Genomic DNA, 1,153,433 nt, shown 5'->3' on the forward strand with positions numbered 1-1,153,433 from the left:
CTCTTTGAAACAGCTAGCCAATTAGTCCCATTCCCCTGCTCTTTCCCCATAGCCCTGTAATTTTTTTCCCTCCAAGTATTTATCCAACTCCCTTTTGAAAGTTACTAATGAATCTGCTTCCACCACCCTTTCAGGCAGTGCATTCCAGATCATTACAACTCGCTGCATAAAAAATGTTTCCTCATGTCGCCTCTGCCTTTTTTGTGGTTCACCTTAAATCTGTGTTCTCTGGTTACCGACCTTCTGCCACTGGAAACAGATTCTCCTTATTTACTCTATCAGAACCGTTCATGATCTTGAACACCTCTATCAAATCTCCCATTAGCCTTCTCTATTCGAAGGAGAACAAGCCCAGCTCTCCACATAACTGAAGCCTCTCATCCCTGGCACCATTCTAGTAAATCTCTTCTTCATCCTCTCTTAAGGCCTTGACATCCTTCCTAAAGTGTGGTTCCCAGAATTGAACACAGTACTCCAGCTGAGGCCTAACCAGTGTTTTATAAAGGTTTAGCATAACTTCCTTGCTTTTATACTCTATGCCTGTATTAATAAAGCCCAGGATCCCACATGGTTTTTTAACAGCCTTCTGAACTTGTCCTGCCACCTTCGAAGATTTTTGTATGTGCACCTCCAGGTGTCTCTGTTCCTGCATCCCCTTTAAAATTGTACCATTTAGTTTATATTGCCTCTCCTTGTTCTTCCCACCAAAATGCAACACTTCACACTTTTCTGCGTTAAATTTCACCTGCCATGTGTTTGCCCATTTCACCAGTCTATGTCCTCCTCAAGTCTGTTACTATCCTCCACATTGTTTACTACATTTCCAAGTTTCGTGTCATCTGCATACTTTAAATTTATACCCTCTATACCCAAGTCTAGGTCATTAATATATATCAAAAAAAGCAGTGGTCCTAATACTGACCCTTGGGGAACACTGCTGTATACTTCAGTCTGAAAAGCAACCATTCACCACTACTCTTTGCATTCTATCTCCTAGCCAATTTTGTATCCAAGCTGACACTGTCCCTTTAATCCCATGGGCTTTAATTTTGCTAACAAATCTATTATGTGGTACTTTATCAAATGCCTTTTGAAAGTCCATATACACATCATCCACACTACCCTCATCAACCCTCTCAGTTACTTCCTCAAAGAACTCAATCAAGTTGGTCAAACACAATTTCCCTTTGACAAATTTGTGCTGACTTTCATTTATCAGCCCATACTTTTCCAAGTTCCAATTAATTTTGTTCCAGATTATTGTTTCTAAGTTTCCCCACCACCGATGTTAGGCTGATTGGCCTATAATTGCTGGGTTTATCCCTCTCCCCTTTTTTGAACAGGGATGTAACATTTGCAATCCTCCAGTCCTCTGGCACTATCCCCATATCTAAGGAGGATTGGAAGATTCTGGCTAGAGCCTCTGCAATTTCTGCCCTTACTTCCCTCAGTAACTTAGGATGCATCCCATCTGGACCAGGTGACTTTTCTACTTTGTGTACTGCCAATCTTTTAAGTACCTCTATCCATTTTTATCCCATACAATATCGCTACTATCTCCTCCTTTACTGCCACAATGGCACCATCCTCTTCTCTAGTGAAGATGGATGTGAAGTATTCATTTAGTGCCTCAGCCATGCCCTCTGCCTCCACAAGAAGATCTTTTTTGTCCCACGCTTCCTTTGACTTTTACTGTTTATATGTTTATCCCTTTTATATTAGCTGCTAATCTATTCTCATACTCTCTATTTGCCTCTCATTCCCTTTTTATAGATCTCCTCTGTACTTTCTGTATTCAGCTTGGTTCTCTACAGTATTATGAACCTTACAATCATCGTAAGCCTCCTTTTCCTGTTTCATTTTCATCTCTATGGAAGTAATTTTAACCCCCAAGAATGAGTGGGAGTTCAAAATAGTTTTTTTTGGGTCGCAACTGCAAAATTTTCAGACTTATCATTCCCAGTGGGAAGCCTGGACTTTTACCACCAACGTTAAACCCGGAAGTGAAGCCGGGTTGCAGTTGCGACCCAAAAAACAACTATTTTCAACTCCCAACCAACCCCAACCTACCCGTTCTTGGTTAATATCACTCCCTATATCTTTAGTCATCCAGGGAGCTCTAGCTTTGGATGCCCTTCCTTTCCCCCTCGTAGGGATGTGTCGACTCTACCCGAACCACCTCCTCCTTGAAGGCCTCCCATTGTTCAATTACTGTTTTGCCTACAGATTTTTGATTCCAATCCACCTGGGCAAGATCCCTTTTTAACTCACTGAAATTTGCCCTCCGCCTTTCCACATTTGATTGATCCTTGTCCTTTTCCATAACTATTCTAAACCTAATGATATTGTGATCACTGTTCCTCAAATGCTCCCCCACTGAAATATGTTCCATCTGCCCCACTTAATTCCCCAGAACTAGATCCAGCACTGTTTCCTTTCTATTTGGGCTGGAAACACACCGTTCCAGAAAGTTCTCTTGAACATATTTCAGGAATTCCTCCCCCTCTTTGCCCTTTACGCTGTTACTGTCCCAGTCTATATTGGGATAATTGAAGTCCCCCATTATCACTATATAGTTTTTGCTTCTTTCTGTAATTTGCTTGCAGACGTTCTCCTCTATCTCCTTCCCACTATTTGGAACATATTATACCATTCTCATTTGCTTGAGTCTATTACTGGGTTGATAGCCTGTGTTCTGCCATACTAAATTGTGCCAGCTCATGATCTTGAATGTGTAGGACTTTGTTACAAAGGAGATGTCTCTAGAAATTTCTGACCTTCAATCATCTAGCCCAGAGCAACAGCAATATACTTTGAATGCACTCAATGATATTAAAAGCAAACTTATAGGTATCCCTTTCCATCAATGTTCATGGCTTTGGATTATTTATAAACCTTCAATCCAAACTTTTTGAGATGCACTTTAATGGTGAAGTATTACTTAGGGATCAGCTTGAAAAAAATTTTGAAGGACTACGAAAGGGGCCAAAAGAACCTGAAAGCCATTCCCAGAATAATATGTCAGAACAGAGCCTGCCAGAAAGCCTCAACATGTGTCCTCCCTAGTTCTGGCCTCTTTGTTCAAAGGCAATGTCCTAGTTACCAGCACTTTGAGCATTCCAGACAGCAAAGTAGGGAACTAGAAAAGAAGCCATCAAAGAGCCGTTTTCCTTCCACTTCTGCGTCTCATCACTGAATCCACTTCATCTCTAACGGCACCCTTCCTTGTTAAGGTTCATGTGTGAGAGGCTGCCTACAGTCTTTGGAGCATAGAAAGCAATAATATGTTTTGCTCAGCAAGGTAACGCATCTGCAATTATTCTTGCATTTCATAATGATCCACCTCAGTATCTGTTCAGTGCTGGGAGTCATGCTGTTGAATGCATTGCTGCAGCAACAAGAACTTGCACTTATATAGCGCCTTTAACGTAATAAAATGTCCCAAAACGCTGCACAGGATCGTTGAAAGATCCCACCAGATCAGCAGATTTCAGGGCCTGGATTTTCACACTGAGCGGGGGGTAGGTGGGAGGGGGTGAGAGCATTTCCAGATGGGAAACCTGGAAGTATGGGTTTCCTGGATGTCCTTACAATTTTTTCTGCAGGTTTCCCCATGACAACCAACCAGATTGACAGGCTGACTGACTTGTCAGACGGGAAAGCAGCCAGGGAGCAGATGTCAGCAGGTGAGTCTGACACCGGGGGCTTGGAGCCGGACATCAGGGAGAAGGGGGATGGTCGGACATCTGGTTGGGGGGCGGGGGGAGGGGGGTTGGTCGATTGCAGCAGGTAAGTTTGTTGGACCTGGAGGAAACACTCCTGCTCCTCCTGGCCCATAAGCAGTGCAATAAAGGCACTTACCTCATGATCTGGGCCTTCTCACCACCTTTTATGTGGTGTGAATCAGAAAGCCCGGGAATCCCGGCCCCCAAGAGTTAAAAATAAAAAACCTATTAAAATGGAGGCCCGCAGTCTCCTTAAAAGATTTTACTGACCAACCCGCCGTCTGAGAGCGGGTTGGTCGCCTGCCCCTCACCCCGCCTCCGTTAAAACTGGAAGTGGGCCGGTTGGAGGCAGGTTGGGTTGGGGTTTTATGTTTTTACCTTCCCACCCGCCCCTCCTTGGGGGTTAAAATTACCCCCCAGTTGTCTACTGCTACTATTTTGTTGTAACCCTAGAATCAGGAGCTCAAACCCCATCCTTCATCTGTGCAATTTTTGCAAAGCCTTCAAGATGGTGACCCTGAAACATTCAAGTATTATGTCCAGAAGCTGCTTAGCCACAATAGCACCATACAATTTCACTTCTCAACATACCTCCCTGATCGTACAGCTGATCATGAGCTCTCTCTATGGAGAATCCTCTTCCTATTCCATTACACAGCAACCTAATATTCCATGAAAGAATGACACCTCGTTTGACCTGATTATAGTAGGTTTTGTGAGATAACGCTGAACATCTATTAGAGATATAAATGACAAAATAGGACTGCAGGAAGGAAGCAGAGGCCACAAAGCCATGAAGTGACATGAAGAAGGCAGTGATCAGGAGCTCAATCCAAAAAATAATGAAATAAGTAAATTAAAGAAATTTGTGTTTATATATTTGCAATTTTAATTCCCTAACTCTCATAAATGAGCACAAAGAATTCCTCACAAGGGGGAGTGGTATAAGAGTCCAGATCACAATAAATTACTGCAAATACCTAAAACATATTGGGCCAATTTTGCTGTGAGTGGTGAACGAACGGCACCAGCCGTTCATTAGACTTGCACTTGCCCAAAGACTTTCTATGAGCTTTTGCACGGCAAGTTATCGTCGACAGGACAGCCATTCAACGTGGCGCCCTCTACAGGGCATCTGGGACCTGTGTCTCCTTAACCAATCAGATTGAAAATCGTTAACAGCACAGAGTCAGAACCAAGAAGTGTAAGTTAGAATAGTGTCAAATCAGGTACAGAAAGAGAGGGAAAGAAAGATTTAATTAAGAGACAGATAAAAGAGACAGGAAGAAAAAGTAAAAAAAAAGTATTTAAATTTCTTTTAAATGTCCAACAATAATTAAAATCTGAAGGAATGAGACTCCACATTTGTAAAAGTTAATTTTCAGTGTCAGAGAGGTTGTTCGGCAGTAATTAAGACTTACCACGCCGTTAAAATGGTACTTAGACTTGAAATGTTTTGACTTAACTTTTTTTGGCGAGTTTAGTCCTTAACTGCGACGTCAGTGCGGGAACTTCATGACGGGGAGCCAGACAGCGAGATGCCATTTTCGCGTAGCTTTTGGAGGAGCATCGCATCTCGTACTGCAACTTCCAGATTTCCGTGTTTAACTGCGCATGTGCGGTCGCCGGAAGTTGCTTTCCGATTTGCACATAAATAATGGTGAGCGCTGTTAGCCTCACCGTTATTTTTACAGCAAAATCCAGCCCATTATAGTACCTATATTTGTAATCCATTGAACTAATAAAGGACAGTTGATTACAGTCAGACCACACTGTAGTATCTTACTGTATTTCCCTTAATTAACAAGTGATGACTGGCTTATGCCTCGTCCTTTACTGTTTTGTCCCAACTACCAACTCATTCTCCATCTTGAGCTGTGTACCCTTCTTTCCTTTACTCCTCTCACCACACCTTCAGTGGCCAATCAAGTAGAAGTTACACATTTTAAAATCCTAGGTCAAGACACTGCCCACCATGAGGAACCTGGATGGGAAATGATGGATCAGACAATCCCTCTTAATTTTTGTTACAACATTTTTTATTTTGCTAAAAGTTTGAAATTATAATTTTTCCTCATTTTTATCTGCTTTTCTTGGTTCATTAATATAACTAGTTTTCCCCTTATTCGTGCATCCTCAGCATAGAAAAGAACAGGCCATTATCCAAACCGGGGAAACACACTCCTTGTTTATCTTTTGCATTGTAGCCCTTTTGTCATAATTTCCCCAGCTCTCCACTTTCCTCTCATCAGTTATTTTCTTCCCATTGTAAGCAATAGTATCCAACTGGTGCCCCACATTTTATTATTTTACAGTTTTCCTTTAACTAATTGATTACTTAGATTCCTGATGCTCAGTATCACCTTGGTTTTTGCCCCTGTACTCTCTTAAGGGCAATAATATCCTTTCTATGATTAGGTGACCAGAACAACACACAGAACTGTAGATAGCATCTAACACCTTATACAGCAATGATGTAGTCTCTTTTAATTTGTGTGTAGTTTGAAATTCTTTGGCTTTCTGTGTAGACAGGACCAAGAATGTTCACCAGTTATGGCAGCCGCTAGTTTGGTTGCAAAACATTAGATAAACCCATCACCAAGAATATATAACAGGATAGATAGTAAAATGTATTTGTTTGTGTTAGACAATTTCAAAGCCCATCCTATGTGTGCTGTAACCACTTCTTGGCTCAACATGCAAAAGCTTTCTCTGGGTTCTCTGTACAGAGCAGTTACTTGAAGCAATGCATCCGTTAAATGAAAGTTGAACTACAAAGAATGAGAGACCATACATGAGGCATGTAGTCTGACATCTAAAATATCTTCACAATACTTGAGGCTAGCTGATAAATGCTACCAATTTTCTCTCTCTCTCTCTCTCTCTTACACACACATAACCTTTTGCTCTGTACTTAGTTTGATCTTCATCCATTACCAACTATAATGAAACAGTGCATGAACCACCCTCTGTCTCTCCAGTGATTCCTACATTTCTTAGTTCAATGCTATTCACAAATCATCATCTACACCAATTAGGCTGACAGAGAGGAAGTTTCCTCATAGGTACTCAAATGCTTGAAGTTTCCATGTCAAATAAAGTATTACCAGGTATTTTAGGGCAGCAGGTGATGAAGATATATATTATATACTACTTGATTTAGTACAACATTACAAAATTTTACATTGAATGAGCTCTCTTTAAGGAAAAATGCTGCATGTGAAATTGACTACTAAGTTTTTTGATATATTAATAGTTCTGATGAAAGCATGTTTAACAGTCAAAACAAAATGGTCCTAACTGCAGTAAAGCTATCATGTTTAGGAAGTGAACTGTAACTACTACTTAGCCTGTTTGCCTAGTACATAACAATGAATTGTTTCCTGTTCTCTTAAGCATAGCACTGTTTTCTTATAAAACTTGATACTCTATACTTCAGGGTGGTCTAAGTGTAGACTAGTGAAATACATGGTAAAACTTGCTGAATAAACATAAGAAACTGTAGGTTCCCAAGATGTCATCGTAACAACTAGTTAAGTCTCAAAACAGAAACTTAAGTACATCATGCCCCATTGTATTTGATAAATGTCATGAAATGAATATGTTTGTAATATGGTTGTATTCGAAACCACCCTTTCTAAATTAAAATTTGACTTGGTTTTGAATCTGTACTGCTAGGACAATTTGGCAAAAAGTTAAGTTCCTCTTTCATTTTTCCAATTACTTGTCATTTAAAAGAACACAGACTTGAACCTTATGAAGCATCTGGATTTAATACCCAATATTTCAAATGTTCTCTCTTTACTGAACAGGATGCCTTAGGTAAAAAAATAACCATGTAATTTATATGTTTACGATTCTCTCTGCTTTAGAGATATTTGTCTTGAGATCTATAGTATCGGGCCTGGAAACACACATTATCATGAAGTGATGACTTACAATGTTTGAGAGAATGGAAGTTTGCTTATAGTTTGTATGTTCAGTTCCATTCGCAACCCCTCAGATAATGAAGCAGTCTGTGCCCGCATGCAGGACGACCTGGACAACATCCAGGCTTGGGCTGATAAGTGGCAAGTAACATTCGCGCCAGACAAGTGCCAGGCAATGACCATCTCCAACAAGAGAGAGTCTAACCACCTCACTTGACATTCAACGGCATTACCATCGCCGAATCTCCCACCATCAACATCCTGGGGGTCACCATTGACCAGAAACTTAACTGGACCAGCCATAGAAATACTGTGGCTACAAGAGCAGGTCAGAGGCTGGGTATTCTGCGGCGAGTGACTCACCTTCTGACTCCACAAAGTCTTTCCATAAGTCAGGAGTGTGATGGAATACTCTCCACTTGCCTGGATGAGTGCAGCTCCAACAACACTCAAGAAACTCGACACATCTAGGACAAAGCAGCCCGCTTGATAGGCATCCCATCCACCACCCTAAACATTCACTCCCTCCACCACCGGCGCAGCATGGCTGCAGTGTGTACCATCCACAGGATGCACTGCAGCTACTCGCCAAGGCTTCTTTGACAGCACCTCCCAAACCCATGACCTCTACCACCTGGAAGGACAAAGGCAGCAGACACATGGGAACAACACCACCTGCACGTTCCCCTCCAAGTCACACACCATCCCGACTTGGAAATATATCGCCGTTCCTTCATCATCGCTGGGTCAAAATCCTAGAACTCCCTTCCTAACGGCACTGTGGGAGAACCCTCACCACACGGACTGCAGCGGTTCAAGAAGGCGGCTCACCACCACCTTCTCAAGGGCAATTAGGGATGGGCAATAAATGCTGGCCTTGCCAGCGACGCCCACATCCCATGAACAAATTTTTTTAAAAAGTGCTCTGTAGTATTAATTCACCACTAAAATAAGGCCCAAGTGAATCAGCAGAGATTTTAACTCTCTCATAATTCTATTTCAGTGTATTAAAACCTGACTTCTACAAATACATAAAGGGCAAAAGAGTAACTAGGGAGAGAGTAGGGCCTCTTAAGGATCAACAAGGTCATCTATGTGCGGAACCACAAGAGATGGGTGAGATCCTAAATGAATATTTCACATCGGTATTTACGGTTGAGAAAGGCATGGATGTTAGGGAACTTGGGGAAATAAATAGTGATGTCTTGAGGAGTGCACATATTACAGAGAGGGAGGTGCTGGAAGTCTTAACGCGCATCAAGGTAGATAAATCTCCAGGACCTGATGAAATGTATCCCAGGACGTTATGGGAGGTTAGGGAGGAAATTGCGGATCCCCTAGCAGAGATATTTGAATCATCGACAGCTACAGGTGAGGTGCCTGAAGATTGGAGGGCAGCAAATGTTGTGCCTTTGTTTAAGAAGGGCAGCAGGGAAAAGCCTGGGAACTACAGACCGGTGAGCCTGACATCTGTAGTGGGTAAGTTGTTAGAGGGTATTCTGAGAGACAGGATCTACGGGCATTTGGAGAGGCAGGGACTGATTAGGAACAGTCAGCATGGTTTTGTGAGAGGAAAATCATGTCTCACGAATTTGATTGAGTTTTTTGAAGGGGTAACCAAGAAGATAGATGAGGGCTGTGCAGTAGATGTGGTCTACATGGACTTTAGCAAAGCCTTTGACAAGGTACCGCATGGTAGGTTGTTACATAAGGTTAAATCTCACGGGATCCAAGGTGAGGTAGCCAATTGGATACAAAATTGGATTGACAACAGAAGACAGAGGGTGGTTGTAGAGGGTTGTTTTTCAAACTGGAGGCCTGTGACCAGCGGTGTGCCTCAGGGATCGGTGCTGGGTCCGCTGTTATTTGTTATTTATATTAATGATTTGGATGAGAATTTAGGAGGCATGGTTAGTAAGTTTGCAGATGACACCAAGATTGGTGGCATTGTGGACAGTGAAGAAGGTTATCTAGGATTGCAACGGGATCTTGATAAATTGGGCCAGTGGGCCGATGAATGGCAGATGGAGTTTAATTTAGATAAATGTGAAGTAATGCATTTTGGTAGATCGAATCGGGCCAGGACCTACTCCGTTAATGGTAGGGCGTTGGGGAGAGTTATAGAACAAAGAGATCTCGGAGTACAGGTTCATAGCTCCTTGAAAGTGGAGTCACAGGTGGATAGGGTGGTGAAGAAGGCATTCAGCATGCTTGGTTTCATTGGTCAGAACATTGAATACAGGAGTTGGGATGTCTTGTTGAAGTTGTACAAGACATTAGTAAGGCCACACGTGGAATGCTGTGTACAGTTCTGGTCACCCTATTATAGAAAGGATATTATTAAACTAGAAAGAGTGCAGAAAAGATTTACTAGGATGCTACCGGGACTTGATGGTTTGACTTATAGGGAGAGGTTGGATAGACTGAGACTTTTTTCCCTGGAGAGTAGGAGGTTTAGGGGTGACCGTATAGAAGTCTATAAAATAAAGAGGGGCATAGATAAGGTAGATAGTCAAAATCTTTTCCCAAAGGTAGGGGAGTCTATAACGAGGGGGCATAGATTTAAGGTGAGAGGGGAGAGATACAAAAGGGTCCAGAGGGGCAATTTTTTCACTCAAAGGGTGGTGAGTGTCTGGAACGAGCTGCCAGAGGCAGTAGTAGAGGCGGGTACAATTTTGTCTTTTAAAAAGCATTTGGACAGTTACATGGGTAAGATGGGTATAGAGGGATATGTGCCAAGTGCAGGCAATTGGGACTAGCTTAGTGGTATAAACTGGGCGACATGGACATGTTGGGCCAAAGGGCCTGTTTCCATGTTGTAAACTTCTATGATTCTATGATTCTATGACTGTAGCCTAGAGTAGCAATGTGAACATAAAGGGTAATCTCACGAGGCTATACTGCCAGCCAGGGACCTTAGTTAGATAAGTAGGTTGCAGTACAGTAGCTCTATCCCCTGCCCATGCTTGTCGCTAGCAGGGCACTGCACTGGCAGTGGAGCCTTGCCGAATTACCAATACAGAGTTCTAGAACAGTACTATCTGCTCTACAAAGTAAGCAGTTACCCCAAACCTTTATGAGTACATTGCACCAGCCATTCTGAGAAGTGCGAGCAGTGCCTGATACAGCAAAGAGATTTGTAAATAACAATGTTTGGAAATGTAGCATATGACTTCTCCTTGATCATATAAAGAATTAGAACTGTTTATCTGGTGTACCTGATAAAAACTTTTTTTTGCTTTAATGAATACTATTGTTATTCACTAATTTATACACTTAACTGAACATAGGAATATAGGAATTGCTCGAAGAAGACGAAGGTCCATCTAGCCCACCTTCTATCAGCCTGGTAGTCGCATGATACAATGATAATGGAGTTATTGACTATTCATAGCAATCAATCTCTATCAATTAGTCTACAACAGACCCAGACATGACACAGGGAAAACTCCAGTGGTGGAGAGCTTTGGGAACCATAGGTCCAAAGTCACCTGTTCCTCCCAAGCATGCTACACTTACCACCTGTCATGTCTCAAATTACTCATATACTATATCCCAAAATATTATTTTCTGAAAGAAATCTATCTAATTTGCATTTGAATTAATCAATACCAACTGCTTCCACCACCTCCCTCGAGAGCCCGACCTATAGGTTCACCATTCGCTCACTGAAATATTGTTTCCGCAGATTAGTTTTGAATTTACCCTTCTTCAAGCGCAGGTTGTGTCCTCTGGTTCTACTGTTCTGAACAAGCTCGTCATGGTCTACATTATTTAGTCCGTTAAGAATCCTAAAAACTGCAATCATATCACCTCTCAATCTCTTTTCCAGTGAGAACATGCCCAATTCACATAATCGCTCCTCGTAATCCAATCACTCCATCTGCTCAATCATTCTGGTTGCTCTTTTCTGTATCCTTTCAATAGCTACAATAAGCAGAGACTTAAAGAAAAAAGTTAAATTGCTCAAAGATTGACTGTCACTCTGAGGTTTTCTTTTCAAAATCACCAGTTACAAAGCATTTTGACTAGTATTTTTCTTTCCAGAAGGTTTCAAACCATGCTGAGGTACAGTTCCATGGGCACTGGTCATCTCCAGATCATTTTTTGATGAGGTAACAGAGAGGGTTGATGAGGGCAATGCAGTTGATGTGGTATATATGGACTTCCAAAAGGCGTTTGATAAAGAGCCACAACATAGGCTTGTCATCAAAGTTGAAGCCCATGGAATAAAGGGGGCAGTGGCAGCATGGACACAAAATTGGCAAAGTAACAGGAAACAGAGAGTAGTGGTGAACGGTTGTTTTTAAGACTGGAGGAAGGTGTACAGTGGTGTTTCCCAGGGGTCGGTACTAGGACCATTGCTTTTTTTGATATATATTAATGACTAGGATTTGGGTGTACAGGGCACAGTTTCAAAATTTGCAGATGACACAAACTTGGAAAGGTAGTGAACAGTGAGGAGGATAGTGATGGACTTCAAGAGGACATAGACAGGCTGGTGGCATGGGCGGACACGTGGCAGATGAAACTCAACGCAGAAAAGTGTGAAGTGATACATTTTGGTAGAAAGAACGAGGAGAGACAATATAAACTAATGGGTACAATTCTAAAAGGGGTGCAGGAATAGGGGTATACGTGCACAAATCGTTGAAGGTGGAAAGCAGATTGAGAAAGCGGTTAAGAAAGCATATGGGATCCTGGGCTTTATAAATAGAGGCATAGAGTACAAAAGCAAGGAGGTTATGATGAACCTTTATAAACACTGGTTCGGCCACATCTGGAATATTGTGTCCAGTTCTGGGCACCGCACTTTAGGAAGGATATGAAGGCCTTAGAGAGGGTGCAGAAGAGATTTACTAGAATGATTCCTGGGATGAGGGACTTCAGTTACGTGCATAGACTGGAGAAGCTGGGGTTGTTCTCCTTAGGGCAGAGAAGGTTGAGAGGAGATTTTGATAGAGGTATTCAAAATCATGAAGGGTCTGAAAAGAGTAGATAGAGAGAAACTGTTCCCTTCGGCGGAAGGGTCAAGGACCAGAGGACGTAGATTTAAGGTGATTGTCAAAAGAACCAAAAGCGACATGAGAAAAAGCTTTTTTACACAGCGAGTGGTTGTGATCTGGAATGCACTGCCCGAGGGGGCGGTGGAGGTAGATTCAATCGTGCCTTTCAAAAGGGAACTGGATAAGTACTTGGAAGGAAAAAATTTGCAGGGCTACGGGGATAAGGCGGGGGAGTGGGACTAGCTGGAATGCTCTTGCAAAGAGCCCGCATGGACTCAACGGGCCGAATGGCCTCCAACCTGCTGTAACCATTCTACGATTCTATAATTCTAAGAAAGGCAACCGTAAGAAATAAAATAGAGCTCAACTGTCCCTTTAAGAGATTTCAGGCCAGAACCATATGATCCTGACTTACTGTAACTATCAACCACCTCCCACAGGTTTTATTTTTAGTTATTTTTCCCTTGCTATCAACATCTTTCATAATGTGAGCTGTTTTTCTGCATATGAGAAGTAAGCATTACAAAAAGACTGCTTAAACGTTTATTTACTTCAAGTATTCTAAAGTTGTATAAATAAACATGGAGACATTTTCTCTGCAGTATTATGACATTGTGCATTTCCACTTCAGACAGGGTGCAGAAAGCCTTTCTGTATCAGCAGTGATTCTGAGTGTTTCCAGTGTTTCCCACTAAACCACGATTTTGTGTCTGAAAATGTTACCAAGTTTTTTGGACGAAACAAAGAAATGCAGGTTTCAGTGAGTAGCATTACTAAGATTAAAATAGCTGATGTTGACCTAGACAGAAGAAAAATATGGGTTAAATAAAGTCTTCATTGAAAGGTACTATCGTCCTTAGGTACAGATAAAACTGTTAAGAACATTTCTGAGTAGAGCTCCACAGTGGACTAAGTACCAGAGCTTTAAGATAGCTAACTGTTGCTACAGCAATTATTTGATCTGATAAATGTATCTTAAAAACTCACCATCTTGAGAAAAGCAACAACTCTACTTGGCTTTTGAGACCAATCATGACTATTCTAGGCAAACTAGAAGGTCTAGATATGACTGTTGTAGGTCAATTCTGTGCTTTCTCCCATTACTGCAGTCACCTTTGAAACTGAAGTTTCATAAATATTAACTCCTGAATGTCAGAACAGCTTGCAGATCTCGTGATGGCTGACCTCCCCTGAATCTCCAGGGCAAGTTGCAGTCCTCGTTATTTTTATATAGCCATCAAGGAAAGTCACAGATAATTGATAAATGTTACAGAAAGTCTTTCGCTTGGTCTCTCCATATCGACTCTTCACAAAGTACCCTTTGGTGTTAATCACATACCTATGCCCACAGTCACTGAATATGTACCACTGGTTGGAAGACTTGTAACACAGAAACAAATCAAATGGAGTTTCACAAATGATGTAAATATTTATACAACCAACTGGAATTTCTAGTAAATATAAAAATACTCAACTGTAACCCTTTCAACGGTCCTTACAAATGGGCATCAGACCGAATATTCCTATCCTAGGACTCATTAAGAAGGTCTAACCAGAAATCTCTTAAACTGGCAGACACTGTTCCAGTTTTTCCTCATTGCATATCTTATTTTGCATATATCGTATTTAAAATGATGATTGATATACTTGAAACAGCATTTCAGAATTTTATCTTGAATCCTAAAAATATCTCCATGGCCAAAGCACTAGTGTCCTGTGAAACTGTGAGTTGATAACAGCAGACAACCTTTTTCAAGCAATGTGTTAAAGGGTATAATTTAATTCAATTCTCAACAACGAAGAGGATTATACAAATGAGAGTTGAGGAGCAGTAGTTCAGTTAGTTATGATGTTCTACACGATAACAATACTGCAGAACTAAATGTAGCTGGTACACCCCAAAACTTGAAGTCAACACAATTCATAGGTATTGATTTCGTAATACATGTCTCCCCCAGTAATTAAACCTTAAGCCTAAAGTTCAGAGACCTTTTCTTTATACATTTTTTATGTATAGATCAAATACTGCCTGGAATTTTCATGAGTTTCTTCTGATCTCGTGCCATAATTTGGGGGAAACCCCTGAGAAACAGTGCAAATGGCCATTGACACATTTCTCCATGGTTTCCACCGATCTTCTGCAGAAGTAACAACAGGAGACTAGGGAACCCCTGAAGAAATTCTACATCTAAAAGTTTATATTTACACCTACAACCAAATCCTAAAAAGATCAACTCAGTTTCGGTAAAGAATTTGATCTAAAGTAGGGTTGTCTAAGCTGTGCTGTTGAAGCCCAGTCAACGTTGTCCTATTTCTGTTAATACTTCTTACTCACTAGTTTCTGCTATTCGAGTTTTGGGAGCCTGGAGGTTTGAAAAGTACTGTTCTTAGTGCTCTTGCCTCATTGGTGGATAAGTCTTAAATCATAACAACAACAACTTGCATTTATATAGCGCCTTTAACATAGTAAAACGTCCCAAGGCGCATCGCAGGAACGTTATCAAACAAAATTTGACACTGAGCCGCATAAGGAGATATTAGGACAAGTGACCAAAAGCTTTGTCAAAGAGGTAGGTTTTAAGGTGAGTCTTAAGGGAGGAGAGAGAGTTAGGGAGTCGGAGAGGTTTAGGGAGGAATTCCAGAGCTTGGGGCCTAGGCAGCTGAAGGCACGGCCACCAATGGTGGAGCGATTAAAATCGGGGATACGCAAGAGGCAAGAATTGGAGGAGTGCAGAAATCTAGGAGGTTGGAGGGCTGGAGGAGGTTACAGAAATGGGAAGGGGTGAGGTAATGGAGGGATTTGAAAACAAGGCTGAGAATTTTAAATTCGAGGCGTTCCCAGACCGAGAGCCAATGTAGATTAGTGAGCACAGGAGTGATGGGTGAACGGGACTTGGTGCGCGTTAGGATACGGGCAGCAGAGCTTTGGATAAGCTCAAGTTTATGGAGCATGGAAGACGGGAGGCCAGCCAGGAGCGCATTGGAATAGTTGAGTCTAGAAGTAACAAAGGCATGGTTGAGGGCTTCAGCAGCTGATGAGCTGAGGCAGAGCGGAGATGGGCGATGTTATGGAGGTGGAAGTAGGCGGTCTTCCAAGATCTGTTAGTATCTATGCGGATCGTGAAGACCTAAACCTTGGACACCCCTATCTAAAGCATCTAACTTTTACTGGATTACTCAAAAGACAAGCGATGGATGAATCAAGATAATGGTGAAGGGATCAGAACTTTACTTTTACATTTATATTAAAATTTGATTTAGGAACCTGATAAAAGTTCACCTTTACTGAAATAATCTCATAAAGGAATGGCCTTAAGTTGGTTCCCTATATCCAATAACATTTCAGTAACTATCAATAATGAGGATAGATACAAAGTTGTGTTTAAGGTTGTGTTTTATCTTAGCTGCTCTTTATATGAGTATGTGCTCCGGTTCAGTATACTCTGTTGCAATAGTTCCTTTGTTCATTTAAATATTATTTCATAAAGTTACATATTAGGTTGGCATAATCTGTTTACTTAGCTGATACTAAACAAAAACATTAAAACAATTTAGATGTGTGCAAATGTGCTGTACTTATAAAGATTACACAAAGGATATGAATGCATATGGAAATCTTAAGGTCAAAAATCCTTAAATCATTTTATATTTTCAAATAAAACTCAGAATATTTAACTAAAATAACTTTGATTTATTAACTGTGATCATATGTTCTATAGTCTTAAATATTGTATGTATCAGTTAATGAAGAAATCATAGTCTGTGGTGACCAATTACCATGTTTTACTGTTGGGCACTTTGCCAAGAATTCTGAATGGTCTATGCATTGACTGTGAAACAATCTGAGAAGTGAGAGACATGGTGCTGCCAGTTCTACAGACACAACGTGGAAATAAATTGTGTAGCCTTGGTCTTACCATGTTTTCTTTAGTCCAGAACAGCTCACTTAAAAGCTTTCAAAGTTTCCCACTAGCCTTTTCAACTGTTGTTATGTCTAGTCGTGCAACCATTAGTCTTTATTAAAGGTGATTTGAGGACATTTTCATATTGGTCTTCTGTCCAGATGCAAAATTTTCATGTAAACTGCCAATAAGTCATTTTATATTCCAAAGCAAATAAAACAGCCCTGCAAATGCGATTATGGTGACTAAATAGATGGTACAAGCTCATCTAATGGCTCAATTGGCAAATTTACTGCACATGACCCAGAGTGTAGGGGCGTCCCAGAGTTAAACCTTGGTCTGTGCTGAGTTAGCTGTTTTTGGCCAGATTAGCAGTGGGGGCCTGCGCATGGCCTCAGAGCTCTTCGGTTATGATAGGGGAAAAATAAACCAAAGTTTTTAATCCTAATGGCTAGCCAGTGACCCATACTAGAAGTTGTGTGTGTGAGAGAGTGATTGAACTTGGTTGTGTTGCCCCCACAGTTGAATAGCTTGACGATATTCATGAGGGGATAACTTTAATGTAATTTTAACTGATGGGAATGGGTGCAACGCTGGTTTTACACCCCACCCGATTTTACTCTCCTTTGATGTCAATGGTGAATAATATTGGACGGGGTGTAAAACCTCGGCGTTCCACCTGATCCCATGGGTTTCCCATCCGGTGAGTTAGGTTAAAATGACCCCCATACTGACCGGACTCACACATGAAGAATGACCACTTGGATGAGTTATTGGAGACAGCCAGCACCTACAGAACTATAACCCAGTAGGACGTAATGCCTTCAAGGGAGGAAGAAAGAAAAAGGGAGAAAACTGAAAAAAACACAATGAAAAATAATATGCAGGCTTAGCCCACACATGTAGCAGGCTTACTCCTATTAGAAATTCCCATTTTCACTATTCATTTTAATTAATTTTTTAAGCAAGGAATAAATCTGAAACTATACTAGTAACAAATGAATGATTGCAATTTATAACCAAAATGCTCAAGTACAAATAGCCCCAAACCCATATTTTGCTTAGGAGATCACAGCCAATACTTTGTTGGTCGGGGCAGAACTCTGGTGGGGCAGGACTTCTGTTCACTATGGAGATGCCTCTTGATCCCGATTGAATTTGCAGCCTCATTAACATAGGGGATGCTGCCACCCCATCCACCTCCAGGGAGTGTGACAAAATTGGGGCGGGAAACAGTTTTTGCAGGCTTCAGAGGACGTAGCATAGGCCTTTGCTGTTTGCTGTGTATTGCTGCTAGTGGTAAAAGTGGAATTTCTCAGGATGCATCTTCATCCCCCTCTCCCCGATTTGTAAAATCATTCACACCGATCATTCACCATTTCACCCCACTTGCAACTTTTAACTTGACCCCCATAACCTTTGATTTCCCCACCTTCCTCCCCCCACCCAAGCAAACATTAGGATTTCATAAATACTTGGTTATATTCATAATAAGGCCAAGGAAGCATAATGGAAGCAGTTCTGCAATATAAAGGATGTATCAAGTTTAGCTTGACACAAGCTACCAAATATCTTCTGGTACCCTTGTAATTACACAGTCAAAATCATTTGTGTACACAATGATGTCATCTAAGTACCCTAAACGCTTACAAAGGAAATTCTTTAGCATATGCTACACAAGGATCTCTAGATTGTTCATGTGTTCAAGGATGATTTCCAGTAATTGAAAGTAATTTTTAATTGAGCTGCCTCAGCAGTTCCCACACGTCAGCATCCACTGGATATATCCGGTGTTGGTACTAACAAGATCCAGCAATAGCTTCAAGAAAATCTCTAATTTGAAATGGATAAGAATCTTATTTATGACACTATTCAACTTTAACCAAGGCAAAGAAAGAACTTACATTTATATAGCGCTTTTCATGACCTCAGGATGTCCCAATGCACTTTATAACCAATGAAGTACTTTTGAAGTGTAGTTACTGTTGTAATGTAGGAAACACAGCAGACAATTTGAGCACAGCAAGGTCCCACAGACAGCAACGTAATAATGACCAGATGATCTGTTTTTAAGTATTGGTTGAGGGATAAATATTGGCCAGGTCACTCTGGAGGACACCACTGCTCTTCTTCAAAATTGTGCCATGGGATCTTTTACATCCACCTGAGAGGGCACACATCTCATTTAACATCTTATCCGCAAAACTGTATTTCCGACAGTGCAGCACCCTCTCAGTACTGCGCAGGAGTGACAGCCTAGGGAAGGAAACTTGTGGTAGGATTTAAAAACCTTTTTTTGTACTTCTGCAAGAAGACATTCAGAAGAGCCAGCATCATATCCAGGTGCCCAACAACTTTTAATGGCAGTCTCCTCCTCGCTGATTCCAGCAGCCCCAGCCATTTCCCTGGCAGCAAAAAGACTAAAGTGCAGAGCTCACAATTCTGAGGTGCTAATGGAGCAGATGAGGATGTGCAGTGACCAATTGCCCATGGGACTAAGTTTGGAACATTGCATTTACTGTTGTTTCTCTTTTCTTTTTAAAAAGAAAATGCTAATTTTTTTTGAGGTTGATGAAATAACAGGAGTAGAACAAAATACAGTGTCCTGTGTTCACCTCCCTCCCTTGAGGAATGACGCCCCAGGCTCAACCTGCCAACCAGCTCAGCATAGGAGCCGGCCGATTACCCGCCCTCCCACAACCGCTGAGCTGCAGTAGGCACCCGCTGCGCACTGGTTGCATTCAAATAAGGCCCGAATCTGAAAGTGATTGGGGCTTCCCGACACTGGCTCCAGGCAGGCAGCATGGCCAATACCCTGACTTCACCCCCCACTTAATGTTATAGAAATTAATGTCATAACAAATAAAAACATAAAATAACCTTATTCTTAAGTAGAATAACAATATGTTCCCTTGATTAGTCTGCTGATTAAGACAGTGAGTAGCTGACTAAAACAGACCAGGAAGATCCCAGGTTTGACTCCTGGTCTGTACTAAGTTAGCTGATTTCAGCCAAAGACACCACAGGGTGCTACAATTGGTTGCCCTTGCTTTAAAGAAGGAAAATCAAATAGGGTTCCTGCCCTTGATTGTTGTCCAAGTACCTCTGCTGGATGTGTCTGCGTGTGGTCATCAGGTGAGGACATGATTGGACTTGAATGTGATGCTCCTTATGGTCAAACAGCCTGCCTAAACTCATTGTCTATGTTTACATGCAAAGAATGGCCTTGGCCAGAAGAGCACCTTTGGTCCATTGAAACTTGCCCCAACAAGGAATCAATGCTGTCAGAAGAGGAGGAAGGGAGAAAATTGACAGAAAAAGGAAAGGAAAAATAGGTGAAAAACTCTAGCTATCAGATTCCAGTTACTGGAAACTAAATTCTCTGATATATTGGCCAGTATTCAAGTTTTTCTCAAAGGAAGGTGTGTTTTAAAAATATGTTCCCTTGGGAACATCTCAAACACAAGAAGACATTTCTTGTAGAGCTTTACCTTGATTTTAAAAAAAGTCCTAGTCTGGAAAAATGGAGTGACTCCTGCTTGCAGACTGTTGCAGCAGCCAACAGCCAGTCTCTCATGTGGCAACTCATGTGAACTTGGAGGATTTTCCCCGAGTCTCCTTGATCTTTAATGTCGGGAATTTGTTTTTATGCCTTGATTATACGTGTCACTGGGCGCAAATATGCAGGAAATTCCATCCCTGTATGTCAACTGCATGGGCGAGGGATTGGTGTCCACCAGGGCCTGCATTTAGACAGGACTTAATACAAAAGCAAAAAACCTTTGCAACATTGATTGCATTCACCAGAGGCAGCCTGCAGCAGGTGGCGGAGAACTGCAGTAGTGTACCTCCAACATCACGGCATTCATGCAAGACAGATTTACTCAAATGCATCGTGTCATGGATCGAGTGCTATCTTCACAGACATAAGCAAGGGAGCCACAAAAGCAGTGAGGGAGCAAGCACTGAACAGCTTTCTCTCACTAGTAACATACTATTGAGACCTTGGGCACCCAGTTACAGGAGTTTGTCATTGCTGGGTGGATAACGGCCTTTAAAGTCAGTTTTTATTCACAATTTAAAAACCTGGGTTTTCTCAGATGTTCTCAGTTTTTATTTCATGCGTCGAAAACCAGGGAAAAGGAGTCCAAAAAAAGCTCAGTAAATTTGAACATCACCGAACCTCAAGAAAACAAGCAAGTGACTAACAAGGCACGGTTAAGATAAATGACAACCCACAATTTTTTATACGGTTCACAGACACTACTTTTATGGGCCTCAACAATATCCACTTCTCCCCCTGCCAAGGATAACATTGACCTGCAAAGGATCATATGCCCATCCAAATCCTCGGTTTAAGATATAAAGGTTCTTGGTCTCCTGTCAGCTCCGAAATCAAATTAATTCTTCTATTTTCACCCTCCAACCAATTAGAGAATCTTGGCATAAAAACAGAAAATGCTGGAGAAGCTCAGCAAGTCAGGCAGCATCTGTGGAGAAAGAAACAGAGTTAACGTTCCTTTCTGCACAGATGCTGCCTGACTTGCTGAGCTTCTCCAGCATTTTCTGTTTTTATGCCAAGATTTCCAGCATCTGCAGTATTTTGCTTTTGATTTAGAGAATCTTGGCTGTACCCCATGCTCCACACACACTGGGATCTGGTCAAGTTAGACCTGTTCACCAGAAGCCCATGTCATCGATACCGTAACAACACAAGCAATTAAATGGATTTGGTGACTCTAGAGGGAAATCTATTATTTATTTGCAATGTTATCCTCATTTTAAATTCTTAGGAAATAGCAGCGACTACCACTAATGCCTAAAAATTCAGTACTGTGACCTAATGGAAGTCACTTCACAATCCTGAAGGAACACTGAATTCAGTGACCTCTGGTCTGCATGAAGCTTTCCTGCCTCTGGGACACTGTATTGGTCCCAGCACCACCACCTTTATCGTGGTGGTGCTTCTTGTAGGTGGAAACTGGTAGGAAAGAGATGGAAATGCTGTGACTATGAAGCCACACCCTCCTGATTTCATCTACATACTGTAGGGGAGGCTTAGGGCAGGTGGGTGCAGGTTGCATTGGAGTCATCACAGAAAAATAATGGTGGCACTCTTTTGGGGCAGGGAATCAGTGGAAGACCTTCTTACCTCATTTCCCTCACCACACTGCCTCTATACTATGTAAAAGCAGATGGGTTTGTCTGAGAAAATCCAGACCTAAACATCACAAAATAAATATATCTTTTTCTATCTCCTTTGTATGTTAGTTGGTTTGTTGGTTTGGACCATGGAAAGGTAGTAGGTGCTGGGAGGGGGCTGAAAGATGGCATTTCAACTTGGTGAGAATTTGCAGCATGTTCTTGCGATAAAAATGTGTGTGAGTTCTTTGGAAAAACAAAATTGTTCAGTAGCAGGAGGTATCTATCACCGGAAGTAGTTCTCATTCACAGATTTCCACACCAATCTCCATTTTTGTACACCATTTCAGACAACATTGCCCTCCTCCTCTTCCTCATCCTTTTTCTGTGAGACTGCAACCCCATGGGCATCCTCCTCCAGTTCATTCCTCTTTGCATGACAAAACTGTGCAGCATGCATCAGGTGGTGAAGATTTTGGAGACATTGCTGGACTATAGAATAGCACTCCATCTGAGCAGTCCAAACAACAGAAACACTGCTTCATCATTCCTATAGCGTGTTCCACAGTAACTAGGTGATGGCTTGGGCCTTATTGTATCTGTGCTGTGCTGCTGTGTGGGGCTTTATAATGGGGGTCATTAGCCATGGGGACAAAGAGTAGCCTTGGTCTGCCAAATAATGAAGACACTGTGGATTGCTACTTAGTAAAAACATCATGGCTCCTCACTGAATAATGGGCATTAAGTGCGGGATCACATTTCTGTGATCTGAAACCATTTGCACTTTAATGGAGTAGTATTCTTACCTGTTGATAGCCACATAGGTTTCATCTATAATGTCCTGGACTCGTGGATTACCAGGCAGTAAAAGATATTTGTCCTTGCGAGTTGGTATCTTCTTTCCACTGGGAAGTGATAAAGATGTTTCCTTTGCCACACATAGTACCGGTTACTTGCTTTATTAACTGCTGACTGGTTTATCTGGCTGATATCTCCTGCAGTGGCCTGGAAGGATCCTGTTGCATTGAAGTTTAATGCAATAATGACCTACAAAGTGATAGGAAGAGCTGTCCCCTTCCTTGAAGTTATAAATCAACCTGCAACAGATGGCATAACACAGCCATTATCGCTGCCCCTGCAGTGAAGCAAAAGTACTGAGGATAGGTTTCCTGTGACATACCCTAGTGGTTCTGGCATATTGACAGCAGTGAATATTCTGCTTTACATGTTGCGCATTAATAAACTGATCCTGATCATCCAATTCATGCAGCCAAAGGGGGTTCCCATCCTCCAAACTTTATTAGCTGCAACTTGTCCAGCATTAGTAATTTCCAAGCCTCCAAGAAGGCTTCAACAAAAAGGGCAAAGTTGTAGAGGGAAATAAAAGAATGCACAATGTTCAACATACAAGTAGAAAAATGTTCACTGCCAAAAAACTAGACATCAACATTCAATAAAACAAGAATAAGTTGCTTTAAAAAACACTCAAAAGTAGGTCAGGTTCGTTTCCCTGTCCTACACCTGTTTTATATGGGTGAGGTGCATGCTAGGGTTAGAGCCTCACCTTGAACTCATGAAATTCAGCATTACATATAAAAAGTGCTAGCTGATAGTGCTTTGCTCCACCCAAATCACGCATCGGAAAATTGGCCACGTTGCAGAACAGGTACACAAGGTTGGAGGTTTGATTTCCTGGCCTGCATCCTGCTCAGAAGGTAATACAGCACCAGTAGAGTCTCAAAATTGGGGAAATAGCACTTTTTTTTCTTTCTTTCCGTTACCATTTTGTGGTACCTATTCTCTCTAAAGAAGTATGGAAGTATTTTCTTTCCAGTGGATGTAATGTTCATATTTTTGGGCCATGAGTCTACCTGGTTCTTTAGTCAATAATCACAAAAAGAACTAAAGGAGAGGTTAGAAAAACCTGTTTACACAGGGGGTGGTTACAATGTGGGATTCTCTGTGCAAACCATCGTTGAAGCCAACTCCATAAATTCTCTAAAAAGGAATAAGACAGTTACTTGTAAGAAGGAATATTAAAGGATATTGGACATGCACAGGAGAGTGGGATTAGACCGGGCTGAATGGCCTGTTTCTGTGCTATGATTCTAGCGAGGGAGATGTTATTAACTGTCTGATTTTATGTTACAAATGTTTATTGAAAAACAACATTTTAATTTATAAAATATATTCACTTGTTTGAGCATATTAATTAGGAGGAATTTAATAAAATATATCTTCCTGCTGATTAGATTAGATGAAAACATTTATTGGGGGGAGCAAATGGTATAAATCAGTGTTGTTAACTTTTGTCAAGGACCACGATCCCTACCAGTGGCTTCCGGCACAGTCTCGGGGACACGCTGCCCACAGAATAATCGGATACAAAGCTGCTCCTATGATTCCCTCAAAGTGAGCCGCAGATGAGGTGGCTGTAAATGGCCCCTGTATCATTGGCATAAATCAATATCTGATGTTTTAATAGACAAAAGTATTACTATTTAGCCTTGTACATTTCTGAAAGATCCAGTTCATGGAGAATTCCAATATGTGTGCCTATATAAACCAAGCTTGTTGAGGGGCTTTTGTTGTCAAAACATACACTAAAGTTAAAAAGGTCCAGAAATGACTATTTTGTGTTATTTGCATGTAAATGTTTAATGCATTTGTATGACCACCTTCTGTCTGCTATTTTAATAGAGATATTAAACCATTTAAAATAAACTAGTTAAAGCCTCCATTAAAATTGTAGGTAGCGGAATATCATGTCAATATGTTAACCACGGGTACCATCATTTCAAGGAGACTCAAACTCTCTTTGTGAGGCCAAGGGGAGCAAGAGCAGTTCTCTGGACCCCAAACGAAAGGTCACAGCCTCCCCTGCCCCTGACTCCTCTCCTCCCATTCCCTCTCATGTGACTCTCCACAAACCCCCTCCCCGACATTTCCCTGGAAGCTGCTGGGCAGTCAAGAGCTGCTCGATCTTCGACTGTTGGCAGCTGCTCTGCACCCTCTTCATGCCCGTGCCAGGATGTGGACTGGTGGCATTTAAATAAAGCCTGGCAGTTAAAATTGGCGTAGCCTCGTACTGCCTCTGCCGGGTGGTAAATCAACTCATCGGAGCGAATTCACACCGGAAGCCTGCTCCAAGTTAAAATCTGCCCCAGTAATTTTAAGTTAATGTGTCTACCAAAATTGGGCGACAAATTAATATTTACTCAAAAATAAAATGAATACCAAAGTTTAATGATCTACAGTATTGCAACAAATTATTCAGTGTTCAAAAGAATAATGGCCCCGAACTTGCTCAGGTTGCAATCTCAGCAGTTACGCAATGATCACAGTCAACCGTGCCCTCAGCATCTCATTAGGATGAGACAGATGGGCACACCCACCTGCTCCATGCCAATGGAAATAAGCTTCTGCCTGCCCTTGGGAAGGAGTGCCCAGGCCTCTCCCCCGAAATGATCGGCTCCCAAATAAAGGGTCTGATTCATGATTTTTTTTTAAACTGTTCACGCCATTGTTATGCGCCCTAGTGCAAGCTGGTATGGGTCATCTCACTGCGTGTACTGGCCGACACTACAACACTGGCTCCCCCTCTGGGTCAAGGAATAGGAAGTCCTGGCTAATGGAGTCCCGCCCTCAAATCATCATTTGCCTTGTTAGGGGCAGATGGAAAGGCACTAAGAAAACTCCCGAAAATGGTGGAGACCCAGTTATGCCAGATCGCCACTAATTCCCTGGGAATTCTGCCTATATTCAGAAAGGTAAAAGCCCATGGGATACAGGGAAATGCGATGAATTGGATCCAAAATTGGCTCAGTAACAGGAAACAAAGGGTAAAAGTCGCTGGATGTCTTTGCGAATGGAAATCCGTTTTCAGTGGAGTGCCACAGGGCTCAGTGTTGGGTCCCTTGCTATTTGTGGTATATATTAATGATTTGGACTTGAATGTAGGGGGCATGATTGGCAAATTTGCAGACGACACAAAAATTGGCTGTGTAGTTGATAGTGAAGAGGATAGCTGTGGACTCCAAGAAGATATCATTGGGTTGGTGGAGTGGGCGGAAAAATGGCAAATGGAGTTCAACCCGGAGAAGTGTGAGGTAATACACTTAGGGAGGGCAAACAGTAAAAGGGAATACGCAGTAAACGGGAATATATTGAAAGGGGTAGAGGAAGTGAGAGACCTTGGAGTGCATGTGCACAAGTCCCTGAAGGTGGCAGTACAGGTAGATAAGGTTGTGAAGAAGGCATACGGAATGCTCTCCGTTATTAGCCAAGGTATAGAATACAAAAGCAGGGATGTAATGATGGAACTGTATAAAACGTTGGTAAGGCCACAGCTGGAGTATTGTGTGCAGTTCTGGTCACCACATTACAGGAAGGACGTAATTGCTCTGGAGAGAGTGCAGAGAAGATTTACAAGAATGTTGCCAGGGCTTGAAAATTGCAGCTACGAGGAGAGATTGGATAGGCTGGGGTTGTTTTCCTTGGAGCAGAGGAGGCTGAGGGGAGACTTGATTGAGGCGTATAAAATTATGAAGGGCTTAGATAGAGTAGACAGGAAGTACCTGTTTCCCGTAGCGGAGAGTTCAAGAACTAGAGGACATAGAATTAAGCTGTTTGGCGGAAGGATTAGAGGGGACATGAGGAAAAACCTTTTTACCCAGAGGGTGGTGGGTGTATGGAATTTGCTGCCCGAATTGGTGGTAGAGGCAGGGACCCTCAACTCTTTTAAAAAGTACCTGGACCTGCACCTAAAGTGCTGTAGGCTGCAGGGCTACGGACCGGGTGCTGGGAGGTGGGATTAGAATGGGCACCTGGTTGTTCTTCGAGCCGGTGCGGACATGATGGGCCGAATGGCCCCTTCTGTGCTGAATCTTTTCTATGGTTCTATGGTTCTATATCCCCCAGAGTTACATCAGAAGACCGGAGCAACCCCCAAGGAATTTCAAGGCCAAAATTTACTTCTGTTTCTCACATTAAAAAACACTTTCAGATGTTAGTCTGAGGTACTGTAATAGAAACAAACAAGCATTTCTTACACAATCTATGGCAGAGAGTCAACAGTCAACATGTCTGAATATTACACAATTAAAGTTACTTCATTTGCTCTCAGAGGTGGTCGTCCACACCTGCTTGTTATTATGTTTCAAAAGAGTTTCTGTTCATGTTAAGACAGGAGGGTTCCCATCTCAGGGACCTTGTGCACAACTGTTGGTGTTATTTATATCTGTCACAGGCTTGTAGATTTTATGCCCGGGAGGATCCCTCAGGTATATTTTGTGTTAAATTTATGTCCATGTAACATTGATAGCTTTAGTTTAACTGTCAAAAAATGTCAAATTCCAACATGAAATTTCTGTGGACAGACTTTTGCCGATGATCAGGAATGCACTGCCTGAAAGGGTGGTGGAAGCGGATTCAATAGTAACTTTCAAAAGGGAATGAGCTAAATGCTTGAAAAGGAAACATTTTCAGGGCTATGGGAAAAGAGCAAGGGAATGGGACTAATTGGATAGCTCTTTCAAAGAGCCAACACAGGCACAAAGGGCCAAATGGCCTCCTTCTGTGCTTTGTGATTCTACGATTCTGTGATGTCCTTCAGCCATATACCTATTCTTTTAAGTAACTTGTGTATCTCTCGTGAAATTGCTATTTGAGCTAATTGTTTTTTTAAGAAATTGGCCTCTTCCTGTAACTGCCTCGTTCCTTGACTCCCATTCTAATCTTTTTCGCAGTATTTTTTATTTGTCTGTCTTTCTGTTTCCATCTTTTACCTATATAGTTCTTGCATACCTTGGGGCTGATTTTCATAAGAACATAAGAAATAGGAGCAGGAGTAGGCCATATGAGCCTTCGAGCCTGCTCCGCCATTCAATCAGATCATGGCTGATCTTCGACCTCAACTCCACTTTCCTGTCCAATCCCCATATCCCTTGATTCTCCTAGAGTCCAAAAATCTATCTATCTCAGCCTTGAATATACTCAACGACTGAGCATCCACAGCCCTCTGGGGTAGAGGGTTCCAAAGATTCAAAACCCTCTGAATGAAGAAATTCCTCCTCATCTCAGTCTTAAGTGGCCAACCCTTTATCCTGCGACTATGCCCCCTAGTTCTAGACTCCCCAGCCAGGGGAAACAACCTCTCAGCATCTACCCTGTCAAGCCCCCCTCAGAATCTTATATGTTTCAATGAGGTCATCTCTCATTCTTCTAAACTCCAGAGAGTATAGGCCCATTCTACTCAGCCTCTCCTCATAGGACAATCCTCTCAACCCAGGAATTAATCTAGTGAACCTTCATTGCACCACCTCTCAGGCAAGTATATCCTTCCTTAGATAAGGAGACCAAAGCTTTATGCAGTACTCCAGGTGAGGTCTCACCAAAGCCCTGTACAATTGTAGTAAGAACTCCTTACTCTTGTTCTCCAACCCCCTTGCAATAAAGGCCATTTGCCTTCCTAATTGCTTGTTGTACCTAACATTTTGCATACTAACTTTTTGTGTTTCTTGTATGAGGACACCCAAGTCTCTCTGAACAGCAACATTGAGTAGTTTCTCACCATTTAAAAAATAGTCTGTTTTTCTATTCTTCCTACCAAAGTGAATAACATCACATTTCCCCACATTATATATTCCATCTGCCACCTTCTTGCCCACTCACTTAACTTGTCTATATCCTTTTGCAGGCTCTTTGGGCTCAACTTTAAAACCGATGTCCAGGTGCATTGGGGGCAGAGGGGCAAAGAAAATCAGGATCTTCTTCAGGGGGCAGGAATTCCGGCTCCAACACACTGAAGAACGCGCACGATCCAGAGTCATCTGGGTACGTGCGCCGGTCCCGAACCTGGTAGTGCCGCCGGCAATTAAAGCCGGCGGGACGATATTTAAACCAACAATTCAAGTACTTAAAGTACTTGAAATGTGCTTGAATGTAATTAATTATGCTAGCAAGTGATTTCAACGCTGCTTCAGCGTGTTTCCCATGCTATGTGAAACACAAGCTTTCGGAGGCTTCCTCCTTCGTCAGGTAAATGTTCATTTACCTGACGAAGGAGGAAGCCTCCGAAAGCTTGTGAATTTAAAATAAAATTGCTGGACTATAACTTGGTGTTGTAAAATTGTTTACAATTGTCAACCCCAGTCCATCACCGGCATCTCCACATCATGTGAAACACGCCATGGTGAAGGAGTCGTGTTTCAGCCGACAGCCATTTGGACATTTAAATGCCTGTTTGACCGATGGGGATAAAAGGTGAATTATTGCAGCAGGGCACTCAGTTCTCTCAGACAAACTTTTGGCTGGGAGATCTTTGTGTTTAGACTGAGAATTCTTGGTTTCCACTCAGAATTGATTTGTTTACACATATTTAACAACTTTTCGGACCCCCTCAGACTGACACCATCAGGATGGCGGGGGCGGGGGGTGTCAGGATGGCTGTATTCACCAGTACATCCGAGGACGAGCAACATCACCATCCTCGCCAGGCATGGCGTGCACTTCTGCCACTTGGAGCTCCATAACACAGTGCTGCGCCACAGGCACCTGCACAAAAGCACAGAGGGCAACAACTGAGGGAGCGACGTCGCAGGAAACACTATCTTCATCAGAGGGTCTACAGACCAAGGCTCAGCTTCCTAGACCTCTCTGAGGAGCAGTGCATACAGAGGCTAAGAGTGAGGCCAGGGAGTCACTCATATGTGAACGGTTCTTGTAAGATCAGAAAGTGGGAAAACTCCAGTCCTCACAACACCTGGAAAGATCAGCACCAACACCAACCCACCCCCACCCCACCTCCTACATAAAACAGTCCTGCAAATTTTTTATTCGTTCATGGGATGTGGGCATCGCTGGCAAGGCCAACATTTATTGCCCATCCCTAATTGCCCTTGAGAAGGTGGTGGTGAGCCGCCTTCTTGAACCGCTGCAGTCCACGTGGTGAAGGTTCTCCCACAGTGCTGTTAGGTAGGGAATTCCAGGATTTCGACCCAGTGACAATGAAGGAACGGCGATATATTTCCAAGTCGGGATGGTGTGTGAATTGGAGGGGAACGTGCAGGTGGTGTTGTTCCCATGCACCTGTTGCCCTTGTCCTTCTAGGTGGTAGAGGTCACGGGTTTGGGAGGTGCTGTCGAAGAAGCCTTGGCGAGTTGCTGCAGTGCATCCTGTAGGTGGTACACAGTACAGCCACGGTGTGTGGGTGGTGAAGGAAGTGAATGTTTAGGGTGGTGGAAGGGGTGCCAAACAAGCGGGCTGCTTTGTCCTGGATGGTGCCGAGCTTCTTGAGTGTTGTTGGAGCTACATTCATCCAGGCAAGTGGAGAGTATTCCATCACACTCCTGACTTGTGCCTTGTAGATGGTGGAAAGGCTTTGGGGAGTCAGAAGGTGAATCACTCACCGCAGAATACCCAGCCTCTGACCTGCTCTTGTAGCCATGGTATTTATGTGGCTGGTCCAGTTAAGTTTCTGGTCAATGGTGACCCTCAGGATGTTGATGGTGGGGGATTTGGCGAATACACCCACTGTAAAGTGACCCACTGGGTGGCATCAAGTGTCACCGTTCATGATGAAGCACCTGAAATGGCTCTATCACAAAAACCAGTCAAGAATGGACAAGACGTAGCAGTAGTGGTGAGAATGATAACATTTAATGTGACTTTAACAGAAACCAAATATAAATGAAAAATATGACAGTCTGTCAGACACACCTTGTGCAGACCCTTCGTGATCACAAATCCTTAGTCTTTCTCTTCCTACCGCGTCTAAGTGGTGCATTCCCTGTGGCTTCAGCTGAGGTAGTGGCAGGTTGCTCATGTCCATGGCCGGACTGCTTAAAAGCTTTGGGCCTACACCCTCTGGGTTTTGAAGCCTGCGAGGGCCCCTCCAAAGACTGCTCCACCTGCACCTGTGCAGGGGCGGACTCGGCCACCTGGAGGGTGGGTAATGGGTGAGACATGAGAGCACTTTAAGTGCCGTCCCCATTTCCATGTCCCCTTTCGCCATCATCCCTCTCCTGGGCCGGGCCCACATCACAGCTACCACCCTGCTGGACAACAGTTTGGAGGACATGTGATGCCTTGTAAGGCCACTTCTAAAGTATCTGTCAGCCTGTTTAAGGCGGCAGAATGTTGTTCACCCTGAGTCCATACGGCCGTTGTCAGGGCCTGAATGGACTCATTTGTGAGCAGTGCTTGAAGCTCAACGAAGGCTAGCCTTCCCTCCATCACAGATATTCCTGCACTTATCTGCGACACTATCTCAGACATTTCCGCAGTGACCTGCGACATTATCTCAGTCAGTTGTTCACGTCCCTGCGACCCTATCTCAGAGATTCCCTCACGTACCTGTGCCACCATTCCACTAATGCAGGAATTGGACTCGTCCATCCTCTGGGCTTTTGTGGAGAGTGTGCGTGGCACCTGTTCCACTACCTCGCAAATGTGCTTCTGTCCCTCGATCATTCTCCTTTTAAAGGATGGCCCCTGGGGTTCAGTATCTGCATCCATCTGAGCAGAACCTGGGGAGGAGTGGCCCACCGATGCGGACTCTCCACAGCTGCCCCTGCACCAGTGTCTGCTCATGCTCACTTATGTGTGGTGACTCACCAGGTGCCAACCCAACTAACTGACTACTAGGACCAACCAAGGTGTATCTCCGCTGGTGGATGTGACGGTGCACCCTCAGAGGCCGGTCCTCTGAGGAATTGCCCTTTGCCGTCACTGCGGTCGTTGAATGGCCTGTAAGAGAACAGAAGGCAATATTAAGCATCATCACAGATGTGTCATGTTGCGATGCCAAGCATTGTTAACATCAATTCATGTTGTGTGTGATGAATGTTAAAGTTGTGACACCAGATGTTTGTGGGGTGCCAGTCTCGGCGTCCCCGATGGACAGGCACTCGAGGGTGCTGCTGATCTCCAGGGCCTCCTCCTCCGCATCTGTGAGGACCATTATTTGTTGTGGTCCCCCTCCAGTCCTCGCTCTCTCGCATACATTTTGCACTCTCTTCTCCGAGAAGAGGAGAAAGTACAGACGTGTGAGTGAGTGATGGTGAAGTGGCCAACCGATGAATGAATTGCTTTGGCTGAGGCTGACCGTGAAAGAGGTGCATCAGAGGGTGAGTACGAGATAGAGACATCATATTGGATCAGGATTGGGGTGAGTGGTAGTGGTGGGGTCACAAATGGGGAGGTGAGGAGGTGCTCAGGAAGTTAGGTAAGTTGAGGATGAGCCTTAAGTGGGTGTGAAGAGTGATACAATGGAGTAGTCTTGGCAGTGCAGAATGATGTGAGGGGGGTGGGGGTGATGTGCAGTGTAAGATTCTCAAAATTCACAGATCCCCCAAAACTCAGAGAAAAACCCTAAAAAACCCTGAGTATGGGAAAACTTTGGCCATTGACTGAAATCCTAAGATGGAAGGATAGGTGAGAGGTCACCAGACGAATCCACAACACACACAGTGGAATGTGGGAGAATTACTGCTTCAGACATGTATCTGTTTTAATGTAAAACCTACAGCAGGTGGTCAACACTCAGCACAAATTCGAAAGGCAGTCGGCCATTGAAAGAGGCAACTGCTCCAGACGCGGTGGGGCCATGCCTTTGTTTTAAAGCAAAACCCATCAACACCTAGGACGTTGGATACAAAGGGAAGCCTTGTGTGACAAGCTCTAAAAATCGAAATTAACAATGACCCATCAGGAGAAGCAATTGCAACATGATGAGGGACCATCAAAAAGCCATCAAAGATTCTTAAGGACTTTGTAAGAACTGTTTAAACAGACATGAAGTGTTCTTTTTTTTCAAGTGACGAAGACCATTTGTAAGAGAGGGATATAGAAGTGGAAACTCGAAACCTCTCTCTCTCTCTCTCTCTGGTTCTTGTTGGCTGCTTGTCTGGTTCTGCCTGTCTCTGGAAGGAAGAGCAGCTTCCAGCGAACGACAAGGCGAGGGGACAACAGGAAAAGCAGTTCGACAGGGAAGGTCAGCAGCTCTAGAAGCAGGCCGACACACAAGAAGAAATCAGAGCAACAGCCCCAGTGACCATCAGACACCTCGCGGCAACAAGGGCCTTACGAAACAACCAACTGAATATTACCACCAACCAACCGGGTAATATTGGGCCACCGCGACCAAAGAAAACCAACTCGGGAGAAAACCGAAGATCCGCAAAGTTTCCACTCTACAATCTATTTCTGACTTACCTCTGGGTGAATTACTCTCAAAGATTCGTTTGGTGAGAATTATCTCTGGCCCTTTAGAGTCCAACTTAGCTAGTACAGTGGGATTGGGAGTGGTGAGGTATCTTTCTACTGTAATTTCCCTCGTGTGTACTGAAGTGTTCCCCATTTTATTAGCGTGTTAAGATTGTTGTGTTGTATTTTCTCTCTTGAATAAAGGTCAAAGTTTCTTGCACCAAAACCAGTTGTCTGCTGCACTTTGTCACAACCCCCAAATAAACCCAAGGTCTAGAACCCAGGGAGTGGGAGCGATTCGGACCGCTCAGAAGTCAGAGGTGAAGCTGACACACACCACCACCCCCTACAGAATTGCGACGCAGATGAGACAGTCAGCAGTGCCCGCATTGCGCGCTGGACCCTCCTCCTTTCCCAGATGGATCTGAGGGTGAGGGGCCTTTGCGAGCCGAAACTCGCGGCTAACATGGTATATCCTGGAACAGCCCATCAGTGTTCCATAGAAGGGGTGTGGGAGGTGAACATTGGTCTACGGGCCGGGATACATCCCACAGACCGCGAGATCTATGTAGACAGTTTCAGCATGGTATCCGCTGGTGAACATCTCACGGGATGTGGAGTCTATGACCCATCAGCTAACATTGCCTTGGCGATCAAGCTCTCCAGCACCATGAGCGCCCAGCAGGCTGAACTGTCCGCGGTGGTGTATGTGGTTACCCACCCCGAAATCTTCCCCACCCCATACACGATTTGCTCGGACAGTATGTTCACTTGCAACTCGTGAACTGAATACCTGGCAATCTGGTCCCGTCGTGGATATACCTCCGCCGACGGGAGGCCTTTAACAGTAAAACCCCTGCTGGAGAAAATCCTGGCAGCCGTGGGGGAGAAAGGCGAGGCCTTCATCCACAAAGTGAAGGCCCACTCCTCCACAGAACCCCGCAGCCAGGGCAACCAGCAAGCTGACACGCTGGCCAAGGAGGGTGCCCGCACCGGCATTTTCTGGGACCTTTTGGGTCCGGGCCCGTGGCGGCAGTTAGAGGCAGGGGTGGGACCCAGAGGAGCTTAGGGGTAGCATTAGCCACGGATCTTAAAACAGTCCAAGCCCAGGACCCTGTCCTGAAAACCGTCACTAGCGCAGTGAGCGAGGGTAGGAGGATAGAAGGCCCTTACGGCGCGGCAGCCCTCTCCATAAGAGAGGACATGCTGTTCAGGGAAGGACAGTGGGTAGTACCCCAGCAGCATGGAGGGAGTTCCTTCAACTGGCCCATGAAGGGCCGGGAGCAGGACACCCCGGGCCTGAGCCACCTGACAGCGGGTGGAACAGGCAGGATGGTGGCCAGGACTCAGGGAAGATGTCCGCGAGTTCTGTGCCAGCTGTCTGGTATGTGCTGCTAACAACCCTGACCCCCACAAAAGGAAGGTACCTATGGGACACATCAGGAGGGTAGAGGGACCATGGCAGTCGATCCAGGTTGACCACATTGGGCCCCTACCCACCGCCCAGGGAGGCTATAAGTACTGCCTAGTCCTGGTGGATGTGTTCACGAAGTGGGTAGAAGCCTTCCCCTGTCGAACAGGCACAGCTCTGAGTACAGCCAGGATCCTGGTCAGGGAGGTGTTCTCACGATGGGGGCTACCACAGTACGTGGAGTCCGACCAAGGGAGCCACTTTACCGGGCAGGTCATGCAGAATACCCTTATGATGCTCGGCATAGAGGGGAAATGGCACGTTGCACACAACCCACAGTCCTCAGGGATTGTAGAGAGGATGAACAGAACCTTGAAAGAAAGGCTGAGGAAAGAGACGGTAGACTCACCTAGAAAGTGGGTAGAAGTCTTACCGTTGGTCCTAATGGGGATCCGAGCCAGCCAGTCAAAAAGCACGGGGTATTCCCCACATGAGCTCATGACTGGTAGGGTTATGCGGACCCCCACCCATGTGCTAGCCCCGGTGCTCACGGAGGGTCAGCTCAGAGAGGTGAACCGGGACAGCTTCGTCAGGAATCTGTTTGAACACCTTAAACAGGTTCACTGGCAGGCTGCTAGCAACATGGGAAAACAGCATCGGAGTAACCGACTACTGTTAGAACCCCTTACGCACCACGAGTGGGAGATAGGGGATCAGGTTATGGTTAGGAATTTTGCTCGAGTAGGCAGTCTAGAACCATTATACATGGGGCCCTACAGCATTGTAGATAAGGCAAGCCCCATGGTATACGCCATAAAGCTGCCTCGGCGCACCAAACGGCTCCACATTAACCAATGTAAGTTGTTTAAATCCAAGAGAAGGGAACATCCAGTTGGGGCAAGGTCTGAGGATAAAAATCCTCAGCCTGCAGCAGGAGCAAAATCACAGACTGCACAAGCGGGTGCAGTGGCTTATTTTAAGGGAAGGGCCATCCCACCCACCGTTTGGAACACTCCCCCGCTCATCTGGGACTCAGACGAGGTGGGACCTGAGGGCAGAGAGTTACCTGCCCCGACACAGGTTTAGAAGAGGTACAGCCTGAGGATAGAAATCCCCAGCCAGCGGCAGTGGAGATTCCACAGACCGCACAAGAGGGGACAGTGGCTCGGGTTGAAGACCCACCAGCCAGAAAACCCCAACCAGCCAGAGCCCCTAGAAGGTCCCCACGAACGCCACGGCCAAAGAGACCGTGGTCACCGGCTCCCCAGTTTAAAAGGGCAGCACCTCAAGTCAGGGATTGATCTGAGGACAGAGGTCCCCAGCCAGCAGCCGCAGGCTGCGAGGGACCAAAGGTACAGGACAGGGCGGCCACACCGAAGGGAGTAGTGTGCTGTAGCCCGAACAGGGATTAGCCTGGCCGCCCGGGGACGGGCAGCGGATGTACATAGCTTCTGTTATTTAATTTTGAGATTGTTAAGTTTGGGTGTTTTAGTTAAATTTTATATAAGGTGGTTGGTAGTTTAAGTATTATTGTTTATTTTTCTATGTATGTACCGTATTTTCCAAGTGGTGCAGGGGTGTTGGACCCCCTCCGTGCTTGGATATGAATGTAACTGAATTCTTGCCTGTGTCTGCATCTGAACACTACACCTAAAGGGGAATGTATGTTTTGGGTCTTAGATAGGTAAACTACAGGGGAAGGTTGGCTCTTGAGGATCGAGAATTTTGCTCACCTTTTACCAGTATGATACTTGAAGCAAGGTTAAAGTATCACAGGGGGGAGTGTAAGATTCTCAAAATTCACAGATCCCCCAAAACTCGGAGAAAAACACTAACAAACCCTGAGTATGGGAAAACTTTGGCCATTGACTGAAATCCTAAGATGGAAGCATAGGTGAGAGGTCACCAGACGAATCCACAACACACACATGGTATGTGGGAGAATTACTGCTTCAGACATGTGTCTGTTTTAATGCAAAACCTACAGCAGGTGGTCAACACTCAGCACGAATTCGAAAGGCAGTCGGCCATTGAAAGAGTCAACTGCTCCAGACGTGGTGGGGCCATGCCTTTGTTTTAAAGCAAAACCCATCAACACCTAGGACGTTGGATACAAAGGGAAGCCTTGTGTGACAAGCTTTAAAAATCGGAATTAACAATGACCCATCGGGAGAAGCAATTGCAACATGATGAGGGACCATCAAAAAGCCATCAAAGATTCTTAAGGACTTTGTAAGAACTGTTTAAACAGACATGAAGTGTTCTTTTTTTTCAAGTGACGAAGACCATTTGTAAGAGAGGGATATAGAAGTGGAAACTTGAAACCTCTCTCTCTCTTTCTCTCTCTCCCTGGTTCTTGTTGGCTGCTTGTCTGGTTCTGCCTGTCTCTGGAAGGAAGAGCAGCTTCCAGCGAACGACAAGGCGAGGGGACAACAGGAAAAGCAGTTCGACAGGGAAGGTCAGCAGCTCTAGAAGCAGGCCGACACACAAGAAGAAACCAGAGCAACAGCCCCAGTGACCATCAGACACCTCGCGGCAACAAGGGCCTTACGAAACAACCAACCGAATATTACCACCAACCAACCGGGTAATATTGGGCCACCGCGACCAAAGAAAACCAACTCAGGAGAAAACCAAAGATCCGCAAAGTTTCCACTCTACAATCTATTTCTGACTTACCTCTGGGTGAATTACTGTCAAAGATTTGTTTGGTGAGAATTATCTCTGGCCCTTTAGAGTCCAACTTAGCTAGTACAGTGGGATTGGGAGTGGTGAGGTATCTTTCTACTGTAATTTCCCTCGTGTGTACTGAAGTGTTCCCCATTTTATTAGAGTGTTAAGATTGTTGTGTTGTATTTTCTCTCTTGAATAAAGGTCAAAGTTTCTTGCACCAAAACCAGTTGTCTGCTGCATTTTGTCACAACCCCCAAGTAAGTCCAAGGTCTAGAACCCAGGGAGTGGGAGCGATTCGAACCGCTGATAAGTCAGAGGTGAAGCTGACACACACCACCACCCCCTACAGGAACATGGAATGTAGGAGAATCAGTAAGTGTACTCACTTTTGCTGACCTAGTTAGGTCATTGAAACGCTTCCTGCACTGGACCCAGGTGTGGGAGATGTTGCTGCTGCTGGTGACCTCCTCAGCCCCCTCGAGCCAGGCCTTCTTGGTGGCAGAGGCAGGGCGCTTCCTATTGTCGGCCGGGTAAAATAATTCCCTCCTCCTCCTCACCCCGGCCAGTAGCAGCTGAAGTGAGGCATCTTGGAGCAGCCTTGCCCCTGTGCTGATCCATTGTGTCTTCTTGCTCTTTCCTCCAGCAAAATCCACTGGTGCAAGTGGCCCTTTTATTCCAGACGCTCGAGCTGACAGCCTGTCATGCGGGTGCGCAGTCCACCCACTGCGCAGCTTTCAGACGGTAAACCCGGAAACAAGATTAATGGCCACCAATTAAGTCGCAATCGTGTGGGGAACGGTAAGTTTTTATTATTCGGATTTACCGCGCGCCCATTGACCCCCCCCCCCCCGCTGACATCCCGCTCGCCTTTTAAGATCGAGCCCTTTGTGTCCTCCTCACAGCTTACTTTCCCACCTAGCTTTATATCGTTGGCAAACTTGGATACATAACACTCATTCCTTTCATCTAAGTCATTAAGATAGATTGTAAATAGCTGAGGCCCAAGCACTGATCCTTGCGGTGCCCCACTAGTTACAGCCTGCCAACCTGAAAATGACCTGTTTGTCCCTACTTTCTGTTTTCTGTCCATTAACCAATCCTCTACCCATGCTAACATATTACCCCCCAATCCCATGAGCCCTTACCTTGCATAACAACCTTTTGTGTGACAACTTATCGAATGCCTTTTGAAAATCCAAATATACTACATCCACTGGTTCCCCTTTATCTACCCTGCTAGTTACATCCTCAAAAAACTCTAATAAATTTGTCAAACACGATTTGCCTTTCATAAAACCCTGTTGACTCTGCCTAATCATATTATGACGTTTTAAGTGCCCTGTTACCACGTCCTTAACATTGGATTCCAGCATTTTCCCAACAACTGATGTCAGGCTAACTCAGCCTGTAGTTCCCTGTGTTCTCTCTCCCTCATTTCTTGAATAGCGGGGTTACATTTGCTACCTTCCAATCCACTGGGACCGTTCTAGAATCTAGGGAATTTTGGAAGATCACAACCAATGCATCCACTATCTCTGCAGCCACCTCTTTTAGAACCCTAGGATGTAAGCCATCAGGTCCAGGGGATTTGATTAGCTTTTAGTCCCATTAGTTTCTCATGTACTTTTTCTCTACTGATATTTATTTCTTTAAGTTCCTCACTCTCATTAGGCCTATAAACTACTCCCACCAGTGTTTTCTGCCCCTTGTTATTTCTTATCTCCACCCATACTGATTCTACTTCCTGATCTTTTGAGCCAAGATCCTTTCTCACCACTGTCCTTATGTCATTCTTTATTATTAGGGCTACTCCCCCCCTCCTTTTCCATTCTGCCTGTCTTTTCTAAACGCCCTCTTTGTGCCCTGATTTGGGCGCCAGTGGGGTGGCAGAGTTGGGAAAACTGGCAGTATTCAGGTCTGCTGGATTCCTATTGTTTTGAGGCCATGCTGAATCTTGGACCTGGGGCAGCTGGCTGAAGCTCCCACCCTAAGCAAGTAGAAGCCTCATTAGCTTATGCAAAAAGGGATGAGGAATGGAGCCACACCATATTCCAACACGTGGACGTGTTGGACACCAAGTCCCCGGCACGCCCAGTGAAAACTGGCAGGCATGAGGCCGCGGGAAGGTTTTACAGCTAAGTGCAATCAGCCTTTGAAGGCCCTTCTAGTAATATTTTCCTCCTTTTTTTTCCAGTCGCCATTTTTATTTTTAGTCTTTCATGAGTCTTTATGCTACTTTCCTTTATATTTTTCTTGCCTGAGCTCCCTTTATTGGCACCCAACGGTTTGCCACTAAGGATCCTCCAAGATAACATGTTTTCAGGAGGAACGTTGTAGGGATGTCAGTCAGGTCAGGCTGCCCGAGAGATGCTTTATGCTCTGCCACCAGCACCCACACCCTCACTGTCTGCAGCGATAGGTAACATACCTCAATTTGGTAGGTGCTGTTAGCGGAGGTTTTGCTTCCCAAAAAAGACTCTACTAGTTGATCTCTGGTGACATCACAACGTGATGTGAATACCTGACTAATTCCAATCACAGTGTATCATGTTTACATGGTACTGCATGAAAGAAAGTATGCCAGGGTGATCGACTGCCAGCATTGCCTGTATGGTCGTCCCTCCAAGATGCTACCAAACATATCTGCAGGCCCTGTAAAACCTGCCTGGGAATGACAATGGCAACTTACTTTCTCAAAGTCTTCAGCAGATGTGGCATTTGCTGCAAGAACAACTGCATCTACAATCTAATTGTGGGGGGGTATAATTAATATTGAGGAGGACTGTGACAAAATACAAGAAGGCATTAACAAACTTGCAGAATGAGTGTGTAAATGGCAAATGAATTTCAATACATATAAGTGTGAGGTGGTGCATTTTGGTAGGAATAATAAGAAAGCCACCTACTCCTTGGAAAATAAGAGTCTAAATGAGGTAGATGCACAAAGGGATCTGGGGTACAGATACACAAAACGTTATAAGTAACAACGCAGGTTAACAAAGCCATAAAAAGTGCAAACAAAGCACTGGGGTTTATTTCTAGAGGAGTAGAATTCAAAAGCAGAGAATTTATGATAAACTTGTATAGAACCTTGGTTAGACCACACTTGGAGCACTGTGCACAGTTCTGGTCTCCATATTACAAAAAAGATATAGAAGCACTGGAGAAAGTGCAAAAAAGATTTACAAGGATGATACCAGAACTGAGAGTATACACTTATCAGGAAAGACTGAACATGCTGGGGCTCTTTTCTCTGGAAAAGAGAAGACTGGGAGATGACCTGATAGAGGTCTTTAAAATTATGAAGAGGTTCAATAGGGTAGACATAGAGAAGATGTTTCCAATTGTGGGGGAGTCCAAAATTAGGGGCCATAAATATAAAATAGTCACTAATAAATCCAATAAGGAACTCAGGAGAAACTTCTTTACCCAGAGAGAGGTGAGAATGTGGAACTCGCTACCACATGGAGTGGTCGAGGTGAATAGTATAGATGCATTTAAGGGGAAGCTAGATAAGTACGTGAGGAAGAAAGGAATAGAAGGATATGTTGATAGTGTGAGATGAAGTAAATAGAGTGAGAGGACAATTGTGTGGAGCATAAATACCTGCATAGACCGAATGGCCTGTTTCTGTGCTGTAAATTCTATGTAAAATCAGTAATAGTCAGTTGTGGCCTGAAACTTGCCTGCACTTCCTTGCAGGCACATGACAGTGTTAATCTTTGGAATGGTGCTATGGAATTGCACAGAGGAATACCATCCTCGCAAGTAACTCATGTAGCACCACTTCAAATTCAACAGTCGGCAAAAAGGAGGCCAGGTGCTCAGCTGTGCTGTTACTTGATGAATAATGATTACTTTGGTACAATATTGATCCAGTGGAACCCTTCCCTAGCACAGTTAACTATCCCAGGAGGGGAGGAGAGAAAATTGGTGGGAAAAATTAAATTGTATACTTTAATAGTAAATGTGAAGAGTAGCACAAATTGCAACTACTTCAGCCAGACGTCCTTCAGGATGGTCAGCAACAATGCTAACATTGATCAATAACTTGATGAGCTGCTGAGGACGCTCTGAAGCCAGTCCTTTGCTCTGTTCTCAGATCCCTTTCCATCAGCTGGATGAGTCCTCTGTGTGATTATTTATTTTCTAATGATAAGTGATAGGAAAGAGAGGAGATAATGACCGAGCAACTCTAGAATAACAACGGGCAGAAAGAGCAAAAGGACTCAAAAACCACAGGAAAAGGAAAAGGAACAGGATGATAGGGTGGTGTTCTGCCATTGCATGTTAGAGATGCTGGTGGAGTTCATGATAAATTCTGTGTATTTTCAATACAGTGGTGAATACTCCCCTTTTCGAAAACTTCCATTTTGACACGTTCCACCCAACTTCTAGTGAATTTTTATCTTCATTGTGGTGAAGATGTCAGTTTCAGAAAACTGATTCTTTTTTCACTTTGTACACTTATTTACTTTACTTTTATTTACTCACCAATGCACAGTACAGGCTTCGCCAGAATCTTCATTGTTGCTGGGCCAACATCCTGGGATCCCGACCTAACACCATTGTGGGAGCACCATCACCACAAAGATTCTAGGACAACTAGGGTTGGATAATAAATGCAGTCTTGCCTGTGTGGCCCACATCCCGGTAACAAATTAAAAAAGAATTTATGCCACATTAAAACAACAAATGTAGTGTTGGTGCAAATTTGTTTCACATTCTACCTATGCTGAGAAGTTGTAGTGAAAATCCAGAGTCAGATCTGAGTGAACTCTGGAGCAAAGCAGAGGGAGGGAGTTTCACTTTGCTTTGTTCCAGAGCCAGGTTGGGCCTTGACTCTGGATTTACATTGCAACGTTAGCATCAGTGCAAACCAAAATCACTTTGCACTAATGCTTCCGTTGTAGTATAAATGCAGTTTCACACTAGCAAATGAACATATTATTCAGTTCCCATTTGCCACCATAAACAGAAAGCAAGAAAGACTTGCATTTATATAGTGCCTTCCATGACCTCAGGACATCCAAAGCACTTTACAGTTGCTAAAGTACTTTTTGAAATGTAGTCACTGTTGTAATGTAGGAACCGTGGCAGCCAATTTGCGCACAGCAAGGTCCCACAAACAGCAACGTGTTAATGACCAGATCATCTGTTTTAGTGATATTGGTTGAGGGATAAATATTGGCCAAGACACCAAACAGTGCAAATTTCTAAACTATAAACCAAGAAACCTAGGAGTGAAGTCTAGTACTAATCATAAAATGTCATTGTCTGCTTATATTATTATGTAATGTAAAACCATTTGTTAAGCAATTAAAACAACACCATTTTTCTATCATAAATGCCAAAATTCAAAAATCATTTACCTAACTAAATAGATAAAACCAGATATGTTATAAAAACATTATCCACCAAAATATAGTTTGTGGCGCTTCAGACAGATTGACAGGAAAATTTGTGTCCCAATATATTACAGTATGTCCATGAACAATCTCAGGCCTAAAGTTATTTTTGGTCAATATTTAATCTTAATTGAATTAAAAATCTCTGTGTTTTCTTTCCCAAAGCTTTTATTATTTATTATAATGGTTGCTCTGACATCCAACTTCAATATTTGAGATCTTAATATCAGTCTTCCATGTTTGATGTTCTATTTAGAATAGTACAACGGTTATATTCCATACAAAGTATAAAAATAACTGTTTCAGTTCCTAGGTTGACAGCAAAAATGTGTGGAGACAAATAATGCCCCCCAAATGATCTGTTATTAATTTACTCATTCCTTTGTTATTTTCTTTTAGACATAGAGATAGATTTATATTATCACCGTGGATGATAAATGCAAATATAAATATCAAAATTAAGAATTCAAAAGACTTTCTTGATTCTAAAAATAACAGTGAGGGCTTTGAAGTGTTGACATTGGCATGTTATCTACAAGCTATACTGTAAGACTGAGTTTTCATAAACCATTATGGGAACTTACTATTTTTCACATCCAATATAGCAGACTCAAAAAAGGCAAGAGAGAGGGAAATGCAATGAAAGAACCAAAATGGTCAGGTATAACTTTCTTCCCGTTTTCTCCCCTGTTTTTCCTTTGCTGAAGGGGTTAACTCCCTTACTCAGTACAGTCCACAAGGTGGGAATGCTTTGCAGTACCTCTCCTAGGATACAATTATCTATGGTGAATGCTGGCAGGCTATTCGACTGTAAGGACATGGCAACCAATTACCACTATGGCCAATGGAAAGGCCTTTACTGCCATCCCAGCTGAGATCAGTTAACTCAGCACAGACTGGGGATCAAACTTGGGGTACTCTTAACATGTATAGCTTAAAGACAACAACTTCACCTCTGAGTCATTGGGGAACCACAGTTTCTGAGTGAAGCACTCAATAAATGACTGTAAAATCACGGATATTTATTAATGAATCAAAGTGATATAATCAGATAGCAAATGCATTGACTTATAAAAGAACTCAGACACAAGTTGGTGTATTACAGTAAAACATCATAATTAGAAATCTTTGATGCATCATAAGAAAATCCTGTGATATATGACATTTCACATTCTACTTTTGTTCATTTTTAGGGTTTTTGTTCTTTTTTCACATTTGCAGGCCAATTGCTATTGCATCTCCTCCTGGACTTGGAACAGTTGGTCAACAACAGCAAAAACAACAACTTGCATTTTAAAATAAAGTATCAAGGCTCTTCACAGAGGCGTTATCAAAAAACAAAAAGGATGCCTAGCTAAAGAAGGAGATATTAGAAAGGGTCACCAAAAGTTTGACCAAAGATGTGGGTTTTAAGGAGTGTCTTAAAGGAGGAGAGGAAGGTGCAGAGATGAAGCAGTTTAGAGAAGAAATTCCACAGCATGAGGCTGAAGGAACAGCTGCTAATGGTAGGGCAAAGGGAGAGGGAATGCACAGGAGGCTGGAGTCAGAGCAATGGAGAGTTCTGGGGGGGTTGTAGGGCCGGAGGAGGTTACAGAGATAGAGAGGAGTGAAGCCATGAAGGCATTTAAACACCAGGATGGGAGTTTTAAATTGGAGGCATTGAGGGACTGGGAGACGATGTAGATCAGCAAGAACAGGAGTCATGAATAAGCGAGACATGTTGCGGGTTAGAATATTGGTAGCAGAGTTTTGGGTGAGCTGAAGTTTACAGAGCCTGGAGCCAGGAAAGCATTGGAGGTGAGAAAGGCATGCATACAACTTTCAGCAGCAGATGGGATAAGGCATGGGCAAAGGCAAGCAATGTAATGGAGGTGGAAGTAGGCAGTCAATGTGATAGAGACGATATGGGGTCGAAAGCTCAGCCCAGGGTCAAAATAGGACATCATGTTTGCAAATAGTCTGGTTCAGCCTGAAACAGTGGCAAGGGAGAGGATGCAATCTATGACAAGGGTACAGAGTTTGTGCCGGGGGCTGAAGATGATGGCTTTGGTCTTCCCAGTGTTTGACTGTAAGAAATTGCGGCTTGGGAATCAGGGGAAAACGCTTCTGTGGCTGGAGTCATACCTAACACAAAGGAAGATGGTAGTGGTTGTTGGAGGCCAATCATCTCAGCCCCAGGACATCGCTGCAGGAGTTCCTCAGGGCAGTGTCCTAGGTCCAACCATCTTCAGCTGCTTCATCAATGACCTCCCCTCCATCATAAGGTCTGAAATGGGGATGTTCGCTGATGATTGCACAGTGTTCAGTTCCATTCGCAACCTCTCAGATAATGAAGCAGTCCATGTCCACATGCAGCAAGACCTGGACAATGTCCAGGCTTGGGTTGATAAGTGGCAAGTAACATTCACGCCAGACAAGTGCCAGGCAATGACTATCTCCAACAAGAGAGAGTCTAACCACCTCCCCTTGACATTCAACTGCATTACCATCGCCGAATCCCCCACCATCAACATCCTGGGGGCCACCATTGACCAGAAACTTAACTGGACCAGCCACATAAATACTGTGGCTACAAGAGCAGGTCAGAGGCTGGGTATTCTGTGGTGAGTGACTCACCTCCTGACTCCCCAAAGCCTTTCCACCATTTACAAGGCACAAGTCAGGAGTGCGATGGAATACTCTCCACTTGCCTGGATGAGTGCAGCTCCAACAACACTCAAGAAGCTCGACACCATCCAGGACAAAGCAGCCCGCTCGACTGGCACCCCATCCACCACCCTAAACATTCACTCCCTCCACCACCGGTGCACCATAGCTGCAGTGTGTACCATCTACAAGATGTAATGCAGCAACTCGTCAATGCTTCTTCGACAGCACCTCCCAAACCCACGACCTCTAAGGACAGGGGCAGCAGGCGCAAGGGAACACCACCACCTGCACGTTCCTTTCCAAGTCACACACCATCCTGACTTGGAAATATATCGCCGTTCCTTCATCGTCACTGGGTCAAAATCCTGGAACTCCCTTCCTAACAGCACTGTGGGAGTACCCTCACCACAGGGACAGCAATGGATCAAGAAGGCGGCTCACCACCACTTTCTCAAGGACAATTAGGCAATAAAAATCCAAAACTGGATGTCGGACAAGCATGATGGCGTAGCCACGGGGCCGCATGTAGATGAGGACGAGGAGAGGGCCAAGGATAGATCCTTGGGGGATTCCAGGGGTGACGGTGCTGGGACGGGAAGAGAAGCCATTGCTGGAGTAAATAGGGTAAATTTTGCAAAGTTGGCTTCCCAACAAGGAACCTCATTCAACAAGAAATTGGATTAATTGATGTGGGCGTCAATGCAACCAGTTTTTAGTGCTCCCAATTTTCTGATGTTTAATAAAAATGAAGATGCAAGATGTGGAGCTGCTTTTGGGTGTAATTTCCTTTGGCTGCTATTTTTAGTGCACCTGATAATGAGTTCACGCAAACTCCTGTCTGAGATATTTTAACACACTTAAATTTAAAACCAATGTGTTCAAAATTGGTAAATTATTGCAGGCAGGAATTTAAATGAATGCGTTAACTAGTATGCTAAAATCAAAACTTAAAGGAAATTAAACCAACTATTGATTAAACCCATAGTGAGTGCTATTAATAGAAGAAAAAGTAAAATTAGAGATTCTTTTCAATTGAGAGGATAGGCTTTAACAATTATAAGTAGTTAAAATATATGTTAATGATGAGAATTTTATAGCAAATCGTACATTGCTGGGAAAATAAAGGAAGTCCAAACATGAATCAAATAACCTTACTTTTTGTAATTAATGTCGCTAATTACGGATTTATCTTTTGAAAACTTTTGAGTGATTTGAGTGAAAATTCAGATAGATAGATGGGCAAATGGACTAAAAGACAATCCCAGGAGAGGGTGTGCATTATCAGATTCCTTGTTATTCTTCAAAAAGGGAATCTCTTGATTGGGTAGTTCTTCCCAGTTACTCATTGTCTGGTGATGCTCTGTAACTAAAAAATAGCCGTATTGTATGTAAGTTTTAGCAATTTAGGATTGTTTCATGAACATAGCAGTTGGAACTGCAGCAGAGAACTGAGGAACAAACTCTTAAAATGCTTTCATATTAGATGGGTGGTGCCTAAGGCAGGAGTTGCTTCTCTTGGCAGTTCCCCAGTAATTGTAAAATTGGTTTCTGCTGACAAGTCCCACAGCAAATTTTAAAGACACAAGTCTGGGAACACAAAGCCTATGGGACCCACACAAGATATTCAGACGCTTAAGCATGGGAAATGCAAGAACTGGATCTAAGTGGCTCCTTCAACAGGAGTCAAAGAGGCAGTGTGCAGTGTGTTGTGGTTACTAACTAGTATACAAAAAAGACTGAATTATTCCCTCCGAGAAAGACAGCAGCCAAGAGTATTGCCTAACATCAGCAATGCTAGAATGGACCTTATTGGCTCCTACTATGGGAGTCAGAAAGGCACCATGCGCTGTGCTGTGGTTGCTGGCTATAATTAGGCTTGGCAGTCTTGGTATTTTACTTTTTAATTTGGCAGTGTTTTTTAATGTTTGATTTATCTTGAAATGTTTTAGATCAAATTAACATTAACCATTTGTCCTTGGTCTCCAGTCCTACTTTTTCTTTTTGAGCAAACCGAGTTCATTCAGTAGGAGGGAGGAAAAGCTGTTAGGTAGCATCTGAAAGTGATTATAATGAAAAGTCAGAAATTGGTCTGTAAGAAAAGGAAACATTTTAAAGAGAGAGAACAACTTGAAATTGTTGTCTATTAAAGGAACATAGAAACACAATACAGACTCAAGGAGGAAGTGGGTAAGGCCAGAATTAACCAAAAGATGCAACAGCCCACAACATAAAACATAAGCAAAGAAACAGTATTAGTCAATGAAGGAATAGAAAAAGCTCAACATGCCTTTATATATGGTTCATGCTCTTCAAGAACAATTCATAATTCTCATTTTGGAAAATCTAGAAGGCCACTTATCATTAGAGTTTTTTATATGCAATTGATCAAATCTACTAACATTACCTTAGATTTCCTGAGATTTTTGAATTAAGGCATAACAATAAAACTGTTTTTATACAGTGGACTGGTAATCTTGACCCAGGAAGTATTATTGCAGAACAATATTATAAAATTATAGGATATATCTGTATCATCACTTCAAATGGTCAAGCTTCTTGGATGTTAACATTTCTATTTCATAAATGGTTACGACTGAGCATGTATCCAGATCTGGTTACTAACTATATGTATTCTTGTCTTTTATGAATTGAGTGTAATGTAATCTGTAAGAACCTGTGCTTATGTTTCTCTGTAAAGTGGAAAATGATCACTCGCAATAGTTTACAATTTGCTAAAAACCTGTTTGGAGGAGTGAACATTGTACCAGATTTTACTACAGGTGCATTTCTTTTTACAAGATGTGTCCATATTTTTGTAAACCCATATGTTTGCATAGATGCAAGATAAAATCCATTCTCTTAACCTGAATTTTCTAAATAGTGATTTATCACGATAACAAATAGAAAACAATTCATAAATTAACTGGTAAACTCTTATTTATTATTCAACAAAACTAGGAGGGAAACTATTGGAATGATTGGGTTTATCCAGTTAGGAAGTAGAAACATACCGAGCACACCAACAAACTGATAGCTTTGTGTCAACTGCTTTGTTCAGTTGAACTTAAAGCTTTTAGTTTATATAAAATTAAATTGAGTTGGAGATAGCAACACCACTTTTATTCTAGAACAGGGATAACCAAACTTTTGTCTTCATGCACTGTATAGCTGCAAGTCATAGAGCTTCAGGGGCCAAGTATAAAATTTAAGGCCATGTTCAATTGATTTCCATATATTGCCGGGTGCTAATTCCAATAGATTTTGGTGTTCTGATTTAAGATTTATCCACTAATGAGCTCTAAAACCAGACCTTTGTAAGTCTCCAGGCTCACCAAATTCAAACAGGACAAACCAACAAATAAGAAATGTAAGCACAAATACTACTCAGTCTCCTGGGCTTCGAGAGCCGGACGATTAGGGCTTGGGGGCTGCACGTTGGATCCACTGCTCTAGAAACTCTCTTCATGGAATCATAGAAAGGTTACAGCACTGAAAGAGGCCATTCAGCCCATCAAGTCCATGCCGGCTTTATGCAAGAGCAATCCAGCAGGTCCCACTCCGCCGCTCTATCCCCGTAGCCCTGCAAATTTACAATTTTCAGTTACAAACATTAAGGTCTTTGGCTGGTAATCACATCTTAGCTACACTGGAGGGTGCCTGGAAAAGATGGTAGGAGAGTGAAAATCCCATAGAAGACTAGCCCCCATTTGTCACCATTGACAGGTTCAGTATTCTACAAAACATCTATCTGGCCAGCAATGGAATATTGTAACGCAGTTTGGCAGATTGCAGGGACAATCCATTCCTTGCTTCTGGATTCAGCACAGTCTAAAATGAACATGATGTGAACCAGCTACTCCTTGCCAGAGTTCACCATCTGCAGTACTGAAGCGATGCAGCCAAGCTGCCAATCCTCTTGAAGATTATAACTGAACAAGAGTTTCTGCAACTGTATCTCAATATTTTGCATCAACTTAAAAGGGGTAATTTTATGATGTCACACTGCTGTGGGGAACCTTGCCCACTAGGAAGAAAACTATTGCATCCATAGAAAGTCCATTCAGAATACTGTACCAAAGATAAAGCTCCTGAGAACAGACCACTTGCTCACATTCACAGTGGGAAATTGTGTGTGGGATAGGGAGGAGAACCAAGTGGTGGGGGGAGGGAGGAGAGGAGGACTAAACATTAAATATGGGAACAAAAGTAGGCTAGAGCTGTACTATCAAAACACAGTAATGTGCAGCTGTACAATATAGTATGTGGACCTTTCAGCTTTTGTCCACACAAATGTCCGATTGTTAATTTTGTTTCCTTATATAGAAATTACCATTCTTTAGTAACAGTCTAGATAAAATGTTTATTATTTGTATTTTGGCAGTAAGGACCTTAAACTACATAACATATTATAATACAAAATAGACTTCGCTCCTCTTCTGAGAAAGGCAGTATTATTACCTATTGGAGTCTTTGATTTGTGGAAACCCTCAAATGCCTTCTATTATCTTGTCAGACAACAAAGGAGCAGATGTCAAGCTACAAATCACATGAACATCTTACACAGAAACCAACCTTTCAGAGCAGGTTAGACCAGGTGCCTAAATTATGTTACTTCTTTTACTGGAAAAGTCTTGCAATGAGATAAGGTTAATTATTGAATTGGTTTTAATTCAGCAGTTCACAAATCAACAAAAATCATGTCAGAATGGGTGAGTCTTATCACAATAGTAGATATAGTTCAATCTAAGTACATTTTGCAGCAAATAAGTGAATCCCTAGGAGGAAATTGACACCTGTATGTCTTTGGCAATTTAGCAATTCATTATAATCATGCAACATATTGTAGGGGATAGCCGGCTCCCTTGGCCACAAAGTGCACCATAGAGCTCTTGGCAATGAAACTGTTAACAGTCTGTGAGTAGTTGGCAATGGATTATTAGTGTGTGAGGTAGTGGGAACCTGCCTGGATGCCAATTATAGTAGAGTGTCATAGGGTCAGCAGAACAGCACAGAAACTGGTGGGATATCCCGGAGACCTGCATTGGGCCTAGCAATATATCTAAATAACAGTGTAATCGCTAGAAATCTGTGTGCGGCAGATGCATCCCATCACTTATGCCGGAATACTTGGGTATTGATTTTTGGCCCCTGGTATCAAAGTGGAAAAGTATTCCATTTCATCTTAATGAGTGATGAATATTTTATATATTAATTACCGTTAGAGATACTAAACCTTTTCTCCTCTTTTTAATTTCCCCAATGCTACTTCCTGCCAATATGGTGCATCGTCTTTCAGCCAGGTGGTCGGACAATTTGGGCTTCAAACTTCTCCATGATTCCTTATGAATGGCTAACAGGAAGCGTGTCTGTATAGTGTTGGCTATATGTCATCGACCAGTCTCTATTTATCATCTCCATCCTAAGTCCATACGAATAGAAGGCCATGGGCTTGAATTCTGAGATGCTTAAATTGTTAAAAATCCAGATAGTTCTTTGAAAAAAACAAGTAAAGTATATTATACTGCTTCTACATGCTTTGTATCTTACACTCCATTTGCATTTCCCTGACTGCAATGCAAACACTGGTAGTAAATACAAGTGAGATTACAATGAAAATGTAAACCTACTTGTTGTTGGTTTAAGCCTGCTGAACACCCGTGGGTTGCCTAGACAAATCACACCTGAAGTAAACAAATGACATGACATACTAGACCTCACATCAAAAGAAATTTTCCCATTAGATAAATCCTTCAAGTGAACATGACCATTTATTCCTGACATTTCTTTCAACACTGGTTACACATAATGCTCCCTAATAAGGTAATTGCTGCAAAATAAGCACTAGGGTGGTTGTGATTAAGTGAAACTATTATCCTTCAGTTCCTTTACATTGAAAAGTTTTGGAATCTGGCCATATTGGTTTGGCAGGGTGTTGAGGTGCTAGGATTTTCATATAACTTAAACTGTCACTTTATTTTAAACAAGCAGTCAAATTTCAGCTTTCACATAACTGAATACCAGATCACTGCTGAGGTTTGAAAATCAGTGCAGTTGTGGCAGAACAAACCAACTTGTAATATTGTTCTTATAATCCCTTAAAGCTGTGGTATCCTTTTGTGGTTGATCTGTTCTGCTTTAGCTTCAAAACTATTAACTCATTCACAGTTAAAGAGTTGGCTTTATTTTATTGCAGTCCTTGCTCACTGGAAGGAGTTATTTTCTAATGCTATTGTTGTTGTAAGAAGACAAGAAAGTTTGGGATGAGAAAAAGCCTGTTACAAATTCAAGTCTGCCATAGATACCTTATTGGGTTCAGTGGCACCAGTTGTTCTCCTAAGTTGTCTGAGCATCTTACTTTTATCGGAGTTGACTCACACTGAACTATATCTACATGTATGATAGCATAACCCAGAGATGAACAATATAAAAATGATCTTGACCAGATGCTTGTGACTTTTGGATGTGTGTTTTTTCAATCTCTCCAACAGTGGACCAAGTTAATGCAGGATGAGGTGAAACTTAGTTCGAAATGTTAATTTGCTCTATTCCACACTAAGGTGAACATATAGAATAACAATTCTAATCAGATTCACTTCATTCAATTGACTACACTGTTCTTCATGTTATGATATAAAAATAATGGATATGCTCTGCTGTCCCACTTTAGTGGGTCGTCTTACTTAATATCTTACTGAAACAGAATAACTTCTCTGCATTCTGTCCTGCAGCCCATGGCAGCACTTGCTCTCCCTGCAGCCTCCTGTCTCTTTCACTCCTGTGTCAACTTTTGCTCAACACTGACAACAGTGGCATTTTTAACATATATTACACCAAGTCCCTCCATGGCGGCATGGTCTGAAATCCCACGATGTGACATGGCCATTTCGCCCATCAAGTTGGTTCCTTCCACAAACTATGTATGTATGTATGACTATCATAGACACTACCCACCATATTTACCTTCCTGTGGGAATTTTTCTGCCCTTGATCCTGAAAACTAATCGAGTAAACCACCTGAAATTTATGCATCCTCACATATCCACTATTCAACCCAGCCAGTTGACCTCCAGATAACATAGCCCCCCCCCACTTTTCCCTACCACAAGCACATTGTGACCCATGGAATATTTGGTAATCTCAGTCTATATAATCTCCAGATGGCGTGGGAACACCATCACTTCCAAGTTCTCTTCCAAGTCACACACCATCCTGACTTGGATCTATATATCTCCGTTCCTTCATCGTTGCTGGGTCAGTATCCTGGAATTCCCTACCTATTACCATTGTGGGAGCATCATCACCACAAGGACTGCAGCAGTTCAAGGAGAGGGTCCACCACTATCTTGTCAATGCAACTAGTAAGGCAATAAATATGTCCTTACCAGCTTGCCAGTGTTGCTTACATCCTGTGAACAAAAAAAGAAAAATCCCAGTCCCAACCAAATTCTATTCTGTTCCTTTTTGAAGAAGCTAAATAAGATACTCTTACCTGCTTTTGCTGGGAGTCTGTTCCACTTCTCCACTACTCTGTGTGGGGAAAGCTTCCACCTAATCTCTTTCTTTTTTGTGCTGTGCCCACAGTTCACGTCAAACAGTCTGCTTACATCAATGCTGCCTCAACAATTTAAGAGATGGATCATTATCCCCCTTTTTCTCCAATGAAAATAAGTTCAGTTTTATCTCTCTTCATAACCAGAGTCCTAAGTTCTAAATCTTCCTTGTTGCTCTTTGCTTTTCTAAATTAATTTCATATTCAAGGTAAATTGCTCAAATTGCACACGATATTCTAAATAGTTCTCCTGGCCCCACAAAAATTTTCCGGCCCACTGCCGGCCCGTCCACATCCCCCACCCACCCCCGTGATTGCCTCCATGTCCCAGTAACCGAATCTTATAAATTCATAATTGGGCCAGGCGGCTTGTGCCTGTAAAGGCACTTCAGAGGGCCAATGTAATGATGGACTACTCCTCTGTGAGGCCATGAAGGCTATGTCTCGCCCAGTATCTTTTCTCTGGTGTAACTTGTTTGAACCATGGTGTACCTCATATGACCTCTGTGCTCTTTGTCCATCATTTCCTCCATCTGGTGATGCGCTATCTGGTAGAGAACAAATAGAACAGCATCTATGACGATTGCCCCTGAAAGCCCTGTAATAATGCTCCCACTTACAAATGTAGTCTGCTATCACTCGACTTTCACTAAGGCTTTATCTTATACATACCATCCCACTATCCTGAGGAAATCAATACATTTTCTCAACAGTTTCAATTCATTTGGCCATCACATGCTGTTAACAACCTTGATAGTGTATTTTTGGCATCCAATGTTTTCCTTCAGTCTTCAATCTGCATCAATGAGGAGTTAATAGAATTACAAAAAAAATTAATTTGTTTGCATTTATAACAACTCAATTTCTTTCTAAGCAATTTACACACAATGAAAATGTCTTTAACATTTAAGCCAAGAGTAAACTATGGGATAGTTTAGTTGGTATCAGATATCACAGAAAAGTTTGTAGCCCATTCACCCACTCCTTCATTGATATCGCAAAGTTCACAGAGCTTTATTTTCCTGATATTTTTACTCAAGATTCATCTCCCTGAAGAGAATACGTCAATTGGGCAGATTCCATGACAATGCACATTGTGCAGGGTCCATCGAAAGGAGCAGATGTGTTCTATTGTTTATTATGTTATGTTCTCCCAATAAAAGGAACAAGTTATACAGCCAAAATAATAACATGTCTAAGCATGCATTTGACTCCAATAAATGATATAACACTTCTATCATGTCTCCATTGTCAAATTGAGCAAGAAATATATAATATGAAATGTATAGCTTGAGATTTTACTTTTGAAGTTGGAGTTAAGCAGAATCCAACTCTGACCAAACTGGGCCAGCATGAACTGAGTTATGTTGACTGCTATGACGGAAAGTTAGTGTCCATATGTAATGAAACTTTGCAGCACAAAGTGCATTTGAATTTCTACTATTGAGTATCTTAGGTTAGGAATGGATGGTAGACTTACAGATGAAATTCTCCTGTGGACTATCGAATATATAAATGTAAGTGTTTTCATTTGTGATTTTTTCTACTAACAACAACTAGAGATAATAGAAATGTTAGCAATCTCCAATAGTAGTAACCCAACATTGAACTGGTATAAGGTTGAATGTGTGTGTACATACATTATGTAATGTTTTTTTGGAAAAATCTCCAGGCATTAGAAGACAAGGTAATGGAAATAAGACTAAAAATCATATAAGAAAAATAAAACAATATAAAAGACTTAACAGAAATTTTCTCCCACTTTTTCTTTTCTTTCACTTTTATTTTGATAATTTACCATAACAGTACCAAAGCTGATATCCTAGACCACCCTGAAGGAGACCTCCAGAAGTTGGCAGGTTTTTGTAAGCTATATTGTATTATTGCCTTTCTAACATTTGCCAGATTTCAGGCAGCTCAGTAACCATTATGATATTTAGTAATGAGAATCAGAGCTGTTTGCATGTAGCAGCTCCTGTGTGAGGCTGGTAAGAGTCACATCTGAAAGAACTTTGGCAATCCATCCTCTTTAACTACCCAAACAAAAAACAAAAGCAGCCCTCACAGATTTTTATGATTACACAACCATGATTTTTTATTGCCTTGTTTCAATATAAACAGCAACTTAGTGGACTAACCCGAAATGCTTGGAATACATGCCTGTCCCCCCCTGCTCCCCATAAATTATAAAGGTCATCAAACTCCAAAATATTCCCTTGAGGGCCTTGTAGGGTGCAACCATAAACCATAGATCTCACTAATTAAGGGCAGCCTGGCCAGTTCTACTGTGGAAGTGGACAGGCCAAGGGAACTGATTTTAGGTTAAAAAAATAACAAAATTAACTAAATTACAGCAAAATCAAATTCAGTGCGCACAAAAGCAGATGGATTTAGAAATTTGACAGACTCATGCATATGTCGGAATGTAATGTGAAAACTAAAATGGAAATTGTAACTGTGCATATGCATCTATCTATATTATATGAAAGGACTGGGGGGAAAAAAGTTAGATAGGGTCTATTATTGGGCGGGGGTAGCATGTCCACTCTTACCCCGCGCCCAATGGCCCCTGCATAGGCAGGACGAGACTTTCATGAGGCCTGAGGACTTACCTTCAAGCAGCGTTCCGAATCAGCGTTGACATGAGGATCCGATGCAATTCGCACTTTCCACCAGCAGGGGGAGCCCCAATCTCTTAAAGGCAGGCTGACGCTTAAAAATCTCTTAAAGGTAGCCGGTACCTGTTATTTGCTGAAAATAACAGTCTCCTGTCTGCACGGAGTCTGAACGGAGATCAGACATCGCACACGTTAAACACAGAAGCAGCTCCCGTCCCTATGTTTACAAACTGATGAGTTATGTTAAAGCATTGAATAAAGGTTGCACACTACTAAATCCCACATCCTCCAATCTGCACGCCAGACCTCATCAATCTGCCGATCTGAGTTTGTACCAGGCCTGCGAGAGTGCATGCACCAAGGTTCTCTGCTGATGCACTGGAGGCCTTGGTGCAAGAGGTGGCCAGAAGGAGGGACATCCTATACCCGCAAATGGTGGGGAGGGGGGAGGGGGGTGCAAGAGACCCTCCAGACATACCCAAAAGGCAGTGGGAGGCAGCGGGGGACAAAGTCAATGTCAGGTGCACAGCATCATGAACACGGATACAATGCAGGAAGAAGTTCAATGCTTTGACACGAGTGGTCCAGGTGAGCGAGGTCAACTGTCAAGTGGCATCTCCTACCAACTGCACCACTAGCCACATCCACTGCTCCACACACTACACCCCTCATCACCCACATACCAACAAACTCTTTCCATCAGTACTCAACTCTTATTTAATGCTTCCTCTCATCCTTACACATTACCATTGTTGTAAGCCACCCACCCACAACTCACAGGCCACACACACTGGCAGCTATTCAACCATGACAGGCACATCACCCAGACACACGTCCCACTTTCTTGCAGGAGAAAGTGGCACGTATCAGGAGGCAGCAAGTGGCAGTGAAATTTAGCCCCTCGAGCCTGTCCCACCATTCAATGAGATCATGGTGGACCTGTGACCTAACTCCATATACCTGCCTTAGTCCCATATCCCTTAATACCCTTGATTCACAGAAATCTATCAATCTCAGATTTAGAATTCACAATTGAGCTAGCATCAGCTGCTGTTTGCAGAAAAGCGTTCCAAACTTCTCCCACCTTTTGCGTGTAGAAGCATTTCCTAACTTCACTCCTGCACGTCCTGGCTCTAAATGTTAGGATATGTTCCCTAGTCCCAGTATTCAAGTATAGGAGCCCTCCAAAAACAGATACAAATGTCTCGGCAGCCAGAAGCAGTAATCCAGCCACTAACCTGTAAATCCTGCATGGTCCCTTTAAATAGCGCTGGTGGGGGTCCTCCAGACACTCTGAGACACGTTCAGATGGTCGAGTTATGACTGTGCATTGAGTTGAGTGTTAGACACTATTTTGGGACTTATCACTTTAAATCAGCGTTGCACGCTGATTGTATCCATTTTCTCCTTACTTTACATGCTTCCGGCGTTTGGTATTTGCACAAGTGCAAACTCTTATACAAAGATGGCGTCCGGCGCACATCACGCTGGAAACGTGCGCGTGCAGCCAAGACGCCATCTTGGATGTTGGAGAGGCCTTGTAGCACCGAAACAACGGGCGCTACACAGCTCAATTTAGCGCCCACAGTGTCCATGTCAATCCATTTTGAGTCGTTACTGATTTTTGGTAACACATGACTGATTACCAGGGACCAGTCAGTCACTTGCAAGTGCACTGTTTCTAGGCCTGTGCCCCCTCCATCCCTGCTCGGCCCCTTACTTTCTTGCTTCCTCCCAGTCTATGCTCTGATCTTGATTCTTTCCCAGTTCCTGGTTCCTTCATTCTTTTCAAAGCCCAGAGTCCCTACCTGTCCTTTCCAAGCACAGGGCTCCCTCCCATCCTGAGCCATCCACCTTAATCCAAGGCCTCTGTGCTCTGCTTTCCTGGAGCTCTGCCTGGTGGTTGCCCAAATGACAGAAGATCTCCTCAATGTGAAAGATCTGAGATGGAGCTGCCAGCAACCTCCTCGAACCTCCCATCGGGTAAGAATTTTATTTGCAAGACCAGCAGGAGGATCATCAGAGCTTGAGGCCTTCTAGCTGTTGCTTTTGGACAACAGTCAGAAGTCCTGAAGATGGCAGCCATTACTAACCCCAGGTCTTTCAGATTTGCAGTCATGGCGCATTTTCCTTACCCAATTTTGGGTGCCAGCCCCTTTCAAAGGTCGTTCCTGTGTCAGGGGAACATCGATAGATATGATAATGACTTCATCTGTAAATTCAGATAGGTTCAGGCTCCTCAGGAAGAGTGCCTTCCAGGTGTGCTCTGCTTGACTTGTGCAGAAAATTGTGCCTACGAAGTTACTTGCAGCAGCATTAGTAGAAGTAGCATTACAATGCGCATTGGAGAAGTCGAGCCGAGATGTGCCGAAGGTGTGAATACAAGTTTTGGCAGCAGTGGGGGTGAGGTGGAGACGAAGGTGACCGATATTGCAGAGGTGGAAGTATTCAGTCTTGGTAGTGGATGGGATGTGGGATTTGAAGCTCAGCTCTGAGTCAACAGAACACTGACGATGCGTGCAGTCTGGTTCAGCCTGAATGAGCAGATGGAAAGTGCGGGGGCGGGGGAGGGGGGTGCAGAGTGAAGTCAATCGCAAAGGTGCAGAGTTTTACGACTGGTGATGAGGACGCTGAGCTGCAGCATTTGGATGAGTGAGAGAAGGAAGCTAAGGATGAACCCTTGGGAACTTTAGGGGTAACCACGTGGGAGCGATTGGAGGAAATAAAGGGCTGGATTGCAGTCACGGAGGATATTATTGGTGACGTACAGGTGGAACATCAGTAATATCTTTTCTCAAATGAATGCCTCTTGTTTTATAGGGATGATGCTGCTAATAATTCAAGGAGGGAGTGGTGCACCAAGTTGATATTTCAACAAAAATAAATAAAACATAAATTAAAGTAGAACAATAAAGTCAGGGAAAATTGTACAAAGTGTTTCTGGCAGTACCCACCAATCACTAAAGACATCCAGTGAACCAGTAGACACTTTAAACTGGACTCACGGATCATCTGTGCATGAACTATAGCTCAAAACATCAGGAAGCAATCAGAGGAACCATGTTCCGCAGCTTCATGCAACCTGGACTTGTGTGCTATCCTATTTTAAATGTGTTCTAAAATGCTTTTTGTGTATCAGATTAGCACTAAAATCAATACTTGTTTTGGTAGTTTTGCTTTTCAGTTTATTAAGTGTTACATTTTGTTATAAATCTCAATTATAAATACAAAGGCACACAGATGGAGCAGGCATTTTAGTTTTGTGGTCTGTTTTAGCTCATTTTAGAAATTGGTGCCGAAAATGCTTTCTATCAGATGGAAGAGATGCAGACAGCAGCTTAAACTAGTTTGATTACTTAGGGAGGGAAGTTCTCAAATTTCATGACTCACATATCTTGTAACCACAATGCTTTATGATTAATGCCATTTTGATTAGAGATCATGGCCTAGTAATTCAACTGCGCAGTGCCCATTTCTCGGGCACTAAATGGCCTACTAAGCTCCCAATATGGCAGGCAGGAAGTGTGCGCACATCTCTGTCCGGAAGTGTGCTGCCTGCCATGTTGGATAAGGTAGATGTGCTGGCGGCAGGAGAGCACATCGGCAACATTTAAAGTGCAAAATAATTTATTTAGATTAGGGTCTTGCACATCTTGCAGGACCCATTTTCGATTTTTGAACGCCGAGTGCATCACGCCACATACTGAACTCGCACAGTACAACGTGGTGCTAACGGGCAGGAGGGCTCCTGTATTTACCTGAATGTGAAGCCCTGCTCTTCCCGACTTCACATTAAAAGAATGCGGGCCGTCTCCCCCCGCCCCCCCCCACCCCGGCCACCAATCACCCCCTTTCCCAAAGCTACCAGCCCGATCGTCCCCTGCTATACCCCCCACCCCGGCCACCAATTGCCCCCACCCCAGCCCAAGACTCGATTGCTTACCCTTGCTCACTTACCTGAGGGCTGCTGCAATGCCAATCTTCAATTATGCTTCGCTGGCAGCTCTGCACAGCTCGCTGGCTCCATGGAAATGAGACCCGGGTGCGTTGGGCCCCACCATTCAGATGCAGGGATTGCACCCCGCGCGCCCCCCCGCCACCGCTCCCAGCGACGATGAAGTAGTCAGTGACAGCTCCATATTGCAGTTGTAAAAGAAGAAAGACTTGCATTTATATGGTGCCATTCATGACCTCAGGATGTTCCAAAGTGCTTTACAGCCAATGAAGTACTTTCGAAGTGTAGTCACTGTTGTGATATAGGAAACGCAGCAGCCAATTTGCGCACAGCAAGGTCCCACCAACATTAATGTGATAATGATCATTTAATCTATTTTAGTGATGTTGGTTGAGGGATAAATATTGGCCTCTAAAATAGTGCCATGGAATCTTTTACGTCCACCTCAGAAGGAAGACTTCAGTTTAACATCTCATCCAAAAGACAGCACCTTTTTTATTCGTTCATGGGATGTGGGCGTCGCTGGCAAGGCCAGCATTTATTGCCCATCTCTAGTTGCCCTTGAGAAGGTGTTGGTGAGCAGTCTTCTTGAACCACTGCAGTCCGTGTGGTGACGGTTCTCCCACAGTGCTGTTAGGAAGGGAGTTCCATGATTTTGACCCAGCGATGATGAAGGAACGGCGATATATTTCCAAGTCGGGATGGTGTGTGACTTGGAGGGGAACGTGCAGGTGGTGTTGTTCCCATGTGCCTGTTGCCCTTGTCATTCTAGGAGGTAGAGGTCGCGGGTTTGGGAGGTGCTGTCGGAGAAGCCTTGGCGAGTTGCTGCAGTGCATCCTGTGGATGGTACACACTGCAGCCACGGTGCGCTGGTGGTGAAGGGAGTGAATATTTAGGGTGGTGGATGGGGTGCCAATCAAGCGGGCTGCTTTGTCCTGGATGGTGTCGAGCTTCTTGAGTGTTGTTGGAGCTGCACTCAACCAGGCAAGTGGAGAGTATTCCATCACACTCCTGACTTGTGCCTTGTAGATGGTGGAAAGGCTTTGGGGAGTCAGGAGGTGAGTCACTTTCCGCAGAATCCCCAGCCTCTGACCTGCTCTTGTAGCCACAGCATTTAGAGAATTTAGAATTCAGGAACTCCGAGAAATGTAGTCACTAGGAGATTTAGGTCACAGGATAAATAAGCTACTGTCAATATGGAAATGGGATGAGGGAGGCAAAAGGAAGTATGCTGAGAAGAGCCTGGTGAAGTAAGAGACTGAAGCAGAAGGGAAAAAACACCTAAAGATAAAGGAACAAGAGAGACATGTGGCAGTGAAAGGAATTTAACAGAATCTTCTCAACACTGAAATTGGTTCAAGGTTCACACAAAACCAAATATCACATTTTATGTTTTATTGTTTTAAAATTGCAAACCTTCTCCTCATATCAATGGCCCATCAATTCCCTCACCATGAGACCCAGTCGTTTCTTAGATAATTGCAAGGGTTTATTCCTCCACTATTCTACCTTAGAAATCCATTACTCTTTGTGAAGAAGAACTTCCTGACCCAAGTCTTATACTTGGCTTTTCCTAGTATCCCCTTGTCCTACTCTCAAGACTCGGTTTGAAGTAATTTTCTGGATCTAAATTTTCAGTACCATTTTCTATTGATATATTTCAATAAGGTCTAAAAGAGAATAAAGACCCTAGTTTTGTGGAGGGTTAGGTTTAGGGTTAGGGTTAGTATGTAAAGTATTAAAATGTGTCTTATTTATTTCTGTAAAATAGGATTGTTAGGAAGATGAAGGGAACTCATTCCAGTACATACGTGTATCTGGGGGTCAAAGCTTAATCTTATCTGAATTAGTATTTAAAAAGTTTTAATTTTATATAATGACACTGTGGGGAAGAAATTCACGTAGCTCCTGAAACCGGGGTAAAGTGGGGGAATGCTTGGAACACATGCTCGAAGACGTCATTCCGAGGCTTACTGCAAATAGGGCCTCGGGCCTCATTTCCATCAAATCAGCGAGCTGCGAACGCTAACCCGGTATCCCGATGCAGCTCGTCTGTTGGGACCTCGCGGAATTCAATACACTCCGACACCTAACTAACCCGCAGGTACGTCCTGGGGAGGTGAGGTGAATGGGAGGGCGTGGGGGGCGAACCTGGGCCAGCAGCGGCCCACAGTACTGTTGTGAAGCCAAGAGTAGCAGTCCCTGAAACGCCTATCTCCACATAAAGGTAAGTAAAGAAAAAAGTATATTCACCCTTTCATCGGTGGCCTCCAGCAGTCCCTTTAAGGACTGCTGGTTAGGCCACTGTAGACCTGGCTGCAGTGCACACTCCCCCAGTTTATGCCGGATTTGAGAGAGGGGTCCTAAAACAGGTGCTAGGCCCCTGATTTGCATATGCGAGGGGCCTAACACTTATTTTAAGCGGACGCTCTGGACACTTAGAAGTCATTGGCACTTCCGGGGGAGATCAGACATGAGAGACCGCACCCCTGAAAATTGGTTCCCCCAATTGTCCACCCAAAACGCTAGCACAACGGAGACCAATTTCTCCCCTATCATGCCATGTCTCCTAATCCTCTAACAAATTTTTCACCAGGTAATTATCCAACTCCCTCTTGCATTTGTTGATACGATGGGTATAATTTTCAGCTTGGACAGTAAACTGGCAGAGCAGATCGAAAATCGGGGCAGGTTCTATAACGGGCGAGCAATCCTCTCCGTCACAATCCCACCCAGGCACTGAAGTTGAAAATGACCCAAGTCAGTCCCACTGCCCTACTTGGCATGTTTAATGGTAAAATCAATGTAAGGAATAGGGAGAGGTAAAGCTTTGTAAATAGGATTAAATGTACACATTTTCATTTTTTATGGATAACAGAAAGATCTGGATTGAGAAAAATGAAAGTTAGTAAATCAGCTTCTTGATTATAGACAGATTCTGTCCCAATTAGATTTAATTGAAATAGTTACAGGCATTTCATTAAGATACCATTAATATGTAAAAGCTTAGATTATTTCTACAGAAGACTATATACAAAAATTCAAAACAAAAAAGTTCCTGCTTCAACACTTTTAAAAGACTGGTCGCCTTTTGTGGATTCCAATAGGAAATAGATGTTTACTGATGAAGGTACTACTGGCGATAGCCACCCTTCTCGGGTAATGGAGTAAGTTAGGCCTGGGATGATAAATCTCAGGGCAAGTGATAGCTGCCTCAGGAAATCATGATGTTACCATCAAACCACTGGGCTTCATATTGGCTGTCAGAGGTTGCACAGAGAGACAGCAGTACTTACAACACAAACATATTTACAATAGCAATAGTTAGTGTAAATGATTTGACAGAGCTAAACATCCTGTGACAAGTTCCAGGAATTTCTACACTTAACTCATACAGCACAACTTTCTGTCCAAGTAGCACAAGTTTGCATCAAAATAATTGTGCAAGAAGTAAAAATGCTGTATGTGAATAGCAATAAATCATGCTGTAGAAATAGGAGACTGAAATGTGCCTACTTGTTGAGGCACTGATGCTATTAAAAGATCAACAGTGCAAAATTGTTTATTCATTAACAACACAATTCTGCATTATCACTTTAATCAGCTCCAAGCATTTCAGCACTCAAGAACAGCTGTTCTTTGTCATTTAGACAGCACTTACATACAGTAGGCAGTAGTCCAATCTTGACTCATTCTGGGGAATCACATGCACACACGCCAGCATTTGACACAGTCATCAGTATTTTGGGGGCCCGGTCAGTGTGTCAGCACAGACCATGGACCTCTTCCCCTCAGTCCCATTGTTACCCGAGTCCAGCAGTTAATGCACTGGACCAGGTCCCTCTCTCCTCTCAGCACCACTGTTAATAATAACGGCAGGGACTCTGGCCTCTGTAGACTGTAGGAACCTCCAAAAACAGAGAAAACTTTTGTTCCCATGGAATCTGGAGTTCGATGCACTGAGGTTGTTTCTATGGCTCTTGTGCACTAGTGGCAAGGGGCTGCTTCCTGAATGTTACATTGGAGAAATGTCCTTTTTAATGTGTTCTTTTTAATTTAACAAATAATGTAAAGTGTTATTGGGTGTTTTTGCAGCTAATGTAAAATGTAAACAAGAATACATTGTACAGAGATTGAAAGTACCAGAAACGTGGGTGCCCAGTTGGTCTGAAGATATAAAACAGTGCAAGAAGTGTGATTGTCTATTTTCCGTTGCAGATGGACATTTGAGTTGATCAAATTATGTCTCCCCCACTGACAATCCATCCAATCCTAAATCAGAAGCCTAGAATTAACAAAATGGCAAAGTAAAAGTCCAGCCACACAGTGCTGAGTTATTCTGCTCAGAAACAACCTTACCTCTCCTCTGAGGAATTTGTAAAATGTAAATTCAGGATTGATGTCAGGAAGCACTTTTTTAATGCAAAGAGTGATCACTATCTTCAAGTGCTTGGGCTTTTACTCAATCAGTGGAAATCACAACTGAACCTCTTGCAGAATCTTAAGGGATTGAATTTCCATGGGGATTCTTCTGATCATCTGCTGTAATTTTGCCAGACAATCCACAGGAACCCCAGAGAAATGACGTAATTACCATTTACACTGTTTCTCCAAGGCTTCCATGATCTTCTGTGGCTGGGTCACCCCTTCTAATCTTTCCTTCCTTGGTTCAGCATCCATTTCTTCCTTATGCCTCTCATTAAAGATGCCATATAAGTGCAAATTGTTGTTGTATGGAAAAAAGACCTTAGGTAACTCAGTGTTGAAGCAGTGAGTAGCAAAATCCATTGCAATATTTAGCTAGTAAATGCCCCAGAGGTCCATACTAATGCAGTTCTACTCATCCCACACTTATTTCTGAGGCTTCTCTTAGTTAGGTTTCCACGGACAGTGTCTATAAGGGAACTACATGGACTTCAAATGATAACACTTCTTACACACCACAATCCCTTCTGATCATCTCTTCAGGTCTTGTTGAGGTTTTTATTGTTGTTTTATGGTTAGAAAGCTTCAAAGGTATTAATTTTTAGGATAGTGTAGAATTATCACACAGGACCTATGCCTTTATATAGGACATAAAGGGAGTTGGGGCGGGGGGCACATGAGGGTAGTCTCAGTGACATAAGGACAGTAAAATGTATGCTTCCCCAGAACCAATGAAAATTTGACAAGTTCATATAGTGTGAGCCATATTATCATTTGAAGACGAGATATGTAATCCCACTTTTTCCACTACTAGCAGCAGAGCCACATATATCTCACTGAGGTACGTCACATCCCTAATGAATATGATTAAAACATATATTTTATCAAGTACAATACAAAGAGAAACAAACAAGAGAAAATATTGGGTAGCAGAATGGTGTGAAGCACCCAGAAAATAAGAATATTCATTATGCATTACATTGTATGGTTTTGGCACTGGATTAGTAACCAAGAGGTCATGAGTTCAAATCCCACTGTGGCAAATTGTAAAACTGAATTCAATAAGTCTGGTAATTTATGGGCTGGCACTTGGAAAAATGACCATGAATGCTGCTGGGTTGTTGTAAAAACCCAACTAGTTCACTAATGTCCTCCAGGGCAGGGAACCTGCTTAGTCTGGTTTATGTGTGACTCCAGTCCCACATTTCTTGGTTGACTCTTAATGCCCTAAAGGCAACTAGGGACGGGTAATAAATACTGGCTTGTCAGTGTTGCCTACATTCCAATAACAAATACATTAAAAAAAAATTAAACAGCTATGGCTTCAACAAAAACGTATTTGGCAATTTTTTTGTTGTTGTTTGGGCAGGAAGAAGAGTCAGGGAGGTGTGGCCTAATTTTGTGACAAGCAAATGAGCTGATGTACTTCAAAACAATTTATATAATTGTGTTATGTGTTTAAAAGCAATACAAATAACACTTTTCCATGAAATGGTGCCATCCTGAAGAAGAATGTATAAAAGAGTTATTAAACAAAGACTAATCCTGAGGTTGACGTATTGAAGGTTATGACTGGGTCATGGTGTAGGTAATAAAATCTTAGCAGTTCCTTCTTTCTGGGACTCTTATTGACTCCATCAACATTGAGTTGGCTAAAGAACAATCTATGATTTCCTTCCAAGTAAGGATGTTAAATATAAGATTTAAGAGAAAAACATGTGAGAGAAAAGGCAATTACAAGGATAACCGAGGTGTGATCCGAGATGCATAGCACTAAAGATAAGTCATTGTATTGTTTTGGATGCTGTCCAGTTTCCAAGCTAATATATCAATTATGTTAAGAATACAATATTGTAGATTTTTCATGCAGTCGATGAAAATAACATATGGTGAGACCAGCAACAAATTCTCCTAGACTCCTCCCATCAATGGATACAAATGTAGGACGGGTTGAGTGATGCAGCAAAAAAGAAATGACCAAATCACTGGTTCTGAAGAAGGGTCTACACCCGATACACTAACCTGCCTTTTCTCTTCACATACAAGGGCTGGATGTTGTGCATTTACAGCATTTTCACTTTTTATTTTGAATACCAAATAATGTCAAGTCACATGACTCAAACAGATGTTGAACTGGAGATGTGCAGGTTTAATTCAATGCTGGTTTATTTGCCATGTCCAGGCATGCATTTTTATAACATCTGTGGAGCTGAAAATTTGTAATTCTTCTGGCACCCTCCCATGGTAAGGGGCTGAAATTAGACCATGATCTGGACACGTCAGGTCTTGGCCTTATATTCGGGATGTCATGGATCTTTTATCTGTCCTTACAAGGCTAGTGGTTGGGGTAGGGGGGCTGGGGACTCCTATCATTGGAAGTTCCCACGTCCCTGGCTCTCAGAGGGGCCCAGCATATCATCGGTGGATACGCCTGGGGCATGGTATGGACCCTCAAAGATTTCAAACTTTTTGTAGTGTATTTAGCCCCCTTGTGAAGGGGCTAAGGATAGCATAGTTTTAGTTTCTGGGTGGACCCTGGCATCCCTCCAAAGCGGACTGACTTAGGCTGAAATTCCTGGCCTTTTGGGGCCTGCAGGCACCCAAGATGTTCCCCTAGTGGGGCGGGCACCTGCCAGGGATGTTTAAACGACATGACCTTCCCCAACCTCGCAAATTCAACACCAGTGATTTGCAGACCCAACACTTTTGCTGGGTGCACCCCCAGTGTGCTTATATCAAATATTAGTTAAATTGAGTTTGATTGAAAAAAATATGAGCTTTGTCAGAGATTTAATGGGACATCAGGGCTGAGTCTGTGCTTGGATAGAGTTGTAACCAAGTTGTAACACCTGCAGATATTGTTTGCTTTATAAAGGCCAATTTTTGTCAGAAATAGGGGTGGGGCCTTGTGACAACTGAGCCTTGCTCACCGGGAAGGTATTGGTGTTGATCTGACCGTATGGCAACAGTTGGGGTATCCCTTGTTGTCCAGGATTTCTGGGATTTTGCCCCGGGTCGCAAGTCTAAATAAGAGAGGATGGGGCATTTGAAGAAAGGGCAACCATTTTGAAAAGGGCCCAAGCCCCTCTCTGATTGGAGAATGGGAGAGGGGCAGGCAGAAATCACACAAGGCAAATCCTTTTTCTTTTTCACAGTTACATCTGACCAGGGATTGGCGCTCGAGGCTTTCTGCTGCTGGTTCTGAACAGCAGCCAGGAAGTCCCCGACCACGGGCCTCTCTGGCCTGCAGCAGTGGTGGATCTTCCTCCCTTCTTCGAGGCTCTAGGTCCTGCTGGAGTTGGGCCTCCTCCTGGGAAGCATCTGAGTTATGCAATTGACCTGAAACCGCAAATCTTTCTGACCAGTGCTAGGCACAGGGCCCAGAGGAAAATTGGCCCTACAGAGTCTGGGATCTTTCACAGTTGCTGACACAGAAATAAAGAAGCATGTTGAGAGAAAGAGAGACAGAGAGATTAATAAGGGAGAATGAGACCAATAAGAAATGTGAATAACAGAAAAGTCAGCTCAACAGCAGGGAAAGAAAGGCCGGGTGAGAAGGACATGAAGAGGTGAGAGAGAGAATGGTCAGGAAAGAAAAGCTAGCAAAATAGTCAATAGAGATACATATTTGCTAGAACAAAAAGAGTGTAAAATGGAGGTAAAGGCAGAAATGCTTTTTAAACAGGTACTTGTACATTTATACTGAAATCTTTGATTTGTTTCACTTCATTCCTCTGCTGGATTTAGCCATCAGGATGAAACGTAGGTTTCACCTTTTGTAATGCGCCATTTTACGTGGATTCTCATATTTCTACTTTAAACAACCAATCAGAAAAAAGCTGCGATATTAGTGCTGCATCATCTGTTAATGTCTTTAATTAGGGGAATAATTACTGCTTTGTGTATCATTCCAGCTGTGGAGTCTGCAAATCTGAGTGCTGATGAGCAGAGTAAGGTCTCCTCCACAGATGAGGACATATAGAAACCACAAATAAAAAGCAAAGTGTTCCGGGTGCCAGAGATCTAAAACAAAAACAGAAAAGGCTGGAAACACCCAGCAGACCTGTCAGCATCTGTAGAAAGAACATACAAATCAACGTATGTGTGTCCAGACAGTCATCTGTTTTCACACATACCGCAGATGCTGAGATGAGCATAACTGTACTGACTTCCTCTTCCCAGGTCCGTGGCCATCTTGTAAACAAAGGAAACATAGAAACATAGAAAATAGGAGCAAGAGTAGGCCATTCGGCCCTTCGGGCCTGCTCCACGATTCAAAATGATCATGGCTGATCATCTAACTCAGTACCCTGTTCCCGCTTTTTCCCCATATCCCTTGATCCCTTTAGCATTAAGAAATATATCTATCTCCTTCTTGAATACATCTAATGACTTGGCCTCCACTGCCTTCTGTGGTAGAGAATTCCACAGGTTCACCACCCTCTGAGTGAAGAAATTTCTCCTCATCTCGGTTCTAAATGGCATACCCCGTATCCTGAGACTGTGACCCCTGGCTCTGGACTCCCCAGCCATCCGGAACATCCTCCCTGCATCTAGTCTGTCTAGTCCTGTTAGAATTTTAATTGTTTCAATGAGATCACCTCTCATTCTTCTAAGCTCTAGTGAATATAGGCCTAGTCGACCCAATCTCTCCTCATACGTCAGTCCTGCCATCCCAGGAATCAGTCTGGTAAACCTTCATTGCACTCCCTCCATGGCAAGGACATCCTTCCTCAGATAAGGAGACCAAAACTGCACACAATACTCCAGATGTGGTCTCACCAAGGCCCTGTATAACTGCAGTAAGACATCTCTGCTCCTGTACTCAAATCTTCTTGCAATTAACGCCAACATACCATTCGCCTTCCTAACTGCTTGCTGCACCTGAATGCTCGCTTTCAGTGACTGGTGTGCAAGGACACCCAGGTCTCGTTGCACCTCCCTTTTTCCCAATCTATCACCATTCAGATAATAATCTGCCTTTCTGTTTTTACAACCAAAGTGGATAACCTCACATTTATCCACATTATACTGCATCTGCCATGTTCTTGCCCACTAACCCAACTTGTCTAAATCACATTGGAGCCTCTTTGCATCCTCCTCACAGCTCACATTCCACCCCAGCTTTGTGTCATCTGCAAACTTGGAAATGTTACATTCAGTTCCCTCATCCAAATCATTGATATATATTGTGAATAGTTGGGGCCCAATCACTGATCCCTGCAGTACCCCCACTAGTCACTGCCTGCCACCCAGAAAAAGACCCATTTATTCCTACTCTCTCTTTCCTCAATGTCAACCAATTCTCAATCCATGCCAATATATTCCCCCCAATCCCATGTGCTTTAATTTTGCACACTAACCTCTTGTTTGGGACCTTAACAAAAACCTTCTGAAAATCCAAGTACACCACATCCACTCGTTCTCCCCTATCTGTTCTACTAGTTACATCCTCAAAAAACTCCAGTAGATTTGTTAAGCATGATTTCCCTTTCATAAACCTATGCTGACTTTGTCCAATCCCGTTAATGCCTTCCAAGTGTTCTGTTATCACATCTTTTAGAATAGACTCTAGCATTTTCCCCACTACTGATGTTAGGCTAACTGGTCTGTAATTCCCTGTTTTTTCTCTCCCTCCTTTTTTAAATAGTGGGGTTACATTTGCCACCCTCCAATCTGTAGGAACTGTTCCAGAGTCTATAGAATTTTGGAAGATGATCATCCACTATTTCCAGGGCCACTTCCTTTAGTACTCTGGGATGTAGATTATCAGTCCCTGGGGATTTGTCAGCCTTTAGCCCCATTAATTTTCCTAGCACTATTTTTTTTACTAATACTGGTTTCCTTCAGTTCCTCCCTCTCCCTAGACCCTTGGTTCCCTAATGTTTCTGGGAGGTTATTTGTGTGCTCCTTTGTGAAGACAGAACCAAAGTATATGTTTAATTGTTCTGCCATTTCTTTGTTCCCCATTATAATTTCCCCCATTTCTGACTGTAAGGGACCTACATTTGTCTTCACTAATCTTTTTCTCTTGACATATTTATAGAAGCTTTTACAGTCAGTTTTTATGTTCCCTGCTAGTTTACTCTCATACTCTATTTTTCCCCTCTTAATCAATCTCTTTGTCCTCCTTTGCTGAATTCTAAACTGCTCCCAATCCTCAGGCTTGCTACTTTTTCTGGCAATTTTATATGTCTCCTTTTTGGATCTAATACTATCCCTAATTTCTTTTGTAAGCCACGGTTGAGCCACCTTTCCTGTTTTATTTTTGCGCCAATCAGGAATGAATAATTGTTGTAATTCCTGCACACGTTCTTTAAATATTAGCCATTGCCTATCCACCGTCATCCCTTTTAGTAAAGTTCCCCAATCTATCAAAGCCAACTCGGACCTCATACTTTCATAATTTCCTTTATTTAGATTTGGGACCCTAGTTTCGGATTCAACTACTTCACTCTCCATCTTAATGAGGAATTCTATCATGTTATGGTCTCTCTTCCCTAAGGGTCCCCGCACAAAAAGATTGTTAATTAATCCTTTCTCATTGCACAATATCCAGTCTAGGATCGCCTGTTCTCTAGTTTATTCCTCAACATATTGGTCTAGAAAACCATCATGTACACACTCCAGGAATTCCTCCCCCACAGTATTATTGCTAATTTGGTTTGACCAATCTATATGTATATTAAAGTCACCCATGATTATAGTTGTACCCTTCTTGCATGTTTCTCTAATTTCCTGTTTAATGCCCTCCCCTACATCTCCACTACTGTTTGGGGGCCTATAGACAACCCCCACCGACGTTTTCTGCCCCTTGATGTTTCTTAGCTCCACCCATACAGATTCCACATAGTGATTTTCCGAGCCAATATCCTTCCTCATTATTGCATCGATTTCCTCCTTTACTAACAATGCTACCCCACCTCCTTTCCCTTTTTGCCTGCCCTTCCTAAATATTGAATACCCCTGGATGTTCAGTTCCCATACTTGGTCACCCTGCAGCCATGTCTCCATAATCGCAACTATATCATAACCAATCATTAATATCTATCTGCGCTGTTAATTCATCTAGCTTATTGCGAATGCGCCGCGCATTAAGACACAATGCCTTTAGACTTGTCTTTTTAAGACAGCTAGTCATCTTAGTATTATTTTACACTATGGCCCTATTTGTTTTTCGCCCTTGTTTTCTCTGCCTTCCACTATTGCTTCTTCCCTTTCTGTCTTTTGTTTCTATCCTTGTTTCCCCCTCCTTTGTCTCCCTGCTCAGGTTCCCATCCCCCTGCCATTCTAGTTTAAACCTTCCCCAACAGCGGAGTCCGAGAGCGGGAGGAGAGTCCGAGAGGTGAGCGCAGTGTAAAAGGAGAGTCCGAGAGGTGAGCACAGTGTAAAAGGAGAGTCCGAGAGGTGAGCGCAGTGTAAAAGGAGAGTCCGAGAGGTGAGCGCAGTGTAAAAGGAGAGTCCGAGAGGTGAGCGCAGTGTAAAAGGAGAGTCCGAGAGGTGAGCGCAGTGTAAAAGGAGAGTCCGAGAGGTGAGCACAGTGTAAAAGGAGAGTCCGAGAGGTGAGCACAGTGTAAAAGGAGAGTCCGAGAGGTGAGCGCAGTGTAAAAGGAGAGTCCGAGAGGTGAGCGCAGTGTAAAAGGAGAGTCCGAGAGGTGAGCACAGTGTAAAAGGAGAGTCCGAGAGGTGAGCACAGTGTAAAAGGAGAGTCCGAGAGGTGAGCGCAGTGTAAAAGGAGAGTCCGAGAGGTGAGCGCAGTGTAAAAGGAGAGTCCGAGAGGTGAGCACAGTGTAAAAGGAGAGTCCGAGAGGTGAGCACAGTGTAAAAGGAGAGTCCGAGAGGTGAGCACAGTGTAAAAGGAGAGTCCGAGAGGTGAGCGCAGAGTAAAAGAAGAGTCCCGAGAGCGAGAAGAGAGTCCGAGAGCGGGAGGAGAGCCCAAGAGTTGAGCGCATTGTAAAAAGAGAGTCCTGAGAGCGAGAGGAGAGTTCGAGAGCGGGAGGAGAGCCCAAGAGTTGAGCGCATTGTAAAAAGAGAGTCCTGAGAGCGAGAGGAGAGTTCGAGAGCGGGAGGAGAGCCCAAGAGTTGAGCGCATTGTAAAAGGAGAGTCCCGAGAGCGAGAGGAGAGTCCGAGAGCGGGAAACGAGCCCGAGAGGTAAGCACAGTGTAAAAGGAGAGTCCGAGAGCGAGAGGAGAGTCCGAGAGCAGGAGGAGAGTCCGAGAGGTGAGCACAGTGTAAAAGGAGAGTCTGAGAGGTGAGCACAGTGTAAAAGGAGAGTCCGAGAGGTGAGCGCAGAGTAAAAGGAGAGTCCGAGAGGTGAGCGCAGAGTAAAAGGAGAGTCCCGAGAGCGAGAAGAGAGTCCGAGAGCGGGAGGAGAGCCCAAGAGGTGAGCGCAGTGTAAAAAGAGAGTCCTGAGAGCGAGAGGAGAGTCCGAGAGCGGGAAACGAGCCCGAGAGTTAAGCACAGTGTAAAAGGAGAGTCCGAGAGCGAGAGGAGAGTCCGAGAGCAGGAGGAGAGTCCGAGAGGTGAACGCTGTGTAAATCTAAGGCAAGTCGTGGTAGCAGAGCTCGCACCCGTGATATGCTCCTCCTGCACTATGTGGGAAGTCATGGACACTACAGGTGTCCCTGGCGACCATGTGTGCAGGAAGTGTGTCCTGCTGCAGCTACTGGCTAATCGTATTTCGGAGCTGGAGTTGTGGGTGGATTCACTGTGGAGCATCCGCGATGCTGAGGATATCGTGCATAGCACATTCAGTGAGGTGGTCACACCACAGGTAATGATTACGCAGGCAGAAAGGAAATGGGTGACCGCCAGGCAGAGTAAAAGGACTAGGCAGGTAGAGCAGGAGTCCCCTGGGGCCATCTCCCTCTCAAACACACAAACACGCACACAAATGCACATATAAACACAAACACACATAAACACACACAAACACACAAGCACATACATACAAAAACATACAAACACGCACACAAACACACACATATACAAACACGTACTCACACACTTCAGAGGAGATTAGTGAGTTTGATGAGACAACACAGGGTAAGTCATTGACCATGGATGAAGAAGGGGCTAAGGTGGTGGATGAAGAAGGGCTAGCTGTTACAGTGCAAAGGTACAGCATGGCCTGGGCACTGCTGAGTCACTTCATGGTTCCAGCTTCATTGGGGAACTGATGAAATGGAATATCCTTCGTAAGCATGAACTGATGAGCAAATCACTAACCTCATCCCATAAATGATGCAAGCTGTTCTGGATGGAGTTGCAGATTTCACTTCCCAGTTGGGAATGTTGTGAAACAATGTTCCTTTGCTCCACACACTGCTATTGAGCAACATGGCATTAGTAGTAATCTGCAGAGGAAAACCTCAGGCATGCAGGCAACAAGTACAGTGATGGTGGAGATTTACAGTCCAAGGTGCAATCATAGTCACTTTGGAGACACATTAAAGACAGTCATCAGGGAGGGATTCAGAAACCTTGCTGCAGGGCAACAGTCTGCATACGGAGATCAGTGGCATTAGTCAGGACTCCAGTAGTGTCCTGCATACATAAGCACAGTAACAGGCAGCTGCCTATCATGTCATCATCTGTTCCTTACCAGCACTTGTCTCTGGCAAGTGACAGAACTAACACCACAAAGTATACAGTCCACCCCAGCCAATAAAGACAGGCTCTTCTTGCACAAAGGCAGGATAATCTCAGCCTGCAACATGTAGGAGTAGACAGCCAGTAGGGTCACAAGCAGCTCCTCAGCAGGTTTCTCAGAAAACTTCCATACCTGCAACTGTCAATAACTTAGTAGCAGTGTAGTAGAAAGAATACCTGCACTGGAACATGAAGGAAAAGGCAACAATAAACATATTACATACATACACTCATATTAGTAAAGCAAATTTTCAACACCATTAGATTGTAGCTAGTACTTAACAATGTAAAATTAAGGGGGTAAAATTGGTTTGACCATTACAATAGAACAAAAGCATTTCGGGGTTGAATTTCCACAGGGATTCACCCAGAAATGGGATTTACGCCGTTTCTCTGGGGTTTCCATAGACTTTCTGCCGAAGTTATGGCTGACGAGTTGCCAGGGCCCTCATGGAAATTAATGGTGTTAGTTTTATGCCCAAAAAGCAGCTGGGCTACTGTAGGTAAAATATATTTACAAAGTTCTGCATTCTGTGCTTCTGCTTGCATAAAGGACCAGGCGTGTGCAGATCTCGAGAAAAAAATGGTTGAAGCGCCTGTCACATGTGACAGTTCAAGCACTGGCTAGTATGCTCCAGAGGTTTACATTCCCCTTCATTTTCATCCTGTGGCAGTTTTAAGAGTGTGAGTCATCTTAGATTTAATAATAAGTAATTAACCTGAATTAGTGAATAATCTAATGGTAAGGGAACACCTAGCTAACAGTGACCATAATATGATAGAATTTGATATTAGGTTTGAGAGGGAGAAGGGTGAGTCACAACCAAGGTTTTAAATTTAGATAAGGCTGACTTTGGAGGGATGAGGCAGCAATTGACCTCAATAGACTGGACAGAACTATTAATGGATAAAACTACGGATGAACAGTGGGAGGTGTTCAAAAAAGTATTTGGTAGAATACAAGACCTGTATATACTCCTAAAGGGAAAGAGCTCTACTTGTGTAATTAACAACCTTGGTCACCAAGGGAAGTGAGAGATAGTATAAACCTAAAAGAAAGGACTTATACGAAGGCAAAGAGCAGTAGAGATCCCGTGGACTGGGAGAGTTATAAAGACCAGCAAAGGGATACAAAGAAAGTGGTAAGAACCACAAAAAGGGAATACGAGAAAAAGCTTGCGAGGGATATCAAGGGCAACACTAAAGGTTTTTGCCAATACATTAAGAGAAAGAGGGTGGTTCAGAGTAATGTGGGCCCCTCAATGACAGAGGTGGGTGATATTGTAATTGGAAATCAGGAAATGGCAGACTTATTAAATAGCTACTTTGTATCAGTCTTCACAGTAGAGGATGAGGATAAAATAGCAGAGATACAAGGAAAACTAAAAATAAACCAAGGGGAGGAACGAACTAGATTCAATATAAGTAAAAAAAATGGTGTTGGAGAAACTAATGAAATTATTTAAGAAAGGTGAGAGAAAGAAACCGGGAAATTATAGACCTGTTAGTCTAACATCTGTTTTGGAGAAGTTATTAGAATCTATAATTAAGGACAGTGTGACTGAGCACTTGGAGAAATTTGAGCTGATTGGAGAGAGCCAACATGGATTTGTAAAGGATAGGCCATGTCTAATGAACCTAATTGAATTTTTTGAGGAAGTAACTAAAGTAGCAGACAGGGGAATGTCTATGGATGTAGTTTATATGGACTTCCAGAAGGCATTCGATAAGATTCCACACAAGAGACTGTTAGCTAAAATTAAAGCCCATAGAATTAAATGCAAATTACTGTCCTGGTTAGGAGATTAGTTTAGGCGGTAGAAGACAGAGAGTAGGGATAATGGGTATGTATTCGAATTGGAAGGAAGTGACTAGTGGTGTCCCACAATAATCTGTGCTGGGGCCTCAACTATTCACTATATTTATTAATGACTTAGATAATACAATAGAGAGCCATATATCCAAGTTTGCCGATGACACAAAGATTGATGGCATAGTAAGTAGTGTAGACGGGACCATAAAATTACAAAGAGACATTGATAGATTAAGTGAGTGGGTAAAACTGGCTGATGGATTTCAACGCAGGTAAGTGTGAGGTCATCCATTTTGGACCAATAAAGGATAGATCCGAGTATTTTTTAAATGGTGAAAACCTAGGATCAGCAGAGGTCCAAAGTTATTTCGGGGTCCATGTACACAGATCACTAAAATGTAGTGTTCAGGTATAAAAATAATCAAAAAGGCTAATGGAATGTTAGCCTTTAAATCCAGAGGGTTAGAATATAAAGGAGAGGGAGTTTTGTTACAGCTATACAAAGCCCTGATTAGACAACATCTGGAGTACTGTGTACAGTTCTGGGCATCGCACCTTAGAAGGGATATATTGGTCTTGGAAGGAGTACAGCGCAGAGTCACCAGAATGTTACCAGGGCTCCAAGGGTTAAATTATGAGGAGAGATTACATAAACCAGGCTTGTATTCCCTGGAATATAGAAGGTTAAGGGGTGATTTGATTGAGGTTTTTAGGATTTTTAAAGGAATTGATGGGGTAGATAGAGAGAAACATTTTTTGTTGGTGGGGGAGTCTAGGACAAGGGGACATAACCTTAAAATCAGAGCCAGGCCTTTCAGGAAAGAAGTTAGGAAATGCTTCTTCATGCAAAGGGTGGTAGAAGTGTAGAACTCTCCCGCAAAAAGCGGTAAATACTAGCTCAATTTATAATTTAAATCTGAGATCGATAGATTTTTGCAAGCTAAGGGTATTAAGGGATATGGAGCCAAGGCGGGTGGATGGAGTTAGGATACAGATCAACCATGATCTCAACGAATGGCGGAACAGGCTCAAGGGGCTGAATTGCCTACTCCTGTTGACGATCCGGATTCTTTCCCCTCAGTCTGGTTCAGTAATAACTGAAGTCGAATACATTTTAAAGTCCAACACATCTTTGATAGCAGGGTTCTTAGTCTGCAGCATTGATTTGGACTCCTGATAGAGTCCCTCTATGCTGGCAGAGCAAGAACAACAACATACAGAAGTCCACACGTTTTTATACAAATCAATAGGGTTGGAACATACTTAACGAGGGTCACCACCAATCATAAGCCGGGCATAGGTTGCCATGTGAGGTTACATTATTTCCAGCCAATCATAAATCGTCCATGTGCTGATCATGCTGCTGTTAGACATCAAAGGGGACACTTCCTCATCTTCCAACTTGGAATGTTCTTCCCTGTTCCTTCTGTTCCTTATCTCCCAACCTGGAATGTCTTTCAACTTTGGCTAAGCTCGTTACCTATATTGATCTGCCATAAACATGGAGACATTCAGACCAGTCCTTGACTCACATCAAAGCCTCTACATTGCTAAGACCATGCAACCCTGCTGACTACGCAAACATATGGCCCAGCAGGAGGGCCAGGCCACTTGTATCAATCTCAGTTACTAACTAATTAACCCTTTCTAACCATTTTGCATTCTGCTTCTTTGCCACGTAGACATTTTAATATTTTACCGAAAACTGACCACGTAGGGATTCTCATTCCCCCCTTTTATCATTTCATGATAACCAATTATTACGGTGCTCACTGGTTCTGCAGGTTCTGCAGTGCAGCAACATTTAAGTAAGCAATAAACTATAAGAATTATAACAATGAATATGACTAGCCCTTGAACTAGAGAAGTCCCAATGGAACACAGACATGTTTCATCAATACGCCTTTGTATCTTATCTGTTCTCAGGAACAGACTCCTTCTAAACATCTCTCAAGTAAGCTGCGAATGCCCTTGGTCAGCTAAACCTATTCATGTTAGTTTGAAAAGGCTAACATAGTCAAATATCCCATGGTGCTTTATATTTTGTTTCCAGCCTAACTAGACTGAATGGTACCTTTCAGACCATTTTACACCTGTGAATTGGTGCCCTCCCCATTATATCCCTTAATCCAAATTCTCCCTACAATATCCCGTTAGATGCTGTACCTCATCTTAACCAGGTTCCCTTCGTGTTGGCCACCAGTCCGGGTGGAAGAGAGGCAGAGCATCTGATAATCCTATCAAACTATAATTGTCTTCCCTTTTACATGCACCTTACCCCAGCGGGTGCTACTCCCAGTACCATTAAGATGTGTTCTTAGTTGAAACCACAGAGACAATGGGGACATTCTCACCCAGGCTCTGTTTTACTACCTTTGCCAAACCCTTCATCCTCTGCTTACATTTATTACATGCAATGAAAATCAAGAAGCACATTACAACAAACTGCACTACGACTAATACATATGAAATTAATCTAATCCAAGGATGGATCTGTATATTCAGTCCAAAATTCCAGAGGTCATTTCACCAGGTGGTGACTTTAATTTGGTCAATGTCATGCTTAATGTTGTTATTGTCCTGTTGTAGGTTATAATAAACCTTCTAGGAGAGGCGTATCTCCATTCGCAATGCTTTCAAGTATTTAGGCAACAGGGGTGTCAGATACCCAAATGTGTCCTGATATTCTTTTAAGTCCTTTCTGACATTCTCAGAAACTTGTATGGTGGTGAGGTTATGCCGATGTATCTCTACCAGTTCCTCGGGTCCAATCCGAACCAGGACTTCAGAAATGGAGTAGAATTCTGGACTTAAAATATCACAAGTTAGATTGGCATATTTAAACGTTTTCAAATTAGTTGTAACACAGTATTCGCCCTCTCCGGCATATACCACTTGAGTGGGTTTTAGATCCACCTCTAGGGCCTCCATGGTACAGTTAATATCCCGATTGGTACCGGTATTATTAAACCCACACTGTGCTTCTAGGCTGTGTCCAACACTATGTGGACACACAGTGACAGCATGTCTAGTAACACATCCCTTTAATTTTGTTCCAGCCAATCAGCTTAAATCTACGTCCTCTAGTTCTTGAACCCTCTGCTAGGGGAAACAGGTACTTCCAGTCTACTTTATCTGGGCCCCTCATAATCTTGTAATTTTGTATCCATCGTGCGGATATCTTCTAAATATTGTTTCTCCCAATTTTATTGTTAACTGATGGGAACCTAACCCGGAATTTTGGAAATCCAAATTACTGTGTCCCTCTTTACTTTAATTTCAGTCCTTCTGATTGATACCAGTGTTTCCTGACTCTTTCATTAATTAGTTGGTTTCTCTATGGACCATGTGTCAGTGCCTTGTTTAAAAGGATTTCTCACTCGCCTGGACCACATTAACCATTTTCCTGTTCTGTTGTCAAGTAACTGAGCCTGTCTGAGACTCATTCTTCAATGTATCTTCTTCATGTATCTCCGCATACTAGCAGCATCTCATAGGAATGAGCTTAGTGTTCTTGGATATTAACTTTCTGCTGGCCAGTCTCTTCTTCCTCATGGTATTTCCGAACATTCTCCATGGCACACATCATATGTCCTGTAGGATTCAGCCCTGTAAAAGCAACTGGTTTGTTTAAAGAGTGGTTGCAATAGCTCACCAGGCCATAGGCCTTTGTAATCATGTTCTTCATCCTGATCTCCATTTCAGATGATGGCAACATACATTTGTATCTTTTATGTCCACTGTAGCCATTCTTAGGTTTTCAGGTTATCTTATCAAAAAGATCAGGGGTGTCTAGAGTGCTTATCTCCCCCTGCATGGTCCCGATGTCAGGGTAGTGGCCAGGCTATTGAGTGTAGTTTTCTCATTATTCATTATAGGCAAGGACACAAATATCTCCACGAGAAAGCTATCAATTTACTATTCTCAACTACACTTTCCTGACTTCCACTAGATTGTATATTTATGCCAGATTGATTTTTTTATCATGCCCAATTCAATGACTTTAGAGAAATTCCCATATCTCCCCACCTCGAGCATTCTGTCTCGGAAGACAACAAATAGGCTAAAACAAAACAAATCAAAATGTTTTCAAAAGAAGAGAATCAGGTTGATATCACCACGCTGTGACATTTGGTATCCGCTGATGTCTGCAGCTAAAGTCTTAAATCTTTAACACCACTGGATCGTTTCCTGCACCAAATTTCTCCAGCAAAGGTTGCACCGTAACTTTGTAACTACTCTTGGTAATCCTGCACCATCAACACTCACGTGGTCCCAAAAAAAAACCAGGGTCACCTGTTTTAAAAGAAACACAGAAAATCCATTGCGGATCTTCTTGAGAGCCCAAGTGATTAATTTGTCAAATCTTCATTTATTATTTATTTATCCAAAGGAATAATCCCTATACCCGAAACAAATTTAGAAAACAAAACAGGAGAGAGAAATTGCCTAGTTCCACTCTCTCTGAAGCACGCAGCCTGTCTGAAATAAACACTGTCTCTCCCACATACAGATGTACGCAGGGCTGCAGACTGGAATTTCTAACTCCAAGTCCTGATCTCTGTGTTTTCAAGATGTAACCACATTAAGCAGATATCATTAGCAGCCGCCTGCTAAGATACGTTATATTCCTCTTTTATTAATTTATTAATGGTTTGGGCATGTGTTTCTAGCACTGTAGCTATCCTTTGCAAATATATGGTCAGCATTTGATCCTCAGACAATTCCTTATCTGTATTTTCATTTATCTTTTAATATATCTTTAATGCGAGACCCTAAATCTCTGACCTTTTGATCTAATGTTGTCAAATCAATGGTGTTAACAACTGAGGCAAAGGCAGTTGCTATATCACTTATCACAGATCTTTACGTCTCCATATTTGCCTATCTCTTTTTACGATGTCCACCTTCATTCCGTGTGGCTCTTTGTTTTAACACTTGAGTTAGGAGGTGTTGATCTAATTGTTGAGTTTTCTTAGCATTCTCAATGCGAGTTATATAATTTGTCAGGGAAGGTCTCCCCTCTTTGGTCAGATCTTGTATTCTACTATTAATTTCAAATAAAATTGAACAGCCCCAGAACTTGTCAAAACTTCCTTATCATACTGTGGCAGGGTAAAACTGATAGGTGTTTAGTACCCTGTGTCAGTACATAGCTCAAGTAATGGACTTCCAATTGTCTAACTTATGCTTCCTTTTCATATGATTTGTTTTACATTCCTTTCTTATCAATTTTTCACTGCAGCGTGAAAACTTATATCTCAGTCAATTGTAGCCTTTGGCATTTCCGAGTGATTGGGACAATTTTACTAATATAACCTATACCAATTATTACCTCATATTCACCTGTGTAATGGTTAGCCTCAGACAGTTCTCAACCGACTGGGTCATTTCTATCTGTTTGAACTGGTCTTGGCATGACAGTCTGGCTTCTTGGGATGGAAGGGGTTAATATTAACTTGCTCTTGTGGTAGGAGTAACTTGATCCTTCTCCCTTTTGAGATTAAGTTCCCACCTTCAAAATTTCTCTTCACACAGGTTTGACTGATTTGTTTACTTCTCACATTTGTGGATTGCTTTATACTATATTTTTGCACACTATTTTTTCACATACTTTTAGTGGATGTGATTATAATCAACGCTGCGAGCTGTTCCAGCTTTCCGACTTTTCCTATCACAGTGATACCAGATAGTTTTTTTAATCTATCCCGTTAATTTTTAACCTCTTTTTAAACCACAGCCAATCACAAAATAAACATTCAAAATGCCAATTTTTTGAAGATCCCATGTCTGGAATTTAACATGCCCACACTTTATAAGAACCAGAATTTAATAGGTCACTTAACCTCAATAACTCCAATTTTAATTCAGCAGTATCAGAATTAAACACACGACAAGACAGATACATTACACAAAGGAAGAAAACACACAAGACACAGTAAGAAGGGGGCGTAGCCCACAACACCGACAAAAAAAACACTGATCAAAGACAGGCTTTTTAAAGGGACAGTACACTTAAACAACAAAACCTTTCTTTTTCGGGTCTCTGTCTTTTAAACGTTTGTCTAGTCACTTAATTCTATCCATTTTTTTTACAGTACTGTCTCCATAAAGCAATTAGTTCTTTGGCTCTGTTATTTTTCCAAATTAATTCCTGAGCCTTTTTGGCGGCATCTAAGTTTTATCAATAGTTCCTGTTTATATCCAATAACTAGGAACTTAAACCCTGACTACCCTCAGTGATATTAACCACTGACCTACCGCTTACAAGTTATTCCCTCAGTGATATTCGACCACTGACCTCTTCCTGCTATTTCTGTGTATTCGCCAGACTGACCTGAATCTTGTAAGGACACCACACGAGTGTTAGCGATCGGACGATTCGTCGTCAGACTGACGGATGGGAGGAAAACCGACATAGTAAATTAAGACTACTTACATCGGGGCGCCATTTCCTTCCTCCGTGTCTGAGACAATCCGCCTCTTACTCCGCGAACTCTCGGTGAACGACCGTTAAGATCCCACCGCTGCCACCAAATGACGATCCGGATTCTTTCCCCTCAGTCTGGTTCAGTAATAACTGAAGTCGAATACATTTTAAAGTCCAACACATCTTTGATAGCAGGGTTCTTAGTCTGCAGCATTGATTTGGACTCCTGATAGAGTCCCTCTATGCTGGCAGAGCAAGAACAACAACATACAGAAGTCCACACGTTTTTATACAAATCAATAGGGTTGGAACATACTTAACGAGGGTCACCACCAATCATAAGCCGGGCATAGGTTGCCATGTGAGGTTACATTATTTCCAGCCAATCATAAATCGTCCATGTGCTGATCATGCTGCTGTTAGACATCAAAGGGGACACTTCCTCATCTTCCAACTTGGAATGTTCTTCCCTGTTCCTTCTGTTCCTTATCTCCCAACCTGGAATGTCTTTCAACTTTGGCTAAGCTCGTTACCTATATTGATCTGCCATAAACATGGAGACATTCAGACCAGTCCTTGACTCACATCAAAGCCTCTACATTGCTAAGACCATGCAACCCTGCTGACTACGCAAACATATGGCCCAGCAGGAGGGCCAGGCCACTTGTATCAATCTCAGTTACTAACTAATTAACCCTTTCTAACCATTTTGCATTCTGCTTCTTTGCCACGTAGACATTTTAATATTTTACCGAAAACTGACCACGTAGGGATTCTCACTGTTCCTATGTTCCTAAAGATAGACAAATCTCCAGGATCCGATGGTTTCCGCTCCAGGGAATTGAAAGAAGTAGGTGAGGAAATTATTGATGTGTTAGTCATGTTCTTCCAAAACTCTCTCGATTCAGGATTTGTCCCCTTGGATTGGAAAATTGCCAATGTCACTTCCCTATTTAAGAAGAGTGACAGAGATAAATGTGGAAATTATAGGCCTATTACTCTAACATCAGTTGTGGGAAGTTATTAGAATCTGTTACTAGGGACAGAGTGACTGAGCATTTGAACAAATATGAGCTGATCAGAGAGAGCCAGCATGGATTTGTAAAGGGTAATTCATGCTAACAAACCCAGTTGAATTTTTTGAGGAGGTGATTCACGAGGTAGATAAGGGAGTGTCTGTGGATGTTATTTATATGGACTTCCAGAAGGCATTTAACAAGGTTCCAGATAAGAGACTGTTAACAAAAATGAGAGTGCATGGAATTGAAGGCAACCTCTTGGCTTGGATAGGGAATTGGTTAGGAAATAGGAGAAAGAGAGCAGGGATAATGGGGGTAATTTTAATATCACAATTTAATATAAAGTGAAAATTATAAGAAATCAGAGCGGGACCACATCCCGGCTCCAATGCACCCACTTTCGAGTTTGACTCAGACACGTTTGGATATGCGCGTGCTTCTGACACCCGGAAGTCCGATATTTAAAGGGTAAATTAACATACTTAATCCACTTAAGGCGATGAAATGCTTTTGTATTGAGCCACACAAATGATTTGAACTTTCTGTAGATGTGTGCCCCGTGGCCTCGGAAACACGCCATGGAAACGGAGGCGAGTTGCAGCCGACCCTCATTTGGACCTTTAAACCAGTGATTAACACATCTGGATAAAAGGAGAGTTTTTGCAGCAGTTTGTTCTCTCAGACAAACCCTTGGCTGGGAATTCTTTGTGATTGGACTAAGATTTCTTTGTTCACACAGAGAATTCTTGTGTTCAGATAAATTTACCTACATTTTGGAGCCCCTCAAATTGGCAAGATCGGGGTGGGGGGGTGCGTAATGGATCTATTCAACAGTACACCTAAGGAGGAGGCACATCACCATCTGCGATAGTTCTGGGAGTTGCAGGTGCACAAGACAGAGGTGCGCCACAAGGACAGGAGGGGGGCCACCATAAATAGAGCCCCTGACAGATGCGGAGGAGGAGACCCTGGATATCAGCTGCACGGTTGCATGCCTGGCCGTCAGAGATGGTGAGACTGGCAACCCACAAATGGCTGGTGAGAGAACTTTAACATCCTTCACACACATGATGAATTGATGTTGTCAATGATTGACCTGTTGCACACCTCAGTATGCTCATTCCAAACTAACTCCTGCGATGATTTTTTAATATTGCTTTACATTCTCTTCCAGGGTCTTCACGGATTGATGACGAGGCAGGCACCATAGGAGAAAGCGATTCCTCAGAGGAGCTCCATTCCTCTGAGGGTGCACCGTCACATCACATCCGGCCATCCACCAGTGCAGATACTGGCACTTTGGTGGGTCCGTTGAGTTGTCACCTGGTGATTCAACACTCACAAGTGAGCACGAGCAGACACTGGTGGCAGGGCCAGCTGTGGAGAGTCTGCATCGGGGGGTGCACTCCTCTCCAAGCTCTGCTCAGCTGGACCCAGGTGATGAACCCCGGGGGGACATCATTGAGAGTGAGAATGATTGAGGTACAGCTCCACCTTTGCGAGGTACTGGAGAACGTCGCATGCACACTCTCCACAATAGTGGATAAGATGGATAAGTCCAACTCCATCGCTAGTGGATTGGTGGTGCCGGTAAGTGTGGGAATGTATTCGATGGAGAGAGTGGCCGTCTCCAGTGAGCTTATATACATGATCAGAGAGAGAGAGCTGGCAGCTGAAGGAATTTAGAGACACTGTCACATAGAGAGTGTTGCAGGCATATTAATAAAAAGTATGAAAATAGTTTTATTGTATTTTTTTGTGTATGTTTGCATTTTAATCTCTGGTGGAAAATATACAGGAGAAACAAAAGATAAAGAAAGCACAGGAAAAGTTTGCTAATAATGTGGGCGTTGCATGTGCAAATAGAAGAACACCAAGGTTGAAACTGTTTGAAAATAGCACCAGTAAAAAATTGACCATTGATTTCTGGTCCACACATGTGGTGATAAACATCAATAAATTCTCACAGATGCAGCACCGGGCATCTAGTTATGAGTTTATTTGTATCTAATAATGAGGAATGGTTAATATTATAGAATTTAATTTCTTGTATGTGACTGGAAAGCATGTTTAGTTACAAGCATGTTCACTTAAAGATTTACTTCTTTAAAGAACACCAAAGCATAAAAATAGATACTGTTCTTTTATTTCACTCCTCTTACCCTGATGTAAAATTTTAAGTTGAATGTTTATTTGATGTGTAATTTATTTCCCACGATTACAGGATGAGTGAGAGGCCAGTTAAGTAACGATGTCTCACAGACCTAGCTAAAATGAAAATCATTGGTACTATTAAGTATACATGTCAGAAATATGTAAACGCTAAAGAATAATCTATTTCCTGGAGTGATGTTCATCATATTTATTTGTAGATTATATACAGCAATAACATTGTTTGCCTTGTTACTGGTAGTTTCTTTGTTTTTAATGTTGCGGGTGACACAACACTTCATTTGTCAACTTTAATGATGTTTGACTCAACACTTCCTTTTGCCTTCATCGGCTAGGCAGGCTGCAAAGTAAGAGATTACATTCAGATTTACAAAGAGTTGTGCAACTGTGTCTGAATTTTGATTTCATCATTTTTATCTTCATTACAGGCATTTTGGTAATGGCTTTTGATGTGGCACATTCTTCCCAAAGGAGCAATTCTCAGCGGTTGGACTTTCCCAGGCAAGCTGAGTTTGTCGTTGTTGCACATACCATTAAAGCCTCCATTTCCACACCCAATTCCAGTATCCTCGATTATGAAGAAAATTGCTGACATACTTGCTGGTGTAAAAGAATTCACCCATCACCCCTGTGCTCTCTGACCTACATTGTCTCCCGGTCCACCAATGCCTCGATTGAAAAGTCTCATCCTCATGTTCAAATCCCTCTATGGCCTTGCCCCTCCCTATCTCTGCAACATCTTCCAGCTCTACACCCTTCCGAGAACTCTAACTTCCTCCAACTCTTACCTCTTGTGCATCACCAATTTTAATTGCTCCACCAATGGCAGCCATGTCTTCAGCTATCTGGGCTCTAAACTCTGGACTTCTCTCCCTAAACCTCTCTGCCTCTCCATCTCTCTCTTCTTCTTTAAGACACTTCTTAGCACCTACCTGTTTGACCAAGCTTTTGGTCACCTGTCCTAATAGCTCCTTCTTTGGCTCGGTGTCATTTTTTGTCTGACTACGCCCCTGTGAAATGCCTTGGGATGTTTTACTACATTAAAAGTGCTATATAAATGCAAGTTGGATTGTAAGCACAATTTTCAGTTGAAATGTTGAGAAGTTCATAACTTTCCCTTAGGTTACCCAAATTAAAAAACATTTAGTGCTATGTAAACTGCCTTCCATGGCATGTTGATATTTTTCCTGCTATCTGTACGTTCTCTCACTTGGTTGAAAAAAAATGTCAATAAAGAAATGATAGATAGTATTGATTCCAGATGATGCTTGTTTAACTCTGAGACAGATTTTACTTTACCTACAGTATAAGTGAAATAGTAGCATTAATCAGGTCTGTCTTCCCTATGTCTCAATAATCTTTGATTAGTAAATATCTTTAGTATATAAATGTCAAATGTTCCTTTGTCAGGTGATGCAACATTATACCACTATCTGACCGATTCTAGCTTGAGAAAATTTTCCTCCACCTGCCAAAGATAGGGGATTATTTAAATTAGTAGCAATCTAAGGGGTGGAGGAGGGGCACTACCGCTTGCTTTAAGATGACAGTGCTGGTTTTCTGGGGTGTAAATCCAATGGCAACAGTCCCCTCTAATACTTCTCCCAAATGGACTTTCACCTGCCACACAGAATAGGATGAATCTCTCCCACTGTACCACCAGGAAAGAGGGTGAACACTCACCTCTACACTCACAGAGATCAAGTATTGGCATCCCACCAAATCAATTAGTCTACCAACACCACCAGGGAAAAAAGAAACATACTCTGCTGTTGGAATACCAGGGATTGGATCCTCACATACAGTGAAACACATGCATGCACACGTTGACCACCAGGGAAATAGGCAGATGTTTAGTCACCAACCAGGAGGAAAATGGATGTACTGATCGCTACTGTTCAGGGGAGGCAGGCATGGCAGATGCAGGCTCCAGGATGGGATTACCACAAGCCAGGTGGTTTTCCCTTCCCAAAAACAGATAGGTTAATATCTAGGACATTCATTGCAGATATCACTTGCACTTCTTTAGGCAATTTGTCACTTTAATATATATCACATGCAAATGTTTCTATTTATAAATAAAACACAGTCAAATAATTGACCACACTTCTGTGCACTTTAATTCATTCAGAGTCAAAATGAACAATCACACTTGTTGCATTACACGGAAAGTTAATATATTTGTATTTCTATATAAAATAAAAGTATCACTGAAATTAGGATTATCAAATTATTATCTCTGTTCTGTTTATTCTATCAGACTAAATGAGAATATTCAATGGAATGTGAATCTTTCCTCCCTCTTTTTTAATTTTGTTGACTTGTTATATTTATTTAGAGAGGGAGAGTGAGGCCATAGAATTGATTTTTCCACTTTTAGATAGCAATCAGAAAAAAAAGAGAATAAATTTGAGGTAGATCAACTATTAACAGCAGAACAATGAAGGTAAACTGTTGGAAGACAATTTAACTCATCTGCCAACAACAATGCAACGTTTTATTCTCTGTCTCTCACACCTCAACCCGCCCACCTGCTTCCACATACCTTATTCTAGGCTTTCCCAGGCCAACTGTGGCTGGGAGGGTGGGCAGGTGATCTGAGCTCAGCTCTCTGCTTATACTGCTCCATACTCACTGACAGACACGCAAACTCGCAGCTCAGCATAATGGGGAGCTGCACCATTGTACTGCTCATTTTAATTTTAGTTTTGCTAAAATCTAAGATTAAAAATAAAAGGGATTTTATTATATTGCTGGTCATGTACCACATTTCACAGTGTAAACCTCAACAGCCACCAACACAGCTACATTGAGGGGAATGGCTGGTGCAGATGCTATAGGAACTAAGGCTGCCAAAAATAAAGCTTCTTTTCAATTGTTAAAGATTTCTCATAGTACCCTTGTCTCCTCAATTTCTCTCACCTCTTGCCCTCCTCCATTTTTGTTCCCTCTTCTTTTCCTCTCAATTATTTTTATTTATTGTTCATTTACAATTTTTATTTTTACTGCTTTACTATTTTATTTTAAAGAGCTCATAGCCTCAAATCTTCTTCACATTATGATTCAACATTCTCATCCACCGTCCCCTCAGAATGAAGGAGGTAACTCTCCCAGGCTTTACGCTCCCGGTGGGGGGGGGGGCTGACGGTTCGTGGCCCTTTTCAGCCTGCTCACCCCCGTTACCTGCCCCAAGTTAAAATCGGCCCTTCAGTGTTGGAATAAGAATAACAGGACACAAGGAGCACGTCCAGTATTTCTGGTGTTTACAGCAGAATAAAGGCATAAATCGTGAAATATGTATATCTAGAATATTATAAGAGGAAAAACCAATGTTCTCATCTTGTGCTACTATTCCCTCATGTCTTTGGCTTGCAGAGTACAAAGAAGCAAGAGAGCAGTAGAATGAACTGAGAACACAACTGTACCAACTGCAACAATGTGGGACCAGTTTTAGAAATGCCTGACCCTCTGTTTGATGGTTGTTGAAGTGGTGCTGGTACTGCCATGAGGTGTGGGAAGGATAGTGACTCTGTCACTCCACAGCACCATCCCCATAGGTCAGCTTTGCAGCATTGCTGGAAGGAGGTGGAAGCAAGCTCGACTCCGCATCCGGCTGGTACTGCCACTGATTGTGCCACCTCTATGCCGCATGATAGCTGTAGGTGCCCTATCAGTTGATGGCACAGCTCTGTATCTGGTTCTCTACTTGGGTAAAGAGAGTTCCTCATGGTCATTGTCAGGTCACTGCAGTAATGCCTGCACAAATGGTTGCTGGTATCTTGGTGGGTGCAACCAATCAGATTATGATGACTACTGATCTACCTGACATAGGAACATAGGAATTGCTAGAAGAAAAAATACCATGGTCCTTCTAGTTCGCCTTCTACCATTCTGGTGGTCACATGATACAACGATAATGGAGTTGTTGACATATCATGGCAATCAATCTCTATCAATTAGTCTACAACACACCCAGACATAAGACGAGAATACTCCCCACGGTGGAAAGCTTTGGAAAGTGTAGGTCCAAAGTCACTTGTTCCTTCTAAGCATGCCTTGTTGCATGCAGTACTACCAAATACATGGCACACTGTGATTGGGATGCTTCTGAGGAACCATTCAGCATTATGGTTAGTAAGACATTCACATATCTTATTTGTACCACCTTTTGAGAATGGGAGTCTCCACATGCACTAATCCTCTGCCAAAGCAAGGTATGGGCACCTAGCCTGACCTGTCTAACATCCCTCTTTTGAGTCTTCCGCTTCTTTTGCCAAAAAGCTGAGAAGGGGGATTTAGGAACATAGGAACAGGAGTGGGCCATTCAGCCTCTTAAGCCTCTTACACCATTCTATTAGATCATTTTACCTGCCTTTGCTCCATATCCCATGATACCCTTATCTAACAAAAATCTATCGATCTCAGTCTTGAAAATTTCCAGTGACCCAGTATCCATAGCTTTTTGGAGGTGTGGGTTCTGATTTCCACTATCCTTTGTGTGAAAACCCATTGGTGGTGTTAATAGGACTGAAGAAGAAAAAAGAAGCAGCAGAGCAATTACCACAAAGCCTCATGAAAGCTTACTTGGAAACTGAAAAGAAATTTAAGAAAATCAATTCAGAAATTGTCTTAAACTTTTGTTCATTGAATTTTCTTATTATACCCTTTAAATTCACCTTCCCTCCATCATAAGGTCAGAAATGGGGATGTTCGCTGATGATTGCACAGTGTTCAGTTCCATTCGCAACCCCTCAAATAATGAAGCAGTCCGAGCCCACATGCAGCAAGACCTGGACAACATCCAGGCTTGGGCTCATAAGTGGCAAGTTACAATCGTGCCAGACAAGTGCCAGGCAATGACCATCTCCAACAAGAGAGAGTCGGCATTACCATCGCCGAATTCCCCACCATCAACATCCTGTGGGTCACCATTGACCAGAAACTTAACTGGACCAGCCATATAAATACTGTGGCTACGAGAGCAGGTCAGAGGCTGGGAATTCTGAGGCGAGTGACTCACCTCCTGACTCCCCAAAATCTTTCCACCATTTGCAAGGCACAAGTCAGGAGTGTGATGGAATACTCTCCACTTGCTTGGATGAGTGCAGCTCCAACAACACTCAAGAAGCTCGACACCATCCAAGATAAAGCAGCCCGCTTGATTGGCACCCCATCCACCACCCTAAACATTCACTCCCTTCACCACCAGCGCACCGTGGCTGCAGTGTGTACCATCCACAGGATGCACTGCAGCAACTCACCAAGGCTTCTTCGACAGCACCTCCCAAACCCATGACCTCTACCACCTAGAAAGACAAGAGCAGCAGGCACATGGGAACAACACCACCTGCACGTTCCCCTCCAAGTCACACACCATCCCGACTTGGAAATATATCGTCGTTCCTTCATCGTCACTGGGTCAAAATCCTGGAACTCCCTTCCTAACAGCACTGTGGGAGAACCGTCACCACACGGACTGCAGTGGTTCAAGAAGGCGGCTCACCACCACCTTCTCAAGGGCAATTAGAGATGGGCAATAAATGCCAGCCTCGCCAGCGACGCCCACATCCCGTGAACGAATTTTTAAAAATTGACTTCTGCTGCAATAGGTGCCCTAGCAACTGTTGATGCCCATTTTTTATATGGGAGTGATTACAATCTGGTGCAGGCCAGATAAGAATGATTGGAAAATGATGCAGGAGGCATTATGATGTCACCTCTGAATCATTTAAATATTTCAATGAAACTACCGTCTGTTTCGGGCAGAAGGTTTCTGCGCCTGCCCCAAGCCCTACCAAAAATGTGTGTCAGACACAATCAAGGCAGAGATTATGGCCTAGAAGTCTGAGTACGCCCATTTTTCAAATGTGGAGTGGGGGGCGCAGAGAATGATCCCTGGGCCTGGATAGATTGACCCGGGGGCGCACCCGATATTGGGCTTTGGGCCTTATCATCGTCGAGCCGACAAGCTGCAGGCAGCCAATAGACGCCCCAGGCAGCTTGCCGGCGAAGAGGAATGGAAGATTGGGCCACTGCAACATCAGAAGCAGGCATCGGGTAAGTGTTTAAAGGGGACCAGGAAGGGGAGCAATCGAGAAGGGGGGCAATCGCTGTCGAATTTCTAGACCTATTGGTCTCTACTCTCATTTCTGATCTGGAATGTATGTGAACTGGTACACAGGAGGCATAACTAGCATGAAAATTGGCCCTTGTTTCTTTTTCATGGACCCAGTTTGAGACATGTATATTAATCAGAAAATTAAGGAAATGCTGGAAAGAGAGGTTAATGTTTTGAATGCAACTTTTCATCAGAACCAATATCAATGAAACGATCTTGGGCAATATCTAGCTTGAAAATGCTTATTTCAAATGTAGTAAGTCGTAGCATGAGAGGTTTGTTAGTAATGCAAAACTGTTCTTAACATCTGTAAAGAAAGAGAAGTGAGAACAGATCCAATCTTCATGGGCGTTTTACTTAAATTCCATTGAAAACAGGGACATGTGGAAGAGATATATATACATTTTAATAGAAGTGTGAGTGTACAGACTGTCCAATATATTTTTGTTATTCCGTGGTCTATAATTTGCATGAAAAGTCACAGATTGTTAAACAAAAAAGGCAGAATTCCTAAACAAATAAACATGTTTTCGCACAGCTGTAAAGAAAATCACTTTTTTTACAGCACATCAAAGAATTTCTCATATGCAATCATTTTGGACATTAAATCTGCAATAGCAAGTGGTATATACTGCAGCATGGTGCACAACAAGTTACCATTATATGGTCTTCCACCAATTCATGGATATCTAGTTTACTCTTAACTTGCTCTCTCTATGTTGTCATTGATGGTTCATGTCCTGACTCTTTTCCATTAATTCATGGGTTCCCCAGAGCTCTGTCATCTGTTCCACCCTTCTGCATAGAAGTAACCCACTTCACTCATCAGCTCTGATAGTGATTGTACTCTACATTCTTTCAAACTGCACACTTTTGGTGGACACAACTTTCATTACTTTTGCAATGTTGTCTTCAATTCTTCAAAGACAACTTCTTCATGTCTCTCGCAAGTTCAACAAACAACTACCACCTCTTACCTTTGATGGCTCCACCCTTAGTCCTTCTTCATCTATTGACACTCTTCGCTTTGCTATCTCTTCTGATCTCAAAGGGAATTCCTGAATTTCCTCGGTTGCTAAAACTGTCTCCAAGCAGCCCATTTTTTTCTTTGGTGCCAAATATTTATTTCCCCCTCAACAGCTTTTAACTCTGTACAAAGCCTAAGTCTGTTAAAAAAACAAATTCCTGGACCTGGGAAGCCTCTTCTAAATGTTTTTTTCCATTCTTTGACAGGTTACAAGAAAAAACTCATTATCTGATGGACAATCCGTAAATCTCTCTCCATGCTGACCTTTCTCATCCTCCTCTATTCTACATAACATTATTATGGTCATTGTTCCTTTGAAACTTTGTCTTTTGTTTCTCCTAAGCACCAAAGACACTATCCTACACTCTCTTCCTCCTACTTGGATACTCATGGCGCTGAAATTGATTCACTATTTTGTCTCCCACTCTAACTCATTTTTCCCCAGGACCTTAAAACTGTTGAAATCATCTCATTGGTTTTCCCTTCCTCCCCTAAGCTTTTTAAACACAACTTGGCTTCACCAAACCTGAACTCCTTCTTGGTTTATTTTGTCTTCTCCTAATCTTTGCAATCTTGATAATGTCCTGCACTGAACTTTTGATCTGAAGGAGACGAAACACTGGAAAGATACAATTTTGAGAGTGCTACCAACTTCAACCCTATTAACTGAGCCAAATTATTTAATTACCAGTTTTCTCTCCTGATTTATATGGGTGTTGCCTGTTCACCGGTACAGTGTCTAAATGCCCATGCTTCCTATATAATCTTAGGTAGTGAGTGTCAACCATGCACAAGAGGCATATCAAAACCAAGCCTCATTCTATTGTCCACACATATGTACTACCCAATAGGAGTCAGTAGATAGTGATGGGAATGGGAGCTCTGGCAAAATTTTGTCTCATTTTTTGAGTAGTTTTGGTGGAGAATTTGGGGATCTGCAGATTTCTGTTCATTCTTTTGAACATTGTGTCCTTGTATCTTGCCTGTATCTATTTTGATTTCAAATGTGGCATGCGATGTTCTTGATAATTTCTCTTTGTTATGAACTGCTCTGAACCATTTGGGGTTCCAAAACACTATAGGGTAGAATGTAATTAATTTTATTATCTGAATTCTTGGCTATACATTACACATCTTTCCTTGTCAACTGTTTTTTGCTGTATTTGTATTCATCATGCCACCAGTTATATTTATTTAACTGGTGACTTGAATGGTCCGTGATTCTAGCTCGAAATTGAGCTATCCTTATGCAGCATTCTGATTGTTTTTCCTATGTTCATAGCATCACAGTTATCAAAATGAATGTGTAAAAGAAATAAAGAAATATTTTACATTTATATAAAGCCTTACCACGTTACCAAAACATATCAAAGCACTTCAGCCGGGGAAATACTTTTGGACTGCGTTTACTGGTGTTAGTAGGCAAACATGTGCACTACAACAAAAATGCAAAGTCAATAAATCATTGAGGTATTTCAAGTGGTAGTAACATTGTGAACAGAGCAAAATCAATAGATCTTCTCTAAAATAACAAGCGATGGCAACGCAGCATAATAAACAACCCTAAATAATAAAGAAATCAGAATACATAACCTCAATGTAAATGGAGTTTTCCACATATAAGAGAATCTGTCAAGTAGGTTGGTGCATGATCAATAAATGTTCTTAGATGTAATTAGCTATCCCTTTTTGTCCTGTGAATCACGGGTATTAAATCAATGATAGCACAAAATCAATCAATTGTTAATATCCGCCTGGTAACAACACTACAAGCAAAGAAAATACTGATTTTTAACAAATTTGCAAATGTTGGTAAAGCTGATTATGTACCCTTTGAAAAAATTGGCAAGTTTTCTTTAATGTGTGACAGATAATCATTCTTGTGGATGGAACAGTAGCTCTGAAATTAGCAGGAGGGCAGATTGGAGAATCAGGTGCAACATCAGTCCTGCCAATTTGTAGTGCTCAGAATTTTCTTCAGCTAAAAGTGCAGAGTGAATTGTCCTACTCGGCCTCCATCCAAGGTTCCCACTATCGTTGAAATGTCAGCCAGTTTGGTTAACTTCACATGACATTAGGAAGTGGCTATATGCAATTCAGGCCCTGGCAACATCCCAGCTATAGCGTTGAGGACCCATGCACTAGAGCTGATTGTTCCCCTGGCCAAGCTGTTCCAGTACAGTTGACAGTGTGGAAGATCACCTGGGTATCTCCTAACCACAAAAAAACCCAGGATACATCCAAAAGCAAAATACTGCAGATGGTGGAAATCTGAAATAAAAACAGAAAATGCAGGAAACACTCAGCAGATCAGGCAGCACCTGTGGGGAGAGAAACAGAATTAATGTTTCAGGTCAATGGGGGTCAAAAGAAAACCCTTCACTGACTGAAGTCATATCTCATGCAAAGAAATATTTGTGTTCCTTCATCGTTGCCGAGTCAGTATCCTGGAATGCCCACCTAACATCGCCCCAGGGGCACCATCACCACAAGGATTGCAGCAGTTCAAGGTTCAAGGAGAAGGCCCACCACCACCTTCTGAGGACAGCTAGGGACGGACAGTAAATACTTCCTTAGCGCATCCCATGAACAAATAGAAAATCAATACACCCTTTCTCTTACTCTCTAGCAACGAAATGCTATTAGGAGGCAGAGGATCCCATTATCTATAGCCTGAGGGAAAAACCCTAACAAAACCAAGAGCCACTAGTTAATAGAGCTTTATTCAGTGATGTTATTGGTGATAGGATAGTACTGCCTCTTTCATAGAATTAACAGCACAGAAATAGACCATTCGGCCCAACTGGTCTATGCCAGTATTTATGCTCCACACAAGCCGTTAGTTGTGTTACCTTATTTTCTCTCACTGGAGACCAACCAAAACAAGTAGCAGTGCCATATATTGGCCTTGGTAGCTGATTTTAGCTGCTTTTATATTTCATGAGACCCATGCTAGTGACACAGGGGCGGGGGGGGAGGGGGGGAGGCGGAATTTTAATCTCAAGAACGGGTGGGTTGGAGTTTTTAATGTTTGATTATAATCTCAGCAAATCTGAGAAGATCACTAAGGGTTTGCCTCCGGCTGTGGGAGATATGCGTGGCAGGAACCCGTAGAAATAACTTGGCAGTTAATATAAAAGCAGCTCTTGGCAGCCAGGCAGCCTAGCTAATGGAGTGGAGACAAAGATGGTTGGCTGTGAGACAGAGCTGCGAACTGGTTGGACGGGGCAGGGAAAATGGCATCTGGTGGATCAATGGAGGTACAGGGACTCGGTGGGGAATTCTACTTTGTAGACAATCCTGCTTCTCCGTCTATGGGACTTGCATTTCAGTGGGTTTGTATAACTAATTTGGTGAATCTAGGACAATCCATAAAATTGAAATGATATATTTTGCCAATTCCCTATTAAGGGCTCTAACTTCATTATAAATCCTGCATTCTACCCTCGGTCATATCACCCATGAAATTTTAAAAATGTGAGTGCATTTAGTAAAATGTGAATTATGAGTAATAGACCCAAACAATGTTTTTCATGTGATTAAAAAACTTACATTCTTCAGCCTCCATCAGTAGAAGCAGTTAGGCACTCATTAAATATATCATGTATCACAGTGATCTGTTCTTCTCTGCATTTCTGCTGACACTATTTACTATCAGGAAGTTAGTGGAGATCTGTCTCAGTACCTTCAGGCACACATGCACTTCATACCACCCAACGTGCACTGATGTCGGAGCCCAAAGGCTGTTTGTCCAGTCTGGAAGAACTAGAAAGAACATGTGGGAGGAGGAGCTGGGAAAGGAGGACAAAATTTAGCAAAAGAGGTGTGTTCTGTGACAGAACACCCACCTTGAGGATATACACAATCAGGTTTACATTAAACATACAGCTGATATTTGTACATTGCATAGAAATTTAACTGTAAAAGTTCAATTTTTGCAAAACTGCTGTTATCAGTTAAAAATTGCAAACAGGCATGTTATTTAATCTTCTGGATTCTTACTTTGCTGATATACAGGCTTACACAGCACACATGTAAAAAATAGGCAAGAGGTAAATAGATAGGTGGACAATTTTGCGAGGTAAGGCTCCCTGCATGGGGCCTTGATAGTGGGAGTGCAGGTTGGGAGTTCAAACCTATAACCCTTTGCTATGAAGCTCGTGGCTACTGAGGCTCATGCCGGGAGCCTAACCTTGCAAAATTACCACCATAATGCTAATAGGATGGTATGTAGTGCCAAGTTTGTTACTAGTACTTAGGCTGGAATTATATTACAGCTACCAATATGAAATTACTATTTTGCAGCTGCGAAATGCGCAGTCAGTAGATTCAATTTATACCGCAGACCAACCTCAGTCTGGCTGCCACTGAGATGCTGCAACAGCAGAGTTCTATGTGCGTATACCTTAAGACATGTACGGAACTCTGCTCTTTGGCCACAGAGCATCTGCTTTCTCAGAACATTATAAAGATTCCATACCAAGTGTTAAAAGTTCTCTGGAGCTCCAGTAGACTGCGTGGGTGCTTTTAAAATGTGGGCTTTACACCAGGTTGAAGTTATACTACAGGCTGTGCAAACTCAAAATGGTGCGAGACAGCCTCTTGGAAGGGTCTCACATAGCTGAGTTTTAGTGTGCTTGGGTGTCAGATTGGGACCTGACACCTAAGTTATATTGCCATTTTGCAGTTGATGTGGACCCGAAACCACTTTGCACAAATGCAAACGTGGCAGCAGAAAGGCAGCATTCGTTTCAACTACACTGAAGAAAACATCTATTTGTTTTTCTGTTTTGCAAATTAGTAATGGCCTGAGACTGAAAGGTCATATACGTGAAGCCATATTGAATTTGCTTTCGCTGCCAGCTTGGCTATTTTCCCTTCACCATGTAGGATTTTATGTTTAGACTGGCGTCAGTTTGTCTGAACTGAACCAAATCAGTTTCATTGCGCACACTGTTTTAAATATCAATTAAAAAAACTTGAAAGGAATTCTCTATTAATTCTAAAATAATTTGAGCCAAAAGCTAAATGAGTGTGCTGTGTTTGATGATTCCATTCTGGCTCTGGTTAGTACTTTTGGTTAAAGGAAAGGTTAATGATAGAAATTTTAAACTAAGAAATATTTTGTTAAAGATAATTAAATTTTAGAAAGCTTATTTTCTCTCTATATCAAGGGATATGATTCCAAAAACAATGTTGTAATAATTTCTTGAGACAGATCAAGAGATAAACTCTCAAGGCAAAATATTATTATTTGGAGGAGAGGAGGAATATGAATCGCACTGAGACGAAGTAACTAGTCTATCCTAATGGTGACAGATGATAGGATAAAGAACTAGTTATAACCCACACATGGGTGCACGATAACCCAAACAGTGAAGTATTCTTAGTCAATTCGTCAATAGACAGACAGATAAAATAATTGGCATTACACTGGTAATCTATGTGGGATAATCCCACAGTATTGATGGAGAGGTCAGGAGAATATAGCCAATAACAAAGATTATGCTGAATCTATAGGTAGTGTAGTTTATCATTCTCATTGTTAGTTAGGATAAATTTTGTTAAAAACATCTCTTTTTTTCTTATTCTTAAGATTCACGTATGCCTTGCTGTAAAACATATTCTTCCAATTGGAGAAATTAGTTTAGTCATGAAAATACTGATAGGTCCCATAATTAGCTAAACTCAGTATGTGTAAGGTTAGTTGATATGGTTAGTAGTGGCCCAATGCTTGGTGGTGCAGCACACTGGAGCTCAGAGGAACCATGCCATTGAATGTCACTGGAACATAGGTTTGCACTTGTCATCCCCACAAATTTAATTGCCAATCTTAGCAATGCCAGTCGATAGAGTGATTGCAAGGATGGAGGGAAATCAGACGGAGACATTCGTAGGCTGCTTTTGCATTTTTGATTAGCATCTACAGAAGTTTACTACAAGTTATCTGCCAGCTCCCTTGGTCATAAGTTGTGTGTTGTCTGGGGAAGAACCTGAAAAAAGACGGAGCTCAACAATCTCAAAAATAGAAGTTAATAGCAGTCCACGGAAAAAATCCTTCTCTTGGACATGTTTGACTCATTACTGTGCAGATACTACTAGTTTCTGTAAAAATTGTCTGGGAACAGGATATGGGATAATGATGGGAATTTTATCTGTATACACTTGAATGTCTGCCTCTTACTTTCATTAGACCAAACAAATTCCGTACAGACCATCATCCACCAAGTTTTAAAGAATGCATTTAATTTATTGGTTGACGCAACGAAAGTGTAAAAGATAGCTTCTAACATTAAAGACAAAGTGGGTAATTATGAAATCACCTCCAGGCAAATGTAAATGGTGCTAATATAAGGGCTGCTAGTAGCTAGTAATGATGTGGTTAATTTGTTTCAAGGGACTGGTTTATTTTATTGTTAGAAGTTAATGTGGGCAGCAGGTTCTTTTAGAAAATGTTTTGTACTATTCACCTATTTAGCTAAAGGCAAAAGTAATGTTCCATTTGTGATACTCTGCTCCATGAATGGGGCTGTTTTTCCTATTTTTTTGTTCTCATCACCATTGCTACGATGATACTGAATATTATATTCCACTCATGAGAGATAGAGAGTTAGTGCTCACTGTAAAATCTAAGCTCTAGTTTTTTCTTTAGAATTAAAACAACTGCTCCACCTTGATATAACAAGGGGCATAAATAACCAGAGATTTGTCTAGAGACCACCTTAGTAACATTTGACCTTTTTCTCTCTTCCATATTTTAACTCAATACAAAGAAAATTAGTTTAAATAACATAAATAAATTAAATGTGTCTTACATATTTACACTACTAATTTAACCAGTTTTAAAAGTGGTTGTCTCTACATCAATGAGTGAAACTTCAAAATCCAGTTGCAGGCCCAATTTGCTTACATTTGAAATCTGTCAGTCTTAAGAAGACAAATTGCTGCTTAAGATTGATTGCATTTAATTAAGGTGTTCACAGAAAAGTAAACTGTTGCCAAAGAAAAAACACGCCTTCAATTCTGTGCTGCACTGATGGTAAACTCTAAGGCAGAAAATGGACAATAAAATAGAGTTAAAGATTGTCAGTTGAGATTTTGGCTTTCCAGCAACTATTCAAGAGTAACTGTCCATCGGAAACTGATATTTAGGGTGTGTTAGTATGTGAAATATTGGAAGGATAAGAAATTAAAGATCAATAGGTTCTGTAAAAAACAGAAGAACTTGCATTCATGAACTCAGGATGTCCCAAAGTGTTTCACAGCCAATGAGTTGCTTTTTAAATGTAGTCACTTCTGTACTGTAGGCAAATGCTGAAGCCAATTTACACACAGCAAGGTCCCAAAAACAGCAAATGAGATAAATGACCAGATAATCCATTTTAGTTGTGTTGGTAGGGAGAGCAAAGTTGGCCAGAACACCAGGAGAATTCTTTGCTCTTCTTCAAATAGTGCCAGGGGATCTTTTACATGAACCTGAGAGGACAGACAGGGCTTGGTTTAACATGTCATCTGAAAGACACCACTTCTGACAATGTAGCACTCCTTCGGTACTGCACTCAAGGGTCAGCCTGGATTATGGGCTCAAGTCTCTGGAGTGGGGAAGTCAAACAGACAACCTTCTGACTCAGGAGGTAAGAGTGCTACCACCGAGCCAAGGCTGACACTGTCGGCTGTAGATATGTAAATCACATACTTCAGTTATGGAACACAGTTTTGTACAACAACACTTGTGCCTTTCTGCTGGCCCTTTACAGTTAATTCCCAAGAAGTTGGAAACAACAGCATTTCATTCGCATTTGAATTCAGCCAGCCTACTGAAGACATTGCTTTAAATTTGCATTCGTCCACTTTAATAAAAAGCCATTAACATACCTCTATAGAAAGAAAACACATCCTCCCAGGACTGATGGGCACAGCACATGTGTTTGTTCCAAGACACCAGCAAATAAATTTGCCGAATTTGGATTGAGTGGAATGAATGCAATTCTCTGGGATTTTACATGAAATATATTGCTAAATTTAAAATATTTTTTGAGAGGCATGGGTGACAAGAGTAGATATATGGGCTCTTAACCAAGAAGCTATTTTGAATGCTTGTTAATTGTGGCTACATAATGAGGGAAAGGAGGTAAACCCTATCCAGATAAAGAAACTTTCCAGACCATTCAGCAGCATCATCTCAGGGTATTAATAAAATTCACCAAGATGTCCTGGACTGGACTCTGCAAGGGACAATGTTTGAGGAGAAAATAGGGACAATATTACAAGAAGAAAAAAATATGAGATTTTGCCAGCCTGATGCAAATCAATTCAATAATGACTTTTTCTATCTAATCTTTCATTTGATTTGACTACATATCTGCTAACTTATATATGTGAGATATCAGAGAATCAGAGTAAAGTTTTCATTCAGAATCTTTTAAAATAAGATGCCATACTCGTGAAAACAAAGAAGATTTTAACTTTGGTTCATTTTATATAAATACTGTGTCTCACCTCCAATTTCCCCTCTCTAGGGGCAATTATTTAGCCTCTACTTGGTGCTGCCCCTTTGTGGAGAATTGCAGTCGTGAACCCACATCCTAACAATTAATAGCATATGTTGGACCACCACCTTGTTAGCAAAATAGAAATTTTAAAAATCTCCATATCCAACGATTAGATGTGAATTACAGTGTAAATATAGATGTATATTGGGTGAGAATGGAACTGGTTGGGTAAATCATAGAGCTCTTAGTTAAGAATAAATTATAGAGCTCTTAGTTAAGGCTAAATTATAGAGCTCTTAGTTAAGGCTAAATTATAGAGCTCTTAGTTAAGAAGCATGTGTTTGCCAGTTCTAGTACCAGACTATATAAGTTGTATTCATGGGAACTGTTTAAAGGACACATATGGCACTTTATGTTTAATTATGTTAGACATGTACTCATTGTGATTGACTCATAACTGAGCTAAAGCCCCAGTTAACGATACACTGTTCACAACTTTATTTTGAGAGTACAATTGACATTATCTAATGTTAATAATATATCAGCAGCATGTATTTATCTTAGTTTTACTCCATCATTGCATTTCTTTGCTTTATCACTTTGTTTAAATTATTTATCAAATAAAAGGAAGCAGAATTAAACACATGTGAAATCATATGTTACCCATTTATATATACAATGAGGTAATTAATTACCAGTAGAAATATACCCAAGGTTAATTCTAGCTCCAGTCTAAACCACAATAGCTTTCACTTAGAATAAAACTATTAATAATTACCTTCCTGCTGTGGTTTGGAAGGAGATCAGAATATTCGCCTGATTACCATGTGTTAGATACTATTCAGCCTTGAAGACTTACAATTGTAAAATGACAGGAATTTTACAATTAGCATTTTGGGCCCTATTTTATGTTTTGTGTACTATCACAAACCACATTTTATGGCGGTACTTTCTTGGTAAGATTTTACAATAGCACAATTTTTTAACAAATGAATCAGTGTGACTTTTCAGTCACAATGAATCCTATATATTATATATAATTTTTACTTTAAGATTAGTATCCCTGTTTTAGATTCTGTGAACCTGACAGCTTAACTGTTTATTGGAACACTTGCATTTTGGAAATGTCATATAACAAGACATTACGAGGATGTAGAATCTGTACCAGACTGGTATTTGAAATATTTATTTAATAGATTCTGAGCTTTTTCAGTTTTAGCTTGATTTCAAAAATGAATACCCCTTAAACATCCATCCAATTCTTCCTTAATTTTTTTCCACACTATTTGCCTCCTTAGGCAGAATTTTCCAACCATTCATCACCTCGGCATGAAGCAGTTAAATTTAAACTGTCTGTGCACCTTCCCTCTTCTAAGCTTCAACCTGTGTTCCTGATTATGTATGATGTGGAGATCATAGAGCTCTTAGTTAATTATGTAGTTTGGGATTCATTTTACCTATTCCCTAAAGGATCTTGAATACTTTAAAAATATCTTCCCTAAGTCTGTTCTTCAAAGTAAATAATCCCAGGCTTTTCAACCTCGCCACATAGCTCAAATCCTTAAGCTAATTATCAATTTGGTTGCCCATTTCTGCACTGTCTCCAATGCCTTGCTGTAGTACGGCTACCAAAATTGTACACAATACTTCAGGTGGCGATACCACTGTCTCGAACAGACTCATTATTACCTCCAGGGATTTATGCTCTATCTTTCTGGCTATACATCCCAAGATCCAGTTAGCTTTCCTTCCTACTGCCATTCACTGGACTGTTGGTTTCAGTGAGCTATCCACCAAAACTGTACTGTGTACAGTACCAGTTTTGGTCTCCTTGCCTGAGGAAGGATATACTTGTCTTAGAGGGGGTGCAACGAAGGTTCACTAGATTGATTCCTGGGATGAGAGGGTTGTCCTATGAGGAGAAATTGAATAGCATTGAATAGAATTATACAGGTCCTTGGTGAGACCACACCTGGAGTATTGTGTGCAGTTTTGGTCTCCTTACCTAAGAAAGGATTTACTTGCTATAGAGGGAGTGTAGCAAAGGTTCACCAGACTGATTCCTGGGATGATAGGACTGTCGTATGAGGAGAGATTGGGTCGAATCGGCCTGTTTTCACTCTAGTTTAGAAGAATGAGAGGGGAGCTCATTGAAACATATAAAATTCTGACAGGGCTAGACAGACTGGATGCAGGGAGGATGTTTCCCCTGGCTGGGGGGTCCAGAACGAGGGGTCACAGTCTCAGGAAACGGGGTAGGACATTTAGGACTGAGATGAGGAGAAATTTCTTCACTCAGAGTGTGGTGAACTTGTGGAATTCTCTACCACAGAAGGTTGTGGAGGCCAAGTCACTGAATATATTTAAGAAGGAGCTAGATAGATTTCTAGACACAAAAGGCATCAAGGAGTATGGGGAGAGAGCGGGAATATGGTATTGAGATAAAGGATCAGCCATGATCATATTGAATGGCGGAGCAGGCTCGAAGGGACATATGGCCTACTCCTGCTCCTATTTTCTGTGTTTCTATGTTTCTAGATTGGGATTATATTCTCTGGAGTTTAGAAGAATGAGAGGTGATCTAATTGAAACGTGTAAAATTCTTAGAGGGCTTGACAGGGTAGCTGCTGAAAGGCTGTTTCCTTGGTTGGAGAGTCTAGAACTAGGGGGTATAGTCTCAAGATAAGAGGTCGGCCCAGAGCTTTGTGAATCTTTGGAATCCTCCACCCCAAAGGGCTGTGGATGCTGAGTTGTTGAGTATATTCAAGACTGAGATCAATGGATATTTGGACACTAAGGGAATCAAGGGGTATGGGGATTAGGCAGGAAAGTGGAGTTGAGGTAGAAGATCAGCCATGATCTGAATGAATGGCGGAGCAGGCTCGAGGGGCCGTATGGCCTACTCCTGCTCCTATTTCCTATGTTCTTATGTTCTAATACCCCCAGATCCCTCTCCTGAGACAAGCCATGTTGCTAGAGAAGAAATTTTCTGACCTTGCACAGCCTCAGTTGCCAGCAGTGCATTTGGAAACTGGGGCACTTGGTGTACATGAGTTTTGAAACATTTCGATGAATTAGGGTGGGGCTCCCAGCTGGAAGTGTGAAGTTAGAAAATTACCCCTTATACGCTCCTGTTCATTTTCCTTCTGTACTCCTCTGAACACCTATTCCTGTGGCACCTTCTCCTCCTTTGAGCATCTCACTTTGTTCCACCCCTCTCACCTCACCTCATTCACTGCCGCCCACCCAAGTACCATGCCAAGTTTCTCACCAAGATATCTTCATTGCTTTCCTCCTTCAGCCTCTGCAACGATCGACTTCTCATCCTCGGTGATTTCAACCTCCATCTCAACTCACCTTGCCCTCTCTCATCTGATTTCACTGTCATCCTGCCCTCCCTTAACTTCTCCCCCGATATAAACTCCCCTATCCATATTCACGGCCACCCTCTCAACCTTGCCATCTCACGTGACCTCTCTACTCCCATGTCTCAATCACAGATAAGGCCATCTCTGATCACTTCCTTGTATCCTTCTCCACTCACATCCCCTTTCCCGCTTCCAACCCCACTTCCTTCTGTTTCTGTCCCGGACAAAACTCTTCCCCAAGTCACTTATAACGGCACTTTCAAATCTACACTGTCTAGCCTTTGGCCCTCCATTCACCACAATATTTCTACAGCTATCGATCTGCTCAATCACACCCTCACCTCCACCTGTGATGTCCTTATCCCCAGTAAAACCCAAGGGACGCAGGCTTTAACCTTTATAGCGGACAGCTGATTTAGCCATTCATTGCTGGACCACATCAAGCACTATTGGGCCCTGCTCTCCTCTGCCAAGACTGCTCACCACTTCAGGAACATTCTGGAGTGCAAAGATAACTCCCGGCTTCTCTCCTCCACTACAAACCGTCTTCTTAAACCCCTCTCCCCTGCCTCCTGCACCTTCACCTCCAATAACAAGTGCGAGGAGCTCATGTGCAGCCCCGATTTCCTTCAGCCCACCATTGGCAGCCGTGTCTTCAGCTGTTTAGGCCTCAAGCACTTGTATTCCCTCCCTAAACCTCTCCACTTCGCTACCTCACTCCTCCTTTAAGACATTCCTTAAAACCTACTTCTTTGAACATGCTTTTGGTCACCTGTCCTAGTATCTCTATACGTGTCTCCGTGTCAAATTTTTGTCTGATTATGCTCCTGTACAGTTCCTTGGGACGTTTAACTATGTTAAATGCAAGTTGTTGTTGTAGTCTCAATACTTTATATTTGTTTACATTAAATGCTTCTTCATCAATCCACCTTCCCGACCTATCCAGATCAATTTGTATTTGGTTTGCCTCTTCCTTATAATTAGGTTCCATCTGCAAACTCAGACAGGTTTGTTTCTGTGCCCAGCTTCACATTATTTCTGTACAGTGTAAACAGCAATGCCCCAGCTCTGATCCCTGTGCCATCTGTTGCTGTGTTGATGTAGCCTAATTCACAATTACCTTTTGCTTTCTCCAGTTTAGCCAATTATCTATAGGTTTGCCTCCTATTTCTTGCCTCAATACCTTGTTTTAATCATGTGTGTGGCATGGTATCTAAAGTCTAGCTCAAATCTAAATATATCAACATCCACAGAATTTTCATTGTCAACAAGATCTGTCATTCATTTACGGTAACGTTACATCGAGTTACATTGAAACTACAGCACTGAAACAGGCCATTCGGCCCAACTGGTCTATGCCGGCATTTATGCTCTAATTGAGCCTCCTCCCTCTCTACTTCATCTAACCTTATCAGGATACCCTTCTGTTCCTTTCTCCTTCATGTGCTTATCTAGCTTCTCCTTAAATGTATCTATGTTATTTGCCTCAACTACTCCTTGTGATAGTGCGTTCCACATTCTTACCATTATTTGGGTAAAGAAGTTTCTCCTGAATTCCCTGTTGGATTTATTAGCAACTATTTTATATTCATGACCTCTAGTTCTGGACTCCCCACAAGTGGAAACATTTTGTCTACGTCTACCCGATCAAACCCTATCATTATCTTAAAGATCTCTATCAGGTCACCCCTCAGCCTTCTCATTTCTAGAGAAAGGAGCCTCAACCTGTTCAGCCTTTCCTGATAAGTATATTCTTTCTGTTCTGGTATCATCCTTGTGAATCTTTTTTGCACCCTCTCCAGTGACTCTATATCCTTTCTATAGTATGGAGACCAGAACTGTGCACAATACTCCAGGTGTGGTCTAACCAAGGTTCTATTAAAGTTTAACATAACTTCACTTTTTTTAATTCTATCCCTCTAGAAAGGAACCCCAGTGCTTGATTTGCCTTTTTATGGCCTTATTAACCTGTGTTGCTACTTTTAGTGATTTGTGTACCCCTAGGTCCCTTTGCTCCTTTATCCCATTCAGATTCTTTTATTCAAGCAGTATGTGGCCTCCTTATTCTTCCCACCAAAATGCACCATCTCACACTTATCTATATTGATATTCATTTGCCAATTACATGCCCATTCTGCAAGTTTATTAATGTTCAATTGCATTTTGACGCATTTCTCCTTTGTATTAACTATACCCCCCAATTTGGTGTTGATGACAAATTTTAAAATTGTCCTTCCGATTCACAAATCCAAATTGTTAATGTAAATTGTGAACATCAGTGGTCTCAGCACTGATTCCTGTGGAACACCACTTCCTAACTTTTGCCAGTCTGAGTAGCTACCCTTAACCCCTACTCTCTGTTTTCTGTTTTGTAGCCAACTTGCTACCCATTCTGCTACCTGTCCCCTGACTCCACATACCTTGACCTTAGTCATGAATCTACAATGCGGTACCTTTTGAAGATCTTATGAAAATCCAAACATATTACATCTACTACATTACCCTTGTCTACTCATTCTGTTACTTCTTCACAGAATTCAATGAGGTTGGTCAGGCATGACTTTTCCTTATGAAATTCGTGTTGACTATTCTTTATTATACTTTCGTTTGCTCGATCTTTTTCTATTACATCTTTTGAGTAAGGATTCCATTATCTTTCCTACCACCAACGTTAAGCTAATTGGTCTGTAGTTCCCTAGACTTGTTCTATCTCTCATCCTAAATATAGGAATAACATTAGCTGTCCACCAGTCCTCTGGTACTACTCCCTTTTCTAATGAATTTTATATATATGTAACGGTGCCACTGCTATCTTCTCCCTAACTTCTTTTAAAATTTGTGGAAACAATCCATCCCAGGGGTTTTATCCTCTCCATGTTTGATTAGTTCATCAATTATCTCTCCCTTTCTATCTTAAATTTTTTAATATCTTTTTTGATCTCTTCTTCTAATGTCATGCCCACCATATTAGTCTCCTTGGTAAATACTGAGGTAAATTAACTATTCAATATTTCTGCCATTTTGCTGTCATTACCTGTGAGTTTATCTTGTGCATCCCTTGGTGGTCCTATCCCTATCCTGATTTTTCTTTTGTTATTTATGTGTCTGCAGAATACATTATTATTTCTTTTTATATTACTTGATAATTTAATTTCGTAGTTCCTCTTTGTTTTCCGAAACTTTTTTACTTCTTTCCTAACCTGTTTGTATTCCCTTTTATCATTATTATCTATTTCCTTTATTATCTATGTGCTTTTTTCTTTAGTTTCAATTTTATCCTTATCTTTTTATTCATCTGTGGTGTTTCATTATGAACTAATTTGTTCTTGCTTTTTAGAGGAATATATTTCTCCTGAACTCTATTGATCACCATTTTAAATATTTCCCACTGCTGTTCTATCTCTTTGTCTGTTGAAATTTTTTTCCACTTTACCTTCCTTAGTTTCACCCTCATCCCTTCAAAATTAGCTTTTCTCCAATCTATTACTTTGGTCTTTGTCTTACTTATGTCTTTCTCAATCATTATTTTAAACCTTATTATGTTATGATCACTATTGCCTAGATGTTCTCCTACGCTTACTTCTCTTATATGCTCTAGTTCATTCCCCATTACTAGATCCAGCAGTGAGTCCTCTCATATAATATAAAAACAGAAAATGCTGGAAATACTCAGCAAGTCAGGCAGCATCTGTGGAAAACGAAACAGAGTTAACATTTCAGGTCGATGATCCTTCATCAGAACTGGAAGAAGTTGAAGATTAAACAGTTTTTAAGCAAATACAGAGCCAGGGAAAGGGGGGAAGAAGGGGACGGGAGGAAAGAGCCAGGGAAAGAGGGGAGGAAAGGCGAGGTCTGTAATAGGGTAGAGGGCTGGAGTGATTAAATGACAAACGGGATGATGGGGTAATGGGACAAGTAAAGAAATGAAAGATGGGTCTAGAGTAGCTGTAAATGGCAACATCAGAACCATTACCAACACCTGCTGTCCAAAAAAAAAATGGAAGCAGTGGTCATGATCTGAAGTTATTGAAAACAATGTTGAGTCCGGAAGGTTGAAAAGTGCCTCATTGAAAGATGAGGTACTGTTCCTCGAGCTTACATTGAGCTTCATTGGAACAGTGAAAGAGGCCGAGGACAGAGAGGTCAGAGTGGGAGTGGGATGGGGAATTAAAATGGCAAGCGATCGGCAGGTCAGGGTCACGCTTGTGGACAGAGTGGAGGTGTTCAGCAAAGCGATCAGCCAATCTGCATTTGTTCTCCCCAATGTAGAGGAGACTGCATTGTGAGCAGCGAATGCAGTATACTAAACTGAAAGAAGTACAAGTAAATCACTGTTTAACCTGGAAGGAGTGTTTGGGGCCCTGGACGATGGGAAAGGAGGAGGTGAAAGGGCAAGTGTTACTTCTCCTGTGCTTGCACGGGAAGGTGCCGTGGGGAGGAGAGCGGGTGTTGGGGGTGATGGAAGAGTGCTGTGGAGTTCAAAACCCCTTTAACAAAAGACATTTGAAGGAAGGTTAACTGTACTCCTTTTAAACAAAGACATTTGAAAACCTGCAAACACAGTAACTGTGTTCTCGCAAAACCTGTTTTTCCCTCACTGACGGTGATGGCATTGGAGAAGTGTGAGTTTCGGGATCGAAGACATTGTACTGTGAAGAGATATCTAGATTATTAAATAAATAAGCTAGGTGGATAATATTGAGCTTAAAGCATTGTCAAGTTTTCAAAACACATAGGCTTTTGGAAGCACAAGCTTTTTAACACAATAGAGGGTAATGTACGAAAAGGCAACAAGGACGTACATCAAAGGCTTTGGATCAGGAAAGCAACAATAGGTGTGAAAAGTTACTGGCCCTTTCATTCCTATCTGGTAGTCTGTTCGAAGAGGTGGGTGCTGTGAAACAGCAAGTGGTATTGCATCCAACATATGGTCAAATTGTATAATGAATGGATTTGAAGCCAATGAAGCAATCAAAATTGGAGACACAAGGACCATTAAGAATGTCCGGGTATAGAAATGTAAGGGGCTATCTTTACATGAAAAGCCATAAACAGAGACAGTAAAGGGGTCTTTTACAACCCATTGTTCAAGCACATGGTCTTTTCTACATCAAAGGGTCTCCAGTCGCATGATCAAAGCCTAAACTGTCAATCATTGAGGTCTGTTAATGATTGCGGCATAGCAACAGGGAACAATTGGACAAAAAAAATGACCCTCCCCAATCCTACGTCCTATTGGTAAAAAACAATATAAAAAGACTGTGAGAGAAGAACAGTCTCTTCTTCACCACGTGGCAGTCACAAGAAATGCACACTGCAGTTGAACATCACACAAGGAGAGGAGGACCTTGAGTACCGAGGAGCTGATCAACCTTCAGGCCCAATGAACAAAAGCCTTGGTTTAAAGGTTGTATATATATTAATGATTTGCCTGATGTGTGTATGAATTGTTAAGTCATTCCATAATAACTTTGTGAATTATGAAGTGTATAACAGAATTTTATAGAGGGAAGTCATATGTATGGTTTGATTTTGCTTCATGAATGCTCGTATGAATGATAATCAAAAGTAATTATTTAATGATGCACAAACTCCCACATATCACAGTCCTGGCGACACAACCTGCATGGTCATTTCTAGTTTTTATCTATTTGTTTGTTTGTTAATATTAATTTAATTCTCAAACTAGTAGAAACACTTATGGTCTAGATTATGTTTAGTGGATGGATTTTAGCTTGATTTTAAATTAATTAGTAATTAATTATTCTGAATATTTAACTATTTATTTATAGTTTATAATTAAAGACTTAGTGTGTACAGTAAATTAAAGACTTTGTTTAATTTCCTTGGGCTCCGTCGTTCCCCCCGCCCCCCCCCGTGCTAACTATCACGTCACCTTTTGAGATTATTCCCTGGCTTTATTTAACTGCTCTGGTTTCCCGCTCTTTTTAACTGTTTAGCTTTAAAGTTATTTAACTAACACAAACCACTAAAAACACTACCAACCACTAAAGACACTAACCACTAAACACAATAACCAATAAAAAACACTTACCAATAAACTAAATCCTCACTGACTTCCCTCGCTGCTCTTCTCTGATGTCATTTTTTGACTTTGTTTTGTGATTTCCCCCCTCCTCCCTCTCCCCCCCCACTCTCCCCCCCCCACTCTCCCCCCCCCACTCTTCCCCCCCCCCCCCCCCTCTTCCCCCCGCCTCTCCGGTCCGTCCCTCCTCCCACCCCCCCCCCCTCTCCTCACACACCCCGGTCCGTCCCTCCTCCCTCTCCCCCCGCCCCCCCTCTTCCCCCCGCCTCTCCGGTCCGTCCCTCCTCCCACTCCCCCCCCCCCTCTCCTCACACACCCCGGTCCGTCCCTCCTCCCACTCCTCCCCCCCCCCCTTTCCTCACACACCCCGGTCTGTCCCTCCTCCCACTCCCCCCCCTCTCCTCACACCCCACCCCCCTCTCCTCACACCCCACCCCCCTCTCCTCACACCCCACCCCCCTCTCCTCACACCCCACCCCCCTCTCCTCACACCCCACCCCCCTCTCCTCACACCCCACCCCCCTCTCCTCACACCCCACCCCCCTCTCCTCACACCCCACCCCCCTCTCCTCACACCACCCCCCCCTCTCCTCACACCACCCCCCCCTCTCCTCACACCCCCCCCCCTCTCCTCACACCCCCCCCCTCTCCTCACACACCCCCCCCTCTCCTCACACCCCCGCCCCCCCTCTCCTCACACCCCCGCCCCCCCCTCTCCTCACACCCCCGCCCCCCTCTCCTCAACCCCCCCCCCACCCCTCTCCTCACACCCCCCCCCACCCCTCTCCTCACATCCCCCCCCACCCCTCTCCTCACACCCCCCCCCACCCCTCTCCTCACACCCCCCCCCACCCCTCTCCTCACACCTCCCCCTCTCCCTCTCCTCACACCCACCCCCCCCTCCCTCTCCTCACACCCCCCCCCCCTCCCTCTCCTCACACCCCCCCTCCCTCTCCTCACACCCCCCCCCTCCCTCTCCTCACACCCCCCCCCTCCCTCTCCTCACACCCCCCCCCCTCTCCTCACACACCCCGGTCCGTCCCTCCTCCCACTCCCCCCCACTCTCCTCAAACACCCTGGTCCGTCCCTCCTCCCACTCCCCCCCCCCCTCTCCTCACACACCCTGGTCCGTCCCTCCTCCCACTCCCCCCCCCCCTCTCCTCACACACCCCGGTCCGTCCCTCCTCCCACTCCCCCCGCCTCCCCCCGCTCTCCTCACACACCCCGGTTCGTCCCTCCTCTCACTCCCCCCGCCCTCCTCACACACCCCGGTCCGTCCCTCCTCCCACTCCCCCCCCCCTCTCCTCACACACCCCGGTCCGTCTCTCCTCCCACACCCCGGTCCGTCGCTCCCCCCGCTCTCCTCACACACCCCGGTCCGTCCCTCCCCCCACTCCCCCCCCCCCCACTCCTCCCCCCCCCACTCCCTCCCCCCCCCTCCCTCCCCGGTCCGTCTCTCCTCCCACACCCCGGTCCGTCCCTCCTCCCGCTTTCCCCGCTCTCCTCACACACCCTGGTCCGCTCCTCCTCCTCCTCCCCCCACTCCCCCCTTCCCCCCCTCCCGCACCTCCTCCCGCTCCCCCCGCTCTCCTCACACACCCTGGTCCGCTCCTCCTCCTCCTCCCCCCACTCCCCCCTCCCCCCCCTCCCGCACCTCCTCCCGCTCCCACCGCACTCCTCACACACCCTGGTCCGCACCTCCCCCGCTCCCCCGCTCCCCCCTCTCCTCACACACCCTGGTCCGCACCTCCCCCGCTCCCCCCACTCCTCACACACCCTGGTCCACACTCCATGCTCTCCCTGCTCCCCACTCCTCACACACCCTGGTCCACACCCCCTGCTCTCCCTGCTCCCCCACTCCTCACACACCCTGGTCCACAGCCCCTGCTCCCACCGCTCTCCTCACACACCCTGGTCCACAGCCCCTGCTCCCACCGCTCTCCTCACACACCCTGGTCCACAGCCCCTGCTCCCACCGCTCTCCTCACACACCCTGGTCCACAGCCCCTGCTCTCCCTGCTCCCCCACTCCTCACACACCCTGGTCCACACCCGATGCTCTCCCTGCTCCCCCACTCCTCACACACCCTGGTCCACACTCCATGCTCTCCCTGCTCCCCACTCCTCACACACCCTGGTCCATACCCGATGCTCTCCCTGCTCCCCCACTCCTCACACACCCTGGTCCACACCCCCTGCTCTCCCTGCTCCCCCACTCCTCACACACCCTGGTCCACACCCGATGCTCTCCCTGCTCCCCCACTCCTCACACACCCTGGTCCACACCCCCTGCTCTCCCTGCTCCCCCACTCCTCACACACCCTGGTCCACACCCGATGCTCTCCCTGCTCCCCCACTCCTCACACACCCTGGTCCACACCCCCTGCTCTCCCTGCTCCCCCACTCCTCACACACCCTGGTCCACACCCCATGCTCTCCCTGCTCCCCCACTCCTCACACACCCTGGTCCACACCCCCTGCTCTCCCTGCTCCCCCACTCCTCACACACCCTGGTCCACACCCCCTGCTCTCCTCACTCTCCCTGCTCCACTCTCCTTGCTCTCACTTTATGGTGTGGGCCCCGCTCACCTCCTACACCCAGGTAACCTTTCAATTACTATATTTTTACTGTAATTACTACAGCAAAATACAGTAATTAGAAGTCTTTTTATTTAGAATACCTACTTTTATTGAGTTTGGCTACAGCTACCGACGGGAAATATCCACATGATGAAGCACATTTTTAAAGTTCCTCAGAATTCCAGTCTGATTTTAGGCCAAACTTGGATTTTGACAAATGACCTAGAAATGGTTAAATTCACACTTGTGTGATTCGGTGTTCATTCCTATGTAAGAATTCTGGGAATTCACCTTTTCCCTGAGTATGGAAAAACTTTGGCCATTGACTGAAATCCTAAGATGGAAGGATAGGTGAGAGGTCACCGGACGAATCCACAACACACGCACAGTGGAATGTGGGAGCATTACTGCTTCAGACATGTCTCTGTTTTAATGCAAAACCTACAGCAGGTGGTCGACACTCAGCACAAATTCGAAAGGCAGTCGGCCATTGAAAGAGGCAACTGCTCCAGACGCGGTGGGGCCATGCCTTTGTTTTAACGCAAAACCCATCAACACCTAAGACGTTGGATACAAAGGGAAGCCTTGTGTGACAAGCTCTAAAAATCGAAATTAACAATGACCCATCGGGAGAAGCAATTGCAACATGATGAGGGACCATCAAAAGCCATCAAAGATTCTTAAGGACTTTGTAAGAACTGTTTAAACAGACTTTTTTAAAGTGACAAAGACCATTGTAAGGGAGGGATATAGAAGTGGAAACTCAAAACCTCTCTCTCTGGTTCTTGTTGGCTGTTTGTCTTGTTCTGCCTGTCTCTGGAAGGAGGAGCAGCTTCCAGCGAACAACAAGGCGAGGGGGCAAAAGGAGAGCAGTTCGACAGGGAAGGTCAGCAGCTCTAGAAGCAGGCCGACACACAAGAAGAAACCAGAGCAACAGCCCCAGTGACCATCAGACACCTCGCGGCAACAAGGGCCTTACGAAACAACCAACCGAATATTACCACCAACCAACTGGGTAATATTGAGCCACCGCGACCAAAGAAAACCAACTCAGGAGAAAACCGAAGATCCGCAAAGTTTCCACTCTACAATCTATTTCTGACTTACCTCTGGGTGAATTACTCTCAAAGATTCGTTTGGTGAGAATTATCTCTGGCCCTTTAGAGTCCAACTTAGCTAGTACAGTGGGATTGGGAGTGGTGAGGTATCTTTCTACTGTAATTTCCCTCGTGTGTACCGAAGTGTTCCCCATTTTATTAGAGTGTTAAGATTGTTGTGTTGTATTTTCTCTCTTGAATAAAGGTCAAAGTTTCTTGCACCAAAACCAGTTGTCTGCTGCACTTTGTCACAACCCCCAAATAAACCCAAGGTCTAGAACCCAGGGAGTGGGAGCGATTCGGACCGCTCAGAAGTCAGAGGTGAAGCTGACACACACCACCACCCCCTACACCTTTTACTTTAATGAATTTGAACACAGATTAGCAATCCAGTGCTTGCAATGACAGTCATATTTGCTGTGTTGGTGAGGAATGCATTAAAATACATCAACCTAATAGTGTAGTAGTTTTGATGATGATTTTCACTTGTTTCCATTATTTAAGAGTGAAAACCAACAGCAGCAATGACAGCGCTGAGAGTTTACTGTGGGTGGGACACTCTGGGGGTGAATTATTGTGGGGTTCTCCTGCTTGTCTGCCATGACAAAGGAGTTGCGGAAACTGCTGGAAAATCGGTACAAATGCAGTTTATGCCGTTTTTCTGAGGTTTCCACCTAAATCGTGGCAGACGAGCAGGAAAACCCCTGTGGAAATTCACCCCCTCTATTTCACAGGCAGGGCATCTGTTATCAGGTGAAAAATCCCCATTTCTCCACATTTTTCTCATCCTCTCTTGTATGCGCACACCTATTGCTTTTTCTTATAGCTAGAAAATATGGCGAGCAGAGGTTCTGATTTTATTTTCCTTCCTTTTCATTTTCAGCCTCTTCACTGCTGCTTCCCAACATCATGACTCATCCTTGAGCCTGACTTTATGAGTAGAATATCAGCCACAAACCTTGACCAGTTTCAGTAGCCATCCATTGACTCGTTGCCAGTGCATTTTAGGGAGGCGGAATTAACAACTCTCTTTTGCTGTGCAACCAATCCTCTCAATTTTTTTCCCTTCTATTCTGTCAGTGTGGATTCCTCTGCCATGAAGTGATCCCGATAACACTGCGAATGAGTATCCAACGAGGGACATCCAAACTTGCAAGCATTTGTTCTTTGGAGGCAATTTTCATCTTGCTGCCGCCCCATTTATGCTTAAACATGGGACAGTAATAAGACCAAAACTGTTTGGAGGATTGACCTCATGACTTACTGCTGGTTGTCCACCTGCTCCGCTTTTCAGGTGGACCTCGATTTAGGTGGCCAGAGCTCCGGCCAGAAGCAGGCAGGGCCTCAATAATATATGCAAATAGGGATTAAATGATGCAGCTAAGACCCCAACAACATTTTTGTCTCTACCTACGTTGCTGCTGTCAGCTCTTCAACACACCCACAAGCCATGGGCAGTGCTAGTTGTGAGGCTGCTATTTCCAGCGGTATTCAAACGGATCCTCACCTGCTCCCAGCTATAATGCTGAAAAGTTTGGGAAGACATTTGGTTGTATTGGATTGTGATTTTGCTACTTAAACTACTTTAAAGTGCTTCTGGTGATTGTAAGACCTTCTGAACTCTTAAGGGGTTTCTGATGACACACTTCTTTTCATATGGATCCTTCTGGCAATTGCACTCTGGCTAGAAGGATGAACAGGAGGAGGAGGGGAGGAGGAGCAGCAACAGATGGAAGGAGCACAGGGAGCTGTAGCTGCAGGGAGACCAGCTAAAAGGAGGCAAGCTCAGAGGAATCCTCACCCTCCCAACAGAGTGTATAGGCCCAGGACAGCATACCTGTAGTTCTCTGAGGAGGCTGTGCCTCTGTGGGGAGGCAGTCACAGAGTTGTGTCACCTCCTGCAACAAGACATGCAACCAACTGCCAGAGTTAGCACAGCATTGCCTGTTGTAGTCAAGGTCACTGAAGCCCAGGGCCTCTTTGCCTCCGGCTCCTTCCGGGCTGCCATTGCGGATATCAGCACCATCAGTCAGTCAGCAGTTCATGCTACATTAAGCAGGTGACTGATGCCATGTTTGCTAGAGCAAACACTTTCCCCATAGACAACCAGATGCAACAGGATAGGGCTCTGGGGTTCACCTAGAATGCAGGCTTGCCCAAGTTCAGGGCATCATTGATTACACCATTACCCAGTGGGCTCTTTCCCATTGTCCCGATTGCCTTTGTGAATCACAAGGGCTTCTATTCCATTACTGTACAACTGGTGTGTGATCACCAGCAGCACATCGTGCAGGTGTGTGCTCACATTCCTGGCAGCTGCCATGACAATTTTATCTTGCACCAATCCTCCATCCCCCACGTCTTTGCTCCTGCAAAACAAGTGAAAGGCTGGCTGCTTGGGAGCAAAGGCTATCCCCACTAGATTTGGCCCTCGCCTCCTCTCAGGATCTCAGGCTCGGCGGCTGATCTGCATTACAATCAGAGAGTCCTCATTGAGCCAAGCATTGGAGTCCTCGAGCAACGACTCTGCTGCCCGAATAGGTCTGGTGGCTTCCTGCAATATATCCCCGAAAGAGAGTCTAATATAATTGTGGTTTGCTGTATGCTGCATAATTTTGCTCTGCAACAGGGCCAACGCATGGAGCCATCATTGGACAAGGGCGACACTGATGACATCAAGGACAGTGAAGAACATAAGAACATAAAAAATAGGAGCAGGTGTAGGCCATATGGCCCCCTTGAGCCTGCTCCTCCATTCAATCAGATCATGGCTGATCTTTGACCTCAACTCCATTTTCCCGCCCAATCCCCATATCCCTTGATTCCCCTAGAATCCAAAAATCTATCAATCTCAGTCTTGAATATATTCAACAACTGAGCATCCACAGCCCTCTGGGAAGAGAATTCCAAATATTCACGAGCCTCTGAGTGAAGAAATTCATCCTCATCTTAGTCTTAAATGTTGGACCCCTTCTCCTGAAACTATGCCCCCTAGTTCTAGACTCTCCAGCCAGGGGAAATAACCTCTCAGCATCTACCCTGACAAGCCCCCTCAGAATCCTATATGTTTTAATGAGATCACCTCTCATTCTTCTAAACTCCAGACAGTATAGGCCCATTCTACTCAACCTCTCCTCAATGGACAACCCTCTCATCCTAGGAATCAATCTAGTGAACCTTCGTTGCAACCCCTCTAAGGCAGGAATATCCTTCCTTAGGTAAGGAGACCAAAACTGTACACAGTACCCCAGATGTGGTCTCACCAAAGCCCTGTACAATTGCAGCAAGACTTCTTTACTCTTGTACTCCAGCTCCCTTGCAATAAAAGACAATATACCATTTGCCTTCCTAATTGCTTGCTGTACCTGCATGTTAACTTTCTGTGTTTCGTGTACAAGGATTCCCAAATCCCTCTGAACACCAACATTTAATAGTTTCTCACCATTTAAAGAATATTCTGTTTTTCTATTCTTCCTACCAAAGTGAGTTACCTCACATTTCCCCACATTGTACTCCAACTACCACCTTCTTGCCCACTCACTTAACCTGTCGATATCCCTTTGCAGACTCTTTACGTCCTCCTCACAGCTTACTTTCCCATCTAGCTTTGTATCGTCAGCAAACTTGGATACATTACACTCGGTTCCTTCATCTAATCACTGATATATATTGTAAACAGCTGAGGCCCAAGCACCGATCCCTGTGGCACCCCACTAGTTACAACCGGCCAACCCAAAAATGACCTGTTTATTCCTACTCTCTGTTTTCTGTACATTAACCAATCCTCTATCCATGCTAATATATTACCCTCATTCCCATGAGCCCTAATCTTGTGCAACAACCTCTTGTGTGGCACCTTATTGAATGCCTTTTGAAAATCCAAACATACTACATCCATTGGTTCCCCCTTATCTACCCTGCTAGTTACACCCTCAAAAAACTCTAATAGATTTGTCAAACACGATTTCCCTTTCATTAAACTGTGTTGACTCTGCCTAATCATATTATCATTTTCTAAGTGCCCTGTTACTAATAGATTCTAACATTTTCCCTACTATTGATGTCAGGCTAACTGGCCTATTGTTCCCTGTTTTCTCTCTCCCTCCTTTCTTGAATAGCGGGATTACATTTGCTACCTTCCAATCCACGGGGACCGTTCTAGAATCTAGGGAATTATGGAAGATCAAAACTAATGCATCCACTATCTCTGCAGCCACCACCTTTAAAACCTTAGGATGTAGGCCATCAGGTCCAGGGGATTTGTCAGCTTTTATTCCCATTAATTTTTCTAAAACTTTTTTGTTACTAATCTTAATTACTTTAAGTTCCTCCCCCTCATTAGACCCTTGGTTCCCCACTATTTCCGGTATGTTTTTTGTGTCTTCTACTGTGAAGATCAATCTCTTCTTTTTTATATACTTGTAGAAGCTCTTACAATCTGTTTTTATATTTCTTGCTAATTTACTGTTATATTCAATTTTCTCCCTCTATCAATTTCTTGCTCATCCTTTGCTGATTTCTAAAACCCTCCCAATCCTCAGGTTTACTATTCTTCTTGGCAACATTGTAAGCATCTTTTAATCTAATACTATCCTTAACTTCTCTAGTTAGCCACGGATGGATCACTTTTCCTGCAGAATTTTCATTCCTCAAGGGTATGTATGTTCGTTGGGAATTATGAATTATTTCTTTAAATGTTTGCCATTTGAAGTGGGAGAGCTCCAAAACCTGCCAACAGCCAGAGCTCCTCAGCAGCAGCTCATTGAATAGCACTTCAGAATAACATTCCCTGCTCCCCCACATTAACAGTCATGTCCAACTCTCTCCCAATCCTTCCACCCTCAAATAAACTGCATCTGCCCAAAGTTCAACATTGATATTCATGTCACCTGACATTGTAGGTTCACCAGCTACTACAGTAATACGCTGCATAAAGATTTCTAAAAGGTTTATTGTTATACTGGCCTACACAAATGCCAACACATTCATTATCACTCTGGTGTAAGCCCATTGTGCCTATCTTAAGTACTTTTTTACCTACTATGTTGTTCCTAAGGTACTCTCCAGTGGCTTCAGCATAGAAGGTGAAAGGCTGCTGTGGCTCAGTCAAAGGCTCTGGAGGTGCTCGTGGTTGGAGACCTCTCTGAGCTTGGGTCAGAGCGGGCCCTGCTGCAGGCTGAAGCAACCTGGCGGCTGCCAGGGCAGTCTGGCCCACCCTTTTTCTAGGTCCTTCAAACAACTGGCATCAGAGCAGGCATTGGTTAAGGCGGTGGAGAGGGTTCAGGTGTGAAGAAGTAACATGTTCCATTCCCATTGCAAGATCGCTCCTGCTATCAGGCTGTGGCTCAGCACATCTGCTGAGAGCAGACTGTAGGATATCTGATTGAAGCTCCTATCCATTTGATCTCAAGCCTGTTCTAGATGGAGAAGATGGTGGAAGATGAGCATCCCTGAGAAATGCTACTACTGGTGTCAGAGACTACTCCATGGAGGGCCAGCTGCAGCGTCCATTGAGGTGACTACAAGCTCCATGTTTGACAGCAGAATGTCGACGCCTTGTGCCAGAACCCCGCCCAAGTTGGTAGTGGCCTCCTCCACACTCCTTGAAATGTTGCAAAAGCTTCTTGGCAGGCAGTGTGATGCATTCAGTAATTACTGGAGGATAGAAAGCATCTTTCTTTTAAAGGCATGGCCCCAAAGTCTGCATCTCTGTCCTCGCCAGCAGAGCGAGAACATGAGCTTACTCTCCGTTTAGTCATTTCCTGGGTTGTCCTTTCCAAAAGCACCTGCTCACATGCTCTGTGTAGGCCCCTCTAAATCACAAACTACACCATGCAGTACACCAATTTCCGTGCTGGTGTATGGAATAGTGAGAGCAAGTGATCTGCATCAACAGGAGGGAAATCACCCTCAGTCTTTGTGCCAGCAGGGTCTCAGTTGTTTGAAGGACCTAGAAAAAGGGCATACGGTCAAGGGTTAGCTCGTAATGGCAAAGGTAAGCAACAGCAGATGAGTGGCAGCACAATGCTTCACCAGGTTGTCATGCTGAGTGAATGTGAGTGTGACTGTTAAGTAGAAAGAGAAAAGGAAGGGCAGTTGCCTAAACAGCCTGCCGTGCGTGCTGTCCAGCCTGGCCATCTCCAATGCTGCACGTCCTCTCTCTGCTGGTGATGTTGATGGCAGCCTCCTCCATTGGTGTCAGAGTTTGCAGTGTAGTGGGACCCCCTCATGTTCTTGTACTCTCCCTTCCATTGTGTTCCAGCTTCTCCTGCAAGAAGAGTAACAATGGGTTTGTGTATGACTTTTGGAAGGGTTCTGAAGATGTGTGTGCAGCTTATCATAGTGTGCATGGCGGAAGTAAGGAGCAGTATGTGGCCAAAAGGGGGAAGCAGTTGTGAGAGAAGTAGCAGGTGTTGAGTGTGAGTAGAAGGAGGTGTAGTGAAGTGTCCTGTTTTGATTGGAGCAAAGTAATGGGAAGCATGGAGGAAAGAATTGCTAGAGCTGAGGCTAAAGTAGGGTTTCTTTTATTTGTTCATGGGATGTGGGCATCGCTGGCGAGGCTGACATTTATTGCCCATCCCTAATTGCCCTTGAGAAGGTGGTGGTGAGCCGCCTTCTTGAACCGCTGCAGTCCGTGTGGAGACGGTTCTCCCACAGTGCTGTTAGGAAGGGAGTTCCAGGATTTTGACCCAGCGATGATGAAGGAACGGCGATATATTTCCAAGTCGGGATGGTGTGTGACTTAGAGGGGAACGTGCAGGTGGTGTTGTTCCCATGTGCCTGTTGCTCTTGTCCTTCTAGGTGGTAGAGGTCATGGGTTTGGGAGGTGCTGTCGAAGAAGCCTTGGCGAGTTGCTGCAGTACATCCTGTGGATGGTACACACTACAGCCACGGTGTGTCGGTGGTGAAGGGAGTGAATGTTTAGGGTGGTGGATGGGGTGCCAATTAAGCGGGCTGTTTTGTCCTGGATGATGTCAAGCTTCTTGAGTGTTGTTGGAGCTGCACTCATCCAAGCAAGTGGAGAGTATTCCATCACACTCCTGACTTGTGCCTTGTAGATGGTGGAAAGGCTTTGGGGAGTCAGGAGGTGAGTCACTCGCTGCAGAATACCCAGCATCTGACCTGCTCTTGTAGCCACAGTATTTATATGGCTGGTCCAGTTAAGTTTCTGGTCAATGGTGACACCCAGGATGTTGATGGTGGGGGATTCAGCGATGGTAATGCCATTGAATGTCAAGGGGAGGTGGTTGGACTCTCTCTTGTTGGAGATGGTCATTGCCTGGCACTTATCTGACGCGAATGTTACTTGCCACTTATCAGCTCAAGCCTGGATGTTGTCCAGGTCTTGCTGCATGCGGGCTCGGACTGCTTCATTATTTGAGGGGTTGTGAATGGAACTGAACACTGTGCAATCATCAGCGAACATCCCTATTTCTGACCTTATGATGGAGGGAAGGTCTTTGATGAAGCAGCTGAAGATGGTTGAGCCTATGATACTGCCCTGAGGAACTCCTGCAGCAATGCCCTGGGGCTGAGATGATTAGCCTCCAACAACCACTGCCATCTTCCTTTGTGTTAGGTATGACTCCAGCCACTGGAGAGTTTTCCCCCTGATTCCCATTGACTTCAAATTTACTAGGGCTCCTTGGTGCCACGCTCGGTCAAATGCTGCCTTAATGTCAAGGGCAGTCACTCTCACCTCTGGAATTCAGCTCTTTTGTTCATGTTTGGACCAAGGCTGTAATGAGGTCTGGAGCCGAGTGGTCCTGGTGGAACCCAAACTGAGCATCAGTGAGCAGGTTATTGGTGAGTAAGTGCCGCTTGATAGCACTGTCGACGACACCTTCCATCAATTTGCTGATGATTGAGAGTAAGACTGATGGGGCGGTAATTGGCTGGATTGGATTTGTCCTGCTTTTTGTGGACAGGGCATACCTGGGCAATTTTCCACATTGCCGGGTAGATGCCAGTGTCGTAGCTGTACTGGAACAGCTTGGCTAGAGGCGCAGCTAGTTCTGGAGCACAAGTCTTCAGCACTACAGCTGGGATATTGTCGGGGCCCATAGCCTTTGCTGTATCCAGTGCACTCAGCCGTTTCGTGGAGTGAATCGTATTGGCTGAAGACTGGCTTCTGTGATGGTGGGGATATCGGGAGGAGGCCGAGATGGATCATCCACTTAGCACTTCTGGCTGAAGATGGTTGCAAATGCTTCCACCTTATCTTTTGCACTCACGTGCTGGACTCCGCCATTATTGAGGATGGGGATGTTTGCAGAGCCTCCTCCTCCTGTTAGTTGTTTAATTGTCCACCACCATTCACGACTGGAAGTGGCAGGACTGCAGAGCTTGGATCTGATCCGTTGGTTGTGGAATCGCTTAGCTCTGTCTATAGCATGTTTCTTCTGCTGTTTATCATGCATGTAGTCCTGAGTTGTAGCTTCACCAGGTTGGCATCTCATTTTTAGGTACACCTGCTGCTGCTCCTGACATGCTCTTCTACACTCCTCATTGAACCAGGGTTGATCCCCTGGTTTGTTGGTAATGATAGAGTGAGGAATATGCCGGGCCATGAGGTTACAGATTGTGCTGGAATACAATTCTGCTGCTGCTGATGGCCCACAGAGCCTCATGGATGCCCAGTTTTGAGCTGCTAGATCTGTTCTGAATCTATCCCATTTAGCACGGTGGTAGTGCCACACAATACGTTGGATGGTGCCCTCAGTGCGAAGATGGGACTTCATCTCCACGAGGACTGTGCGGTGGTCACTCCTACCAATACTGTCATGGACAGATGCATCTGCGACAGGTCGCTTGGTGAGGACGAGGTCAAGTAAGTTTTTCCCTCGTGTTGGTTCACTCACCACCTGCCGCAGGCCCAGTCTGGCAGCTATGTCCTTCAGGAGCTCGGTCAGTAGTGGTGCTACCGAGCCACTCTTGGTGATGGACATTGAAGTCCCCCACCCAGAGTACATTTTGTGCCCTTGCTACCCTCAGTGCTTCCTCCAAGTGGTGCTCAACATGGAGGAAGACTGATTCATCAGCTGAGGGAGGACGGTAGGTGATAATCAGCAGGAGGTTTCCTTGCCCATGTTTGACCTGATGCCATGATATTTCATGGGGTCCAGAGTCAATGTTGAGGACTCCCAGGGCCACTCCCTCCTGACTGTATATCACTGTACCGCCACCTCTGATGGGTCTGTCCTGCCGGTGGGACAGGACATACCCAGGGATGGTGATGGAAGAGTCTGGGACGTTGGCTGAAAGATATGATTCTGTGAGAATGACTATGTCAGGCTGTTGCTTGACTAGTCTGTGGGACAGCTCTCCCAATTTTGGCACAATTCCCCAGATGTTAGTGAGGAGAACTTTGCAGGGTCGACTGGACTTGGCTTGATGTTGTCGTGTCCGGTGTCTAGTGGTCCATCCGGTTTTATTCTTATTATGACGTCCCGTAGCAAAATTTTACAACTGAGTGGCTTGCTAGGCCATTTCAGAGGGCAATTAAGAATCAACCACATTGCTGTGGGTCTGGAGTCACATATAGGCCAGACCAGGTAAGGACAGCAGGTTTCCTTCCCTAAAGGACATTAGTGAACCAGATGGGTTTTTACGACAATCCGGTAGTTTCATAGTCATCATTACTGATACTAGTATTTTAATTCCAGATTTTTATTTAATTAATTGAATTTAAATTCCCCAGCTGCTGTAGTGGGATTTGAACTCATGACTCCAGATTATTAGTCCAGGCCTCTGGATTACTTGTCCAGTAACATAACCACTATGCTACTGTACCCTGTGGTGCAGGACTGTATGGAGATTACAAGAGATGGACTTTCTCAGCCACCTCGCTCCCTTACTGCTGACTAATTTGACAGGGCACCTGTCGCCTACTGCAGTAGTGAATGACCTCCTTCCTGTTGCTCACTTTCTCTATGAGCATGTCCATGGCTGCATTGGTGAATCGGGAGGCCCTGGATGACATCATGCTGTCGGCTGCTCTAATGATTCACTCTGCACTAATCACCATTGAAAAATGCACCTCCCCTTTAAGGGGCTGCAGGCTGGCAAAACAGATGCCCCACTCGCCACCCGCTTGATATACGCCCAAAAAGAAAACCAGCCCCTAACATTCTATTAGGAACATACGAACAATGCCGGACAGGACTCTGGTCCTCTGGTCCATCCAGCCTGTCCCACATAATTGTGATATTCGAAAGACAATGGTGGGAGCAAAGCAGTTCAGTTACTTTGCCACGCTGCAACATTGTGAGTGGCTGAAGAGTGCAATTCTTGAGCAACAGTCCAAGCATTTGGTTGAGATGATGGGCAAACGGAAGGAGTCCATATCCACATTGCAGGAGGATTCCCATGACCTGCAGAATACCCCAGAGACAGTGAGGCCCTGGGAGATTTCTGCTGCACCGAGACACCAAGAACAGTTTCTTGGAACGTTGATGGCTTCTGGAGTGTCAGCTCATAGCGCTGCCATAGATGCTTTGAACAGGACACTGTCAGAGGGCTTGCAAGACCAGGTTGGGACTATTTAGTCCGTAATGACATTGACCAGTAGCTATTCTGAGCCTGTGCTCAACTCCAATGAGCTGCAAGGACTGGCAGTGGATGTCATTGTCTCCCTGAAGAGCGTGATTGAGCCGGCTGACTTAAGGCCCCCTCCAATGTCTACACATGATGGAGCTTCAAACATGGGCCTGGCCAACAATTGTCATTGCAAAGGACAGGCTGTCGATGCTGATCCCTCTGGGACAGCTGATTCACTGAGATGAGAGTCACCTCAGACTTCTAAGGTTCCAGGGGTCCATCTTACACCACCCACTGCTCAACCTCATCTGACTCAGGGAACATTTCTTCAGAGTACTAGACCAGCAGCATGAACAAATAAGTCCTCTGACACAAAGGGTAAATAGAGTATTAAGAAATAGTTGTAGATAGGGTTATTGGAATTTTGGCACTTTTTGAAGAATAAGTTGTTCTGTAAACACATTTTCTGAGTTCAAAACAAAAAGTAAAATAACTGCAGATGCTGGAAATTTGAAATAAAACCAGAAAATGTTCGAAACACTCAGCACATCAGGCAGCGTCCGTGGAGAAAACAGACCAGTTAACTCTCCATAGAATTCTCAGTTTATTTCTGCATATGGTTTCACTTTTCAAGGGTTTGGATGATGACTGGGGAAATGTAGATGTCTGTCTTATGAATGAAATTGACAGAAGTCTTTGACAGTGAGGGACTGTGTGAGGATGTGGAGAGAGAACGGGCAAGTGTGAAGTGACTTTATTTGGTGAATGAACTTTTATTCATTGAAATCACTGGGCTATCAGTTGCAGTCTCTTTTTCTGGCTGCTGGCTGTGTTGTTCCATGCTATGGGGAAGGAGGTCCTTTCTTGCCCTCTTCATCATTATGGCATTCAGCTTCAGGAAGCAGCAAGTACTTCTTTATTTCAGTAGAATGCAGCAAATTACAAAAAATCTTGAGTGTTTTGCTGGGCTGTATTACAGGGCTCAACCAAATTTATCCAGGCACCTAAAATAGGACTTGAGAATTCCTATATGGTCTGCTCTGGGCTTCATTTTTTTTTCTATTTTCCCTCTCTGGAGCCTCAGTGGAGTCATGCCTTGACCACTGAGGATAACCTTAATCACCAGCCAACCATTTACATACACGGCTCTGAGTCATAAGGGCTGGTATGGTGGATTATCAAATGATGAAAGCATCATGGCAGCTTCCTGGGTATCTGGCATTGAGATGCAGGATAAGGTGTGGCACCTTGTCGAATGCCTTCTGGAAGTCTAAAAAAAAAGAACCAGTGGACGTAGTGTATTTAGACTTCCAGAAGGCATTCGACAAGGTGCCACATAAAAGATTATTACTTAAGATAAAAAATCACGGGATTGGGGGTAATATTCTGGCATGGGTGGAGGATTGGTTATCGAACAGGAAGCAGAGAGTTGGGATAAATGGTTCATTTTCGGACTGGCAACCAGTAACCAGTGGTGTTCCACAGGGGTCGGTGCTGGGTCCCCAACTCTTTACAATCTATATTAACGATTTGGAGGAGGGGACCGAGTGCAACATATCAAAATTTGCAGATGATACAAAGATGGGAGGGAAAGTAGAGAGTGAGGAGGACATAAAAAACCTGCAAGGGGATATAGACAGGCTGGGTGAGTGGGCGGAGATTTGGCAGATGCAATATAATATTGGAAAATGTGAGGTTATGCACTTTGGCAGGAAAAATCAGAGAGCAAGTTATTTTCTTAATGGCGAGAGACTGGAAAGTACTGCAGTACAAAGGGATCTGGGGGTCCTAGTGCAAGAAAATCAAAAAGTTGGTATGCAGGTGCAGCAGGTGATCAAGAAAGCCAACGGAATGTTGGCTTTTATTGCTAGGGGGATAGAATATAAAAACAAGGAGGTATTGCTGCAGTTATATAAGGTATTGGTGAGACCGCACCTGGAATACTGCATACAGTTTTGGTCTCCATACTTAAGAAAAGACATACTTGCTCTCGAGGCAGTACAAAGAAGGTTCACTCGGTTAATCCCGGGGATGAGGGGGCGGACATATGAGGAGAGGTTGAGTAGATTGGGACTCTACTCATTGGAGTTCAGAAGAATGAGAGGCGATCTTATTGAAACATATAAGATTGTGAAGGGTCTTGATCGGGTGGATGCAGTAAGGATGTTCCCAAAGATGGGTGAAACTAGAACTAAGGGGCATAATCTTAGAATAAGGGGCTGCTCTTTCAAAACTGAGATGAGGAGAAACTTCTTCACTCAGAGGGTGGTAGGTCTGTGGAATTTGCTGCCCCAGGAAGCTGTGGAAGCTACATCATTAGATAAATTTAAAACAGAAATAGACAGTTTCCTAGAAGTAAAGGGAATTAGGGGTTATGGGGAGCGGGCAGGAAATTGGACATGAAGCTGAGTTCGGATCGGTCAATGCCCTGTGGGTGGTGGAGAGGGCCCAGGGGCTATGTGGCCGGGTCCTGCTCCGACTTCTTGTGTTCTTTAGATTTGTGGTTGGGATCAGATCAGCCATGATCTTATTGAATGGCGGAGCAGGCTCGAGGGGCCGATTGGCCTACTCCTGCTCCAATTTCTTATGTTCTTATGTTCTTATGTAACATAAGAACATAAGAAATAGGAGCAGGAGTAGGCCAATCGGCCCCTCGAGCCTGCTCCGCCATTCAATAAGATCATGGCTGATCTGATCCTAACCTCAAATTTAAATTCATGTCCAATTTCCTGCCCACTCCCCATAACCCCTAATTCCCTTTACTTCTAGGAAACTGTCTATTTCTGTTTTAAATTTATTTAATGATGTAGCTTTCACAGCTTCCTGGGGCAGCAAATTCCACAGACCGACTACCCTCTGAGTGAAGAAGTTTCTCCTCATCTTAGTTTTGAAAGAGCAGTCCCTTATTCTAAGCCCTTTATCTGGACATTTAATGGAATGAAAGCCTATCCTATTCATTAAATCAAGGAAGTTGTCATCTGGGGTTTTGAGTGTTGTTCTGTAAATTGCTCTTTGCACCTGTGGTAATCCTGCCAATTCTGTGGAACTGGATAGCCCTCTCTCGCTCTCTGTTTGTCTGCTTCCATTGGGAAGGATAAGAATTGCACAGCCCTCCTCAATAGGGCATCGGTGACTTTTTGTATGCAATGGTGAATGGCTGCCTGACTAATGTGGCAAAGGTCAACTGATGATGCCTGAAAGGATTCAGATGCAAAGAAATTTAAGGCAGTGGTGTCCTTGACTGGTACAGACAATGCTGTTCTCCTGATGAACCTGGGCTGCAGGTCTTCAGTCAGAAGTTGACATATTTCCCCAGCACAGCTTTCTGAGGCATTGACATTCAAAGAAGTCTAAGTAAGACCTTCACGGTCTGTAGACTTGGGTGAGTGGGTATAAGTGCACAAGAAACAGGCACTTTCTGTGATGCCTCAATCTAAGAACCTTCAATCTAGTCTTTTCCGTATGCTTGCCCTCCATAGCATAAGAATAAAGATATCCCATTGGTAAGTCGAGGTCCCCAATGCACTTTGAGCAGAGCTGAAAGAAACTAACAGCAATAGTCATGACTGAACCTCCACAGTCCTAAAGAGACCAATATACAGGCAAAGTAACACCGCCCTTCGATAGTAATACACAAAATGGCCTCCTCAATGTGGTAGCCACCGCAGAGATATCTTGCAGCTTCTACTGTTGATGATATAGTGGCGGTAACTATTTGGGGCATGCTTGGAGTGGAAGTTGGGGGAAATGGGGTGGAGAGGTTGGTCACACTCCCTTTAATCCACTTACCATGCAGATGTTGGAAATCTGAAATACAAACAGAAAATGCTGGACATACTCAGCAGGTCAGTCAGGCAGTATCTGTAGAGAGAAACAGAGTTAACATTTCAGGTCAATGACCTTTTGTCAGAACTGGAAGAAGTTAGAGATTTAACAGTTTATAAGCAAGTACAAAGCTACGGAAAGAAGACGGGAGGAGGGGAGGAAAGGGCAAGAGGGTGAATAGGGCGATAAGGTGAAGGGCAGGAGTGATCAAATGACAAAAGGGACGATGGTGCAAGGCTAGGAGGGTGGTAATGGGACAAGTAAAGAACCAAAAGATGGGTCTAGAGGAGCTGTAAATGGCAACAGCAGAATCATTACCAACACCCGCCCGATTAACACCCAACATCAAAATTGTCCCCCCATTTGTCTGCCCATTGCCCAATTCTGGGTCTAGTACCTGCCGTGCTTCAGTTGCTTTTTGTTTCTCAGATGGGGGGGGGTCAACCATTCTGTAAAGGCTGGCGTCATTAGCAAAAAGAATATCATTTTTGATAATATCCACCAATTCATTGATGGGTTTCCGTAATTCTTCGGCCAAAGTTATGGCAGATATATGGGAGAACACATGTGGGAATTAACCCCAGAAAGGAGAAACATTGATCATAGTCTGGGAATCCTTGGTGCTAAAGTAATGGCACCGATATGTACGGGGAGGGTGTGGGTGAGGCTGAACACGGCTGAAGAACCCGTCTGTGGCTGGGGACATGGAGGTCCTGCCAAGATCAGGGCTGGGGAAGGTCGGAGGCTTCCTTCAGGGGCCGGGGGGAGCATTCCTGCTCCTCTTGGCCCACAAGGGCTGAAAGAACAACTTACCTTGGGAAATCAGCAGCTCCCGCCTCTGTTTCACTGCCGAGTTTCTCGATCCCTAGGACAACTGTGCAGCATGAGTTCATTTCAAATCAGACTCCCAATTGCACTGTAGGAGCCCGATTTAAATATGTTAATAAGCGTCCCGCCTCTCCACGGAGGGACACTCAGACACCCCGATATCAGCCGCAGTAAAAATGGAACAATTAAAGAAACAAAAGATGGATCTGGAGGAGCTGTAAATGGCATCAGCAGAACCATTACCAACACCTGCTGTCCGAAAAAATGGGAGCAGTAGTTAGAATCTGAAATTGTTGAAATCAGTGTTGAGTCCGGAAGGTTGCAAAGTGCCTCATTGAAAGATGAGGTGCTGTTCCTCGAGCTTCTGTTGAGCTTCATTGGAACAGTGTAAGAGGCCAAGGACAGAGAGGTCAGAGTGGGAGTAGGACGGAGATTTAAAATGACAGGCGACCGGAAGCTCAGGGTCACACTTGCAGACTGAACGGAGGTGTTCAGCAGAGCGATCATCCAATCTGCGTTTGGTCTCCCCAATGTAGAGGAGACCGCACCGTGAGCAGCGAATACAGTATACTAAACTGAAAGAAGTACAAGTAAATCGCTGTTTCACCTGGAGGAGTGTTTGGGGCCCTGGACGGTGGGAAGGGAGGAGGTGAAAGGGCATAAGATCTTTTTTTGCTTAGGTTTAGAATTGAGAAATCTATAAGTTTTAAATTCTTGAACTACAACAGCAAGATTTACAAACACAACTTGTGTAAAAAGGCAGCAGCAGTAGAGCCCAGAGATCTCAGTTTGCTGCCAGATTCCAGAATACACAGTTTGACAAACCTGTCAATCATCCATTGTTTATAGTTACAACAATGACAATCATTATAGACTATTCCCTGATCAGTCTGATTTTAAATGCTCCATCATCACATCGCCTATTTTAAATGGGTGTGCAACCCTTGCAACATATCAATCCCCTGCAGTTTTAGTATGTAGGATAACACTGTCAAATCAAAGGTACAGGAACTGCTTTCTGCTACTGTTATAAATCTACAAGAAAATGAATGAAGGAAATACATATGAAAGAAAGAAAGGAAGAGAACTGTGGGAATTACAGATGAGCAGAAACCAACTCGAAAGGGCTTAATTCCAAACCCACATGGGATATCCAGTCAAAATATTCTATGGATTTAATGCCATGTAGTATGGTCTTCTGTTTCAATTATCTAGATGAGTCAAAAGTTGCAACCAGCAAACCATCTATTTGTATACAATCATTAGTCTGTATGTGGTTGAATTTAACAACTTTAGAGCAATTCTCTAAGTGAGTCCAAGCCATCTTTCACAGACATTGCTAAATACCAGAAGTAACTTGGTTTCTTTCTCTCCCTCCTCCCACTTACCCTTTGGCCTGGTTTTCTGCTTCTGCACATTGCCAGCCCATGATTTATTAATGGGTGGAAAACTTTTGGGCTACTGAGCGCAAAAATGGAAAAACCAGCCGAGGTGTCTGATACTTAAGCTTGACATCATCTAATCACTACTTCCTGATTTATCTCACCTTTTAGTATTTCAACCTTGGTTGACATGCTCAATCATGGGCCTGGTCCTTCACTTAGGTTTCCCAATATTAAAAAAAGAGTAACAGAGCAGGTCTTCAGTGAACCTGTTATTAATGGGCGACACCCAAATTTTGCCAATAACTATTCAGTATTAATATCAGTGCACTCCAGCTGTGGAATTTTTAAAACTTATTAGAAATAGAAGTGTGGCACTCTAAACATTACTCAGATGTTCTACCTTTTACAGTCATTTCCAGAGACAGCATTATTAATATTTTAAAAATTGATGAATTTTGTGCAGAGACTTAGTGGTGGTAAACAGAACAAAATAGGCCACTTCAGGCTCCTAATGTCAACATCAAGCACTCCCAGATCCTGCGATTGCCTCCCCCCCCAGCTTTTAACGTTGAACATCTGGCTTGGCTCCTAGGAGGAGCCACTGGATTTCCCATCATATCTCCTCCGACCAGTGAGCTTGTGTGACCACTAGTTCAATATTTGCAGCTCACCAGCATTATGCAGATGAGGGCCGGCCATCAATAGGGCTTGGGCCTCCGGCTGAGTACATTGGGCAGGCAACGTGATCACACTGCCTGCCTCCTGACCAATGTCCACCCGAGGTGAAAATGGGCCTCAGTAATTTATTGGCATTAAGTATAGCCACAGGTGTGAAATATAATCTATATATTCAGTACTGTTAACAGAGAGTTTGCAATAAATGTTTAAACATTTTACAATAACTGAATAAGGTTATTTTTGTTTAAAACAACCATCACTATTCAAGATTATTCCTCTGAATTTTGCCAAACTATTTCATACAAATCTTATAAAACCCTCGGTGAAGCTTCTCTTCAGAACCTGCTCCCAGCAGGCCACAATACTTCAGCCTCAAAGGCTGCATTAGGATGACTTTTTCAACACTTTCATAAATCTTTAAAGCTATACACATTTTAAATGTGTGTAGGAATGAAAACAATCAGTGTTGTAACAGTGACTAAAACAAAGTTCAGAACTGCTAACTGTGGCCTTATAAACATTTTACAGCATTGGGCCTCCATGCCTGATATATGACATTAGGAATGTCAGTGTTTAATCAGGGTCTTGACAGGTAAAAGGCAGTGAGAAGAGGACAGTTTGTTCTCATAAGTTGTGCAGTTTCTGGGCCACATGTTTATTTTGGAACCAAATGAATAACATTGTATGCGGAGAGGAAATTAAAAATGCAGGGTAGTAATTTACAGTGGAGCGGGAAGCAGATTTACAGACCCTCTCTGCTTAAGTTCCAGCTCCAAATGTACCACAGCTGAAACACAGCTAGGCTTCAGAACTGGCAATAACACCAGAGTTAAAATTACCACCTCTTAACTGCTGCCAAGCACAGCCTGTTATGCTGTTCAAAGGCAAAAGGCTTTTGATAATTATGGAGTGCTTGCTAGTGGTCTTCAGTTAATTATCTTGAGAGACAACATTTAATTTCCATGGGGGAGTTCAACACTACGGGAGGCCAAATCTTCCATTTATATTTCCCTTCACATATGAAAAAAATCTTCTGTAACTCCTTGGTCTGTACGGTGGGCTGCATTGAAACTATTTTCCAGCAGACATTAAAAAAGTGAGACACATAAATTGTTTACAAACAAAACCAATTTAATCTTTGAATACAGAATTTCTCTGGTAATTTTCAAAATCAAAATCAGGTGAAATCTGTAAGATTATAGGGTGATAATGAACACAACAAAGGATTACTAAGAACACAACATTTATGTTATATTTTATTCTTGATTAGTAGAATCTACGATGAGGTACCATAGTATGTTACAGCACAGAAGGAGGCCATTCAGCCCATCGTGCCTGTGCCGGCTCTTTGAAAGTTTTATCCAATTAGTCCCACTCTCCTGCTCTTTCCCCATTGCCCTGTAATTTATTCCCTTCAAGCATTTATCCAATTCCCTTTTGAAATTTACTATTGAATCTGCTTCCACCACCCTTTCAGGCAGTGCATTCCAGATCATAACAACTCTCTGCATAAAACAATGTTTCCTCATGTCTGGTTCTTTTGCCAATCACCTTAAATTTGTGTCTTCTGATTACCGACCCCTCAGCCACTGGAAACAGTTTCTCCTTATTTACTCGATCACAACCGTTCATGATTTTGAACACCTCTATCAAATCTCCACTTAACCTTTTCTGCTCTAAGGAGAACAACCCCATCTTCTCCAGTCTCACCACATAACTGAAGTCCCTCATTCCTGGTAAAGTCCAAGGAAGAAGTAGGCATGATGGGACCATTAATCTTTTCTCATTCAGTGTCTATTTATGTTCTCAATTTTTCTTTATGAACAGGTAACTTTATATAAATGCAGGCTTCTCCTCCAATCAGCAGACAATAGCAGTAATGAACAGACTAACTCCCTGTTGAGGGCAACTTACACCAGTTCCCCAGGAGCGTCATAGATAAAAATGAGCTATGATGGATTTTCTCAATTGTGAGAGAAAACCTGAAATTTTTCATTACTGATAACGTGCTCTGTATATTCTTTGGGCAGGTGAAGCTTGGTGGAGACAGGATGTGTAGGAGGGAAGTAGTTGATGATTCACCCTCCCATGTATTTAACATTTCTAAAAAAAATTCTCAGGAGACAGCTCCAGGTTTACATCATTTTCCCATGTCCACATAGACCTGCCACTTCAGATCTCCACAGGAAGCCACTAAGTTGCCATTTCCATCAGCTAGCAACTCTACAACGCACAGTGCACATGAATGTTCATTCTGGTCTTTGATGCCAATCGGGAGACATCTGAATCTGAAAATGAGAGACTGTTCAATCCTTAAGGCATTAATTATTCACCTTTGACAAGGCTGCCTAAAATTGCTTCTTATCCCAATTTGTATGTCTCAAAAAAGCACCTCTTTCTGGCCTTCATATTTTATACAGCACACTCCATTGATCCATCAATCACCTCTTGCTAATTATGCACCCCATGACAACCCCTACTGAATTATATTTCAGGACTAGGTCCTTGCATTTGGAGTACTCAGCTAGGCAATGTCAGATACTGTTCTGCCTACTACACAAAAGACCTAAGAATTATAAATATAAAATAATAAACAATGAAAAAACTACAAAAGTACACAAACTATATAAATATAATATTGCATGCTAGTCTTTGTGATATATTACTCAAGGCTTGAACTTGTATAACCCACACACAATTTCAGTGCTTATTAGTTGGTTATGAGTTTGGGGATAGTAATGGAATATTTTCTGTTTCTCAGAGCAATATCCTCATATTATACAATCATCTAAAGGAAAACCAAGGGGCTTTATAACAGTATCATGATGCACAATGGAAAGCACATGTATGACCCTTGTCATTATAGATAAAACAGTACACCGTTCGTGGTGAACTGCAAAGAACCAGTGGGTGGCAGTGTTGTTTAATTGCATACACTGAGGTCCATAACATGACATTGGCACAATTATTTAGTTTCACAAATCAATTTTATTTTTCTACAATACATTGTCTTACAAATATTGGTGTAAGGCAAGAAGGGGTACTGAATTATTGTTGTTCCCTTACTGCAGTGTTATTGTCCCACAGTTTTATCTGAAACTCACCAGAACCTATTCAAACCAGGAAGGATTTGTAACAACTAGTGATAATTTACAGGAACACACTCACATATATCAGCTCTTAATTTTTGTTCTGAGGTCTAAAAAAAAGTATTCAGAATTAATTATAATAAACAAAAACTGTCAAAAACTTGGAATGCTTAGTTATAAATCAGGATTGAAACTCAGAATCTTTGACAGGCTTATTTGCTATTTTTCTTACCAGTATTTAGTCAGAAAAATACAAATATGTTTTTGGGCTATTGAAATTTTAGCTCAAAGATATGCTAGTTTTTACTAGGTTGGAGCAAACATCAGTTTGAATTTACATTGTATAGAAGTAATGTTCATTGTATGTTTATTTAATTATTTTTCTCTCCTGTTTTCTTCGCCCCCTCCTCTCCTGAGGGTATGGACTCACATTAGGGTACAGTTCAGGGGTATCAGCAACGTTCTGGTATTACACCCAAAGGAGCCTAAACGTAATGTTTTGGCAGGTTATCACAAGTCATTGCACTTGAGCCCAATCATGTTCTCATCTGAATTCCATGCATGTACACATTTCAGCAGGGGTCACCAGATAGCGATCGGGAGTGGAAATTCTGGATGATTTTTTCCTCTTCCTATCCCAGGGATGCTGCTACGGTTGCCAACTCTGGTTAGAGGTATTCCTGGAGATTCCATCACATGACGTCCTGCCTCCAATCGCCCAACTAGCCAAACAGCCTTTTTTCCCCATCTCCAATATTTTTGTAACTAATAAACAAAAGCGTTCAAAGAAAATGAAAAAGAAACACACAATTTTTTTAATACCCCAGTGATTTTTCACCCGGGTTGCTCGCAGCAATGTCCAGGAGATTAATCTTTAATTCCTGGAGACTCCAGGGCAACCGTGGAGGGTTGACAACCCTAGATGCTTGTAGCTAATTGCATCACCCCAACTACTGACCTAGTCGAGCTCAGTTAACTCAACACAGTGCAGAATTCTGCCATTTTTCAAAAATTCAGAAACCCAAGACAAAAGCCATAGTGGATGAAACCACCAAGATTGGAAAGTGTAGGAGGGAAATAGAGATTAATCAAGAAAGAAAGAAAAGACTCGCATTTATATAGCGCCATTTATAACCTCAGGATGTTCCAAAGCACTTTACAGTTAAATGATGTACTTTTGAAGTGTAGTCACTAATGTAATGTAGGCAAACGTGGCAGCCTATATGTGGCACACAAGGTCCCACAACAGCAATGAGATAAAGACCAGATAATCTGATTTAGTGATGTTGGTTAAGGGATAAATATTGGCCAGGATACCAGGAGAACTCCCCAGCTTCAAACAATGCAATAGGATCTTTTACATCAGCCTGAAAGGGCAGACAGAGCCTCAGATTAATGTCTCATCCAAAAGACGGCACCTCAGTCAGTGCAGCACTCCCTCAGTACTGCACTGAAGTGTCAGCCTAGATTATGTGCTCAAGTCTCTGGAGTGCATCTTCAACGCACAACCTTCTGACTCAGAGGCAAGTGTGCTCCCACTGAGTCGAGGCTGAACTGAAGTGGTGGCTAGGCGATCTGGTTTGCCTTCATCTGCTAAAGGCACGTGGATTTTTTTCCCTGTGGTATATATGCTCACTTTAGTTGGCTTAAACCAGAATGGCTGCACTTCTGAAATGTGGCTACCTTGTGGGATTTTCCCCATGGTGGAATTTCAATCGTGCTTTTACAGAACTCCGTCACTGACTGTTCCAAGAACTTTAACTTCCCCAAGAATCTTCAGTACAGTGACAACCATATCATCCATGATCTAAACTGTGCACCTGCATTCAATGTTATCATCTTAAGCATGGTTACATTAAAAAAATGATAAAGCAAAACCACAGCCTTCAGCTGCTATTATAATCTATGGATCCATAATAAAACACATTGCATTTTTATACCAATTTTTACAGAGCTCCCACAAAGCTTTTTCCCACAGCTGAAGTACTTAACTTTTTTTCAACTGCCTTTTGCAGCTTTCAAAATCTGCAGCTTTTAAATCAAATATACGATCATTAAAAAAACTTCTATTGCTGAATCTGAAATAAAATTGGAATAATCCATTGTAGAGGAGAGAAGGTAAAGGGGAGATTTAATAAAGGCGTACAAAATTATGAGGAGTTTTGATAGAGTACATCGAAGAAATTCTTTCCACTGGCAGGAGGGTCATTAACCATAAAGATTAAGATAACCAGAGGGCACAAGATTTAAGGTAATTAGCAAAAGAACCAGAGGGGAGATGAGGAGAAATTTTTTTACGCAACGAGTTGTTATGATCTGGAATACACTGCCTGAAAGGGTAGTGGAAGTAAATTCAATAGTAACTTTTAAAAGGGAATTGGATAAATACTGGAAAAGGAAAAAATTGCAGGGCATAGATTTAAGCTGATTGGCGGAAGGATTAGAGGGGACATGAGGAAAAACTTTTTACCCAGAGGGTGGTGGGTGTATGGAATTCGCTGCCCAAATTGGTGGTAAAGGCAGGGACCCTCAACTCTCTTACCTGGACCTGCACCTAAAGTGCTGTAAGCTGCAGGGCTACAGATTGGGTACTGGAAGGTGGGATTAGAATGGGCACCTGGTTGCTCTTCGAGCCGGCGCGGACACGAAGGGCCGAATGGCCCCCTTCTGTGCTGTATCTTTTCTATGGTTCTATGGCAATGGGGAAAGAGCAGGGGGGTGGGAGTAATTGGATAGTTCTTTCAAAGAGCTGGCATAGGCATGATCTGCCAAATGGCCTCCTTTTGTGCCGTATGATTCTATGATTCTAGTACCTTTTTAAACTGCTGAATAGAATAGGGAAGGTGCTGAGTCTCCACAAGAATATCTGGTATGAAGAATGGATAACTTGCGCTTGTGCAGTGGGACAGCTCTTTCAAAAGCACACTGTATCTAACTCCTACTGCAACTGATCTGAGAATGTCTGAGGATATGATATCCACCACTTTGATGACACAATAATTCACCTCCTCCTTACAAAGTAAAGAGATTGTACTAAATCTTTAGAATATTCATTCACCCCGGTGACTGGATTTTTGCAGAAAGTCTCAGCAAAGAATAATACTCTGGAGAACTAAAATAGGTTCTAAACTAAAATAGATGAAGAATTTCAGAAAGCAATTTTCTCTGGATGTTACAAAATATGGAGGTGGTTTTCGTCTCTCTATCACCCCGTGAACAGGGCAGCAGTGAGACGCAAATAGCGTAAATAAACGTCGACTTCCCACCCAATTGTTGGACTGCTGAAGATATTTAATACACAGAAACAAAACATAGCTACTGTTCCTTAGAGAATCTAGGAGATGTTAATGCTCTACGCTGTCTCGAACTTTTGTTTGGAAAGATAGAAACTGAAATGAATAAATGAATAAAGACCTCTAGGAATGAAAAGTTCCATCAGTAACATCAACAATGGTGGTGGAGATGAGACTATGTCATGGCTGTGAAAACAGAGCTATTTCTGGAATGCCTAGTCTTAATCTTGAAGGATTTATATGGATCTGGCATTTTAAAAATAATATTAATTCACTGTCACAGTAAAGATCAGGTCAGATTCATATTTCTGCTGCCATCTTTAATTTTACTAATCTGTTGTAGGAGATTAGATTGTTCAAGGTTGTTATCATAATAGTGTCCAACAGTGCATGGGTTTCTAAGTGTGCCATGTACCACAAAACATGTTGAGCTCATTTAATTCTTTTGAATGAATATATTTCTTACATTAAAATATTAAAGTATGAATACAGCACTGTTTACAGGATGTGGTTGGAAACCAGTAGTAAGCTAACAAATGGCTACATAAGTGGATGTCATCTGGGGAATAATGTTCTGCTAGGCCTACAATAAATATGTGAGGGATAAGTAAACCAAGGGTTTTCCTGATAGCCCATTGGAGAAATGGTGTGGTACTGAGCCACAAAAGCCAGAGTCCCTGGTCTGTGCTGATCTAACTGCTCTCAACTGGGCCAGTTGGAGGTAGTAAAATTAGTATCAGTGTCCCCGGACTAAGGACAGAATATAACATCAACCAACCTTGTGTTCCTCATCGATATGGAAAATGTGTTGGTTCTGGGTGGGGACAGGATCAGGCCTGGCTGTGATGCTTCTTATGGTCAAAAAGCCTCCTCACACATAAAAAATACCTTCCTGGTGAAGTGCCGGTGGACTGCCTTCAGGAGAAAAAGGGATAAAACTGAAATAAGAAGCTTGTAGCCAATCTGAAATAGTCTGGCTGGAACAAAGCTGAGTTTGGATTTCTCTTGTAATATCAGAACTCTGTATTCCCATTAACATATAACTTTCCATCATTACTTGGACGTACGTACTTCTGAATCTTGTGTATATTCAAATTTTGCCCTGCTCTTTAGAACTTTAAGACATTAACCAAACTGTTCAACAGTGCAGAGGAGGGACAATTAATAAAATATTCCAAGGTAAGTAGCTCTAAGTCACATTATAAAGTCATAAACTATTAATCCACACAAGTGAGGTAGAACAATTGAAGAGTCAACCGGTTAAATATTTATGTTAACTATGAAAATATTTAAATTCTTGGCACCCCCGGATTGTCCTAGCTGACTATTATTGCCTGGGTTACTGGATACATGGGGTATACATTCAACAATATATACATCATATAGTGTACACTCAAATTTGCTATAGCTTCTGCTACTTTATTGAGAGTGCTCCCTGATTTATTATGGGTTTTGACATTGTTCTTGGCCAGTCAAAACTCCCCTTAGAACCACCCATGGCATTCTCTAATGCGCAAGGCAGCAATTCACAAAACACACTCTATTCAAAGCACAGCCCATAGTTTCTGAGAAGCACTGTTTACACAGTGCCATGCAATATTTTCAGCTCTTAAGTAAGGATGACAACTAATTTCTACAGTGTTATTCTCACAAACTTTATTTAAATTGATCTAAAACTGTTCAAAATTGATGAAAAGACTGACAATTAACAGGAATGTTCTGGAAGTATGGAATTTCCAATGGGTATCCAAAGTCTAAAGTCCTGCTTCATTAGAGAAAAGGAAGAGCACTTAAAAGGTCACAGCGGTTAGGGGAGATGGCCATTGAAATATGTTCATTATTTTTGCATTAACAGTGAATGCGAATATCTTCTGATATATAAGAACATAAGAACATAAGAAATAGGAGCAGGAGTAGGCCAATCGGCCCCTCGAGCCTGCTCCGCCATTCAATAAGATCATGGCTGATCTGATCCCAACCACAAATCTAAAGAACACAAGAAGTAGGAGCAGGACCCGGCCACTCAGCCCCTGGGCCCTCTCCGCCACCCACAGGGCATTGACCGATCCAAACTCAGCTTCATGTCCAATTTCCTGCCCGCTCCCCATAACCCCTAATTCCCTTTACTTCTAGAAAACTGTCTATTTCTGTTTTAAATTTATCTAATGATGTAGCTTCCACAGCTTCCTGGGGCAGCAAATTCCACAGACCTACCACCCTCTGAGTGAAGAAGTTTCTCCTCATCTCAGTTTTGAAAGAGCAGCCCCTTATTCTAAGATTATGCCCCCTAGTTCTAGTTTCACCCATCTTTGGGAACATCCTTACTGCATCCACCCGATCAAGCCCCTTCACAATCTTATATGTTTCAATAAGATCGCCTCTCATTCTTCTGAACTCCAATGAGTAGAGTCCCAATCTACTCAACCTCTCCTCATATGTCCACCCCCTCATCCCTGGGATTAACCTATCTTTGAAAATTAAAATTATATTAATTCTGGAACAGTAGAGAAAAAAGAGAGAACAAATAAAAGCCAAATAGAAAATAACAGAAAAAAGTAATTATTTCCTCAATTGATAGGTTGTCTCATTGCTGATTATGGGATATATTTCTTCCATTTGCCAGTAGTTGAATATAAATTTGTGATCCTGCAAATTTGAGGGTGTCACTGGTGTTGCAAATGGTCAATGGCAGACTGCAGTGCACAGAACCACCTCTCCATAATAGTGGATATCTGAGTGATCAACGACTCCACATGACCCAGACTACTTCCCACTGTCATGTGCAAGGAAACAACTAACTCTTCAATATTGACCTGGTGCCACATCAGTCTCCATTTGAAAGCAGGGCCCATTGGGTTATGTTTAGACATGTAATTCAGGCGGGGCATCCAACATCTAGCAGCTGACCCTTTTAATCATCCTTCTTCGCCAGTGCTTAGTGGCTAAGCATGTGTTTCCTCCTCAATGTCACTATCGACTTGCAACAGACATCACACCACAGTGTGATGTCTGTTGCAAGTCGGGGCTGATAAAGTACCACATAATAGACTTGTTGGCAAAATTAAAGCCCATGGGATTAAAGGGACAGTGGCAGCATGGATACAAAATTGGCTAGGGGACAGAAAGCAGAGAGTAGTGGTGAACGGTTGTTTTTCAGACTGGATGGAATTATACAGTGATTTTCCCCGAGAATCAGTATTAGGACCACTGCTCTTTTTGATATATATTAATGACCTGGACTTGGGTATACAGGGCATAATTTCAAAGTTTGCAGATGACACAAAACTTGGAAATGTAGTAAACAATGTGGAGGATAGTAACAGACTTCAGGAGGACATAGACAGACTGGTGAAATGGGCAGACACATGGCCAATGAAGTTTAATGTAGAGAAGTGTGAAGTGAAGCATTTTGTTAGGAACAATGAGGAGAGGCAATATAAACTAAATGATACAATTTTAAAAGGGGTACAGGAACTCCTGGGGTGCACATACACAAATCTTTGAAGGTGGCAGGACAAGTTGAGAAGGCTGTTAAAAAAGGCATATGGGATCCTGGGCTTCATTAACAGAGGCATAGAGTACAAAAGCAAGGAAGTTATGCTAAACCTTTATAAAACACTGATTAGGCCTCAGCTGGAGTATTGTGTTCAGTTCTGGACACCACACTTTAGGAAGGATGTCAAGGCCTTAGAGAGAGTGCAGAAGAGATTTACTAGAACGGTGCCAGGGATGAGGGTCTTCAGTTATGTGGAGAGACTGGAGAAGCTGGGGTTGTTGTCCTTAGAACAGAGGAGGTTAATGGCAGATTTGACAGAGGTGTTCAAAATCATAAACTGTTTTGGGAAACAGAGGACATAGGTTTAAGGTGATCGGCAAAAGAGCCAGAGGCGACATGAAGAAACATTTTTTTACAGCGAGTTGTAATGATCTGGAATGCACTGCCTGAAATGGTGGTGGAAACAGATTCAATAGTAACTTTCAAAAGGGAACTGGATAAATACTTGAAGGGAAAAAAATACAGGGCTATGGGGAAAGAGCAGGGGAATGGGACTAATTTGATAGCTCTTTCAAAGAGCTGGCACAGGCACGATGGGCCGAATGGCCTCCTTCTATGCTGTACCTACCACGATACTATGATAATGCGTGGTGCTCTGTTGAGTGATAGTCTTCTAGTTTGGCTCTCCTTACTCTGTGAAGAGAGCAGAAAGAAAGAACGAACTTGCATTTATATCGCTGCTTCCACGATCTCAGGACAACCCAAGTGCTTTACAGCCAATGAAGTATTTTTGAAGTGTAGTCACTGTTGTAATGTAGACAATTTGTGCACTATAAGGTCCCACAAACAGCAATATGATAATGACCAGGTGATTTGATTTAGTGATGTTGGTTGAGGGATAAATATTGGCCAGGACACCGGGAGAACTCCCCTGCTTCAAAAAGTGCCATAGGATCTTTTACATCAACCTGAGGGCAAACAGGGCCTCAGGTTAATATCTCATCCGAAAGACAGCACCTCCAACAGTGCAGCACTCCCTCAGTACCACACTGGAGTGCCAGCCTAGATTATGGGCTCAAGTCACTGGAGTAGGGATTGAACCCACAGTGTTCTGACTCAGAGGTGAGAGTGCTACCAACTGAGCTACAGCTGATAGATGGTACATTATGAATAAATGTAGCTATTTAGGTGCTGCATTGTCATTACTTGCTCTACTATCCTCGTGCACTACCACATTGTCGACGTAATTAATTGTGTAGTGGCAATAGTGCCTCCTGGGCCTGATCCGTTTACAAATTTGGGAAATATAAAAATACAGAAATTAAAAAGAAAGTTGTATTTAAAGAGTTAAAGACCATACTTACAATAATATAATGCTTAAAAAGCCTCGAAAGAAATTATGTAAACATAATTGATTGTAGTTTGTGATTACTTGACCACAATTTTCCCTAATTGCAGCTCAGTAATTAACTCAGCAGCTCACACTGAGAATGCTGCACATTTCACTCCAGGAGCTAAAATCCTTGAAGATTTCACACTATAAAACGGAGCATTGTTCACTGCAGGACCACCTGTTAGTAGAACACAGAATGCATTTTCGGTCAGTTGGTGCCTGTTTCTCCTCAGCTCCAGTAACACCCAGGTGTTTTCACAGCAGCCCTTGTGCAGTGATTTTGGAACCCAGTCCAATTCCTGTTTGCTTCACTCTTGCTTTCCTGAGGTGTCAAATATCGAGAACCTGTTCCAAATGCCAAGCTAAGCAAAAAAAGTGACTGCCAGAATAAATGTTTTTTTGTTCCATCTTGGCCTTTTTAATAATTAGAAAAGCAGTATATAAAAAGCAGGTAACTCAGTACTCACTGAACAGAGGGGAATTTTGGCAAAGGATGGAAAGCTGGCAGAGTTTCAGGGTGATTACAGAGAAGTGAACTGGTGTACAGCTCAGTATTACCCACAACACAGGTCGCTAACACAGTGGTAAAACACCAACCACACAACCTTCAGAATCAATTGCACAGGCCAACAAAATCTTTTTCTTTTGCATTAACCCCTTGTAAACAATACTAACATGCCACGCTCTTTCCAAACATGGCAGAATAGAACAATTTTAGCATTTTGAGAGAAAAATTCAAACAGGAAAAGGGATTTCACACCTGGAGAAGGGGCCTGTGCAGGCTTGTCAGCTTGGCTCAGTCGATAGCGTCTGGCTCCTGAGTCAGGCCTCATTATTCAACACATAATCTAGGCTAACACCTCAGTAATGAAGGAGTGCCTTCTTTCAGAAGAGACATTGGGGAAGAAATTGCTCGGAGTGGTGATCCAACACTGCTCACCGCTCCATAGATTTATACTAACCCACTAACTTTTCTTCGGGCACTTCCTCTAACAGGATGCGGAGAAGAGCGCAGCGTTTGTTCAAGCAAAGCTAGGAACCGTGGGAGAAACGAGAGGATCGTTCCCCTCGACCAATCACATTGCAGCATTTTTGACAAGCAGTGTGAACTCTCTCTGCAGGCCTGGTACATTAAAACCAGGAAGTGAAAGATACAATGTTAAAATCATTGTAGAAACAGTTATAGACAGCGACAAAAAGAGAGGGTCAGAAATAATTGAATTAAATAAAAGAGAAAGGGAAAAGTAAAAAAAACATTTTTTTAATGACCAAAAACTATTAAAATAGGGAGTAATATGAGACTCCACATTTTTAAAAGTTAATTTTTAGTTGTTTGGCAGTCATTAAGACTTACCACTGTTAAAACTTAGTTTAGACCTGTATTTTTAAGTGTATCTGTTTTGTGGCGATGTTAGTCACTTTCCAGCTGGGCAGATAAGCAAGTTTGCACTTCAATGATTTCTCTGATTGCAGCATGCGATATCTCTTTAATTCGAAGCGGTCATATCGCCGGTGAACCAGTAGGAGCAAGTTCCGGATTTCCTTGTTTCACTGCACATGTGCGAACGCCGGAACTTGCTCCTTCATTTCGCCACTAACAACAGAGGGCGCTGTTGAGCTCTCCGTTATTTCGCAAACGATTTCTGCCCCATTAAACCAAGGCCGTGTCTGTTCAGGTGGACATAAAAGATCACATTGCACTCTGGGAAGAAGAGCAGAAAGTTTTCCCAATGTTCTGGCTAACGTTCGTTCCTCAGTTAACATCACTAAAAACAGACTGGTTACTACTGCATTTGCCTAGACAACAACAGTAGCCCCAAAAATCCACAAGGAAGCCATCCCAGCAGCTACGCTGGGATCACTCCAGCCATTGAATTCTGCTGTTGACCCCACCAAAGTCCGTGGAGTCATAAGAAGGGTCTCAAAGAGCAGGCCTTTTGAAGTTTGCAGATGCATTTGCTATGACGCTTCTCCGCAACCCCCCCCCCGACCCGCCACCTCGCCACGGAAGAGGTGAGAAATGCTGACAGATGTTTGATAGCTTGGGGTGATGCCAGGACCCCTTAGCCCCCAGAAAGGTGACGAGGCTGCCCCCCGCGACACCCTGTGTTAAAATAAAATGGCTACTCCTCATCTTCAGTCTGGATCTCCAGGTGGTTCCCACTTCCACTAGTTTCGGCAAGGTATGCCTGGTGAGATCAGGTGCACCTGTGACAATGCAATGCTGGCTTCCAAGGTCCAAGGAATGGGAACTCCTGACTTAGGGACTCTCTGCCCTTTATATGTTGGTCTTGTAAGGAGTGGGTGGACGTTGTGCCCCCAGTAGGCCACCCTAGAAACTCTGGCTTAAGGCCGGATCCATGGAATTTTGGCCACAGTGATTATACTTCAAAAGTAATTCATAGTGTGTCAGGCGCTTTGGGATGTCCTGAGGACACGATAAGGCACTATATAAATACAGCTTCTTTTATATTTGTCTCTTTACGAAGCACAGGCTCAATAAACTTTTGTGGGTATGAACAAAAATGAGGTCGCCACAGCTTGTTTCTGTTACCTTTCAACTCCTACCTCTGTAGTGTAGACAAGTCTCACTCTTTTAACATGGCTGCCTACCCTTGGCTAGAAGAGGTCTTCTTTCTGTATGGCCCACTTTGAAAGTAAGATAATCTCCATACATATTTGGCATGTGGGAATTCACAATGGAGCACCATGGTGCATCAAGGCTTATACCCAACTTAAGCTATTTATGAATATTATGATCCACATAACTGTGTGAGTTTTGTCAGTGACATATTAACAAATAATAGTATTTAATTATCTTTCTGCTTCTTCCAAATTTCATTTCTTCCTTTTTGTGGGTGAGCGTTGTGCTCATCAAAGTGTTGGATGACTATGCTGCAATATTGAACGTTCTCTTTTTACTTTTGAACCAAGCATCAACTGTTCACTAGTCAGTATATAGCACAGGTTAGACAGTTCAGAGTTTAAGTTTGTTCGATGTGCCTGCATCTGAAGCTCAGAACACCCACAAGTGCACCAGGGGTCCCTTTCTATTTATCACTCTTATAATCCTGATGACTGCTCAGAGTGAAACTGTCTGCTTAGTGTTAAATACTGTGCTGCTTTACATTGTAAACACTCATCTGATTGAAACTGAACAGAGACTGGTGAGTGTCCAAACTTGGTTCTCTTATGACTTCCCTAATCACAAGAGTGAGGAAACTTTCATCCCTTCTGTGGACTAGGTTTATAACCTTACTCCCAAAATGAAAGTTCTTAGCCACTGTGTCAGCCAGTTCTCACTTTTGTTAAAAAAGAGGTCATTTACTTTTAGAGCTCTTAGCTCAAGTTTCCCCAGTAGTTTAATGGTTAAACCCACCACCGAGCAATGTCGACCGTGGAGGCTCCAGGTTCAATCATGGTCTGTGCTGAAGTAACTGATCTCAGTAGGGGTGGTAGTCAGGGTACTGCAATTGGTCTTGGTGTTCCCTGCACTGAGGAGGGGAAATGTCATCAAGTATTCCGACTACTGATCACTATTTCTTGACTCCTGGTGGAAAGTGTAAGTGTATGACTATCAGGTGAGTTCATGGCTTGGTCATTGTGAGTGGACTCACACGTGAAGAACGGCTATTTGGGCGAGTGCTATTTTCCGGCATGAGTCCTAATTGTAGGAAAGCAGGGAAGAAAAGGCAGGAACACTTTTTTTAAAATCATAAATTGTATTTGGGACGTTATGGGCGCAAACTCATGCTCCATGAGCTGGTGGCACAGTGTATTGGAAGTAGAATGCACCATGCCATCACAATTGAGATGACCCTGAACATCACAGATTGGAGGAAATTGCTTCCCTTACTTTGCAGCACATAAACCAGGGTTTTCATAGAGCTGCAATACTGAAAATTCTGATCATTTTTTTTTTAAAAAGCACTAGGCACAGAGCTGTCTGAAATTCTCCCAAATCAGTGCTTAGAAACTGAGAGCTTTTCTTCATTATAGGGAGAAAAGGAGAGGACTAATAGTAATGAGAGATTGGGGCTGGTGGAATGAGTTCTAAATTTACAGTATGCAATTAGCCTACATAGTCACTTCAGCGCAGGGAGCATAGTACATCAGTAGTAATAATATAATAATGTTATTTTTTATCTACTTTAATGTTAGTTTCTCCTGTTAAAACTGTTTATGGAAAAATGTCTGTTCCATTTTCAACTTGTAGACTCTTAAGCTGAAAGAGGGGATTTAATGAAACAACAGTAACATAGGAAAATTTCATAGACTATTAAAAGGAAATTCCTAAAATATAGGAAGGGTTGAAATTTTAGTTAGCACAAAGATAGCTTTACATTTAAAATGCATGTCCGCCAGAAATTGGATTATTAGACACAACGTAATTTCCCTTATGACCTTTAACAACCATCAGAAAGGAACACAATTTTATACCCTGTGTTTGAGACAGAAGTGAGTCCGGGTCTCCAGGCTAAAAGGGCTTTATTATAAGGTCCCCTGGGCACAAATCTGTTCCATTTCTGATGTTTCTTAGTCAACGTAGTGTAGTCACAAATGCCATTAAAAAGCTTTTATGGCATCCCAAAAAAGTTTTATAACATTACCACATAAACCTCGTGCAGAATTTAAAAGCTATACTATTGGGAGGGCGTGAAAACAGGGAAATTCGCAATTATGCATCAAATCCAATGCAGCCAACAGAATTCACAACAAACACCACCTAAGTGGTGGCAGAGCTGTAGTATATTGCCACCATTTCTCAATGTTCGCCTCCATATTGATGGCTCTGCCAATGTAATTTATGGCAATAGAATTATGTCCCATGTCACTATCTTCACCGTATGGAACTCTGTAGTAGATTACAATACATAATATATTTGTTTAATATTTTATTATCGTCTGTCAAATAAACAAACCAAATGAAAAGAAAAGCAATATGACCTTGTCTGCTTTATTCTATTAACTTGAGTACACCAGCCTTATATTGTTAGACTGGCACAAAATATGTACAATTTTAACATGGATAGACTGCATAATTCCTGCAAAATAAAAAAATGATCTTCACAGTTTGCTGGAGGACTGAATAATATGTAATGCAGATTGGGTTTATGATAGTTTTGAAATACAGCCTTGGCTGTCTAATAAAAAGTGATCCTGTCTCTTTGAGAACATAATCAATAATATATCCTTCCACTTGGCTTATCAATAGGAGAATCTCCTTTCCACTAATGGCTGCCCTTTTTAGTTTCAGTAAAAAAGTATTCTAATATATCACATAAATCAGATAAGCTGACTAAAACTCCTTGACACAGCAATAATCCTCTCAGCGCAATGAAATGTAGCTGCAGCACGAACTTGCTTGATTTGAGAAATAACTGCATTACAATAATCTAGGCTGTAGTTCGCAATGATTATTTTATCACGTCAAGCACTTCAGGGATTAGCTTGTGATTTCCTTTATAAGGAAGGTTTGTAAAAATGTTGGTATCATATTGAAAAAGGACAATGAATCTCAAATTTAACCCATCATGTTGTTCAGCCCATTTTGCACATTCAATGTTGATCTTTTCAGCCCAATTTTACATCCTTTTTCTCTCCTCCTCTCCTGCAGTTCCATGAGTGCCAACAACCCTCCAATATCTCTCCCAAGTGGCCACTATTCTCATGTGAGTCTGGATATGTGAATATCAGCAGGCTATTCAGCCACGGTGTGGGGTGGAGAACATCACAGCCATGCCCAAATCCTCCTGATAACGACAAACTTGAACCTTCCAGGGTTCACTCAATGGTGATCAGGAATGCCAACTCTGTGGTTTGTTTTCTTCTCCCCAGCCCAAGAGCACTGCAGCTAACAGTAGTACTAAACTTAACTGGAAATTCAATGTTTAATTAATATTCAATGGCAAATGCATTGAAAGGGATATTCTATGGTTCATGGATGTAAGTGGTAAACATAAAACACATTCAGTTGCAAATGTAGCTTGCTAAGTTATTATGCAAATACTCCATTAAGAACCTCATGACACAAACAAACTCATTGCATCAAATGTATCCTCCTTTGAAGGTCCTGTTTAAAAAAAAATGTACAACTGGACCTAGATGTAAACCAATGTACACATCTTGTTTCTTATTTTTGAATACAAAAAACAATATCAATTTGATTTGGTTGACAAAGAAAGTCCCTTACTTACTGATAGATATAACTTTAACCTTGGGAATACAGGATAACTAGATACACCGTTAGACCACCAATTGTCCTTCAGAGATCACATTACCAATCTGATCGGCTAGATATCAGCTAAAACAGCATCTCAAAATGCATCATATCCTGCTCTACACAGAGAGAGGTAATTACAGTACATTATGCTCTGATTCTGCTTCCAAATTAGTCAATTGCTGCAAAACTACAAATATTGCAAAACAAAGAAAGTAGGATTAGATTAAATTGCAGTCCCTGATCCTCAAAGGAAATAATCCTTGCCAAGATCAAGTAACTTCTACTATCCATTAGATAACACATGAATATCACCACCATAATGTTCAGATGGATCAGAAATTTTAGTAAATTATGGCAATACTTCATGTGTGGTGTACAACTTATAATTTGTTCCATGTTGGTGAGAGGTCAGTGCCCAGCCCATACAAATGTTAAACAAAAAATCATTACAAAATGACAGCAGCACTGCAATGTGGAATTAGAGATGTCAAAACTTGTGCCACTTGATCTATATTCTACTGTATCTCCTCTCTTTTCTATATGGTGTTGTTACTTTAACCACCTTAGGACAAGAACCCATTGTAAACAAGCTTTCTCGTAGAAATATCTTTAATAAATCAAACGTACAGTTAGCAGATTTCCTGGAATTATGATACAAATTTGTAGTAACGATAGGAATACCTTAAGGACGAGCACCGCATTCTCCCAGACATTTTATAAATGGATTTCAATGTGTGTGATGCAAGATCAGATCATCCTGCGATGGTGTAAACAAACCATCTTAATATCATCTATCGCTTGCAATGGTGGCTGGAGGAGACAATCTTTCCTTTGTACATTCAGATTCTGAATATAAACACAGATGGAAAAAGTAAGTTTAGTAATAATAATTATGTCATTTTTGAACCAAACATTCTGACAAGTATGTGATCATCTCAGTATATTTGCTTATAATTATACATATTATTGCCAACAAATTCAATGGAACAATATGCCATTTAGGACAACCTTAAAAGTGAGGAGTTCCATTTTCTTATGTGTGCAATATGGGGTAACCATAGATTTTTTTATATATACCAGCAGATCTTCTATGGCACTGCTCAATGAATTGGAGGATACCAGTTTTTAGGACAATACTGGTATTATCAACAAAGTGTGATGGGGAAAGTGTTAGAGGAAGAAAGGTGTAACAATTACAGGAAGTGAACAGAAAACATAAGTCCTTTAATGTGTTATGTGGTATTGCTCGTGGTAAGTCCAAGGATACATTTTCTGTTTTATCTGTCTGTTCCGTCTTTGTGCTGTTGTTTGTGTCTCTCTCTTGAAACAAAGAACTTGCATTTATACAGTGCCTTTCATGATGTCCCAAAGCACTTTACATTCAATGAAGTACCTTTGAAATGTAGTCACTGTTTCAATGTAGGGGAACATGGCAGCTAATTTGCAGACAGCAAGGTTCCACAAACAGCTATGAGATAAATGACCAGATAATCTGTTTTAGTGGTATTGGTTGAGAGATAAATGTTGGCCAGGACATTGGGAGATCTCCTCCGCACTTTTTCAAATAGTGCCGTAGGATCCACCTCAAAGGGCAGACAGAGCCTTGTTTTACTATCTCATCTGAAAGGCAGCACTTCCAACAGTGTAGCACTCCCTCAGTACTGCATTGAAGTGTCAGTCTAGATTATGTGCTTAAGTCTCTGGACTGGGACTTGAAGCCTCAACCTTCTGACCAGAGGCGAGAGTGCAACCACTGATCTAAGGCTGACACCTAAATGGATGTTTTGGCCAGGGGCTGCAGTAACCTGAGATTCCCAGCTGCTGACACACAGGCAAGAGCAACTTTTGAACTGAAGTAACCTGAGTTTAGTCGCTGGCCTGAGCTGGCTGGAACCGGTTTGAATTAGCTAAGTTTTGTGAAAGACAAAGGAGATGTGATAAGACACAAGTCCTTATTTAGAAAAGGAGTAATGAGGTAATGCTACCTAAGTCCTTGGGACAGAGTCAATGAGGAGAAGACACAGACTAGGCAAGCAAGCATAAACCAATGGGAGAGAGAGAGACAGCAGAGCTTGAAGAGATAAGATTCGGAATAAGAATGAAGAATCAGGGGCGTGGAGCCAGAGCGAAGACTCCGGAGACCAACCATCGCGGAAGTGGAAGAACCTACGTCAGGGACGTAGAGATGATGTCGAGAGAGAGATAGAACGGAACGCCTGGCCAGCGTCAGCTCTCCTTTTCGGGTATTATCCTTTATATTCTGTGACCACTCAGGGAGTGTCAGAGAAACCTAGTGGGTGTGCGTTTAGATCTTAGTTTGGGTATAAAACCGTATAACCTGGTGCAAACTGCATGTCTATATCTAACCAGACATATAAGCTATATGTATATGATCTAACGGCGTGAATAAAGCGAATTGAGAATTAAGAGAGAATTGACTCTTCTCCTCTTTGTACTAAGCCAATAAGCGTAACCAGTGACCTCCAGTCAACAGATGTAATGGCACAACCTCAATATCCAGCACTGTCATACTGAAGAGGTTAGGATTCAAACCCTGGCTTGCACAGCAGAATGGATTAGTGACCCATTCTCTTAACCACCACATCAATGAGTTAACCACTGCCTTGCCTGTGTTCTCATTATCTATATTTCTGTTGTCTTTTTGTTCTCTATTTTGTTTTTATTAAACTTTTTGTGTGTCACTTCTTTTCTGCTGTCATGTGTACTGTATTATTTTCTCATGTCTCTTTGGTATTCTGTCCCTTTTCCCCCAATGTGTATCCACTTCTACATGTGTTTGGTTCAGTGGATGTACTTGTGCCTCAGAGTCTCAGAAGGTTGCAGGACTTGAGCACATAATCCAGGCTGACGCTTTAGTACAGTACTGAGGGAGTGCTGCACTATTAGAGGCCCTGTCTTTTGGGTTGAGACTTTAAATTTAGGCCTCATCTGCCATTTCAAGTGGATTCAAAAGATCCTATGACACTTTCTGAAGAGGAGGAGAAAAGTTCTGCCAGCCAACATTTACCCCTTAACCAACACCACCAAATACAGATTAACTGGACATTTACCATATTCCTGCTTATGAAATCTTGCTATGTGCAAATTGGCTGCCACGTTTCCCTACGTAACAACAATAATTATACTTCAAAAGTAATTAATTGGCTGTGAAGTGCTTTGGATGTCCTGAGGAAGTGAAAGTCCCCTTTTACATCTAAGAGCTGATTTTCCTGACCCTTTGCCCTCAGGAAATGTCTATTTCCTCAACACAATATACAAACATATAACGCTTTAATGTGGAAACATTTTTCAAAGCATTTCACAGAGGCCCCAAGTGCAAAGGTCAGGAGAAAAGCGCAGAGGCCTGTTTCACCAGGTCTCCACCCATTTTGTGTTGCGCTGGGATTTCCAGGGCTTCCCTGAAGCAGCAGGCACAGGCTAATCACTGAGAAGGAAACGAGGCAGATGGGGATGTCCCCCAGCCTCCGGCCTCATTTTCCTTCTGCACAGGGGCACTTAGTGAAACATGACATAGTAGTCTGCCTCCAAATCTAAGCCTACCAGAAGATCCGGGGGGCCCGATGCAGGCCAAAAACAGGAAGGTCTTTTTGAGATTCCTTCCAGGGTGTTTCAGGGTAATCAGGAATTTCTGATCTCCATCAGCAACCAAAAGGCATTGATCTCACCTTCTGCCAGGATTAAACCCTACCAGGGGGTGACCCAGACCAGGTTAATGGTCCAGGACAGGAAATACCAGTGCTCTTGGCCTGGACTGGAGTGGCATAATTTGGATGCACTGCTCCTGTGCAGCATGGGCATAGTGGGGTAGGATGCAAGAAAATCATCCCCCTTCCATTTCACTTTTATCTTTGTTGCGGTATTGGTGTCCTGTACCTTTTCCGTTTCCGTTTCACTCTTCCTACTCCCTTATGCTTCTCCTTTTTTGTATTGTTTTCTGCCAACTTTCCCTAATGCTTGCTGATAACCCTTATGCTTCTGTGTTGCTCCTCTTATTGCAGATTCCTTTGTCCTCCCCCACTTCCCAAAGTTCTTGTACTGCCTTGCCATTTGGATTCTTGCTCTGTGCTTCTGGTCCTGTTGCCATTTTTCAGTTCCCCTCTCCTTCTGCTTATTGCTTCTTCCTCTTTATGTCTCTCCGCCTCACCCCTTCCCATCTGTACCTCCCCTCAGCCTTTTCCGGCCTGCTTCTGTCATCCTTTGCCCTCTCTCACTATTTCCCCTCTGCTGCTCCCATTCCCAATGTCACTGTGACAGCAGAGGTAACCCCAAACCCCCAAGGCCTGCCCCCTTTTTCTGTGCTGTCTCCTTACCTGCCCTTCCCACCCACCCATTTTCCTTTTTTATTCCATGTCGGTATTATCTTTGTGGACACAGTTGCAGCCTCCTATGACTATTAAGCATTTTTAAAATACTTATAGTGCTTATCATGTATTTGCTAATTGTAAGTCAGTATAAATGGTGTGAGCACTTTAAAAAGTAAAACATTGTTTTTCCCAACTCGATGCCAAAACTCGAGAAGAGTGTGAATGGAGCAGCAGGACTGGGAGCACCTGAGGTTAAGCAAAGGAACAACCAGGCAGGCTGGAAAAAGCAGAAGCAAGGTCCAAAAAGCTGAAGAATGCAGCAGGAAGCAAAACGCAAGTCAGGAAGTGAGGAGGCAGGCTGCGGAAAGTGGAGATCAGAGCCAAAAGGCCAGACGAAAACAGCGGCAGGAGGACAAGGAGTGGTCAGCAACAGTCTCGGAGGACTGGGTCAGCTGAGAAATGTAGAGAAGGGAGGGGGTTGATTTAGAAAATTCTGGAAACACTCAGCAGGTTAAGCATCATCTACGGAGAAAACAGACAAATTAACATTTTGGGTGAGACTCCTTCTTCAAAATAACCGCACCCAAAACATTAACTTGTCTGTTCTCTCCATAGATGTTGTCTGACCTGCTGATTGTTACCAGGATTTTCTGGTTTTGTTTCACATTTCTAGCATCTGCAGTTCTTTTTGCTTATTGGAGACACTGATGTAGACATTTTAACTTTACTTTGAAAACTAACATACCGAGGCGTTACTCCCCAGCTGTAAAAGATCATAATGCCCAACTTTTAATATATTACTAGTGGATCTCCTGTGGCATTGCACATGGCGGGGAGGGGGTGATTTTTGCCTAGCACTATTGGGGTGTTTAGAGACAGAAAACAAAAATGCAGTACTTACTGCCTCCATTGGCTCCACTACCATTTTGATTGCCAGAAGGACCCAAGCAGTCCAAGAGTTATCCTGCATCAAGTCACAACACAATTTAAATATTTAAATAGGGGCCCTATTATGCAGATAGGACCCCACTGCAATATTGGCAGGAAAAATCAGGGCAGCCGCACAGTGAAGGACCTGCTCAGGAAAGTGGCCAGTAGATGAATATTTAAGTGACGGGGATATTTAAAGGGACACTCTGAACTTTGCTGCAGGATGGAAAAGATGTGTAAGTAAGCACTGATTGTTGCAGAGCTGAAAATTTAGGAGAATGTTTTTTCTTATATTTCTGAGTCTTTTGAAATAACTGAGTCCTCTTGAGCATGGGAGTAGTTTTGGCAACTCCTGTCCTACGTACGTCAAAGGACCCCGATTTGTATATGAAAAGGCCTACCGCTTGAAACAGGCGGCCATTTTGGCCACCCAGTGGTAGGCTCCTTTGAAAATGGTGGCAGCTGAAACGTCAGTGTTCAAAAGGCAGTAAGTCTACCAACCCCATTTTGAGGCCGTTAGTGTCTCATTAACACCAATTTGTCCAAGTTACAGTCGGTTCCCCTGTTTCTTTTTTAAATCTGCTGTTATACTTATTCCTTTCTAATCATCCTTTCTTATCATCCTTTTTATCTCCTTAGTATTGTTTTTTGATCTTTGTTTTTTTTAATGTTTAATGCTTTTGTTTCTCCTTTAATTAGGTTTTAACTCTGATTATTTTGTTTTGTATGCTACCTCCTCTTCTTTCATCTTTTGCTTTTTTAATTGTTTCCTTTCAGCTTTGATTATTTTACTTTTTCAGTTTTGTTATCCTTCAATTGAACTGTCTTACCTTCTTTGTAATTTAATTTTAAATTTTGTCTTCCCCTTTCATTTTTCTTCTCATTATCGACACTTCAGGAGTAGCAAAGGAAGATGGATGGATACACACACACATATATATAGGCTTTGGGATAACTCAGGAGATCAAATAGATATGGAAGTGAAAAGCAGACTTGAACAGATTACAGAATGACAGAGATGGAGATACTAATAGAATCTGTGTACAAAGTGTCATAGTACAATTGCAAATAGCATAGACATTAATCACCACACTACAAGATCATCCTGAACTAAAAACGGAAAATGCTGGAAATACTCAGCAAGTCAGGCAGCATCTGTGGAGAAAGAAACAGAGTTAACATTTCAGGTCGATGACCTTTCATCAGAACTGGAAGAAGTAAAGACTTAACAGTTTTTAAGCAAGTATAGAGCCAAGCAAGGTGGGGGGAGGGGAGGAAAGAACAAAAGGGAAGGTCTCTGATAGAGTGGAGGGCGGGAGTGATTAAATGACAAAAGGGGTAATGGTGCAAGGCAAGGAGGGTGGGAATGGGACAAGTAAAGAAACAAAAGATAGGACTAAAGGAGCTGTAGATGGAAACAGCAGAACCATTACCAACACCAGGGGCAGGATTTTAACTAAAAAACGGGTGGATTGTGGGCGGGGGGGCATTGAAAATTGCAAAAATTTCAGACCCCCCCAACCTGCCTCCAACCCGTCCATTTCCGGTTTACACTGGGGCGGGATGAGGGGCAAGCTACCAACCCGCTCACAGGAGTTGGGTTATCACTAAAACCTTTCCAGGAGGCTGCGGGCCACCATTTTGAAAGGTTTTACGATTTTAGCCTCTGGGGACCTGCAGTCCTGGGCCTTCTCCTTAACGCTGCGTGAGAGGCGATGAGAAGGACCGAAACTGCAGGTAAGTGCCTTTCTGGTACAGCTTGTGGGCTCGGAGGAGCAAGAGTGCTTCCCCCAGGCCCAACAAGCCTACCTGCAGCGAACCCCCCCCACCACATCGATATTACGCAAACCCCCCCCCCCCACCCCGCAACGATAGCAGTCCACCCCCCCCTCAACGATCGCGGACCCCTGCGATGACCCCAGATCTTGACCCCCCCCTCCCTCAGTGACTGACACCCGATCGCCCCCCCCCACGACCCCCAATCCCCACCCCCATGACTGATTCCTCCGGTGACTGACCTCCTCCCAATCCCCCCACCCACTGATAATTGACTTCCCCTCTGACCCCCATGCCCCTGGTGACCCCATGCCCCCGGTGCCCAATGCCCACCCATGCCCCCTGTGCCCACCCACCCCACGACGGGAAACCAACAAAAAAAAGATGTATTTACGTCAAAATCGTAAGGATGTCCAAGAAACACGTACTTCAGGGTTTCCCGTTCGCAATTCAACCCCCCACCACCACCGCCCCCTTCCTGGCAAAATCCTGCCCCAGCTTTCTAAAAAAATAGGAGCAGTGGTTATGATCTGAAGTTATTGAAATCAATGTTGAGTCCGGAAGTTGAGTTTCATTGGAACAGTGTAAGAGGCCGAGGACAGAGAGGTCAGAGTAGGGGTGGGACGGGGAATTAAAATAGCAAGCGACTGGAAGCTCAGGGTCACGCTTGTGGACTGAATGAAGGTGTTCAGTAAAGCGATCGCCCAATGTACAGGAGACCGCATCGTGTGCAGTGGATACAGGATACTAAATTGAAAGAAATACAAGTAAATCGCTGTTTCACCTGGAAGGAGTGTTTGGAACCCTGGATGGTGGGAAAGGAGGAGGTGAAGGGGCAGGTATTATATCTCCTGCGCTCGCATGGGAAGGTGCCGCGGGAAGGGGAGTGGGTGTTGGGGGTAATGGAAGAGCGGACCAGGGTGTTAAGGAAGGAACGGTCCCTTCAGAATGCTGAAAGGGGAGGGGAGGGGAAGATGTGTTTGGTGGTGGCATCGTGCTGGTGGTGGCGGAAATGGCAAAGGATGATCCATTGAATGTGGAGGCTGGTGGGGTGGAAGGCGAGGACAAGGGGTTTTGGGGAAGGCGAGAGGGCAGAAATGCGGGAAATAGGACGGACACAGTCGAGGGCCCTGTCAATTACAGTGGAGGGGAATCCCTGGTTGAGAAAAAAGGAAGACAGGAAGACATATCGGAAGCACTGGTGTGAAAGGTGGCATTGTCTGAACAGGTGTAACAGAGACGAAGAAACTGAGAGAAGGGAATAGAGTCCTTTATAGGAAGCGGGTTGAGAGGAAGTGTAATCAAGGTAGCTGTGGGAGTCGGTGGGCTTATAGTAGATTGGTTGTCAGCCTATCCCCAGAAATGGAGATAGAGAAGTCAAGGATTGGAAGAGTCGGAGATGAAGAAGTTCCTCCCACTTCTCCTGATCTCCCCTAGTCACTCAGACCCTGTGACCAGCCTACTCCCAGGCATCAGCTAAACACGTAACCAAAAATGCTTGATCCATTTGCAAGTGGTCAAGTTTTGAGGTCACAAAATTCACTTTCTGTTTCTATTGGTGAAAATGTGTTATTAGGTGGATACAGGATTACTTTACAACATTCCCAGTCTTGATGTGGTCTGTAAGCAGTACAGAAACTCTTGAAAGGTTGATAGCATTCTTCCAGGTCAGTTTACTAGTAAGATTAAATTGAAAAAGTTAGCAATAGTTTAGCTTGTTTTGTGCAGTACAAACACCAGCTTAGATTTTGATGCAACAGGAGTTGGGCAGGTCAGTGAGACTGGTAAAGTTAGCCAGGAAATGGTTCAACATCACTGGTTGTCACTCGTGGGTCTGGAGCTCAAGCTGGTGTTAGTGGTTAGAATGCTTGATTGTGCAGACTGGTTCTTATCGACTGATCAAATTTGGATAGCAGTGCATGTGTTGGAAGATAAAGATACTGCATTCTAATCTTACTTGATGTAGATAATCAATAACCTCTTTAAAGGTAAAAACCATTAAAATGAGAAGTGAACTGCATCCAAGTCAATCCATAACAGGAAGCAACCACATGAATATTGATAATGTTAAAGTGTTCACAATATAAAGATCAGTAATTAACATAAAAATCTGATCAAATACCTTCTGAATGAAAAGGGGAAAATATTTATCTTTGATTTGCAGAGAAAAAGGGATTTATGAACTACCGATAAAATCTATCTTGTCTCTGTCATAAGAAACATGCACTGGTATGATATGGAAAAAAAAAATCAAACTATTTATTGTCTATCCAAAATGGAAACCTCAAATGAATCACCAAGCTCTTACATCATCCTTGCCCACCCCATATGAAACAATGACAATGGGCCCGATATTACCATGGCGGCGGGTTCGCGGGAGGGGGCGATTGGGCGCGTGGGTAACACGCCCGGTGAAATCAGTCTGCTCCACGCGCAATCGCAGGCTAATTGGATCCACTTACCCGTTGTTCCAGGTTCCCCGCTGCTAAGCTGCGCGGCGGGCAACTGCGCATGCACAGTAAGGTCTGTCAGTTGGAGGAGCTCTATTTAAAGGGGCAATCCTCCACTGACTGATGCTGCAAGAAATAGGAAAAATTACAGCATGGAGCAGCCCAGGGGGAAGGCTGCTCACAGGTTAATGATGCCTCACTCCAGCTCTTATTGGATGGGGTGAGGGGGAGGACAGAGATCTTCCCCCCGTCGGGCGGGAGGAAGCGGCCTGCCTCTGCCACCAAGAAGGCCTGGCTCGAGGTGGCAGAGGAGGTCACCTGCACCACCAACATATCGCGCACCTGCATACAGTGCAGGAGGCGCTCCAATGACCTAAGTAGGTCAGCCAAAGTGAGTACACTTACTCATTCCCCTACACTCCGTCTGCCACATCACCGCCCCCACCCCACATCTCCTTTTGCACAGCCAACACTACTCTATCACATCACTCCTCACACCCACTCAAACCTCATCCTCATCTTACCTGCACTTACTCACCTCGCCAGTACTCATCCCGCCACTACCACTCAACCCAATCCTCATACAATCTCATGCATCTCTTTCACGGTCAGCCTCACTCAACCTGCCACTACCTGCGCTGCAGCCACAGGGCATGCATCACATATGTGCAGTAGGAAGCGTAAGGCAAACGTGTCATGAGCATGAAGGGGATGCACAAGGGTGTTTGAGGGTTTGTCATGGTTTTTACTTATATTGAATTTCTGACCAACTCACATCACATATTATATTGGCACCACTACTGCCACGTCTTTGCGAATTTTGTCTGGTTTGTGCAATAATGCCCTTTCCTGAGGATCACAATGAAGACCCACAACTGATGCCACCCATTGTGTCACTGCAGAGTGGGTGTAGATGTATTTGCAGGGCTCCTTTGTGCAGACGACTGAGAGACGTTGGCGATGTCCCTTGTGGCACCCTGGAAGGATGCGGAGGAGAAGTTGTTGAGGGCAGTGGTGACTTTGACAGCGACAGGTAAGAAGATGGTGCTTGGGCCAACCGGGAGCAGCTCGGCATGAAGGAGGCTGCAGATGTCCACGACTACATGTCGAGTGACTCTGAGCCTCCGTGTGCACTGCTGCTCAGAGCGGTCCAGGAAGCTGAGCCTCGGTCTGTGGACCCTGTGGCGAGGGTAGTGCCCTCTGTGATGCATCTCTCTCTGCGGTTGCCCTCCCTCCTGCTGTACAGGTGGATGTGTCACAGCACTGTGTTGTGGAGCTCCACGTGTCAGAGGTGGACGGCGTGGGTGGTGAGGCTGGTGATGCTGTTCGCCCTCCGAGGAGGTCATGACTGCAGCTACGGCGGCCCCCATCCACAAGATGTACATCTGAGGGGGTCCGCAAGGTAGGTACATGTCTCTGGACACCGGGGTAAGTGTGCAAGTTGGTGAATTTTATTGTTAGAAGGAGGGTGGTGGAGGCCAAACTTTGTCCCAAGTGACAGAGTGGCCACCTGCAATGAGTGAGGGTCTTCCCACCCCCCCCCACACCTGTCAAGTGGACCTTTGCAGCTGCCACAGGCTGATGGCTGCAACACGTCCATTTGAACTAGGAGTGTTTCCCCCAGTACGGGAAACAGTCCCAGTTGTTTGTAAAATCCCAACCTTCCTAAAATATCACATTAATCAGGTCTCTAAATGACCTGAAATACCCAAATAAATACCTTAAGTGGCACCCCGCCGGCTTTAATTGCCGGCGGGAGTCCCACATGCGGGGGCTGCGTGCGCATGTGAGCACGTCAGTGGGAAACCCAGAAGTGGGCGGGTTGGAGACGGGCTCCCGACCCGCTCCGGGAATCGCCACCAACGCACCCGATCGCGGGTGCTAAAATCGAGACCAAGGTATTCTGCATTCTGTCCAGCTGTGTGCTTGTTTTGGCTTCAATAAGATAAGGTCTTGTTGATATAATCTGCTACTGCAGAGTGACTCCTTTACAGCTCAACCTGGTAACAACATTGACAGGAGAAGACTCTCCTCACTTAAGCTGATGGCTGGGGTTGCTTTGACATTTTTTCCTCTATTAACTGATTAAAAAGGACAGGATATTTAGGAATTTGACGTTAAAACAAAGCTTCCAGCCAACAGATCCAGCTTTTGGAGAATTAGTTCACAGAGATCAGAATTGTAAGGACTGTCAGACCACAGGATAAAAAAATGCCCTGTCTAACTAATAAACATTAGGACCAGTGTGATGTTATCTACTCCAGCCTTGCTGGTGAGCTTCTTATAATGCAAAAAAAATAGAACCAGAAGCTGTGACTGGAGGAGCAATATTTGCCAAGAAACCGTTCAAACGAAGATCTGAGGTGAAGTCAACTATTTTCTAACTTTCAGATAGTGGCATGTTCTAGCATGATGAGAAAAAATGTTCTGATATTCTTGCTGTGAGAGAGATTGCTATTTGGTCTGCAGAGATTAGTCATCATTTGTCAATGAACAGTACCTACGGCTGGGCAGTCTCACCACTGAATTACCTCCATGCAGACTGGTAACCTCTAGGTGTGTGGTTTCAGCTATTTTCAGATGGCATTTTCCAACCATAGACACTAATAAGCTTTTGTTGAAGGAGAGGGCAATTTGTGAGGAAGGTAATCTAATCAGTTTTCTCCTTTGTCCCTTGTGATCACTCTTAGCTTGTCCTTACATCACACAGATGGTTCTTTTAAAACAGCTGGCCTTAGGATTTTGGGAATCTCAGGAAGTTTAGCCAAAGGGAGACCCCTATTCGTCCCACTCTTTCCACTCGGCCACCGAGGATTGCTGTACTGGAGGATTGCTGGTACCCATGGAACTGCACCACATTTAATTTAAAGATATTCAGATTTTCCAGTTATATCACATGCTGTATTTTATGGTCAATAATGTTATTAGATTTTATTACAGAAGAAAATCTATTAGTTACTATAATACTTGGAAAAATAAAAAGTCATCCATAGTTGAAGACTAAATAAATCAGATTTTCTTTAAAGAAGCACCTTTGAACTAAGCACCTTTCAAAGGCTCTGATAATTTGCCTGCATAACAACAGTCCCTGCATTACAAAGTAATTCATTGTGTGTAAAGTGCTTTGAGATGTTTCTGATAGATATGATATAACATAACATTTCTTTATATCTTGCAAAGCTACCTATTAAAAATTATAGACCAAGAGAGAGACCTGGGAGTCATAGTTGATAAATCATAAAGGGTCCTCAAGCAGTGTGACATGGCTGTTGGGAAGGCAAATAGCGTTTTAGGTTGTATTGCTAGGGTAATACAATATAAGGATGTTATACTTGGGCCGTACAAGGATTTGGTACAACTGCACTTGGGAGTATTTGGTCCAGTTTTGGTCCCCACAAATGGCAGGGGATGTCAAGGCACTGGAGAAGGTACAGAGGAAGGGGAGTAAAATGATATTCAGTCTGAAGGATCTTAGTTATCAAGATAGGCTCAAGTAGTTGAGACTATTTTCTTTAGAAAAATGAAGGCTTAAAGGAGATATGACTGAGGTTTTTAAACCGATGAAGATATTAAATCCTGTCCAAGACTAGGGGGCATGCATATAAAACCATTAGACAATGAGTTAGGCTAAATGTTAGGAAGCATTTCATTTCACAGAGACTCATGGCCTGCTCGAATAGATTATCAAAGCAGGCAGTGGGTATCGATTCCCTGCAGTCCTTTAAAAAGGAGCTGGACAAGTTCATGAGAGAGGACGGTATTTTGAGTTATACAGAGTAAGTTGCAGGTTAGCTGGGATTAGAGGGGTTTATGGGTTACTGCAGTCCCCTGGAGCTTTGCTTGATCGCCTTAGTGAGTCGGAGGGAAATTTACCACAGTTTATCCTAAATTGGCTGCAGGTTTTTCCTCTGCTCTTTTGCCTCTGCCAGGAGATTGCCTAACTAGGGGGAAGATCAGTGGTGTATGTGGCTGCACCATGTCTGGATGGAATGGGTTTGATGGACCAGATGTCTTTTCCTGTCCTTCTTTCGTATTATGTATGTATGTATGTATATGCCAAATAAATGCAAGTCTTTCTTATAATGATCGGTCAAGTAAGTAACACTTGTGCATTTATTAGACCATACTTGTTTGCTCTGTAGCTTGAAATTTCCATTTGTATTTTGTAATCTTCACTTCCTACCAATTAGGATATGAAAAAAATAACCGCTGAATGTTTACATGTCGTGCTATTAAAATGCTCAAACTGTTTTGGGAAATATCTTCAAACATCGGTTTGTACTTGTGATGAAAACACAGATTGGCTTTAATTCTACAGCTATTCCAAATTAATCCTTCAATAAAAAGATAAATAAATAAAAGAGAGGATTACACTTTTAGATCATTCAGGGAGCAATAGGAACTAATAAATAATTTGTGCTTTAACATCAGTATTAAAAATTCGCTGAAAATCTTTCTTCCGGATATATGAGAGAAAATCTTTATATACAAAAGCTGTAAATAACCTTCAGTAAAGGGTGAAAAGATTCCTTCCAAATGTTGTAAATTAATTTACTTTGATGTCTGGCCTGAGTTAAACTTCTTTGGCTCCATATTGATCAAAAGTAGCCCCATGGTCAATTGATTAAGTGGGTGTAAGCTGTCGAATTCTGACTCCTCTCCAAGAGTACATGAAAACAGTGCTTTGACCTGATTCATGGCAAAGGTCCAATTTGAAATACAGATTGACCTGCAGCCATGGGTTTTGTGGGTGCCTAAAGCTGCCTCTACACATCTGTCCGAGTTCATAGGTGCCCTCCCTTCATCTTCCCCACTACAGTCCCATAGTATGCAGGAAATAGAATTTTGCCTCATATGTCAGAGGTTAGATCTCCCTGTAGATACTATGCAACAAGAGTTTTGCTATATATGCAGTTATGTGAGTGCATTTCAAAACAGTTTGCAACATTGTAGGACCTGCTCGCCACATCCTAATGTCTGTCTGATTCATATGATACCCAAATGAATAACAATCGAACAGATCTCATCACTATTCAGTGCTCTATACACGAATATCATCTTCAGGGAAATGGTGCAGCATCATTTAGTGACACTGTGGACCAGATCGCCAAAGAAGTTTCCTCCCTAAGCTTTACAGTGACTTTGATATCTGTCAGAAACAAAATCAAAATAGTGTTATTAAAATCTGATTTCTGCAATGTGATCATATATTGAACTTGAAATTAATGTCATATGTTTATATAAACATCTCGTGTATAAAGTGCACTTCCTGTACACTTTTCCATCACATCATTTCCAACCTGCTACTTCTGTCATGCCTGCCTATTATGTTTAAAAGCTTACCTCCCAATGAGTCCTCCTAGCTCTGTCTTCAAGGCACATGGTGTTGTGGGGCTGCCTCAGGCCTAGTAAAATCAGCCCTTTTGTCTGATGGTTCCCCTGCTGCCTTTCCAGCTGCCAAAAGGCCCGAACTGCCAGTTCCACCCCATCATTCCCCAAGATGGCTTTCCTTCTCTACCACCCCACCCTCTACCCTTACATTCCTGATCCAGCTCAACTCAACTCTGATGCTCTGTTGCTGGTTAAACAACTTAAAAAAACATTTTTCTGGTCACACCTCCCCAGTGATCCCATATGCTGCCACCACCAATCAAGTGTACCCAAAGCCCCAAACCACTCTCCCACTTCCACACCACTCCCAGATCCCACACCTCACCACTCACTACGTTGATACCCAAGGATCCCACATCTCAACACCCCTCTGCTCCCACACCCCACTATCTCTTCCCCACTGTTCCACTAGATGACCCCCTCAACACTGGTAAAATCACATCACCGCCTGCCCTCCTGAGTTCTCCTACATGCCTCCTACCTACTTGCAACATAAAGCAGCTTTATATTGAAAACCCTTATCACAGTACCACCCATAGCTGTAACTGGGACAGCAGCCAAATGTTGACACATTTATAATGGGTTTTCCCATAGACAGAGCTTGATATAGGAGTCAATGCATTTTGAAATATAATGTTGCTATCCACTCATTGGGAGTAATTTTAACTTTCAGCGCTGGTGTAAAATTCCATTGTCAGTGGAAAGGGAAATTGGGCAGGGTGTTTAATGGGCCACTGATCCAATATCATCTGTTTTACACCATCACTGAAAGTTAAAACGACCCCATTGATTTCAATATTTGACAGATACAAAGTTCATATTTTCAACATTGATATTGCATTAATTTATACAGTACTACTTTAGTACTTTAAATAATGTTATTACGTTTAGGCATTTCTTGTAGATTTTCATAAGTTTTTACCTACTGCCTTGTCTTACCATACATTCTGGGACTGCCAAAGAGACTATTTATCCTGCAGCAGCCCATCCAATGGTAGAAAAAAGTCTAAGATAAAAAAGGGAACAGAGAACAGGAAAGAACAAGGGAACGAACAAACGGAAGATAGGGCAAGCAGAAGTAAAGCACTTAATCATTTACATTTTTATTTAAAATTGTATTTCAGATGTATATTTTTGTATCTTAAAGTCATTACAGCAACAAGGCTACTCTTACGATTTGGGTAGCTTTATTACAATAATATTATGGTTTGCTGCAGTATTGCAATATGTGCGCTGAAGGTTCATAAAAAGTTAGGCCAGGGAGCTAGCAATTTCCTGGACCTGTTGGCAGTCTAAGGGTTAAGGTTAAAAGTTATCAAATCAAAATAACTTCATCTAATTTTCAGTTGATAATACAGATCTTGATTACTGTATAAGTTTTCTGTATTTTTGAAATAAAAGTTTTCTATCAACCACGTTTTGTCATCTGCCTTGTTCTGCTGTGATGGTTTTTCCTTAATATTTCATGTGAAAGTTGCACACGATTCTCACTTTGGCTGTGTTACCTGACGTGTAATATTTGACATGTTTCTGGAACCATCTTTCCAATCTCAATAGCTGTGACAAGATTTAGACACTCAGCATCAAATGCAAGGGTTGCTATTTCACTGATGTGATTATTAGTGAAAAATAATTGCACCAAGCATACTTTTCTAAATCTAATGTTATATTTCAAAGAAATGTTTTCGTCTCTTCTGCATTGAGGCATTTAAACTTAGTGTGAGTTGTGCAAGTGGTAGAAGGCTTTAGTTATGGACACCAGGAGATTCCTGATTCGACTGGATTACAACTGTCCCCTAATAAATAGCTGAATTGGTATAGTATATGTAAATCTTTAGTTTCATTCAAATAAACATAGGGCGGATACTTCAGATTGATGGAAATTTGACCAAAACCCAGTTTCCTGCCCAATTTCTAAATTCCAGCCTAGTAGAAAATGGATGGCAATTTTTCCAAAATCTGGAAGACTGTTCCCTCATCACCATAGGATTTAACTTACAAAAATTACAAGTACATTGCAAGGTCTAAATATTGTGGACACGATGCCTTAATAAATTTATTCTGTCCTATAATTTTTCCCTGATGCTAAGCTGCATTATTTTTCCCTTTTATTCAGAAATCATTGGCTTTACCAGAAATGGTTTTTGCCTTCGGGAGCAACTGTTAAATTCAACTAAGGAGCATTACCTCAGTCTCATTGTATTCCTGTACATCATTGTTACCAATACTATAAACTTGATTTTTGATATGTATTCGATAGTGTCTTGACTATGGTCAGTGGACCATTATTATGAAGCTTAGTGATTCACCGTAATCATAATATGGTCATTCACAGTTGACACTTAAAATAATGCAATCTGAGGTCTAATATCCATGCATTTAGTTTTTATTGTTAAATGATGCTAAAAGTGCTTGTGGTGTATAATTTTCCTATTTAAAGTTCTGTCTATGATTGACCAGATTTGTGTCAATAAATTTGTCATTATAAGGCGATATGGAATGTATCAGTTCTGGGAATATTTTTCGAATATCCCTAGAAGGTCACAAGAGCAATTGTATAACTTCTTTTCTCTAGAAACATGCTGGCCAGCGATCTATAAGAATAAAACATTTAGCAATATAAGTTAGGTGGTATCAGTTGTCATTTAAATTGACGTTGATTAAAGATTTATTTACAGATCAATTGCAGACAAATCTCTGAATGACCTCGGACTTCTGTGCGTACTGCAGTTATATTATAAGCGGACAACAGATGCCTACCCTTGATGACTGATCTAACTAAATAAACCTTGACCTACTTTTGTATAAATTTTATAGGTAAGTCATTCAGTTTATTATGCAAAATCTCAAAGGCTTCATTTGAGGCTCACCACAACAGTAACGGCTTATCCATTCTTGATAACATTAAAGATTTCTCTTACCTCTACAGTTTCACTCTGCCAGATCATTTCAATCCATCAGAAGGTTATGTGAAAATTAGGTCCAAAAATGTTCATTTTTTATAATAGCGCATTTATGCCAGGGGACCAGTCCTACTGGGAACAATGTTAATTTTCTGACTGTAGATTCTCCCCGATTTACATATGGGCAAACCACATGTCTAAAAATTAGGAACATGTGAAAAGAGAGTTTATAACAGACAGTTCAAATGGAAAATTATAGTGGTTCAGAAAAGAACACTGGAAGAAACTAACTCACAATAACAAAAAACATTGCATTTAAATGAAAAATAACCAGGTAAGACTTATTAATGATTCTTTTTAATGGTTTGTAGTAGTCCCTGCAATGTTTTGGAGGTCCATTATGCCACAGACCTGGTATGGTGCAGATTTGCAGGCACAGTTCCTTATATGTGGGGAGGATTTCCTCTGAGGACTATAGGGGTGAGGAGGGTGGTGATAATGTACTCGCACATTTTATGGGGAGCTGTGCTGCTCAGCATGCTGCTCATGAGGAATTTCTGCCACCTGTTGTCTATCTAGAAGAGCTCAAACCCTAGCTGGTCTCTAATGACCAGCTAGTAACTGTCCTTCTGGGGTGGGGGTGGGAAATGGAGTCTCTGTGTGGTCAAGGTGGCACACCTCATTTGCTCTGTCTGTCATCTGTGGCACACAAAATGGGGTATAAATTGGTATAAGTTGTGCCCATTTTCGAGCATAAAACAGGCACAATGATGACAAATTTAGCAGTGGTATGGGCTGCGCCTAATCAGAACATGTGTTCAGGCACTGCTAAATTCGCAGGACCCATCTCTTATGCAGCTGCGTATGTTAATGAGGGGTCTAACACCTGCTTAAGGACCCCTCTGGGGAATTGGTTCCTGATGAGTGCAGTAGGTGCCAGGCCTGCTCTGATCAGGATTCTTCAGCGGCTGCCACCAACAGTTAAGTTAAAAAATGTTTTTAAAGTGTTCCTGTAGAGACAGGAGGAGCAGGAGTGCACCCCCGACTCTAAAGTCCCCGCGATCGTCCGCCCCCTCTCCCCCACTCACCCCCAGACTTATCTTTGGGCCGTTGCCAGCGAGGCAAGTGGCTTGATATTCATCCCAGTAAAATGCACGAGCTGGCTGTGGAGGCTCCAGCAGCTCATGCAGATAAATGTTAATAAGATCCAAGGACCAATTTCAGGCCGGCCTCGGGCCTCCCAGTTTGGGACACACGCTGCCGGCACACCACTGGTTAATGACCCGAAAATGGGCCATAATCAGTTTCCAGCCTAATAATTCTATACCTGAACTAAGCAGGTCAGCAGTACTTCAGGACACATGATGATTGACCAGCCAGTCTCATTATTGGAACCTGGAGAGGTAGATCGATCACTGGAAGCTGGGATTCTTATCACTTTGCTCCAGATAACCTTGCAAGCCAATGCCCTATCTTTTAGGCTGGGCCTAGCTGAACAGGGAGCGGGAAGCTTACCAGTGGTCTATATTGGCATGCTGTGCGATTTTAGCTGATTAAACTGCACATACTTGGGATCCTTAAGCCTTGGCCGCTCAACTTGTGCTTAGGCTCTCTGGACTTGGATGTGGGGTGCGTTTCTACAGAGAGAATGTGCACTCCATGTCAGGCAAATAGAAATTCTGATTATGTGCATTTCTCAGTAGCTTTATTTGGAGACACTTAAGCATGGTTTCCATGCATGTTAGACACTGGTGGACAAAAAAAAATTAATAACATGTTTAATAATTTTGTTACACATATTGATGACCAGTTAACAATCCCAGCTAACCAAGCAAATTTCAAGCAATTGACAAGAAAATCAGAGTGTCAATCTCCCCAAGCCACTCTTATCCTACCAACAATTCCTCGAGTGACACTGGCACCTGCCTGGCAGCATGTTGTCTGCCCACTATCACACCCATTGACTGTGGGTATAAGGTATGGGAGGACTCAGAAGATGGAATGGGAGCAAAAATAATAACAACTACTTTGTTTTGCTCAACAAATCTATTTACTTTTTAAAGATTAGCAAAGTCTTTGCAAGATATTTATCTGAAGAGAATTTCTGGAAATAACGCGCTCATTTTATTGGCATGCTGAGAATGTATAGTTCAAGATTCCATGACCATTTACATGTTTGGGACATGGATAATAAATGTTTTTGTTGCTTTGATGTCAAACATTTTTATTAAATATTTTGTGCAGGCATTGCTAACCACGCTTCCTTTTCTCCCATACCAAATGTGGCAACCAGCTTCTTTGAGTTTTCGAACGTGAAATATTTTTATTGCCAGCACATTTATTGGAAATGCTTACATGTAAAGAGTTAAACTCAACAATATCTTTAATTTCTGTCTGCCTGTAGCTGTGTTGTAGTTCTGTGATGTGATAGCCAGTTTCTATCAGGATTACAATCTATCTGAATTATAGCAGCCACTTTATTGCAGCAGAGTTAGTGTCAACAAATGCGGACAGTCAAATATAAGTGCAGTCCAAACCTAGTGAAAAAGGCTCGAGTGGACCACCTAGGTTTTCTTGGTGACCCCTGGCTGGCCATTGCAATATTAGGGACTAGAATTACTTGGATCATAGAATCATAGAAGTTACAACATGGAAACAGGCCCTTCGGCCCAACATGTCCATGTCGCCCAGTTTATACCACTAAGCTAGTCCCAATTTCCTGCACTTGGCCCATATCCCTCTATACCCATCTTACCCATGTAACTGTCCAAATGCTTTTTAAAAGACAAAATTGTACCCGCCTCTACTACTGCCTCTGGCAGCTCGTTCCAGACACTCACCACCCTTTGAGTGACAAAATTGCCCCTCTGGACCCTTTTGTATCTCTCCCCTCTCACCTTAAATCTATGCCCCCTCGTTATAGACTCCCCTACCTTTGGGAAAAGATTTTGACCATCTACCTTATCTATGCCCCTCATTATTTTATAGACTTCTATAAGATCACCCCTTAACCTCCTACTCTCCAGGGAAAAAAGTCCCAGTCTATCTAACCTCTCCCTATAAGTCAAACCATCAACTGAGGCACACCGCTGGTCACAGGCCTCCAGTTTGAAAAACAACCCTGTACAACCACCCTCTGTCTTCTGTCGTCAAGCCAATTTTGTATCCAATTGGCTACCTCACCTTGGATCCCGTGAGATTTAACCTTATGTAACAACCTACCATGCGGTACCTTGTCAAAGGCTTTGCTAAAGTCCATGTAGACCACGTCTACTGCACAGCCCTCATCTATCTTCTTGGTTACCCCTTCAAAAAACTCAATCAAATTCGTGAGACATGATTTTCCTCTCACAAAACCATGCTGACTGTTCCTAATCAGTCCCTGCCTCTCCAAATGCCTGTAGATCCTGTCTCTCAGAATACCCTCTAACAACTTACCCACTACAGATGTCAGGCTCACCGGTCTATAGTTCCCAGGCTTTTCCCTGCCGCCCTTCTTAAACAAAGGCACAACATTTGCTACCCTCCAATCTTCAGGCACCTCACCTGTAGCGGTGGATGATTCAAATATCTCTGCTAGGGGACCCGCAATTTCCTCCCTAACCTCCCGTAACGTCCTGGGATACATTTCATCAGGTCCCGGAGATTTATCTACCTTGATGCGCGTTAAGACTTCCAGCACCTCCCTCTCTGTAATATGTACACTCCTCAAGACATCACTATTTATTTCCCCAAGTTCCCCAACATCCATGCCTTTCTCAACCGTAAATACCGATGTGAAATATTCATTCAGGAACTCACCCATCTCTTGTGGTTCCGCACATAAATGACCTTGTTGATCCTTAAGAGGCCCTACTCTCTCCCTAGTTACTCTTTTGCCCTTTATGTATTTGTAGAAGCTCTTTGGATTCTCCTTTGCCTTATCTGCCAAAGCAATCTCATGTCCCCTTTTTGCCCTCCTGATTTCTCTCTTAACTCTACTCCAGCAATCTTTATACTCTTCAAGGGATCCACTTGATCCCAGCTGCCTATGCATGTCATATGCCTCCTTCTTCTTTTTGACTAGGGCCTCAATCTCCCGAGTCATCCAAGGTTCCCTACTTCTACCAGCCTTGCCCTTCACTTTATAAGGAATGTGCTTACCCTGAAACCCTGGTTAACACACTTTTGAAAGCCTCCCACTTACCAGAATTTTAACTTTTGGACCAGACCTATCATTCTCCATAGCTATCTTAAAACTAATGGAATTATGATCACTGGTCCCAAAGTGATCCCTCACTAACACTTCTGTCACCTGCCCTTCCTTATTTCCCAAGAGGAGGTCAAGTTTTGCCCCCTCTCTAGTCGGGCCATCCACATACTGAATGAGAAATTCCTCCTGAATACACTCAACAAATTTCTCTCCATCCAAGCCCCTAATGCTATGGCTGTCCCAGTCAATGTTGGGAAAGTTAAAGTCCCCTACTATTACCAACCTATTTTTCTTGAAGCTGTCTGTAATCTGCTTGCATATTTGCTCCTCAATTTCCCGTTGACTATTTGGGGGTCTGTAGTACAATCCTATCAAAGTGATCTCTCCCTTCTTATTTTTCAGTTCTACCCAGATAGACTCAGTGGGCGAACCCTCGGATATATCCCCTCTCACTACTGCCGTGATGTTCTCCCTAATCAAGAACGCAACTCCTCCTCCTCTCTTACCTCCTGCTCTATCTTTCCTATGGTGAATCAATTTATGTTGCATCATGTCTGATCATTTGTAGTTTTGGATCATTTGATCATGGGCAGCCATTCCACTATGGAGGTAATATACCATTATATTGATAACTACGAAGAAGAAAGAAATAGCTTGCATTTATATAGCGCCTTTCACGATCTCAGGACATCCCAAAGTGATTTACAGCCAATGTAGTACTTCTGAAATGTTGTTACTGTAATAATGTAGGAAATGCGGCAGCCAATTTGCACACAGCAAGGTCCCAGTGTAGTTTTTTTATATTCATTCAGGGGATGTGGGCGTTGCTGGCGAGGCCAGCATTTATTGCCCATCCCTAATTGCCCTCGAGAAGGTGGTGGTGAGCTGCCTTCTTGAACCGCTGCAGTCCGTGTGGTGAAGGTTCTCCCACAGTGCTGTTAGGAAGGGAGTTCCAGGATTTTGACACAGCGACGATGAAGCAACGGCGATATATTTCCAAGTCGGGATGGTGTGTGACTTGGAGGGGAACGTGCAGGTGGTGTTGTTCCCATGTGCCTGCTGCTCTTGTTCTTCTTGGTGGTAGAGGTCGCGGGTTTGGGAGGTGCTGTCGAAGAAGCCTTGGCGAGTTGCTGCAGTGCATCCTGTGGATGGTACACACTGCAGCCACTGTGCGCCGGTGGTGAAGGGAGTGAATGTTTAGGGTGGTGGATGGGGTGCCAATCAAGCGGGCTGCTTTATCTTGGATGGTGTCGAGCTTCTTGAGTGTTGTTGGAGCTGCACTCATCCAAGCAAGTGGAGAGTATTCCATCACACTCCTGACTTGTGCTTTGTAGATGGTGGAAAGGCTTTGGGGAGTCAGGAGGTGAGTCACTCGCCGCAGAATACCCAGCCTCTGACCTGCTCTCGTAGCCACAGTATTTATATGGCTGGTCCAGTTAAGTTTCTGGTCAATGGTGACCCCCAGGATGTTGATGGTGGGGGATTTGGCGATGGTAATGCCGTTGAATGTCAAAGGGAGGTGGTTAGACTCTCTCTTGTTGGAGATGGTCATTGCCTGGCACTTGTCTGGCGCGAATGTTACTTGCCACTTATGAGCCCAAGCCTGGATGTTGTCCAGGTCTTGCTGCATGCGGGCTCGGACTGCTTCATTATTTGAGGGGTTGTGAATGGAACTGAACACTGTGCAATCATCAGTGAACATCCCCATTTCTGACCTTATGATGGAGGGAAGGTCATTGATGAAGCAGCTGAAGATGGTTGGGCCTAGGACACTGCCCTGAGGAACTCCTGCAGCAATGTCCTGGGGCTGAGATGATTGGCCTCCAACAACCACTACCATCTTCCTTTGTGCTAGGTATGACTCCAGCCACTGGAGAGTTTTTCCCCTGATTCCCATTGACTTCAATTTTACTAGGGCTCCTTGGTGCCTTGATGTCAAGGGCAGTCACTCTCACTTCACCTCTGGAATTCAGCTCTTTTGTCCATGTTTGGACCAAGGCTGTAATGAGGTCTGGAGCCGAGTGGTCCTGGAGGAACCCAAACTGAGCATCGGTGAGCAGGTTATTGGTGAGTAAGTGCCGCTTGATAGCACTGTCGATGACACCTTCCATCACTTTGCTGATGATTGAGAGTGGACTGATGGGGCGGTAATTGGCCGGATTGGATTTGTCCTGCTTTTTGTTAAAACAGATAAACATTGTGGGTAAGATAATCAATCTATGGGTGAACATATGGAGAGAACAAAACAGTCACAGAGCCCTTGGTTCACCGTAAAAAAGCTAAATGGTATTATTCAAACTTTGTTCACCAAACATTAAAGTTTCATTTTATAAAATCAATCATATTTTTCCTTTGATAATGTTCATCAGATCTTAAAGTCATAACTTACCTGATTTATTTATGCAAACAATGGGCATAAGATTTGGAAAGATTGTGTTGACTGCTGTTTACCATTAATATACACAGTACAGTAGTTACAGCCAAATTGTTTTGACATTAATAATAATAGAGAATCAGAGAAAAAGATTAATGAAAATTCTAGGTCATGTACTGGAAATGCTGCTTTTCTCAGTGCTGGGAAAATGTTTACTCATTACTGGAGGCTGAAGATACTTCGAGCAGTGGAGTGTGAAGTACAGGAGGGTCACTTCCAATGTTGGAATTTCGGAACTGCATGTTAGTGACTCACCTTACAGGAAACACCACCTAGGGTGATTCGATATCACCACCAAAGATCCAGGGAGCACACAGACAACAAGGCTTTTAAATAAATCTATTTCATTGTGTTTAACAATGTTAAATAATAGCAATGTGTATTTGAAGTTGGACGCTGTATGTGAGAAAATGCATACTTAAAATTTAAAGAAGTGCTTTATGATCTTTTTTCAGTTGTTCTAAAGAGAGTCAGTTTTTTAATGGCCCCAGTCTGACTGACACACTTGCCTGGAGTTTTTTGCCGCTATCCATCTGATTTTGTAGTGTTAACCAGTAATAACGTGGTGACATCAGATGCCACATTGTCCATCGTTTATATGCTTCATTTGTGCTCTCTCATAATTACACCTCTATAAAATGGACATCAAGGGTTGCTGAGTGCTATGTTGAAGGTGGTAGAGAATTTATAGGATTGGCTTATTGCAGGTGGTGTTAAAAGCTTATAACTGTGACATTTTTGATTTTTTTTTTCATTTTTGTCACCTATTCCATCATCTGCCTTTGCGTCCTTTGCTGAGGGGTTATATTTATCTCCCCTTTCAGATAGAACACAATGATATGCCTGTTGGGAGTAGTTTGTAGTTTGGGGGTAGCACTTCCACTCGGCCTAGATCATGCCCTTCCCTCTTTTCTAAGCCAAGAAGCTGTGCCTTCCTTTGCTGGATTTCACCTTGGCTAAGTGTCAGTCAATTTGGTGTCGGTGCCCTTAAGAACCATCAGCCTCAGACATTATAGTGAGCCAAATTGTTTTACACACAAAATGGTTGCCTTCCACTATTGTAGCCGGTTTAACACTGCAGTAGCACTTGGTTTCACTCCCCTTCTCCCTCCCTCTATCCCTCTCCCAGTGGGTGCAAATAACATTGGGTGCACTCCATTAATATTTAATTAGGGCCCACTGAGGAAACTCCAACAGGATCACAACAGGGTCACGCTAGTGGGGGGAGATACAGTCCTGGCACACTTCAAGCAGATGAGTCAAGGAGGAAACTTGGCCCAATGCAATACCAGCACTGCCGATTTACTGTGACTAAGACAAATTCTGTTTTAATTGTATGGGATTCTGGGATTTTTAGCAGATCGCATACCATTATTTTGTGGAAATTGTAAATGAGTGGCTTTAATTCTTATGATTATACACTGATTTGCCTGTGCATTTAATGCTTATCTCTTACTGGCATTGAAGCTAGGATACACGGCAAGATGGTGCACAAGATCTACTATACTGGAGGTAGGTACGGAATGTTTTGCAGCACTGGGTTGGAGTTGCTGGGCATTGACAGCACTGGGATAGGCATCCCATTTGGAATACTGTGGAGGGGAAACTGGGAGAGGTTGTATGTGGGGTTTAGCTCAATGGTGGATTCCTGAGGTCAGTCAGCACTGGAGAACAGGGGGTGGGGAGAGAACAAGGGTCGGATAGCATGGCAGGGTGGGGGCGGAGAGAGTGGTCCCAGCACTGGTTTGTAAGAAATCTCTACAGAGATAATGAGTTAAGTGTTGCTTGATTGGTTTCTGAGAAATAATTTGATACTGGCCCGGAATTTCCTGGGAGGTGTTCTCGCTCCACTGCTGTAACCTCATTTCTGGTGAAATTATGGCAGCGGAAAGAAACAACTCCAAGGAAATTCCAGATCATTGTTTAATTCTTTAGGTAAATAAATAATACAGCTGTATAAATAAATAAATGTAAAGATTCCACTCTGGGACCAATATTTTGTGTTCATTACTGGCACTGCAGGCTATGTCATGGGGGAAGGAGGAGAGGGGGTGCTGGAGATGGTCCTGGAGAGACGATGGTCCCCATGGTGAGCTGCAGAATTTTGATGCCATGTGTCATAAATGTGAGTCGCAGAATTCTCCACACTGGCTGACATTTGTGAAAGCTCAGAGGCACCGGGGGGGGGGGAAATTTTGATAGGGCCCATTTTCGGGCGCGGGTAGTGTGATCCGCTATTACTCCACACCTGATGGCCCCTATGCAGATAGCTGAGAGGCTGCACGGAGAATGAGGAAGTCAGAAATGGGGTGTGCTCAGTGCATGTCATCGGCAGCCTGCACCTCTCAAAGGAGCAGGTGCATATTTTAAATGGGACTTGCACAGTCCACTAGGAGGAGGGAAAGATGGCCGCAAGGATGGCATTCAGGCATGAGAGAGGGCCCAACGCTTCTCGAATGATGCACTGGAGGCCCTGGTGTAAGGGCTGCATGAAAGGAGAGGGCCAACATGTATCCTCAGGGTGGCAGGAGGCCCTCAAGACTGCAGCTCCGCAGGCATTGGCAGGCTGTGGCCCAGGAAGTGAATGCCAGGAGCAAGGCACCACGCACGTGGGTGCACTACCAAAAGAAGTTCAATGATTTGACACGAGTGGTGAGTGAATGCAAGTGTCAAGTGGCACATCCAACCAACTGCACCACTGCTCCACGCATCACACCCACTATCACCCACCCACCAACAAACACTGCCCATCCATACACAATGCTGCACTCGGCATGCTGCATCTCACCCGTTGATAGTACCACACTTGCAGCCCACACAACCACCACTCACAGGTCACACACACTGGCAGCTATTCGACCACGACAGGCACATCACCCGCACACCTTGCAGGATACTCACTGACACACTGTCCTCTGTCTTGCAGATGAAGGTAGTGCTTAACAGCTGGCAGCAGGAGAGACCTGGGGGTGGACAGGGACGCTTACACATCCTCACCCCCCTAGAGGAGACAGTGCTTCGGATCATTGGGCGGGTCGTCGCTGCAGCCGTGACAACATGCCGTGCTGGAGGACCTGATGAAGGGGGTCTCCACATATCTAATGCTCCTTCTCCTTTCCCACATCTCCCTCCTCCCATGATCTTTTCTGACTCACATGCTGCAGATGCTGTCAGCACGCACGTCTTACTTGCTCCTCTCCCTGCTCCACAACTCAACCTGTTTCCCTTTGTCATTGCAGATACCCAAGAACACATGGTGGCACCGTCCGAGGAGGAGGCGGAGGGGGACACTGAAGCCACACCGTCACTCGATCTTACACTCGCTTCCACCAGCTCAGAGACTGACACTGCACATCCTTTAGAGGCTAGGTTAGAGGAGGGATCTGCACGTGGTGAGACACCGAGCACAAGTGCGCAGGAGCCGGGGCGGGGGGAACAGATACCACAGATGCTAGCCCGCCGAAGGGTGAGGTCGTTCACTAGTTCTGCTGCAGAGGAGTTAGATGAGGACTTCGATGGGCCAGGCCACAGAAGGTGGCTGATGGGTGTACACCAACAAATGCTGGGGGCACTGGAAAGCCTGCCAGAAAGGCTGCCCAGAATGACGATGAGCATGGAGGAGTCCAGGTCCAACTTGGCACAGAGCTTTGTGCAAAGCTTGGAGCCCATCCTTTCCCACATGGAACAGGTGGTCACCTCCCTCCTTTTTTAGCCAGTCAGTGACAAGCCCAACAAGAGGGGATGCAATTCTAGATTTAGTCCTCCAAAGACTGCTCCACCTGCATCTGTGCAGGGGCAGACTCAACCACCTGGAGAGAAGGCAGCATTGCGGGTACTGTTTGAGAGGGGGACAACGAGTAAAACATGGAAGCGCTTTGAGTGGTGTCCCCACTTCCATGTTCCCTTCCACCATCATCCCTCTCCTGGGCCAGGCCAACATCACCCCTTCCACCCTGCTGGACGACAGTTTGGATTACTTGTGTGAAGCCTTGGAAGGCCAGTTGTAATGTATCTGTCAGCCTATTTAAGGCAACAGAATGTTGCTCACCCTGAATCCAAACGGCCGTTGTCAGGGCCTGAATGGACTCATTGTTGAGCCGTGCTTTTTTATTATTCGTTCATGGGATGTGGGCATCGCTGGCGAGGCCACCATTTATTACCCAACCCTAATTGCCCTTGAGAAGGTGGTGGTGAGCTGCCTTCTTGAACCGCTGCAGTCCGTGTGGTGAAGGTTCTCCCACAGTGCAGTTAGGAAGGGAGTTCCAGAATTATGACCCAGCGATGATGAAGGAACGGTGATATATTTCCAAGTCGGGATGGTGTGTGACTTGGAGGGGAACGTGCAGGTGGTGTTGTTCCCATGTGCCTGCTGCTCTTGTCCTTCTAGGTGGTCGAGGTCGTGGGTTTGGGAGGTGCTGTCGAAGAAGCCTTGGCGAGTTGCTGCAATGCATCTTGTGGATGGTACACATTGCAGCCACTGTGCACCGGTGGTGAAGGGAGTGAATGTTTAGGGTTGCTTTGTCCTGGATGGTGTCGAGCTTCTTGAGTGTTGTTGGAGCTGCACTCATCCAGGCAAGTGGAGAGTATTTCATCACACTCCTGACTTGTGCCTTGTAGATGGTGGAAAGGCTTTGGGGAGTCAGGAGGTGAGTCACTCGCCGCAGAATACCCAGCCTCTGACCTGCTCTTGTAGCCACACTATTTATATGGCTGGTCCAGTTAAGTTTCTGGTCAATGGTGACCCCCAGGATGTTGTGAGGAGGTGGTTAGACTCTCTTTTGTTGGAGATGGTCATTGCCTGGCACTTGTCTGACGCGAATGTTACTTGCTACTTATCAACCCAAGCCTGGATGTTGTCCATATCTTGCTGCACGCGGGCTTGGACTGCTTCATTATTTGAGGGGTTGCGAATGGAACTGAACACTGTGCAATCATCAGCGAACATCCCCATTTCTGACCTTATGATGGAGGGAAGGTCATTGATGAAGCAGCTGAAGATGGTTGGGCCTAGGACACTGCCTTGAGGAACTCCTGCAGCAATGCCCTGGGGCTGAGATGATTGGCCTCCAACAATCACTACCATCTTCCTTTGTGCTAGGTATGACTCCAGCCACTGGAGAGTTTTCCCCCTGATTCCCATTGACTTCAATTTTACTAGGGCTCCTTGGTGCCACACTCGGTCAAATGCTGCCTTGATGTCAAAGGCAGTCACTCTCACCTGACCTCTGGAATTCAACTCTTTTGTCCATGTTTGGACCAAGGCTGTAATGAGGTCTGGAGCCGAGTGGTCCTGGCGGAACCCAAACTGAGCTTCGGTGAGCAGGTTATTGGTGAGTAAGTGCTGCTTGATAGCACTGTCGACGACACCTTCCATCACTTTGCTGATGATTGAGAGTAGGCTGATGGGGTGGTAATTGGCCGGATTGGATTTGTCCTGCTTTTTGTGGACAGGACATACCTGGGCAATTTTCCACATTGTCGGGTAGATGCCAGTGTTGTAGCTGTACTGGAACAGTGGGGCCAGAGGCGCAGCTAGTTCTGGAGCACAAGCCTTCTGCACTACAGCTGGGATGTTGTCAGGGCCCATAGCCTTTGCTGTATCCAGTGCTCTCAGCCGTTTCTTGATATCACGTGGAGTGAATCGAATTGGCTGAAGACTGATTTCTGTGATGGTGGGGATTTCGGGAGGAGGCCGAGATGGATCATCCACTCGGCACTTCTGGCTGAAGATGGTTGCAAACGCTTCAGCCTTGTCTTTTGCACTCACGTGCTGGACTCCGCCATCATTGAGGATGGGGATGTTTACAAAGCCTCCTCCTCCCGTTAGTTGTTTAATTGTCCACCACCATTCATGACTGGATGTGGCAGGACTGCAGAACTTTGATCTGATCCGTTGGTTGTGGAATCGCTTAGCTCTGTCTATAGCATGTTGCTTCCGCTGTTTAGCATGCATGTAGTACTGAGTTGTAGCTTCACTAGGTTGGCACCTCATTTTTTAGGTACGCCTGGTGCTGCTCCTGGCATGCTCTTCTACACTCTTCGTTGAACCAGGGTTGATCCCCTGGCTTGTTGGTAATGGTAGAGTGAGGAATATGCCGGGCCATGAGGTTACAGATTGTGCTGGAACACAATTCTGCTGCTGCTGATGGCCCATAGCGCCCCATGGATGCCCAGTTTTGAGCTGCTAGATCTGTTCTGAATCTATCCCATTTAGCACAGTGGTCGTGCCACACAACACGTTGGATGGTATCCTCAGTGTAAAGATGGGACTTCAGGAAGCTAGCCTTTCCTCCATCGCAGACATTCCCGCACCTACCTGCGACACTATCTCAGAGATGCCTTCACGTCCCTGTGACGCTATCTCGGAGATACCTTCCTGTACCTGTGCCACCATTCCACTCATGCAGGAGTTGGACTCCTCCATCCTCTGCGCGATTGTGGACACTGCGCGTGGCACCTGTTCCAGCACCTCAGCAATGTGCTGCTGGCCCTCGATGACTCTCTTTTTCATGGCTGGTCCCCAGGGTTCAGCATCTGGGTCCAGCTGAGCAGAGCCTGGAGAAGAGTGCTCCCACCGACACGGACTCTCCACAGCTCCCTCTGCCACCAGGGTCTGCTCCTGCTCACATGTGCGTGGTGAGTCACCATATGCAAGCCGAACTAACTGAGGTCAGGGACCCACCGAGGTGTGAGTATCTGCGCTGGTGGATGGCTGGCTCAGATGTGATGATGCCCCCTCAGAGGCATCGCCCTCCGCAGTCATGGCGGTCGCAGATGGCCCTGCAAAAGAACAGAAAGCTATATTAAGCATGTGGACAGATGTTGAGGTGCTGCAGATGCCAAGTGATGCTAAGATCATTCGCTATCATGAGTGCTGAGTGTTAGATTTTTGTCACCAGCCATTTGTGCGCTCATAGTCTCGGCGTCCGCCACGAACAGGCACTCCAGCGTCCGGCTTAGTTCCAATGCCTGCAGCTCTGCGTCCATTAGGACCACCTGGTGTGGAGGGCCCCATCCAGTCCTTGCCCTCTCCCGGGCATTCCGGCATCTCTTCTCCTATCAAGGCAAAACTCAGAGAGGTGTGATTGAGTGATGGTTGCATGGTGACCCACTGCATGCATTGGTGTGGGTGGGGGTGACCGTGAGGGAGATGCATGGGAGGGTGCGTGTGAGACATAGCTATGAGATTGTATAAGGATTGGATTGCATGGTAGTGTTCGAATGGGAACTGGGGCGGTGAGTAAGTGCAGGCAAGGTGAGGATGATGGTTGAGTGGATGTGAGGAGTGATGCGAGAGCGTTGTGGTGGCAGTGCAGGAGTCGTGTGGTGGTGGACATGATGTGGAAGACGGAGTGTGGGAGAATACGTAAGTATACTCACTTTGGCTCACCTGGTTAGGTCATTAAATCGCTTCCTGCACTGGACCCAGGTTCGGCACACATTGCTGCTGCTGCTGACCTCCTCGGCCACCTCCAGCCAGGCCTTCTTGGTGGCAGAGGGAGGCCACCTCCTCCCATCAGATGGGAAAAAAATTTCCCTCCTCCTCACCCCATCGAGCAGCACCTGGAGTAAGGAGTAAGAGAACCTTGGAGCAGCCTTGCATCTGGTCTGCTCCATGCTCCCAAAATGGTTCTTTTCTGCAGGAGGAACATTGGAGGACTGCCCCTTTAAATAGGGCTCCTCCTGCTGACAGCCTGTGATGCGGGTGCGCAGTGCGCCGGCTGCGCAGTTCTGGAACGGGAAACCCGGAAGCCAAGGTGAGTGCCTTCAATTAGGCTGCGGTTGGGTGCGGAGCACCCCGATTTCACTGGGCGTGTTACTCGCCCGCCCAGTCGACCCCCCACTGCCAACCCGCCTCCCTCCTAATATCGGGCCCAAAGGGTAAAATTCGATGGATGTCTTTCTGAATGGAAATCCGTTTCCAGTGGTGTGCCACAGGGCTCAGTGTTGGGTCCCTTGCTGTTTGTGGTATATATTAATGATTTGGACTTGAATGTAGGGGGCATGAGTGGCAAATTTGCAGACGACACAAAAATTGGCCGTGTAGTTGATAGTGAAGAGGATAGCTGTAGACTCCAAGAAGATGTCAATGGGTTGGTGGAGTGGGTGGAAAAATGGCAAATGGAGTTCAACCCAGAGAAGTGTGAGGTAATGCACTTAGGGAGGGCAAACAGTAAAAGGGAATACGCAGTAAACGGGAATATATTGAGAGGGGTAGAGGAAGTGAGAGACCTTGGAGTGCATGTGCACAGGTCCCTGAAAGTGGCAGTACAGGTAGATAAGGTTGTGAAGAAGGCATACGGAATGCTCTCCGTTATTAGCCGAGGTATAGAATACAAAAGTAGGGATGTAATGATGGAACTGTATAAAACGCTGGTAAGGCCACAGCTGGAGTATTGTGCGCAGTTCTGGTCACCACATTACAGGAAGGACATAGTTGCTCTGGAGAGAGTGCAGAGAAGATTTACAAGAATGTTGCCAGGGCTTGAAAATTTCATCTATGAGGAGAGATTGGATAGGCTGGGGTTGTTTTCCTTGGAGCAGAGGAGGCTGAGGGGTGACTTGATTGAGGTGTACAAAATTATGAGGGGCCCAGATAGAGTAGACAGGAAGTACCTGTTTCCCATAACGGAGAGTTCAAGAACTAGAGGACATAGATTTAAGCTGATTGGCGGAAGGATTAGAGGGGACATGAGGAAAAACTTTTTTACCCAGAGGGTGGTGGGTGTATGGAATTCGCTGCCTGAATTGGTGGTAGAGGCAGGGACCCTCAACTCTTTTAAAAAGTACCTGGACCTGCACCTAAAGTGCTGTAAGCTGCAGGGATACGGATTGGGTGCTGGAAGGTGGGATTAGAATGGGCACCTGGTTGTTCTTTGAGCCGGTGCAGAAATGATGGGCCGAATGGCCACCTTCTGTGCTGTATCTTTTCTATGGTTCTATAGTTCTATGGACTACAGAAGATGGCTGATGGGCGTACACCACCAAATGCTTGGGGCACTGGAAAGCCTGCCAGAAAGCCTGCGCACAATGAGAAGGGGCATGGAGGAGTCCAGCTCCAACTTGGCACAGGGGTTTGCGCAGAACTTGAAGCCCATCCTTTCCAACATGGAACGGGTGGTCACCTCCATCAGCACACCTGTGGAACCCACCATGATACAGCGTCTGATGGCCGATGTCACGGCTTTCATTGCAGCACAAACCGATGTCATCAAAGGTCTGTAAACTATGGTTGCTGCTCAGGCTGCTGCTATCATGGCTCTGGGGACCACTGTGGAACGGGGCTTCCAGGGCATCACAGTACTCCAGCAATCTGTTCTCCAGCTGATCACCAGGAGTGCTGAGGCGCCACCCCAGGAGAGTGGCAGTAGAACCATGGCAATTGGACCCGGTGTACTCTCTCAGGATGACAGCATTCCTGCTCCCACCTTGCCACTCTGCCAGTGCCCTTGTTGTTGCCTATCGGCCAGCCAGGCCAGACTGCTGCAGCCCATGCTGAGATGGTGCAGTCTGAAGCCGGGCCCTCTCGGTCCAGAACTGCTCGAGGTCGTCCTCCAAGGCCATCTGCACGCTCCTTCATTGACGGCCAGCAGCCTCCCACCACCCATGCTCCAGCCACTGGGGAAGCACCTTGTAGGAGCATCAGGATAGGTAAAGGCACATGAACAACAGGCACTAAGGCAATGCACAAGGGTGAATAATTCTGTTATGTTTACATAATTACATTTATTCATTGATAATTGTGACTTTGAGTTTGCATTTGGTGGTGGTTTTTATTTGTGCGATAAGCTGAGGGGGAAACCAATGTGTAATCAGATGGACGGCGATTAGATTGTCTTGTAGGAGTGGAGAGGTGGGGAGTGTAGGACTGTTGGTGAGTTGGGGGGTGTAGTTGACATTGATAGTGGGCACGGATCAGGCGAGGACGCAGAGCCCTTGCAGACAAGGCGTGTGGTCCCTGTTGCACTATTGCGTCTTTCTCCACTTCCTCCTCTGGCTCCTCCTCCTCCTTCTCCTTCTCCTTCTCCTCAGCCTCTTCCTCCTCCTCCTCAGCCTCTTCCTCCTGCTCTGCAGCCTCCTCCTTCTCCTCCACCTTTAGCTCAGGGTCTTCTCCAATCATTGGTGGCAAAGGCTGGTCCGTCATGATGGCGAGGTTGTGCAGCATGCAGCATACTATCACGAATCTACCCACCCACTCAGTGGAGCACTGCAGGGTTCCTCCAGACCGGTCCAGGCAGCGGAAGCGTTGTTCGAGGAGGCCTATGGGGTGCTCCACGATGTTCCGTGTAGCAGCATGGGTCTCATTATAGGCCTGCTGTGCACGTGTGCGTGGGTTCCTGACCAGAGTCATGAGTCATGGCGTGAGGGGATAGCCCTTGTCGCCCAGTAGCCAGCCTTTGACTTGCCGAGCCGGGTGAAAGATCGCTGGCACATTGGACTGCTGCATGACAAAGGCGTTGTGACTGCTCCCAGGGTAGCGGGCATCGACCTTCATGATTCGATGCATGTAGTCACACATCAGCTGCATGTTGAGGGAGTGGAAGCCCTTTCAGTTGACGAAGACAGCCGAGTTGATATGTGGGGCACACAAGGCAATATGCGTGCAGCCAATGGCACCCTGCACCATGAGGAAGCCAGCAAAGCGAGCGAACCCCTGTGCTCACTCGTTCTGTTTGTCTCTGTGGAGAGGGAAGGTGATGAACCTGTTCCTCATCTGGTACAATGTGTTTGTGACCTCCTTTATGTAGCAGTGCACTGCACACTGCGAGATGTTGCACATGTCGCCAGCAGAGGACTGAAATGATCCTGAGCCGTAGAAATTCAGCACCACGGTGACCTTCACAGCCACAGGCAATGCTGTCCTTGCCCTGCTCTGAGGCTGCAGTTGTGGCTGCACCAGTTGACAGATCTCAGTCATGGCTTCTTTGGTGAACCTCAGGCGTCGGATGCAATCCTCCTCGGTCATGTTGACGTCAGAGAATTAGTCCTGGAAGGCCCTCATTGGATAGGGCCTCCTGCTCAGTGCCCTCTGCCTCCTTGTTCTCCCTCTCCTTGCAGCTTGACCTGCTGTGCGTGGCTTCTCTGCACGCTCCCAGTTGTGCTCACTGCCCAGCGGGAGCCCTAGCAGACCACCCATGGTTGGCAGGAATGTTGTTCAACCACTATTGTAACTTTCCCAACCCTAAGACAGTACCCGCCAAACCACTCTCAAATGTAGTCTAGGAACTCTCAGTAAGTATAGGGAGCTTCAAAAAACACTTCCTATTTCACCAGCAGCCAGAAGCAATAATCCAGCAACTAACCTGTAAATCCTGCATGGACCCTTTAAATAGTGCTGGTGGGAGGTCCTCCAGGCACTGTAGACACATTCAGATGGTCGTGGTTAAGACTGCATTGAGTTGAACATTAAGGTCCAAAATGGTGTCTATCATTTTAAATCAGCATTGCGCATTGATTGCAGCATTTTCTCCTTACTTTACATGCTTCCGACGTTCGGTATTGCGCATGTGCTAACTCCTATACCAAGATGGCGTCCAGTGCACGTCACACTGGAAACGTGACATGTGCCGGAACGACGGGCGCTACGTGGCCAAATTTAGCGCTCACACTATCTAACTTCTACCATAAATCCCTATTTTTTTCAGATGGTGAATTGGTTAAAAAATTATTTCATCCAGAAATGACCTCAAAAAACCTGAAAACTCCTGTTGTTTTCCTAGCAAAAAACAGGTCCAGTAAATCATAATCTGTGGTGAAGGCACGAGCATTGCATGCTGTTACTGCTAAACATCGCAGACACAATGCCCCGATCTCTCTGCACAAAGGGCTGTGGTGCGGTGCATTTTCAGGTCAGCATCATTTGAATAACCTGGGTAGGATCCCACTGTTATCAATTTCAGTGGATTGGGAGCTCACCCATGCGGGAACAGGAAATGGCAGCAGTAGCTGAAAGGACCACAGACAAAAGGGTCACTGGGCACACAAAGTTTAGATTAAAATGATGGTTGCATGATGTGCGTGCAGACATTGTTTTTGGACTGGTTTGGATTGGCTTTGATGAGGTGGTATGAGTGGGAGTGTGTGTTGTTGCATGCAGAGCAGTGTCTGTAAATGATCGGATATTTATAGTGGGAAGAGGAAAGATGTAGACAGGGGTAGTCATGCAATGGCAGATATGATAGTCAAGAAAGAATTTTTCTCGCAAGCAGCAAAGAGTTGTCCTCTTCATGCTGCTGCTACTCCCCTGGCTGATCCCCCATTGGCCATGGGTGCCTTCATCTTCCAAGGCCATCACCAGCAAGCTTCATTGTAAGACAGAGTTATGTAGCATAAAACCTTGAGACCGTAACCAGGTTAAATTTCAGAATCTCCCAGACTGATCCAGCCACCTGAAGCATACCTTCAGAATCCCACTCGTCTGCTCCGTGATACCTCTGGAGGCAAAATGCATCTCATTATAGTGGTGCTCAGCTGCTGTCCTGGGAAAGCGCACACGTCATTGGCTATGACTGCTAAGGGTAGCTTTAATTTCCCATAATCCAGTCAGATACCTGCGCTCCTAGATGAAAATGTGCAGACACAATGGATGTGACAACTGCCAGGAAAGTGAGCGGTTACTTGAATGATGCAATGCTGCTGGCAGAAACAAGCATACAAACATAGAAAATAGGAGCAGGAGTAGGCCATTCGGCCCTTCGAGCCTGCTCCGCCATTCAATATGATCATGGCTGATCCTCTATCTCAATACCATATTCCTGCTCTCTCCCCATACCCCTTGATGCCTTTTGTGTCTAGAAATCTATCTAGCTCTTTCTTAAATATATTCAATGACTTGGCCTCCACAGCCTTCTGTGGTAGAGAATTCCACAGGTTCACCACCCTCTGAGTGAAGACATTTCTCCTCATCTCAGTCCTAAATGTCCTACCCCGTATCCTGAGACTGTGACCCCTCGTTCTGGACCCCCCCAGCCAGGGGAAACATCCTCCCTGCAATCCAGTCTGTCTAGCCCTGTCAGAATTTTATATGTTTCAATGAGATCCCCTCTCATTCTTCTAAACTCGAGTGAATACAGGCCGAGTCGACCCAATCTCTCCTCATACGACAGTCCTGCCATCCCAGGAATCAGTCTGATGAACCTTCGCATCACTCCCTCTACGGCAAGTATATCCTTTCTTAGGTAAGGAGACCAAAACTGCATACAATACTCCAGGTGTTGTCTCACCAAGGCCCCATATAACTGCAGTAAGACATCCTTGCTCCTGTACTCAAATCCTCTTGCAATGAAGGCCAACATACCATTTGCCTTCCTAACTGCTTGCTGCACCTGCATGTTTGCTTTCAGTGACTGATGTACAAGGACGCCCAGGACCCTTTGTACATCAACATTTCCCAATCTATCACCATTTAAATAATACTCTGCCTTTCTGTTTTTCCTTCCGAAGTGGATAACTTCACATTTATCCACATTATACTGCATCTGCCATGTATTTGCCCACTCACTCAACTTGTCTAAATCACCTTGAAGCCTCTTTGCATCCTCCTCACAACTCACGATCCCACCTAGTTTTGTGTCGTCAGCAAACTTGGAAATATTACATTTGGTTCCCTCATCCAAATCATTGATATATATTGTGAATAGCTGGGGCCCAAGCACTGATCCCTGCGGTATCCCACGAGTCACTGCCTGCCACCTCGAAAAAGACCCATTTATTCCTACTCTCTATTTCCTGTCTGTTAACCAATTTTCAATCCATGCCAGTATATTACCACCAATCCCATGTGCTTTAATTTTGCACACTAACCTCTTATGTGGGACTTTATCAAGTGCCTTCTGAAAATCCAAATAAACCATATCCACTGGTTCACCCTTATCTATTCTACCAGTTACATCCTCAAAAAACTCCAATAGGTTTGTCAAACATGATTTCCCTTTCATAAATCCATGTTGACTTTGTCTAATCCCATTGATATTTTCTAAGTGTCCTGTTATCACATCCTTTATAATAGACTCTAGCATTTTCCCTACTATTGATGTTAGGCTAACCAGTCTGTAGTTCCCTGTTTTCTCTCTCCCTCCTTTTTTAAATAGTGGGGTTACATTTGCCACCCTCCAATCTGCAGGAACTGTTCCATAATCTATAGAATTTTGGAAGATGACAACTAATGCATCCACTATTTCCATGGCTACCCCTTTTAGTACTCTGGGATGAAGATTATCAGGCCCTGGGGATTTATTGGCTTTCAGTCCCATTAATTTCTCCAGCACTATTTTTTTACTAATACTAATTTCCTTTAATTCCTCCTTTTCACTAGTCCCTTGGTTCCCTAGCATTTCTGGAAAGTTATTTGTGTCCTTTTCCGTGAAGACAGAACCAAAGTATTTGTTTAATTGTTCTGCCATTTCCTTGTTCCCCATTATAAATTCTCCCATTTCTGACTGTAAGGGACCTACATTTGTCTTCACTAATCTTTTTCTTTTTACATACTTGTCGAAGCTTTTATAGTCCACTTTTTATGTTCCTTGCAAGTTTATTCTCATTCTCTATTTTTCCCCTCTTAATCAATCTCTTGGTCCTTTTTTGCTGAATTCTAAACTGCTCCCAATCCTCAGGCTTGCTACTTTTTCTGGAAACTTTATATGACTCCTCTTTGTATCTAATACTATCCTTAATTTCTTTTGTTAGCCATGGTTGGGCCACTTTTCCTTTTGTGTTTTTGCGCCAGAAAGGAATGTATAATTGTTGCAATTCATGCATTCGTTCCTTAAATGTTAGCCATTGCCTATCCACCGTCATGCCTTTTAATGAAGTTTTCCAATTGATCATAGCCAACTCACTCCTCATACCTTCGTAGTTTCCTTTGTTTAGATTTAAGACCCTAGTTTCGGATTGGACTACTTCACTTTCCATCTTAATGAAGAATTCTATCATGTTATGGTCACTCTTCCCTAAAGGACCCCGCACAACAAGATTATTAATTAACCCCTTCTCATTGCACAATACCCAATCTAGGATAGCCTGTTCCCTGGTTGGCTCCTCAATGTACTGGTCTAAAAAACCATCTCGTACACACTCCAGGAATTCATCCTCCACAGTATTATTGCTAATTTGGTTTGGCCAGTCTATATGTAGATTATAGTCACCCATGATTTCTGTAGTACCCTTGTTACATGCATCTCTAATTTCCTGTTTGATGCCGTCCCCTACATTACCACAACTGTTTGGAGGCCTATAAACAACTCCCACCAGTGTTTTCTGTCCCTTGGTGCTTCTTAACTCCACCCAGACTGATTCTACATCTTGATTTTCTGAGCCAATATCCTTTCTCACTTTTGCTCTGATTTCATCCTTTACTAATAATGCCACCCCACCTCCATTTCCTTTTTGCCTGTCCTTCCTAAATATCGATTACCCTTGGATATTCAGCTCCCAGCCTTGGTCACCCTGCAGCCATGTCTCGTAATTGCAATTATATCATATCCGTTCACATCTGTTTGCACTGTTAATTTGTCTACCTCAAGGCATTGAGGGAATGGAAATCCTTTCCTGTTGATGGAGGTGATTAGGGTTGACCAAAGGAACATGTGCGGCCACCTGGGTGAAATTTATGACTTTTTGTTCTTTGGGGAATCCTGCCACTATGTAAAATTGCAGTGCCCTGTCATGCTGCTGTCATTTGTCCATTGGGAGGGGTGCGGGGGAAGCTGATGAACTGGCTTGTTTTAGTGCGCTTGTGAGTTGCTCAATGCATCTGTTCACAGCTGATTGACTAATCTTAGTGATAGCCTAAGAGGCATCCCAGAATAACGCAAAAACACAAAAGGAAAAGTGGCCCAACCATGGCTAACAAAAGAAATTAAGGATAGTATTAGATACAAAGAGGAGTCATATAAAGTTTCCAGAAAAAGTAGCAAGCCTGAGGATTGGGAGCAGTTTAGAATTCAGCAAAAAAGGACCAAGAGATTGATTAAGAGGGGAAAAATAGAGAATGAGAATAAACTTGCAAGGAACATAAAAAGTGGACTATAAAAGCTTCGACAAGTATGTAAAAAGAAAAAGATTAGTGAAGACAAATGTAGGTCCCTTACAGTCAGAAATGGGAGAATTTATAATGGGGAACAAGGAAATGGCAGAACAATTAAACAAATACTTTGGTTCTGTCTTCACGGAAAAGGACACAAATAACTTTCCAGAAATGCTAGGGAACCAAGGGACTAGTGAAAAGGAGGAATTAAAGGAAATTAGTATTAGTAAAAAAATAGTGCTGGAGAAATTAATGGGACTGAAAGCCAATAAATCCCCAGGGCCTGATAATCTTCATCCCAGAGTACTAAAAGGGGTAGCCATGGAAATAGTGGATGCATTAGTTGTCATCTTCCAAAATTCTATAGATTATGGAACAGTTCCTGCAGATTGGAGGGTGGCAAATGTAACCCCACTATTTAAAAAAGGAGGGAGAGAGAAAACAGGGAACTACAGACTGGTTAGCCTAACATCAATAGTAGGGAAAATGCTAGAGTCTATTATAAAGGATGTGATAACAGGACACTTAGAAAATATCAATGGGATTAAACAAAGTCAACATGGATTTATGAAAGAGAAATCATGTTTGACAAACCTATTGGAGTTTTTTGAGGATGTAACCCCAATTGCATAACAATGCAGGGAGGTTGTGACATTCACAACCACAGGCAGTGCAGCACCTGCAGTTCAGATGGGCTGCAAGATGAGCTGCAGGTCAGGTTGCAGCGATGGCTTCTCTTGAAGCTTCTGGAAGCATTGCATCTGGGTCAACTGAAGGTAAACATGCTTTGGTCTGTACATTCTACACTGAGAGTATAGACGGGTGGACATCATCCACCTCTTGTGGTGCCTGTACGTCTTCAGTTCCTCCTCCAAAAATGTATATTTTCAGGGGTAGTCCTAATGGGAAACTCACTGTGGCCTTTTCAGAATTGGGGACAGGGCAAAAATGGAAGGCCTGCAGCAAAAGGCAGAAATGGTAATCCATTCTGTAAAGCCAAGATACAAAAAGCAAAGCATAGGGGTAAATGGATGCTTTTCAAATTGACAGGATGTAAATAGTGATGTGCCCCAGGGATCCATGTTGCAATCTCTTTTGTTTTCTATTTGTACAAATGATTTGGACATAGACACAAGAAGAATGGCAATGAAGTTTGCTAATGATTAAAAAAAAGAAATTTGTGGGCCAGGCAAACTGTGAGGAAGAATGCAGGAGATTACGGAAAGAAAGAAAAGAAGGTTGTGGGTTCAAGCCTTACTCCGGAGACTTGGGCCCCGATATTAGAATGGAGGCGGAATGGCAGTGACGGGGGGTGATTTGGCACGTGGGTAACCCTCCCAATAAAAAATGTGCGTTTCCCACGCGATTGCGGGTCAATTGGAGCCACTTAACGTGGCTTCCAGGTTTGCCGTCCGAAAGCTGCACAGTGGGCGGACTGCGCACCCGCATCACAGGCTGTCAAGCTGGAGGAGCCCTATTTAATGGGGCAGTCCTCCAATGGCTTTTCCTGGAGCAAACACCCACACAGCACAACAGAGCAGCACAGAGGCAAGGCTGCTCTTAGATTTAGCGGTGCCTCACTCCAGGTGCTACTGGATGGGGTGAGGAGGAGGAGGGATGTCTTTTACCCGGCGGACGGGAGGAAGTGACCTATCTCTCCCACCAAGAAGGCCTGGCTCGAGGTAGGAGAGGAGGTCACCAGCAGCAGCAACATATCCTGCACCTGGATCCAGTGCAGGAAGTGCTTCAATGACCTAACTAGGTCAGCCAAAGTGAGTACACTTATTGATTCTCCTACATTCCGTTTTCCATATCATTGCCCCCACCCCCCAACTCATTCTGCACTGCCAACACTACTCTATCACACCCACTTCAGGCTCTTCCTCAACTTACCTGCACTTCCTCACCTCCCCATTACTCACCCTACCACTACCATTCAACCCAATCCTCATACAATGTCTTGGTTCTGTCTCATACTCACCCTCTGATGCATCTCTTTCACGGTCAGCCGCACCCAAACCAATGCATTCATTGGTTGGCCATGTCACCATCACTCACTTATGCGTCTGTACTTTCCCCCGATATAGACGAGAGCTCAGAATTCATGGGAGAGGGCGAGGACTGGAGGGGGGCCGCAACAGGTAGCCGTGCTCACAGATGCGGAGCAGGAGACGCTGGAGCTCAGCCGAACCCTCGAGTGCCTGTCCTTTGGGGACGCCGAGACTGGCAACCAACAAACGTCCGGTGACATAGCTTTAACATTCAGCACACACAATATGAATTGATGTTAACATGCCTTGCCATCTTCAGCACCTCAGTATGCTCATCGCAACACGACACATCTGTGATGATGCTTAATATTGCCTTCTGTTCTCTTACAAGGCCTTCAGCGACCACTGTGACGGGAGAGGGCGATTCCTCAGAGGACCTGCCGGCCTCTGAGGGGGCACTGTCACATCTGAGCGAGCCATCCACCAGCACAGATACTCACACCTCAGTGGGTCCTAGTCCTCAGTTAGTTGGGTTGGCACCTGATGAGTTACCACACACGTGAGCACGAGCAGACACTGGTGGCAGGGGCAGCTGTGGAGAGTCTGTGTCGGTGGGAGCACTCCTCTCCAAGTTCTGCTCAGCTGGACACAGATGCTGAACCCTGGGGGCCATCCTTTAAAAGGAGAATAATCGAGGGACAGCAGCACATTTGCGAGATCCTGGAACAGGTGCACTCTCCACAATAGCGCAGAGGATGGAGGAGTCCAACTCCTGCATGAGTGGAATGGTAGTACAGGTACGGAGGGAATCTCTGAGATAGTGTCACAGGGACGTGAGCAACTCTCTGAGATAGTGTCACAGGGACGTGAGAGAATCTCTGATACTGTCACAGGTAAGTGCGGGAATGTCTGTGATGGAGAGAAGGCTAGACTCCATTGAGCTCCAAGCAAGGGACACAAATGAGTCCGTTTAGGCCCTGACAACAGCCGTTCAGACTCACAGTGAACAACATTCTACTGCCTTAAACAGGCAGGCAGATATACTAGCACTGGCCTTTCAAGGCTTCACACATGTCCTCCAAACTGTTGTCCAGCAGAGTGGTAAGAGTAATGTGGGCCTGGCCCAGGGGAGGGATCATGTCGAAAGCGGCCATGGAAGTGGGGATGCCACTCAAAGTGCTCCCATGTCTCACCTGTTGTCCCCCTCTTAACCAGTACCCACAATGCTGCCTCCTCTCCAGGTGTCGAGTCTGCCCCCGCACAGGTGAGGTGGAGCAGTCTTTGGAGGGGCCCTCACGGGCACCGAAACCCAGAGGGCGTCGGTCCAAAGCATCTAATTGGTCAGGGCATGAACAAGAGCAACCTGCCACTACCTCTGCTGCAGCCACAGGGGAAGCACCACGTAAAAGTAGTCGGATGAGAAAGACGAAGGTTTTGTAAGCACGAAGGGTATACACAAGGATGTTTGACGGTTGGTCATGTTTTTTATTTATATTAGCTTTTTGTTAAACTCACATTAAATATTATGATTGTCACCACTACTGCCACGCCTTGGCCATTCTTGACTGGCTTTTCTAATAGGGCACTTTCATGAGGTTCACCATGAACGGCAACACTTGATGCCACCCATTGGATCACTCTACAGTGGGTGTATGTGTAGTTGCAGGATTGTTTTGTGCAGGGAGGGTTGGAGGGGGCTGCTGGTGTGGGTGTTGCTCTATCCAGGTGGTGAGGACTGGACTCTTCACGCTTTCCAATGTTAGGAGAACCGTTCACATATCAGTGACTCCCTGGCCTCACGAGCAGCCAGGTGAGTTGCTGCTCTGCCCAGGGGTTCCTCCTCCGCCTCCTCCATGTGGGTGGCAGATGTGGATGGGGCTTCCTCAAGCGGTACCCTCAGCTATTGCCCTCTGTGCTCTTGTGCAGGTGCCTCTGGCGCAGCACTATGTTGTGGAGCTCCAAGTGGCGGAGTTGGACACTGTGCCTGCTGAGGTTGGTGATATTGCTCGTCCTCGGATGTAGTGGTGAATGCAGCCATGGTGCCCCCCCATCCTGATGTTGTGAGTTTGAGAGAGGTCTGCAAAGTAGTTAAATATGTTTGAACAGCAGAATTTTGAGTGGAAAGTAAGAATTTTCAGTGAAAACACAAAGATCTCGCAGCCAAAACTTTGTCTGAAAGAACTGAATGCCCTGCTGCAATAAGTGAGCTTTTCTCCCCATCTGTCAAATAAGCATTTGAATGTCCCACTGGCTGCTGGCTGCTGGCTGAAACACGTCTGTTGCAACATGGAGAAACACGCTGAGAATGCTTAAAAATCGCACCCCTGCCAAAATGTGGAGAAAATTAAGTACTTCAAGTACTTAAACTAGCTCAACGACTATGTAAATGATCATCCCGCCGACTTTAATTGCCGGTGGGACTTCTGCATTCGGGAGGCACACGCGCACCCAGACGCGTCAATGGGGAACCCGGAAGCCTGCAGGTTGGAGCCGTGTTCCGAACCCGAATGGGATTTCCCCGATTTTCGGAGCCACCCCTGCCCCCAACACACCCACAATTTCCCAGGAAAATCGAGCCCTTGAGCACATAATCTAGGTTTACACTTCAGTGAAGTACTGAGGGAGTGCTGCACCACATTTATCTCCTTGCTGTTTGTGGGACCTTGCTGTGCGCAAATTGGCTGCCAATTGACTGCCAATTACTATAGTTCAAAAGTACTTAATTGGCTGTGAAGCGCTTTGTGATGTCCTGAGGTCATGAAAGGTACTATATAAATACAAGTTCTTCTTATCTTAATCATAGATGTAGCTGAGAAGGTGCAACAAACATACCAACAGTTTAACAGTCTTGCTGTCCTACAAATAATAAAGGCAGATTGTTTTCTGGCCTATGAAATAAACAATGCTGCAGAAAATTAGAAACCTAAAGATTTAACTTCAAAGTTGTTCTCTGCAGTTGTCAATAATACTTTTGACTTTCCTCATGTCAACCAATGTCTCTTGAAGGAACATAGGAACATAGGAACAGGAGTAGGCCATTCAGCCTCTCATGCCTGCTCCGCCATTTGATAAGATCATGGCTGATCTGTGATCTAGTTCCATATACCTGCCTTTGGCCCATATCCCTTAATACCTTTGGTTGCCAAAAAGCTATCTATCTCACATTTAAATTTAGCAATTGAGCTAGTATCAATTGCCGTTTGCGGAAGAGAGTTCCAAACTTCTACCACCCTTTGTGTGTAGAAATGTTTTCTAATCTCACTCCTGAAAGGTCTGGCTCTAATTTTTAGACTGTGCCCCCTACTCCTAGAATCCCCAACCAGCGGAAATAGTTTCTCTCTATCCACCCTATCTGTTCCCCTTAATATCTTATAAACTTCGATCAGATCACCCCTTAACCTTCTAAACTCTAGAGAATACAACCCAATTTGTGTAATCTCTCCTCATAACTTAACCCTTGAAGTCCGGGTATCATTCTAGTAAACCTACTCCCTCCAAGGCCAATATGTCCTTCCGAAGGTGTGGTGCCCAGAACTGCTGTAAGATTCTCAAAATTCACAGATCCCCCAAAACTCAGATAAAAACCCTAAAGAAAAGGACTTTGGACTCTTTTCTAACCATTTCAGGGTGATGAAATATTGGGCCTTACAGAGGGTGATTCAAGGTCTAAAACCAAGATTTAGTATTTTTTTAAAAAGGCATGTTTGGGCTTGTAAAGGAAAAAAAGGCTGCAACAGGGGTTGGGATCAACCTCTGTAATAGACGGTTTGAGTATTGGAGTTAATCAAACTGTCTGGGGAACTATGTGACCTCACTCAGCCCCTACCAGACATTTACATTCAGACAATAGACCCACAAGCAGTCCCCACCCAAATTACAGGACCCATCCAAAACATGCATAGAACAAATCAAATCACCCCACTCCATAGAAATCTCAGGCCCAATCAGGAAACTCGAAATCTGAGCACAATGATTACAATCAAGCAAGAGCTCAACAACTCATGAAACCATCCTGAAACCACTTCACACATTTCATAAACAAGTTATCTTAATGAGCCAGCCAAAATCTTACAATAAACCGGGTCAGATTTGGCACGCAGATAAGGAGGCTTCAATTAATATAATTGAAGGCCCATTTTCTCAAGAAGTTCAGTTCAGCCAGGAGTTCGCCAGCTCGGGAGGCAACAGTTCAACAAGGCGAGGGGGCAACAGAAAGAAGTTCAACAGAGAAGGTCAGCAGCTTTAGAAGCAGGCCGACACACAAGAAGAAACCAGAGCAACAGCCCCAGTGACCATCGGACACCTCGCGGCAACAATGGCCTTACGAAACAACCAACCGAATATTACCACCAACCAACTGGGTAATATTGAGCCACCGCGACCAAAGAAAACCAACTCGAGAGAAAACCGAAGATCCGCAAAGTTTCCACTCTACAATCTATTCCTGACTTACCCCTGGGTGAGTTTTCTACTCAAAAGACTCTAAATCCTATCACTTTACGAAGAAAAGTAGGTACTCACCCGATGGATCCAATACGCACCCAACTGTATCAGCGGACTCTTGAAGACTGGCCAGTTACGCAGTTGAAGTCCTCTACTGCGTCCGGGGTACGGCAGACACCAACCAACACATACAGCGAACCCCGAAATCGTGAACCAGCTCAACTGTCAAAGATTTGTTTGGTGAGCATTATCTCTGCTCCTTTAGAGCCCAACTTAGCTAGTAAAGTGGGATTGGAAGGGGTGAGGTAATGTACTGTAATTTCCCTCATGTGTACTGAAGTGTTCCCCATTTTATTAGAGTGTTAAGATTGTTGTGTTGTATTTCCTCTCTTGAATAAAGATCAAAGTTTCTTGCACCAAAACCAGTTGTCTGCTGCACTTTTGTTACAACCCCCAAATAAGTCCAAGGTCTAGAACCCAGGGAGTGGGAGCGATTCGAACTGTTCAAAAGTCAGAGGTAAAGCTGACACACACCACCACCCCCTACACTGCTCACAGTACTCCAGGTGCGGTCTAACCAGGGTTTTGTATAGCTGCAGCATAACTTCTGCCCCCTTGTACTCTAGTCCTCTAGATATAAAGGCCAGCATTCCATTAGCCTTCTTGATTATTTTCTGCACCTGTTCATGACACTTCAATGATCTATGTACCTGAACCCCTAAGTCCCTTTGGACATCCACTGTTTTTTTTAACATTTTATCATTTAGAAAGTACCCTGTCCTATCCTTTTTTGATCCAAAGTGGATGACCTCACATTTGTCTACATTGAATTCCATTTGCCACAGTTTTGCCCATTCACCTAATCTATCAATATCGCTTTGTAATTTTAAAAGGACCATAAGAAATGTGGTGCACACGTGATAACAAACAGCAATAGTTTAAGTCAATGCACTGGCTCTCCGACCGCTTAGAGTTTGCCACATTCACTTGAATAATGGTATTTTTGATAAGATTGGGCTTCTGATGTCAAACTAGATTCTTCTATGTCCATCTGAGAGAGCAGATGGAGCGTTGATTTAACGTCTTAGCTGAAAGATGGCACCTCCAACTGTGCAGCACTCCCTCAGCACTGAACTGAAATGTCAGCCTAGATTACGTGCTCAAATCCTTGAATCTTCTGACTCAGAGAGAAGTCTGCTACCATTGAGCCAGGTCTGACACGTATGTCATGCTACCCAGAATCAACTGCAGATAGAAACAATGCTCTGCCTCCCCGATAAAAAATTCAATTTTATAAGATGGATTTCTCAACAGCACATGTTGGAACATGTGGTAGAGGACTATAAGTAAACCATGGAAAACAGTCAAAAAACCAAAAAAAATGCCATATATAAGGAGAGGGATAAGTAAGACATGATTGTATGAATGTTACAAAACAAGTGAGAAGCACGGGAACAAAAACAGATCATGGAGGATCTGCAAGCCTGTACCTGGTCAATTGATGACATAGTTAATAGCACACTTCAATCACAAGTGCTCACTTGCTATATAGTTATTAATCTTTTGACTCTCTTTGTGAGCTCATCTGCAGAATTAAATGCTTGGAACCCATTACATGAATTGTTGGTCCACGATAAGCCTGGGGCAGATGGCAAGAAAAGCTAATTCTATAAAATGGGATGTAACTAAAGTAAAGGAGTGGCAAGATACATGTCAAAAGATGAAAACATCGTTAGAAATCTGAAAGAATATTGGCTTAATAGGATTTATAAAACAAATAAAAAGAACTCCTGATCGACAGAAAATTAGATCTATTTATATGAATAAGATGGTGAATGAAAGTCATACAGTATAATTAAAGAATCACAATGGGCAGGATTTTGCTGTTAAAATGATGGTGAGGCTAAAAGCACTCACTGTTACTTATGTGCAAATCGAACAGTAACTTCCAGCGACAGCACATGCGCTGTTAAACGCGGAAATCGGGAAGTTGCTGTCCGAGATGAAATGCTCCTCCAAAAGCTGCACGAAAATGGCATCTCACCGTCTGACTCATTGTTCAAATGTATTGAACAGTGTGAAGTTCCTGTACTGATGTCGTAAATACGGACTAAACTCACCACAAAAAGTTGGGGCTTTCCCAGTTGAGGAGCTAACTAGGGAACAGGCTGTTCTAGATTGGGTATTGTGCAATGAGAAGGGGTTAATTAATAATCTTGTTGTGCAGGGTCCTTTAGGGAAGAGTAACCATAACATGATAGAATTCTTCATTAAGATGGAAAGTGAAGTAGTCCAATCTGAAACTAAGGTCCCAAATCTAAACAAAGGAAACTACGAAGGTATGAGGAGCGAGTTGGCTATGATCAATTGGGAAGCTTCATTAAAAGGCATGACGGTGGATAGGCAATGGCTAACATTTAAGGAACGAATGCATGAATTGCAACAGTTATACATTCCTTTCTGGCGCAAAAACACAAAAGGAAATGCGGCCCAACCATAGCTAACAAAAGAAATTAAGGATAGTATTAGATCCAAAGAGGAGTCATATAAAGTTGCCAGAAGCAAGCCTGAGGGGATTGGGAGCAGTTTAGAATTCAGCAAAAAAGGACCAAGAGATTGATTAAGAGGGGAAAAATAGAGTATGAGAGTAAACTTGCAAGGAACATAAAAGTGGACTGTAAAAGCTTCGACAAGTATGTAAAAAGAAAAAGATTAGTGAAGACAATTATAGGTCCCTTACAGTCAGAAACTGAAGAATTTATAATGGGGAACAAGGAAATGGCAGAACAATTAAACAAATACTTTGGTTCTGTCTTCACGGAAAAGGACACAAATAACTTTCCAGAAATGCTAGGGAACCAAGGGAGTAGTGAGAAGGAGGAATTAAAAGAAATTAATATTAGTAAAAATAGTGCTAGAGAAATTAATGCGACTGAAAGCCGATAAATCCCCAGGGCCTGATAATCTGCATCCCAGAGTACTAAAAGAGGTAGCCATGGAAATAGTGAATGCATTAGTTGTCATCTTCCAAAATTCTATAGATTATGGAACAGTTCCTGCTGATTGGAGGGTGGCAAATGTAACCCCACTATTTAAAAAAGGAGGGAGAGAAAACAGGGAACTACAGAGCGGATGGCCTAACATCAGTAGTTCAGTAGTAGGGAAAATGCTAGAGTCTATTATAAAGGATATGATAACAGGACACTTAGAAAATATCAATGGGATTAGACAAAGTCAACATGGATTTATGAAAGAGAAATCATGTTTGACAAACCTACTGGAGTTTTTTGAGGATGTAACTGGTAGAATAGATGAGGGAGAACCAGTGGATGTGGTGTATTTGGATTTTCAGAAGGCCTTTGATAAAGTCCCACATAAAAGGTCAGTGTGCAAAATTAAAGCACATGGGATTGGTGGTAATATACTGGCATGGATTGAAAATTGGTTAACAGACAGGAAACAGAGAGTAGGAATAATTGGGTCTTTTTTGGGGTGGCAGGCAGTGACTAGTGGGATACCGTAGGGATCAGTGCTTGGGCCCCAGCTATTCACAATATATATCAATGATTTGGATGAGGAAACCAAATGTAATGTTGCCAAGTTTGCTGATGACACAAAACTAGGTGGGATCGTGAGTTGTGAGGAGGATGCAAAGAGGCTTCAGGGCGATTTAGACAAGTTGAGTGAGTGGGCAAATACATGGTGGATGCAGTATAATGTGGATAAATGTGAAGTTATCCACTTCGGAAGGAAAAACAGAAAGGCAGAGTATTATTTAAATGGTGATAGACTGGGAAATATTGTTGTACAAAGGAACCTGGGTGTCCTTGTACACCAGACACTGAAAGCAAGCATGCAGGTGCAGCAAGCAGTTAGGAAGGCAAATGGTATGTTGGCCTTCATTGCAAGAGAATTTGAGTACAGGAGCAAGCATGTTTTACTGCAGTTATACAGGGCCTTGGTGAGACCACAACTGGAGTATTGTGTGCAGTTTTGGTCGCCTTACCTAAGAAAGGATATACTTGCCATAGAGGAAGTGCAGCGAAGGTTTACCAGACTGATTCCTGGGATGGCAGGACTGTCGTACGAGGAAAGATTGGGTCAACTAGACCTGTATTCACTCGAGTTTATAAGAATGAGAGGGGATCTCATTGAAACGTTTAAAATTCTGACAGGGCTAGACAGACTGGATGCAGGGAGGATGTTTCCCCTGGCTGGGGGGTCCAGAACGAGGGGTCACAGTCTCAGGATACAGGGTAGGACATTTAGGACTGAGATGAGAAGAAATTACTTCACTCAGAGGGTGGTGAACCTGTGGAATTCTCTACCACAGAAGGCTGTGGAGGCCAAGTCATTGAATATATTTAAGAAAGAGCTAGATAGATTTCTAGACACAAAAGGCATCAAGGGGTATGGGGAGAGAGCAGGAATATGGTATTGAGATAGAGGATCAGCCATGATCATATTGAATGGTGGAGCAGGCTCGAAGGGCCAAATGGCCTACTCCTGCTCCTATTTTCTATGTTTCAATGTTTCTCACCGTCTGACTCACCGTTCAAATGTATTGAATGGTGTGAAGTTCCTGTACTGAAGTCGTAAATATGGACTAAACTCACCACAAAAAGTTAGGGCTTGTCCATTACAATATAAGTACCATTTTAATGGCGCAGTAAGTCTTAATTATTACCAAACAGCCTCTCTGGCACTGAAAATTAACTTTTACAAGTGTGGAGTCTCATTCCTTCATATTTTAATTATTGTTGAACATTTAAAGAAAAATTTAAATAAATTGTTTTTTTAACTTTATCTTCCTGTCTCTTTTATCTCTGTATTTTAATCCAACCTTTCTTTCCCTCTCTTTATTTCACTTTCTGTACCTGATTTGACATTGAATTCATTATTCTGACTTACACTTCCTGGTTCTCTCTCTGCGTTGTTATTAACGATTCTTCAATCTAATTGGTTAAGGAGACACACAGCTGCTTGCCCTGTTCACACAGGTCCCAGATGCCCTTTTGAGGCTGTCAATGGGACCTTGATTTGGCTGACCCATTGACTGTAACTTGCTGTTCAAAAGCTCATAGAAAGTCTATGGGCAAGTGCAAGTCTGCCAGCCGTTCGTTCGTTGCTCACACAAAAATCCGGCCCAATATTATACACATACATATATAACTGGAGTCAAATAAGCTGAATGCATATGATACAACAGTCCATGCTTGTAACAGATGTACCATACCAGTTAATGCTGAATTAATATCCCTGTCGTCAACTTTAATACTGACCACGTATTTCTCTTCAAAAAGACATATTTAACACTTGTGCTGGCGAACCTTAGTTTGCTGAGGCTGATTGCCAACTCTCTGATGACTCCTCCCATCCCTCTCTGAACCATGACCCCACTATCAAACATCAAATTATTATCTACCAGACTGTGACAGATTTCATATCTTCTGCAGATCTCCCCTGCCCATTACCTCCAACTTATAGTTCCCAAATAGCCTGTATTTACTTCCTCCCCAAGAAACATAACAGGACTGTCCTGCTGGACTAACTGTTTCCGCTTGCTCCTGTTTTACTGAATTAATTTCCCCTTATCTTGATGCTCTTCCTCCCTCCTTACCATCCAGTCTCTACCCACCTACATCTGTAACTCCTCTGTTGTCCTCTGCCACATTAATGATATCAGATTCTTTACCCCAAATCATTTTCTTTTCACTATGGACATTCAGTCTCTGCACATCGATCCCACACCAGGACAGCCTGTGGGCCCTCCACTTCTTCTTTGAACAGTGGCCCAACCAGTCCACATCCACCAACTCATTCCTCCACCTGCTGAATTTGTCCTCACTTTGAAAACATTCTCTTTTAATTCCACTCACTTCCTTCAGATAAAAGGTGTCGCTATGGAAACGCACATAGATCCCAGCTACATCTGTCTTTTTATAGGATATGTTGAACACTCTTTGTTCCACTCCTACTCAGGTCCCCTCCCAGATCTCTTCTCCTACTACATTGGTGTCTATGTGGGTGGTGCTTCCTACTCTTGCTCTGATCTTGAGAATTTTAGTAATTGTGTTTCCAATTTCCATCCATCCCACATGATCCATCTTTAACTCCTCCTTTCCTTTTCTGGATTTCTCTCACTAACTCTGGCAATGGACTTTCCACTGACTCATATTACAAGTACACTGAATCCCATAACTTCTTGCCATCCTGCATCCTGTAAATACCCCATCCCTTTCCCCCAATTTCTCCTTCTCTGTCCAATCTGCTCTGATGACTGTATTTTTCACATGTCCTCCTTTTTCATCAGCAGAGGAGAATGTGGTTAACAGGGCATTTGACCAGGCCTGTTCCATTTCCCGTACTTCTGCTCTGACCCCTCTCCCTTTATTCAACATCGTGACAGAGTCCTTCTAGTCCTCATCTTCCATTCCACCAACTCCGCATTCTCCAGATCACCTTCCACTATCTCTACCACCTGCGACAAATCCCCACCAACAAACACAACTTCCCCTTCCGCTCTGCTTTCCAGAGGGACCATCGTCTCCATGACACTCTGCTTCACTCTTCCATCACCCCAACCGCCAGGTACCTTTCCCTTGGCACCTTCCCGTGTAAACACAGGCGATGCAACAACTGTCCATTCATCTCCTCCCACACAGTTGTCTAAGGCCCCAAACACTCCTCCCTTGTGAGACTACAATTTACATGTACTTCGTCTAATCTAGTTTACTGTATTTATGGCTCACAGTGTCTCTTCTACACTGGAGAGGCCAAACGGTGATTAGGTGACCGCTTTGCCAAATGTCTCCAGCCTGTCCACAAATGAGACCCTGATCTACCTGTTGCTCACCACTTTAACTCCCCTTCCATTCCCACTCTGAGGTATCTTTTAACAGCTTTATACTCTATTCCAACAAGGCTCAATGTACTTCAAAAACAATATTTCATCTTTCTCCTAGGCACCCTGCAACTCTCTGATCTGAACATTAACTTCAGTAAATTCAGATTTCTGGTTTATCCTCATTTTCAAAACCCTTTTAATTTCATATCTAATCCCAGGTTTCTATCTCTCACATTTCCCCAGACCTCCCATTTCCTTGGCTATTTACACATTCTTTGTTTCTTTAATGTCCAAATGCATCTGTCTATTACTTGTCTGATGATCTGTTACATCATTGCACTCATGATTCCGCTCTGTGTTTCTGTTTCTCACACATATAAATATACATATAATTCCCACTCTCCTTTCTCTGATCGTATTAATATGCCTGTCTGCCTCTTAATTCTCAGTTTAGAAGAAGGATCTACAGCCAAATCATAAACTTGTCTCTTCTTTCCACAGATGCTGACTGAGTTACTGTGTGTTTCCAACATATCCTGTTTTTGTTTCTTAATTTTCTGCCTGGTTATTGGACACATTTTTTTTTCACAATTACATTATTGTCACTGAGCTGTTGTAATATGTTGACCTCTGCAGTGTAGCTTATGGAGTGTGGCTGGGTTAGATTGAGGTTCAATTAACACATGGATCCAGAGGTACCAGTCACAAAATGAATCAATCGCCCTCTGTGTACTCTACCACATTCATGTTACAATACACCGTCATGTGCCCTCAACCCAGCATACGTACATCAGGCACTAATCTTACAGTGCCCCAGTATCCAAGCTCCAGCTTAAATGGGTTTCCTTCAGTTAAATATTGTGAAGACCGAAGCCATCGATGTTGGCTCGCTCTCTCCGCCCCCCCCCTCACAAACTCCGTACTCTTGCCTCTGATTCCATCCCTCTCCCCAGTCATTGTCTCAGGTTGAATGAGACTGTTCATAACCTTTGCATCACATTGACCACAAGCTGAACTTTCAACCCCATATCCTCTCTAGCATAAAAACTGCCTACTTCCACCTCAGTAACATTGCACAACTCTGCCCCTGTCTCAGCATGCTGCTGAAACCCTCATCCATGCCTTTGTCACCTCCAGAGTCCTTGGACATGAGGCAGTAGTTTGAAAAATAGAGGTTGGAGATGGGGCGGTAGTTTTGAAGAACAAAAATACAAAAATGGAAGCCTACCCAGCAAAATTAACGAAAGCAATAAACAATATGTAGTAACGGGTACAGAAACAAAAAAGAAAAATAACACTTGTGACAAATTTACCTTCTGCTTTAACAGGCCTGCTCAACAAACAAGCTCCCCAGGACTCCAGTTTGACTACTGGGTGAGACTTGGGCAGTAGGTGGAGCCTTGACCAAATTCTCAAAACTTAGGCCCCAAAATTTTCAAACGGGATTACCATATCTCATGCATGCTGCTAGCACAGCATCACCTTTCACGCTCAATCAGTCATGAGAAGTCAGGTGTCTGATTTAGCTACCTGCACCTCCTACCTGTGGTGCTGGGCTTCACAAAATTGAGGCTTATGAGTTCAAGCATCATTCCAGCAATTAAGTACTTAATTTAGTTGACACCAGTGCAGTTCTGGAGTGCTGCATTGTTGGAAGTTCCGTTCTTTGGATAGGATGTTAAACTGAGGCTCCGTCTGCTTACTCTGGTGGTTCACGTGGACATTAAAGATCCCATCCCATGATATTATACGAAGAATAGCAGGAAGTCCTGGCCAACATCAGCCAACAGCACCAAAAAGACAAAATTCACCAATCATTTCATTGCTATTTGTGGGATCTTGCTGTACATAAAATGGCTGCTACACTTGCTTAATAACAGTGATTGTTGTGCTTCCAAGTAATTAAATGTATGTAAATCAATTTGAGAAGTTTCTAAGAGATGCGATAAGATGTTATATAAGTCTTTTAAATTAAAAATTGTCATGGAACGGAGTAATTATTTAGGCCAGAGTGACACTACATGCACATTTAACGTGTGATTAGGGACGTGTGCTATTTGCAACAGTTTTAACAGATCTATCCAGTTTCAGAATCAGATATTAAGCCATCATAACCTGTGTGCAGGTACGATCATTAATCTGACCAGAGAGCGCAAGTAACTTCAATTTAAATTAAAGTTGTGACAGTGGCCATCTAGATTTTGAAGTACCAACTAGAAATTAATCCACATACAAGGAAAGTCTTAAATCTAAAAGTCTTAAAATCTCAAATTGAAATCTATCTTTGCTCTGTATTAATGATTGATTGTATTTCAGCTAATCAGAATCTTAGGTTTTAGTTATCCATCTAGTAATTTGTATTGTTGTCAATGATGCAGACAAGCATTGATGCATCAGCGGTGCTGCAGCTGTGTGTTGATAAGCTGGTTTTGGAAGAATGCTGAAGCAACACTTCCACTTGATGCTCCAGAGACCAATGGAGGGATCATTTACAAACTGCAATGTCATAATCTGACCTGTCAGGCAAATGGAAAATCCTGAAGGATTTGAATGAGTGCACTGCAGGGACCAACAATATTACATTTTCTTTTACTAGTACACAATGTTACCTAGGAATCGGTGCTTATATTGACAGTGTGGGCACTTCATGATTCTCAGCACTGCAAAATGGAATTTTATCTAAGATTAAGGTAGGATTTCCCAGCTAAATAATTTAAAAGCAAAGAAAGGATTCAAATGATATCAGCTTAATCTTGCACTTCATTTGAAAGCACTTAAAAGCCAAGCTACATTAGAAGGTGCTCATGATGCAGCAGTTCCGTATTTGACAGTAATGGAAACTTTACTGCTCAAAAAGAGCACATCAGTTATTTGTATCCTGTATGGGATAAAACATCCTGTGATTCTTGATTTTGCAAATGTTACAGATCTCAATCAAGTGAGAGGAACAAAAATCAATGTAAATTATGCTTAAAAACTTCAAATCTATCCATTGACATGTCTGTTGAAGGGGAAGTATATTCGACTGAATTGCCCCATAATCCTAAATGTAATAAAAGGAGCTACCTGTTTATTAATATGTCTCAGTCATTTTTTGATGCTGCTTTATGCTTTAGAACTTCTGGTTAGAGGCGGAATGGCAGCAGACATTTTGGGGTCGATTTTAGGATGGCCGAGTGGGTGCATTGGGGGCGGGGGGCTCGTAAAATCGGGGAATCCTGGAGCGGGTCCGGAGCCCGGCTCCAACTCGCCACTTCCGGGATCCCCAATGACGCGTTTGGGTCCGCGCGCAGCTCCCGCATGCGGGACTCCCACCGGCAATTAAAGCCAGCGGGATGACAATTTACATACTTATTTAGATAGTTGAGGTACTTGACAGACCCCCATTGACTGGAGATTTTGGCAGGGGTGGAATTTTCAAGTATTCTCAGCGTGTTTCCCGTGCTGTGGGAAACATTCCCTGTTGGAGCAGACGTGTTTCAGCCAGCAGCCAGTGAGAGATGCAAAGGATTATTTGACAGGTGGGGGGATATCCTCATTTATTGCAGCAGGGCACTCTGTCACTTCAGACAAAGTTTTGGCTGCAACACCTTTGTCTTTCCACTCAAAATTATTAATTGATACCCTAAACTCTGCTGTGCAAAAACAGTTACCTACTTTGCAGACCCCCTCAAACTCACACCGTCAGGATGGGGGGCGCCATGGTTGCATTCATCACTTCATCCGAGGACGAGCAACATCACCAGCCTCGCCAGGCACACCGTCCACCTCCGCCACGTGGAGCTCCACAACACAGTGCTGCACCACAGGCACCTGCACAACAGCACGGAGGGCAACAACAGAGAGAGTGGCGTCGCAGGAGGCACTACTCTTGCCACAGGGTCTACAGACCGAGGCTCAGCTTCCTGGACTCTCTGAGGAGCAGTGCATATGGAGGCTCAGAGTCAGTCGCCAGGTAGTCACAAACATCTGCAGCCTCCTTCATGCCGAGCTGCTTCCGGCTGGACCGAGCAGCATCTCCTTACCTGTCGATGTCTAAGTCACAACTGCCCTCAACTTCTTCGCCTCCGGATCCTTCCAGGGTGCCACAGGGACATCGCCGGGGTCTCTCAGTCGTCTGCACACGTGCATAAGGCAGGTCACCGACGGCTTGTTTCGCAGGGCACGTCAACTTCGCCATGGACCACATCAGCCAGACGGAGAGGTCAGTGGGATTCCACGCTCTGGCTGGCTTCCCACGGGTGCAGGGTGCAATCAATTACACCCATATAGCAATACGAGCACCTCCACATGAGCCAGGACTGTTCATCAACAGGAAGGGCTATCACTCCATCAACACTCAGCTCATCTGTGACCACCGCAAGAGATTCCTTCACGTGTGCGCCAGATACCCTGGCAGCTGCCATGATTCCTTCATCCTCTGGGAGTCCAACATCCCACCCCTCTTCCATGCACCCAACACCCGCATGGGCTGGCTCCTTGGGGACAAGGGATACCCCCTGCACACGTGGCTCATGACACCTCTGAGGAACCCCACCACCGAGCAACAACGTCGATATAACGACAGCCACATCGCTACCAGGTCTACAATTGAGCATGCTATAGGCTGCTCGAGATGCGCTTCAGGTGCCTTGATCATTCTGGGGGAGCACTTCAATACGCACCAGACAGAGTGGGATGCATTATAGTCGTGTGTTGTGCCCTTTTCAACATGGCACAACGGAGAGGGGTGCCGCTTGAGGAGGCCCCATCCACATCTGCCACCCACATTGAGGAGGAGGAGAAGGACAAGGAGGAGGAGGTGGTTGAGGAGGAGGAAGCAGAGCAGGAGGAGGAAGAGGCCGGGGAGGAGGAGCAACCCATGGGCAGAACAGCGGCTCACCTGGCTGCTCGTGAGGCCAGGGAGTCACTGATATGTGAACGGTTCTCCTAACATCAGACAGTGTGAAGAGTCCAGTCCTCATCACCTGGACAGAGGAGCGGCCACACCAGCACCCTCCCCCGCCCCCCTGCATAAAATAGTCGTGTAACAACACCTACACCCACGTAGACTGACCCAATGGGTGGCATCAAGTGTGGGTGTTCATGGTGAACCTCATGAAAGGGAGTTATTGCACAAGCCAGTCAAGAATGGGCAAGACGTGGCAGTAGTGGTGATCATAATAAGATTTATTGTGAGTGGAAAACAAATCAAATATAAATAAAAAAACATGACAAAGCGTCAAACACCCTTGTGCATCCACTTTGTGCTTCCTACTACTTTTACGTGGTGCTTCCCCTGTGGCTGCAGCAGAGGTAGTGGCAGGTTGCTCTTGTTCATGCCCTGACCAATTAGATGCTTTGGGCTGACGCCCTCTAGGTTTCGGTGCCCGTGAGGGCCCCTCCAAAGACTGCTCCACCTGCACAGGGGCAGACTCGACCACCTGGAGAGGAGGCAGCATTGCGGGTACTGGTTGAGAGGGGGACAACGGGTGAGACGTGGGAGCGCTTTGAGTGGCATCCCCACTTCCATGTCGCCTTTCGCCATCATCCCTCTCCTGGGCCAGGCCCACATCACTCCTACCACTCTGCTGGATGACAGTTTGGAGCCTTGTGTGAAGCCTTGTAAGGCCAGTGCCAGAGTATCTGCCTGCCTGTTTAAGACATCAGAAAGTTGCTCACTCTGAGTCCGAACGGGTGCCCCTGCCACCAGTATCTGCTCGTGCTCACATGTGTGTGGTGACTCACCATGTGCAACTCCAACAAAGTGAGGATGTGGACCCATCGAGATGTGTGTATCTGCGCTGGTGGATGGCTCGCTCAGATGTGACGGTGTACCCTCAGAGGCCGGCAGGTCCCCTGAGGAATCACCCTCCGCCGTCACAGCGGTCGCTGAAGGCCCTGTAAGAGAACAGAAGGCAATATTAAGCATGATGACAGATGTCGAGGTGCTGAAGATGGCAAGACATATTAACGTCATTTGCTATTGTGAGTGCTGAATGTTAAAGTTCTGTCACTAGCCGTTTGTCGGGTGGCAGTCTCGGCATCCCCGACGGACAGGCACTCGAGGGTGCAGCTTAATTCCAGAGCCTCCTGCTCCGCGTCCGTGAGGACCACCAGATGTTGCAGCCCCCCCCCCTCTGGTCTTTGCCCTCTCCCATGCTTTCTGGGCTCTCTTCTCCTATAAAGGGGTGAAAGTAGAGAGGTGTGAGTGAGGGATGGTGACGTGGCCAACTGTTGAATGCATTGGTTTGGGTGAGGCTGACCGTGAAAGAGATGCATCAGAAGGTGAGTATGAGACAGAGCCATGAGATTGTATGAGGATTGGGTTGAGCGGCAGTGGTGGGATGAGTACTGGGGAGGTGAGTAAGTGCAGGTAAATTGAGTGGGTGTGAGGAGTGATGTGATAGAGAAGTGTTGGCAGTGCAGAAGGAGTTGTGGGGTGGGGGCGGTGACGTGGAAGACGGAGTGTAGGAGAATGAATAAGTGCACTCACTTTGGCCGACCTAGTTAGGTCACTGAAACGCTTCCTGCACTGGATCCAGGTGCGCGAGATGTTGCTGCCTCTGATGACCTCCTCTGCCACCTTGAGCCAGGCTTTCTTGGTGGCAGAGGGAGGCCACTTCCTCCCGTCGGCCGGGTGGAATATGTCCCTCCTCCTCCTCACCCCATCCAGTAACACTGGGAGTGAGGCATCACTAAACCTGGGAGCAACCTTTCCCCTGCTCTGCTCCATGCTGCTGTTTTGGTTGTTTGCTGCAGGAGCAGCATTGGAGGGCTGCCCCTTTAAATAGGGCTCCTCCCCCTGACAGCCTGTGATGCGGAGTCCGTCCGCTGCGCAGATTTCCAACGGGAAACCCGGAAGTCAAGGTAAGTGGCTTCAAATTACTCGCGATCGCGTGGGAATCCCACCGATTTTACTGGGCGGGTTACCTACGCGCCCAGTCGACCCCCCGCTGCCAACACGCCTCCCTGGTAATATCGGGGCCTTTGTGTGGAACTCCCGTATGTGACATTATGAAATTCGGCACACTGATAATATGAACAGGTGCAGTGCTTGGTCCATTGTTCCCATTCATGATGTCAGTAAGTACAGCTTCACGATGTCAGAGCATCCATTTCTGGGTCAAGTTAGTAGAATGCATTCCTCTTTAAAATATTTTATTTTGGAAACACATTTGGACATGCACCTCCACAGTTAAGAAAAACTTGAATTTATACTTGTAGTGTTGAATAGCAGTGAGGGTGTTGACACCTTGGCGGAGTGCACTCAGGAGCAAATCTACAGCACCGTGGGAGACTCAGCTGTAAGGGGGGGCAAAAGAAATGCAGCTGTTATAGGGGATTTGATAGTCAGTGGGACAGACAGTGTATCTGCAACTGTGGATGTGAGTTCCTCATGGTGTGTTGCCTCCCTGGTGCCAGGGTATAGGACATCACTGAGAGGGTGCAGAACATTTTGAGGGGGCAAGTGGAACAGCCAGAACATAAGGACATCAAAAATAGGAGCAGAAGTTTGCCATACGGCTCCTCGAGCCTGCTCCACCATTCACTAAGATCATGGCTGATCTTCTACCTCAACTCCACTTACCCGCCCGATCCCCATATCTCTTGATTCCCTTAGAGTCCAAAATCTATTGATCTAAGTCTTGAATATACTCAACGACTGAGCATCCGCAGCCCTCTGAAGTAGACAATTCCAAAGATTCACAAACCTCTGAGTGAAGAAATGTCTCATCTCAGTCTGAAATGGCTGACCTCTTATCCTGAGACTATGCCCCCTAGTTCTAGACTCTCCAGCCAGGGAAAACAGCCTCTCAGCATCTACCCTGACAAGCCCCCTCAGAATCTTATGTTTCAACGAGATCACCTCTCATTCTTCCAAACTCCATAGAGTATAGGCCCATTCTACTCAATCTCTCCTCATAGGACAACCCTTTGATCCCAGGAATCAATCTAGTGAACCTTCGTTGCACCCCCTCTAAGGCAGGTATATCCTTCCTTCGGTAAGGAGACCAAAACTATACACAGTACTCCAGGTGTGGTCTCACCAAAGCCCTGCAGCAAGACTTGCTTACTCTTGTACTCCAACCCCCTTGCAATAAAGGCCAACGTACCATTTGCCTTCCTAATTGCTGACTGTACCTGCATGTTAACTTTCTGTGTTCCGTGTACAAGGTCACCCAAATCCCTCTGAACATCAACATTTAAAAGTTTCTCACCATTTATAAATAGTGGCCCAGAACTTACTTACGTTGGATGCCGCTCCGTAATGGCATCCATCCCAACCACCGTTGAATCCATCGGAGAAAGTTCGCGAATGCGCATTAAAACCAGGAAATCGCGAACTTGCTCTGATTGGTTCAACGGCATTTTGAAAGTCCCAAATTAAAGGTCCACCTACGTTACAATCAATACAATCACCAAACAATCGTAAACTTACCCATCTGCACAGCTGGAACGAAAATACCAGCCCTACACTACTTTTTAATATTGCGATGACTTATAATGACTGCAAAACAACAAAAAGTTAAATTTTTAAAATGTGGAATGTTTAATTATACTTATTTTAATATTTTTTGATCATTAAAAAAGTTATTAAAAAATAAAAATCTTTTATTTTTACTTTTAACTTTTTTTTTATTCAGTCATGGGATGTGGGCATTGCTGGCAAGACCGGCATTTATTGCCCATCCCTAATTGCCCTTGAGAACATAAGAACATAAGAAATAGGAGCAGGAGTAGGCCAATCGGCCCCTCGAGCCTGCTCCGCCATTCAATAAGATCATGGCTGATCTGATCCTAACCTCAAATCTAAATTCATGTCCAATTTCCTGCCCGCTCCCCGTAACCCCTAATTCCCTTTACTTCTAGGAAACTGTCTATTTCTGTTTTAAATTTATTTAATGATGCAGCTTCCACAGCTTCCTGGGGCAGCAAATTCCACAGACCTACTACCCTCTGAGTGAAGAAGTTTCTCCTCATCTCAGTTTTGAAAGAGCAGCCCCTTATTCTAAGATTATGCCCCCTAGTTCTAGTTTCACCCATCTTTGGGAACATCCTTACCGCATCCACCCGATCAAGCCCCTTCACAATCTTATATGTTTCAATAAGATCGCCTCTCATTCTTCTGAACTCCAATGAGTAGAGTCCCAATCTACTCAACCTCTCCTCATATGTCCACCCCCTCATCCCCGGGATTAACCGAGTGAACCTTCTTTGTACTGCCTCGAGAGCAAGTATGTCTTTTCTTAAGTATGGAGACCAAAACTGTATGCAGTATTCCAGGTGCAGTCTCACCAATACCTTATATAACTGCAGCAATACCTCCCTGTTTTTATATTCTATCCCCCTTGCAATAAAAGCCAACATTCCGTTGGCCTTCTTGATCACCTGCTGCACCTGCAAACTAACCTTTTGATTTTCTTGCACTAGGACCCCCAGATCCCTTTGTACTGCAGTACTTTCCAGTTTCTCGCCATTAAGATAATAACTTGCTCTCTGATTTTTCCTGCCAAAGTGCATAACCTCACATTTTCCAATATTGTATTGCATCTGCCAAATCTCCGCCCACTCACCCAGCCTGTCTATATCCCCTTGTAGGTTTTTTATGTCCTCCTCACTCTCTACTTTCCCTCCCATCTTTGTATCATCTGCAAACTTTGATATGTTACACTCGGTCCCCTCTTCCAAATCGTTAATATAGATTGTAAAGAGTTGGGGACCCAGCACCGACCCCTGCGGAACACCACTGGCTACAGGTTGCCAGTCCGAGAATGTACCATTTATCCCAACTCTCTGCTTCCTGTTAGATAACCAATCCTCCACCCATGCCAGAATATTACCCCCAATCCAGTGATTCTTTATCTTGAGCAATAATCTTTTATGTGGCACCTTGTCGAATGCCTTCTGGAAGTCCAAATACACTACGTCCACTGGTTCCCCTTTATCCACCCTGTACGTTATATCCTCAAAGAACTCAAGCAAATTTGTCAGACATGACTTCCCCTTCGTAAAGCCATGCTGACTTTGTCCTATTAAATTATGTTTATCCAAATGTTCTGCTACTGTCTCCTTAATAATAGACTCCAAAATTTTACCCACCACAGATGTTAAGCTAACTGGTCTATAATTTCCAGCCTTCTGCCTACTACCCTTTTTAAATAAGGGTGTTACATTGGCAGTTTTCCAATCTGCCGGGACCTTTGCCGAGTCCAGAGAATTTTGGAAAATTATTACCAAAGCATCCACAATCCCTACTGCCACTTCCCTCAAGACCCTAGGATGTAAGCCATCAGGTCCAGGGGATTTATCCGCCTTGAGTCCCATTAATTTACTGAGTACCAATTCCTTAGTGATTTTAATCGTATTTAGCTCCTCCCCCCCTCGAGCCCCCTGTTTGTCCAGTGTTGGGATATTCTTAGTGTCCTCTACCGTAAAGACTGAAACAAAATATTTGTTCAGCATTTTTGCCATCTCCATGTTTCCCACCATTAATTTCCCGGTCTCATCCTCTAAAGGACCTACGTTTGCCTTAGCCACCCTTTTTCTTTTTATATAACTGTAGAAACTCTTGCTATCTGTTTTTATATTTTTTGCTAATTTATTTTCATAATATATCTTCCCTTTCTTAATCAATCCTTTTGTTACTTTTTGCTGTCTTTTGAAGACTTCCCAATCTTCTATCCTCCCACTAAGTTTGGCTACCTTATATGTCCTTGTTTTTAGTCGGATACTATCCTTAATTTCTTTACTTAGCCACGGATGGCTGTCATTTCTTTTACACCCTTTTTTCCTCAGTGGAATATATTTGTTTTGAAAGTTGTAAAATAACTCCTTAAATGAACACCACTGCTCATGTACCGTCTTACCCTTTAATCTATTTTCCCAGTTCACTTTAATCAATTCCGCTCTCATACCATCATAGTCTCCTTTATTCAAGCTCAGTACGCTTGTTTGAGAACCAACCTTCTCACCCTCTAATTGGATATGGAATGTAACCATGTTATGGTCACTCATTCCAAGGGGATCCTTAACTAGGACATTATTAATTAATCCTGGCTCATTACACAGGACCAGGTCCAAGGTTGCTTGCCCCCTTGTTGGTTCAGTTACATACTGCTCAAGAAATCCATCCCTAATACACTCAATAAACTCTTCCTCAAGGCTACCCTGCCCAATTTGATTTGTCCAGTTAATATGATAGTTAAAATCCCCCAGAATTATAGCTGTTCCCTTATTACATGCCCCGACTATTTCCTGATTAATACTTCTTCCAGCAGAGTTGCAACTATTAGGAGGCCTATATACTACGCCCATGAGTGTTTTTTGCCCCTTATTATTCCTTATCTCTACCCAAACTGTTTCATTATCCTCATCCTTTGTCCCAATATCTTTTGTCTGTATTACAGTGATTCCTTCCCTTATTAACATAGCCACCCCACCTCCCCTTCCTTCCTGCCTGTCCTTCCTGATTGTTAAATACCCTGGCATATTTAATTCCCAGTCATTGTCACCCTGCAGCCATGTTTCTGTAATGGCCACAAGATCATACCCATACGTCGTTATTTGTGCCGTTAACTCGTCCATTTTGTTACGAATGCTACGTGCATTCAGATAAAGAACTTTCAAATATGTTTTGTGACACTTAGTTCCTGCTTTTTCCTTTTTTAACACTTTACCTTTTACTCCATACCTTCTATCCCTTCCTGATATGCTTTCCTCTGTCTCCCTGCTCAGGTTCCCAACCCCCTGCCACAGCTTTGATGCTGGGTTAATCGCCTTACGCCTTCTAGTTTTCATTTTATCTGTCGTGCCTAAAGTATCTAAAGTGCCTAAAGTACACTTTCTTTCCGCTGCTCTATGCTTTTCCCTTTCACTTGTTCTTGAACAACTGTTTGTACTATTTGTATTGTAGATTTCCCCTGGGTCTTCCCCTCTCTTGCTGCTCTCAACTTTATTCCCTTCTGACTCCCCGCTCAGGTTCCCATCCCCCTGCCACTCTACTTTAAACCTTCCCCAACAGCACTAGCAAACGCCCCCGCGAGGACATTTGTCCCGGTCCTGCTCGGGTGTAACCCGTCACGCTTGTACAGGTCCCACCTTCCCCAGAACCGGTCCCAATGTCCCAGGAATCTAAATCCCTCCCTCCTACACCATCCCTGCAACCACGCATTCATCCTATCTATTCTCCTGTTCCTATACTCACTAGCACGTGGCACCGGTAGTAATCCTGAGATCACTACCTTTGAAGTCCTGCTTTTTAATTTATCTCCTAACTCCTTAAATTCACCTTGCAGGACCTCATCCCTTATTTTACCTATGTCGTTGGTACCAATATGGACCACGACTACTGGCTGTTCACCCTCCCCCTCCAGAATGCCCTGCAGGTGGTGGTGAGCTGCCTTCTTGAACCGCTGCAGTCCGTGTGGTGAAGGTTCTCCCACAGTGCTGTTAGGAAGGGAGTTCCAGGATTTTGACCCAGCGACGATGAAGGAACGGTGATATATTTCCAAGTCGGGATGGTATGTGACTTGGAGGGGAACGTGCAGGTGGTGTTGTTCCCATGTACCTGCTGCTCTTGTCCTTCTAGGTGGTAGAGGTCGCGGGTTTGGGAGGTGCTGTCGAAGAAGCCTTAGCGAGTTGCTGCAGTGCATCCTGTGGATGGTACACACTGCAGCCACTGTGCGCCGGTGGTGAAGGGAGTGAATGTTTAGGGTGGTGGATGGGGTGCCAATCAAGTGGGCTGCTTTGTCCTGGATGGTGTTGAGCTTCTTGAGTGTTGTTGGAGTTGCACTCATCCAGGCAAGTGGAGAGTATTCCATCACACTCCTGACTTGTGCCTTGTAGATGGTGGAAAGGCTTTGGGGAGTCAGGAGGTGAGTCACTCACCGCAGAATACCCAGCCTCTGACCTGCTCTTGTAGCCACAGTATTTATATGGCTGGTCCAGTTAAGTTTCTGGTCAATGGTGACCCTCAGGATGTTGATGGTGGGGGATTCGGCGATGGTAATGCCGTTGAATGTCAAGGGGAGGTGGTTAGACTCTCTCTTGTTGGAGATGGTCATTGCCTGGCACTTGTCTGGCGCGAATGTTACTTGCCACTTATCAGCCCAAGCCTGGATGTTGTCCAGGTCTTGCTGCATGCGGGCTCGGACTGCTTCATTATCTGAGGGGTTGCGAATGGAATTGAACACTGTGCAGTCATCAGCAAACATCCCCATTCCTGACCTTATGATGGAGGGAAGGTCATTGATGAAGCAGCTGAAGATGATTGGGCCTAGGACACTGCCTTGAGCGATGTCCTGGGGCTGAGATGATTGGCCACCAACAACCACTACCATCTTCCTTTGTGCTAGGTATGACTCCAGCCACTGGAGAGTTTTCCCCCTGATTCCCATTGACTTCAATTTTATGAGGGCTCCTTGGTGCCACACTTGGTCAAATGCTGCCTTGATGTCAAGGGCAGTCACTCTCACCTCCCCTCTGGAATTCAGCTCTTTTGTCCATGTTTGGACCAAGGCTGTAATGAGGTCTGGAGCCGAGTGGTCCTGACGGAACCCAAACTGAGCATCCGTGAGCAGGTTATTGGTGAGTAAGTGCCGCTTGATAGCACTGTCGACGACACCTTCTGCATGTTTAAGTAAATTAAATCATTGCCTTGCATTTTTATAATAAGGTAAGCTAAATTTTGATTTAGACGAACATAGAGAATGTCACTTTAAATTTATGAGTTTAACTTGCCTGTTTGTGGGCGGGGCTTGCTGTCCCACAGTGTTTCCATGCACACACGGCCTGCATCGGTATTGGAACGCACCACTGAGGGAGATCTCAGAATCCAGCAAATTTACGTCGTGGACCACGCAGTAAGTACATTCGTACTTTTTATCTGCAGGAGGTACGGAGAGCCTTGCCGCGCTGGACGGAGTAAGTTCCAGCCCATTCTGTTTTTCTACTCTTCTTATCAAAGTGAATAACCTCACATTTCCCCACATTATACGCCATCTGTCACCTTCTTGCCCACTCACTTAACCTGTCTATATCTTTTTGCAGGCTCTTTGTGTCCTCCTCACAGCTTACTTTCCCACCTAGCTTTGTATCATCAGCAAACTTGGATACATTACACTCGGTCCCTTCATCTAAGTCTTAAAATAGATTGTGAATAGCTGAGGCCCAAGCACTGATCCTTGCGGCACCCCACTAGTTACATCCTCCTAATCTGAAAATGACCCGTTTATCCCTACTCTCTGTTTTCTGACCATTAACCAATCCTCTATCCATGCTAAGATGTTACCCCCAACCCCATGAGCCCTTATCTTATGTAACAACCTTTTATGTGGCACCTTATCGAATGCCTTTTGAAAATACAAATGTACTACATCCACTGGTTCCTCTATCTACCCTGCTAATTACATCCTCAAAAAACTCTAATAAATTTGTCAAACATGATTTCCCTTTCATAAAACCATGTGGACTCTGCCTAATCACATTATGATTTTCTAAGTGCCCCGATACCACATCCTTAATAATAGATTCCAGCATTTTCCCGACTATTGATGTCAGGCTAACTGGCCTATAGTTCCCTGTTTACTCTCTCCCTCCTTTTCGCGAATAGTGATGTTACATTTGCTACCTTCCAATCCACCGGGACCGTTCTAGAATCTAGGGGATTTTGAAAGATCAAAACCAATGCGTCCACCATCTCTGCAGCCACCCCGTTTAGAACCCCAGGATGTCACCATCAGGCCCAGGGGATTTGTCAGCAGATTTGTCCCATTAATTACTCCAATACTTTTTCTTTACTAATATCAATTATTTTAAGTTCCTCAATCTCATTGGACCCTTGGTTCCCCACTATTTCTGGCAATTTTTTTTGTGTCTTCTACTGTGAAGACAGATACAAAATATTTGTTTAACGTCTCTGCCATTTCCTGATTCCCCATTATAATTTCTCCTGTCTCCGTTTCTAAGGGACCCATGTTTACTTTCGCTACTCTCTTTCTTTTTACATACTTGTAGAAGCTCTTACAATTTCTTGCTAGTTTACTCTCATTCTATTTTCTCCCTCTTTATCAGGTCATCCTTCGCTGGTTTCTAAAACTCTCCCAATCCTCAGGCTTACCATTCTTCTTGGTAACATTATAAGCCTCTTTTCTTAATCTAATAAAATCCTCAACTTCTTTAGTTAGCCACGAATGGATCACTTTTCCCGTGGAGTTTTTATTCCCGATGGAATGTATATTCGTTGAGAATTATGAAATATTTATTTGAATGTTTGCCATTGTTTATCATCAGTCATATCTTTTAATCTAATTTTCCAATCAATCGTAGCGAACTCGCTCCTCATACCTATATACTTAGCTCTGTTTAAGTTTAAGACTCTAGTTTCAGACTTAAGTACGTCACTCTGGAACTCAATGTGAAATTCTATCATATTATGATCACTCTGCCCCAGAGGATCCCTTACTCTGAGATTACTAATTAACCCTGTCTCATTACACAAGACAAGATCGAAAATAGCCTGCTCTCAGGTTGGTTCCATGATGTATTGATCTAGAAAATGTCTCAAATGCAGTCCATGAACTCATCCTCCAAACTACTTTTGCCAATTTGATTTGCCCAGTCTATACGAAGATTAAAGTCCCCCACGATTATTACAAGCTCCTCTTATTTCTTGATTAATATTCTGTCCAACAATATAACTACTGATTTTCATTTATTAGCCCATACTTTTCAAAGTGCCAATTAAATTTGTCCCGGATTGTTGTCTCTAAAAGTTTCCCCACCACCGACGTTAGGCAGATTGGCCTGTAATTGCCAGGTTTATCCCTCCCCTTTTTTGAACAGGGGTATAACATTTGCAATCCTCCGGTCCTCCAGCACCATCCTCATACCTAAGAAGGATTGGAAGATTGTGGCCAGAGCCTCCGCAATTTCCACCTTTACTTCTGTCAGATGCATCCCATCTGGACCGGATAACTTTTCTACTTTGAGTACTGCCAATCTTTTAAGTACCTCCTCTTTATCTATTTTTATCCAACCAATATCACTACCTCCTCCTTTACCACTACAATGGCAACGTCCTCTTCTCTCGTGAAGACAGATGCGAAGTATTCATTTAGTGCCTAAGCCATGACCTCCACCTCCACAAGAATATCTCCCCTTTTGTCCCTACTCGGTCCCACCCTTCCTTTGACTACTCTTTTACTATTTATATGTTTATAAAAGACTTTTGGGTTCCCTTTTATTATAGCCGCTAATCTATTCTCATACTCTCTCTTTGCCCCTCTTATTCCCTTTTTATAGATCTCCTATGTACTTTCTGTATTCAGCCTGGTTCTCTATTGTATTATGAACCTTATATTTGTCATAAGCCTCTTTTTTCTGTTCCATTTTAATTTCTATATCTTTAGTCTCCAGGGAGCTCTAGCTTTGGATGCCCTTCCTTTCCCCCTCATAGAGATGTGTCTACTCTGTACCTGAACCATCTCGTCCTTGAAGGCCTCCCATTGTTCAATTACTGTTTTGCCGACCAATTTTGATTCCAGTCCATCGGGGAAAGATCCCTTTTTAACTCACTGAAATTTGCCCTCCTCCAGTTAAGCATTTTCACATTTAATTGTTCCTTGTCCTTATTCATAAAAAGCAGGGGAATGGGACTAATTGGATAGCTCTTTCAAAGAGCTGGCACAGGCACGATGGGCCAAATGGCCTCCTCCTGTGTTGTACTTACCATAGTACTATGATAGAGCAACTTTCACGACCTCAGGGCATCCCAAAGCGCTTTACAGCCAATTCAGTACTTATGAAGTGTAGTCACTGTTGTAATGTAGTACATATAGAAACTCCCAATTTCCTTCACATGGGCTATGAAAGGCAAAACCAATATTCACATTAGCAGCATCAACAAACTACTGTCATAGACAAGAATTTCTGTACCCAATACCTAAAGGACGGATCCTAAACAACTACTGCCAAACAGGATAAACTACAATAAAAAAAACTGCAAATGCTAGAAATCTGAAACAAAAACAGAAAATGCTGGAAATACACTGTGGCCTAGCAATTCGCTGCACCTGTTTTATAGGTGTAATATGATGGACGATGTGTGTGCGCATTCTGAGCCGGAAGTGCGCCTCCTGCCATTTTGGTACATGCATCAAAAAAGCCATGCCTGAAACAACTGTTAGGCCCTTTGCATAGGCAAGAAAAGGGCCTTACGCCTGTTTGATGCTCCCTTTACCCAATTGGTTTGCTCTGAATGCGTTCAGGGAAACCAGGTCTACATGCAGCCCAACCAGTGGTCCTTAAAGGGACTGCTGGAGGCTACCACCAAAAAGGTAAGATTTTAAAAAGTATTTAAAATACTGCTCCACATTAAAACCATGAGGCGTTGCCGACGAACACTCGCCGCCACCCCCCCTGCCCACAATCACTGCATTGCCCCCCTTCCTGATTGCTGCTTCCCCCTCCCAGTCACCCCCCTCTCTATCCCGATCGCTACTTCACCCTCCCTTTCCCATTCACCCCATCCCTCCTGATCGCTTACCCCCTATTTCCTACCTGAGGACTGCTGCTGGCAATGCAATGACTGGCGAGCTACCTGGGAATCTAAATGCCTCCCTCTTGCACCAACCTTCCAGCCACGCATTCATCTGGTCCATTCTCCTGTTCCTATACTCACTAGCACATGGCACTGGGAGTAATCCTGAGGTTACTACCCTTAAGGTCCTGCTTTTTAACTTATTTCATAACTCGTTATATTCTGCTGGCAGGACCCATCTCTCTTTGACGGCAGCCCATTTTACATCTCTCCCAATTTGTATTTCCATTGACTTCAACCCGTTTTACACTATCGTACAAAGTCAAGATATACCCCATTGTTCCTATAAATAAGTAGTAAGTGCTGGAAGAACTGTACCATTAGTCAAGTTTGGAGGGAGGTCTGAATAAAAGTTGGATTTAAAATATTTTACTAAAAACTGAAGCTTAAGTATACTGAATACTATTGCAGAGACATAAACAAAAAATGCTATAACTGATGATTTGTAACTACAGATACTGTGGGGGTAATTTTAACCTAACTCGCTGGGCGGGAATCCCATGTGATTGGGTGGAATGTTGGTTTTCACCACACCCAATATTACTCTCCGTTGACTTCAATGGAGAGTAGAATCAGGCGGGGTGTAAATCCAGCATTCCACCCAATCCCGTTAATTTCCCGACGGGTGGGTTAGGTTAAAATTGCCCTCAGTGAGTCACTATCTCGAGAGACTGTAGTGTTTTGAATAGAATCCTTCTTCAATGGTTCTAAGGAAGAGTTCTCTCAAAATGTTAACTTGTCTTTTCTCTCTGCAAATGCTGACTGACCTGTTATGCATTTCTAACATTTTCTGTTTTTCTTTCTGATTTCCAGGAATATTGCAGATATTTGGTAAAGAAGGAAAAATGCAAATAAGATTCAAATAAATTCTTATATATTTTTGGCCTTCATCAAAAAAGCCACACTGCAAGGTGTTTCAATGTTAAAAATGGTGTTTACAACAATCCTGCTGAACTCTAGGGAAACGGCAAGACTTAATGTTAATAATCATGGGTATTTCAGACAGCAGTCTGAGGACAAAGGACCTTTTATAACCAGAACTGGTAGATCTAGGCTGTCAAGATCCCAAGCCCAGAGATAATGTATAGGTTACACTGTCTGAGCAAGATAAGAGAGACCGGGAGAATTCAAAGGAATGCCAGTTTTATCTTGTGTTGCCCGAGTTTATTGTTATTTAAGGCCAGGAAAGTAAAAAGAATTATCAGCTGCAGCAATTTTATTTGTTTTTGTTGTATGATTAAAATTGATAACTTATAAGTCCTCAACGTGTGTCTATTTAAGGTGATTGACAGCTAAAGGTGAACCCTTGCAGTAAGAGATATTACTCAGATTGGTTATCAGACTAGGGGCAAAAAACAGGCTTTACCTTCTGGAATTAAATGTATGAAAGAATGTGTTTGTAACATCAAATCCAGACGGACAGACAAAGAGAATTTACAGGAGTTCAGAGAGGCTTGGATAAATCTGGAGAAGAGATCAGAAAGTAAAAAAAAAGGAATGGCTTTGAAGCAAGACTGCTGAGCTGAAAAGTGTTAAGAGTGAAGCTTCAAAGTTTAAGAAGTCTAGCCAGATATAGGCAGTCATTTAAAGTGTGTCATCTGTTGTAGAACAGTTCAATTTCCCTGAGCACAGGAACTAGTGCTAGTCCAGATATAACAACAGATGTGCAAGGTTGGAGAGGCAGACAACCCAAAAGGGGATGGATACCATATCTAAGGATGGAGATTTGTCACACTGACATCCCCAGAAGGAACATGAAGTGACCAGAGGAAGGTGAGACAGCCAACTCTACTGAGGACAAGGCTGCATGAGATCAGGGAGTCATATTGTTAAAGCTATGAACTTATCAGCAATAACCTGAACTAGACTCTAAATGCATCCGGTAGGCTTGCCAGCTATACAAGGATTCTATGTATAAATTGACCTTGACAACTTTCTCAATCTTGGTCATTGAGTGCAACTTTATTTTGTACTAAGTAGAGCCCAGTTGAGTTATTGTGATATACTTAAACTGCCTTTGTACCCACAGGATTACTAATTCTGTTAGTTCGTAACATATGCTGAAATACCTTATATACTCTTTAATGTTTAGCATTGAGATAGTGTTAATGTTTTTATAAGTGTGTTAATAATGAAATGTTGATTCATGGTTTTACTGTCTAACTTCTTCTTTGATGATTTGGTAAGAAGAGGTTAACTCATTAACTCAGTGGTTATTGCATGTGCTAAAATGGATGATCAGTTTGTGTAACTTAATTTGGATCCGTTAATGTTAATGTAAGACAGTTCAAGCAAGCTAAATTTTAGCATGTAATTAACCTTATGCATGGAGGTGAGCCTCCAGAAAGCTTTTTTATGAGGAGTTGAAGTGAAAGGGTTAAGGATTCATTTGGTGCCCTTAAATGAATATTCCTTACAGGGTTTATGGGTTTACCAATCATAGCATTCTTGCAACAGCCTAAACAGATGGACAGTACAGAGCTGCTCCCCCATGCTACATGCACATATTCCTTGGTAAGGTAAATATTATTTATTTTCCAAGAACCAATAAAAATTACCCCAAATTCACTGTGTCTGGGGTGATCCTTTTTAAATCCTTTCAGAGGAGAGATGCAAGCACCACCCTCCCTTCCCTCCCCCTCCCCCTCCCCCTACCTTACACTGGGGTAACACTGACTCTCATTCAACAATGCTATGGGAGATTTGCTAGTATATATTAAACAGTGTACTCCCTGCTTTCCAAATCCATATCTATTCATTGAATTTGCAAATATTTCTTGATTACACAAATGTAATCTTACTGAATTAAACAGACTACTGAACATTCCCAGATACTTTGATAATGATCATTTCTGTGATATCCAACTTTATAAAAGTACCTTTTGTGTATGTGTTGTTGGATTAAAATCGTTAAATAGATTTGATCTCATTCTCCCTCCCTTCTTTCCTTTCTAGGCATGTCTTGACTTATCCATATCAGTCCTAAACAACAAGCTTCTCCACTCTGACTGTGACAGTTCTGCTAAAGGCTCACAACCAAATGTTAACTAACTTTCCTTTCAGATGCTGATCAAACTGTCCATTTCTAGAAGTTTTAGTTTTTATTTCCAGTCTCTAGCATTTCTGATAGTTCATTTTTATCTCAAATATTTTTTGATGGCTGGCATAACTTCGATGCATTTACAGTTTTAAAAAAAAACAGGTCTATACAAATTCAATTGGGCAATGGGTAGCCCCCATTAAAAAGTCTATTTTTTTCCCTTTTGAGCTAATTGCTTCAAGTCTGTTATACATATCTAAAGGCTACAGTCTTCTCCAGTGTATGATTTATTTTCTGTAAATCTATTTATAACTGTGAGAAGACAGGGCATTTTGTATCAAGGCCAAAAATAAGTGATATTGCAGCTTTTAATAAGTAGAAATAAAAAGATTTCTTTGGCAGTTTATATCCTCTTAGGTAACCTGAGGTAGGGAAATGGTGCCAATTTTCTTCAGAATGTTTATGAACTTACTTTCAGTTCCAGTGGTTTAATGTTATGTGATTCAGTCACACTACACAGCTCCTGTTGTGCTCTTAACTGTCAAATTATATTAAATACTCCACAAACCAATACAAGCAAGTGCAGTGCTGATATCATCAAGCATGATCTAAATATATCATTATAGTCATTGTGCAGGAAGGAGGACAGACAACAAAGGAAGCTTTTCTTAAAAAAAACAGGGGGTATTACACTCAAATTCCAAACAAAAACTAATTGTGCTCAAAACCACAGACCATCCTACATCAGTCTCAAAAAATAGGCACTTCATGTCACTGTGACATTAGGAGCATTAGTAACTGGACTGGAATGGTAAACTAAATCAAGGTGTGATTGTATAAAGCTTGTGTTTTAAGCAAATCAGAATAAGATCAAGAAGAAAAAAAGAAATACTTGCATTTATATCGTGCCTTTCATGACCTCAGGAGGTCCCAAAGCGATTTACAGCCAATGAAGTACTTTTGAAGCATAGTCACTGCTGTGTCAGCCGTTGCACAGTGGGTAGCACTCTCGCCTCTGAGTCAGAAGGTTGTGGGTTCAATCTAAGCTGGCACTTCTGTGCAGTGCTGAGGGAATGTTGCTCTGTTGAAGGTACCATCTTTAGGATGAGATGTTAAACTGAGGCCCTGTCTACCCTCTCAGGTGAATGTGAAAGATCCCATGACACTATTTCGAAGAAGAGAAGGGCAATTTTCACTGGTGTCCTGGCCAATATTTATCCCTCAACCAACATCACTAAAACAAATTATCTGGTCATTATCACATTGCTGTTTGTGGGATCTTGCTGTGCGCAAATTGGCAGTCCCGTTTCCTACAATACAACAGTGACTATACTTTAAAAAAGTACTTAATTGGCTGTAAAGTGCTTTGGGATGTCCTGAGATTGTGGAAGATGCTATATAAATGCAAGTTCTTTCTTTCTAATGTAGGACAGCAAATTTGTGCACAGCAAGCTCCCACAAACAGCAATGAAATAAATGACCAGATCATCTATTTTAGGGGTTGGTTGAGGGATAAATGTTGGACACAATACCAGGAGAACTCCCCAGCTCTTCTTCGAATAGTGCCATGGAATCTTTTACATCCACCTGACAGGGCAGATAGGGCCTCGGTTTAATGTCTCATCCAAAAGATGGCACCTCCGACAGTGCAGCACCCCCTCAGAACTGCACAGAAGTACCAGCTTAGATTGTGTGCCCAAGTCTCTGGACTGGGGCTTGAACCCACAACCTCCTGACTGAACAACAACAACAACTTGCATTTATATAGCACCCTTAACGTAGTAAAAATGTCCCAAGGCACTTCATAGGACCGTTATCAGACAAAATTTGACACAGCCATACAAAGAGTTATTAGGACACGTGACCAAAAGCTTGGTCAAAGAGGTAAGTTATAAGGAGCGACGTAATGGAGGAGAGAGGTTGAGAGGCGGAAAAGTTTAGGGAGTGAATACCAGAGCTTAGGGCCTTGGCTGCTGAAGGCATGGCCGCCAATGGGCCAGAATTGCCCAGAGGCAAGAGTACTATCACAGAGTCAAGGCTGACACCTAGGTAGAGTAGAAAACTTAGCATGGTTAATGGCAATTGATAAAGATTTTAAACATAATCCATCAACTCAAGACTTTGATCGTAGCAAACCTTACTGGTTAGTCCTTTGTAGCTAAGTTGAATTCATATACTTGACTTGAAATATGAATACAGATATCAATAAAATCTTCACAATAGGGATTCAGTTTTAGAGACATTATTATCCTTGTAAAATTGCTGTGGTGGAATTTGTTTTTCATCACCGTGTTTCATCTCAGGCATTTCCTTTTCTTCTCACCAAAGAACTACTTCTCACCACGAGTTCATGGCTTGGAAGATCAGGAAGTAGAATCAGTATGAGTGGAAATAAGAAATAACAAGGGACATAAAACACTGGTAGGAGTAGATTATAGGCCCCCTAAAAGTAGCTATACACTTGGACAGAGTATTAATCATGAAATAATAGGAGCTGGTAACAAAGGTAATGCAGTAATCATGGGGGACTTTAATCTTCATATAGACTGAACAAATCAAATTGGCAAAGGTAGTTTGGAGGACGAGTTTGTGGAATGCATTCGAGACGGTTTCCTAGAACAATATGTCATGGAACCAACCAGGGAACAGGCTATTTTCGATCTTGTCTTGTGTAATGAGACAGGGTTAATTAGTAATCTCGCAGTAAAGCATCGTCTGGGGAAGAGTGATCATAATATGATAGAATTTCACACCGAGTTCGAGAGTGATGTACTTAAGTCCGAAACTAGAGTCTTAAACTTAAATAAAGTCACTTTGCAATGGCAAACATTTAAAGAAATATTTCAATATTCCAAACAAATACACATTCCACTGAGAAATAAAAACTGCACAGGAAAAGTGATCCACCCATGGCTAACTAAAGAAGTTAAGGATAGTATTAGATTAAAAGAAGAAGCCTATAATGCTGCCAAGAAAAGAAGTAAGCCTGAGGATTGGGAGAGTTTTAGAAACCAGCAAAGGACGACCAAAACATTGATAAAAGGGGAGAAAATAGAATATGAAAATAAACTAGCAAGAAATATCAAAATGGATTGTAAGAACTTCTACAAGTATGTAAAAAGGAAGGGTAGCAAAAGTAAACGTTGGTCCCCTAGAGGCTGAGACAGGAGAAATTATAATGGGAAATCAGGAAATGGCAGATGCGTTAAACAAATATTTTGTATCTGTCCTCACAGTAGAAGACACAAAAAGCATACCAGAAATAGTGGGGAACCAAGGGTCTGATGAGAGTGAGGAACTTAAAGCAACCATTTTCAAATGTTTGGCTATTTGTTTTGTGGCAATTTATATTTGAAATGAAACCATTCATTAAAGATGATGTGGAATGTACTGCCTGAAGTAGATTCAATAATAACTTTCAAACGAGAATTGGAGAAATACTTGAAGAGGAAAAATTTGCAGGGCTATGGGGAAAAAGCAGGGAAGTGGGACTAATTGGATAGTTCTTTCAAAGAGCCTGCACAAGCATGATGGGCTGAATGGCCTCCTTCTGTGCTGTATCATTCTATGATGTTCTATTCTATTATGTGCTTTCTATTTACCCAATTAGTGGGGCAGGATAGGGAACATAATTTTGGAGGTGTCTACAGTTCTGGTCACCTGCTCTCCTGAAGGCAGATTGACAATGTTAATAGTGGGTTCTGAATCGATGTATCTAACATTATAATATACAATTGTAGTTATAAAAGGAGAAAAAGAATGTCACTTGCATCTGAATGTGTTTTATGGCACTTGGAAAAAAAAATTGCATAACAAGCTAATTTTAATAAAGTCTTCTTTACAAATATTAAAATGTTCTGCGATTTCAAAACTTTACTTGTAAAGGGTGTTACCGTTCAGAATTTTTCAGCTATTTTCCATGAAATGACTTGGACATAAGCTTGCTTGAAGGAGAATAATTTCCACAGCCACATGCCGGGTTGGCCATCCATAGGCAGGCAAGAGGTTATTTAAATGCAGGATGGACAGTTGTTTTGCACAGATCCCAAACAATGGCCAATTCACTATCAATGGGACAGCCATTCAAGAAAACATCTAGCACCATGGTGTTGACAAACTCTTTTGATTACTGTGGGTCAGGGAGAGAGGATTTAAAAAATATCTGGCCACAAACACCAGCAAGTCAGTCAGGCAGCAACGGACTGCAACAGGAGAACCTCAGGGGGAGTTGGTGTTTTTACTTAAAGGCCCATCAAAATGGGCTCGCCTACATGCTCTTTATTTTTGTAAAGGTACGCAAACAGAAATTGAACTGATTATGCCAAGCGACTTTCATCATACTCATTGTTCAGTACATTTTACCTACTATGGAATAAAGCAGCTAACAAACTGAACCAAATGAACTTAGTCTCCCTTCAGAGAGATTGCAGGAGTACACTTGCTTAAGATACAGAAATCTGGTCCAAATCACAAGGCAATTTCATTGTTACACTTCTGGGTCCCACTAGCAAATACAGGGCAGTGGGAATCAACTTCTGTAAAAAGAAAAGCAGGCAACCTGCCCACTTACGGGAATGACTGACACCACTGAACGCAAGTAGATATCTTTAGCAGACTCGAATTCGTAACAAGGTATAACTGTCTGATTTCACACTCCTGGCAGTGGTTCCATGGAAACTCAGGCAAGTGCTGTGCATGTTTTTTCAATTATTTAAATTAATGTTGGAAAATTGTGCACTCCACCAGTCCGATAAGTGCTTTTGGGGGGGCGGGGCTTCCTTGCCCAGAGCACAAAGTCAAAAAACTCCCCTATAATAAATTATTTTGGGTAAGATGAAAAAAAACCTCTTGGAGTTGTTAAAGTAATGCAACAATTTAAAGGACAATACAGTATTATGTTTAGAGAATCACAGAAATTATAGCACAGAAGGAGGCCCTTTAATACATTGTGCCTGGTGTTAATTCTTCAACTGGAGTTGTGTACACTAATCCCCATACCCTTTTATATTTTTCCTTTTTAAATTATGTTATAGTCTCTGCCTCATTAGATATGATCAAATCATTCTCTGAACAAATTTCTTGACTTCCCCCATCATGGCATCTTATTTGGGAATCAATGGAGACAATTTTCCCAAAACTTTTCATAATTTTGAAAATGCCTGTTAGATCCCCCTGACCTCTTTTCAGTGAAAAACCCTTAATTTTTTTTAGCTTTTCTTCACAACTATAATCTCTCATTTCTGATATTATTCTAGAGAATCTTCACTTCACCCCTTCCATGGCTCTAGTTCCTTTATATAATGGGGTACCCTTTTTTTTTTATTTGTTCATGGGATGTGGGCGTTGTTGGCGAGGCCAGCATTTATTTGGCCTGCACACAATACTGTGGCCTAACTAATGTATTGTATAAACTCAACAGTGACTCACCTCCTGACTTTCCACCATCTACAAGGCACAAGTCAGGAGTGTGATGGAATACTCTCCACTTGCCTGGATGAGTGCAGCTCCAACAACATTCAAGAAGCTCAACACCATCCAGGACACAGTAGCCCGCTTGATTGGCACCCCATCCGCCACCCTAAACATTCACTCCCTCCACCACTGGCGTACTGTGGCTGCAGTGTGTACCATCCACAGGATGCATTGCAGCAGCTCGCCAAGGCTTCTTCGACAGCACCTCCCAAACCCGTGACCTCTACCACCTAGAAGGACAAGGGCAGCAGGCACATGGGAACAACACCACCTGCACGTTCCCCTCCAAGTCACATACCATCCCGATTTGGAAATATATCACCGTTTTTTCATCGTCGCTGGGTCAAAATCCTGGAACTCCCTTCCTAACAGCACTGTGGGAGAACCTTCACCACACGGACTGCAGCGGTTCAAGAAGGCGGCTCACCACCACCTTCTCAAGGGCAATTAGGGATGGGCAATAAATGCTGGCCTTGCCAGCGATGCCCACATCCCATGAACGAATAAAAAAATATATAATTCCCTTGCTTTTATTTTCAATGTCTCATATGTGTAAAACCCAGAATTCCATTTTTATTGGCTTCTCTACCTACTCTCCTACTTTTAAAGATCTATGTATCTGCATCCCAATATCTCTCAGTTTCTTCACTCTGTCAAGAATCTAATGCTGGTAATTTCCTCGAGGGTTCTCCTGATCGGCTCCTGTAACTTTGGAGGAGGATTAGCAGAAATCCCAGATACACATGTAAATGGAGTTTCTGCCAATCTTCTACCAAAGTTATGATGGTCGAGTGGGAGAACCCGAGGAAATTCCTGGCGTTAGAGTGTGGGTGATTCTTGCTTCACTGTTCTTTTACACTGTTCAATGTACTGCTTCATTTTTCATTGCATTGAATTGTATCTGCCATTAACTGTTCACTAAATTTCCTATATCCTCCTGCAATCTCTGGCATTCTTCCTCACAGTTAGCCATGTCCATTAATTTGTTATCATTAGCAAAATTCATTTCTCTTGTGCCTATGTTCAAATCATCTGTTTAAATAGAAAACAAAAGAGGGCCCAGCATAGATTCCTGGAGCAATCACTACGTACAATCTGTCAATCTCAAAAACATCTATTTACCTCGGCTCTTGGAATACTGCCCTCTAACCAATTCTCCATCTCTACATTCCCTTTAATGTGCCTTCATTTTCATAACAAGTCTTTTATGTGGCATCTTATCAAATGCTTTCCAAAATTACATATATACAACACCTCTCTATTCATCTGTAGAACCCCAACTGTTGACACACCCTTTACTCCTAGTCAGACTGTATTTAACTTGTACCTTATCGATCCCATATTTAAGTATTTCCCACTGCTGGTTTACTGTTTGAACTTCCGTTCTTTTCCCAACCATTTAATCTGCGCTAGGTCTTTTTAACCACTGTAATTGGATAATTTACAGTCCTACACTTTTATCTTTGATTCCTCTTTTTCTTTAGTTATTTTTAATGTCACTCTAATGCATTCTCGGGACTCCTCCCCATTATGACCAGAAATGTTTGTCTTCTTAAAATCCTCTATTGTCACAACTTTGTTATTACTGCAAACCAATCTAACTTGCCACTACTCAGTAGTCTATGTTCAGAAAAACGAATGGCGTGAGTTAGAAAAGCTTTCTTTAATATTCCATTTTTTTAAGTCAGGAAGAATAGACTTCCTGGTGCAGAGAGGAACAACATATGTCACTTACTCAGGAGCATAAAAAAATCAGCAAGATGTTTCAAGCTATTCACAAAATTCCTGAATTATGCTTTAAGTCATGCAGAACCCACAGAGGGCACAGTGAACATACCTTTGGGATCCTTAAGGAAATAGAGGCAGCCAAATATACCACAGTTGTATAATGAAATATTAAAAACATTTGAAACATAATAATTTGAGAAGGTATCAATGTTTATTTACCTACTGGAACTATATTTGAATACTGATGTTAACACTATTTAGAGTAGTGACAAAAAGACTTTCAAAAATGTATTCCCAGGTACAAAAATATTTTGTTTCCATTGACATACAAGTCTCTGCAAGTTTGAATCTTAGTTTGGTAAGATGGTGAGACTCCTTAAAGAATGTAAGAAAATATGGAAAGAGGAAAGACCAATATCAGACCAACAGATCATTCATCTCATTCGCAGTTTGTGGGACCTTGCGGTGTACAAATTAGTTGTTGCATTTGCCTATATAACAATTCAGGAGTCATTTATTGGATGTCAAGTATTCTGGAATGGTTGAGGATGTGACAATCTTTACCCTTAAAATCTTCAATCAAATACCTAATCTTATAAAATTAATTTATATACGCATTAATGGTTTTTGATGGGAATTTATTTCAGATATACACTCTAGAGGAAAAAACTATTTCTAATCGCTAGTCTCAGTTGTAGCTGGTCAATGTTCCACTATTGTCCTCTAGATCTGCAATTACTGTTTATCCTACATAAACTCTGAGGGGGTTAAATTGGGCTGCAGACCACACGTTTTACAGGCACTACTGGCTTTCTAAGGCCCCAAAATGACAAGCAGGAAGCGCGCGCACACTTCCAACTGGAACTGCACTGCCCACCATATTGGGTAAGGACAAACAAGAGGCAACCTTTACCCACGCAGGCGTAAGGCCGTTTGCATATGCAACTAAGGGGCCTAATGCCTGCTTCAGGTTCCCACTGCAAAATTGGTTTGCCCGGACCTCCAGGCCCCCCGACCTCCCTCGCCCCTGGCACCTGTTCACAATCCCTCACAACCGAACACTTCCCCCCAAGGCCCGATTGCTCCCCCCTCGGCCACCGATCGCTCCCCCCTTGATTCACCTCCCCCTGACCACCGATCACTTCCTCTCTGAGGACCAATCGCTCCCCCCTCGACTCACCTCCCCTGACCACCGATCGTTCCCCCCTCAACTCACCTCCCCCTGACCACCGATCACTTCCCCTCTGAGGACCAATCGCTCCCACCTCAACTCACCTCCCCCTGACCACCGATCGTTCCCCCCTCGACTCACCTCCCCCTGACCACCGATCACTTCCCCTCTGAGGGCCAATCGCTCCCCCCTCGACTCACCTCCCCCCAGAGGGCCAATCGTGATTCCCCCTGATCACTTACCTGTATTTGCAGTACTTACCAGTGTGGCCTCCTCCCACACCGCTGTCTTTAGTCTAATGAGATCCAAGGCCCAATTTGCGGGGCTCCTCGGTCCTCACCAAATGTTGGGTGGGGGGGGTGCAGGGATGGCTTCCTCAAACTTTCTCCCCCTGTTAATCCTTAAAGGTATTGACAAGTTGAACTCTGAGAAAATGTTTAGCTGGCCCTAAGAATGACAATGAGTGGAATGTACTAAAGCTCAAAAGAAGGAACATGAATGGACAAATCAGATATAACTACTTTACACAGAGGGTGGTGAATGTTTGGAATGGACTGCTCAGGAGGTAACTGAGGCTGATGATAACACTCATTTTAAAAGTGAACTATGTTATTCTGTTTTTGAAATTGAGGGTCAGCCAGATGGACCATTATGTTCCTGTGAGTCTGTCTTCATGGTTTAAACTTGAAAGGACCAATTTTATGAGGATCCACCGGTAGGGTGGGGCTTCACTGGCTGGGAATATGGGTAGCACTGTCCACAGTGCCTGACTCATGGCAGTCCACATTTTGAGGCCAAGAAAATGCTGGCATTTTTGAGGCTGCATTGATGGCTGGCACAAGCCTCATTAAGACTCCAAATGTTATGTATATAGGTGCTCGGTGGATCCTTGCTGGTAGTGCTGTTTGTCCATTTGAAATGGACATTGTAGTTTGTGAATGGCTTGGCCTATAGGAGAAGGTATCTTAAACGACGAGCATCACTTTTAGATTTTTGGTTGGCTAGTTAGTATTTTTTAAAAGCATAGTGGGTTGTTTTGTCTACAAGTTATATTGCCGTGTTAACATTTGTTGCTGTTTGGGTTTGCTTTTGTAAAACTTCGATTTCCAGATCCATTACTTACAACTGTCCTACTTGCAACAACAAAGTGAGCAGGATGGGAATTCCTAGAATTATAGAAAATTTGCGGCACAGAAGGAGGCCATTCGGCCCATTAGTCCGCGCCAGCTGAGAAACGAGCCACCCAGCCTAATCCCACTTTCCTGCATTTGGTCCGTAGCCCTGCAGGTCATGGCTCTTCAGGTGCACATCCAGATATTTGGGGGTTTCCTTTGGGGGTTTCAATGAATTGGAGGAGGAAGAGCAGTTCTTGAGAGGACAAGAAAGACAGGTGTTATATACACACCTGGTCTTACCCCAGGACCTATATTTACTGACCCACAGCATCCTTCCTGGGCAGGTCAGAGCAGGCCTGTTTCTGGCACCTCTGTTTCACAAAGGAGGCTGCCACATAGCAATGCCATCTCTAGAAGGCCAGCAGGTAGACAACTTTTACCCAAGAGATCTCTCCTCACATGAGAGTGCATTAAATAGTTGCACTACCGGATCCTTCCAGGGCACCACAGATGCATCAAGCAAGTAACAGAGACTTGTTTGCAAGGATCATTCTCCAAGTCGCACTCCAGGAATGACCACTCATACTCAGTGTGAGGAATGTGGAATTGGGCAGGTAGACCGAGCACAGGAAATGCTGGCAGGAAAGGATTTTCATGCTTTTTTTCAGGCCTCGCTGCAAGTACAAAAAGGCCTCATTATAGACCTGAAAATGATTTATATTGATGTTAATAAGTCCACATTCAGTTTCCTTGTTTCCTTGCAGGTCCACTCTTTAAGACAGGCACTTCTGGGCTTCCACACTGTTCGCTGCAGAATGTCCATTTTTAAAGCTGGAACTGATTAGTTTTTTGCAGTTTTGTTTCAACTTGATATTCTGTTTCCGCATTATTACTTTTTCCCCCGTTTGCTGCTGAAGCCCAGGGCTTCACTCACAACCTTGGTGCTCCCATCAGTTGCTCCATCAACTATAATCACACTGCTCAGCATAAATATTCCATTGGGATTTGACAGTGACTATCGTGAATTTGGAGGAAGAGGGAAGAAAGGCAGGTGTCTGGTGCCCATTTGGATTTGGCCAGAAACTACATTTTCAGATCTTGACACACCTACCTCGCCAAGTCTGAGGAGATCCTTTGCCGTCTCTGTTATGTGAGGAAGCCTGTGTTACAGTTGCGCTCATTACTGGGGCTTGACATACAAGACAAAGTCTTGCACAGGGATAGCTCTGCTCATTACTGTCAAAGTCAACACAACATTGAAATTTTGCGACTGGATCCATTCAGGTGACATTTGCCAGATTAGTCAGACTGTTGGTTCTCCAATGCACCAAGCAGGTGACAGAAGCCTTATTTGCAAGGGGGAAACACTTTTGTCACTTTGCCCTTGGAAAGGAGGTAACAGTATGAGAGGAAACAGCACTTTTACCAGGTGGCAGGTAAATGTGTGATGCCCTGGCTGTAGCACGCTGCCTTCATCTAGCACCAGAACAAGCAGACTAGACAGATAAACCTTGCTCTCCCTTTCTCTTGCTGCTGCTACCTTCATTTATTCCTCTGACTAGTGCTGGTTGATGCATTAGGTGCTCTGTCCTGATTCTTGCTATCCGATTGCCCTAAAGTGGGTGTTTCTGTGCTGGTGTCTGTGTCCTGAGGAATGCTTGACTGGTGTTTATGTGATCAACTACCTTCCTACATGTCTCTAGTGCTACTTGCACAAAGAGAAAGGGAACATGTGTTATGTGGCAAATGGCTGTGCACAAAGCAGCAAAGTAAATATCATGTCATGCTGCTGATGCTCAGATATGCATGTTACCCGCAGTGAATTTAAAGGGCAAGCAGGAAAATGAAGAAGAAAATATTTACCTTTTTGGGCTGCCATGAAACCACCAAGATTCCCCTCACCCAATTCTACTTCTATGGTCCTCAAGCCACTAATTCAGAAGCCATCTCATGGCAATCAAGGTGACACAGATTAGCTGGTGTAAGAGGTTTTAGGTCTGCCTTGTATTTGCTCGGGTAATCCCATGAGCGGTCCAAGTGTCTTATGTTCAGGAGTGTGCCCATACTGCCCAATATCTAATTATGTGATAATGTATCCCAGGGGTGTAATAGCGTCATTTTATGATCTGTACTGGATATTGTCTCTTTTGCATGTGACCTTGTGCGCTTCTCCAATCTTTCTGAAGGTAGAATCAAATTGAACACAACAAAAATTCTATTTTCATTACATCGTTCTGGTCGAAGAATGACAATTGATCACTGGTGCCTTTTATGCCAAACCTACAAGAATCTGTACAGTGCGTTTCTCTGGTAGTCTGCACTGAATTATACTGACAAATCCTGTCTGATAAAGTGCGCCACAGGAAACACACAAGACTTTCCAAAGGATGTGCTACTTCTAAATCATGTGCACATCATTCTAACAGCATAAGGTGCAGGTTATAGCATTGTTTTACTGCCATTGTGTTGCCCATGTTTGTCCCATTGACAAATTGCCATACACAGCCAGGTGTGCCTGATGAAAATGGCTGACAATTGCAAATATTTGCAAAGCCATCAGTTTATAAAATGACCCCGTGGGCAACTCAGAACAGATCCCTGTAGAACTCCATTAGTCACTCGCATCGACTGATGTTTTCACATGTGCCACTTTCTGCTTTCTACTGCCAGGTCAATTTCGATTTGGTTAATTAATTTTCTATCTCTACAACTCTCTGCGGTAACTCCAAACACAATATAATATACAGAGAACTGGCAAGTCATGCGCAAAGAGTCATTCAGTATATGGCTGTCCAGAGAAGCCTGGAGGCGTGAGCTGAGTGGAACTAGCAGAATCTCACCATGTGACCCATTATTAGCGATGTTGTGAAGGCAGACGGAGAGGTGCTCTTTTCTCTCTCTCTCATACACAAACACAGAGGCACCAGAATGGTAGTTTGAACCTAAACTGTTCGTCACCTAAGTGGAATACCAATTAGCTTGGGATTAAATCGTTGGTAAATAGGATTTTGCTCAGAAGTATCAATTTTTTGTTGTTTTTATAAAACAAGGAGCAGTAGGAAACTGATGATCTCTCTGTGAAATCGATAGTGTGTTTATTCATGTATTTTATGTAAAATAAAAGTTTGTTGGTTTACAGTCATGTCTCGCCCTGTTGGAGAGTGCTTTTCAGTTCACCTTCCGTAAAGACAGGAGAATACACGTGGTGACAATTGAAAGATTACCGTAGTCAATTCATGCAACAAGGGCTACACGTTACAATCCCTGAGCTATGCTATCATTTAACTAAATATTGCGCAGTACTTTTGATTGCATGGGTCATGAGGTCCACTTACTGGAGTGAACAGTGATGCTGAACCCAATAGTATCAAGCGCAAAACCCAAAAAGTTGTAACAATATGCTTTCTCAAGAAATTGCTTAAATTGCCCCTTATTCTCAACGATAAGCAAAAAAGTCCATCCCCTCTATTAAACTTTGGATACCTCCACTCCAGCCCCAGGATGGTAACCATCAGATGGATATTTGATTGACTCAACGTAAATGTATCCCCATAACATAAGGGGATGGATTTTCCTTAACTTCTCTTTGGTTATAGTCTTACCCATGGTTTTGTTTAAAAACTGTTTTGGAGCTGACTGTTGTTCCTCTTGACATGGAAAGCTAAAGCTCTATGCACATCGACTAAATGATACGGGTAAAACTTCACCAGCATGAGACTTGGGGAAATCCAGATACAATTTTGGGAAAAATTATAAATATGATCTGAAGTCTACCCTACTTGTATTCAAAACAAGATTATGATGAATTCAATGCCAAGACATTCAATTCACTCGCCCACTGTGCTGAAGTAGAGACAACAATGTAACAGTTTTAAGCTTAGGAAACTTCTGATCACTTAAGCACGCAAATGAAAACCTCAAAAAGGTTCAAATGGTTCTCACATCAGCTTACTGAGAACTGTGGTTGTAGATTTGCTGTCAGCATGTGTCATAACTCTGAGATGGTTTCCTTGGTAGGTGCAGTTACGTGCACCTCTGCCTGTATATTCTGGTGTAAGGGTACTGCTAGATGGGAGCCATGTGCCATGATGCTTTCTGGTATCTCTCCTTTTCTCCTCATCTCCTCTTCTTCCAGAAAGTAAAGATACCAGGACATGCCCAATGAGAAACCTACTTTGCCCTATGAAAGAGTGGGGGGGCAGGGGGAGGAATTGTAGCCCCATATCAAATGGCACAAGACAGATGTCAAAGCAGTTGGCAGCAGCTAAAAAAAAAACCCTAAAAATGAGCCGTAAATTAGATGTTAGTTTAGACTTCTTAAATTCTCTTCTGCTTTCTTCCCATTGCCTAGCAACCCTGGAGACCTATTTTATATGGGTGAAAAGAGGGAATGATACAGAAATAACAGAAAATGGGGTGCATGATGTAAAGTCATTTTTGTTTCATTTAATTTCAAGTGAGGAAAAATAGGTGGCAGTTTCCTGAAACTGCAGACCAATTGGAAAGACGAGGCTAAACTCACCGACTTGAGTCTCTGTTTGGGAGCCTTTCCTTAGCCCATGGTACAAAGATCAACTAAGTGGGCACAAGGACATTCAGTTAATTTATGGCACTGAACACTTGTCAGAGCAAGAGCAGGAATCCATCACATGCATGTGAGTTTGGCTTGTGACTGCATTTTAGGTTGGAGCATTGCTGGTGTTTTAATCCAGACTGAATACTGCCCCAATAAACTATTTTTGCTAACACAAAAAAATTAAAAGTCAGACTACATATTACTATATGTTTACTTTTTGGTATATTTGTAGCAGTGATGGTGTTAAATATTGCATTTCCCTATTGTTGTCTGATGCCATTTGCTGCTGCCAAGCCATTTCTGGCATATCATATCTACCCAGTAAAGTTCAAACACCATACGTTTTTCTGCCAACACTTTCTAATTGAATAGCACAAAGAAAAAAAATATTAATTTTGTTCTCAAGGTGAAGGACATTAGCTCTAGGAAACAGCTTTTGAATTTATGCTCATCAATGTGAGGACAGTAATGCTGTGAAATAAAACACTTTCTTACTTCAAGACCCATTGTTGGCATTACACATTCCCACATCAGGTACGACATGGTTAGATGTGGAGTGAAGCTTTCCCTGACCCAGCAAAGGTACAATGATGAGTAACAAAGATGATTCCATATGTCGGGACTTTAGTAATAAGGAAATATTAAAGAATTTGGACGTCTCTTTGGAAAAGAGGAGATTCTGAAGTTAATTCATTGGTACTTTGAAGATTATGAGAAGGATTTATATTGTTGATTCAGGTGACTATTGGCAAAGGGTAAAATACCAGAAGACAAGTTAAAAGTTCGGAGTAAGAAGATTAAATCAGGCACACCTTTTTACATAATATTAATAGACCAATGGAATAACTTACAGGAAAGATTAATGCAGTGAAAAGCATGAACAGATTCAAGATGCAACTAAATGTTTCTGGAGAGAGAAAGCTTTGACGGATATGGTGACATGAGAGGGGGTTTGACATCAGCCAAGAAAAAGGTCTTTTAGGCAAAATAGCCTTTTTCTGGTACTAAATTATTTTATGTTCTTATGTAGTCATGTTTGTAATAACTTTATCTCAAATGATTTTCTCAGGAGTGTTTATATACAAGCCTCTTGGTACGAATCTAACAGGAAACCATAAAAAGTTTATGACATTGCCACATGCTGGTGGTACTGTATTAGCAAAAACTATAGTATAAACATAAAGCATCTAAACCACCTGTGAACAATATATTTCAGTTTCACCTTCAACGTTTCTCCAGTTTTTTTATACATTCGGTAGAACTTCACATTTTCCCATAGACCAACACAAAAATGATTACATCTACTGAACAGTTACATTGACAGAATTTGATGTTATCTTCAAAATCATTTGAGTTTAAACATTATGCAGCCTCTGTTCAATGCCAAGCAGAAGATCATGATTGTGGCTAGTGAAAAATACAGCCATGTAGATGAACTGTGCTCCTGAAATGTCAGTTAACTTTTCTTTCCTATTATATACAAATGATTCTGTACTATTAGGTTCTCCTGCATTGTAGCAAAGTATTTAAATCTGGAGCTTTGTGCTCCCTACGTCTGTTGCGCATCACTGTGGAGGTCTACCAGTTTAGTGGAGAACATCAATCTCTGGTACTCTACTAGAAAGTAGGATATTTAGCTTTGTGCTGGATAAGTGAATGCTGAGATGGGAGAGTTAGGGTGTTAGAGGGATGAGCTTCAATAGACTGGGCTGAATGGTGCTTTCTCATCCTTGACTTTTTAAAATCTTAAGTGTTCATTTAGAGTCCATTTGTTAATGCATTCTTTCTTTGCATTATGGTATATATGAGCTTAGACGATTCACTTACAAAGATGGCTTAGTTTGTTTTGATACAGTAACTATTGCTACTCAGAAGTTAGAAAGATTATAAACAATTGTCGATGATAAACTGCAATGTAAACAAGTTTGAACAGAAGCCCATGAATTAAACTTTAGGTGGTAGTTTGTTGGTGATTGCCCACAGAGTCTGTCTCTGGCCTGTTTTTCTCTTGCTAATGGTTTTGGACTACTCAATTTAAGCAAGACAGGGCTGAAAAATACTTTATAAAAATGTATGTGCCCATGTTTATTTCTGGCAAAGATGTGGAAATAAGTACCTAGGGTAAGAGTTTTTTCTTTCTCAAAGAAGCAAACCTCTGTCAGTTTGGCATGTTATATGCTGAGAAGGGCCATCCCTCAGCTGTTTTTCTAAAGACTCTTAAGACAATCCAAATATCCTCCTTAGGATACTTACAGAAACATAATCAATTCTGTAAATCAACCATTATATATTGCTAAATAATTTTGTATTTCTTTTCAGTAAATCTATTATGCTAGCCCAAAATAAAGTTAACAAATCAATTGCATTTTTGGCACATTTTAATTTAAAACTTTCAACTTTCACACACCAGCTTTTAATAGTGGGATCTCAGAAAAATCACATAGTAGCAAAACTTTGAAAAAAGCATCAGGTGATAATGAGACATTTCATTTCTATCATCTTGAGCACTCTGCCTTGGTGTATCAATCTTGAATTAGCACCTTTAACCTTGAGAGTTGTGCAATGTTTTCAACATTTTCCTAGTTGGTATTTATAGTAAACTTTTAATGTATACATGTAGATGCAGCAAATTATGAAAAATTAGACACTTTCAGACTAAGGTGATTGAAAGGTCAATGCAAACTTCATTGACATTACATTTAAACACTATAATGTTCATACATTTATCTGCTGTTTTCTGCATTTATTGCCATTGCTGTTCAAAATATGAATATATTGCAATATTGTAATTTCATGAAATCAATAAATCACAAAATTAAGATTTGTTAGCTACAATAGCATGAGATTAACACTGAAATCGTTATTATGGAAACATTGTTCTGTTACCATTATATTATAAATGTAATAGCTTCAAAGCTGGTCATGCCATTTATAAAGGTTAGTTACATCTTCCCTTGCTTATTGGAAATTAAAGGTGACAGTACATTGTCACAGATTTACCACAGAGTATAATTTTGCCCGCAAACCTTCAGTATTACACTATTTTGTCCATGACTCAAGTTTTGACTATTTTAGTCAGAGTAGAAAAGTACTTGCTCATCTTTAAAAATTCTGTACAGGAAAAAGTTAATAAAATACAGTTTTAAAACTTTTCAAGTACTCGCCAGTTCATTTAAATTATACACTAAGAGACTCTAGGGGTAATTTTCTGACTTCACACTCCTGTTGCGGAGCTTCACCTTCTTGTAGCATATTCAGGAGCTCACATTAGTTTAAATGGTTGGAAAAATCAAATGCAGTGCACACCCAAATGCCCTCTTGGTGGGTGAGGCTTTGCACCGCAAGCACAAACTCAGAAAATTACCCCTTACACATACTTGGTTAGAAAAAGATTTCACTCTGTTTAAACACTATGACACAAATAGACATGGATGTGAGCTGGCAGCTGGTGATCTGCGTTCCTATCCACCTACATGCAGGCCAAACATCCTGCCTTTAATTAACCAAAACATTCCACCAAGTAAACAGGATTGATGGCAGGGTGCAGGTCAGTGACTTGTCACAACTGCTCACCCAACACACACAAACACACGTACACACAGTGTACTGACACAGCCTTGTTTTCTTGGAGCAACTTCACCTTTCAGTAACAACAACCTTCTTGTTCCTTCCGCCCTCAGCAGGCTAGAAACGTCATTCCAGTTCTGCGGTAAGCACTCTATTAAGGAGGAAAAAAAATAGCCTGTATTCAATATAATCACACATAGTCACAGGAGAACTGCCTAGAAATTAATACTTTGCTTACACTTTAGACTTCAGGGAACAACTAGGCTTATTAATATATTGTTCTGCGAGAGTTGTAAACATGTAAAACAAGTATCAGGTTTTTACACTAATAAGCCTAATAGTGAGTTTAAATTTGTTTTAGAAAGCAATGCAACCTTTAATTAAATGCAATACCAATAAAATACATAAAGGTACAACTAAAGAAAGTCTACCATATAATTTCCGTTCTTACACTTGCTTACCTTTTTATTTCTAGCAGTTCACAAAATCTCAAATATATGGCAAATTATGTCTACAGAAATCTTTAAAATATTTATCTCTTCTGCACAAATTAAAATGCACCATATACAATGATATGCAAACACCGCAGTTGGATACCAGCATTTTCTGTGAGTCATATACCATTTGTTGAAGTTTGCAACGTAATCCAGAAGGGCAGGCTTAGTATTTTCATATTTCCATCACAATTACCCACTTGCTGGAGTACAATGTATCTATTATTCCTCAGTGGAACAAATTTATAATTCTGTTTGCAACTGTTATCTGATACAACTGTGCATCATCAACAATTTTACATGTGTGTCACATGTTCACATGAAATGCTTATAAAACAAATGATTCAAAACACATTGGCATTTAACAGAAATGGGTAATTGAGGAGGATCAGTCCAAACGCTAGGATGTCACTGTTACTAAATACCATGACCTAATCTTTTTAATTCTGACACCTAATGGATCACTTGCTGAATCTTCACAAGTTTCCGAGTCCTGCCTGTGCAACTTAAACTTTATTACTAAAATTATGTTGGCCCTTTCTTTTTGTATGAGCTGTTCCACGGAAGGATGTTCTAAGCTGAATACTGTAAGACACATGGCTGAGCTGTTAAAGATGACATCACCACTGGAATAGTCTACTGAGAATAGGGGAAACACTACCAATTTTAAAAAGGTATATGTTTTGGGATTTTAAACCTTTGATTATATAATTTTAATAAGAGATCTTTTTAAAATCACAATTGAAGAAAAGGTCTGTCATTTGTAATATAAATTGGAGATTTTCTTTAAATTGATGGCTGATTAATACTTTCATGTGATTAACAGATTATCAATCACTTGTCAAAAACTGCCCAGTGTCAGATTCACATTCATCATCTGGGGCGGCACCATTTAGGTTGGAAGGAAGGAGTAAACGATCAAGAGAATCTGTGGCCAGAATTGTCGGCCAACTGGTTAACCACGACCTCCTGGAACCTCTAATAGCTACACATACACACATGAAAAGCATAGAGAGTAGAAATATTGTTTCTTGCCTTATGTACAATGTAAGCTGACAAGCAGCAACAAATAAAGCTTTTCATTCCAGCTCAAAGGAAGTTCATTTGTAAGGAATCTTACAACACCAGGTTATAGTCCAACTGTTTTATTTGAAAATCACAAGCTGTTTCATGAAAATCACATGAAAGTATTAATCAGCCATCAATTTAAAGAAAATCTCCAATTTATATTACAAATGACAGACCTTTTCTTCAATTGTGATTTAAAAAAGATCTCTTATTAAAATTATATAATCAAAGGTTTAAAATCCCAAAACGTATACCTTTTTAATCTGAAAGCTTGTGATTTTCAAATAAAACAGTTGGCTAATAACCTGGTGTTGTAAGATTCCTTACATTTGTCCACCCCAGTCCATCACCGGCATCTCCACATCGAAGTTAATTTGAACATCCTCAGTAAGATATCTGTTGGGAAAATTGCCCAAATATGTAGATTGGCATGGTGTTTGGCTTACTAAACTATTATTCTAAATACACCTAATCATATAGATATATTTAAAAAGACAATCTGTCAAAGGCATTTTGTGAATAAAACAAAGTTATACAACTTGCTAAAATGATCTCAGGTACCATTTTTCAGACTGCAAGCAAAAATATATATTTTCAACAGCACCTATTTTGTTACAACATCTATTATATATTAAAAACAGTAGGAGTAATTTTGACTGGGTGATAGTGTAAAACTTCAATGGAAATGAAAATTGGGAGAGCTGTATAACAGGCGACTGAATCGATATTGTCATTTTACACTATCACCCAAAGTCAAAATTACCCCCAAGTGTGTGGTTGCAATGTTCTATTGTAACTGTACCTGTAGGTGACATTGTCAGCATAACATTACGCAATCTAATGTTATGTGACAGACCTACCATGTTCAGGAAAATTCATTGGTGGTGAAAATATCTGGAAAATACCGGTTATTAAGGCAACCGTTGGCGAACAGCGGCAGCAGATGAACATGACAATAAGGTAAGCGGAGCACAAAAAGAAAGAAAACTGAAACTAAGCAGAAGTCTGATACGCATCCCAACCCCCTACCGACAGAGAACCTTATATGGGTCCACTCCATACCCCACAGAGGTTAAGCATGCAACTGCTACCTCACTGAACATCATTGTGACCTAACCCTTATAGAATCATAGAAGTTACAACATGGATACAGGCCCTTTGGCCCAACATGTCCATGTCGCCCAGTTTATACCACTAAGCTAGTCCCAATTTCCTGCATTTGGCCCATATCCCTCTATACCCATCTTACCCATGTAACTGTCCAAATGCTTTTTAAAAGACAAAATTGTACCCGCCTCTACTACTGCCTCTGGCAGCTCGTTCCAGACACTCACCACCCTTTGAGTGAAAAAATTGCCCCTCTGGACCCTTTTGTATCTCTCCCCTCTCACCTTAAATCTATGCCCTCTCGTTATAGACTCCCCTACCTTTGGGAAAAGATTTTGACTATCTACCTTATCTATGCCCCTCATTATTTTATAGACTTCTATAAGATCACCCCTTAACCGCCTACTCTCCAGGGAAAAAAAGTCCCAGTCTGTCTAACCTCTCCCTATAAGTCAAACCATCAAGTCCCGGTAGCATCCTAGTAAATCTTTTTTGCACTCTTTCTAGTTTAATAATATCCTTTCTATAATAGGGTGACCAGAACTGTACACAGTACTCCAAGTGTGGCCTCACCAATGCCCTGTACAACTTCAACAAGACATCCCAACTCCTGCATTCAATGTTCTGACCAATGAAACCAAGCATGCTGAATGCCTTCTTCACCACCCTATCCACCTGTGACTCCACTTTCAAGGAGCTATGAACCTGTACTCCTAGATCTCTTTGTTCTATAACTCTCCCCAACGCCCTACCATTAATGGAGTAGGTCCTGGCCCGATTCAATCTACCAAAATTCAGCTCCATCGAACACGAGTTTGGCCATATTCAGCCACCGCACACTGAGCAGGATTTTGGCCTCAACCAACCCTGCCGTCAGCAAGCCTGCAGTCCTCAACTCCCCCTAGCCACTAAGTCAAAGTTACCCACCATCTCCCCACATCTCAAAACCCCAACTTACCATCTCTGCCGCTAATTGAAGACCCCCTCACTGGCACAGCTCCTCCTTCGCTGACTGAAAACCCCCACATCTAGCAATCTCCCAGAGGAGGCAAAAGCACCCACCGTCACAGCTTTCCCCCCTCCTTCTTCCTTTCTCTCTGTCCCCCTCCTCCGCTACCCCTCCCTGCCCCCATTTTCCCTTTTCCCCTCCTTGTCTTCTATTCCTCTCCCCCTCACCTTGTCCTCATTTCCCCTTCCCTCACCCTCAGCTCTCTCCTCTGTTCTTCTCGCTCACTCCATGCGCAGTCCCTCCCCTCTCCTCACCCTCTCTGCCCTCCCCATCTCTATCCTCCCTCCCCCACCCATCTGTCTCCTCTCCCCTCCCCTGCTTTGATTCAATTATGATCACACCCTCCAATCCTGCTTTACCTGAAAAATGATCTTGACTCCCTGTATCCAATGCCATGGAAGACCGGCTATTATTACAGAAAACTAAAATGTACACAACAGTTGGCTACATAATAGTTACAAGTCAGTCACACAATTAAATTATTCTGATGTTACTGACAATGAGAGTTAATTTTTCCATTCAAACTCAGATTTTGTAACTTTTTTGCAATCACAAATAGAACTGGAACATCCATTATAAATTTAGTTTTACTCTGCCTTCAATATTCTGCCTCAGAGATACTCCTGCTATGTCAAGGAATTCATTAGCAGCAAGAGAGTTACTGTAAAATATTGTTAAAAATAAACAGTTTCACTGTAACTTGTATTATTAGTATGTGCAGCCATGGAGCACATATGTTGCAGATTTGAGCTAAGATTCCTTACACAGTGACTTCCCAACCTCAGCTGGGCCTTCTAGGAAGGTACACAATGGAGGCGAGAGAACTATGAATACTAACAGAGATGAGGATGCAGTGCAGAAATAGTTATTATGATTGCTTGGTGTCTTGTTTCTCTGGTCCTTCCATTTGCTTAGAAATGATTTGGTGATTTGCTAACTTGAGTAAGTAAACGAAAATGCAAATGCCAAAGGTCAAGGACGGTCACAACATTAAACTACACTGATCAGGTAGGGAGTGTTGACCTTTTGAAATTAATACATGAAAGCTGATAACGTACAGAAAAGCAGCATACAAATTCAAAGGAAACTTATGTGTCAAAAGAATTACGAGTGGCATAATGACTGCAATTGGCACAATGGCTTGTACAAGGAATAATGATGCATTTGATTTGGACTGCCATTATAAAAATAAGTTTGTAATCTGATAATAAATTACAGACTGTGAATAGCCTTGCTGATTACCTCATTCATTAACTAGTTAATGAGTAAAAAAAAATCTGCATAATACACATTGAACAACATCTAATAAAGTAGTTAACCATTCTGTAACAAATTTAAAAGAGCTGCAATTTCAAATGCACCAAAGCAGATTCATGATGACATGTCTGACATTTCCACCCTCCCATGTTCTATCCAGTAGGTCAAGGTAATAAAGAATATGACTTCTGCCAGGGCAGTGCAATTGTTAGTCTCTTTATTGCCATCCATGTTGTCATCATCAACCAGCAGGATATATGATTTGATGAAGTGAACTTGACAAGTCACCCTCTTCTTGCCAGGGTGTCATATGCTAAGGTGGAGCTTAGGCAAGCAGAATGCATGTATTAAGAATTCCACAGTCTGTTTATTTAAGCTCTGTTCACTATGTGACATCTAAATAGAATTTTTAATTTTTTTAGTACTGTACAGTACTAACTCAAGGGGACTAATTCAAGGAGAAACAAGGAAAGTTACAGTACAAACAAATGATTACATTTTCTGATGAGCATTTGCAGGTTACAAACTTCTGGCAAGCGGTACAAAAAAGTAGCTTATTTATTATGGGTGCAGCATTCCCCATAGTCAAACCGGCCTCCATCTACGGCAGATAAATGATCTAACTTAACAGGAATAAAAAAGGAAAGTATGCTTCTTCTCTTAGGAGATTTCTATCTTGCTCTCCCCTTCCTGTGCCCTATGACAATCATATGGTCTACCTTCATTACTTTTTTTCAAACCAAAGAAATAGGTAGCATAAAGATCCTTGAGTAAATTTTGCCTTTAGTTCGCTCATTTTAAAACTAATACTGAACTAATTTTAAAGTGCATTCTATATAGGCAATGTCACAAAATGATGAAAAAAGTTCTCTTTCATCAGAGATATTTGTAGTTTTAGTTTCCACTCCCCATTGAGACCTATATTTTGGTTCTTCCCTCTCAGTGGGTAACAGCTCAGTTGACATTATCGAGCAGCTCCAATGAAACACCCACACACTGGTATTCTTTCCAGTCCTAGATGCTGATTGGGAGGCATTTGAGATGGGAAAATACATGATCAGCCAAGTACACGGACGTACTTGGCAAGTACTGAATTTTCCTACTTGGGACTTCTGATGAGCATCCAGAAACAGTAAGGATGTTAATTAGCTTTATTTCCACTGGAGTTGCTTGCTGATGGTTCCATACCCGGTTAGGTGAGCAGTTCTCATGCTTATTGGGAATATCTGAAATGATGGAAAAGGAATGCTACAATTGCAAATATATCGTATTAGGCAGGAGTTTTTTTTTAAAAAAACAAAATACCTAATTTAGGGAAATAAAGATTTCATATTGAACACACCCTCCCACATTTTTTTCTCTTCTAAAGCAACTAGATTAAAATGAACAATTTTGTTTTGTTATTGTATTTTTGTGTGTTACACAGAGCTTAAAGTACTATAAGCCCATACACAGAAACCCAGTCTGCAGGAAGGATCCTGTGAAATTTGGTACATAGACAATTGTAAGGGTTTACTCATTTTTTCAAATGGTATTAATATCACATTCAATCTGCCAAAATCCGTGTTTACTAGGTATTACTGTTTTTAGTGCAGATATAGTGCTCAAATTGAACTGGTCAAAACCTGTTTATATCTGTAAATTTTCATCGGATCACTTTTGAGCTGGAAAGGCCAGATGTGAGCTCATAATTTTACCTCAATATCATTTCTTTTATATTTCAGCATTTACCGGCTCTTTACATAGTTGATTAATCAGTGCCTGGCCTCTTCCCCAGACACTCAGCTCTAATGATAAGCACCCCCAACAATGAAAAACAGTGGGTTGTTCTTTTGGTTTGTTCTTTCAGTCCCAAACTGGCACTCTGAGCAGAATGCTACTAAGCGCTTACCAGCGTTTGAAGCTGAATAGCTTAGCTATTAAAGAGCTGGTAAATTCTGAAGCATAAAAGAACTGACATTATGAGGTAAAATTACGAGTGTCCATCTGGAGAAGAGGCTAAGCAGCTGATTATCCACGTTCAAAAGTGCTGGTTAGTGCTGAGCAGCACTGCTCAGGTAGTCAGTACACATTACCTATATTGATAAGCCAGTTAGAGTGATCATTTGGACTACTGACCAAATCAAATCAATCACTAGAATCAGATTATGTTGTATTGCACAAACTCACATTTACACTAAATTCCACTCAACTGACAATGGACAAATTGCTTCTCCTTTCAAGTAGAGAAACCCATAAATCATAAAACAGAACATTAGATAGCTAGCATTTAAACATTTCATGGATGATATAATATTCCTGTCATCACAATTAACACATTGGAATTGAAGAAAATAATACATACTTTTAGGAGACTGTTTACCGTATCAAGAATTTAGATTTTATTGAAACCAATGAGAGAGGTTTGCACAAGGTAGCAGACAGCCCTTCTCATTTATACATCATAAAACGATACACAGAAAAGGCAGAAAATGGGATTAGAGCAGATAGCTCTGATTGTGTGCTGTAATTTCTAGGATTCTAACTCATTAAGTACCTAATGGGAAGCTTTATCTTAGCTGCTACTCACAACATCCAGAACAAAATTTGGATATAGTCAACCATAGCATTGTGGCTACCTTGCATTGAAAAAGAGACACCATAGGTCCAGCTAGTAATGGAGGTGGTCCTCATCGTCTCCCTTCTGAGCTCCTTAATAGCTTAAAAATCCTGAGAATAACTGCAGCATTGATCAAGAATAATATTGGGACAGTGTGACTTGGGTCTGTAGTATATTGTGCATAAGAACATAAGAAATAGGAGCAGGAATAGGCCAAATGGCTCCTCAAGCCTGCTCCGCCATTCAATAAAATCATGGCTGATTTTCGACCTCAACTCCACTTTCCCGCCCGATCCCCATATTTCTCGATTCCCTTAGAGTCCAAAAATTTATCGATCTCAGTCTTGAATATACTCAATGACTCAGCATCCACAGCCCTCTGTGGTAGAGAATTCCAAATATTCCCGACCCTCTGAGTGAAGAAATTCCTCCTCATCTCAGTCCTAAACGTCTGACCTCTTATCCTGTGACTATGTCTCTAGTTCTAGACTCTCCAGCCAGGAGAAACATCCTCTCAGCATCTACCCTGTCAAGCCCCCTCAGAATCTTATATGTTTCAATGAGATCACCTCTCGTTGTTCTAAACTCCAGAAAGTATAGGCCCATTCTACACAATCTCTCCTCATAGGACAACCCTCTCATCCCAGGAATCAATCTAGTGAACCTTTGTTGCACCGCCTCTAAGGTAAGTGCATCCTTCCTTAGGTAAGGAGACCAAAACTGTATACAGTACTCCAGGTGTGGTCTCACCAAAGCCCTATACAATTGCAGCAAGACTTGCTTACTCTTGTACTCCAACCCCCTTGCAATAAAGGCCAACATACCATTTGCCTTCCTAATTGCATGCTGTACCTGCATGTTAACTTTCTGTGTTTTGTGAACAAGGATACCCAAATCCCTATGAACACCAATATTTAATAGTTTCTCACCATTTAAAAAATATTCCGTTTTTCTATTCTTCCTACCAAAGTGAATAGCCTCACATTTCCCCACATTATACTCCACCTGCCACCTTCTTGCCCACTCAGTTAACCTGTCCATATCTCTTTGCAAATGCTGTGTCCTCCTCACAGCTTACTTTCCTATCTAGCGTTGTATCGTCAGCAAACTTGGATACATTTCACTCGGTTCCTTCATCTAAGTCATTAATATAGATTGTAAATAGCTGAGGCCCAAGTCCTGCGGCACTCCACCAGCTATAACCTGCCAATCCAAAAATGACCCGTTTATTCCTACTCTCTGTTTTCTGTCTGTTAACCAATCCTCAATCCATGCTAATATATTACCCCCAAACCCATGAGCCCTAATCTTGTGTAAAAACCTCTTGTGTGGCACCTTGTCGAATGCCTTTTGAAAATCAAAATATACTACATCTACTGGTTCCCCCTTATCTACCCTGCCAGTTACACCCTCAAAAAAATTCTAATAGATTTGTCAAACACGATTTATCTTTCATAAAACCATATTGACACTGCCTAATTATATTATGGTTTTCTAAGTGCCCTGTTACTACGTCCTTAATATTATATTCTAGTATTTTCCCTATTACTGATGTCAGGCTAACTGGCCTATACTTCCATCTATTCTCTCTCCCTCCTTTCTTGAATAGCAGGGTTACATTTGCTACCTTCCAATCCATGGGGGCCATTCTCGAATCTAGAGAATTCTGGAAGATCAAAACCAATGCATCCACTATCTCTGCAGCCACCTCTTTTAAAACCCTAGGATGTAGGCGATCAGGTCCAGGGGATTTGTTGGCTTTTAGTCCCATTAATTTTTCTAAAACTTTTTCTTTACTAATCTTAATCACCTTAAGTTCCTCTCTCTCATTAGACCCTTGATTCCCCACTATTTCCAGTATGTTTTCTTGTGTCTTCTACTGTGAAGACAGGTATAAATTATTTGTTTAACATCTCTGCCGTTTCCTTATTCCCCATTATAATTTCTCCTGTCTCTACCTCTAAGGGACCGACGTTTACTTTTGCTAATCTCTTCCTTTTTATATACCTGTAGAAGCTCTTACAATCTGTTTTTATATTTCTCGCTAGTTTACTCTCATATTCAATTTTCTCCCTCTTTATTAATTCTTTGCTGATTTCTAAAAACCTCCCAATCCTCAGTCTTACTACTGTTTTTGGCAACATTGTAAGCCTCTCCTTTTAATCTAATACTATCCTTAACTTCTCTAGTTAAATCACTTTTGCTGTGGAGTTTTTATTCCTCAAAGGCACGTATATACGTAGGGAATTGAGAATTATTTCTTTAGAAGTTAGCCATTGCTTATCTACCGTCATATCTTTTAATTTAATTTCCCAATTTACCTTAGCCAACTCGCCCTTCATACCTACATAATTGGCCTTGCTTAAATTTAAGGCCCTATTTTCGGACTTAACTACATCACTCTCAACCTCAATATGAAATTCTATCATATTATGATCACTCTTCCCCAGAGGATCCTTTATTATAAGATTATTAATTAATCCTGTTTCATTTCACAATACTAGATCTAAAATAGCCTGTTGTCTAGTTGGTTTCTTGACATATTGTTCGAGAAAACTGTCTCTGATGAATTCTATGAACTCGTCCTCCAAACTACTTATGCCAATTTGATTTGCCCAGTCTATATGAAGATTAAAGTCCCCCATGATTATTGCATTACTCCTGTTACATGCTTCTCTAATTTCCTGATTTATACTCTGTCCAACACTATAACTACTGTTAGGGGGCCTGTAAACTACTCCCACCTGTGTTTTTGGCCCCTTGTTATTTCTCAGCTCCACCCATACTGATTCGACATCTTGATTTTCTGGGCTAAGATCCTTTCTCACTGTCGTTATCTCATCCTTTATTATCAGGGCTACCCTCCCCCACTTTTCCATTTTGCCTGTCTTTTCTAATAGTCAAGTACCTTGGAATATTTAGTTCCCAACTTTGGTCACCTTGCAACCACATCTCAGTAATGGCTACTAGATCAAACCCATTTATCTCTATTTGTGCCATTAATTCATCGATCTTGTTACGAATACTTCATGCATTCAGATACAGTGCTTTTAATTTTAGCTTTTAATTTTTTTCCCCTGATGTGACCGTAATCACTAATGCCCTATTAACTGTTAAACTCTCTGTCCCTTCCTGAAACACACTGCTTGTTTTTACCCAAATCGCTACTCTGCTCGACAGCCTTGACTTTTCTTTTTAGATAAAATTACCCTTACCTGATCCCTCCCCCACCCTTTTTAGTTTAAAGCTCTATCTACCGCCCTAGTTATTCGATTCACCAGGACACTGGTCCCAGCCCGGTTTAAGTGGAACCCGTCCCAATGGAACAGCTCCCTCTTTCCCCAGTACTGCTGCTAGTGCCCCATGAATTGAAACCCCTGCTTCCCACACCACTCTTTCAGCCACACATTTAACCATCTAATCTGTTTGTCCCTATGCCAATTTGTGCATGGCTCAGGTAGTAATCCAGAGATTATTACCTTTGAGGTTCTACTTTTTAATTTGGACCCTAGCTCCTCAAACTCCCACTCCCATTCCAGGGGAATTGGCTGTTCCCATTGTCAGATATGCAGTGGTCGATATTGATACCTTCAGGGGATCCATCACTATCTCTTCAGCATCATCCTAATGTTCTCTTGATGCACATGGCTTAACTTATGTGATACTCATTAGTTTATTACTACTAAAATGAGTCTCTGCTTCAACAATGGGCATGCTAAGAGCTAGTTACAAAATCACCTATTCTAATCTACAATGATGGCTTATTTTCTTGAAGTATATGTGCACACTTTCCTCTCCATGGCAAAGCCAAGAGCGATGCCGAAGCAGAGTTGGACTTGGTTGGGCATTTTGTTGAATCTTTCATCATTGAAGCCACCTTTTTGTATGAACATACAAAATTGATGGGCAGAAAGAGACCAGCTGGCCCATCAAGCCTGCCCCATAGAACTCTTGGATTCCTCCCTTGAAATTTCTCAAAAAATTGTTAAAAGAGAAGCAATGGCTGCAAATCTCTTATAAGACAAACCTTCCTCAATATAATGGCAATTTTGAAGCCAATTATTAGCACAAATCAGAAACATTTAGTTGGAACTGAAAAACAAAATAATTTAATCCCAAAGACCAAAATACAGAAACAGTACAATCAGAGAAACATAATTTCTCACTTGTGTATTGGTCTCAAAGTCTCTCAAATACCATCAGGCCCTACCGATGACTGGATATTGATTGTGTGTGTGTGTGCCTATATATTATATAATATAAATAAAATGGCACCCGCACACATATGAGCATGTACACACACAGAGATACATACATAAACACACACATGTCCAGTGTGTAAGTAGGAAAGTAAAGTACTGATGTCGGGAAGTTAAACACAACCTAAGCAGTGACCGCTTAACACTTATAAATTGTAAATGCATGGAATAAATAAATTGGTCACCAAAAGCACTAAATGCTGACACAGCTGGCTGATTCAAAAGGTAAACAGACAGAATCCAGATTTAACATGGCATAAATGGATGATGGGCTAAGCACAGAGAGAGAGATGTGCAAATGATTGTGCCTTAGTAAGGACAGCAACAATGTGGAGACTGACCAGCCTGAGCTCAACAGTGGAATACTATGGCCTAATTTGGATCAATTTAATTTTCAGTTTAGATGTTTTTAAAGTTAATGTTTAACTTATTGGGCTCGATATTAGGAGGGCTGCGGGTTCGTGGCGGGGGGGGCGACTGGGCGCATGGGTCACGCGCCCGGTGAAATCAGTCTGCCCCGCGCGCGATTGCAGCCTAATTGGATCCACTTACCTGGTCTTCCGGGTTCCCCGCTGCTGAGCTGCGCGTCGGGCGGACTGCGCATGCGCTGTAGGTCTGTCAGCTGGAGGAGCTCTATTTAAAGGGGCAGTCCTCCACTGACAGATGCTGCAACAAATAGCAAAAAGTACAGCAAGGAGCAGCCCAGGGGGAAGGTTGCTCCCAGGTTAATGATGCCTCACTCCAGGTATCATTAGATGGGGTGAGGAGGAGGGGGAGGACAGAGATCTTCCCCCCCGGCGGGCGGGAGGAAGCGGCCTGCCTCTGCCACCAAGAAGGCCTGGCTCGAGGTGGCAGAGGTGGTCACATGCACCACCAACATATCGCCCACCTGCATACAGTGCAGGAGGTGCTCCAATGACCTAAGCAGGTCAGCCAAAGTGAGTACACTTACTCATTCCCCTACACTCCGTCTGCCACATCACCGCCCCCACCCCACATCTCCTTCTGCACTGCCAACACTACTCTGTCACATCACTCCTCACACCCACTCAAAGCTCATCCTCATCTTACCTGCACTTACTCACCTCACCAGTACTCATCCCGCCACTACCACTCAACCCAATCCTCATACAATCTCATGGCTCTATCTCATACTCACCCTCTCATGCATCTCTTTCACGGTCAGCCTCACTCAACCTGCCACTACCTGTGCTGCAGCCACAGGGCATGCATCACAAATGTGCAGTAGGCAGCGTAAGGCAAACGTGTTGTGAGCATGAAGGGGATGCACAAGGGTGTTTGAGGGTTTGTCATGGTTTTTACTTATATTGAATTTCTGACCAACTCACATCACATATTATATTGGCACCACTACTGCCACGTCTTTGCGAATCTTGTCTGGTTTGTGCAATAATGCCTTTTCCTGAGGATCACAATGAAGACCCACAACTGATGCCACCCATTGTGTCACTGCAGAGTGGGTGCAGGTGTATTTGCAGGGCTCTTTTGTGCAGACGACTGAGAGACGTTGGCGATGTCCCTTGTGGCACCCTGGAAGGATGCGAAGGAGAATTTGTTGAGGGCAGTGGTGACTTTGACAGAGACAGGTAAGAAGATGGTGCTCGGGCCAGCCGGGAGCAGCTCAGCATGAAGGAGGCTGCAGATGTCCACGACTACATGTCGAGTGACTCTGAGCCTCCGTGTGCACTGCTGCTCAGAGAGGTTCAGGAAGCTGAGCCTCGATCTGTGGACCCTGTGGCGAGGGTAGTGCCCTCTGCGAAGCATCTCTCTCTGCGGTTGCCCTCCCTCCTGCTGTGCAGGTGGATGTGTCACAGCACTGTGTTGTGCAGCTCCACATGTCAGAGGTGGACGGTGTGGCCGGCGAGGCTGGTGATGCTGTTCGCCCTCCGAGAAGGTCATGACTGCAGCTACGGCGGCCCCCATCTGGAAGATGTACATCTGAGGGGGTCCGCAAGGTAGGTACATGTGTCTGGACCCCAGGGTAAGTGTGTAAGTTTGTGAATTTTCTTGTCAGGAGGGTGGTGGAGGCCAAACTTTGTCCAAAGTGACAGAGTGGCCACCTGCAATGAGTGAGGGTCTCCCCACCCCACCTGTCAAATGGACCTTTGCAGCTGCCACAGGCTGATAGCTGCAACACGTCCATTTCAACTGGGAGTGTTTCCCCCAGTACGGGAAACAGTCCCAGTTGTTTCTAAAATCCCACCCCTCCTGAAATATTCCCTTAATCAGGTCTGTTAACGACCTGAAATAGCAGAATAAATACTCTCAAGTGGCACCCCGCTGGCTTTAATTGCCTGCGGGAGTCCCATATGCGAGGGCTGCGCGCGCACGTCAGCGCGTCTGTGGGGAACCCGGAAGTGGGCGGGTTGGAGCCGGGCTCCCGACCCACTCCGGGATTCCCCGATTTTCGGAGCTCCCCCGCCAGGAACACACCCGATAGCGGGTGCTAATATCGGGCCCATTGTTTCTGACAATACACTCACATCAAACTCAAAGTAAAGTTAGCTTTTTGAAAGCGTAGTATACTTTTCCAAATATTACTGATGTTGGCAGATAAGTACAATCTATGGGCTTTTAAAATATAAGCTTGGCATCATCAAACCACAACTTCCTAATTTACCTCATCTTGTTTCTTACTCTTTTGAACTGTAGTGGTGTTCTCCACTATAGACCTTGGCCCCTCACCTGGTTTCTAGCAAAAACAGTGATCTGGTTCACTGACAGTGAAGAGTACAATTTTAAGATATTTTCTCCCATTCCCTTTTCTTTGGGTCTCTCTGATCGTATCATCTTCAACTGATGGGATGGATAGGTGATTTGTTCCCAGGCCTCTGATCACAAGACAATTATGGATGAGGAAGGTCATTCGGCCCATCTTACCTTATCCACCCAGAATAATCCTAACATTTCCCCACCCCCAATGTAGCATTCAATTATTTCTTAAGTGATTTTCAATGAGTGCAGGGTATTTTGCCTCCACTACTGCATTTGAAAGTTTATTCCACATGTTGATCACTCTTTGTGTGAAGAACAACTTCCTGATATCAGGTTTTAAAATTACCTTTTACTGGTTTGAATCTGTGTTCCTTTGTTCTACTCCCATAATTTAATTTAAAGTAATTGCAAAAGCACACTCACTATTGCCTTGCATCTGGTACCAAAACACTTATTCCTCCTTTATTGCTAGGTACCAGAAGCTGGATGACTCCACTGACTCAGTCACCAATCTCTTTCCATGCAGCTGGCACCTGTGTTTTTATTGCCGTATGGCTTCTAACCCCAAATAGGGCCATCCTCCCTTTGGTATGAAAAGTAGCATTGCTGCCTACGTGAACAATTGGGTAACTTTGCTGTGGCCACTACCACTTCTCTTTATGATGAGCTGCTGCTCTTCAAGAGCTGCTGCATCCCAGATTTTGCACTCCCCAGCCATTGTGCTGCAAGCCAAGCATTTACTTTGCTTGTAGTCAAATGAAGGGGTAAGATTTATACTGCAAATTTAGCACCCCAGTCCGAGCTACAAATGTAGACGTGCCTGTAAATTGAGCCAGCACAACCCCATTTCTTCCGTCATTACACAATCATGCATCATTTTCTATGCCAATGAATAAAGGTACAGTAGAACTACATGTAAATCAGATGAATATAGAGAAACTTATAACAACTGGAAATGGATCTCTTATTTTAAAAATGATAAACTTTCAAATCCTGACTTCATTCCCCTCAACCATGTTGTCAAATGAATGCTGCTCCTTCTGCTTTCAATGCTGCATTCACCATTTATGTCATTGGTTAAATCAAAGCCATGTCCTTACATTATCAATTCAACAAATACCATTAATTTGTGGAGCAATTTACTTGGCAAAAGAGAGCAACACAACTTTTTGTATTAAAATTTAAGTATCTGATTTAGAATTTTGAACTTTCCAGCATTAGGTTTTAATATATAACTCTGAGTTATAATAAGCACTAAGGGACCCACTAACTGCACAAATTTTGAAAATATGCTACTTGCTAGGAAATTTACTTTAAGCGTGATACATTTATTCATCCCACACATTCACAACTAATTTTCACCAAAACACATGCACCAATTCTTGGGCATTTGCTATTAAGTTTTAACATATTAATTCATAAATATGTAGTCAAAGGAAAATTCTAGAAGGTAAGTTTGACACTAATGAATGTTGGCACTTCAAAGCAGTTTTATGTCCTAATTTTATTCTTTTTCTTCAAAAATATCAGATTTAATTAACTTTTTCTCCCCACCCCGGCCACCCCTCTCAAATTTCTTTCCTCTCCTAAGGATGTTGAATCCTGCTTTGATTTGATTCTACAGGCATTGGAAGCCCTCTGCTACCTCACCCAAAAGACCACTCTTCATGTGCGTGCAGGCAATTAGTGTCAGTAGACTATTTGACTATAGGGGGAATCACAGGAAAGTCCAAACTTGTTTTCACTTGATGCCAAATAACCACACTTTCCACCATGTGTCACTGGTTAGTTAACAGCAGCAGAAACTCAGACTGATTTTCCCCCTTCCTAGATAACTGATACTAGGGCACAACTGTAACATCCTCAGCATTGCTCCTGCTGAAATCCGCAAACCCAGCACAGGATGAGTGCAGCTCCAACAACATTCAAGAAGCTCGACAACATCCAGGACAAACCAGCCCGCATGATTGGCATCCCATCCACCACCGTAGACATTTATTTCCTTCACCACCGGCGCACCGTGGGTACCACCTTCAAGATGCACTGCAGCAACTAGCTAAGGCTTCTTCGACAGCACCTCCCAAACCAGCGACCTCTACCACCTAGAAGAACAAGGGCAGCAGGCGCATGGGAACAACACCACCTGCACGTTCCCCTCCAAGTAACACCATCCTGACTTGGAAATATATTGCCGTTCCTTCATCGTTGCTGGGTCAAAATCCTGGAATTCCCTACCTAGCAGCACTGTGGGAGAACCTTCACCATACGGACAGCAGCGGTTCAAGGCGGCGACTCACCTGCACCTTCTCAAGGGCAATTAGGGATGGGCAATAAATGCTGGCCTTGCCAGCAACGCCCACATCCCATTAATGAATGAATTAAAAAAAAACAATGATAGACGAGAAAGATTTCAGGTTCAATGTGGCTTCATGCCTCACCAGAGGAACTTGTTTTTAAAAAATCAGTTTTTTTAAAATCAAGATTTACATGTAACCCAATTTGACAATAGCTACTCCACCTCTACTTTAATGTATAACAAGGCGGAATTCTGATTGAGGGTTCAGGTGGTGTCATAAACTGCACATGTGCCAATCAAAGGGTAATGTGTGATCTGAATGCTGATGTTAGATTACAGGCTTGTAATCACTTCTGTTTATCTGTTATTGTTTATGCTATAAGCAGGACATTTTTGCTCAAGTCATTAAGCTGGTTTGTTTTCCTGTTTTTGCCTGTGTTCCTTTGCCTGGAAGTTATGTGAGGTAAGGAATCTGGGGACATGTTTCATGTTGGCAGTTGGTAAATTGTTTGTTTAACTTTTCCAGCATTCTCCTATTGCTAAATAAAAACACCTCTCTTTTTGTTGGCACCAGCTATAAAAAGAGGACTAATAGTACATTTAGTTTTAATACCATACTTTATGAGGTTGTTGTTTTTTTATTACAGCTCCCTTATGGTTGTGTGAGGTAAACGGAGAACTGGCTGGTTCATAACATGATGCAATATCACTACTACATGTTTATATCACAATAACCCTCTGTACTGAAAAAAACTAAACATAACTAAAAGTGCAAAATGTAGATTTCACAAGAGCTATTTTTAATGATATTCAAAAGTTCTGTGATGGTATTATGGTACTATTATTTACTACCATAATACCAAGTTGTTTCCATTGTACGATGTGAATACCTAACTACAAATGGAAAATCCTGCAGACTATTTGTGATATACCATGCAACAGCTTTAGTACTAATGATTTCATTTATTATTTTTTCCCAGTTCTTCAAATGTATCAGTATACATGTACATGCTTGCATGTCACCCATGAGAAGCTTTTCACTTCACTTCCTTTTATACTTCCAATTTGTTCAAATGTTTATGACATAAATCAAGCTATGATATAAGGCCAACACACTCAAAGCCTTTATTTAGGAACAGTGGAGGGAGCCCTGCCCCTAAGAAGGGAAATTCCTGGCTTGGATGCTCGCTGGCAGACTACAAAAGGAAAGACAGGATGTACCATTAGCTTTCATTCCATTCCAAATAACCTGGAACCCATAAACCAGATATTATATGTAAATGTGTGTATACATTTATATGTATCTATTTATGTAAAAAAATTCAATCTCCATCTGCACCAGAAAGGTATCGCTTGTAGAGAAGTTTTTTCTCCACCAGAGAAAGTGCACTGAACAAACTGCCACATCAGTTTAGTGGAAGAAAATTAACGTCTTGTTTTGGTTTGCTCAGCACTGAGTTTATCTTTGATCTAGTAAGTCTAGCACTGAGAGGAAGTTCTATTGAACACTGAAATGCAAATGAAATTGTTTTTAAAGCATTAAGAGATGACTAATATTTCCTATGGCAGTTTGGGGGCAATATATACACAACTGAAATGATACTCTACTTAATTAGAAAAGGGTTGGGAGTCCAAAATCTGTCTCGGTAAGTTTATAATATGCGGATGTTGCAGGGGAAGTAATAGAGGCATATCGCAACAAAAATTTCCTTCCTGGGCAGAAGAAAGAAAGTACTTTGGTTCAGGCTATAGTAGCTCCAACAGCTCAGAGACTGTGAGGGTTTTGAGCATTAACACGTCAATTTTTCCAGAATTAACTGTTTACTTTTGCAGAATGGAAAAGAAAATAAATTATAAACAGATGGCAACCAGCTTTAAGAAAGAAACAAACTGAGAGTCATATTTTTGAAGTTGGCATTTACACTGGGGTTATTCTCTGGGAGTTGTAGTATAACTGGTCTTCTGACTACATCATCTGTATTTGATAACCATTAGATATGTCTTTTCACCGTCAAGCCTGTAAAATAGAGACTTTAAAAAAAGTCCAACTAAAATACACTTGCAACGCATTTTTCCTAGTTCTCAGAGAGATATTGGCCAAAGTTATATAGCTAACATTTATCAGCAAATATTTCACTCTGTTGCACCCGATATCTGAAAAAAATGTTATTAAACAGATAAGGCAGACTTACATACACCACTAATTAAATGGGCTAACATACAGATTGTAAGAATCGTTACATTAATGAAAATGAATGTATTTATACAATAAAAAGACAATGTCATCTTAACAGCATCACTGTGAAGAAAAAAATTAAGTCTATTGTGTTATGAAATACATTAAAAAGACGGTTGAACTCATGCTGTGATATTAGTAATGAATGCATTGATGCATCCGTATGAAATCCGCTGCCAGTTATTTTAATGAATGCACTAACCCATTTACTTTAAATGATTCAACACCTTTGTTAAAGTAGCAGCCAGAGGAACTTCAGCTGAATGTATTAATGCTTTCATTACTAATTAGCAAGTGCAATTTCAACCCATAAGTAGTCTATAATATTTTAATTGTTTAAAGGTGACTATGAAAATCAATGGAAGGGACACTGCAGTTTTTAACTTTCTTCTTCTGTAATTGAAATAAAAATGGTAAGACAGGCCAGTGGCTGATGATTCAATCTACTCATATAGGTTGTTACATAAACATTGTTGAGCAACAGAGATTTTTTGAACACATACATCTAAGAATGTTAAGGGAAACAATATTCCATTTACTCGACTTCAGGGCTGAACATGGTATATCCCAAAGGAAAGTAAGTCCAGCTATATTAGCTGCTTTATTAGCAAGACAGGAAGTACAAACTCCTTTGACTCCTTTCATAATATTGTCCGAAAGGCCCAGCCATATCAAAGAAAGTTATTCATGACAGGAAGCCAGGAACTTTTTCCAGATTCGGCAGCAAGGAAGGAAGAAAATTGTTTGCCTCAGCTGTCCTCTGTTTCTTGAGTCCTGTTTAGAGCCAACAAAGCAGGAAAGGGGGTGGGGAAAGAATAAATGAAAAGGAACAATGTTTATCTTTAAACAGATTTGTGATGTTCTCTGCTGAGTTGCAAGAGTAAAGATTTTCACTATGTTTGAAAGATAAATGATCTGTTCAATTGTGGGTGGCAGTCCAGAATATGGACTATCCTGCCAAGTGGAACTCAGAAATGCAGAGTGATATAAAATGTAAATTACTGTATGTTTATTGACAAATGTAGCCCCGGTTGTGATTGTAGCCCACTTTTAAACTATTAATACCATTTTCAAAATAAGACTGAAAACTCTCCAGTCTTGAAGACTACCCTGGATTTATTTTAGACATGTAAGGTATTTGTGGCTCAAGGTGCTTTACGCTGTGTCTTAAAATCAAGTCCAGATAATCTCCACAGTAAAATCACTGGAAAATGATGGGTCAAATGACACATTTTCAATAATACATGTGCTCTGCTGTTCACTGTGTTGCTCACAGGAAGTTTTAATTTGCCATAGAACTCCCACTTCGCTGTTTTGTTAATAATAAGACTTGAGAAATGCCCCATAAACTATTCTGCTAAAATCTGAGGCAGCATATAGTGTCAAGTGTTCTCAAGTTGTCAACCTAATTCAGGAAGGGGTATCAATGTCACTTTGGCTGAACAGGAATGCAGCAAAGGTAGAAAATGCATTATGCTAAAGATCTTGACAAATGCTTTGAAAATAACGGTCCCAGATTTGATCCTCAGTCCTTGCTTTGGTAGCTGTTCTCAGCCAGGGTGGTAATAGGTGTTTTACAATTGTGGATACTGATGGTGCCCCTGTGGACATGGGTCAGGACAGGATCGGACTTAGCTGTGATATCCTTCACTTTTGAGCAGCCTAATGATTGTTTCTGTTGAGGTTCATGTATGGACATCGGCCATTATGGGTGAGATCTATATAAAACCTTGGTAAGAAAGACTTGCATTTATATAGCACCTTTCATCACCTCAGGATGTCCCAAACTCCGTGCAGTTTTGGTCTCCACATTATAGGAATGACGTTGATGCAATAAAAAGGGTATAAGCACAGATTAACTAGTATACTGCCTGGTATGAGAAAATACAAATGCAAAGAAAGACTTTTAAAATTTAGGCTGTTTTCGTTAGACCAGAAGAGACAAGGGAGGTGTTTAAAATTATGAAAGGATGGGACACAGTATATAGAAATAGACTGCTTCTAGTGATTGAGGGATCTAGAACAAGGGGACAAAGGTATAAGATTAAATGTAAGACAGAGAGCAGGAGAAACTTTTTTTTATACAGAGTTCTGAGGTTTTGGAATGCACTACATGAGTTGAAGCAGAGACTATGTCAACATTTAATAGCCATGATGTGGAGCGGTGATGGACTGGGGTTGAGAATTGTAAACAATTTTACAACACCAAGTTATAGTCCAGCAATTTTATTTTAAATTCACAAGCTTTCGGAGGCTTCCTCCTTCCTCAGGTGAACGTTGGTTGGAAACGTTCCAACCAACGTTCACCTGAGGAAGGAGGAAGCCTCCGAAAGCTTGTGAATTGAAAATAAAATTGCTGGACTATAACTTGGTGTTGTAAAATTGTTTACAAACATTTAATAGGTTAGATAGGCAACTGAAGAAAAGGGGAATAAAGAGATAGGGGAACAGAACGGGCACATGGGATTAGGAAGACTGCTCATGTGGAGCATAAACACTAGCATTGACTTGTTGGCCAAAGGGCCCATTTTCGTGTTGTAATTTCTATGTAATTCCATGCAAAAAGAAAAAAACAAAGACTTGCATTTATATAGCACCTTTCATCACCTCAGGATGTCCCAAAATGCTTTACAGTCAATGAAGTACTTTTGAAGGGTAGTCATTGTTATAATGTAGGAAACGTGGCAGCCAATTTGCACACAGCCAGGTCTCACAAACAGCAACGTGATAATGGCCAGATAATTTGTTTTTAGTGATGTTGGTTGAGGGATAAATATTGGCCAGGACACCGGGGAGAACTCTCCTACTCCTCTTCAAAATAGTGCCATGGGATCTTTTATACCCACCTGAGAGAGGAGACGGGGCCTCAGTTTAACGTCTCATCCAAAAGATGGCACCACCTCAGTACTGTACTGGAGTGTCAGCCCAGATTTTGTGTTTAGAGCGAGACTTGAACACACAACCTTATGACTCAGAGGCAAGTGTGCTACCACCTGAGCCTTGGCTGACACCTGTAAATACTGGAGGGCTTGTGGACCTGTACTCCAGTATAAATCACCATCTTTAGAAGATTAGAGAAAGGAAGAAAATAAAAAAAATTGAACTATAGTAACTCCCTACCATTTGCTTTCAATCTTCTTAAAGTGAAATTATTGACCGGGTAGTGTACTGGATTATCACTATTATTCATCTCTGGGACCCGGGTTCAAATCAGCTCAGAATGATTTTGAGCAGTCTTAAACTATAAATTTCTGATTCCTATGGGGCAATTTTTAACCTCTCCCCTCCAGTCAGGCAGGAATGGGGTAGTCAGATGATGAAAATGGCAGCACAACACTTACCACCCTGTTCCTGCCAATGTCCAGGTCACCGCCATTTTGGTGAGGGCCTTGAAATGGATGGCCCATGCTCCCGCTGGAAACAGGCAGGAGCCATTTTAGTCCATTCAAATCGGGGTCCTATCTTGTTAACTAGACCCCAATGCAATTTTGAAGTACCAATGGGTGCAGCATTTGTGGCAACACATCCCCATTGGTACTCGGCGTAGAGCAGCCTAACCAGTGGTCCTTAATGGCGCTGCTCAAAAAAAGGTAAGAAAATAGATTTTTTAAGATGATTTTTTGGGGTCAGGAGGAACATTAATGCGGCCCTCCCTCCCCTTTAACTTACCTGGACCAGCTTGGCTCCGCAGAGGAGCAGCTGGATTTTCCACCATACCCAATCGGCGAACTGCTCCAAATGTGCGAGCTGCTGGCTAATGGAATTCAAATGCGGCCTGATCATGAAAATAGCTGAAGCCTCTGCCCACCTCCCATCCAATGGAAGCGGTCACTTCAAATTCGACCCCCTAGAGTCCTCGGTACAAAACTATTCATGATTTGGAACTAATCGACCACCTCCTACTTCATTTGAAACTTTAAGTATACAATCTAGGCTGACACCAGTGAAATATCAAGAGAGTGCTGCACTTCCAGAGGTGCTGTCGTTCAGATGAGGTGTTAAACTGAAGCCCCATCTGACTAATCATGTGGGGTGTAAAAAGTCCACGGCACCATTCAAGGAAGAACAAGAAGTTTTCCCAGTGTCCTGGAAAACATTTCTCAATCAACATCACCAAAAACAAACTGACTGGTCATCCATCTTATTTGTTGTTTGTGGGGCCTTGCTGGGCACAAATTGGCTGCCATATAATGCCTAAATAACAATCGTGTCTGCACTTATAAGTGATTTGTCCTGAGATTGTGTTACGGCTATATAAATGCAATTTATTTCTTCTCTCCTATGCTGCAAAGCGTCAATGTAATGTGGCACAATGCAAATAGAGGTAAAACAGATGCTGCATAGTGGTTTCACTAATGGAGAGAAGATAAAACATCCCTGCCATTAAACTGAGGCAGTTCAAGTCATTTCAATGAAACTTATCTATGATTTAGCTTTATTTGAGATAGCTCAAATCAGAAACTAAAGAAAAATATGAAGCAACACAACACACCTCCCCTCCCCATTGTGTGGCGCGACAAGCAATACTGTGCCACTACTAGTGAGAATGGAACATTCTCTTTCTTGGATATTTAATGTAGATACAGATGTGAATTTCCATCTGGCACTTCTGGATGATTTGGAACAGCTACTGCTAATTAAATATAAGTAGAAACTGCTATTAATACTGCTAGCTAAGGAAGCTGTTTCAAGTGACTGGCATTCTTAAGAGATGGGGAAATGTTCCGACTTTGCTGACCTCCGGCTGGTGGAGAGCTGCCCCTGCCGGGGGTGCAAAATTGTAAATTTGGGAGCGCAATACGCACGATTTTCCGACCTTATAAATTGTGTGCAGCACTCACTCAGATCTCTGATATGTGCTCTTCATGAGTGGGGCTCCTCAGTTTGTGAAGTCAGAAAATTGCTCCAACCAGTCTACCAGCCGGGATTAAAAAAACAGGTTAATGTTTCAAGCTGAGATCTTTTGTCAAGCCTGACCAGTTGTGATGAAGGGTCTCTATCCAAAACACGAACCATTCTTTTCTCTACTCAGCAGGCTGGCTGTGTACTTCCAGCAAGTTATGTTTTTATTTCAGATTTTCAACATTCACAAGTTTTTACTTTTATCTCCTAAATCTGGTTGCATTGTTCCTTATTACTTGCTTTGCCTCCAGTTTTAATCAGAGATCTTGATCTCAATGCCCTCTTTCAAGTAATTAATATATACCATAAATAACAGGGATCCCAAGATCAACTCCTGGGGGCATCTCACTGATAACCAGTTCCATTTTAAGGCAGTTTTCTATTGAGCATTCTACTTTCTCCAATTCATGACTTTTAACCTTAGCCATTAATATCCAAAGTGGAACCTTGTCAAAAGCTTTTTGAAAAACAAAGTACATAGGATCCACTGCATATCACTTCTTCACCAAGGCAGTGATATATTTGAAAAGATCCAGTGAGTTAGTTAAGTGTGACCACCCCTGTGTGAATCTATGCTGGCTGTCCTTTATCAAACTGGACTTTTCAAGATGAGGTTCTTTCCTAAAGTGGTGTTAAACTGATCACTCTTACAGTGATGAGGTATATTTCTTGACCATTTTTAAAAGAATAGACATATGTTTGCCACTTTCCAATCCTCAGAGTTCTGTCTGGAATCTAATAGCTTTTAAAACCCTGCTGATTTCTACTTGTGCTTCCTTTAAAACTTGGGAATAAGTCTTTGTGAAAAGGCTTGGAGACTTTTTTGGTCATTCTTCCATCAGCTTTATGATTCCTAAAGTAGCACACAATTTAGCTCTATGAGCAATTATGGTGAGAATTGATGTTATGACCGGAATTTAAAAAGCTAAGAAAAATAAAATACTTTCATTTTTCCCCCTTTACATGTGCGAATACTACAGGCTTTATATCAATAAATGCCAACATTTATATTAACATTTAATGGGTATGGAATTGACAGCTTATGCATGCCATATCGTACCTGCAGGAGCTTTGAGTATCTAGGTGGTCAGCTTTTAGATGAGGCTGTTAAAAGTTGAGACAAATAAAATATATAAATACAGATGGTTGTACCAGTAATCATTTGAACTAAAGGAAGTATCAGCCGCCTGACCATACACCATACCCAATCAAATGGTGGTTCCACCAGTTACAGTTTCAACAGCAGACGCTTGCCTTTCGGCATCCTAATCACTGTAGGCACCAAACCTAGCCTCCACACAACACCTTGCATCAGCTATCTTCCTAAATAAGGGAAGTATCTTTCGCACCCAACAGGAACGTCAATCTCGCTATGGAATGATTTCGAAGGTTAGATTTGATTCAGCATTATGGTTAGATTTGGTTGAGCAGTATGGTCAGATTCGGTTGCCTGTATGCCCATGATCTTGCTCCACCGCTGTAACTGAAGCACAGCGGCAATCTGCCAGTGTGGACAGAACCTGACTCTGCTGGAGTTTTTGGGGTCAGGAAACTTGAATGAAACAAGTGGGTGCCAACACCAGGAGGACCAGCTACAAAGTTTTGGTGATCTTGGAATCAAGCTTCCCATTAGGAGGGGGCTGATTTCAATGTAGCTGGATTCAATCATCTGGGGTGTCCAAGCCAAATTCCAGACCTGGAAACATCTGTAGGCCCCACTTCCACTGTATGTAAGGACATAACATCTGCATTTTGCCAGCATATAGTACATTGGGTGCTCAGGAAGTGGAAGCAGTGGGAAATGTAATGGGCGATGCTATCATGCTGGCCCCACCTTTATTCAAGGCAAACCTCCAGGGGGCATATGGAATTTTGCCCATCCCCAAGGGAATTCCCACGTACATGTCTTTGAGGTGGAGAGCTGGGGTAGGTCCTGCCCCAAGAAAATTCAGGGCCCATATATTTTGTACAGAAAAGTAGTTCTTCAAATTATATATTTTAAACAAATGCGTACAAAAGACTTTATAACTATCAGCATAAAGGAACAGAATAGCGTATCAAAAATCTATAAAACTTGAGTGATTCAGTGGGTAACTGAAAGCATAGTTAAAAAACAAAAATATTCCAACTTGTGATCAGTCAATACATTTGCAACATAATGTTTTCAGCTCAGTTCATCCTTGCTGAACTTGTCGGATTTGGTGCACTGCCTCAAACAGTATTTTTTGGCCTCATTTGTTCTGTAAATGGGGAAGGACTTGGAGATAATAATTTTATGCAGCATTTGGTAGCAGCTAAGGAAACAGATGGTTTAAAATCCTGTGCTAAAAGCTGAGTGGCTGTAACTATTTTAAAACAACACACAAAGAATGGACAAACTTGAATTTATACAGTGCCTTTCACAGATGTCCCAAAGTGCTTCATTGCCAATGAATTACTTTTAAAATGTAGTCACTGTTATTATGTTGGCAAACAAAGAAGCCAATTCTGGACAACAAAATCCCGCAAATTAGATAAATGACTAGTTAATCTGTTTTGGTGGCGCTCTTGTTACGGATGATTGAACTAATATCCTGGCTTTGACTGAAACTTGGCCCATAGATGGCGATATCTTGCCCCTTACTGAAGCCTCTCCGCCTGGCTATACTTTCCAATACCTGCTTCACCTAAACTGCCACAGCGACGGTGTGGCCTTTATCACCAAGTCACACCTTGAAGTCTCCCCCTGCTCGTCTAGTATCTTCTGCTCCCTGAAGCACCTCATCTTGTTCCACTCCTCTCACATCTCTTTTTAATATCCTCATTGACTACCGTGCCCCACCCTGATTTCTCCTAGAAATATCCTCCCTTAACCTCTGCACTCCTCATTCTCAATGATTTCAATCTCCACCGCAGCTCCCACTGACTTTTCTCCTCTGACGACTTCACTGCCCTCCCTCAACCTCTTCCTCCATATAAACTCTAACCATAAAAGCTGGCTTCAGTAAAAGTGAGCATGAAGTTTTTGCTTTGTCATATAAACCCAACTGGTTCACTAATGTCCTTTAGAGAAGAAAACCTGCCATCCTTACCCGGCCTGGCCTATACATAACTCCATGTTGTCCTCAGAAGTGGCCACTCAGTTGTATCAAACCACTACAAAAGAATTAGAAGAATAAAACCAGGCAGACCACTCGGCTGCAACCTAGGCAATGGATTAGGTCACGACGAAAGCACGGCCAACCCACTCGACCCTGCAAAGTCCTCCTCATTAACATCTGGGGACTGGTGCCAAAGTTGGGAGTGCTGTCCCATAGAGAAGTCAAACAACAGCCTGACATGCTCATGCTCACAGAATCATAACTATCAGCCAATGTCCCAACTCCTCCATCCCCATTCCTGGGTATGCCCCAGCCCATTGGCAGGGCAGACTCACCAGAGGTGGGGGCACAGTAGTATACAGTCAGGTGGGAGTAGCCCTGGGAGTCCTCAACATTGACTCCAGACCCCATAAAGTCTCATCAGTTCGGGTCAAACGTGGGCATGGAAACCTCCTGTTGATAACATGGGCAAGGAAATCTACCGCCCTGCCTCAGCTGATGGATCAGTACTCCTCCATGTTGAACACCACTTGGAGGAATCACTGAGAGTAGCAAGGGCATGGAATATACTCTGGGTGGGGAACTTCAATGTCCATCCAGTGGCTTGGTAGTGCCATCACTGACCAAGCTGATCAAACCCTGAAGGACATAGCTGCCAGACTGGACTTGTGGTAGGTGGTGACAGAATCAACACAAGGGAATCTACCTTTTGCAGATGCATCTGTCCGTGATGGTATTGGTAGGAGTTGTTATAACTGGATAGCCTGGTGGTGAAGGATAGAATACTGGAGCCTGGTCTTCAGTTGTTTCCAAGCCTTTATTCACACAGCGATCCCCCTTACACACACCTATAAAAAGGGTACAATAGAGTCCCCAATTGATACACCACCTGAATACAATTAACACAATACAATTAACTGGAGTGACCACAGTCCTTGTGGAGACCAAGTCCCGTCTTCACACTGAGGACAACCTCCATTGCATTTTGTGGTACCACCACCGTGCTAAGTGGGATTGATTAACAGATCTAGCTGCACAAAACTGGGCATCCATGAGGTGCTTTGGGCCATCAGCAGCAGCAGAGCTGTATTCCACCACAATCTGTAACCTCATAGCCCAGCATATCCCTCAGTCTTCCTCCTTCACCATCAAGCCAGATGACCAACCCTGGTTCAATGAGGAGTGTAGAAGAGCATGGCAGAAGCAGCACCAGGCATACCTGAAAATAGGTGCCAACTCGGTCAAGCTACAACACAGGACTACATGCATGCTGAACAGCAAAAGCAGCATGCTATAGACAGAGTTAAGCAATCCCATAATCAATGGATCAAAGATCTGCAGTCCTAACACATCCAGTCATGAATGGTGGTGGACAATTAAGCAACTAATGGGAGGAGGCGGCTCCATGAACATCCCCATCCTCAATTATGATGGAGCTCAGCATGTGAGTGCAAAAGACAAGGCTGAAGCTTCACAACCAACTTCAGGCAGAAGTGCTGAATAAATGATTCTTCTCGGCCTCCTCCTCAGATCCCCACCATCTCAGATGCCAGTCTTCATCCAATTTGATTCACTACATGTGATATCAAGAAATGGCTGAGTGCATTGGATACAGCAAGGCCATGGGCCTGACAACATCCCGGCTGTAGTGCTGATGGCCTGTGCTCCAGAACTAGTTGCGCCTCTAGCCAAGCTGTTCTTCCAAGATCATCATACTCCAGACTTCATTACAGCCTTGGTCCAAACATGGATATGAGCTGAAATCCAGAGGTGTGGTGAGAGTGGCTGTCCTTGACATCAAGGCAGTATTCGACCGAGTGTGGCACCAAGGAACCCCAGAAAAAATGAAGTCAATGGGGATCAGGGGGAGAACTCTCCAATGGCTGAAGTCATACCTGGCACAAAGAAAGATAGCTGTGGTTGTTGAAGGCCAATCATCTCAGCCCCAGGATATCACTACAGGGGTTCCTCAGGGCAGCATCCTAGGCCCAACTACTTTCAGCTACATCATCAATGAACTTCCTTCCATCATAAGGACAGAATTGGGGCTGTTCGCTAATGATTGCACAGTGTTCAGTTCCAGTCATAATTCCTCGGATAATGAAGCATGCAGCAAGTCCTGGACAATACCTAGGCGTGGGCTGATAAGTGGCAGGTAACATTCGTGCCACACAAATGTCAGGCAATGACCATCTTCAACAAGAGAGCGCCTAACCACCTCTCCTTGATATTCAATGGCATCACCATCACCGAATGCCCCACTATCAACATCCTGGGGGGGGTCACCACTGACCGGAACTCAAGTGGACCAGCCACATAAATGGTGTGGATACTACAGCAGGTCAGACGCTGGGTATTATGCGGGAAGTGGCTCACCTCCCGTCTCCCCAAAGCCTCTCCACCACCTACAAGGCACAAATCAGGAGGGTGCTGAAATACCTTCCACTTGCAGCTGCAACAACACTCAAGAAGCTCAATACCATCAAGGACAAAGCAGTCCGCTTGATCAGCACCCCATCCACCACCTTAACATCCACTGCTGCAGTGTGTACTATCAAGGCTTCTTCGGCTGCACCTCCCGAACCTGCGACCTCTGCCACCTAGAAGGACACGGGCAACAGGTGCATGGAAACACCATCTCGACTTGGACATATATCGCCGTTCCTTCATCTTCATCAAGAATGCATTTTTAAAGAAACGCTATTGTTAAATTATTCCTTATAGTAGTTCAGTTTAAGATTTTAAAAATTACTGCTCTTTTGATTTTATAGTCCATGTGGCCTCCAAGTCCTAGCCATCTTGCCAGTGAATCATTATTCATTGTTCTTGAGATAAGTGCCTGCTTCTCCCAGGATAGGTTCTCTCGTGCTTACTTTCCACGTTCCTCCCTATTGCCATGGTGATGTTGTCAATCAAATGGTGTACACGTGTGTGTATTTAAAGGAAAAGAGAGATCAAAATGCATACAACGGAAGATTGTGGGATGAACACTGCTGGATTCATACTTTTAATCTCTTTATTCCGAGGTAGTCCCAGAGGAGGAGAAAACAGGAATATGATCAATGCAGAGGTATTTTATTTGGGGTGAAGAAGCAGAAAGAAGAAAATAGTATGATCAACGTGGCTTAAGTCTGTTGGAGTACAGTAACTTCTTTGCTTTTTGACTTGAACCCTGAAATGTCAATTTCTTCCTGTTTTAATCTGAAATGAATCACTGGTTTGGTAACTTTTTAGATTTAGACAAGTGAAGGTGCCCAACAGCTGAAATTAAGAGCCGCTGCAATTTGCCCCAAGGCCTAATGGAAGCATTCCCCTAAAAGGAATTGTAGGAAGAAATTTTAAGAGCTCCAGGACTAAGAGAGTGACTTCCCCCCATTGTCACCTCCCTGCATAGAACTGCCATTCCTTATTCCCCTTTTTCCCCACCATGTTGCTACATGCAGGGATGAAAAAAACACTAGGACTGGAGTAGCCCTGCTTCATGTTCCAATGCCAAGCCAGAAAACACATCAGCATGGACACATGCAGAGTTTGTGCTGTTGCACCAAAAAGGAAATTGCACTCCCAAACCTTAGCAAACGTGGGCCATGGGGCTCCACATAAAGCAAACCAAGAGATGCTCCAAAACAAAATTTTTGTTTCTCACGCTCTCCTCCTTGCAGTGCTTTGTACAATAAAAACATTTTACACAGTTTACACGTTAGTTTAAGCATTTGTATAGTTTAAACAAAAACAAGTCGATCTTCTTTCAAATCATAGTGCAGCAAGTATAGGACTTCACTCACTTCTCCTGTTCAGTTTACATAGCCAAGAGCATGCAAAAACCATCTGAAAGCAAATGACTCTACTGGGATCTGGTGGGAGAGATCTTTAGGTTTAATACTTCTCTACATTGAGCGACGTCAGCAATCATGCTTCGGAAATTGAATTGTAAATACAGCCTGATACACTTCTGGATCAAGCCTTTCTTGCTGAGTGTTCAGTTAAAAGACCCAGAGATTGTCCTTAAACCAGTACCTACAGTTGGTCTGCCAATCACTGAGCACAAATATAAATGTAGCATAACAGTTTAAAGAGGCCGGATGATGAAAATATGGGGATAAAAATAGACATAAGAGCTCCAATGACTTATTTAAATCTTTGCTGGCTCAAAGAAAATTATATTTTCTTTCAACTTTTTTTTATATTTTCATATAGGGCGAAGCAAATCAGACATTGGCTGATTGACAAATACAGTTTGGCAAAGCATATTTGTAGTCATGGTTAGTTTGCTTTCATGGCTATATAACATGGAAGAAAAGAACAGCAGCAAATGTGATTTAAATTAAGGCATCTACAGTATCTGAACGTTGAGTAAAATGGGCAGGGGCTGCTAAACGAAAGACCATATTTAGTTCTCCAGTACAACATAGTCAGATGCATTCAAAGCTCATCTTGGAGTAATTTATAAAACATGATGATTTAAAGGACAGTCAGCGAGCTGCAGTGGCTCCAGTATGGAGAGGGGAAGTGAAACTAAATCATAGGTGAATAGCAGGTAAGGAGCAGAGGCAGCAATCAGTCAAACCATACACTTATTGGCAACATTTCAACTAGATATAATTTATAAAATTGAAGTCAAGGAATATACAAAAGGGTATGCTGCTAACAAAATCCACAGATAGATTACATGGCACTGAAATAAACATTTCCAGATGGATCCTGACAAAAAAACCTTCATATAAGAAAATGTTAGCTTCCATAAATCTATGGCAGAAGAGAGAGCATTTTTTTCTCTTAATTTGACTTCCCACTGCTTTTATAATATACTATTCAATTTCTTTTCCATAATATAGAAATAATTTAAACACTAAGGATGAAAATGTACAGTCATTGTTAAATCTATACCAGTGGGATTCTTGCTGATTGGGGGAAGTTCCATGCATAAATTAATTTTATACAATAACTGTAATAATTTAAAAAAGATAGATACATGTTTATATTCTCAAGATGAAGTCTATATGGCAGGAAGAATGCAATCCTATTTGTGCTCACACAGGTTACAAAGGCATGTCAACTCCTTTCATTTTGTCATGGCTTGCTCTCAAATGGTTGGAAGTTACAAAATGGGTCATTCTTAAAACCCTTCTTGCTAACATTAGTGCAGTAAGATGGTCTGAGAACAACTCTAAATAGTGTAACCCTATATTTACTACAATGCAGTTCAGATAGCATTAAACTACATTTCTTTTTTTTGCAATGCCATCTTTGTGCTTTGTTTAAATAATAGCATTTCACAACTGTACTGACTTGTAAATGAAATGATAGATTACCTCCGATACAGTGCTCCTCAACATTCAATTCAACCTCCATATCACTAAGACCATACCAAATGTTTCCAGAATTTGGTGGTGAGTTCCAAACACTGACATTTTATGGCCAGTTTCGAGCATCACTGCACTCATTATACAGCCAAGTTAAGATAACAATGCTTAGCAAAAGCACACCTACAATATCAAGTTGCTGATTTACAATGACCCAAGAAGTCTAAAAACTTCAGCACCATAATTTCCTGAAACCAATAAAACTCGGAAATCAATAAAACTCGGAAATAGCCTTGAGTTAGGATTGAGAAGGACAGCTCAAGAACTGCCCTCTCTGCATTTCACACAAAGTATGGACAACTATAACCAGGATATGCAGCTCATTAAACCTTCTTGTTAACATTAGTGCAATAGCGTGATCATTTTTAATTAAAGGAATCAAAGATCAGAGAAATCCATGATCTCCTAAATGGCTGTCACAGATTTGTTGTAGACTAAAAGGTACAATCTACAGAAAGAAGGATCAAATGTTCCAAACCTATCTTGTGAACTGGAACACCATAGTTTATTACCCCACGAACATAACTACAGTAACACCCATAATTGCAGGTGGTATGCTGATATCAGCCACTATGTGGATCCTGAACAAACCTGGAGAACTTCACTGTCTAATAAATCCTGAAAATAAGTGAAGATTCTTATCACCTCGTATCCCAGTGGAACAAGTGGTTATCATGGCAAAATATTTCCCTTTACTGTTGTAAACTCATGGACTGGGGTGAACGTTTCAAAAACCATCCCATCAGCTGGAAAGTCTGCTAGTCACTGTCAGATCTGACCATCCTTCTGTTACAATTTAAAAAGGGAGTGCAGGAACAGAGAGACACAGGGGTATACATACACAAATCTTTGAAGGTGGCAGGACAAGTTGATAAGGCTGTTAAGAAAGCATAAGGGATCCTTAGTTTTATAAGTAGAGGCATAGAATACAAAAGCAAGGAAATTATGCTAAACTATTATAAATCATTGGTTAGGTCTCAGCTGGAGTATTGTGTCCAATGCTGAACACCATATTTCAGGAAGGATGTCAAGGGCTTGGAGAGGGTGCACCGGAGATTTACTAGAATGATACCAGGGATTAGCGACTTCAGTTACGTGGAGAAACTAGAGAAGCTGGGATTGCTCTCCTTAGAGCAGAGAATGTTAAGGGGAGATTTAATAGAGGTGTTCAAAATTATAAAGGATTTTGATAGAGTAAATAAGGAGAAACTGTTTCCACTGATAGGAGGATCAGTAACCAGAGGACACAGATTTAAGATAATTAGCAAAAGAAGCAGAGGGGAGATGAGGAGAAATATTTTTACGCAGCACGTTATGATGATCTGGAAAGAACTGCCTGAAAGGTTGGTGGAAGCAGATTCAATGGTAACTTTCAAAAGGAACTGGATATATACTTGAAAAGGAAAAATTTACAGGACTATGGGGAAAGAGCAGGGACAGGCATGATGGGCTGAATGGCCTCCTTCTGAGCTGTATGATTCTATGATTAAATTTTCTCCCTTTGAAGGATTCTGGTGGCTTGATCTACAGACAGTTATTAAATTAGTTAAAAATATACTGGGGACCGGGATTGCATTAATAATCTTGCACTTGGGACCTTTTAAATGGTTGATACCTTCAGAACAGCATGTACATTTAGTAATAGGTCTTCAGCTTGAACCCACCTGGATCCTGGCACATTGCATGTCACAGCAAACCTGCCTGGAAGAAGAGATACTATTTTTTCTTCTGTCGGGAAATAATATTCTATGAATGGCAAGACTTATGTCAGACAGTAAAAGGATTGTGCTGAGTTACAAATCCCAGATATTCCAACAGTCATACCATTTATTCTGCCATCTTCACAGAGGATGGCTCAATCAACTATGTACTGGTAGATACACAATCCCTTCTGCCTCAAAGAAATCATTAATAAAATGTTGGAAACACTCAGCAGGTCAGGCAGCATCTGTAGAAACTGTTTGTCATAAACATCATTGTTGACTGACATTTGGGAAGGACAATAGGAGCTTAAATGAGTCCAAATGGTAATGCACTTCAATTAAAGCATTTAGGGACCTGAAGTACAGAGCTCCCCTGTCTTGGGGAAAGTAAGGGGAGTGAAAGATAGCATTTTTCTGTCCCAAGGGAACAATTTCTACAGCCTCAATTTTCAAACTACCTTTTTCAAGGTGATCATTTACTTTTTTTCCTCCAGCTGCTAAAGAAAGTGACATTTTCGACCTTTGGATAGGATGTCACAAATTGAGGCAATAACTTTCTCCTACAAATCCAATGCCATTCCTCAAGAAAGTGTGTGATACAATGACCCTCACTGACATCACTTTCCGCAATGAGGCCATTGATGCAGAGGCTGGGACAGGGATTTTTCTTTCCCTGAAATCCTGTTTTATTCACCTAGAAACTTTCCATTCCAGGTTTCACAATAACTTCCTTGAATGAAGCTGCCCATAATCAAAAAGAAGTTTGAGTGAAAAGGACTAACACTTTTTTGACCCATAATTGCCTGATCTCATGTTCTTCCCCCACTTCAAGAATGGCCTCAACTTGGGCTCCAAAAGAGTTTGGACTCTGAAATGGGTAGCTTCCACAGCTGGTTTTGTAAAGTTGGTGAAAAACTCAAACTTCTAAGTCAGGAAAAATTGTGTAACACAATATATTGAACAGCCACTCTGACCTCTGAGTCCAGGATATCTGGATGCCTTTGCAAACAATGGCAGCTGCAGATTGATCAAGAATTAATTGGTAATTAATAGCTAAATGCACCTTTTTAAGATAGCACCACAATAATTCAAACTTTCAGCCATTCTGAGAGCATCTTAAACTATGAAAGATTTAAGCCTAATTGTTTAGAAATTTTCACAATATAAATGGTTATCATTAAGTAATAATTGTAAAATGGTGACTACATAAACCAGATACACAGAAATTAGACAGGTTTCAGTAGTCATATATGGATTTATGTTGTAATGGATATTAACACAAGAAAGTCACCTCATCAAGGGGTTAAGGTTATGTCATTAACTGCAAGAGTGTAGCTTGAGCAATTTAAGATCATCTGTGCCCAAAAATGAAATCATTTTCATTATAATCACTTTCATGGAATTTAAAAAAAACTCTAAGTAATCTCCTTAGACTAGGGTCTGAAGTATGGTTGTGATGCTTAGTGTGATCTCATTCTGAGCCGGGGTGGGGGTGAGGGGAGAAGAGGAGATGAGGTTAGGTGTGGAATATGGAGGCAATATTAGAATTTATATTATAATTTAATTATAATTAGAATATTATAATTTTAACTGGATCTTGAGAGAAGCAGGTGCCGGTTATGGTTTTCTTTCATCTAGCTATTAACTGTAATAAAAACTCAACTCAGCAAAGCATTAGAAAAAAATCATAGTTCATTCACTGCAGTTATACACCCTATTCCAAAAAACCTTAATGATCTTTTGTAACCAAAATACTCCAAAAGACCCCATCAGGTGGGACCCATTTAGTGGGCAAAACAATGCATACTATTCTGCTTTATTACAAATTAGGAACACTGTCAATTGTTGCAGCAATTGCCTGAGAATGTTTTTTTCCTAGATCTAATTTCCAACCATAAGGCAGCCTGTACATGGACGATTTTTTTTCTTGATTGCTTATCCATTCCAATAATCAGAATGTCCTAAAAGCACAATTTTTTTTTAATAATGGACTTGAGCTTCCTGTTTGTAATTCCCATTCTATTTGAGCAGAAACTGGCAGCCTTAGGCTGCATTCTGGGAGTTGTAGTCCACCAGAGACATTTGGAGTAAAACTTGTGCATAATGGAAGTTGTAATCCATAAGAGTGACACTTGTGCAACTTGGGCCAGATGCTTAGCGTAGAATGGGACTGATATGCATCGGGCACAGGCTCCCTGCATTATGGAGTGCCTTGTTCACATCATTTGATGTCTGTTCTATTACAGGCCACATTAGCCACCCTTGGGAGTTGTGTTGAATTATTTGGTTGAGCCTTCATATTAGCTGGGAAAACAATGTTAGATATAGAAATGTAGCAAAACTCAAGCTTCAGGCCTCAGAATGTGGGGCAGTCCTGTGAGGGGAAGCATTGTTGCAAAGATTTCAAGTAGAGAAACAGTAACTCTATGAATAAGTTAATAGTTTTATTGTGAATTGTTTGACTTATGTGTCTATTATGTTAGAAACTTCATTTATACCATATATTCTCAGGTTACTGATAAGGCAAACTGCAGGCTGAAAGCATTTACAAAAAATATTTTGACCAATTTAATTGATTCCCCTTTTCCTTGCTAAATGTTTGTTAACTTTTTTTGCTGTTTGCTTATATTGGCAGCGATTTTCCTACCTACACTCTGCTTGTTTAATGGTAGCTTTATTTCTATTTAGAACATCTGACATAATTAGCGTTGTTCAATTTCGAGTTGTTTATTGATTCTTATGAATGACATATGAGCTAATTGGGTTCAGATAACAGACACTTGGCATTTGTGACAATTATAAATGCAATGTACATTTTGACAAATGTTTTTTGACGTACAATGGATGCAATTTAAATATAAAACTTTCAATTTTATTGATAAGGATTGTCAATTAATTTTCACTTGGATTTGCAATTTTTTCTGCCTAATGGTAACTTAGGTAACTAGGAGAGTACATTCAATTGGTGTGTGATATTTTCATCAATGAATTAAATTTAGCAGGCAAGCACTGCAAGATTATCAAAATTAATTCTGCAGTGGTTTACTGGAAAATAAAATTGCTCCATTATTGTAATAGTATTCAGCGAAAAGTTAATTTGTACTGTAATAGCACATAAAATACAATAATGACTGATGGGCATTTGATAGCACAACCTATTCATATACAAATGTACTATGCCAAAGTGGTAAGAGGAGGGTGTGACAAAAATGAAGTATTTTTGTCTAGGATGTTACCATATTACTGTCTTCTTTCTTTCTGTCATGGTATATATGGGGTTAAAAAAATATTTCACCCACAGAAAGTGGTCCAGCTTGTTTCTATACACAATTGACCAGACAGAAGTTATGTCTGCAACAGGTATCCATGACATTCAATTCAAATAGAAGCATTTTGTGGGTTTTGCTTGCATATATGTTTGATTGACAGATTTATTTACATACAAGAGGTCCCAGTCAAATGTTGAAGGTATATCTCAACCTGTCTTCTTCCAATTGAGTAATCTATCTGAAGCCATCAGAGACGTATTGTTTAATAAATCTTTTCAGAAGTTTATTGTACAGAGTCTTGGTCAGACCACACCTAGAGTACTGCATTCAGTTTTGGGCATTGAACTTCAGGAAAGATATATTGGCTGTGGAAAGATATAGTGCAGATTCACCAGAATAATACCAGAGCTTAAAAGGTCAAATGAGGACAGGTTGCATAAATTTGGCTTTATTTTCTTGAGTTTAGATTGATTAAGGGATTCGATAGGGTAAATACAGAGAACAGGAGGGCATAATCTTAAAATTAGAGTTAAGCCATTTACGTGTGAAATCAGGAAGCATTTTTTCACACAAAGGGTAGTGGAAATTTGGAACTTGCTCCCCCAAAAGGCTGTGGATGCCGGATCAATTGAAATTTTCAAGACTGAGATCGATAGATTTTTGTTAGGTAAGGGTATCATGGGATATGGAGCAAAGCTGGATAAATGGAATTGAAGTACACATCAGCTATGATCTAATTGAGGCTCGAGGGGCTGAATGGTCTATATTCCTGTTTATATGTTCCTGAAGACTAAGCCCGGTCTACTGAAATGTTTATTCTGCTGCCTGAGAGGAAACCCTCCTGACCAAGATGCTTCGGAAGAGGTTGAGCAATACCTATACCCTTGCACCAAAGGACAGCACATCAGATGCTTTAAATCGCAAATTAACAGATTCTACTAAGTACATGTCAACAATAAGGTTATAATCCAAGGGCTAGGGAAAGACACCTGGGTTGCTAAATGTTTTTATCCCCCCTCTATGGTCATAATATGGAACTCACCTCTGTCAATGCTCTTAATACAGAAACTTCTCTTGGGATGTCCTCCTACCTCTGATCTGTGATGTTAGTGCTTTTTAGATTTGGAAGATTGACTTGCTGGCTAGCTGATGGAACCCATCCTATCTTCAGAGAAAAGCTGGACAACATTGTATACAAAATGTGAAGCCCAGCACAGCCATGTTCAAAGCAACTTTAAATAAAATACTCAGCTAAGAACAAATGTTTGGAGGACAGCAAGTGTGACACTAATATTCAAATAGGGAATGAAAAATTAACTTTGAAATTACAGACTAGTTAGCTTAAACTGTGTAGTGTGGAAAATGATAAAAGAGCATTTTATGCTTTACTACATGTGTTCATCTAAAGAGCAGAGAGGTCAAAAGGAGCAGCCAGCAAGATCTTAGAAATAATGGGTCTTGGCTCACAAAGCAAATGGAATTCTTTAAGGAGTTAACTTTACAAGAGAATGGGGGGAGGGGGTATTCTGTGGATATAATTTTAAAAGATTTTCAGAAGGCATTTGATGAGATTCCAGCTGTGAAGCTTTTAAAAAAGGTAAAGGCCCGTGGGATTAATGTCAATTTAGCTTCTTGGATTGAAAATGCCTTCACATAAAATGTTCAGTCAAGAAGAAACTTTTGGAGGATAGCAATGTGATACTAATATTCAAATAAAGCAACAAGTGATAAAGATGGAAAATATTCAGTCTGGGAGACAGATACTAGTCGAGATCTATGGGGGTCCGTTCTGCAATCTCTGCTGTTCATGCTATCCATAAACAATATACAGAAGGATTCTTGCAGGAATACATTATTTTACGATGACATTAAGCTATGTAGTGACAAATGTACAAGAGATGATACCATTCAAATGCATTGAGACTGTCTATGTAAATAGGTTAAGGAATGGAAAATGGATTTTAATGTGCATAATTGTAGTAAATGGACACATTGAAGGTTTGCCCATTAGCAAAGGTGGAGAAAGAAAATGATCTGGATACAATTACTCTTTGTTCACAAAAGGTTTCCAGTCAGTGTGAAATTTTCATGGTACTCATCTTTCAGGTTGCAACTTGAGGGCATTTGATGATCGAGCTAAAGGTGTTAAGCACAATACTAAGAGGGTCATCCAGCATCAAAACAGTAAAAAAAAAGTAGCTGAATTAAAATTCAAAAGTTAAATTAATAATTTCCAGAAGTAGTGACCAGAGAGAATAATATCCAATTTCTGTAGTACACTCCGTCTCCTAGAAAATTTTGACGTCAATGTGGCAGAGACACTTGTTAAGTTGGTAGAAACTTAACACTAACAAATTCCCTGAGCCAGATGGCATACTTTAGGATGTTAAAGGAGATGAAGAAGGATGTCAGATAAGCAGGCTGACAACATAGAGGCATTGGAGGGAACGAGAGATGTGGTGTTGAGGCACATACGTGTGGAACTTGACACGTCTTCAGATGATGTCACCAAGGGGCCGCATGTAGATGAGAAATAGGAGGTTGGCCAAGGATATATCATTGGGGGACTCCAGAGGTAATGGTGTGGGGGCAGCAAGAGAAGCTATTGCTGGAGATGCTCTGGCTATGCTTAGATGGGTAAGAGTGGAACCAAGTGAAGGCAGGCCCATTCAGCTAGTACAACGAGGGTGAGGCATTGCACAAGGTTGGTGTGGTCGACCGTGTCAAAGGCTGCAGAGAGGTTGAGAAGGATGAGGAGGGATAATGCATCATGGTCATAGTCACATAGGATGTAATTTGTGACTTTGATTAGGGCCGTTTCAGTGCTGTAGCAGAGATAAAAACCTGATTGGAAAGGTTCAAACATGGAGATGCGTGAAAAATGGACACAGATTTGGAAGACGACAACACGTGAGATTAGAGATGAAAGAATGGGAGAAAATAAAGCCAACGTTACAACCATATATCATTTAAAAAAGTCAGTGTTAATGACTGTTCTATTTAAACCAGTACAAATGAGTAATTTTCCACATATATGGCAGTTTAGGCATTCACCCGCACCATTCTGAGCTGCTGCTGCATGATTCATATGTTGTTTAAGTCATAAAAGTTATACAATCAGGTTAAAGAGCTATCATAACAAAACTAATTGATTTGATTTTATCCCCATAACACATCATAATTATGGTTTGTTAAAGTAAGGATTACAACTTTTTATTCAGATTGTTTATGATTGCTTAATTAACAGCATAACAATTTGGTACTATTTTAAAAGATACAACATTGGATACCCTAAAAAAAAGCAATGAACAGTATTCAGAAATAATGTCATCCTCTCCTCCTCTATTTCCATTTTTTCCCTCCCTATCATCCATTTCCCCCCATGTCAGCTTCCAGTTGTCATCATGGAACCACCAGTACAGCGATAGGATGATTTTGGCTGACACGCTTTCCATACTATGACAGCTGTCGATGTTATTCTGTCATTGATTGACAGGAGGCAAGATTTTGGCAGTTGTTTGGACTATGTCAGCAAAGATATAAAATTATAAATGCACAACAAGCTTGTAACCCAGATGATGATTTAACGGTTACCTTGAACATTCTGATGCTGTTTCCCATACATGCTAATAACTCACGAGTTACTTTTGCATCAACATTCTACCCACATTATCAAATTAATAACCACAGCCTTTGTGTTTTTGGGATCTCTCGTCCTTATTTATCTCAAGCAGCATACTTAGTTGTGGCCTAGATATTGTATTTCAAGGCTAAAAATGTGTGTAAAGATTCAATTTAATCTTAATCATTGCTCACTGACACTGCTGTCAATAGCAATAGTGAAAAAACAAATCTGCTTTATCTTGGTCTTTTAACTTGTTTGCCATGTTCATACAATTTTATTAAATAAGTAGTTTTTGCTGAGTTTCATCACACATGTAATGCAATTTATAGTTTTGTTTTCTTTTGAAAGAAAAGAGCCTTGAAATTCCTCCTAAAACATCTATTAAATCTTCTGTTAACAACTCTGCTCCAGTGTAAATAGTCACAGTATTTCAGATCTCTACTTATTGCTATAGTTCCCATCCCCAGCATTATCTTGGTGAATCTATGCTGTCTGCTCTCTATGGCTTTAATGTCCTTTCTACAATGGGGTGCTAAAACTGCACAAAGTACTCTAACTGTGGCCGAACTAATGTTTTGTAGAAATTTATCATTACTTATTCAGCTTTATATTCTAGGCCCCTATTTATATAATGCAAAATGTTGTTGGCCGTTTTATGCTCTTATCTACCTGCATTAACAATTTCAGGGGATTATGTATTTGATCCCTTTGGGGGGGGGGTCTCTATTATTCCACATCCTTCAGCATCTTGCCATTGAGTGTAAACTCCATTCTTTGTTTTTCCTTCCAAAATGTAGGGATGGGCAGGTTGAGGATGGGTTTTTGAGGAGGTGGGGGGAGAGTGATGATGGCGATTTTGGAAGCATGACAGACAATATCCAAGGAGAGGGAACCATTTATAATGTCAGCTGGCATAAGGATCGGGAAGGAACGTTATGTGGTCAGCAGCTTAGTGTGAATTGGGTCAAGGGAACAAGTGGTGGGTCTCACGGACTAGATGAACTTGAAGAGGGTATATGGGGAGATAGGAAAGAAACTAGAGAAAGATGCAGGTTCTGGGCTATGGCAGGGGGGAGCCTGGTTTTGGGGGAGGGGGGATAGAAGGTTTGGCTTGGTGAGCAAGAGGAAGGGGGGAAAGCAGCAGAGGCAGCCAAACAGATGGTCTCAATCTTAAGTGATAAAGAAGTCCTTGAATTCCTCATACTTGGTGGTGAGAGTGAAGATGACAAGGGAGAAGGGTTTAAGGAGATGGTTGATAATGGAGATAAGAAGCCAGGAGTCACTTTTGCTCTCCATGATGATCCTGGAGCAAGTGTGTGGTTTTGGCAGAAGAGAGTGCAGTCCGACAGTGGTCCAGCCAGATCAGGTGGTGGATTGCTAAACCAGTTGCTCAGCAGATATACTCAAGTCTGTGCTGCTTGGACTGGAGGGAGCTGAAGATGGGGGTCATACCAGGGGATCAACCAGGGTTGGTGAAAGTAAAGGTTTTGCTGGGGACAAGTGCATCAAAGGTAGACATGAGGGAGTGGTCAAGCAGTTCGATAGCTGCAGAAGTATCGTGGCGATTGGAGGGTCAAAGGCTAGGCAGTTCCACAGGAAGTGTGGGGGTGCTTCTCGTGCCTGCTTCTTTTTCTGGTGATGGCAATGGAAGGGATGGGACTGGTGGGATGATGCGAGTTGTCCCAAATCCTGGTATACTGCTGTTTAGTGCGTGCTAGGAATACACCCTGGCAGAAGTGGAGCCCAGCAATACTTTTAAAGTCAATTTCCCTGTGGCAATCAATCGCAGACCAATTGACTCCCCCTGGGAAAGTGGCAAATTCTGGGCCTCCAACCCCTGTTCGTCACTTTGTCCAGCATGGCTGCTTCCATGATGCTATGGCAAGGTCACCCCTCCAGCTTGAACAAGTGCCCCAGTCTGTCAAAATGGCATGAGCACCTGCTCAAAATATTCCACTAGGGTATACATCGGGCAGAAATCCTACCCCTACGCACTTCCAGCTGTGCCAGGAATTTCAAGGCTACAGATACCTGGAACAGGTATCTCTCTACCTGTTCCAATTTTATTGTTCTTTATTACTAAATTAACATTTTCAATCAGAAAATACTTCAAAAGCCACATTTATCGGTTTTAAAACTGCATGTTCCCTTGTTTTTAATTCAAATGATGTAATTTGTTGCAAGGTATAGTTATGATATAAATTATTACATAGCAGTTTTGATTTATTTTTACCTATGTACATCTCAGATCAAGAAAACTTCAGTATTTCTGTAAAAGAAATACTGAAGTATAACCTTTAACAAAATGTTTCTACGTTGTTATGACATTGGTTGGTTAAATGCAGTTAATTGAATACACCATTATTTGTTGGAACATTCTACTTACCTGTAATGTTAATTTAAAAAGGAGTGGCGGGCATAAGATAAACATCAATACTTTTTAAAAAGTTACTGTTTAGGAAGGATGAGTTATTTTACGTTAGACTAACTGCAGAGATTTCTAGAAAGAAAGCTCAGTGATTATGGCCCTTGACATATCCCATCCACTTATCTTTCTATATGGTTAATTTGAACTTTATTAAGTGCAACAACAAAAATATGCAAACATTCTAACTTTTTGGACCTAGCCAGCTGGTTGTAGCTTGGCAGACTAAAAGCTGGCAAGTACTGAGATCCTACAACCAAAAGTCAGACAGTTCAGTAAGTTAAGAATCCAGTCACTTGGAGTTGATATTTTAACCCTTTCTTTTCTTGAAAATCTACAGAGAACACAATTCAATTCTGGCACAAAATCATTGTTAAGCTTGCAGTTTTAACCTTAAGTATGTAAAACAAAGTTTACACTAACAACAGAGTGTAATGTATACTTTTTAGATATACTTGGTCCACTCATTCAGCTGATCTGCAATAAATGCCTATGCAATGTATTAACAAGGCTCTTCGGAGGATTTGTAGTAGCAGCTATACAAGATTCTAAAGTAATATAAAACACGTGAACTGTAATGGAAAAGAGTATTTACTAATGCTTCATCTGCCAAAAAAAAGAGTACTTATTCTCCTAAGAGAATTTCATAAACCTTTTTTCAAGAAAATTACAGCTGCCACAAATTGCTCACAACAATTTCAATACTTCGAACTTTGACCACTTGAAACTAAAAGTGCTCTTACATATAAATATAACTTTTTATAGCACTGTTATTACGTACTGTGAATGGGGAAAGAGGGCCAATTTTGTGGCTGTACCGTCGGATCACCTCTCTGATGTGGCTGGGCTGGATGGCATCACTGTGAGTCTCTAGACCACAAGCTGCAGCACTCTGTAACATAAAATCATAAATTCTTAACTAAATCAAAAACACTTTAAGACAACTCCAAATAAAAGACCTACAGTATTGCAGCCTCAACAAGATTAGCTTTTTAAGTTGACTATATTCACTTTAAATAAATTTACGTAAAGGCTCAGCATAGAAATGGGTCAAGGAGAGGAAAATGAAAAATTATCTGAAAGAAAATTACTATCTGGAGATAACAAAGTTTTTATATGATAATGCAATGTTAATGATTAAACTTGAGTCACATTTCAAAAAGAAAATTGCAGTGTTTAACTATCTGTTTTCCTGGGTACTATGAATTATTTCATGGAAGCGACTGGTAATTTTGCTGCCCACGAGATTAATTGCATGTGTGAACTGTCATTCACATGTGCAAAGTAACACATGATCGTCAGCAGTTATGCAGTGTTCCTCAATTCATGTGAAGACACACTTAACCAGGCCGACTAGGAAAATTACAGTTGGATCTCCAGTTTATGCTGATCTCAGCCAGAGCACTGGTAGGGATGCTACAACTGGTCTCAGTACCACTGGGCTAGGCAGAAGAGAATGTAGCCAGGTTTCCTGGTCCTGATATAAAAACAGAAAATACTGGAAACACTCAGTCAGGCAGCATGTCTGGAGAGAGAAACAGAGTTAATGTTTCAGGTCTATGACCTGGGCCTGATTGCTGGAAAGTGCACTTATGTGCATGTTGGTCAGAAAGAATCGAATTTGGGTGTGATGCCTCCAGTGTAGAGAAGCCCATCAATACTCACTGTGTAGGCTTACACATAAAGAATGGCCACTTGTGTAAGGTACTGAAGGCCACCTCTGGTATCATACCCAAAAATGAGTCAGCAGCTTCAGAACCTATAAGTAACATTTTTGAATGATAATAAAGATTGAAAATGGATAGAAGAGAGTGGCCCTTTAGGAAGGGTCTTTCCCTTTATAGTTACAATTACTTCATACAATTTCCTTCTAAAATGAATCTATTATTCCTTCATCTTTTTCAATTCAAAAACAAATAGCTTTTTAAAAAAACTCATTATTTGCTCAATTCATATCACCATGCAGCCATTATTGCTTAACTTATAAAAACAGGTTATATTTGAGTAAGATGGCTGAGTAAGCTAACTCCAGTCATTAAGGCAAGAATTCCTCTGATTGCTTTGTTAAGCAACATTGCAAATGCAGTCATGAAGATTTTCTTTGTTCAATATTTTGTAAACATGTTCTTTTTAGATCCAGAGGAAATCTTCATGACTGCAATTTTGATGTTACTATACCCAACAACCAGATGAATTCTTACCTCACTATGTAGTTTTTTGGCTATTGTACTCCTGAGAAAGAAATGTCTGGTCTACACAAATTAAAAAATCATACAAATGGACTTCCACTTATTTATCTACAAAAACATATGACTTTATAAATCAAAAGCATTATTAGTGCTCTATTTTTTCCTTGACTCAGAAACATTTAATACATTTTGGACTTATGGGAAAATACAGACAACCTTTTCCATTAAAGATTATTAAGATTCCAAAATGTATCCTCAAACCATCATTTCATTATATGTTTTATTATATAAGTATCACAAATGATACACATTTATAGTTAATATTCTTTTTCTCCTGTAGACACAACAGAAAGAGCAAAGCAATGTGCCTTCTTCTGTGACAGATCAGTGCTAGGCCTGACCTGTGGAAACCTTGTCTTGGTATCAGTCTGAAAGGATATGCTGGTTGATTACTATTTCCAGGCCGTTTTCTTACAGTTCCTTGGTCATTATCACTGTTGGATTCTGGTGCCAATTGAGGCATCCAAAAAGTCACACTGATGCTTCTCCAACTAGCTTGGGGCTAGAAACGCAAATTTAATTAAAGCTCCACGATTGCTCGAATTATGTTGGTTGAGTGAGTTTTCCAGCCTGCAGAAGCAGTGAAAGTGGGCCTGGTTCTTTCCAATAAACTTTGCACAATCCAAGAATATTGTGGTAAGTCTAGTGCTGATAAGGATCTCCGCCTCTTCTAAAATTACAATGTGGGCTCACACTGAAAATGTGAAAAGCACATGTTCTGTTTAAAATGACAAAAGCGTACTTAATCTTAATTCTCCAGGGAAAATATATTTAAATTTAACTGTAAATGGCATATGTCATGTAAGATGTCATGTAATTCTTGTGCAAAATGGTGTCACAAAAAACAAGGCAAGATTATAGAGGGGGCAGAGATACTGTACCAACTCCTCTTTTCCCAAAAATAAATAAAAATAAAAATATATTTGAGAACTTGTGATCTGATGAAGTTAACAGTACTTCTCTTATAATGGTAGTTTAGGGTAGTGACACTATACTGACATACAACTGTTACTCCTGAATAAGCCATATCACATCACATCTCCCAGATTTATAAATATGGTTGCTAGCTTCTCCCTTCTCTCAACTTCTGAGAGGGTAAATGGTGTGGTACTGAGTCACACAGACCAGGAAGGTCCCAAATTTCAATCCTTGATCTGTGCTAAATTAGTCAATCTCAACCAGGGCATGAATTGGATGTGTTACAACTGACTGGGAATGTTACCTACAGTCTTCGCACCTGATTCGCCGTGGCTCAGTGGTAGCACTCTCGCCTCTGAGTCAGAAGGTTGTGGATTCATGTCCCATTCTGCTACATAAAGTTCAATTTTTGGAGCATATATTCATAATACTGACCTCCTGCTAACCCTATGTTCCTACCAATTGCAAAGCAAGAGTTCAGAGCTATAACTCCCAGAGGGACTGATGCATTTAGATTGATTTGCATTTCGACCTTTCCATGTTGTTTAAAAAGGGACAGATTTACCAGAATTCAAATGTAACGTGTGTGTATTCACATATATGAAATTATATGTCTTTTGCTCTTCCGAGATGCAACATTGTTCAAACAATGAGAAAAAAGAATTTTTAAAATTCTAGTGATCCTTTAAACTACGCAGTTAAATTTTCCCCCTTTAAAGCTTTTTCATCTTGTGAGTCATAAGTGAATGTTTTTTTTTATTTATTCGTTCATGGGATGTGGGCGTCGCTGGCGAGGCCGGCATTTATTGCCCATCCCTAATTGCCCTTGAGAAGGTGGTGGTGAGCCGCCTTCTTGAACGGACTGCAGCGGTTCAAGGCGGCGGCTCACCACCACCTTCTCAAGGGCAATTAGGGATGGGCAATAAATGCTGGCCTCGCCAGCGACACCCACATCCCATGAACGAATAAATAAAAAAAAATACTGCTCCACAACCTAGACTTCTTAACTTTCCAGGCAAAAGGCCGCTCTGTCTCAAACTTTATATTATATATTAGGATATCAAACATTTAAGCCTAGGCAAACATTAGGGGAGTACTCCCAAACAGTGTTCTACAGATTTTTGTTTTTAATGACAATGAAGACTGCAATTGTGATGACTGAGCAATACAAAGGGAACTGGTTAAGATAAATTGAAGGCAGCTGGGAAGATAAGACAAGAAGTCAAGGCGGGGGAACAGGCAGGGAAAAACAGAACACCAAAGCACAAACACTCCCGATCAGGCATGATCCAAGAATATATTTGGGGATTATTTCAACCTTCTGTGAATCAAGGTAATAAACAACATACTGTACGTTCATATTAAAAAAAATACAATCCATCAAAACTCGTTATTCTGAGTCAAGAAACATGGATGTAAGCTGTTGCCATTTCATCCAAAGAAACACCTGTACAATTATTCTGCAGGTGTTTCTTATGAACAGAATGGACAACACTGAATTAGAACGGTATTTGAGTTCATCAATCCAATTTAAAATTGATTGGTTTGTATGAATTGTAACACTATTGTCAAATCATGTGGTTTTATTGAATTTTCCATTTTGATTTAAGAGGTACAATCTGCTTTACAAACATGTTCAGCAAAAACTCCATTTACGAATCCAAAACATGATGTAAATCACATGTGATGTCACTGTGATGAATATGACATGATTCTTTGCCCTCTCCCATATTTTTCATGAAGATAGTGCCACTTTCATTCTAAAAGTTGTTTTTCTTTTGTCTGTGATCATTTGTGTTATATATATATGGAAAGCAGGTTATAACATTATAGTTCCATTTAGAATCCTATTACAGAAATACAATAATATTTTATAAATCAGTCATCAATATACATTAGGATCAGCTGCACCACTGAATGAGCTAATCTTTTGAAACACATTGACTGCTTCCAGTGTACTGAACATGTTACATTGAACAAATGACAATGAATCCGCAGACTAATTCTGTTAGATCCACTGCACTAAGTAACATGAGTTTTCCCTGAACACAATTCAACCAAGGAACAAATTCTTGTTACTGAATGCACTGAACTGTGTATCCGATTGCATTTTTCAGGCAGTACAATTAGTTGGGCTGGTTTGATGCAGTCTAGTAACTTTTAAAGGACCATGAAGCTTAAATAAATGCACAATAGTACATGTGCCAAACAAAACGAGCATACTGCCTAGTTGAACAAAATAACTGAAGAGGTTAATATTCACAAACAAGCAGGTTCACAAAGTGCTTGAATGAACATAAAGTCTACTAAACAATAAATAAAAGGACAAATGCCAAGTAACACAGGTACGAAAGCAAATTGGCCTCTATTTGCATTTTTGGCTTATCTAAAGTTGGTCTCACCTTGCTGAACTTAAACCTGAATCTGAAACTTCCAGTCTGAGGAGTCAGTTTATGATACAGGTGAAATCCTAAGTCAGCATCAGACTGTTCAATTGGCAAGGTTATGTATTTCTTGATGGATAGTGGAAAGTGCAGATGTAAAATAATACATGAATCAACGCGAGTGAAGCAGGTTGAGGATTGGCTCAGTTAAAACTGCCACGTTCTTTTGGGAGACAGAGAGCTGACGTATTCACCAGGTACCATACACATCAAATGTAAAATTTTGGGTTTTTGCTTAACGAAAAATTTTGTGATCTTGTTTTGACAACTTAAATTCAAATAGCCTTGAAATTACATGTGCCAATATTTGCAAAGAACTGCTTAATATATTCATTTCAAATTCCTTTATCTGCTATTTTCATGGTGACATTAACCTGTTTAAAATAAACAGCGTAATGTCTCCATTAAAATTGTGGACAAAGGAACTTCATACAAACCTGTTAAGCATTCGTGTTATTCGCACAATAGAATTTAATGGACAAAATGCTTCTGCTTCACTTTCAAGTGGAACCTTCCAATTGTATATTATCTGAATTTACTACACTTTCCTGTGTGAATGGCTACTCTTTACAAAACAGCCAGACGTACTTTAGTTTCACTGTGTTTATTTCCTGGCAAAGCCAAATGGTAATACATCTGTTAAATAACAGGACAATAAATCCACAAACACTGAGCAATCCACAATAAGGAACGCAAAAAAATGTAGTTAAAGAGTAGTAAAAGAAAAAAATTAGAACAACCACAGGCATTATTTATTTTTGTAAAACTCTTCAGCTGCTTCCAACTACTTTTACCCCTCCCGACTTGAAGGCATTGGCCTAGGCTTTCTGACTGGGGAGGGGGCATCTCTGATGGGGCAAATTGCTCCCATTCCAAAGATGGCTCCCTGAGCCCTGCCATATATTCCTGGCCCAGGGGTTATTTGTATGTGTCAGATGGATTCCACAGCCACTGAACTGGGGCCGCCAAGTTACTGAGGCGGACCTTTGGGGGGCTGCCAAGTTACTGAGGCGGACCTTTGGGGTGCCGCCAAGTTACTGAGGCGGGCCTTTGGGGGCCTGCCGCATAGGGAGGAAGAGGAAGCTTCTGAGCAGCCTGAATGTAAAGAATTTTTTGGGCTGCTTTTAGTGTTGCTGCTCCCGGAGCCTGTGCATGCTAACACTCTCCAAGAAAAACTGTGCATCTACATTTGAACGTTTGATATCAAGGCCTAACAGGCAGCCCCTGCTTCCAACATTCAAACTGGGCAAATGCAGGAAACGTGGCAGAGGCCTCATCTTCTTCAAATTTTTGTATGCTCAACAACTTATGGATGAATGTATTCTGACCTGTCCTTGGAAAACTGGGAGGCAAGGTCACGATGGGCCTATCCCCAAGGAGCTTTCCATCCCAGGTCTGCAGAAAAATTGGCAGGGGCAGGACAGAATGCCTAGGCCATTGATACCAGCCGGTCACCTTTTTGTATTGTGCCCAATTGGATATGCTTTATTAGGGGAGTCTCAACGATGAGTGTTGGCAGTCCTGATGTTATTAAAGCAGAGATCAGCCACAGCTGGGAATAGAACTTTAGGACCTTCTGATCTACATGACACAGCCACATGCTCCCGTTACCAACTGAGCCTGGAAACTCCATCTTTTCTTATACAACAACCACTCATCAGAGAAGCTGCATGTCAATTATTTCCATTATTAAACCTCCAGCCTCAATTGCTAACAGTTAAAAATATCTAATCAGCTCAAAGCATTTACTTACCAGACATTAATTTCCCATGCACAGTGCAATCTATTACTTGACTGAATGTAAGCATTATGAATATTATTAGTACTTAACCTTCCCTTAGTGGTTGCTGGACATGCATAAAAATGAATTGTCTCTGCAAACAGAAGGTTTTTTATATTGTTAAACATGTGTTTCACCTATACGAAACAAGAACCATCTTTTCCCTTTAAACACAATCTGCTTAAAAGCACATTAACTGATCATGCTTTTTACACAACTTCATTAAGCTAACTCTTGATCTTTTCCTTCAAATTAGTGCATAACATTTTAGTACATCTATTCCCCGGATTAAAACACCACCGGCCTTAAGCAAATAGTTTTGTTGAAAGATGAACCCTTTAGGACCACGTAAAATACCAGATGTATTGTATGCAACTAATGGGTCAAAACAGTACGTCAAAGTAGCAACCTCTAAATGTATCTCAAAAGTACAAGCATAGATAATGTTAAAATTATAGTATGAACTAGCTTTTATAGCAATCTTTAAAGCAACTGTTCTTCAATATTTGCTGTTTTAACATTGTATTGCAATTGGTTTCCAAATGGTTTTGAAGGATTCTGTTACTTTTGTATCATCTTTGTGGCTTTTGAAGCAATCAAATGGATGTTTCCCAAATTATTACACTGAAATAAAATCTCATCTATGGACTCTGTCAATTTGCATGTACCTGATAATAATAACTAACTGGACGCTAACTATTGATAAGGTAACTGCCCTTAATAATTGGCCCATTCATTGCAACAAATACCTGTAGCGGAAATAAAGAAAATAAGACAATTAGTTCAATGAACACAATTTAGTGCTTTTTTAATGGAATATGTTTAAAACATCATTAATATGTAATATATACAATTATTTAATGACCTATTTAGCTCATAAGTTATCAGAAATTAGACTCATGCAGGATACTCGCAATAATAATTTAATAAAATTTAAAATATAAGATTTATAATAAAATTTCACATGGTTTCCTTTAAGAGTACATTGTGATTTATATTGGTTTTTACATTAAAATGAGTCGGCTCCTATTGTGTAACTGTTGTAAGTTAAAAATGTTTTCAGTAACCTTGAACTTTATCACAATGTTGATAAGTACCAGTGAATGCTGTGCAGGCACAATCGCAGATGGTTTAAGAACAGAACAGAATATTTATATGTTGAGAAATGGGAACATTTTTTCCTTAAATTAAAAATAGCTTTGGTTACAAAATTCCGTAATGGTGAAAAGACATGTATCAGGAGTGAGCAACAACATCTTGCATTCGTATAACATCTTCAACGTAGAAAAAAATGTCCCAAGGCGCTTTACATTGGTGTGATGAAAAAATGAATGCTCAGCCACAGGAGGAGATATTAGGACGGGTGACCATAAGCTTGGTGAAGAGGTGGGTTTTAAGGAGGGTCAAGATAGGAGAGGGAGCTGGAGATGCAGAGGGGTTAAGGGAGGGAATTTCAGAACATGGGGCCTAAGCAACTGAAGTTACAGCCTCGATGGTTGGGCGAAGGGAGGAGGAATGCACAAGAGGAATGGAGAGCTCATGGGCAGGAGTTGGGGGGAGGGGGGTGGTCAAGTTGTAGGGCCAGAACAGGTTACAGAAATACGGAGCCTGGGGTAGCCTTGGCTTGGTGGGGAAAAGGAAGAGAGGGAAAAGCAGCAGAGGCAGCTGAACAGATGGTCTCAACCTTAGTGACAAAGAAGCCACTTGTTGGAGGCCAGGATAAAGGTGGTGGGGAAGAGGGATTTAAGGAGATAGTTGGTAATGCAGAAAAGAAGCCAGAGATAATTTTTGCCCTCAGGATGATCCTGGAGTAGTTGGTTGCTTTTGCAGAGGAGAGTGAGGCCCAATAGCAGTTGATGTGGTCCAGCCACATCTGGTAATGGATGGCTAATCCAGTTGTGCCTTTGGCTCTCTCAAGTTCAACCTCTTGGACTTAAGACAGCCAAAGATGGGGGTCAGAGTAAGGTTTTGTTGCGGAAAAGGGCATCAAAGGTGGAAGTGAGGGAAAAGTTGAGCAAATTGGCAGCTGCAGAAGTATCGTGGTGAATGGAAGGCCAAAGGCTAGGCAGTCGGAAGTTTGAAAGTGCAGTTGTATATGACTTGGAGGAGACTTTTTGCCAAGACATAGGCAGAAGGAAGTGGAGTTGGAAAAGGATGAGAGATACAATGATGTGGTCAGAGATGGCCTTATCAGTGAGCATAACACTATGGGCTTCATTTTAGCACCCGCTATCGGGTGCATTCCTGGCGGGGGGCTCCGAAAATCGGGGAATCCCGGAGCGGGTTCGGAGCCCGGCTCCAACCCACCCACTTCCGGGTTCCCCACAGACGCACCGACGTGCGCGCGCAGCCCCCGCATGTGGGAGTCCCGCAGGCAATTAAAGCCAGCGGGGTGCCACTTAAGACTATTTACATTGCTATTTCAGGTCATTAACAGACCTGATTAAGGGAATATGTGAGGAGGGGTGGGATTTTAGAGACAACTAGGACTGTTTCCCATACTGGGGAAAACACTCCGAGTTGAAATGGACGTGTTGCAGCTGTCAGCCTGTGGCAGCTGCAAAGGTCCATTTGACAGGTGGGGGGGGGGGGTGGGGAGACCCTCACCCATTGCAGGAGGCCACTCTGTCACTTGGGACAAAGTTTGGCCTGCACCACCCTCCTCCTGACAAGAAAATTCACCAACTTTCACACTTACCCCGGGGTCCAGAGACCTGTACCTACCTTGCAGACCCCCTCAGATGTACATCTTGCGGATGAGGGCCGCCGTAGCTGCAGTCATGACCTCCTCGGAGGGTGAACAGCATCACCAGCCTCACCGGCCACACTGTCCACCTCTGACACGTGGAGCTCCACAACAGAGTGCTGTGACACATCCACCTGCACAGCAGGAGGGAGGGCAACCGCAGAGAGAGATGCGTTGCAGAGGGCACTACCCTCGCCACAGGGTCCACAGACCGAGGCTCAGCCTCCTGGACCTCTCTGAGCAGCAGTGCACACGGAGGCTCAGAGTCACTCGACATGTAGTCGTGGACATCTGCAGCCTCCTTCATGCCGAGCTGCTCCCGGTTGGCCCGAGCACCAACTTCTTACCTGTCGCTGTCAAAGTCACCACTGCCCTCAACAACTTCTCCTCTGCATCCTTCTAGGGTGCCACCGGGGACATCGCCGACGTCTCTCAGTCGTCTGCACAAAAGAGCCCTGCAAATACACCTACACCCACTCTGCAGTGACACAATGGGTGGCATCAGTTGTGGGTCTTCATTGTGATCCTCAGGAAAGGGCAATGTTGCACAAACCAGACAAGATTCGCAAAGACGTGGCAGTAGTGGTGCCAATATAATATGTGATGTGAGTTGGTCAGAAATTCAATATAAGTAACACCCATGACAAACCCTCAAACACCCTTGTGCATCCCCTTCATGCTCACGACACGTTTGCCTATCGCTTCCTACTGCACATATGTGATGCATGCCCTGTGGCTGCAGCACATGTAGTGGCAGGTTGAGTGAGGCTGACTGTGAAAGAGATGCATGAGAGGGTGAGTATGAGATAGAGCCATGAGATTGTATGAGGATTGGGTTGAGTGGTAGTGGCGGGATGAGTACTGGCAAGGTGAGTAAGTGCAGGTAAGATGAGGATGAGGTTTGAGTGGGTATGAGGGGTGATGTGAGAGAGTCGTGTTGGCAGTGCAGAAGGAGATGTTGGGTGGGGGCGGTGATGTGGCAGATGGAGTGTAGGGGAATGAGTAAGTGTACTCACTTTGGCTGACCTACTTAGGTCATTGGAGTGCCTCCTGCACTGTATGCAGGTGGGCGATATGTTGGTGGTGCAGGTGACCTCCTCTGCCACCTCGAGCCAGGCCTTCCTGGTGGCAGAGGCAGGCCGCTTCCTCCCGCCCGCCAGGGGGAAGGATCTCTGTCCTCCCCCTCCTCCTCACCCCATCTAATGATACCTGGAGTGAGGCATCATTAAACTGGGAGCAGCCTTCCCCCTGGGCTGCTCCATGCTGTAATTTGTTCCATTGGCTGCAGCATCTGTCAGTGGAGGACTGCCCCTTTAAATAGAGCTCCTGCAGCTGACAGAGCTTACTGCGCATGCGCAGTCCGCCCGACGCACAGATCAGCAGTGGGGAACGCCCAGGTAAGTGGACACCTCTGCCACCAGGAAGGCCTGGCTCGAGGTGGACGACCAGGTAAGTGGATCCAATTAGGCTGCGATCGCGCGGGGGGCAGACTGATTTCACCGGGCGCGTTACCCACGCGCCCAATAGCCCCCCCGCCGCGAACCCGCAGCCCTGGTAACATCGAGCCCTATATTATTTTCTTAAATGTAGTGTTACAACATCTGGTACATCAACAAGGAGGGAGTTTAGGGGAAAAGGGATTTACCCTCTGTGACTGGGAAAAGTAGTTATAATATAGATGGTTATGACTGGATCAGTTATTATTTTGTGGAGGCAACCCTCTTATTTGTAGCAGGTTGGATTGCAGACATAGCTTGGTATGTTGACTAGTCATAACCTTTTGGACGCAGGGTGTCAAGCCAATAGCAACACAGATCATTAGCTTACAGGTATTTGGTGTAGAAGACAAAATTATTAAACATTATGATGGTTTTGAGAAAAACACTGCTGGAGACTTGCTGGGCCAAATGTTTATTGTAGCAGTCTATGATTATACTTCAATTGTTGGGAAAAATCACCAAAATCTTCTATAGTTTCTGCCAAGTTTTAAAAAATTTATTTTTGATACTGGTCATTCCTGAATGGCTTAGGTGGTGTCAATGATGAAACTTGAGCTGGAGAGGTGGGAATAGTCCATGGTGGCATTGGTAGAGATGTCCACCTTTCTGTCAGATTTGACCTTATTCAGACTATGATCACATTCAGCTTTAGGGATACTTCTGCAATAATCCACAGGCATTTCATATTAGTACAAGATATAAGGTATAGGACAGAGTTTGGTGTGAGCTAATGTGGGCCAAAAAGTATTGCGGTCTGATCTGACTGGGAACAACTATTTTTATGTAGTGTATCTATTTATTACATAAGTGTTTTAAAATGTCTTCAATTTTATTTAAACAAACATAAGTTTTATAAATGTAAAATCAAATACCCATGGCATTCTCTGTGTTATCAGGCCAATGCAGAAACAGTACTGTCCTTAAACAGAACCATAATATTCTACTAGTTCAGTCATTAATACAATTCTCTGCTATATATTCAAAGCCATTTCCTACTCAGCTGTAAAGAAACAAATCCTGTGTCATTATATTTTTCTTTAAACACTGGGGAATTCCATTCCTTCATCTTCCTGCATTATGCATAGGATGATACAGACAGATACTGATATTTCTGCATCCTCCTGGGTGCTGTATAAAGTTTCTCAGATTTTGGTTTATAAATGAAACAGACATTTGTTATTCTTCTGAAAATGGTGAAACAGCAAATATTGCACTAAATTTATTTTGGCATCATTATTCTACTTGGAAACCATTTGGTGGGAAATTATCTAGGGATTAGTATTGCTCCAGAGTTGGAAAATATTCCCAACATTGAATTTAACCATGGTCTGAATGAAGTCAAATCTGACAGAAAGATGGAAACCCTTCACAATGCCACTGTAGAGCAGAATAGATGAAATAGAAGATTATTCCTAAACTTAATTATCTATTTATAACAATTGCATTGCAGTCCTGGAATTTACCTGGGGAAAGCCATACAATACACAAGGCAGAATACTCGAATACCAAACCTAGTATTTTCTCCAATAGCTTTGGTATTCTTTTAAACACAACTTGCTCAGAAAGGAAGATTTTATCAGTATGTTTCACAAAAGTCCAGAAGAGGCAGTATCAGCACACTGTTCCTAATTTGCTTGGAGTAGTAGAATACCACACCACCACAACATTCTAGCCATACAATGACTCTTGCTAAAGAGGTATTCTGCAAATGTAACAGTTTTGTGCAGGTCTGTGTGTGGACAGAAATAGTGCCAGGAGCTAGCTTTCTTAAGCTATATAAAAAGAATGATTGATTTATGTACATTTATTCAAGGCATTCTTTCCCTTTTGATGTTCCTCTTCTCACATCTAGTTCTTCTATATTTTCTCTGGTGTTCATGATGCAATGGTTTTGTAATCATTAACATAATTCCTCCAGCAGGCTTGTGTTCTGACAGTTGATTAGAAATCTGAATATTCAGTGTGAAGCGATCCAACTTTTAAGGTACACCCCTTATATGATACTCTCTGGAAGGACGTAAAATTTGATGGGCAAATGGTAGTAATGTCTTGCCAGTATAGGTTTAATTACAACAACTGAAAAAATTCTCTTCTCCAAATTTATCCTGCTGTTTCTTTTTTAGCCTATTATACCTTTTTAAAAGTTCTTGTACCACAATAAACCAATTCCTAAAACAGAGGCTACTTTGGCAACATACTCCTAAGTCCAATGCTGATTCTATAAGCTCATCCAGTTTGGTTGATGAGCATGTAGTTGCTTGCGAGATGGTTTTGTTGAAAGATTTTAAACTGGTCCACTATACAGTTTGCATCTGGAAATTACCTTGTTGGAGTTTTGAAGATTTTTTAAAAATCCTCCTTGAATAGAACAGACTGCCTAAACCCTTGTGCCAATGACACAGACTATTAAACCAAGAAGCTCTAGAAGCACAAACCTATATTTCAGAATTACTCAGAGTATGACAGGAAGACCAGCAAATGCAAGATACCTCAGAACTGAAGCACATTCACCACCCCACCCTCTGTGGCTGGGATAAGTAGTTATAACATAAATGTCATGGCTCAATCAGACTGCTTTCTTATTTGTAGAAGGCTGAGTCATACACATCATGACATAGATATAAATGAGGAAAATCATTCAGCTCATCCATCCAGATCAAACCAACCCCCATCACGGCATCCAACTTAAATGATAATTCCAGAGTCTTTGCCATGTTTGCCCGATTCAAAAATCCATTCCACGTGTTGATCACACTTTGAGTGAAGAACAACTTCTTCGCATAAGTCCTACAATTGGCTTTCAGCAATTAAACATTTCCCCTCTCGTCCTACAGTCAGAGCTTAACATGAAGTATTGCTCTGGATTTAGCTTTTCTACGCAGTTTACTATCTCATATACCTCTATGGGATTCCCTTCTAGTTGTCTCTTTTCAAAGCTTTGAAACCCAAGTCTTTTTTTCACAATTTAGTCCTTGGACCTAGGGATCAGCCTTGTGGCCCTTCTCTGTTCTGTCTTTAGGGCTTGAATATCTCCCTTGTGTTTCTGTGACTGCAACCCCAAGGGGTTGACTGATTGGAGCATTATAGTTTCAATGTGAGATCCTCTGAATTGTACCTTACTGATTTGACAATATAGAATTGAAATATTATCATGCCTGACCATAATCTTCTGGGAAGGCAACCCATTAGGAACATAAATGTTACTGAACAGGATGCAAATGAAAACCAGATTCATTTCAAAGGCCATGATCCCAATGATAAAGTTGTGAGCAGCTTGAAGGTAAAGAAACCTAATTCAAATTGCTGGATGCGTGCTAATTGAGACCGATCGGTTATGAGGCAAAAAATCTTGCATTAAGCTGAAAGAAATTTACGGTGCAGTAGGATCTGAACAGATGTGGAAATAAACCTATTGGGGGGAGGGGGGAAATTCACCAGTTGAAACCTGAATGAGAATGTCAGTTGATACTGAAATTCAAAGTTGGAATCCCTGGTTTAAAGCCAATGGCCTAGAACTGTAATGACCTGATTTGCCAGGATTAGATTTTTAAAATATCACACACAGTAATTTATGAGATCACAAACTGGATGATTTTCATTGCAGTATGAACTTTTACACACATTATAATTACAATTAAAGCTTACCCCTCTCTTATATTTTATGTCTTTTAAAAGCAAATTACAATGATTTTTTAGAAAACCTAACATAATTTGTTAAAAATTGAAAGGCCTTAAAGTTTCTTTCCCCCTTTTTAAGTTACTTAGTATTTTTCTGTTCTCCTCATAACTCAGGTGAGAGGTGGGCAGGTGAGCTGCTCCCAGTTCAGTTAATGCCAATCTATAAATAGCCACAAAAGGGTGCAAGGCAGCTATCGAGTGCCAAGACAAAGGGGTACAGGATAACTATCACATTATTAATTAAAGCTGAAGTTTATTTTCAAATACTTAAAGTAAAAATGCTTTCTCAATCCCTCTAGTGTGATAGTTATCCTATACCTCTTGTCTGGTACTCGATAGCTGCCGTGCACCCTTTTGTGGCTATTTATAGATTGGCATTAACTGAGCTGGGAATAGCTCACCTGCCCACCTCTCACCTGAGTTATGAGGAGAACAGAAAAGTTAAAATAAAAGAGAAAAACACTAAGTAACTTAAAAAGGGGGAAAGAAACTTTAAGGCCTTTCCATTTTTTAAAATTGAAAAAAGATAAACTAAGTTCAGGTAACCTCCTGAGAACTGTAAGAAATCAATAAAATGATAGTTTTTTCATATAACAGGTTTTCTTTAAATTAGCAAATGTCCATGGTCAAATGTTAATATGTAACAAGCTGAAACTGGCTATTTAAAATGGGGCTCAGCATACCTTCCTGTCATTATAATTTCAATAACCCTTGAAGTCAGAGGGGATTACACCAACAAACTGGAATAAACAATTCATGAAAAGGATCTTATATCTAATGAAAAGAACTCCCAAATGATGTTTTGTTAAACTCTAATGTTCCAAAACTGAGTGGTACAGTAAGTTAAGCACATTACCCTTTCACCTCAGGGGTCCAGGTCTGAATCCAGCCACACTCAATCTGCTTTTACGGTGGCGCCATTTAATTCAGATTCCGAGAGCTAGGTGTCCACAGGCCAAATCCTGACATTTATACTGCTAAACCCGATTCCTTTATCTTAATGAATTAAAATTGCAAAATATGAAAGCAGCTATAGAATTAAATTTCCCTCTCCTTATTGGCTATAAGGATTCTACCTGAAATGAATAGATAGTATTAACCAATACCTAGTGGGCACAGGCCCACAATCCAAAATTGTTATCAGTTAGTACAAACTGGCACTAAAATTGGTAATCTCACTCAGAGGATATAAGGAAGGCTGGTGTGGAAAATGTAACATTCACAATGGCACAGTAAAGGTGTTATTCTGAAGCTAAAATGAAAGTTAAGGCACATTAGGAGGCAAAGTAGAGAGCGTGTTAGTCTGCATCTATCTTTATTATAAAAAACTATAAATATCCCAATGGTAACACTCAGTGCACAAAATAGAAAAGCATTTCACTTGCCAGCACCAGCGTATGATAAGCATAAAAATCACCAAAGGTTCCTCATATGGCTCAGTTGATAATAGCTGCATGTTAACTAGACCATATTAACCAGAAGGTTCTAGGTTCAATTTCCCATCTCTGCTGAATTAACAGATTTCAGAGAGAGTGGCAGTTGGGGTACTACGATTGATCTGTGTTCCTGGGCTAAAAGGGGAAAACAGCCCTGGTTCACACTCCTGATCATTATCTACTTATCTCAGTTGGAAAATGCACATTTGTGCACTACAGATAAAGGCAGGGTTCAGCTCTGCTAATGTCCCCCCATAGAATAATAGTTTGTCAACATTCACTAAGTTCACGCATGAGGAATGGCAATTTAAGAAAAGGTAAAAACCAATCGAAATCTGTACAGTCATGATTTCCCTGGTTCTATTTTACGCCAAAACAGAAAGGGGTTCTCAATGGACCTGTAAACTTCTCACCAGTTCACAGAACAATGGCGCATGAGTAAATCTATCCATAGTGCACTAAGGTTTAAATAATTGTCCTTGAATATCTAATGACATGTCATAGAGCACCATATATAAATTGCCCACTTCTGAAGTTTGTTGGGGTGAAGAAGGGGCAGAAGAGATTCAAAATCAGTATACATTTACAATGAGCAAAAGTAAATTGATTTCTACAAATGTAATTGTAATAATTTGCTTTTATTTTGTTACTGTTTTTAAGACAATTGAAAACTAAATCTATCTTCTCCAATTTGTCCCTTAACAATTCTTCACTTCTCCCATGCTTTCTCATTTAGCTGGTAGAGTAACAAGGTATTGGCATCCTGGACTACTTTGAATTTCTGGGAATACTGTTTTGTGATCAGCTGGCAGGCAATGAATTTCTATGAGGCAAAAATGATCCATCTGGTTCTTTTCAACCATCTGCAGAGATGACCTGTGCTGTCACATTTCATGGCACAGCTGAGCAGAATCAAAACTCACTGTATGAACATTGATGTTGGATAATGCATATCAGTTCTGGGATTTGAAATCAGACTCTGTTTGAAAGTCTAACACCCTCCGAGCAAAGGATACTAGATTATCCACAATTATTTTATTAATCACTTCAGTATTTGACTTAAACTAAGTTATAGTCCAGCAATTTTATTTTAAATTCACAAGCTTTTGGAGGCTTCCTCCTTCGTCAGGTGAACGATGTGAAAATGAAATCCTCGAAATGAAATCGCATTTATAATTCACAGAACAATGCTTGGTGAGTACAGACAGTTTTTTCAACTGCCCGTTGCCAAGGCAATCAGTGTGCAGACAGACAGGTGTTACCTGCCAGGTCTCTCAGAATATACAAATCACCAAAAAAAAACAACAAACAAAAAAAAAACAGAGATAGAGAGGTAGAAACATAGAAAAGACAGCAACTGACCCGTTATATTAAAAACAGATAACATTTGTTCGCTGGTGGGGTAACGTGTAGCGTGACATGAACCCAAGATCCCGGTTGAGGCCGTCCTCATGGGTGCGGAACTTGGCTATCAATTTCTGCTCGACGATTTTGCGTTGTCGTGTGTCTCGAAGGCCGCCTTGGAGTACGCTTACCCGAAGGTCGGTGGATGAATGTCCATGACTGCTGAAGTGTTCCCCGACTGGGAGGGAACCCTCCTGTTTGGCGATTGTTGCGCGGTGTCCGTTCATCCGTTGTCGCAGCGTCTGCATGGTCTCACCAATGTACCATGCTCTGGGGCATCCTTTCCTGCAACGTATGAGGTAGACAACGTTGGCCGAGTCACAGGAGTATGAACCATGCACCTGGTGGGTGGTGTCCTCTCGTGTGATGGTGGTATCTGTGTCGATGATCTGGCATGTCTTGCAGAGGTTACCATGGCAGGGTTGCGTGGTGTCGTGGACGCTGTTCCCTTGAAAGCTAGGTAATTTGCTGCGAACGATGGTCTGTTTGAGGTTGGGTGGCTGTTTAAAGGCGAGTAGTGGAGGTGTGGGGATGGCCATAGCGAGGTGTTTGTCCTCATTGATGACATGTTGAAGGCTGCGGAGAACATGGCGTAGTTTCTCCGCTCCGGGGAAGTACTGGACGACAAAGGGTACTCTGTTGGTTGCGTCCCGTGTTAGTCTCCTGAGGAGGTCTATGCGATTTTTTGCTGTGGCCCGTCGGAACTGTCGATCGATGAGTCGAGCGTCATATCCCGTTCTTACTAGGGCGTCTTTCAGCGTCTGTAGGTGTCCATCGCGTTCCTCCTCGTCTGAGCAGACCCTGTGTATTCGCAGGTCCTGTCCATAGGGGATGGCCTCTTTGACGTGGTTAGGGTGGAAGCTGGAAAAGTGGAGCATCGTGAGGTTGTCCGTGGGCTTGCGGTAGAGTGAGGTGCTGAGGTGCCCGTCTTTGATGGAGATTCGTGTGTCCAAGAAAGAAACTGATTCTGAGGAGTAGTCCATGGTGAGCTCCTGAACATTTACCTGACGAAGGAGGAAGCCTCCGAAAGCTTGTAGATTTCAAATAAAAATTGTTGGACTATAACTTGGTGTTGTAAAATTGTTTACAATTGTCAACCCCAGTCCATCACCGGCATCTCCACATCATGACTTAAACTAGTATTTATTGCTTGCCAAAACTACAATATGTAAAAAGTACCTTATTGTTGTTTAATAACATGAATGGTTAAGATCTAATGGGGGTGAAATTGGTCTTGACTGGTAGTGCAAAAACGGGCGATAGTGAATCGGCAGCCCGTTTTACACCCCAGCCAATTTTTCTTTCCACGTTGGAGTATAAAAACAGGCAGGATGCAAAACAGGCTGCCGATTCATTATCATCTGGTTTGCCCTACAGCCCAAGACCAATTTCACCCCAATGTCTTCAGTTGCAAGGGGAGTCAACTTTTGGGATAAAATGCTATCAGGAACAGTAAACACTGCATCTATTGAATCATTCAAAGAGGGAAATAAGCAAGTTCCTGATTCAGTCGATGTTGGAAAATTCAGATTCAGAATTAGGGTGAGATATCAGAAATACCTTATCGGAAAAACTATCGAGCATGTAATTTTCAATTAGAATTTGGTGAGCTAAAGTTCCCTCCAAATCCCAGTCTTTTGTTCTTTACATGTTTAATTCAAAATAATTGCACTGCTCTGCTAAGTTGATAATATTTCAGCAAAGCACTAAATGTAAAACTAAGACCTAGTTCATACATTTTACTATGATGATTTCTGTACTTCACAGCACCATGGTACAGGATGCATGAGAGGGCTGTTGCATTGAGCAAAGAGTATCTACTAACCTTTTTTCTCTTGCGAGTTTTGGCTTTAGTATTGCTGGAATCTTGCCCCATGCCTCCATTTCCCATATTTCCTGAATGTGTTTTAGACACAAGATGTAGTGCTGCTGATGCCGGGGTTGTCGGCGTTGATGGGGGTGTATTCTCAGGAGAGTCAGGATTGCTCTTCAGACTGACAGACTGAACTTGAACTTGTGTCTAAAAGGACACAAAATAATTTTGTTGAGAGGCTGAAACACTATTAGGGTGTCACTAAACTGGACGAACCTCCCAATCTAATTATAACCATGCATTCTATATGGGAGGCTTTATTTTTACAAAAATATGTTGCTTAGCTAGAGGATTAGCAACCTTAAAAGCATTGTAGTTTCTTTCCTGTTAAGATGTTATAATTATTTTGTAATTAAAATTGTGTAAGAGGACATTGACTATCAACAATCCATTTATTGATCCAATGTATGTGATGGAGAAATATACTTGCAATATAACAAATACTTTCAGTGAAATTTTCTCTTCAATGTTTTGGAGAATTATGCTTACAGTGAAATTCTCTCTCCTCCAAGTTAACATCCCATTCACATTATCCTTTTCAATTTGATGGGCAATGGGGCCCACCTTGCAGGCGTCTCTGTGGACATAGCCAATATTGCCTACTTGGTTATCTTAGCAGGAGGTGAGGGAAGAGCGTCTTGGCCATTTTCTCTTTTTGTTATAGACAATCAGGAGAAGCCTGCCATGAAGGAGAAGCTTGAGTGCAAATTTCAGTCAAAAGTGATATTCAAAGCTGGAATTTCTAGTTTGTGGCTATTATTTGTATCTGTGACCAATTTTTAATGAAATTCTTGAAATGTCTTTTTTTTCCTTAAACAATAGTATATGTAGCGTAACCTTCCAGGTTTAAAGCAGAACGATATTGTTAGTGGATGTTTGAATAGTTTAGAAGAAAAAATATCTACCTATTGTTCTTCACCAAGCCATCCATCATAACAACACAAATATTTTCTTTGGCAGAAAAATAAGACAGTAATGGTACCAATAATGTACGATGCAAGTTAGATAGATAGTGTAGTGTTTTACTTAATTTATTTTTTGGGGGCTATCAGGATAAGGAGTGAAGGTAGAAATTTTCTTCAAGAGAAACTTTCTTCAAGAGATTAAATAGGTTGGGTAGAATCAAAAATAGAGTAGACTGTACATAATTGATGGAACAAAAAGTTTGATCTATTCTTGTTCATGCATCACCGTGAGCCAGTAAATTAGATCCTTGACCCCTATAAAGACGTGTGGATATTGTCTCCCAGCAACCCAATCATGGCAGAATGCTTTCAATATTAAAATAGTGACGAGACAAAAAATGGCCTTAAATTATTCAACAGATGGGTCTGAAATGAAATTGGTGGAGAATCACAAAATTAAGCCTTATGAACAACAGCAAAAGAGTAAATTCTTCACTGTACACCAGTGAACCTCAAAATGTGTTAACCGTAAGTTGGGAATTACATCCACCGTTCTGGGAAGTTCATCATCAATTATGTTTAAAAATTTAATGAGTGTAGTAAAAACTTAAAGAAAGAAGGAAAGAGGATTTGGGGGTCACCAACACAGCTTGGGGTCAAGTAAAGAAATAAAGAACTAACTTGTATTTATACAGCGCCTTTCACAACCTCAGGACATCCAAAAGTACTTCACAGCCAATTAGGTACTTTGTGAAGTGTTATCACTGTTGTAACGTAGGGAAACTTGGCAGCCAATTTTGCACAGCAAGATCCCACAAAGAGCAATGAGATAAATGACCAGATAATCTGTTACTCATCAATCTGAGAGGGCAAACGGGGCATCGGTTTAACGTCTCATCCGAAAGACAGCACCTCCGACAGTGCAGCACTCCCTCAGAACTGCACTGAAGTGTCAGACTATATTATGTACTCAAGTTTCTATTAATATAAACTTTACTTATTCAGCAATATAAAATTCTGGATATCTGTGAAGATATAAATATTATGAATGTACAGTGATATCCTTCGGACTTCATCATTTTCTTCTGACAGACACAGGATATAAGGCTGGATAAATACGGTAGAGATGGAGAGGTGGGACCTTTAGAGGGGAAATTCGAAAGCATGGGATCTAGGTAAGTGAAGGCATGGCTGCCAATGGTTCGGTAAGGATGGGGAGTTGGGGGGGAGGAAAGAGCTGCACAAGAGAGGCCAGAGTCAGAGGAACGGAGAATGCAGGGGTGGAAGCGGGGGGCAGTGTTTATAGGGCTGCAGGAGGTTAGAGAGATAGGGAGGCCATAAAAACATTTCAACCTGAGGATGAAAATTTTGAATTTGAGGTATTGAGATCAGGAGCCAATGTAGGTCAGTGAGGACAGGTTTGATTGGGACTTGGTGCAGAATAGGATACAGGCAGCGGAGATTTGAATGAGTTGAGGTTCACAGAGCATAGACGATGGGTAGGAGGCCAACCAGGAGGGCATTGGAATAATCGAGTCGAGCTGACAAAGGCATGGATGAGGGATTCTGCAGCAGATGGGCTAAGGTGGGTAAGAGGTGGATAATGTTACAGAGGTGGAAGGAGACGGTGTTTGTGACGGAGAGGATATGGGCTTGAAAGCTCAGTTCAGGGTGGAATGGGTCACTGAGGTTGTGAGTAGTCTGGTTCAGCATGAGACAGTAGCTGGAGAGGGGGTTGGAGTTCGTGACAGGGACCAAATGCGATGGCTTCGCTCTTACCAGGGTTTAACTAAAGGAAATTGTGGCTCATCCAAGACTGGATGTCGGACAAGCAGTCTGACAGCACAGAGTAAGTGGAGAGGTTGTGGAGGTGGTGGACAGGCAGAGCTGGGTGTCATCAGCCTACATGTGGGAGCTGACGCCATGTCTGCGGATGATGTCACCAAGGAGTGGCATGTAAATGAAAAGGAAGAAGGGGCCAAGAATAGACCCGTGGGGGACTCCGGAGGTAATGGTGCGGGGTCGGGAAGAGAAGCTATTATTGAAGATGCTCTGGCTATGATGACATAGGTAAGAATGGAACCGAGCGAGGGCAATCTCACCGAGCCGGACATCAGCAGACAGGCGTAGGAGGAGGGTGGTATGGTTAACTGTCGAGGGGTTGAAGAGACTGAGAAGGGATAATGCACCATAATCATTCTACAAATTGATCATACACCTACTAACTTAACTTGTTCCTCAACAAGTGCTGTTGTAGAAGGAATTGCACCAGGTTACAATCATTCATTCCCTGAAATGTTGTTCTTTGGCCCCATTTAAAACCCACCATTGTACAGAAATCACAAAGTATCTTATGTGATTAATGTACCAAAGGTGGTGTCCATATCTCAACACGTGAGTAGTTGGACACATCCTGCACTTGGAAATGCCACCACAACATGGAATTTCTGATATCTTGACAACTGATGATCAGCTTTTTTAGAGAAATGAATGTGAGAGCTGCACTATAAAAATTTTAATCACCTCCTGAATACTCTATTAGGAGTAATGCTTTTATAAACGCTTAGCAGCTTGGCAAGATTCTGCAGCAAATAACATACTCAAGACAGCTGTAACTGCCACAGGAGGAGCAATGGAACTGACTAAAGCAGTGTACAGAACATGAGTAATCAATTCACACATTTCTGTGATGACCTATCTGCTCAATTTGATTTTTTTCCTCCCACACACTGCTATTTAGAGAGATTCGTATAATTTATGCTTGATTTAGAAATCCTATACCTGGATATTTTGATTGAATTATTTGCCTCCTAAAAAGGAGGCAAATAATTAACATAATCAAATTAACAGTAATGAAGAAAATAAAGGCACTAAAGAGTGACAAATCCCCAGGACCAGATGGTTTCCATCCCAGGGTTTTAAAGGAAGTAGCTTAGAAAATTTCAGATGCCCTAACTATAATCTTCCAAGGTTCTCTCGATTCAGGAACTGCTCCTTTAGATTGGAAAATTGTACATGTCACTGCGTTATTTAAGAAAGGTGAGAGATGGAAACCAGGGAATTACAGACCAATTTAGCCTAACATCTGTTGTTGGGAAATTACTAGAGTCTATAATTAACGATAGAATGATTGAACACCTTGAAAATTTTCAGCTGATCAGAGAGAGCCAGCATGGATTTGTAAAGGGTAGGTCATGCCCGACGAACCTGATTGAATTTTTTGAAGAGGTGACTGAAGTAATAGACAGGGGAATGCCTATGGATGTTGTTTATATGTACTTGCAGAAAGCAGTCGATAAAGTTCCTCATAAGAGACTGTCAGCTGAAGTTGAAGCTCTTGGAATTGAGGGCAAATTATTGACCTGGTTAGGAAATTGGCTGAGCAGCAGGAGACAGAGTGTAGGGATAATGGGCAGGTACTCAAATTGGCAGGATGTGACTAGTAATGTTCCACAAAGATCTGTGTTGGGGCCTCAACTATTCACTGTATTTATTAATGACTTAGATGATGGGATAGACAGCCACATATCCAAGTATGTCTATGACACAAAGATAGGCAGCATTGTAAGCAGTGTAGATGGAAGCATAAAATTACAGAGAGATATTAATAGATTATGTGAATGGGCAAAACTGTGGCAAATGGATTTCAATGTAGGCGAGTGTGAGGTCATCCACTTTGGACCTAAAAAGGATGGATCAGGGTACTTTCTAAATGGTGAAAAGCTCGAAACAATGGAGGTCCAAAGAGACTTAGGGGTCCATGTACGTAGATCATTAAAATGTCATGGACAGGTACAGAAAATAATCAAAAATAGAATGCTGGCCTTCATATCTAGAGGACTAGAATACAAGGGGGTAGAAGTTATGCTACAGCTATACAAAGGCCTGGTTAGACCGAACCTAGAGTACTGTGTTCAGTTCAGGGCACTGCACCTTAAGGAGGATTTATTGGGCTTAGAGGGAGTGTTGCATAGATTTACTAGAATGATAACTGGACTCCAAGGGTTAAATAATGAGGAGAGTTTACACAAACTAGGGTTGTATTCCTTGGAATATAGTAGATTAAGGGGTGATTTGATCAAAGTTTTCAAGATATAATGGGGAGCTGATAGGGTAGATAGATAGAAACTATTTCCGCTGGTTGGGGAGTCTAGGACTAGGGGACATCGCCTAAAAATTAGAGCCAGAACTTTCAGGAGTGAAGTTAGGAAACACTTCTACACGCAAAGGGTGGTAGAAGTTTGGAACTCCCTTCCGCAAAAGGCAGTTGCTGCTAACTCAATTGTTAATTTTACTTCTGAGATTGATAGATTTTTGTTAACCAAGGTATTAAGAGATATTGGGCTAAGGTGGATATATGGAGTTAGGTCACAGATCAGCCATGATCTAATTGAATGGCGGAACAGACTTGAGGGGCTAAATGGCTTACTCCTGTTCCTATGTTCTGGAGGTGTAAGAATGCACTTGACATCAGGCAGCTGAGTCGCTTCCTTTATGTCTTTGAAGTCTGGTTTGACTGGCACTTCTATCTCCAGTGAAAGCTGGGAATTAATATGATTGCTGCTGGGATTGCTTTAGTTCACGATTCAACAGTTTAGCTCCATGTCACAACAGTGAGTACGAACTCCATGACACTAAGACATTATGACATATGGGGAGGAAACTCAACTTCTGCATGAAATGGTGCATAGTTGGTAGAGCGGCAGTGATGTCCACCTAAAGCCAGCATCTGGTTCAGGCTTTATTTAAAAGCTGCAGGCGAACTGTGGGCACCTCGCTAGTTGGGAAATTGGTCAGCTATCATGCTAAGCCGGCCGGTTGATCGGGCCTGCGATGCTAGTGAGGCAATCCCTAGGGGGTTGAAGGGCCTCGAACGGACCAGTAGTAGGTTGATTTTATTTTGTGGACCCAGGAGGAACAAAAGTGCTCCTCATGGCCCCACAAACATAAAAATTACTAATTTCCTGGGCCCTTCAAGGATCACTGGTTAGGCCGCTCACTACCTGGTACAAATAGGTAGACTGTATATAGCACACACTCCACCAATACATACCTGAAAATTGCAATCGGGGTCCTATAACTGGCATAGGACCCCAATTTGCAAATTTAAGTAGCCTTATCATTGTTTATTTATAGGCCCACGGGGCAGCCGAGTTGTCCCCCTGATTATCAACTGCTGGTTGCCCATTTTTCAGAAGAGAAACAGGCAGCCAGCAGATGAAAACTGCCCCGATAACTTTCGTTAAAAAAATTCAGATAACAGCAAAATCTGAAACAGCCAACAGATTAATGCACATGTGAAATTTATATACTGTTTGTGATCTCAGTCGCTGATTGATTCTTGTTTTTGGTATAATTTTATTTCTTACAAATAATTTGATTAGCAGTTTAGCCAGACCTGTATGGTCTGCTTGCTTGACTTTTTCTGCCCATTCAGACATCAAGAGAATATCATTGCATTCTGCACTATTTCTGGTAGATAACAGTAAATCTGCCCATTGTCCAGATATTTCACATAAAGCGAAATTACCATTCATATGAATCGTAGGCTTGCTTACTTGTGGAAGCCGACTTTGTAGACAACATGAATATGGAGTATTGGGGAATGGTATAAGCTGTAACACATAAAAATTCAGCTAAAAAATAAAAATTGGTATAAAGTCTGTTTTCCTACGGAAGAAAATTGTTGTTTTTATGAAGAATCTGGAAGACAAATTCCCTTCCCCTAAAAGATTGTGCTAGTTTAAAGTACCTACCTCAGGCAATGTAGTATTGTGGTGTGCAAGAGTCGCAGATCTGGCATTATTAAATGGATCACCGGTTTTAGCAGCCATGTCCTGCTTCACCAAAAGGGCTAGGTCTACCAGCTTAAAAATAAAAATATTGTGTTTTTTTTAAAAAGAGTTAATCAATGTGAGCAAGATGACATTCTGAGAATATGTGTAAAATATTTCACTGCCTTGTGCATAACCAGTATATTATAATAACTAATCATTTCAGTTTCTACAACAGTGTGTTTAGGAGTGGCAAGTTCCATTTTGAAGGATGTTAGTGAACTAGTTAGGTTTTTACAAAATAACAACAGCTTTTCATCATTATTTGGCAAGTGCCAGCTCACAAATTACCAGATTTATGGAGTTCATTTTCACAATTTACCATGGTGGGATTAAAACTCATAACCTCTGAGTTGCTAATTCATCATCATAGCCATTAAGTTTACCATACCCGTTATAGTCATTGCAACAAGGATGCAAGCTCACACTTTTATTTTTTTCTCTATTTTGCATTAAATTTATGTAATCTATTATTAGGACTCTGCATTTTATAAAGTTTGCACATTACCTGGGCCACTGTCTCGTAGGCTAGGTATGCCATGATCTCTATAGCAACTGGATTAGGCTTGACTTCCATGCTGCTGCAGTCCAACCAGTCTTTAAACTTTGTTGACTTTTTGGCTGTCAATTGCAAACATAATAAATAGAACATTCATTTATGTGAAAAAAAACACTGCACTACTATGTATTTTACAGCAGCAAACACATAAACAAGGCCATGAGTATGTCAAAGATCTTTTCAGCATGTCATCGTGACCTTAAAAACAACTATTTAGCATTGAAGAGTGAGTTTACAAACCTACTACAAATTCAAGTCGTTAAAAGTGTCACTTTTTTCCTTTGTTTACAAAGTACACCTGTGTTCACCAACTGATATTTTAGCAAATCATTTGTTTCAGTTTTTGCTTACTTTGTATTTTTCTAATATTTAAACTGTACCATTTATACCAGGGGCGGCCAACCTTTCAGGAAGAAATAAATTGTATATCGGAAAAGAGCCACAAGCTTTAAATGTGGCATTCTAACTGATATTCTTATTATGTATATATTATGCAGAAAATCTGAAATCTAGCCAATCGATATGACTTTTGACATGCTTTGTTTCTAACTATTTAGTTGCAATCTGCATTGTGCTTTTATTCCTCATCTCAAATCCTCACATTCTGTCTCATATCCTTTCTCTCACTACTTCAGTTATTGTCTTATTTTTTTTCTCCATCTCTCACATTCCTCCTTGTCTTTCTCATTCAATTCTCACTTTCGAATGCCCTCTTTCATCCTTTCTCTTACTGACTCTGTCCCTATTTCTCACATTCTTTTTATATCTTTGTATGTGTCTCATTTCCTTTTGCAACAAAAAAATGAAAATGCTGGCAACACTCAGCAGGTCAATCAGCATCTGTGAAGAGAACAGACAAATTGACATTTCAGGTGTGGGTCCTTTCTCAAAAGTGGAAGAAAATACAGACGGACAGCATTTAAGAAGGAACAGAACAAAGGGAAGGAACACACACACGCAAGAATGACCTGTAAAAGTGCTTAAATGGAAAATAAGAGTTGATTAAGTGTCTGAAGTGATGGTAACATGACACAATAGGTGGCTAATGAGAGATATTGAAGTTCTTTATGAGACACAGAGAATGCATGAATAGCTGAGGCGGGGTTGGGGGGGGCAGGTAGCACAGGGAGAAATGGAAACAGTTAAAACTGGCAAAGCGGAGCAGGCACTGGCGGCCCAGGGGTCCTGGGAAAAGAAAAAGCAGATTGACACCAAAAGTGCAGACCACTCTGCCAGTCGATATTCTGATGGAGGGTCCCCACCCCAGCACCAACCTGCTCCTCCCACCGGCCTCCTATACATTGGGGAGACCAAATGCAGATTTGGCCACCACTCTGCTGAACACCTCTGCAAGTGCTACCCCAAGCTCTCTGTCGCTTACCACGACATTTCCCCGTCCCACTCCCCCTCTGATGTCTTTGGCCGTCTACACTGATCCACTGAAGTTCCACACAAGCTCAAGGAATATCGTATTACCTTTCCATTAGACAGTTTTCAGTCCTGCTACCTTAATATTGACTTTAATAACTTCAGGCCTTATCTACAGCTCCCACTTTCTGTTCAGCAGGAAATGCTGGCAATGTGGAATGGTGTGTTGGCATTTTGGGGGGTAGGAACAGGTTGGAGCTCAAGGGTGGTCTCATCACTTCAAACACGTAACCATCTCCTGTTTTCCATTTAAGCACCTCACAGAATATTCTGCTACTTCTCTTTAGTTGTCTGTTTTCTCCACAGCTGCTGATTGTTCCAACATTTTCTGAATTTGTTTGATTTCCAGCATCTGCAGTTTTTTGCTTTATTCATTTCCTTTTGCCATGTGTTTGTCATTTTATCATCTTATTCCCTCTCTCGTTTTCTGTAATTCTTCCTCCTTCTCTCCTTGCATTCTCTAATTCCCTCTCTTACAAAAAATTACCAGCAACAGATCTTTATCTCAACCTGAGTGGTTCTTTTTTTGCTCCAGATTTGTGCTTGTGGTGATAGAAGCATTTTTATTTCCCCTTTTCCAGACTCCAGCCCAGTTGATTGTTTAAGGGCTGTGTGTGTGCAATAATTCCTTTCCACACTGGGTAAGGTGTTGCATTCTTAAAAATGAACAAAGACCCAGCTACCAATCATGAGAATGGATGTGGATTAGGAAGTTCTACTTTTCCAAGGAATGTCTCTACTTTTCCAGAAAAAAAGACAGAGGTTTTAGCTATCCATGCGCAAAAAATCCAGATCTTTTAGCTATCCTTGCTGTAGTTTGGAACAAAATTCTCATTTTTAAAAAAATCAGTCAAGGATGAATAAGGTAAGATCAAAAAAGTTAGATAAGTACCCTGGAGGTTTGCTCGAATTACTTTTAGGTGCAAGGAAAAACTTTGTCAGGTGTTTCTTCAGGAGATTAAATGGTTTGGATAGAGTCCCGGATAGGCTGCATTGTACACAGTCGGTGATAAGAATAGGCTTGATGGGCCAAATAGTCTTTTCACATTCCATGTTTTCATATGTTGTTGTTGTTGTAGCTGCCATCAGTGACACCCTGTGAAATTTATCTCTGTGGAAAAAAATTGGCCCGACAGTTTTGACTCTCCCCTCACAAATGTAATAATCTGTTTCTATGCAGTGCCCTATCTACTGGGGTAATTCAGTCAGTCAGGGTATGCAAATCTGATTATTAGTTGAGAATTGGATTCAAACTCCAATCTGGTTCAATACAGTGCCCTACTGCTAGAATTATAGGGTTAGTCCCTTATAGGATGCTTTTATATATTATGGGGTGCACATCACACAGAATATGGAGCAGGGTGTAAGAAAAATGAACTTTCCTAAGCAACTTTAAGCAAAATATTTTATTATGTTTAGCATAATGATCAACATAGTCTGCATATAATATCTTTCCATAAACAAAAAAAATCCTATACGATCAAAAGATCTGATAAGATTCCCTCTTGAAAAAGAACAAACTACAGCAAATCATATGCAGATTAGAGTGGGATACAGTCCCTACCGCTTACAGCGGGTGTGATGGTATTAACGGGATTTGTCCGCTATATGTGATGGATGGTAAAACGAAAAGGCGAAGTAACCAACATATTTTTTAAAAACAGGAAATCTCCACTTAGCAACTGCCTCTCTTACTTATTAGCAGCTGCATCCAGAACCTTATCAATAAGGTAATCGCATTTAACGAAGTGCGAACAGCTGATTGAAACTGCCTGAAAACCCAACTTTGGCTGAAATCAGCAGAGCCTATTAAATAGGTAAGCACAGGCTAAGTACTTATTGAATTGCCAGAAGTAGTCGGCACATGTAATACATTATAAGTGGCGTCTATGGTACTGGCAAATGGTTAGTGCCATTATCTGATATAGTCGGCTGCCCGTGCTAAGCGTGGGTGGTTTAAGTAGTGGGGATTTTCTCAACTAGAAAATTTAAGGAAGATGAATGTTCAATGAAGATTAATTTAATTGTTTGATGGTATGCACCTAATAGATTAAAAGTTTATTGATGCAATATATGAATTACAAAATATACTTGTACTGTTAATTTTGTATATGTTAGAACCATAGAAGTTTACAGCCTAGAAGGTGGCCATTCATCCCACTGTGTCTGTGCCAGCTCTTAGCTAGAGCGATCCAAAACTGATCTCACTCCGCTCTTCCCATAGTCGTGTACCTTCCTCTGAAAATTTTTATCCAATATTCCCTTAAAAAATGCAACAGTCTCTGCCTCAACCAATCCTTGTGGCAAAGCATTCCATCCGCCACTAAACCTCTGTATAAAGAAATTTCTTCTAACCTCTCTCCTCATACATTTAATTACAATTTTATATTGATGACCTCTTATCACTGACTCCTTACTACTCTTTCACTACTCAGTCTATCAAAACCGTTCAGAATTTTAAAAATTTCTATTAAATGGCCTCTTAGCCTTTGCTCCAGTGGAAAGAGTCTTAATATCTCAAGTCCCTCCTTATAACTGTACTTTCCCATCCCTGGCATCATCCTGGTGAATCTATATTGCTTTAATGTTTTTTCTATAATGAGGTGGTCAAAACGACACACGGTGCTCTAACTGTGGCTTAACGGATCTTTGTAAAAATTTATCATTACTCTTGTACTCTATGCCCCTATTTATTAAACCCAAAATGCTGTTGGCTTTTTTTATGTCTTTACCTCACTAGCACTTTCAGGAAATGATGAATTTAAAATCCTAAGATTCTCTGGTCATCCGTATCTTTCAGCATCTTTATTTTGATATATATTGATAAAAATTATGGAAACTCAATTCTATGATTAATTCCACTTCATTTGCTGGAAGTTAAAATGGGTGTAAAGAGACAATTTGCCTGACTTGCAGCCGCTAAATTCTCCTGTGAATTAATTAAGGCTCTTTGAAAGGTAATGAACTGTCCTAATCAGTGTGAGATCTTGCATTCTGCAACTAGCATATTTTGCATGTTTTCAGGTTTCCTTACAAGAAGTTTGTTAATGGATCAATGCTTGGCGTAAATGTACCTAATTTTTCCTGTCAATATTGATGTGTAAAAATAGCTCAGATGGACAATCTGTGTCAACTTGATCATTAACATTCAATTGGATCATCTTCACGACACTGTGGTTTAAGGTTGTTATTGTCCTTTTGATCATAATTGATTGACAACTGTTTTCAAAGGAATTAAATGTACAAAACACAAACTTTTCAATGTTCCACAGCTTCGGGGCAGTGATCAATATGTATTCAAAATGATCAAACTCAGTAGTAGTTGCTTATTATAAATGAATGTATTCTTTAAAGAGCTTGTCAGAAAGAGTTGGGAGACCAACTGACATTTTAGTTGTATGTATTACAAAATAACTGCTTGTGCTGTACAGTATCCATCTATATCTTTGCTTCTGTAAATCATTTTGTAAATAAATTTACAGCAGCTTTAGCATTTATTAAGTGTGTCTAGTGTTTGATATTTTCCATCTTCCGGATTGATAGGAGACTTAGTATTGCTTGCCAGTCCTGGGCTGCAAAACCCTAAACCAAGGAGCAATGCTTACTTGAAAACCTGAGCATTTCAAGTGAACTGTCGATAGAAGTAAAGTGCAGAAAAAGCCTGACCTGGAACAGGTTTGGTGCAGACCAGCAATTTGTGCCTTCACCAGGTCAAATAAAAAGAAATTGCCACATCAAGAGAGGTTTAATTTTTTTAAATAAATCAACCACTGTTGATGTATGTTCATTTTAAAATGTCCACTGACTGTCTTATTTACACATTTGGGTAATTTCACATGATGGCAACATGCTTGCCGTTCAGCAGTCTCTAATTAAATCCAACATTGGTAACAGTGTCTGTTTAATTTAACTTAAACTGATCTTCTGTATGGTAGAAATAGAATTCACGTCAGGAACTGGTGATAGACTGAGAATAAACTGCTAGTTTCATGTTCAATGTAACTCACTTGCACTCATTCCATAAACCACTTGTCTCTTGTATATCCTATGTATATATTTTGCTGATCACGATCGGCACCACACAATGATATTTTCTGCTGAGAATGAATCCCAGACTATGACTGTGTCAGAGCAGCTGCACTTCAAAGGCAGGAAGGAATAAAGACATTTGGTGGAGTTTTAGTTCAAAAAGTAGTCACCAACCATTTCAGATCCTAGCAAAAAGCACTCAATTTTACAGCTCAATAACTAACCTAGAAATGTAATTTACTTCTCAGCATTTGCTAGAGAAATGATACATGTATAAAGGAACAGCAGATTGTTTTGCACCAGAATGGTTGTGCTGTGGTTCAGTGTAAGTTGTTATTTGAAATTCTGTATCTAATGGACCAGATTTCAAATATTCAAAAATAATTATCCTCTCAAGTCACTTTGAAAAAGAGATTTTGAGAGATCTGTTGAAACCTTTGAATCTACAGAAAGAGAGGCTGTTTAAGTGATGACGATATTCTGTTTTTGTCTGTGTTGGAATCATGTGCAACTTTGTCATGATTTAATTGCCTTCTTCATCCTTTGTGACCTTTAACCTAGGCTCTTAGTCATCTATTAACAACATCTCGAGGTAGTGAGCAAGCTTTCTGATTTACAACCTGTTATTGTACTAGTTCACAAACACTTCCAGTAACTAAGTTATAAATGTCGATAAGCATTAATTATGTGAACACAGTATTTAGCCTTGGAATGTGAAGCTGTGGCCAAATTGGCCTGAAATGAATGGACATCGCAGCAGGAAGTTTTAAAAGCTAGATGCACTGCTAGTTAAGAAAAGATTCCTTTTGTGCTGAAGTTATTTGTGATCAGTCATTGTGCACTAGTTGCCAATTGTCCAGAGCTTATACAGTTTTACTGACTGTAAAATGTTAACTCCTTCACTCTTGATTTAATGTACAGGACCTACAATTATCTTCTATGAAATTATACTGATTATTTCAAATTACCATTAAAGCCAATTTTACAAAATTAAATGCTGGTAGGGAGCCTCACCCAATGGGAGCACATAAAGGGAATTCGGACACACATGTCCCACCATTAATTTTAATGGTCAGTTAATGGTCAGGAGCATGCGCTCGAATTCTCAATATACACTCCTGGCACAATATCATTATATCGGCCTTTAAATGTGTAAAATCCTCTACTGACAAAACAAAGCTTAATAGTGTAGAATTATAAAGTTCTATCTTCCATTGTAACATGTGTTGATGCAGCTAGGCTTCTTACATACTAAACTAAACTCATATCACATACATGAAATACTTAAATTTCTTGATAACCAAGTTTCTGGTACTCAGCAAATTTGTCAAAAATAAATAATATTGCAAATTTTATCTGTAATGAAATGATGAATCTATATAGGACATAGATCTACCCGATTACATTAAAAAAAGATGGCTGAGTATTTACTGCATATACTTGGCTATAAAGTAACCCATGTGTAAGATGACCCCTCTACTTTCCAACCAAAATAAGAAACACATTAGATAAAATAGAGCAAGAGACTGGGATAGAATAAATTCGAGTAAGAGACCGATGCTGCAGAAAGTGGAGGTTGATAACTGCAACTGCCTACTCTACTTGTGACGTAGTGACCAGTGTCCTATCCCGTTACCCACTGTACTTACATTGCAGTGACCAGTCTTCCACCCCACTGCCCACTGTAATTGTATTGAAGTGACTAGTCTCCCACCCAATTGTAACTAACTGTAATCTCCCACTCCACTTCATTCAACCCTAGAATCCTGCTCCATTTCGCAATACAATCAACAACAACTTCCTTTACAGAGCACCTTTAACGTAGAAAAATAACCCAAGGTGCTTCACAGAGATGTAATCAGAAATAAATGGGTGCCAAGTCAAAGGAGGAGTGACCAAAAGCTCAATCAGGGATGGATTTTAAGAAGGATCTTAAAGGAGGGGAGGGAAGTGGAAAGGGTGGTGGAGGGGGTTAGACAGGGAACTTCTCCTTTATTAACCTCCTCAATCACATCAATTTCCCACCTGATATGTGAGTATATATGCACTCCATCTGACAAAGAGAAGACAGGAGCAGTAACATTGTTTTATATACAATGTGAAAAATGGTGGTGGTAGTAGTGTAATTGGAATTTAATACAAACTCTGTGTACATTTACCAAGGTCTGACAGTACTCACCAAAGCTCAGCTGGCGGCTCTCGCAGTACTCTGCATATTGGGATGAATCCATCATTCGAGTTTGGCGCTCAGCTCTCTGGGACACAAAAGCAATAGCTGCATTATTTTGAAGCTGGATGCAAAATTGTTGCTGCAGTCTAAAAGGGTTAAAGGATCATAACAAAATTTGTTTGAAAACAATCTACTCAAATTTTAGAACAAATTAGAACATTCAGGCCATATTTCTGAAATGACTGCCTACACAGGGAACTTATGTGATTTCAGATTTGTGGCAATATTCATATTCTAAAACTGTGGATGAACTAAATCAACCTTTATAATGTGCATGAAATGTAAAATATATAAGAAATACTGTCCCTGAAATTCTTATTTTAAACTTGTGCTGCTTTGTAATATTTAACATAGGCGTTTTACAGAGTAATAAAAAGTAACTTAATAAGCACATATCTAATAATGTGCTTGATACCTCGGGGTACAGATTATTTCTTTAAAGTTGAGGGAATTTTTGTCAAACCCTACATATATTACAGGAATCCAGTACACTCAAGCAGCTGACTTCCTACAAGACAGTGATAAATGTCATTATGGCAAAGGTATCAGCTTCATCCTTTATGTCTATAGAGTAACACAGATTCATCAAAGTGGATTTTCCATTAGCTAATAATTGCCATATATGGTAGCAAGCAGGGACAGAGCTAGGTCCTACACAACTACATATATTGGTTTTGCAGGAGGCGGTGATGCCAATTTGGAAGATTCCCATCCAAAGCTGGTTCCAAAGAGTGTGCATATATGATTTTGCATGGTGATGTCCCTGTATACCAAGGCGCTGTATACCGCAGATGGTACTTGTAGAAAGGTTAATGGTCATTTGTAAATATTTTCTGTTTGTATTAATATGACTAATAAAAAGTTCTGCTGCAAAAATTACAAACCACAACATTTTAGGGAGCATCTCTGGGAGTCTGGAATAGATTTTAATGATTTAGAGAATTATTTAATGTTGATTGAGAACAATGGAATTCCTACAGTAAAATAACTGAATTGTTGTAATAACAAACTTCAAGTTACATGCAATTTTCAAATATTCCATTAGTTGAACTTGCTGAGAGGCTTATAGAATTTGAGTGCACCTTGGACAAATAAGGCATTTGTTTAAAACAGCCACAAACAGGATTTTTGTAGTTGTCTGACTCCCTATGTTGTGTGATTTACAGATTGAAAGTGCTGTGATTGTTCATATGATCATGTACCCTGTGTCTTGTAGAAAATGTGCAATGTTGAAGTTTTAAAAAAAAAAATTGATCCTGCTAGGCCTCAGTAAAATCTGACAATAATCTCAGTGCATAATATGGAATGAGCAGTTAAAGGATGGGGTGGCCAACTAACACCTTGCTTTGCAACTTTTTGTAGAGTTTTTGAAATATGCAGAAAACTCAGTCTTTGATTTCATATTTATTTTTTGGCTAGAATCTGTTACGTTCTTGTCCTCTTCAGTCAACTGATAAATATGCCCTCTGTCCTTGCAACCTTCAGTGCTTGATTCAAAATACTGTACTGATTAACCTCACATAACAATGTAAGATTTTTTTTAAGAATTAAAATTCGTATCAACTGTGAGGTTAAAAAAATCTTCTAAAATTAACCAGAATGTACCTTCTTAAAAATTAAGTTCTAAATTTTCAAGCCATGGCCTCAGAGCACCCCCCCCCCCTCAAGAATACATGTGTTAGAATACGCTGGGAAGGGGCAACATTTGGATGGAGTAACTTTGCTGCCCAACCCCTAATAGCAAGATATCAAAAGGCTGATAGATATTTCAGGATAGAAAGGAGAGGGGTAAAGTGACAAGCATAGAGCGCATGTTTCAACAAAGCTATTTGATAGCTGAGCACAAAGAAATATTGGTATCATTGGGGTTTAAAACTGACTAAAATTTCAATGCATAGTAAAATTTTTTACAAGGACTCACAAGGCTTGCAAGAAGTAGGGTATCTAAATGGTGAAAGTATACCTGTACATAACAAAGATTTATGGGACATTAAAGTCTTTACACATACTGCAAATGGCACTTTATTAGTTTTACTCTGTGTCATCAAGAGCATTAAAATCATAGCAAAGTCAAGTTAATGTCAGACACATGGATAGATCCACCATATGTGGCAAAGCCTACAATTCATATGTTAGCGAAGGTTTGGCAGAGGGTGTCGTTCTTCAGAGGCAAAAAGTATAAATCAAAGTATTTATCAAAAAAATTCCTAAAAACATTCACTGACTCATGACTAATTCCTGTCGCCAAATATGACAATATGGGAAGTATTTTTTTGCTGTTTACATGCTGACAAGACTTCAGTGCTAAGGGAAAATGTAAATGCTGGATTTTTATAACATGCAAATTAATTTAGTATGGTGGTTATTTTGCTATAGTGATGCTCCTTTCTGTCAAAAATGTAACAGTTCAATCCTCATCAATTAGCTATATAACATTTCTAGTGCCTGCTACATGCACCATGTCTGCCATTTACATCATGATCACAGGTCAGCCTCAGTTTTCTTCCACTTCATTTGTTACGTTTAGATGTGTCATTGTAATTTGAATTGTAATTTTAACTCTCTCCTCAGTTACATTCCACAAAAAAAATTCTACCCCATCACATTCCAGCAAAAAAAATATTCATGATATTGCTGCCATTTGCCACTGTTGAAGCAGAGTCCATGCGTCTGAATATCCCCAGTCCCATTCCGTTAGTTATGGTGACAGATTGAGAACTACAATGCTCAGAGCAGACTAAGAGCCTGACCGTGCCACAGTTTCCGAGGTCAGGGCAGGGTCAGGTAATTTAAATAATTCAGGTGGGTGGCCACGCCAACAGCAGCGCATCTTAGGTACCCAATGGGGAGTGGGGTGGGGGGGGGGGGGCGGAAGGAATGCGACATTGAAAAGTTGTTTGAATGCTAAGGCTGAATATCACTTTAAACACTGTGGCATCAGTGAGATTGGCCGCCTATATCAGATAAAATGTAATCTTCTGGAGCATTGAGGCTGTAAGTGTGGCCTAGAACACCCAAGGGCCCAATTTCCGATACTCCGCTGTACCGGATGTCGATATCTTGCGGGAGTAGCAGGGAGATACAATGGGTGATACCATTCAACTGATCCCTCTTCTTTTAGCGCCAGGTCTCCATAGGCCGGATGGAACTTACAAAATAATTCAGTGGCTTTCCTGAGGACGTGAAAAGCGTTATATAATTGCAAGTTCTTTCCTTTAACTAACAAACAGCCAGACAACAATTCCCAGAAACCTTGTATAGTTTTTGGACCTGGATTTGCTCTCTCCCACCCTGCAGCAACCCTGTGCCTTGCCTCAACCCCAAACCTGACTGCACCGTACTTGCAAGCCTGTTCTCCTTATATATAGGCCTGCCTCAATTTTCTTCAAATAGAAACCTGCTGCTGCCATTCAGGATGTCCGAAAGCTCTTCACAGACAATGAAGTGCTTTTGAAGCATTGTCACTTTGGAATATAGGGAAATGCGGCAATCAATTTGCGGCACAGCAAGGTCCCACAAACAGCAATGAGATACATGACCAGATAATCTGTTTTTTATTTAGTGATGTTAGTTGAGGGATAAATATTGGCCAGGACAATGGGAGAACTCTCCTGTTCTTCTTTGAATAGTGTCATGGGATCTTTTATGTTCACCTAGGAAGGCAGGCAGGGCCTCTGTTTAATATCTCATCCAAAAGGCGACAACTCCGGACTGTACAGTATTCCCACAGTACTGCACAGAAGTGTCAGCCTGGGTTACACGCTCAAATCTCTGGAGTGGGTCTTGAACCCATGACTTACTACTTTTGTCCATGAGCAATTGAGCAATGCTGCAGGAGATAAACTACTGCTGTAAAAGATTGAGCATTTTAAATTAGTTACTAAAAGACAAATCCTTCAGAAAGTAGACTGAGGAATAAAATAATAAGACAATGAAGCAGCAAAGTATAAAACAATTGAGTTTAACCCTACACTTTATAACAGCTAGTATTTTGTTAGTGTGGATGGACACTGTCAGAGGCTTTTAATCAGGAAGCGACCATTATCAGTCAACAATAACAAGAACATGCATTTATAGAGCTTTTAACATACTGAAATGTTCCAAGGTGTTTCAGATGGAGGATCAGACATCAAGGGAAAGGTGAGGCCGGTGACTAAAGGCACAGCTGAAGAGGCAGGTTTTGTGGACACTTTTGAAGGTGGAGAGAGATGTAGCAAGATTGATTTAGGAACACAATTTAAAAGTACAGGGGAGTGATAGCCTATCACTGTACTATCAATGGTGGAGTGGAGGGAGGAGGAAAACGCATAATAGACCAAGCTAGAAATAGGGCTGGAGGATTTTGTAAAGATAGGGTTCAGCAAGCCAAGGAGGCATTTGTAAACTATGATGTGAATTTTTAAGTAGAAAGCTGGAGGGGATGAGGGTTTCAGTGACAGTGATGGTGAGGTAAGGATTGATGTTTTGGAAATAGGTGGTCTTAGTGATAGACTGCACGTGAGGTTTGAATCTCAGTTCAGGGTTAAACGGGACACTGATGCTGCAAACCATCAAGTTTAGCCTGAGCAGGGATAGAATGAGGAGATAATGTGTGAATTTCTTGGCAGGAGCTGAGCAGTATGGGTTTGGCCGTGCCAATATTTAGCTGATGCACAACGGGTGAGAGGATACGGCAAGTATGTAGCATTGGGACCTTTGATGGTGAGATTTCACTCTACCACAAAATGCTACCTACATAAGTCTTGTTTCTTTGTTTGCCGTTCTTATTTGCTTAAAATACAAAGAACACTATCCAATCACTCAACACTTTTAATAGTCCAACATTCCAACTGGAATTTTTTGCCTACCGTGTTTTTCAGATTTATTAGGCATTAAAACCATACTTCTACAGTGGACTTTGAAACACTAACATAATTTTCCTAACATATTAAAAGAAAATATGAATTTAATGCTCACCTCTCTTTCGTTTGTCCACCTCAGTGGGAAGCTGTTTCCTGCTGGCTGCAGACAGTTTGCATACATTGTCTGCTATTACTTATTCACTACCACTTAGACTTCAAAAACCTTGCGTCTGAATTTATTGCAGATGGCACGAGGACTGGGGGCTACAATCTGTAATGAAACATTTCCTGCCCATGGGCTGCCTTTGATTTTGTAAAAGGATTACAACATGCTTGAATTGATTCAAGTGTATTTAAAGCAAATCATAAAGTACTTGGTTTGGCTCTAACACTCAATTTCACCAATATTATAAGCCCCCCCCACCCCCACCCTTCTCCCTGCATTTGGGAAGGAGAAGGTACATTTTACAAGGCTCTGCTCCTGGCAGGGAGCCTCGTTGAACAAGAACATAGAACGGGGAATGGGGGGAAGTTACCTCAGCTAATTTGTGGCAGTGATTAATTTTAATCAGCATTAAATTGAGACTGCCACAACTTCTGCAGCCAATTCACTGAGGCACGCTCTTGTCGAGTGAGACTCTACGTCAAGAATGAAGAATCACAAAGTTTATCCTCATATTGATTCATACATACAAAAATTACATGTAAAGGCATTCAAAGTACATTAGAAGCTCATGCACCAGATTGCTGCTGCAAATTTATTTTAGCAGTATTTTAGTTTTGATTAGAAAATTTTCCATTTGACTTTCAGGACAGGGTAAAATGGGTTTCCAGCAATAATGCTTCTCTGCTGACTTATCCTGAAATGTTTCTCCATGGAAACTAAGGTGGGGAATATATAATTTCTTTCTCTGTGCTTGGCTTGTCTAAAAATGGACAAAACTCTAAATATAACGGCAGGCAGGCTGAAGTGGTGGTGAAGTATAGGAAATTAAAAGGATGTCTTCCATCGAGATGTTCTAGAAACAAGGGTCCCGATTTTCAGATGAGGCAATAGAGATCTTATTGGATTAAGTGTGCTTGAAGGAGGAGATTCTCTTTCAGCAGTTCTGCAAATAAGCAGCTCGGGGTGTCTGGCAGGAGGTTGGATCAAGTGTGCCTACTGCACAACTCAGTGCACTTGCTTGCAGGCTATAAAAACATTTAATGACATTAATGCTGTGTACTAAGCAGAAGAACAGGAGTAGACCATTCAGCCCCTTCACCCTATTCCACCATTCAATTACAGCATGACTAATCTGTACCTCAAACCCATTTACCTGCCTTTGTTCCATATCTCTTGAAACCCTTAACTATCAAAAATCTATCGATCTCAGTCTTGAAAGCTACAAATAGCACCCACAGCCTTTTTGGGGGAGCGAGTTCCAGATTTCCATTACCCTTTGAGTGAAAAAGTATTTCCTGATTTCACTCCTAAATTTTAAGATTATGCCCGTGTTCTGGATTCCCCCACTTCTATATCCAACCTTCGAATCCCTTAATCATTTTAAATACTTCGATTAAGTCATCCCTCAATCTTCTAAACTCAAGGGAATACAACCCAAGTTTGTGCAACCTGTATTCATAATTTAACTCTTTAAACCTTAGGATTATTCTGGTGAATCTGCATCGTACCTCCTCCAAGGCCAACATATCTTTTCCGAGCTTTGGTGCCCTAAAATTAACGCAGTACTCCAGATTGGGTCTGATCAAGACTCTGTACACCTGAAGTATCATTTCTTCATTTTTGAATTCCAACCCCCTTAGGATAAGCATGCATGTCACCTACAGTTATCTCCCCCTCACTCAGTCTTACAATCCTTTGAATGCTTCTCATTAATGCCCATTATGCAGCAAGGTACAATTTACTGCATACAATCCCCTGTAAGTACTCCTTCCCTCATGACCTTAAATTATTCTTCCATGATAAATCCTTCCATCTACTTTAACTGTTCATGTAATGACACACACACAGTTATCCACACTTGACAATAATTTCGCTCCTATTTTGTTTCCAGGAGAAGACAGTCTACAACGAGAGAGAAAAAAAACTCATATGGGAGGACATAAACCCCACACAACCTCATTCTTCCGACCACCCTTGATGACTCGGCCTAGGAGATCCTTGACAGAGAGGCCACTGAGGGAAGCAGGGCTTTGGGGGAATAAGAAGCATACATACCACTCTAAAAACTAAAAGCTGACCAATAGCTACACAAAAATTGATGGCTCAAAAATCAGCTGTGAATAAAGCTCTAATGACACATGAAGAGAAAGGGTTAGACTGAAAATGCATTGCCATAATTTAAGTTGAAGGTTTTCAACTTCAGAATTCAATAACTTTCATTGCAGGGGGAAATCCAAAGTACACAGAAGTGCAATTTGCAGCACCGATGGGATCTTGCAATTATTGGAGGAGGACATGATTGCTGAAGGCAGGAGATTTATTTTCTAGAGAGTCTGTGGGCATGCTCCCCCAGAAAAGTTTGATTTTTTTTTACACTTTATGTGCTGCATATTCCAGCATTTTGGAGTCTACTGTAACATTTTCAGGCCAAAAATAATTTATCCTGGAAAGGTTACAGGTATTTTAAATTTGAAAATAAATGTAATTGTAGGAACTTCAATGCACCTTTACAGGTTATATTTCCTTTTGTGGAATACATCCTATTAAACAGTGAACTTAAAGCTTTTACAACATGTCCCTTCAATAATCCCAATCAGCAATGCATTCTACAATCACAAGATAAAACTGGCTCACTATTGTATCTGTCCGCGTCCCGGACCCCCTGGCAGCCTGAAGGCAGGTGAGTGATTGAGGGTATGCTAATTTACCTATGTCAAGTAAACAATTTTTATTTTCAAGTAGGTTCAAGAGGCATAAGGGCAAGTCAACACAATTGAAACAAAACTAATAAGTGACTTGTAATGCAAGGTTAGTGTTTGGATGTGACCTGTCTTTTCAACCTTGCTGTACGTTTTAAATATTTTCTGTTTTTATAACTTTAAAATACACAAGGCTGCAAATCACTGTTGGTGATATCAGAGAGCGCTTAATGCTTAGTGGACATTACTCTGTCTACTATTTTAATGGAGACTTTAAAATAACACTCTGATCGGAACGGATAGTCACCAGTCTTCCAACTGATCTAATTAGTTGGCAATGCCCAATCGGAGTGAAAAATGCCATCTTTTCTTGTGAAAAATGCCGACTTTTCTGCCAGCAGAATATAAGGAGTTAGGAAATAAGTTAAAAAGCAGGGCTTCAAGGGTAGTAATCTCAGGATTACTCCCAGTGCCACGTGCTAGTGAGTATAGGAATAGGAGAACAGACCAGATGAATGCGTGGCTGGAGGGTTGGTGCAGGAGGGTGGGATTTAGATTCCTGAGGAATTGGGACCAATTCTGGGGAAGGTGGGACCTGTACAAGCCGGACAGGTTGCACCTCAACAGATCCAGGACTAATATCCTCGCAGGGGGGGTTGCTACTGCTGTTGGGGAGGGTTTAAACTAGAGTGGCAGGGGGGTGGTAACCTGAGCGGGGAGTCAGAAGAGAGTAAAGTTGAAAGCAGCAAGAGAGGGGAGGACCCAGGGGAAATTTACAATAAAAATAGCACAAATAGTTGTTCAAGAACAAGTGAAAGGGAAAAGCATACAGCAGCAGAAAGAAAGTGTACTTTAGGCACTACAGATAAAGTGAAAACTAGAAGGTGTAAAGCGATTAACCCAGCATCAAAGCTGAAGGACAGGCTAGGGTGTGTGGTCCAACTAAGAGTTCTATATACAAACGCATGGAGTATAAGGAACTACAGGTTCAAATTCAAATTGGAGGGTATGACATGATAGCTATTACTGAGACATGGCTGCAGGATGGTCAGGATTGGGAACTAAATATATCAGGTTACAAGGTCTATAGGAAAGATAGGGAAAATGGAAGAGGGGGAGGAGTAGCCTTAGTGATTAGAGATGAAATCACTTCAGTGATAAAGGAGGATATAACGAGAGGTAAGCAGACAACAGAGACCTTATGGGTTGAATTGAGAAATAGGAAAGGATCTAAGACTATAGTGGGAGTTGTGTATAGGACCCCTGGCAACAGCTCTGAAGTGCTAGATTGTATAAATGCAGAGATTATACAAGCGTGTAACAAAGGCATAGTTGTCTTAATGGGGGACTTTAACCTTCACATAGATTGGGAAAAGCAGACTAACAACTGTCAGAAAGGTAGCGAATTTCTTGAGCGTGTCCAGGATAGTTTTCCACAGCAGTATGTCCAAGAGGTAACAAAGGGGCAAGCCATACTAGATTTAGTAATGAATAATGAACCAGATTTAGTTAACAGCATGAACATCTATCCAATAGTGATCATAACATGATCGAGTTCAATGTAGTGTATGAAAGGGAAAAAAGTGAGTCGGCTGCTAAGATTCTAGACTTGGTTAAGGCCAACTTCAATGGGATGAGACAGAGACTGTCCACAGTAAACTGGGCAAATCTGTTAATGGGTAAAACGACTGATGATCAGTGGGAAATGTTTAAAGAAACATTTAACGAGATACAGAACCGGTTTATACCCCTGAGGGGCAAGAACTCTACTTGCCAAAAAAAAAGCCACGGACAACTAAAGAGGTAAGGGACAGTTTAAGACATAAGGAAAGGGCATACAAAAAGGCAAAAAATGGCACAGATCCTGGCGAATGGGAAAGATACAAAGATCAACAAAGGGTCACAAAACAGATAGTAAGAGCTACAAAAAGAGAGTATGAAAAGAAACTTGCAAGGGATATCAAAACCAATACAAAGAACTTTTATAGTTATATTAGGAAAAAGAGGGTGGTCAGGAGCAGTGTTGGCCCCTTAAAAACTGAAAGTGGGGATACTGTCATTGACAATGGAGAAATGGTGGACATGTTGAATAATTACTTTGCATCAGTATTTACAGTAGAAAAAGAGGATAGCATGCCGGAAATCCCAAGAAAACTAATATTGAATCGGGGACAGGGACTCAATAAAATTAACATAAGTAAAACAACAGTAATGAAGAAAATAATAGCACTAAAGAGTGACAAATCCCCAGGACCAGATGGTTTCCATCCCAGGGTTTTAAAGGAAGTAGGTGAGCACATTGCAGATGCCCTAACTATAATCTTTCAAAGTTCTCTAGATTCAGAAACTGTCCCTCGAGATTGGAAAATTGCACGTCACTCCGCTTTTTAAGAAAGGAGAGAGAGGGAAACCAGGGAATTATAGACCAGTTAGCCGAACATCTGTTGTGGGGAAAATGCTGGAGTCTATAATTAAGGATAAGGTGACTGAACACCTCGAGAATTTTCAGTTAATCAGAGAGAGCCAGCATGGATTTGTGTAAGGTAGGTCGTGCCTGACAAACCTGATTGAATTTTTTGAAGAGGTGACTGTAGTAGTGGTCAGGGAAATGTCAATGGATGTTATTTATATGGACTTCCAGAAGGCATTTGATAAAGTCCCACATAAGAGACTGTTAGCTAAGATAGAAGCCCATGGAATCGAGGGAAAAGTACGGACTTGGTTAGGAAGTTGGCTGAGCGAAAGGTGACAGAGAGTAGGGATAATGGGTAGGTATTCACATTGGCAGGATGTGACTAGTGGAGTCCTGCAGGGATCTGTCTTGGGGCCTCAATTATTCACAATATTTATTAATGACTTAGATGAAGGCATAGAAAGTCTCATATCTAAGTTTGCCGATGACACAAAGATTGGTGGCATTGTAAGCAGTGTAGATGAAAACATAACATTACAAAGGGATATTGATAGATTAGGTAAATGGGCAAAACTGTGGCAAATGGAATTCAATGTAGACAAATGTGAGGTCATCCACTTTGGACCAAAAAAGGATAGAACAGGGTACTTTCTAAATGGTAAAAAGTTAAAAACAGTGGATGTCCAAAGGGACTTGGGGTTCAGTTACATAGACCATTGAAGTGTCATGAACAGGTGCAGAAAATAATCAAGGCGGCAAATGGAATGTTGGACTTTATATCTGGAGGACTAGAGTACAAGGGGGCAGAGGTTATGCTGCAGCTATACAAAACCCTGGTTAGACCGCACCTGGAGTACTGTGAGCAGTTCTGGGCACCGCACCTTCGGAAGGACATATTGGCCTTGGAGGAACTGCAGCGTAGGTTTACTAGAATGATACCCGGACTTCAAGGGTTAAGTTACGAGGAGAGATTACACAAACTGGGGTTGTATTCTCTAGAGTTTAGAAGGATAAGGGGTGATCTGATCGAAGTTTATAAGATATTAAGGGGAACGGATAGGGTGGATAGAGAGAAACTATTTCCGCTGGTTGGGGATTCTAGGAGTAGGGGACACAGTTTAAAAATTAGAGCCAGACCTTTCAGGAGCGAGACTGGAAAACATTTCTACACACAAAGGGCGGTAGAAGTTTGGAACTCTCTTCCGCAAACGGCAATTGATGCTAGCTCAATTGCTAAATTTAAATGTGAGATTGATAGCTTTTTGGCAACCAAAGGTATTAAGGGATATGGGCCAAAGGCAGGTATATGGAGTTAGATCACAGATCAGCCATGATCTTATCAAATGGCGGAGCAGGCACGAGGGGCTGAATGGCCTACTCCTGTTCCTATGTTCCTATTCCTATCTCCAGGGACATCTGTACCAACTGCCTCCACCATGGCAGAGTCTCTAATGGTAGTTGTAGCATCTACCCATGAATGCTCAGATTGCTGCCATAAAGGCTTTGAGCTCCAATGCACCACAGACTTTCTCTTCTGCCTTGGGCAGGCTTCAGAATTGCATGGAGAATGTGGTTGACAATGGCTTTGTAATTCTCATTGTTGCCATTGGGTCTGCTATCATGCAGATCAGTCGACTTAATGGGGCAGTGCCCATAGCAAAGTCGGGAGTGGAATATGCATGGATGATGGTAATGCAGCACACATCTGTCACAGCTTACTTGCTGAAGCATACATTGTTTCTCACAGAAATCCAGGTAAGTCCTCATTTTCAGTTGGGAGGGTGGTTGCACATTGTGTCTCGTCACCATGATCAAGGTGACCCATGAACAGCCTCCGCTGCATCCTTTCTTTCCTCTCCCCTTGCCTCTAGGCCACTGTGCCCCAAGTCTTCCACCCATTCGAGCTCTGAATCCCCATCAGTCTGCAGCCCTTCTCCTCCATGTCCTTTCCAAGCTCATCTTGCCTATGATTCCCTTCCCAATCAACTCCTGGTCATTCAACTACTTCCTGGTCACATTTTAGCTGACTATCTGTGGTTTGTAGGCATTATCTCTCTTCCCTGGAAAACTGCGGTTATCATGCCCCATCTCAAAAAACCCACCCTCGACACTTCATCCCTTGCCAATTGCTGCCTCATCTCCAATCTCCCTTTCCTCTCCAAGGTCCGTACACATGTCACCATCCCTAGCTCCATGCCCATCTCGCCTGTAACTGTCTGATTGAATCCCTCCATTCTGGTTTCTGCTCTGCTCACAGCATCGCACTCTGATTTTCCTTGACCTCCCAGCATCTTTTCACATAGTTGACTATGCCATTCTCCTCCAACATTCACTCCGTCATCCAGCTTTGTGGGACTGCCCTGGCACACTTCCATTCCTACCTATCCGAATGCAGGCAGTGAATCTTCAACAATACTTCTCATCACTTCCCTGCACTGTCATCTCTTGAGTCTCCAAGAATCAATCCTTGGCTCCCTCCTCACCCTCATTTATTGGTGACATCACTTGTAGGTAGGAGATCAGCTTTCACATGTATGCAGATAACACCCAGCTCTATTTCTCCGTCATCTCTCCTGACTCCCTTTGTTCCATCAGATTCCATCTCTGATATGCAGCCTTGGAGCAGGCACAACTTCCTCCAGCTCAAACATGGGAAGACTGAAGCCACTGTCTTTAGCTCCCATTGGAAATTCAGCTCCCTATCCACCGATTCCTTCCCCCTCCCCAGCAACTATCTCAGTTCTATCCAACCCATGGAGTATATACGCCTCTTTTTTTTTTACTTCTAATAAACAATGCTTTGCATTATTTATATTGACCTTCATTTGCCAGTGATCAGCCCAAATATTAACCCTGTATAGTTCTCTTCATAAGATCTTGATTGCCTCTTCTGAGTCCACAGTTTGGTGTCACCTATACATTTAATTACCTGGCCTTAACACTGTGATTCCAGGCTACTTATATATACCAGGAATAGGAGGTGTACCAGCATAAGAAAAGAATAAGATTTTTCTGAAAAAAATCTGTCTGGGTTGAACAGCAAAACTGATTGTGGTTGGATTTCATTTTTAGAATTTGAGAACAAATTACCTGAATTCAACAGTAACCTCCCTCCTCCCATGTTCAAGTGGTACAACTGCCACATCAAACAGTTTTACAAGCAGGTTGAGTTTCTGAGGTCAATAATAGCTCTGACGTTACACTAGAAACAACAACTTTTATTTATATAGTGCCTTTAACATAGTAAGCTTCTCATGGCACTTTAGAGAGGTGCTGAGCAGTAGCAAGAAACTAATTATGGACAAAACGCATGGTTGAAGAGGTAGGTTTTGAGGAGTATTCGGAAGGTAGAGAGAAAAATAACAAGGCAGAGAAATTTACATATCGTTTCAGAGTCTAGGGCCCAAACTGTTGAAGGCTTTACCACCATACTGAGATGGATTGGTGTAGGAGGGTGGAAGAGGAGGTGCAAAGAAGCATCAGAAAAGCAGAAGGTGTGCGCTGCCATGTAGGGCTGAAGGTGGTTGTAGAGGTAGGATGGGAGAGGCCAAGGATAGACTTATGGAATTGCTGCAAATCAGGATGAGGTAAATTCATCCAGCCCTGCTGGTCTCCTGACCTGCCGCTGACCTCTTCAGGTCTCCTAGCCCTGACTCCCACTGCTCTCTCAACTTGCCACAAATCCCTACATAAATGTGACAAGTTAATCATGTACGTGGATAATGGGGATTTGGTTAATTGAGGATACAATGCACAGTATGGTTATAAACTATACCCCACCATGATTTACTAACCCAAAGCACTCAGAATCTAAGCATACTACAGTGGAGTTTTGATTCCAGCTACCCGAACAAACTCATTTTATTGTAGTAATAGCTCCCAATACTCCTAGAGAGATTTCCTTCAGGCCTAAACCTAAATGAAGGGCATAGCCACTGAAAGAAAAAAAGTAAGTCCTTGATTATCTACAATTTCCACAGCCGCAACCAACAAATTTTTAAATAATGATCAGCAGCTAAGCCAGGAAACTCCTATTTCCAAGGATGTTCATACACAAAAAACACATTTGGATATTTATTTTCGCAACATCCTGGAGTCAAGTAGCAGTTTGACCCCAAGATGTCAGGGAAGCAATTTCTTCTGTGAACATGGCTTTAACTTCAGAAAGTTTTTATTAAGGTGCAGACCTATTAGAAAACTCACAGTAAAATAGTATTGTATGGTTTTTAAAAAAAATGCAGTGTGAAAGCAAGATGCCAGGGAAAACACATGTTTAGTCCAATTCGCAATGTAATCATCTTACTCTGATAAAATGTCAGGAAAACAGATGTTGGTAAAACCTCAGATTTTTCACAACATCAGAATTTATCAATGTGAACAGACTAATTCTGGCACACTGAATCCCTGTGGTCAACAATGCCTGCTCCACCCACCTCCAGCCGCTCCTGTTTGACTTCATCAGCATCATCCTCCTCAAGCAAGCCCAGCAGCTCCCCTGTTTGGTCAATGGAACTGAGGAATTCTTGGTAGAGTTTCTGGCGTTTGTTTATACTGCTGCTGGATTTGTCTATGTGTGGGCGAAAAAAGGGAAGGAAGAAAAGTTACTAATGTAAATTCCTGCACATCTGTAGCACAGATGAGCCTGGGATTTATTTTCACCTGCTATGCAGACTTCAGTAAAGCAAGAATATATTTTTAATGAGTTCCCACCCATCTTTTAAAACAAAGATCAGTAATGAGAGACTACAAGCACAGCAATATTTCCAACTGCCACAGGGAGAAGAATTTAAAGCAACAGCACCATTTTTGTCTTATTTATATCTTTCAACAACAGTTGAAAACCTGTTCTTAAAGTTTAAAACAAAACAAATCATATTTTGGTTATGTTTTATGTTTAAGATGATGAATGGAAGGACTGGGGAATGGAACAATTCTTTCCACTTTTGCCACACAGTGCCAGTATCAGGCGTTCCCAGGTCAGGCTACACGCAGAGCAAAGCTAACATTCATTTGTGGGCATAATATTTTAGAATCAAGTCTATTAAAGTTAAGGGAAGTGTTTTTTTTAAGCTATTGAAAGAAAATATTGGCCTAAAAATTCAATGGTGCTGTGCCCATTTTTCAGGTGCAAAACGGGCACCAAAGCATCTAATATAGCAGGCAGCATGTGTGTGCAAAGTCTGCGCTGGAAGTGCGCTGCCCACTATATTGGTAAAGACAGGAAAAAGGGCACCCTGGGTCCCGTGCCTGAAACAGGCCCCTTATTTGCATATGCAAATAAGGGGCCTAATGCCTGATTGAGGCCCCCATTGCAAAATTGGTCTGTCCTGAACGCAACTAGCACTTGGCCGGCTGTGTTCAGGAAAACAGAGTGTACATGTGACGTAACCAGTGGTCCTTAAAGAGACCGCTGGAGGCCACCACTAAAAAGGTTAATTTGTTAACAAATTGTTTACCTAAATGTGGAGCTGGAATGAGCAGGAGTACTCCTCCCGGCTCCACTGCTGTGCCAAAGTCCATTGGCGGCTCCGGCTTGCCTCCCTCCCGATCACCTCCCACCCTCTCCCGATCACAATGAGAAGAGGATGCAGAAAATTGGGGACTCTGGCAGAAAGAGGAGGCAATGACTCTGAGTGGGGTGAGGAAATGATAAAGTATTAACAATTGGGCAGAAAGAGAGAGGTGATTTAGGAGTCAGAATTACCCAAGGCCAGAAGCTCGGTACATAATTTTAAAAGGGCTAAATTCAATGCAATGAGGGGAAAACTAAAGCATAGAGAGCCAGCTCAGAAATTACAGAATGAGTTGGACAAAATATGTAAGTGAGCAGAATAGAGATTGTTCAACAACATTTCAATAGAAGACAAATGGAACACCTTTAAATGTATAATTCTGAGCATGCATGATAAATATATTCCAAAAACCAACATGTTCAGCCAAAACAAATTAAAAGTGAGATAAAGTCTGCATGTACAAATCTTGCAGGGAACAAGGAGAAGGGTGTTATAATTGGATAGCCATGTGGTGAAAGATGGAATACTAGAGCTTGGTCTTGAGTTGTTTCCAAGCCTTTGTTTATAGAGATTCCCCTTACACACACACCACATCCTAGATAATCTCTCCTATAAAAAGGATACAAGAGAGACCCCAACTGATACCTACTACCTGAATACAACTAACACTCATTGATATAAATCATACCATTAACAAAGGGGTCCACTGGGATGAATACAAGAAATTGCTGAAGCATGCTAAAAAGTTGATTAGAGAGGCAAAGAGAGACTTGAAAAATGCTTAGCAACTGCAGCTAAACATAACATTAAAAAAAAGTATTTCAGTAAGAAGGCAGTCAGAGGTCAGGTAAAAACTATAAAAGATGCAACAAGACTTGAAACTGAGTATAAGTATAAAATAGTAAATATTCTGAATTACCACTTCCAAGGATTCACAGGGAAGACATGAGCAACATGCTCTCTCTGAACAGAGATTTTCCAAGTATAACCATTGATTTCACTATAAATGGGGTGGAAGTCTTAATCTGGCTCAAAACAAATAAATCCACAGGAATAGATGGTATTTATCCCAAAGTGCTGAAAAAGACTAGGGAAGAGATTTGCGAAGCACTAACAATCATTATGAGGGAGCCACTGGGGAGGTACCAGAAGATTGGAAACAGGTTAATGTGGTACCCATATTCAAAGGGAGTGACAAAACAGGCAACTCGAGACCCATTAGTCTCACTTCGATTCCATGAAAAATGGGACCACCAGAGATTCTAATTTACATAAATGACCTGGATTCAGAAATTTAATGCAAAGTGGGCAAATTTGCAGATGATGCCAAACCAGAAGGGGCAGCGGAATCAGGAGACAGCCCAGAAATTACAGAATGAGTTGGACAAGATATGTAAGTGGGCAGAACAATGGGAGATGACATTTAACGCAGACAAATGTAAAGTGCTACAAATTGGAAGAAAAAAATAGACAACTTGTGTACTCCATGCATGGTGTTGAAACAGCTAAGGATGAAGCTGAAAGAGACCTAGGAGTTTTGGCAGACTCAATGCTAAACATGTTCAACCAGTGCACAGCAGTAATCAACAAAGCTAATAGGATGTTGAACTGGGTAATAGAATATAAGTCAGAGGAGGCAATGACCAAACTGTACAGAGCTCTGGTCAGACCACATCTTGAATAATGCATTCACTTTTGTTTACCAAGAAACAAGAGACATATTTAAGTGCTAGAGGCAGGGTAAAAAATGATCACAAGGCTAATTCCCAGTGTCATTGATATTAGTTATAAGAAAAGACTGGAGAAATTTGGGCCTTTTAACCTGAAAAGTCGGCATCTGAGAGGTGATCTTATAGATGTATAGAAGTTTGTTACGGGTATAGAAAAATCGAATCTGGAATACTACTTATAATTAAAGCGAGGGAGTAGAACTAAGGGACGCAGGGTCAAATGACAAATGCGTACTTTTAGGACAGTTATTAGGAAATTCTTCTTCACACAAAGAGTGATCAACATTGGAATAAACTTCAATATACAGTAGTGGAAGGAAAAATCCACTATCAATCACAAGACTAGTGGATTCTACATTGCAGGGGGGGGAAGGGGGGAGGGTTTAGGGTCTCTCTGAATGGATGAAACAGGAGGATGCAAATGGCCTTCCTCATCCGTAATTATCGTGTGGTCTTGTGAGAGGAGATGGCAGAGATTCCGGGTAAAGTGAGGAGGTAGCAGAGAATCAGGCTTTGAGGGGAGGTTATATCTTTTGGGGGAACCTGGAAATAACTGTGTGGGATGGAAAGTGAAGCCATTGCTGGCTGCATTGAAACATATCGGAACAGGACCATATGAGGGCAGTCCCACACAGCTGGACGACAGAGGAGAGATTTTGGGTGAGCACGGTATGTTCGATTGTATCAAATGCTGCAGAGGTGTATAGGACCATAAAATTCACGTCTTTCAGTTTATTACTGCAACAATGTGAATATATAATTATTCATAATGAGAAAGTGAGTACTAATGTAAACTGAACAATTTAGCCTAGAAATTCTGGCAGCACGTTGCTGCCACCAGAGATCTGGTGGGCAAAGCTGCTTGCTGCCCATTTGTCCTCACCATGACTCCCTCTCAAATTCTCAGGACGGAGCCATTTACATATTAGGGGTGGGCACTAGTGCTATCTCTACTGTAGGGATCACCCCACGGACCCAAGGGATGTTGGAGTGGCTCTCTGCCACTCTTTCTGCGTGGTCCACAAGCCAGTACAGCTGAAGATTGGAAATGCTCCAAAATGCTGTCCTAAAGCTTTCTCAATGCCTCTGGGACCAACTACTGTTTGAATACGATAACATGGGGCCCGTGTACAGCCCTGCTCAGCTAATATGGCTGCTTCCAGCAGTTGTACTTATTGCTGGCTATATGGGTGGCTTAAATGGCAGGATTTCCAGGGGAGCTCAGAATCGCCCCAAAAGTGATGTCAGGATGTGGGGGTGGGGGGAGAGGCAGAAGACACACTCACCCCCTCCATCGGAAGATCCTGCGGCAGCGAAGTGGCAGAAACATGTTCTGCTCCAATTTCTTTCCCCTTCACTTCAAGTCTGCCCCGCTATTCATCGGAATTTCTGGACTTCTGTGTCTAGCTAATTTCTAGCTAGCTATTTCAGTTTCTTTTAAAAATGTTTATTTTTCCTAATTCAATGCTTTCTGGGTCTATATTTTATTTATTCTATTTACACATTCTATTGTCTTTGACTTTAAACAATAAATGGATTTCATCCTGATGTTTTTTTTAAGGTATTTGATGATGTTCTGAAGAGTGTTGGCTAGCAGTCAGATACCAATGCTGCTTCATTCCAGCAGAAGCCAGTATCATTTGAGTCTGTGTGTACAGATCCCATCATTCACGTTAGGGAATTCTATAAGAGAGAAAGCAAAATGGACAGCAGTAGGGGGAAAGGAACACCAGGACAGAGAACTAGCACGGGGATAATGAGAGGGAGACAGCTAATGAAAACTAAATGCATGCAACAAAATAATAAGCCAGGAGAAAGAAGGCTCGACAACAGTCCGCAAGAATTAACCATCAGTAAATAGGTAAACGAAGGAGTGCAGTTTGGGGGGGGGGGGGATGTTGAGACACGCACAATAACACTGAAAAATAATTCCAGCAGTGGCACACGAGACTCGTAAACCAATGTGTGCGGTGTAACTGAGAATGATTTCTTTGTAAATTCTTACGGCCCGAGTCTGAAATGTATATTTTCAATTCCGGTTATGATTACCTCAGATTAATATCAGGCACATAAATCGAGGTATATGTAAATACAAAAACAAGTGATGCATATTGAATTAGATAAATATTCCATACCAGTTATATTTTAAAGAACAAGTTCCAGTAGCATCAACATATGGTGAGGTCCACCTGTGGATCCTCTCTCCTTGTAAACTTAATTTCTTCCATTTTTATTTCGTGTTTTCCGTTAACTTTTTAACTTTCTACATTTATCCATTGCTGTCTCATCAGGATTGACTTTCAGTTTCATAAACGCCCACATTTTAGTGCCTTCAGAAATTTGAAGTCAAGCACTAATACTCATGGCTGCATATTGTTTATTTAATTCTGATAAGACCATCTCTTCTTCAAGTACCTGCTTCAATAACATCTTCGTCTTCAACACCCTTAATGATTTTGGACTTGAAATCCCGAAAACTCATATACCTTAGCAATCGCCGTAATTTTCTCTGCAAATAAAGATATATAATAAATGAACAGAAAAGCTGCCTTACGTTAAAGTGCTGCAGTCTCTATCTGTCTCCCTAATTTCCAACATATTAAAAATACATCACAACTGATACGTCCTAAATAGGAAACCTATCACATCAACCCTTACAGAGCATGCTACAAGATTTTATTTAATAACACAAAAATGCTAGTTTTCCAATATTAGGATCTTCTCTATAAACAAACCTCTCGGAGCTTGTTACAAGCACGTTGCAAGCATTAGAATTCAATCATCTCTTCTTGCCGATTCTCTTACTCTTTCATCCCATCTGGTCGCTTGTTTTCCCTGAATCAAGTAGTTCTGGATGAGTTTCCAGATTCTTTTGAAGTTGCAACCCTCACTGAAAAGAGCACAGCTGCTGTAAGATGCAGGCAGCTGCCACCATGCCCATCAGTAATATCACCAGACGAAGTGTGGAAAAAAGGAGACCCTAAATGACAGGTCTCTGTTGGGCAACAAATTTGAAGATTTTTTTCTCAAGGTAGCAAATATATTCCTGACTATGCTTTTTTCCACATAGATATTGGGAAGTATTTTGAAGATAAAATACTCTGCCTACAATTTCCCTCTCCTTTAAGCATGTTTTGCGGCTGGATTAGAAACACATTGGGTTACAACAGAGAGGACTATCAATTCAACTCAACTGCTGTGTTCAAATCCACTCAGCTACAAAAATGTAAAGACTTTTTTTCTCTAATGGCTACCAAGGTTCCCAAATATGATTAGTTTGGAGTCTCAAATCAATATTAATTCACAAAAAATATACATTTTAAAAGACATAAACTGTTATAAGATATCTTAATATTTCCAAAAGCTAAATGCCACAAAAGGCATTCACCAGAGCAATACATTTTAAAGTTTTTAATTTTTCTATTTCTCCTCCACTCTTGAAGGTGCTGATTCCATGGTACTGGTGGCAGTCCTGTATTCCCTCCACCCTCCAAGAGATAATTCATTATGTGTGAGCCTAAATAGTGAGTGATAGGAGGCTATTTGTTTAGGAGGGGAGCATCACAGCTAAGCACAATCCTGGTCTCATCCAATATCCAAACGCATGAACTTTCCATAAGGGGTCACTGCATAACAATGGGGGGAGGGAAGGGTGAGGGTAGGACCACTGGTTTTTTTTAACCCCTCGTTAATCCAGGGTTGCTGATGCCAATTGAAGCTCTTCTGCTGTTGTCCCAGCTGAGGTCACCTAACTCAGTATATAACAGGAATCTGGAACTTTCCTATTCTGGAAGGCTCAGTGCTACTTTGGCCAGTGCTTTTACCTAATAAGCTATTGTGGGGGAAGGGGAGGGGAGGAGCTCAGTAAGAGCACGTTGTCACACAAAGAGTGATTAATACATGGAATGGTGTTCTAGGTGAAATGTGGAGACAAAAACTCACTCAGGAGGCAGTTGGATGCTGCAATGAGGGGACCATGTATTTCGAAGGAAGGATGAATTAGATAGCCTGAATGGCCTCTCTCATCAGTACTTATCTTTGTGAAGAGCACATTTTAAGACACAAAACAATCCCACTAATTTTCAAAATAAACATTTCACATTATTAATACTGATCTGGGTCTACAGTACTTGTAACCTGGTTTGAAGGGATTCATCAGTTAAAATACTTGATGTACCTTGTCCTTCCGCATCAGAAACAGAATATCTTCTGCTGCTATGACTCGAGCTCCTCTAACTTGTGAGATTTCAGCTGCTTGGTGTAACTAAGGGAAACATACAAAAAAATGTTACTTACAGATCATATGCAAAAGATTTTGTGATGAGATAATCTAACTATATTAGTAATAATGTGCAACTAAAACTTAAAGTGAAGGCATAACATAAACCTATATTGCATTCCATGGTAGGATATACAACTCTATGTTCAAATTTTTTTTAAAAAAGTTAACACACCTGAAAATAATTTTATGAAATTTAACCCGACTTGTACAGAAGAGCTACAACTTTCATTCAATGCCCGAGTTGAATAAGAACATTATTAATTCAACTCCCATGCTGGCCAGCATTTGAATTCAGTCTATTCAGTAGTGAAAAAAAAACAACAGTAGCTGTTTCTAATATTCACAGAAAAGGGACATTTTTCCTTTGTGGCCGATGCAGTGGGCACAAGATCCAGTCAATAAATCATAATGTTGGACCTTTGTCCAAGGTCTCACGCAAACAAACACTTTTCAAACTGCTTCTGGTTATTATATTCCCATATAGTATGTTCATTTTCGTTTTGTGGCTGAAATGGTAGACCAGGGTTCTATACCATTTGCACTAAATTTACCCATTGTCCCATCAAAACTGCCACTTATTTAAAATAAACAAATATCCACAAAAACTTTTCAACACAGATGCAGAAAAACATTTTGATGCGAACATGTTGAATATTTTGGCACTCTAGAGCTTAAAATTGATTAATTGTAGAGTTTGGTTTATTTCTTTTTCAAGGAAATATCAAAGCAGATATCACCTTAATATGCTGAACCATTATGTACCATTTTTAGTGTTTTAATAACAAGCTTTATTGACATACATCATTCCTCTGAGCAGAAACAGGTGTCACTCTCTCTCTAACAGGATAATCTATTCAGCACTGTCATTTCAAAGCACAATTTTATATAAGTTAATTGTAAACAATTTTACAACACCAAGTTATAGTCCAACAATTTTATTTTAAAATTCACAAGCTTTCAGAGGCTTCCTCCTTCCTCAGGTGAATGTCAAGAAATCCTCGAACCTCTAATTATATAAGTTAGGGTTTTATTTTCTAAGGCAACTATTTTTACCAATGCAAAACCATTTCCACAGAGGAAGACAGGAAGGGCACTTCCATTTCAAATTTTGTTTTAAGAATAAGATTTTCTTTCATGATGCACTTCAACTTTTTCCTAGACATACTCATGGGCAAATTACCCCATGATTCTGCGAGTTTGTTGCCTGATTTTACTAGCTCAATCTTCTATGAGAACTCAAAATAGCAAACCTAGAATTCAGGGATGGCAATCATCATGGATTCTCTAAGACAGCCTGCACTTGCAATAAACACCTGGGGCTCAATTTTAAACTTAAATTGCGGGAGTGTTGGGGCAGGGGGGCTGTGAAAATTGCAGAAATGCAGAGCGGGTTCTGAAGCCGGCTCCAACCCGCCGACTTCCGAGTTTTCCACAGACGCACCTGTGTGTGCGCGGGCGTCCCGAGTCTGGAAGTCCCGCTGGCAATTGAAGCTGGCTGGAGTTTTTTTATTCGTTCATGAGATGTGGGCGTCGCTGGCGAGGCCGGAATTTATTGCCCATCCCTAATTGCCCCTGAGAAGGTGGTGGTGAGCTGCCTTCTTGAACCGCTGCGGTCCATGTGGTGAAGGTTCTCCCACAGTGCTGTTAGGAAGAAAGTTCCAGGATTTTGACCCAGCGCGATAAAGGAACGGCAATATATTTCCAAGTTGGGATGGTGTGTGACTTGGAGTGGTACATGCAGGTGGTGTTGTTCCCATGTATCTGCTGCTCTTGTCCTTCTGTGTGGTGGAGGTCACGGGTTTGGGAGGTGCTGTCGAAGAAGCCTTGGCGAGTTGCTGCAGTGCATCCTGTGGATGGTACACACTGTAGCCACTGTGCGCCGGTGGTGAAGGGAGTGAATGTTTAGGATGGTGGATGGGGTGCCAATCAAGCTGGCTGCTTTGTCCTGGATGGTGTCGAGTTTCTTGAGTGTTGTTGGAGCTGCACTCATCCAGGCAAGTGGAGAGGTATTCCCTCACACTCCTGACTTGTGCTTTGTAGATGGTGGAAAGGCTTTGGGGAATCAGGAGGTGAGTCACTCGCTGCAGAATACCCAGCCTCTGACCTGCTCTTGTAGCCACAGCATTTATATGGCTGGCCCAGTTAAGTTTCTGGTCAATGGTGACCCCCAGGATGTTGATGGTGGGGGATTCGGCGATGGTAATGCCGTTGAATGTCAAGGGGAGGTGGTTAGACTCTCTCTTGTTGGAGATGGTCATTGCCTGGCACTTGTCTGGTGCGAATGTTACTTGCCACTTATCAGCCCAAGCCCAAGCTGCATGCGGGCTCGGACTGCTTCATTATTTGAGAGGTTGCGAATGGAAATGAACACTGTGCAATCATCAGCGAACATCCCGATTTCTGACCTTATGATGGAGGGAAGGTCATTGATGAAGCAGTTGAAGATGGTTGGGCCTAGGACATTGCCTTGAGGAACTCCTGCAGCAATGCCCTGGGGCTGTGATGATTGGCCTCCAACAACCACTACCATCTTCCTTTGTGCTAGGTATGACTCCAGCCACTGGAGAGTTTTCCCTCTGATTCCCATTGACTTCAATTTTACTCGGGCTCCTTGGTGCCACACTCGATCAAATGCTGCCTTGATGTCAAGGGCAGTCACTCTCACCTCACCTCTGGAATTCAGCTCTTTTGTCCATGTTTGGACCAAGGCTGTAATGAGGTCTGGAGCCGAGTGGTCCTAGCGGAACCCAAAGTGAGCATTGGTGAGCAGGTTATTGGTGAGTAAGTGCCGTTTGATAGCATTGTCGACGACACCTTCCATCACTTTGCTGATGATTGAGAGTAGACTGATGGGGCGGTAATTGGCCGGATTGGATTTGTCCTGCTTTTTGTGGACAGGACATACCTGGGCAATTTTCCACATTGTCGGGTAGATGCCAGTGTAGTAGCTGTACTGGAACAGTTTGGCTAGAGGCGCGGCTAGTTCTGGAGCACAAGCCTTCAGCACTACAGCTGGGATGTTGTTGGGGCCCATAGCCTTTGCTGTATCCAGTGCACTCAGCCGTTTCTTGATATCACGTGGAGTGAATCGAATTGGCTGAAGACTGGCTTCTGTGATGGTGGGGATATCGGGAGGAGGCCGAGATGGATCATCCACTCAGCACTTCTGGCTGAAGATGGTTGCAAACGCTTCAGCCTTGTCTTTTGCACTCACGTGCTGGACTCCGCCATCATTGAGGACGGGGATGTTTGCAGAGCCTCCTCCTCCCGTTAGTTGTTTAATTGTCCACCACCATCCACGACTGGATGTGGCAGGACTGCAGAGCTTTGATCTGATCCATTGGTTGCGATGATAGTTAAGAACCAAATGTACCTTATTGAGGTACTTAAGGCGCTTTACTTGTGATATATTAGGTAGTTAGAACGATTTTTAAACTTACCTGGGTGGCATTCCCACGGCTTCTGATTCACGCCTGGTGAAACCAGACGTGAAGGGCCGGATCAAGCAAAAAGAAACAAAATAAATTAACAAATTTAATAACAAATAACTTTCATTGCACAAAGTTAAAACACAAAATCAACCTACCTTTCCACCCTGCTCCGATGTCTCCCTTTCTGATGTCCCTCTCAGCCCCCGATGTCTCCCTCTCCAATCTCCCCCTCTTCCCCCCCAATATCCCCCCGATGTCCCCCTCTTCACCCCTCCAATGTCCCCCCTCCCCCCTGATCTTCAACTCTCCTCATCCCCCAATCTTCCACTCTTTCCGCCCCCCCCCACCCCGATCTTCCGTTCCAGCGCTGGATGACGTCTCACACTCTTTCTCTCACTCCCCCCTCGCGTCGCAGCTCCTGTCGGCAGCCAGCCTGTCAATCAGGCTAGCTGCTGGGCGTGAAACCCGGAAAGAACTTTAATCACCATCAATTACCTTGCGATCGCGTTGGAAACAGTAAGTTTTCTTAATTCGGGTTCACCACGCGCACCTTCACCACCATCCCCCTCCCCCCACCCTGCTGCCAACTCGCCACCATTTCAAAATTGAGCCCCTAGTATCAGGCTCGTGGCTGTCCAGGAACCATCTGAGCAACTGACTTCATGATAAGTTGTGATTTTTTTTAAAAAAAAGCTTTATTCCCCCAGTATCGTGTAGTGAATAATCATTGTTTTTGCGCTGTTGCTTAGCCCTCTCTTCTCCCCAGTCTCTTTCCCTGGCTTGTGAACTGATTCATCTGGGATTTCTTTGAACCTTCCCTTTTCCATACTCAACTGTTATACTTAGTTTGTTCAATGCTATCAAAGGCAACGCTGATCCAGACTCCCTTGCGGCACTGTACTGTGATTTCCTATTGCACTATAGTATCTGCACAAGGTTTTCTCTGAGCTCTGCCTTCCACAGTGTCAAATGTGTATAGCATCAACACGGGAAAAGACAACTAGAAAGATGGTAGAAACCCAAGTTGAAAAGTTCACAGGGTTGGGACACCAGGTCTAGTTAAGAGGGATGGAGCTGAACCACTTGCTGTAGGAATATTTGAAAGGCTGCAGAAGAGACTTACAAATAATAAATTAATTTATTTTTAAAAATCTAAATATATTTAATTCAGAAGCAAAGTAAGTCAGAAGCCTGGATGGAAATACAGGGATGAAGGGCAGTTCAACACAGAGGTCTGGAACAATAAGTGGAAAGAGGAGAATGTGAGAAAAAGCTTGGGCAGTGAATAGAAAACTGAGAGACAGAAAGCAGGAAAATATGATCAGGAGACATGATAGGACCAGGAGGAAGTAAACAAGGAAGATATTTTGAAAGTAAGAACAAGATTCTTCCATGTCACAGTAGAAGAAAGGTTGGCTAAAAATAACAAAACTAGAATCAATCTGAATGAAAACATTTCAGAGAGAGAAAGTAACAAGGAGAATGAGTAACAAAGAAACTGAGTGAGCTAAATAAATAATTAAACCACATCTAAAACCAAAAGGACAAGAATCAATAATCTGGAGCACGGAAACAAAAGAATGATAAATACATTTTCTGCTTTGCTAAATGGCAAATCGTTTACAACAAATTTAGGAAGATTGATATTTACTGGTTAGATGAATGACTTGGAGTTGGGACCTCTCCTGGCATCCAGTGCCATTCCCAAAATTTTTTAGCTTCTCTTGAAATGGAAGATTAGGTGGAAGTTTGAGTTGAACTGCGCTACAAACTCTTGGGGTCGGATTTTCCTGCAAGCAGCGAACGCACGGCGCCTGCCGTTCGGTAGACTCGCACTTGACCATAGATTTTTCATGGGCTTTCTCATGGCAAGTTCTTCTCATCGGGTCCTCAATCCAGCGCAGTGCCCTCCTCAGGGCATCTGGGACCTGTGTGAACAGGGCAAGCAACTGTGTGTCCCCTTAACCAATCACACTGAATCACATGAATAGGAGGGCAGGGGAATAGGAGGGCAGGGGAATAGGAGGGCAGGGGAATAGGAGGGCAGGGAAATAGGAGGGCAGGGAAATAGGAGGGCAGGGGAATAGGAGGGCAGGGGAATAGGAGGGCAGGGGAATAGGAGGGCAGGGGAATAGGAGGGCAGGGGAATAGGAAGGGACGGAGGGAAAAAGGAGACAGAGGGGGAAGGAGAGCAAAGAGATGGGAAGAGAGCGGAGGGGAGGGGGATGAGGATGGGGAAGGGAGGAGAGGTGAGTGGAGGTAGAGGAGGAGAGGAAAGGGATGGATGGTGAGGGGATGTAAAGGGTAATTGGGAATTAACGGTGGGGAGAGGAGGAGGGGAGGGGGAGAGATGAGGGATAGAGGAGGGGACAGGGATGGATAGGGAATAGAGGGAGGGAAGAGGGATAGAGGGAGGGAAGAGGGATAGAGGGAGGGAAGAGGGATAGAGGGAGGGAAGAGGGATAGAGGAAGGGAGAGGGATTGAAGGATAAGGGAGGGAGATCAGACAAAGGGAGGGGAAAGGGGAAGTTGAGGGTCCAATATGTGTCTCAGTGGAGGGTCTGATTTTGTCTCGGTGGGGTGTGGGCGAGTTTGATTTTCTGGTCAGTGGGGAAGATGGTTGATTTTTGTCTCAGAGCACTTCACTCAACCTATCTGCAAAGATCACAGTGTTCACAAAAAAGGAACAAGAAAGGTACCGCCGTACTTTAAGATTTGGCCGAATATGTAGAATCAAAACTGTGCAACTCTCTTCTGTCCTACTGCTAAAAAAAAAGGTGTGTGTCAATTATTGTAAATTAACAGTTTTACATCCAGAGGTTAAGCAACTTGGAAAGATGAAAAGTTTATTTCCAACCACTGTGTATGCTGAAGCTGTGACAAGCATTTTTAAGTCACCTGTCAATTTGTTGACAGTAACAATAATTTAACCTTTCCTCCTTTTTGAACACTGATATTTCCTTTTCCTCTTCATTCTTTGATGGCAAAAATATCAACTTGTTTCAGGTTCAAGTTTTGAGTAGCAGTACTACTTCTATGTAATATTTTATACACTAGACTATTACAAAACTTTAATGAATATTGCAAAGCATACATACAAATAATAGTGAAGTTGGAACTCATCGATATTGAAAACACAGTCTTTCATGATGGACAATGTGAATTTTACTATTTGCTTTTATATGGTATATGTTACTACAGTTCGGAAAGGGTTAATTATACTCTGGGTAGGGCTGCTAACAAAGGATACTGTCGATTTAAGGTTTCTTTTAAAACACACACAGGTTTTAAATCTGGATGTGTTCCCAGTTTTTCAGGATAGGCAGTTACTGTGTAAGCAAAACAGGGTATTCATAAAGAACGCACAGGAGAATTTTCAATTACACCCCATAGCCATGTAACTACACTAAATACAAGAAATGACGCACAGAAATCACAGGGCCAGGAGTCTGAATCCTGCTCAGATAAGGAACATGGCCAGAATAAACTATGCAATTTGACAGGAACGAATGGTGCATGTAAGCTGACTACTGCAGTAAAGTCAATGACGCGTATGAAAAGTACAAAACTTTAGGACCTAACAAAGGTTGTGATCATTTTGGTTAGTAAAACATTCTAAAATATCCCAGAGTATCTTAATTGATGGTGTCTCACAATTCCTATTACACACTGGAGTAATTGCTGGCCTCTCTCACATTTGTGAACCAACACACGGGTGCAATCCTGCTGGGCTTCGATTTCTAGGAAGTTTCAGATCCATTACTTGAATCTCAGTAATTTTTAAACCCTTGCTTTGTTTGTTAGGGCTCTATGAGATCTAACTTGTATGAGACCTAACTTGTATGAGACCCTGCTTCATTCCAGTTTGAATTGATTGATTGACTCCTACTATATGCTGCATTCATGGTATAAGTACAGCTGTTATCGCAGTCTAATAGTTCCAGGCTACCTCCAACTTGGAGAAATACATAGAAGTTACAACACAGAAAGAGCTATTCATCCCAATCAGTCCGAGTCGCCATTTATCCTCCACGCAAGCAAATAGTTCTAATCACATTTACCCACCCTGTTCCCTTCAATCCGTTTCCTTCATCCATTTATCCAGTCTAATCTTGAATGTTGGCCTAGTTTATGCCTCAACCACTAATCCTGAAAGTGAATTCCACATCCTCACAATTCTCCATGTAAAGATGCATCTCCTGTCCTCTGTTCGAAATCTCTTACATTTAATATTGTACCAATGGCCCCTTGTTCTTGACCCCTCAACTAATGGAAACAGTCTGCTTCTATCTACCCTGTCCAATCCTTTCATAACTTTAAACACTTCTTTCATATCACCCCATTATTCGAATGAAAAAAGACCCAATTATTGAAGTCTTTCTTTATATTTTCTCCAATTAAACATTGGGAAGACCAAAGCCATCGTTTTCGACCTATACCATAAACTCCGTACCCTTGCCAAGCCCCTCCCTGGCCACTGTTTCAGATTGAACTAGACTGTTCTCAACCTCGGCGTCCGACTCAGTGGCAGGTTCGGCTCAATGGTAGCTCTCTCGCCTCCGAGTCAAAGGCTGTGATTTTAAGCCTCACTCCGAGAGTTGAGTGCATAATTCAGGCTCACTTGACAGTGCTGTACTTTTGAATGAGAAGTTAAATCAGGGCCCCATCTGCTCTCTCTGGTAGATATAAAAGATCCCTGGCATTATTCGAAGATGAGCAGGGGAGTTTTCCCAGTGTCCTTGCCAATATTTTCCCTCAACCAACATCACCAAAATATACAGATTATCAGGTCATTTATCTCATTTCTGTTTGTGGGATCTTGCTAGGCACAAATTGGCTCTCACATTTCCCTACATTACAACAGTGACACCACTTCAAAAAATACTTCATTGGCTGTGAAGTGCTTTGGGACATTCTGAAGTTATGAAAGGTGCTGTATAAATGCAAGTTAGTTCTTTCTTTTTTTAAATTCATTCATGGGATGTGGGCATCACTGGCAAGCCAGCATTTATTGCCCATCCCTAATTGCCCTTGAGAAGGTGGTGGTTTTTAAAAAATTCGTTCATGGGATGTGGGCGTCGCTGGCGAGGCCGGCATTTATTGCCCATCCCTAATTGCCCTTGAGAAGGTGGTGGTGAGCCGCCTTCTTGAACCACTGCAGTCCGTGTGGTGACAGTTCTCCCACTGTGCTGTTAGGAAGGGAGTTCCAGGATTTTGACCCAGCGACAATGAAGGAACGGCGATATATTTCCAAGTTGGGATGGTGCGTGACTTGGAGAGGAACGTGCAGGTGGTGGTGTTCCCATGTACCTGCTGCCCTTGTCCTTCTAGGTGGTAGAGGTCGGGGGTTTGGGAGATGGTGTTGAAGAAGCCTTGAGGAGTTGTTGCATTGTATCCTATAGATGATTCACACTGCAGCCATGGTGCGCCGGTGGTGAAGGGAATGTTTAGGGTGGTGGATAGGGTGCCAATCAAGCGGGCTGCTTTGTCCTGGATGGTGTTACATGACCCCGAGCTGAGTTTCCAACCCCACATCCTCTCCATCACAAAGACCGCCTACTTCCACCTCTGTAACATCACCGGTCTCCACTTCAACCCATCTGCTGTAAAAACCTTATCCGCGCATTTATTTGCTCCGTTATTCTATTGTTCTTCTGGCCTCCCTCCTATCATCTACTGTCCATAAACTTCATCTCATCTAAAACTTGGCTGCCGGTATCCTCTCCCCTACCAAGTCCCACTAACCCATCATTTCTGCTTGCTGACATATATTGGCTCTCAATCCCCCAACAACCCAAATTTAAAATTCTCATTCTTGTGTTCAAATTCGTTCATGGCTTCACCTCTCTCCGTCTCGGTAACCTTCTCCGGTCCTACAACTCTCTGACAACTTTTACATTCCTCCAACTCTGGCCCCTTGTGCATCCCAAAATCCCTTCGCCCCACCATGGTGGCTGTGTCTTCCTCCGTCTAGGACCGAACTTCTGGAATTCCCTCCCTACACCTCACCACCTCTCCTTCAACTACAAGACCCTCCTTAAAACCCACCTCTTCAACCATCTCCTATTATCTCCTTCTTTAGCTTGGTGTTGATTTTTGTCTGATTTTGCTACTTTAAAGGCTCTATATACTGCAAATTGTTGTTGTTGTATTTGGATTTCCTTATACAGGCACCATCCTAGTGAATCTGCGATGTATTGTCTCTAAAGCATCAATATTCTCCCTATAGTGTGGGGCCCAATACTGCACATCGTACTCTATCTCTTTCTAAGAGATTATATCGGCTCATTACTACTTCCTGGCTGTTATATTCTATACCTTTTGTGATAAAATCAACCTGAAGTGCTGTCTTTAATGTCCTGCAAACCCCAAAATCCCTCCACTCTTCCACAGAACCAACCTTACTTCCATTCAGAGTATAACTACTCTGGAAATTCAGGCGTATACTGTGCAGAATTTTCCAACCAGGGATCAATGTTGGGACCATTATTGTTTCTAATTTACATCCTTGATTTTGACTCAGAAACCTAATGCAAATTGGTCAAATTTGCAGATGCCACCAAATTAGGAGGGGTCAGTGGAATTGGAGGAGGCAGCTCAGAAATTGCAAAATGAGTTGGACAAAAGATGCAAGTGGGTAGAACAGTGGCAGACACATGTAAAATGCTACACATTGGAAGGAAAATGAATAGCCAAGGATGAAGTTTAAAAAGATCTAGGAGTCTTACAAGACTTGAAGCATAAAATGACCAACCAATGCAGAGCAGCAATCAATAAAGCCAATAAAATGTTGATCCATGAAGTCAAATCAATAGAATACAATTCAGAGGAAGTCATGGTCAGACTCTGAAATGGTCTGGTCAGATCACACCTTGAGCATTATTTCCAGTTCTTGTCTAACCAGCACTCTGTGTAACTTTAGTATTTCCTTGCTTTTATATTCTATACTACTTGTGAAAAAGCCCAGCATCCCATTAACCTTTTTGTTAATAACATAGGCACTTGGATCCCTAAATCTCTTTCTTCACCCACCTGTGCATCCCCATTTAGACTATTCCCATCTGTCCATCGTACATCCCAAGTTTGCTGCCTCACACTTTGTCACATTAAATAACGCCTGCCACATTTCTGCCCATTCACTTAATCTAGACCCTTTTGCAATTCTCTGTTCTCTTCTTCACAATGCCGTCTAGTTTAATACCATTTGCAAACTTGGAGATACTTTTGTCTATCCTCAAATTCAGAACATTATATACAAGAGTGTAAAGATAGGATCCAAGCACTAATCCCTGGTAATGGTGCACCATTTGTCACTTCCTGCCAATACAAGAATGTCCCTTTTATTCCTACTCTCTGCCGTCTACCTCCGAACTAATTTCCTATCCATAGCTATCCATTGATCTTCTTCCACCACCTCAATGACTATCAAATCCAGAACTTGGCTTGTCAAAATGTTCGGGTCCTCAAGATTTTCACAAAATCTTGTCAGAGATCATGATACTGCTGTACTGAGCTTATGGCACGACATATTTTCAGTAAAATATGAAATTATATTCCCGAGTAGAGAAGCAAAAAATTACATCAATTGAACAGGTTGGATTTTTGAATCACATATACAAGTAAAGAAGAAGAAAAAAAGCTACAGCACTATGAGGTTTTGGGCTTGTTTAATCTGTATCTCAAGTTTTGGCCAGTTTGAAAATCAGCTTCACAAGTCATCCGGTAAAGTCTTACCTGCCAGATTCAAAGAACCAAGACTCTCATCTCTGCTAACAAATTTTTAAACTGTCTCTGTGAAATAAAGGGGAATTCATTTTACTTGTGGTCAATAATAACTGCACAAGAAAAGAAAGAACCTGCATTTATATGGTACTTTTAATGTCCTCCGAATGTTCCAAAGTGCTTCACAGCCAATTATTTTTTTTCTTTTAGTGTTATGTAAGCGATCACTGTTGCAAATTTCCTCATAGCAAAGCCTCACAAATAGTAAATGAGATAAGTGACCAGTTAATCTGTTTTTGGAGGCGTTGGTTGAGCAACGAATGCTGGCCAGAACACTGGGGTAATTTCCTGCTATTCGTTAAAGAATATCACAGGATCTTTTATGTTCACCTGAATAGGCAGATGGGCCCTTTGGCTAACGTCTCACCTGAAAGATGGGGCCTCCAACATTTGAACACTCCCTCAGTATTGCACTGAGATGTCACCAAGATTAAGTACCTAAGTCCTGGAGTGGGGCTTGGACCTATGACTTTCTGACATAGAGACAAGAGTGCTACCATTGAACTGAGCTGACACAGGAAAATGTTGTAGGAGGACCACTAACGATAAGATCTATATTGGGGAACAAGGGACCAGAAGTGCAAATTGGTACAGTGACATTTTTGCTGTAAAAAACATGTAATCATGAAGATTTAATGTTCCATTTGATCTGCCGAAAATATACTATTTACACTGAGAGAAAGTACAAACATGAGTTTAAGAGCCTAAGTTTAAGAAATTGGGAGGCATCCTGTCATTGAGCAAGATGCGTCCACTCCATCACTGACTGTCAAAGTTCATAGAGAAGTCTAGAAGAGTGTCCAGCTTTGGGGTGGGGGTGGGTGAACACAGGGTCCGCCCACCGCACCCACCCACCCCGCACTTTCCCCAGAAACATTTCTAAGATGCCCCAGTGGCTGTCTTTGTATCGGGGCTACATCTATATATATTTTTAAAACCTTGTCCCTGTTCAGGTGGATCTCACTTCCATCCATTGTTGTCATGGTATGCCTGTCGAACAAATGCTGGCTCCCTTTGGGGGCGGTGGATGTAGGAACTCCCGATGTATGGGATCCCAATCACCAGTCCCACTCCCCCGCAAGTCTTTGTTTAGGGCAGATAAAGGTTGCACCCCCAACAAAACACCCTGGAACCCCAACGTAGGGTACAAATCCGGCGTATCCTTGTTCCGCCTAATTACTAGCTGAAGTTAAAGCAGGAGTGCGCTGAAGGGGCTGTGGACTTTGTTTCTATGTGTCCAAGATAACTACAGTGTACTTAAGTTATTTGTAGTATCTGAAATTAGATTATGCTTGATATTTAATTTTTTTCAAAACTTATGGCTAATTGTCAGTTGTGTTCATAAGAATAATTTAATAATTAGGTGGTAAACATTTTTAAGATTGTACTATTTAAAAGTATTGGGCATAATGTAAACTACTTTTTCATATGTTTCAAAGCACATGCAAATCAGCAGGTGATGTTTATATTTTACCACAGTTTCCTTTCCTGTGGTTTCCGACATGGCTCAAAATCAAAAGTAGATTATAAAGCAATTCAGGACATGATTTGAATCAGCCTGTGACTGTGCGAATGTTTCAATTTTAGCTTGCAGCATGTTGAATTTTAATTTGAATATATGCTTCCTTCAAATAATGTGCCAGATACTTTGTAAACTCCAACCCAAACAGATATTGGATCTTGCGCATTTTACTTAAGATAAGTCTACCAAAACTATTTTCTTTGGACATAGGGAGGGAAATCTTGTAAGGATAGATATTTAAAAATGAACAAATTTTAATCCAAGATTTTAACACCCAAGCTTACTGACACCTAATCGCTACCTCTTCTTCTCTCCTGCTCTTTTGGTGGGGATCTGCACTGTGGGCCTTGGCCTTTAACATAGGTTTCTCAATTTTAAATAAATGGTTTCTACAAAACATGCTGCTGGACATGTGAAACACCTGTATGAAACCGCATTTATGGTTACAATCACCACTGCAGGTCAAGGGGATGCAGTGCAATTCTATTAAATGGGCTGATCATTTAACAGTTTTTTAAAATCAGTACATATGACGAGATTTCCTACAGTATTACTTGAAGTTCCAGTGTCAAGGAATGGGCATGGGAAAGGAAGTTTTGGGACCAGGATATGGGAAAATTGCGAATGGCATTGCAGGATTTGGGTGTACGAGTAGAGGGGTCCTGATGCTTAGCAGCACTGGGAAGTGAGTACCAGGGTATGGTAGGAATGGGTGAAAGTCACAGGGTGTGGGACCAGTGGTTAGGGGGTGGGGGAGATCTAGGGGAAGTAAGAGAGGGGTCTTGTGGTTTGGAGAACTGGAAAGGGATGCTGGAGCGTTCAAGCCATGGTCAGTTTTGGAATATTGGGGTGGCACTCGGATATTTGACCAGTGAGGGAGGGGTGTCTCGTGATTTTTTTGTGGTAACGTAGTCGTGGGATTATAAAGCTTTTGGGAGATGGTACCGAGTTTGAAAGTATAGGGGAGGAGGTCCGTGGGTTAACAAGTGGCAATCATGGGATGTAGGTTAAATTGGAGGGCACTATGACTGGGTGGCACTTGGTAGACTAAGACCTGACAGTGTTAAGGAGGTAAGAGTCTAGCAAGATTGAAGGGAGAGAAGCCAAGCAGAATGTGGCCTGATGTCGCTATGTCCTTTTTGGGGCTATTAGGTGTCCTTCCCTTAGTTTTACATACCAAATTGGGTTGGCTGGTCTTCAGGCTGCATACAATCAACAAATTGTATAATAATGCATTTCTCACTTTTAACTACCTAAAAAAGAACAATCAGCAGAAGATCAGAGTTGTCACGTGGAATATCTTAACGACCCAAATGGGCTAAGATGAGTGCAGGGAGTGGGAAAGAAGGAAGCTAGAGAAGGGAGAAGCAACAGTCAGGGTTGCAAACAGCTGGGATGGGGAAGGCATCTGCACTTGGGGAGGTAGGCAAGAGAAGAGGTGGCAGGGAAAAGGATAAAGGTCAGAGGCAGAATCATGCAGAAGTCCCAATTCTACCTGTTCTAAGATGGATGGCACTGTGGAGAACAGCTTTATAGTGCTTCTTATTTTGGAGGTCTTAGAGTTAAGTATATAGCGATTCATTAAGTGTAATAAAATTAGCACAGCGGAAATAGTGTGATTAAAAAGTATTAAACTTACTGGATGTGCATTCGATTTTCAAGACTTTGGCATATCTCCAAGATAAACCGGGTTCCAGCTTCTGCTAAGAGAACATTGGAGGCCTGTTTGGGGCAGAGACTCCGCCCACACGAAATATGCTCCCTTACATCAGAGGGGGCATGGCCAGGGAGGGAACTCCTAGGTCAGGAGTTTCCTCGATCGTGGTCTGGGGTCCAGTACACAGGTGGAAGCAATATCTGCCCGTAAAGTTTTGGCACATTTTCAGCATACATAAGAAATAGGAGCAGGAGTAGGCCATTCAGCCCCTTGAACCTGCTCTGCCATTCAATAAGATCATGGCTGATCTTCTACCTCAACTCCGCTTTCCCACCCTATCGCCATATCCTTTGATTCCCACAGGGCTCAATTTTGAAATGGTGGCAGGTTGGCAGCGGGGGGGGTGAAGGTGTGCGTGGCAAACGCGCATAAACAAAATTTACCGTTTCCGACGTGATTGCATTGTGATTAATGATGATTAACAAGCTCGCCGGGTTTCGCACCCAGCAGCCAGCCTGATTGACAGGGAGTGGGAAAGAAGGAAGCTAGAGAAGGGAGAAGCAACAGTCAGGGTTGCTTCTCCCGAGGGGGAGGGAGGAGAGAGAGAGCGAGCGAGACGTCATCCGCCACAGAAGATCGGGAGGGGGGGGGGGGGGGGGGGGGGGGAGAGTGGAAGATCGGGGTGCAGAGGGGAAGATCGGGGGATGAAGACGGGGACATGGGGGGGGTGAAGAGGGGTAGATCGGGGGGGGGGGAGTGAAGAGGGGAATATCAGAGAGGGAGACATTGTGGGGGGGGGGGGGGTTGAAGAGGGGGAGATTGGAGACATCAGACATCGGAGCAGGGTGGAAAGGTAGGTTGATTTTGTGTTTTAACGTCATGCAATGGTTTTTGATGTACTTTATTTTGTTTCTTTTTGCCTGATCCGGCCCTTCACGCCTGGTTTCACCAGGCATGAATCAGAAGCGGTGGGTAAGCTGCCCAGGTTAAGTTAAAAATCGTTCTATGTAATCTGTCACAAGTAAAGTGCCTTAAGTACCTCAATGAGGTACATTTGGCTCTTTAACTATCAGCCGGCGGAACTTCCGGATTCGGGATGCCCGCGCGCACACAGGTGCGTCCGTGGGGAACTCAAAAGTCGGCGGGTTGGAGCCAGCTTCTGAACCCAAACAGGATTTCCCTGATTTTCGGAGCCCCCCACCCCCACAATTTCCATGTAAAATTGAGTCCTCAGTGCCCAAATATCCATCAATCTCAGTTTTGAATATACTCAACGACTGAGCATCCACAGCCCTCTGGGGTAGAGAATTCCAAAGATTCACAATCCTCTGAATGAAGAAATATTTCCTCATCTCGGTCCTAAATGGCCAACCCCTTATCTTGAGACTATGACCCCTAGGTCTAGACTCTCAGCATCAACCTGACAAGCCCTCTAAGAATCTTATACGTTTCAATGAGATCGCTCTCATTCTTCTAAACTCCAGAGAATATGCTGAACAAACAATTCGCTGAACTAACAACATTTGCAATCAGTTGAGTTTCCATTTCAGTAAATAGTGTGAATGCAGAAAGATGACTTTCTATGTAGAACTCTGTACTGCAAGAGCCATCAAAAATCAAAGGAAAATCTAGCAATTTATAACATGCTGATTCATAATACTGGGACTGTTTAATTTGAAATACATTCTGAAAACTTAAGTGACACTGATACAATTTTAACGCAGTTGAATTTTGTAGCTTCGTCTGTATAGCTGTTTATACAATTTATAGGACAATTAAAATTGCTGGAGAATTTGCGTAGGGCAACAGTTGCAATCTTGCTTTTAGTAAACAATGCCCTGATATGTGACTTGAGTTAGCCTTTCATTTGATAACCTCAGTCATTGTAGTGTTGTCACTGCTCAAACCTAACTAGGAGTGAAAGACTGTATGAAGAATATCATCCTCACACCCAATGCTGTGAAATGTAGAGCTAGGGAGGCTAACAAGCAAAGCATTTGAGAAACTGATACTGAAGATAATAAAGGTGCCAATAAGGATTTACAGGTGATTTAAGTGGCAATGTTCTGGAGGTGGAATGAAGGTGATCTTGGGGTTTAAAGTTCAGCTCAAGGTCGAATAAAATGGTGAGGTTGCCATCACCAAGTTCAGCCAAACAAACAGACAGCCGGGGAGGTTGATGGATTAATAACCAAATGCACATGGCTACTAGCAAAAGCTAAACTAAATGGCTTCAGTCCTGTTGACATTGAGCAGTAGGAAATTTTGGCTGTTGCAGGAAATTATGTTGGACAAGCAGTTGGATAATACAATAGGCCCAGAGTCAATGATGATGGCAGAGAGGTTGCATTGTTGTTGTTAATGTACATGAGTAAGCTGGTCCCATGCTTGAAGATTGGGGAATGTGATGTGTTTGATGAATTGGAGCCAGAAGTGATGCCTATACCCTTGTTTCAGAATACCGTGAGCTAGATGACGTGCCTGCTGACGTGTGAGTCACTAAGAGTCTGTTTGTCAAAGATGAAACTGAAGCCCTTAGACCAAGTTAATGAGATAGTTCACAGCCCAGTTTCTCCAGTGATCTTGGATCAGTTTGGTCAAGACCTATTGCAATTCTCTTCTAATCCACTTGATGAACATCTCTTTCTTTTTAATTGATTGCTACTTGGATTGGGAATCTTTTCATGTGGCATGTAGTCTGTATAGTTGTTTATACGATTTATAGGATAAATGAGTCAAACAAAGCTTATCTTCAAGAATAATATTCTAGCACTTCAGTCTTTGTTACTATGTCCATCTTCAGAAGTTCAAAAAGCTTCAGACTCCTCAAAGATATGCCCAGTGGGAAGGCAACATACTCAGATGAGGTTCACCAGTATTTGGAAAAACTACACCACCGGTTACGTAGAATAAGGAGCATGGTGTGGAAATGGACGGAAGATAAACTTTGATTTGAGCAGAAGACTCAAGTTATAACTAGGGTGGCCACAGACCACAAGCCTCAGCATTGCATTTTTCTCTCTACCAGTTACCACCTGCCTACCATTTGTCTTTCTTCTAATCAGGTCTTCCCATATATATGTGTTCCCATTAATCTGTACATATCTCCAGCTAAAGATACTAACAGATCTTGAAGGTGTTCTGATTTAGAATTTATCACCAGTGATGTAACAGCATTGAGCAATCCTTTCCAAACCTCCAAATTTAAATAGAACAAGCCAAAGTAAAAAAAGACATAAACGTAAATAGTAATAGTAATAAATAGTAAACTAATTTGGCAGGGGGATGGGCACCAGAATGAAACATTAGAAAGGAGAACCAAGGTGCACAGAGGACTGGGAGAGACAAACAGCACTAGAGTAAAGAATAGTTCAGATATAGGAGGGATCAAATAGGGGGCAAATGCGAGCCAGTCTAAGATGAGTTTGGGGTGCATGTGCATAAATGCATGTAGCCTGGTTAATAAGGTTGGTGAGCTGCAGGCACAAGTCGCCACATGGGACTATGATATAGTGGCAATAACAGAGACGTGGCTCAAAGACGGGGAGGATTGGGTCCTTATTATCCTGGCTACAAGGTATTCAGGAAAGATTGGTGGGGGGGGGTGGGGGGTTTGGTGGCAGCATTGATCAAAGAAACTATTATAGCACTGGAAAGAGATGATGTAGTTGAGGGATGACGTAGTTGAGGGATGAAAGACAGAATTTATTTGGTTAGAATTAATGGACTATTATGGGGCTATTATGCTACTGGGTATATACTATAGGCCACGTTTTGGTGGGATGGAGATAGAGGAGAACATTTGTAGGCAAATTACAGAAAGATGCAAGAACTATAAATTAGTGCTAATGGGGGACTTCAATTATCCCATTATGGGATAGTAGCAGTGTAAGGGGCAAAAAGGGGGAGGAATTCCTGAAATGTATGCAAGAGAACTTTCTTGTCTTAACAAGGAAGGATGCAGTGCTGGATCTAGTTCTAGAGAATGAAGTGGAGCAAGTGGAGTATGATTCAGTGGGGGAGCATTTGGGGCAGTGATCATAATATCTTTAGGTTTAGAATAGTTATGGAAAAGGACAAGGAACAGTCAAGTGTAAAAATACCTAACTGGAGGAGGGTTAATTTCAGTGAGTTAAAAAGGAATCTTGCCCTGGTGGATTGGGATCAAAAATTGGTAGGCAAAACAGTAATCGAACAATGGGAGGCCCTTCTAGGAGGAGATGGTTCGGGTACAGAGTAGACACATTCCCACGAGGGGGAAAAGGACATCGAAAGCTAGAGCTCCCTGGATGATTAAAGATATAGAGATTAAAATTAAACAGAAAAAGGAGGCTTATGACAAATGTGAGGTTCATAATACAGTAGAGAACCAAGCTAAATACAGAAAGTACAGAGAAGATCTAAAAAAGGAATAAGAGGGACAAAGAGAGAGTATGAGAATAGATTAGTGGCTAACATAAAAGGGACCCCAAAAGTCTTTTTTAAACATATAAATAGTAAAAGGGTAGTCAAAGGAAGGGTGTTGCTGATTAGGGACAAAAAAGGAAATCTTCTTGTGGAGGCAGAGGGTATGGCTGAGGTACTAAATGAATACTTCACATCAGTCTTCACTAAAGAGAATGCTGCCAATGTAGCAGTAAAGGAGGCAGCAGGATAAAAACAGATAAAGGAGGTACTTAAAAGGTTGGCAGTACTCAAAGTAGAAGAGTCACCCCGTCCAGATGGGATGCATCCTAGGTTACTGAGGGAGGTAAGGATAGAAATTGCAGAGGCTCTAGCCACAATCTTCCAATCCTCCTTAGATATGGGGGTGGTACCAGAGGACTGGAGGGTTGCAAATGTTACACCCCTGTTCAAAAAAGGGGAGGGGGATAGACCGGCAAATACGGGCCAGTCAGCCTAATGTCGGTGGTGGGGAAACTTTTAGAGACAATAATCCGTAACAAAATTACTTGGCACTTGGAAAAGTATAGGCTAATAAATGAAAGTCAGCACGGATTTGTTAACGGAAGATTGTATTTGACTAACTTTATTGAGTTCTTTGATGAAATAATGGAGAGGGTTGATGAGGGTGGTGCGGTTGATGTTTTGTATATGAACTTTCAAAAGGCATTTGATAAAGTACCACATAATAGACTTGTTAGCAAAATTAAAGGGATTTAATCTATGGGATTAAAGGGACAATGGCAGTGTGGATACAAAATTGGCTATGGGATTGAAAGCAGAGGGTAGTGGTGAACGGTTGTTTTTCAGACTGGAGGGAAGTATAAAGTGTTGTTCCCCAGGGGGCGGTATTAGGACCACTGCCCTTTTTTCATATATTAATGACTGAACTTGGGTATACAGGGTATAACTTCAAAGCTTGCACTTGACACGAAGCTCGGAAATGTAGTAAACAACGTGGAGGATAGTAACAGACTTCAGGAGGACATAGACAGACTGGTGAAATGGGCAGACACGTGGCAGATGAAATTTAACACAGAGAAGTGTGAAGTGATACATTTTGGTAAGAAGAATGAGGAGAGGCAATTTAAATGAAATGGTATAATTTTGAAGGAGTTACAGGAACAGAGAGACCTGGGGGTGTATGTACACAAATCTTTGAAGGTGGCAGGACAAGTTGAGAAGGCTGTTAATAAAGCCTAGCATCCCATATGCTTTGTTAATAGAGGCGTAGAGTGCAAAAGCAAGGAAGTTATGCTAAACCTCAACCTTTATAAAACACTGGTTAGGCCTCAGCTGGAGTATTGTGTTCAATTCTGGCCACTACACTTTAGGAAGGATGTCAAGGCCTTAGAGAGGCTGCAGAAGAGATTTACCAGAATGATACCAGGCATGAGGGACTTCAGTTATGTGGAGGGATTGGAGAAGCTGGGGTTTTCTCCTTAGAGCAGAGTAGGTTAAGAGGAGATTTGACAGAGGTGTTCAAAATCATGAACGGTTTTGATAGAGTAAATAAGGAGAAACTGTTTCCAGTGGCAGAAGGGTCTGTAACCAGAGGACACAGATTTAGGGTGATTGGCAAAAGAGCCAGAGGCGACATGAGGAAACATTTTTTTTTTTTTACACAGAGTTGTGATGATCTGGAATGCATGGCCTGAAAGGGTGGTGGAAGCAGATTCAATAATAACTTTCAAAAGGGAAATGGGTAAATATTTGAAGGGAAAAAATTTACAGGACTATGAGGAGAGAACAGAGGAGTGGGACTAATTGAACAGCTCTTTCGAAGTGCTGGCACCGGCACGATAGGCCGAATAGCCTCCTTCTATGCTGTAACATACTATGATACTATTATGATAGAGCTGCTTGAGTTTCATGGGCCAGAAACTCAGAGTTCACATATGGTCTACAACCATAAATCAAAAGCAAAATACTGCAGATGCTGGAAATCTGAAATAAAAACAGAAAATGCTGGAAAAGCTCAGCAAGTGAGGCAGCATCTGTAGAGAAAGAAATAGAGTTAACGTTTCAGGTCGAAGACCTTTCAATGGCCTACAACCATAGTTTGGAACACCATAGCACATTGCCCTATTATTAGAGCTTTGACCTTCCATATAGTCTTTTTCCATCTGGGAACCATTCTGTAACCTCCCTTGATACTGATCTTCACCTACACAGCACAGAAATGCCCTGCTCATGATAGTCTTCCTGCCATAATGGGCAATGGAAGGAGTATCAGTGGGAGAGCATTTTCGTGGTAGTGATCATAATTCAATTAGATTTAGCATAGTTATGGAAAAGGACAAAACTAGAACAGGAGTAAAAGCTCTCAATAGGGGAAAGGCCAATTTTACTAAGCTGAGAAATGATTTAGCAAAAGTGGACTGGAAACAGTGGGAGGCATTGAAGGGGAGATTCAAGGGGTTCAGAGCAAATATATTCTCACAAAGAAAAAGGGTGGGAATGCCAAATCTAGAGCCCCCTGGATGTCAAGGAGCATACAGGATAAGATAAAGCAAAAAAGGGAAGCTTATGTCAGACAACAAGAGCTCAATATTGCAGAAAGCCTAGAGGAAGTGCAGGGGTGAAATTAAAAAGGAAATTAGGAAAGCAAAGAGAGGGCATGAAAGAATAATGGCAAGTAAAATCAAGGAAAATCCTAAGATGTTTTATAAATACATTAAGAACAAGAGGATAACTAAGGAAAGAGTAGGGCCTATTAGAGACTAAAAAGGTAACCTATGTGTGGAGGCGGAAGACATGGGTATCGTTCCTAATGAATACTTTGCGTCTGTCTTCACAAAAGAAGGGGACGATGCAGACATTGTAGTTAAGGAGGAGGTGTGTGAAATATTGGATAGGATAAACATAGTGAAGGAGGAAATATTAAGGGGATTAGCATCTTTGAAAGTAGATAAATCGACAGGCCCGGATGAAATGTATCCCAGGCTGTTAAGAGAAGCAAGGGAGGAAATAGCGTCATTTTCCAATCTTCTCTGGCTACAGGCATGGTACCGAAGGATTGGCGGATTGCTAATGTTATACTGTTGTTTAAAAAGGGAGAAGGGGATAGACTGAGTAATTACAGGCCAGTCAGTCTAACCTCGGTGGGGGGGCAAATTATTGGAAACAATTGGGAGAGACGGTATTAATCGTCATTTAGAAAGGCATTGATTAATCAAGGACAGTCGGCATGGATTTGTTAAGGGAAGGTCGTGTCTGACTAAGTTGATTGAATTTTTTGAAGAGGTAACAAGGAGGGTCGATGAGGGTAGTGCATTTGATGTAGTCTACATGGATTTCAGCAAGGCTTTTGACAAGGTCCCACATAGCAGACTGGTCAGAAAAGTAAATGCCCATGGGATCCAAGGGAAAGTGGCTAGTTGGATCCAAAATTGGCTCAGTGGCAGGAAGCAAAGGGTAATGGTCGATGGGTATTTTTGTGACTGGAAGGCTGTTTCCAGTGGAGTTCCGCATGGTTCAGTACTAGGTCCCTTGCTTTTTGTGGTACATAATAATGATTTAGACCTAAATGTAAGGGACATGATTAAGAAGTTTGCAAATGATACAAAAATTGGCCATGTGGTTGATAGTGAGGAGGAAAGCTGTAGACTGCAGGAAGGTATCAATGGACTGGTCAGGTGGGCAGAAAAGGGGCAAATGGAATTCAATCTGGAGAAGTGTGAGGTAATGCATTTGGGGAGGGAAAACAAGGCAACGGAATACACAATAAATGGGAGGATACTGAGAGGTCTGGAGGAAGTGAGGGACCTTGGAGTGCATGTCCACCGATCCCTGAAGATAGCAGGACAGGTAGATAATGTGGTTAAAAAGGCATACGGGATACTTTCCTTTATTAGCCGAGGCACAGAATATAAGAGCAGGGGAGTAATGCTGGAACTGTAGAAAACACTAGTTATGCCACAGCTTGAGTACTGCGTACAGTTCTAGTCACCACATTATAGGAAAGATATGATTGCAGTAGAGAGAGTACAGAGGTGATTTACAAGGATGTTGCCAGGACTGAAGAATTTTAGCTATGAGGAAAGATCGGATGGGCTGGGGTTGTTTTCATTGGAACAGAGGAGGCTGAGGGGTGATTTAATTGAGGTGCATAAAATTATGAGGGGCCTAGGTAGAATGGATAGGGAGGATTTATTTCCCTTAGCAGAGGGGTGAGTGACCAGAGGGCATAGATTTAAAGTAATTGGTAGAAGGATAGAGGGGAGCTGAGGAGAAACTTTTTCACCCAGAGGGTGGTAGGGGTCTGGAACTCACTGTCTGAAAGGATGGTAGAGGCAGAAACCCGCAACATTTAAAAAGTACTTAGATGTGCACTTGAAGTGCTGTAACCCACAGGGGTACAGACCAAGTGCTGGAAAGTGGGATTAAGCTGGATGGCTCTTTTTCGGCCGGCACGGACACGATGGGACGAATGGCCTCCTTCTGTGCCATAACTTTCTATGATAATATGCTCCGTTGTTACACACCCCTCTTTATTTAACTGATATTTACTGTCTTCCCAAGTGATACCAACTTTGCACAGTGCATTCCAAAAACACCCAATCTTTGCCGTTTTTGCTTTCAGCACCATACAGAAGTGCCAATTAGACACCACATTCATACACTTTTCATATCCCATGAGGCATCTCTTCCACAACAATGTGATTTCCGTAGTGCCTCAAAAGAACTCCAAGTTAGACTAGTGGTCCTCTGATTCTTTCTTTTATTATTTTTAATAAACGTACAATTTTTAAGTATGTAAACACCTTGAATGACCACTTTCTGCAGGTGGAGAGATAATGTTTTTATGGACTGCTGTCTTCACTTCGAACCATTTTAACTTTTTCCCCTCAATCTTCACATAAGTCTTTGTTTGCTTGCATCCCACCTTTAGTCTGGCAATCTTTCCAGTTAGTCCACAGAGTTCCAGCAACTACCAGACACCCTCTTTCCCCACACCAAATATTACACCTACAGAAGGCAATTGTCTGCCTCACTGTCAAGACTTGATTGGAACATCCTCTTCTGTTCCCCACAGCCTTCCATCCAAATAAATGAGCTAAGCTGAGAGAAAGGTTAGAATATCAGTAAATTGGAATAATTAAAGGACAAGGTAAAAAAGAATACAAGGAGATATCAGGTGATGTTGTTGATACCATAACACATATTAGGGTGCAAAAGTTGAATTTGCTCGGGAGATGGGGGGAGAAGTAAACCTGAAGGAGATAGAACTAGACAAAAGGCAGAGAAGAAAAGCTTCAGACTGATATATTTAATCATGAGATTTTTGAGGTGGTGAAAGCTTCATCGAGTTACTCAAACAGTTTGGAGAATGAAGAAAGCAGGTCAGATTTGGAAACTAGCAGTGTTAGTTCCAGTGCAGAAGGGACAGTAAACAAAAATGTCAAAATACCAAAAATATTTATCTGCTTAGGGTAGCAGAGAAAATATTTGCTAGAGCATTTGCGTAGTGAAACCTGGATTGAACAAGAATACTGGTTCAACAAAAATCAAGAAAACATTTGTAGAACTGGAGTTACTAAAAGAGTATGTTAACGCACGGATGTTGCCAAGAAAACCAAAAATTGTGGCTACTAGCTAAACCAACAACCAGTTCAGGAAGTGAGATCAAGAACTTTCAAAACTTTTCCCACAGGAGAGAACTGATTAAACATGCTGGCAATAAAAGGAGAAAAATAACTTGGAGTGGGCTGTGGCTACAGTACTAATGTAATGTGGGAAAGGGATAGGATCACATGGAGCAAAGCTCTCAAAGAGATACTGCTGCCATCTTTTTAATCTATGTAGAGGATCAATGGATGAGGATTCATTTTTGTTTAGATCAAAAAGAGAATGTAAATGTTTAAATATTCAAAAAAATGGAATTTATATTGTGATAGTTACTTGGTAGATATAAATTAACCTAAAGTGCATACAAGACTGTAATAGGTCAACAAAAACAGATTATGCAGATTTACCTTAAAAAGGTAATGGGTTGAATTTTGTTTTAGACTCGTATGTTAGTGCTGATGCACTAAGTCTCAAGACACTGTTTTATTTACTTGACCATCATTTAATCAGCGGACATCAAAAATCTAATTTTCAGATTATTCCCAGTGCATTTTCAAGTCAGCATGCCGGATGCATAACCAAGCACAGACATCACCTGGAGCACATGTATCCATTTAAGTAATTGTTAACAAAATCAAGTATCATCACTGAAATTTATTACCACTATAACATGCTCAGAAGAAAGTTCATAAAACACCATGGTGCTCAGTGCCTCAGTCCTCAGTGTCAACTTCATTGCTAAAGTTATATGTGTGACTGACGGTCAGGGGTTCAGAAAGTTGATTTCCTTTCTGTTCCAAGGCTATATAAAGTACTTTTCACAAATAACTTGATGGAAAACAGAAATTGTACAGCGAAGTAACAGCATAGGCTGCTTGATTACTCTGTCAACTGATAACAAGATCTGCAGTGGAGAGCATTTCTGCATTACGGTGACAAGGCATTTCATTGACCGCAGCTGGAATCTCCAGTCTGGTCATAATGACATACAGCAGAAAAAAAAATGAGTGACATCAGTAACAAATTACTGACCATAAAGTGACTAAAGAAAAAATACTTTGAGTATGAACATACAGTCCCACATACAGTCAGCTTCATTTCTATATCTGCAGCAAGTTGTAGATTTTATAATATATTTTCCAAGGACATGGAAAGGGAAAATGACAATTAGAAAATCAATGTGGTGTATGGCTCTCATTTCAAGAGGGTTACCCTGTGAAATGGCACTGCAAGCTGAATAAGTGTTTTATACTTGGAAAGATCACAGAAGTTTAATTATTTCTCAATACTTTTCTTGAAGTCTGATCATTCTCTGGAACCACAGGCAGCATAGGAATGAGAAGAAAGTTATTTGTCCATTTGGGGTTCATTACTTTACAATCCAGATCTTTGAATCATTGCTTTAACTAGTCACTGCAAACCTGTCTTTAATGTCTAATTATAGTTTCCAATGTTGCTACTTATATCTTATCTTACAACTTATTGCTTTGGCATATATCCAAGTTTATACTAATTCAGTTTCCAACTGACTCAAATCTATATTGCTGGTGTTTAACATTTTTCATAATACTAATTATCTCTAGCTTTTGTTTTGTCACTGCAGGACTGAGTCAATTTAGGTCAGCGAGAACAAGGGTGATGAGCGAACAGGATTTGGAGTGGGATAGAATATGAGCAGCAGTTTTAGGAGAGCTGTAGTTTAGGGCTGGTGGGGAACAGGAGGCCTTCCAGGAGACCATTGGAATAGTCGAATCTGGCCAAAGGATACGCAGTTGGGAATTTTCATACCACCAGTTCCAGATCATGATCCCAATACTTGTCCCTGAAAAGGTTATACCATCATATATTTCATAGTACAAGCAGCACAGGATATACAAAATGGAAAGGCTTAGGCTAAATTTAAAAAGCTGAAGTGATGTTTGAAGACAAAAAGGTGATCTTATGACTTACAGGTGAGTCAGTTGCTAGTCTAATCCCTGCCCTATCGACTCAGTGTTCTACCTAATTTTGACATCTAAATATCAAAATATGCTATGGGAGATCTGTGCCAGTTCTTATGCCCTTATTCAGTTTCCTTCCATGGTTTTGAGGGATACGGCAAAAATGTTGTTGCTGTTATTGTGATTTTAACAATGGAACATTCTTGAGCAAGTTACCATCATTGGATTCTTACTTCTGCAAGACGGGATCATTGTTCTTTGCTTTAGGTTTGACAAAAAATTAGGCACTTTGAAGTAGTCCAAATGTTTTATTTAATACAGCACTGTGGCTAAAGAAGAGCTGTGCACTTGGCATATATCAACAGACCTACCATTACATGTTGATTTTGGATGAGCAGACTATGTAAAACACTGGGCATGATAAGAGCAGGGACTGGAGGAACAATCATTTAAGTCAGAAACCAAAACTAGTCATCGCGACAAGGTCTAGAATAAACTTGATCTGCTACAAGTGTTAAGTACTGTTGCTTCAGTCTTTTAAATTCAGCCTACTGAGTTCTTGCACTGTGACTTTGGTTCTTATAAAATCTCTGAAAGACAAAAGATTAAAAGGATGCTTTTGTTGTTATGGAACTGCAAGTAGTAAGATGACTTAAAACTGACATTTGTAGCAAGTACCACACTATTTTAACCTGGATTTCATATCCAACAACACTGGTTGAAAAGCAAAAGGCAATGTGCACAGACACCACTGTTTAAAAGGCTGGTCTTTCTCTGCAACAGAGTAGTCACAATTATAATGGAATACATTTTAAAAACTACAGACAGTATAAAAAAAAGCATGGGACAGCAGAGCACACTATCTGACTGGCTCAGTCAGCAGGGTGAAAACAATGTCTTAACCACAGAAGTCCATCTGTCCACTGATTCACCTACTACACATATCAAATTCTTTAGAAGCGCAGATACCATGCAAGCCACAAGTGAAGAGGTGAAACAAATCAAGTTGGCTCCTGGAGTCTTTTAGCTGGCCATACAATGAATACACATCAATTTAGTGGAAGAAGAAAAATGTCACCATGTTTCACAAATTTGCTAAAACCACACATCATGTTTGCTATTCATGCTACATCAGCAAGAGCAGAGTTAGCAGGCACTAAACATCTTAGTTAACTTAAAACAGAAACATCAGTGCTCTTGTTTTCTTGGCAAAAATTTTGCACCTGCTTACAAAAAACAAATTGGACAGCTGAATCAAATGCCTAGAAGCAGATGCAGGAAATGATGGCCAGCTGAGCTTTTGTTTTATTGTTGTGTTTGCGTAATGTTGGTCAGACTCCGGAAACAAAAACAAAGTAGATGCATCGGTTGACATCAAGTATGCATTTTAATAATTGTTTCAAATTATGGGTGGGGGAAGAGAAGACCTGATTAGCCTGAGTCTACTGCTGGAAATAAGACATCTCAACTAGGTAAGGAAACATACTGTCTATTGCTGTCCTCATTACATTGCTTAATAGGGAGGTAAGATGAGGCCCGTTGGTTACAATGAAACAAGAACAAAAAAGACTTAATTCTTGAAGGTATTGACACACTAAATTTACACCTTGTTGATGTTTAAACAACTGGACTTGAGAAAGAGATTTACAAATGTGTGCTGCATAATCTGGCAGCAGTAATGGTGGAGTCCTCAGCATATTCAAGCCTTCAAAACACTCGGCTGTTAACACACCTACACTGAATTTAATGGGAGAGCTGTCCCACAGACTAGTCAAGCAACAGCCTGACATTGCCATACTCACAGAATCATACCTTTCAGCCAACGTCCCAGACTCTTCCGTCACCATCCCTGGGTATGTCCTGTCTCACCAGCAGGACAAACCCGCAAAGGTGGCGGTACAGTGGTATACAGTCAGGAGGGAGTGGCCCGGGAGTCCTCAACATTGACTCCAGACCTCCTGAAGTCTCATGGCATCAGGTCAAACATGGGCAAGGAAACCTTCTGCTGTTTACCACCTACCGCCCTCCCTCAGCTGATGAATCAGTCCTCCTCCATGTTGAGCATCACTTGGAGGAAGCACTGAGGATAGCAAGAGCACAGAATGTACTCTGGGTGGGAGACTTCAATGTCCATCACCAAGAGTGGCTCGGTAGCACCACTACTGACCGAGCTGGCCGAGTCCTGAAGGACATAGCTGCCAGACTGGGTCTGCGGCAGATGGTGAGTGAACCAACACGAGGGAAAAACCTACTTGACCTCGTCCTCACCAATCTACCTGTCACATAAGCATTTGTCCATGACAGTATTGGTAGGAATAACCATCGCACAGTCCTTGTGGAGGCAAAGTCCCATCTTCACACTGAGGACACAATCCAACGTGCTGTGTGGCACTACCACCGTGCTAAATGGGATATATTCAGAACAGATCTAGCAGCTCAAAACTAGGCATCCATGAGGCACTGCGGGCCATCAGCAGCAGCAGAATTGTGTTCCAGGACAATCTGTAACCTCATGGCCTGGCATATTCCTCACTCTACCATTACCAACAAGCTAGGGGGATCAACCCTGGTTCAATGAGGAGTGTAGAAGAGTATGCCAGGAGCAGCACCAAGCGTACCTAAAAATGAGGTGCCAACCTGGTGAAGCTACAACACAGGACTACATACATGCTAAACAGCAGAAGCAACATGCTATAGACAGAGCTAAGCGATTCCACAACCAACGGATCAGATCAAAGCTCTGCAGTCCTGCCACATCCAGTCGTGAATGGTGGTGGACAATTAAACAACTAACGGGAGGAGGAGGCTCTGTAAACATTCCCATCCTCAACGATGGCAGAAGTCCAGCACGTGAGTGCAAAAGACAAGACTGAAGCGTTTGCAACCATCTTCAGCCAGAAGTGCCGAGTGGATGATCCATCTCGGCCTCCTCCCGATATCCCCACCGTCACAGAAGCCAGTCTTCAGCCAATTCGATACAATCCACATATCATCAAGAAATGGCTGAGTGCACTGGATACAGCAAAGGCTATGGGCCCTGACAACATCCCGGCTGTAGTGCTGAAGTCTTGTGGTCCAGAAGTAGCCGCGCCTCTAGCCAAGATGTTCCAGTACAGCTACAACACTGGCATCTACGCAATAATGTGGAAAATTGCCCAGGTATGTCCTGTCCACAAAAAGAAGGACAAATACCTAGCACAGGCGGAAGGATTAGAGGGGACATGAGGAAAAACCTTTTTACCCAGAGGGTGGTGGGTGTATGGAATTCGCTGCCCGAATTGATGGTAGAGGCAGGGACCCTCAACTCTTTTAAAAAGTACCTGGATCTGCACCTAAAGTGCTGTAAGCTGCAGGGCTATGGACTGGGTGCTGGAAGGTGGGATCAGAATGGGCACCTGGTTGTTCTTCGAGCCGGCGCGGACACAATGGGCCAAATGGCACCCTTCTGTGCTGTATCTTTTCTATGGTTCTAAGGTTCTAAATCCAATCCGGCCGATTACCGCCACATCAGTCTGCTCTCAATCATCAGCAAAGTGATGGAAGGTGTCGTCGACAGTGCTATCAAACGGCACCTACTCACCAATAACCTGCTCACCAGTGCTCACTTTGGGTTCTGCCAGGGCCATTCGGCTCCAGACCTCATTACAGCCTTGGTCCAATCATGGACAGAAGAGCTCAATTCCAGTGGTGAGGTGAGAGTGACTGCCCTTGACATCAAGGCAGCATTTGACCGAGTGTGGCACCAAGGAGCCCGAGTAAAATTGAAGTCAATGGGAATCAGAGGGAAAACTCTCCAGTGGCTGGAGTCATACCTAGCGCAAAGGAAGATGGTAGTGGTTGTTGGAGGCAATCATCTCAGCCCCAGGACATTGCTGCAGGAGTTCCTCAGGGCAGTGTCCTAGGCCCAGCCATCTTCAGCTGCTTCATCAATGACCTTCCCTCTATTATAAGGTCAGAAATGGGGATGTTCGCTGATGATTGCACAGTGTACAGTTCCATTCGCAACCCCTCAGATAATGATGCAGTCTGTGCCCGCATGCAGCAAGAGCTGGACAACATTCAGGCTTGGGCTGATAAGTGGCAAGTAACATTCGCGTCAGACAAGTGCCGAGCAATGACCATCTCCAACAAGAGAGACTCTAACCACCTCCCCATGACATTCAACGGCATTACCATCCCCCACCATCAACATCTTGGGGGTCACCATTGACCAGAAACTTAAATGGACTAGCCATATAAATACTCTGGCTACAAGAGCAGGTCAGAGTCTGGGTATTCTGCGGCGAGTGACTCACCTCCTGACTCCCCAAAGCCTTTCCACCATCTACAAGGCACAAGTCAGGAGCGTGATGGAATACCCTCCACTTGCAGCTCCAACAACACTCAAGTAGCTCGACATCATCCAGGACAAAGCAGCCCGTTTGATTGGCATCCCATCCACCACCCTAAACATTCACTCCCTCCACCACCGGCGCGCCGTGGTTGCAGTGTGTGCCATCCACAGCATGCACTGCAGTAGCTCACCAAGGCTTCTTTGACAGCACCTCCCAAACCAGCGACCTCTACCACCTAGAAGGACAAGGGCAGCAGGCACATGGAAACAACACCACCTGCACGTTCCCCTCCAAGACATATACTATCACGACTTGGAAATATATCGTCGTTCCTTCATTGTTGCTGGGTCAAAATCTTGGAGCTCTCTACCTAACAGCACTGTGGGAGAACCTTCACCACACGGATTGCAGTGGTTCAAGGCGGTGGCTCACCACCACCTTCTCAAGGGCAATTAGGGATGGGCAATAAACGCATCCAATGAACGAATAAAAAAACAGTTCCTCAATCATAGCCACAATTTGTGAAGTATGGCCTTGACTATCCATGCCCCTATTATCTACCAAACGTTGCATGGAAGGAGAGCAACACTAAGGTTAATTCTTTACTCTAAATGACCAAGTGGTATTTTGTTTTAACTTTGATCTCTCTGAAGTGCCAAGCAAATCCAAACAGAATATTTTTGTCAGTACATTAGTTGTGTATTGAAAAAGTTTGCAAAGAGTGGGATTCTTCAGTGAGTTCTCATGGTAGCATGCAAGATTAAAATATGGAAACAATTTAAATTTCCCAGGTGCAGGAAAAAACTAACTGTATTTGTAAACAATTACTGTTTTATCAGAAACCTGCATGGAATTGCCACCTGTGTATCAGGGCTAATCAAGCCAGTCCCATAGGTGACCATAATCAACAAGTTGCACTGTCATACAGATGATAATAAGTACAGACTAACATTGTATTGTTAGTCAGATTGTAGAATTAACATCTGTACCACTTCATTCCATTGCAGTTTATCAAGCTCCTACCCCAAAGCAACCTTGAACACAAAATATGAAAAAAATTGATTGGTGCTATTTTAGATTGTTTCACTGACATGCTAAATCGTAATCATAAAATGACGACTTGTGCAAGCAATTCCCCACACCCTGACAATTTTGGCTAAGTTGTCAAAGGAGAGGCAGTGAGTGGAGGCTATACAGTTCTCCATTGCATTTTGTACATAGATGTATTATCTCTATCCATCCTTTATATATTTTTGGAGTGGCATGTAAATCTGGTGCTTTTGCAGTGGTGTTGAACATTCCTAAACGTTTCCTGGTGCACTTCAGAATGTTTGGTATAATTCAGCTTTCTTTTTTTTTTGAAAATGTTGCAGCCATGTCTAATACATCATCAGCATACACTGTCTGCATTTCTTCAAAACTCAACAATATTTCTGACATTGTGCACCAGGGGAATTAACTAATTTCTACTATTAATTGAGATGCCTGTGAAGTACTTATAGCCAAATGTCTTCCACTTCAATCAATTCTTCTACTCCTGGAATGAGAACCATTTTCTGTTGCTATTAAGAAAGTGGAAAGAGTTGGTACTAGCACATGGAGGGTGAAGAAAAATAATCAATTCTATCAAATGTAATTTACCCATTACTTCTATTCCACAGGTATGCACCTTAATTACCGGGAAATCATCTTGCAGTCTACTCCTGGCAATTGAAAGTCATTTAATTCAATTTATCTGCAAATTTAATATTTCCCCCCCACAAAACCCCTCCAGTGACATTTTATTTACATTGTTTCATTTAAATTACTGGATAATTCAAATTTTTGTCATGCAAAAATCAACTTTGAATTATCAGTAGTATGTATATCTGAGCAGCCAGCAAGGAAAAACAATGCATATGTCTGGTTATAGCCTGTTTACATTAATAAATAACACTAACTTGAGAGTTTAAACAGACTCAATCGCCAAACAATTCTTGATGGCACTTTGCTAAACCTTCTGTGGTGCATTACTGAATATTCTGTAACGTAACTGCTTAATTGTTAGATATTTATTTCATCAATGCTAAATGTATAAGACCTAAGGGAGTAAGATAACTGGAGAAAGTGCAAAAACATCCAAATAAGACCACATGCTCCTCCAGCACAACATATCTAGTTAATTGAAATAATAAACCTGAACATTGCATTATCAGCACCATGCTGTAATCCAACAAATCATTCTGCATACAACATGCTGCTACTTGCAGACAAGAGAAACTGTTCCTACTTTTCTTCTGGTATCTAACAACTTGAATGTTTTTAGCATCTTTAACATAGCTAAAGAAACATTATATGCAATCACTGTTTTTAAGCCACAAATTTTATGCCCAATATTTTGTCAAATTCCATACATTCGGCAAATTATGTTATAGCTTAAAAATATTAACTGGATAAAGTATAATTCTCTCATACCAATGTGCTGTGTATATAAATTGTATTTATGAAGAAAAACATTTGGGACATATATGAATATTTTAAGTAGTGCAATAAGTTTAGTGCCATTCCAATATAAGACTGAAGCTTTCATTTATCTTAGTAAAAGCTTAGTAAATGTCTCCAGCACTGATTACATGGCAAAACAATATAGACTTTCAATAAAAGAATAGAAGCTATTGTGAACAAAAATGGCAAACAAACAGAAGCTATGGCACATTTCAGTAAGAATCGGTCTGATTTTTAAAAAAAATGTTTAGCCATATAGATTTTATTAAGCAGTGATATTGCATTTCGTACAACTGGCTATATCTTGGGCATTTCCAAAGACATATCTTAATAACTATAGTCCAGCATGGGGGGCCTGATTGGACCACCGGAAACATGAGCCCTGCTAACACATTGGACTGTCAGGCTGTAATGACATAACAACATGGCAGCAAAAAAAACAAAACACAAGTGTTAAAAATTTTAATGGTGAAATATAAGTTGAATGCTGAAAATATGATATGATGTGGAGATGCCGGTGATGGACTGGGGTGTACAAATGTAAGGAATCTTACAACACCAGGTTATAGTCCAACAGTTTTATTTGAAAATCACAAGCTTTCGGAGGCTTTCTCCTTCGTCAGGTATATGATATATAATTGAATGTGAATATTTGTCCAAACTTTGTTTCTTTTTGTTAAAAAAGATAATTATTCAGTGCCCCTTAAAATTATATTTCCGCTTGCCCACCTGTACATACATAGCATGAATTAGGGCTGGAAATGCTAAATATTCGGCATAACATTTTTATTTTGCTTCCACAATGTAAGTGCACTGTGCTAGTAGCACAGAAAGCTATTGCCGCTGATTGTGATATAAAACCTCAAGTACGAAGTAGCATTGTAGTTATGTACGCAACAATTTACAACTTTTACACGAGATAAGCATCTTCTATAATTCCCTTTTCTGTGAATAAGAGCAACATGGGGCTCTTCTCTGCTTCCCAATCAGTTTGGTTCAGTCATAGCACTCACATCTGAATCAGTAGGATGTAGGTTCAAGCCCCACTCCAGGACTTGACCACATAATCTAGCGCAACAGTTCAGCACAAAAACAGGCCATTCGGCCCAAATGAGATATTAAGCCGAGGCTCCATCTGTCTGTTTAGGTGGACATCAAACATCCCATAGACTTTATTGAAAAGAAAGCAAGGATTCTCCTGATGTCTTGGCCAACATTCAGCCCCAAAACGAACACCAAAAAAAAGGTTAACTCAACTCAATATTTTTTCTTCCAGAAATATCATAAATGATGAAACACCAACTCTAAAAGTAATTATAAGACTGCTGTTACAAATGTGGTAAGTGACAAAACAATGTGGGTAAGGATTATTTACTAGCATGATTCTTTTCCTTTTTTGAAAAAAAAAGTTAATTTTAGTTGAGTGATTTCATATGTTGTTGTTCCTAGACAGGAACTCCAGCATGTGGTACAAAGGGCTGACTTTAGCACTTCTATTTATTCAGTAGGCAGGATCAGTAAAAAATAATTGTTGTTGTTATAAGCAGTAATCTGGTTAATAGCTTTAGGATAAAAAGTCGGAAATACTGGAAATCTGAAATAAAAACTGAGAATGCTGGCCATGCGCAGCAGGTGAATCATCATGTGAAAGAGAAAGATTTGGGTGGAATCATTCACCAGAAGTTAGTAGGTCTACTTATGATTTGCCTATTTGGACTGGCTCGAATTCTCCTATTCTCAAAAAGATATCAAACAGAAACCATCACACTCCAAAAATCCAGGGTAAAAATTTCTGAGGCATTCTGTCCCTTAAATGGTGACATCCAGAGACAAGCAGAGAGAATTTTGCTGTTTTAATCCTATCATCATGTGCATAATGCCACTTTGGACTGGCCGGCACGTGTTTCAATTCACTGAGAGATGATTAGATGTGTAGAGTTGCTGATCTCGGACATGCCACCAGCGAAAAGTATTAAATAGAGACAAGGTAATTCTCTAAAGGGAGGAAAAAAATCAGAGGTTGACTCACCCAGCTTGATCTTATACACTTTATGGTTATTTCAAGAGTGATACTAAGTGGGGCATATACCGGTGCAGCATACATTATACCTTTCTGATCCACTGATGTGCCACTTAGCAGCCTGCACTGTGCTTACACACCACTATTCTTTATTCTGGCATCCTGCATTTATACAATTATTATTTTACCAATGCTAATCTGATAAAAATTATAATATTGTTGCTGAGATATCAATGATTTAAACTGAAAGGTAGACAGCAAAGGCTGGTGGAGCATGAGGAGGTGTAGTGTAGGACCGTAGGATTGAGGCCACTGCTGTTCATAATTGTATCAATGACTTGCAATGGCAAAGGATTTCGGTGGACATATCTTGGAAGTGGCGCAAACGATCAAAGAAATTCGTATAGTAATGTTTCAGCGAAAATCAGTTATGTGCAAATTTCCTCGGATAAATGGCACAACGCCACTCTAACGCCATAGTTGCGCCAAAGCTTTCTAGGAAATTCCGTACCATTAAGGTTAAAAAAAACTATATGGACCAAAAGCATTTCTTATGGTCCTTTGATGAAAAGTACCCAACATTACATACTAACTCTTAGGAGGAGACTTTCCTCTATGAAGCAGTCTGGTAATCAGTGTTTAAAAGCTGCAGTAGTTGCAGGATGCTGAATGTTTATGCAGGTTTAAAATGAAAAGCTCAAGCAAAATTACAAAAAGTGGCTGGTACAGTAGTTAGAGCCAAATTTTATACATTTTGTACCCAAGTGCTGTCAACTCGAGAACTTTGATCTACTACTAATACTGAAGTTATTAGTATTAAGTTATGGTTGGAGTGAAACCGGAACAAGCAAAATGACCGGTTGAATAATTATTTAAACTAATTCCATACAAAATGCATTATGGGATGAAAAGGATACAATCAATTACAACAAGTTAAAGTAGAGAATTAAATTTCAATTAATTCATTTTCTTTAATTTGGTTGAGGAAGCAGATAAACTCCCATCTGGTAGGCTGGACATATGCAGTATTTTTGGTCAGTCCTAGAACTCAGCACAACATTATGTACTACTTCTTAATCCAATATAGATCCTTAGGGCATCCTTTCAATGCTGGGAGAAAAATTTGACTGGATCTTCCTCAAAACAGATGATTATTAATGATATATACATCCTCTTTAATTTTCACAAGAGCATCTTTTAAATAAAATAAATCCTCAATTTAGAAAAAGATGGATGCCTTATTCTATTTCTTATCTTCACCCGTAGAGATTTCAATCTCCATCTCAGCTCCCCTTGCCCTCTCCCCTCCGAATTCACCACCCTCTTATCCTCCCGAAACCGTTCCCTCCATATAAACTCTTCCACCTATATTCATGACTAACACCTCAACTTTAGCATCTCCTGTGGGCTTTCAACTCCCTTGGTCTTCATCACTTCTTCAGTTATTGATTTGCTCCAGCATGCCTTCACCTCAACTTCTGATTCCCTTGTCCCCAAGCAAAACCTTCACTGTTTCCCATCCCAGTCATTCCCTCTGGTATGTCCCTATCTTTGCTCCAAGAGGTACAAACCTGAGCATATCTGGGACTCAACTAGCTTGGTCATCCATTGCCAGATCTGGCTGGATCATATCCAGCTCTATCGGGCCTCATTCTTCTCGGCAGGGGAAAGGGATTTAAGGCAGCAGTTGGTAGAGGAGAAAAGCAGCTGGTGTTCCTAGAGTAGTGGGCAGTTTTAGCAGATGCACATTATATACATTGAGATATACACCCACATACAATTACCCCTGACTGAATTCGCCGTTGTCACTTGTACACCATTTAAATTTCCAAAGATGAAAGATAATGTGGAAAATGTATTTTGGAAAGTGAACTGGAGTCTAAAGTATTCATACAGTTCAAGGTAAATATTCATTTCATTTTTGTACTTGCTGCATGGCAAGCACATAGTTGACTGCCCAACACGAGCAGTTCTCTGGCCATACTGATTTTCAAGAAACAGACAGAACTACTAAATTAATGGAAATGTTCTATTACTAGAGAAGGGTGATGGCTCTATTTTCTGAACATAGGAACAGGACTAGGCAATTCAGCCCCTTGACCATGTTACACCATACAGTTAGATCATGGCTGATCTGTACCTCAACTCCATATCCCTTTTTACCCTTACCTAACAAAAATCTGTCAATCTCAGTCTTGAAAATTTCAACCCAGTATCCATAGCCTTTTGGGGGAGTGAGTTCCAGATTTCCACTACCTTTTATGTGAAAAAGTGCTTTCTGATTTTATTTCTAAATGGCCTAGCTCTGATATTAAGATTATGCCCCCTTATTTTGTCTTCCACCACCACAGGAAATAGTTTCTCTGCATCTATTCTATCAAATCCCTCTTACATTTTAAACACCTCAATTAGATCACCCCAACTTCTAAACTCAAGGGAATACAAATCAAGTTTATGCGACCTGTCCTAATAATTTAACCCTTTAAGTCCTCATATCATTCTGGTGAATCTATGCTGTACCCCTCCAAGGCCAATATAACTTTCCTGAAGTTTGGTGCCCAAAACTGAAGGCAGTACTCCAGATGGCATCTGACCAAGGCTCTGTATAACTGAAGCATAACTTCCTCACTTATAATTCTAAACCCGCTTGAGATAAAGGTCAACACTCCATTAGGCTTTTTGATTACTTTTGTACCCGAGCACTAGCTTTTAGTGATGTGTGTTCATTGACACCTAAATCCCTTTGCTCCTCCACAGCTGCGAGTGTCTCACCATTACGAAAATATTCCGATTTGTTTTTCTCAGATCCAAAGTTCATGACTTCACAATTCTATCCCTACCCAAGTAGTTCTAACATAAAATGGTACAATAGAAAGTTTACTTCTCTATCTAAAGTTTAATCTTCCTCACTAACATATGTGCTAAAATGTTCCAAAAGATAAGAGATCAGTCAGAATAATTAAAGTAAGATGGTGACCATAACTTGAGAAAGTAAAAATCTCTCCCATATGGTGTGCTGATATATTTTTAGCTACTTCATTTTTGGAAAATTCTACTAAAATGGAAACTGATATATAATTTTATAAAGGTAATTGGAAACGTAACAATTCTTTACATGTAGCCTTAGCCCAGTGACACACACAGGAACACCCAAAACAATATCCAAAGGATCTCTCCACAGAAATGGATTTAGCAATCTCCTAGCAAGCTTATATATGGTATAACACATATAGAGTACAAAGTCTATTCTGAATTTAATGTTGCTTACTTCAAATTATCTGATAATTCATTTTCTTTAGTGCTGAATTCCCATTTTTGTTGCTTTGGATGTTGTTTAATTCAAAGGATTGGATAATTCAAATCATTTTAGTACTAAAACAACTGAATTACTAGTAGACTGTATAGGGCACTACATATTGGGTCCAGGGCAATGCTGTAATATAAGTTTATATGTGCATCATGCCTCAAATTAATTTTGGACAGTACAGATACAAAGGGTGAAGTGAACAACTGACAATGGATCAAATATAATTCAACTCTATTGTTTTCTGCCATGGATACAGTCCAAGATATTTTACCCCAGTCACTTAATCATTTCCATTCCTAAAAAATGATCATTACTACTGGAGATGGGAGCACCAGTTAGCAGCAGATGGGTCATTTAACAAGCATGGAATAAAGAAAGGCCAACAAGATAGTTCAGCCTACAAACCATTTACAAGATGCTGATTAGGCCCTAAAAAACTATTAATGAGAGAAAGTTCTGGAAAATGAGTTCTCCCTACACTACTCAATCCTAATTTCTAAAAAGCTCTTTTAAAATTTAGTCATTTCAAAGATGACACGGAGACAGGCATTACAAACAATGGGAAACCATTTATTTCACTCCCTTGCACTCACAACAAGCAATTTGCTTATATGAGGACTAATTAAAAATGACATATTCCACTGACTGCACCCAAGAATGCCTGTTGGGAGAGGCTGTAGAGCAACTTCCTCTATTTCTTCTGATCCTTACCCAAAGCCCAATCATATTACGACTCAGTATGCAAACTATCATGAGGATCAAGATTGTCCTCCAGAACTACATTGGCTCCTGGTCTTTCAATTGTGGTTGCCAACCCTCCCAGATTGCTTAGGAGTCTCCTGGAATGGGCGATTGGTCTCCTGGGTGCTGCTGCTGGCGATCCGAGAGAAAAGTTCCTTATATGTACGGTTCGTGCAAGCGCACCATCCTGGCTGTCTCTGCTTGCAGCCAATCAGCAATGCATTCCTTAACCCCTGCTGGTTGCCTCGCCGTCAGATAAACTCTCACGTCCTGCTTATACTGGGCATGTGGATTTTATAATGAAAAATTTAAATGCCATTTTCTATCCTTGAATCTCCATGCCAGCCTGTTGCAGAAAATTGAGCCACATACTTTTATCCGCTTCCACCTCACGCAGCCCATGAGCCACCTGTCCCTGTCGTGCCATGCACAGTTTTTGATCTCCCCTCGCATCGCACCCCACCACCCCCTACCTAAGTTTTTTTTTCTGGCTCTCCATTTCATTGTATGTTTTGCTCTCTCCCACTCTTGCGCTCTCTCTGTGTCAGTGTATTTCTCTTGGTTTGTGTCTGTCTTACTCTTTCTTCCTCTTGCACAGTGGTGGTGGTGGAATTGCTACAGAGAGTAGGAGGATGGAAACAGAATCGGAATTTGAGAGAGAGAGAGAGAGAGAGAGAGAGAGAGAGAGATTGCAAAAACCTGAGCTGGGAGTGCTTGGAAGGGAGGGAAAAACATCTTTATGCACTGCATATAGACAGTCCAGAGGGTAAACACTCATCTGTCCTCTGCCTTTTGCAATTTCACTTTGATTATCTTTAACTTGGGGAGGAATATAATTTTTTTTTAAAACATGTGTTAATTGATGGATAGAAAATGGGTTCATCTTTCCTTGTTGTAATGATTTAGGATTTCTAATCCTCCCGGTTTGCCCAGGAGTCTCCCAGGAAGGGCAACTGATCTCCTGGCCACTGCTGATGATGATTCGGGAGAAAAGTACTTTCATACGCACAGATCGCACCTGTGTGCCTCCATTGCTCGGACTCTCAATTCCTGTCCCACACCATCCTGGTTGTCTCCCGGCCACTTGACTGACATCTTCAGTTTAATTCCATGCAGAAATTTCCTCGTGGCTAGTCATCTTGCCTTCGCAAATGCCAACTTAAGTACCGGTTTAAGAAGAAACAAACTATAAGCAAAGACATTCAACTACAGGAGACCCAATCTTTATAAGGCAAGTGCAATATACTGCAATAATCAAATGTCACTTGATCAAACCTCCAGGAATACACCCTACTTCCAATGGAAACTCTATTCAATTCTGAAACCAGTCAACTGATCATCTCCTTCGGCATCTCACACAATGATTCTATCAACGAAGTAAAGTTCCTGAGAACTAGTCTCCCTTTCTCTTAACACCGGAAGTGAAAGGCAGCCATAATGCTTCTTTAGCCATACGTCAGTCCCTGACTTATCTGCTAACATGCCCTGTCTGCCAGGACCAGCAACTAGATCACAATGCCTTATTGCTATAAAATGTCTATGAATCTATCATTGTATTTCCTGTGCATAGCTGCCTAATGTACACTGTAAATTCATTCATAAGTACTAATACATCCTTTTAGTTGGCTTGTTGTTCAAATTAGACTGAGAACAGTAAAACCTTCCTGAGGATACCCTTGAGAGACACTAATGTGTAATGGGGTGTTAACCTCTCATCCACATTTGCCAGTTAACTACGATTGAGCTATTGTTTGAGCCTTGGCAATTATTTTAAAAAGCTATAAATTATCAGAACCAATGCCATCCTTCAGGTCAGTTTTCCCAATATAGTACAAGTGCCATTAAACTCAGCACTTATACCTTGATTTTCTTTCAACTGTTTACATTTTTAAAATTAGACACACATTTATTTGCAATGGTGCAATACAAAGTGCATAAAATTTAAATTTAAAACATATTCAAATCAACAGTTGACAAAGCTCTCCAAACCTTCACTTGTGCACGGAAGACATGGCCACAGGATATGCTAGGAAAAAAAGAACTTCTGTGTTTATCTTTGAACACTTGTAAAATAATTGTAAAACTGAAAACCCATTTTTTTTGTGGGCTAATGGTTTCTCATCCATTCTCTTGTGACAAATCATGTGACATTTTCCACTTCTGTTCTATATGCAGAATTTGTACAATTTTCTGTCCTCATATTAGGGTAAAATGGCCTAATGGATGCTCGAGCTGGTGTCAGCCCACCATTGGCCAACACACACCATGCATAGTAACATCATTGCATCACAGTGCCATAACTAGTGAGAACTTTAATATCACCGCTGTTAAATTAAGTACTTGCCTGATCTAGGCACAACATGATTTGGCCCAGCAGAAACAACAATTGTACACTTTTATCCATGGGAGTATCTGGGAGTAGAAATTCAGGCGAGATCATTTTTGGGTGCACGTGGGGTGCAGAATGCGTGTCAAGGCCAGAGGTGTCCCGGATATTGGACACTGGGCCTCATTTCTATGGTGCCAGCGAGGCGCGAAGAGTCAGCTGGCGAAGAGTAATCTAAGATCGGGCCTCTGTTAGCGTCGGGTAAGTGAGAGTCAGAAGTCAGAAGATAGGCTGGGGAGGCGATAGGAGCTTGCGGGTCGGGAAATCATAGGTCGCGGTGGAGGCCGGGAGGTCTTGGGCCAGGGGTTCGGGGAAGACCAAGGAGGCCAGGGGGTGAATAGGATGCGGGTGGGGAGACATAGAAGGCGGGGGGGTGGCGGGGGAGGGGATGACTTAGGAAGCCGGGAGGTGGATAGGACATCAGTGGGGAGGGGAAATCAGAGGGCGGGTTGGGGAATGCGAGAACAAGCGGTGGCAATTGGGGAGGGAGGAGCGGCGGCCCGCGTTCCTTAAACGTGGGGTTGGGAGGAGCACTCCTGCTCCTCTCTTGCAGTGGGGGTCTCAAACAGTTATTAAGCCCCTTATTGACGTATGCAAAGGGGGCTAATACCTGTATCAGGTGTGGGCCCTGGACACTTTTTTTTCTTCGCCAATATAGCGGGTGGCGCATTTACGGCCAGAGGTTTGCGCGCGCTTCCTGCCCGCTTAGCTGGCCCTGAATGCTTAGTATCTTCATTGTAAAAGAAATGCTCTTCCTTGTAGATTTGAGCTCTATTTTTACATTTGTTGCTCTGGGGAGCTTTAAGCATTGCTCTACATGATTAGCACAACTACTTTTGTGATCAACACTTGAGGAGTTAAATAAAGATCAAGTTCCACAAACAAATATTTTTTGTTAAGAAGCTCACAATGACACTCATATAACTTTTGTTTCATCTTACTGAGCATACAAAAATACAGTCAGCAAACTGCAACTGGGTCTGATGGAACCAGACTTCTCAAATTGCTCTGATATGTGCAAGACATATCAGCACCACCACCTTCTCAAGGGCAATTAGGGATGGGCAATAAATGCTGGCCTTGTCAGCGATGCCCACATCCCATGAACGAAAAAAAAGACAGACAATATTATCCTGGTCCATCCCTCGGGTGCCACAGTATTATCCCCATTTTGAGGTCAATAACAACTATCAAAAAGAGGATTAAAACTATAGGTGGGAGAAAGAAGAGGTTACATATGCAAACATGAATGAACAAATACAGTCAGCACTTGGCAAGCAAACAAAAAATGAGATGTTGTACAGATCATCAGACCTCCGAACTAACTGTTGAAGTTGGACCAGTTAATGTTTTATGAATGGCATAAGATTATCCATGTTGCAAATATCTAGCTTATGACTATTATAGCTGTTGGCCAAGTTTTGTAGAACGGAATTGAAATTACAAGAGGATTGCAAATTTATTATTCAGAAATTCGAGATGTGCTGTTTGGCTATTCAAATAGTATCCTTTGTGAGCATTGATCTTTTAGAATATATGATGGAAGCACAGTAAACAAGTTTAGTGATAAATTGGAATAGTTTTCTTCTATAGCACTGGATTCAGACCTGGTTGTTGCAGAGGATAAGTTAGATCTTTCTTCTGAATTTGGGTCTACTATAAATAGCTTCTTGGGTCCAGTGGCATCAGTTATTCCAAAAGTCATTTGTGCATCTTATTTTTATGGGAGTTGACTCTCACTGTTCAATATCTACTTGTGCGGTGTAACAATAGAACCCTCTTGTGATCTGAATCAAACATCCATGTCTTTTGGACGTTTGTATGTGTGCATCTTCAGTCAGTCACAGTGAAGGCAGATCGAATAAGCACTAGATGAGGCAAGGCTTGGTTTGAATCATAAAGTGCTTTTATTGCACAGTAGGGTGAAATGTGCAGAGCAATATGTATGAGCAGAGTCCTTTAGTTCAATCAGTATAACTTATGTAATGATAATGGCACAAAATAAAGCACATGTGACACCACCAGTGGATTGATTTACTTAACTTAAACAGAATAATCTCTCTGCATCTTGTCCTACAGCCAAGGCAGAACCTCTCTACCTGCCACCTCCTGTTGTTTCTCAACTTTCTCTCAGAACTCTGCTGCCTGAATGACTGCGCAATGCTGTTTCCCAAAGCCAGATTTCCTTTTTAGATGTATAAGATTCTGCTTTATTCCTAACTATTCACAGTCAGGAAGAAATCAAAACTCTCCCAACACAATGAGTGCAAAGTGTTTAGAATGTAGAGAGACAAACCACTAAACTGCTTGGCCCAGAAATTGCTCCGAGCGGCACTCGCCACTCCATAGATTTATTCTCACCCACAAACTTACTACGGTCTTGACTGCGTGAACTTCCTCTAATTCAAAGCTGAAGAGTCCAGCAGAGCTAGGACCCAAGCTGCACCTGTATGTTGTCTTTTTGTGTTTCATGTACGAGGACACCCAGATCCCTCTGCACCGCAGCATTTTGTAGTATTTCTCCATTCAAATAATATTTTGCTTTTTTATTTTTCCTCCCAAAGTGGATGACTTCACATTTTCCCACATTATATTCCATCTGCCAAATTTTTGCCCATTCACTTAACCTGTCAATATCCCTTTGCAGACACTTTGGGCCCGATGTTAGCAGGGCTAAGGGTTCTCGGCGGGGGGGCTATCGGGCGCATGGGTAACACGCCCGGTGAAATTAGTCAGCTCCCCGCGCGATCGTAGCAGACAGTCCACTAATTGGATCCGCTTACCTGGTCCTCCGGGTTCCCCACTGCTGATCTGCGCGTCGGGCGGGCTGCGCATGCGCATGCGCAGTAAGATCTGTCAGCTGGAGGAGCTCTATTTAAAGGGGCAGTCCTCCACTGACAGATGCTGCAACAAATAGCAAGAATTACAGCATGGAGCAGCCCAGGGGGAAGGCTGCTCCCAGTTTAATGATGCTTCACTCCAGGTATCAATACATGGGGTGAGGAGGAGGGGGAGGACAGAGATCTTCCTCCAGGCGTGCGGGAGGAAGCGGCCTGCCTCTGCCACCAGGAAGGCCTGGCTCAAGGTAGCAGAGGAGGTCACCAGCGCAACCAACATATCGCGCACCAGCATACAGTGCAGGAGGCGCTCCAATGACCTCAGTAGGTCAGCCAAAGTGAGTACAGGTAGTCTTTCCCCTACACTCCGTCTGCCACATCACCGCCCCCCGCCCCACATCTCCTTCAGCACTGCCAACACTACTCTGTCACATCACTCCTCATACCCACTCAAACCTCATCCTCATCTTACCTGCACTTACTCACCTCACTAGTACTCATCCCGCCACTACCACTCAACCCAATCCTCATACAATCTCATGGCTCTATCTCATACTCACCCTCTCGTGTATCTCTTTCACGGCCACCCTCACTCAACCTGCCACCACCTGTGCTGCAGCCACAGGGCATGCATCACATATGTGCAGTAGGCAGCGTAAGGCAAACGTGTCGTGAGCATGAAGGGGATGCACAAGGGTGTTTGAGGGTTTGTCATGGGTGTTACTTATATTGAATTTCTGACCAACTCACATTACATATTATACTGGCACCACTACTGCCATGTCTTCGCGAATCCTGTCTGGTTTGTACAATAATGCCCTCTCCTGAGGATCACTATGAGGACCCACAACTGATGCCACCCATTGTGTCACTGCAGAGTGGGTGTAGATGTATTTGCAGGGCTCTTTTGCGCAGACGACTGAGAGACGTCGGCGATGTCCCCGGTTGCACCCTGGAAGGATGCGGAGGAGAAGTTGTTGAGGTCGGTGGTGACTTTGACAGCGACAGGTAAGAAGATGGTGCTCGGGCCAGCCAGGAGCAGCTCGGCATGAAAGAGGCTGCAGATGTCCACGACTACATGTCGAGTGACTCTGAGCCTCCGTGTGCACTGCTGCTCAGAGAGGTCCAGGAGGCTGAGCCTCGGTCTGTGGACCCTGTGGCGAGGGTAGTGCCTTCTGCGACGCATCTCTCTCTGCGGTTGCCCTCCCTCCTGCTGTACAGGTGGATGTGTCACAGCACTCTGTTGTGTAGCTCCACGTGTCAGAGGTGGACGGCGTGGATGGCGAGGCTGGTGATGCTGTTCGCCCTCCGAGGAGGTCATGACTGCAGCTACGGCGGCCCCCATCCGCAAGATGTACATCTGAGGGGGTCGCAAGGTAGGTACATGTCTCTGGACCCCGGGGTAAGTGTGCAGGTTAGTGACTTTGACTGTCAGGAGGAGGGTGGTGGAGGCTAAACTTTGTCCCAAGTGATAGGCCACAGGCTGACAGCTGCAACACGTCCATTTGACCTGGGAGTGTTTCCCCCAGTGTGGGAAACAGTCCCAGTTTGCTCTAAAATCCCACCCCTCCTCACATAATCCCTTAATCAGATCAGTTAATGACCTGAAATACCTAAATAAATACTGTCAAGTGGCATCCCGCTGGCTTTAATTGCCTGCAGGATTCCCACCAGCGGGGGCTGCGTGCGCACGCCGGCGCGTCAGCGGGGAACCCGGAAGTGCGCGGGTTCGGGGCGGGCTCCGGTCCCACGCTGGGATTCTCCGATTTTTGGAGCCCCCCCGCCAGGAACGCACCCGATAGCGGGTGCTAAAATGACGCCCTTTGTGTCCTCATCGCAACTTGCTTTTCCACCTATCTTTGTATCATCAGCAAATTTTGCCAAGAAGACACTCTGTTCCTTCATCCAAGGCATTGATATATATTGTAAAAAGTTGAGGCCCCAGCACTGAGTTCCACAGCACCCCAATAGTTACAGATTGCCATTTTGAAAATGACCCTTTTATCCCAACTCTTTGTTTTCTGTTAGTTAACCAATCCTCTATCCGTGCCAGTATATTACCCCCAACACCATGAGCTCTTATCTTGTGCAGTAATCTTTTATATGGCACCTTGTCGAATGCCTTTTGGAAATCCAAATATACTGCATCCATTGGTTCCCCTTTATCCACCCTGCCCGTTACTTCCTCAAAGAACTCTAATAAATTTGTCAGACATGATTTCCCCTTCATAAACCAATGTTGACTCTCCTTGATTGTATTATGAGTCTCCAAATGTCCTGCTACTACTTCCTTAATAATGGATTCTAGCATTTTCCCAGTGACAGATGTTAGGCTAACTGGTCTATAGTTATCTGCTTTCTGTCTCACTCCCTTCTTGAATAGGGGTGTTACGTTTGCGGTTTTCCAATCTGCTGGGACCTTTCCGGAATCTAGTGAATTCTGGACGATTACAACCAATGCATCCACTATCTCTGTTGCCACTTCCTTTAAGACCCTCGGATGTAAGCCATCAGGTCCAGGGGACCTGTCAGCCTTTAGACCCATCAGTTTATCTCGTACTTTTTCTCTAGTGATAGTCATTGTTTTTAGTTCTTCCCTCCCCTTTGCCCTTGATTTTCTACTATTATTGGTATATTATTAGTGTCTTTGACTGTGAAGGTAGATAAAATATATCTGTTCAATTCCTCTGCCATTTCCTTGTTTTCCATTATTATTTCCCCAGTCTCATCCTCTGAGGGACCAATGTTTACTTCAGCTACCCTCTTCCTTTTTATATACTTGTAGAAGCTTTTACTGTCAGTTTTTATATTTATTGCTAGTTTACTCTCAATTTATTTTCTCCCTCTTTATTATTCTTTTAGTCATTCTTTGCTGGTTTTTAAAGTTTTCCCAATCTTCGGGCTTACCAGTAATCTTTGCCATGTTGTATGCTTTTTCTTATAACCTGATACCATCCATGACTTCCTTCGTTTGCCATGGTTGGTTCACCCTTTTTGTGGAGTCTTTCCTCCTCACAGGGATATATTTTTGTTGCGAGTCATAAAATATCTTTTTAAATGTTTGCCACTGCTTATCCACCATCATACCATCTAATCTGTTTACCCAGTCCACTTTAGCCAATTCTGCCCTCATTCCTTTATATTTGCCCTTATTTAAGTTGAATACAGTAGTTTCAGACCCAAGATCTTCGCTCTCGAACTGGATGTGAAATTCTATCATGTTATGATCACTGCTACCCAAGGGATCCTTTACTTTGAGATTGTTAATTAATCCTGTTTCGTTACCCATTACCAGATCCAAAATGGCCTGTTCCCTGGTTGGTTCCCCAACGTATTGGTTTAAGAAACAGTTGCTAATACACTCTGTGAACTCCTCCTCAGGGCTATTTTTGCCAATTTGATTTGTCCAATCTTTCTGAAAGTTAAAATCTCCCATGATTATTGCATTACCTTTTTTACAAGCCCCCCTTATTTCCTGATTTATATTTTGCCCTACAGTGTTGCTACTGTTAGGGGGCCGATATACCACTCCCACCAGTAATTTCTTTCCCTTGCTATTTCTTACCTCCACCCAAATTGATTCGACATCTTGATCTTCTGAGCCAAGATCATTTCTCACTATTGTACCAATTTCATCCTTTATTAACAGAGCTACCCCACCACCTTTACCTTTTCTCCTATCCTTCCGAAATGTTAAATAACCCTGATTATTTCGCTCCCAACCTTGGTCACCTTGCAACCACGTCTCTGTAATGGCCACAAGATCATACCCATTTGTTTCTATTTGTGCTGTCAATTCATCCATCTTATTACGAATGCTGCGTGCATTCAGATAAAGAACCTTTAATTTTGTTGCTTTACCATTCTTTCCTACCCCAGCCCCATTTGCTAGTGCACTCTTGTGTAGAACTTCTCTACCGCCCTAGTTATTCGGTTTGCCAGAACACTGGTCCCAGCATGGTCTTTGAGCCACACATTCATCTCTCTGATCTGATTTACCCTGTTCCAATTTGCTCGTGGCTCAGGTAATAATCCGGAGATTATCACCTGTGTGGTTCTGCTTTTTAATTTAGTCCCTAGCTGCTCAAACTCCCTCAGGAGATCCTCTTTCCTAGTCCTACCTATGTCGTTGGTACCTACATGGACCACGACAACTGGATCCTTCCCCTACCACTCCAAGTTTCTCTCCAGCCCTGAGGAGATGGCCTTAACCCTGGCACCGGGTAGGCAACACAGCCTTCGGGATTCTCGCTCTTGGCTGCAGAGAACAGTGTCTATCCCTCTAACTATACTGTCGCCTACTACAACCACATTCCTTTTTACTCCCCCCACTTGAATGGCCCCCGAACCACGGTGCCGTGGCCAGTTTGCTCATCCTCCCTGCAATCCCTGCATTCGTCCACAAGGGCTGCAAGAACCTCGTATCTATTGGACAAGTGCAGAGGCTGAGGCTCCTGCAATGCTACCTCCTGGATCCCCGTAACTGCCTCACTCGCAATCACACCCTCCTGTCCCTGGCCATGTGCCAATTCTACAGTATTTAGTCTAAGGGGCGTGACTGCCTCCTGGATCAAAGTGTCTAGGTAACTTTCTCCCTCCCTGATACATCTCACTGTCTGCAGCTCGGACTCCAGCTCCTCAACTCGGAGCCGAAGTTCCTCGAGCTGCAGACACTTACTGCAGATGTAGTCGCCCTGGACAAAATTGTCCAGCAGCTCCCACGCATCTCCTGCCCTGTCATAACTATTTTATTTATTTAATTAATTATTACAATGCCAATCAAATTATTTTTAGGTTGAACCAAGTACTGGCCTTGTTTAATTTATTAAATTAAGTTTAGTTTTTAGTTTAGTTTAGTTTCTTCTACTGCTACTAGCACTTGTATAGCACCTTTAACATAGAAAAACATTTCATGGCACTGAGGTATAAGTTGAAGAAAAAAAGTCATCAATAACCTTAAGGGCAATCAGTTTTGTGAAAGTAGAATGGCATCAATATAATCAAAGTTGGTAAAGGGATGACTACCAAGAATGATATCTAGACTTTTCTATTACTTGGTGCATGAGGTGGTCAATAGTAAGATTACAAAAAGAGTAATTATCCAACTGGTTGCCTATCAGACACGATGCTGTCAATAGAGTGATGCAGAGTAGCAATGCTGCCATGCCACTGATGTCTGGGCTTGCTTGGAATCAAAAGATCCTGATATGTGACACATGGCTCAGCTTGAATTCCAATGGTAGTCTATCTAAACTGCTATCCTTACATCGCTTAACATTTAACCAACATAATTCTAAATCAGATCTGTGGTCAAATGTTTGAGCAACTGAAACACCAACAAATGAACAAAATATAAGTTACCCGACTAGGTATGTTTACCAGATCCAAAAACAATAATGATATGGAGTACAATTATTGACAAGCTGATAAAGAATAAATTGTGTGTACATCAAAAGATGATATTGTCAAATTTGTAGTTGGTACAGTGACACAAATGTGCATCAGATAATAGAGTGACTGAGCACTTGGACAAATATGAACTGATCAGAGAGAGCCAGCATGGATTTGTAATGGGTAAGTCATGTCTAACTAATCCAGTTGAATTTCCTAGGAGGTCATTAACATGGTAGATAAGGGAGTGTCTTTGGATGTTATTTATATGGACTTCCAGAAGGCTTTTGATAAGGTACCACAAAAGAGACTGTTCGGAAAAATGAAAGATGAAATGGAATTGGAGGCAACCTTTTGAAATGGGTAAGGAATTTGTTAGGAAGTAGGAGATGGAGAGTAGGGATAATAGGTATGTACTCCAAATGACAGGATGTGACTAGTGGTGTTCCCCCAGGGATCTGAATTGTGGCCTCAGCTTTACACTCTATTTATAAATTACTTAAATGAAGGACTAGAGAGCCGTATATCTAAGCTTGCTGATGACACCAAGTTAAGTGGCACAGTAAGTAGTGTAGATGGGTGCAGAATGTTGCAAAGGGACTTTGGTAGATTAAGTGAGTGAGCAAAACTGTGGGAGATGGAGTTCAACGTGGGGAATTGAGAGGTCATCCACTTGGGGCCTAAGAAAGATAGATCAGAATATTTTCTAAATGGTGAGAAGCTAGGAACCGTGGAGAAGCAGAGAGATTTAGGGGTCCATGTACAAAAATCGCTACAATCTAGTGGACAGGTACAAAAAATAATTTAAAATGCTAATGAAATTTTAACCTTCATCTCAAAGGGGCTGGAATACAAAGGGGTGGAAGTTATGCTACAGTTGTATAAAGCCCCAGTTAAATCACACCTGGAGGACAGCATTCATTTCTGGGCCTGGCACCTCAGGAAGGATATATTGGCATTGGAGGGGGTGCAGCGCAGATTCACCAGAATGATACCAGGTCTAAAAGGGTTAAATTAGGAGTACAGGTTACATAGACTAGGCTTGTATTCCCTCGATATTAGAACATTAAGGGATGATCTAATTGAGGTGTCTAAGATGATTAAAGGAATTGATGGGGTAGATGGAGAGTAACTATTTCTTCTGGTGGGGGAATCCAGAACAAGAGGGCATAACCTTAAAATTAGAGCTAGGCCGTTCAGGGGTGATGTCAGCAAGCACTTCTTCACACAAAGGGTAGTGGAAATCTGGAACTTTCTCCCCACTATAAAAGCTGTTGAGGCTAGGTTAATTGAAAATTTCAAAACTGAGATTGATACATTTTTGCTAGGCAAAGGTATTAACAGGTATGGAACCAAGGCAGGTAAATGGAGTTAAGATACAGATCAGCCATGATCTAAATGAATGGTGGAACAAGCTCAAGGGGCTGAATGGCCTACTCCTGTTTCTTTGTTCCCAATAGTGCAAAAATCCTGGCTTTACTAAAAGAGGGGAAGTGTGAGACATTGGCCCAGATATTACCAGGGAGGCGGCTTGGCAGCAGGGAGGCGACCGGGCGTGTGGGTAACCCGCCCAGTAAAATCCATCCGTTCCCCACGCGATCACGGGTAAATTGAAGCCACTTACCGTGGCTTCCGTGTTTCCCGTCGCCAACCTGAGCAGCGGGCGGTCTGCGCACCCGCATCACAGGCTGTCAGCTGGAAGAGCCCTATTTAAAAGGGGCACTCCTCCAGTGCTGCTCCTGCAGCAAACAACCAAAATTATAGAATGGAGCAGCCCAGGGGAAAGGCTGCTCCCAGATTTACTGATGCCGCACTTCAGGTCCTACTGGATGGGGTGAGGAGGAGGAGGGATATCTTCTACCCGGCTTCGGGAGCAAGTGGCCTGCCTCTGCTACCAAGAAGAGGTGGAAGAGGAGGTCACCAGCAGCAGCAATGTCTCCCGCAAATGGATCCAGCGCAGGACGTGCTTCAATGACCCAACTAGGTCGGCCAAAGTGAGTACACTTACTCATTCTCCTACACTCCGTCTTCCACATCACCGCCCCCACCCCACAATTCCTTCTGCACGGCCAACACTACTCTATCACATCACTCCTCACACCCACTCAAACCTCATCCTCAATTTACCTGCACTTACTCACCTACCCAGTACTCATCCCACCACTACCACTCAACCCAATCCTCATACAATCTCATGGCTCTGTCTCATACTCACCCTCTGATGCATCTCTTTCATGGTCAGCCTCACCCAAACCAATGCATTCAGCGGTTGGCCACATCACTATCCCTTACTCACGCCTCTCTACTTTCTCCCCTTATAGGAGAAGAGAGCCCAGAATGCACGAGAGAGGGCGAAGACTGGAGGGGGGCCGCAACATCTGATCGTCCTCAGAGACGCGGAGCAGGAGGCTCTGGAACTAAGCCGCACCCTCAGTCGGGGACGCCGAGACTGCCACCCGACAAGCAGCTGGTGACAGGACTTTAACTTTCAGCACTCACAGTAGCAAATGATGTTAACATACCTTGCCATCTTCAGCACCTCAACATCTGTCACGCTTAATATTGCGTTCTGTTCTTTTACAGGGCCTTCAGCGACCGCCGTGATGGCGGAGGGTGATTCCTAAGAGGACCTGCCGGCCTCAAAGGGGGGCACCGTCACATCTGAGCAAGCCATCCACCAGCGCAGAAACACACACTTCAGTGGATCTCCGTCCTCAGTTAGCTGGGGTCGCACATGGTGAGTCACCACACACGTGAGCACGAGGAAACACTGGTGGCAGGGGCAGCTGTGGAGAGTCCACGTCAGTGGGAGCACTCTTCTCCAGGCTCTGCTCAGCTGGACACAGATGCTAAACCCTGGGGGCCATCCTTGAAAAGGAGAATGATCGAGGGGTAGCAGCGCATTTGCGAGGTGCTGGAACAAGTGCCACGTGCATTCTCCACAATCGCGTAGAGGATGGAAGAGTCCAACTCCTGCATGAGTGGGGAATGGTGGCACAGGTACAGCTGAGATACTGTCAAAAGGACGTGAGGGCATCTGAGATACTATCGCAGGTAAGTGCAGGAATGTCTGCAATGGAGGGAAGGCTAGCCTCCATCGAGCTTCAAGCACGGCTCACCAATGAGTCCGTTGAGGCCCTGACAATGGCCCTTCGGTCTCAGGGTGAGCAACATTCTGCCACGTTAAACAGGCAGGCAGATACTCTAGCACTGGCCTTACAAGGCTTCACACATGTCCTCCAAACTGTCGTCCAGCAGGGTGGTAGGAGTGATGTGGGCCTGGCCCAGGAGAGGGATGATGGCGAAAGGGGACATGGAAGTGGCGACGCCACTCAAAGCGCCCCCACGTCTCACCCGTTGCCCCTCTCTCAACCAGTACCCGCAATGCTGCCTCCTCTCCAGGTGGCTGAGTTTGCCCCTGCACAGGTGCAGGTGGAGCAGTCTTTGGAGGGGCCCTCACGAGCACCAAAACCCAGAGGGCGTAGGCCCAAAGCATCTAATCGGTCAGGGCATGAACAAGAGCAATCTGCCACTACCTCTGCTGCAGCCATAGAGAAGGCACCATGTAGGAGTAGTCGTAAGCGTAAGGCGAAGGTTTTGTGAGCACAAAGGGGGATGCACAAGGGTGTTTGATGGTTTGTCATGTTTTTTTATTTATATTTGATTTTTGTTAATGACACATTAAATATTATTATTGTCACCACTACTGCCACGTCATGGCCATTCTTGACTGGCTTGTGTAATAAGTCCCTTTCATGAGGTTCACCATGAACATCCACACTTGACGCCACCCACTGGGTCACTCTACAGTGGGTGTACATATAGTTGCATGATTATTTTGTGCAGGTGCCTGTGGCACAGCACTGTGTTGCGGAGCTCCACGTGGCGGAAGTGGACGGCGTGCCTGGCGAGGCTGGTGATGTTACTCGTCCTCAGATGAAGTGATGAATGCAGCTATGGCGCCCCCCAATCCTGACGGTGTGAGTTTGAGGGGGTCCGCAAAGTAGGTAAATGTGTTTCAACAGCAGAGTTTAGGGTATAAATGAAGAATTTTGAGTGGAAAGACTCTGTTGCAGCCAAAACTTTGTCTGAAGTGACAGAGTGCCCTGTTGTAATAAATGAGGTTTCACCCCCAACTGTCAAATAATCCTTTGCATCTACCACTGGCTGCTGGCTGAAACACGTCTGCTCCAACAGGGAGTGTTTCCCACATCACGGGAAACATGCAGAGGATCCTTCAAAATTGCACCCCTGCCAAAATCTCCACTCAATGAGGTCTGTCAAGTACCTTAACTATCTGACTAACTATCTAAAGCAGCATCACACCGGCTTTAATTGACGGAGGGAGCTGCGTGCGCATCCGGACGCGTCACCGGGGAACCTGGAAGTCAGCGGGTTGGAGCCGGCCATCCCCCAGTGCACTCGCTCGGCCATCCGAAAATCGGCTCCATTGTAACATTTTTATTTAAAGTAGAAAAAGTATAAATATTAACAAAATTTCCTCATTGTTCCAGTAACTATGTTCTGATCAAAAAAGAAACTTTCATTTCATTTTCTTCCCCATTTATGGAAAATGACAAAGTCTGCAACATGCACATTGCATCTATTTCCCTCGTGGAAGTGAGAGTGATGTAAATAACACACTTTTGTGACATTGATGTCATTATTACAACATTTAAAATTTAACACAGGAAGTTTATTTTGATTTCCAAAAGTACACAACACTGTTGAACACTGCAATGTTGTGCAATTGCTCAAATAAATGTTGCAGTTCAAGGTTGTGCTACCACTGTTGAGTATCTGAATATTATGCTTTTATTTTCCTCTACTTAAGTCCATCATTTAGATCATAAGACCATAAGAGATAGGAGCAGGAGTAGGTCATTCGGCCCCTCAAGCCTGCTCCGCCATTCAATGAGATCATGGCTGATCTGATTTTTACCTCAACTCCAATTTCCCGTCTTTTCCCCATATCAAAAATTTGTCTAACTCAGCCTTGAATGTATTCAATGACTCAGCCTCCACAGCTTTTTGGGGTAAAGAACTCCAAAGATTCACGACCCTCTGGGAGAAGAAATTCCTCGTTATTTCTGTCTTAAACGGGCGACCTCTTATTCTGAGACTATGCCCCCTAGTTTTAGATTCCCCCATGAGGGGTAACATCCTCTCAGCATCTACCCTATTGAGTCCCCTCAGAATCTTGTATGTTTCAATAAGATCTCCTCTCATTCTTCTAAACTCCAGTGAGTATAGACCCCACCTGTTCAATCTTTCCTCATAAGACAACCCTTCCATACCTGGAATCGACCTAGTGAACCTTCTCTGAACTGCCTCCAATGCAAGTATGTCCTTCCTTAAATAAGGGCACCAGAACTGTACGCAATACTCCAGGTGTGGTGTCACCAGCACCCTGTACAGTTGTAGCATGACTTCCCTGCTTTTATACTCGAGCCCCCTAGAAATAAAGGCCAATATTCCGTTTGCCTTCCGGATTACCTGCTGCACCTGTATGTTGACATTTTGTGTTTCATGTACGAGGACACCCAGATCCCTCTGTACCGCAGCAATTTGTAGTATTTCTCCATTCAAATGATATTTTGCTTTTTTATTTTTCCTCCCAAAGTGGATGACTTCACATTTTCCCACATTATATTCCATCTGCCAAATTTTTGCCCATTCACTTAACCTGTCAATATCCCTTTGCAGATACTTTGTGTCCTCATCGCAACTTGCTTTTCCACCTATCTTTGTATCATCAGCAAATTTTGCCATAAGACGCTCGGTTCTTTCATCCAAGGCATTGATATGTATTGTGAATAGTTGAGGCCCCAGCACTGAGCCCTGCAGCACCCCACTAGTTACAGATTGCCATTTTGAAAATGACCCTTTTATCCCGACTCTTTGTTTTCTGTTAGTTAGCCAATCCTCTATCCGTGCCAGTATATTACCCCCAACACCATGAGCTCTTATCTTGTGCAGTAATCTTTTATGTGGCACCTTGTCGAATGCCTTTTGGAAATCCAAATATACTGCATCCATTGGTTCCCCTTTATCCACCCTGCCCGTTACTTCCTTAAAGAACTCTAATAAATTTGTCAGACATGATTTCCCCTTCATAAAACCATGTTGACTCTCCTTGATTGTATTATTAGTCTCCAAATGTCCTGCTACTACTTCCTTAATAATGGATTCTAGCATTTTCCAAATGACAGACGTTAGGCTAACTGGTCTATAGTTACCTGCTTTCTGTCTCACTCCTTTCTTGAATAGGGGTGCTACGTTTGCGGTTTTCCAATCCGCTGGGACCTTTCCGGAATCTAGTGAATTCTGGACGATGACAACCAATGCATCCACTATCTCTGTTGCCACTTCCTTTAAGACCCTCGGATGCAAGCCATCAGATCCAGGGGACTTGTCAGCCTTTAGACCCATCAGTTTATCTCATACTTTTTCTCTAGTGATAGTCATTGTTTTTAGTTCTTCCCTCCCCTTTTCCCCTTGATTTTCTACTATTATTGGTATATTATTAGTGTCTTCTACTGTGAAGACAGAACAAAATATCTGTTCAATTCCTCTGCCACTTCCTTGTTTTCCATTATTATTTCCCCAGTCTCATCCTCTGAGGGACCAATGTTTACTTTAGCTACCCTCTTCCTTTTTATACACTTGTAGAAGCTTTCACTGTCAGTTTTTATATTTCTTGCTAGTTTACTCTCATAATTTATTTTCTCCCTCTTTATTATTCTTTTAGTCATCCTTTGCTGGTTTTTAAAGTTTTCCCAATCTTCAGGCTTACCAGTAATCTTTGCCATGTTGTATGCTTTTTCTTTTAACCTGATACCATCCTTCACTTCCTTAGTTAGCCATGGTTGGATCACCCTTTTTGTGGAGTCTTTCCTCCTCACAGGGATATATTTTTGTTGCAAGTCATAAAATATCTTTTATTTGTGTACCTATTTCTGTGTACCTAAAAGCTATGAAAACAACTTCATATTGCACCCTTAAAGCAGAAAATATTCCACAGTGATTCACAGAGGGGAAACCAATGCAGTTCAATAACGGGACAGTGAAGAAAGGTGACCGAAAGTATGATCGAAAAGGTGTTTAAAGACCAGGAGAGAGATAGCAAAGTGGGGAGATTTTGTGGTCCAGAGAGTAGGACTGAGATGGCTGAAAACTCTGCCGCTGAAGGTGGAACAGAAGAAGGGGGATGCAGAGCAGCGCAGAGTTGAAGGCCAAATGGCATGGAATAGGGTGTAATGTTGGAGAAGGTTGCGGAGGTAGGGTGCAGTGAGGTTGTGAAGGATTTGTAGATGAGGAAAAGGTTTTGAATGTAATACATTAGGTGATAATGGAGGTTGGTGAGGATGGAGATGATGAGTGTAGGGTACTCGGTGGAGAACAGAATGCACAGCTGAGTTTTTGATTTGTTGGAGTTAGTGGAAGATGGAACTTATGAGGCCAGTGAGGTGGGCATTGGAGAAGCGAAGGGCCCGATATTAGGAGGGCGGCAGGTTGGCAGTGGGGGGTCGACTGGGCGCATGGTTAACGTGCCCAGTGAAATCGGGGTGCTCCGCACGCAATCGCAGCTTGATTGAAGGTACTTACCTTTGCTTCCCGGTTTCGTGCTGAAAAGCTACGCAGCGGGCGGACTGCGCATGCACAGCCTAGGCTGTCAGCTGGAGGAGCCCTATTTAAAGGGGCGGTCCTCCACTGACTGATGCTACAGAAAATAGGCAAAATTACAGCATGGAGCAGCCCAGGGGGAAGGCTGTTCCCAGGTTTAATGATGCCTCACTCCAGGTATCATTGGATGAGGTGAGGAGGAGGGAGAGGACAGAGATCTTCTCCCTGGCGGGCGGGAGGAAGTGGCCTGCCTCTGCCACCAAGAAGGCCTGGCTCGAGGTGGCAGAGGAGGTCACCAGCACCACCAACATATCGCGCACTGCATACAGTGCAGGAGGCGCTTCAATCACCCAAGTAGGTCAGCCGAAGTGAGTACATTTACTCATTCCCCTACACTCCATCTGCCACATCACCGCCCCCACCCCACATCTCCTTCTGCACTGCCAACACTACTCTGTCACATCACTCCTCACACCCAATCAAACCTCATCCTCATCTTACCTGCACTTACTCACCTCGCCAGTACTCATCCCGCCACTACCACTCAACCCAATCCTCATGGCTCTATCTCATACTCACCCTCTCATGCATCTCTTTCACGGTCAGCCTCACTCAACCTGCCACTACCTGTGCTGCAGCCACAGGGCACGCATCACATATGTGCAGTAGGAAGCGTAAGGCAAACGTGTCGTGAGCATGAAGGGGATGCACAAGGGTGTTTGAGGGTTTGTCATGGTTTTTACTTATATTTAATTTCTGATCAACTCACATTACATATTATACTGTCACCACTACTGCCACGTCTTTGTGAATCTTGTCTGGTTTGTGCAATAATGCCCTTTCCTGAGGATCACTATGAAGACCCACAATTGATGCCACCCATTGTGTCACTGCAGAGTGGGTGTAGGTGTATTTGCAGGACTCTTTTGTGCAGACGATTGAGAGACGTTGGCGATGTCCCCGGTGGCACCCTGGAAGGATGCGAAGGAGAAGTGACAGCGACAGGTAAGAAGATGGTGCTCAGGCCAGCCGGGAGCAGCTCGGCATGAAGGAGGCTGCAGATGTCCACGACTACATGTCGAGTGACTCTGAGCCTCCATGTGCACTGCTGCTCAGAGAGGTCCAGGAAGCTGAGCCTCGGTCTGTCGACCCTTTGGCGAGGGTAGTGCCTTCTGTGACGCATCTCTCTCTGCGGTTGCCCTCCCTCCTGCTTTGCAGGTGGATGTGTCACAGCACTGTGTTGTGGAGCTCCACGTGTCAGAGGTGAACGGCATGGCCGGCGAGGCTGGTGATGCTGTTCATCCTCTGAGGAGGTCATGACTGCAGCTGCGGCGGCCCCCATCCGGATGATGTACGTTTGATGGGGTCCGCAAGGTAGGTAAATGTGTCTGGACACTGGGGTAAGTGTGCAAGTTTGTGAATTTTATTGTTAGGAGGAGGGTGGTGGAGGCCAAACTTTGTCCAAAGTGACAGAGTGGCCTCCTGCAATGAGTGAGGGTCTCCCCCCTCCACCTGTCAAATGGACCTTTGCAGCTGCCACAGGCTGATGGCTGCAACACGTCCATTTCAACTGGGAGTGTTTTCCCCAGTACGGGAAACAGTCCCAGTTGACTTGAAAATCCCACCCCTCCTAAAATATCAGGTCTGTAAACGACCTGAAGTACTTAGTTAATTACTTTAAGTGGCATCCTGCCGGCTTTAATTGCCGGCGGGAGTCCCACATGCGGGGCCTGTGCGCGCATGTAAGCGCGTCACTGGGGAACCCGGAAGTGGGCGGGTTGGAGCCGGGCTCCGCACCCACCCCGGGAATCCCTGATTTTGGAAGCTCCCCCACCCCGGCACAAACGCACCCACTCGGGGTGCGAAAATCGAGCCTGAAGTGTAGAGATAACAAAAGCATAGATAAAGACTTTGGCACTGGTGGGAGTGAGCTGGAGCAAAGGCAAGCAATGTTGCACAGCTAGAAGCAGGCAATCTTGTTGATTAATAAGATATGGGGTTTGAAGCTCAGTTCCAGGTCAAACAAGTTTGTTAATCATCTGGTTCAATCTGAGTAAGCAGTTTCCGATGGGAGCTAAATAAGATACGTTTAATGTTTCCAACATTCAAATGGAGGAAATTCGGATATTCAATAAGCACTCTGTGCTGATCACTGACCATGATAAGACCATGTCCGGCAGCAGAGACACAGCTGGACTGGGCAGAGATTATGGTGCTGTTTCTCAGGGTGACCAACTTGCCAACCTCCTCTGATGTCTGCACACGGCGGAAAGCACAAAGAGACAGGTTCCCCACGTAGTTACAGAAGTGGCGGAGCTTTCAGCTGCTCTACCTCAGGGCTGAGCTCCCAGAGGTGATGGCCATCCCAAAGATGCACACAAAGCATCCAGTGATCTCAAGGACTCCTGTTACTCAACTGATTGCACTGATGTGTACACAGAAAGTGTTCTTGCACATGTTTACAAGCATGTTTCATCAGGTGTCAGGAATGGGAGACTTGCGAGTTGCCTGGAAAGTTTACGGCACTGCTTGGGAGGGGGGGGGGGGGGCAAGAAGGAATATTTGTAGAGGGGATGGGGAAGATATCGACAGGACTATTAATGCAGTAGGCACATCCTCCCTGGCGTCAGGCGTGGTGCCGGAGGACTGGTGGACTACTAAGTGTTGTACTGTTGTTTAAAAAGGGAGAAAAGGATAAACCTAGTAATTACAGGCCAGTCAGTCTAACCTCGGTGGTGGGCAAATTATTGGAATCAATTCTGAGGGACGGTATAAACCGTCATTTAGAAAGGACAGTCAGCATGGAATTGTTAAGGGAAGGTCGTGTCTGACCAACTTGTTTGAATTTTTTGAGGAGGTAACAAGGAGGATCGATGACGATAGTGCATTTGATGTAGTCTACATGGATTTTAGCAAGGCTTTTGACATGGTCCCACATGGTAGACTGGTCAAAAAAGTAAAAGCCCATTGAATCCAAGGGAAAGTGGCAAATTGGATCCAAAATTGGCTCAGTGGAAGCAAAGGGTAATGGTTGACGGGTGCTTTTGCGACTGGAAGGCTGTTTCCAGTGGGGTTCCGCAGGGCTCAGTACTAGGTCCCTTGCTTTTTGTGGTGTATATATTAATGATTTAGACTTAAATGTAGGGGGCATGATTAAGAAGTTTGCAGATGATACAAAAATTGGCCGCGTGGCTGATAGCAAGGAGGAAAACTGAAGACTGCAGGAAGCTATCAATGGACTGGTCAGGTGGGCAGAAAAGTGGCAAATGGAATTCAATCCAGAGAAGTGTGAGGTGATGCATTTGGAGAGGTCAAACAAGGCAAGGGAATACACAATAAATGGGAGGATACTGAGAGGTGCAGAGGAACTTTGGAGTGCATGTCCACAGATCCCTGAAAGTAGCAGGACAGGTAGGCAAGGTAAGAATCATACAGGATACTTTCCTTTATTAGTTGAGGCATAGAATATAAGAGCAGGGAGGTTATGCTAGAAATATATAAGACACTAGTTAGGCCACAGCTTGAGTACTGCGTACAGTTCTGGTCACACGTTACAGGAAAGATGTGATTGCACTAGAGAGGGTACAGAGGCGATTTATGAGGATAGTGCCAGGACTGGAGAATTTAGCTATGAGGAAAGACTGGATAGGCTGGGGTTGTTTTCTTTGGAACACAGGAGACCGAGGGGTGATTTAATTGAGGGGCCTAAAATTATGAGGGGCCTTGATAGAGTGGACAGGAAGGACTTATTTCCCTTAGCAGAGAGGTCAAAAACCAGGGGGCATAGATTTAAAGTAATTGGTAGAAGGATTAGAGGGGAGCTGAGGACAAATTTTCTCACCCAGAGGGTGGTGGGTGTCTGGAACTCACTACCTGAAAGGGTGGTAGAGACAGAAACCCTCATTGTATTTAAAAGGTACGTAGATATGCCATAACCTACAGGGCTACGACCCAAGTGCTGGAAAATGGGATTAGGCTGGGTAGCTCTATTTCGACCTGCACAGACATGATGGGTCGAATGGCCTCCTTCCGTGCCGTAAATTTTTTATGTTTCTATTTCATTAGTGTCTCATATACATATGCAAGTTATCAAACTGACAGGCGCATTGACACCAGAGGAAAATGCCAGCGGAAACTCGTATGGGACAATAAATGGGAAGAGACCAGCATGACAACTTTCCACCCCAATTTCTAGTTAGTTTTGATCAATTTGCATTAATTTTGGGCAACACTGATCAGAAAATCTAGACTAGCAGGTTTGAATAGCAGCCACAGTTACATTCAGATAGAATCTTTTAAATGTCCTGACTGTAGGGTGAGATCACTTAGGAGCAAGTTTACAAAAATTCACAGAGGCAGCAAAGTGAACTCAGCAATCTGAATCCATTTGGGTTTGTTAATTCCAAGTTTGTTAATAGTGTATTTGCCCTTAAGTGTACTGTCATGGAAAATTACATTGCAAAATTGCGATTCACGATACTGGGCCAGATTTTGCTGGTGCGGGGCATCTTGCGGCGTGCACCGTTAGTTAGACTTAATATTGCATGTTTAGGTTTTAAAATTTTTTGCCCACAGAGGAAGTGCGAGCTGATAACAGCGCAGCGAAGGCAACAGGGCACCTGGAGTCTTGGTGAACAACAGGACCAACAGTGTATCGCCTTAACCAATGAGATTTAAGGATTGAGAAATAAACAGAGGAAGGACTGAGAAGGAGGGTAAATTACAGGAGGTAAATTCAATGTCAAATCAGGTACAGAAAAAGAAATAAAGAGGGAAAGATAGATTGGATTAAGAGAGAGAGAGAAAAGAGACAAAAGGAAAAATAAGAAAAACAATTTAAAAATTTGACATTTTTAAAATCTCCTAAAAAAAATTCACAACCTGAAGGAATGAGACTCCACACTTATAATTGTTTACTTTATTGGGCCAGAGAGGTTGATCGGCAGTCATTAAAAATTATCACATTGTTAAAAGGGTACTTACACTTATAATTACTAGACTTCACTTTCTGTGGAGAGTTTAATGGGCAATTAATGTGCAAATGCAGCAACTTCATGAAAATCATGGGGAGGTTAAGTGCGAGTTGCCGTTTTCGCGAAGCTAACGGCAGAGCGGTGCAAATTGGCCAGCAACTTGTGGCGATTCGTAATTCATGGGGTATCTCTTCCTCGCTGCAAGTTGCTGGCTGACTTGCGCATTAATAACGGCGTGCGGCGTTCAGGCGCCATTATTTCTTCACCAAAATCTGGCCCATTGTGATAGTTTGATACATATGCAAATCCAAAGGTACAATGAATCAATCCAAGAGATCAGTTGTATTTCCTGACTGTATAATCATTAGAACCTGTTGGGGTAGAGAATTAACTCTGCATATCAGGAGCTGGTTTATCCTCAATTTCAATTAAACCTTTGTTTAACAAATCCAGATTAAATGACTATGGTTAAATTTGATTTTTCTTCCATAGCACTGGCGCCACTGCACTCTTCCTTCGGGCACACTTTCAATTATTGTATCTTCTGGCACAAGCCAGGTATTTTAAAAAGCACTTGTCTTCAGTATGACAGAATTATGGATAAGCATCTTGGAGGAAACAAGCCTGCATGATGAAGTATGAATGCCATAGCTATTTCCTCCTCAGTGCAAAACTTGGAAGCTTTTAAAAAGAAAAAGGACCTTGACAGGATTCTAAAAATGAATTTCCTACAGCACATACATTTTCAAAAAATATCCCACCCATAATGCGTAGTAAAAAGGAGCATTGTGCAGCATGGTGGTTACGGTAAGTAATCCATCTTCAATTTCAAGCCAATCAGTGCACTTTCTGTTTCACTGCACTACAAAAGAGACTGTAAGGATCCCAAGAAGAGGGACCAGCTGTGGAGGCTGTACATCAGTCATACAGATTGACCTTTATCCACATGTCAGAATGGATGCGGCTTCTTGCTGTCAAGTTTGACAGCTTCACTAATCCTTGTACTGCAACGGTTTCCTGGCCTCTGACAAGCAGGCTCACCAGACACAGGGCTGGGGAAGGAGTTGGAATTATGAGGTTGGTTATGATGCTCTTGTATTATTGTCCAGAATGGTTGGAAGTGAAGGGAGACTGGAACATGTACAGCCAAGGAAAGCTAGAATTTGAGAAACCCATCTGAGGAGCAGTATACTTGGTGAATGATTTTGAGCTTGCCAAGGTTATTGCTGTACAGATAATCCCCAAGTTACTCCTGATAGTCAATTCCATTATTTTAGATAGAATGGCAGAATAAATAATGAATCTGTAGTTGTTCATGTCAGTTTTGTCCCCTTTTTTTGAATATGGGTACCACATTAGCCTGCTTCCAACCTACTAGCACTCATGAGTATCCAGTAATTCCCTCATAATGATAGTCAGTGCCTCACAAATCTCTGTCGGCATTTTGGAATAAATACCATTTACTCCTGGGAACTTATTCATTTTGAGCTCTTTTAGCTAGAACTTCCATCTCGTTTATATTGACATCATTGATTTTGTTTAGCTTATCTCTGTTTGGGGAAGACAGGATGCTTATGTCATTCCTTGTGAATTAATTTGGAGCAGTCACAATGTAGTTCCTGGAAAGCATGAGTCAATTGCACAAACGGTCCATAAATCAATTCAAATTGTAGTCTACTAACAAGGATAGCTGTTGTGGGAAATGCAAAGAAATGTCACACTGGTGCAGCAGGGTATGCCTTTCTGTCACCAGAGGCAGAATGGAGAGAGCTTTAAATAGACACTTGATCTATCCTGAGGACTACTTGATGCATACACTGGGTACAAAAGTAAAGAATCACCCAATTACCAAGCATTGATATCTCTCATTTTGATAAAAACAAAAACTCAAAATCATACATTTTGGAGGTGGGGGTGCAGCGAAGGAAGCAGCATACATTGGCTCTTAACAGTGGCATTACTGGGCTTCTGAAAAAAATCAATCTTTTTATTTGATCACTGATAAAATGCTTAACCACACAAGGTAACAGTCATGCTGCAAACTAATATTTAATTCTGCACAAAATCCGTAACAGCCATGATATGTTATAAACTAGACCATAGAATATCTTCAGGTCTATTTAACCCTATACAAAATAATTTGGGAGAAAATCTCAACAAAATGTGAAAATAAGCACACCTAAAGTCTCTCTCTCCCCACCTCAAAGAGGCAAAGGAAACAATTAACTCAACACTAGATGTCAGTGTAAGTGAAAAAGTTTTCTCTTAAAAGTGCTTGATCTTACTATCCTAATCAATCTTGTGCTATTTGAGGATCCTGCTTTTTCCCTACATATGGAAATTTTAACACAGCATATCTTTGGTAACTCAAAGCAAATTCTCACGTGGAGCTCCGTAACAAAGACACTCTAACCTACAGTAAGGATGGCAAAGTCAAATAAGTAGCCTGACAATTCAAACCTGGGATCACGATCTCTTAGAGTGTACTTTTCATTTCTTTTTTGAAAAAGGTTTAATAATCCTCTTCTTTTTCAGATCATTTTCAACAAGTCATTCTACAGAATTATAAATGCCTTTTCCATCCAACCAAACCAATCATAAGCATTTTCCTGTGCTAGAAATCTAAAAAAAGACATATTTAGTTATTCTGGAGTATGCAGATACTATACTTTAATTTCAACAGATATACATCCAAATCCTTAACTGGTAATTATAATCATAGTTTTATTTAATGACATTTATCCCTTCCTATTCTAAGTAAACACATCTGTTCCTTATGATATAAATTATGAGTAAATTTCAGCAAAAAGGTTGTATTATCTCAATTGCAGAGTACTTGACGGCTTTGGAATAAACACACTGTACATTTTTCTGCAGTAACATCTGCTGGTGAAATTTAGAATAGCATGTCGAACAACAAATAAAAATTTATATATATATTTTAAAATTACTTGGGGGTTAGTAAGGGTAGTAATAAAATATGAGACTTATTTGATTCCACCCGAGCGTTTGAAGTTAAAATTTGAATTCCAAAGCCATCACAGGGCGAAAAGAAAAGCACACATTATGGACCAAGAAAAAACCTATTGAACCCTGTACAATTTGCAGTGTAGTGGATCCTCCCTAATTTAGTTATTCTACTGAAACAGATAAACTACAGGTCAAGCAAAGTCTCCTACATATTAATCCACTACTAACACTTTTAATATTCATTCAAGACTAGGTGCATTTGAGGGAAGATCTGCTCAAGATCACAACAGGACTGTAACCATCGGATTGCATAGAATATTTAATCATCTATGTGTCTACTTATCCTTATCGATCCCATTCTTAGCTATTCATTTGGCACCTTTTCAAAGCAAAAAGTTAATACAGCATTAATTACTATGTGAAAGTCTATTACATACACGCACTCTGCGGGGAAAAAGTGTCATCTACTCTCTTATGTTACTTGAGGCTTTGTCCTCTGCTTTTGTGATCCCAGTTTAAGCAAAGTAAACAGCTTACACCCACATTATCTTTGTCTTTTTGCACTAAATACCTGGATTATGTCTCATCCCAATATTCTATTCTCTAGTGAAAATTGGCTCAATTCTATCAATCCCTCCTCATTATTGACATTTGTAAGTCACAAAATTCATTCTCTGAACCCACTTTATAATTAGGATATCAAGAGGAATTCATTAAACAATGTAAATATTGCAAGTATGGACTTACCAATAAGTTATATAGGGTAAAAGAATATATTTTGGCACAGTCTAATGCCCTTAGAGTCCACCCCAGTCCTTGATTATCCTTATCCACAACAATCTCAATTTAGTTGCATGCTTTCAGTAAAAAAAAACTATGCTAATAGATGCCCATCTACATGTACATGTCATGTCTGTTGTATCAATGTGCATTACCTTATATTTATCCACATTACACTTCAACTGTCATTCCTTAAGCCCATTCGCTTAATTTGTTTAGATCCCTTTTGAATGCTATCAATTTCCTCTGTGGTAGTCATCGAGCCACAATGCTTGGTGTTATCAGAAAAAGTAAAATTACCACCCTCCTCCGTAACGGCCCAGAACAAACTGGTGTGGAACTCTCTTAGCTGTAAGTTCCATTGATCGTGACTTTCTACATTTACTGCATCTGAATCTTTGAGGCCTGCAAAATTACTTCTGTTGGCTTCAAATCATCTCAATAACATGGAAGTGCAACAAAGTATCTATCTGACTGAACAAAATTCCCTGTTGTTAATCTCACAGTAAACCTATTAGATCAGACAACACCGTTGAAATGTAGATGGCATGCCTGAAGGGCAAAGTACATCTTCTGATGGCCTTCCACAGGCACTTAGCTTCTCATCAAACAACTTTGAAACAACTTTTATTGACATATTTTGCACTGACCATTTTGGTGGCTGAAGGAAATGAGAAAGAATTCAACTTGGCATCAGTGGTCAGCCTGAGAAGTTGTACTTTCTGTGATCCATAGTCAAGACAAATTGCATATGAAGGGGAAAAGAAACAGGCACATAACTGATTCAAAAGAATTCCTGACCAGGATTTAGAATCCATACAATTGAATACAATCAGGTAAGGCCCTGTCACAGATGATCTGTTAGGGTTACCAACTCTGGTTTGATGTATTCCTGGAGGTCTGATGATGTGACAGTCATGTGATGTCATCCAATCACATAACATTCGCCTGCAGTTTGCAAAACTGTCTGATTTTGAAGGACAATTTTCATTATTGTCCCTCAGTTTTTAATACAACCTTGACAAGTAGATGATATACAGTTTGTAAATTTAATCTTTGTTTCTGATTTCAAAACTCGGATGTTGATTACACACGAGTGTAAATACTTTGGATCGAGCACCCGAGATAATAAAATTGTCTTAGGTGCTAGACCCAAAGTATTTACTCTCGTGTGTAATCAACATCTGAGTTTTGAAATCAGAAACAAAGATTACATTTACAAACTGTATATCATCTACTTGTCAAGGTTGCATTAAAAACTGAGGGACAATAACGAAAATTGTCCTTCAAAATCAGACAGTGCTGTCAGTTAATCAGGCTGTGCAATTTCAATGCTATGCTTAATTTATTTCCTGATATTTAGAGCAGTATTAAAATTCTTGGCCATTTCTTTAATAGTTAAGTAGCCATCAAACCACTTGAGAATTGCAAAATAAGTGTTATTGCATGTGAGTCCTGATTGGCCAGATTTCTGCTGGTAAGGCTGAAGAAATCCGATAGTGCAAACCAAACTCTCGCAGGAGAAACTGAAGTTAGCATTTGTATTAGTTATCATTGAAATAAAAGTGGCAAGATTACCATCCCCATTTCATTAAGTGGAAAACATCCATGTAAATTGCCAGTCAAATTTCAACGGAACACCGCTTTCAAAGATTTTGGGAGTTTTCTCTCCCACACCGACCTCTCACAAAGTCAGTCACTACGGCATCAGAAGAGGGTTCAGGAAAAAGATGGTCAGCTTTACCATTTAGATATCACAGCACTAAGAACACCAGACCGACCTCTCCTAAATGCCTGCTAATTTTCCTATTGAAGCCATTAGTAGTCTCTTGAAGAAAACCTGTTTCACCTTTTCTCCCCCCATGAGTAAATTTAAATGCTTCTCTACTATTACATTCGGTGCAGTCAGTGGATTTTTTATATGCAAAGTTTTAACTGACAACTTATTCTCTGTCAAGAGATGGAGTATAAAAGCAGGGAAGTCATGCTACAACTGTACAAGGTGGTGGTGAGACCACACCTGGAGTACTGTGTACAGTTCTGGTGCCCTTATTTAAGGAAGGACATACTTGCATTGGAGACAGTTCAGAGAAGGTTCACTAGGTTGATTCTGGTTATGGAAGGGTTGTCTTATAAGGAAAGATTGAACAGGTTGGGTCTATACTCATTGGAGTTAAGAAGAATGAGAGGAGATCTTATTGAAACATACAAGATTCTGAGGGTACTCAATAGGGTAGATGCTGAGAGGTAGATGCTCATGGGGGAATCTAAAACTAGGGGGCATAGTCTCAGAATAAGGGGTTGCCTGTTTAAGATGGAAAAGAGGAGGAATCTCTTCTCCCAGAGGGTCGTGAATCTTTGGAATTCTTTACCCCAAAAAGCTGTGGAGGCTGAGTCATTGAATACATTCAAGGCTGTGGTAGACAAATTTTTGATCAGCAAGGGAGTCAAAGGATACGGGGAAAGGGCGGGAAATTGGAGTTGAGGTAAAAATCAGATCAGTCATGATGTCATTAAATGGTGGAGCAGGCTCGAGGGGCTGAATGGCCTACTCCTGCTCCTATCTCTTATGGCTGTTGAATGTAGAAAAACAACTCACTAAATTCACCAGACATATATACTTGTGGTGTGAAATCTACACACTACACAAGTATATAAGAAAGACTAAATATGCTCCATCCACCATAATTACAACAGATTGCCAGAGTAATGTTGCATTTTAGTCAATACTGGTTGTTGCATATTTTGTGACGTTGTCAGTATAATCAATAAAGTAATATATACTTGCTGCTTGCTTCTTCCACATACAAAGGACCCTTTCTGCAGCAGCACGCTGGTTACTACTGAAATGGATAGGGCATATTCTGACATGCAGTGCATTCTGGGTAGGGACATCCACCATTTGAGCACAAAATCACAGAACGGATCAAATTAAGATCTGGCTGGAGAAAATCACATTTGGAGCAATACCAACGTCATTTCACCGGAACTGCGGCAAGCATAGGCAAACAGCTGATTGGTTGCAGGGGTGAAGTGCCCATACAACAAACTTTTCTCCCAGATTGCCAGTTGCAGCGCCCGGGAGAGGAAGAGCTAATTCCTGGAGAGGAAGAGCCAATTCCGAGACTCCCGAGTAAAGCGGGAGAGTTGGCAACCGCATCTGATGTCATGGGAGTGAAAAAAACAAAACTGCAGCATGAGATGATATTTCACACACAAGGAAGTCAAAGGCTGAAATTATGAATACTGGCCAATATCCTAAAAGTAAACAGATGCAAGCAACCATTTAGAAACTAGCTACTTAATTAAGGCAATTTGGCACAATACTGCAACTACAAAGGCATCACACTCTATAATGTAGCCATCATGGTGTGAATGCCAGGATGTGGTACGCATTCTTTCTTCTCAAGAAACGGGAATAACAACAACAACTTGCATTTAATTAGCGCCTTTAATGTGGAAAAACATCCCAAGGCGCTTCACAGGAGTGATTATCAAACAAATTTGACACCGAGCCACATAAGGAGATATTAGGACAGGTGACAAGGAGTTGGGTTTTAAGGAGCGTCTTAAAGGAGGAGAGGTAGGGAGGCAGGGAGGTTTAGGGAGAGAATTCCAGAGCTTATTGCCTAGGCAGTTGAAGGCACGGCCATCAATGGTCACTAGATACAGGGGAGGTACCAGAGGACTGGAAGACTGTAAACGTAGTACCATTGTTCAAAAAGGGTACGAGGGAAAGGCCAAACAATTATAGGCCGGTCAGTCTTATCTTGGTGGTGGGCAAACTATTAGAATCAATACTGAGAGATAGGATAAACTGTCACTTGGAAAGGCATGGTTTAATCAGGGATAGTCAGCATGGATTCGTTCAGGGAAGGTCATGCCTTACAAATCTGATTGAATTCTTTGAGGAAGTGACAAGGGGGATTGATGAGGGTAGTGCAGTGGATGTTGTCTACATGGATTTTAGTAAGGCATTTGACAAGGTCCCACATGGCAGACTGGTCAGAAAGGTAAAAGCCCATGAGATACAGGGAAATGTGGCCAATTGGATCCAAAATTGGCTCAGTAACAGGAAACAAAGGGTAAAAGTCGATGGATGTCTCTGTGAATGGAAATCCGTTTCCAGTGGTGTGCCACAGGTCTCAGTGTTGGGTCCCTTGCTGTTTGTGGTATATATTAATGATTTGGACTTGAATGCAGGGGGCATGATTGGCAAATTTGCAGACAACACAAAAATTGGCCATGTAGTTGATAGTGAAGAGGATAGCTGTAGACTCCAAGAAGATATCAATGGGTTGGTGGAGTGGGCGGAAAAGTGGCAAATGGAGTTCAACCCAGAGAAGTGTGAGGTAATGCACTTCGGGAGCGCAAACAGTAAAATGGAATACGCAGTAAATGGGAATATATTGAGAGGGGTAGAGGAAGTGAGAGACCTTGGAGTGCATGTGCACAGGTCCCTGAAGGTGGCAGTACAGGTAGATAAGGTTGCGTAGAAGGTATATGGAATGCTCTCCATTATTAGCTGAGGTACAGAATACAAAAGAAGGGATGAAATGATGGAACTGTATAAAACGCTGGTAAGGCCACAGCTGGAGTATTGTGCGCAGTTCTGGTCACCACATTACAGGAAAGATGTAATTGCTCTGGAGAGAGTGCAGAGAAGATTTACAAGAATGTTGCCAGGGCTTGAAAATTGCAGCTACGAGGAGAGATTGGATAGGCTGGGGTTGTTTTCCTTGGAGCAGAGGAGGCTGAGGGGTGACTTGATTGAGGTGTACAAAATTATGAGGGGCCCAGATAGAGTGGACAGGAAGTACCTGTTTCCCATAGTGGAGAGTTCAAGAACTAGAGGACATAGATTTAAGCTGACTGGCCGAAAGATTAGAGGGGACAGGAGGAAAAACTTTTTTACCCAGAGGGTGGTGCGTGTATGGAATTCGCTGCCCAAATTGGAGGTAGAGGCAAGGACCCTCAACTCTTTTAAAAAGTACCTGGACCTGCACCTAAAGTGCTGTAAGCTGCAGGGCAATGGACCGGGTGCTGGAAGGTGGGATTAGAACGGGCACCTGCTTGTTCTTCGAGCCGGCGCTGACACGATTGGCCGAAAAGCCCCCTTCTGTACTGTATCTTTTCTATGGTTCTATGCTGGAAGGACTAAAATAGGGGATGCGAAAGAGGCAAGAATTGGAGCGCAGAAATCTCAGGAGGTTGAAGGGCTGGCGGAGGTTACGGAGATCGGGAAGGGCGAGGTCATGGAGGAATTTTTTTTATTCGTTCATGGGATGTGGGCGTGGCTGGGAAGACCAGCATTTATTGCTAATCCCTAATTGCCCTGGAGGAGATGGCGGTGAGCCGCCTTCTTGAACCACTGCAGTCCGTGTGGTGAAGGTTCTCCCACAGTGCTGTTAGGTAGGGAGTTCCAGGATTTTGACCCAGCGACGATGAAGGAACGGCGATATATTTCCAAGTTGGGATGGTGTGTGACTTGGAGGGGAACGTGCAGGTGGTGTTGTTCCCATGTGCCTGCTGCCCTTGTCCTTCTAGGTGGTAGAGGTCGCGGGTTTGGGAGGTGCTGTCGAAGAAGCCTTGGTGAGTTGCTGCAGTGCATCCTGTAGATGGCACACACTGCAGCCACAGTGCGTCGGTGGTGAAGGGAGTGAATGATTAGGGTGGTGGATGGGGTGTCAATCAAGCGAGCTGCTTTGTCCAGGATGGTGTCGAGCTTCTTGAGTGTTGTTGGAGCTGCACTCATCCAGGCAAGTGGAGAATATTCCATTCCTGACTTGTGCCTTGTAGATGGTGGAAAGGCTTTGGGGAGTCAAGAGGTGAGTCACTCGCCGCAGAATACCCAGCCTCTGCCCTGCACTTGTAGCCACAGCATTTATGTAGCTGGTCCAGTTAAGTTTCTGGTCAATGGTGACCCCCAGGATGTTGATGGTGGGGGATTCGGTGATAGTAATGCCACTGAATGTCATGGGGAGGTGATTAGACACTCTCTTGCTGGAGATGGTCATTGCCTGGCACGAATGTTACTTGCCACTTATAAGCCCAAGCCTGAATGTTGTCCAGGTCTTGCTGCATGCGGGCACAGACTGCTTCATTACCTGAGGGGTTGCGAATGGAACTGAACACTGTACAATCATCAGCAAAAATCCCCATTTCTGACCTTATGATGGAGGGAAGGTCACTGATGAAGCAGCTGAAGATGGTTGGGCCTCGGACACTGCCCTGAGGAACTCCTGCAGCAATGTCCTGGGGCTGAGCTGATTGGCCTCCAACAACCACTACCATCTTCCTTTGTGCTAGGTATGACTACAGCCACTGGAGAGTTTTCCCTCTGATTCCCATTGACTTCAACTTTATTCGGGGTCCTTGGTGCCACACTCGGTCAAATGCTGCCTTGATGTCAAGGGCAGTCACTCTTACCTCACCTCACCTCTGGAATTCAGCTTTTCTGTCCATGTTTGGACCAAGGCTGTAATGAGGTCTGGTGCCAAGTGATCCTGGCGGAACCCAAACTGAGCATCGGTGAGCAGGTTATTGGTAATTAAGTGCTGCTGGATAGCACTGTCAATGACACCTTCCATCACTTTGCTGATGATTGAGAGTAGACTGATGGGGCAGTAACTGGCCGGATTGGATTTGTCCTGCTTTTTGTGGACAGGACACACCTGGGCAATTTTCCACATCGTTGGGTAGATGCCAGTGTTGTAGCTGTACTGGAACAGTTTGGCTAGAGGCACGCCTGGTCTTCAGCACGACAGCCGGGATGTTGTCGGGGCCCATGGCCTTTGTTGTATCCAGTGCGCTCAGCTGTTTCTTGATATCACTGGAGTGAATCAAATTGGCTTGAGTGGCTTCTGTGATGGTGGGGATATCGGGAGGTGGCCGAGATGGATCATCCACTCGGCACTTCTGGCTGAAGATGGTTGCCAACGCTTCAGCCTTGTCTTTTGCACTCACATGCTGGACTCTGCCATCATTGAGGATGGGGATGTTCGCAGAGCCTCCCCGTCCTGTTAATTGTCCACCACCATTCACAACTGGATGTGGCAGGACTGCAGAGCTTTGATCTGATCCGTTGGTTGTGGAATCACTTAGCTCTGTCTATAACATGTTGCTTTCGCTGTTTAGCATGCATGTAGTCCTGTGTTGTAGCTTCACCAGGTTGGCACCTCATTTTTACGTATGCCTGGTGCTGCTCCTGGCATGCTCTGCTACGCTCCTCATTGAACCAGGGTTGATCCCCTGGCTTGTTGGTAATGGTAGAGTGAGGAATATGCTGGGCCATGAGGTTACAGATTGTGCTGGAATAGAATTCTGCTACTGCTGATGGCCCACAGTGCCTCATGGATGTCCAGTTTTGAGCTGCTAGATCTGTTCTGAATCTATCCCATTTAGCACGGTGGTAGTGCCACACAACACGTTGGATGGTGTCCTCAGTGTGAAGTCGGGACTTCGTCTCCAGAAGGGCTGCGCGGTGGTCACTCCTACCAATACTGGCTTGGACCAAAGCATCTGCGACGGGTAGATTAGTGAGGACAAGGTTAAGTAGGTTTTTCCCTCGTGTTGGTTCACTTACCACCTACTGCATGCCCAGTCTGTCAGCTATGTCCTTCAGGACTAGACCAGCTTGGTCAGTAGTGGTGCTACCGTGCCACTCTTGGTGATGGGCATTGAAGTCCCCCACCCAGAGTACATTCTGTGCCCTTGCTATCCTCAGTGCTTCCTCCAAGTAGTGCTCAACATGGAGGAGGACAGATTAATCAGCTGAGGGAGGGCGGTAAGTCGTAATCAGCAGGAGGTTTCCTTGCCCATGTTTGACCTGATGCCATGAGATTTCATGGGGACCAGAGTCAATGTTGAGGACTCCCAGGGCCACCCCCTCCTGACTGTAAATCACTGTACTGCCACCTCTGGTGGTTCTGTCCTGCCGGTGGGTGCCGTCAGCGTATATGTAGAAACCTGGAATTATGTTTTCGGATGATGTCACCGAGGGGCTGCACATAGATGAGAAATAGGTGGGGGACATGGATAGATCGTTTGGGGGACTCCAGAGGTAATGGTGCGGGAGTGGGAAGGGAAGCCATTGCAGGCGATTCTCTGGCTACGACCGGATAGATAAAAATGGAACCAGGCGAGGGCAGTTCCACCCAGCTGGTCAGTGGAGGAGAGGCGATGGAGCTGGATGTTGTGGTCAACTGTGTAAAAGGCTGCAGACAGGTCGATAAGGACGAGGAGGGATAGTTTACCACGATCACAGTCACATAGGATGTCATTTGTAACTTTGATAAGGGCCGTTTCAGTGCTGTGGGTGGGGCGCAAACCTAATTGGAGGGGTTCAAACAGTGTTGCGGGAAAGATGGGACCGATTTGGGAGGCGACAACGTGTTCAAGGACTTTGGAGAGGAAAGGTAGGTTGGAGATGGGGCGGTAATTTGTAAGGACAGATGGGTCAGGGGTGGATTTTTTGAGGAGGGAGTGATGGCACAACGGGCTGAATAGCCTCCAGTGTGCAGTAAATTTCTATGATTCTATGTTGACAGCAGATTTGATGGGGAGGGGGGACAGTACTTGAGGAGGAGAAGAGGGAACCGTTAACAATATCAGCTAACATGGGTGCCATGAAGTGAAGATGGGTGGTCAGGAGTTTGGTGGGAATAGGGTTGAGGGAGCAGGAAGTGGGTCTACTGGGCTAGATGAGTTTGGAGAGGGCAGGAGGGGAGATAGGAGTGAAACTAGAGAAAGATGCGAGTTCAGGGCAGGGGGAACCGTAGGAGAAATTTGAGGGGGGGGGGGGGAACGTCAGAGAAAGGAGCGCGAGAGAGAGTGATGGAGAGGGCCGAGAGAGAGAGGGAGGTGAGAGAGAGAGAGAGAGAGAGTTCCAGCTGGAAAGTTTCTTTTTAAAAAAATGGAACAGGCATCCTCTGATTTTCCTGATACAAATCTAACCTTAATTTTTGTATGTAAATATGACTTGGGCAAAAGATGCAAATTTTATTTTTAAGGGGGAAAATACATGTGTGATGACTCAAACAGTGAATTGATTTTACATCTAATGTTTGCAGGAAAGACACTGTTCAATGGAGGGAGCATGGCACCTTTTTCATAGTGTGTCAACTCATTTCACAGTTTCCTTTAATATATGTGAATGAGAGCTGAACATGACACATATAAATCCAGTTGGATGGTTTATTTTATGGGTGTTCTAAATGTAAACTGGATAATTCTCAAAATATCCCAAAGCAGCCATTAATACAAAGAAATTGACTCCAGAATCATTTGATGCATTTTAGTTTTCGTAGACAATTTTCTGAATGTTGGATCAAACAAGAATAAAACATGATATAATATAAAAGGAAAATCGGAGGCAGAAAGGTTAGAAAGACAGCTCTCTTAGTAAAGCAAACACCTTGAAGAATAGCATTTTTTTGCTATTCGAAAATCGCAAAGCCTGAAAGGGAAGTGCATCGGTTAATTAGTAAAAGTATCCTCTTTTAAGACAGTATTTGGGTCACAATGCATTTCACACGGGTCAGGGGTTAGAATAATGAGTTTTCACAGGACATTTAGTTCTTCAATAATAAATAACTGTCTTAAGCCACAAAATCAAAATGTTATAACGTCAGCTAGTAAGCATGCTTTAGCCCTCCTACGAACAGTAAAACTCTTCCATGCTCTTAAGCACATTGATAGCTATTTAAAAGCATTTTCCTTTCTAGTCAGCTACCTTAAGACCTCAAAAAATTACTCAAAAAGAAACATTTGCCAATGGCATCGTGCTCAATTAGAGTGCAGTTTCAGAAATTTACATCTCACGTTTTAAATACACAAGAATAATTACCTTTAAATAGCTCCTATTTTATTAGGTCAGATAAAAATATCACAGTCCTTAAAATGAAATGTAATCCTTTGCCAAGTATTTTAATCCATATATCATGCTCAGTAGCAGAGCTATAAAACTGTACAGAGAATTTTGGCTCAAACAAAACATATTTATTATTCATTTTAATAAAACAAGGAAAGAACTTGCATTTATATGGTGAACGTCACATCCTCAGGACGTCCCAAAGCATTTCAAGGCCAATAAATTACTTTTTGAAGTGCAGTCACTATTGTTATACAGGCCGATGCGGCAGACAATTTGAACACAGCAAGGTCCCACAAACAGCAATGAGTTAAATGACCAGCTAAACTGTTGTTGGGGTGTTGGCTGAGGTATAAATGTTGGCCAGGACATGGGGAGATCCCTCCTTCTCTTCTTCAAATAGTGCCAGGGATCTTTTCATATCTACCTGACAAGCGCCTGCTGTACCATTTCATATGAAAAACAGTACCTCTGACAATGCAGCACTCCCTCCCTACTGCACTGAAGTGTCAACCTAAATTATGTACTCGAGTCCTGCAGTGGGGCTTGAACTCTCGACTTTCTGACTCAAAAGGCGAAAGTGTTACCAAATGAACCAAGTTTACACCAAAAATCCACCGCTATGCATTAACTCCCAAATTCAAAGCATGAAGGAGAAGCTATAATATGCATCTGAGATTTGAAAATAAACAATGTCATACCTGGATTTCTGTACAACACAGCGACACATTTTATTACTGAATAATTAATAACTACTGATAGTTAAAAAAAATCCCTTTAATGTGTAACAAAGTACACTGGAGTCTCACAGTTAAAATAATTCTTTACTATTTCTTTTTAGTACTTTAATAAATGCTTTACAATACTTTTGGGGTTAGTATCAGGCTTCCCTGGGAAATTGTGCATGGGTTGGATTCCTTCAACTGGAACTGGAGCTCAGTTACATAGAATTATATAGAATGTACAACATAGAAACAGGACATTTGGCCCAACTGGTCTACGCTGGCATAGAATACAAAAGCAGAGAAGTAATGTTAAATTTATATTGAACCTTTGTTAGAATATTATGAAGAGGCTTGATAGGGTGAAAGTGGACGTGGAGAAACTGTTTCCACTTGTTGGTGAGTCCAGAACAAGGAGATATAAATATAAGATAGCCACTAACAAAAAGAAAGAACTTGCAGCGCTTTTCACGAGCTCAGGATGTCCCAAAACACTTTACAAGTGGAAACAGTTTCTCCACGTCCACTTTCACCCTATCAAGCCTCTTCATAATATTAAAGACCTCTATCAGATCTCCTCTTGGTCTTCTCTTTTCCAAAGAAAAGAGCCCCACCCTGCTCCATCTTTTCTGATAGTTGCATCCTCTCAATTCTGGTAACATTCTTGTAAATCTTTTCTGCACTTTCTCCATTGCTTCAATATCCTTTTTATAGAACAGAGACCAGAACTGCACACAGTACCCCAAGTGTGGTCTAACAAAGGTTCAATATAAATTTAACATTACTTCTCTGCTTTTGTATTCTATGCCAGCGTAGACCAGTTGGGCCAAATGTCCTGTTTCTATGTTGTACATTCTATATAATTCTATGTAACTGAGCTCCAGTTCCAGTTGAAGGAATCCAACCCATGCACAATTTCCCAGGGAAGCCTGATACTAACCCCAAAAGTATTGTAAAGCATTTATTAAAGTACTAAAAAGAAATAGTAAAGAATTATTTTAACTGTGAGACTCCACACGAGCCTCCTCCCACTACAATTACCTCTTCGCACACTCCCCTGTATCCCTCTATTCCCTTCTCCCTTGTATACGCATTAAGTCTCCCCTTAAATGCATCAATGCGATCTGCTTCATCCACACCATGTTACAGCGAGTTTCACATTTTCACCACTCTCTTTGTAAAGAAATTCCTCCTAAATTATTTTTCTCTACAACAGTGACTACACTTCAAAATATAGTTCATTGACTGTAAAGTGTTTTGGGACATCCTGAGCTCGTGAAAAGCGCTGCAAGTTCTTTCTTTTTGTTAGTGGCTATCTTATATTTATATCTCCTTGTTCTGGACTCACCAACAAGTGGAAACAGTTTCTCCACGTCCACTTTCACCCTATCAAGCCTCTTCATAATATTAAAGACCTCTATCAGATCTCCTCTTGGTCTTCTCTTTTCCAAAGAAAAGAGCCCCACCCTGCTCCATCTTTTCTGATAGTTGCATCCTCTCAATTCTGGTAACATTCTTGTAAATCTTTTCTGCACTTTCTCCATTGCTTCAATATCCTTTTTATAGAACAGAGACCAGAACTGCACACAGTACCCCAAGTGTGGTCTAACAAAGGTTCAATATAAATTTAACATTACTTCTCTGCTTTTGTATTCTATGCTTTTGTATTTTGTATCCTTTGGAAATGAAACCCAGTACTTTGTTACCACTCATTATAGCCATATCAACATGATTTGCTGCTTTTACGATTTACATATCTGTATTCCCAGATCTCATTGCTCCTTTATCCCATTTAGTTTCTTATCTTCCAAAGAATAAATGGCCTCCTTATTCCTTCTACCAAAATTAACTACCTCTCACTTTGCTATATTGAATTTTATTTGCCATCTATCCTCCCTCTCTGCAAGCCTGTTTATGTCTTTTTGTATTTTGGCACAGTCCTCCACATCATTAGCTATATCACAATTTGGTATCATTGGCAAATTTCAACATCATACCTCCAATTCCTGAGTTATGTATATGGTAAACAGTAGTCCCAGCACGGATCCCTGTGGGATAGCATTTTCCACTCTCTGCCAATCAGAGAAACTTCCCTTAACTTCTACATTGTGTTTCCTGTTTTGTAGCCATCTTTCGATCCATAATGCTACCTGGCCCCTGACTCCACAAACCCTGACCTTTATCAGGAATCTCTTAAGTGGCACCTTATTGAAGACTTTCTGAAAATCCATGTATACCACATCCACTCCATTTCAATAAGGTTAGTGAAACATGACTAATACAAATGTTGAGTGCAGCCAAAGGGTTTGCTTTTACTTCATTTTTTGAAAACATATTAAACCCAGAATACAAGATTCAATATTGTGTATTTTAGTAAATCTTACCATGTTAATCAATTGAGAATGCACTATATCTTCAACCAAAACAGCAGTTTCCTGGAGAGGTCGGCGAGCATCCCCGAGGGCATACCTGCAATGCAAAGAATAGATTTAAAACCCCATAAACTATTAGAAATAACTGAACATAATGTTTCTGAAAAAGAATATCCATTAATACTTATGAAAAACTATCATAATACAGCATACCGCTAAGACCCAAAATGGTTGTATTTATATGTTGATTGACAGATGTTGCAGTAGCATTGCAGATTGATGCTCTAATTCATTTGTCTATCTGGGAAAAATATTCAAATCATGACTTTTGAACTAAAAGCTTTTGAATGAATATTTTATCATCACAAGGTCTCCCGACCTTTACCACACAAATGTGGGACAATCATAACCATGGCCTCCTCCATATCTCACGAGAGGTGACAGTTTTCAAAACTCACCTGGTAGTGGCAGTTTTTTCCCCAAATGAAATGGAATGCTTCCTTGCTGCCCAACAGTACATATTCATATGCTTGCTGTTGGGAGTGCTGATAGCTGACAATTGTGCTTTGGATGTGAACTTAAAAGTTGCTGGTTGGAGATCAATAATTTACTACTGCAGTTATAATGTTGCCACCTTAATAAAACACATTGGACAATTATTGGCTTCATGAATGATAACTCTAATTTGGTTAAAAGGCCAACAGGATATAAAAAGCTGCGACCCAGTCAACAATCATAGCTAATATCCAAACTAGCTTAATATTGTTTGCATAAGTCCTCGTGTAGTTTACATGCCTATAGTGGAGCCAACACCTTGCAAAATATATTTTCTGCACTGGATTCAGTCCATTGAGATTCAATTTTTTTGGTGAATATGAAAATCAGGTAGAGCACCATCATGTCCAAACTGCCACCAAGGTACAACAGCTGATGGCGCACTTCTACTGTGGCTGTCTTATCTCCACTTAGATTGTGGCAGGTTTCTATCTTAATGTTCTTTTTTCACAGCTTTCCGATAGGCTGTCTGATAAATTATTTCCCACACTCTGTAAGCTCAGTAGCATCACAGCAGATGCTGAGAAAGAGGAAGAAACCCTACATGTTAAGCAGCCACAGCCACTTCCTTTACATCAATGATTATTTTAGGCCACTGGAAACATCAAGCCTAAACTGAAGGTACGTACGATTCAGGCCTGTGGTTCTATTGGAATTTGCGAATAGCACCAATTTACTTTGTGTTACACTGAACAACATTGTGAAAAACATCTTACTACAGATTTCTACTTATCCAAACTGTAGCTCATTTTATTATTCTTTTTGAAATCAGCTAGAATTTAGCAACTCTTCAACAACTGCAATCTTTAAAAGACATTGTGTATTTAGATTAGCAAAACTTTTAGAATCATAGAATTGTAAAGCAATTCTGCCCATTGCACCTATGCTAGCTCTGAAAGAGCTATTTACTTAATTCCATTCCGCTGCTCTTTCCCTGCATCCTTTTATTTCTTTATTTTTCAAATATTTATCCACTTCTCTTTTAAAGCTGTTATAGATTCTGCTTCTACCATTGTTGTTAGAATATGGAATACCCTACCAGAAACACTCCGCATTAAAAAGAAATTCTCCTAATCATTCCTTTCCTTCTTTTAAATAAATTTCTGCTGTCCAGTTACTGACTCATTATTCAGTTGAAACAGTTTTTCCCACTTTATTAAAACCTCTCAATGTTGAATACTTCTATTAGATCACCTCTTAACCTTCTTTGTTCTAATGAAAAGAGCCTCAGTTTCCCCTATATCTACATGTATCGTAGTGGGGCCAAGGAGTGTAATGCTTAAAATGACCCACGATTTGGACCAAATCTCTATGGCTTTTGCATGTGTATTTCTTCAATCTCTCCAAAGACAGATCTAATTAACACTAGACGAGGCGAAGTTTGGTGCAAATCGTAAGCTGCTTTGTTTCATAGTGAGGTGAAATGGCGACGCAATAGGAATGATCGGAGTCGCTTAGTTCAAATTAGTACAACTTATTTTCATGTAATGATACAAAATAGAGAATGCATGATACTGCTCCCACTCCAGTTCATTGTCCAAAGCTGTGCTCTAGTACATGGTTTAACTCATTCATAGATCTTGACTTTGGTCACTCGCCTTCCTAGTGATGTTTTGATCTGTGGGTACCATTTTTCAACAAGACCATTTGATTTCAGGTATAATAATATAGAAATAATATGCTTAAAGTCCCACTCTTCCACAAACCAATGGAATTATATGGTACAACCACCATTATCACTGAAGATCTCTTCCGGTATACATTTCTAGGGAATACTGATTTAATTGCTTTAATGCTAATTTTATTGCTGGCATTTCTCAAGGGGCAGATTTCAGGTTAATTAGAATACTACTGAACTTATCAAATTTCTATCATGATCTTGTGGAGCTGAATGTGAGTTAAGTTCCCTGCCTGTTGCTTATGCTGAAAAATGAAATATGAAGCACAATTTATCACCAGAATGCATATATTTGGTTCGGTCTTGGCCAATGCGTAACATCACAGACTCCATGTTTGCATTTTAGAATAATCAGATGTTACATGTGAATTTTCTATTAAGTTTCTTTAGTTCAGCTGTGAGGATTGGAATTATGCGGTCTGTGAAAAGTAGTCCTTTGATTACTGACAGCTCATCTCTAATTCCAACAATCTACAATTTCCTGGAAGCATTACTGGGCATCCATGTCTTTTGGAGAATCTGCATATCTTTGTCCTTAGTAGTCTCCTGTCTGAGTTGTTCAAGTCTGTGTTCAGATATCGGTACTGATGCCAACAAGCTGTGCACATCCACTATTACTATTGCTAGGGACTCATAGCTATCGGTTGCGTACAATATATTCCAGGAATGATCGGCATGTGTAGCTCATTTTTCTTCAATTGTAGCAATAAACTTTCTATTTGTAATGGACAATCATTGATTGATTTATTCAAATTAACATCAGAAGATTAATAACACAAAAGGAGGCCATTTGGCCCAACATATCTATGCCTGCTTTTCAAGCACTGTGATGGAATCCTTTACTCTCCCCTATTACTCCTGAAAAAGTTATAAGCAGTAATATTAAGCTCCCAGTCCTACCTAACCTCAAGCCACATCTCTGATATAACTACTATATCATACCTCTCCATAGTTGCTAACCCTTCCACCTCTCAAATTTTGTTTTAATCTTGTGCATTCATGTACATAACACATAATTTTTGGGAATCTTTTTCCTGGTTTACTCATTTAACTTTTTGATATCCTTTGCCCCTTCTACAATAGTGTGTCCATCTCCCTCAATCTCAACACTTCTTTCTTTCCCTTTCTTCTCTGGTAATACTTTCTTTTCTACTCCAACAGCTTTATGAATCCTGCTCTCCTTCAGAAGTCCCAAGCCTAGCCTTTCCCCACCTCTGCCATATTAGTTTAAATCCACCCCAATGCTCTGTTCACCCTCTCTGCAAGAATATTAGCCTTGTTCTAATTCAGGTGAAAGCTATTCCTTCTGTATAGCCTTCACTTGTTCCAGATCTCACATCAATGCCCCAGGAATGTGAACCCTTTCCTCCTGCACCAGCCCTACAGCAAACATTGACCTGTCTAACCATCCTCCCCTTCAATTGCCAGCATGTGGCATGAAAGGCCATCCAGAGATTACCACCCTTGAAGTCTTGTTTTTCAATCTAGTTGACAACTTCTTAAACTCTCTCTGCAAGACATCAAACGTGCTTAATGATCAGTCTTAATTTCTACAATACATGCTGATGGAAACACTCTCAAGCAAATGTCATTGTCAGTGTTTCCTTCTCTACTTGGGATATCTACATGTCGTGTTCACTACTGATTTCCAATTATATTTATGGAGCAATACAGCACCTAACCCACACTGACTCATGTCTGCACTTATAGCATTAGGTGCAAGTTGAATGCTTTTACAATGCAAAACTCTTGTCACCAAAAGATAGTAGTTTGTTTTTCCCTAAGTTTCACTAAAATTCACCAAGATTCCTGAACCCAGCTTGTCCTCACTACAGCCATCCACTTCCCAGATAATCAGAATGGTGGCTCCCATTCAACACCTGTATATCATAGTTAATTGCACCTGCACCAGGACTCACCTGCGCAGTTGAGTGGGACTAATTGGATAGTCCTTTCAAAGGGCCAAATGGCCTCCTCCTGTGCTGTATCATTCTTCGGGTAAGCGTTCTCCAAGGCGGCCTTCGAGACACACGACAACGCAAAATCGTCGAGCAGAAGTTGATAGCCAAGTTCCGCACCCATGAGGACGGCCTCAACCGGGATCTTGGGTTCATGTCACGCTACACGTAACCCCACCAGCAAAAAGGGGGAAAAAATTTATATGTTTTTTAAAATTCTCTCTCTCTCTGCCATTTTGAGTTTCTTTCTGCCTGCCTGTGTAATAGACACAATGTATATCGAGTGTACTGGGACGTGCTGTTCTCCGTGACTGGCCTGTTTGAATAACAACGACACCTTTTGATTGGTGTGATGCTGTCCCAACATAGTATAAGATATGCGATTTGAGAACCTTTTCATTCATTCATCTGACGAAGGAGATAATCTCCGAAAGCTTGTGATTTTAAAATAAATTTGTTGGACTATAACCTGGTGTTGTAAGATTCCTTACATTTGTCCACCCCAATCCATCACCGGCATCTCCACATCGTATCATTCTATGATCGAGGAAAAGTAGGTTAGTTTGCTTGAAGGACTCTTCTTCTGCTGTTCCTTTATCTCAAACTTCATTGTTTGACAAGCTACATTCAAATTTGGCTAGTCTTGGGTAGAGGAATCACAGAAGTCCTACCAGTTCAGATTTGAAACTACACATGGCTCCATTTAGACAAAATGTGAACATCTTCAGACTCAAATCAACTTAAAATAGCAGAATTGAGCAAGAATCTAGATAGATCAAATCATCACAGCACCACTCACATGAATGCATTGTCTTAGATCCAACCACATATTCTTCGTGAAGCCACTTGCCACATATCTGCCAAAAGCACGAAGGAATTGTGAAAGGAAGAACTACTCCATCAACTGCTGTTCCATTACTGCATCCCCGGGGCCACCAACTCTCAAGTTAGTCTACATCACCAACTTTGAGGTAGGTACTGGAACTGTACTCCCATGTAACAAACTATGTTTCTTTTCTCCCTTGCCACTTTAAGAAACTACAGCACATGGCCTTTTCCTTCTATTATGCTTGAAGGAAAATAAAGTACTTATCTGCTTGCATTTATTTGGCTTGCACTATAATGCAGACATGTCAATCTGAGTGGAACAACATTTTTCTAATGTCACCCAAATATAGTAAGAGAGGAAATCAGAGTATTTATTCAAATCTGTAGCATCGTTCAACAATGTAAAATTTAATGCTGGGAATTCACCACATTCTTGCAACACGTAGTTGATATAGCGTAGTCAATGAAAGCTACATTTTACAGCTAAATGTGCCATAAAGATGCAGGACTTTATATAATAGAACCATAGAAAAGATACAGCACAGAAGGGGGCCATTCGGCTCATCGTGTCCGCGCCGGCTCAAAGAACAAGCAGGTGCCCATTCTAATCCCACCTTCCAGCACCCAATCTGTAGCCCTGCAACTTACAGCACTTTAGGTGCAGGTCCAGGTACTTTTTAAAAGAGTTGAGGGTCCCTGCCTCTACCACCAGTTTGGGCGGCGAGTTTCATACACCCACTACCCTCTGGGTAAAGAAGTTTTTCCTCATGTCCCCTCTAATCCTTCCCCCAATCAGCTTAAATCTATGTCCTTTAGTTCTTGAACTCTCCGCTAGGGGAAACAGGTACTTCCTGTTTACTCTATCTGGGCCCCTCATAATTTTGTACACCTCAATCAAGTCACCCCTCAGCCTCCTCTGTTCCAAGGAAAACAACCCCAGCCTATCCAATCTCTCCTCGTAGCTGCAATTTTCAAGCCCTGGCAACATTCTTGTAAATCTTCTCTGCGCTCTCTCCAGAGCAATTACGTCCTTCCTGTAATGTGGTGACCAGAACTGCGCACAATACTCCAGCTGTGGCCTTACCAGCATTTTATACAGCTCCATCATTACATCCCTGCCTTTGTATTCTATACCTCGGCTAATAACGGAGAGCATTCCGTATGCCTTCTTCACAACCTTATCTACCTGTACTGCCACCTTCAGGGACCTGTGCACATGCACTCCAAAGTCTCTCACTTCCTCTACCTCTCTCAATATATTCCTGTTTACTGCGTATAATCTATAAATGTGTTGACCAATTATAAAATTTACCCTAGGTTTAGAAAATATTTTATATTTTTCACACTACTAAAACATGTAATATGGAACAACTATACCAAAGAGCTGGAAAGTGCATCACAGCATTTAAAAAAACACACTAACAGATCTCCCATGCCATTGCTTACAATGAGCTGGAGGTTTTATAAGAACAAGGAGTTATGCCAAGTAGTATTACCAGAGATATTGACTTATCAGCAGGAGTGCAGAAGCAGAATACTTAGTGCACAATTAGTGAGTTTGCTGACTTAGACAGTCTTTAACAAAAATAAATTTCCATAACAAACAAAACAGTTCATAAAATGCTCAAAAGTTTGTTTTCTCAGTTTCCAAGTTGTTATATATATATTTTTTTAAAAGTTCTTTCACCTTCAAAAATGGTTTGGGACAGAAATTTTTAAGTGAATTTTCAACAGCAATAAGCATCAAGCCATTCTCTATAATAAATATCTTGGTTTTCTTTTCTAACCAAAAGAAAAACCCATGATTACAGGTCCTTCTGTTCACACGTACTGTTCGTAAGTGTCGACTGTTAATAGATCTAAATAAATGCCAGACTTGCATAAAATAAAGCTTTGACAATTTAATCTCCGGTTGCTTTCAAAGTCTTTTGGAAAAGGCAAAGAAACCCTCAAGTCCTCACAGGATGAGGAGACACACCCTTCTGTCCTTTAACTCCTTTTGATGCACAGATTGCATACTGAAACAACAACAACTTGCATTTATATAGCGCCTTTAATGTAGTAAAACATCCCAAGGCGCTTCACAGGAGCATTATCAAACAAGATTTGACACATCGCCACATAAGGAGGTATTAGGACAGGTGGCCAAAAGCTTGGTCAAAGAGGTAGGTTTTAAGGAGCATCTTAAAGGAGGAGAGGGGTAGAGAGGCGGAGAGGTTATGGGAGGGAAATCCAGAGCTTAGGGCATAGGTAGCTGAAGACACGGCCGCCAATGGTGGAGCAATTAAAATCGGGGATGTGCAAAAGGCAAGAATTGGAGGAGTGCAGTGATCTCGGAGGGTTGTAGGGCTGCAGGAGGTTAGAGATAGGGAGGGGCGAGGCTATGGAGGGATTTGAAAACAAGGATGAGAATTTTTAAAAATCGAGGTGTTCCCGGACTGGGAGCCAATTTAGGTTAGTGAGCACAAGGGTGATGGGAGAATGGGACTTGGTGTGAGTTAGGATACGGGCAGCAGAGTTTTGGATGAGCTCAAGTTTATGGAGGCTGGAAGATGGGAGGCCAGCCAGGGGAGCATTGGAATAGTCCAGTCTGGAGGTAACAAAGGCATCGATGAGGGTTTCAGCAGCAGATGAGCTGAGGCGGAGCGGAGACGGGCGATGTATAAGAGGTGGAAGTAGGCGGTCTTGGTGATGGAACAGATATGTGATCGGAAGCTCATCTCAGGGTCAAATAGGACGCCAAGATTGTGAACGGTCTGGTTCAACCTCAGACAGTGGCCAGGGAGAGGGATGGAGTTGGTGGCTAATGTTTAGTTGGAGGAAATTTTTGCTCATCCAGTACTGGATGTCGGACAAGCAATGTGACAAATGAGACACAGTGGAGGGGTTGAGGGAAGTGGTTGAGAGGTAGAGCTAGGTGTCATCAGCGTACATGTGGAATCTGACATGTTTTCGGATGACGTCGCCGATGGGCAGCATGTAGATGAGAAATAGGAGAGGGCCAAGGAGTCCCTTGGGGGACTCCAGAGGTAACAGTGCAGGAGCGGGAAGGGAAGCCATTACAGGTGATTCTCTGGCTATGACAGATAAGAATGGAACCAGCCGAGTGCAGTTGCACCCAGCTGGACGACGGAGGAGAGGCATTGGAGCAGGATGGTGTGGTCAACCATGTCAAAGGCTGCAGACAGGTCGAGAAGGATAAGGAGGGATAGTTTACCACAGTCAGTCACGTAGGATGTCATTTGTGACTTTGATAAGGGCCGTTTCAGTACTGTGGCAGGGATGGAAACCTGATTGGAGGGAGTGAAACATGGAGTTGCGGGAAAGAGTGGCACAGATTTGGGAGGCGGCAACACGTTCAAGGACTTGAGAGGAAAGGGAGGTTGGAGATGGGGTGGTAGTTTGCAAGGACAGAGGGGTCAAGGATGGGTTTTTTGAGGAGGGGTATGATGATGGCAGATTTGAAAGGGAGGAGGACAGCACCTGAGGAGAGGGAACCATTGACAATATTAGATAACATGGGGGCCAGGAAGGGAAGTTGGGTGGTCAGCAGTTTAGTAGGAATAAGGTCGAGGGAGCAGGATGTAGGTCTCAAGGTCAAGATGATCTTGGAGAGGGGAGATAGGAGAAAAACTAGAGAAAGATGCAAATTCAGGGCTAGGGCAGAGGGGAACCAGTCAGACAGTTGAACTGATGGTCTCAATCTTAGTGACTAAGAAGTCCATGAGCTCCTCGCACTTTTCGTCGGAGGTGAGGGTGGAGGGGGCAGGGGAGAGGGGTTTAAGAAGACAGTTTGTGGAGGAGAAGCCGGGGGTTATCTTTGCGTTCCAGGGTGATCCTGGAATAGTGAGCAGTTTTGGCAGAGGAGAACAGGACCCGATAGTGCTTTATGTGATCCAGCCAGATCTGGCAATGAATAGCTAAACCAGTTGTCCGGCATAAACGTTCAAGTTTGCGTCCCTTAGACTTAAGGGAGCAGAGATGAGGGCCATACCAGGAGGAACGACCAGAGTGAGAGAGAGTATTGGTTTTAAGGGGAACAAGAGCATCAACGGTGCAGGTGAGGGTGTGATTGAGCAGATCGGTAGCTGTAGAAATATTGTGGTGAATGGAAGGCCAAAGGCTAGACAGTTGGGAATTTGAAAGTGCCGTTGTAAGTGACTTGGGGGAAGAGATTTTTCCAGGGACGGACACAGAAGGAAGTGGGGTAGGGAGGGGGAAGGGGGATATGGGTGGAGAGGGATACAAGGAAGTGATCAGAGATGGGCTTATCTGTGATTGAAAAGATGAGAGTAGAGAGGCCACGTGAGATGACAAGGTCGAGGGGGTGGCCGTGAATATGGGTAGGGGAGTTTATATGGAGGGAGAGATTAAGAGAGGATAGGAGGGCAGTGAACTCAGAGGAGAGCATGATGAGTTGAGATGGAGATTGAAATCACTAAGGGTGAGAAGTCGCTCGGTGCATAGACTGAGGGAGGACAGCAGTGAAGATATCTCAGTGAGAAACTTGGCGTGGTACTTGGGTGGACGGTAGAGAACGAGGATTTTAAAGGAGAGGCGAGAGGGGCGAAGCAAGGCGAGATGCTCAAATGAAGAGAAGGTGCCAGAGGAGTAGGGGGACAGACCAAAGTGTGATTTGGTGATTAGGGCCACACTGCCACCGTGGCAGCCTGGGCAGGGCAAGTGGTGGAAGATATAGCCAGGTGGGGAGACTTCACTAAGGAGGAAGGTATCACCCGTCAGCCAGGTTTCCGTCAAGGCCATGATGTCAATGCAATCATCCACAATAAGCTCATGGATGGCAAGAGCCTTGTTCACAACTGAATGGACATTCTGGAGGGAGATGTGGAGAGGGGCAGTGATAGCTGATCCGCTGGCAGAGTCCACGAGGTCAGCGCTGCGAGGGGTGAGTGCGACGGGAAGGAGATTGGCAAGATTAGCCCCTACCGGGCACGGTGGGCAGGAAAGTCGGCGAGAAAGTAGGATGGGTCAGTTGGGGTTGCCGTTCATAAGGAGCCAGCGACGAATGCCTCGGTGTGCCCTTCGGAGGATGCCAAGGGAAGCACAGACGGAAGCTGTAGGCTTATCTAAGAGAGAATCAAGCCTGGGATGGCAGCAGGAGAGTAGGGAGGTTGAGGAGTGCTGAAGGATTGGGGTAGGGATTTTGGGGGGGGTGGGGGGGCAGAGTACCCGAGAGGGGAGAAATGAAAGGAGGCATGGTGACAGGGAAGAGGGGCCTAGGAGGGGTAAAGAGAAAAGAAAAAAAAGTGAGAAAAGGGGAAATACAAGCGATGGGCTCGGGTCCTGAGCAGCAGTCAAAATGTGCACGTGAATGGAGACAGGGAAACTCAAGTTACATAGGCATGATTATGTATCTAGATTGGGATAGATATGTCTTGGTAATAAACAAGGAATCGAGAGGAGACAATAGGAGGGAGTCCAACGTTAAAGTCAGAGGTCCTGTAGTGGGATAAAGTTGACTTAGATAGGGCGGCATCAGCTTGGAGCATCAACCAATTGATGTCCAGGTGTGGAGGGCGAGTGAGTCCAGAAGTTATTTGAAGGGTAGAGTATCGGAGAGCACACTGCTGGAGATATTTCTGTGGGAATGAAGAGCCAGAAGGTGTGCAGAATCAATCATGGGGCAGAAAAACAGTGGCGAAGTTCGAGGTCACTATAAGATTCAGAAGTGGTGGAGAAATGGACTACGGCCCAGCAGAGTGAATTTCTGGCCAGGAACCAACTGCAAAATAAAGCTGAAAAACCGGTGGGACAGTCATAAGCTCAGCAGATAACAGCAGCGGTGGGGGGTGGGCTGTAGGCTAGACAAAGTTGCCTTAAAACTTAAGCAATTGAATAGCAGAACAGAGTCACAGCAGCTGAGACTTAGAGTGTAGTCCAGTGGAGTAGCGTAATCTTGACAGCAGAAAAGTCTGGGAATTTGGAAGCCAAATTTGAGCAAAGATCGAGTGCTCACTGATGAAAACAAAGAGCAGGCATGGTTGGGGGATGGGCAGTGGGCCCAGGTAACAACAGGAAAGAAATATAACCATATTGATTAAAGTTTGAAACTACTTTGCATTCAGGCATTCTTCTGCAGCTTACTGCTTACAACCTTCATGTTTCTAACCAACTGCAACCTTCACTCCACTACTGGTGGCAGTTTTCAGTCAACATGTCTTGAGCTCTGGAATTACTAAACTGCTTTCCCTTCTTACCTCACTCCCACCTGTCAACAGCCTCCTCTAAACTCCCCTCTTTGACTATGTCTCTGGTCAGTCTAATTTTTCTGTCCTACTTCTGGCTGGTGTCCATCGCATCATTCAATAAAGCAACTTGGGACATTTTGTTATGTGAAAGGCACAATAAATACATGTTGTTTCACAATCATAAATCACTATAAAAATGCAAGTATTATTACTGATACAGCACTTAATGGTGCTAAGGGAACATTTCTAATTCTCATATTCAAACTGATATTATTGCTTGGTGGAGAGTGGTTTGCAGGTTAAAGCATAAATCACTGTGGTTGAATCCTCATTCATTAAATACTGAAATCTGGTAGGGGAATGAAGAAAAATTTGTTTGATTACACAATTCAAGCTATCATTCGGTACAGCGTACATTTTAATATATTAAAGGGAATGACAGAGCAGAAAATCCATAAAACAGTTTTAATGTAAAATAAGTAAAACTGTATTTTCAGTAACTGTTGAATAAAATATTTCAAATCTTTTCCTTTCTAGTTTACATTTGCTGTAAATTACAGTATTGCCACCGGCAGACTAGTAGCATCACCGTAACAAGCCAACACACTATGGGGCAAAGCATTTGGATGTGGGCTTGAGTTTGCAATTCCTTGTAAGCAAGTTCTTCATTGTACTGGGCTGTACAAGGGATACATCAAGCAGATATGGTGCCCTTCGCCAAATGAGGAGACAGAGAGATGGAGGGCTGATAAATCCACCTGAATCACACCTACGTCACAGCAGCATTTACAGAGAATATTAGCACAGGTCAACTTTCACAGGAAAATAGCAGAAATCTATATACCAGCACAGAAATACATGTGAAGTTATTCTTTTGATGCCTCTTCATCAGTTGCATGCATTGTGCTTTGTGGCTGTAAATATTGGGCTACTTGGGTTGCCTTGGTTACTAGTTGGAAAGGAAAAAGGTATTAGTCTCTAACTGGGTGGGTACAAAGCAGACAAGTGATTTACTGTATATCGTTTTGGAACTTTTCTGACTGCAAAGCCTAATTTATCAAACATGGTGCCATGTTGTCTGTTTAATAAAAGCAATAGGATTTCAGTAAGTGATACTGCTATTTTGGAAGAAGGCCTGAAATACAGTATCGGCTTGTATATTAGTATTCGCTGATCAGTCTTTTAAAGTGGTATGTGCCAAAAATTTTTTTAAAACTGCATACAGTGAGGTAAACATAAACTCTGAGACAAAGCCTAAATTATTTGTGTTTTACTTCACAGATTGCAGCTTAAGCATAATTTTTGTCTGTACAAAAAAATATGATTTTTTATAAACTTAGGAATAAAGATGAAGGAGGACAGCAGAATGAAGAGAGAAACAATTTAGTTAAGAAAACTATTTCCAAAAATGTATTTGTCTGGAAAAGACTATAGTGAAAATTTAAAGCAATCCAGATTACAAACCCAAATACAGCCCACGAACTGTCTCCTCTTTTTAGCCAAGAAGATGATACAACAATCAGACCAGCAGTAAAACAGTTTTCTACTGCTAAAAATTCAATTAGGCCAATCAACCATCGTATAAGAGTTATCGTGTTGGGAGGCTCACTATGTGAACTGTTTTTTTTAAAGCAAGAAAGTTTGCTGTAGATTAGCTCTTAGCAAAATAACCAACCTGCTCCTGACCCAGGTAACTTAACCCTTGCACTGTAATCACCATGTACCTCCATCGAAACTTACAAATGCATAATGCCTGAGAGGAAGTGGCAACATGAGAAAACGTATACAACAAATTTGCATGCATTTATCATCACCATCTGCTTTCTATTTCAATCAAATTTGTTATTTTACTATTGATTCTATGAGCTTTAATCTTTATAAGCTTCATATAAGAACTTTATTAGATGCCCTCTGAAAATCCAAGTGGATTATATTCAGAAGATATTCACCTACTCAAAAGATTGCCACCAGATTTAAGACACAACCTATTACTTCAAAATCTACACTAACTATTCCTTATGGCCTCTGCATACAAGGAACGTTGTTAGCATCATGTAAAATACTTTCCAGCATTTTCTCCATTGCCAATTTGATCTAACTGATCCATTATGCTCGAGTTCATGCATCACTCCTCTTTCATATATTGGGATAGCACTCACTAACCTACAGTACTCAAGTACAGCTACTATATTTAGGGAACTCCCACAGATATTAACTAGAGTTTCACCTATTTCCTGTCTTGTTTCTTTTCGGATATATGCCATTTGATTCAAGTGCTTTGCAGACATTTAATTGCTTGAATATTTTTTCATAACAAATTTACAAATGTTACACATTTCTAAGCCAAAACAAATGGATCCCAAACTTGTCCAGTCTTTATTAGTGAAGATTAATTTCAAAAATTGATTAAAGATATCCGACATTTTTTGATCTTCCCTTATATTTCTATCCACCTATCCCTCTCTGTGGTCTTTTGGCCTCCGTCTGCTACTAACTAGCTTAAAGAAACTGGATCCTTCTTAATATCATTATTAAGTCACCTTTCTTTTGGGCTCTTACTTGATCACATAATAGTCTTTACCAAAATACTATCCTGTTCATTGCTGGATTCCAGCATACAGTATTCATGATTGTGCATAATATGCACAAAATACAAGTACAATATGAGTGACAACCTCAGTCCAAATTTTGTAGCAACTGAGCACAATATTACAAAACACAAACCATTTTGTATGTAAATCTAAGTTATTTAACATCTGTTTACAAGTAAATATCATCCTACAATACATTTCAACAAAAAAAATCATGGCTGCACCTACATTCTACTAAACCGTATGGTTAAAAGGGCATAAGGTTTCACACCCCCCACTCCCGGCACATCCATTCCCCCTCCCCCGCACCCTCCCCCCCCCACCCCGAAATGGATAGGTGTTAAGTTCAGCGTATTATCTTTGGACATACCACCCAACACTTAATAAAATAATAAGAAAATGCAATGCTTAAGGCATTCTTTTGCATATTACAGTGTGCCTTGAAAGTTTCAACTTCTTTTCCTTTTAATTTCCCCAATGATCTTGGACAAATCCATTTCCTGTCAAATGTTTCAATGTAGAGAAAAACAAAAATTTTAGAACTTGAAGTACAGAAACCTCAAAAATGCAAAGTATTTTTAATATTGGTTCTTAAATTAAACACAGGACAATGGACATAGTCAAGTAGTAAACAACATTTTTGTGGGGGTCTATTTTAAGCTGTTTTTAATGGGTTAAATTTATCAAAGTTGCAGAACCCAGCTGTAAAACATTTAAGACTTTTTAAAGAGGCTTATTTTGCTAAAACCATTTTAGTAAATATGACCTAACAGTTTCAACAAATGGATACATGATGTGTCACATATTTGAAAATTGCGTGTATGATAATGATCATTGGAAACAACAATGATGCTACCTAAATAGTTACGTCTATTTAAAATCAGTAGAAGGTATTCTGTGATCTGTTGACTTATGGTCAGATTTTATATTCATTATTAGCATCAGCACTGCTAATAGTTCATTTTTATGTTCAAATCCAAATTTAGTATGAAATGTCACTATAACGATTGATAAGGATCAACCAACTAAAGCAAGTTAAGCCAGGGCTAAACTGCTTGGAAATTCATATTTTTTAAAAAGAGTAATAATGTAAAAAGCCCAGAACTCATTTCAGAACTTTGTATTTCAAATAAATCTTTCCTTGGGGAACAAAATTAAAAACCTCAAGATTAAAAAGAATTTTCTCCCACCTGCCCCTCCCCCCACACACAAGTGGACAACACTCCCATTTAAAGCAGTTAACACACTTTTGCTTAGCAACTTTAAAGGGAGCTAGTTTTGAAAATTATTAGGATGTACAGATACAGATATTTGAATACTTCAGGGAACTTGATAATTCTAGCTGGAACTGTGGAAAGGTCATGCCAGGAAAGGCAGCTGGATTAAGGGTGAATAATGCAGGATATAAAGTTGGATAAATATTCTGGAGTCTTGCTTCATTAACCTTTAGGAAAGTGCATGGAAATGCTCCCAAATTTTCCTGGTCTTGCCTAAGTCAACCATCAGCTGGAAGGACAACAAATGAACAAGGTGCAAATTTCTATTCAATGGTAACAAACGCACTGTGAAATCAGGTGTTCTGATTGTATTGGTGTAAAGATTGTACCAGCCACTTTTACAATAGGCAGGCAGTAAAATTATGACTTCCACCTGTGCATAATTTAAACTTCCAGGTTGACAAGTCATAAAACCTCCATGAAAGTACAATATAGGTCATGAATTTTGCAATAATTCCTAACAAGCCAAAATAGGACTTCATTTTTGCTACAAATTATCACATGCTATGTCAAGTTTGTCCCTGTATAGTGAAAGTCATCAAAAACGAGATTGACTGATTTAAGTATTCAGTACTTCTGCCACTTAAACTACGGATACAGTTGTGTTGTTAGTTTTGCATTGAAGTAAAGTGGCCCTGGATGGTCACCAAGGTTGAAACTGGCAGTAGGGAATTAGGTCAGCAATTTGACTTTATCGAACAAGAGATGTGAAACCACCTCTAGTAAGTAATCTCACAGCCATAGGAGATCACACCGAATTCAGTATTATAAAAGTTGCCTTCACACGGAACTGAAGTAAGTTTAGCCAGTCTATTGGATCTGACGTGGGTTCTTTTTAATTTTTTTTTAAAAAACGCTGGAAGAAAGTGAATGCATCCAACAATAGACTGGCCGCCCAAGAAGCAGACCTGCCTATGCGTCCGACCACGTATAGGCAAAACTTCTTCATCACTAAGCCTACTGTGAGATACACATGGCAGTATAACTCAGGACTGTCGACTGAGCATTGCACTCTATAAATATTATTCTCAGACTAGCATCTGCAATATAACTGCATGCTAAAAATAACTACTGTTCTAATTGACTAAGTAGAATTGATGTTATGTTTCCACAATTTCTACCAACTACCTTGCTTTTTTTTCCTAAATAGCTTGTGTAACAAGGGACTGAATGAGCACTCACTGTCCAATCTTAGTTAGTTTTGCTCTTGTCTGATATATATTAAAATTACACTCATCAACTCTGCTACTGATCTTGTTGATGTTTTGTACCAATATCAGTGAAAAGCTACATGAAGAACAGAAACCCTGTGCCTTTTTACAACAGAACTATATTTCTTTCAAATTGGTTCAAAAAAATAAAGCCAATGTGGTTTTACAGAATACTCAAGGATTGGCAGTTTATAGAAAAATAAACCAAATGATGCATAATATAACAACTCACAAGCACTTCAAATTCTATAAACGACTTGTCTTGCATATGTTCCATACCACATTTGTTTGTTTCTTGATTGAAGGACATAATTTAATTGTTATTTGAATCCTTTGGCGCATCATTTGTCTTGTACTAAGATATGGTTATTTATTTGCAATTATTTGGTTCTTTTGAAGAATAATTATGCACTAGTTGGGATGCACCAATTTGCCATCCATAGACAGGTGATATCCAGCGTAAGAAATTATCTATTTGATAATTTAAATATACATGTGGCAAACAACGAATTAAACAACTAACGGGAGGAGGATGCTCTGTAAACATCCCCATCCTCAATGATGGCGCAGTCCAGCACGTGAGTGCAAAAGACAAGGCTGAAGCATTTGCAACCATCTTCAGCCAGAAGGGCCGAGTGGATGATCCATCTCGGCCTCCTTCCGATATCCCCACCATCACAGAAGCCAGTCTTCAGCCAATTCGATTCACTCCACATGATATCAAGAAACGGCTGAGTGCACTGGATACAGCAAAGGCTATGGGCCCCGACAACATCCCGGCAGCGTTTCAAGAAAGCGGCTTACCACCACCTTCTCAAGGGCAATTAGGGATGGGCAATAAATGCTGGCCTCGCCAGCGACGCCCACATCCCATGAACAAATAAAAAAAAACTAAATATTTTATTCTGCCCAGCTTAATCTGTAGATACTGCACGAAAGACAACAAATGAATATACAAAGGTTACATGAAGGACATATTATTATTGACTGTTTACTGCAACTTTGTTAAAAATCTACAGTTTTATAATCACTTTAAGCTGTGAAGTATGTTACTGTGGTTTGTGTTGTGTGGTCCTCCCTTACTGCTTTTGGCCAAACTGTGCGACAGAACAGTGAATAATTTTCGTTCTATGTAATTTTGCAAAAATCAATAATGGAGAAGAATAAAACCTCTTCTGTGTAGTACTTAGGAACACAGTGACTAGTTTCATCCTTTTACTCCCCCCTCCCTCCACACAAAAGAAATTCAAGACTGCTGAATCCCTGCTCTGATGTACCCTACACTCCTTACCTCCAAAAGATGTCTCTAAGGCTTTTGAAATAAATTTACTGAAAATAGCTAGAGGAAGAGGATAATCCTTTATTAGTTACAACTAATACAACTGTTTTCCAGACAGAAGTTTAAAAATATTAGTGCTGAATTCAGGATGCATATATTAACATAATTTTAGCCTAAGTTTCTAAGATGTTCACCATAGCTGGTATAGAGTCAAGGACATACCATTCATTCATCATGTAGCTTACTAGACTGTGTCCCTTATAAAAATGTTAACTGAACTTTACAAACCCAATTTCAAAAATACATTCAGTAGAATCCACTCTCAATATTTATTTACTTTTGATATGTGATATAATCTAGTTTTAGTTTACTGAGAATTGTGTGAAAAATGTAAGGACATGACTCCCTTTTTAGTACATGTTGTGCTTACCAGGTTGTGGAATGTTAGTACTGGGGATGGAATATTTTTCTATTTGCTGAACTGAGTGTTGGTATTAAGGCAAGATGTACCATGGTGTCCAAATAGAGTAAAGTTTTTTCCAGTATGCCCAAAAGGGTCTTCTCCCCAACCACACCACTAAGACATTTCTATTTCATACATCACCTATTCTTGTAGCCTCTCTGACTGAGATTTCTAAATTAATGACAAATCATGGGCAGTTTCTTTTGCTGCAGACCAGTCTCCAGGAAAGACTAGAGCTTTCAAATTATGCCACGAGATACTAACATACACACACTTAACGTATTTGTCTGAAATTTCTTTCTCTGCTATTTTAATAGAGGTATTAACCCATTTAAAATAAATGGTTTAAAACTTCCACTAAGAGCAGAGAGAGGAATTTCAGATGAATGTTTATAGTATTCTTACATCAGTCACCCATGACATAATTTTACGGCCTGGTTTGAGTATTCAAACTTATTTCACTTGCAACTGCAATAGATTCTAGTACTTTCGGCTGGGCTCCAAAATTCAGTTAGTGGTTGAAGTGGAAGCTTGTTAAGCATTTGTACTCAACGCCCCCCTGCCCCCGCACCCCCCCTGTGGAACATTTGACTCTATCTCAATAACTGATGACCCCACCTACAGGGCTATTTCCCTCATTCAGTTAGAACTTGGTTCTATACCATTAGTCTATTTCCAAATGTCATCATCATTGAAAGTAATTCTTATGTCTTTCTGTAAGATAAAACCCTTGTGTGCTAGTAATTATTCAGGGCTCAATTTGTGAATTTGCATTGCCAGATAGAGTAGTATAGGATCATTGCTTCTCAAGAAGACAATTCCATTTTTGAAATGCATCGCTCATCTACTAAGATTTGTTATTTTTCTTTCATTTTCCTCTTTGCTCCTTTAGCAGAATGGCAGGAATATTATGGGCTGTTAACACTACAGTCATCATCAATTATACTGCGTCACCTGACTAGACGTGGACTATAAGGTACAAAATTAAGTTCATAGATCTATTTCTCAGTTAGAAAAAGTATTGCAAGATCCCAATTAGGCAGAGCACTGTTCCAGATTTTCTTTCAAGAAGTTTGCAAAATCAACCTGTCATTTTCACTAGTCCTATAAAAATAATGTAGCGTGACTTAATAATAATTCAACACTTACAAAGTAACCATTATTTCATCTTTAGTGTATGTGCCTTTTCACAGGACTGGATTGGTTTACCTAGAAGGCCTCATTTGGTTGGCAGGTTTTGCCTATACTATTGTAAATAATGTTAGATTGCCAAGTTGTGACTGCGCCTGCAGTGTTCTTTTCCATCTTTGCATTGCTACCCCATCTTTTTACTTATGCCAAACCGCTCTAAATTGTAAATGATCATAATTGTCACACCTAAATAGTGTTGAGGCTTGTATTGGAGAAAAACTGCCAGGAAAGATCAAACATGGCCATTATTTAAATATTCCATAAAAGGCTCATATAAACTTAAGAGGAAAAACCCCTCGTTCTTTCTCTATCAGGGAAAAAAGCCTTTTCACTCGAGGCATTATAGTAATCCAACTAATTAATTGCTAGATGTGGGAATTGCAAAAGTACTGCCTTCCCAGTATTAGTGCCAACTAACATGCTAAGTACAATAGAGCCTTCGTTATCCAAAATGTCTGGGAGATATGCCATTTATAATACAACAAAGATACAGCACGCAAGAGATGAGACTTATTTCCAGCTCTGCAACCCAATGCTGGAGATTACTAGTGATGATATGAGCTATTTTGCTTTCACTACAGCTGATAATTAATGCTCAGTTTTTAAATAGCTTTTCACATTTGAGATTTGCCCTCATAATAGCAAAACCAGGTATATTGTGAGATGGCTTCACTGGCATGAAGGCGACAGAAACTGCTATAGAACTATGCATATAGGTCCTGTTTGTTACTTGAAATAAGGTAGATATTGAGTAGGTTGTTATGTCCGAATAAACACTCGTGTTCATTGTACTGTAATGGCTATTTTTATTTCAGACCCTCTGCAATATTTTCTCAAAGATATAACATTCCAATATAAGAGAAGACCCTGGAGTGTATAGCTACCTTCAGGGGGGCCCACGAGTGTTCAATTCCCAATATGCAAGTACAATACATATCATATGTAACACCTTTTATCTAGGAACAAGGCTGTAGGGCAAGTTCTTTTTTTATTGTTTAGAAATTCAGGTGAAGGACCAAAACACATTGTGCAGGGCAATATCAAGAATGAATAGAGTAGGAAAGAGGATGAGGTACCAGTTATGTGATGCCAAGCTTGCAGTAATTTTCTTTGCCAGATCTTACTTGCTTCTTTTCTGCAGCACTATTGGTTCTTTTTGTTGTGGTTTTACTACGTTACTCATATCTTCAGACACTTTATTGTACTAAATGTGCTTGGTTACTCGTTTTTCTTTTGTACTTTTAATCATAACTTTTATCTTGTTAACTAAAAGCCTTCACCAGCTCAGTTTCCATTGACTCATTGACAGACCTAGACCCTTAGAAAAGGCTATCCATAATTGTCAGACTTTTCACAAGAATCCAATGAGTTTTCATGGGTGGAGTTAACTCATGTACACACATATATTCTGATAACTGTCTTTGTTAACTAAATGCATTCAGGAAGGTTTAGAAGGATAGGCAAAAGAATGCTCTAGTTGACACACTTGTTGTGAGTTAGCAGCTTTAACAAACAAGTGTAGTTATGCAGTTACCACACAATAGTTAGCAGAACTTGTACTGCCTGACCTTGGTAAACAAAAGGTGACTATAAATATCTAGCCTTCAAATCTGATCTGAATTCAAAACCAAATTAACTTGTCCATTTTGGACCATTTCAAACGTGATTCCAGTTACTAAGCTAGTAACTGGTGAGTATTTCTGTGATATAGTAAAATAAGCACAAAGGGCATCATGTTGACTGATCCACGTTAAAATCTCGTGAGCTAGTTATGTGAGGATGAACTTATTCTCCAATTTTCAGTTTAATCTTCTTTCTCTTTCTTATGACTCGTTGTGCTATGTATATTTGACTGAATGGTGGATAAGTGATCTGCTCCCATGCATCTGCCCCTTTCACTCTGTAACCAACCACTCTGTAGCAGCCACTATGAAGGGCAGAGCTATTTGGGGAATATTGAAGTTCCTGTAGTCACTGCCAGACACAGATATATCTGGACTATCCAAAACTCTGCTGCCCATATCCTATCCCACACCAATCCTGCTCACCCCTCACCCCTGTCCTCGCTGACCTACATTGGCTCCTGGTCCCCTGCTCAATGCCTCAAATTTAAATTTCTTATCCTCATGTGTAAATCCCTTCATAGCCTCGCCCCTTTCCATCTCAGTCCTCGCTATCTCTTTAACCTCATCCAGCCCTTTAACCCACCTCCCACAAACTCTCCGTTCCTCCAACTCTGGCATCTTGCATCTTCCACCCACCCCCTCCACACCCCACTTTTCTCCATCCCTGGAAGCTGTGCCTTCAGCTTTGGGTGGGAATTCAAGAGATCGTGGATTTCTGCCCAGAATATGTGGCAGCGTTTCAATTCTCCAGCTTCAAGTAGAATGAGGGGAGAATCGGGAGAAAACAATGCCAGTGTAAACCGGGGGTGGAGGGGAATAATTGGAAGATGGCACCTCTGAACTGGGGGGGGGGGGGGGGGGGGGGAGAGTGAGAATAAGAGTGCCAGGGTATGAACAGGAAGGGAGTTGAAGAATCGTGCCGGTGTGAACTGGGGAGGGAAAGGGAGATAACTGCTACTGAGAGTTAGGGAGGAATGGAGATCAAGGAGCATACCATCATAAAGGAGGTGAGTGAAGCAGAATGGCAGTCTGAACAGGTAGAGTGAAAATGTGAACTGATCGGGTATAGAACTGACGGGGGAAAGAGTGCCAGTATGAACGGGTGCAGGAAGAGGAATAAAAATGTTCCACGTCAGGGTGACAGATTTAGCCAGAGAGAACCAGTACATATTCTCAGCAGTCACAATTTCCCTAAGAAATTAATGAAAATCCTACAAGCCTTTTTCACAACCTTCTGCTATAAAATGTAGGGTATATCTGAAGTTTAACATATGACAAGTCTGTGTAGCACTGCAATTACAAGAAAGAAATTAGTGTGATTTATAAAGAGCTTTAGAATGTTCAAAAGCACTTCACAACAATAAATTACTTATTGAAATGTGGTTGTCACAGCTTTTGGGTTTTTAACACTAGATATTTTCTTGAGTTCAGCATTATAAACACATCTCACATCCCCAACGATCTGGAGTACACCTTTTCTCTGCCCAATATCTAGCCAAACAATAGCATAATCCAAAGAGTGTAACAGTGAATCTTCACTCTGAAAACTGGCTACTCGAATGTATCACCACATGAATTCTCCTTTCTTTACAGACAGCAGATTGGATAACCAATCTTACCGAATTGAGACATAGGCTTCAAACCAGCAAGTGGTTTTATTTACATGAGGTAAATGAGTAGTATACAGTTTACCCTACACTCTGCAGTATGAAAGCAATAAATATGCAACTTGCTTTCTCAATCAAATTTTGCCCTAGCTTGTCATATATGTCATCAGTAGTTGGCTACTCAGAAACAATTTGTCATTTAGGGTTTGGGGTAGGAAAACCACGAAAAATGTTCAGATTAGACCCAGAAATTAGACGGGACCTATGGAAGAGTTAGATGGGCTGAATAATAAGTTACAGATTAATACGTTCTGCAAGATGAACAATGGACAATTAGAATGCTTTTTACTGGAAATACTGTAGGAAATACTGTAGACAGCATACATTATGAACAGTCTGATATTCATCTTGCATAGACTAAATAAAATGTCCAGAGGTAAAAAAAAACTTTGAAAATAGTCTTAAGATGTAAGACCGAGGTGAAAATCCCCTTTAACCAGTAAATGCATGTGACCATCTGAGACGGATAGAAACTCCCTTCCATCTGGCCAGTACTAGACAACAATAACCACAACCGTTCAAAAAAAACAGTAGACCATTGCCACTGCCCAATTTTCAGCTTTTCTAACTGCAGCTGACCACTATCACGGCTTCATAAACAGGAGACTTTTTAAACAAATTGAGGAAGTGAGAAAAACAAAACTGAGCACAAACCAGACAATTTGAGTAGACCAACATGACAACAGAAAAACAAAGCTCTCTGTCAATTTCAAAACTGTCTGGAGCTTCTTCCTCTCTATTTGTCAAGTCACTTGTCTATACTTTAGTCACAAATGGACCATTACCTTATTTACTCACTGTTATTCTCACGCATTTCTAGGTGCTTCCTATTTCAGAAAATTTATTACATTAGTCCAAAGAATTTACTTATTCTGCCTCAATAAACTAAGAAGTAATGGCAAAATTCTGATATTCTGACTAAAAACCATAGAAGAATCTTCAAGAAATGTTTTTTTTTCTTCTGAATTTGCTTTAAACATTGAGAGATTTAAAGTTTAATATCTTATATGCAATTTTCCACAGAATGTACATCATTCTGCCTATTTGTAGATCATTTAGCACCGGCATTTGTCAACATTATACATGGAAGTTTTAAAACTGGATTTTCCTGTGGGTGGGTGGCAAGAGTTTATGGTCAGTGACAAACATTTACTACCACCAGTATATTTCACTTGCCAGCAGTAAGTGCATAACTTAAATTATGCAGTTTGGACAGTTTCAATTTATTTCTCAGTGGGGACAAGTACAATCCAGCACTAACCTGCACTAAATTAGCTGTCTCAATTACAGGTGCACAATGACTGCTCAGGGGATAGTGATTAAGATATGTCGTTGGGGTACAGTAAAGGCAAATTTCTCTTGTTTGTGCCTAATGCTCGATTCAAAAATGGGGAAATAATATTCCATTCGCTAACACTGAAATCCCCCCAATTTGATAAACAAAAATGTATTTAAAACTTAACTGAAAAAATTAGAAAAGTTAAAATAAAACAAAAAGCATTTCTTTATTTACTTAATTAAATTCCAGTAATGACAGAAGGCATGATGGACATTTTGATAATCACTGGGGGACCTAATAAGAAACGTGCTTGGGACATAGGAACATAGGAACAGGAGTAGGCCATTCAGCCCCTCGTGCCTGCTCCGCCATTTGATAAGATCATGGCTGATCTGTGATCTAACTCCATATACCTGCCTTTGGCCCATATCCCTTAATACCTCTGATTGCCAAAAAGCTATCTATCTCAGATTTAAATTTAGCAATTATATCAAAGTGGATACTATCATTACCATAAAAATGCTAACAAATTCAGCACCAGTTCAGTAATTTCACTCAGAGTGCCCACGAGGGTTGAGAATGTAGTAAATAAAATAATCACAACTGGATGCAATGTGTTATGCTCCTTTGAGATTGGAGTTGAAATCATTCTGCAGTCAATTTTTTTTTAAAAACTGGTATTACATTTTCAGTCTGTTCCTTGTGCATGCCAATAAAATAAAAATGTTGAAGATCATACTTGCACTGGCATAGGTATTAGGGGATATTGGCTTTGGACCTGTACCAATAATTATAATCTGATTATGTGTGCCTCAGAATGGAAAAACATCCCAATGTATAACTTTTGTAGAGTATAAGCTTGCAGCAACCCTACTCAATGGTAGGCTGTTAAAGGCCCTGCTCTAGCAGAATTGGCATACATAATTAATTGGTCAAAAAATATGGACCAGTCAAAGCTGTTTTATTTTATTTTATAATCGATACTACAAGTTAAAATTAAATATAAAGTCACGCTATAAAATATTTGTTGTTTAGCTGAATATTGAACTTGTCCCACACTGCGATAGTTATTTGGTTCTCCTCACTCTAATGAATGGTTCCACATACTACATTACTCTGAAGTACCAATCACTGATTCAAAACATATTGTGGCAATTTTTTAAAAAACGAGCAGAGAATTTTCAATGATGGGATTTCGTAAAAAAGCAAAATTTCTGGCGAAATTAGGAATTGTTAGGACTCTCCCAAAACACATTTTAATGGTACTAAGGCTTGAGTTTCTAATTCTATTCCCCGTCACCAATACCACCTTAATGTTGACTTTAAACACTACATCCTCTCACAAATAATCAGACATCCGTATGAAGCCACACTTAATGTGAAACAAGGAAAGTGAACCTTCTGCTTTTTTCTTCATTTTCTCACGATCGGATCTACACATTTTCTAAAAGTGTCCAGCGTGTCATCAGTGGTAACCTCAACTCCGGAAAAGAGTATTAGCTGCCTTGTCACGAAAAGGCAAGCCAAAGAGGTCATGTGACCAGCACAGACGTGATCTCAGAACAGAGGTGCTAAGGACTCGGAAAATCTCTCTTGTTTTGCATACTGAGTTTGCTTCCCCTGTGTCTGGGACTATCGGAGCGCCAATGAAAGCCACATCCTAAGCCACAGATCTCAGGCACCTGGCATACACTTAGCACAGGATGAAATTAAATTACTTTCAGTTTACACATGCCATCAGGAGACCTTGAACATTTGTATAGGTTTTTACTAACAAAATACTGCATCCTCTTCAGTACTGTTGAAAGTAATCTACTGTAAACATTTACTTAGAGAAATATATTCCTGATGGCTGACTACAATCCAATCTAACAAACATGTTAGTTTACACTTGTTACAAAGACTATGCATGTCATCCAAACAAAAACCATTTTTAAAGTGTAATGAACAGATGAAGAAAAATAAACAAGTTAAACAGGGTGAATATGGTATATCCAGGCTTGTAAGCATTACAAGAGATTTTGCCAAAAATGATGGCATAATTACAGCTGTATTTATCCAACTCTGCAACATGGTTCCCTGTTACAACATTTAGTATTTTACAATGAGAGGGCCAAATGTTCACCTTGAGTGTGGTGCTCGAGTCGCTCAAAAATGCAAACCTCTGGTGCATGCACATGTCTTATTGGGATCTGAGATAGCTGTATATTTCCTTGACTACTTCACAGAAGTACATTTTTATTTGGCTTATTTACTCATTTCTCCTTCAGCAACAGCCATTTATTCTTACCTGTGGAACAGCATACCAGAATTCTTTTTAAATAACATAATATGCTTATTACTTTATCATGCCCCCTTTTAATGGGGCCGTTCGTTCAATTCGCAATTCCTCAGATAATGAAACAGTCCATGCCAGCATGCAGCAAGACCTGTACAACATCCAGGCTTGGGCTAATAAATGGCATGTAACATTCGCTCCACACGTGTCAGACAATGACCATCTTTAACAAGAGAGAGAGTAACCACCTCCCCATAACATTGCCGAGTCCCCCACTATAAACATCCTGGGGGTCACCATTGACCAGAAACTTAACTGGATCGTTCACGTAAATTCTGTGGCTACTAGAGCAGGTCAGAGGCTGGGTATTCTGCGGCAAGTGACTCTCCTCCTGATTCCCCAAAGTCTTCCACAAGGCACAATTCAGCAGTGCGATGGATTACTTGCCACTTGCCTGGATGGTTGCAGCTGCAACAACACTCAAGAAGGTCGACACCATCCAGGATAAAGCAGTCCGCTTGATCGGCACTTCACCCACCAGCCTAACCATCCATCCCCCTCCATCACCATACAGTGGCTGCAGTGTGTACTATCTACAGGATATACTGCAGCAACTTGCTAAGGCTTCTTCGACAGCATCTCCCAAACCCGCGACTTCCACTGCCCAGAAGGACAAGGGCAGCAGGTGCATGGGAACACCAGCATCTTCAAGTTCCCTTCCAAGTCACACGCCATCCTGACTTGGACATATATTCCCATTCCTTTACTGTAGCATAGACTGCAGCAGTTCAAGAAGGCAGCCCACAAAACCTTATCAAGGGCCCCAGGGATGTGCAATAAATACTGGCCTTGCCAGATACACACATCCCAAGAATGAATTTTTAAAAATCTGAAGCCAACTTAGCATCTTTTTGCTGAGGCCCAAAATAGTGGATTGATAAGAAATAAGAAGTCAAATTAAAGCACTAATCTATCAAATAAGAAATTTTAAAGATTTTTTTTCACTTTACTGTTTGGGAAGAAGTGTTTGATATTGGCAGCCAAATCAGTGATGTCAGCAAGGGCCTGAGAGCACAACCACAAACGTCAACTGCAAACTCACCTTGAAAAGCCATCCAAACTTGAAATTCCCAACTGGGATACATTCAGGTATTCAATGGAACATGTAACCCAAACTAGTCCAGTTCAAGTCAAAAGATTCAAAATACAGTAAAGTAAGCAAATTTTTGTGATATACCACATCAGCATAATGTTAAATCGCCAAGTGAAACAGCCACCAGCTATTGTATAGTTCTGTGCAGGCACATTAAATAGCTGCAAGTCAACCATAGCAGTGCTAATTGCTATGATGATTTAGAATAACCACAGTTGTTTTTGAATATCACATTATGTTACTTATTGCACAATGGTGTGAAGCACCAAGGTAATCTAACATACTGTTATTGACAGACTGAAAAGGCTGGGGCTCTTTTTTTCTAGAAAAAAGGCTGAGGGGTGACCTGACTTTAAAATTTGATAGGGTAGACTTAGAAAAGATGTTTTCACTTGTGGGGGTGTCCAAAACTAGGGGTCATAAATAAAAGATAGTCACTAATAAATCCAATAAGGATGGGCTAGAGGAGCAGAGGGACCTGGGGTACAGATACACAAATCACTAAAAGTAGAGGCACAGATTAATAAGAACATAAAAAAAAAATCAAATCAAGCACTGGGGTTCATTTCTAGATGGATAGAGTTGAAAAGCAGATAAGTTATGTTCAACTTGTATAGAACCTTGGTTGGACCACACTTGGACCACTGTGAACGATTCTGGTCTCCAAATTATAAAAAGGATATAGAGGCTCTGGAGAAGGTGCAAAAAAGATTTACTAGGATGATACCAGAACTGAGAGGTTATACCTATCAGGAAAGATTGAACAGGCTGGGCCTCCTTTTTCTAGAAAAGAGAAGACTGTTGGGTGACCTGTTAGAGGTCTCTAAGATTACGAAAGGGTTTGATAGGGTAGATGTAGAGAAGATGTTTCCACTTGCGGAGGAGACCAGAACTAGGGGCCATAAATATAAGGTAGTCACTAATAAATCCAATGGGGAATTCAGGAGAAACTTCTTTACCCAGAGAGTGGTTAGAATGTGGAACTCGCTACCACAAGGACCAACTGGGGCAACTCGTATAGATACATTTAAGGGGAAAACTAGATAAACAAACGAGGGAGAAAGGAATAGAAAGATCTGTTGATAGGGTTAGATAAAGTAGGGAGAGAGGAGACTCATGTGCAGCCCAACACTGACATAGACCAGTTGGGCCAAATGGTTTGTTTCTGTGCTGTAAATTCTATAATAGAGTATAACAATTTGGATTCTCAGTACATTCAGTGATCATGGTGCAGTCCTACATCACTTTCAGCATCAAGTAAACAGTCTATTACACAAAGTGTACAAAAGAATACTGTTGTGACAATAGGAAGTAGTCTACTTATTGATTTGAGAAAATCTGAGGAAATTTAGAGATATGTTGACCTAAACACTGTTTCAGACGGAAAAGGAGATAACTCATTTAGCTTAACAATCCTTAATAATTAATTTACTAAAATATTATGATCAGAAACTAATAAAAGTAAAAAGGATTCATTTTATTTAGCTAACTGGCAGATAATAATTATAACCTTTTGACATCACTTAAGTCTCTATCAGCACAAAGTGGAAGAGAGAATGGTAACTATTGTGTTCCTCAGTGATCATTTTAACCATCAACGTGCTTTTGTAATTTTCCTTTTGTTTGCTGTCTGCCTTTAACATATCCACCATTCTAACTACCCATTATTACAAGATTAATGCCCAAAAAAATGAAAAACAGCATGCTGCTCTGGACTTTGTATGAAAGGCATCAGTTGATCAATGGATTTTCAGATTTTGATTTTTTTTTGGCTATTGCTACATTTCAATAAGTTAGTGTCAATATTACAGCAATATATAAGGAGCACTACAACACTGCTAATCATGTTAAGACAGTTTCATGCATTATCTACTTACTGACTTTGGGCATGCATCCACAAATTGTAACAATTAAGAGTTTACTGAAATATGGTTTAAAAACTCTACAACGCAATTCCTATTACTAATACACAGATCGTTTTGTCCAGGCAGGTGTAAGATATCAATCTTGCTTGTATAGGTACCTAATGCCTTGTTAAGAAGAAGTGACGGTGCAGACGTACCGAAGCCGTATACAGATTGAGTACAGTGCTTTTTATTTTATACTTGATGGTCCCAGCTATACAACCTAACACCTCGTTTGCTTTCACCTTAGCTATCTCACATTGCTTGCATACCTTTAATGAACAATTAACAATGACCCCAGATCTCTTTCTTGATCCATTAAAAATAAATTATTTTATAATAAGAGTAATATTTTATGTTCCAAACCTTCCTTTTAGCACATACTCATCAGGCTGATGGCAAAAAAAGGACAATTTGATTAGTTTGGCAGCAGATGGGGAGAGGTAAGAATGGGACAAGTGAAAGAAAGTGACCTTGATGTGTCAGATTTTTGGGAAGAAGCTGAGGTCTGGATCAAGTAATATTCGAAGGTTCTCCACCTCTGAGCATAGCCTGGGTTGGAAGCTGGAAGCTTGATGTAGTCCAGGACAAATATGTGCAGGTGTTTGTGGGAAGCAAAGAAGGTAACTTTGTCTTCACCAACATGTAGCTGCAGAAAGTTTTGACTCATCCAGGTCCTGGTCCTACTGCCACATAGGCAATTGGAGACAGTAGCAGCAGTCCTAGGATTGGTGGAGAGGTGGAGACATAGGGCAGAGTATTGTCAGCATACATGTGAAAGCTAACACCATTCTTCTGGAGTATGTTATCCAGGGATAACATGCAAATGCTGAAAATGAAGGGCCTTGGATTGAACTCTGGGAAGCATCAGAAGTTATAGTAAAAGTATGGGAGGAGACATCGTGGAGGCAATATTGTGTCTATGATGTGACAGATAGGAGCTGATTTTCAACTCAGCAAAAACTCCCCCCATTACCTGTAAATCAAATACTTCTCAAGCGATCAGGCAAACTAGGTCAGGAAAACATGGTCACCCACAAAGGCACAGCTAAACTTGTTTCAGGGATATGCAAACTTTATTTCCATGTACTTAAGAAATACAAATACAGCAAAACTAGTCTATGAGAGGGATCTCAAGTAAGATCTAAGATGATGAAGAATTGGAATGCATTTGTTAAGTTGCTTGGAATGAATGAAAAGGGGAAATTAAAAACCAACATTTAGGGCATACTACTCCCTGCCCACCTGCTCAAATGGAAACCCAAAGCCTCAGCAGAATCCTGGCGAACCTGTGGTAGCAAGAGCACAATCTTATAATATTTTAAACCAAAAATATAGCACTGCGACAAAACAGGTTATCTCCCACAATTCGCACTACCAGTGTGATATCATTTTATTGTATTTTAACTGAGCCAATCCCTCTTGCAACAGTCTCACCACACTTCGTGGAAGCTCATATCCTCTACTAACCACAGGCTGCAGCCCTGTGGTTTTCTGCTCCTGCAGAGACCTTGTGCCCTTGCACATTCCTAGATTGCTAGTGTCCACTGCACTTTTTTTTACTCCAAGCCACTCTGGAAGACAATGGAATGAGCACATGAACTGGGCACAGATTTAAAATTAACTCATTGGGTTTATTTACAAAAAGTGGAGCACACACAGAACAGCAGAAGCTTTGGTATAATAACACAAGTCGAAGGTTTAATTCTTTTAAAACTAACTCCACGCCTGACAGCAGTGAATGTAGTTAGATTCTCTATCAAAAGTCTATAACATTCTCGAGGACTAGAGAATTGCAAAGGTTACACCCTTGTTCAAAAAAGGGTGTAAGGATAAACCCAGCAACCACAGTGGTGGGGAAACTTTTAGAAATGATAATCCGGGACAAAATTAATAGTCACTTGGACACGTGTGGATTAATTAAGGAAAGGCAGCACGGATTTGTTAACGGCAAGTCGTGTTTAACTAACTTGAGTTTTTTGATGAGGTAACAGAGAGGGTCGATGAGGACAATGCAGTTGATGTGGTGTATACGGACTTCCAAAAGGCATTTGATAAAGTGCCGCATAATAGGCTTGTCATCAAAGTTGAAGCCCATGGAATAAAAGGGGCAGTGGCAGCATGGATACGAAATTGGCTAAGTGACAGTAAATAGAGAGTAGTGGTGAACGGATGTTTTTCGGACTGGAGGGAGGTATACAGTGGTGTTCCCCAGGGGTCAGTACTAGGATCACTGCTTTTCTTGATATGTATTAATGACTTGGACTTGGGTGTACAGGACACAATTTCAAAATTTGCAGATGATACAAAACTTGGAAGTGTGGTAGACAGTGAGGAGAATAGTGATAGACTTCAAAGGGACATAGACAGGCTGGTGGAATGGGCGGACACATGGCAGATGAAATTTAACACAGAAAAGTGCAAAGTGATACATTTTGGTAGGAAGAAAGAGGAGAGGCAATATAAACTAAAGGGCACAATTCTAAAAGAGGTGCAGGAACAGAAAGATCTGGGGATATAAGTGCACAAATCTTTGAAGGTGGCAGGGCATATTGAGAAAGCGGTTAAAAAAGCATACAGGATCCTGGACTTTATAAATAGAGGCATAGAGTACAAAAACAAGGAAGTTATGAAGAACTTTTATAAAACACTGATTCGGCCACAACTGGAGTATTGTGTCCAGTTCTGGGCACCGCGCTTTCAGAAGGATATGAAGGCCTTAGAGAGGGTGCAGAAGAGATTTACTAGAACGGTTCCAGGGATGAAGGACTTCAGTTACGTGGATAGAACTGGAGAAGCTGGGGTTGTTCTCCTTAGAGCAGAGAAGGTTGAGAGGGGATTTGATAGAGGTGTTCAAAATCATGAAGGGTCTAGACAAAGTAGATAGAGAGAAACTGTTCCCATTGGCAGAAGGGTCAAGAACCAGAGGACATAGATTTAAGGTGATTGGCAAAAGAACTAAAGGCGACATTAGGAATAACCTTTTTACACAGTGAGTGGTTAGGATCTGGAATGCACTGCCTGAGGGGGTGGTGGAGGCAGATTCAATCGTGGCTTTCAAAAGGGAATTGAATAAATACTTATAAGGAAAAAATTTGCAGGGCTATGGGGAAAGGGCGGGGGAGTGGGACTAGCTGGATTGCTCCTGCAGACAGCCGGCATGGACTCAACAGGCTGAATGGCCTCCTTCCGTGCTGTAACCATTCCATGATTCTAACATGTTCAATGGCTCACTTTCGGTTCTATTTCACTCAAGACCACCCTAGTTCCCAAGCCTTTGTGGTTGTCAGACAGTCAATGTCTCTCTCACACACACAAGATAGAGGCTTAAATGTCCCATTAGCTTTTGAACTGCCAAGTATACCCACTGAATTCTAGGTACACAAAAGAATAATGCATATTAATGCTTCTTATGATAGGCCCACTGTCAGGTAGAATGGTCCAAAAGTGAGGTCCTCCTGGATTAATTAACACATCAATGCATTATAGTCGCCATTTTGATCCTTAACTTTAAATTTTGACGGACCAAAATACATTCATAAAGACATAATACACAAAGCTAGTTCTGCTATCTACCCTTATGCAGTGACAATACCATTGCATTTTCACAAACATCTTTAACAAGGAAAAAAGTTCTGAAGCATTTTACAGAGGGAAAATTTTTTTAAAATGTATGGACAATGATCCATGGTAGGAGAGTTAGGAGTGTTGACCAAAAGCTCAGTTGAAATGATGAGTTTTAAGACGTTGCAACACATTTAAGAGTGATGGGCAAAGGCTTCATTCTCTTATTAGCTCTGTATTGCTATCAGCACCATACCACTTTGTTCTTTGACATACTGCAATATGTTGTTTAGAAACCTATTGAAAAATCTCTTCATTAAACTTTTTAAGACAATTACAAGTCCAGCAGAAATACAAAAAGCTAGACAGATCATTTTAGGGTTAGATATTTTAAATTTACATATTTATTGATCCATTAAATCCATTCATTCAGTACTCAATGATACAAGTCCAGTGTTAGTCTGTTATAAAATTTGAAAATGGTACAGAAGTTAGATTACAGCTGCAGTGGTCTTGCATTGTGTATATATTTATGGTCTCTCTATTGTTAGTGCAAGTCTGTCCGGTACAATGACGTGTAATACCTACACTAATAGCAATTCTTTTTTTTAGATATTTAGAGGTTGTATTTCTGGCAGAGGCTCCTCTTAACTAAAAATTCAATACTGTATTGAATTTTGCAACACAGTTCCTTCTATTAAAAAGATAAAAACAGAAAATGCTGGAAATATTCAGCAAGCCATGCAGCATCTGTGGACCAGAGTTAACACTTCGGGTCAATGACCTTTTATCCTGACATCGACCCAAAACTTTAACTCTGTTTCTTTCTCCACAGATGTTGCCTGACTTGCTGAGTATTCCCAGCATTTTCTATTTTTATTTCAGATTTCTAGCATCTGCAGTATTTTGCTTTTGATTAAAAAGATCAATTTTGTTTTAAGTTTGTGTCAGAAGCTCCACGTGACACAAAAACAGATACTATAAGTGAAAAGAGAAAAACACACATGCTGGAAATCCAAAATAAAAACAGTAAATGCTGGAAATACATTTGAGATCTTTTAGTTTTCAATTCTGACGATGGGTTACACCCGAAATGTCTTTTCTCTACTCAGATGCTGACTGACCTGCTGTGTATTTCCAGCATTGTCTGTTTTTATTATCTCTAAGTATTTTCACGTCAGTAAATATACCACTACACAGCTGTTTGAAATTAAGCTTTCAAGAATGATGTTTAGCTCTATCCAATTTCTAAAACCACAAATTGTAAAAAGTGTACACTGAAAACACAAATAGCAAATGCATGCTTCAGCAGTTTTAAGAGGATATGGAAATTGGCAACAAAAATGCAGCATGAAATGTATAAGTGAATTTGCAACATGAAGATTGAATCAGGTGATACCAAAGCAGATCATTTGCAGCTGGTTCTGGCTAGTTACAGTATCTTGTGTTTTTCTATTATTCACAGGGCAGAGTTTCATAACATCTGGGGGACTCAGCCTCACAGTGACTCTGAAAACCACAATTAGCTACTTCTAATTCTACTCCTTTAGAGGCTCTTACACAAAGTGCTCCCACCCAATCTTCCACATCAGCAATCAGATTTACAAGATGAACTTTACTTAAGGCACACTTTTACTAACTCAATATAAAAGACACTCTTCAGTCTTGCAACTCAATTTGTTATTGTCATTGGTGCTTTTTATCCTAAAATAGCATTGCAATATTTTATTCAATGGTATTCAATCAAGTTAAACATCTTTTAGGTCATTGAGGAAACAACCTTCATTTTGAAGCACGTAAAAATGAAAATGTTAGAACTACACTTCATTGAGTTTATTGTATTCTTGTAAATTCGTCACCTTAAGCCAGTTTTATTTACTTTTTTTTGTCAATGGCCATAATGCCAACCATGCTCTGGAATGCTGGGGCACAGGTCTTGGCCTGAAATTTCCCACACAGTGAGCTCCTAATTTCAAATCATGCCACTGTAGGCAGTTACCAAATGGAACCAGGTGCTTGCCAACAGAAAAAGGATAAAGAAAATTTAGTACGAATAGTTCTATAACATAATTTGATTTTAATAGGACCTTTAACTTGCTTTATGGAGCAAGTATATGAGGTGCAACATTGCTGGATCCCAGTGCAGTCAATAACCAATAACTGGCACATGGAGCAACAAAACTGCTAAGGACCACAGTTGAAGGGAAGTTGGGGCTGTGAATGGCTGTTGGGTCATACAATGAGCACCACTGCATCTGACTGTACATGGGAATGGGAACGGGGAAGTGTGACTGAGAGATGAGTCGAAATACAATTCTTTCCTGGATTTTCCAGACCTACACTTTAATTTCTAGTAATGATTTCATGATTTTGATCATGAATAGCATAGGTAGTGATTAAGACATTGCTGAATGTCACCTGAAAAAAAACAAATCTCAACATTATCAAAGAGAGCATTTTATAGAATACAAACCTTCCTGCATATGCTGCTTTGACCATTTTAATCAGCTTTCAGTGTTTCTCGAAAAGACCAATTGAAAAGGGGTACATTTCCGAGTACCCTTTGCAAACTCCAAAAATGTGCAAAATCCTGATTTGAACTGTGAACCAGCGAGGGAAGCAGTCCAGGTCTTTGATCACCATGGTCTTGGTGTTTATGGTTAATGGCAATAAGTTGAAGTCAATGACTATTTTTAAACAGAAGACTGCACCCATCTGAAAAATTATCATCCAGCTGGATGACTGGAAACCTGATGGTGGAATGAGTCAAAGAGGTTTGGTTTTAGCACAAAGGAGGGGCATTTAGCCTCGAGTTCTCTTGGCACTGAACTCTATGCAAGCTCACAAGTTGGAAATTTTAAAACAAAGGAACATAAGAATTAGGAGCAGGAGTAGGCCAATCGGCCCCTCGAGCCTGCTCCGCCATTCAATAAGATCATGGCTGATCTGATCCTAACCTCAAATCTAAATTCATGTCCAATTTCCTGCCCGCTCCCCGTAACCTCTAATTCCCTTTACTTCTAGGAAACTGTCTATTTCTGTTTTAAATTTATTTAATGATGCAGCTTCCACAGCTTCCTGGGGCAGCAAATTCCACAGACCTACTACCCTCTGAGTGAAGAAGTTTCTCCTCATCTCAGTTTTGAAAGAGCAGCCCCTTATTCTAAGATTATGCCCCCTAGTTCTAGTTTCACCCATCCTTGGGAACATCCTTACCGCATCCACCCGATCAAGCCCCTTCACAATCTTATATGTTTCAATAAGATCGCCTCTCGTTCTTCTGAACTCCAATGAGTAGAGTCCCAATCTACTCAACCTCTCCTCATATGTCCACCCCCTCATCCCCGGGATTAACCGAGTGAACCTTCTTTGTACTGCCTCGAGAGCAAGTATGTCTTTTCTTAAGTATGGAGACCAAAACTGTATGCAGTAAAAAAAAACTGCCCTGTGGCAAAAATAAAATCACGATGTGAACAACTAGAGGCCTATATAAGCTTTTTCAGCCTCTAGATGTAACAGATTTGAGGCCAAATCGCTGCCGAGAAACCAAGGAAAACTCGATGTCTGAAAGCCTGCATAGCACACACTGCAGGTTGCAGAATTAGGCCGGCTACAACAGCTGAAGTGAGTAATTGCACAGCTATTTCTTGGGGTCTGTACTCGCAATGGCCTGCGCCAAGCAGGAATCATATAGAAACTCAACAGGTGCATCTGAATCATACACTGAATCCAGTGAAGATGATTCTTGAGAGGAACTATCAGAGTCTCGTGAGGAGGAGTATTCTACAAGTGACTGTCCTGAGGCAAGAGTTTTGCTGAGGACTAAACTCAGTGCTTTCAGTTGGATAGTTACCATGAAGAGTTGCTCAACTTTGGCCCTGAAGATGATCCATGCCACAAAATATCTATTCCCTGGAGTACTGTTACTGCACCGCATTTTATTTCTGCTGCACTGCACATTTTATATCTGCAGTTTACTACTGCGGTACTTCACTGTTAGCAGTATAGTTAACATAGGTAAGGTAATCTGCAGGTGGTACAGTATAAGTTGTGTTTGAAAATCATTAGTTTCTAGTTTACAGTATTGTTATACCGTGTTTTGTGTTCCAGAGCTGAATTGGAATCAGTTGAATGTTTTAAGAAGTGCAGTTAAGAGAATCTTTCATTGTACAGACAAAAATTAAACATTCGAGGAACTCATTTACATCGCAGATTTCAAGCTGATGTGTCCAAAAGGTAATCTGATTTGTCTCTGTTTAGGGCTAGACAACAATATACCATGCACCACAAAGACAGTGGCCCTGAAATTCCTGAGGTTGGAGAGGGCGGAAACTAAGATTTCTGTCAGAAGACCAGAATATTTGGGGTAAACGCAGTTACACAAGGATTCCACATTTTGCAATGTGGCCCTTTAAATGCCGGTAGGGGGCCAATGGACATATCTTCCACCCCCGCTGCCACCCCCATCAAGCTGGCATGTTCTCGGGCTACCCTGGGAAATTCCACCCATTCCACCATTAAAAGGCCTCAGCCAGGTAAGAACTGGCGTGAGTACCACTGAGATCCCAGGAAAGATCCCACAAGTTCCTGAGAGAAAAGTAATAATTTCCCCAGGGGATCAATTACTATTTTTAAAAAGCGCTGCATAGCTCCCTTCGCAACTGAAGACCATTTTTGTCCCTGGCCCCAGGATGGGCTGTGGGGTCTGCCTTGCGGAATGGCTCAGGATACTCCCCATTCCAGCAGACAGATCAGTGCGGGTGCCACTGAAGGGTGTGATGCACCCATCCCCATCATGTAAATGGTCCCACCCCAGCATCTGGGACAGGGTCTCCAGCTTCAAGCTAGGGTGGATAGGGGTTCCGTTCTGCCACAAATGTGGTGGCAGAGTGGGTTGCCAGGAACTTCAGGGCCACTGTCCTGAAAATTCTGTATTGTGTATTTTTCAGTACTGCATATTTTTCTGTACCTGTAAACTGAGTGCATTATTTCTGCTGTGTATTAATGAAAACATTTTCTACAATGATAGCACTATTTTCCTTTGAGGTACTGACGATGATGTCCTTTGAATCTGGGTGTCATTCCATTCCATTTGCACAGCAGCAGGGGACTCAATAAAGACAGACATATGGGAGCCTCCTATTCCCACATCAAAAGGGAACATGTTAACCTCAGGGTTGTAACCTTGATTCACAGCTCCATGTTGCAGAACACCCTCTTTCAGACTTGGGGTGGGGGAGGGGGGATTTCTCTCAGACACAGACTTCAGAAAGTCTTATTTTAAAAATCTGAACCAGCTTAGATGTGAAAAACTTAGCTAGAGAAGTGAGCCCATATTTAGAGAACTAGTAAGTTGAGTCTTGCTATTTTTCAAAACTGAAGTGCATCTGGAAATTGACTGTCACTGTGAAAACTGTATACTATTCATTCATGAACTTTATGTAAAATAAACCAGTTGATGATGTGAAGTTATTTACTGTCTCGCTGAAGTACTATTTCAGTCTGCCTTCGGTAAAGAGAGGAGAATTAACATCATTTTTCATTAGCCGGTATATGGAGTAAGGATTCTCTGCTACGATCCCTGGGTCATATCATCAAATCATGTTGGGCAGAAAAAGAGGCACTCTGGATCATAGGAGACACAAGGGGGTTGGAATTCAAAGGAGCAGAAGAGTTACATCGAAACTACAGCACAGAAACAGGCCATTCGGCCCAACTGGTCTTTGCCGCCATCTATGCTCCACATGAGCATCATCTAACCCTATCAGCATATCCTTTTATTACTTTCTCCCTCCTGTGCTTATCCAGCTTCCCCTTAAATGCATCTATGCTATTTTCCTCAATGACTCCTTGTAGTAGCACATTCCACATTCTTAGCATTCTTTGGGTGAAGAAATTTCTCCTGAATTCCCTATTCGATTTATTAACGACTATTTTATATTTATGACTTCTAGTTTTTGACTATCCCACAAGTGGAAACATTTTCTCTACGTCTAAGATAATGAAAGGGTTTGATAGGGTAAAGACCTCAATCAGGTCACCCCTCAGCATTCTCTTTTCTAGAGAGAAGAGCCCCAGCTTGTTCAGCCTTTCCTGATAAGTGTATCCTTTAAGTTCTGATTTCATCCTGGTGAATCTTTTTTGCACCCTCTCCAATGCATCTATATCCTTTCTATAATATGGAGACCAGAACTGTGCACAGTACTCCAAGCGTGGTCTAACCAAGGTACTACATAAGTTTGACGTAACTTCTCTGCTTTTCAATTCTATCCCTCTAGAAATGAACCTAGTGCTTGATTTGCCTTTGTTATGGCCTTATTAACCTGCGTCGCTACTTTCAGCGATTTATGTATCTGTACTCCTAGATCCCTTTGTTCCTCTATCCCTTTTAGACTCTTATCAAAGAGCATGTGGCCGCCTTAGTCTTCTTACCAAAATGCACCACCTCACACTTATCCACATTGAAATTCATTTGCCAATTACACACCTATTCTGCAAGTTTATAAATGTCTTCTTGCATTTTGACGCATTCTTCCTTTTTATTAACTACACCTCCCAATTTCACGTCGACCACAAATTTTGAAATTGTACTTTCGATTCCCGAATCTAAATCATTAATGTAAATTGTGAACAACAGTGGTGCTTCAATGGAAAAGGGTGTCAGTTATCTGCCGAATGCAGGCCCTTACTGCCCCTTAACTAATCCGGCACAGGTTCCCTGAGGGTACCAGGAAGGATCCAGACCCATAAAAGTTGAGAACCATGGTCACCTTCATTTCTACAGTGAAGGCTCTGCTGTATGTGGATTGGGCCTTTAAGTCATCGCGGAGCAAGTCGCAAAGTTGGCCAATGGCCTCTTTTCTAATGCGCAATCACACACTCCTCAGACATCTCCTTGAATATTAGTCGAGGCTATACACTCTACGGGCCGGGTACTTGCGCATGGGGTGCTGTTTCCGCTGGTAGTGATTCACTCTCTGGGCCTCCTGTCTCTGGTTCTCTGCCTCCTGTTCCTCCTCCATTATAATATAAAGCGTGAATAGAGCCAGCAAAAGAGACATTTTTATTTTTAAAAATCAACTGTAAAATGGCTGGCTGTAGTAACAGAAGATGAGAATGACTTCAATGCTTCTTGGTCCTGCTGGTTTGCGCCTGCTTCTGGTGACTACAGACGTCTGTATGCCTGAAAATCTGGTCACAATTTGAAGAGAGTCTCTGAACAAGCGCAACTGCCGGAAACTCACATTTGTAACTTGGGGGTAGGGTCAGTAATATGGGCAGAGATGCATTTGGGCGGAGGGATCGGTAGACAAGCGTAAAAGAATGAGGAGATTTGGGCGTATTGTACTTACGCACGGAACTCACACCCAAAATTCTGCACTCTTTTAAGCTGTGTATTTGCTTTGCACCCTGATTGCACGTCTCTGGGTGCAAATAAGCAGGAAATTGAAAGCCATTACATGGAAGATAGCCATGATGTGGAGATGCCGGTGATGGACTGGGGTTGACAATTGTAAACAATTTTACAACACCAAGTTATAGTCCAACAAATTTATTTTAAATTCCACAAGCTTTCGGAGGCTTCCTCCTTCCTCAGGTGAACGGTGTGGAAATGAAATTTTCGAATCCTTCGCATTTGAAAATCACAGAACAATAGAAGATAGATCACTAATGAAGCCATCGCTCCTATTTTCCATGCAGAAGATTTATGGCCAAAGGGATTGTAAAATAAATTACAGAACTTTCTACTGGCCTGAATTTCAATTATGTTGGTCCTAGTGACTCAAAAGGGCGTAAAGTTTAATTTCCATTGAAGGGAGATGTCTTAATTTAAAGCACAAGAGTTCATATAAACTTCCTCAGTGATGTGTTATTGATATTAAATAGTGAAGATAGAGAATCATAAGGAAGTTCCTGGTTTGCCTTTGCTCACTTATATATAACAATTGTTACTGTTTCCTGTCCAGACCTGAACATGCTGGTTTAACAGCATGTGTTCTTGCTGAAACAGGGTTACTCTTATTGCTACCTTGAAACAGAATTCTGTTTATCCTAAATTTAAATGCAGTTCACTTCTTGAATGTCAAGTGTTGAGCTTAGGTGTGTTCCCAATCTCCTCGGTATTATCCGTTTTACAATCCGTGCAGATTGAACTAGGCTCATGCTCTTTATTATAATACTATCATAATTACTGGCGAAGGGAAATAAATGATCAATGTAATAGCTCTGCTGTCATCCCCATTTGTAGATGACCAGTGATTAAGGAAATATACTTGTGGATGGTGTGTAACTTAGCCCCTCGTGTCATGTCAACAGCTACTGAGAAACAACCCAATGCCCTGAGGAACTGTCCTGACGATATATTGTGGGAGGTGGTGATTTTTCTATGAACTTATTCATGCTGATTAATCTCTCTTGAATAGATACTTTCTTGTTTTCAAATCGACACAGAATACACTCAAGGCTTTCTTTTAAGTCAATGTTGTTCAATATATTAGTCACGAGCCACATGTGGCTAACTGGGAATTCAGATACGGCTAATTGCATTTTTGATTAGTAAATTAAAAATGAGCAATAGACACCGTCATTGGGCATGTGATCTCAGTATTCACACTCATACAGTGCACCCATGTGTACTTTAACCTTTTTGTGCTTTTGTTGGTAAAATGATAAGATGAAAAGCAGTGTGCAAGTCATTTTTGGTTAGTGTGTGCACTTTACTTCTTAGATACTGCTTATTGGTTATCTACTAAAATGGTGTGTCACATGGGTGAAAACGGCAGGCTTCAGTACTATGGAAGCACAAGCAACATTGTGTGGAGAGAAGAGCTATCATCGTGGTCAGCTCGACCAATCGAAATAACTGTTCCAGGCCAGCAGAAGAAAGCCCAACAATACCAGGCAGTTCCAACAGGGCACGTCATGGCAAAGGGCAAATAGCATCCAACCACATCTGGATGATCAGGGCCGGTCTGGCGTGTCTCATTGTACGAGTCAACATTCTCAGCAATCACTCTGATAAAGTCATAGTACCGCTCGCAAATGCTGCACAAAAACTTAAGCCACGACTTTAACCTAACCTGCTGGTAGGAACGTTTTACACTCTGTCCGATTTCACTCTTTATTACTCTCCGGGCGGGTTAGGTTGTGCTGTGTCTGATAACTTATGGCCAGAGTTTTGCACTGAATGATGGTAGATGTCTGTTAAGTAAATATACAAGTGAAGTACATTTACCTGTATCGTGTGCAAGTTGTTTTCCACTAAAATTAGTGCATGTGGCTACAACGGTGTCGTCGTAGCCACACCTGTGGCTAGTCAGTGATTTCTATTGGACAATACTGATTTAACTCAATTCTGACAAAACAGAGACTGATTACAAGTTCACAGATTTGGGGAGAGTTGGCTGCTATTTGGCTTATCATATAATTATGAGTTCAGCAAAAAAAAAGGGTGGTCCACTGATGACAGGAGGGAGGAGAAAGGTCAGGAGAGCAATAGTGATAGGGGATTCTATAGTTAGGAGAGCAGACAGGCGTTTCCGCGGCCGCAGACATGAGTCGAAGATGGTATGCTGCCTCCCTGGTGCCAGGGTCAAGGGTGTCATTGAGCGGCTGCAGAACATTCTGGAGGGGGAGGGTGAACAGCCAGAGGTCGTGGTCCATATCGGTACCAATGACATAGGTAGAAAGAGGGATGTTGTCCTGCAGGAAGATTTTAAGGAGTTAGGAAAGAGAGTAAGAAGCAGGACCTCAAAAGGTAGTCATCTCCGGATTAGTCTGAACGCCACGCACTATTGAGTATAGAAATAGGAAGATAGAGCAGATGAATGCGTGGCTGGAGAGATGGTACAGGAGGGAGGGCTTTAGATTCCTGGGGCATTGGGACCGGTTCTGGGGAGGTGGGACCTGTACAAGCCGGACAGGTTGCACCTCAACAGGGCCGGGACCAATATCCTTGTGGGGAGGTTTGCTAGTGCTGTTGGGGAGGGTTTAAACTAGCTTGGCAGGGGGATGAGAACCTGAGTGTAGAATCAGATGGGACAGAATCAGAACTGGAGATAGAAGGCAGAAAATTAGTAAGTGCCTTAGGAAGGCAGAGGAAACAAAGGTTAGAAAACAAACAGCATGGGAGTTTGGAAGTGCTTAAAAGGTACATAGGAACAGGAGTAGGCCATTCGGCCCCTCGTGCCTGCTCCGCCATTTGATAAGATCGTGGCTGATCTGTGATCTAACTCCATATACCCGCCTTTGGCCCATATCCCTTAATACCTTCGGTTGCCAAAAAGCTCTATCTCAGATTTAAATTTAACAATTGAGCTAGTATTAATTGCGGTTTGCGGAAGAGAGTTCCAAACTTCTACCACCCTTTGTGTGTAGAAATGTTTTCTAATCTCGCTCCTGAAAGGTCTGGCTCTAATTTTTAGACTGTGCCCCCTCCTCCTAGAATCCCCAACCAGCAGAAATAGTTTCTCTCTATCCACCCTATCCGTTCCCCTAGGTATATACCTCAATGCAATTATAGTGAATGTGGCAGATGAGCTGAGGGCACAGATAGACATGTGGCAGTGCGATATCTTAGCTATTACAGAAACATGGCTTAAAGAGGGGCAGGAATGGCAGCTCAACGTTCCTGGTTACAGGGTTTTCAGATGAGATAAAGAAGGGGATAAAAAAGGAGGGGGGGGTGGCAATTTTGGTTAAAGGAACAATTACAGCTGTGAGGAGGGATGATATGTTAGAAGGATCATCAAATGAGGCCATAGCTACCAAAAAAAGGGGCAGTCATACTACTGTGAGTGTACTATAGACCCCCAAACAGTTAGAGGGAGATAGAAGAGCAAATATGTAGGCAAATTTCTGAGAAGTGCAAAAACAGTAGACCAGTAATAGTAAGGGATTTCAACTACCCTAATATGAACTGGGATACAAACAGTGTGAAGGGTATAGAGGGCGCAAAATTCTTAAATTGCATTCAACAGAACTTTTTCAGCCAGTACGTAGCAAGCCCAACAAGAGAAGGGGCAGATCTGGATTTAGTTTTAGGAAATGAGGCTGGGCAGGTGGAAGGAATATCAGTGGGAGAGCATTTTGGTGGTAGTGATCATAATTCAGTTAGTTTTAGCATAGTTATGGAAAAGGAGAAAGATAGAACAGGAGTTAAAGCTCTCAATTGGGGAAAGGCCAATTTTACTAAGCTAAGAAGTGATTTAGCAAAAGTAGACTGGAAACAGCTACTTGAAGGTAAATCGATGTCAGAGCAGTGGGAGGCATTCAAGGGGAAGATTCAAGGAATGCAGAGTAAACATGTTCTCACAAAGAAAAAGAGTGGGACTGCCAAAGCTAGAGCCCCCTGGATGACAAGGAGCATACAGGGTAAGATAAGACAGAAAAGAAAAGCTTATGTCAGACACCGAGAACTCAATACTACAGAAAGCCCAGAGGAGATAAAAAGTGCAGGGGTGAAATTAAAAAGGAAATTAGGAAAGCAAAGAGAGCGCAGGGAAAAATATTGGCAAGTAAAATCAAGGAAACTCAAAGATATTTTTAAATACATTAAGAGCAAGAGGATAACAAAGGAAAGAGTAGGGCCTATTAGAGACCAAAAAGGTAACCGATGTGTGGAGGCAGAAGATGCTGGTATGATTCCTAATGAATATTTTCCGTCTGTCTTCACAAAAGAGAGGGACAATGCAGACATTGTAGTTAAGGAGGAGGAGTGTGAAATACTGGATGGGATAAACTTAGTGAGAGAGGACGTATTAAGAGGATTAGCATCTTTGAAAGTAGATAAATCACCAGGGCCGGATGAAATGTATCCCAGGCTGTTAAAAGAAGCATGGGAGGAAATAGCGGATGCTCTGACCATCATTTTCTAATCCTCACTGGATACAGGCATGGTGCCGGAGGATTGGAGGACTGCTAACGTTGTACCATTGTTTAAAAAGGGAGCGAGGGATAGACCGAGCAATTACAGGCCACTCAGTCTAACCTCGGTGGTGGGCAAATTATTGCAATCAATTCTGAGGGACAGGATAAGCCGTCACTTAGAAAGGCATGACGTAATCAAGGACAGTCAGCATGGATTTGTTAAGGGAAGGTTGTGTCTGACTAACTTGATTGAATTTTTGAGGAGGTTAACAAGGAGGGTTGATGAGGGTAGTGCATTTGACGTAGTCTACATGGATTTTAGACAAGGTCCCACATGGCAGGCTGGTCAAAAAAGTACAAGCCCATGGGATCCAAGGGAGGGGCAAGTTGGATCCAAAATTGGCTCAGTGACAGGAAGCAAAGGGTAATGGTAGATGGGTGTTTTTGTGACTAGAAGGCTGTTTCCAGTGGGGTTCCACAGGGCTCAGTACTATGTCTCTTGCTTTTTGTGGTGTATATTAATGATTTGGACTTAAATGTAGGGGGCATGATTAAGAAGTTTGCAGATGATACAAAAATTGGCCGTGTGGTTGACAGTGAGGAGGAAAGCTGTAGACTGCAGGAAGATATCAATGGACTGGTCAGGTGGGCAGAAAAGTGGCAAATGGAATTCAAACCGGAGAAGTTTGAGGTAATGCATTTGGAGAGGGCAAACAAGGCAAGGGAGTACACAATAAGTGGGAGGATACTGAAAGGTGTAGAGTAAGTGAGGGACCTTGGAGTGCATGTCCACACATCCCTGAACGTAGCAGGACAGGTGGTTAGGAAGGCATATGGAATCCTTTCCTTTATTAGCCGAGGCATAGAATATAAGAGTAGGGAGGTTATGTTGGAACTGTATAAAACACTGGTTAGGCCACAGCTTGAGTACTGTGTACCATTCTGGTCACGACATTACAGGAAGGATGCAATTGCACTAGAGAGGGTACAGAGGAGATTTACAAGGATGTTGCAAGGACTGGAGAATTTTAGCTTTGAGGAAAGAGTGGATAGGCTGGGATTGTTCTCTTTGAAACAGAGGAGGCTGAGGGGTGATTTAATTGAGGTGTACAAAATTATGAGGGGCCTGGATAGAGTGGACAGGAGGACCTATTTCCCTTAGCAAAAGTCAATAACCAGGTTGCATTGATTTGAAGTGTTTGGTAGAAGGATTAGAGGGGAGCTGAGGAAAACAAATTTCACCCAGAGGGTGGTGGGGGTCTGGAACTCACTGCCTGAATGGGTGGTAGAGGCAAAAACCTTCAACTCATTTGAAAAATACCTAAATGTGCACCTGAAGTGCCATAACCTACAAGGCTACGGACCAAGTGCTTGAAAGTGGGATTAGGCTCGGTGGCTTATTTTTTTTTATTCGTTCACGGGATGTGGGCGTCGCTGGCAAGGCCGGCATTTATTGCCCATCCCTAATTGCCCTCGAGAAGGTGGTGGTGAGCCGCCTTCTTGAACCGCTGCAGTCCGTGTGGTGACGGTTCTCCCACAGTGCTGTTAGGAAGGGAGTTCCAGGATTTTGACCCAGCGACAATGAAGGAACGGCGATATATTTCCAAGTCGGGATGGTGTGTGACTTGGAGGGGAACGTGCAGGTGGTGTTGTTCCCATGCGCCTGCTGCTCTTGTCCTTCTAGGTGGTAGAGGTCGCGGGTTTGGGAGGTGCTGTCGAAGAAGCCTTGGCGAGTTGCTGCAGTGCATCCTGTGGATGGTGCACACTGCAGCCACAGTGCGCCGGTGGTGAAGGGAGTGAATGTTTAGGGTGGTGGATGGGGTGCCAATCAAGCGGGCTGCTTTATCTTGGATGGTGTCGAGCTTCTTGAGTGTTGTTGGAGCTGCACTCATCCAGGCAAGTGGAGAGTATTCCATCACACTCCTGACTTGTGCCTTGTAGATGGTGGAAAGGCTTTGGGGAGTCAGGAGGTGAGTCACTCGCCACAGAATACCCAGCCTCTGACCTGCTCTCGTAGCCACAGTATTTATATGGCTGGTCCAGTTAAGTTTCTGGTCAGTGGTGACCCCCAGGATGTTGATGGTGGGGGATTCGGCGATGGTAATGCCGTTGAATGTCAAGGGGAGGTGGTTAGACTCTCTCTTGTTGGAGATGGTCATTGCCTGGCACTTGTCTGGCGCGAATGTTACTTGCCACTTATGAGCCCAAGCCTGGATGTTGTCCAGGTCTTGCTGCATGCAGGCTCGGACTGCTTCATTATCTGAGGGGTTGCGAATGGAACTGAACACTGTGCAGTCATCAGCGAACATCCCCATTTCTGACCTTATGATGGAGGGAAGGTCATTGATGAAGCAGCTGAAGATGGTTGGGCCTAGGACACTGCCCTGAGGAACTCCTGCAGCAATGCCCTGGGGCTGAGATGATTGGCCTCCAACAACCACTACCATCTTCCTTTGTGCTAGGTATGACTCCAGCCACTGGAGAGTTTTCCCCCTGATTCCCATTGACTTCAATTTTACTAGGGCTCCTTGGTGCCACACTCGGTCAAATGCTGCCTTGATGTCAAGGGCAGTCACTCTCACCTCACCTCTCAGCCGGCACGGACAAGATGGGCCAAATGGCCTCCTCCTGTGCTATAAATTTTCTATGATTCTATGACAGTCAAGTTTGCCAATGAGGTACTGAGTCTTACAGATCAATTACAGATCAGTTGCTGAGTTAGCTGATCTCCACGTCAACCCCCTTAAGTTGGAGAGGAAATATCAGCCAGGTGATCGGCAAATGGACAGAGACAACATAAAGAAACATTTTTTCATGCAGCAAGTTGTATTTATCTGGAATTCACTGCCTGAAAGGGTGGTGGAAGCAGATTCAATGGTAACTTTCAAAAGGGAATTGGATAAATACTTGAAGAGAAAAAAATTACAGGGCTATAGGGAAAGAGCAGGGAAATGGGACTAATTGGATAGCTCTTTCAAAGAGCCGGCACAGGCACGATGGGCTGAATGGCCTTCTCCTGTGCTGTCCCTACTATGAATCCCATTATTCAGTGATCCCATGCTGGAATTGAGCTTGTCTGTGGGCATTGGGTAATGATAAGATCATACTCCACTTTGTCCTCCTCTGTGGTTGAGTACTACCCAGCACTCACTGTTTAGGCTCACTCATGACAAATAGCTATTTGAATGATGTATCAGGGAGGGTGACTGGCATCCAAGAAACCCAAATCCAGAAAGAAGTGAATGGGACAGAATTGGCAAGGAAATAAAGAAAGGAGGATTGGAAAATATCAATAGAAGAAGTTTTAAGGGTCATGGCTTACAATTTTTTAAAAGCCGGTGAACTAAATTACTATCAATTCAACTGATGGAGGGCTTTGATAATGTTTCAGCTCACTTCAGCTATTTTATCAGCCAATCTGCAATTTCTATTTCAGGGAATATAGATTTAATTTAAATAGACAGAAATGCTCGCGGCATTATCAGCTGCCTCCACAGTATCGGTGCTGCACTGTCATGGATAATTTGTTCACCACAAAATACAAGGAAAAAAAGCTACAATCCTGAACTGCTGAAGAAAAACAAATTGCTACATTGCAATTTAAGGCTGTTAAGAGAATTCATTCCAGCTATCATGCATGGAATAAGATTAGGTTGTAACTATGCCTGTCCCTCAAGGCAGTAGGCATAATTAATGGGAAAAATTGGGAACAAAGTCAATATTAGTTCACATATAACTTGACAGCAGGAACTTGCAGGGATGTATGACATAATCTTCACGCCATATAAAAGTGGTACTTTTCCAAGGCCCTAGGGCCATAGATCAGATTATCATTTCATCAGCATGAGTACAAGTCTGCATTATACCAGTGGCCAGGGTTAAGGTTGGTCGTAAAACTGCCCAGCCACCCTAACCTATCAACCATTTCAATGAAGGAGCAATGATCTGGATTAAGATGGTTCCTTCCGCACAGTCTTTAGACTTTTACATATAAAAAAATACCCAATGGTATATTCTATGCTGATTCTAACTTGGAAATCAAAGAAAGGGATTTTAACAAGCGTCAAACTGAAACCATCTCTTCAATGTTTCTTTGCTGAATTTCCTTGTGATATTGATTGTGGGAAGTGCTTCTTAGGCTTGACCACAAAATAAAATCAGGGCTTCAGTCTTTCTCAACTTAATCAGTTCTTCAAGCTACTTCTGCCTCTTCAATTTGGACATCACTTGCAATCTCTAGCTGAACTCACATGATGTGAACTTGTGAGCTATAAGAAAGCACTAGCCATGACTGTTTACTGGAAGGGCCTTCCTTTGGTCTGTGTAAATTCCAAAGCTAGAATTTGGCAAAAAGAAAAATATTGAGTTGCAACAAATTCTCAACTACATGTTAAAAAAATGACAGTGCCATTAAGGTGTTTTCTGTCACCCACAGGATCAATTCAAATACATCCAATATTGACAACAGGAAAGTTAACTAAAGAGATAATGCATACATCAGTGCTATACATCACATAAAGGGCAGGAGAATGGGGAATCATAAGCATATAAAAAAGATTGGACTGATAAATGACTAAATCATCTCTCAACTCAAACTATGTGACTTTCAGATTTTCATCTGTGTATCAGGCATCCCAGAAATTAGCGATCCAAGCCATGGTATGTTGTAGCTGACAACCACTAAAAGCAATGAACTGCAAAGAGTATTGGCTGAGACTGAGTGCCCAAAACATAATGTTTTGGGACCACTGCTTGGCAATCAATAAGATAACAATGCCAACTGGGAGGCCCTACATTTGCATGGTGAATTCTTTTAAATAAAGTATGACTTAGAAATTCTTTTAAAAACAAATAAGAGGGGAGGCAAGAGCATTTTCTGCTTGAGTATTGCACGTCATTCAAGCCCACTTTTCTCTCATCCATTTTCTCAAACGTGACATATTCTTTCAAGACTTCCGATATCAATCCATAGGAACATAGGAACGAACAGGAATAGGCCATTCAGCCCGTCGAGCCTGTTCCACTTGATCTGATAGAATAGCTACCGACAAAGATTGAGTGATTTGAAACAGTATTGTCTTGGTGACTGGACGAGTGAAGGGACAGGCAGAATAGCTACATTCTTTTTGACAAAATTACGGTTTCACAATACAAGTTACACATTTTGAAGCAAATTGCAGCATTCCTCAGCAATGCTTGGTAAGTGCAGAAAAATGTTTTGGCACATAATTTTTCATAAGAAGTGTTCCATTAATGCATCTGTACTTTCCTGGGGCAGGTCAATGCAGATTCACTATGTGTTTGTGTGGGAATCTTGATGCATTTGTTGAATTCCTGAAAGAGTCGAAGTTTCATTAAGATTTTTTGTTAACGAAAACCTGAAAGACTGACTTGAAATAGATACATTAACACTGTGGTCTGTGAATAGTTGTGTCTAACAATTACTTCAAGTATCTCAAACAGTAGCCAATCACTTACACAATACACTATTATGATTAAAACAGAACAAATATATAATGAATATAATTACATACAGGAAGCAATTTGAAGGAATCCACCAATTTATTCTTGAAAGGTACAAATTTTGCTCAAAGCTATTGGTCATTGACCACCCAAGTATATTCACAGCCATTGAATATAGATCCCATAACAATGGCTAGAATTCTTTATCTGACCACACACACACACACACACACACACACACACACAAAACAGTTCAAAAGGAAAATATACCAACAATTTAGTCGGACATGTAAATATAGCATTGTTTTGAAAACATGCTATTTCCTGACCTCCAGTGCAGCTTCAAAAGTTTAGAGTTTATGATGTAATTTTTCATGAATGTTCTATCAATTAAGGTTTTAAAGTAGCATGAAAGTATACAAAGATGCAAATATTGAAAATATTCATCGATATTGTTATAGTATGACAATGATTTTCCCAGTTTTATCCTTGAAACAAGAAAATTTTGTTCATTTTGAACAGTTAGTCTTTGAGCTGGAGGGAACACAATCAGTTACCAATGCACAGATATGGCCCGAAGATCTGGAGTAAGTGCCGGGATGCTCTTGCCTAGGACCTCCAGTAATGACTCTGCCAATGGCTCCTGGGGTCAAATGGAGGTCTCTTCATTAGCATGGCTCTGGCGTCACCCATGCTACTAGGGGAACATTTTGGGTGCCCGCCTGTCCCAGCAGGCTAGGAATCCCAGCAGAAGTTGTTCTGTTTTTGGAGGGAGAGAGGGTGATGTGGGAGGGCCTCACTCCAGAAAGTTTTTTTTGTTGTGATGCAGTATTTCTACATGAGCACATCTAGTATCTCACCATCATTCAACAGTAAGTCAATGTCCTCCTCTCCATCCATACTGTAGAAGCGAAGCATACCTCAGTCAAACCTTGTTTTGAATTGACTTATAATCACAGCCGCCATTATATAATCAAGATTTTCTCCCCTTCCCAACTTACCCTGGCTGCAAAACCACTAAAGATTCAGGAAATCTCTGAAAATTTTGTTACACCTGTACACAGTCAAGAAATCCAGCAGAATGTGAAGCCCTTTTATATGGGAGCGCTGATGTTAAGAGATAATAAAAAAAATTGAATAAACAAATTCTTTGGAAAAATTAGAGCACAAGACATGCTTCATCAAATAACATACATAAGAATAGTCTTTCATTAGAATAATTAAGTAGAATATCTTAAAAGTAATTATTGATCAAGTGTGAACTACAAAATAGGTATAAAGCTCTGAGTAGGTAGAAAGGCAGACAAGTACACAGATGCAAGCCCAAACCATGAGGGAGCTCATACATAGTTGGTAATTTATCTCCTGGCAACTCCTTTATTGTATAATAGATACAATATGCTCTGCCTGTGCTTCTGTCAACAAAAAGATTATGGTTGTGTGTACAGGTTTGATTGACAACACAAGTGAGGAAACAGTTAAGAATAAAAAAACAAAATCAGCCATATCAGAAATATAAGATATATACAATGGACATCTAACATTGGAATACAAGTAACAAGAAATAATCTACATCTTCTGACAGAAAAATGTGCAGTTTACAGAGATATAAGAAAATGCAGGGAAGTAATGTACATTGCAAACCATGTGAGAGACAAAAAGTAATTTGGTACTTTTTCAGGTGCAAAATCGTACTCAGAATAAGGGGTCGCCTGTTAAGACGGAAATGAGGAGGAATTTCTTCTCCCAGAGGGTCGTGAATCTTTGGAATTCTTTACCCCAAAAAGCTGTGGAGGTTGAGTCATTGAATACATTCAAGGCTGAGTTAGATAAATTTTTGATCAGCAACGGAGTCAAAGGATATGGGGAAAGGGCGGGAAAGTGGAGTTGAGGTAAAAATCAGATCAGCCATGATCTCACTAAATGGCGAAGCAGGCTCGAGGGGCCGAATGGCCTACTTCTGCTCCTATCTCTTCTGGTCTTATGGTCTCATCAACGCCAATACAGAGTAATGAAATACTTATCACCATTTCGTATTTAGTGTTGGCATCAAGTACTCCTAAATCATGTTTGGACTGTATAAATAAGGGGTTAAGTTCCTTCTTCTCTGACCCAACCATGTGCTTTAATTGCAGCTCCAGAGAATCACCACCTATTTCACCAGTGCAATATCATCCTTTCCATCACTGACAAATAATGGACAATTCTGTGCTTTGGACCCACATCTGAAACTACCCAAACTTATTTCACTTAGGCCAAACCTCTGGGATGAATTAAAGTTCAGTCTTCTGTGAGAAGGTTACAGATGAAATAGTTCAGATGACAATTTATTTTAAATTTCAGCAAGCTTTTGACAAAGTTTCACATGAAAGGTTTCTAGTTAAAATAAAAGCTATAGGAATCCAGGGTAGATGATGGCATCAGATAACAAGGTTAGAAAACAGAATACTTGTGAGTTGAAGTTTATGGGGGGTGCAGGATGGGAGACAGGCCAGGATAGGAGACTGGCCAGGATAGCATTGGCGATATCAAATCTAGAAGAGACAACGGCATGTATAAGGATTTCAGTGGATGAGGTGAGGTGGAGCGGAAGTGGATGATGCTACGTAGGTGGAAGTAGGCAGTCTTTGAGATGGAGAGAATATTGAGTTGGAAACTTAGCTCAGGGTTAAACAGGATACTGAGAGTGCGAAGTACGGTTCATTAAAAGGAACGTGCGCAAAACCATGAAATACAATACCTCACATCCAACTCCAAACTCTTCCTTATCTCCACACATTAAAGACCTCACATCCTATTAAATTCATGCTGGATCCTTTTTTCAATTTTTGATACTTTGCTTGTCTTATTTGTCTGACCTTAAATACCACTGTCTGTCTGGGTTTACTAACTGGAAGTGCTCAAACTACAAAACAAAAAAAAACTTTGGTTATTGTAAGGCACGCACATACTGATTCTATTATATAAAATTGCACATCTAAGGAAAAACTATACAGGAAAATAATTAAATGCTTAAATGCAGGGTGAGACAAGGAGGAACTTCCAAATGCACCTCGCACTTCTAGACATAAAAGAAATCTCTATGATTCAGCACGAGTATGAGCCCACAAAAAATACCAACATACCTCCCCCACAGTTATCTTATAAAAATGAGTTTTAAATAGTTCTTGGTAGCCGGTAGGCTTCATTATATAATAAAGAATTTTTAACTTATGGAAGCAAAATGCGTAACAGTTAAGAACCACCACAAATGAATAAAAAGTAGAAACACCATACATTGATACTGGCTATATAACAATATTAAAAACCCAAATCTTTCAGCTATATTATAACTTATATCACGATACAAATAATGCATACAAAAATCTTAATTGTAACAATAAATGTCTATGCAATCAATAATTCACCACATAATTATTTTATACTATAGTTAAATAAAGGATTAAAATGGGCAAGGATAGATTATGAAATATAGACCACTGATTGATAACAATCTAAACAAGAGATTTTATTTGGTAATCTGGCAGTGCCCATGATACAGTCCATTATACAATGAATGGTTCCTTGCGATTGTTCTAAAAAAATAATGTAGCAGTACAGCATGTTTCCCATAAACCACTGCTGGAACGTCCATACACATTTTAAAATCAAAGCAGCATAATCTAACATTTGGCAAGGAGAGATGGTCATAAACCATAGTTGTAAAAGTCAAGAGTGGACACCAGTAACAATCTGCATTTATATAGCATCTTTAATGTGGAAAAACATCCTATGGCACTTCAGAGGTGTAACCAGACAAAAATGGATGCCCATCCAAAGGAGTTATGAGGAGAGGTGACCAAAAGCTTGGTCAAAGAGGTGGATTTTAAGGAGGAGAGGGAGGTGGAGAGGCTGCGGGGTTTAGGGAAAGAATTCCAGAGTGAGGGCCTAAATGCCTGAAGTCACGGCTGTCAATGGTGGAGTGACTGAAGGAGGGGATGTAAAGGAGGCCAGGGTTGAAGGTATTGAGGGTTTTTGGGGGGGGGGGGTGCTGTAGGGCTACAGAAGATTACAGAGATAGGGAGGGACAAGGCCATAAAGGGATTTAAACATAAGGACGAGAATTTTAAATTGGATGCTTTGGGGGGACTGGAAGCCAATATAGATCAGCAAGGATGGGGTGATAGGTAAGCAGGACTTGGTGCAGGATAGGATATGGGCAGTTGAGTTACGAATGAGCAGAAATTTACGAAGGGTGGAAGTTGGGAGGTCGGCCAGGAAAGCATTGGAATGGTCGAATCTGGAGGTGACGAACGCATGAATACAGGCTTCAGTGTAAATAGACTGAGGTATGGGCAGAGGCAATTAGCGTTACAGATGTTTAAGTAGGCAGTCTTTGTGATGGAGAGGATGTAAGATCAGAAACTCAGATCAAGGTCGAATAGGACGTCGAGGTTGCAAATTGTCTGGTTCAGCTTGAGATCAATGGCAGAGGAGGGAGATAGAATCAGTGGCAAAGATATGGAGTTTGTGGTGGGGGCCAAAGACAATGGTTTTGATTTTCCCAATGTTTAACTGGAGGAAATTATGGCTCGTCCAAGACTAGATGTCGAACAAACAGTCTGACAACACAGAGACAATGGAAGGTTCGAGAGAGGTGGCAAAGAGTTAGAGCTGGTATCAAGCCACAGTTAGAGTGCTGTGCGCAGTTTTGGGCACCCCATTATATATAAGGCATAAAGAGCATACTGCGTAGATTCAACCAGATGATGTCAGGCATGAGGAACTTTAGTTATCAGGAAGGACTTGAGTTACTAGAACAATTTCCACCACAACAGAGAAGGCTAACAGGACATTTAATGAAGGTTTTCAAAATTGTGAAGGATTTTAACAGAGTGACTATAGATATATTATTTCCTCTGGCTGGAGAGTTAGTAACTAGGGTTATCAATTTAAAATCATCACTAATGAAATGAGGAGAGGGGTTAGGAGAAATTTCTTTACACGGAGGGCTCATGGAGTGGTTGAAGTGGAAGCGAAGGAAGATACAGGGCACTGGGGAGAGCGTACAGCAGTCCGATTAGTTTTAGCGAACAGCCGACAGATACTATGGGCTGAATAGCTTCGTCTGTGCTGTAAACCTCCATGATTCTATTCTGAGATTGGAATTAAAGAACCTTGTTGGGGTAGAGGAGGAGTGTACTTGGAGTATGCTATATCTGACCCGATTGTCCTCAATATGAGAAGTTGAGAAAATGTTCCATTCTTTCTCTTTGATAAGCACAAATTTAGGCAAAAATTTCAAAAATATTTGAGTTTCTATGATTGGATAGGAGTCAAGCCATTCTTATTCAAACCTTTAGACCATGGATATTTCATATCTTTACATCCAGTTGCAAAAAGCTCATATCACAGCACAGTTTTGGAGCCTAAAAGTATCAATTTAAGTACATTTGAAATGGCCACTGTATTACTGTTCTTATAATAAAAGATCAGCTGGGACAAATACAGCTTTTGAAACTTAAACAACAAATAATTTGATCCCTGTTACATTACCCACAGACAAAATTTAAAACGAATTCTGTCTCTCTCCCTAACTATGTCACCGCTTCCCTCCCACTCTAATTTTTTCCTTAACAGAATCTGTCTCTCTCCTCCCTTTCCTGCTGCAGAATTTCTAATTTTCCTAGCCTCTAAATGGCAACCCACTTCTCCTAAACAGCATTTCTCCCCTCCCTTCCCTGCGATGGATTCTCTCTCTTCCTCAAACCTCAATAGGGTCTCTCGCTCTCTTTCTTTATGTTCCTCCTCCTCACCCATCGGGGTTTTTTCCCTTTTGGTTCTCTCTGTATCCTTATAAGAACAGTGTGTTAGTCGCCCTTACAAGGGCTTTTCTTTGGCATATTAATCTGGGGCAGGATCCCATTCCACTCTCCTGTTGCCAAGAAAGGGGAGAAGAATTGGACTGCATTAGATCTTGAAAAATATTATATAAAGTCAGGAATAAAGCTTGAACTGAAATAGGCAGAGTGCACTCACCTAACCATATGTTTTTTTAATGCATTACATCTCCTACTGAATCCCCAACTTAATTATTTTTTGGGTCGCAACCGCAACTCAGCTTTATTTCCGGGTTTAACGTTGGTGCGTAAAAGTACAGGCTTCCCACTGGGAATGCAAAGTCCAAAAATTTTGCAGTTGCGACCCAAAAAAACAACTATTTTCAACTCTTCCCCCACCCCCAACCCGCCCGTTCTTGGGGTTTAAAATCGCCCCCGAGGACTCTGACGGGAACTGGCTCCATTCTTTAATAATTCAACCTACAGCAAAATGGGAACAAGAAGTCACACCGAAGGGACAATAGGGAAGTGCTCTGTAGTTCACTTGACCCCACTATATCTGAACTGGGAGCAGTTAATAATGTAGCTAGTTCCAAAGTAGTAAGATGATGATACATCTTTCAGCACCATTTTTCTTCATTTCAATAAACATAAATACACAAGACATGTAATTTTAAAGCTTTAAAAACACTTGTATGAATAATTTATGTTTGCAAGTTGCACGTTCTCCACAATAAACATCTTGAAGTGCTTCACAGTCAAGATATACTGTCATAATGTGCTGATCCACAAAAAGACGTTTTATTGGGCAACCAACCACATATGTTCAAATATTCCGATTAGCCTTCGATCTTATTGCTGAGGCAACTGTAATTACAGCCATGAAAGAGGATATTCCAACAAGGGCATTACTTTCAGGATATTAGGAGGGTTAAACCACTGGTTGTGGTTTTCATTGGAATTCACTTGTAACTATCAGTCTTGTTTTTAGAGCCCCTACTGGAGACCCAATATTCATATATAGTTCAACAGCCTTGGTTTTTCTTGCATCTTGCCCAGGGAGACAAGTAAAGTGCCAGATTTGTTGCACTTGGATTTAAAAAGCTTTGCTCTATTAAATGAAGATGCCACTATAATCTATTCAAATGTTTTACTTTAAAAAAATGATCAATGATTTTAAGGTATGGAGGGTACATTTTCTGCAGTTATGTGCTCAGTATAAAAGGAGCAAGAGTCAGTTATAGCATAGATTCCGAGCAAGGGCAAGTTGCTGCCTATTTCTGGCACTTCTGACCACCAAAATACTGAAAATTGTTATATTGCAGGCAAGGTATTCTTAATGCAAAACAAAAAGATGATGGCTGGGGTCTGGGTTTCAGACCCCTGCAACAGTTCCCTGGATTATTCCTTTAAAATGATTTTAAATGGAAGGATCTTACAATGTGCTATGAAAGTACTATACAAATTTAGGTAATAAAGACCAGCTTTTGGCCCATTCTGCTGTATCCCACAGGGCATATGTAATAACCGTTACTCCTTTTATAACAGGTAAAGGATTCAGAACTTACAAACCATAGTAGCTCTGAATTCAAGCTATTTACAGAACATAAACTTTCTTTGGAATCTATTTTCTTTCCAGCTAACTTATGTCCTTTAGGCTGCCCAAGTTTGATTTCCCTTAAGAGCTATATATAGAACATTTTCCAAAGGAAAGAGGATGTCTTTGTTTGATGAATGCATAGACAGGGCTTAGGCATATTTAAGTAATTTAGGATTCTCTAATTCCTTGTCACAAACTTACAAAAGCTCTTACATTTAAAAGGGACACCAGCCAACCAATACTGAAGCAGTGAACATTTCCAATATATATCTGCATTTTAAAATGGGTTTGGACCAATACATACAAGAGGCACTTATGGGGCAATTCTGTGATCCCACAATCCCACAGGGAGCTGCACTTGTTGGAAAATTGAGGCTATAATGTTGTAGCCTTTACTTCCTATTGGGAGCATGGAATTGCCCCTTTAAAGTATACACTTCTTACACCATGGATGCTCGTTAGAGGCTACTGCATTTAATAATATATATAAAGTGCCCTTCTCCACCCTCCCAATTCACTTCTGTGTTCTCAGTAATAGAAGATCAACAACTTTCATTTTCTAGTTGCTGTGCAATTCACATAAGGTAACTTTAAAATAAAGTGCTACCTTAGGATACATTTTAAAAAAAACTATGGGTATCACAACACAGTTGTGGAGCATGTAACAAGGACTGAGCTCCTGTGAATTTGATCCTGATGATTGCTAGAAGCAGTTAAAAACTGGCGAAAATGTACTAGGTACCAGCAAAAAACTCAGATTTCACACAGCCTCAACAACCCTAATTTTGAGTCACCGAGGGGCTGCAATCAGGGAAAAACCCCCCCGGGAAGAATGTAAAATTCAAATTGCTGTAATGTACCTGTAATGAATCTGTAATCAATAATCTGTATTGAGTATAATGCAATGAGACATCCCAGAGTGTCATGAACTGTAATTATGTACAATGTGTTCATTGAACTGTACTTGATTTAACCTGCCAATTGTATAATCTGTATTGTGCACATTTGGAATGTGATATGACAACTGTATTGTATGTTTTTGCTACACATTTAATGAATAAAGTATATTTTTTGAAAAAAAAATGAGGCAAGGGGTAGAATTTCTGCGGGGGATCTCTTGATCTCCCGCCAGAACTTTGGCAGATGATCAGTGAAAACCCTGAAGGAATGGCGTTACGTTGTTTCTCCAAGGTTTCCGCCAAACTTTCGCCAAAGTTACGGCAGGTAATTGAGAGAACTCCCGTGGAATTCCAGAGATCAAAAAGTAGAAGTTGATCTTAGCTCACCAGTTCTATCACGTGCCCAGGTACTATCGATAAGTAACCAGATTAGCCCTTTAACTGCTGAAAGGTCCAGGAAATTTGGGGCTTTAACATTTCAGATATGTACTATGAAACTGAAAAGTTTATTACATTAATGATGCAAATCAGACATCAGGAGTAGCTTTTACATGATAGCTATTCTACTGAAATATACACTTTTTAATTTAAAATGTGTTTTAAAGTTTTAAAAGCTTCTCTTCTACTTTTCCTGTTTTCCCTTTTACCTTCATTCATTTTTCTTCCGTCCTCACTCACATTCTTCTACTTTTACTATTCTAATTTACAGATTTAGATTATTTCTAATATTCAATTCTTTACTGGCACTTACTCACCAATAACCTGCTCACCGATGCTCAGTTTCGGTTCCGCCAGCACCACTCGGCTCCAGACCTCATTACAGCCTTGGTCCAAACATGGACAGAAGAGCTGAATTCCAGAGGTGAGGTGAGAGTGACTGCCCTTGACATCAAGCCAGCATTTGACCGAGTGTGGCACCAAGGAGCCCTAGTAAAACTGAAGTCAATGGGAATCGGGAAAATTCTCCAGTGGCTGGAATCATACCTAGCACAAAGGGAAATGGTAGTGGTTGTTGGAGGCCAATCATCTCAGCCCCAGGACATTGCTGCAGGAGTTCCTCAGGGCAGTGTCCTTGGCCCAAACATCTTCAGCTGCTTCATCAATGACCTTCCCGCCATCATAAGGTCAGAAATGGGGATGTTCACTGATGATTGCACAGTGTTCAGTTCCATTCACAACCCCTCAGATAACGAAGCAGTCCGTAGCAAGGCCTGGACAACATCCAAGCTTGGGTTGATAAGTGGCAAGTAACATTCGTGTCGGACAAGTGCCAGGCAATGGCCATCTCCAACAAGATAGTGCCTAACCACCTCCCCTTGACATTCAACTGCATTACTATCACCGAATCCCCCACCATCAACATTCTGGGGGTCACCATTGACCAGAAACTTAACTGGGCCAGCTACATAAATACTGTGGCTACAAGAGCAGGTCAGGGGCTAGGTATTCTGCGGCGAGTGACTCACCTCCTGACTCCCCAAAGCCTTTCCACCATCTACAAGGCACAAGTGTGATGGAATACTCTCCACTTGCCTGGATGAGTGCAGCTCCAACACTCAAGAAGCTCAACACTATCCAGGACAAAGCAGCCTGCTTGACTGGTACCCCATCCACCACCCTAAACAATTACTCCCTTCACCACCGGTGTACTGTGGCTGCAGTGTGTATCATCTACAGAATGCACTGCAGCAACTCGCCAAGGCTTCTTCGACAGCACCTACCAAACCCACAAACTCCACCACCCAGAAGGACAAGAGCAGCAGGCACATGGGAACACCACCAGCACATTCCCCTCCAAGTCACACACCATCCTGTTTTGGAAATATATTGCCGTTCCTTCATCGTCACTGGGTCAAAATCCTGGAACTACCTACCTAACAGCACTGTGGGGGAACCTTCACCACACGGACTGCAACGGTTCAAGGCGGTGGCTCACCACCACTTTCTCCAGGGCAATTAGGGATGGGCAATAAATGCTGGACTTGCCAGCAACACCCACATCCCATGAACGAATAAAAAAAAACTTTAAACTTTATGGGGTTTTTTAAGAAACTGTGCTTTTCTTTTCTTCTGTGCCTCCATAATCCTAAACATTCTGAAACTCTGATTTACACCTTTAAAATTTAAACCAATTGTCAAGGCTGATTTGCAGCCAATAACATGACCACTGAACTAACGTTTGACCTGGCTGTGGTCATTGTTAGAATTTGGGCTTTCTCCCCATACTTTTTACTTAGCAGTCAGCTTCCTCTGAGCCAATCTTTGACCTTATGTGGAAAGTATCTAGAACAGAAGGCCTCCAGGCCAACAACAAATCCTTGGCTGTTGCACTGGAAATAGTGCAAGACACCACAATAACAACAACTTGCATTTATATAGCACCTTTAGCGTAGCAAAACATCGTAACACACTCCTGATCTCTCCAACTGAACAAAACCACCACACTGACAGTGGCTCATATTTATTAAGAAGTAAGATTATACAGAAGCCAAAGGGAGTCAGTGGATTAGACAGATTACAGTACTTAACTTTATACCATTTCTTGTAAAACAATAATAGTCTAACATCTTAGCAGTTGTCTTCTGTAACTTCAGACTATGCATCTGTAATAAAAACGTTTACATGAGAGATGAACTCTACAGAGTTCCTAATTTGCCTCTGACTTAGATAGTGCCCTAGCAAAATAGGAAAATCCCCTAACAGCATGGGGCACCTGCTCAATTATATATTTCTGTCTTTTTAAAAAATTTGTTCATGGGATGTGGGCGTCGCTGGCAAGGCCAGCATTTATTGCCCATCCGTAATTGCCCTTGAGAAGTTGGTGGTGAGCCACCTTCTTGAGCCACTGCAGTCCATGTGGTGAAGGTTCTCCCACAGTGCTGTTAGGAAGGGAGTTCCAGGATTTTGACCCAGCGACAATGAAGGAACGGCGATATATTTCCAAGTCAGGATGGTGTGTGACTTGGAGGGGAACATGGAGGTGGTGCCCTTGTTGCCCTTGTCCTTCTAGGTGGTAGAGGTCACGAGATGGGAGCTGCTGTCGAAGAATTCTTGGCGAGTTGCTGCAGTGCATCCTGTGGATGGTACACACTGCAGCCACAAGGCGCCGGTGGTGAAGGGAGTGAATGTTTAGGATGGTGGATGGGGTACCAGTCAAGCGGGCTGCTTTGTCCTGGATGGTGTCAAGCTTCTTGAGTGTTGTTGGAGCTGCACTCATCCAGGCAAGTAGAGAGTAGTCCATCACACTCCTGACTTGTGCCTTGTGGATGGTGGAGGGGCTTTGGGGAGTCAGGAGGTGAGTCACTCGCCACAGAATACCCAGCCTCTGACCTGCTCTTGTAGCCACAGTATTTATATGGCTGGTCCAGTTAAGTTTCTGGTCAATGGTGACCTCTAGGATGTTGATGGTGGGGGATTCAGCGATTGTAATGCCGTTGAATGTCAAGGGGAGGTGGTTAGACTCTCTCTTGTTGGAGATGGTCATTGCCTGACACTGGTCTGGCGCGAATGTTACTTGCCACTTATCAGCCCAAGCCTGGATGTTGTCCAGGTCATGCCGCATGCGGGCATGGACTGCTTCATTATCTGAGGGGTTACGAATGGAACCGAACATTTTGCAATCATCAACAAACATCCCCATTTCTGACCTTATGATGGAGGGAAGGTTATTGATGAAGCAGCTGAAGATGGTTGGGCCTAGGACACTGCCCTGAGGAACTCCTGCAGCAATGTCCTGGGCCTCCAACAACCACTACCATCTCCCTTTGTGCTAGATACGACTCCAGCCACTGGAGAGTTCTACTCTGATTCCCACTGACTTCAATTTTACTCGGGCTCCTTGGTGCCACACTCGGTCAAATGCTGCCTTGATGTCAAAGGCAGTCACTCTCACCTCACCTCTGGAATTCAGCTCTTTTGTCCATCTTTGGACCAAGGCTGTAATGAGGTCTGGAGCAGAGTGGTTCTTGTGGAACCGAAACTGAGCATTGGTGAGCAGGTTATTGGTGAGTAAGTGCCACTTGATAGCACTGTCGACGACACCTTCCATCACTTTGCTGATGATTGAGAGTAGGCTGATGGGGCGGTAATTGGCTGGATTGGATTTGTCCTGCTTTTTGTGGACAGGACATACCTGGGCAATTTTCCACATTGTCGGGTAGATGCCAGTGTTGTAGCTGTACTGGAACAGTTTGGCTAGAGGTGTGGCTAGTTCTGGAGCACAAGTCTTTTTAATGCCCAGGCTGCCATAATGCAAAATAACAGGGCGGTCTACACAATTAATCAAATGTGTTTCACTTTGAATCACTTCTTGCACTGGCAGGCCTGGCAATCAAGTCAGATTTTTCCAAGGTTCAAAGACTGCCTCTCAGGCTTTCTGATACAATTTTCATACATTTAGCACAAAGCAAAACTGCCACAATGCATGAAAGTCTGCCCCCCCCCCCCACCCCCGCCACCCCGGTGATACAGCTATCACAGGTAAAAATGTAAGTCTTTTGCAAAGAGAGCTGACATGTTTCTATTTAGCCTTTCAGAAACCTAGAATAATTACAAATGCAATAGACTTGAAGAATATATAACAGACTAGATATATACACAATTGACTACTTGATCAAGATTAATTTCTATCACCTGGGGTGAGGGCTTGAGCTCTAACAGTGTCCATGCTATAAACATAAACAGAGGCAAGTCATCTCCCTTTGAAGTAGATGTGTACATACTAAACAAAGCTGTGCATTCCCCACCATCCACTAATACAGAGAAACAAAGATGGCAGACTATCTCACCCAGAAAGGAACCACAGAAACCATTTTTTAAAAAGTATTGCAATACTGGTAAATTCCTATAAAAATATATTTAGATACTTAATTTCCTCCAGATAAGCCCAAAAGGCTAGTTTCAACCAAGAGTGCCCAGCACTGACTTTTGATCTGATTGCATCACTACACTGACCAGGTCAAATTATGAAGCTTTCTGGTGCTCCAAGAGTTTGAGTTTTCTTAGTAACAGCACATAGAATGGCATATCAAAATAATTTATCTCTTCAGAGGTCCTGCAAGGGTTAATCCAGTCTTTGCAAGAGCAACTAGAAATCTATTTGGCTGCTGACCAAACTACTCCTCTCATTCAGATACCAGATTGCTTCTTGGTCTCTGTCCAGGATGTCAGGGTACAATTCCAAAAAAGTTAAAATACACAAATCTTGTGGCTCAGACAGAACTCCAAATCGATTTTGGAAGGAGAGGCTTCTATTCTCACTGCTCATTTACACTCAAATTTTTATAAATCAGTAATTAAAGAATGTGCGCCTGACAATTGGCATATTGCAAGTGTCATCCCAATTCCCAAAGAGCTGCCACCTAGAAAATCAAATTCTAATTTTCATCTGAACTCTTGTCAAATATCATGGATAATACGCCCCAAGGTGCTGTCTGCAGATGTATGCTTGACCAGTTCCAGTACTTCCTCAACCTAGGACTGCTTTGATTGTAGTCCCACAGTCCTCATCTTACTTCAGCACATTACCTCATGTTACTTTGATGCAGGATCACATGGTCAGATCATTAATTACAGACAGATCAACAAGTACATCCATAAATGTCCATTCAGTCCTCATTCAATTCATTGAGGCCTTTTTAACCAACCATATACAAAGATAGATGAAGGAAGTGTCAGAATTGTTGGGTACCTATAGTCGTGTTCCCAGTTGCGGCATGTAATTTTCTAATAATAAGGAACAGTTAAAGATTTTAACTGGGAAGCTCATGCTTCTGAAATGTCTAGTAAAGTGAATTATACAGCTTTACTATCCAATTAGAGGGTAGGGGGCGGGGGGGGGGGGGGGGGGGGGGAAGAGCAATTTCCTCTGCGCATTTGCAGCAAATGTGTTTACACATAGCAGAGTACATTTTCCTTCCGTTATCCCCAAGTTAGATCTTTTGTGAAATTTAACATCAGTTGAGAGACTGGTGTGCACAATGCCTACACCTGGCATACCAATCTTATTGTTAAGGATGGTGCCAAAGGTGCCAAAACTGAATCCATCCAACAGCTAGAAATGAATATTCTAAGCAGTCATAATGCAAAGTTTTGACACAACATGGTGTCATGATCACACTGAGAAAGGGAGAATAAATAAAAAAATACCAAAAATTATTTTAACAGCTTTTCTGTCACACATTAAGATCTCTAAAGCTAAAACTAAGCCCTAAATGTGTTAAAGTCTCAGAAGAGCTACCTTATAATATCCTTTTGGCATGATCTCCACTTCACTTTTTAAATAGTGAAAAAATTGGTAAAACTAGTACATGTTGTAATAGGAATTACCAATAACAATGGCTGATTTTAATTATGTGGATTGTTAATGTGGTGCATTTTAATCTGCTATTTGTATTTCAATTTTCAAATTGACTATGAAGATGTTCAAGGTTTGTAGGTAGTGATAAGAAAGGCCAAGCTTCCTTAAGGGTTCTACTCTTCATTCATGAGTAATTCTGTATATTAGTTGTGGTAGTGATGGTTGTAGTGATAGTGCGGGTGCTTAGTTTGTTTTGGGTAGAACGCAATGGAAAATTTATTGGGAACCATTTCAGCGTATTGTGAAGCAGCTTTTATGAAAGTGTAATTAGCTCAGTGTCCCCTACAGAGCGACTGGTGATATGCAAATAGCAAAAGCCATGTTAACCTACGGCAAAGTACACGTCTACTGAAAACACCGCAGACCTTCGGCTGGCAGAATGCCAATCCACTAGAGAGTTTAATGGATTTACCTGTTCATACAGAAATGGGTTTTCAAATTAGCAGAAAGGTAAACATTAGTCGATAAAGTGTGTTGACTTACTTTTAGATGCATCACTGGTGGCCAGCCAAAAACCACCACCTCAAACACATACCACAATCATATTCTACATGTACTCACAAGGTTCTTCCCTATTCTCATGGTCTTTATTTGTTTTTCAGGTTATTGAAGTCTAAGCTCTAGTTTGATGAAACTGATATTCAAATAGTTATACTGATTTTGTACCCACCCCACCCCTGGCCCGGGAAACCAACTACCATCAACAGTCCCACAAATGGGTAACCTCAATCAACGACATTCATGAGACTTATTGTGCTCCAATCAAAGATCAGTGAGCCAACCACTGATAAGGCTACACTTCTGGTTTGGTTTGTAAACCCAAACCTATCCAACCCTTCAGGCAAGGGATTTCTTATGTGGTTGCAGCATACCACACTTACTATAAGATAATTTGTGAATGATTTTAAAAACTATTTTTCATTTCAAAATTTTCTGTTGGGTTTTGATTAAAATACAGACTTTGCTTGTTTCATGAAATGCCACCCATTTTTTTTCCTGGCCCAGGAGCTTCGACTTTAGTTTAAGGCATAGAAAGACATGGTGCAGTTAAAGCACTCATTACACAAATTCACAGGGTCTGAATATTGTAACCTGGCAAGCATATCTGGCATAGGTCAATGCACTGGATTTTTCTGGTGATAACATGAAAAAATTACTGTGATTTTCATGTGTAGCCAACATTCTTGTATGGCATTCTTTGAATTAAATGCACATAAATTAGATTCAACATTTTAGTACAGTTATTTAAGGTTATCAGAAATTAATTAAAGACAGCTCAGAGAGAATGTTACAACAACCGAGACTCTGTGCTATACTGAGAATTTCTGTTCTTTCATAACTGGGCTTTAGTGTCAAGAGTTTTAACTGCTCTCAATTAAGACCACCAAGTGGGAATTATTGCATTGCATCACCTCAGAGGAATGCTATGTATCTCAACCAAGACAATAACTCCGGCCAACTTAGTGATGTAGAACTAACATTAGAAACTATGGAATCAATTCCTCTCTTGCAGAGGAGGAGAATGTGAGAGAAAAGTAGGGACTGGGGGGATAAATGCAAATATATAAAAAGAAAATTCTAACTACAGAGTTCCTAAAAGTACAGAAATTAAAATGGTACTTGTATTGTTTGTGTACATTTGAAATGCTAACTTCTCAGTTTTGAAATCAATAGATATGTTGACATAGTAAAGGTAATATAGCACCCAACTGCTTTATACATTTTATACATATTTGTTCAAAATGGATGCAAAATTAAGCCCAGAATTTTATGCGCAACAGAAAACAAAGTCATTTATTTGATATTTTGTGAATTTTTAAAAGATTTTTAAATTTATTCTCACTGAGACCTGCACTGTATTTTCTATTTCTTTGAATGAATTTTTATATTAAGTATAAGTTAAGAAAGCTTCCATGATTGCATGTTCTGAAACATGCAGTGTATAATGTGCATGAATGATTGTTAGATGGCGTGAAACTTTAATTTTCATATTTAAATAAGAAATATATAGTGTGAGATTGGTGCTTTCCCCGGGCCCGATTGTTTACGGTGATTTCAACTTGTTTACACCCATTTTTACGCCTCGCCATGTTAATGAGATTGGCCAGAAACGTGGGTGCATATAGACAATAGCAAAATGGTTGCACGAATGAGCTTAACTTCCCAATTACACCCTCACAGGAAATTCAATCCCACAGATAGCATCTGTGCCAATGACCCTTATCCTTAAATTAAAAAGTATCATAAAAATGCTCTCTTGTATACTTTGTTGATTCTTTCAAGCATAACTTGATCTCAATTCTATGAAAAAGGCTGATATACAGGCATACTTAGGGGACAGGGAGAAGATTCTGATAGTGGTGTTGTTGGGGAGCAGGGGGTACCGCTTGGTAGGTAGAATGAGGGTAGAGCCAAAACCCGTGAGCAATGTTGGCGGGTAAGGGGGGGAAAGGGTCCTTTAGGGAAGGATAGGGGCCATCCTTACCCGGTCACCTATAATGTGACTCCAGGCCCACGTGGTTGATTCTTAACTGCTCTCTGAAATGGCCTAGCAAGCCACTCAGTTGTACAATCCCACTACAAAAAGACGTAAGAATAAAACTGGAACAACCAACCAGCATCGAACCACTAGGCATTGGACACGACAAAGGCAAACCAAGCCCAGTCAACCCTGCAAAGTCCTCCTCACTAACATCTGGGGACTTGTGCCAAAATTGGGAGAGCTGTCCCACAGATTAGTCAAGCAACAAAAACCTACTTGACCTTGTCCTCACCAATCTATCTGTCGCAGGTGCATCTGTCCATGACTGTATTGGTAGAAATTACCATTGCACAGTCCTTGTGGAGACGAAGCCCCGTCTTCACACTGAGGACACCATCCAATGTGTTGTGTAGCACTACCACTGTGCTAAATGGGATAGATTCAGAACAGATCAAGCAGCTCAAAACTGGGCATCCACGAGGTGCTGTGGGACATCAGCAGCAGCAGATTTGTATTCCAGCACAATCTGTAACCTCATGGCGCCGCATATTCCTCACTCTACCATTACCAACAAGCCAGGGGATCAATCCTGGTTCAATAAGGAGTGTAAAACAGCATGCCGGGAACAGCACCAGATGTACCTAAAAATGACGTGCCAACCTGGTGAAGCTACAACTCAGGACTACATGCATGCTAAACAGTGGAAACAATATGCTATCGACAAAGCGAAGCGATCCCACAACCAACGGATCAGATCAAAGCTCTGCACTCCTGCCACATCCAGTCATGAATGATGGTGGACAATTAAACAACTAACGGGAGGTCGAGGCTCCGTGAACATCCCCAACCTCAATGATGGCAGAGTCCAGCATGAGAGTGCGAAGGACAAGGCTGAAGCGTTTGCAACCATCTTCAGCCAGAAGGGCCGAGTGGATGATCCATCTCGGCCTCCTCCCGATATGCCCACCATCACAGAAGCCAGTCTTCAGCCAATTCGATACGCTCCACGTGATATCAAGAAATGGCTGAATCCACTGGACACAGCAAAGGCCATAGGTCCTGACATCATCCCGGTTGTAGTGCTGAAGACTTGTGTTCCAGAACTAGCCACGCCTCTAGACAAGCTGTTCCAGTACAGCTACAACACTGGCATCTACCCGATAATGTGGAAAATTGCCCAGGTGTGTCCTGTCCACAAAAAGCAGGACAAATCCAATCCGGCCAATTACCGCTCCATCAGTCTAGTCTCAATCATTAGCAAAGTGAAAGAAGGTGTCATTGCCAGGGCTATCAAGCGGCACTTACTCACCAATAACCTGCTCACTCGGCTCCAGACTTTATGACAGCTTGGTCCAAATATGGACAAAAGACCTGAGTTCCAGAGGTGAGGTGAGAGTCACTGCCCTTGACATCAAGGCAGCATTTGACCGAGTGTGGCATCAAGGAGCCCTAGTAAAACTGAAGTCAATGGAGATCAGGGGGAAAACTCTCCAATGGCTGGAGTCATACCTAGTACAAAGGAAGATGGTAGTGGTTGTTGGAGGCCAATCATCTCAGGCCCAGGGCATCGCTGCTGGAGTTCCTCAGGGCAGTGTCCTAGGCCCAAACTTCTTCAGCTGCCTCATCAATGACCTTCCCTCCATCATAAGGTCAGAAGTGCGGATGTTCGCTGATGATTGCAGTGTTCGGCTCCATTGCAATCCCATAGATAATGAAGCAGTCCGTGCCCGCATGCAGCAAGACCTGGACAACATCCAGGCTTGGGCTGATAAGTGGCAAGTAACATTCGCTCCAGACAAGTGCCAGACAATGAGCATCTCCAACAAGAGATAACCACCTCCACTTGAAGTTCAATGGCATTACCATCGCCGAATCCCCCACCATCAACATCCTGGGGGTCACCATTGACCAGAAACTTAACTGGACCAGCCACATAAATACTGTGGCTACAAGAACAGGTCAGAGGCTGGGTATTCTGCGGCGAGTGACTCACCTCCTGACTCCCCAAAGCCTTTCCACCATCTACAGGCACAAGTCAGGAGTGTGATGGAATACTCTCCACTTGCCTGGATGAGTGCAGCTTCAACACCACTCAAGAAGCTCGGCACCATCCAGGACAAAGCAGTCCGCTTGATTGGCAACCCATCCACCACCCTAAACATCCACTCCCTTCACCACCGGCGCACAGTGGCTGCAGTGTGTACCATCTACAAGATGCATTGCAGCAACTCGCCAAGGCTTCTTCGACAGCACCTCCCAAACCCCCGACCTCTACCACCTAGAAGGACAAGGGCAGCAGGCACATGGGAACACCACCACCTGCACGTTCCTCTCCAAGTCACATACCATCCTAACTTGGAAATATATTGCCGTTCCTTTATCGTTGCTGGGTCAAAATCCTGGAACTCCCTACCTAACAGCACTGTGGGAGTACCTTCACCACACGGACTGCAGCGGCTCACCACACCTTCTCAAGGGCAATAAATGCTGGCCTTGCCAGCGATGCCCACATCGCATGAATGAATAAAAAAAAAAGAGGGAAGCTTGAGTAGCACAGTGGGGGCGGGAGGGGATGGGGGAGAAGAGTAACATCTAAAAATGGCGCTGGAGTGGTGGAGAGGTAAGGCGGGAGGCATGAGGAAATTTTCAAGGGAGGTCGTGGGTGGGGGGGGGGGGTGGTGAGGAAAGCTCATGGGTGGGGCAGAAAGGAAAATGGGAAGAGAGACAGACTGGAAAGTCCAAGAGTGGCACTGTGTCTGGGTGGAGGGGGGGTGGATGAAAGCCAACGAGTGGCACCGGGAGGGCAGAGACATAAAAAATGGAGCTGGTGGGGAGAGAGGGTAGAGAAAAGCCTGGGGCCAACATTTCAGGGAGAGGGAAAGAAGGAGAAAAGAAAGCCCAACAGTAGAGCTTATAGGAGGGAGGTTGGGTGAAGAGGCGGGGGGAGGAGAAGAAGAGGGGCAACCCTCCGAGCAATGCTGGGAAGGTGGGCGCTCATGAATGGCACCGGGAAGGTGGGAGATTAGGAATGTACCAGCATGAACTGAGTGGGGAGTGGGGGGGTTGGAAAATGGGAGCATGAATTGAAGGGACAGAGGGAGAAGAGTGCAAGCAAAGAAGGCGGAAGTTTCTCTGTGAACTGGGATTGAAGGGGGAAAGTGTCTCTGTGAACTGGGACAATGTTGGAGGGGAGTGTTTAAAATTAGCCAGAATTCACAAATTCTATTTTCATCATAGACCATGCAACACTCCAACCCCACCAACCCCAGCCCCCCAACCAATCCCTCCAGAAATTCCCCACCAGTTCTGTTCAATATACCAGGTCTGAATCACTATTACGGTTTTTGAAAAAAATAACTTTTTCTTCCAGTAATCTGCTACTATAAGCAGAAAGAAAAAAAATATGAATTCCCAAATGGAAAAGAGAGCAGTTTTAATAAAACGGCAAATGTTCCTCCATTTTTAGATTTTAAAAAATGCAATGTTCTCTGCAGGATCCAGAATGCCAGAAACTACACCAAGTGGGGAGGAGCATTCCCCTCAGATCTTCCTAGAAAATAAATCTTGTGCCTCCATTACCTGAAGACCCCTTCAGGATTACATTCTTCTATTTGTTCCTCCAATACAAGTACAGTACATGGTCTACAGCTTAAGTTAAAGCCCATGTTCCACCGCATTTTTAAATTTTAAAAAATTTCTTTTCACACATCTGATAAGATTCAGGGCCATTTTGAAGTTCTCAGCTTGACTAGTTTTCTAAGTTGGCATGTATGTATGAACAATAGATAGTTTGACTGTAATGAAATCCCAGACCAAACAGTGCCCATCATGTGAGAAATGTAATCTGCTGCAGGTAACAAGCAGCTTGACAAATAATAGGCTGTAGGTAAAATTTAGCTTATGGTAAAGAAAGGAATTCTGCAATGGCAATGAATAGCTCTGTTGAACAATGCAGCTAGGGGAAAGATGATGAGTTTGATCACCACTTCCTTGCCTGTTCATCAGTAGCTGATTTCAATTACAAATGCAAATTTACCAGCATGCTGTGGAGAAAAGGCAGGAAGTGGTGGTCAAACAAGCGATCTCCCTCAAAGCTATAAATCTGCATACACATTGAGCAGAGACAGGATAATGGAACTAACATGATGAAGCATCATCAGGGTAAGTGCAACTATGAAAGGGGGGGGGGAATAAAAGATCAGGTCATGCCAGCGCAGCACAACATACCCTACACAGAGATTCATCGCTTCATAGTTGGTTGTGATCTTCTAAAATTCCCGAGATCCGAGAACGGTCCCAGGGGATTGGAAGGTAGCAAATGTAACACTGCTATTCAAGAAAGAAGGGAGAGAGAAAACAGGGAACTAACGTCCAGTTAGCCAGACATCAGTCATCGGGAAAATGCTGGAATCCATCATTAAGGAAGTGGCAACAGGGCACTTGGAAAATCGTAATATGATTAGCCAGAAACAACATGGTTTTATGAAATGGAAATCGTGTTTGACAAATCTGTTAGAGTTTTTTGAGGATGTAACTAGCAGGGTAGGTGAAGGGGAATCAGTGGATGTGGTATATTTGGATTTTCAAAAGGCATTTGATAAGATGCCACACAAAAGGTTGTTACACAAGATAAGGGCTCATGGAGTTGGGGGTAATAAATTAGCATGGATAGAAAATTGGTTAACGGACAAACAGTAGGAATAAACGGGTCGTTCTCAGGTTGGCAAGCTGTAACTAGTGGGGTGCCACAAGGATCAGTGCTTGGGCCTCAGCTATATACAATCTATATTAATGACTTAGATGAAGGGACCGACGGTAATGTATCCATGTTTGCTGATGATACAAAGCTAGGTGGGAGCGTAAGCTGTGAGGAGGACATAAAAAGTCTGCAAAGGGATATAGACAAGTTAAGTGAGTGAGCAAGAAGGTGGCAGATGGAGTATAATGTGGGGAAATGTGAGGTTATTCACTTTGGTTGGAAGAATAGAAAAACAGAATGTTTTTTAATTGATGAGAAACTATTAAATTTTGGTTTCAGAGAGATTTGGGTGTCCTTGTTCACGAAACACAGTTAAAATGCAGGTACAGCAAGCAATTAGGAATGCAAATGGTATGTTGCAAGGGGGTTGGAAGACAAGAGTAAGGAAGTCATGCTACAATTGTACAGGGCTTTGGTGAGGCCACAACTGGAGAACTGTGGACAGTTTTGGTCTCCTTACCTAAGGAAGGATATACTTGTCTTAGAGGGGGTGCAACGAAGGTTCACTAGATTGATTCTTGGGATGAGAGGGTTGTCCAATGGGGAGAGAGTGGGAAGAATGGTCCTATATTCTCTGGAGTTTAGAAGAATGAGAGGTAATCCATCTCGGCCTGTTCCCAATATCCCCACCATCATAGAAGCCAGTCTTCAGCCAATTCAATTCTCTCCACGTGATATCAAGAAACGGCTGAGTGCACTGGGTATAGCAAAGGCTATGGGCCCCGACAACATCCTGGCTGTAGTGCTGAAGACTTGTGCTCCAGAACTAGCCACGCCTCAGCCAAACAGTTCCAGTACAGCTACAACACTGGCATCTACCCAACAATGTGGAAAATTGCCCAGGTATGTCCTGTCCACAAAAAGCAGGACAAATCCAATCCGGCCAATTACCGCCCTATCAGTCTACTCTCAATCATCAGCAAAGTGATGGAAGGTGTCGTTGACAGTGCTATCAAGAGGCACTTACTCACCAATGCTCAGTTTGGGTTCTGCCAGGACCACTTGGCTCCAGACCTCATTACAGCCGTGGTCCAAACATGGACAAAAGAGCCGAATTCCAGAGGTGGGATGAGAGTGACTGCCCTTGACATCAAGGCAGCATTTGACCAAGTGTGGCACCAAGGAGCCCTAGTAAAATTGAAGTCAATGGGAATAAGGGGAAAACTCTCCAGTGGCTGGAGTCATACCTAGCACAAAGGAAGATGGTAGTGGTTGTTGGAGGCCAATCATCTCAGCCCCAGGACATTGCTGCAGGAGTTCCTCAGGGCAATGTCCTAGGCCAAACCATCTTCAGCTGCTTCATCAATGACCTTCCATCCATCATAAGGTCAGAAATGGGGATGTTCGCTGATGACTGTACAGTGTTCAGTTCCATTCGCAACCCCTCATATAATGAAGCAGTCCATGCCCGCATGCATCAAGAGCTGGATAACATCCAGGCTTGGGCTAATATGTGGCAAGTAACATTCGCGCCAGACAAGTGCCAGGAAATGACCATCTCCAACAAGAGTTTAACCACCTCCCCTTGACATTCAACGGCATTACCATCACCAAATCACCCACCATCAACATCCTGGGTGTCACCATCGACCAGAAACTTAACTGGACCAGCCACATAAATACTGTGGCTACAAGAGCAGGTCAGAGGCTGGGTATTCTGTGGCGAGTGACTCCCCAAAGCCTTTCCACCATCTACAAGGCACAAGTCAGGAGTGTGATGGAATACTCTCCACTTGCCTGGATGAATGCAGCTCCAACACTCAAGAAGCTTGACAACATCCAGGACAAAGCAACCCGCTTGGTTACTATCCCATCCACCACCCTAAACATTCACTCCCTTCACCACCGGCGCACTGTGGCTGCAGTGTGTACCATCCACAGGATGCACTGCAGCAACTTGCCAAGACTTCTTCGACAGTACCTCTCAAACCCGCGACCTCTACCACCTGGAAGGACAAGGGCAGCAGGCACATGGGAAAACCACCACCTGCATGTTCCCTTCCTAGTCACACATCATCCCAACTTGGAAATATAATCGCCATTCCTTCGTTGTCGCTGGGTCAAAATCCTGGAGCTCCCTACCTAACAGCAATGTGGGAGAACCTTCACCACACGGACTGCAGTGGTTCACGAAGGTGGCTCATCACCACCTTCTCAAGGGCAATTAGGGACAGGCAATAAATGCTGGCCTTTCCAGCAACGCCCACGTCCCATGAACGAATTTTAAAAAAATCTCAATGAAACGTATAAAATTCTTAAGAGGGTTTGACAGGTGGATGCTGAGAGGCTGTTTCCCCTGACTGGAGAGTCTAGAACTAGAGGGCATAGTCTCAGGGCAAGGGTTGGCGATTTAGGACTGAGATGAGGAGGAATTTCTTCACTCAGCGGGTGGTAAATCTTTGGAATTCTCTACCTCAGAGGCCTGTGGATGCTCAGTCATTGAGTATATTCAAGACTGAGATGTATAAATTTTTGGACTCTAGGGGAATCAAGGGATATGGGGATCGGGCAGGAAAGTGGAGTTGAGGTCGAAGATCAGCCATGATCTTATTAAATGGTAGAGCAGGCTCGACGGGCCCGTATGGCTTATTCCTGCTCCTATTTCTTAAGTTCTTATGTTCAAGATGGACCATATCAAATGAAATGTCAAACGTCAAAAAACCTTCAGCATTGCCTTCTCAGTCTTGGCCTCTCTTACTCCACAGTTTCTCAATTGCTGGTGTTTTCAGTTCTATCTCTGCATTAACTTCTCTACCTCCTCTTTGCCTCTCTCACTACACTCCTGTTATTTCAAATCTGAATACAGATGATATTAGCTTGAACAGCATTTCCGCTTTGAGTCATCCACCTTCCTCAGTACGCAAGGGTACGGTAGCATAGTGGTTATGTTACTGGGCTAGTAATCCAGAGGCCTGGACTAAAATCCAGAGTCATGAGTTCAAATCCCACCACGGCAGCTGGCGGATTTAAATTCAATTAATTAATTAAATTCAATTAATTAAATAAAAATCTGGAATTAAAATACTAGTATCAGTAATGATGGCCATGAAACTACCGGATTGTCGTAAAAACCCATCTGGTTCACTAATGTCCTTTAGGGAAGGAAGCCTGCCGCCCTTACCCGGTCTGGCCTATATGTGACTCCAGAACCACAGCCATGTGGTTGATTCTTAATTGCCCTCTGAAATGGCCCAGCAAGCCACTCAGTTGTAAAATCTCGCTACGAAAAGTCATAATAAGAATAAAACCGGACGGACCACGAGGCACCGGACACGACAACGGCAAAACACCAAGCCCAGTCGACCCTGCAAGGTCCTCCTTACTAACATCTGGGGACTTGTGCCAAAATTGGGAGAGCTGTCCCACAGACTAGTCAAGCAACAGCCTGACATAGCCATACTCACAGAATCATATCTTTCAGCCAACGTCCCAGACTCTTCCATCACCATCCCTGGGTATGTCCTGTCCCACCGGCAGGACAGACCCACCAGAGGTGGCGGTACAGTGATATACAGTCAGGAGGGAGTGGCCCTGGGAGTCCTCAACATTGACTCTGGACCCCATGAAATCTCATGGCATCAGGTCAAACATGGGCAAGGAAACCTCCTGCTGATTACCACCTACCGTCCTCCCTCAGCTGATGAATCAGTCCTCCTCCATGTTGAACACCACTTGGAGGAAGCACTGAGGGTAGCAAGGGCACAAAATGTACTCTGGGTGGGGGACTTCAATGTCCATCACCAAGAGTGGCTCGGTAGCACCACTACTGACCGAGCTGGCCGAGTCCTGAAGGACATAGCTGCTAGACTGGGCCTGCGGCAGGTGGTGAGCGAACCAACACGAGGGAAAAACTTACTTGACCTCGTCCTCACCAATCTACCTGTCGCAAATGCATCTGTCCATGACAGTATTGGTAGGAGTGACCACCGCACAGTCCTCGTGGAGATGAAATCCCGTCTTCGCACTGAGGACACCATCCAACGTGTTGTGTGGCACTACCACCGTGCTAAATGGGATAGATTCAGAACAGATCGAGCAGCTCAAAACTGGGCATCCATGAGGCGCTGTGGGCCATCAGCAGCAGCAGAATTGTATTCCAGCACAATCTGTAACCTCATGGCCCGGCATATTCCTCACTCTACCATTACCAACAAGCCAGGGGATCAACCCTGGTTCAATGAGGAGTGTAGAAGAGCATGCCAGGAGCAGCACCAGGCGTACCTAAAAATGAGGTGCCAACCTGGTGAAGCTACAACTCAGGACTACATGCATGCTAAACAGCGGAAGCAACATGCTATAGACAGAGCTAAGCGATTCCACAACCAACGGATCAGATCAAAGCTCTGCAGTCCTGCCACATCCAGTCGTGAATGGTGGTGGACAATTAAACAACTAACGGGAGGAGGAGGCTCTGCAAACATCCCCATTCTCAATGATGGCGGAGTCCAGCACGTGAGTGCAAAAGACAAGGCTGAAGCGTTTGCAACCATCTTCAGCCAGAAGTGCCGAGTGGATGATCCATCTCGGCCTCCTCCCGATATCCCCACCATCACGGAAGCCAGTCTTCGGCCAATTCGATTCACTCCACGTGATATCAAGAAACGGCTGAGTGCACTGGATACAGCAAAGGCTATGGGCCCCGACAACATCCCAGCTGTAGTGCTGAAGACTTGTGCTCCAGAACTAGCTGTGCCTCTAGCCAAGCTGTTCCAGTACAGCTACTAGACTGGCATCCACCCGACAATGTGGAAAATTGCCCAGGTATGTCCTGTCCACAAAAAGCAGGACAAATCCAATCCGGCCAATTACCGCCCCATCAGTCTACTCTCAATCATCAGCAAAGTGATGGAAGGTGTCGTCGACAGTGCTATCAAGCGGCACTTACTCACCAATAACCTGCTCACCGATGCTCAGTTTGGGTTCCGCCAGGACCACTCGGCTCCAGACCTCATTCCAGCCTTGGTCCAAACATGGACAAAAGAGCTGAATTCCAGAGGTGAGGTGAGAGTGACTGCCCTTGACATCAAGGCAGCATTTGACCGAGTGTGGCACCAAGGAGCCCTAGTAAAATTGAAGTCAATGGGAATCAGGGGGAAAACTCTCCAGTGGCTGGAGTCATACCTGGCACAAAGGAAGATGGTAGTGGTTGTTGGAGGCCAGTCATCTCAGCCCCAGGGCATTGCTGCAGGAGTTCCTCAGGGCAGTGTCCTAGGCCCAACCATCTTCAGCTGCTTCATCAATGACCTTCCCTCCATCATAAGGTCAGAAATGGGGATGTTCGCTGATGACTGCACAGTGTTCAGTTCCATTCGCAACCCCTCAGATAATGAAGCAGTCCGAGCCTGCATGCAGCAAGACCTGGACAACATCCAGGCTTGGGCTCAGAAGTGGCAAGTAACATTCGCGCCAGATAAGTGCCAGGCAATGACCATCTCCAACAAGAGAGAGTCTAACCACCTCCCCTTGACATTCAACGGCATTACCATCGCCAAATCCCCCACCATCAACATCCTGGGGGTCACCATTGACCAGAAACTTAACTGGACCAGCCATATAAATACTGTGGCTACGAGAGCAGGTCAGAGGCTGGGTATTCTGCGGCGAGTGACTCACCTCCTGACTCCCCAAAGCCTTTCCACTGTCTACAAGGCACAAGTCAGGAGTGTGATGGAATACTCTCCACTTGCCTGGATGAGTGCAGCTCCAACAACACTCAAGAAGCTCGACACCATCCAAGATAAAGCAGCCCGCTTGATTGGCACCCCATCCACCACCCTAAACATTCACTCCCTTCACCACCGGCGCACTGTGGCTGCAGTGTGCACCATCCACAGGATGCAATGCAGCAACTCGCCAAGGCTTCTTCGACAGCACCTCCCAAACCCGCGACCTCTACCACCTAGAAGGACAAGGGCAGCAGGCGCATGGGAACAACACCACCTGCACGTTCCCCTCCAAGTCACACACCATCCCGACTTGGAAATATATCGCCGTTCCTTCATTGTCGCTGGGTCAAAATCCCGGAACTCCCTTCCTAACAGCATTGTGGGAGAACCGTCACCACACGGACTGCAGCGGTTCAAGAAGGCGGCTCACCACCACCTTCTCGAGGGCAATTAGGGATGGGCAATAAATGCCGGCCTTGCCAGCGACGCCCACATCCCGTGAACGAATAAAAAAATTTTTAAAAATATTACTATAAAGTATATTGTTAGCAAAATTTAAGACCATGGGAGTAAAGGGGCAATGGCGGGGTGGATATAAAATTGGCTAAGAGACAGAAAGCAGATAGTAGTGGTGAACGGTTGTTTATCAGACTGGAAGGAAGTATACAGTGGTATTCCTCAGGTATCGGTATTAGGACCACAGCTCTTTTTATATTGTATATTAATGACTTGGACTTATCTATACGAGGTATAATTTAAAAGTTTGCAGATGTCACAAAACTTGAAAATGTTGTAAACAGTGAGGAGGATAGCAGCAGACTTCAGGAGAACGTAGACAGACTGGTGAAATGGGCAGACACATAGCAGATGAAATTTAATGCAGAGAAGTGTGAAGTGATGCATTTTGGAAGGAATGATGAAGCGATTAATTCTCAATGCTTTTTTGCTGTTCAACTGTGTGTACTTTACCCCATTTATAAAGGACATTTGGCAGCTTCCACGCTATTCACTGGAGCACATCCATTCTTAAAGTTGGGACTGACTAGCTTTGCAAAATCACTTGCTGCTTTTCGATTTGCCGTACTGCTGCTTCTGTATTATTGCTTCTGCAATAGTTTTCTTTTCCTGTTTACTGCTCATGATATTTTACAAAACTGTACTTCTTTTGCACAGACCTCCAGCCAGAGCATCAATGCTGTCACCAGCTGTCAACTTTAGCTTTAACCATGCCGATCAGCAAGGCCATTTCATTGGGTCTTGAGTGGCCGTCATTGATTTGGAGAAGGAAATGGAATTCAGACAAGAGGAAGAAAGGCAGATGCATTTGCACTTCATATATAAAATTATATGCAATGCAAAGAAATGGTAAGTAATACAAAGGGCTGGGGATTCCATCCCTCTGAAATTGTATGTTGTAGTCTCAAGAACTTAAATCCAACTGACAGTTATGTATGGGGAGTTTATAGAGACAAATTATACAGTACATGACCAATAAACCCCTGACCAAGTTTCAGTTATCAGGCAGGCTGAGGTGAACAGGTCTTTTGTTGCTTTTCACTTTGTGGACCTAAACATCCCACTCCTAGAGATGGTTTAAAAGAGTTGATCTGAGAGTTTGTTTGTAAATGTAGACTAAAGCTTTTAGGTGGGGAGAAAAAGAATGAACGCAAATATAAATGCAATGGTGTAGGATCCGAGTTGGTTAACATAATGCTTGTTTGCTTCATAACTCAGTGCATCAGGAAAGCCATGAGAAGCAATGGACATTTTCTCTTGGTAATGGTAAGCGACCCAGATAATTTACAAGAAACAGAAGTCATAACACCCTTGAGGCATAGCAACCACAGAATATATTAGGTCTACATGATCTGGGATTTAGAAATACCAAGAACCAGGTCGAAACTGAAGGAAATGAAGCAACAGCTTAAGTAAATTAGACCGGGGGGGGATTGTTTAATTACACTTAAATAAAGGCAATTGGTGATCATGCAAGGCAAATTTACATCTACGATTAGCATGTGTACATTAAACAAGCGTGACACTAAATGGATTAATAAATTAATCAGAAGCAAAATAAAGAGGTCAAATTACCACTACAAAGAGCAAAGTGAAGCATTTCACTGGGATGAGCGTGCAGAAACATGTTAAATGGGTGGTCAGAATGGAATCTCATTTTCTGCAGTGAATTAATGACTTTGATATAAATAAGATGGAAATCTTTGACAATTTAAGAGCTCAAAACAAATAAATTCCATGGGATGGATGGTATTTATTCCAGAGTAGTAATAGACAAGTGATGAGATTTGTGAAACCTTGATGGTCATTATGAGGGAGGTACTGAACACTGGGGTATATCTAATAGATTAAAAACATGGAGCCCATTTTCAAAAAGGCTTGACAAAACAGACCAAGTAACTCCAAAGCCATCACTGGGTATTAATGTAACCGATTAAGAGTAAACATGAGGATTACCTGTATGATAAGAACAGCAGGCAAAGTGGATTCATGATGTGGAGATGCCGGTGATGGACTGGGGTTGAAAAATGTAAACAATCTTACAACACCAAGTTATAGTCCAACAATTTTATTTGAAAATCACAAGCTTTCGGAGGCTTCCTCCTTCGTCAGGTGAATGTCAGGAAATCCTTGAACCTTTCGCATTTATATTCAGAGAACAATACCTGGTGATTACAGATAATCTTTCCAACTGCCCGTTGTCAAGGCAATCAAAGTGTTCAGACAGAGAGGTGTTACCTACAGGACCACCGAATATACAAACGGCCAGAACACAAAACAGAGAGAGAGAGGGAGAAACATCCGAAAGGAAGAGAAAGACTGAAAATGACCCATTGAATTAAAAACAGATAACTTTTATTCGCTGGTGGGGTTACATGTAGCGCGACATGAACCCAAGATCCCGGTTGAGGCCGTCCTCATGGGTGCAGAACTTGGCTATCAATTTCTGCTCGACGATTTTGCGTTGTCGTGTGTCTCGAAGGCTGCCTTGGAGTACGCTTACCCGAAGATCGGTGGCTGAATGTCCTTGACTGCTGAAGTGTTCCCCGACTGGGAGGGAACCCTCCTGTCTGGCGATTGTTGCGCGGTGTCCGTTCATCCGTTGTCGCAGTGTCTGCATGGTCTCGCCAATGTACCATGCTCCGGGGCATCCTTTCCTGCAATGTATGAGGTAGACAATGTTGGCCGAGTCACAGGAGTATGAACCATGTACCTGGTGGGTGGTGTCCTCTCGTGTGATGGTGGTATCTGTGTCGATGATCTGGCATGTCTTGCAGAGGTTGCCGTGGCAGGGTTGTGTGGTGTCGTGGACGCTGTTCTCCTGAAAGCTGGGTAATTTGCTGCGAACGATGGTCTGTTTGAGGTTGGGTGGCTGTTTGAAGGCGAGTAGTGGAGGCGTGGGGATGGCCTTAGCGAGGTGTTCGTCGTCATCGATGACATGTTGAAGGCTGCGGAGAACATGGCGTCGTTTCTCCGCTCCGGGGAAGTACTGGACGACGAAGGGTACTCTGTTGGTTGCGTCCCATGTTAGTCTTCTGAGGAGGTCTATGCGATTTTTCGCTGTGGCCCGTCGGAACTGTCGATCGATGAGTCGAGCGTCATATCCCGTTCTTACGAGGGCGTCTTTCAGCGTCTGTAGGTGTCCATCGCGTTCCTCCTCGTCTGAGCAGATCCTGTGTATTCGCAGGGCCTATCCATAGGGGATGGCCTCTTTGACGTGGTTAGGGTGAAAGCTGGAAAAGTGGAGCATCGTGAGGTTGTCCATGGGCTTGTGGTAGAGTGAGGTGCTGAGGTGCCTGTCTTTGATGGAGATTCGTGTGTCCAAGAAAGAAACCGATTCTGAGGAGTAGTCCATGGTGAGCTTGATGGTGGGATGCAACTTGTTGATGTTATCGTGTAGTCTCTTCAGTGATTCTTCGCCGTGGGTCCATAGAAAGAAAATGTCGTCGATGTATCTGGTGTTCAGCGTTGGTTGGAGGTCCTGTGCAGTGAAGAAGTCCTGCTCGAACTTGTGCATGAAAATGTTGGCATATTGGGGTGCGAATTTGGTCACCATAGCTGTTACGTGTGTTTGGGTAAAGAACTGGTTATTGAAGGTGAAGACATTGTGATCCAGGATGAAGCGGATGAGTTGTAGGATGGCGTCTGGAGATTGGCTGTTGTTGGTGTTGAGTATTGATGCTGTTGCAGCGATGCCGTCATCGTGGGGGATACTGGTGTAGAGTGCCGAGACGTCCATCGTGGTGAGACGTGTTCCTGGTTCAACTGGTCCGTGGGTACGGAGTTTTTGTAGGAAGCCTGTAGTGTCGCGACAGAAGCAGGGGGTTCCCTGTACGATGGGTTTCAGGATGCCCTCGACGTATCCAGAGAGGTTCTCACACAGGGTTCCGTTGCCTGATACGATAGGACGTCCGGGTGTGTTGGCTTTGTGTATCTTTGGGAGGCAGTAGAAGTCTCCCACACGGGGAGTACGTGGGATGAGAGCGCGTAGGATGCTTTGAACTTCCTACAAAAACTCAGCACCCACGGACCAGTTGAACCAGGAACACTTCTCACCACGATGGACGTCTCGGCACTCTACACCTGTATCCCCCACGATGACGGCATCGCTGCGACAGCATCAATACTCAACACCAACAACAGCCAATCTCCAGACGCCATCCTACAACTCATCCGCTTCATCCTGGATCACAATGTCTTCACCTTCGATAACCAGTTCTTTACCCAAACAAACGGAACAGCCATGGGGACCAAATTCGCACCCCAATACGCCAACATTTTCATGCACAAGTTCGAGCAGGACTTCTTCACTGCACAGGACCTCCAACCAACGCTATACACCAGATACATTGACGACATTTTCTTTCTATGGACCCACGGCGAAGAATCACTGAAGAGACTACACGATAACATCAACAAGTTGCATCCCACCATCAAGCTCACCATGGACTACACCTCAGAATCGGTTTCTTTCTTGGACACACGAATCTCCATCAAAGACGGGCATCTCAGCACCTCACTCTACCGCAAGCCCACGGACAACCTCACGATGCTCCACTTTTCCAGCTTCCACCCTAACCACGTCAAAGAGGCCATCCCCTATGGACAGGCCCTGCGAATACACAGGATCTGCTCAGACGAGAAGGAACGCGATGGACACCTACAGACGCTGAAAGACGCCCTCGTAAGAACGGGATAGGACGCTCGACTCGTCGATCGACAGTTCCGACGGGCCACAGCGAAGAATCGCATAGACCTCCTCAGAAGACTAACACGGGACGCAACCAACAGAGTACCCTTCGTCGTCCAGTACTTCCCCGGAGCGGAGAAACTACGCCATGTTCTCCGCAGCCTTCAACATGTCATCGATGACGACGAACACCTCGCTAAGGCCATCCCCACACCTCACCACTCGCCTTCAAACAGCCACCCAACCTCAAACAGACCATCGTTCGCAGCAAATTACCCAGCTTTCAGGAGAACAGAGTCCACGACACCACACAACCCTGCCACGGCAACCTCTGCAAGACATGCCAGATCATCGACACAGATACCACCATCACACGAGAGGACACCACCCACCAGGTACATGGTTCATACTCCTGTGACTCGGCCAACGTTGTCTACCTCATACGTTGCAGGAAAGGATGCCCCGGAGCATGGTACATTGGCGAGACCATGCAGACACTGCAACAACGGATGAACGGACACCGCGCAACAATCGCCAGACAGGAGGGTTCCCTCCCAGTCGGGGAACACTTCAGCAGTCAAGGACATTCAGCCACCGATCTTCGGGTAAGCGTACTCCAAGGCGGCCTTCGAGACACACGACAACGCAAAATCGTCGAGCAGAAATTGATAGCCAAGTTCCGCACCCATGAGGACGGCCTCAACCGGGATCTTGGGTTCATGTCGCGCTACACGTAACCCCACCAGCGAATAAAAGTTATCTGTTTTTAATTCAACGGGTCATTTTCAGTCTTTCTCTTCCTTTCGGATGTTTCTCCCTCTCTCTCTCTGTTTTGTGTTCTGGCCGTTTGTATATTCAGTGGTCCTGTAGGTAACACCTCTCTGTCTGAATACTTTGATTGCCCTGACAACAGGCAGTTGGAATGATTATCTGTAATCACCAGGTATTGTTCTCTGAATATAAATGCGAAAGGTTCAAGGATTTCCTGACATTCACCTGACGAAGGAGGAAGCCTCCGAAAGCTTGTGATTTTCAAATAAAATTGTTGGACTATAACTTGGTGTTGTAAGATTGTTTACAAAAGTGGATTCAGACCAACTTCCTTGACTTTGAGGAAGTAGCCCTAAGATATGTTATATCTTAACTTCCAAAAAACATTTGATGAATTTTCGCACAAAAACTTAAAGTAGTGGGCATTCAGGGTAAAATGTGGTGAAGAATTAAAATAAATGGCTGAAGGGTAGGAAGCAGTGGGTACTTATTTGTAGTGGGGGGGGGGGGGTTCGGAAGAGTGCTGGGTGGGATGCCCCAGGGATTAGTGTCGGGATCCCTACTGTTTCTCATTTACTATATAATCAGACCACAACTTCTATAATGTATCTACTTCTGGTCACAAAGCCAAGAGAGAGATATTCAAGCCCTTGAGGCATTTTAGAGAAGAGCCACAAGACCGATCCCTAGCATCGGTTGACTAAATTCTGAAGAAAATCTTGTAGTACGGTGTTGAAAGGAAGCAACTGAGAGGTGATCTTACAGACTTATATAAGATAATAAATGGTATAGTAAAGGTTGATCCAGAACACAACCATGAAAGTAGGACAAGGGGGACACAGGTTCAAATTCATAAAAGGCAAATTCAAGGCTGATGTCAGGAAATTCTTCTTCATGCAGAGAGTGATCAACAGATATAGCAACCTTCCAGGTAGAGTAGTGGAGGCTAAAACCCTGGAATCATTGAGAAACAGTTGTGTGCTGTGATGGATGGACTGTAGGATTTTTCTGGATGGGTGAACTAAGATGGGCAAAGCGGCTTTCCTTATTTGTATCAAACTTGTGAAAAAAAGCATTGAAGATGAAAGGGCCACTCAGTCCATTAGTCATTTCTATGACAGACCTCAAACTCTATTCAGCCCTTTTAATAATTTGAGAAAAGGTTCTGCGAAATTCCTCCTTTTGTTACCTTCTCCCTCCAAAGGTAAATTTAAAATGGGGAAAAGGCAAAAGGAAACCAGGGAGGGGTCTGGGGAAGAGAAAATAAAAATTATAGGAAAAAGAAACAAAAATTTAAACAGCTTAAAATGAATAAATAAGAGTAAAGGGTAATAGGAAAGACAGAATGAACAGATTTAAAAACAGACAGAACTTTAAAAAAACAAACAAGAGCCAAAAGAGGAAAATAAGGGAACCAACATCCCTATTAAAATAAAGCAAAAATCTGCCAACCCTGTTGTCCATTAGTGTGGTGAAATCTGAGAAACTCATCAAACTGTTATGCCTTAAGAAATGTTATCTATTCTAATATTATCAAGTATCGGATGACTGTTTAACAGTCCCTTTAAGTGCAGCCTTGGACTAAAACCATGAATATGACTGGTTAAAGAAAAATTCAATTATGTGACTTAAAAAATATAACATTATGCAGCCTGCCAACTCAATGCCAGCAAGTAATCACATCAAGCTACTGACGTCCTAGAACAAATGAAAACAAGATTTTGGAGTTTTGATGACAATGTAATATGCAACTGTCCACTAATATATAACCAACGGCTCCTTGTATCTGTCTGCATTCAGAGTCAGGTAGTGACCACAATTAGTGCTAAAATATTTAGTCTTGTTATATATCCAACCTCTTATGTGCAACAATCCCTGCACTCTATAAATGTAGTCAGTGTTATTCTCTCTGGGCAAAACATCATCATTGCTGACCACAACAGAACTTACTCTCACTGTACAGCAGCCACGTAACACAGCTAACACAACAAAAATGTTTAATAAAAATTATATAATTATTAATAATCGTACTTGTATTGCAATCCAAAAATTATCATGTTTCTTTTGGACTAAAGCACCACCTTTGGAATTCAGTAACTTCTGTGAACTTCTGTGTCAACGGCTCCACATCTCTACTCTAGACAGTGCCTGACCACAGACCAGCCGGCTGGTACAATTATTCATACTACTGGTAATAATCACGTCTACATATTTTCAATATAGACCAGCAATTATACAAACAGGATATCCCCAGGCTCTGGGAAATGACAGGCAACCGACATCAGTTTCACAGTCAGTAATCTGTACGCTGACTAAATATCTTTTGAAAAGTATATCTTTTTCTGAGATTTATTCTGTGATCAAAATTTTTGATAATAAGCTAAAGAAAAATTAAGCAACTGTTTGCATTAGATTAACTATTATTACAGAAACTCACCATGAAATACTGAAAAATAGATTTTTAAACCTATTGTCTGTCATGGGTTCAAGAATGAGCTCAATTAGAAAGAACAAATTTGCATTTATATCATTGCTTTCGTGTCCCTAGTCCTGAATTCGCAGGCAATTAATTACTTGAGTAATCACTGTTATGTAGTTAAACACGGCAGCCATTTGCACATAGCAAAGTGCCACAAACAGCACAAGATAAATAATAAATCAGTTTTGCTTGTAAAAAGTTTTCAGTTCTTCGATGAGCTATACTACATGCTTATGTTTATTTTCATAATTTGTATTGAATTTTTCCCACATATTAAAAATTGCATTGAATAATCCACTTGCAAGTAATAATTACATCTAGCATATCCTGCAAATGGTTTTCCCAATAGCTATTGGTGGGTAAATCATGATTTGAGAGCATAATCTAGGCTGACACTTCAATGATGACTGAGGGTGTGCTGCATTGTCAGAGGCCATCTTTCAGACGAGACATTAAACTGTCTGCCTGTTCAAGTAAATGCAAAAGATCCCATGGCCCTTTTTCGAAGAAGAGTAGGATGTTTCCAGTATCGTGGCCAACATTCATCCATCAACCAACACTATCAAAAATAGATTAACTGTTTAACAGTGTCTCATGCTGTTGGAGGAAATTTGCTGTGTGCGAATTGGCTACAATTTCACTTCAAAAGCAATTAATTGGCTGTGAATTGTTTTGAGACATTCTGAGGACATGAAAAATGTTATACAAAGGCAAGTTCTTTCTTTTATTCTTAAATGCACCACATGGTGCGATACTGAGCCATAAGGAGCAGGAAGGTCCCAGGTTCAGTTCCTGGTCCAAATTCAGTTGGGCAGTGGGGTGAAGAGTGTGTGTGCGTGCAGTCACTACAATCAGCTGCAATCAGTCTTACTACCCCTAATCTAAAAGGAGTGGAAAAAAAAAACAATTAGCAAGGCTTTTCACTCTAGATCACTATCCAGTGGCAGGATCAGGACTTAGCTTGAGTTCATCTGTGATGATCCCCACGACTGAATAACCTACCAACATCATCTAATCTCACAGATGAAGAATGTCCAGGTGAACAACGTACCACAGTTGAGTAGAAGAGTAATTGGGATCTTGGCAAAATTGACATTGGGGTATCTGGTTAGCAATTCTCAAAGATGTTGCGTTTGGAAAGTTCCTGTTGGGGCTGAAGGGAACTCTTGAATGAGGAGCCGCTAGTGGCACATTTCTGCTGAACGGGAAAGATGTTCGAAAGTAGTAACTCAATGCTATGATTAGGCTCCAAATGTGGTCCGTGAAGGCATGGCTTGGGGCATGGTGACATGGTACAAGTCTCCATGAATGGTAGGCTGGTTATTAAGGGTTGAAGTTGCCATGGAGATAGAGATGGAGAGGGAGAAGGTGCAAGGAACAGCAGAGAAAACAGGAAAAAAAGCAAAGAAGGGACAATGTGCATTCCAGTTGTGCTTGGCAGACGCGCACACACACACTTGAACTGGCGAATGCAGTCAGATTACATATTTAAAGCAAAAAAATTATATTCACAATATATAAAATAAGTTTTGAATTTCACTTGAATTTCAACATATTAAAATAAAAAATAAAGGCATATCAAAAAAATTTCAAATGCTTCACAGAAATTGCTGATGAACATCTTCCTGCCAATATTCAGAATGTCCCCATTATAAAGTACAGCCTAGTAATTATTGTTGGCAAACCCAACAGATGAATGCTTAATGCATTTGTTCATTTGTCTCATATACCCATTGTGCATACATTTTTATAATTTATTTTCCCCAAGTAAACAGCTTGGATGACAAGAATGTAGGCCTAGCAAAGGGGAAATATCAATCCTTTCAAATTTTCTTTTATCTTGAAGGAAAAGGTGGTATCTATACATATACTAATTACATATTATAATATAGTTCTGTTGGAAAAACATTACTCAGGCAACAAGTCATGGAAATACCAGACAAATGGAAGGCTGTAGCATACCTTTAGCTCAAGTCATTTTCAACAAGTCCACTGAGTAATCTCACCCACTGGTTTCATCAAATTGCTTTGCTATATTGTGTTACTAAGTTTATTTTACTACTTTCCTAAACCTAAAATTTAAGGAAACTTGTACAGCATGCTACATAACCCAGAGGGTATATTGAGCATGTGTGTTTTCTTAAGAAAAACAATATACCTTATTACAAAGCATAAATAACAATAAGAAAGTAGCAGCATTGTGGCACTGCACGTTGGAACACCAGCACTTGGTAGTATGGAGTGGTCAAGCATAGGTTTGCACTCACTTGCTACCATCTTTGCTGAGTTGTCTTTCTCAGCCACACTACTAAAGGGAGAAAGCAAAGTGAGAGGGTTAGATATCATCTGTCCATACATGCTCAATTCCTATTGGCTGACTCAATGACAGCACTGACAGAAGAATGTAAGGAGTTACTCACCCTATTGGTTGGTTAATACGTAGACTGGAAAAACTTGAACAAAGACTGGGGGGGGCGGGCGGGTGGGCAAGGGGGAACAGTTCAAACCCTCACCAAAGCAAAGCAACAATTTGTCTTAAAGTTTACAGCAATAGGACAAAGACAAGTGTCACGCCTGCGCATTATTCATGATCTACTACATTTGGAAATTTGGAACTCAGTCCTCCAAAAGGCTATGGATGATGAAATTTTCAAGACTGAGATAGATATATTTTTGCAAGGTGAGGGTATCATGAGATATTGATTAAAGACAGGTAAATGGAATTGAGGTACATATCAGCCATGATCTAACTGAATGGTGGAACAGGCTTGAGGAGCAAAATGACCTACTCCTGTTCCTACGGTCCGACTGCCTGAGAGCAGCTCAAACTTCTTTGAGAGCAGGATGTTGAAAATAACGAAACCTACTTGTCTGGAAGATGTTCAGCCTGCTCCTTGGGGCCCCCTGTTTTAAAGAAGTCAAGGCGCAAGCCAAAGCACCACGTTTCACTGGGCCCCTCTGTGCTGGGGCAGTTCCAGACAAACAAGACACAAGGGTGGGAATGTCCCCTCCCACCTCGTTTACATTCATGTGACAAGCCAGTGTCTACTGTAGGTGCAGGCCCAACTCTGCCCCTTCTGAAGGTGGGGGGGGGACCCCAGAAATCTCATGGCAATGTAAAGGGGGCAGAGACTCAACAAAACTGGTCTCTACACTTTTATTCTCACCTTTGTCTCCAGGAAATAAGCATTCAGGGGACAAAGGTGAGCAAAAATTGTCTCCATTCTTTTTTGGGCTACTTCATATGCATATGTGAAATAAAATAAAGCTAATGAGGGTTAATGTTTTCTCTGATGGCAGCTGGCATGAAAATCATGAACAATATCATCAACTTCAGGCTCAAGCCCAATAATACACAACTTTGTTGCAGAATTTACTTTTTCTATTCTTATATACATATAATAATAGAAGCCAACCTAAATAATACTATACAACCATATACTACATTTTAACTACCTGTCCTGTAATTAGACAGGATTGCTAAGTAATCTTATAGTTAAGGATCCTCTGGGGAAGAGTGATCATAATATGATAGAAACCTGCCGTCCTTACCCGGTCTGGCCAATGTGACTCCAGATCCACAGCAACATGGTTGATTCTTAATTGCCCACTGAAATGCCCAAGCAAGCCACTCAGTTGTACAATCTCACTAAAAAAAAATCATGATAAGAATAAAACCCGACAGACCACCCGGCATCGGAACACGAGGCACCGGACACGACAAAGGCAAACCAAGTCCAGTCAACCCTGCAAAGTCCTATTCACGAACATGTGGGGACTTATGCCAAAATTGGGAGAGCTGTCCCACACACTAGTCAAGCAACAGCCTGACATAGCCATACTCACAGAATCATATCTTTCAGCCAACGTCTCAGATTCTTCCATCACCATCCTTGGGCATGTCCTGTGCAACCGGCAGGGCAAACCCATCAGAGGTGGCGGAACAGTGACATACAGTCAGGAGGGAATGGCCCTGGGAGTCCTCAACACTGACTCCAGACCCCATGAAATCTCATGGCATCAGGTCAAACATGGGCAAGGAAACCTCTTGCTGATTACCACCTACCATCCTCCCTCAGCTCATGGATCAGACCTCCTCCATGTTGAGCACCACTTGGAGGGTAGCAAGGGCAAAGAATGTACTCTGGGTGGGGAACTTCAAAGTCCATCACCAAGAGTGGCTCGATAGCACCACTACTGACCGAGCTGGCCGAGTCCTGAAGGACATAGCTGCCAGACTGGGCCTGCGGCAGGTGGTGAGCGAACCAATACGAGGGAAAAACCTACTTGACCTCATCCTCACCAATCTACCTGTCGCAGATGCATCTGTCCATGACAGTATTGGTAGGAGTGACCACCGCACAGTCCTTGTGGAGACGAAGTCCCGTCTTCGCACTGAGAGTGCCACACAACACGTTGGATGGTGTCATCACCGTGCTAAATGGGGTAGATTCAGAACAGATCTAGCAGCTCAAAACTGGCCATCCATGAGGCGCTGTGGGCCATCAGCAGCAGCAGCAGAATTGTATTCCAGCACAACCTGTAACTTCATGACCCGGCATATTCCTCACTCTACCATTACCAACAAGCCAGGGGATCAAACCTGGTCCAATGAGGAGTGTAGAAGAGCATGCCAGGAGCAGCACCAGGCATACCTAAAAATGAGGTGCCAACCTGGTGAAGCTACAACTCAGGCCTACATGCGTGCTGAACAGCGGAAGCAACATGCTATAGAAAGAGCTATGCGATTCCACAACCAACGGATCAGATAAAAGCTCTGCAGTCCTGCCATATCCAGTCATGAATGGTGGTGGACAATTAAACAACTAACGGGAGGAGGAGGGTCTGTAAACATCCCCATCCTCAATGATGGCAGAGTCCAGCACGTGAGTGCAAAAGACAAGGCTGAAGCGTTTGCAACCACCTTCAGCCAGAAGTGCCGAGTGGATGATCCATTTCAGCCTCCTCCCGATATCCCCACCATCACGGAAGCCAGTCTTCAGCCAATTCGATTCACTCCATGTGATATCAAGAAACGGCTGAGTGCACTGGATACAGCAAAGGCTATGGGCCCCGACAACATCCCGGCTGTAGTGCTGAAGACTTGTGCTCCAGAACTAGCTGTGCCTCTAGCCAAGCTGTTCCAGTACAGCTACAACACTGGCATCTACCCGACAATGTGGAAAATTGCCCAGGTCTGTCCTGTCCAGAAAAAGGACAAATCCAATCCGGCCAATTACCGCCCCATCAGTCTACTCTCAATCATCAGCAAAGTGATGGAAGGTGTCGTCGACAGCACTATCAAGCGGCACTTACTCACCAATAACCTGCTCACCGATGCTCACTTTGGGTTCCGCCAGGACCATTCGGCTCCAGACCTCATTACAGCCTTGATCCAAACATGGACAAAAGAGCTGAATTCCAGAGGTGAGGTGAGAGTGACTGTCCTTGACATCAAGGCAGCATTTGACTGAGTGTGGCACCAAGGAGCCCGAGTAAAATTTAAGTCAATGGGAATCAGGGGGAAAACTCTCCAGTAGCTGGAGTCATACCTGGCACAAAGGAAGATGGTAGTGATTGTTGGAGGCCAATCATCTCAGCCCCAGGACATTGCTGCAGGAGTTCCTCAAGGCAGTGTCCTAGGCCCAACCATCTTCAGCTGCTTCATCAATGACCTTCCCTCCATCATAAGGTCAGAAATAGGGATGTTCGCTGATGACTGCACAGTGTTCAGTTCCATTCGCAACCCCTCAGATAATGAAGCAGTCCGTGCCCGCATGCAGCAAGACCTGAACAACATCCAGGCTTGGGCTGATAAATGGCAAGTTTAACCACCATTCGCACCAGACAAGGGCCAGGCAATGACCATCTCCAACAAGAGAGAATCTAACCACCTCCCCTTGACATTCAACAGCATTATCATCGCCGAATCCCCACCATCAACATCCTGGGCATCACCATTGACCAGAAACTTAACTGGACCAGCCACATAAATACTGTGGCTATAAGAACAGGTCAGAGGCTGGGTATTCTACGGTGAGTGACTCACTTCCTGACTCCCCAAAGCCTTTCCACCATCTACAAGGCACAAGTCAGGAGTGTGATGGAATACTCTCCACTTGCTTGGATGAGTGCAGCTCCAACAACACCCAAGAAGCTCGACACCATACAGGACAAAGCAGCCCGCTTGATTGGCACCCCATCCACCACCCTAAAAATTTACACCCTTCACCACCAGCGCACTATGGCTGCAGTGTGTACCATCCACAGGATGCACTGCAGCAACTCGCCAAGGCTTCTTCGACAGCACTTCCCAAATCCGCGACCTCTAACCACCTAGAAGGACAAGGGCAGCAGGCACATGTTCCCCTCCAAGTCACACACCATCCCGACTTGGAAATATATCGCCGATCCTTCATTGTCGCTGGGTCAAAATCCTGGAACTCCCTTCCTAACAGCACTGTGGGAGAACCTTCACCACACAGACTGCAGCGGTTCAAGAAGGCAGCTCACCACCACCTTCTCAAGGGCAATTAGGGATAGGCAATAAATGCTGGCCTTGCCAGTGATTCCCAAATCCCATGAATGAATAAAAAAAAATTCCTTAGAGTTTGAGAGTGATGCGGTTAGTCCAAAATTAGGGTCTTAAAACAAACCCAATTATGTCGGTATGAGGTGCGAGTTCGCTAAGGTAGATTGGGAAATTAGATAAGTAATAGTAAACATTTAAAGAAATCATTCATAATTCTCAACGAATATACATTCTCTTGAGGAATAAAAACTCCATGGGAAAAGTGATCCAACCTGTGGCTAACAGGAGAAGTTAAGGATAGTATTAGATTAAAAGAAGATGCTTACAATGTTGCCAAAAATAGTAAGCCTGAGGATTGGGAGGGTTTTAGAAATTAGCAAAGGATGACCAAGAAATTGATAAAGAAGGAGAAAACTGAACGCGAAAATAAACTGGCAAGAAATATAAAAACAGATTGTAACAGCTTCTACAAGTTTGTAAAAAGGAAGAGATTATCGAAAGAAAGTGTGGGCCCATTAGAGGCAGAGGCAGGAGAAATTATAACGGGGAATAAGGAAATGGCAGAGACGTTAAACAAATATTTTGTATCTGTCTTTACAGTAGATGACACAAAAAACATACCGGAAATAGTGGGGAACCAAGGGTCTAATGAGAGTGAGGAACTTAAAGTAATTAAGATCAGTAAATAAAAAGTTTTAGAAAAATTAATGGGAATAAAAGCCGACAAATCCCCTGGACCTGATGGCCTACATCCTAGGGTTTTAAAGGTGGTGGCTGCAGAGATAGTGGATGCATTGGTTTTGATCTTCCAGAATTCCCGAGATTCAAGAACAGTCCCAATGGATTGGAAGGTAGCAAATGTAACCCCGCTATTCAAGAAAGGAGGGAGAGAGGAAACAGGAAACTATAGGCCAGTTAGCCTGACATCAGCACTAGGGAAAATGCTAGAATCTATTATTAAGTAGCAACAGGGCACTTAGAAAGTCATAATAAGATTAGGCAGAGTCAACATGGTTTTATGAAAGGAAAATCATGTTTGACAAATCTAATAGAATTTTTTTGGGGTGTAACTAGCAGGGTAGATAAGGGGGAACCAGTGGATGTAGTATATTTGGATTTTCAGAAGGCAGTCGATAAGGTGCCACACAAGCGGTCATTACATAAGATTAGGACGCATGGGAGTGGGGGTAATATATTAGCATGGATTGAGGATTAGTTAACCTTCGGAAAACAGAGGAGTAGGAATAAACGTGTCATTTTCGGGTTGGCAGGTTGTAACTAGTGGGGTGCCACAAGGATCAGTGCTTGGGTCTCAGTTGTTTACACTATGTATCAATGACTTAGATGAGGGGACCAAGTGTAACGTATCCAAGTTTGCTGACGATACAAAGCTAGGTGGGAAACTAAGCTGTGAGGAGGACACAAGGAGGCTGCAAAGGGATGTGGACAGGTTAAGTGAGTTGGCGAAAAGCTAGCAGATGGAATGTAACGTGGGGAAATGTGAAATTACCCATTTTGGTTGGAAGAATAGAAAAGCTAGAATATTTTTTAAAAGATGAGAGGCTAAGAAATGTTGGTAGTCAGAGGGATTTGGGTGCCCTTGTACATGAATCACAAAGTTAACATGCAGGTACAGCAAGCAATTAGGAAGGCAAATGATATGTTAGCCTTTATTGCAAGGGGGTTGGAGTATAAGAGTAAGGAGGTCTTGCTGCAATTACATAGGGCTCTGGTGTGACCACACCTGGAGTACTGTGTACAGTTTTAGTCTCCTTACCTAAGGAAGGATATACTTGCCTTAGAGGGGGTACAATGAAGGTTGATTCCTGGGAGGAGAGTGTTGGCCTATGAAGAGAGATTGAGTAAAATGGGCCTATGTTCTCTGGAGTTTAGAAGAATGAGAGGTGGTGTCATTGAAACATTTAAAATTCTTAGAAGGCTTGATAAGGCAAATGCTGAGAGGCTGTTTCCCCTGGAAGGAGAGACTAGAACTATGGGTCAGAGTCTCAAGATAAGTAGTCAGCCATTTAGGACCAAGATGAGAAAAAATTTCTTCACTCAGATGGTTGTGAATCTTTGGGATTCTCTACCTCATGGGGCTGTGGGTGCTCAATCATTGAGTACATTCAAGATTGAGATCGATAGATTTCTGGACACTAAGGGAATTAAGGAATATAGGGATAGGGCAGGAAAGTGGAGTTGAGATATAAGATCAGTCACGATCTTATTGAATGGCGGAGCAGGCTCGAGGGACCGTATGGCCTACTCGTGCTCCTATTTCTTATGTTCTTATGTACTGGAACTGTTTAACATGGCATCTGTAAAACAAAAATCCAAATTTAATTGCAGTCTACTGCCAATCACTAATGTTGCTGCCATGATCCACAGTATAGCTTTATCCCCATTAGCAGCAGCACAGGAGTTTTGCGGCATAGCACAACAGAGAGTGGGAAACCAAAAGTATTTATTTTTAAATTAGATGGTTGAACAATGGGATGTAGCCAGAAACAACTGGAGCTATTAACCCTGATGATCGTAGGAACAAAGGAAAAGACTAAAGAAACATTTATATTATCTGAGGTCCATACTAGTACCACCAGATTGCCAAAGCATGGATCTCATGCATTCAGTTGCAAGGAAATTGAAAAATTGCAAGGACTTACCAAGACCAGCTGACAGGTAGAAAGAAAGAAAAAGAACCTGCATTTATATAGTGGCATTCATGACCTCAAGTCCTCCCAAAGCACTTTACAGCCAATTAATTACTTTTGAAGCGTAATCACTGTTATAATGTAAAAAACGTGGCAGCCTATTTGCACACAGCAAGATCCCACAAACAGCAATGTGATAACAACCAGACAATCTGTTTTAGCGGTGGTGATTGGGGGATAAATATTGCCCAGGACATGGGGAAGAACTCCCCTGCTCTTCTTTGAAATAGTGCCATATGATCTTTTACATCCACCTGAGAGGGCAGACGGGACCTAGATTTTATATCTTATCCGAAAGATGGCACCTCCGACAGTGCAGCACTCCCTCAGTACTGCACTGCAGTATTAGCCTGGATTATGTGCTCAAGTCTCTGAAGTGGGACTTGATCTAGAACCTTTGGACTCAGAGGCGAGAGTCAGAAGGAAAAACTTTTTTTCATTTTAGCAATTTCTGTCAGATTTGGTGACACAAGCACAATACAAATGCACCTCCAAAGAAATTGTACTGAGTACCAGTGGGCAACATCAGATTTGCAATAGCCCAATGTACGTTCAAGCAACTCATTCAAGAAATGGTCTTTAACTTTGCATTTTAATTTCTGCAACAAAACAGAATTCTAGCCAATAAAATCTGCCTCGTGGACAGCTCAACAGGTAGGAGGAATAATGTATAAAACTTTGCTGCTTTCTTGCATTCTTCAAGTGTCTTTGGATTAACACAGTTCCTTATGTATTTTTTTTGAGGATTTCAACTCTACCAGCCTTTCTAGTCTTCCCACTTGGTTGCCCATCATAGTTCAGATGTAGTAACCAAGCCAAGGAGTGAACAATTTGTAATTCAAGAGCTCAATTCAGTAATATCACTCTTCCAATAACAATGTATTAACAAAAAAAAAGCATCACAGTTTGCATTACCAATCCACAATTTAAAGGATTAGTATACAATGAAGACCAGGATACAAGTACAATGTCACTTTCTATTTCATAGTGTGAAAAAGAGGTCATTATTAAGGCGCAATTCAAGTACCTTCATAATCCAAAAAGTGCTGGAAATACACAGACATTCAGCACCTGTAAAAATTATTTGCTATCTCACATAAATTGGAAGAGCTTGCACTGTGCAAAATTCTAAGGATGGAGGCTTTAATCAGCTGATCTGCTGACTGTTTCCAGCATTTACTGTTCTTATTTCAGATTTCTAGCATCTGCAGTTTTTCTTGGGCAGTAAAGTTTATTCTGGGCTATACAGAGGTGAACAATTTTTTTAAGGGAACTATCACTTCTTTTTCAGTGGGATTGCAAATCTTGAACAATTGTTGCAAGTGGAATCTTTTTAAAACATTTCCTTGAACTAAAAAAAATACAACATAGTCTTGCACATTCAATTAAAGGATGCACATTAAGAAACTACACATTTCTAAGCCAATGTCAAAATATTACAGCATTTGAAGTGATGTAATTGAAACACCTGCTATACTAACACAATAGTGTATTCTTATTTAAAAATTAGTTTATTAAAACTTATGTGAATAATCTAGGGTTGTCCACAGCAACAGCATATAATAAAATATACACAACTGATCAGCTTGCTAGTAGTGCACCCAGCCGTCGCCGTCACCACCACCCTCCCCCCCCCCCCCACCCACCCCCCCCAAGCCCCAACACAGGACATGAGAGTTTATAATGCAACTAAATGGAGGGGAATGGATATTCAGTGTCAGGATAGGTCAATATGTTTTGCAAACCTTCTTCCCTGCAAGAGACAGCAAATAAAATCACTGTAGATTTATCTGCTCAAAATGTTTTACTTTAAAAATAAACAAAATTTTGAAGTCAGTAAATGGATCCCTTTTCCTGGTAAGAAAGGAGTCTAGGAAGTAGTTTTCTAACTGACAAACAGTCCAGTATAAACACAAATTAATTGGAAAACAGTCCACTTTGACAGAGCAGTCTGCACCCAATACGCACGCTTAAATGGCAGCTCAAACAACAAAGTCCAGATCCAGCATCACAACATAACATACAAAAACAAATTACCTTATTCTTCTCCACTGATGTTAGTTTGTATCCATGTTTTTCAGTGTGGTGAATTCTGATCGCTGTCAGAGTGTTTGAGTTCCACTTAGCACTTTTCTAGGGAGTCCACTGAAGGCACAATCCAACTTGTGCTATGGTCACAGAATTCCAAGCATTCAGAGTGACACTGGCAAAGGCTATCCAATCACTCGACCTCTTGGTTAGTGAATGGTAAATTACATAGGTGGACTCAGGAGGTTAGAAATTAGCCATTTTCAGCCAGGGGAAAAGATAAAATACATCAACAGTAGTAGCAGGAAAGGCAAAAACCAAGCACAGATATGACAGCTATTTTTTTAGGGAGAAGTGGGGAGGGAGAATGAAAGAGTAAATGTCTACATTCTTAGATTTTATAAATTAGGTATTATAACAACAGTCTGCAGGCAAAGACAACAGCAACAAGAACATCTGTTGCATGGAACTGACTCAGTTGGTAGCTGAGAGCATAGAAAGACTTGGAGAAGTTGCACAAGAGTATCAGTGAGGAAGTCACCAATTCCATGTGGCCTGGCGCATGATCCAGCAAGCATCAGTTGCTGTACTGATGGTAACTCTGCACTTCGACTTCAGCATGAAGGGAAAGAGTTCCAGGTGACAATATTGTCGGAATAAATTCCACAGAAAGGAGAAACAATGGGTGAAGTTTCACCACTAACTCTCTGTCCAAGATTTTTGAATCAATACGGAAAGCTGAGGTCGGGCTCTAGCTGCAATCCTAGTATAAACATAGTGCTCTGGCTTAAGAGCTTGCCACTCTTGTGTTGCTGCACCCCTCATAACCTGGTGCAGGATTGATGGCCTAGCCACATTTCCCAACACTCAAAAGGATGGACCTGTGTGGAATAGGCCGTTCTTATCAGTAATCTGCACAACTTTGGGCTTTACAGAGTCCACGATCAAGAATGGGTTCTTTCAGCAATCTATAATAGTACTTTGATATTCCACCACAGGGCTGATAGAACAATGAAAATGATGAGAAGTAGGGCTGAACTTCTTTGATGGTTCCCATTCTTCCACCAGCCACCTCTGGCACGATCACTCCAGTGCAGATCAGAAGTGATAACTAAGCCAAGTTGCTCAATGTTGAATGAAAACAAACTGGAGAGTTTGCAAATCTTATAGAGTAGAAGTGGGTGGGCAACATCACAGTCCATCTTTCTCAACAGTTTTACTGAATTGGTCTTCTCAGCACTAAAAAAACACAATATTTGTCCGCCCACTATCCCAGTTGGCTCGTTTAACATTCAGTTGGTCTGTCCTGATCCACAGTTTACTATGTTTACTGAAAAGCTCTTTATATGATTTAGTATGCTGTGGATGCTGCGAGGTTATGATTGAAATTAACTTGTGTTTACTTTAAGCCAAATTTTAGAAATGATTACAGTTAATTATTATTGAAGTTCAATATTTTCATCTGCATTTCATTAACTGAATGCCACACTGGGTGGAATTGTACTAACTGCACGAAAATAAAGATGGCAATACAAACACATACAGTAGACTCATGCCACCCCTGGAGGTATTTTGCTGAAGTGTTAGTGAAAGAGTATATTCAGTCAAGATTCGTCTAGACTGTCAAGTGCTGTATAAAAAGAGGCCTTATCATCAGTAACTCCTTTAAAAATCCATTCTTTAAAGCATTATCTTTAACAACCTTATGGGACATTTTGTTTTATTCATTACATAAATTGTAAGTGGTGATGAACATCAACAAGGGAACTAACTGGGAGGATTTACTGACTTAACAAGCTCACTCCTGGAAAGACAAGATCACTGATGCACACTATTGATAATTAACTGCATCTACTGAAGATAACTGAAGGCACTTCACAGAGGCATTTCTCATTTGACTTCTTTGGGGCATAAATTCTAATAAAGTGGTAGCACAAAACGGGCGATAACAAATCGGCAGCAAAGGAAAAGAAGATCGGACAGAGTGCAAAACGGGCTACCAATTTGCTATCGTTCATTTTACGGTGCCAACCAGGACAAGTTTATATCCTATTGTTCTATGTGAAAGGTACTATATGAATGCACTTTGTTGCTGTTGTTGTATAATTTGATTCCCAATTGTTACTCTCTCAGCTAGCTTCCCTTTTATCAGAACTTATTCTTCAAACAAATTTCCCCCCTTGAATTTTCAAAAAAGCATTAAACAAAGTTCCTCACGTGAGGCTAGTAAGGAAGCTTAATTGCTCATGAATAGTTGACAAATTGTCTAGATGGAATGAGAATTGGCTTGGCAGCAAAAGACAAGGATGGTGATAAATAGAAAATGTTCCGTTTGGGAAAAAGTAAACTTTTATCCCTAATTATAACATCCTTCTTTGGTGCCAAACACTTTTTCCTCTTTAAAGGTCTTAACTTTCTATAAAGCTCAAGTTCATCCAAGATTTGATTACTGCTCCAACCTTTCTCACTTTCCTGGGCAGAATACAAGCAGCTGCTTGTAATCTGATAGGTGATCTGTCTCTAAAGCTGACTCCCAACCTCCCCCCACCAACCTCTCTCTCCATCACCCCTTCCTTCTTTTCTCTCTCTCTGTTCTCTCCATTTTATCAATATTACTATGGTCTGTATGCTCTGAACAAGTTTGCTGTTCATTATCCTGGGCACGTTCCTGGAAGCTAACCTATATCTCAAGACTAGGATGGAGAGTTGGGACTAGAGAGTGATTCAAGATATGAGAGCCAAAATAATCTAGAGTGAAAATGGTAGAAATGACCCAAAAACATAACATCCTACAATCTGGAGCTTGCCCGTTATATTGGTTTCTCAATTTTTGAAAAATCAGCCTTCTAAAGGAGAGTCTGAAAATAAAGGTTGCTTTCTATCTCTCTCTGTTCTCTCCATGTTATCAATACTACTATGGTCTGTATTTTCTGAACACGTTTCAGTTATAATGCATTCAATTTAAGCAAAGCATCATTGTAAAGTTGCCATCATTGACAAATTTGGCATCTTTATTGAGCAGTAAACTTAAAAAATTGACACTTCATTAATAGTTATCTTTTGCTACAAAATTTTCAAATGTACTCATGGTTAAGAATATAAACAACTAAACAGATCTAATTCAATGTGTTTCAATGGGGTAAAACTCCCAGTACTTTGGAGTGCATACATGTTTAAAACACTTTATCTCCACTGATCTATATATATCTATCTCAGAATATGCTGTTGTTTAAAGAGGAAATCAAAGCATTTGATGCAAAGAGTTGAAATATTTTTAAAATATACTTTGAAATTTGTGAGAAGGCTTAGTTATTATAAATGGGATGTTCAGAGAATCCTGTATCATTCTTCTTATTGTGTTTAAAAGCCACTAAAAGAGGCACACTGATGTTTTTAACACCCACTTTTACAGACTGAAATTCAGCCCCCTCACCAAGACTTTGTTCTCTTTAATTCCAGGCATTATTTCTAAATAGATCATCATGAACTATATCTATGTTAAAATCAAAGTCACATCTAAGTCACATTAAATATCTACCTTCACTCTTTTTTCCCCACCACACACTATTTTACAAGCTCCTAATGGCTTTGAACTTCAGTAGATTAGCAGTGTTTTTTGATAGAAGGTCAATCAGCTGAGATGGTGCACACAGGAAGTCAAGACCAAGTGTAGTTTTCAGGTAAAGCAGCGTCAGAGAGCAGGGATAATTGCACCAGAGCATGCAAACTTCATTCAGTCCCCAATTTTAAGTCAGCCATTCTGCTTATATTTTTATATTTTCATAAGTTCCTACCTTCACATTTATATGTAAACGTGTTACACTGTAATTACACTATCCCACCAGTGGTGACACTGTAGAGCAGGATGGCATAATTACAGCATGACAAATGTGCAAATAGGAATTTATCATGGAAAAAGTTGACAGGAAGATTTAAGATTTTTAACATATTAATGGATTTAATATAGTGGGTATTCTATACCATTAGAAAAAATATTTCACAATATTAAAACTTTTTCCCCCACAGTACGCAAAACCAGACCCTCCTCTTTAAAGAACAAACACAAATACATGCCCACTGATTTTTAAAATAATTTTTATAGTACTTACTGATACTTTATATGTGATTATAAAGTCTACTTTTCTCCTAAATAAAACTGAGCATAAACGATTTGCTGATCTTATTAATAAGACTGAAATTAATACAATCTATAAAAAAGCTGGGACTGTGAAAATGTCAGGCCAAGGTGGCAAATAGTCAAGGATGTACAATGTAGGATTTAAGGCTAAGGACATATTCTGTAATTTTATTTGAATTATCTTTGGGTGCAAGAAAAAACTTTGCAGATCCTTTATACAGGAGATTAAAAGGATTGGATTGAGTCCATATAGAGCAAACAGCATGTCTGTACAAAGAACAAGGTTAATGAGTTGTCATTTTAAAAAATATTTTTTTAATACTACATTCATAGGTCTAACATATTAAAAATCTGCTCGTATGAATCCATTCTCAATATATCAAGGTCAAAAAGGAGGATGAAGAATAAAAAAACACTTGCAAAGGTTCTTTTGGAATCACTACCTTCTGTATACAAAAGAAAGAACTTGTATTTATATAGCACCTCATCACATGAATTACTTTTGAAATGTAGCCACTATTGTGGAGGCAAACACAGTAGCCAATTGTGTACAGCAAGATCCCACATCAGCAAGAGAGAAGAATGACCAGTCAATCTGCTTTTGTTCTGAGAGAACGTTGTCCAGGGCACTGGGAGAACTCTTAATATTGCTAAGGGATCTTTACATCTATCACATGTCTCATCTGAAAGATGGCATCTCCAACAATGCAGCACTCCCTCCGCACCACACCAAGATGTCAGCTTAGATTGTGGGCTCAAGTTCTGGAGTGGGCCTGCAATACACTACCTTTGGGACTTAGGCAAGAGTGCTACTCCCTGAGATAAGTTGATGTCATACATACAATTCACCCACAACAATGTACCTTTGGACATGAAAAGGATCTGTGTGTCAGAGATATGGCAAAGACCAGTGGCACAGTCCCCACAGAGAGAGAGAGAGAGAGAGAGAGAGCGAGCGCGAGAGAGCGAATTATTTCCCTCCCATTTCCCTTCTATCCCAGCGGATTGCGTGCATTAAAACAAAATGCAAAACCATTAAATCGTTACCAAAATCACAAGTGTTAGCAACATTGCTTGCTGTCTGTGGCTCCATTTCAATTTCCTCCAACATAAAATGATAAGACCAAGCCAATGTGTTAGTTACTATTGTTGTTGAACTGGCCTCAACTCTACCAATCAAGAAATAATTTTATGTCACCTAATATCATTGGATAACACATCAACTATTCTTTGGTTGGTGGCAGGTTTACCTTGATGTGAAAGAAACAATTAGATATTTTTGACAATTTCTGTTTTACCCATGTGCTATCTACACATTAACTTCATATTTACATAGGGCAGAGTAGAAAGACAAAATTACAATTTAATACACCATACAGAATTCCAAGCAACCTTATATAGAAATTTAGGATTAGGTCTGAATGCCATTCTGTAATCATGCCAAGGGAGTTAGTAACATTCAATGGTAAAGGCATTCTGTTCATTCTCCAGCCTGGCTGACACCAAGACCATAGGAATTGCAGTTTTTCATGACAATTTTGATTTTGAATCACATGAAATAGAAGGCTCCAAAGGGAGGGTGCATTGGCCTATGCAAAGCCAGATTCCAGTATCAGGCTGGAGCCAAGAGTTTATGAGATCTAATCTTCCAGGACTATTTCAAAAATCTGAATACTAACAGATGTCTTCCTCTTCCCTACCAAAGCGGACAAAAATTTAGATACAGCTATTAGATGTGCCTTAATGAAACTGATTCAAATGCCTTCAGTCTCTGATAAGTCCACACAATAGAACCATAGAAAAGATACAGCAAAGAAGGGGGCCATTCGACCCATCGTGTCCGCGCCGGCTCACAGAACAACCAGGTGCCTATTCTAATCCCACCTTCCAGCAACTGGTCCGTAGTCCTGCAGCTTACAGCACTTTAGGTGCAGGTCCAGGTACTTTTTAAAAGAGTTGAGGGTCCCTGCCTCTACCACCAGTTCAGGCAGCGAATTCCATACACCCACCAACCCATGGGTAAAAAAGTTTTTCCTCATGTCCCCTCCAATCCTTCCGCCAATCAGCTTAAATCTATGTCCTCTAGTTCTTGAACTCTCCGCTAGGGGAAACAGGTACTTCCTGTCTACTCTATCTAGGCCCCTCATAATTTTGTACACCTCAATCAAGGTACACCTCAATCAAGTCTCCCCTCAGCCTCCTCTGCTCCAAGGAAAACAACCCCGACCTATCCAATCTCTCCTCACAGCTGCAATTTTACAAGGTAAAGTCCTTCTATTCTACACTAAAGATTACAATTCTTGTGCAACCACAGGCTGTATTGAAAGTGTTTAAGGACTCTCTTCAGTGTGAATGGCTATTCCCCAATAGATTAGAAGATATTTTGTGGACACTAAATTAGTAGGAATGGAATCTAGTCTCCTGTATAGTTTGTGACATAGCTATACATTCAATTCTCCACATTTATATAAAAAGATAATTTTGTCACTCAACTTGATTTATTTTCTTCCTCCTTTTATAGACCCACATACCAGGTTGATAGGGAGGTAAGTAATTTCTAAGAGTCTGCCAGTATCTGGCATTAAAGAAGGTATAAAAAACTGGTCAAAAGCAAGAAATTGTCATATTTGTGTTACTTTTCTTCCCATATTAGTTTCCCATTCCATTCACCATTCTCCATTCAATCGTAGAAGAAACCACTTACTCTCAGAACTCTGCCAATGTCATTCTGTTAAATGTTAGGTGGTGTATGAAATTAGCTATCTTATGTCCCACTGCTGAAATTACTGACTGCTGAGAGGGCTTCTCCTGTTGTTATTTTGTTTCTTACAAAGACTACAGTATTGGGATCCCAGAAAAATCAAATTTAGAAGATCTCACTTCAGTACTGGATGTACCATCATGTCCTCCTGTAAGGTATTCAGGTATCATTCTTAAACTTGTCACAACCTTGATATTAAAAATCCAGGAAAGTTTCAAGAGGATCTGAGTTAGCTGCTTAACTCGATGTGTTTCTCTCAGGATGAGGCTTGCCCCATGCAATCCAGTAAGTAATATTTTTGGTAAACGGTAATCACCAGGCATTCTTCACCATCCACTCTGAAGCACAATTTTTCTCTCGATGCTCTTCATATAGATTGGGCAAATCAAATTGGCAAAAGTAGTTTGGAGGATGAGTTCATGGGGCGCATTCGAGACAGTTTCCTAGAACAATACATCGTGGAACCAACCAGGGAACAGGCTATTATAGATCTTGCCTTGTGTAATGAGGCAGGGTTAATTAATAATCTCATAGTAAGGGATCCTCTGGGGAAGAGTGATCATAGTCTGATAAGTACTTGAACTCAACGTGAAATTCTAAGTCCAAAACTAGAGTCTTAAATTTAAACAGAGCCAATTACATAGGTATAAGGGGCGAGTTGGCTATGTTGATTGGGAAATTAGATTAAAAGATATGACTGTAGATAAGCAATGGCGAACATTTAAAGGAATATTTCATAATTCTCAACGAATATACATTCCATTGAGATATAAAAACTCCACAGGAAAAGTGATCCATCCGTGGCAAACTAAAGAAGTTAAGGATAGTATTAGGTTAAAAGAGGCTAATTAAGTTGTCAAGAAGAGTAGTAAGCCTGAGGATCGGGAGAGTTTTAGAAACCAGCAAAGGATGACCAAAAAATTGATAGAGGGAGAAAATAGAATGAGAGTAAACTAGCAAGAAATATAAAAACAGATTGTAAGAGCTTCTACAAGTATGTAAAAAGGAAGGGATTAGCAAAAGTAAACGTGGCTCCCTTAAAGGCTGAGACAAGAGAAATTATAATGGGGAATAAGGAAATGGCAGAGACATTGAACAGATATTTTGTGTCTGTCTTCACAGTAGAAGATACAAAAAACATCAGAAATAGCAGGGAAACAAGGTCTAATGAGAATGAGGAACTTAATGTAATTAATATTAGTAAAAAAAGTACTGGAGAAATTAATGGGACTAAAAGCCAACAAATCCCCAGACCTGTTGGCCTACACCCTAGGGTTTTAAAAGAGGTGGCTGCAGTGATAGATTCTCGAATGGTCCCAGTGGATTGGAAGGTAGCAAATGTAACATCACTATTCAAGAAAGGAGGGAGAGAGAAAACAGGGAACTACAGGCCAGTTAGCCTGACATCAGTCGTCAGGAAAATGCTTGAATCCATTATTAAGGAAGTGGTAATAGGGCACTTAGAAAATCATAATATGATTAGGCAGAGTCAACATGGTGTTACGAAAGGGAAATCATGTATGACAAACCTATTAGAGTTTTTTGAGGATGTAACTAGCAGGATAGATAAAATGGAACCAGTGGATGTAGTGTATTTGGATTTTCAAAAGGCATTCGATTAGGTGCCACACGAAAGGTTGTTACACAAGATAAAGGCTCATGGGGTTTGGAGTAATATATTAGCACAGATGGAGGATTGGTTAACGGACAGAAAACAGAGAGTAGGAATAAACGGGTCATTCTCAGGTTGGCAGGCTGTAACTAGTGGGGTGCCACAAGGATCGGTGCTGGGGCCTCAGCTATTTACAATCTATATTAATGATTTAGATGAAAGGACCGAGTGTAATGTATCCAAGTTTGCTGACAATACAAAGCTAGGTGGGAAAGTAAGCTGTGAGGAGGACACAAAGAGTCTGCAAAGGGATGTAGACAGGTTAAGTGAGTGGACAAGAAGGTGACAGATGGAGTATAATGTGGGAAAATGTGAGATTATTCACTTTGGTAGGAAGAATAGAAAAACAGAATCTGTTTTAAAATTGTGAGGAACTATTAAATGTTGGTGTTCAGAGGAAATTGGGTGTCCTTGTACACAAAGCACAGTAAGCAATTAGGAAGGGAAATGGTAAGTTGGCCTTTATTGCAAGGGGGTTGGAGTACAAGAGTAAGGAAGTCTCGTTGCAATTGTACAGGGCTTTGATGAGACCACACCTTAGTACTGTATACAGTTTTGGTCTCCTTACCTAAGGAAGGATATACTTGCCTTAGAGGCGGTGCAACAAAGGTTCACTAGATTGATTCCTGGGATGAGAGGGCTGTCCTATGAGGAGAGATTGAGAAGAATGGGCCTATATTCTCTGGAGTCTAGAAGAATGAGCGGTGACCTCACTGAAACATAAAAGATTCTGAGTGGGCTTGACAGGGTAGATGCTGAGACTCTGTTTCCCCTGGCTGGAGAGTCTAGAGCTAGGGGGCATAGTCTCAGGATAAGGAGGTGGGGGGGGGGGGGGGTCGGTCATTTAGGACTGAGATAAGGAGGAATTTTTTCACTCAGAGGGTGGTGGATCTTTGGAATTATCTACCCCAGAGGGCTGTGGATGCGTAGTCATTGAGTATATTCAAGACTGAGATAGATAGATTTTTGGACTCTAGGGGAATCAAGGGATATGGGGATCGGGCAGGAAAGTGGAGTTGAGGTCGAAGATCAGCCATGATCTTATTGAATGGCAGAGCAGGCACGAGGGGCCGCATGGCCTATTCCTGCTCCTATTTCTTATGTTCTTAGAGACGTGAGCATCAAGTATTCCAGGTCTGATTCTGCAATAAAGGCATAGATGGTCCTCAATTCATCAAAGATAAAATAAACTTCTGTTTCACGAAGTGTGGGCTAAAAAGGTTGCTTGCACAACTTCCCTTGATGTCTTAGCTCACAAAATCACTTTTTAATCTAAACTAAGAAAAGACAGTCTAAAGACAATTTTGGACTTCAGTGTACGCTTTTCCATTAGTCATTAATACCAAAGCAAACACTAATGTTAGAGCAACTTGGACTCAGTAAGATGACAAAATTTTGTAGGAAAATAGCCACAGGGTAAGGATAAAATAGTGGGAGAGGTGGAGAAGGGCCAAAAGAAAGTATTGACAGGGGTATTCAGATCAGCAGGGGTAGAGAGATTGAGGCATGGAACAGTCAGCCATCAGAGGGGAAGAAAAACAGCCAATGGGGACGGAAGGAGGTGGTTGAGAAATGTGTGTGTGGGGGGGGGGGGTGGTGTTGATGGTGCTATTATAATAAAGGAAATCAAGTGGGGTAGGGATAACCTGCGAGAAAGATCCACAGTCTGTGGGGGGTAGGGGAGAGAAAGAAATTGGTAGTCAGTAGGCGGATTCTGACAAAAAATGCACTAGCATTGGATGGTGGGTGTGGGGGGGGGGGGGGGGAGAAAGAATACAATCCATAACTTTCTGCGCTGTTGTGTGTGTGGCGGGGCAGGGGTAGGTATGGAATCCGTGATTCTTGCTCAGCGGGGACTGGGGAAAATCTACATCCAATGGTGTGGTTGGGGTACCTGCTTATCCAGTGAGAGTTGTAGGATTATGGTTTTGCTTCCCATTTTACTTCTTCTCACTCAGATGTTAGGACTTCTGCAGATGCTTCAGGGAATCTTGGTGCTCATTGGCTACTTGGAATGACTGCCTTTTGATCTTCGTCCTCTGAGAATGTTTGAGGGTGTTCCACTTTTATTTTTTCGTTTTGTGGGTTGGGGAGGGGGGGAAAAGATTCCAGATACATGCTCTGCAGGGGAGGGACACAAACTTGCTCATCAGGCAGGGGGAAGGGATCAAAATCTTTCTCATGGGGGAAGGGCAGGAACAGGAGAGAGAGATGGCAACTAATACATCCACTTGGACTGCTCATCGATTCCCGGTAGCTGATTCTCGGGATTTCTGTGTTCAGTTAGAGGCCGTCACATTATGTTATGTGTAGCCCCATTATTCAATTGGTCATGTAATATTAGGTTTACAACACCTCCTACAGAATCTTCTAAACCACTCACCATTTTTAATACACAATAGATAGATGCGACCAAGACTTCCTATTCATCACAATAAATCAGTATGAAAAAAAACTATTTCTATGAGTAAACTGGTGCAAAATTTATTTTTAAGTAATAGCTTGGCTGAAGGTTAATCACATTAAAGGGGTTGCAAATACATTGATAAAGCCCTGTTTTTAGTTCAAATAATTGTAAATATTGAGAAAATATCCCTCATTACATGAATATAATTTTTTTCAACTATTAGCTTGATTCTTCAGATGATTGAGATACCTAGAATTGTTTAAAATTTAAAAGTATGTTAAATGTATGCAAGTCATTCTGGGAATTGAAACAGCACTGGGAGAAATTCAGCACCGGAAGTCCCACTGATACAGGCATCCAACACGTCTGTTTGTCACTTTATGCTAAATCAAGCTCAGAAATGTTTTCTATCACTATAATGTAATAACCAGGTATACTGATTTACCTATGCCAGGCATGAAGATACTGAGATGTATTTGCAATTAAACTTGGTTGAGAAACTCTACCCTCACTAAATGCACACAATGAATTGTCATCCAATTAATGGAAACATTTGTTTAAAATGTGCATCTGTGGGACACAGAATAACTCCTGTGTATTTTACAACATTTTCTCATCACACGTGTCCTCATTAAGAGGCTTCTACTGTTCTTTTTTAAAGATTGAATTATATAAACATGAATAGGAAGTTACTGTGCATTTTTAAAATATTATGCTAATATGGGGATTATGGAATAAGATCAACTACAATTTTCCAGGCAACCACTCTTTGATGCTGGATGATTACTAAATTTAAAGAAGAAAACTCTAGGTCCAGCATGACCACCAAAATGCTATTTTCTGGTCTTTCCAATTCCAATCCTAGATAAATGTAAGGAGTCGCACAACACCAGGTTATAGTCCAACAGCTTTATTTGAAATCACAAGCTTTCGGAGCTTTGCTCCTTCGTCAGGTGATGAAGGAGCAAAGCTCCGAAAGCTTGTGATTTCAAATAAAGCTGTTGGACTATAACCTGGTGTTGTGCGACTCCTCACATTTGTCCACCCCAGTCCATCACTGGCATCTCCATATCAATCCTAGATAATTTTGCCATGTTTGAAATTCTGAATAATTTTACTTGCAGCTTTTTTTTTTACAAGGTTTCTTTTTGGTTTAATCTTCCTCTTTAATATTATGACTGCTTTGTTATGAAATCATAATTGCTGTTTACATCAGAATTTAAAATACACACTGGTTATCAATTATGCTACAGTAGTTGCTTTTTTAATTTCTAAACTAACAATTACTCACTGGTGGAAAAAGTAGCTACCCAAATACAACAAAAGACTTTTTAAAATATAGACCAAAAAATGCATCTTTATTAGTTTATACATAAATTTAAAAAGCAACTAATTAGGAATCATCTTAAACTGCAGGTTTACATTTTAGCATCTAGTATCACATTTAGTAAAATTGGTGCAAAATTAGCCCCATAATGATGCTTCTTTTCCTTTAACCATTTTGGAGCTTAAAATACTGAAAGTCCATTGGAGTCTTTAAATGATGCAGCTTTTCTATTAAATAGTATTTGCAAAAAGTACTCTCCAAATCTTGTTGTACCTTATTTTGGTGCAAGATGTTTATGTTGCCCATGAGGTTTATATTGTAATCAGACCAAATCAATTGATTTTAGGTGTTTCTGTGCAATGCACCATTGCCAGGCAAAAGGGCAAGTGACTCTGACGTCTGCCAATAATGCTCTACTAAAATCAGCTTCTAAGAGGTACATGAGTGCAATCTTGTCTCCCTCTGCTTGTTGCAAAGGAGGTAGTAATGGCTTCATATCCATAATTCCACACACAGTTTCCGATCTCAGGTGAATCATCAGAGGGGTTGGACAGAAAGAAAACTTGATTCTTTCCAGAAAGGAGGAGCAGGAAAAAGACCACACCACAAGTCACGTTGAACAACTCTTGTCTTCCTAAATACAGCAACATTAGCAGAGGCCAAGGACAAGTTTTTTTTGCCTACTAACTAGCAGGGAATTGTATATAAACAAATTACGGTAAAGGGAACAAAAATAACACCAAGTCTTACCATCAGTATCTTTTAGAAAACATTGTTGAAAAAATAAGTATCTTTAATATCCTTTTGTGTTTTTCTGACTATTTATGTTGACTTAAAAACAACTGCTTATTTTTCCTCAGGGTGTGAAAAAGGTGCAATGTGTAAATTAGGGAAGAAATCTGTCCATATTCATAATTTATCTTAAAATGGTGTTATCACGTACAAGTGATTTCCTCCCATTCATAAAGTGCTGATACGTAGATAATAAAAGCGGAAAGAAATTAAGAGCCTATTAGATGCAATGTGCCTTTTGAGCCTTTTCCTGTTGATAAGGGTGAGTGACTTCTTAAACATAGAAACAATTCAAAGAGACCAATATCATCTAGTTAGACCTCACCTTAATTTATGAATGAATAGTTGGTGAAATTGTCCAAATCTCAACCGTCACTGACTGTGTGCGACTGAAATTAACGGAACCCGCTGAACAGGCAGTGTTCATAACACATTCAGCCATCACTGAGGTTTTTCAGTCAACCCCAGCAAGCAATTGTCACCTGATCCCCACGACCACTGCACAACTCTGCACTGCCACGGCAGCTCTCATATGTTTATGCAATTTCTGTGCATAAGCGTCACGTATAGATTCCAGAAAATAATACTTTACCAAGAACTTAAGGAACTTAACTGTTGTCCCAGATGGAAATAACTGACTGCTGATAAGTCAGTGATTGGAAATGGAATGGAAAGCCGTAGTCGGGGGGGACAAGTGATCATTTTACAAATAAGGAGAGCAGGAAATACCAGCGCAGAAAAGAAGAGCAGGGAGGAGGTAGCCAGCAAAAAAAAAGGACCAGTAAGAACCCAGTCTCCCTCACTCTAGGCCAAGGGTAATGAAGCCAATTACTGCTCCTCCTCCAGGAATTCCAACTTATATTGGTGATTTAAAGAATTTTTTTATATACATAAAGTTTTTTTGCTGGTTATTTAATTCGGAAAAAAGTTGAAAATTTCCATATATCAGCATGAACAACAATGCTTAGAACCATTGTTGTGCTTCATATTAATTAGGGTGCGGTCCCAGATACTGACTGCTGATTAAAAGAAAAATAATAGACTGCTTAATTTTAGCAGCTTTGTGTGCAAGAGTAGCGTTGTCTTGAATTTGGTGTTTTGTAATGGTTTATATGTACAGGGCTACATGGTAAGCAACTGACGAGAATGTTTGGCCTCTGGCCTAAACATTAGGTCCTGGGAATCTGCTCACCCATGGAGTTCTTCATAGCTGAGCCCAATCCTGTCCTCAACCAACATTCGCGTGTTGCATTTCCAGTAGGAACAAGTGACTAGAAATCAGGGGCTTCATTTTAGCACCCACTATCGGGTGCGTTCCTGGCGGGGGGGGGCTCCAAAAATCGGGGAATCCCGGAGCGGACCCTCACTCATTGCAGGAGGCCACTCTATCACTTGGGACAAAGTTTGGCCTCCACCACCCTCCTCCTGACAAGAAAATTCACCAACTTGCACACTTACCCCGGGGTCCAGAGACATGTACCTACCTTGCGGACCCTCTCAGATGTGCATCTTCCGGATGGGGGCCGCCGTAGCTGCAGTCATGACCTCCTCGGAGGGCGAACAGCATCACCAGCCTCACCGTTCACCTCTGACACGTGGAGCCCCACAACAGAGTGCTGTGACACATCCACCTGCACAGCAGGAGGGAGGGCAACCGCAGAGAGAGATGCGTCGTAGAGGGCACTACCCTCGCCACAGGGTCCACAGACCGAGGCTCAGCTTCCTGGACCTCTCTGAGCAGCAGTGCACACGGAGGCTCAGAGTCACTCGACATGTAGTCGTGGACATCTGCAGCCTCCTTCATGCCGAGCTGCTCCCGGTTGGCCCGAGCACCATCTTCTTACCAGTCACTGTCAAAGTCACCACTGCCCTCAACAACTTCTCCTCCACATCCTTCCAGGGTGCCACCGGGGACATCGCCAACGTCTCTCAGTCGTCTGCACAAAACAGCCCTGCAAATACACCTACACCACTCTGCAGTGACACAATGGGTGGCATCAGTTGTGGGTCTTCATTGTGATCCTCAGGAAAGGCCATTATTGCACAAACCAGACAAGATTCGCAAAGATGTGGCAGTAGTGGTGCCAATATAATATGTAATGTGAGTTGGTCAGAAATTCAATATAAGTAAAAACCATGACAAACCCTCAAACACCCTTGTGCATCCCCTTCATGCTCACGACACGTTTGCCTTACGCTGCCTACTGCACATATGTGATGCATGCCCTGTGGCTGCAGCACAGGTGGTGGCAGGTTGAGTGAGGCTAACTGTGAAAGAGATTCACGAGAGGGTGAGTATGAGATAGAGCCATGAGATTGTATGAGGATTGGATTGAGTGGTAGTGGCGGGATGAGTACTGGCGAGGTGAGTAAGTGCAGGTAAGATGAGGATGAGGTTTGAGTGGGTATGAGGGGTGATGTGACAGAGTAGTGTTGGCAGTGCAGAAGGAGATGTGGGGTGGGGGCGGTGATGTGGCAGATGGAGTGTAGGGGAATGAATAAGTGTACTCACTTTGGCTGACCTACTTAGGTCATTGCAGCGCCTCCTGCACTGTATGCAGGTGGGCGATATGTTGGTGGTGCAGGCGACCTCCTCTGCCACCTCGAGCCAGGCCTTCCTGGTGGCAGAGGCAGGCCGCTTCCTCTGTCCTCCCCCTGCTCCTCACCTCATCTAATGATACCTGGAGTGAGGCATCATTAAACTGGAAGCAGTCTTCCCCCTGGGCTGCTCCAAGCTGTAATTTTTGCTATTTGTTGCAGCATCTGTCAGTGGAGTACTGCCCCTTTAAATAGAGCTCCTCCAGCTGACAGACCTTACTGCACATGCGCAGCCCGCCCGATGCGCAGATCAGCAGTGGGGAACCCGGAAGACCAGGTAAGTGGATCCAATTAGGCTGCGATCGTGCGGGGGGCAGACTGATTTTGCCGGACGCGTTACCCACGCGCCCAATAGCCCCCCCCGCCACGAACCCGCAGCCCTGGTAACATCGAGCCCCAGGAGTGGGAACCCTAGATGATTCATTTAGCTTTCCTGGGCCATGGATGATGAGACCAATTCTAATACCTCAATTGAGATTAATTAACTAAAAACAGACCAGGTACAAAACCTGGGACATTCTGCTGTATGTGCTACATCGTTTGGTGCCTATACCAATTAGGTCATCAGGGGACATAGAGTCAAACCCAAGCTTGTCTCATTCAGCACCCACTCCGCACACACATTTTCCACAAAAGGTCACTGGATAGCAATCAACCACCAATTTTCTTCTCCCTGGTCCAGGAGTACTGAGGCCAATTGTAGTGTTTCCAGTGTCATCCTGAAATTAGCCTAGTCAGCACAGATAAAAGAATGAATCTGGGACATTGCTTATCTGTTTGGCTTAATATTACAAGGAGTGGTGCAATCACCCACTGAGCCAGAGCAGTACAGATATTTTAATGACGAGGGGCTTTCAGCAACTGCATCAATTCAGCTTCCAGCACCATTGCAGTCAACAACTCTCTCAAGCCAGAACTCCCAACACTGTCCCAGAATATCAGAAATGTTTCAAACATTCATATTTAAATAATGAACTGAAGCTGAAAGAAATAAAAACTAAAATAAATTAAAATTTAAACTAGATCCCAGCTATCCCAATTATGCTAGGGTACTTTGGGATGTTTAACTTTGTTAAAGACACGATATAAATAAAAGTTGTTGTTGGTAAATTTCCCAAAAAAACATTTGATTTTCAGGGGTTCTGATAGCAAGACCCTAACCCTAACCCTAATGCTTTGAAAATGTCAAAATAAAATACATTCAAAAATTAACAAACTTGCTTCTGCATCTTAAAAATGTTAGAACCTAAAAGGGTATCTATTTGCCAGCAAAGGGCCCATGTGATGCAGTGGCACCTTCAACCATGAACCCTATTTTAGCACCCACGATCGGGTGCGTTCCTGGCGGGGGGGGCTACGAAAATCGGGGATTCCCGGGGCGGGGCGGGAGCCCGGCTCCAACTCTCACACTTCCGGGTTTCCCACTGACATGCACGCACAGCCCCCGCGTGTGGGACTCCCGCAGGCAATTAAAGCCAGCGGGGTGCCACTTAAGGTATTTCTTTTGGTATTTCAGGTCGTTTACAGACCTGATTAACGAGATATTTTAGGAGGGGTGGGATTTTACAAACAACTGGGACTGTTTCCCATACTGGGAGAAACACTCCAAGTTCAAATGGACGTGTTGCAGCCATCAGCCTGTGGCAGCTGCAAAGGTCCACTTGACAGGTTGGGGGGGGGGGGGGGCGGGGAGACCCTCACTCATTGCAGGAGGCCACTCCGTCACTTTGGACAAAGTTTGGCCTCCACCACCCTCCTCCTAACAATCAAATTCACAAACGTGCACACTTACCCCGGGGTCCAGACACATGTACCTACCTTGCGGACCCCCTCAGATGTACATCTTCCGGATGGGGGCCGCCGTAGCTGCAGTCATGACCTCCTCGGAGAGCGAACAGCATCACCAGACTCGCCGTCCACATCCACCTGCACAGCAGGAGGGAGGGCAACCGCAGAGATAGATGCGTCGCAGAGGACACTACCCTCACCACAGGGTCCACAGACCGAGGCTCAGCTTCCTGGACCTCTCTGAGCAGCAGTGCACACGGAGGCTCAGAGTCACTCGACATGTAGTCGTGGACATCTGCAGCCTCCTTCATGCCGAGCTGCTCCCGGCTGGCCAGAGCACCATCTTCTTACCTGTCGCTGGTCGACCTGTCGAGCCAGGCCTTCTTGGTGGCAGAGGCAGGCCGCTTCCTCCCGCCCGCCGGGGGGGAAGATCTCTGTCCTCCCCGTCCTCCTCACCCCATCCAATAAGAGCTGGAGTGAGGCATCATTAACCTGGGAGCAGCCTTCCCCCTGGGCTGCTGTAATTTTTCCTATTTCTTGCAGCATCAGTCAGTGGAGTACTGCCCCTTTAAATAGAGCTCCTCCTGCTGACAGACGTTACTCATGCGCCCAATCGCCCCCCCCCCCCCCCCAACACCCGCCGCGAACCCGCCGCCCTGGTAATATCGGGCCCTATGTCCCTGTGCTTTTGGGTGGGGAGAGGGAGCAGAGTTACCAAAACGTGTGCAAACCAAGTTTGGTCCTTTCAGTATTTGCTTAAGTGTAAAATTACCAGACAGTAAGCGAAAGTATATTTTATAATAGACTTCCAATATGCAAATAACATTTATAGATTCACTATATTCTTTAAACGTCTGAAAGAAATGAGTAGCGGATGTATTTGGAAAGTAATGCTACACATCATTTTTCTTCCCCCCCCCCCCCCCCCCCCACCACCATACTGTTTAAATTCGGACAAATAAGGTTTAAGTAACACTCCAAAAATAAGCCGTATTTACTTAAAGGCTTCGACCAAGACGTCTTAAAATAATTTTACCTATAAAGAATTTTGCCAACTTTCTCTCTACCAGGACACGTCCACTGAGCCTTAATCCCCACTTACAAGAATTAAGGAATTGTACTGAACAGAAATATGGAACAATTTCTACATATCTGAATAAATGTAAACTGGATAAAATTGTAAATTTAATACAGAAATGCTACTGTAGTTCTGTGGAGTTTAAATGTAGTGTGTCAGCTTGGTTTTGAAAAGTTTTGAATGAAACCCTTGGTATGCAGAGAAAAAGGATAGACTCTTGAAACCTAGCAACAAAGATAATCACTAAATAATTAACTCTCACAGCAAATATTTATCTGAACTCTGATTTTTCGGCCACGTGTCACCACAAATATCTAGACTGACTGAGTTAGCAATCTGGCTAAGATGGAAAGAACACTGCCTTATAAAATTGAGCATTTCTGTAATAGCAGTTTAAACATGGGAAAAAATGATGCGAGTCAGAAAATCTTAAAGGTCTCTTCAGCATAGGCCTTTAAAAAAAAATCACACATGCAAGCCTGTTGTACCTAAACAACTGATTTATTATTATATTTATGAAACTGAACTTATTTAACTAGCAATAATAATAGTTACAGCAAATAAATGTCGTCTCCTTTTATAGAGCTTGAAGGAGTGACAAACTTGATTACAGGAAGACTCAATCGGTAAAGAGACACTGTATTTAGCCAAGGCTGATTGAACTAGATGAAAACTGCAGTAACTGTAGTCTCAAGTCAATCTACAAAACAATTTCATTATTTATGTGTCTGAGCATAAATCAATTGAAGTTGTGCAGTTTCTATTCTAAAGCACCTAATGGCTGTACATATATCATAGTTAACATTATATATAAGCTAAACCTTCTCCAATAACATTTTCACAAGCAACATTCTTCACTTAAATCTGAACAATATTCCTCCAGGCCAATGGAGGAATATTTACCATTATATTTATGAAATTGAATTTATTTAAATAGTAATAATAGAAGTTACAGCTAATAAATGTCATTTTTTATTGCGCTTTAAAAAACAACAAAACATATCTATGTTGGAGTATACACACTTGAATGAACAAATATTTTTATTTTGTGGATTGTAAAAATGCCACATTTGTAATGCTTTCAATATATGAAATATATTTGAAAATGGTGAGTGAAAAGACAGTCAACCTGGAAGAGATGAATGTAAATTAGCTTTTGACTATCAGCTGCTGTTCAAATGCTGCTTTGGAAAGTGCAGCTTTTAACAAGTCAGCAATCCTGTGTACTGTAAGTGTTGTATTACAGGTTAATAACTTTTCTGACTATAATAATAGGTGTAAAATTAATGTCTTATTTTGGAAAAAATATACATCTAGCTCCCTACTGAGTTCCTCTCCTATGCAACTCTATCTCCAAACTCCCTGTCCTCTACAAAGTCCTCGAAAATGTTGACACCTCCTAAATCTGTGTCCACCTTTCTCCCAACTACATGTTGGAATCTCTTCAATCAAGTACCCGTTCCAGCCCTAATCAAAGACTTAAATGACATCCTCTGTCACTGTAATAGTGGGGCATTTTCCCTCGTCATCCACGACCTCTCTGCAGCCTTAGAAGCTGTCGACCACACTATCCTCCTCCAACAACTCTCGTACAATACCCAGCTTAGTGGGACTGCCTTCGCTTGGTTCCACTCTTAACCACCGGTCCCATTTTCTCTTGGACATTCTGCAATGACGTACACCTCCTCTGCACCCATCTTTTGTTTCCATACTTGTCCCATTATCACTTTTTTTGCCTTGCACCATCATCACTTTTGTCATTTAATCACTCCTGCCCTCCACCCCATCATAGACTCTGTATTTGCATAAAAGCTGTTCATCTCTCACATCTTCCAGTTCTGATGAAAGGTCATCAACCTGAAACATTAACTCTTTCTCTCTCCACATATGCTGCCCCGCTGAATGTTTCCAGCACTTTTTGTATTTATTTCAGATTTCCAGCATCCGCAGTATTTTGCTTTTGTTTTGGTCAAAATCAACATTCAGTTCACAGGTGGCCTTCCACTAGTGTCAAAAAAGAGTTCAATCGCTTTCCAGAATAAGAACAAGTATAAACAAGCCATTTTTGTTCTCAGAAAAGTTTGCCTTGTTACATTTAATTATTTTTTTTCTGAAACAAAAACTTTCATTAATCAGATTGTCTTAAATTTAACAACTGACAATGTAGCATAATAGCAATTTCTATGTAAAGTAAATTTACTTTCTCCAGAAACCTGCCTGTGACAAATGTGACTGGAGTATAGAGTTAAGGATTATAATTTTTAAGGCTACAGGTATGTACAGTATTAAACATTTCTGCATAATAATTGGGCAGGTTTAGTTATTATGTTCTGATTCCAAAACACATTTTGCTAGACATTATAAAATACTGCACAATGGGCAGAAACTACAATAAAATTGTCAGATTCATTTTGTCAGTTTAAAGGTCAGACAACCCCTCTACTTCAAGCTAGGAAACTACTGGGACTTTGAATGACTGCTGCCCAAACAGAAAGATACATTATACTGGTGTATCATCAATTAGCCAGTGGGTTGTGTTTATTCATTCTGTTCTGCAAATAAAAAAGCATGCTATTTCCTTGACATACACAAGCAAATGAGCAGGTGTTGCTGACTTCAATTTGCATTACTGTATGAAATCCATGAAGTAACAGCAACTATATTCCAAGTTATTACCCAGGGTTTCTGCCATTTGATTATTTTACATTATACCAGTGAATCTCCTGTGGCATTTCTCACAGGTAGGCTGGGGTAGACAGCATGGTTGTGACGTTTAACTGCTTCCAGCCCAGGTCCTTTAAGAAGATTGTTCACATACACCCTACGGGAATCCAGGTAATTGCAGCTGCTCGTAAATTGCTGCAGTCAATAAGTTCATTGTAAATTTCAGGCTCCGGATCAGAAGAAACAAGGATAAGTAAAATCCCCATTTTTTTTCTATTTATTTCATTGAACAATTATTCCAAAGTGTGTTATCTAGAGTATGACAATTTATGAAAAAAATATATACGATTGACCGAGTGTGAGTGAATGCAAGCGAACGCGCAAACAGACCTCTTGTGGGATTACTCATAGTGAGTCAGAATTGCATTTTTCCAAGTCGGGTGCTGGGGTGTTAAAGTGGGAAGGAATACACACCTGCAGTTAAAAAAAAATAAAAGAAGTTTGTAAGAGGCTTCTCTGGGGACAGTAAAGTGTTTTTGATTGTTTCTTGAAAAATAGTGATTTCCTTATGCATTGAAGCTGCATAAATATATTCTCTCTCAAAGAATATGGCTGTTAACAACTTGCATAAACAACAACCTTGGCACAAACAGAGAACAACAGAAGTTTACAACACAGAAGGATGTCTCTCTGCCCACCAAATCTGTGCTGGTTCTTTGTGAGAGCAATCCAAAACTAATCCTGCACTATCCCTATAGTCTTACATCTTCCGCTGCTTCAAGTATTCATTCAATTTTCCTTTAAAAAATGCAATGGTCTCTACCTCATCCACTCCCTGTGGCAAAACATTCCATGCTCCAACAACTCTCTACAAATTCATCATTACTTTCTATTTTTGGACTCTTATGTCCCTATTTATAAAACTCCAAAATATTAGCCATTTTTATGGCTTCATCTTCCTCTACTCACACTTTCAGGGAATTATCTAATTAAACCTCTTGATCTCTCTGTTCATCCACATCCTTCAGTATCTTTTCATTAAGTGTAAACTCCCATTTCTCGCTTTCCTCCCCAAAAAATGTATTATCTCACACATATCCAATATTAAACTATATCTGCCAGTACATTCTGGTAACCTAGATCTTCCTGATGTATTTTACAGTCCTCCTCACTATTTGCCAAACCTTCTACTTTTTTGATAGCAAATGTCAAGATTTTGTTCCATATATCCAAGTCCAAATTATTTCTGTATATGGAGAACAAAAGTGGATCCAGCACTGACCCCTGGAATACACCACTTCCAACCCTTCTGCAGTCACAGCAACTTTACCTTAACTCTTGGTTTCCTGTCTGTCAACCAACTTTCTATCCATGCTTCCACATTTCCTCTTATATCACGCACCTGAATTTTTCTAACAAACCTCTTGCGAAACACCTTATCGAATGCCTTCTGTAAATCCATATACAGATCCACTGCATTCCTTTTATCTATCCAATTTGTCAAATGAGAGTTGTCTTTAACAAATTAGTGCTGGCTGCACTTGATTAAGCCATGATGTGGAGATGTCGGTTTTCGGAGGCTTTCTCCTTCGTCAGGTGAGTGTGGAATTCCTTGAAGGTTACCGCATATATAGTCACAGAACAATGCCTGGTGATTACAGATAATCTTTCCAACTGCCCGTTGTCAAGGCGATCAGACAGAGAGACAGTAAATACAGGACTACTGAATATACAAACGGTCCGAACCCAAAGACAGAGAGAGAGAGAGAGAGAGAGAGAGAAACATCCGAAAGGAAGAGAAAGAGAAAGAATGGCCAGTTGTATTAAAACAGAGAACTCTTTTTTCGCTGGTGGGGTTACGTGTAGCGTGACATGAACCCAAGATCCCGGTTGAGGCCGTCCTCATGGGTGCGGAACTTGGCTATCAATTTCTGCTCGACGATTTTGCGTTGTCGTGTGTCTCGAAGGCCGCCTTGGAGAACGCTTACCCGAAGATCGGTGGCTGAATGTCCTTGACTGCTGAAGTGTTCCCCGACTGGGAGGGAACCCTCCTATCTGGCGATTGTTGCGCGGTGTCCGTTCATCCGTTGTCACAGTGTCTGCATGATCTCGCCAACGTACCATGCTCCGGGGCATCCTTTCCTGCAACGTATGAGGTAGACAACGTTGGCCGAGTCACAGGAGTATGAACCATGTACCTGGTGGGTGGTGTCCTCTCGTGTGATGGTGGTATCTGTGTCGATGATCTGGCATGTCTTGCAGAGGTTGCCGTGGCAGGGTTGTGTGGTGTCGTGGACGCTGTTCTCCTGAAAGCTGGGTAATTTGCTGCGAACGATGGTCTGTTTGAGGTTGGGTGGCTGTTTGAAGGCGAGTAGTGGAGGCGTGGGGATGGCCTTAGCGAGGTGTTCGTCGTCATCGATGACATGTTGAAGGCTGCGGAGAACATGGCGTAGTTTCTCCGCTCCGGGGAAGTACTGGACGACGGAGGGTACTCTGTTGGTTGCGTCCCATGTTTATCTTCTGAGGAGGTCTATGCGATTTTTCGCTGTGGCCCGTCGGAACTGTCGATCGACGAGTCAAGCGTCATATCCCGTTTTTACGAGGGCGTCTTTCAGCGTCTGTAGGTGTCCATCGCGTTCCTTCTCGTCTGAGCAGATCCTGTGTATTCGCAGGGCCTATCCATAGGGGATGGCCTCTTTGACGTGGTTAGGGTGGAAGCTGGAAAAGTGGAGCATCGTGAGGTTGTCCGTGGGCTTGCGGTAGAGTGAGGTGCTGAGGTGCCCGTCTTTGATGGAGATCAGTGTGTCCAAGAAAGAAACCGATTCTGAGGAGTAGTCCATGGTGAGTTTGATGGTGGGATGGAACTTGTTGATGTTATCGTGTAGTCTCTTCAGTGATTCTTTGCCGTGGGTCCAAAGGAAGAAAATGTCGTCGATGTATCTGGTGTATAGCGTTGGTTGGAGGTCCTGTGCAGTGAAGAAGTCGTGCTCGAACCTGTGCATGAAAATGTTGGCGTATTGGGGTGCGAATTTGGTCCCCATGGCTGTTCCGTGTGTTTGGGTAAAGAACTGGTTATCGAAGGTGAAGACATTGTGATCCAGGATGAAGCGGATGAGTTGTAGGATAGCGTCTGGAGATTGGCTGTTGTTGGTGTTGAGTATTGATGCTGTCGCAGCGATGCCATCATCGTGGGGGATACTGGTGTAGAGTGCCGAGACGTCCATCGTGGTGAGAAGTGTTCCTGGTTCAACTGGTCCGTGGGTACGGAGTTTTTGTAGGAAGTCTGTAGTGTCGCGACAGAAGCTGGGGGTTCCCTGTACGATGGGTTTCAAGATGCCCTCGACGTATCCATAGAGGTTCTCACACAGGGTTCCATTGCCTGATACGATATGACGTCCGGGTGTGTTGGCTTTATGTATCTTTGGATACGTCGAGGGCATCCTGAAACCTATCGTACAGGGAACCCCCAGCTTCTGTTGCGACACTACATCACGTAAGGAAGAGAAAAAAGCACTTAATTCAATTTTTATTTAACTAATGATTTCCTGTATTATTGCACGCAGGGAGTCAAGACCAAGTGAAGTATTCTGATCAAGCAGGATTGGAGAGGGGTATAAATGGACCCAGATAGGGGAGTGGAAGGCAGCAGATGGGTTGCAGAAGGGGAAGAGATGGAAGGAGGGAAGTGGACCAGAGGGGAGGGGGATGAGTACAGGAAGGTGAGCAAAGAAAGAAAAGAAAAAAACCCAAAAACTTGCATTTATATAGCACCTTTCACAACCGCAGGACGTCCCAAAGTGCTTTACATTTAATTAAGTACTTTTTGAAGTGTGGTCACTGTTGGAATGTAAGAAATGCCACAACAGCAATGTGATAATGACCAGAAAATCTGTTTTAGTGGTGTTGGTTGAGGGATAAATATTGGCCGGGACACCAGGGAGAACACCTCTGCTCTTCTTCGAAATAGTACCATTGGATCTTTTACGTCCACGAGAGGGCAGATGGGGCCTCGGTTTAACGTCATCTTTGACAGTGCAGCACTTCCTCAGTACTGCACTGGAGTGTCAGCCTAGATTTTGTGCTCAGGTCTCTGGAGTGGAACTTGAACCCATCACCTTCTGACACAGAGGCAAGAGCCGTGGCTAACACCTAAAAAAAGGGATGGGGGAGGTGTAGGGGAAGAGGAAGAAACGGATAAGGGAAATGTAGAGGAAGAAAAGGAAAAGTGGAGGATATTTGGATGACTGGTGTGGTGGGGGACAGTTTCTCAGTGCTGCCGAATTGCTGCTTGGTGCTTCAGAAATTCAATTTACTCCACAGCTTCCCTGGATCTTTGCAACAATATTTTCTACGGGTCTAATCCCACCTCCCTCCTCTCTCTCCAACAGAAATAATCCTGGACCTCAGGCCTATATAACTTTTCACCCTAAATATTAACAGAGTTATTCAATTATGTGCTGTTTTAAATTACCCTTAACCAACTAATTTTAGTATTAAGTGGCATTAAAAACAAATCTGAAAGATCAAATATAAAAAGTGACTTCATACAGCAATAATCCTTATGATCCTTAGTAATTAATGTTATTTCAGAAAATATTAATATCATCTGCTAACAATAATATCGTTGATTTAAAATGGTATTCCAGCACATTGACCCTCATCAACCATGACTGGTGTCACAAAAGGAAACATCAATAGCACTAGTCTTTCCCAAAACAGTTATCATTCAGAGCATACAAGATGGTAAAATGCTTACAAAACTAAATCACAAAAAAGACTTGTCTGAGAGGAGGCTTGCATATTGTATTTTTTCCCTTTATACATAAATAACCTAAAATTAGACTACTTAAACAAAAAGTTACGTCCACTTGGCAAAATGGACTCACTTGATAAAGTTTAATTTAAGAATTGAGTCTCAGAAACATTACTCCTTTTGGTGCTCCACAACAAAGGCTGAATGTTTAATCTGACCTTTTACATCCACTGGTAAATGAAATCAGTATGCCAACGGAGTGACAAATCAAACTTCAAACCACAAAATCAGGCTTATAAAGTCATGGTTATTATACTGTTGTTGACAACAAATGTTGATCTCGGTCTAAACGACTTGTTTTCCTCAAGATTTGTAAGTGCTCTGCACAGCTTTGTATTCTTTGAGAATAAACTACTTTTAGTGTAACACAATGGTAAGTCTGTGTGCAACTGCTTTAAAGCTGCAATTACTGTATTAAATGCCTTTAGTGAAGTTTGAAGAAGGGATTATCAAGCCAGATATTTGCTTGTCACATGGATACCGAAGTAACTATAGGTCAAGCTCATGGGTCTGAAATCAATGTCTTTGTCAATACAAAATAAAGTACAAGGAGTTACTGGAAGAATACTTCCAACAAAAAAATTAAGACACAGATCTTCTGCTCTTTGGCTGGCACATGCAAGAACAATATCCAAAAGTCTTGTCAGAAATCAATCTTTCAACATTTGTAGCTTATATATCCCACAAACTACAAGTCATTTTAGCACAAACTAATCCAAATGCAGCGCAGAAGTCAGCTGATTGTTATATTTTATGCACAGTTGACAAATATAGTAACAATGGAAAATTTAAGAATTTTGTAACTATAATTTAAGTTGCAAAAGGTTGGAGCATTTTACAAAAATTGTACAATTAGTACCTTGTCAGTTCAATGGCATTTGAATGTCGATTAGGTCATGGTTCTCAGTCTTGGGGCTAATGTCAATTTGTTTCTATCCCCATAGTAAATAGTCTAAGTTCAAACAGATTTGATTACATTTTCTCCTTCAAATGGCTTATACAGTTCTTGTACATTTGCACATGCCCGGCCTAAATGGATTGAGAACTCCTAATTTCAAACCTATGTGACCTATAGCAAATGCTACTAAACATCAAAACATCAATATGATTCACATATTTTTAAATTATATTCTATAATAAAATGTATTTGAATTGGCATAAAAGAAAAGTACGTTGATGCTCACCAAATGCAAGTTCTTCCGCCAATCTCACTATTCATAAATCAAAACGCACAAATTTCAGGCCTTGTGAAATTAGTTCAGAATGTATAATACATGCATCAGCAAAATATATTTTACAACTATATCCAAGGAATTACCTGGGTGAAATTCCTGATTTTTCTAATTTTAATAATAAAATAAAAACAAGTACAAAGTGAAGAAATAACACTTTTGCTGAAATTGAGGGGAATGTCATCCTGGACCAGATGAGATTTCCTCACTGGAATATGTAAAGAAACAAATGAAACTTGGGTTAATATTTTTTAGGAGCTCCATAAATACATAAGGTCTGCTTGATGGCTACAGCATACTTAATATTAACTTATAATATTAAAAAAGGACCATCATGAATCAAATAATTATAGGCCAGATAGCCTAACATCAATAGTACAGAAAATCTTTTATGTGACCCATCAATGTTCTTTTAAAGAGTGCAGAGGCCATATTGAATGGTTTTAAACAGATTGTGCATCACAAATTCACTGCAATTCTTTGAGGTAGGTGAGGGCCAACTAGGAGATACAATTCACTTAGCTTTTCTGAAGACATCAGATAAAAGTTTCACATTTGCAACTTAAAGAGGATTAAGGTTCATGAAAATAATAGCAAGTTAGCTGGCTGGACTGTAAACTGCCTTAGCAATACAAAGCAAAATGGAATGGTAAATGTCAAGGATTTTCTCAGGGTCTCTTGCAGTTTAAATCATCCAAGTTATATGGAAAAGGATTTTTCTATTAGAAAGTTGCTGATGACACTAAGCAACAAAGTCAGGTAACCAATGTATGGAAGATTGAAGGTATTCTAACGGAAATTAAACATTGGTTAATGAATAGAAGGTGGAATTTGAAGTACATTTATGTAAAATACCATACACTAGTACAGGACACATGAATTAAATGGGTCTTATTTTAGTAACATAGTAACTGTTTCAGGCAGAAGACCTTCAGTCCATCGAGCCCACCTATCCACAGTATGACCTTGATGCATTTTTATGACAAGAACCTGTCCCGTTCCTTCTTGAAGCACATTAAGGTTTCTTGCTCCATCATCCATGCCAGTAACCTGTTCCACATGCTTACTACCTTTCGGTCAAAAAAATCCTCCTGCATGTCTTATTTTCTTTTGCGGTCCTTAATTTGTAAATATGACCCCTGGTACTTGAATTCTGTACACAGCACAAAAGCTTACATGGTCCAATTGGGCCAAACCTTTCATAGTTTTAAACACTTTTATCACATCCCTTCTCAGTCTTTTCTTTACGCCCTCCAATAACTGAATATCCTTTTCGAAATAGGGAGACTAAAACTGCACACATGTGGTCTCGACAGGGTCAAATACAGTTTTAAAATGACCTCTCTGAATTTACATGTTATACCCTTTGTTTGTTTTAACAGCCTTGGAACATTTTTAATGATGAATGCTGATGGTTTCAGGGATCTGTCCACTAAAAGCCACAAGATCTCTCTCCTGCTCCGATACCTCAAGTACATTCCTATTTAGCACATAATCCATATCAACCTTCCCGCTACCAATTCTCAGAACCTTACATTTCCTTGTATTAAATTGCATATGCCATTTCTCTGTTCACTAACAAGCTCGTCAAGGTCTTCTTGAATTTGTGCACATTGATATTCATCATTTGCCACTGCTCCCAATTTGGTATTGTCTGCAAATTTTGAAATGGACTATTAAGATGTGGTATTCAGAAAATTCCACTGGAATACATCAACAATTGCCTTCCTGTTAAAAGGCAGGCTAGCACAAATATTTCATGGGGTAGTCCAACCAAACTGATCATTTAAATACATTTTAACAAAGTTTTAAAATAAATTGGGCAGAATAATGCTAAATGTATCACGCAGTGCCTACTGATCCACGAAGGCATCCAGAGAAGTGGCAAATATCGTACACAGATATTCAAAGCTCACCAACGCACAAACTAGTACTCAAAATACTGGCAAGCAGGCTGAAGAAATTTGTCCACTGATTTTACGCACCCTAGATTCAAGGATAGCAGATTTAGCCAGCCCCAATAGCTAACCTACCAGATCCTCCGATCTGCTTATGCTGCACATTGACCTTCAGACAGTGAAAGACATGATGCAACTTATGGCACTGTGCATATACTGGAACACACTTTCCTTGCTACAAAATTGGCATCAGCAGAGTGGTCGCTGATTTTGAAATTCTTGTCTTTATTTATAAATCTCTCCACGAACTCACCCCCGCCCCCTCTACTTCTGCAACCTCCTCCAACCTAATATTCAGCACGTACCCACTTATTTTCCAACTCTGGGTCCCCCTCCTTCTTAACGAGATGAAGGCAAAGAAGTGGAGGTGGTGCAGCACCAGAGAGTATAAGCAACCCCTCAATGCAGGGTGGAATGACATGGGGTCAATTCTAATGGGTAATTCAGATGGTTTGGCAGAGGTTCGGTGCATGGTGGGCGGGGGGGGGGGGGGGGGGGGGGTTGGCGGGGAACCTTCAAGACCTCATGCTGATAAGAAAGTGTGATCAAGCAAGGGTACAATGAGGTGGAACTGACCCAGTATATAGAACCTTCTCTATATACCTCAGCATCTAGGCCAAGGAATGGATTTCAATTACTGTACTATTGTGGCAGCAGAATGGAGGCAGCTTAGCATCTAACCTTGCAGTGAAATCCAATCCTCCACTTGAATAGAGGAAAAATGGGCTGGTTACTTTATAGAGGTGCTCTCCAACGTGCCCACTTTCCTGATATTTGCTTCACCCAGGCAATCCAGTGTGCCCGGGTGCAGACCCAGTTAAATCTCCCTTATTAACTGCAGAATGTACCTGAACTGCACAAGCATGGGTTGTGAGGTTAGATTGATAACTTAGCACTTAGCTCAATTACCACCACAGAGTTTTACCTTTTTGGAGATTTTGCCTGTGGTTCACCACTCCCTCAAGAGATTAAGTGGGTTTGGTAGAGTTTGTGTCAGGGCAAAGTGTAGATTGTCTGTGAGTTCAATGGGTTTAATTGGCCAAATGCCTTTTCCATATTCCATACTTTCTGTTCCTATCATCTAATGGCAATGCTAGATTGCAATGTCATAGGAGCAAATTGAGATTTGCAGGCACAGCAGAAAACATGAATTGTTCCGATTTAACTCATAGAAACTGCCCCAAATCATCACAGAAAATTCAGTGTGCTGTCTTAAGTAAAACCTGTTTCTTTCAGTTAAGTGGCAATGGCAGCAGCAATGGAGAACAGTCCAGCTCAAAATGTCCCACAAGCCCAGCAGAGGAAAAGATACATGGCGATTGAGGAAAAACCTGGAGAACGTGGAGAGTGGAAAAACATTTTTAAAGCAGTTTTTCAAACACTGTAATCATTTTTCCTCACTTTTTCCACTCCCCAAATTTTTCCCATCAGAAGACTTTTCTTATAGTTCACCTCTGCACCATTAGTTATCCATATCAAAGTGTACACCACAGCTTCCTCCCTGGTTTCAAATTATTAATGCTGCACCATGGATTGGCTGACAGCACCCGTCGTGAGAAGCAGATTATGGAAGTGCTTTTGGAAAAAGATTTGACCAAGTGAAATGAAATTTTAAAGTAACTAAACATCTTTCTTCAATATTCTGTCTACTTCATCCACTAGCCAAAAATAAAACACCTCACAGAAGAACATCCTATTTGAGAGACTTTCTTTTTCAGTATTTCTGAGTTTCCACCAGTGTAAAATTTTACAGCAAGTGTAAGGTCCTAAATTTTCTTTTTAAAAAAAGCTGTGAAAATTATTCATCAAAATTTTAAGCTTTACATTGATATAGACAAGTTTATTCATTTGTTGCTGTTGAGTTCCAGCAGCCAGCAATGAGTATATTTGTTCAGCAGAGTCTTTCTATGTTTGGATGCAATCCAGACTTTTGATTAGCTGGGAAAAAAATTGTTTTAAAGCTCACTTTCAGCCAATGAATATTGAGTTTTTAAAAAGTTGCTTCCACCTCCAAAATGGATGAAGGGGAACAAGCGAAAAAAGGTAAATAAAAGGTCTTTTTTTAAAAATGGAAAATAAAGTATGGAAAGAAAAAAATAATTTTAACTGGTTTTCTACTTCCATTTTTTTTTAAATGGGGTGGCGAGAAAATGGGAACAAAGAAATCAGGGAAAGGAATAATAGGGACCAAGTGTTTTTTTTATTTTGAGTTCAAATTGCATTTTGGGTGCTTATTTCTGTAGATTACGTTTATTATTGCAGTATTGAAGCTACTCCTGCCATTTGAATGTCTTTATTATTATAATGCTAATGTTAGCTTCAAAGTCACAATGCATGAGCTGAAAATACTCAAAACCTTGTGGCCCAGGGAGACAGAAATTTCCCTGAACCCATCAAAAGTATAAGGATTAGAATGCCAAAAGCATGCCTTAAAAAAACTAGAGCACACAGTAAATTCAACTGATCTCAATTTTGACCTTGAGCAACATAAACTACAAAGCAACCTGAATATTACCTTTCCCACTGAACGCTACTTGTATCACCTATGCTGTATGCACAATTTGGTGACTCACCATACATATTTAATACTTCAATCAACTCCATTTTGAGTACATGGTTCCTCTTGAACGCTTATGTAGGAATCACACAAGTGAGTCCAACTACTCCTGCAGGTTCTACTACTTTTCATGCCACTTGTTTAAAAATAAATGCGAACATAAATTCTCAGTAGGAGCATCCGCAGAACAAACAAAATTCATGACACTTGGCAGAGCCTAGGTACATGCCTGCAAAAATGTACTTCCTTCACCAGTCAAAAATTATTTGCCCATGTTAAAAGTGAATCTATAAGGAAGTCTGTATACTTGTTTAAGTAGTTGGTGTGTTAATAATCCAAACTGTGTTATTGAACTGATAGAGTTCATAGGGCCAATTACCTCCAATCTCAGTAAAGTGATGGAAGGAGTCATCAATATTGCAATCAAACAACATCTATTCACCAATAATCTGCTCACCAGTGCTCAGTTCGGGTTCCGCCAGAACCACTCTACTCAAGACCTCATCACAGTCTTGATTCAGACATGGACACAAGCTGAATGCCAGAGTGGCAACCCTCAACATCAAGACAGCATCCAACCAAATATGGCACCAAGGACCCCTAGCAAAACTGAGGTCAATGAGAATCAAAGTGAAAACCTTGTAGTGGCTGGAGTCAAACCGCATATAATGGAAGATGGCCGTAAGTGTTGGAGGCTAATCACCACACCCCAGGACATTACTGCTTGGGATGCATCCTTGGCGTTTCAGCTGTTTCATCAATAACCTTCCCACCATTATAAGGTCAGAAGTGGGCCTATTTGCTGATGATTCCAGTATTCAGCTCTATTCACAACACCTCCAATAATGAAGCAGCCCCTGCCATCCTGTAGCAGGACTTGGATAACATCCAAGCTTGAGCTGATGAGTGGCAGGTAACATTCACACTACATAAATGCAGGTAATGATCATCTCAAATAAGAGAAAGCCCAGCCTTCTCTCCATGACCTTCAATGGCACCACCAATGCCAAGTCCCCCACTATCAAAATCTTGGCGGTCACCATTGGCCAGAAGCTGAACTGGACCAACCATATCTACACCATGGCTACAAGAGTAACGCAGAGGCGAGATTCTCTCCAGTGAGTGCCTCATTTCCTGACTCCTTCAAAAGCTCTATCCACAATCTATAAGGCTCAAGTCAGGAGGACAATGGAATACACACCACTTTCCTGGATGGGTGTAATCACAACAACAGTTCGACACCATCCTGGAGAGCAGTTCACTCTATCGGTGCCTCTGCCACTGGACTCAATATCCACTTCCTCCCCCACCAGCACACTGTGACTGCAATATATACGATTTACAGGATGTACTGCACAACTCATCAAGGTTACTTTGAAAACACCTCCCTCCCCTGCGACCTCCACCACCAAGACAGACAAGAGCAGCAATGTTGTGAAAACACCAATCACCTTCAATTCCCTCTCCAAGTCCCACACCTTCCTGATTTGGACATATGTTGCCGTTCCTTTATCATCACTGGGTCACTGTGAATTCCCTACCTAACACCATAGTGATAACACCATCATCACAAGGAGAAGGCCCACCACCACCTTCTCAGGCCAACAGGGCTGGGCAATAAACGTGATCTTTCCCGTATTGTCCATGTCCTGAGAAGAAATTAAAAATTCTTAAGTTAACTATCATAAAGGTGCGTTCTTTGAATCTGATACTTTACAGAAACTAACACTTGGGACATCATATACATTCATCTGAATTGCAAAGTTACATTTCAATACAGAAAACATTTTTGCCAGTATAAATTTTCTCAATTTTTTTCTGAAAAATATACATATTCTAGACAGGGTTTTAATATTTTTTTTGCTAGCAGTGCATATTCATGTTGATGCTGAGGATTACAGTGGTTCAGATGAAAATTAAAGATAAGATGGCACTATTTGTGAAATACATGGACGACTCCTAGTGTCCTTACCAACATTCCTCCCTTAACCAAAACCACCAAAAAACAAATTAACCTGTCATTCATCTCCACTGAGTTTATGGCCTTGCTGTGTGGAAATTATTTGCTGCATTTGCTTGCAAGGCAACAGTGACTAATGCTTTGGAATGCCCTGATAATGTAAAAGATGCTATGTAGATTCAAGTATTTTCTTACTTAAATACACCAACGTAGTGCAAGACTGAGTCACAAGAACAAACTGATGCATTCACCTATAGAACAGTGACTGCACTTCAGAAGTAATTCATCATTTGTGAAACGCTTTGGGATATTTGAGAGATGTGATCAGGCACAATATAAATGCAAGTTCTTTGTTTCTTTCACACTCTATAGTTCTCGACACAGGATGACATCCAAACAAGGGTCAATGTTTTCTGATGCAATTGCTACAAGCTTATCAAAATATAATCCATAGTTGATCAGAGAAATTCAAAATTCAATTAACAGCATATACTGTAATGATTACATCATAATTACCATTATAAGAACATGATGCAAAAATAAAATTTTCACTTTGAAATCAAAGTTCTATGAACTTCGAATTCAACTTTTTAGTTATAGGGTAGGGATGAAACACATGTAAATTTTAACCAGGTAGTTGAGACACTGGAAGTCAGTATTATTAATGAATAAAAAATAAATGTGTAATAAACATGCTTATGAAAATAAAAATCTGAACTACTATCAGGTCATGGTAAAATCTGAATGATGACGCAATTTCAATGAACAGGATTCTCTGGAAGAGCAGAGCCTAAACTCACCAACTATATATAACTGTCCACACATTGCAGCTTATGTTATCATGGATCAGTGTTAACATACAGTGTAGCACGAACAGTATGGGTTTTACTTCAGTTTTCTCAAAAAATGTTGCAAAGATAGTGTAAAACATTTTTAAAAGATTAGTACTTTCACAGTATGTAATGTCCCATTTGTACATACATTTACTACTACGTGACAGCTGTTACATACATTCCAAAAAAGTTTCAAGATTTTTCAAGATAGTAAAGCAATTCAGTAACAAAGCTGAAGTAATATGCAAGGAACCCCAGCTCCCCACAAAATAAAGGAGAAGTCATACAACATAGTCCCAGTAAGCATTTGGTTTCTCAAAGCTTAGAATAGCTTGGTAGGATGCTTTAGCATGCAGGCAGGCTGACCTTTTCCCCGATGCCACACAATACCATGGCCACATTTTATGGGGAAAAAAAGAACACAATCGTGGCAACCCATTTTGCTTTCAAAAGAGCTATTAGACAGTATTGTTCCTGGATTAGACACAATGAAGAAAGAGATTCTCTTTCTTTCCTCAGTGTGGCGTTAGGCCAAGCTGACCTCTGCAGAAAACTGATTGAAAGCTCACTTGGAATGAGTGAAAGTTTATATCAGAAAACAACTAAAGCTGGGATATTTTGCTCCGTTAACCCATGGAAATGAAACAGTAAGTTGGCGAACAGCACAGGATGAGAGAAACTGTTATAGACCAGTGATATGATATTTGAGGAGGAAATAGGGAATATAAGGAATGAAAACCTTTAAGGATAGAAATGGAGAGCTAAGAAGAGTGAGCAAAGAGAAAGTAAAGACCAGAGGTATAAAACAGAGACTAAAGCAATTTGACATTTTCATGACAAATGCATAGTTTTCATATACTGGGTATGTCCTGTCCCACCGGCAGGACAGACGACCTGTCAGTGATAGGTGATACGGCGGTACAGTGATATACAGTCAGGAGGGAGTGGCCCTGGGAGTCCTCAACATTGACTCCAGGCCCCACGAAATCTCATGGCATCAGGTCAAACATGGGCAAGGAAACCTCCTGCTAATTACCACCTACCGCCCTCCCTCAGCTGATGAATCAGTACTCCTCCATGTTGAACACCACTTGGAAGAAGCACTGAGGGTAGCAAGGGCACAGAATGCACTCTGGGTGAGGGACTTCAATGTCCATCACCAAGAGTGGCACGGTAGCACCACTACTGACGGAGCTGGCCGAGTTCTGAAGGACATAGCTGTCAGACTGAGCCTGTGGCAGGTGGTGAGCGAACCAACACGAGTGAAAAACTTACTTGACCTCATCCTCACCAATCTACCAGTCGCAAATGCATCTGTCCATGACAGTATTGGTAGGAGTGACCACTGCACAGTTCTCGTGGAGACGAAGTCCCGTCTTCGCACTGAGGACACCATCCAACGTGTTGTGTGGCACTGTCACCGTGCTAAACGGGATAGATTCAGAACAGATCTAGCAGCTCAAAACTGGGCATCCATGAGGTGCTGTGGGCCATCAGCAGCAGCAGAATTGTATGCCAGCACAATCTGTAACCTCATGGCCTGGCATATTCCTCACACTACCATTACCAACAAGCCAGGGGATCAACCCTGGTTCATTGAGGAGTGTAGAAGAGCATGCCAGGAGCAGCACCAGGCCCATGAAATCTCATGGCATCAGGCCCATGAAATCTCATGGCATCAGGTACATAAAAATGAGGTGCCAACCTAGTGAAGCTACAACTCAGGACTACATGCATGCTAAACAGCGGAAGCAACATGCTATTGACAGAGCTAAGCAATTCCACAACTAATGGATCAGATCAAAGCTCTGCAGTCCTGACACATCCAGTCGTGAATGGTGGTGGACAATTAAACAACTAACGGGAGGAGGAGGCTCTGCAAACATCCCCATCCTCAATGATGGCGGAGTCCAGCACGTGAGTGCAAAAGACAAGGTTGATGCATTTGCAACCATCTTCAGCCAGAGGTGCCGAGTGGATGATCCATCTCGGCCTCCTCCCGATATCCCCACCATCACAGAAGCCAGTCTTCAGCCAATTCGATTCACGCCACGTGATATCAAGAAACGGCTGAGTGCACTGGATACAGCAAAGGCTATGGGCCCTGACAACATCCCGGCTGTAGTGCTGAAGACTTGTGCTCCAGAACTAGCTGCGCCTCGAGCCAAGCTGTTCCAGTACAGCTACAACACTGGCATCTACCCGACAATGTGGAAAATTGCCCAGGTATGTCCTGTCCACAAAAAGCAGGACAAATCCAATCCGGCCAATTACCACCCCACCAGTCTACTCTCAATCATCAGCAAAGTGATGGAAGGTGTCGTCAACAGTGCTATCAAACAGCACTTACTCACCAATAACCTGCTCACTGATGCTCAGTTTGGGTTCCGCCAGAACCATTCGGCTCCAGACCTCATTACAGCCTTGGTCCAAACATGGACAAAAGAGCTGAATTTCAGAGGTGAGGTGAAAGTGACTGCCCTTGACATCAAGGCAGCATTTGACCAAGTGTGGCACCAAGGAGCCCTAGTAAAATTGAAGTCAATGGGAATCAGAGGGAAAACTCTCCAGTGGCTGGAGTCATACCTAGCACAAAGGAAGATGGTAGTGGTTGTTGAAGACAATCATCTCAGCCTCAGGACATTGCTGCAGGAGTTCCTCAGGGCAGAGTCCTAGGCCCAACCATCTTCAGCTGCTTCATCAATGACCTTCCCTCCATCATAAGGTCAGAAATGGGGATGTTCGCTGATGATTGCACAGTGTTCAGTTCCATTCCCATTCCCTCAGATAATGAAGCAGTCCATGCCCACATGCAGCAAGACCTGGACAACATTCAGGCTTGGTCTGATAAGTGGCAAGTAACATTCGTTCCAGACAAGTGCCAGGCAATGACCATCTCCAACAAGAGAGAGTCTAACCACCTTCCCTTGACATTCAACGGCATTACCATAGCCGAAACCCCACCATCAACATCCTGGGGGTCACCATTGACCAGAAACTTAACTGGACCAGCCATATAAATACTGTGGCAGCAAGAGCAGGTCAGAGGCTGGGTATTCTGCAGTAAGTGATTCACCCCGGCACCCCAAAGCCTTTCCACCATCTACAAGGCACAAGTCAGGAGTGTGATGGAATACTCTTCACTTGCCTGGATGAGTGCAGCTCCAACAACACTCAAGAAGCTCGACACCGTCCAGGACAAAGCAGCCTGCTTGATTGCCACCCCATCCACCACCCTAAACATTCACTCCCTTCACCACCGGCGCACAGTGCCTGCAGTGTGTACCATCCACAGGATGCACTGCAGCAACTCGCCAAGGCTTTTTCGACAGCACCTCCCAAACATGCGACCTCTACCACCTAGAAGGATAAGAGCAGCAGGCACATGGGAACAACACCACCTGCACGTTCCCCTCCAAGTCCCACACCATCCCGACTTGGAAATATATCGCCGTTCCTTCATCGTCGCTGGGTCAAAATCCTGAAACTCCCTTCCTAACAGCACTGTGGAAGAACCTTCACCACACGTACTGCAGCAGTTCAAGGCGGCGGCTCACCACCACCTTCTCAAGGGCAATTAGGGATGGGCAATAAATGCCGGCCTTGCCAGCGACGCCCACATCCTATGAACGAATAAAAAAAAATACATGCTGGATGGGTTCACAGAGCCTAGGAGAACTAGGATGAAGAAAGGGTGGAAATATAACAGAGGAGGAGAGAAGAAAGAATTCAAAATCTGCAGTTTTCAAGCTTCAAACAATTTAAAGGGGTACATTTTAACAATAAAGCAACAATCATGGCTATGTAATTCTCACAGCTGGGCAAACCAAGCCATTATGCTCTTTTTCAATTTCTGCATGAAAAGTTCAAATTCAAAATATGCATTTAGAAATCTCTGCTATTTGTTCTTTGACAGGTTACAAATCTTGTTTGAATAGATATTTTATGTGCTTCCTAGCTTTGATGTGTGTTTTTCTCAGATACTGAGAGACATGCAAGAGATAACAGTACTTTATGCTTCAGGCAACATAACTGCAGCTGAATAAAGTCAGGAGTTTTTACACTTTTCTGCTGTTAGCAGAGCCATTTATGTTGTAAATGTGTTATCCCAAAAATACTCTTTTCCTATGCCATTCCCACATCATAACTATGAGTTTCCCACCTCTCATTGCTTCAGGAATCTACCTCAGCTTTGTCAGAACCTGTTATGTCTGACTACGGTTAACTAGACTCAGATTAACTACACTTAATGATCACTTCAACCAATTTCAATTACAGATTTACTGATACAGGATTAATCTAATTAGATATACATACAGATTAACAAAAATCTTGGCTTCATGGGCATGATTTTTATCTGGAGCCAGGAAGAGAGCGGGGGGAGGTAGATTTTCGCACTGGAAAACCGGAAGTGAAGTGAGCACATTGGAATCTGCGATCACAACTTAATTGAAGCCAATTATTTTTGCTTCTGGGTTTCGTGTCTCCAAGCTGCACAGTGGGCATCTTGCGTACCCGCATGACCCAATCTGAAGTCCACTATTTAAAAGGGCCAATGCAAAAATGGATTTTGGCGGAGAAAGGAGGAAATGAAGCAATGGATTCAAAGAGAGCAAAGGCCAGCACCCAGATTCACAGATGCTTCCCTTTAAGTACTGTTGGGTGCAGTAAGGACCAGGAGGGGGATAATTTACCCAAATGATGGGAGGAAGAAATCTGGTTCTGCTACGAAGGAGGCATGGCTGGAAATGGCTGAGGAGGTGAGCAGCAGGAGCATGGTGCCCAGGTCTTGGCTTCATTGCAGGAAGCGGTTTAATGACCTAACCAGGTCAGGAAAAGTGAGTACAGTTGCTGATTCACCTACATCCTGTAGTGTACAACACCCCCCTCTCACTCTGTCCTGTCAAGCGTACTCCATCACATCATTCCTCACACCCACTTAAGTTTCAGCAGCACCCATCCATCACTTTCTATCCACTTCCTCACCTCCCCATGTATCCATCCACCACTGCCATTCACCCCAATCTTTTTGCAATGTGATACATTTGTCTCAGTCACCCTCACCCAATGCACTTCGGTGGGTCCCGTTAGCCAGTTAGTTGGGTTGTAACTCGGTGATTCACAACTCACAAGTGAACATGAGCAGACACTGGTGGCAGGGGTAGCTGTGGAGAGTCCGCGTCGAAGGACGCACTCCTCTCCAAGTTCTGCTCAGCTGGACACATATGCTGAACCCTGGAGGCCATCGTTGAGAATGAGAATGATTGAGGTACACCTGCACCTTTGCGAGTACAAGCCACACACACTCTCCACAATAGCGGAGATGATGAAGGAGTCCAAGTCCAACATTAGTGGATTGTTGTCCCGGGTAATTGCGAGAATGTCTGCCATGGAGAGAGTGGCCACCTCCATGGAGCTTCAAGCTCGGCTCTCAAATTAGTGTATGCAGGCCATGACCAGGGCCATGCAGGATATGTCTGCCGCCTTCAACAGGATGACAAATACTTTATCTGTGGCCTTACAATGCATCACAGATATGCACCAAGCTGCTGCCCAGCAGAATGGTGGGGGTGATGTGGCGAAAGGGGACATGGAAGTGAGGACTCCACTCAAAGCGCTCCCAACGTCATCCCCCTCACTCCCTCATCAGTAGCCGAAATGCTGTCTCCTCTCCCAATGGCTGAGTCTGCCCCTGCACAGGCACAGGTGGAGCAATCTTTGGTGGAGCCCATTAAGAGGTCATAAGCCAAAAGCATCTCAGCAGTCAAGACAGGGATCTGAGCAGCCACAAGGGATGCACCACGTAGAAGTGGTAGGAAGCGTAAGTTCATGAAATTGTAGTTCACCAAGGGTATGCACATGGGTGTATGAAGAAATGTTATGTTGTGAAGTTCCCTGTTTTTAATATTGGCACATAAAAATTAGCACCATTTTCACATTGTGGCCATTACTGCGTCACAAGTGTGAAGTCGCCCTTTCATTTGCTTCATGATGAATGCCAATACATGAAGCTATCCATCGGGCGGATGTGCAATGGGTATGTGAGTGGTTGAAGGACTGCTTTGTGCAAAAGAAGGATGGTAGTGGCGGCTGTGGCAGCCAACCTGAGTATTTCAATGTCTCTTTCTTTCCACTGTTACTAAGAGAACCTGCGAGAGATGAGGGCATCCCTGGTATAATGTGCACGGCTGGTCTGGCAATGGGTGCCCCATCTTCATATTCCTCCTCCTCCTCCTCTTCTTCTTCAATGTTGTTGCCATCAGAAGATGAATGACGAGCGCCTTCGTCCTCCTCCACCTCCAGACCTCTCTGCTGCGCTATGATGTGCAGGTCCCAACACACCATGATGATTCTGGAGATCCGCGCTGGCGAGTACTGAAGGGCACCGCCAGACCTATCCATGCGCCTTGTGGTCATGTGGCTCTGGTTGTAGCGCTCTTGTGCCTTATTGGTAGGGCTCCTCACAGGTGCCATGAGCCAAGTTTGCAGGGGGTATCCCTTGTCTCCAAAGAACCAGCCCTTAAGTCTGTCGTCTGGAATGATGGACTGGTGCAGTATAAGTGCATTATGACAGATGCCAGGGAATCTGCCACACACCTGCATAAATCAGAAGCCCCGAGAAACCTGTGCTGGATACATTAAATTCCAAGTTGGGTCAGAATCAATTAAAAAAAACCTACCTCAACTCTCAACGGCATTAATTGCCCCGCTAACGACCCGCCTGCCCGCACTAATTGGGGACGTGACCTCGGTGATTCGGTTCCTTGCGCACATCCAAAAGTGCCCACATTAAACCCGGAAGCGGAGCCGGGTTGGGGCCGTGAAGCAAAAAACTACAATTTTCACCTCCCACCCAATTCCAAACCACCTGTTCTTGGGGGTTAAAATACCACCCCCCCCCCATATTTTTAGACATGATTCTTTATTACAAGAGATGTTTGAAGTAGTGAAACCATGTAATTAAGCTTCAGATTATGTCCTAGGATAGATGTTAAGATTGTTCTAAATGGGGATCTCTTGGAGAAGAGTTTTCTGCATTCTTCCAAGGACCATGCTGCACATTGCATGGGAGAACAGAAAGGCAAAAGAAAAAAAAAAATCACAGAGGGCATTGTTTGTCTGAAATGTTTTTCATGTCTGGGTACTATCCATATGATCTTCCCATATAAGGGAATGTTTCTTGGCTGATGAGTTGGATATATTTTCCCCAGTGAAGGCAGAATAACAATCAAATAAATAACAATAAATATTAAGCAATAAAAGGGCAGCAGGACTGACACAGGATCCTCGTAGATGAAGGATGCTTCCATTCAAAAGACAATCCTACCAGGTAGATATCCAAGTTTCTTTGTTTCAACATCCTCCAAATACCACATCAACTCAGTATTGCCTAGGTATGGGGGGGGGGGACAGGGGGAGGAAGTGAAGAAGTCCTTTTAGTCTAGAAGAAACAGGTACACTCTGGAAAGATCTACTAAAGAAGTAGGTTACACTTCTATGACAGCTCCAAGCCCTAACATTTAGCATAGATGTTGGAGTTTCCTCATGTAGCATTCTTGCAGATACTAACTAAAATGACCATTCTAAGATTAGCCAGTGAAGTACATGTAGATCTCACCCTTTCACTTTTCCTAACTGCTAGCTAATGACAATGTCAGGCATGATCAACCAATTTTAGAAAGAACTTGTAAACAACTCTCATTTATGTAGTGCCGTTCACGACCTCAGAACGTCCCAAAGCGCTTTACAGCCACTGAAGTAATTTTGCCCCCTTTTGGCAGGACCAGATTCATGGCTGGGAATTTACTTACAGCTGCTCCCGTTCTGCTGCTGTAACTTCGCTAGAAGTGCGACGGAAACCCCATTTATTCACTTAAACGGGGTTTCTGCCACACTTCCAGCAAAGTTACGATGGCACAGGAGGAGCAACTCCACTGAAATTCCCAGCCTGTGTATTTTATGGGATCTGTAAAGTTGATGAGTTTAATGACTTTTTCCATCACCATATTAGGTTAACAGCTCTCTTAGCATCCATAAGAGGATATTACATACCAAATTTAAATTTATCCAGATAGAAAAAGGAAAGGCAATTTTCTGCAACAAATAGAATTCTGACATTATCTTCAGTAGAAATGTAGGAACACAGGTACAGGAGCAGGCCATTTAGCCCCTCGAGCCTGTTCCGCCTTTCATGAGATCATGGCTGATCTGTGACCTAACTCCATATACCTGCCTTAACCAAAGGTATTAAGGGATATGGGGCTAACAAAAATCTATCAATCTCAGACGTAAAATTAACAACTGAGCTAGCATCAACTGCCATTTACAGAAGAGAGTTCCCTTTGTGTGTAGCAGTGTTTCCTAACTTCACTACTGAAAGTCCTGGCTCTAATTTTTAGACTATGTCCCCTAGTCCTAGACTTCCCAGCCAGCGGAAATAGTTTCTCTCTATCCAACTAGCGGAAATAGTTTTTCTCTATCTACCCTATCAGTTCCCTTTAATATCTTGAAAACTTCGATCAAATCACCTACTCTTCTAAATTCCAGCGAATACAGCCCTAGTTTGTGTAATCTCTCCTCATAATTTAACCCTTAGAGTCTAGGTATCATTCTAGTAAATCTACACAGCACTCCGTCCGAGGCCAGTATATCCCTCCTAAGGTGTGGTGCCTAGAACTGAACACAGTACTCCAGGTGTGGTCTACCCTGGGTTTTGTATAGCTATAGCATAACTTCTAACCCCTTTAGGAGTGAGATTAGAAAACATTTCTACACACAAAGGGTGGTAGAAGTTTGGAACTCTCTTTCTCAAACGGCAATTGATGCTAGCTCAATTGCTAAATTTAAATATGAGATAGATAGCTTTTTGGCAACCAAAGGTATTAAGGGATATGGGCCAAAGGCAGGTATATGGAGTTAGATCACAGATCAGCCATGATCTTATCAAATGGCGGAGCAGGCTCGAGGGGCTGAATGGCCTACGCCTGTTCCTATATTCCTAAGTTGTATTCTTGTCCTGTAGATATAAAGGCTATCATTCCATTAGCCTTCTTGATTACTTTCTGTACCTGTCCATGACATTTTAATGATCTATGTACATGGACCCCTAAAATCTCTTTAGACCTCCAGTGTTTTGAGCTTTTCACCATTTAGAAAGTACTCCAATCGATCCTTTTTAGGTCTAAAGTGGTTGATCTCACACTTGCCTACACTGAAATCCATTTGCCACTGTTTTGCCCATTCACTTAATCTATTAATATCTCTGTAATTTTATGCATCCATCTACACTGCCTACAATGCTGCCTATCTTTGTGTCATCAGCAAACTTGGATCCCATCATCTAAGTCGTTAATAAATAGAGTGAATAGTTGAGCCCCAACACAGATCCCTATGGGACACCACTAGTCACATCCTGCCAATTTTGAGTACCTGCCCATTATCCCTTCTCTACGTCTCCTGCCGCTCAGCCAATTTCCTAATCAGGTCAATAATTTGCCCTCAATTCCATGAGCTTCAACTTTAGCTAACAGTCTCTTATGAGGAACTTTATTGAATGCTTGCTGGAAGTCCATATAAACAACATCCATAGACATTCCCCGTCCACTACTTTAGTCACCTCTTCAAAAAAATTCAATCAGGTTCATCGGGCATGACCTACCCAATACAAATCCATGCTGGCTCTCTCGGATCAGCTGAAAATTTTCCAGGTGTTCAATCACTCTATCCTTAATTATAGACTCTAGTAATTTCCTGACAACAGATGTTAGGCTAACTGGTCTATAATTTGCTGGTTTCCGTCTCTCGCCTTTCTTAAAGAGCGGAGTGGCATGTGCAATTTTCCAATCCTGAACCGAGAGAACTTTGGAAGGTTATAGTTCGGGCATCTGCAATGTTCTCATCTATTTCCTTTACAAACCTGGAATGGAAACCATCTGGTCCTGGGGATTTGTCACTCTTTAGTGCCATTATTTTCTTCATTGCTGTTAATTTGCTTAGGTTAATTATGGCAAGTCCACGTCCCTGATTCAAAATTAGTTTCTTTGGGGTGTCCGGCATGCTATCCTCTTCCTCTACTGTAAATACTGATGCAAAGTAATTATTTAATACGTCCGCCATTTCCTTAATTTCATTTACAATATCACCATTATCAGTTTTTAAGGGGCTCACATTGCTCTTGACCACCCTCTTTTTCCAAATATAATTGTAAAAATTTTTGATTTTGATATCTCTTGCAAGTTTCTTTTCATACTCCCTTTTTGTAGCTCTTACTATCTGTTTTGTCACCCTTTGCTGTTTTTTGTATCTCTCCCAGTCGCCAGGATCTGTGCCATATTTTGCATTTTTGTTTGCTTTTTCTTTTAGTTTTATGTTGTTCCTTACCTCTTTTGTTGCCCATGGCTGTTTTCTTTTGGCAAGAAGAGCTCTTGCCCCTTAGGGGTATAAACCAGTTCTGTATCACGTTAAATTCTTTTTTGAACACCTCCCACTGATCTTCTATCGTTTTACCCAGTTTACTGTGGACAGTCTCTGTCTCATTCCATTGAAGTCGGCCTCACCTAAATTTACCATCTTAGTAGCTGTTACGGGTTTCTCCCTTTCAAACACAACGTTGAACGCGATCATATTATGATTGCTATTAGATAAATGTTCACGCATCGTTACACTGTTAACTAAATCTGACTCATTACTCATTATTAAATCGAATATGGCCTGCCTCCTTGTTGGTTCTAGGACATATTGTTGAAGAAAGCTGTCCTGAACACAAAAAATTCGTTTCCTTTCTGACATGAGCTCCTCTGCTTATCCCAATCAATATGAAAGTTAAAATCCCCCATTAAAACCACTCTGCCTTTGCTACACGCTTGTCTAATCTTTGTATTTATACATTCTGCCACTTCACAACTCCTACCGGGGTGGGGGGGGGGGGGGGGTGCCGAAACACAACTCCCACTTATAGTCTTAAATCCTTTTCCATTTCTTAATTTTACATAAAGTCTCCAATGCCTGCTTACCTCTCGTTATATCCTTTCTTATCATTGAAATAATTTCATCCTTAATCACCAAGGCTACTCCTCTCCCTCTACCAGTTTCCCTATCCTTCCTGTGGACCTCATAAGCTGTTACGTTCAGTTCCCAGTCCTGACCGTCTTGCAGCTATGTCTCAATAATGGCAACCATATGGTACCCTCTAAGTTGAATTTGCGCCTGCAATTCATTCAATTAGTTCCTTATACGGCGTGCGTTTGTAAAAATATTTGGGCCATACACCCTAACCTGTCCTTCTGCTCTAAAGTTGTTTTTCCTCACACATTTCTTATTGCTCTCTCCTGATTTAATTACATTCCATCTTTTAGTTTTCCCTTTACCTATAGTGCCTAAAGCATAATTTCTGACTACTACTCTACTCTCTTCCTTTTCTTTTGTAGGAGGACTATTTGATCATCGTGTCCTAACAAATGTGGCTCATCAACGGGTACTTCTTGGCATTTTGAATCTAATTAATATTTGCATCATAATGAAAGAAGTAATTCATGTAAGAAACTAACTGCTATAAATGCATAGGAGGGCACATGAGTTTATGAAGCATCAGGCTTAAATACGGAAGAAAAATTGAAGCAATGCGAGTTGGACAAGGATTCCAAGTTCCCTTCATGATCCTAAATAAAAGAAAGTCTTCCAAGAGGGCACAGAAGTAACTGCAATAAAAACTCTGGTTTCAAAGCAAAGGTCAGCACATTTTGAAGACACTCAATATAAGCATATAATGGGCCCAGTTCTCCGAAAGAACATTTTAATTGTTGGTTATTGGATATTTGCATTTCTTCTGTTGCGTTTCAAACATGAACAAAATTCAAAAAATAAACCTTTTTGCATTGAAGCCCCATTAGTGGAAGACTTCCTTAGAGCTACTAAAGTATCCAACACAAAATGAAAAAACCTATCCAATTCAATAGGGAGGTTGCAAAAGAGAAGCCTACCAGGTTCAAATTAAGAATTTAACATAATTGCAATAGTAAAACCCTTCTGTCACTTAAGTGAGATTATTGTACCAAGTGTTTGGTACTAGGATATTGGGAAACCACAATTTCTGAGGCCAGTACCAAGTTATATGAACTCCATTTGCTTCTTTGTTTCTATTTTCTCAGATTTTGAAGGAATGGATGAAACGTAAAAACACCTGCTCCCATGAGAACTGAGCAACCAGCAAAAAGCAATGTAATGAACATAATCTTTTGGAACAGTTTTTAGGGTTCAATTCTCCATTTGTCTCAGGCACTGTTCAACCTTCCTTCAAAACTGCTGTCATCAACCCATCCTTTAAAAGCCCACCACTGACCCACTCCTCCCCCCAGTCCCCTCTAACTATCACCTCAACTCTAACCTCCCCTACCTTTCAAAATGTGGAGATGCCGGTGATGGACTGGGGTTGACAATTGTAAACAATTTTACAACACCAAGTTATAGTCCAGCAATTTTATTTTAAATTCACAAGCTTTCGGAGGCTACCTCCTTCCTCAGGTGAACGATGCGGAAATGAAGTCCTCGAAATGAAGTCGCATTTATAATTCACAGAACAATGCTGGTGATAACAGACAGTTTTTTCAACTGCCCGTTGCCAAGGCAATCAGTGTGCAGACAGACAGGTGTTACCTGCCAGGTCTCAGAATATACAAATCACCAAAAAAAACAACAAACAAAAAAAAACAGAGATAGAGAGGTAGAAACATAGAAAAGACAGCAACTGACCCGTTATATTAAAAACAGATAACATTTGTTCGCTGGTGGGGTAACGTGTAGCGTGACATGAACCCAAGATCCCGGTTGAGGCCGTCCTCATGGGTGCGGAACTTGGCTATCAATTTCTGCTCGACGATTTTGCGTTGTCGTGTGTCTCGAAGGCCGCCTTGGAGTACGCTTACCCGAAGGTCGGTGGCTGAATGTCCTTGACTGCTGAAGTGTTCCCCGACTGGGAGGGAACCCTCCTGTTTGGCGATTGTTGCGCGGTGTCCGTTCATCCGTTGTCGCAGTGTCTGCATGGTCTCGCCAATGTACCATGCTCCGGGGCATCCTTTCCTGCAACGTATGAGGTAGACAACGTTGGCCGAGTCACAGGAGTATGAACCATGCACCTGGTGGGTGGTGTCCTCTCGTGTGATGGTGGTATCTGTGTCGATGATCTGGCATGTCTTGCAGAGGTTACCGCGGCAGGGTTGTGTGGTGTCGTGGACGCTGTTCTCTTGAAAGCTGGGTAATTTGCTGCGAACGATGGTCTGTTTGAGGTTGGGTGGCTGTTTAAAGGCGAGTAGTGGAGGTGTGGGGATGGCCATAGCGAGGTGTTCGTCGTCATTGATGACATGTTGAAGGCTGCGGAGAACATGGCGTAGTTTCTCCGCTCCGGGGAAGTACTGGACGACAAAGGGTACTCTGTTGGTTGCGTCCCGTGTTAGTCTCCTGAGGAGGTCTATGCGATTTTTTGCTGTGGCCCGTCGGAACTGTCGATCGATGAGTCGAGCGTCATATCCCGTTCTTACTAGGGCGTCTTTCAGCTGAAAGACGCCCTAGTAAGAACGGGATATGACGCTCGACTCATCGATCGACAGTTCCGACGGGCCACAGCAAAAAATCGCATAGACCTCCTCAGGAGACTAACACGGGACGCAACCAACAGAGTACCCTTTGTCGTCCAGTACTTCCCCGGAGCGGAGAAACTACGCCATGTTCTCCGCAGCCTTCAACATGTCATCAATGACGACGAACACCTCGCTATGGCCATCCCCACACCTCCACTACTCGCCTTTAAACAGCCACCCAACCTCAAACAGACCATCGTTCGCAGCAAATTACCCAGCTTTCAAGAGAACAGCGTCCACGACACCACACAACCCTGCCGCGGTAACCTCTGCAAGACATGCCAGATCATCGACACAGATACCACCATCACACGAGAGGACACCACCCACCAGGTGCATGGTTCATACTCCTGTGACTCGGCCAACGTTGTCTACCTCATACGTTGCAGGAAAGGATGCCCCGGAGCATGGTACATTGGCGAGACCATGCAGACACTGCGACAACGGATGAACGGACACCGCGCAACAATCGCCAAACAGGAGGGTTCCCTCCCAGTCGGGGAACACTTCAGCAGTCAAGGACATTCAGCCACCGACCTTCGGGTAAGCGTACTCCAAGGCGGCCTTCGAGACACACGACAACGCAAAATCGTCGAGCAGAAATTGATAGCCAAGTTCCGCACCCATGAGGACGGCCTCAACCGGGATCTTGGGTTCATGTCACGCTACACGTTACCCCACCAGCGAACAAATGTTATCTGTTTTTAATATAACGGGTCAGTTGCTGTCTTTTCTATGTTTCTACCTCTCTATCTCTGTTTTTTTTTGTTTGTTGTTTTTTTTGGTGATTTGTATATTCTGAGACCTGGCAGGTAACACCTGTCTGTCTGCACACTGATTGCCTTGGCAACGGGCAGTTGAAAAAACTGTCTGTTATCACCAGCATTGTTCTGTGAATTATAAATGCGACTTCATTTCGAGGACTTCATTTCCGCATCGTTCACCTGAGGAAGGAGGTAGCCTCCGAAAGCTTGTGAATTTAAAATAAAATTGCTGGACTATAACTTGGTGTTGTAAAATTGTTTACAATTACCTTTCAAAAATCCTCGAATGCAACTCAGCAACCACCTCTTCCACCTTTTTTGTTTCAAGCCCTTCAGTCTGGCATCTGCTCCACCAGCAGCACTGAAACCACCCTTGGACAATCAGCAATGATATTCTGCATGATTGCAACCTCAGTGTGCTATATCTCTTCGTCTTCCTTATCCCTTCTGCGATCCTCTATAAAAGGTAGAGAATGCCATCCTCCACCACTGCCTCTCTTACCTGTCCAACATAACCAGCTTCTGCAATGCTTCCTCTTCTCATGCCCACATGGCCATCTCCAGTGTGCTTTTAAGTCACATCCTTGGTTCCTTTAGACTGCATCAATATGCTGCCACTCAAGGACATTGTACCCAAGCATGGGATCAATTTTCACATGTATGCCAATATCTGGTTTTATCTTTCCACTGCAGTTGTTAAATCCAGGCTAGACTTGTCCAATAACCTCTTTGCATTAAAGCTAGTCACAAACTTGGCTTGCTTTCTCTTTTAAAAAAAAATAATGATTAGTAAGGTCATAGGTTATAGCTGTTCTGGCTCCTGGGTCAAAACTGCCTTTGGTTTTCAAGTGTGACTGATAAGGTCACTCAGAAATTTAAGATATTTTAGCAACTGTGTCAATAACTACCTTTGATCTTTCTTTGATGATCAACACTTGAAGTGTGACCAAGCACTGTGACAGACAGAAAATATGAGCTATATTTACTGCAGTGGCCAATGGGTACTCTGTATCCTAGAGGGGGCTGCAGCAGCTGATGGAGCCAAGTGGATTCAGGGGAGGTGTAGAGGCTGGCGGGGGCCAAAGCACCTGACACATGGAGAGGGGTGTAGCAATCAATGGGGCTGGAGTCCTGGGTGGTGGGAGGGTATGCAGTGGCCTTGGCAGCTTGTAATCCTAGCTGGATCCCTCCCCCAACTAATGCCCTTCACCCAGCACCGAAAAATATAGCTTACGACCCTCAGTGGCTTCTTTCCCCATCATGTCCTATCCAAAAGGATAAGAGAGAAAAAGAAGGGAGAAGCAGCAACAAGAAGACAGAGTACTTTAGGGAAAAACAGGAGATTCAAAACACTTTAAGCACCATAAGAGAAATGTAGATGGTTAGCAAGTTAGATTCTAAGGACACTAATAATGTACAACTTGTAAAAGGATCAATGCATAACACCAAGCCACTGGCATAATACATTGCTGCAACATGATGAATTGCAGGGTAAGGATGTTGTTCATACCTGCAATTTTCCACAGTATGAAATCTGAATACCCCCATGGCTAACAAGGGAGGAAAAAGAGAGAATCAATTCCATCTGAATTTTATTACAAAGGGTTGATGTAAAAGATCACAGAAGCCACGTTTTCCATTTGGAACGGAACATGTGTGGGCACAACTATAATGCACCATATATATTTACATTTTAATAAAAGAAAGACTTGCATTTACATAGCAACTTTCATGACCTCAGGACATCCCAAAGCGCTTTACAACCAAAGAAGTACTTCTATAGTGTAGTCACTGTTGTAATATAGGAAATGCAGCAACCAATTTGCACACAGCAAGCTCCCACAAACAGCAATAAAATAAATGACCAGACCATCTGTTTTAGGTGTTGGTTGAGGGGTAAATATTGGTCATAACACCAGGAGAACTCACCTGCTCTTCTTCAAATAGTGCCATGGGATTTTTTTACATCTACCTGAGGGGGCAGATGGGGCCTCGGTTTAACATCTCATCCTCCAACAGTGCAGCACTCCCTCAGTACTGCACTGAAGTATCATCCTAAATTATGTGCTGAAATCTCTGGAGTGAGACTTGATCCCACAACCTTCTGACTCAGAGGCGAGAGTGCCACCATTGAGCCACATGTCTTTTTGTCCTTAATCAATATATGTGCAGGCAACATCCATGGCTAATTTTTAGATCCAGTGGGCGGTAGCGCAAAACAAGTGGTATTGCATTGGATGCCTGTTATACCTCCCGCCTGATAGTCAGTTCCACTGAAGTTAGTTTTTCAATACCGCCCAAGATGAATTTCTACCCCAATATGTCAGCACACTTATGTGATGTGGCTTTTGCGAATACAACGTACATTTTAAAACCTGCACCCAAATTCACCCCACCCCTTCATCAAAGAGTTATCACTGTTTGTGCACAGCAGGGGCCTGGGGAAATCCATGTAAATTTTATGCGATGGAAATTAGAATCTTTTAGCAGCATATATAGTTGAATGTTACTTAGCTTAGTTGGTAGCACTCTTGCCTCAGAGTCAGGTGGTCATGTTCATGCTCCCCTTCAGGACTTGAGCGCATAATCTAAGCTGACAATTCCAGTGCAGTACTGAGGAAGTGTTGCATTGTTGAAGATACCATCTTTCAGATGAGATGCTAAACAGTGGCCCTGTATGCCTGCTCAGGTTGACATAAAAGATCCCATAACACTATTAAATAAGAGTAGGAAGTTCTCCTGATGTCCTGGCCAACTTTCCTCAACAAAAAAAAACAGATTATCCAGATATTCATTCATTTGCTGTTTGTGAGACCTTGCTGTGCACAATTTGGCTACCACATTTGCCTACTTAAACTGTAACTGCAGTTCAAAAGTAGTTCATTGGTTATAAAGTTCTTAGGGATAACCTTAGGACATGACAAGATGCTATACAAATGCAAGTTCTTTCCTTTCTTTCTTCAGATGCAATGGTGAAATTGTCACCACACCAAGGCTGAATTTACTTTGTTCCAGTTCCTAAATGTAGAAAGTAGAATTGTGTTTACTTATAGAAGATAGAGAGAACCACCCATGTTATGGGGGTGGGGTAGGGAGAGAACACAGCATTCAATTTAGTCTGGCAACCGTTTCCACTTATCCTTCAACTGGTGTGTCTGAAGTACACACAAGCCTCATATTCCTATTCTTTTAAATTTAGTAAAGTTTTGTCAATGAAAGCAAAGAAGCCCTGTAAACCAAATGTATTTTTTATACAAAATTTGAAATAAGGCACTATATGAATGTGACACTGGTGGTAACAGTTTCCTGTCTCTGCTTGGCCACATCCTTTGCAGTAATTCAAGACAACTTTTCCAGATTTTCTCATACACAACCTTTCTTTATCCTGGCCAATTAAGTAAAAAGGAAGGAACAAAGGAAACAGTGGACCTCCATAAATTATATAGCATTTTGAACATAACCCTACATTTTCCAGCACACACGGGTACATCTACTTATGTGCTGAAGTACATGTACTATGGAAAGCATTCCTTACTCTCCTCCCCCAAGTTCCACTCACACATATGTACTCACACACACAAATCATTGAAAAAAAATGTATAAACCCTGAGTCCGCATTATAACTTTGATGTTTAGCTAAACTGTAAGTGAGCTAACAGACTACTTAAATAGGTAATTTTGCCCTATTGGAGAGTTTTGCAGTAGGTTCAGCTCTATAAACAGCCAGTTCTAAAATCTCTGCTCAAATTGTTTCATATCGGCCACCAGGGAAAGTTGTGTGCTGCCGATGCTATATTTCCTGCAGAGTGTACTTTTGCATGATTATATTTTGACTTGATGTAAACTCAAAGCTTACTGGTAGACCCATCAACAACGCAATCATATCACTGATCTGGTCAACTGCTTTCCATTGGCAACTGGAAAATTCCTAGACATTCAAATTCCTTTAATGTTCTAAGCTATTTATTGTGTGCAGCTTTGTAATTCTGTTGCTGTAGAAACTGCTTCCATTCACCCAGTTCTGTAAAATATATTTTTTTGTGTTGCAATAACAGGGGGAAGAGTCAGCAGTGTAATGGTAGTTTTAGGAGTGGGTATACTGTACATCATCAGACAAGAATTCCTTTGTGGGGGAGGAGGGAGGATCTGGAAGTATGCTCCCCTCTCCAAAAAACATGATTTTTGGCACTTAATTCAGTGTATTTTCTAACATAGTGGAGTGCACTTTTTCATATACATGCAGAAATATTATATAATATATAACTATTTCATGGTGTAAAAACATAGCTTACAATTAAAGCACACAAAACGTACTCCCCTGTTGAGTCAGGTGATTTTATCTAGCGAGTAGGTGAGTGGTACAGACCAAGGTAGTTAGCCAACCCACCAGTTCAATTCGCCCATCAGCTTGCAGCCAGCCACCTGCCTCCAACAAGCTGCCAAAACACAGCCAGCTACCACTAGAAGCCAAACAGCAAAAGAAAGCATTCAGCTACCAAACCATAACTAGCAGCCAGAGACTAGAAACAAACCACTGCCAGTAATCCATCCAGCAGCAGCCATCCCACATAGGTCAACCAGGAGCCAGTGATCAGCAACTAGTCTGTAGCTAGCTAGCACAATATAGCAGGAGGCCCTAGGTAGAGATCAGGCCCCTGACATGAAACTGAAAAAGAGTGCAAAAAATTAATCGCTGCAACTATTACTACTAACCAGGGATGCAGAGAACAACCTGGCATATTAGTGGACCATGGCGATTCAAAGAATGCACCGATGAAACCACATGTTGAACGTAGCCCACAATGCCAGAAAGAGGTACTTCAAAATGAAGCACATCGAAGCGAGGCACCAGGACATAACATATAAACCCCCTCTTTAGCTTCCACCCACCACCAGTCCATTCTGGTACTTTGTTCACGAAGTCACCAAACCTTCTGGTCCATGCTGGCACCATCACCCCTCCACCTCTTTCCAGTGTCAGTCCTGCCACCCTTACGAGTGTTCTGATGTCTCCAATGGAATCCTGTTGCTGCCACAGTAAAAACTGATAAGGTTGAACGCTGAGTTGATTGACTCCATTGGAGCTGTTGGGACTCAGGTAGAGGAAGGGCAGACTACTAACCAGGGAGTATAATTACTGCTGTTTTTTTTAAACCAAAATGCATCACTTCACACTTACTGACAATAAATTCCATCCACCACTTATTAGCCCATGCCCCCTATCCATAGCCCTTTGCAACTTCTTCTGGTTTTCTAATGAATTGGCAATTATGTCAACATTCAAGATTAGATTGGATATATGGATGAAGGAAAAGGGGTTGAAGGCATAGGGGAACAGGGTGGGTAAATGTGATTAGAATTATTTGTTCACGTGGAGGGTAAATGCCAAAATGGTTTGGTTGGATTGGGAGACCTGTTTCCATGTTGTAACTTCCTATTTTGGTATCATCCTGTATCTAAATCATTGATATACAGTGAACAGAAGTGACACCAGAACTGAACCTGTGGGACACCACTACCCACTTCCAACCACTCTGAAAAACTGCCCTCTACTCCTACTCTCTATTTTCTCCCTTCTAACTAATTTTTAATCCAATTTGTTATCCTCCCCCTAATTCCATACTCTTTAATCTTCTCTAGTAATCTTCTATGTAGTACCTTGTCAAAGGCTTTCCGAAAGTTCATGTGCGCTACATTCACTGCATTTCCCCTATCTACTATGTCTGTTACTTTCTCAAAGAATTCTTTAAGGTTTGTCAAGTACGATTCTCCCTTTTGGTATCCATGCTAGCTACTTCTACCTATTTTGTCTTTATCTAGACATGTGGTAATTTCATTCTTAAAGAATAACATTTTCCCTACCACAGATGTTAAGCTAACTAGTCTGTAATTACCTGGATTAGCTCTGTCTCCCATTTTAAAAATGGGTACTACATTGGCCATTCTACAGGGGGGAATCAGAGAGTGAGAGTCGTAGAAAGTAGAACAAGAGAGGTAGAGAAGGCAGTGAGAGAGAACTACCGAAGAGAGAGAAGGGAAGATTGAAGAGGGAGGAGAGAACTAGAAGTTAAAGAATGAGATCGAAAGGAGCCCATGCAAGAGCTCGAAAGTGGGAAGAGAACAACTGGTGGAGGGGAAGAGAACAAAGAGGGCGCGAGATAAGGCAGAGTGAGAGAAGCAAAAGTGAGAGAAGAAGAGAGAGATAATGGAAGAGAAAGCTATCAAAGGAAGAGAGATCTGAAGACTGGAGAGCAACAGATCAGAGAGATGGTTGAAATGAGTCTGAGGGCTGGAGGGATTGTGAAGGAGGAGACGGGAGAGAGGAGTTGCAGAATGTAGAGGCCTGAAGGTTGGGATGGATGGGGGAATGAGGTTATTTAAAGAGGTTGGTATGGTCATACTGATGTAGTATGTGCAGATATGGTGGTATGATTAAGACAATTTTCAAAAAAGCTGCAAGTGGCCTTTCAATAAAGGCTGATTTCCCTTTGAAGATTTAACAAAAAATTTTCATAGTATTTGGAAACAAATTCACTGAGCTCATTCTTTCAAACTTGATCAGAAATATCAGTTGTGATTGGGAACATCCTTATAAGCCATTCCAACATGTGATAAGATGGTAATTAATCAGCTACTTAGCACAAAGAGCACACCCTGTATCTTACTAAACAACTGGTTCCAAACTCAAAGAAACACATTCACTACATCTCTCACATTCACAGGATTCCCCAAGGAACAAACAAAAAATATTTTAACTGATATTAATTGGTAATAAAGAGCTTTCCTATGCAATGCACTGCAGAATTTAACACGGTTTACTCAACTAAGCTACTCAATGTTGCCCTTCAATCAATCTATCCACATTCAATTCTGAAACAGTTTCATTCTTTACTGCTTAGTTTATACAAAAACAAAATTCAAACAAAATCTTATTGGGGTCAGCTTCCACATATATGCTGATGACACCCAACTGTACCTGCCCACCACCTCTCTCAACTCTTCCACTGCCTCTGCGCTATCAGACTGCTTGTCCAACATCCAGTCTTGGATGGGCCGCAGTTTCCTCCAGTTAAAGATTGGAAGACTGAAGCTGTCTTCTTCAGCCCCTGCCACAAACTCCATATCCTTGCCCCTCCCTGGCCATTGTCTCAGATTGAACCAGACTGTTTGCAACCCTGACATCCTATTTGACCCCAAGCTGAGCTTCTAACCCCATATCTTCATCGTCACAAAGACCTCCTACTTCCACCTCCATAAAACAATCCATCTATGCTCCACAAACAGCCCAAATGCTGCTGAAACTCTCATCCATGCCTTTGTAAGCTCCAGAATCAACTATTCCAAGGCTCTCCTGGCCAGCCTCCCATCCTCAATGTTCTATACACCAGCTCATCCAAAGCTCTGCTGTTCCTATCCTATACGCATCAAGATCTGCTCAGCCAGCTCTCCTGTCCTTTCTGGCCTACATTGGTCCCCCAATGCCTCCAATTTAAAATTCTCATCCTGTGTTAAAATCCTTTCATGGCCTCATCCCACCCTTTCTCTGTAACCTCCTCAGCCATACAATCCCTCCAGAACTCTCCGTTCCGACAACTCTGGTCTCTTATGCATCCTGCCTTTCACCTCACCACTGGCGGCTGTGCCTTCAGACGCCGAGGTCCCACCCTCCGGAATTCTCTCCCGAAACCCTTCCCCCTCTCCATCTCTCTCCTGTCCTTTAAGACCTTTTCATCAAACCCACCTCTTTGACCACGCTTTTGGTCAGTCCTCCTAATAGATCCTTCTTTGTTTCAGTGTCTATTTTTGTCTGATTACGCCTCTGATAAGTGCCTTGGGACATTTTTCTATGTTAAAGGTGTTATATAAATACAAGTGCTTGTTGTCAGTCTGGCTTAAGGGACTACATGTTGGGAGCCTATTTGTATACAATATGACTGCACTGACCAGCATTTGCATCACCTTCAGTAGCATAAATATATTCTCCTGTGGTTACAATTTTTTTTTAAAAGTATGTTCATACTTGGTGGCAGCGATAGCACTAGCGTTACACAGCCAGTTATAATATAGGGACAATACAATTTAAATTCACTAGAAAGCTTTGAATAAAAGATATGACTTCCAACAGTTGTCCTGTGGCGATCACAATTGGATTTTTTTCATGGTGAGCATTCAAGTTTTCATGGTGGATGACGGGTACCAAGGCACAATATGATGCCTTTCTATTTTAAAAACAACGACAACAATCCTACAAAATATCTTATCCCATGCCCCCAAAATCCCCACATACTAAATAATGAGAAAAAGGAGTTGCCACTGCTACTCTTTGCTGCTGTAGAAGCTTGATAGAAGTCAAGTACAAGCATAACTTAACTGCTCATGCAGCAGTGCAGAACTCGAAAGCAAATTAATAGAAAATTCAAAGGTTAAGTTAAAAAAAGATGATCAACAATGCATAGGATCCGTGTCAAGTGAGAAACTGAAACCAAGTCCTGCATGCTTAAACAAATCACTGCATGCTAATATCCACCCAGCTACATTTTATAAGTCAGGGAGATCTGAATTGAATCATAAAAGTATCTCTACTGACAGTCTACTAACTGCAAACAAATTAAATTGCTCCATTATAGCAATACAATTCAGCTCCCTTTACAGTCCGTGTACAACTTGATGTTGGTAACAATGGGTCACACAATAAATGCAGTTTTCCTTGTTTAATGGGTCCAACAAGTTGACAGAATATACTCATGCACTAATGCTGGGTAATGATAGAAGCAGTGTCATTTTTTAATTAGCTTTTTATTCTAGATGTTACACCCTCTTGTATAAAATCGACTGTAAAACCTACATCAGTTTTGCTCTCCTACTCCACAATTATATATTATAAAATTATTACATAAAGCATAATTTATCAATTTGGTTTATATATCTCCAATAAACCACTGCTGAATCTTCATCATAATCTCACACTCTGGGATCACTCAACAGTTTCTCCAAGGACATCTGCAATGGTAATTCCACTCCAAACCTAATCAATATTGCTGGTTTAAAAAAATTCAAAACTCAAAATACAACATGCATCAGGAAACAGTGAGTTCAGGAAACCACTTGTGACACAGCCAACATAACTCACAAGCACCATGACCCACACTACTCAACTTACTTCTCGTACTCCACAGTTCCCATCATGCATCCATCTTTTCTGAGAAAACTGGCGACTTGAATTGAATAGGAGCAGAAACCTTTAATGCTTACTGATATAGTACAGGTATGCAACGTTATTTTACTTTCCAATTAAACATTTTTTAATTAGTTCTTGCTCAGCCCTATAATACCGTACCTGAAGCCACTTTTAAATTAGTTTTAAACCCACCTCCATGAAAGTTTTCTAAAAAGATTGATTTCAATGTGTTTCTGGTTTAGAGGTACACAGTTCAAACCGATTTACCTCAGTGTGGATTGGTTTAAATTCCCTAGTGTGAGCAAAACCTAGAATTTTGACATCAGCTACTCTTTGCAAAATTAATGAAGTACATGGAGAAAAGTTTTTTAAAAATACAAACAAGAAGTATCCTAAAGAATCTTTTACTGTGCACCTTAACCTCATGTGTCTTTTATTATGTGATCCTGCCATTCAAGTAAAATACAAATCTAAGGACTAAACCAAAAGTTACGGCCAGTTACAAACTTCAACTATTAGACATCATTTAGTTTTTAAAGTATTTTGATAATTACTCATAAAAAGTAGTAATTTTTTAAGAAAAGGAGATTGACGGCATTTATTCAAGATAGTATTAATATGTATCAAAGTTTACAAAAATTACAAGAGACACAAACTGTTACATTTTATGCCTAACTTCTCCCTTGACCACCACCACCACCACCAACGCCGCCGCCCCCCCCCCCCCACCCCCCCCAAAAAAAATTGTGGAACTGTACATGTGGTTCCCGTGATGAATGTGGCTCTAATAGTTTAAATAGAAATAGAAAACCTTTTTATTTAATTTGTAGACAGTAATTCAATTTCTGATGAATTCTACTAGTCAAGCACTGATAAATGAAAAACACTGTTGCATTTGACTGAAATAAGCTGATGATTCACTACACTCAATTTTCGTTACACAAACCAAAGCTCTCACACAGTACCAAAATCATACTGAAGACACCTTTTACACTAAGTCTTGCATTGGAATCTTGACACATGAATTTCTACAAGAGGCAGTTACAGCACAGAATGCACAACAAACAATCTTCTGCTGACTAGACCTAACTTGGGTGACTTTCTTTCAAAGAAGGGTAGCACAATGCTAACAAGGACAGGACGGGGTGGGGGGGGGGGGTATCAGACACCCAGAAAATACAAATATAAAGCAGACCCTCTCAATAGTGGCTAAATGCACTATTTTACTGTAAGTCATCACCGATCTTCAGAATTTCACACAACCCCTGTGCCAGCAAGTTATGTTCACTTTTCTGCAAATATGACAATGCACTGGTAAGACTAAACTGAGCAGTGCGAGTCATTCCTGCTGCCCATATGCTTCATCTGTAGATGAGTTTGTTCTTTTTTTTTTCCTTCACTGCGTTTGTAATGCTGTCCAAATCCCCATGAGTCATATAAATTAAAGCTGGTCCCTCTTTATGCCAGGAAGAGTCTACCACGAGCCTTTTGTCAAAAACCCACAGGGATAGGCTGTTCCACTTTGCTTTGTATATCATGATGTCACAAGCCACGTGATCCAGTTTCTCCAGTAAGAGCACATGAAGAGTTTAAAGCTTATGCTTTTTGGATTGTGTGAATGCTTCATTCGCCTCACAAACAACCACAGAACCACAAGTGCGGTGCAACTTTCTCTCCAGGACGACGAGAGAACCTCTGGTTCTAAATGGTTAATCTCCGCAGGTCACTACCAGCCACCAAGACCAACTCTGTCAGTAAGTGCTTGCTAACCACAGCCTTTACAGTAAATACTTGTCCATCAAATGTTTATTTGTCTTTTTTGCATGTTGTATGTTATTTTGTGGCCAAACAAGTTAATGACATCAAACAGCTCACCTAAGCACCACTGGCAAGCTCTTAAACTTCCTTTGCAATGGTTATATTTTCAGTTTAAGGCTTCGAGGGACACCAAAACCACAGGCGAAAAGTATATTTGAAAGAAGGACTATGGCATCTAACAGCCTGTTCAGTTCAGTCACACCATGTCAGCAAAACTTCTTCTGGGGTAAGTACAAATCATATATATTTTCTCTTATACTAAATGTGGAATTTTACTATAAATATTTCCATTCGGTACACGTTTATGTAACCTCTTAATTTGTTGACTAGTTAATACAAAAGCTTGTTTCACAAGTTTGCTTATGCAGTAAAACTGAACCAATGCAAGAATCAAATTGTTATAAAACTAAGCTGGATTATTTGTCAATAAAAACAAATTATTACAAATAACATGCTTTCTGTTTTTTTCAAATTTAAAAGTACTATAACGTGCTTCAAAAGGTCAAAGTGTGAAAAACGTATTATGGAACTAATGTTGTGCCTATTTGTCAATAGAGTAGTATAACCTATTTTTACCAATCCAACATTCCTGTGGAATACATTTCTTTCATGGAAAGAAACAAAACAACATATTACAAACAAAATGAAGATGGCCTGTAAAATATGTAACTGATAAATAACTTGGTTTTAACTCTACTTTGTTGCAAAGAAGCATGAGAGTGGGGAGGAAAAAATAACATACCATCCTACTTATAAAACTTCATTCAAATATAGCAGCACATATTATATTGATTATTATTTTGTACAGGAAGCATAGAGAGGTCTCTTGATATTTTCATTGTGGATTTGTGGGTATGCGGCTAACCTGGTCTTACTGCTTAAAATACAATACTCCCGTCAACCCGTAACAGCTGGGTCACTGCACTATTTGACCACTAACATGGTTTCTAATATTTGTAAGGAAGTAAACTTCATTTTAGAACCAGTGCCATGTTTTGCACACATGCAACTGCATTTAGTGTTCACAGAAACCTATCTGATTAAAATAAAACAACCAATGTCTCCAAAATGTACGCACAGATGTTTAAATCCTTTATGTTGCTTCCCGCCAGAGCTGCTGTTTATGGCAAAGCTAAGTGGAGCCACTCTGATTAAAATAAACTAAAGCATATCTAATTTATCTGTACTGGCTACAGCAAAAAAAGCTTAGTGATAAAAATCTACAGCAGCAAATTAGTAAGATTAGTGAAATGCCAAGGCTCCTACCTTAACAAATAAAGATTATGACTGGAAATTTTGAACAAGATTTTACTAAAATACTAATTGCAGAGGAGACAAAAGGCACTGTCACACCCAAAGAATCTGCAGTGTTGTTTTTAATTTCCTGCAGGTGCTCATGCTATTATTCTCCACACAACAGCCCAGAAATATCATACTGTACAATTTTCAGAGGCCAGTGGGGAAAAACTTCTATGAAGTTTCAAAAAGTAATTTAATTTTTGTGATAAAAGCCAATGAGTTCATATGGCCGTTAGTCATCACTAAATACTACAGACAACCACAAGAAAAACTAATTTCTCAAACATTTACAAGTGATCAGCTGAAACTTTTATTCCTCAAGTGTAACGCAACTCATTTTTAAAAAATCAAACAGCAAAAATACATTCTGCTTTACACTTACGAATTTCCACTCCCCGTGTGTGATCCCAAAGCAGAGATACCCAATGTAACAGAGACAGGTGGTAAAATGTCACAAGTATGTTGTTTACTACTACTCAGAGAACACTTTAGGACGCAATCCAGACAGTTTGGGGAATCAGTGTTTTGCATCTGATCAGCAGGGGTAAACAATACGAAGGTTTTCCCATTTTTCTATGCCTCTCCACTGATTTCACACTCATATATCCCTATAAAATAGTACATTTATACACAAATAAACGCTGCAACAACTTTTATACTTCCTGCCATAATTCATTACAGTACACAGTTAAAATATTAGTCCTGGTTAGTTCTTCAACATAGTTTAAATAAGTACACCACAGAGCTACATATGGTATCGCTACCAAAGTGCTGCTCCAAAATGAAGCTTATCCCTTTTTTGTCTCGTTAAAAATTAAGGAAACAGTTCTTTGTAAAAACAGGTGCCAAATCTACACAAAATTATAAACTGCTTTTATAAATCATGAGGCATAACATCCGCAGAGTAGCTAGACCACGTTATTAAAATGTTTATAACGGATAATGCAGGTTTACAGCTGTGAATACTCTATTTAGCTAGAACTTCCGAAGAGCAGTTGGAAAGCATCATGTATCCCTGGATTTAGCTAGATTATAAAGTTGTAGTTTTAAAAATTACGGTTTTACAGCAGTTTCATGAACATATTCCTTTATGTTTGGAGTCAAATTTGAAATGGGCTTAATGCACAATATAAATCTATTCATTGGTCTGTAAAAAGTATGGCCAGTTTTTTTTTTAAATACTGTATGAACACATCCAGCAAACCTTAAATACCACCTATGCTACAATTTCTTCTATGTGAAGAGACCATTAATAACAATGTAAAGGATTTTGATCTTTACAATTCACACATATTCTCTTGTTCCATTAAGAACTAAAACTTTACTAACCTTTTTTCAGAACCCTCATCAAAAAATCCTACAGTATTTACACTTTCAGGCCACTGCACATTACTAAACTTTGAAATGATCTGCAACTTGTTTTATAGAACATATAGGATAAAGAACATGGCTGGAATTTGAAACAAATCACCTTATTAGATTAGTCAAGCAATGATTATGAAACACTTGAGGTTGAAATTACAGTTTTAATGAAAAACGGGAGCATGCCCGTTTATTGACAAACTGCGAATTAAGTTCACAGGAACGCTTTGCAAATATGAGATTTGAGTATCATTTTTTTAGCAGATTAATTATGGAAAATCAGGCATCCTTCCATTTTTTGTTAAAAGAGGAATATCACCACCTTAATCATGAATGTCCAATAGTCTGAATCCATGTAAAATTCTGCCCAGTACCATAAACAGCAAGTAAATTATACTAAAACTATGCATCTAGACTTACTGAGCCTGAAGGTTTCTCACTTCTATTAATACAATACAACAATGAATGTACACCATTTCAAACTGCTCCCTTTAGTCTTTAATAAAGTGCGTAGGTGATTGTGCATAACTGCAACTTTAAAAATATTTTCAAGACTATCATTCATTTTCAAAGTAGATAATTTACAAAAAAATTGCATTAAGATAGTTTTCAAACCTTTCTTTCCTGTCGTAATCATGAAAAGCACATTACATTTCAGCAGGTAAAAATGGTAAAAATGCTTCTGAAGCTTTCAATATAATTTTATAATACTACAGTGGAAGAGAGAAGAGTTAAGAAAACTCAGCCTGTGTGGGGACAAAGGTGACACTGGCTGCAGTATTGACTTTCCACTCTGCTATATACAGTATTAAAAGCACACATTTATCTACTTTTCAAACTGAACTTACAAGAAACCAAGCTTGTCTTCTAGTTTCATACTGGAAATACAGGGAACTGTAAAGAATACAAAACTTTTTTGTTGAAATTCAAAGGCAGAGTCAATCCCATAAGTGGAACCATCCAGGGACTGTATACATAATTATTTATCCCTTTCACCAACATCAATGTTCAGTAGGGATCATGTTAAATATAAATTAATGCACATTCACAGTGCTGGGTTCTTTAATGTGTAATTAATACAATTTCTCAAGTTTGTCACTGAAATGCACATAATTTTAAAATTAAAATTATAAAAATAGAAGTAATACTACCAGCAGTCAGAATATTGTATGTTACGACAGCTTTTACATAAAATACTGAGGGAGAAAATATCCCAATATCATCAATTTCTGTGACAAAATTATTTTCTGTTGCAGATGATAGTGTAAATTCCACAGCCAATGAAATAAAACTCATGACTGTACACATCAGTTAGTCTGCAGCAAAATCATCCATTAAAATGCACGTAGATGGTGACCTCTGACTTCTACTTTCAATCATTTTGCACTAAAATCTTGTAAAATAAATAAGGAAAAGAACGAACTTGCATTTATATAGCAACTTTCACAACCTCAGGACGTCCCAAAGCGCTTTACAGCCAATTAAGAACTTTTGTGGTGTAGTCCCTGTTGTAGGGAAATATGGCAGTCAATTTGCACACAGCAAGGTTCCACAAACAACAATGAGATAAATGACCAGATCATCTGATTCAGTGATCTTCGTTAAGGTATAAATATTGGCCAGGACACTCTAAGAACTCCCTGCTGCTCTTCAATAGGTCATATTTTGTTTTCACAACATTATTGGTACTGTTATAATGTGCATTGATGAAAACTCAAGATAGATCTTGGTTAGTAGATTTCTAATTTCAGCCACATTTTCCAGGCTGCATAGCACTGGAATGATTTAAACCTTAAAAGCTGGCTACATTTGATACAACCACTTTGTGGGGTATTTTGAGCTCGGTTAGGTACAGAATAATGCCATTAATTACCCATTCCACTGGGCTACTTAGGTTGTGAGAAACAACCTTCAACTGCACCTTTTTAAAAAATAAAATCTGCCTTCACAATAATTTTCATGGAACTCCAACTGGTATCCCTTTACAAACTAAGGACAATATCTGCAGTAGCCAAATTAACTATTATTGCAGATTCTTATTCTCTGAAACGTACACGTTACTGAAATGTTAACATTAGTGTAATCTTAATTCTATTTTATGAACCATTCATCTTTAAGATAATGTCAAGTTAGTATAAAACTATGATATAGGTTTCATTATTCTGTTTCAGGTAAAATAAGTACTATTTCTTTTTTGAAGCAGATAGAAAATTTCAGTTGTGTACTTAACCAAACTTGTTTTACATATATCCTTGTTTCTTAACCAGGTGGCTAGTGTTAACCTAAACAAAATTTTAAACTTAATTTTCCTCTCAGCATCAACACAATTACAATTCATATCTGATAGGGCCAAACCCATAATAGGCTTATTATTTTCACCTCATGGAAAAGCTAACACATTCAACCAATGATTATTTAATTGAAGCAAAAGCTAAATAGCGTAGATTTAGTATATATTTAGTTCAATACTGATCATTACATTAACAGGCAGGTCACCCAACAAATGAAAAAACACCTTTCTGTGGCAAATCTCCAACAATAAACAAAAGCTTAGAATTTTATTCAGGAATTTACTTGCATTTGAATTAGAAACATTAAAGGAGGTGTTGTCATTCGAAATGCCTGGCTTGCAAGCCAGAAATTGCCATTAAAACCCAACTCAACGAGATACAATATTTTAGAGTGTAAATGGTATGATTTCATGCATCAGTTTCTAGAGAAAGACTGCATTATATGAACTCTTCAAAAACAGTATTATTGAGAAGAATTTAACAAAACTAAGTGAATTGCTATGCTCACTACTGGTTAAAGATTGATTTAAGTTCCTGTCAATATCACTGGCTTACTCTCCCTCCTTAGGGCATCACATCATGTCTTTATCAACAGAAGAATCATTGCACTTCACAATGATGTTTACCTACATAACAATAATCACTGCATTTCAAAAAGTGATTGCTTGTGAAATGCTTTAGCATGGATAAAGCACAATGTAAATGCATGTTTTTCTTTCTTCGAAAAGGTTTGCAGCTGTTAGGATTTCCACAATCAAGAAGATTAATCGGGAGGGGGAAAAGCTGCTCCTTTATAAAAGGTTATATCAGCATTTGTACAAGAGACTAGTTGGTGCTGTAAACCTTTGGTAACAGACTTCTCAAAAAGATAAATTTATCTCAGTCACTGCACCACATCTTCTGCAGAACACCACTTTGTTCTCACTTTGGCACCATAGGATAAAACACAAAAACACCTCTAAATAATGGTGACTTTAATGCAATGACACCTGATTTTATTTTGCAGACTGAGAATTTATAAGCTGGCACTATTTGTCAGATTGTCTGAGATAGCTAAATCTTTAAGTGCCCACTGCTAGACTTTACCAGTTAAATTAGATAACCATCAAAAAAAAATAGTAATAAGGATTTTTGATTGAGAAGTTGCAGGCTAGGAATTTTATTTATTGTACAGAAACCCACCATTCTAATATATGTCCTTTAGTATCCATTTGGCTAGACACACAGTAATAAGAATTTAACAACATTTGTATCAAATAAAAATGTAATTACAATCAACACAATTTAAAAAGCTGTTTTCTGTTTTCTATCTGACCATGCATCTTTCAGACCAGACACCCAAGTAAATTAGGCTTTGTGATTGAATTTGGCTTGCCTCATTTATAGAGGTTATAAAAGCTAAAACAAAAAAGTAGTTTTATACCACCACATAGCTTGCATTGACCCATTGAGTGCTGAAGTTATACTAAGGAAAAGTGTCCTCGAAAGAATCTTAATTCAGATTACATTGAAACTTTATACAGTTATTTTATGATTCTCTGTAGGCCAAACTATATTATTAGAGGTTAAATTATAAAGTAGCTTGAAGTAGTGCTTTAAAAAATGGCACACTGTTGTTACTTGTAAATAATCTTCATTGTTAAAGTCAAACAAATGAACTAAATATACAATGACAATTTGCCTTTTTCTCCCAAAAATGTTTCAACTTTTTCGATAACAGTAAATGGAATCGTGCTTTTTTTTAAAAAAAAATGAGTCTATGACTGCAACCTGACCACGGCTTTTTGTCCATAGACAGTAGACATCCACAAAGCCAGCCAGACATCCTCCCTTTACCACATAACCCCAACAAGAAACTACTGTAATGACTGAAGGGGGGTGTAATTAGAAGCCAGATGGTGGCAAAAAAGACTATTTGATTATTCACCCATTTCTTTTAATCTACCCAGAAACTGTTAGTTTATTTAAAAGAGACATATTAAAGTAATTGAACAAAAATGTTAGAGGCTATTTTAGCAAGCACAAAACATTTGGGTACAAGGCAACCCAAATAGACTTTCTTAATTAGCCACAAATAAAACTTTTTTTCATGGTCAAAAATACAATTGACTGTTTTTGGTGCACCCAATAAACTTTGCACCCATGGACCTGAAACATGGACCATGTGTTTGTAGGCTACGAGGTAGGTTTGCACAGTTTCAGTTAGTGGTCATACATTTCATGTTGTGTTATTTAATACTACATGCCTCTGCTCAGACACTTTAACCCAATTACTCTTTATTTATAACCAACCACATTAGATTTTTAACTAACGCTTTCAAAATATCCCAAATTTATTATAACATTGTCATAGCTGTTTTCCTGCCTGACTACTAACAGAAAAACGTGAGATTGCAGTGATTTCCACGTGATTACTTACGTTTCTAACTTATGTTTTCAATCAGAAGCTCAAATTTCATTTTATATAAAACTCATTAACTAATTTAAATTAATAAAAACTATTTTTCAACAAGTTTTCTAATAAAAATGAAAATGTAGATCAATGTTTTTCCCCCTTTTCTTATATAATTCACCTCATTAAATAAAGTTGAATAAAATCCCAGTTTTTGTAAATAATGCTTGCTGCATTTAACATTGCAATGACAACTGGGAAAAACACAACTAACTACAGTTACTAATTAAAGCTCTTAATGTTGTCTATAAAAGAAAATCTTTGCAAAGGTTTGTGAGAAAAATCTATCTGACATTTAAAAATAGAAGCTAAATGGCATCTTACAACAAAACAAAATGAAAGTAGTCTTGGTTTCCTCTCTTCTAAATTGTAGCAGCAGCATTTCTCCAGAAGCTCATTCCATTTCATTTCACATTCATAAAACATCTTGCATCTACTGCTGTGCGTCAACGAGAGATAAATCACAGCTCTTAAGCAGAATTCTAAATCTTTGATGATAATATAGTTTTTAAACATGCATATGTAGAAGGTTAACATAGTCTGATAGGTGCTAACATTTACAAGTCAGCTTTGAAGGCCAACATTGTTCTTTAGATTACAATTTAAAACAGCTGTATTCACTTTCAAGCAAAAACCAAAACTGTTAAGAGAAAATTACATACTTCCCTTTAAATCGAAAGCGATGCCAAGCATAGTCATCATTATTATATATTCTTTATTTCCCCCCCAACTATACCAAAATTGTAGGGTTGCTTTCGTAGCCCTCATCCGCAAGTTGCGAACACTTCTATTCAGTTTTATCATGAAATAATCTATGCCATTAGTCAAATTACAAAAAGAAAAGTAAAACACAAAATTAAGCAACATTACATCAAGAAATGCACAACATACAGACAAACTAAATACAGGATGTATGCTTAGGCATTGAAAGATATTGCTTGTAATTTTCTTCTCCAATTTTGCTAAAAATGATAAGTAGCTAAATCACCAAAACTCAGGACGATGTCTGAGTACACAAGACTTTCTACTAGCTTCATCCACCTCAGAACATTAATCAGTCAAAAAAGCACTAGTGAATGTAACTTTCACTGTCATTTTACTTAAATAGCTAACAATATTGCTAAATATCCCACATCAACTTCATTTTTTATTATGATGTGGAGATGCCGGTGATGGACTGGGGTGGACAAATGTAAGGAATCATACAACACCAGGTTATAGTCCAACAGTTTTATTTGAAAATCACAAGCTTTTGGAGGCTTTTTCCTTCGTCAGGTTGAGTGTCACACTCACCTGACGAAGGAGAAAGCCTCCGAAAGCTTGTGATTTTCAAATAAAACTGTTGGACTATAACTTGGTGTTGTATCATTTTTTATTAGTGTTATGATTATTGAAGAACAATCAGGGATGACAAGTTTATTGCATAAATATACATGACATAGATATCAAGATAAAACATTGAAGATAATCAATGTTTAGTGATATAACAAATCCTGTGTCACAAGTGACTTGTCTAGGTGCTCTCATTTGGCATATTTCCATAGTCAATGGTTAATCAAACAGTAAAGAGAAATTTTACATTAAAAATTATATATGTAAAGTAATTTAATGTCAAAAGAGCACATGGGACATTATAGTTACTGATCAATTGATGTGGAAATTATGGAACATGATACTGGTTGTTTAATTCATCATATGCTGGAAAACAAATACATCTGAGTCTTTCCGCTGAATTTAAAAATAAATTCTTATGTCACTTCTGTTATCAAGACCAATGTTTTGATTAACAGTTCTGCTGCTTTAGGAGTTAGGAAGCAACTACACTGCCGTGTGCAAATTAACATTTTTAAAGAAAATGTTTTCAAGAATGTGTTGACATTTTTAAGGAGCATCTTGTGTACTGGTAGTTATGGTTTGCTGCAAAGTCTGAAGCATGTAGCCTGTTTAACAAAAAGCACTAATCTGTAAAAATATATTACTGGAAAGTTATTACATTATTGTGGAAAGACTCACTCTAATATACCCTTACATTATGAGTAAGCATTGAAAAAGACTTGCATTTATATAACACTATATAAGTCTCTCCACCGTTCTAAAGTACTTCATATACTATGAACTACTTTGAAGTACAGTTGCAGCCTTTATGTAGGTAAATGTAGCAACCATTTTGCACACAGCAAGATCCCACAAATTAGGTGAAAAGCCAATTATTCTGATTTTATCAGTATTGGTTGAGGAAGAAATATTGGCCAAAGTTACATGGAATCTACAGCACAGAAACAGGATATTTGGCCCAACTGGCCTATACCAATGTTTATACTCCAAATAAGCCTCTTCTCACTCTAATCAACTCTTCCACTCTGTTCCCATATCCCTCCATTCCCTTCTCCCTCATGTGTGCATCAAGCCTCCCCTTAAATGTGTCAATGCTATCTGCGTCAACCACTTCCATGTAACTTTGGCCAATATTTCTTCCTCAACCAATACTGATAAAATCAGAATAATTGGCTTTTCACCTAATTTGTGGGATCTTGCTGTGTGCAAAATGGTTGCTACATTTACCTACATAAAGGCTGCAACTGTACTTCAAAGTAGTTCATAGTATATGAAGTACTTTAGAACGGTGGAGAGACTTATATTCTTACTAGGAACAAAATCATTAGGAACACTCCCTGCTCTTCTTTGAAAAGTAGCATGGGATCTTTAACTTCCACTTGAACCACTGGAAGAAGCTGGTGGTTTTAAAGTCTTAGGGAAAAAGCAGATTTCCTACAAATTACATTAGTATATTATTTTGTTTCAGGTTATGTATCATTAATACCATTTCCACTGCTAAATTCACTGGATGGTGCGTTTATATTTTAAATGTTAAATTATCACAATCTTGCCACACTTCAGTGAAGCAGGCTCTATTTAATGTATTTTTCATGTGACAAAACTGCACTAAACACATATTGAAGCACTTTTAATTAGAATAATGTTCAGAGATCTTTACTTCCATGTCTAACACTACAAGTACAGAGGAGATCTACAAAAAGGAATAAGAGGGGCAAAGAGAGAGTTTGAGAATAGATTAGCAGCTAACATAAAAGAGAAACCAAAAGTCTTTTATAAACATATAAATAGTAAACGGTAGTCAAAGGAAGCGTGAGACCGATTAGGGATAAAAAAGGAAATCTTCTTGTGGAGGCAGAAGGCGTGACTGAGGTACTAAATGAATACTTTGCATTCGTCTTCAATAGAGAAGAGGATGCTGCCATTGTAGCAATAAAGGAGGAGGTAGTAGCAATATTGGATAGGATAAAAATAGATAAAGAGGAGGTATTTAAAAGATTGGCAGCACTCAAAGTAGAAAAGTAACCCGGTCCAGATAGGATGCATCCTAGGTTACTGAGGGAAGTACGGGTTGAAATTGCGGAGGCTCTGGCCACAATCTTCCAATCCTCCTTAGATATGGAGACGGTGCCGGAGGACTGGAGGATTGCAAATGTTACACCCCTGTTCAAAAAAGTGGAAAGGGATAAACCCGGTAATTAAGGCCAGTCACCTAACGTCGGTGGTGGGAAACTTTTAGAGACAGTAATCCGGGACAAAATTAATTGGCACTTGAAAAAGTACGGACTAATAAACGAAAGTCAGCACGAAATTGTTAAAGGAAAATCGTGTTTGACTAACTTGATTGAGTTCTTTGATGAAGTAACGGAGAGGGTTGATGAGGGTAGTGCGGTTGATGTGTATATGAACTTTCAAAAGATTTGATAATGTACCGCATAATAGATTTGTTAGCAAAACTGAAGCCCATGGGATTAAAGGGTCAGTGGCAGCATGGATACAAAATTGGATAGGGGACAGAGGGCAGAGAGAAGTTATGAATGGCTGTTTTTCAGACTGGAGAGACAGTTGTGTTCCCCAGGGATCAGTATTAGGGCGACTGCTCTTTTTGATATATATTAATGACCTGGACTTGGATGTAAAGGGTATCATTTCAAAGTTTGCAGATGACATGAAACTCGGAAATGTAGTAAACAATGTGGAGGATAGTAACAGGAGGACAGACAGACTGGTGAAATGGGCAGACACATGGCAAATGAAATTTGACGCAGAGAAGTGTGAAGTGACGCATTTTGGTAGGGAGAATGAGGAGAGGCAATATAAATTAAATGATACAATTTTAAAGGGGGTTCAGGAACAGAGAGATCTGGGGGTGTACGTACACAAGTTTTTGAAGGTAGCAAGGCAAGTTGAGAAGGCTGTTAAAAAGTCATATGGGATCCTTAGCTTTATCAACAGAGGCATAGAGTACAAAAGGAAGGATGTTATGCTAAGCCTTTATAAAACACTGGTTAGGCCTCAGCTGGAATATTGTGTTCAATTCTGGGTACCACACTTTAGGAAGGATGTCAAGGCCTTAGAGAGGGTGCAGAAGAGATCTACTAGAATGGTGCCAGGGATGAGGGACTTCACTTATGTGGAGAGACTGGAGAAGCTGGGGTGTTGTTCTCCTTAAAATAGAGAAGGCTAAGGGGAGATTTGATAAAGGTGTTCAAGGTCACGAAAGACACTGATAGAGTAAATAAGGAAAAACTGTCTCCAACAGCAGAAGGGTCGGTAACTAGAGGACACAGATTTTAGGTGATCAGCAAAGAACCAGAGGCGACATGAGAAAACATTTTTTTTTACACAGCGAGTTGCAATGATCTGGAATGCACTGCCTGAAAGGGTAGTGGAAGCAGATTCAATAGTAACTTTCAAAAGGGAATCGGATAAATACTTGAAGGGAAAAAAAATTACAGGTCTATGAGAAAAGAGCAGCGGAATGGGACTAATCGGATAGCTCTTTCAAAGAGCCGGCACAGGCACAATGGGCCGAATGGCCTCTTTCTATGCTGTGCCTACTAAGATACTGAGAAGTGAAACTCTTATGGGTCTCTGGCAGTTCTTGTGTCTGACTGTTTAGACAATGAAAATGCCACAGTGCTGTCTAAAGCACAATACTCAAACAAGTGTGAACAGGATGTGATTCACAGCCCGACAGTAGTGAAGGCCATAAATTTAGTCCTGGAGCACAGTTCTTCATTTTCATCCTGTACCATAAATGCTTCAACTTTGAATTTGTCTACAATAAAGGAACAACCCATATGTCTTCAGCAAGTATCAGAAAGAAACAGAAAAGAAGTCCACTGCCTGCTGAGCCATGTTACATCCAAACAACTTATAGTTTTATATGTCACAATCAAGACTACTTTTTTCCTAAGGTAGCTACTGAAAATACTCAGTGCTGGTAAATCGCTTAGCCAAAAGACACTTAGAATGGGAATGACTGGCTTGTTTTTGTTGACTGACTGGGCTCGAATTTAGCAGGCCTGCGGGTTCCCAGCGGGTGGTCCTCCGGGAGCGTGGTCAACACGCTCGGCGAAATTAGTGGGTTGCCCGCGCGATCGTAGCAGGCAACACACTAATAGGAATCAATTACCTGCTCCTCCGGGGTCCACGGCGCTGGTCTGCGCGTCGGGCGGGCTGCGCATGCGCAGTATGATCTGTCAGCTGGAGGCTCTCTAGTTAAAGGGGCAGTCCTCCACTGACAGATGCTGCAACCAATGGGACAAATTGCAGCATGGAGCAGCCCAGGGGGAAGGCTGCTCCCAGTTTAATGATGCCTCACCCCAGGTATCATCAGATGGGGTAAGGAGGAGGGGGAGGACACAGATCTTCCCCCCGGCGGGCAGGAGGAAGCGGCCTGCCTCTGCCACCAAGAAGGCCTGGCTCGAGGTGGCAGAGGGGGTCACCTGCGCCACCAACATATCGCCCACCTGCATACAGTGCAGGAGGCGCTGCAATGACCGCAGTAGGTCAGCCACAGTGAGAACACGAAGTCTTTCCCCTACACTCCGTCTGCCACAACACTGCCCCCACCCCACATCTCCTTCGGCACCGCCAACACTACTCTGTCACATCACCCTTCATACCCACTCAAACCCAATCCTCATCTTACCTCCACCTACTCACCTCGCCAGTACTCATCCTGCCACTAACACGCGACCCAATCCGCATACAATCTCATTGCTCCATCCCATACTCAACCTCTCGTGCACCTCCCTCACGGCCAGCCTCACTCAACCTGCCACCACCTGTGCTGCAGCCACAGGGCATGCATCACATATGTGCAGTAGGCAGCGTAAGGCAAACGTGTCGTGAGCATGAAGGGGGTGCACAAGGGTGTCTGAGGGTTTGTCCTGGGTGTTACCTATATTGAATTTCAGAGCAACAAACAGCACACATTATATTGACACCACCACTGCCATGTCTCCGCGAATCCTGTCCGTTGTGTCCAATAATGCCCGCTCCTGGGTATCACTATGAGGACCCACCACTGATGCCACCCATCGTGTTACTGCAGAGTAGGTGCAGGTGTATTTGCAGGGCTCTTCCGCGCAGACGACTGAGAGACATCGGCGGTGTACCCGGCTGCACCCTGGAAGGATGCGGAGGAGAAGGTGTGGAGGGCAGTGGTGACTTTGACAGCGACAGGTAAGCAGATGGTGCTGGGGCCAGCCAGGAGCAGCTCGGCATGAAAGAGCCTGCAGATCTCCACGACTACATGTCGAGCGAATCTGCGCCTCCCTGTGCACTGCTGCTCGGAGAGGTCCAGGGAGCTGCGCCTCGGTCTGTGGACCCTGCGGGGAGGGTAGTGCCCTCTGCGATGCGTCTCTCCCTGCGGTAGCCCTCCCTCCTGCTGTGCAGGTGGGCGTGCAACAACACCGTGTTGGGGGGCTCCACGTCTCTGCGGCGGACGGCGTGGACTGCGAGGCTGCTGGGGCTGGTCATGCTGTTCGTCCTCCGAGGGTGTCCACGCACCACCCATCTGGCAGGTGTTGGTCTGAGGGGTTGTGCAGGGTAGGTATGTGGTTCCTCGCACTAGGGCTGCGGTTTCGTGTCGGTCTGTCCTCTGGCTTGGCGGGGGTGGTGGAGGGCAGGGGTTGCCCTATGTGACGCGGTGGCCTCCTGCGTGGGTGAGGGCTCTCCCCCGTGGAGTGCACCTTGGCACCTGCCACAGGCTGCTGGCTGCAACACGCCTGGTTGTAGAGAGACTGTTTCCCCCAGAGTGGGAAACTCACTGCCTTGAACCCAAAATCCCACACTTCCTCTTTTGACAGCTGCTTCAGCTCATTAACTGACCTCAACAAGCAAGGTAAGTACTCTCAAGTGGAACCCCGCTGGCTTTAATTGCCTGTGGGATTCCCACCAGCGGGGCTTGCGCGCGCAGCCCCGCACGTCAGCGCGGTACCCGGAAGTGGGCGGGATTTCGGCGCGATCCGGTCACGTGACCGGATATCGGGATTTTCGGGGCCCACCCGCTGGAAACCCGCAGGTAACCAGACGCGAAAATCGAGCCCACTGTGATTGAGAATGCAATTTACCATTGTACAAAGCTTGTTGAGTGTAACAGATTGCACAAGTTGAAAATAAATCAGCTGTTCACGCCAATGCCAATACAATATACTATAGCCAGTATATCTCTAACTTTCACTGCGATGAACGTGCAACCTGCATGCTCTGCTTTAGTGCACAGCAATCACATAAAGGCCATTGATGACACTCCTGAAAAGCAACATAGCAATGGTAATAATTTCTGGCAGTAACCATTATTCTACACAGATGTTACCGGCAAAGTTCTATTGGGAACATTCAGAAGAGATTAAAAGGAATATCAACTGCGATTGCACCCATCAAAGTTATTATTCCAAAAACAGTTTAAGAGACCTTCGATTTTAATGATGATAATTAATCTGGTTTCATGCACATCGCGCTTTTGAACTTTCAGCAAAAACTGTGCACTAGTTTTAGTACAGTGGATAATTAATACTTTATATTAAAACTTTCAGAGATTGGTATAGTTTAGAGAAAATGACTGATTCTGTATGTGTGATAGCTGAAAGTAGCCTGTTTGTGTTACTTTACGCTTCAAGCACAGCTGTGTTGTATGTCCCTGAAATGTTGAATACCAACAAAATGCGTCAGTGCCACAATATAAAATTCACACTTTAAAAAAATGTCCAAATTAAATTATGAAGTAAGTGAGTGACAGTCATACCTCTCCCATTGTCCTAACTTCAGAGTGGAATGCACAAATTTTTTAATTCCACTCGTGCTCCTAGCCATTTTATTTTGGGTTGGTTCTTTAAGGCTTTTTTAAGTTATAGGGGTTAGGGGAAAAGACAGGTCTGGAATGTTCTTAATATGTTTTTCCCTCAGTTCTTGGTACAAGGATTAACATGTATGGATGGTGCATAGTTTATGATCTAAACTAGATACCTGCAAAATACAATAAAAGTATTATTTCATCTGTTTGAGAAATGTTTAAAAAAACAAATAAGCACATTGCAGTCCAAAACTCTATGTGCTTAATAATAGTGTCCAACCTAAACTTTCAGCTAATGTGAACAATACTGTATATATTAACACATAACCTTGCACTCCACATTATAATACAAACTTTCTATACTGGAGAATGTGAAACATCTGGGGCCTAAAGCAATAGTGCAGCTGGTGGGCAGACATTTGATTGCTAACTTAACAGATAAGCACTCATTTCAGCCACTCACCCAATATTTGCCCTATAATGTGTAGCATTTTGAAGGTGCAATGATCTGAGGCCACACTTTCAGGAGTGATGCGTTAGAAAGGCATGGCATGATGGCCGTGCACTAAATGCGAGACTTTTAATTATATACATTATACACACACTATATATAAACATACATTTAATGCATTAAGTATATACACACAAATAATATAGATAAAGCTATGCTTATTTTGGAAGAATCAGATAGAAGGAAATGAGTACAAGATGAAAAAAATTTCCATGACGGATTGACAAAGCTCTCAGAAATCATTTGCTTAATTCCTTGATGCAGTGGGAATTTCGCAGCCTCTCACTGGCCCATCTGCACATAAGTGATCTGATATTATCAAGATGCCAACTTGCAGATAGACCAGCAAAGAAAATGGCATTAAAAGTTGACAGGTACATGGTTTATTTTCTTCAGTATCTCCAATAACTAATAATCATTTTCCTTGCTGGTCTTGTTGGCATCTCATCTGCAGACCAGTAATGGGAGGCTGTGAAATTTTCTCCAACAGGCCCATATCAAAGAGAGACCAAGCAAGCCTTTATGGCTTCAGTTAGCCCATTTTCTAAAAACAGCACTTGGCTGATGAGGCTGAGTTGCTCTTCTGGCTGAATCTGGAGAGGACTCTTCAGAAGAGGAGACCTACAAAACAGGAGCTTCCTTGAAGTTTTACAGTATCTCCTTTTGTAAACAGTTTGACAAAAGTTACCCATGTTTTAAATTTTATTTGTTTCTAACTTCTGAATTGGCATTCATGTCTTTTTGGATTTGATTTCAATCCTTGTCGGAATTGTCTTTCATTCTTATGTTAACATGATCAATGTGTCCTTTTTTCCCCTCTTTACATATTGTGGCTTTATGTATTTCAGTTTGTGGAAACCGTAATAATGAGTTAAACTCATTAGAAGCCCATAAATAGTAGGAAAATTGAAAATATTGGTATATTATGTGAAATAACCTGTGTCCTCAAGGCTCCATTCACAAGGCAGCTTGTAGAAGCAACCAATAGGGGAAATAGAAGAACTGAGATTGTGACTGAGAAATGTAGAACTGGATCCGGAACTGAGCTTCCATAAGAGATAGGAGTAGGAGTTGCCATTCAGCCCCTCGAGCCTGCTCCGCCATTCAATGAGATCATGGCTGATCTGATTTTTACCTCAGCTTCGAAGTGAAATGTACGGCTTTGCAATACTGCAAGAAGTATGAAGCTGTAGAGGTTTGTTACATCCTTAGCTGCAATAGGATATGAAATAAAGTTCAAAAAAGATGGTTAGCATTCACTGAATCTGCCACAGATTCATTTGTATAACAATTCAGAAGATGTGTGCATTAAAATGTACCTTGTACACTATTCAACACCACACCAGGGTGTACTTTTTTTTTTAATATTAACAGCAAAAAAAAATTCGAAGCGATGTGACTTTTTAAAAAATTGCTTATGCAATATCTGTCTGACCTGTGGTAATCCATCATAAAATTACTTAATTAAAAAAAAATCAAAAAACTACAACTAAGAAATACTAGTGGAACTTTTGTGGTATTGCTTACAAATAGTCTAAAGCCTGGAACGCGGTTTCTGATTTTCACCACAGCCTTGCTGAGAGGTCCTCGAGCTCTTGCTCCCACTCTGAGACAGCACCTCTGCAGTGGCTCCAGCGCAAGTGCCAGTAATGCTCCCATTAAGTTCCTAGAGTCGTAACCAGCGAGGAAGAACAGCAGACACGTATTCACTGAGGAAGCAAAAAACTAACGGGCTTTCAATGAATGAAACTGATGAACATTCTCAAGACAGTATCTTTACAGACTGGAGTTTTACTCCACTTGGAGCCAAGCCCGAGTGATTCGAGGCAGGCATCCGGACGGGGGCTCACATCGCTGGTCTTTAGTCCATTCCAAAGTCAGATTAACACCTGACTCCGGAGTTAGACAAGGAATTTTGAGTCAATTCACAGCCAAAACCAGTTTGCATCCATGTGAAAGCGACTGTATAAGTGCAGCCATACATTTATCTTCCCAAGCCACTGCTCACCATTTTTACAGTTCCTTAATGTTCGTGTTTCTTATTTTGCTCATTTTTGGCTCAATACTTTCTGTATTCCTCACTTTCGTTTTTTCTTTTTCTTATTATCGTTACTTTTCTTTTCCTTTAATTCTTTTTTAAATTTTGAATTTTGTTTTATGAATCATGTCTTTCTCACTTTCATTAATTATTTTCCTTCTCTACTTTTACGCTTTTCTTGCTCTCTTCAGTTTTGCAGGTTCAGTTTTTTTTCCCCTCAGTGACCTGCTTTCATCTGTTGTTCTTTCAACCACACCAACAACAACAACTTGTATTTATATAGCGCCTTTAACGCAGTGAAATGTCCCAAGACACTTCACAGGAGTGTTACCAAACAAAATTTTACACCGAGCCACTTAAGGAGATATGAGGACAGTCTTAGTCAAAGAAGTAGGTTTTAAGGAGCCTCTTAAAGGAGGACAGAGGGGTAGAGAGACAGAGAGGTTTAGGGAGGGAATTCCAGAGCTTAGGGCCTAGGCAGCTGAAAGTATGGCTGTCAATGGTGGAGTGATTAAAATCGGGGGTGCGCAAAAGGCAAGAATTGGAGGAGCGCAGAGATCTCGGAGGGTTGCAGGGCTGGAGGAGATAACAGAGATTGGAAGGGGTGAGGCAATTGAAGGATTTGAAAACAAAGATGAGAATTTTAAAACTGAGGCGTTGCCGGACCAGGAGCCAATGTTAGTCAGCGAGCATAGGGGTGATTGGTGAACGGGACTTGGTGTGAGTTAAGATACAGACAGCAGAGTTTTGGATGAGCTCAAGTTTATGGAGGGTGGAAGATGGGAGGTCAGCTAGGAGAACATTGGAATAGTCAAGTCTAGAAGTAACAAGGCATGGAGGAGGGTTTCAGCAGCAGATGAGCTGAGGCAGGGGCGGAGACGGGGAGATGTTATGGAGGTGGAAGTAGGCAGCCTTGGTGATGGAGAGGATATGGGGTCGGAAGCTCATTTCAGGGTCAAATAGGACATCAAGGTTGCAAACGGTCTGATTCAACCTCAGAGAGAGGAAGAGGGAGAGGGATGGAGCCGGTGTCGACGGAACGGAGTTTGTGGCAGGGACCAAAGACAGTGGCTTCGGTCATCCCACTATTTAGTTGTACCACTAGAAGTACTAACAATGTCACTGAGGGGCACAAATCAACACAATTTACAATGAATAGTTATGCTCCAAAAAAAATTGAACTTGTCTCGTGGCCCCAAAAAAGGTCAAAATCAATTCCAAGAAGAAAGTAAAATGCCAAGTCTGAAGCTGGTAAAAGATGGTAAGAGGATCAGTGAAGGCTTCTGAAAAATACGACAACTTGGGATAAGGGCAAGTCAGGATATCAATGTCCATATCAGGAGTCCCTAAAATGGTAGAATGGGGAAAATAAGAGGAAAAAAGGAAAATTATCATGGCATTCAAAGGCTTCATTGTGTATTTGAACATTAGATGTTGTTTTGATTAGTTCAATTTTCACATGCATTAAAAGCAACAAATCAGCATGCTTCACGTCATATGGATACATCAGAAACGCCACAGATGCAAAACCTTAAACTATATAGATCAATTGAATATTTTAAAATAATAGTATAATCAGATGATCATTATTTGGTCGGAGTGAATTTTTACATGAGCACAACATGGAGTCTCAGATTCAGAAGCTTCAGTTTAAAGGCAGATGCTTTAGTTAATTAAAAGTCTACAATGCATGCAAGTACTGTAGAAGGCACCTAGTTAAATGAACTTAACTATATTAATGACCTGGACTTGGATATAGAGGGTATAATTTGAAAGTTTGCTGATGACACAAAACTCGGAAATGTAGTAAACAATGTGGAGGATAGTAACTAACAGACTTCAGGAGGACACAGACAGACTGGTGAAATGGGCAGACACATGGCAAATGAAAATTAACTCAGAGAAGTGTGAAGTGATACATTTTGGTAGGAAGAATGAGGAGAGGCAATAAAAACTAAATGCTACCATTTTAAAGGGAGTGCAGGAACAAAGAGACCTGGGGCATTAGTACACAAATCTTTGAAGGTGACAGGACAATTGAGATGGCTGTTAAAAAAGCATATGGTATCCTAGGCTTTATTAATAGCGGCAGAGAGTACAAAAGCAAGGAAGTTATGCTAAACCTTTATAAAACACTGGTTAGGTTTCAGCTGGAGTATTGTGTTAAATTCTGGGCACCACACTTTGGGAAGCATGTTAAGGCCTTAGAGAGGGTGCAGAAGAGATTTACAAGAATGGTGCCAGGGATGAGGGACTTCAGTTATGTGGAGAGACTGAAGAAGCTGGGGTTGTTCTCCTTAGAACAGAGAAGGTTATGGGGAGATTTGATAGAGGTGTTCAAAATCATCAACGGTTTTGACAGAGTAAATAAGGAGATACTGTTTCCAGTGGCAGAAGGGTTGCTAACCATAGGACACAGATTTAAGGTGATTAGCAAAAGAGCCAGATGCGACGTGAGGAAACATTTTTTTATGTAGCAAATTGTAATGATCCGGAATGCACTGCCTGAAAGGGTGGCGGAAGCAGTTTCAGTAGTAACTTTCGAAAGGGAATTGGATAAATACTTGAAGGGAAAAAAATTACAGGGCTATAGTGAAAGAGCAGGGAAATGGGACTAATTGGATAGCTCTTTCAAAGAGCCGGCACAAGCATGATGGGTCGAATGGCCTCTGCCTGATGATAAACAAACTCTTCTGTGCACATGCATTATTTATCCTTAAAGACATGATTCTATTAATAGGGCACTGACAATATCTTCCATTATATGCTACTTCAAAATATTTAAACCACTTTAAGTCTCAAAATACTTCCCATTAACTAAGAATCCTGGAAGGTATGTGCTGCTTTTGAAATTGAAATCTCTCCTCCAAAAAAATTAAGGCAATGTTCTATTTCCACATCAACTATGAGTGTAATCACATAGTATATAGTAGTTAACATGCCAACAAAGTTACATAAGTGTTTGCCGCAACATTTATAATGCTATCAAAAATGTCAAACATCATACACAATAAAAAGGGAAAAGATTTACTGACTGATATATGACCCACTTCTGGGTCATTCCCTGTGCCTGTGCCCTCAGTTGGAAAATTGCTCCCATAAGTATGTGTGTGTGTAAATGTCCTCATACTTCTTCACTAATAACTGTACGATGACGCTTTTCAACATCCACAACTATGAAATGTAACATTTACTTCAGAAGGCAAATTTACCTCCTCGGAATTAACTATACCTCCCAATTTGGTGTCGTCCGCAAATTTTGAAATTGTACTTCCGATTTCCGAGTCCAAATCATTTATATAAATAGTGAACAACAGTAGTCCCTGGCACCAATCCTTGTGGAACACCACTTCCCACCTTTTGCCAGACTGAGTACCTTTAACCCCTACTCTCTGTTTTCTGTTTTGCAGCCAGCTTACTATCCATTCTGCTACTTATCCTGACTCCACATGCCGTGACCGTAGTCATGAGTCTGATATGTGGTTTTGTATCGGAGGCCTTTTGAAAATCCAAATATATTCCATCGAATGCATTACCCTTGTCTACCCTTTCTGTTACTTCTTCATAGAATTCAATAAGGTTGGTCAAGCATGACCTTCCCTTTTGAAATCCGTGCTGACTATTCTTTATTATATTTTCGGTTTCTAGTTCAAATATGAGTCCACAGACACTGAATGTCAATAATGTCAACAAGAACTTTAAATAGCACATTATTTAATGACCTGACATCTATCAATAAACATCTTAATTATAGCTGATTAGTGATTCCTGATAATTCCACAGGATGCTATATTTAGTAACCAACAGTTCATAACTGTTTTACTATTAGCACGCAACCTCTATGGCTTGCATTAATTACTCTTCACAAAATGGTGTATACAAACCAACGTGACCACAGTGATGGGGCCAGCAGTATCAAGGCTATTCTCAAGGTCTGAAAACATACTGTACTAAGCTAAATTTATCAAAAGTGTGTAATATCTATCAGAGACACTACGTCACTTTTGATGGTCTTTGTATACAATTTTGAATTGACACAAAAATGCTTTCATTTTTGATGACTAAAGTTACATTGTGTACAGTAACAAAATGATTTTTATTTTACTCTCCTCTCCAGTTCATTAAGGTTTTTCTCTCTGACAGAGCGGAGTATATTACTAAAATGCTGATGGTAGTTATCACACAAATAGTAATAATTCTAACCCATTTCATGTTGAATGATCAATTCAACACAAATTAAATAACAAGAATGTAGTGTGAAAGCTGTAGTGAGTATCCAGTACTTAAAGGATCTGAAAAATTAAGTTGTATCGTATGGTTACATTCTGTCAACTGACATTTATTTATACTGAAAATATTCAAGCAAGGCATCAATGAGATTGCACTCCTCAGTTGCATTAAGGCCCAATGGTAGTAGGATACTGAGATTTTTTTTTTATATGGTGAATATCAGCAGGACATGAATGGATTGCACATCTGGGGGGTAATTTTAACCCCAAGGACGGGTGGCAAGGTAAAAATTGTAAAAATGTAAAACTCGACCCCAACCTGCCCACATCCAGTTTTAATGGAGGTGGGTTGGGGGGTGGGCAACTAATCCGCTCTCAGGAGGCGGGTCGGTCCGGATCAACAGGTAAGTGCCTTTATTGCAATGTTTCTGAGCCAGGAGGAGCAGGAGTGTTTCTTCCAGGCCCAACAAGCTCACCTGCCACGATCTGATGACTCTCTTTCTCCCCCTCCCCCCCCCACCCCCACCCCTCCTCCGATCTCCGATGTCTCCAACCCCCCACTTCCTCACCCCCCCACCCCGGTGTCTCTGACCCCCTGATTATCCACGGATCCCCTCCCCGATGTCTTGACCCCCCCCAACCATGTCCGACCCCCTCTCCCTCAGTATCCCCCCCCCACCACCGCTTGGATGACCGACTTAACTGGCATTCGCTCCCCGGCTGCTTTCCCGTCCAACAGGCAGCCAACCTGTCAATCTGGCTGGCTGTCGTGCGGGAAACCCGCTGAGAAAATTTAAAAGACGTCCTGACGTCAAAATCGGCAGGACGTCCAGGAAACCCATACTTTCAGGGTTCCCGTCCATTAATCCAACCTCCCCCTCTCCACGGAAAACAAGAAAATCAAACCTAAATTTCAGGGTGCCACCAAAGAATAACTCCTCCCAGAATGCAGGGCCCTTAATCAGTACGAATTATGAGATTAAATCTACACCCTCTGTCTTCTCCCCACCCCATCTCCACACCAATCTAACAAAAAAGGACAGATCTGTTAGGTTTAATGTTCTTTCCTATTCGTATTAATTTTTATGTTCTAAAAATTGGCCTTAAATGCACAGCCATTTGATCCAATGACAACAGGATGACCAGCTGGCCATCATCAGTATTTTCTATATCTTAATAACTTTGTTTTTGCTAATGGGAAGAAAATTATTTCTAAAATATGCAGAATAATGAGTAAGTGGTCATAAAAAATTTTTTAAATGTTCACATAATGGCATAAACCATTAAAGCAAAACTTGAGTGCTTTGCAGTCATCTCAATCTGGAACTGAAATTATTTTCAAGTAATCACTCCCATATACTCAATTTTCAAATAGTATGCAGTGTTTTTTTTAATCCATAAAATTAAAATTAACTTGATGGCTCTGTGGGTACATGCACAATTGAGCTATATGGACTAGCAAAGACCCAAATTCAATCGCTGATTTTGCTGAGTTAGCCAATCTTGGCCAAGTATCTCTGGATTATGAATAAGGAAAAAACTAGCCAGGGTCCCATCCCTGATCACTATTCAGTGACCTTTGTCAGGTGTACACATATGTGCATGTCAAGTAAGGATCAAATTTGATTGTGATGCCTACCTCAGTCTAACAGCCTATTGACCCTCATTGGCAAGCCTCACACATTAAGAATGGCCAATGGTGAGAGACAGCAATTCGCCAGAAGTTCCAACATAAGTTACTATCTGCAAGACAGGATAACTAAAAGAAGGAATAATTTGAAATATTCTGGCATGGAAACTATTTCCTTCTGCTCTCTTCCCTTTAAACTCCCTCTCTCCCTTCCCTTCCCCACCCCCCCCATCAGGTGTAATGCCCAACAATAACAGTCAGGACACGTGTTTCAATTAATGCACAACTTTGTCCTCACTGAACTTTGGAACTATTCTATGAATTTAACTCAAATGCTTTTATGCTCATAAATTTGATAAGTGCAGGCAGCCATCTTGGATTGTTGTGAATCACTGACTGTTGTGAAAAGTTTGACAAAGATTAAATTCCATTAATCTTGCGGGTACATGCTAAAATAAAATTTAACTTCCCAAGGATTAGTGGGAATTAACCAGTAATATTGGTATTTGGGCAAAGTATAAATATGACCATCAATATGATGGGTTGGCACATGTATGCGGCTGCAACAGCTAAACTTAAGGAAACAATAATAATTGCTATATCAATAATTGTGTTCTTTAGTGTACTGGGTATCCTCGTATTAATTCCAAAATATCAATAGCACTATGATTTCTTTCTTTTAAATGTGACATTACTTCCTACCAGCAAAGTCTCACTTCCTTTTGAAATGGCAGGAATGGATGTTAGATTCCAATTTATGATGGTTACCAACATTTTCTTTTAGCCTCAATAATTTTGAACAATTAACCAATCAACAATTTTTGTATGTGTCTCTTTCACAAAAAAAAAGCTCCTCGGCACCCATTTGTGGAGTAACAATTCTGTCAGTAACTTTAGCAAAAATGTCAGCATTCGTACAAAACAAGATTTCCCGTTTTATAATCATGCTGACTTTTTCAGTAAAATTAATCAACAGGACAAATTTCATGACCATGGTCTTTTTATGGCCAAAATGACTGAAACCAATTAGTTTCTGTTTTGACCCGATAAAATTGGTCACTAGAATCATGTGCATTTACAGCCAATTTATCTAAGATTTGCTACAAAAGATAACTAATGATGACAGACTTGTCTCTTAGGATATATGCATGCCTGTGAAAAACTAACTAGATTTCCAAGAAAAGTAGTTGTAATGCTTTGATAAATACAAAGCAATTTACACCAATATAACATAAATATTACAATTTGGATCACTTTTTATTTAAAATGTCAACATTTGCCGATTCATAACTTAATTATGTCAGTCTCACAATGTCAGAATCTGAAACACTGTAGTTATACTGATAACTTTTGAAATTTTTTAACTATACTGTTTATTATAATAGTTTTACTGTTCAACTCATTTACAATAAGGTAAACAAAGTGCTGTTGTGCAGTTTGTGCATAAGTTTTATATTATATTTTGCATTTTCCTCAAAAAATTAATTGGTTCTTCTTTCTATTCTCAGAAAGAAATTTTGTGCATACATATTTAAAGTTGAAAAAGGGCATTCAGCACTAAAACACCAAAATCTTCTGACTACTTTTGTAAATGGAGTTTTTCAGTTTTTATTACAAAGTATGATTGTTCAATCTGCAAGCAGTTCTGTGACAGGAATTGCTGCAGAGAGTACAAGTGTAATTCAGATACGGCAGATTTCGGGAACCAAATGAAAGCCATATATGCTGGGCCACAATTTTGATTCAATGTTCTTCTTTCTATATTAGCTAAACTCCAAAGTGAGTTAACCCCAAGAAAAGTTAATGTCAGTGTGACTGATTTCTGCTTTTTTTCCTGCCTGGGTTAAACTTTGTGCATCCTAATATAATTTCTTCAAAGTTTAAAGAAGGAAATAAAATTAAGTTCTCCAATTGATTATATTGCCTCAACAAGTGGGTTGCGAGACTCATAATTACAAGCACATAAATTGAGGGCATGATTCCTACCTTATACCTTTGACATTAATGCATCTTCCAAAAAAAATGAAATAGTTTGTGGCTCATTGCAGAAGACTGGAACATTCTTACAGCTCCATAATGAAATGCTCCAGAAATATGGGGATACCTAAACAAGGGACTACCTGTTACTGGCTGTGCCTAGGAATGCAGCCAAATTATTTTTATTGATTTAATTTTATTTTATGGAATGCAACATATCCTTGAATTCAAGAATTTGGTCCATTTGTTTATTCATAGCTTGACACAGTCCAGGAGTAAGGTGAGTTGAGGTGAGGCTTCATTGGGGATGATATGACTGCAGTACACATTACTTACTATGTAAAGGAGGGCCAGAATCTTTATTAGCACAAATAAGCAAACAAACAATAAGAGATAGATTATCTATAACCACCCCAACAAAAAAAAGATATCAACCATAATGTTTCACTAAAATATGAAATCATTGTATTAATTTATTTTCTGAAATATTGTGGGCTTTAAAATTGCATGAAACCTACAAGGTAAAATGCCAGTGGAATCTGAGAAACCATTATGTTGGGTTTTTTTAAAACCTTTTAAAATCAACAAAATTATTTTAGTTAAAATTTAAGACCAGCATTTTATATCAAATGAGCATAAGCAGGCCAACTTATATTTAAGTGAGTACAAGTCCCATAGTTCATGCAAACTGAAGGTTTTCAATCTCCAATGAATCTACATAACCATTTCAGAACCTTGACTTCTGTGGATACCTTTCATTTACCAGGGATGGCAAATGTCAGTTTCTGTTTAGATGCCACAGCTCTCTCTAAGCAACAATATTTACCATAATACTGGAGATAGCTGGTTAGATTTGGTTAGAATGCAGGAACTGAATTTGGTCTTCATCAGTGTTTCTACAGCACTTTTTCTCCAAACCAATATGGTACCTGGTCATATCAAAATACATGCTGTCCTGCACAAAACGATAAAACACCAACGGGGATTTGAATCTAACCCGATAAGCCCGATTCAAAGTATTTGAGTCATTGCCATTAAGAGCAGAGCATGGTAAATTTTTAAAATCAAAAACACAGTTTATTTGTTGCAAACCTGACAAAAGCAATCACAACTACTTAGATTGATGTAGCCCCCCTTCATAGACAATATCTCAAGGATGCTTTATAAGGGGGAACAGATGGATGCAGCAGGAAATGAGGAACGTACAGTTAGCTTAAAGGAAGGCACAAGAGAAAAGATGTTTTTAGATGGCTTTTTCAGGCAGGGAGAGAAGTAACAAGGGGAAGTAGTTTTGGAAGAGAACTCCATGGAGTGTGCTGGCTGAAACATAAGCCTCTGATGGTGTAGCAGGGAGAATGGGAAGCAAGTAGTAATCCAGAGTCAGAGGAATGTAAAGCTGGAGGAGATTTCGCAGAAAGGTGGAGCAAGGGCATGGAGAAATGTAAAGATGAGAACAAAGATTTTTGAAATTGATTTACTGGACACAGGAAGCAAGCAGTGCTTGTCAAGCTTGTGATGATGGATGTGCAGGTTTTGTGCGAGAGTGGATCTGACCCGTGGAGTTCTAGATTAGGTTAAATTCGTAAAGGGTAGAGGTGGGGAAGCCACTGAAAAAAGCATTAGAGAAATCAATCCATGAGGTGAAGAAGGTGTGGATATGGATTCGCTGGTAGGGTTGTGCACATGCAACGATCCATAGGTGAAAGACAACGGACTTGGCAATCGACCACAACATTATCAGATTCAACCTGAACAGACATACTGGGGGGAGTGGGTAGGGGGATTGATGCAATCAGACCCAGAGTCACTATCAACACAGTATTCATAGCCACTCAGACTTCTCAATTTTTGCTAACCATCAATTCAAATCGCAGAAATGGTGCAAAACAATCTAGATGTTCTACTACAAGAAAGCAAAGTAGCAAGTTCAAGGTCAGAAGATGCCATTCAGTGGAAAAACAATCTATGAGATCATGCTGCTGTAGTTAAGCAACTGCATGCAATGCTGTTTTTCTTCAATGTTTCTGGCAATGGAATAGAAATGCTTGCAATTGCATGGCCTAACCATATTTTGTAAGAACGCTAGATAATAGTCTTTCCTCTGAAAATAGTAAGTTGAGAAATGTTTGCTTTTCTTCTTAATAGCAATCATAATCTACATTCCCTTGCATATGGGGCATAAGATCATCCTAAACATGGTTATGATCTAGAGTATTTAAAGCAGCCACCAAAATGACTGGAAAACAAATTATTGTCTGCTTCTCTTTAGTCAACGCAGTACCTTTTATTGACTAACTTTAGGTTCAGGAGTACTTCAATTCATCCTCTCCACTAACTTTTCAAAAAAATGCAGATCAACAGCAAAATTAAATTGTTTAAAAAAATTAATGTATGCAAATAAAGGAAAATTTGATCATATACATTGTAATTACTGTAATAAATACATCTGGAAAACTACCCTACTGGGGTAGAGTCTCCACTCGTTTACACTAGTAATATCAACGTAATTCGGGCTAAATCGACCGAACCAGTGCAAAAGATTGGGGAATTTTAAACGCAAGTGAGTTACGCCCAAAACCACTTACTTTCGTGTTTTCCGCTATCTTTTACGCTGGTTTAAGGTTCAATTCGCTGGCTCAGGCCCCGTCCAAAAAACTGGCCACACTGCCTGGTCAATGTTGCGAGATTCCGCTGATTGCGCTGGTTCATAGAAACATAATATATAGGAGCAGGAGTAGGCCAATCAGCCCTTCGAGCCTGCTCCATCATTCAATATGATCATGGCTGATCCTCTATCTCAATACCATATTCCAACTCTCTCCCCATTCCCCTTGATGCCTTCTGTATCTAAAAATCTATCTATCTCCTTCTTAAATATATTCACTGACTTGGCCTCCACAGCCTTCTGTGGTAGAGAATTCCACAAGTTCACCACCCTCTGAGTGAAGAAATTTCTCATCTCAGTCCTAAATGTCCCACCCCGTATCCTGAGACTGTGACCCCTCATTCTAGACCCCCCAGCCAGGGGAAACATCCTCCCAGCGTTCAGTCTGTCTAGCCCCCTGTCAGAATTTTATACATTTCAATGAGATCCCCTCTAATTCTTCTAAACTCTAGTGAATACAGGCTGAGTCGACCCAATCTCTCCTCATATAACAGTCCTGCCATCCCAGGAATAAGTTTGGTGAACCTTCGCTGCACACCTTCCATGGCAAGTATATCCTTTCTTGGGTAAGGAGACCAAAACTGCACACAATACTCCAGGTGTGGTCTCACCAAGGCCCTGTATAACTGCAGTAAGACATCCTTGCTCTTGTACTCAAATCCTCTTGCAATGAAGGCCAACATACCATTTGCCTTCCTAACTGCTTGCTGCACCTGCATGTTTGCTTTCAGTGACTGGTGTACAAGGACACCCAGGACCCTTTGTACATCAACATTTCCCAATCTGTCACCATTTAATCTGCCTTTCTGTTTTTTCTTCCGAAGTGGATAACTTCACATTTATCCATATTATACTGCATCTGCCATGTATTTGTCCACTCACTCAACTTGTCTAAATCGCCTTGAAGCCTCTTTGCACCCTCCTCACAATTCATAATTCCACCTAGTTTTGTGTCATCAGCAAACTTGGAAATATTACATTTGGTTCCCTCATCCAAATCATTGATATATATTGTGAATAGCTGGAGCCCAAGCACTGATCCCTGCGGTACCCCATTAGTCACCGCCTGCCCCCCGAAAAAGACCCATTTATTCCTACTCTTTCTTGTCTGTTAATCAATTTTCAATCCATGCCAGTATATTACCCCCAATCCCATGTGCTTTAATTTTGCACACTAACCTCTCATGTGGGACTTTATCAAAGGGCTTCTGAAAATCCAAATACATCACATCCACTGGATCTCCCTTATCTATTCTACCAGTTACATCCTCAAAAACTCCAGTAGGTTTGTCAAACACGATTTCCCTTTCATTAATCCATGTTGACTTTCTCTAATCCCATTGATATTTTCTAAGTGACCTGTTATCACATCCTTTATAATATAGCTCTAGCATTTTCCCTACTATTGATGTTAGGTTAACCAGTCTGTAGTTCCCTGTTTTCTCTCTCCCTCCTTTTTTAAATAGTGGGGTTGCCACTCTCCAATCTGCAGCAACTGTTCCATAATCTACAGAATTTTGGAAGATGACAACCAATGCATCCACTATTTCCATGGCTACCTCTTTTAGTACTCTTGGATGCAGATCATCAAGCCCTGGGGATTTATTGGCTTTCAGTCCCATTAATTTCTCCAGTACTACTTTTTTTACTAATACTAATTTCCTTTAATTCCTCCTTCTCACTAGACCCTTGGTTCCCTAGCATTTAGACCATAAGAGAGAGGAGCAGGAGTAGGCCATTTGGCCCATCGAGCCTGCTCCGCCATTCAATGAGATCTGATTTTTACCTTAACTCCACTTTCCCACCTTTTCCCCATATCCTTTGACTCCCTTGCTGATCAAAAATTTGTCTAACCCAGCTTTTTGGGGTAAAGAATTCCAAAGATTCACGACCCTTTGGGAGAAGAAATTCCTCCTCATTTCCGTCTTAAACGGAAATCTCTGGGAAGTTATTTGTGTCCTCTTCCGTGAAGACAGAACCAAAGTATTTGTTTAATTGCTCTGCCATTTCCTTGTTCCCCATTATAAATTCTCCCGTTTCTGACTGTAAGTTCAGGAAGGCTCTTCAAATTGCGCTAATTATCTCAAGCGCACAGGCACCAGTAAGCATGTTTTTAAAGTTTTCTCATATCAACAAATATTTAATTTACTAAGAAACTGACTAGTGTACACCAATGAAACTAGTAAATGGTTCAGTATAATTTTTAAAGTAATTTCCAGTGATTTTAAATCAGGTTACTCATCGGTGGAGGTCTGGACACTTATTAAAAATGCTTATTTTTGTTGATAAACTGCACCATGTTACCACTCTTAAATATATCAAGGAATACTTTTTAATGAAAAGAAAGCAGAAACAATTACATTCTGTTACCCTGACCAACACTGGTTCAATGAAGATTTTATGTGTGTGATTGTGCAAATTAGTTTTATTGGAAACTTGAACTGTAACCTCACCAGCGCAATTTCAAGCGCATTCTGGGTGCAATTTCCCAATTGCGCCGAAAGTGGAAACTCTACCCCACTGAATATAAATGATCTAGAGAAGAATTAACCCTATCCAAATGTAAAAGACATCAACACCACCAAATCCCACAAATAAACTTATAAAAATAAATAAGATTACAAAGAAGCCGCAAGGCATATTAATACACTTCTGAAAACCACCACAAATGGGACATGGTGTGTGCTGTCAGCAATCATTGACACAAACACAACAAAAATAAATTTAGGAGTATATAATTATAATACCAGAAAGCAAATGTAATGCCTCTTTCTTAGGGTGTATGACATCATTTCAAACCTCTCCTCCTTTCTCCTCCTTTAATTAGATTACAGCTTTATAATGTACCCATTTTATATAGATGTTGCATACTATCCAGACACATACATAAGTATATCATATACATTGCTCCTGACATCATATCTTATGGCTGTGAAATTCTAAATACTACATAATTAAATCATCATTTAATAGTAGTGCTCTAATTTGAACTGATGTGACTGGCTGGCCAGCAGCCACCTATTCTCAGAAAAGGGGCTGGCATGTTCTGAAAACAAATTCAGAGACCTCGACAAAAATAGGCAAAAGAAAAGTTGAGGGAATCAGCAACATTTTTAAGATCTGAAAATCCCAATCAACATAAAAACAGGCTTAACACAAATGAAACATAAGCATAGTTTTACTCTAAGCCACCCACAGATGCCTCATGTTAATGACTGAGTGAACGTCACTCTAGAACATGGAACATTGAGATGACTAATGGCACTACATGTGAGCAATGATGAAGGTGAAAGACTACATATAGACTATCCCCTTGCATTGCTGTACAGTTAGGGGTGTAGAATTCTATTTATGCACACTGACATGCATGTACACAATGCAGTAACTGGCTTCCCATTTACTCAGAAGAGCTGATGGGACAACTGATCGAATGGCAGTGCAGGAAGTCACCTCATTTTTTTTTTAAAGTAATTAATAAGTAGACTTTAACCCAACAGCAATTATTGCTACAAATGGTAAAAAGCAAAAATGATGCAAAGCCTCTCGGAGATTATCTCGCTTATGCCCACACCAGCAGTGTTGTACAACATTTTTGGCATCAGTGTTCCAGTGCACAAGTACTAAAACTTCAGTATATTGGCAATATAAAGACTCCAAATGTCTCCCTGTGCTTTTATTCAAATTTATCTTACCTTCAGTAGACTGAGTCATGCATTGTAGCCTCTACATTCATACATTGAGAATTTTAAAAAGTCAAAACTTTTACATTGGAATAAAGTGAATATAGTAGTTACATTAATCTTGTAATCTACAGAATCTGCATGACTCTCACATAGCCACAGATCCTGTGAACTAAGAATTCTTCACACCATCACTGGTTTGATAGCCTATATTTAAAAGAGTGACTTGCATATCTGTGTGTGTGCAATTTAGAACAGCAGTGATTGCTAAATAGCATGATCTATTCTGACAATGTATGTCATAAGGTCATAATCTCACAACCACTCTAAGTCACAACAGAATTATTAGTTGTTTAAAATGTAACACATTACAATAATAATTATTGAAGTTTAATCATTAGTCACTGAAATGCACAATAGTAGGAATCAGCACAAAAGCTCATCACATAACTGACTCATTACAGCCATAATCAGTAAAGCATTCAGGGGAAAACAAAATATTTACTTTTTTGTGCTGGTGTGTTGTAAGCATGTACATGTACATTTTTCCTTCTTTCTGTACTAGTCTGTAGAGCTATGAAGAGATGGATCGCTGCTGAAACCTTAACTCCTTGAGGTTTCTCATCGAAGTACAAAGTTCACATCACAATAAATTAAAGTGTACTGACATAATTACTAGTTTACAGTGTTCTAAGGAAGAAGATATTTGATCAGAGGTACCAAATTCGGCAGAGCACATAATCTGCTACTGTGTGGGTGTACAGAGGCAATCCTTTATCAAGGTCCTATTACAAGCTAGAATGGCAAAAGTTGCTTAGTTATTTCTTCCTGCTGAGTCAGAGGACAGCACCTGTAGATGTCTCAACAAACACCGTAACTTTACCTTTCAGGGCACAAAAGAACACCCACAAGTTTCAAACAGAAGTGCAGAGCAGCACTATGGTGTGTCTCTAGCTTTGAAGTGGATTACTATATTTCATCTGTTGTTACTGTACTGCTACAGAGATAGCTAAGAGTGTGCCTCACAACGTCCCCAAGGCAATAAAATGGCCTTTTAAAGAAACAGTGCATCTTTTGTTATTTTAGACTGAGCTGTATTTCTAAATTTCAGTATAAGTCACATCAATCCTACACTGTTTTTTTAAGTTTGACTTAGTATAAAAGCAGCTCATTGTAGCTGCTTTGAAATATATTAGAGAGTGAATTTTATGGACTTCGTAAAGTGAAAACAGCTTCTTCAGGACGGCTACTAGAAGGTTATTTAAAATACGTTAAACTTTACAAGAGTGCAGGGACGCAACAATCCTAACAAAGTTGAGTTCCGTTATTTTGTTACAACCAATTCAATATGGTCCACTAAAAGGACTGCTTAACATTACAAACTGGTTGAAACAATCAGCACAGATCTGCTGATAAATTTACAAGATCACATCTGTATTGGTCTTTTCTGTGGGGAGGGGGGTTAATGAGTGGGGGAGGAAGAGAATAAGGTAATAATCTCTGGATTACTACCTCAGCCATGCGCAAATTGGCATGGGGCAAACAGATTAGATGGTTAAATAAGTGGCTGAAAGAGTGGTGTGGAAAGAGCAGAGGTTCATGGGGCACTGGTACCAGTACTGGGGAAAGAAGGAGCTGTTCCATTGGGATGGGCTCCACTTAAACTGGGCTGGAACCAGTGTCCTAGCAAATCGAATAACTAGGACGATAGATAAGGTTTTAAACTAATAGGGGTTGGGGGAGGATTCAGGTAAGGGTAAGTTTACAAGTCTAAAGAGAAAAGTCAAGGCTGTAGAGCAGAGTAGCGATTTGGATAAAAACAATCAATGTGTCAGGAAGAGACAGAGTGTTTAACAAAGGGCATTAGTGACTAAGGTTACATCAGGGAAAAAAAGTTTAAAAAGTTAAAATTAAAGGCGCTATATCTGAATGCATGAAGCATTCGTAGCAAGATAGATGAATTAATGGCACAGAGATAAATTAGATAGATACGTGGTTGCAGAGTGACCAAGGTTGGGAACTAAATATTCCAGGGTACTTGACTTTTAGAAAAGATAGGCAAAATGGAAAGGGGTGGGTGGCCCTGATAATAAAGGATGAGATAAAGGCAGTAGTGAGAAAGGATCTTAGCTCAGAAAATCAGGATGTTGAATCAGTATAGGTGGAGCTAAGAAATAACAAGGGGCAGAAAACACTGGTGGGAGTAGTTTATAGGCCCCATAACAGTAGTTATAGTGTTGGACAGGGTATAAATCAGGAAATTAAAGGAGCATGTAACAAAGGTAATGCAATAATTGTGGGGGACTTTAATTTTCATATAGACTGAACAAATCAAATTGGCAAAAGTAGTTTGGAGGACAAGTTCATGGAATGCATTTGAGACAGTTTTCTAGAACAATATGTCGAGGAACCAACTAAGGAACAGGCAATTTTAGATCCAGTATAGTGTAATAAGACACGGTTAATTAGTAATCTTATAGTTAAGGATCCTCTGGGGGACAGCGATCATAATATGATAAAATTTCAGATTGCGTTTCAGAGTGATGTCGTTAAGTCCAAAACTAGGGTCTTAAATTTAAACAAAGCCAATTACGTAGGTATGAGAGGCGAGTTGGCTAAGGTAGATTGGGAAATTCGATTAAAAGATATAACGGTAGATAAGCAATGGCGAACATTTAAAGAAATAATTCGTAATTCCCAACGAATATATATTCCCTTGAGGAATAAAAACTCCATGGGAAAAATAATCCAACCGTGGCTAACTAGAGAAGTTAAAGGATAGTATTAAATTAAAAGAAGAGGCTTACGATGTTGCCAAAAAGAGTAGTAAGCCTGAGGATTGGGAGAGTTTTAGAAATCAGCAAAGGATGAGCAAGAAATTGATAAAGAGGGAAAGAATTGATTAGGAGAGTAAACTAGCAAGAAATATAAAAACAGATTGTAAGAGCTACTACAAGTATGTAAAAAGGAAGAATTGGAGAAAGTAAACGTCGGTCCCTTAGAGGCAGAGACAGGAGAAATTATAATGGGGAATAAGGAAATGGCAGAGACGTTAAACAAATATTTTGTATCTGTCTTCACAGTAGAAGACACAAAAAACATAACAGAAATAGTGGGAACCAAGGGCCTAATGAGAGTGAGGAACTTAAAGGAATTAAGATTAGTAAAGAAAAAGTACTGAAGAAATTAATGGGACTAAAAGCCAACAAATCCCCTGGACCTGATGGTCTACATCCTAGGATTTTAAAAGAGGTGGCTGCAGAGATAGTGAGTGCATTGGTTTTGATCTTCCAGAATTCCCTAGATTCTAAAACGGTCCCCGTGGATTGGAAGGAGCAAATGTAACCCTGTTATTCAAGAAATGATGGAGAGAGAAAACAGGGAACTATAGGCCAGTTAGCTTGACATCAGTAGTAGGGAAAATGCTAGAATATATTATTAAGGATGTAGTAACAGGACACTTAGGAAATCATATGATTAAGCAGAGTCTGTAACCTCGTGGCCCGGCATATTCCTCACTCTACCATTACCAACAAGCCAGGGGATCAATCCTGCTTCAATGAGGAATGTAGAAGAGCATGCCAGGAGCAGCACCAGGCGTACCTAAAAATGAGGTGCCAACCTGGTGAAGCTACAACTCAGGACTACATGCATGCTAAACAGCAGAAGCAACATGCTATAGACAGAGCTAAGCGATTCCACAACCAACGGATCAGATCAAAGCTCTGCAGTCCTGCCACATCCAGTCGTGAATGGTGGTGGACAATTAAACAACTAACGGGAGGAGGAGGCTCTGCAAACATCCCCATCCTCAATGACGGCGGAGTCCAGCACGTAAGTGCAAAAGACAAGGCTGAAGCGTTTGCAACCATCTTCAGCCAGAAGTGCCGAGTGGATGATCCATCTCGGCCTCCTCCCGATATCCCCACCATCACAGAAGCAAGTCTTCGGCCAATTCGATTCACTCCACGTGATATCAAGAAACGGCTGAGAGCACTGGATACAGCAAAGGCTATGGGCCCTGACAACATCCCAGCTGTAGTGCTGAAGACTTGTGCTCCAGAACAAGCTGCGCCTCTAGCCAAGCTGTTCCAGTACAGCTACAACACTGGCATCTACCCGACAATGTGGAAAATTGCCCAGGTATGACCTGTTCACAAAAAGCAGGACAAATCCAATCCGGCCAATTACCGCCCCATCAGTCTACTCTCAATCATCAGCAAAGTGATGGAAGGTGTTGTCGACAGTGCTATCAAGCGGCACTCACTCACCAATAACCTGCTCACCGATGCTCAGTTTGGGTTTCGCCAGGACCATTCGGCTCCAGACCTCATTACAGCCTTGGTCCAAACATGGACAAAAGAGCTGAATTCCAGAGGTGAGGTGAGAGTGACTGCCCTTGACATCAAGGCAGCATTTGACCGAGTGTGGCACCAAGGAGCCCTAGTAAAATTGAAGTCAATGGGAATCAGGGGGAAAACTCTCCAGTGGCTGGAGTCATACCTAGCACAAAGGAAGATGGTGGTGGTTGTTGGAGGCCAATCATCTCAGCCCCAGGACATTGCTGCAGGAGTTCCTCAGGGCAGTGTCCTAGGCCTGACCATCTTCAGCTGCTTCATCAATGACCTTCCCTCCATCATAAGGTCAGAAATGGGGATGTTCGCTGATGACTGCACAGTGTTCAGTTCCATTCGCAACCCCTCAAATAATGAAGCAGTCCGAGCCCGCATGCAGCAAGACCTGGACAACATCCAGGCTTGGGCTCATAAGTGGCAAGTAACATTCGCGCCAGATAAATGCCAGGCAATGACCATCTCCAACAAGAGAGAGTCTAACCACCTCCCCTTGATATTCAACAGCATTACCATCACCGAATCCCCCACCATCAACATCCTGGGGATCACCATTGATCAGAAACTTAACTGGACCAGCCATATAAATACTGTGGCTACGAGAGCAGGTCAGAGGCTGGGTATTCTGCGGCGAGTGACTCACCTCCTGACTCCCCAAAGCCTTTCCACCATCTACAAGGCACAAGTCAGGAGTGTGATGGAATACTCTCCACTTGCTTGGATGAGTGCAGCTCCAACAACACTCAAGAAGCTCGACACCATCCAAGATAAAGCAGCCCGCTTGATTGGCACCCCATCCACCACCCTAAACATTCACTCCCTTCACCACCAGTGCACCGTGGCTGCAGTGTGTACCATCCACAGGATGCACTGCAGCAACTCACCAAGGCTTCTTCGACAGCACCTCCCAAACCCGCGACATCTACCACCTAGAAGGACAAGAGCAGCAGGCACATGGGAACAACACCACCTGCACGTTCCCCTCCAAGTCACACACCATCCCGACTTGGAAATATATCGCCGTGCCTTCATTGTCGCTGGGTCAAAATCCTGGAACTCCCTTCCTAACAGCACTGTGGGAGAACTGTCACCACACAGACTGCAGCGGTTCAAGAAGGCGGCTCACCACCACCTTCTCGAGGGCAATTAGGGATGGGCAATAAATGCTGGCCTCGCCAGCGACGCCCACATCCCGTGAACGAATAAAAAAAAATACGGTTTTATGAAAGGGGAATCGTGTTTGACAAATCTATTAGAATTTTTTGAGGGTGTAACTTGCAGGATAGATAAGGGGGAACCAGTGGATCTAGTATATTTGGATTTTCAAAAGGCTTTTGATAAGGTGCCACACAAGAAGTTGTTACACAAGATTAGGGCTCATGGGATTGGGGGTAATACATTAGAATGGATTGAGGATTGGTTAACGGACAGAAAACAGAGGGTAGGAATAAACGGGTCATTTTCGGGTTAGCAGGCTGTAACCAGTGGGGTGCCGCAAGGATCGGTGCTTGGGCCTCAGCTGTTTACAATATATATCAATGACTTAGATGAGGGGACCAAGTGTAATGTATCCAAGTTTGCTGATGATACAAAGCTATGTGGGAAAGTAAGCTGTGAGGAGGATGCAAACAGGCTGCAAAAGGATATAGACAGGTTAAGTAAGTGGGCGAGAAAGTGGCAGATGGAGTATAATGTGGGGAAATGTGAAATTATCCACTTTGGTAGGAAGAATAGAAAAGCAGAATATTTTTTAAAAGGTGAGAGCCTAAGAAATGTTGGTAGTCAGAGGGATTTGGGTGTCCTTGTACATGAATCACAGAAAGTTAACATGCAGGTACAGCAAGCAATTAGGAAGGCAAAGGGGTTGGAGTATAGGAGTAAGGAGGTCTTGCTGTAATTATATAGGGCTCTGGTGAGACCACACCTGTGTACAGTTTTAGTCTCATTACCTAAGTAAGGATATACTTGCCTTAGAGAGGGTGCAACAAAGGTTCACTAGATTGATTTCTGGGATGAGAAGGTTGTCCTATGAAGAGAGATTGAGTAGAATGGGCCTATGTTCTCTGGAGTTTAGAAGAATGAGAGGTGATCTCATTGAAACGTATAAAATTCTTACAGGGCTTGACAGGGTAGATGCTGAGAGGCTGTTTCCTCTGGCTGGAGAGTGTAGAACTGGAGGTTATAGTCTTAAGATAAGGGGTTGGCCATTTAGGACTGAGATGAGGAGGAATTTCTTCACAGAGGGTTGTGAATCTTTGGAATTTTCTACCCCAGAGGGCCGTGGATGTTCAGTCATTGAATATACTCAAGATTGAGATTGATAGATTTTTGGATACTAAGGGAATCAAGGGATATGGGGATAGAACAGGAAAGTGGAGTTGAGGTAGAAGGTCAGCCACGATCTTATCGAATGGCGAAGCAGGCTCGAGGAGCCTAATGACCTACTCCTGCTCCTATTTCTTATGTTCTTAGAAAAAGAATTAAGCATCACAGCCTAATCACCTACCATCTTGCTGTTATTTCCAATGCTAGGCATTCAACCATGTGATTTTGTTGCTGAGCCTCAGCTCCCAGCATATTTGAAAACATTGAGCATCAGAGGTTTACTCGAATCTAAAACTAAAATGTCATTTCAACAACCTTGTTACAGGCTATTGGAAGGTAACAGCCTTGAGTGGGACTCAGTCAGTCAATGCATGCTAATTTTTTTTTTAATTAAATAAAGGAGATATTTTTGAACGAATATTTAAGTTAAGACCTTTCTTTAAAAGTGTATACATTCATACATCAATATACTTCCCTTAAAGACAGGGGCTCAAATAGAAGCTTAGAACATAACCGTAATCTAGAAATTAAACTTCTGGCAAGGCTGTCATCAAGCCCACTAAGCTTGTGGTTTTCAGGAGAAAATGGACATAAACACACATTACCCACCAAACAGGTAAATCTCCCGTAAATCTATGTAATAAAAATGAAATTTAACTTATTCAGTCACTGTATCCATAGGCTCCAGCCATCATTCATCTTTTTTTATAAAAACTAAATGTAATAAACAAACTGTCGTAAAACATTTCAATCATACAAATGGCTTCAAATACAATTTATAGGTTGATCCTTGCAGGAGGATCTAACTTTTGAATTTCCTCATTTTTAATTGTTCAGACTCCAATTTTAGTGATATCACAAATTTCCATGGCTTCTTCCAATATATCAAGGTGTATAAAAACAAGATAATCAAACACTATCGGTTGTCTATCTATGCTGCTTTTCAAATAACCACAAAAGAAATGTTTTTTCTTCAATAAAGATCAATAAGCTGAGAAAGAACTTGCATTTATGTTGTGCCTTTCACAACCTCAGGATGTCCCAAAGCACTTCATGGCCAATGAAGTACTTTTGCAGTGTAGTCACTTTTGTAATATTAGGAAATGCAGCAGCTAATTTGTGCAAGCAAGATCCCACTAACAGCAATAAGATAAATGATCAGATAATCTGTTTTTTGTAATGTTGGTTGAGGGATAAATGTTGGCCAGGACACTAGCAAGCCACACTATCTGATGAATGCTACAACAGCTGTACACTCAGCAGAATCATTTAGCACGCTTTTCTCCAAACATTTGAGATTGCTGTTGTATTTCTTCCTTCAGAAAAACCTAATGATATGGAATCATATTGTGTGATATTAACATAATGGTGTTCAAATGAAATTCCTTCATCCACTATTTTATCAGAGACATTAACCCATTCAAAAATATGCAATTTCACCCCATAAATCTTTTAATAAAAGCAGAAATGTTGTAAATGCACAGAACGTCAGTCAGCATTTGGAAGAGAAAGGTCTCCCACCCAAGACATAAATCTATCTTTTTCTCTCAGATGCCAACCGACCTGCTGTGCATTTCTAGTAGTTCTGTTTTATTTCAGATTTTTTAGTATCCGAAGAATGCAGTCAGTTGAGACAGGATTTTAAATGTACAGTTGATTTCTACTTTAAAATATTTTTAAAAATTGATAATGTGCCATAATAGAAGATGTATATTTTGAAGGCTGCAGGAGACATTCAATTTTCACAGGGTCACCCAAACTACGCAATAAGTAAAAACAAAGTTTTCTGGCAAATTTCTGCATGATAAACAAAACATTTAGTGATCAGAACAGAACCTGTGGTCAGTGGCTTTAACTTTCTTCTGATTGAGCAATTTTAATACAATGGTGGTTTCATTAACAACCAAATGCCAGTTAAGACGAATGTCTAGTGGTTTCTAACTGCATATTTATAGTCTGTTACATGAAAAAAACCTCTCTAAATTAATGATTTCATTATTTTCAGTGCTTTTAGCAATTGAAACTTAATGCCTCTTCAATTTAATAAAGAACGGTTTCACAAGCTCAAGTTGACTCATCTTCAGTGCAAGCTCTCTAGTTACCTTCAGTAATCTAAACTTTGTCTCAGTACATGGCCTTCAAACTGAAGTTGATAGGAAGACTGTCAAGTTACGAACTGTTACTCTCAAGTGACTCTGAATCATCATGGTGAGACAACAGACCAGCTGTTCGTTGCACTGGGCACACAGCAAAAAAAAGAGCAGGATTATGTACTTCACCCATTTACCCAATCTGTTGTCTCCAGAGACAGTGCCAGCTATTAGAGCTCTACACTGTTTTATGCACAGTTCTAATGAGGGTTTTATTCCTTATTCTGGTCAGATCCCTCGCAAAAAATAAGCTTTTGTTTGGAGAAGAATTAGGAGATGATTCACAAACCACAGCAGCTCCAGCTTTACAAAATTGTATAAATCGTATTACTTGGAGGAGTGAAAAACAACCTAGACAAAAAACAGAGTGAACAATAATACATTGTGGTCCTGTGGATCTTCTTGCCGTTCAGCGACACTGAATTAAAGTTTAACTCTATGACCTCAAAAATCCTTCTGATAAAAATAATCCCCTGTTAAAATGGGAAGATAGTAAAAACTATAATGCTGTTTTCAATAATAAGCTACCAACTACTAAGGAAATCTATAATGTTAAACCCATTTCCTATTCATTTCTCCACAACTTATCCAACTTTTAATGTCATGATGTACCTGTTAAAGGTTAGAGCACCTCAGCTACCCACAACTAACTTGAATTTAAAGCAATGTGACCCCAGAATTTGTATTTTGTAATTGTAATCAAAACATTGTCGATTAGATGACCTTGGCTATACTGGTCAAAAAACCAAGAAAATGTTAAACTTATATTGTAAACATGTATTAAGAGCATACAAAGATAACAAAATGTAACACTTTTGATTTAATACAACACTGAAGCAGGGTTTGCTTCAATATTAATGGCAACTACACATTGGGGCCCTTTAGACCATCAACTTTAGTGGGTTACTGTTTCTGCTTTGAAAGCAGACAGACCAGTCTTCATTGCACTGTGCTCTGCAGCTGAAGTCAATGCAACATAAACCTCAAATTTTGGGAAAGCCCAATTTAAAACTAGTGAACACTTATCTTCTGCATAAAAGTTTGCATCAAAACATTTTTGAATTTACTTTAAAAAAAACACAATTGAGTCATTTCACGTTTTACCCTTTGTATATATCCAACGTCCAATCTAACATGGGATACAAAAATGGTTCTACCACATCAATGAAATTTAAGTTTAAAATTATACTACCATGGAGGCCCAAAAATACTTTCTCACCCCATTTGCACTGGAGATAGTAGAAAATGTTAGTGAGTTAAATCCTTCAACACAGAGGTCATTTTGACTCCTCAATCAACTCAATGGCCTATATTTCTCAGTCAAGCTTGTTTGTAGTTATCCAACAGGCATATTCTGTAAAATGCTGTGCCAGGCAGACACCTACAATTCTCACTATAGTGAATTCCTGATCTTAGCCCTGACATTATTAGAAGTGAAGTACAGACCAGACAATTCCCCACAAGGATCAAGAGATAGTAGGAATGCTAGTCACTCCGAGCTGCATTTATGAGTTTGCTAGCGTTGCTCTATCAAAATTGCATTGACAAGGCTCAATAGCAGGTCTCCAGTTCATCCTCTCAGCCACGAATATTGCAGGATGGAGAAATGGCAAAATGGCAAAATGAAAGGGAAACAAAAAATTTTCATAACGAAATCAAATCCTTTTGAAATTAATGAGAATGCCTGAAATGATTTTAAAAATACAAAAAGTGAGGTCATGTAGCATTAACTTGTAAGCAAATTGGGAATTATTCAATTCCCAGCTCTATAAATGCATTGGCATGAAAATAGCACTGGTCTTTCAATCCTTTAATCCCCTATTTGTACTTCCCTTGCCGGCCCGCATGTTAGCTGATATTGTTAAAGGTTCCCTCTCCTCAGGTACTGCCCCTCTCCCCTTTAAATCTACCGTCATCACCACCTCCTCAAAAAAACCATCCTTGACCCCTCTGTCCTTGCAAATTACCGCCCCATCTGCAATCTCCCTTTCCTCTTCAAAGACCTTGAATGTGTTGTCGCGTCCCGAATCCATGCCCATCTTTCTCGCAACTCCAAGTTTGAACCCTTCCAATCAGGTTTTCGCCCCTACCACACCACTGAAAGGGCCCTTATCAAAGCCATGCATAACATCCTATGTGACTGTGAGCATGGTAAGCTATCCCTCCTCATCCTTCTCAACCTGTCTGCAGCCTTTGACACGGTTGAACATACTATCCTCCTCCAACGCTTCTCCTCCATTGACCAGCTGGGTTGGACTGCCCTCGCCTGGTTCCATTCCTATCTCTCCAGCTGTAGTCAAAGAATCACCGGCAATGGTTTCTCTTCCTGCTCCCACACCGTCACCTCTGGAGTCCCCGAAGGATTTATCCTTGGCCCCCTCCTATTTCTTATCTACACGCTGCCCCTCAGCGGCATCATCTGAAAAAACTTCAGCTACCACATGTAGGTTGACAATACCCAGCTCTACCTCACCACCACCTCTCTCAACCCCTCCACTGCCTGATTTGTCATGCTGCTTGTCTGACATCCATGTTGGATAAGCATAAATATCCTCCAATTAAATATTGGGAAGACCGAAGCCATTGTCTCCAGTCCCTGCCACAAACTCCATTCCCTAGCAACTGACTCCATCCCTCTCCCTGGCCATTGTCTGAGGTTGAACAAGACTGTTTGTAACCGTGGCATCTTATTTGACCCTGAGCTGAGCATTCAACCCCATATCCTCTCCATCACCAAGACCGCCTACTTCCACCTACATAACATCGCCCGTCTCCGCCCCTGCCTCAGCTTATCTGCTGCTGAAACCCTCATCCATGCCTTTGTTACCTCTAGACTCGACTATTCTAATGCTCTCCTGGCCGGCCTCTCACCTTGCACCCTCCTCAAACTTGAGCTCATCCAAAACTCTGCTGCCTGTATCCTAACTTGTACCAAGTCCCGTTCAACCATCACCCCTGTGCTCGCTGACCTACATTGGCTTCCGGTCTGGCATCACCTCAGTTTTAAAATTCTCATCCTTGTTTTCAAATCCCTCCATGGCCTCACCCCTCCTTATCTCTGTAATCTCCTCCAGCCCCACAACCCTTCGTGATCTCTGCGCTCCTCCAATTCTGGCCTCGTGCATCCCCAATTTTCTTCACTCCACCATTGGTAGCCATGCCTTCAGATGCCTCGGCCCTAAGCTCTGGAATTCAATCCCTAAACCACTCCACCTTTAAGACACTCCTTAAAACCTACCTCTTTGACCGAGCTTTTGGTCACCTGTCCTAATATCTCCCTACGTGGCTCGGTATCAAATTTTCTTTGATAATCACTGCTGTGAAGTGCCTTGGGGCATATTGCTACATTAAATGCGCTATATAAATGCAAGATGTTGTTTTGTAATATTGAGTAGATATTTCGTACAACCTCCTTTCACATTTCTTTATTTTATCTCCTTACAGTCATATCTAACTATCTTCTCATTTCCTTTGATTGTTTTTCAGTTCATAGAATTTAATCTTATTTGTTTCTGTCTCTCTATTTGTTTTTATAAACCAACTTATTATAATTTTCCCTCCTGGACATTTGGGTATACGAGTTGACTTTTCAAGTATCATTCAAGTTTAATTCCTGGGATGAGAGGGTTGTCATATAAGGAAAGGTTGAGTAGAATGAGCCTATACTCTCTGGAGTTTAGAAGAATGAGAGGCGATCTCTTTGAAACATATAAGATTCTGAGGAGGCTTGACAGGGTAGAGGCTGAGAGGTTGTTTCCCCTGGCTGGAGAGTCTAGAACTGGAGGACATAGTCGCAGGATAAGGGGTCGGCCATTTAAGACTGAGATGAGGAGGAATTTCTTCACTCAGAAGGTGAATCTTTGGACTTCCCTATGCTGGAGGGCTGTGGATGCTGAGTCATTGAGTTTATTCAAGGCTGAGATAGATACATTTTTGGACTCTGGGGAATCAACGGATATGGGGATCAGGCAGGAAAGTGCAGTTAAGGTTGAAGATTGAATGGCGGAGCAAGCTCGAGGGGCCGTATGGCCTACTCCTGCTCCTATTTCTTATGTTCTGTTTCCTGAATCTAACCACTTTAGTAGGTAGAAGATGGACAGGAAACACCACACCATCTCACAAACAGCATGTTGTAATAGCATTTGAGCATTAATGACTTCAGTCTTCCCAATGTTTAACTGGAGGAAACTGCAGCTCATCCAAGACTAGATGTCAGACAACACAGAGACAGTGGAGGAGTCGAGAGACATGGTGGAGAGGTAGAGCTGGGTATCATCAGCATAAGTGACTTGGAATCAAACCTGGGACATTTGGTCTATACAGAAGTTACAGTCTGCCTTTATCAACCAAGCCGTCTATGGGGTGGGGGGGGGGGGGGGGTTGTTGCCTAATTTAAGTTTTAGAAAGTTTATTAAATGAAAACAGCAGACAAGCACTTTTCACAATACATTTAGTGCTGTTCTGTCAATGAACATTATGTAGTTGATGAGCGCTCTCTGTTCGCCACATTTCTTCTTTACATTGTTTCATATTTATGAAATAAACTCCAGCTAAGACCAGGCAAACATTCACTGCTGCCTTAATATACTGCCTGATGATATTTTGCATGCAGTTGATCAAACTGTACACTTCTTGGGATATCTGTTTAAAAACATCTCACAAACAGCATGTTCTGATAGCATTTGAGCATTAATGTCCTTTACCTCCTACTCAAAGTTCTCCAATTTTCTCTTCCCCTCCCCCACTTAAGGAAATGATTCAGACTGTGGTAAGGTTTCCCAGTCAGCAACTACTCTCTGGTACCTCACCCAAATTGCGATTCTTCACGAACCTAGGTACCGTGTGGCAGCAGGCTATGCAATCATGGCGGCCATTATAGCTCAGCTCAATCCTCACTCAACATATATTTCTGGTAACAGTGACTGGAAAGCAATCAGTATGCTGAGGCAAACTGTATAGCTAACTCAACACAAACAAGGGTCTGTTTAGCTCAGTACCACACCGTGCACTGAATTTACCCAAGCAGGCATCGATAGCGGAACTCACATTGCTTTTAGTTGAAGTAATTTTCTTTTCCCCTACCCTACCGATCCCTTCTGCCGCACATCATTCCTTACAAAAGGAGTGAGCACAGGAGGGAGCCCTGATGGAAATCCCCATATCCAATATTCCCCTCCTTTTCCAAAGACATGTTAGCCTGCTGCTTGCTTACTCCCACTCATCAAAGTGGAGATCAGAGACTCAAACCAGTGTCCCTCTATTTCATGGTGCTATTTGTTAGTGCTCCAATGTGCAGTTAACTTCCCGTCACCAACTCTAAAATAAGAGAGAGAGAAGCTCAAGTTGATAATCTCCAATTATTCCTCCTTCCCACATCACTATCTGTTGATTTCCTCCTGCAGATAAACATTTTAGATCAGGCTGTCAATGAAATACAGAAGCCAAACATATATTAGGGACAACCAATGAACATGTTTAAGCCAAGGTTATTTTATTCAAACATAAATCTCAGGTGTATGTGAATGAAAGGATTAAAAATAAAAGCAGTGCAGGGTTTTCGCAATCAAATCAAAACACAAATTAGTCACACAGTTACTGTAATTAACATCTTTTTTGTTATAGATCAGTTTTAGAAAATAACTTTCCAAAACATCCTACAACTATCCTTCCAAGCCATAACAAAGACTGTTGGTGACTTGAGAGTTAATTAATAGCACACTGCACTCTCATCCTGAACGTAACCTTTGGTAAACAAACAGCAAATGACTTTTAGAAATGCTTCTCAGCCCCTAAATTGCAGGCTGGTTAACCAACAAGTCAACCAACCAACTCATTACTGCTGTTTATTTCAAAATGAGACTTGTCCTAACGGAACTCTGTATAAACAAGCAGGGGCCATTTATAATTGTTTTTAAAGTAGCTGAAAAACAACCAACTACTAGGCAGTAGTCATATCTCAAAACAATGGTCAGAGGGAATAGAATCAAGACATAGCACCAATTCAAATTCTCACTGCAGAAAATTGCCCTTAAGAGATTTGTCTGGTGATGTCATGTCGAGCACGTCTCTCTCTTAGTCTCTCACCACAAACAGCTGAATGCTGGACTTTTCACTCTGCCTTTTTACCACCCACGCTAGACTACAAGCACAAACTTTGCACTGCACATCAGAATGTCAGTTTGGTTATTAACTCTTACACTGCATGGGTAGTGACATTTTGCTTCTTTCTTCTTCTTTGCCTGTTGAGATTTTCCATACAATTAGTCCAAAGTGGCATATGATATGTAGAGTACTGAACTGCAAAATCATGCGGTAATAAAGTACTTTTGATTAACATATACCACCTGGAAGTATGTGCGCTGGGAAATTGGTCCACGGGGATTCTGTTTGGAAGCCACTGAAAAGTTACCCTTTTAAAACAAAAAGGATTAAGTTCCCTGATGCTAAATGGTAAACCTGTATAATTGGATCATCAACACATATTATAATGGTGAGGGACCAAGAACTCCTATGAGTAAATTTTTGCTTTCAGCTAACTGAACGAGAAGATATCTCCTCACTTGTACAATGAGGGGAAACTCGCAAGGTGACTTCCCTCAGCCATTCCCATGCTTCCTGGTGGCCAGCCAAATGTAGCATTGACATTGGTGTAGGACGTCTTTAAAGCATCATTTCAATGAACAGATAGTACTTTCTGAAATGCAGTAAATGGAAGCTTTATTCCCAAGAAATGCTCAACTGAAAATTAAATAATTTCTCGCTCATCAGTCTTTGCAGCACCCCAGTAATTTAAAATGAACAGCACAAAGTTGGTGCTATTTACAAAATTCTACTACTCTGGCCTTCAATAAATTTGCATAAATGTAATATCTTAAAGGAAAAACAGAACTGCTGTGATAAATCACAGAAACACATTGGAGTTATCAAAGAACAGAACTGTGAATGACGAATATCAAAGTCAGTCACAAGACTCTCCTACAGTAAAGATAATGGCAAAAATAAGAAACATTTTATATTTTAATATACTTGCTGAAATGTAAAGAGGTCATTTATATATAAAGAACAGTATAGTTAATTAAATGTTAAACTGTCACATTACTGGAGAATGAGGTGGCTAGTCATCCCGTGACTAAGTGGCTGCAGTGCTACGAGTCAGAAATTGAGTGGGTGTCAAATTTAATCCGGTTTATACAGCATGCGTGGCTTCAAATGCCTGAAAGCATCCTTTTAAACAAAGAAAAAACATGCACGAACTGTACTTCAGCAGAAAATACCTACAAATTTCAAACATCACAGAAGTCAGCCATTATTCAGCAGCATTACTACAAATAATATTATAGGGTGGCTCATAGACATTTGTGAAAACTGATTAAACATCAGGTACAAAGCTTAAAACTGTGCAGTTAAAACTTACAATGTACAAATTGTAAGGCATTTAAATAACAGAAAGCTGCATCTGATTATGATGAATGTTTGAACTTATCTTTCTTCTCACAAACCAAAACTAACAGTTTTGGAATATTACAATCAAGTTACAATGGGCACAATGAACAGTAGTTTTCATTTTTTTTTAAACTGATAGGAATATTTTAAAATATTTTAAAAATTAAAAAACTTTAGATTAGTTCTGAACATTCAATAAGGTTCCTTTGTATTTCATTGTAATTATATGTTTTTTATTCAGTAATCTTAAACCATTAACTTGCAAAGTTCCTAATGCAGGTGTTACGGTCTGACAAAGTTTTACACCAACTCTTTAAAAGAATACCTGTACATCCTAATACAATGTATCTGCTGCAGTTAAATGGGCCCTGTTTTGACATCGGTTGAGAATTTTTTTTCTTTTCAAAATGTTAAGAATTTACTAACTGTATCTGAAAATGTTGTGACATGTTGTGAATTACATTTTGTTCTTCCAATCAAGCATAGCTTCCAAAAATATCAGTCTTGGAGGTTCACTGCAAATCCTGGATATAATGCTGAATTAATCTTTTCTAAAAAAAAACATACAGTATCATATGCCAGCAACACAAAATACAAAAGATATAAAAACTCCAGAGTTCCTCTGATTCTATTTAACACCACTCAATTTTTCTACTTCAAGGCAAAAGGTAATCATATACCTCTACTGTACGATGGCAACTGTGGCACATTATCCTTCCTTTACCATCAATACATTTGATTACTCCATCCAACCCCTTGGCCTCCTTTGTGGTCCACCCTTGGGATGCTGCCCTGTGTTAGATTCATTCTCGCCTGTCCATACAAAACCAGAACATCTCCTCCAGTGGCTTCTCCGCCCATTCCTTGGAGTCAGCTCCGGTGTGCCCTAAGGTTCCATCCTCTCCTGGTCTTCATCCATATTCTGCCTCTTAGAGACATTATCCAGTTTTTGCTTTCACACGTTCCCCTGCCCAAAATGCCACATCAGTGGCATGGCTATCTACTCTAGTCCCACATCTTCTGGCTATTTCTTCACTTTTGAGCACTTCATCCTTTACCACCTTTCTCAACTCATGTATTGTCCTCCAAAGCCCTCCAGAATTTTCCTCACTGAAATCTTCTTCCTCCCTTCTCCCCCCACCGTCTGCCTTTATTCTCCACATCAAACAACTTCCTATCTTTGGTGATTTTACCCTCCATCACCACTCACCCTCCTGTACCGTCATTGATTACCTTATTTCCCTTAACTTCACCCTCACATTAACTCCTCCACCCACACACATGGCCACTCTTCCACCTCATTTAACATTGGTGTCAAAAGTTTCAGAAATTTTTGACTATTTGACTCAGGAGTCATTTCTGGTAATTTATATTAAGATGTTGCTATTAATTAAATTTAGCTTGCAAGAGAACAAATCCACAGAACGCTCACATTCTGGAAATGCAAATTATACCCGGCCCAATCCTATCTGGGATGGTGTTTCTTACCCACTACATCGACTTGAGACGATGGGGGTTTATTTACACATTCCAGTAAACATTCACATGCATTATGTTAGAATAGCTTCATTCATTTAAGCCCAGCAAGAGAGAGGGGTGGGGAGGGGTGATACCCGGACTTCAAGGGTTAAGTTCCGAGGAGAGATTACACAAATTGGGGTTGTATTCTCAGGAGTTTTGAAGGTTAAGGGGTGATCTGATCAAAGTTTATAAGATATTAAGGGGAAAAGATAGGGTGGATAGAGAGAAACTACTTCCGCTGGTTGGGGATTCTAGGAGTAGGGGGCACAGTCTAAAAATTAGAGCCAGACCTTTCAGGAGCGAGATTAGAAAACATTTCTACACACAAAGGGTTGTAGAAGTTTGGAACTCTCTTCCGCAAATGGCAATTGATACCAGCTCAATTGATAAATTTAAATCTGAGATAGATAGCTTTTTTGGCAACCAAAGGTATTAAGGGATATGGGCCAAAGGCGGGTATATGGAGTTAGATCACAGATCAGCAATGATCTTGTCAAATGGAGGAGCAGGCACGAGGGGCTGAATGGCCTACTCCTGTTCCTATTTTCTATGTTTCTATGCTACTGCCAGGAACCCACACTTAGGAGTGCAGTAGCAAATTTAATTGGCAGCTCAACTGACCAATTCCCAGTTACAGAGAGGATCAGAGGTCAAGTGAGTTGCTTCCTATCTAGTTGGAAGGCAGCAAGTCTACAGAAATCTAAAACAATGGGAAAGAACCCTCTCGTTAAGGTTAGCACCAACTGCTAGCTCAGTAAGTGAATTTAACCCTCTAAATAGGATGGTATGAGGTGTTATGAAATAGATTGAAATTCATTATAAAAGTTATTCTATTTGTTCATATATTGTAAAAAAAAAGTTAGTTTACAATTGGCCTTGATGTGTTCATCAGTCAGCCTTCCGGAAGACAGAAGAAATGTACATGGTGGCAGTATTCAGTTCACACAACCCCCAGGTCATGCTATCATATGACAAGATATCAGGCAGTAAAAGTAAACTGGTCATAGGGGACACAGGATCTGCTTACAGGAGAGATCGGTGACACTGAACCCTAGAGAATATCTCGTGTTCACCCAAAATTTGTAACAAGGGGATGTGGACATCTCGATCACTGACAGTGCTCTTTCAGATCACTTTTTCATTTCCCTCCTTTCATCCATCCCTCTGACAGGCCAATCCCCCTCCATTTTCACTTTCCACCCTTGGAAATAACTATCTCCACCCACCATCCCCCCCCCACCCCACCCCCCTCAAACTCTCACCAACAAACTCTCAAACTCCAACTTTCCCCTCTTCTGCCCTGCTGCCTACAATGATATTGAAGCCCTCCAGAATTATTTTACCTCCACCTTTAAGTCCTCATTTTTATTAATCTCAGTCTCTCACCCCCATCACTGCCCCATTCCATCAATTATCCACGTGGCCTCACATCCAAGGGCCAACCCTATCTGCCATGAGATCGGCTTGCAAGTTCACTGCTAGATCTTTGATAATCCTCTTGCTGGAAGAATGTCTTACCGTTGTGTTCGACTTCTATAACAGCACTCAATTCTTCTTCCCTCTTTGCTCTTCTGACTGCCTTTTTGACAACTTGTATTTAGATATTGCCTTTCATGTAACAAAACATCCAAGGTGCTTTACAGGAGAGGTTAGCACTGGGCAGGAAGTAGAAGTAAAGTTATTGGAGGAAGGCAGCAGCACAATTGAAGAGGAACCGTTTGATAGTCAGAATATAAAGGCAGGTAGAAATAGACATCTGTATTACAAAACTGCTGTTGAACACTACCACCAACAGAAATGAAAATATAAATCCCCTATGCAACCACTGTGATCACCCAGGATCTCAAAGCTCAGCAAGAATACCAAGCTCACTTATTACAGAATAGTATCATCTTGTTTACCAATAGGTTACAGTCTCTTCTCAACACTTCTAAAAAAGCACAAAGTGCATATTACGAAATGAAAAAAAGCAATTCAGTGTCTACTGCTTATTTGCCTGCTTAATAGTGATTAGATTTCAAAAGTAATTCATTGGCTGTAAAGTGCTTTGGGTCATCCTGAGAACATGAAAGAAAAGCACCATATAAAAGCAAGTTCCTTCTTTCTTATTCTTGCTCAATATTTTAGTCTGTAACTTTTTTTTTTAAAAGTCATATCGCAGGCTTGTGAGAATTCTAATGCCTCCATATATGTGGCTGCACTTTATAAGACATTCCAGAATACACTGTATGGTACAAATAGTTACATGATTAACCAACTGCATGTTTAATTTCATTACAGTTATATATTTCTGGGTCATTCAAAATATGAACATGGATTGTAACTTAACTCTGTGGGAAGCATATTTCCAGCTATAAAAATCAAAAAAGAGAAGTTCTAAATTCAAACATAACCCCTATTTCCATTTCTCTGTATAATTAATGCAAGGTGTACTGTGTCAAAATGAACACCAACTTTGCTCTTCTATTTTCAATGCACTAACAATCCAGCATGTTATTTATTGGCAATATGTTGTGCAGTGGAAAGACCTTTATTTATATGGTACATAATCATGTTGTCAGGACTTTGCTTTAAAACCAATTACTTTTGAAGTGCAGTCACTGTTATTATGTAGGCAACTTGTACGCAGCAAGGACCCATAAACAGCAAATGAATGAATAACCAGTTAATTTATTTTTGGTTGAATTGGTTGAGGCAGGGATATTGGCCAAGACATGGGAACTTCAAATAAACCCATGGGATTGTTTATAACCACCTGAGCAGGAAGACAGGGGCTCAGTTTGAAGACAACACTTCTGTCTATCCATCAATCCTTTGTGCTGCACTGTCAGCCTAGATTATGCGCTCAGGTCCATAGGCGGGCTTGAACCCACAGCCTTTTGGCTCAGAGGGAAGAGTGCTACCAACTAAGCCCAGCTGACACTTCAGAATAAATAAATCTGAATGAATGCAAGATATTCAGACTTTGCTGTTCATCAAGTTAACCTCAGGTTTTTCTTTTTATTGAGAAACCTAGGTGAAGGCAAGGCCTGTAATTCAGGATATCACCAAGGTTTAAAAGAGTAAGAGAGGAGGCAACATAGATCAAGAACCAGTAATTAGGTGACACTTAATTTGGGTTTTAAAAGTCTTTAGATTGTACATACAACAAGATTGAGGGAGTAAGGACTTACACAGGTCTACGGTCCTGGGAAAGGATGAATTAAAGTAAGAAATGGTGCACTGAGTCTTGATTTCTCAATAGTGAGAATGAAGGGAGGAGGAAAAATATGATTTATTTGGAGCTAATGAGAAGCACAAGAAGAAATATTACAAGAATGAGACTAAAGGTGATACAACTGAAAGGATGGTATTTATTTTAGGCTTGTTTTTAATATTTTCACCACCATAAAACAACTACAACTCTTACTTCCTATCTATATTTATAGCCACCCCTTCGACCTCATCATCTCTTGTAGCTCCTCTATTCCTATTGCCTCGATTAGAGAAAAGACTATCTCTGACCACTTCTTTGTATCCCTCATCCCCCTACTACTTCCAACCTACTTCAACTACTTCCCAACTTCTGCATTCGCCCCAGGATAAATTCTCTCGCAAGTCACTTATAACAGCACTTTCAAACTCCCAACTATCTAGCCTTTGAAATCTCTCCAATCAGGTTTCCGCCCTGGTCAGCACTGAAATGACCCTAACCAAAGTTACAAATGACATCCTCTATGACTGTGACTGCAGTACTTTATCCCTCCTCAGCCTCCTTGACCTCTCTGCAGTCTTTGACTTGATTGACCATACCATCCTCCTCCAACACTTCTCCTCCATTGTCTAGCTCAATGAGACTGCCCTTGATTCCACTCTTATCTATCCAGTCATAGCTAGAGCATCTCTTTCCAGCCCCACATTGTTACCTCTGGAGTCCCCCAAGGATCTATCCTTGGCCCCTCTCTTCTTCCTTATCTATATGCTGCCCCTTGGCAACATCATCTTCAGGTTCCACACTACACCCTACACCTACCATCTTCCACCTGCAAGGAAAGAAAAAAAGTAAAAAGAATTAAGGGGAGAGAACCAACAACAACTACTTGTATTTATAAAGTGCCTTTAACAGAAAAAATATCTTAAGGCGCTTCACAGAGGCGTAAGGAAAAACAGAATGCCAAGCCAAAGAGGAAGAGATTAGGACGGGTCACCAAAAGCTTGGTTATAGAGGTGGGTTTCAAAGAGGGTCTTAGGGAGCAGATTTAGGGAGGAAATTCCAGAGAATTTGACAAATCCAGTAACAGCAATGCTCAAATAAAACCAATGAATGCATTCGCACCAAAAAACTGCAATTAGCCTTGATGAAAATAAATCTTCCCATTAAACAACCAGCTGCGGATTCCTTTGATAAGAGAATTAAAACTTCTTTAAAAGTTTCACTTTAACAGCCTATTTGGTGTGGAAATACCTTCTGCCCCACCCTCCAACCGGATTGGTTCTGCTGCCTTTAGTCCCACTTTCCAACCAATTTGATTGGATTTGACTGCCTCCTAGCCCACTATCCAATGATCTGATTAGAATACTGACAACCTGCACGGGGGGAGGTGATTTCTGGAGAAATGGTGACAAGATGACACGTGGGTTGAAACACTGACTGTCGACTATTTTAAACAGTTTTACTTCAGTACAAATAGAAATTAAAATGAGGAGGAGGGCGAGACAGAATACTCCTTAATTTAGATTAATTTAGAAGCAATTCTATAAGAGTATTAAACAATGGTTTTTAAGAAACATTTTAATCTCTCATTGATTGCAGTCACCTAGGGATTGTGCTGGTCAGAGGGCTGAACATTGAACATACAAAAAAAATCACTTTTTCAACAACTTGACTGTTCACTTCTTTGTGACCATGATTCCAAAAATTCAAAGTATGCCTCAAATTATTTAAATTTCAACCTAGCTATCAGACTCTACTCGAGAGACAGAATGAAAGAAAAACATTTTACATTTTTGTGGCAAACTTTCCCCACGTAAATACTTGCATAAGATTTGCTTGGACATATTCATTCCACAGCATCAACAGCCATCCACAAATACTATGCCAAAACTAATTAGAAATGTAATTAGAGAAATTCCCACATGTTGCAAAGCAGCCAAATTTGGAGGCCTTTTTACAGAACACTGACCATCTTCCACTGAACAGCCAAAACCATTCGTAAAATATGCTGCCACAAATATGTCACTATTTTTGTTGTGGTTAAACCAATGCTTCAAATGCATTTTTAAAGGTCTCCTTTTTTTTTAAACGCACCATTATTGGTTCAAATTCTCCAATAAACCTTCCACCTGTATACTGTTACTAAAATATTGCACACCAATCTATTGTAGTCATCTTTAAAAGCATTTTAAAATAATGTACAAAAAATAAGACCACTGCAGCAATTGGAAAAGCCACTGCACATTAATGCAATGGTCACATTGTATCAAGCAGAATATAATGTGGGAAACAAATGTAAAGTTGTTGAGATGCATAATTAATTCACTCATTATTAGTGATTTCTAAAGTACCAAGACAGCCAACTTGGTGAGTTTATGCAGGAAAGCCGAAAAAGTACCAACTGACCAATATGTTTGCCAGGTACCCCACATTGTTACTGTTAAAAAAAAACGTAACAATTGAAGAGTCCTTTTGTTTCTGAAGTAACACACGAGCCGTGGCAGTTAGTATACAGGTTAGCAGCTTTTGCAAACCAGAACAAGAAGTCCAAGTAGAAACATAGAATGTACAACGCAAAAACAGGCCATTTGGCCCAATAGGTCCATGCCAGTGTTTATGCTCCACACAAGCCTCCTCCCTCCCTACATCTAACCCCATCAGCATATCTTTCTATTTCTTTCTCCCTCATGTGTTTATTTAGCTTCCCCCTAAGTGCATTTATGCTAGTCGCCTCAACTACCTGTTACACATTCTAACCATTCTCTGGGTAAAGAAGTTTCTCCTGAATTCCCTGTTGGACAGAGCGCGGGGTCGAACGAGAGAGGGGTAGAGAGCGCGGGGTCGAACGAGAGAGGGGTAGAGAGCGCGGGGTCGAACGAGAGAGGGGTAGAGAGCGCGGGGTCGAACGAGAGAGGGGTAGAGAGCGCGGGGTCGAACGAGAGAGGGGTAGAGAGCGCGGGGTCGAACGAGAGAGGGGTAGAGAGCGCGGGGTCGAACGAGAGAGGGGTAGAGAGCGCGGGGTCGAACGAGAGAGGGGTAGAGAGCGCGGGGTCGAACGAGAGAGGGGTAGAGAGCGCGGGGTCGAACGAGAGAGGGGTAGAGAGAGCGGGGGTCGAACGAGAGAGGGGTAGAGAGAGCGGGGGTCGAACGAGAGAGGGGTAGAGAGCGAGGGGGGTCGAATGAGAGAGGGATAGAAAGCGAGGGGGGTCGAATGAGAGAGGGAAAGTGAATGAGGGGTCGAATGAACGGGAGAGAGGGGGGAAGTGAGTGAGTGAGTGAGTGAGTGAGTCACTGAGTCACATTTCAGGTATTAAGATCTGCTCAGAGTCAAGCCATTGATTTTACATATCACTTAATCCAGCCCAAGGTAGAGGCCAGGAAGGGTTAAGAGAAGTAGTACAGAGGCATGAGGTGCTACGCAAAACCAAATAAGTTAGTTTGTTTTGTCAGTCTTGAGCTGAAGGAAGTTTTAATTAACATACGAGTTGATAAAGGACGGAAAGTTAGATTTTTGTTTATTCAATCATGGGATGTGGGCATCGCAAGCGAGGCCGGCATTTATTGCCCATGAGAAGGTGGTGAGCCGCCTTCTTGAACGGCTGCAGTCCATGTGGTGAAGGTTCTCCCACAGTGCTGTTAGGTAGGGAGTTCCAGGATTTTGACTCAGCGACGATGAAGGAACGGCGATATATTTCCAAGTGGGGATGGTGTGTGACTTGGAGGGGAACGTGCAGGTGGTGGTGTTCCCATGTGCCTGCTGCCCTTGTCCTTCTAGGTGGTAGAGGTCACGGGTTTGGGAGGTGCTGTCAAAGAAGCCTTGGCGAGTTGCTGCAGTGCATCCTGTGGATGGTACACACTGCAGCCACAGTGTGCCGGTGGTGAAGGGAGTGGATGTTTAGGGTGGTGGACTGTGCGGCAATCAAGCGGGCTGGATGGTGTCGAGCTTCTTGAGTGTTGTTGGAGCTGCACTCATCCTGGCAAGTGGAGAGTATTCCATCACACTCCTGACTTGTGCCTTGTAGATGGTGGAAAGGCTTTGGGGGAGTCGGGAAGTGAGTCACTCGCTGCAGAATACCCAGCCTCTGACCTGCTCTCGTAGCCACAGTATTTATGTGGCTGGTCCAGTTAAGGTTCTGGTCAATAGTGACCCACAGGATGTTGATGGTGTGGGATTCGGTGTTGGTAATGCCATTGAATGTGAAGGGGAGGTGGTTAGTCTCTCTCTTGTTGGAGATGGTCATTGCCTGGCGCGAATGTTACTTGCCACATATCAGCCCAAGCCTGGATGTTGTCCAGGTCTTGCTGCATGTGGGCACGGACTGCTTCATTATCTGAGGGTTTGCGAATGGAACTGAACACTCTGCAATCATCAGCGAACATCCCCATTTCTGACCTTATGGTGGAGGGAAGGTCATTGATGAAGCAGCTGAAGATGGTCAGGCCTCGGACACTGCCCTGAGGAACTCCTGCAGCAATGTCCTGGGGCCGAGATGATTGGCCTCCAACAACCACTACCATCTTCCTTTGTGCGAGGTATGACTCCGGCCACTGGAGAGTTATGCCCCGATTTCCATTGACTTCAATTTTATGAGGGCTCCTTGGTGCCACACTCGGTCAAATGCTGCCTTAATGTCAAGGGCAGTCACTCTCACCTCACCTCTGGAATTCAGCTCTTTTGTCCATGTTTGGACCAAGGCTGTAATGGGGCCTGGAGCAGAGTGATCCTGGCGGAACCCAAACTGAGCATCGGTGAGCAGGTTATTGGTGAGTAAGTGCCGCTTAATTGCACTGTCGACAACATCTTCTATCACTTTGCTGATGATTGAGAGTAGACTGGTGGGGCGGTAATTGGCCAGATTGGACTTGTCCTGCTTTTTGTGGATAGGACATACCTGGGCAATTTTCCACATTGTCGGGTAGATGCCAGTGTTGTAGCTGTACTGGAACAGCTTGGCTAGAGGCGTGGCTAGTTCCGAAGCACAAGTCTTCAGCGCTACAGCCGGGATGTTGTCGGGGCCCATAGCCTTTGCTGTATCCAGTGCTCTCAGCCGTTTCTTGAAATCACGTGGAGTGAATCGAATTGGCTGAAGACTGGCTTCTCTGATGGTGGGGATATCGGAGGAGGCCGAGATGGATCATCCACTTGGCACTTCTGGCTGAAGATGGTTGCAAACACTTCAGCCTTGTCTTTTGCACTCACGTGCTGGACTCCGCCATCATTGAGGATGGGGATATTCACGGAGCCTCCTCCTCATGTTATTTGTTTAATTGTCCACCACCATTCACGACTGGATGTGGCAGGACTGCACAGCTTTGATCTGATCCATTGGTTGTGGAATCGCTTAGCTCTGTCTATAGCATGTTGCTTCCGCTGTTTAGCATGCATGTAAGTCCTGTGTTGTAGCTTCACCAAGTTGGCACCTCATTTTTAGGTACGCCTGGTGCTGCTCCTGGCATGCTCTCCTACACTCCTCATTGAACCAGGGTTGATCCCCTGGCTTATTGACAATGGTAGAGTGAGGAATGTCAGGCCATGAGGTTACAGATTGTGCTGGAATACAATTCTGCTGCTGCTGATGGCCCACAGCACCTCATGGATGCCCAGTTTTGAGCTGCTAGATCTGTTCTGAATCTATCCCATTTAAAAATTGTAAACAATTTTACAACACCAAGTTATAGTCCAGCAATTTTATTTTAAATTCACAAGCTTTCGGAGGCTACCTCCTTCCTCAGGTGAACGATGTGGAAATGAAATCCTCGAAATGAAGTCGCATTTATAATTCACAGAACAATGCTTGGTGAGTACAGACAGTTTTTTCAACTGCCCGTTGCCAAGGCAATCAGTGTGCAGACAGACAGGTGTTACCTGACAGGTCTCACAGAATATACAAATCACCAAAAAAAACAACAAACAAAAAAAAAACAGAGATAGAGAGGTAGAAACATAGAAAAGACAGCAACTGACCCGTTATATTAAAAACAGATAACATTTGTTCGCTGGTGGGGTAACGTGTAGCGTGACATGAACCCAAGATCCCGGTTGAGGCCGTCCTCATGGGTGCGGAACTTGGCAATCAATTTCTGCTCGACGATTTTGCGTTGTCGTGTGTCTCGAAGGCCGCCTTGGAGTATGCTTACCCGAAGGTCGGTGGCTGAATGTCCTTGACTGCTGAAGTGTTCCCCGACTGGGAGGGAACCCTCCTGTTTGGCGATTGTTGCGCGGTGTCCGTTCATCCGTTGTCGCAGCGTCTGCATGGTCTCGCCAATGTACCATGCTCTGGGGCATCCTTTCCTGCAACGTATGAGGTAGACAACGTTGGCCGAGTCACAGGAGTATGAACCATGCACCTGGTGGGTGGTGTCCTCTCGTGTGATGGTGGTGTCTGTGTCGATGATCTGGCATGTCTTGCAGAAGTTACCGCGGTGATAGTGCTACACAGCACGTTGGATGGTGTCCTCAGTGTGAAGATGGGACTTCGTCTCCACAAGGACTGTGCGGTGGTCACTCCTACCAATACTGTCATGGACAGATGCATCTGCGACAGGTAGATTGTTGAGGACGAGGTCAGGTAGGTTTTTCCCTCGTGTTGGTTCACTCACCATCTGCCACAGGCCCAGTCTGGCAGCTATGTCCTTCAGGACTCAGTCAGCTCAGTCAGTAGTGGTGCTACCGAGCCACTCTTGGTGATGGACACTGAAGTCCCCCACCCAGAGTACATTCTGTGCCCCTGCTACCCTCAGTGCTTCCTCCAAGTGGTGCTCAATATGGAGGAGCATTGATTCATCAGCTGAGGGAGGGCGGTAGGTGGTAATCAACAGGAGGTTTCCTTGCCCATGTTTGACCTGATGCCATGAGATTTCATGGGGTCCAGAGTCAATGTTCAGGACTTCCAGGGCCACTCCCTCCTGACTGTATACCACTGTACCGCCACCTCTGGTGGGTCTGTCCTGCAGGTGGGACAGGATATACCCAGGTATGGTGATGGAAGAGTCTGGGACGTTGGCTGAAAGGTATGATTCTGTGAGTATGGCTGTGTCGGGCTGTTGCTTGACTAGTCTGTCTGTGGGACAGCTCTCCCAATTTTGGCAGAAGTCCCCAGATGTTAGTGAGGAGAACTTTGCAGGGTCGACTGGGCTTGATTTGCCTTTGTCGTGTCCGGTGCCTAGCGTTCCGATGCCGGGTGGCCCGTCCGGTTTTATTCTTATTGTGACTTCTGTAGTGAGATTGTACAACTGAGTGGCTTGCTAGGCCATTTCAGAGAGTGATTAAGAATCAACCACTGATAAGGCTGTCACAGATAACGCTGTGACAGCCTTAGTGCCAATAGTGGGAAGGTAAAATTAAACATTATCAGCATACTTGTGAAAACTGACTGCCTGTTTGCAGATGGTGTCACCAAGGGAACATGTAGATGATAAATAGAAAGGGGCTGATGAGGAATCCTTCGGAACACCTCACATGACCTCTTGAGATAATGAAATGGTTTCCTAGGGAGAGATAGGAATGGAATCAGAACAGAGCAGTGCCATAAAGATGGACCATGGAGGAGAGGTAGCGATAGGGTCAAACGGGTCGAAATGTCAAGTATAAAGCTCAGCTCAGGGTCAAACCACTGATCTGGTTTGCAAAAGATGCTAACCAAACAAGATGTCCAGGTACAAAACAAATAATAAATCAGCAAACTTAAATCAAGGAAATGCAGTAAAACAATAAGGCTAAAAAGGAAACTCTTAGAAGGAAACTAATGGCAACTTTAAATCGACAACTGACCACCAAAAGAAGTAATGTTTAGTATTGTTGACTATTATGAGACTATCTTTAGCCACCAGACATTTTAAGTTTGCTGATCTGTTTATTGTTAATTTTGCACCAAATGTTTAGATATATTAATTACATTAAAAACATAAGAAACAGTAATGGTTTCCTTTCAATTCACATACACTTTTCCATAACAAGCAATTTTTCAGAGGAAATTCCACATCCACTGTAAATTTATGCCTTAGATCTCTCTCCCTACCCCTCCTCCCACTATTCTATTTATTGTAGGTATATGCTTTATGAAACACAAACAGGCAAACTAAAGCTCTTTTTGTACCTATCAAAATGTCTAAACTATATTTCACTGCACATTTGAAATAAAAACTATACAAAACAGCTATCTACTTCAATATGTTCTGAATTTCAGAAAAAAAATCAAATACAGAACACTGGAGACCCCCACCCCCTGTAAACATTTATAATAGTTGAATAATTTTGTTTGTTCTTCTTCTAGAGGGGTGTCCAAACTACAGTCATGGGCCACCTGAGGTCTCCAAGCCTTGGTAATCCAGCCCTTGAAGCCCAGGGAATTCAGTGCTATTTGCACTTCCATTTCTTATTCGCTGGTTTGTTCTGCTTGACATTTTAGACTTGGGAGGTTTGGAAAAGGCTGTTCTTAAACACTGTTGCCTCTTTGATGGATAAATTCTAAAGCAAAACACCAAGATCAGTTAGTATCAGTAAATTGAGATTAAAAAATTATTGGTAACATGGATTTAAATTTCATATATGTTGCCTCTGAGATTCAATGGTACGCAACCTAGGTGACCCATAAAAACAGTAAATTTGGACACCCCTGTTCTAGGCCCTTTAGAAAAAAGGTTTTGCATTCAAAATTTAAAGTAAACAGGGAAGTTTGTTAAGAATTAACTTATAGCAGAAGGTTTTAAGTTTGGCCAATAATGCTCCTAGGCTTCTATCTCTGCCAACATTACTCTCTAACCTGCAAATACAAAATGCACAAGAGCAGCCCAAGGTGGATGGATCTCCAAGTTTCCCTCCAATCACCACCTTGCTTGGCACCTAATAGTTCAGAAGAGACCGAGTCTTCACTGTGTGCGAGGTCTGCACCCTGCTACTCCAAAGTATGGCACACTGGTATATTAATATGCCATGCCACTGAACTGCCAGCTGACCTCTACATTTTACTAAACAATAGAAGAAACTGGAGCAAGACTTTTGTGACATAGGACTTCAAAAGACGTGTTATTTTCCATAGTGTATTACATAATGGTTGGCTTTGATTTTATCAGTTCTCTATTGATGCTTTTAAAAAGTGCAACATGTTGAAAATTACAGCAATTTTACACGTATCAACGTCTTTACCCTTTTCTAGTACAATATTCACGTTTTCACCCATCGAAGCAAATAATAACAGCAGCAATTATATAAAATGTCAATGATAATTTTTTACTGCATCAATACTCATTATTATGCATTAAGCTTCCAATCTTTAAAAATTCTCAAAAAATATATATTTTTGCCATGGTAGACATATGTTGTAGATGTTTTTAATAATTCTAAAATATAGGCTGTGGTACTCAATAAAAATGCAGAGCTGATGCTCCAAGCAACTGTTAGCTGAGGAAGCCATAATTTGATACAGAATAGGAAGGCTGCAGTGTGCAGCAACTGATTTTACCAACACATTTTTAGGTTTTTTTCTCCAAATTTACTACTGTTAAGATTTTCACCCCATTATAAACATTTTTGTTCCATTTCAACTTCCCATGAGCCCTTTTCTTTCCTGTCATGCATGCGTACAAGTGATCTCAATTAAAGACCTCCATGAAGGCAGGAGAAATCAGACAGACATTGTAACCAAATAGAACAGGAAATCATTATTTTTGTAAATGCACTGACAAACCTGTCAGCCCAAATACAGTTCTGAAATGCCAAAACTAACTTTGATCTCTCATTTTTACAGAGATTTACTTTGGTGGTTTATGCCTCTGCTTCTTTCCAATCTCTTTTTGTGTGCAGTACAATATCGCCTTCAACATCAACATCAGATGTTCATTCATTGGCGTCCATCTGTGCCAGTTCCAGCTTCCAGTGTCTGTTACCTTGGCACAATGAAATGAAGGCGCCATTTCTTTAGCCCCTTTGGTCAACACCAAACAAAATCAGAATCACAGACACACTTTAAAAAAGAACTAAATTACATACTCACGCACTCCCTAAAAAAAAAGTTCAACTTAGATTGCAAACATCATGAACTGAAATGTCACTGATTCACTGTGGCAAACAGCAATTGATTTGCCAAGATTGGTGAGCCAAATTTACCTTTGGCATCCAGACATGTAAAATTGCAACAATAGAATGTTCAAAGAAAAAATGCTATTATCCAGACTGACAGAGTATTATGTGACAAGCAACGGGGGCTTAGGGCAGTTAGAGCCACAGTCTGAAAGATAGATCCAGCTGGCAGTCAAAAATTTTTTAAAAATCAAAATCCAATACTGCCATCACTGTTCTTCTAATTTTCAGTTTCTTACAAGAGTAGTGTTCAGCCAATTATGTATTTTCTTTTAAATCACCTCTTTTTTGATCTACCAAAGATCCACGTAAAACTTAGTGTGTGTGTATTGGGTAAGGTGTGGGATGAGGAAGTGTTCTATTTTTGCTATTTTTTTTACATCCCCATTTCCCCCTTCAAATCCAAACTTCCTCTCCCTTTATTGCATTTTTGCCCTATTAAACATCCAACGTGGTCACACAGCAAGTTGAGATGTGAACTTCATTTTTCAAATCACCTATCTTGTTTCTGGAGCTCATCCCTATCTACAGGAGTTAACAGGTGGAAAAGAATCCCACCAGTATTGCCCCTTCATAAATATAATCCAGCAATCTTCAATATAGCACCAGAAGCGTACATAGAGGATAACCTATCTCATTAGAACATATTCTGATAACATATGTTATCTAACAAGTGGCAGCTTTTTCATTCCCAAATGTAAAGGAAAAAAATAACCATAATAAGCATATAAAACTGAAGTTCGTCATGTTGCATTAATCACATATGAATGAATATAACTATGGGTTTCATATGGTGACATAAACCCTACGTATCTAAATAGTCAATTATCATTTATCAATTTTCTCTATATACAGCCATATAAAATGTCAAATGTTTTACACTGATCATTAAATATGCAAAGTGTCATTTTATACATAATTTGTAATATGGTCCAATTAAATGTAATGAAGACAAATATAGGCAAATTCATAACTAATGTCATTATTAGTTGTATCCTACCACAAAAGTTCCTTTGTGTAGTTTAACATTTTTACTCATTATTAGTGATTCACAATTAAGTTAAAATAATGCAATGTGTATTGCGTGGTTTGTTTACATACATCATGGTCTGAAGCTCCGTTACAAAGCTAGTTGACTTTGCCGATCCCCTCCCACTGCTTGATGCTGTGCTGCCTGCACATGACATGGGACTGGCTGCATTACTGCTCATCTAAAAGAAACAAATGAAGAATTTCATTTACATTAACAGAATATTATTACAAATCAGGTTTTGAAAATATGTGAGCAGTAATTAAAGTAAATAACAAACAGGTCTGGTACCTGAAATTAAGGTAGTATTGATATGCAAATACAAAATTAATAAACTAATAAAAAATTAAAAACATGAAAATCAGTTGAAATCTACACTACATGTGATTGCTTCATTTTTTTAATATACAGTTTATAAAATTACAAGCAAATTCCCTTCCAACAATCCATTGTCCAACAATTGATTGCATCGGGGCTTAGCTCTTAAAGCACTTAAATTCAGTTTCCACCTTTCCGATCAATTACCTACAGGAGTCTTGGCAAAGCAGATGATGCAAACGTATTCATGAGAGTTAAGCTCCTAGTGTGGTTTTTTTCCCCAGAAAAATATGCATTTTCCTTTTTGCTGCCTCTTCCAGGTAATATTACATACAATACTTACTTTAAAATATTTCTAAAAAGCTTACAAATCAAATCAACCTTATTTTAACCTAGTGCAACTTGGTGGTGCAGCATTTTACTGCACTGATGGGCCATGGGATGCAGGATCCAAGGCATCCCAAAAAGGAAAGGCCCAAACTTTCAGGCAGAACAAGAGCAAGATCATTTTTGTTTAAATGTTAACATCATTTCTGTTAAAACTATTAATTCCCATTAATTTCTATCTGACTTTTTGTCCTTTTCAATATTGTTGTAAACCTTTACAGCAGCAAGACCATACATACCACCTATAATGCTTTGTAGAAATCTCTAATATATTAGAAATATTTTGCAAGTAATTATTTCAAACCACTGGAATCACTGAAATGATTCTTAATTTTTAAACAGAACATCATTTACAAATTTATTTCCAAATTATTAAAAAGATATACAATAGGTCTTCCTAAATTGATTGTGACTATTGCAGAAACTTCTGTAAATATTAGCAGTGTTAAAATTATTTGCTGTCTTCCAAACAGAAAATAGCTGTCTGAGAGAGAGTGCTCTGACAAAATTATCGCTTGTGTGACAGCCAGCTTCAGCACCCACAGGAGCCTGAACTGCATGTGGAGTTTTCCAGAAATACTGGAGCAGTAGAGGAGGTACTGACTGATCAGAAACCACTGTCCACACTATAAGTGGTTAAACAAAAGAAATACATATGTCCCACACACTCAGTTCGTCAACATACAACTTTTAATCGTACAGTTTTTCAAAACCTAGTATTTTTCTTCACATTTGTTTTTCTTTTTAAAATTACTATTTTCAATCTCCCTTTTCCTAGTGGTTTGGTGTAGCAAAGATAGTGAACCTGTCTCCAGGAGGCCCACTTCAGCAAAGTAGGATGGGACCAACCAACCCAAAAATTCTCAGTTATTGTATCTGATCATGAATGGTAACATTTGCACTTAAAGAGAAGCTGAGATTGAGACCCAAAGTCAGGCCACCTAATTTTGAGTGTAATGCTTGGTACTCTAACCACCAGGCCATCCTTCATTTTGAAGGATTCCTGATCTAAGGATAATCTTTTAAGTGCACTGTTTAGTCCATTTCTTCATTCGTGAGTGAGGATCAGGATTCTTCATTTATCTTCTACACAATTTAGTGCTACACTTTAACATTACTGTGAATAGAAAACACTATTTTCCAGATAAACAAGCTCTTGTACAACGACTTAACATGCATTTCTGTTTAATTTATAAATGACAGAAAACTGGGTGAACAAAAACGATAAACAGTATGTGCCACTTTGTCACTCCTTAAATTTAAAAAAAATTGAAGAGAATGTGAAGGACTTAACTTTTTTACAGTTTTAAAATCTAACACATGTACATGCACAAAAAAGATACTGTCTCTCAACATGAAAGGAAATCAGATTTTAAAAAACTATAAAAGTCTGCCTATGATCAGTATGGAATGCCACAGTGACAAACACATTTTAGACCCATTAGCAAAACAGCGTAAGAATTTCAAACCATCAAAGATTCACTGGCAAATCTTCATAAGATTCCTTTATTTATTCCAGCAATTGGAAAAATACAGCCTAGAAATGTGTCTCCAAGTACACAGACAGCGTCTTTAACATTAAATCCCCTCATCTGTTGTTTATTTGTTGAATTCTGGAAAACTCTCAACCAAACATTTTCAATTCAAAATTAAGGCGTGCAAACGGAAAGCATTTTTGCATTGCAGTTTTATGTCATTATGTAGATTTGCAGATGATTGCTACACATCCTTTCACTTTTAACTTAAATGAAAAATTTATTAAAGAAACAGGATCTTGTTTGTCAACCTATACAAACAGGATTTGAAATGTATTAACTCTTAAAGCACCAGTGGCAACATATATTGTACTAACCTTATGTACTGAGCAGATTACAATAGAAAATATTTTTATCATCGCAACACATTCTCCTCAAACAATGCTGTCTAGTTTTTTTCTAAACTCATGTTCAAACGAGAACCAGCTTTTTACTGGAAGAACATTTTCACAGACATACTATAATTCACGCACATACAATTCAGCATCCATTAGACGAAGTTTCAAATACTTAACAATAACAAACAATATACTCTATTAATTCCCTAAATAGAGAAATTGACTATCAAATAAATTTGCAATATCTTAATTAAATTTAGTGTTTGATACAAAAAAAATCTTGTGCTAATATTCACCAATTTACAGTAAATATAACATTTAAACCAGTAGTGGTTTACACAAAATATCCCACTCGGGTTTGAAATTCAATCATGCTTAATGAATTTTTTTTATTCGTTCATGGGATGTGGGCGTCGATGGCAAGGCCAGGGATTATTGCCCAACCCTGATTGCCCTTGACTCAGTGTGATATTTTTATGAACCAATCGCTGAATTAATAATCATTACATAAATGTGACAGTCAGTTGGCATGGTCCTGCATCATAATAAGAAATTTTGGCACAATCTTTTGTGCAGTCTCAACCACTCCACTCGGTATTTCTGTTTCGTATTACCAATAAATTTCACTCTATCAATGAAATGAATGCACAATAAGAAGTAACTTGGGAGGAATTAAAACAGAGCTGGAAATATTTGTTGTTATTCAAACTTAACTTCGTAATAGCCAGAACTGACCATCAGCCTGAAAGTTTCTGCATTATCTTAAGCAGCCAGTGGAAGAATCGATCGATCGATACTGCATTTTACAACAATAACAGTTCCATTAAAATCATCACAACAATTTAAACAAATGTTTACTTGTTGATATGCTGTAAACATTGCCCCAGAGAACACCTACATTTGGCATTAATTCTCCCCATTCAGTTTAAAATGCTGTTCCCACTTCCTGATGTTTTTGGAACAAAATCCCCCAAATTGACAGAGACCTATCAATTCTTCTGAGAACACAATGCAAAAGTGCGATACGGGTTTACAACTTTCCAGTTTATTTAATAATATACTGAAGATTTATTTTAATTTATCTCCCTTCATTAGTCAACAAACATCCTCTTTATGAAAGCAAAGTGGAAAGGGCTTCACTGTGGTTTAAAGTTGGGTGAGCCAGACAATACTAGTTTTTCCCCTTATTCCCTACCTTGAGCATAACTCTTCCTTATCACATGAGCAGCCATCTAACTACCCAGTGAAAAATTCACTAAATCATCCAACCTAGTTAAAGGGTAATCAGAGGAAGAGTGGGGCCAATTAGGGACCAAAAAGGAGATCTTCTTGTGAAGGCATAGGGCATGGCTGAAGTACTAAATGAGTACTTTGCATCTGTCTTCACGAAAGAAGAGGATGCTGCTAATGTCACAATAAAGGAGGTAGTACAGTTATTGGGTAAGATAAACTTAGATAAAGAGGTACATAAAAGGTTGGCAGGACTCAAAGTAGAAAAGTCACCCGGTCCAGATGGGATGCATCCTAGGTTGCTGAGTGAAGTAAGGGCGGAAATTGCAGAGGGTCTGGCCACAATCTTCCAATCCTCACTAGATATGGGAGTGGTGCCAGAGGACTGGAGGATTGCAAATGTTACACCCTTGTTCAAAAAAAGAGGGGAGGGATAAACCCAGCAACTACAGGCCAGTTGATGGTGGGGAAACTTTTAGAGACAATAATCCATGACAAAATTAACTGGCACTTGGAAAAGTATGGACTAATAAATGAAAGCCAGTATGGATTTATTAAAGTCAAATCGTGGTTGACTAACTTGATTGAGTTCTTTGATGAAGTAACAAAGAGGGTTGATGAGGGTTGTGCAGTTGATGTGTATATATGGACTTTCAAAAGGTGTATGATAAAGTACCACATAATAGACTTGTTAGCAAAATTGAAGCCCATGGGATTAAAGGGATAGTGGCAGCATGGATACAAAATTGGCTAAGGGACAGAAGGCAGAGAGTAGTGCTGAACGGTTGTTTTTCAGATTGGAGGGACATATTCAGTGGTGTCCCCCAAGGGTCGGTATTAGGACCACTGCTCTTTTTGATATATATTAATGACCTGGTCTTGGGTATACCAGGCATAATTTCAAAGTTTGCAGATGACACAAAACTCGGAAATGTAGTAAATAATGAGGAGGATAGTAATAGAATTCAGGAGGACATAGACAGATTGGTGAAATGGGCACACACATGGCAGATGAAATTTAATGCAGAGAAGTGTGAAGTGATGCATTTTGGTAGGCAGAATTAGGAGAGGCAATAAGCTAAATGGTACAATTTTAAAGGGGGTGCAGGAACAGAGGGACCTGCGGGTGTATGTACACAAATCTTTGAAGGTGGCAGGACAAAACACAGGATCCCTGGGTTTATAAATAGATGTAAGGAATCTTACAACACCAGGTTATAGTCCAACAATTTTATTTTAAAATCACAAGCTTTCGGAGATTATCTCCTTCGTCAGGTGAGTAGTGAATCTACTCACTACTCACCTGACGAAGGAGATAATCTCCGAAAGCTTGTGATTTTAAAATAAAATTGTTGGACTATAACCTGGTGTTGTAAGATTCCTTACATTTGTCCACCCCAGTCCATCACTGGCATCTCCACATCATGGCTTTATAAATAGAGATAGAGTACAAAAGCAAGGAAGTTATGCTAAACCTTTATAAAACACTGGTTAGGCCCCAGCTGGAGTATTGTGTCCAATTCTGGGCACCACACTTTCGGAAAGATGTCAAGGTGTTAGAGAGGGTGCAGAAGAGATTTACTAGAATTAGTACCAGGGATGAGGGACTTCAGTTAACTGGAGAAGCTGGGGCTGTTTCCCTTAGAACAGAGAAGGTTAAGAGGCAATTTGATAGTGGTGTTCAAAATCATGAAGGGTTTTAATAGAGTAAATAAGGAGAAACTGTTTTCTTCCACCATCTTGAAAGGGTGGTGGAAGCAAATTCAATAGCAAGTTTAAAAGGGAATTGGATAAATACTTGAAGGGAAAAATTTGCAGAGCTATGGGGAAAGAGCAGACGTGTGGGACTAATTGGATTGCTCTTCCAAAGATGGGCACAATGGGCCGAATGACCTCCTTCTGTACTGTATCATTCTATGATTCTAATTGAAGGTACAGGCTGGCAGCACTGAGACTTGTGGCCTCTTATTAGGAGTTTGCCACTTAAAGTTACTAGTTTGTAATATGGAATGAATAAAGCATATCTGTCCCATCAAGCCTGTTTCTTCTACAAACCATGTCATTTTTCCATTCATGAAAGAGACAACCAACCGCAGATAAATGTACGACGGGTTAAAGCTCTGATTTTTCTGTGATTCCTTAACAGGGCAAAACTCCAGGTTATCAGTGTAGATGGAAGCATAACATTACAGAGAGATATTAACAAATTAAGTGAATGGGCAAAACTGTGGCAAATGGATTTCAATATAGGCAAATGTGAGGTCATCCACTTTGGACCTAAAAAGGACAGATCAGAGTGCTTTCTAAATGATTAAAAGCTCGAAACAGTGGAGGTCCAAAGAGACTTAGGGCTCCACGTACATAGATTAAAATGTCATGGACAGGTACAAAAAATAATCAAAAAGGCTAATGGAATGGAATGCTGGCCTTTATATCTAGAGGACTAGAGTACATGGGGGTAGCTGTTCACAATCTATATCAATGACTTAGATGAGGGGACCGAGTGGAATGCATCCAAGTTTGCTAACGATACAAAGCTAAATGGCAAAGTAAACTGTGAGGAAGATGCAAAGAGGCTGCAAAGTGATTTAGTCAGGTTTAGTGAATGGGCGAGAAGGTGGCAGATGGAGTACAACATAGGGAAATGTGAAATTATCCACTTTGGTAGGAAGAATAGAAAAGCAGAATATTTTTTAAAAGGTGAGAGACGAAGAAATGTTGGTATTCAGAGGGATTTGGATGTCCTTGTACATGTATCACAGAACGTTAACATGCAGGTACAGCAAGCAATTAGGAAGGCAAATGGTATGTTAGTCTTTAATGCAAAAGGGTTGGAGTATAAGAGTAAGGAGGTCTTGCTGCAATTATATAGGGCTCTGGTGAGATCACAACTGGAGTATTGTGTACAGTTTTGGTCTCCTTACCTAATGAAGGATATACATGCCTTAGAGGGGGTGCAGCAATAGTTCACTAGATTGATTCCTGGGATGATTCTATGAGAGGGTTGTCTTATGAGGAGAGATCAATTAGAATGGGCTTATGTTCTCTGGAGTTTAGAAGAATGAGAGGTGATCTCATTGAAACATATAAAACTCATAGAGGGCTTAACAGGGTAGATGCTGAGAGGCTGTTTCCCCTGGCTGGAGAGTCCAGAACTAGGGGGCATAGTCTCAAAATAAGGGGTCATTTACGACTCATTTTTTAAAAATTTGCACAGTCTACTTTTCATTGTTAAAAACAAAGAATACCATTTATGGGGATTTTTGTGCGATGGGGAAAAATTTCTTTACTCAGAGGGTTGTGAATCTTTGGAATTCTCTACCCCAGAGGGCTGTGGATGCTCAGTCGTTGAGTATATTCAAGACCAAGATCAATGGATATATGGACACTAAGGGAATCAAGGGACATGGGGATAGGGCGGGAAAGTGGAGTTGAGGTATAAGATCAGCCATGACTTTATTGAATGGCGGAGCAGGCTCGAGTGGCTGTGTGGCCTACTCCTGCTCCTATTTCTTATGTTATTATGCTCCAGCTATACAAAGCCCTGGTTAGACCATACCTGGAGTACTGTGTTCAGTTCTGCACACCGCACCTTAGGAAGGGTATAATGGCCTTGGAGGGTGTGCAGCGTAAAATTACTAGAATGATACCTGGACTCCAAGGGTTAAATTACGAGGAGAGATTACACAAACTAGGTTTGTATTCCCTGGAATTTAGAAGATTAAGAGGTGACTTGATCGAAGTTTATAAGATATTAAGGGGAACTGATAGGGTAGGTAGAGAGAAACTATTTCCGATGGTTGGGGAGTCTGGGACTAAGGGACATAGCCGAAAAATTAGAGCCAGGACTTTCAGGAATTAAGTTAGGAAACACTTCTACACGCAAAAGGTGATAGAAGCTTGGAACTCCCACAAACGGCAGTTGATGCTAACTCAATTGTTAATTTTAAATCTGAAATCGATAGATTATTGTTAACCAAAGGTATTAAGAGATATGGGGCTAAGTCGGGTATATGGAGTTAGGTCACAGATCAGCCATGACCTCAGTGAATGGCGGAACAGGCTTGAGGGGCTAAATGGCCTACTCCTGTTTCTATGTTCCAATCAATCAAATCTTACAACCTGCACTACTCAATTGTGATTAGCTTAATTCCATAGATGATACAGCCATCTCTATCTATGATTATCCTTGTAATGTTCAATTCCATTCTTAAATAAACATTAATCCCATTTTTAAAAATGGTTAATCATCACAACTTTAGTAACTTGTGCTGCGAGCCCAATCCAAATATCCTTTACTCAGTGCAGTGGGGGAAAGGGAGTAATTTTTCCAGATCTCTAGTCCTGGTTGAGGCTCATTACCTGTAAATCCATGTCTCCTAGTTGAGTGTTCACGATCCAAGTCAAATAGTTTGCTTATATCTACATTACTTATGCCTTTTAACATTTTATCTGGATTAGTCCCTTTTCAATCTTCTTTTTGACAATGAAAACAAGTTCCGTTCCGTAAGGCCTCATTTTTTTCATTTGCACAGTCTACTTTTCATTGTTAAAAATAAAGAATACCATTTATGGGGATTTTTGTGCGATAGAAAATCCAATGACATAGAATTTTCCAGCATAGAAACAGGCCATTCGGCGCAACAGGTCTATGCCGATGCTTATGCACCACGTGAGCCTTCTCCCACCTTACTTTATCTCACCCTATCAACATATCTATCTATTCCTTTCTCATGTACATAGCTAGCTTCCACTTAAATGCATCTATGCTCATCGCCTCAACCACTCCATGCGGTAGTGAATTCCATGTTCTCATCTCAACACAAGACTGAGATCTATGGATATATGGACACTAAGGGAATCAAGGGATATGGGGATAGGACGGGAAAGTGGAGTTTAGGTAGAAGATCAGCCATGATCTTATTGAATGGCGGAGTAGGCTTGAGGGGCCATATGGCCTACTCCTGCCCCTCTTTCTTATGTTCTTATGTTCCCTTTAAATGCATCTATGCCATTTGCCTCAAATCCTCCTTGTGGTAGCACATTCCACATTCTTACCAATTTTTGGGTAAAGAGGTTTCTCCTGAATTCCTTATTGACTATCTTATACTTATGGCCTCTAGTTTTGGATTGTTCAAAACAGTAACTCAATTTATCTATAACAGTACTTGTTGGATTCTTGCTAAAAAGGGCTTTAACATGCAGAACACAAGTAATATATTGGCATCAAAATCTGATTTGAATCACTATGAGCTCTAGGGGACTGAATAGAAACCCCTTAAACCAATAATAATGACAATATAATGAGCATTGTGCAGTAAGAAGTTATTAGTCTCAACAATTTTAAACCACCCTTTTTCTATTTAGAAAGTTGCACTTTTTCTTTAACTGATGCAGGTGTATCTTTTGGCTTCAGCAAATTACTCTTAATAAATTACTTCCCCATCCCACAATATATTTGGCAGTTAGATAATTGACTTCTTTACACATCAAAGTCTTGCCATGTGAAATTGCCTGATTTCCTTTCTTCCGGACATTAAAATATAACCTAAAAGCAGAAACACATTAGACAACTTACTCTAAGCAATAAACTGAACATGAAATTGAAATCATACTGTAATCTTTACCCATATGGTAATGTATCAGTTGCTCTGAAGTGAAATACAGCTGTTTGCCATACCAAGTAAAATGAATTCAGATGTATAAAGTCTGTGAAGACCATTTTAACAAGTAACTCTGCACTACAACTAACTATATCAACAATACCACAGACAAATCACCAGTTCTAAAGCTTCTGAGTAAAATAAAATTGATCAGGCCTTAGAAGTTGTCTCCGTCTCTATAAATTTGCAAAGCTTTTCAACAGACGTTGAAGACGTTGCTTAAAAATATTTAACCCTTTGAGAACTATAGTGACATTTCTGCCATACATTAAGAAAATAATCCATGATTGTAAGACTGCACTAAGAGACATGTACAGCCTACATACCATGTGGTACCTAAAATTAATCACAATTATACTGTAATTTATTTACATGTTTTTGTATATTTTCCCCAGTATTTCATCTTCAAGTTGTGTTATGGCAGCATGAGGGTAGAGATTCCATCCATCAGTCCACTGATGTCCATCTCAGCTTCATGGCTATGGGCAGGAGTTAATCAAAAGCTGCCTCTCCAAACAAAAAAAATTAGAAAAAAAGGAATTGCCAAAGACTGTCCTGTACCTCCCAGAAGCTGTCTAAACAGCAGCACTGGCAAACTCAGAAGCAGGTCAGCCGCAAGAGGTCTGTGCCCAGTGAGACAGCAACAGGGAAGGAAATAGGGAAAAAAAACAAGAGGGCTCAAAACAATGTGCTACAATTTTAAAGTTAAGTTGCAATAGGAAAGCTTGCAGTTATACACTAGGTTATAATTGAGGGACTCAAGCGGCAGTATTGTCCAATCAGTCTGCCAGATCTCTATTACAACCATTTTATTTTACTCATAATATCACTTAAATTTGTAATGAAATAATACAACATTATTTATTTATGATAGAACTAAACTGTGCTGCTTATTAATGTAATGGAGTTTGGAAAGACCAGAATCTGTTGTCTCAAGCTGTGTGTGTCCATATGTACATCACCTGCTGATAAAAAGATACTGATTATAGTTGAACACACAAACAGATAAGGACTGTGGGGAAGTAGGATGGAGAAGCCTGACTTACAACATCAGAATTGTTAGGCGACACTGATCCTTAAACCTCTGAGGTGCACTACAAAATTTCAATGAGTTAAAATCCTTACTGTGATCGCAAATGCTTCTTAATACTGTCTTTCAATTTATAAATTACACTTAACGCTACAAACAGATTAAAGTAAATGAAAATTCCACTGATTTAATGTTTGGGGCCTTTAATCAAAAAGCTGATGGGCTAGTGGAAATATGTACTACAATTTCTAACATTAGAGGTTGCTAGTTTATTTATATAGCCTGTAGTCTGGTGGCAGACTGAAGTAGTATAGCAAGCAGACTGGCACACTTTCTCTCGTGTTAAATGTCTTATCCACTTCTAAAAAGGTCTTTAAAAAAAGTATATAACTTTTATAAGTTTTTTTTAAATTAAATTATAGCTACAGCTCTAAATAGATAAACATTTTATGACGTAAATGAGTCATTGAGAATAAAATAGAAATTATTTCTGCTAAGTCCAATGATGCTGCATGACACAATTTTCAATAACAAAATAATGGCAACTGTAAAACTGAAAGTGACAAAAGAAAAATCGGTATTATAGCAACTAACCCTTATTTCACAATCACCGAAATAAACAGAATTAATACAAAAGTAACTCAAGCATTTGAAAAAACTAAAAAATTCTAAACCATAACTTTTTAAAAAGCTTTAAAAATTCTTCAAAATCTCAAGACGTTTAATGTATAGCAGAAAAGGAATACAGTTTACAGAAAAAAATGCTGTACCTCGCTATGTTTCAAAATCTATTCCATAACATGTACTTAATGTAATGAATTTTATTGAAGAAAAAAACCTCATCACAAATTTTACAAGTGGATATGGCTACTTTCTTGCCCCAAGAAATTGCACAAAGTATCACAGACTAACCTTCAGCACCCTTACTTGAACACAGTCATTCTGAATAAATGTTTTCATCTTTATGATTTCTTTTCTCTAGTGGGTGGTCAGGGAAATAAGCAAAATAGCATTGCAAACTGTGGTGAGCTGCACAAAAGTTACAAAGAAACAAAAAAGGTCTCAATTGTTTGGTTTAATCAGAAAGTATTGTACTGAAGAACTGCTGTCAATCTATACTATTTTTTCTACTTTTTAAATAGTTGAAATTACAGACATTATGGGGATATCACTGTCTGCTCCTACACAATTAGAAGCAACTCTTCAATTAATGTTGGCAAAATTACAGTCTAAGCCGGGTTTCAGGTACATGGCACTTGACCTCTCGGGTTACCATTTCCAAGTCTCCTCCCACATTCCCAGATTTTAACACACAAATATATTCTATTGTTTATGTAATATAAATCTGGCAAACAAATATTTATTTTAAATAAGGTATCTAAAGCAGAATTTGAAAATATATTTATCCATATTTTCTTAATAAATCAGGAATAATTTCAAATTGTTATATCCTGGTGCCAAAAGTCATTACAAGGTTTACAAAACATGCAATAATTTTAGTAAACATTAACACTTACTGAAAATACAACTTCCCTTCCAGACCCAAATGACTGGACACAATTCTTTCACCCCCAATCTGCCCTAATTTCACACTCCAAAAAATTATGGAAAACATTTTTCAAAGATATATTAACTATTTTGTGGGTTTTTTTGGTTGTTTAAAAACATTGGGCTGGAATTCTCTTGATCCATCTTACACTGGAATTTACGCCAATCTTGTTAACAGCAATTTACACTGACATTGCCTGAGAATCTCAAACGTAAAAACTGGTGTGAAACAAGCAGAAACAATCGGGGCCCAGGAAAGCACGGAACATACACCATCTATCTTCTTTAAGTCCCTCCTTATCTTATTGCTCTTAGGATGTGCTGTTATGAAATTTAAAATTTGAAGCCATCATTTATGCACATTAAGCACAACATATTTACAAAAATGCAATCATGAAGCTTTTCTATTTTTAATTTAACAGATTCTGAGACCATTAAAAAAAAACGACCAAAGATTTGGAAAACATAGTGCAGCTATCAGTCAGGAGAAATTTTTAAAAATGCTATGAAGTACCAGAAATAGTAACTTCGGGTCCTGTGGTGCTTAAAATTTTGGCCGTAAATTTACACCCCTTCAGAGCTGTTGTAAATGCAGGAAATTTGTATTCTCTGGGCTTTTGCATAGGGGCTGAGCTGCGTTAATGAGCTAAATGGGGCTTCAGCTATTATAATTCAGGAGCAAGGAAATGCACGCACTGCAATGTTTCTGTGTAACACCAGCACAAATCAGTTATGCACGAGTTTCCTTGGGGGGGAAAAAAACAGCACAACTCTGCTCTTACACCATAATTATGCCGAAAATGTCTAGGAAATTCCGGGCCAATATTATTTCATAATAAAATCCACCAAAATGCCCTTTTTAATATGTTCATGGATCTTCCTCTCCCTTGTCACATTATAGAATGACAATCAGAATTGCTGGTCACATCTACCTACAACATTCAAACTTTTGACTCATGCACGACTTAATGTCAGACAGGCAGTATGACAGCACAGAGGTGGTTTGTGGAGTTGTGGGTGTCATCAGCATACATAAGGAAGCTGACCTTGTGTCTGAAGATTATATCACTGAGAGGGTAGCAGAAGAGTTTAGCCCAGCCAGTATATGATCCATACAGATAAGGACAGTCTCAGTTTGCTAATCTCAGCTGGAAAGGCAATAAAAGTGTTGAAACTGACCTCAATATCAAGTTCTTTCTTTAAGAAAGGGGGGAAAAAAATCTATCAACAATTATTGGAAGAGTATGTGAGTGGAAACTGGGTTAGGACAAGGTGAGAGTCAACAATAATGGAACAGAATTGATGCTTCCAGGAGAGGAGAGCATAAAGCTGCAGAGAGAAAATAAATGACTTTGAGAACAAAATGTACACTTTCTTTTAAAAAATTATGTTCCTCCTTTATTAAAATAAAAAATTGTTTGTATTATTTTCGAAATAATTTCTGGAAGTATATTTTTTCATGCCATTACATAATCCCAGGAGACACCAAACACAAATCACTGAAGGCGCTCTTTAAACCCACATCCTAACTCTCAGACTCTATGATGTATTCTTCATTCCCAACTTTTGCAAACACACGGAATCCATGCAAAGAAAATGTTTTCCATGGAACGACAAACTTCCCTTAAAAGGGGAGATCTGAATAATGGGCACTGAAAGCACTGAGCCAAAGCTACAGAACCTATAAGCAATAACAATAACTGCAAAGGATAGAAACACCAAAAATTGGGAGGTGGACCACCCAAAGCTTTCATTCATTAATCCAAAGCTAATTACAATTACTTAACAATTATTGATTGTTTACCACATTTTTCTGTTAATGGAATTATATCAAGCAGAAAACGCCTCTCCTCCTTTAGCTTCTCAAGCAAGAGTCAGAACTGTCCCCAAATCAAACCTGTACAGCATACCTAGGGCACTCAACTTCGCCTATAGCTTTCAAAAGTTTGACATGTATTATATGTGAAAATAACATTACTTACATTTCTGATGCTACTAAAGAATATGTCTGCAGTTACAGCAAATGGTACATATACAGCAGATTATGATTAAGAAAAAGTTCAGTTTTTCAACACGTTGCTTATGTCAAGAACTGCTCATCATGAATTCACACTCCTAATGTTCCCAACTAATCCCAGAATTGATATATACTTCTAACCCACATTATTAGGGAGAACTAAGAGCACAGTAACTTTCTCAAAGCTACACTTAAGTTTATTACATATCAGCTACAACTCTCAGACCATCAATCTCTTATTAACACATTCTGTGCAATGGAACTCAGATAGATCTGCATTCATTTATTCAGGTTCAGAGCCCATACAGTCACACAAAGATCCTTTAGCTTCAACAATAAAGCGCTAGCCATGCTTCTAATTCTCTTCCAACGAGTTACGGCATTTTGCACGGAAGTCAGATGCAAACACATTCTCCAATATCTGATCCTGATTTTCCACTTCCATCCATTACCCATTAAATCAATGAATCTGTTAAATCTGTATTCATTAAATCAGCAAACAGCACATTTGATAAAATTTGCCCCAGATGTTACCAGTCCTCAAATGGTTAAAATGCTCCACTACTTTTCAAGTTCTGACCCTGTAAATAATGCAAGCTCCAATTAAAAGCAGCAATCTTTCATAATTTGGGCGTTATAATATTTACAAATATAATAAATCCTACCTACAAGCCATCCATCTGATAGATTAAGTATCCACAGGTGATATGAGCCATTTTCCTAAAAATGTTAAGTATAAGGCCAATGCAGTATACATAGCTACAGCAGTCTGTATGCCATTTGAAAGCTTTAATCCACTGCAATCTAAAAACAAAAATGGAATTTTGCTGCGCACTATCACTTTCTTAGATAAAATTAAAAACCTTTTTCTGAATATTATACTTTAGATTTGACAATAAAGATTAACAAAATAATTGGATTGAAAGGGAGTTGCAACAGACCAGGAAGGAGAATGATCAGGTGATAATTATAAGAAAATAGGTTTTAAAAGGTTAGAAAATACAAAATGCTGCAGTATATCATAATAAAATGTTAAACTTTTTCAAGCTACAGATGACAGTTTCTGAAAAATGCAGTTCAAAGCATGCTAATTAAAATAAAGAAAAAATGTAACCTTTATTTGTATTCTCCTTTAGAATATTTATTATGGTTTGATCTACTACCTCAAGATTTTAAGTGATGAAAAACAAGTTCATAAGCTTTGAAGAAACAGGGAATTTCATTGCTCATAACTGTTTGGCAGGGTTGGATATTAATGCTGCAGGCAGAGATTGGGTCATCTAGGCCTATATTCACTAGAGTTTAGAAGAATGAGAGGTGATCTCATCGAAACATATAAAATTCTAACAGGACTAGACAGACTAGATGCAGGGAGGACGTTCCCGATGACTGGAGAGTCCAGAACCAGGGGTCACAGTCTCAGGATACGGGGTATGCCATTTAGAACCCAGATGAGGAGAAATTTCTTCACTCAGAAGGTGGTGAACCTGTGGAATTCTCTACCACAGAAGGCAGTGGAGGCCAAGTCATTAGATGTATTCAAGAAGGAGATAGATATATTTCTTAATGCTAAAGGGATCAAGAGATATGGGGAAAAAAGCAGGAACAGGGTACTGAGTTGGACAATCAGCCATGATCATTTTGAATGGTGGAGCAGGCCCAAAGGGCCTACTCTTGCTCCTATTTTCCATGTTTCTATGTTAGACAACGGAATCACGTTAATAAAAATTGCCAGTATGTCAACTAAAGTTTGGAGACTGAAAATGCAACATAAATATCAATGTACTGCAAAACAATCTGAAACCTCCAAAACAAAGAACTTGATTTAAGAACCATATCATGGGTGTGTCAAACTGCTACACTACACAAAACTTATGTAACTGCAATATACTTTTAAAACAGTAAAGCAGACTTTCAAAATCACTTTTTAATGTAATTTTCACCCCTTTCAGACACAAACGTCCAGAGTCTCTTCTCAAAAAAGTCGACACAAAAAGCTTCCTGCATGTTTAACTGGAAGGTGCTCACTGATCCATCAGGTCAGTTTTATTCCTAACATTAGTTCACTGCAAAATGTGCTTGTCTCTGACAGACTAATATTAATCTCAATAATTGATTGGGATGCAGCATTTATCTGTTATTTTGAACATTTTTAATCAAGGCAGTTATATGAGATACGACGTCTTGTCAATTTTGAGGCCCTGTGAAATGCAAGCAATGAACAATTTAAAAATTGCACATACTGTATTGGTCTGCAACAACTGGAAAATGGTTTCTATACAATTCTGATAATGGCCTTAAGATATGACATTTACCTTGGTTAGCTCCTAGCAGGTACACATGTAATTATCAGATGTTCTTACAATAGGGAGAATATAAAACTACAATTAAAGCAAAATTACCACAACAGTTTCTAAAAGAATGAATAACAGAGAACAAACAACATAAAAGTGAAAAAACATTCAAGGGAGAGACTGCAGGCAGACAAAGCACATGAGCTACAGTTTATTCAGCCTACCTAAATTTTAAATGGTGGTCAAAGCACAGTAGCTTGAGCGAAATTCTGCTTGAAATAAAAAAAACTGTGAATCTTTAATTATGCTTTTTTGATTTACTGATCATTGCTGGCAGAATCACAATATTAATAGTGATCATGAAACATAGAAACATAGAAAATAGGAGCAGGAGTAGGCCATTCAGCCCTTCGAGCCTGCTCCGCCATTCAATATGATCATGGCTGATCCTCTATCTCAATACCATATTCCCGCTCTCTCCCCATGCCCCTTGATGCCTTTTGTGTCTAGAAATCAATCCAGCTCCTCCTTAAATATATTCAGTGACTTGGCCTCCACAGCCTTCTGTGGTAGAGAATTCCACAAGTTCACCACCATCTGAGTGAAGAAATTTCTCCTCATCTCAGTCCTAAATGTCCTACCCCGTTTCCTGAGACTGTGACCCCTCGTTCTGGACCCCCCAGCCAGGGGAAACATCCTCCCTGCATTCAGTCTGTCTAGCCCTGTCAGAATTTTATATGTTTCAATGAGCTCCCCTCTCATTCTTCTAAACTCGAGTGAATACAGGCCAAGTCGACCCAATCTCTCCTCATACGACAGTCCTATCATCCCAGGAATCAGTCTGGTGAACCTTCGCTGCACTCCCTCTATAGCAAGTATATCCTTTCTTAGGTAAGGAGACCAAAACTGCACACAATACTCCAGGTGTGGTCTCACCAAGGCCCCGTATAACTGCAGTAAGACATCCTTGCTCCTGTACTCAAATCCTCTTGCAATGAAGGCCAACATACTATTTGCCTTCCTAACTGCTTGCTGCACCTGCATGTTTGCTTTCAGTGACTGGTGTACAAGGACACCCAGGTCCCTTTATACATCAACATTTCCCAATCTATCACCATTTAAATAATACTCTGTTTTTCCTTCCGAAGTGGATAACTTCACATTTATCCACATTATACTGCATCAGTCATGTATTTGCCCACTCACTCAACTTGTCTAAATCGCCCTGAAGCCTCTTTGCATCCTCCTCACAACTCACAATCTCACCTAGTTTTGTGTCATCAGCAAACTTGGAAATATTACATTTGGTTCCCTCAACCAAATCATTGATGTATATTGTGAATAGCTGGGGCCCAAGCACTGATCCCTGCGGTACCCCACTAGTCACTGCCTGCCACCTCGAAAAAGACCCATTTATTCCTACTCTCTATTTCCTGTCTGTTAACCAATTTTCAATCCATGCCAATATATTACCCCAATTCCATGTGCTTTAATTTTGCACACTAACCTCTTATGTGGGACTTTATCAAAGGCCTTCTGAAATTCCAAATAAACCACATCCACTGGATCTCCCTTATCTATTCTACCAGTTACATCCTCAAAAAACTCTAGTAAGTTTGTCAAACATGATTTCCCTTTCATAAATCCATGTTGACTTTGTCTTATCCCGTTGATATTTTCTAAGTGTCCTGTTATCACATCCTTTATAATAGACTCTAGCATTTTCCCTACTACTGATGTTAGGCTAACCGGTCTGTAGTTTCCTGTTTTCTCTCCCTCCTTTTTTAAATAGTGGGGTTACATTTGCCACCCTCCAAATCAGCAGGAACTGTTCCATAATCTATAGAATTTTGGAAGATGACAAATAATGCATCCACTATTTCCATGGCTACCTCTTTTAGTACTCTGGGATGCAGATTATCAGGCCCTGGGGATTTATTGGCTTTCAGTCGCATTAATTTCTCCAGCACTATTTTTTTACTAATACTAATTTCCTTTAATTCCTCCTTCTCACTACTCCCTTGGTTCCCTAGCATTTCTGGAAAGTTATTTGTGTCCTCTTCCATGAAGATAGAACCAAAGTATTTGTTTAATTGCTCTGCCATTTCCTTGTTCCCCATTATAAATTCTCCCGTTTCTGACTATAAGGGACCTACATTTGTCTTCATTAATCTTTTTTTTGAGATATGCAAATACAAGCTATTGAAAAAAAACTATTAAGGCAGGGTTATATAATGGAGGATTGCAGGTTCAATTCTCCCCACTTAATTCCTGTTATCAGTCACACCCTTGTAGGGAGGCGCTCAGGGGATTCCACACATCTACTCAGACTGGTGGAATAGATACAAGAGAAAATAATAGTGAGACTGCTATTATGGACCTTAGGGCAGCCAACTGAAGCCTGGAAGTAGTTGAATGGCCTGTCAACTATAGGCAGTTTGGCTTACTGCAAGGGCAATAAAATTATACAGATGAATAGACCACAGGGGATTTTGATTAAAAGCAGCTGATAATGCAGTCAGGTAGCTTATAGACATTTCAGCACAGAAAATGGCATTTCAGTCCATTGCAAGCTCTTTAACTACAACGATCACTCTAACCCCATTTCCCTGCACTTTCCTCTTATTTTTTTAATATTCTTTTTCTGCTCAGGTTGGATTCTGCAAATAATGGAAATCTTAGTGGTGCAGTGGGAGGTTGGGATTAGGATGTATTGGTGAGACTGAATAGTGGAAGCTATACTTTGTATCAAGCAGTGTTGTACCTGACCTGGATTGGATGAGGGGACAGTGTAGAGGGAGTGCTACTCTTTTCAATATTCTGGGATACACCATCTTCTACTTTTAGTCCCTTTAACTTTGTTAATAAAGTTTTCTTTTTAATATTTATCTTGTTGTGGCTCTTCCACATCCTCCTCAGGTATTCCTACAGTCCTATGTTCAGCTTCCTTTATAAAAACTGAGACAAAATACTGATTAACCATCTCTGTCACTCCCTCACTCTCAAGTACAAGATCATCCCATTCATCCCTAAGTAGTCCCATCCTTTGTTGACTATCCATTTAATCCTTATTTCCCTTTGCAAGTCTTCTTTCACACTCCTTCTTAGCATTCCTAACTTTTATTATTTATAAGACACAATCGCAAGATAATTATGGATGAGGAAGACATTCGACATCATCCAGAAGCACCTACAGTCCTCCCACTGCAGTACCTAATTGTTTCTTAAATGTATCCAGGATTGTCACTGCCATCAACCACTATATCTGGATGTCCATTCCAAGTATGTATCACTCCCTGCATGAAGACCTTCTTCCTGATAGGAGTCCTAAAGTTACTTTTTATTAATTTGACCCCTTGTCCTACTGCCACAATTTAACCTAAAGTAATATTCCAGACATCTACTTTTCCATATTATTTAAAACATTATATACCTCTACAAGATGAAAAGCCCAAGTCCCTCTAGTCTTTGCTCTTATCTCAAACCCCTAACATTAGGGGACCATCAGCCTCCTGGTTCTTCTCACTGCCTCCAGCATTCATGGAGGACACGTGTTGGTTATTTTTCCATATTATATACAATACTATGCTCTTATCTGCATTAAATTTCATCTGCCTACATGTTTATTTTGCTCAACTCACTATTTTTTTGAGATGCTTCCTCCAATTCCACTGCCCTTCCTAATATAGTATCAGAAAATATGACCTCTTTTCATTGAGTTTATAAATTGGGGTTATTTATGTAAATAGCAAACAATAGTGGTCCCAAGGCTGAGCCCTGGGGCACCCCACTCAGTAGTACCCCCCACAACCTAGCTGCTGTAACTAGCACTCACTGCTTTCTACCCTTCAACCAGTTTGAATAATAGCCTTTTATAAGGGACTTTCTCCAATGCCTTTTGGAAATCTAGCTACACTATGTCACAGGGGTTTTCACAGTCCACCTGAAATATTACTTCCTCAAAGTTGTGAAGATTGGTCAGACATGATCTTCCTCTTCTAAATTCATGTTTAGTGTGCTGGTTCCTCAAGTAGGAACCTAGAGTTATACCAGTTTCAATTAGCATTCACATTTAGGCTTCTCCTACATATCAGTTGTAGCATCGGTGGAAAAGCAAAAACAAAAACAAAACCCACTCAAATACACCTTCAGGAAGGTTAGGGAAAAAGCGCTAGTGACAATATTCATGAATACGTCTGTAGACTAGATGGTCTACCCCCCTGTAACAAATAGCACTATGGATACAAGAAGCTGCCTTCAAAGAAAAAAATTAAAACTACTTAAGAATACCACAGGATGAAAACAGCGGCAGATCAGCGCTGCGACGTAGGGACTTAGGTTTCATGATTCCCCCACATGGAACCTTATTGATTTGAAACAGACTAGCAAATTAGAGAAGCTGTGCAGCTGCAACGAACGACTGTTAAGAGGCTGATTAAAGGCAGCATCACAGAAGTGTAAGGAATAAGACAGGCCTAAAGCAGAGGAAAAAATAATTAAAATGGGGAAGAGGGTACCTTTTCCATCATATGTAAACACCTTTAAAGTGCGGGGTAATTACTACTTGGCCGCACTGTAATGCGGGGTGTTCTGTGCGCGTGCGGGAACACTGGCCGCACTGTAATGCCGGGCGTTCTCTGCGCGTGCGGGAACACTGGCCGCACTGTAATGCCGGGCGTTCTCTGCGCGTGCGGGAACACTGGCCGCACTGTAATGCCGGGCGTTCTCTGCGCGTGCGGGAACACTGGCCGCACTGTAATGCCGGGCGTTCTCTGCGCGTGCGGGAACACTGGCCGCACTGTAATGCCGGGCGTTCTCTGCGCGTGCGGGAACACTGGCCGCACTGTAATGCCGGGCGTTCTCTGCGCGTGCGGGAACACTGGCCGCACTGTAATGCCGGGCGTTCTCTGCGCGTGCGGGAACACTGGCCGCACTGTAATGCCGGGCGTTCTCTGCGCGTGCGGGAACACTGGCCGCACTGTAATGCCGGGCGTTCTCTGCGCGTGCGGGAACACTGGCCGCACTGTAATGCCGGGCGTTCTCTGCGCGTGCGGGAACACTGGCCGCACATTAATGCCGGGCGTTCTCTGCGCGTGCGGGAACACTGGCCGCACTGTAATGCGGGGCGTTCTCTGCGCGTGCGGGAACACTGGCCGCACTGTAATGCGGGTGTTCTGTGCGCGTGCGGGAACACTGGCCGCACTGTAATGCGGGTGTTCTGTGAACGTGCGGGAACACTGGCCGCACTGTAATGCGGGTGTTCTGTGCACGTGCGGGAACACTGGCCGCACTGTAATGCGGGTGTTCTGTGCACGTGCGGGAACACTGGCCGCACTGTAATGCGGGGCGTTCTGTGCACGTGCGGGAACACTGGCCGCACTGTAATGCGGGGCGTTCTGTGCACGTGCGGGAACACTAGCTGCACTGTAATGCCGGGCGTTCTCTGCGCGTGCGGGAACACTGGCCGCACTGTAATGCGGGGCGTTCTCCATGCAGGAACACTGGCCGCACTGTAATGCGGGTGTTCTGTGCGCGTGCGGGAACACTGGCCGCACTGTAATGCGGGTGTTCTGTGCGCGTGCGGGAACACTGGCCGCACTGTAATGCGGGTGTTCTGTGCACGTGCGGGAACACTGGCCGCACTGTAATGCCGGGCGTTCTCTGCACGTGCGGGAATGTTGGGGGGGGGCGGGGTTCTGTGCACGTGCGGGGTTTAAACGGTGAAAACCCGCTGCGCAGCGAGCAGCTCGTCCCGCTCACATTTCACGCAAGCCTGTTACAAAAAAAATAGCAAAAACTGTGTTAAGGGAACCAGGACCGTGCTAAAATATAACAATTCAGAATTCAGGCCAGAGGGGCACAAAACTTCCATGGAATGATGAATGTTTTACTCACTTTTGTTTTAATGAGGATAGCCCCGTTTAAATATTCACTATCCGGTACGGCAGGGTTGCAATTGTATTGTATGTGCGTGTGTTTTATTTTGTTTCTCTCCTTCGGGTTTGACAGCTCCTCACGCGTACACAACCAAGCATTTCCGGCCACATCTACGCAGTCGCGATTCGCAGCGCATGCCGGGAATTGTAGTTCGCGCGGCGCGAAATACCGAGCGGCGCGAACTACAATCCCCACAATGCTGAGCCGTGACGCGGGCAATCAATCGTCTCCCACACCCCGCTCGCACTGGAAAATCAGCGCGGTCGCTGCCCGCCCACCACCAACGCTGATTGGTTCATCCAACTCTTATTTAGAACGGTTGCCAAGAGCGACTTCACTGGTCAATGGATGATTGCGCCGTCAGTCAAAACGTGTATTGCGATCTTCAGGACGCATGCGCGGAACTCCAATACAAATCGAAGCTCGCTGGTGTTGCAGCAGGTTTTGCGAGGGAGGGCTCAGGATGCTCGAACTGGTGCATTTTATTAAACTGACTTGATAACCTTCCTATCGCAGTCATCGTTTTACAGCGACTTTAGATCCGGATGCCCCCGCACCTGAGACTGCTCCAAATAAAATTAATGGATATTGTCACTTTCCATATTTAAACAAACTGCAGTCGTATCTTAACAAGGCTCCTTTTTTAAAAAAAAAAGTTTAGGAAAGACTCTAGCTTCCGTGTCTACAACATTAACAAAAGTTAGCAATTGAAAGATTTCTAATATCAGTTTTATTAAGGTCATCAGTTACGATTCAATTTCCAGTAACCAGGACGATTTATCAGTACTGGGAGTCGCGTCAGTTATGGTGCTCGTTATTGTGTAAAGAACCTGCAAGATATCTTACATATGCCCTCTTCGGTCTAGCCAAACTGGGGTAAACGTTATTGAACGTATAGTTAGCTGAAAAAAGCGTAATACCCTATTATTAGTCAATTTAAGTTAAATAAATATCTAATATCAAGTTTTGCCATTACGTTATATGCCATATATCATGTCCCTTTGATGAATACTTCTGAAAAAGCACGTCGTTTGAAGTTGGTTTAACAAGAGCGATGCCTGTGCCAGATTACTGACTGGCTAAATAATTGCTTCCTCACTCTAATTCAAGTAGCTTTTGTACATTTGAAAGTTATCGTTAGGTTTACCACTAATTTACAGCAATCAGTTAACAGTCTGGGACTCGATTCGTTTTGTTCCAAACTCAGCGCGCTCATAGCCACCCATTCATTTTCTGTAAATAATTTTAATCAAATCAACCTACAGTAGCTCTGTTGCGCACGTTTACATTCAGGCAGTGTCTCGCATTTAGAAGTGATTTACAGTTTTTGTAAACATTTTAACGCATATCATCGATGTGAACTCAGTGGCAAGACAGCTGTATTTTCTTCTTTAAGTAAAACCACAACAGAAACTGGAAGTCGTCTGCCTCCTAACACTTTTTGAGGAAATAAGCTGTGAAGAAAGCATCAGAGGGCTTTGATAGGCTCAGATCATAACAAGTAGGCGTTTGCACTTTTTACGATTGGATATGTAAATGATTTTAATAGAGCTTTTTTTTTAGCAAAGCCTTACTCTGGGGGACGCTTTATAACTTTCATTCATTCACGGAAATGTTTTAGTGTGCAATCTACAGCCGCTCCCTGAAAACTTTTTGCCCCCATCAGCGAGGAGCAAAATATACATTCATGTATATATTTGGGGCAAGAATCGGAGTTGGAAAAATACCAACGTGATCGTCTCGACTTCTCGTCTTACAAGGGAATACAGTGTATTTTAAAGTGGTTGATGACTCCTACAGCCACCACGTGCTCTTTGATGTCTCATCATCGCTCACTTTTTTCATGACCACAAACTTGCTTTATAATCCCAACCTCCGTGAAACCACCAGTTGGAAACTGTGGCTTTTCCCCCCTCTTGATCGCCTTGACCACAAGTTGGATTAGAAGTTTTCTCCCCAAAGACATACCTTTGGAATATATTTATAGTTACAGGAGGAATAACCGACCTTCCTGAAAAAAGAAAACAGTTCTCTTTTTTTACAAAAGAGAGAAAACGAAAAATAAAGAAACTGGACTGGATTGAGTGACAATAACTGATATTAATTGGACAGATTGACTATTTGTGGCTACTGTAAAGCCCCTAATCAAAGTGTTGTGATGCGTATTCCCGTAGATCCCACTACGAGCCGGCGCTTTACTCCACCGTCCACCACATTACCAGCATCGGGGAAGATGAGCGATGTGAGCGGGATGGTCCCTCACCAGGAGCCCGGGCCCGGAGTGGGAGCAGCCGGGGCAGCAGCGGCGGCAGCTGCAGCGCTGGGCAGGTCCCTGATCCGGCCCCATGAGAACCGAACCATGGTGGATATCATCGCCGATCACCCAGCAGAGTTGGTCCGGACTGACAGCCCCAACTTCCTCTGCTCTGTCCTACCGTCCCACTGGCGGTGTAACAAAACCCTGCCTGTGGCATTCAAGGTAAAACCCGTCTTCTTATTAGAGTAAGAAGAAAACATTGCAAGCATACCGAGCAGTAAACATGCTTTATAAAAGTAAACGCTTACATTTACGGCAGCTTGAAGTGTACGTAAATCTACACTTGCAGCTTTTAATGTGCATTAGTATTCAAATCATTTTATGTGAATTTATAACTTTTTAGTTTGTTAAGAGTAATACTGTATCAACTTTCTGAATCTGCATTTTATATTTAAACACAGATCTCGACTGTAAAACTAGTGAATGCGCAGCATTTTCTCTACTGTGTTGCATGTGGCACATACTATTTACTAATCGTGTACACCTATGTCTGAGGACAGGGCACACAGTAATGTGGATCAATTCTTGACATGAACTTTAAGCGTTTTATAATTGTTACATAAATATAATGAACAGCATACATAAAGTCATTTTTTAAAAAAAAATTCAGTAATAGTAACTTGTTGGTAACACAGGATCATTTCAACTCTTTACAAAGAGCAGACTGTGTATTGCAAACTAATTCCCTAAATGCGATACCCCTAAATACGCGTTGCTATAATGATAATCAGTCACGAAGATTGTGGAAGGAACAGTTGGGACAATGTTCGCACACATTCCTACAAAGCATAACAAGTTATTTTCTCTCCACAATAAAATACGCCACGGGGTCAAGTCAACGTATTATTTTTAGTTTGAAGCGTATTGAGGGAAGATGGGAAAAAATCCACCATTTATAAAGAGAACATAAAAGGACAATATCTATCATTGGGGTTTGTTTAGGAACCGTGTAAACCAGAGCCTCCCCAGAGCCATCTGAAGCTGTTCCCCCCTCACCCCTCCGTGCGCCCTGATCTTAGTAAGCCAGCTCCCTGGTAACTAGCCCCCTGTCCCCCTGTATTGATGCTGTGTGTTGCTCTCTGACAGGTTGTAGCCTTGGGGGATGTTCCTGACGGCACTGTGGTCACTGTCATGGCCGGCAATGATGAGAATTATTCGGCCGAACTCCGCAACGCCTCGGCAGTAATGAAGAACCAAGTGGCTCGTTTCAATGATTTGCGCTTCGTGGGCCGGAGTGGAAGGGGTACAGTAATTTACCTAATTTAAATTCGTGGTCACTTTAGCAATATATATCTATTACATATATATGTGTGTGTGTGTGTGTTTGAGGTCCAAGTGCAGTATTTCCAAGGTACGGGAACGTGACACCATCTAGCATTTATACTGGTTTAGAAATGATTGTTAACAAGACGTGGTTGCATCCGATTTAAACAGTGACAGTCGGGTCTATGTATCTGCCTCCCTCTCCATCTGATTCTTTCTGCTGAATTATTACTTTTTGTCCAGTTCTTTGTTTTATATCTGTTTGTCTATCCTATCAACCTCCCAGTATTTTGGACAGACTTTCTTTTCCTCTCTCTCTTTCGTGTGTTCGCCTGCTAATTTCACTATTTGGACTGTAGTCATCGTCTTTCAACAAAAGAAACATATTATTTGGTCAAATGAGTTGAAAACGCTGAACAGAGTTATAAGGACTCTTCCCAGATGTCCAATGCAGAAGCTTATCTGCATTTTGAAGTTCTACCGTGTCAAAATCTTTGTAAGCACAGTACTCTTCTGAAAACAAAAATGAAGGAAGTGACAGGTTTTCTTCCAGTTTAATCCTTTGTGGATCAGCTTTCTCTTTTTGCTTGGAACAGACATATAGTTAATGGCCGGAAGGATTTCTCTTACAAGCCAACACTTTTCTAAATGTAATCCTGGCAAAAAGGGAGAGAAAAAAGGGGTTTCTAAAACACATATTGGGTGCCAAGTCTGCATTGTTTTCTATAAAAAGAAATGTATTAACTAAAGGACTCTAAGCCAATACACAATGCAAGCACGTAAACTGAATGTACCTGAAAAAGTTGTTTAAAAAGTTCAAAGAAATCACAAAGGAGTGGTGTACCCAGTTTCACTGTTTTGCTTTTCTCTTGGCTCGCTTCCCAAAAAGCATTTTTTTCTTTCAAAAAAAGACTAACTGCTTGCAGGCTTTTCACGCATGGGAGATGAAGAAAGCTTCTTTTGATGAAGTGTAATTATGTCCAAACAGACTTGACCCTTTTTTTCTTATGATCTTCACGGAACAAACCCCTGGTTTGCTTTGAAGCAGACGACTTGTTTCCAGCTTAGAGTGTGCCAAAGGCAGGAAGAGCTGCAAAAGAGTTTTAAGTTGAAACTTGTCTTATGAGATTCAGTTCAAGAGGAGGGAGAGGAAGAGATATGATCGTTAATTGATCCTCATTTCTACTGAACATTCAGAGAACCACCACCAACAGATCGCAGCCAGTGCGAACACAGGGAAGTGAGCACTCAAACCACTTAATCACTTGGAACTTGAGTTACCTATTAACTGATCCTAGACAGCAGACATAGACAAGCTTAGCTGACACAAGTAGAAGGTAAAACAATTGCACACATACAAATGAGCTAAACAGTGGACAAAGGACATTAGATCACACTGAACAGTCATGTGCAGATCTTTGAAAATTGGAAATTTTGAGGAAGTTAGTGTAACTGTGACTCATCAAGGCAAAATGTTTAAACATCAACAGAAAGACAAGTTGAAAGCTTTCAATTACAGAATGTTAGACCTTTAAACAAGATATGGACGTTAATGTCTACTAAGTGCACAGTCAGTAATACAGCTTGAAACAGTCTGTTCTGATTCATTCACTGGTTTATGCAAAGCCTTGTATTGATGCAAAGCGATGACTGTTTTATTGACTCACTTTACAACGCCCACCTTTTCCTGTCTTGAAGCATTACTGCATTAACTGCTATTGGGAATGACTAACTATTGCATATCTAACTTATTACATATGTGGGAACATCTATTCGAAAGGTGCAGGGGTTTTGTTCATACAATCCATTCCTTTTTCTGATACCCCTCTAGCATTTTACAAATTGTACAGCCACTGCATAGTTTTAAATAAGGCACTTTTATAATTAGTCAGATGGTTAACAGGCATCCATTTAGCTGTAATGAGTAAAGTAGTCCCACAGAAAAACACAATCTTCATAGAAACTTTCACATTTCAAAGTTATAGTCTCTTTTTATTTGGAGGAATGCGATCACCAGGTTTAAAATGATGTTATGGATAATTTAAATAGCCAACATCTAGCTTGTCAAAATAGAAACAGGTTCACTACAAAATTTAGAGATTAATTAAATTTGTGGATAGTATTACGGTTAATTATTATTTACCTCTGAGGTGGAGCTAATTAAAAGGTCAAAGTATCAATATTCCAGGTGAACTTTGTCAGTGTAGTGTAAGGACAATGATCAATATATACTTATCCTTGCCTCAGTCCTTTGATGTTGGGGTTGAAGAAAGAACATGCATTTGGATGGTGGTTTACCACATCTTCAGACTGTCCCAAAGTGCTTTAAAACCAAGCAATTACTTTTGAAGTGCAGTCACCGTTGTTATGTAGGCAGTTTGCACACAGCAAGGTCCCACAAACAGTAAGTGGATGAATAACCGGTTAATCTGTTTTGTATTGGTTGTATTGATTGAGAGACGAATGTTGACCAGGATATCTAGAGAACTGCCTGCCCTTCATTGGATAGTGTCATGGAATCTTTTAAATTCACCTGGGGTCTGAGCTTAACATCTCATCCAGAGGGAGAGGGAATGATGCCCCCACCACAGTCCTTTAGTGTGGTCAAGTACTGGAATTATTGATATTTACCCTGACACCAGTTCTGTGCAGTGTGTTGTGTCTTTTAAGAACATAAGAATTTTAAGGAAAAGGAAAAGGCCTTTAAGCCCAGTCAGACTGTCCCTTTTTGATAGGTAACCATCTACCTGCTGTCTTAACATACCCCTCAATCACATCTCTCCCCATACACTCATCCAATTTCTTCTTGAGCCCACTTGTACTGCCTGCTTCAACAGTCTTTTCGGGTAACTTCCTCCATACATCGGGTGAAGATGTTCTGCCTAATTCCCTTAATTTGTTTTGAATATGTAAATATATATGCACTAAATTTACAGAGTTCCCCTGTGAAACTCCTTGCCCATCTATTTTAGTGGCTTCACTAGGAACTCCATAAATGCAATTATATTAAAAACATATAATTAAAACAATGATGTAGGGTTGATGAAGGGATAAGTTCACACCATTCCTGTATTTATACCAACACCAATGGACTGATAAAGGGTTATCATTCTTGTGTTTATCTTTAACATTATTTTTATAATCCCATGTGCTGATATTTCTCACATGAGAAAATGAAAATATTGCACATGTGTGAAAATATCCTCTACTGCACGTATTGATAGAGTGATGCCACAACATATGGGGGTGGAGAACGTCTTATCACATTCACAAAATGAATTGTGGATACTGACTACCTTTAGCACTGAAAACTTCTCCAAAGTTTACATTTTTAAAACATTCACTGTTAGCATTCAACTTTTTTTCAAAAAAAAGAATGTTTATTGATTATAGTATATATAGTGCTAAATTACTGAGCTGCTTGTCTTGTGGCACAAAAGTGACTATTTAATAATAGCTGCAGCACTATGAGGTAGGTTGTGCTAGGAGCTAATCTCACCAAACTCCTACCCATCCCAATCACCCCACCCACCACTGCCCTCTCGGACTCTACCAGCAAATCAACAATCAACGGCCCTCTTGACACCTTGCCCCTTATTGAAGCCTCTCCCTCTTGGTCATTCCACCTGGTATGGCCACCATCAACAACAACTTGCATTTATATAGCACCGTTAACATAGTAAAATGTCCCAAGGCGCTTCACAGGAGTATTATCAAACAAAATTTGACACTGAATCACATAAGGAGATATTAGGACAGGTGACCAAAAGCTTGGACAAAGAGGTAGGTTTTAAGGAGCATCTTAAAGGAAGAGAGAGGGGTACAGATATTAGCGTATCTAGTGCACAACTAGTTTATCCATCCATTACCAGATCCGGCTGGACCACATCAAGTATTCTCAGGCCTCAAGCTCCACTATCAAAACTGGTCACTACGCCGGAATTATCCTGGAAAACAAAATAACCCCTGGCTTCTTTTCTCCACTATCAACCATCTCCTTAAACCATTCTCCCCTTCCCCCTCCACCCAACTCCAACAACAGAAATGAGGAACTCATGGACCTCTTTGTCACTAAGATTGAGACCATTCTTCAGCTGCCTCAGTTACTTGCTCCCTTCCCCTTGCCCTCCAAGCCAAATCTACCACCAAATTCCCTCCTGCCCCATCCCTGATCCCATGTCCTTCTCTAGTTTCTCTCCTCTCTCCCCACATTCCCTCTTCAAGCTCATTTTGTCCATGAAAACAACCTCATGCTCCCTTGGCCCCATTCGCACTAAACTGCTGAATACCCTGACTCCCATACTAGATGATGTTGTAAATGGTTCCTTTTCTTTGGTTACTGTCCCCCCCCATTTCAAAACTGCCATCATCATCATCATCATCCCCCTCCTCAGAAACCTACCTATGACCCCACTGTCATTGCAAACTGTCACTCCATCTCCAAACTTCCTTTCCTGTCCAGAGTCTTTGAACATGTTGTTGTCTTCCAAATCCATACCCATCTTTTGCACAACACCATGTTTGAATCTCTCCAATCAGATTTCTGTCCCTGGCCCAGCACTGAAATGGCCCTAACCAAAGTCACAAATAACAACCTCTATGATTATGACTGTGGTGCATTATCCATCCTCATCCTCCTTGACCTTTCTGCTGCCTTTGATAAGGTCGACCACACCATCCTTCTCCGATGCCTCTCCTCCTTTGTCCAGCTCAGTAGGACTGCCCTCGATTGGTTCCATTCTTACCTGTACCAATCATAGCCAGAGTATCTCCAGCAATACTTTCTCTTCTCACTCCCACACCATTATCTCTGCAGTTCCCCCAAGGATCTTTCCTTGGCCCCTCCTCTTTCTCATCTTGGCCCCCTCCTCTTCCTCAGCCCTTTGGCGGCATCATTCAAAGATACGGGGTCAGCTTCTACATGTACACTGGTGACTCCCAGCTCTGCCTCTCCATCACCTCTTTCAAATCTCCACTGCCTCTGTGCTGTCAGACTGCTTGTTTGACATCCAGTCCTGGATGAACCACAATTTCCTCCAGTTAAACATTGAGACCGAAGATATTGTCTTCGGCCCCTGCTACAAACTCTGTACCTCGCCACTGATTCCATCCCCCTCCATGGCTACTGCCTTTGGTTGAACCAGACTGTTCACAGCTTCAGCCTCCTACCTCCTACCTCCTACCTCCTACTTCCTATTTATCCCCGAGCTAAACCTCCAACCCCATATCCAGCCCATCACATAAACCACCTACTTCTACCACTGTATCATGACCCATCTCTACCCCTGCCTCAGGGAATCTGCTGTTGAAACCCTCATCCATGACTTTATCACCTCCAGACACAATAATTAGAATGTTCTCCTAGCCAGCCTTCTATACTCCACCCTCCATAACCTTCTGCTCATGCAAAACTCTGCTGCCCATATCTTATCCCACACTAAGTCCCGCTCACCCCATCCAATAACAACAATATGCATTTATAAGCACCTTTAATGCAGAAAAACATCCCAAGGGGCTTCACAGAAATGTAATCAGACAAAAATGGACTTGCTGATCAACATTGGCACCAGGACCCTCAAAGCCTCTAATTTTAAAATTCTCATCCTCATGTTTAAATCCTTTCATTGCCTCACCCCTCCCTATCTCTAAAATCCTCCAACTCTATACCCATCCCCATCAGAACTCTGCATTCCTCCAACTCTGGCCTCGTGCATCACCATGGCAGCATGCCTTGAGCCGACTAGGGCCTTTGCTCTGCGAATGCCTCCCTAAAAATCTCTTCGTCCCTCTCCTCCTTTAAGACCCTCTTTAAAATTCATACCTTTGATCAAACTTTTGGTCACCACTACTAAAATCCACTTTTTAGGCTTGGCTTCCATTTTTATCTGATTATGCATCAGTTAAGCACCTTGAGATATTTTTCTAGATTAAAGGCTATATAAATGCAAGTTGTTGTTGTTGAATTATAAGTCTTTCACACTTATTAAATAAACCTATAACATTTACCAATAGCCATGATTCTACCACACATGATGTCTTTTCCATGGGATCACTTTCCATATTTAATATCTTTGACATTATTGTGTGTGTGTATATTGTAAAAACACAGTTTCCTGCTCAGTGTTCAACAAATGTGGGAAGGATGCAATGTATAATGAACAGCAGTAAGAATTATTGTCAATTAATGAACCTGTGATCTTGAACTATCATTATTTAAAACAAATCACTTTCAATTAGTCAGAGGGAGAATTTTGAACAAGCTTTGTTACAAATAATTAAAGTGTAATATTTTGGTATCTAATCTTTGCAATCATATAGTGACTTTAAGGTAGCAAAACATCTCAAGTACTTAATTGCACTCCCCATTGAGGAAATGGTGAAAATAGCACTGGTTAATTCAGAAGAAAGGTGAGAAACAACACTATGACCAAATGGGGAGTTATGAAAGAGTTTTTATGCTCTTAAAAATCTCCATTATTATAATGAATATATAAATACAAAAATAAAAGCAGAAATCTGGAACATTGGGTTAGAGTACTGTCATTTCACCTTTGTGACCTGGGTTTCAATCTAGTCCCGACAGATAGGATGACTGTCTTTTCTCTCTGCCTGCTGCACAGGTCCTACATGAAATGAGTTTGGGTAGTTTCAACCCAGCTTCCAATGTGTACAGATTAATTTGTGAAATCCTGCATAATTTAGAAAAGTCACTAGACTGGTAATTTAACTCGGCTACCCCATAATGAATAGCTTAAATGGGAAATTGAAAAATTTACATGTGCATTAAAGGTGCTCCTCTGAGATCAAGGTTAAGACACATTATTGAGGCATACTTGACAAAGGAATGCTTGATGTTGACACTGATGGTGTCAAAACTGGAAAGTGTCCCATTCCCCAGCACTGACATCCCTTGAATACAAATAAAGGTCAAAATATAAATAAATAAAACAATTATGTTTATATTTTAAAAACAGATGATGGAGCACGTAATAATATCTTTTAAAAAAAACAATTTTAGTACCGATAACATCTTTCTAACACATTCATTTCATTATTACCAAGCTGCTAGCTTTTTGATCAAGAGAGATTATTGCCACTGCTGTTATTTCTTGTTAGATGTTGCAGTATTGTATTAACAAGGTAGTATAGAAGTTATATGTCATGACTTAGCATTGCTGGCAGAAGAATGCCACCAGTAATTTGCCAAATCAGACAGTATATAAAAAAAATTAAATAATTAAAATAAATGAAAGCAGAGTAGGAGGGGCAATATAATGGTGCAGAGTATTGGAGCTCTGATGGGCAGTGTCATGGAGTGCAGGTTGCAGATTCAATCCCTCCATTCCACTGAGCTGATTGTCAGTCCCACTGCAGTGGAAAGGTGCTAAGTAGAGGGCAGGGAGGAGGGAAGTCAGAGGCTGAGTCATTGCTTGGCCTCACGTTTTAATAGCCAGTTAAAGAGTGGTTTTAGCAGAAGCCTGAGAGTAACTTGCACACCCACCTTTTATATGCAGATGATATTTTCCAAGTGAGTGAGCTGAGAGGAGTGTGCGTGCTGTCTGAACCCCATTTTCATTTCCGCCTGCAGTCTGACTCCATATTCTGGACAGCACAGAATACAGGGATAGATAGGCTTACTGTTATGTCTGGTTGTATTTACAGACAAAATGGAGGGAGGAAGGACTTGCTAAGTTTGAAGGAGCTTTATACTAACCCTTTCCTAAATTGCATAATTAAAAACAAATTAAAACCATCGGGTAAGAGTGAGTTATCCTGCATAGTTGGCTACTTTGTTTGAAATCAAAGCCAATTTGGGTCTGTACTTTTTTCTTGAGTACTGAATGTGTTAATTTTAAAGGTTTGTTCCATTAACACCTGCAAATGGTTCTTTGCTGCAGCTGTGAGTGGATGGAACAGTCAGTGCGGACTGAGTTAGTGCATGAATTTAGAACTCACTTTGAGCTCCACCATCAATCCATGTTTAAAAATAAATTATAAATCAAAATTCTAATTAATTTTAAAATCCTTTGTTCTCTGTACAATATATCCTAATGGAATCAATAAAGGAGTAGTGTAGGACAGCTTTAAGGCCTTGATATAAGTAATTGTTGTTAGAGATAGTGACACATATCGTAAGGTCGGCACTTTGTATAAGTGCAAGCTGTTGTTGTGGTTGACAGTAATTGCTATACTTGTATCTCTACTGATTTGGCTCTCTCGCACTATTAAGCACAGACTCTCCATCAAGTCTATTCTTATGATGTCATCAACATTTTATTTGACAGGACACCATTTTCATGGAAAATATTTGGCAAATCTAGCTCATTGGTTTACAAACATACAGTGCAATAGCATAAATCACACTAAGAAGTATCATAGTAAAAAAATGGTACAGGATCCTCCTGTTTCTTTTCCCTTCCAAACAAAAAGAAAATTGCACTTTTTTATGAAGATGGTGCCCTTGGAAATGAAAAATCAACAAAAAAACAAAAGCAGGATAAATTATCATGGTCTGTCTACATAGCAATAGAGACTGCACTTCAAAAAATAATTAATTGGATTTGAAACAGTTTGAGGCATTCTGAGTATGTGATAAGGTGCTATATATATGTAAGTTCTTTAGATGCAAGTATAAAATCATTTTTCACTCGTCTTTTTTTTGCTAAAATTAGTAGACTTAGGAAAATATACCCCATAGAGGGAAGAATTGTCCTGGTTGCCATGTGTAGTGACAGTATAAATGCATTCAAAAAGAACGCTAAGATTTTGCTACACATAGCAACTAGAGCAATTCTTCCCTCATAATTCTTAGTAATGGTTTCTTTTCTTTTGAGGATATTTAACCTTCCGTTGAAGAACACTCTTGGCCTTGTTAGTTGATTTTTCCTTTCCTTTCAGGTCTTCCCCCAGGCTACTGCAACTCAGTAGGCAGGGTAGGTAGCCTCCTCCTATACCACAGCAATTACCACTCTTATCTGACTCTCAAAAGGCATATACCAATGGTCTGATAGGGATTTTCAGTTCTCCCTTCATCTACAGGAAAGCAGGCATCCTGTCTTCAATTCTTCCCTGCACAGTACTCAGAAGATGAGGAACTCAGTAGCATGCTGACTTGAACCTGTTTCCCCTTGTTTGGGGTGCTACACGGTTTCCCCCAAATAACCGTTTGGCTTTTGAAAGGAATATACTGATGCCAAGGCTCATGAATTAAGTACAGCTTTATTATATTAGCAAAAACATCATCAACATTATATAGGTACGTGGCTGACTTCAAATACCAATTAATTGGTTTAAAATGTTCACAGGGACACTGCCTTTATCTAAACAATGAAATGAAGTCACAGTGATGGCATGAGTCTAAGGTGACTTATCAGATGTGCAAATAATATGTGTGTACTTCTGCCCATGACTGGAATGGAGCATTATTACCAGGGTTATGAAGGGGTGAGGGACCTGTTGAAAAATATCTACTTCATAAAATGGGCCTAATGAATTTGAGTTGCATTTCAGCTTTATCAAATCATATAGTAGCAATGACAAGAACATTCACTGGATTCAGAAGGATCAGTAATATTTGAGACTGTGGCAATAAGAGGTCCATGTTCAGGCTGATGGGCTTAATTAGTGATCCTTTAACATGTCAAGTAGTGATCCTTTGCATTCTCAAGCAGCAAAAAAGTTTATTCAGCATTTAGTTTCTTGCCGGGAATGATAGACTTTGGAATTATTACGATTAATAATAATAAACAAAACTAAGGGAAACAGTATGCCTGTGGATAGACATACTGAAAGCAGAAATACTTCCTTAGAAATATGAGGATTAATGTTCTAGCCTCTGTGCACATTTTTCATTCCAGCAGATGGAGCATAAAAGGCAGTACATTTCCCCGTGACCACCACTGCTTGATGAAGCCTCTTTAAATGGGCTGTCTTAAAGACAATTTGATGCATACATTTCCAAGTAATGAGAGTGCTGCAATCGGTGCTGTGATACCTCATCGCATTGTCAGATCACATAATGCTGTACAAAAACAAATATATAAATGTATGGCACAAATTTCTATTGCAGCACATATAGCATTTGTTAATTAAACAAAAGTTAATTTTAACACCTATATTTTGATTCTAAGATTTACAAAATAGTTGTTGGTCTCAACAATATTTTTATTATATGTAAGTCAAGTTTCAAGCAAACACAGACACTTCCAAGGCAGATATTCATCAACACTGATGTAAAGATCTTGGTGTTATAATCTCATGTTTCAGACTGAAGCCTCTTTTGTAAATACTTACCTCAGGGTTGCAATAACCAGTGTCTGCACTCTCACAGTTATTTAAGGCCACACCATCGCAATGCTGCAAAAGTTTGTGCCAATTGTTGCTAATTGAAGGGTAGGGCATGATGGTCATATAAGAAGTAAAAGTAAATTTTACTATATTTTTCAGGTAAAAGTTTTACATTGACAATCACAGTATTCACAAACCCACCCCAAGTGGCCACCTATCACAGAGCTATAAAGGTTACAGTGGATGGACCTAGAGAACCAAGAAGTAAGTGTCACCTTCCTATGTTCGTTGCTGATATGATTTATACAGATAGACAATTGAAGTAAAGACAGTATTTTTGTTTGATTAAATTAGTTTAAATTTAAAAAAGGATTTGTCATCTCAGATCAATAGCAAATAGAGCCTCTTTGTGTACCTCAACCATGAGACAATTTCTGGACTCCCCATAAAGAATGCCAAAAGTCCTTCGGATTAACATTGGTGTTACACTTTTAAATCACAAGCGTTGTTAAATTAAACTTTGATCATGCGCAATGGTTTCAGGATTTAAGCCAACTGCTCCATTGAATTGTTTAGCAACTTATGTTCCTCTCCCATCACAGCTTCTCTGTTTTCAGGTGGGAGATTGAATGAATGGGGTAGCTCACCTTTCACCATTTCCATGTCAGTGGTTGCTCTGGATCTCAGTTGTTAGGATGTATCCTAGTCAAGTTCAGTTCAATTTTCACCCAAGCTGGTTGCCAAATAGAGTGCACCAAAATGACCTGACTAAGAACTTTCTGATGTAACTGTGACTATGCTCAGCTTCATATTCTATGAACAATAGTCAGCAAGTTAAGAGGAGGACAAGAGAAGCAGCAAAGGGAGATAAAGGAAAGAAACCACACAAAGACAAATAGTCAGGAAAGAAAAACATTAATAAAGAAAGATAAAAATACTGAGATACAGAATGTCATTACATTGAGTTACATTGAGTCTACAGCACAGAAACAGGCCATTCGGCCCAACTGGTCTATACCAGCATTTATGCTCTACACGAGCCTTCACCCTCCCTACTTCATCTACCCCTATCAGCATACCCTTCTATTCTTTTCTCCTTCATGTGCAGGGAAATATAGTAAAGAGTTAAAATTAAAGATGCTATATCTGAATGTGTGAAGCATTCGTAACAAGATAGATGAATTAATGGCCCAAATAGAGATATATGGGTTTGATCTAGTAGCCATTACTGAGACGTGGTTGCAGGGTGACCGAGGTTGGGAACTAAATAGTCCAGGGTACTTGACTTTTAGAAAAGATAGGTAAAATGGAAAAGGAGGTAGGGTAGCCCTGATAATAAAGAATGAGATAAAGGCAGTGTTGAGAAAGGAACTTAACCCTGAAAATCAGGATGTAGAATCATTTTGGGTGGAGCTAAGAAATAAGGCACAGGAAACACCGATGGGGGTAGTTTATAGGCCCCCTAATAATAGTTATAGTGTTGGACAGAGTATAAATCAGGAAATTAGAGGAGCATGTAACAAGGGTAATGCAATAATTGTGGGGGACTTTAATCTTCATATAGACTGGGCAAACCAAATTGGCAAAAGTAGTTTGGAGGACGAGTTCATGGAATGCATTTGAGACAATTTTCCAGAACAATATTTCAAGGAACCAACTAAGGAACAGGCAATTTTAGATCTAGTATTGTGTAATGAGTCAGGGTTAATTAGTAATCTTATAGTTAAGGATCCTGTGGGGCAGAGTGATCATAGTAATGTGGTTGATTCTTAATCGCCCTCTGAAATGGCTTAGCAAGCCACTCGGTTGTACAATCTTGCTACAGAAAGTCACAATAAGAATAAAACTGGACGGACCACCTGGCATCGGACCACTAGGCACCGGACACAACAAAGGCAAACCAAGTCCAGTCAACCCTGCAAAGTCCTCCTCACTAACATCTGGGGAGTTGTGCCAAAATTGGGAGAGCTGTCCCACAGACTAGACAAGCTACAGCCTGACATAACCATACTCACAGAATCATATCTTTCAGCCAACATCCCAGACTCTTCCATCACCATCCATGGGTATGTCCTGTCCCACCGGCAGAGCAGACCCACCAGAGGTGGCGGTACAGTGGTATACAGTCAGGAGGGAGTGGCCTTGGGAGTCCTAAACATTGACTCTGGACTCCATGAAATCTCATGGCATCAGGTCAAACATGGGCAAGGAAACCACCTGATGATTACCACCTACCGCCCTACCACAGCTGATGAATCAGTCCTCCTGCATGTTGAACATCACTTGGAGGAAGCACTGAGGGTAGCAAGGGCACAGAATGTACTCTGGGTGGGGGACTTCAATGTCCATCAGCAAGAGTGGCTCGGTAGCCCCTCTACTGACCCAGCTGGCCGACTCCTGAAGGGCATAGCTGCCAGACTGGGCTTGCGGCAGGTGGTGAACGAACAAACATGAGGGAAAAACCTACTTGACCTCGTCCTCACCAATCTACCTGTTGCAGATGCATCTGTCCATGACAGTATTGGTAGGAGTGACCACTGCACTGTCCTTGTGGGGACGAAATCCCGTTGTCACACTGAGGACACCATCCAACGTGTTGTGTGGCACTATCACCGTGCTAAATGGGATAGATTCAGAACAGATCTAGCAGCTCAAAACTAGGCATACATGAGGCGCTGTGGGCCATCAGCAGCAGCAGCAGAATTGTATTCCAGCACAATCTGTAACCTCGTGGCCCGGCATATTCCTCACTCTACCATTACCAACAAGCCAGGGGATCAACCCTGGTTCAATGAGGAGTGTAGAAGAGCATGCCAGGAGCAGCACCAGACATACCTAAAAATGAGGTGCCAACCTGGTGAAGCTACAACATAGGACTACATGCATGCTAAACAGCAGAAGCAACATGCTATAGACAGAGCTAAGCGATTCCACAACCAACGGATCAGATCAAAGCTCTGCAGTCCTGCCACATCCAGTCGTGAATGGTGGTGGACAATTAAACACCTAACGGGAGGAGGAGGCTCATGACATGGCGAATATTATGGCTGTTTTCTCTATAAGCCATTGAGCATTGAATTAGCACTTCTGCATCAGATTAAAAATATGTCAAGTATTTTTTCATTCTCTAGCTCTTTACATCTTTATGTAATACGGACCTTCAAAAATTGAAAGGCTAGATAAACCTTTGGTTGAAAATTGCTAAATCATGGCAGCTTTTTGGTACAATAGATTGGTGCAGTGCCACTGAGTGATGGCGCTGAGGTTCACATCTGTGATTCCACCTGTGGTAAATTCCTGAACGCAGCCATGCTGTCAGGGGGAGAAATGGCTGGGTACAGGATAGGAAAAGAAAGTCTGATGGTGAATCACTGTAGGCCACTCTTTCATACACCTCCCGATGGTCAGCAAAAGAGGCAGCATTGGTAAGAGCCTGGGATCAGATCATTTGACTGTCTTTCTGCAGCAAAATAATGTTTAACGCGAGGGGATACCTTAAAAGAGAAGAATTATGTGTAAAGTAGTGCAATGGAAAAAAAAGCAAAAATTAAACTAAACCCATTGGAAACATTTCAAATGAGGAACAAGGAAGTTGGCAATATCCAAAAACAAATTTTCACTGGGGAAACCAGTCAGGTTTGACAGGGGAAAAATAACATTGTACTTTACTAAAGAATATATTAAAACATCTATTAACTGTATATCAACAGCTTTAATTTTCTCAACATAATCTGAAACCCCTGTTGACAGAAGTGTTTATGCCAGTAGGAATCATGTGGTTGAAGGCAACAATTCTTTACAGCAGCAATCAGAGCATTCACAAAAGATACTCTGACTGGGTTTAGGACCTGTGCCATCGGTGACTTTGGTGCAGATACCCCTGGAGTTGTCCACCATGCTCCACCATAGACTGGAGCACAGAGAGGACTTCCTGCACGACTAGACAGGTGTGGATAGTGGACTGCTGCAGACTCCCAGCTAGATCTTGCAAAGTATTTTGACAGTCTGAAAGTGATTCCTGTAAACCACCCTGCTCAGACAATAATTTCTTTTTATATGCAGGCTCTAAGATGTCTTATGCTAGTCTTATGATGGTTGTTGATGCAGGGTGCAATGAGATGCTGGCTTGCTCGGGGCCATTGGCACTTTTCTTCTTGGCCTACAAAACAGAAGAAAAACATATAATGCTGGCTCCAAGAGACATCTTCAAACAGTGCTTACGTGGAAAGGAAAGCACTGAGTGTAATGTTTCAGTGGTAGAGTGTATGCCTGTGTGTGAGTAAGTAGGGGGACAAGAGATTAACAAGAACAGACTGACACTAGCCCTGATCTTAAGGGAGCTCTCAGCTTCACCTTCCCTACTCCTTCGATCATCTCATAGAAAATGGTGCCCAGTGTCGACTTTTCAAAGGGAGTCAAGAGCTTGTAATCTCTAGGGCCTGTTCCTTTTATTATGTGCCACTTCGTCCTGCAAGCAAAGAAGTTGCCTTGAGCTGTTGCAAGTTCAAGGAGTATATACAATCACACGACTTGGGACCGTTCGGTAACCCATTCTGTATGTGAACATGTGTCCTGCAGCTAGGCTGTGTTAGAAGGATTTGCTGTGTGAAGTCCCTTTAACATTTCAGTGTAACAGCTGTTTCAGATATAAGTCACAGCTTATATTTTTGCTGTGCTGCAGTATGGCCATATATGGTAAGCATTCAAAGAACTGTAAAGTTGTATAAACTCTTTGGATGGGCAGCAAAAAAGAGTAAGAGGCAATGAGGAAATGCTTTGTGATATGCATACTTGGGACAGCTACTTGTCATTGAACGATGTTTCACCATCTTACCTCAGCAACCTTCTTTGTGTCTGCCATCTTCTGCATTTGGGTCCCGTTGGCAGCATTCACCCTATCAGCTATCTCCTGCCTGGCTTGTTGAACCATTGTTTTCTGTGGAGAGTGCCTTTCAGCACCAAGGAAGATAGCCATCCTGCAGCATAAGTTCCAGTGCAACATCAATAAGTCGGCAATGAGTGATTGACCAGGATTTTTGCAACTCCCTTGTGTAGTAGGCAAGAATGCAGTTGTTCAAATGGTTGCCGGAGCCATCTAAATAATACTTAGCAGCTGATCACATGCAAACGTTCCATTAGGCAGTCTGCTGTGCGAGTGGGAATCTGCACTGATTAGAAAAAATATGCCACTTCTGAATATTGGGAGTGAGTGATCATGTGAGTGCAGTAACAGAAAATATTTGCAGCACAATGTTTAGCCTAGATTTATGTGCAAGCAGTAATTTTCAAGTTCATAATCAGGATTTTAACTCTGCGCGAGAGTTCAGCGTGGGGGTGAGTAGGCAAGCGGCAGACTCACTCCAGATCGCTGAAGTGAGGCCCGAGCCATTTTAATTCCCGGACCCCATTACCATAGAGTGGGCCTGACTCCCAGCTGAACTCAGTGGGAATGACATTGACACTGAAGGGTAAGAATTGTGGTGGAAGGAGGCCGCTTCCAGTGACCCATGGGAATGGTCGTCGCCAGTCAGGCAAGTGCGTTGGTGGTGGGGGGGGGGGGTCATCGGGCAAGCGAGGTCAGGGAAGGGGGTGGGAACCCTGGGACAGTGGAGGCCAAAGGTTTCCTTGTACAGCCCGGAGGAGCACTCTAATTCCTCCTGGTCAACAAGGAAACCATAAAAATTAAATTTACTCACCTTCTCGCCCCTCTTCTGGGCCTGTTCCTGCATGGCGCAATCGGGCGGCAAACGCACGCACAACGTTAAAATGGCCTGCCTGAAGCGAGGGCCATCAATGCTGTCCAAAGCACGCCTGTTAAAATGGTGCAGGCATGAGTGTGGCATGAAGAAATGAAGAAGGTGAATAGCACGTTGCTGCGATTCAGGCAGCCCGCATGCCCCATTCCCATGGGATATGGGGTGGGGGGAGTTAAAATCGGGGCTATAGTTTTTGAAGAACAGAGCTTTTGGGCTATGGGCCCTGACAACATCCCGGCTGTAATGCTGAAGACTTGTGCTCCAGAACAAGCTGCGCCTCTAGCCAAACTGTTCCAGTGCGGTTAGAACACTGGCATCTACCCGACAATGTGGAAAATTGCCCAGGTGTGTCCTGTCCACAAAAAGCAGGACAATTCCAATCCGGCCAATTACCACCCCATCAATCTACTCTCAATCATCAGCAAAGTGATGGAAGGTGTCGTCGACAGTGCTATCAAGCGGCACTTACTCACCAATAACCTGCTCACCAATGCTCAGTTTGGGTTCCGCCAGGACCACTCAGCTCCAGACCTCATTACAGCCTTGGTCCAAACATGGACAAAAGAGCTGAATTCCAGAGGTGAGGTGAGAGTGACTGCCTTTGACATCAAGGCAGCATTTGACTGAGTGTGGCACCAAGGAGCCCTAGTAAAATTGAAGTCAATGGGAATCAGGGGGAAAACTCTCCAGTGACTGGAGTCATATCTAGCACAAAGGAAGATGGTAGTGGATGTTGGAGGCCAATCATCTCAGCCCCAGGACATTGCTGCAGGAGTTCCTCAGGGCAGTGTCCTAGGCCCAACCATCTTCAGCTGCTTCATCAGTGACCTTCCCTCCATCATAAGGTCAGAAATGGGGATGTTCACTGATGATTGCACAGTGTTCAGTTCCATTCGCAACTCCTCAGATAATGAAGCAGTCCAAGCCCACATGCAGCAAGACCTGGACAATATCCAGGCTTGGGCTGATAAGTGGCAAGTAACATTCGCACCAGACAAGTGCCAGGCAATGGCCATCTCCAACAAGAGAGTCTCTAACCACCTCCCCATCACATTCAACAGCATTACCATCGCTGAACCCTGCACCATCAACATCCTGGGGGTTACCATTGACCAGAAACTTAACTGGACCCCATATAAATACTGTGGCTACAAGAGCAGGTCAGAGGCTGGGTATTCTGTGGTGAGTGACTCATCTCAAGACTCCCCAAAGCCTTTCCACCATCTACAAGGCACAAGTCAGGAGTGTAATGGAATACTCTCCACTTGCCTGGATGAGTGCAGCTCCAACAATACTCAAGAAGCTTGACACCATCCAGGACAAAGCAGCCCGCTTGATTGGCACCCCATCCACCACCCTAAACATTCACTCCCTTCACCACCGGCGCACAGTGGCTGCAGTGTGTACCATCCACAGGATGCACTGCAGCAACTCGCCAATGCTTCTTTGACAGCACCTCCCAAACCCGCGACCTCTACCACCTAGAAGGACAAGGGCAGCAGGCACATTGGAACAACACCACCTGCACGTTTCCCTTCAAGTCACACACCATCCTGACTTGGAAATATATCGCCGTTCCTTCATCGTCGCTGGGTCGAAATCCTGGAACTCCCTTCCTAACAGCACTGTGGGGAAAATCTTCACCACACAGACTGCAACGGTTCAAGAAGGCAGCTCACCACCACCTTCTCAAGGGCAATTAGAGATGGGCAATAAATGCTGGCCTCGCCAGTGACGCCCACATCCCATGAACGAACAAAAAAAAAGTCTCCAGTTAAGCAACTGCAAAATGGAGTGGAATCCAGTTTCACCTGCATTCTCTCCCTTTTTTTTTGATAACTCCAACCATTTCCACTGAGGGGGGCACGTGGGAGCTGAGAGCTGGACTGTTCCACTGAAACCTCAGAAAAGGCCCCAATCCTCGCCAGAAGTAAGATTATTGATCCTGGGAAGGGCCTCCATCTGCCCCTCGTGGAGGGGCTGTGCGCTCTTCTCCCTTTCTCCAGCGGTTGGGGGCGCTGATACGCTTGCCTCAAACTTGCCAATGACCCGTCGCTGGGATTTGGGATGGGTTTGGCATCCATGGCTGCGGGCAGCCACGTTCTGCCGGCTTTCCAGTGGTGAAGCAGGTACCTTGGAAATTTGGCCTGTTTGTCTTTTTATTTGAACACAAGGTAGCCCCAGCAATTCCAGTTAGTAAGCATTTCAAATTTTGATCAAAAAAAAGTTCTGGCTGATCACTGCAACTTGTGTGGGCTGACATTAATGTGGAGTTTCACCGGTGCAGTTACATCTCGTTTTCCTCCCTGTGAAAGTGCATTTTACTTTCAGCTGATCTTCACATGTTATATGACAGCTGCGGTTTTTTGATGTCAAAGTACCTCGCAGATTAAAAAAACAAGAGCTGGACATTGCAGTCAGAGTGCCAAGGTTTTGAAAGGTGCTTTCCTCTCTGAAGTAGAACAGCAATGTGCTGTACTCATAAAATTTCACAATTTCCAATGTGTTTAAAGGATCAGCTTTCCAGCTGTTGACAGTTGATCTTTTTAATTCACATGTCAGTAAATTTTTTCCATCGTCTGCTTCAAGTAAGTGCTATTACATCACAGGTGCTTTTTTTTAAGTGAAAGCATCTGGCACTCCCTCTTGGAAGGACTTCTTAAGAGCATATGTCCATCATGCACTAAAAGATTAAAAACTCCTCCATCTTATAATTGCTGTGTTTAACTTTGAACTTCTTTTCCCCTTGAACTTTGATTCATCTTTGTTTAAAGAACTTCATTGCTTTGTTCAAAAAAAATACCAGTAGATGATTTTCTAGATTGCTCAGTTTTTTTTCTCTGTCTCCTAACTTTTCAGTAGTTGAACAGGTAGTCAGGCAGGAAATGACACATCGAGAGCCATTTGGTTGTGTAACCTTTTGTTATATTGATGTATTTTTTTAATGCCTAGAGTACTTATAGTGTTGTCAGGTTCCATGAAATAACAAGCACATAAAGAGTTTTAGTCACGATGTGCTCAGGTAATCAGTTAACTTCAAAATTTCCCATAAAAGGTCACCAGTTGCAAAATTAGCTGTTGCTATAAATTACCCTAAATAAAGGAACATTACCGGTGGTTCTTCCAGATATTTGTGTTTTGCAGTAAAAAGTCAAATGCAATTCACAAATTTTTATAACAACTGGCGACATCTGATTAAATACAGGAATAGATAGAGCTTGAATAATTTAGATTTTCATTTTCAAGAAGATCAATCAGAAAAAGTCACCAACATTTTAAGCTTAAAATTTGCCCACAAACAAAAGGTGCCCTTGTATCTTTGAACCAAATATTACTGCTTTGTAGCAACGTTTAGTAACATTTTTCTGTTTTGTTTATCTTCATTTTAATTTATTTCCAGTGACTGGTATAAGGAGTAGAATCCAAAATTCATCGTCTATTTAGTAGTGCCTAAACATTGAAACAGACAACATGTAAAAGGCAATGTTATTCTGCTGAATGTTTTGTGTTTATCTCTGACCTAGGTTAGACCTAACAAAAGAGATGCAGGGCCCAATCTGATCCGATCCTCTCCAGTACTGATCCCACCATAGATCACAGGGTCAGCTTATTTACATAACCATTAGCATTGGCTGAATGTAACTCCCATGGAACACTGGACTACTACACTGGGAGAAATAGAACTTATTAGTTGCAGCCTTTAAAAAGCCTTGAATGGCTGAAGGTATGCAGCAGCATCAGGCTGGAGGGAGCAGAAGATAGGTATTAAATGGTTTGAAGGACTGAGTAGACTGTCAAATAGCTGTCATTGATGTAATAAACTGGATAGCCAGGTGGTGAAGGATAGAATACTAGAGCCTAGTCTTCAGTTGCTTCCAAGCCTTTATTTTCAGAGATCCCCATTACACACACTGAGCAACATCCTAGATAAGGTCCCTCCTATAAATGGATACAAGAGAGTCCCCAATTGATACCGACCACCTGAATACAATTAACACTAATTGATATAAATTACATGGATACAAATAACAATAGACACTGACAGACACTGGGTTGGATGCCACTGCCTCTCAGGGCTTTCAGCATCTGATACTGCCATTAGACCAGCCAGCACACGGATTAGTGGATACACAGATCCAGGGCTCAGTACAGTGATGATGCCAGGCAGCAACCTGCATGGGGCTGTCATTTCTCAGGACCACGGCATGTGGCAAACATCTGGCCTTCCCCCTCAGTGCACCGTGCAAATGGCTTGTAGGAGATGACAGAAACTCCAGAGATGCAGCCAGTGCAGGGTCACCGCCAGGATCAAGATGCCATGAGATGAGGGCCATCTCAGTCCCGTGAGTCTTTTGTACCACAGGCACAGCCAGTCACCTCGCATGATACTGGTCCTCAGGTGGCACCTAAGAAAAGCACTAGATTGAAGAAATAAAAGAATATTTAGAAACCTAAGGGAAGCATGGCGGGAGGAAAGAGTAGGATGACTTATGTTTACTTTTGAGTTCCTTTTGATGGAAGAGAATGTGCACTTAGTTCATGATTAGTTATTTGTGGAGATTATAGTCCACATGAAAGGGGCGCAGTTATTTTGTGCTCAGTTTTTCATTCATATTACATAGATTTGGATAATCGTGTAGGGCCAAAGAAGTCTGATATGATGGGTACTGGATTGAACTATTTGTAATTTATGTGAAGGTAGGGGATTTGGAGTAATGGCAGTAGTGACAAAGGAACATTGGTACAGATGATAGCACTTCATTGATAAATTGAGTTCTGTTGCCCATTGCAGCTGTTACTGAGTCCTCCGAGTGAGAGTCCTGCTGACGATCCATTCCACTTCTTCTGCCTCAAAGTTCCTTCAGGCTACAGACTCCAAAGTAAAGCACTTCTACTAGTGTCAGTTGATGCTGGCAATAGATATTCCATTTATAATTCATCATTAATTACCCTTGAGGGAATGCAACATTTGCCAATACATGCCTACCCCGAGGTCATCATGCCTGTTGATCTGAGTACGAGCAATCTGATGGTACAATGACATTATTGAAGCCTTTATCAATGGCTACCTCCATTTAATCAGTAAACCTTTCCAAGGAGGAGCTGCATTCCAAAACCAATATGCTAGTACTGTACTCTGAGCATTCATGAGAGATGCAAAGAATGGTGTTCAGACTTCTGTCATGGGGGGCTCTGCTGCAAATGTGCCTGGAGTTTCCAACTGCTCCAATTTGGACAGGAAAGTTTCTATCCAACGCACCAGAACACCATACATGTGAGTTGTAGAATCCTCCACACCAACCACCATGTGATGAAAGCTGTTAGGCATGTTCCCCAGTGATTCCAACAACCTTCCATGCTGAAAAAGCATCCTTCTTTTAAAAGCTGGGTCCTGAAGATCAGGATACCTGCCCTCAACAACTGTGGATCATTTTGACCTTCCGGACCAGTTGCCTCTGCTCCTCCTTTACCTGCTTCACCTGCTCACATTCACTTGTTCTCCATGTTTCATCAGCATACTCTTGTCAAACTCACTTTCTAAATCCCCTGGGGTGGATGTACCTGTGCTGCTACTTGTTAGGGTAAGTTAGAATGACATGGCGCATGGATGCTCCTGGCCACTGGCGCCTGCCTCAGCTTCTTCTGCCATACCTACAGACGCAGAAGGAGAAAAACTGTTACATGTTTTCGTTACAACTTGGTGGTATGTAACTTTTGCCTGCGGCACTTCCATGGACCTGCTGTATGCTTTGATGTCAGTGAGTGCCTTACTGAACAGGATGGTGACTAAAGGAAGGATAAATGTGTACTACTCCTAAACTGGGACCAGAACTCCTACTTCCCCATCTCTTCAAAGCCCTGGCTTTGTATTTGGAGGACCTGCTTGTCAGAAGTGGAGAGAGGATGCAGCTTGGCTGGTCCTCTTCCCCTTTCTCATCCTTTCCCACTTCTTTGAGCTCTTTTCTCTGACAAAAGCCATAAATTGGTGGCATCACATACACCAAAATCGATGTATCAGGGTGCCATCCCACAACTACTAGGTGGACAGAAATGAGTATCATGCAGTTGTTGTGCATGGAAAGAGTTAGCAGAGGGTTGTAAAATTCAGGCTGCTACTGAAATAAGTGTGCTGGGAGGGAAAGAGTGCAGACAAAAGAGCAACCATGGGAAGCTAGACAAATACTGGAAGAATGTGTAGGCAGAGAGAATACTTTCATGGCAGTAACAGCTGCTGCAATGCATAACTGAAATAATAATGTGGACTCTTAACTTACCACTTCCGGTGAGGTCATTGAACCTTTTCCTGCATTGAATCTAGTTCCTCTTTATGGTGTTTCTGCCATTATCTTGACCAACCACTTTCTGCCAAGCCATCTGACCCAACCTTTTCTGATCCAGCAACCATTGAAGAGAAACAGGAGGTCCCATCAGTGTTGCAGCAATATTACTATGCCTTTTTCTTCCAAATGGGGTGCCCTGCTGCTGGCAGTACTGCTCTTAGACATTTTGTGAGTTTCATTATATCAGCACCCACCTTGAAAAAGAGCAATTGCTACAATGGCAATAAGCTGCTGCGGGCACGCCCATAACTGCCTTATAATGAGTGTGTGCTGAATAGGAGGCAGTAATCACACCTGGTGCTTGTCCACATTAAGGTAATGAGCTGAATCCAGGAACATAACCAGGTTTAGTAGACATCAAGTTGGATGTGTGCAAATCACTGCCTGACTTAGCTGGGGCACTTGGGGCACACGGATATCAGTACCATGGTCACAATTTCCAAATCAGAAAATCATCACCATTGTCTCAAAATAAAGTGTGGTTATGTTATTCTTCCTAAGGATACATAGTAGAATTTATACTAAGTCATCAGTACCAATTTTCCAACATGTTTCCCTGGCTTTCATCCAGCAAACCCGTTTTGCAGTGAACACCAAAACAGATGCCAAGGTATAAAGGCCATATAGGAGTGTTGCAGTAATTGGCACTGGGTTGATGGAACACGTACAGTGATAAGGAAAGACAAAGCCACTTTCATCATCTGATTGCCCTGTGTTTTTTGCCCTGGGCACAGGTAGTCATGTTTTTAATGGACAGGACTCCAGTGTGAGAAATCATGGCAATTAGGAGGAGGAGGGAACAACGAACTCTTAAATTTTTGCTAGTGTTCTAAATTCAGTCAGTGCTCCAATTTTGTGTGTTCTTTCAGATTTCAAGCATTTATGTGTCTGAATAACTGCTTTTGTCAGTAAATAGGTGAACTTTGTAGATCAAGAAAGTCCAGGTACAATCCCCAAACTGTGCTGAGTTAACAATTCTCAGCTAGGGCAGTGGTAGGAGCTCTACAAGTAACCTCAGCGTTCCTGGGTTCGGGAGGGGAAAGTTGGCCAGGGTTCCCACTTCCAATTGCCATTCAGCCAACCCCACTGGCAGCAGCACATGTGTGGATATTCGGTGAGGACAGCGTTGAGCTTGGCTGTAATTCCCCCATGGTAAATACCCTGCCAACACTCATGGTCAACGCTCACACATGAATAACATTCCCACACTTGGACAAGATGAGTGTGACTGGCACCCATAGAATCAATCCCTAGCATGAGTTGATATCTTCAGGAGAGAAGTAAATTGGCAGAATAGGATAATAAAATGGAAAGATATTTAAAATGTTTGTATATCACTGGCATGAAATTAGAATATCTAAATCAGACTATTACTGCTAGTAGAAGAAAATAACTTTGATGGTGACCATAGTAATATCCTGGGACATAAGTCTGATAGCTAAAACACGAGAAAACTTCACCCCCTTACTTTTGAAAAGGTTCTTGATAATTATGTGAGTAAAGTAATGAGGTGCAACAATCATTTATGAAAAATGACAAGACTCCTTGTTAATGTAATGTCAAAATCTTTCCCTGAGTGCCATTGTTCATAAATAGAGCCAATCCTTTTTATAATGCTATCTCTTCGAGCCAAATGAAAAGTATGTTATAAAGGACTTGTTTTATAGGGTCTCTTTACTAACGAAGAAGCAAAACAAATTGGTCTTGAAATTCTGCAGGCTTTCTACTGGTCTCTCAGAGTTTATGCTGTTTCCCAGTCGGTTCTGCCAGAATTACGATGGGAGACCAGTAGAATCCCCACGGAATTTGAGGGCCGCTGTGTTATATCAAAAGCTATATTATATCAGAGAACAAGGGGTTCTCTTTTGTACATATATTTTATTTTTAATCTGGGAAATAAGGAAGTGGAGCATTAAATTGAATAATCTGAGAAGCAGAATTCTAGGAAGACATGGTTAATTTTGGTAATTGGGTGTCCTGGCAGATGTTAACTTCAACCTGATCTTTGGGATCTCACTGAGAAGTGGCAAAGGGCACTTTGGTCTTTCTCATCTTTCTACACTGACAGCAAAGTTCTTAATGTCAGTTATTCTAGTGGCATATAGGATGTTGCCAAACAATTTTCTATCATGGTTCAAAATTCCTGGACATGCAACCCAAAAGGGCTTTCTCTGGCAAATGTGCAAGATCCAGGACCAAGTTGTGAGATTTGTGGCAAAAAAGAGATGCCTACACATTACTGATCTCAAATCACTTTGAGGCTAATTTGACAGTGTTCATATCACATCAAGTTACCTGAAGCTTACTGATCTAGGAACACTTGCTCCAGTGTAACGACTTTTGATCCTTTGTAACAGAAACAGCACAGATCTGTTCTAATAAACAGTAGACAAGGTGTGCACATACTCCATAGAGCTACATAACATAGGCAGCTTTGGAGTTGCAATCTTTAACTGCTGCTCAGACTGGTTACAAATGATTCTCGATGGAATAGAGTTGGAGTTAGTATTTTGTGATCTCAGTCAGAACAGGAACAAGTGGATTGTGTGGACACACCAGTACCATTCATTTCTGGTTTTGTTTGCATTCACTCAGTGTAATGGGACTTTAAAACATGTTTCTACCATTACATCTTCTTAATGCCAGGTAAGTAGGACTATTTTTCTAGAATTTTTGAAGTAAAATATTGTCATTCAAAAACATACATTTCTACTTGAGCTAATTTTGTGTATAATAATACTGCACATTTAAAAGGTCACTGTTTTCATGAAAAAGTGTTTTGTAAACCCTTGTTCATTTACAGTCTCACAACATGAGGTTAAATTCACCAATTTCATACTCGCAGTGGGCAGCCATGCTTGAAGGGAGTACCTGAGACAGAACATCAGGTACGGTAGCATAGTGCTTACGTTACTGGAATAGTTATCCAGAGACCTGGACTAATAATCTGGAGTCACGAGTTCAAATCCTGCCGCGGCAGCTGGGGAATTTTAATTAAATTAATTAAATAAAATCTGCAATAAAAAAAAACTAGTATCAGTAATGCTGGCCATGAAACTACCGGATTGTTGTAAAAACCATCTGGTTCACGAATGTCCTTTAGGGAAGGAAACCTGCCCGGTCTGGCCTATATGTGACTCCAGACCCACAGCAATGTGATTGATTCTTACCTGCCCTTTGAAATGCCAAGCAAGCCGCTCAATTGTACAATCTCGCTACAGAAAGTCACAATAAGAATAAAACTGGACGGACTGCTAGGCAAACCCAGTCGACCCTGCAAAGTCCTCCTCACTAACATCTGGGGACTTGTGCCAAAATTGGGAGAGCTGTCCCACACACTAGTCAATCAACAGCCTGATGTAGCGATACTCACAGAATCATACCTTTCAGCCAACATCCCAGAATCTTCCCTCACCATCCCTGGGTATGTCCTGTCCCACCAGCAGGACAGACCCATCAGAGGTGGTGGTACCATGGTATACAGTCAGGAGGGAGTGGCCCTGGGAATCCTCAACATTGACTCTGCACCCCATGAAATCTCATGGCATCAGGTCAAACATGGGCAAGGAAATCTCCTGCTGATTACCACCTACCGCCCTCCCTCGGCTGATGAATCAGTCCTCCTCCATGTTGAACACCACTTGGAGGAAGCACTGAGGGTAGCAAGGGCACAGAATGTACCCTGGTTGGGGGACTTCAATGTCCATCACCAAGAGTGGCTCGGTAGCACCATTACTGACCGAGCTGGCCGAGTCCTGAAGGATATAGCTGCCTGATTGGGCTTGCAGCAGTTGGTGAGCGAAACAACACGAGGGAAAGACCTACGTGACCTCGTCCTCACCAATCTACCTGTCGCAGATGCATCTGTCCATGACAGTATTGGTAGGAGTGACCACGCAAAGTCCTCGTGGAGACGAAGTCCCGTCTTCACACTGAAAACACCATCCAACGTGTTGTGTGGCACTACCACCGTGCTAAATGGGATAGATTCAGAACAGATCTAGCAGCTCAAAACTGGGCATCCACAAGGCGCTGTGGGTCACCAGCAGCAGCAGAACTGTATTCCAGCACAATCTGTGACCTCATAGCCTGGTATATCCCTCACTCTAACATTACCAACAAACCAGGGGATCAACCCTGGTTCAATGATGAATGTAGAAGAGCATGCCAGGAGCAGCACTAGGCATACCTAAAAATGAGGTGCCAACCTGGTGAAGCTACAACACAGGACTACATAAATAGCAGAAGCAACATGCTATAGACAGGGCTAAGAGATTCCACAACCAATGGATCAGATCAAAGCTCTGCAGTCCTGCCACATCCAGTCGTGAATGATGGTGGACAATTAAAAAACTAATGGGCGGACGAGGCTCCATGAACATCCCCTTCCTCAATGATGGCGGAGTCCAGCACGTGAGTGCAAAAGACAAGGCTGAAGCATTTGCAACCATCTTCAGCCAGAAGTGTCAAGTGGATGATCCATCTCGGCCTCCTCCTGATATCCCCACCATCACAGAAGCCAGTCTTCAGCCAATTCGATTCACTCCACGTGATTTCAAGAAACGGCTGAGTGCACTGGATACAGCAAAAGCTATGGGCCCCGACAACATCCCAGCTGTCGTGCTGAAGACTTGTGCTCCAGAACTAGCCGCGCCTCTAGCCAAACTGTTCCAGTACAGCTACAACACTGGCACCTACCCGACAATGTGGAAAATTGCCCAGGTATGTCCTGTCCACAAAAAGCAGGACAAATCCAATCTGGCCAATTACCGCCCCATCAGTCTACTCTCAATCATCTGCAAAGTGACGGAAGGTGTTGTAAACAGTACTATCAAATGGCAATTACCAATAACCTGCTCAGCAATGCTCAGTTTGGGTTCCGCCAGGACCACTCGGCTCCAGACCTCATTACAGCCTTGGTCCAAAGATGGACAAAACAGCTGAATTCCAGAGGTGAGGTGAGAGTGACTGCCCTTGACATCAAGGCAGCATTTGACCGAGTGTGGCACCAAGGAGTCCTCGTAAAATTGAAGTCAATGAGAATCAGGGGGAAAACTCTCCAGTGGCTGGAGTCATACCTAGCATAAAGGAAGATGGTAGTGGTTGTTGGAGACCAATCATCTCAACCCCAGGACATTGCTGCAGGCGTTCCTCAGGGAAGTGTCCTATGCCCAACCATCTTCAGCTGCTTCATCAATGACCTTCCCTCCATCATAAGGTCAGAAATGGGGATGTTCACTGATGATTGCACTGTGTTCAGTTCCATTTGCAACCCCTCAGATAATGAAGCAGTCCGAGCCCACATGCAGCAAGACCTGGACAACATCCAGGCTTGGGCTGATAAGTGGCAAGTAATATTTGTGCTAGACAAATGCCAGGCAATGACCATCTCCAACAAGTGAGAGTCTAAATACCTGCCCCTGACATTCAACAGCATTACCATCGCCGAATCCCCCACCATCAACATCCTGGGGGTCGCCATTGACCAGAAACTTAACTGGACCAGCCATATAAATACTGTGGCTACAAGAGCAGGTGGGTATTCTGTGGCGAGTGACTCACCACCTGATTCCCTAAAGCCTTTCCACCATCTACAAGGCACAAGTCAGGAGTGTGATGGAATACTCTCCACTTGCCTGGAGTGCAGCTCTAACAACACTCATGGGCATTAAAAATGCTGGCCTTGCCAGCGATGCCCACATCCCATGAATGAATTAAAAAAAACATTCAGGACAAAGCAGCCTGCTTGATTGGCACCCCATCCACCACCCTAAACATTCACTTCCTTCACCACCGGCGCACTGTGGCCGTAGTGTGTACCATCCACAGGATGCACTGCAACAACTTGCCAAGGCTTCTTCGACAGCACCTCCCAAACCCACGACCTCTACCACCTAGAAGGACAAGGGCAGCAGGCACATGGGAACAACATCACCTGCATGTTCCCCTCCAAGTCACACACCATCCCGACTTGGAAATGTATCGCCGTTCCTTCATCGTCGCTGGGTCGAAATCCTTGAACTCCCTACCTAACAGCACCATGGGAGAACCTTCACCACACGGATTGCAGCGGTTCAAGTAGGCAGCTCATCACCACCTTCTCAAGGGCAGTTAGGGATGGGCAATAAATGCCGGCCTTGCCAGTGACGCCCACATCCCATGAACGAATGATAAACAATACCGATTCACTCTTTGAGCGCAGCTCCCCATTGGAAGCAAGGGAGCACTAAATTTACATTAGAATAATAGGAAAGCATAAATTTTGTGAGATGAGGCTTCATAAAGTTTTATTGGAATGCAACCTTGCATCAGTTCCCAGTGAAATCATTGTGATTAAAATTATTCATAGGTCTTTGTGCTTTTCTTCATCCTCAAAAATGAAAAAAGTTTGTGAAACATTTTTTCATTGAGGGCAGAGCTTTTTAAAAAATGAATAGTTCCAAAGCTTGTCTGGAATACTAGCAAGAAGTTACATACTCATGGAGGAAAATTGTGACATGTTTGGGTAATGATATAACAGTGTGCAGAAGGTTTCTGTTGCAAGTGTTTCCTGTGCTGGAAATAGCCTAACTGAACTACAGTTTTCTTGAACCTTCAAAATTATGGCAGAAAAAAAAGAAAAACAACTGTGGAAAATGACTGCAACAGCTTTCTGTTAACAAGGAAGTGTTTGCAACAGAAGCTTCCTGCTTTCAGCCACATCATGAAACAGAAGGAATGATGGTGACAGCTCAGCTTGCAAAACTCTGGATAGCTCAGTAGCATTGGTCAATGAATCAAAAACTGAATACAACATCAGGCAACCTTTCAGTTCCTCTATAGTCTGAATATAGATAATTTGCTTTTTACAGGTGGCAACTATCCAATTTTTAAAAAAATCAACAGTTTACTTACAAAGTGCTCTGCCAAGGCCTTTGAACCGCATGCTCCTTTGTTGTGGAGAAGTGTCGTACATTTTAGGAAGAGTGACATTGCTGTGCCCACTAGCTGTGCTACAAAAAAGACTTTCCAGAGATGTTTTTACGAGTAGGCAGAATCAATACAAATTCCCATTCATAAATAAAAGTTCTCATTTTAAGTATGACTAAAGAATGTTATTATATGATGGCTATAGACTCAATGATTTATTTTGAAAATCACTGACATCACCAACAATATTCTATGTGGTTCTCTTCAGCTTTCAAAACGGTCAATCACTCCACTGACTCTCCAACCCCATGGCATCATTCTTTCACAACTCCACTCCTACCAATATAGTCAGTCCAGCTCTTCCAATGGCTTCTCCTACTGCACTCATGAAATCACTGACTGCTTGACCAATATCAAATTGTGGATGACCCAGAACTTTCTCCAGCTCAAATCAATAAGACTAAAGCCATCCTGTTTGGCTCCCACCAAAAACTTTGCTGCTCACGTTGTCCATTCATTCCCCCTTCTAAGCTACTTCGTCAAGCTAAAACCAATGATGAGCACACCATCCAGCACAACGCTGAGATAAGATTCAAAGTCCACATGCTATATAAATGGAAGTTCTTTTCTTTCTTTTTTTCCACGATCCACTTGGAAATGTGTATAACAAAATTGTAACTGACTTCATAGCAAAAGTTATTATTACATTTAGAAGACAAGGGGCCCAATGCTCTATACAGGTATACAGCAATTTACTACCAATTGAATAAATATTTACCTCACCTTAGGCACTCGACCTAACTGCTACCATTATACTACATTACCCATAATTATAAACTGACAAGCAATGCAGTTCATCACACTATGGAATGTACAGAACCGTACTGAATTCAGAACTAGCCACCTCCTAACAGCAATGTGGTCCAAACACAGACAGATGAAATGTTTCATTGTTGTCACCATGACTGTAGATGACTGTTTGGAAGTAAACAGTTAGTGCAAGGCACACAGACTAAGTTGCTTTTCATTATACTGTGAATAGTGCTATAGCACAACAGAAAGAGACATAACCCTGTTTGCAGGGTCTGTTACACTCTAATGCTTTGCGTAGAGTCAGAGAGGCTGCCTATTGAATTCTCTGAAGACCACATAGTACAAGAACTCCTGAATAATTTATCGGATTGCAGCAATATTGCCATGTGTTATTAAATGCTTGGTATGAGGTTGCTTTTTGTTGTCCTTTGAGAAATTAATGAGCTGGTGAGAAGTGATATACAGGTAATGTTATGAACTGCTTACACCAGCATTGGATTAGGGCCAACAAAATGTGCAAGGCCCACACCCGTGCTGGTGTTGCGTTAAGTAGTTTCACACTTTTATCGCAAAAGCCAGGTTAATGCATATCAATGGATTTTAATTTGAACTTGATTTTGAGCATCATTTTTCATCTATACAAATTCAGAGTTCCACTTCTGACACTTGATTGTGAATCCGACTTTCCATGGCATAGCTTTAGGTTTTCCGAATGCTAAATGAAGGCGAAAAAAATCCCACTGCTCTTATCTAAACCGGTTAAGCAGTTGATCCAAATCCACATCTGCTCTGATCTCAACTGAGTAATTTAACATTCTATGCTAGTAGCTAACTAGCAGCAGCAATATTTCATGAACTGATTTCATGAGCAGATTTACAGGGCTGCTGTACATACTTGGTTAACGACAGTTAGTTTGGAGACCCAGAGCTGAATGGTTGTAGTGCTGGTCAATTAGACTTGTTCTTTTTGCATGGGGTTTTACAAAAACAAAAAATGTTCACAATCGCTGTAAGTAATCCACTGGAAGTATTGCTTTTTAAAGAACTACAGTTAGAAAGGTGGATCAGTGAAGTGAAAATTATAGAGAAGGTGAATAATGGTGCAGAGGAGATGCCAGGAAAAGAGAGCAATGGTTCAGTGAAAGCAATAGGAAGCTAGCATCAATAATGAATTAAACCCTGTCAATCTGCTGATTTCACTATGATGCAATCTAAGACTTAGGGACAGTTCAAGGGCTTTTGTGTGAGGTGGTGACAGTGATTGGAAATGTTATGGAAGTTATTCACTTTAGGACAGTCCAGTTTTAATCTTATCACTTTACAGCTGTTTTTCATAGTGCCCCTGCCCTGCTGCAATTTGGTAACTGTGCCAAAACATTGTGTTAAGATTAAAATTGAATTCAAAAGTGCTACTGTGAACAAGAAAGCAAAAACATGTAGAAAGACATTTAAGCCCTGATTTTAAACCCCCCCCCCCTTACCCCCTCCCCCGATGAGAAAGGAGTGTGCGGGGGGTTGAAGTAGAGGCAGCGTACTTACCTCCAATTTGCACTCCCACCCACTGCCAATTTAACTCCGAGTTTCGTAAGGCATGTGAGGCGCTTGCCACAGGCAGGGGAGGGCCTCATAAATATTCATGTCAGGGTCTGATGATGTTATTTAGACCCAACGTGATTTTAACCCTGGGCCACATAGATCGTGCATGGTGCTGAGCGCACTGGGGAAAGCTGCCGGCCGATGGATCCAGGGGAAGAGGCCCAGCAATTTTTTTTTTCTTTACGTTTTACTGGTTTCCTTGTGGGCCAGGAGGAGTAGGAGTGTTCCTCTGGGCCCAACAAGGAAACCTTGAGCCTCCCCTGCTCCCCAACAATGGCATCGCGCCCTGAGTTATAATGCTGAATGGACCAAAATGTAGTATTGTCTGAAGCATTCCTTGCTGTCTTGTTCCAATGTGCTACTACCATGAAGGCCTGTGCTAATCTTCAATTTAGTGTCACACACTTCACTGACCATGAGCAATTTTGACTTTTAAGACATCTATGTGCTCCATCACAGTAACATGACACTTTTGTGTCCTTATGCAAATCGGGTGCCTTTTGGATAACAAATGTAAGGAGTCTCACAACACCAGGTTGTAGTCCAACAGTTTTATTTGAAATCACAAGCTTTCGGAGGCTTCCTCCTTTGTCAGGTGAGTGTGGGATTCCATAAAAGTACAGCATATATAGTCAGAGAACAATGCCTGGTGATTATAGATAATCTTTCCAACTGCCCGTTATCAAAGCAATCAAAGGACTTGAATAGTGTTCAGACAGGGAAACATTACATACAAGACTACTGAATACACAAACGGTCACAACACAAAGACAGAGAGAGAGAGAGAGAGAGAGAGACACCCGAAAGGCAGAGAAAGAGATAGAATGACCAGTTGTATTAAAAACAGATAACTTTTTTTTGCTGGTGGGGTTACATGTAGCGTGACATGAACTCAAGATCCCGGTTGAGGCCGTCCTCTTGGGTGCGGAACTTGGCTATCAATTTCTGCTCGAAGATTTTGGGTTGTCGTGTGTCTCGAAGGCCGCCTTGGAGAACGCTTACCCGAAGATCGGAGGCTGAATGTCCTTGACTGCTGAAGTGTTCCTCGACTGGGAGGGAACCCTCCTGTCTGGCGATTGTTGCGCGGTGTCCGTTCATCCGTTGTCGTAGTGTCTGCATGGTCTCACCGATGTACCATGCTCCGGGGCATCCTTTCCTGCAACGTATGAGGTAGACAACGTTGGCCGAGTCGCAGGAGTATGAACCATGTACCTGGTGGGTGGTGTCCTCTCGTGTGATGGTGGTATCTGTGTCGATGATCTGGCATGTCTTGCAGAGGTTGCTGTGGCAGGGTTGTGTGGTGTCATGGACGCTGTTCTCCTGAAAGCTGGGTAATTTGCTGCGAACGATGGTCTGTTTGAGGTTAGGTGGCTGTTTGAAGGCGAGTAGTGGAGGCGTGGGGATGGCCTTAGCGAGGTGTTCGTCATCATCGATGACATGTTGAAGGCTGCGAAGAACGTGGTGTAGTTTCTCCGCTCCGGGGAAGTACTGGACGACGAAGGGTACTCTGTTGGTTGCGTCCCATGTTTGTCTTCTGAGGAAGTCTATGCGATTTTTCGCTGTGGCCCGTCGGAACTGTCGATCGACGAGTCGAGCGTCATATCCCGTTCTTACAAGGGCGTCTTTCAGCGTCTGTAGGTGTCCATCGCGTTCCTCCTCGTCTGAGCAAATCCTGTGTATTCGCAGGGCCTGTCCATAGGGGATGGCCTCTTTGACGTGGTTAGGGTGGAAGCTGGAAAAGCGGAACATCGTGAGGTTGTCCGTGGGCTTGTGGAGAGGGAGCAGTGCAGTAGATTGTGATGGTGTTACAGGTGATGACAGGGTGCAATGGGAAACGTCTGGAGCTATTAATCAGAAACATCTGTTTTCTTCTTCCATTGCCAGATCCCCACATAATATTTCACACCAAACAACATTTAATCATTAATAAGAGCAGCTGACACCATTTATCTTCTATTTAGTGCGCATTATTAAAGAACTTACTAACCTTATACTTCCTCCATTAAAACAAATGAATCAAATGACTTTTTTATCATGGTAATATTAAAATATTGTGATATCAATTTCAAGAAGGCTTAGAGTCAAGTGACATGCCTGAGGCCAAGCTTTAACTTCTCTAAGCGATTTGTGCACAGTGATTAACTTAGAGGTTTGTGAGGGGCTAAAAATAGCAGAATTTGGTGCCTTCTGATCCCACAAATACACTAAAGTCCTGAAATTCTAGTCAGGGCCAAGGCACAGCTGGGGTGAATCTCTGATCAAGGAACCAGAGAATGAGGTGATACCAGGTCACGTCTAGATTTTGTCCTATTTTTTAACTCCAGCTATTTTCCAGGGTGGGTGTTGGGGGGGAGGATGGGCATATCTTCCTTCCACCTCCCACCTCCCCAAGTCAATGAGGCTTGTCCGGAATTCCCAGGCTACCCCAGGAATTCTGACCACTGCATCCTTAAAATGGCCTCAACGGGACCCTGGCCTAAATAAAGGCGCCAGATCTTGCCAGAAGTAAGGTAATTGATTCTGGAGGGGATCCCGTTATATCTCCTGTTAAGAATGACGATCCTTTGGGTCTTTTTGTGGGATCACTTTTTTTTCAGCCCAGAAGGGGCCTCCTGGTGCCCTTAGTGGAGCGGTTATGTGCCTCTCCTCCTTCTTACTGGTTGGATTGGGATGGGAACCACTGATATGCTTGTACAGGTGCAATGCGCCCACCCCAAACATTCTAATGATCCCATCCCTGGGATTTGGAATGGATTTGGAATTCATGGCTGCAGGTGACCGAGGGTCCTGCTTCATTGTAATAAACATTGCTTTGGAAAGAATCTCTGAAATACTTTCTGCAGTAATTGCTAACTCTCATACTATCGTTGGGGCCATTAATAAATTGCAATAATATTAATGAACACAAAATCATAAAATTCTGTTTTGCAGATACTGATTTGGTAAAAGGAGAGCTCAGGATTTTAGTGGAATATTTGTTAAACCTGATAACTCATCCAGAGAGCCACATGCGTTGCCCCCCATGGTGTACACATGCTAAAATGTATGTGCTTTTAAAAAAAAAGTTTTAATATCACTCAGAAGCTGAGTATATCCCCAAACTGCTCTTTATTATTGCCTCAGCTACTCTCCATGCTGCAATCTGAGGCTTTGGGAAGGCTTTCTGCTTACTTTTATCCATGTTCAAACATAGGGAAGGCTAATAAATCCAAATCTTTATATTGAAAGTGGGTATGTTACACAAGTCCTTCTAATTTACTTTGTATAACAGACATCTGTAATATCCCAATACTAAAAACTGTTTGAATCTGTGAGAAAGCTACAATTGATGAGAGGTGAAATCATGGAACTTTAATTTTTGACACAGGTACTCAGTTTGTATGGCTCTGAAGAATTAAATATTCCAGGGTACTTGACTTTTCAAAAAGACTGACAGAATGGAAAAGGGCGGCAGGGTGGGGGTTGCCCTGATAATAAAGAATGACGTAAGGACAGTGGTGAGAAAGGATCTTGGCTCGGAAGATCAGGAAGTAGAATCAGTATGGGTGGAGATAAGAAATATCAAGGGGCAGAAAACACTGGTGGGAGTCGGTTATAGGCCCCCTAACAGTAGTTATATAGTTAGAGTATTAATCAAGAAATAAGACAAGCTTGTAACAAAAGTAATGCAATAATTGTGGGGGACTTTAATCTTCATATAGACTGGGCAAATCAAATTGGCAAAAGTAGTTTGGAGGACGAGTTCATGGAATTCATTCAAGACTGTTTTCTAGAACATTACGTCATAGAACCAACCAGGGAACAGGTTATTTTAGATCTTGTCTTGTGTAATGAGACAGGGTTAATTAGTAATTGCATAGTAAGGGATCCTCTTGGGAGGAGTGATCATAACATGATTGAATTTCACATTGAGTTGGAGAATGATTTAAGACCGCAACTAGAGTCTTAAACTTAAACAAAGCCAATTACATAGGTATGAGGGGCAAGTTGGATAATGTTGATTGGGAAATTAGATTAAAAGGTATGATGGTAGATAAGCAATGGTGACCATTTAAAGAAATATTTCATAATTCTTAACGAATATATATTCCATTGAGGAATAAAAACTCCACGGGAAAAGTGATCCATCCGTGGCTAACTAAAGAAGTTAAGGATAGTATTAGATTAAAAGAAGAGGCTTATAATGTTGCCAAGAAGAGTAGTAAGCCTGAGGATTGGGAGAGTTTTAAAAACCATTAAAAGATGACCAAAAAATTGATAAAGAGGAGAAAATAGAACATGAGAGTAAACGAGCAAGAAATATAAAAACAGATTGTAAGAGCAAGATTGTATGCAAAAAGGAAGAAATTAGCGAAAGTAAACATGGGTCCCTTAGAGGCTGAGACAGGAGAAATTATAATGGGGAATAAAGAAATGGCAGAGACGTTAAACAAATATTTTGTATCTGTCTTCACAGTAGAGAACACAAAAAACAAATCAGAAATAGTGGGGAACCAAGGGTCTAACGAGAATGAGGAACTTAAAGTAATTAAGATTAGTAAAGAAAAAGTAACTGGAGAAATTAATGGGACTGAAAGCTGACAAATGCCCTGGATCTGATGGCCTACATCCTAGGGTTCTTAAACAGGTGGCTGCATAGATAGCAGATGCATTGGTTGTGCACTTCCAAAATTACCTAGGTTCTAGAATGGTCCCAGTGGAAGGTAGCAAATATAGCACCGCTATTCAAGAAAGGATGGAGATACAAAACAAGGAATTAAAGGCCAGTTAGCCTGACATCAGTAGTCGGGAAAATGCTGGAATCCATTATTAAGGACGTGGTAACAGGGCTCTTAGAAAATCATAATTTGATTAGGCAGAGTCAACATGGTTTTATGAAAGGGAAATCATGTTTGACAAACCTACTAGAGTTTTTTGAGGATGTAACGAGCAGGGTAGATAAAGGGGAACCAGTGGATGTAGTATATTTGAATTTTCAAAAGGCATTCGATACGGTGCCACATATAAGGTTGTTCTGCAAGATCATGTGGTCGGAGGTCATATATTAGTATGGATTGAGGATTGGTTAACGGACAGAAAACAGAGAGTAGGAATAAACAGGTTATTTTCAGGTTGGCAGGCTGTAACAAGTGGGGTGCCGCAAGAATCAATGCTTGGGCCTCAGCTATTTACAATCTATATTAATGACTTAGATGAAGGGACCGAATGTAATGTATCCAAGTTTGCTGATGAAACAAAGCTAGGTGGGAAAGTAAGCTGTGAGAAGGACACAAAGCGCCCAATATTAGGAGGGAGGCGGGTTGCCAGCAGGGGTTCGACTGGGCGCGTGAGTAACCCGCCCAGCAAAATCGGTGGGTTCCCCACGTGATCGTAAGTAAATTGAAACCACTTACCTTGGCTTCCGGGTTTCGCGCTGGAAAGCTGCGCAGCAGGCGGACTGTGCACTCGCATCATAGGCTGTCAGCTGGAGGAGCCTTATTTAAAGGGGCAGTCCTCCACTGACTGATGCTGCAGAAAGGAGCCAAAATTACAGCATGGAGCAGCCCAGGGGCAAGGCTGCTCCCAGGTTTAATGATGCCTCACTCCAGGTCCTACTGGATGGGGTGAGGAGCAAGGGGAGGACAGAGATCTTCTCCCCGGCGGACGGGATGAAGTGGCCTGCCTCTGCCACCAGGAAGGCCTGGATCGAGGTGGCAGAGGAGGTCACCTGCACCACCAACATATCGCCCACCTGCATACAGTGCAGGAGGTGCTTCAATGACCTAACTAGGTCAGCCAAAGTGAGTACACTTACTCATTCCCCTACACTCCATCTGCCACATCACCGCCCCCACCCCACATCTCCTTCTGCACTGCCAACACTACTCTATCACATCACTCCTCACACCCACTCAAAGCTCATTCTCATCTTACCTGCACTTACTTACCTCGTCAGTACTCATCCCACCACTACCACTCAACCCAATCCTCATACAATCTCATGGCTCTGTCTCATACTCACCCTCTCATGCATCTCTTTCATGGCCAGCCTCACCCACCTGCCACTACCTGTGCTGCAGCCACAGGGCATGCATCATGTATGTGTAGTAGGAAGCGTAAGGCAAACGTGAGCATGAAGGGGATGCACAAGGGTGTTTGAGGGTTTGTCATGGTGTTTACTTATATTTAATTTCTGATCAACTCACATTACATATTATATTGTTACCACTACTGCCACGTCTTGGCCATTCTTGACTGGGTTGTGCAATAATGCCCTGTCATGAGGTTCTCCATGAACACCCTTGATGCCACCCATTGGGTCACCCTACAGTGGGTGTATGTGTAGTTGCACGACTACTTTGTGCAGGTGCCTGTTGCGCAGCACTGTGTTGTGTAGCTCCACATGGCGGAGGTGGACGGCATGCCTGGCGAGGCTGGTGATGATGCATGTCCTCCAATGGAGTGATGAATGCAGCAACGGACCCCCCCCCTCCTATCCTGACGGTGTGAGTGTGAGGGGGTCCGCAAAGTAGGTAAACGTGTTTGGACAGCAGAGTTTAGGGTACGATTTAATAATTTGGAGGGTGGAGACAACAGTGTGGCAGGCAAAACTTTGTCTGAGTTGACAGAGTGCCCTGCTGCAATGAATGAGGGTTTACCCCACACCTGTTAAATGGACCTTTGCAGCTGCCACTGGCTGCTGGCTACAACACGTCTGTTTAAACAGGGAGTGTTTCCCCCAGCATGGGAAACATGCTCTGGGTAGTCCAAAATCCGAATCCTCCTAAAATCTCCTACTAATGAGGTCTGTAAACGACCTCAAGTACCCAGATAGTGATCTTAAGTGGGATCCCACCAGCTTTGATTGCCGGTGGCAGTCCCGCATACGGGGGCTGCACGCGCACCGACTCGCGTCATTGGGGAACCCGGAAGTGGGCGGGTTGGAGCCGGGCTCCAGACTCGCTCCGGGAATCCCCAATTTTAGGAGCCCCCCCGCCACGAACGCACCTGCTCGGCCATCCGAAAATTGACCCCAAAGTGTCTGCAAAGGGATATAAACAGGTTAAGTGAGTGGGCAAGAAGGTGGCAGATGGAGTATAATGTGGGGAAATGTGAGCTTATTCACTTTGGTAGGAAGAATAGAAAAAACAGAATATTTTTTAAAGGGTGAGAAACTTTTAAATGTTGTTGTTCAGAGAGATTTGGGTGTTCTTAAACACGAAACACAGAAAGTTAACATGCAGGTACAGCAAGGGATCAGGAAGGCAAGTGGTGTGTTGGCCTTTATTGCAAGGGGGTTGGATACAAGAGTAAGGAAGTCTTGCTGCAATTGTACAGGGCTTTGATGGGACCACACCTGGAGTACTGTGTACAGTTTTGGTGTCCTTACCTAAAGAAGGATGTACTTGCCTTAGAGGCAGTGCAACAAAGCTTCACTAGATTGATTCCTGGAATGAGAGAGCCTGGGATGAGATTGAATAGAATGAGCCTATACTGCCTGGTGTTCAGAAGAATGAGAGCTGATCTCATTGAAACGTATAAGATTCCGAGTGGGCTTGACAGGGTAAATGCTGTTTCCCCGGCTGGAGATTCTAGAACTAGGGGGCGTATTCTCAGGATAAGGGGTCCGCCATCTAGGACTGAGATGAGGAGGAATTTTTTCATCCAGAGGGTTGTGAATCTTTTGGAATTCTCTACCCCAGACGGCTGTGGATGCTCAGTCATTGAGTATATTCAAGACTGAAGTCGATAGATTTTTGGACTCTAAGGGAATCAAGGGATATGGGGATCAGGCGGGAAAGTGGAGTTGAGGTCGAAGATCAGCCATGATCTTACTGAATGGTGGAGCAGGCTCGAGGGGCCGTATGGTCTACTCCTGATCCTATTTCTTATGTTCTTACTTTCTTATGTTCTAGGATATGTTGCATCCATACTGTGGAAATGCTCTTGGTACCATTGGCTTGTGATTGCAAATGAGTTGGCATTACTGCCTCTGAAGGAAGAGAGCTCCACTTCATGAGCTCTCTTTCCCTTTGTCACCAGACACAGCAGAGACTGAGCAGCAACATAAAGGGCTGATGGCACCACCTGCCATTCTCTCTGGCATATCTGAAACAGGCCAGCAATGTAGTTTCCTGCTTGTTGACTTTCCCCAAAGAGGAACAGTTGTTTCTGTATTACTGACAGTTCTATTGATCTGCTCTGCGAGGGGGTGGGACCCACATGACCAAACGCCCCAACATATTATAGACCCATTGCAGATAGACATGGTAATGCAATATGAATTAAACATAATTCTAGATGGCACAGCAATTTGCGTTCAGCAAATTCCCCTTCCCTCCAGGTGCGCACGATATCACAAACTATTGTCTCTGAATTTGTGTGTGTGACACAGAGGCAAAATTGAAATGAATCTCTCGAGTGGATTTTCAATTCACTTTTAGTTAAAGTGTGCTTTGTTGATTGTTTAAGGAAAGAATTTTTGGATAATGGCATTGGTACTGCCTGATTTTTCAATGGCATTACTTGACTTTCTCTTCGTACACCATTTACCACTGAGTCAACAGATTTGTTACCCACTGATGGGTGAATATTGATAATTGGAGACAGATGAGGGGAACTACTTACAACTCATGTCTTTCCCATTTAGAAACTAATGAGATGATAATAGACATAGAATGCAAGCCTTATCACCAGAGTGCCTAGTGAAATAGCTTTAAAAAAAAGCACTCTAATATCTGTAAAAAGCAAAATTCTGCAAATACCGAAAATGTGAAACACAAAAGGAATCATTCTGGAAACACACAGCAGGACAGTCAACATCTGTAGAGAGAACAGAAAAGACAATGGGCTCAATTTAAAAATCAAATTGCGGATGCGTTGGGGCTGCGAAAATGGCGAAATTCCTGAGCAGGTTCGGAAGCCGGCTCCAACCCGCCGACTTCCGGGTATCCCACATACGCACCTGTGTGTGCACGCTTCATGAATCCGGAAGTCCTGCCGGCATTTGAAGCCGGTGGGATGATAGTTAAAGAACCAAATGTGCCTCATGAGGTACTTACGATACTTTATTTCTGACATAGTAGATAGATAAAACAATTTTAAACTTACCTAGGCGGCTTTTCCAGGGATTCCGATTCACGCCTGGTGAAATGGGCTGGATCAGGTAAAAATAAACGAAATAAATTAAATAAAAAACCATTGCACAAAGTTTAAAAAACAAAATAAATCTACCTTTTCACCCTTCTCCGATGTCCGATGTCCCTTTCAGCCCCGATATCTCCCACTCTGATGGCCCTCTCCCCCCCTGATCTCCCCCCGATCTCCCCCTCCCCCCGATCTCCCCCTCCCCTGATCTTCCCCTCTCCCCCCAATCTTCCCCTCTCCCCCCCCACCCCCAATCTTCCACTCTTCCCCCCCCCCCCATTTCAGCTATTTCAGTCATTTAAGAAAAAAATCCTTCTGTCCTGTACTTTGCTGCTGCACCAGATGTCTCTTTATCTCCTGTCTGCTAGCAATATACATGATGTGGAGATGCTGGTGATGGACTGTTGGTGATATACATGTTTTAGGCAACACACCTCAGTACCACTAGCAGCAAATACAATTTTTTTAATAACCCTGTTCCTGCTAGGAATTGAAATAGGTTCATTGGTGGCTTTAAGTATTTTCCAGTGGCTGCAAAATCTACTGCATGGTCACCAAAATATTCCCCCATAGTTATACACTGGTGCTTTGATGATTTGGCAAGATGGTTCATGTTTTTCTCATATAGCAAGTTAGCAGACTTGGTAAAGGGAAGGTATAAAGTAGAGGCTGGACACTTCCCCACAGAGATAGAGAAAGAAGCTTCATGTGAGTCTGCTGCAACCTTATAGTCTTAATGGCCAGCTCAAGAGAGGCACTAGCAGAAGCCTGGGAGTAAGTTGGCTCTGTAGCCTCTTGACAGGAATTGGTGGCGTCAGGTGTGACCTAGACAGAACTTATGACGTGCTAGATTTCTTCACTATAGAAAGTTAAATTAAACGTTTTTAAAATTTCTACAAATACACTTCCACAATGAAATGCTTAAACTTTATTGTTAACATTGTTTCCCAGTGTTGAAATCCTGGTTTTGACAGACAAAATCAGCTATCCTAGGTGAATGTTTTGGCAGTTCATAGCTAGGCCACGAGCTGAAGTGCTTTATGACTGCAGAACAAACCATGTTTAAGGGTAGTGCTGAGGGGAATTATCAGGAAACCTGAAGCATTCATCCGATCAGCTGACTCCAAGCAGCATTACATAAGAACATAAGAAATAGGAGCAGGAGTAGGCCAATCGGCCCCTCGAGCCTGCTGCGCCATTCAATAAGATGATGGCTGATCTGATCCTAACCTCAAATTTAAATTCATGTCCAATTTCCTGCCCGCTCCCCGTAACCCCTAATTCCCTTTACTTCTAGAAGGTGTCTATGGAAATTGGTAGCGAAGATCATCCTGTTCTCCTGGCTGAAGGAGGATGGTATGAAGGCAGAAAACTGAGAAAAGGAATAACACAGGAAAAGTTACAGTTGTTTGATTTAGATTGTAAGAGTGCTCGGAGGCTTCAAAAGCGTAGTAATTTTAATTAACAGCAAATTTTATTCTACCTAACTGTTCTTTTGGAGAATTTACAGACATTTGAAAATATATCATAATAAATTGTACAAGAATGGAATGTGGGAACTGATTATAAGACTCTTCTGATGACACATACAAGCATCACCTGAGCCCTGAGATTAAATAACACCTTGGAACTACTTTTTGTTATCTGCTATTAATTAAATGGGCCAATTTGCCAGGGTGCACTGGATTTTCATTTACAGGCAGGTGCGGGGGAAAGCACCTGCCTGTAAATGAACCTGCCCGATTTTCCTTTCATTGATTTAATTGCACTCGCACTGATAGGATTTTCCAATAATCATTGTGCCCAGATGATCCAGTGCACCTGAGTGAAGACACAGGAAAATCTCCCCCATATTCTGATGATCTTTGGTATTATTAAACCATCCATATAGTTGTTGCCATGTGCTGCTATGTCTGAATCCTTTGGAGCTTGATGTTTAGTATTGTTAGTGTTTTGCAATTTCTTGGGTGAGAGATGATATTCTTTCGATCTCTTGACAATACTGGATAAGCCAGGCTTGGGAATTGCAATTGTTTTTGGTTTTGAATACAATAGTTTTTGAGAGAGTGTTATATCAGTGCCTTCTGGTTTCTTTAGTAAATGCGACAAATGACCACAGTGGCACATGCATTAGGGTGCTTAAAGTTAACTGTAGATTCTTTACTGCGGTTTACAGAGAAATAATCTTCAATTAGCTTCAGGGAAACTTTCCATCCCGTGCATGTTAATCACAATTTACACGTTAAACATCATGTAGCAAAGCAGCACATAGTGTTTGAAAATTCAATTAAGGGTACAGAATTTCATATCCCATTATCTCTGTAGTTAACAATTCACATTTAGTTAACAGAAACTCAGTGTTTATGTTAATAGTCTATTCTTAAAAGATGAGAGTGGAATGACAAATGAGGTGGTAAACAGTATGCTGGGGCACCAGCATATGGTGCATTAGATTGGTGGGATGTAGCTTTGATCTTCCATGTTGTTGAATTTTTGATCTCATCAAAACAGAGGCTAGACATTTCCTAATGGGAATGGAGAAAAATCATTGGAGGATGAAATTCCTGTTGACAATTTTGCCAAAAATCTTGCATGAGTACAAAAGGGGAAATTCTTAATCACCTCAATTAGATCACCCCTTAATATAATTGAGGTGTTTAAGATGCTCAAAGGAGTTGAGTCTCTGATGGGAGAGTCCAGAACAAGGGGGCATAACCTTAAAATTAGAGCTAGGCCGTTCAGGGATGAAGTCAGAAAGCACTTCTTCACACAAAGGGTTGTGGAAATCTGGAACTCTCTTCCCCCAAAAAACCTATTGAGGCTAGGTCAATTGAAAATTTCAAAATTGAGATTGATAGATTTTTGTTAGGCAAGGGTATTAAGGGATACGGAACCAAGAAGGCTACATGGAGTTAAGATACAGATCAGCCAAGGTCTAATTGAATGGTGGAACAGGCTCCAGGGGCTGAATGGCCTACTCCTGTTCCTATATTATCAACAGAAGGAATTTCACCCCTGGGCCAGTCATCTCAGCTCCTACTAGTGGCTAACTCCAGAGGCCAGTAGTTCAGCTTTTCTGTAATTTCCATTGCATGTTGGTGGAGGAAAGCCTTAAGGAAAAGCAACTTCAAAAGTTCAAGGTGTAATGGAGCCTTTTTAAAGTAAATAAATACATAAATGAGATATTGTAAATGCATATCACATTAACTCGATTTTAGCTTTGTTGCGATCATCTCTTCAAATGCTGTTTTTTCGCTCACTTAGTGAATGTGGAGTTGATTTTATCCCAGTTTGATCATATATAATACAGCTCTTCGGTGGCAGTAGCCACTTATCTGTTTGGGCCTCACCTTTGCACAAATGCTAGCTTTGTTTGCAAAGCTTTGTTACAACATAGATGACATCAGGCTGCTTGTTCTGGCCCCTTACCCACATTTCAGCACCACGAATATCTTCTTGTACCCCTGTGAGCATTCTTTAGCATTTGTTTGCTCTAGCCTTCTGAGGCAACCAAAAAGGCATAATTTAATAAGAAGCTGTTTTATGCCAATTGTTGTAGGAACTTTCTTTTTCTCTTTCTTAGTTAGCTGATGTTAGGATACAAGTTGTGCTTAAGAGAATTTATTAGGAGAAAATTCCTGCCTGACAGAGAGTCATTAATCATACTCGTTCTCATTTAATGGGAGGCTGTCATTCATAGTTAGTCTGATTCCTTTTCTGGAGACAGGTACATTAACAAGGAGAAGGGACTGGAGGAAGTTACTGACTATTGCAAGTGTTGCAGTCTTTGCACTGCCAGTATCACACTGTACTGTCATCAAATTCTGTTAAGTGAACGGCATGTTTGGCCAAAAGTTTAGCTTATCAAACATTTGAATTTAACAGTAATTCACGTTGAAATATTAATGCTTGTTCTGTAGCAGATTTCTGATATTCAGTTACTCACAATCAAAAATGCATAAATTATAAATTACGTTGCATTAGTCTACTCTGTTAGAGTCAAAGATCAAAAATACTTATAAGAGGAGCCAGTTAGGGTGTGGTTCAAAAAGTCACTGTAAAAATTTAGGTGTTATTTTTCTCTGTGTGTTAATTTTAATAGAAAATTGGGAAAAATAAACAAGTGAGCAAGACAGGTAGAAAAAGATGCAAACTTTTTATTCATTTGTACTGTTACTCTGAGTCTAGCTCCCATTCAACAATGTATTCATGAAAAATAGTGCAAAGGTTCCCTTGTTAAGGACTGTTAAGACTTTGTTAAAGGTCAAATAAACAAAGAATGAGTTCTGAGCTCCAGGTCAGACCTGAAGTTAGTGTTGTTCTCAAAGATCAGGGAGAGTCAAGCATCTTCTCAGCATTACCAGTGTTAGTAAAAGTCGTCCACAGGAGACATCACAGGGGCCGCGATGCTAATAACAAACAAAGAAAGCACTCGCATTTATATAGTATCTTTCATGTCGTCACGATGTTCCACAGTGATTCACAGCCAATTCAATACTTTTTGCAGTTTAGTCATTGTAACTAAACAGGGCAGACAATTTGCACACAGCAAGGTCCCACAAATGGAAATGAGATAAAATACTAGTTAATCTGTTTAGATGGAATTGGTTGAGAGGTGAATGTTGGCCAGAATTACTCCATTAAGGGGCTAACTGAAGCCCTGTTCTGCCATGCGCCTACTTACATATACTTCAGAAGTGACTACAATGAGCAGCAGCAGAGGAAGATAAAACAAGAACAACAACTTGCATATAAGTAGCTCCTTTAATATAGAAAATGCCCAAGGCACTTTACAGAAGTGGAGAGACAAAATGTAGATAAAAGGAATGGATAACAAGAAAATGTGCAAGAGTTAGGAGAAATGAACAAAAGCTTAGTGGAATTATGGGTTTTGAGAAAGTTTTTAAAGTGAACAGATTGAGGTATTTAGGGAGGGAATTTCAGAAAGCAGGAGCAAGATGACTGAAGTTTCTGTCATCCGTGGATACACAAAAGGCCACAGTCTGAGAAGCAAAGAATGTGGGAGGAGTTGTAAGACTGGAGGAGATTGGAGAGATAGGGTAGGGTGAGCCCATAGGGCGATTTGAAGACAATGATGAAGATTTTAAATTCAATACATTGAGGGACTGGGATTCAATACATTGAGGGACTGGGAGTTAATGTAAGTCACTGAGAACTGGGGTGATGGGCAATCTAAACTTAGTACAGGAAAGAATTGAGGCAACTGAGCTTTGAGTTTATGGAGGGGGAAGGTTAGGAGTCTGGCAAGGAAATCGAGTTGAGAGGTCTCAAAAGGGTGGATAAGGGTTTTAGCAGCAGTAGGGTGAATAGGGTCAGAGGTGGCTGATGTTGCAGAGGTAGGAATAAGTGGGCTTGGTGATGTGAGATTTGAAGCTCAACTTTGGGTTGAACAGAACACTGAGGTTTTAAACAGTCTGATTCACCATAAGCAAGGGGAAGGCAGGGGAATGGAATCAGTGGCAAGAAGGCAGAGATGCTTGGATTGGCCAGGGGAGTTTTACAATATGCCCCTATAGTTGAGCCCAAGTTCACACGTAATGCATAGCCAAGCTCTCTGGCTATGTTGTTTACTTGTGGGCTGTTCTCCTACACCAAGATGAGAGCCTATATCTGAGATTATCAAGATGCTTGGTATTTATACTAATAGCTCGTTAGCTACTTGAAGTGCGAAAGGAATATTATTACAATGCACCATGGTGTTTTGTCATTCTTACCAAGAAATCAGGTTGCATGAAATCAACCACAGCAAATTCATCTGCTATTTTGATTAAAGCCTACAAAAACCAGTGTTAGTAATCACTTTTGTCAAAAAAGAGGAAAATATACCCCTTAATTTGTAAGTGTAGTGATGTATATTTTTGCCAATTTGGCAAGTATTATTTTTGCATAGAACTACATAGAATTTACAGCACAGAAACAGGCCATTCAGCCCAACTTGTCTATGCTGGTGTTTATACTCCACACAAGCCTCTTCCCAACCTACTTCATCAAATTGTATCAGCATATCAATTTCAATTTATCTATATACTTAATAGAAAAATAAATTAATAAATTATAAATGAAGCAGTTGCATCAGAATTTTTCAACTTCTGTTCAGTTAGTAGAATTACTTACTTATGGGGCCCAAGTATTCTGTTTATCTGGAATGGGCTGGAACCACAAAGGTAAAATAGACGCATAACTTTGATAGTTGGATCCAGGAAAAGGAAATGATGCAATGCATATTAATCATCTATGATGCACAAGGCAATGAAACCACAATGCCACTTAATAAAAGATTTCTCTATTTGGGACATCTTAGATTCCACATGGTCAGAATGGGAACAAAATCACAGGTTTTCCCATTTTCAGAATGAGACAAAAGCAGCTGCTGAGAGATAAACATATGGGGGTAAATTTTAAACCCACAAACGGGTGGGTTGGGGGTGGGTGGGAAGGTAAAAATTGTAAACCCGGCTGCAACCCACCTCCAACCTGCCCACTTCTAGTTTTCAAGAGGCAGGCGACTTACCCGCTCTCAGGCGGCGGGTCGGTCAGTGAAAGCTTTCAGGGAGGCTGTGTGCCTCCATTTTAATAAGTTTTTTATTTTTAACTCCTGGGGGCCAGATTCCCGGGCCTTCTGATTCACACCACGTAAAAGGAAGTGAGAAGGCCCGGATCATGAGGTAAGTGCCTTTATTGCACTGCTTGTGGGCCAGGGGGAGCAGCTGTGTTTCCTCCAGGCCCAACACGCTTACCTGCAGTGATCCTATACACATAATCAACCAGCCCCCCCCCCACCACGATGTCCGCCTCCCCCATGATCATCGCCCCCCACACGATCTTTGCCCCATCCCCCCACAATCTCCACCCCATCCCCCCACACGATCTCCGCCCCATCCCCCCACGATCTCCGCCCCATCCCCCCACGATCTCCGCCCCATCCCCCCACGATCTCCGCCCCTTCCACCCCACGATCTCCGCCCCTTCCCCCCCACGATCTCCGCCTCTTCCCCCTGACGATCTCCGCCCCCCCCACAATCTCTGACCCATCCCCACACAATCTCTGACCCATCCCTCATGATCTCTGCCTCCCCCCACGATCTTCACACCCCCCAATCACCACCCCACCCCCCACGATCTCTGACCATCCCCCCACGATCTCCGACCCATTAGAGCACGGATCCTTGCTGTCTCATTTGTTTTTGTGTAAAAATTCCATAAGAAACTTTCATTGCTGTCATGTATCGGAAATGAACTGTCCATATTACATATAATCAGTCGATAAACACAGACACATGCTCGTTAACTTAATTATAGTCCAAAAACAGCTGCAGTTGTTCCCATCATTATTACAGTAGTATTTTACGTCTGCAGAGCTATTTATATAGAATTAAAATTTAACTTGAATATGTAAAATGAGTTTAGAATATCAAAATAAATGCAAAACTTGCAATACCTACATTGAGATATACATCAAATCAATTATTTTTGCTCAATGTGCTGATTATTTGGCACCACTGCAGATACAGCAATGCAGACATAAATAGGCAGGAACAGTTTATTTTGAATCCTCTCAGGCCTCAGCTCAGTTAAAAAAAAGCAGGTGTAATGCGATCATTGCTTTGGTACTGGTTTCTATTCCTAATAGCTGGAAAAGAATCCACTCTGCGAATAACTAATACAGTGGCTGCCTCTGCTTTGTAAGTTTTTTATTCAAAATATTTATTCCTGAAATAACTCTGGATAATTTTCTGCATTTATTAATCTTAGCAAAGGCCTTTTCTAAAACATCAAAAATATCTTTAAAGTCCAATGCATTCTTCGCTTTCCTTCCTGTATCTATAGGGTTAGGTTTTGTAGGCTGAGCTAATCATTGTCTTCTGCCAATTGGCAACCAGCCAGTTCAAGCAAGTTTTTTTTCTTCCATTAAAAGCAGCCAGTTCAGGCATGATGGGCAGGCCCAAACTATACAAAGTGACTGGCTTTATTTTGCTTTCATTCTTTCCATTGTATTTATTCAAAAATCAAACAGCTTATGCACCTGTAAGCTGCTGTTTTTATTGCCAGTGTTTGTGTTCCTTCTCTCTTTCATAAGAGTTAGGGTATGTGTACTCGACTGTGAGAGGGATGCTGAAGGAAAGGATTTACGTGACTGGCTCTGTTTGCATGCAAAACTACTTCAAAATCTGTGAATAATAATGATAGCCACAGCTGACCCTGTTATTGGAAATGCCAGCGGATGATTCCAATTTGCTCAGTCTTATAGCCATTTGAAGTGTCGCAGTTCAAAATATAGTTTTACTAACATGACAAACAGAGATTATTTATTTTAAATGCCCTGGAGCACTGAAACAATGTTGTATTATATTAAATTTATCCAGTCCAGCCAAAAACTTTCTTGTATATATTGAAGAGAATCTCGTTTATGTTTCCCTCAATAAAATGTCAAAGTTTTTACTAAAAGCAGGACAAAATGGAAACATTTGAAATTGCAGTAGTCCTTGTTTAATGGATCACTTCATTCATTTCAGTAATCAAGAACATGCTTGTCCATGAAGCTCCAAATTTTGCTCAGTCAATTTTATCAGGTCTACCAATATGTAGCGTAATCATAAAAGAAACATGAATAAAATTGTACAGATAAAATATAAGTACTTAGTTGGTTGACGTATTTAGTTGTTAATGCAGCCATATAAAGGCCAGTGATGAACAACAGTAGAACTAAGTTGATTTTCTTTTGGTTAATGTAAAATATATCTGCCATATATTTTATCATTGGCATGCGTAGGCAACCCGAATTTCCTTTGTGTCCATTCTCATGCTGCTCTAGACTCATTACTTCTATTTCCCCTTTTTTCCTCTTGGCTCCTCCTGGGCCCTTCTCTGCCATCTCCTCCTTTTCCTGTCACCTGGTCATTCCACCTTTATTTCTCACGTCTTGGTTATTTTGTTCCTCCTAATCACCATCCTAACCCAACTCTACTCCTCTGTCTTCCTACTCTAATGCCACCATCCCAGGCTTGAACGCCCATGGATAACCTCACAGCTACCCTCTGTGCTTCTCTCAGCATTCTCCAGCAAGCTCACCAAGGCACCCGTCGCTGCCTCCTCACGAGCAACAACCCCCAACTACCCCAATCTGCTCTCTCACCAACATTCCTTCCCAGCACACCCACCGGAGGCTAATCTCACCAACCTCCTTCCTGTCCAGCTCAATCCATGACCACTGGCCCCTTGGACTTTACCAGTGGATCAATAATCTCCACTCCTCTTTACATTTCCCTCCAGAATTTCCGTTCACTCCAGAACAATGCTCTTGCCATCCATACCTTATTGTGGGTTATTGCATTGATATTCTGGCTTTGATGGAAATTTGACTCATGAGTGGTGCACCTTGCCCCTTACTGAGAGCCTTCCCTCCTAGCTATACTTTGCACCATCTGCCTCACCCAAACTGTTGGGGTGGTGATGTTGCCCATATCTCCTTCCTACCTCCATGACATCACCCGCCTCCACCCCTGCCTCAGCCCATAGAATCATAGAAAGGTTACAGCATGGTAGGAGGCCATTCGGCCCAGCAAGTCCGTGCTGGCTCTATCCGAGCAATCCAGCTAGTCCCACTCCCCCGCCCTATCTCCATATCACTGCACATTTTTTCATTTCAAGTACTTATCCAGTTCCCTTTTGAACCCTGTTTTTTAAACCCTCATGCCTGCCTTTGTCACCTCCAGGCATGGCTATCACAGTGCTTTTCTACCCAGCCTCCATCCTCCACCCTCTATAAACTTTAGCTCATCCAAAGCTCTGCTGCCTGTATCCTATCGCTTACCAAGTCCCATTCACCAATCACCCCTGTCTTTGCTGACGTACATTAGTTCCCGGTCCCCCAATTCTTCCAATTTAAAATTCTCATCAGGGTGTTTAAATCCTTTCACAACCTTTCTCCTTCTTATCTCTGCAACCTCCTCCAGCCTTACAACTCCCTAGGACTCTGAGTTCCTCTAACTCCGGCATCTTGTTCATCTCCCACTCCCTTTACCCCACCATTGGCAGTCATGCCTTCAGCTGTCTAAGCCCTATGCTCTGGAATTTCCTCCCTAAACCAGTCCACCCCCCTCTCCTCCTTTAGGACCCTCTTTAAAACCCACTCTTTGACACAAATTTTGGTCACCCCTCCTAATATTTTCTTCTTTGGCTTGGCATCCATTTTTGTCTGATTATGCCTCCGTGGAGCACATTGGGACATCTTGTACATTATAGGAACCGCCCAAATCAATGGAAATGAAAATCGAGCGGTTTCTATAAGGAGTGGGCAATCTGTAACACCAGTTTTACACCCAGGTGGCTAGTTGAAAATCTACCAAAATGTTATGATGGTTCACTACCATCTTAAATTATCACTATTGGCAACAGCTCGGGCAGTTCTCAACTGTTACTATACTTGCTTATCTCTTGACCCTCTCCAATATGATGGAATTGCCCCTTTAAAGTCTAAAACTACAATAAATTCAATTTTTAACAGAAAAAAATGTATAATCTACATTTCAACTACATAAATGGTTACAAGGGAGGTTTTTTAGATTGTTATTTTGTTCTCTTCTGAACAGGACACAGGCAGAAGCCTGATGACCAGCCCAAAGTTGGATTATTCTCAGAACGTCTGAGTGAATTGGAGCGCCTTCGCCAAACTGCAATGAGAGTGGGTGCTTCAACACAGAGTCCACGTCCTTCTCTCAATCCTCCACCAGCTCCTTTTAGTCCTCAGGCTCCAACTCAGATTGCAGGTATGTGGATATATGTGTAGAGTGGGCTGCTCTTTGAGTTGTGATATTAAAACAATACCTATGGATCGTTTTATTACTAGTAGATTAGTGCCTGTATACTTATCTTGAGTCTGTGTTTATAAATGGAAATTTACCATGTGGATTCAATTGTTTTTGGCAGAATATCTGATAAGCCTAATACTTAAAATAATTTATTATTTCCCATTTACACCTTTTGTGTTAAGACGACTACCTGCGTATCTTTACTGATTGTAATTGATGCAATTATAACAGGATGGATTGCGTTGTAGTCTTGTTCATTTTGCATTTACCATTTGCCACAAGTATTGATTTATTTATTTATACCTCCAGTCAACCTTCTCCTTCTCCTGAAGGTGTTGACATGCTGGCTAGCCACTGGTACTACAACAATAACAACAACTTGCATTTATATAACTCCTTTAATGTAGGCTTCACGGGAGCGATTTTCAAACAAAATTTGACGCCGAGCCACATGAGGAGATATTAGGACAGGTGACAAAAAGCTTGGTCAAAGAGATAGGTTTTAAGGAGCTTCTTAAAAGAGGACAGAGAATTAGCAAGGCGGAGAGGATTTGGAAGGGAATTCCAGAGCTTAGGGCCTACGCAGCTGAAGGCATGGAGTGATTAAAATCAGGGATGCGCAAGAGGCAAGAATTGGAGGAGCACAGAGATCTCAGAGGTTGGTAGGGCTGGAAGAGGTCACAGAGGGGCGAGGCCATGGAGGGATTTGAAAACAAGGATGAGAATTTTAAAATTGAGACTTCCTGGACCAGGAGCTAATGTAAATCAGCAAGCACAGCGTTGACGGGTGAACGGGACTTGTTGCGAGTTTGGATACAGGCAGTAGAGTTTTGGATGAGCTCAAGTTTACAGAGGGTGGAAGATGGGAGGCCAGCCAGGAGAGCATTGGAATAGACATATCTAGAGGTAACAAAGGCATGGATGCGGGTTTCAGCAGCAGATGAGCTGAGGCGGGGTGAAGATAGGCGATGTTACAGACGTGGAAGCAGGCGATCTTGGTGAGGGAGCAGATATGTGTATCTCATCAGTTTTCTTCAGTGGCTTTTCAAAAGGAGGAAGAATATGCAGACTGTTATGTGATTTTCCTACCAGTTCACTTCAGAAAGGTATTAACACCCAAGTCGTGGAGATGTTTGCCACTTACCCTCCTTTCCACCTCAAGGAGGTAGTGTGGAGAGAACTTATAGGAGCAGAGAGATGGAGGGAAGTTGTAAATGAAAAATAATGGAGGTCCCAGGAACTTTGCAATGGGAACATGGAGGGGAAAAGAGACATCATACACAGCAATGTCCCAAATTATAAATTTTATTTGGATGCATTCCTTCACAAGCCCTGTGTAATTAATAGAAGTGATTTCACTTCTACATAAATTCAATTGCTCAAGTGCATATAAATGTGAAGTTATTAAACCCTGTGTGAGTTGCTGATTATTGAGGTAATTGACAGTTAAATCGGAGCTGGCAGCCATTCACTTCTTGCAAAATAAGGAGACGCCAACTACGCCAGCAAGTCTGTCTGAGACCTGTCAGGATCTGACATGCCAAGATATAAATGACAATTTGTTTCCTTCATAACAAAATGCAACAGAAAGTGCATTGACCAAACAAAAGGGATGTACAAAAGAAATTGCACTTTCCTGTTGCAGTACACCTACCACAGAAGTGTTCTTAGTCTTTTAATTCAATTCAAACCCAACTGAGGTCCAACTGAAGGTATTTCTACCTTCCCAAATGTTCTTATAATGATCATATGCTGGATAAAAATCAAACCTAGACTGAAACCTAAACAAAGTAACTCATCAAAAATAAGGCCAAATCTGGTTAGGGTTGCTTTCCCGGTAACATGAACAACAGGATAATATCACACTGCTCGCCCAGTGTAAAGCATCAACATCGTAAAAACTTTTCTACATTAGAGTGCATCTTCAGATTGGAACGTGTTCTCGCTTGCAGGGCTATGATAACACTTACCATCAGAAAGAAAATAGCAACTTTTTTACATTTATGCTACAAACTAAGGCCTCTTCTCAACCTTTACTTCCTGATAATATCACATGTTTTCAGATAGCCATTTTCTGTGTTTCCTCTAATGGAAATACTTGCACAGTTGGGGAGTTGCCAAGAAAACTCAGTAGTGAAAAGGTTAAAAGTGTAGAAAGTTTAAGCTATTACCAGCCAGTGCTTATCCCAATAAGTGTCCATATTTGTTTTGGCTGCCCCTGTTCCCACCACGCCTTAGGAGAAGAGGGCATGCGGGGGGGTTAAAATATCAGCAGTGTGGCGCTCATCAGAGTGCCACAGGTTGGCCAGAGCCTCATTGAGAATTAATATGTCTGAGTCTGATGACGTTAATCAGACCCCAACGCTATTTTTCCTTTGTGTTGTGAGGTCAGTGCCATAGGGGAGCAGGCCCGAAGACGGCCGATAAGGTAACTTCATTAAAAAAAAATTAAGTTTTCTTGTGGGCCAGGAGGACCCGGAGTGTTTCTTTGCTGCTTTAATATAAAATGTTACTTAGAAAAACAGAATCAATTGTCTTGAGAGAAAGCAGGAAGTTGGTGTGCTTTATATGCACTCATGCAAGACATTATTTGCATTCAAGGGTAGGGCACTACCCTACTAACTTGTTTCAGCTGATCCACACAGGAATTATTTTACATACTGTGTGATCGTGCATGGTGATTATAAAAATACTGCTTCTTTGGACTCAGCAGTCTCACACCCACACACTGTCCAGCAGAACTTTGTTTACTTTGTTTGTTTTGCTGCAGGAGCACAGACTATAAGACTAAATGCTACATTTTAAAACTAACTTATTCAATTTTTGCAAATATGAGTGTCCTCTCAATGGTGCAATTTCAGTGGTTGCGGGACTTTCGTTTGCCCCAAGCCTCTGCCCTGATGCTAGCCAATAAACCGAGGTCAGGGTCATGGACATGATTTTGGTGGGTTCACAACGATGTTTCTGCAGCTGCCAGGTTGTCCACCTCGGGTGGCGGAGAGGAAAATGGCTATGGTGTCTTCTGCAGTAGAGCATGGTTGGTAGCCCAGGCCCAAATAAAATATATAATGAAAAGTGTTAAGCCTCCCACCTTGCCTAGTGCATTAGATCACTCTTGAATCAATTGCACCAGGCAAAGTGTCCCTTTAAAGTTTACAACTCCTTCGCCTCTTTACTTTGCTCATGCACTGCCATTCCTAGTACCAAATTTTTCTATGATGCAAATGGTATTTTCTATGATTGCATTCTATTGCAATCTGTCTGCCCAATGCACACCCGATATCACTTCCATGGAAAATCAAGGTATTTGCATCAGGTTACAAGAAGCTCCCCACCCAATTTACCTCCCACATCTGCTGCAGTTAGTCCCGTGAAGTCGGTATAACTGCAGAGGAAGATTTGCCCTATGGTTCTGAAGGTAACAGAGCTGCAGTGGTATTTTTTTTACAATTTTGTACCTTGGGCTAAAACGAAATAACTACGTTAATAAAATTTATCTTTTGCTATCTATGCACCAAATATCAAGCCTCTGATTTCAATCTCTGTGCATGGTTTACGTTTCTATGAAACAATGACTTAACAACTAACAGCCATTAAAAACATAGAAACATAGAAAATAGGAGCAGAAGCAGGCCATTCGGCCCTTCGAGCCTGCTTCGCCATTCAATATGATCATGGCTGATCCTCTATCTCAATACCATATTCCTGCTCTCTCCCCATACCCCTTGATGCCTTTTGTGTCTAGAAATCTATCTAGCTCCTTCTTAAATATATTCAGTGACTTGGCCTCCACAACCTTCTGTGGTAGAGAATTCCACAGGTTCGCCACCCTCTGAGTGAAGAAATTTCTCCTCATCTAATTCCTAAATGACCTACCCCGTATCCTGAGACTGTGACCCCTTGTTCTGGACCCCCCAGCCAGGGGAAACATCCTCCCTGCATTCAGTCTGTCTAGCCCTGTCAGAATTTTATATGTTTCAATGAGATCCCCTCTCATTCTTCTAAACTCGAGTGAATACAGGCCGAGTCGACCCAATCTCTCCTCATACGACAGTCCTATCATCCCAGGGATCAGTCTGGTGAACCTTCACTGCACTCCCTCTATAGCAAGTATATCCTTTCTTAGGTAAGGAGACCAAAACTGCACACAATACTCCAGGTGTGATCTCACCAAGGGCCCGTATAACTGCAGTTAGACATCCTTGCTCCTGTACTCAAATCCTCTTGCAATGAAGGCCAACATACTATTTGCCTTCCTAACTGCTTGCTGCACCTGCATGTTTGCTTTCAGTGACTGGTGTACAAGGACACCCAGGTCCCTTTATACATCAACATTTCCCAATCTATCACCATTTAAATAATACTCTGCTTTTCTGTTTTTCCTTCCGAAGTGGATAAAACTTCACATTTATCCACATTATACTGCATCTGCCATGTATTTGCCCACTCACTCAACTTGTCTAAATCGCCTTGAAGCCTCTTTGCATCCTCCTCACAACTCACGATCCCACCTAGTTTTGTGTCGTGTGATACTAGATTATTCAAGAAGTGACTATGGTCAGGTTAGCATTTAAAGTGTTGTTTCTTAACAGTACAGCATAGCATGTTGCCGTACAATGTAGCTGTACAATACCAGGCTATGTCTCCCATTGAGCAGTTGGATTCCAGTGATATTGTTTTCAGTGTCTCCGTTGTAGTCAGGAATTGCCCTTTATAACAAAAGCAAAGTACTGCGGATGCTGGAAGTCTGAAATAAAAACAGAAAATGCTGGAGAAGCTCAGCAAGTGAGGCAGCAGCTGTGGAGACAGAAACAGAGTTAATGTTTCAGGTCGAAGACCTTTCGTCAGAACTGGAAGATGTTAAAGAGTTAAAGTTTTTAAACAAGTACAGAGCCAGGGAAAGGGGGGAGGAAAGAACAAAAGGGAAGGTCTGTGATAGGGTGGAGGACAAGAGTGATTAAATGACAAAAGGGATGATGGTGCTAGGGAAGGAAGGTGGTGATGGGACAGGTTAAGAAATAAAAGATCGGTCTAGAGAAGCTGTAAATGGCAACAGCTGAATCATAACCAGCAGCTGCAGTTCAACAAAAAAATAGGAGCAGTGGTTATGTTCTGAAGTTATTGAAATCAATGTTGAATCCAGAAGGTTGTAAAGTGCCTAATCGAAAGATGAGGTGCTGTCCCTCAAGCTTCCGTTGAGCTTCATTGGAACAGTGTAAGAGGCCAAGAACAGAGAGGTCAGAGTGGGAGTGGGACAAGGAATTAAAATGGCAAGCGACCGACAGGTTAGGGTCATGCTTGCGGACTGAGCAGAGGTGTTCAGCAAAGCGATCATCCAATCTGCGTTTGGTCTCCCCAATGTCGAGGGGACCGCATTGTGAGCAGCAAATTCAGTATACTAAACTGAAAGACGTACAAGTAAACTGCTGCTTCACCTGCTCTAAGGAAAATATGTGTCGGAATCCACTTGGTCATAGTCAGCTGACAGTAGTCTATTGGGTCACTGCAGATTTTTCAGTAGCTCTATGTATTAAGTGTTTAAATGGTGAGAGCTTCAAATAGAACAAGAAAAGATTTTTGCATGTAAGCTCTCTGACAGCATACTGAGCGTGGGGCCTACGCATTGTGCAACTTTAAACCTGTCCATTGATAGCCATTAAAGATTCTCTGAGTCAGTTCTGTGTTCTTCTACCTTCCCACATATACAGAAGAGTTCACATTTTAGCTCATATTTCATTATGATTGCCAACTCTGGTTGGACGTATTCCTCAAGGTTTCATTACGTGACCTCCTGCCTTCAACTGCTCTGCCTAGTTAAACAACTTTTTTTTTAATCCTTCTCCAATACTTTTTATAACTAATGAACAAAAATGAAAAATACACAATTTTTTAATGCCCCTATGATTTTTCTCCCGGGTTGCTCGCAGCAGTGTCCTTGAGATTAATCTTTAATTCCTGGAGACTCCGAGGCAATCCAGGAAGACACCTTTTGTCATCTGACCTAATATTCTGGTATTCTTGCCAGGATATTTCAGGTCCTATTTGATTCAGTGCGTTCCTATCACTTACCTTGCCATCAACACTCTGTTAATTGGTAAATTAAGTGGTAAATTAAGAGGAAATGGAGAAACTGTGGCAGGTTACAGCATGAGAATTCAGCTCCTGGTTTTATAGCTCTGACTCATGAATGCAGGCAACCCTCTGCTTCCTTGAGCTTGATTTTCTGACTTGTATTTTATGTGTTGTGATAAAACTTGCAAATCTGCTCAGCCATTCATTTATTTCTGTAATAAGTCACACAGATAAAACTAATTCCTGTAACGCAAACACTAGAGGTATAGCATACATGCTTTTTTTGTGTCTAATTACAATCTAGGGGCATGTGCCGGCGGGAGGAGATCGGGGGGCGGGGGGGTAGGATTTGCGGGTGCGAAACCCAGAAGGGAAGTAGATGGGTCGCCTTAATGAGGCCAATCAATGCCTCTTCTGGGTTTCGTGCCTGGCAGAGAGGAGCTACACATCCAAGGGGTGGGGGGGAGAAAGAGAGAGAGAGAGACCTCATCGGCCGTTGGGAGAGAGATGGGGTGGGGGGAAACATCGGACATCGGTGGGGGGAACAAGGGACATCGGAAAGATATCGGACATGGGGGGTGGGGGGTGCAGGTGGCATCCTTTTTAAGGTATGTTTATTTATTTTATTTAGTCTATTTTTCACTGATCCGGCCCTTCCTGCCTGGTTTCACCAGGCGTGAATTGGAAGCGGTGGGAAAGTCGCCCAGGTAACGTTAAAATCTTTTTAAGTGTCCAATACACAAAAAATAAACTATCTTAAGTACTTCAATGAGGTACATTTGCCCCTTTAATTATCGGCCCGCCAGATTTAATTGCCGGTGGGACTTCCTTATCCGCGCGCACCCGGATGCGTTTGGGTTGTACGCATTTTTCGGCGGGTTGGAGCCGGGATTCCCTCCCGCTCCATAAAAATGCGATTTTGTTTGCCCCCCTGCCCTGAACCCACCCGGACTTAGCAGTTAAAATTCTGCCCTCGGTGTCAATGGCTACAACTTGCAATTACAGCATCTGAAGCATACTTCGGAAAACAATCAGGGCAAAAGAATACAATATTTGTGAAATATTTGTAGAAAATGTTTTATCAGTATTAACGAAAAAATAGAGTACCTTGGAAAGAAGTATGCCAGAGCTGTGGCATACTGACAGTAAGGGATAATGGGCATTTGTTTAACTTCTTTACAATATAATAGTTTTTTTTTAAATTCAAGTTCCATTTTGTAAACTTTGCAAGAGAGGAGAGTGCTTTAAAAGATTGATGTTTAGTAGATTTGAATGCAGACTAAGGCCTACAAAAGTAATACAGACTCTTCGGCAAGATAACAGAAAAGCGAAAAAAAGATTGACTGATTCCTCTGTTTACAGACCCCAGGCAGGCCCAGTCGTCGCCACCGTGGTCATATGATCAGTCCTACCCACCCTATCTGAGTCAGATGACTTCACCTTCCATACATTCCACAACCCCTCTCTCCTCCGCCCGTGCCACAGGGCTTCCTGCAATCACTGCTGATGTGCCAAGACGACTTTCAGGTAGACACTATCTCAGGAGTAAACCTCCTGTGTATTTAAACTTTTGAGAGTTTTGGGGGCGGGGGGAGGAGGAGGGGAAGGGTTGGGGGAATTGAAATCTTTGACATAGTTACTGGCATCTATACAGGAAGAAGTGATTACTTCTTTCCCTTGAAATACTGTTTGATAACTTATCTGATAACCCAGATAGCTTGTTTACATTTTCTCTCCTTATTGTTGAATAGTGTTTGCTCCAAGATATTGTGCAGTTTTCATAATAGAGAGATGCTATCCCTTTGCCAACTTATCTGGGTGGCTGTATTCAAACCATAAAACAATTTTGAAACTTCCTTAGGATTATATCCAATTATATTCTGTGCAATGTGGTGAAAATCCTCAGTGGTTTATAGTTGTTTCCTATTGGATTGACTTCATAAACATTTAAAGAATCTTGAGAGGATATTTTCACACGGCTATTTTAAAACTTCTTCTACAAAAAAATTAACGTTGTAATTTCTGAATAGCCTTTTGAGAAATTGGGGATGAATTTCTGCAGGGATTCTCCCACTAGTCCGCTGTAACTTAAGTGGAAGACCTGTGGAAATCCGAGAAAATGGCGTAAACAGTGCTTAGGCCATTTTTCCGGAGTTTCCATGGATGAGAGGAAGAACCTCCATAAAGATTGAAGCAAGGTTTCCTCAGCACTGCTATTATATTTTGTGGTCCAATGACTCATACCACAGTCAAAATTTAATTGCTGAAACTATTAAAAAAAACTTGTATTTATTTCAAGTCTCCCAAACATATCAAAGTGCAGCACATACAATTAATTACTTTGACGTGAACTGACTTTTTATACAGGCAAAAGTATCATAGTAAGATTATATTAAAGAAGAAATGCACAATAGGGGTTAAGATAAATTACAACATTAGACCATCACATGTCATTGGGCACCATTCCTGTCAACATGCTAATGCTAGTGAATTGTGTTGACTACATTGATCACAGAAAGATCCACTCAGTTGTATTCCATGCACTGAGTGCAGCCAGTATCGATGAGATGTGAATTAAAGTAGCTTATTATCTGTAATCCATTGATGTTACCCTGCATATTCTGTTTTTATGCTGTTTTCCTTTCAGGTTACATGATAAAAACATTTTTATTGCTTCAAGTATTTTTACTGCTCATCCATGCTTTTGTTACCTCCAGACTCGATTATTCCAATGCTCTCCTGGCTGGCCTCCCAACTTCCACCCTCCATAATCTTCAGCTCATCCAAAATCAGCTGCCTGTATCCTGACTTGCACCAAATTACACTCATCCAACACCCCTGAGCTCGCTGACCTACATTGGCTCCCGGTCCACCAACGCCTCGATTTTAAAATTCTCATCCTCATGTTGAAATCACTCTATGGTCTCACCCCTCCCTATCTCCGCAACCTCCTCTAGCCCTACAACGCTCCAAGAGCTCTGTGTTCCTCCAACTCTGGCCTTTTGTGCATCCCCCACTAACTTCATCCCACCATTGGCGGCAGTGCCTTCGGCTGTTTAATCCGTAAGCTCTGGAATTCTTTCCCTAAACCTCTCTGTCCCTCCACCTCTCTTCATTTAAGGCCCTCCTTAAAACGTACTTCTTTGACCAAGCTTATCGTCACCCGTCCTGATATCCTCTTCTTAACTCGGTGTCACTTTTTGTTTGATTATGCTCCTGCGAAACAACTTGAGACATTTTCCTGTGTTATAAGCCCTATATAAATGCAACTTGAGACATTTTCCTGTGTTATAAGCCCTATATAAATGCAAGTTGTTGTTGACGTTGGTGGTTATCATGATCAGAATTTTTAAAAAAAGTGAGTACATGATTTGCAGTCAGTTTTGGCCGAGCCCTGACGTACAAAATTGGCCGACCTCAAAGTTACTGAGGGGGTCATGACCCCTGACAACATTACTGGCATCCACCACTGTTGACTGTTGCTACCGTAAAATTAGGTGTGGACCGTGAATTGAGCCAACTGGTGTGTTGGTCATTGACGTATATGTGAGATATGGGGCCGATTTTCGGGTGACGGAGCGGGTGCATTGGGGGCAGGGGGGGCTCTGAAAATCGCTAAAATGCCAAGTGGGTTCGGAGCCCGGCTCCAACCTGCTGACTTGCGGGTTCCCCAGTGAAGCGTCTGGGTGTGCGCGCGCCTCCTGAATGCAGGAGTCTCACCGGCAATTAAAGCCGGCGGGATGATAATTTGCATAGTTTCTCCGATAGTTGAGGTACTTGAAGTACTTGATTGACTAGACATTTTGGCAGGGGTGCGATTTTGAAGGATCCTCAGCGTGTTTCCCGTGCTGTGGGAAACACTCCCTGTTGCAACAGACGTGTTTCAGCCAGCAGCCAGTGGGAGATGCAAATACTTATTTGACAGGTGGGGAGAAAACCTCATTTATTGCAGCAGGGCACTCTGTCACCTCACACAAAGTTTTGGCTGCAACACCTTTGTGTTTTCACTCAAAATTCTTAATTTATACCCAAAATTCTGCTGTGCAAAAATATTTAACTACTTTGTGGACCCCCTCAAACTCACACCATCCGGAATGGGGCCGCCATGGCTGCATTCATCACTTCATCCAAAGACGAGCAACATCACCAGCCTCGCCAGGTACGGCGTCCACCTCCGCCACGTGGAGCTCCACAACACAGTGCTGCGCCACAGGCACCTGCACAAGAGCACGGAGGGCAACAACAGAGAGAGCGACGTCGCAGGAGGCACTACCCTCACAACAGGGTCTACAGACCGAGGCTCAGCTTCCTGGACCTCTCTGGGGAGCAGTGCATAAGGAGGGCTGAGCAGCATCTCCTTACCTGTCACTGTCAAAGTCACCACTGCCCTCAACTTCTTCACCTCCGGATCATTCCAGGGTGCCACTGGGGACATCGCCGGGTCTCTCAGTCATCTGCACACAAGTGCATAAGGCAGGTCACCGACGGCTTGTTTTGCAGGGCCTCGCACTACGTCAACTTCCCCATGGACGACCTCAACCAGACGGAGAGGGCAGTGGGATTCCATACTGTGGCTGGCTTCCCACGGGTGTAGGGTGTAATTGATTACACCCATATAGCAATATGAGCACCTCCACACGAGCCAGGACTATTCATCATCAGGAAGGGCTATCAATCCATCACACTCAGCTCGTTTGTGACCACTGCAAGAGATTCTTTCACGTGTGCACCAGATACCCTGACAGTTGCCACGGTTCCTTCATCCTCCATGAGTCCAACAGCCCGCCCCTCTTACACGCACCAAACACCCGTAAGGGCTGGCTCCTCGGGGACAAGGGATATCCCCTGCTCACTTTGCTCATGAAACCTCTGAGGAACCCCACCATCGAGCAACAGCATCGATATAATGACAGCCGCATCGCTACCAGGTCTACAATTGAGCATGATAGAGGGCTGCTATTGGGCTGCACAACAGAGAGGGGTGCCGCTTGAGGAAGCCCCATCCACATCTGCCACCCACTTTGAGGAGGAGGCGGAGGAGCAGGCAGAGTAGGAGGAGGAGGAGCAACCCATGGGCAGAACAGCGGCTCATCTGGCTGCTCATCAGGCCAGGGAGTCACTGATATGTGAACGGTTCTCCTAACATCAGACAATGTGAAGAGTCCAGTCCTCACCACCTCAATAGAGCAGCGGCCACACAAGCAGCCCCCCGCCTCCCCCACACAAAACAGTCCTGCAACTACACATACGCCCACTGTAGAGTGACCCAATGGGTGGCATCAAGTGTGGGCGTTCATGGTGAACCTCATGAAAGGGCCTTATTGCAGAATAATATTTAATGTGAGTTTAACAAAAAGCAAACATAAGTAAAAAGCATGACCCATCTTCACACACCCTTGTGCATCCCTTTCGTGCTTACAAAACCTTCGTCTTTCACTTCCGACTACATCTACGTGGTGCGTCCCCTGTGGCTGCAGCAGAGGTAGTGGCAGGTTGCTCTTGTTCATGCCCTGACCGATTAGATGCTTTCGGCCTACACCCTCTGGGTTTTGGTGCCAGTGAGGGCCCCTCCAAAGACTGCTCCACCTGCACTTATGCAGGGGCAGACATGGCCACCTGGAGAGGAGGCAGCATTGTGGGTACTGGTTGAGAGGGGGACAAAGGGTGAGATGTGGGGGTGCTTTGAGTGGCATCCCCACTTCCATGTCCCCTTTCGCCATCATCACTCCCCTGGGCCAGGCCCACACCACTCCTACCACCCTGCTGGACGACAGTTTGGAGGACATGTGTGAAGCCTTGTAAGGCCAGTGCCAGAGTATCTGCCTGCCTGTTTAAGGCGGCAGAACGTTGTTCACACTGAGTCCGAAAAGCCATTGTCAGTGCCTGAATGGACATATTTGTGAGCCATGCTTGAAGCTCAATGGAGGCTAGCCTTCCCTCCATCGAAGACATTCCCGCACTTACCCATGACACTATCTCAGAGATGCCCTCACATCCCTGTGACAGTATCTCAGAGATTCCCTCCCATACCTGTGCCACCATTCCACTCATGCAGGAGTTGGACTCCTCCATCCTCTGCGCGATTGTGGAGAGTGCGCGTGGCACCTGTACCAGCACCTCGCAAATGTGTTGCTGCCCCTCGATCATTTTCCTTTTAAAGGATGGTTCCCAGGGGTCAGCATCTATGTTCAGCTGAGCAGAGCCTGGAGAGGAGTGCTCCCACCGAAGCGGACTCTCCACAGCTGCCCCTGCCACCAGCGTCTGCTCCTGCTCACTTGTGTGTGGTAACTCACCATGTGCAATTCCAACTAGCTGTGGACTAGGACCCACCGAGGTGTGAGTATCTGTGCTGGTGGATGGCTCGCTCAGATGTGACGGTGCACCTTCAGAGGAATCACCCTCTGCCGGCACAGCGGTCGCTGAAGGCCCTGTAAAAGAACAGAAGGCAATATTAAGCATGATCACAGATGTGTAATGTTGCGATGTGCATACTGAGGTGCTGAAGATGGCAAGGCATGTTAAAATCAATTCATATTGTGTGTGCTGAATGTTAAAGTTCTGTCACCAGACATTTGTCGGGTGCCAGTCTCGCGTCCCCGACGGACAAGCACTCGAGGGTGTGGCTCAGCTCCAGCGCCTCCTGCTTAGCGTCTGTGAGGATGACTATCTGTTGCGGCCCCCCTCCGGTCCTCGCCCTCCCCCATGCATTCTGGGCTCTCTTCTCCTATAAGGGGAGAAAGTACAGACGCGGGAGTGAGTGATGGTGACGTGGCCAACCGATCAATTCATTGCTTTGGGTGCGGCTGACCGTGAAAGAGATGCATCAGAGGGTGAGTATGAGACAGAGCCATGATATTGCATTAGGATTGGGGTGAGTGGTAGTGGTGGGATGTGTACTGGGGAGGTGAGGAAGTGCTGAGGAAGTGCAGGTAAGTTGAGGATGAGCTTTGAGTGGGTGTGAGGAGTGATGTGATAGAGAAGTGTTGGCAGTGCAGAATGAGTTGGGGGGTGGGGGTGGTGATGTGGGAGACGGAATGTAGGAGTACGAGTAAGTGTACTCACTTTGGCTGACCTACTTAGGTCATTGAAGTGCTTCCTACAATGGATCCAGGTGCGAGAGATGTTACTGCTGCTGGTGACCTCCTCTGCCACCCCGAGCCAGGCCTTCTTGGTGGCAGAGGCAGGCCACTTCCTCCCATCCGCTGGGTAGAAGACATCCCTCCTCCTCCTCACCCCATCCAGTAGCACCTGGAGTGAGGCATCACTAAATCTAGGAACAGCCTTTCCCCTGGGCTGCTCCATTGTGTAATTTGGGTGTTCGCTCCAGGAGCAGCCATTGGAGGACTGCCCCTTTAAATAGAGCTCCTCCAGCTGACAGCCTGTGATGCGAGTACGCAGTCCACCTGCTGCGCAGCTTTCGGACGGCAAACCCGGAAGCCACGTTAAGTGGCTCTAATTGACTCGCGATCGCGTGGGGAACGGACAGATTTTATTGGGCAGGTTACCCACGCACCCAATCGCCCCCCCGCTGCCATCCCACCTCCCCGCTACTATTGGGGCCATGGTAACAAAAGTAAGTGAATATATTAGCTTGAAGTAAGATCCAGACCTATATTCATTTTTTTCTTTAGTGATGAAAAATGTGCAACTAATTATATATTTTACCAGATGCCATCTTTTGGGCTGGGCACGCTGCTCTGTTATTCCTAAAAAGTTTTCTACGTTTTGCAGAATTCCTAGTAGGAATATGGGTGCAGACAAAAAAGTTTCTGAGATTACCAGATCTGCATGATTTCTGTTGCATGGAACTACTAAAAAATGAGATATGCTTGTCCAGTAGTAAATGAAAAATGATAATATGTGGCATATTTTTCTATGAGAACTTCAAAAAAGATATTTGTGTGCATGCACTGGTTATGAAAATGTAAAAAAACCGGGGATATAAAAAGGCTATTCGATCCATCGAATTCTCTGGTCGTGGCACAAATTATATTTAAATAGTTCCAAGTTAAGAAGGGAGAAGTTGACTAATGTTCCTCTTTCTGATCACTATTCAGTAACCCCTGCTGAAAGTGCATATCAAATGAAGACAGGATTGGGTTTGGGTGTAATGTCCTCACAGTTGAATAGCCAGCCTCAACTCACAGTTAAGGTTCACATATGAATAATGGCGACTAGGGCAAGGGCCTGGAGAGAAAAATTGCAACTGTGGAACTGAACCTTAGCAAAGGAATCAGTACCTTGAGGAAAGGAGAGAAAATTGATGGGTCAGGAATAAAATAGAAAGGAGACAAAAAGAGGGTTGTTGTGAGTCGAAATAAAGTGGTCAGCCTTATTTAAAATTGCATTTTAAGTGTTTATTTAATCATTAATCGCTAATAATATAATTAAGCTCCTCCTGACATTTGAGTACCTTTATTCCTGTTTTTTTCATTGCATTATAGTATGTGAGCTGAAAACTTTAGAAAATAGCCAGCTGGGGGAGACTGGAATTCCCTGCAGGTGCTGGCAGTATAATGGTTAAGATATTACCGTCTTACCTAATTTTCTCTAAGGGAACAGAAATTGAAAATCCCAAACCATTTTCTGTCTGCACCTGTATTTCTTCCAGTTTACTAAGTAGATGCTAGTTCCTGTTAAGCAATTACTTTTTCTCTCAGATGACACATTACACAGATCACCTGCTGTTTAGCATGTTGCACCAATTCAGTTATTTCAACAATATAACAAGTTATAGGAAGTTAAGACAATAGCACTAAATCACTAACATTTTCAACAGTCTTCTGTAACAATCAACAGCACGTGGAAAACTGCAGCAGAACGTTCTGACTGGTATTTCTCTGCAAATCATAATTCAAGTAACTATTTCTGATAGGTGACTAAAATTCTCCAGTAAACAGGCCACGCACTTAACAGAAGTTGGCTATATTTTACTAATTTCTTATACCAGTTCCTCAACAAATGCAACTTTGCTTCATGGTGAAGTGCGTTCTTATTATTGAAATAAGACATTTGGAGAGTTCTGTTTAAAATTTAGTGGCAATATGCAGCCGACTGCAGATTCTGAGAATCAAGGAAAGCCCAATGAATATGATTAGGAAGGCATTTGGACTCTCTCACAAACTCTTATTCCCTGTACAGGAACTCTGTGTCCTCAGAAATTTTGCACTTTCAAAAAGTGCTTTTATTGAAATAATTTTTTTTAAGTTTCACCTCAGAAACGTAAGCATATAATAATTCAACCAACGTGACATTTTTGTTTAGAGAGTAGCCAACTGTGGAATATGTCCAATTATTGGCAGCATTTGCTCCAATACCGTCTACTAAGGGATGGAGCCATAGGATGTGGCTTTGTGGCCACAATTCCAGACACAATGGGATTCTTGAGCCATCTATAAGCTGAGGGAGAAGGGTTCTTGCCCGCACTCAGAAACTTCCTACAGGGAAGGAGGACAAATCGGCAGGGAATCTACCTCTGAGCCCATCTGACATCACCTGTTGCAGAGTGGCAGCGGCAAATGTGAGAGACCAGGTTGCCTGCTTTCTTTGACTGAGATGTCCTGCATGGTACAGGATAACTAAAAGGGGAGAATGAAATGGAAGAAAGTATCCAGGCTGGCAACAGGTAACATATAGAAACAGAGAACACATAAGAGACTGTTAGCTAAGATAGAAGCCCATGGAATCGAGGGAAAAGTACAGACTTGGTTAGAAAGTTGGCTGAGCGAAAGGCGACAGAGAATAGGGATAATGGGTCGGTACTCACATTGGCAGGATGTGACTAGTGGAGTCCCGCAGGGATCTGTCTTGGGGCCTCAATTATTCACAATATTTATTAACGACTTAGATGAAGGCATAGAAAGCCTCATATCTAAGTTTGCCGATGACAAAGATTGGTGGCATTGTAAGCAGTGTAGATGAAAACATAAAATTGCAAAGCGATATTGATAGATTAGGTGAATGGGCAAAACTATGGCAAATGGAATTCAGTGTAGGCAAATGTGAGGTCATCCACTTTGGATCAAAAAAGGATAGAACAGGGTACTTTCTAAATGGTAAAAAGTTAAAAACAGTGGATGTCCAAAGGGATTTAGGGGTTCAGGTACATCGATCATTGAAGTGTCATGAACAGGTGCAGAAAATAATCAATAAGGCTAATGGAATGCTGGTCTTTATATCTAGAGCACTAGAGTACAAGGGGGCAGAAGTTATGCTGCAGCTATACAAAACCCTGGTTAGACTGCACCTGGAGTACTGTGAGCAATTCTGGGCACCGCACCTTCGGAAGGACATATTAGCCTTGGAGCGAGTGCAGCGTAGGTTTACTAGAATGATACCCGGACTTCAAGGGTTAAGTTACGAGGAGAGATTACACAAATTGGGGTTGTATTCTCTGGAGTTTAGAAGGTTAAGGGGTGATCTGATCGAAGTTTATAAGATATTAAGGGGAATGGATAGGGTGGATAGAGAGAAACTATTTCTGCTGGTTGGGGATTTTAGGAGTAGGGGTCACAGTCTAAAAATTAGAGCCAGACCTTTCAGGAGCGAGATTAGAAAATATTTCTGCACACAAAGGGTGGTAGAAGTTTGGAACTCTCTTCCGCAAATGGCAATTGATGCTAGCTCAATTGCTAAATTTAAATCTGAGATAGATAGCTTTTTGGCAACCAAAGGTATTAAGGGATATGGACCAAAGGCAGGAATATGGTGTTAGATCACAGATCAGCCATGATCTTATCAAATGGTGGAGCAAGCTCAAGGGGCTGAATGGCCTACTCTTGTTCCTATATTCCTATGTTCCTAGAGAATCCATGGGAAGGTGGTCCTGGCACCACATTTTAGGAAGGACGTAAAGCCTTAGAGTGAGTGCAAAGGAGATTTATTAGAATGGTACCAGGGATGTGGGGCTTCAGTTACATGGTGAGACTGGGGAATCTGGAGTTGTTCTGCTTGGAGCAGAGAAGGTTAAGGGGAAATTTAGTAGAGGTGTTCAAAGTCATGAAGGGTTTTGATAGAGTAAATGAGGAGAAACTATTTCCAGTGGCAGAAAGGTCAGTAACCAGAGGACACAGATTCAAGGTAATTGGTAAAAGAACCAGGGGTGAGCTGAGGAGAAATTATTTTATGCAGCGAGTTGTTATGATCTGGAATGCACTACCTGAAAGGGTGGCGGAAACAGATTCAATAATAACTTTTAAAAGGGAATTTAATAAATACTTGAAGGGGAAAAATTGCAGGGCTATGGGGAAAGGCCAGGGAAATAGGACTAATTTTAATAGCTCTCTCAAAGAGCCGGCACAGGCATGATGGAGCAAATGGCCTCCTTCTGTGCCTTTCTAAGATTCTATATATCGGGAATGCACCCACCACAAATCTCCGCCACTGACCCTGCTCAAGTTCTCAGGGTCAGGGGGCAGGACATCTAGGACTGGGGTCGGTGCTGGGTCCCCAACTCTTTACAATCTATATTAACGATTTGGAGGAAGGGACCGAGTGTAACATATCAAAGTTTGCAGATGATACAAAGATGGGAGGGAAAGTAGAGAGTGAGGAGGACATAAAAAACCTACAAGGGGATATAGACAGGCTGGGTGAGTGGGCGGAGATTTGGCAGATGCAATACAATATTGGAAAATGTGAGGTTATGCACTTTGGCAGGAAAAATCAGAGAGCAAGTTATTATCTTAATGGCGAGAAACTGGAAAGTACTGCAGTACAAAGGGATCTGGGGGTCCTAGTGCAAGAAAATCAAAAAGTTAGTATGCAGGTGCAGCAGGTGATCAAGAAGGCCAACGGAATGTTGGCTTTTATTGCAAGGGGGATAGAATATAAAAACAGGGAGGTATTGCTGCAGTTATATAAGGTATTGGTGAGACTGCACCTGGAATACTGCATACAGTTTTGGTCTCCATATTTAAGAAAGGACATACTTGCTCTCAAGGCAGTACAAAGAAGGTTCACTCGGTTAATCCCGGGGATGAGGGGGTGGACATATGAGGAGAGGTTGAGTAGATTGGGACTCTACTCATTGGAGTTCAGAAGAATGAGAGGCGATCTTATTGAAACATATAAGATTGTGAAGGGGCTTGATCGGGTGGATGAGATTAGGGTGTTCCCAAGGATGGGTGAAACTAGAACTAGGGGGCATAATCTTAGAATAAGGGGCTGCTCTTTCAAAACTGAGATGAGGAGAAACTTCTTCATTCAGAGGGTAGTAGGTCTGTGGAATTTGCTGCCCCAGGAAGCTGTGGAAGCTACATCATTAAATAAATTTAAAACAGAAATAGATAGTTTCCTAGAAGTAAAGGGAATTAGGGGTTACAGGGAGTGAGCAGGAAATTTGACATGAATTTAGATTTGAGGTTAGGATCAGATCAGCCATGATCTTATTGAATGGCGGAGCAGGCTCGAGGGGCCGATTGGCCTACTCCTGCTCCTATTTCTTATGTTCTTATGACTGGGCCTACTGCAGTCTGGAGGCGCATCTGTGACCCCCCCTCCCCTCATTAAGACCTCAAAAATGCCTGCAGAAGCTTGCCATCCCTGGGGAGGGGGAGACCCCCAAGTGAGCCCCACTTCCAACAGTTTCAGCTAGGCAAACCAATGCCAAGTGTATCTTCACTGACACCTCACAGGGTCCCAACTGAGGGCTGGGCGCAGAACCTACTACTCCCACAAAACCATCCCAGAAACCCTGCCTTAAGACTAAGGCCCAGCAGAGTTCGGGTCCCGGCTGAGTTTGCAGCCATTCTGGTGAACTCCCGCTGAACTCATGGCGGGGTTCCCTCAGAATGTCTCAGCAATTTTAGGGCCATTATTTTTTACTAGTATTTGAATTAAATGTAACTTCTGTTTGTAAAATGGGATTTTCATTAATGTGCCCAAAATTGATTTTTAAAAGAAATAATTTGTATAGTAAATATAGATTTTATCAATAATATAAATGGTCAGTGTCAACGGGCTGGGGTGTTGGGGGGGGGGGGCGGTGGAATATCCAGTGATTCCCACTGGAAAGTGTACAGCATGATGCTCTGCTCCTCCCCCACACAGTCAAATAGTTTACTAACACATGGAGAATGGCCAGTAGACTGAAGTGCCAAAGGGCTGCCAGGACCGATGGAACTGTATCCCAGCGGGAGTCATTGTATTCAGGAGAGGAAGAGAGAAAAAGGAGAATTGGAGCGGGAAAAAAAGGAGTGGGTCAAACGTGCGACATCTCAAAATCTGAATTTTTGTAAACAGGAGCCTTCTGCTTGCAAGTCAAAGATCTCTGCCAACAGAGTCCCTTCGACTTCTCCAGAATCCATTTTCCTTTGGCATTCCGGAGTTGGTTGGTCTCGTGTTTCATTCGTATGCACAATATATAGCACAGACTATGACTGTCACTCTTGCAGAGACAGCAAAGCATGCACAACTTCTTCAGTCAGGCAACATCAATGATGCAGTATGTGTGGCCTCTCGGATATTTGATTTGACTTATTTTTATAAAAAACGTTGCAATTTCTCAACTGTTTGGATTTGTTGAAAAAAAGATTGTGCAGGTTTGATTTATCGATTGGTTTGTATTTGATCTGAAAGATCGGCCAACGGGATGTTCTCTGCCAAAACAGGACATAGTTTCAAACTAGTGAAAATATCCAACAGATTTTTATCATGTTTTCTATAAAAACTACTTTCCATTGCTATGAAATAGCAAGTATACGTTCCTTTAACTGGAGAGTATATTTTCAATGGGGCAAAACAATAATCTTTACTTTTATGCAGAGATTAATCACAAGTCCTTTGAGAACGATTAGTATTATTGCACCATATAGGTCAACATTAAAGGATCAGCATTTTCAATTTATTCAAAGAATTCCCTTTTAAAAAAAGTTAGTTTACAGTGTTAGATGAAAAGCATTTTTACATATTTTATATTGAAATAAAAGCAGATGAGAGATCATTACCCTGTAACAGCTGTTGCATTTGATCTGTATGTTATATTTAGAACACATTTAAGTTGTTTGGTTCAGTGATATTTTTAAAGTATTTGAAAAACTTTACAAGTAGCGCATTGTTAAGCAGTTGCTGTTTTGAATCTCCAATAAGCCTCCTATTGACTGGCCTAAATCTTTTCCAGGTTCTGTACAGAATAAAATAGTTCCATATGAAGAATGGTGACGACAGCAGGCACTTTAGGTTCTCTCTAAAGTCACAAATAACAACTTGCTATAATTTCACTCCAGATTAATTTCAAAAGCCATGGCTGTGTAAACAGAGGCTCGCTCAGCACTACTATGGAATCCCCTTTCACGTTATGTGCCACATGTTTACAGATAGGTGGGGCTTGAATTGTGGTAATGCAACCACAGCAATCCTTCATACACGAAGGATTCAGTCTAGGTTAACTGTGACCTAAGGCAGTATCGCGGGGAACAATACAGGAATGAAGCAAACTCAAGTGGAATAACTGTCACACAAGTAAATCATCATCTCACTCTGTATTTGCCCCATTGAATGATGGGATGTATATGTAAATAATGGATCAATAGTAGTAATCGAACCAAGGTGTTCAGATGATGTCATAAACCAAGAGACCAATGCTTGAGAAGTTTATAATTATCTTCTGAACTTCTTTGAAGTCACTACATAATATAAGTTATTGCTTACAATGTAGTTGGATTCAATGTTATTTTTTTTGACCGTTTTTATCCCAGCAGCAACTGCAATCTTCATGTTGGTTTTGTGTGATGCTGTTCGCACACGAGTAAATATCATGACATCGCTGCAGGTTGATTGAGAAATAATCTGCAGTTAATTATGGATAATTCTACGTATTATGTTATTAGGTAATAATATACAGGAGGCATACATTGTTACGGCTTTTATTGCACCAACATTTGCTTTGCCTTGAGGCAAATTGAATGCTCCTTTCATAATCTCCTCAATGCAATCTCTATTTAAAACTACAACCTCAGGTATAATATGTGTCAGACCCAGTTTTATTGCTGCAATCCAGTTTTCATTGTGTGACAAGCATCCGACACTCAGAGCAACTATGAAAATAAAGTTTTTGATGGTGCCACTGAAGCAGGAACTTTTATTTTGCTTTACCTGGCCAGAACCGCAGCAAAGATGCATGGCAGAGGGTGTGCCAACTTGGTTTTTTTGCAGTGGCATAGCAATGCTAGTGTCACAGTGTAATTATGTTAACTGATTAGAATTCCAACTCACTTATTTGAAACACAAAAGAAGCCTCTTAAGGGCAGCAGCCATTACTACCTGCTGTGCCCTCCAAAATGACAAGGAAAGTGGTACAGATTATTTATTATACGTTGCACTTAAACATTTGTTTAGTGCCATTCTGCAAGGCAGTGATTGAACTGTTTTTTTTCCCAGCTTGGGTACAAGTTGAATCAAAACATGCTGAGTTTGTATAGTGATAGTGTATAATAAAATAGATTTTTGTTCTAACCTAACGATATATATAAAAATGCCTAGAGGACAATTTTCATTTGGTGCAAAATGTGTCCCTGAATTACCGCAGGGGTTTTCTCGATCTCATGCTGTAACTTTAGTGGGAGTTCGGCAGAAACCCTGCAGAAATGGCCATTTTCCACCATCTGTGGTGTTACTCTAGCGATTCCGCTGACGTCCCACCTAAGTTATGGCAGGTGATTTGGAGAATCTCCAAGGAAATTCAGGGCCCTTATCTCCAGGCATGAAGTATGAAAGTGTATTGCTGATCCCAAATGAAGCCATGAGCAAAACTTTCATAGTGTGCACAGGCATATAATCAAACATTAGAGAGAGGGAGTAACTAGCCTTATGGTTGCCCACATTTTTATTCACACTTCACCATTGATAGATTTTTAGTCTTAAAAAAAAGTCTCAACAGATCAACCAAATCATTGCTTCACCAAATGCAATCTCCGCACTCTCTCACAGTCAAGCCCCATGCTCCAGTTTGCAGAGGCACTATACTCTCTCTGGGCCCAGTTCGGAGAGAAAGTGGGCACATCTCCCTTTCAGCTCAGTACTAGGCCAATACTAAAGTTGTCACTGAATCTTCATAGCACTTCTGTCATATTTTCCTCCTCCAGCACTAGTAGGCTCCCTTTTGCTGGCAAGGATCCAGCCTGGAGCCAGGCCTGCATGCATAGAGAGCTTTGCTGCAGGAAAATGGGTGATGGTCACGGCGGAAATGGGGCGGAGGGCAGAAGTCCCACCTGGACTCTCCTCTGGTGGAAGGAGGTAAATCCAAGCCCATAGTCTAATTGTTATTTTTTTTAAATGGGAAAGGTTTTTAAAGTGTCACAGTGTATGAACATTGTTCTTAGCTGTTGGCATACATCAAAGAAAGCTGGCATAAAGATTAAGACCAACATAAATCAGACATTAACTGTCAACATCCTGATTTGCATATATGTGCACTTCCCATAACATCTGTTTGAGACCTCACCAGATAGTCTTTGTCATAGCTTTTCCTATTATCTGAAATAAAACCTGAAACAAATCGTTCAGCTTGCATCATTGCCCTAGGCTTCTTCAGCCACAAATTGAACCACAGCTTGGAGGTTTCAATATTTCAAATTGTTTTTTAAACATTTTGTGGCATGAGTATTGTTCTGAAGTAGACTAGGTGGAGACTTCTTGGTCTGAATGTCTCCCTAGCGCTTAAAGAAAAACCCTAAAACTGAACAAACTGAAACTTTCTCTGCATTGCTGCAGTTACCTTATGAAGAGCAACAGAAAAATAGACCTAGCTCGAGTGCAACGGTAAAAAATGTTCACAATGACTGCTGGGGCTGCCAAGCATCTAATAAGTGGTCTTGCATGTTAATTTGAGTGTGCACTGGAGCACCTATATTTATCAGAAGGTATGAACATTTAACTTGATATTTTCATCTGTACGTTAGTTTTAAAGAATCTATAAATGCATTTACAAACAATACATATGTAATGGATTCGTTAAAACTAATGAATAGAGGGAATTATTACAACTGGAAGCTTTTAAGAGTGTTATTATTCATTTCATATTTTTTTAATCAAAGAAATTTTTAATAATTTAACAAAACGGTTCACCGGACTCGTATCTCTGATGTCAGGATGGTGGGCAGTTGTTTTTCTCCCAATCCCCTGCCAATGCCCCATTTGGCTGGCTGCCACAAGGATTGAGATACTGACCAGGCAGGGAGACTCTGTCACTCTTGTCCAATGTCTCCAGGCCCAGCATGGCTCAAATCAGGAACTTAGCAAGCTAGAGGATTGAACACTCCATGGCACTAAGTGGCAGTGTTCCAATGCTCAGCACCACCATGCAGCCCCCACAGGAAAAAGTTTAAGGATTAATTTTACAAATACATGTTCCTGTTGAGGAACTTCGCCAGAGTGCACATTCAGAAAATGGGCCCTTTAATCTTAATTTCTGCTCTTCTGCTGATCTCTTGTTTTGGTGGGACAGAGGTCCACAGATAGGTCTGACTGTTTCTTAAGGGGGAGGGATGGCAGCTATCAGTTGTCAGGGTTTAGCCACAGCCAAGAAATTAAATCCTCCAATAAATAGGTAAAAAGACACTAATCCTGCGAATAATTGTCAACAAAAATAATCTGAGCAGAAGAGACGGGATATTTTTCCAAAAACCAAGAGTTTACACATTTAATAGCTAAAATAAATGTTTAACCGGTTACCTATTGAAAGAGTCCCCCTCCTTCAAGCAGATTAATGATTTAGAATGTGAGCTGGTATGACCTACCTCTGTGTATGTAGTGCAGTCTCTCAACTTCTTCTCCCATACTGTAGAATTGATTGTCTAGCCCCTCGCTGCATAGGATAGAAGAAAGCTGAAGAGTATACTTTGTACTCAAATTAATGCCTCCAAATAACAGTATAAAATAAGAAAGAAATTAAATCAGCACCTTTTCTTTTCACATATGGTAACCTTATTCTGACTTTGAGACTTCAAAATAATTGTAGTAATCAAGAAGGACAATACTGTAAAATAAGCTGGTGTTATTAATGGAACTCACGGAAACTTAGCTGTAATTTTGCATTGCTTCTTCTAAAAGCAAAATCTGAGATTTTTCCGATGTAATTAGTTATGCAGAAGCAGACAGGGGACGTATTTCATTCCCCCTTGTAATTGCTCTCCTCTGCCATCTATGGCTTGGCTACATAACCAACAGATCAGATGAGTGGGAAGTGGGCTTCTTCACAACTTCCTGTGCCAACAGAAGGGAAAGAGAATGAGCTTCAGACAGACTGTCTTGCCCTCTTCCCATCCCTGGCCAAGTTGGAATGTTATATTGAGTAACATCTAAAAACAGAGGTTGGGAATTCACAAGTGTCAGCAAGCAGTTTACCCACTCTATACCGGGACACCCTCCACATGTTTTTTATTCATCAGTTAAAATTGTTATTTTCTGTTGCTCCAAAATATAAATGCTGATAAATTTGAATGACCAGACACAACGATGCATTGCATGGATTAGAATGCTGATCATTTCTAATTCTACTACTGCAAGCCAGAACATAATGTTTGGTTGTATCCTGGAGGCATTTCACTTCAGGTTTTGGCAAAATGAATAATTGATAGCAACAATTTTAATTGACCACACATATAATTAAGTCTTGAACCCTCCCACCTGTTTCCACATGAAAAATTACATTATGTGCCTCAAGGAGACAATCTGACTGGGAGAAAGACTATTGATTCTGAATAGGAATATGAAGAGCACTGCTGCTATTTTTAGGAGGAAGGTTTTGTTTTAATGTCTTACTGTTGTTGAACCACAAGCAATTAGTGGTTTTTAATTTTTTTTAAAGCAGAGTATGGATTGAAAGGGAAAGAGGATTTGTCCTTTTTATTTTGCTAATTTAAGGCATTGAACCACATCTAAGGGCTTTGGCTCATTAAAAATTTCATGGAAACAGTTCAATGAAAGCGTTTCCATATGTCTTTCCGATTCATTCTATTCCCTCTGAAGGGGTCCCTACTCACGCACTCACTGGAATCATTTCAGGGAACAGATCTGGGCAATAGGTCCAGGGGAGTGATATACTGGTCATGTGAGGCTGTGCCACAACTTGTGTGGCCTTCTTAAACACACAGCACTTTTTCCTTTGGACTTTGAAGAGTGTCTTTTCAAATTACTGCAAAGATTTTTATTATGGTTTATCTGATGAAGCCAGTCATTTTATAGTGCAACGTAATAATTCTATAAATTACCTGATTAAAGTATTCCTTAGTAGACAAATATCATAGCAGCTCAGTGGATAAGTGCACCCTGTGGATTGAAAGTGAGCCATACAGACATTCCAGCAGCTTCTCTGTGGAGCCAAGCCAGAAACTCTATGTTAAAGGGGAAATAATCGATGGGAGGGGCACAGATGGGCCGGCGGCAGTCCAGAAAATATTTGTGAAGCCATGAAGAACTCCTCGTGCTCCTCCTGGACCCACAAAAATCATACACAAAACTTTTAATTACCTACTTTGGGAGCGACCTGCAGTGGTCCCTTTAAGAACTACCGATTAGGCCACTCAACGCCTAGTGCCCATGGCACACGGTCTGTACATTTGTATTCAAAATTGCATTAGGTCCTACAACCAGTGGGACTCCAATTTGCATAATAAAAGAAGGCTCCCAAGTGAAACAGGCGAGTGCTCTGGTCGCCCATTTCCACCAATGGTCAGGAATGGCAGCAGCCATATCAGGAGCAGGAATAGGGTGGTAAGTACCACATTGCCATTTTTGGCCTGGTGTAGCCCCGTTCCTGCCGGGTGGAGTCCGTGACAGTCGGTTCTCATGTGGAAGAATAAGTGTGAGGAAGGTGCCATAGAACTATTGCCCCGTCTCTCCATCCCCATGAAACTGCACTTCTGCATGAGTAAGTGCCTTCAAAAGAAGTGAGGTGAAAGAAAGGGTTAAATTTGGGGAGCGGGAAATGGTTAACTATTGTAACTTGTTACAAAATGAAATAGGAAAACGAAGCGTATTCAAAGCACACAACAGCAACAGCATAATAAAGCTGCAGGACAGGATAATTGGGAAAATAGCAGACTAAGTCATGCCCTCTTATAGAACACCACATGTAAACATTGGCAAATATTTAGAGCTGTAATACATTTTAAAAGGGAATGGCTATTTCTGCACAATAGTTTGTGTCCTTGACCCTTGGAAAGATATGTAAAGACTTATGATGGATTGAAACAGGCCAAAATTGATTTGCAGTGTTGGTAGTTTTGGCATATCTAGAATTATGGGATGTAAAAGGTAGAATGAGGTAATAAATAGCTTGATGGGCTGCTAAATACTTAAGTTCTCAATATGACCACTTCTGGCATTAACCCCGTTTGGAGAAAACTTGGCATGCTATGGGCTCAATTTCGAAACGGAGCCGGGAATTGGGAGGGGGGTCAATTTGAGGTCGGGAAACCCATTAGTACGGGTTTCCTGGACGTCCTTACGATTTTGACGTAAGGACGTCTTTTATTTTCTTTTGTCAGTTTCCCGTCCGACTGACCGGCTGATTAACAGGCTGGTCTCAGTCAGACGGGAGACCAGCCAGGGAGAGGATGTCTGCAGATAAATCTGCAGGTAAGTCTTTGTTTGCATGGGTGGGGGTGGCACGGGAGGGCATAGGTGGGCAAGGGGCACAGGTGGGCAAGAGGCATGGGTGGGCATAGGTGGGAACATGGGTCGCAAGTCATGGGGGATAAGATCGGGGGTCAGTCACGGGGGGAGCAGGATCAGGGGTCATCGCGGGGGTCTGCGATCGTTGAGGGGTGGGTCGGGGGATCGGGGTCGGAGGATCAAGATTGGAGTCGGGGGGTCGGAGTGGGAGGATCAGGGTTGGATGATCGGGGGTCCGTGATCAAGGGGGAGGGTCTGCGATCAGTGGGGGGGTCCGCGATCGTTGGTGGGGGTGTACGCGGTCAGTGCAGGTAGGTTTGTTGGGCCTGGTGGAAGCACTCCTGCTCCTCCGGGCCCACAAGCTGTGCCTTTCTAGGCACTTACATGCAGTCTCGGGCCTTCTCACCTCCCTTCTTGAGCTGTAAAACAGAAGGCCCAGGAATCCTGGCCCCCCGGGGTTGAAATCGGGAATTAGTTAAAAATGGAGGCCTGAAGCCTCCTTGAAAGATTTTAAGGTCCGACCCGCCCCTTGTCCAGCCCCGGTGAAAACCGGAAATGGGTGGGTTGGAGGCGGGTCTGAAATGGTGGCAATTTTCAATGCCCACCCACCCCCCCCACCCTGCCCCCAACCCAGCCCCAACCCACTTGTGTTTTACTTTTAAAATCGAGCCCCATGTGTCTTACTCTGTATTAAAGACTCTTTTTGCATAGAATTTGGGGAAGAAAACTCATGTAAAAAGCCTTGGAAAGGTCAGGATAGATTGTGAGTGGGAGGAGGGTCAGAGAATTGTCCTCAGTTGTTAAAATAGTTCCTCCCAGCGCCCCCCCCCTCCCCCACTAAACCATTTATGACGTCAAAGTTCACTTCAGTTGTTTGTATGACTCCTGTCATTGCATCTAAGTTCGAGCAGCTAGCACCTACTCCTGGCAGAGGTTGGGTTACAGAGACAGGATGTAGGAGGGAAGTCTGTAAGCATGACTGGCCACACCCCATACCCCCTAAGTGAAAGAATGCCGAGAGTGGGCATACCAGACATACTGAAGAAAGGATTGCATTCCTTACTTAAGATATCTGCTGTTGTTTAGGCACAAACTAATAAGTAATAATGCATTCCATTCAGTTTTATGTGCAGACTTCCTTTAAAGTTGGTTCAGGAATGTGTTTCAACAAATCATATATATTAATTGCAGTATTAAAAAAAACTGTACTCCCTCCAGGAAAAATATAGTTGAAAATAGTTCTAAGATGTTTGCCTAACTTCTGTTTAACCAGAACTGTGGGGACCACATACACAACGAGCTTTGTACTTATTTTGTTAACCTACAGCTACAGTACAGTAGACCCTCATTAGAAAATCTTTTGATATATTGATACCTAATACATGTTATTTATAGCTCCTTCTCCAACAGAGTATAAACACACTGGGCTCTCTATATGTTGGTCATTGTATCACACTTTTCTCTATGACTTCTCAGCAAAAGCTTCATAAATAAGGCAACAGAGTTTGTATTTGAAATTCTGTATGTTATTTCATAGATTCAGAATCAACAAACCTGTGATTTCTAAATACTTAGAATAATTTAAGAAAACAAGGGTGTAAATCTTTATAATGGATGTAAAATAAATGAAAAACGTAAAATTGAAGATTCAGATGGGAACTTTGGATTCATTTTTGACAGGATACAATATAAAGGCCTGGGATAGAAGAGACTAGTTCTTTTAAAAACAAAACTTTTTTTTTGCTTTTACAGATATTACATAAAGAACATTCTGAATGATCTTGGAATTTAATCAAACATATTTCCTTTGGGTCTCATATTACTGCTCAAGAATTTCAGTCTCATTAATGGCCCATGCTCTAAATTGGTCAGCTATTTGTGTGACAATTTTAGTCAGTTGTCAGTCTTGGGATGGCCCACACAATCCACCTTTCCCACTGGTTCTATAAGTGTGCACCCTCTATTGCATAAAAATCGATCAGCATCGGTTCCAAAAATGGTGGATGAGCCAGTAATCAATTTTCCTTTTGCGACATGTGAGGGAGGGCAGCAAGTGATATGTGGCCACAATAAAGTGGTGGCTTGTCTCTGGGCCTACTCCAGTTGACTGTTACCATGCCACATCAACTGCCCAAATGGACCAGTGCTCATATACACTTAACAAATCTACAATTTGTTTCTTCTCCATTCCATCCCACATGGGATCATAACATATTCAATAAATACATACTTGTATAAGAATTTAATAAATGTACATACATAAGTCACAGCAGACACAAATACAAGGATAACACATATCCAATGCAGTAATCTCAGGTTCAGGTAACATCATAAATTGTGTCAGTGATGGTTGAGCAGTGTATAATCTTGATCTGAACCACAAACTGAGATTACTACCTTGAAATCAGTCCTATCTATCAATTGCATTTTTAATAATGTGTACTGTGGAGATTGTATGAGTGATTTTAGTCCATTCTGGGTCCCTTTTACTTGTCACAAGAGGTGTCATGCTGGATGTTGTGCTGACAGCCAATACATGTGGTTTATGTGCAATAATGTCCATGCTAAAGGATTAGCAAGTTTGATTTAACCATTTCAAGTTTATGAAGTGATAATCCTCATTTGATTTGCATGAAGTAACATAATCATAAACTTTTTAAATTGTTAACTTCTGAATAAGAAATTTCATTAGGAAAATAAATCCCATGACTAGCACATTAGGATAAAACAATTATATCTAGAGGTGGTAAAACATAGCAGAGCACACAGAAATCAACACTACAGGAATGTAAGAAACGCCAAAGTTAAAGTGTTAAATCTGGTATTTATTAGAAAGAATAGTCACATCATTTTTTACAGTGACAACAGTACAAGTGATGCAATGATATTTAGATGTGAATTACAACATTACTTTTAAATGTCTGTAGCACAGAAAGGTGGTTTGTGAATGTTTCTCAACAAGTACCATGCCTCATTAATGATTTGTAAGATGTAATATGTTTCTTCTCTGTTTTCTTTTGTAGGTGCTACAGACCTTGGCCCCTTCTCAGACCCACGACAGTTTGGGCTTTCTTCCCTTACAGAGAGCCGTTTCTCCAATCCCCGAATGCACTACCCAGCCACCTTCACCTACACGCCAACTCCAGTTACAACTGGCATGTCTCTGGGTATGTCTGCGGCTACACACTATCATACCTATCTGCCACCGCCCTATCCTGGCTCATCCCCAAACCAAAGTGGACCTTTCCAGACCAGCAGTGCACCCTATCTCTACTATGGCACCTCTTCTGGATCCTACCAATTCTCCATGGTGGCAGGGGGAGAACGCTCACCCTCCAGAATGCTGCCACCTTGTACCAGTGCATCAACTGGCAGTACGCTCCTTAATCCCAACCTACCCAACCAAAATGATGGTGTAGATGCTGATGGTAGCCATAGCAATTCCCCCACTGTGTTGACTTCCACTGGGAGGATTGATGAGTCTGTCTGGAGACCATATTGACTTTCTGATTCCATAGGAATATAGAACAACTGCTTGGAAAAAGAAGTCATTGTTTAAATAGTGCCTATTGTACAGTTTTTAACTGGAAGAAAATCTTATCATACTAAGACTGTTCAGTGAAAGAACTGGTGCAGTATTTGAGGACATTTCTGTACTGACCAACATATGCACATCACATTGCCTATTTGTAAGTTCATGAGTGAACTTGTTATCTTGTCCAAATATATGAAGAACTTCTAGCTACTCAGCAAAACCTTATTGTTTAAGAAAGATGGGCCTTGCACATAACATCCAAGACTTGGCAGTGTGCAAATTGCAGTAATTTATAAATATATTATTGAAACAACATTGAAAGTAGCAAGAAAAGTGGCTAAAAACAAGAAGAATATGAGGACTCTAAGCGTAAGAAGATGAAAAGTCCTACAAGAAATAGTTACCCACTTTAACTGTTTTTATGAATTGTCTATGAGGAAAAATGGTTCGCAGTTAGAATAGTGGTATCAGAAATGTAAATGTATGCACTCAATTGTAACTATGCATAGAGGGGCAGAATTTTTCTTTTTTAATACATTTCTTGAGAGAGATCCCCTTTAAGTGTAAATAGAAAGAAGTTGTTTTCTAATTGCCGTTTATCCAAGAATTTCTGTTAATTGAATGTTTACTGTAGATTTCAAGAGGAATGTCTGTTTTTGCATTCTTTAAATGCTTTTTTGTATGTTTCAAACAAAATTGCTTTTCAGTTTCAAACGAGGTAAATGTCATTTGGCTTGGAGAAATCTCACTCTATTTCAGTGTCGTCAATGTTCCTTTTGAATATTGTTTACTCATTAATTGAATGGTTCCTTCAAGATGACATAACGACATTAAAATAGTAATGTCTACTGTAACATCATTACAATTTAGTATCAACTGACAGTTATCTGTATACTTGAGAAAAGGTAGCAGTTATCAATATTAATATTGTCATGATATTCATACTGAAATGGGTTACCTTAATGACATGAGATTTCCCCCCAAAAGTTTAGAATCCCAGGATGATTTAATTACTAAATATTTGTGCCTCCATAAAAACAGTAGCATGATGGAAATAGAGACATTCTTGGTAGCTCATGCCATGGCTGTGGGAGACCTGCCTTCTAATCATCTATTCAACATTAGTCAAGTTCTTTTAAAACATATAAATTAAAAATTGTATATTATGTATTTTGTTGTAAAGTGAAAATTTCTTTGAGATACAAACTGATTTGGCAATTTGGCCTTATTGATATTTTCTAAAAGCTACCTTATCAAAGGAATATCCTTACATGACTGACTTACTTACTTGACAGAGGTCCAGGGCTTGTCAAAGGAAGGGATCGGCACATATGTTGCTGTACAACAGCACATTGCCCAATCATATTCCTATAGCACAGTTTATCAATATAAGAATAAGAACCCTCCCCTGCCACTTGCCCCAATGAAACTCAGTTTTTTTGGTATTTGTGGTTATTAATCCATATGCTGCTGATTAGGATCAATTGAAGTTTTATAATGAATCTACAGAATCAGTGCAGTTGAAAGCGCAAAGTATCATTTGATTATAGCTACTCAAACCTTCTGGGGTTTTTTAGGAGATCAAAATTCAAAGGCCCTGTAATCAAGGAAATGGAAACTGAATCTCACTGTTCAATGCGGGCAGCTAAAAGACACATGTTATCATGGTCACTATTTCCTTTCAGTCCAATTAAACAATGTTTTAGTTCCATTTATTCCTCTGATCAACCTGGATTATTGAAGGTGAGATGCTAGCCACTATGAAGTAATGATCAAGTGGACAGAAAGTTTCTGTTTCATGCACTCACTGTACTACACACACACTCACATGTATGCACAAGCAAACATGTCTGTGAATATTTCAGGTTGAGTATGTATGGCTATGGTAACAATGAAAAAGAAAAAACTGCAAATACTGAAAATTTGAAATAAGTACAGTTAGAAATATACAGCAGGCCCATCGGTACCAGAAAAGAGGAAAAATTGGTTAATGTTTCGGGTAGAGATGCTTCATCAAAACTTCCTATTTATCAGAGAAAATACTTACAACAAGAACTTTTTGTGCATTACTACATTGTCATCTTTAAAGGAGAAAGTTCAGTGGCTACCATTGAGTTAATTAATATAGTTTTCAGCATCAGCAGCATTATTTAAATCTGCATGAACAGAAATTAGCGAGTTTTCAGCCTGTTCATCATTATTATTGAAATTGAGTTGACATTTATAGGTCTGCTGTGACCCATATAGTTATATCTACCTTAAAAATTTATTGGAGGTATAGCTTTATGCAAAACCAGCTTGCCTTCAAGTACTATTACTAATAAAACTACATAGTCAAATAGTGACTTCACTTCAAAAGTACTTAATTGGCTATAAAGCACTTTGGAATGTCCTGAGGGCATGAAAGGCATTATCTAATTCTAAGTTCTTTCTTTTCTTTCTTTATTAAACATACTTTTAATAGTTCTAAAAGATCTGGAAAAATAAGTTTTCCTCTCTTTAACTTGACTGTTTCCAACTCTCAGTCTTATAAGGCCTCCTAATAGCTCAACCCTATTAAGGCAAGTGTAGTTGGTATACTTATAGAGAACCCATCACATATTAAGGTAACCCAAGTACTTGAGATATTAATATTGCCGTACTGATGAATCAAATAATTCACTTAGTAAAGGTACACATGGAAATGTGTATTCAGTCTTTGTAACTTAAAAAGCACAAAATACATGAGAGGTACATTAATGCAATATCTACTTATCCAAATGCTTCCTTAATTTCAAATACTTTGTTCTATTCTGAGACTTAGACATTACTATTTTATGTATTAAATAAATGTCAAATATTTTTCAATATTTAGATATAGTACGCTTTTTTTTACTGTAAAGTTTTCTTGTGTGAAGCATGCTTTTGTGGACCCAAGGTTCAATATGGCCTATTTACATTAAAGCTGGACAACTTTATTGATATTATTTATTGCAAGTGGTAGCTTGAAGCAAACCACCAGTCTACGTTTATAAATCTGTACAGGTAATGAGTTCAATAGTTTTCAGCAGCACTTAAAAAAGCAGGTGTCAGGTTACACGACTCAAGGTTGAACTAATCAAATCTTACTGCCAGTGCAAGCTGTTACCTATTTAATAAGAGGTACTTTATTTGTTTAATGTAATTTTTATTGCTAAGGTGGGCTTTGAAAGATTTAAATATGTTTTTTTATATAAAGTGATTTTTTTAAAAGAACATTCTTTGTTAGGATGTGATATTTCTAGGGCTGCAGGCAGCAATTTTGGAACCAAATTTAAGATTTTGTACAGTCAGAAGCACTTCACATCACATCCAGATAGACCCAGTATTCACCAGGTTAATTTCCTACGGCAAAGGTTTTAATCGCTATGCATTTTGGACATCAAGCAAAATGTATTCATCGCTTTTCCGTTAGGAGCAGTTTTTCTACTGCAGATGTGAACATCTTTTGGTGTTTCAGATAAAGTTAGTTTTCTATGGTACTGACTGCTAACTCGAATTATCATGTATGCTGCAGTTATGTGATGCCTCAGATGGTTTACTGAAACAGATCTTGTTAATGGGGATGTGCTTTAATAGACTTTACAGTACACCAAGTTATTTACTTCTTTATATAGTGGCAGTAGATAATCTGAGGTATTATATACCAGCAATAAAGGAATTCAGCTTCAAATCACTCCAATTGTACTGTGCAATCACAACCAATATTGCACACTCATGTCTGAAATATTAAATTTCCATATGAGTCCCATATTGTCAGTCAAATAATAAATTAGTTCCTTCACCGATGAGATGTGATTCTGCAGAAGTTCTTGGGCTAGCACTGAATATTGGAGTAGTTGTCTCTCCATTTTCCTTTTTCTGCTAATTATTGAGAATAATTTTATCATCCTATGCAACATCCTATTGTTTTGTGATAATTCCATTCACAGGATACTGTGCAGGTGTGAAATGTCATCAGACACAAAACTAAAAAAAACCTACCAGTGCAAATCAGAACCAAGGTTAAAGCTGCCTCTAGATTTGTGCTGGCGAAAGGGTTAATCTGCTTTCCTCCAGACCTTGTGTACTGGGATTGTTGCGAAGGAAGCAGAAGCACTGATTCTAGCTCTAAATCGAAGTATTTGCTGAGCATCGCAGCTCATATTAATAATTGATGAGCACAATTGTGCCAAGCAGAACTCAGAAAACTTTTGAGGTTTCCTAGCTGACAGTCACACTGCTAATGTAACTGGCCAATACTGGTGGCAAAAATAAACTTTGCTTATTAATCGTTTACTGATAAGAAAACAGCATATTATTATTTGCTTCCAGTGAGTGCCACGTTAAAACGTGCACATAACTAGCATTATGAAAGCAATACTCTCAAGATTGAAGTAGTGAAAAACAACACTTTATCCTATTATTTATTAAGCACATTGATAGGTATCAGAGGCAGTTTCAAATATAATGATTGACTAGGACTGTGGTCAGCCTCATCCATCTCTGATTTGGGACACGTTATCTTCAACCCTGGATTCTCTTTACAAACAGAAAAAGGCTTCTTTTATCTTAATTTCAGCAGTTTGAGATACGGTTCATATTTTGTATTCTTCTAGTTTGTGATTGTAGGCATGAAATGGAAATCCTAGCTTTCCAATGTAATTACCACATAGATAGTTGAACTCGATGAAAAAAAACATACATTTTAATCTGTTCATATTTTTGTGTATGTAAAACAGACAACATTCTGCAGTTTTGATTTCAAAGGTATACTTACACTTCTGCATTTTTTTCTGTGTTTTTTTTACTTTTTGTATAAATACAAGCTTTTTATTGCTGTTATTCAATAATTGCTTTGCACTGAATATACTGTACAAACGCATTGTGTTTCCAAGCCATTGCCATCATTGATTATGAATCACTTTGCTACGTCTTAAAAGGGAATAATGCTAAGGTAGTGGTTTTTGTGTCACTGAACTGCAAGATTCCTTTTCTGGCATTTTGTCATGATTGTAACATTGATTTAAGTTTGAATTTCATTCTCAATAAAATGGCATTTTCTATTAATTTTGCATCAGTGTTCTTTGATTATTTTAAGATATTTTAAGAAGGTTATGCAGCTATAGGGTTTACAGCAATGGAATTCAGGTTCGCACTGGTTCTTTTGGCTAGATTTCCCCTGGTGGTTACTGAAAAAACCCCCTTGAAATGCTTTTCAGAATGTATGTGTCTGAGTCACCAAGTGAATCATAGAGTAAGAACCAAATACTTCAGGAGTTACGGTGCTGTATTCACAATTTCCATAACCTTTGTTAAAATAGAGACACGCTCCAGGGCTGTCTGGCACATGAGGGGTGATTCTGCATTCCCAGCAGGTAGGCTATGCTCACAGGGAACATGGGGCAGAGATGGGATTACAACAATAAAAGGCCCAATTCTCTGACCTTGGTTCCAGGCTTTCAGCACAGGATCATGGACTCACCACTCTGATTTCATAATCTCATTCATCTGCTACAAAAACAGAAAATTCTGGAAACTCTCAGTAAGTCAGGCACTGCAATTTTACCACAGCGCTGCCTGATAGAAATCACTGACTAGCCACAGATATGGCTATGGCGACGCCATTTTAGCCACATGCACTAATTTTAGTGGAAAACACTTTACACACAATACAGGTAAATAGGAACAGGAGTAGGCCAATTACCCCCTCGAGCCTGTTCTACCATTCAATTAGATCATGAATGATCTGCATCTTAACTCCATTTAACCGCCTCCGTTCTGTATCCCTTAATACCCTTGCCTAACAAAAATCTATCAATCTCAATGTTGAAATTTTCAACAGCTTTTTGGAGGAGAGAGTTCCAGATTTCCACTATCCTTTGTGTGTAGAAGTGCTTCCTGACATCACCCCTGAATGACCTAGCTCTAATTTTAAGGTTATGCCCTCTTATTCTGGTCTTCTCTATCTACCCTACCAAATCCTTTAATCATCTTTTACACCGCAATTATATCACCCCTTAATCTTCTATACTCAAGGGAATATAAGCCCAGTCTATGCAACCTTTCCTCATAATTTAACCCCTTTCAACCCGGTATCATTCTGGTGAATCTGCGCTGCACCGCCTCCAAGGTCAATATATCTTTCCTGAGTTGCGGTGCCCAGAACTGAATGCAGTGATCCAGGTGTGGTCTAACCAGAGCTTTATACAACTGTAGCATAAGTTCCACTCCTTTTATTCCAGCTCCCTTCAGCCTATTGCGCTGGAAAGCTGCTCCACAGGGGTTCTGGTGCCACAGGTGCAGAAAAATAAAAGTTGTGGCCCAAAACATGCGTTTTGGTAAATTGTCGGGTGTACAGGACAAGTCCTAGGCCTGGATCCTTTGGTGGGATGTATTTCTGCCAGCCAGCAGACCAGTACATCTCCTCCCACCTGGCTTACTGGCCAGTCGGCAAATCCAGGCCAGAGGTGAGTAAACTCCTAGCCTAGGAGTCCCCTCCCCCTGACCATGGCTCCTCTGACATTTGGGGCAAAAGGAGCTTCTACCCCAAACAAGGCCCTACAGATACTGGTAGCACAGGCTGAGAACTGGCATTTCCAGGTTCCTGCCCAACTCCTGTCCAGAAGTGTGCCACAGGCCCGTGGAAATTCAGGGCCCTTGTATTCCACTTGTGAACACTGTCCTGTTAAACCTTTGTTCAAATTTTCTTATTTCTCTCTTCTGTTACTTAAGCTCAATCTCTTGGTTTTTATGTGTTCAATTTCATACAAAAGAAGCCTTAAAACCAACATCTGGATATCTATTAATGTCACCGCAAAAGGCAGAATGCTTAGAAGTATACCTTTGAAGCAGACATTTTAAAAGGAAACTCTAAAGAAACAATGCTTTGCTCTAGCTCCAAATGAAACATTACCTTTCTCTGATGGCCTGAGGATTTTATACGGCTGTTGACTGTTTGATGTTATGCACAAAACAAATTCCTGAATAACTGACTTGCATCTATGTAATTCCATGAAAAATTGTGATAGAGTTCTCCAACTCATAAATTGTTTATTTTATTAATATTCCATTCACTGAAACTGACTAAATTGGCATTCTTGTAAATTTCAGTGTTTCATCTCTATCAGCATTTTATTCACATATTTTATAGGTTTTTTAATTATAGATATTGAAGAATCTATTACATCCACTAATTTTGCGTGTTTTACTGTTAACATCAATTGAGAGCACAATGCCAATCATCACCTGCACACAATGGAGTAGCAAACATTTCAGCTGGGATTTTCTGCTCCTTTGGAATCCCGGCATAAACTTGGCATGACTGCACACCTGACCCTGGCTGATTTTCCAGGGTCAAGCTAATTTGATTTTTTTTTGGCGGGCTCCAGCCAGGATTTCTAACTCCATTGGAGACCTCACAGGTGATTTTCACCTTCTCTGCTTGGGTGATCAACTGGCAGAGCACAATGTCTGCCCTTTATAGAGCCCGCCCCATTTTCATTTTCATTGGAATCAGTGGAAATAAGAAACGGCAGGTTCTATAATGGGTGTGTGATGTGCTCTGCCAGCTTACCACCCAAGCGGTGAAGTTGAAAATTAGTCCCCCGCATCTCAGTGGAGGAAAATGGCGGCATCAAGTCTAGGAACTTTGGTTTGACGTATTCCTGGAGATTTCATCTCACTAGCTCTCACTTCCGACACCCTGTCCAGTCAAACAGCCTTTTGTTTCCCATCTCCAATATTTTTATAACTAATAAATGAAAGTGTTCAAAGAAAATGCAAAACACACAAAAAGTTTTTAATGCCCCTATGATTTTTCTCCCAGGTAGCTCATAGCAGTGTCCAGGAGATTAATCTTCAATTCATGGAGATTCCAGAACAATACTGGAGGTTTGGCAACTCTAATCAAGTCTCTCGCACCTGCCGCAACATAGCGTTGCTGGCAACTTCATGGATTGGCCAAGAAGAACATATTTTAAAGAGTATTTTTCAAAAAGCTCACCTTGACTAATGCAATTGATTGTCCTGTGATCGATTGCACTAGGCAAGATGAGCATTTTTAAAATCCTCCTCTGCCCTGGCATTTCTAGTGCCCAGCATTGCTATGCACACTTGATGGGAAAAATGTGTGATGACATTTGCATAACTTTTACATGCGCCTGTGTATTTTATGGCCTCTATCACTTGTGGTGGAAAGTCCCAGATGAGACAAGGCCTGTGGGGAAGCAGTAGAATGGCTCCCTGCCTGATTTTCTGCTCCTGCCTGCTGAAGTTATGCCAAGGACTGTTCTGAATAGTACAATTTGTTCTATTTAGTTTTAACATTGCTTACAAAAGAACACATTTATATACGGATATCTCTGCACGATACCTAGAGGATACTGGATGGTTGGTAATTTACTAAGACTTTTATAATAATAAGTATCAGCACCACAGGTAACATTGGATTTCACTGGTTGGTTTCATGAACTAAGTAAAACAAAGGGCAATGGCAGTAATGGATTTTGGTCTTTGGCGTGCCAGCATCTCCAGCCAAACGTATTGTTGAACCCTACCAACGCCAGAGAGCTGGTTTGCTACTCACAAAAGGGTGTATTAACTCTCTTGTATTTAGCCATTCAGCATTTTTCTATTCTCTTAATTGTAAAGGATGAGAATTGTGCCAATTGTATAAAACCAGAGTTGGTCTCAACACAGTGCAAAGTACACACCCTGTAGTTTTGTAATCCTGCGGTTAATTTTTGATGTTTACATGTGCCTGACAGTTGTAGTACTGAATTTACAGGGTATTTCCAGGTTCAGCAAATTACTATATTGTAGATGAGCATCAAGTATGACGAACATCTTTCATTAGTAGCCCACCCATTAGTGGCCTGCAATAATTTAAAGTAGCATTGCTTCAGTACTGGCCAAAAACGGGGAAAAAAGTGAGATTGTTTGACAGCAGCCATGTCAAACAGCAGTTGGGGAGGTAGCAGGGTGCCCCATTTTTCAGATGGGGCACGAGAGGAAAGTGCTGGTATTTCAGTGGGTGCCCAGAAGAGTGGGTGAGGGTATGTGGCAGGAGATAGCAACTTTCTCACTGTATTGGACCATGACTTGCTCTGGGCTTGGCTAGCTCTATTTTTAGGTGAACTGACCTAAACCTTTTTTGCATCCCTCAGTAGAACTCACCAACTGACCCAGAAGCTGAATTTCACTATCCTTTTGTTTCCCTTCTGGACAAGAAGTTGAGGGCCTGACCATCCACTCTTCGCTGTCTGGGTATAGGCCAGTGGAGCTGCCAATCAAACTGGCTACGGGCCTCTTAGAAGTGGGGCCTAGACAGACAACCTCATGCTGTGTGTGCATGATTAAACTCCCTCCCACTATCTCAGAAGTCTGCGAAGTGTTAATAATTCACCCATTGTCCCAGATCATTAACTTTTGGGCGATCTAATTAACATACCAATCCCCCTCCCCTACTTTATTCCAATAGTGTGGAGATGCGGTGATGGACTGGGGTTGACAATTGTAAACAATTTTACAACACCAAGTTATAGTCCAACAATTTTATTTTTAATTCCACAAGCTTTCGGAGGCTTCCTCCTTCCTCAGGTGGTGTGGAAATGACATTTTCGAATCCTTCTCATTTTAAAATCACAGAACAATGCCTGGTGATTACTGCCCGTTGCCAAGGCAATCACAGTGAGCAGACAGAAAGGTGTCACCTAAAAAGGCCCCCGAATATACAAACCCCCCAAAAAAAAGGGAGAGAGAGAGAGAAGGAAGACAGTCAATGACCCGTTATATTAAAAGCAGATAACATTTGTTCGCTGGTGGGGTAACGTGTAGTGTGACATGAACCCAAGATCCCGGTTGAGGCCGTCCTCATGGGTGCGGAACTTGGCTATCAATTTCTGCTCGACGATTTTGCGTTGTCGTGTGTCTCGAAGGCCGCCTTGGAACACTTCAGCAGTCATGGACATTCAGCCACCGACCTTCGGGTAAGCATACTCCAAGGCGGCCTTCGAGACACACGACAACGCAAAATCGTCGAGCAGAAATTGATAGCCAAGTTCCGCACCCATGAGGACGGCCTCAACCGGGATCTTGGGTTCATGTCACACTACACGTTACCCCACCAGCGAACAAATGTTATCTGCTTTTAATATAACGGGTCATTGACTGTCTTCCTTCTCTCTCTCTCTCCCTTTTTTTTGGGGGGTTTGTATATTCGGGGGCCTTTTTAGGTGACACCTTTCTGTCTGCTCACTGTGATTGCCTTGGCAACGGGCAGTAATCACCAGGCATTGTTCTGTGATTTTAAAATGAGAAGGATTCGAAAATGTCATTTCCACACCACCTGAGGAAGGAGGAAGCCTCCGAAAGCTTGTGGGATTAAAAATAAAATTGTTGGACTATAACTTGGTGTTGTAAAATTGTTTACAATTATTCCAATAGCTCCAGTACCATCCTTCACTGTCAAGGTGATGGAAAGTTTGCAGGACCTTTGAGAATTAATGCTTAACAATCCCGAACCTGAGTTTATATCAGAAATTTATTATAACTTAAACCAAAAATTCCTCCTAGGTCAAATGGTCAACAATCCCTAAATGTGATGCCTGGCCATTTAGATGTTGTAAAGAAACCATTCCATCACAATGGCATGAGGTGCTTGAGATTGTACACAATCATCCTTTTGTTTACTAATTAACATTCCAAATTACTATGGCAATCAGTCTGGAATCCATGTCTGATGGCTTAATGTTGAGTCAAAAATGTTGCATTTAACATTATAAGAAACAATTTAAACTAAAAAAACTCTACTCAGGTAAGATCGGTAAAACCCAAAATGCTACAATGCCCATCTTATGCTTGTAAACAATTTTACAACACCAAGTTATAGTCCAGCAATTTTATTTGAAATTCACAAGCTTTCGGAGGCTTCCTCCTTCCTCAGGTGAATGTGACATTCACTTGAGGAAGGAGGAAGCCTCCGAAAGCTTGTGAATTTCAAATAAAATTGTTGGATTATAACTTGGTGTTGTAAAATTGTTTACAATTGTCAACCCCAGTCCATCACCGGCATCTCCACATCATCTTATGCTTGATGATGGTTCTCACAGAAGCACGCACTTCATTATATCTGTACCTGGCAACTGTGTGCTGATGCTGTAGAAGTGTTATAAGCCAGAATGCGATAGGTATCCTTGGTCTCCTAGAAGCCAGTCTTGTACTTTTCTTTCCGCAATGGATTGCCTTAAAATAAAAATGTTATTATTGCTGCTGGAGAAGCAAGCATCTGCATATGTGATCATCAGAAAAAGTTACGAGCTCCTCTTTCTGTTGCCAATTGACCATGGGTAAAAGATGAAGTTGCATGCTCTGACAAACAACATGTCAGTCATCTGCTTAATACATCTGTGCAATGCACATTGACTGATTGATACAAAGAATTGCAAAGAATGTACAGCACAGAAACAGGCCACTCGGCCCAACAGATCCATGCCGGTGTTTATGCTCCATGTGAGCCTCCTCCCACCCTTCTTCATCTAACCCTATCAATATATTCTTCTATTCCCTTCTCTCTCATGTGTTTATCTAGCTTCCCCTTAAATACATCTATGCTAGCCACCTCAACTACTCCTTGTGGTAGTGAGTTCTGCATTCTTACCACTCTCCGGGTGAAGAAGTTTCTCCTGAATTCCCTATTGGATTTATTAGTGACTATCTTACACTAATGGCCCCTAGTTCTGGTCTCCCATGCAAGTGGAAATATCTTCTCTACGTCTACCCTATCAAACCTACCCTACCCTAAGATTTCATAATCTTAAAAACCTCTATCAGGTCACCCCTCAGTCTTTTCTTTTCCAGAGAAAAGAGCCCCAGCCTATTCAATCTTCCTGAAAGGTATAACCTCTCAGTTCTGGTATCATCGAGTAAATCTTTTTTGCATCTTCTCCAGTGCCTCTACATCCTTTTTATAGAATCATAAAATGGTTACAGCACAGAAGGAGGCCATTCGGCCCATTAAGTCCGTGCCAGCTCTCAGCAAGAGCAATCCAGTTAGTCCCACTCCCCCGCCCTTTCCCTGTAACCCTACAAATTTTTTTCCCTTCAAGTACTTATCCAATTCCCTTTTGAAAGCCAAAGTTGAATCTGCCTCCACCACCCCCTAAGGCAGTGCATTCCAGATCCTAACCACTCGCTTCATTAAAAAGTTTTTCCTCATGTCGCCTTTGGTTCTTTTGCCAATCACTTTAAATCTGTGTCCTCTGGTTCTCGACCCTTCTGCCAATGGGAACAGTTTCTCTCCATCTACTTTGACCAGACTTTTCATGATTTTGAATACCTCTATCAAATCTCCTCTCAACCTTCTCTGGAGAACAACCCCAACTTCTCCAGTCTATCCACATAACTGAAGTCCCTCATCCCTGGAACCATCCGAGTAAATCTTTTCTGCACCCTCTCTAAGGCCTTTACTTTCCTAAAGCACAGTACCCAGAACTGGACACCCAGAATGTACTCTGGGTGGGGGACTTCAATGTCCATCACCAAGAGTGGCTCGGTAGCACCAATATTGACCGAGCTGACCGAGTCCTGAAGGACATTGCTGCCAGACTGGGTCTGCGGCAGGTGGTGAGCGAACCAACACGAGGGAAAAACCTACTTGACCTCATCCTCACCAATCTACCTGTCGCAGATGCATCTGTCCATGACAGTATTGGTAAGAGTGACCACCGCACAGTCCTTGTGGAGATGAAGCCCCGTCTTCAGACTGAGGACACCATCCAATGTTTGTGTGGCACTACCACCGTGCTAAATGGGGTAGATTCAGAACAGATCCAGCAGCTCAAAACTGGGCATCCATGAGGCGCTGTGGGCCATCAACAACAGCAGAATTGCATTCCAGCACAATCTGTAGCCTCATGGCCCGGCATATTCCTCACTCTACTATTACCAACAAGCCAGGGGATCAACCCTGGTTCAATGAAGAGTGTAGAAGAGCATGCCAGGATCAGCACCAGGCAAACCTAAAAATGAGGTGCCAACCTTGTGAAGCTACAACACAGGACTACATGCATGCTAAACAGCAGAAGCAACATGCTTTAGACAGAGCTAAGCAATTCCATAACCAACAGATCAGATCAAAGCTCTGCAGTCCTGCCACATCCAGTCGTGAATGGTGGTGGACAATTAAACAACTAACGGGAGGAGGAGGCTCTGTAAACATCCCCATCCTCAATGATGGCGGAGTCCAGCACGTGAGTGCAAAAGACAAGGCTGAAGCATTTGCAACAATCTTCAGCCAGAAGTGCCGAGTGGATGATCCATCTTGGCCTCCTCCCGATATCCCCACCATCACAGAAGCCAGTCTTCAGCCAATTCGATTCACTCCACGTGATATCAAGAAACAGCTGAGTGCACTGGATACAGCAAAGGCTATGGGCCCTGACAACATCCCGGTTGTAGTGCTGAAGACTTGTGCTCCAGAACTAGCCGCACCTCTAGCCAAGCTGTTCCAGTACAGCCACAACACTGGCATCTACCCGACAATGTGGAAAATTGCTCAGGTATGTCCCGACCACAAAAAGCAGGACAAATCTAATCCGGCCAATTGCTGCCCCATCAGTCTACTCTCAATCATCAGCAAAGTGATGGAAGGTGTCGTCGACAGTGCTATCAAGTGGCACTTACTCACCAATAACCTGCTCACCGATGCTCAGTTTGGGTTCCGCCAGGACCACTTGGCTCCAGACCTCATTACAGCCTTGGTCCAAACATGGACAAAAGAACTCAATTCCAGAGGTGAGATAAGAGTGACTGCCCTTGACATCAAGGCAGCGTTTGACCGAATGTGGCACCAAGGAGCCCTAGTAAAATTGAATTCAATGGGAATCAGAGGGTAAACTCTCCAGTGGCTGGAGTCATACCTGGCACAAAGGAAGGTGGTAGTGGTTGTTGGAGGCCAATCATCTCAGCCCCAGGATATTGTTGCAGGAGTTCCTCAGGGCAGTGTCCTAGGCCCAACCATCTTCAGCTGTTCCATCAATGACCTTCCCTCCATCACAAGGTCAGAAATGGGGATGTTCGCTGATGATTGCACAGTGTTCATTTCCATTCACAACAGCTCAGTTAATGAAGCAGTCCGTGCCCGCATGCAGCAAGACCTGGACAACATCCAGGCTTGGGCTCATAAGTGGCAAGTAACAAGTGCCAGGCAATGACCATCTTCAACGAGAGAGAGTCCAACCACCTCCTCTTGACATTCAACGGCATTACCATTGCCGAATCCCTCACCGTCAACATCCTGGGGGTCACCATTGACCAGAAACTTAACTGGACCAGCCACATAAATACTGTGGCTACAAGAGCAGGTCAGAGGCTGGGTATTCTGCGATGAATGACTCACCTCCTGCCTCCCCAAAGCCTTTCCACCAACTACAAGGCACAAGTCAGGAGTGTGATGGAATACTCTCCACTTGCCTGGATGAGTGCAGCTCCAAGACTCAAGAAGCTCGACACCATCCAGGACAAAGCATCCCTTCCACCACCCTAAACACTCACTTCCTTCACCGTGCCTGCAGTGTATACCATTCACAGGATGCATTGCAGCAACTCGCCAAGGCTTCTTCGACAGCACCTCCCAAACCCGCCACCTCTACCACCCAGAAGGACAAGGGCAGCAGACACATGGGGCCCGATTTTACCAGGGGTGCGGGTTCTCAGCGGGTAGGGCAGCGGGCGGGTTGATAACGCGCCCGGTGAAATTAGTGGGCTGCCCGCGCGATTGTAGCAGGCAACCCACTAATTGGATCCACTTACCTGCTCCTCCGGGTTCCCCGATGCTGATCTGCGCGTCGGGCGGGCTGCGCATGCGCAGTAAGATCTGTCAGCTGGAGGCGCTCTATTTAAAGGGGCAGTCCTCCACTGACAGATGCTGCAACAAACAGCAAAAATTACAGCATGGAGCAGCCCAGGGGGAAGGCTGCTCCCAGTTTAATGATACCTCACCCCAGGTATCATTAGATGGGGTGAGGAGGAGGGGGAGGACGGAGATCTTCCCCCTGGCGGACGGGAGGAAGCGGCCTGCCTCTGCCACCAAGAAGGCCTGGCTCGAGGTGGCAGAGGGGGTCACCTGCGCCACCAACATATCGCCCATCTGCATACAGTGCAGGAGGCGCTCCAATGACCTCAGTAGGTCAGCCACAGTGAGAACACGTAGTCTTTCCCCTACACTCCGTCTGCCACATCTCCTTCGGCACTGCCAACACTACTCTGTCACATGACCCCTCATACCCACTCAAACCTCATCCTCATCTTACCTGCACCTACTCACCTCGCGAGTACTCACCCCGCCACTACCACGCAACCCAATCCTCATACAATCTCATGGCTCTATCCCATACTCACCCTCTCGTGCATCTCCCTCACGGCCAGCCTCACTCAACCTGCCACCACCTGTGCTGCAGCCACAGGGCATGCATCACATATGTGCAGTAGGCAGCGTATGGCAAACGTGTCATGAGCATGAAGGGGATGCACAAGGGTGTTTGAGGGTTTGTCATGGTTCTTACTTCTATTGAATTAAAGAACAACTCACATCACACATTATATTGGCTCCACTACTGCCATGTCTTCGCGAATCCTGTCCGGTTTGTGCAATAATGCCCGCTCCTGGGTATCACTATGAGGACCCACCACTGATGCCACCTAGTGTGTCACTGCAGAGTGGGTGTAGGTGTATTTGCAGGGCTCTTCTGCGCAGAGGACTGAGAGACATCGGTGATGTCCCCGGTTGCAGCCTGGAAGGCTGTGGAGGAGAAGTTGTTGAGGGCAGTGGTGACTTTGACAGCGACAGGTAGGAAGATGGTGCACGGGCCAGCCAGAAGCAGCTTGGCATGAAAGAGGCTGCAGATGTCCACGACTACATGTCGACTGACTCTGAGCCTCCGTGTGCACTGCTGCTCAGTGAGGTCCAGGAGGCTGAGCCTCGGTCTGTGGACCCTGTGGCGATTGTAGTGCCCTCTGCGACACATCTCTCTCTGCGGTAGCCCTCCTTCCTGCTGTACAGGTGGATGTGTCACAGCACTCTGTTGTGGAGCTCCACGTGTCAGAGGTGGACGGCGTGGATGGCGAGGCTGGTGATGCTGTTCGCCCTCCGAGGAGGTCATGACTGCAGCTACGGCGGCCCCCATCCGCAAGATGTACATCTGAGGGGGTCCGCAAGGTAGGTACATGTCTCCGGACCCCGGGGTAAGTGTGCAAGTTGGTGACTTTGATTGTCAGGAGGAGGGTGGTGGAGGCCAAACTTTGTCCCAAGTGACAGAGCAGCCTCCTGCAATGGCTGAGGGTCTCCCCCCCCCCACATGTCAAATGGACCTTTGCAGCTGCCACAGGCTGACGGCTGCAACACGTCCATTTCAAATGGGACTGTTTCCCCCAGTGTGTGAAACAGTCCCATATTTATCCAAAATCACACACAGTCCCTTAATCAGGTCAGTTAATGACCTGAACAAGCAAAGTAAATACACTCAAGTGGCATCCCGCTGGCTTTAATTGCCTGCGGCATTCCCACCAGCGGGGGCTACGCACGCACCCCCGCACGTCAGCGCGGAACCCGGAAGTGGGCGGGATCGAGGCGCGATCCGGTCCCGCACCTGGATTTCGGGATTTTCGGGGGGGCCCCCGCCGAGAACGCATCAGGTAGTGGGTGCTAAAATCGGGCCCATGGAAACCTGCAGGTTCCCCTCCAAGTTATACACCTTCCTGACTTGGAAATATATTGTCGTTCCTTCATTGTCGCTGGGTCAAAATCCTGGAACTCCCTTCCTAAAAGCACCGTGGGAGAACCTTCACCACACGGACTGCAGCGGTTCAAGAAGACGGCTCACCACCACCTTCTCGAGGGCAATTAGCGATGGGCAATAAATGCTGGCCTTGTCAGGGACACCCACATCCCATGAACGAATAAAGAAAATACTCCAGTTGTGGCCGAACCATAATTTTTTTTTATTCATTCATGGGATGTGGGTGTCACTGGTAAGGCCAGTATTTATTGCCCATCCCTAATTGCTCTTGAGAAGGTGGTGGTGAGCCGCCTTCTTGAACCGCTGTAGTCCACATGTTGAAGGTTCTCCTACAGTACTGTTAGGTAGGTAGGGACACACTACTCCAGTGGTGGCTGAACCAGTGTTTTATAAAGGTTCATCATAACCTCTTTGCTTTTGTACTCTATGCCTCTATTTATAAAGCCCATGATCCTGTATGCTTTTTTAACTGCTTTCCCGCCATCTTCAATGACCAATGCACATATACCCTCAGGTCTTTATAGTGTGGAGACCAAAACCGTTTGCAGTACTCCAAGTGTGGTCTAACCAAGGTTTTGTACAAGTTTAGCGTAACTTCTCTGCTTTTCAGTTCTATCCCTCTAGAAATGAACCCCAATGCTTAGTTTGCTTTTTTTATGGTCTTATTAATGTGCTCAGCAACTTTTAGTGATTTGTGTATCTATACCCTTAAATCCCTTTGCTCCTCGACCCTGTCTAGACACTTATTTTCCAAGGAATATGTAGCCTCCTTAGTATTCCTACAAAATGTACCACCACACACTTATCTATATTGAAATTCATTTGCCAATTACATGCTGATTCTGCAAGTTAATTAATGTCTCCCTGTATTTTGTCTCATTCCTCCTCAGTACTAACTATAGCCCCAATTTGGTGTTGTCTGCAAATTTTGAAATTGTCCTTCCGATTCCCGAGTCCAAATAGTTGATCTATATGGTGAACAACAGTGGTCCCAGCACCGATCCTTGTGGAAACCACTTCCCACTTTTTGCTGGTTTGAGTAACAACCTTTAACCCCTACTCTCTATTTTCTGATTTTTAGTAGCTTGCTGTCCATTCTGCTACTTGTCCCGACTTCACAAGCTTTGACCTTAGTCATGAGTCTACAATGCGCTACCTTATCGAAAGCCGATTGAAAATCCAAATATATTACATCTACTACATTGCCCTTGTCCACACTTTCTGTTATTTCTTCAAAGAATTCAATAAGGTTTGTCAAGCATGACTTTCCCTTTTGAAATCCATGCTGACTATTCTTTATTACATTTTCGATTTCTAGATGTTTATCTATTACATCTTTGAGCATGGATTTCATTATCTTTCCTACCACCGACATTAAGCTAATTGGTCTATAGTCCCTGGACTTGTTCTATTTCCCTTTTTAAATATGGGAATAACATTAGCTGCCCACCAGTCCTCTGGCACTATTCCTTTTCCTAAATGAAATTTTATATATATGTAATAGTGCCACTGCTATCTCCTCCTAACTTCTTTTAATATGCATGAATGCAATCCATCCAAACCTGTGGTTTTATCCTCTCTAGGTTTGATTAGTTTATCAATTATCTCCCCGCTTTCTATCTTAAATGTCTTTACATCTTTTTTGATCTTTTCTTCTAATATCATGCCCACCATATTAATCTCCCTGGTAAATACGGAAGCAAAGTAATTATTTAATATTTCTGCCATTTTGCTGTCATCGTATGTTTCCCTTAGTGGCCCTATCCCTATCCTGTTTTTTCTTGTGTTATTTATGTGTCTGTAGAATACTTTACTATTGTTTTTTATATTCCTTGATAATTTAATTTCTTGGCTTCTTCTTGCCTTCCTAATTGTTTTTTTGACTTCTTTCCTAACCTTTTCGTATTCCCTTTGTTGTCTACATACTTAATGTATGCCTTTTTCTTTAGTTCCAATTTTGCCCTTATTTCTTTATTCATCCATCGTGTGTCATTACTGGCTAGTTTGTTCTTGCTTTTTAGTGGGATATATTTCTGCTGGACTCTATTGATCACCGTTTTAAATGTTTCCCACTGCTGTTCTATTTCTTTGTTTATCAGTAAATTTTTCCAGTTTATTTTCCCTAGTTCCATTCTCATCCCCTCAAAATCATCTTTTTTCCAATTTATTACTTTGGACTTTGTCTTACTTATATCCTTCTCAATCTTTATCTTAAACTTATTATGTTGTGATCGCTATTGTCTAGATGTTCCCCTACCGTTACTTCTCTTATCTGTTCTGGTTCATTTCCCATTACTAGATCCAGCAGTGCTTCCTCTCTTTTGGGGCTTTTTACATACTGGGTGAGAAATAAGTCCTGCACAAATTGTAAAAACTCCATTCCCTATACCCCTTTATCTATCTCTTCTTGCCAGTTTCTTTGGGGATCGTTAACATCTCCCATGATCATTATTCTATGCCCTTTGCTCATTTCACATATTTGGTTACATATTTCTTCCTCTACCTCCTTTCCACTATTAAGTGCTCTATAGTATATCCCTTCTTATCGTTTATTTCAATCCATACGGACTTTGTTTCTATCCTTCTGTTAGTTATGTCCTTTTTTCTACTGCCATTATGTTAATCCTAATTAGCATAGCTACTCCAGCCCCTTTCTTCCTTCTCTATCCTTTCTGATTAAGCTATAACCGGCAATATTTAGTTGCCAGTCTTGTTCTTTATGTAGCCATGTCTCAGTTATTTCTACTACATCTGGTTCTTTGCTTCGGATTATTGCTTCCCGTTCCCCCATTTTATTTCGGTTGCTTTGGTGTTCAGTGCCTTGGTGACCTAGATAGTCAATGGCAGTGTTATGTCTGACCTCCAGTACAATGTGCAACATGCGGTACTACTCTGTCACAGACTGTCTGATGAATTAAAGCCTCCGACAAGTTCCTCAGACAAGTCTAGGTAAGGCCTTTGTTGTTCATACATGTGGTTGGAAGGGTAAAAGGTGGGTAGATGCAGTTCTCCTGTAATGCCTTACATCCATGCATTCTTTCTGATCTTCTTCATCCAAGTAATACAAATAAATAGGGATTCCCATAGAGATGTTCATTGTTCCAAAGAGTAGCTAGTGTTCCATAATTGGTGCACCAAAAGCTTCCCAACAATCCCCCTTCGCCCACAGAATGGTACACATAAAGAGAACAAAAAACAGCAACAGTGCAAAAAAAGGGACTTTCTAGTCATCCTCCAAGTTTCTGGTTGTTCCTTTAAACTACTAGACTGAAAGGTGTTGGATAGCAACCCTGGGCACCCAGTTTATATGGGTGAAATTACAAACATGCATTTCTGGAGTAAAGGCTGGAAAATGTGTGAACATCTAAGTGATGTAACTCCCACCGTATTGCAATACTATTATGAAATTCTTGCCTACTTCTGTTGGGAGCCTCTGGTGCAAGATAAACTGAAAATAAGCATTGGACACATAATAGGTGGAGATCTGATGGATCTGATCTCCACCCATTTTTCTGCTCATTGTACCCCCTGTGCATCATCAATGAGGCATAACAGAAGTGAAATCAGCCTCACTGCCTTTATCATGTTTAGGGAGAACAGCTGAATTTCATTGCAATGACATAATCACAAGTGAAATAGTTATGTTTTCATATCAGAATTTCATGTTTTGATATCATTACATCGTAGTATTTACCACAGAACAACTTTGCTAACTATACATTGAAAGTACTCCAATAGTGCATGTCACACTTTAAATATGACCATCATGCAAAAAATATACTATGGCTTAAATTATTAATTTAAATATAGATAGATAGGAAAGGCTACCAAAAGCCATACTGCTTCCTTGCCCACCCCACTTTATACACCTACAAATAACATTTATAACATAATAAACACATACAAAATTTATGTATTCTGAAAAACAAAACAGCCTTGGCCTTCATTTCTTCTGCATTCCCAGATCTGCTATACTTCTCGTCCTTCACTACAGTACTAACTCTGAGTTGTTCTTATGATCTTCCTGCCTTTCAGACTTCTCCTCCCTGTGTATATGCACCCTCACTACCACTGACCTGAGCCACTAGTGTCAGGGTATCTCACTGTCTCCTCTCATGTGTAAACAATTTTACAACACCAAGTTATAGTCCAACAAATTTATTTTTAATTCCACAAGCTTTCGGAGGCTTCCTCCTTCCTCAGGTGAACGGTATGGAAATCACCTGAGGAAGGAGGAAGCCTCCGAAAGCTTGTGGAATTAAAAATAAATTTGTTGGACTATAACTTGGTGTTGTAAAATTGTTTACAATTGTCAACCCCAGTCCATCACTGGCATCTCCACATCCTCTCATGTGAACAATGACATGGAGGATCAGCTAGTTTTTCAGAAAAGGTAGTGCCCTTCTGAAAGTAGTTGGAGTGAACAGGCCTTTTGGGAAGGTATACGATTACTCTATTCTGGTAAAGGTTTGGGGCCATTTTACAGGCCTCAATGGGACTCAGGCCAGCTCTCAGCTGGTGTGAGTTCCACAGAGGATCAAGGCGAGTGAAAGGTGTGAAATTTCCCAGGGAAGGCTGGGTATTTCCCTAGGCAGGGGCCCCTTGATGTAGAGGTGCTGGTGGACGATCTGCCTACGGACCCGCCTCTCAACGGAATTTAAGGGGCCAGCATAAAGGAGGCGAAATCCTCGAGTATCTGGGTTCTGGTCCAAATTCCTGCCCCAATCTCCCCAGGCAGGAATCAGACTTCCTGCCCCCTCTGATCCCAGGAATTTGGGAGTCTTTATGTTTTTGTAATCATGGAGAGTAAACAACATGTGCCACTGGAAAACAACATCATAAACCCTATTTATGATGTTACAAAATTAACTATTTTTTTCAGATTTAGGATAGGATTCAGGATAGGATCCAAATTTTGATTAAAGAAGGATAAAATAATCAAGATCATTCACTACAGTTATTTTTAGGGCACAAAATATGACTATTTATAACCTGGGTTCAGTAGCCACTTAGTTTAAGCAGCCAAGATGAATTCAGTATTACATTTGTGCATTTCACAAAGGTTTCACTGTATTTAATTTTCGTCCAAACTGATCCCCTTACAACAGCATGGTGTAATTTTCACTCAGTTAAAAAGTTACTTTTATGAAATTCTGCCTCTGTAACCGTCAGTTTTTAATATCAAAAAAGAGTAAAGACATATGAAGTGAGTAGCTAATCCTTTGAAGACTTCTTCTCAAGCTTTCAAAGTTTTTACACACTTTTCAACATTGCTTACCAGCTTCTAATGATAAATATTAAAAGCTGCAATGGCACAATCACACAGAACTACAAACATTTTTTTAACCTTGGTATATCTGAATAAACAGATTAAAAAAATGGCAATCTTGTTCTTTTTTTAAATTTGGTGGAAAAAATTGTGACTACATTGCAGTCCTGAAAGGGTCAGAAGAACACAGACTCTCCACAGGCAATTAATCTGGTCTGAACACAATCCAAACATTCTGAAATCTAATCGACTACCATGACAGAATCAGATTTTTCTTTGTTACAAGAATATAACAGCTGATCTGATTAACTGCTTTCTGCTGCACTCTGGGATTTGAATGAATGAAGTGTGAATTGCTGAAGAGAGCTCAGAAGCAGTTGCCAGTCACTAACACTTTCCGCATGTTGGCAGATACGGAATTGTGGTCTGAAACCTTAACCCTCGGAGGACTATGGTACGGTGAGGCGCCAAGCTGTCCATGTGTCTAGTATTTTTTCACCACGTCAAAATATTTATTCTCATTCTTCATTTGTCTTTTTGTAAAGAGACAGTATCCCTATTGTTGGACAACAGAGGCTGCATTTGATAAGAAGCAGAACAGGGCAACCCAGTTTAAAAAAAACATGTCCAACCAATGCTGAGCAGCAATCAACGAAGCTAACAGAATGTTGAACTGCATAGCCAAAATAGTAGTATATAAGTCAGAGGAAGTCATGACCAAACTGCGTGGTGCTCTGTTCAGACAACATTTTGAGCATTATGTCCAGTTGTGGTCACCGAGGCTCAGGGGAAACATTCAAGCCCTGCAGAGAACAGCCACAAGGCTGATCACTTAGAATCATAGAATCATAGAAAGGTTACAGCATGGAAGGAGGCCATTCGGCCCATCAAGTCCACGCCGGCTCTATGCAAGAGCAATCCTGCGAGTCCCTCTCCCCTGCCCTAGCCCCGTAGCCCTCCAAATTTTTTCCTTTCAAGTACTTATCTAGTTCCCTTTTGAAGGCCATGATTGTATCTGCCTCCACCATCCCCTCGGGCAGTGCATTCCAGATCATAACCACTCGTTGTGTAAAAAAGATTTACCTCATGTCACCTTTGATCTTTTGCCAATCACCTTAAATCCTCTGGTTTTTGTCCCTTCTGCCAATTGGAACAGTTTCTCTCTATCTACTCTGTCTAGACCCTTCAGTATTTTGAATACCTCTATCAAATCTCCTTGCAACCGTCTCTGTTCCAAGGAGAACAACCTCAGCTTCTCCAGTCTATCCACATAACTGAAGTCCCTCATCCCTGGAATCATTCTAGTAAATCTCTTCTGCACCCTCTCTAAGGCCTTCACATCCTTCCTAAAGTGTGGTGACCAGAACTGGACTCCAGTTGTGGCCAAACCAATGTTTTATAAAGGTTCATCACGACTTCCATACTTTTGTACTCTATGCCTCTATTTATAAAGCCCAGGATCCCGTATGCTTTTTTAACCACTTTCTCAACTTGCCCTACCACCTTCAACGATTTGTGCACATATACCCCCAGATCTCTCTGTTTCTGTACCCCTTTTAGAGTTGCGCCCTCTAGTTTATATTGCCTCTCCTCGTTCTTCCTACCGAAATGCATCACTTCGCATTTTTCTGCATTAAATTTCATGTGCCACCAGCCTGTCTATAACCTCTTGAAGTCTATCACTATCCTTCTCACTGTTTGCTACCCTTCCAAGCTTTGTGTCATCTGCAAATTTGTAAATTGTGCCCTGTACACCCAAGTCCAAGTCATTAATATATATCAAGAAAAGCAGTGGTCCCAGCACCGACCCCTGGGGAACACCACTGTACACCTCCCTCCAGTCCGAAAAACAACCGTTCACCACTACTCTCTGTTTCTTGTCATTTAGCCAATTCTGTATCCATGTTGCTACTGCCCCCTTTATTCCATGGGCCGCAATCTTGATGATAAGCCTACCATGCGGTACTTTATCAAACGCCTTTTGAAAGTCCATATACACCACATCAACTGCATTGCCCTCATCTAAACTCATCAAAAAACTCTATCTGGTTAGTTAAACACAATTTGCCTTTAACAAATCCCTGCTGGCTTCCCCTAATCAATCCACACTTATCCAAGTGACTGTTAATTCTGACCCGGATTATCGTTTCTAGAAGTTACCCCACCACTGAGGTTAAACTGACTGGCCTATAGTTGCTGCATTTATCCTTACACCCTTTTTTGAACAAGGGTGTAACATTTGCAACTCTCCAGTTCTCAGGCACCACCCCCATATCTACAGATGTTTGGAAGATTATGGCCAGTACCTCCGCAATTTCCACCCTTACTTCCCTCAGCAACCTACGATGTATCCCATCCAGACCGGGTGACTTATCTACTTTAAGTACAGCTAGCCTTTCTAGTACCTCTTCTTTATCAGTTTTTAGCCCATCCAGTATCTCAACTATATCTTCCTTTACTGAGACTCTGGCTGCATCTCCTTCCTTGGTAAAGATAGATGTAAAGTACTCATTTAGTACCTCAGCCATCCCCTCTGCTTCCATGAGTAGATTTCCTTTATGGTCCCTAATCAGCCCCAGCCCTCCCCTTACTACCTGTTTACTGTTTACATGCCTGTAGAAGACTTTTAGATTCACTTTTACTTTTTGCCCCTCTTATTTCCTTTTTCACTTCTCCTCTGAACTTTCTGAACATAACTTGTGTTTTGAGGAAAGACTGGAGTAACTTGGGCTTTTCAATCTGGAAAGAAGGGTCCCGATATTTACAGGGAGGCAGGGAGGGTACGGGGGAGGCCTGAGACGTGATCTTATAGAAATATACAAGATAGTTACGGGAATGTAAAAGGAAAACCTTTTATTTAATTACTTTAAGTTAACTAACAAGTGTAGAGAAGGAGGACATGGATTCAAAGTAGTATAAGATAAATGTAGAACTGGTTAAATGAAATTTTTCCATACACAAAGGGTGGTCAAGTATGGGATATATTCCTGGATAGAGTGCTGGAGGTGAAAACCCTGGACTCTTTTATGATGCAATTGGATGCTGCAATGGGGATCTTCCTGGTGGATTACCTAAGATGGGAAGAATAGGCCACACTTGGAATATTGTGTACAGTTCTGGTCACCCTATTATAGAAAGGATATTATTAAACTAGAAAGAGTGCAGAAAAGATTTACTAGGATGCTACCGGGACTTGATGGTTTGACTTATAGGGAGAGGTTGGATAGACTGAGACTTTTTTCCCTGGAGAGTAGGAGGTTTAGGGGTGATCTTATAGAAGTCTATAAAATAATGAGGGGCATAGATAAGGTAGATAGTCAAAATCTTTTCCCAAAGGTAGGGGAGTCTATAACGAGGGGGCATAGATTTAAGGTGAGAGGGGAGAGATACAAAAGGGTCCAGAGGGGCAATTTTTTCACTCAAAGTGAAAAGTGAGTGTCTGGAACGAGCTGCCAGAGGCAGTAGTAGAGGCGGGTACAATTTTGTCTTTTAAAAAGCATTTGGACAGTTACATGGGTAAGATGGGTATAGAGGGATATGGGCCAAGTGCAGGCAATTGGGACTAGCTTAGTGGTATAAACTGGGCGACATGGACATGTTGGGCCGAAGGGCCTGTTTCCATGTTGTAAACTTGTATGATTCTATGACTCTATGATTCTAATAGCCTTTTTCACCCCTAACAATCTTGTAATCTCATGAGCATGCCCAAGTTTGTCATAAACTTCAAAGAATTAATTAGCTAGAAATCTATTCACTTTGTAATCTCAATGGCTGGATTTACAACTATTCCATAATTTCAAAAGAACGTGAAGCCAGCATTATTACAGGTGCATCTGATTAACTGTTTATTTGCCATTTTTAGGTAATGCATTTATGTGGCACAATACTAGCAGAAGGTAATCAGTATGCACTTTTATTTACAAATGTTAAAAATGCCCCAGAAATTGCTTTATGTACAATAAAAAGAAAAATATGGGCTGGTGAATTCCCAAACTCAGCCAATTCACTAGGAAGGGAGGAAAATCATATGGCGAGCCCCCCAGGTCTGCTCTTAATCACTTTGAAGAAGTTAGTTACAGAGTGACCTTGCCAGACTTCTCGGAGTAGTTTGCCGTGATGATTTTTCAGCCAATGGTACAGGGAGAACTAAATGTAACAAATAAATTAAAATTTAAAAGTTTTATTCATTTTGCATGCAGCAGTATTCTGAAAGTATTTGTAACCAACGGAAAATATATTAAACACACAGCAGAGGATGCTCTTAAACCATTGTACTTTACCACAGAGTGAAAAGACACAACTTGTATACTTCACATAATGAAAGATTACAAGGTTCTTCACAAAGTGAGCAATCAAGACACTGAACTGGAATAAAAGTTGGAGGAGGTGATCAAAAGCATGGCTGAAGAGTTAAGCTTTGAGAAGGGGTTTTAAGGTGGAATGAGACACAGTTTGGTTTATCTTGTACACTGTTATTCTTGTACACTGGGGAGCAATCTCAGCTGTCAGGAGGAGGCAGGAGAAGAATTTGCTCAGAAAAATGGAAGGAAAAGCATAGTGCTAATAAACCCACACCATTCATGTGGTACTTCCTAGAGTCTGATTATAGAGTGGCATTGACAAATTGGTCTTCTGTCAGTTTGCTCACTTGTTAGAGAAAGGTGTAATGTAAAGAGAAAGAAATGAGGCGGGGGGGGGGGGGGGGCAACAACAATGATGATGACGACGACAATGACAACAATATAAATTTATATGGCATCTTTAACATTAACAAAAACCCAAAGTGGTCCACAGAGGCATAAGGAAAGTGGACGCCGAGCAAAAGATGGAGAGATTAGGAGGGATGACGTGGCAGGCTTTATATAGGCTATGATTTGTGATCACTTGGAGAGTTTGGCAGTTATTAGGGATTCTCAGCTTGGCTTCAGAAAACATTGGTCCTGCCTCACTAAACTGATTGTGTTCTTTGAGGAAGTGACCAGTATAACAGATGATGATGTTCTTTAGATCAAATGGCATTATTGGACAGATAATAGGCAATTGGTTTAGATTTCAAAGGGAGAAGACTCTCTTTAATGGGAATGGGTCTGAATGGGGTCTGTTGATTATTGGAGTTACTCAGAGCTCCATGTTGGGAGCGTTTCCATTCATCATTTTCATTAATGATTTAGATGACGACATAAATGGAAATGTTGTTAAATCATGATGACATGAAAATGCATGCAAGGGTGACTAAGTTAGACCAAATCAGAAGGTATTAGGCTGGTCTAGACAAATTAGAAGAAAGGTGTGGATGCGGCCTAGTAAGCGGCCGCCACTAAAAAGAAACTTTTTTTCAGTTTGATGTGAAGTCAGGGGGAGCAGGAGTGCTTCTCTCAGCTCCACAGTGCTCCCAAGGGCCACTGCTGGCCTGTGATCCTCTCCCATTTTCTTTCCCCTCCCGTCGTGACTTAGCTTGGGGTCGCTGCCGGCAAGAAAAACAGCCCGATATTGATCTATAAAATGGACGAGGTGCCTATAGAGGCGAGACAGGCACCAGCATCTCACCCAAAAAATGTTAACGAGGCACGAGGCTAGCCCAAAATTGGGGTGCACACTCCATACAGCGCCCATTTCAGGCCCGAAAACGGGCCTTAATAAAATTTCCATTGCTTGGAGTACTGAGTCCAGTTTTGGTCCACACACATGCTGAATGATATTAACACTCTGGAGAAGATGCAGAGGAAGGTGACCAGAATGATCTCTAGCCTAGGGGCTGTTGGTTATGAGGATAGACTCCAGTATTAGGGCTAGTTACTTTAGAGAAACAAAAGCTTAGAGGGGATATAATTGAGGTTTAAAAAATATTGAAAGGAGTGGACTCAGTTTGTTTGGATAGGTTATTTAAAATGCAATGGGATGTAGGGCTACAGGATATGCATACAAAAGACATAGATCTGGAAATTTCTCAGAGCTGCTCTTGCTCCGCTAGCGTTACTGCACCAGGAATGCCGCCGAGAGACTGTTTAAGTGCGTAAATGAGGAGCGGAAGCAGCTCTGATGAATTTCCCGGCCATAGGTAAAGAAAGATAAAGATGCCAAGAAATATTTTCTCGGAAAGTCACTGGGGTAAATTTTTGCCTTCACTGCGGAATGTCTGCCTATTGTAGAACCCATCTGATTTTCATTCCAATAAAATCAATAGAATGAAAATTGGTCAGGTTCTACAATGGGTGGGTAATCCACTAGGTCAGATTACCACACACAAGCCAAGGATAAAAACTTACCTCTTTGCCTTCTGGAACAGAACACGTAATGGTTATGGATTCACTGTTGTCCTTTAAAAGGGAACTTGACAGGTTCCTGAGAGAAGAAGACATTTCCAGTCATAGAATGTAAGTTGCTAGTAGTAGCAATTTATGGGGATTTATGCAGACCGCAGTCTCCTGGAGCTTTGTTTGATTGCCTTAGGGAATCACAGAGGAATTTCACAGATTTTTCCTCAAATGGCCACAAGATTTTTTTCTCTTTTTTTGCCTCTCCCACAAGATTGCTTGATTAAGGGGGTGAGTCAGTAGCGTGCTGGGTAGAACCATGTCTGGATGGAGTGAACCTTATGGCCCTTCTTTTCACATTTCATAAAGTGGGTAAAATAATGGAAAGCATTGCAAGGAGTAAGCAGGAGGAGTACCTATATAACAATAGTTTAATAAGAAACTGACAGCGTGGATTTAGAAGGATGAAATCAACATTACAAATAAAAGTAACCTGTGGATTTCCTGTGTAGCTGCTCATGTTGAAGGACACAATCTCTGTCTCATCTGTCTTTGTTGTCTTTGTGTTGCTGGTTTTCTCGCTCTATCTGGCTGTCTGTCTCTCTTTCTTTCTCTCTCTCTAGGAACATAGGATCAGGAGTAGGCCATTCAGCCCCTCGAGCTTGTTCTGCCATTCAATGAAATCATGGCTGATCTGTATCCTAGCTCCATTTACCCGCCTTGGCTCCATATCCCTTAATACCCTTGGCTGGCAAAAATCTATCGATTTCAGATTTAAAATTATTAATTGAGCTAGTATCTACTTCTTTTTGTGGGAGAGAGTTCCACACTTCTACCATCCTTTGCGTGATAAAGTGTTTCCTAACTTCTCTCCTGAATGGCCTGGTTCCAATTTTAAAGTTATATCCCCTGCGCTAGACTCCCCCACCAGTGGAAAAAGTTTTTCTCTATCTACCCTATCAATTCCTTTCAAAATCCTTAAAACTTCAATCAAATTACCTTAATCCTCCAAATTCCAGGGAATACAAGTCTAGTTTATGTAATCTCTCCTCATAATTTAACCCTTGGAGTCCTGGTAACACTCTGGTAAATCTGCACTGCACTCCTTCCAAGGACAATATATCCTTTCTAAAGTGTGGTGCCCAGAACTGTACACAGTACTCCAGATGTGACCTAACCAGGGCTTTATATAGCTGAAGCAAAACTTCCTCTCCTTTATAATCTAGCCCTCTAGTTATAAAGGTTAACATTCCATAAGTATTTTTGATTATTTTTTGTACCTGACCACGACATTTTAGTGATCTGTATACGTGGACCTCTAAATCTCTTTGGACCTCCGCTATTCCGAGCTTTTCACCATTTAAAAAATACTCGGATCTATCTTTCTCACACATTTTCTGGTTTACCCTCTCTCTTTGTGTTCTTTTCCATTTCTGTCTCTGTCCTCCTTTCCTTCTCTCTATATTTAGGATATAAATACATTTTGGTCAGGAGTCAATGGAAAGGAAAATTAGACAGAGTGTAAATCGGCCAAGACGAGTCTTTTAAACTCCTCTGCCTGCCTCAAGTCAAACACCGAGTGCAAGAAACTCTTAGATTTCTTCGATCAAAACAATCCATGTAGTAGCCTCTGGTGTTTCCAACCATTCCTCTCATCCCCAGCTCCCTCCCCCATCTCCCACCCACTCTAGCATTGATGCTTGTCCTTCTGCAGTTTCTCCCCACTGTCTCAGGCTGAAGCTGATTGTTCACAACCTTGGCATCCTGTATGACTCTGTGCTGATTGTTCAGATCTCATTTCCTCTTCATCACAAAGACTGCTTACTTCCACCTCCGCAACATTGCCAGCCTCCACTTCTATCTCACCCCCTTTGCTGCTGAACCCCTTGCACATGTCCTTGTCACCTCCAGACGACTTCTTCAATGCTCTCCCATTCTCCACTATCCATAAACTCCAGCTTATTCAAAACTATGCCACACGTACCCTGCCCCGCACTAAGTCCTGCTCAATCATCATCCCATCCTTGCTGATGAACACTGCCTCTCCATTTCCCAATGCAAAGAATAAATCTGAAATGATTTGCTTTTTACAAACTTTAACATTTACTTGACACAGTATAGTGAAGTCTTACAATTCTTACATTTGTAACTTTTCTATGGAGTGAATAGAACTGTTCTCAATGAGTAGCATAGGACACAGCACAAAGGTACAAATCCCCTCCAACAGTTAGTCCCATAAACCACCGTATGAGTTGGGAATGTTCAATCATTTCTGAAACACTTCCACAATCTCAATTTTTAAAATTAATTGTTGGATCTCTATAATCTTGTTTATTGTGCTGTTGACACAAAATTCACTGACAAATAAATAAAAGTGAAAGATACATAGTCAATGACAAAGTAAAATTGATGCGTTCCAATCACATAGGCGTCTGCTACAAAAGCCATAAAGAGTCATTGAACCATGTATGCTATCACCTGAGATAGTTCAGAGTAGATTATATAATCTCGGCTTCCATACAATTTAGTAATTTTATTTTAAAATACTAATTCTTAGAAATCAACAGAAAATCTAATTTATATATCCATAAATAAGGCATTCATAACTTAAAGGCTAAATTATTTAAATACAAAACAAAATTAGTATTTTGCACCAATAATAAAAATGATTAATATTTAGATCACTTTATATTTCCATTTTTTGACTACAAAATTATCTGTCGGATTATAACTCACGTGTATCTATTTCTACATCTCTCTTTAGGATGAAGTCTTAAGCTGATAGATATTTGATGGCAAATTCTTTCCTTCTCATGAGAGTTTTGTTATCTCTGGACTGGACGATGTAAGAGACTGCCAAAGGTACTTTATCTTCTGGATAATAACTGAAGTGGCAGATGATGGCCTTGAGTCACAAGTAATACAGTAACTGAGTAATATGACTGTCTGACAGACAAATCCTGGTAGTTAAACAAAGCTGTTAAAAAAGTCACTCTCCCGATAACCCAGCTGTTTCACGAGGGCAATACACATTTTTGAATCTAAAGGGGCAATTTTAACTCTACCCATCTGGTGCAAACCAGGTGGACAGGCAGTTAAAATCGGCTGGGTGACTTACCTGCCGACGTCCTGCACCAAACCCGCTGTCTTCAATTTTAACCTGCTCTTCTGAGCAGGCGGCAAAGACACCTGTTTGAAGTTGGCAGGGTCCTTCTTTCAATATGTAGATCAGGGTCCAATGACATCATCAGGCCCTGATTCCTATTCAAACTGTAGCCTGACTTTCCCACCAGGTGAAGATGGCAGGAAGTGGATCTGGGACCAGAAGAGGCCCAAACAGGTATTTTTTTTACTTTCCTTGTGGGCCCAGGAGGACTTTCCCCCCTTTCCAAACACGAGACACTCCCAAAGCTCTCTTGCCGCAACTTATCTTCTTGACTGTTCTTTCGGTGCTGGCCTCCTGCTGCCTGAAATTCCATTCCTACCCTCCAGTGAGCTGCCATTTCCTTCCTGCTTTGGGCAGGCAGCTGACCAGTGGCATGCAGGAAGACAAATGATATGTGGTCTTTATTGCAAGGGAGTTGGAGTACAAGAGTAAGTCTTGCTGCAATTGTACAGGTGAGACTACACCTGGAGTACTGTGTACAGTTTTGGTCTCCTTACCTAAGGAAGGATATACTTGCCGTAGAGGGGATGCAACGAAGATTCACTAGATTGATTCCTGGGATGAGAGGGTTGTCCTATGAGGAGAGATTGAGTAGAATGGGCCTATACTCTCTGGAGTTTAGAAGAATGCGTGGTGATCTCATTGAAATATATAAGATTCTGAGAGGGCTTGACAGGGTAGATGCTGAGAGGCTGTTTCCCCTGGCTGGAGAGTCTGGAACTAGGGGGCATAGTCGCAGGATAAGGGGTCAGCCGTTTAGGACTGTAATGAGGAGGTATTTCTTCACTCAGAGGGTTGTGAATCTTTGGAATTCTCTACCCCAGAGGGCTGTGGATGCTCAGTCATTGAATATATTCAAGGCTGAGATTGATAGATTTTTGGACTCTAAATGAATCAAGGGATATGGGGATCAGACAGGAAAGTGGAGTTGAGGTCGAAGATCAGCCATGATCTTATTGAATGGCGGAGCAGGCTTGACGGGCCATATGGCCTACTCCCGCTCCTATTTCTTATGTTCTCATGCAGATGAGGCCCGGGGATTAAAATCACTCACCTCTGCTCCCAGTTAAAATCAGACCGTAACCTTTTAATAGGTTTTGATTTGTTTCCAATTTATTTAACTAAAATATAGATTACACCCATGGAACATTTTAGTTTGTTTGAGCTGTGGGGATGGATGCTGATGTGATAAGAAAGTTTCCTGGGAGAATATTGGCAAGGGAAGCATTATCCCCTTCTGTTTATAATTACTGCCATATATACTTTGCTGAAATCAAGACGTGTTGCATCATCTCCTGCTCAATCTTTCCTAAGGTCTCAAAACTGTGGAACTACTTCAATCTTTGTGGTGTTCTGCATGATTGGCTTTGACCTTCATCTAGATTTCTCAACTGTTGTAATAATAACAATTTTTAAAATGTTCATTTACTAGAATAGGAAGACATTCAAGAAGAGCAACTGACCTTGGGTATAATCAACTGAACTGACATCAACAAAAATAACATGCTAACATTTCAATTTTCAGACACAAAAAATGGAAAAAGTACACAATCATCAGTGATTTACTTAAACAAATTCTTATTGCCTGCCTGTTCTCTACAACTATAATGTATATAATCTGGTCCATAACTACAGTATTCCATAATTATACTGACTATTGATTCCTTGTTTATGAAGAGGCAAGGCCTATAATAATATCCCTGCCATTATGGAGGGTAATTCTATGGGATTGGAACATTTAGAGTTAATATTAATTTCAGAAATGTATGAATCTAAAATTTTGTAGCATTTTTTCTGGAATTGGTATTGATGTAAACAATAAGTGAATGAAAGAGAAAGGTCGTTTTTGAAAGAAAGAGCTTGCATTTGTCTAATACGTTCATGTCCTTATGATATTCCAAAGCACTTTCCTGCCAATCAATACTTTTAAAGCGTAGTCACTGTAGTTTTGTCGGTAAATGCAGAAGCCAATTTGCGCACAGCATGACCCACAAATAGCAATAAACTGAGTGACCAGATAATCTGTTATGGGATGAATTTGGCCAGGACACCAGAAGAACCCACCTGCATTTCTCCTTAAAAAAAATTGCCAAGGGAACTTCTTCATATATCTAAACATGTAGACGCAGCCTTGGTTTAACATCCCATCTGAAAGACGACGCGTCTGACAATGCAGCACTTCCTCAGTACTACCCTGAAGTATTAGCCTAGGTGATGCGCTCGAATCCCGTAGCAAGTCTTGAATTCACAACTTTCTCATTCTGAATTGAGAGTGCTAACACTGAACCAAGTTGACACTGAAGGAAAACTTTAATGACTCAAAAGAAAAAATAAGTTTGAATGAGGTAGCAAATTTCATAATTCTGTTGTTTCTGTGCTTGAGAGTAACAGCTCAAATCACAGGTGCAGAAAAGAATGAGGCCCATTTGCCTGGGCTTTGCTCCGTGGAAACACCTATTCCCCGGCCACAAAGGTCAAGAAAAAGGGGGTGGAGAACCGTAATATTGGGTATTCGTCCCTTTGCATTTTCCCAAGATTTCCAGGGCGTTTTCCTGGGACAGAGCAGGGCCTGCACTTGCAATGGGCGCAGGCATAGTGTGGCAATGCAAATGAGACAAGGTGGCATTCCCAACCTTCTGCCTCAATTTCCTTATATTTGGGCCTGAAGCACCTGCATGCTGTGGCGCCCCAAGAAGCTGGTGGTGAGGCTTGCACCTGGACCTTCATCATAGGAACATAGAGGAGGCAGTGAGGTCTGCAGCTCTGCTCCACTTTCCTCTGTCAATCACCTGCACAAAGCCTGGGGTGCAACTGGACTATATTAATGGCCCAGTACACCCAAATTAGTCACAGCTTGGCCTGGACAGGTGCAGCAGACTTTAGGGTGCTACACCTGACCAACATCAGGGTCGGTGCGGGGCAGGGGGCAGGAAAATCATCCCCAATTTGTTTTAAAAGAAGAATTTGATTTTTTTTTTCTCATCCCTTCTCCCTTCCCAGTGGAGCCTGTAAAGAATGGGAATTTTATGAAGTAACACACTGAAAACCCTTTAATATGGAGGGCAAATTCACTTGTGGAACTGACCTTGAGCTTCAGTACTGCGACTGGAAAATCTTGCAGAAACACTGCTAGCTTATGCAAGGTTGGTTAAAATGGTTGTAATAAAAAGATTCTCTGATGGCTTCATGGGCAGATGTACCACCCTCTACTGAACTATCCAGAGCAAGAATGTTCCAGGTTCAATTCCTGTTCTGTGCTGACATGGCAGATCTCACACGGGGCAGCGATAAGGATGCCACCATTGGCCTCAACACCTTTTGGCCAGAGAGAAGACAATGAACCAGGGTTCGCAGTATTGATAGTTGACCATTGGTTTGTGCTAAAAGTGTGAATGTCTGATGAAGATGCTATTGGACTGGAGGGATGTAAAGAATGGCATTTCCAGAGGTGAGTGCTGGGACCATTTTGTTCATATATGTGCTTGGGTATTGGGGATAAATTTGAGGATGACATTAAAGTAGGGAGCGTGGTTAACTGTGTAGAGAACTGTAATAAGTTCAGGAGCACATAGATTGGGCAGACAGATGTCAGATGAAATTTGATGCAAAGAAATGTGCCATGATATATTTAATCCTATGTGCTTCTATTTTCCGAATCACCTGTTATGTGGTACTTTATCAAATGCCTTTTAAAGTCCATATATACAATATCTACTACACTACCTACATCAATCCTCTCTGTTACTTCATTAAAGAACTCAATCAAGTTATTCAGACTCAATTTGCTTTTAACAAATCTGTGCTGGCTATCCCTTATTAACCTATGCTTCTCCAAGTGAGAATTAATTTTGCCCTTGACAATGATCTCTAGTAGTTTCCCCACCACTGACATTAGACTGATTGGCCTGTAGTTACCAGGTTTATCCCTCTCCCTATTTTTGAATAGGGGTGTAACATTTGCAATCCTCCAGTCCTCTGGCACCACTCCCATATCCAAGGAGGATTGAAAGTTTGTGGTCAGAGCTTCTGTTATCTCCACCCTTGCTTCCCTCAGCAACCTAGGATGCATCCTATCTGGACCGGGTGACTTGTTAACTTTGAGTGATGCCAACCTATTTAGCATCTCCTTTCTATCTATTTTTATCTTATCCAATAACTCTATTCCCTCCTCCTCTACTGCAACATTAACTACATCCTCTTCTTTTGTGAAGACAGAGGCAAAGTATTCAATCAGTACCTCACTCATGCCCTCTGCCTCCACAAGAAGATTTCCTTCATTGTCTCTAATCGGCCCCACCATTCCTTTAACTATCCTTTTACTTTTTATATGATGATAAAATATTTTGGGGTTCCCTTTTATGTTACCCGCTAATCTTTTCTCATATCCTCTCTTTGCCCTTCCTAGTCCTTTTTCAATTTCCCCCTGCACTCTCCGTATTCTGTCTCGTTTTCTATTGTATCCTGTACGTGACATTTGTCATAAACCTCCTTTTTCTGTTTTATTTTAACCTTTATTTCCTTTCTCATCCAGGGAGCTCTAGCTTTAGATGCCCTATCTTTCCTCCTCATGGGAATATGTTTGGTTTGTACCCAAACTATCTCCACCTTGAAGGCCTGCCATTGCTCATTTACTGTTTTCTTGGCCAATCTTTGTTTCCAGTCTACCTGTGCTCGATCCCTTCTCAAAACACTGAAATTTGCTGCCTTCCAGTTGGGTAGTTCCATCATTGATTTTTCTTTGTTCCTTTTTGTAAATATTTTAAATTATATTATGATCACTATTACCTAGATGTTCTCCCACTGAAACACACTCCACTTGCTCTACTTCATTCCAACACTCTTGCTTTTTACCTCCATCTAATTCCTGATCTTTCCACACTATTCTTTATTCTGTCGCTGTTTGTCCCTCCTAGTTTTCTATGCACCTTGTCTCTCCTCTCTGCTGCTTCATCCTGGTTCCACTCCCCTGCCAAATTAGTTTAAACCCTCCCCCACAGCACTAGTTAACCTCCCCACGAGGACATTGGTCCCAGCCCTGCTCAGGTGCAACACGTCCGACTTGTACAGGTGCCTCCTGCCCCAGAACTGGCTCCAATGCCCCAGGAACCTAAAGCCCACCCTCCTGCACCACTTCTCTAGCCACGCATTCACCTGCACTATCTTCCTGTTTCTGTACTCACTGGCACATGGCACTGGGAGTAATCCAGAGATTACCACCGTTGAGGTGCTGTTCTTTAATCTTTTTCCTAGCCCCTGAAACTCTGCCTGTAGGACCTCAACTCTTTTCCAGTGTATGTCGTGGTTCCAACATGGAGCATGAATGCTGGCTGTCCCCCTTCCCCTCGCAGAATGCCTTGCACCCATTCAGTGATGGCCTTGGTTGGGAGAATTCTTTCTGCATAGAAGGCTGTTGGGACCTGTACCAGAAACAGTGGGGTAGATTTTAACTCCCAGTGGGTTTGAGCAGGTGGCGGGTGGGTCGAGCGCAAAACATATTTGCAGGCCTAAGTTTGAGGCTTTGGACTTTTTTAACTCCTGGGCCTCATCTGCATGTTGCCCGCTTGAACCGGGCAGAAATTGGAAAATGGTTGGCGGATAGGTGTAGACGTTAGGGTGGCTGGAGTCAACGGAGGGCTCAACGGCAAGCAGGTAAGTGGCAGGGAGGGGTTTTCAGAAGGTTCTTGTGGAAGGGAAGGGAGGAGTCCAGGGCAAGGGAGGCCACGACTTTCCTTATGGGACCTGGAGTAACATTGCTGCTCCCGACAGCTCATCGGGTTTTACCTGGTGGGAAAGCTTGTTTCAGGTCCCTGCTGCAACGATGGTTTGCCCTTCCCGAAGTCCTGATATCTCCCTTCCCAACCCCCGATCGCTCCCACTCCGAGGGCTGGGATCCCCCCTGAGCCCTGCGATCTCTTCCCCCTCCCCCCCCCCCCACTTCCCAGAGCTCGTAGATCCCCCCTACTGAGCCGTGCAAATGCAACCCTGCCACTTACCTGTGTGGCCTCCTCCTGCAGCACCGTCTTCTGTCTAATGAGGTTTGAGGCCCAATACGCGGGGCTCCTTTGACCTCACCATTTGTGTGCAGGGTAAGGTGGGTGCTCCTGAATTCCCACCTATGATTTTAAGAGGGAAGCATTGAATCTAATACCCATAAATATAAATTCAGTTGCAGCAAATATTTGGCCTGAGGAAAAGTGCCAAGATGCAGGTTGACTATACTCAAAAGTCCAACCTGGTGCTACATCAAGAATGGCACAATCCCTCACATCCAACTTCTTAAGAAAACATAATGGAAGCCCATAGCTGCCCATTTTAAGCAAGTGGACTGCAATACAGGAGTGAAGAAGTCAGAAAATGTAGAATTTGTCATGGGACCAATTTAAATAGGATTATATAAAATTAAAGGGTGTAACAACTCAGCGTGGCAGCAAACAAACAAAAAATATGTTGGATTAGGGAATTGCAGATTACAGCAATGCCAGTGCTCAGGCTTAGCAGCCAGATTCCACGTTTCTGGCCTCATCCACCTCAGGAATCAGCCTATGGAATTTAATGCATTGCACCAAAAGAGTGAGGAGCCAGTGAGTTTAGAACCTTCCAATTCCTTGACACCATTAAACCCCCGCCACCACCCCCACCACTTCCCCACTTGCCAATTTAAAATCAGAGGAACCATTTCCAGCCATTAGAAAATCCCGCCTTCTATATGAGCTTCATAATCTCAAACCAACTCTACTCTAGTGTCGTTTTGAGGACTAAGTGCTATAAACTAAGTCCAACCGATGCAATTGCTGTGAATGTTCCAGCATTGTCTAAATATTTCTATTATATCTGGTGCACCCTTGTTCCTCATAGCAAGCCTCATCCCTACCTCCAATTAAAGTAAACAAGCTGACACCAGAATATATATTATGTAGCAATATATTTGAACAAATTAAAGTTTGATGTGGCAGAAGTTTTATGGCAATACAAAACCACTTGTTGCCAGTTAAAATTGAGTTGGGGTTGAAAAAGAAAATCCAGATCAAAAATATTGTTAGTCTGGCTATTTATGAGTTCTTTATTATGAGGGACCACAGGTGTTACTGAAAATTCTAGTATTGTTTTTGGACGATGTGGAAAAATTAACAATAAACAAGGAAGCTATCAGCTTAAATACGCTTAAATTGAGCTATTCAAAAACATCATAAAAAGAAAGAGCACAAGCACAAGGTTTCTTTGGAGTTAATTGAATGAGTAGGAGCAGGAAGTAGGCAGGGAATTACAGAGCTTGTAATTAGAGTATATATTATGGTGTATGGTTGGGTGTATCACTTATCCAGTAAAGCTGAATCTCATGCAAATTGTCATGTGCACTAAAACTAAGGATCAATTATAGTTCTTTCTTTCCCTTTGAAAGTCTTTGTTCTCTCTGGGAGATGAGAAGGTTGTGGTACAACAGCCAAGCAGGATAACAAATAGCAAACACATTAATTCATGATGAGAAGATGAACAAATCCAACAAACCATTCCTTCCCTTCCAATTCACTGCCATGGTAGTATTCAGCCGCCCCCACATCAGCACTTCCTGTCAAGCTCAAGGAATGCCAAGTCCTATTACAGTACTGAATGAACCTTCCAATCGATCCCTGGAAAATGCCACTTGATAAATTGTCAAACTTGCCTGCAGTGACAAATGCTCTTTAACGCTCTCTAATTATCATTTACCGTAAAGACTTCAACTCTCTGACGCTGTAAAACATCCCCCTCTGCTGGCAGTTATTGTTTGACATCGACTCATGGGACTGGAAAACAATTAACTTTAAACATATTACATGAGAAAATCCAACAAGAAAATGAAACTATTAATAGTTGTGATGCTCTGTGCTGTCCAGGACTCTGAGCATTAAATCTGCTCCTGCTTCTCCAGGGAACGCTGCTCTGGCTGGACGTCAGCGTTCAGTCCTCATACAAATGTTATTTCTCACTTGTAGTGAGTGGGGATGACACCTCCTCCTGCCTGACCCCTGTGCAGAGGCCCATACCCACACCCACACCAGCCATCCCACATCAGTGCTCTCCTTCATTTGTTTCTATATTAGTCTTTATGGAGGAATTATTTGGCATTACTTTATAAAAGAAAAACATGCACTAAACTACCCCAAGCAAGTTGCACGTGCTCAATATTGTACAATAGGGTTTTAGAGAATAGTGAGATGCAAGAGTTCATCATAGTTGCGACATTTATTTTATTTCCTGGTAACTAACTGTTGATCGTTACCAGATAAACTTCCTTGCATCAGGATCATTAAAGTTTTCAAAGTTTAATGATTCTGATTCAATCACTGTTATGCATACATAGAGAATGCTCAATGCCATGTGTTTCTGTTGAGACACTTAGCACTGGAAAAAAAAATTACAAAAACAGAATTAAACTACCATCTCCACAGTACATATTAAAAATAATTATAGTGTATGAGTACAATTTCTAGGCATGAAAAAGATCTCCTGGGATTCAGATGTGCTGTGGCTTAGTTCAAACCGCAGCAGCCACTGGGGGATATCATGCAAGTGTCATATAGTTCTTCCAGGAAAAAAAATGTTGGTCTGCAATTCTGCAAATCTGAATCGTCCATTCTGTGTTAAATGGGTGAATATTTTCCACTCACCTGAAAATCCACCAATTGATCCAATTATTAGGGAGGTGGATCCTACAAAGTTCAGGCTTAACACGATGACCACAACAATCCCAGCATTTCTACCAGTGTGGAATTGCGACTAAATGAAAAAAGGCTCTGAAGACTGTCTGTAACACAGAAAAGATAATCTTTGTTTTTTTACAAATTCAACATTCAATATACAATAAAGTGCGCTTTCCAAAGATTTTCATGATACGGATAGTGGTAAACCAATGATTGATGTCATTTACTTTGCTGTATTTTTGAGTTTTTTAAATGTAAAATACAACAGCATCACTGTGTTACTAGGAATGAACCTTTTATAAATGTGCTTATGAAATGCTATGTTTATGAAATATAATTGTGCCAGTTGCTGAAATGGTAACAACGTTAATATGTGGAAGATGGCAGAACCCAAAAGGGACAAATAATTTCAGAATCTCTTCAATTGCCACTTATGACATTGCATTACAAAGTTTGGGCCTGTATAAAAGTTTAAAATGAATAGAGAACTGGCATAGCCAAGAAAAGAGATTAAAATGAAAGTAGCGATTGCTATAATCCAAAAAACATGGAAACTGCTGCCTGTACCCTATCCTACATCAAATGCCACTCACCCATCATCCTTGCCCTTGCTGACCTACATTTGCTCCCAGTTCTCCAATTTAAAATTCTTATCCTTGTGTTTAAATCTCTTCATTGCCTCGCCCCTCCCTATCTCTGTAACCTCCACCAGCCCTACACCTCCTCCCCAGAACTCTCCGTTCCTCTGACTCTGACCTTTTGTGCATCCCCCCTTCACCCCACCAATGGCGGCCATGCCTTCAGCTGTCTAGGCTCCACACTCTGGAATTCCCTCCCCAAACCCCTCTGCCTCGCTAACTCCCTCTCATCCTTTAAGACCCTCCTTATAATCCACCTCTTTGACCAAGCTTTTGGTTACCTCTCCTAATATCGCCTATGGCTCAGCATCCATTTTTTGTCTGTGTGCACCTCTGGGGAGCATCTAGGGAGGTTTTTCTACGATAATGGGGCTATATAAATGCAAGTTGTTGTTGTTGTTGGAAATCTGATTTTACAGAGTAAAAGATCATGAAGTTGCAATCACTAAATAACTCTTAACCGTGAAAATTTATAAAGGTAAACAATAATACTTGAGTGCAGTAAAATGCAAAAGTAATTCAATATAAAGCAGTGCAGCATCAACATTTGAAAATCTAATCATACGTACAACCAAAAAAACAGCCTCCCTTATGGCTAGGTGTGTAAGTGCACCATAGCTTGTGGCATTGAGCCATATTGACCAGGAAAATCCCAGGCTGGATTCCCATCCGTACTCAGCTAACTGATCTTAGCCAGAGTGGTAATGGGGGTATTACAATTCATCTTGGTGTTTCCTCAGGTTAGGAAAGAGAAAAATCATTCAGCATTCATGCAGGTGATTGCTGTTTGGTGATCTCTTCTGGAAAATGTTTGTCCATAATAACTAGATGTAACAGATGAGCTGAGCCCAGTAATACCAGGTTTGTAAAAATGTTGATTCTGAGAGGTTTTGGTTGTATTAAAATCAATGTTTAATTCAACCTTGAATGGGTTTCTGTGGTTTCCTGTGACTTCATGTTTCATCTGCCAGTATTCAGTACCCTGTTGCCTTGAACCACTGTATGGCCCAATGTTAACAGGAGGCTAACCGTGACTCTGCACCTGTGTTAACAGGAATTTTTTCAGGGAAACATAGCAAATCATTCCTTTTTTTGAGTTAATGTAATATGATTAAAAGAAGATCGAAGAGGATAATTGATGGTGTTTTGACTAAGCAAAGATAAAGTGTCATAATTAGGATAAATTAAATTATTATTTATTATATATGTGCCTGATTAATCTTTAGGATGAAGGCAGTTTTGCATTATTTTAAAATTTTGTTATTTAGAAATACCATATTAGGATGTATGATTCCTAATAAGCCCAATTTGTTGGCAAATACAATAAAGAAATAAGTGCTTAAGTGTTTAACTTCATTTAAACCAAAGAAAGTATAATGTCTGAGGGTGAAGCAATCAGGTTTATGCTGGATCGGAGGATTGATGCTATCAAGATATGATTGATATCATGCAGACTGTTGTCTGAAGGGCTGGGAAACCTGACATTATGTCACATGAAATCAGTACTTCCAATTTGAAATGCTATAAAGAAATAATGAAATAGGAAATAATGGAAACACGACTGCTTTTAAAAGCCATCAGGTTTAGTATCCAATAAACTATGGGGGTTATATTGGATAACCCCTGAAAACAGGTGCTGGGACTGCGGTGCGTGATTAACCCCTGCCCGGTTGTAGCGATGCAGGCAGCACATAATATTCATGCTGCCTGATGATTTTAAATGATTGCTGTGTGCAGCCAGCGCTTCCTGCGCTGTTGATTGGCTGCACCCATCAACAAGGGGCCCCGATAGCGGGAGTGGCTAGCACCACTTAAAGACAGCCTGCATCTCTTAAAGGAGAGGTGCACTGTGGCTGCAGGAAGTGCTGAAAGCCCATTGGGAAGTAAATCTGTGCTGGAATATAGTGAAGAATGGCTGGGCCTGCGAGATAGGGTGCACCAAGGTTCTCGGATGATGCACTAGAGACCATGGTTGAGGAGGTGGACAGAAGGAGAGGCATCCTATATCCGCAGGGGGGCAGGAGGCCCTCCAGACACATGCTCAAGAGGCTGTGGGAGGAAGTAGTGCATGAGGTAAATGCCAGGAGCATAGCACCACAAAGATGGATGCAGTGTAGGAAGAAGTTCAATGATTTGACTCAAATGGTCAAGGTGAGTGAGGTCAACTGTCAAGTGGCATGTTCTACCAACTGTACCACTGGCCTCATTCACTGCTCCACGCACAACACCCCCTGTCACCCACCTACCAACAGATGCTATCAATCAGTATGCAACTCTTCAAAGTAGATGCTTCATCTCACACTCACACATTACCATTGTTACAAGCCACACACGCAGAACTCAAAAGTCTCACACACTGGCAGCTATTCAATCATGACAATGACATCACCCAAACATCTTGCAGGACACTCAATGATACACTTCCCTCTGTCTTGCAGGAGAAGGTGGCGCATAAAGTAGGCAGCAGGAAAGAACTGGAGGAGGACAGACACGGCCATCTGCACTCTCCTCAATTGAAGGTCAGCAGCCTTCAACACCCATGCTCCAGCCACTAGGGCTGCACGTCATAGGAGCATTAGGAAAGGTAAAGGCACATGAACAACAGGCACTAAGGGAATGCACAAGGGTGGATAGAATCAGTTTGTTTGAATCATTTGATGTGCAAATCCATAAATGTGGTTTTGAACTTGTATTTGATGGTGGTTTTCATTTCTGTGATTGGCTGAGGGAGGAAGCAATGTGGAATCATAAGGGGGACAAATTGATGGTCATATGGGAGAGGAAAGGTGAGGATTGTGGAACTATTGGTGAATGGGGAGGTGTTGTTGAGATTACTGGTATCGCTCATTAATAATCTGATCACGCAGAGCCCTGGCAGACAGGACCTGTCGACCTTGTTGCCTCCCTGCCTCTTCCTCCACTTCATGCTGCATTGCCTCCTCCTCCTCCGTCTCTTCCTCCACCTGTTGCTCAGGTTTTCGCCTGATAGGCTGTGGCAAGGACTGCTCCCTCATAATGCCGAGGTTGTGTAGTATACAATGACAAATTGTGATACCCGCTCAGCTAAGCGCTGCAGGGCTCCTCCAGAGCGGCCCAGGCAGTGGAAGCGTTGCTTGAGGACGCCAATGGTGTGCTCTATGATGTTCCATGTGGCAGCATGGCTCTCGTTGTAGGCCTGCTGTGCACCTGCGCATGGGTTTCAGACCAGAGTCATGAGCCATTTCATGAGGGGATAACCCTTGCTGCCCAGTAGCCAGCCTTGACTTGCCATGCTGGTTGAAATATAGGTGGCACGGAGGACTGCCACAGAATGAAGGAATGATGACTGCTGCCAGGATAGCGGGCATTGACCTGCATGATGCGCTGCGTGTGGTCACATATTATCCATGTGTAGGAAACGTCCAAAAACACGTACAATTGTACCAGCAACCAGAATAACTAATCCAGCAACTAACCTGTAACTCCTGCATGATCCCTTTAAATAGTGCTGGTGGGGGTCCTTCATGCAGTTTAAGTCCTGATCAGCTGTGCGAGGTTAAGATAGTGTGTCGGCTGGAGCAGGGAGTTCCAAAATGTCGCCGGCTGCTTCAAGTCAGCGTTGCACACTGATTCACGTCATAATTTCTCTACTCTACAGGCTGCCGGCGTCCGTTAGGTGCGTGCGCACAAACGCCTTCACCAAGAAGGTGTCCTGTGCACTTCATGTCAGACGCCATTTTCAGGGCTTAAGTGTCCATGTAGCACCTAAAAAATGGGTGCTACACAGCCCAATTTCGCCCCCAAAATCTCGGGTTAGCCTTCCTTACAATAATACTGAGCTTTCTTCCTACAATCTTAACTACTAATACTTGGCTCCAATGATTGTTTTTACCCTGGTCTATATGTAATATTTTTGTCTCAGTTCATGTGTTTAAAGGTTTACCCAAGCAGCCTCACACTCAAAAATGCTAATCTAAAGCATCTTTTGTGTCTCAAACTTCAATATGTAACATTGTGTGTGGGTTTTTTTAAGAACTGTCTTCATCCAAAGGATTGATCAGGCAGTGATATAATAATATTGTAATTTAATTTATTCTAATTAGGGCACTTGATCTTTAGCTATTCAAAAAACCATCCAGTAATCATCTCCTTCAACCTTCTTTTAATCATGTTATATTAACTCAAAAGAGGGAATGATGAGGATTTGCTATGTAATGGGGCTCCTGAGCTTTGACACCCGACTCAGCCAAATCCCCTCTTATTAGCAGTAGAAATGGTTGAACGAGACAGAAGCAGATTATTAATACAATAGGTCAGCAAACAATATGGTAACCTCCACCCTGTATACACAAGGAGATCAGTGCATAGATCTGTTAAAACTGAAATCATACATATGTTTCAGATACTGTAACACTTCAGCTGCCGGGGGGGTTGTGGGTGGGGGACGATAGTGGGCGTGAAATGCGGAAGATCATGTGACACGTGGGAATGTCCGATTTCAACAGGGAGGCCTCAATATCATTTTACATCCGGGTTTCACGTCTCCAAGGCTATGATGCGCACCCACATGACACGATTTCACCTCAGCTATTTCAAGGCCAATTCAAAGATGGAATTTATAGGAGTTGGCATTTTAAGAGAGAGTTAAAAACTCACAGATGGAGTCAGAACGGTCAACGGCTGTGCCCCGCTTCATTGAGACGACACGTGATGTACTGCTGGGTGCAGTGAGGACCAGGGAGGAGATACTCTTCCCAAGCGATGGCAAGAAGAAACCTGCTGCTGTGACCAAGAAGGCGTGGTTAGAGGTGGCTGAAGAGGTCAGCAGCAGGAGTGTAGTGCTCTGTACCTGGACCCAATGCAGGAAGCGGCTTAATGACCTAACCCAGTCAGGAAAGGTGAGTACAACTGCAGATTCACCAACATCCTGTAGTGCATTCCCCCTCCCCCTCTCACTCTGTCTTCTCAAGCCTACTCCATCACATCACTCCTCACAGCCACTTAAGTTTCAGCGGCACCCATCGTTTCCTTTCTATGCACTTCCTCACCTCCCCCTTTCTCCATCCACCATTGCCACTCACCCCAATCTTTTTGCAATGTGATCCCACCTCAGTCAGCTCACCTGATTCTCAGCACATGTCCTCAAATGCATGCCAGTCCCACTTGTGATACATCTGCGTGATGGTCACCCTCACCGAATGCACTGCATCCATCGGATGAACACATGCCTACAGACTCTCATAGGTCTGTCATTTCCCCTTGCAGGAGAAGAGAGCCCAAAATACAAGGGAGAGGGAGAGGACCAGAGGTGGTCCACCACAGATTATGCGGTTGACACCTGCAGAGGACGAGGCTATGGAGTTAAGTGGCATCTCAGCGTCCCTGACCATTGAAGATGGAGAGACTCGGACTTCGCTGCTGCATGGTGACAGCATGAAATATCTCCGACCCACATCTCATACAAGACTCAATCACGTTGACTTGATTTCAGCACCGAGTGAAATATCATTAAGAATTTCAACATTTTTGCATTTCCATTAATAAATCATATCCGTCTTTTCTCTCCTCCGGGGCCACCAGACAAAGAACAGCTGATTCCTTCTGAGGGTGCTTCGTCACAGGACACATGCTTACCAGGCACAAGCACAGAGTCTCGCACTTCGATGGGTCCTGTTAGACAGTTAGGTGGGTTCTCACCTGGTGAATCACAGTTCACAAGTGAGCATGAGCAGAGTGGTGGCAGGGGCAGCTGTGGAGAGTCGGCGTTGGAGGGCACACTCCTCTCCACGCTCTGCTCAGCTGGACACAGATGCTGAACCCTGGGGGCCATCAAGGAAAAGGAGAATGATCGAGGGTCAGCAGCAGTCTTGCCAGGCACACTGTCCACAATACAGCAGAGGATGGAGGAGTCCAGCTCAAGCATTTGTGGATAGATGATGTTGGCCATTGTGAGGATGTCTTCCATGGATAGAATGGCCGCCTCCGTGTGACTTCAATTGCGGCGCACTAATCAGTACCTGCAGGCCCTGACCACGGATGTGCAAACTACAGATGCCAAAATTTCTGCCGCCTTAAACAGGATGACACATACCTTAGCTGTGGCCTTACAAGGTGTCACTGATCTGCACCAAGCTGCTCCCACCCCCCCAGAGAGGTAGGAATGAGATGGTGGCGAAAGGAAGCATGGAAGTGGGAACTCCATTCAAAGCACTCCCATGACTCATCTGTTGCCCCCGACTCTACCGGTACCCACAATGCTGCCCCTTCATCCGATGGCCGTGTCTGCCCCTGCACAGGTGCAGGTGGAGCAGTCTTTGGCGGGATCCTCAGGGGCTCCAAAACCCAGAGGGCGTAGACCGAGAGCATCTCAGAAGTCAAAGCGGGAATCAGAGCTGCCTGTCACTACCTCTGCTGAAGCCACCATGTAGGACAACATAGGGATAGGGAAAGGAAAAGAATTGCTTTGTAGTTCATCAAGGATTTGCACATGGGTGTTTATGAAAATGTTGTGTTAATAAGTTTCATTTTATTTATTTTACATTAAATTTATTAATTTGCACCACTTTCCCGTGTTTACCATTCTTGCCTGTCACGTGGCAACTCTGGTTTTCAGCTGCTTGGTGATGAATGTGAAGACGTGAATTGACTGGCTCCAAATGGAGGATGTGCAATGGGAAGATGGTTGCTAACAGGACTGCTTTGTGTTAGTGGGGGTGGGGGTGGGGGATGTAATAGTTACTTTGGTCCAGTCTGAGTGACTAACTGAACCTTCGAGCTATTAGAGTAGCAAAGTGAGTGGCTGGTCTGGCGTTGGGTGCCCCATCTTCATCCTCCCCCTCCTACTCCTCGTCCTCCTTCTCCTCTCCATTGGAATCATCATCAGATGAAGAGTGCTGAGCAGCTTGTTCCTCTTTGACCTCTAGTCCTTGCTGCTGTGCTATGTTGTGCAGCACACCATGATTATCCTAGAGACCCTCACTGGCGAGTACTGAAGGGCATCTCCAGTCCCGTCCAGGCACCTGAAGCGCATCTTGAGCATGCCGACGGCTTGCTCGGTGACACTTCTAGTTGTCATATGGGTTGCGTTGTACCACTCTTAGTGTTCATTGGTGGGTTTCCTCAGAGGTGTCATCAGCTAGGTTTGAAGGGGGTCTCCTTTGTCACCTAGCAGCCACCCCTCAGGGGTAGTTCCAGGTACGAACAAGTCGGGGCTGTTGAACTGCTGCAGTATGAATGCCTCATGGCAGCTTCCAGGGAATCTGGCGCAGATCTGCAGGAACCTCTTCTTCTGGTTGCACACCAGTTTAACATTGATGGAATGAAATCCCTTGCAGTTGACGAATTGCCACGTGTGTGCAATCGATGGCACCCTGTACCTGTGGGAAGCCAGCCAGAGACGCAAATCCGAGTGCCCGTTCATTCTGGCTATTGTCATCACAGGGGAAGGATACATAACTCCCAGCCCTGGCAAACAATCCATCCGTTACCTGCCTTGTGCATTTATGCGCAGCCGACTGCGAGACCCTCTATGTGTCTCCAGTAGTGCCCTGGAGGGAACCAGAAGCAAGAGAATTGAGGGCCATGATGACTTTCGCAGCCGTTGGGAATGTGTGGCCACCAGGTCCAGCAGATAGCAGGCCTTCTTCTAGGAGGCAGCAGATGTCTGTGACCACCTGATGTGACAATCTCAGCCTTCGGAAGCACTGCTCGTCTGAGAGGTCAAAGAATCTGAGCCTCTATCTGTACGCCCTGCTATATGGTTACTGCCTCCTGTGAACTCAACCCCTCTGTTGCTCCCTTCTCTGTTGTCCACCTGCAGCTCCCTCCACAGCACACACTTGCTGCTGTGGATGATGATTGTCTTCCTCATCTGAAGTCCAATCAAAAGCAGCCATAACGCCACCCATCCTGGTGTTCTCTGTGTCAACACCTCCAAACTGTATAAATAAGTCCCTCACAACAAGTGCTCTCACCAAACAGTTTCCCAGAGGTAACTGAGAAAGCAGCTGTGAGCACTGAGCCTTTATTCACGTCGGGACTCCTGACCTTTAACCATCCCCATGAAGTGCCGTTCATTCTCGCCTGTTTTACTGCCGAGTTTCCCAAACTGTGGCAATCTGTGCAGGAGGTGTTAATTTCAAATCGCTGCCAAAATCTCCGGAATGGATCCTCATTTAAATATTATAATTAAGGACCCGCCTCTGCAGAGCGGGTTACTTGGACGCCCCGATATCCGCTGCAGTTAAAATGGAAACAGGTGTGTTAGCGGCCGGTTAGGGTCGGGCTTTGCAAAATTGACAATTTCACCCATTACCCTCTCCCGCCCATCGTGGAGTGGTTAAAATTCCCCCCCAAAGTGACTGACCTCCAGATCTGAGAAACAGAAAAGAGAAGAGGAGACTTTGGGTTGAATCTGCATTTATACTTTGCGTTTTGCTGTGGAATGTCAATCAGAATACACCATGATAGTTTTCTTTACCCAAAGGTGACCCAAGATCCCGCTAAGATTCATTGTCCAACAGTAATAAGCTCTATAATTGAAATTTATCCCAACAGTGGATCTTTTAAAAATTTAAGTTTGAAATTCTTCTCCATCATTTTGAAAGGATTTGGAGTAAATTTTCATCTTTAGCACACACAGCACACAACGCCAAGTGCTGGGAGTTCATATCAAGAATTTGGGGTGCATACTCTGCACTCTACATGTGTGATACTCTGCACTAGGAGAGCTAAAGAAGAAAATGGATATATTTTTCTTACAAAAAACATGCATTTCCCATAGAACCACAGAAGGCCATTCGGCCCATTGCACCAGGGCTGGTTCTTTGCTAGACCAATCTAAAACCAATCCCACTACCTTGCTTTCTTCGCACAGAACTGCATCTTCCTCTGTTTCAGATATTTGTGCAATTTTACCATAAAGGTTGAAGTGGTCTCTGCCTCAACCACTCCCTATGGCAACAACCTCTGTATAAAGGAATTTCCCCTAATCTCTCTCCTGACTCTCTTAGTGAGAGTTTTAAATTGGTTACCCTTTTGTCACTGACTTCCCACCTAGAGGAAATAGTCTTTCCCTATTCACCCTATCAAACCCATTATAATTTTAAAAATCTCAATCAAATCTCCTCTTAGCATTCCCTGCATAACTTCCACCCCTTTGTATTCCAGCTCTCTTGAGATAAAGGCTAACACCCCATTGGCCTTTTAAATTATTTTTGTACCTGTCCACTGGCTTTTAGTGATTTCTGTACATCTGTGATCTCTCAGCTCCTCCACAGATCTTAGCTTCTTACCATTTAGAAAATACTCTGATCTATCTTTCTTAGGCCCAAAGTGGATAACCTCACAGTTCCCCACATTGAACTCCATCTGCCACAGTTTTGTCCACTCATTTAATCTATCAATATCCCTTTGAAACTTTCTGCTATCTACACTACTTACTGTGCTACCTAACTTAGTGTCATCAGCAAATTTGGATGTACAACAACAACAGCTTGCATTTATATAGCACTTTTAACATATAAAATGTCCCAAAGTGCTTCACAGGAGCAATTATCAAACAAAATTTGACACCGAACTACATAAAGAGATATTAGGATAGGTGACCAAAAGCTTGGTCAAAGAGGTAAGTTTTATGGAGCGTCTTAAAGGAGGAAAGAGAGGCAGAGAGATGGAGAGGTTTAGGGAGGGAATTCCAGAGCTTAGGGCCTAGGCATCTGAAGGCACGGTCGCCATTGGTGGAGCGAAGAAAATCGGGGCTGCGCAGGAGGTCAGAATTGGGGGAGCATGTAGATCTCGGAGGGTTGTAGGTTTGTATGGCTCTCTATTCTTTCATCTAAGTCATCTAAATCCAGTGGAAATAGTTTCAACGCCTCAAATCTCTCCTCATAACTATAGTTTCCCATTTCTGCCATCATCCCTAATGAATCTATGCTGTACGCTCTCTATGATTTTAATGCCATGTCTATAATAGGCACTCAAAACTGGAGATATTACTCTAATTGTGGCCTTGCGATTGCCTTTTATACAAATTTATCATAACTTCTTTACTCTTGTATTCTATGCCCTTATTTATAAAACCAAACATGCAATTAGCTTTTGTGCATATCTTGGTCTAACTGATCTTACACTTTCAGGGAATGTTGTCCTTGAACCTTTAGGTTTCTCTGTTCATCCATGTCCTTCAGCGTCTTTTCATTGAGTGTATACTGCCATTCCTTATATTTCCTCCCAAACTGTATAACTTCACACATATGGTGCAATCTCTCTCTCTTCAGCAGTGATTCCATGCACAAATCCAGTTCGGGACAGGCCTGGGAGAACAGTGTCAGTTGCCAGGTTAAGCCAAGGAAAGCCACAGAGGGAAAAGCGGTGACCATCTAGCAGAAAAACCAGGTTTGATCATAAGCTACAACTTGGTCCATTATGCATCTGGGTTAGTCTGATGTGAGTTTACCTGTGTGGGTTTAGGATGGGACTAAGAGCATACAATGGATAATGTATCACTAAGAATGTCATCAATCCAGAAATGTCTAAAATATAAACCTGACAGCAAAAGTTTGTTCTTTAAAACAGAAGTCTTTTTTCCCCACTTACTTCTGAGCCTTTTGATGTATAGCCTTTAGTTATTAAAGTTGCTCAGGTTTTAAATAAATTTTCATTAAAAGGAAAGCATCAGAATTCAAGCCACGAACCATTTCCTGTACCCCTATTCTGGCCCCTGACTAACTTTGGCAAAAAGTAGCAATGCTCTTGAGTGTGAGAATATTTTGAGTTGGGAGGCACTTCCTTGTGTGTAAATAAATGATCTATTTGTTCCTTATCTTCTGTTTCCATCCATGTTTTTACCTTGATCTAATTAGGCCACACTTCATAGCAATGTTGACCAGAGGGTCACCATGTTATATATTATTTTCACTGGTTCATTAGTTGCATCCCTAGAGCATAAAGATCTTCATTAAGGTTCAACTTAAGCATCAGATTTTACAGTGAACAAAGACATTTTGCTCAATAGAAAGTGTAGTAGAAGTAATTTTAAAAATTCTGATTGAAAGTAAAGCAAATGGAAACAGATATACAACTGTAGAACTTCACAGTTGTCACAGACTTATGTCTCAACACATGGCTAGCTGCTAAGAAAGACTGCCTATTAAAAACTGTCTCTTTACTCCAGCTAGTATGACAATATTTAAGTATCTGCAGTGAAGCTCAATTTCAAGAACGTGTAGTTTGTATATAGACACAGCTAATCTTTGCTCTTATGCCTGGGTTCTGGCTCTATGATTAGCAGTAACCTATGTATAGAGAGCATAGGTCACTGGCTGTGTGTACACAAACTGTATATTCTCAAAATTGACCTCCACTGCCAAATTGTTAATAGCTTTAAAATGGATGTCATCTTGTGGGTAATTTTTTATTAGATTGACTACCTGTATGTTTGAACAAAATTAATAAATTGTGACAGCTATGCAGTTTTAAGAGCTAATATTTATCCCAGTGCTGTTTGCATCAGGAAGTACAAAGCGTATGTGACATTTAATCTTATACTTGCTAAAAAGCCTGTCATTCTGATTTACCCAATATCTGTGCCAAAATCATCATTGGCCACACAAGTGGATAATAATAGAATGTAATTTTGCTAAAGATGTGAGTCACAACTGTTTACTCATAAGTAGACTAGTCACTGGGCAAACAAGCATAGTAATTTTTACAATGTTAATTGAAGCTGTCCTGTTTTTTATTTTTAGCAGCAGTATAGCTTCCAATGATGTTGCGGCTGAGATTTGGGCATATTACCATTGTGAAAGGGAGGAGAGAATTCTGTATGGTTGTGGTTTGGTTTATCTGCCATTGGGTCAGCACATCTGGACCTGCACAGGCTTGTAAAATGTGTACACTGCAAAATGTAGATTGGAGTTCAGACCGTAGTCTTGACATTTCATTGAAATTTGCAACAACCATTTCCGATGTGAACTTTAAAGATCGGGGGTACATTTTAACAGGGTGTCGAGAAGAGGGCTGGGATAGGGGGTGTGTGGGGGGGGGGGGTGGGGGGGGATTTCGGGGGGGTGGGGGGGATTTCCTGATGGGAAACCCGGAAGTACTGGTTTGCCAGACATCCTTACAATTTTGACGTAAGGATGTCTTTCATTTTTTTTCTGTAAGTTTCCCACCTGACAAGTCAGCCAGATTGACAGGCTGGCTGTCAGTTGGATGTGAGAGCAGCGAGGGAGCAGATGCCAGTCTTAGATGAGGGGGGTGGGGATCATGGGGGGGTTGGTCATTGTGGGGTCTGGGGTCATCGAGAGGGGATGGGGTCATCGGGGGGGTCGGAGTCGGGGTCATCAGGAGGATCAGTCATTGGGAGGAGTTGGGGGTCATCAGGGAGTCGGTCATTATGAGGGGTCAGGAGTCATCGGGGGGTTGGTCATCGGGGGAGTCATTGGGGTCGGCGGTTATTGGGGTGTTGTCGGGGCTCAGTCACGGGGGGGTTGGAGATTGTGGGAACAGTCGGAGATCATGGGGAGTCATCGGAGATCATGGGGGTCGTCGGAGATCGTGGGGGGGTTTGGAGATCGTGGGGGGGGGGGGTCAGACATGGCAAGGGGGTCGGACATGGGGAGGGGGTCAGCTGATTGCGTGTGTGGGATCGCAGCAGGTAAGCTTGTTGGGCCTGGAGGAAATACTCCTGCTCCTCCTGGCCCACAAGCAGTGCAATAAAGGCACTTACCTGTTGATCCAGCCCTTCTCACCTCCTCTTATGTGGTGTGAATCAGAAGGCCCAGGAAGCCCGGCCCCTAAGAGTTAAAAATAAAAAACCTATTAAAATGTAGGCACGCAGCCTCCTTAAAAGATTTCACTGACCGACCCACCTCCTGAGAGCGGGTTGGTCACCGGCCCCTTGACCCGTTAAAACCGGAAGTAGGTGGGTTGGAGGGGGGATTTACTTTTTTACGGTTTTTACCTTCCTACCTGCCCCCAACCCACTTGTTCGTGGGGTTAAAATTTACCCCCTGGTGACAGAGTTTATGGAATCTAATATGAGTCATGTCATATTTACTATAACTTTATTAGATTAATAATTATCTATTTCGAAAGAATGCAGGAATGAAGGCCTACTGTTTATTGAATTTTTTAAATTATAAATTGCTTTTCAACGTAATTGGTTACATGGGTATTACACCAATATAAAAGCAATGTATAGCAAAGAAAAGTTCAGTGTTTACACACAAAAATTGAGACGCTGGTAAAAGTAATGACTGCATCTTCAAATGAGTCAGGCACTGAAGATTGTTATAAGATAAAAGAATTATGACTGCTGTCTGGGAATTGGACATTAATCTGCATGATTCTGTTTTGCTAATCACTATCCATCTAAACATTGATGGAATGGGACCGCTTGCAATTTATGACTGCTGTGGTATTGTGTTTGAGGGCTGGGATGGCTGCATGAGTTCCATAAATAGCCACCTGGGGATGTCGTTGTGGGTGAGATTAGTCATGGGCGGGGATGTAAAACAGGAGGAATCGCTTTCGCCACCCATTATACGGCACGCCCGATATTCAGTATAATGGGCGACCAATGTGATACCCCACCCATATCCAATTTCACCCCCCTCAAGTCTAAAGGTAACTGAACAATTATTGTCGCTCTCATAGTTGCATGGTATTTTCACATTCATTTGCATTGTCCTGATAGACCTACTATTGTGAGCGATTCTTAAGTCTTAGAGCATTTATCCTGTAATTTTCGCTTAACAAAAATTTTCAGTACTTTTTAAAAGTAGCAACTTCATTTCCATGATAGGACTAAACAGAATCCACATGTACTATAATTCAAAGCAGGGACAGGACCAAAACCCCAAGCCAAGAAAAGGAAAGAAAAGGAAATGTGCTTATTTTGTCCATCTACCCCAGGCAGTCTAGAGTGTAAAATAATATGAGCTGAATTATAATCCCTCACCTACAATCACTCATAGTAGAGCTGAGTGCACATAATGTTTTATTATTATAGTTTTTCAGAAGTAACTCAGTACTCTCTTTTTCTTCAGTTCTAAAACTCCTTTATTATTACTTCTTATGGACTGATGTTGTCATCAGCATAACTTGATTGCCTGAACATCCATTCACATTACATAAATTTATATAAGACAGGAAGTGACTCAGTATCTACAATTTAGTTCCTCTGTATTTTACTTCACATTTATTGCAAAGAAAGGCACTACTTGATGGTTAAGATGTCTATCAAAATGCTAACTGTTTCCAGCAAGTTGCTTGCAGAAATGTAACTTTGAACAAAAACAAATTAATAAACAGCATACTGTAACTTTGACAGTATCTCAAGATGAAGATCCCCAACCTCTTGTAAAATATCCAATATTTAAGGGGTTTGGCAACTAAAAATCTTTCTTAAGAGCAATTCTATTAACTAAGGCACAAGAGATTGATAGGTCACAAGTGAGATGTCAAGTTTTGCTGGCTGATAGAAATATCTGACCAACATTACAAACTAGGACAATATAACGTCTCTTACAGTTGATTTTTTTTTCTGCTTCAAATAAACATTAGGTGGGGAAGGTTCAAAGAAGACACCCCGTATTTTATGTAAAATTAAGGTGACAGCTTTATAAACATTAAGCTGTGCAAAAATCGACAATGTTGGTATACTTGAGCAAATGTAAAGTTATAAATCCACACTCCGGCAATTTAAAATAAACGTAAAGTGGACAGCTAAAACTAATTTTCATAGATGCTTTAAATAAAATCAATCACTAAAACTTCTACAGAAAATGGCTTTATCAGACTCAAATATTTCAAAATAGCTTTGCAAAAGGCAATACATTTCTGATGGGCCAAAGTTAACTTTTTTTGAATATGTCAAACCTCAAGTTAATATCTGTTTTATAATGTATAATTTAGACATTACACACAGGCTTACTGTATGTAATGATTGAAAACTGAGGGTTGCTCTCCAGACTACTGTAGTGGCTCTATGTCATTATTTAAACAATTCAACTAAGTTAAATCTACATCAAATGCATTGTTCCATTCGTTTACTGTATTTGCTACATTGAGCATATAGAGCCATTGCTGGAGGAAAGTAGATGCCATCTGGCTCCAAATGTCACCATCCAGCCCACTTCACAAACAGTCAGGATTTGTTGCTGGAATCATGAGTGATAGTTTGAAACCATAGGCTGTAATCTGAGGAAGTGACACTCGCATATATTTTGAAATAAACACATGCATTGACATCCGTAGGTTGATGCCTCATTTTCAAAAGACTGTCAAAAAGGAGAGCTCGTGTGAGTTACAGGTCTTTGATACTTATGAAAGATTTGTAAGGAGTGGTGTCAACCCTTATATTTAACTCCGGTTAGTTAGTTGCCTTAGCTGTTAAATAGTCTGTATTGTGGATGGCTTGAGATTCAGCCATTGTATGTTGGTCAATTTGAAAACATAAAAATCCAGTGGGAGTTGGATTGTGATTGATTGTAAGACCGACCCTAGGGAGTTTTAGGGAAATTGTCTAATGTAATTAGGAAACACAAGAGGAAGAGATACAAGTTTTGTGTTAAAAGGAGAGCATTTGAGGAGTCAGTTAAAGAGAGTATTGAGGAGACAACCCGTGGAAGGGAGTTTTGAACAGAGCAACACTTGAGGATAGGCTAGAGCGAAGAAAAGCTCAGAAAAAAACATCTGGAAAAGAGGTAATGTACCACAAGGCAGTAAAAAAAAAGGAATAGATACTTTTAGGGGATTAGTTCAGAGATTAGGGTCCAGCAAAACAAAGAACAAAAGAGGGAGGTGAATTATGTAAAGAATAATAGGAGGAAACTGAGATCAGATAAGGTCAGATGAACACAACTCTTTGGCTCCATCCTTCCAGAATACCAACCCTCCTATCTTTCTTCTCTTTTAACATTACTTGAAAAGGCAGACAAAACCTTGGTTTAATACCTCATCTGACAGACAGCATCTCTGACAATAAAGCACTCCCTCAATACTGCACTATAACGTTAGCCCAGATTCTGGGCTCAAACCAAAACCTTCTGAGTCAGAGGCAACTGTGTTATCAACAGAGCGAAGCTTATACTCACTAATGAACTTTAGTGAGTAAGAACAATGTATTAAAACAGGCACTGGTGGAAACCAAAGTCTAAAGGACCATTCCATAGAGGGGGGCACTCTAGCGGGTGGGACCTCTCGTCAGCAGTGTGCATGACCCACAAAATCAGACAGGCTGGCCTCAGCGCACATGGTACTGAATTCCTGATTCCGTGGGAGCAAAAGTTTTAAAAAAATTTGTGGCAACATTCTATGCATGTGCTGGCCTCAATAGCCCCTTAAAAATTACAGGAAAGAAAGTGATAAAGGGGAATGTGGGCCCATTAAAGACGGATGCAGGCAAGGCTATAATGGATAATAAGGAAATGGCAGACTTGTTAAATGAATACTTTGCATCTGTTTTCACAGTGGAGAAAGAGGACAAAATACCAGCACTACAAGGAAGCCTATAAATAAATCAAGGCAAGGAACTTAGTGGTTTTAATATAAGTAAAAAAAAACAATAATGGAGAAAATAACAGGACTTAAGATAGACAAATCTCCAGGACCTGATCAGTTCCACCCCAAGTTATTAAAAGAAATAAGTGAGGAAATTGCAGATGCTTTAGTCATAATTTTCCAAAGCTGTCTAGATTCATGAATTGTGCCTTTTGGACTGGAAAATTGCAAATGTCACTGCATTATTTATGAAGTGAGGGAGGAAGAAACAAAATATCTACAGGCTTGTCAATTTAACATGCATTGTACAGAAATGCCCTTGTTTTACTGGGCACCCATTAGTGTCTCCTGCCTTTGCACTCTTCCTCAGTCCAGAGAACTTCTTTGTCATTTGCTCCCATTAACGATGCATTGAGGAGAGAGCATTCACATGGTTGGCTACCTCCTGCCATGCTTTCCGTACTTCCTTCAGCCCCAAAAATTGATAGGGTTGCTTCCTCCAATAAAACTGTCAGGCTTTCTTCACCGAAGGGGACAGTTCTGGGAGCTCCTTCGGACATATTGTCGATTTAAGTCAGCATCCAAAAAAAAATGTTGCCTCCCTATACTTGTTAAATAACCTACCCATAGCATTCTTTATGATGAGAGTTAAATCGTCCTAATTTCTCCAATTTTGGCAACAAAAAACTCAGGGTACAGTTGAAATCTCTGGAAGCATTAGGGGCAGGTATAAATAGGAACACATTTACATTCATGCAACAATTATTTTGACTTTAAAAGTACTGTATCAGAGCATTGTTCTATGTTTACACCCAGATTTGTGATGAAGTTTTCTTCAAACTGAATTTGACAAAGAGCTTCTAAAAACAAGGCCAATGTAGCAACATTGGTACCTTAAGGGAATTGAAATCGAAAACAGATGTTTGATGGTTACCAGGTGATTTTAGAGCTACTACACATATGTTATTACTCTAAGAATGGCTGTTTGTCATGTCACACCCTTAAAGGAGAAAATCAGCATCACAGATATTAACTGAGCTGGATGCTAGTGCAGGATGATGGTATTTGTTTATAGCAGTGCCCTTCATCTGTGCAGATGTAAGTCCAATCCTCAGATATGTGATGACATTTACCTGTCACCATTGGCTCTTAGGAATCAATATACTAGGCTAACTTCACAGCTAGCCCGAAATAAATACAGAGCAACTGAAAAATCTATTTTGGTGGGTCCTGAGATTTAAAAAAACAAAGCAAGCATCCTTGTATTTAGGAACATAGGAAAGGAAATAGGCCATTCAGCCCCTCAAGCCTGTTCCGCCTTTCAATTAGGTCATGTCTGATCTGTATCTTAACTCTATCTACCCGCCTTGGTTCCATAACCCTTAATACCCTTGTGTAACAAAAGTCTATCAATCTCAGTTTTGAAATTTACAATTGACCTAGCCTCAACAGCTTTTGGGGGAAGAGAGTTCCAGATTTCCACTGCCCTTTGTGTGAAGAAGTGTTACCTGACATCACCCCTGAACGGCCTAGCTCTAATTTTAAGGTTATGTCCCCTTGTTCTGGACTCCCCCACCAGAGGAAATGGTTTCTCTCTATCTACCCTAATAACTCCTTTAATCATATCAAACACATCAATTAGATCACTCCTTAACCTTCTATACTCAAGGGCATACAAGCCAAGTCTATGCAACCTGTCCTCATAGTTTAACCATTTTAGCTCCGGTATCATTCTGGTGACTCTGCGCTGCACCCACTCCAAGGCAAATATATCCTTCCTGAGGTGCCAGGCCCAGAACTGAACACAGTACTTCAAATGTGGTCTATTTAGAGCTTTATACAATGGTAGCATAATTTCCACCCCTTTGTATCCCAGGCCCCTTGAGATAAAGGTCACCATGCCATTTGCCTTTTAAATTATTTTTTGTACCTGTCCACTAGCTTTTAGTGATTTCTGTAATTGGATCCCTAAATCTCTCTGCTTCTCCACAGTTCCGAGCTTCTCACCGTTTAGAAAATATTTTTATCTATTGTTCTTGGGTCCAAAGTGGATGACCTCACACTTACCCACATTGAATTCCATCTGTCACAGTTTTGCCCACTCAGTTAATCTATCAATGTCCCGTTACAACTTTCTGCTCCCATCTACACTATTTACTGTGCCACCTAACTTGGTGTCATCAGCAAACTTAGATATACGGCTCTCTATTCCTTCATCTAAGTCATTTATAAATATAGTGAAAAGCTGAGGCCCCAGTACAGATCCTTGGGGGATGCCACTAGTCATATCCTGCCAATTGGAGTACATACCCATTATCCCTACTCTCTGTCTCCTACCTCCTAACCAATTCCCTACCCATGTCAGTCGGTTGCTTCCGATTCAATGTGCTCTCATTTTAGTTAACAGTCTCTAATGTGGAACCTTGTTGAATGCCTTTTGGAAGTCCATATAAATAACATCCATAGACACTGTCTTATCTACCAAGTTAGTTACCTCCTCAAAAAATTCAATTAGTTTTGTTAGATATGACTTATCCTTTACAAATCCATGCTGGCTCTCTCTGATCAGTTCATGTTTGTCTCTTACCCTTCTTAAATAGTGAAGTGACATTGGCAATTTTCCAATCCAAGTGGACAATTCCTGAATTGAGAGAGCTTTGGAAGATCATGACTCACACATCAATAATTTCCTCACCTACTTTTTTTAATATCCTGGGGTGGAAACCATTAGGTCCTGGAGACTTGTCCACCTTTAGTCTCATTATTTTCTCCATTACCATTTTTTAAACTTATATTAAATCCAATAAGTTCCTCCCCTTAATTTATTTTTACTTTTCCTTGATTCTAGGATAGCTAGGATGAATACGTGGCTTGAGAGATGGTGCAAGAGGGAGGGATTCAAATTCCTGGGCCATTGGAACCGGTTCTGGGGGAGGTGGGACCAGTACAAATTGGACGGTCTGCATCTGGGCAGGACTGGAACCAATGTCCTAGGGGGAGTGTTTGCTTGTGCTGTTGGGGAGGGTTTAAACTAATGTGGCAGGGGGATGGGAACCGATGCAGGAAGTCAGTGGGAAATAAAGTGGTGACAGAAACAAAAGGCAGTAAGGGAGAGTGTACAGAACATGACCGGACAGATGGTCTGAGAAAGCAGGGCAAAGACCAAGGGAAGTCTAGATTAAACTGCATTTATTTCAATGCAAGAAGTCTGATGGGCAAGGCAGATGAACTCAGGGCATGGATGGGTACATGGGACTGGGATGTTATAGCTATTACTGAAACATGGCTAAGGGAGGGGCAGGACTGGCAGTTCAATGTTCCAGGGTACAGATGCTATAGGAAAGATAGAGCAGGAGGTAAGAGAGGAGGGGGAGTTGCGTTCTTGATTAGGGAGAACATCACGGCAGTAGTGAGAGGGGATATATCCGAGGGTTCGCCCACTGAGTCTATATGGGTAGAACTGAAAAATAAGAAGGGAGAGATCACTTTGATAGGATTGTGCTACAGACCCCCAAATAGTCAACGGGAAATTGAGGAGCAAATATGTAAGGAGATTACAGACAGCTGCAAGAAAAATAGGGTGGTAATAGTAGGGGACTTTAACTTTCCCAACATTGACTGGGACAGCCATAGCATTAGGGGCTTGGATGGAGAGAAATTTGTTGAGTGTATTCAGGAGGAATTTCTCATTCAGTATGTGGATGGCCCGACTAGAGAGGGGGCAAAACTTGACCTCCTCTTGGGAAATAAGGAAGGGCAGGTGACAGAAGTGTTAGTGAGGGATCACTTTGGGACCAGTGATCATAATTCCATTAGTTTTAAGATAGCTATGGAGAATGATAGGTCTGGCCCAAAAGTTAAAATTCTAAATTGGGGAAAGGCCAATTTTGATGGTATTAGACAGGAACTTTCAGAAGTTGATTGGGAGAGTCTGTTGGCAGGCAAAGGGATGTCTGGTAAGTGGGAGGCTTTCAAAAGTGTGTTAACCAGGGTTCAGGGTAAGCACATTCCTTATAAAGTGAAGGGCAAGGCTGGTAGAAGTAGGGAACCTTGGATGACTCGGGAGATTGAGGCCCTAGTAAAAAAGAAGAAGGAGGCATATGACATGCATAGGCAGCTGGGATCAAGTGGATCCCTTGAAGAGTATAGAGATTGCCGGAGTAGAGTTAAGAGAGAAATCAGGAGGGCAAAAAGGGGACATGAGATTGCTTTGGCAGATAAGGCAAAGGAGAATCCAAAGAGCTTCTACAAATACATAAAGGGCAAAAGGGTAACTAGGGAGAGAGTAGGGCCTCTTAAGGATCAACAAGGTCATCTATGTGCGGAACCACAAGAGATGGGTGAGATCCTGAATGAATATTTCACATCGGTATTTACGGTTGAGAAAGGCATGGATGTTGGGGAACTTGGGGAAATAAATAGTGATGTCTTGAGGAGTGTACATATTACAGAGAGGGAGGTGCTGGAAGTCTTAACGCGCATCAAGGTAGATAAATCTCCGGGACCTGATGAAATGTATCCCAGGACGTTATGGGAGGTTAGGGAGGAAATTGCAGGTCCCCTAGCAGAGATATTTGAATCATCCACCGCTACAGGTGAGGTGTCTGAAGATTGGAGGGTAGCAAATGTTGTGCCTTTGTTTAAGAAGGGCGGCAGGGAAAAGCCTGGGAACTACAGACCGGTGAGCCTGACATCTGTAGTGGGTAAGTTGTTAGAGGGTATTCTGAGGGACAGGATCTACAGGCATTTGGAGAGGCAGGGACTAATTAGGAACAGTCAGCATGGTTTTGTGAGAGGAAAATCATGTCTCACGAATTTGATTGAGTTTTTTGAAGGGGTAACCAAGAAGATAGATGAAGGCTGTGCAGTGGACGTGGTCTACATGGACTTCAGCAAAGCCTTTGACAAGGTACCGCATGGTAGGTTGTTACATAAGGTTAAATCTCATGGGATCCAAGGTGAGGTAGCCAATTGGATACAAAATTGGATTGATGACAGAAGACAGAGGGTGGTTGTAGAGGGTTATTTTTCAAACTGGAGGCCTGTGACCAGCGGTGTGCCTCAGGGATCGGTGCTGGGTCCGCTGTTATTTGTTATTTATATTAATGATTTGGATGAGAATTTAGGAGGCATGGTTCGTAAGTTTGCAGATGACACCAAGATTGGTGGCATTGTGGACAGTGAAGAAGGTTATCTAGGATTGCAACGGGATCTTGATAAATTTGGCCAGTGGGCCGATGAATGGCAGATGGAGTTTAATTTAGATAAATGTGAGGTGATGCATTTTGGTAGATCGAATCGGGCCAGGACCTACTCCGTTAATGGTATGGCGTTGGGCAGAGTTATAGAACAAAGAGATCTAGGAGTACAGGTTCATAGCTCCTTGAAAGTGGAGTCACAGGTGGATAGGGTGGTGAAGAAGGCATTCGGCATGCTTGGTTTCATTGGTCAGAACATTGAATGCAGGAGTTGGGATGTCTTGTTGAAGTTGTACAAGACATTAGTAAGGCCACACTTGGAGTACTGTGTACAGTTCTGGTCACCCTATTATAGAAAGGATATTATTAAACTAGAAAGAGTGCAGACAAGATTTACTAGGATGCTACTGGGACTTGATGGTTTGACTTATAGGGAGAGGTTAGACAGATTGGGACTTTTTTCCCTGGAGAGTAGGAGTTTTAGGGGTGATCTTATAGAAGTCTATAAAATAATGAGGGGCATAGATAAGGTAGATAGTCAAAATCTTTTCCCAAAGGTAGGGGAGTCTATAACGAGGGGGCATAGATTTAAGGTGAGGGGGGAGAGATACAAAAGGGTCCAGAGGGGCAATTTTTTCACTCAAAGGGTGGTGAGTGTCTGGAACGAGCTGCCAGAGGCAGTAGTAGAGGCGGGTACAATTTTGTCTTTTGAAAAGCATTTGGACAGTTACATGGGTAAGATGGGTATAGAGGGATATGGGCCAAGTGCAGAAAATTGGGACTAGCTTAGTGGTATAAACTGGGCGACATGGACATGTTGGGCCGAAGGGCCTGTTTCCATGTTGTAACTTCTATGATTCTATGATTCTATGATTCTCTGGTACTTAATACACATCCTCTACTGTGAAGACCAATACAAAGTAAGTATTTACCAAGTCTTCCACTTCCTGATTTTCAATTACAATATCACCTGTACCTCTTCCCTCTTTTCTGTTTTTGTTGTCTCATTGAATGTTGCGAATTAAATCCCAGTAGATATAGCTACCTTACCTGTCATTCAATGCGTTGCATCATGGAGAAATACTGGATAGAGCATTAAAGAGCATGTCACTCCTCCATTCAAATTTCCCTCTCCCCCAGATTTAATCTTTTTTCCCTAAAATGATTCTTCTGCTAGAAGAAAGGAATGTTATTATAGTAGGAATCTTTTCCCATTGGCAACAGAGGGAATTGTCATAATTTTGAGGATGGACTTTGAGCCTGTGGATTCTAGAAGAGTCAAACACCAGTATCATCACAATGACATGATACACCTTTTTACATTGCACATCGACAGAGCCGACCACCTATATTATTAAAAATCATGGGGCTGAAGTTCCTCGGGACACAATCCTGACAGTTATGCTGGGATTGCGCCTACTGGTGCCCTCCAATGTTGACTCCTCCAGAAGTTTGCTGGATCATTGGGAGGTCACCCAATGGGCATGGAGCAGGTGGGCACAGGTGCCACTACAGGTTCACCTCCCATGTCCGCCTGCTGCATGTGGCCAAAAATTCTAGCCTCCACAGATAAGTCTGATCCCAACAGAGTCACTGGAATAGGAAATCCCAGCACAGGGAGACCGCGCCCTGGCTCTGCTCATCCTGATGACATTTGACTTTTAAGGGGTGGGTGGAGGTTTGGTCCCTACAAGACAAATTGGAAATTCACAGAAATGGCACAGACCCAGTAGAACCCCCAAGGAATTTCAGTGCCCTTGTGTCTGTCTGAATATATGTACGTGATTCTGGTTTTACTTCCCATATTGCACAAAACCTTTCTCCTTCCCAAGAAAAATGTCCTCCCAACCACATTGCAACAAAAAAACAACCCAATTGTATTGAGATAAAGCTGCCATGACACATCCCACCAAGGCTGAGTGAGAGGGAAGTTTTGATAATAGCATGGACCACCAAGGAGGTACCAATTCACAGATATTCCTCACCTACTCAGGCTGATGCTCCAATGTACTGCTCATTTATTTCTGAACAGTGACCATATCGGATCAGCAGAACAGAAATATATGCAAATTTACATTAGGACATAGCTTTTCCCATTCAAACCAGCTACCAATTCCAAGTAAAAATAATGGGAATTCTAAACGCGTCCAGGTGATATAGAGAGCACAAATCCCCTCTCTGGCCCCAAGGATCTCCCAGTATTTTATAGATGTTTCCGTTTGGTTTAAAGAGTTTCTTTTTTTAAAAAAAAAATGATTGAACTCCCATTTTAAATGTTTTTTTTCTCTTTTTTTTGGTTTCCCACATCATGCACTATGAGAGGATGACCAACCCAGGTGACATGGCCATTGGAATAGTGCAAATGCTGACCAGGAAAACAGAAGTGCCAGTGTTCTCTGTCTCCTTGTGCTAAAGCACCTGGCCACCACTTGCTGACTTTCTATGGCGGCATTTGTCATATTAGGATTTATGGACCTACATAAAAAGGCATTGTACTACTATGGGATCAACCAACAATCATAAAAAAGGTCAAACTCTGAGGACAATTTTGATGAAAGTTTGCATCAGAAAATTCAATTTGCTTTTAAAAAGCCCAGATAGTAAAATAATGGACAAACGTGAATATTGCAAGATGAAAACCATCATAAGTCAGTGATAAGCTGGTATGTGCAGAATGGCACAACTCATACAAATATGAGCAGCAAAATCTTGATGCAAGTGAATACTTTCTTGGCAAACTAGTGCTATGTTTATCAGGATCCAACGGTACGAATCAAAGCAAATTAATAATGAGCGTGAAGCTGTTGAAGATCAATCATATGTTTATGGACCTGATTTGTGATTCTTCAAGTTCATTAAACTATCACGGTCTGATTCTCAGTTCTATAGTTTCAACTCAGTTCCATAATTGAAATATCATTTTCTTAAAACAATATTCCATATTTTTAAGCAGCTCATACCAGTCCAGATATGGACTTAGACTGAATTAGACTGCTGTGACCATTCCATTCATCACTGCCAACCACAGCACAATAAATATTGTACAGTCAAATTCTGTTATGTTTGTATCCATATATGGGTAACTACATACACGTTTCCTCTCTGAGCTATAGAAAACTATTGTCATACATGTGTACTTATTAATACTTGGTATTTTTATTATTTCATATTTCCAATTTAATACTGCAGGAACCTTTTCAAATTGTCTCCTTGTCAATTTTATTAACTCAAATTCAACCAACTACATTCCTTACTTCCAATTTTATTGACTAATCGGTTCTATTTTGTTCAGAAATCTAAGAGTCAAAAAATAACAGCTAGGTCAAGTAAAACAGACAGCTAATTATTTATGTGCAGCTCTATTCACAAATCATAAGGGCCAACTTTAACAGCAGCTGCCCAACGTAAACAGGATGGTAGTGTCCTGAAAATGGTATCCGATCACTTACTGCCCGGTTTATGATGGTGCTCCAGCTGCTGCCGTCTAGGTAGGGGTCTTTAGATGGGCGGTCAGAGCGCCTGCCTGCTTCCTGCGGGAGGCTGCTATTAATATGCAAATATGTCATACATAGAACCCTGATTGCAATTTTGAGGTACAAATGAGTGGAACGTGCACATTCCCCCCATTTCTATTGGCATCGAGTGTCCTAACCAGTGGTCCTTAAAGGGGCTGCTAGAGGCTGCACAGAAAATAGCCCAAAACCTTTCTCACGTTTCATTTTTGTGCAGCCAGGAGGACTCAGCAACACAAAAACACTCAGGCGTGCTGCTGGGCCATGCGTGTCCTCTCCCCGGATCACCTCCCTCCAGGCCCGGACTGTCAGCCAGCTCTGTGTAGGAGCCAGACGATTCACCCCACCCCTCCCCAAACAACGAGCTGCATCAGAATGCCGATTTGGCGCTGCAGCTCACCAGATCGGTGCAAATGAGGCCAAGGCCTCAAAATGGCTTGGGCCTCACAGCAGTAACAATGGGCCGGCAGCAGCCGCTCTCGCCCACTGACCAGTCCTTTTGCACCAAAATTTAAAAACGGTTCCGTTGAATTTTATGACGCACAAAAAGGCCACTCAGCTCATTGGATGTGCACCAGCCCTCTCAAAGAGTTAACCATTTAGTCCCATTCCTCTGCCCTTTCCTTTTCAAATATTTATCCACTTCCTTTTTAAAAGTTGTGGATTCTGTTTCTGGTAGGACATTCCAATAATAACCCTCTAAATAACAATATATCACCGAACCACTCCCTTCATTCTTTTGGTTATATTTTACCTAGAAATGTCCATTGTACTACTGAACTATTTGAAGATTGGAAGCATGTATTGCATCACAGTGAAAATATAACAGAACGATATTGCTTCAGAAACTGCCAAAATGTTTTCCAATTTACCACAATACTCTAATTGTATTTTATCATTTGCATAAATAATTGACAGTTGTAGAATTTTTAAAAATTGGGAAACAGTAAGGAAAGTTCAATAAAGTTTATCCAGTATTATTTATTGCAGTTTTAATTATTTTGTCAATTTTTAACATTTTGTATAGCATATATACAATCTCCCAGTTCTCTTCTTTGAGTTTTGATGTGTGGGTTTGTATGCTCTGCTAAGGTTTCCCAGGTTCCTAATAAGCGACTGCTGCCAAGCTTTGTTGCACAGTTCACATCAAGGAGGCAGAGGGCATGGCTGAGGTACTAAATAAATACTTTGCATCTGTCCTTATCAAGGAAGAAGATGTTGCCAAAATCACAGTAAAAGAGAAGGTAGTTGAGATACTGGATGGGCTAAAAATTGATAGAGGAGGCACTAGAAAGGCTGGCTGTGCTTAAAGTAGCTAAGTCTCCCGGTCTGGATGCGATGCATCCTAGGTTGCTGAGGGAAGTACGGGTGGAAATTGCAGAGGTGCTGGCCATAATCTTCCAATCCTCCTTAGATATGGGGGTGGTGCCAGAGGACTGGAGAATTGCAAATGTTACATCCTTGTTCAAAAAAGGGTGTAAGGATAAACCCAGCAACTACAGGCCAGTCAATTTAGCTTTTAGAAACGATAATCTGGGACAAAATTAATAGTCACTTGGACAAGTGTGGATTAATAAAGGAAAGCCAGCACAGATTTGTTAAAGGCAAATCATGTTTAACTAACTTGATTGAATCTTTTGATGAGGTAACAGAGAGGGTTGATGAGGGCAATGAGGTTGATGTTGTGTATATGGACTTTCAAAGGGTATTTGATAAAGTGCCACGTAATAGGCTTGTCACCAGAATTGAAGCCCATGGAATAAAAGGGGCAGTGACAGCATGGATATGAAATTGGCTAAGTAACAGGAAACAGGGAGTAATGGTGAACAGTTGTTTTTCGGACTGGAGGAAGGTATACAGTGATGTTCCCCAGGGGTCGGTACTAGGACCGTTGCTTTTTTTGATCTGTATTAATGACTTGGACTTGAGTGTAAAGGGCACAATTTCAAAATTTGCAGATGACACAAAACTTGTAAGTGTAGTAAACTGAGAAGAATAGTGATAGACTTCAAGAGGACAGAGACAGGCTGGTGGAATGGATGACACATGGCAGATGAAATTTAACGCAGAGAAGTGCAAAATGATACATTTTGGCAGGAAGAATGAGGACAAGCAATATAAACTAAATGGTACAATTCTAGAGAGAGACCTGGGGATATATGTGCACAAATCTTTGAAGGTGGCAGGACAGGTTGAGAAAGCGGTTAAAAAAGCATACGGGATCCTGGGCTTTATAAATAGAGACATAGAGTACAAAAGCAAGGAAGTTATGTTGAACCTTTATAAAACACTGGCTTAGCCACATCTGGAGTTATGATCTGGAATGCACTGCCTGAAAGCGTGATGGAAGCTGCAGTGTGTACCATCCACAGGATGCACTGCAGCAACTCGCCAAGGCTTCTTCAACAGCACCTCCCAAACCCATGATCTTCACCATACGGACAGCAGCGGTTCAAGAAGGCGGCTCACCACCACCTTCTCGAGGGCAATTAGGGATGGGCAATAAATGCTGGCCTTGCCAGCAACGCCCACATCCCATGAACGAATAAAAAAAAAACACTTTAAGACTACTTCATTGGCTGAAATCGCTTTGGGACATCCTGAGATTGTTAAAGGCGCTATATAAAAGCGAATTCTTTCTTTCAAACATCTACAATTACTTTTATTTGCCTATTTATACGACTTTCTCACAAAAACTTTACTTGAAATGTAAATATATCACAGCCACAGAATTTCCTCGAATAACTCCACTAAATTTGTTAGGCTGGACCTACCTCCCATAACTAAATGCTGACTGTCCTTTACCATACCAAACCTATCCAGATCTTTCATTATCCTCTCTTTCAGGGTGTCTTTCAATACTTTACCCACAACAGATCTTAAACTCACTGTAATTCCCTGGGACGTCCCAATGACACTTTTTGAAGATTGAGGTTACATTAACTACTTTCCAATCCTTGGGCGCTACTCTTGTTTCAACGATTCTGTATAATGGCAAGTTCATGGCCAATTTTGCTAGTCACTTCTTTAAGTACCATTACATGATGTCCATTCGAGCCTGGTGCGTTGTCTTGATTTTAACTTCCTCAGTGACTGCTTTATCTGAAATTTCTACTTTTCTAGTACTTCCTCCTTCCCCCTGGCAATTCAACCTCTACGCTGGGGGTACTGACTATGGTTGCTGAAAAGAACAATTCAATTAGGTTTAAATTTTCTGATATGTGGCAGTGCCTCCACATGTAACTTTTAGTATATTTGCTATCTCTTGGTCACTTGATATCACGTCACCTTTGGAAACTTTCAATGGTCCCATGGTTAGCTTTTTCAATGGTTTGATGTGCATATATTTATAGAAGTGCTTGGCATTTCTTTTAATATTCCCTGCTATCCTAACCTCACGTTATATTTCATATCTCCTTGCCAGTATTTTAAGCTCTTCCACCTTATTTTTATATTTATCTCACTTCACCATACTACCTGCAGCTAATAATAATTTAATGTTGTCCATTTTCAGATGATTAGTTCTGCCCTTTCAGGTATAGAGAGAGAGAGAGAGAGCTGCTGTAGGGAGTCAATGTGCTACTTCTTTCCATCTCTCTGCCAGGAAAAGAAAGCCAATGTACAGAAGGTGGCAACGAGCAACTGCAGCGATTTTAACTCCTGCATTTTAAAAGTGAAAGGGGCGAGCATTCTATTTCTTGACAATTAGAAAAGAAAGAAGGTGGGTGCTTTAAAAGAAAAAAAGTAGTTTATTTGATGCTGTTCTAGAATCACATAGTATTACTGACCCAATAGGAGGACAACGTCTTGAACATTTTTTCTCTCCTGCTCCCGTTCATTTCACTAGCAGCACAGAACAATCTAATTCAAATAGAACTGAAGGTTATATGAAACCTAACACCAAAAATATACACATCATTTTGGAAGGACTTATTTTCCACTGAAGCAGGTTGTGTGATGCGCAGCACACTGGTTGCTTGGTCAGCAGCAGCAAGCTCAATATACTGAAGCACATCTTGCTTATTCAATATGAAAGCATTGAATAGCACCATACTGGCTTATTAAATGGTGTGGTTGCTTACAGAAGAAATATATTTCTTAGTTTGGAGAGGGTGGTATTATAACTTACATTGCCCGCTTTAGTTTAGTTCAAAGCAGGGTTTTCTCCATTCCTACTCATTCCTACCCTTGCACGGTTTATCAACTCACATGCTGTAGCACTAAGGAGTGTAAAATGGTCTGGGCCACAGACTGGAGATGGTTACCAAAGCCACAATGGTTGGCTAGTAGGAGGCACAATATCAATGGACTGAGCTGTACATTGTCAGAATGTCTCACCCTGCAGGATGAGGCATTTAGCTCCCACATAGCTCCCCTTCCAGCAGTAACCCTGAGAGCTCATTAAGCCCACTCAAATGAGAAAGGTAATTGGAGTGATAGGGAGTAACTGTAAGCTGGATTCATGACTTTTGCGTTTTGAGTCATAGGGCCAATTACTTGCCCCAGCCCCATCCGAACTGTGCTGCTTCTGACCTGTCTGGAGATCACCCAGATTTCCTGCAACTGGACATTTACATGGCCCAGAGGCACCCAGGTTCTGCCCTGGCCCCTGGCAGGGCTTAGCGCCGGCAGTAGGGTCAGGAAAGTCAGGAGCAGCCGCAGCCCTAAGACATCTACAGCTGCAAGTCTGGCAATGGTGATCAGGACTTTCTGGCTTCCAATGGATACTGGTAGACAGAAAGTCCTGATTGGACTTCAGGATCCTGAGGGTAGGGAGGGGGAAAATTAGCAACAGGCTCACCTTAAAATCTTTGACCTTCTCCTGGGATTCCAGCAGACCCTCTGGGCAGCAGGGTTTGGGGGCAGACCAAGGGCACCATTTTTCCTCATGCCGAGATGCCCACCAAATCTTGCAGGCGGAAAATGAGATGGGAGTCTGGGAATGCCCCCTAGTGCATCATTAGAATAGACCCGTTGGGCCTGAACTTAAAGGTCAAGCCTCACTCCCAGGAAATCCCTGGGCCGTGTTTTCTGGACTTTTACACCCAGGGACCCTGGGGCAGAGGTCAGGGAAAGGAGCCTGTATGGTCTCAACTGTTTTAAGCTATGATTCTATGCTGAAAATTTGTTTATTCCAATAATTCCGTGCTCAAAGGATTGGTATCATACTTCAGCAAATGAAATAAAGGCATGAAGGCAAAACTGTACGCACCCAGCGATATTACCTTTTAAAGTAATCCTTGTGTGTAGATGAGTTATTCATCTTGTATGTGCCTGCACTCCCTCTGAGTTTGATTTTTGCAAAATGCATCAACTGGGTCGTGATAAATTTCTGCTGTCATTTTGGCTGGTATTATTGGCTATTTCTTTTTCTGCTGATGGGAACACCTATTGCCTATTGGGAGTGTGTTGCTCAGGAGCCTGCTCGCTGTGAAATTCAACACAGTGATGATTTACGCAGACAGAGGTTGAAAAAATGACTGTGATAATATTGACTTGAGAGGTGGAATAAGTGAACTGTCAGTGACGAAGAGAGGAACTTGGCAGCTGGCTGTAACTTGAAGTAAAGCTGTAACTGTTCTCTTTTTTGTAAAGAATGTAATATTCAGCAATGTACAAAAATCAATAATCTAGCTCTGATGGTTCCAGCAGCAAATTCTTACTGTCTGGAACGCATTCCAAACATGGCCACGACATGTTGGTCATGTCATTATTCCACCAGCTCACTGGCGCCTCAGAGGCATGTTTCCCATTGGCATAAATAGAAAACTGAGCAGTCAGATCCTAAGCTTAACCTTATGGAGTTCATACGGCCCTGAAAATAAGGGCAAATTACAGCGCGGTTTTAAAGAAGTAGGTCTGTCAAAGGACCTATACAACAGTTTGGGACACATTTCAACAACAGTATCACAGTCTTTTGAGAATTGTTTCCATGAGTACTGATCCTTTAACAACAGCATCAAACTTCACTTGAGAAAAACAAACACATTTGCAGTTGCCCCTTTGCAAAAGAATGTGCACAATTCACCCTTAACCTTTCAAGATATGCACAAGCTTTCTACGATATAATTTCTGCAAAATTATTTTAGGTAAATTTCTTTTGCTGAATACTCTGAAGTAGAAATTAGAGCTATGCAGTGAAGCACAAAATATTATACAAAATAGTAACAGGTACTGTAACCAAAGATTATTCCATGATAATTTTGTGACTTCTATGTCAGATGTCCATCACACTAAGGTGTCAGGCAACCATTTTTTAAAATTAATTTTGGTTGCATTACCCATGTGATAACCAACATTCTCACAGACAGAAAAATAAAATATGTCTGATATATCTATCTACCTTATTAAAAGTCTTATGCCTGTGTGCACTTCCTCTGCACAACTTGATTTTCTGTTGTCACATTTTGTCACACTTTTCCCATTATAAATTCCTTTGTCTGTATTTGTAAAGGTTTTTGCCTATGTAATGTCATCACTATGATCGTACTATCTGGTCACTGGGTTCCCATAAATTGCTCGAAGTACTTTCTGAAATGTTTTTTCAACTGCCATATTTCTAATGTCCAAAATAAGGTTCAAACAAAATAAAGAAAACAAAAAATTACATATTTCATAATAACATGAATACATTTATCCATGGAAATGTTTTTGCGTCTCCTAAGGCTTTCATTAACATTTTTATTTGAAGGCCTCAGCTGTTCCTAAAAGCCTGACTTGATATCTGTGCCCAGAGCTGTGGCTCTATAAGCTGAATTTGGATTGTGCAGTCTGATCATGTCCAGTACACCTAATTTCTTAGGATGCATCAGTACTGTTCAGTCAGTTGCACTGATGGAGTATTTTTCTTTACTTCTGGCACTTTCTGCTCACGAGCTTTTCTGCAAATAATTTTGAAAATCAAGAGGAATCATTTCAATAGCTTTATTGAGGTAAAATTATATTGAGTGTGTTTTTTTTCAATAGACTGTGGGCAGCATTTTAGCACCCGCCAGCGGGTGCGTTCCTAGCGGGGGGGCCCCGAAAATCGGGAAATCCCGGAGCGGGACCGGAGCCCGCCTCGAACCCGCACACTTCCGGGTTCCCCACTGACGCGCCGGCGTGCGCGCGCAGCCCCCACTGGTGGGAATCCTGCAGGCAATTAAAGCCAGCGGGATGCCAATTGAAACTATTTATTTTGCTATTTCAGGTCATTAACTGACCTGATTAAGGGATTATGTGAGGAGGGGTGGGATTTTAGAGCAAACTGGGACTGTTTCCCACACTGGGGGAAACACTCCCAGTTCAAATGGACCTGTTGCAGCTGTCAGCCTGTGGCAGCTGCAAAGGTCCATTTGACAGGGGGGGGGGGTGGGAAGACCCTCACTCATTGCAGGAGGCCACTCTGTCACTTGGGACAAAGTTTGGCCTCCACTACCCTCCCCCTGACAAGAAAATTCACCAACTTGCACACTTACCCCGGGGTCCAGAGACATGTACCTACCTTGCGGACCCCCTCAGATGTACATCTTCCGGATGGGGGCCGCCGTAGCTGCAGTCATGACCTCCTCGGAGGGCGAACAGCATCACCAGCCTCACCAGCCTCGCCGTCCACCTCTGACACGTGGAGCTACACAACAGAGTGCTGTGACACATCCACCTGTACAGCAGGAGGGAGGGCTACCGCAGAGAGAGATGTGTCGCAGAGGGCACTACCCTCGCCACAGGGTCCACAGACCGAGGCTCAGCCTCCTGGACCTCTCTGAGCAGCAGTGCACACGGAGGCTCAGAGTCACTCGACATGTAGTCATGGACATCTGCAGCCTCCTTCATGCCAAGCTGCTCCTGGCTGGCCCGAGCACCATCTTCTTACCTGTCGCTGTCAAAGTCACCTCTGCCCTCAACAACTTCTCCTCCGCATCCTTCCAGGGTGCAACCGGGGACATCGCCGACGTCTCTCAGCCGTCTGCGCAAAAGAGCCCTGCAAATACATCTACACCTTACTGCGCATGCGCAGCCCGCCCGACGCGCAGATCAGCAGTGGGGAACCCGGAAGACCAGGTAAGTGGATCCAATTATGCTACGATCACGCGGGGAGCTGACTGATTTCGCCGGGCGCGTTACCCACACGCCCGATAGCCCTCCCGCCGAGAACCCGCAGCCCTGGTAACATTGGGCCCTGTGTGTTTCTCTGTGTGTTTGTGTGTGAGAGGTAGAAAATTATAATATACTGATTATATACCTGCAATAACTTTTATTTTGACTTCTATAAACTATTGAAGATACGTTAAGCTGAGGGGAAAAGCAAGAGAGAGAGACTGGGGTCAGAGAGAGTGAGAAAGATTGGGAGAGAAGAGGATGGGAGGGGAAGGGGAGAGACAGAGTTTTTCTTCATTTAATGTTACTTCAACTTTTATAAAAAAGTTGAATTTTGAAGTTAACTAATTGTGTCACCTGTGTTTTGATGATAGTTAGAAAAGATCAATGCTAATCACTTACACTTGTGGGATATAGTTCTAATTTGTAACATATATGAGAAAGAGGGGGAGAGGGAAAAACAGGGACAGACAGATACTTGCAAAAAGAGAGAAAGGCAGACACACAGTTTCTTTTCTCATCCTAATTTGATTTCTTTAAAAAAAAAGGGCTGCAGCGCAGATTCACCAGAATGATGCTGGGGCTAAAAGAGTTAAATAATGAGGACAGGTTGCATAGACTAGGCTTGTATTCCCTCGAGTATAATACAGTTAATTTTAGCATAGTTATGGAAAAGGACAAAGACAGAGCAGAAGTTAAAGTTTTCAATTGGGGAAAGGCCAATTTTACTAAACTGAGAAGTGATTTAGCAGAAGTAAACTGGAAACAGCTACTTAAAGGTAGAGCAGTGGGAGACATTCAAAGGGGTGATTCAAGGGGTTCAGGGTAAACATGTTCCCACAAAAAAAGGGAGGGGCTGCCAAATCTAGAGCCACCGGATGTCAAGAAGCATTCAGGGTAAGATAGGGCAGAAAAAGAAAGCCTATGTTAGACACCGGGAACTCAATACTACGGAAAGCTTAGAGGAGTATACAAAGTGCAGGGGTGAAGTTAAAGAGGAAATTAGGAAAGCAAAGCGACAGCATGAAAAAATATTAGCAGGTAAAATCAAAGAAACCTCAAAGATGTTTTATAAATACATTAAGAGCAAGAGGATAACTAAGGAAAGAATAGGGTCTATTAGAGACCCAAAAGGTAAACTATGTGTGGAGGCGGAAGATGTGGGTATGGTTCTTAATGAATACTTTGCATCTGTCTTCACAAAGGAGAGGGATGATGCAGGGATTGAAGTTAAGGAGAAGGTGTGTGAAATATTGGATGGGATAAACATAGTGAGAGAGGAAGTATTAAGGGGATTAGCATCTTTGAAAGTGGATAAATCGCCAGGGCCGGATGAAATGTATCACAGGCTGTTAAAAGAAACCAGGGAGGAAATAGCAGAGGCTTTAACAATCATTTTCCAAACTTCACTGGATACAGGCGTAGTGCCGGAGGATTGGAGGACTGCTAATGTTGTACCGTTGTTTAAAAAGGGAGCGAAGGATAGACCGAGTAATTACAGGCCAGTCAGCCTAACCCCGGTGGTGGGCAAATTATTGGAATCAATTCTGAGGGACAGGATAAACCGTCACGGACTAATCATGGACAGTCAGCACGGATTTGTTAAGGGTAGGTCATGTCTGACTGACTTGATTGAATTTTTCGAGGGGGTGACCAGGAGGATCGATGATGGCAGCGCAATTGATGGATTTTAGCCAGGCTTTTGACAAGGTCCCACATGGCAGACTGGTCAAAAAAGTAAAGGCCCATGGGATCCAAGGGAATGTGGCAAATTGGATCCAAAATTGGCTCAGTGGCAGGAAGCAAAGGGTAATGGTCGACGGGTGTTTTTGCGACTGGAAGGCTGTTTCCAGTGGGGTTCCGCAGGGCTCGGTACTAGATCCTTTGCTTTTTGTGGTATACATTAATGATTTGAACTTAAACGTAGGGGGTATGATTAAGAAATTTGCAGATGACACAAAGATAGGCCATTTGGTTGATAGTGAGGAGGAAAGTTGTAGACTGCAGGAAGATATCAATGGACTGGTCAAATGGGCAGAAAAGTGACAAATGGAGTTCAATCCGGAGAAGTGTGAGATAATGCATTTGGGGAGAGCAAATAAGGCAAGGGAATACATAATAAATGGGAGGATACAATAAATGAGAGATGTAGAGGAAGTGAGGGACCTTTGAGTGCATGTTCACAGATCCCTGAAGGTAGCAGGACAGGTAGATAAGGTGGTTAAGAAGGCATATGGAATACTTTCCTTTATTAGCTGAGGCATAGAATATAAAAGCAGGGATGTTATACTTTTTTTTTATTCGTTCACGGGATGTGGGCGTCGCTGGCGAGGCCAGCATTTATTGCCCATCTCTAATTGCCCTTGAGAAGGTGGTGGTGAGCCGCCTTCTTGAACCGCTGCAGTCCGTGTGGTGAAGGTTCTCCCACAGTGCTGTTAGGAAGGGAGTTCCAGGATTTTGACCCAGCGACAATGAAGGAACGGCGATATATTTCCAAGTCGGGATGGTGTGTGACTTGGAGGGGAACGTGCAGGTGGTGTTGTTCCCATGTGCCTGCTGCTCTTGTCCTTCTAGGTGGTAGAGGTCGCGGGTTTGGGAGGTGCTGTCGGAGAAGCCTTGGCGAGTTGCTGCAGTGCATCCTGTGGATAGTGCACACTGCAGCCACGGTGCGCCGGTGGTGAAGGGAGTGAATGTTCAGGGTGGTGGATGGGGTGCCAATCAAGCGGGCTGCTTTATCTTGGATGGTGTCGAGCTTCTTGAGTGTTGTTGGAGCTGCACTCATCCAGGCAAGTGGGGAGTATTCCATCACACACCTGACTTGTGCCTTGTAGATGGTGGAAAGGCTTTGGGGAGTCAGGAGGTGAGTCACTCGCCGCAGAATACCCAGCCTCTGACCTGCTCTAGTAGCCACAGTATTTATATGGCTGGTCCAGTTAAGTTTCTGGTCAATGGTGACCCCAAGGATGTTGATGGTGGGGGATTCGGCGATGGTAATGCCGTTGAATGTCAAGGGGAGGTGGTTAGACTCTCTCTTGTTGGAGATGGTCATTGCCTGGCACTTATCTGGCGCGAATGTTACTTGCCACTTGTGAGCCCAAGCCTGGATGTTGTCCAGGTCTTGCTGCATGCGGGCTCGGACTGCTTCATTATTTGAGGGGTTGCGAATGGAACTGAACACTGTGCAGTCATCAGTGAACATCCCCATTTCTGACCTTATGATGGAGGGAAGGTCATTAATGAAGCAGCTGAAGATGGTTGGGCCTAGGACACTGCCCTGAGGAACTCCTGCAGCAATGTCCTGGGGCTGAGATGATTGGCCTCCAACAACCACTACCATCTTCCTTGTGCTAGGTATGACTCCAGCCACTGGAGAGTTTTTCCCCTGATTCCCATTGACTTCAATTTTACTGGAACTGTATAAAACATAGTTAGGCCACAGCTTGAGTACTGCGCACACTTCTGGTCACCACATTACAGGAAGGATGTAATTGCACTAGAGAGGGTACAGAGGAGATTTATGAGGATGTTGCCAGGACTGGAGAATTTTAGCTATGATGACAGATTGGAAAGGCTGGGGTTGTTTTCCTTGGAACAGAAGAGGCTGAGAGGTGATTTGATTGAGGTATACAAAATTATGAGGGGCCTAAATAGAGTGGATAGGAAGGACCTATTTCCCTTAGTGGAGGGGTCAATAACCAGGGGGCATAGATTTAAAGTGATTGGTAGGAGGATTAGAGTGGAAATTAGGAAAATATTTTTCACCCAGAGGATGGCGGGGGTCTGGAACTCACTTCCCGAGAGGGTGGTAGAGGCAGAAACCCTCAACTCATTTAAAAAAATACCTGGATGTGTACCTGAAGAGCCATGACTTGCAGGGCTACGGACCAAATGTGGGAAAGTGGGATTAGGCTGGGTGGCCAGTTTCTCAGCCGGGCCGCCGAGCCGAATGGCCTCCTTCTGTGAGGGTAAATTTTCTATGATTCTATGATTCCATGAGTATAGAAGATTAAGTGTTGATCTAATTGAGGTGTTTAAGATGATTAAAGGATTTTGATAGGGTAGATAGAGAGAAACTATTTCCTCTGGTAGGAGAGTCCAGAACAAGGGGGCATAACCTTAAAATTCGAGCTAAGCCGTTATGGGGTGATGTCAGGAAGCACTTTTTCACACAAAGGGTAGTGCAAATTTACAACTCTTGCCCTGTTGAGGCTAGGTCAATTGAAAATTACAAAACTGAGATTGATAGATTTTTGTTAGGCAAGGGTATTAATGGATATGGAACCAAGGCAGGTTAATGGAGTTAAGATACAGATCAGCCATAACCTAATTGAATGGCTGAACAGGCTTGAGGGGCTGAATGGCCTACTCCTGTTCCGAAACACACACAGCATCCTCATAATTCACACTATTCAAGATGTGACATTGAAGAAAGCACCCTCTCTGCCTTTTGGGCAGGTGGTGCTGTGGAAGGAAATAATGCGTCTTTAGGCAGCAATCTCCAGATTCATGTCTTAAGGGAGAAAGCCAAAGTTCAATCACCAAGCTTGCTTCTTCCTTCATACTCATAATAGTTTTAAAACTTGCAAAAAATAGAAGTGCCATACAAAAAAGGAACATGCCACACTTGTGTTTATTTGTATATTAATGGCCCACAATTTGCTGCCAATAATGGCACATGCCATTATTAATGTGTAAATTAGCCAGCAACTTGCGGCAAGGAAGAGATGTCCCGTGAATTGTGAATCGCCACAAGTTGCTGGATGATTTGCGTGCTCCGCCGCTAGCGTCGCATAAATGGCAGCTCACCCTCAACCTCCCCTCGAATTTCATCAAGTTGCTGCAATTGCACATTAATTGCCCATTAAACTTGCCACAGAAAGCTAGGGCTGCTACTTAACAGCGTAAGTACCTTTTTAACAATGTGACAATTGTTAATGCAATGCCAACCAACTGCTGCCCAGAAAGGGAACGATTTAAACAGTTGAGTCTCTGCAAGTAGTAAATTCTTCTTAGAGACTTAAAACATTATACATTTTAAATTTTAAATTTTTTTTCTTACTTTTCCTTTCTTTCTCTTTTTTCTCTCTCTTAATCCAATTTTTCTTTCCCTCTCTTTAATTCTCTTTCTGTACATGATTTGACTCTATTTCAACCTCCTTCTCAGCCCTTCCTCTGTTTACTTCTCAATCCTTAAATCTCATTAGTTAAGGAGATCCACTGTCATTCACTAAGGTCCCAAATGCCCCATTGCCCTCACCTCACCATTCATCAGTTCGCACTTCCAGCAACTTACAGGGCAACATTTTTTGAGCTGAAGGGGGCAGTGAATTTTAAACTCCTCATTTGAGAAACCCCCTCTCCACTGCCATCATCGGCGATTGTATTGTATGAGAAACAGTCTTATCAGAATATTTTGGAACTACAAAGCTTCAAATATTATTTGCAAATGTTCTTGTACTGCTATTATTTGGACTTCGTCCAAAAATCAAAGCGACATTAAAGTTAATACTTTACAGCAGAAAATTAGATTTAGTAACTGATAGAAGACAAAGCAGCTGAGGATGAAAGCACAGGCATTCCACAAAAGAAAAAGATCTATATCTGCCATTTCCTTTTACTTTGTAGAACTAAAGATGACAAAGTGTATTAGGAAGAATGTTATTATTACTTAGTGCTGCACGTTCAGCTCTGGCACTAAGCTGTAACTTACTGAATAGGTGCACACGTAAAGTAAACATACTAAGACGTTTAGCACACAGATAAAACTCAGTCATTTGGGCTAAAACCTTCATAACCAATAGGCAGTGATTCACACTATAATAAATCACATAAATAATACACTTTGTATCAACTCAGAATTTTATTTGGTATAGAGTCTTGTTTCTCGTTGACTTTTATGGAAAAATTCCCACAAAGAAATCACACTCAGTAAACAAATATTTGTATATTTTTGTGATTTTCAGGTTTTCCCTCCAAACATGTTAAGAAAAACAATCCCCTTAAATTTGTTCCCATCCATATAGATTTTTCTAAAGTTTGCAACAAGTAAAAATGAAACCTGTTGCTGGAGAATATGAAGGGCACACATCCTGAGCAACCCACCCCCACACTGAGCGAGTTTCCTTCCCTGAACCCTCCTCCTCTAAGCAAGATTTCAGCCCCACATCCCTGCCAATGAACAAGATGTTGTACCCCTTCCCCCAGATAAACTTTGTCCCCTGCCCCTTGCTAGCTGCATTTCTAGTTCCAACCCACCTGTCCTCTACTTGGCTGCTGTTGCCCCTCACAGGCTACCCTAACTTGCTGCAATTCTCCTTTTACAACCCCCCTGTCCATATTTCCAATCCATAGCATACCCTCATTTCTTCTCCCCAGTGGCTGGCTGTTCCATGCCTCATTCTCCCACTGAACTGAATTTACCTTCCTCAGCACTTCCTTCCTCTCCTCCTCCCTTCTCACTTCCTCTCCTTCCATGCTCTCTTTCTCCCCTTCCTCTTCCCGCTCCCCTACCCCACTCCCTCCTTGTCTCCTCCTCTACCACCCCCTCTCCCTTGTCTCTGCTTCATAGCTACCAATGACTGAGCAAAGTGAATAGCTGTATATTCCAAATGTAGTACGTGCAGGTGAATGAAGCCTATATCAATACAAGGGCAAAATACTATTCTGGAACCAAATCCTTAATTTTTAAAAAAAGGCTTGATAAAAGACTTCCTGAGCCAATGTAGACATCACTCGAATAGTCCCACAAAAGCTTATCTCCCGATCGCTGTGGAAATGGCCTCATGTTTTTTGTGATTGGTAGGATAATTATTGTCCAGTTAGGAATCTCCACCACAAAATCAGGTTCCTCCCCCACCCTTGACCTCCCAATCAAGAAGCAGAATGTAAATAAACACGCTCCACCTCTCTGAGGTATGAGTAATGAAGAAACGTACATGGAAAACAAACTATCCCTGCCCAGACTGAGCAAAAAAACAATCCCTCTGCCCCCTTCTCCTCCCCTGAACAGTACAGCAAAATGAACCCTCTGGCCAGCAACTCCTCTCATTGAGGGGAAAATCTAGCTGAGATATGCCTGATCGAGCGATGGGAACACCCCCCCGCCCCCCGCCACTCCACACACACACCCTATCTCTGTTACTCAGCCATCCCCATCCTCCTCACCTGCTCCCCCTCTTCTCCACCCCACCTCTTCCCCTTGTACCCTTCATCTTTTTCTCTCTCTTCTCCCTGTCCCTGTTCCCCTTCCCAAATCCTCTTCCTGTCTCCCCCTCTCCCTTCCCCATTTCTTTCCTTCTCCCCTCCCCTCTCCTTCTTTCCTTGCTCCTCCTCTCTCCCCCACCCCCGGCTCTCTTCACCTCACTCCCTCGATCTCTCCCACATCCCCTCTTATCTCCCTCTCACTACTTCTCCTCTCCTCTCCCCTCCCCTCTTCTATCCCTTGCACCTCCTCCCTCCTTCTCCCACCCCTGCCCCCTGCCATGATCCGATTATCCCCCTGTAGTAGTAGGAGTGTCACCATGTTAAATCAGTGCCTAACTTTAGTAACACCCTAACTGCCAACACAATAATTGCTATCACAAATAAAAGCAGAAAAAGCTGGAAACACTCAGCGGGTCAGGCAGCATCTGTGGAGAGAGAAGCAGAGTTAACATTTCAGGCCGATGACCTTTCATCAGAACTGTATAATTGCTATGCTAAACAGAGAGTTTATGAGCCAGCATGCAGTTGTTAGCCCTGGCCACTGGGTGTCACCATGGAGCAGCCTGAGTTGTCAACCATGTTGTCAGCCAGCACAGAAAATACGTTTAGCTGGGGGGGGTGGGGGAGTTGCAGCTAGTAGAGGGTAGGGACGGGGACATAAGAAAAAACTCGGGGGAGAAGAAGTGATTGCCAGAAGTGGGATCAAGCAGACCAAGAGACATGGACGGGGGACAGAGGGAGTGGGGGGGGGGGGGGTCATGGAATCAAACAGTGGGGCCCATAAACACTTTGTGGGAGGAAGAGATAGGCTCAGGGGGGGAAAAATTAAACTGGGGTGGGAGGGGTTCGTCTGGCAGGGGTTGTGCCATGTGGCCAAAAGAAGGCTGATTGGATGGTGGATAGCAGTGAGGCAATCAGTTGAATTGGTCAGTCGCTGGTTTCCAAAGTGTTACAATGGGGAGTGGGGGGAGAGCAGGAAAAGGAGGAAAGGTCACTGGGAAGGGCTGGTAGTGGGCCTGGCAGGGATTCCAGGGCAGGTGGGGGGGGGGGGGAATGGGGGGAGGGGGAGGTAGTGGGTCAGTGACCTTGTTCTTTCCAGAGCTGTTTTTCCATGCCTGCTCCCCCCAACTAAGTGCGTTTTTGGCCCTGTGGATCAATCCCTAGCAGCTGACCACCCCCCCATCACTTTCCTTATTTCCCCTCTCTCTGTCCTCATCCCTCTCCCTCCCCCTCCTCATCCCCTGTCACCCTCCACATTGCCCCATCTTCCTCTTCCCACTTTCCTCCTGTCTCTCCTTCCCATTCCTCATCCCCTCCCCTTGTCACTCCTCCCTTCCCCCTCTCCTTTCCTCCACTCTCTCTCACTCCCTGCCCCCTTCCTTTCCCTATGTTCCCCATAACCCATCTTCCTCACCCCCCTCCTCTCCCCTCCTTTTTCCATTTTTCTGGTATATTCTTTTAAGGAATTTTTTTCTGATTGTTATTGCTGTTGGTACTGGGCATAATGGGCAGTGGGGTCAGAAGGTTGGGAGGAGATCCATCTTGCTGGACCTCTGGCCATTCTGCACCACTTGCAAACTTTTGATCGGGCCTTAAGATGGCATTATAAGTTCTCACCAAAAACTGGCGAGTGGCTCCTTTCAATATGTTAATATGTGGTAACAACATGCATAGTACCATACGTGGGTAGATTTTAGTTCTCACCACCTGGCTGGTAATTTGGTAAGATGGTTCTCACGCTCTGGGGAGGGAGGATGGCGGAATGGGTGAGGCAGGTTCTCAGAATGTCTGCACTTCTGATCCATTGCTACCCTCTCGACCAATACTCAACATGGTTCCTCAACTCCAGCTGGCCCAGACTGCCCTGCAGAAATGCAGGAGGAGCGGTCAGTGGCAGAGCCCTCATGGGCTCCAACGCCCAGAGATTGTCGGTCGCGAGCACCTCATGAGAGTGAAAAACGTACACAGCAGCCTGCCACCATCTTTGCTGAAGCCACTGGGGTAGCACTATGTGGAAGTGATAGAGGTAGAAAAAAGAAAGGCTATATAGATCATGGAGGGTTAACACATGGGTGTTTCGTTATTTTGTTTTTTATAATTTAATTTCTGGACCACATTAAAACATTTGTAATTCAAACCATTCCCCGTGTGCCCCATGATTGAATGGTAACTCACAGTCTGGTTTTCATTTAATAGGTGCGGAGGGTGCAGATATGTCTTGACGATCACAAATTGGGGGATGTGGAACAAGCGGATTAATGGTTACAGGACTGTTTGTGCGAGGGGGTATGGTTGCACGAGAGTGGACCAGTTGAGATCAGTCTAATGGAACCGACGAACTATTAGAGCATCCCTTGTGGACTCATGGGTAACCCGTGCTGCAGCCCATTGATATCATTAAAACAGTGACAGACACAACTAGGAAACTGAAGGACAGGAACGAAATGTATAAAGAAACTGTGACGGTGCAAAAATAAAAAGAAATACAGTGAAAGACAAATCATGAAAAATATGAGAGACAAACAAAACAATACAAAATGAGGGATACAAGAATGGAGGAAGAAAGAACACGTGAGCTAGTGGAACAAAGAGAAAAAACATAGAAATCGAATGAAAGAATTGGGATGGGGTGGGTGTGTGGGGAGGCGGTGGGCTGATAGTGCAGTTCATTGCTTAGTCCACCACATGTTAAAATTGGTGAAGGATAGAATACTAGAGCCTGGTCTTTAGTTGTTTCCAAGCCTTTATTCATAGAGATTCCCCTTTCACACCCACCACACCCGAGGTAAGCTGTTGTATGAAAAGCATACAAGAGAGAGTCCCCGAGCGATACCCACCACCTGAATACAATTAACACTCATTGAAATAAATCATACAGTTAGCACGGTGAGCCTTATCATGGAGACAGACAGTAAATTTGTCTCCATGTTTCCTCCACACGATGAGTACTCAAAACAGCTGGGCTGTCCAGAGGAAGGAGAGACACTCAGATGGTGACTCAATCTGCACTGATCTGGTGCACTTCCCAGTGACTGGCTGAAGAGAGATATCAGCAGAGGGCTGGTAACAGTAGTTTGCCCCCTCCTCTATTGAGGGGTGGTATATGGACCTGGAGGGGAAGAACCTAGAGATAGGGAGAAATCATCACAATATGAAAGGTAAAATAAATAAGAAAACAAGAAAGGCACGGGTAAAGCACCGAAAGAGAGAGAAACGGTAGACAAAAGGAGAGCAAAAAGGTTTTCTTCATTATAGAGAAAAGCTAAAGTACATGAGAGTAAAATTTGCAACATGTTGGATGGATTTCATTCTTGAAGGGGGATTTGAGTGCTGAAGGTGGGATCTCGGACTAATTTGTTTTTTTGCCACTTTCAACATTTTCCAGTGCATTTCTGATATTAACATTAACACCAAAAATCTTAGAACATTAGGTCAGAAATGATTGTTGCTGATAATGCATCGTCATACACTTGTAAGACATTCTTCTGTCCGCTATTTTAATAGAAGCGTTAACTCATTTATTTATTTGTCACCTATTATTGCTCACTGTAATCTCTGGCCTTTGTCGCTCTTTTGATCCTGTCAAAAAGCTTTATTTTCTCTTACTGAAAATTAAAATTGTTCCTCTGTGTTCAATTCCATTCACAACTCCTCCAATAAAATAGCTCATGCATGTCTATGGCAGGGTCTGGATAACATCTGGACTGACAAGTGGCAGATAAAATTTGTGCCAAATAATGACCATCTCAACAAGAAAAAATCTAGCCATCTGTCCCTGATCTACAATGGCACCATCATCACTGATTCCCTGATCATCAACATCTTGTGGGTCGCCACTGACCAGAAGTTTAACTGAACCAATCATATCAGCATTGCGGCCACAAGAGCACAGACAGAACTACAATGAATGGCTCACCTTCTGAGCCCTCAAAGCTTAACTATGATCTACAAGGCTCAAGTCAGGCGTGTGATGGAATACTCAGCATTTGCCTGGATCCCTCCTTCCTTGCTACCTCTACCACTGAGAAGGACAAGATCAACAATGTCATGGGAACACCATCACCTCCAAGTTTCCTTCCAAGTCATACACCATTCTAACTTGAACATGTATCACCGTTCCTTATTGTTGCTGGGTCAATATCTTGGAATTCTCTACTTAATACCATTGTGGAAGCACCATCACCTCAAGGGTTGCAGTGGTGCAAGGAAAAGGTCCAACACCAACTTCTGAGGGCACTTAGGGATGGGCAATAAATGCAGCCTTGCCAGTGTTGACCACATCCCGAGAATCAAGAAAAAAAACTGCAATCATTTAAAAGAAACAAAAATGTGGTTTCAAAGTTAGAGGCAGTTGCAATTCGCCCATAAATAGGCTCACCAATTTTTTAAATGAGTAAAACACATTGCTACTCCAAAACACTATCTTTATTTTATTTCCAAACCTTAGCAACTCCACAAGTGAAGTAATAAGATAAAACCAGTTAATCCATTCAAATCAGGGACCTTTCTTTTTATCTCAAAACAAAGATAATGATTATTGAAGAAAATAAACTTTTACATAAGACAACATAGAATCATAGAATCATAGAAGTTACAACATGGAAACAGGCCCTTCGGCCCAACATGTCCATGTCACCCAGTTTATACCACTAAGCTAGTCCCAATTGCCTGCACTTGGCCCATATCCCTCTATACCCATCTTACCCATGTAACTGTCCAAATGCTTTTTAAAAGACAAAATTGTACCCGCCTCCACTACTGCCTCTGGCAGCTCGTTCCAGACACTCACCACCCTTTGAGTGAAAAAATTGCCCCTCTGGACCCTTTTGTATCTCTCCCCTCTCACCTTAAATCTATGCCCCCTCGTTATAGACTCCCCTACCTTTGGGAAAAGATTTTGACTATCTACCTTATCTATGCCCCTCATTATTTTATAGACTTCTATAAGATCACCCCTAAAACTCCTACTCTCCAGGGAAAAAAGTCTCAGTCTATCCAACCTCTCCCTATAAGTCAAACCATCAAGTCCCGGTAGCATCCTAGTAAATCTTTTCTGCACTCTTTCTAGTTTAATAATATCCTTTCTATAATAGGGTGACCAGAACTGTACACAGTATTCCAAGTGTGGCCTTACTAATGTCCTGTACAACTTCAACAAGACATCCCAACTCCTGTATTCAATGTTCTGACCAATGAAACCAAGCATGCCGAATGCCTTCTTCACCACCCTATCCACCTGTGACTCCACTTTCAAGGAGCTATGAACCTGTACTCCTAGATCTCTTTGTTCTATAACTCTGCCCAACGCCCTACCATTAACGGAGTAGGTCCTGGCCCGATTCGATCTACCAAAATGCATCACCTCACATTTATCTAAATTAAACTCCATCTGCCATTCATCGGCCCACTGGCCCAATTTATCAAGGTCCCGTTGCAATCCTAGATAACCTTCTTCACTGTCCACAATGCCACCAATCTTGGTGTTATCTGCAAACTTACTAACCATGCCTCCTAAATTCTCATCCAAATCATTAATATAAATAACAAATAACAGCGGACCCAGCACCGATCCCTGAGGCACACCGCTGGACACAGGCCTCCAGTTTGAAAAACAACCCTCTACAACCACCCTCTGTCTTCTGTCGTCAAGCCAATTTTGTATCCAATTGGCTACCTCACCTTGGATCCCATGAGATTTAACCTTATGTAACAACCTACCATGCGGTACCTTGTCAAAGGCTTTGCTGAAGTCCATGTAGACCACGTCCACTGCACAGCCCTCATCTATCTTCTTGGTTACCCCTTCAAAAAACTCAATCAAATTCGTGAGACATGATTTTCCTCTCACAAAACCATGCTGACTGTTCCTAATCAGTCCCTGCCTCTCCAAATGCCTGTAGATCCTGTCTCTCAGAATACCCTCTAACAACTTACCCACTACAGATGTCAGGCTCACCGGTCTGTAGTTCCCAGGCTTTTCCCTGCCGCCCTTCTTAAACAAAGGCACAACATTTGCTACCCTCCAATCTTCAAGCACCTCACCTGTAGCGGTGGATGATTCAAATATCTCTGCTAGGGGACCCGCAATTTCCTCCCTAACCTCCCGTAACGTCCTGGGATACATTTCATCAGGTCCCGGAGATTTATCTACCTTGATGCGCGTTAAGACTTCCAGCACCTCCCTCTCTGTAATATGTACACTCCTCAAGACATCACTATTTATTTCCCCAAGTTCCCTAACATCCATGCCTTTCTCAACCGTAAATACCGATGTTAAATATTCATTCAGGATCTCACCCATCTCTTGTGGTTCCGCACATAGATGACCTTGTTGATCCTTAAGAGGCACTACTCTCTCCCTAGTTACTCTTTTGCCCTTTATGTATTTGTAGAAGCTCTTTGGATTCTCCTTTGCCTTATCTGCCAAAGCAATCTCATGTCCCCTTTTTGCCCTCCTGATTTCTCTCTTAACTCTACTCCGGCAATCACTATACTCTTCAAGGGATCCACTTGATCCCAGCTGCCTATGCATGTCATATGCCTCCTTCTTCTTTTTGACTAGTGCCTCAATCTCCCGAGTCATCCAAGGTTCCCTACTTCTACCAGCCTTGCCCTTCACTTTATAAGGAATGTGCTTACCCTGAACCCTGGTTAACACACTTTTGAAAGCCTCCCACTTAACAGACGTCCCTTTGCCTGCCAACAGACTCTCCCAATCAACTTTTGAAAGTTCCTGTCTAATACCATCAAAATTGGCCTTTCCCCAATTTAGAATTTTAATTTTTGGGCCAGACCTATCCTTCTCCATAGCTATCTTAAAACTAATGGAATTATGATCACTGGTCCCAAAGTGATCCCTCACTAACACTTCTGTCACCTGCCCTTCCTTATTTCCCAAGAGGAGGTCAAGTTTTGCCCCCTCTCTAGTCGGGCCATCCACATACTGAATGAGAAATTCCTCCTGAATACACTCAACAAATTTCTCTCCATCCAAGCCCCTAATGCTATGGCTGTCCCAGTCAATGTTGGGAAAGTTAAAGTCCCCTACTATTACCACCCTATTTTTCTTGCAGCTGTCTGTAATCTCCTTACATATTTGCTCCTCAATTTCCCGTTGACTATTTGGGGGTCTGTAGTACAATCCTATCAAAGTGATCTCTCCCTTCTTATTTTTCAGTTCTACCCATATAGACTCAGTGGGCGAACCCTCGGATATATCCCCTCTCACTACTGCCGTGATGTTCTCCCTAATCAAGAACGCAACTCCTCCTCCTCTCTTACCTCCTGCTCTATCTTTCCTATAGCATCTGTACCCTGGAACATTGAGCTGCCAGTCCTGCCCCTCCATTAGCCATGTTTCAGTAATAGCTATAACATCCCAGTCCCATGTACCCATCCATGCCCTGAGTTCATCTGCCTTGCCCATCAGACTTCTTGCATTGAAATAAATGCAGTTTAATCTAGACTTCCCTTGGTCTTTGCAGATGGTCCTAACATCTAAGCCTACTCCAGAAAACTCCTTTAAGGAAAATGAAAAGTTTCTTAAAACTGCATTTTAATAGTTTATCTTTGGGGGGAAACACTAAGTAAGCACAACTGTAATTGTAACTCTTCAAAACCAGTCGCTCATCCAGAAAGATTCTTACCTTAAGTTGTTGTGCACTGAACAGTGGGAAACAGTTACATCTGATTGATTGTTTTTTCTAGGTTCCAGTCCTATTCTCCAACTGACCTGACTGGCTCTGACAGGCTCCAGTCCCAAGCTCCAACTGATCTGATTAGTTGATACTGTCAATCTCCAATTCCAGTCAAAAAAGTACATTTTTCTTGTGAACTGCTAACAAGCTGACGCATCAGTTGAAAAGCATTGACAGTTCACATGCGTGTTATCAATCTGTGCCTAAGCTTTTTGGGCTTGGTGACTGGGGTGTGTGCCTATGCACAGTGAGTGTGCACTCCATATCAGGCAATGGCAATGTGAATTTCTCAGTAGTTTGTCTGGGAGACCCTTATGTATGGTGAAATGCTTCTATGAATGTCAAACACTTGGCTGACCAAAGAAAAATGACAGCTTACATTCTATATTGTTACGTGAACTTTATAAGCTGAGGCTTTTGAATCAGGTGAATAATACTATTTCAAGATACCTATGGTCACTGAGGTTAAAAGGCACACTGAATACTGTAATAAATAAGGAGATATTCAGCATTTAAAGAACTGAATGTCTTTGTCACAATAAATGTTATCCTTTGGGAGGATGATTGCAGATGGTCCTAACATTTACAGCTTTTATAAAGTGCTTTGGTATTCATGGCATTTAGCTTTTAATCTCCACAATAACACATGTTAAGCACCTTAGATAGAAGCCAGATTCTAGATCTGGGGTCGGGAAAGAATTTAACTGCTGGAGAGAAAGGAACTGCAAGCCTGGCAGAGAGAGCTTGCAGTTACCTTGAGTAAACAGGGGTCTATCCAGTTCTGAGTTGTTATTTGGAAGAAATAGCTTTGTGGCTAACCTGCATTTATTATGCTTGTTATTTATATATTAATAATCAATTAATTAGATTCCATAAGGGTCAAGTTTGTAATTTTCTATTCTGGCTGGGAAAAAGAACTTAAGCAGGTATTATGGGCCTGAAATTGTGCTCCTTAAGCATAAGTGCGGCACAGAAGGAGTGGAAGATGTGGATTTTGATTTTTGTGCCGGTTCTGTACCAGGGGAAAAGAGGGCACGTCTGAGGTGTGCTGGAAATTGTGTTACTTTGCATCATTGACACAAAGTGTGCCAAAAGAAGTGGAAGTAGAGGGTAAGCCTGCTGGCATACCCCTTATAGGTGTACTCATTGCTCTTAATCCAACTCTACTGAGCTCCCTGCTTATGCTTTGTTGTGCTGGTTTATATTTTTGCTTTTTTTGGCCTTCTTGAGAGCCTTGGAGTTTCTGTTTACTTCTGTTTGATGTGTTTGATGTGCTATCTGTTTATATTTGTTTGGGAACCAGATTTTTCTAACCCAAAATATCTATCCACGAGGACAGGGATACTGGGAAAGGAAGGGGAATAGCAATATTGATAAAAGACACAATTACTGCAATAGAAAGAAAGGATTTTAGTAAGGGTGATCAGGCAGTGGAAAGAGTATGGGTAGAATTAAGGAATAGCAAAGGCTGCAAAATTCTGATAGCAGTTATCTACAGACCTCCTGATAGTAAATACGGAGATCAGGGAAGCATGTAGCTAGAAGAATGTGGTTATAATGGGAGATATTAATTTTCACATAGAGTGGGATAAGCACAACGGCTCAAGTAGTGAAGGCAATGAATTTCTAGAATGTATTTGAGACAGTTTTCTAGAACAATATGTTTTAGAACTGACAAGGGAATAGGTCATACTGAATTTAGTGATAAGTAACAAACCAGAATTAGTTAACAATCTGATGGTAGGGAAGTATCTTGCAAATAGTGACCATAATATGATTGAATTTAATACTGGCGCATAAATTGCTCTGAGCGGTGAACCAACAGCGCTCAGTGCTCACCAGGTTTAAATTCACCCACTAAGTTACCGCGTTCTTTTTGGCGACAACTTCCTTGAAATCCGAGTTCAAAAGACAGCAGCGTTCTTTCCCAGGATCTGCGAGTGGGGAAAGGATCACGTTACCACTGCCCAAAACGGACCCTTATCAAATTTTTCCCCCTAGTTCTCTTAACTTCAGAGACTCCACTCACGTGCTCTGCCAACTTTTTCCTTGCAGCTCTCAGGTGACAGTGCCCCTGATAATTAAAAATTACATGCCTCCTTGCCAGCATGACCTCCAGGACTTTCGCTGAAAGGAGCTGTTCTGCTACCACCCTGGGAATTATTGGACTTCTGGCTCATCTCTGAAACATTTGCTACAATTCTGGAATAAAAAGAAACGTTTTCCTCCACAACAGGAGGTACAGGTACAGCAGTAAAATTGTATCTGCACTTTTAAGCCTCTGCACAGAAAATCCCCTCCCACAACCTCTGCATTCCCAATGCATCATGCAATGTGCATTGAGAACACAACAGCATTATGCTAATGAGAGGATCTTGCGAAACCCAGAGAGATCTCCTCAGTGCATCGGTGCAATTGACTGCTGCACAAAGTGCCTCTGTGCTGGGAATGCGTTAGGTATGCAATTTCAGGTCCTCCATGTATGTATAGGGGTAGAATTTCTGCAGCGGTTCTATCAATCTCCCACTGAAGTTATAGTGGAAGATCAACAGAGTCCCCAGAGTAAAGGCATAACCCGCCATTTCTTCAGGGTTTCCGACGATTTCCTGCTGAAGTTATGGCGGGAGATAAGGACAACCCCTGTGGAAACATTACATAGAATTACACAGAATGTACAGCACAGAAACAGGCCATTCGGTCCAACAGGTCTATGCCGGTGTTTATGCTCCATACGAGCCTCTTCCCTCCCTACTTCATCTAACCCTATCAGCTTGTCCTTCTATTCCTTTCTCCCTTATGTGTTTATCTAGCTTCTCCTTAAATGCATCTATGCTATTTGCCTCAACTGCTCCTTGTGGTAGCGAGTTCCACATTCTAACTGCCCTCTGGGTAAAGAAGTTTCTCCTGAATTCCCCATTGGATTTATTAGTGACTATCTTATATTTATGGCCCCTAGTTCTGGTCTTCCCCATAAGTGAAAACATCTTCTCTACGTCTAGCCTATCAAACCCTTTCATAATCTTAAAGACCTCTATCAGGTCGCCCCTCAGTCTTCTCTTTTCTAGAGAAAAGAGCCCCAGCCCATTCAATCTTTCCTGATAAGAATAACCTCTCAGTCCTAGTATCATCCTAGTAAATCTTTTTGCACCTTCTCCCATGTCACTGTATCCTTTTTATAGTGTGGAGATCAGAACTGTTCACAGTGCTCCAAGTGTGGTGTAACCAAGGTTGTATACAAGTCTAACGTAACTTCTCTGCTTTTCAACTCTATCCATCTAGAAATGAACCCCAGTTCTTGGTTTGCCTTTTTTATGGCCTTATTAACCTATGCCCTACTTTTAGTGATTTGTGTATTTTTACCCCCAGATCTCTTTGCTCCTCTACCCTATTTCGACTCTTATTATCCAAGCAGTATGTGCCCCCATATTCTTCCTACCAAGATGTAATACCTCACACTTATCTATATTGAAAATCATTTGCTAATTACAAGCCCATTCCACAAGTTTATTAATGTCTTCCTGTATTTTGTTTTATTCTTCCTTGGCATTAACTATACCCGCCCCCCCAATTTGGTGTCATCTGCAAATTTTGAAATTGTACTTCTGATTCCCGACTTCAAATCGTTTATGTAAATGGTGGACAACAGTGGTCCCAGTACCAATCCTTATGGAACACCACTTCCCACCTTTTGCCAGTCTGAGTAACTACCTTTAACCTCTATTCTCTGTTTTCTGTTTTGTAGCCAACTTGCTATCCATTCTGCTACTTTCCCCCCGACTCCACATGCTCTGACCTTTGTCATGAGTCTACTATGCGGCACCTTATCGAAGGCCTTTTGAAAATCCAAATTACATATAGTACATCTACTACATTACCCTTGTCTACCCAGTTTATTTTCCCCAGTTCCATTCTCATCCCATGAAAATCAGCTGTTTTCCAATTTATTACTCTGGTCTTTGTCTTACTTATGTCCTTTTCAATCTTTATCTTAAACCTTATTATGTTGTGATCGCTATTGCCTAGTTGGTCCTCGATGCTTACTTTTCTTCTCTGTTCTGATTCATTTCCCATTACTAGAACAAGCAGTGCTCCCTCTCTTACCTCTTAATGTGGGATGGAAACCTTTCCTCTGTAGCTAATGTGCGGCTTTCCTAAACAATACAGATTTCTGGTTCAAATACGGACTTGGAAAATAGACAAATTGTCTTCATGTCTCAGAGCCAGTCCCTGTGGATGAGAAGGAAACTTGATGGAAATAGTCTTGACTCAATGGTACCACGTCGCCTCTGAGTCAGAAGGTTCTGTGTTCAAGCTCCACTTTAGGACTTCAGCACAAAATCTAGGCTCATATTTAAATCCAGTATTGAGGGAATACAGCAAATAGTGAACGGGTAGTCAGAGGAGGGGTGGGGCCAATCTGGGACCAAAAAAGAAGATTTTCTAGTGAAGGCAGAGGATATGTCTGAGGTACTAAATGAATACTTTGCACTTGTCTTCACTAGAGAAGAAGATGCTGTCAATGTCACAGTAAAGGAGGAGATAGTAGCGACATTGTATAGGATAAAAATAGATAAAGAGGAGGTACTTAAAAGGTTGGCAGTGCTCAAAGTAGAAAAGTCACCCAGTCCGGATGGGATGCATCCTAGGTTACTGAAGGAAGTATGGGTGGAAATTGCGGAGGCTCTGGCCACAATCTTCCAATCCTCCTTAGATATGGGGGTGGTGCCAGAGGACTGGAGGGTTGCAAATGTTACACCTCTGTCCACAAAAGGGGAGATGGAAAAAACAATTACAGGCCAGACAGCCTAATGTTGGTGGTGGGGAAACTTTTAGAGGCAATAATCCGGGACAAATTTAATTGGCGCTTGGAAAAGTATGGGCTAATAAATAAAAATCAGAATGGATTTGTTAAAGGAAGATTGTATTTGACTAACTTGATTGAGTTCTTTGATGAGAGGGTTGATGAGGATAGTGCGGTTGATGTTGTGTACATGGACTTTCAAAAGGCATTTGATAAAGTACCACACAATAGACTTGTTAGCAAAATTAAAGCCCGTGGGATTAAAGGGACAATGGCAGCATAGATACGGAATTGGCTAAGGGACACAAAGCAGAGAGAAGTGGTGAACGTTTTTTTTTCAGACTGGAGGGAAGTATACAGTGGTGTTCCCCAGGGGTTGGTATTAGAACCACTGTTCTTTTTGATATATATTAATGACCTGGACTTGGGTATACAGGGCATAATTTCAAAGTTTGCAGATGACACACAACGCGGAAATGTAGTAAACAATGAGGAGGATGGTAACAGACTTCAGGAGGACATAGACAGACTGGTGAAATGGGCAGACACATGGCAGATGAAATTTAATGGAGAGAAGTGTGAAGTGATACATTTTGTTAGGAACAATGAGGAGAGGCAATATGAACTAAATGATACAATTTTAAAGGGGGTGCAGGAACAGAGAGACTGGGTGGTGTATGTACACAAATCGTTGAATGTGGCTGGACAAATTGAGAAGGCTGTTAAAAAAGCATATGGGATCCTGGTCTTCGTCAATAAAGGCATAGAGTACAAAAGCAAGGAAGTTATGCTAGACCTTTATAAAACACTGATTAGGCCTCAGCTGGAGTATTGTGTTCAATTCTAGGCACAGCACTTTAGGAAGGATGTGAAGTGCTTTAGAGAGGGTGCAGAAGAAATTTACTACAATGGTACCAGGGATGAGGGATGTCAGTTATGCGGAGAGACTGAAGAAGCTGGGGTTGTACTCCTTGGAGCAGAGAAGCTTAAGAGTGGATTTGATAGAGGTATTCAAAATCATTAACGGTTTTGATAGAGTGAATAAGGTGAAACTCTTTCCAGTGGCAGAAGGATACAGATTTAAGGTGATTAGCAAAAGAACCAGCAGTGACATGAGGAAAAAAATGTTTACACAGTGAGTTGTTGTAATCTGGAATGCATTGCCTGAAAGGATGTGGAAGCAGATTCAATAATAACTTTCAAAAGGGAATTGGATAAATACTTGAAGGGAAAACAATTACAATGGTATGGGGAAAGAGGAGGCGAGTGGGACCAGTTAGATAGCTCTAGCAAAGAGCTGGCACAGGCACGATGGGCCGAATGGCCTCCTCCTATGCTGTATCATTCTATGATTCTATGATTGTTGAAGGTGCTGTCCTCTCAGGTGGACGTCAAATATCCCATGGCACTATTCAAAGAAGAGCAGGGGAGTTCTCGTAGCGTCCTGGCCAAGCGTCAAAAGTGGTTACCTGGTCATTCATCTCACAGTTGTTTATGGGACCTTGGCTGCTGCATTTGCCTAGACAATATCAGTGACTACACTTCAGAAGTAATTCATTGGCTGTAAATGCTTTGGGACATCCTGAGGGTGTGAAAGATGCTGTCTAAATGCCAGCCCTTTCTTCCTCATAGTTTTCTTAACAATTGAACAGTATTATTTTTTTTGTCTTAAACCATAAGTTGCAGCTGTCATACCAGGAGTAGCACCCAGATATTGAACTGTCTATTCAAGACATATTTGAAAAATTTGCCAATAACCTTGTGTTGGTCCATTTCTGTCTCAAAAGCCATGTGGACCAATAGGTCAAAACCTTGAAATTACACAGCAGGTGACAACAGCTTCCAAAAGAGATGTGAGCAACCTGCAGCATTTTTGTAACTCAACCCTTTGAAATCTATGGAACTTCTCACTGACATGTTCCCCACTCTGGCTCTGTTTTCCCCTCTCCTTTTCTGAAGTTACCGATTTATGCTGATGACTCCAGTAGATCTGAAGATAATGCTGATGATTCCAGTGTGTGTGCATTATCAGAGAGATTTTTGCCTCCATCTCTCATGAACTCATCAAAATATATCTGCATTCTACTATGAGCCAAGTGTGCCTCTGTGGTCTGGTGAAAATTCTCAAAGTGACAAAGCTGAATCTTTGGATTACACTGATCTTGTGCATGAGTTTGCTGCAATATCGGAAAGAACATAAGAAATAGGAGCAGGAATAGGCCACATGGCCCCTCGAGCCTGCTCCGCCATTCAATCAGATCATGGCTGATCGTCAACCTCAAATCCACTTTCCTGCCTGATCCCCATATCTCTTGATTCCCCTAGAGTCCAGAAATCTGTCTATCTCAGCCTTGAGTATACTCAATGACACAGCATCCACAGCCCTCTGGGCTAGAGAATTCCAAAGATTCACAACCCTCTGAGTGAAGAAATTCCTCCTCATTTCAGTCTTAAATGGTTGACCCTTTATCCTGCGACTATGCCCCCTAGTTCGAGACTCTCCAGGCAGGGGAGTTAACCTCTCAGCATCTACCCTGCCAAGCCCCTCATATTCTTATATGTTTCAATTAGATCACCTCTCATTCTTCTAAACTCCAGAGAGTATAGCCCCATTCTACTCAATCTCTCCTCATAGGACAACCCTCTCATCCCAGGAATCAATCGCTGCACAGCCTCTAAGGCAAGTATATCCTTCCTTAGATAAGGAGACCAAAAATGTACGCAGTACTCCAGGTGAGGTCTCGCCAAAGCCCTGTACGATCGTAGTAAGACTTCGTTACTTTTGTACTTCAACCCCCTGCAATAAAGGCCAACATTCCATTTGCTTTCCTAATTGCTTGTTGTACCTGCATTAACTTTTTGTGTTTCTTGTGTGAGGAAATCCAAGTCTCTCTGAACACCAACATTTAATAGTTTCTCACCATTTAAAAAATATTCAGTTTTTCTATTCTTCCTACCAAAGTGAATAACCTCACATTTCCCCACATTATACTCCATCTGCCACCTTCTTGCCCACTCACTTAACCTGTCTATATCCCTTTGCAGACTCTTTGGGCCTGATTTTAGCAGGCCTGCGGGTTTCCGGCGGGTTGGGTTTCGGGAGCGTGGGCAACACGCTCGGTGAAATTCGTGGGTTGCCCGCGCGATCGTAGCAGGCAAACCACTAATGGGATCCACTTACCTGCTCCTCCGGGCTCCGCGCTGCTGGTCTGCGCGTCGGGCGGGCTGCGCATGCGCAGTACGATCTGTCAGCTGGAGGCTCTCTAGTTAAAGGTGCAGTCCTCCACTGACAGATGCTGCAACCAATAGAACACATTACAGCATGGAGCAGCCCAGGGGGAAGGCTGCTCCCAGTTTAATGATGCCTCACCCCAGGTATCACCAGATGGGGTGAGGAGGAGGGGGAGGACAGAGATCTTCCACCCGGCGGGCGGGAGGAAGCAGCCTGCCTCTGCCACCAAGAAGGCCTGGCTCGAGGTGGCAGAGGAGGTCACCTGCACCACCGACATATCGCCCACCTGCATACAGTGCAGGAGGCGCTCCAATGACCGCAGTAGGTCAGCCACAGTGAGAACACGTAGTCTTTCCCCTACACTCCGTCTGCCACAACACTGCCCCCACCCCACATCTCCTTCGGCACCGCCAACACTACTCTGTCACATCACCCCTCATACCCACTCAAACCCCATCCTCATCTTACCTCCACCTACTCACCTCGCGAGTACTCACCCCGCCACTAACACGCAACCCAATCCTCATATAATCTCATGGCTCTATCCCATACGCACCCTCTCGTGCATCTCCCTCACGGCCAGCCTCACTCAACCTGCCACCACCTGTGCTGCAGCCACAGGGCATGCATCACATATGTGCAGTAGGAAGCGTAAGGCAAACGTGTCGTGAGCATGAAGGGGGTGCACAAGGGTGTTTGAGGGTTTGTCATGGGTGTTACCTATATTGAATTTCAGAACAACTCACATCACACATTATATTGGCACCACCACTGCCATGTCTCCGCGAATCCTGTTTGTTTTGTGCAATAATGCCCGCTCCTGGGTATCACTATGAGGACCCACCACTGATGCCACCCATTGTGTCACTGCAGAGTAGGTGCAGGTGTATTTGCAGGGCTCTTCCGCGCAGATGACTGAGAGACATCGGTGGTGTACCCGGCTGCACCCTGGAAGGATGCGGAGGAGAAGTTGTGGAGGGCAGTGGTGACTTTGGCAGCGACAGGTAAGCAGATGGTGCTGGGGCCAGCCAGGAGCAGCTTGGCATGAAAGAGGCTGCAGATGTCCACGACTACATGTTGAGTGAATCTGCGCCTCCGTGTGCACTACTGCTCGGAGAGGTCCGGGCAGCTGCGCCTCGGTCTGTGGACCCTGTGGCGAGGGTAGTGCCTTCTGCGACGCGTCTCTCTCTGCGGTTGCCCTCCCTCCTGCTGTACAGGTGGATGTGTCACAGCACTCTGTTGTGGAGCTCCACGTGTCAGAGGTGGACGGCGTGGATGGCGAGGCTGGTGATGCTGTTCCCCCTCCGAGGGGGTCATGACTGCAGCTACGACGGCCCCCATCCGCAATATGTACATCTGAGGGGGTCCGCAAGGTACACACATGTCTCCGGACCCCGGGGTGAGTGTGCAGGTTGGTGACTTTGACCGTCAGGAGGGGGGTGGTGGAGGCCACACTTTGTCCCAAGTGACAGAGCGGCCTCCTGCAATGGCTGAGGGTCTCCCCGCCCCCCCCCCCCCCCCCACCTGTCAAATGGACCTTTGCAGCTGCCACAGGCTGACGGCTGCAACACGTCCAGTTCAACTAGGACTGTTTCCCCCAGTGTGTGAAACAGTCCCATGTTTATCCAAAATCACACACAGTCCCTTAATCAGGTCAGTTAATGACCTGAACAAGCGAAATAAATACTGTCAAGTGGCATCCCGCTGGCTTTAATTGCCTGCGGGATTCCCACCAGCGGGGGCTACGCACGCACCCCCGCACGTCATCGGGGAACCCGGAAGTGGGCGGGATCGCGGCGCGATCCGGTCACGTGCCTGGAGATCGGGATTTTCGGGGCCCCCCCGCTGGAAACGCACAGGAAACCCGACGGTAAAATCGAGCCCTTTGTGTCCTCCTCACAGCTTACTTTCCCATCTAGCTTTGTATCGTCAGCAAACTTGGATGTTATTTTAAATATTCTCCATTGTGCATCAAATTTACTGGTATGTACCCTACTAAAAAGTTAAGCTAATTAACGTGTGTACTGTATGGTGGTTCTCCCAAGTATCCGCTATAACTTCGGCGGAAGAACTGCAGAAACCCTGGAATAAAAATATAAATACCATGTATGCCATATTCTCGAGGTTTCCATGGCTCTTTTGCCAGTTACGGTGGACAAGCAGGAGAACCCCTATGGAAATTCACCTACTTATACCCCAAAATTCCAGGGTCCCACCTCTGTTGGCAGAAGTTCGGTGAAACGGGACTCTGGGGGACCCGAGGACAAAGACTCGAGCTTTGACCCATATTCTGGGGATTCAGTTATTAGCATAATTGAGGTGGCAGGCCTCACCTGTAAGGGTGCATCAGAGATGCCTCTGGTCAGATCGGTAACTAAGTGCAGACCATGGATCCAACCTTGGTCTGTATAGCTAAATGCATTGAACATCTAAGCCACTGGGAGCATTGTCATCTTTGTAGAATGCACAAGGATATAGCATAAAATCTCAATCTGGAAATGAATCTTCTGGCATTAAATGGGCAAGTGACTCACCTCCTGACTCCGCAAAGCCTTTCCACCATCTACAAGGCACAAGTCAGGAGTGTGATGGAATACTTTCCACTTGCCTGGATGAGTGCAGCTCCAACAACACTCAAGAAGCTCAACACCATCCAGGACAAAGCAGCCCGCTTGATTGGCACCCCATCCACCACCCTAAACATTCACTCCCGTCACCACCGGCGCACAGTGGCTGCAGTGTGTACCACCCACAGGATGCACTGCAGCAACTCGCCAAGGCTTCTTTGACAGCACCTCCCAAACCCGCGACCTCTACCACCTAGAAGGACAAGAGCAGCAGGCGCATGGGAACAACACAACCTGCACGTTCCCCTCCAAGTCACACGCCATCCCGACTTGGAAATATATCACCATTCCTTCATCGTCGCTGGGTCAAAATCCTGGAACTCCCTACCTAATAGCACCGTGGGAGAACCTTCACCACAAGGACTGCAGCGGTTCAAGAAGGCAGCTCACTACCACTTTCTCAAGGGCAATTAGGGATGGGATACCCACTCCAATGACACATTGCCTGACACCATGGACATAGTTGCCTGCTGGCGATCTTATACTCCCACATCGGGTACGGTAGCATAGTGGTTATGTTACTGGGCTAGTAATCCAGAGGCCTGGACTAAAATCCAGAGTCATGAGTTCAAATCCCGCCACGGCAGCTGGCGAATTTAAATTCAATTAATTAATTAAATTCAATTAATTAAATAAAAATCTGGAATTAAAATACTAGTATCAGTAATGATGGCCATGAAACGACCAGATTGTCGTAAAAACCCATCTGATTCACTAATGTCCTTTAGGGAAGGAAGCCTGCCGCCCTTACCCGGTCTGGCCTATATGTGACTCCAGACCCACAGCAATGTGGTTGATTCTTAATTGCCCTCTGAAATGGCCTAGCAAGCCACTCAGTTGTAAAATCTCGCTACGAAAAGTCATAATAAGAATAAAACCGGACGGACCACTAGGCACCGGACATGACTACGGCAAAACACCAAGCCCAGTCGACCCTGCAAGGTCCTCCTTACTAACATCTGGGGACTTGTGCCAAAATTGGGAGAGCTGTCCCACAGACTAGTCAAGCAACAGCCTGCCATACTCACAGAATCATATCTTTCAGCCAACGTCCCAGACTCTTCCATCACCATCCCTGGGTATGTCCTGTCCCACCGGCAGGACAGACCCACCAGAGGTGGCGGTACAGTGATATACAGTCAGGAGGGAGTGGCCCTGGGAGTCCTCAACATTGACTCTGGACCCCATGAAATCTCATGGCATCAGGTCAAACATGGGCAAGGAAACCTCCTGCTGATTACCACCTACTGTCCTCCCTCAGCTGAAGAATCAGTCCTCCTCCATGTTGAACACCACTTGGAGGAAGCACTGAGGGTAGCAAGGGCACCCAATGTACTCAGGGTGGGGGACTTCAATGTCCATCACCAAGAGTGGCTCGGTAGCACCACTACTGACCGAGCTGGCCGAGTCCTGAAGGATATAGCTGCTAGACTGGGCCTGCGGCAGGTGGTGAGTGAACCAACACGAGGGAAAAACTTACTTGACCTCGTCCTCACCAATCGACCTGTCGCAAATGCATCTGTCCATGACAGCATTGGTAGGAGTGACCACCGCACAGTCCTCGTGGAGATGAAATCCCGTCTTCGCACTGAGGACACCATCCAACGTGTTGTGTGGCACTACCACCGTGCTAAATGGGATAGATTCAGAACAGATCTTGCTGCTCAAAACTGGGCATCCATAAGGCGCTGTGGGCCATCAGCAGCAGCAGAATTGTATTCCAGCACAATCTGTAACGTCATGGCCCGGCATATTCCTCACTCTACCATTACCAACAAGCCAGGGGATCAACCCTGGTTCAAGGAGGAGTGTAGAAGAGCATGCCAGGAGCAGCACCAGGCGTACCTAAAAATGAGGTGCCAACCTGGTGAAGCTACAACTCAGGACTACATGCATGCTAAACAGCGGAAGCAACATGCTATAGACAGAGCTAAGCGATTCCACAACCAACGGATCAGATCAAAGCTCTGCAGTCCTGCCACATCCAGTCGTGAATGGTGGTGGACAATTAAACAACTAACGGGAGGAGGAGGCTCTGCAAACATCCCCATTCTCAATGATGGCGGAGTCCAGCACGTGAGTGCAAAAGACAAGGCTGAAGCATTTGCAACCATCTTCAGCCAGAAGTGCCGAGTGGATAATCCATCTCAGCCTCCTCCCGATATCCCCACCATCACGGAAGCCAGTCTTCGGCCAATTCGATTCACTCCACGTGATATCAAGAAATGGCTGAGTGCACTGGATACAGCAAAGGCTATGGGCCCCGACAACATCCCAGCTGTAGTGCTGAAGACTTGTGCTACAGAACTAGCTGCGCCTCTAGCCAAGCTGTTCCAGTACAGCTACAACACTGGCATCCACCCGACAATGTGGAAAATTGCCCAGGTATGTCCTGTCCACAAAAAGCAGGACAAATCCAATCCGGCCAATTACCGCCCCATCAGTCTACTCTCAATCATCAGCAAAGTGATGGAAGGTGTTGTCGACAGTGCTATCAAGGGGCACTTACTCACCAATAACCTGCTCACCGATGCTCAGTTTGGGTTCCGCCAGGACCACTCGGCTCCAGACCTCATTACAGCCTTGGTCCAAACATGGACAAAAGAGCTGAATTCCAGAGGTGAGGTGAGAGTGACTGCCCTTGACATCAAGGCAGCATTTGACCGAGTGTGGCACCAAGGAGCCCTAGTAAAATTGAAGTCAATGGGAATCAGGGGGAAAACTCTCCAGTGGCTGGAGTCATACCTAGCACAAAGGAAGATGGTAGTGGTTGTTGGAGGCCAATCATCTCAGCTGCAGGAGTTCCTCAGGGCAGTGTCCTAGGCCCAACCATCTTCAGCTGCTTCATCAATGACCTTCCCTCCATCATAAGGTCAGAAATGGGGATGTTCGCTGATGACTGCACAGTGTTCAGTTCCATTCGCAACCCCTCAGATAATGAAGCAGTCCGAGCCTGCATGCAGCAAGACCTGGACAACATCCAGGCTTGGGCTCATAAGTGGCAAGTAACATTCGCGCCAGATAAGTGCCAGGCAATGACCATCTCCAACAAGAGAGAGTCTAACCACCTCCCCTTGACATTCAACGGCATTACCATCGCTGAATCCCCCACCATCAACATCCTGGGGGTCACCATTGACCAGAAACTTAACTGGACCAGCCATATAAATACTGTGGCTACGAGAGCAGGTCAGAGGCTGGGTATTCTGCGGCGAGTGACTCACCTCCTGACTCCCCAAAGCCTTTCCACCATCTACAAGGCACAAGTCAGGAGTGTGATGGAATACTCTCTACTTGCCTGGATGAGTGCAGCTCCAACAACACTCAAGAAGCTCGACACCATCCAAGATAAAGCAGCCCGCTTGATTTGCACCCCATCCACCACCCTAAACATTCACTCCCTTCACCACCGGCGCACTGTGGCTGCAGTGTGTACCATCCACAGGATGCACTGCAGCAACTCGCCAAGGCTTCTTCGACAGCACCTCCCAAACCCGCGACCTCTACCACCTAGAAGGACAAGGGCAGCAGGCGCATGGGAACAACACCACCTGCACGTTCCCCTCCAAGTCACACACCATCCCGACTTGGAAATATATCGCCGTTCCTTCATTGTCGCTGGGTCAAAATCCTGGAACTCCCTTCCTAACAGCACTGTGGGAGAACCGTCACCACACGGACTGCAGCGGTTCAAGAAGGCGGCTCACCACCACCTTCTTGAGGGCAATTAGGGATGGGCAATAAATGCCGGCCTTGCCAGCGACGCCCACATCCCGTGAACGAATAATAAAAAAAAAATTATGTGGAGGAGCCTATTACAACTTCAAAAGCTATGCAAATGAAGGCCAAATTGGCCAGTGTGCAAAATCCCAAATTTACAATGCGCACCAGATGTGCTTTCAGCATTGAAACTAAACATTAAAATCCAGGATTATTCTGGCGTGTATGCAAAGTATTTCTTAAAGCTGTACTGCTCCGTATTGTCGAATTTCAATTGAGTTCAAAGTTATGGGGATTAGATTCAGTACTCCGTGTGACAAAAATTGAAGCATTTTTGTCCATGTTATTGGCTTTTTTTCTATAAAGGGTCACTCACAGCTTCACTCACAGAAATGACCCAGCTTGTTTTGATACACAATAGCCCCAGAACAGATGCTATGTTTGTTCCAGTTATCTCAGGGATGGACAAAGCCATTCAATTCAAAAAGGAGCAGCTTGTGGGTTTTGTTGAATACATGTTTGATTGGCAGCTCTTTTTGAGCATTGGAGACATATGTTTAAATTTTCTTTGTGCTGGGCAAATTTTGAAAAGTAGTTCTCAACTTGCCTTGTTAGAATTCAGCAGTCCATCTAATGCCATGAGAGAGAGAAAGATTGACCAGAGAGACCCCATGGATGGTCAGCAACAAACTGCTATGTAAGGCACAATATTCAGGAATCTCGTCTGTCATCCAGTTCACATTCAAGTCCAGTGCTGCTGACACAACTCTTCGTTATTTTCTATCTTCCAAGGAGGGATAGTTAGGCCAGTAACTACCATGAACCTACTTTTGTTTGTTTATCCATTTACAGTTTAATAAATCTGATCTAGTGGGATGTTTATTCTACCACCTTCCAGAGCACCACAGTGGACGTCTGCAATATAAACCAATTTGCAGTACCCAAGATCTATCAAGCAAGTCACTGATGTGCTGTTCAGCAGGGATATCCTATTCTTTACTTTTCCCACTTAACAGAAACAGCAGCATGACAGACTGCCCAATTTCATTATATTGCTGGATTCTCCAAAGTGCAGGGGTTTATGATTGTACCAGTGTGGCCACCCAGGACCGTAGACATAATTTCTTGGCCTACTTGAATTGACAATTGTAAACAATTTTACAACACCAAGTTATAGTCCAGCAATTTTATTTTAAATTCACAAGCTTTCGGAGGCTTCCTCCTTCGTCAGGTAAATGTACTTGAATTGAAAGGGTTTCACTCCGTCAATGTGCAGCTGGTCAATCGTGATCAAAACTGAATCATGCAGGTCAATGTTCATTTCCCAGACAACCATCAGCATTGTTTCAGTCTATAGTATTTATCCATTCTACCTTCATTTGAAGGCAAAGGCAGACTGCAAGGACCAAGATTCAGTCATGGCTAATAACCTCCTTGAACCAGCTATGGAAGGAAGCTGAGCTCAGATGCAAGGTACATGCAACTGCTCGGATCATCATACAGCCTACTAAAGAGATCTTGAAGAAGAGTTTTTGACAGATCTGAGGATGTTTTACAAAACATATTTGTCTAAGTGCCTCCCCTGCCAGCAGCACTTCTGGGAAACTTGGGCACACGCTGTGCAAAAATTTCCAACCATTAGGTTAAAATAATCATACAATAATGAGCATAATGTACCTGAATTTCCAGTATGTGCTCCTGGTGGGCAAGGCACCCACCAATAGCACAAAGTAAGATCATTATTCATAGATTCACCTAAGTGGAAATTAAAGCATTTACTCTTATGAATGTAACACACTGTCAAGTTGTACTTTTTTTCTAACTTCAGGCAGGCATCATTTAAAACTTTAATTAGTCCTTGCAGTAATCTGACTATGCTAACCTTTTGTGCTGGAAGAACACTAGCCCTTTAGAGTGTCTATTTTGTTGGCTTGTTTGCAGAAGCAACATTGTTAATGTGGTAAATCTTTACAGGAAAGCAGATTTGTGTCAATGTGAAAATGTACTATACCAGCTCACATTCCTGTTCATTGAATGGTGTAAGTTGTCTGTTGCATTTCCTGCCACCAGTCTCTTTATGTGAAAGCAGGAAGTTTAAAATAAAGCACGTTTTATGCAAAGGTTTTGAGCGTGCCAGGAAAGAATGTAGTTCAGATATTTCAAAGCTCTATTGTGAGATGCTTGGAAACTTCATTTATAATACAGGTTCTGTATGCAAACAATGTTTGTCTGACAACAGAGTGTGCTGCAAAACTCATTTTTATTGAAATACAAATTTAGAAAAGCAATTATTCACCCTCTAAGGTTGTCAGGCATGAATATTTTCCCTAGTGTTTTTTTAAACTAGTTTAAACTGTGCTTTGTGATCACTTTTGACACAAATTGGCTAAATTCCTATCGACACTGCTGCTACCGGAAAGATATTGGCCCAGATCTTTCTGAAATGGCGCATCTCGAGGCAAGTGATGTGAATTGGACTTTTCTCCTCCACCTTAGGATCGCAGTATGTTGGTGCCACAAATTGCTGGAAATGTGAATTGATAAAGGGGCAGCGATGCCAATGTCACATCTGGGATCTCATGAACGTAGTGCCCAATGGTCTATCTTCTTAACCAAAGAAACAGAGCGTACAATGTAGAAGGAAATAGGGTGGATTAGAGTCAAATTAGATACAGAAAGAGAAATAAAGAGATGGAAAGAAATAGAGTGGATTAAGTGAGAGAGCAAAAAAGAGACAGAAAGGAAAAGTAAATAAAATTAAAACAAGCAGAAGAAGAGGGCATTGTTTCATTGGTCCTTGAGTGAATGGCAGGGTAGGTTTGCAAAATGTACAAACATTCTTACTCATATACTGTATCCCAAAATTATTTTCTGAAAGAAATCTATCTAATTTGCATTTCTGAGTGCCTAAACGGCTTTGCATCCTGAAAATTATTGCCTTCCAACACTAACAGGCATGTGGATGGCAAGACTGGCACAAACATGCTGCAAAGAGAGATAAAAAAATGTTTTAAAAACCTTTAGGAACAATTCACTACCCGCTGGTGTGAGACTTCACAGTTTCATTTGTTCCCTTTCTGGGCCTTCAAGATTGAGTTTCATGTCAGGACCATAAATCACATCATTAACAGGATCTTTACAACATGAATTACCAGAAGATCCTTAACTATAAGATTACTAATTAACCCTGACTCATTACACAATACCAGATCTAAAATAGCCTGTTCCCTATTTGGTTCCTCAACATATTATTCTAGAAAACTGTCTTGAATGCATTCCATGAACTCGTCCTCCAAACTACTTTTGCCAATTTGGTTTACCCAGTTTATATGAAGATTAAAGTCCCTCATGTTTAGTGCATTATCCTTGTTACATGCTCCTCTAATTTCCTAATTGATACTCTGTCCAACACTATAACTACTGTTAGGGGGCCTATAAACTACTCCCATCAGTGTTGAAGAAGGCAATTCCTCAGAGGTGCTCCATTCCTCTGAGGGTGCACCGTCACATCACATCCAGCCATGCACCATCGCAGATACTCACACTTTGGTGGGTCCTGTTCGGCAGATAGTTGGGTTGTCACCTGGTGAATCAACACGCACAAGTGAGCACGAGCAAATACTGGTGGCAGGGGCAGCTGTGGAGAGTCTGTGTTGGGGGACGCACTCCTCTCCAAGCTCTGCTCAGCTGGACCCAAATGATGAGCCCTAGGGGACTTTGTTGAGAGTGAGAATGATAGAGGTACAGCTCCACCTTTGCGAGGTAATGGAAAAGGTGTCACGCAAGTGATACATTTCGGTAGGAAGAACGAGGAGAGGCAATATAAACTGGAGGGCACAATTTTAAAAGGGGTACAAGAACAGAGAGATCTGGGGGTATCTGTGCACAAATCATTGAAGGTGGCAGGGCAGGTTGAGAAAGCGGTTAAAAAAGCATACGGGATCCTGGGCTTTATAAATAGAGACGTAGAGTACAAAAGTATGGAAGTCATGATGAAACTTTATAAAACACTGGTTCGGCCACAACTGGAGTATTGTGTTCAGTTCTGGGCACCGCACTTTAGGAAAGATGTGAAGGCCTTAGAGAAGGTGCAGAATGATTCCAGGATGAGGAACTTTAGTTACGTGGATAGACTGGAGAAGCTGGGGTTGTTCTCCATGAAACAGAGAAGATTGCGAGGAGGTTTGATAGAGGTATTCAAAATCATGAAGGATCTAGACAGAGTAGATAGAGAGAAACTGTTCCCATTGACTGAAGGGTCAAGAACCAGAGGACATAGATTTAAGGTGATTGGCAAAAGAACCAAAGGTGACATGAGGAAAAACTTTTTTACACAGCGAGTGGTTAGGATCTAGAATGCACTGCCCAATGGGGTGGTGGAGGCAGAGTCAATCATGGCCTTCAAAAGGGAACTGGATAAGTACTTGAAAGGAAAAAATTTGCAGGGTTATGGGGAAAGGGCGGGGGGAGTGGGACTAGCTGGATTGCTCTTGCATACAGCCGGCAGTAAGAGCGGAGGAGGAGGAGGACAAACCCATGGGCAGAGCAGCGGCTCACCTGGCTGCTCGTGTGGCCAGGGAGTCACTCATATGAATGGTTCTCGTAAGATCAGAAAGTGAGAAGAGTCCAGTCCTCACACCACCTGGAAAGAGCAGCGCCGATACCAACACCCCCCTACCCCCTGCACAAAGCAGTCCCGCAACTACACATAGACGCACTGTAAAGTGACCCACTGGGTTGTATCAAGTGTTGCCGTTCATGATGAAGCACCTGAAAGGGCTCTATCACAAAAGCCAGTCAAGAATGGGCAAGACGTGGCAGTAGTGGTGAGAATGATAAAATTTAACGTGACTTTAACAAAAATCAAATATAATGAAAAACATGACAGTCTGTCAGACACCCTTGTGCAGACCCTTTGTGATCACAAATCCTAAGCCTTTCTCTTCCTACCACTTCTACGTGGTGTATCCCCTGTGGCTGCAGCAGAGGTAGTAGCAGGTTGCACATGTCCATAGCCAGAGTGCTTAGATGCTTTTGGCCTACACCCTATGGGTTTTGGAGCCCGTGAGAGCCCCTCCAAAGACTGCTCCACCTGCACGTGCAGGGGCAGACTCAGCCACCTGGAGAGGAGGCAGCATTGCAGGTACTGGTTGGGGGGGGCAACGGGTGAGATGGGGGAGGCTTTGAGTGGCATCCCCACTTCCATGTCCCCTTTTGCCATCACCCCTCTCCTGGACCAGGACCACATCACTCCTACCACCCTGCGGGAGAAGAGTTTGGAGGACATGTATGATGCCTTGGAAGCCCGGTTATAAAGTTTCTGTCTGCCTGTTTAAGGCGGCAGAATATTGTTCACCCTGAGTCCGAACGGCCGTTGTCAGGGCCTGAATGGGCTGATTTGTGAACCGTGCTTGAAATGCAATGGAGGCTAGCCTTCTCTCCATCGCAGACATTCCCGCAATTACCTGTGCCACTATCTCAGACATTTCCGCAGTTACCTGCGACACTATCTTAGACATTTCAGCAGTTACGTGCAACAGTATCTCAGACAGTTCCTCATGTCCCTTTGACACTATCTCAGAGATTCCCTCACATCCCTGTGACACTATCTTAGAGATTCCCTCCCGCACCTGTGCCATCATTCCACTAATGCAGGAGTTGGACTCCTCCATCCTCTGCGCTATTGTGGAGAGTGTGCGTGGGATCTATTCCAGTACCTCGCAAATACGCTGCTGTCCCTCGATCTCCTTTTAAAGGATGGCCCCTGGGGTTCAGCATCTGCATCCAGCTGAGCAGAGCCTGGAGAGGAATGCGCCCACCGATGCAGACTCTCCACAGCTGCCCCTGCCACCAGTGTCTGCTCATGCTCACTTGTGTGTGGTGACTCACCAGGTGCCAACCCAACTAACTGACTACTTGCTGCAATTATATAGGGCCTTGGTGAGACCGCACCTGGAGTATTGTGTACAATTTTGGTCTCCTTACCTAAGAAAGGATATACTTGCCATAGAGGGGATGCAACGAAAGTTCACCAGACTGATTCCTGGGATGGCGGGATTGTCGTATGAGGAGAGATTGAGTAGACTAGGCCTGTATTCTCTAAAGTTTAGAAGAATGAGAGGTGATCTCATTGAAACATAGAAAGTTCTTACAGGGCTCAACAGGTTAGATGCAGGGAGGATGTTTCACCTGGCTGGGGAGTCTAGAACCAGGGATCACAGTCTCAGAATAAGGGGTAGGCCATTTAGGACTGAGATGAAGAGAAATTTCTTCACTCAAAGGGTGGTGAATCTTTGGAATTCTCTACCCCAGAGGGCTGAGGAAACTCAATCATTGAGTACATTCAAAATAGATATTGAGAGATTTCTAGATATTAAAGGCATCAAGGGATATGGGGATGGTGCAGGAAAATGGCGTTGAGGGAGAAGATCAGCCATGATCTTGTTGAATGGCGGAGCAGGCTTGAGGGGCCGGATGACCTACTCCTGCTCCTATTTCTTATGTTCTCATGACCCACCGAGGTGTGAGTATCTGTGTTGGTGGATGGCTCGCTAAGATGTGACGGTGCACCCTCAGAGACCGGGAACTCCTCTGAGGAATTGCCCTCTCCCGTCACTGTGGTCATTGAAGGGCCGGAAAGAGAACAGAAGGCAATATTAAGCATCATCACAGATGTGTCATGTTGCGATGAGCATACTGAGGTGTTCAACATGCCAAGCATCGTAAACATCAATTAATATTGTGTGTGATGAATGTTAACGTTCTGTCATCAGACGTTTGTGGGGTGCCAGTCTCGGTGTCCCCGATGGACAGGCACTCGAGGGTATGGCTGATCTCCAGGGCCTCCTCCTCCACCTCTGTGAGGACCACTATTTGTTGTGGCCCCCCCTCCAGTCCTCACCCTCTCCCGTGCATTTTGCGCTCTCTTCTCCTAGAATGGCAGAAAGTACAGACGTGTGAGAGAGTGATGGTGAGGTGGTCAGCCGATGAATGAATTGCTTTGGGTGAGGCTGACCATGAAAGAGGTGCATCAGAGTGCGAGTACGAGACAGAGAAATCACATTGGAGCAGGATTAGGGTGGGGTCACAAATGGGGAGGTGAGGAAGTGCTCAGGAAGAGAAGGTAAGTTGAGGATGAGCCTTAAGTGGGTGTGAGGAGTGATGTGATAGAGTAGTCTTGGCAGTGCAGAATGAGTACTCACTTTTGCTGACCTAGTTAGGTCATTGAAACACTTCCTGCACTGGACACAAGTGCAGGATATGTTGCTGCTGCTGGTGACCTCCTCTGCCACCTCGAGCTAGGCCTTCTTGGTGGCAGACACAGGGCGCTTCCTCCTGTCGGCCGGGTAAAATTGTTCCCTCCTCCTCCTCACCCCGGCCAGTAGCAGGTGAAGTGAGGCATCTTGGAGCAGCCTTGCCCCTGTGCTGCTCCATTGGGTCTTGCTCTTTGCTCCAGCAAAATCCATTGGAGCAATGGCCCTTTAAATCTAGAAGCTCCAGCTGACAGCCTGTCATGCGGGGTCGCAGTCCACCCACTGCGCAGCTTTCGGACGGCAAACCCAGAAACAAGGTTAAGGGGCACCAATTAAGTTGCAATAGTGTGGGGAACGGTAAGTTTTTATTATTCGGGTTTGCTGCGCGCCCATTGACCACCCCCCACCCCCGCTGCCATCCCGCCCCCTTTTTAAAATCGAGCCCAAGGTGACTGCACTACTTTCCAGCTCAAAACGTTGGAAAAAATCTATGGGCCACACATAAGATCCCAATCAGTCACCACAGCTCTCTAAAGAGTGGGAAATCAGATTTCAATACATTTTGATTACTCCACATGCTGCCACCACTGCCCACACTCAGGGAACAGGAGAGTGGGAGCCTGGAGAGTCCAAAATGGACAAGAGAGTAGGGCCAGGAAAGGAGCAGGTGAGTGCAGTCCTTCAGGGTGATCTACTGTACCACCCACCACAATGACTCAAGCATAAGCCTACTTTCAACTCCCAAATTTATAGGAATATATACAATGATTTCAGTTGCAACAATGTTGATCAAGAAAATTCTAATTAAATTTTTGAAGAACGAATTGGAATGGAAATTGCTCAGAATATACAATTCTTGTTGCTCACAGACTTGTTTTTCAGAGGAAAGGATTACCTTTTGTAAAAAAAAATCTGTATTTTTAAACATAGAAATTACTACTTGGGATGCATTCACACAACATTCCTCTGTCCACATTTTAACATGAAGTTTGTGAGCTAATATCGCAAATAGTAGGAGTGACTTTCTCAACCATCACAAGCACTTGCCTTTACATATCTGGAGAAGAGGCATATTGTAATTTGCTCCCTAATTACATCATTAACAATCCAGACATACCCTTTTTGTGGCCTGGTTCTGAGAGGTGTGTACAAAATGACCAATTGATCTGGAGAGCTATACACAAGCTGCCAATCCATCGAATGGGAAGAGAGAGGGTGGAAATTGTTAAGAATTCAGGAATAGGTCCACAAATTACTCATCAAAATTCTGGCCCCAGATTATCTTCTATGATAAATAAGAAAGCGAACATGAAAGCTGCACTGGTGACCCTCCCTAATTTTGATATTACATATACAGACATATATGTATGATGCACAATAACAAAAAGCATACAAGTGCATAGAGTTTTCCCTAGGGCCCAAACCAAGAAAATAAGGCCCACAAGAGTATTATCTGTCTTACATTCGCTGTTTAACATATGTAAACAATTACATTTTATTTTATACAACTGCTCATCTGTTTATCTTGCTGAGGTAATTAGCAATCTGCCTTGATCTGGCTTCTGGTAAATACGTTGTATGTCGCAACCAATGGCAATAGATAAACAGGAAGGACTACACATGGCAACATTAAACTGGAGTAATTTTAAATGTATGGAGAGGAGGAACGTAGCATGAGGAAAGCAAAGACAGCTGGACAGGAATTGTACTTTGTATTTGTCAAACCCATACGCGTCTGTAAACAAACAAGCAGTGACCACGAGCCTCACTCTGCCAGCATAAAGTGTCCTTAAACGGGCACTGCAACCGTGAAAACGTATTTAAGAACATAAGAAATAGGAGCAGGAGTAGGCCATGCGGCCCCTCGAGCCTGCTCCGCCATTCAGTCTGATCATGGCTGATCTTCTACCTCAACTCCACTTTCCCATTCTATTCCTATATCCCTTGATTCCCTTAAAGTCCAAAAATCTATTGATCTCAGTCTTGAATATATTCAACGACTGACCATCTGCAGCCCTCTGGGGTAGAAAATTCCAAAGATTCACAAACCTCTGAGTGAAGAAATTTTTCCTCATCTCGGTCCTAAATAACTGACCCCTTATCTTGAGACCATGCCCTCCAGTTCTAGATTCTCCAGCCAGGGGAAACAGCCTCTCAGCATATACCCTGTGAAGCCTTCTAAGAATTTTATACGTTTCAATGAGATCACCTCTCATTCTTCTAAACTCCAGAGAATATCGGCCCATTCTACTCAATCTCTCCTCATGGGACAAGGCTCTCATCCCAAGAATCAATCGAGTGAACCTTTGTTGAACCCTCTCTAAAGCAAGTATATCCTTCCTCAGGTAAGGAGACCAAAACTGTACACAGTACTCCAGGTGTGGTGTCACCAGAGTCCTATATAATTGCATCAAGACCTCCTTACTCTTGATGTGAATTACATTGATACACACCATCACGCAACCTATATGTGAAGTGTGGCTCGAGGCCCTTCTACCACCACATACAAATAAAGGCTTGTCAAAAAATTGTTCACGAATGTAATGCCTCTTTAATTTCGACCACACAGCAGAGACATAAAAATATATTATGACCCACATTGTTGATGATTTTTTACAGTATTTTATTAATATAGCCACATGTAGTTATATAGTTGGTAAGTACTTGCAACTCCATAGGAGGCCTTGGCTACAATTCTCCGCACTTACATTATAGGGTTAATCAGTGACCCTGGATAAAAATAGCCCAGCAGCAGAACGATGAACTGGCCTTGGCAGCTGGCAGAGATGTCATGTGTAACTCAGAGAGATGGCTGAGGCCTAGCAGCAACTGTTATGGGATTTGAAGCCTCACTTCACAGAATTGGAGCTTAACTAAGACCATTAACGAAAGGATTCCAAGCTCTCTTAAATTGATCAGATCTGGAAGGCTCCATGTCTAATTCCCAGTCTGTGCTGAGTTGGCTGACCCTACAGCCATGGTGGCAGTAAAGATGCTACCATTGGCTTTAGCATCCCAGGGTTAGAAAGGGGATGTCAGCCAGGGTTCTCAATCTTGATTTCTATCCCATGACTGGCTGGATATGGTACACGTGTGAACATGAGTGAGCCCTGGGTCAGGCTCCACAATGTTGCCCCAACAGTCTAATAGCCTGCTGACTCTCATTGCCTAGTCTCACGTGTGAAGCATAGCTACTTGGGTGAGTTACCAGAGGTAGCCAGTACTTCTGGAACTGTGCATCAGCGTAAGTCAATCAGAAGAAAATTGAAAGGGAAAATATCAGTCAGATCTTTTGTTCGTTATATAAACAATCCTTTATAGCAATGCCATTACTTACTTACCAGGCCTGGAGATTAGTATCAGCAATTACCTTCCATCTTTTGAATATTAACCATCAAGCAACCAGCTGGCCAGACAAAGCTAACCTGATTTTATAGTCACAGTTGCATTGATATGTGAGGTGTTCAAAATACACAAATCCGGAATCAGAGCAAGTGTATATTAAAAGAAAATCTATTCCCTGGCTCTTTTGCTAATTTCCCTGTAAAAGAGTTGAGCTGGGGTGAAGTATGCTTCACTGAAGGTTTTTACTTGAACAAGGTGTCCTTGATCTTCTCAAGGAAATAGTACCTCTGCACAGTGATGTATTTGGACCAACTTGCTTACATAGTTCATGACTAAAGGATTTTGAAGTAATTCTGTAAACTAACACTACATAGTTTATTTTGAAAAGATACATATGTGCTTTCTCCCCCTTTCGATAGTTAGACAGCATAATTCTTTGTGGGCTAATGTAGTACTAAGAATTTTTATATATTTGTGTCTGTGTTTGCATTTAACACAGCTATACCCAAGGGTGGTGTAACTCACTCAGCATTTGCCTCCTAGATTCTAAAGAAATGTAGCAACTTCATTTGCATAAATACCAGGGCATGATCATTCTAAATTACCTACTTCATGCCTATTACACAGTCCCCACACTGGGATAGAAATGACGACAACTTACGCAAATGCACTGTAAGCCTGATTTTAATGAGTAAACAATGGGCAACAAAGCCCAGCTGAACACTGAGCCTACGGGCAAGCACTAAAAGACTGATCCCAGGTCTCTGAGAAATGAGTAGGCCTCCAAAAAGAGATGTTACTGCAGGGATTTGAAGCATCTCACAGACAGCATTGTGGGTCAGTTCAGTCACTTTGGTTTGAATTATGTAATTTTTTGAATGCTTCCGTTATGTCATAAATTTTATTTATACTAATCGATCTCCTATGGCATTGCAAACGGGGAATCAAGACAAGGTATAATTTTCAGGTAAAGATGGGTTAAAGGGCAGGGGCAATTGTACCAGGGCAGGCAGGTGTAACTCAGCACCCATTTTAAAGTCATATGTTCTGTCATTTTAATATAATGCTTTGATTTGATGTTATTTATAGTTAAATAGCAAAACTTATGACAATTTGGGAAGCAGAGCAGAAGAGTTGATTGGAGCGTAGAAGTTTCTCTGCAGTACAGGCTGAGGAGCGGGGAGACACAACACTGAGGTGCTGCAGTGCCTCCATTTGCAGGAGGATGTAATTACAGAGTGACAAGTTTACATAGGCAATCTCCATTATAAATGTGGGCATAGAAATTTATAATGGGAAAAGATGATACAAAAATGAGACAAAAACATGACAATGGGAAGTGAGGCCTTGCAGGAAGTGGGTGCAGACATAAGAGAGTAGAATTTCTGCAGTGGTTCCCTGAATTCTTCCATAACTACAGTGGAAGATCAGCAGAAACTCCAGAGAAATGGAATAGAGGGCCATTTATACCATTTTTCCAGGGTTAAAACTGAAGTTATAGTGGGAAATCTGAAGAATCCCATAGAAATTCCAGGCAAAGATTTTTAGTATATTATAGATGGATTTATATTGGGCTGGCTCAGAAAACAATATGGCCATTGAAAACACTTTAAAATATTTTTGAACAATTTGTTGATAGGTAGGCTAAAGTTACCAGTCTAATGAATCAAAGCCACTTAACAAATAATGCTTTGTGATCATTGTGTTTTTAACATTAACATAATTGAGCCAATCCCCAATTTTTTCCCTATTAAAAACTTCTGATATTCAACAGAAGTTTGTGGTCTGACATTTGAAGTGTGATGGAGAACCAAGGTGTGAAGGGCACATAAGTCTTTGTATTTCACTGGTTTAGTAAGAAAATGTTTTTTTACTCATTTCCAGAAGGAAAAGTTAGTGCAAACATCTGATGAGTATGGGGTGTACTTATTAAAAATAAATTTTGTGCTAGATGATGGGAACTGAAGGCATTATCCCAGCTGATTACGATGAGAGAGGTACTGATAGACCTTAAGGACATCTTTAAACTACTATCTGCTTTATTTGAAAGTTTTCATAGTCAGGAGTTGGTGGCAATTAATGCCGCCCTGTTCCTGAATACCAGATTAGTATAAAGTGATCACATTGTTCCTGTGGATGTACATCAAGAAATACTGTATCATATGGAGGCCGGTTATGAGCATCTGAAAATAGGTGTTAAGCAAATCACATGTCCAAAATTAGGCTTTAGTTTTCATCAAGGTCTTCCAGACCATGTTATGATATATTTATGTTGTAGAGGGCACCAGAGTCCTATCAGCTAACTGTCTACAGGCAGGTCAATTAAAGTTTAAAACAAAAACTTTTTTGGAACAAGAAACTTACATTAAAACTAGCCAAACCTGACCAAACAATTTCAGAAAAAGAGCTGACAGTGCCCACCTCACCCCCAACTCAAATCAACCCTGAATATAGCTCCATAACAGGTAGTAAGTATTTATCCTGAAAGTGCAGTGGGACACAGGCTTGTCAAAACTTAAACTGCAGGTATAACAAACCAACCATCACTAGTATTGCAGCTGAAAAGACATAAAATGCACAAAAACAAAGTTTACAGCAATGGTGGATATAGTTCCTTCTGACATGGCATCCAAGTATTTCAAAAGGGAATTGGATATATACTTGAAAAGGAAAAAATTGCAGGGCTATGGGGAAAGGGGGGGGGGGAGTGGGACTAACTGGACAGCTCTTTCAAAGATCTGGCACAGGTTTGATGGGCCAAATGGCCTCCTGTGTTATAAGATTCTATGAATCTATTGAAAGCATGAGCCTCATATTGATTTTTGATGCTTTACTAGGTGTATTTTCCAGCAATTCTCTTTCAGATGCTGATCCACATCATGTGCACTTCCATCAATCTCAGTTTGGGTTGAATTCTAAGCTTGAATTACATCAGTGGCTTTCCCTCAATTTACAAATACACTTTAATTGGGTCCAACTACTTTTTCCCTAGTCTCTCCTTGTTTCTTATCATGATGGGATACAAATCATAACAGAAAATAAGTAGACATGCTTAGTAGCTTATGGAGATAGGGTACATTTTACCAATTTGTGCTTCTGACGTGGAGCTTCCAGTGCCAGGAATGCATATCAGCAATTTGGGCATAGAGGTCAGGGGACCCCACAGGATTTTCTTCCCATTTTGATATGCTAATCTCCACACCTTAATTCCTAATATCCACTCCCAACAGGCGAAGCTCTGAGCTGCAAATGCAAATTTGTAAAATTTATCCTTTAGGACAAAAGAAGATGCAAATTTTCATCCTGAATAGTTATTGTCAAATAAATCTTTTCAGTTAAGTAAGATTTTACATTTGTGTATGAGGCTAACTTTGGAAATTGAATGGAAAAATACTGATAATTATTACAATGCTTTTGAAGTTGTTAAATTGAATTTATTTTGACTGATTTTTTTTTGATTATGTCTCCTTAATGTATCTTGTGATGTTTTTCGATGTTAAAGGTGCAATATAAATGCAAGTTGTTGCTATTGTCCTTCCTACCAGATCAAATTACTGAGCAGATTGAGCCATTTGCATACAGAATGGATGAACAACACCCACTTTATAGCAATTATGAAAACATACAAGTCTGTCCGGATTCTCTCCTTATTGGTTAGGTTATAGCAATGTTGAAGAACTACACTATCTAGCAGTGAGGAAAAATAATGTTTATGTTTTGGGCCTGTCCTGGGCCCTGCAGTTATTGCTTCAATCTGACTAAAATAAAGGTTTCTAGATTAGCACATTGGAGTATGGTATTTATCTTGACTAAGGCACGTGAGGTATTACAAAGAGGAAAATGCCTATAATGCTTTATTTTGAACAAAGTCTCATATCCTAGCTAGGACAATAGAAGCAAGAGGTGGGAGTCACTTTCAGTTCTCACTTTATTTCAGCTGGGATGTATACAAGTAATCTTTGTCTTGTTCCGATGTACAGGGTGAGTTCTGTGATCAGACGGAGTTAAGAAGCCACCATAATAAACCCCACTCCACAGCTGTTGCTTCAAAGATCAGATCAAATGAGGTTTGCTCACTTGAAAGCTCGTGTCATTCAAAGAGCTCCAGTAAAAAAGGACTGTGTTCGGATCCTGTGCTGAAGAGTAGGAGAGGATGATTTGTGTAGTTAGCATAAACCCTTTTTGTGTGAATTCAGAAAACTTAAACTAAGTCAGGTTCTGCCGCACTTATTCAGCCTTAACTCACAGACTGGGATCATAGAGCAGAGCATCTATTTTTAAATTCAGAGTATTTTTTATAAACTGAAAAATACTGTCCTCTAAAAGCACTTACATTATGATTTTGCCTCAGCCCAACATGGTTTGATTCATATTATCTACACCCATAATATATTTTACATTGGTGTGGTTCAGAAGCAGAGCCATTCATCCTTAATCCCACTACGATAGTTAAAAGAGTATCAGGACAGAGGTTGCGTGCTTCAAAGAACAGCAAAAAAAAATTCCTTCAGCTGTGCTTTCTACTTGAATCTTGGCCAACCCTCTCCCTATAATTACAACTTGGGACAAACATATGCCTCTTGAGTGACCTCCAATTCATCGGAAAATGTATCCAGCTGTCTAGCATTCTCTAACCATAGGTGACAGAAAATACAGAAAAGTCACACGGCATGCTCCAGCATAGTCACGCCATTGAGAAGAGGCAAGAATATCTGTGTCTCACCAATGCTGCATTATCAGGGTATTTAGGATTTAATAGTGGCCAAGTTTTTCAGTGAAAAGGCCTCCTTTTATCCAAAGAGTTCAGATGTGTAAAATACTGGTCCAACTAATAGTATGTTACAACTGCACCCATTTATATTTACAAAAAAGACAAGAGGTTTCAATTTATGCTGTGAAAATATACAATTTTATTTCCTTAGTTGCTGCCAGTCAAGACTGGAGAACAATTATCTAACCAGTGCAAGTAATCAGAGCAAAATATTATACTGTTTCAGCAGTTAGCTTCATTCAGTGGGTGTCGTCATTATACATTCTGTGATAAACATTTGCAAACAGCCTTGCTATAATGCCATACGCATGTACAAGACATATATGCATGTCTCAAGCTTACAACAGTAGCCGACATTCATTAAAGCCTCAATTTTGCTATAAATTGAGAAGTCTTCACTACGTTTTGTTTTTAATCAATTAAAATTCCTAGTTATGAAACCCATTTAATAATTATTTGGCCAATAATGAATGAAAACAAAGGCATTATGATTTTTAAAAGATCCCAAAATAAGAGTTGAGAATGACTCAATTGACACCAAATTACAAATGGTGATGATGCAATTGTTTTTATAACACACTTTGCTCCTAATGCAATTGAACATATAAACAGTATTGTAGGTAACTAAATTTGAAAGATCTGTTCTGGCTATTACTCTAAAACCACGCAAATGTTTGTATTTTCAGTTACAATACACACTGTGTAAAAGATTACAGTAGTTTGTGTATCATAGACATATCACACTGGAGCTGCACAGGACATAAAACCAATGGTAGGGGACAGGTAGACCATTTATGGCTGATAGCTTACATAGAAACATTGAAACTTACAGTACAGATGGAGACCATTGAACCCATCATGCTTGTGTCAGCTCTTTGCTAGAGCAGTCCAAAACTAATCCCACTGCCCCATTCTCTCCCCATAGTCTTGTATCGCCTTCTGCTTTAAATATTTATCTACTTTTCTGTTTTGGATGGAATGGTCTCTGCTTCAACTACTTTCTGTAGCAAAGCATCCACACTCTAAACAACTCCCTACATAAAGAAATTTCTCCTAACCTCTCTCCTCACTCTCTTAGTAACAGTTTTAAATTGACTCCCCAACTAGGGAAAATAATCTTTCCTTAATCACTCTTATCAAAACCATTCAGAATTTTAAAAACCTCTATTTAAGTCTTCCCTACTTCAATGGAAATAATTCCAATATCTCAACTATAGGTTCTCATCCTTGGCACCAACATTAATGTGTCTATATAAAATGGTAGTCAAATGAATAGCAGTTTTCCATCACCAGTGCAGCCTGCCTTCCTCTCTGTAATATGACAACTGTTCTGTTACACTGGGCTGTTGGCTTACACAGTTTACAGCACCCACCCACCCACAAGAGTTGATACTGCTGAACATACACAAGGCACACGATGCCAGAAGTGAAAGATTTGTTTTTTCTCACTGTACCCAGCTCCATCGCTGGGTTACTGTTGTACTTCAACGTCATTAGTATCAGATTTGCATTTTTTTCAGTTTTTTGTCATGATGTTGCTAATTCTAATTATTTAGTGGATTTCTCAAACTACAGTGGCTTTGTATCTCCTGGCAGTTAGTGCTTATGATAAAAGATGAAGGACTGGACGTTTAGGTTGCATGGAGACGTCTTGAAATAGCAATGAAGTTGTCATGAAAGATGTTATTCTTAAGGATCTTAAACTAATTTATCTACATTTTAATTCCTTATATATAATTTTTGGATCTATGTTATGTTCTTCAAATACGCAAAGACCACTTAAAAGAGCAAAGCTGAGATGGATAACTGTGTATCTGAAGAGCTGAATTGAAGAGTAACAATGGACAGGGAGCTGTGAGAGCTGGTAGAGGGGAAGAGTGCAATGGTAAAGTCTTGTGGTATCTCTGGCCAACCTGATGATGACTGGCTGACTCTCACCTCACTGAATGTGGAGGGTATTACAACCCAGGGAAACCCTCATGTATATGTAGATTACTCCTGTTGGTGGGAACTAATTCAAGCCTTTGGTACAGAATGCCAAGCCATGGCAGGACTCTGTGTGCAGCCACGATTCCATCCATGGTGCTATTAGTCTTAGCCATGACATTGTTGGGTATTGCCCACCTCCTCAATATCTCCAACCTCTCCACAGGGATGGAGGGAAGGAATCATTAGATGCAGTTATCTCTCACATTCAAATTGCCAAGGGAGGCGGTGGGGACTAATTGTGGAAATAAATTTAAGAAACGTGGTGAGAAATTTGATAGAAGGGTTTGAGTAGTATCGTGGGATATAGTATTTCCTAGACAATGCGACGAACCAGATGAACCACAATGGCCTTTTCTGTTCCTGTATATTCCTACCAGTAGCAGCTTATGGAGTGGCACAGGCAGAATCCTGGAAACAGATGGTCTGGCCATCTAGATGACTAGAGATGGTGTGTGACATGCAAAGGCAAAATCAGGGACAAGAGGAAAAAAATTTTCAGAATTCAATCATGATGCAAGATCATTTCAGTGAATAGTTCACTCATCCAGGGGCAGGAGAGCAAGTGCTCAAAGAAAGGAATGATCAATTTCACCCCCTTCCATTTATGGCAGCTGGAAAACAGACTGGCACTAGACCTGTATATAGGCACAGTCCTAAATCGGTTGATCATTTTATATGAAACAAAAACAGAGGGGGTTGGGTGTGGATGAAGATCAGAGCTCTTTCAGCTGCACTCCCATCATAGCTCCAGCAGAAAGGTGACAAAATTAGGCCAGGGCCCAGGTATGCCAAGTCCTGGTCTTCAATCAATCGTGCAGTCTTTAGAGCTCGTCTGCCCCCTTCCCTTCTGGAACTGCAGTGGGTGTCCTGCTGCATCCCTCTTGGGGGCAGAACCCCTGGCGGGAAGCCACCCTGCACCTTTAATGAGGCTCAGGGTGGAAAGTGAGCTGGAGAGTCATTGCGGGGTTGGGATGGCAGGCAAAAGTCCTCGGCTGTGGGGGGAGGTGCTGATTTAGAAAAATTCAACCTAGTGTTTAGGTCTCCATTCTTCCTTACAGTATTCTTTAGTGTATTCCCAAATGACAGAAGTATACCAGTTACCATGAACATGAAAATATCAGTACCTGAAATGGCCATTTGCAGGGGGTATTTGGTGATTTAGTTTAATACAATTTACTTCTGTCAGGACACCATGCCTGAAGAACCAAGGATGAATGGCTAGACATTTTTAGACAAAAATACAAAGCACAACATTTAGTGGTCACTGAATTGCTATTATTAATCAATGGAATCTATACTGCTTAGGACTAATTAAATATGAAATTAAACAGCAATAAAAGTTTTCTTTTAAATAACAGAGCAAACTCAATAACACATCAGCATGTCGACTGTTGCAAATAACCACTGTTGAATATGTGGATATCTAAAAAATTGAAGAAAGCTTTAGTTTGAGCTGATTAAACAATAGGCCCCACACTGGTCTCATTCAGTTGTTTCTCATGATGCAACAAAAAAAATTGTAAAATTCTAAAATGATAGATACAATATTTGTATCTGTGATGAATTGTAGTAAAATAGAATGTAACTCATTGCCTGCTTTTACCAAAAACCTTCTGTACTTCTACCACTACATTTGGGCTGAGATCTGGCAGAATTTGCAACAAGGGACAGAATCCCCTGATCATGCCCGTTGTTGGATACATCAGTTAAATCAAAGCTATTTGCTTATCCTCACCTGCTGAACCAACCATACAATAGGCCATGAGAAGGCTCTTGAGCTGACCATCACCATCTCATTACAAATTATTGTCCACTCAGCAACCATCAAGACCAGTTTTCTAAGACGTCTATTTCCATTAATCACGTCCAGGTGAATTCTGCTTTTTTATGCCACCTGTTATAGGTGAAAAATTTGTGTTTTTTCGAACAAATTGAGAAAATTGTAAAATATCCTGGGAAAGGTAACTATTAAAATTATTGAGATTTCAGTCTTTAAGTATTTGCATGATTGTAATGCCATTGGACTGCTAGTTATCTCTGAGACCATAATCACAAATATTGGATACTTGACCAAAATATATTTGTTGTGGGGTGTATAAGGAACAAAGCTTTGTGTTGAATTATAATGTACAAATCCACACACATATGGTTATTTTAAAAAAAAAGAACACTAGAGGGTGCAATTTAATCATTTACATTTTACTTTTCTGAACAGACATATCTTCTTCCTTTATTCACTCGTCTTTGTGCATTATACGGACCCTGACTTTTCATTAATAGAGAAAAATATACCCAAAGATTCTTGGTTTTACTTTTACTGATCAATTCCCAGATTTTAAAATTATTTCTGATCAGACGTTGTTGACTTTCTCTTGGAAAATGAGACACAACTTCCCCAACGTTCTGAGTGTCTCTTTTAGTTCTATAAGGGATTGCGATGCCACCCATTCATGGTCTACAGGAGGAAAATGTGTTCTAATGTCTATTGTGGGTTGTAGCAATTCTTTTTTCTGCTCCTTTAGTAAAATGGTGGACAAATACATTTCATACAAATGCATCAACACATTCATTACTAATATCACACACAATTTGCAAAACAATTTGTTTAATTTTCAGCCTAATTTTCATCTGCAAAATATTCCATTCATATTTATCCCTAATTTTTACATGGTTTCAGCTTTTTAAAATAAAATCTGCAACGGCATTATGGGATAAAGCATTCTATCCCCTTGACAACAAGACTTTTTCTTGGGCATTCTATCTGTGATGCACCTTAGGACATTTTTTTTACATTAAAGGAGCTACCTAAAATGCTAATTGTTTTTATTCATGTATTTACTTTTTATTTAAAAGCAAAATCAGCCCCTAGAGTTGCTTTAACTCGTGGTCAAAGCTCAGAAACAAGACTGAAAGGAAAAGCAAATGGGAAGCCTTTGTACTAAAAACTGCCTACTCAATAGTGTTGCTGACAATGCCGACATGAAGTACAGCACCAAAATGCCTTGTAATGAAACAGAAACATCGTTCAAAAGCATAACTGAGTATTTTGGCTTTGTATGCCTTAGAAGAAGTTGTCATATCTGATGCATTTAAGGCTGATTGGTTCTCGGATACATTTAAAGTACCATGAAAAAGAATTACTGGCATTTTGATTGATCATGCTAACGAATCAAAAAAGATAGTTTCAATCAGTAAAGTAGCAAAAGTTTAAATCCTGCCTGCTTGAAGTTGAAGCTTTCGAGGTCAGAGTGGACTGGGCTGGGGAGACGGTCCTCCTGCCAATCCTGGTTCAGTTCCATACCAGCCTAGCCTTACTTGATAGTCACAATGACTGACAAGTTGAGAGAGGTCTGAACTTCATTGTTAACGGTCACCTTAGCTTTGGAGAAAAAAAATGGAATCAACGTGATTATGAATTTTTTTTAGATTTTCGAAATCTCAAAAGTAACATCACGCCTAATTTGGTTTCTTGAACATGCCCACCAATATGTGAAGTTCTTGACATTAAAATGTACACGTAGCTGAAATTCAGATGCAAGGCAATAAGCTCCAAACAACTTCGAATCAAACAAGAACGAATCAGTAGTCAATGACTAATTTAGAGAAAAAAATAACAGATCACAGTAATGTCTATGATCAGTGCTTGATTAGAAATTTGTCATGTTATTTACAAGCATAAAACCAACTACAACTGACACGTCTGAAATATTATGGTGTCAGCGAATGAGTTTAGGTTTAAAAACCAAGGCAATCGAAAGCAGTCTTGTGAAACGAGAATCATTCTGTGGTCATTAGCACTGATTTATAATGACCCTGTCGCTGATTTAGGATCTTGAAAGTCGTCTCGCCACATCTGCATAAGCGTATTCAATTTCACTGTCCGCCGCACACGTATTGGTGAACTCATCCCTTGCATAGGCATTCTTCAGGTATCGCCAGACTCCGGTCATTTCTGTCGGGATCTCAAAGTTCCGATACTTCTTTGCTACAACCTGAAAAGCAATAGAAACGTTCGATAGAAAACATGGGTCGGCCAATAGATTCCCCTTCCACCCACTTTGCTCTAAGTAAATAAGTGATTCCAACGTGTGGAATGGAGCATTTACCCAATGAATGCACCATCTCCACCCCGACCCAATACAGGACTGATCAGATATAAAACTGCTCACTGACCTCACGTAGTGCCTCCTGTTACACTCACAGGTCACTTTCAGTCCCCACATGCTCCTGTCATGTGGTGCATTTACTCACTGAGCCATCAATGGACTCAGTTTCTAATTCTTCAAGGAGAGATTGGTGGTTAATGCATTTTGTGTTGTAGGACTGACCTATACAGACCAGGAATGTTCTAGATGGAATCCTTCTTTTTCTTTCCACCAATCTTTCTCCCCTTCCTCTCCTGAAGGTGTTGACTCCTTGTTGCGATACAGTTCCACAGATGGTGCTTACCTCCTGGTAATTCACCAAACTGTCCGTTATTCGTATGTACAGTGATGAGGGTTGGCAGGCTATTTGGCCACAGCGAGCAAAACAATTGAACCCAATCTGTCCACACTCGCGCGCTTCCATCATGGGTCGCTAGATAGCAAACAGGCCAACTGTCTTCGACCTAATCAAGGGCTACAGGGACCAGTTTCAGAACCCTTGATGATGTTTCAACGGAGATGAGCTACCAGCATAGAATAGGAATCGTATCTGGGTGCCTTCGGTTTTATCTGATTCCGCGACTCATGTGATAAAATCACTCAGCTATTGAGGGAACCTCAATCCTTGGTCTGTGCTGATCTCAGACACGGCTGCAGAATTAAAATTGGCCTCAATGAAAAGAATCAGCAAGGGTTCCCACTTTTCATTACTATCTAGTAATTTCTTCTGGAAAGTGCACATGTGGAAACTGGAAGAGGAAAGAATTATGCACGGCTGTGATAACTCCCCATGGTCAAATAGCTTGAATACGCTTAAAGAGAAATCAGCTGGGAAGGCCTATCGCTGCATCCCAACCCTTAACAACACTGCAGTAAATTTCCATTCATCCCTTTCATGCTGCAGGAATCTTGGCTTCTCGACCTTGACCTGCTGGTGCCACATTTAAATGAGGGCAGGAGGGGCCTGGGAATCTGGTCGACTTCCTTGCCTCCCACCTTTACTGCCACTGATTCAAGGAACTGCCGAGAATTACGGTTGCCAACCCTCCTGGATGGCCGGGAGTACCCTGGAATGCGTGATTGATCTCCTGGGCACTGATGCTGGCAACCCAGAAGAAAACTACTTCCATGTTCCAGTTCTCGCCTGCACCCCTCTGACGGCCTGAGAAACGGTCAACTCCCACTTCGCACCATCCTACCTGCCTCTGTGGAGCCAGATTGAGTGATTCCTGTCCCTCATGGCTGACCGCTGGCCTCACCCCCACAGCACTTGCATTCGCCAGAGACGCAGCTTACCGCAACTGCTGTGAAGTTATGGCAGTGGAGCGGATCAAACCATGATGAAATTAGCTGTGCCTACAGCAACCTGCCTTGCTTGCTGGATTTCAATAGAGAAACTCTCCTCCTGTTTTCTAGCCAGCCTCAGTTCCATAATTATGCTTCCCCATTCAGAGTGTTTTGTTAGTTATATGAGTGATCAGAGTTTGGGAATATACAGGTTTTTAAAAAAACATTCTCACCCTCATGTTAATCAATGTGCACGAGCTGTTTGGTGCATTTCCTACTTTAAGCAGTGTACAGTTCCAGTTTATTGCTCAATTAAGATTAGAAACTTCAGTGTTTGGTGATGGAAATTGCTGGGGTCCCAGCCCAGAGAGGTTGATGGTTTGCGGTTCTGTGATTTACTTTATTTGAAGTTCAGGAAACTGGGATTTAAGAAATGTCTAGCGTCAAGTAAAGAAGATTAGATCTCGTGAGTGCTGATATCTGTTCAGTGTTACAATAATTCTAAATAAAGCAGTTTAGTGCTGTGCATTCATCAGTGTTGGGGTGGGAACTTATTTCACAGTTACTATCTTGATATAACCCCAGCACCGATGAATGCACAGCTTTATTTAGAATTTCATACATACGAAAAATGATGGACAGGAAAAGACCATCCAGCCAGTCCCACACAGGCCTTGTGCCACACAATACACACAATCCCCATCCCACCCGGAAACCATGTAATATCATGGGAGAAGCAGAAAACCAGATATAAACCCAGGCCGATTAGGAGGGGAAAAAAAACTGGAAAATTCCTCCCTGACCCCGTTAAGCAATCGAAAACTAAAAAAGGGTAAGGGAAGAATTTTTTTTTAAAAACAAGGTTATTGGTTACCTTCACAATATGAAGTTTGGGCAGAAGGTTGCAATCAGCTAATGTTAGCTCATCGCCATCAAGGAATTTGCGATTGGACACGTTTACATCATCAACACTGTCAGCATCAATCTCTTCAGGCAGTGGACTGTTCAGGTATTCATCCAGTATCTTCAGGGCTTTGATCAGACTTCTTGCCAGGCCTGAAAATGACAACGTAAGTGTGTAAGTTTTACTTTCAGGTTAGAAGTTGATGTTACATGATTTTCCCCTTAATTTCACACAATATCATTGAATGATAACATTTTTAATGAGAGTCTCATCTGGATTTGGTCAATTTATTTTTGAATTTTATGTTTTTTGGTAGTTTTGTGCTCATGAAGGCAAAGGATTTCAATTGAAGGGTTCTAGAGATTAGATGCTAGAGAACAGTAGTACCTATGTCAACACAAGATTGCCAATGATCAAACACATCTCCTTCCCACCCCCCACCCCCCAGTCACTGTGTATTAGACATATTCCCCTCAAACTGCCACAGAGCACTGACATATAGCAATGTGATTGCTAGATTTGTGCATATCCAATGCCCCATAAGGACTAGACCAACAACAATCAAAGAATGTTTTAAAAATATTAATGCACATCATCAAAGGGAAATCCACTGAGATTTGGTGCTGTGATTCCAGCCACAGTCACCATTTGTCCCCTGTAATTGTCAACCCCAGTCCATCACCGGCATCTCCACGTCATGGTTAATTTTAAAGGCACAGGTGCTGCTAAAGTTGAAATGGTCTGAATTTGGGTTTTCACAAATAAACTTGAAATCCTCATGTTCAGATCACTTTGCGGTTTTCAGACCGGTGATGGAAGTTGCTGGGGTCCCCAGCCCAGCGAGGTTGATGGTCTGCTGCTGTATGATTTACAGAATCAGGTCTACTTTTCCTTAGAACTTATATTAAGACGTGGCAGTAATGTCTGTCAGTATAAATGTACCACGGTTAGCGATTTATAATCATTCGTTAGATGTCCCAACTAAGTTCTATCTGTGCCAGGTGCAAGATGGTAGAGACTCCAGCACATAGAAAAGTATCGCAATAGTGAACTGATGCTTTACCAAGTTGTACTGATTGGCATGCCACTGTAATACTTTTAAATGCCATTTGTACTGCACAATTTTGGTATTTCAAAGCACTTTTGGCTTCACGGTGACGCAAAATGTTTACTATAATTGGAGTCAAACTGGTGTCAGTTAAGGCTTGGATGTTGGGTCTGAGACCAACTGGTAATCTCACATTGCTTTGTCTCGACATTCACTTCAGTCCAACTGCAAACATGTAAAAGAAGCTTGTTACATTTTAATTTCCAGGTTTAACAGGTTTGCAGGTAGCTTTACGGTTTTTAACATTAATAAAAAGACAATCAGTTCTTCATTAATATTAAACATTTTACTGGCACTTGGATGCAGTTAGCAGAGCAGTGCGAATGTATTTTAATACAGACATGTAGAACTTCATTTTTCTCTCCTGATTTGAGAGAAATATGGAGTCAGCAAAATAACTTGACTCGCACTGCTCTAAAGCAGGTACATGCAATATTAAAGTGGCATTAATTACTGCACATTTTCTCTAGTGGGATCTTAAGTAGATGAAAAGCTGTACTCATTAACACATGTTTTATGTTGGACTGTCCCATTTTGATTCAGTGGGAGGGACAAGGATGGAGTCTCATCAGAATCAGATTCCTGTAGAGTAGGTGGCAACAATGAGAGGATATGTAAAATCTACTTAATCATTCTAGTTATATTCTGTCAGTTTAGGAAAATCTAATCAGCAACTTACCACAAAGGATTACTTATTATTGGTAACAAAATTCTATTGCTTTTAATTCATGATATTTTGAGTACTTTTCCATATTCCTGATCGACTTAATAACAGTGACCTGAGTGCATTAACAGTGAAGTTTTTGAAATTCAGTTATTACAATTACTGAGACATGGCTGCAGGATGGTCAGGATTGGGAACTAAATATATCGGGTTATAAGGTCTACAGGAGAGATAGGGAAAATGGAAGAGGGGGAGGAGTAGCCTTAGTGATTAGAGATTAAATCACTACAATGATAAAGGAGAATATAACGAGGGGTAAGCGGCCAACAGAGACCTTATGGGTTGAATTGAGAAATAGGAAAGGATCTAAGACTATAGTGAGAGTTGTGTATAATACCCCTGGTAGCAGCTCTGAAGTGCTAGATAATATAAATGCAGAGATTAGGCATAGTGGTCTTAATGGGGGACTTTAACTTTCACATAGATCGGGAAAAGCAGACTAGCAACTGTCAGAAAGGTAGTGAATTTCTTGAGTGTGTCCGGGATAGTTTTCTACAGCAGTATGTCCGAGAGGCAACAAGGAGGCAAGCCATACTAGATTTAGTAATGAGTAATGAACCAGATTTAGTTAACAGCTTAACTGTGCGCGAACATCTATCCAATAGCGATCGAGTTCAAGGTAATGTTTGAAAGGGAAAAAAGTGAATCAGCTACTAAGATTCTAGACTTGAGTAAGGCCGACTTCAATGCGATGAGACAGAGACTGTCCACAGTAAACTGGACAAATCTGTTAATGGGTAAAACGACTGATGATCAGTGGGAAATGTTTAAAGAAACATTTAACGTGATACAGAATCGGTTTATACCCCTGAGGGGCAAGAACTCTACTTGCCAAAAGAAACAGCCATGGACAACTAAAGAGGTAAGAGACAGTTTAAGACATAAGGAAAGGGCATACAAAAAGGCAAAAAATGGCACAGATCCTGGCGAATGGGAAAGATACAAAGATCAACAAAGGGTCACAAAACAGATAGCAAGGGCTACAAAAAGAGAGCATGAAAAGAAACTTGCAAGGGATTTCAAAACTAATACAAAGAACTTTTATAGTTATGTTAGGAAAAAGAGGGTGGTCAGGAGCAGTGTTGGCCCCTTAAAAACTGAAAGTGGGGATATTGTCATTGACAATGGGGAAATGGTGGACATGTTGAATAATTACTTTGCATCAGTATTTACAGTAGAAAAAGAGGATAGCATGCCGGAAATCCCAAGAAAACTAATATTGAATCAGGGACAGGGACTCAATAAAATTAACATAAGTAAAACAACAGTAATGAAGAAAATAATAGCACTAAAGAGTAACAAATCCCCAGGACCAGATGGTTTCCATCCCAGGGTTTTAAAGGAAGTAGGTGAGCACATTGCAGATGCCCTAACTATAATCTTTCAAAGTTTTCTAGATTCAGGAACTGTCCCTCTAGATTGGAAAATTGCACATGTCACTCTGCCTTTTAAGAAAGGAGAGAGAGGGAAACCAGGGAATTATAGACCAGTGAGCCTAACATCTGTTGTGGGGAAAATGCTAGAGTCTATAATTAAGGATAGGGTGACTTAACACCTTGAGAATTTTCAGTTAATCAGAGGGAACCAGCATGGATTTGTGAAAGGTAGGTCGTGCCTGACAAACCTGATAGAATTTTTTGAAGAGGTGACTAAAGTAATGGACAGGGGAATGTCAATGGATGTTATTTATATGGACCTCCAGAAGGCATTTGATAAAGTCCCACATAACAGACTGTTAGCTAAGATAGAAGCCCATGGAATCGAGGGAAAAGTACGGACTTGGTTAGGAAGTTGGCTGAGCGAAAGGCAACAGAGAGTAGGGATAATGGGTAGGTACTCACATTGGCAGGATGTGACTAGTGGGGCCTCAATTATTCACAATATTTATTAACGACTTAGATGAAGGCATAGAAAGTCTCATATCTAAGTTTGCCGATGACACAAAGATTGGTGGCATTGTAAGCAGTGTAGATGAAAACATAAAATTACAAAGGGATATTGATAGATTAGGTGAATGGGCAAAACTGTGGCAACTGGAATTCAATGTAGGCAAATGTGAGGTCATTCACTTTGGATCAAAAAAGGATAGAACAGGGTACTTTCTAAATGGTAAAAATTTAAAAACAGTGGATGCCCAAAGGGACTTAGGGGTTCAGGTACATAGATCATTGAAGTGTCATGAACAGGTGCAGAAAATAATCAATAAGGCTAATGGAATGTTGGCCTTTATATCTAGAGGACGAGAGTACAAGGGGGCAGAAGATATGCTGCAGCTATACAAAACCCTGGTTAGACCGCACCTGGAGTAGTGTGAGCAGTTCTGGGCACCGCACCTTCGGAAGGACATATTGGCCTTGCAGGGAGTGCAGCGTAGGTTTACTAGAATGATACCCGGACTTCAAGTGTTAAGTTACGAGGAGAGATTACACAAATTGGGGTTGTATTCTCTGGAGTTTAGAAGGTTAAGGGGTGATCTGATCAAAGTTTATAAGATATTAAGGGGAACAGATAGGGTGGATAGAGAGAAACTATTTCCGCTGGTTGGGGATTCTAGGAGTAGGGGGCACAGTCTAAAAATTAGAGCAAGGGCCCTTGAGTATACCTTTTTAATTGAAGTGAAATTGGTGGGATTCATTTAATTTGAATTAATTAGTTAAAGGGTAAGTCATGTCAGGACAGCCCAGCCCCGTGTTATGCTCTTCCTGCTCCATGTGGGAAATCAGGGACCCTTCCGGTGTCCCTGACGACCATGTGTGCGGGAAATGTATCCAGCTGCAGCTACTGACAAACCGCATTGCGGCACTGGAGCTGCGGATGGATTCATTAAGGAGCATTCGCGATGCTGAGAACGTTGTGGATAGCACGTTTAGTGAGATGGTCACACCGCAGGTAAAGGTTGTACAGGCAGGAAGTAATTGGGTGACCACCAGGCAGAGTAAGAAGAGCAGGCAGGCAGTGCAGGGGTCCCCTGTGGCCGTCCCCCTCTCAAACAAATATACCGCTTTGGATATTGTTGAGGGGGATGACTTATCAGGGGAAGGCAGCAGCAGCCAACTTCCTGGCACCAGGGGTAGCTCTGCTGCACAGGCTGGGAGGAAAAAGAGTGGAAAAGCTATAGTGGTAGGGGATTCTATCGTAAGGGGAACAGACAGGCGTTTCTGTGGCCGTAAACGTGACTCCAGGATGGTTTGTTGCCTCCCTGGTGCCAGGGTCATGGATGTCACTGAGCGGCTACAGGGCATTCTCAAGGGGGAGGGTGAGCAGGCAGAGGTCGTGGTCCACATTGGGACCAACGACATAGGTAGGAAGGGAGATGAGGTCCTGCATCAAGAATTTAGGGAGCTAGGTAGCAGATTAAAGAGCAGGACCTCAAAGGTTGTAATCTCTGGATTACTCCCAGTGCCACGGGCTAGTGAGTATAGAAATAGGAGGATAGAACAGATGAATGCGTGGCTAAAGAGTTGGTGCAGGAGGGAGGGTTTCAGTTTCCTGGATCACTGGGCCTGCTTCTGGGGAAGGTGGGACTTGTACAAGTCGGACGGGTTGCACCTGAACCAGAGCGGGACAAATATCCTTGCGGGGAGGTTTGCTAGCACTGTTGGGGGGGGTTTAAACTAACTTGGCAGGGGGATGGGATACAGAGTGGAGCTACAATAGGGGGTGATGTGCAGCCAAATATAGAGAAAAAAACAAGTCAGCTTGGAAGACAGGGCAAATATGTGAGGGCAAGGCTGGATGGCATCTATTTTAATGCAAGGAGTCTTGCGAATAAGGTGGATGAACTGAAGGTGTTGATAAACACATGGGAGTATGATATTGTTGCTGTCACAGAGACATGGTTGAGGGAGGGGCAAGACTGGCAGCTCAATATTCCGGGGTACAGAATCTTCAGGTGAGACAGAGGGGGAGGTATAAGAGGAGGGGGGGTCGCAATATTAATTAAAGAATCAATTACTGCCATAAGGAGGGATGATATATTAGCAGGTTCCTCTAATGAGGCCATATGGGTGGAGCTTAAAAACAAAAAGGGGGCAAGCACTTTGATGGGAGTGTACTATAGGCCCCCAAACAGTCAGGGGGAGATAGAGGAACAGATATGTAGGCAAATCTCAGAAAATTGTGCAAATAATAGGGTAATAATAGTGGGGGATTTCAACTTCCCCAATATTAACTGGGATACTCAGAGTGTAAAAGGCTTAGAGGGTACAAAATTCTTAACGTGCATCCAGGAGAGCTTTTTGAGCCAGCATGTAGAAAGTCCTACAAGAGAGGGGGCGGTACTGGACCTAATTCTAGGGAATGTGGCCGGCCAAGTGGAAGAAGTGCTAGTAGGTGAGCACTTTGGTGACAGTGACCATAATTCGGTGAGATTTAAGGTGGTCATGGAAAAGGACAGGGAGGGGCCGGAAATAAAGGTTCTAAATTGGGGGAAGGCAGATTTTAATAGGATAAGGCAGGATCTGGCCAAAATGGACTGGGATCAGCTGCTTGTAGGAAAATCCGCATCGGAGCAATGGGAGTCTTTCAGAAGGGAGATTGAGACCATACAATGGCAACATGTTCCCGTAAAGGTCAAGGGTGGTTCCAAGAACTCCAGGGAACGTTGGATGTCAGGGGATATACGAGAATGGATTAGGAAAAAAAGGAGGGCTTTTGGCAGATACAAAAGGCTAAAGACGTAGGAAGCCCTAGAGGAGTACAAAAAGTGCAGGGGGATACTTAAAAAGGAAATTAGGAGATCAAGGAGGGGCCATGAAATAACACTGGCGAGCAAAATAAAGGAAAATCCTAAGATGTTTTATAAGTATATTAAGGGTAAGAGGATGACTAGGGAAAAAATAGGGCCCATTAGGGACAAAAATGGCAATCTGTGTGTGGAGCCGGCAGATGTAGGAGGGGTTCTAAATGAATTTTTTGCATCTGTTTTCACTATGGAAAAGGACGATGTAGACATAGAAATACGGCAGGGGGACTGTGATATACTCGAACATATTAACATCGAGCGGGAGGAGGTATTGGCGGTTTTAGCAGGCCTAAAAATGGATAAATCCCCAGGCCCGGACGAAATGTATCCCAGGCTACTGTGTGAGGCAAAGGAGGAGATTGCGGGGGCTCTGACACATATATTCAGAACCTCTCTGGCCACAGGGGATGTGCCAGAGGACTGGAGAACCGCTAATGTAATACCATTATTCAAGAAGGGGAGTAGGGAAAAACCGGGGAACTACAGGCCAGTGAGCCTAACATCAGTGGTAGGAAAATTATTGGAAAAAATTCTGAAGGACAAAATTAGTCTCCACTTGGAGAAGCAAGGATTAATCAGGGATAGTCAACATGGCTTTGTCAAGGGAAGATCATGTCTGACTAATTTGATTGAATTTTTTGAGGGGGTGACTAGGCGTGTGGATGAGGGTAACGCAGTGGATGTGGTATACATGGATTTCAGTAAGGCCTTCGAAAAAGTCCCCCACAGGAGACTGGTCAAGAAGGTACGAGCCCATGGAATCCAGGGTGCCTTGGCACTTTGGATACAAAACTGGCTTAGTGGCAGAAGGCAGAGGGTGATGGTCGAAGGTTGTTTTTGTGACTGGAAGCCTATGGCCAGTGGGGTACCACAGGGATCGGTGCTGGGTCCCTTGCTGTTTGTGGTCTACATTAATGACTTGGATATGAATGTAAAAGGTATGATCAGTAAGTTCGCTGATGATACAAAAATTGGTAGGGTGGTAAATAGCGAGGAGGATAGCCTCAGTCTGCAGGACGATATAGATAGGTTGGTCAGATGGGCGGAACAGTGGCAAATGGAATTTAACCCGGAAAAGTGCGAGGTGATGCACTTTGGAGGGACTAACAAGGCAAGGGAATACACAATGAATGGGAGGACCCTAGGCAAGACAGAGGGTCAGAGGGATCTTGGTGTGCAAGTTCACAGATCCCTGAAGGCGGCGGAACAGGTAGATAAGGTGGTAAAGAAGGCATATGGGATACTTGCCTTTATTAGCCGAGGCATAGAATATAAGAGCAAGGAGGTTATGATGGAGCAGTATAAAACACTGGTTAGGCCAAAGCTGGAGTACTGTGTGCAGTTCTGGTCGCCACACTGCAGGAAGGATGTGATCGCTTTGGAGAGGGTGCAGAGGAGATTCACCAGGATGTTACCAGGGCTGGAGCGCTTCAGCTATGAAGAGAGACTGGGAAGATTGGGTTTGTTTTCCTTGGAGCAGAGGAGGCTGAGGGGGGACATGATTGAGGTGTACAAAATTATGAGGGGCACAGATAGGATGGATACTAAGGAGCTTTTTCCCTTCGTTGAGGGTTCTATAACAAGGGGACATAGATTCAAGGTAAAAGGCGGGAGGTTTAGAGGGGATTTGAGAAAGAACTTTTTCACCCAGAGGGTGGTTGGAGTCTGGAACTCACTGTCTGAAAGGGTTGTGGAGGCAGGAACCCTCACAACATTCAAGAAGCATTTGGATGAGCACTTGAAATGCCATAGCATACAAGGCTACGGACCAAATGCTGGAATATGGGATTAGAGTAGACAGGGCTGATGGCCGGAGCGGACACGATGGGCCGAAGGGCCTCTATCCGTGCTGTATAACTCTATGACTCTATGGGCTCGATTTTAGGAGCGTGTTTCCAGCGGGTTACCAGCGGGGTGGCCCCGAAAATCCCGATCTCCGGTCACGTGACCGGATCGCGACGAAATCCCGGCCACTTCCGGGTACCGCGCTGACGTGCGGGGCTGCGCGCGCAAGCCCCGCTGGTGGGAATCCCGCAGGCAATTAAAGCCAGCGGGGTTCCACTTGAGAGTACTTAACTTGCTCGTTGTGGTCAGTTAATGAGCTGAAGCAGCTGTCAAAAGAGGAAGTGTGGGATTTTAGGTTCAAGGCAGTGAGTTTCCCACACTGGGGGAAACAGTCTCCCTCCAACCAGGCGTGTTGCAGCCAGCAGCCTGTGGCAGGTGCCAAGGTGCGCTCCACGGGGGAGAGCCCTCACCCACGCAGGAGGCCACCGCGTCACATAGGGCAACCCCTGCCCTCCACCACCCCCCGCCAAGCCAGAGGACAGACCGACACGAAACCGAAGCCCCAGTCCGAGGAACCACACACCACCCTGCACAACCCCTCAGACCAACACCTGCCAGTTGGGTGATGTGTGGACACCCTCGGAGGACGAAGAGCATGACCAGCACCAGCAGCCTCGCAGTCCACGCCGTCCGCCGCAGAGACGTGGATCCCCCCAACACGGTGTTGTTGCACGCCCACCTGCACAGCAGGAGGGAGGGCTACCGCAGAGAGAGACGCGTCGCAGAGGGCACTACCCTCGCCACAGGGTCCACAGACCGAGGCGCAGCTCCCCGGACCTCTCCGAGCAGCAGTGCACAGGGAGGCGCAGATTCGCTCGACATGTAGTCGTGGAGATCTGCAGCCTCTTTCATGCCGAGCTGCTCCTGGCTGGCCCCAGCACCAACTGCTTACCTGTCGCTGGCAAAGTCACCACTGCCCTCCACAACTTCTCCTCCGCATCCTTCCAGGGTGCAGCCGGCTACACCGCCGATGTCTCTCAGTCGTCTGTGCGGACGAGCCCTGCAAATACACCTGCACCTACTCTGCAGTAACACGATGGGTGGCATCAGTGGTGGGTCCTCATAGTGATACCCAGGAGCGGGCATTATTGGACACAACGGACAGGATTCGCGGAGACATGGCAGTGGTGGTGTCAATATAATGTGTGCTGTTTGTTGCTCTGAAATTCAATATGGGTAACACCCATGGCAAACCCTCAGACACCCTTGTGCACCCGCTTCATGCTGACGAGACGTTTGCCTTACGCTGCCTACTGCACATATGTGATGCATGCCCTGTGGCTGCAGCACAGGTGGTGGCAGGTTGAGTGAGGCTGGCCGTGAGGGAGATGCACGGGAGGGTGAGTATGGGATGGAGCAATGTGATTGTATGAGGATTGGGTTGCGTGTTAGTGGCAGGATGAGTACTGGCGAGGTGAGTAGGTGGAGGTAAGATGAGGATGGGGTGTGAGTGGGTATGAAGGGTGATGTGACAGAATAGTGTTGGCGGTCCTGAAGGAGATGTGGGGTGGGGGCAGTGTTGTGGCAGACGGAGTGTAGGGGAAAGACTTCGTGTTCTCACTGCGGCTGACCTACTGCGGTCATTGCAGCGCCTCCTGCACTGTATGCAGGTGGGCGATATGTTGGTGGCGCAGGTGACCCCCTCTGCCACCTCGAGCCAGGCCTTCTTGGTGGCAGAGGCAGGCCGCTTCCTCCTGCCCGCCGGGGGGAAGATCTGTGTCCTCCCCCTCCTCCTCACCCCATCTGATGATAGCTGGGGTGAGGCATCATTAAACTGGGAGCAGCCTTCCCCCTGGGCTGCTCCATGCTGCAATTTGTCCCATTGGTTGCAGCATCTGTCAGTGGAGGACTGCCCCTTTAACTAGAGAGCCTCCAGCTGACAGATCGTACTGCGCATGCGCAGCCCGACCGACGCGCAGGCCAGCGCCGTGGACCCCGGAGGAGCAGGTAATTGATTCCTATTAGTGTGTTGCCTGCTACGATCGCGTGGCAACCCACTAATTTCGCCGTCCGCGTTTTCGACGCTCCCGGAGGACCACCCGCTGGGAACCCGCAGGCCTGCTAAATTCGAGCCCTATGACTCTATGACCTTTCAGAAGTGAGATTAGAAAACATTTCAACACACAAAGGGTGGTAGAAGTTTGGAACTCTCTTCCGCAAACGGCAATTCATACTAGCTCAATTGCTAAATTTAAATCTGAGATAGATAGCTTTTTGGCAACTGAAGGTATTAAGGGATATGGGCCATAGGCAGGTATATGGAGTTAGATCACAGATCAGCTATGATCTTATCAAATGGCGGAGCAGGCAAGAGGGGCTGAATGGCCTACTCCTGTTCCTGTATTCCTATGTTATGCCAGATGACAGCTTGAACAGCAATCTGAATGTACAATATCTATTCTCATTGAACAGTAATTATTTACAGGCAGCCAGTGTTCTAATATTGCAGTTTTCTCCAATAGCACGAGGGGGCGCTGTAGGACTATTATTGTTGTGTTGAATCACTAAAATTAAATTTCTACCCCATTAAATCTCACTTAAAATCTGTGGAAATAGAATGTAGACACTTGACTTGAACTAGAGAGTACTAAAGCAAATTAAAGAGCGGTTATCAGGATTTCAAAGCCAGAAATTTCTGTTTTAAACAAACTACCAATGCAGCAGCAGCAACATCTAACATGGCAGACTGGTCGCCAACACTGTACTGAAAGAAAAGATTAACACCATCTTGGGTACACGGGCTTCTCTTGCACTATTCTACTGCTTGAACTTTTAAAAGGCCACTGTATTGAAAACAGAGTAGCAAGTCACCACCTCATAATTACTCCCCTCCTCAGTGAGATAACAGTGGTCTTTTAATATTTAAGCTGTTTTTTTTCTCTTTTTAAAACCAATCGCATAAAGCTCATCCAGTTGGTTCAGAATCTAAGATGGTGATAGTGGAATATTCCACTGCTATTCCAATTGTTCCTAACTCACTATTGCAACATTCACATAAATGAAGGGAAAAAGAATCAAGGAGCCATGAAAAATGTGTAATTTGGTGGAGGGACAAAATGCTTCTTCCAAGTCTTCTACCCTGGACAGTGTCCTAGATCTGGGACTGCCATAATCCTAGTTTAAAAACAGACACAGAAACATAAACAGACTAACCCACTAATCTATAGCAGGGTCCACCTTTGTTACAATCTACTTTCAAAATGGCAATCGAGATTCTCTGAGATACAGACACCTAATCTGGTGAAATAATCTCATCAAAAATAATTTTTAAGAGGTATGCATTTAACATAATATTTTTCCATAGTGCATTACAGTTCTGCATGTAGGCACAATGGCCCACACCCAAGTTTCTGTACACTTTGGAAAGGAAAATCGAGCGGGGTGTATAAACGGATTGTTGGAGGCCAATCATCTCAGCCCCAGGACATTGCTGCAAGAGTTCCTCAGGGCAGTGTCCTAGGCCCAACCATCTTCAGCTGCTTCATCAATTACCTTCCCTCCATCATAAGGTCAGAAATGGGGATGTTTGCTGATGATTGCACGGTGTTCAGTTGCATTCGCAACCCCTCAGATAATGAAACAGTCCGTTCCCGCATGCAGCAAGACTTGGACAACATCCAGGCTTGGGCTGATAAGTGCCAGTCTATGACCATCTCCAACAAGAGAGAGTCCAACCACCTCCCTTTGACATTCAACGGCATTACCATCGCCAAATCCCCCACAATCAACATCTTGGGGGTCACCATTCACCAGAAACTTAACTGGACCAGCCACATAAATACTGTGGCTACAAGAGCAGGTCAGAGGCTGGGTATTCTGTGGCGAGTGACTCACCTCCTGACTCCTCAAAGCCGTTCTACCATCTACAAGTGTGATGGAATACTCTCCACTTGCCTGGATGAGTGCAGCTCAAACAACACTCAAGAAGCTCGACACCATCCAGGACAAAGCAGCCCACTTGATTGGCACCCTATCCACTACCATAAACATTCACTCCCTTCACCACCGGCGCACTGTGGCTGCAGTGTGTACCATACACAGGATGCACTACAGCAACTCGCCAAGGCTTCTTCAACAGCACCTCCCAAACCCACGACCTCTACCACCTAGAAGGACAAGGGCAGCAGGCACATGGGAACAACACCACCTGCACGTTCCCCTCCAAGTCACACACCATCCCAACTCGGAAATATATCGCCGTTCCGTCATTGTCGCTGGGTCAAAATCCTGGAACTCCCTTCCTAACAGCACTGTGGGAGAACCTTCACCACACGGACTGCAGCGGTTCAACAAGGCGGCTCACCACCAAGGGCAATTAGGGATGGGCAATAAATGCTGGCCTTGCCAGTGACGCCCACATCCCATGAACGAATAAAAAAAAAACAGGCGGCCAATCCGCTACCTCCAGTTTTGTGCCAAAGTTGAATTTCACCTCCACTGGTGGAAATAGAGTTTGGCAATCTTCCATTTATTAATTCTTGGTGTGAGCAGTTGACATAATGAAGCCATCATGCTGTTTATTACCAGGTCTTTCACTGTTTCGGCATCCCATCGCATTACAACTATCTTTTTTTTATTTGTTCATGGGATGTGTACTAGAGTCTGTACTAAAGTAGCTGTGATCAGTGAACAATTTATTGACAGGTGTGCGAGCCAATGCAACCCTGATTCGTGCAATGGTTCCACACCTCTGACCTGACCTGGAAGTGCTCGATATTGAAACTGGTTGACAAAGTGTTTAATTCCCTAAAACTGATATCCTTCACCTTGATATGCACACAAGCACACAAAACAATTACCATTATTGATAATTAATTTTTGGTGCTGCAATATCATCCCCATACCTTCCAAAAATGTTCCTAACATGTGGCCAGCAGTAACACCTCTGATGATAGTTATGTGATAAAATGAAATTATATTATTTGTTACAATGATTTATGCTTCATCGAATATCCTTCAAACCCTGGGTGGCAACTGAAGAGGGAAACACAACTTCCATATTCTATTGGGTGGCAAATTAGTGGCAAGCAATGTGACGCTTATTTATTCCAGAACTGGTATTTCCTCAGCGCTGTTCTCGCTCTGCCACTGTAAATTCGCCAAGGGAACCACTGGAGGTTGTTCAAAAAACAGACCCAAGCAACGTTAAGATTATTTTTCGGTGGGGCCAGGAGGAGCAGGAGAGCCCCTCCCTCCTAGGCCCACAAAAAACTCTGGGCCGCTGCCAGCCTGTCCGAGGCTCCCCCACCCACCCCCAGGCTATGACATCCGGCCAGCTCAGAGTGGGAGCCGACCAATTTCCCACCTTCTCAGAGCCGACAATACGCAGTGGGGCACCTGTTTGGTGCCCGCAGCTCACCGGCAGTATGTAAATGAGGCCCCGGGCCTCACAATGGCTCAGGCCTCACACCAGCAAGAATGGGTAGGTGGTGGGCGAGCTCCACCCATCGCCCGCCCATTCTCCACCGGTAGTTAAAATCGGCCCTTTGGTTTCAAAAAGAGGTTTTCAGTCCTCTTTGATTAATTGCTGCATCAAGATCATCTAACCCTTTTTATTAAACACCATGAGGTAGATTTCCCTGGTGCTGTGCCTTGTCATTCTGGATCATCTGGGTGCAGCCAATACAGGAAAATCAAGCAGACTATCTGATGGGCATGCGTTCACTCCCACCCAATTTTCGTGTAATCACTGCCCATGTAATCCAGTGCGCCAGGCACAGCACCAAGAAGATGTATCCCTATTATTCTTATCCGCTATTGTAACATCTCAGCAATGTAATACAACAAACATCCCACATATGAGGCTATTGGGCAACTCGCAGCCGAAGAAGCTGGAAGTGGGTTATGGTCAATTTACAAATCCAGGCACTTATTGTATCACATTGTTAGCCTTACCATATTGAATTTCAAACATTTGTAGTATGTTTCTAACTGAAAAGATGGGCCTGATTTTAGCAGGCCTGCGGGTTTCCTGCGGGTTGGTTTTCGGGTGCGTGGCCTCCGCGCCCGTTGAAATTAGTGGGTTGCCCGCGCGATCGTAGCAGGCAACACACTAATAGGAATCACTTACCTGCTCCTCCGGGCTCCGCGCTGCTGGTCTGCGCGTCGGGCGGGCTGCGCATGCGCAGTACGATCTGTCAGCTGGAGGCTCTCTAGTTAAAGGGGCAGTCCTCCACTGACAGATGCTGCAACCAATGGAACAAATTACAGCATGGAGCAGCCCAGGGGGAAGGCTGCTCCTTGTTTAATGATGCCTCATCACAGGTATCATCAGATGGGGTGCGGAGGAGGGGGAGGACAGAGATCTTCCACCCGGCGGGTGGGAGGAAGCGGCCTGCCTCTGCCACCAAGAAGGCCTGGCTCGAGGTGGCAGAGGGGGTCACCTGCGCCACCAACATATCGCCCACCTGCATACAGTGCAGGAGGCGCCGCAATGACCGCAGTAGGTCAGCCACAGTGAGAACACGAAGTCTTTCCCCTGCACTCCGTCTGCCACAACACTGCCCCCACCCCACACCTCCTTCGGCACCGCCAACACTATTCTGTCACATCACCCTTCATACCCACTCAAACCCCATCCTCATCTTACCTCCACCTACTCACCTCGCCAGTACTCATCCTGCCACTAACACGCAACCCAATCCTCATACAATCTCATGGCTCTATCCCATACTCACCCTCTCATGCATCTCCCTCACGGCCAGCCTCACTCAACCTGCCACCACCTGTGCTGCAGCCACAGGGCATGCATCACATATGTGCAGTAGGCAGCGTAAGGCAAACGTGTCGTGAGCATGAAGGGGGTGCACAAGGGTGTCGGAGGGTTTGCCATGGGTGTTACCTATATTGAATTTCAGAGCAACAAACATCACACATTATATTGGCACCACCACTGCCATGTCTCCGCGAATCCTGTCTGTTGTGTCCAATAATGCCTGCTCCTGGATACCACTATGAGGACCCACCACTGATGCCACCCATCGTGTTACTGCAGAGTAGGTGCAGGTGTATTTGCAGGGCTCTTCCGCGCAGACGACTGAGAGACATCGGCGGTGTAGCCGGCTGCACCCTGGAAGGATGCGGAGGAGAAGTTGTGGAGGGCAGTGGTGACTTTGACAGCGACAGGTAAGCAGTTGGTGCTGGGGCCAGCCAGGAGCAGCTCGGCATGAAAGAGCCTGCAGATCTCCACGACTACATGTCAAGCGAATCTGCGCCTCCGTGTGCACTGCTGCTCGGAGAGGTCCGGGGAGCTGCGCCTCGGTCTGTGGACCCTGTGGCGAGGGTAGTGCCCTCTGCGATGCGTCTCTCTCTGCGGTTGCCCTCCCTCCTGCTGTGCAGGTGGGCGTGCAACAACACCGTGTTGGGGGGCTCCACGTCTCTGCGGCGGACGGCGTGGACTGCGAGGCTGCTGGGGCTGGTCATGCTGTTCGTCCTCCGAGGGTGTCCACGCACCACCCATCTGGCAGGTGTTGGTCTGAGGGGTTGTGCAGAGTAGGTGGGTGGTTCCTCGGACTGGGGCTTCGGTTTCGTGTCGGTCTGTCCTCTGGCTTGGCGGGGGGTGGTGGGGGGCAGGGGTTGCCCTATGTGACGCGGTGGCCTCCTGCGTGGGTGAGGGCTCTCCCCCGTGGAGTGCACCTTGGCACCTGCCACAGGCTGCTGGCTGCAACACGCCTGGTTGGAGGGAGACTGTTTCCCCCAGTGTGTGAAACACTCTGCGATGAAGGTGAAATCCCACACTTCCTGTTTTGACAGCTGATTCAGCTCATTAAATGACCTCAACAAGCAAGGTAAGTACTCTCAAGTGGAACCCCGCTGGCTTTAATTGCCTGCGGGATTCGCACCAGCGGGGGCCACGCACGCAGCCCCGCACGTCATCGGGGAACCCGGAAGTGGTCGGGATCGCAGCGCGATCCGGTCACGTGACCGGATATCGGGATTTTCGGGGCCCCCCCCCGCTGGAAACCCGCAGGAAACCCGACGCTAAAATCGAGCCCGATGTATTGAAATGTTACTCCTGCTTTTATAGTCTTCCCCCAATTAGTTACCTTGTGACTGTGATACCATACTTTTCTTTCAACTGGTATTTTACCACACAAAAAATGCCTGATGATGGCAGATTTCAATCAATTTGATGAACATGGAAATCCAATACATGATTCAGATAAGTCTGCAGTACTCCAGATATTATTGATGACTGACCAGCTAGTCTCAATCCTTGATGGACCTGTAGGGGTACGAACTTGACTGGAGGTGGGAATTCTACCCCATCAGCATCAAATAATACGATAAGCCATTATAAGGGCGATCCTAGATGAACAAGCAGTGGGAAGCTTAGCAGCGCTTTGTGGCTGTAGGTAGTTAAACTCCGGTGATACTGCTGCTCACACTTGGGCTCTCATCAAGCAGTGCCTAAATTTTGAGAGCTATAAGGAGAGAGGATGCAATCTATATCAGGCAAACAGGAACTCTTTATGTGGCCATCTGTTGTACAGTTTGGAGACTCTTAAACAAAGTTATGGATTTCTACACGTCAGAAACTCAGCTAACATAAAAAAAAAATCACAAACTAACAGGACGAATCAATTTTAGGTTTTAGTGTCACACTCACGGGCATTGAATTGCCTACGCATGCTCCCAAGAATATTCTGGCAGCTTTGAAATCTTTGCCCGAGTTGCTTAGGAACAGATGTGAGAATCCTGTGCCAATGTACAGTTTGTTGTTTGAAGTTCCACTGACTTCCTTTCTAGCGGAACTGTTGTTGCAGGTCAATGACAATTAAACTTTAATTGGTTCAAGTACAGTACAGAGAGTTCTCGAGGCAGTTGCTGCACACAAGACTACAATTATGAACTGATGCTCTGTCCTTTCATTAACAAGAAGCTGTGAAAGATCTGTTACCGGAGAAGCTCAGTGCATTTATTTATGTGAGGACATGAAAACTTATAAATTAATAAACTTGTGATCTTAATTCTAACAAACAAAATGAAACAAAGAGGACATTATATCTACAGCTGTCCCAGTGACTGCATGCAAAAAGGAGGGGGGGGGTCGCAATATTGGTTAAAGAAACAATTACAGCTGTGAGGAGGGATGATATATTAGAAGGATCATCAAATGAGGCCATATGGGTTGAACTGAAGAACAAAAATGGGGCAATCACACTTCTGGGAGTGTACTATAGACCACCGAACAGTCAGAGAGAGATAGAATAGCAAATATGTTGGCAAATTTCTGAGAAGTGTAAAAACAATAGGGCAGTAATAGTAGGGGATTTCAACTACCTTAATATTAACTGGGATACAATCAGTGTAAAAGGTATAGAGGGTGCAGGATTCTTAACATGCATTCAGGAGAACTTTTTTAGCCAGTACGTAGCAAGCCCAACAAGAGAGGGGGCAATTCTGGACTTAGTTTTAGGGAATGAAGCTGGGCAGGTGGAAACAATATCAGTGGGAGAGCATTTTGGTGGTGGTGATCATAATTCAATTAGATTTAGAGTGGTTATGGAAAAGGATAAAGATAGATAAGGAGTAAAAGTTCTCAATTGATGAAAAGACAATTTTACTAAGCTGAGATGTGATTTAGCAAAAGTGGACTGGAAACAGCTACTTGAAGGTAAATCAGTGTCAGAGCAGTGGGAGGCATTGAAGGGGGAGATTCAAGGGGTTGAGGGTAAACATGTTCCCAAAAAGAAAAAGGGAGGGAGTCCCAAATCTAGAGTCCACTGGATGACAAGGAGCATACAGGGTAGGATAAGGCAAAAAAGGGAAGCTTATGTCAGATACCGAGAGCTCAATACTGCAGAAAGCCTATAGAAGTATAGAAAGTGCAGGTGTGAAATTGAAAAGATTAGGAAAGCAAAGAGAGGGCATGAAAAAATATTGGCAAGTAAAATCAAGGAAAACCCAAAGATATTTTATAAATACATAAAGAGCAAGAGGATAACTAAGGAAAGATTATGGCCTATAAGAGACCAAAAAGGTAAACTGTGTGCGGAGACAGAAGACGTGGGTATGGTTCTTTGCGTTTGTCTTCACAGAAGAGAGGGACCATACAGTCACTCTAGTTAAGGAAGAGGAGTGTGAAATATTGGATGGGATAAACATAGTGACAGAGGAATTATTAAGGGGTTTAACATCTTTGAAAATAGATAAATCGCCAGGCCTGGATGAAATGTACCAGGCTGTTAAGAGAAGCAAGGGAGGAAATAGCGGAGGCTCTGACCATCATTTTCCAATCCTCTCTGGCTGCAGGTGTGGTGCTGGAGGACTGGAGGGCTGCTAACATTGTACCATTGTTTAAAAAGAAAGAAAGTGATTGGCCTGTAATTACTCAGTCTGTCAGCCTGACCTCGGTGGTGGGCAAATTATTGGAAAAATTCTGAGGGGGACAGTATTAATCGTCATTTAGAAAGGCATGGATTAATAAAGGACAGTTGGCATGGATTTGTTAAGGGAAGGTCGTGTCTGACTAAGCTGAATGAATTTTTAGAGGTAACAGGGAGTGTCGATGAGGGTAGTGCGTTTAATGTAGTCTACTAGTCTACATGGATTTTAGCAAGGCTTTTGACAAGGTCCCACATGGCAGACTAGTCTGGAAAGTAAAAGCCCATGGAATCCAAGGGAAAGTGGCTAGTTGGATCCAAAATTGGCTCAGTGGCAGTAAGCAAAGGGTAATGGTCAACAGGCATTTTTGTGACTGGAAGGCTGTCTCCAGTGGGGTTCCGCAGGGTTCAGTACTAGGTCCATTGCTTTTTGTGGTACATATCAATGATTTAGACTTAAATGTAGGGGGCACGATTAAGAAGTTTGCAAATGATACAAAAGTTGGCTGTGTGGTTGATAGACTGCAGGAAGATATCAATGGACTGATCAGATGGACAGAAAAGTGGCAAATGGAATTCAAACTGAAGAAGTGTGAGGTAATGCATTTGGGGAGAGCAAACAAGGCAAGGGAATACACAATAAATGGAAGGATACTGAGAAGGGTAGAGGAACAAAGGAACCTTGGAGTGCATGTCCACAGATCCCTGAAGGTAGCAGGACAGGTAGATAAGGTGGTTAAAAAGACATACAGGATACTTTCCTTTATTAGCCAAGGCATAGAATATAAGGGCAGGGAGTTTATGCTAGAATTGTATAAAACACTAGTTAGGCCACAGCTAGAATACTGTGTACAGTTCTGGTCACCACATTACAGGAAAGATGTGATTGCACTAGAGAGGGTACAGAGGAGATATACGAGGATGCTGCCAGGACTAGAGAATTTTAGCTATGAGGAAAGATTGGATAGGCTGGTGTTGTTTCCTTTGGATCAGAGGAGGCTGAGGGGTGATTTAATTGAGGTACATAAAATTATGAGGCGCCAATAGAGTGGTTAGGAGGGACCTATTTCCCTTAGCAGAGAGGTCAAAAACCAGGGGGCATTGATTTTAAGTAACTGGTAGAAGGATTCGAGGGGAGTTGAGGAGAAATGTTTTCACCCAGAGGGTGGGAATCTGGAACTCACTGCCTGAAAGGGTGATAGAGGCAGAAACGCTCATAACATTTAAAAAGCACTTGGTTATACACTTGAAGTGCCACAACCTACAAGGCTACGGACCAACAGCTGGAAAGTGAGATTAGGCTGGATGGCTCTTTTTCGGCTGGCACAGACATGATGGGCCGAATGGCCTCTTTCTGTGCCATAAATTTCTATGATTCTATGCAATGTAATGTAAATTATATAATTTTTTAACATAGTTTAATTATTTATTGAGAAACTTTATAAGACTTTAAAATACAGCAATACTCAAGTTCCTTACATTAAAACTTATTTTACATATCCTCCATTTTACAATACAGTACAGAACTTGTAAAAATTATTAAAGCCTCTATCTCCTCATTGTATTATATTACAGCACGGAAGCTGCAAGAGAATTCAGGCCTCTATGTCCTCATCTTCCATTCCTAACAATCCTGTCCTGCGCTTATAGAATAGATTCAGAGCTCATTGTCTAAACTCCCCACTTCAATGCAACACCGTTGTGAAAGAGGGTTCAGGCATCAATGTCCTCAGACATCATATCATACTATAATACTATATCTGCAAGAGGATTTCAGAGCGTCTGTCCTAATCTCCCATTTTAAAATGCAATCTCATGCCTGCAAAGTTGATTCCAGACTTCCTTTCACCACTTCTCATCCCCAGAATATGGGGTAGATTTTCATGTTGCCGCCCAGCATATAAGTAACATTACAGATCGGCAAATGGAAATTAAAATTGGGCAGTTTCTATAACGGGTGGCTAATCCACAATGCCAGTTTTACACTGAGATAAGATAAAAACCTACCCTTATCTCCGCCCCTGCCTCAGCTCATCTGCTGCTGAAACCCTCATCCATGTCTTTGTCACCTCTAGACTTGACTATTCCAATGCCTGGCCTCACATCTTCCACCCTCCATAAACTTGAGCACATCCAAAACTCTGCTGCCTGTATCCTAACTCGCACCAAGTCCCGTTCACCCATCGCCCCTGTGTTCGCTGACCTATGTTGGCTCCCGGTCCGGGAACGCCTCAATTTTAAAATTCTCATCCTGGTTTTCAAATCCCTCCATGGCCTCGCCCCTCCCTATCTCTGTGACCTGCTCCAGTTCTACAACCCTCCAAGATCTCTGCGCTTCTCCAAATACCCAATTTTAATCGCTTCACCATTGGTGGCCGTGCCTTCAGCTGCCTTGGCCCTAAGCTCTGGAATTCCCTCCCTTAACCTTTCCGCCTCACAACCTCTCTCTCCTTCTTTAAGACGTTTCTTAAAACCTACCTCGTGACCACCTGTCCTAACATCTCCTTATGTGGCTCAGTGTCAAATTTTGTTTGATAATCGGTCCTGTGAAGCACCTTGGGACGTTTTGCTATGTTAAAGGTGCTATATAAATGCAAGTTATTGTTGTTGTATATGTCTCCTAAAATTTTAAAAAAAACAGGTAGTTTTGTAATGCTATTAGAAAGTTATCCCTAGAAGGGTCAATAAATCTGGATTTTAAAGCCTGGAATGCAGTGAGACTTTGGATAGGTTGCACACTCAGCCCTGCACTAAACGTAACAAGGAGGATGCAATTACTGAGCTTGAGGAGATAGGACCCAGTAAGTCACAGAGTACAGGTTAAGGAGGAGCACTGCTGGCTCTGTTTGCTGACCTGCAGTCTTTGGAGGCAGTTCCCCATGGTCATTGCCAAGTAAGTGTGCCAGGACCTGCAGATATGGTTGGTGATATCATAGGAACAGGAGTAGGCCATTCAGCCCCTCGAGCCCGTTCTGCCATTCAATTAGATCATGGCTGATCTACATCTTAACTCCATCTATCCGCCTTGGTTCCGTAACCATTAACACCCTTGCTTAAGAAAAATCTATCAATCTCAGTTTTTAAATTTTCAATTGATCAACCCTCAACATCTTTTTGGGGGAGAGAATTCCAGATTTTCACAACCCTTTGTGTGAAGAAGTGCTTTCTGACATCATCCCTGAACGGCCTAGCTCTAATTTTAAGGTTATGCTCCCTTGTTCTGGACTCTCCCATCAGAGGAAATAGTTTCTCTCTATCTACCCTATCAAATCCTTTAATCATCTTAAACACCTGAACTAGATCATCCCTTAATCTTCTATATTCAAGGGAATACAAGCCTAGTCTCTGTAACCTGATCTCATAATTTAACCCCTTTAGCCCTGATATATCATTCTGGTGAATCTGCGCTGCACCCTCTCCGAGGCCAATATATCCTTCCTGAGGTGCAGTACCCAGAACTGAATGCATTACTCCAGATGGGGTCTAACCAGAGCTCTGTACAGCTGTAAAGTAACTTCCACCCCTTTAGTACCTGTCCACTAGCTTTCCAATTCTGGGCACCACACTTTAGGAAGGATGTGAAGGCCTTAGAGAGGTTGCAGAAAAGATTTATTAGAATGGTTTCAGGGACAATGGACTTCAGTTACATGAATAGACTGGAGAAGCTGGGGTTGTTCTCCTTTGGGCAGAGAAGGTTAAGAGGAGATTTGGCAGAAGTATTCAAAATCATGAAGGGTTTAGATAAAGTAAATAAAGAGAAACTGTTCCCATTGACAGAAGGGTCGAGAATCAGAGGACACAGATTTAAGATGATTGGCAAAAGAACCAAAGGAGACATGAGGAAAAACTTTTTTTTTAAAACGCAGCAAGTAGTTATGATCTGGAATGCGCTGCATGAAAGGGTGGTGGAAGTAGATTCAATCGTGGCTTTCAAAAAGGAATTGGATAAATACTTGAAGGGAAAAATTTGCAGGGCTACAGGGAACGAGCAGGAGAATGGGGCTAACTGGATTGCTGTTCCAGGGAGCCAGCATGGGCTCGATGGGCCAAATGGCGGCCTCCTGTGCTGTAACCATTCTATGATTCTATTAGCGATTTCTGTACTTGGACCCTTAAATCTCTGCTCCTCCACAGTTTCTAGCTTTTCACCATTTAGAAAATACTCTGATCTATCTTTCTTAGGTCCAAAGTGGATGACCTCACACTTTCCCACATTGAACTCTATCTTCTCAGTTTTGTCCACTCACTTAATTTATCAATGTCCCTTTGCAACTTTCTGCTCCAAGCTACACTATTTACTGTGCCAACTAACTTGGTGTTGTCAGCAAACTTAGATATATGTCTCTCTATTCCTTCATCAAAGTCATTTATAAATATCGTAAAAAGCTGAGGCCCCAGTACAGATCCCTGGGGGACACCACTAGTCACATCCTGCCAATTTGAGTACCTGCCCATTATCCCTACTCTGTCTCTTACCTCCTAACCAATTCCCTAACCAAGCCAATACATTGCTTCCAATTCCATACGCTCTTGTTAACAGTCTCTTAGCATAGCGGGTGCAGCCAATTTAGCTGTGGTACCTTCGGAATTCCCGGTCATGTCATATTGCATCTTGTAACAGTTAAAGTATACAATTCTGTAATTGGGATGACTTCTAGCATTGCCTTGCAGTGAGGTAACAGTAACTTGCCAAAGGACATGCAGCTGGTATAGCTTCCCGTTAGATGCCATGGCAAACCCATACTTGGTTAAGGATTGTCCGGCTCAGCTAAATTCTTAGAAAATGTTTCTGTACAGTAAGTTACATAGATATTAAACTCAGAAATAGGCCATTTGGCCCAACCAGTCTGTGTTGGTGTTTATCCTCCACACAGGCAGTTGTCCTGATCTCATGTATCTGCCCTATTCCCATATTCATTTATCCCCCTTTCCTGCAACCCCCAACTAACCTTGTGCAAAAAGATTTCACCTGCTCTCTGTCCTAAATCTCTTACATTTAATCTTGTATCTATGTCCTCCTCATTCTAAACGCCTCAATCACTGAGAGAATCTGTTTATATCCTGTCCCACCCCTTCATAATTTTAAACTCCTCTATCAAATCACTTTGTAATGTCCTCTGTTCTAACAAAAACTCCCCCAATTTTTCAAGGCTTTCTTTCTATTTGTATTTCCTTATACCAGGAAGCATCCTAGTGAATCTGTGCTGTACCCTCTCTATTGCCTCATCATCCTTCCTATAATGTGGAGCCTAAAACGGCATACAGTACTCCAACTGTGGTTTAGCTAAAGTTTTATATGGATTCACCAATATGTCTGGACTTTTATATTCTATACCTTTTGCTATAAAAACAGAATTCCAATTGCCTCTTTAATGGGCTTATCCATTTGAGGTTTTGCTATTAATGTCTTATGAACCTGAATCCCCCAAAGCTCCCTGCTCTTCCACATCACCCAACCTTCCACTATTCAAAGTATAATTTTTACTTTTGTTTTTAAACCAGAATGTACTACCTCACATTTACTGACATTCAATTCCATCCAGTAACATTTTGCCCATTCTCCCCTTGCTGCTTCCTTTGGTCTTCAGAATTATTTACTATGCCTCCCATTTTAGTATCATCTGCACATTTGGACATGACTCCCTCTTCATTGTACATAGTGAACTGAAGCGGTCCCAGAACAAAATCCTGTGGGATACCACTACTCACTTCCAACCGCTCTGAGAAACTGCTTTTAACTCCTACTCTCTGTTTCCTCCCTGCTAACCAGTTTTAATTCCAATTTGCTGCACTCCACCTAATCCATATCCCTTAATCTTCCCCTATCGTCTCCTGTGAAGTACCGTCTCAAAGGCATTCTGAAAGTCCATGTACACTACATCAAATGCATTTCCCTCATTCACCTCCTCAAAGAAGTCTTGGTTATATTAGTGACAATGATGCTGTTGTTTCTCTCATTATATAAACATTTCCTCCATGGCAAAATACATGAAACAGTAGCTGACATTTTTCCTTAAATCTGAAAATTAGCTGAAAAGAATACTCCAAACATTACAGGAAAAAAACTTTGCAATTCCTTCCTTCAGTCCTTTTAACCAAGTGCTTCTCTTAACACCAGATTATAATGGACAGGAGTAACACTGGATGGGACTTCCCACCCAAAGATCAGAAACTTCAAGGGATCTGATTGTGGCCTTCACCAACGTTAGGCGCCCACTAAAAAAAGAGTAGGAATGAATCGAATGGATATAAAGTCTCCCTAGAAACACCGGGCCCAGATTAAGTGGGAGTGCTAGGCATCCAACTGCCCAGGTCCCCATTTGCCTGAATCCTGCTGGGAGTAGTGATACCAGTGGGTGGGACATTCACTAATTTTTCTCAAAGCATTCAATCATTCATCTCGCTCTGTACATGTCCATAAAACCCTCAATACAATTTCTCAGTGGATATTTATCCAGATCGTTTTTTTTTATAAAGGTGTTCATCTATACAGCGTTAACTACTTTAGCTAGAAGCCTATTTTCCATTACCATTATTTGGTGGGAAAAGTTCCTTCAAGTGTTGGTTGAAGTTTGCTGATTTTACATTCATGTCCTCCAGATCTGCACTCACAGTCAAAGTGCTGTTTGTACCTACATCTTGGTAACTGTGCCATATCTCCTCTCATCCTTTGTTCTAAGGAGAACAAGTTCAGCTCTGTAAATCTCTCCTCATAACTCAGAGCACAAGTCCTATCATCATCCTCATCTCTCTTCTCTGAACAATCTCCAAATATCAAGGTTCTTTTGAAGGTAGAGTGCCCAAAATTATACACAGTTTTCTAAATGTGACCTCATCAGTGATCTATAAAAGATTTCTGCCAACATTGTTCTAAAACCAAATCCACAAAATGCACGAGAACAGCGAAAAAGTGGCTTTCCCTCGGATTCTTAAAAATTTAGAATGAGGAAATACATGCCTGTCTGCCTTTCTCTCTGTTGGTTTGTGTCTTTCTCTTTCTCTCTTTCTCTCTCTCTCTCTTTCCCCACCCCCACCTTGGTCTCATAGGTTTTAGAAATTAGAACTGTATCTCACAAGTGTAAGCGATTAGCATTTATCTTTTCGGTCAACAAAACACAGGTGAGATCATTAGTTGGCTTGGAAATTCAACTTTTCTTTTTGAAAATTGCATTAATAAATACTAAAACACTCCCCCTCACCCTCTTTCTCTCTCCTGAGCTTAATACACATAGACGGCAAGATCTTTATTAGGAACATAGGAACAGAAGTAACCATTCAACAGCCTGACATAGCCATACTCACAGAATCATACCCTTCAGCTGTCTGTCCCACCGCCAGGACACACCCACCAGAGGTGGCGGTACAGTGATATACAGTCAGGAGGGAGTGGCCCTGGGAGTCCTCAACATTGACTCCGGACCCCATGAAATCTCATGGCATCAGGTCAAACATGGGCAAGGAAACCTCCTGCTGATTACCACCTACCGCCCTCCCTGAGCTGATGAATCAGTCCTCCTCCATGTTGAGCACCACGTGGAGGAAGCACTGAGGGTATAGCAAGGGCACAGAATGTACTCTGGGTGGGGGACTTCAATGTCCACCACTAAGAGTGGCTCGGTAGCACCACTACTGACCGAGCTGGCCAAGTCCTGAAGGACATAGCTGCCAGACTGGGCCTGCAGCATCTGGTGAGCGAACCAATACGAGGGAAAAACCTACTTGACCTCGTCCTCACCAACCTACCTGTCGCAAATGCATCTGTCCATGACAGTATTGGTAGGAATGACCACCGCACAGTCCTTGTGCAGACGAAGTCCCATCCTCACACTGAGGACACCATCAAATGTGTTGTGTGGCACTATCACCGTGTTAAATGGGATAGATTCAGAACAGATATAGCAGCTCAAATCAGGGCATCCATGAGGCGCTGTGGGCCATCAGCAGCAGCAGAATTCTATTCCAGCATAATATGTAACTTCATGGCCCAGCATATTCCTCACTTTACCATTACCAACAAGCCAGGGGGTCAACCCTAGTTCAATGAGGAATGTAGAGGAACATGCCAGGAGCAGCACCAGGCGTACCCAAAAAAGAGGTGCCAACCTGGTGAAGCTACAACACAGGACTACACACATGCTAAACAGCGGAAGCAACATGCTATAGACAGAGCTAAGCGATTCCACAACTAATGGATCAGATCAAAGCTGTGCAGTCCTGCCACATCCAGTTGTGAATGGTGGTGGACAATTAAACAACTAACAGGAAGAGGAGGCTCCATGAACATCCCCATCCTCAATGATGGCAGAGTCCAGCACATGAGTGCAAAAGATAATGGCTGAAGCGTTTGCAACCATCTTCAGCCAGATGTGCCGAGTGGATGATCCATCTCAGCCTCCTCCCGATATACCCACCATCACAAAAACCAGTCTTCAGCCAATTCGATTCACTCCAAGTGATATCAAGAAATGGCTGAGCGCAATGAATACAGCAAAGGCTATGGACCCCGACAACATCCTGGCTGTAGTGCTGAAGACTTGTGCTACAGAATTAACCGCCTCTAGCCAAGCTGTTCCAGTACAGCTACAACACTGGCATCTACCCAACAATGTGGAAAATTGCCCAGGTATGTCCTGTCCACAAAAAGCAGGACAAATCCAATCCGGCCAATTACCGTCCCATCAGTCTACTCTCAATCATTGGCAAAATGATGGAAGGTGTCGTCGACAGTGCTATCAAGCGGCACTCACTCACCAACAACCTGCTCACCAATTCTCAGTTTGGATTCTGCCAGGACCATTCGGCTCCAGAACTCATTACAGCCTTGGTCCAAACAGGGACAAAAGAGCTGAATTCCAGAGGTGAAAGTGACTGCCCTTGACATCAAGGCAGCATTTAACCGAGTGTGGCACCAAGGAGCCTTAGTAAAATTGAAGTCAATGGGAATCAGGGGAAAACTCTCCAGTGGCTGGAGTCATACCTAGCAAGGAAGGTAGTGGTGGTTGTTGGAGGCCAATCATCTCAACCCCAGGACATTACTGCAGGAGTTCCTCAGGGCAGTGTCCTAGGCCCAACCATCTTCAGCTGCTTCATCAATGACCTTCTCTCCATCATAAGGTCAGAAATGGGGATGTTCGCTGATGATTGCACGGTGTTCACTTCCATTCGCAACCCCTCAGATAATGAAGCAGTCTGTGCCCGCATGCAGCAGGACCTGGACAACATCCAGGCTTGGGCTGATAAGTGGCAAGTAACATTCGCACCAGACAAGTGCCAGGCAATGACCATCTCCAACAAGAGAGAGTCTAACCAACTCCCCTTGACATTCAACAGCATTACCATCGCTGAATCCCCCACCATCAACATCCTGGGGGTCACCATTGACCAGAAACTTAACTGGACCAGCCACATAAATATTGTGGCTACAAGTGCAGATCAGAGACTGGGTATTGTGCGGCGAGTGACTCACCTCCTGACTCCCCAAAGCCTTTCTACCATCTACAAGGCACAAGTCAGGAGTGTGATGGAGTACTCTCCACTTGCCTGGATGAGTGCAGCTCCAACAACACTCAAGAAGCTCGACACTATCCAGGACAAAGCAGTCCGCTTGATTGGCACCCCGTCCACCACCCTAAACATTCACTCCCTTCACCACCGGCGTACAATGGCTGCAATGTGTACCATTTACAGGATGCACTGCAGCAACTCGCCAAGGCTTCTTCGACAGCACCTCCCAAACCCGCAACCTCTATCACCTAGAAGGACAAGGGCAGCAGGCACGTGGGAACAACACCACCTGCACGTTCCCCTCCAAGTCACACACCATCCTGACTTGGAAATATATCACCGTTCCTTCATTGTCGCTGGGTCAAAATCCTGGAACTCCCTTCCTAACAGCAATGTGGGAGAACCTTCACCACACGGGCTGCAGCAGTTCAAGAAGGTGGCTCACCACCAACTTCTCAAGGGCATTAAGGAATGGGCAATAAATGCTGGCCTTGCCAGCGATGCCCACATTCCATGAACAAATTTTAAAAAATACAGCCCATTGAGCCTGTTCCACCATTCAATGAGATTGTGGTTGATCTGTATCCTAACTCCATCCACCCGCCTTGGCTCCATATCCCTTAATATCCTTGGCTGGCAAAAACCTATTGATCTCAGATTTAAAATTATTGATTGAGCTCGCATTTACATTTCCATACTTCTACCACCCTTTGTGTGAAGAAGTGTTTCCTAACTTCTCTCCTGAATGACCTGGGTCTGATTTTATGTCCTAGACTCCCCCGCCAGCAGAAAATGTTTCTCTCCATCTACTCCATCAATTCCTTTCAAAATCCTAAAAACCTCAATCAAATCACCCCTTAACCTTCTATATTCCAGGGAATACAAGCCTAGTTTATGTAATCTCTCCTCATAATTTAACCCTTGGAGCCCTGGTAATATTCTGGTGACTCTGCGTTGCACTCCTTCCAAGGTCAATATATCCCTTCGAAGGTGCGGTGCCCATAACTGCACCCAGTATTCCAAGTGTAGTCTAACCAGGGCTTTGTTTAGCTGTAGCAAAACCTCCTCCTCTTCATATTCCAGCCCTCTAGTTATAAAGGCTAACATTCCATTAGCCTTTTTGATTATTTTTTGTACCTTTCTACTACATTTTAGTGATCTGTGTAAATGGACTCCTAAATCTCTTTGGACCTCCACAGTTCCTAGTTTTTCACTTAGATGCTATTGATGCACCCAACTGCGTGCCAATGGGTTATATGTGCAAATCAGAACCATCGGCATGTTTTTCAACAAACAAACTTTCCTTTAACTTAAGGGTACTTACTTCAAATTCAACAAACATCTGCCATGCGAAAAGATCCCAGAATTGCACAGGGACCTGGCCAATATTGAAATGTTGCCATGTGGATATGTGCAATTATAGAGGAATTCTAGACGTTCTTTCAGATTCTCGGAGTGAGACCTGTGATCAGGGAAACCGGTACCATCACGACTCCAGTAGCAAGAACCTGATCACCAAGGTCCAAGAACTCACCTCCTCCAAGGAGCTCTGGTTCAGAGCTGCAGTTATTGCCATGCCCATTGCTGGTGGCCTCATTTTGGTACTGCTGATCATACTGGCCCTGCGAACGTTTCGCAACGAGAACAAGAGATTTCAGGACCAGGGGCAGCTGACGCTGTCTCGTTTGCATTATCGTTTTCACGGGCCCCACTCCAAGAAGGGGCAGGTGGCTAATTTAGACTTGAGTGCATGGTGCCTGTGACTGGTCACAAGAACTGCTGCATGACCTGTGATAAGATCAGGCACTCCAACCTTGGTAACGACAAGCTTCTCTCTCTGGTTCACTGGGGGATGGACAGTGGACATGGAAAGCTGGAGTTTGTATGACCGAGTTTTAACTTGAGCTGCTCGTAGTTCTATTCTTACATCGAGTTACATCAAAACTGCAGCACAGAAACAGGCCATTCAATCCAACTGGTCCATGCCGGCATTTATGCTCCACACGAGCCTCCTCCCTCCCTACTTCATCTGACCCTATCAGCATATCCTTTTATTCCTTTCTCCCTCATGTGCTTATCTAACTTCCCCTTAAATGTATCTTTGCTATTTGCCTCAACTACTCTTTGTGCTAGTGTGTTTCACATTCTTACCACTCTTTGGGTAAAGAAGTTTCTCCTGAATTCCCTATTGGATTTATTAGTGACTATATTATATTTATGACCCCTAGTTTTGGACTCCCCCACAAGTGGAAACATTTTCTCTATGTCTACCCTATCAAACTTTTTCATAATCTTAAAAGACCTCTATCAGGACACCCCTCAGCCTTCTCTTTTCTCGAGAAAAGAACCCCAGCCTGTTCAGCCTTTCCTGATAAGTATATCCTCTCAGCTCTGGTATCAGCCTTGTGAATCTTTTTTGCACCCTCTCCAATGCCTCTATATCCTTTCTATGGAGACCAGAACTGTGCACAATACTCCAAGTGTGGTCTAAACAAGGTTCTATCCAAACTTTTCAATTCTATCCCTCTAGAAATGAACCCCAGTGTTTGATTTGTCTTTTTTATGCTTTATTAACTTGCATTGCTACTTATAGTGATTTGTGTATCTGTATCCCTAGGCCCCTTTGCTCCTCTATCCCATTCAGACTCTAAGAGGGAAAAATTCGATTGGGGCGTTTTTGGACGCAGGTAGCGCGATGCGCTAGTACCTTGCACCCAATGGCCCCTGTGCAGGCAGGACGCAAGTTTGGACCCACCGGAGCACTTACCTGCAATCAGCGTTCCTTTCCAGGCCTTGCACGTGGAATCAATGCAATTCACACTTTCCACCACCAGAGGGAGCTCAATCTCTTAAAGGGAGGATGTTTCTTAGAAATCTCTTAAAGGAGCTGTTACCCGTTATTTGCTGAAAATAACAGTCTACTGTCTGCACGGAGATCAGATATCGCACACATAAAACACAGATGCAGGTCCCATCCCTATGTTTACACACTGATGAATTATGTTAAAACATTGATTAAAGGTTGTGCACTACTAAATCCCACATCCTCCAATCTGCACGCCAGACCTCACCAATCTGCCGATCTGAGTTGGTACCAGGCCTGTGAGAGTGAATGCACCAAGGTTCTCTGCTGATGCACTAGAGACCTTGGGTGCAAGAGGTGGACAGAAGGAGGGACATCCTATATCCGCAGGGGTGGGGGGAGCAAGAGGCCCTCCAGACATATACTCAAAAGGCACACAGTATCATGAACATGGATGCAGTGCAGGAAGAAGTTCAATGTTTTGACATAAGTGGTCAAGGTGAGTGAGGTCAACTGTCAAGTGGCGTCTTCTACCAACTGCACCACGCACTACACCCCCCATCCCCATGTACCAATTAACTCTTTCCATCAGTACTCAACTCTTCCAACCAGATGCTTCCTCTCACCCTTACACATTGCCACTGTTTCAAGCCACCCACCCACAACTCACAGGCCACACACACTGGCAGCTACTCAACCATGATAGGCACATCTCCCAGATACACGTCCCACTTTCTTGCAGGAGGTGGCAGCAAGTTGCAGTGGCATTTAGCCCCTCGAGCCTATTCCACCATTCAATGAGATCATGGTGGACCTGTGACCTAACTCCATATACCTGCCTAAGCCCCATATCCCTTAATACTCTTGGTTCACACAAATCTATCAATCTCAGATTTAACATTCACAATTGAGCTAGCATCAACTGCCGTCTGCAGAAGAGCTTCCAAACGTCTCCCACCCTTTGCGTGTAGAAGCATTTCCTAACTTCACTCCTGCACCTCCTGGCTCTAAATGTTAGGCTATGTCCCCGCGTCCTAGTATTGAAGTCTAGGAGGCCTCCAAAAACAGTTACAAATGTCTCAGCAGCGAGAAGCAATAATCCAGCCACTAACCTGTAAATCCTGCATGGTCCCTTTAAATAGCGCCGGTGGGTGGTACTCCAGGCACTTTAAGACATGTTCAGATGGTTGGAGTTAAGACTGTGCATTGAGTTGAGCGTTAAGTCCCAAAATGGTGTCTATCATTCTAAATCAATGTTGCACACTGATTAAAGCCATTTTCTCCCTACTTTACATGATTCCAGTGTTCGTTAAGTGCGCCTGCGCTAACTCCTATACCAAAACGGTGTCTGGCCCACGTCACGCAGGAAACATGCATGCCCATCCAAGACGCCATCTTGGATGTTGGAGAGGCCGTGTAGCTCCGAAACAATGGGCGCTACACGGCCAAATTTAGCGCCCTTATTATTCAAGCAGTACGTGGCCTCCTTATTCTTCCAACCACCTCACACTTACCAATATTGAAATTCATTTGCTAATTACACACCCATTCTGTAAGTTTATTATTGTCCTCTTGCATTTTGACACATTCTTCCTTTGTATTAACTATACCCCCAATTTGATGTCATCCGCAAATTTTGAAATTGTACTTCCGATTCCCAAATCCAAATCGTTACTGTGAATTGTGATCAACAGTGGTCCCAGCACCGATCCCTGTGGAACACCACATGCCACCTTTTGCCAGTCTGAGCTACCCTTAACCCCTACTCTTTGTTTTCCGTTTTGTAGCCAGCTTGCTATCCAATCTGCTACATGTCCCCTGACTCTACATGCTCTGACTGTAGTCATGATTCTACAATGCGGTACCCTATCGAAGGCCTTTTGAAAATCCAAATGTATTACATCTACTACATTACCCTTGACTACTCTTTCTGTTACTTCTTCAAAGAATTCAATAAGGTTGGTCAGGCATGGCTTTCCCTTCTGAAATCCCTATTCTTTATGATATTTTCTGTTTCTAGATGTTTTTCTGTTGCATCTTTGAATAAAGATTCCATTATCTTTCCTCCCACCTACGTTAAGCTAATTGGTCTATAGTTCCCTGGACTGGCACTATCTCCCTTTTTAAATATGGGAATAACATTAGCTGTCCACCAATCCTCTGGCACTATTCCCTTTTCTAATGAATTTTTCTATTTATGTAATAGTGCCTCTGCTATTTCCTCCCTAACTTATTTTAATATTTGCGGGTGCAAGCCATCCAGACCAGAGGTTTTAACCTCCAAAATTGATTAGTTAATCAATTATCTCCCCCCTTTCGATCTTAAATGTTTTAATATCTTTTTTGATCTCTTCTTTCAATGCTGGACAAGTACACTTTATGTGAAAAGACAATCATGGACTTATTTGAAAAGCTGTAATTTGAAAGAAGACTCCATGTTGAAAAAGGGACCTCTGATTTTAATATATTCTACAATAAAAGAGTCCTGGACTTGCCTGTGAAGGTTTTCAAAATTTCTCATTTGCACACTTTGTACAAAAATGAATTCTACGCTTTGTTTCAGAAACAGTTCACATAGCTCAGGGTGTTGGGGGGGTGGGCAAAAGGAAAAGATTATCGTCTTGAGCTATCAGAGATAGAGATAAACTGGTGTGTACTTTTGTGTACTCATGCTCTTTATATATTTCCTGTTCCAATTGAGTATAAAGATACGAAAATATATTATTTCTCTAATTCTGAAAAAAAATACTTGGATCAATCTTTATTTCGTCCAAAATGGATGACCTCGCACTTAGCTGCGTTGAAATCCATCTGCCAGTTTTGCCCACTCACTAATCTATCAGTGTCTCTTTGTAATTTTATGCTCCTGTCTACACTACTTACTATGCCACCAATCTTTGTGTCATAGGCAAACTTGGATATATGGCTCTCTATTGTGTTATCTAAGTCATTAATAAATTTAGTGAACAGTTGAGGCCCCAGCACAGACCCTTGTGGGACACCACTAGTCACTTCCTTCCAATTTGAGTACATACCCATTGTTCCAACTCTCGGTCTTCTACCACCTAACCAATCTCCTAACCAGGTCAATAATTTGCCTTCAATTCTATGAGCTTTAATTTTAGCTAACAGTCTCTTATGTAGAACCTTAATGAATGCCTTCTGGAAGTCCATATAAACTACATCCATAGACATTCCCCTGTCTGCTACTTTAGTTACTTCCTCAAAAAATTCAATTAGGTTCATTAGACATGGCCTATCCTTTACAAATCCATGTTGGCTCTCTCCAATCAGCTCAAATTTCTCTAAGTGCTCAGTCATCCTTTCCTTAATTATAGACTCCAATAACTTCCAATATTCTTGGCTATATCTAAAGTTAATATCTAAAGTTAATGTAGGATTTTACTGATGTAAAGCTTTATGCTATGGTACTAACAACCTCCACTCTAATTGCAGCTCTCACCTTCATTAGCATTTGTCCGTGTGTTTTTAATGTATGCTGAGAACTTTGCAAAGATGTCAATTCCAGCAGTATTTGATTCACGTTGCTTTGCTGCAAGCTTGGGGTACCTGAAAATAGGAAGAGTACAAAATATATCTTTGATCATCACAGCGTTGTCACTGGGATTTCAACACAAGGGCACTCATAAAATTGTCACACAGTCATAATACTCGAGGAAATACCCAATTATCTATTATTTCCTTAGTATTGATGGTTGCAGGTCTGTCACCAGCAATGGCAGCAATCTCACATCACTGACAAATGCAGAATATCCTTGCTTTTCTCTTAGGTCACTAATTTATAATGTATTCATAACAATATCTCTTGACATTTTCAAAATTAGCTCAGCATTTATAATAAATCATTTTTTAAGTATTCCTGTAGTGTTTGAATTCTTGCACTTGCCAAAATGACTGATGCCAATTTAAGAAATTAAACTTTTTCTCACCTCTCTACCCAGTGTCAGCATCAACCACGCCCAGCGCAGGTATAGCACTACTAGATACAGAGCAAAGCTCCCTCTATTCGACTAGATACAGAGCAAAGCTCCCTCTATTCGACTAGGATGATTTAACCTCAGCCTCAGAAAAGTCCCTGCTACTGCACCAGTGTGATTTTCCTTCAACTTCCCATACCAACAATTCCTGTGGCCTTTCTGATGAGATTTGTCAGTTTGGTGACGACTGTGCATTATTGTGGTCAGTGCTGTGCTGGGCTGTGGGTTCACACCCACTAGGATCTGGGTGAACACTGCCTAATCTCACTTTCTAAGACTAGTCTTATAACCAGCAGAAGGAAGAGACATTTATCCTATCAACCAGATCTTGAGGTAACAACCCAATGGATTTCAAGTAAAAAAGTCATCCGAGTACAGGATAATTGTCATTTTAAAAACAAAAGCAAAATTTTATCAAAGATTTTGAAATGTTGGGGAATTACATTTATTTTGTGTTTGGTAATGAACTGGTGAATAGAAGCAAATCAATAGTTCCAGATTTTAAGGTAATACGTCAGCTTCTTTTTAAACGGCTATTAATTATATTTGTTCCATGAGTGAACATGACTGTACAAGCAGCGAGTCTTCTCAGGCTCACAAATGGTACAATTATTGTGTCACTGGGCAATACAGTGCATTGGAGTACCAATATGAGCTAGAGTGGTAGGACATGGATCATACCTGTGACTCCCCAGAGCATGGGACTTCAACAGCAATTGAACTGTCAAAAGGCACTGATTGGCAGTTCAGTGCTTCCCCAGTGGAAAGCCGGAAACAAGAGGCGGATTGTCTCCAGGCTGCTCACATGCATCTTGCAGCAGCTGCTTATCACAGCTACATTGGCAGAGGCCTGGGGGCAGGTGAGATAATCTGAAAAAACGGGGAAGAGAATTTCCTCTGATAGCTCAGCAAGTTTTTTCCCCCAGTGAGTAGCTGGTCCATACAGACCAGAAAAAGTCTTAAGCTCCATCCCTGGTTAAGTGCTCAAAAGCGCTACAGTCGGCCTCACCACCCTAGATCAGGAAAGGGAAAATGGGCCAGGTTTCCTGCTCCTGATCCCTATCCAGTGATCCACGCTGGAAATGCATGAGTGGATCTCAGGTGAGGAAAGGAGAGAAAAAATCCGGGGAAGAAAACAGTTAAGAAAATAAAAATAAATAAAAAGGGACGATGAGAAATGCTACCAAAATATAAGCACAATAAATTAATGAATCAAACCCACTATCAGAAGTCTTATTTACTCTCTGAAATTCAAAATTCTTTTAAAAAATTAAAAATGGGGCAAAATTTCCCAGGATTTCTCCTGATCTTTGGTCATGACTTCGGGGGAAAAGTCTGAAGAAACGGCAAGTGCAACATTTCTTTGGAGTTTCTGCCGATATTCCACTGTAGTTACGTTGGGAGAATGGGAGATCCTCTTTGGAAATTCTACACCCGTATTATTATTTCACCAATTACAGACTGTCCTGGTTGTAGTGTTACAGCACCATGTTATGTTATATGTTACCATAAACACTTCATTCATGGTGCAAGATATTTACTTGAAGTTACTCTTTAATACATTTAAAACAAGTATCATGTTTCCATTCCATTAAAATTCAGTCAATTCAAGGCAACAGAAAGGAAATTTTCTCTTTAATAAAATGTTGCACTTACTGTTCTCAATTTTTCCATGAACACATGAATAACGTGACAGCTATCTCAGGTAGTATATTGCTCTCTTTATAGCCTAGCTCCAGATTCACAAAAGGCCATTCCAGATGTCACACACATTGCAGCAGCGAGTACACAACACAATCTATTGGTGTCTCAGTGACCTTAAAGATACCAGCTTACAGAATCCAGTTACATTACTCATGCATACATGACTTAGCAGTAATGGTGGTGGTAACAGTGGCGATTCCCAAAAATAGTCTACGCAGAGTGTGTGAAGGAGAGGAATGAGAAATCACCCATCTGTATTAAATGGACTTTGTATGGTAGATTTCCCCAGTCTTCGCCTGTTGTGTTGGCAACACACCAGTGATTTTCTGTACGCGCTGCTGGTGGGTGAGGTATCTTGCCACAAGATCTCAGAAAATGTACCCTTTTATGTAAACGTATTACATATTTTCCTTGTCCTACATATTAGATTTATAATTTTGTATAAATATAACCTTCCCAAACTGTCACAAGGTAATAAATACTGTCACATTTCTGAATGTACAATGGAAATCCAGGATTTGATAATGAAGTTTAATTTTTGCCCTGCTGTGCCCTGCCTCTTCTACTGGGGTTGACAGATAATCTGTGCTGTGGACTCCTTTACTACTGCTATAAATGATCAGCTGACAAGAGACACATTCAAATATGCAGCATAGTGAATAGTGAACTCACCCAACAGCAGCAAATGGCATTAATTAAAACTGCTAGTGCTAGGACTTTATATGCCACTTATGTTAGAGAACCATTGCATTGGAAAGACTTTGCAATATAACCAGGTCCTCTTGATGCCGAAACTGCTCCGTTATACTATGGAGTAGATTTGCAAACACCAAATTACTGTCTGTCTGCAAGATTCAAATATGCATAGTTGTTCCAAAGTCACAACCATGACCTCGACTTTCAGATCTAGTTGGGACATATCCTAATGTCAGTGGAAGGTCCGTACAGGCCTTTTGCCAAGCTGACCTGTAAAGTCAGCCCGCCCACCTGTGACCAGAACCAGAATGGTGGGTCCACTCTTTCATTTTGTCACCAGCAGCACCCAGAGGTTAGGGATACTCAATAAAATCACTGAAGTCTCGGTTCTTCTGGTAGCACTGCTGTTGCTATTTATTTTAGAGAATTACCTCTGACCTTGCTCTTGACATTGGAGGCAACCCTGTAAAGCAAATAGGGCATCAGTTTTATTCAAGACAATGGAACTTACTTTGGTGGACTTAGTGTCTCCTCCAAGAATTCTTCAATTTTGTTGACATCTGTCTTGACCTCCCCATTAAAGGTCAGGAATGGAGGGTGAGTACCAGGAGCTAGGTTATGTAGGTCAGCTGGTTTTCTATAAATAAATAATAAAACTAATCAGTAACTACAAATTTTAGGATAGAAATACATTTAATAAATCAATAGCATTGCAGGAAAATCCGTTCTGGATTGCTTTAATGCAACATGCACGGATTCCAAGTTTTCTGGAGTGAATGGGGCTCAGGCCTGTATAAATGTATTTTGGTTTCGTCAGCAAGTGCATCAAAGATTAAAAACAGTTAATCAATTCATAAAATTCTATGATATCTGGCTGGTTATTGGAAAATGATAAGGAGGAACCTTCTGGACAAGAATGGCAAAATATCACCCTGGTTTTCAGAAGTCTAGACAAATTGTGCATTTCTAAAGAACCTTTCAATTTATTTTCAACGATATAATTAATATAGTAGTCTCTTTATTTTCCTAATTTAATATGCCGTGCATCTACGGGTAGGTAGAACTATTTTGCTGCAGAATTCTACACAATTCTGATTAATGCCACCCCATGATTGGCTGATAGTAGGCGGACTACCTCACTAGCATGCAGCATTCCATTCAGCTACCCATCGGAAAACTGACGAGGTCACTTCAACTGATTTGAGACTGCCTGAGTGATGCCTTACCCTGAGATTCAAACTCAAGGCATTCTGATTGAAAATAATATTACTATTCCTTTGTAGGAGGATTTCAAATTATGACATTAATTGTTTTAACAGTAATGCTGAATTTCATGACATTTGAAATCCAGTGAAACAAACAGAAGTTAAAATCAAAAGGATTTTCACAAAACCAGACATTCTTTCTTCTGATCAATGAGGTGTCAAGAAACCCTCATCAATTTGGACAGTGAGCATGATGGAAGCTGCAGAAAAAAACAAAGTGAAGATTCATCTGATCCAAATACTTTACTGTCAGTGAAAAGTAATGTTGGCTTTGTACAAAGTTTGTGGGGAAAGAAAGCATTAACAAGGACAAATATTGCTTTCTCTAGTCAAGAGGTGCCAAAAGCCTCTTATCTGGGTGATATACAAGACAAGCAAACAAACACATAGAATGGATACATAAGAGGTAATGCTATTTGGATCCAACAAAAACAGCTTATATTTTATATTGTGCCTTTATATAGAAAAACATCCCAAAGCGCTTCACACTGATGTAATCAAAAAAAATTGAAGATTCATGGGAATTTTTTTTAAAATTCATTCATGGGATTGTGGGCGTCGCTGGCGAGGCCAGCATTTATTGCCCATCCTTAACTGCCCTTGAGAAGGTGGTGGTGAGCCGCCTTCTTGAACCGCTGCAGTCCGTGTGGCGAAGGTTCTCCCACAGTGCTGTTGGGAAGGGAATTTCAGGATTTTGACCCAGCGACGATGAAGGAACGGCGATATATTTCCAAGTCGGGATGGTGTGTGACTTGGAGGGGAACGTGCAGGTGGTGTTGTTCCCATCTGCCTGCTGCCCTTGTCCTGCTAGATGATAGAGGTTGCGGGTTTGGGAGGTGCTGTCGAAGAAGCCTTGGCGAGTTGCTGCAGTGCATCCTGTGGATGGTACACACTGCAGCCACAGTGCGCCAGTGGTGAAGGGAGTGAATGTTTAGGGTGGCGGATGGGATGCCAATCAAGCGGGCTGCTTTGTCTTGGATGGTGTCAAGCTTCTTGAGTGTTGTTGGAGCTGCACTCATCCAGGCAAGTGGACAGCATTCCATCACACTCCTGACTTGTGCCTTGTAGATGGTGGAAAGGCTTTGGGGAGTCAGGAGGTGAGTCACTCACTGCAGAATACCCAGCCTCTGACCTGCTCTTGTAGCCACAGTATTTATGTGGCTGGTCCAATTAAGTTTCTGGTCAATGGTGACCCCCAGGATGTTGATGGTGGGGGATTCGGCGATGGTAATGCCGTTAAATGTCAAGGGGAGGTGGTTAGACTCTCTCTTGTTGGAGATGGTCATTGCCTGGCACTTGTCTGACGCAAATGTTAATTGCCACTTATCAGCCCAAGCACGGACTGCTTCATTATCTGAGGGGTTGCGAATGGAACTGTAGACTGTGCAATCATCAGAGAACATCCCCATTTCTGACTTTATGATGGAGGGAAGGTCATTGATGAAGCAGCAGTTGGGCCTGAGGAACTCCTGCAGCAATGTCCTGGGGCTGAGATGATTGGCCTCCAACAACCACTACCATCTTCCTTTGTGCTAGGTATGACTCCAGCCACTGGAGAGTTTTCCCCCTGATTCCCATTGACTTCAATTTTACTAGGGCTCCTTGGTGCCACACTCGGTCAAATGCTGCCTTGATGTTAAGGGCAGTCACTTTCACCTCACCTCTGGAATTCAGCTCTTTTGTCCATCTTTGGACCAAGGCTGTAATGAGGTCTGGGGCCGAGTGGTCCTGGCGGAACCCAAACTGAGCATCGGTGAGCAGGTTATTGGTGAGTAAGTGCCGCTTGATAGCACTGTCGACGATACCTTCCATCACTTTGCTGATGATTGAGAGTAGGCTGATGCGGCGGTAATTGGCCGGATTGGATTTGTCCTGCTTTTTGTGAACAGGACATACCTGGGCAATTTTCCACATTGTCGGGTAGATGCCGGTGTTGTAGCTGTACTGGAACAGTTTGGCTAGAGGTGCAGCTAGTTCTGGAGCACAAGTCTTCGGGAATGACACAACTCTACCCTACCCTAGGCAACTGATACAGGTGAGAGACAAAAAAAAAGATTGATGTAATGTAGAAACACCAACAAAGAAAGAGGGAAAAATATTAAATAGATCAAAAACTGCAAGACTGAACAGTTTCACTCTTACTGTTATGGCCTCCAAGCAGTGGAGATTAGTGTTATTCCTCTAATTTTTGCATCATTTGATTGAGTGGATCTAAAAATAGCCTGTCCCCCAAAAGGAAAAAAAAATCAACCTGGATTACTACTTCTTAGAGATGACATAGGAACATAGGAACAGGAGTCGGCCATTCAGCCCCTCGTGCCTGCTCCGCCATTTGATAAGATCATGGCTGATCTGTGATCTAATTCCATATACCTGCCTTTGGCCCATATCCCTTAATACCTTTGGTTGCCAAAAAGCTATCTATCTCACATTTAAATTTAGAAATTGAGCTAGTGTCGATTGCCGTTTGCGGAAGAGAGTTCCAAACTTCTACAACCCTTTGTGTGTAGAAATGTTTTCTAATCTCGCTCCTGAAAGGTCTGGCTCTAATTTTTAGACTGTGCCCCCTACTCCTAGAATCCCCAAACAGCGGAAATAGTTTCTCTCTATCCACCCTATCCGTTCCCCTTAATATCTTAAACTTCGATCAGATCACCCCTTAACCTTCAAAACTCTAGAGAATACCACCCCAAGGGTTGACAAAGGGGAAAGTATGTGAGGGCCATACTAAAAGATAGAGAGAGAGACAACAACAAAAAGGAGAGGTTAAAACAGGTGACCAAACGCTTATCTGAAGAGATGAGTTTTGAGGACAATTTTAGAAGAGGAAAGAGAAGTGGAGTTCCAGAATTCCAGCGGGCAGGACTCCAGGACTCAGGCAGCTGATGGCCCTGTCACCGATAGTGAAGTGAAGGGGTGGGGTCATAAATAGTGGAAGACAAAGAGAAAGGTAGAGAGAGAGAAAAAGAACTGGAGAGCAGGAGACAACCAGAGAGACAGCTAAAGGGAGTGCCATTTTTTAAAAAATCCTTGAGTGATCCCGATATAAATGTTTACAGTTTCTTTTTAAGTGTGTGTGGTTTGTGAAATGAAATGTGTTCTGCATTACAGTTTACACCTAATGAACTTTAGTTCCTTACCTCTTCAGGTCGACAGTTGTGACATTGAACACAACGCCTTTCAGCCACAGAATCATGAAGAGACGTTGAGAAAAGGGGCAATTCCCGATACTTTCTCCATCCATGCCAGCCTGCAGGAGAGAGGAAAAGCACTTAGTTATACCACCTATAGCATGTACAAGAGGAAAAGATCGATTTTCTTGTTATTTATTTTCAGCATAGTCGCTTCTTGACATTTGGGCGTGTAGGATCTCTATTCCTAATCAAGCCCATGGCAAATGGGCTTCCAGGTTTGCTAGATCATGGTAAGTGTGAGGAAAATCAGGGGTAGGACCCAATAATTTTAAGATAAGTACCCTTCAGTCATTTCTAAGCCAATGTTCTTCACTTTTTTGAAGTATTTTTCTGTTGGCATTTATGTTTTCATAAGCCTTTGTGATAATCTTTCAGATGAGACATTAAACCGAGGCCCCGTCTGCCCTCTCAGGTGAACGTACTATTCAAAGAATAGGAGGGGAGTTCTCCCCGGTGTCCTGGCCAATATTTATCCCTCACTAAAACAGATTATCTGGACATTATCATATTGCTGTTTGCGGGATCTTGGTGTTCGCAAATTGGCTGTTGCGTTTCATATATTACAACAGTGACTACACTTCAAAAAGTACTTAATTGGCTGTGAAGCGATTTGGGACGTCCTGAGTTTGTGAAATCTGCTATATAAATACTAGTTCTTTCTATTTTTAATGTTTCTATTTTTTTTTGCCTCCAGCACAATTACTGGCACCAATGGGATTCCCCTATCTGAGATGTTTGGAAGAAGCAGAGGAGGATCAACGAAGGGATGCCAGGAAAGTCTAACTGCAAGAGAGACGCTCTATACTCACATGCACATCCATACCTGCAGACATGGGTGAGCATACTTCACTTTGGCAAACAATTAATCAAGGCAGAAGCTCCCATTCCCAAAGGAAGCGGGGACAGCAGACCCCGCAGGCACCACTAAGATATGGGAACACTCGACTGACTGTAATGTTGGATGCTTTCAGTGATTCTTCATTATAGAAGGCATGCCAGTGTGATCAACAGCCAGGGCACTGATTGGTCGACCCTCCAAGTTGCTACTGACATACCTACCTGGCATTGACTGTGGGAAACTGCTTTTCACAGGGACCGGGTAATCAGACAGCCAGATATAAGGACACTTGCAGCTACCATGCAACATAGGGCTGGCATACCAAGTGAGAGTAGCAGTCAACTGTGGCCTGAAACCCAGCACCACATCCTTGCAGGCATGCTGACTTATAGGGATGGTGCTGTGGAGTGGCACAGAAGGGCCAGTCCCTGCTTGAAACTACCTCATGTTGCACTTCATCAAACAGGGAAGCAGGAGCTGGGCTCACCATCACTTGCTTGCAGACTCATGCCTGCACCTTGGGTTTCCTTTCCCTATCACTTCTTAGTCACCTCCCCCTTCAGCCTTGGCAAAGGCTGCTAATTGCCTTAAATGTCTTATGAGCCTTCCCAAAGGTTTTCAAAATGTTGTTGTCCTATTGTGACACCCCTTTATAATTCACTTACCTGAAATTTTCCCCTCTCACCACTAGGATATTCCCTGCACAGATCTTAATTTGCAATTGGAGCTACAAATAATTATAACAAAATGATGACCTTGGAGAATTGGGTGCAAAGAACACACTTCCATTTGTGTCACTGCAAAACTCGTTTCTAACCATTCGGGTTTAAACTACCTCCATATCAGAAAATCTAGACTGCAAATCTTAAAAAGGCACTGCTCTAGTCATCAGTAGGACCAGGCCAGCTGCAAGTCATTTAGACTGCAATGGCATCATGCAAAATATGACTAAAAAAAGGGATCGGCTTGTTGTCCCAAATGAGTCGTCTTATAAATGGATATATTCTCAATGGATTTGAAATTCCACTGATCACTGCTGTCAACTCACTGGTTAACACGTTTGTGTAAAATTCCTCTATGCACGAGCTCAACGGAGTTGTTAATCACTGTAAAAAGATTCATGACTTAATTAAAATAATACACAAAGTAATTTTACGTAAGTGGGTTAACTAGTTCACTAAAATGGTGTTCAGCGGAATTTCAACCCCAATGACAAGTTTTGACGCAAACTATTATGTTGAGCATTTGAACAAAGGTTTTCAAACAATACTAATCTCCTTTGCCTGTTGCCAGAAATGAAGTTTCTCCTGATATTAGTTGACATGTTATCCAATAATCCTGTCCCTATGTTTGGATCAATCCCTTTATTACAGTTATCTGTTATAATTTCTTCCTCAGATAGTCAGTATTGGAATACACATTGCAACTTTTATGGCCTATTTTTGTTTGCTCCTCTTGACCTAGTACATGTATTAGGATATCAAAGTACAGAGGTGGCTTTTTCCCAACCAATAATCAGTCTTTAGTATTTGAGCTGCATTTGGATGAGGAGAGTTCAAATTATTGGCCTTCCAAATCAGAAGGGTAAATTTATCTGTATGCTCATCCTTAACAAACAGTTTTGTTTTAGTCCTATTGTTTTCATCCACAGGGTAACAAAATAATATAACTTCCCTTAGTTAGTCAAAACTCCTGATGTAAATGAACAGTAACACAACAGAGGCCTGCAACTAGATGGTAAGATCTACGCTTAATCCAAAGAGTGTGACACTATCAAAGCACTAATCTACACTAGTTTTACTGTAGCCTAAGTAACTTACAAATGCTGAATACAGGGGAAAGAATTCTGTATTCTCAAAAATACATTATTTTCCAGCAATCCTGACCCAGTTAGTACTTCCTTTTGCTTAGGCTGTTTAAAGTAACATTGATCCTGGGGGAAGAGTGTAAACATATCCAATTGAATTACGTGGCACCAGGTTGCTTGCAATAACAAAATAACCACTGTGCTTTTTATATGATCTTACAGGTTCTATATTTGCCTGAGGAAGGAGAAAATCTCCGAAAGCTTGTGAATTTAAAATAAAATTGCTGGACTATAACTTGGTGTTGTAAAATTGTTTACAAAGGTTCTATATTGACAGGGAACACTGAGAAATAAAGAACAGCTGTGCTATTCACCATTTACAATTTGTCTAAAAACAGCTGACACCTTTGCTCCCCATAGATATCAAAGCACCAGAGATTGAAATAACAGGAGGTGTGTGTCACATTGGATATACTGTATAGTCCTAATTTATTGATTTGGTAGGAATTCTATCCCAAAGGAATGAAATGCAATCTCAACAAAAAATTACAAGCAAATAAACTTAATCCCAGCATAATTAAAATTGTATGGTACTGTAATTAAAATTATTTATGATAGGCATGTGGCTATTGGAATTTACAGTAATTTATCCCCCCTCCCCCAACTATGAGTTAGTAGTTAGTTATTTTCAGGGTAAACTTGTGCACCAAGCTCCTGAATTTCCAGCATTTTCTGTTTTAATGATAATTGTGATATGCATAGCAATAGCAATGCTGTGATTGGTTATCACAGTTGTTCTAAACTCCCAATATACTCACGAACACCGAGTTAGAAGCTATAATAAATGGTCATTATTAGTTACAGCTAATAATACAAGCTTTGTGCTTATCTCAAACTTCAATTGACATATAGTAATCTATCTATATATTTAAAAATCCTCCATCCAGCACAGGCCTGCCTATCATCCCTCCCTAAGGTGGTGTGCATCACATCTTTTAAAGGCATCACACCACAAAGATCTCACACTTCCAAAGCATCACACGTGGTAGGGTAAAAGTTATGTTTGGCTCAAATAGTCAGTTACTTATTAAGTTAATCAAATACCCTATTAACTAATCAAAAGTAGCTTTTTTTTAGTTATTCATGGGATGTGGATGTCACTGGCAAGGCCAGCATTTGTTGCCCATCCCTAATTGCCCTTGAGAAGGTGGCAGTGAGCTGCCTTATTAGGCCATTTCAGAGGGTGATTAAGAATCAACCACATTGCTGTGGCACTGGCATCACATATAGGCTAGCAGGTTTCCTTCCATAAAGGACATGAGTGAACCAGATGGGTTTTTATGACAATCCAGTAGTTTCATGGCCACCATTACTGATATTAGTTTTTTTATTCCAGATTTTTAAATTTAATTAATTGAATATAAATTCCCCAGCTACTATGGTGGGATTTGAACTTATTGACTTAGGATTATTAGTCCAGGTCTCAGGATTACTAGTCCAGTAACATAACCACTACACTAGCGTACTCTTGTACAAGATACCACTGAGGAACAAGTTACCAGTGAGGGTAAGATGTCCCATTTCTTTATATTTTTGCCTCTGCTCCCCAGTTGTGTCTCCCTGTGGTTTCTAATATTTGCAGGTGAACAGGCAACCAACTTGCTCCCAGGTATCTGATACTAGGCACTAGGAGGTAAGTGTAAATGGCAAGACTGTCTCACTCCAATTTTTCCTTTGCTCATTATGAGGAAGTGCCTTGCCTTTACTTGTCACTTCCCATGGTGAAGTACTCAGATAGGGAACTCAATGAGCATCAGGTCGCAAGTATGACTTCTGACTAGTGCTGCCTAGGATAAATTGTCTTTTAGATGATATTAGGATGCTGTGCATGGTTGAAAGAACCACATTTTTAAGGAAGGCAACTTTATGCTCGAGTATTATCCCTGTGAGGAACATTCCACAGGTTTCACCATGTGATAGAGGTTTATAAAGAATATTCAAAAACAATAATAGCAAGAAGCAGTTGTGGGTATAACACAAGGCTGAAACAGAGCATAGCTCTTTTGGCTCTTCCCAACAATGATCTCATGCCAACCATCCTTGAGGCCTCTGGGTGAAATTGCAACTAATAGTCCCAATATGTTAAATTACCATCATTTTTGTGCCATGGAACTATTAGCCAGTGTTGAAAGAAAGAACTTGCATTTCTATAGTGCCTTTCACAATCTCAGGCTGCCCCAAAGCGCTTCTTGGCCAATGAAGTATTTCTGAAGTGTAATCACTGTTTTAATGTAAAGAAACACGCCAACCAATTTACACACAGCAAAGTCCCACAAACAGCAATGAGACAGATTTTAACTTGGGCTGCCCGATGTAAACAGGGAGGTAGTGGCCTGAAGATGGCTTACCGCCCCATTTATGCCGGCATTGTTTCAGGAGGTAGGCCCTCTTAATGTGAAAATTGGGGTCTTATGATGTACATAGGACCCTGATTGCAATGGTGATGAATAACTGCGTGGAGTATGCCCCGAGCGGGCTCCACCCAGTTTCACTGGTACAGCAGACGAGGCACCAAGCAGGTAAGTTTTAAATTTTTTTGGGTCTTGGAGGAGCAGGACTGCTGCCCCAGAATCCTCTTCTACGGACCTACTTTCCTGTCGGCCCGTTGGCCTCTGGACTGCCCGATGTGCTAGCCTGGAGCCGGCGAGCTGCAGAAGGATGCCCATTTGACATAGTAATGAGGCAGGATGAGGCAGTCGGTCAGCGCGATCCTCCAATCGGCTGCCCAGTAGTTAAAATCTACCCCAATCTGTTTTAATGATGTTGTTTGAGGGGTAAATATTGGCCAGGACACATGGAGAACTCCCCTACTCTGCTTTAAATAGTGTTGTGAGATCTTTTACATCCACTTGAGAGAACAAACAGGACCTCGGTTTAATGTTTTATCTGAAAGACAATACTTCAAACAATGCAGGACTTCCTCAGTACAGTAGTGGAGTGTCATAGAGAATCATAGAATGGTCACAGCACAGAAGGAGGCCATTCGGCCCATCGAGCCCGTACCGGCTCCCTGTAAGAGCAATCCAGTTAGTCCCACTCCCCCGCTCTTTCCCTATAGCCCTGCAAATATTTTCCCTTCAAACAGTTATCCAATTCCTTTTTGAAAGCCACAATTAAATCTGCCTCCACCACCCTTTCAGGCAGTGCATTCCAGATCATAACTACTCGCTGCGTAAAAAAAGTTTTTCCTCATGTCGTCTTTGGTTCCTTTGCCAATCACCTTAAATATATGTCCTCTGGTTCTCGACCCTTCTGCCAATGGGAACAGTTTCTCTTTATTTACTTTATCAAACCCTTCATGATTTTGAATAAATCTCCTCTTAACCTTCTCTGCTCTAAGGAGAACAACCCCAGCTTCTCCAGTCTCTCCGGTAACTGAAGTCCCTCATCCCTGGAACCAGTCTAGTAAATCTTTTCTGCATCCTCTCTAAGGCCTTCACATCCTTCCTAAAGTGCGGTGCCCAGAATTAGACACAAAACTCCAACTGTGGCCAAACCGGTGTTTTAGAAAGGTTCAACATAACTTCGTTGCTTTTGTACTCTATCCCTCTATTTATAAAGCCCAGGATCCTGTATGCTTTTTTAACCGCTTTCTCAACCTGTCCTGCCACCTTCAAAGATTACATATCCTCTCTGATCCTGCACCATCTTTAGAATTATACCATTTATCTTATATTGCCTCTCCTCATTCTTCCTGCCAAAATGTATCGCTTTGCACTTCTCTGCGTTAAATTTCATCTGCCATGTGTCCGCCCATTCCACCAGCCTGTCTATGTTCTCTTGAAGTCTATTATTATCCTACAGCCTAGATTACATACTCAAGTCTCTGGAGCTGGCCTTGTAGCCACAACCTCCTGCCTCAGAGGTGAGAATGCTACTACTGAGTCAAGGTTGAGACTGTACAGCCTCACATTAAACCCATTTAGCCAGCAGAGAGAAAACTTCCATCCCAATCTGTGATGAATTTATATTCAAGTTCTAAAGGTGGAAAGGCAATCTGCCAACCCACTGCACCATCCAACTTTTCATTCGCGCTGTTTACAATGGAGAAAGTTCAATCAGTCACATTATCGCCTGTCAGGAAAGCTGATGATGTGCATGAAATGGTGGCATATGTTTGGCTGAGTTACTGTAATCCTCAAAAGTCAATCTGCATTCCAACCCAATGCAGTGAACTTCTAATGTTGTTTCCGATGTAAAGTTAATCTCGGCCAAATTTCCACCCTGTTTTTTTTCTGAGCAGTGAATGTCCTTTAGAAGTTATAATGTGAGACAGGTGGTGAAAGCTAAGACTGAAATTTAAACCTATTACTATAGCTGAAATATTTATGGAAATTCCACTGGCTGCTTCATTAGATCTAACTGCCTCTGAACCTGCAGCAAAATGAAAAGATCTCAATCCTAAGCACCTCAGGTAAACAACACACGATAATTAAAGTGAAAAGCAAATCACTGCAGCTGATGGAAGTCTGAAACAAAAAACAGAAAAAGCTGGAAACACAGAGCAGGCCAGTCAGCATCTGTGGAGAAAACGGACACATTTCAGGTGCAGCCCTTTCTTCAGAACTGAAAAATAAGAGGCATATAAAGTGAAAGGGAGAGATATATAAAACAGACAACACAAAGAGGAATCATGAGTGGAACTATGTAATGGATCATTTCAGTAATTAAAGCTAGCATTCCCTTTTGATTGATGGGTTGAATTATCACAAATGAGGTGCATGAACCCTTTTGACTTAATCAAAAGCAAAATACTGCGGATGCTGGAAATCTGAAATAAAAACAGAAAATGCTGGAGAAGCTCAGCAAGTGAGGCAGCATCTGTGGAGAAAGAAACAGAGTTAACGTTTCAGGTCAAAGACCTTTCATCAGAAATAGATGATGTTAAAAGAGTTAAAGTTTTTAAGCAAGTACAGAGCCTGGGAAAGGAGGGGTGGGAGGGGAGGGGAGGAAAGAACAAAAGGGAAGGTCTGTGATAGGGTGGAGGGCAGGAGTGATTAAATGATAAAAGGGACAATGGTACAAGGCAAGGAGGGTGGTAATGGGACAGGTTAAGAAACAAAAGATTGATCAGGAGTAGCTGTAAATGGCGGCAGCAGAACCATTACCAGCACTAACTGACCGAAAAAATGGGTGCAGTGGTTATGATCTGAAGTTATTGAAATCGGTGTTGAATCCACAAGTTGAAAAGTGCCTAAATGAAAGATGAGGTGCTGTTTCTTGAGCTTCCGGTTGAGCTTCATTGGAACAGTGTAAGAGGCCGAGGTCAGAGTAGGAGTGGGAAGGGGAATTAAAATGGCAAGCGACCGGCAGGTCAGGGTCACACTTGTGGACAAAGCGGAGGTGTTCAGCAAAGCGATCACCCAATCTGCGTTTGGTCTCCCCAGTGTAGAGGAGACCGCATTATGTGCAGCAGATACAGTATAGTAAATTGAAAGAAGTACAAGTAAACTGCTATTTCACCTGGAAGGAATGTTTGGGGCTCTGGACGGTGGGAAGGGAGGCAGGTGTTGCATCTCCTGCGCTCAGAAGGTGCCATGGGGAGGAGAGCGGGTGTTGGGGGTGATGGAAGAGTGGACCAGGATATCGCGGAGGGAGTGGTCCCTTCGGAATGCTGAAAGGGGAGGGGAGGGGAAGATGTGCTTGGTGGTGGGATTGCGCTGGAGGTGGCGGAAATGGTGGAGGATGATATGTCGAATGTGGAGGTTGGTGGGGTGGAAGGTGAGGACAAGGGGGACCCTATCATGGTTCTAGGAGGGAAGGGAAGGGGTGAGGGCAGAAGTGCAGGAAATAGGATGGACACAGGCGAGGTTCCCTGTTAACTATAGTAGAGGGGAATCCTCGGTTGAGGAAAAAGGAAGACATATCGGAAGCACTGGTGTCGAAAAGCAGTTAGTGATGTAGTTAACGACTTGGAAAGGCAAAAGAAGCAAAGGTTAAATGGTGTTCAGCACAGGAATTTGACGGGGTTAAAGGGTATATACTTCAATGCAAGGAGTATTACAAACAAAGCAGATGAGCTAAGGGCACAGATAAACACATGGCAGCAAAATATCATTGCTATAATGGAAACCTGGCTTAAAGAGGGGGATAATTGGCAGCTCAATGTCCCTGGATATACAGTTTTCAGGCAGGATAGAGTGGGTGATAAAAAAGGAGAGGGGGGGTAGCATTATTGGTTAAAGAATCAATTACCATTGTGAGAAGGGATGATATGCTAAATGGATCATCAATCGAAGCCATATGGGTTGAGCTAAGAAATAAAAAAGAGCCAGTCACACTACTAGGAGTGTAGTGTAGGAGTGTAGGACCCCCGAATAGCAAAAAGGAGATAGAAGATCAAATATGTAGGCAAATTTCTGAGTGCAAAAATAAGAGGGCAATAATAGTAAGGGACATCAGCTACCCAAACATGAACTGGGTGGAGGGCACAGAGGGCGCAAAATTCTTGACCGGTGTCCAGGAGAACTTTTTTAGCCAGTACGTGACAAGCCCAACAAGAGGGAATGCAATTCTAGATTTAGTCCTGGGAAATGAAAATGGGCAAGTGGGTGAAGTGACAGTGGGTGACCATATTGGGGATAGTGACCACAATTCAGTTAGTTTTAGCATCATTATGGAAAAGGACAGAGTTAAATCAGGAGTAAATGTTTTAAATTGGGGGAAGGCAAATTTTACAGAACTAAAAGGTGATTTGGCAGAAATGGACTGGACTCAACTACTTGAGGAGAAATCAGTGGCAAGCCAGTGGGAGGCAATAAAAAGTGAAATTCTACAGGTACAATGCAGACACGTCCCCTCAAAGAAAAAGGGTGGCACTGCCAAATTTAGAGCCCCCTGGTTGTCTAGAAGTATACAGGGCAAGACAAAACAGAAAAAGAAAGCTAATGACTGTCACAGAAAACTAAATACTGCAGAAAGCCTAGAGGAGTATAGAAAGTACAGGGATGACATAAAAAAGGAAATAAGGAAAGTAAAGAGAGAGAATGAAAAAATATTAGCTAGTAAGATTAAAGAAAACCCAAAGATGTTTTATCAGTACATTAAGAACAAGAGGATAGCTAAGGAAAAGGTGGAACCTATCAGGAATGATAAGGGTAACTTGTGTGTTGAACGAGAGGATGTGGGTAGGGTTTTAAATTAATATTTTGTCTCCGTATTCACGAAGGAAAGGGATGATCCGGACATAGTAGTTAAAGAGGAGAGGTGTGAAATATTAGATAAGGTAAACATAACGAGAGAGGACGTACTAGAGGGACTGGAATCGTTGAAAGTTGATAAGTCACCAAGGCCGGTTGGATTGTTTCCTAGGCTATTGAAGGAAGCCAGGGAGGAAATAACGGATGCACTGAGGATCATTTTCCAATCCTCACTAGATAAGGGGAGGTACCAGAGGGCTGGAAGACTGCAAACATAGTACCATTGTTTAAAAAGTATAGGACCCCTTCCCCCCGCTCCAGGAGGATACAAGTACATTCTAGTAATAGTGGATACCTTCACTAAATGGGTGGAAGCTTTTCCGACCCGAACAAACACAGCCAAAATTACTGCGAAAATTCTATTAGAAAAGAGACAACGTATATTCTGTGACCACTCAGGGAGTGTCAGAGAAACCTCGAAAGACAGAGAGCGAAGACTCCGGAGACCAACCATCATGGAAGTGGAACAACCTACGTCAGGGACGTAGAGACGACGTCGAGAGAGAGAGAGCGCGGAACGCCTGGCCGGCGTCAGCTCTCCTTTTCGGGTATTATCCTTTATATTCTGTGACCACTCAGGGAGTGTCAGAGGTGTCTTATCATATCTCCTTTGTCTTTCACAAAACTTAGCTAATTCAAACCGGTTCCAGCCAGCTCAGGCCAGCGACTGAACTCAGGTTACTTCAATTCAAAAGTTGCTTTTGCCTGTGTGTCAGAAGAATGAGAGGCGATCTCATCGAAACAATTAAAATTCTAACAGGACGAGACAGACTAGATGCAGGGAGGATGTTCCCGATGGCTGGGGAGTCCAGAACCAGGGGTCACAGTCTCAGGATACGGGGTATGCCATTTAGAACCAAGATGAGAAGAAATTTCTTCACTCAGAGGGTAGTGAACCTGTGGAATTCTCTACCACAGAAGACAGTGGAGGCCAAGTCATTAGATGTATTCAAGAAGGAGACAGATATATTTCTTAATGCTAAAGGGATCAAGGGATATGGGGAGAAAGCAGGAACAGGGTACTGAGTTAGACGATCAGCCATGATCATTTTGAATGGCGGAGCAGGCCCGAAGGGCCGAATGGCCTACTATTGCTCCTATTTTCTATGTTTCTAAGGATCAAGAGGGGTGTTGGTATCGAAGAGTTGTTGAAGCTTGCGGTCCTTCATACCTGAAAGGAAGACAAAAAGTTTTTTGTTAAAGCGCTGGATGAGGCAAAGGATGAAATGGGACTGCGGACCAGGACAGCTCTGAAAACGAGTGAGTCGGTGCAGCTGAAGAGAGATCCTTTTGACTAAATCCTCATCCTTTTTCAAACTACAGTGCATGCAATATATGGATAAATCAGGCCCTGGAACGAACAGCAGTGAGAGAGAAGAAAGAGCTCCACCTCTTTGATGATAATGATGAGCTCAGACTCGACAAAACTGTGGTAAAACAATACGTGAAAGCTGTTCATGTAAAGGTTCAAGAAGTTTCAAATAGAAGATTCTTCTTCTGTGATCTTCAAATGATTTTCTTCAACTCTATAAGACTTTTTTTTAAAACAAGAAACTTGTTTCTAAGTAACCTCTTTCACCTAATTGCTCTTTCACCAAGAAGCACACACTTCCATGGAAGACTGGCATTGTCAGATTTTTCTTGCCACTTTGTCAAAGAGTTTTACTGCACCAAAGGGTCTCTGTTGGAACAGCTTCACTGTGAACTACTGAAACTTATCTTCAGAGCAGTGGCTGCATTTGGCCGCCAGCTCTCAATCCTTCTGTTGTGACACTAGTCCAGAAATTAATGTTGGTGACACTAACATTTAGCATGTTTGTTGGGGAGGCAATGCGGAGGAGGGTGAGCTCGGGCTGGCAGTGACTCACAGTGTTATTGTGGGGCCTGGAGGAGCATGAGTGCTCCTCCAGGCCCCACAAAAATAAACACAGACTTATTTGTGGGCTCCTTTATGGCTGGACTTTCCGCTGATACTGGATGGAGTCTGTGCAGTGCACACTTCGCCCAGTAGTCTCCTAAAATGGCAATAGGGGCCCCATGTAGTTCACAGGACTTCGATTTGCATTTTAAATAAGCCTGCGGCCTGACTTAGGGGTCGCTCCGAACACCTAGCAGTATCCCAGGGAATGGTTGCCGCGGCCAGAGCGATGGCGGGAACGTGCTACCATCTTGTTTTGCCGGGCTGGGGGCATAAATATTTAGCCCAATCTCTCATCAGTATCATCCAAACAGTTAAACACATGAATGTTGCTGTATTTATTTTATTTAAAATAAGATTTTTTTGGGAAAAGGCTGCTTTTTAAATGTTTTATTGATTAAAATGATCACTTCTGTGATTTCGTTTTTGATGAAGAACTGGACTGGAGATGTGAGAAACAATACATCCATACGAGATGCCATCTGCATGTGTAACTAAATGTACATGATGGTGTAAGATACCACTTCAGGCCACTAATCGCATACGGCTCACAAAAATTGGGAAATTCCAAGAAGTTGAAACAGTTGGCTTGTCTGTAAAATTTCACGTGAAAAATCATCAAAATATGTAGGGTGCTATCAGTAAATCTCAATTTACACCTGCAATGCTGCAAAACACCAATACAGCATCAAACAGGAAACTTGAGCCTCTTCTCAAATGGTCATGTCTATAATTAAAGTGTCAGCCAGGTCATGAAGGCTGCATCATGATTATCTTGTCCTGTAAACAAATTATGAAATCCCCAATGTTTAAATGAACAAATGTGGCAACTTTACCTTGTTCCTACAGCACAACTTAACAAGTAAGATTGCTTCTTTATAACGATACTCCAAATTGATAATTTGATGGGTTAAAAGCAGGTGATTAAATTGAGTGCTGCTGTTGCAGAGGTTGTTCAAAGCCTTAAGATTAACATCCTGTTATGAACTTGCCATGCATTTCAGCTTTAAACACGGTGGCAATTTTCTATTCGTGATTGCAACAATAACTGCTAATTGTGCCAACTTCAGCGATACTGCTGTATTCGCAGGGTGGTGAGGAAGGTAGAACTTGCTATAAAACTTTCCCTGTTCCAAACAGAGCTGTTGAAGCTGCGAGGCCCATCTACTCTTTTAAAGCAATATTCATTCAGAAAAATGTAAACAGCTTTTCAACAACAAAAAACAGCAGCATGATCATCGACCTAACAATAGTCAAATGCAATGCAGCAAACGACCACTGATATTCAATCTTTGTTACTGTGTTAGGTTTGACATGAGCTTTTCATCAAGTGAATGAAGTTCAAAAAACACTGCAGTAATTCAATACAATGTACCCACAATGGAAGAAAGATCTAGAAAATAACTTGATAACAATAACCGGCAGACTTCAATGACTGTGCACAAATTCTACTGTAATTCTAATTCTACTCGGAATAAAAAGGCAGTAAAATATTTGTAAATTTATGGCATACTAGAATAATTTGGCCTGTAACTTGCATTGCAAATCATATCATCATCCTCACATAACCAGAACATGACGGTAGTGTTGTGGAATGAGTTACAATGGCATGTAATAAAAGCTGATCTCCAGGCATTCATAAGACCATAAGACCATAAGAGATAGGAGCAGGAGTAGGCCATTCGGCCCCTCGAGCCCGCTCCGCCATTCAATAAGATCATGGCTGATCTGATTTTTACCTCAACTCCACTTTCCCACCCTTTCCCCATATCCTTTGACTCCCTTGCTGATCAAAAATTTACCTAACTCAGCCTTGAATGTATTCAATGACTCAGCCTCCACAGCTTCTTGGGGTAAAGAATTCCAAAGATTCACAACCCTCTGGGAGAAGAAATTCCTCCTCTTTTCTGTCTTAAACGGGCGACCCCTTATTCTGAGACTATGACCCCTAGTTTTAGATTCCCCCATGAGCATCTACCTCTCAGCATCTACCCTATTGAGTCCCCTCAGAATCTTGTATGTTTCAATAAGATCTCCTCTCATTCTTCTAAACTCCAATGAGTACAGACCCAACCTGTTCAATCTTTCCTCATAAGACAACCCTTCCATACCCAGAATCAACCTAGTGAGCCTTCTCTGAACTGCCTCCAATGCAAGTATGTCCTTCCTTAAATAAGGACACCAGAACTGTACGCAGTACTCCAGGTGTGGTCTCACCAGCACCCTGTACAGTTCTGGCATGACTTCCCTGTTTTTATACTCCATCCCCCTAGAAATAAAGGCCAATATTCCGTTTGCCTTCCGGATTACCTGCTGCACCTGTATGTTGACTTTTTGTATTTCATGTACGAGGACACCCAGATCCCTCTGTACCGCAGCATTTTGTAGTATTTCTCCATTCAAATAATATTTTGCTTTTTTATTTTTCCTCCCAAAGTGGATGACTTCACATTTTCCCACATTATATTCCATCTGCCAAATTTTTGCCCATTCGCTTAACCTGTCAATATCCCTTTGCAGACACTTTGTGTCCTCATCGCAACTTGCTTTTCCACCTATCTTTGTATCATCAGCAAATTTGGCCACAAGACACTCTGTTCCTTCATCCAAGTCATTGATACATATTGTAAATAGTTGAGGCCCCAGCACTCAACCCTGCGGTACCCCACTAGTTACAGATTGGCATTTTGAAAATGACCCTTTTATCCCAACTCTTTGTTTTCTGTTAGTTAGCCAATCCTCTATCCATGCCAGTATATTACCCCCATCACCATGAGCTCTTACCTTATGCAGTAATCTTATATGTGGCACCTTTTCGAATGCCTTTTGGAAATCCAAATATACTGCACCCATTGGTTCACCTTTATCCACCCTGCCCGTTACTTCCTCAAAGATCTCTAATAAATTTGTCAGACACGATTTCCCCTTCATAAAACCGTGTTGACTCTCCTTGATTGTATTATGCGTCTCCAAATGGATTCTAGCATTTTCCCAATGACAAATGTTAGGCTAACTGGTTTATATTAACCTGCTTTCTGTCTCACTCCCTTCTTGAATAGGGATGTTACGTTTGCGGTTTTCCAATCCGCTGGTACCTTTCCAGAATCTAGTGAATTCTGGAAGATTACAACCAATGCATCCACTATCTCTGTAGCCATTTCCTTTAAGGCCCTCGGATGCAAGCCATCAGGTCCAGGGGACTTGTCGGTCTTTGGACCCATTAGTTTACCAAGTACTTTTTCTCTAGCGATAGTGATTGCTTTTAGTTCCTCCCCTTTGCCCTTTGATTTTCTACTATTATTGGTATATTATTAGTGTCTTCTACTGTGAAGGCAGATATAAAATATCTGTTCAATTCCTTTGCCATTTCCTTGTTTTCCATTATTATTTCCCCAGTCTCACCCACTAAGGGACCAATGTTTACTTTAGCTACCCTCTTCCTTTTTATATACTTGTAGAAGCTTTTACAGTCAGTTTTTATATTTCTTGCTAGTTTACTCTCATAATTTATTTTCTCCCTCTTTATTATTCTTTTAGTCATCCTTTGCTGGTTTTTAAAGTTTTCCCAATCTTCGGGCTTACCAGTAATCTTTGCCATGTTGTATGCTTTTTCTTTTAACCTGATACCATCCTTTACTTCCTTAGTTAGCCATGGTTGGTTCACCCTTTTTGTGGAGTCTTTCCTCCTCACAGGGATATATTTTTGTTGCGAGTCATAAAATATCTTTTTAAATGTTTGCCACTGCTTATCCACCATTATAACATCTAATCTGTTTACCCAGTCCACTTTAGCCAATTCCACCCTCATTCCTTTATAATTGCCCTTATTTAAGTTTAATACAGTAGTTTCAGACCCAAGATCCTCACTCTCAAACTGGATGTGAAATTCTATCATGTTATGATCACTGCTTCCCAAGGGATCCTTTACTTTGAGATAATTAATTAATCCTGTTTCGTTACCCATTACCAGATCCAAAATGGCCTTTTCCCTGGTTGGTTCCCTGACGTATTGGTCTAAGAAACAGTCCCTAATACACTCTATGAATTCAATCCAGTTCCTACCTGCTGCAAAAAATAGTCCCTAATCTGGTACTAAGTTGGCATCTCACTTAGATAGGCCCCAGGGTAGCTGGTGTAGGAAATGAAAAAATGTCAAATGGTGAAGTAGAGGAGCTGGGGAATGCCGTTGGGGTGAGTTTATTCTGTAAGTACCGATGATGTACTTGACATTCCATTTCCCCACCTCTAACATTCCTCACGTTGATGATCGTAAAATTCACATAAAGAACAGAACCACAGATCTGTTCACCTCTCATGACCTTTGCATTAAAATCAAAACTAACGTTCAACTGTGAGCACTAGACTTCCAACCAGGAGGCCGTGAGCTCAAATCGCAGCTTTGACTACTGTTTGAACTTACCCACTCTCAATGGGCACTTTGGCCAGGTTTTTGGTCAAATTATTAGATGGAGCATTGCATGTATATAAACAGAGGTAGAACTAATGTCACCCTACCATGAAGTGGCATTGCCAGTCCATCCAGCTGATGTAGGAGGCATGACAGTGGAGGCAAGCAGAAAAAGAGAATAAATAAACTAGTTTTATTATATCAGTACATTACTCAAAGGATTGCTTTTTTTAAAAAAACATGTCCCTAACAAATATTTGCTGGGCACAGAAGACAGTGCTGTCTCATATAAACTGTTTCCCATCATTTCTATGTGGTAGTAACAGGCAACATTCTTTCATTGCTGCTCGTTAGAAGTGTTTGCATTTTCAAGTTACAGCTTTGGAGACCACAAAATTAAAATAGTGATAAAACCTAACCCCAGTAACGCAATCCAACATGATCAGCCTCCCTAGATCACCAAGGAACACTAACCACAGCCAGCCAGAGAATAAACTAGAGCCACAAACTCACCACTAAACTCCAGAGATTTAAAAAAAAACAGAATTCAGTTCTTTGCCTTCACAAGATAATAAAATAGGAAAACAAGGAGAAAAATATTGTTTAAATGCCTGTCTTTTTACCTGCCCCAGCCTTAGATGCCAAGCACTAAGACGGGGAAGTCTTCGGATGACAATGTAGACTAAGCAAGCAGAAAGGGGACATTAGTCACTCCGTATACCACTTGAAAAGTTACTGGTACAAACATGGTTTCTCATCTCTGTGCCAAAGTACAATGATGTGGAGATGCCGGTGATGGACTGGGGTTGACAATTGTAAACAATTTTACAACACCAAGTTATAGTCCAGCAATTTTATTTTAAATTCACAAGCTTTCGGAGACTTCCTCCTTCCTCAGGTAAACATTTACCTGAGGAAGGAGGAAGTCTCCGAAAGCTTGTGAATTTAAAATAAAATTGCTGGACTATAACTTGGTGTTGTAAAATTGTTTACAAAAGTACAATGAAGAATTATTCTACTGTGCTACTATGCCATGTTAAATGCATTTTGACCCTGACTTTTGAAGATTTAATGAATTAGGCTACAAAATCCATGGGAATTAGGCCAGAACCCAGATACACTGGGTCGCAGCCTTTGCTGCTAAGTCATAATATCATAGTAGGTACCACACAGGAGGCCATTCGGCCCATCGTGCATGTGCCAGCTCTTTTGAAAGAGCCATCCAATTGGCCCCATTACCCTTTTCTTTACCCCTAGACCTGTAATTTTTTTCCCTTCAAGAATTTATCCAATTCCCTTTTGAAAGTTACTACTGAATCTGCTTCCACCATCCATTTAGGTAGTGCATTCCAGATGCACTGGGCCTTTGTCATAGGGCCTTATTTGGGGCAGACAAACAGTCTTTTTGCATCAGAGATGGCGTAGCCGGGAGGGGAGACCCTGAGGCCTAGAGTTTCCTCAGTCCTAGGATGGGATCCACTGAGTGGCCATTATACCAGATGAAAGAAAACATATAGGCCTCCTGGCCAGCAGAAATGGGATCCACCTAGGTCTGGCTGGATCCCCAAAGCATAGGGAAGGAAGCTCTCCCCTTTAAAACTGCAGGGTTGCCGGCATAAAGAAAAGTGGCTGGCCATTTCTCCTGATTCCTCCCACCCTCTGGCAGGTGCCCAAGATGAACCCAAAGTGACATGAGGGTCTACCAAGAATAATTAAATGGCGGAACGTCCCCCGACCCCGGATACTGGAACAGGGTCAGCAGCAGAATGATCCTCAAGGGTCATGGATTCTCGGGCCCTTGGTGTTTACTGCTACCTAGATTTAATAGTCAAACTCAGTATTGCTTTACTGTCTTTTTTTGTTAAATAATGAAAAGAAAATGAGTGGCGATGGGCAAAATGGAACTGGTCAAGGAGCATACTCTGCCAAATCCCCGACTCCTGGTTTTTGTAACTTCTGACTCCAGTCTTTTGACCTCAACTTATTCTTAAAACCAGTTTCCCCCAATTCATTCTTTATTACTGGCAAAAAATAAGTTTAAACATTTTTTAAATGCCTTAACGTCAAATAGGTTTTCAATCCCTGGCCTTTAGTATCCTTAGAATTCCAATCTCTGCTTTCCATTAGGGATTTTTATTTCTTTAATTACATTTTGTTTTAAAAGTAACTTATTAAAATTTTAAATCCCACCCTTGTAATAGCAGGTGAGCTACAATTACACTGGAGAAAGAAGCTTAATTCTTTTAAAGTTCATCTGCTATTACTGAGGGGGAATAGGTTTCAATTAATAAATCTTAGCTTTTTAACATTATATACTTTCTTATTGGCAAATAGGGGATTCAAATCTTAGTTTGCTGTACCTAGGGCCCTTTCTTATTGATCATTCTAGCACTTAAAAGTACATTTTCAATGTAGTATTACTTTATACTGAAGTCCTGGGTTTTTCACTCACAGTGGAAGCCCAGCAGTGGTGGGAAGGCATCAGTCAGTGACAGCATTCCTTTAAGCAACAGGTTCATTGACTAGTTGGAGTTGATCTGAACTTTTAAGCAGACGACTGATCCTGCTCATGTAGGAAGGGACTTGACATGCCAAATCCTTGTTCCATTACCCACACCCACCCCCTGAATACCACCCCAAAATTTGGCAGAACCCAGATATCTCGACTTCAGTGTCTAGACTCATGTATGAAAAATGGGCACAAGTGGGAGGGACCAGAGGGGGCTGACATCTGTGAAACTGTACTGAGCATGAGGCAGCGCTTTGAGGAGGGAAGTGACAATTGGAGGGACAAAAAACAAATGTGTAAACAAACACATTAGGACTGTGTTTACTTAGTCTTCTGGTAAGAGGTGTCATTGCCACCTTATCTACAGAGAAAGATGTCACTATGAGGCACTGCCACTCACATGCCTGTGACAACCAACACTCAAACCATGTGCTTTACCCATCACTGGACACTGCACCAGGGACAATATCCACTTTGGTCACTCTGTAAAATGGGAGCTCTAACTACTGTCGCAGTACTTCCCAACTGTGGAAGCATGTACAGGTAAATAGTCTAGGAGTGAGGGGAAGGGAGAGCGAAAAGAAAATGTTTTACATCAGCACATTTTGTAAGTTCTGTGCGTCTGAGACTAGACAGATTGATTCTGCCTAGTCTCAATTTAAAATTAAAACTATTTTAACCACCCTTAAATTGAACCATTCTGTATACTGAACGCAAGTTCTCAAAACTCAAGTGCCAAGGGAATGTTAGTTCAATATTCACATTAGTTACAATGTTCCCCATATTAATTAGATTGCTTATGCAAAGCAAGCATTTGTTTGTGTTTCCATAGTTAAACCTTTGATGAGCTTTCCAACAATCAAACATGTCTGGACATGCTGACTGCTTAGCAGCATGTCTTTTGGTAGAGGGCCTTTCTGTTACTTGAGTTCAGAAAGTAAAAGTGTGATTATTATTTCCTTGCTGAGTAATAAGTAGAATCATGTATAATTCACAGTGTTGCTGCTTGCCGACAGTGGAGAGAAGTGAAATAGCTTAACCAGAAACCCAGACTGAGGTCTAGAAATTCACCCTGGAGCGCCTGTTTTTTGGGTGCTAAACGGCCTCCTCACCCTCCGATACGGCGGGCAGGAAGGGCACATTCATTACGAGCCGAAGTGTACTGCCTGCCATGTTGGTGTAGGCAAAAGTGTGCAGGGCCCACGCCTGAAACAGCTGTTAGGCCTCTTGCGTTACAACAGTGACTACATTTCAAAAGTACATCATGGGCTGTAAAGCACTTTGGGATGACCAGAGGTTGTGAAAGGCACTATATAAATGCAAGTCTTTCTTCCTTTTATTTGAATATGCAAATTACCTAATGCCTATTTGAAGCCCCCTCTGCAATATTGGGTTGCCTTGGCGCTGGCTGCATTCAGGAAAACCAGGTCTATATATGGGTTAACAGGTGGTGCTTAAAGGGAGCAGGCCGCAACCAACATGGGGGGTTAAATTGGTTAATACCCAAATTCAAGCGCGGGCATCACAGTGCGTGATTAACCCGTGTCCGCTGGTTCCGATGGAGGCCGCACGTGTGATTCGTGGTGCCTCCTCACTTACCTGATGGTAGCGCAGCAATCAGGCCGAGCTGTGATATTCTCACCAGCTTCGCACTTCTCACCAGCAGAGGGGGCCAGATGTCGCGTGAGTTGCTCGCATCTCTTAAAGGCAGCCTGCACTTCTTTTGTGCAAAATATAAGAATCGGGTCTGCATGGCGCCTGAACAGAGATCAGACATCGCACACGTAAAACATAGATGCAGGTCCCATCCCTATGTTTACAAACTGTTGAGTTATGTTAAAACATTGAATAAAGGTTGCGCACCATTAAATCCCACATCCTCCAGTCTGCACGCCAGACCTCACTAATCCGCCGATCTGAGTTTGTACCAGGCCTGTGAGAGAGCTGGCACCATTGTTCTCTGCTGATGCACTGGAGGCCTTGGTTCAAGAGGTGGACAGAAGGAGGGGCATCCTATATCCATAGTGGGGGCAAGAGGCCCTCCAGACATATGCTCAAGAGGCAGTGAGAGGCAGTAGAGGACGAAGACAATGCCAGGCGCAGAGCACCACGAACATGGATGCAGTGCAGGAAGAAGTTCAATGCTTTGACACGAGTGGTCAAGGTGAGTGAGCTCAACTGTCAAGTGACATCTCCTACCAACTGCACCATTAGCCGCATCCACTGCTCCACACACTACACCCCTCATCACCCACATACCAACAAACTCTTTCAATCAGTGCTCAACTCTTCCAATCAGATGCTTCCTCTCACTCTCACACTTTACCACTGTTGCAAGCTGCAACTCACAGGTCACACACACTGGCAGCTATTCAACCATGACAGACACATCACCCAGACATCCTGCAGGACATTCACCGACACACTTCTCGCTTTCTTGCAGGAGAAGGTGGCACATATCAGGAGGCAGCAAGTGGCAGTGGCATTTAGCCCCTCGAGCCTGTTCCACCATTCAATGAGATCATGGTGGACCTGTGACCTAACTCCATATACCTGCCTTAGCCCCATATCCCTTAATACCCTTGGTTAACAGAAATCTGTCACGCTCAGATTTAAAATTAACAATTGAGCTCGCATCAACTGCCATTTGCAGAAGAGCGTTCCAAACTTCTCCCACCCTTTGTGTATAGAACCATTTTCTAACTTAACTCCGACAAGTCCTGGCTCTAAATGTTAGGCTACACATATCCCTTGTCCTAGTACTCGAGTACAGGAGACCTCTAAAAACAGGTACAAATGCATCCGCTGCCAGAAAAACTAATCCATCAACTAACCTGTAAGTCCCGCATGGTCCCTTTAAATAGCACTGGTGGGGGTGTCCTCCAGGCAGTCTAAGACATGTTTAGCTGTTCATGGTTAAGACAGTGCGTTGGCTGGAGCATTGAGTGCCAAAATGATGTCTATCACTTTAAATCACGCTGCATACCGATCTAACGCATATTCTCCCTACTTTACATGCTGCGGCTGTTCGTTATCTGTGCCTGCGCGAACCACTTTACCAAGATGGCATCTGGTGCATATCACGCTAGAAGCGTGCGCGCGCATTCCGGATGTCATTTTGGGACCTCAGGTGGCCGCGTAGTGCCTGAAAAATGGGTGCTACACGTCCGAATTTCTAGCCCATGGTATTTAAAATATATTTGGCTGAATGTTAACCCAGGAGGAGCAGAAGTGCTTCTCCCGACTCCACATTCAAGCCACTCGGACCGCTGCCAGCCACTGATCATGACCTAGACCCCCCCCGCATCCCACCGCTACCCCCACCCATAGATCCCGGTTTCTGCCCTCCCCAACCGATCCCAACCTCTGTCCGCTACCCACCCTTACCCATCACCGCTACCCAACCCCTCCTGGCCACCGCAACCCTCCTGACCCGATTACCCACCTTCCCGACCCCCTTTCTAACACGATCGCTGTTGTCACATTGACCCGATCTTCGATTTCTTTAGGTAGTTGCAGCTCGCTGGCTCGAAGACAATGAGGCCCGAGGCCCAATATCATGTGTGCCATGGGCTTATCCATTCAGGCCCGGGGATTGTTCACAAAAAAGGGCGCGCTCAAATTTCTAGGCCTGTAACTCTTTAAAGAAAGACATCTGATACCACAGTTTTCCCTCCAATTTTTCCATCCAATTATTCCCTTTTCTCTCGAGCTGATAACTTATTTTGGATATAATTCAATACAGTACTTCAATCCAGTTTTGCCACTAAAATGATTTTATTAATTTACTGATTTTGTGCCCTAGTTTTCAAGGGATAAGGGGGTGAAAGAGGGTGGTAATTTTCCTATGTCTCCCTATTATCACTGTGAATCGCATGCACAAAAATAATAATGCAAAATCAAGAAATTAATAAAACCTCAAATGTTGGCAATGCTGCTTAAGCAACTGGTCATTCTTCATGAGCGAGCTTGGACATGGAGGTTGAGAAATTCCTGGGCCCCCGATGTGGGAGCATAAATGCAATGGGGTGGGATTACACCTGCCAAAATCAGAGGAGGCTGACCCCAAGCTCAGCTAATTTGAATTTACCCTGGTCAGATACGCTGTAGGGAGGATGGAAAATTCGAGAAGGGGGTGCAGCAAGGACATACATTCTGAATTTAAAGGACTGCATATAGTTAAATCGCTCTTCGAAGAGAGACTGAACTTGCTGATGCAACAGTAGGGAAAAGGTAAGCATTTAACTTCTCTGATGCTGATGTGGAAGTGATACTAGGCCAAATTAGAGAAAGCAGGGTTGCAATAATTGGAGTATCAGGGAAGAGGCGACCACATGCAGCAGCAGGTGTCACCTGGAAGGAGATTGCTGTGGCCGTGAGTGGGACCTCCATAACCTCAAGGTCTCCGCTGCAGTGTTTGAAGACATTTAATGATCTCATTAGGTCAGTAAAGGTAAGAGTATCCGCATGAATAACAGGATAGATAAATGAATCGCAAGAAAAGCGCATGGGTGTTCCCCAAGCACAATAATCAAGCATTGTCCTTTGGGTATCACATGGCACCATGTACCTTGTCCCAGAAGTAAAACCACTTGGCAGCACTCATGTCACTTGTCACATATCCTGTAATGCGTGCTAGCACAATGAAGTCTCAAATGCTAGGTCCTTGCTCTCTTACACCTAACATTACCATTGCACTAACACCCAAGAGGGGATCAACTTATTGCAGGGCAGCATAGGGAGAGTGGCAGCTGCCAGAGCATCTGCAAACCTTCTCCTGCTTCTTGAGAGATCCAGGCTCTAACAACTCAATGTGGAGGTAGTGAATGAAGGACTGCAGATCTTGGGGAATTGTCTGGAGAAGTCAGTGTCAGTCAGATTAAAAAGCATCCTTTAGTCCCACCGAGATGTTGCCCTGTATATTGTCCGTGCTGTGGACATTGTTGCTATACGCAAAGCTGCAACCAAACAGACCTCCTCCAAAGCTTCATAACTGAAGCACAGCCTCCTGTGACAGAGTTCCTATAAACGGACTCAGAACATATACCTGGGTTCAAACATCCTGCTGTAGTGTAGTGCCGGGATGGTCTGGCTCTTCTCTGGTGCTACTTGATTAATCTGGCTTTGATTACAGCCTCTTGCTGCACCTCTTCCCCCAGCATATATCGTGTAAAGTGGGATTCCCATTTGGAAAACGCATTGTGCAGCTCTCAGATACTGGCTCAGTAATTCTTTCAAAATATAATTCTTTACAAGGTTAATGCAGATTTGTAAGGCAAAGGCTTCCCGAGTAGGAGTGAAAATGTTTTCCTTTACCTGCTGTGAGTCGCAGGATATGACCAAAAGTTTCCACAAGCAATCTCAGTTGTCCCTTTAACCAAGTACTTCCACCTTGATGAACAGCTCCTGGAAAACTACACCTTTTAAGCAGTGGCGCATATTCCCATCCTAACTCGGTCACTTGCATGTGACTACTACTGGGAGGGCAGTCACTTCTGCAGTGGAACACCATTGCCTCCAAGTTCCCATTCGAGTCACATACCATTCTGACTTGGACTTTTATCTCTGTTCCTTCAGTGCCACTGGGTCAAAATCCTGGAATTCACCACAAGGACCGCGGCAGTTCAGGGAGAAGGCCCACCACGCGAGCCTGCTAGCGTCGCCACATCCCAAGAACAAATAAAAAAAAGTAAGTGGAACTAGAGTATATTGCTCCTGTGTTGCACAGGCACTGTCTCCTTCTGTACTTCAATTTCCATGATTATATTTCTGAACTTTAACCAGGAGACAGGACTCTAATGCTTCTGCTACACTTGCCTCATAAGCATGAGTGAAACATATTTAATAACAGCAAATAAGAGTGCCCAGGGCTCACAGCCTGTTTCACCTGAACACAGTGCTAAGTCTACTCACTGATGAATGTACTTGCCAGGGAGGTCAGCTGTTAGCTGCTGGTAAGTAGATACAAGACAACTTTAATGCGCATCATGACATGGTGACCTCATTACATGTCATGGATACTGAGGTGTTATGTCACCACCTCCGTCATTATATCGGAACGGACGCAGTTTGGTGGAGGCTGTGGAGATCAATGTGTGATTAAGCTGCTCTATACTGTGATTTTCACACTGAATTTACGTCAGTATGCCGATAGAGTTCATGTGAAAATTGTCATCTAACACAGGTTTACTTCAGCACTTAAGATCACTTTGGATAAAATCGACTTTCACTGAATATATCACAAATCAGTTACAAACCCAGATTCATTAGGAGGTGTGACAGTTGACATGTCAGCCAGGTTAGAATCATGGCATACAAAGATCAGAGATATTGCCATCATAATGGGTAGACCACAATTTGTAAATGTAAATTCATACCTTCCCTCCTGAATGTCAGCTTTCGCATGTGCGCCAACATCACCCAGCTCGACCACTCCACCACTTCTCTCAACCCCTCCACTACCATAGTTATGACACTGTCTTTTTAAAGGTTGCAAATTATTATTAAAGCTGGTCATGTTTTAACCACATTCATGGAATCAAAATACAGAAGTACGAATGTCATCAAAACATGAAAAACATTAGAAGATGAGTTTCAGAGATAGGAATACAATGTGATCAGTTCTTTTTTATCGAGTCCTTTCCTTAGTCACTACTATGTGCAAAACATCAGCCTTAGCATATTTCTAGTAATTATTATTACATACTTGTTCAAGTTGTCAAACTTGTAAGAAATTATAAGCAAATTTATATCTAATCTTTTTATTCAGTATTATGAGCTGAGTTTATCACAGAAAACTGTTAAAAACCAAGCAGAAACATTGAAATCATTCCTTTTTTCTGATCTATGGAACTTCCCGAGTTGAAACACTGAAGACCCCCGCCTATGACTCAAAGCCAGATTGACTAGGTTTCAATAGCCACTTGCGGTATTGCATTCTGCATTGTATATCCTTTGTGTGAAAAAAATTATTCAAACCTCCCTTCTTTTTATTTCCAATAGTAATCATAACTTTATACCCCTTCATAATTTTGAACACTTCTACTAGATCTCCACTTAACCTTCTCTGCTCCAGTGAATACAGCGCTAGCTTTTAAAGTCTCATTAGAGCAACATCCTCTTGTATAATCCCAGCAAATCTATGTTGCACCTTTCCATGGCTCTTTCCACCCACTCTATAGTCTATGTGCTCCTGCATTCTTCCTCAGTTTGCCATGCTCCCTAATTTAGTACTAATGAATGTTGACATTATTCTTGCTAAGCTATAAACCATACATGGATAACAAGAGAGATCCCAAATCAGATCCTTGGGGCACACTACCAGCTACAATTTGCCAATTTGAGAAACAGCACTTACGCTTAACAAATACCTAATTTGAATACTAATCTGGCCAGGCATAGCACTGACGGAAGGTATAGGAAAGTCAGGGGCAGCTTTAGGCCTCCTACGCCAGCAGCTGCATGCTGGGCCTCAGAGATCGGGACCTTCTGGCTGCCGATGGAGATTGGAAGGCAGAAGGTCCCATTTCCATTTGAAGATCCAGGGAGGAGTGCCTCAAGCTACAAAAATCAACCTATCTGGCAATCTTCAGCCTGTCCCCACACCCCGACAGACTGTCTGGTTGGCAGAATTTTGGGGACAGGCCGTTGTGTGAAATTTTCTGGGCCTCTTTATCTGACATACCCAGCCAACCTTTGATCCAGAAAATGAGCTCGGAGGGCAGAACGACCCCTCCCACCTCACTTACATTGCTTCGACAAGAGAAGACGTAGGGAATGGGTCTCTGCCCTTCTTTCCTGACCTTTGCACCAGGGCATTCCCCAGCAGCAAGGGTCAGGAAAATTGTCCCCAAAACTCCTTTTACCATTTTGTTGAACTGGAGGTTAGATATGTGCTTTGAGCAATGAGATAAATCACCAGTTAATCTGTTTTCTATTGGTGTTGGTTGAAGGAGAACGTCCCTGCTCTTCTTCAAATAGTGCCACAGGATCTTTTACATCCACCGGAGAGGGCAAGTGGGACCTCAGTTTAACATCTCATCCAGAAGACAGCACTTCAGTGCAGATTGTATCCTCAACAGATTAAACTTCACAACTTGAAGGCAAAGTTAATTATTATTTAGCATAACTATTGCCAGTAGTTATTGATTGCCTTTGGCAGGGTCACATCAGGGCTATCAGGCAGATTATCTGATCAGTACATACTGATTTTGGTAGGCAAACAGTCTGAGTGGTCTCATTAGAATTACTGGGAAGAGGCAAGGTAGGAACAAGAAGCTGTCTTTAAAAAGAGTCTGTTTATAGGCCAGACAGTGAGGATGAAATTCTTATCTCTCTGATGACTGTCTTGATTTAAAGTTAGGACCACATTTTTAAAATTTGTTCAACAACATAATGGTCTTATCACTACACTTGTGTTCTGAAACATCTGGAACCTCCATAAACTTTTATTGTCCATATATTAGCAATATATATTCAGCAGAATCATTAATATCAACTCATCAAGCCAACCACCTTCATGGAATACAGGACACCAGACAAATCTTACAAAGTAGATATGAACAAGAAAGCAATATTTTTCATACTGATAACAGGTCATGTGATACAACAAAACACACATCCGAGCTTAAATGAAAATTAAAAAATTTACCCCACGGCTGATGGGAGGCAGATGAAGTCAGCTTTTGATGGCAGTGTTGGAATGATGCAAGCATACTTCGAATCCCAGCACACACTCTTGTTGCATTTGATCCAAGTTATAGATATCCAGTGTTCTATTGAAAACACTTCCCATTACAATAGCAATCTTCATCATAAAGGAATACTCTGAAATGCGTGTCCGCCTTGACTGAGTTATCATGCTCAAAAGACAGTTCTTCTCAGGCAGGATTCATTCTAATTGTTCAATCTTGTATTTAGCTTCCACCCAACACTGCCTTGATTTTCTGTCTCTGCACTTTTGAAACCAAAATTTTCAAATCATAAAAGTTCGATGCAGCGAACATTGCCGCTGACACAGGAAGTGATTGGCTGTCAGACCATCATGGGTTAAGGTGTTCTGAATTCAGTCTGAACACGATATTCACACTTAACTTAGGGCAGTCATAAACATTGCAATATTTTATTTATAACCACAGCGATCAAAGTAGAATGGTGGTATAGTTTTGTGTTCACCCACAATTAGAAGGTGGCAGGGCATGTGGAACTTTTAGTTTTGCATTGCCAGTTTTCCTGGCCTACTCTACCACATTTGCCCAGTTGTTTACAGAATCATTGCTGAGAAACTGCAGTGACTTACATCTTCAGCTCAATTCACCATCACTGCACCAGTGAGTACTGCTGCCGGTATATTTTAGGACTAAATGACAATCAATCCTTGTGACACTTGCTGTTCTAGAAAGCTCCCTGCTCTCGGGTGTCTGCTAATTAGTGTATCTAACAATCTGCCCCTTACCGTCTCTAAACTCTGCCAAGACAAGGATCTGCCAGAAAGAAAATCTGTAACAAAACATTGTGCTTCAGGAAAACTTAGAATGCAAAGAAAACAATAACTCCACTACAATCATCATACAGAGTTCAATTTGCCAATGAAAATTTAGAATTGAATCTGTTCCACTGTGTTATTCCTCTCCACCGTTGGTATTTGATCCAAACATTGATGTTTCAGGTTACTGAGCTGGAGTGCTCGTCACCCTTCAGTTCTGTTGTCACTGACAGCTATGTGCCAGTGGACGATTGCCATTTCAACTGCTACAGTACAAACCCTCACAATCTTGGACAGTGGTGCTAATTTAGTAGCTGCCTCATCCTTTGCTTTACACTGTACTGGTCAGCAGTCCTACAGTACGAGAGGAGCATGTCCCCACATTTTAACATGGTCTTCCTGGTAATGCTGAAAATATGCTGTAATTATGTTTTTTCACAGGGGTGGGGGGCAGTTATTTCCAGGGGCAGTTATTTCCAGGTTTATTTTAGAAGTAAATGGTGGACAACGAGTGCTCATGACTTTGCACAGCCCAGGATTGTACAGCTTCAGCCCAAAGAAGGAATGTTATTGCAAATGAAGTAACAATGGGAAATATCTCAAATTCGGTAAAACTGTACACACATGGACATTTTTCTGCACAGGGTAACAAGGGTATGACTGGAAAGTACCAGAAACCACAGCACCATTTTGAGTCAAAGAATATTTTAGGCTAGTGTAAATGGCGCTTTAGAGTACTGGGACTTTTAACAGTTTTCAAAGTGAACATATTTCCTTCTTTAGTGAGATAATATTAAGGCCCTAACCAGATCCGATTACTTGTGACCCACACAAATGACAGGAAAAAGTCATGGTCAACCCATGGCCTTAATAGTTTATCTGCAGGGTTATTTATAGGGTTCAAACAAACTATATTTATAGACAGCTGCTGGTGGACACATCAACAGCAGCAGCAGCATCAGAAATATACGGATCAAATTCTATACCAAAGCCAGGAAGTAGGCTGGTTTCTCTTTTACTAAATGCTAGATAGAATTATTTTGAGAACCAATTGCTCCATGTAATGTACCACGATTACATTGATGGAAACATAATTCTCCTCTCCTAAAAGTCGTATCGCCTACAGTTCCAAGAGTGGCAGTGGTCTTCCCAAGTGGCCATTCTTGTCATGTGGGCCTGGGCAATGAGGGGCCGATAATATGACCCACACACCATGCCACCGCTGTATGCAAATGAGCTGACCGCGCCAGACAAAACAAGGTCAGCTCATTTGCATAATTGTATGGCTCTGGGCACCTCTCATAATGCTTTCTGAGCACCAAGGCAATATTGTCAGGTGCCAGCAGCCCATGAAGGGTAGTTTACTAATATGGGGGAGAGGGTCGGAAGCCACCGTACAAGAGGCCAGAGTATATGATTCTTTTCTTATTCGAATGGGAGTTTCCTCTTCCCCGCATGTTCCACATGGTTGCTGTGCAAGTGGACCACTGTTCAGGTGCTCCAGCTACATTATGGAAAGGCCTTCTCATTTACTCATTTATATTGGCGTCGAGGGCCTCGCTAGTGTACAGTTTGTGTGCAAGCTCCCAGCCCCTGCTGCACTATCCACTTACACTGGGGCCGCTGAGTGCCTAAGGCATGTTGTAGGCTTCAGGACTCTGTGCCCAATTTTCCAGGGCGCATTATCCGCGCAGGTGTTACAGTCAATCCCCCCCTCTCTCTCCACCCCCCCACCCCACCCAATGTAGCTCAATCCAGAGTGAGAACTTTAGACAAACTTTTTCCAGGCATACTGAAGCCAATTATGATGTGCTTTCTGCCACCCTCAGACCAGCTCACTCAGCAAAGGCAGTGGATGAAACCCGAGCTCTGATTTTGAGTTTGGGAAAGCTAGCGGTGTACATGCCTATGTGGATGGTGTGAGAGGGACCAGTGTGGCCAGATGGAACGTTTGCCGTTTTCATCAAAGTTAGAATGTGCGCGCCTTCATTGTTGACCCACAGCTGCACAGTGGCAAAAGGAGTTGACAATCAGGGAGCTTCCCTCCACTTAGCCTGTCTGAACAATCAGCTCCCTCCAAGAAGACAGCTTCCTCCTCATTTCTTCCTCCTGTTCTCAAGAGGCAGCAGGTGTCCACTGAACACAGACACTGCTTCAGATTATGAAACAGATGGTGACATTCCTGCTTCCTTTGGCTGGACTGCACAGTAGGACCCACCTGGCTGGTCCAAAGGCCAGAACAATTGCTTCAGCGTGCTGACGGTTTGTTCCACGCCAACTCTGATGACGACATGGGCATCATCATTGTGCCACCCTGCTGCTGTGCGGAAGCTCCTGATTGCTGTAATGAGCCAGTGTTGCAAAGGGTGGTCCGGTCTCCTAAAGGCCAACCATTCATTCTGCGGAGACTCTCAAAGAGTTTCAACCACAGTGGACTGTTGCAGAACGAACAAGTCATGGCAGTTTCCTGAGAAATGGGCATCGACATAAAAAATTATATTTCCATGATCACTAATCTGAAAACTTTGGAGTTCTCATGTGAAGCAATATTGAAACGTGGCTCCCATCAACAATACCCCGCAACGTAGAAACCCTGCCAGCCTGAAAACTTTGCAAGCCTCTCAAGCTCTTGGAAACTAATGAAGATGCTGCCGTTGGTAAACACAGTGTCTGTCACTTGTTTGATGTATCTGTGTACAGTCAAATTGCTGATGTGGCTGATGTCCCCTGTTATAGTCTGGAATGATCCTGCAGCATAAAAAGTTAAGACCGCGGTCACTTCAACAGCTACAGTTAGTGCCTTGGCATTCTTGGAAGTAGTCTGAAAAACAGTCCGCAGCAGATAGAATAGGTTAAGTCACTGTTTCTCTGGTGAATCAGAGATCATAAAAACAGGTCTCCTTGGACATCTGCAGGCGTCACAGGAGAGGTCTCTGCTGGTGAGGTTCCATCGCCTACACAGAGCGTCGGAAAACCCACTCGTGGTATTTTCCTGATTTGTTTGGTTCAGAACTGCAACATTTGGCACATTTATCACTGAGCCAAAGAGCTCTTTACATCTGTTACCAATATAATGTTTCATTATCGACTTTTAAAAGAGCAATTTTAAAAAAAACAACAAATGCGTTGTTTTAAAAATTGAACAAAAAAACCCCAAAAAGTCTCCACTTGTCCTGGGTGGAGCACCACCTTGACTGGACTGCTTTGCATTAACCATAGGTTTACCTATAGGCACTCCTGGGATCTGCAAGGGGATTCTTGAAGTCTTCAGATTTCTGTATCATTCTGTATTTGTTGATTTATATATAAATTGATTTCAGAAAATGTTTTTATTAGTGATATTAATGTTTTCCTTTGGATAGCTAACACTATCTCTTGGAATTTAGGACAGGGAACACCTTAAAGTGTTAACATTTTCAGGGGGTCCCACACAGAAAGGTTTGAAAACCATTGCCATAAACTCTGATTGGTATTCTATTTGTAGGTCTTCTGCTCGGCAGAATGGGACTTATAGACAGGGCAAAGGATGCACTGGACGCTGGTCAAGTTTCCAGCATGGCCCTGGCCTGCAGACTGACCCCGGAAGAATTTCCTGACACACTTCATTTGAGTTACACTCCAGAGTTTGGTGCAACTTGAATGGAAAATCTAGGCCAATATATATACAGATATGAAGTAGTTTTTGAAGTGCTTTAATTTTTTTGTTGTTTGTTTATCGAATTTTGTATTGCTGAGGTGCGGAGCTGCAATTATTTTCAAATTTAGACCGAGGTTGGAGCTTTGAACGCGCGGTTCTGTCCATCTCAACAATAATGCATCTCAGTGGCAGACTGATCAGTTACATGGCTGTTCTCTGAACCACTAAAGGGCTTAAATGTCTCTTTCATGTCTTGGTGACTAGAACTGGACACAGTACTCAAGGTGTGTCTGACCAAAGCACCATACTGTTTGAGCATGATTTGTATTCTACTGTTTTGGCTATATAGTTTAGCATTCCAATTGATTTTTCTGTTGCTGCTCCACAATGATTTGACATGTTGATCATTAAGTTTGCTAAGACCCCGAGGTCTCTTTTACTTCATCTTGATGAGATCAGCTAACCAGCACAGACCAGGGATCAAACTTGGGATCTTCCTGCTCCATGTGCTTCAGTTCCACATGAGTCAGTGCGCTCACCAACTGATCCAATGAGGGAACGGATATTAAATATTTACTGTTATTTATTCATTGACAAATACATTCTGAAAATTGAAAGTGTGACAGTTTTATTTTACGGTAGCAAGATAACAGCCTAATTTATACAACACGATGGATGGCCCAAGGAATTTTTTCCCCATTTGGAGAGGCGGCATTTATGCACTGTCACATTCATCATATTTATAACATGAAGAGAGATGGAATCATTGTTTTTGATGTATTTCGTGGCCTCATCCATTATTATATGACACTAATATGTCACAAAAAAAATTTCCAGTACTCACTCGTGAGAAGCTTAAACCAACGTTTTAGCAAACACACCTGTTGTACAAATATTATTAAACATTTACTGTACCGAAACAGACTTGATCATAAAAAGCTTATTAAAACTCCAGTGTGTTTAGACTACAAATATGTCAGTCTATGAGACAGAAATATTATCATTTTGTAGGATTTTTCACTACCTATCTCATTCTTTGGACATACTCGTAACTGCAAACAAAATCCCCTTTTCCTCGCTTGCAAAAGGAGCTAATTTAAAGAGCATCCTACCTTAACAAACAGTTCTATTTCAGGGTCCTTGTCTAACCCGTTGACAGGAGCCAAGCCAGCCATGTCAAAGTGGGTTCAGGTCCTCTGATCCCTGCTGTTCTTCAGCTCAGAGCTTCAATAATCCACATAGAACCATTCACACATTCCCCCACCTGGGACAGCTCCAGCAGAGTCCGAATACCATCTAGTCAAGCTTAATATCATCAACGTATTCCTGTCGTTCAAAGTAAACTTTCATTGAAATTGTTTTAAGTCCCAGGCTGCTGTACAGGATTAATGGTCCTTAGAGAAAGCAACAAGTGCCTCCTGTTTTTTTCCCTTTACAGAGTAGAGCTCCTCTCTCGACTTCTATTAATTGTACATGTTCTAAGTGAGGTAGGAAGGCAGCCAAAAATAGTCTGTGGCAGTAAGAGGAAAGGGGCTGGGTTACACACAGAGGGAGGAGCCAACCTCTGATCTCATTTTATTTATTTTCTTTTAACCAATTAGGCCGACAGCTCCTTTCATCTCACTGGTTAATGTCTGAATTATGCTGCCACAGTGACAGAAACACAGAGATTATTCTATATAAACAGACATTAGTCATCCTGACCCTTTCTTTGGCAGAAACTAATGTGGAGCTTTGAACAGGGTGTTAGCTGCAAGCAATATATCTATATTTATGTTTAACCATTATGGGCAGATGAGGAGAAGAGACTTCCTATGTGTGTTAGGTGTAGTGAAATCACACACAGAGACAATCTTCTCCCTAATTTCACTGTTTTTGCAATCAGTAAAATGCTCACTGACCGAGTTCTAAGGGTATAAATTGATATACGTGGCACTTTTTTTTACATCCGAAAAACTGGCGCAAAGTACATCAATTTAGCAGTGGGTCAGCCTGCTAAATTCATGGGGTCCATTTTTTAGGCATACCACTTACCCATTCCCATTGTCAATGCCTGAGAAAAGTGCGGCACTTATCAACAAATGTTGCTTGCTTTTATTTTCTAATAATAACATGACAATGAATGGAAAGAAAAGTCACCTGTTAATATTTTCATCCCTTTTGGTCTCTCTGGGCATGCACCACTGTGAGTGAGAAAACAGCTAGGCAACTACTCCCAGGACTCCATACTGAAGTCAGGCAACAGCAATATTGGGATGACTTTCCTGTTGATTTTCCCTCACTCCATGGAGGAAAGTTCCTGGCCTCTGCTTGGTGACACTCCACAGCAATACAATTGAGATTGGCACTGTGAAATGAGGGATCGATCCTGCATCCCATCACTCTGTACAACCTTATGTTGATGCACCAATGCTTCAGAACAGGATTCTCCCCCCACTCCCCCCCCCACCAAATCATGTAAATTTGAGTAATAAATATTGCAGACCTACTGGTGCACAGTGGCATCATAAACATTGGGCCTGATTTTGAGTTCACGTTGCCAAAAAGGAGCCTTGCCCACTGGCTGCACATATTAGGAATTTGCAGATGTACTGGGCCACAATTTGCCCCCCATAATAGCTGGAAGATCAACGGTGGCATACCTGTGGTTTCCTGATAGTCACGGCTGGCTGGCGGGCAAGGTGCCTCACCGCCATTAATGACTCAGAAAATCAGCCCCATCAATGACACCACTACATTAATCTGTCATCTAAATTTACCTTCAGTTAGTCATTATTTTAAAAATTCTAAATGATCTGCTTACCAGGATGTCAACAGGCAATCTATCAGGCTATTGTCAATTACAATATTTGTCCAATGGACCAACCCTACATTATTATGAATGTCGTCAGCTCGAGTGAGTCTGTGAATAGGTATGCAAAGGGTGCCCAACGCTTAGCATCTGAGCACCAGGTAATGCGTAAATGATGGAGCTTGGGCCATGACACAGTAATGATAGCTTAACAGTAATACATACTGTGTGATGTATACAGAGGTAAAATGTAATGTGAAAAAGTAACATGAATTTCATGATTTATAATTACATATTAGTACAGAATCTGCATACTTCTCATTTGCTACCTATTTTATGGAATGTTGTAAATTCCAACCAGGAATTTAACTTTGTTCCCTACACACCCTCCCTCACCGCTACACACTGCTGCTTTACTATGTCTCCATGACATCCACCAGTCACTTCAAGCCCTGGCTCCTGTGTTCATCAGCACATTGTACCTGCAAGCTTATGTCTGCGTAACATGTTTATGACAGCCCAATCATCAGAGCGCTTTTTAAAAATTAAAATCACAGCAGCAAAGGGTAGCCAGTTACTTCCAACCAGAATGTTACACAACCAGAAAAAATGATTAAATTAAGCAAAACTTTCAATGCTTTTTTTAAGTTCTTAAATTCTGGAGTTTGGCAAGTCTGTTAGGACCACAAATGTTTCCACTTGTGGGGGAGTCCAAAATTAGAGGTCATAAATATGAAATAGTAACTAATAAATCCAATAGGGAATTCAGGAGAAACTTCTTTACCCAAAGAGTGGTAAAAATGTGGAACCACAAGGGGTAGTTGACGGAAATAGCATAGATGCATTTAAGGGGAAACTAGATAAGCAGATGGGGGGGAAAGGAATAGAAAGGTATAGGGTTAGACGAAGTAGGGAGGGAGGAGGCTCGTGTGGAGCATAAACACCAGCCTAGACCAGTTAGGCCAAATGGCCTGTTTCTGTGCTGCAGTTTCAATGTAACTCAATTAGGAAAAACAAGCTCAGTGGTTATGACACTGTACTAACAACCCAGAAGTCATGAGTTCAAATCCCACCATGACATGACATGAATTTGAATTCAATAAATCTGGTAATTTGTGGGCTAGAACCAGAAAAATAGCCATGAAAGTTTCCTGATTACTGTAAAAACCCAACTGGTTCACTAATATGTTTCAGGAAGGGACCTGCCATCCCTACTCAGTCTGGCCTACATGTAATTCCAGTCCCACACTACGTGGTTGATTTTTAATGCCCTCAAGTCAAAGGATGGGCAATAAATACAGTCTTGCCAGTGTCACTTACATCCCAAGAACAAATAAAGCTAAAAGCCCAGTGAAGGCAGACTGCTGCCTTCGAGGTTTGCCTCAGCAAATCATATGACATGGTTATCTGCATTTCATTTTCCTTTTTATTTTGGATTGTGGAACTTGTCTGTATTTATTTATAACCGCTATATACACAACAATATCACAATCCATTTTTACAAATAACCAGGAAGGAAGCTCTTTATTGCACACACATTGGGGGCAATTTTCACTTTTGGTGTTAGTGGAAAACTAGCAGTAGTGGATAAGTCACCTGTTATACCTCCCCAGAAAATCAGGTGAGGTGTACAACGGGTGGGGGGTAAAACGACCGGTTATTCTGCTACCACCAGTTTCCCGCCACTGCCAAAAGTGAACATTACCTCCGTTATCTTATCAGTTTGGGTGCCATGCATCACACACATGTTTGCTACATACTTTGGCAATGTGCTACGCATTGTGATTCACACTAGACCTTTAAAGGAGTTGTGAGGTCTATTAATGTGCAGACTGATTACCAAATTGTTTACTTTTATGAATATTTTGATTGATACACTAGGAAAATCATTGATCCAAATAGAATTTAGGGGAAGTCTTGAATGAAAGTGAGATTTTATGACTGACAAGCACATCCCTGTGTTATTGCTACACAAAGAGGAGACACAAGGTGAAAAACAGTGACATGAAGACTGCAGAGACAGGCAAGAGATACCTGCCCGTGAGTGCTCATTTGTGGGCTCGTGGGGGGCACAGGGTATGGTGAGGTCTGAAGCTCCCCAGATATTGGGCCTCAGACCTTATTATAATGGAAATGATGCAGCGCAACAGCCCAGCGGTGAAGGCCAGAGGATAATTGGGCCGCTGCTAGCGTAGGTAAGTGTGGCCGGGCATCGGGTCAGAGATAGAGGGGCAAGACAATGCAGGGCCAGGGGTACAGGCCTTGGGGCCTTTAATGTGGGGTCAGGAAGAGCACTCCTGCTTACCTTACCTTATCTACCTTCTTTGTTACAGGCGATCCCTAGGACTGGTTTCCCCAAATGTAGCCCGCAAGGGCACTGGCTGCCTCAGGGCAATCTTGGAGAGAGGACCTCAAACAGGCGTTAGTCCCTTTGCATTTGCAAAAAAGGGGCCTAACGTCTGCTTCAGGCGTAGGCAAAGGACACTTCTTGTTTGTCCTTACCCAATATGGTGGGTGGCGCACTTCCATCCAGAAATGTGCGCATGCTTCCTGTCTGCCATATTAAGGCCTTACTGGTCAGAATAGTGCCCAAAAGACGGGTGCTGCATGGACCAATTTCTAGGCCACCATATTCTCTGATTTATCACGTGCAACAGCACAGTATATTTTTTAGATGCAAACATTACACTTCAGGCATCACACATGTAAATTCCTGTCACACTTGTAAAAAAAAGTATAAAAAAGACTAGTCATTCTCCAATTAACCTCAGGATATACCTAACAACAATCAAACTTTATGGCTTTAAAAGAATATGTCAGATTACACACAGCTCCACCCTAGCAGTGCAATATACATAGCACATTATGTGGTATAATGCTCCATATAAAACATTGCTACCTCTGAGTTACAATAGATAGGCCAGTATTTAAATAAGTATGTTGTCATTCGACAGAAGCCCTTCTTGCTGTTTTGGGTAATCTCAATGTTCAACAAACCTGGAGGCATTCCTGGCTCACTATGTGGAGCCATTTCAGTCAGGATAAGTGACCTTGATTTCCCAATAACAATGAAACAGGATAGCAGGGCAGAGATAAGAACAGTTTGGCAGTCAACTCAACTCAATAGGTTAAATGGAGACACAGCTTTCTCTCACCAATGAACTGCTCTTTTCTGGGATGGCAAAAACTCCTTGTGCCCAGCCTTAGCAATAGCTTTCTATCATACCGAGGGGCTGGAATAACAGAAAAAGCCCCTTGGGCTAAATGTGTAATGATAAATGTATGTAACACAATGTAGTGAATCTGAAATCTGTAATAACTGTAATGCAATGAGGCCTCCTAGGGTGTCATGAACTGTATGTTTGTATCGGGACTTTTGAATTGCACTGAATGTAACATTACAAATTGTATGACCTGTATTGTGTTGTTTGAAGTGTGATTTGAATTATATTGTATGTACCTCTACACATTTTATGAATAAAGTATATTTTTGAAACAAAACAAAAATTACTTCCTATCATCAATGCTCCAACTGCAAAGAAGGAAATGTTGTCACTGATACCACAGGGATAATACACTCCTGACAGGAAAACCACTCAAAAAGTATCGACTGCCCAAAGGCACAGTTGCTGTATTTCAACTTTTTAAAATCAGAAATCAATGAATCTACACATGCCTGAAGTTATAAATCACGATGACATTTCTTCCTAGCTCTGCAACATGGAGGGATTGGTATCACAGGGTTGATGTTGGCCTGAATTTTAAACCTAGGCATCGGATAGAAATATCAATCTTCAGTGAAAAAACTTCATATCATCTCATTGCGCAGATTTCATACATCATTATTTTCATTCTGATCTTCAAAATGAATATTGGTGTAATTAATAAGGAGAAGCAGTTTTTAAATTATTGTGCCTTATGGTATACCACTGATATGTCACTACTCTAGAACAAGATAAATGGTTTGATGATTCAGAATTACTAAAATTAATTTCCAGCATCTTGTTACATTAGATGCTACCGTTTTCAATTAAGTCCATGCACATTTGGTGCAGGAGGCTTTTTTTATTTCTGCTGATGGAACCTTTGAATAAATTTGTATTCTGAGAACTAAAATAAAAACCCATTTTTTTTAAAAGAGCCTTTTTAAAATAAGATTCTTATCACAGTTACTTGTAATGCAGAATAGGAAAAGGAATTGCTCGGATAATTCAGCTCATGGTGTTTTATTCACACATTTAATAAAATAATTGTAATACACGTTAAGTAACCTTGTTAACTGTCAGGTGACCTCAGAGGGGGCCTTAACCTTGTTACTTGATGAGCGTAAGGATATAAATGAAAGAGTACAAAAAGAACAAAACACAGCAGATTTGAAGACAATCTACTATGCTGTGCTGCTGTCCAGAGGCTTGGACCAGGTAATACCGACCTTGATTCTGTTAATTTGTTGCTTGAATACTCTGTGTATTATTGATTCTGCTAGTGTTACAATAAAGTCTTGTCATGCCCAATTGGGAGTGCCAAGCCGAATCATTAGCAGGGTGACCTAGGGCCGAGTACCCTCTGACACCCGGCCCAACAAAGAGGCGACCCGCGGCAGGACTTGGCAAATAATAAGAAGTAGCCGAAGCAGAATCCCTTCGGGTTGTAAAGGGTCATAACCTAACTGCTGGGGAGGATACTAGTTTAGTAGACTAGGAGTGAGGGCGGTGGGCTACCCTCCGACAATTAAGCAGTATGGGTAAAGGGAATCCGACTGGATCCACCAATATGAGGAGAAAGTCAAAGGTGGTGTAGTAAAGCCAAGTAAGGCGCTGATCCTGGTAATGTCCAAAGCGGACGAACCGTACAAGAAGGCATGTGCCTGGATACGAGAACAAGTCGGGCTAAGAAAATAAAGCCAAGCAGAACATTTGTGCAGATGTGCTATGTGCTTCTGCACAATTAAAAATGAAGATAGGGTTAAAAATTTAAAGGGGGAATTGATGGAGCATATGTGCCAGAGTGCATGTGAGAAAAGGGAAAGCTTTCGCTTACGAATCACTGAGTTAAGTGCTATGTTAGGAAGCCAATCAGTGCTAGTGAACTTAGCTGTGCGAGGGTCAGAACAGGTGTCACAGGAATGTGAGAGGAAGAAGATGAAAAAGGAAGTCAAAAAGTTAAAACAGGAGTTAGAGGATGCAAGAGCGCTGAGGGAAGAGTCAGAAAGGAATAAGGAAATGGGTAAACCTGACCATCAACAGTGTCAGATGCAAATACAAGCGCTCGGGTGTCAGTTGGGGTCAAGAACGGCTATGGTAGAGGCAGTAACCTGAGGAAATTGTGGGTTTGGAGGAGATGAAGGTGATGAGATTGATTGAAGAACATTGGAGGACGTGACGTATCACAGCCATGATGATGATGATCCTCCTAAGGGAGCACAGGAACAGGTAGAGGTGGTGTACCCGATAGTCCGGACTAATCCGGCAGGTCAAGTATTAGGAAGACCCACATAGAACAGCAGGAGATTAAAGATTCGATTAAAGACGGAAGGGACCCATCAGAGCTCGCTCAGACATTCGCGGTCTTCATCCAGGGTCATCCTGAACTTGGCAATCCGGATCTTAAGCGCATATTGTTGTGTGGCTTGAGTCCGGACCTCAAGGCACGATTGGACCCAGTGGTCTTTGCCGACGCCACTAACTCTCAAGCAGTAAAGGACGCCATTCTTGTAGTGCTGGGAATCGGTCAGATCGATGTTCATGGTGCGATCGGTAAATGTGACTAGGGACAACAAGAGCACCCACAGGCATTTGAGCAGAGTGCATGAGCTATACGTTATGTCCCAGCTGTTGGCCCCCGCAGGGACCAATCATCGCGATCAGGACGTATGTAAGTTGTTCTTCTCAAAATTGACCCCGAAAGTTAAAATAGCCCTGGGAGTGGTAGTGAATGGAAACAGTGCTTGGGCCGCAATCATGGCCATCGTACTTCAGGCACATCAGAATGTACAAGCCTTTGGGCCCGGAGGGGATAATACCAGAACAAAGCCCAGGGGGAAGCCTGAGGTCCATATGGTCGAGGGCGAGTACCCCAAGGTGGCGGAGTGGCCATGGCAGAGATCAGGGTAGACAACAGGGCTATGGCGCCGGACCAGGGAACAGAAATTGCCCTGGTGAGGAAGGATGTTCTAACTGTGGTAAACTGGGCACTGGGCGAGAGATTGCCAAAGCACACTTGCTCGATCCGGGAGGGGGGCTGGCGGGCGGAGGTCCAGGACCGAGGTCCAACTGCCCTCCTCCCTATGCCCGCATCCGTCCTCCATAGATCAAAAACTGGACAAATTAATTGCACTATTGACTACTCAGCAATTAACTGAGGGCAGTCTCCCTCAGGTCCATTCGGTCCAGGCCTCAGCACCACCGGTAGCGGGCGAGCCAATTCTTCCGGACCCACAGTGATGGGGTTCTGGCCCCGTAGTAAGGTTCTGGAGGACACGTGTCAATTGGCCTTTCATCACTGCTGTGATCAGAGGGGGCCCACAGCAGACGTTATTAGTTGACACTGGTTCTAATGTCACTGTCTTACACACCTTACACTCTTCTGACTTTGCAGGAGCCACAGGGGTTATTCATTCACTGCAAGGCTTTAACGGCTCTGTACAAGAATCTATGCAATTGACTCACGTTGATCTGAATATGGATGGTATTCAGATGCGAATATTTGATACAGTCATGATGACTATGCCAATGGGTAGGGGACTATTGGGATCCGATGCATTAACCCGGTATGGGATACCGATTGATTATACTAACCAATGTTTGTGGACAACAGTCTTATGTGTCTTCCGCGATTATATCTGATGTTTTTGCCATGTATGCAATTAAGAAACCTGAACCGTACCCTCCCCTCACTCATTCTGACCCAGGCGCTCAAGCAATCTTGGATCAGATAGATGCGGTGATGGCTAAACATAAATATGATTGTGGTAGGTTAGACAAGAAAGAATGGGTTAATGGCCCATCCCACGGTAAATGTAAACAGTATCCGATTCCCACTGAGAGTCATCCTTATGTACAGGCTGCAATTGACTCTCTGCTAGAGCAAAATGTGATCAGTCAGGGATCATTCACGGTGAATTCAACGATTTGGCTGGTAAAGAAACCAGATGGTAGTTGGCGATTGACAACTGATTACAGGAAATTGAACTCAGTCACACCTTCGTGCGTGTCTGTGAGGAGAGATTCACCCACATTACTGCCACAGGTCCCGAGGACGGCAGAGATCTTTTCGACCCTCGACATCTCTAATGGATTCTGGAGTGTTCCAGTTCACCCAGAAGATCAGTATAAGTTCACATTTACTGTAATTCACCAACAATATACCTGGACATGTTTGCCACAGGGGTTCCATAACTCCCCTACAATCTTCCACAAGCGTTTATGGCATTTATACTGAAGGGATGTTCTCACTCATAGTCTTTTCTACAATGTGTAGATGACATTTTGATTGCCACCAAGACCCGAGAACAACATCTGCTCCAGGATGTTCTGAGCAGACTATGGAAGATCAATCCCAAGGAAGCTCGGCTACCACAAAAAGTATCTTTTCTAGGGATCACTTTATCGCAGGACGGAAAGACGCCCGACACCCACAAGGTGGACATTATACAGAGGCTACCTTGGCAGTGTCAAAGATGGCTCTCCAGTCGTTCTTGGGGCCATTGGGGTACCAACGATCGGTTGTTCCACAGTTTGCAGAACTCACTAAGCCATTGTATTACTTACTCAAAGGAAATGATGATTCTGGTCAACAGGATTGGATGGACGAACATAGCAATGCAGTGACCAAGCTGAAGCACACGGTTGCACAGGCTACGGCTTGATCTTTCCAGACCCAAATCAGCTGTTTCACCTGGAAGTGACGGCCACATCTGAAAACCTAGCAGCCGTATTATGCCAGGAGGTGCATGGCAGACTGGCACCAATCGCTTACGCATCCCACAACCTGGCTGGAGTTGAGAAGACATTCGACCCATGTGAGCGACACTTTCTCGCAACCTTCTGGGCAGTCAAGTATTTTACTTATATCACTGGGCTACAGACTGTGGTGCTGCATTCTGCCCACACCCCTCTGAACTTATTACTAAAGCCCGGTGACACATTGGTCTCATCGCAATGACTGAACCACTGGACTTTGCTACTGATGGAACGTGACATCCAGATCACCGCTAAAAAGACAATGCTCATTCCACATCTTTTATTGTACCAAGGGGAGTCACACACGTGTCCCTTGCCCATTATCCAGTTTGATCGTCACCCATTCCTAAAGACCCCTAGAGACAACGTGCAAAACATCTACTTTGACGGATCATCCTATCATGTGAATGAGAAACCACATACTGGATTCGCGGTGATTACCCTGAGCAGGTGTACTGGTATAAACACGCACTCTGCACAGTATGCTGGATTGGCGGCTTTACTAAAGGCCGTTCACATCACATCCAGTGTGGCTACCAACATCTATTCGGACAGTGCCTATGTCGTCAGCATAGCACTGTTGTTGCTGCTTTACTACCGGCATAACTTCTGTACCGTGGGTCGGAAACCGCTGGCGCATGCAGCAATGCTCTCCCAACTTTGGATGGCAATACAAGACAGGAGGGCGCCTATCTACCTCGGGAAGGTCAAGGCTCATAGCAAAACGGAATACCCACATGCCCACAGAAACTCGTTGGCTGATCAACATGATAAGGCAGAAGCACAGCACGGGCCGCCGTGGGAACCTACTCCCATGCAGCAGATTTCAGTAGTGGACTCTCCAGCCCCCACTGTTGACCTACACACCTTACAGAATGAATATGAGCCCTACTGCCAGATCCACGAGTGGCACGACCAAGGGAAACCTCTTCCACGGCCCACGCCATATGCCTATCGTATGACTCTCCTGATCCATGAGTCTCATTCGGTCCTCATATACGAAGGGCCTGGGTGCCAATTCCCAGTTGTGTGAGTGCCACCCAGTTACGCAGAGGACTTCTTCCAAATGTTTCACTTATCACCTATGGGCGGTCATGCGTCATCAGAAACTACTATCTCTAAAATTAAAGAATCAGCCTGGTGCCCCTCCTTTGAATCCGATATTGTTCACAGAGTTAGTCAACGTTTAGTTTGTCTGCAGCACAAACGAGGTGCTAGTGTTAATAGAGTATTTTTAAGGTCGGCACCTCCGCCCGACGGTCCTTGGATCCACGTTCAAATTTATTTTATTGGCCCACTACCACAAGCTGGGTGATTTTGTTCACTGTCTAGTCTTTTGGATAAGTTTACTAAATGGATAGAGGAATTCCCGGTAAGCACCATCACAGCTTTAACCACAGCTTGGTGTGTTAATGTTCGAGGTGATCTGCAAGTGGGGAGTACCAATACAGGTGGACAGTGATCGGGGTCACATTTCACAGGGAACATTTTCGGCGAGCTACAGGCAGTGATGGGAATCAAACAGAAGTTACACATTTCCCATCACCCACAATCCTCAGGGTAGTGGAAAGAGGTAACCGAACCCTAAAAACGATGCTCAGGAAATGTTGTGCAGATCGCCCCGCACAATGGGCAAATATGCTTCCTATGTGTTTAGTGGTCATCAGAGCCACCCATCATTCTACAAGTGGCATATCACCATACCAGGCTATGTGCAGAAGGTTGATGAGGACATCTGGTCACTTGTTATCCCCAACAGCTATACCAATTTTGCAGGGAGCAGTTACTGAAAATTGGGTACAAAAAAAGGAAGAATCAATCAGAACCACAACCATGTACGTGGCTAAACAATTGGGCAAATCAAAAAAACAGATGAAGAGGTATTTCGACAAAAAGGTACCACCTTTTGAGTATCAGGTCGGTGACACAGTAATGGTGATAGATTACGGCAGATAGGAACACCCCTTTGCACCTCGATGGAAGGGACCGTTCCCCATCATTGATAAAGCCCATCAGTATATCTGATTCAGAGTACTGGGAAGATGAATGTGAAAAATGGCAGATGGTACCGTATCAGCCAACTTAAAGCAGCGGGGTAAGAATTACGTTTAAGACTGAGATAGTAACAGATGCTATGGTTGGTTTACAGAACTAAAACTGGAAATTGGATGGTATCTACTGCTTGGACTGATATCCAACCTGTGGGTGAATCCACAGTCAATGACTCAAGCATGTAACATCACGGTCGATGGAGATAGAGTTAAGAGAGGCAACACCACACAGCTGGACCAGCCTCTACAAGGACTACACCTTGGGGACAGAAAGCTTCCGTCTTAGACTCCATAGAACCCGAACTTCACAACTACGTTGCCCAGTTTGGATATGATATCCCTCCGATTCAGGAGGATTTTATGGCTTAATGGCTTCAGGACACTTAATGGCTCTGTCAAACACCTATACCAGTTGCAACAAAGGAATCAGGAACTATCCGTGGATATAAAGAACTTGACCCCTGAAATTCAATGAAGGGACGTTTTAAGTGATATCGCCATTCACCCCTGGGTCAGAGTCGTATCTCATGTCTTGGTGGTGTTGCAAGTGGCTATCATTGTTATATTGATGTGCTGTTTAAAGCATAAGCTTAAAAGGCTTAACCAACGCACTAATAATCTGGAGCTGGCTGCCTTATTGCGGGAGGGAGAAGATGATCCTGTTGAGGGATCAAAACCATGTTTTTCACCCTCAAAGTGGGGAACTATTAGATAACCTTGTTAACTGTCAAACGACCTCAGAGTGGATCTTAACCTTGTTACTTGATGAACATAAGGATATAAATGAAAGAGCACAAAAAGAACAAACACAGCAGATTTGAAGACCTAGCACGCTGCACTGCTGTCCAGAGGCTTGGAACGGGTAATACCGACCTTGGTTCTGTTACTTGTTGCTTGAATACTGTGTATTATTGATTCCACTAATGTTAAAATTAAGCCTTGTTATACCCAATTGGGAGTGCCAAGCCAAATCATTGGCAGGGTGACCTAGGGCTGAATACCCTCCGACACCCGGCCCAACATACTGCACAATTAATTGGTAGTGTCCAGAATGTGGCACAGCCAATTGGTTTGTTTACTCAGTAGTGGCAGTCTCAGTAAACCCTATTCAAAAGATACAGAACCATCTAGAATATTAATCTGACTATAAATAATGCAGTTACTGTACTAGGTAAAGGCCTCTCATTTTTCTAAGCACAGAACATTTGTTCTGATAACATTTTCCTGTCCTTTTAATCCCATGAAATAATATTTAACATTTCAACACTGGTTTGGTTCCCCTATTTGTGAGAGTACTGAATCAGCCTGGGTTTATTCCTGCTTATATTTTGAGGCTGTTGTATTTTGTTTGGTGACCTCTCCTGTTTTAAACAGAGCAGGGTTTCAGTTACATTTTCAGCGGAGATTAATTCAAGCCCTTGATCTCTTCAGTGACAAACTCATTAACAGAATGATTCTTGAAACACGGACATAGGCTGATCCATTATAGATGAAGAAAATTCCAGATATGTCACTCTAAGGTTTCTTGGGTGAAAGCATTCCTTCACATTCTACAGGAATGCACACAACAGCAAGTTTTTCCATTTGCAATTTTAAAATGCAACTTTAAAGTGCATGGTAGGATCCAGTGTTGAACTAAGTCATAAATTCAAACTAACGCAGTTCACATAGAACACAAAATTACAATTGTGACTTGATCCAATTGAATCAGATGTGGGGATAATCTGTGTGGAGATATTCTCTTTTGAGAAGAATTTTCAGTACCTAGACAACCTTGCCAACAATTAACAATTTGTATTACTCATATATTTGAAGTTTTCATACATCAGGCAGGGTTCCTCAGCAGAATTTGAGGTAAATGAATGGTTGGCGAGAGGGTGCCTTCAGATGGCATTGGATTTCTAGAAAGCTGTGATGGTTCTTGGGGTGAAACAAGGTAATACAGGAATGGAGGCTGCATCTCAATGAGGCAGGATTGGGTAGATTCGCTCCAAACATAGAAAAATACCTGTCATTTTTTAATTTAATACCAGTGTGTGAGCAGAGAGGGATATTATAATTCCAAAGGAAGAGGAAATGTGTGGACCAGAAGGTAAAAATGCTTACTCATAAATATGGAAAGAAATAATAAGAATGGGAAAATTAAAGCCCCAATTTTAACTCCCTGGCGAGAGTCATGTGGCAGGGGTTGGGGGGGGGGGGGGGGGTGTGGTGGACAGGGGTAGCGAGGCGGACAACAAACTGCTCAGCCCTTAGTAACATTAGGCCTGGGAGATTTTAACTCCAGGACCTCATCTGCATAGGCCCAGTCAGTCTCCCGCCCGAATTTGGCGGGAAGCACTAGCTGGCCGACAGGCGAAAGCGAAATTTAGGGTGGCAAGAGTCTACCATCAGGACCCTAATAAATGGTAAGTGGTTGGGATCAGATCAGGAGAGGAAAAGGGAAGCCCGGGACAGGGGATACCCAAGATTTCCTTGTGGGACCTGGAGGAGCACTCCTGCTTCTCCTGGCCCACAGGCAAACCAAAAAATATATATTTAACCTATCTTTTTGGGCCTTTTCTGGCCTCTGCTCCACTTGCTGCCTTGATTGCCTGGCTGGGAAGCCTTCTTTGCACAGGCCTCGGGTTAAAATTGGAGCCGGGCCCCGATAATGTTATCACAGCCCGATCTGCATATTGAAAGAAGGATCCCGCTGCCTTCCCACAGGTGTCCCTTTTGACTGCTCAAAAGAGCAGGTTAAAATTACAACTCAGGGAAGGCAGCGGGATAGGGTGAGGTAAATCACTGTGGCCATTTTAACTGCCTGCCCGCCCGACGGGAAGGCTTAAAATTGGCCCTTAATTATTTTGATACTATAAATATAATGATTACACCAAATCAGTATGAGGAATTGAAAATATGCAGGTTAAAAGAAAAGTGCAATGCAGTAATAACAGAGAGCTGGTTAAGTCATGGAACAACGTTACAACAGTGACTACACTTCAAAAAGTACTTCATTGGCTGTAAAGCACTTTAGGACATCCTGAGGTCATGAAAGGTGCCATATAAATGCAAGTCTTTCTTTTTGCTGGAAGTCTGAAATACCATGCTATGGAGTCTGTAGAATGGACCAGCAGAACAAAGCATCTACAGAAAGAAATGAGGGGACTGATGCAGCTGATATAATGGATTGAGGTAAAGTAGAGTAAAGGAAACATAGGAACATAAGAAAGAAATAACTTGTATTCACAACCTCAGGACATCCCAAAGCACTTTACAGCCACTGAAATACTTTTGAAGTGTAGTCACTGTTGTAATGTAGCAGTCAATTTGTGTACAGCAAGGTCCTACAAACAGCAATGAGATAATAACCAGGTTCTGTTTTTAGTGATGTTGGTGAGAAAGCAGATGCGGTCTTGGTTTAACATCACATCCAAAAGATGGCACCTCTGACTGTGCAGCACTCCCTCAGTACTGCACTGAAGCATCAGCCTAGATTATGTGCACACGTCTCTATAGTGGGACTTAAACCCACAACCCTTCTGACTTAGAAAGCAAGTGTGCTACCATTGAGCCGCAACAACACAGCCTGTTCCACCATTCAATTAGATGATTAATCTATACCTCAACTCCATTTACCTGACTTTTGTTCCATATCCTTGATGCCCTTGTCTAATAAAAATTTATCGATCTCAGTCTTCAAAATTTCAATTGACCAAGCATCCATAGCCTTTTGGGGGAGTGAGTTCCAGCTTTCCACGAACTTTTGTGTGAGAAAATGGTTCCTGATTTCACTCCTAAATGGCCTAGCTCTAATTTTATTATGTCCTCTTGTTCTGGATTCGCCAACCAAAGGAAGTTTAGTTTCTCTGTATCTATTCTATCGAATCCATTAATCATTTCAAAGACCTTCAGTAGATCTCCCCACAATCTTCTAAAGTAAAGGGAATGCAAGCAGTTTGTGCAACCTGTCCTCATAATTTAACCCTTTAAACCCTAGTACCCTTCCAAGGCCAATATATCTACCCTGAGGTTTGGTGCCCAAAACTGAACACAGTACTCCAGATGGGGTCAGACCAAGGCTCTGTACAAGTGATGCATGACTTCCTCATTTTTGTATTCCAGCCCCCTTGAGGTAAAGGCCAACATTCCATGAGTCTCTTTGATCATATTTTATATCTGTACACTAGCTTTTAGTGATTTGTGTACATTTTTTTTATTCGTTCATGGGATGTGGGCGTCGCTAACAAGGCCAGCATTTATTGCCCATCCCTAATTGCCCTTGAGAAGGTGGTGGTGAGCCGCCTTCTTGAACCGCTGCAGTCCGTGTGGTGAAGGTTCTCCCATAGTGCTGTTAGGAAGGGAGTTCCAGGATTTTGACCCAGCGACTATGAAGAAACGGCGATATGTTTCCAAGTCGGGATGGTGTGTGACCTGGAGGGGAACGTACATGTAGTGTTGTTCCCATGTGCCTGCTGCCCTTGTCCATTTAGGTGGTAGAGGTCGCGGGTTTGGGAGGTGCTGTCGAAGAAGCCTTGGCAAGTTGCTGCAGTGCATCCTGTGGATGGTACACACTGCAGCCACAGTGCTCCAGTGGTGAAGGGAGTGAATGTTTAGGGTGGTGGATGGGGTGCCAATCAAGCAGGCTGCTTTGTGCTGGATGGTGTTGAGCTTCTTGAGTGTTGTTGGAGCAGCACTCATCCAGGCAAGTGGAGAGTATTCTATCACACTCCTGACTTGTGCCTTGTAGATGGTGGAAAGGCTTTGGGGAGTCAGGAGGTGAGTCACTCACTGCAGAATACCCAGCCTCTGACCTGCTCTTGTAGCCACAGTATTTATGTGGCTGGTCCAGTTAAGTTTCTGGTGAATGGTGACCCATAGGATGTTGATGGTGGGGGATTCGGCGATGGTAATTCCGTTGAATGTCAAGGGGAGGTGGTTAGACTTTCTCTTGTTGGAGATGGTCATTGCCTGACACTGGTCTGGCGCGAATGTTACTTGCCACTTATCAGCCCAAGTCTGGATGTGGTCCAGGTCATGCTGCATGCGGGCTCGGACTGCTTCATTATTTGAGATGTTGCGAATGGAACTGAACACTGTGCAATCATTAGCGAACATCCCCATTTCTGAACTTATGATGGAAGGAAGCAGCTGAAGATGGTTGGGCATAGGACACTGCCCTGAGGAACTCCTGCAGCAATGTCCTGGGGCTGAGATGATTGGCCTCCAACAACCAATACCATCTCCCTTTGTGCTAGGTATGACTCCAGCCACTGGAGAGTTTTCCCCCTGATTCCCATTGACTTCAATTTTACTAGGGCTCCTTGGTGCCACACTCGGTCAAATGCTGCCTTGATGTCAAGGGCAGTCACTCTCACCTCACCTCTGGAATTCAGCTCTTTTGTCCATCTTTGGACCAAGGCTGTAATGAGGTCTGGAGCCGAGTGGTCCTGGCGGAACCCAAACTGAGCATTGGTGAGCAGGTTATTGGTGAGTAAAGGCCATTTGATAGCACTGTCGACGACACCTTCCATCACTTTGCTGATGATTGAGAGTAGACTGATGGGGCGGTAATTGGCCGGATTGGATTTGTCCTGCTTTTTGTGGACAGGACACACCTGAGCAATTTTCCACATTGTTGGGTAGATGCCAGTGTTGTAGCTGTACTGGAACAGTTTGGCTAGAGGCGCAGCTAGTTCTGGAGCACAAGTCTTCAGCACTACAGCCGGGATGCTGTCGGGGCCCATAGACTTTGCTGTATCCAGTGCACTCAGCCATTTCTTGATATCACGTGGAGTGAATCGAATTGGCTGAAGACTGGCTTCTGTGATGGTGGGGATATCGGGAGAAGGCCAAGATGGATCATCCACTCGGCACTTCTGGCTGAAGATGGTTGCAAATGCTTTAGCCTTGTCTTTTGCACTCATGTGCTGGACTCTGCCATCATTGAGGATGGGGATGTTTACAGACCGTCCTCCTCCCTTAGTTGTTTAATTGTCCACCACCATTCACGACTGGATGTGGCAGGACTGCAGAGCTTTGATCTGATCCGTTGGTTGTGGAATCGCTTAGCTCTGTCTATAACATGTTGCTTCCGCTGTTTAGCATGCATGTAGTCCTGAGTTGTAGCTTCACCAGGTTGGCACCTCATTTTTAGGTACGCCTGGTGCTGCTCCTGTCATGCTGTTCTACACTCCTCATTGAACCAGGGTTGATCCCCTGGTTTGTTGATAATGGTAGAGTGAGGAATATGCTGGGCCATGAGGTTATAGATTGTGCTGGAATACAATTCTGCTGCTGCTGATGGCCCACAGTGCCTCATGGATGCCCAGTTTTGAACTGCTAGATCTGTTCTGAATCTATCCCATTTAGTAGCCATGATGTGGAGATGCCGGTGATGGACTGGGGTGGACAAATGTAAGGAATCTTACAACACCAGGTTATAGTCCAACAGTTTTATTTGAAAATCACAAGCTTTCGGAGCTTTCCTCCTTCGTCAGGTGTGTCACATCTGACGAAGGAGGAAAGCTCCGAAAGCTTGTGATTTTCAAATAAAACTGTTGGACTATAACCTGGTGTTGTAAGATTCCTTACATTTATCCCATTTAGCACGGTGATAGTGCTACACAACACGTTGGATGGTGTCCTCAGTGCGAAGACGGGACTTCATCTCCACGAGGACTGTGCAGTGGTCACTCCTGCCAATACTGTCATGGACAGATGCATCTGCGACAGGTAGATTGGAGGTCCTCATCTCCCCTTTAGTTCGTTTGCCAATTACCTTAAATCTGTATCCACTGTTTACCAACCCTTCAGCCAGTGAAAAGAGTTTCTCCTTCTTTACTCTATCAAAACCCTTCATGATTTTGAACACCTCTATTAAATCTTCCCTTAACTTTCTCTGCTCTAAGGAGAACAATCCCAGCTTCTCTAGTCTCTCCACATAACTGAAGTCCTTAGTCCCTGGTATGTTTGTATTAAATCAAAATCAGTAATAAAAATTAATTCAAGCAAAACTAAATATATTAAGGAGCAACAAAGGAAAAGGTGATTCAAAATAAGGATGTAAATATGAAAGATAAATGGAAAGTTTTGTTCTTTAAGGTGGACAATCTTTCCTCATAACTCAACCTTCTAAATGCAACAGTTTTGTCGTCCCTCCAATAACTCTAAACTCTTCCTGTAATATGGAAACTGAACACAATGCTCCAGATGTGATCTCACCAAAATCAAATCCAACTTTAACACCACCTCCTTAGATTTATGGCACACTCCTGCCTAAACCTTCCAACATTCTATCGCTTCCTTCACTGTCTGCAAACACTGAACCAATGACTTTAATGACCTATCTGCTATAACACCTAGATCTCTTTCCATGTTATCTGAAGCGCATCATCACATACCTTATCCTCTATAAAGAAAGAAAAGTGAGTGACTCAACTCCTGCTAATCACCATGAGTCAATAAAGGCTGATAAGACCACCCACTTATTCTGGTTCATGGGTAAGTGTACTGTGTAATGTAGGACTGAACCATAAAGAACAGGGATTAATCCTTAGTCTGTGCTAAGAAAGTCTCTACTGAATGGCGGTTGGGTTCTCACAGTTCGGCTCAGTATCGTCAGACGAGCATTACAGACCATGAGAACCCATGTTTTATCCCTAGTCTATGCTGTGTGAGCTGATCCCATCTGCAGTAATTGGTCTCAATGACCCTGGGTTGGGAATAGGTAAATAAAATTGGCCGATCACTATCCAGAAATTCCAGCAGGAAAAGCGTGTGTAGCTGCTGAATGAGGACAGGATTAAGTTCGCCTATGACACTGAATGACTTCTCAATACCTACAGTTCTATTCTTGGCCCCCTCTTCTTCCTCATCTACATGTTGCCCCTTGGCAACATCATCTGCAGAAATGTGGTCAGCTTCCACATGTGTGCTAATAACACCTAGCTCTACCTCTCCACCACTGTCTTGATCCCTCCACTGCATTGGTGTCTCAGGCTGAACATCACTATTCGCAACTTCTGTGTCTTATTCAACTCTGACCTGGGTATCCGAACTCTTTATCACAAAGAACACCGACTTCCGCCTCCATAACATCACTCGCCTCCGCTGAACACTCTCCTGGCTGACCTCCCACATTCCACTTTCCGTAAACTTCCATATTCATCCAAAATTTTGTTGTCCCTATCCTATCCGACACCAAGTCCCGTTAACCTGTATCCCTTGTCCTTGCTGAACTACATTGGCACCCAATCCCAAACGTCTCCAATTTAAAATTCTCACCCTCGTGTTTAAATCCATTCATGGCCTCGGCCCTCCTTATCTCTGTAACCTCCTCCAGACCTACAACTCCACCCCAAACTCTCCATCACTCTGCTCAGGTCTTGTGTATTCTGCCCCCTCTTCGTCCTCCCGTTGGTAGTTGTGCCTCCTAGGCTCTATGCTCTGGAATTCCTTTCCTAAAACCCTTTACCTCTCCATTTCCCTGACTAAGGTTTTGATCACCCAATTTAATATCTTCTTCGGTTCGGTGTCAATTTGTTTTTATTGCGCCTTTGTGAAGCGCCTTAGGACATTTTCGACATATTGCGTGGTATATTAATGCAAGTTGTAGTGTCACAGGTGAAGAATGACCACTTGGGCAAAGTAGCAGATGGCTGGTGCCCTTGGAGCCATCTCCCAGCACTAGTCAACATTTTGAGAAGGGGGGAATAGATCAGGGAAGTTGGTCATTGGTAAAAAAACATGACCACAGCTGGACTACGATCTTATTATCATTTGGAACTATAAGCCTGCTTGAAACTCACTGTTAAGGGACATAACACTTGTAGGGGGTAATTTTAACTTTGAGTGATGGCCCGCCACTACACACTCTGCCCAAATTCCCTTCCAATGACTTAAATGGACAGGGAAATCAGGTGTGGTGCATAATAGGCGACTACTTCGATATTGCCCATTTTACATCATCACCCAAAGTTAAAATTACTCCCATTATAAATGCTGGCCTTGCCAGCGACGCCCACATCCCATGAACAAATTTTTAAAAATTATTAAATTTGAAGTTGAGATTTAAAGACTTGGCCAATGTTTAGACTTTCTGCATTTTTGCCTTGATTTTAGGAATGTGCCTTTCATTTTTTTTTAAATTAAAGAAATTTATTGTTTTAGATATTGAAAAATGTTGAAAAATTGTCAATACAAGAAATGTAGATTTTGAAATGGAACAATGTGAATACTAACATAAAAACACATGAAATGTATTTGTTGTTTTAACCGATGCATTTAAAATAAAGTTTTTTAAAATTTGATAAAGGAATTTTTGAATATGTTAAGAATTCATACATCGATATTTGAACATCATAATTTCAAGGGCATGATTTGTTTCATGATAAGTTATTCAAGATCTTGCCATCCTTCATACATTTAAAATACTGTGAAAAAGTTAATGAATGTTCCTCTTCCAATTAATTCCCACTTAAGGAAGTCTCCAACAGAGTTTTCCTCAACAAATGGCAATAAGTGTGTGCTGTTAAAATTAATTGTTGAACTTTTAATGCTGGGAATGTAATTGAAAAATGCAAATAGACAATACAGTCAAATGGTGCGGTTACTTAAGCACTGTACATGTAGTTCCGAGAGAGAAAGTTCAACACCAGTGGATGCTCTTCTGCTGTTGTGGACCATGTACTGGTGCCCTCTAGAGGGTCAGTGAATATACTGAGGCCCTGAATCACTTTAGATTTCAACCCAAACGCTTTGTATTATGTCAGGGTGTATGCTGCTGTGCAGGTGAACTAACAGCTTAGTAAAAGTTTCAGCAGCAGACTGGGAGAGCCCACTGATGTTATTGCTACTTTTATATACCAACTCTATTTTTAGCTGCAGTCAAAGTTGGACCAATCATGGAGTAAGGAACAATCTGCTAGCTTATCTGGCCACCCCAATTCAAATTACATTTAGTGAAGCCTATCAAACTAAATGACATAGGTCTTTATTTTATTGAGGTATTTGAACCAATGCCTTTCTGGGCAGCAATTTTGCGCCCTGCAAACTAATTATTTTTGAAAATTATCTTTTGAGTGCTTAATCGATTCATTTTTTAAAAAATAAAACACAATTATAAAACACAATGCGTGTTTCCATTATTTGAAGTAAATTTGATTTGTTACCTGGTGGACTAGTTAACACAATGGATTGCTCTCGAGAAATGTCAAATTACTGAGTTGCTGTTTTGTTTTAAAAAATAATCGAAGTTTATTGCCAGGTACTGCCATTCTTCTTCAGCCTGTCCCCCATGGATGTGAGACGAGTGTGGGTCGATTCAACAGCACTCGTTTTCTCTTTCCTCCTTCAGGGACAGATCTTACATCTATTTAGCACCATCTCCCTATTCCACACCTCTTCGGGGTAAATCCCCATAGTACATGAATGCTTAAGTGGACTTGTTCTCCTTAATACAACTCTTTTAAAGTGGGCAGCATATTACAATTAACAAAATGTTGTACAAGTACTGAAACCAGCATTGCTTACACAGGAAAGGTACTTCCACAGGTAGCCATGTAATCAAAGGGGTCAAAAGGCACCATAACTCACAAAAATGAAGGTCATGTAATTTATAATCATCTGAGCTTCTAATGAGATTACTGCCTCCCTCCCAAACATTGTGTACACATTATTTTATGTTATAAACCAGATAAACTAAAGAGGGAAATTTTAAGCAAAATACTGCGGAGGCTGGAAATCTGAAATAAAAACAGAAGTGAAACAGAAATGAAAACTTTGCTTCCAATTTCCACCCTTCCCTCACCTTCACATGATCCAACTCCAACTCTTCCCTTCCTCGACTTCTCTATCTCCATTCCTGGGGATAGGCTGTTAACCAATATCTACTATAAGCCCACCGACTCCCACAGTTACCTTGATTACACTTCCTCCCACCCCGCTTCCTGTAAGGATTCTATTCCATTCTCCCAGTTTCTCCGTCTCATCTGTTCTGACAATGCCATCTTCCTCAAACGAGGATTCCCCTCTACTGTAGTTGACAGGGCCCTCGACCGTGTCCGTCCCATTTCCCACACTTCTGCCCACACCCCTTCCCCTCCCTCCTAGAACCATGATAGGGTCCCCCTTGTCCTCACCTTCCACCCCACCAGCCTCCACATTCAACATATCATCCTCCACCATTTCCGCCACCTCCAGCGTGATCCCACCACCAAACACATCTTCCCCCTCCCCTTTCAGTATTCCGAAGGGACCGCTCCCTCCGCGACCCTGGTGCATTCTTCCATCACCCCCAACACCCGCTCTCCTCCCCACGGCACCTTCCTGTGCGAGCGCAGGAAATGCAACACCTGCCCTTTCACCTCCTCCTTTCCCATCGTCCAGGGCTCCAAACACTCCTTCCAGGTGAAACAGCGATTTACTTGTACTTCTTTCAATTTAGTATACTGCATTCGCTGCTCACAATGCGGTCTCCTCTACATTGGGGAGTCTGAACGCAGATTAGGTGATCACTTTGCTGAACATCTCCGCTCAGTCTGCAAGCGTGACCCTGACCTGCGGGTCACTTGCCATTTGAATTCCCCATCCCACTCCCACTGTGACCTCTCTGACCTCGGCCTCTTTCACTGTTCTAATGAAGCATTGATGATTATGACAATCACAGAGTTTGTTGAGCAATAATCTTCAGTTGATTACTGGTAATCAACACAGTATATATTATACGTTAGTAACTGTTAAAAAGCATTGGTAATAAATTATATTCACTCAATAATTTATGTGCAAGATTTGTATCCACCAGTAAAAATCTGATAAATCGAGGCATGGCAGGGCAGCTCAGACCCGTGGAATGCACATCTTGTGCCATGTGGGAACTCCAGGACGCTTCCCATGTCCTGGACAACCACAGGTGCAGGAAGTGTCGTCAGCTGGAGGAGCTCGAACTCCAGGTTTCAGAGCTTGAGCAGCAGCTGGCGTCAGTGCAGTGCATCCACGAAGCTGAGAACTACATGGATAGCACGATTCAGGAGGTGGTCATCCCGCAGCTTAAGAGAGTGCAGGCAGAGAGGGACCGGGTTACTGCCCGACAGACAAGGAGGGCCAGGCAGGTAATGCAGGAGTCCCCTGAGGGCATCTCACTCTCTAAATAGTATTCAGTTCTGAATACTGGTGAGGGAGAGGGTTCCTCTGCGGAGTGCAGCCAAAGCCAAATCCACCATGGGTGGCTCAGCTGTACAGGGAGGAAGGAGAAAGGTCAGGAGAGCAATAGTGATAGGGTATTCTATAGTTAGGGAAGCAGACAGGTGTTTCTGCGGCTGCAGACATGATTCCAGGATGGTATGTTGCCTCCCTGGTCCCAGGGTCAAGGATGTCACTGTATGGCTGCAGAACATTCTGGAGGGGGAGAGTGAACAGCTGGAGGTTGTGGTCCATATCAGTACCAACGACATAGGTAGAAAGAGCGATGAGGTCCTGCAGGCAGATTTTAAGGAGTTTGGAAAGAGATTAAGAAGCAGGACGTCAAAGGTTGTAATCTCCGGATTACTCCCAGTGCCACATGCCAGCAAGTATAGAAGTAGGAGGATAGAGCAGATGAATGCGTGGCTGGCGAGATGGTGCAGGAGGGAGGGCTTTAGATTCCTGGGGCATTGGGACCAGTTCTGGGGAAGGTGGGACCTGTACAGGCCGGACGGGTTGTACCTCAACGGAGCTGGGACCCGATGTTCTCACGGGGTGGTTCGCTAGTGCTGTTGGGGGGGGGGGGTGGTGTTTAAACTAATTTGGCAGGGAGATGGGCACCATGACGTAGCATTGGAAAGGAGAAACAAGGGGCACAAAGGATCAGAAGAGAAGGAGGCAGATTCAATCATGGCCTTGAAAAGGAAACTGGATAAGTACTTGAAAGTAAAAAATTTGCAGGGCTATGGGGATAGAGTGGGGCAGTGGAACTAGCTGGGTTGCTCTTGCATTGGGCTGGCGCGGACTCGATGGGCCAAATGGCCTCCTTCTGTGCTGTTAACTTTCTATGATTCTATGATTTATTTACAGACTTAGCTCAGGGCCAGACCACGTCCTATAGGGACAGTGTCAGCAGAAAGACAGCTAACAGAAATATTCAGAACTTGTTTTCTCTTCATTATTACAGTTTGTGTCTTTTATTATTTTAATTAGATGCAATACAATGTGGCTGTAGATTTGTTTATACTTAATTTTTATTTATTGAACCATGTAATTTCATCACCAGGTGCAACGCACATTTCAAATCTGGAAAGTTTTTTTACTGCTAAGAAATTAAACATTTAATGTTCTCCTCCATTCACTAAGGTTAATTTAAAAGTCAGCATGTGTAAAGTGGGTTATACTCGCACTGACATTTTTGCTAACATTAAGGAACAAACAAAATATATTCCAACAAAGTGAGAAACAAAGTATATTCTAACAAAGTGAGGTGCTGTTTGACCGAGAATCACTCAAATTTGAGAGACACGTAATTTTTGTTAGGTTTAAATAATCCTATGATCCGCTTCATCCTGTGCATTATATTCCTCCTATCTTCTTTTTATTCAGAATAATCTCTACTTTGATTTACATCATTCACATTGGTTGTTACAACACTAACAGAAAGGATACTATCTGCATCAACAAGCTCTCTACATCTTGAGGGCTGTTGTGGAAGCTGGTACCTGCGTGGCAAGATATGTATTTTAAAGAGGAAAGAAAAGCATTAAGAACATCATGTACAATTTGTACTGACAAATTGAAAGCCTTTAGTTTGCATTTTAAACAGCTAAACTTCATCCTCTTATGTGGATATATTATGCACAAACATATTCCCTGGCTTGTTAAACCGTATGAGCCCAACAAAACTACATTACAATACATCGATTGTCTACTCACTGCTACCCTCTGGAGGTGAATGTTTGAACAGCACGCAACGCATAGTCACAATGCTATTTCATTTTATCACTTTTGCTCCCACCCACCCCAAATCGCCACCACCAGAGTGACCCTGGGACTGACTGCTGAAGAGAACAAGCCCGAGCACCTCATCCAACCTATATGGGCTCCCTTGCTGCCTCAAGCCAATGTCTAAGGAAATGCTTCACACATCTATCACCCACTGCTCCCAGGCCCGCATGACTAGGAAGGACCCCAACCCAATCACGGAGCACCCCCATCCAAACATAGAGAGAAGTGTAACTATATATGACCGTCGATACCAGTACTAGCAATTATCATATAACATGTACTCTGTATCAAATCCTGACTTGAGAGAGCATGTAAATTCCTTGTACCAAACAATAAAGAAAAATTTTGGCGGGGGGGGGTGTAAAAAGCCAATTCTGGGAATAAGCATATGGCACAGAATGAAGCATAAAACTTCACTCATATACTAGTCAACACACTAAGTTACCACACAACCAGAATGCCAAAAGGATTGGCACATCCAACAGAGATAGGGGAGGGTGGAAAATGAGCAGCAAGTAACCCTTATTGTGCAGCACAGCATTTAAAGAAACCTGCCAGTCATTCACCTGCCCGTCCTCTCCACCAGGGTATGGAGCGTGGCATTTGAAAACATTAAAAATATAGGATGAACATATGGGCACTGTGTGAGACTCTGATACAGAAATAGAAAATGAGTGAGTAAGACACACATACAAAAACAGAAAGAGTGAGCGTGACACAGATAGTGTCACAAGTAGGGAGGAAAAAAATCATATTAAAATGGGGTTAAGAAAAAAACTTTAACAGAAATACAGCAGCAATGTAACAATCTTCCTTTGCTGTATCCTTTGTTATTAACATATTTACAGCAATTGCCATCCACAGTTAACTCATCTGGTTTCTATGTAATTGAGAAAGAAAACACTAGATATTATAAATTACTGACAGTTTAAGTGCACAGTCTATGGTATCTCTTTGACCTCTGCTTTTATTCAAGAGACATGCCCTTTGTTGTCATTCTTGAGTGTCTGACAATATTTGCTCTCCAAACCATGTCAGAAATTATGCCAGTTTTTTTACAGATTTTCACTTTGGTCCATCTCTGATGAAAGGTGTGGATAATAACAGGTTTTATTCAAATATCCCAAAATCCCACCCAGAGTACCTGTGGTGAAAATGCAGTGCTCTGAAAGGAGGAATGGTGGACGGGCTTGTACAGACATGTATGCTATTATTCTTCAAAATAACAAACGCATTAGCTATGTTCTGTAATATTATATCAGCCAGCACAGTGGAATGATCAAAAGCCAGTTTTTGTAATTCAGAGTAAATTGCCAAACGTGAATCATTCTACAAACCAAGGAAACAGGGGAAACATTTCAGTTACTAAGGAGCACAGGAACAGAGAACGGTCGCTGCAGTCACAGTCAGCTAGAATCAGTCAAGCCATCAGACACTTTACAAAATTAAACAATTGCTCTGTCATCAAGCCAAACAGTTCAATGGTACAATTCTCTGTGCATACATTTTATACAATCCTACCAATCCAAGTTTAGAGACTGTGGACCAGATTGTCAAAATAAATTTGTAGTCTTTACAAATTGTATATTTGACAGCTACGTGGATCAAATTATGGAAAGAAGTTGGGGCATGTTTTGTATGACATAAGCATGTTGCACTTCACAAAAATTTTAATAACCTAATAGGTGGGGAGGGAAAGCTGTTTTTAGTCCTTTGCCAATGATATTCTCTGAGTGACCATCAGATGTGTTTATAAGAGCAAGCCAGGGTGACATCTCCTCTGATCCTCCCTATCTATGAGGAAGTGTCCTCTGCTGTGCACATGCCACTGTTGGCACAATTAAGTTGGTTTATTGACTGTGTGGGAAACTGTAGATCGCCTACCATTCTAACACTTAATTTTGCCTCACAAAACTATTTCAGAAGTTGTCAAAGTGCAGTACATTGAAAATATGCAAATAATTCAGTAAATTAGTATCAAATATAATTTAGCTTTAAGATAGTAAAACTCATAATTTTTAGGGTATCCAACTTTAAATACTTGTTGGATATGAAGTCTGAAGATAAGGGAAAAATTTGAAGCAGGCTCTAGCCAATGCATCTAGCATGGGGCTAAGATCAGCAAATTTTAACATGGTGGTTCTGACGTTCCATCACAGGCCACAGTCCCATAGGAAGAATGGTAATATCTGCACTCATGTGTTAACAGTTAAGACAATTCTTCTGGATTAGACGGCTTAAAGGATTACAACACTATTCTTTCACTACTGAGAATGGGACTGAGTTCAACCCAGACTTAGGGTTAAAGTTTCCTCTCTTTGGTGATATATTAAAAAGTTTAAATAGTCTCAACCCAGTTACAATTTCCCAAAACTTACCATAAGTTACTACTAAATTATCATAAGTTACTACAACACTGGCATCTACCCGACAATGTGGAAAATTTCTCAGGTATGTCCTGTCCACAAAAAGCAGGACAAATCCAATCCGGCCAATTACCGCCCCATCAGTCTACTCTCAATCATCAGCAAAGTGATGGAAGGTGTCGTCGACAGTGCTATCAAGCGGCACTTACTCACCAATAACCTGCTCACCAATGCTCAGTTTGGGTTCCGCCAGGACCACTCGGCTCCAGACCTCATTACAGCCTTGGTCCAAACATGGACAAAAGAGCTAAATTCCAGAGGTGAGGTGAGAGTGACTGCCCTTGACATCAAGGCAGCATTTGACCGAGTGTGGCACCAAGGAGCCCTAGTAAAATTGAAGTCAATGGGAATCAGAGGAAAAACTCTCCAGTGGCTGAAGTCATACCTAGCACAAAGGAAGATGGTAGTGGTTGTTGGAGGCCAATCATCTCAATCCCAGGACATTGCTGCAGGAGTTCCTCAGGGCAGTGTCCTTGGCCCAACCATCTTCAGCTGCTTCATCAATGACCTTCCCTCCATCATAAGGTCAGAAATGGGGATGTTCGCTGACGAATGCACAGTGTTCAGTTCCATTCGCAATCCCTCAGATAATGAAGCAGTTTGTGCCCACATGCAGCAAGGCCTGGACAACATCCAGGCTTGGGCTGATAAGTGGCAAGTAACATTCGCGCCAGACAAGTGTCAGGAATGACCATCTCCAACAAGAGAGAGCCTAACCACCTCCCCTTGATATTCAACAGCATTACCATCGCCGAATCCCCCACCATCAACATCCTGGGGGTCACCATTGACCAGAAACTTAACTGGACCAGCAACATAAATACAGTGGCTACAAGAGCAGGTAAGAGGCTGGGTATTCTGCAGCGAGTGACTCACCTCCTAACTCCCCAAAGCCTTTCCATAAGTCAGGAGTGTGATGGAATACTCTCCATTTGCCTGGATGAGTGCAGCTCCAATAACACTCAAGAAGCTCGACACCATCCAGGACAAAGCAGCCCACTTGATTGGCACCCCATCCACCACTCTAAACATTCACTCCCTTCACCACCGGCACACCATGTGTGTACCATCCACAGGATGCACTGCAGCAACTTGCCAAGGCTTCTTCGACAGCACCTCCCAAACCCGGACCTCTACCACCTAGAAGGACAAGAGCAGCAGGCACATGGGAACAACACCACCTGCACATTCCCCTCCAAGTCACACACCATCCAGACTTGGAAATATATCGCCGTTCCTTCATCGTCACTGGGTCAAAACCCTGGAACTCCCTACTAACAGCACTGTGGGGAAATCTTCACCACACGGGCTGCAGTGGTTCAAGAAAGTGGCTCGCCTACTCAAGGGCAATTAGGGATGGGCAATAAATGCTGGCCTTACCAGTGACGCCCACATCCCATGAACGAATAAAAAAAATCTCAGAGTCCAGAAAGGTGGCTATAATAGTAACTAGAAACATAAACTGGTGTAAAAAGGGATGTTTTTCCAAGGTCTAAGGTTGGGCACATTGTTGGGAAAGAATATAAAGGGCTTTATCTTGCAACTGATTTTGCCTTCCTTATGTAGGAATCCTTGATACTGTGAGTCCACAAACTGGATAAATATTCCCATTTCCCAGAACTGACCTCCCTCACCTCAATTAGCACAAAATATGTCTAAAATAATTGGAAGGGAAGGAAAATGTAGATAGCATATTATTTATTTATTAATTGGAAATGCACTTAGCCATATCTGGATTACCAATTAGCCACATGTGGCCAGTGGACAACAATGTGCTGCAGTGACAGTGTGGTAAAATGGTCCAAAACACTATTTATGAATTAGAGGACATGGCATCAGAATTCATGAGAACAGATTAATTATATTCATCAGGAATCTGTGCTGATCACTCCCATTGTGTGAACTCTACAGAATTCTTGTTTTTTCAGCAAGGATGAGTTATTCAAAATGTACCAAAACATGCAGCTAATGTAAACAGTGTGGAATGCAAACCATCATGCATCTTATCCAAAAACAAATGAAACTGAAGTGAGTTAATTGAGGTGCAGATTGCCCAAACACATTGGGGGCAATTCTCAACTGCCGCTCACCCCATTTACGAGGCATCCGCCAATAGAAAATGGCAGGAAAATACCAGCCATCCCTTGGACACCCAAAGCCTGCCTGATACGATTTTCAGGCAGACCTGTAAATGGGCGCTCAGCATTCCTACATAAAACAGATGCAAATTGACGACCTACCCCAGTTGTAGGACCCCGCTTGCAATTTTCAAGTACAAATGGGCAAAGTATCCACCGCACAGCTCTGCCCATTTGTACCAGGCGGTGAGCGGCCTAACCAGGAGTCCTTAAAGGGTCTGCTGGAGGCCACTCCTAAAACAGGCCGGAACATTTTTGGGAAGAATTTTTGTGGGGCCGTCTGCTGGATAAACCGTTCCAATGTGCTTCCCCCGCCTTTATTACGGTTCATGGAGCTGCGGGTTTGGCCCTCCCCCCAACTTCGATCTGGTGAACTGCCCGTTAGTGCTCATTGACCGCTGGGAAACTTGCCAACTGCATGCTAACAAGGCCCGAACCTGAAAATGGTTCATGCCTCCCTCTGAAGGGTTCGGGTGGGTGCAGCACTTACTTTCTGGGCATATGTTTAAAATCGCCCTCATTACATTACAACAATGAAGCCATAACTAAAGCACTGATGATTGTGAATACTTCATGCCCAATTTTATCCCTTTTGGGATATGTGCTAATGTCTGTCCCATAGGAACATTTCCAATTCCTGTTTGAGGGTGAGAACACAGTCATGATATTGTAATGTGGAGATTACATTTAAATTAGATGAGCTTAATAGAAGTCCAAAGTTGAACAGGAGTTCGGGGTAAGATCGTGGTTTGAGTTCTTATAATTTCTTCCCTGCTGATGAAATATCACGAATGTCCCCACATATTAAGACACATAAATAAATGCAAAAAAGTTGCAGAGTCAAAAATCAGATGGGTCCCAACTCATTAGATAAACTCCACTCTTCAACATTATGGTGCCCACTGTAATGGTGAATGCTTATTTATAGCTCTCTCTGTTCAGCAAATGCGAGCTCTCAAAACTTCACATAAAAGAAATGGAGCATAGAGGATACAACGACCTAATAAATAATCTACCAAACAAAGCATGTCTCACACAGGCAATTGAGCGGCGGAATAATAAACGACATATAAAGGGAACTGTCTTCATGAAGAAGTTTTTGACAAACTTTTTTCCATTTCTTTACAAGCAGAAAACACAAAAAGTAAATGAGGAAACAACATATCACTTGAGTGTAACATTATCATGAGAAATATGAGTACAGCTCATCTAACACTTTACTTCCCTGAACAACACAAGTTTGTCTATAAGTTTTTAATATAGTATTTCTTACCATAGAGAAGTGTTTCAAAACAGAAAACAATAAATACTGCAGGATAGTGCATCAATACATTAGATAAATAGTCCAAGTATGTTCTATATATTATTCAATGAGATTAGATCATACCTATAATTGGATTTGGATCTTAAATTAGGGTGAACCTTGTAACTTAGGGCATTGTCTAACAAACTCAACTCCTAGAAATCAAAGTCAGCTGACTCCATCTTTAGGGCCCTATTCACCGCGCCTATTTTATAACACAGCTGCGTTTAGGGCCATCGGTATTGGCCGTAGTGGCTCCATCTCGTGGCACTGGTAATGGCAGTAGGACATTCTTGTAATGCCACCGACAGGATATATATCGACTGCACATGTGTGACACAACTGTGCATGTGCGAACCGAAGTTTCCGATTGCGGGCCCTGCAGAATGTGTGCATGCGTGGCTAAATATCGACTACGCATGCGCGACATATGCGCAGGGTGTGGTCAGCACGGTGGCCATTTTCACAGTGTATAAAATACAGTTAACAACAAAAACAACAGCAACAGTATTTTATCTTCCTTTGCACAACAGTTGGTAGGTTCAATAAAGCTGGTAGCGCAAAAGTGTTGTACATTAACACATCAATTCCAGGTGAGGAGAGCACTGAAGGGGAAATTCTAGAGAATTTAGTAGGCAGTCCAGGAGGGGATCTGGGACAGTGGGGGAGCACAACACTGAAGGTCAGGAAGAAATGCAGGGGGTTGGGCTGTGGGAGTAAGATGGAGGATGGAAGCAGTGCATGACCCAGGATATGGAAGTACTGGGGGTAGGTGCATTGGCGGGGGTGAGACCACCAAGAGTGTGAAAAGGCCAGGGACCACTGAGGGGCAGATGGGGACTGGAAGCTCTGAGAGGAGAATTGAGAGCACCGGGAGGGGTGATGGAAATCAGAAGTACTGAGACGATCATGGGAGATAGAGGGAAGAGACGGCGACTATAAGTACTGAATTGGGTGATTGGGGTTGGATGGCACTGGTGCTTGTGAAGCTAGAAGCAATCTCAGACACAGGCCTGGGCCCCAAGTATAGGCCCCGGTCCTGAGTAGGGGTCCAGTTTCAGGAGTGGCCACACCTGGGAATGGAGCACAGGCATGGCATAATTGGCTGCAGTGGTGAATGGGCAAGAAGCAGAAGCAACAAGAAGGAGGCAAGAAGTGCGAAAGTCATCTCTTATGATGATTTTAGATAGCGCACAAGTCAAGGGGTGCCAAAGAGGAAGCAAATTTAATTAAAGTGTGGCTATCACTCAATTTGGGAGGGGTCAGCGATAGGGACACCTAATTTTGTTGGAGCAAGATGTTTTATTTTTGTATTTTTAAGCTTGACCACTTGTGGCTTGTTTAGACAGTCCCACAAAAATATTCTCAGCCTCCCACCAATCTCTAATTAAGGTTTCGGACACTGGTAAAACATTTCGCTCCTCCTTCATTTCTCCGTCTCTCTTTTGTCTCCTCCATTTCTCTCGGTCTCTCTTCCCCTCTATTCCTATCCTCTCTTTCTGGGTGTCTACCCAACCGCCCCACACACACCTGTTCCGTCTCTCTCTTCGGGTCTGGAGTATTGGGGAGGGACGTCACTCGGTCTGGGAGCATTAGGGTCAGGGAGCACTAGGAATGCAGTCTATGGGTTTGCAAGCACCAAGAGGAGCTGCAGGATCTGGGAATGGGGAAGCATGTCCTAGGGAGGGGGTTTTGGAGAGCTAGAATTTAGCATTTTGAGAGGTGTGGGGTCCAGCATGCTTGTGGGGGAGGGAGGAGGAGGGAGAGGGAGGTCAGACTCCCAAATACCCTCAGCCCCTTGAGGACTATCAGCTACCAACCCTCACCTTATTCCTGTCTGAGCACCCTTTCCCCAACTCATCTGCAGCCTTTTTTGTACACTCGGGTAACTCCCTTCCCTCCCACCCTTTCCCCATCATCAGCTGGCTCCTGTTTTTATGGTCCTCATTTGAAGACTTTAGTGCATTATTCTTGAGTTTGCTGAATCAAATAAGGTGGTAATGATGGAGTGATGTTAAATGTCACATTGTACCTCCATCCCTATTTCAACTGAGAAATTCCTTGCAGGATGAAGCCTTTCCAATAGGCAACAAGGTAAATATTTTAATCAATGATAGGTATATTGAAACGCATTAGTACAAATTTATGGGAAGTGACAAAGTTGTCCTTTTCACAAGTCACAGACTGGAGGCTCTTTTGCCGACTGTAGTTGAACTACCGTCTTATCACCTTAGTAATACTGGATGCCTGTCGTACCAGCATCATACTGGCATCCAGCCTGGTTAGGGCTGGCAGAAGGAGTTTTAAATTTTAAAGGGATGATTGATGGAATCTTCCACAGCTGCAGATTTTGCTGTGCTCCTGGGAAGCCCCAAGTGATTTATCTTCTAGGAAACTAGCTGGTCCTTTTAAGCTGCTGCAGGCACCTAAGATCTGCAGCAATTTTGGACTCCCCTCACCCCCCACGACAGGCTCCTTAGTACAGACAAGAACTGCGCTGGGAAACTACCAAAAATATTCCCATTAGGCAGACGTGGAAAATTAGCTGAGATTAGTGGTGGGACAATTGGCACAATGCCTGCCTGCCAACTTAACACCAGCAATGCGAGCACAGAGGAAAATCACAGCCCATATATATTTTCCCAAATTTAACTGTTCTTTCCTCACAGCTACTAATTAGTTGAAAACCATCGAGCTTTTTGCAAACAGTTTGAATTGGTAAACTAGGACTCTGAAATATTATAGGTTTCCATAGCAATAGCAACAAATGGTCCTGCGCCTCTCAATGTTGTTGCCCATCAGGTGTCCATTACTCTCTGAGCATGCATGACCTGATAGTAGAATGGTGCTAAAAAGCACCTCCCTCATCCATTGAGCTGTCAAGAACAGCACAGCTTCACTGAATGAATGGAAAGTGAGCACAGAATTCCATTTTATCTGTTTCTGGGCATGACAGATTAAATGACATCTAAATACAATCAATTGACAAGGTGGAATACTTAGATAAGACTGATCGGACAAAACGTGTAGGGGGGGAAAGATTGGATAAGGGCTATTTTTGGGCGTAGGTACCGTGATGTGCTATTACCCCTCGCCCAATGACCCCTGCGCAGGCAGGACGCGAGTTTCAGCCAGCCCGAGGACTCACCTGCAATCAGCGTTCCATTCTGGGCCTTGCACGTGGAATCAATGCAATTTGCACTTTCCACCACCAGGGGAGCTCAATCTCTAAAAGGGAGGATTTTTCTTAGAAATCTCTTAAAGGTAGCTGGTACCTACTTTTTGCTGAAAATAACAGTCTACTGTCCGTACGGAGTCTAAACGAAGATCAGACATCGCAAACGTAAAACACAAATGCAGGTCCCATCCTTATGTTTACACACTGATGAGTTATGTTAAAATATTGAATAAAGGTTGCGCACTACTAAATCCCACATCCTCCAATCTACACGCCAGGCCTACCAATCTGCCGATCTGAGTTGGTACCAGGCCTGCGAGAGTGCATGCACCAAGGTTCTCTGCTGATGCACTACAGGCCTTAGTGCAAGAGGTGGACAGAAGGAGGGACATCATATACCCGCAGAGATGGGCGTGGGGGGGGGGGCGGGAATCAAGAGGCCCTCCAGACATATATCCAAAAGGCAGTGGGAGGCAGCGGGGGATGAAGTCAATGCCAGGCGCACAGCATCATGAACATAGATATAGTGCAGGAAGAAGTTCAATGCTTTGACATGAATGGTCAAGATGAGTGAGGTCAATTGTCAAGTGGCGCCTCCTACCAACTGCACCACACACTACACCCCCCCATTCCCCACATACCAACAAACTCGCTCTTTCCATCAGTAATCAACTCTTCCAACCAGACGCTTCCTCTCACCCTTACACATTACCACTATTGCAAGCCACCTACCCACAACTCACAGGCCACACACACTGGCAGCTATTCAACCATGACAGGCATATCACCCACACACACGTCCCGCTTTCTTGCAGGAGAAGGTGGTGCATATCAAGAGGCAGCAAGTGGCAGTGGCATTTAGCCCCTCGAGCCTGTTCCACCATTCAATGAGATCATGGTGGACCTGTGACCTAACTCCATATACCCGCCTTAGCCCCTTATCCCTTTATACCCTTGGTTCACAGAAATCTATCAATCTCAGATTTAACATTCACAAGTGAGCTAGCATCAACTGCTGTCTGCAGAAGAACGTTCCAAACGTCTCCCACCCTTTGTGTATAGAAGCATTTCCTAACTTCACTTCCGCATGTCCTGGCTCTAAATGTTAGGCTATGTCCCTGCGTCCTGGTATTAATGTCTAGGAGACCTCCAAAAACAGATACAAATGTCTCGGGAGCCAGAAGCAATAATCCAGCCACTAACCTGTAAATCCTGCATGGTCCCTTTAAATAGCGCTGGTAGGGGGTCCTCCAGACACTCTAAGACACGCTCAGATGGTTGGGGTTAAGACGGGATTCCCGTCAGCAATTCCACCACCCCCCCCGCCCCTTCCCGGCTCTGGGCTAAAGTCATGCCATTTGTGTCCTCCTCACAGCTCACGTTCCCACCTAGTTTTGTATCGTCAGCAAACCTGGATACATTACACTCAGTCCCTTCATCAAAGTTATTAATATCGATTGTAAATAGCTGAGGCCCCAGCACTGATCCTTGTGGCACCCCACTAGTTACAACCTGCCAACCTGAAAATGACCCGTTTATTCCTACTCTCTGTTTTCTATCCGTTATCCAATCCTCTATCCATGCTAATATATTACCCCCAATCCCAAGAGCCCTTATCTTGTGTAACAACCTTTTGTGTGGCACCTAATCGAATGCCTTTTGAAAATCCAAATATACTACATCCACTGGTTCCCCTTTATCTACCCTGCTGGTTACATACTCAAAAAACTCAGATTTGTCAAACATGATTTCCCTTTCGTAAAACCATGTTGCCTCTGGCTAATCATATTATGATTTTCTAAGTGCCCCATTACCATGTCCTTAATAATTAATTCCAACATTTTCCCTACTACTGATGTCAGGCTAACTGGCCTGTAGTTCCCTGTTTTCTCTCTCCCTCCTTTCTTGAATAGCGGTGTTACATTTGCTACCTTCCAATCCACAGGGACCATTCTAGAACCTAGGGAATTTTGGAAGATCACACCCAAGGCATCCACTATTTCTGCAGCCACCTGTTTGAGAACCCTAGATTGTAGGCCATCAGGTCCAGGGGATTTGTTGGCTTTTAGTCCCATTAAATTCTCCAGTACTTTTACTAATATTAATCAGAGTTCCTCTCTCTCATTAGATCATTGGTTCCCCACTATTTCTGGTATGTTTTTTGTGTCCTCTACTGTGAAGACAGATTCAAAATATTTGTTTAACGTCTCTGCCATTTCTTTATTCCCCATTATAATTTCTCCTTTCTCAGCCTCTAAGGGACCCATGTTTACTTTCGCTACTCTCTTCCTTTTTACACACTTGTAGAAGCTCTTACAATCTGTTTTATATTTCTTGCTAGTTTACTCTCATATTCTATTTTCTCCCACTTTATCAGTTTTTTGGTCATCCTTTGCTGATTTCGAAAACCCTCCCAATCCTCAGGCTCACTACTCTTCTTGGCAAGATTATAAGCCTCTTCTTTCAATCTAATACTATCCTTAACTTCTTCAGTTAGCCACAGATGGATCACTATTCCAGTGGAGTTTTTATTCCTCAATGGAATGTAGATTTGTTGAAAATTATGAAATGGTTCTTTAAATGTTCACCATTACTAATCTACCGTCATATCTTTTAATCTAATTTCCCAATTAACCTTAGCCAACTCGCCCCTCATACCTATGTAATTGGCTTTGTTTAAGTTTAAGACTCTAGTTTCGGACTTAAGTACGTCACTTTCAAACTCAATGTGAAATTCTATCATATTATGATCACACTGCCCCAGAGGATCCCATACTATGAGATTATTAATTAACCCTGTCTCATTACGCAAGGCAAGATCTAAAATAGCCTGTTCCCTGGTTGGCTCCATAAAATATTGTTCTAGGAAACATCTAGAATATATTTAATGAACTTGTCCTCCAAACTACTTTTGCCAATTTGATTTGCCTAGTCTATTTGAAGATTAAAGTCCCCCACGATTATTGTATTACCTTTGTTACAAGCTCCTCCTTTTTCTTGATTAATACACTGTCCAACAGTATAACTACTGTTAGGGGGCCTATAACCCATATTGATTCTACTTCCTGATCTGCCGAGCCAAGGTCCTTTCTCACCACTGTCCTTATGTCATCCTTTATTATTGGGGCAACCCCCACAACCCCCCCTCCTTTTCCACTTTGTCTGTCTTTTTGAAGTCAAGTAATTCAAGGCACTCATGTAAACACACATCCTTGTCCACTAAGAGCTTTTGCACACCTTCTGCCCTCTCTCACTCTTTTTCTCTCAGCATCTGGGTGATAGGAGATCTCACTAGTAAAAAAGCCAAACACTCCAAATATTCAACCACAATCTACACTCAGCAGTCACTCTCTTAACTCACTTTGCCTGCCACTAGGGCTACTGCTAATCTTCAAGGACACTTCATTTAAAAGGGACAATGCACCTTCAATTCTCATCACTGGATCCATGTGCTCATATGGGGGAAAGTGTCCATGCCACTCATAAACCTGTAACCTTGTCTTCACTCCCTTCAAAAAGAAAAGCTGGCCTACAAACAGCACTTGTGAAATACCACAGGGGGCGGACCACCATGATGGAAGACCCCGAGTCGACAGGAAGAGGAATCACTCCCAAATTCTAGGAGACAATGAGCTTAGAGGCGAGCTGGCAGCTGAATGTTGGTGATGGCAGGGCAAAGCTCATCAGAACACTTCTCAGCACCATGTGCTTTCTCAAAGCATACAATTAAGATGATGGATAATTGGGAGGAATCCAGTACCATAGTTGCAACACATTGCAGGATATTTCTCACGACTGGTAGGATGCTCTGGAGACAGTGACAGGCCTCCAGGCCCCACAAAAGTAAATTAAAACTTACCTTCTGGGCTCCTCTTCGGCTCGACTGCCAGTTGATACTGTGCAAAGCATACACAGTGCATGCTCCTCCAGTTGAGTCTTGAAATGTACGTCATAACGGCCCAATTGCATATTAAAAGGGCCTACCACTTAAGAGATAGTCTACTCCTTTTCCATTGTTTTGTCAGCAGTTATTTTTGTAAAATTTTGCACAAACATATTTCTCGATCCTAACTGACTTTCCTCCTATGGTTTGAAACACTCCAACAGCAATTCATGATCTTCTGTTTCTTGTATCTCTCTCATTGACTCTCCCTTGTAATGACATGATATGTGAAGCTGGAAATTGAGGTTGTTGTAATGCCTCATGCCATGGCAGCAATTCCCAGAGTTAGGATTCCTGCCTGCTGAGCACTGGTCTTAAATTGCTGCAGGGGTTTTCAGTGGGTGAAATGATAACAGCAATGCAAATCCAGTTATTATTGATACTTAAGGAGGCAGCATACTAAATTGCTATTTTAATGCATTAATCTGATGAAGTAGGCATCAAGGTCCTTCCATGTTGAGAATCAAGGTACCTGCTGCATATTGAAATGGTGGATATAAGCAACTTAGGTACAAGATACTTGGCTCAGACAAGGTGAGGATTGATTCTGAATACATCATCAAGAAACAGTTGGCACGGCTGCCTTCAATTTTATCTATGCAAAGAGTATCTTTATCTTGAATCTAACTTTTTAAAATGTTCTTCGTATTAATAAAATGTGTAATAATGAAATTCCAATGCCTTGTAGAATGAATTCTGGATTGGTTCATAGCATGCATCATTAAGTCGGGGTAGTTTTTCCTTTTAATCATTGGTGGTCAATCAAGCTTCCTAGTCATCAAGGCCTAGAAATTGCCGTTGGCTTACAGCATTACAGTGAGTCGAGGGGCAGCAAAGCAGAGAAGGGCTGCCAGATATGGCACCAGAAGCACACTATGTACACCTGCTGCAATAGCACCCATCACATCTACAGACCCAGGCACAACTCCCTGCAATGACTGAAGAGTACTGTCTCCAGCTGCTCAGGTTTAGTAGGGCAGCAGTTATCAAGATGTGCCACTGGCTTCAGGAGGACCTGCAGACAATCTCAGAGTCAGCACTGCCCATGGCAGGTGACCATGGGTTTCAATTTTTATGCTAGTATCTCCTTTCATGCTACCATGAGGGACATCAGTAACATCAGGTCAACAACTTCATTATCATTGTATCATGCGACTACCAGGATGGTAAAAGGTGAACTAGATTGGCCTTGGTCTTTATTTGTCTAGCAATTCCTATGCTTTTCTATGATGGCACAGATATATTGTGCAGCAAGACAAATTCAAACTCATCAGTGACCAACAACAGCGTGACAGGGCAACACAATTCCGTAGAACTGCTGGCTTTCTCAGAGTTATAAGATTGTACCCTTGCTCATAGTACAGTGGGCAAGTGAAATAGCTATAATGGCGTCTGCATGTGTATCTTTTTCTTTTATATGATTGAATGTAATTAAATACTCTGGTGCTGGTTGTATGAACCGAGCAGGACTGATAACAGAGCAGGGAGCTCCTAGTTCACGTCAACTTGCAAGAAAGGCAGCCTCAGCATTCCACTTTCTGGCTTGTTTATATGAACAAGCTAAAAGATGAAACAAACAAACATTCCTGACTTAGTTAGAGCTGGGACCCTTATCAGGTGCTGGTAGTCATAAACAATGGAGCCTTACAGTCTGGTCCTTGAAACCTGGCCTGGAATCTCACAGTCAAAGGAGGCCTGGGGAACCATGGATTCCCAGCCTTGACACAGAGGCAAGACCAGATAAGATGAGGCAAAACAGTCTTGAGCCACTGTGTAAGATGATGATTGATTAAGATCAGAGGTGGGATACAAGCTATTCCTGCAGACCCCTAAAAGGTGGAAGATAATAGGGGAGACTGACCCCTTTTTCTTAAAGATTTAAAGATCTTGAGGCACTATTGGGCACCTCGCCCTTTCAGGAGACCCCAATAGGGCAAGGGCCCTTGTCAATAGCTGACCCTGGGTCCACCCCCAAAAGTGGCATAAAAGGAGCACCCTACGCTGGTATCAAATTGTAGAGACTTGGCAGGAGTAACGACTGGTAGCATTGGAGACCAGCCAAATAGCTATTCGACAGTTCAACATATGATCTGGATCATTAAAAGTGGCTCCAGGCGGAGCAGGACTGAGGATGAGTAGTCCAGGCGGGGCAGAAGACATGAGAGATAACCAATGGATGAAGGTACCCCAGGCGGGGTGGAAAGTGTGCTTTCTTCAAGACTCCTAAACAGACACGACTCTACCCAGTGCGAAACGGGTGATACAATCTCTTGCTCTGTGTTGTGAACCACTGCCCCAACTTCGTGTGTTGGTCCTTTTGTGAATTTCAATAAAGCACCTTTTTACCAAATTGGAGTCAGGTCAATTACCAGCAACTGAGAGTAAAATCTCACAGAGTTCAGAAGACCATTATACTTTTATCTGCCTAGGCTATTTCAGCTTAACAGGCTCCTAGTCACACCTCATAGCTGATCTAGACTTCTCATTGACTGGCCTACTGCACTGGAGAAACTTCTTATATTTTAGCCCACATACTGAAAATAGCAAAATCACATGTAAACAAGCATGGGAGATCTCTCCCTAAAACTTTTAGTAACCCACAGTTAGCCTATAATTAGTACACAAACAGCAATTTCTAGACTATAGTGTTACTACAACACCTTATGAAATGAAAAAAATAATGATCTTGTTTAGGCAGAGCATCAAATTTAAACGTAGCATGTCTTTAGCCTCAAATTTTTTATCTGTGCAATCAGTATACCATATCATCTTGAGGTCATCATGGGCTCTACACTAACAAATCTTGTGTTTGTTGACATTTTTAAAAAAGTATCTGCTGCTTTTCTAGCACATCAGGGTGCCAAAAGAGATTAACACATTGCTTCAGAAAATTTATATTTTTCTGTTTTTCTTGTATTACCCCCCTCTGACAATGTTCTATGGAATGAAACCTTTTATTCCTATGGCCAGTAAGCAAGATTTAACATGGATTAACTGTTGCTGCTAGATTTGTCCAACAAGCTTCAGCTTTTATTAAAAAGTGCTCTTGTTCTCTTAATCACCAGATTAAAGAGCAGTTCCTAATAGGTCAACAGATTCCAGTTTAATATGGAGAGTAAATTTAGAGGGAGTACTTTTTAAATTCAAAGTACTCTCCCAGTTTACTAATGAAAATAATATGCTTATCAGAATTTTATTGTCCCAAGATTAGTTGATTTAGCACAGACCAAGGACTAAATTTGAAATCTTCCTTATTTAGGTGACTTGTTACCATGCTACACAGTGCACTTATCCATTGAGTTATATGGAGAATCCAACTGAAAGACTTAGTCTAGCAGTGTAAAGTGATTCATTTTGGTAGGAAGAATGAGGGGTGGCAACATAAAATAAATTGTAAAATTTTAAAGGGGATGCAGGAACAGAGAGACCTAGGGATGTACATACACAAATCATTGAAGACGGCAGGACAAGTTGAGAAGGGTGATAAAAAGGCATAAGAGATCCTCGCCTTATAAATAGAGGCATGAGAGTACAAAAGCAAGGCTATGCTAAACCTTTATAAAACACTGGTTAGGTCCCAGCTGGAATATTGTGGCCAACTCTGGGCATCACACTTGAGGAAGGATGTCAAGGCCTTAGAGAGGGTGCAGGAGAGATTTACTAGAATGATACCAGGGATGAGGGACTTCAGTTATGTGGAGACTAGAGAAACTGGGGTTGTTCTCCTTAGAGCAGAGAAGGTTAAGAGAGGGCGGGGGGATTTGATAGAGGTGTTCAAAGTCATGAAGGGTTTTGATAGGGTAAATAAGGAGAACAGTTTCCAGTGGCAAAAGGGTCGGTAACCAACACACACAGATTTACAGTAATTGGCAAAAGAACCAGACGCGACATGAGGAAAAACATGTTTACACGGCGAGTTGTAATGATCTGGAATGCACTGCCTGAAATGGTGGTGGAAGCAGATTCAATAGTAATTTTCAAATGGGGATTTGATAAATACTTGAAGGGGAAAAATTTGCAGGGCAATGGGGAATGAGCTGGGGAGTGGGACTAATTGGATAGCTCTTTCAAAGAGCCAGCACGGGTACAATAGGCCGAATGGCCTCCTTCTGTGCTATATCATTTGATGATTCTATGATTCTTATTGACAACCTGGAGAAACAATCCATGTTAAACAACTAGAGTTAAGCAAACAGATGTGTTTAATTTTATCTTTTGTCAACAATACCAAAACAGGTTAAAAAAAAGTCCCAAGGAAAAGCATCAGAAATGGGAAGCAATTCATTTGATAACTATGACATCATTAAGTGTAAAAGCCTGATTTTATTCCCACAGTTCTGGCAACATATCTGTTTTTGTAGCATAATTTACAGAAACATAAACAAATATGTAACAAACCTTTATCATATTGCCACTGCAGTATTAAAGAGACCAGAGTGATTTAACTAGTGTGGTTAGAAGCAGTGATATATTAAATAGTACAAAGCTGTTGTTTGCAATGTCATAGCAACAATATACAAAAGGCTGCAATTTAAATCACACTTTAGATCACATAATGAACCACAAGGGCATAGATCATCTAAATCCTGAGATTAGGACTTGTTAGTTACACATAACCATTTTTTTTAATACCATGGCCCCAAAATACGTGGGCTGCAATCCTGGTGCTAACCAATGCTGACCCTACCAGAGTTTGGGAGATCAGTGGGAAGACATCTAATTTGCATGTGACCACTGTCACCACTATAAGTGCATCTCTGGCATCTGCCCATCTCATTCAGCTAACAAATCAGTCAACATTGCCTAGATTCACACCCCCAAGACTCCAGTGCCCTTCCTTGCCCCCCTGTGCAAAGGGACTAATCCAATTTTCTAAAAAAAACCTTACAATTTCTTCATGGATCCAACCATTCCGCTCACCTAAACACTCACAGGTGGGCCCATTTCTGCCCACTTGGGGGCCAGTACATCTCATCTTAATCAGAGAATGGCTTCCAGTTCTAGAGCAGGTAAGAAGGGAGGGAGAAACCAGATAACTACATACCCATTAGTTTAACATCAACTGTGCAGAAGTTACTGGAATCTATTAGCAGAGACAGAGTGACTGAGTACTTGGACAAGTCTGAGCTGATCAAAGAGAGTCAGCATGGATTTGCAAAGGGTAGGTCAGATCTGACTAATCCAGTTGAATGTATTTTGAGGAGGTCACTAGAATGGTGGATAAGTGAGAGTTTATGGATGTTGTTATTATGGATTTGCAAAAGGAATTTCATACAGTTCTGCAAAAGAGATTATTAGCAAAAATGATCCACCACAAAATTGGAGGTAACCTTGTGGCATGGGTTGGTAATTGGTTGGGAAGTAGGAGGCAGAGAGTAAGTATAAAGGGAACATTCTTTGAGTGGTGGGGTGTGACAAGTGGTGTTCCCCAGGGACCCGTACTGGAGCCCCAGCTTTCCACCGTATATATTAATGACTTGGATGAAGGAATAGAGAGTTGTATATCCAAGTTTGCAGACAACACTAAGTTAGGAAGCACAGTATGTTGTGTAGATGGAAGCAATAAGTTACAAAGACACAGAGGCAGACTAAGTGAGTGAGCAAAACTGTGTCAGTTGGAATTCAATGTGGGGAAGTGTGAGGAGGTCACTTTGAATCCAAGAATTGGAGGTATCGAGGACCAAGAGCCAATATAGGTCAGCAAAGGCAGGAGTGATGGGTGAGCATGACTTGGTTGGTGCAGGATAGGTTACGGACAGCAGAGTTTTGGATGAGCTGAAGTTTGCAGAGCACAGAGGGTAGGAGGCCGGCCAGGAGAGCAAAGGAATAGTCAAGTCTGGAGGTAACGAAGACACAGATAAGAGTTTCAGCAACAGATGGGCTAACACGGGCGATGTTATGGAGGTGGATGTAGGCGGTCTTTGTCATGGACAGGATATGGGATTGGAAGCTCAGATCAGGGTCAAATAGGATACCAAGATTCTGAACAGTCTGGTTCAAACCGAGACAGTGACAGGGAAGGGGGATGGGAGTGGAAGCTTTGGTCTTCCCAACATTTAAATGGAGGAAATTGTGTCTCATCTAAGACTGGCAGTCGGACAAGCTGAGAGACAGTGCAGGGGTCGAAGGAGGTGGTGGAGAGGTAGAGCTGGGTGTTGTCAACGTATATGTGGAACCTGATCCTATGTCTTCGGTTGATGTCGCCAAGGGGCAGCATGTGCATGAGGAAGAGGAGGGGGTCAAGGATACATCCTTGGGGGACTCCAGAGGTAATGCTACAGGGGCAAGGAGAGAAGCCATTGCTGAAGATGCTCTGGCTACGTTTGGATAGGTAAATGTAGAAGCAAGCAAGGGTAGTCCTACTGAGCTGAACATTGGAGGAGAATGGTGTGGTGGATTGTGTCAAAGACTGTAGAGTGGTCAAGGAATGAAAATGCAACACGGTCTCAGTCACAAAGGATGTCATTTGTGATTGGTTAGGGCCATTTCAGTGCTGGGTTTGGATTTGTAAGGCAAGAACACATTCAAGGACTTGAGAGGAAAGAAAGGTTGGAGATAGGGTGATACTTTGTAAGGACAGAGGGGTCAAGGGTGTGTTTTTAAGAGGGAGGGATGATGATGTTGGTTTTGAAAGGGAGGGCACCAATGCCTGAGGAGAGGAAACCATTTACAATGTCAGCTAGCATGGGGGCCAGGGTGAGTTGGATGATCAGTTTTTTAGTGGGAATGGGGTGATGGTGGGTCTCATGGAGAACATGAGAGGAGATACAAGAGAAACTTGAGAAAGGTGTGGGATCAGGACTAGAGAGAGGAGAGGTATGGCTTGGTGGGCATGGGGAAGGGATGAAGCAGCAGAGGTAGGTGAATGCATGGTCCCAAACCTATGATAAAGAAGTCCATGAGCTCCTTGCACTGTTGTTGGAGGTGAGGGCGAAGGGGCTTTAAGGAGCGATTTAGTGCTAACTGGTAGGATAAAAGAGAGTGAGCAGCACATACCCAGAAAACCTAGGCTTTAATGTTGTGATCCTTATATTGTACTTCCTGATCGATCCTTTGACAGTTGAGAGTTCTAGAAAAATACATATTTCATTTGATTATGGGCAACATTAGGTTGCTTTATTGAGAATTAGTGCACCCGTGAGTTTAGTGTTATGTTGGTCATTATACAAATGCTTTACTATGTTTTCTGATCAAACTGTGATCATGTCCCATGTATTCTATTTTTAAGTCACAGTGGGTTAATATTTGCCTAGCTTTGTGCTAAAGGTCTGGTGATCAGGTATGCCACAGTGAAATGCACTAGAGCTTCAATGTCCAATGCTACGTGCTCTGTAATGTGCTGTGCAGAGGTCAGGGCCTTGTCCCTATTCCACACAAATTAGAGAGCCAGTGACTCAACATTTACACAGCTCCCAGCAACCAGCCATAAAGTGACACTGGTAGAGTCCTGGAATCAGGTTACCTGCCTACTCTGTTAACTAGAAAAGACGTGTGTTGCTGAAGGACTACTAGAGGGGAAACTGCAGGAGAAATAAGTTATCAAGTAATTAAAAACCTGGAGGTTAATCGCAGATGTCAATAAACCACTGTTATTTTAACACACTACTCAGGTAGGGTTCACAGAAACAGGTACAGTGATGATGCCTTTAAGTATGTCAACTGTTACTAGTCGCCATCATTGTATTATTGTTGATTTTGTCAAGTTGTGAGAGATAAAAGTTTTACATTTATAGTAGGATCTGACTCAATCTTAGAACTTTCCACCATCGGAGCATGAATGGGACCACATTCTGTTGTCAATTTACAACCTTTCATTTACATCCACATAGATGATTTACAACTCAAAAAGTAAAGAAATGCAACAAATTCTACAATGTCCCATTTCAGGTAAAAGAAACTGGAAACTTAAAATGTAATCTTAAAATGATAAAAGTGTACTTGTTTTATCAGGATATCTTTTTATTCATTCATGAGGTGTGGGCATCGTTGGCAAGGCCAGCATTTATTGCCCATCCCTAATTGCCCTTGAGAAGGTGGTGGTAAGCCGCCTTCTTGAACCGCTGCAGTCCGTGTGGTGAAGGTTCTCCCACAGTGCTGTTAGGTAGGGAGTTCCAGGATTTTGACCCAGCGACGATGAAGCAACGGCAATATATTTCCAATTCGGGATGGTGTATACTAACTTTTCCTTACTTGCATGAGTTTCCCACATAGATCGCAATAATCCACCCTCCCGCCCGAGAATTGCTATCTCCCACATATATGGTAATTCCAGCACTTCTCATTTTCTCTCATGGGAGAATGAGAGAAAGCAAAAGAACACTATGGAGGTGAGGATATCCCAGCATTCACAGCAATAGAGAAAATATTCTATTAAAACTATAGGCAGTAAAGTTGAGAAAGGAAGGATACGAAAAGGAGAACACACCAATGTCATGTGCTCATCTCCTGTGATCCACGTGACAATTTCAGTTTCCCACTTTAAGCCCTGTTTATGTCTTTGACACAAGTGAATGCCTCCTATAGCTTGCAACTGAAAATTTTACATGTAGAATTTGTCCAATGTTAGCTGTTTATCACTCCTTAAATCGCACCTGCTTATTTAAATAAAACCATAAGCTCAAGTTATATAAATCAAAACCAGTGAACTTTGAAGATGTTTTCATTTTCCTACTTGAGCTTTGCAGGGCTCTTTTGATGGATTTTTAATTATTAAGCCTACTCACAGGGCTGCTGGTAAACAAGGATATTTCAAGCATCATCTAAATGAAGGGGCCCGAACATTGTTGTTCAATGTCCTGGAACATTGGGGCAAGAGTTCATCTATCCTGGATCATTGGGGCAAGAGTTCATCTATCCTGGAACACTGGGGCAAGAGTTCATCTATCCTGGATCATTGGGGCAAGAGTTCATCTATCCTGGATCATTGGGGCAAGAGTTCATCTATCCTGGATCATTGGGGCAAGAGTTCATCTATCCTGGATCATTGGGGCAAGAGTTCATCTATCCTGGATCATTGGGGCAAGAGTTCATCTATCCTGGATCATTGGGGCAAGAGTTCATCTATCCTGGATCATTGGGGCAAGAGTTCATCTATCCTGGATCATTGGGGCAAGAGTTCATCTATCCTGGATCATTGGGGCAAGAGTTCATCTCAGCTGTTTCTTGTCTGTCTTAAAGCAAACTCTTCTCTTCACACGGTCCGGTGCTGCTCAAAAGGAGGCATCATTTCCCAATTTTATGCTAGTGATAATGTTTGTACTCATACTGCTTTCTTGTTTCATTCTGCCCATATCGTAGTCTCTTATATCTTTGCTCCATCTCAGGCGTCAGACCCATCAGAATGGTCTGGACGAAGGAGGTGAGCAGTTATTTTACATTTTACTTTGTAGGCAGTTTTGCTTTGGAAGGATGCTAAAAATGACTTCAGTGTTAAAGGTTTAATTCACTGCACACCTCTGCTTTGTCATTATTTAACAGATGTGTTGTGGGAAATGCTGGGGCAATCTTTATTGCAGTACAGCTTGTTTTTTGACATTGACGCAGTAGGCTATTTTCCAGTGAACTTCAGGCCATTTCAATTTGTTAAAGTCACAGTAAACCTTACAACATCAGAAATGTCAGTAAAGTAGTGAATATCAATATTTTCCTAAGCCCATGTGATCTACCTTTACAAAACAGTTCTGTTGTAACACTGATGCAAGCTCACAAATAGAACAGGTTAAAAATAGGATTTATCTAATGGAATATCTTTTGTTGTTTTCAAAGAAAATAGCTATGACTTCTCTGGAAGATTAGAAATATTGCAATTCATGTACTAATACTGGTGTAGCTTTGCATTCATAGTTAATACAAAAAAGTTCCCTGATTGTTTCATCTGACTAGAAATACTTGCCTGATTGACAACTGCATGCTGTGTACTAAAATGGCCAATGAATGTAAACCACGTTATTTTTCATTTTACTTTGTAGGATACTGCAGCAACAGAATTCAGCAAAAGTCAACATTGACAACTATTGAGCCTTCTGCTGTTTACACGTTCTATAAACTACAAGCAGATTTTAATTGGCATTGTTCGTGGTGAGTCAGATGATACATTTTACAATAGGAGTGCTATCAACAAAATGTGAGAGAGAAAGTATTGCAGGAACTTTGAGTGACACTTATAGGAAATCCACACTATGTTATTAGTTGGAGAACATAATCTTTCTCTTACCTGTTACTGTGTTGCTGCTTCTCTCTCTGACTTTTTCTTCTTTCATTTTAGGTGGCATTTTATTAAGTACCTTTTCTTGTCCTCAATATTTAACACAACAGCTGGGGGGTGGTAGAAACCAACAGCTGCAGGTTGCATTTTGGTTGGTGGTTGTGATTAAAAGGTGGCCCTTAGTAGCTCCCTTCCCATCCCCTCATCCCATCACTCATGATTCCCCCACCATCATTACCTTTCACCTTCCCACTACCCCCTCTCATCCCCTCACTACCCCTAACCCCTCCCCTTTGTACTAACCATTCAACACCTGTATCCTTCCCTCCCCCTCACTTTGATAACAGGCCAGAGGCCATCTCACCCTCATCTTATTTCCCTCTTCTCTTCCCCCTCCCTTCTGATATTAGGGGCGACAAAAAGCTTGGTCAAGTTGGTGGGTTTTAATGAGGTTCTTAAAGAAGGACAGGGAGGTGGAGAGGCAAAAAGGCTTATTGTCTTCGGATGATGTTGTCAAGGGGCAGCATGTAGATGAGGGTGAGGAGTGCGTCAAGGAAAAATCCTTGGGGTACTCCAGAGTTAATGGTACAAGGTTGGGAAGGGAAGCCATTCTTGAAGATGATCTGATTATGAATTGATAGGTAAGAGTGGAACCAAGAGCGCGCAGTCGCTGGACAACAGAGGAGAGATGGAGGAGGATGGTGTGGTCGAGGAGGACAAGGAGGAAAATGCACCACGGTCATGGTCACAGAGGATATCATTTGTGAGTTTGATTAGGGCTGTTTCAGTACTGTGTCCGGGGAGGAAACCTGATTACAGAGATTCAAACAGGGAATTTCAGGAAAGAAGAGCTTGGATTTGAGAAGCAACAACATATTCAAGGACTTGAGAGGAAAGGGAGATGAGACATGGGGCAATCATTTCCAAGGATAGAGGGGTTGAGGGTGGGTTTTTGAAGGGGGAGGTGTCAATCACGGATGTTTTGAAAGGGAGGGAACAGTACTCAAGGGCAGGGAACCAGTTACAATGCCTGCTAGCATGGATGCCAAGAAGGACGTTAAGTGGTCCACAGTTTAGTGGCAGCAGGGGGTGAATCTCATAGACAAGATGAGCTCAGAGGCAATGAATGTATGGTTTCGGTCTTAGTGACAAAGTAGTTCAGAAGCCCCTCGTGTTTATTATTGGAGGTGAGGGTGGAAGGGGCAGGGGAGAGGGGTTTAAGGAGATGGCCCATAGTAAAGGAAAGAAGCTGAGGATTATTTTCACTCTCCAGGATTATCCTGGAGTAGTGGGTGGTTGTGGCAGAGGAGTTCAGGCCTGATAAAGCTTGATGTGGTCCATTCAGATCTGGGGATGGACAGTTAAATCAGTTGTGTGCCAGATGGGCTCGAGGCTGCTCCCCCTGGATTGAGGAAGCAAAGATGGGGGCCTTACCAAAAGGAACACCCAAGATGGGGAGAGTAAAGGTTTTGATGGTGACAAAACCATCAAAGGTTGACATGCGGGAGTGTGTAAGCTGCAGAAGTACCATGGCAAATAGAAGGCCAAAGGCTAGGCAGCGGAGAGTTTGAAAGTGTAGTTGTAAATGATTTGGAGGAGAGCTTTTCCAGGACGGGGCATAAGGAAGTGGGATTAGAAGGGCTAAGGAGAATGTGACGGGGGTCAAAAACAATGGCTTCGGTCTTCCCAATGTTTAATTGGAGGAAATTGCAGCTATGGGGGTGGTGAGTGGTACAAGGAGAGTAATTTCTAGGTTATAATTGTACGAGTTTGACCAAGCTTTTTGTTACCCCTAATATCAGAAGGGAGGGGGAAGAGAAGAGGGAAATAGGATGAGGGTGAGGTGGCCTCTGGCCTGTTATCAAAGTGAGGGGGAGGGAAGGATACAGGTGTTGAGTGGTTAGTACAAAGGGGAGGGGTTAGGGGTAGTGATGGGTGTGAGGGGATGGTAGGAAGGAGAGGGGTTAGTGGAAAGGTGAAAGGTGATGATGGTGGGGGAATCATGAGTGATGGGATGAGGGGATGGGAAAGGGAGCTACTAAGGGCCACCTTTTATTCACAACCAGCAACCTGCAGCTGTTGGTTTCTACCAACCACCAGCTGTTGTGTTAAATATTAAGGATAAGGAAAGGTACTTAATAAAATGCCACCCAAAACAAAAGAAAAAGTCAGAGAGAGAAGCAGAAGACAGAGAGACATAGCTGCAGTTCTTACAATCATAGCAATGATTTTGAAAATTGCAGATTCTCTACTGGTTTCATTTTGAAACTTTTAATCCATCTGTGGACTATGATTTCAAGTAGTAAATAATTATTTTTTGTAACCAGAGGACAGTGCTTTATAACACAGAACCATAAATTCCTGATATGGGTTTGATAAAGACAGCATGTTTAAAGTACAAAGGTGGTTGGTGCAATGGCTTCACAAATCCATCCAAAGTTATTTCAGCGCCTATTGTGTTAATATATGTTAATTTTTTTAAGTTAACATTTCATCTCTATAGTGCACTGCTAATCCAATTTTCTCAATACGGCAGTACTGTAAGGTAAATCCTGAAATGCAGCATATGTTACTGCCCTTCTCAATCAATTGAAAATCAGAGTTAGAACATGTATGTATTTACTCAGATTTAACATCAGAGACAACAACAACTTGCATTTATATAGCACTTTAAATGTGGTAAAATGTCCCAAAGCCTTTCACAAAAGCATAATCAGAAAAAGTAGACATAGAAAGAAATTATTAGGAGGGGTAACCAAAAGCTTGGTCAAGGTGGGTTTTAAGGAGGAAAGGGAAGTGGAGAGGTTTAAGGAAGGAATTCCAGAATGGGACTTAGATGGGCCACCAATGGCGGAGCAAATTTGGAGATCACAAGAGATCACAAGAGATCAGAGTTGGAAGAATACAGTTTGGCGTGGGTTGTAGGGCTGGAGGAAGTTAGAGAGGTAAGAAGAGGCAAGACTATGAATGGATTGAAACACAAGGATGAGAATTTTAAATTGGAGGCATTGGAGGACTAGGAGACAATGTAGGTCAGTGAGGACAAGTGATGCATGAGCAGAATTTGCTTTGGAATAGGATTCAGGCAGAAAAGTTTTGGATGAGCTGAAATTTGCAGAATGTGGAGGATGAGAGGCCAGCCAGGGAAGCATTGGAAATTATAAAGACATACACGAGAGTTTCAGCAGCATGGCTGCGGTAGAGACGGAGGCGAGCGATGTTACAGAGGCAGGCAATGTTACAGAGACAGAAGTAGGCAGTCATTGTCACAGTAAGCATATGGATCAGAAACTCAGCTCAGGAACCAATAAATACCAAAGTCGCTAACAGTCTGGTTCAGCCTAACACAGTGAACAGGGAGGGAGAAGGAATTGGTGGTAAGGGTACAGAGTTTGTGGCAGGGGCCGAAGACAATGACTTTAGTCTTCCCAATGTTCAGCTGGAGAAAACTCTGGATCATCGGAGAAGCAGCCTGACAGCATTGAGGCAGTGGAAATGTCAGGAGAAGAGGTGGAGAGGTAGAGCTGGGTGTTGTCAGCATGCGTATGGAAGCTGATCCCATGTCTATTGATGATGTCGTCAAGAGACATTATATTCACAATGTATTTCTGGCTGCAGCCAAGGTAGTTCGGACACCCACAACCGACATGCTGCCTTGGACAGCAACAAGTCCTCTTGTGGCCTCAGACCTCAGTGACCTTCTTTTGGTTCCTCCTCCTCAAACATTTCCAAAGTGACTCATACTAAAGCATCATACGTGCTTCAGTGTGAATGGAAGCAGTTCATTTCCTCCTTACAATGTCTTCTACTGTACTCTGTGCTGATCCTCTGCTGACTTTCTCTACCATCTTAATGCCACCTTTATAGTAGGTGTCATTAATGTGAGCTTGAAGGCAAATATGTGAAAATTTGCTTTTAATTGATGCTTAAATTGATGCAAACAAGAACAATTACATATCGCGAAGTTTCTGATTTTGGTCCAGTCAATGTGAGGAAGTGCCAAGTGGACATCACATGCACCCCCATAGGAGAGGGAATGAAAATTGGAATGAGAGCCTGTCCTAGTCTACACTTGTGGTCAGGTTCTCACTAAAAACATGGTATTACATAAAAAGATGGAGCTCCGAGGCAGCGCACTTGTGTACGAAGCTGCTGCACCACATTTTGCTCCTGCCATTCAGCCACACATTAAATTCCAGGCAGGCTGCCTAGGTAAACTATTGAGCAGGAGAGGAATTTCCCACTGCAATGCAGGGACGATCAGTGAACAAGTCAGACCTGGCACCAGACTTTTCCTATGCACTCCTTTGTGAGCAGTTAGAGAATGGCATAGGCAGAGAACTGGGAATATAAGAAATGTATGCCATCTTTTTCTAAAACAAAGATAATAAGATTCTTTGCAATACATTTTTCACAGTTTTTGGTTAACAAAATTTTTTTTAAATAAGTTTGGACTTCGCTTATGATTGAGCAGTCCTAACATGCAATAATTTGTCATTAGTTGAAAACAACACTGCCATTGGAAAAAAAAACTAGGATGAGTTCATTGGACAATCGCTAATTTTGCTTTCTTTTCCCTCATGCTCACTGTTTACCAGAGAGTCTCTACTACAAGTAACTAAATCCTCTTTGTGTGGCCTGTGTGACAGATCCTAGGACCCATCCAATTCCAATTTACAAGAAATTAAATATTTTATCTTTGTAGCTTAACCTTTGGTCCATTTTTTCCAGAAGGCTTTGACAAGGTACCACATCAAAGGCTACTACACAAAAATAAGAGCTAATAGTGTAGGGGGTAACATATTAGCACGGATAAAGGATTGGTTAGCTAACAGGAAACAGGCATAAATGGGTCATTTTCAGGTTGGCAAGATGTAACGAGTGGAGTGCCACAGGGATCAGTGCTGGGGCATCAACTATTTACAATTTATATCAATGACTTGGATGAAGGGACCGAATGTATGGTTGCTAAATTTGCTGATTACACAAAGGTAGGTAGGAAAGTAAGTTGTGAAGAGGACATAAGGAGTCTGCAAAGGGATATAGATAGGTTAAGTGAGTGGACAAAAATTTGGCAGATGGAGTATAATGTGGGAAAATGTGAACTTGTCCACTGTGGCAGGAGGAATAGAAAAGGAGTATATTATTTAAATGGAGAAAGATTGCAGAACTCTGAGGTATAGAGGGATCTGGGTGTCCCAGTACATGAATCACAAAAAGTTAGTATGCAGGTACAGCAAGTGATTAGGAAGGCAAATGGAATGTAGTCATTTATTGCAAGGGAAATGGAATATAAAAGTAGAGATGTTTTGCTACAGTTGTACAGGGCATTGGTGAGACCACATCTAGAATACTGTGTGCAGTTTTGGTCTCCTTATTTAAGAAAGGACATAATTGCTTTGGAGGCGGTTCAGAGAAGGTTCACTCGACTGATTCCTGGGATGAGGGGGTTATCTTATGAGGAAAGGTTGGACAAGTTGGGCCTGTAAACAATGGAGTTTAGAAGAATGAGAGGTGATCTTATTGAAACATATAAGATCCTGAGGGGACAAGAAGGGGTAGATGCTGAGAGGATGTTTCCCCTTGTGGGAGAGACTAGAACTAAGGGCCACAGTTTAAAATAAGGGGTCTCCCATTTAAGATGGAGATGAGGAGAAATTTTTTCTCTCAGAGGGTCGTGAGTCTGTGGAACTCCCTACCCCAGGGAACGGCGGAGGCAGGGTCATTGAATATTTTTAAGCATGATGAGAAGATGCCGGTGATGGACTGGGGTGGACAAATGTACGGAGTCGTACAACACCAGGTTATAGTCCAACAGCTTTATTTGAAATCACAAGCTTTCGGAGCTTTGCTCCTTCATCAGGTGACGAAGGAGCAAAGCTCCAAAAGCTTGTGATTTCAAATAAAGCTGTTGGACTATAACCTGGTGCTGTACCACACCGAATATTTTTAAGGCTGAGTTAGATAGATTCCTGATTAACAAGGGAGTCAAAGGTTATAGTGGGTAGACAGGAAAGTAGGATTGCGGTCGCAATCAGATCAGCCATGATCTTATCAGATGGCAGAGCAGGCTCGAGAGGCCGAATGGCCTACTCCTGCTCTTAATTCGTATGTTCGTATGGTCCCAAAAGGTTTAAAATAGAAGTCAGGGCTGCTGCGATTGATAAAAGAACGTCAGGGTCAGACTTTCCTGTTTTTGTGCCAGAAGCTATTGGATCGCCTAGGCCCAGGCAACACAGGAAAATCTGGTGGGAAGCAGCACTCGACCCACCGAAATTCCTGTCCATTCATATAGTTGGACAGAAAAGCAAGCGGCCTCCCTTGCCGGGGTGGGGGGGGGGTGGTGGTGGTGGGGGGGGGGTACTCCTCTCCACTCAATTTTCTTGTGTTCGCTGAGCCCAAGTGATCCGATAGCCCCAGCCACAGAAACAGGAATTCTGCACTTTGTCTTAGCTTGAGAGCAGTCAGGCAAAGCGTCATATACATCACTGCCTGGAAGTATTGTATAATAAATAAAAGTCAGCACGGATTTGTTAAAGGAAAATCATGTTTGACTAGCTTGATTGAGTTCTTTGATGAAGTAACGAAGAGGGTTGAAGAGGGTAGTGTGGTTGATGTTGTGTATATGGACTTTCAAAAGGCATTTGATAAAGTACCACATAATAGGCTTGTAAGTAAAATTAAAGCCCGTGGGATTAAAGGTATAGTGGCAGTGTGGATACAAAATTGGCTAAGGGACAGAAGGCAGAGGGCAATGGTGAACGGTTGTTTTTCACAATGGACTGAAGTATACAGTGGTGTTCCCCAGGGGTCAGTATTAGGACCACTGCTCTTTTTGATATATATTAATGACCTGGACTTGGGTATAGAGGGCATAATTTCAAAGTTTGCAGATGAAAGGAAACTCGGAAATGAGGTAAACAATGTGGTGGATAGTAACAGACTTCAGGCGGACTTAGACAGACTGGTGAACTGGGCAGACACATGGCAGATGAAATTTAGCGCAGAGAAGTGTGAAGTGATACATTTTGGTGGGAACAATGAGGAGAGGCAATATAAATGAAATGGTACAATTTTAAAGGGGGTCCAGGAACAGAGAGACCTGGGGCTCAATTTTAAAACCGAAGTCCGGGTGTGTTGGGGATGGTGGGGTGGGGGGGCAAAGAAAATCGGGATCTTCTACAGCGGGCAGAAATCCCGGCTCCAACACGCTGAAGAACGCGCACGACCCAGAGTCATCTGGGTGCGTGCGCCGTTCCCGGACCCGGGAGTCCCGCCGGCAATTAAAGCTGACGGGACAATATTTAAAACACTAAATCAGGTACTTAAAGTATTTGAAATGTACATAAATCCAACTAGCAATGAGGGCAAGCGATTTCAACGCTGCCTCAGCGTGTTTTCCGTGCTATGTGAAACACACCATGGTGAGAGAGTCGTGTTTCAGCCGATAGTCATTTGGACATTTAAATGCCTGTTTGAAAGATCGGGATAAAAGGTGATTTTTCTTTTATTCGTTCATGGGATGTGGGCGTCGCTGGCTAGGCCAGCATTTATTGCCCATCCCTGATTGCCCTTGGAGTTATTGCAGCAGGCCACTCACTTCTCTCAGACAAACTTTTGGCTGGGAGATCTTTGTGTTTAGACTGATTCTTGTTTCTGGTTTCCACTCAGAATTGTTCTGTTTACACACTTTATGGACCCCCTCAAACTTACACCATCAGGATGAGGGGGCACGATGGCTGCATTCACCAGTACATCCAAGGACAAGCAACATCATCATCCTCACCAGGCACAGCATGCACTTCCGACACTTGGAGCTCCAAAACACAGTGCTGCGCCACAGGCACCTGCACAAGAGCACAGAGGGCAACAAAGAGGGAGCGTCGTTGCAGGAGGCGCTACCCTCATCAGAGGGTCTACAAACCGAGGCTCAGCTTCCTGGACCTCTCTGAGGAGCAGTGCATAAGGAGGCTGAGAGTGAGTCACCAGGTGGTTGCAGATATCTGCAGCCTCCTTCATGCCGAGCTGCTTCCGTCTGGGCCTGGCGGCATCTCATTACCTGTCACAGTTAAAGTCACCACTGCCCTCAACTTCTTCGGCTCCGGATCATTCCAGGGTGCCACCGGTGACATCACCGGGGCCTCTCAGTCATCTGCACACAAGTGTATAAGGCAGATCACCGATAGTTTGTTTCGCAGGGCCTCGCAATAGGGCAACTTCCCCATGGACGACCTCAGCCAGACGGAGAGGGCAGTGGGATTCCACTCTGTGGCTGGCTTCCCACGGGTACAGGGTGCAATCGAATGCACTCATATAGCAATCTGAGCACCTCCACACGAGCCAGGCCTGTTCATCAACAGAAAGGGGTATCACTCCATCAAAGCTCAGCTTGTTTGTGACCACCGCAAAAGATTCCTTCACATGTGCGCCAGATTTTGAACACCTCTATCGAATCACCTCTTAACAACAGAGAATGTTAAGAGGAGATTTGATAGAGGTGTTCAAAATCATCAACGGTTTTGATAGAGTAAACAAGGAGAAACTATTTCCAATGGCAGAAGGGTCAATAACCAGAGGGCACAGATTTCAGGTACGTTGCAAAAGAACCAGGGGTGACATGAGGAAACATTTGTTATGATCTGGAATGCACTGCCTGAAAGGGTGGGAAGCAGATTCAATAATAACTTTCAAAAGGGAATTGGATAAATACCTGAAGGGAAAAAATTTACAGAGCAATGGGGAAAGGACAGGACAGTGGGACTAATTGGATAGCTCTTTCAAAGAGCCAGCACAGGCACGATGGACCGAATATCATAATGCTATGATATTAATGAGAAATTTAAATAGGCTGTTAACTGCACTGTTAAAAGAAGTGATTGATTTCTGAGTCATTAGAGGCAAAGGCACATCTAGGCTCTAATACAATTAAGCCAAATCTTGTTTGACTAACAGTTGTTTGTTGAAGTTGTTTCTAATCTATTAATGCAGGAGTATTTTGAAGTAGAACAGTTTGACATTTGTGAAGGATACCTTCATATCTTCCATTGTACAAGCTTGGAGATCAAAGAACAAAGTGCCCCATGTCCTTCAGTTTTCTATTTCACTATCACACCCTCGCCTCCACCTTTGATGCCCTTGTCCCCATTAAAACCATTACTCTCTCTCACCCTGGCCATTCCCCCGGTACAGCCCTTATCTCCGCTCCCTTAACTCCAAAGGACGTGGACTTGAACGTTCATGGCGGACAACTGATTTAGTCATTCATCAGCAGATCTGGCTGGATCACATAAAGCACTATCGGATCCTGCTCTCCTCTGCCAAAACTGCTCACTATTCCAGGATCACCCTGGAACATAAAGATAACCCCCAGTTTCTCTTCTCCACTACAAACCGTCTTCTTAAACCGCTTTTCCCTGCCTCCTTCACCCTCACCTCCAACAAAAAGTGTGAGGAGCTCATGGACTTCTTCGTCACTAAGATTGATACTATCCGTTCAGCTGCCTCTGCCCTCTCTTCCCCTAACCCACCAAGCCAAAACTTCCCCTAGGGTGCTCCCCTGCTCTAGCCATGAACTCGCATCTTTCTCTAGTTTCTCTCCTATCTCCCCTCATGCCCTCTCCGAGCTCATCTTGACCATGAGACCCACCTCCTGCTCCTTCAGTCCTATTCCCACCAAACTGCTGACCACCCAACTTTCCTTCCTGGCCCCCATGTTAGCTGATATTGTTAACGGTTCCCTCTTCACAGGTACTGTCCCCCTCCCCTTCAAATCTGCCATCATCACCCCCTCCTCAAAAAACCCCATCTTGACCCCTCTGAGCCTGTAAACGATCGCCCCATCTCCAAACTCCCTTTCCTCTCCAAAGCCCTTGAACGTGTTGTCACCCCCCAAATCCGTGCACATCTTTCTCACAACTCCATGTTTGAATCCCTCCAATCAGGTTTCCGCCCCTGCCACAATACTGAAACAACCCTTATGTGACTGTGACCATGGTAAAATATCTCTCCTCATCCATCTCGACCTATCTGCAGCCTTTGACATGGTTGACCACACCGTCCTCCTCCAACGCCTCTCCTCCGTCGTCCAGCTGGGTGGGACTGCACTTGCCTGGTTTCATTCATCTATCCAGTCGTAGCCAGAGAATCACCTGCAATGGCTTCTCTTCCCACTCCCGCACCATTACCTCTGAAGTCTCCCGAGGATCTAGCCTTGGCCGCCTCCTACTTCTCATCTACATGCTGCCCCTCAGCGACAACATCCGAAAACATGTCAGATTTCACATGTGCGCTGACGACACCCAGCTCTACCTCGCCACCACCTCTCTCGATCCCTCCACTGTTTCTCATTTGTCACACTGATTGTCTGAGATGAGCAAAAATTTCCTCCAACTAAATACTGGGAAGAGTGAAGCCATTGTCTTCGGTCCCCGCTGCTAACTCCGTTCCCTAGCTACCGACTCCATCCCTCTCCTTGGCCACTGTCTAAGGCTGAACCAGGCCGTTCGCAACCTTGGCATCCTATTTGACCCTTCCGACCACATATCCGCTCCATCACCAAGACCGCCTACTTCCACTTCCTTAACATCACCCGTCTCCGCTCCTGCCTCAGCTCATCTGCTGCTGATACCCTCATCCATGCCTTTGATACCTCTAGACTCGACTATTCTAATGCTCTCCTGGATGGCCTCCCATCTTCCACCCTCCATAAACTTGAGGTCATCTAAAACTCTGCTGCCAGTATCCTAACTTGCACCGTTCTCCCATCACCCCTGTACTCGCTGACCTGCATTGGTTCCCAGTCCAGGAACGCGTCAATTTTAAAATTCTCATCCTTGTTTTCAAATCCCTCCATCACCTCGCCCCTCCCTATCTCTGTAACCTCCTCCAGCCCTACAACCCTCCAAGATCTCTGTGCTCCTCCAAATCTTGCCTCTTACGCATCCCCGATTTTAACGCTCCATCATTGGCAGCCGTGCCTTCAGCTCCACCTCTCTCTCCTCCTTTAAGATGCTCTTTAAAACCTACACACCTATCCTAATATCTTCTTATGTGGCTCGGTGTCAAATTTTGCTTGATAACACTCCTGTGAAGCGCCTGGGATGTTTTACTATGTTAAAGGCGCTATATAAATTAAAGCTGTTGTTGTTGTTCCACTCTTGTGAGTCAGAAGCTGTATAAGGGTTCCATGAGGTTAACTTTTCACACAAAGTTATTCATCACAAACTCATATTCAATAGCGTCCTAAAGTAGATCACGCATGAGACCTTCGCCATCTCCAGACTCAATTATTCCAATGGCCTCCCATCCTCCATAAACTTCAACTCATCCAAAACTCTGATGTCCATGTCCTATTCTGCATCAGGTTCTGCTCACTTTCACTCCTGTTTTTGCTGACTTACATTGGCTCCCAATCCTCCAATGCCTTAAATTTTAAAATTCTCATCCTTATGTTTAAGTCCCTTCATGGCCTCACCCTTCCCTATCTCTAACCTCCTTCAGTGCTACAATCCACTCCAACTCTCTGTTCCTCTCACTCTATCCACTTGCATATCACCCACTTCTTTTCATTCCAACATTGGCCTCTGTGCTTGGTTCTACATTGTGGAATTCTCTCCCTAAACCCGTCTGCCTCTCAACCTCCCTCATCTTTAAGACCCTCCTTAAAACCTACGTTTTGATCAAGCTTTTGGTCACCCCTCCTAATATCACATTCTTTGACTTACCGTCAGTTTTCCTCATGCATGTATGAAGCGCCTTGGGAGACTTTTCTATGTTAAAGATGCTATATAAATAATGTGATGGTGGTGTTAAAAAACAATGTCAGGCTTGTGTTGTGCTATATTACAAAGCCAGAAAAGGGCAGGGATTAATTTCAGCCTGAATCACAGCTTGTACTGGAGCAGGTTTAAACTAACATGACACTTGTTTATCTCTTTCTGGGTTGACAACGGAGGAACCCAACAACAACTTATTTTCTATGAATCTTTAGCAATAAACACATGAATACAAAGCGGCATAATCCCAGTAGAAAATCTTAATGAACTATTTGTCTGTGTTTAGCGATCTCCAAATATTCATTGTACTCCAAAGTGGCTTTATGAAAAAGGCCAATTTTTTTTTTAGGAGCTTGTTGGTGACCAACCATGAAAAATGTGTGTAGAACTGCACAGCTCCAGATCAGGTAACTCAGCACAGACCAGGAATTGAACTCGGACCTTTCTCATCTGTATGGGTGAGCTACCTGGCTAAACCTGTTGAGATATCGGAGGTGCCCTTCGGCCCTTTTTTTATTCCCACTAACAAAACTGCTTTCTCGGGAATCTTTTTTCAAAGCTGTGTGTTCCCATAATTTTGTTAATGGCTCATTGATTCAGGAGGAAAATGTGGTTTTCTCCCTTTTAAATGTGAGTAATTTTACTTCCACTCTCCTACAAGAAATTACACAAGACGTTTACAATAATCACAATTTATTCTGAATCTAAGACTTTTTGTGAGAAAGTTTTTCCCCTGGCATGATCACCTGTGGACGTGGCTCCAGTAGTAATCCAAAGAATACCACCCGTGAGGTCCTGCTTTTTAATTTGGTTACTAGCTTCTGATATTCCCTTAGCAGGGCCTTTGAGGGATGAGACTTCTGCGGGGCGAGACCTCTGCCCACCCTAGTGACCCAATGCTGATCCAGCAAATTTTCCAGGGTCATCTTAAATTTAAATGTTTTGCTTGGACTCTCCCATCGGTATTGCCACCTCTATTTGGAAGCTTGCCACTTCGGTGATGGTGGTTGGGCGGATAGGGGTGGGGGGGGGGGGGGCCGCGGGGGAGGGGGCGAAGCAGGGAACCGAGAAACGATAGTATTTTGATGCTTCCACAAGTTTAAAGGGCTAAGCACTATCTGTAACTGTGAACATACAGCTGCCCCCAATCAGTAAGTCATTTTCATCAAGTCCGCAAATTAACTCTTAATCCCTCTCTCCAGTGATGTCCCTACTGTGGCCATTTAAATTCCTCCCCCGCATCTTGTTGCCCCAAGGAACTCTGTCCACTTCTGTACGCTGCCATGAATTGTGTCCAGCATTGCTGAGGCAGTAACGACACATGATATTTACTGTCATTACCTCCTCATTTAAATGCACCCACCTGTATTTGTGAGCATGTCCACTGTTGTAAGAATTGATGCCAGTAAACGGCCATATAAATTGATAGGGATCGGATGGAATGAGTCAGCACTGAAGTTTTCATCCCTGCCCCAGTACTACTGGAGTAACAGCAAAGGAATAAAATCCTGTCTTGTAGGATCCAGGCAGGCAGTGTACTTTCCAATCCAGACTGATGGGAAGAATCATCCCTGTCAGCTGTAAGGGTCCTAAAATGAGCTAGGCAAATCTCAAACCAGTTCCCATGGAAGCAAAACAGTGGGAGCTTTAAATCACTTTTATAATGGTGCTTTCACTCTGGAAAAATGACACTCAAGCGATACCTGTTATCTCCAAACTCAGCCCTCTCCTTTTTAGTGCTCATGCACTTCATTTCCCCACTTTAGAGCAAATAGAAAGAGACCTGCATTATCCTGTTTCTGATCTACACTCTCAAGACCAATAAAAACCTCGGTCCCACACGCCATTAGAGCCACAGAGCTCGTCGGTTCATATTATAGGGTGCCATGAGCTGTGGGACTACCACGCACTTACCAATGACAATGTACTATCAACATAAAATCCCCTTCACTCTGCATTTAACCATTATATCTAATGTAATAGTGCTAGATGCTGATGTTGGATACAAAATATATCACTTAAGAGCTGCCATACAATTTCTACATCAAACTAAAAGATTAAAGCCTGGTCAGCATTATTTTAATGCCAATGTTAACCCATTTAAATTGAATGATTTAACACAAATGTTAAAATAACATTGATCGGAAAATCTAGGCCAAGCGTTCAACAGGATTACAGTTAAAGTTTATTTATAAATTATTGCGGCATTAATAATCTTTTGTTCTGTGCAGATCTCATGATCCACTTCATAATATTTAACAATGGGACTTTACATAAATGCATCTTAACGTATTTTAGAAACTGGAATGATACTCAGCCCTCAAAAAAAAACTTGCATTTATATAGTGCCCTTAACATAAAAAAAATCCCAAGGTGCTTCATAAAGGCATAATCAGACAAAAATGGATGCCGAGCCTAAGAAGGAGATATTAGGAAGGGTCAAAGAGGTGGGCTTTAAGGAGGGTCTTAAAGGAGGAGAGGGAAGTGGAAAGGCAGAGGGGTTTAGGAAGGGTATCCCAGAATGTAGGGCTTAGATGACTTAAGTCATTGCTTTTGTATTAATACCTAGCCTGATATAGGGCAAGCCAAAATTCTACAGGTTTTATTTTTCCTTTGAAACAAAATCAACTAGCCATTACACATACTGGCACTTACAGTATTAGAGTTTACAGTACATGAACTATATTCACCCAGTGAAGTTTGCCCTCATGTATCTAGGTGATCCATCATTCCCACCCAGTGGGAACATTCTTACCATCTTATCACCAATCTCTCCATGTGCAAACTCAGCAAATATCTCTGTATGTAATTAATTAAAGTGAACATTGAACTGCTGGGGAATACACAAGTGTGCCTCAGTAAGCACAAAACATTAACCTTTGTGTACCGGATATGCTCTTGCTTTTTTTTTTATATATATTGATTTTTTTTTTGCCTGTATAAAACACTGATTGCACTTCAAAGTAATGCATTGTATTTGAAATGTATTGATTGAGATGTTTCTGAGGGATATGATAAAGCACTATATAAATGCAATCCTTTCCTTTTCTTCCTTCCTCTCTGTCGCCACATGCCACACACCAACCTTGGCATGGGTAGGCAGGTGACCTGGTCCCAGATTTTGGTCATTGCTACACTTGGCTAACTGGAATGTTTCACCATCGTTGTGGTGAAATATTTTGGTTACTCCATAAGACTACACAGTTGAGATTGGAAACTTACCATATACTGTTTTGAGATTTTGCTGAAGTGAACATGGAGACAGTGTGCTGGTTGTAGAGCAGCATTAATAAAGGTCTGTGAGCACATCAACTGCCCATCCTTACCAGGGCTGGTGTGTCGTGTGGCACTTTGAAATGGTCAATTATGCAATCAAAAAAAATATTTTTGGAAATTATACCAGATGGAATGAGAATACCCAAACAATGTATTGTTCAAGGCTAAATGCAGGTTAAATCTTTTAGCAATTAAAACAAACAATCTGGGTATTCTTGAAGGAACATTTGGATGGGTGGATATGCACATTATAGCCCACAATAAATGCACCATTTGAGCTGCACAATAGTCATATTTCAAGGTGAACAGGCAATTCATTTGTAATAAAAACCTACGCTCTGATGGGAACAATGAGCTCAAGGGGTGTGTTTCACCTGGTTACAGCACACCAGCACAAGTCCAAATGCAGAATCAAAATCTATATGTGCCAGTCTTAACTCTTTCTGCAATTTATGAACAAAATATATTCTGAGTTTGCAATCTGGAGTTGAATTTTGATATCCATTTTTCTGAAATTCTTAACTAATGCAGGTTATTTAATACTAGTCAGTTTTGTAAGCAACTTCAGGCAGTGTCCAAACTGCAAACAAATCAACGCTGCCTGTGTGTGTCTGATTGCTGATTACTATGCAGCAGAGTGTACAGATTAGAGCAAGGAAATGTGAAATTCCCATGGGTCTACTTCAGAACTAACTGCTTCTGTCCTTGTCTCAATTTTTCCCCTGGTTTTCTCCCTTTATAGCCTCCTGTCCAGAACATGTCAAACTATGTGTGCCAGCAGCCCTATATAACCTGAAAGAAGCAGCTATTCTTCTTGTGTGGTCTTGGACAGCGAGTGTAGCAGCTTGTCCAGCCAGTTTGGTTGAGGGGGGGGGGGCAGAAATCATAGCCAAGTAAGTAATAAATATGTTAATACTTCTGTTAGACAAATGGACTGAAGTATTCACTCAAAGGCATTAAATATTTGTCTGCTACTATTAGCATTTCTGGCCTTATACAGTGGATCTTTCATCTTGCTCAAGGTGGGTCAGAGGATGTTCTGTTTTATAATTACAGGAGCATTGCACACAATAATGCACAGTCCCTGGTGGCATTGCTTGTGGACCAAAAATATTGAGGGCAATTTTCAACTTCGCCACCTGGGTGATAACCTGGTGCGCAGTTCGCCCGCACGCTGTAGAACACACCCGATTTTCATCTCGTTGATTTCAATGAACAAAACTTGGGCAGGTTCTACAATTGGTGGACGATCTGTTCCGCCAAGTTATTGCCCAGATGGCGAGATTGAAAATCACCCCTCATTGTCTCTTCCTGTAATCATCTCTCTGCTTCTTTCCCACTTTCTAATTCTTTCTGTGCCGCTCTCTGTGCTTTTCTGTTTGTCACTCTTTTTCTGTCTTGTGTGACATTGTTGTATGCAAGACATCTAAGAGATAATATTATGAAATTGCACTGCCGGTGCAGCGTCTAACCCACTGGAAACGTATCACAAATTCAAGCATCTGCCCCTCAAGATTTTCCAGGTGAGGCTCCACATCAGGACTGGGCTTTTGCAAAATTACCCCATTAATTTCATTGATTGATGGAGCTGGTGAGAAAATGACCAAATGGTAGAATGAAAGAGATTCAGGAAAATGAACATTTGGTGGGAAAGCCTCTTGCAGTACATTTGCCCCCAGGAAATATATCGTACTTATAAAACTGGTGTTCTGTGAAATGAACAATGAGCGTTTTAGAGTGAACATGAACGGAGCAATAATATAGAAGAAGATTCTACTTGGTGGGTCCACAGTACTTGTCCAGAATCGGTCCTCACCCCCTCCTCAAAAAGGCCACCCTCAACCCCTCTGTCCTCACTAACTACTGCCTTATCGTCAACCTCCTTTACCTCTCCAACGTCCTTGAACATGGTGTTGCCTCCCAGGTCTGTGCCCATTAGCATCTAGAACTACCTTTTTAAATGTCTCCAATCAGATTCCACCCATCCCATTGCACTAAAAAGGCCCTAACAATAGACACACAAAATTCTCTGTCACTGTAACAATGGTGCATTATTCCTCCCTAATTCTCTGCAGCCTTCAACACTGTCAAACACACGATCCTCTGCCAACACATCTCCTTCTTTATTCAGCTCCATGGGACTGCTCTCGTTTGATTCCACTGTTATCTATTCAATCGTAGCCAGTGTTATCTCCAGAATGACTTCTCTTCCTGTCCCAACAATGTTCCTCCTTTTCCTCATCTGCAGGCAGAGTCAGCTTCCACACCCAGCTCTACCTTGCTGTCAGACTGCTTGTTCAACATCCAGTCTTGGATCAGTCATAATTTCCCCCAACTAAACATTGTGAAGACTGAAATCATTGTCGTCAGCCCCCCAGCATAATTTTGTATCCATCCCCCATCCCTGGTCCAATGCAGGATGAACCAGACTGTTCACATCCTCTGTGTTCCCAAGCTGAGTTTCCGACCCCATAATTTCTCCATCACAAATACTGTCTACTTTCACCTCTAACATCACCCCCCTTTCCTTATTGCAGCTCATCTGCCATTGAAACCCTCATTTCATGCCTTCATAAACTTCAGTTCATCCAAAAAACTGCAGTAGTATTCTATCCCACTGCAAGTTCTGTTCACCCATCACCCCTGTCCTCGCTGACCTATACTGGCTCCCGTCACCCAATGCCTCAAATTTAAAATTCTCATCCCTGACTTTAAATTCTTCTGTGGCTTCATCCCTTGCTATTTCTGTAACCTTCTCCAGCCTTAAACAACCCCCCACCCTCAAAACTCTCCATATTTATTGAATCTGGCCATTTGTGCAGCCCTCATCCCCTTGCCCCACCATTGGTAACTGTGCTTTCAACACCTAGGCCCCACACTCTGAAATTCCCTCCCCATACTCTTCTGTCTCTCTACCTCTTTCTCCACTTTAAACCCTACCCTTTTTACTAAGCTTTTGGCCACTTCTCCTAATCTCTTCAACTTTGGCCCGATGTCCATTTTTCCTTATACCTCGACAAAGCACATGGGCATTTTTCTACATTAAATGCAAGTTGTTGTTATTGACCTTTAGACTGAAATTATCAACAGGAGAGTTTTACTCTCATAAAGGTTATTCTCACAGTTGTCATCTGGTAAAGAGTGTTGGGAGACTGTCAGCTTTCCAAACAGAGAAATGCATACAAAGATGTGATTAGTGATATAAAACACCACGGTACTAGCAAAGTTCAAAGTTTCACTGAAACAAACATTAAAAGCATTGCACATATTTGTGCTAAAGTATGCAGAGCATCTACTGAGACACAAACTGACCCTGACACCAAACACAGAGTTGATTTGAGTTTTTGAAATATGTTCTGTTTAGCCTCACCCTCAGCCTCCACCCAACCTTTTCCGTTTTCACTTTTTGCCTCCCGCTTCGCATCCACTGTTTTCTCTCCTTAGTGGATGGCACTATAAGAGGTCTTCCTATACGTGAGGTGTGCTATAGAAAAGCAAAGTGTTGTTGTTTGCATCTAGGATTAGGTGCCTCATTCTGTCCAAACTCTTCCTAGCGTAGAAACAGTACCTTTTAATTAAATATTTTTTAAAGAAACTAACACATTTAGACAGTGCTAAAGAATACTTTGACGTAAGTTTGATCCCAACACTTTGCAGAGTCCTCAATATCAGCCTCACTGCCTAAGGGAAACATCAAGAGGAGGCGAGGAATCTCCCCGTTGAGAAGAGGGAAAATCAGATAGAGCAGGAGTCCCCAAGCTTTTTGCCTTTATGATTTTCCCTTCAGGTCCATACCATGCAGTCCCATATATAAAGTTTGGCTGTTCACATTAATTTGTGTATCATGGAATCATAGAAAATTTACAGCACAGAAGGAGGCCATTTGGCCCATCGTGTCAGCGCCGGCCAAAAATGAGCCACCCAGCCTAATCCCACTTTCCAGCACTTGGTCCGTGGCCTTGTAGGTTACGGCACTTCAGGTGCACATTCAGGCACTTTTTAAATGAGTTGAGGGTTTCTGCCTCTACCACCCGTTTAGGCAGTGATTTCCAGACCCCCAGTACCCTGGGTGAAAAAATCTTTCCTCAGCTCCCCTCTAATCCTTCTACCAATTACTTTAAATCTATGCTCCCTGGTTATTGATCTTTCTTTTAAGGGAAATAGGTCCTTCCTATCCACTCAGTCTAGGCCCCTCATAATTTTGTATACCTCAATTAAATCACCCCTCAGCCTCCTCTGTCCAAAGAAAACAACCCCAACCTATCCAATCATTCCTCATAGCTAAAATTCTCCAGTCTTGGCAACATCCTCTGTACCCTCTTTAGTGCAATTACATCCTTCCTGTAATGTGGTGACCAGAATTGTACACAATTCTCAAGCTGTGGCCTAACCAGTGTTTTATACAGTTCCAGCATAACATCCCTGCTCTTATATTCTATGCCTCGGTTAATAAAGAAAAGTATTCCATATGCCTTATTAACCACCTTATCTACCTGTCCTGCTACCTTCAGGGATCTGTGGACATGCACTCCAAGGTCCCTCACTTCCTCTACACCTTTCAGTTTCCTCCAATTTATTGTGTACACCCTTGTCTTGTTTGCCCTCCCCAAAGCATTACCTCACAATTCTCCAGATTGAATTCCATTTGCCACTTTTCAGCCCACCTGAACAGTCCATTGATATCTTCCTGCAGTCTACAGCTTTCCTCCTCACTATCAACCACACGGCCAATTCTTGTATCATCTGCAAACTTCTTAATCATGCCCCCTACATTTAAGTCCAAATCATTAATATATATCACAAAAAGCAAGGGACCTAGTACTGAGCCCTCCGGAACCCCACTGGAAACAGCCTTCCAGTCACAAAAACACCTGTCGACCATTACCCTTTGCTTCCTGCCACTGAGCAGATTTTGGATCCAACTTGCCACTCTCCCTTGGATCCCAAGGGCTTGTACTTTTTTGACCAGTCTGCTATGTGGGACCTTGTCAAAAGCCTTGCTAAAATCCATGTAGCCTACATCAAATGCACTACCCTCATCGACCCTCCTTGTTACCTCCTCAAAAAATTCAATCAAGTTAGTCAGACACAACCTTCCCTTAACAAATCCATGCTGACTGTCCTTGATTACTCCATGCCTTTCTAAGTGACGGTTTATCCTGTCCCTCAGAATTGATTGCAATAATTCGCCCACCACCGAGGTTAGACTGAGTGGCCTGTAATTACTCGGTCTATCCCTCGCTCCCTTTTTAAACAACGGTACAACGTTAACGGTCCTCTACTCCTCTGGCACCATGCCTTTATCCAGTGAGGATTGAAAAATGATGGTCAGAGCCTCTGTTATTTCCTCCCTTGCTTCTTTTAACAGCCTGGGATACATTTCAACAGGCCCTGGTGATTTATCTACTTTCAAAGATGCTAATCCCCTTAATACGTCCTCTCTCACTAAGTTTATCCCATCCAGTATTTCACACTCCTCCTCCTTAACTACAATGTCTGCATTGTCCCTCTCTTTTGTGAAGACAGACGGAAAGTATTCATTAGGAATCATACCAACATCTTCCGCCTCCACACATCGGTTACCTTTTTGGTCTCTAATAGGCCCTACTCTTTCCTTAATTATCCTCATGCTCTTAATGTATTTATAAAACATCTTTGAGTTTCCTTGATTTTACTTGCCAATATTTTTTCATGCCCTCTCTTTGCTTTCCTAATTTCCTTTGTAATTTCACCCCTGCACTATTTATCTCCTCTGGGCTTTCTGTAGTATTGAGTTCTCGGTGTCTGACATAAGCTTTCCTTTTCTGCCTTATCTTACCCTGTATGCTCCTTGTCATCCAGGGGGCTCTAGATTTTGCAGTCCCACTCTTTTTCTTTGTGGGAACATGTTTACTCTGCACTCCCTGAATCTTCCCCTTGAATGCCTCCCACTGCTCTGACATTGATTTACCTTCAAGTAGCTGTTTCCAGTCCACTTTTGCTAAATCACTTCTTAGCTTAGTAAAATTGGCCTTTCCCCAATTGAGAGCTTTAACTCCTGTTCTATCTTTGTCCTTTCCCATAACTATGCTAAAACTAACTGAATTATGATCACCACCACCAAAAAGCTCTCCCACTGATATTCCTTCCACCTGCCCAGCTTCATTTCCTAAAACTAAATCCAGAACTGCCCCCTCTCTTGTTGGGCTTGCTACATACTGGCTAAAAAAGTTCTCCTGAATGCAATTTAAGAGCCCTCTATACCCTTCACACTGTTTGTGTCCCGGTTAATATTAGGATAATTGAAATCCCTTACTATTACTGGTCTACTGTTTTTGCACTTCTCAGAAATGTGCCTACATATTTGCTCTTCTATTTCCATCTGACTGCTTGGGGGTCTATAGTACACTCACAGAAGTGTGACTGCCCTTTTTTTTGTTCCTTAGCTCAACCCATATGGCCTCATTTGATGATCCTTCTAACATATCATCCCGCCTCACAGCTGTTATTATTTCTTTAACCAAAATTGCCACCCCCCTCCTTTTTTATCCCCTTCTCTATCTCGTCTGAAAACTCCGTAACCAGGAATGTTGAGCTGCCATTCTCGCCCCTGTTTAAGCCATGTTTCTGCAATAGCTAAGATATCGTACTGCCCCGTGTCTATCTGTGCCCTCAGTTTATCTGCCTTATTCACTATACTTGCATTGAGGTATATACCTTTAAGCTCTGCCAAACTCCCATGCTGTTTTTTTCCTAACCTTTGTTTCCTCTGCTTTCCTAAGGCACTTACTAATTTTCTGCCTTCTATCTCCAGTTCTGATTCTGTCCTGTCTGAATCTACACTCAGGTTCCCATCTCCCTGCCAAGCTAGTTTAAACCCTCCCCAACAGCACTAGCAAACCTCCCTGCAAGGATATTGGTCCCGGCCCTGTCGAGGTGCAACCCGTCCGGCTTGTACCGCTCCCACCTCCCCCAGAACCGGTCCCAATGCCCCAGGAATCTAAATCCCTCCCTCCTGCACCATCTCTCCAGCCACGCATTCATCTACTCTATCCTCCTATTTCTATACTCGCTAGCACGTGGCACCAGGGGTAATCCGGAGATTACTACCTTTGAGGTCCTGCTTCCTACTCTCTTTCCTAACTCCTTAAAATCTTCCTGCAGGACCTCATCCCTCTTTCTACCTTTGTCGTTGGTACCGATATGGACCACGACATCTGGCTGTTCACCCCCTTCCTCCAGAATGTTCCGCAGCCGCTCAGTGACATCCTTGAGCTTGGCACCTGGGAGGCAACATACCATCCTGGACTCACAACTGCGACCGCAAAAACGCCTGTCTGCTCCCCTAACTAAAGAATCCCCTATCACTATTGCTCTGCTGACCTTTCTCCTCCCACCCGTATATCTCAAGTTAACAGATCTTGGGCGTTCTGATTAGGATTTATTCACCAGTGAAGCAACAGCGCCAAAACAACCCTTTCAAAATCTCCATGTGTGCTCAATTGAAATAGAACAAACTGGTAAGCCAGAAGCACAAATGCATTAATTTGTCTGGGCTTAGTAGGCCAGAGTACCTGGGCGTGTAGCTCACATATGGTCCATGGGCTGTAGTTTGAACACCCCAGAGATATTTTGTAGGCTGCAATGGATGTCAGTTAATGGCTGGCCAAGAATAGCATTACACGCTCTAGGAGAAGGATGAATGTTCTGCACTATCAAACACAGGAAATTTAATGCTTAGGAGAGCAGGGGAAAAAAGCCATACTCCCCCTTCTAAAAAAAACTGACAAATTTTAATTAATTGTTAACAACCTCATCAGTCAGCTGGTTAATGAACAGCAAAAGAGATTTCATAAGTGCAATGCAAGTTCATCCAAATCCTAGGCTTAGAATATTTTTAACCAGACAGGTTTTAAAGACACAAAAATAAAATACTGCAGATGCTGGAAATCTGAAACAAAAACAGAAAATGCTGGAAACACTCAGCAAGTCAGGCACAGCATCTGTGGAGGGAAATGACAAGTTAATATTTCAGGCATAACCCTTATAGAATCATAGAATCATAGAACATGGAAACAGGCCCTTCGGCCCAACATGTCCATGTCGCCCAGTTTATACCACTAAGCTAGTCCCAATTGCCTGCACTTGGCCCATATCCCTCTATACCCATCTTACCCATGTAACTGTCCAAATGCTTTTTAAAAGACAAAATTGTACCCGCCTCTACTACTGCCTCTGGCAGCTCGTTCCAGACACTCACCACCCTTTGAGTGAAAAAATTGCCCCTCTGGACCCTTTTTTATCTCTCCCCTCTCACCTTAAATCTATGCCCCCTCGTTATAGACTCCCCTACCTTTGGGAAAAGATTTTGACTATCTACTTTATCTATGCCCCTCATTATTTTATAGACTTTTATAAGATCACCCCTAAACCTCCTACTCTCCAGGGAAAAAAGTCTCAGTCTATCCAACCTCTCCCTATAAGTCAAACCATCAAGTCCCGGTAGCATCCTAGTAAATCTTTTCTGCACTCTTTCTAGTTTAATAATATCCTTTCTATAATAGGGTGACCAGAACTGTACACAGTATTCCAAGTGTGGCCTTACTAATGTCTTGTACAACTTCAACAAGACATCCCAACTCCTGTATTCAATGTTCTGACCAATGAAACCAAGCATGCTGAATGCCTTCTTCACCACCCTATCCACCTGTGACTCCACTTTCAAGGAGCTATGAACCTGTACTCCTAGATCTCTTTGTTCTATAACTCTCCCCAACGCCCTACCATTAACGGAGTAGGTCCTGGCCCGATTCGATCTGCCAAAATGCATCACCTCACATTTATCTAAATTAAACTCCATCTGCCATTCATCGGCACAATGGCCCAAATTATCAAGATCCCGTTGCAATCCTAGATAACCTTCTTCTCTGTCCACAATGCCACCAATCTTGGTGTCATCTGCAAACTTACTAACCATGCCTCCTAAATTCTCATCCAAATCATTAATATAAATAACAAATAACAGCGGACCCAGCACTGATCCCTGAGGCACACCGCTGGTCACAGGTCTCCAGTCCGAAAAACAACCCTCTACAACCACCCTCTGTCTTCTGTCGTCAATCCAATTTTGTATCCAATTGGCTACCTCACCTTGGATCCCGTGAGATTTAACCTTATGTAACAACCTACCATGCGGTACCTTGTCAAAGGCTTTGCTAAAGTCCATGTAGACCACGTCTACTGCACAGCCCTCATCTATATTCTTGGTTACTATGATGCCCTTCATCGGGTTTAAAGTTACAACCACTTGAAAATCTAACTTTCAAAATAAATTAACTGGTTAAGAATAAATATCATTAAAATACTTTTCTTTTTGCAAATGTCTTTTGGGTTGTTTCTTCACCTTTATAATTATATGAACTCATTCTTATAAACTATTTTTAGAAGTATACAATAAGCACCATGAGCAAAAATTTTTGAGGTCTCTTAAGTGTATAGCATTATCAGAGAAATCAGTGGGTAAAGGCAATCTCTATGTTATACAGACCCGAAAGCCAGAGGTTCAATCCCCAGTGCAGGTCAACTTAACCATAGCAGCAATTAAAACTCTACAATTGACTTCAGTGCTCTAGGCTGGGAAGAGAAAACCCAAAAAAGCAGACAGTCCTGATTCCTACTCCTGTTACCTTTCCAGTGACCCCGACTGAAAAGTGTACATGTGGATATCAGGTGAGTAACGAATCAGGCATGGCCATGATGCCCTCCGTGCGCAAATAGCTTGCTAGCACTCACTGTTAAGGCACCCACCATGGAAGAATAGCCAATCGAGTCAGGCACTAAAGGCAGTTGGTGGCTGTGGATAATACTCAGCAATAGTCTCCAGGTGAGGAGGGGTCCAAATAGGGAGAAATTTTAAAAATACAAGTGCAAGATATTGATGTGGAGGAATGGATACCAAAAGAACAAACTTGAATTTATAGAAGTCAACAAGTGGTTGGTGAACGCGAGGAAGAATTATCAAAGTGCTGGTACAACAGCCATGCTTTACTACTACTTTAAAGAAACATTTCATAATTCTCAACAAATATACATTCCATTGAGAAATAAAAACTCCATGGGAAAAGTGATCCATCCGTGGCTAACTGAAGAAGTTAAGGATAGTATTAGATTAAAAGAAGAAGCTTATAATGTTGCCAAGAAGAGGAGTAAGCCTGAGGATTGGGAGAGTTTTAGAAACCAGCAAAGGATGACCAAAACATTGATAAAGAGGGAGAAAATAGAACATGAGAGTAAACTAGCAAGAAATATAAAACAGATTGTAAGAGCTTATCATAGAATCATAGAATCATAGAAGTTACAACATGGAAACAGGCCCTTCGGCCCAACATGTCCATGTCGCCCAGTTTATACCACTAAGCTAGTCCCAATTGCCTACACTTGGCCCATATCCCTCGATACCCATCTTACCCATGTAACTGTCCAAATGCTTTTTAAAAGACAAAATTGTACCCGCCTCTACTACTGCCTCTGGCAGCTCGTTCCAGACACTCACCACCCTTTGAGTGAAAAAATTGCCCCTCTGGATCCTTTTGTATCTCTCCCCTCTCACCTTAAATCTGTGCCCCCTCGTTATAGACTCCCCTACCTTTGGGAAAAGATTTTGACTATCGACCTTATCTATGCCCCTCATTATTTTATAGACTTCTATAAGATCACCCCTTAACCTCCTACTCTCCAGGGAATAAAGTCCCAGTCTGTCTAACCTCTCCCTGTAAGTCAAACCATCAAGTCCCGGAAGCATCCTAGTAAATCTTTTCTGCACTCTTTCTAGTTTAATAATATCCTTTCTATAATAGGGTGACCAGAACTGTACACAGTACTCCAAGTGTGGCCTCACCAATGCCCTGTACAACTTCAACAAGACATCCCAACTCCTGCATTCAATGTTCTGACCAATGAAACCAAGCATGCTGAATGCCTTCTTCACCACCCTATCCACCTGTGACTCCACTTTCAAGGAGCTATGAATCTGTACTCCTAGATCTCTTTGTTCTATAACTCTCCCCAACGCCCTACCATTAACGGAGTAGGTCCTGGCCCGATTCGATCTACCAAAATGCATCACCTCACATTTATCTAAATTAAACTCCATCTGCCATTCATCGGCCCACTGGCCCAATTTATCAAGATCCCGTTGCAATCCTAGATAACCTTCTTCACTGTCCACAATGCCACCAATCTTGGTGTCATCTGCAAACTTACTAACCATGCCTCCTAAATTCTCATCCAAATCATTAATATAAATAACAAATAACAGCGGACCCAGCACCGATCCCTGAGGCACACCGCTGGACACAGGCATCCAGTTTGAAAAACAACCCTCGACAACCACCCTCTGTCTTCTGTCGTCAAGCCAATTTTGTATCCAATTGGCTACCTCACCTTGGATCCCATGAGATTTAACCTTATGTAACAACCTACCATGCGGTACCTTGTCAAATGCTTTGCTGAAGTCCATGTAGACCACGTCTACTGCACAGCCCTCATCTATCTTCTTGGTTACCCCTTCAAAAAACTCAATCAAATTCGTGAGACATGATTTTCCTCTCACAAAACCATGCTGACTGTTCCTAATTAGTCCCTGCCTCTCCAAATGCCTGTAGATTCTGTCCCTCAGAATACCCTCTAACAACTTACCCACTACAGATGTCAGGCTCACTGGTCTGTAGTTCCCAGGCTTTTCCCTGCCGCCCTTCTTAAACAAAGGCACAACATTTGCTACCCTCCAATCTTCAGGCACCTCACCTGTAGCGGTGGATGATTCAAATATCTCTGCTAGGGGACCCGCAATTTCCTCCCTAACCTCCCATAACGTCCTGGGATACATTTCATCAGGTCCCGGAGATTTATCTACCTTGATGCGCGTTAAGACTTCCAGCACCTCCCTCTCTGTAATATGTACACTCCTCAAGACATCACTATTTATTTCCCCAAGTTCCCTAACATCCATGCCTTTCTCATCCGTAAATACCGATGTGAAATATTCATTCAGGATCTCACCCATCTCTTGTACAAGTGTGTAAAAAGGAAGAGAGTAGCAAAAGTAAATATGGGTCCCTTAGAGGCTGAGAAAGGAGAAATTATAATGGGGAATAAAGAAATGGCAGAGACGTTAAACAAATATCTGTCTTCACAGTAGAAGAAACAAAAAACATTCCAGAAATAGTGGGGAACCAATGATCTGATGAGAAAGAGGAACTTAAAGTAATTAATATTAGTAAAGAAAAAGTACTGGAGAAATTAATGGGACTGAAAGCCAACAAACCCCCTGGACCTGATGGCCTACATCCTAGGGTTCTAAAAGAGGTGGCTGCAGAGATAGTGGATGCATTGGTTGTGATCTTCCAAAATTCCCTAGATTCTAGAACGGTCCCTATGGATTGAAAGGTAGCAAATGTTACCCCGCTATTCAAGGAGGGAGAGAGAAAACAGGGAACTACAGGCCAGTTAGCCTGACATCAGTCATCAGGAAAATGCTGGAATCCATTATTAAGGACATGGCAATAGGCACTTAGAAAATCATAATATGATTAGCCAGAGTCAACATAGTTTCATGAAAGGAAATCGTATTTGACAAATCTATTAGAGTTTTTTGAGGATGTAACTAGCAGGGTAGATAAAGGGGAACCAGTGGATGTAGTATATTTGGATTTCCAAAAGGCACTTGATAACGTACCACACAAGAGGTTGTTACACAAGATTAGGGCTCATGGGATTGGGGATACTATATTAGCATGTAATGAGGATTGGTTAACGGACAGAAAACAAAGTGAAAACGGGTCATTTTCAGGTTGGAAGGCTGTAACTAGTGGGGTGCCGCAAGGATCAGTGCTTGGGCCTCAGCTATTTACAATCTATATTAAACACTTAGATGAAGGGACCAAGTGTAACGTATCCATGTTTGCTGACAATACAAATCTAGGTAGAAAAGTAAGCTGTGAGGAGGACACAAAGAGTCTGCAAAGGGATATAAACAGGTTACGTGAGTGGGCAAGAAGGTGGCAGATGGAGTATAATGTGGGGAAATGTGAGGTTATTGACTTTGGTAGGAAGAATAAAAAAAACAGAATATTTTTTAAATGGTGAGAAACTTTTAAATGTTGGTGTTCAGAGGGATTTGAGTGTCCTGGTACAAAAAACACAGAAAGTTAACATGCAGGTACAGCAAGCAATTAGGAAGGCAAATGGTATGCTGGCCTTTATTGCAAGGGGGTTGGAGTACAAGAGTAAGGAAGTCTTGCTGCAATTGTACTGGGCTTTGGTGAGACGATTTCTGGAGTATTGTGTACAGTTTTGGTCTCCTTACCTGAGGAAGGATATACTTGCCTTAGAGACGGTGCAACGAAGGTTCACTAGATTGATTCTTGGGATGAGAGGATTGTCCTATAAGGAAAGATTGAGTAAAATGGGCCTATACTGTCTGGAGTTTAGAAGAATGAGAGGCGATCTCTTTGAAACATACAAGATTCTGAGAAGGCTTGACAGGATAGATGCTGAGAGAACTAGGGGACATAGTCCCACGATAAGGGGTCAGCCATTTAGGACTAAGACAAGGAGAAATTTCTTCACTCAGAGGGTTGTGAATCTTTGGAATTCTCTAACCCAGAGGGCTTTGGATGCTCAGTCATTGAGTATATTCAAGGCTGAGATTGATAGATTTTTGGACTCTAAGGGAATCAAGGGATATAGAGATCGGGCAGGAACGTAGAGTTGAGGTCGAAGATCAGCCATGATTTTACTGAATGGCAGAGCCGCTTGAGGGGCCATATGGCCTAGTCCTGCTCCTATGTCTTATGTTCTACAACAACTTGCATTTATATAGCACCTTTAATGCACAAAATATTCCACGGCACTTCTGAGGAAAAAAGACAGAAATACTAGGAATGATGACTAAAAGCTTCATCAAAGAAATGGCTTTTAAGGAGGGTCTTAAAGGAGGAGAGAGACGTGTGAGATGGAGGGTTATTACTTGAGTCTGGAGCTGATGAAGGTATGAATGAGGGCTTCATTGGGAGATGGGACCTAATAGGAGAAAAGGCAGCTGATGTTACTAAGGTAGAAGGAGGTGGTCTTTGTAATGGGCAGCAAATGGGGTCAGAAACTCAGCTCAGAATCAAACAGGATGTCAAATTGCAATCAGTCTGGATCAGCTTGAGACAAAGGTCAGGGAAGTGAATGGAGAGGGTGACAAGGGTACGGAATTTGCGGCAGGGGCCGAAAATGATGGCTTCAGACTCCCAATGTTTATCTAGAGGAATTTACAACTCATCCAGGACTGGATGTTAAACAAGCATTCTGACAGCATATAGGTGGTGGAAGGTTCAAGAGAGGTAATGGAGAGGTGGAGCTAAGTGTCATCAGTGTACATGTGAAAGCTGACCCATGTCTTCAGATGATGTTGCCAAGGGAGAGCATGCAGATGAGGGAAAGGAGGGGTCCAAGGATAGATCCTTAGAGGGCTCCCGTGACTGTGAATGGGTGGGAAGAGTAACCATTGCTAGAGATGCTCTTGCAACAATCAAATAGTTAAGAGTTGAACCAAGCGAGGGTAGTCCTATAGAGCTAAACAACGCAGGGAAGGTGTTGGAGGAGGATGGTCTGGTTGACCATGTCGAAATCTACAGAAAGGCAGAGGAGGGATAATGCACCACAGTCACAGTGAATGTCGTTTGTGACTTTTAGGGCCATTTTGGTGTAGTGTGAGGGGAAGAAACTTGATTGGAGGGAGTTGTATGAGAGGTGGACACATTTACTATATATTTTCTCAGTGAGTATTCTTTTGGCCACTCAATTAATAGAGATATAACAAATGTTCCAGCAAGCTTTATGCGGCATTAGAGAGCTGAGAATTGGTTAATGTATGATGTAGTTTTGTACTGTTTTAGGCTTTCAAATCCAAAACAAAATATACTGCAAGTGGATTGATAGATTGAACTGTGATGTAAGAATTGAGCTGTAGCAGTTGAGCAGTTAGCAATACGGCCCATCAGAGATATTAATGCCCATTCTCTCTACCAATTAGATAATTAATTTCATTTAATCTGAGCATTAACTTGTCAATAAGTATCTCAATAAATTGGTTTACAGACTACACTTTCTGTACAGGGGCAGATTAGCTCCCCTGAAAGGTCACCAGATTCTTCAGGATTCTCACTGAAAAAGGAGGGGCACATTTAATATTCACAGGGGCACTTGCCAGTCCACCTGTTTCTATAGACTGGCAAAACAGACTGAAGGTCTACTTGTAAAGTCTTCTCAGTCGTCCACAGGATTTAATACCAAGCATTGCAATATTCTCTGTCACGTCCATTTTAACACTTGGTCCTCAGCTTCAGTATTTCAAAATCGTCGCACAGGATTTTATTAGAATGTGTAAGATTTGTGATCTGCTCCATGGGGCAAATTCGAAAATCTAAGAAGAAGCCTTACAACATTTCTCAATAGGATATTTTTAGTAACAGCAATCTCAGACTTACTACAATCCTTTAAGTAAAACTTTATAGCTCAAAGATGGATAACAGGAGATATATGCTATATCAAGACCACAAAGGGGTGACTTTTGAAACTAACCTGATTATTTTAATGATTTCAATAACATCCTAAAGGGGCATTAACATCTGAAATGAGAATTTCCAGGCAAGCTCAATTCAGAGAACTGAGGAATAACATGCATTTATATAGCGCCTTTAACATAGAGAAATAGTCCAAGTACACAACACTGTAATGTTAGCCACAAGGAACAATCCATGCTACTACAGCATGAACTCATGTAACACATTTTTTTTATATTGTCCCAAATACAATAAGTGATGTCATTGGTGTAATCACATCACTGAATTCTCCACTGGTTGTTTGGCAGATATTGACAATTCCCCTTTAAAAAGTAGAAAAGAAACATCATTCTCAAGAGGTTTCAATTTGATCAAATGCACGCTCTCAAAAGTAATCTTTAAAAGACACTGGTAACCTTAAAAGAGACAAACTGTCTTTAACATTCAACATTCCATATATACTGGTGCTTTGCAATCAATCCTCATCAGGGCTGGGCACACATGAAAGTGTCACATAGCTGAATATATGTACAGGAGCAGTATATCTCACAGTGGCATGTGGCTTGATGTACATGCAGTGATGTATAGCTCACTACATATACAGTGCCAAGATAATTCAATATATGTGCTGTGGCAGCATTGCTCAGTAAATGCAGTATTACTCAGGTGTAAAAAATTAAATTAAGGTGACCTGTACTGCCATTCTATTTTCACCAATTCAAAAGCACTGACTGTCACCTTTTTGTGGTTGGCAAAAATCTCAGTTGCAATCAAAAGCAAACAGTCAGCAAGTAATCCATTTAACCACAAGTGCACAGAGCTTTACAGCCCCCTCTCTCAACGATGATGTGAGCGCCCAACAGTGACTGCCTCCAACTATAAATACATGAATGTTGTTGGCTATGCGTAGGGCGACAGCAATGCATCCATTTTTCATATAAGTTTACAATTTGTTTCATTCTACTGTAATGTTCTAAAAAGCAAATATCATGAAGATTTATTTTAATCTGTAACAGGTGAAATTTAAAGCTGAACTATTAAACAGGGCTGTAGGTTCATTAAAACTCATGGTGGAAATTACCCTTTGTATTATTTATTTTAATTCTCAAGAATTTACATTAACATATTTTTGTAGCCGTTGTACATTTTGATTGCACAATGCAGTTGGAGGAGTACATTGATACTTTCAGCTTTCTAGCCATAATTGTACTTGTGCTGAGAACGATGTAGATTTAAGAGTTACCAAAATTAGTTTGTTCTTGGTCTCTGGGGTTCAGTTGAATTAGGGAACGAGGGGCTCCTGTTTATTAGTGGTTCTGTTGGCGGTGGTGGTGGTGAAGGGGTTTCTGTGCTGGTCTGGCTATAGGTGAATTGCACTCCTCACTCCCAAACCACCTAGTAAAAGAAAGCAAACCAGCACAGGTGGGAACATTTCCATTGTTCCTTGTGTATTTTCAGAGGAACAATTGGGTTTCTGGTGATTTTTACTACCCTGGAAATTGCTGTTTCAACATGAAAAGTATTTTAGAAATAAACTTCTTGGGACGCTAAAAAAATCTAATGTTTGGAAGTTGTGAACTGATTGGGGGGGGAGGGGGGGGGTCAGTCACCTCTGAAGAGATTCCTTACCTTAACATACAGAGAAATCTCGAATTGCTGCTGATGATCGTAGACACTTTCACTCGGGCTGCCATTGAAGTGTCTGTTGTAGGTCTCGGGGCTCTGGCAGTCGCTCTGCACCTCTTTGCTCTCTCTGCCCGAGCTGCCGCCGTCGCTCTCGAACACCTCTTGGTAAACACCGCTGTCCCGTTCCCCCTGCGGGTCGGGCTCCGACCCGCTGTGATGCAGCGCTCCTTGGAGATCGCTGAGGTCTGCACTCTCCGGGTTGGAAGAAGAAGCGGAGGAAGGGGAAGGGGAAGGGGAGCGGGCAACCTGGTCGTATGCCACCCGATCGTCCATCTGGAGAGAGGTCTCGTAAGTGTTCTCAACCACTATGTCAGGGGCTTCGTACTGAATCATCATCTCAGGGGCTTCATACTGAACCATCATCTCAGGGGCTTCGTACTTAATCACCACGTCGGAGGCTTCGTAGATGTTTTCACCCAAGCCGTTCTCCATGGTTTTGTGCTGAAATCTGGTTGCTCTTTCGAAGAAGTGGCGTCGCTAAGGTGAATCTGAAACAAATGGCGAAGCCAAAAGCGACCAGCTGTCCTCTTGGCTCGGGGACAGTGCGGTGGGACTCGCCTGCAACTACTTGGCAAGTGATCAGGAGGCTTGGAATCACTGGTTAGATGTTTGCAGAGGTTCAAGTGCGAGGAGATAAGGAGCTCAAGGGTTGCTATTGAATACGTACCTCCAGAAGTTAGTTTTACGTGCAAGCTCTAAAATGAAATGGAATACAAATAAATATCGTATAACGGTGCACATTATTGAAATATTTTTCACTATTAAAAGTGAACGATATTTAAAAGTGAAATATGTTCCAGATTTTTCAGAGTAAATCATTAACTAACTCCGTTGGTGAATTACAACCCACGAATGGGATAAGCTGCTAACTTCCAAATGAGGTCACTTTTTATAAGTACTGTATTTTTCACTTAATTTATAACGGCATTTAAAGCGTTTGGCAGAGTTTTATGTCTTCCGTTTGCAACAACAACAAATAACTTGCATTTAACGTAGAAAAATGCCCCAAGGTGCTTCCAGAGGCGTAAGGAAAAGCGGATGCCGAGTCAAATAAGGAAAGATTAGAAGGCGTGACTTGGTCAAAGAGGTGAATTTTAAGAAGGGTCTTAAAGGAGAAGATTGATTGAAGCTGAAAATGGAATATATATATATATATAATAACAAATCAAAGTGGAACGCAAAAAAAGTACCAAGATGCTTCAAAAATAGGCTTAATGAAGATGGACACTGAGTCTGGATGGAAGGAATTAAGAGGGATGACCAAAAGTTAGGTTTTGTGGAGGTAAAGAGAGGGGCACAAACAAAGAGATTTAGGGAGTGAGTTCCAAAGAGTAAGACTAAGGTGGATGACCAATTATTGGGGGGGGGGGGGTGCACAGAGCATGAATTATGTGAGTCATAGGTCATGTCTTACAGCTCTGTGACGGCACCTTTCATTCATGCTACATAGATTGATACCTCAAGCAAATATCATATTCCATGCTGACCACATTACAACACATTCTAATTACCTGAACTTTTTTTAAAGTTTATTTGAAGAGATTTTTCAGACTATAAATATATAATACCTTTAATCGCACCAAAAGGAATGTGGGTTGAGTTTCCAGATGTTGTCTGTTCAAACTTTCACATGAAGAACTGTGTATGCAATGTGAACAACTAGCAAATTATGTACTTTCCTCCTGTCATGTTCACTATTTCTGAAGTTCAGAAAACAAATCAAAGTGGGAACCGCAATTAGTACATCTTAGCACCTTCTCAAGCAGGAAATGAGCTCATAAACCCTCACAACAAATGGACTGGTCACCAATCCAATGTGCTAATCAGAAACCTCAAAACCATGGCTTACGCACTTTGAAAAAATACTATTTTAATACCTGAGATACCTGCCATTGTTGAAGAGGTAGTGAAAAGAAGAGCATGAATATTCAGCTCGGGCATGCACCCACCTCCTCTAATTCACACAATTGGAATCAAACCTAGTTGGACAACACCAGGGTCAATGCCATCTCCACCACCTGTAGAACCTGAATAGAGGCCAGGAATGGATCCCATAAAGGAAAAGAACCAACCAAACAGGAACTGCCCTTCAACCAACAGGCACTCGACCTGATGGGAAGCTTAAAGTGGTCAAACCTTCAGAGGAAGCTGTGAGGCAACTGTTTATGGAGATTCTGGACGGAGTGTTGATTATTCAGCAGTGAATCTGGTAACTGCCCTCCCACCTTGATGTTGTTCATTGCATCTTCACTGATAGAAAGTGTGCTCTGCAATAAGACTCGGAAAACATTATCACATATGGTTGATTGTTTTATGGACCACTTACCTCCCTTGAACATCAGAGAGGTAGAGTGGTCATTCATCCGCTTTCAAAGTAAGGGTATGGGAACGCCAAGACGACATGAATGGGATCATGTCATCGGGCACTCTACAATGGATGAGAAGCTGTGAAGGATGAATGGATCTCTCTCAGAAGTAAATACCTTCATACCTAACATTCATAATGCATTGGACCATCAGGGTGGACTGCACTGTATCCACAATGCAGGAAATGACACCAACATGGTGGCTGCAATGGAAATCTTGTTGGCCCAGGCAACAGTATTTAACTTGACACAGGGGATTCCTGCAATTGAAATGAGTGGCAGACTTTCCTTAACACCCATTTACCATGCTCTTGATCTGAAAGGTTCTTGGCACCTTTGGTAACCAAAATGGCAGGCCACTTGCTGGTGTTGGAAAAGAGTTTATCTCACTAACATCAATTCTGTACTGGACCTATAGGAAACATATTTGCAGACCTCCTCAGTGATTGGAAACTAAATTGTGACCCTCTTTAATTAGCTCCCCCCCACCCCCTCACAATTTAATCAGCTTGACATTTTTGTATCAGTCTCACAAAAAAAAGCTTGTATTTAGGTGTCAGCCTTGGCTCAGTGATAGCACTCTTGTCTCTGAAGTAGGAGGTCGTAGAAGCACATAATCCAGGCTGACATTTCAGAGGTGCTGTCTTTCAGATGAGATGTTAAACTGAGGAACTATCTGCCTCTCATGTGGAGGTAAAAGATCCCACGGCACTATTTGAAGAAGAGCAGAAGTTTTCCCAGTGTTCTGCCCAACGTTTATCCCTCAACCAACAATACCAAAACAGACAGTAACTTATTTGCAAATTTGTTGGTTTTGAATTAGCAGGTAATTCAACTTGTACATTGTACATCATATTCCATAGGTTTTTAAATACATCCAATATGCGTCAAGGAGCCTGCTGAATAGAATGTCATTTTCAGATTAAAACACGAGTTAGCAAGGTTTATATATAAAATTAATTTAACAGCCTCCACCCAGTTCTTATTGGACATAGGTCACATTTTAAAAAATGTCACTAATTGGCACTAAATGGGCACCTCATCCAAAAGACCACATGATTGTTTTCTTTCAATTTTCAGTTTTGAAGATTCAAAACATTAACTTGTCTTTTCTTTTTACAGAGGCTGATTGACCTGTTGTGTATTTCCATCATTTTTAGTTTTTTATTCTTTTTATATGTGATTTTTTTTTGTTGCCTGACTTCATGCTGAAGCAAGGTCTGCAATATTTGCACTTTGCTACTTTAAAAGAAACCAATTAGAATTGCCAAGAATCCCTATGTGGTCACTTCAGGTAACTGTTGTTTGTGGACACATACTCATTATGAAAGCAATAGTCAAGGGGTGAGCTTTCATTATTAGTTTTTCAAAAATAATTCTGATATGTTTTCTAATTCCTCTGAGCTTAATGCCTGTTTAATATTATAAACATTTCAAAATCTGCAAAGCTACCAATCTACACAAAGCCCAAGGCTTGCCTTAGATCTTAGGCCAAGCAACCCAGAGTCATGGTTACCTAGCAGACAGACAGACTCTACTCTCAAATCACATGCTTCTGTAGTAAGCACTGTTCTCTGGTGTGGGACTGGGCCAAACATACCAGGGAAGTAGCAGGATCATGAAACAGTTCTGAAGTATAAATGCACCACTTGATAGCATAAGACCAACCAGTGATGCAGCTAAGGACAACTATAACAAGGATAGTTGTCTCTCACAATTGATTGTAGTAGTTGCTAGGAACACAGGAAGATTTGGAAAAATTATATGGGGTTCTAATAGGAAAGTCGTGGATTCCTCATAACTTATTGAAAAGCCTAACCTATCTAATTAGGTAAGTATTGGTTAAACAACTGTGTGCAAGAAGTCATAAATTTGCATAAGAATATGTTGGGAGACAGTCCCACATGCATATATGTATATACAACAACTTGCATTTATATAGCACTTTTAACATAGAAGAACATCCCACAGGCATGAGGAAAACTGACATCAACCAAAGAAGGATGGGTGACCAAACGTTTGGTCAAAGGGGTGAGTTTTAAAGAGGGTCTTAAAGGAGGAGAGGGAGGTGGAGAGGCTGAGTGATTTAGCAAGGCAATTCCAGAGCGTGGGATCTAGGCAGCTGAAGAGTCAGAGGAACAGAAAGTTTAGAGATGGGGAATTCAGCAGAAGGTCGGTGAGGAAGGGACAGAGGCTGGCGGTTATGGATGTGGAAGTGGATGGTTTTTGTGATGGAGAGGGTATAGGGTCCGAAGCTCAGCTCAGGGTCAATAAGATGCCACGGTTGGGTACAGTCTGGTTCAGGCTGAAACAGTGGCCTTGGAGGGGGACGCAGTCAATGGAGAGGGTATGGAGTTTGTGGCAGGGACTGCAGACAATAGCTTTGGTTATCTCAATGTTGAACTCGAAGAAGTTATGGCTCATTCAAGCCTTGATGTCAGATAAACAGTCTGACAGCATGGTGGCAGTGGAGGGGCTGAGAGAAATGGTGGAGAGGCAGGGCTGGGTGTCATCGGCATAAATAGCATGTAGATGAGGACGAGATGGGCCAATGACAGATCATTGGGGCACTCCAGAGGTGGCAGAGTGAGAGTGGGAAGAGAGGCCATTGCTGGAGATGCAGTGGCTGCGATTTGATAGGTAGGACCAAGAGAGGGCAGTCCCATGGAGCTAGACAACCGAAGAGAGGTGTTGGAAGAGGATGGTGTGATTGACTGTGGCAAGGGCAACAAGCAGGTTGAGGAGGATAAGGAAGGATAATTCACCACAGTCACAGAGGATTATACTTGCTAACTCAAGTGTTGTTTGATTAGAGGTGATGCCACTGACATGCCATATCCAAGCCATAGTCTTCTGGAAAATTATGCCCAGAAACTTCTGCTTTCTGCCCGTCTTGGTTGGTTTTATCAGCAGCTAAATCCTCCCTTCCTGTTGCTTGTGTTAGCTTGTTAGGAGAATAGCGCACAGTGTGATTTTTTGGGGTTCACCACCATTTGTCTATTTGTATACCCATTCCTCCAGGCATCATCTGTACCTCAACTCAATTTACCCGTCTTGGCGCCATATTCCATGATACCCTTACCTAACAAAAATCTATCGATTTCAGTCTTGAAAAGTATAGTCAAAAATTGAGGAGCAGCTCCATCAAATAATGAAGAAGGAGCTGTAACCTCAAGAACTGCACAAACATATGGAACCGTGTTTCTTCCTGGCTGCCATGGGCAGGTGGCCTGGACATTGTTGATAGTGCACTGGACAGCACACTCCACCCCAAGTTCCCAGTGGTGCCTGGAAGGATCCCCAAACACAAAACCTTCCACTGGGGAGACTCCCACGCCAGGTGGCAGAACATTCTTCCAGGAAAGGTGAAAGAGTGGAGAGTGTGTTGCAGCACAAAATAGAGGAATTCCCTCCATACAAAGATTTGAAATCCCAGGCAGTAGTAGAGGAAGATGACACTGCTAACTTGGTAATTACCACATCACCTGACCTGACCTGTCTATCGCTGCTGTTCCCCACCTCTTCTGAACCGAATCAGCAGCCACTGTTCCCCACCGCACTTAATCCAAATCAAAGGCCTTTTATCATGCTAGACCGGACCTGAACCTGCAGCTACTACTCCCCACTGGATCCAACCCAAATTTGCAGCGCTGCTTCTTGTTTGACCCATATTATTTTGGGAATTCAGATAGGTTAAATATGATGTCATTACATTTGGTAGAGAACCTACTAAAGACTTGAGATGAAGTTGCAGCCAGTGCATCTCCAGCAATGGCCTCTCTTCCCACTCTCACTGCCACCTCTGGAGTACCCCAATGACCTGTCATTGGCCCCTCTTGTCCTCATCTACATGCTATTTATGCCGATGACACCCAGCCCTACCTCTCCACCATTTCTCTCAGCCCCTCCACTGCCACCATGCTGCCAGACTGTTTATCTGACATCGAGTCTTGAATGAGCCGTAACTTCTTCGAGTTCAACATTAAGATAACCAAAGCTATTGTCTGCAGTCCCTGCCACAAATTCCATACCCTCTCCATTAATAGTCTCCATGTTTACAGCTTGGAACAGTGAGCTCTTCTGGAGAGAGCAGTGCACAGCTGGTGGTATTTGATGTGAGTCCCTGTTCCTACAGAGGAAATGCTGCCACCCATGAACTACTCTGACTATTGCCACTTAGAAGCCCATTTTTAAAGGGATACAAGTCTCAGTTATTTTGATACCTTTCAATGTTGGTAACAACAACAGCAACAACTTGAATTTATATAGCGCCTTTAATGGAGGAAAACATCCCAAGGTACTTCACAGAAACATAATGAGACAAAAATTGACACCAAGCCAAAGAAGGAGCTATTAGGAGGGTCAAAGAGATAAGTTTCAAGGAGGCTCTTAAATGAAGTGAGAGAGGTAGAGAGGCCTAGGGAGGGAATTCCAGAGCTTAAGGCCTAGACAGCTGATGTTACGGCCGTCAATGGTGGGGCAAAGTGAGTGGGGGATGCACAAGAGGCCAGGGTTAGAGGAACGCAGAGTTCAGGGAGGATTGTAGGGCTGGAGGAGGATACAGAGATAGGGACGGGGGAGGCTATGGAGGGGCGAGGTTATGGAGGGATTTGAGCACGATGGAGAGCATTTTGAATTTGAGGCATTGGTGGATCGGGAGCCATTTAGGTCAACGAGCACAGGGGTGGTGGGTGAGTGGGACTTGGTGCGGTTTAGAATATGGATAGCAGAATTTTTGATGAGCTCAAGTTTATGGAGGGTGGAGGATGGGAGGCCGGCCAGGAGAGCATTGGAATAGTCAAGTCTGGAGGTAACAAGAGCACAGATGAGGGTTTCAGCAGCTGATGGGCTGAGGCAGGGGCACTCGGATTGCCACATGAATCAATATTTATGTTCATGTAATTTGTGCGTACCATTGAAGGATGTCATTTAAAACTAATGTAGGCTAATACTTTACAGGTCTGATTTCGCAGTTAGGTATTCGCAGTGCGGTACAGCACACACATGGAGCGCTGCCTGGGAAATCGTGGCCTCACAGTGCTTGATTTTCTATCAATTAATTCAACTTTTAATTCACAATAGGCCTGCAGTTTCCCAGCTAACATTCTCTGTGAATGCCGTTTCACGCTGGGAATTCCCAAACACATTTAACAGTCATTTTTATTATAAATTGAGGCTGTGGAGCTGAACTCTTATTTCATGGAATTGATTTGCCAATCAGTAATCTAAAAGATAGACACAAAAATCCAAATGTGCCTTGATCTTTAGAATGACAATAATTTCATAGAATCATACAGCACGGAGGAAGCCATTTGGCCCATCGTGCCTGTGCAGGCTCTTTGAAAGAGCTATCCAATTAGTCCCACTCCCCTGCTCTTTCCCCGTAGCCCTGCAAATTTTTCCTTTACAAGTATATATCCAATTCCCTTCTGAAAGTTACTATTGAATCTACTTCCACCACTCTTTCAGGCAGTGTATTCCAGGTCATAACAACTCGCTGCATAAAACAATTTCTCCTCATCTCCCCTCTGGTTCTTTTGCCAATTACCTTAAATTTGTGTCCTCTGGTTTCTGACCCTTCTGCCAGTGGAAACAGTTTCTCCATATCTACTCTATCAAAACCCCTCATAATTTTGAACACCTATTAACCTTCTCTGCACTAAGGAGAACTATCCCAGCTTCTCTAGTTTCTCCACATAACTGAAGTCCCTCATCCCTGGTACCATTGTAGTAAATCTTCTCTGCAACCTCTCCAAGGCCTTGACATCCTTTCTAAAGTGCGGTGTGCAGAATTGGATACAATACTCCAACTGAGACCTAACCAGTGATTTATAAAGGTTCAGCATAAATTCCTTGCTTTTGTACTCTACACCTCTGTATGCGTTTGTTTTCACAGCTTTATAAACTTGTCCCGCCACCTTCAATGATTTGTGCATGTGAACCCCCAGGTCCCTCTGTTCCTGCACCCCCTTTAAAATTGTACCATTTAGTTTATATTGCCTCTCCTTATTGTTCTCATAAAATGTATCACTTCAAACTTCTCTGCATTATATTTCATCTGAGATGTGTTTGCCCATTTCACCAGTCAGTCCATGTCCTCCTGAAGTCTGCTACTATCCTCCTCACTGTTTACCACATTTTGCAGAATTTTAGAGGTACATTAATAACAGACACTGTGGGGGCGAAATGAGTGTTTTGCCAGTTTCCAATGACAAATGGGCGCAGGGAATAATCAATGTGCCCGAAGAGATCAGCCCGAGGCCCTCCGGCCTCATCTGAATAATTGGGGCGAGCTGCTGATGCCTGAGGCAGCTCGCCCATGTCCACAAATCCAATTTGAGCCACCTGCCTTGTCAGCAATTGCCCTCAGGTAAGTGCTGGAGGGGAGGAGAACAGAAGGGGGGAGATCACTGGTCGGCAGTAGCCCTGTGAAGTGCTGTGGAGCCGGGAGAAGCACTCTTGCTCCTTCTGACTCCATATGAAAGTTTTTTTTTTGAACCTTTTGTTGGCAGCCACTTGTTAGGCCCCATCCACTGCAGGAAAACCTGAGCATAGCAGGCCCAATGCCTGCTCCATTCAGGGCAGCCCAATTTCAGGAAGGGATCCTAAAACAGGTGCTAGGCCCCTCGTTAACATATGCAAGCCTCAGAAAACAATCACAAGGTCCAATTTCTACCCGAGATTTTTTTTGTTTATGAATACAGAAGGCAATGAAGTAAATCCTGATGATACACATCACTTGTATGTGATGTCATTGGGCCATAATTTACTGTAGCAGGGCATCCAACAGCATCTGCCATTAGTTAGACTTACCCTTGCACATTTAGGTTTTTAGATTTTTGTGTGGCAAGTTGCTGTAGGTGCGAGCTGATAACGTCACAGGAGGGAAACAGGACATCTGGGACCTAAGTGAACAGGGCAAGCAACTGTGTATCTCCTTAACCAATCAGATTGAAGGATTGTAAAATTAACAGTGAAAGGACTAAGAAGAATATGTAAGGAAGGAAGTGTAAATTAGATTGGGTGAATTCAATGTTAAATCAGGTACAGAAAGAGAAAAAGGGAGGGAAAGAAAGATTGGATTAGAGAGAGAGAAAAAGAGGCAGAAAGGAAAAGTTTTTAAAACATTTTAAATTTAACATTTTTAAAATCTCTAACAACAATACACAGAATCATAAAATGGTTACAGCACAGAAGGCCATTCAGCCCATCGAGCCCGTGCCTGCTCTTTGTGAGAGCAATCCAGTTAGTCCCATTCCCCTGTTCTTTCCCTGTAGCCCTGAAGGAATAAGAGTCCATACTTGTAATAGTTAATTTTCAGTGGTAGAGCGGTTGACTGGCAGTAATTAAAACTTATGACATCGTTAAAAGAGTACTTACACTGAAATGGACAAGACTTAACTTTCTGTGGCGATCTTAGTTCATATCTACCACACAAATACAGCAACTTCATGACATTCAATGCATGTTAATGATGAGGCAGGCAGCGAGATGCTCTTTTCATGAAGCTAACGTTGGAGCGGCACAACTCAGACAGCAACTTTTGGATATTTGAGTTTAACCGCACATCTGCCCCTCGCCTAAACACTATTATTGAGTTTTTCATTTTTTTTTCCTTTCTAGTTTTCCGCCTTCCTAAAGGCAGGGGTTCATCTTGAGTACAGTTCCACCAGCAGCAGCTGGCTGGTACCTCAACAAGTTGCATTGCTCATTCTAGACAATAATGTTGACAGGCTATTCAAGCATGGGAGAAATCATAAGTGAGTCAATCCTACCCTTGCTTAGTGACCACATATGGTACCTTTTAGAAAAGCTCACCAGAAACTGATCAAGTACCAGATCCCAAGGTGGTTTTTCCTCCCTACTCTGGGAACACAAAATTAAAATTTGTTGCCCCAGTTAAAATTAACTAGCCCAGCACAGACTAGGTGGTTTGTCTGGCTTACAACCACACAACTCAATATATATACACCTTAGGCAATCAAAAGAATTATACAAAACTACATATGAAGACCTCGCTGTTCAAACCTTGTGTGTTTTGTGTTGGACTTTCAATTGCACTGTTATTTTGGATTTTGGATTCAGAACCATTTTCTTAGTCTGAGCTGTTAAGAGATCAACCAGTCATCCACCCTGACAGAACAACAGGGGTTGTAGAAAAGACCGATTCAATTTAAAGCTGGAGGAAATGCATTTTTTAAACTTTATAGATCACTGATACTTAGAAATGGTTTAATTTTAAACCAGTTCATCTGTGTGTACCTTACTTGATTGTTTTCCTTCAATTAAACTTCAACACACGTGTGTCTAAATATTTGTTCATGGCTGAGCTCAACTGATTCATTTTCCACAGAGTTCAAGTTGTTGGAAACAAACCACAAAAGGGATTTATGCGTGCAAAGGAATTTGCCAATTCAAAATAATTTTCATTCCCTAGGCAAGTTTGGAAAAGATCAACTCCAACCAGTCTCTACAGTAGGTATGTAAAGATCATGATGCTGAGAGCAATTGCAGTTGTTTGAAAGCCACTCTCTGTATGGGGGTAATAGAAGACAAGCACAAAGGTGAAATATTTTAAAAAGTCAGGCTTATTTCAGAAAGAGCATTTTATTTTATAAATTCAAAATTAATAAGCTGAAACTTGTAAAAGTTTGCTAATGCTGCTGTGTAGTGCACATGGCTCTATTGCACAACACTAGAGTGTTTTTTGATTGGCTCAGGTGAAGGACTGAAGAAGCCAGGATGCACTGCTTTAACTTCATGTCCATATTGTAGCCATTCACATTGATATTGTTAAAAAATTGGAACAGATCCCTTTAGGATGAAAACAATTAACATACTAAATGATTACCTCTGTAGCATCATTCAACAATGATCCATTTTCTTAGTCTGAGTTGTGATCTACAACTAAACTTAATCATTTTTATACTACTTGCATGGACATCCTAGATAGACTTTAGGGGCTCAGAAACACAGGTGGATGCTAATTATCTGTAGGTGGTAAGACTAGGAATGAAATCCAGGAAGTGCTGACCGTCATCATGAGGGCATCAATGAATACCAGCGGGAGGTCTCACGGCATTGAACATATGCTGACATGGTATCTATTTTAAAGAAAGGTGACCAGCAAACCTGAGTAACTACAGGCCCATTATCTTACATGAATAACTGGCAGGATAATGAACTTGATCTTCTCAAAAGAGGAGAAGCAATGGATCAGAGTTAGGGGAGTAAGGTCAGGCTGGGGAGATGTACTGAGTTCAAGAATCAGTGGTATGGCTCTTCTCGTTTCTGATTTACATCTGACCTGGATTCAGTATAAGTTGGTCAAATCCACAGATGATACCAAACAAATTTTCCTGAGACTGAGAAATGAGGTTGGCACACATGTCAGTCGGGTATCAGGGCCATCTAAAAAAAAGGCTCTGATGAATTTAGCGGTGGCCTGAATGCACAGGTGCAGGCCACCGCTCTGCTAAATTCACCATCATGGTACCTGTTTTACGTCTGTAAATAGGTGTAAAAATGTCAAATTTTGCCCCCAATATTTCCAAGTGGGTAGAACTATTGCAGATGAAAATTAATACAGATACAGATTTCTTACCTCTGCCTCTATCTCTCGGTCGCTATTTGTCTCTCTCCTTACACATTAGAAGAAAAAAAAAGGGTCATATTTAATGAATGATGTCAAACTACTAGATGAAAGGCTGAAGGAGATCTAGGTGTGAAAATAAACTCAACACAGATCATGTTTAGTCATTGCAGAGCAGCAATTAATAAAGAAAACAGAACACTGAACAATATTGTCAAATCAATGAAATATAACTCTGAGACCATTATGCTGAAGGCATGCAGTGCTTTGGTAAGGTCACATCTTGAATATTGTATTCAGTTCTGCTTGCACATGCGTAACACCCAAGCTGATCCTTAGTGTCACAGGATTGAGTTATGAGGAAAGCATAGACAAATTTTGGATTCTTCAGGCTTGAAAGGATGAGAACGAGCAAAGACCTTGTATAACAGCTACAAACCTGTAAAAAGTAGATTCAGGACTGATAAAAAAGCATTCTTTCACACTGTTTAAACAATATCTGGGATGGTCTTTTGGAGAGGCACAAACTCTGGAGTCATTCAAGGGTGATTTGTAGGTTTTTGTTGAGTCAATGATGCAGGTGAAGATCCCATGGGATTGAAAACATGCTAACGTGGTACCTGTGAAAGGATGTGCCAGGTGAACAGAATGGCTTCCCTCGTACTTATCTTTGTGATCTTTATGACATATTCCATGCAAAGGGTTATTAGAATATGGAATGCATTATTACAAGGGGCTTTTTAAATGAGTCAATCACAGCATTTAAGTCCGAATTAGATAAACACTTGAGAAAAATATTAAAGGGATTACAGTAGATAGCTCTACTGTTGAGCTAGCATTTGCACAGGATCAAATGCTACGCTTCTTTACTGAAATTTCTATTATTACATGGCCTTGTCATTCTGGTGAGTGGGCTGCATTCTGAGGCCTCTCTGAAGGGTGAAGGCTTGGAGCATTCAACAGATGATACTTGCTCTTGAAACCTTGAAGTGTCTTTTTAAAAAAAAATAAAAGCCTTCATGTTTCATGACATGGAGGAGTTTTACATAGAATGTACAGCACAAAAACAGGCCATTTGGTCTGTGCCAGTGTTTATGCTCTACATGCGACCTCTCCCACCCTACTTCATCCAACCCTACCAGCATAACCTTCTAATCATTTCTCCCTCATCTGTTTATCTAGCTTCCCCTTAAATGCATCTATGGCACTCACCTCAAATACTCCTTGTGGTAGCAAGTTCCACATTCTTACCACTCTTTGGGTAAAGAAGTTTCTCCTGAATTCCCTATTGGATTTATTGGTGACTATCTTTAGTTTAGTAAGGATTTTGATTTAATTTTCATCCAGTAAAACAAACTACAGAACTCGAGCCACAATCCCTATCCCTCTGTGCCCGTGTCAGGTTTTGAACTGTTCCTCACCTGACATCCATTTTCCAGCAATAACGATGGCGATGACCTGGCTGATTTTTCTTCTCCCTCCCCGAGTCACTGTGGCCTGTTGAAGGAGCCATCGGTTTACAGAACTTCAATAAATAAAATTCTGTTCTCAATACATGGGATTTCAGGATTTTTACTGGTTTGAGGCCCACATTCACAATTCCATCTGTTTATAATTAGGGCCAGTGGTTCATGGTGACTGAATAAATCAAATTTGGTTTTTAATTACATGAGATTGTGGGATTCTTTAAGACTTTTACCACTATTTTGGGGATTGAATTCCACCCATGTTTTTATGTAAACCTCAAATTAGAGGCCTTGCCAATTGCAGTTTTCCAAACTGCTACCCTGACTGAAATCCAATAACTCAGGTCAAACCTGGAACCTCTTGGTTTGTATGATTTAGTACCACACATGGGATATGGTGTGGGTCCATGCTGCAATTAGGAGGATGTTAGGAATGCACTCACAGTTATGGTGAAATATGCTGCGGAATGAGGAGCTCCTAGTAGCTGCTGGCCACTTAGCAAGGGCTCAAACCCACATTTGGCAGTTGTCTAATGACTATCCTCTTTGGGGATAGTTGGGGTCAAGACTACAAGATGACATGACTGCCAGTGGAACTCATTCAACTTTTCTCACAAACATTGGTAATCTAATATGTGAGTCAAGCAAGTCCCAGGGAACTGTTGATAGCGCAGCTTGAATGACTCAAATAAAACCTGGAGGGGTAGACCTGTTAATGGGGGCTAGGATCCTTCCCACTTTGATCCAGATAACCTTTCAGGCAAAAGGTGCTAATGAGTAGGGAGGTTGTAGCTGAACAAGCTGCAGATAGCTTGACTGTTGCAAGAGATTAAAATGCTCCTAAAAAGTCATTGCTTGGCTGCCATCTAGAGGATTTAACATGAAATAACAGTGTTCTTCTGGATAACTGGACTTTTTTGTGATTAAGTGTGATCTCAGTTTTATTTGTGCTGAGTTCTTATGAACATGTAAATTAAAGGGCCAGCATATTTTAATTTTTTTAGTTATAAAATATATTAAAAGGGTAGTGGGGATATAGGGGTCAGTTTCTATGTACCAGAAATTGAATCTAAAAAGGCCTGTCATATAATTTGAATGTAAGGAGTCTTACAACACCAGGTTATAGTCCAACAGCTTTATTTGAAATCACAAGCTTTCGGAGCTTTCCTCCTTCGTCAGGTGAGTCGAAGGAGGAAAGCTCCGAAAGCTTGTGATTTCAAATAAAGCTGTTGGACTATAACCTGGTGTTGTAAGACTCCTTACATTTGTCCACCCCAGTCCATCACCGGCATCTCCACATCATATAATTTGAAGAATTTATTAACACACAAATGCCAAAGTTTTTTTCTTAGCAGTCCTGCTTAGGGAACAGTTTTGAACCAATCACACCAGACCAACACTTAGCATAGATTAACTTCCTAACAAGCATAAATTGAACCTCTTGATACTGTAAAATGAGTTGTTTACCAATCCAGATGTGACAATAGGAAACTTCAAAGGCATGGCTGGAAAATATACAAAAAGGTGCAATACATCAATTGGAATGTGGAAGAGGCTTTAGCAAGAGGACTGGAATATTCAGATCAGCCCTAAGCCCCAAAAAAACATACAAGAAAGGAACTGGGAGGAATCACTATTTAGATCAACACCATCATGCTCAGCCATAAAAAGTAGACAAATGTAAGGAATCTTACAACACCAGGTTATAGTCCAAACATTGGACTATAACCTGGTGTTGTAAGATTCCTTACATTTGTCCACCCCAGTCCATCACCGGCATCTCCACATCATAAAAAGCAGAGGTTAGGCAGACATTTCACTACTAAAGAAGAAAGCCAAGCAAATGTTGGCTTTTAACGGTAGATGTTGGGTCAGAGGCGATCAAAGTGCTGAATCCATCAAAGGAAGATATAGTGGCATTGTTTGGGCTGGAAGTTCTTGAGAATGACAGAAGCTGAAATGAATGTATCTTCAGTGACTTTGGTAAATTTCTTCCCTCCTATCTTATGCTTCGTCATGTTGCTTATTGGAAAATAAATGCAATCTGTAATAAGATTTACAAGTTATCCATCATAATTTTCTTAATGGATAACATTTACCTGACAGTACATAGACTTGAACAATACAGTGTTCCACCATCAGCTGTAAACGATCTGAAGGTCCGCTGTCAGATGAGTCATCTTCCACCAGCTGTATGACAACCAGAAGAACATGGTGGCACCACTGGAGACACATACTCACTACTTGTCACTGTAAGTGTTTTTTTTAAATCATGGAATGTACAGAGGAGGCACATATTTCCCTTCTGCAAAGAACAGCACTTTTGTTGGAGGCCCTCTGATATGTATTTCTGACCAGACACAGGATAACAAAAATTTTGGGTAATGAAAATAGTTACTAGTGTGATAAAAGGTTAGCTGTGGCTGATTGTTTATAGTATTCAATAATCTTAATGTACAAGTCTGTTTAATGTTTCCTCTTACCATTCTATCAGCCTACTCCCTATAGTCAGAAAAGTGATGAAAGGAGTCATCAACTGTGCTATCCAGCAACACTTACTCACCAATAATGTGCTCAGTTTGGGTTCTGCCAGGACCACTTGGCTCCAGACCTCATTACAGCCTTGGTCTAAACATGGACACAAGAACTTAATTCCAGAGGTGAGGTGAGAATGACTGCCCTTGAAGTGTGTGACACTAAGGAGCCCGTAAAACTGAAGTTAATGGGGATCAGAGGGAAACATTTCCAGTGGCTGGAGTCATACCTGGCACAAAGGAAGATGGTTGTGGTTGTTGGAGGCCAATCATCACAGCCCCAGGACATCACTGCAGAGTTCTTTAGGGGTATGTCCTAGGCCCAACTATCTTCAGCTGATTCATCAATGACTTACCCTCCATCATAAAAATCAGAACTGGGGCTGATGATTGAAGCTGATTACTATGCATTCAGAATTAGTCAGACGAAGCGATCCATGCCCGCATGCAGCAAGACCCGGACAACGTCCAGGCTTGGGCTGATAAGTAGCAAACAACATTTGTGCCACAAGTGCCAGGCAATGAACATCTCCAACAAGTGAGAGCTTAACCACCTCCCCTTGACATTCAATGGTATTACCATCACCGAATCCCTTGCCATCAACATCCTGAGGGTCACCATTGACCAGAAGCAGAACTGGACCAGTCCCATAAATGCCATGGCTACTGGAGCAGGTCAGAGGGAAGAGCATTGCAACATTGAATTTTGTCCTGCCCAGAGTGAGCGGGAAGTTCAGGAAAATCTTGTTACCACAAACTTCAGTTAAGGGAATCCAATTCTGATGAAGAGTCCACACCTGAAACAGTAACTGTTCTGTTGTTCTCTCCACAGATGTGCCTGACTTTAAAAAATTCTTCATTCTTGGGAGGTGGCAGGCTGGCATTTATTGTCCATCTTTAATTGCCCTTGAGAAGGAGGTCGTGTGCCTTCTTCATGAACCGCTGCAGTCCATGTGGTGAAAGTGTTCCCACAAGCTGTTAGGTTGGGAGTTCCAGGATTTTAATCCGGTGACAATGAAAGAACACTGATGTGTCCAAGTTAGGACAGTGTGTGATTTGGAGGGGAACCTGGAGGTGATCATGTTCCCATGCACCTGTTGCCATTCTCCTTCTGGGTGATGGAGGTCACGGGTTTGCAAGATCGTTGGTTTGGGAGGTGCTGGCGAAAAAGCCTTTGCGTGTTGCCGCTGTGCATCCTGTAGATGGTACACCAGTGGTGGATGGTTAGGCTAGTGGGTGAAGTGCTGATCACGTGGACTGTTTCGTCTTGGATGGTGTTGAGCTTCTTTAGCGTTGTTTTAGCTGCATTCATCCAAGCAAGTGGAGAGCAATCCATCACACTCCTGACCTATGCCTTGTAGGTGGAGGAGAGGCTTTGGAGAGACAGGAGTTGGGCACGTACCATTGTTGATCTGCAGTTTAAAGAAGTGTCTACAGGCCCTTAAGTATGCAAAGGCAGCAATGAATTTACTTTAGATTCTTAATGACCCAGGACTTACCTTTGGGGTGTTGCCAGCAAGGCAAGCAGCCTAACATTCATGCTCTTCAAAATGTGTGAGCTGCCTGTGGAGGCACGACAGGCACCAGCAACTGCAGAACCACGTGATTATTTACTGTGATAATACCCTGAGGATTTTACTCAGTCTTACGTGGCTGCAGGTATTCATCAGTACCAAGCTTCAGCTGTTTTTATTGTATTATAGCAGATCTCTGATGGCATTGCTCATTGAGTCAGAGGATTTGCTGTTTTATAACAATAACAGTGGTATGCCATGTAATGCAACATGTATTATTGGGGCCACTGATTTGTGGCTGCTTGCCTCACTGTTAATTTGCATTATTTCCATTTCTTTAGTTCCGATTTGCTGCTGTTTTCCTTTGAGCCCATCAACAAAATGTGATAGTTGAAATGTGATGCTTAGAAGAGGTGTGCACTATACATATGACTTTTGACAATATTACTGCTGCATGTCCCAAGGCATTGCTTACAGTAAATTGGAGGATAGGCTCCAAATGTTGTGTTTGTGTTGTCATTTCTTGCTCTGTCTCCTTTTGTTCTTTCCTTTCGGAAGAGAGATGGTTGGTAGCATGGTATAGCAGGGAAAGTAGTCGCAGATGTTGGAGGTGCCATTTTTAGTGGTCAGTGCAGGGAAAATGTGGGCGACAGTGCTCAGTGGCTCCTTTCACATTGCCGTCGCCTCTCTTGACCCCTTTGCTACTCTACAGCACATTAATCCCTTTGACTTTTGTACTACTTCTCTTCCCAGTTCAGCAATACATGTTCTACAGCCAAGAGACAGGGTGAATGGCCTTCTTCCTGGCAACACTTGTCTAGACCAGACACTGGCATTCACGTAGAAGCAGCCTGGTGGAGACACCCCATCTGACTTTGTTAGGAATGAATGTTCTTACTTAAAAATTTGTAGGTCATTCCACAAGATAATAAAACTTCAAAGGCATTTAGTGGCTTTCATAGGAAAAAAATTAAGCAATCAATGATAATAATCATAACACATACACAATGATAACCATTACTAACAATAATTACACATGCTTGATACACTTACGGTACCAAGTATTGGAAACTTCACCGCGTCACAGGTTATGAGCCCGAGGGGATTGCTTGGCCAAGCTTTTTTAAATTCTGAAAAATCTGTTCTAACACCTCTCTTTATATTTTTTCCTTTAGTGCAGATTCATATGTTATCAAAGGATTACCTCGTCCCATTACTCACTTGAAGAATTTCAGTTTTAACAAGAAGGCCTCTCAAACACCTTATCAAGGCTTTATCTCGCATAAGTTGTCAATCAAATCACTCAACTGAATGAGTTATCACTTGCCTTGCACAGATGTGTCCTTGGAGGAGTTGATCCCTAGGAGGACAGCTGCTAAGACATGCAGTGAAGGTTCTCCCACAGTGCTGTTAGGAAGGGAGTTCCAGGATTTTGACCCAGCGACGATGAAGGAACAGCAATCTATTTCCAAGTCAGGATGGTTTGTGACTTGGAGGGAAACGTGCAGGTGGTGTTAAGAACATAAGAACATAAGAAATAGGAGCAGGAGTAGGCCAATCGGCCCCTCGAGCCTGCTCCGCCATTCAATAAGATCATGGCTGATCTGATCCCAACCACAAATCTAAAGAACACACGAAGTAGGAGCAGGACCCGGCCACTCAGCCCCTGGGCCCTCTCCGCCACCCACAGGGCATTGACCGATCCGAACTCAGCTTCATGTCCAATTTCCTGCCCGCTCCCCATAACCCTTAATTCCCTTTACTTCTAGGAAACTGTCTATTTCTGTTTTAAATTTATTTAATGATGTAGCTTCCACAGCTTCCTGGGGCAGCAAATTCCACAGACCTACTACCCTCTGAGTGAAGAAGTTTCTCCTCATCTCAGTTTTGAAAGAGCAGCCCCTTATTCTAAGATTATGCCCCCTAGTTCTAGTTTCACCCATCTTTGGGAACATCCTTACTGCATCCACCCGATCAAGCCCCTTCACAATCTTATATGTTTCAATAAGATCGCCTCTCATTCTTCTGAACTCCAATGAGTAGAGTCCCAATCTACTCAACCTCTCCTCATATGTCCGCCCCCTCATCCTCGGGATTAACCGAGTGAACCTTCTTTGTACTGCCTCGAGAGCAAGTATGTCTTTTCTTAAGTGTGGACACCAAAACTGTATGCAGTATTCCAGGTGCGGTCTCACCAATACCTTATATAACTGCAGCAATACCTCCCTGTTTTTATATTCTATCCCCCTAGCAATAAAAGCCAACATTCCGTTGGCCTTCTTGATCACCTGCTGCACCTGCATACCAACTTTTTGATTTTCTTGCACTAGGACCCCCAGATCCCTTTGTACTGCAGTACTTTCTAGTCTCTCACCATTAAGAAAATAACTTGCTCTCTGATTTTTCCTGCCAAAGTGCATAACCTCACATTTTCCAATATTATATTGCATCTGCCAAATCTCCGCCCACTCACCCAGCCTGTCTATATCCCCTTGCAGGTTTTTTATGTCCTCCTCACTCTCTACTTTCCCTCCCATCTTTGTATCATCTGCAAATTTTGATATGTTACACTCGGTCCCCTCCTCCAAATCGTTAATATAGATTGTAAAGAGTTGGGGACCCAGCACCGACCCCTGTGGAACACCACTGGTTACTGGTTGCCAGTCCGAGAATGAACCATTTATCCCAAATCTCTGCCTTCTGTTCGATAACCAATCCTCCACCCATGCCAGAATATTACCCCCAATCCCGTGATTTTTTATCTCAAGCAATAATCTTTTATGTGGCACCTTGTCGAATGCCTTCTGGAAGTCTAAATACACTACGTCCACTGGTTCCCCTTTATCCACCCTATACGTTATATCCTCAAAGAACTCAAGCAAATTTGTCAGACATGACTTCCCCTTCATAAAGCCATGCTGACTTTGTCCTATTAAATTATGCTTATCTAAATGTTCCGTTACTGTCTCCTTAATAATAGACTCCAAAATTTTACCCACCACAGATGTTAGGCTAACTGGCCTATAATTTCCAGCCTTCTGCCTACTACCCTTTTTAAATAACGGTGTTACATTAGCAGTTTTCCAATCTGCCGGGACCTCTCCTGAGTCCAGGGAATTTTGGAAAACTATCACCAAAGCATCCACAATCCCTACTGCCACTTCCCTCAAGACCCTAGGATGTAAGCCATCAGGTCCAGGGGATTTATCTGCTTTGAGTCCCATTATTTTACTGAGTACCATCTCCTGAGTGATTTTAATCGTATTTAGCTCCTCCCCCCATAGAGCCCCCTGTTTGTCCAGTGTTGGGATATTCTTAGTGTCCTCTATCGTAAAGACTGAAACAAAATATTTGTTCAGCATTTTTGCCATCTCCATGTTTCCCACCATTAATTTCCCGGTCTCATCCTCTAAAGGACCTACGTTTGCCTTCGCCACCCTTTTTCTTTTTATATAACTATAGAAACTCTTGCTATCTGATTTTATATTTTTTGCTAATTTCTTTTCATAATCTAACTTCCCTTTCTTAATCAATCCTTTAGTTACTTTTTGCTGTCTTTTGAAGACTTCCCAATCTTCTATCCTCCCACTAAGTTTGGCTACCTTATATGTCCTTGTTTTTAGTCGGATACTATCCTTGATTTCTTTACTTAGCCACGGATGGCTGTCATTTCTTTTACACCCTTTTTTCCTCAGTGGAATATATTTATTTTGAAAGTTGTAAAATAACTTCCTAAATGAACACCACTGCTCATGTACCGTCTTACCCTTTAATCTATTTTCCCAGTCTACTTTAATCAATTCCGCTCTCATACCATCATAGTCTCCTTTATTCAAGCTCAGTACGCTTGTTTGAGAATCAACCTTCTCACCCTCTAATTGGATATGGAATTCAACCATGTTGTGGTCGCTCATTCCAAGGGGATCCTTAACTAGGACATTATTAATTAATCCTGACTCATTACACAGGACCAGGTCCAGGGTTGCCTGCCCCCTTGTAGGATCAGTTACATACTGCTCAAGAAATCCATCCCTGATGCACTCAATGAACTCTTCCTCAAGGCTGCTCTGCCCAATTTGATTTGTCCAGTTAATATGATAGTTAAAATCCCCCATAATTATAGCTGTTCCCTTATTACATGCCCCGACTATTTCCTGATTAATACTTCTTCCAGCAGAGTTGCAACTATTAGGAGGCCTATATACTACGCCCACTAGTGTTTTTTTCCCCTTATTATTCCTTATCTCTACCCAAACTGTTTCATTATCTTGATGCTTTGTCCCAATATCATTTATCTGTATTACAGTGATTCCTTCCTTTATTAACATAGCCACCCCACCTCCCCTTCCTTCCTGCCTGTCCTTCCTGATTGTTAAATACCCTGGCATATTTAATTCCCAGTCGTTGTCACCCTGCAGCCATGTTTCTGTAATGGCCACAAGATCATACCCATACATAGTTATTTGTGCCGTTAACTCGTCCATTTTGTTACGAATGCTACGTGCATTCAGATAAAGAACTTTCAAATATGTTTTGTGACACTTAGTTCCTGCTTTTTCCTTTTTTAACACGTTACCTATTACTCCATACCTTCTGTCCCTTCCTGTTACGCTTTCCTCTGTCTCCCTGCTCAGGTTCCCAACCCCCTGCCACTTTAGTTTAAACCCTCCCCAACAGCACTAGCAAACACTCCTCCTAGGACAGCGGTCCCGGCCCTGCCCAGGTGCAGACCGTCCGGTTTGTACTGGTCCCACCTCCCGCAGAACCATTTCCAGTGTCCCAGGAATTTGAATCCCTCCCCCTTGCACCATTCCTCTAGCCACGTATTCATTTGAAATATCCTCCTATTTCTACTCTGACTAGCACGTGGCACTGGCAGCAATCCTGAGATTACTACCTTTGAGGTCCTATTTTTTAATTTACCTCCTAACTCCCTATATTCTGCTTTTAGGACCTCATCCCCTTTTTTACCAATATCGTTGGTGCCTATGTGCACCACGACAGCTGGCTGTTCGCCCTCCCCCTCCAAAATGTTCTGTACTCGCTCCGAGACGTCCTTGATCCTTGCACCAGGGAGGCAACACACCATCTTGGAGTCTCGGTTGCGGCCGCAGAAACGCCTGTCTATTCCCCTTACAATTGAGTCCCCTATCACTATAGTTCTTCCACTCTTTTTCCTCCCAGCCTGTGCAGCAGAGCCACCCGTGGTGCCAGGAAGTTGGCTGCTGCTGCCTTCCCCTGATAAGTCATCCCCCCCAACAGCATCCAAAGTGGCATATCTGTTTGAGAGGGGGATGGCCACAGGGGACCCCTGCACTACCTGCCTGCACCTCTTACTCTTCCTGGTGGTCACCCATTCACTTCCTGCCTGTATACCCTTTACCTGCGGTGTGACCAACTCGCTAAACGTGCTATCCACGAGTTCCCATGTGCCTGCTGCCCTTATCCTTCTAGGTGGTAGAGGTCGCGGGTTTGGAAAGTGCTATCGAAGAAGCCTTGGCGAGTTATTGCAGTGCGTCGTGTGGATGGTACACACTGCAGCAACAGCGTGCTGGTGAAGGGAGTGAATGTTTAGGGTGGTGGATTGGGTGCCAATCAAACGGGCTGCTTTGTCCTGGATGGTGTCGAGCTTCTTGAGTGTTGTTGGAGCTGCACTCATCCAGGCAAGTGGACAGTATTCCATCACACTCCTGACTTGTGCCTTGTAGATGGTGGAAAGGCTTTGGGGGTGAGTCATTCACTGCAGAATACCCAGCCTCTGAACTGCTCTTGTAGCCACAGTATTTATATGGCTGGTCCAGTTAAGTTTCTGGTCAATGGTGACCCCCAGGATGTTGTTGGTGGGGGATTCGGCAATGGTAATGCCGTTGAATGTCAAGGGAAGGTGGTCATTGCCTGGCATTTGTCTGGCACGAATGTTACTTGCCACTTATCAGCCCAAGCCTGGATGTTGTCCAGGTCTTGCTGCATGCAGGCACGGACTGCTGCATTATCTGAGGGGTTGCGAATGGAACTGAACGCTGTGCAATCATCAGCGAACATCCCCACTTCTGCCCTTATGATGGAGGTAAGGTCATTGATGAAGCAGCTGAAGATGGTTGGGCCTAGGACACTGCCCTGAGGAACTCCTGCAGCAATGTCCTGGGGCTGAGATGATTGGCCTCCAGCAACCACTACCATCTTCCTTTGTGCTAGGTATGACTCCAGCCACTGGAGAGTTTTCCCCCTGATTCCCATTGACTTCAATTTTACTAGGGCTCCTTGGTGTCACACATGGTCAAATGCTGCCTTAATGTCAAGGGCAGTCACACTCACCTCACCTCTGGAATTCAGCTCTTTTGTCCATCTTTGGACCAAGGCTGTAATGAGGTCTGGAGCAGAGTGGTCCTAGCAGAACCCAAACTGAGCATCAGTGAGCAGGTTATTGGTGAGTAAGTGCCGCTTGATAGCACTATCGACTACACCTTCCATCACTTTGCTGAAGATTGAGAGCAGACTGATGGGGCGGTAATTGGCCGGATTGGATTTGTCCTGCTTTTTGTGGACAGGACATACTTGGGCAATTTTCCACATTGTCGGGTAGATGCCAGTGTTGTAGCTGTACTGGAACAGTTTGGCTAGAGGCGCGGCTAGTTCTGGAGCACAAGTCTTCAGCACTACAGCCGGGATGTTGTCGGGGCCCATAGCCTTTGCTGTATCCAGTGCACTCAGCCATTTCTGGATATCACGTGGAGTGAATCAAATTGGCTGAAGACTGGCTTCTGTGATGGTGGGATATCGGGAGGAGGCAGAGATGGATCATCCACTCGGCACCTCTGGCTGAAGATGGTTGCAAGCGCTTCAGCCTTGTCTTTTGTGCTCACGTGCTGGACTCCACCATCGTTGAGGATGGGGATGTTTACAGAGCCTCCTCCTCCCCTTAGTTGTTTAATTGTCCACCATTCACAACTGGATGTGGCAGGTCTGCAGAGCTTCAATCTGATCCGTTGGTTGTGGAATCGTTTAGCTCTGTCTATAGCATGTTGCTTTCGCTGTTTACCATGCATGTAGTCCTGAGTTGTAGCTTCACCAGGTTAGCACCTCATTTTTAGGTATGTCTGGTGCTGCTCCTGGCATGCTCTTCTATACTCCTAATTGAACCAGGATTGATCCCTGGCTTGTTGGTAATGGTAGAGTGAGGAATATGCCGGGCCATGAGGTTACAGATTGTGCTGGAATACAATTCTGCTGCTGTTGATGGCCCACAGCGCCTCATGGATGCCCAGTTTTGAGCTGTTCGATCTGTTCTGAATCTATCCCATTTAGCACAGTGGTAGTGCCACACAACACGTTGGATGTTGTTCTCAGTGTGAAGATGGGATTTAGTCTCCACAAGGACTGTGCAGTGGTCACTCCTACCAATACTGTCAAGGACAGATGCATCTGCAACAAGTAGATTGGTGAGGACGAGGTCAAGGTCAAGTGGGTTTTTCCCTCATGTTGGTTCGCTCACCACCTGCCGCAGCCCAGTCTGGCAGCTATGTCCTTCAGGACTCGGCCACGTGTCCGCAGGCAGCTATGTCCTCATACGACAGTCCTGCCATCCCAGGAATCAGTCTGGTGAACCTTCGCTGCACTCTATGGCAAGTATATCCTCTCAGGTAAGGAGACCAAAACTGCACACAAATACTCCAGGTGTGGTCTCACCAAGTCCTAATACTGACTCCTGGGGAACACCACTGTATAATTCTCTCCAGTCTGAAAAACAACCATTCCCTACTGCTCTCTCTTTTTGTCCCCTAGCCAATTTTGTATCTATGCTGCCACTGTCCCTTTAATTCCATGGGTTTCAATTTTGCTAACAAGTCTCTCATGTGATACTTTATGAAATGCCTTTTGAAAGTTCATATACACATCAACCACACTACCCTCATCAACCCTCACCATTACTTCAAAAGAACTCAATCAAGTTAGTTTAACACGATTTGTTACACCCTTGTTCAAAAAAGGGTGTAAGGATAAACCCAGCAACCATAGGCCAGTCAATTTAACCTCAGTGGTGGGGAAACTTTTAGAAACGATAATCAGGGACAGAATTAACAGTCACTTGGATGAGGGTGGATTGATTAGGGAAAGCCAGCATGGATTTGTTAAAGGCAAATCGTGTGTAACTAACCGGATCGATTTTTTTGATGAGGTAACAGAGGGTAGATGAGGGCAATGTAGTTGATGTGGTGTATATGGACTTTCAAAAGGTGTTTGATAAAGTGCTGCATAGTAGGCTTTTCATAAGGTTGCAGCCCGTGGAATAAAGGGGGCAGTAGCAACATGGACACAGAATTGGCTAAGGGACAGGAAACAGTGAACGGTTGTTTTTCAGACTGGAGGGAGGTGTACAGTAGTGTTCCTCAGGGGTCAGTGCTGGGACCACAGCTTTTCTTGATATATATTAATGACTTGGACTTGGGTGTACAGGGCACAATTTCAAAATTTGCAGATTACACAAAACTTGGAAAGGTAGAAAACAGTGAGGAGGATAATGATAGACTTCAAGAGGATATAGGCAGGCTGGTGGCATGGGTGGACACGTGGCAGATGAAATTTAATGCAGAAAAATGCAAAGTGACACATTTCAGTAGGAAGAACGAATAGAGGCAATATAATCGAGAGGGCACAACTCTAAAAAGGGTACAGGAGCAGAGAGATCTGGGGGTATCTGTGCACAAATCACTGAAGGTGGCAGAGCATGTTGAGAAAGTAGTTAAAAAACATATGGGATTTTTTTTAAAAATTCGTTCACGGGATGTGGGCGTCGCTGGCAAGGCCAGCATTTATTGCCCATCCCTAATTGCCCTCGAGATGGTGGTGGTGAGCCGCCTTCTTGAACCGCTGCAGTCCGTGTGGTGATGGTTCTCCCACAGTGCTGTTAGGAAGGGAGTTCCAGGATTTTGACCCAGCGACAATGAAGGAACGGCGATATATTTCCAAGTCGGGATGGTGTGTGACTTGGAGTGGAACGTGCAGGTGGTGTTGTTCCCATGCGCCTGCTGCTCTTGTCCTTCTAGGTGGTAGAGGTCGCGGGTTTGGGAGGTGCTGTCGAAGAAGCCTTGGCGAGTTGCTGCAGTGCATCCTGTGGATGGTGTACACTGCAGCCACTGTGCGCCGGTGGTGAAGGGAGTGAATGTTTAGGGTGGTGGATGGGGTGCCAATCAAGCGGGCTGCTTTATCTTGGATGGTGTCGAGCTTCTTGAGTGTTGTTGGAGCTGCACTCATCCAGGCAAGTGGAGAGTATTCCATCACACTCCTGACTTGTGCCTTGTAGATGGTGGAAAGGCTTTGGGGAGTCAGGAGGTGAGTCACTCGCCGCAGAATACCCAGCCTCTGACCTGCTCTTGTAGCCACAGTATTTATATGGCTGGTCCAGTTAAGTTTCTGGTCAATGGTGACCCCCAGGATGTTGATGGTGGGGGATTCGGCAATGGTAATGCCGTTGAATGTCAAGGGGAGGTGGTTAGACTCTCTCTTGTTGGAGATGGTCATTGCCTGGCACTTATCTGGCGCGAATGTTACTTGCCACTTATGAGCCCAAGCCTGGATGTTGTCCAGGTCTTGCTGCATGCGGGCTCGGACTGCTTCATTATCTGAGGGGTTGCAAATGGAACTGAACACTGTGCAGTCATCAGCGAACATCCCCATTTCTGACCTTATGATGGACGGAAGGTCATTGATGAAGCAGCTGAAGATGGTTGGGCCTAGGACACTGCCTTGAGGAACTCCTGCAGCAATGCCCTGGGGCTGAGATGATTGGCCTCCAACAACCACTACCATCTTCCTTTGTGCTAGGTATGACTCCAGCCACTGGAGAGTTTTCCCCCTGATTCCCATTGACTTCAATTTTACTAGGGCTCCTTGGTGCCACACTTGGTCAAATGCTGCCTTGATGTCAAGGGCAGTCACTCTCACCTCACCTCTGGAATTCAGCTCTTTTGTCCATGTTTGGACCAAGGCTGTAATGAGGTCTGGAGCCGAGTGGTCCTGGCGGAACCCAAACTGAGCATCGGTGAGCAGGTTATTGGTGAGTAAGTGCCGCTTGATAGCACTGTCGATGACACCTTCCATCACTTTGCTGATGATTGAGAGTAGACTGATGGGGCGCTAATTGGCCGGATTGGATTTGTCCTGCTTTTTGTGGACAGGACATACCTGGGCAATTTTCAACATTGTCGGGTAGATGCCAGTGTTGTAGCTGTACTGGAACAGCTTGGCTAGAGGCGCAGGTAGTTCTGGAGCACAAGTCTTCAGCACTACAGCTGGGATGTTGTCGGGGCCCATAGCCTTTGCTGTATCCAGTGCACTCAGCCGTTTCTTGATATCACGTGGAGTGAATCGAATTGGCCGAAGACTGGCTTCCGTGATGGTGGGGATATCGGGAGGAGGCTGAGATGGATCATCCACTCGGCACTTCTGGCTGAAGATGGTTGCAAACGCTTCAGCCTTGTCTTTTGCACTCACGTGCTGGACTCCGCCATCATTGAGGATGGGGATGTTTGCAGAGCCTCCTCCTCCCGTTAGTTGTTTAATTGTCCACCACCATTCACGACTGGATGTGGCAGGACTGCAGAGCTTTGATCTGATCCGTTGGTTGTGGAATCGCTTAGCTCTGTCTATAGCATGTTGCTTCCGCTGTTTAGCATGCATGTAGTCCTGAGTTGTAGCTTCACCAGGTTGGCACCTCATTTTTAGGTACGCCTGGTGCTGCTCCTGTCATGCTGTTCTACACTCCTCATTGAACCAGGGTTGATCCCCTGGCTTGTTGGTAATGGTAGAGTGAGGAATATGCCGGGCCATGAGGTTACAGATTGTGCTGGAATACAATTCTGCTGCTGCTGATGGCCCACAGCGCCTCATGGATGCCCAGTTTTGAGCTGCTAGATCCGTTCTGAATCTATCCCATTTAGCACGGTGATAGTGCCACTCAACACGTTGGATGGTGTCCTCAGTGCGAAGACGGGACTTCATCTCCACGAGGACTGTGCGGTGGTCACTCCTACCAATACTGTCATGGACAGATGCATTTGCGACAGGTAGATTGGTGAGGACGAGTTCAAGTAAGTTTTTCCCTCGTGTTGGTTCGCTCACCACCTGCCACAGGCCCAATCTCGCAGCTATGTCCTTCAGGACTCGGCCAGCTCGGTCAGTAGTGGTGCTACCGAGCCACTCTTGGTGATGGACATTGAAATCCCCCACCCAGAGTACATTTTGTGCCCTTGCTACCCTCAGTGCTTCCTCCAAGTGGTGCTCAACATGGAGGAGGACTGATTCATCAGCTGAGGGAGGACGGTAGGTGGTAATCAGCAGGAGGTTTCCTTGCCCATGTTTGACCTGATGCCATGAGATTTCATGGGGTCCAGAGTCAATGTTGAGGACTCCCAGGGCCACTCCCTCCTGACTGTATATCACTGTACCGCCACCTCTGGTGGGTCTGTCCTGCCGGTGGGATGGTGATGGAAGAGTCTGGGACGTTGGCTGAAAAATATGATTCTGTGAGTATGGCTATGTCAGGCTGTTGCTTGACTAGTCTGTGGGACAGCTCTCCCAATTTTGGCACAAGTCCCCAGATGTTAGTAAGGAGGACCTTGCAGGGTCGACTGGGCTTGGTGTTTTGCCGTTGTCGTGTCCGGTGCCTAGTGGTCCGATGCCGGGTGGTCCGTCCGGTTTTATTCTTATTATGACTTTTCGTAGCGAGATTTTACAACTGAGTGGCTTGCTTGGCCATTTCAGAGGGCAATTAAGAATCAACCACATTGCTGTGGGTCTGGAGTCACATATAGGATGGCAGGTTTCCTTCCCTGAAGGACATTAGTGAACCAGATGGGTTTTTATGACAATCCTGTAGTTTCATGGCCATCATTACTGATATTAGTATTTTAATTCCAGATTTTTATTTAATTAATTGAATTTAATTAATTAATTGAATTTAAATTCGCCAGCTGCCGTGGCGGGATTTGAACTCATGACTCTGGATTTTAGTCCAGGCCTCTGGATTACTAGCCCAGTAACATAACCACTATGCTACCGTACCCTGGGCTTTATAAATAGAGGCATAGAGTACAAAAATATGGAAATCATAATGAACCTTTATAAAACACTGGTTCGGCCACAACTGGAGTATTGTGTCCAGTTCTGGGCACCACACTTCAGGAAAGATGTGAAGGCCTTGAGAGGGTGCAGAAGAGATTTACTAGAATGATTCTAGGGATGAGGGATTTTAGTTATGTGGCAAGACTGGAGGAGCTGGGGTTGTTCTCCTTGGAACAGAGACAGTTGCGAGGAGATTTGATAGAGGTGTTCCAAAATAATGAAGGGTCTAGACAGAGTAGATAGAGAGAAACTGTTCTCATTGGCAGAAGGGTCAAGAACCAGAGGACATAGATTTAAGGTGATTGGCAAAAGAATCAAAGGTGAGAGGAGGAAAAACTTTTTAAAAATACATTTAGGATCAGCAATGCACTGCCTGAGGGGGTGGTGGAGGCAGATTCAATCATGGCTTTCAAAAATGGAACTGGATTAGTACTTGAAAAGGAAAAAAATTGCAGGGCTACAGACAAAGGGCAAGGGAATGGAACTAACTAATTGCTCTTGCATAGAGCTGACGCAGACTCGACGGGCTGAATGGCCTCCTTTCATGCTGTAACCCTTCTATGATTTTCCTTTAACAAATCCGTGCCGACTTTCATTTATTAGCCCATACTTTTCCAAGTGCCAATTTATTTTGTCCCAGATTATTGTCTCAAAGTTTCCCCACCACTAACATTAGGCTGACTGGCCTGTCATGATCAGGTTTATCCCACTCCTTTTTTTTTTGAGCAGTGGTGTAACATTTGCAATCCTCCAGCACCATCCCCATATCCAAGGAGGATTGGAAGATTGCAGCTAGTACCTCTGCGATTTCCACCCTTATGTCCCTCATCAACCTAGGATGCATCCTGTCTGGACTGGGTGACTTTTCTTCTCAGTACTGCCAATCTTTTAAGTACCTCATCTTTATTTTTATCTTATCCAATATCATTAGTACCTCCTCCTTTACAGCTACAATGGCAGCATCCGCTTCTCTTCTGAAAAGAGATGCAAAGTATTCATTTAGTGCCTCAGCCATGTACTCTGCCTCCACAAGAAGATCTCCTTTTTTGTCCCTAATCGGTCTCACGCTGCTTTTGACTATCCTTTTATTATTTATATGTTTATAAAAGACTTTTGGGTTCCCTTTTATGTTAGCTGCTAATCTGTTTTTAGACCTCATCTATACTTTCTGCATTCAGCCTGATTCTCTACTATATTATGAACCTTACATTTGTCATAAGCCTCCTTTTTCTGTTTCATTTTAATCTCTATATCTTTAGTCATCCAGGGAGCACGAGCTTTGGATGCACTTCCTTTCCCCCTTGTCAGGATGTATTGACTCTGTACCCAAACCAACTCCTCCTTGACTATTAAAATAATTATCTGTATATTAAATAACCACTGCACCATTTTTGTCCAATACTAACAAATTTTTTTTTATACAGAATACCTCTGCACTTTTTTTTTGCATTTCTTGCTTCTATTTCCAACTATTGATAATGTAAGAGCAACTGAACACTTTGTTTTGTACATTGTTCAGTTCCTGTTTTGCCAATTTTTACCAATTTTTGATTCCAAGCCATCTGGGCAAGATGCTTTTTAAGTCACTGAAATTTGTCCTCTTCCAGTTAAGCATTTTCACATTGGATTGTTCCTTGTCCTTTTCCATAACTATTCTAAAGCTAATGATATTGGGCTCGATGTTACCAGGGCTGCGGGTTCGTGGCGGGGGGGGAGCTATTGGGCGCGTGGGTAATGCGCCCGGCAAAATCAGTCTGCCCCCCGCGCGATCGCAGCCTAATTGGATCCACTTACCTGGTCTTCCAGGTTCCCCACTGCTGAGCTGCGCGTCGGGGTGACTGCGCATGCGCAGTAAGCTCTGTCAGCTGGAGGAGCTCTATTTAAAGGGGCAGTCCTCCACTGACAGATGCTGCAACAAATAGGAAAAATTACAGCATGGAGCAGCCCAGGGGGAAGGCTGCTCCCAATTTAATGATGCCTCACTCCAGGTATCAATACATGGGGTGAGGAGGAGGGGGAGGACAGAGATCCTCCCCCCGGCGGGCGGGAGGAAGCGGCCTACCTCTGCCACCAGGAAGGCCTGGCTCGAGGTGGCAGAGGAGGTCACCTGCACCACCAACATATCGCCCACCTGCATACAGTGCAGGAGGCGCTTCAATGACCTAACTAGGTCAGCCAAAGTGAGTACACTTACTCATTCCCCTACACTCCATCTGCCACATCACCGCCCCCACCCCACATCTCCTTGAGCACTGCCAATACTACTCTGTCACATCACCCCTCATACCCACTCAAAGCTCATCCTCATCTTACCTGCACTTACTCACCTCGCTAGTACTCATCCCGCCACTACCACTCAACCCAATCCTCATACAATCTCGTGGCTCTATCTCATACTCACCCTCTCATGCATCTCTTTCACAGTCAGCCTCACTCAACCTGCCACTACCTGTGCTGCAGCCACAGGTCATGCATCACATATGTGCAGTAGGCAGCGCAAGGCACACATGTCGTGAGCATGAAGGGAATGCACAAGGGTGTCTGAGGGTTTGTCATGGTTGTTACTTATATTGAATTTCTGACCAACTCACATCACATATTATATTGGCACCACTACTGCCACGTCTTTGCGAATCTTGTCTGGTTTGTACAATAATGCCCTTTCCTGAGGATCACAATGAAGACCCACAACTGATGACACCCATTGTGTCACTGCAGAGTGATATAGGTGTATTTGCAGGGCTCCTTTGTGCAGATGACTGAGAGACGTCGGCGATGTTCCCGGTGGGACCCTGGAAGGATGCGGAGGAGAAGTTGTTGAGGGCAGTGGTGACTTTGACAGCGACAGGTAAGAAGATGGCGCTCGGGTCAACCGGGAGCAGCTCGGCATGAAGGAGGCTGCAGATGTCCACGACTACATGTTGAATGACTCTGAGCCTCCGTGTGCACTGCTGCTCAGAGAGGTCCAGGAAGCTGAGCCTCGGTCTGTGGACCCTGTGGCGAGGGTAGTGCCTTCTGACGCATCTCGCTGCGGTTGCCCTCCCTCCTGCTGTGCAGGTGGATGTGTCACAGCACTGTGTTGTGGAGCTCCACGTGTCAGAGGTGGACGGCGAGGCTGTTCGCCCTCCGAGGAAGTCATGACTGCAGCTAGGGCGGCCCCCATCCGGAAGATGTACATCTGAGGGGGTCCGCAAGGTAGGTACGTCTCTGGACCCCGGGGTAAGTGTGCAAGTTGGTGAATTTTCTTGTCAGGAGGAGGGTGGTGGAGGCCAAACTTTGTCCCAAGTGACAGAGTGGCCTCCTGCAATGAGTGAGGGTCTCCCCCCACCACCTGTCAAATGGACCTTTGCAGCTGCCACAGGCTGACAGCTGCAACAGGTCCATTTGAACTGGGAGTGTTTCCCCCAGTATGGGAAACAGTCCCAGTTGTCTATAAAATCCCACCCCTCCTCACATATTCCCCTAATCAGGTCAGTTAATGACCTGAAATAGCAAAATAAATACTTTTAAGTGGCACCCCGCTGGCTTTAATTGCCTGCGGGAGTCCCACATGCAGGGTCGGCGCGTCTGTGAGGAACCTGGAAGTGGGCGGGTTGGAGCCGGGCTCCGGACCCGCTCCGGGATTCCCCGATTTTCAGAGCCCCCCCTCCCGCCAGGAACGCACCCGATAGCGTGTGCTAAAATGAAGCCCATTATGATCACTGTTCCCCAAATACTCCCCCACTGAAATATGCTCCACCTGCCCTACTTCATTCCCCAGAACTAGATGCAGCACTGTTTCCTTCCTGGTTGGTCTGGAAACACTATTCCAGAAAGTTCTCGAACACATTTCAAGAATTCCTTCCCCTCTTTGCCCTTTACACTGTTACTGTCCCAGTCTATATTGAACAATTGAAGGCCCCCCCCATCATCATTACTCTAAAGTTCTTGCATCTTTCTGTAATTTGCCTGCAAATGGTCTCATCTATCTCCTTCCCACTATTTGGTGGCCTATAGTATACACTTTTTTTTTTCATGTTTTCTTCCAAATTAGGCCCCCCTTTTATAAGAAGGGGGGGGGGGGGTGTGGGGTGTGCTTACAAACTAAAAATCCAAAGAAACCAAAACCAATTTTTCAAATTAAAACTTTATTCGCCTTGTCCAGGATGCACTCCAGCCCCTGCGGTGCCCACCGGTCGCGGAAAGCCTCGAGTGTACCGGCAGACACCGCGTACTCCATCTCCAGGGCCACCCGGGCGCGGAGCAACCCGCGAAAGAGAGGCAGACAGGCCGAGCGCCCGCCCCCACGGACCGCGAGCATCCTAGACCTGTGGATAGCCACCTTGGACAGGCCCAGGAGCAGGCCCACGAGGACGTCCACCGACCTGCCTGCCCCCCTCCTCACCGGGCGGCCAAAGATCAGGAGCGTGGGACTGAAGTGCAGCCAGAACTTGAGGAGCAGCCCCTCCAAATAATGGAACAGGGGCTGCAGTCTCGCACACCCAGTGTACAAATGAAAAACGGACTCCTCCAGGCCGCAGAAAATGCAAGCGGCCTGGGTGTCCGTAAAATGGCGTAGCCGCCTATTGCACGGGACTGCTCCGTGCAACACCCTCCACCCCAGATCCCCAAAGTAACACGGGAGGACCCCTGTATAGAGAGCCTCCCACTGGGGACCCCCGTCTCCGCCGGACGGCAGGATGGCACGCCAGGGCGTGTCCGGGCGAGAGAAGAGGGCGAGGAAGTGGATGGTGTGCAGGAGCAGCCCGTACAGGAAATCCCTCCGCACGGTGTGAAACGGCACGGAGGGAATTTCCGAGAGACGGGTCAAGTTGTGAGGCGCGGCCCTCCGAGGGAGGTTCCGGGGTTTGGCGCCGAGGAGGAATTCCGTCCGAACGGGGGTCAGGTCGGACGGGATGGCTCCGCACGCTTGAGCCGCCTCCACACCCCGAGTGGAGTCAGGGCCGAGCGCCGATTTCAACGCCTGGATGGTGGCGGCACGCCACGAGGACATGCGAGCAGCGAGCGCCCACGGCTCGAGCCAACCCGACCCTCCGCCATCCAGGACGTCCCTGACTCTGGTCACCCGACCGGCCACAGCCCTCCGCTCCGTCAGCCACGAGCGGCCGAAGCCGACATCGCGGAGGAACGGATTCCCGAGCAGCGGCTCCTGCAGGACGGCCGCTACCCCCGACGGGCGAGAGCTCCGGCTGGAGGCGACCATGGTCCAGACCCTGAGCAGATCCTGGTACAAGACAGGCAGCTCCTGCAAAGACGTGCGGCCGCCCAACAGCGAGACGAACAGGAGCTGCGTGTCGTAGTTCAGGCCGTGCAGCTGGCGGAAAAAATACGCCATCCAAGAGGACGCTCCGCGTACAGGTATCGCTGCAGCGTCCGAAGGCGGAAAGTCGCCATCTGGGTGCGGACGCACACCAGCCCCTGACCGCCCTCCCTAAGCGGGAGACTCAGGACCGCGGCAGCGACCCAGTGCATCCCTTTGGCCCAGAAGAAGTCGACGAACTTCCTCTGAATCTTGGCGACAAAATCAGGGAGGGGGGGGTCAAAGGGACCAACCGGTACCACAACATGGCGGCCACCAGCTGGTTTATGACCAACACTCGACCCCTGTATGATAACACTCGGAGCAGTCCTGTCCAGCGCGCCAGGCGAGCGGTGACTTTGGCCTCCAGCTCTACCCAGTTCGCCGGCCAGGCTTCCTCGGCAGAGCCGAGGTAGACTCCCAGGTACCGGAGGTGCGTGGTACTCCAGGCGAAAGCCCTGAGCTCCTCCGGCAGGGAGTCCACCCGCCACTTACCCACCAGGAGTCCGGAACATTTTTCCCAGTTGATTCTTGCGGAGGACGCGGCAGAGTAGACCTCTTGGCACTCGCGCATCCTCTGCAAGTCAAGGGGATCGGTGACCATGAGGAGCACGTCGTCGGCGTAAGCCGAAAGGACGACCTCCACGCCCGGCTCGCGCAGAGCCAGTCCCGACAGCCTCTTGCGCAAGAGGCGCAGGAAAGGCTCTACGTAGACGGTATATAATTGGCCGGACATGGGGCACCCCTGACGCACTCCTCTCCCGAAGTGAAGGGGCGCCGTCAAGGATCTGTTAACCTTAATCAGACACTCCGCGGCGGCGTACAGAAGTCGGATCCGGGCGACGAAATGCAACCCGAACCCGAAAGCGCGCAGAGTCCCGAATAGGTACTCGTGATCCACCCTGTCGAACGCCTTCTCCTGATCCAAGGAAAGGAAGGCGACCGACAGACCAGCCCTCTGGGAATGGTGGATCAGGTCCCGGACCAGGTGGATGTTATCGTGGATCGTCCGGCCCGGGACCGTGTAGGACTGGTCGGGGTGGATCATGTGGTCCAGCACGGTGCCGAGGCGAGCAGACATCGCCCTGGCGAAGACCTTATAATCCGTGCTGAGGAGGGAGACCGGGCGCCAGTTTTTAAGGTTGCGGAGATCCCCCTTCTTAGGCAGCAGGACCACGACCGCCCTGCGCCACGAAAGGGGCATCTCCCCGGTCGCCAGACATTCCCCCAGGACCCGCGCGTAGTCGCCCCCCAGGACGTCCCAGAAGGCCCTGAGGAACTCCACGGTCAGCCCGTCCAGCCCCGGGGATTTGCCCCTAGAGAGCTGGTGGAGGGCGCCGGTCAGCTCCGCCAAACTGAGCGGAGCGTCCAGACGCTCGGCGTCCTCCGGGCCGACCTTCAGCAGGTCCTCCCACAAAACTCTGCGCGCCTCCTCGCTGGACGGATCCGGAGAGAACAGAGCCTCGTAATAAGATCGAGCACGGGCCCTGACTCCCTCCGGGTCCGAGACGAGGGACCCGTCGTCGGCCAGCAGCGTAAGGAGCTGCTTACGAGCCCCCCGCCACTTTTCCAGCGAGTAGAAGAAGGGAGAGCCGCGGTCCAGGTCCCGCAGGAGCTGGAGCCGCGACCTCAAGGTGCAGGTCCCTCAGAGCGTCCTTCTTCTCTTCGTACACCTGCCGCAGGGCCGGATCCTCGGCGGCCTGACCGAGACGGGATTCCAGGCCAAGCACCTCCTGCTCCAACCGCCTGACCTCGGACTCCCGCCTCTTAGTCGACCCCCTCGCATACTCTTGACAGAAGAGGCGGACGTGAGCCTTGCCCACGTCCCACCATAGCCTCAAGGAGGAGAAGCCGCCCCGCTTCCCTCTCCAGTCGCTCCAGAACAGACGGAACGAGTCCCGGAACCGCGCGTCCTCCAGCAGCCGGTTGTTAAAGTGCCAGTACGCGGACCCCGACCGGGCGCGGAGCAGAACGAGCTCCATCCACACCAGGTGGTGGTCCGTGCACGACACCGGCCGGATGGAGGCCGACGGGACGCAGGAGGCGTACGCCCGCGAAACGTACAGGCGGTCGATTCTGGTGCTCCCTCCTACAGCCCTCACAAAGGTGAACTGGCCGGAGTCGGGATGGAGATTCCGCCAGAAGTCCACCAAGTCGAAGGACCCGACCAGGTCCCTCAACTTCTCCGTCGCCGTTCTGCAACGCGCGGGACCGAAGCGGTCCCTCGCCTCGAGGGTGCGGTTAAAATCCCCCCCCCCCCCCCCCCCCGAGGATAATGCACTCGCCGGCGTCGACGGAGTTTAGGTAAGTGGACACTTCCTCAAAGAAGATCACTTGCTCGGCTCCGGACCAGGGGGCGTACACGTTCACCAGGTGAAGCGGCACGTCCCCGTGGTGAAGCGCCACGTCCCCGTGGTGAAGCGCCACGTCCCCGTGGTGAAGCGCCACGTCCCCGTGGTGAAGCGCCACGTCCCCGTGGTGAAGCGCCACGTCCCCGTGGTGAAGCGCCACGTCCCCGTGGTGAAGCGCCACGTCCCCGTGGTGAAGCGCCACGTCCCCGTGGTGAAGCGCCACGTCCCCGTGGTGAAGCGCCACGTCCCCGTGGTGAAGCGCCACGTCCCCGTGGTGAAGCGTTACGTGGAGCAAGCGGCCCGGCACCGGCTCCTTGACCCCCAATTTTTTTTTTTTCCTTTTCAATAGCTCCTCAATTGTTCCTTAATTCTAACCAAATAGATTCTATCTTTGAACCCTCAACGATATCATCCCTTTCTAGTGCTATAATAGTTTCTTTGATCAATACTGCCACCCCCTCTTTTCTTTCCTGAATACCTTGTAACCAGGAATATTAAGTACCCTATCCTCCCCTTCTGTGAGCCAGGTCTCTGTTATTGCCACTATATCATAGTCCCATGTGGCAACATTAGCCTGCAGCTCACCAACTTTATTTACCACACTACATGTGTTAAGTTTACACACAGGCACTCCAATCTCATCTTAGACTGCGTCACATTTGCCTCCTGTTTGATTCCTCCTATTTCTGAACTCTTCTTTACTCTAGTGCTCCTTGTCCCTCCCAGACCTCTGAGCACCTTGTTTCTCCTCTCTAATGTTTCATCTTGGTGCCCATCCCCCTATCAAACTGGTTTAAACCCTCCCCCACAGCACTCATTAAACTTCCCGCAAGGACATTGGTCCCAGCTCTGTTGAGGTGCAACCCATCCATCTTGAACCAATCCCTCCTGCCCCAAAACTGGTCCCAATGCCCCAGGAATCTGAAGCCCTCCCTCCTGCACCAGCCACACATTAACCTGTCTTATCCTACTATTCCTATACTCACTAGCACATGGCACTGGGAGTAATCCAGAGATTACTACCTTTGAGGTCCTGCTTTTTAAACTTCCTCCCTAGCTCCTGAAACTGACTGCAGGATCTCAACCCTTTTCCTTCCTACATCATTGGTTCCCACATGGACCAGAACTTCTGGCTGTTCCCCTTCCTCCCTCATAATGTTCTGCACCCCCTGTGATGTCCTTTACCCTGGCACCAGGGAGGCAACACATGCAGGACTCCAGTCAGCAGTTGCAGAAACACCTGCCTATCCCCAACTATCAAATCCCTTATAACAACTGCATTTCTTTTGCCCTCCTGTGCAGCCAAGTCTCCACAGTGCCATGGATTTGCTCCTGACTGCACTCCCCTGAGCAGTTAACACCCTCACTGGTATTCAACATTGAATGCCTCACTCCCAGGGGCTCCTGCACTGCCTGCCTTTTCTTCCTAGTCTGTCTGGTGGTCACCCACTTCCTCACCACCTGAACTCTCTGGAGCTGCAGGGTGACCACCTCCTGGAACATGCTGTCCATGAAACTCTCAGCTTCCCATATGCACTCTAGTGACACCAGCCACCCCTAAAGCTCAGAAACTGAGCTCAAGCAGTTGGTTGCACTTCCAGTAAATGTGGTTTACCAAGACACACACAAAGTGTTCTGAAGTTCCCACACAGCACAGGTTGTGCATGCAATGGGCCCCAGCTGTCCTGCCATGTTATTTAAACTGTTTGTTTAGCTTTAAGGCATTTTACTGTTTATCTAACATTAAAACACTAACCAATGAACTAAATACTTACTGACTTACCCTCAACACTCCTGCTTGCCTTGTTTTGATTCCTCATGCTCCATTCAGTCTATAGTTCTTTCATTTAAATCACATTGCCCCCTCTGCACCTAATGGCCTCATTTGATTAGCAATTCACTCCCTTAGAGGTTCACACTCTTTCCTAAGTTCTGTACTTTTGCAAAGATCCTTGTACTATATACTTTTCTGACGCACTCTAGTTACAATTGATTAAACAACTTCCAGCCATAATGATTAACACCTAATCAGGAATCTACTTACAACTGATTGTCTGATAACTACTAACTGCCACTGTTGCAGCACTGACTTGCAGCTTTTTAAAGTTATTAAACTAAGTTCAAACTAAGTTAAATTTCAGTTTAAAATAAAACACAATTACTACTTACCAATGAATTCCCACACTCACCAAATTCCCAGTTGAAAGTCCTCACTCTGTTAGCAATTCACTCCATTAGAGGTTCGCTCTCTGTCTTTCCCAACCTCTGTACTCAAACACACATGGTCCAAGTTATCAACACATTTTTGTTTATATTACTTGAACTCTTCTTGGTCCCCTTTCCCCCCTCAAAATATCCAACTGTATTGTGCCTGAGTCCATTATATCTTTTCAAAATTACCCCAATACCAGCGAGGAGACTAGTCTGTAAGATGAGCGATGTTAGTTACCTTTAACACAACAGTCTCCCCCCTCGACAGCAGGAATAAGTTCAAACTGGACTGGTATTGTTGTATTGAACTTGTCAATGTTTAATTTTATGTCCAAAAAAAACTTTACTTGGTACGGATTGGGCAGGATCCACCTAGACTGGACTCTTTTTTAAAATAAAAAATTGATCATCCTGTTAAACCCTTCAGCTAAGTTTTTCCTTCTCAAATGCTTGAACAGCAACTCATATCTGTATATCTTATCAATATCAATTTCAATTTCAGAAACAAATGATGCCCAGGCTTGGTGGTTTTACAGTAGAGACAGAAGTCCTTGCAATTACTTTTGGAAGTATCTCCCATGTCTCCCCCCCCCCACCCCACATCGAGCGCTCTGACTCGGAAGATAACAAATGAACCCAAATGGGTTTAATCCAAGCCTTTGAGAGGCAAATTCTTAGTCCAATATGTCACCAAGCTGTGACATTTGATGATTCATTAACACTACTGGAGCTCCTCCTTGCACCAACACCTTTCCAGCAAAGGCTGCTCCATAACTCTGTGCAGCTACTTTCATGTCAACGAACTACTCTCGGTAATCCTGTGCCACCATCACTGATGCGGTCCCGAAAACCGTGTGACCTGTTTTTTGTAAAAACAGAAAATCCATTGTGGTCTTCTTGAGAGCCCAGTGGGTTAATTGCATAAAATGCATTTATCAATTCCTGATTTCCTTCTGTTATTGTGGGGAAATATCCACTCAAATTAAGAAACTTAAAATTTAATAATGCCTGATATATGTTCACGTTCAGCAATGCAAAAGTTGTTGCTTAGTGAATATTTAAGCAGAGTTAATCTGATATTAGAAAAATTAAAATCAGCTGCCTGTGGAAGGGGTTAAGTTCCCTGCAGTTCTCTGGGCAAATACATTTCATCCTAACTTTGGACGCAGGGAGGAGTGTACTGATGTAGAATATAGGTGGATAGTGGCATAGGGGCACCAATCGACAGATTTACTGCATCTGTCACTGCTGGTTCCAACTCGAAAACCATCCCGCATTCCAAACTCTGTCTGCACACCTCACTGAATTTATTGCACAGTGTTGAGCATTGTATCAAGAATTGGCCAGTTATAAATAACCCATGGGCTACTAGGTCCTATTTTGTCTTAGACCCCTCATCTAAGCCATTGTCGTTTCTGACCATGTCAAAAGCAAAGTGTGATCCTTGAAGTTCAAGGAAAAGCTTCTCTAAACTCTCATCTAGTTTGATAACGCCATGGCAGAATAATTTACTGTAATGCAGCACTGTTAAAAGTCAGAAAAATACAGGTCACAATTCTAAAATCTCTGTCCAATGAAATAAGCTAACACTTTTGCCCCCTTCATCTGGGTTTGCTAACTGTTAGGGAATGGCTGTTCTTACTCATAAATTTGTAAGTAATTCCACAAGATAATAACGTTCAAAGGCATTTAGAGGCTTTCATAGGAATTAAGCATACGATGATAATAATTATCAACATTACACATATACAATGATAACCATTACTAACAATAATTACACATATGCTTGATACACTTATGGCACCAGGTACCGGAGAATTCACCGCGTCACAGGTTTTGAGCCCGAGGGGATTGGCTGGCCAAGCCTTCTCGAATTCTGAAGAATCTGTTGTAACACCCCTCTTTATATATTTTTTCCTCTAGTGCAGATTCATATGTTATCAAAGGATTACTTCATCCTGTTATTCATTAAAGAATTTCAGTTTTAACAAGAAAACATCCCATACACCTTATCAAGGCTTCATCTTGACTGAGTTGTCAATCAAATCATTCAACGGGATGACTTATCACTTGCCTTGTGCAGATATGTCCTTGGAGAAGTTAATCCCTAGGAGGACAGCTGCTAAGACAAAGAAAGCTTGTCAGGTAAAATCTGTCTGGTAAACGAAACTGACTTTTCTACTGAACAAGTGGAAACAAAACTGCTGTTTCCAGCTGTCTAACAGAAACAGAAAGCTCAAGTGAATATAAATAATTTAATAGTTTCCTTACATGCCCTTGTCTGAAGGCATCCATTTCACTCAGAAACTCCCAACTGTTTCAGATCAGGAATTTATTGGAGTAGAACATTGAGCATTTGTCTCTACATTCATGGCCTGTATATTACTGCTCCAACACATAATGGGGGTAATATTAATCCGATCCACCCAGTGGGAAACTGACGGGATCATTTGGCCGCCCGTTTTACACCCCAACTGATTTTACTTTCTGCAATGTAGCCTTGAAAAGAAGACTCCTTGAGGCACACAAACAATTCTCAAGGTATTGGAAGGCTTGCAAGGGAGTTGCCACGTTATGGCTGAAAGTACAGAGGAGTCTGCTTCCAGCTTGTGTGGTGTCTTCTTGCACTCTTATTAGCACGCCTTCCACCTACCAGGGAGCGTGTGGCCACCTCCAGGGATGGTGCAGCTGGGCCCTCATAACGAACCTTTGCAGCTTTGGTGGTAGCTCAAACAGCTGCCATCCAGACTCTGGGCTCCACCTTGGAAAGGCTGGTGGACCGTATTGATAGGGGCTTTCAACTTGTCACTGATCTCCTCAAGTCTGCTCTCCGCAGATTAGTGGGAGTGACGAGCCGCAGCCTCATGGGAGTGGCAGTGGCGATGTGGGAGCAGTACCTGTTGTCCTTTCTCAGGATATCAGCATGTCTGCTCCTTCACCACCCCCTCAACCGATACCCGCCATGGTGCCAGCAAGTCAGCTGGGCCAGACTGCCCCGGCAGTAGCTGGGCCCTCACAGGCTCGAGCACCCAGAAGTGACCAGCCAGGAGCATCTGAAAAGGCCTGACATGAGCAACAGCAGCCTTCCACCATCTGGGTGAGGCCAGTAGGGGAGCATAGGAGTAGTGGAATTAAGGTGCCTTGTTAAAAGAAAAGCACCGTGGGTGGGCATTGGGTGATAAATAAATTCAAGGCAATTATTATGTTTGCCATTAAATTAATCACCTTCATCACATTTGGCACTTTGGTCTACAATGTTGTTTTATAACAGCTTCTGAGTCTGCATCATCAAAATGTAATTGACGTAAAAATTGTCTGAGTGGTTTCAATGTTCTTTAATTCAGGATTAAGGGAGTGGTGAAGGATGTAATAAGAACTGTTAATGCAGAGGGGCTTTGTGTCCGTTTTCAGAGCAGGAGAATGAGCAGGTCACTGGAATCACTGTGCAATTACCTCATCACTTCAATCTATGTCTGACAGGGTTTGAGGTGGCCCTCCTTCTTCTACTGCTTCACCTGGTCTTCCTCATCCGATGAGGACCGCTGCTGTTGCCCAACCTCCTCCAAATACTGCCCTCTCTGGATGGCAAGTTTGTGTTGGATGCAGCACACCACGATGATGCGGTAAACATTTTTGGGGGCATATTGTAGGGAGCCTCCTGAACCTTGGTTTGAAGAGCCCTATAGTGTTTTCAGTTATAACCCAGGTGGTCCCATGGCATTGATTAAACCTGTGTTGTTCAGGCGTGGTGGGTTGCGGAGGGGCGACATGAGCCATATATGAAGCGGTATTCCTTTTCACCCAGCAGCCCTCCTGTCATGTTCCTGGAAGGGTCAAATATTGGGGGGAACAGCTGAGTGGCGCAGGATAAAAGTGTCCTGACAACTGCCTGAAAACATTGCACAAACTTGCATTATCCTGTTTCTGTGATCAAGAACAAGCTTTGTAATATATTTGGATTTTCAAAAGGCCTTTGATAAGCTTCGGCATAGTAGAGTCGTGACTAAAGTCAGAGCATGTGGTGTCAGAGGACACGTAGCAGAATGGATAGCAAGCTGTCTACAAAACAGAAAACAGAGTAGGGGTTAAAGATAGTTACTCAGACTGGCAAAAGGTGGGAAGTGATGTTCACCTTTTACATAAACCATTTGGACTCGGGAATCGGAAATACAATTTCAACATTTGTGGACGACACCAAATAGTTTATACTGAGAAGGACTGTGACAAAATACATAAAGACATTAATAAACTTGCAGACTGGGCATGTAATTGGCAAATAAATTTCAATATAGATATGTGTGAGGTGGTACGTTTTGGTAGGAAGAATAAGAAGGCTGCGTACTCCTTGGAAAATAAAAATCTAAATGGGGTAGAGGAGCAGAGGGATCTGGGTGTACAGATACACAAATCACTAAAAGTAGTGACGCAGGTTAATAAGGCCATAAAAAAAAGCAAAGCACTGGGGTTCATTTCTAGAGGGATAGAATTGAAACGCAGGGAAGTTATGTTAAAGTTGTATACAACCTTTGTTAGACCACACTTTGAGTACTGTGAACAGTTCTGGTCTCCCTATTATAAAAAGGGTATAGAGGCACTGCAGAAGGTGCAAACAAGAGTTACTAGAATGATACCAGAACTGAGAGGTTATACCTATCAGGAAAGATTGAACAGGCTGGGGCTTATTTCTCTAGAAAAGAGGAGGTTGTGGGGTGACTTGATAGAGGACTTTAAGATAATGAAAGGTTTTGATAGGGTAGATGTAGAGAAGATGTTTCCACTTGCGGGAGAGACGAGAACTAGGGGCTATAAATATAAGGTAGTCATCAATAAACCCAATAGGGAACTCAGGAGAAACTTCTTTACCCAGAGAGTGGTTAGAACATGGAACTCGCTACCACATGGAGTTGTTGAGGTGGTTAGCATAGATGCATTTAAGAGGAAGCTAGATAAACAAATGAGGGAGAAAGGAATACAAGGATACGTTGATGGGGTTAGATGAAGAAGGGTGGGAGGAGGCTCATGTGGAGCATAAACACCGGCATGGACCTGTTGGGCTGAGTGGCCTGTTTCTGTGCTGTACATTCTATGTAATTCTATGTAAATCTGCATATTAATTGATTGATAGCCTTTCCATGGGATCAGTTTCCACATGTATGCCGATGATACCCTGCTCAGCCTCTCCCCAACTTCTTCCAACCCCTCCACTGCCTCAATGCTATCAGACTGCTCATTCAGCGTCCAGTCTTGGATGACCCATAACTTCCTCCAGCTAAACACTGGGAGTACTGAAGCCATTGTCTTTGGCCCTTGCCAGAAATTCTGTGCCCTTGTCACCAACACCGTTCCCTCCCAGGCTACTGCCTCAGGCTGAAACAGACTGTTTGCAAATTCAGTGGCTTCCTATTCAACCCTGAGCTGAGCTTCCAACTCCAAATCCTCTCCATCATAAATACTGCCTACATCCACCCCCACAACATTGCCCGTTTCCACCCTTACCTCTACCCATCTGCCACTGAAACCCTTGTTCATGCCTTTGTCATCTCCAGACTTGATTACTCCGATGCTTTCCTGGCCAACTTCCCATCCTCCACCCTCCAAATTTCTGCTGTCCACATCCTATCCTGCACCAAGTCCTGCTTACCCATCACTCGCTCATTACACCTTTCCTTGCTGACCTATATTGGCTCCCAGTCCCCCAACATCTTAAATTTAAAATTATGATCCTTGCGTTTTAAGGCCTCCTTGCCTCTACCTGTGGCCTCGTACAGCCCACACCCACCCCCCATTTCTTTGACATTGGCCTCTTGTGCATCTCAACCCCACCTTTCGTCCCACCTTTGAAGGCTATCCCTAGAGCTTCCTCGGTTCCACTCTCTGGAATTTCATCCATAAATCCCTCTGACTCTCTGCCTCCCTCTTCTCCTTTAAGACACTCCTTACAACTCACCTCTGACAAAACATTTGGTCTCCCCTCCTAATCTTTCCTTCTCAGCTTGGTGTCCGTTCTCATTACAACTCTGTGAAACATCTTGGGATATTTTTCTGTGTTAAAGGTGCTTATGTAAATGAAAGGTGTTGTTGAATTTCTGAAACTCTGAAATGGACGCAAGAAGCCAGGGGTGAATAGGTGAATTAGCTACAGTGGGACAAAATCTACTCCAGGATGCAAACAGTTAATATAACCACCTCTGCACATTTTCGTCACTGTTTGTGGGTGCCAATGTTGAAAACACACTCATATATAAAATAAAGGCAACATCAATTACCATTTATGGAATCATAGAATCATAGAAGTTTACAACATGGAAACAGGCCCTTCGGCCCAACATGTCCATGTCGCCCAGTTTATACCACTAAGCTAGTCCCAATTGCCTGCACTTGGCCCATATCCCTCTATACCCATCTTACCCATGTAACTGTCCAAATGCTTTTTAAAAGACAAAATTGTACCCGCCTCTACTACTGCCTCTGGCAGCTCGTTCCAGACACTCACCACCCTTTGAGTGAAAAAATTGCCCCTCTGGACCCTTTTGTATCTCTCCCCTCTCACCTTAAATCTATGCCCCCTCGTTATAGACTCCCCTACCTTTGGGAAAGGATTTTGACTATCTACCTTATCTATGCCCCTCATTATTTTATAGACTTCTATAAGATCACCCCTAAACCTCCTACTCTCCAGGGAAAAAAGTCTCAGTCTATCAAACCTCTCCCTATAAGTCAAACCATCAAGTCCCGGTAGCATCCTAGTAAATCTTTTCTGCACTCTTTCTAGTTTAATAATATCCTTTCTATAATAGGGTGACCAGAACTGTACACAGTATTCCAAGTGTGGCCTTACTAATGTCTTGTACAACTTCAACACGACATCCCAACTCCTGTATTCAATGTTCTGACCAATGAAACCAAGCATGCTGAATGCCTTCTTCACCAACCTATCCACCTGTGACTCCACTTTCAAGGAGCTATGAACCTGTACTCCTAGATCTCTTTGTTCTATAACTCTCCCCAATGCCCTACCATTAACGGAGTAGGTCCTGGCCCAATTCGATCTACCAAAATGCATCACCTCACATTTATCTAAATTAAACTCCATCTGCCATTCATTGGCCCACTGGCCCAATTTATCAAGATCCCGTTGCAATCCTACATAACCTTCTTCTCTGTCCACAATGCCACCAATCTTGGTGTCATCTGCAAACTTACTAACCATGCCTCCTAAATTCTCATCCAAATCATTAATATAAATAACAAATAACAGCGGACCCAGCACTGATCCCTGAGGCACACCACTGGTCACAGGCCTCCAGTCCAAAAAACAACCCTCTACAACCACCCTCTGTCTTCTGTCGTCAATCCAATTTTGTATCCAATCGGCTACGTCACCTTGGATCCCGTGAGATTTAACCTTATGTAACAACCTACCATGCGGTACCTTGTCAAAGGCTTTGCTAAAGTCCATGTAGACCACGTCTACTGCACAGCCCTCATCTATCTTCTTGGTTACCCCTTCAAAAAACTCAATCAAATTCGTGAGACATGATTTTCCCCTCACAAAACCATGCTGACTGTTCCTAATCAGTCCCTACCTCTCCAAATGCCTGTAGATACTGTTTATTTACAAACTTGCCACAAGGGCTACTTCTTATTGATGGCAAAAACACATTGCATCCTATTTTGGAAAGTTTGTTTGCAACATTGGGGTTAGGAACTGGAACAGGTAATCCGGGATCCTATTTGATAAATCAAGTGACTTGTACGGTGTATTGTTGCTGAGGCCAGCTCTGACTTCGGCAGGAGTTCTGTAAAATTAACGAGACGACTTTGTTGTTTTTGGTAGCAGAGAACCGTCTCAGAAGATCGCCCCCTTTTTCTCCAGAATGCAAAGTGGGTCAGGGTCCACGGCAGCAGGAACATATTAGAATTCCGCATCAAGCAGAAACAGTTCTGTAATAAACTCTAAATCCACCTAAATGTTGCTAGAACAAATAGAACAAACAAGCCACTACTTTAAGGTTGATTGTATATATTTTTTGTTATTTTTAACGCGTACAAATAATTCTCCTTACCAAACAAAAGCGAATCGTCTAAATTTGACAGGATTAAAAAAGTGCAGATGCAAGTTGCAGCTGTCCCCAAGTGCAGAGTGACAGAGGACCAATAAGAGCCCGGCCCCTTGTGCGTGCGCGGTATTCTCCTGTCAATCAAACCCTCCCAAGGTTCAGGACGCGGAAGTCGCACGAAGGCTGCAGCTTCTTCATCTAATTTTTATTTTTAATGTTCATTATTTTCTTTACTCTTCTATTACAATATTTTTGTTCGTGTGGAAATACTTGACTTTCTGCAGTAAAATAAGAGGTAAGCATAAACGCCGAGGTTTTCTCCCTCTCCGAAAGTTGTAAACAGTGTTCACCGAGGTGCGGTGACAGCGAGCCGGTGAGACTGCGGATCAGACCGTGTGCGGTGACAGCGAGCCGGTGAGACTGCGGATCAGACCGTGTGCGGGTTTACAGGGCGACATCCTCAGAGTGTTTGCAGATCCTTTTCCCCCCGCAGCGTAGCTGGGTTTCAGCATAATATTTTTTCTTGTAGGCCGTAATACTGTAGATAATTTCACTGGCAATTCGGCCAACCCAGTTTAATCTCGTGCACTTCATTTGGTTTGATTCTGACTCATAATTTTTGTCGTAAATCTTAAGGATCGATTTTTAAAAAAAAAAAATCACAAGAACAAAGCTTATTAAGAAATTGCTATTTCACCTTTTATATGTATAGAAATAGTGTTTTCTTAAAATAACAGAAAATGCTGGAAATACTAGAAAAATTATAGGTTAATTTTCGATTTTCGATTTTTGCATTATCGTTGGGCTATCATGATGGACAGCAACTCCTTGTGGACCATATGACTTGGTCATAAGTCATGATATCAATTTACATCATATAGCTCTGCTCACGGGTGAATGTCTGGTTTGCTTTGCAATAGCTTTCTTTCTCCTGCACCGTTACCTCTGGAGTCCACCTAGGATCTATCCGTGGCCCCCTCCTATTTCTCATCTACGTGCTGCCCCACTGTGACATCTTCCAAAAACATAATGTCAGGTTCCACATGTACAATGATGACACCCAGTTTTGCCTCACCACTGCCTCTGACTTGTTACGCTGCTTGTCTGACATCCAGTATTCAATGAGCAGAAATATCCTCCAATTAAATATTGGGAAGACCGAAGCCATTGTCCCTGCCACAAACACCAACATCAATCCCATCCCTCCCCCTGGCCACTATCTGAGGCTGAACCAGACTGTTCGCAACCGTAGCGTTCAATTTAACCCGAAGCTGAGCTTCTGACCCGATATCCTCTCCATCTCTGTGATCGCCTACTTCTAACTCTGCCTCAGCTCATCTGCTGCTGAAATCCTCATCCATGCCTTTGTTACCTCTAGACTTTCCTGGCTGGCCTTCCACCTTGTACTCTCTGTAAACTTGAGCTCATCCAAAACTCTGCTGCCTGTATTCTAACTCGCACAAAGTCCCATTCACCCATCACCCTAACCCTACATTGGTTCCTGGTTCGGCAACACCATGATTTATAAATTCTCATGCTTATTTTCAAATCCTTCCATGCCTCACTCCTCCTGCAGCCCTACAACCCTCCGCGATCACTGCACTCCTCCATTTCTGGCCTCTTGCGCATCCCCGATTTTCATCACTCCACCGTTAGCGGCCATGCCTTCAGCTACTTGGGCCCTAAGCTCTGGAATTCCCTCCCAAAACCTCTCTGCCTCTCTCCTTTTAAGACGCTCCTTAAAACCTACCTCACCTCTCCTTATGTGACTAGGTGTCAAATTTTGATTGGTAACACTCCTGTGAAGCACCTTGGGACATTTTACTACGTTAAAGGTGCTATGTAATGTAAGTTTTTGTTGTTGAGAGGTGAGCACCATGCAAGAAGTGAAGGAATTTAAGGTTGGGATATTGAAGGCATGGCCGATTAGAAAGGGTTTTGGGACACTTTTGAAGGAGGGAGGTAGCATGAAAAATGTTTTTGGAATAGAATTTTAGAGGGGGGAGGTTGTAGTTGCTGAAATAATGGCTTCAAGTAGTAATGGAGAGAGCAGGAGCAAGTAATAATGTAGAGTTAGAGGAACGGAGCGTACCAGATGGAATCCAGGGTTGGAGAAGATACCACAGTTAGAGTGGAACAAAGCTATGGAGAGGAGTTGAGGATGAAGATCTTGAAATAGATTAGTTGGGCCACAGAGCTAGTGGATTTAGGCAAGGATTGGGTGATGATTGTGGAACTTTGTGTAAGGGAGAACTATGGGCCTCAGCTGTGGATTAACGAGAGTGTATGAAGATTGGAAAGGCTGGGGAGCAGAGCTGTTCAGAGCTTCAGTGATAAAGTTGTAGATAAGTATTTCAGCAACACTGGGGGAGCTGGGCCAAAAGCAATCAAGATTACACAGGTACAATAAGGCAACTTTAGGGTTCAAAGCACCCCTCAAAGACAAACAGAAGGTTGAGGTTGCAAACCGCAAGGTTCAGCCTGGGTGGGCAGCCTGGATCAGGGCCAAAAGAACAGCGGTGTTGGAGAGAACCAAACAAGATGACTTCAGACTTGTGAACATTGTAGGAAATTTTGGCTTAACCTGAACTTGATGTTGGACAGGCACCAGACAGTATTGTCAGCAGTCCTAGAGTCAATTCTGATGGTGGAGAGGTCGGTAATGGGGTTTGTTTTACTGGTAGATACAGAGGAATACCAGAGTTTGTATGCTTCTGCTCAGGTACAATGCTAAAATAAATTCTCTAATACAGTAATAATGCTATTTAAATATCAGGGTACCCTTGTTATGATAGTTTCAATGGTATGTTAAAAATACAACTTTAACACATTTAAGATTATAAACTTTTATGTCTGTTAGTTCTGCCTGTCTTCTTTCTTTTCTTTTAACTTTTACTTTACATTATTTATTAAGTAAATTCTCTAGTTTAACTTTCAATTTGTTTAAAAGCCAATCATGACTTTTGAGATGTGCTAGCTGAAATACTTATAATTATTTGGATAGTTAGTCAAAGGTATGCATGTTGGATACTTGACTTGACTTGACTATCACTATTAGGTTATTGTCTGTATGAATGTAGGGTTGTAGAGTCCTTTATTTTCTGATTGGATGCTACTAATCACATGACTGATAACACCATGTGATTAGCATTCACCAACCAGATTTGATAAACAAAAAACAGATTGAGTAAGCATGAGTATTCCCAGCCAATTTCACCTTCACTTTCTATAGCCAGCCTCAAAAATATAAAAAAGGTGACTGCTATAAAATAGCTCACCAATTAGCCATGCAGGAATCCACCAGTTCTCCGATCACACAAATTTACTCATTGTACTCTCTACTACTCATCTTGCCTCCCACTTATACCTTCTATGCATTGGGACCACCTTTGGATCCAGCCTACTTCCTGCATCAAGCCTAGCCTGCCTCCTACCTACATATCTCCTGCCTTGTTCTTGTCTGATCAGCTTCCCTGATCTAACTTGCTTCTCACTTCTCCTTTTGTGTCCTCTGCCACGAACACTGCAGGGGATCCATTAATCTTTCAAAAATATTGTTAATTGTGAGATTTTATTCACATTCTATACTTACAGCTGCTACTATATTGGTAATTCGCAGGACATGAAAATCAAAGTCAGATGATCTCTATGAATTTAATGGACCAGCAGCAAATTTGGTTTTGAAATAGCCTAACACAAGACTTTTTTTAAAGAGAATTTTTCAGCAATTCCGCCTCATGATGTGAAATACCATTTAAATAATCACACAACACTAATTCTAATTGACAATAAACAATATGTTTTATTTGTGTCCATAAAGAAGAAAAGGCTTCTGAAGCACAAAGACCACATTATAAACAGCCTGAAGGTTTACTATAGTAAATGTGTAGTGTAGTATCTCCCTTCTGATTTCCCTATGATTAATATTGAAGAAAAAATAATTTAAATCTTATTTGTACCGTAGTTTACAATATTGAATCTGTGTAAGGCAAAGAGAGTTAACTGGATGTTTGTGAATTTTAAAGTAGATATATAAGGAAATAAGAATAAGAAACGGCTGTTCAAGTTTGTCACCTTGCTTGGAAATTTTATACCAGACTTGCTTATTTCATTTTTACTTTGTGCCTTAGATGCAAATCCATTTATAATAAATTATATTTCTATAATATCCAAGGATCCTCATGTAAAGAAAAAAGCTGAGTGCTTAGTAATTAATGCTCTTTTTTGAATGGTTCAACTGCGATAGATGAAAATTTCAAAGAGGTGATTCTGTGATCTGGCACTCCGAATGGGGAGAGGAACTCAGCTTGGAAAATTACAGGGCATGGATGCACGATTGTATTCCTTGTGAACCCAGCTTCATGCTGGAAGTGGTGGTTTGCCGAACCACTCAAGTATGAAAGAAAGAAAGCAAGAAAGAACTTACATTTTTTTTATTCGTTCATGGGATGTGGACGTCGCTGGCAAGGCCGGCATTTATTGCCCATCCCTAATTGCCCTTGAGAAGGTGGTGGTGAGCCGCCTTCTTGAACCACTGCAGTCCGTGTGGTGAAGGTTCTCCCACTGTGCTGTTAAGTAGGGAATTCCAGGATTTTGACCCAGCGACGATGAATTATAGATTTACTCACAAATTCAGGACACCCCAAAATGCTCAAAGCTAATGAAGTAATTTTGAAATGCAGTCATTGTTGTAATGAAGGAAAGCAAATTATTGAATTCAATTTCACAACTTGTTTTAGTGTGAGGACACATCTAGCTCTCCCACATCATCTTTCATAGTTCATTGATTTAAGATCTTACTATTCTTGTTGGCCATCTTATAACCTTTGCAATGCCTCTGTGCTTTGGGTGTATCATTGAAACCAAACACAATGCTCTAAGTGTGGTCTGACTAATATTTTACATAATTCTCTAGTGCATGTTTAACTGGTTTAACTGGTGTCTGAACAGAAATCTCTATTACAGACCATTGTGCAGCATGAGACCCAGGTTTGAGTGGAGACCAAACCTTTCTCTGCCCTCATACTCCATTTCAAGTATTCTGTTTTTATCTATCTAATATGTGAGCTAGAGATAAGATTTTTAAAAAACTTTTTGCTATTTTGTCATATAGCCCTGGTAGAACTCATGTGGACCAATAGTACAGTATCTGAAGTTTTGGTGCGTAATAGTTAAAGCTTTCAGTAAAAAGGTACTTTCCAGTACAAAATGCACCCTTGCCCTCGTGACAAGAATTATCTGATAGGAAATCAAATCGCAGCATTTTAAGCTCTTCTGTAGCAAGATCCCTCTTATCAAGGGATATGGGGATCGGGCAAGAAAGTGGAGATGAGGTTAAAGATAAGCCAAAATCTGATTGAATGGCGGAGCAGGCTCAATGGGCCAAATGGCCTACTCCTGCTCCTGTTTCTTATGTTCTTATGACTCCCAGAAAAAACACTAAAAATTAATGCCAACATACCTACAACAGGACCAGGTACAGTTCCTTCATGATTGAATAGCTATGATCGTGGAATGCAGATGTAAAGGTCGCTACTGATCACTTTAAATACATATGCACATTAAATCCCAATGTATTATTGTAAACTGAAGAACAGGTGTATAAATTATCCCTTTTTTTTCTCCTGTAATGTCTTGAAGGTGCTAGGGTTGATTTGTGAGGTCATCTGCACTGATTATGCAGATGCAGAACTGGTGCAGAGGAATCCAAAAATTGGGGAAGCAGACTTTAGACACGAGGGTTGATTTTCTGAATTTGTGGTCCCAGTAGGTTAAGGATCCGTACCAGCCACGAGCTTGCAGGAAATCAGCTCAATGTCCTGCACCCAATCCCTTTTGCCAGTGATTTACTGTCTGCCTATACTTGTCATAGCCTTATTAAGGACCCAGAGTGCCTGCAAAAGTATTTACATAAATACCCGATACAATTCTCCACCTTTTGCACTGGGATTACACTTTCCCCGACAAAACATATTTTGAATGGGTGAGTTGGACCCCTTAAAGGGGAACAGGCTTTGGATTTATTTTGTTGCCATGTTCCTTTTTAGCACTTTGTTGTTTTTATTTAAGATTTTTTTCATTATTTGTGAAATCCTGACTAATATAAATTTGTGGAATTGTTTGTTAGGGACTATTTTAATTTGCTTATTATATTTGGTTTGGTTTGTTTGGTTTTCAAAAACAAAAGGTCTATTATTGCCCAGGGGTAAGAAAGTAGTACATGCTATGTGTGATAATAGGAGCAACTATGAATGGTTCGTAATATGTTGACATGAACATGGACTAACAGCCTGAATGAAATGGGGCCTTCATGGTATTTGCTTAAAATCTATAATTTGCTTATCTCATTTGACTATGTGTGCAGCCCAAGTTATGAGACGCTTCTTACTGATATTCCTAAAGCTGTCTTTGCAGTAATTTAAGCCTGGCAGATTCAGAAACTGTTGTTTTATTTATAACATATGGTGGAATCGTGTTACCTGCAATAGGTGAAAAAGCTGCTAATCAGACTATAACGTTAACTGGGAAGGAAATTGGGTTGTGGAAATCATTTATTATTTTTGTATCTGAATTCTGCCTGGATTTGGTTGACTATCAGGGTTGTTTTTGTAGACTAGGCTCCATTGTGTTTCTGCTTATTGAATTTTATAGTTTCAATTATTTAGTTTTTGCTATTTTTCTCTGTTTCTAAAGTTCTTAGTACTTTCATTTTCCCCCCAGCTTTTGTGGTTTACCACGTCTATTCTGTTTGGAACATAGTTCCTGTTTTACAAACAGTCAGTGGTTGATAGTTTCTCTCTTCAGGTGCTCATGGAGCTGTTGTATATTTCTAACATTTTCTGTTTTTTGGAGTTGCAGGTTTTTGTTTAAATATCTAGTTTTTTGTGGCAACTTAAACACACACCTACACCTAAAGACACAGAAACATAATGGCATATTTTAAGGTTACTTTGCAAACACCAAATGTTTGTATTTCATTTCAACGTGCAGCCCCCGTCCTTTTTAGCCCTGAAAGAGGAACACTCATACCATCAAATTTGTTGCAGTTCTAATGCTGGCAGAAAAAAAACTACTGCAGGGGATTGGAAATGCGGGCAAGCCAGTCTAAACGGGAGCATGTTTATGATATTACTGATGCATGGCCCAGTTTCCTTGTGTGGTGCTGTAACAGCTAGCCAATAGAGACAGGCCTCATCTCCACCTTATTTGAATATCAAGTATGATTTAGTTTACTAGACTAGAATGGGACTGCAAATGTATGGCCTGGTGGGAAACTGGAGAATAAAACAATGCAAAGAAAAATCAAATGGAAATTTATATGAATTTACCAGTTAAGGGAAGGGTTTGTGATGTCAGTTTTTGAGATAAAAAATATTGCTACAGAGAATGAAGTTCATTTTTCTTAAAAAGTATTGTGAATTGCTGCCCACAATAAACCTACTATTAGCAACTTTGAGGAAATCCAGTTTGCTTTAACCTACCCCAAAACAGACTGGATGGCCTGTCATGTGTCCCCATCCAAGTACAATGCAGCAATCAATACTTGCACATCAGGGTCTTATTGAAGTACACTTTTGTCTCTACCCTGTCCTGATGTGTATATATCATAGACTGGGTCATTTCTGTAAGTGATTATTGCATGTACTGTGGTTAGGAAGGAAAGTGTCAACAAACATACACCATAGACAAAAATGCTTGTTTTTGTCAGAACCATGTTTCGATTTCTGCTCTCTCCAGAGGCAATCCAGTTGTATCCTGAATCCATTTTTAATGTCTGCATCCATCACTTCTCACAACCCATATTATCTTTTGGGTGAAAAAACATTTGCCTAACTTCCTCCATACCTCACAAGATCATGAGCTAGATACATTTGAGATAGCATTTGACCAAATTTAGTTTATTCATTGAGGTCAAGCTGTCGTCTTAAAAGATTCAAGGGTTTTTGCCTCCACTGTATCTCAAAAACTGACATCACAAACCCTTCCCTTAACTGGTAAATTCATATAAATTTCCATTTGATTTTTCTTTGCATTGTTTTATTCTCCAGTTTCCCACCAGGCCATACATTTGCAGTCCCATTCTAGTCTAGTAAACTAAATCATACTTGATATTCAAATAAGGTGGAGATGAGGCCTGTCTCTATTGGCTAGCTGTTACAGCACCACACAAGGAAACTGGGCCATGCATCAGTAATATCATAAACATGCTCCCGTTTAGACTGGCTTGCCCGCATTTCCAATCCCCTGCAGTAGTTGTTTTTCTGCCAGCATTAGAACTGCAACAAATTTGATGGTATGTGTGTTCCTCTTTCAGGGCTAAAAAGGACGGGGGCTGCATGTTGAAATGAAATACAAACATTTGGTGTTTGCAAAGTAACCTTAAAATATGCCATTATGTTTCTGTGTCTTTAGGTGTAGGTGTGTGTTTAAGTTGCCACAAAAAAATAGACATTTAAACAAAAACCTTGCATTTATTCTAAATTTGCCTTTACCAGTTTGAACCTGTGTCCCCTTATCTTATTGTCATGGTTTAATTTGAAGTGGTGTTTACTATCTTTTATACCCCATAAGGTCACCTCTCAGTTATCGTTTTTCAAGGCTGAAAAGCTTAAGTTTCTCAGGACAGTCTTCTGATGCTTGGGATCAGTCCTATGGATCTTCTCTGAACCATCTCAAGGGCTTGAATGTTTCCCATGTATCCTGGCAACCAGAATACAAATTGGTTGTTCAGAAACAGAATTGGATACAGGACTTAAGGTGTGGTGCACCATACAGTTTGAAAATGAGTTACTTCGACTTGTTTGGTTTTACTGTTTTGATTGTACAATTCAATTTAAATTCTTGATTGCTGCACCACAGTGATTGGACATGTTGAGTAATCTGTTTACTAAAACCCCTAGATCTTTTTCAACATTATTCTGTGCTAATTCTACACCATTCATGCAGTATTTATGTCACCCATTTTTCTTTCTACTAATAGATTTCTCAGTGAGTCAAAGGATGTGGTGTTTTATAACAATAGAGGTGTAGACGCCATGAAGGGGATACATCAGAGTCATTAATTTACACTGCCTGAATAAGTCAATTTCCATTTTTATTAAAATATATTCTGGGCCTTTGGTGCTCTCGGTATTGCATTTCACAACTTGGTCCATTATTTTGTGAAAATTGTAAATGAGTAGCCTTTACATTCCTTTATGTATTTAATTTTTATCCTTTACCATTTTTAATGCAAAGACTACACAGCAAGAAGGTATGCAAGATGCAACAATTAGAGGTAGATAGCTGGTATTTAGCAGTACTGGGCAGGGGGAATAAGTATTAGCTGCTCCTGGGGACAATCTTGTGCTTTGGTAGCACTGGGGAATGGTCCTGGGGTTTGGCAGAACACGGGTGGGAGTCCTGGAGTTTGACAATACTGTAGTGGAGTTTGGCAGCATGGGGTGTTCTTTTGAATTGGCATTACTGAGGAGGAGAAACTGGGATTTGGTAGAACACTGGAAGGCAGAGCTGACATTTGCCACAACTGGGGGTTGAATGAGAGGTTTGACTCACTGGAAATCCTGGTGTCTGTCAGCAATGAGGGACGGGGAGGACATAGGCCTGGCAGCCTGAGGCTTGGTGGGATTTTGTGTGTGGCAGCGCTGGTTTGTGACTTTCTAAGGGATCTCTATAAACATTGAATTTGGCAATTTGTGATTGGCTCTTGTGATATTTCCGTGTGTATGTCTGTCACTCTCCCTCCCTCTCCCTGTGTGTGTGTGTGTGTGTGTGTGTGTGTGCGTGTCTGACAGCTATTAGTGATTAGAATGGTTATATCTTCTAAATGTCAATATAACAGGTGAAATATTTAGGGACTGTTTGCTTCAAAATGCAACTTTTTTTGAAAAATTAAATCAGTTACAATAAAGAAAGACATCTTCTCCGAGCTTAATGCTCTTTATGATGTTTTTGGAACACAAAATAAAAGCTACAACAGATGTGTTAATCAATAGGGTTTTTTTACATACTCTTTGCTTAGAAAACAGTCCCTCTGCTTAAAAGAAAAATAGTGGGGTCAATTTTCACTTCTATCGCCTGGCATTAATGGGGCAGTAACGGCCTCAGAAAGGGGTTGGTGGCATTACTGCCCCGTTAGCATCAACAGAGTCTGGCACCATGTCGAAAGGAACTTACCACTGGGTGCCTGTTTCAGGTGGTAGGCCCAATGTAATATGGTTAAAATAAACACAGAGTCTCTCAGCTTAATAAAACACCTCCTCTGAGCTTAAAGGAAACACACAACTTCTCTTTTTTTAAAAAAAAAGCACTCACAAATTTTACCTGAATTAAGTTTTTCTTCAAAAAAAATTTGAAAAGCTCTTGAGCAGAAGTTGCTAGATGCTAAACAAAAAATATTCCATCAGGACAGGCGACCAAATGTACTGAAGCATCCTGGGAAATTAGATACATTGCACATGCTCAGACCACACTATTCAGCTCACAAAGTTAGAGCTCTTGGCAAAAATACCAAGTCCAAGCCCAGGCTTGAGGAAGAGGCTAAGGCCTTCAAGTTAAGGCATTAATGAAGGCATTAACAGGCAATACAGTGGATAAATTTAATTGTGAATTATGTCATTTTTAATTTTTTTGTTTAAACCCTTATTTAAGATATTAGAAATTTCAGTTAGTGAAGAAAAAAATGGTGGAAGAAATTTTTTTCAGAAAGCAGGCTGTGTTGCTAGCTATACGTTCATCACAAATACCAAATCACTATTATTAAAATGTACATTCTTAAGACAGAAAATATATGTTTCAGATATATTGGTACACGCTGTAAAATGGTTGTCGATGTGAGAGGAAATTAAACTGGCTTTGTGCAGGGATTGAGCACTCTTGTGTCAAAATTCATCCTGTGGGGATCCCCAGATTTGCAGGAAACTTGCTCTTACAAATTTTGATTGTGCCTTGGATATTCTCTTGGGTACAGCAGAGCTAGCCACTCCCATAAACAGTCCAAGCATCTTGAGTACTGCCCAATTATACAATAGCACAACCTGGGGTGTAACAATAGGACCCCCTTGTGATCCAAACTAGATATTGGGGGGATTTTTGTCCAACTTTTTCAGACCTTTCCAGAATTCTGCATCATACAGAAGAACACTAGTTTCAGTGCTGTTGCAGATTCTGACCTTTATCTTCATCAGCCTTTCAGAGCTCCATTTGATTCTCAGCGCCTTGAGACAGCTGCAGCTTTCCTAAAATAAGATCTTGTCTCATCTCATATGACTCTTATCCAATTGTAGTTAATTGCCCAGATATGTAAAACTATTCACATCTTCTAATTACTATCTTCTTGGGAAGAGAGGATGGAAGCTTACATGAAAGAAAAGTTAAGAAGTATGCAGATATGTATACAGAATAGAAGTGGTGTTTTTACCAACAGGAGGGAGAAACCCAAAGCTATCTTCTCCATGTGGCTTTGTCACATAAACATGACAATGCCTATTCAGCTCAGAAATTGCGGAGCAGTGTCTTGGCCACAAGAAAAAGGTTAACAGTGCTGTATTAATACTTCAATTTTGATAACTTAAATAGGCTCACATTTCTGATGGTCAAATGGATCTCATAGATTATTGAAAGTGTATTACTATTATAAACTGTCTTACCAAGATACTTTGTCACGTTTATTTATAGGAAAGGGTGCAGTAATTAAACTCAGTGTGATGTGTGACTGATCCACTTGTGCTACAAATTGTTAACTTAGTTTTAATAAAACTTAAAAACTGTATTTTGCAAGTTCCCAATCCAGCATAAATAGGGTCACACATTTGCAGACATTTTCTAATGTGGTATATCAAAGATCATAGAAAGGTTACAGCGCGGAAGGAGGCCATTTGGCCCATCGAGTCCGCACTGGCTGTATACAAGAGCAATTCAGCTAGTCCCACTCCCCCGCTCTTTCTCCGTAGCCCTGCAATTTTTTTCCTTTCAAGTACTTATCCAGTTCCCTTTTGGAAGTCATGATTGAATCTGCTTCCACCACCCCCTCGGGCAGTCCATTCCAGATCATAACCACTCACCGTGTAAAAAAAAAGTTTTCCTCATGTCACCTTTTGGTTCTTTTGCCAATCACCTTTAATGGAGAAGATTTCTCCTACCTCTTCTGGAAGTACTTGAAAACATTTCAAATTTTTCTATAGTTTTATTATAACTGCTTATATCGCTAGGACAACTCTAATCTTCATATGCAATTTACCCCTCTAATATTTGATTCCAAGTGATTTATTTGAGCAAATTGTGCCTTACTGGGCCAATAGCCTGAACCTTTTTGTCACATAATGTGTGATGCAGTGACAGGTATCATAGCCTTGGTACTTGTTTGTCAGTGACAAAAGATGATCTCCCAAATGATAATAGGAACAGTAATGTGAAGATGTTGTCGCCCTGAAACCCTTTTGTTAATATGTTTTCTTTAAAGACCGAGTTGGAGGTATGAGGTGTTGGCAATCACATTTTTTATTATTGCTGTATCTGCCATTTACTAACTCTCTTGTTTTTTTTACAGTACCAAGTTGGCCTCCCAGAAGATCTTTAAGACAGTGGAAGCTTTTAGAAAACTTTCCCGCAATGCAAAGTTTCAGGGTTTTTATCTTGGTGTTTGTATCTAGAGCTCTTGAGTGCTACTGTAGTAATGCAACAAACAACTCGGAGGTTAGATTACTTCTCGTGTCCTTTGATGGATTCAGGGCTGATTACCTTGAACGTTACGGTTTTCCTAACCTTCAGAAAATGATTGCTGATGGAGCCCATGTGAAGCATGTAACAAATGTGTTTGTTACCAAAACCTTCCCAAATCATTACTCCATTGTCACAGGCCGCTATGCAGAAAGCCATGGTATTGTGGCCAATGAAATGTATGATGCAGCCACCAAAAAGAATTTTTCGCTCTTTGCAGATAAAGATCAATTTTGGTGGAATGAGGCCACTCCAATTTGGATAACTAATCAGCAACAAGGGCACAAGAGTGGTGGAGTAATGTGGCCTGGTACTGATGTGATAATACATGATACAGTCCCTTCCTATTACTTGAAATATGACCGCAATGTTACATTCAATAAGAGAGTTGACCACATTATAGAATGGTTTTCCAACTCAACAGAACCCATTAATTTTGGTGCATTGTATTGGGAGGAGCCTGATGCCACTGGACACCATCATGGACCCGACAGCCAAGAACTGACCAAGATGTTGAAGGAAGTGGATGATCACATTGGCTTTTTAATTGACCGACTTCAAAAGTCTGGACTCTGGAACACAGTTAATGTAATCATCACCAGTGATCATGGGATGGTACAGTGTTCTGAAAAGAAAGTTATAGATCTGGATAATTGCATTGGACGTGGTAACTACACTCGGGTGACTTACTCTCCAGTAACAGCTATATTGCCCCATGCAAGTAAGTAGTAACAACTATACAGTATTGACTGGTCAACTCTAGTTCTTAAGTTGTTTCTAAAAGGAGGTAATGAATGAATTCAGGTATAAGAAGTTGAATTGATATTCTCAACTGAAAACAGAAAATGCTGGAAATACCCAGCAGGTCAGGCAGCATCTGTGGTGAAAGAAACAGAGTTAACGTTTCAGGTCAAGGACCTTTCGTCAGAACTGGAAGAAGTTAAAGATTTGACAGTTGTTCAGCAAGTACAGAGCCAGGCAAAGGTGGGGGGTGGGGAGGATAAGGGGTGGAAAGAACAAAAGGGAAGGTGTATAAGGCAGATGAGCTGAGGGCACAGATAGACACGTGGCAATATGATATCATAGCTATTACTGAAACATGGCTTAAAGAGGGGCAGAAATGGCAGTTCAACATTCCTCGTTAGAGTGTTCAGACGAGATAGACGGGGATAAAAAAGGAGGGGGGGGTGGCAGTATTGGTTAAAGAAACAAATACAGCTGTGAGGAGGGATGATATGTTAGAAGGATCATCAAATGAGGCCATATGGGTTGAGCTGAAGAACAAAGAAGGGGCAGTCACACTGGGAGTGTACTATAGACCCCCACACAGTCGGAGGAAGATAGAAGAGCAAACATGTAGGCAAACTTCTAAGATGTGCAAAAACAATAGGGAAGTAATAGTAGGGGATTTCAACTACCCTAATATTAACTGGGATAAAATCAGTGTAAAAGGTATAGAGGGCGCAGAATTCTTAAAATACATTCAGGAGAACTTTTTTAGCCAGTACGTGGCAAGCCAAACAAAAGGGGGGGGGGCAGTTTTGGACTTAGTTTTAGGGAATGAAGCTGGGTAGGTGGAAGGAGTATCAGTGGGAGAGCATTTTGGTGGTAGTGATCATAATTCATTTAGATTTAGCATAGTTATGGATAAGGACAAAGATAGAACAGGAGTTAAAGTTCTCAATTGGGGAAAGGCCAATTTTACTAAGCTGAGAAGTGATTTAGCAAAAGTGGACTGGAAATAGCTACTTGGAAGTAAATCAGTGTCAGAACAGTGGAGGACATTCAAGGAGGAGATAGTGAGGGTTCAGAGCATATATATTCCCAAAGAGAAAAAGGGGGGCATTCCAAATCTAGAGCCCCCTGGATGTCAAAGAGCATACAGGATAGAATAAGGCAAAAAAAGGAAGCTTATGTCAGATACCGAGAGCTCAATACTGCAGAAAGCCTAGAGGAGTATAGAAAGTGCAGGGGTGAAATTAAAAAGGAAATTAGGAAAGCAAAGAGAGGGCATGAAAGAATATTGGCAAGTAAAATCAAGGAAAAGTCAAAGATGTTTTATAAATATATAAAGGACAAGAGGATAACTAAGGAAAGAGTAGGGCCTATTAGAGACCAAAAAGGTAACCTATGTGTGGAGGCGGAAGATGTGGGTATGGTTCTTAATGAATACTTTGCGTCTGTCTTCACAAAAGAGGGGGATAATGCAAATAATGTAGTTGAGGAGGAGTGTGAAATATTGGATGGGATAAACATAGTGAACGAAGAAATATTTAAGGGGATTAGCATCTTTGAAAGTAGATAAATTGCCAGGCCCGGATGAAATGTATCCCAGGCTGTTAAGAGAAGCAAGGGAGGAAATAGCAGGGCTCTGACCATCATTTTCTAATCCCTTCTGGCTATAGGCATGTGCCGGAGAATTGGAGGACTGCTAAAGTTGTACCATTGCTTAAAAAGGGAGAAACGGATAGACTGAGTAATTACAGGCCAGTCAGCCTAACCTCGGTGGTGGACAAATTATTGGAAACAATTCTGAGAGCCAGAATTAATCGTCATTTAGGAAGGCACGGATTAATCAAGGACAGTCAGCATGGATTTGTTAAGGGAAGGTTGTGTCTGACTAACTTGATTGAATTTTTTGAGGAGATAATGAGGATGGTCGCTGAGGGTAGCGGGTTTGATGTAGTCTACATGGATTTCAGCAAGGCTTTTGACAAGGTCCCACATGGAAGACTGGTCAGAAAAGTAAAAGCCCATGGGGTCCAAGGGAAAATGGCAAATTGGATCTAAAATTGGCTCAGTGGCAGGAAGCAAAGGGTAATGATCGACAGGTGTTTTTGTGACTGGAAGGCTGTTTCCAGTGAGGTTCTAAAGGGCTCAGTACTAGGTCCATTGTTTTTTGTGGTATACATCAGTGGTTTAGACTTAAATGTAGGGGGCATGATTAAGAAGTTTGCAGATGATACTAAAATTGGCTGTGTGGCTGATAGTGAGGAGGAAAGCCGTAGACTGCAGGAAGATATCAATGGACTGGTCAGGTAGGCAGAAAAGTGGCAAATGGATTTCAATCCAGAGAAGTGTGAGATAATGTGTTTGGGGAGGGCAAACAAGGCAAGGGAATGCACAGTAAATGGGAGGATACTGAGAAGTGTAGAGGAACAGAGGGACCTTGGAGTGCACATGCACAGATCCCTGAAGGTAGCAGGACAGGTAGATAAGGTGGTTAAGAAGGCATATGGGATACTTTCCTATATTAGCCGAAGCATAGAATATAAGAATAGGGAGGTTATGCTAGAACTGTATAAAACATTAGTTAGGCCACAGCTTGAGTACTGCGTACAGTTCTGGTCACCACATTACAGGAAAGATGTGATTGCACTAGAGAGGGTACAGAGGAGATTTAAGAGTATGTTGCCAGGACTGGAGAATTTTAGCTATGAGGAAAGATTGCAAAGGCTGGGATTGTTTTCTTTGGAACAGAGGAGGCGGAGGGCAGATTTAATTGAGGTGTATAAAATTATGAGCGGCCTAGATAGAGTGGACAGGAAGGACCTACTTCCCTTAGCAGAGGGGTCAATAACTAGGAGACATAGATTTAAAGTAACTGGTAGAAGGATTAAAGGGGAGCTGAGGAAAATATTTTTCACCCAGAGTGTGGTAGGGATCTGTAACTCACTGCCTGGAAGTGTGGTAGAGGCAGAAATCCTCACTGCATTTAAAAGGTGCTTGAATATGCACTTGAAGTACTGCAACCTTCAAGGCTACAGACCAAGAGCTGGAAAGTGGGATTAGGCTGGATGGCTCTTTTTCGGCCGGTGTGGACACAGTGGGCCGAATGGCCTCGTTCTGTGCCATAAATTTCTATGATTCTAAGGTCTATTATAGGGTGGAGGGCAGGAGTGATTAAAAGACACCTCCATCCACCACTAGGACGGCCTGCGGGCCCTCCGCTTCTTCCTTGAACAGAGGCCCAACCAGTCCCCATCCATCACCGTCCTCCTCCGCCTGGCTGAACTTCTCCTTTGACTCCACTCACTACCTCCAACAAAAGGTGTCGCTATGGGAACCAGTTTAGGTCCTAGCTGTGCCTGCCTTTTTTGTGGGATGCGTGGAACATTCTCTTTTTCAGTCCCCTCCCTTACCTCTTTTTCTGGTACATTGATGACTGTATCAGTGCCGTTTCCTGCTCTTGCCCTGAACTGGAAAATTTCATTAACTTTGCTTTCAATTCCCACCCTTCCCTCCCCTTCACATGGTCCATCTCCGACTCTTCGCATCCCTTCCTCGACTTCTCTATCTCCATTTCTGGGGATAGGCTGTCATCCAATATCTGCTATAAGCCCGCTGGCTTCCACAGCTACCTTGATTACACTTCCTCCCATCCCGTTTCTTGTAAGGACTCTATTCCATTTTCCCAGTTTCTCCATCTCTGTCACATCTGTTCTGACAATGCCACCTTCCACACCAGTGCTTCCGATATGTCTTCTTTTTTCCTCAACCGAGGATTCCCCTCCACTGTAGGTGACAGGGCCCTCGATTGTGTCAGTCCCATTTCCCACACTTCTGCCCTCGCACGTTCTCCCTGCCAGAACTATGATAGAGTCCCCCTTGTCCTCACCTCCCACCCCACCAGCCTCCACATTCAGCAGATCATCCTCCGCCATTTCCACCAACTTCAGCGTAATGCCACCACCAAAGACATCTTCCCCCTCCCCTCTACTTTAAGCGTTCCAAAGGGACCGTTCCCTCCACGACACCCTGGTCCATTCTTCCATCACCCCCAACACCCACTCCCATTCCTCCAGCACCTTCCCGTGCGAGCGCAGGAGATGCAACACCTGCCCTTTCACCTCATCCCTTCCCACCGTCCAGGGCCCCAAACACTCCTTCCAGCTTTACTTGTACTTCTTTCAATTTAGTATACTGTATTCGTTGCTCATGATGCGGTCTCTTCTACATTGGAGAGAACAAACTCAGATTGGGTGATCGCTTTGCTGAACACCTCCATTCAGTGCGCAAGCGTGACCCTGAGTTTCCGGTCACTTGCCATTTTAATTCTCCGTCCCACTCCCACTCTAACCTCTCTGTCCATGGCCTCCTAGCTGTTCCAATGAAGCTCAGTGGAAGCTCGAAGAACAGCACCTCATCTTTCGATTTGGCACCTTACAACCTTCCGGACTTAACACTGAGTTCAATAACTTTAGATCATAACTACTGCTCCCATTTTTTTGGACAGCAGGTGCTGGTAATGATTCTGCTGTTGCCATTTACAGCTCCTATAGACCCAGCTTTTGTTTCCTTACTTGTTCCATTACCATCATCATCCCTTTTGTCATTTAATCACTCCTGCCCTCCACCCTATCACAGACTTTCCCTTTTGTTCTTTCCTACCTCCCGCCCCCCCCTTTCCCTGGCTCGGAACTTGCTCAAAAACTGTTAAATCTTTAACTTCTTCCAGTTCTGACGAAAGGTCTTTCTTTCTCCACAGATGCTGCCTGACTTGCTGAGTATTTCCAGCATTTTCTGTTTTTATTTCAGATTTCCAGCATCCACAGTATTTTGCTTTTGATATTCTCAACAACAGGTTTTCAAAACTTTCTGTGTGGGACCTCCTCAATGTGGTAATTTTTGAAAGACTGTGCAGTTTAAAGGAAAACTATCATAGCAGAAAATTCATTTTATGAGCATACAGTAACCAAAATATGTTAGTAAATCAACAAATACAGGAGTATAATGATAGGCAGAAATCAACTTCATAGACATCCTGTGATTCCCTCATAAACCCCAGTTTGAAAACCCATGTCCTAATCCAAATAAGAATTGAAATTGTATAATAGTCTCTTGATGTCTTAATTCTAGTGTTACATTGCTAACACTTCTGATCATGTTCCAATTATTAATTCTTCATTGTGGATACATTGCACATAAACTACATGATAGTACTGCATGTCAGAACAGAACTGTCCCCAAGTATCTATATAATATATTTTAAAAACTGGCATGTACTACTGACCAATACTGATCATTTGATCTTTCAAACATTATGGCACTTCTAAGTGGTCTCGTTTGTCAGTGGAGATCATGTGACCATTCTGTTCCTGGCAATCTGATTGCCTGCAGCTTTTACTAATCTGTTTGTTCAATGTTTGACTGACAGGGCTCTGAATCAATGCTGGTAAAGGCAAGCTATGTGGGTTTGGTGGTTCAGCTACTTTAGTGTTTATACGATAATTACTCATTGGTGGAAACACTCAGCAGGTCAGGTGGCAAAGATGTTACCAGCATTTTTCTGTTTTTGTTTCAGATGTCCAGCATCTGCAGTACTTTTTTGTTATTGGCTGAGATTGGTCCCGAACAACCAATTTTTTTAATTTAAGGGGATAGAGATTTCACTCGTTTACACCAATAATATCAGTGTAATCCGGGTGGAATCAGCCGACCAGCGAAAAGATCGGGGAATTTTAAACATGAGTTATGGCAAAAATCACTTATGTTCATATTTTCCGCGTTCTTTTACACTGGTTTAAGATTCAATTCGCCAGATCAGGCCCTGCCCACAAAACTGGCCACGCCCCAGGCGAAATTCTGCCGACTGCACTGATTCGGGAAGACTCTTCAAATTGTGAGAAAGTAAGAACATAAGAAATAGGAGCAGGAGTAGGCCAATCGGCCCCTCGAGCCTGCTCCGCCATTCAATAAGATCGTGGCTGATCTGATCCTAACCTCAAATCAAAATTCATGTCCAATTTCCTGCCAGCTCCCCGTAACCCTTAATTCCCTTTACTTCTAGGAAACTGTCTATTTCTGTTTTGAATTTATTCAATGATGTAGCTTCCACAGCTTCCTGGGGCAGCAAATTCTACAGACTTACCACCCTCTGAGTGAAGAAGTTTCCCCTCATCTCAGTTTTGAAAGAGCAGCCCCTTATTCTAAGATTATGCCCCCTAGTTCTAGTTTCACCCATCCTTGGGAAAATTGTGCTCATTTTCTTAGACACACAGGCAGCAGTAGGCACATTTACCAAGTTTTTTCATATCAAAAGATATTTAATTTACTAAGAAACTGACTAGTGTATACCAACAAAACTAGTACATGGTTAAATATAGTTTCTTAAAGTCATTTGCAGTGATTTTAAAATAGGTTACCCATAGGTGGAAGACTGGTCACTCTTATTAAAAATTCTTATTTTTGTTGATAATCCCATTTTCAGCTGGATTAATAAAACTGGACCAGGTTGCCACTCTTAAATATATCAAGGAATACTTTTTAATGGAAAAAAAGAAATAAATGATTACATTCTATTCTGCTGCCTGATTGCGCTGGTTCATGAAAGATTTAACATTTGTGATTATGCAAATGAATTTTATCAGAAACTTAGAATCATAGAAAGGTTACAGCACGAAAGGAGGCCATTCAGACCATCGAGTCCGCACCGGCTCTATGCAAGAGCAATCCAGCTAGTCCCACTCCCCGTAGCCCTGCAAATTTTTTCCTTTCAAGTACTTATCCAGTTCCCTTTTGAAGGCCATGATTGAATCTGCCTCCACCACCCCCTCGGGCAGTGCATTCCAATCTTTTCTCGCAGCTAAAATTCTCCAGCCCTGGCAACATCCTCGTAAATCTCCTCTGTACCCTCTCCAGTGCAATCACATCTTTCCTGTAATGTGACCAAGAGTAATCTTGAGTAACTATTATTCAAAGTGTAATGGATCAATTAAAAGTATTATAAATCTCAGATTTGGGTAATAATGGGTTGTAGATGGATTTTTACAGCCCATGTTGCAGTCATATTCTACACATGGCTACAAATATTGCTGTAATGGCAAGAACCAAGCATTATAGTGACAATTGTACTGCTCTTTCATGGGCAGGCTCAGTCAGTATATCAGTAGAGTTACACAATGTTACTTTTTCTTTAACATACATCTTGGTCAGTTTTGAAAATAAGATTCAATATGTGATTCCATTTTTATTGTTTTTAACAGACATAAGTTATGTATATGAATTGCTGTCGAAATGTGATAGTCACATGAAGGTATATTTAAAAGAAGATATCCCAGATCGTTTTCACTACAAACATAATGAAAGGATTCAACCAATTCTTCTTGTTGCTGATGAAGGATGGACGATTGTTCAGAATGGATCAATCACCCACTGTAAGTTCAGAAGGCAAAAGATTATACTTGTGTTTTTGAAATCTGAGTGCTATAACCAGTCCGAACTGGGTTCTTGGTGTTGTTTCAATATGTTCCATTTGTGTATGAAAAAAATTCCATCCGATGGGTGTACAACTCCTGTTTCCAACAATCAATCAGTTAACTTCTATGGGGTTAGAAGTAAAATTAAATTGCATTGATTGATTTCTTAACTAACAACAGGAAAATTTGATGCTCAAGGCCACAAAGCTGAAAATAGATTATAACACTATAATTATAATACATTGAGTTACATTGAAACTACAGCACAGAAACAGGCCATTCAGCCCAACTGGTCTTCGCCGGCGTTTATGCTCCACACGAGCCTCCTCCCTCCCTACCTCATCTAACCCTATCAGGATATCCTTTTATTCCTTTCTCCTTCATGTGCTTATCTAGCTTCCCCTTAAATGCATCTTTGCTATTTGCCTTAACTACTCCTTGTGATAGTGCGTTCCACATTCTTACCACTCTTTGGGTAAAGAAGTTTCTCCTGAATTCCCTATTGGATTTATTAGCAACTATTTTATATTCATGACCTCTAGTTTTGGACTCCCCCACAAGTGGAAACATTTTCTCTACATTTACCTTATCAACCCTTTCATTATCTTAAAGACCTCTATCAGGTCACCCTTCAGCCTTCTCTTTTCTAGAGAAAAGAACCCCGGCCTGTTCATCCTTTCCTGATAAGAATATCCTCTCAGTTCTGGTATCATCCTTGTGAATCTTTTTTGCACCCTCTCCATGCCTCTGCACCCTTTCTATAATATGGAGACCAGAACTGTGCATAATACTCCGTGTGGTCTAAATAAGGTTCTATACAAGTTTAACATAACTTCTTTGCTTTTCAATTCTGTCCCTCTAGATATGAACCCTAGTGCTTGATTTGCCTTTCTTATAGCCTTATTAACCAGCGTCGCTACTTCAAATGATTTGTGTATCTGTACCCCTAGGACCCTTTGCTCCTTTATCCCGTTTAGACTCTTATTATCCAAGCAGTATGTGGCCTCCTTATTATTCTTACCAAAATGCACCACCTCACACTTATCTATACTGAAATTAATTTGCCAATTACATGCCCATTCTGTAAGTTAATTAATGTCCTCTTGCATTTGATGCATTCTTCCTTTGTATTAACTGCACCCCCCAATTTGGTATCGTCCGCAAATTTTGAAATTGTATTTCCGATTCCCGAATCCAAATCGTTAATGTAAATTGTGAACAACAGTGGTTCCAGCACCAATCCCTGTGGAACACCACTTCCCACCTTTTAACAGTCTGAGTAGTTACCTTTAACCCCTACTCTGTTTTTTGTTTTGTAATCAACTTGCTATCCATTCTGCTACTTGTCCCCTGACTCCACATGCTCTGACCTTAGTCATGAGTCTACAATGCAGTACCTTATCGAAGGCCTTTTGAAAATCCAAATATATGACATCTACTGCATTACCCTTGACTACTCTTTCTGTTACTTCAAAGAATTCAATAAGGTTGGTCAGGCATGACTTTCCCTTCTGAAATCCGTGTTGACTATTCTTTATTATACAGAATCAAGTTATTTTCCAATAATTGCTTGTGGATTATCACTCAAACTTGCTGGATTACTCATTCCCAAGGTAGAAGGGTTTTTGTTTTCTATGGAAAAATGGACAGAATAATGGAGTATGATCGACTGCCCAGGTTTTCAGTTTTGTGCAGGAATTGTGCAAAGGTTTCGCTGGAAACATGTATAATATGGAAAATCCGTAACCAGAAGAAAATATTAAGAAGAAAATAGCCCCAGACACACATTAACCACTTTAGTTTACACGCCAAGTTCTGCCTGCTTGTCATGTGTCCTATCTGCTTCCCTGAGTTATGTCTGCCTGCTGCTGTTGCCTTGTGTTGAGCCTGTTTCCCATCCCAAGTTTGTGGTAAGGATGTTCGACCTATTCTGTTCAGCTGCCTTTTTCGAGAAAAACATTGGTCTTCCCTCTTCTTAGAATATCCAAGTGCTTTCTACACAACATTTTGTCTGTTAGACTGTACTTGATGCATGGAACTTATCTGCTTCGATTGTAGCTCCCAGTACTCCTTGGGCTGGGAATGGTATTTAAATTTTTTAAAACCTATTCATAATCAATGTGCCTCTTCTGTTTCTTTGTCAGTGTTTTGGGGTGTTACAATGTCACAATGTTGCATTTTTTTTAAAGTACCTGTAAAATTTAGAACCTGTCCTCAACACACGTGGGTATAGGGTACGGTAGCATAGTGGTTATGTTACTGGACTAGTAATCCAAAGGTCTGGACTAATAATCCGGAGTCACGAGTTCAAATCCTGCCACGGCAGCTGGGGAATTTAAATTCAATTAATTAAATAAAATCTGAAATTAAAAAAAACTAGTATCAGTAATAGTGGCCATGAAACTACCGGATTGTCGTAAAAACCCATCTGGTTCACTAATATCCTTTAGGGAAGGAAACCTGCTGTCCTTACCCGGTCTGGCATAAATGTGACTCCAGAACCACAGTAATGTGGTTGATTCTTAATTGCTCTCTGAAATGGCCTAGCAAGCCACTCAGTTGCACAATCTCGCTAGAAAAAGTCATAATAAGAATAAAACCAGATGGACCACCAGGCACCGGACACGACAAAGGCAAGCCAAGCCGAGTCGACCCTGCAAAGTCCTCCTCACAAACATCTGGGGACCTATGCCAAAATTGGGAGAGCTGTCCCACAGATTAGTCGAGCAACAGCCTGACATAGCCATACTCACAGAATCATATCTTTCAGCCAACGTCCCAGACTCTTCCATCACTATCCCTGGGTATGTCCTATCCCACGGGCAGGACAGACCCACCAGAGGTGGCGGTACAGTGATATACAGTCAGGAGGGAGTGGCCCTGGGAGTCCTCAACATTGACTCCGGACCCCATGAAATCTCATGGCATCAGGTCAAAAATGGGCAAGGAAACCTCCTGATTACCACCTACTGTCCTCCTCCATGTTGAGCACCACTTGGAGGAAACACTGAGGGGAGCAAGGGCACAGAATGTACTCTGGGTGGGGGACTTCAATGTCCATCACCAAGAGTGACTTGGTAGCTCCACTACTGACTGAGCTGGCCGAGTCCTGAAGGACATGGCTACCAGACTGGGCCTGCGGCAGGTGGTGAGCGAACCAACACGAGGGAAAAACCTACTTGACCTCGTCCTCACCAATCTACCTGTCGCAGATGCATCTGTCCATGACAGTACTGGTAGGAGTGACCACCACACAGTCCTCGTGGAGTTGAAGTCCCGTCTTCGCACTGAGGACACCATCCAACGTGTTGTGTGGCACTATCACAATGCTAAATGGGATAGATTCAGAACAGATCTAGCAGCTCAAAACTGAACATCTCTGAGGTGTTGTGGGCCATCAGCAGCAGCAGAATTGTATTCCAGCACAATCTGTAACCTCATGGCCCGGCATATTCCTCACTCTACCATTACCGACAAGCCAGGGGATCAACCCTGGTTCAATGAGGAGTGTAGAAGAGCATGCCAGGAGCAGCACCAGGCGTACCTAAAAATGAGGTGCCAACCTGGTGAAGCTACAACTCAGGACTACATGCATGCTAAACAGCGGAAGCAACATGCTTTAGACAGAGCTAAGCAATTCCACAACCAACGGATCAGATCAAAGCTCTGCAGGCCTGCCACATCCAGTCGTGAATGGTGGTGGACAATTAAACAACTAATGGGAGGAGGAGGCTCTGCAAACATCCCCATCCTCAATGATGGCAGAGTCCAGCACGTGAGTGCAAAAGACAAGGCTGAAACATTTGCAACCATCTTCAGCCAGAAATGCTGAGTGGATGATCCATCTCGGCCTCCTCCCGATATCCCCACCATCACAGAAGCCAGTCTTCAGCCAATTCGATTCACTCCACGTGATATCAAGAAATGGCTGAGTGCACTGGATACAGCAAAGGCTATGGGCTCCGACAACATCCCGGCTGTAGTGCTGAGGACTTGTGCTCCAGAACTAACCACACCCAAACTGTTCCAGTACAGCTACAACACTGGCATCTACCCGACAAAGTGGAAAATTGTCCAGGTATGCCCTGTCCATAAAAAGCAGGACAAATCCAATCCGGCCAATTACCGCCCCATCAGTCTACTCTCAATCATCAGCAAAGTGATGGAAGGTGTCGTTGACATTTCTATCAAGTGACACTTACTCACCAATAACCTGCTCACCGATGCTCAGTTTGGGTTCCGCCAGGACCACTCGGCCCCAGACCTCATTACAGCCTTGGTCCAAACATGGACAAAAGAGCTGAATTCCAGAGGTGAGGTGAGAGTGACTGCCCTTGACATCAAGGCAGCATTTGACTGAGTGTGGCAACAAGGAGCCCTAGTAAAATTGAAGTCAGTGGGAATCAGGGGGAAAACTCTCCAGTGGCTGGAGTCATACCTAGCACAAAGGAAGATGGTAGTGGTTGTTGGAGGCCAATCATCTCAGCCCCAGGACATTGCTGCAGGAGTTCCTCAGGGCAGTGTCCTAGGCCCAACCATCTTCAGCTGCTTCATCAATGACCTTCCCTCCATCATAAGGTCAGAAATGGGGATGTTCGCTGATGATTGCACAGTGTTCAGTTCCATTCGCAACCCCTCAGATAATGAAGCAGTCGGTGCCCGCATGCAGCAAGGCCTGGACAACATCCAGGCTTGGGCTGATAAGTGGCAAGTAACATTCGCGCCAGACAAGTGCCAGGCCATGACCATCTCCAACAAGAGAGAGCCTAACCACCTCCCCTTGACATTCAATGGCATTACCATCGCCGAATCCTCCACAACCAACATCCTGGGGGTCACCATTGACCAGAAACTTAACTGGACCAGCCATATAAATACTGTGGCTACAAGAGCAGGTCAGAGGCTGGGTATTCTGCAGCGAGTGACTCACCTCCTGACTCCCCAAAGCCTTTCCACCATCTACACGTATGATGGAATACTCTCCACTTGCCTGGATGAGTGCAGCTCCAACAACACTCAAGAAGCTCGACACCATCAGGATAAAGCAGCCCACTTGATTGGCACCCCATCCACCACCCTAAACATTCACTCCCTTCACCACCGCCGCACCGTGGCTGCAGTGTGTACCATCCACAAACCTCGCCAAGGTTTCTTCAACAGCACCTCCCAAACTCATGCCCTCTACCACCTAGAAGGACAAGGGCAGCAGGCACATGGGAACAACACCACCTGCACGTTCCCCTCCAAGTCACACACCATCCCGACTTGGAAATATATCGCCGTTCCTTCATCGTCGCTGGGTCAAAATCCTGGAACTCCCTTCCTAACAGCACTGTGGGAGAACCTTCACCACACGGACTGCAGCGGTTCAAGAAGGCGGCTCACCACCACCTTCTCAAGGGAAATTAGGGATGGACAATAAATGCCGGCCTCGCCAGCGACACTCACATCCCATGAACGAATTAAAAAAAACACTAGCCAAAATCTCAGGATTCGCAGATTCCACAGAAATGGAATTTGACTTTGTGACTCACCATAAACCAATGCTCCTGCTTGTTATATATTGCCAGATTTATTTCTATGGGAACTGATGTTACTTTCAGTACTTATTTCATGTCAGGGATGTAAAACATTTTAATGTAAGTAAGTGTAATTGTTGGATGATTATACTACATAAAGTATTACTCAATTATGTGTTTTAGAACAATCTCAAACTCTTATTTTTAAAAAAAAGTGTGCTGATTGTATCATTTTTTCCCCTTCCAGTTTTCCTTTGCTTTTCTCCCTTTGCTTACTGTGCTGGCCTGTTATTCTAGTACCATGCAAATTGTTTTTTTAATAGACCTGCGGTGATTGGTCTGTTGCAAACCAGTGCTGGTGGAACTAAGACAAAACCAGAGTCATCATACACCACGAGGCATTATAAACGTGGTACTAACAAACCAAAATAGATTTGGTTGCAGTATCTGTCAAGTTTCCTGTTACAAAGTACTTGTCAGCTCACTTGTTGAAAATTCATTAGTTCTTGCCAACTTTGGGAGGTGGCAGGGGAATTAAATTAGAATTCTGCCTTTGTGAACTTGTATTAATGCAGAGAACTTGCATTGTCAGAGCACCACCCCCTTGATCCAAATAATATGTAAAGCAAAAATGAATTTGTCCTTTTCTTGTAGAGTGTAGAGTAGTAATGCATAAGACCAAACTATTAAACCTGGATAGTTCAATCCGACAAGATGTCTGTTCATATCTCCTTCAAAATGGTAGTTTATGTTCTACTGTAGGTAATGGAGATATTCCAGTGAGGGTAATTAATCCATAAGAACTAAACAGTGACATCTGATGACTGTTGTCAACGTTGAGTTTCCAGTTTCAGTTCCATGAAGAGTGTTGGGCTGGTATCCCAGATTATTAGTTCACCTGAACTCCTAACTATGGAATTAAATCACAGACATTTTTCACAACTGTTTTAGAAAACCACTAGTGAAATCACTAGCAGCCCTGATGTGTTTATTAAATAGTATTTGAACAAATCATGTTGTTCTTCATTTAAAATAAGAATAATTGCTGGATTTTGAGTACAAGTCCTAAGCACGTTTGTCTGGCTGAATGGGTAGCAATATAACAGTGATCTTTCAAACTTCAGTTGCCAAACTGTTCAAGCGAATTCCCAATCAAAGATAATCAAAGCTCTTTTTGACAGTTAATAGAATTCTGTCAGTCAAATTATAATCATAATCTGGGCTGAAACATCAGTGCAGTACTATAAGGGAGTGCTGCACTGTCAGAGATGTCGTCTTTGGGATGAGATGTTAAACTGAGATGCTATTAAACTAATGTGGCAGGGGGATGGGAACCGATGCAGGAAGTCAGTGGGAAATAAAATGGTGACAGAAACAAAAGGCAGTAAGGGAGAGTGTACAGAACATGACCGGACAGATGGTCTGAGAAAGCAGGGCAAAGACCAAGGGAAGTCGAGATTAAACTGCATTTATTTCAATGCAAGAAGTCTGATGGGCAAGGCAGATGAACTCAGGGCATGGATGGGTACATGGGACTGGGATGTTATAGCTATTACTGAAACATGGCTAAGGGAGGGGCAGGACTGGCAGCTCAATGTTCCAGGGTACAGATGCTATAGGAAAGATAGAGCAGGAGGTAAGAGAGGAGGAGGAGTTGCGTTCTTGATTAGGGAGAACATCACGGCAGTAGTGAGAGGGGATATATCCGAGGGTTCGCCCACTGAGTCCATATGGGTAGAACTGAAAAATAAGAAGGGAGAGATCACTTTGATAGGATTGTACTACAGACCCCCAAATAGTCAACGGGAAATTGAGGAGCAAATATGTAAGGAGATTACAGACAGCTGCAAGAAAAATAGGGTGGTAATAGTAGGGGACTTTAACTTTCCCAACATTGACTGGGACAGCCATAGCATTAGGGGCTTGGATGGGGAGAAATTTGTTGAGTGTATTCAGGAGGAATTTCTCATTCAGTATGTGGATGGCCCGACTAGAGAGGGGGCAAAACTTGACCTCCTCTTGGGAAATAAGGAAGGGCAGGTGACAGAAGTGTTAGTGAGGGATCACTTTGGGACCAGTGATCATAATTCCATTAGTTTTAAGATAGCTATGGAGAAGGATAGGTCTGGCCCAAAAGTTAAAATTCTAAATTGGGGAAAGGCCAATTTTGATGGTATTAGACAGGAACTTTCAGAAGTTGATTGGGAGAGTCTGTTGGCAGGCAAAGGGACGCCTGGTAAGTGGGAGGCTTTCAAAAGTGTGTTAACCAGGGTTCAGGGTAAGCACATTCCTTATAAAGTGAAGGGCAAGGCTGGTAGAAGTAGGGAACCTTGGATGACTCGGGAGATTGAGGCACTAGTCAAAAAGAAGAAGGAGGCATATGACATGCATAGGCAGCTGGGATCAAGTGGATCCCTTGAAGAGTATAGAGATTGCCGGAGTAGAGTTGAGAGAAATCAGGAGGGCAAAAAGGGGATATGAGATTGCTTTGGCAGATCAGGCAAAGGTGAATCCAAAGAGCTTCTACAAATACATAAAGGGCAAAAGGGTAACTAGGGAGAGAGTAGGGCCTCTTAAGGATCAACAAGGTCATCTACGTGCGGAACCACAAGAGATGGGTGAGATCCTGAATGAATATTTCACATCGGTATTTACGGTTGAGAAAGGCATGGATGTTAGGGAACTTGGGGAAATAAATAGTGATGTCTTGAGGAGTGTACATATTACAGAGAGGGAGGTGCTGGAAGTCTTAACGCGCATCAAGGTAGATAAATCTCCGGGACCTGATGAAATGTATCCCAGGACGTTATGGGAGGTTAGGGAGGAAATTGCGGGTCCCCTAGCAGAGATATTTGAATCATCCACCGCTACAGGTGAGGTGCCTGAAGATTGGAGGGTAGCAAATGTTGTGCCTTTGTTTAAGAAGGGCGGCAGGGAAAAGCCTGGGAACTACAGACCAGTGAGCCTGACATCTGTAGTGGGTAAGTTGTTAGAGGGTATTCTGAGGGACAGGATCTACAGGCATTTGGAGAGGCAGGGACTAATTAGGAACAGTCAGCATGGTTTTGTGAGAGGAAAATCATGTCTCACGAATTTGATTGAGTTTTTTGAAGGCGTAACCAAGAAGATAGATGAGGGCTGTGCAGTAGACGTGGTCTACATGGACTTCAGCAAAGCATTTGACAAGGTACCGCATGGTAGGTTGTTACATAAGGTTAAATCTCATGGGATCCAAGGTGAGGTAGCCAATTGGATACAAAATTGGCTTGACGACAGAAGACAGAGGGTGGTTGTAGAGGGTTGTTTTTCAAACTGGATGCCTGTGTCCAGCGGTGTGCCTCGGATCGGTGCTGGGTCCGCTGTTGTTATTTATATTAATGATTTGGATGAGAATTTAGGAGGCATGGTTAGTAAGTTTGCAGATGACACCAAGATTGGTGGCATTGTGGACAGTGAAGAAGGTTATCTAGGATTGCAACGGGATCTTGATAAATTGGGCCAGTGGGCCGATGAATGGCAGATGGAGTTTAATTTAGATAAATGTGAGGTGATGCATTTTGGTAGATCGCATCGGGCCAGGACCTACTCCGTTAATGGTAGGGCGTTGGGGAGAGTTATGGAACAAAGAGATCTAGGAGTACAGATTCATAGCTCCTTGAAAGTGGAGTCACAGGTGGATAGGGTGGTGAAGAAGGCATTCGGCATGCTTGGTTTCATTGGTCAGAACATTGAATGCAGGAGTTGGGATGTCTTGTTGAAATTGTACAGGGCATTGGTGAGGCCACACTTGGAGTACTGTGTACAGTTCTGGTCACCCTATTATAGAAAGGATATTATTAAACTAGAAAGAGTGCAGAAAAGATTTACTAGGATGCTACCGGGACTTGATGGTTTGACTTATAGGGAGAGGTTAGACAGACTGGGACTTTTTTCCCTGGAGAGTAGGAGGTTAAGGGGTGATCTTATAGAAGTCTATAAAATAATGAGGGGCATAGATAAGGTCGATAGTCAAAATATTTTCCCAAAGGTAGGGGAGTCTATAACGAGGGGGCATAGATTTAAGGTGAGAGGGGAGAGATACAAAAGGGTCCAGAGGGGCAATTTTTTCACTCAAAGGGTGGTGAGTGTCTGGAACGAGCTGCCAGAGGCAGTAGTAGAGGCGGGTACAATTTTGTCTTTTAAAAAGCATTTGGACAGTTACATGGGTAAGATGGGTATGGAGGGATATGGGCCAAGTGCAGGCAATTGGGACTAGCTTAGTGGTATAAACTGGGCGACATGGACATGTTGGGCCGAAGGGCCTGTTTCCATGTTGTAACTTCTATGATTCTATTTTCCCCCTCAGATGGACGTAAAAAGTCCCTCGGTACTATTTGAAGAAGAGCAGGGGAGTTGTCTCGGTACCGTAGATAATATTTATCCCTTAACTAACATCACTAAAAAACAGATTATCTGGTCATTTATCTCAATGCGGTTTGTGGAACCTTGCTGAGAGCAAATTGCCTGCTGCGTTTTTCAACATTACAACAGTGACTACACTTCAAAAGTACTTCATTGGCTGTAAAGCGCTTTATAATTTCTTTCTGCCTTATCAACGTTATATCTACAAGAGCAGGGCAGAGGCTGAGCAATCTGAGATGAGTGCCTCATCTCCTGACCCTCTCAAAGATTTTCCACTACCTACAAAGTTCAAATCAAGAGTGTGATGGAATAGTCACCACTTGACTGGCTGGGGACAACTGCAATAATACTCAAATCTTGATATCATTCAGGACAGAGTTGTCTGCTTGATCAGCGCTTCTGGACTTAATATCTACCTCCCCCATCATCATTCCATTGCAGTAAATGCTATCTACAGGATGCACTGCCAAGCTTACTTCGATTGTACCTCCTAACCCCACGACTTCTACCACCAAGAAGTGGAGTTCTTGGAGTTAAGAAGAATGAGAGGTGATCTCATTGAAATGTATAAAATTCTAAGAGGGCTTGACAGGGTAGATGCTGAAAGGCTGTTTCCCCTTGCAGGAGAGTATAGAACTAGGGGTCATAGTCTCAGGATAAGAGGTCAGCCATTTAGGACTGAGATGGGGAAAAATTTCTTCACTCAGCATTGTGAATCTTTGAAATTCTCTACCCCAGAGGGCTGTGGATGCTGGGTTGTTGAGTATATTCAAACGGAGATTGATAGATTTTTGGACACTAAGGGAATCTAGGAATATGGGGATCGGGCGGGAAAGTGGAGCTGAGGTTGAAGATCAGCCATGATCTGATTGAATGGCAGAGCAGACTTGAGAGGCGGTATGGCCTACCCCTGCTCCTATTTCTTATGTTCTTATGTAAGAAGGATAAGAGCAGCAAGACAGTGGAACACCATCACCTCAAAATTCCCCAAGTTACACACCATTTTGACTTCTTCATTGCCGTTCCTTTATTGTCACTGGGTCAAAGTACGGGAATTCCTTACCTAACACAGTTTGTGGTAACAACATCACCGCAAGAATTGCAGCCGTTCAAGAAGGCCCACCACCACCTTGTCGAATCAACGAGGGACGGACAATAAAAATGCGGCTTTAACAGCGTCACTCATGTCGAGAAGAAAAAAACCACTCCCACCAGTTCCTGCCCCAGAACACCTACTTTGTTCCCAAATCCTGCCTTGAGGCCCAGCTAGTTCAGTCCCTCCTATCCCACCGCTGCCTTCTCCCATTGCATCACACGTAATACCTTGTGGCTTCCCATTTTATCCAAGCTTCAGTTTTCAGTACCACTTTCTCTTATCTGCACGTTTTGCACCACCCTGTAGACAGCTTGTCCCCAACCAAACCTAGTACCTACAACAAACCAGTACATTTTGGCAACCATCTTGTGAGCCCTGGCTTTTAACATAGTTAAGCTAGAGAAATTAAGCGCATCAGTAAAAGGACACATATGAGAAGCATACAGAGGGAAATAGAGGAGGGAAGGATAGACTTGAAGAAATTGTGATAAAATGTGAGGAATATCGTTGAACATGAAGAGATATAGATGCCAGATGAAAAAAATGTATGAAATCCTTACAAAAAAAGAAAGGGTAGTGTAAAACAAAGCCATAAAGAGGGACGTAGAAAACTAGAGAGTAGGAAATCAGTTACAAAAAGAGAGATACCATTTTTTTTGCCCCTGAACAACAGGGAAAATCAAGACATGGTATAAATATTCACTTACAAGTGTGTTAATATTTTAAAATTTAATTTCTATTTGTAGTGTCAAACATGTTGGTCCCCAAATATCTATTAACTATTTCACTGATAATGGGCTGAATTAACCATGTTTTCAACCATCTGTTGAAATGGATGTTAATTATACATGAAATGATTCAGTGAGACTGTCAGAATGAGTTGTTTTATGTATTATAACCTCATTTGAATTTATAGGTTAATTTTAAGTGAATGCATGCAAAATAGTGGGCAGCTGCATCTGAATTCCTGATTCGTGCTTCCAGTGGGCAATGTTCCATGCCAGAGCACAAACTTGGAAAATGATCTCTTATATTTCAAGATCTTATTTTTCTCAGTTGCTGCAATTATTAGTACAAAGGCCAATAAACATATAGTATAATTTATATTGTTGCATTTTTTTCATCAGTGGGTGACCATGGCTATGATAACGCTTTGCCGAGCATGCATCCCCTTCTGGTAGCTCATGGACCAGCATTTCGAAAGGCTTACAAAACCAACACAATCAACAGTATTGATGTCTACCCACTGATGTGCCACATCCTGGGACTGAAGGAGGAGTCTAACAATGGAACTTTTGCAAATGTGAGATGTTTGCTGGCCAGTGAGTCATGTGTGAGCCTACCAGATGTGATTGGAATTGTGATTGGCTCCTTAATGGTATTGGTAACATTGACCTGCCTTATAATACTAATGAAAAAGCGAGTATCTCCTCAGCGTGCATTTGCTCGTCTTCAGTTACAGGATGATGATGATGATGATCCTTTAATAGGGTAGTTTTAAGACTACCAGTATAGAGAGCCTTATATGACTGTCAACAGTGAAATATGTTTATCATTTTAATGTGGGAGATGGCAATGTGGTTTCTTTTTAAAGTAAAGATGTTAATTATCAAATCAAGTTTTTTTTTCTTTCCATTATCCAAGTACGTTTCAATACTACAGATCTCTCTAGCTTTCAAATTCTAGTGGGAAAATCACCCAAGCAACAAGAATTAATCTGCCCTTAATGGCTGTTATCGATGATCGAACTGAATTAATGAGAGATTCAGAATTCTGTTCTTATTTGTACTAATTCCTGCCCCTTTCCAAAACAGTAGATTTTTGTATATCCTGTTTATACTGTCATTTTTTAATTGAAGTGAATCACATTTCTAACAGTCTGGTTTGCAAATGACAGTATACACAGCTCAAACTCTTTGAAGTGGCACAAAGCAGTTTCTAGTAGACTAGAAGTGGTCTGTTAGAAAGCAGTTCAAGTGAATCTGAAACAAAACTAGAATTGTCCTGGATTAATACATAGTTCTCACGAACTGAGGTGGAGTTGATTACAGTACTCAGCAGGTCTACTATGGAATGTTTAGCACCTCACTTGTTGAGAATTAAATTATTGTCAATGTTTGGGGTGACAGGAGATAGAGTTTCAGAGTTCTGCACTTATGAACTTCCATAAGTTTGAGAAACTGTAGACACTGTGTGCAAAATGAAGTAGTACGATAATTCAGCCCCAAATCAATCCCGAGGAGAGTGCACTGATGATGCAGATGTCTCTACATTTCAATGAGACAACTTGTCCACGTCGCAATAGGGGATAATGCAATCAGGTTTCATGAGATTGTGAACAAAGTAATCTGTCCAGTCACTGTGCTGAAGTGATTGTTGGAAAATAAACATAGATTGAATCTGGTCATACTATAGACTTGGCAATGGCAATTATCAGCATCGTAGATCTCAATGAATGAAAAACAAACCTGAAACTGCTTTTCAGCCAATCAGAGTCCAGTTTTTAAAATGAGCACTAGGTCTGGGCAGTCACACAAAATAAGGTGAGAACGTATTTAACTTTTTTTTTAAAAGAGGGAAAGTCTAGAATTAATTATAAACAAAGGAAAAGTTAATAAAAGTTAATAAATAAATAGATGAGTAAGCGAATGGGGAAGAGAGGCAGTAGTAGAGGCGGGTACAATTTTGTCTTTTAAAAAGCATTTGGACAGTTACATGGGTAAGATGGGTATAGAGGGATATGGGCCAAGTGCAGGCAATTGGGACTAGCTTAGTGGTATAAACTGGGCGACATGGACATGTTGGGCCGAAGGGCCTGTTTCCATGTTGTAACTTCTAAAAGTAGTGTTACATTTATTTTTAATTACAATTGCTTTAGGTATTTTGCAGAATATTGCAGTAATAAAGTTAGCCTTGACATTTGAGCAGCATTAATACTCTAATTTCATGGTTAGTTTGTGTCACAGTGTGTTAGGTCAATTTTTTTAAGTTAGCTCTGGACCTGCTGGAAGTCAAAATTCTGCAAAGTGTCTACATTTTCACAAACTTACTGAAATAGTTTATCTGGCAATAAATAAGTAAACATTAGGACTAAACTATAGTACGGAAATCTAAAGTTCAAGCAGATTATTTTTTGGAGACAAAAGAGACTTTCTAGGATTTATATTGGAAAAAATTGAAGGTTGTATTTAACTCATTATTTCTAGGATCGTTAATCAAAAATCTTTAACTGAAAAAAGTAATAAACATTTATTTTGCAATGTTGCATTTAAACAGATTTTAGTCACGTTGGCTCTTTTGAAAATGGTACATTTCAAAGGGAGCATTGTGAATGTTGTCGTCTGCTAATATTTTCCACTTTTATTTTAAATTAATATAATTGCAAATTTAGTCAACAGCTATGACATTAAAGATTAACAATTCTAATACTTGCAATGTAACACAATAGTAATTGTGATGGATTTTTAACAGTCCATAGTAAATCCAGTGTCCCATTTAAAGTTTTTATTTTTCCATTTTCTATAAATGGTGCAGGAATGTCCAAGACCTAAAGTAGTTATGATCATACTGTCTCATGACAACTTGAGTAGATGTTGATCATATCCATAAATCAATGCTCCAATAGTTCTATAGAACTGGAAGAGCAGTGAACATGCCCAACTCAAACTAACAAGCAAGAGCTTCCCAAATTCAGTGATGGGACTGGATAGTAGAAGGATGTACCTCTTATAAGTCAAAGCAAGAGGTAACGTACAACATGTATTGAGAGTTTCTTGGTGCACTGAAGATCATATATTTGAAGTGCCGTAACATACAGGGCAACGGACCAAGTGCTGGAAAGTGGGATTAGCTGGATAGCTCTTTTTCGGCCGGCACGACACGATGGGCTGAATGGCCTCCTTCTGTGCCGTAACTTTCTATGATTCTATATATGCCAAATGGTATATCTGCCTTGTTCCTGAATTCAGTATTGTATGGAAGATGTTCCAAAATATTTCAACTTGTTTGCATCTTTCTCAGCTTACCATTTTTTTTTAAAGAAGTCTCTGTATACAGCATTAAGTTGAAATCGTGGAAGAATTTTCACACAGACCTTAGGATGGCAACAAGATAGAAATATTTATTGCATATAGCTTATCTATATATTTGAGATGTTTAAGACAAAATATGCTACTAATTCTAGATAAGAGTGTCTTGTTACCGCTTGGTTTATATTAGTCTTCAAAAGCTTGAGTATTTAATAGTTTATCTTTACAGATTTTTTTATACTGAAAAATGTGAGCTTTGTGTTTCAAACCTAGCTAATAAAATGTGAGAATTTTGTGAAATTTCACACAAAGTATGTGTTAAAAGTTAACTAAACAAAATCAGGAAATAATTGAACTCAAACCACCAGTGAATTTATACTACAAATCCACTTGTCAGTCTTATATCATTTGCATACTCCTGGTATAGCACTCCCATTGAATATTTGACTGACATCTTGAAAACTCTCTGGGATGGGGATTTTTACAGAGCCATTTGTTCCCAAAAAAGTTAGAGGTTAGACTGTGCGCTAGATGTGTGACTCCAAGAAAACACTAGATTGCTTCCTGTAATTTTAGTCTTCCTTATTATTTGAATGCAAAACAAACTCCATGTAGAGGTACTGATCCCATAACCCTAAAGGTCCATATATGAATTTTGGTTACCCATCCATTAATAGCCTTTCCTATTTTAACATGTTTATGCCTCAGGGATTGATGATCTAGAGGCGGTGATGCACCAAGCTCAATCTCGAGTCTTTGAGCTTTTGATTAAAGACCACTTCTAGCCAAAGCCCATTATTTTTCTTCCACTTACAAAATAGATAATATGAGTAATGAGAAGAAGTTGTAATAGATAAATTTGTTTGTTAGAAAAAGGAAATGAAAATAAATATAGAAAGGGAATGAAGAAAATAGAATGGGAGCAAAGGGAGAACGGATGAACGGTAGTAGTAAAAATGATTTAAAATTGGGTGTTCAGTACAGGAGTAATATATTACAGTTTAATTCGAAGAGCAGGGGAGTTCTCCCAGTGTCCTGGCCAACTTATTCCTCAACCAACACCTAAAACAAATGATCTGGTCATTTCTTTAATTGCTATTTGTGAGATATGCTATGCACAAATTGGCTGCCATGATTCCCACAACAGTGACTACACTTCAAAAACGCATTGGGACGTCCTGAGGTCGTGAAAGGTACTATATAAATGAAACTCAGTAATAAATCTAAGGAAGAATATATAAAATGTCTCTTCAGCCACTTGTACAAAATCAGAAATACATCCACCCTGTTACTTAAAAAATATATATTTTATGTAGTTTTTGAAAAGTGCAGCATGTTTATATTCCTGGAACTAAATTCTCATCCAAGCTCCATGATTTAATGATGGTGTTCCAATCTAGTTTTTCCTTTTGTACCAGTGTACTAATCCAATATGATCATGTTCCACTTGTGGTTGGTAGTGAGGTTTTGTCATTGTAAAACATAAACATAACCTCTAAATGGTATTTGCATCATGCAGCACTCACATGATATTTGGTTCAACCTGTGTAAATATAGCACTGTACTTAATAAGGAGCTGCTCAGTTCATACCTTTTTGATGAGTATTCACAGAACACTCATTCTTCCCTCACCAAATAAAATTGCTGTACAAATTGAGAAAACTGAACAAGCACAATCATGTAAATGGACATAAGGCATTAACATCCTCCCATTAACATCCTGTGCTTGTCAAAATGGTAGAGAAAGATGAGCAACTCCTAAACTGCTGTTGTAAATAGGAACTTCTGTTGTGTATGATTCTTCATTTAGATTTACTTGATTTGGGACTGAAATTCTTCTTAAAAGACAAAACACAACTTTTCACATTGATCATCACTGATGTTGTTTCACTGGATGTTAAAACCACTGTAGTAAAAATGTTGACAAGAATGTTATTTTTTTTTCTCAAATTAGTTTATCTTTTGGTCTTTCTTTATCTAAAGATGAAGATACCTGCATCTAATTGGTTTGAAGTTAATGTTTGAATAATAATCAGCACTGAACCGTAAGTTGACATTCAATCTTAATGGACTACTCTAACAGTTGTATGGATTTTAAAATTGAGGTGTTTGTCATTAAATTATGTTTTTGTTTTGAACCATTTGAGAACTACAACAGCATTTCTGCATCCCTTTTAAAATACAATTAATTTTAATGTACTTTCTATGTTCTAAAGCTACAGTGATTATTAAAAATATATTTTCACAGACCAAAAGTCTGCTTCAGTACTGAAGGTAAAAAAAGATATTTGATACATAATAATGGCTGCAAAGTAATAGAAGTAATTGCACTCCTTCAGAAATTGTCTGTGTTCTGCTCATTTATTTGGATTCTGAAATATGAACAATAAATATTTTACCTTTATAAAGAAAGTTACATGGGATTTGCTTTTAATTTTTGTTGTTGACTGTTTTATTTGCATTACATGGATATATCATTACCATTGAAATAATGGGACCATTTCAATCAACTGAACTTAGGAAAAGCAGTACCCCTTCATTGCTGCTTGTTCCAAGTCTATTACCCTACAGATAAAAACCATGTGGTCCATTAAGCAGAGTGGTTCAAGTATAAAGTATTATCTTACAAGATACTAACAGAGGGTAATTCTCATTTAATACTTGCAAGACCCACAACTTATGATAATCACTTTTCACATGTCAGCAGAATTCATAACAGACTTCCACATCCTCAGTGTTGTCGTTTTGGTTCTCTTGCATCGAATTAAATGCAACATGAAAAAGTGTACTGTCAAGTGAAATTTGAACCTTGGTCAGCTTTGTGGTAGTTGCTTGTACTGATACTCAAATGCAAAGTTAAGCAGATTTCACCTCTGTTGTTCAGAGGTATTTCAAGCTAACGGGCTTGAAAATAACAAGTATTCATGCAACAATTAAATAAAAACCAGCTTGTTCTGTTGTGAATTTAATTTTTTGGTGCAGTACAATCACCACAAGTCTCCTCATAGATTAAATTGGGTGTATTCCATTCTACCAGTCCGGTGAATAGCCACAACTAAAACTTACTGGGGGAGAAATTGGAACCTGTTGCATCCATTTTTCGGGTGCAGAACGGGGGCAAAAAACATCAATTTCCAGATGCTGGTCACCTAAAATACATCTGACACCATATTGCATTGGGTGATATTCAGGTGTCTCTGGTGACTGCCTTTTACAGGCCTTGGGCCCATTGCATATATTAATGAGATCTATAATGCCTGTTTCAGGACCTCTACCAGCAATTAGTTAGGACTGAGTGGAGAATAAGCCCGCATGCTCTGCTCAGGTTTTTGGGTTCTTCAGCGGCTTAACAATCACTCCTTAAGGGGGATTGCTGGAGGCTGCCATCAAAAAGGTAAGTATTTTCTTACCTTCACATGGAGCCGGGGGGAGGGGGAGAATTAATGCAGGCCGCTGCCGGCTCTCTTCTCTTCCCCCCCCCCCCCACCAAGGACTTAACCAGAGGCAGCTGGATAAAATTGGTCCTTTTCAAACCAGTGAGCTGCCTCTGGATGTCTGATTGGCATCTGCAGTTTGCCATAAATAGCCCTGTGTTTCAGGAAATCTCAGAATTTCTCAATGCCAAGTGCCTTAACACTAAATTTTACTCATTATTCCATAGCCCACCACTTGCCCAAATTCCTTTGAATGTTATTTTTCTTGTACCTTCTTCCAGATGATGCATGATTAATGTAAACTGCAGGAGACCAGTATTAGTCACTGCCCTTTAAATGTGGCTGTGTCTATTTATCACTACTTGCTTTCTCTTGTCAAATCAGATTTAAATCCAATTCCGTTAATTTACCAATAAATGCATACAATTTTATTTACTTAAAGTTGCCCATCAGTTTTTTAAAAAAATCAAATGCTGTTGAAATCTATATGCTAGTTATATCTATTAGATAATCATTCAATAATCTGGTTACATCCTCAAAGAAATCGCAGTAGATTAAGACATGACTCTGTTGACCACACATTATGCTTTTTATTTAAGTTTGTTCAAACACAACTTCTCAGAGAAAATCCAATACTTGATGACAACTCACATATGGAAACTTAGTTAAAATCAAAATAAAACATATTTAAATTGAAGTGACACATCAAGGAGTTCAGACCAGAAGGATAGGAAGGTTGTACCACAACACCTCAATTTTTAAGTACAGTAAGCAAACTATGAGCACAAAAAAAGTTCACTTTGTCTTGTAGTTTTTTTTTTAAAACAATTCTTGTGCATGAAGTGACATGGCAGAAAGATTGAAAACAAATTACAATAGTTTAATAACTAAGTTCAAACAAACATTAATTATTCCTTTCACTGATCTCAATATATTTTACTACAATTTGCATCAGTTATTTTTCCTGATGCAAAGATGAACATAACTTTTCTTTACAGCACAAAAGTATTAGTGTAAAATATGCTAACAGCTCTTGTATTTACTTTTCTATTTTGTACTCCTTGTATTGAGTTGATAGGCCTAGTCTCTCTTTTTTTCCCCCTTCCCACCTCCATAGCTGCATTAACATCACCAATCTAGTTTCCTAACTGAACAAACTGACAAAATGGATAGCTATTCAAATCTCAGTTGAAACTTGAATTTGAATATAGACACTCAATTTGGATCAACTGCTCTTAAAAAAAATGGACATTTTATGGTGTGCTCATTTTTAATTGAGGAGAAAATACTGCATAAACAGTAACTATATCAATTAATAAATTACAACCTTTTAAAATAGAAATCCCCAAGAGAAAATTCAAAGTTACAATAATAAACCTATTTGTGGTAGTCAGCCTCATTTGTGAATTATTTGTTCGGAGTATGTTACCCCTACTAGAAATTCATAGTAATATTAGACAATAGTATAGATTATTGCAGAATTTCTTGCATACTAGCAAATCTCTTGTGACACTGTTTAGTAATTGTATGGATCAAGCTCTTACCTGTGGCATATTGATGATAAGCACATTGTTAGATTTATGAGACAGCATGATTACATAGAAATTACAACAACTTGCATTTATACAGCACCTTTAACATAAAAACATGCCCAAGGTGTTTCACAGACAAAAATGAATGCTGAGCCAAAGAGGAGATATTAAGAGGGTGAGCAAGGTGGGTTTTAAGGAGAGCTTTTAAAGGAGGCAGAAAAGTAGTCCAGAGCGTGGGGCCACAATGGCTGAAGAGAGTTCCTCCGACTTGTTGGGGGGGGGTTAGAGCTTGAAAAGGTTATAGACACAGGGAGGGATAAGGCCACAAAGGGATTTAAACACCAGGATAAGAATTTTAAATTGGCAGCCTTGCAGGACTGTGAGCCAATTTAGGTCAGCAAGGACAGAGATGAGTGAGTGGGTCAGAATACAGACAGCAGAGTTTAGGATGAGCTAAAGTTTGTAGAACATGGCGAACTGGAGGTTGGCCAGAACAGGTTGGCCCTGAGAGTAGAAGACTGAGATTGGGGAATAAAAGCAGCAGCAGACCTGCAACAAGAGACAACTACTGTGCGACGTCACAGGTGAGGCAGGAGAGTCCGAGAGGTGAGCACAGTATAAAAGGAGACACCTAGAGCGGGAGGAGAGTCTGAGAGTCTAAGGCAAGTCATGGCAGCACAGCTCGCACTCGTGATATGCTCCTCCTGCACTATGTGGGAAGTCATGGACACTACCAGTGTCCCTAGCGACCATGTGTGCAGGAAGTGTGTCCAGCTGCAGCTACTGGCTAACCGTCTTTCGGAGCTGGAGCTGCGGGTGGATTCACTGTGGAGCATCTACGATGCTGAGACTATCGTGGATAGCATGTTCAGTGAGGTGGTCACACCGCAGGTAAAGATTACGCAGGCAGAAAGGAAATGGGTGACCGCCAGGCAGAGTAAAAGGACGAGGCAGGTAGAGCAGGAGTCCCCTGGGGCCATTTCCCTCTCAAACATATATTCTGCTTTAGATACTGTTGGGGGAGATGGCTTATCAGGGGAAAGCAGCAAGAGCCAGGTTCGGGGCACCACAGGTGGCTCTGCTGCACAGAACGGGAGGAAGAAGAGTGGCAGGGCTATAGTGATAGGGGATTCAATTGTAAGGGGAACAGATAGGCGTTTCTGCGGCCGCAAACGCGACTCCAGGATGGTATGTTGCCTCCCTGGTGCTAGGGTCAAGGATGTCACGGAGCGGCTGCAGGGCATTCTGGAGGGGGAGGGTGAACAGCCAGTAGTCATGGTCTAGTGGCAGGGGGATGGGAACCTGAGCGGGGAGTCAGAAGAGAATAAAGTTGAGAGCAGCAAGAGAGGGGAAGACCCAGGGGAAATCTACAATACAAATAGTACGAACAGTTGTTCAAGAACGAGTGAAAGGGAACAGCGTAGAGCAGCAGAAAGAAAGTGTACTTTAGGCACGACAGATAAAATAAAAACTAGAAGGCGTAAGGCGATTAACCCAGCATCAAAGCTGTGGCAGGGGGTTGGGAACCGGAGCAGGGAGACAGAGGAAAGCGTGTCAGGAAGGAACAGAAGGTATGGAGTAAAAGGTAAAGTGTTAAAAAAGGAAAAAGCAGGAACTAAGTGTCACAAAACATATTTGAAAGTTCTTTATCTGAATGCACGTAGCATTCGTAACAAAATGGATGAGTTAACGGCACAAATAACTACGTATGATCTTGTGGCCATTACAGAAACATGGCTGCAGGGTGACAACGAGTGGGAATTAAATATGCCAGGGTATTTAACAATCAGGAAGGACAGGCAGGAAGGAAGGAAGGGGAGGTGGGGTGGCTATGTTAATAAAGGAAGGAATCACTAATACAGAGAAATGATATTGGGACAAAGGATCAGGACAATGAAACAGTTTGGGTAGAGATAAGGAATAAGAAGGGGAAAAAAACACTAGTGGGCGTAGTATATAGGCCTCCTAATAGTTGCAACTCTGCTGGAAGAAGTATTAATCAGGAAATAGTCAGGGCATGTAATAAGGGAACAGCTATAATTATGGGGGATTTTAACTATCATATTAACTGGACAAATCAAATTGGGCAGGGCAGTCTTGAGGAAGAGTTTATTGAGTGTATTAGGGATGGATTTCTTGAGCAGTATGTAACTGATCCGACAAGGGGGCAGGCAACCTTGGACCTGGTCCTGTGTAATGAGCTATGATTAATTTATAATATCCTAGTTAAGGATCCCCTTGGAATGAGTGACCATAACATGGTTACATTCCATATCCAATTAGAGGGCGAGAAGGTTGGTTCTCAAACAAGCGTACTGAGCTTGAATAAAGGAGACTATGATGGTATGAGAGCGGAATTGATTAAAGTGGACTGGGAAAATAGATTAAAGGGTAAGACGGTACATGAGCAGTGGTGTTCATTTAAGGAGTTATTTTACAACTTTCAAAGTAAATATATTCCACTGAGGAAAAAAGGGTGTAAAAGAAATGACAGCCATCCGTGGCTAAGTAAAGAAATTAAGGATAGTATCCAACTAAAAACAAGGACATATAAGGTAGCCAAACTTAGTGGGAGGATAGAAGATTAGGAAGTCTTCAAAAGACAGCAAAAAGTAACTAAAGGATTGATTAAGAAAAGGAAGATAGATTATGAAAATAAATTAGCAAAAAATATTATTGGAAAATGTGAGGTTATGCACTTTGGCAGGAAAAATCAGAGAGCAAGTTGTTATCTTAATGGCGAGAAACTGGAAGTACTGCAGTACAAAGGGATCTGGGGGTTCTAGTGCAAGAAAATCAAAAAGTTAGTATGCAGGTGATCAAGAAGGCCAACGGAATGTTGGCTTTTATTGCTAGGGGGATAGAATATAAAAACAGGGAGGTATTGCTGCAGTTATATAAGGTATTGGTGAGACCGCACCTGGAATACTGCATACAGTTTTGGTCTCCATACTTAAGAAGACATACTTGCTTTCGAGGCAGTACAAAGAAGGTTCACTCGGTTAATCCCGGGGATGAGGGGGCGGACATATGAGGAGAGGTTGAGTAGATTGGGACTCTACTCATTGGAGTTCAGAAGAATGAGAGGCGATCTTATTGAAACATAAAAGATTGTGAAGGGGCTTGATCGGGTGGATGCGGTAAGGATGTTCCCAAGGATGGGTGAAACTAGAACTAGGGGGCATAATCTTAGAATAAGGGGCTGCTCTTTCAAAACTGAGATGGAGAAATCATAGAAGTTTACAACATGTCCACGTCGCCCAGTTTATACCACTAAGCTAGTCCCAATTGCCTGCACTTGGCCCATATCCCTCTATACCCATCTTACCCATGTAACTGTCCAAATGCTTTTTAAAAGACAAAATTGTACCCGCCTCCACTACTGCCTCTGGCAGCTCGTTCCAGACACTCACCACCCTTTGAGTGAAAAAATTGCCCCTCTGGACCCTTTTGTATCTCTCCCCTCTCACCTTAAATCTATGCCCCCTCGTTATAGACTCCCCTACCTTTGGGAAAAGATTTTGACTATCTACCTTATCTATGCCCCTCATTATTTTATAGACTTTTATAAGATCACCCCTAAACCTCCTACTCTCCAGGGAAAAAAGTCTCCATCTATCCAACCTCTCCCTATAAGTCAAACCATCAAGCCCCGGTAGCATCCTAGTAAATCTTGTCTGCACTCTTTCTAGTTTAATAATATCCTTTCTATAATAGGGTGACCAGAACTGTACACAGTATTCCAAGTGTGGCCTTACTAATGTCTTGTACAACTTCAACAAGACATCCCAACTCCTGCATTCAATGTTCTGACCAATGAAACCAAGCATGCCGAATGCCTTCTTCACCACCCTATCCACCTGTGACTCCACTTTCAAGGAGCTATGAACCTGTACTCCTAGATCTCTTTGTTCTATAACTCTCCCCAACACCCTACCATTAACGGAGTAGGTCCTGGCCCGATTCGATCTACCAAAATGCATCACCTCACATTTATCTAAATTAAACTCCATCTGCCATTCATCGGCCCACTGGCCCAATTTATCAAGATCCCGTTGCAATCCTACATAACCTTCTTCTCTGTCCACAATGCCACCAATCTTGGTGTCATCTGCAAACTTACTAACCATGCCTCCTAAATTCTCATCCAAATCATTAATATAAATAACAAATAACAGCGGACCCAGCACCGATCCGAGGCACACCGCTGGTCACAGGCCTCCAGTTTGAAAAACAACCCTCTACAACCACCCTCTGTCTTCTGTCGTCAATCCAATTTTGTATCAAATTGGCTACCTCACCTTGGATCCCGTGAGATCTTACCTTATGTAACAACCTACCATGTGGTACCTTGTCAAAGGCTTTGCTGAAGTCCATGTAGACCACGTCTATTGCACAGCCCTCATCTATCTTCTTGGTTACCCCTTCAAAAAACTCAATCAAATTTGAGAGACATGATTTTCCTCTCACAAAACCATGCTGACTGTTCCTAATCAGTCCCTGCCCCTCCAAATGCCTGTAGATCCTGTCCCTCAGAATACCCTCTAACAACTTACCCACTACAGATGTCAGGCTCATCAGTCTGTAGTTCCCAGGCTTTTCCCTGCCGCCCTTCTTAAACAAAGGCACAACATTTGCTACCCTCCAATCTTCAGGCACCTCACCTGTAGCGGTGGATGATTCAAATATCTCTGCTAGGGGACCCGCAATTTCCTCCCTAACCTCCCATAACGTCCTGGGATACATTTCATCAGGTCCCGGAGATGTATCTACCTTGACGCGCGTTAAGATTCCAGCACCTCCCTCTCTGTAATATGTACATTCAAGACATCACTATTTATTTCCCCAAGTTCCCCAACATCCATGCCTTTCTCAACCGTAAATACCGATGCGAAATATTCATTTAGGATCTTACCCATCTCTTGTGGTTCCACACATAGATGACCTTGTTGATCCTTAAGAGGCCCTACTCTCTCCCTAGTTACTCTTTTGCCCTTTATGTATTTGTAGAAGCTCTTTGGATTCACCTTTGCCTTATCTGCCAAAGCAATCTCATGTCCCCTTTTTGCCCTCCTGATTTCTCTCTTAACTCTACTCCGGCAATCACTATACTCTTCAAGGGATCCACTTGATCCCAGCTGCCTATGCATGTCATATGCCTCCTTCTTCTTTTTGACTAGTGCCTCAATCTCCCGAGTCATCCAAGGTTCCCTACTTCTACCAGCCTTGCCCTTCACTTTATAAGGAATGTGCTTACCCTGAACCCTGGTTAACACACTTTTGAAGGCCTCCCACTTACCAGACGTCCCTTTGCCTGCCAACAGAATCTCCCAATCAACTTCTGAAAGTTCCTGTCTAATACAATCAAAATTGGCCTTTCCCCAATTTAGAATTTTAACTTTTGGGCCAGACCTATCATTCTCCATAGCTATCTTAAAACTAATGGAATTATGATCACTTGTCCCAAAGTGATCCCTCACTAACACTTCTGTCACCTGCCCTTCCTTATTTCCCAAGAGGAGGTCAAGTTTTGCCCCCTCTCTAGTCAGGCCATCCACATACTGAATGAGAAATTCCTCCTGAATACACTCAACAAATTTCTCTCCATCCAAGCCCCTAATGCTATGGCTGTCCCAGTCAATGTTGGGAAAGTTAAAGTCCCCCACTATTACCACGCTGTTTTTCTTGCAGCTGTCTGTAATCTCCTTGCATATTTGCTCCTCAATTTCCCGTTGACTATTTGGGGGTCTGTAGTACAATCCTATCAAAGTGATCTCTGCCTTCTTATTTTTCAGTTCTACCCATATGGACTCCATGGGCGAACCCTCGGATATATCCTCTCTCACTACTGCCGTGATGTTCTCCCTAATCAAGAACGCAACTCCCCCTCCTCTCTTACCTCCTGCTCTATCTTTCCTATAGCATCTGAACCCTGGAACATTGAGCTGCCAGTCTTGCCCCTCCCTTAGCCATGTTTCAGTAATAGCTATAACATCCCAGTCCCATGTACCCATCCATGCCCTGAGTTCATCTACCTTGCCCATCAGACTTCTTGCATTGAAATAAATGCAGTTTAATCTAGACTTCCCTTGGTCTTTGCCCTGCTTTCTCAGACCATCTGTCCGGTCATGTTCTGTACACTCTCCCTTACTGCCTTTTGTTTCTGTCACCACTTTACTTCCCACTGACTTCCTACATCGGTTCCCATCCCCCTGCCACATTAGTTTAAACCCTCCCCAACAGCACTAGCAAACACTCCCCCTAGGACATTGGTTACAGTCCTGCCCAGATGCAGACCGTCCAATTTGTACTGGTCCCACCTCCCCCAGAACCAGTTCCAATGGTCCAGGAATTTGAATCCCTCCCTCTTGCACCATCTCTCAAGCCACGTATTCATCCTAGCTATCCTGTCATTCCTACTTTGACTAGCTCGTGGCACTGGTAGCAATCCTGAGATTACTACCTTTGAAGTCCTACTTTTTAGTTTAACTCCTAACTCCCTAAATTCAGCTTGTAGGACCTCATCCCGTTTTTTACCTACATCATTGGTACCTATATGCACGACGACAACTGGCTGTTCACCTTCCCCCTTCAGAACGCCCTGCAGCCGCTCCGAGACATCCCTGACCCTTGCACCAGGGAGGCAACATACCATCCTGGAGTCTCGGTTGCGTCCGCAGAAACGCCTGTCTATTCCCCTTACAATCGAGTCCCCCATCACTATAGCTCTGCCACTCTTTTTCCTGCCCTCCTGTGCAGCAGAGCCAGCCACGGTACCACGAACTTGGCCGTTGCCACCTTCCCCTGGTGAGCCATCTCCCACAACAGTATCCAAAACGGTATACCTGTTTGAGAGGGGGATGGCCACAGGGGACCCCTGCACTACCTGCCTGCACCTCTTACTCTGCCTGGTGGTCACCCATTCACTTCCTGCCTGTACTCCCTTTACCTGCAGTGTGACCAACTCGCTAAACATGCTATCCACGAGTTTCTCCGCATCGCGGATGCTCCACAGTGAGTCCACCCGCAGCTCCAGCTCCGAGATATGATCGGTCAGTAGCTGCAGGTGGACACACTTCCTGCACCCATGGTCGGCAGGGACACTGGTAGTGTCCATGACTTCCCACATCTTGCAGGAGGGGTATATCACGGGTGCAAGGTCTGCTCAGAGGGTAGTAGGTCTGTGAAATTTGCTGCCCCAGGAAGCGGTGGAAGCTAAATCATTAAATAAATTTAAAACAGAAATAGACAGTTTCCTAGAAGTAAAGGGAATTAGGGGTTACGGGGAGCGGGCAGGAAATTGGACATGAATTTAGATTTGAGGCCATGATCTTATTGAATGGCGGAGCAGGCTCGAGGGGCCGATTGGCCTACTCCTGCTCCTATTTCTTATGTTCTTATAACAGCACTGGAGCAGTCGAGTCTGGAGGTGACAAAAGCATGGATGAGAGTTTCAGCAGCAGATGGGCTGAGGCAGATGATATTACAGAAGTGAAAGTAGGAAGACTTTGTAATGGAGAAAATATGGGGTCAGAAGAACAGCTCATAGTTCAATACAGTCTGGTTCAATCAGACAATGGCTGGGGAGGGGGATGGAATCAGCAGCAAGGGTACAGAGGCCGAAAATAATCTCTTCAGTCTTCCCAATGTTTAATCAGAAGAAATTGCAGCTCATCCAAGACTGGATGTCGGACAAGCAGTCTGACACGTGTTGTCAGCGTACACATGGAAGCTGACCCATGTCACCAAGGGGCAGTATGTAAATGAGGAAGATGACGCCAAGGATAGATTCTTGGGAGACTCCAAAGGTAATGGTGCAAAGGCAGGAAGAGAAGCCTTTGCTGGAGATACCTATCCAATTGGAGCCAGTGTGAGAGTGGAACCAAGTAAGGGCAGTCACATCAAACTAGACAATGGAGGGAAGGCGTTAGAGGATGATGGTGAGGTTGACTGTGTCGAAGGCTGCAGAGAGGAGGAGGAGGAGGAGGAGGAGGGGGGAAAATGCACTATGGTCACAGAGAATGTCATTTGTTACTTCAATTAGGGCTATTTCAGTGCTTTGGCATGGGTGGAAACAGAAACCTGATTACAAAGATTGAAACATGGAGTTGCAAGATAGATGAGCAACACATTCAAGCAGGAGGTGGTTCTTTTGGACAAGATGAACTCAGCAGAGGATATATGAGGAGATGAGAGAAACTAGAGGATGTAAAGATCAGGGCTAGGGTGGGGGAGGAGCCAGAGGGGAAATTTGGCTTGGTGGGCAAGCGAAAGGCAGCTGAACGACTGGTATCAATCTTAGTGGCAAAGATGTCCATGAGCTCTTCACACTCATTGTTAGAGGTGAGCAAAGAGGGGGTTGGGAAGAGGGGTTTAAAGGAGATGTTTGGTAGGGCGGAAAAGGTGGGAGTTATCTCTGCTCTTCAGGATGATCTTTGAGTAGTGAGCAGTTTTGGCAGAAGAGAGCGAGACCCGATAGGACTTGATGTGATACTGCCAGATCTGGTGATGGGTGGCTAAACCAGTTCTGCAGTAGAAATGCTCGTCTGTGCCCCATGGACTTGGAGTGAAGAATGGGGCCATACCAAGGGAAAGACCAGGATGGGAGAAAATAAAAGTATTACTGGGGACAAGGGCATCAAAAAGTGGAGGCGAGGGAGTGGTTGAGCAGATCAACAGCTGTAGCAGTATCATGGCAAATAAAAGGCCAAAGGCTACAAGGAAACGGATCATTCAGCCTAATGAGTCCATGTTGGTGTTTATACCCCACAAACATTAGTCCCAATCCCACATGCCCTCCCTGTTCTCATATCCCTTTATCCCCCTTTCCTTCAACCACCTATTTAAACTTATTCATAAAAGTTGACTTTGTCTCTGCTTCAATCATTAATCTACAGCCGTACAACCCTGTGTAAAAAAGTTTCTCCTGCTCACTTTCCTAAATCTTAGATTTATGTCGTGTCATTCTGGACCCTTGAACTACTGGGATTAGTCTGTTTTTATTTATCCTGTCCCATCCCTTCTTAATTTTAAACATTTCTATCAAAGTACCTAATCATTTCCTCCGTTCTAACAAAAACAGCCACAATTTTTCAATTCTTTCTTCATATTATTTCATCATACCAGGCAGCATTCCACTTAATCTGCACAGTACCCTCTCCACAGCCTCAGCATCCTTCCTATAGTGTGAAGCCCAAAACTACAAAGTACTCCAACCAGGTCTTACTAAGGTTTTAAGTACAGTCACCATTACATCTCACCTTTTATATTCTATGTTTGCGGCCATAAAAAAATATTCCATTTGCTTTTTTTTTAGCCTTAGCAGCACTTCAAGTTAATAGTAATCTGTGAACCTGAACCCCCAAATCCCTGTGCTCTTCCACATCACCCAACTCGCCCCAAAATAATATTTTTTACTTTTATTTATCAAAAATGTATCACCTCGCACTTAATGACATTGAATTCCATCTGCTACTTTTTTGACCATCTCACCATCTTATCAATATCCCTTGCAGCTTCCTTTAGTCCTCAGAATTACTTGCACCCCACCTGATTGACTTCAATGGACCACAAAATCATGCTGGTGTAAAACAGATGTCCCACCTGAACCCGCCGATTGGGTTAAACTACCCCCATAGAATCAAAGCAACATTTACTAATTCCCAGTTTAGGTAGTAAGGCAAAGGAATTGCAATTATACTTTTAGATATGATGAAAAATATTTTTATCATAGTCATCGTCTTTTGACTAATTCAGATGAGTATTACTGTGGTTTTACTAATCAGTAATTATGTGTACAACTACCAAGACTTTACATACTAGGACAGTGGGGTATAGATTACAGCTAAATTTTCTGAGACCCCCTTGCTGCTGGTAGGGCTTTGCATGCAGGGGGAGGATGATCAGAAAATCACAGGCACTTCCTGTAATTTTCTGTCCACTTAGATCAGAGGATGTAAACTTGCATGCAGTGCGCTCATGATTCCCGCTAAGCTGCCTTGTGTATGAGACACTGCCAGTCGCACCTCTGCCCAGGAACCCACAGCAGTGCTGGAAAGTGGGATTAGGCTGGGTGACTCGTTTCTCAGGCGGTGTGGACACGATGGGCTGAATGGCCTCCTTCTGTGCCATAAATTTGCTATGATTCTAAAAAAAGTCATTTTAAGCATCATTGCTAGAATACCAAAAAACCAAGTGGTGAAGGAATTCCCAGGAATAAGACCACATAATGGCTCCTGTACGAGAATTCATGTGAAAAATACGGCTTGTGGTAATCATCATTTATTGTTTAAAACTAATTATGAAGGGACAGGTCACCCACCATTTTTCCCCACTTTTCTAAGGTTTGTCATGGAACTAGCATATCTCCACTGAGCTTCAGCATTCCCTTCCACTTCTCCCCCATCCTTGCATTACTCATTGGGACGGATTTTGCTCTAAAAATAACGGCGAGCCTAACAACGTTCACCATAATTTCAGTGCAAACTGGAAAGCATTTCCGGCGACCACACATGCGCAGTTAAATGTGAAAATCTAGAAGTTGCTATAGCTTCACGGGAAGGAGATCTCGCCGGCTGACTCACCGTTGAAATGAATGCAACAGCGTGAAGTTCCTCTACTGCCCTGATGGAAACCAAGTAATCTCACCAGAAAAAGGTATGTCAAGTTTTTAAGCCTAAGCAACTTTTAACAGCATGGTAAGTCTTAATGACTGCCAAACAACCTCTCTGGCACTGAAAATTAACTTCTACAAGTGTGGAGTCTCGTTCCTTCACATTTTAATTGTTGTTGGACATTTAAAAAAGATTTTTTAAAAAAATTTTCTTTGTTTCTTAATTTGTTTTTTCTTACCCTCTCTTTATTTTGCTTTCTGTAACGGATTTGACATTGAATTCACTAACTTACACTTCCTGGTTCTGACTCTGCGCTGCTTATTAACATTTTTCAATCTGATTGGTTATGGGATACATAGCAGCTTGCCCCATTCATACAAGTCCCAGATGCCCAGGAGAGGGTGCCGCTTGAGGATCCATTAAAAGGAACTTTCAGTGCAAAAGCCCATGAAAAGTCTATGGGCAAGTCCAAGTCTAACTAGCAGCAGGCCCCATTTGTTTGCCACTCAGAGCAAAATCTGGCTCATTGTTTTTATTCTAATAGTATTTCTTTAAAGTACTATAGCTATTTGTGCAGGTTATCCAATAGGTCCATTTAGCTTAGAACAGCAGAAATATTGCTGTTAGCCACATTACAAGATCTACTGGTAGAAAGTATCTGGCTATGAGATGATGTTTTAGATTGTGATTCCCGTCAGTTTCTAGGATGGTTTTTATGTGGTGTTTATAATTGCAATGTCATCGCATAAAATCTTTTAACAAATATTTCTTGGCATATTCTTGATCAAAGTCCTGCAACACTATTACTGAAGTTACTTATCACTAAGTGGAATCTCTCTGTCTACACTACTTATTATATTTGTTAGTAGACTTGATCTACTGCAGTGCAGTACCCAAAGATATTACTGGGCAAACGTTTAAAACTCACTGACAGACACAAATTTTCATAGCTCTGTAAAACTACAACCCTGGATTCACATTAATATAACCGCAGTTACTCAGCTAGTTAATACCATTTTGAGATAATAAAAGGACAACTAACAGATGGCATATTAAAATATAAAGTTCCACAGCAGAGAACAGTTCCATATATACAGATTTTAACTGGGCAACAAGGGTTGAGCCATCTCACCTCGGTGAATATTCAATCCAGACATCTGGCTTTTTGTCACCTGCTGTACAAATGCTATTAGAAATCCAACAACCAATACACTTCCAAGGAGAATACCTAGCCATGCATATGAACCCCTAGTGTTTATTTCATCCTGGGATACATTCTCCATAGTTGAACTTTCAGTTGCATTCACTTTTACAGCAACTAATAACTCCTGAACATTTTTAAAGGTGCCATTATTTGGCACTGGGTCAATTCCCAAGAGATGGCAGATTAACGGATAGAGGTCAACACTGTTTATGGCTTCCTTGGTGAAATTCTTCTTGAAAGCTGGACCATGGGCGATGAATATTGGTTGCATGCTCTTTATGGTATTATCATATCCATGATTACCCACTAGGAAAGGAGAGAGAAGTTCAGTGGCAAATAATCACAATTTCACATGAGCACTTAAAAGTTACATAAAATCCTAGGAACAATTTCTGAAACATTTTAGTAGAAACAATGTGATTTCTTATACAGGATAAACAATTTTTAAAAATTCAATACAAATTTAGAATAACCTTATAATTAACTAATGATAATAAGAATTTTTTTTAAATTCTCTCAAGAGATGTAATCGTTTACAGAAGATGTTTGCTTTCAGGAGACCTTTTCGCACGCCAAGATCATTCGTTAACACTTTCACTCAATTAATTTTCCTTTTTTCTAGCTACATCCTTTAAATCTAACTGGACATTAGTGAACCAGTTAGGTTTTACAACAATCACTTTTACTGATAACAGTAGTGAGTACACTTCAAAAGCTGGTATGTAGGTAAACATGGCAGTAAATTTGGCACTACAAGGTCTCAGACAGCAAATAAATGAGTGGCCAATTAAACAATTTTTGGTAACGTGGGTTGAGGGAGGAACGTTTACCAAGACCCCAGTGCCATGGGATCTTTTACATTCATGTAAACAGACAGAGGGTGCCTCAGTTCAACGTCCTATCTGAAATAGGACAAGGCTGCACTCCCTCAGTGCTGTTCTGAAGTTTCAGCCTAGATTACATGTTTAGGTCTTGTAGACCTTCTGTCTCAGAGGCATGAATGCTGCCAAATGAGCCAAGCTAACCCTTAATGACAAGTATAATTTTGAGCTAGAATTTAGCTAAGCAATCAAAAAACAACTTTTTATAATTTTTGTGATCCAGAAGTTGACTGGTACGGCTGACTACGTAATACCTCTTGGTAGATCATAAAACACCTTTCTTGTTACACAAAATAAAGCTGCACTGAAAAAACTCAAACCACAACGGCATTGGGAATGGAAGATACTTCCAATAGAAATCAAATTAAATAGTACAAAGCTTAAAAAGAAATAAAGATCGTCTTAGAGTTATGGAACACTCAATAATATTTGGTTATAAGATAACTGGCAAGTCTGGGTAAGAAACCAAACAGCAGATATGAGGATCTCCTCCCAAGTGACATGGTGAGTAGCACAACACATCATATGTAAGTGTAATGTATGCATGCTCCTTTATCCTCCCAGTTCCATGTTTTGCAGAATCCCTTTGTTTGTCTTTGGATCATTCAAAATAAATGTAATCTTTTCTCAAAACACTCTGAAGAAGTCGACTAAAAGCAAAAGATAATGTGCATTTTGATAATGAAAGGGGTCAAAGCATATATGCAGATACAACAGAGGAGACTGTCTTCCTTTCTTTGCCACCCCCTCACCCAATAAAAAGTCTGAAAATTATCCTCACCACTGCCTTAAAAAAAAATTACCAATATTAAAATAAAACACTTACAAGTAAATTTTCCAGATGTTTTGTTCTGGTTGATAGTCCAGCCTTCGTCTGCCACAGCTATTATTGGTTGAATTCTCTCATTGTGTTTATAGTGAAAACGATCTGGAATATCCTCCTTCTTATACACTGTCATATTAGGGTGAGCATTCACTAAAGCATTATATACCTCATTGTGCTTGCCTGCAGCAAAACAAAATAGTGGTCACATCAGCAGCTCTAAAATACCTGTTTGTGTAGAATTCATGTTTAAAACAACTTGAAAGTTATTTGGAAACTAAAATGAAAAAGAAACTGTGCCCAGAGCATTCATAATTTTCTTTTGGTCAGCTGGGTTTCTGACAAGAGAAACTCATCACTATAATTAACAGTCTCCAAGCCAAGCCACAGCGCAATCTATTTGCCTGATTGGGGAAGTGGGGGGGGGGTGGAAATGCACTACATGTAATCTAGTGATTATCCAATCTGCTACAAAGGTTCTAATTCAATTTTCTATCACCACGCTTGGCATCTTGGACCCAACCCAAAGAGAATCCACTTACCTCTCCCTAAGGAGGATAGTCACTAGTTGGTTAAGATAACTGGCAAGTCTGGGTAAGAAACCAAACAGCAGATATGAGGATCTCCTCCCAAGTGACATGGTGAGTTGCACAACACATCATAAAATGTGAGTGCACGGCCATCCAACTGCATGGATACACACCATATCTCATCGAATGGTGGGTACAGCATTTGGAGGTTCATAGCTACAGCAGTCTCTCTGCAAACCAATTGTGGTAAGCACTGAGCCATGGATATAAGAGCATATTCTCACAGCCAGCTTCCAGGTAAAGATTTCTAGCAGATGTCTTCCCAAATCTGGAGTTCCTCATGAGCAAGGCTACTGATTTACAGTTGTCAAGGATAAAATGGACTATTGTGGATTTTACTTCCAGAACGCTGGTAAAAAATCTCATGCAATGAAAGCAAAGTTTGATTTATTCAAATCATAAGTCAATGGGCCTAATTATAAACAGAATCGCACAATGCATGCCCCAAAACACTGGCAAAAATCTTGGAATCTCGTAATAAAAACCAGAATTTGACTTATTCGGTCACAGTATGTCAGCTAAAGAAAAGACTGAGATAGTGGCTAGCATGCAATGTACAAGCCACCTAGTGTTCTGGATAGCCAAGTTCAATAGGACATACCAGGCTTGTGTCAGCAATAGCCCATGCCCACAATCAGATCCTGCATCCAAAATGCAGTCCTGAGACCCCACACACAGAAAGGTCTAACAAACATGAAGAATCATAGGAAAATTTTTTGACAAGTTCAACAGCAACTTGCATTTATGTAGCACCTTTCACATAGAAAAACATTCAAAGGATGTTGTTCACTGGGTCCTGAGAAAACAGCCACTGAGTCAAAGGAGGAAAGATTAGGAGGGGGTGACCAAAAGCTTGTTCAAAGAGATGGTTTTTAAAAGGGAGGGTCTTAAATGAGCAGTGGGTGGAGAAGCAGAAGGATTTAAGGATGGAATTCCAGAGAATGGGGCCTAAATGACTGTAATTCACATCACTAATGGTGGAGCTAAAGACGGAGGGATGCACAAGAGGCAGGAATCAGAGGAATGGAGAGTTCGGGTGGGAACAGGGTTTGTAGGGCTGGAGGGTACTACAGAGATGGAGAGGGTAGGCTATGGAGAGATTTAAAGAAAAGGACAAGAATTTTAAATTTGAGATGCTCAGGCACCAGAAACCAATGTAGGTTTGTAGGTGATGGACGAGAGTTTTGGACATCAAGTTTAGGGTGTGTGGGAGACCAGCAAGGAGAGCACTAGAATATATTGAGTCTGAAGATGACAAAAGGTATGTATGAGGGTCTCAGTGGCAGATAGGCTAAGATGTGGCAGAATTTAGCAATGTTACTGAGGTAGAAATAGGCAGTCTTTGTGATGGAGACAATATGGAATCAGAAACTCAGTTCGTGGTCAAATAGGATGCTGAGGGTGCAAGCAGTTTTTTTTAATTTATAATTTTCAACACAAAGCATGTCACAGGCAAATTCAGAAGTAGTGCAAAGGACTTTTCTGCTCACCCAAAATTACAATAAGGATAGAAAGCTCTGTCAGCACAATGTATACGCAATCATGTCCTTTAGTATAACTTGTTTTGTAAGGTGGTGGGTTGGGACACCAATACACCTTACTAAAGATTGGTGTGTTGCAAGTTTGATCCCCCACACTCAGTTCCCAAGCTCAGCTGTTTTGCTACATGGAGGCATCAATAAGGCACACATTTTCCACAGGGAAAAGGGGGAAAAAAAACTTGAGTGTAGCCCACAAACCAGCTTGTACAGCATGACACTGGAGAATGCCCAGGGAAAAGTCACTGCTCTTGGGCCACACACGACCCCTCCCCCGCCCGTCCAAAGAAACAGACAAAGGTTTACACTGAAATCTAAAAATTAAAAAAACATTATATTGCGTTTAGTAGTATTCTAAAAAGGGTCATAGGAACAGGAGTAGGCCATTCAGCCCCTCAAGTCTGTTCCGCCATTCAATTAGACCACGGCTGATCTGTACCCCAATATCATATCCCTTAATACCTTTACCTAACAAAAATCTAGCTATCTCAGTCTTGAACATTTCAATTGACCCAGCATCTGTTTTTTGGGGGGAGCAAGTTCCAGATTCCAACTACCCATTGTGTGAAAGTACTTCCTGATTTCACTCCTAAAATTAGAGCTGGGCCATTATTATGCTCTCTTGTTTTGAGGAAATAGTTTCTCTGTATCTACCCTATTGAATCCCCTTATCATTTTAAACACCTCAATCAGATCACTCCTCAACCTTCTAAACTCAAGGAAATACAAGCCAAATTTAGGCAAACTGTTCACTATTTAACCCTTTAAGCCCTGGTAATATTCTGGTGAATCTGTACTATACCCCCTTCCAAGGCCAATATACCTTTCTCGAGGTTCGGTGCCCAAAACTGAACATAATACTCCAGATGGGATCTCCAAGGCTCTGTATAACTGAAGCATCACTTCTCACTTTTGAATTCCAACCCTCTTGAGCTAAAGGCCAACATTCCTTTAGGATTTTTGGATTACTTTTTGTACCTGTGCACCAGCTTTTAGTGACTAGAGTATAAATCCCTTTGCCCCTCCACAATTCCTAGTCACTCAACATAAAGAAAATATTCTAATTTGTCTTTCTCAGATCCATAATGGATGACCTCATACTTCTATTCCATTGACTATTGAGTCAAACATCGTTACATTACACCAGTTACTGTAATACTTATGTACACGTGATGGATAATATAAGTTTGTTTACATAGTCTGGCTGGCCCACCTTCCCCTCCCTTAATCTGATATCCAGAAGATCTAGTTAGAATTAGGAGTTTCTTACCCATACATAGTGAAGGTTTTAAGATATTATGTTTTCAAAGTACAATTTTCTTATAACAAAAAAAATCAATTGTAGTAATTGCCTTTGTCTTACCTTTTTTGGGTAAAATAGCAGAGACAGGCGTGAAGTCAATCCATGTGTACAGCTGGTGATCAACATATTGGTCCAATTCAATTATCCTGTCTCTGGAACATTGAGCCATCCCATGGTCACTTGTGACTATTAAGTTTATTGTGTCCCACAGTCCTGCTTTCTGAAGTTGTTCTACCAGGTAACCAAGCTTTAGATCAATATCTGCAATGACCTTATCCATGAGAGGGTTATCAGGCCCTAAATCATGGCCTGAAATGTCAGGCTCTTCCCAATACAAGAGACCAAAGTTAACAGGTTCTTTCCCTCTGAACCAGTCAATCAATCGAACCACTCGATCCTCAAAAGGAACAGAAATATTATAGATCATATAGTGAGTTGGGGACACACCATGCATTTGAACATCAGTGCCAGGCCACATTACAGCTCCACTCTTATGGCCTTGAATTTGGTTTGTAACCCAAAGTGGGTAAGCTTCCTCCCACCAGACTGGGTCAAATATATCCATTCTGTCCATAGAGAAGGTTTTATTTAAGTCCTGATCATACATCTCATTGGCTACAATCCCATGGCTCTCTGCATATAACCCAGTTACAAGGGTATAGTGGTTGGGATAGGTTTTTGTGATGAAAATATTTGTAACTCGATTTACATGAATACCATTTTCCATGACATACTTGAAGTGTGGTGTTGGAACTCTGTGGATGTAATCCCAACGAAATCCATCAAAAGAGACCAGCAGCACTTTTGGTTGCTCTAGTTGGAGAGATACAGCTTCAGAGAGAGTGAAGGTAATTAAAACCTGCCAAAGGCACATTTGCCAGATGTGAGGTGCCATGGTTGGCAGTTATTTGCTGTCAGGTATTTAGGTCACAAACAAGGCAACACCAGCTGCAACATAGAAATAGCAATAATGAACTTTAAATAAAATTGCTTACATCTCAGTACAAGAGTTCTCCAACCAAAATTCTCCCTTTTTCCCCATCCAATCTTGGAATTAGTTACATATATGGGGTACAGTTCTAGGAGCACTATTATCTCTCTGGCACCCAAATAGTTCATATAAGAACCTAGACCAAGACCATGAATAGGGCTGTATAGTTTTTTTTCCATCTGCACAGGTTGCACAGAGTCCATAATGTTCTGCTAAGTAAGGAGACCTTGTGAAATTTATTACTGCAAAACATGATAAAATCTGACTCAGTATAAACTATACAGTCCGTGAAAAGCATCAATCCAACACATCAGTGTCTGATGTTGGCCTCACCCAACATATCTGCAGTCAATTCATTTTCCAGTAGGAATCAAGAGTGTTAAGAATTGCTAATTTTCCACCTAGCCGCACTGAGATCAATTATTGTGTTCCTATTGATATTAACTAACTTAGTGCAGATCAGTTAGTAGTCAGTTGTGAGAAGTACCTAGTAAATATTTCTAAATAAAATGGCCACAATATATTGGTTTAAATACGTGGGTGAAATTTTTCGAGACCCTTCACCACCAGTAGGGCCTTGCATGCAGCAGGTGGCTGATCAAAAAATTGCAGGTGCACTGTCCCTGATCTTCCTCGGCTGGAAAATTGCGGGTAGTACACGTATAATTTTCCGATAAACCACATGCTGCATGCAAGCCCCCACCCTGCATCCAGTAGCATGGGGTCCCAGAAGATTTTGCTCACAGCGTGCTAGTATTCTCACCATAGTAAAAAAAATTGAAGCATTGTTCATCAATGTGACCTTTGACATGGGGGTGATTTTTCTCTGCTTTGCACTCCATGAGTGCCTATTTTCAAGGATGGTTGGAAAAGCCTCTGTCTGAAATAGTTGGAAACATTCAAATATAATGCGAATGAGGCAGGAGTGACATCAAAAGAAAAGTTTTTTTTAATATAATGTCTTTCACATCCCCAGGATGTCTCAAGCACTTCACAACCAATAAATTGCTCGTATGAAATAAGGTTACTGTTATTAGCAAATTGATGTATGTGCCAATTTGAATACAGCAAGGTTTCACAAACAGCAATGAGACAGATGACCATTTAATCCGAGGTGATGCACTTTGGAGGGACTAACAAGGCAAGGGAATACACAATGAATGGGAGGACCCTAGGCAAGACAGAGGGTCAGAGGGATCTTGGTGTGCAAGTTCACAGATCCCTGAAGGCGGCGGAACAGGTAGATAAGGTGGTAAAGAAGGCATATGGGATACTTGCCTTTATTAGCCGAGGCATAGAATATAAGAGCAAGGAGGTTATGATGGAGCTGTATAAAACACTGGTTAGGCCACAGCTGGAGTACTGTGTGCAGTTCTGGTCGCCACACTGCAGGAAGGATGTGATCGCTTTGGAGAGGGTGCAGAGGAGATTCACCAGGATGTTACCAGGGCTGGAGCGCTTCAGCTATGAAGAGAGACTGGGAAGATTGGGTTTGTTTTCCTTGGAGCAGAGGAGGCTGAGGGGGGACATGATTGAGGTGTACAAAATTATGAGGGGCACAGATAGGATGGATACTAAGGAGCTTTTTCCCTTCGTTGAGGGTACTATAACAAGGGGACATAGATTCAAGGTAAAAGGCGGGAGGTTTAGAGGGGATTTGAGAAAGAACTTTTTCACCCAGAGGGTGGTTGGAGTCTGGAACTCACTGCCTGAAAGGGTTGTGGAGGCAGGAACCCTCACAACATTCAAGAAGCATTTGGATGAGCACTTGAAATGCCATAGCATACAAGGCTACGGACCAAATGCTGGAATATGGGATTAGAGTAGACAGGGCTGATGGCCGGCGCGGACACGATGGGCCGAAGGGCCTCTATCCGTGCTGTATAACTCTGACTCTATTAATCCGTTTTGGTGGTGTTGGTTGGGAGATAAATGTACGACAGGACACCTCCCCTTTTAGTGGAATTTTTTACGTCTATTTGGACAACAGTTTAGCATCTCATCTGAAAGATGGCACCTCTGACAATGCTACACTCCCTCAGTACTGCACTGCAGTGTCACCCTAGATTATGTGATCAAGTCCTACAGTGGGGCCTGAACCTACAACCTACTGACTCAGAGGAGTGAGTACTAACCACTGAGCCAAGCTGGCACTTGGCTTTAACACCTCCCACCTAATATTCCTGGCTTCCAGACTCACATTTTGGCAGCACTTGCCCGATTTGTGGTCAATTTATAAAGGCAGCAAGTAGTTATGATCTGGAATGCGCTGCCTGAAAGGGTGGTGGAAGCAGATTCAATTATAGCTTTCAAAAAGGAACTGGATAAATATGTAAAGGGAAAAAAATTTGCAGAACTACAAGGAAAGAGCAGGGGAATGGGACTAACTGGATTGCTCTTACAAAGGGCCGGCATGGGCTCAATGGGCCGAATGGCCGCCTCCTGTGCTGTAACCTATGATTCTATGAAATTGAGTCTAGTCTCCCTATTCATCCATGGAACCCAAGTCTTCCATACATTGCCTTTTTCCTTACAGAAATATACTTAATTTGTAACCTATCCATCTCCTGTTTAAATATTTCCCATTGCAGTTCTATTTGCTAAATTTTTCCCTCCATTAATCTGGGCAAGATCCCTTCTAATTTGTCCTTAAATGTTCTTTTTCCTTTTCTATTCTTAAACTGAACTTAATTATATTGTGATCACTGTTTCTTAAATGATATCCTTTTAAGTCACCTACTTGCTCTGCCTCATTACCCAGAACCAAGTAAAGTTTTGCTTCCTTCCTCTTGGAGAAGTAACATTTTGACTAAAAAAACAGCTCTGAACACAATGTTAAAAAAAAAAAATCCCCTTTCTCACCACCTTTTCCCTGTCCCAGTCTATTTTTGGATAATTAAAATCTCCCATAATTATCAGTTAGTATGAACCCAATTTGTCTACAAATTTCATCCTCAATTTCCTTTCCATCGTTCAGCAATCAATATTATACTCCCAGCTGTGTGACCAAACCCTTGCTGTTCCTCACCTCAATTCAAAGTACCAAAAAATAAACTTGTTAGCAAAATTGAAGCCCATGGGACTAATGGTACAGTAACTGTGGGGATACAAAATTGGCTCAGGGACAGAGAGCAGAAAGCATAGATTGGGAAAAGGGGAGGTGCAACGAGACCTGGGTGTCCTTGTACACCAGTCGCTGAAAGCGAGCATTCAGGTGCAGCAAGCAGTGAGGAAGGCGAATGGTATGTTGGCGTTCATTGCAAGAGGATTTGAGTACAGGAGCAGGGATGTCTTACTGCAGTTATACAGGGCCTTGATGAGACCACATCTGGAATGTTGTGTGCAGTTTTGGTCTCTTTATCTGAGGAAAGATGTCCTTGCCATGGAGGGTGTGCAACAAAGGTTTACCAGACTGATTCCTGGGATGGCAGGACTGACATATGTGGAGAGATTGGGTCGACTAGGCCTATATTCACTAGATTTTGGAAGAATGAGAGGTGATCTCATCGAAACATATAAAATTCTAACAGGACGAGACAGACGAGATGCAGGGAGGATGTTCCCGATGGCTGGAGAGTCCAGAACCAAGGGTCACAGTCTCAGGATACGGGGTATACCATTTAGAACAGAGATGAGGAGAAATTTCTTCACTCAGAGGGTGGTGAACCTGTGGAATTCTCTACCACAGAAGGTAGTGGAGGCCAAGTCATTAGATGTATTCAAGAAGGAGATATATTTCTTAATGCTAAAGGGGATCAAGGGATATGGGGAAAAAGCAGGAACAGGGTACTGAATTACTCAATCAGCCATGATCATTTTGAATGGCGGAGCAGGCCCAAAGGGCCAAATGGCCTACTCTTGCTCCTATTTTCTTTGTTTCTATGTTTATGAGTAGTGGTGAACTGTTATTTTTCAGACTGGAGGGAAATATAGAGTGGTGTCCCCCAGGTATCAGTATTAGGGCCACTGCTCTTTTTGATATATATGTTAAGGACCTGGACTTGGGTATGCAGGGCATAATTTCAAAGTTTGCAGATAACACAAAATTCAGAAATGTAGTAAACAGTGAGGAGGATTATAACAGACTTTAGGAGGACATAGGCAGACTGGTGAAATGGGCAGATGAAATTTAACTCAGAAATGTGAAGTGATTCATTTTGGTAGGAAGAATTAGGAGATGCAATATAAACTAAATGGTACAATTTTAAAGGTGGTGCAGGAACAGACACACCTGGGGGTTTACATATACAAACCTTTGAAGGTGGCAGGACAAGTTGAGAAGACTGTTAAAAAACCATACAGGATCCTAGGCTTTATAAATAGAGACACAGACTACAAAAGCAAGGAAGTTATGCTTTATAAAGCACTGGTTAGACTCCAGCTGGAATACTGTGGGATGTCAAGGCCTTGGAGAGGGTACAGAGGAGATTTACTAGAATGGTACCAGGGATGCAGGAATTCAGTTATGTGGAGAGACTAGAGAAACTGGGATTGTTCTCTTCAGAACAGAGAAGGTTAAGGGGGTATTTGATAGGGGTGTTCAAAATCATGAGGGGTTTTGCTAGAATAAATAAGAAACTGTTTCCAGTGGCAGAAGTGTCAGTAACCAGAGGACATAGATTTACAGTAATTGGCAAAAGAACCAGAGGCAACATGAGGGGAAAAAATGACAGTAAGTTGTCATGATCTGGAATGCACTGCCCAAAAGGGTGATGGAAGCAGATTCAATAGTAACGTTCAAAAGGGGAATTGGATAAATACTTGAAGGGGGAAATTTGCAAGGCTATGGGGAAAGAGCAGGGGAGTGGGGCTAATTGGATAGGTCCTCCAAAGAACCAGCACAAGCACGACGAGCCGAACGGCCTCGCTCTGTGCTGTATCATTCTGCGATTCTATGATCCTGTTTGGGTCACTTCTCTATTCAAATCCTTATACGTTAGTGCTATGATGTCTCGAATTATTCCTGGCATTGGAATGAGACCTGAAATAAGACCCGTCCTCCAGGCCAGGTGGTTAAAAAAAGGATATTTATAATATTTCGTTCTGCGTTTAACCCTGCAACGCTGTCATTATCTGGCACCTGTTAGGAGTAAGCTCTGAGAGTGAGAACGATTACAAACCTATATTTATCTGCAAGTCAGAACCGGCTGATACATCGTTCAAAATATAAAACGCCTTGAATGAGATGCTGTTAGAAAACCATTTTACAAAACTGAGCGCGATACCCTCACCAAACAGAGGCCCAGGGCCGAGGGCAGGCCCAGGTTTCGGGTCTCACCGGCTCCACCGCAATTCCTCGGCCTGTCTGCTCAGAGGCTGACCAACCTGCGGTGCTCACTTTTATTTAAACCCCCTGCCCTGCTCTGTCTGGTCTGCCCAGCCCATGCCATGCCCCCGCCCCGGGGTTCCCACGCACCTGCCTTTGTTTACAGTTCCAGCCCGTGTCGCAGCTCGCGCTCAACCGTTTCTCATGTTGTCGCGCAGCACGAGCCTTCGAACCCCACTCTCATTGGCCGACCAGCGCTCTATTACGTACACCAGCTCGTGGCGTCGCTAGGCGACACGGCGAAGCACGCCAGTCACTTCCGCAGTCTGTGGCCCGACCGCCGAAAAGAAGCGCCCCGAACCGCGCATGCGCGTGAGCGGCGATGGGCGTGGTTAAATTCTCAGGATAGTTGACGGTCAATTGGGAAGCTGATGATAATCAGCAGTTTTACGCAGGGCGGGGTCGTGTGTCAATTCTTGTTAAAGCTGTCAACAACTGGGAAATGAAGAAGACTGAGACCACCATAAAGTTGTTTTAAACACATAGAATGACAGAGAAATTATAACTACTTTATGCAATGGAACAAAATAAAGGCCACTAGAGGCATGTGGGGTTCAGGGACTGGATGTTTCCCCAACAAAACAACTTGCATTAATATCGTGCCTTTAACATAGTAAAACATCCCAAGGAGCTTCACAGGAGCGTTGTCAGAGAAAATTTGACACAAAGCCACATAAGGAGATATTAGGTCAGGTGACCAAAAGCTTGGTCAAGAAGTTAGGTTTTAATATTGGAACATAGGAACAGGAGTAGGCTATTCAGCCCCTCGAGCCTGATCTGCCATTCATTGAGATCATGGCTGGTTTGTATCCGAACTCCATTTTTTTTATTCGTTCATGGGATGTGGGCGTCACTGGCGAGGCCAGCATTTATTGCCCATCCCTAATTGCCCTTGAGAAGGTGGTGGTGAGCCGCCTTCTTGAACTGCTGTATTCCACCCCCACCCCTTGGCTCCATACCCCTTGGCTAGCAAAAATCCGTCGATATCAGGTTTAAAATTATTAATTGAGCTAACATCTACTGTTTTTTGTGGGAGAGAGTTACACACTTCTATCACCCTATGCATGAAGAAGTATTTCCTAACTTCTCATCTGAATGGCCTGGCTCTGATTTTAAGGTTATGTCCACTTGTCCGAGACAACCCCACCGCTCCCCCGCCCCCAGCGGAAAATGTTTCTCTCTAGATATTCCTTTCAAAATTCTAAAAACCTCAAATCAAATCACCCCATAACCTTCTATATTCCAGGGAATACAAGCCTATTTTATGTAATCGCTCCAGATGATTTAACCCTTGGAGCCCTAGTAACATTCTGGTGAATCTGTACTGCATTCCTTCCAAGACCAATATACCCTTTCTAAGGTGCAGTGCCCAGACCTGTACACAGTACCCCAGATGAGGTCTAACCAGGGCTTTGTATAGCTGTAGCAAAACTTCCTTCCCATTATATTCTAGCTCTCTAGATATAAAACCAAATTCCACAAGCCTTTTTGATCATTTTTTGTACCCGACCACTACATTTTAATGACCTGTGTACATGGACCCCTGAATCTCTTTGAACCTCTACTGTTCCTAGCTTTTCACCATTTAAAAATACTCTGTGAGGTCATCCATTTAAAAATGGATGACCTCACACCTACCTGCGTTGAAATCCATCTCCACAGTTTTGCCCATTCACTTTATCAATGTGTCTTTGTAATTTTATGCTCCCGTCTACACTACTTATTTTGCCACCAACATTTGTGTCATCGGCAAACTTGGATATATGGCTCTTAAAGGAAGAGAGACAGGTGGAGAGACGGAGAGGTTTGGCGAGGGAATTCCAGAGCTTAGGAGCTAGCCAGCTGAATGCATGCCCGCCAATGGTGCAGCGAAGGAAATTTTAAACCATTAACATCCAGCATCATGTGTATGTAACCATCCTTCTTTGCAAACTTCACACCATGCCACACATACTTTAGCTCAATAGCAAATCTCTCCAAGTCATGTATTTTGCCGACGTAGTCATTAACTCCTCAGATAATTTATGACAACGGGCAGAAACTTCTACAAACAAAACTTAACTCTAACACAGATGGACAGAACGTGAAAACAAGAATAAGCATAAGAAAATGGAATTTAAAAAGGATCCTGAGCTTTATAAATAGAGGTATAGAGTACAAAAGTATGAAAGTCATGATGAAACTTTATAAAACACTGGTTCGGCCACAACTGGAGTATTGTCTCCAATTCTGGGCACCGCACTTTAGGAAAGATGTGAAGGCCTTAGAGAGGGTGCAGAAGAGATTTACTAGAATGATTCCTGTGATGAGGGACTTTAGTTACGTGGATAGACTGGAGAAGCTGGGGTTGTTCTCCTTGAAACAGAGATGGTTGCGAGGAGATTTGATAGAGGTATTCAAAATCATGAAGGGTCCTTCGAGACACACGACAACGCAAAATCGTCGAGCAGAAATTGATAGCCAAGTTCCGCACCCATGAGGACGGCCTCAACCGGGATCTTGGGTTCATGTCACGCTACACGTTACCCCACCAGCGAACAAATGTTATCTGTTTTTAATATAATGGGTCATTTGCTGGCTTTCTCTGCCTTCCGGATGTTTCTGCCTCTCTGTTTATTTTCCTGTTTGTTTTTTTGTTGAATGTGTATTCGGGGGTTCTGCAGGTGACACCTCTCTGTCTGAACACAGTGATTGCCTTGGCAACGGGCAGTTGCAGGGGCATTCTGTAAACACCATGTATTGTTCTATATGTATAAATGCGTAGGCTTCGAGGAGCTCCTGAACATTTACCTGAGGAAGGAGGAAGCCTCCGAAAGCTTGTGAATTTAAAATAAAATTGCTGGACTATAACTTGGTGTTGTAAAATTGTTTACAATTGTCAACCCCAGTCCATCACCGGCATCTCCACATCATGACTACCATCGACACCACAAACTGCCGGCTCACAGTGGAAAGGATATCCAAGAAGATCGCGCATTTAGACACAGACATCAAGTTTTTACAGAGCTGCAAGAAAGCAGACTAGATCCCGAAAGGACTCCAGATCACGAACCCACTCAAGTCCACATACAACTCGGATTACGCTGAGAGACTCTGCCGCCGTACCTCTCGCACACTCCGCAACCATCTCATACACCAACTCTACAGCAGACGCCACAACCTCGAAACCAAGATAGAGTCCATACTCTCAACCTGTACTCAGGACACAGCAGACCAGCTACGTTATACCGCCAAACAGACACGGCAAGGAATCACTAAAGAGACTACACGATAACATCAACAAGTTCCATCCCACCATCAAGCTCACCATGGACTACTCCTCAGAATCAGTTTCTTTCTTGGACACACGAATCTCCATCAAAGACGGGCACCTCAGCACCTCACTCTACCGCAAGCCCACGGACAACCTCATGATGCTCCACTTTTCCAGCTTCCACCCTAACCACGTCAAAGAGGCCATCCCCTATGGACAGGCCCTGCGAATACACAGGGTCTGCTCAGACGAGGAGGAACGCGATGGACACCTACAGACGCTGAAAGACGCCCTAGTAAGAACGGGATATGACGCTCGACTCATCGATCGACAGTTCCGACGGGCCACAGCAAAAAATCGCATAGACCTCCTCAGGAGACTAACACGGGACGCAACCAACAGAGTACCCTTTGTCGTCCAGTACTTCCCCGGAGCGGAGAAACTACGCCATGTTTTCCGCAGCCTTCAACATGTCATCAATGAGGACAAACACCTCGCTATGGCCATCCCCACACCTCCACTACTCGCCTTTAAACAGCCACCCGACCTCAAACAGACCATCGTTCGCAGCAAATTACCTAGCTTTCAAGAGAACAGCGTCCACGACACCACACAACCCTGCCACGGTAACCTCTGCAAGACATGCCAGATCATCGACACAGATACCACCATCACACGAGAGGACACCACCCACCAGGTGCATGGTTCATACTCCTGTGACTCGGCCAACGTTGTCTACCTCATACGTTGCAGGAAAGGATGCCCCAGAGCATGGTACATTGGCGAGACCATGCAGACGCTGCGACAACGGATGAACGGACACCGCGCAACAATCGCCAAACAGGAGGGTTCCCTCCCAGTCGGGGAACACTTCAGCAGTCATGGACATTCATCCACCGACCTTCGGGTAAGCGTACTCCAAGGCGGCCTTCGAGACACACGACAACGCAAAATCGTCGAGCAGAAATTGATAGCCAAGTTCCGCACCCATGAGGACGGCCTCAACCGGGATCTTGGGTTCATGTCACGCTACACGTTACCCCACCAGCGAACAAATGTTATCTGTTTTTAATATAATGGGTCATTTGCTGGCTTTCTCTGCCTTCCGGATGTTTCTGCCTCTCTCTGTTTTTTTTCCTGTTTGTTTTTTTGTTGAATGTGTATTCGGGGGTTCTGCAGGTGACACCTCTCTGTCTGAACACGGTGATTGCCTTGGCAACGGGCAGTTGCAGGGGCATTCTGTAAACACCATGTATTGTTCTATATGTATAAATGCGTAGGCTTCGAGGAGCTCCTGAACATTTACCTGAGGAAGGAGGAAGCCTCCGAAAGCTTGTGAATTTAAAATAAAATTGCTGGACTATAACTTGGTGTTGTAAAATTGTTTACAAATGAAGGGTCTAGACAGAGTAGATAGAGAGAAACTGTTACAATTGGCGGAAGGGTCAAGAACCAGAGGACATAGATTTAAGGTGATTGGCAAAAGAACCAAAGGTGACATGAGGAAAAACTTTTTTACACAGCGAGTGGTTATGATCTGGAATGGACTGCCCGAGGGGGTGGTGGAGGCAGATTCAATCATGACCTTCAAAAGGGAACTGGATAAGTACTTGAAAGGAAAAAATTTGCAGGGCTACGGGGATAGGGCGGAGGAGTGGGACTATCTGGATTGCTCTTGCATAGAGCCGGCACGGACTTGATGGGCCGAATGGCCTCCTTCCGTGCTGAAACCTTTCTATGATTCTAAATGTTTCCAAAAATTGAGTTTCTCTGTTTGATTCCCACTCCCTGATTCTTTATGTTTCTCTTTGTCTTCTTTCTGTCTTTGTCTTTCTTTCTTTCTTTATATAATTTTTATATACTTTATCCTATTCTTTATATCTCCAAGTGTTCAACACATTCTTTTTCTCACTCTTGTAAGAAAAATAGGCAAATATTCCTGTTACATTGTTGGTTTTTACTCAGATACTTCTCCTGGTTTCTATTTGCTTCACAGTCAAAACATGGGGTTAATGGAATAATGCCTTTGATGTGACCTTCTGCATATCAGATCACAAATGATCAGCCTGGGGAAAATAACCTAGCAGTAACCAGAGTCAAAGTGACATATCCCACCTCACACTTACCTGCGTTGAAATCCATCTGCCACCGTTTTGCCCACAATTTAAATGAGACCTGACCACAAAAATGGCCTGCGCCTCTCACTGACTGCGTTGGGCAGGCGAAGCAGACGTCCCCCCATCCGATCTACGCCAAGCACAAAAATCAACCCACTGATCTCTATAGGGTGGCAGAAATGCATAATTAAATTGAAGAAACCTCCCTATCAGATAGGAGATACCTTACTCAATTACATAGATAAGAAGTACTTTGTTCTGAAAATGTTCACTTCAGGTTTTATCCGGGGAAGCCTGGGGCAAGGGAGGCCCAAAGTATCCTTATGGGGCCAGGACGAACACTCCTGCTATGTATGGCTCACAAGGAACCTTTAAATGCTTTTTAAAAATCACTTTCCTGGACCTGGATCCCTGGTGCTGCCGGTTTATTCTGCCAGGATGAAGACCACGTGGTCTGTAGTCAGGTCCGCTGTTAAAATGTCGTGAGCATCCTGATGACGTCATCGGGACGTGACACTGCCATTTAAATTAGGCCCTCTCTTCTGAGGCTGGTGGCCTTCCGGTACTTGAAGCCAGGCAAGTAAAAATAATGAGAGGCGGGAACGCATTGGGAACCCCCCTACCATCATAACCACCCCAGACCACCCCGCCTGCACCATTCCTGCTCAGTGGGTGGGGGGTTAAAATCGGCCCTATGGGTCTCACACCTTTAGTTGCACTTAAAAATATAACCCACCCAACTTATTTTTTCTACTTTTTTCTGAGTCTTGTAAACTGCTGCTGAATTTGTCCACTTCATTTTTGGCTAATATTTGATGGAGAACGGTGCCAGGTGGAAATGTAAATGAGAAAGAGCAGTGCCCGAGGTGGTATAGACCTCCGACCTGAAACTGACACAGCAATGTAAAAGCATCTTTTAAAATTGTTGAATGCACAGAAGGATATTTTACAATAAAAGTGGCCTTTCTGGCTTCACCCACATCCTGAGAACATTGCGTTCCTGCTAGTTTCATTTCTCGATATGCAGAAGAAATATTGTAAGAAGTTTGGAATGTAGCACAGTTGAAATAAAAGTACAACGTTGGTTAAGAGTTGACGTGCACTGTGGTGAATTGTAGATGTGAAATCACTTCCTACCATTTCTAACTACAGTTACTCACTGTGCATTACCAAACTTGCATGATTATTAGGGCTGGATGTTGAATGGAGATTTATCAGTGGAAACTAGTCACTTTCCCACTGGGAAGTGTTCCTTTTTTGGTATTTGATTTTGTTAAGTTATATTTGTAGAGAAATAATCCAGTAAGTATAGTAAAAACTGTTGAATGCTGGTCAACAAGCTGTTTCTTTTGATTGGATCGGGCCTGTTTTTGGGCAGGGGTAGCGTGATCTGCTATTACCCCGCACCCAATGGTCCCTGCGCAAGCAGGACGAGGCTATCGCCAGGCCTGAGGACTTACCTGCAATCTGCGTCGGAAATCAGCGTTGAAGAAGGATTCCATGCAATTTGCACTTTCCACCAGAAGGGGGAGCTCCAATCTCCTAAAGGCAGGCTGTCTGTTAGAAATCTCTTAGAAGTAGCTGGTATCTGTTATTTGCTGAAAATAACAGTCTACTGTCTGCACGGAGTCTGAATGGAGATTAGACATCGCACACGTAAAACACAGATGCAGGTCCCGTCCCTATGTTTACACACTGATGAGTTTATGTTAAAACATTGAATAAAGGTTATCATAGAATCATAGAATCATAGAAGTTACAACATGGAAACAGGCCCTTCGGCCCAACATGTCCATGTCGCCCAGTTTATACCACTAAGCTAGTCCCAATTTCTTGCACTTGGCCCATATCCCTCTATACCCATCTTACCCATGTAACTGTCCAAATGCTTTTTAAAAGACAAAATTGTACCCGCCTCCACTACTGCCTCTGGCAGCTCGTTCCAGACACTCACCACCCTTTGAGTGAAAAAATTGCCCCTCTGGACCCTTTTGTATCTCTCCCCTCTCACCTTAAATCTATGCCCCCTCGTTATAGACTCCCCTACCTTTGGGAAAAGATTTTGACTATCTACCTTATCTATGCCCCTCATTATTTTATAGACTTCTATAAGATCACCCCTTAACCTCCTACTCTCCAGGGAAAAAAGTCCCAGTCTGTCTAACCTCTCCCTATAAGTCAAACCATCAAGTCCCGGTAGCATCCTAGTAAATCTTTTCTGCACTCTTTCTAGTTTAATAATATCCTTTCTATAATAGGGTGACCAGAACTGTACACAGTATTCCAAGTGTGGCCTCACCAATGCCCTGTACAACTTCAACAAGACATCCCAACTCCTGCATTCAATGTTCTGACCAATTAAACCAAGCATGCCGAATGCCTTCTTCACCACCCTATCCACCTGTGACTCCACTTTCAAGGAGCTATGAACCTGTACTCCTAGATCTCTTTGTTCTATAACTCTCCCCAACGCCCTACCATTAACGGAGTAGGTCCTGGCCCGATTCGATCTACCAAAATGCATCACCTCACATTTATCTAAATTAAACTCCATCTGCCATTCATCGGCCCACTGGCCCAATTTATCAAGATCCCGTTGCAATCCTAGATAACCTTCTTCACTGTCCACAATGCCACCAATCTTGGTGTCATCTGCAAACTTACTAACCATGCCTCCTAAATTCTCATCCAAATCATTAATGTAAATAACAAATAACAGCGGACCCAGCACCGATCCCTGAGGCACACCGCTGGACACAGGCATCCAGTTTGAAAAACAACCCTCTACAACCACCCTCTGTCTTCTATCGTCAAGCCAATTTTGTATCCAATTGGCTACCTCACCTTGGATCCCATGAGATTTAACCTTATGTAACAACCTACCATGCGGTACCTTGTCAAAGGCTTTGCTGAAGTCCATGTAGACCACGTCTACTGCACAGCCCTCATCTATCTTCTTGGTTACCCCTTCAAAAAACTCAATCAAATTTGTGAGACATGATTTTCCTCTCACAAAACCATGCTGACTGTTCCTAATCAGTCCCTGCCTCTCCAAATGCCTGTAGATCCTGTGTCTCAGAATACCCTCTAACAACTTACCCACTACAGATGTCAGGCTCACCGGTCTGTAGTTCCCAGGCTTTTCCCTGCCGCCCTTCTTAAACAAAGGCACAACATTTGCTACCCTCCAATCTTCAGGCACCTCACCTGTAGTTGTCGATGATTCAAATATCTCTGCTAGGGGACCCGCAATTTCCTCCCTAACCTCCCAATACGTCCTGGGATACATTTCATCAGGTCCCGGAGATTTATCTACCTTGATGCGCGTTAAGACTTCCAGCACCTCCCTCTCTGTAATATGTACACTCCTCAAGACATCACTATTTATTTCCCCAAGTTCCCTAACATCCATGCCTTTCTCAACCGTAAATACCGATGTGAAATATTCATTCAGGATCTCACCCATCTCTTGTGGTTCCGCACATAGATGACCTTGTTGATCCTTAAGAGGCCCTACTCTCTCCCTAGTTACTCTTTTGCCCTTTATGTATTTGTAGAAGCTCTTTGGATTCTCCTTTGCGTTATCTGCCAAAGCAATCTCATGTCCCCTTTTTGCCCTCCTGATTTCTCTCTTAACTCTACTCCGGCAATCTCTATACTCTTCAAGGGATCCACTTGATCCCAGCTGCCTATGCATGTCATATGCCTCCTTCTTCTTCTTGACTAGGGCCTCACTAAATCCACATCCTTCAATCTGCACACCAGACCTCACCAATCTGCCGATCTGAGTTTGTACCAGGCCTGTGAGAGTACATGCACCAAGGTTCTCTGCTGATGCACTAGAGGCCTTGGTGCAAGAGGTGGACAAAAGGAGGGACATCCTATATCCGCAGTGGGGGAGGGACATATAACCAAAAGACAGTGGGAGGCAGCGAGGGACAAAGTCAATGCCAGGCGCACAGCATCACGAACATGGATGCAGTGCAGGAAGAAGTTCATTGTTTTGACATGAGTGGTCAAGGTGAGTGAGGCCAACTGTCAAGTGGCATCTCATACCAACTGCACCACTAGCCGCATCCACTGTTCCAAGCACTACACCCCCCATCACCCACCTACCAACAAACTCTTTCAATCAGTACTCAACTCTGCCAATCAGATGCTTCCTCTCACCCTCACACATTACCACTATTGCAAACCGCCCACCCACAACTCACAGGCCACACAAACTGGCAACTGTTCAGCCATGACAGGCACATCACCCACACATACGTCCCGCTTTCTTGCAGGAGAAGGTGGCGCATATCACAGGAGGCAGCTAGTGGCAGTGGCATTTAGCCCCTCGGTAATACCCTTGGTTCACAGAAATCTATCAATCTCAGATTTAGACTTCACAATTGAGCTAGCATCAACTGCCGTTTGCAGAAGATCGTTCCAAACTTCTCCCACTCTTTGCGTGTAGAAGCATTT

General features: G+C 42.5%; 5 protein-coding genes and 1 pseudogene across 11 annotated transcripts; 3 read left to right on the plus strand and 3 right to left on the minus strand.

The window, feature by feature from the left end:
* Positions 1–238,916: 238,916 nt before the first annotated feature.
* Positions 238,917–663,444, minus strand: supt3h (SPT3 homolog, SAGA and STAGA complex component). 2 transcript variants are annotated; one of them, XM_067984481.1, is made up of 13 exons: positions 663,301–663,444; positions 641,117–641,226; positions 419,372–419,456; positions 340,095–340,181; positions 338,333–338,426; positions 333,108–333,241; positions 318,505–318,580; positions 310,818–310,930; positions 310,232–310,342; positions 303,523–303,717; positions 284,325–284,435; positions 265,139–265,182; positions 238,917–240,266 (listed from the first exon to the last, which is right to left on the minus strand). In XM_067984481.1, the coding sequence occupies exons 2-13, from the start codon at positions 641,224–641,226 to the stop codon at positions 240,242–240,244; spliced, it is 1,185 nt and encodes a 394-aa protein (XP_067840582.1). In that variant the 5' UTR covers positions 663,301–663,444; the 3' UTR covers positions 238,917–240,241. The 2 variants fall into 2 exon arrangements, with proteins under 2 accessions (XP_067840582.1, XP_067840583.1); XM_067984482.1 differs by lacking the exon at positions 265,139–265,182.
* runx2a (RUNX family transcription factor 2a) lies at positions 576,421–753,866 on the plus strand. 4 transcript variants are annotated; one of them, XM_067984477.1, is made up of 9 exons: positions 576,421–576,615; positions 576,790–576,905; positions 657,064–657,150; positions 665,517–665,821; positions 666,746–666,902; positions 677,369–677,473; positions 718,361–718,537; positions 726,014–726,178; positions 748,288–753,866. In XM_067984477.1, the coding sequence occupies exons 2-9, from the start codon at positions 576,848–576,850 to the stop codon at positions 748,764–748,766; spliced, it is 1,533 nt and encodes a 510-aa protein (XP_067840578.1). In that variant the 5' UTR covers positions 576,421–576,615; positions 576,790–576,847; the 3' UTR covers positions 748,767–753,866. The 4 variants fall into 4 exon arrangements, with proteins under 4 accessions (XP_067840578.1, XP_067840581.1, XP_067840580.1 ...); XM_067984480.1 differs by lacking the exon at positions 726,014–726,178 and having other exon boundaries at positions 576,422–576,615; XM_067984479.1 differs by lacking the exon at positions 657,064–657,150 and having other exon boundaries at positions 576,422–576,615.
* Positions 753,867–867,635: 113,769 nt separating this feature from the next.
* Positions 867,636–1,032,570, minus strand: LOC137321806 (chloride intracellular channel protein 5-like). Of its 2 annotated transcripts, none has more exons than XM_067984484.1 (6): positions 1,031,833–1,032,570; positions 917,702–917,811; positions 913,808–913,933; positions 910,362–910,468; positions 875,816–875,997; positions 867,636–873,501 (listed from the first exon to the last, which is right to left on the minus strand). In XM_067984484.1, exons 1-6 carry the CDS (start codon positions 1,032,319–1,032,321, stop codon positions 873,334–873,336), a joined length of 1,182 nt encoding a protein of 393 aa, XP_067840585.1. In that variant the 5' UTR covers positions 1,032,322–1,032,570; the 3' UTR covers positions 867,636–873,333. The 2 variants fall into 2 exon arrangements, with proteins under 2 accessions (XP_067840585.1, XP_067840586.1); XM_067984485.1 differs by lacking the exon at positions 1,031,833–1,032,570 and adding an exon at positions 950,728–951,088.
* Positions 903,070–905,983, plus strand: LOC137321545 (BMP and activin membrane-bound inhibitor homolog pseudogene; annotated as a pseudogene).
* A 46,977-nt stretch (positions 1,032,571–1,079,547) lies between the features above and the next one.
* enpp4 (ectonucleotide pyrophosphatase/phosphodiesterase 4) lies at positions 1,079,548–1,117,777 on the plus strand. Of its 2 annotated transcripts, none has more exons than XM_067984488.1 (4): positions 1,079,548–1,079,697; positions 1,091,950–1,092,840; positions 1,100,105–1,100,275; positions 1,112,461–1,117,777. In XM_067984488.1, exons 2-4 carry the CDS (start codon positions 1,092,012–1,092,014, stop codon positions 1,112,826–1,112,828), a joined length of 1,368 nt encoding a protein of 455 aa, XP_067840589.1. In that variant the 5' UTR covers positions 1,079,548–1,079,697; positions 1,091,950–1,092,011; the 3' UTR covers positions 1,112,829–1,117,777. The 2 variants fall into 2 exon arrangements, with proteins under 2 accessions (XP_067840589.1, XP_067840588.1); XM_067984487.1 differs by lacking the exon at positions 1,079,548–1,079,697 and adding an exon at positions 1,079,793–1,079,816.
* A 1,588-nt stretch (positions 1,117,778–1,119,365) lies between these two features.
* On the minus strand, positions 1,119,366–1,143,854 carry enpp5 (ectonucleotide pyrophosphatase/phosphodiesterase 5). The gene is made up of 4 exons (XM_067984486.1): positions 1,143,687–1,143,854; positions 1,137,340–1,138,227; positions 1,133,852–1,134,031; positions 1,119,366–1,132,450 (listed from the first exon to the last, which is right to left on the minus strand). Exons 2-4 carry the CDS (start codon positions 1,138,172–1,138,174, stop codon positions 1,132,041–1,132,043), a joined length of 1,425 nt encoding a protein of 474 aa, XP_067840587.1. The 5' UTR covers positions 1,138,175–1,138,227; positions 1,143,687–1,143,854; the 3' UTR covers positions 1,119,366–1,132,040.
* Positions 1,143,855–1,153,433: the final 9,579 nt, after the last annotated feature.

This window comes from Heptranchias perlo, chromosome 5 (assembly GCF_035084215.1).
Source record: "Heptranchias perlo isolate sHepPer1 chromosome 5, sHepPer1.hap1, whole genome shotgun sequence".
Taxonomy (NCBI): Eukaryota; Metazoa; Chordata; class Chondrichthyes; order Hexanchiformes; family Hexanchidae; genus Heptranchias; species Heptranchias perlo.

Excerpts from the sequence above, each read along its gene's own strand:
- supt3h (XM_067984481.1), bottom strand. The coding sequence starts at position 641,226 with ATGAGCAGTAATGCAGCCAGTCCCATGTCATGTGCAGGCAGCACAGCA. Across the intron at positions 340,182-419,371 it reads ATTCTCAATTGATTAACATG|TTACACCAAGCAGCTGAAAT; the intron begins GTAAGATTTACT and ends TGTTTCCCTTAG. Across the intron at positions 333,242-338,332 it reads CGAAGATGTTATTGAAGCAG|ACAAATCCAGCAGCAGTATA; the intron begins GTACTTGAAGAA and ends GCCCACACATAG.
- enpp5 (XM_067984486.1), bottom strand. The coding sequence starts at position 1,138,174 with ATGGCACCTCACATCTGGCAAATGTGCCTTTGGCAGGTTTTAATTACC. Across the intron at positions 1,134,032-1,137,339 it reads TGCTATTTTACCCAAAAAAG|GCAAGCACAATGAGGTATAT; the intron begins GTAAGACAAAGG and ends GTTTTGCTGCAG. Across the intron at positions 1,132,451-1,133,851 it reads AACATCTGGAAAATTTACTT|TGGGTAATCATGGATATGAT; the intron begins GTAAGTGTTTTA and ends CTCCTTTCCTAG.
- enpp4 (XM_067984488.1), top strand. The coding sequence starts at position 1,092,012 with ATGCAAAGTTTCAGGGTTTTTATCTTGGTGTTTGTATCTAGAGCTCTT. Across the intron at positions 1,092,841-1,100,104 it reads AGCTATATTGCCCCATGCAA|ACATAAGTTATGTATATGAA; the intron begins GTAAGTAGTAAC and ends TGTTTTTAACAG. Across the intron at positions 1,100,276-1,112,460 it reads GAATGGATCAATCACCCACT|TGGGTGACCATGGCTATGAT; the intron begins GTAAGTTCAGAA and ends TTTTTTCATCAG.
- LOC137321806 (XM_067984484.1), bottom strand. The coding sequence starts at position 1,032,321 with ATGGAGAACGGCTTGGGTGAAAACATCTACGAAGCCTCCGACGTGGTG. Across the intron at positions 917,812-1,031,832 it reads AGATTTCTCTGTATGTTAAG|GCTGGCATGGATGGAGAAAG; the intron begins GTAAGGAATCTC and ends TCTCTCCTGCAG. Across the intron at positions 910,469-913,807 it reads GAGACACTAAGTCCACCAAA|GTACCCCAAGCTTGCAGCAA; the intron begins GTAAGTTCCATT and ends TCCTATTTTCAG.
- runx2a (XM_067984477.1), top strand. The coding sequence starts at position 576,848 with ATGGCATCTAACAGCCTGTTCAGTTCAGTCACACCATGTCAGCAAAAC. Across the intron at positions 657,151-665,516 it reads GGTGCTCACTGATCCATCAG|ATCCCACTACGAGCCGGCGC; the intron begins GTCAGTTTTATT and ends GTATTCCCGTAG. Across the intron at positions 665,822-666,745 it reads CCCTGCCTGTGGCATTCAAG|GTTGTAGCCTTGGGGGATGT; the intron begins GTAAAACCCGTC and ends GCTCTCTGACAG.